Here is a 1,153,433-nt window from a genome sequence, read left to right as displayed (position 1 = left end):
TGTGACTAACAAAATATATACTTAAATTTAATTTTTTTAATACACCTTACACAGCTGGACGCTCCTCATACAGTACCATCTCTCTGCTGGTATTTTGGTTACATTTTCCCAAACATGAGGAAGTATGGTGGAACAGGCCGCAGATGTGGGCAGGGGGGCGCGGCTGGTACTGATGGTGGTGGTGCATCGGCTGGTTCTGGCAAAAGCACAATAGCAGCTAAGGCAGGAGGTGTTGAGCCTGCGTCATCGTCTGGCCCAAGAAGGCCTGTAAAGTTCCCTTTTCTTGGAGTAGGAAAACCGCTTTTAAAGCCGGAGCATCAGGAACAGGTTTAGGCGTACATTGCCGAAACAGCCATCAGCTCTAGTGCCTCCTCTTCTGAACTTTTCAAACCTGCAAGCACGGAGTCGTCAGTGCAGGGTTCTGGTCAGGAAAAACACCTTTCCTTGTTTCCTTCATCCCCACCAAAAGTGAAGGATGCAGCAGCCGACACTTCAGATTACTCTATGGAGCTCTTTTCACATACCATGCCTGGGTTAGCCAGTCAAATCATGAATTCCCCAGTCCAAAATGAATCTGACATGGAGTGCACTGATGCACAGCCACTGCTAGATGATTCTGCTGGTACATTGACCCAGACCACTACATTGCCCTCACAGTCTACTGAGCCAGAATCTGACACTAATGAAACTCAGGTGCCCCTTCCCGCATACTATACCACCTTAGACGCTGACACAGGAAGGTAAAGAGGAAGGTGCAGATGACTTTGAAGAGGAAGTGATGGATGACCCAGTTCTTGACCCGGATTGGCTTCCAATGGGGGAGGAGGGTGGCGCTGGCAATAGTTCAAATAAGGAGAAGGATCCGCAGCAGGCATTGACATCGCAGCAGCGGTTATCTGGCAGGCCCATAGCTGAGCAAAAACGTGGAACAAAAAAAAGAGTTGCAGGACAGCTTGGCCAGACGGTCAAGTTAGCACAGAGTGCAAGGCCAGAAAATGTATACCATAGTAGGAAGAGTGCAGTGTGGCATTTCTTTGTCCAAAATCCTACTGATGAGGCAAAGGTAACCTGCAAGAAGTGCGGAAGGACCTTCAGCCGAGGTAAACAACTCAGAAATATGAATACAAATTGCATGCTTAGACATTTAAACAACATGCACTTGCAAGCGTGGACGGACTACAAAACCTCAGGTAGCACATGTGCACCTGCTTCGACTGAACGTAGCCAGCAACGCTCCATCGCTTCCCCCACTGTAAGACCACCGCCACCGTTAAGCACACCACCAGCACTAAATGTTGAGGTGTCTTCGCAAGGCCAAAGCACTCATGGAATCACAATGGTTTTGCAACACAACACTGAATCTAGGCCATCACCACTAATACCATCACCAACCCCCTCTCACTCTGTCCGGTCCACCGCTAGTACCCCCATATGCAGCTCTCTATTCCAGCTCACCCTACCAGACCCTCTGAGTAGGACAAGAAAGTACTCATCCTCTCATCCGTGTACACTGTGTTTGATTGCCCACATTGCCAAACTAATCTCATTAGAGATGATGCCCTACCGGTTGGTTGAAAGCGAAGCTTTCCGCGAGCTCAAGGCCTACGCAGTCCCACGCTATGACCTACCCAGTCAGCACTTCTTTTCTCGAAAAGCCATCCCAGCCCTCCACCTGCATGTGAAAGACCGCATTGTCCATGCACTCAAGCAATCAGTGAGTGTAAAGGTGCACCTCACAACAGATGCATGGTCCAATAGGCATGGCCAGGGCCGATACGTGTCCATCACTGTGCACTGGGTTAATATGGTGGATGCAGACTCCACAGGGGACAGCGGCGGTGGAACAGTGCTTCCTAGCCCACGGTATAGGAAACAGTTGGCTGTAGGCTTTCAACCCTACTCCTCCTCCTCCATAAGCGAAAGCTTGTCCACAGAGCGCAGTCGCACGAGGATTCCATCCGCAGCTGGCAGTGTTGCACACAAGGTGTCCCACTAGTGAACAGCTAGTGGTAAGTGTCAGCAGGCGGTATTAAAGATGATGTCTTTGGGTGACAACAGACACACCGCGGAGGTACTGGACGACTACTTGCAGCGACAAACTGAGTCATGGCTGGGCAGTCTACATCTTGAGCCAGGCAAGGTAGTCAGTGATAACGGCCGTAATTTTGTGGCAGCCATAGGCCTTGCAAAACTCACACACATACCTTGCCTGGTCACACTTTGAACCTGGTGGTGCAGTGCTTCCTTAATAATTGTCCGGAGTTAACATCCCTGCTCCATAAGGAGTGAAGACTGTGCTTGCACATCCGTTGCTTGGCCGTACACTCCAGTCGTATGCAGAAGCTGCAGCGATTGCTCCACCTCCCCAAGAACCGCCTAATTATAGACGTTGCAACAAGGTGGAACTCCACCCTGCACATGGATGAGAGGCTGTGCAAACAGAGGCAGGCTGTAATGCATTTGTGGGAAGATACGCGGACAGGCAGTTTGAGGGAACACATGGAATTGTTGGGTGTGCAGTGGTCAAAGCTGAAAGACCTCTGTAAAGTCCTTCAGTGTTTTGAGGGATGCACATGGCTGGTAAGCGCATATGACGCCATCATTAGCATGAGCATCCCACTTATGCGTCTGCTCATGCAAAGTTTGACGCACATTAAGGAACAGGTGTCTGCAGCGGAGGAGGAACAGGAGGAGGAGGAGGAGGGAAGCCTTGCTGACAGTCAGCCATTGTCTGGTCAGGGAACTGTGCTGGATGAGGTGGAGGAAGAAGAGGAAGAGAAGGAGAGGGAGGATGAAGGGGATCATTATTTTTTTGGGCAATAAGATGCTTCTCAGGGGGCAAGAGAAAATGTTGGCGTTCCAAGGTCAGGTACAGTGTTCGTGCGTGACTGTAGGGATGTGGATTTTCCAGAAAGTGCTCCTACACACAGCAATGGCAGTGCATTATTGACACCTGGAACATTGGCCCACATGTGCGATTATGCCTTGCGGATCATAAAAAGGGACCCTCGCTTTGCTAAGATGATGAAGGATGACGACTACTGGCTGGCCAGCATCCTCGATCCACGCTACAAAGGCAAATTACACAACATCATGCCACAGGAGAACCTCGAGATAATATTGGCTAACAAACACGCAACTCTGGTAAACCGTTGGTTTCAGGCTTTCCCAGCACACAGCAGAGGTGCTGTTTCTCCCACGAGCCGTAGTGGGCACAAAGGAAGAAGTGTTCGTGGTGCACACAGCCGAATTTGCGTTGGAGACAAGGGTTTCATGACCATGTTGTGGACTGATTACTCAAGTACCGCTGACACGACTCCTAATACTGCATCGATTAAAAGTGACAGGAGACAGCAGTCGTCAACTATGGTGACAAACTACTTTTCCTCCCATATCGATGTTCTCCCTCACAGGTCATTCCCCTTTGACTATTGGGCCTCTAAACTGGACGCCTGGCCTGAAATGGCACAATATGCCGTACAGGAGCTCGCTTGCCCTGCTGCTAGTGTGTTATCTGAAAGAGTCTTCAGTGCTGCTGGATCAATCTTGACAGAAAAAAGGACCCGTCTGTCGACCCAAAATGTTGATGATCTAATCTTTATTAAAATGAACCATGCATGGGTTTCAAAGGATTTTGTACCACCTTCCCCTGATGATACATAGGTTGCCAGAAAACTGCCTCGCTTTTGTTTTCCTCTTCCTTTGACTTGCCCAATTCCGCCATTTACAGCTGCTGAATGTCCAAGTCTACACATTAACATATGCCATTTATTAAACCTACCTAACTGGGCTGACCAACACCCCCCCAAGGGCTGGGGTCAACACCTGGCGCACCCGGGCAAGTGCCGTTGCTCTGAACAGGTGGATGGGCCCACTGATGGCCGACCACACTGGCACAGGGCCCCTCATAGTACAACACAGTGTCTCTGACGGTGGGGGGGCCCACTCGCCATCAGACAAAACAGCGTACTATGAGGGGCCCTGTGCCAGTACCGACACCCACGTCTGTGCCCCCCCTGCTTGGTCATGGCCACAGCACTTACAAGTTGCAATACTTACCTCCCCCTGCTCCACTGCTGTGTAGTCTGGGCAGTTAGTTCCTTCACAGGGACGGCCAATAGAAGTTTGGTGTATTGATCGATGATGGTTAAGATGTAGCTATGGCCTGTCCTGCTGACCTCTACCTTCAGATGATCAATGGCTACCATTTGTAATGGACGTCAACTTAGAAGCAGATGCAGTGCTGCTTTATGATCACCTTTCACAGTTGTGATAGTCACAGACGTGTGACATTCCTGCCACCATTTTTCAATGTCTCCTCTCATGCCAATCCAATAGAATCGCCTACGGCCCGTGGCTTCTGTCTTTTGCCCTCCAAAATGCCCAGACACATCATGATAGGCACTGAGGACCATGTCTACATCTCTCCCTGTGATCACAATTTGATGGAGACGAGTAACGGTGAAGTGATCCACGCTACTGCGATAATGCTATCCTTTCTTCACAAAGAACCGTTTTTGCTGTCTCCACAGACACAGTAAGTGAGGGTCTGCATAGCCTCTGCAACATCTACCGTCATGTTTTCCTGCAATGAGTAATTCCCACATTTCTGCAAACACTCGACTTTCCGTCTGTACTTTTAGCCATGTAGTTTGCAGTAGCGGAGAGTCTGGACTGGCTTACTCAGATTGAAATATATATGAAGATTTAAAATTACCACAACACTGTATACTGGTGTACGCCTCGAATACCTTTCCCTTTTTCTACTTTTTAAATTCTGGTGTAATACATACTGAGCCGGTGAGTGTCAGTGTCTGACTCCGGAAGTGTAGACGGAAATTTACAATTACACCTAGACTGGATACACCAGGTATGTGCCGATACAGTACCTTTGTTCAAAATTTTTTATTAAGGTATCATCCATAATGAGTGAGCGTGTGTGGTTTCCACCTTCTATATAGACGTTGAATCAGAGATGCCAATTTTTACCCTATACTCGATCCAGCTTGTATCTTGTTATACAGTACCTTTGGTACACATTTAGTGTTACGGTCACATCCAAACTGATTAAGCGTCTGAGAGTGACTACGGGACTATGTAAATGGAGATTTTAATTGTACACTATAATATATATACTTGCTTTCTTGTTATCCAGTACCTTTTTACCAACATTTTTTATTATGGTCAAAACCAGACTGAGTGAACGTCTGAGGGTGACTCCGGAAATATATACCGAGATTTCAAATGTGACCAACACTGTATAGAGCAGAACGCTTCTGATACAGTAACCTTTTTAGATTCAGGTGTGATCCATAATGAGCCTGTAAACGTCTGTCTGTTACTCCGGAAATATATTTGGAGATTTAAGATTTCCCCTACACTGTATACAGCTGTACGCTTGCGTTACATTACCCATTTACAGCTTTTCATATTCTTGTGTAATCCATACTGGGCCTGAGAGCGTTTGTTTCTGCCTCCTGAAATATATACGGAGATTCAGAATGTTTACACTATACTATATATACCTTGTATTTGGTGATACTGTACCTTTTTTCAACTTTTTATTTTATTGTGTAATCCATACTGAGCCTGTGAGTGTCTGTGTATGACTCATGAAGTATATACGGAGATGTACTATTATTCCTAGACTGTCTAGAGCTGTACGCTTCTGATACAGTACCATATATCTGCTGGTATTTTGGGTCCATTTTCCAAAACATGAGGAAGTATGGAGGAAGAGGCCGTGGGCGCGGGGGGCCACCTGGTTCTGATGGTGGTGGTGGTGGTGCATCTGCTGGTAGTGCCAAAAACTCATCTAGCTGCTACTTGCAGAAGTATTCTGATGACTCTGCAATAGTAGGCCTCATCACAGGAGGAGATAAAAGAGAGTACAGAGATACTAACCAAGCTTTTGTGGAGTGGTGTCAGAGGAACCACCTTAGGATTAATTCCGGGAAGACCAAGGAATTGGTGGTGGACTTTCGCAAGGGAAAAAATCCACCAGTAGTGGTGAACATTCAGGGAAATGACATTGAGATAGTCAACACCTATAAGTACCTTGGTGTGATCCTCAATAATAAGCTTGACTGGGCCCATCACTTGGATGCAGTGTACAGGAAGGGCCACAGTAGGCTTTATCTGCTCAGAAGGCTGAGAGCCTTCAGAGTTAGGAGGGCACTCCTTGCATCCTTCTTCAACTCTGTTGTGGCATCAGTCATCTTCTTTGGTGTGGCGTGCTGGGGTAGTGGCATATCAACCAGGGACAGGAATAGGCTGGACAAACTGATTAGAAGGGCCAGTTCTGTCCTGGGATGCCCCCTTGATCCAGTTCAGGAAGTAGGCGACAGGAGGATACTGGCCAAGGTGAGCTACATGGTGCAGAATGATTTCCATCCCATGCATGAGACCGTGACAAAGATGTGCAGTACTGTCAGTGACCGGCTACTTCATCCTAAATGTGAGAGGGAGCACTATCAAAAGTCCTTCCTTCCTGCTGCAGTTAGGCTGTATAACCAGCACTGTCGAAAACGGAGAACGACCCAAACAGTGAACTGATAGATCCAAAGTTGTGATAGTCCGGTTATATCTTTTTTTTTTCTCGTATATGTACCTACCTACTGTCAATGTAATGTCTTTATGCGTCTGTATCTGTACTTGTTCCTGCCTTGCTGCTGTAATGCTCTGAATTTCCCCATGGTGGGACGATTAAAGGATTATCTTATCTTATCTTAAAAGCACAATAGCAGCTAAGGCAGAAGGTGTTGAGCCTGCATCATGGTCTAGCTCCAGAAGGCCTGTAAGGCTCCATTTTCTGGGAGTAGGTAGACTGCTTTTAAAGCCGGAGCATCAGGAACTTTTTTTGGCTTACATTGCTGAAACAGCCTCCAGCTGTATCGCCTACTCTTCTGAAGTTTAAAAAAATGCAAGCACTGAGTCGTCAGTGCAGGCTTCTGGTCAGGAGCAACCCCTTTCCTTGTGTCCTTCCACCACATCAAAAGTGAAGGATGCGGCAGCACACACTTCAGATAACTCCATGGAGCTCTTTTCACATACCATGCCTCAGTTCATTAAAAATGGGGCCCATCATAAACTGGAGCATTCCAAATGGGGGACATCAGACATTGGATCTGCATTTACGGGGGCCCATTATACACTGGAGCATTAGAAATGGTGCACATTATATATGGAGCATTATTTGGACCCATAAGACACTGGAACATCATCCATGAGGCCCATCATATACTGGAGCATTCCAAATGGAGAACATCTGACACACGAGCATCATCCATGAGGCCCATCATATACTGGAGCATTCTAAATGGGGAAGATCAGACACTGGAGCAGCATCTATGGGGCCTATCATATACTGGAGCATTCCAAATGGGGGACATCTGACACTGGAGCATCATCCATGAGGCCCATCATATACTGAGGCATTCCAAATGGGGAAGATCAGACACTGGAGCAGCATCTATGGGGCCCATAAGACACTGGAGCATCATCCATGAGGCCCATCATATACTGGAGCATTCCAAATGGGGGACAGCAGACACTGGAGCAGCATTTACGGGGCCCATTATACACTGGAGCATTAGAAATGGTGCACATTATATATGGAGCATTATTAGGGCCCATAACACACTGGAGCATCATCCATGAGGCCAATCATATACTGGAGAATTCCAGATTGGGGACATCAGACACTAGAGCAGCATTTATGGAGCACATTATACACTGGAGCATTAGAAATGGAGCCCATTATATGTGGAGCATTATTTGGGCCATAACACACTGGAGTATCGTCCATGGGGACCATAGCATTATGTGGAGCTCATCATATACTGTATGGAACATTATATGTGGCCAATTATTCTGTATGGAGAAATATATGGGGCTCATTATTCTGTATGGCGCACTAGGTGGTGGCCATAATACTGTATGGAGTAATTAATATACTGTCCGTTTTTTGAGCTATTGTAGAATTTAAAATAGATAGCAGTCATGTCATGTAAGCATTGAAGTATTTGTCATTGTACTATACATATATTTCTGTGCCGTATTGGAGCATCATGAGTTGTGGTATGTGTTAAAGGGGCGCTCTTTGGCCCAGGACACATGAATACCTGGAGCCATCCCTAACCCCCCACACCTTTAGCCAAATAACCCCCAGTTTTCAGTGCGTAACTATTATGAAGTAAATTAAGGTTGACAAACTTCAGTAATAAGAATTGATGTTTTTGGCATTGAAATGGGCACTGTAGGTATGTTTACTGTCCTCCACTCCCTGCCGACTTTGCTTCCCCATTGACTTGCATTGGGTTTCGTGTTTCAGTCAGCCTCAGACTTTTCCCTTTAGTCAGCCGATTTCGTTCGACCCGACTTTTGTGAAAGTCGGGTGTCATGAAATCCGACTCGACCCTAAAAAAGGAAAAGTCGCTCATCTCTAGTCCATGGCATATATATATATTTTATATATATACTAGCTGAAGAGCCCGGCGCTGCCCGGGCATAGTAACTAACTGTGGTTAGTTGTAGCAAATTATAATTATCCTCCATCCCATAGTCCCATGCCCATATACCCATCACACATCCTCCATCCCATAGTCCCATGCCCATATACCCATCACACATCCTCCATCCCATAGTCCCATGCCCATATACCCATCACACATCCTCCATCCCATAGTCCCATGCCCATATTCCCATCATACATATTCGCCATCCCATAGTCGAGTGCCCATATACCCATCATACATATCTGCCATCCCATAGGCCTGTGCCCATATACCCATCATACATATCCTCCATCCCATAGTCCAGTGCCCATATACCCATCACACATCCTCCATCCCATAGTCCCATGCCCATATACCCATCATACATATATTCTCCATCCCATAGTCCCATGCCCATATACCCATCATACATATTCGCCATCCCATAGTCGAGTGCCCATATACCCATCACACATCCTTCATCTCATAGTCGCATGCCCATATACCCATCATACATATCCTCCATCCCATAGTCCAGTGCCCAAATACCCATCACACATCCTCCATCCCATATTCCCATGGCCATATACATATCCGCCATCCCATAGTCCCGTGCCCATATACCCGTCAAACATATCCTCCATCCCATAGTCAAGTGCCCATATACCCATCACACATCCTCCATCCCATAGTCCCGTGCTCATATACATATCCGCCATCCCATATTCCCGTGCCCATATACCCGTCATACATATCCTCCATCCCATAGTCCAGTGCCCATATACCCATCACACATCCTCCATCCCATAGTCAACCATTATGACATCATAATGAGCGGCGGCGGGGCTTGCGACCTATGATGACATCAGCATCGCCATGGCAACCGTTGTGACATCATAATGAGGGGCGGGGCTTGATACGCACACACTGCTTCCCCAGTATGCAAATAGGGGCATTATGACATCACAATGAGGGGCGGGGCTTGACACGCACACACTTTTTCCCCCAGTATGTAGATAGGGGCAAAATTGTTTGGTGAATTGGAATGCGCGGGGTTAAAATTTCACCTCACAACATAGCTTAGGACGCTCTCGGGGTCCAGACGTGCGACTGTGCCAAATTTTGTGGCTGTAGCTGCGACGGTGCGGATGCCTCTCCTGGACATACACACACACATACACACACACACACACACACACACATACATACACACATACATACACTTTGAGCTTTATATATTAGATATATATCTTTTGCACTATTTAGATTCTGACCATCTTTAAATCATTTAATTGTTTGGACTTTTATAAGTGAGTTTTATCTAGGTGTACCTGGTGCACATAGTGGAGGAGTCTGGAGGGTCCCTACACGGCCCTCCAGTTGTGATTTTTAACTTAGCCTATTTTTGACTTTTTAATTGCATTTAAATGTTTTTTTGTCTTGCTTGTCATATTTGACTGTAATAAAATTTACATTTTTGTGAATCAAGGGTGATCCTTGCCTGTGTACACACTTCTTTTTCTTTCCTTTGCTTGATATCTTTTAAAGTGTGTGGCTAGCAAGTCCCATATAGACATTTCTTAATTAGTGCCCTCAGTCTGTTTCCTTGCTTCGAGCACCCCAATGCTCGATCAGGCAGTGGCGAACGCGCTCGCTCATCACTAACCTTAAGATGTAAGTTTAAAATCCACTTGGATCAAAAGCATAAGGTCTCTCCTTGTAGAGAGTGACAAACCGGACCTGGCATGTAAGAGTGAGGATACTTATACGGCATGCATGCTCCTCTGGGAAAGAAAATATGCAAATTGTGTATCAGAAGAGTATACAAGTCTTCTCACTCTCCTCAAGGAGATACCTTATCCCTTAGATCCCATTTTTTGGCCTTTCATCTAGGCAAAAAAGATCTTATACTTTGCACAGATGAGTGGTAACTCCCTGAAACACAGTGTCTGCAAATTGAAATTCTGGTTTGGCTTTTATCCTAAGTCATGTGACAAGTCTTAACCCCTTTCTGCCATGTGACATACTATCCCGTCCATGTGCCCTGGGACTTAATTCCCAGGGACGGGATAGTACGTCATAGCGATCAGCGGCGCTCACGGGGGGGAGCGCTGCTGATCGCGGCCTGGTGTCAGCTGATTATCACAGCTGACACCTGGCACAATGTGTCAGGGGTGGTCACAGACCGCCCCCGACACCTTAACCCCTTGCACACCACAATCAAACACGATCGCGGTGTACCGGGGGTTAAAGGGAAGCATCGGCAGGGAGGGGGCTCCCTCCGTGCTTCCCTGAGCCCCCCACAGCAGTGCAATGTGTAGCACTGCTGCGGGGGGCTCCTTCCCTGCAGGTCCCCGGATCCAAGATGGCGACGGGGACCTTGGGGGACCTGCAGGGAGCTGGCTTCCTCAGTGCCTGCAAAGCGCAGGCAAGAGGATGTCTGCTTCAATGCCTGATCGCTGATCTGTCACAGTGATCTGTGATGTGACAGATCAGTAATCTGTCACAGGACAGTGATGTCCCCCCTGGGACAACCTAATAAAGTTAAAAAAAGTGTAAAAATAATTTTTTAAAAATCGCTAAATAATTAAAAAAAAAATTCCCTAATAAATTCATTTTTTGGAAATAAAAAAACAAAGCAATAAAAGTACACATATTTGGTATCACCGCTTCCGCATAACGACCTTCCCTATAAAACTGTCCCACTAGTTAATCCCTTTAGCGAACCCCTTAAAAAATAAAAATAAAAAACGAAGCAAAAAATAATTTATTATCATACCGCCGAACAAAAAGTGCCATAAGGCGCGATCAAAAAGACGGATATAAATAACCATGGTATCACTGAAAACATCATCTTGTCCCGCAAAAAACAAGCTGCCACACAGTGTCATCAGCAAAAAAATAAAAAAGTTATAGCTCGCAGAACAAAGCGATGCAAAAATAATTATTTTTTATATAAAATTGTTATCATTGCATAAAAGCGCCAAAACATAAAAAAGACATAAATGAGGTATCGCTGTAACCATACTGACCCGAAGAATAAAACCGCTTAATCAATTTTACCGCACGCGGAATGGTGTAAACGCACCCCCCAAAAGAAATTCATGAAACGCTGGTTTTTGTTCATTCTGCATTCCAAAAATCGGAATAAAAAGCGATCAAAAAATGTCATGTGCCCAAAAATGGTACCAATAAAAACATCAACTCGTCCCGCAAAAAATAAATAAGACCCCACATGACTCGGTGGGTCAAAATATGGAAAAATTAAAGCTCTCAAAATGTGGTGATGCATAAACTATTTTTACAATAAAAAGCGTCTTTTAGCGTGCGACAGCTGCCAAAAATAAAAACCCGCCATGAATAGTAAATCAAACCCCACGTTATCACCCCCTTAGTTAGGGAAAAATAATAAAGTTAAAAAAAATGTATTTATTTCCATTTTACCATTAGGGCTAGGGTTAGGGCTAGGGTTAGGGCTAGGGGTGTGTTGGGATTATGGTTGGAGTTATAATTGGGGTTCTTCCACTGTTTTGGCACATCAGGTGCTCTCCAAACGCAACATGGCATCTGATCTCAATCCAGCCAAAAAAGTCAAATGGCGCTGCTTCCCTTCCGAGCTCTGCCATGCGCCCAAATGGTGGTTTACCCCCACAAATGTGGTATCAGCGTACTCAGGACAAATTGCACAATAACTTATGGGGTCCTGTTACTCTTGGGAAAATAACAATTGGGGGTGAAAAGATCATTTTTGTGAAAAAAATATGATTTTTTAATTGTACGGCTGTACATTATAATCTTCTGTGAAGCCCTAGGGGGTTCAAAGTGCTCACCAAATATCTAGATAAGTTCCTTGGGGGTCTAGTTTCCAAAATGGGGTCACTTGTGGGGGGTTTCCACTGTTTAGGCACATCCGGAGCTCTCCAAACTTGACATGGCATCCGATCTGAATTCCAGCCAATTTTGTAGTGAAAAAATCAAACGGCGCTCCTTCCCTTCCGAGCTCTGCCATGCGCCGAAATAGTGATTCCCCCCACATATCAGGTATCAGCATACTCAGGACAAATTGCACAATAACTTTTCCAGTCCAATTTCTCCTGTTACCCTTGCTAAAATAAAAAAATTGAACCTGTAGTAATTTTTTTTTGTGAAAAAAAGTTAAATATTCATTTTTTTTTTAAACATTCAAAAAATTCCTGTGAAGCACCTGAAGGGTTAATAAACTTCTTGAATCTGGTTTTGTGCACCATGAGGGGTGCAGTTTTTAGAATGGTGTCACTTTTGGGTATTTTCTATCATATAGACCCCTCAAAGTGACTTGAAATGTGATGTGGGCCATAAAAATAAAATGGTGTTGTAAAAATGAGAAATCGCTGGTCAACTTTTAACCCTTATAACTTCGTAACAAAAAAAAATTTTGGTTCCCAAATTGTGCTGATGTAAAGTAAACATGTGAGAAATGTTACTTATTAAGTTTTTTGAGTGTCATGTCTCTGTGATTTAAGAGCTTAAAAATTCAAATTTTTCACAAATAAACGCAAGTTATATGAGTGAAATTTTACCACAGTCATGAAGTACAATATGTCCCAAGAAAACGATGTCAGAATCGCCTAGATCCATTGAAGCGTTCCTGAGTTATTACCTCATAAAGGGACAGTGGTCAGAATTGTAAAAATTGGCCCGGGAGTTAACGTGCAAACCACCCTTGGTAGTAAAGAGGTTAAAGCCCCCATCACACACAGCGATTTTGCTAGCAAGATCGCTGCTGAGTCACAAGTTTTGTGACGCAACAGCGATCTCACCAGCGAGATCGATGTGTGTGACACTTACCAGCGACCGGCCCCCCTGCCGGGTATCGCTGAACGTCCTGGAATAGCCAGGACATTTTTTGATCACTGGTCTCCTGCTGGCCAGCAGGCCAGCATGCATCACTGTGTGTGACAGTTCAAAAAAGGAGGAACAATGAGTATATATAGCCAAAAGTACAGAGAAAAATTGTATTTATCAAAAGTTACACTTTAATAAATATATATAATACAAACATCATATGTTAACGAACATGCATGGGCATACATAAATGTCATGTGACTAACTCCATGGGTCAATATAATGACCAGGAAAAGTGGGACCCAAAATTTAAATAACACATGAATCATTCAAGTAAGATCATATAAAAAGTTAGAAGTGGTTTGGAAACACATGTTATCCAGCAATAGGGATTAAACAGTACTAAACAGTTTCTAAGTACCGCGCTGCTTAGAAACCCGATGTGTACCTTGGTTACCAGCTCCCTGCACCAGCGCGCTGGTAACTAAGGTACACAGTGGGTAACTAAGCGACGTGCGTCGCTTGTCACCCACGTGTCACTGTCCTGATCGCTGGTGAAGCTGCCTGTTTGGAAGCTCACCAGTGATCATGTAGCGACACACCAGTGATCCTGACAAGGTCATATCGTTGTCGGGATCATTAGTGCGTCGCTATGTGTGACGGGGCCCTAAGGGTATGTGCACACACTGTGGATTCTGCTGCGGATCCGTAGCGGATTTGGCCCTGCGGATCCACAGCAGAATCTGCTGCATTGTACAGTACCATTATAACCTATGGAAAATGGAACCCGCAGTGCACACGGTAATTAATTTTCCGTGCGGTTTTTGCTTGGTTTCCAATCCGCAGAAAGAATTGACATGTCATTCTTTTCTGCGGATTCCGCTGCGGTTTGCCATCTCCTCCATTGTAGAGGTGATAAACCGCAGGGTAAACCTGCAGGCTAATCCGCAGAATCCGCTCGGAAAAATCCGCAGACCAATCTGCAGCGTGTGCAGTGTGCGTGTGTGTGTGCTAAGTGTTATTCCAGGATCGTTTAGAAAATGAAGAAAATCATTTCTGTAGCCCGCACTGTTGATTGTCTTTTAATAAACTTCAGAAAGTTATTGGAGGTTATATAAAATGTTATTTAAAGAGAATCTCCAAAAACAAGTATATGACAGTAATACTTAATAAGGGATAATGAATGATCTTTTCAGCCTTGTTGTTTTCTTTGTGCTGTGTTACTTACGGAAAAGGGACACATATATCTCCAGCGTTGTCATTAATATTGAAATGAATGGAAAGGAGTGAAAAGTGGCTGCTAGTGCCAATAGCACTAGATCAATTAGTTTTGGGTTAAAATGATTTTTTTGTGTAAATATTGCACCTATAGGGCTAAGAGACATAGGATAAGGGAGGATTTTTATCTTCTTCACATGGTTTCCTAATTATTTCAAAAACAGAAAATTCCTCCTTAGCGTACTTTCAGAAAAGTAATTTTTGGTCCAGATAACACATTGACCCAATATTAGTCTATATGATATGAAAAGTTGTATAATTTGTCCCGATTAGTGCATATAAACATCAGGCAGCTCCTGCACCTGCTCAACAACCAAGCACACAATTAAACCAAGCACGTCATGGTTTTTCTTGTGACATTCTCAATAAGTTTGATGTGTCACATGACCCTCTTCCCATTGAAAAAAATAAAGTTGGATCTAAAATGGCCGACTTCAAAATGGCCGCCATGGTCACCACGCATCTTGAAAAGTTTCCCCCCTCCCATATACTAATGTGGCATAAACAGGAAGTTGATTTCACCAACCATTCCCATTTTATTTAGGTGTATCCATATAAATGGCCCACTCTGTACATTAGGAGCACTGCAGGCAGAATTGGTGTCTTTAATCCACACCAGATGTAATGTGTGCCTGTATGCAATGGACAAAACCAAAACCTTTTTTTCTTTTGATGGATTTTCTCAGAACATTGTTTCCTTTATTAATTGTAATGCTCAGTATGTTGTATACTGTATATGCTGCACCCAATGTAAGGTGCAACACATTGACTGGCCCCATACGAAAAATTAAAAAAAGAATAGCTGAACATCTGAATAATATCCAAAACAAAAATGCAGCACACTCTGGTGCAACAAAACACTGTCAATGTCCATCAAGGTGATGTTACTCATTTCGCTTTTTTTGGTTTTGAAAGGATATTTACTCCTATTCGTGGTGGTAACAAGCATAAATTATTAACTACTCGTAAAGCATTTTGAATTTTAAAACTTGATACCAAATTTCCTAAAGGTATGCTTTTGAGAAATGATTTGTTTTATATATACTAATTGTGGTTTTGCATGATGTGCGGTTCCTTCTCTGCCACATCTGTTGCACATGTAATGTCATTATGTTGTGGATTTGGATTGGTTCAATGTATCTGTATCAATTGTGTATACTTGGTTTTAGTATGCCTATGAGCAAGGGTGCATTTAGCGCACCTGAAGCGCATCAGCTTTCTTCCATTTTAACATGGCTTGTTAGCCCAATAGTTTTTTGTATTTTAGTATACAGTTTGGTGTGCCGAATTTTCCTAATTTTTGTTCTTGTTGCTGTGTTCACCAGCGGAGCGAGTACCGAACTGTTTTTCTTCAATTATATTGGACCCAGCCTAATGTGATTTCATTCTGTGGACTACGTGCAAGTCCCCAGACCTCTCTCTCCTGCACTTCTGGTTTTAGCATAGAAATACTGATCAAAATAACTAGTATGTGCACAATATTAGGCTTTATGAGGTTGTGTATCATTATTAATAGTATGAGGTTAGAAATTCTGTATATTGTATAATAAAAAGATATCCTCCACCATTAGGGAATGCACAGCGCTTTTGGATTTTTACAGCGCCTGTGGGATTTAACTACTCCTTAGCGACTAAACCCAATTTTTCAAATATGACATTTGTCACTTTATATGGTATTAACTCAGGAATGTTTCAACCAGTGATAAGGAAACTTCTTATTTGAGACACATTGTACTTTATGCTAGTGGTAAATTTAGATCGAAGAGTTTTGTGTTTATTTATGAAAATATTATAAACTTGATGACAATGTAGAAAATGCAACAATATTCAAACTTTGAACGTTTATTCCCTAAAACCAGATAGTCATACTGAACAAAATAGTAAATATCATTAACCTCAGCACCATTGTTCAAATGTCCTTTTATTTTGTTAGGATTTTTAAGGAATTCAAATCTTATCAGCAATTTTTTTTTTTTTTTCAAAGAAATTTACAAAGCTTATTTTTAAGGGACCTCCTCAGTACCCCAAAAGTGAACTGTATGTTCATAGTATTCAAAACTGCTGTCAGAAAATGTCTTAACCCTTTATGTGCCTCACATTAATTAAGGTAAACTGGAATGAATGGAATGAAAAATGACATTTTCTCCACTGTAATATGGCTAATATCCTAACAAGCCCTCATAGCTGGCAGACCCTGCAGTCATTACTTAGCTTCGAGTTGCCATGGCAGCCATCAGGACCACATGATTACAATTTTACTGTACTAATAGTGTTAAAGATAGAATTTTCCTCTGTTAACCACCTAGATGCCATTGTTGATTTTGATTTCATCATTTTAGTGGTTAAACACCCGCCATGATTGCTAATACTGGTCATTGTCGATGCAGCAGGATGTCAGCTTTAGTGCACAACTGACACCTGATACATTTTTGCCCATCATGGGGTTCTATTTATTTATTCCTTAGGTCAAGTGCATTGTTGGTCGTTAGCTATATTACCCTTATATTAACATATTATAGCTAGTATTATCTAGCTGTATACTTGTTAATATTAGCTAAAGGTGTAAGGCAATAAGAATTTTATAATACTCTATAAATAATCTTTAGGTCTGTTTTTTCACCTGTAGGATTCCGAGTGCTTCATGTCCACATTTTAACTGGGCTACAACTGATTAAACAACTGCCCATAAGCCCAGGTTTTGCAGCGTTGGGGCATGATTTATGACATACATTACCGTTCAAAAGTTTGGGGTCACCTAGACAATTTTGTGTTTTCCATGAAAACTCATACTTTTATTAATCAAATAAGTTGCCAAATGAATTTAAAATCTAGTCCAGACATTGACAAGGTTAAAAAAAAATATTTTTATTTGAAATAATAATTTTCTCCTTCAAACTTTGTTTTCGTCAAAGAATGCTCCCTCCCTTTGCAGCAATTACAGCATTTCAGACCTTTGGCATCCTAGCAGTTAATTTGCTGAGGTAATCTGGAGAAATTTCACCCCATGCTTCCAGAAGCCCCTCCCACAAGTTGGTTTGGCTTGATGGGCACTTTTTGCGTACCATACGGTCAAGCTGCTCCCACAACAGCTCAATGGGGTTGAGATCTGGTGACTGTGCTGGCCACTCCATTACAGATAGAATACTAGCTGCCTGCTTCTTCCCTAAATAGTTCTTGCAGAATTCTTGCATAATTTGGAGGTGTGCTTTGGGTCATTGTCCTGTTTTAGGATGAAATTGGCTCCAATCAAATGCTGTCCACAGGGTATGGCATGGCATTGAAAAATGAAGTGATAGCCTTCCTTATTCAAAATCCCTTTTACCTTGTACAAATCTCCCACTTTACCAGCACCAAAGCAACCCCAGACCATCACATTACCTCCGCCATGCTTGACAGATGGCATCAGGCACTCTTCCAGCATCTTTTCAGCTGTTCTGCATCTCCAAATGTTCTTCTGTGTGATCCAAACACCTCAAACTTGGATTTGTCTGTCCATAACACTTTTTACCAATCTTTCTCTGTCCAATGTCTGTGTTCTTTTGCCCATATTAATCTTTTCCTTTTATTAGCCAGTCTCAGATATGGCTTTTTCTTTGCCACTCTGCCCTGAAGGCCAGCATCCCGGAGTCGCCTCTTTACTTTAGACGTTGACACTGGCGTTTTGAGTGTACTATTTAATCAAGCTGCCAGTTGAGGACCTGTGAGGTGTCGATTTCTCAAACTACAGACTCTAATGTACTTGTCTTGTTGCTCAGTTGTGCAGAGGGGCCTCCCACTTCTCTTTCTACCCTGGTTAGAGCCTGTTTGTGCTTTCCTCTGAAGGGAGTACACACCGTTGTAGGAAATCTTCAGTTTCTTGTCAATTTCTCGCATGGAATAGCCTTCATTTCTAAGAACAAGAATAGACTGTCGAGTTTCACATGAAAGTTCTTTTTTTCTGGCCATTTTGAGAGTTTAATGTAACCGTCAAAGGAAGGTCAGGTTTATAGCTTCTCTAATCAGCCAAACTGTTTTCAGCTGTGCTAACATACTTACACAAGGGTTTTCAAGGGTATTCTAACCATCCATTAGCCTTCTTGCACAGTTAGCAAACACAAAGTACCATAAGAACACTGGAGTGTTGGTTGTTGGAAATGGGCCTCTATACACCTATGAAGATATTGCATTACAAACCAAACTTTTGCAGCTAGAATAGTAATTTACCACATTAACAATGTATAGAGTGTATTTCTGAATCATTTAATGTTAGCTTCATTGGAAAAAACTGTGCTTTTCTTTCAAAACTAAGAAAATTTCTAAGTGATCCTAAACTTTTGAACGGTAGTGTAAAAAAATCTTCAAATTGTGCAGAAATGTTGCCACTTTTAGCATGTAAGGGTCTTTCACATGTCTTGATATTTTCAGTACTGGAAAAAACAGTACTGGAGATATCAGTGTCCGTGTTTACTATGTAAAATACTTGTGGCAACCGTGTGCTGCCCGTATGCCGCATCAGTACCACACGTATTGGCCCCTGGGAAGCAGCGGTGCGATGTTCCCTGGTGTCGGGTTCTGAAGACAGCTCTCATCATTCTCCCCTGCTTATGCTGCGATCAGTGCTAGCAGGGGAGAATATTGATAGTTGTAGTCAACTGATAACAGCGAGAGCAGGTGGTGGTTGATGAGAGTTTTCATCAGTTGCCTCCTGCCCTATAAATAAAGAAATAAAAACGGTGAGGGTTCCCCTGCAATTTTGTTAACCTTCAGCTCTCAGCTTCAGCAAGACTGGTTATCAAGAATAGAATGGTCCCCACACCATATTTTTCAATTATTTAAATAAATAATTAAAAAAATGGCATGGGGTCCCCCCATTTTTGACAGCCAGCCTTACTAAAGCAGACAGCTGGTGGCCAGTATTCTTAGACTGGTAAGGGACCATCGATATTGGCACCCCCCAGCCTAAAAATATCAGCTTGCAACAACCCAGAAAAATCACATCTAAAATTTGTGCCAATTCTGGCGCTTTGCCTGGCTCTTCCCACTTGCCCTCTAGTGGTGGCAAGTGGGGTTCACATCTGTGAGGTTAATGTCCTATTAGTATTGTCTGGTGACATTAAGCCCACGGAATAGTAATGGAGAGGCAACTATCAGATTCCTAGTGTGATGCAGTGACCCCTGTTACAGCTAGGGGGCGCTGTGTGCTTCAGGATGTGCTTGGAGGCATAATTATGATGATGAATTAGGGACTGGCATTATTGAAAATGGCCTGTATGTGTTGCAGAGGTCCTCTGCACTATAAACCCAAAATGATATGGTTATGCTGGGACTTATAGTTCCACAAGTGTTTGTTGTGTATTACTTATAATGGGGCTTATAGGGTTAGTCAGAGAGCTGGGTGGGAATTGACTAACCACACATGCACCGCCCATCCATGGGGGTGGTTACAACCATATAATGTGACTGCGATCAGTCTCTGAGCACTGCTATAAAGCTGTGAGATTGATGGAGGAGGAGAGGGAGGATGAATCTGGAAATCTCCTTGCCAACAACAACGTGGGTTAAAACAGGTTTCTTCACATATTGCAGCAGTGCTCCCAGCTGCCAATGGGGCATGTATGAAATACACTAACGCTTGTCAGTTGAGATCCACGTCTCGGGAGCTATATGACTTTGGTTTGCAGCTCATATTGACATGTGACTGTGACAACGGGCTGCAGTTTGAATTATTACAGAGACTACATTTTGCCCCATTCTTAAAGAACCCCTTTAAGTGGACACTTAATGAATTAGATGCATAATATTCCAGCAGCACCCTAGTTCATTAAGCCTGGCTTGGAAAATGTCAGTCTTAATAAATCGGGCCCTTGGTAAATTAGTATATGCGGAGTAGTATAAGAATGGTAAAGAGTAAATAGACAATTGACTATTAAAATTATTTATAAATGTGTATGCAATTCCATAGACTAATATGGGCTGCCTTAAATGAGAAAAAAATGTTTTTTTATCACACAAAAATACTATACTTATCTAAACAGCAATACAAATACAAAGCAGATTTCAAGGGCTCTAATATATTCAATCACTTCTTTGGTTTACCTACTTTTTTTTACTTGCATATACGGTATATTCTAAACTAAAGCCAAACTGAGCAGCTCATTATGATATAAGTTGTGTTCTTCTATCACTGTTCATTTAGCTCTCCAGATGGTTTCATTATACTTAGGCAATGTGAGAAAATAAGATATGTGATTTCTCTTCCTAATCCATTCATTGCCAGACAGAAGGCCTAAGCAACAAAAGAAAGTAAAGCAATTTATCAAGGTTAATTTTTGCTATCTCATCCAGTGAAGTACCATATTCTGTAAAACATTAAAATAGAATAAACTCATTGCTGCAGAATAACTTCAATTTTCATTGCAAGTATATCTAGCTGTATAAAATCCACATAAATTCTACAAAATAATAGTAAATTATTGATTTGATGAAAGTTGGTGTGTTTAATTAAAATGACAAATGAAAATAGATTTTAATAGGCTTATTATTAACTTCTTCATGACCTTGGATGTATCCAGTACATCCTGATTGGGAATTACTTCTTGACCTAGGAAGTACTGGCTACGACCTACCGATTTTCGGTGCACAGGAGCTGTGTGTATGCGATCACCGCCAGGTATTCAGCATACATCATCGGCTCTCACTGCCAAGAGCAATGCCCTCACCCCTCCCAGCAGTCTAATCCCCTAGATGCTGCAATCGATATTGACTGCAGCATTTAGAAGGCACGGAGAGGGAAGGGGCTTCCTCTGCCCTACAATTGGAGCCTCGCAACATCATCATGGGGGCTCGATCCTTGCCATGGTGACCCGAGGTCATCATGATGACATTCAGGTCACAAGGGGTAACCCTTAGAACGTGGGCAGTGAGTGGTCGGGAATGCTCTTGCGCTGCTGTGGTTTATAACAGTGATCAGACTGCTGAAAGAGAAAGTCAAATAGGATGACTAAGTAAAAACAATTGTAAAAATATATAAAAAAAATCACAACATAATTATAAATATATATATATATGTATATGTACAGCTCTGGCAAAAATTAAGAGACTATTGGACGGTTTTATAAAAATCAGCTTCTCTACATGTCTAACAGCCATTCCATTCCAGTGTCAGTTGAATTCCAACCAGAGTACAACTCATTCTACTTAATGTGCTTCTGATTAGGTGATCACCTGAACCAAATCTTATTTATCGATGGAAAGTATAAAAAACCCTGCTGTGGTGTTCACAATCCTCTTGCAATAGGACAAGCTGGATGGCAAAACAAGTGCTAGTAATATCCCAAAAGTAATAGGAAAGAAAAAATAACTTTTAACCATGCCGAAGGAGTTGAAAAGAAAAGTCTTGATTGAGGAAAAGAAGGGCTCAATTCTGGCTTTACTAGTAAAGGGATACAGTGAGCATCATGATGCCTCCATCCTTAAAATTTCTAAGATGGCAGTCCATTACAACAGGGTCAAGCAGCAGACATTGGGGACAACAAAGCTACAGACAGGCAGAGGGCGAAAACGACCCTCCACTGACTGGGATGACTGTCATCTTATTTGAATGTCACTCAGCAATCTCAGGATGACATCAAGTGACCTACAAAAAGAATGGCAAATGGCAGTTGGGGTGAAGTGCATGGCAAGAACAGTTCATAACAGGCTCCTAGAGGCAGGGCTCAAGTCATGTCAAGATAGAAAAAAGCCTTTCATCAATGAGAAGCAAAGGAGAGCCAGGCTGAAGTTTGCCAAAGATCATAAGGATTGTACCATAGAGAACTGGTGTAAGGTAATCTTCTCTGAGTCTAATTTTCAGCTTTGCCTAACACCTGGCTGTCTAATGGTTAGACGGAGACCTGGAGAGGCGTACAAGCCACTGTGCCTTGCACCCACTGTGAAATTTGGTGGAGGATCGGTGATGATCTGTAGATGCTTCAGCGAGGCAGGAATTGGGCAGGTTAATCTTTGCAAGGATGTATGAATCAAGCCGAATACAAGGTTATCCTGGAAAAACAGTTGATTCCTTCTGCTCAGGCAATGCTTCCCAACTTTGGGGACTGTTTTTTCCAGCAGGACAAAGCGCCAATGCCACACAGCTAGGTCAATCAATGTGTGGATGAAGGACCATCACATCAAATCCCTGTCATGGGCAGCCCAATCTCCAGACCTGAACCCCATTGAAAACCCCTGAAATAAAATCAAGAGGAAGATGGATAGTCAAAAGCCATCAAACAAAGAACTGCTTACATTTTTGTACCAGGAGTGGCATAAGGTCACCCAAAAGCAGTGTGAAAGACTGGTGGAAAGCATGCCAAGACACATGAAAGCTGTGATTAAAAATCATGGTTAGTCCACAAAATATTGATTTCTGAACTCTTCCTGAGTTAAAACATTAGTATTGTTGCTTCTAAATGATTATGAACTTATTTTCTTAGCATTATTTGAGGTCTGCAAGCATAGCATTTTTTTGTTATTTTGACCATTTCTCATTTTCTGAAAATAAATACAAAATTTAATGCCTTGAAATTCGAAGATATGTTGTCAGTAGTTAATAGAATAAAAAGAGCAATTTACATTTTACTCAAAAATATACCTATAAAGAGAAAAATCAGACAAACTGAAAATTTTGCAGTAGTCTTTTCATTTTTGCCAGAGCTATATATTCTACCCATAAATTTGTAATTTTATGTAAAAAAAGAAATAAACAAAAAGAGTAGATATGATTGCTAACGCTGCGTCCGGAATGACGAGCTGCATAAAACTGTCACATTAGCTAACCCCTTCACTGAACACCGTAAAAATATTAATAAAAAAATAGGTTAAAAAAATGTTTTTTTCATAATACCACCGAACAAAAAGTGGCATAAAATGCAATCAAAAAGATAAATGTAAATAAAAATGGTATAAAAACATCATATTGTCCCACAAAACATCATCTTGTCCCACAAAAAAACAAGTCGCTAAACAGCTCCATCAGTGGAAAAATAAAAAAAGTTATAGCTTTCAGAATAAAGTAATGGAAAAACAATTATTTTTTCTATAAAATAGTTTTTATTGTGTACAAGCGCCAAAACTTAAAAAAACTATATAAATGTGGTATTGCTGTAATCATACTAACCGCAAGACTAAAGCTGACTTATCAATTTTGCCACATGCGGAACGGCATAAAAAATCCCCCAAAAAAGAATACCTGAATTGCTGGTTTTTGTTCCTTTTTGCCTCCCAAAAATTGGAATAGAAAGTGATCAAAAAATGTATCAATGGTGGTGCCAATAAAAATGTCAACTAGTCCTGCAAAAGAAAAACAGCCTTCACATGACTCTGCAGGCCGAAATATAGAAGAATTACACTGTAGCTTTCAAAATATGGTATTGCAAAAAAAGTTTTGCAATAAAAAGCATCTTTTAGTGTGTGACAGCAGCCAAACAAAAAAAAAAACAATATAAATCTGGTATCGCTGTAAACACACCAACCCGAAGAATAAAATTGCCTATTCACTTATACTGCATGAGGAAAAATAATGGGGAGATTTGGAGTGGGGATGGGGGGTACTTTATGTGTGGGGGGATTTGGAGTGGAGATGAGGGATACTTTATGTGTGGGGAGATTTGGGGTGGGGATGGGGGATACTTTATGTGTGGGCTGATTTGGAGTGGGGATGGGGATACTTTATGTGTGGGGAGTGTTGGAGTGGGGATGGGGGGTACTTTATGTGTGGGGGGATTTGAAGTGGGGATGAGGGATACTTTATGTGTGGGGAGATTTGGGGTGGGGATGGGGATACTTTATGTGTGGGGAGATTTGGAGTGGGAATTGGGGGTACTTTATGGGGGGATTTGGAGTGGGGATGGGGATACTTTATGTGTGGGGAGATTTGGAGTGAGGATGGGGGGTACTTTATGTGTGGGGGGATTTGAAGTGGGGATGAGGGATACTTTATATGTGGGGAGATTTGGGGTGGGGATGGGGGATACTTTATGTGTGGGGAGATTTGGAGTGGGAATTGGGGGTACTTTATGGGAGGATTTGGAGTGGGGATGGGGGATTATTTATGTGTGGGGGATTTGGTGTGGGGATGGGGGGTACTTAATGTGTGTGGGGGGTTTGGCATGGGGATCGGGGGATATAATGTGTGTGTGGGGATTTGGAGTGGGGATGGGTTATTTAATGTGTGTGTGTGGATTTTGAGTGGGGATGGGAGGATTTAATGTGTGTGGGAAGATTTGAGGACGCAAAATGAAGAGTATGTATGTATGAGGGCATGTACGAGGAAACAGTATAGGGGATTGGTGCAGACACAGTTTGGTGAGTGGAGGATGGGTGCAGACAGTATGGGGAGCGAACGGGTAAATGTATGTGGACACAGTATGAGTAGAGATGGGAAAAATGTACTGTATGTGGACACAGTATGGGGGAGTCAGAAGTATGTGTGCAGAAAGTATAGCGAGTGAGGGGGTAAATATATGAGGAGACAGTATGATGAACACGTGGGATGTTAAAGGAGACAGTATGAGGAGGGAGGGGAATAGTGTGAGGCAACAGTATATTGCAGATATTTTTATTTAGGAGCATTATAATGACACATCTATCTTTAAGGGCATCATGTGGAGATTTGCTGCAGAAAACCAGAGAAGATGGAAGTCTGCAGAGACAAGATGTAGATGAGAAAACTCATCAATGGGTCTGGACAAGAAGAATAGAAGGAGAACGACTCCAGAGATGAAGTCATCTATAAGGTACCTGGATGTAAATATTATTTGTGGAACTGACTAATTATCATGTTTTTATTTATGTTAGGAACATGAAAGGGGTTGTCCAGGTTTGTGCTGAGTCTGCAGTCATTCTATGTGACTGCAGACTTCTGAATTCTCACAGTGCTCACTGAACACTGTTAGGATTCTCTCGTGCCGTTAATTTACATACATGCGGTCCCATGCTGACTGGAGCCCGGGAAAATGAACTGACATTGTTGCTTTATTATTTTATGTTTATTGCAGGAGAACAAGGGTGCTGCAGGAATTAGGAGTACAATAAAGATGGGAAACTGTGTTTTGTTTGATTTCATTAAATACTTTATTCTGGCTGTGTCTTTATTTAACCTGTTAACAACTATTGGATTAGCAATGGATAGGTGTCTAATTGACACCTCTCCAATACTAAGCTGTGGGCTTGATGTCACCTTACAAAGGTAGGATCAGCCCCTCAACTATTACCCCATATACAGGGCAGTGGGAAGAGCAAGGTTATGTACCAGAATTGGCGCATCCTAGAGATGTGCCTTTTCTGGGGTGGTTGAGTGCTGATGTTTTTAGCCGGGGGGGGGGGGGGGGGTACTATCTGTGTTCCCTTCTTTGGCTTTTAACATCAGCCCTCAGCTGTCTGCATAGCCATTGCTGGCTATTAATTATAGGGAAACCCCATGCCATTTTTTCCCCCCAAAATAATCTTTTACTAATTACATTAATAACTATGTTACTATGTTACATACATGTCCCCTAATTTATACACACTACTAATTGGATTGGTCACTGACATATATATATATATATATATACCGTATATACTCATATATAAGCTGACCCGAGTATAAGCCGAGGCACCTAATTTTGCCACAGAAAGCTGGGTAAGCTTATTGACTCGAGTGAAAGCTGGGTATGCATTATTGACTCGAGTATAAGCCGGGTATGCATTGTCCCCCATCCCTGTCCTGGTATCACAGTCATCACATAATATCATGTAATAATGGTATAATCACCGGTGACACTGAGAAAGCTCCAAGTGTCAGAGCACCCCCATAAACAGTCAGGGAGTACACATATTATCATAGCGCCCCCATAAACAGTCAGGGAGTACATATAACGATGCCAGAGCGCCCCATAAGCAGTCAGGGAGTACGCACAAACAATGCCAAAGAGTACATAACAGTACCAGAGTGCCCCCATAAACAATGTCATATTGTCCCCATACACACTGTCAGACATTAAACACAAACTGTACCAGAGTGCCCCATAAGCAGTGCCAGACAGTACACATAAGCAGTGCCAGAATTCCGCCAAAAACATTGTCAGTTGTCCCCATAAACAAAGCTGGAGAGCACACAAACAGTGCCAGAGTGCCCCATAAGCAGTGCCAGACAGTACACATAAGCAGTGCCAGAATTCCCCCATAAACAATGCCAGAGAGCACACAAATAGTGCTTGAGCACCCCTATAAACAGTGTCAGACAGTACACATAAACCCCCCTCCCACTCACCCTCCTGGCTTCCCTGGATCTCCATCCTCCCTGCATCTCTCTGTTATCCTGGGGCTGGCAGCTCTTCCTGTTCCTTTGCAGAGCGATCATGTGACCCTGCTCATTAAGGTGATGAAAGGGAGTGGAGATGCGTCCATATTCATTACCTTAATGAGCAGGGTCACATGACTGCTCTGCAAAGGAACAGGAAGAGCTGCCAGCCCCAGGATAACAGAGAGATGCAGGGAGGATGGAGATCCAGCGACGGAGGGTTAGTATTGATGTACGACTCGTGTATAAGCCGAGGTGGGCGTTTTCAGCACAAAAAATGTGCTGAAAATCTCGGCTTATACACGCGTATATACGGTAACTATTCTGCATCAATTTAGTGTATGCAATCCATGTCCTCTATCCTGACGGCTCCTGCACGCATTTTACAGAAGCCGACAAATAAATTACCGGCTATTCTTCTATCTCTCTATGCATACCAGCATATGGATGAGGGGGCCACGCATACCATAATAGGGATGAGAGGGCCGTGCATACCAGGATTGGGGGGTGAGGGGACCATACATACCAGGATAGGGATGAGGGGTGCAGCACATACCAGGATGGGAGACCATATAGAAATAAAAAAGCTCGCCACCCAGGCGTAGAACGGGTTCATGGATAGTATATATATATATCTCTGACATATATGTATATATATATATCTATTCCATGTGTATATATCTATTCTTTTCCTACCTGTCACTCTGTGATTATACTGTACATGGCAAATCATTTGCCACCTTTTAATCTATCTATCTATATATCTATCTAATATAAATATATATGTACATAAATATATAGATGTGTGTTTTGAAGAATATTTCGTATGAAAATGATGTGTAAATGACAGAGAATTGCTGTATGTAAAAGCTCATATTAAAATCACATGGCAATCAGATAGCAATCGTACTGTATTCTGATGTAAATCGGATGCTAAGTGTGAAAAATCAGATTGTACTCGCAGAAAAAACACATGACACTCGCATGACACTTGCATTACATTCCTCCTGAATCAAAATCGGACCGATTTTGAAATCACTAGTGTGTCTCCAGCCTAACATTGATTTAATTTTGATTTCTCTTTTGTTCATTCATACACTCCTTAACATTGAAATTGCAACACCAAGAGGAAAAAGTTGTGGAAATATGAAAATCATGGATCAATACTGTTGATATGAAAATTATGAAAAAGTAGAAACAACTTTTTCAAACCTCTCAGTTTATTCAGTAGTGGGAATCAGTGTCAAGTGCGGAAGTACATACACTTACATGCTGTGGCATGCTATCGTTGAGGTTAGTTTTGGCTGTCTGACAAATGTTCTGGCATGTTGAATGCAATTGGGCATGCAAATCATCAAGATCAACAGCTATCAGCAATCTTTGCAATTGTCGACTAATGACGTTCAAGATATGCTCAATGGAAGACAAGTACAGAAAAGCTGCTGGCTATGATAGCACATTTCGACTTCTCGAAGGAGCACAACCAAAATGCGGCTTGGCATTGACATGTTGAAAAATGGCCCTTGAGACAATTTGGAGTTGTTTCCACAACCAAATCAATCTAACGCCAAGCTATTAGTGTACATTAATTGAAGACAGAGAGTTTCAGCTATCATGTATTATGTCAACCTACACCATAATCCTGTCTGTAGGACTGGTGTTACATTTCTTCCTGAAGACTTCTTTATTGCGTTCTCCCAGTTATCTCCAGAACAATCCCCAGCTATCATTGCATCCAAGGCAAATGTGAGGCTCATTGCTCTAGAGGTTAGACCTCCATATTAGCCTCCATTGCTGTCTTGTTCTGCACTATAATAGTCTTTGAGAACAGTGATGTAATGTTTATATAACACTTGAAGCGAAATGTCTACCTTGAAGCCCAGTGTTCTGATTGTTTTAATAGACATTATGCCTTAGGCCTGGTATGAGCTGATATCATTTGCAGTACACAATGAATCGATTGTGGAAAAAAGTGGTATGGACAATTCTCAAAAGTCAATGCCAGGCCATATGCTTCTTATGCTATAATTGTATAGGATGGCATAATGTACAGTAGCTGGATCTATGTATACTTTATTCCAGGTACAGTAACAGCTCAATGTTACATTGATTTGGTTGTGGAATTAGTGCCACAGTTATATCTCCAAAGTTTCCCAGGAGCCATTTTCAACATGACACTTTCAGGTCACACGTTGATGTGCTACAGTAAGCAGCATGCATGCCATAAACATGCTACCATGGCCTGAAGCATTTCTAGACTTGTCTTCAAAGAAGTATGTTTGGGATGTGATTGGTCTGCAGATGCAAAATGAGTTTGTCAGCAGTGCATTTTGATGATCTGTTTGTTTTTCAGTACATGGCACTCACACTTAAAGGAAAAGTGCCATAAAAAAAGTTTCTTCAACAATTGAAAAAATGTAAAGTATTAATGTTTTCATTGTTTTAAAAATATTATAATGTGTTTTTAATTAAGTTAAATATGAAAAATAATTAAAGAAAAGGTTTGGTATTTCCATTTTTAAACACTAGGGGGAGCAGCTGCTGAAATTAGCCATGAAAACCTAGTGTACAACTAGCTCACAATAGGGCCATGCTCACACATTAACTATTTGTCAATACGGTGGTTAACATCTCATCATATACATTCAGTCCCACTGAACTGAACTAAAAAGAGCAATTTACATTTTACTCAAAAATATACCTATAAAGAGAAAAATCAGACAAACTGAAAATTTTGCAGTAGTCTTTTCATTTTTGCCAGAGCTATATATTCTACCCATAAATTTGTAATTTTATGTAAAAAAAGAAATAAACAAAAAGAGTAGATATGATTGCTAACGCTGCGTCCGGAATGACGAGCTGCATAAAACTGTCACATTAGCTAACCCCTTCACTGAACACCGTAAAAATATTAATAAAAAAATAGGTTAAAAAAATGTTTTTTTCATAATACCACCGAACAAAAAGTGGCATAAAATGCAATCAAAAAGATAAATGTAAATAAAAATGGTATAAAAACATCATATTGTCCCACAAAACATCATCTTGTCCCACAAAAAAACAAGTCGCTAAACAGCTCCATCAGTGGAAAAATAAAAAAAGTTATAGCTTTCAGAATAAAGTAATGGAAAAACAATTATTTTTTCTATAAAATAGTTTTTATTGTGTACAAGCGCCAAAACTTAAAAAAACTATATAAATGTGGTATTGCTGTAATCATACTAACCGCAAGACTAAAGCTGACTTATCAATTTTGCCACATGCGGAACGGCATAAAAAATCCCCCAAAAAAGAATACCTGAATTGCTGGTTTTTGTTCCTTTTTGCCTCCCAAAAATTGGAATAGAAAGTGATCAAAAAATGTATCAATGGTGGTGCCAATAAAAATGTCAACTAGTCCTGCAAAAGAAAAACAGCCTTCACATGACTCTGCAGGCCGAAATATAGAAGAATTACACTGTAGCTTTCAAAATATGGTATTGCAAAAAAAGTTTTGCAATAAAAAGCATCTTTTAGTGTGTGACAGCAGCCAAACAAAAAAAAAAACAATATAAATCTGGTATCGCTGTAAACACACCAACCCGAAGAATAAAATTGCCTATTCACTTATACTGCATGAGGAAAAATAATGGGGAGATTTGGAGTGGGGATGGGGGGTACTTTATGTGTGGGGGGATTTGGAGTGGAGATGAGGGATACTTTATGTGTGGGGAGATTTGGGGTGGGGATGGGGGATACTTTATGTGTGGGCTGATTTGGAGTGGGGATGGGGATACTTTATGTGTGGGGAGTGTTGGAGTGGGGATGGGGGGTACTTTATGTGTGGGGGGATTTGAAGTGGGGATGAGGGATACTTTATGTGTGGGGAGATTTGGGGTGGGGATGGGGATACTTTATGTGTGGGGAGATTTGGAGTGGGAATTGGGGGTACTTTATGGGGGGATTTGGAGTGGGGATGGGGACACTTTATGTGTGGGGAGATTTGGAGTGAGGATGGGGGGTACTTTATGTGTGGGGGGATTTGAAGTGGGGATGAGGGATACTTTATATGTGGGGAGATTTGGGGTGGGGATGGGGGATACTTTATGTGTGGGGAGATTTGGAGTGGGAATTGGGGGTACTTTATGGGAGGATTTGGAGTGGGGATGGGGGATTATTTATGTGTGGGGGATTTGGTGTGGGGATGGGGGGTACTTAATGTGTGTGGGGGGTTTGGCATGGGGATCGGGGGATATAATGTGTGTGTGGGGATTTGGAGTGGGGATGGGTTATTTAATGTGTGTGTGTGGATTTTGAGTGGGGATGGGAGGATTTAATGTGTGTGGGAAGATTTGAGGACGCAAAATGAAGAGTATGTATGTATGAGGGCATGTATGAGGAAACAGTATAGGGGATTGGTGCAGACACAGTTTGGTGAGTGGAGGATGGGTGCAGACAGTATGGGGAGCGAACGGGTAAATGTATGTGGACACAGTATGAGTAGAGATGGGAAAAATGTACTGTATGTGGACACAGTATGGGGGAGTCAGAAGTATGTGTGCAGAAAGTATAGCGAGTGAGGGGGTAAATATATGAGGAGACAGTATGATGAACACGTGGGATGTTAAAGGAGACAGTATGAGGAGGGAGGGGAATAGTGTGAGGCAACAGTATATTGCAGATATTTTTATTTAGGAGCATTATAATGACACATCTATCTTTAAGGGCATCATGTGGAGATTTGCTGCAGAAAACCAGAGAAGATGGAAGTCTGCAGAGACAAGATGTAGATGAGAAAACTCATCAATGGGTCTGGACAAGAAGAATAGAAGGAGAACGACTCCAGAGATGAAGTCATCTATAAGGTACCTGGATGTAAATATTATTTGTGGAACTGACTAATTATCATGTTTTTATTTATGTTAGGAACATGAAAGGGGTTGTCCAGGTTTGTGCTGAGTCTGCAGTCATTCTATGTGACTGCAGACTTCTGAATTCTCACAGTGCTCACTGAACACTGTTAGGATTCTCTCGTGCCGTTAATTTACATACATGCGGTCCCATGCTGACTGGAGCCCGGGAAAATGAACTGACATTGTTGCTTTATTATTTTATGTTTATTGCAGGAGAACAAGGGTGCTGCAGGAATTAGGAGTACAATAAAGATGGGAAACTGTGTTTTGTTTGATTTCATTAAATACTTTATTCTGGCTGTGTCTTTATTTAACCTGTTAACAACTATTGGATTAGCAATGGATAGGTGTCTAATTGACACCTCTCCAATACTAAGCTGTGGGCTTGATGTCACCTTACAAAGGTAGGATCAGCCCCTCAACTATTACCCCATATACAGGGCAGTGGGAAGAGCAAGGTTATGTACCAGAATTGGCGCATCCTAGAGATGTGCCTTTTCTGGGGTGGTTGAGTGCTGATGTTTTTAGCCGGGGGGGGGGTACTATCTGTGTTCCCTTCTTTGGCTTTTAACATCAGCCCTCAGCTGTCTGCATAGCCATTGCTGGCTATTAATTATAGGGAAACCCCATGCCATTTTTTCCCCCCAAAATAATCTTTTACTAATTACATTAATAACTATGTTACTATGTTACATACATGTCCCCTAATTTATACACACTACTAATTGGATTGGTCACTGACATATATATATATATATATATACCGTATATACTCATATATAAGCTGACCCGAGTATAAGCCGAGGCACCTAATTTTGCCACAGAAAGCTGGGTAAGCTTATTGACTCGAGTGAAAGCTGGGTATGCATTATTGACTCGAGTATAAGCCGGGTATGCATTGTCCCCCATCCCTGTCCTGGTATCACAGTCATCACATAATATCATGTAATAATGGTATAATCACCGGTGACACTGAGAAAGCTCCAAGTGTCAGAGCACCCCCATAAACAGTCAGGGAGTACACATATTATCATAGCGCCCCCATAAACAGTCAGGGAGTACATATAACGATGCCAGAGCGCCCCATAAGCAGTCAGGGAGTACGCACAAACAATGCCAAAGAGTACATAACAGTACCAGAGTGCCCCCATAAACAATGTCATATTGTCCCCATACACACTGTCAGACATTAAACACAAACTGTACCAGAGTGCCCCATAAGCAGTGCCAGACAGTACACATAAGCAGTGCCAGAATTCCGCCATAAACATTGTCAGTTGTCCCCATAAACAAAGCTGGAGAGCACACAAACAGTGCCAGAGTGCCCCATAAGCAGTGCCAGACAGTACACATAAGCAGTGCCAGAATTCCCCCATAAACAATGCCAGAGAGCACACAAATAGTGCTTGAGCACCCCTATAAACAGTGTCAGACAGTACACATAAACCCCCCTCCCACTCACCCTCCTGGCTTCCCTGGATCTCCATCCTCCCTGCATCTCTCTGTTATCCTGGGGCTGGCAGCTCTTCCTGTTCCTTTGCAGAGCGATCATGTGACCCTGCTCATTAAGGTGATGAAAGGGAGTGGAGATGCGTCCATATTCATTACCTTAATGAGCAGGGTCACATGACTGCTCTGCAAAGGAACAGGAAGAGCTGCCAGCCCCAGGATAACAGAGAGATGCAGGGAGGATGGAGATCCAGCGACGGAGGGTTAGTATTGATGTACGACTCGTGTATAAGCCGAGGTGGGCGTTTTCAGCACAAAAAATGTGCTGAAAATCTCGGCTTATACACGCGTATATACGGTAACTATTCTGCATCAATTTAGTGTATGCAATCCATGTCCTCTATCCTGACGGCTCCTGCACGCATTTTACAGAAGCCAACAAATAAATTACCGGCTATTCTTCTATCTCTCTATGCATACCAGCATATGGATGAGGGGGCCACGCATACCATAATAGGGATGAGAGGGCCGTGCATACCAGGATTGGGGGGTGAGGGGACCATACATACCAGGATAGGGATGAGGGGTGCAGCACATACCAGGATGGGAGACCATATAGAAATAAAAAAGCTCGCCACCCAGGCGTAGAACGGGTTCATGGATAGTATATATATATATCTCTGACATATATGTATATATATATATCTATTCCATGTGTATATATCTATTCTTTTCCTACCTGTCACTCTGTGATTATACTGTACATGGCAAATCATTTGCCACCTTTTAATCTATCTATCTATATATCTATCTAATATAAATATATATGTACATAAATATATAGATGTGTGTTTTGAAGAATATTTCGTATGAAAATGATGTGTAAATGACAGAGAATTGCTGTATGTAAAAGCTCATATTAAAATCACATGGCAATCAGATAGCAATCGTACTGTATTCTGATGTAAATCGGATGCTAAGTGTGAAAAATCAGATTGTACTCGCAGAAAAAACACATGACACTCGCATGACACTTGCATTACATTCCTCCTGAATCAAAATCGGACCGATTTTGAAATCACTAGTGTGTCTCCAGCCTAACATTGATTTAATTTTGATTTCTCTTTTGTTCATTCATACACTCCTTAACATTGAAATTGCAACACCAAGAGGAAAAAGTTGTGGAAATATGAAAATCATGGATCAATACTGTTGATATGAAAATTATGAAAAAGTAGAAACAACTTTTTCAAACCTCTCAGTTTATTCAGTAGTGGGAATCAGTGTCAAGTGCGGAAGTACATACACTTACATGCTGTGGCATGCTATCGTTGAGGTTAGTTTTGGCTGTCTGACAAATGTTCTGGCATGTTGAATGCAATTGGGCATGCAAATCATCAAGATCAACAGCTATCAGCAATCTTTGCAATTGTCGACTAATGACGTTCAAGATATGCTCAATGGAAGACAAGTACAGAAAAGCTGCTGGCTATGATAGCACATTTCGACTTCTCGAAGGAGCACAACCAAAATGCGGCTTGGCATTGACATGTTGAAAAATGGCCCTTGAGACAATTTGGAGTTGTTTCCACAACCAAATCAATCTAACGCCAAGCTATTAGTGTACATTAATTGAAGACAGAGAGTTTCAGCTATCATGTATTATGTCAACCTACACCATAATCCTGTCTGTAGGACTGGTGTTACATTTCTTCCTGAAGACTTCTTTATTGCGTTCTCCCAGTTATCTCCAGAACAATCCCCAGCTATCATTGCATCCAAGGCAAATGTGAGGCTCATTGCTCTAGAGGTTAGACCTCCATATTAGCCTCCATTGCTGTCTTGTTCTGCACTATAATAGTCTTTGAGAACAGTGATGTAATGTTTATATAACACTTGAAGCGAAATGTCTACCTTGAAGCCCAGTGTTCTGATTGTTTTAATAGACATTATGCCTTAGGCCTGGTATGAGCTGATATCATTTGCAGTACACAATGAATCGATTGTGGAAAAAAGTGGTATGGACAATTCTCAAAAGTCAATGCCAGGCCATATGCTTCTTATGCTATAATTGTATAGGATGGCATAATGTACAGTAGCTGGATCTATGTATACTTTATTCCAGGTACAGTAACAGCTCAATGTTACATTGATTTGGTTGTGGAATTAGTGCCACAGTTATATCTCCAAAGTTTCCCAGGAGCCATTTTCAACATGACACTTTCAGGTCACACGTTGATGTGCTACAGTAAGCAGCATGCATGCCATAAACATGCTACCATGGCCTGAAGCATTTCTAGACTTGTCTTCAAAGAAGTATGTTTGGGATGTGATTGGTCTGCAGATGCAAAATGAGTTTGTCAGCAGTGCATTTTGATGATCTGTTTGTTTTTCAGTACATGGCACTCACACTTAAAGGAAAAGTGCCATAAAAAAAGTTTCTTCAACAATTGAAAAAATGTAAAGTATTAATGTTTTCATTGTTTTAAAAATATTATAATGTGTTTTTAATTAAGTTAAATATGAAAAATAATTAAAGAAAAGGTTTGGTATTTCCATTTTTAAACACTAGGGGGAGCAGCTGCTGAAATTAGCCATGAAAACCTAGTGTACAACTAGCTCACAATAGGGCCATGCTCACACATTAACTATTTGTCAATACGGTGGTTAACATCTCATCATATACATTCAGTCCCACTGAACTGAACATACTCCAATGGGGTCTCTACTTCTGTCCCACTCCACCCTGGGACAAATTTAAATTGGAGCAAGACTTACAACATTTGTTTCAGAACATCGGACATAAGGCCAACTTTGGGACCCAGGAGGAACTACCTCCACACAGGGCCCCTTTGACTATGGATATACCCTCCTCAGATTAAGTATCTCTTCATTGGGTTTACGCAACACCAGTGACTTTAGTCCATCACATACATACCATGCAGCAGAAGCATTCCTAGATCTTGTACACAGGGATTCAGATCAGATTCTGACCCAATATCATCAGGGACATTTTCCCACCAAAGGGACTATGACACAGATAGACCGGCGAGCTATCATCGTTATGGATCGCACATTATACATGCCAGAAATTTCATGACAGCTTTACGATACCATAACTTGCAAAAAAATCTCCTATGACCCCACAGCAGCTATTACAACCAAAATCAAACAAGCATTGTACAAATATCTCACCTTGAAAAAAAAACAAAAAAAAAAAAAAAAAAAAAAACACAAAACAAATATCCTGGAATAAAAAAGTAAAAAAATATATATATTGCAAAAATTGCATGAAGGTAGTAATAATAGTAGTAATAAGGGTATTTAGTTAACATAATTTTGATCAAAATAATGTAGAAGCCATCCCGCCACGTCACGGCAACCCTTGTGGGACAGTCCTAACTTTTGTATTTAAAACCTTTCCACTTGTCAAGTGATGTTAATGTGAACAAGGACAGAGGGACTGAGCCACCAGTAATAGTATAGGCCAGACAGGATGGATTTTCCAACTCAGAAACAGGGCGGTCACACCCTTATATGCTCAGAATGCACAATGAAACAATTGAGAAACTGGGTCTGAGCAGAAAAAGTAAATTAATGTGCATGCAAAATGTAATTGCATATGAACACATGACCTTTACACAGAGAAAAACAAAAACAAAACACAAAACAAATATCCTGAAATAAAAAAGTAAAAAAATATATATATTGCAAAAATTGCATGAAGGTAGTAATAATAGTAATAATAAGGGTATTTAGTTAACATAATTTTGATCAAAATAATGTAGAAGCCATCCCGCCACGTCACGGCAACCCTTGTGGGACAGTCCTAACTTTTGTATTTAAAACCTTTCCACTTGTCAAGTGACGTAAATGTGAACAAGGACAGAGGGACTGAGCCACCAGTAATAGTATAGGCCAGACAGGATGGATTTTCCAACTCAGAAACAGGGCGGTCACACCCTTATATGCACAGAATGCACAATGAAACAATTGAGAAACTGGGTCTGAGCAGAAAAAGTAAATTAATGTGCATGCAAAATGTAATTGCATATGAACACATGACCTTTACACGTCACTTGACAAGTGGAAAGGTTTTAAATACAAAAGTTAGGACTGTCCCACAAGGGTTGCCGTGACGTGGCGGGATGGCTTCTACATTATTTTGATCAAAATTATGTTAACTAAATACCCTTATTATTACTATTATTACTACCTTCATGCAATTTTTGCAATATATATATTTTTTTACTTTTTTATTCCAGGATATTTGTTTTGTGTTTTGTTTTTGTTTTTCTCTGTGTAAAGGTCATGTGTTCATATGCAATTACATTTTGCATGCACATTAATTTACTTTTTCTGCTCAGACCCAGTTTCTCAATTGTTTCATTGTGCATTCTGTGCATATAAGGGTGTGACCGCCCTGTTTCTGAGTTGGAAAATCCATCCTGTCTGGCCTATACTATTACTGGTGGTTCAGTCCCTCTGTCCTTGTTCACATTTACGTCACTTGACAAGTGGAAAGGTTTTAAATACAAAAGTTAGGACTGTCCCACAAGGGTTGCCGTGACGTGGCGGGATGGCTTCTACATTATTTTGATCAAAATTATGTTAACTAAATACCCTTATTATTACTATTATTACTACCTTCATGCAATTTTTGCAATATATATATTTTTTTACTTTTTTATTCCAGGATATTTGTTTTGTGTTTTGTTTTTGTTTTTCTCTGTGTAAAGGTCATGTGTTCATATGCAATTACATTTTGCATGCACATTAATTTACTTTTTCTGCTCAGACCCAGTTTCTCAAATATCTCACCTTGAATACTATTAATAAGAAAACACCCACCATTCTTACCAATCTACATCCCGTCACCTCAGTTTTCTACACTACCGAAAATGCACAAATCTTTGACAAACCCACTGGGCCGAATTGGAAACATAAGCTCAAAAATTCAATTTGGAGTATGAGGGGAGCATTACTAATTATTTATAAGTAAAATACAACCGTTATTGAATAAAAAAAAAACACACAGAAATCCACAAACAACCGTGTCACCTATATAGGCCCTAAATCGGGGCCTTGATAACAGCTACCTACCAGCAGAGGTTGGCACCCTAAACATAATCGAGATTGGCACCCCCGCTCCACGATGGCTGACCCTGTTACTCCTAGATAACCCTGGACTGGTACAACACACAATCACTATTTAACCAGGAAAGGAGTCGCCGGTAAGGGTAGGTTTAGGCAACAATAGAAAAGGTGCAAAAAAAGTGCTGTAAACACGAGACATCTGATTATCTGCCTCCTGATGATCCTAAAAGGAGAAACGCGTTGAGGTTTCACTCCATCAACCACCAACTTTGAGTACCCTTTTATTGTTATCAACATGATTTAATTATTTATCATTAGTATCTTTTTCTCTTGTGGGCCAATATTGGCCTTATGGGTTAAATGCACCTTCTGGCTATCTAGCTTTTGCTATCCTTGTTTAATTTATCAGTTATATCAGGGACTTCAGGGATAGCCGTCGTGGAGCGGGGGCGCCTTTCCGCTGACAAGTAGGGTGCCAACCTCCGCTGACAGGAAGGTGTTCAGTCACAGGGAACAATATAGTCAGGTACTCATTTATTTGCACTTGTCACTTTATGTCTCATGTTTACAGCACTTTTTTTGCACCTTTTCTATTGTTGCCTAAACCTACCCTTACCGGCGACACCTTTACACTCCTTTCCTGGTTAAATGGTGATTGTGTGTTGCACCAGTCCAGGGTTATCTAGGAGTAACAGGGTCAGCCATCGTGGAGCGGGGGCATCAATCTCGATTGTGTTTAGGGTGCCAACCTCCGCTGGTAGGTAGCCGTTATCAAGGCCCCGATTTAGGGCCTATATAGGTGACACGGTTGTTTGTGGATTTCTGTGTGTTTGTTTTGTTTTTTATTCAATAAAGGTTGTATTTTACTTATAAATAATTAGTAATGCTCCCCTCATACTCCAAACCCACTGGGCCGACTTATCATATCATGACCTCTTCGGATTCTCTATTATCGCCCTTATTAATATTTCTCGAAAAAATTCTCACCTCATTGACTAAAAATACCCGCTCCTATATCTTAGACACAGGCCATTTTCTCAACAACATCAGGCAATTAACAGACATCAAATTGGATAATTTACTAGTAACCTTTGATATCTCTAGTCTATTTTCTTCAATTAAATATAACTTGGGCCTACAGGCAGCCTAGAAGATGTTAGAATCCTCAGATTTATCACAGCACTCACAAGAATTATGCCTTGAACTTACATCTTTAGTTCTCCACAACAACTTTTTTCTGTTTGGAGACCAATTCTATTTGCAAACCTGTGGCACTGCCATGGACTCTAATATGGCTCAGGCATACATTAACTGCTAAATTGATTAATTCAAAGAGAATGTTGTTTAAACTAATGACCTATTCAGGAGACACATTAAGTCCTGGGTTAGGTATATAGATGACATCTTTTGTATATGGGAGGATACTCCAGAATAACTATAAATTTTCTGCCATTACTTTAATTCCATCACATCAGAATTACGATTCACAATGGATTACAACCCATCCAAGATTGCATTTTTTGATACATTGGTACAAAAGGACAATACCAGTACCCTCACCAGTGATCTTTACACCAAGCCAACCGACTCCAGTAATCTCCTCCACTACTACAGTTGTAATTTGAAGTCCACATAGAACAGTTTACCATGCTCCCAATTCCACCGCATCACACGTACTGTATAGTATCAGACAAAAACCTATTACTTACTCATTTAGATGAAATGTCTCAAAAATTTTCTGCCAGAAATTATCTCGCCTACATCCTCGCACAAGAAAAAAATCCGACCCTGAATCCACCACAACTACAATCTAAGGCAAACCATCAGAACGTATTCCGCTCGTGCACATGCACCACCCCATTATGCTTAAAGTTTATAACACCATCAGGAGGCACTGGTCCCTACTGACCAAATCATACCCACAGATTGAGGCATTTAGGTCTCATGCACTTATGTGTACCAGGTGACATCAGAATATCAGGGACCATTTGGTATGGGCTGACATTGGAAGTCTCATTAAACAACCAATACAGAGCTTCCTGTGAAGCAAAAGGTGGGTAACTTTCCCTTGCCTAGGATGTGCCGCATGCTCTAATGTCACGAAGGGGAGTGAGGTGACCCACCCTTACATCAGAAGAAGGTACCCCATAAAAGGTTTTTATACTTGTGACACAAACTTCATCATATATGTGGTCAAATGCCTGTGTGGCTTGATGTATGTGGGGGAGGCAACCCAACATATAAGAGACAGAATCGCTAGCCATAAATCGACCATTAGGTGTAAAAAAAACTGGCTTCCACTAACGCACCACTACATAGCCGTAGGACATACCATCTGAATGGTATAAGTTGAAGAGAGCAGGTCAGATGTGACATCATTTGAAGTGACATCTTTAAAGTGATAGATGAGAAATATACCAGATTGATAAACCATGTATACACACAAAAGGAAGGTTTGATAAATATACCACAACCAGGAGTATAGATCACAAAAATAGTATTTTTTATGTAAAGTACCATTAAAATACATCATCAGAACTGTAAAGTGCCACAAATTCAGGGAAGGGTTATCTCCATATAATAGTCACTATATCAAATGCCACACCTGACATAGCCACATAGTATTAGATTATATTAATTGCAAACAGCAAAGTGAAGGTGCCCAAGAACATACATGGGTTTACATGGGTGTCTTATAGCAATCTAGCTACATTCATGGGAGGCTTTGAAACAGTGGCAATTTCTGCACTGATGCACTTTATGATATAGTAATTACAGCTTGTTTCTATCATTTCATTTGTTTTAAGACTAGAACCTGTATGTTCTTGGGCACCTTCACTTTGCTGTTTGCAATTAATATAATCTAATACTATGTGGCTATGTCAGGTGTGGCATTTGATATAGTGACTATTATATGGAGATAACCTTTCCCTGAATTTGTGGCACTTTGCAGTTCTGATGATGTATTTTAATGGAACTTTACATAAATAAATACTATTTTTGTGATCTATACTCCTGGTTGTGGTATATTTATCAAACCTTCCTTTTGTGTGTGTATATTTGATTTGAGTTTTTTTTCACGTTTATTATGGGCCATTTGTGTTAATCATATTGATAAACCATGGTACATTCTCCTTCATGCCGCCATGTCCTGATCCATCTGCTTTCATCCACAGGTATGTCTGCTGAACCTGCATCTTAATTCAGAATACTCACTGAATCCCTGAACCCTCATGCATTGTTCACCCTCTGTTTTTACTTCTGATGTCTGTACTCTGATTTTTCCCCTGACTTTAATACCATGTATCATACTTCAAATTGACTGTATGCATATTGATATACGCATGCTTCTCACACATAGTCTTATCTGTCCATCCTGTCCTACCTCTTTCTAAAGGTACTGTCACACTTAGCGATTCACCAGCGATATGACACGGTCAGGATCGCTGGTGCATCGCTAAGTGGTCGCTAGTGAGCTGCCACACAGGCAGACCTCACCAGCGACATCACAGGGGTTGGGGGTTGCTACTTACCTGTCAGACGCGGCGATCCTGACATCCTCCCGCCCGCGTCCACGCGTCGCTCGTCGTCACAGCAGGAAGCCCCAGCAGGAAGCTGACGACGAGAAACAGTCCAGGACGTTCTCGCACGATCAGCGATAACCAGCGGGGGAGCGGTCGGAGGTAAGTATCAGACATAGCGATATCGCTAGCAATATCGCTATAATGTCACAAAAACCAGCGACATTATAGCGATATTGCTAGCGATATCGCTAAGTGTGACAGGCCCTTTAAACTCTGACGCTAGTCAAATGTCCTATTAACTGCAATCTGTTAACTGCCCTCTGCTGTGAACCGTCCTCCTCCCTCCCTCACCTGGCTTCATTTCATGGACATTTGAATTGTATAAGTTGAAGAGAGCAGGTCAGATATGACCTTGGATACGGCAGATAAATAGCGGTATAGTACAATGAAAAATACCTCACTTTTTACATCTCATGACGAGGCCCATCTATTTCTCCATACAGAATCATTGGTCCCATATAATGTTTGAAACAGTATATGATGAGCTCCACATAATGCTACAGTATATGTTGGTCCCCATGGATGAAGCTCCACTGTCTTATGGGCCCAAATAATGCTCCAAACATAATGGGCCCCATTTCTAATGCTCTAGTGTATAATGGGCCCTGTAAATTCTGCTCCAGTGTCTGATGTCCACCTTTGGAATGTTCCAGTGTATGGTGGGCCCCATCTATCATTCTCCAGAGTATAGTGCTCCCCAAAAATTGCTGTCCCAACATTGAAAACAATCAAATAAGTCTCCTCGCTAGGGAATCCCTGTACTTGTCTGGACAGGTGCTGTAGCTTGCTTAACAGCTCGCCAGCCGTTCTCACGCCCAGTATGGATTGCACGTGATTGTACAAAGGTTAGAAAGGGTACCGTATCCCTGGATAACATGTATGGATAGCGTACACATTCAAAATATATGTCTATACAGCATGAGGCAGGCTCAGACGGTGTTAGGCACAGTATGGATTGCACGTGATTGCACAAAGGTTAGAAAGCGTACCGTATCCCCGGATAACATGTATGGATAGCGTACACATTCAAAATATATGTCTCAGGAGGCAGGCTCAGACGGTGTCAGGCACAGTATGGATTTGACGGCCCAGATTACACAGCGGAGGAGCAGGGAGAGGTAAAGATTGCAAATGCTGGGGCCCTGCCCAAGCAAGGGGGGCCCACTCGTGGGCGTCGGTACTGGCACTGGGCCCCTCATAGTACAGCGGTGTGTCTGACGGCGGGTGTGCACCACCACCGTCAGAGACACTTGATTGCACTATGAGGGACCCTGTGCCAGTGCCCGTGCCCAAGAGTCGGCCTACCCACCTGTCCATGGCAATGGCACTCGCACGGTGTCGTGCGGTAGGTGGTGACCCCGGCCATGGGGGGGGAGGCAGCACAGTTAGGGAGTTTTAGAAAGTGGCATATGTTGATGTTGGACATTCAGCTGATGCAAAAGGCGAAATAGGTGAAGTACCAGGAAGAGGTGGACCAAAGCAAGCCATTTTTCTGTCACCCTATGTGTCATCAGGGGAAGGTGGGACAAAATCCTTGGAAACCCATGCGTGGTTCATTTTAATGAAGGTTAGATCATCCACATTTTGGGTTGACAGACGGGTCCTTTTTTCTGTCAGGATTGATCCAGCTGCACTGAAGACTCTTTCCGATAGCACACTTGCAGCTGGGCAAGCGAGCTCCTGTAAGGCATATTGGGCCAATTCAGGCCAGGTGTCCAGTTTAGCGGCCCAATAGTCAAAGGGGAATGACCTGTGTGGGAGAACATCGATATGGGAGGAAAAGTAGTTTGTAACCATAGTTGACAACTGCTGTCTCCTGTCACTTTCCATCGATGCAGTATTACCAGTTGTGTGAGCGGTATTTGAAAAATCAGTCCACAACATTGTCATGAAACCCCTGTCTCCAATGCCACTTCTGCTGTGTGCACCACGAACACCTCTGCCGAGCTGCCCCCGGCCCGTACGGCTCGTGTGAGAACCATCACCGCTGCTGTGTGCTGGGAATGCCTCAAGCAACCGATTTACCAGAGTTGCTTGTTTATTAGCCAATATTAGGTCAAGGTTCTCCTGTGGCATGATGTTTTGTAATTTGCCTTTATAGAGTGGATCCAGGATGCTGGCCAACCAGTAGTCGTCATCGTTCATCATTTTGGCAATGCGGGGGTCCCTTTTTAGGATCCGCAAGGCATAATCTGACATGTGGGCCAATGTTCCCGGTGTCAATGATGCACTGCGAGTGCTGGGTGGAGGAGCACTTTCTGGCAAATCCACATCCCTCCAGTCACGCACAAACCCTGTACCAGACCTTGCCACGCCAACATTTTCACTTGCCCCACGAGATGCATCCTCCTCCCCTAAGTAATCATCCCCATCATCCTCCTCCTCCTCCTCTTCTTCCTCCACCTCATCCAGGAGAGGTCCCTGAGCAGACAACGGCTGAATGTCATCAAGGATTCCCTCCTCCTCTTCCTCCTCATCAACATTGGCTGCAGACGCCTGCTCCTTAAGGTGCGTCAAAGTTTGCATGAGCAGACGCATAAGTGGGATGCTCATGCTTAGGATGGCGTCGTCTGCGCTTACCAGCCGTGTGCATTCCTCAAAACATTGAAGGACTTTACAGAGGTCTTTCAGCTTCGACCACTGCACGCCTGTCAACTCCATGTCTGCTCTCAAAGTGCCTGGCCGTGTATCCTCCCACAAATGCATTATGGCCTGCCTCTGCTCGCACAGCCGCTCCACCATGTGCAGGGTGGAGTTCCACCTTGTTGCAATGTCGATAATGAGGCGGTGGTTGGGAAGGTGGAGCAATCGCTGCAGCTTCTGCATACGAACGGAGTGTACAGGCGACCGGCGGATGTGCGCGCACAGTCTTCGCACCTTCTGGAGCAGGGCTGTTAACTCCGGATAATTTTTGAGGAAGCACTGCACCACCAGGTTCAAGGTGTGAGCCAAGCAAGTTATGTGGCTGAGTTTTGAAAGGGCTATGGCTGCCACAAAATTACGGCCGTTATCACTAACTACCTTGCCTGCCTCAAGATGTACACTGCCCAGCCATGACTCAGTTTGTCGCTTCAAGTACTCGGCCAGCACCTCGGCGGTGTGTCTGTCGCCCAAACACATCATCTGCAACACAGCCTGCTGACGCTTTCCACTAGCTGCTCGATAGGGGGACACATCGTGTGCAACAGTGGCAGCTGCAGATGGAGTGCTCGTACGACTGCGCTCTGTGGACGAGCTTTCGCTTCTGGAGGAGGAGGAGGAGGAGGAGGGTCGAACGCCTACAGCCAACTGTTTCCTATACCGTGGGCTAGGCAGCACTGTCCCACCACCGCTGTCCCCTGTGGACCCTGCATCCACCACATTAACCCAGTGCGCAGTGATGGACACGTAACGGCCCTGGCCATGCCGATTGGACCATGCATCAGTTGTGAGGTGCACCTTTCCGCTCACTGACTGCTTGAGTGCATGGACAATGCGGTCTTTCACATGATGGTGGAGGGCTTGGATGACTTTGCGAGCGAAGAAGTGGCGACTGGGTAGGTCATAGCGTGGTACTGCATAGGTCATGAGTTCGCGGAAAGCTGTGCTTTCCACCAACCGAAAGGGCATCATCTCAAACGAGATTAGTTTGGCAATGTGGGCGTTCAAACCCAGTGTACGCGGATGAGAGACTGAGTACTTTCTTGACCTACTCATAGTGTCTGGGAGGGTGAGCTGGACTTGAGAGCTGCATATGGTGGAAGTAGCGGTGGACAGGGCGGACTGAGAGAGGGTTGATGATGGTGATGGAGTTGGTGTTCTTTCTGATGGCCTAGAATCAGTCTTTCGTTGATATAACAGTGGGATTCCCTGACTGCTGTGGTCTTGCAACGACACCTCAGCATTTGCTGCTGTGCTAACCGGTGGGCTTACAGTGGGGGAAACAATGTAGCGTTGCTGACTACCTTCGTTGTGATCAGTTGCACATGTGGCACTTGAGGTTTGGTGTTGTGTCCACGCTTGCAAGTGCATGATGGTTAAATGTCTAAGCATGCAACTGGTATTCAAATTTTTCAGATTTTTCCCTCGGCTAAAGGTCTTTGCGCACTTCTTACAGATAACCTTGGCCTGATCATGAGGATTTTGTTCAAAAAAGTGCCACACTGCACTCTTCCTACTTTGGCAGACATTTTGCGGCCTAGCACGCTGTGATCTTTTGACCCTCTGGACAAGCTGTCCAGCAACTCTTTTGATGTTTGGAACCTGTCTTTGGAGTGCTCCGGGCCTGCCAGATAACAGCTGTTGCGATGTCAATGTCTGCTGTGGATGCTCCTCATCTGAGCTATTGGAAGCAGCACCCTCTTCCCCCAATGGATGCCAATCTGGGTCAACAACTGGGTCATCCATCACCTCCTCTTCTATGTCATGTGCACCTTTCACTGTGTCACCGTGTATGGTGGTATAGTGTGCGGGAAGGGGCACCTGAGTCTCATCAGGGTCAAAATCTGGCTCTGTACACTGCGAGGACAAGGTAGTGCTCTGAGTGAATGTACCAGCAGAATCATCCATCAGCGGCTGTGCATCAGTGCACTCCATGTCAGATTCATCTTGGCCTGGGTAATTCACCATTTCACTTGATAATCCAGGCATGGTATGTGAAAACAGTTCCATGGAGTAATCAGTAGTATGGCCTGCGTCATCCTTCAATCTTGGTTGGGGTGAAGGACACAAGGAAAGGTGTGGTTCATGAACATGAGCCTCCAATGACGACTCAGTGCTTTTACTTTTTACAACTGAAGAAGAGGAGGCGATAGAGCTGGAGGCTGAGTCAGCAATGTAAGACAAAACTTTTTCCTGATGCTCTGCCTTTAAAAGCGGTTTGCCAACTCCTAGAAAACTAAGCGTTCGAGGCCTTATGTTGCCAGACGATGACGCAGGGTCAGCACCTCCTGCATTCGGTCCTATTTTGCTCTTGCCACTACCATCAGATCCACCACCAACACCATCATTACCAGCTGCCAACCCCCGCCCAATTCCACGGCCTCTTCCACCAGCCTTCCTCATTTTTGGTAGAAATGTAGACAAAATCCAACAAACTATATGGTAATGTAAAACAAGGTACAAGGTGTCTATAGGACAGGGGAGATTTAGAATTTCTGCACACACTTGTGGACAGTGGACACTTTTGGATTGTGTGAGGCCCACTGATATCTGAGCGCTATGTGACACGCTCGATGGCACAGCTGCCTGTGACCAAAGTGACGAGAGGATAATGGAGATTTTGAATCTCTGCGCACACTTTTGGACACTGGACACTTGTGGATTGTGTGAGGCCCACTGATATCTGAGCGCTATGTGACAGGCTCGATGGCACAGCTGCCTGTGACCAAAGTGACGAGAGGATAATGGAGATTTTGAATCTCTGCGCACACTTTTGGACACTGGACACTTGTGGATTGTGTGAGGCCCACTGATATCTGAGCGCTATGTGACAGGCTCGATGGCACAGCTGCCTGTGACAAAAGTGACGAGAGGATAATGGAGATTTTGAATCTCTGCGCACACTTTTGGACACTGGACACTTGTGGATTGTGTGAGGCCCACTGATATCTGAGCGCTATGTGACAGGCTCGATGGCACAGCTGTGACCAAAGTGACGAGAGGATAATGGAGATTTTGAATCTCTGCGCACACTTTTGGACACTGGACACTTGTGGATTGTGTGAGGCCCACTGATATCTGAGCGCTATGTGACACGCTCGATGGCACAGCTGCCTGTGACCAAAGTGACGAGAGGATAATGGAGATTTTGAATCTCTGCGCACACTTTTGGACACTGGACACTTGTGGATTGTGTGAGGCCCACTGATATCTGAGCGCTATGTGACACGCTCGATGGCACAGCTGCCTGTGACCAAAGTGACGAGAGGATAATGGAGATTTTGAATCTCTGCGCACACTTTTGGACACTGGACACTTGTGGATTGTGTGAGGCCCACTGATATCTGAGCGCTATGTGACACGCTCGATGGCACAGCTGCCTGTGACCAAAGTGACGAGAGGATAATGGAGATTTTGAATCTCTGCGCACACTTTTGGACACTGGACACTTGTGGATTGTGTGAGGCCCACTGATATCTGAGCGCTATGTGACACGCTCGATGGCACAGCTGCCTGTGACCAAAGTGACGAGAGGATAATGGAGATTTTGAATCTCTGCGCACACTTTTGGACACTGGACACTTGTGGATTGTGTGAGGCCCACTGATATCTGAGCGCTATGTGACACGCTCGATGGCACAGCTGCCTGTGACCAAAGTGACGAGAGGATAATGGAGATTTTGAATCTCTGCGCACACTTTTGGACACTGGACACTTGTGGATTGTGTGAGGCCCACTGATATCTGAGCGCTATGTGACAGGCTCGATGGCACAGCTGCCTGTGACCAAAGTGACGAGAGGATAATGGAGATTTTGAATCTCTGCGCACACTTTTGGACACTGGACACTTGTGGATTGTGTGAGGCCCACTGATATCTGAGCGCTATGTGACACGCTCGATGGCACAGCTGCCTGTGACCAAAGTGACGAGAGGATAATGGAGATTTTGAATCTCTGCGCACACTTTTGGACACTGGACACTTGTGGATTGTGTGAGGCCCACTGATATCTGAGCGCTATGTGACACGCTCGATGGCACAGCTGCCTGTGACCAAAGTGACGAGAGGATAATGGAGATTTTGAATCTCTGCGCACACTTTTGGACACTGGACACTTGTGGATTGTGTGAGGCCCACTGATATCTGAGCGCTATGTGACACGCTCAATGGCACAGCTGTGACAAAAGTGACTAGAGGATAAGGGAGATTGGATTGCTTTTAAAAAAGCAGTTTGCGGAGCAGTGGGTAAACAGCAATGCCAGCGTGTCAGGAAGCCTTAAAAGGCAGCCCAACAACCAACACCACTGATACACCACAATATAGCCTCCCCTTGCACTGCACACACAGTGACTTGTGTGTTGTGCAGGCCAAATCGCTAGCAGCAGAAGCAGTTTTTTTGTCTTCTTCCCTGCCTAACGCTCTCCCTACAGAATCAGCAGCAACCTCTCCCTATACTAAGATCGGCAGAAGTAAGATGGCGGTCGGCGTGCACGCCCTTTTATACCCCCTGTGACACCCACCAAAGCAAGCCAATCACTTGCATGCCCTTCTGAAAGATGGTGGTGACCCGTGCCTAGGTCATCACGTTGCCCACAGTGTCCGTGGATCCTGATTGGCTGAAAAAGAGCGCAAAACAAACTTTTGAAACGCGACTTTGGCGCGTAAGTCGCCGACCTCGTGGCCGACCTCATCCTAGGGTCGGGTTTCGTTTCATGAAACCCGACTTTGCCAAAAGTTGGCGACTTTTGAATTTTTTCGACCCGTTTCGCTCAACTCTAAGACTAACCACTAATTTCTTTCTTTACTTGCTTTTTTTTAACCCTGCCCTTCAACCATGCTCACACTTGCCATCACTGTTTTTGCTCAACTAATCTTCACTCTCCTTCGCTATCCCCAAACCCCTGCAACCTTGAACCAAATAACAATCCCCCCCTCTTACCCCCCACCTCGCTTCATCTGCAGACATACTCCTTAACTTCAGACCTCTCCTACTAAAATACAATACAAGATGATCACTTTCCTTCATCCACCTGCTTTCCCTTTCTCTGCTTCTTCTCACTGCTGGTGATATATCCCCCAATCCTGACCCCCCTGCCTCATACATCCCACTAATCCTCACCCTTATCTTTCTCACACTAAGGGAAACTACTGCAATCCCTCACACTTAAAACCTGTGCCACTCACCCCCTCCCTCCCGCACCCTGTTTCTGGAGCACTTTGGAAAGCTCGCTCCATCTGCAACAAGCTCCATGTGATCCATGACCTCTTTACCTCCCGCAACCTTTCCTTCCTGGCCCTCACTGAGACCTGGCTGACACCCCCTGACACGGCCTCCCCGGCCGCACTGAGTTATGGCGGCCTCCACTTTACCCACACTCCTCGCCCTGGCAACAGACAAGGTGGAGGAGTTGGTTTCCTCCTTTATAAACACTGCTCCTTCATCCCTATCCAACCCCCACCCTCCCTTATCCTCCCTTCTTTTGAGGTTCACTCTGTCCGTATTTACTCTCCCTCTAATCTCCAAATGGCTGTCATATACCGGCCACCGGGCTCAGCCACTGCCTTCATCGACCAATTCTCCACCTGGCTCCTCCACTTTCTCCTGACATCCCCACCATCATCATGGGGGACTTCAACATCCCCATTGACACCCACCAGCCAGCAGCCTCCAAACTCCTGTCACTTACCTCATCCTTTGGACTTACTCAGTGGTTCTCCACAGCCACCCACACAGATGAACATACATTATTATTATTGTGCATTTATATAGCGCCATTTATTCCATGGTGCTTTACATGTGAAAAGGGGAAATATAGACAAGTATAATAAACATTTGTAAGACAAGGGACACACAAGTACATAAGGAGAGGGGACCCTGCCCATGAGGCTTCACAGTCTACAGGGATGGGTGAGGATACAGTAGGAGAGGGTAGAGCAGGTCATGTGGTGGTTCAGTAGACCGAGAATCATTGCAGGCTGTAGGCTTGTCGGAACAGGTTGGTCTTCAGGTTCTTCTTGAAGGTTTCTGTTGATGGTGAGAGTCTCATGTGTTGTGGCAGAGAGTTCCAGAGTATTGGGGAAGCACAGGAGAAGTCTTGTATGCGGTTGTGGGAAGAAGAGATAAGGGGAGAGTAGAGAAGGAGATCTTGAGATGGTCGAAGGTTACGTGCGGATAGGTACCTGGAGACCATGTCACGGATGTATGGAGGAAACAGGTTGTGGATGGCTTTTTGTATGTCATGGTTAGGGTTTTGAATTGGAGCCTCTGGGCAATAGGAAGCCAGTGAAGGGTCTGGCATAGGGGGGAGGCTGGGGAGTAGCGGAGCGGTGCAAGAGTGCTAGAGGGGAGGCCAGAGAGGAGGAGGTTGCAGTAGCTGAGGCAGGAGATGATAAGAGCATGCACTAGTGTTTTTGTGGTTTTGTGGTTGAGGAATGAGTGGATACGGGAGATATTTTTGAGTTTGAGGAGGCAGGAAGAGGCGAGGGCTTAGATATGTGGTTTGAAGAGAGCGCAGAGTCGAAGATCACCCCAAGGCACCGAGCATGCGGGACTGGGGAAAGAGAGCAGCCATTGACATTGATGGATAGGTCTGGTGGAGGGGTAGAGTGAGATGGGGAAAGATGATGAATTCTGTTTTGTACATGTTCAGTTTGAGAAAGCGAGCAGAGAAGAAGGCTGAGATAGCAGTGTTATGCGAGACTTAGGTCGAAGGAGGCTGACAAAACCCAGGCCCCTGCGGAGTCCCTCAAACTAGAGAAAACCCTGTCTGACCCTCAACTCAGGGTTTTTGCTAAAGGTGCAAATGCCTGAGCCTCCAGCCTCTCCTTATCTCCTGCTCAGCCCTAAGCTGAACCCTCCACCCTCCACCCAGTGAGTTGTCAAACCACCAAAACCCACACAGTAACGACAGACAGGGAGAACTTAAACCGCACTGCGCCGCATACACACAGGACAATACTATAATGTGAACAGGGCAAAACAAAGCACAAATATAGGAAGGCGAAAAGGTAACAACGGATCATACGACACCAGATATGAATTTCTCTCTCCAACACCTCCACTCCAGACCGGAACCACTTGGCACAAAACACAAGCTATAATCGGCGACGCCCACAGGCCAGCACGACTATTTAAAGACCGTGGGCGTGACCAAACATCCCACCTGATTTCCAGCTAGATTAACCCCAGATAACCTGAGTAAAATCAAACCGGCGCCACTGAGGCTATAGTGGACGGAGATGGAACTACCGCTGCCTGCCGGACGCTGTGGTGTGAACAGCGTCCGACATGACAGTACCCCATCTTCTACGAGGGACCCCAGGGCCCTAAAGACTCATAGGACCCGGCTTGTCCGGATGACGGCGGCGAAAGGAACTGACCAGCCGATCCGCATGTATGTCCGAGGCTGGTACCCAAGACCTCTCCTCCGGACCATACCCCCGCCAGTGCACCAAATACTGAAGAGTACGGCGCAGTACTCGAGAGTCCACCACCTTGGAGACTTCAAACTCTAAATCGCCATCCACCATGACTGGAGGTGGCATCGGCGTCGTGTCCACAGAGCCTACCACCTTTTTCAATAAAGACCTGTGAAACACGTTGTGTATCTTGTATACCGCAGGAAGCTCTAACCGATAAGCAACCGGGTTTATGATGGCAGCAATCTTAAAAGGGCCAATAAACCTTGGACCCAATTTCAATGATGGAATTTTGAGTTTTATGTTTTTAGTAGCTAACCACACCCAATCACCCACACACAGGTCCGGACCTGGCACGCATCTAGAGTCAGCCACACGTTTGTATCTTGCACTCATGCTCAGCAATCGCTGTTTCACACTCCTCCAGACCGATGATAGTTGAACTCCTAACCGGTCCTCCTCTGGGACGCCCCCAGAGCCCCCCTGACGCAAGGTACAAAATTGAGGATGGTGCCCATAAATGATGATTCTTGGCGGTGATTATTTAATGCGAACTCGGCCAAGGGAAGGAACGTCGACCACTCCTCTTGGTTGTCAGACACAAAACATCGCAAATACTGCTCCAGATTTTGGTTCATGCGCTCAGTTTGACCATTTGACTGCGGATGAAACGCCGACGAATGAGACAACTTGATCCCCAATCGTGAGCAAAAAGCTTTCCAAAACTTCGCCACAAACTGGGTACCCCTATCAGACACTATGTCCGATGGAACTCCGTGCAGTCTGACCACCTCCTGCACAAAGACCTGAGCCAACGTCTTCGTGTTGGGCAAGGACGGCAACGACACAAAGTGCGCCATCTTCGAAAATCGATCAACCACCACCAGGATGACCGTGTTCCCCGCCGAGGCAGGCAAGTCTGTGATAAAGTCCATGGAGATTTCTGTCCATGGCCTAGTAGGTATCCCCAGAGGCTGTAGAGTGCCAGCAGGACGGGTTCTGGGCGACTTGGCCCTGGCGCACGTGATGCAAGCTGTCACGTAGGAAACCACATCCTGCCGGATTTTTGGCCACCAGAAGCGGCGCGATACCAGTTCCAAGGTGCCCCTAACCCCTGGATGACCGGCCAGGACCGAGTCGTGGTGTTCCCCCAACACTTTAAGACGAAGATGAAGGGGTACGAATGACTTATTAGCGGGAAGTCCTGGTGGTACCTCCTCCTGGGCCTCGGCAATCTCCGCCTCTACCTCAGTCGTGAGAGACGAAACCACTACACCTTCCTGGAGGATGGGTACCGGCTCTTCCCGAGGTTCTTCCCCCGGAAAACACCTGGACAAGGCATCCGCCTTGGTGTTTTTCGCCCCAGGACGGTAAGTCACCAGAAAGTTAAAACGTGTAAAAAACAATGCCCAGCGAGCCTGCCTGGGAGACAGACGCTTGGCCGACTCCAGATAGAGCAGGTTTTTATGGTCGATGATGACTGTGACCTGGTGGGCCGCCCCCTCCAAGAAGTGTCGCCATTCCTCAAAAGCCAATTTGATGGCCAACAACTCCCTGTTGCCGATGTCGTAATTCCGTTCGGCCGGCGACAGCTTCTTGGAGAAGTAGGCGCATGGACGCAAATTGCTCAAGGACGAGCCCTGTGACAGTACTGCCCCCACTCCCACCTCAGACGCATCGACCTCCACCGTAAAAGGTTTAGATACGTCCGGTTGCACCAGAATGGGGGCTGAAGCAAAACGGTTCTTCAGAAGCTCAAATGCACGCACCGCATCCTCAGACCAGATAGCGAGATTGGTACCTTTTTTCGTCATGTCCGTGAGCGGTTTGGCTATAGTAGAGAAATTCTTAATAAACTTCCTATAATAGTTGGCAAACCCAAGGAACCGCTGGAGCGCTTTTAGATTACCAGGCCGTTCCCATCGCAGCACCGCTTGCACCTTCGCGGCATCCATTTTAAACCCTGCGGCGGACACAATATATCCCAAAAAAGGCAACTCTTGAACAAAAAACACGCATTTTTCAAGCTTAGCATAGAGCTTATTCTCATGGAGCAGCTGTAACACCTGCCTGACATGCTCTAAATGAGTGTCCTGGTCGCTCGAATAAATAAGGATATCATCCAGGTACACAATCACAAATTTCCCCAGCACATGAGCAAATACACCATTTATGAAATGTTGGAACACAGCAGGCGCGGTTGTCAATCCAAATGGCATAACTAGGCTTTCAAAATGACCCTCAGGGGTATTAAATGCCGTCTTCCACTCATCCCCCTGACGGACCCTTATGAGGTTATATGCCCCCTGAGGTCAAGTTTGGAAAACCACTTCGCACCAGCCACCTGGTTGAACAAATCAGGGATCAGAGGCATCGGGTAGGGATCACGGACCGTAATCTGGTTTAACTCCCGGAAATCCAGACACGGGCGTAACCCCCCATCTTTTTTCTTAATGAAGAAAAACCCCGTTGCTACAGGTGAGGATGAAGGCCGGATGTACCCTTTACTTAAACTCTCCGCAATGTAGTCCTTAAGAGCTTGTCTCTCCGGACCAGAAATACTAAACATCCTCGCCTTTGGCAATTTAGCCCCGGGTTTTAACCTAATTTGACAGTCATAGGCTCGATGTGGAGGTAGTTCTGAGCAACCCCTCTCAGAGAATACGTCCGCAAAATCCAGCAATGTCTCCGGAAGGCTGGGCTTCACGGCGGACACACATGTGGCCAAGCAATTCTCCTGGCAGAAACTGCTCCACTGGACTATGTCCTGGGTTCTCCAGTCAATCACCGGGTTGTGCTTAGACAACCATGGGAAACCCAGGACTATTTGTGCTGGGAGATTATTGAGTACCTTACATGTAACCCACTCAGAATGTAGGACCCCAATGTGGAGTTTAACCTCAGCTACAAACTCAGTAATCTCCCCCTGTGGGAGGGGAGCGGCATTAATGGTAACCACGCGAATAGGATGAGGGAGTTTTTCGATCTTGAAACCTGCCATGCGTGCAAACTCCTCATCCATGAGATTGGTGGCTGAACCGCTATCCACAAAAACTGATATTGGTAGCTCTCTGCCCGCAATAATAACCCTGGCAGGGAGCATACATTGAGATACCATCATGGAGGATATGCATATGCTCAGTTGGGCCTCCTCCATACCCTCTGAGCTTACCAGTTTTCCGCCGGTGCGACTTTCTTTGGTAGCACAGGACAAGCATTTACATAATGATCTCTTTTACCACAGTAAAAACATGCTCCATGCTTCCTGAACCCAGGAACGCAACGCTGCACATGTGATACCCCAGCGATTTGCATAGGTTCCGTGGGCTCATCTGCAGCAACCACACTGGCACCCCTGCTTTCCCCCAGAGGCAGCGTCTCCTGCGCCCCTTGACGCAAACGGCGATCAATACGAATAACCAAACTCATGGCAGATTCTAACGATGCAGGAGTCTCATACATCAGGAGGGCCTGTTTAACTCTTTCTGAGACCCCATGAATAAACTGACTCCGCAGCGCTGGGTCGTTCCACTGTGTGTTTACTGCCCAATGGCGAAATTCTGAACAATAGTCTTCCGCCATACGTTCCCCCTGACGGAGGGCGCGGATTTTAGATTCTGCTAAAGCCAATCTGTCGGGGTCATCATAAATGAGCCCGAGTGCTGAAAAAACATTCTCAACCGAATGAAACGTAGCAGAGTCGGCTGGTAAGGAAAACGCCCATGCTTGGGGGTCCCCACTCAGTAATGATAACACCAGACCCACCCGCTGAGCCTCATTACCTGAGGAGACCGGGCGCATGCGAAAGTATAACTTGCAGGCCTCCCGAAAGATGACAAATTTGCTGCGTTCCCCAGAAAATCGTTCAGGCAGCGGAATCTTAGGCTCTGCACCTGCACCAGCAGAAGCCGCTTGTACATTAGCTACAACCAGGCCCTGCTGCTGAACTGCCCCCTTCAACTCGGTGACCTGTACGGACAGCGCCGCCAACTGGCGGTTTATGGAAGTCATGGAATCCATGGAAAAATGTTAGGCCGATTATAATGTTATGCGAGACTTAGGTCGAAGGAGGCTGACAAAACCCAGGCCCCTGCGGAGTCCCTCAAACTAGGGAAAACCCTGTCTGACCCTCAACTCAGGGTTTTTGCTAAAGGTGCAAATGCCTGAGCCTCCAGCCTCTCCTTATCTCCTGCTCAGCCCTAAGCTGAATCCTCCACCCTCCACCCAATGAGTTGTCAAACCACCAAAACCCACACAGTAACGACAGACAGGGAGAACTTAAACCGCACTGCGCCGCATACACACAGGACAATACTATAATGTGAACAGGGCAAAACAAAGCACAAATATAGGAAGGCGAAAAGGTAACAACGGATCATACGACACCAGATATGAATTTCTCTCTCCAACACCTCCACTCCAGACCGGAACCACTTGGCACAAAACACAAGCTATAATCGGCGACGCCCACAGGCCAGCACGACTATTTAAAGACCGTGGGCGTGACCAAACATCCCACCTGATTTCCAGCTAGATTAACCCCAGATAACCTGAGTAAAATCAAACCGGCGCCACTGAGGCTATAGTGGACGGAGATGGAACTACCGCTGCCTGCCGGACGCTGTGGTGTGAACAGCGTCCGACATGACAAGCAGACAGACATTGTGGGATTTCGATCAGTAAGGAGGTGAGGTTGGGTCCAGATAGGTAGATCTGCGTGTCATCAGCGTAGAGGTGATACTGCAAACCGTGGGATTCTGTGAGCTGTCCCAAGCCAAAGGCCATAGATGAAAAATAGTAGGGGTCCTAGGACAGAGCCTTGAGGAACACCTACAGACAGGGGGCGAGGTGAGGAGGTGGTGTGTGAGAGAGAGACACTGAATGTTCGGTCTGTTAGATATGACGAGATTTAGATAGGGCCAAGTCTGTGATGCCAAGAGATGAGAGAATCTGTAGCAGGAGGGAATGCTCCATGGTGTTGAAGGCAGAGGATAGGTCCAGGAGAAGGAGGACAGAGTAGTGTCGCTTGCTCTTGGCTGTTTAGTAAGTCGTTAGTGACTTTAGTTAGGGCAGTTTCAGTTGAATGACGCGGTCGGAAGCCAGATTGTAACCGGTCAAAGAGGGAACAGGAGGAGAGGTGGGAGGACAGTTCAAGATATACATGCTGTTCCAGTAGTTTTGAGGCGTAAGGGAGAAGAGATATCGGGCGATAGTTAGACACAGAGGATGGGTCAAGGGAGGGCTTTTTGAGGATGGGTGTGATTGAGGCTTGTTTGAAGGATGAGGGAAAGACCATTTGTATGTGAAAGGTTGAAGAGGTGTGTTAGAGATGGGATGAAGATTGTGGCCAAGTTAGGGATGAGTTGGGACGGGAGTGGGTCGAGGGCACAAGTGGTGAGGTGTGATCTTGACAGAAGGGTGGAGAGCTGATCTTCTGTCATGGTGGAGAAGCTGGCTTTTGCAGAACAGGGCTGAGTGGCTAAGAGGGGCATTGGGGGCTGCGGGCCAAAGTTTTGTCTGATTATATAGATCTTCTGCTTAAAGAAGGAGGCAAAGTCTTCAGCAGAATTGAGAGGAGAGGAAGGAGGTGCTGTGGGACGGAGTAGAGAATTGAAAGTGTTGAAGAGCTGTTTAGGGTTGTGAGCCAGGGAGGATATGAGAGATGCGAAGTAAGTTTGTTTTGCGGCAGAGAGCGTGGACTTAAAGCTGGCAAGGGACTGCTTGTATGCGTTGAAGTGCTCAGTAGAATGGGTTCTCTTCCATCTCCACTCAGCGGCCTGGGAAACCCGTCTACATTAGACATCATCTTCACTAGCCTCTGTTCCCTATCTAATCTCACAACCTCTCCCTTCCCCCTATCTGATCACTATCTACTCACCTTCTCATCCTTGCTCTCCTCACCTGCCCCCCATGTCCAGCCACTAGCACATCCTTGCATAAACCTCGCACACCTAGACATCCACAGACTCTCAGACTCTCTTCTACCTCTGTCCTCCATATCTTCACTCCACAACACGGACTGTGCCACCGCTTTCTACAACGCCACCCTCACATCGGCCATATACTCAGTCGCTCCTCTCATTCATGACAAAGTGTGACAAACCAATAGGCAACCCTGGCACAATAACCTCACCAAAAAACTTTGACAAGCATCCAGGGTCGTGGAGCGGCGTTGGAAGAAAACCCGCCTGCCAGATGACTTCACTGCTTTCAAACAAGCTACACTTGCCTTTAAATCAGCCCTCACCTCTGCTAAACAGACCAATTTAACAAACGTTGCATCTTCATTATCCCACAACCCAAAACAACTGTTCAGCACATTTAACTCTCCTCCGCCCACCACTGCCACCTCCAACTCCCCTCATCTCTGCTGAGGACTTTGCCACCTACTTCAAAAACAAGATCGACCAAACAAGGCAAACATTTACTTTTCCACCACCCCAACCGCTCCACATACCAGACCTCTGCCCTTCCTTAATAACCTCCCTCTCCAACATCACTGAAGGAGAGCTTACTCATCTCCTTTCCAAATCACGCCTCACCACCTGTGCACTTAACCCCATCCCTTCCCACCTGCTCCCCAACCTCACTACCATGATCATTCCAGCCCTAACCCATCTCTTCAACCTATCCCTAACTTCTGGTACCTTCCCCTCTGCTTTCAAACATGCCACCATAACACCCATCCTCAAAAAAATCAAACCTTGACCCAACTGCTATGCCCAGCTATCGCCCCATATCACTGCTCCCGTTTGCTTCCAAACTCCTCGAGCAGCATGTCCATGCTCAACTTTCCTCCCACCTTTTATCTAACTCCATCCTTGACATCCTGCAATCTGGCTTCCGCCCCCACCACTCCACTGAAAGTGCCCTGACCAAAATTATTAATGACTTACTCACAGCCAAAGCTAAAACAGACAGTTCTCCATCCTCCTCCTTCTTGACCTGTCCTCTGCCTTTGACACAGCTGATCACTGCCTACTGCTACAGATTCTTTCTTCCCTTGGCATAAAAGACCTTGCCCTGTCCTGGATTTCCTCATACCTTTCTTACCGCACATTCAGCGTTTCCCACTCCCACACTACCTCCTCATCCTGCCCCCTCTCTGTTGGAGTCCCCCAAGGCTCTGTCCTGGGGCCCCTACTTTTTTCCATCTATACTCTTGGCCTAGGACAACTCAGTCCCATGGCTTCCAGTACCACCTGTATGCAGATGACACTCAGATCTACCTCTCTGGCCCAGATGTCATCTCTCTGCTGTCCAGAATCCTGGAGTGTCTATCAGCCATATCCTCCTTTTTCACCTCTCGCTTCCTAAAACTCAACATAGACAAAACTGAACTCATTATCTTTCCTTCATCTCACGTATCTTCCCTACCCGATCTATCTATTATGGTAAATGGCATCATGCTCTCTCCCGAACCTGAAATCGGCTGCCTCAGAGTAACTCTCAACTCTGCCCTGTCATTCAAACCACACGTCCAAACTCTTGCCACCTCCTGTCGCCTCCAACTCAAAAATATTTCCAGAATCCGTGCCTTCCTCAGTCCTCAATCTACTAAAACTCTTGTACATGCCCACATCATCTCCCGCAACACTCTCCTCTGTGGCCTCTCTGCCAACTCTCTTGCACCACTCCAGTCTGTCCTCAATTCTGCTGCCTGACTAATCCACCTCTCTCCTCGCTAGTCCCCTGTCTCTCCCCTCTGCAAATCCCTCCATTGGCTCCCAATTCCCCAACTAATCCAAATCAAACTACTAACACTGACCTACAAAGCCATCCACAACCTTTCCCCTCCCTATATCTCTGAACTAATCTCCCAATATCTTCCCTCACGTAATCTTCGATCCTCCCAAGACCTCCTACTCTCCTCCACACTTATTCGTTCCTCACAAAACCGCCTCCAAGATTTCACCCGAATATCCCCTATCCTCTGGAATAACATGCCTCAACATGTCCGATTATCCACCACCCTCGGATCCTTCAAACGGAACCTGAAAACCCATCTTTTCAGGAAAGCTTGCAGCCTGCAATAACCATTCTGCCGCCTCACCACCGCCTGAACTGCTGCATCCCCGACCTTCTGTCTCTTGCCCACTATCCCGTAGAATGTAAGTCTGCAAGGACAGTGTCCTCTCCCCTCGGTACCAGTCCGTCATTGTAAATTTGTTTACTGTTAATGATATTTATAACTTTGTATGTAACGATATCTATAACTTTCTATGTAACCCCCCTTCCCATGTACAGCACCATGGAATTAATGGTGCTATATAAATAAATAATAATAATAATAAAAAATAATAACATACGGTTGCATAACTCAAGTTACAAATATTGGAACAAGTACCAAGACCAAGGAAAGGCAGCAACCATGTAAGACTTCTGAAAGAAAGAGAAGCCTCCTGGATCCACACTTTTAGATCCTATCACCTAAGGGTCTTAATAGAGAACTGGATTTTCTGATTCGCTAATAAGCATCAGTTCTGTTTGGTAATATGTACTCAGCTTAAATAAACATATACTGTATTTTTCGGGTTATAAGCCGCACTTTTTCCCCCAAAATTTTGGGGGAAAATGGGGGTGCGACTTATAATGCAGATACACCTTACCAGTCACGATGGAGCAGGGTCCCAGGGTTGCTGCAGGCCGTAGGCTGGAATGAGGGGGTGTTTGGATGTGTGGTGCGCCGTTGCAGGTGTTCCGTGCTGCGGGTGTTCCATGCTGTGGGTGTTCTGTGCTGCAGGGGCTCTGCCAACATTTTGTGAAAGGCCAGAGTCCCCACAGTTGCATGGTTTCCTATGCGATGGACTACGGGAAAATGGCTGCCGGAGGCGGCGTATGTGCAGATGGAAATCTTGGCACCAAGTTTTTGGGAGATGAGATCTAGGCGCTGAAATCTCCTGAGATCTTGGTGCTATCATTGGCTGCCGGGCAGGGGCATTTGGGGGAAAGAACGCCGATTCGGATAATGTGCTCGGCTAGTCTCAAAGATATTGCATTTTGTTATTATAGGTCATTTTCCAGATTCAATACCTCATAGCCTTGCTGCAATGTGTTGTATGACGAGACATATCCATGTGTTTCAAGTCGGACAAAAGACTTCAGTTTGCCTGTAGCTTGAAGGGCATTTCGCACCTTTGTGTCAAAAGCTTCAAAGGTGAACACTGCATGGCTTTTTATGGCCTTGGGGGATGTCTGGGTGGGGGCACATTTCAGGAGTGGAGAGAAATTTACTTTGTCCTTCACAGGCCCCATATTGTACCCCAAAGTATAATGGCCCCATATAGTGCACCACTATAATATGCCTCCCATAGAGGTCCTGTTAGGACTGGCGGAACACACCAAATTATAAAGTAGTAGTAGGTGCGTTCGCAGCCCGGGGTCCACCGTGCAGAGGTGGTAGACTGCTGCTAGGCAATGGCGGAAGAATAGAACGGCGTGAAAACAGTCACACGTGGGTTACATCACCCAGTGTGAACAGGAGCCGATTCTGTTAATTCACAGAGCCGCACAACCGCTGAACGTGGATGCCAGAGCCTGTTTAGCTCACAGAGCCCGGCCAAAGAGCGCACAGCAAGCGGCCACAGGACTCAACCTCCAAAGAAGCGGAGTTAGAGTCCCTCTAGGCCCACTGAGCGCGCGGCGTCAATGCCACAAACGCCGCTATAGACGCTGGCTATGGAGAGTGGAGCACTTGCACTGAGGCGTGGCGAGTCACTAATGAAGACTAATGCCTGACTCAGACTCTGACCTACCTACGCCTAAGCCTGGGCGCTAGCAGGCTAGGCTGCGCAGCACATGCGTAACAAGGGTAGGGGTTTCATAATGAGTCAGTCACCAGAGACATTCATACGTACATTCATCACTCACTCCTTATAGTCTGAAAATACAGTCTATCCTAGCCGCTCGGCCATGCGGACCTTTTATAGCCGCAAGAGTCCGGGACCTTCCTGGCTTCTCGGATGGGTCAATCCAAACAGGAGCAGGATCTGAGCACATGACCTTCAATCTCCAATGGGAGATCACTCCACGGGCATGCTCAGTGGCCCGACATGGGGACTTAGTCCCTGGAGAATCTTGCTGCTGAGCAGCATGTATTGCCATAGCTGTGCCAGAGTTGACTGCAGCAAGCAAACCGACGGAGCTGGTCTGGGCAGAGTGCCAGGACTGACGAGTTTGCTGAGCAACCTCCTCTGCGGCTGGAGAGGAATGGGAGACCGCTGGAAGTAAGGCTCGGGATTCCTGCTGTGCAGTGACAGGAACCCGACGCCTAACAGGTCCACAGTATAATGGCCCCATAGTATAATGTGCTCTACAGTATAATGGCCCCATATAGTACACCACAGTATAATGGCTCCATGTAGTATCCCGTAGTATAATGGCATCATCATATAGTGCACCACAGTATAATGGCTCCGTATACCGTAGTATAATGGTCCAATACTGTACACCATAGTATAATGGACCTTAGAGTGCTACAAAGTAAAATGGCCTCATATAGTGCTCCAGAATTTAATGGTCCCATACATTGCCCCACACTATACTGTGTCTCACATAGTGTTCCATAGTATAATGGCCCTATATAGTACCCCATATAGTGCATTCTAGTATATGTTCCTCATCTTAGTAAATGTCCTGGCATATGCTCCCCATCCTAGTATAATTTCACCCATCCAGGTGTATGGCCCAATTCTGGTATATGTCTTCCATCCTGGTATATAGCCCCATCCTAGTACATGTCTCTCATGCTGGTATATGGCTCCATCCTCATATATGGCCCCACCCTAGTATATGTCCTTCATCCTGATGTATGGCCCCATCTTGGAATATTTCCCCTATCCAGGTATATGTGTGAGCAGGTTGCAGGATGCAGTGACAGGCAGAGCAAGAGTTAATATCCTCACTTTAACAGGGGACTACTCTATGCAGGCAGGTAAATGGTTAATAAGGGGGTAAACAGTTCAAAGTGTAAATAGTATGCCGAGTTAAAGAACAGTACAAAGTGTATTAACAGTTCTTGTTGAGTCAACTTATCCTGTCAGATGTTTTTCAGGATGGGATGAATCACAGAGCAGGTGATGATGTCAACAGCGGCTGCCGCTGCCCTTGTCCGGTGGGGTCCTGAAGGTAATGAGGATCCGTCTTCTGGCAGCAGCAGTTGGTCTCCGGTACCTTACTCTGAGACCCTAGTCCATATACTGATGTGGCCGGGGGAGTGTGGGTCTCCGCACTGTCTGAGCCCACAGTGGTCTGGCGGATATACACTGGGGAATCGGGGAGAAGATGGCGGCACACTCACGGACACGGAGCTTTTGGCACCTCGCTTCATGGCGATCAACGGGCACACTGCACGTCTCTCCTCACAGTCTCTGCCAGTGGCGGCGATGCTCGGGCGCGGACCTGCACTGTACGGATGATCGAGGACCAGAGCACTCACTGATCCCTCCTGCACGTTGTCTGTTCCTGCTAAGTCTGCCTGTTTCCATGTGCACTGAGGCTGTAAAACCTTAGCCACACCCCCTGCTTCTGCAGGCAAGGATTGGTCCGTTCCCTTACGCTTTCCCCCGGACAACAGAGGAGACAGCCCCGACAGTTCCGGAACCAGCCCAGAACACGTACCCGCGGCACGGTCCTTCTTCTTACATATCTCCCCATCCTAGTATATGTCCTCCATCCTGGTATATTTCCGCATCCTGGTATAAGTCACCCATCCTGGTATATGTCCTCCATCCTGGTATATGTTCCCTCATCCTGGTATATGCCTTCCATCCTGGTATATGGCCTCCATATATTCAGTGCATAGAATATAAGACATTAAACACTTGTACTCACCTTTCCTCCTCTCCCATGCAGCGCGGCATCCTATTCTGTGTTCAGAGCACAGCAGCATGATGATGTCCCTGCTGTACTCTGAACAGGTCAGCAGTAAGCGGTGATCACATTCACAATATGTACTGTAATATTGATGACAGGTTGTGATCAACTCTCTCCGTTGCCGACAATACTCGCCTCACCCTGAACCTTCGCTCCCCAACACCTCCTTCTCTCTGGCAGCTCCTGTTATTGCATACACTGTTCAGTGTGTGTGAGGATAGGGGAAAGTGGAGCCTGCAGCATATACTGTGGGTTACACAAAGATGGCACGATCTCCTCCTACAGCTGTCACATGGACAGCACAAGGAGAATGCCCATGTCACTGGTAAGAGGGCCTCAAAACAAGAGATGCAGTTGGATTGTGTCCGCAGTCTCTTATGTCCAGGGGTTGCGGTATTTGAGGTGTGTAAGTGTCATGCTCAGGCATTTACACCCACCCAAAAGCAAATAGCAGCCCCCAGTGGTTGAAGTAAAAATTAATAAATAAAAAACTATTAAAGTGGTACATTTAATTTTGTATTAAAAATAGTTGATTATGTAATCAATAATTATTACTACAAAATTTAATACTGGATAAATACAGAGGTTTAGAAAATTTGCTTTAATTTTTTCATAATTTACATCTTACTAAATGTTTATCAGTCCTCTGATTTTCATTATTTCATGACTTTTCCTTCTTGGTGTTGCAATCTCAATGTATATATATTTTTTTGCTATGCTTCATATTCCCTAAGGTCAGTTCATATTTCATTAAATCCTTTTTTATTATGTTTTCCTCCTCCAGTCAAAACATATCACAAGAATCATGCATAAATCTGTTTCAAATTACATGCTTGATCACAGGATGCTGTCTTCTCAATTTATGTAAATGCTAATTATATGCTAATATAATGATTTAATGAAATGTAGTTACCATAATTCTTTAACATAAAGACTTCCTGGAGAAGTACATAAGCACATAAGAAAAATGAAATCAATCCATTAAAAGTCCCGAGTTTTGCCCCTCCATGACAATAACATGTCAGGTAATTGCGGCAGTGACATGACTGTAAACTAAATGTCACTGCTGTCACCAGAGATTGGCAGCTGCACCACCTTACAAGTCATCACTATGGCCCTCATGTCAGCTGGCATCGGGGGACAACTGGAGTGATATGGGACAAATAGAATTTGCAAGGTATAGTGCAGAGGTTTTAAGTTTTGAAGACAAATTAGTCACCTTTTAAACTGTAATTTTTTTAGTTTCATAAATAATCATAGTTATTAGTGAATTTATGCAAAGAAAAGGTGTAGGACAGATTAGAATTGGCATAAGTTAACCCCTTTCCTACATTGGACGTAATATTCCGTTCATGTGACCCTGGACCTAAGTCCCATGGACGGAATATTATGTCATAGCGACCACGTGGTGAGCGCCGCTGATCGCGACCGGGTGTCAGCTGATTATCACATCTGACACCCGGACAATGTGTCAGGGACGGTCACGGACTGCCCCCGACACGTTAACCCCTTGCACACCATGATCAAACACGATCACGGTGTACCGGGGGTTAAAGGGAAGCATCGGCAAGGAGGGGGCTCCCTCCGTGCTTCCCTGAGCCCCCCACAGCAGCGCAATGTACAGCGCTGCAGCAGGGGGTCTCTTTCTTTTTTTTAACTTTATTAGGTCAGGGGGACAACCTAATAAAGTGAAAAAAAAAAAAGTGTAAAAATAATTTTAAAAAAATCGCTAAATACATTAGAAAAAAAAATATTCCCAAATAAATTCATTTTTTGGAAATAATAAAAAAAAACAATAAAAGTACACATATTTGGTATCGCCGCGTCTGTAACGACCTGCCCTATAAAACTGTCCCATTAGTTAACCCCTTTAGCGAACCCCTTAAAAATTAAAAATAAAAAACAAAGCAAAAAATAATGATTTATTATCATACCGCTGAACAAAAAGTGCAATAACGCGCGATCAAAAAGACGCATATAAATATCCATGGTACCGCTTAAAACGTTATCTTGTCCCGCAAAAAAAGAGCTGCAATACAGCGTCATCAGCGAAAAAATTAAAAAGTTAAAGCTCGCAGAATAAAGCGATGCAAAAATAATTATTTTTTGTATAAAATAGTTTTCATTGCATAAAACCGCCAAAACATAAAAAACGACCTAAATAAGGTATCGCTGTAACCGAACTGACCCAAAAAATAAAACCGCTTTATCAATTTTACCGCACACGGAACGGTGTAAACGCACCCCCCAAAAGAAATTCATGAAACGCTGGTTTTTGTTCATTCTGCGTCCCAAAAATCGGAATAAAAAGCGATCAAAAAATGTCATGTGCCCGAACATGATACCAATATAAACGTCAACTCGTCCCGCAAAAAATAAGACCTCACATGACTCAGTGGGTCAAAATATGGAAAAATTATAGCTCTCAATATGTGGTGATGCAAAAACTATTTTTACAATAAAAAGCGTCTTTTAGCCTATGACAGCTGCCAAACATAAAAACCGCCATAAATAGTAAATGAAACCCCCCGTTATCACCCCCTTAGTTAGTGAAAAATAATAAAATTAAAAGAAAATGTATTTATTTCCATTTTCCCATTAGGGTTAGGGCTAGGGTTAGGGCTAGGGCTAGGGTTAGGGCTAGGGTTAGGGTTAAGGCTAGGGTTAGGGCTGAGATTAGGGTTAGGGGTGTGTTGGGGTTAGGGCTGGAGTTCGAATTGGGGGTTTTCACTGTTTGGGCACATCAGGTGCTCTCCAAATGCAACATGGCGTCGGATCTCAATTCCGGCCAATTCTGCGTTGAAAAAGTCAAATGGTGCTCCTTCCCTTCCAAGCTCTGCCATGCACCGAAACAGTGTTTTACCCCCACATATAGGGTACCAGCCTACTCAGGACAAATTGCAAAACAACTTTTGGGGTCCAATTTCTCCTGTTACCCTTAGGAAAATAAAAAATTGGGGGCAAAAATATCATTTTTGTGGAAAAAATGATTTTTTTATTTTCACGGCCGGGCGTTATAAACTTCTGTGAATCACTTGGGGGTTCAAAGTGCTCACCACACATCTAGATAAGTTCCGTGGAGGGTCTAGTTTCCAAAATGGGGTCACTTGTGGGTAGTTTCAATAGTTTAGGTACATCAGGGGCTCTCCAAACGCACATGACACCCGCAGACCATTCCATCAAAGTCTGCATTCCAAAACGTCACTACTTCCCTTCCGAGCCCCGACGTGTGCCTATGCAGTAGTTTTCTCCCACATATGAGGTATCAGCGTACTCAGGACAAATTGAACAACAACTTTTGGGGTCCAATTTCTCCTGGTACCCTTGGGAAAATAAAAAAATTGGGGACTAATTGATCATGTTTGTGGAAAAAATGCAATTTTTTTATTTTCAAGCCTGGGCATTATAAACTTCTGTGAAGCCCTTGAGGGTTCAAAGTGCTCACCACACATCTAGATAAGTTCCTTAAGGGGTCTAGTTTCCAAAATGGGGTCATTTGTGGGGGGTTTCCACTGTTTTGGTACATCAGGGGCTTTCCAAACGCGACATGGTGTCCGATCTCAATTCCAGCCAAAAACATCAAATGGCGCTGCTTCCCTTCCGAGCTCTGCCATGCGCCCAAATAGTGGTTTACCCCCACATGTGGGGTATCAGCGCACTCAGGACAAATTACACAATATCTTTTAGGGTCCTGTTACCCTTGGAAAAATAAGAATTGAGGGTGAAAAGATCATTTTTGTGGAAAAAATATGATTTTTTAATTGTACCGCTGTACATTATAAACTTCTGTGAAACCCTTGTGGGTTCAAAGTTCTCACCACATATCTAGATAAGTTCCTTGGGGGGTCTAATTTCCAAATGGGGTCATTGTGGCGGGTTTCCACTGTTTAGGTACATCAGGGGCTCTCCAAACGCGACATGACGTCTGATCTGAATTCCAGCCAATTTTGCATTGAAAAGTCAAACGGCGCTCTTTCCCTTCTGAGCACTGCCATGCGCCGAAACAGTGGTTCCCCCCACATATCAGCGTACTCAGGACAAATCGCACAATAACTTTTGCAGTCCAATTTCTCCTGTTACCCTTGGTAAAATAAGAAAATTGAACCTGAAGTATTTTTTTGTGAAAAAAAGTTAAATGTTCATTTTTTAAAATATTCAAAAAATTCCTGTGACGTACCTAAAGGGTTAATAAACTTCTTGAATGTGATTTTGAGCACCTTAAGGGGTGCAGTTTTTAGAATGGTGTCACTTTTGGGTATTTTCTATCATATAGACCCCGCAAAGTGGCTTCAAATGTGATGTGGTCCGTAAAAATAAAATGGTGCTGCAAAAATGAGAAATCGCTGGTCAATTTTTAACCCTTATAACTTCCTACAAAAAAAAATTTTGGTTCCAAAATTGTGCTGATGCAAAGAAAACATGTGGGAAATGTTACTTATCAAGTTGTTTGTGTGCTGTATCTCTGTGATTTAAGGGCATAAAAATTCAAAGTTTGAAAATTGCAAAATTTTAAATTTTTTTGCCAAATTTCCATTTTTTCACAAATAAACGCAAGTTATTTGAATGAAATTTTACCACTAACATGAAGTACGATATGTCACGAAAAAACAATGTCAGAATCACTGGGATCCATGGAAGCGTTTCAGAGTTATTACCTCATAAAGGGACAGTGGTTAGAATTGTAAAAATTGGCCAGGGAGTTAACATGCAAACTACCCTTGGTAGTGAAGGGGTTAAGCATGGGAAATGAGAAGTGGGTATCATGACAGGCAAATCCTGACCCATTTTTTTGAGTTTGTCATCTAACAATGCAAAAAGAAGGTATAGAATAAAAAATCTATTTAAATCAAACAGCGCTTTATAATGAAAAATAAAACAAGCAGCAAATAGAGGGATAAAAGTCATTTTCAATATTTGAAAAGAGCAGGTAATTTAATTGCATAAATCTTCACCTAGCCGGATAATAGAGACACCGCCCCATACACAGGAATCAACCTGCAACATGTCAGAGACACTACATGAAAATAAAGAGAAGTATACAAAAAGGAATCACCTAAAATAATTAAAGTTTATTCTACACGAAACCAAAGACAACATTAAAAATGTTTAAACAGTCAAGCAAAGTGCAATGCTGATCACATAGTAATACAGACCAAATATATAAGTGCACTAGTATCAAGTAAACAATCAAAAATGCACAAGCATCAAAAGCATATCAAATGATCAGATATGATACCTAAGATTTAAAGTTGCCATGCTAGCAGTAGAGCAGGATAGTGCTTCCCTCTCACCCCAACGCACGTTTTGCTGTCGCTTCTTCTGGGGGCACTTGCACGTTGTTACTTTATATGCACTTTAGTGATTATGGCTATTTGGGAGATATTTAATGACTATTTACTTGCCTAATTGCTTTTTATATTTTTCAAAATCCCTATTGAGGGTATCTAGACTTATTGATATATCATTGCTGCTAGCAGGTTTCTTACATTGTTTATATTATGTAATTGCTATACCTCTTTCTATGGTACTTGTCCCCCTACTGGGCACTCTTGTTTTATTCATGTGTAATTTTTAATTATTATTAATAAAAATTTGGTTTTATATTTTAACTGAGTTACTTCTTCGGCTACCTATATGTAAGTCCGAAGTTTTGTGTAGGTTCTGATGTGAAATATTGCATATTACTTTCATGGGCATATAGTTGATGAATTAATTTTGGTACTGTGACATGACAGAGGCAAAAAGGACCAAACAGCGTGTAGGATGCAATGGGAGCATCCAGAGAGTTGAGTAGTAATGCTCTGGAGAGACACATAGCATAATAAAGGACAATAAATTTTTAGAGAAAAACAAATCAAATTTATCAGTAAAATTTGCAAAAGCAGGCAAGTTCAAATTTTGTCTGATCTAATGCTGATATTTTTAATTTTTACACTTTTTTGTTTAATCCTCCCCTTCTTCCAATTTGTTTTCCCTCCTCTTCTTCCAAAAGCTATACATTTTTTTATTATTTCATTGATAATGCCATATGAGGTCTTTTTTTTGATGATTTGTAATTTTCATTTTATTATAAAAAGTAGTGAAAAGTAAAATTTTGTGAAATTGTGAAAAAAACACTATTTCACCATATTTTTTTTTAAAAGAGTTGTATTCATTGTGACTAAAAATTGCCGGGCAATATGATTCTGCAGTTCAGTTATAAAAAAAGCAATACCAACTTATATAGTTTTTCTGATTATTAAGAAGATTTTGAACTTTATAATAAAATATTTTCTTTGTGGTATTCATGCGCCTTGCCAGAAATATTACTGGAGTTGGAGACTGAAGTAGCATTTCTGGCTTATGCTGCACCACTAAAGTCGCTTAACTTTTGATGAGTTCAGTGGATGGGCACCACCATACAAAATTGATGTGACTTTCTATAATGTTTTAAATTAGGAAGCAGGTGAAATCAGGTGAAAACCCTTTAATGAATTGGTTCCAATAATTTCATTGTCTTCCTGTAGCCGCTGCTCCAGGAAGCCAGCCAGTTATAATTTAGGCTCTATTTACTTGCAAAATACCATTGTAGCTGCAAGTAAATAGAATTTCTGGAGGTGAAAGATTTTCAATAAGCAGCAGCAACTGGAACTAACTCCAATCACCTCTGTTACAGGCAGGTGTTGGCTGTACCAAACACTCAGCACCTGAAATGTGTGCAGTGAGCTCACCTACTGAATCTACTCCATTCACCTGCACCCACTACTTGAAAGATATTTACGTCATTGAGCAGGAAATTGTTAAAGAGGTTTTCAAAATTTTTTTTTTTTACTATGGGCCTAAAAATTAACAGGCAGGTAGTTGCTCACTACCTGGCTGTTCTTCCCAGCGTCAGATCAAAGCAGTCTCCACTTGTTCCTGTTGGTGATTCAGATGATTTACGGCAACAGGACAGCTCATCTTTATCCAGGCTATGGGGTGTGGCTTCCAACACCTGCTGATTGACATACAGCTTCCTGCAGAAGCTATACACGAAACGCGTGCCAGGGAATTGGGTTTGTGGGTCATTAATTAGTTGGTGCTTTGATGATGGTGTGTTTTGATGGGTCCTGCTGCTATTGCGCTACTTCACTTTATTAGAACCTCTGTCTGTGATGTTCTCCTTAGATTTATTAATTGAGTATTTTTTTTATATCTGTTTACTATCCTACATTACTCAGAGTTTCTTTAAAAGGTCAATGTATGAATGCAGATTTCACAATAGTTATCATGTTATTTATTTACATACTTATGTTTTTGGTCCCCTGATTATTTTTATGATTTGATTCTACTGTACATGTTTCAATTGGTGTTGGGACTATGGGTGCTAATCAGGTCCCTAAAACTAGGGGCACCCTTATCTATTCTTGTCCCCAGATTACTCCTGAAGGTGGAGACGCCGGGTTCTTGTACCTTGCTATGCTCCTTTATTAACCCCTATTTGTCCTCTCCCCCACCCAGGATAGTGGGAAGCTGAGGTGTATAGGAGCACACTAACTAGACAAACAGGAGTAGACGAACAGGGATAAATGAAAATACCAACCTTTCAAAATACACACATTAACAAATGGAGAGAGCCATAAGCGAGTCTAAGGAAGGAGAAACCAAATAGGAGAGGATGAGGATATGCACTCAAACAAAACTCCAAGCTACAATCTCCTGAGCAAATGCCAACTCCAACCATGAACAACACCTCCAACTCAAGAACCAGGCAGCAAGAGCTAACACAGGCAATCCCTAGGTGCCAGAGGCGAGCATATATAGCTGTGGCCAACACTGAACAGCTGAGACAATCCAAGTAGGAAAGCTCCAGGCGCTTCAGCTGAACAGCTTTAACCTTGGAGTGTTAGCAAGAAATAAACCTGTAATATGATGGTGAAGTTCTTCTAACCAGTGCAGAAGTATGTGAAACCAGGCGCTGTGGTCTTCTAGCTTTTTTCAGTTGTGGTATCCCCATGACACTATGTTTGTGCGGGCATTGTAACCCCCTTCCTTTTTGATTAATGTATGGATTGAATAGCTTGAAATAAGACTTACTAAAGCCAATAAAGTGTGGTTGGTTTTAAACTAGTAGACTTCATGGAATTGTTCAGGAATAGGATACAGATTGGCAGGAATAGCCAATCTGTCTCCTAATAATTTATGACTTCACATATACTGTGAAAAGTGCAATGGAAATTTCCAGTGTTTAGTTGAGCAGTAAGAATAATATGTTGTTTGACCACTGAAGACAAAGATAGTTAATGTTCAGGAAAACAAAGGGCTTGACTAATAACGTAATGGTGTGTAAATGTATTTTGAAAGGATATGGCTAAAGTCCTAAAGGGACTAATTATTGGGTAAGACCTCCACATATGCACATATAAGTAAGTCCCTATTCATCTGCATTCCCTTCAGCAAATTTCCAAATAGGAATTATTCATTCTCCCAAGTTTTCTCAGAGTAACACTTAATAAGAATAGAAATAGGTTTTTGAACAATATTGCCATGTGACACACTCTTAGTCCAGGCAATTACATGTCTCCATTCTACTAATGAGCACTGTTTTTTGATTTCCAATTTTCAGGAAGTCATATACTGTTTGAAGACTTACTCTACGAAACCTGAATAGAGAAGGCAGTACATAAAGAGATACGGTACCTATTGTCACACAAGAAGGTAAGGAGAAACAAAACATGTATGCTGCCTTCAGGAAAGCAGGTGAATGAGCATCTAGAGATAATGGAGCATATCAAATCTTGAGAAAACTTAAGATCAATGAAAATCATTGATGTGACATTGTCAAATAAATCAGCTGTTTCATTGATATCTACTACTTCCCAAGGAGCAAAATAGACAACTGAAAGAAGGGTATGAAACTGAGAGTGTGTGCCTTGGAAGAAAAAAACATTGACCAAGCAGTCAGTGAGACTTTACAGATAGGACAATTTGGGATGGATAAAGAATTTTCAAAGATGATTTTTGCTGGAAGTCCAAGCAAGGAAATTAGGGGGACCTGTAAAATGGATGACTTAATAGAAACCCAAGTATTCTGTGAGGAGGAAGACGACTAATACTTATAATTACAAAGGCCATTCCAGCCAGTGCCAGATTAACCCTGTGGAGGGCCTAGGCAGTTTGGGGGCCTCTCTATCAAATTATCTCCTAATTCATTTTTAAATTTACTAACAAGCTTTTTAATTCACTATTACATTTTATCAAAGAAAGCAAAAATTAAGTTAATCATATTTCATTATAACCTATTAAAGGTGATTACAGTGGATATCGAAAGTATTTAGACCCCTTTAAATCTTTCACTCTTTTTTTCATTGCAGTCATTTTGTAAATTAAAAAAAGTTCATTTTTTTTCTCATTAATGTACACTCTGCACCCCATCTTGAGTGAAAAAAAAAACAGAAATGTAGAAATTTTTGCAAATTTATTAAAAAAGAAGAACTGAAATGTCACATGGTCATAAGTCTTCAGACCCTTTGCTCAGTATTGAGTAGAAGCACCCTTTTGAGCTAGTACAGCCATGAGTCTTCATGGGAATGATGCAACAAGTCTTTCACACCTGGATTTGGGGATCCTCTGCCATTCTTCCTTGCAGATCCTCTCCATTTCTGTCAGGTTGGATGGTGAACGTTGGTGGACAGCCATTTTCAGGTCTCTCCAAATATGCTCAATTGTGTTTATTTCAGTGCTCTGGATGGGCCAGTCAAGAATGGTCACAGAGATGTTCTGAAGCCACTCCTTTGTTATTTTAGCTGTGTGCTTAGGGTCATTGAGTCTGAGGTCTAGAGCACTCTGGAAGAGGTTTTCATCCAGGATATCTCTGTACTTGGCCGCATTCATATTTCCTTCAATTGCAACCAGTTGTCCACCTGTCCCTGCAGCTGAAAAACACCCCCATAGCATGATACTGCCACCTCCAGGTTTCACTGTTGGGATTGTATTGGGCAGGTGACGAGCATTGCCTGGTTTTCTCCACACATACCGCTTAGAATTATCACCAAAAAGTTCTATCTTCATCTCATCAGACCAGAGAATCTTATTTCTCATAGTCTGGAGGTCCTTCATGTGTTTTTTAGCAAGCACTATGTGGGCTTTCATATGTCTGGCACTGAGGAGAGGCTTCCATTGGGACACTCTGCCATAAAGGCACGACTGGTGGAGGGCTGCAGTGACAGTTGACTTTGTGGAACTTTCTCCCATCTCCTTACTGCATCTGTGGAGCTCAGCGACAGTGATCTCAGGGTTCTTCTTTACCTCTCTCACCAAAGCTCTTCTCCAACAATTGCTCAGTTTGGCTGGACGGCTAGGTCTAGGAAGACTTCTGGTGGTCTCAAACTTCTTCCATTTAAGGATTATGGAGGCCACTGTGCTCTTAGGAACCTTGAGAACTGCAGAAATTCTTTTTTAACCTTGGCCAGATGTGTGTCTTGCCACAATTCTGTCTCTGAGCTCATTGGCCAGTTCCTTTTGACCTCATGATTCTCATTTGGTCTGACATGCACTGTGAGCTGTGAGGTCTTATATAGACAGGTGTGTGCCTGTACAAATCAAATCCTATCAGTTTAATTAAACATAACTGCTGGACTCAAATGAAGGAGCAGAACCATCTCAAGGAAATGGAAATGTACAGCATGTGACTTAAATATGAGTGTCTGAGCAAAGGGTCTGAAGGCTTACGACCATGTGATATTTAAGTTTTTCTTTTTTAATAAATTTGCAAAAATTTCTACATTTCTGTTATTTTTTCAGCCAAGATGGGGTGCAGAGTGTACAGTACATTCATGAGAAAAAAATGAACTTTTTTGAATTTACCAAATGGCTGCAATGAAACAAAGAGTGAAAATTTTAAAAGGGTCTGAACACTTTTCGTACTCGCTGTATAGCTAACATCAACATATACTCATCTGTGTTCCCAAAACTCATAAATGTTCTATTATGTTCTACAGTTGTTGAGAACTGTAAATTTCTTTCAGTTTCAAATGAATATGACTTTTTATCCAATTGCATTCAATATTGAAATAAGAAATAGCACACACCATTGCTTCTTAAAAAAGGTTAATGTCCTTTATTCCATGTGGCGGGTCAATCCTTTAACATGCAGGGGGAGCAGGGAAGTGAAGGACAACAGCCGTTTAGCGCCCATCCAAGGACTTCTGCAGGTCCAAACATGTTTGGACCGCAGAAGCGCTTGGATAGGCGTGAAACAGCTGTTTTCCTCCTTCAATTCCCTGCTCCCCCTTCATGTTAAAGGATTGACCCGCCACATGGAATAAAGGACATTAACCTTTTTTAAGAAGCAATGGTGTGTGCTATTTCTTATTTCAATATTGAATGCAATTGGTCTTCAACACATTTTTCATGCACTACCTAGCTCATTATCAGGTGGTATGCTTTATACTAAGGACTGATTCAGACTGCAGTCAACAGTTTGGTGCTGGTTTTTCTGCTTATTCACTTTTTCCACTTTTCATCCAATGTCTATAAGCGGGTGCTTACTAAGCCTAATTGGTAACCTAGCACTGATTCCTGCCAAAGGGAAACATTTCATCATGAATAATTTATGTTATACAAGGTTAACAATCAAAAGCATTTAGAATAACCACCCTTTTTACATTTGACGTACTGATAATTTGAAGTTACTGGATTATTTATAGCTAAAATTACATCATGGCCTGATTCTGGTTTTCAATTACCATACTACAGATATCTGGGTTTGGTCAGACCAACTCTGGTAATGGTTACATTATGATGTCAAAAAGGAAAATGCACTGTACAACATTACTGAATTGAGGTTTGTAATATTAAAGGCTAGAGAAATACAGATGTAGCATATTTTTTTGCCTAACACACGACAAGTATTCTATGGTGCAGATAAAATATCTTGATGCAGCAAACTGTAACTTAAAACGTAACATAATGCGAGCCTTTGAACATATCATGTTAGGTGAGGAGCTACGGTTTTCTGCATTAGATTTCTTGTTGTACTATTTGTCTTATAGAAACCGATATGAGTAAGGGCATCACAAGGAGATTTTTTTTTAAGATATTGCTTTAGGGATTCTGTGGGCTCTATTGATGGAGAAAAACAGTAGAAAACGTATGGAAGCCAGAAGATACCCCTAAATTCAGTGTTATTTCTCTTCTATCTTTCATTAAAGATGATTAATCTGTTATTCAAGTTTTTTTGTTTTGTTTTGCTTTTTACTCAATATGGGCTTCCTGAATGCCAAGACTGTCTCTGTTTAATTTCATTTGATGAGCTATTTTATTGACATGATTGGAAATGTCCCAATACTGACAGTTGTAAGTGTGCCCTGAAACACACTTCTATAGACTGGGTTTTCACCTCACCTCACTTTTCTAACTATTCCTATTTTGCCGTTCCAAAATTTTCCTCCAAATCTGTTCCTTTGTAGCATCTGTTTATACACCGTCCATGCACTTACTAGCACTCAGTATCTGCTGTTATACAGATACTGGCTGGTGACCAGTCCATGCAGCATTATTTGAACACCCTATTTAGTATATTGGTGGCTGGACCGTACAATACAAGCACTTATTACAATCCACCTTTTGTGTCTCCCTTATTTCCTCATAGATTGTAGGCTTGTGAGCAGGACCCTCACTCCTCCTGGTATCTATTGAATTATGTGTTATTCTGTTATGTCTTTATTGTCTGTACAGGTCCACTCTATAATGTAAAGTGCTGCAGAATACGTTGGTGCTATACTGTAGAAACAAAATTATTATTATTAATAAATGTCCCTGTTGTAAGGCAGTGTTTTTCACATCCGAGTGGTAAAGAGGCAGTGACCCAAGAATGTTCAACTTAAATGTCTTTATTTGCTAACTTACAAAATAAATCCAAACTTTATCATCTGGTTGGCACTCAGATTGTCCACATCAGTCCATGCCGGAGACGACTGCACCACCGTAGAAAGCATGTGTGCAGCAAGGCCTTTATTTAGTCTCTGTCTCTGATCTGTTTTTAGTCTCACACTGACAGGTAAGCAGAATCTCCTGCTCTGATGCTTGCAAAACCAACACTTTCCCACCCAACCCTGACCTGAAAGTTTAAATGGGAATCATGGATATGGGCTTGAGGGAGAAATCCATCCCACTATCTTCCTACAGATCTCTCCAAAAATAAAAACCCATGTCAGGTTTTCCTAAATGTGACTTAAGGCCCCATCACACTAAACGATGCACCAGCGATCCCGACAACGATATGACCTTGTCAGGATCGCTGGTGCCTCGCTACATGATCGCTGGTGATCGCTGGTGAGCAGGCAGCTTCACCAGCGATCAGGACCAGCTAGGACGCTGGTATCTAAGGTAAATATTGGGTAACTAAGCACGCGCGTCACTTAGTTACGCGCTGTGTACCTTAGATACCTGCGTGATCGCACTAGGGCGCTGGTATCTAAGGTAAATATTGGGTAACTAAGCACGCACAGAACTTAGTTACCCACTGTTTACCTTGGATACCAGCGTCCTAGCACGAGCATGTAGGTATCTAAGGTACACAGCGGGTAACTAAGTGACGCGTGCTTAATTACTCGATATTTACCTTAAATACCAGCTCCCAGCGTCTGCTTACAGTGCTGGGAGCTCGCTGATCATCGGTCTCCCGCTGCCACACGCAGCGATGCACGCTGGCCAGCGGGAGACCAACGATCAAAAAAAGGCCCAGGATGTTCAAGCATGATCAGCGATACCCGGCAGGGGGGCCGGTCGCTGATGTGTGTCACACACAGCGAGATAGCTGTTGCGTCACAAAATCAGCGATCTCACTAGCGATCTCGCTGTGTGTGACGGGGCCTTTAGTCAAATAGCTTTACCAAGTCCACACTCACATTCATTTTGTATTGTAACCACAGCTGTGGCTGTAATTGCAACGCTCTCCAGTGGGTTCAATATGTTTCTATGTACATCCTTTGGGACATATTTCAATCCCCGTGTATGATTCTTGTCACTGGCTCACACTGTGTAGTAAGAACATTTCTTGCAGACTGCCAGTGATAAAAGAACCATCTGGATCTTGATAGACTTACAACCCTACTCTTGCACCATCAACACTATGTATACATTAAGCTCTTGGATAAACTTCACCTTTTTTAAAGGTCTGGCCCTTTTACATTTGGTGAAGTATTTGGTGAGGAAAGAACATGTCTGTGATTATATTCTATGCCATTCTATTGTCTGAAGGAAATAATTTACTGCGGGAAAAGTAAGGATGGGAAGACCTGACTTGAAGAAATAAGGGATCAGGCACAGCAAGCAGAGCGGCGTGATGCAGGTCATCTTTGGTGGCCCCGCCATTGGTCTGTAGAACCAGTGAGCTTCCTAGGTCTAGTCTATTTAGATGTTGTCTTCGCCACTGCTGGATGGGATGATTTAAAGATGCAGAGGATTAGTGGACTGACAGGAAAAAACAATTATGGAGAATTGCAATGAAGCTTCAAACTGGCAGGAGTTCATAAATGTTTAGGGCTGTTTTCAAGCTCCACCTGAATTAATTCCATTTTCAATCAAAGAAAACCCCCCTTTTAAATTGTAACATGAGCCAAATACTATCGTGTGTGCCAGATTATCTTCATAGTCAGGATTTAGACGAAGGTCATTCCAATCAATTGCATTTAACTTTAAAGGGTTTCAAAACTTTACTACATATTTTACATTAACACTTCACTAGCAAAAAGTTGAAATTTGAACCTATATTGGCCTTACTAGCATTTGTCTTTATGTGTTACCTCTAAGATGTATTACATAATTGATACTTTCTTTCTATAGAAACTGTTTCAAAACCTCATGATCTAAAATTCTGTGATATATGATCAAATACTGTGAAAGAAAATCACTACATGTCCAATTTTATCAAATTAATGCACTGAAGATTTTTTTTATGGCTCTATATTTTATGGTTTATTTTATGTAAAAGAATAAGAATAAAACACAAAGACAGCTAGAACAAAGCAGTGTCTGTTATAATTTAGCCATGGTAGTATAAATTGAAATACTATAATCTGAAGATTTTAACAAATGTGTGTCATTTACAGCTGTAAAATTTACTGTGTACAAAAAATGACTATGAATTGATTATTGTGTCTATATTGTTTATTATCTCTCCAGACTGCACACAATAAATTTACTCAGCCAACAGCCTGCAAGGCTTGCAGTAACCAAACATTTAATTGACCTATGACCATAAATTCTTTGCTCAACTATTCAATAATAGGAATGCAGAATTCATAGAAAATATATGAAAATAACTAGATTCTTAACTGAAGTGTACATATATACCATTGTCACATAAAGTGCCTGAAAGTAGCACAATAGAAAAGTCACCTTATAAAGATATGTCAATGTCGATAAATTCATCTGGCAATTAGTCATGGCCTTTATAAAGACGTATGGCACAAAATGAATAAAATAGCATACTTTTATAGAGTTCAGCTTTTCTGAAACAGCTCTTACAACTAATGTAGTGATGTATCATTCATTCATTACATGATGAAATGACTATCATGGTCCATTGTCATTTAACCCCTTAGCGACCACCGATACGCCTTTTAACGGCGGCAGTTAATTATACTTATTCCTCAGCGCCGCTTTTTAATGGCACTGAGAAATAAGGGTATATATCTCCCCAGCCCCATAAAATGTCTGGGGTCTCCTCTACCAGGGGTAGCCGAGACTCCGCAGAACATTATCAGGGCCACCCTGGTACCTCCGCCATCCCCAGACCCTGCTGTTCCATCCCCCGGCCCTCCGTGTCATCTTCCTGGAAAAAAACTGGTGGGCATATGCGCAGTGTGCCCGCCGACAGCTGCCGGCTGGTACCCAGCAACAATAGGGAATTTTAACTACCGATTCCTTTTGCTCACTGTGATAGGTTATAGCTAAGGTTGGGGTTAGGGTTGTGTTAGGGTTGGAGATAGATTTGGGTTTTTTGAAAAGTAAAAAAAAAATATGACGATATTGTGTTGAGCGCAAGTGCTCTCTAATCGAGTTTGCATCAGGTGCTCAGGTATGCACGGAGTATCGCGGATCCCTGCAAGTTTTTTTGGGTGCTCAAATCCTTGCCTGTGAAACCTGAGGGACAGGAATTTGAGTGTAACCTGCTGCTGCAGTGAAGTACAGCGCAACCTCCACCAGGGCGAGATGGTGAGGGAAGAGAGGTTGCACACACACACAGTGTAGTAACACAGAGCAGCAGCAAGGTGTCACAGGTAACGAGAGAGTGGTCAGACAAGCTGGAGTCCCAGAGCTACCGGCCCACCCGAACCAATCACTTTCAGTCCATATGTGCATTCCAGCGTGGACCACATAACTCGGAGGGATATGTATGCTCAAGTCTTTGCACTCATTAAACCCTGCCCCACGCTGTTCTTTCACCACATCGAATGCTTCATATCCGGGAGGTGGCGTCACTTCTGGGGTGACGCCTTCCTACCCAGATGACATCAGTGTAAAACACAATGGAGCACAATGCTGGGACACATATCCGGTATCAGAGTGCATTTTGGTGGTCAAAAGGCTTGCGGCAAAAAGCACACAGACATCATAGATCCCAGGGCCCAGAAGAGTCAATTGCATCTATGGATAAAGGGGACACTGGAGACCATGGGGAGAGAATGTGATTTTCTACAAGGACCTTAAGCTTATCCTACCTGTTGTCTGCCTATCTGTGGGGGTTTGCGGCCTAAACAAACATTAGAGGTGCCGCCCCCACTCCTCGACGACTGATCCTCAAACAACCTAGATGACCCTTAAACTTCAATCATATTGATAGGCAAGAGGGGATGAGAAGAAAGGATAGATAGAATGGTTAATTAAGAAAAGAAGAAAAATAGGAAAGACAAATGGTACTGTCAGTGTGTATTCCTACTATATCAACTTATGAGTCACCCTACCTGTCCAGTGGAGGTTGGCACCCTAGTAGGAAATGAAAATGGCACCCCCACTCAGTGATGGCTCACCCTATCTTACTCTGTACCAGGGGAGAGAGCCAATAGAAAACAACTAAAGGTAAGGGTCTTGCTTCAGGCGATATATCCACTTTGTTTCATACTGCAGTACCATTTAATTCCAGTTCACCCTCTCCTGAGAGCTTTAATTTTGTCTATTCCCATGAATCGTAATTTGGAACTATCCCCATCATGGTGGGCATTAATGTGCCTAGCAAAGGGGGTATCTTTTTTAAGGGTAATGTCTCTCAGATGTCCCTCCACTCTATTTCTTAGTTCCCTAATTGTCTTTCCTACACATTCCAGACAAGAAATGAAAACTGCTCTATAAATGACTCCTTTTGTACTACAGTTGAGCGCATTTTGAATTCTTGGCCTGTGACTTAGGGTACCGTTACACCTAGCGACTCACCAGCGATCCCGACCAGTGATATGACGTGGTCAGGATCGCTGGTGAATCGCTAGGTGGTCGCTAGTGAGCTGCCACTCAGGCAGATCTCACTAGCGACATCGCTGGGGACGGGGATCGCTACTTACCTGTCAGACGCGGCGATCCTGCGTCCTCCAGCAGCTTCTCACGCAATCAGCGATAACCAGCGGGGGAGCCGGTCGGAGGTAAGTATCATATGCAGCGATATCGCTAGCAATATCGCTGCAACGTCACAAAATCGGTGACTTTACAGCGATATTGCTAGCGATATCGCAGTGTGTAACGGGGGCAAGCAACATAACCACTGCATTTGTGGTTCCCTTTGATGTAGGTAAGCCACGTCTCTTTTCAGAGGAGGACAAAGTTGCTGAGAACCAGTCTGTCTCCCATTGATCTCCCCTTCTAAATGGTGATTGTTGGGTAGGGTCCCACAAGGTCTCCTACGTCCCTATCCATCTGCAATATTGGCCAGTGTTTTTCCAAAGTCGACCGGACTTGTCTTGAACCATTATTGCAGGTTGTAATAAACCTACAAGAGGGAGACTCTTCTTTCAATGAAGTTTTTCCCAGAAGTTGAGTCCTATTGATATTTCTGGTCTCATTATAGGCCTTTTTAAGAATGCCATCTGGATATGCCCTGTCCTAGAATCGTGTATGTAGATCAGCTGCTTGCTCAGCAAAGTCAGCTTCCAAGGAGCAGTTGCATCGTATCTGTAAATACTGTCCCTTGGGAATGGCCTTCCTCATGGGCGTGTACATTGGCTTGCATTCTATTTTAGTAGCTAAAACCCCCTCAGATGCTTTTTTAATAAGGAGGTCCAGAAATGGAAGCTCTGTTTTGGAGCGTTCAAAGGTAAAGAAGAGGCCCAAAAGATTTTTGTTAAGTTTGGCCATAAAATTAGTTAAACATGATACATCTCCATTCCATACCATCAGGACTTCAATTGTATAGCGTGCCCATAAGGTTATTTTGGGTGATTCTTCAAAAAAATTCTCCCCAAAAGCAATGGTCTCCTCCCACCAGCCCATGATCAAGTTAACATATGATGGTGTGCATGTGCTACCCATAGCTATGCCCCTGAGCTGGTGGTAATAGTAGCCACTCAACACAAAAAAGTTGGTAGTTAGTAGTGATGAGCGAGCATGCTCGCCAGTACTCGGTACTCGCCAGAGCACCTCACTGCTCGAGATGCTTGGAGCTTGCCAAGTGTTTCCGGGGTTGCTTGGTGGGAGCTCAGGTCCCCTCTCTGCATGTTTGGTGCTCCTTAGAGACCCAATGAACATGTTGTGATTGCCACACACTGTAATGCCACAGCCATGTTGTTTGTTGCATTCCAGTGGTTGGCTGGCCGCACAGTGTCGTCAGGTCTATATCAATAAAAATTAACTAGGCACTCAACTTAAAGATTAATTTTTTGACTTTTTAATGTAGTCATGGCAAAACGTTTCAGCCACATTGGCCTTTATCAATTACAAACTATACAGGAGTGTCAGGGATTCGTGAGAATCCTGTGGATATTTAGTGAGGCACGTCTCGATATGGTCACTTTCACAAGAGTATGGGGCGTTAAAGAGGAAAAACCCCAATGGTAAACAAGCCAGTGGACCTGGATGTGTGCATGTGCCTGGAGGAAGATGCAGCATCCGCCGCTTGTCAGCTAATATTGCAGTTTTTGAATTTCCAAAAAAATTTAAAATAACCAACAAATTTTGTTCAACTTCACAATTGTGTCCCACTTCTTGTTGATTCTTCATCAAAAATTTACATTTGATTTCTTTATGTTTGAAGCATGATATGTGGGAAAAGTGGAAAAGTTCAATGGACCCGAATACTTTCGCAAGGCACTGCAGCTTTGGTTTTTGCCCTATTTCCCTTAAATACTAATTTCTACTATTAATTTCTACTATTAATTAATAAAGCAAAAGGGAGCAAAAGTGAATTTGTCCTAAGCCAATAAAGCACATTTGAACAGATATATTTCTAGAACTGATTATAGTCTTTCATCTGTGACATTTGCATCGGAACTTGCAGTACATAACAAAGAATTGCTAGATAACTCATCCTAGAATACTGTATAGAATGAGCAAATAATGTATCTTTAATTAGAACATATCGTTTATCATACCACCTATTTTTTAAGTGACCAAATGACCATATTTTGGGTAGTGTTTTAATGAATGGTAGTGTTTAGGTCTCACCTAACAACACAAGGAACAGCAGGACTGGATTTGCGGGATAACATCTTGAACTGTACGAATCTGAAAAGCTGGGTATGTGAGTGGCACTATGGAACAGCAGAATCATGTAAACATGCACCTTGATGCAGTAGATCTGCATGTGTGGACTGCACCTTGGAGCAGTAATGTTGTGTAGATAGGCAGCATGACAGCTAACAGACTACATCCATTAGTTTTGTTTGCATAAGGCAGTTAAGACCATGCTGTATTGTTAGATGAAATCCTAAAATAGAAATAACAGGACACGATGCTACAGAGTATATACTGTTTGAATTCCAAGTACAAGGTCAAGGACTACAGAGATGTGTTCACCCAATTCAGAAGTATGTGCAAAATACCATTGCAAGCCATTGCAAGCTCACCAAAGCTGCAAAACCTCTGTGTTTGTGATACAAATAGTAGAAGGAAACAATTAATGTAGGTCAAGTATCTTCTGTCTGTCCAAAAGTATCATGAAAGATCCTTCATTGCATACAACACATTCTACCACCTGTATAATGTGTTTCCTCCAGATGAGAAAAGAAAACAAGGTGCAGCTACCAATCCCAATTTAGTATTAGTATTTAGTATTAGTAAGGTAGTGGTAAGTGTCATGATGATCCTGGATGGAGTTTTGTTTTTATCATGTCCTGGTCAGACAGGGGTTATCTAATCTGCCTCTCTCTGGGGTTAGGGCGGCTATTTAGTTGCGATCCGACCAAGGTCCGCTGTCGGTGATAGTTCTGATCCCTTGGTTTGAGCAGCTGACCTAAGTTAATCTGTAAGTATCGTTGTGCCTCTGTATGCGTGACCCCTGTTGTGTGTATGACCCGGCTTGTTTCCTGACCTGCGTTTCCGTCCTCTGTTTTGGTACTGTTTAGCTTTTCCCGGTTTTCTGACTCTCTGGCTTGTGTCTGACCACTCCTCTGTTTCTCCCCCTGGTTACTGCGCTCCCATCTGGTTTCAACCCATTAGCTTGTTTGGACTACGTGCTCATCTCACCTCTTGTTCCACCACGTTCTGGTTCGGCCTCTGTTCCTCTGACTTGTCACTGCCGGCGCGTCCATCCTCCCTCCAGGTGCCGTGTTGCCGGCGGTTACTATCGGCCAATGCACAGCACTTTGCAGCACCTTCCCCACTTTCTGGCAGGTCTCCACTCTCAGGGTGCTGCTCCATCTGGTGCTGCAGCACCCTCTGGGGACTACGTCCGGTATCGTGGTCAGCTAGCCATGACAATTAGATTAAAATCTAACTTTTAATGATTTATTTTTTAAAAGACCATAGTTTAAATGGAATGACAAGCACAAGAGACATTTAAACATAAAAAATAAAAATAAAGGATAATGGGACTTAGGATTGTGTGTAGGAGAGGCCCCCCTATTTTATCTACACTGTGGAAACCTATACATCAATCACAAAGGAATCCACTCAAAGTACAAGTGTCCCACTTTTGGTATCTTTATGTTTGAAGCATGATATATGGGAAAAGGTGAAAAAGTTCCAGGGAGCCGAATACTTTTGCAAGGCACTGTATATGTTTCTATACTACTGACAATCAAACAGATTTTCCAGATTCACAAATTGATAGTCTATCATTGCAGGATAGCTAATCTATATCAGTTCACTGGGTGGGCTGACGTTCAGCTGTTTTCAAGGGCCACTATGAATGTTGTATTTTCTACCTGCACACTGTCTACTTCATTATTGTTGTGCTCAGTATTTGCAACATCTAAGCCAGTGTCTGCTTTGGCCGCTAAGAGGTGGAGCGCCTTTGTTGACATCATCAGCCTTGTATTAACCCCTTAGAGACAGAGCCAATTTTGGCTATAGGACAGAATAGGCTAATTTGAGGCATGATCAGGATATGCAATATACTGCAAGAAAGAATTTTAGCATCTGCCCAAAAGAATTCACTTCAAGGATTACATTTGTCCACTCTAGCATGCTGGTAAAGGTTTAACCCCCTTGACCAAGCCAATTTTGACCTTAATGACCAAGCCAATTTTGACAATTCTGACCACTGTCACATTATGAGGTTATGGCTCTGGAACGCTTCAACGGATCCCACTGATTCTGAGAATTTTTTTTTTCTTGACATACTGTATTTCATGTTAGTGGTAATATTTTTTCGATATGACTTGCATTTATTTATGAGATAAATGGAAATTTGGCAAAAATTTTGAAAATTTTGGAATTTTCAAATTTTAATTTTTGTGCCCTTAATTTTGAGAGTCATATCGCACAGAATAGTTAATAAATAACATTTCCCACATGTGTACTTTATATCAGCACAATTTTTGAAACACAATTTTTTTTTGTTAGGACGTTATAAGGGATAAAAGTTGACCAGCGATTTCTAATTTTTGCAATAAAATTTACAAACCATTTTTTTAGGGACCACCTCACATTTGAAGTGAGTTTGGGGGGTAAATATAACAGAAAATACTCAAAAGTGACACCATTCTAAAACCTGCACCCCCAAAGGTGTGCAAAACCACATTAGGCTACTTTCACACAACAGGTTTTCGGCGTCAGGCGCGATCCGGCGTCGTGCCGGAACGCCGGATCCGGCAAATGTTTTGTAAAACCGGATGTGACGGATCAGGTTTTCTGCCGGATCCGTCTTGTTCTTGACAGACAAAACCGGATCCGTCTCATCCGGTTCATCCGTTTTTCTATCCGTTTTTCGACGGATTACGCCGGATCCGGTTTTTAAAAACACCCCTTGTGGCCTTCCGAACGGGATTGGCTACTGGAAAACTATATATAGCGTGTTCCTACAGCCCTTCTTTGACAGGTTGTAGAGGAGAAAGTGCAGGTTGGAGAGAAGAGCAAGTTACTGGCGAAGATGGATGTTGTGATTGGAAATATTTTGAAGAATTTGGCGGATTTTACAGCGGAGGCGAATCGTTTGAGGGTGATTGTTCTGGAGAAGGAGAGAGCGAGACAGCAGCGCATCAGGCATCGTAGACGATGTTTGTGGATCCACCCCATCACAGAGAATGACGCGTGGTGTCTATTCTACACTCTGCATGGACCTTCGACGAAACCCGGATACATTTTTTGGATATGTTCGGATGAAAATGGAGAATTTTGATTACTTGGTGGAGCGCATTGCACACCTCATAAGAAAAGCAGACACCTATTGCCGCTTCTCTGTTTCACCCGCAGAGCGTCTGATGGTGACTTTAAGGTAAGCCACATTTATTGGATGTGCTCGCATCAGAGCACACTTTCACTGCAATCTTGTTGGTGGTAGTTTGTATCTCCAAGTGTTATAGCTGAGTTTTGGTATGTAATGCTGTGATTTAAAACTAATTGATTGTTTTTTAATTCCCCACAGATTTTTTGCAACTGGAGAATCCCTTTCGTCACTGCATTTCCAGTACAGACTCGGGATTTCCACCATATCTGGAATAGTGAAGTACACATGCCGTGCACTGTGGGACTCCTTAGCTGAAGAGTTTTTACCAGAGCCCACAACAGAGAGGTGGATTGAAATTTCAGAAAAGTTTCAACAGATATGTCAGTTTCCCAACTGCTTGGGCGCTGTGGACGGGAAACATATCCGCATTGTAAAGCCAGCCGGATCGGGATCGGAATATTTCAATTACAAGAAATATTTTTCAATTGTCTTCATGGCCATCGCTGACGCGGAATACAAATTTATTGCTGTTGATATTGGGGCCTATGGCCGCTCCAATGACTCTCAAGTTTTCAAACTGTCTGCCATGGGGCATAAACTGTATGGAAACACCTTCCAGTTCCCACCCCCTTGACCGCTGCCGCAAACATCTGGTCCACCTATGCCATTTGTCTGTGTAGGGGATGAAGCCTTCCAGCTGTCAGAACACCTTTTGAAACCATACTCTAGCAGAGGATTGACAAGAACAAAACGCATTTTTAATTACCGCCTCACAAGAGCAAGAAGAATGGTTGAATGTACCTTTGGTATTCTGACAGCCAAATGGCGGGTCCTATTGACTGCGATCAACCTCAAGACAGAAACTGTGGACGAGGTGATCAAAGCTTGCATGGTACTCCACAATTTTGTTATCTGCAAGGAACCCATTTCCATTAAGGACACCTCTGAAGAAACCACCTTGCAAGATTACCATGACATTACCACTAGAAGTTCTGTGACGGTTTCAGTAATGAGGGACAATTTTGCACTATACTTTATGTCACCTCAAGGCAGAGTACACTGGCAGGATGACAGAGTGTGAAAGATTTGTGCCCAACCAAACTTGTGTACCTTCTGTACCAACAGTATATACCTTTGCCAACGAAAGTTGGCTATCTTGTCATGGTCTCTATTTTTAGCTTTAGGCCACAGGTGTGTACCTGGTTGTGTTTTATGCAAAGTATTTCACCTTTTAACAAAAGTTGTGTTCATTGTTAGGAAATCACCAACAATAAACACAACTTTTTAGGTGAAATACTTTGCTTCAAACACAACCAGGAACACAACTGTGGCAAAAAGCTAAAATTTACCCACAGTTATAAACCTGGTTTTGAATATCTTTTTACCTTTTAAATACCCTGTATTTAACCTTTTTTTTAAACATATTTCGCCGCAGAAAGAAATGATAGACAACCAGTGTAAACAATAATTTAACTTTTATTTAAAATATTTTTTTTTTGTAAACTGTTTTTAAAGTTAAAAAAACTTTTTTAATAAAGGTTTGAAACCAACTGGGCATTTTTATTACAAAACACATCATAAATCTGTGTAGTGTGGGGTGGAAATACTGCTGGAGGGGCTGCAGGACACTTCGACACTGGGAGTGTGGAGAGAGGATTGGGATCGTGGTGGGGAAGGAACAGTTAGAGGTGATGGTGTGGAAAAAGCTACAGAATGGGTGGACATGTGGGAGGCAGAAGAGGTGGTGGGCGGTGGAGTGGAGGGTTGGGCAGGGACTGTAGGAGCAGATGATGTTGATGGAAAGTTGTATGGGGAAGGAGTTTGGTACAGGGAAGGAGTTTGGTACGGGGCAGGTTGCTGGAAGTGGGGAGGTTGCTGGTACTGGGGAGGTTGCTGGTACTGGGGAGGTTGCTGGTACTGGGGAGGTTGCTGGTACTGGGGAGGTGGATGGTATGTAATAGGAGGGGGAGGATGGAAAGTGGCTGGAGGGGGTGCAGATGTAATAGGAGGGGGAGGATGGAAAGTGGCTCGAGGGGGTGCAGGTGGAGGAACTACTGTGGTGGGAGGAGGAGGTTGGGAGGTAACTTGCTGGAGAGCACCTTGGCATGAATGTATTACATGCATCTGCTGGGTAGGAGATAGCGTTTCCATGCGCTCCACAACAGACCTGAAAAAGGTGTGGTTTGGCGAAGATCTTGCTTCTGAATGCATGGTTTGCAGAAGTGTCTTCACCTCCAGAATGCTGGAGTTGATCTGCTGAAAGCCTGCGGAGATTTGCTTTGACAAGACTTTTAGACAGTTCTGGAAAGATGCATTCAGATGCAAGAACTCTGGCGCATAAGTCTTTTCCTGACCCCTCTGCCGCTGCCGCCCAGTACCCGCAGGTTTACTAGAGGTGGCAGGGCAGAAGGGTGGGGTAAAGGGAAAGCGATCTCCTCACCAGCAGCTTCATGCAATGTAGGCGGCCACGATGCTCCTGTGCTGGTGTATGGGACAGATGGGTCGAATGTGTGGGAAGGCTGGGAAGGTGCAGATGTACCGGGGTGGTCGAAGTGTCCCTCGGTGCCGGTCTCCTCAGGGATCGCCTCAGAAGGGTACAATCGTGCAGGCTCCCGAGTGCTGCTCACCGTGCTGTGGAATAAAGAGAAAAAAAAACAATTAAAATAGTGACACGGTATGGCCCTGGCTGGAAAAAAAAAAGTTACATCTAACATTTTTTTCACATGTGGTGTGTAATATTTACCTTCTAGTGACCATTGTTTCCCGGAGGAACGACAGGGCTTGTGCGTACTTGTACTTGCTCCTGCGTCCTCCAGATCCACTCGGGGCCCGCATCTCTTTATTGAACTCCTTCTTGAAACGATCCCTCACAGACCGCCACCGATTCACAATTCTGTTCCCTGAAACAAGAAAGGAGTGGTTAGTATACAACATCAGTGTTTCCCAAACTCCAGTCCTCATGGTCCCCAGGGGTCATGTTTTCAGGATTTCCATAGTAAATAGAAATCCTGAACACATGATCCGTGGGGACCACGAGGACTGGAGTTCAGGAAACACTGGTTTACATCAAGCAACCGGTACTGTATATACTTACGCTCTTTAATCTGGGCCCGAGCATTGAGGTCCTCCCAGCGGCCCACAAGGAGCAAACAGATTTCCTCCCAGAGTCGTCGGGTAACGATCAGGTCAGCGTGGCGGCGGTCAGCCATATTCCAGAGCGGCTCCCTTTCTCTGACGAGATCGATGAGGTGGTCCACATCGATTCCTCCATCCTCACCGTCAGAGTCGGGAGCACGCTGTGAAGGCTGTTAAAGGAAAAGACAAAAATAACATAATTAGCCTCCACAAAAGAAATGAAATAAAAAGTGCAAAAAAACAAAGCAAAAATATTTATACTTACACGCTGGTGACCGCCGCGTTGCTGTCGCCGACGACCCTGGGAGGCACTGCGAGGACCTCTTGGCCGAGCACCAGATTGGGAAGACTAGAGAAGAAAACAAAAAATGTTATGTCTTTGGATGTAGGCATTTGTTTGCTGTGTGTGGTCTGCAGAACATTGTTTTTTATGTGTTGTGTGTAGTGTGATGTTGTGTTTCTGCGTTTGATGCCAAAAACTTACCAATTGTGAGCCCACTCCAGGTGTCTGTCCACCCCTTCCTTCTTCTTCTGGGAGCTCCTCTTCATCTTGTGATTCCTGTTTTGAAATAAAAGGCAATGAATAGACATATATTACAGAGATGATGGATTTTGGAAATAAAAACTTACCGTCAAATGCTGACGATGCGAGGGAGGGCTCCCAGAAGATGTGCTGTCCTGTTGATGGCCAGACTCCATGGCTGTGGGTATTGCTGCTGCTGTTGCTGCTGCTGCCAGTGATGCCATTTCTGCTGCTGCTGCATCTCTTGGGCGGCTGTTGAATAAAGAGAAACAAAGGGCCAATGAATATCTTGATATTCCATGGCCCTAGTTTGGAGGAATGGGGGATTTGATAATTACCGTCTCTCATCTGCTGCTGGACTCCCCTCCTCAGCATGTTCCATTTGCTGCTCCATTTGGCGTGGTGGTGGTGCTGATGGTGCTGCAGTGGTCTCCTGCGCCTGGTTGCTGTCTTGGGTGGCATGTTGGGTGTGGCTGAGGGTCCCACTGTCTTGCTTTTATATATGTGTCTTGTGGGCAGAGCTACTGAGCATGCTCAGACCAAAAATACCGGATCCGGCCGCCGGATCCGGCTTTCGCCGGATCCGGCGCATTGCGGCGCTCATAGGCTTTCATTGTGTGAAAAAGCCGGACGCGCCGGATCCGGCGTGTCCGGCTTTTTTCCCGGAGACAAAAAAAGTTACAGTAGCCGTTTTTTCCAGACGCCGGATTGAGACACAATGCCGGATCCGGCGAAAACCGGATGAAACGCATGGCCATCCGGCGCGATCCGGCGCAAATGCAAGTCAATGGGGGGGAAACCGGATCCAGCATTGCATTTCGCCGGATCCGGTTTTTGTCAAAAGCGCCGGATCGCGCCTGACGGCGAAAACCTGATGTGTGAAAGAGGCCTTAAAGAAGTTTATTAACCCTTGAGGTGTTTCACGAGAACTAAATATGGAAGGAAAAAATGAACATTTTACTTTTTTCACAAAAAATTTACTTTGGAACCTAACTTTTTTAATTTTACAAGGGTATCAGGAGAAAATAGACAGCAAAATTTATTGTGCAATTTCTCCTGAGTACGCTGATACCCCATGGCAGGGCTCAGAAGGGAGGGAGCACCGTTTGAGTTTTTGAACACAAAGTTATCTGGAATCATTGGTGGGCACCATGTCACATTTGGAGACCCCCTGATGAACCCTCCCAATTATAACTCCAACCATAACAGAGCCCTAACCCCAACCCTAATCCCAACACACCCCTAACCCTAATCCCAATCCTAACCATAACCCTAACCACAGCCCTAACCACAACACCACTCCAACCACAACACTACAACCCTAACCCCAGCACAACCCTAACCCCAACCCTAACCCTAGCTCTAGCCCTAGCTCTAACCCTAGCTCAACCGTAACCCTTTCTCTGTCCCCAACCCTAGCCCAACCCTAACCCTAGCTCTAACTCCAACCCTAACCCTAGCTCTATCCCTAGCCTTAACCCTTACCCTAGCTCAACCCTAACCCTATCTCTATCTCCAACCCAAACCCCAACCCTAACCCTTGCTCTAACCCTAGCGCCACCCTAACACTAGCTATAACCCCAACCATAACCTTAACCCTAGTCCTAACTCTAATGGAAAAATGGAAAAAAACATTGTTTTTAATTTTGTTATTTTTACCTAACTAAGGGGGTCATAAAGAGGGGTTTGATTTACTATTTTTCTAAATTTTGTTAACTGTGATGGGTTCTCACAGTGATCAAAATGAACCAATAGGAAAAATCTCTGGGGTCTCAGCTACCCTGTTAGCCAAAACATCGGAGACTTTCTGATGCTGGAGGGTGCTATAACCTTATTTCTCAGTGCCGTTAAAAAACGGCGCTGAGGAATAAATACCCTTAACTGTAGCCGTTAAAAGGCATATCAGGGGTCATTAAGGGTTTAATCTTGGGACTTTTGTTGCTATGGGATCAGGGAACTATGGAGTTAATTGTCTGGTTTTGATTGCTCCTTTCTGAGAGCTTTGGGTGGGTCTGCCTGCTATTTAAATTCCTAGGTCTCAGGCTTCCACTGCCAGTCAGTTAGTTTTTTTTACTACCTGGCTTGTGCTAGTCATCTCTTGTAATGTTTTCCTGGCGTGACCTTTTGACTTTGACCCTGCTTTGCAACCTTTCTTGCCCTGCTTCATTCTTCTGGATGGCAGTATTTGCATAAAAGCAAACCTCTGGACCCCTTTGTAAGACCTGATCCCTGTACAGGTGTTAAAGGGTGTGTCCTCTGGTGGGCCACAAGCTCAGAGTTACAGGTGAAGTCCTTGCCACAGTCTGGAAAGGAGACTATTCTTCCAGAGTGCATTCTGTGGTGCTTTAGAAACTTTAGGTGTTAAAGGGTGAAGGTTGGGATTCCTCTGGAATCTGCCAGATGGAGCAGTTTGTGTCAAGTCCATCCGAGGTAGCCTTTTTTTTTGAGCCTGTAGATTCTGAGAGATGTGACAGTATTGCAGCTTTTCCCAAGAGTTGAACCCTAAGGGTGTGTGCACACACTGCGGATTCTACTGCGGATCCACAGTGGATTTGGCCCTGCGGAACCGCAGCAGAATCCTCTGCATTGTACAGTACCATTAAAATGAATGGAAAATGAAAACCGCAGTGCAGATGCTGCGGAATTTTCCGCACGGATTTGCTGCAGTTTCAAATCCACAGAAAGAATTACATGTCAATTCTTTCTGCGATTCTGCTGCGGTTTGCCATCTGCTCCATTGTAGAGATGATAAACCGCAGGGCAAACCCGCAGGCTAATCCGCAGGTCTTCTGACCTCCGGATTTACCTGTGGTTTTTACTAAATCCATGCAGAAAAATCCGCAGAGCATTCCGCAGCGTGTGCACGTACACTAATTGATCTGATTTTGATAACTGTGCCTAAGGACACCTTATCAGTGTTGTGATCATGGATAAACTCTTTAACAATGTAATTTTCATAATTTATTAATTAATAATTATAAGAATTTAATAATAATGTTTTAATTTAAAAATGTTATAACAGAGCAATTGCAAAATTGTAATAAATGTTTTGAAATACTTATTGTAGAAAATGCAACTTAAATGCCTGAGTGTGACCTGCAAATGTTGGTGTTAAATATTAGCAATGCTTTTTAAAAATGCCACATTTCTTTCTTGTAATGTATGTTAACACTTTATCAATATCTCAGTTTCCCATTGAACAGCTATGTTTTCTATTGGACATCAAATGTTTGGCATTACGATGTGAAATCAGTTTAGTTCATGCCAGTTCTTACTGCATTTCAAAGCATTTTGCCACACATTTATTGTTAAGTTCATATGAATTTAATGGAGACTGCATAGATTAAAAAGATTTTTGCAAAATTGTGCAAAATATGTTCACAATGTTTGCACTCTTTGTCTTCTCACTTCTAAAAAGAAACAGTTGAGAAAAAACATCAGACTATAAATACACTTTTGGGGCAGGTGCAGTCCTCTGGTTTTTGTCTCATTTGAGAAAATCGTTCTGATTATGATAATCACACTCTGTTCCGATTTACTCGCATATGGAAGTCATTCGAGTGCAGTCCGATGCTTTCCACTGACCCAAAGACTTGAATGGGCCTGCTGTGATTTTTTTTTTCTCTGACTCAGTCATGTGCACAGCCCCATAGAACAACATGGGGACGCCTATCCATGAAAATATCAGCTAGCACTCATCCAATTTATACGCTTGTATGTGCAAAACCTTAGACTGATTTCACATGGGGAAGGGCCACGATTCCAAAATATGGGCAATTTTCTTGCCGATCTTGGTGAGGGTGCAGGAAGGAGTCAGGTGCTGCTGATTTAGGAAGAAGGGCATGTTTCTTCATGAATCCAGAGTGTCTGCTGAGTGGCTAGCACCTCAATGCACAATGATAGAAATCTTGCTCCAGTCGGTGACTGTGTGAGGAGACTGCAGGCACGTAGGATGCAGTAACGGACTGTACACAGACCAAGGGTGAAAGGGGTTTATTATACAGTAGAAACTCCACACAGGCTGAAAACGGAGGGATAATATTCCCTAATACAGCAAAAGGCTAATGGGGATAACTTAAGGAACAGGGACAAGTAAAGCGGACAATACAATAAAATATAACTTATCACTCAGGCGCCAGTCACGGTTGAACGTCTGTCTGTGACTGGTGCTGCCTAGATTGCATCGCAGTTGGGGTCTGTCACAATTCTGAGGTAAATGATGTATCTTTTGACGGTGGTGTCCTCCTGTGGTTCTGACGATGGCGGCGAATCCTCGGGATCCTGATGCGAGTCTTGGGTCAAGCAGATGAGGTAATGAAGAGGGATACGTCCTTATCCTCAGCGGTGAGTGTCCCAACACTACGTAGATTTGCAGCACTGCCAAAAAAAACAGTTTACAACAGGCAGCCCGGTTCGCTGTGCCAAATTGACACACGCCTAAGGCTGGTTTCACACTTGCATTTTTTTGCGTTGCGTTTTTGCGCATACATGGGCATGCGTTTTTTCCTATATTTAACATGGGAGCGCATTGGTATGCGTTTGTATGCGCTTTTCGTGTGCTGCGTTTTTTCTGGTGTGCGTCCAAAATTTCCAGACGCTACATGTTGCATTTTTTTGGTCCGCCCAACCACTTTAAAAAAACGCATGCGCACGTATGCGCACGTTTTGCGCAAAAAATTAACATTACAGCCTATGGGTGCACATACTCCGCATTGGCATGCGCACGTATGCGTTTTTTTGCGCATGCGTTTTTTAAGTCAACATTGTCTAGACACATGATAAAACCCCCCTCCAAAAAAATCATGTCTATATAAAAGTGGGTGTCTGCCGGAACTGTACCACAACTATAGAGACAGCCTGGAGAGCAGACAGACTGCAAAAGAAGACACCATTTTCAATTCCAGCTTCAGCGGCAAGAATGTGAGTATTATTACATCTAATGTATGCCTGTCCTTTTCAATTGTATATGTACTAATGCTTTGTATTATTTTTACATGCAGTATGTCTTCGGAATCTGAATATTAACCATCCTGGCAGGAACTGGCGCAAGCAGACCGTGAGGTGATTATTTCCGTGCATTTGGTAAGTATATCTGCTGCTTCTCAAAATATCTAACATTTTTTTTTTTTTCTTTCAGACATCGTCATCTTCAGTGGACGCGACTAGTGAGGGCGAACAGCATGAGCAGCCAAGCCAAGTCCCGGTGGTGATACGGAATGTAAGTATCAAATGATTTGTAATGTCCTTTATTTTTTATCTTCCATCTTTCCTCTTTTCTGGATCTTTTTAACTTTTTATTCACACAAAATTCAAATATTCTAATGAATGTTTTTTGTCTAGGTTCCACAACAGGATGAAGACGTCTACCTGGATAATGAACACCTTATCCGCCTGGTCCAGGAGTGTGCCCCATTGTGGGACAGCTGTGACCAGCTGTACAAGGACAATGTGGTGACCCGGCGGCTATGGAATGAGGTGGCTGCAGCATTGATGGATGGCTGGGACAGCGCCCCTGCAACCTCCAAAAAGCCATTTAGTAAGTATTTCCCTGCTCTGTTATGCCGCAGTGACTATTGTCCTTGATGGCACTGTTGTGTTTCCTGATAGATATATTCAAGCATACAACAGAGACACAATTGAGTTCAGAAAACGCCCAATGAATAAGAGCTACATTGTTCAATATGAAATACACACAGAGTAATATCTTGTGCAAAAAGTATAAATATTTTATTAAGCTATTAAATCACTTAAAATATCAGTAATTATAAAATATGAGTCAGTACATGGTGAAAGACAACATGGCCAGAACACCCAGTAAAATTATTGTAATCAGGGGAATTTAGGCTAACAGAAGGGGATTAAAGGAGAAATGGGTATCCCCAAGTCCTTAATTAGGCACAAAGGCAAAGACTATATATCAATATAAATACATGTAATGCCCTGACTGGGGTAAATACCTTTATGTGCCATTACACGGCTCAGTAGCCAACCTATAAATCCCACAACGTATTCCTGTGCTCCTAATATTCAACCGTCAATGCAAGTCATGAGAAAATTTATTTCTTACCCATAGTGGTAGTACCGGGGGTCCCGCCACCGCCCCTACGCGTTTCGCACACAAAGGGCTTCCTCGGGGGGCCGTATGGCTAGTTATCAGGCTGAGGGATCTTTTATAGCGATCCAAATGTGAGAGCCAGTTCAAATTCAGTGCGCGCGGCCATTTAGACGCCGGCGCATGCGCAGTGGGTCCTTCAGTCCCGTTGCGTAACTTCCGGTCATCCCGGACGTCGGCGCATGTCAGAGCTCGCATGGTTTCCATGGGAACCCGACGCTGCGCCGCCACCGTAAGGATGCCTTACACAACGCGACAGGCACGTCCACCACGCAGGCGCAGACCAATGCCTGCCATTTACTGTTCACAGCGCTAAGCATATATCAAATACGCAACCATAATTCTTTAAGGTACAAGTGCAAGTAACAATGAACAGGAATTGGCAGCAATATACAATGGGTTATATGCAGTTAAGGGACAAAGATTCTTATATACATACAGAAATGTAAAAAATATGCGCACAAAATTATAACAGCAACAAACAAGGATCAATGACGTCAGAAACGATGATCTTCCTCTTTTTCCAACGAGATGGATATCAAACTTCAGCACTTAATGGCATAAGTATAATTGCAGACATCAAGGTAATAGATTCACATTTACTAAAAACTGATAAAAATAAAAAAGAAGAAAACAATTAAAAACCACCCAAAACCAATTAAAATAGAGAAACCAAAGGACTATAATATTGATTAGAGAAATGGTGAAAAAGTTAACTTTTCATTAAGGCCATGTGGGGTCATTGTATCAAGCAGAACAATCCATCGACATTCCAACTGCGCAAGTTTTTTCTTCATATCTCCACCCCTAATGCCACAGTGGACATAATCTATCCCCTGTACTTTTAAGCCCGATGGATTTGAATCATGATGTAATTTAAAATGCTTCGGTATAATTTTAAGAATGGAGGGATCAGTAATATCTCTAGAGGCCAGGATATCACTGACATGCTCTCGGGGCCTGACACGTAGTTCTCGCGATGTCAGACCCACATATACCAAATTGCAAGGGCATGTCGCATAATATACAACATACCGCGTATTATAAGAAATATAGGTTAGGATACGATATTCCTTTTTACCATCAGAGGATAAGAAAGACGTAGCCCGTATTATGTTGCTACAGGCACGGCATGAACCACAGGGATAACATCCCAGACGTTGTCCCTGTGTGCCAAAGATTTTAGGAACGGGTGCCACATAGTGACTTTTAACTAGAAGGTCACGCAAGTTTTTCCCCCTTCTTGCTGTCATCAACGGATGATCAGGTAAAATCTGACTCAGAATTGCATCCGTCTTGAGCACCGGCCAATGTTTTTGAAGGATCAGACGCATCTCAGACCATTGGTTGTTAAAGGTTGTAATATATCGCAACGGCTGATCCCCAGCAATGTTGCGTTTAGTTCCACATAACAGCTGGCTGCGTGGAGTACCCCGGGCACGGCGATATCCTCTCTTTATACATCTATTGCTATATCCGCGCTCAAGGAACCTGGAGCTTAGGTCCCGAGACTGACCCTCGAAGGCCTCATCCGAAGAGCAAACCCGTCTCATGCGTAAAAACTGTCCTGTTGGTATAGCTCGTATGGTCGACGGGGTATGGGCAGATGTAGCATGCAGCAAAGAATTGACTGCAGTTTCCTTGCGGAAAATATCAGTTTGAATTTTCCCTTCCCCATCGACCATAATCTTCACATCCAAAAAGTCAATGACTTTTGCATCAATCTTATATGTCAGTTTGATGTTATATGGGTTCTGATTCAGCTCTCGGATGAAGCCCCGAAAGTCAGCCTCGGTGCCCTGCCAAATCAAAAAAAGTCATCAATAAACCTGTACAGCACTGCGCCTGGGATGCAGCCCGAGCGCCGCCACTGAAAACCTCTCGCTCCCAATACCCCAAAAAGAGATTAGCGTATGACGGCGCACAGGCCGCACCCATCGCAGTGCCACGTTGCTGTAAATAAAATCTATCCTTAAAAGTAAAAAAATTATGTGTCAAGATAAAATCTAAAAGCTCCAGGATCAGTGAGCGAAGAGCAGGATCATAATTGCTCATGCCCAAGAAGTACTCCTCTGCCAGCAAACCATCTGCATTGCGGATGCTCGTGTAGAGTGATTCAACATCAATAGTAGCCAGATGCATGTCTGAGTCAACACATAATCCGTCTATCTTCCTCAGGACGTCCGTAGTGTCTCTGACATAGGAGGGCAGGGACTCAACCAATGACTGCAAGTAATGATCTATAAACTTGCACACGGGGTTGCAAAGCCCCCCAATGCCAGAGACAATAGGACGCCCTGGGGGAACCAACGGGTCCTTATTCACCTTTGGTAGCAAGTAAAAGGTGGGAATTGCCGGGTCCTTCACTATCAAACCATCGAACACCTTTTTTGGAATCGTGCCCGAAGTTAAGGCACCATCCAAGATCTTAAATAAATCACCCCAAAATTTCCCCACAGGGTTACTATGCAACTGAAGGTATGCCTCTCGATCTCTTAACTGCCGTAAAGCCTCCTTCTCATACATCCCCACCGGCCAAATCACCACGTTCCCCCCCTTATCTGCTGGCTTGATAACCACATCCACAAGGCTGCTCAATTCCCTAATGGCATCATTCTGTGCCCTAGTGAGATTGCAGCCGCTCCTACTCCTTGAGAGGTTTTTAAAATCCTCCAAGACTAATTTATTAAAGATTTCAATTTGTGGATAAATAGAGAAGGAGGGGAACGTGGTTGACCTAGGCAAAATGGATGCAGGAAAAGTACCTGTATTGGAGGAAGTTGCTCCCGTTTCGAGTTCCTCCAAAGCGACCAAGGCTTCCTGCTCCTGAGTGGTAGACAAATCCATACACCCCTCAGGTTTATGATGAAGTTTACGCAGGACCACTTTCCTCAAAAACAGTTGCAAGTCCTTCATCGCTGAGAAGAAATCGAAAGAGTTAGTGGGAACAAATGTCAAACCCATACTCAAAACCTCTGCTTGAGCATGGGTAAGAATATGGTTAGATAGATTAATTACCTCCAATGTATTTTTGGGTTTCTTTTCCAATGACTGAGGTGGAGTCAATTTTCGCTTATTTTGCATCTTGCCCTTTCTTGTATTAGTTTTTACATATCCCAATCTCTCATTCAAAAGAAATGGGAGAGAAGGACCCGCATTCCCGTCCTCATCCATGGATGACGCTGATGAGAATGAGTTGCGATGGTTTTTAGTGGGCATTCGCACAGACGGCTGTTTTTTCCTCCATCTATATACTCTATCAGTTGAATAGTCGGACATATCCCTCTGATATTTTTTGGTTTTAGAAGCAACAATATCCTTTTCCCACTTTGTAAAATCCTCTTCCAATTCTTTATTCATTTTTACTAAGGCTTCACTTGTTAATTTCACCCGAAGGTCTGCCTGAACAGAGCCAATTTCTACTTCCAATTGGTTCAGAATCGTCTCATTATTTTTTATCAAAAGGCCCATATATCCCTTTGAGCAATTGGAAGACAGCTCCTCCCACTGCCTCCTAAAATTTTCATCGTCGATGGAAAAAGAGGGGAAGACCTGTACCCGTAATCCACGGGGTATCAGGCCCTTATCCACATACCGTTCCAAAAATGACTTATTCCACCATAACCTCGTTTTTTTGTTTAATAAATTTTTCAACTTGACAAGCAAGTCCTCAGTTTCCCTAGAATTGACAGCCACACTCCGGTCTCCACCAAATACCTCATTCAATTTTGTCAACCACGCTTGTTCGCGGGTCTTATGATCCATATGATCAGGCAGATGAGCTGTGAATATACACAGAAAAACATAGAATTGAATATAGAATATCATGCCTATATTTGATCAAAAATGGACTTGAGTCCAAAGAAAAGGATGGGCAACTCAGTACTAAAGCATACAACAGAGACACAATTGAGTTCAGAAAACGCCCAATGAATAAGAGCTACATTGTTCAATATGAAATACACACAGAGTAATATCTTGTGCAAAAAGTATAAATATTTTATTAAGCTATTAAATCACTTAAAATATCAGTAATTATAAAATATGAGTCAGTACATGGTGAAAGACAACATGGCCAGAACACCCAGTAAAATTATTGTAATCAGGTGAATTTAGGCTAACAGAAGGGGATTATAGGAGAAATGGGTATCCCCAAGTCCTTAATTAGGCACATAGTCAAAGACTATATATCAATATAAATACATGTAATGCCCTGACTGGGGTAAATACCTTTATGTGCCATTACACGGCTCAGTAGCCAACCTATAAATCCCACAACGTATTCCTGAGCTCCTAATATTCAACCGTCAATGCAAGTCATGAGAAAATTTATTTCTTACCCATAGTGGTAGTACCGGGGGTCCCGCCACCGCCCCTACGCGTTTCGCACACAAAGGGCTTCCTCGGGGGGCCGTATGGCTAGTTATCAGGCTGAGGGATCTTTTATAGCGATCCAAATGTGAGTGCCAGTTCAAATTCAGTGCGCGCGGCCATTTAGACGCCGGCGCATGCGCAGTGGGTCCTTCAGTCCCGTCGCGTCACTTCCGGTCATCCCGGAAGTCGGCGCACGTCAGAGCTCGCATGGTTACCATGGGAACCCGACGCTGCGCCGCCACCGTAAGGATGCCTTACACAATGCATCAGGCACGTCCACCACGCAGGTGCAGACCAATGCCTGCCATTTACTGTTCACAGCGCTAAGCATATATCAAATACGCAACCATAATTCTTTAAGGTACAAGTGCAAGTAACAATGAACAGGAATTGGCAGCAATATACAATGGGTTATATGCAGTTAAGGGACAAAGATTGTACAAAACCTTCAGTCTCGTAAGGATGCCTTACACAACGCGACAGACATGTCCACCGCGCAGGCGCAGACCAATGCCTGCCATGTACTGTTCACAGCGCTAAGCATATATCAAATACGCAACCATAATTCTTTAAGGTGTAAGTGCAAATAACAATGAACAGGAATTGGCAGCAATATACAATGGGTTATATGCAGTTAAGGGACAAAGATTCTTATAAACATACAGAAATGTATAAAATATGAGCACAAAATTATAACAGCAATAAACATGGATCAATGACGTCAGAAACGATGATCTTCCTCTTTTTCCAACGAGATGGATATCAAACTTCAGCACTTAATGGCATAAGTATAATTGCAGACATCAAGGTAATAGATTCACATTTACTAAAAACTGATAAAAATAAAAAAGAAGAAAACAATTATAAACCACCCAAAACCAATTAAAATAGAGAAACCAAAGGACTATAATATTGATTAGAGAAATGGTGAAAAAGTTAACTTTTTGATCAAATATAGGCATGATATTCTATTTTCAATTAGATATATTCAAGCAGGAAACCCAACAGTGTCATCTGGCTCAACAGTGACTGCTTTGGGTATTGTATTGCTGTATTGTGCCGCATTGACTCTTGTTCGTGATAGCACTGTTGTGTTTCCTGCTAGATATATTCTAGCAGGAAATGCAAGAGTGTCATCTGGCTCAACAGTGACTGCTTTGGGTATTGTATTGCTGTATTGTGCCTCATTGACTCTTGTTCGTGATGGCACTGTTGGGTTTAATGATAGCATATATCATGCATCATACATATTTGTTAAATGTTGTTTGTTTGTTTTTCCAACAGTGAACAAAGTCCGAACACGTTGGCGCTTTATCAAGGACCGCTTCAACACTGATGTTTGTGCTGAGGGGCAGGTTCGCAGTGGTTCAGCGGCAAGGATCAGAACAAAAATACCGGTACTATCAAGCTTTGCAGTTCCTAGGACCGGTCCTTGCCACCAGAGCGTAAGTATTATAATTTTTTGTTTTTTATTTTTATTAATCTGTGTTTTTCTATTCCACAGCTGATACTTCTTGTAAATGCATGATAGTAATGTTTTTCCTTTCTTCCACAGCACCTGGAGCAGCACCCTGCAACCTGGCCCTGGAGCGGTCCTTCATCGGACGACATCGGACCTGTCTCAGCCATCCGACAGCCAGGAAGCACCTTGCACGTCAGCAACACAGACAGCTGCTGACCAGGAAGCTGGTCAATCAGGTGTTTCCCTGTCCCAGGTCTCTGCCACTGGTTATGTGGGCACTACCTGCCAGCGGCGGAGGGCCTTGGACAGGAATGTCTTGCCCGAGTTTATGCACTTGAGCGTGGCCTTTAATGCCAGCCTCAAGTCGCTGTCAGACAGAGTGGAAAGCGGTTTTTCACTCATGGAACATGGTTTTAACCACACGGAACACCGCTTCCACTCTGTCAAACAGCGCCTTGACCGTCTGGAGGCTGACCTCAACAGACCAGCGCACCATTTTTTTAGTAAAATTGAAAAGGGCATGTCGGAACACCTTAGTCCTGAGCAACAGCTGAGTGTGCTGCAGGCCTGCAACAATGCTTTCTTGCAGGCTATGCAGCAGAATCGGTACGGGCAGCAGTCAGTGGTGTCATTTCCAACTGTGCCACCATTGACTCGGTTCATCTCACTACCGACTTGTGCTGAATACCACTGCACGGACACCTCTATTCATAGCCAGGACACCCACCATTACACCACCACAAGTCTGAGTGCTGCTGGTCACTTCACCGACACCACCATGGCAAGTGCTGCTCCTGTCTGGAGACCCACCGCCACCCCCATGCATGCATGGAGCACAGCCACCGTGACCACTCCTCAAACGTGGAAAAGCCCTGCCGCTAACACTATAACATGTACTAGCCCTGCCACCACCACTCCGCAAACCTGGACCATCACTGCCGCCACCAGTCCTCCTGCAAGGACGAGCACTGCCACCGCCACCACGGAGCATCAGCAGCAGTCACAGCAGCAGCAGCCACAGCAACAGCAGCAGGCACAGCAGCAGCAGCCACAGACGCAGACGGGGGACCCACATTCCTTATTTGCCCCAAGTTCCAGGTGGGGCCAACAATCAAGGTGGGCATTGGGCCCAAGGAAGTCCAGGCAGGACAGTTTAAGGAGACAAAAAACAGTTAGGACCACTGTCGCTGAACCTCTGTCCTCTCCTCCCAGTGTGTCTAGCTCCATTCCCATCACTGGCCTCCCTTCCCCCACAAGTTTTGTTGCCCCATCCCCTAGAACACCTTCATCCACTATAAGCTGTTCATCTTCACTGCACACCCCCAACTTACAACCATCTGCCACCAAACGCAGAAAAAAATAAAGTTTTTTATAATTTTTTTGGTTAAAAATAAATTTAAATTTCTAGTTTAACATAACAAAGTTTGATTAATATTTTTTGCACCACCTACACACACTGCACCGTACACACAATGCGCCTTAAACTTTGCAAGGTGTCATAAAAAGTGTTTTGAGGATGGGCTGTTTTTACCATCCTCATTTCACTTATTGTGATACTAGGCCAGGGGGATTATAGATATACCTTGTAATTAACAACATACTCTTACTAAGTGTGCGTTGAATCAACTGATGGTTAAAATACACGTCATATGGTCAATACCCAGGCCTATGGCCAATACCCAGGCCTACTATCTTAACTATTTATCAATCATGGGCAGGTGAATACACATATGATGTTTAACCTGCCCAGGTGTGAGAACATCATGAATTCACAGGTATACATGGGAAGTTGTTTTTATTGGAGTGTAAAAAGACATAGTGCACTCGGTACAGGTATCAAAAAAGGTTTTTTATTAACATATACACACGAAAACATTTTTACACCATTTCATCTTGCCAGTGCACCCATCCTACATCAGAGATAAAGTAGGCCGCAATTTGGTCCCTCATTTGGCCAACTTCAACGGATGACCTGAGAGGGTGCTGAGTGAATTCAGGCAATGGGTTAGGAGCAGCATCATCGAGTTCAAAGGTCGGGTGCTCTTTAGCCATCACAAAATTATGAAGAACCACACACGCCTTCACCACCTCATCCACTGTTTCAAGTTTAAGATTAATGGCTGTGCCGAGAATTCGCCATCTGGAGACAAGAATCCCAAAAGCACACTCTACTGTTCTTCTGGCCCTGGTCAGCCCGTAATTAAAGATATTTTTGGTGTGGTCCAAGTCACGGCTGGAGTAGGGTTTCAGTAGGTTTACGCACATTTGAAAAGCCTCATCCCCAACCATTACAAAGGGCAGTGGTGGAGCTTCGGTGTGGGGAAGAGGCCGTGGCATAGGGAAATTAAATTGGTTGCCATACAACCTCCGGCCCATGTCTGAGTTTTTAAAAGCCTGGGAGTCATTACCACGGCCAAATGCTCCAATGTCCACTGCTACAAACATGCATCCGCAATGGCCATGAGTACTATTGAAAAGTACTTTTTGTAATTATAGTACTCCGATCCAGTTCTTTAGCGTTTGATGATCCGTATGTGTTTACCATCAACAGCTCCCAAACAGTTGGGGAAACTGCAGACTGTCCAGAATTTGTCAGCAATTTCCATCCACTTTTCAGAGGTGGGCAGGGGCATAAATTCTGGACAAAGAACATTCCAGAGAGCCCGGCAGGTGTCCGCAACAATTCCAGACAAGGTGGAGATTCCAATACGGTACTGGAAGTGTAGTGAAGATAGGGTCTCTCCAGTCGCCAGGAATCTGCGAAACAGAGAAAAAAGTAAAATTAATATTTCTGTATATGGTGTTTTACAACAATAAAATAAAAAATTACTACATTCACGAAAAATAATTAGGCCAGGTTTTCAATAGTACATGTCCCCCCCAAAAAAAGCAGACACCCCCCCTTGGCTTTTAAATATTACGTACCGTAATGTCACGAGGAGCCGTTCCTCAGGAGTAATCGCACGACTGAGCTGTGTATCCTGTCTCCGGATTGATTCTTGGACACGAGCAAGCAAATCCCTGAAGCTTTCTTGGGACATCCGGATATAATCTGTAAATTTATCTGGGTTTGCCTGTAGCTTGCTGTAGCGGGTGTGGTACGCCCCACGGCTCTCCCGGAGTTCAACAATCGGATGTATCCACAAACACCGCCGCTACCGTCTTCGCTGTCTCTCTCTCTTCCTTTGTTCATAGCAAGCAACTGCATTCGCCCTAGCCATCGCGATGTCCAAATGCAAGTTGAAGGGAAAACTCTTCCAGCACAGATCCATGTTGACACGAGAAAAATCAAGCAAATGTGAAGAATACGGCTGTAGACAGGGTCTATATATTACCATACCACACCGCCACTGAAGTCCCATTGGTGGTGTGTGTTGCAAGATTGTTATCTAGTTTTTTTTTTGGTGAAGACAAACAATGTGCAAAAAAACGCAAACGCACTGAAAACGCATGCAAACACCTACAAACGCTGCCTTTTTTTGCTTCATGCGCACGAAAATGCTGCAAAAAAATGCAGCATTTGTATGCGGTTTTTTAAATGCGTTTGTGTGCGCAAAAAAACGCAAATGTGAAAGTAGCCTAAGTCCCATTCACAGACCATGTCTCTCACGGTCAGCACTGTCAGCGGGGGCGGCTATTCCAGCTTTGTCGGCTGTCAGCGGTCTCAGTGAGGGCAGTGATGTTGGCTGGGACAGCGGTGTCTGAGCGGTACTCCGTCGAGGGTCTCTTGTCAAAGCGCTCTGCCATCCCAGGCTCTGCTTTGCCCAGACGCCGCTCAGCTGATTTTAACTCACAGGTGTCCATGCGCCCGAAGTTCTCGCCCAAACTATCTGGTCACTCACGTGCTGCAGCTCTGTCCACTTAGCCACGCCCCCTTTTCTCAAACACAGAGTACGGTCTGGTGTCTCAAGCTTTCTACCCCGCAATATAGGTGACAGCCCTGACGGTTCCGGACCCTTCACGGAGGAGACAGGCCTAGTTAGTTCCTTCCCCTTACAACTGGAGTAAGACTTCTGGCACAGGGAGCACCACAGCTCCATCCATTTTGGAGAAGATGGGAGAAACTGGTGTGAATATGATGAAAGTCACAAAACTTTGGTGCAATTCAGAGTTGTGCCAAACATTTGCAACTTTTCAAAGCTTTTAGGCCACTTTTTGGAGTAAAAGCTTTGAAGAATCAAGTCCAAAATTTTAGAAAGTCACAGTTTATTGGTACAAATGTACCATTTCATTAAATATTAATAGCAATTCCCACCAGATAACCCCTTCAATTTCATGGTTTTATTCATGTACAATAAGCCATAAATGTGGCCCATTGAGTTTAAACTTTATTAAATAAATCAGTGCACTGTCAAAATTCTTAAAACATTAAAACAAAATTCAAAAAACAATAAAAATAGCAATTCCAGATGGACAACTTGGAAGAGTGAACATCCAAAACATTACAATAGTTATTAGTTTTTGATTTCTAGAACAGGTTAAACATCCTGTCTCTTAGCAAAATCCTTATTTGTGCAACGGTAACTAAAAACTGGCCTGTGGTTCATGTCAGGTATTCTTGGATGAAATGTAATTTAATTTCTCTGTCTATGTGTCACTCGTGGGAGAAGAGAATTCCTCCCTCATTGAAGCAATTATTTATAAAATTAATTATTTATGTATTTAGAAGAAAAGTTGCAGACTTGATAAGGCATTTGTTTAGCAACTTGGTTTAGACAGGTACCACCAACAGAATAAATTAATGAAAATATTCTCAGAATATTGTTGTACTCAGCTGTAAATACTTACAGTGTATTTAGATATAATGAATTGAGCCTGAATTGCCAGCCTGTTTTGTCTGAAAACAAAATGTTCTCTCAGCCCTTTAACGTTCAAACTGTCAAGCAGACACACACAATGTATCTAATTGGTAAAATTTTCTTCAGTCATATACCAGTAGCATATGAATATATATTCATGAACTTTATATTATTCAGTAGATATCAAAAGTCTACACACCCCTTGTCTGTTTTTTCTCATAAAATACTTACATCAAGAAGAATCATTTCAGAACTTTTTCCACTTTTGATGTCACCCATTGTTAGGGTTGCAGATCACACTAAATATAAAAGATAAGGAAGTGCGATCGCAACCCGGGGTCCACCGTGCAGAGATGGAAAACTGCTGCTCAGTAATGGCGGTCCACTAACTGAACACCGGCGGGTTAACCACTGACCTGGTGTGTGCAGGAGCAAACTCTGTTACTTCACAGAGCCGCTGGATCAAATGCCGGAGCCTGTTAATGTTCACAGAGCTTGGCAATGTGAGCACTAGTGTTTAGTCACAGGACTCTGCCCCTGAGACACTGGGTTAGAGTCCCACTAGACACACTAGTGCTCGACACCACAACTGCAGTGTCAGGACGGGATGAGCAAACAGATTAAGCGCACAACGTATGCACAGCACGGCTCTGGCAGATGCCACTAACCACCCTAACAAGGGCTTGGAAAGTGCACAGATAGTGCATGACACAGCACTGGCAGTATAGTAGTGCCTTGTGTTGGACGGCACAATCTGACACTAAGTGTGGTGCTGAAGACTGGGTTCTCCGTGGCACATGAGCAAGCCACTAGTAGGCGCTGACAGTAACTCCAATACACATGCAAAACCAGAGGGAGGGAGTCTTAATGAGTCAGTCACCTGAAAGCATACATCCATCTTCACACACACAACTACAAATAACAGTCTATACCAGCGCATGGCCGAGCAGCCATGCAAATCTTTTATAGTGGCGACCTTCCTGGACCTTCCTCGTGGTCCAATCAGAATAGGCCCGGGACCTGAGCATGTGATGCCTGTGCTCCAATGGGAGGTTGAGCCACGGGCATGCTCAGTGGAACGAAAAAGGGACTTAGTCCCAGGAGCTGCTCGCCGCTGGCTAGTGCAGGCTGCTATAGCTGAACCAGGGATGGCAGCAGCAACCACCCTGGCAGCACTAGCTTGAGCAAGGCGTCGGGAGCGACATCTTTGCTGAGCAGGCTCCTCTGGAGCTGGTACTGAATGGGAGACCGCAGCAGGCAAGGCTCGGGGTTCCTCCTGCGCAGAGGCAGGAACTCGATGTCTAACACCCATATTCTGTACAATTTAATAGAAAAATAAACTGAAATCTTTCCAGGTGGACAAAAATAAAGAAATAATGTAGTTACATTAAATATGCACAGCCTTAAATTAATAATTTTTTGAAGTACTCTAAGAATTTATGGCACCATTCTTTCTTTTAGAGTAGTAGTTGATGTGGAAACCTGTATGGAAAGCTTTAGGAGAAACTCGAAAGGTTTCACATGTTTACCAGTTTTGATCAAATCAGAGAATCGATCGATCGGAGGCAAGGGCGCAAAACCAGTGTCTGTAAGTGTACAGGCTTGTCTGAATTTCAGATGCCCAGTCACAAGTCTTTATTACAACCAACCACAGAGATATGAAAAGGGGGATGTGTTATGAACAGGTCACTGAGGAGGATGGCAGGAATAGGCTACGCCACAAGGAAACCAGAAAGGTTGGCCACTTAGCGAATTGCAGACCCCTAATCCTAACAACACAACTAACAGTAGCCATGGAGCGTACCTACAATGCCCTAGACGTCTCGACACAGCCGGAGAACTAACTAGGCCTAAAGCAAGAAAGGTGAAATCTAAACTGCCCCGGAGTAGAACCCCAAAGAAATAGATAGCCCCCAAACATATATTGTCAGTGAGACCAGATGAGGGACAAACACAGGCAGAGAATAGACTGAGCAAATGATGGGGCCCAAACTGTCTAGATAGGATAGGAAAGGAAAGACACTGTCTGCAATCACGCAAAAACCCTAAAAAATCCAACATGTCTGATGTACAAAAAACACTGAGGTCTCACGACTTCTTCCCCACTATATCAGCATTCTGGTGTAAACTAGCAGCAAAGCAAAAGAGACTAGCATAACAGGGGACTGAACAAACTGACACAAGCTGTAACATATGGAGCGGGGTCCAGCACAGCCCCAGCAGGGAGCACGCTGAACCCGCACAGCAAAGCAGAAAGAGGTAAAACCAGATTAGAAGCAGAGGATTAGCAAATGAACAACTTAGCTGAAAAATGCAGGATCAGGCAGAAGACAGCAGACCTCAAGTTGCACAGGAAGAACTAATCACCAGCAACAATTGAGGGAAGACTGCTCACTTAAATACTCCCAATCAGTAACCCCAGATTTCCAATTATCATCGTCAGGTGGCAGACCTCTGTCAATACGGCCAGCTCCACTACCCACAGTAGCCTCCAGAGGGATCCCCGACTCAGAAGTAAAAGAATTCACAACAGGGATGGTTTTACATTACCTAAGGGAGACGATATTCGACCTGTTGAAAGAAAGTACAGTAATTTAGTTGGGGGTAACAAGGTCATAAATCAAGGAAACTGCTGAATTCCTTGAAAACTGGTTCTACCCAGCTTTCTATGAAGGTTTCTATCTGTAACAAAGAAAGCATAGCACAAAGATACCTCTATATCACATACAGCGCCCCTTGTTATTAGTTTTCTGAATACCACTTATAGAGCTAATTTAAACATATTAAATTATCAAAGATATACAAATTGTCTGAATGATAATCAAAGCAAAGTATTAATATTTACCATAACCATTACTCCTTTTTTATTATTTGCAATTTATGCATCAGCCACTTCCCCATGCTATGGAGAGGACAAATCCACTTCACCGACAGACATCTTGAGTGCAAATCTCATCATAAATGCTTACTGGAGGAGCACTTTGATAATTTGCAGATGTGCTAACTGACGATCTACGATGCTTGATCTTACGTCTCTTTAAATAGTGTTGTCATAACAGATTTACAGATTCTAGCATTTGCACACACTAGTAATACCAACATTTATGTAATGAAAGGGTAAATACATATATCCTTAATCCCCATTCCCACTATATGAGGTCTACCATTTGATCTGGGGCATTTGTCTGCAGCTTGTTTAACCCCTTCCTGACATGAGACGTACTATCCCGTCCACGGTACCCGGGCCCGTATGACCGGGGACGGGATAGTACGTCTACCGCGATCAGCGGCGCCCACGTGGTGAGCGCCGCTGATCGCGGCCGGGTGTCAGCTGATTATCACAGCTGACACCCGGCACAATGTGTCAGGGGCGGTCACGGACCACCCCCGACACGTTAACCCCTTGCACACCGCGATCAAACATGATCGCGGTGTACCGGGGGTTAAAGGGAAGCATCGGCAGGGAGGGGGCTCCCTCCGTGCTTCCCTGAGCCCCCCACAGCAGCGCAATGTGCAGCGCTGCTGCGGGGGGCTCCTTTCCTCCAGGCCCCCGAATCCAAGATGGCGACGGGGGCCTTCGGGGGCCTGGGGAAGCTGGCTTCCTCAGTGCCTGCAAAGCGCAGGCATGAGGAAGCCTTGTGCACTGCCAGTGACAGATTGCTGATCTGTCACAGTGATCTGTGATGTGACAGATCAGCGATCTGTCACAGGACAGTGATGTCCCACCTGGGACTATGTAATAAAGTAAAAAAAATTAAAAAAAAGTGTAAGAATAAATTAAAAAAAATCTCCAAATAAATTAGTAAAAAAAAAAAAAAATATTCCCCAATAAATTCATTTTTTGAAAATAATAAAAAAAAAAAACAATAAAAGTACACATATTAGGTATCGCCGCGTCCATAACGACCTGCCCTATAAAACTGTCCCAATAGTTAACCCCTTTAGCGAACCCCTTAAAAAACAAAAATAAAAAACGAAGCAAAAAATAATGATTTATTATCATACCGCCAAACAAAAAGTGCAATAACGCGCGATCAAAAAGACGCATATAAATATCCATGATACCGCTGAAAACGTCATCTTGTCCCGCAAAAAACAAGCTGCCATACAGCATCATCAGTGAAAAAATAAAAAAGTTATAACTCGCAGAATAAAGCGATGCAAAAATAATTATTTTTTATATAAAATAGTTTTCATTGCATAAAACCGACAAAAACATAAAAAAACGACCTAAATGAGGTATCGCTGTAACCGTACTGACCCGAAGAATAAAACCGCTTTATCAATTTTACCGCACGCGGAACGGTGTAAACGCACCCCCCCCAAAAGAAATTCATGAAACGCTGGTTTTTGTTCATTCTGCGTCACAAAAATCGGAATAAAAAGCGATCAAAAAATTTCACGTGCCCGAAAATGGTACCAATAAAAACGTCAACTCGTCCCGCAAAAAATAAGACCTCACATGACTCGGTGGATTAAAATACGGAAAAATTATAGCTCTCAATATGTGGTGATGCAAAAACTATTTTTACAATAAAAAGCGTCTTTTAGCGTGCGACAGCCGCCAAACATAAAAACCGCCATAAATAGTAAATCAAACCCCCCGTTATCACCCCCTTAGTTAGGGAAAAATAATAAAATAAAAAAAATGTATTTATTTCCATTTTTCCATTAGGGTTAGGGCTAGGGTTAGGGCTAGGGGTGTGTTGGGGTAGGGTTAGGGTAGGGTTAGGGTTAGGGCTAGGGCTAGGGTTAGGGCTAGGGTTAGGGCTAGGGTTAGGGCTAGGGCTAGGGTTAGGGCTAGGGTTAGGGCTAGGGTTAGGGGCGTGTTGGGGTTCGGGTTGGAGTTAGAATTGGGGGTTTCCACTGTTTGGGCACATCAGGGGCTCTCCAAATGCAACATGGCGTCTGATCTCAATTCCAGCCAATTCTGAGTTGAAAAAGTCAAATGGTGCTCCTTCCCTTCCAAGCTCTGCTATGCGCCCAAACAGTGTTTTACCCCCACATGTAGGGTATCAGCCTACTCAGGACAAATTGCAAAACAATTTTTGGGGTCCAATTTCTCCTGTTACCCTTAGGAAAATAAAAAATTGGGGGCAAAAATATCATTTTTGTGGAAAAAAATGATTTTTTTATTTTCACGTCCGAGCGTTATAAACTTCTGTGAAGCACTTGGGGGTTCAAAGTGCTCACCACACATCTAGAAAAGTTCCGTGGGGGGTCTAGTGTCCAAAATGGGGTCACTTGTGGGGAGTTTCAATAGTTTAGGTACATCAGGGGCTCTCCAAACGCACATGACACCCGCAGACCATTCCATCAAAGTCTGCATTCCAAAACGTCACTGCTTCCCTTCCGAGCCCCGACGTGTGTCCATACAGTAGTTTTCTCCCACATATGGGAAATCAGCGTACTCAGGACAAATTGGACAACAACTTTTGGGGTCCAATTTCTCCTGGTACCCTTGGGAAAATAAAAAAATGGTGACTAAAAGATCATGTTTGTGGAAAAAATACGAATTTTTTATTTTCACGCCCGGGCGTTGTAAACTTCTGTGAAGCACTGGGGGGGTCAAAGTGCTCACCACACATCTAGATAAGTTCCTTGGGGGGTCTAGTTTACAAAATGGTGTCATTTGTGGGGGTTTCCACTGTTTAGGTACATTAGGGGCTCTCCAAAGGCAACATGACACCCGCAGACCATTCCATCAAAGTCTGCATTCCAAAACGTCACTACTTCCCTTCCGAGCCCCGACGTGTGCCCATACAGTAGTTTTCTCCCACATATGGGGTATCAGCATACTCAGGACAAATTGGACAACAACTTTTGGGGTCCAATTTCTCCTGGTACCCTTGGGAAAATAAAAAAATGGTGACTAAAAGATCATGTTTGTGGAAAAAATACGAATTTTTTATTTTCACGCCCGGGCGTTGTAAACTTCTGTGAAGCACTGGGGGGGTCAAAGTGCTCACCACACATCTAGATAAGTTCCTTGGGGTGTCTAGTTTACAAAATGGTGTCATTTGTGGGGGGTTTCCACTGTTTAGGTACATTAGGGGCTCTCCAAAGGCAACATGACACCCGCATACCATTCCATCAAAGTCTGCATTCCAAAACGTCACTACTTCCCTTCCGAGCCCCGACGTGTGCCCATACAGTAGTTTTCTCCCACATATGGGGTATTGAAACTCAGGACAAATTGGACACCAACTTTTGGGGTCCAATTTCTCCTGGTACCCTTGGGAAAATAAAAAAATGGTGACTAAAAGATCATGTTTGTGGAAAAAATACGAATTTTTTATTTTCACGCCCGGGCGTTGTAAACTTCTGTGAAGCACTGGGGGGGTCAAAGTGCTCACCACACATCTAGATAAGTTCCTTAGGGGGTCTAGTTTCCAAAATGGTGTCATTTGTGGGGGGTTTCCACTGTTTTGGTACATCAGGGGTTTTCCAAACGCGACATGGTGTCCGATCTCAATTCCAGCCAAAAACGTCAAGTGGCGCTGCTTCCCTTCCGAGCTCTGCCATGCGCCCAAATAGTGGTTTACCCCCACATGTGGGGTATCAGCGTACTCAGGACAAATTGCACAATAACTTTTAGGGTCCTGTTACCCTTGGGAAAATAAGAATTGAGGGTGAAAAGATCATTTTTGTGGAAAAAAATATGATTTTTTAATTGTATGGCTTTATGTTATAAACTTCTGTGAAGCCCATGGGGGTTCAAAGTTCTCACCACACATCTAGATAAGTTCCTTAGGGGGTCTATTTTCCAAAATGGTGTCATTTGTGGGGTTTTCCACTGTTTTGGTACATCAGGGGTTTTCCAAACGCGACATGGTGTCCAATCTCAATTCCAGCCAAAAACGTCAAATGGCGCTGCTTCCCTTCCGAGCTCTGCCATGCGCCCAAATAGTGGTTTACCCCCACATGTGGGGTATCAGCGTACTCAGGACAAATTGCACAATAACTTTTAGGGTCCTGTTACCCTTGGGAAAATAAAAATTGGGGTGAAAAGATCATTTTTGTGGAAAAAATATGATTTTTTAATTGTACCGCTGTACGTTATAAACTTCTGTAAAGCCCTTGTGGGTTCAAAGTTCTCACCACATATCTAGATAAGTTCCTTGGGGGGTCTAGTTTCCAAAATGGGGTCACTTGTAGGGGGTTTCCACTGTTTAGGTACATCAGGGACTCTCCAAACGTGACATGGCGTCCAATCTGAATTCCAGCCAATTTTGCATTGAAAAAGTCAAACTGCGCTCCTTCCATTCTGAGCTCTGCCATGCGCCGAAACAGTCGTTCCCCCCCACATATCAGGTATCTGCGTACTCAGGACAAATTGCACAATAACTTTTGCAGTTCAATTTCTCCTGTTACCCTTGGTAAAATAAAAAAAATTGAACCTGAAGTATTTTTTTTATGAAAAAAAGTTAGATGTTCATTTTTTTTTAAATATTCAAAAAATTTCATGTGACGCACCTAAAGGGTTAATAAACTTCTTTAATGTGGTTTTGAGCACCTTAAGGGGTGCAGTTTTTAGAATGGTGTCACTTTTGGGTATTTTCTATCATATAGACCCCTCAAAGTGGCTTCAAATGTGATGTGGTCCTAAAAATAAAATGGTGTAAAAATGACAAATCGCTGGTCAACTTTTAACCCTTATAACTTCCTAACAAAAAAAAATTTTGGTTCCAAAATTGTGCTGATGTAAAGTAATCATGTGGGAAATGTTAGTTATCAAGTTTTTTTTGTGCCGTATCTCTGTGATTTAAGGGCATAAAAATTCAAAGTTGGAAAATTGCGAAATTTTCAAAATTTTCGCCAAATTTCCGTTTTTCTCACAAATAAACGCAAGTTATTTGAATGAAATTTTACCACTAACATGAAGTACAATATGTCACGAGAAAACAATGTCAGAATCACCGGGATCCATGGAAGCGTTCGAGAGTTATGACCTCATAAAGGTACAGTGGTCAGAATTGTAAAAATTGGCCCGGTCATGAACGTGCAAACCACCCTTGGGGGTGAAGGGGTTAATAATAATAATCTTTATATAGCGCTAACATATTCCGCAGCTCTTTACAGTTTGCACACATTTTCATCACTGTCCCCGATGGGGCTCACAATCTAAATTCCCTATCAGTATGTGGGAGGAAACCGGAGTGCCCGGAGGAAACCCACACAAACACAGGGAGAACATACAAACTCCTTGCAGATGTTGTCCTTGGTGGGATTCGAACCCAGAACTCCAGCGCTGCAAGGCTGCAGCGCTAACCACTGAGCCACCGTGCTGCCCATGTTTAAACAGGGAATGTTTGGGGACAGCATATATATCTAGATCACCATGCAGAAGTATGAATAATAATAATAATAATAATAATAATAATAATAAATTTTATTTCTATAGCGCCGACATATTCCGCAGCATTTCAGAGGGGACTTGTACAGAAGATAGACTTTATAGCATAACAATAATTGCATAGATCATAACAGATACCAAGAGGAATGAGGGCCCTGCTCGCAAGCTTACAATCTATGAGGAAAAAAAAAAAGGTAGACACAAAAGGTAGGTGGTAGCAATTGCCCTAATTGTTTGGACCAGCCATAATGTTAAGTGTATAACAGTACAGACCCAGAGGGCTAATAGATGCATAAAGCATGTGGGAAGATGATACGGGGAACCTGGTTATGGTAAAACTTTTGACTGTGCCACACAGGGATAACGGTATGAAGGTTGCAGGCATATGGCATGCTAATTTGCATGTTCCTTTTAATGGAATCTCACTGGAAACTTCTTAGCTCTGTGTGTTATGAAGTAGGTCCAGCTCACACCAATGTTTTAAGCTACCTTCAAGATTTATCTGTAACCATCGACTTTTCACCCATCCCACAATCTGGACCAGAGCCTGGCTGCAGGTGAGGTTTCCTTTGTCATAATGGGCAGATTCAAAAGTCTCTTCGAGGAAACAGCAATAGTTGAAAGCCTCATATGGGGTTAGGGGCACTGTGAAATATGGCATGGTATTAGAGGATATTGCCCTATGGGTGCATATCTAGCAGTTTTTAGGAACATCTCACAGCAGGACTTGGTGATACATATCAAAGTTTATTGTCCCAGTCCTCTCCTCCTTTAGTACCTCATTAAGAGTTAGGGCAAGAGATGCAATTGCCATCAGCAAGGTCCAAAGAGTCATCATCTTTGTGACTGCCAGGGTTCAGGACCTTATTTAATGGCTGTCATTAATCCAAGTATCTTTGCCTTGGAGCTTGACAGAAGTAACAGTGGTCAGTAGCACTTGAAATGGATCACTGTATCTGGTTTCCAGTGGTTTCCTCATATGTCTCTTAACCATGACTCAGTCTCCTGGTACAAATATGTGTGTTTGCCACTTATAAAGTTGGGGTCTTGGTTGAAGGAAAGAACATGGTTATGAGTAACCATCAAATGATTGTGCAACTCCAAGACATATTCTCAACAGTATTTATGGGGTACTATTTTATACAGGGGGTTGGAGACCTGGTTAAAGTTTTGCTGTCACCAGGGGAATGGGTAGTTCTCCCAAATCAAGTTTGTAACATGACCACATCTAGCTGGGTATGTTCTCGAACCAAGTAGGCAGGGAATGGGGTTGAGAGTGTTGGCTGTCAAGGGCTGTAGGAAGTGTCAGGGACAAGAGACTACAAAGGGTGCCTTCGTATAAGGGAGTAGTAATCTTGGGACCATTTGGAGTGAATTCTATGCAGGCTCCAATTTTCTGCAAAACGTCTGTCCTTAACAAAATTAAAAAATACATCAGAGAAACTAAAACCTGGATCACAATTGAAATTGAATCATGCAATTCCTTTTGAGGATCTGAGTCATTTATAATTTAGAAGGTCGTCCATCTACCTCTTCACAAGTTACATATTCAGGGACAGAATGTCCTCTGAGTTGTGGTTTTACAGGCTGCTCCAGTGTCTATCAAAAATGAAACAGTTTGCCCTTCCCCAGGAAATTGGGACACTGAGTGTGGGTCCCTGGAGGGTGACAACAGGCCACAGGGAGCCACCTGGATTGCCAGTTTCCTATGGGAGAGTCAGGATAGTAGCTGTTGATTTTGTAGGACATTTGATCTAAAAATGTTCTTTTTTTGCCCACAAGACCAACATTCTACTGTAGCTGCAGCCTATATTTCTTCCTCGATGGTTACTTCACAATCTCCCCCTTCCTCTTTCCTTTTTGGCTGTATGGATCCTAATTAACTCTTTTTTTGACATTTGACATACTTTCTACTTCAGTACCCTGGGCGATTTCCTTCAGATCAACCCATTGCATATTGCAATGATAAGTACATATTACAATCTGCAATATAGGTCTAAGGCCATTCATGAAACACTGCAGCAATAGTAGGGGGTCATTGTAAAATGACTGTGACCAGATCATCCTGTGTGTCCCAATATACCTCCTCAACATCCTGGAGATGTAATCTAAATGTTTTTCTAAATGTTAGAGGTCTGGGAGCTGGGTAACAAGAGTGATGAACTCACTGGGGGAACGGGACTATTGTTAAGTTATTGGCCATGCCCATGGCAGCTCATATACCAATAGGCTATTTTCTATCCTAGGAGGTATAAAGTGTACGTGACTCTTGGTCCTCATGGAGGCATAGGCATCTTGGGAATCCAAGGCGTGGGGCCCCAGGATACAGTGTTACCTACACGCTAGGCAAGGTGGAAGTCCCGGAGTGGACCCTCTGGACCGCGGCACCGAGGGGCCCTGGACGAGCAACCAGGTGGAACCGACCCCTATACAGGGATCGTTAGGAGCAGGTCCGGGGATTCGAATGCCACGGCAGCCGGAACCATGAGGGGCGGCTCGGAGCGTACTGAGGAGCTAGGCCCGGGTAGGCGAACTGGAGTAGGACTGCAGGAATGAACCATGGGCAGCGGGACTGAGACCAGAGCACGGACAACAGGATGGAGACTGGAGCACAGACAACTGGATGGAGGCTGGAGCACGGACCACAGAAGGAAGGCTGGAGCACGGACCACAGAAGGAAGGCTGGAGCATGGACCACAGAAGGAAGGCTGGAGCACGGACCACAGAAGGAAGGCGGGAGCACGGACAACAGGAATGGAGGCTGGAGCATGAACAACAGGAGGGCTGCAGGGAGCACAAGGCAGAGAGGTTAACGCAAGGGGGCCCAGAGTGTTAATAGAACATTAACGATCAGGCGCCTCCACTAAGAGAGGGCGGCCTGATATAGGCAGGGGCCCGCCCCCATTGGTCCGCCGGTGCTAGCCGGTCAGGGCACCGCCGGAGTAATGAGTCAGCCAGGGAGAGCCGGCCGCGGCCTAGGACGCATGCGCAGGAGTCGCAGTGACGTCACAGGCCACGGACCGGCCAGGCAAGGATGCCGCCGCCGATGCTGGGAAGAGGAACGCTGTGGTGCCGGCAGGTCAGTATGGAGGCATGCGGCAGAGTGCGCGGTGGTGGTGGCCGTAACATACAGTAACTAACCGCTGGGGATTCTGTTGGCTACAATATCTGTACTTGCATCCTATCATTACTGCATAAGATAATAAAAAGTACAGAGACTACAGTAGGTTCTGGGTCGCCCTCCCAGGGCTGTGGGGTACTCGGTACCGGGCCGGTCTCTCAGAAGGGAATGTCACAGCAGCGGTGACCCGGTCCGTGGCCCTGGGCGCCCAAGTAATGGGGGAGACTGAATGGTGGAATGTAATTGATTAAATGAATAGTTTGTGACGCCACCTGTGGTGTTCGGCAAGGGAGGTGTTAAGCTGACGCTGCATGCAGATCCGCTGGGACTGATGGTATGGTGCAGCAAAGATGTAAAAGCTTCCCACAGGTGAAGCTGTAGTCCCAGGGCAGTGTAGATGTGGTTGGCACGGGGATGTAGCGGTGCCGGAAGGGTAGGAAGCAGACAAGACACAGCGGGGTGCAGTTTCTGTACCTTTACTTGACAAATGCAGTCCAGGGTCCTGATTACAGATGGTACCGGAGCAGGCTAGCCTGGAAGCAACTCAGGGATTCTCTCTCAGCAGATAGGCTGTGCAGTCTCCTTCCTAGCGCTTGTTTGAGGGATCTCCAGTACCGAGTTACACTGAAGTTCCTCCTGACAGATGTTCCCAAGAACTCTACTTGTATGGCAGTCAGCTGTAACCTGTTTCAGGGACTCCTTGCTCCTAAGTCCCAGCTCACTATCGATGTGCTGTTGTGCCCTCAAGTCTTAGAAAGGAGTAGTGCATTTACAGCGTCTTACTCCTCTGGTGTCTGTTGCAGGACCATTAGTATCCATACAACCGTGGAGACCAGGCTCCAGTTCATGCGCTCTCACTGGAGATGAGCCTTTCCTCTCTGCTCGATCTTCGCGCTTCTTCTCCATGTCTGCACACTTCACCCTCCTCACACTAACTAACCACTCCTTCCTCTTTGCCCTCAGAGAGCACTCCTCCCCTTAATTCCGGTTCAGAGTTCCCCCTGCTGGCCTGGAGTGGAACTGTGTTGCATGTATAGGTTAACTGCGAGAAAGACCCTTCACTGCTTCCAAGCCTGGCATTACCCTCCCTGGAGGAAGGCAAAGCCACTGTGGCGGCCATACGCCTTGGGACACCACATTCCCCCTAGTGCAAGTCAGCACTCTTGGGCTGAACAAAACATGAAAAACATATAAACAGTTAAACAAGGTGTACAATTATAATTGTGCAAGATTGGAAAAAGGAAAAATGTACAAAAACCACAAGCTCCAAAAATCATCCTATGATGATAAGTCCAGCATCAATGTCCATGGTCCATTCCTGGGCAAATGATAAACTATTTACAAGGAAAGTTTTTGACCACACACAGTCCTGTGGTTCAGTGTCCATGAAACATGGTAAAACTGTAAAATTTTAAAGGAAGCTCTTACAGATTACCTGTAGGCACAAAACTTGAAAACAGTTACATATATACATACAATTCCAACATTTACATTTACTTAGCTATACTCGATATCTGATGGGCGGTATACCTTGTGTAGTGCGGGTAGATCTGCGTAACATTGGTGCTGTTATGGACTGGACTGGTTGTCTGGTTCTAATTACTGGTGTTGTGTGTGAACTGGGTAGCATACGTCTACTAGGTCTTAGAGTCACTGTGGGCATGTCAGATTCACTACTGGCAGGGCGAGGGTTCTCTGACTCCACTGCTGGTGTAGCATCTGCTGCCTGATTTTCCTGATCTTCAGGAATTTCTTGAATCACATCTTCCTGTGCTACCAATTGGGGAAATGACAACACTGGCACCACTATAGCATCATTTACTTTAGTCCAATTTGCAGGGAATTCTCCAAGTATTGTGCTGACCTTCTCTTCTTCTATGGGTTGGATGTTATCTTGTTCTTCCATTCTTTCTTTTAACAGGTCAGGACATAGCTTCAGATGATCTCTTGATATGGCTGCTGATGTTTCTCCTCCATCTTTACTAATAAGGCACACCTTGGTATTGTCAAAATTTGAGGGTAGAATGGTGTAGGGTTCAGCTTCCCATTGGTCATCCAATTTATGCAATCTTCTTTTCCTTTTTAAGACTTGCTCTGCTGGTGACAAAGGAACGGCAGGCGCATTTTGACTGTAACGCTTCTCCTGCTTTTGTCTTGCCTGAGTTAGACTCCTTTCCACACACTCTTGAACTCTTCTGTACCATTGTTGCCTTTTAGTATCCCAGTCAGCATCTGGTGATGTGTACCGTTGTTGTCTTTCAGTATCCCAGTCAGCATCTGGTGACGTTACTTCAGGCGTAAGGACTCCCATGTTCAAATCAATAGGCAACTTGCCAGGCCTTGCTCTCATTAAGTAGGCTGGGGTACAGTTGGTGGAGTTCACTGGAATATGGTTGTAGAGGTCTACCAGATCTGGCAACTTTTCTGGCCACAGATTTCTATCCTCCAAAGGCAATGTCTTCAGTAGGTCAATCACTACCTGGTTCATCTTCTCACACATGCCATTGGTCTGTGGATGATAAGGGGTTGTCCGGATCTTCTTGCAACCATACAAGTTACAGAATTCCTGGAATACTTCTGCTTCGAAATCTGGACCTTGATCTGTAAGTACTCTTTCAGGGTAACCATGTGGTCTGCAAAAGTGCTGTTGGAATGCTCTGGCTGCTGTCCTGGCTGTTTGATCTTTGACAGGCACAACTACCAGGAATCTCGAGTAGTGGTCCACAATGGTAAGAGCATAGATGTAGCCTGAACGGCTTGGAACCAGCTTCACATGGTCCAGGACTACCAACTCGAGTGGCTGCTTGGTTACTATTGGCTGCAGAGGAGCTCTCTGGCTGTTTCGATCCTTTCTGCGCAGGTTACATTGTCCACACTCCCGGCACCACTTTTCAATGGCTTTCCTCATACCTGCCCAGTAGAATCTCTCCCGGAGCAATGCTTCCAACTTCTTCCATCCGAAGTGTCCAGCTCCATTGTGGTATGCTTCCAAGACCATTGATGCCTCTCTCTTTGGGACTACCACCTGCCAGGCCAGCTAATGAGTGCGGGCATTGATACTCCTCCGACACAGCTTTCCTTCATAAATGAACAGTCGACCTCTTTCCTTCCACAACTGCTGGGCTTCTTCAGGAGCATCCAACTCTGGGTGTGAGTCAGTTTGTGACAGTAGCTCCTTCACCAGGCAGACTGCAGGGTCACTATCTTGCGTTTCTGCCCAGTCTTGATGAGGCAATGGGTTTAAGGTGACCTCTTTCAAGCCAGACCGTCTGTTTTTCACTCCTTGAGCACGTTGGGCCGCAAATGGCCGGTGGAAGGGAGGTAACTCTATTTCCTCAAGAGCCTCAGGGTCTTCTGCATCTGGCAGATTAGGCATTCTGGACAGTGCATCAGCATTGGCATTCTTGTGCCCTGCTCGATACTTGATGGTAAATTCGCAGTTAGACAGCCGAGCCATCCATCGCTGCTCCAGTGCACCTAGTTTTGCAGTTTCCAAGTGAGTCAACGGGTTGTTGTCCATGAAGATGGTAAACTTGGCTGAAGCTAGGTAATGCTTGAATCTTTCAGTGACAGCCCAGACTATGGCAAGGAACTCCAGCTTGAAGGAACTGTAGTTGTCAGGGTTCCTTTCAGTGGGACGCAGCTTCCTGCTGGCGTAGGAGATCACTCTTTCTTTTCCATTCTGTACCTGCGACAGTACTGCTCCAAGTCCCACGTTGCTGGCATCAGTATACAACACAAAGGGTTTGTCATAATCTGGGTAGGCCAGAACTTCATCACCTGTGAGAGCCATCTTCAGTCGAGTGAAGGATCTCTCCAACTCCTCAGTCCATTCAAAGGTGGAATTCTTCTTTTTGGCCTTCTTGGACTGCCCCACCAGAAGATTTTGCATAGGGGTGGCTATTTCAGTAAAGCCCTTGATGAATCTTCGGTAGTAGCCTACCAGTCCAAGGAACTGACGGACTTCATGGAGGTTGCTGGGTTTCGGCCAGTCCCGGATGACTGTGACCTTGTCAGGATCTGGTGCCACACCTTCTGCACTCACCACATGACCGAGGTACTGTACTTTGGGCTTCAGGAGGTGACATTTGGAAGGCTTCACCTTCAGGCCAAAATTGGACAAAGCTTCATACAATACAGCCAGGTGTTCCAGATGGTCCTCATACGTCTTGGAGAAAACAATGACAACATCAAGGTACAACAGGAGTGTCTCAAAGTTCATGTGTCCCAGGCAGCACTCCATCAGCCGTTGAAATGTTCCTGGGGCAGTGCAGAGCCTGAATGGCATATAGTTGAACTCACAGAGAACCATCAGAGTGGTAAATGCTGTTTTCTCCTTGTCTGCCTCTGCCACGGGAACCTGCCAATACCCACTAGTGAGATCCAAGGTGGAAAAGTAGTTAGCAGTTTTAAGTGCAGCTAATGATTCCTCAATTCTAGGTAATGGGTAGGCATCTTTATGTGTAATGCTGTTAGTTTTCCTGTAATCAACACACATTCTCATGGTACCATCCTTTTTCTTTACAAAAACTATGGGAGCTGCCCATGGGCTACAACTGTCTCTGATAACCCCAGCTTCCATCATCTCTCTCAACATACTCTTAGAACATTGGTATTGTGTTGGGGGTATAGGCCGGTACCTTTCTTTTATGGGTGGATGATCTCCAGTGGGGATATGGTGTTGAACCCCTTTTGCCTGCCCAAAATCTAGTGGGTGGTTGCTGAATACCCGCTCATATTCTTGTGTCACCCTGTAAACTCCATTCTTTTGGTATGAAGGTGTAGAGTCAGTCCCCACCTGCAGTTGCTGACACTACTCCTCCAGCTGCTTCACAGAGCCATTGTCCTCCACCTGATCGGATGAGACCAAGGGCTCTGCTGCCTGCAATGAGTTGTTATTAACAGTGAGCAGCTTAGCAACTGTGGCGGACCGAGGTATTGTGGCCTCCTCCTCCCCACAATTCAAGAGGCGTACAGGTACTCTCCCTTTTCGTATATCAACCACCCCTCTGGCTGTCAGGACAGTGGGCCTGCTATCAGAGTATACTGGCTCTACCAATGCCTGGTAATCTTTCCCTCTGAGACCTATGGCTGCCCGACACCAAATCAACATTTCACATCTGGGGGGTATTGCAATGGGGAAAGGATCACTCACTCTGACGCTGCCAATTTCTCCGCCAGAGAGTTCTACCTGCTGTCTTTGTATCAGGGCTCTGATCTTCTTCTGCAGGACTCATTGTTCACTGGAACCAGCAGTCTCAGCCACCTGTTGCAACAACACAATTTTCAATTACATTTGTACCAAGAGTCATCATTGGATTACATTCACGTCGATCGATATCCCCAACTATCAGACCTTGAGATTGTAGCTCTACCCGACCCACTTTAACAGTAATCTCTTTACATCCAATCTGCGGCAAAGACTGACCATTACTGGCAACTACTGTCAGTTCATCAGTTGGGCCACAGGTAAGTTCAGAATCAGCCCAATACCTCTTGTAGAGAATGTGCGGCATAGTGGTCACCTGGAAGCCAGTGTCCAGCAAAGCGTTCATGGGGATGCCGACAATCACCACAGGGAGGATCGGTCTCGTTCCAACATACTTGGCTCGCCAGTTCTTTGGGACTGGGGATCCTATTCCTGGGGGTTGGCCCTCTGCCCCAGGGGTTGCTCGTTGACGTCCTTCCTGGTCATAGCGATCGTTGTCCCTCCCTCGGAGTGGCGGAGTTCTCTTCCGGAGCCACGGGACATCCTCTGGACTGGAAGCCAGCTGGATCTTCTCCTTGGAGGACAATTGCAGTGACTGCACAGTTTTAGTAAGGGCAGCCATTCCTTTGGTCAACCCCTGGACCTGAAGACGCAGCTCTTCAGTTGGATCTTTATCCAGATTCTGTGCATCAGCCTTCACAGGGATGGAAGGGAAAGATGCTGCTTCCTGGTGGTAGGTGATTGCTGGGCGCCTAGGGGGCGCTGGACGGCTGTCAGTTGGCTCCTGCAGTACCCGAATAGCCCTGTCCTTGAAATCGGCAAAGTCCAGGTCAGGGTCTTGCAGGGTTATGATGCGCAACTGTCCTCTGTGGGTACTGGATAGGAGTCCTTCAATGAACTGCTCCTTTAACAGTTTATCTTCCTCTTTCACACTGTCAGGATCAATTTGCTTAACTGCTCGCAGCGCCTCCTGCAGGTTAAGAGCATAGTCCCTTATACTGTCCTGCGCCTTCTGTTTGCATCCAAAGAATTGCATCTTGATTTCAGCTGCAGTCCGGGGGTCAAAGGTGCTTCTCAGCTTGGCTAGAATCTTTTTATCTGTCTCTTTATCAGTGTCCTGCCAGGCTTTCACCTCTCTCTGTGCTGCACCCTTTAGTTGTCCATTAAGGATGTGCACTTCCTGGCTTTCCGACAGGGGGTATACTTCAAACAAACTGCACAGTCTCTCTTTGAATTCACTCAGGGTATGTGACTCCCCTAAATACTGCGGTAGCCATGCTGCTCCCGGAAGATAGGGCATAGACAGCGGCATTATGGGGACTCCTTGCGGCGCTGAGGGGTTGGCGGCGGTGTCCGCTGCTGTATTGCTGCGTGGCGCAGACATCCTCTTCCCCCCCTAGTTAACATTAGCCAGGGCTGGGGGCTGTGTGAGCTTACTGGCTGCCGCTTCGCAGGCCCGATGCTCCGGGCTGTAGGCCTCAGCTCCTCCCACTTCTCGCGTGCTTTTCCTCTTCCAGCGTGGGAGTTCACTGCTTTGCGCTCTTGGAGGGGCTCTGCCCAAAAAGTCCTGCCCCTTTTCTTCCCATGTGCGCCAATCAGCGGGATAATGGCGGCAATGGCGCCAATTTCACACAGTCTTTTACACAAACACAGTCTAAGGCACACAGGACCCGGGGGTTACCGGGCTCCGTAATCCTGTTCGTGACGCCAAGTTGGGTCGCCTCCCAGGTCTGTGGGGTACTCGGTACCGGGCCGGTCTCTCAGAAGGGAATGTCACAGCAGCGGTGAACCGGTCCGTGGCCCTGGGCACCCAAGTAATGGGGGAGATTGAATGTAATTGATTAAATGAATAGCTCGAGACGCCACCTGTGTTGTTCGGCAAGGGAGGTGTTAAGTCGACGCTGCATGCAGATCCGCTGGGACTGATGGTATGGTGCAGCAAAGATGTTAAAGCTCCTCACAGGTGAAGCTGTAGTCCCAGGGCAGTGTAAATATGGTTGGCACGGGGATGTAGCGGTGCCGGAAGGGTAGGAAGCAGACAAGACTCAGCGGGGTGCAGTTTCTGTACCTTTACTTGACAAATGCAGTCCAGGGTCCTGATTACAGATGGTACCGGAGCAGGCTAGCCTGGAAGCAACTCAGGGATTCTCTCTCAGCAGATGGGCTGTGCATTCTCCTTCCTAGCGCTTGTTTGAGGGATCTCCAGTACCAAGTTACTGTTAGGTGTCGGGTTCCTGCCACTGCACAGCAGGAATCCAGAGCCTTGCACCCAGCGGTCTCCCATTCTTCTTCAGCTGCAGTGGAGCCTGCTCAGAAGATTCATCGGTCCCGGCGCCCTGCCCAGGCCAACTCCATGGGTTTGCTTGCTGCTGCCACCTCTGGCACAGCTATGACAATGCATGCTGCTCAGCAGCGAGATTCTCCAGGGACTAAGTCCTCATGTCAGGCCACTGAGCATGCCTGTGGAGTGATCTCCCATTGGAGATCGAGGGTCACGTGCTCAGGCCCTGCTCGTGTTCGGATTGGCCCATCCGAGAAGCCAGGAAGGTCCCGGACGTCCGTGGCTATAAAAGGTTTGCATGGCCGCTCGCCCATGCGCTTGGATAGACTGTATTTACAGACTATGTGGAGTGAGTGATGTATGCACGTATGAATGTCTCTGGTGAATGACTCATTAAGAAACCCCTACCCTTGGTACGCATGTGTTGTGCAGCCTAGCCTGCTAGCGCCCAGGCTTAGGCGTAGGTAGGTCTGAGTTTGAGTCAGGCATCAGGCCTCACCAGGGACTTGGCACGCCTCAGTGCATGTGCTCCATAGCCAGCATCTACAGCCGTAACCAGGAGGTTAGCGTGCACTCAAGTCCAATAGCGAGGTGCAGGTGTAACAGACCTGTAGGTCCTATTACCAATAATAATATAATTCACCGCACACTCAGAGGGGTTTCTTTATGCAAATAAGTGCTTATTTTTATTATATACAAAACATGTGGGAGCCAAACAAGTATATATAGCACGAAGTAGCACTTCGTGCTATATATACTTGTTTGGCTCCCACATGTTTTGTATATAATAAAAATAAGCACTTATTTGCATAAAGAAACCCCTCTGAGTGTGCGGTGAATTATATTATTATTAGCATCTACAGCCGCACGTTCAGTGGGCCTAGAAGGACTCTAACCCCGTGTCCTTGGGGTAGAGTTCTGTGGCCGTACACTGTGCGCTCTTTTAGCCGAGCTCTGTGAGCACAAACAGGCTCCGGCGTTTATGTTCAGTGGTAGTGTGGCTCTGTGAAGCAACAGAGTCCACCCCTGTACACACCGGGTGACGTTAACCCGCGTGTGTTCTTATAGGATACAGCCATATAGCATCTGCCATTACTGAGCAGCAGGTTACCACCCCTGCACGGTGGACCCCGTGCGTTCCACCAGCCCTAAGAGTTACACTGAAGTTCCTCCTGACAGATGTTCCCAAGAACTCTACTTGTACAGCAGACAGCTGTAGCCTGTTTCGGGGACTCCTTGCTCCTAAGTCCCAACTCACTATCAATGTGCTGTTGTGCCCTCAAGTCTTAGACAGGAGTAGTGCATTTACAGCCTCTTACTCCTCTGGTGTCTGTTGCAGAACCATTAGTATCCATACAACCGTGGAGACCAGGCTCCAGTTCATGCGCTCTCACTGGAGATGAGCCTTTCCTCTCTGCTTGATCTCCGCGCTTCTTCTCCATGTCTGCACACTTCACCCTCCTCACAATAACTAACCACTCCTTCCTCTTGGCCCTCAGAGAGCACTCCTCCCCTTAATTCCAGTTCAGAGTTCCCCCTGCTGGCCTGGAGTGGAACTGTGCTGCATGTTTAGGTTAACTGCGAGAGAGACCCTTCACTGCTTCCAAGCCTGGCATTACCCTCCATGGAGGAAGGCAAAGCCACTGTGGTGGACATACTCCTGGGGGCGCCACAGTTCTGTGTTTCCATACTATCATAGATTACATACACAATTCTGTGTCTGTTTCCTCTGATTTATCTTCACTCATTGAGAGATGTTTTGACTACTTCTAACCACATTCTTGCCAGCTGAAATCTGTTCTTATCTATCTTTCAGCCATGCTTCCCTATAGGAAATACACTCCCCCCATTCCTTCTTCTATAGGCATTTCACTATATCACATGCATGGACAAGGGTGGTACTGCTGAGGTTATTTCCTTGCAGTTGCAAGTTTTCATGACTGCAATTTCAATCCCCACAGTTATCCAAAGAACTGAATGGGGTCATAGAGTCTTAACCGCGAAAGACTCTACTCTTCTCCCTGCAACAATTTGCACACAAGAGAAGGATTTCAACTCCCAGAACCACTGTTTTTTTTAGCAAGAGAAGAATTTCTAGGAAATATCAACATCAGGCAACCAGCCCTTTGTACTAATGCAATTTTGATAAAAAAACAACAAATATCAAGCCAAAAATTATGCTACCAATAGTTATTGCAATTACTTCCAGTAGTCAAAATACCATGTCATGGGAGATTGAATTCTTTTTCTACAAAACCGTTGTCTACCTCCTCTGATTAAAACAGACTACATCTAGCACAAAAGAGGAGGGGTTACCTAGATCAGTGAATAAAGGCAAGATTTAACTACTCAAACAATTAGTTCCCTTCAAAATCCTATAGGGGCACAGCTTGCCAATGAAATCTGTGCTATGTCTCCCCATTCTGGCTATTGTTCCTCGGTCTGGATATACTGACTGGATAAAGGACTACTCTGCCCATTATGCCATTAGCTCTCTTGAGTTCACACAGCACAGACACCAAGGATGATGATTTATCAAAACTAGTTCACAATACGTCAGTCACACAATCCACACTGCACAGTCTCTGGCATAGTGCCCTTATTGGCCACTCAAAAATCATTCAATCCAACCAACATCCAAAGATCCTCATAGTTTAAAACAATGTCATTCCCGAAATAACAGTCATATAGACAACAAAGACAACTTACAACAATCATTCAACTCTTGAAATATTAAACTTGTCACTCTAATTTCATTCAGCTGTCAGCTATACATCTAAAGACACACTGAAACTTATAATAAGCCACAAATCATACATACAAAATTCAAACACCAGCAAAGGTTCAACAGCGATTGTCTTGTTCGGATCACCAATTACTTGTTCAGGAGCCTTCTAGGTAGCACTGAATATTTAGTAACACAATGGGTTACTCACCGCAGCTTATTCACTGTTTCTGAGAGAGAGATCCTTCCAATCAGGTCCAAAGGAGGTCCAGTTCTGACAATCTCATGTTTCAACACCATGTAGTAATGTGGAAAACCTGTATGGAAAGCTTTAGGAGAAACTGAAAAGGTTTCACACGTTTACCAGTTTTGATCAAATCTGAAAGTAGATTGTTCAAAGACAAGGGTAGACAACTAGCGTCTGTTAGTGCACGAGATTGTCTAAATGTCAGATGCTTAGTCACATGCCTTTATTACAACCACAGAGATATGAAAAGGGGGATGGCTTTATATTAAGTAAGGTAGAAGATATTTCAATTGGGGGAAAAAAGTATTTTAGTTGGCAATAACAAGGTCATAAATCATGGAAACTGTTGAATTCCTTGAAACTCCTTCTACCCAGCTTTCTATGACATCTGTAACAAAGAAAGCTTAACACAAGACACCTCTATACAGATACAACATCCTGTGTTATTTCTTTTATGAATAACACTTATAAAGATAATATAAAAATAGTAAATTATCAAAGGTATTTAAATTGTCTAACTGATAATCAAAGAAAACTATAAATATTTACATAGCATAGTTTATCAGCAAGGCACATCTAGAATTCAGAATTCGCAACCTTTGCCCACTCTTTCTTGCAGTAGTGCTCCAAATCTGTCAGTTTGCAAATCCATCATCTATGTACAGCCCTCTTCAAGACAACCATCACATTTTCAATTGGACTCAAGTCTGGGCTCTGGCTGGGCCATTCCGAAACTCTGATTTTCTTCTGGCAAAGTCATTTTTGTTATATTTGGAGCTGTGCTTACAGACGTTGTTTTGCTGAAAAGTTAAATTTTCAGCAAAACTTACTGCTATTTGAAACAGCTCATAATTTCCTCCATCTTGACCAAAGCCACTAATCCATCTGTCATAAAAACAACCCCAAAGCAGAACGGTATCTCCACTATGCTTCACAATGGGTATGGTATTATTTATATGATGCATAGTGTTAGCCTTGCACTAAACATTTCTGAGGTATGTGTAAAAAGTTCAACCTTGGTCTCATCAAGCAATAACATGTTTTTCAACATGCTTTGGCAGACTTGATGTAGGTTTTGGAAAACATACACAGCCTTGGATGTTTTTCTTTGCAAGGAAAGGCTTCCAGTCCATCTTGCCACCCTACTCCACACCTTACTCCACAGGCAAGAAATATGATGAATATGGAAGACCATGCCACATCCAGTACACAACCAGCACTTGCCTGAAATTTGCAGTGTCCCAGATCAATTATCTTTGTCTTTTCATCCATTTGTGAGGGATGTTCAGTTATATGTAATGTTACAGTTGTGCAGAACTTAAGCCACCTTAAGTCACAATTTTTTGTACCCTTCTCTTTACTGATTGAGACTAGAGATTGATGGACCCCTGGATGTTTGGGTTCGGCGGGTTCAGCCAAACAGTTAAAAAAAAGTTTCCGGTTCGGATACCAAAACAGTACCCAGACCCGAACTCCGACCCCGTTCTCTTGAATGTGGGGCCTCAAACATCCGGTGTTTGTCATGTGCAAACACTGCTTATGATTGACAGTAAAATTATTACCGCTGGTCAGGTAACCGCTGTTCCCACACTGTCAATTTACAGTGTGATTCTGTAGCTGTAATCACAGGTAAAAAATTTACCTCCGGTCACTGGCGGACTACTGCTGGGAGTATTCATTAGCCGGCGCCTGCTCTATAAATGAATAATTTAAAAAACTGCATGGGTTCCCCTGTATTTTTGGTGGAGATCACCGCAGTTCACTGACCTGGCTGGGGATCAAGCCTTATTTGTGTGCATTTTTTCCACTAGGCAGCCAGACCTGTCCTCATCAGTGGAATGCACCTGTGCTGCCCCAGCCTTTATTAATGGAGCTCTGCTGCATCCTGCCAGTGCATCAGTCAGGGTTTGGTGAGTTACCTTTCAAATGATGTCTTTTTGGATTTTTGGAATTTTTTCCTTATGTGCACTGGCTGGGGATGAAGCCTCAATTAGCGTCGGTAACCTTGATGAGGTCACCGTTGCTCACTGATGCAGCAATTCAATGGAATGGGCGTTAGGTGAGTATAACTGTGTTTGTTATTTTTAAATAAAAAAGGAAAAGTGTGTTTGCTTTTTATTTCAAATAAAAGACTTTATTTTTGCTGTCTGGTTATTTACAATAGAACTTTTTTAACTGTTTGGCCGAACTCGCCGGACCCAAAAAAGCAGCATGGGGACCCTTCTATTCTTGATAACCAGCTTTGCTAACGCTGACAGCTGAGAGTTGTAGTCTGCAACTGTCAGTTGTTGTAGTCTGCAACTGTCAGTTTTGTCTGGCTGATGTCATGATACCAGTGCTGGGTGACCGGTACTGCTGGGGTTAATGTTCTGACCTCAGTGCAGACTCTCACGTGCACACCTGGGACCTATTATGGTGGCCTCTCATTGGTTCTGGGGAGGTTTCTTATAGCCTCAGGAAGCTTCCATCCCCCGTCAGTTATACTTTTGCCCTTGGCATAGTGTGGTGACCCCTGAGTGTGTTAGTGATGTGTTCTGGTTGCATGATTCTCTGTGTATGACTCGGTCTGTTCTCTGGATATTGCTTTGGATTCTGCTTGGCACCTTCTACGTCTATTTGGTTTTGACCCCTGCTTGGTCTCATCCCTGGTACTATCCGTTCTGTCTCATCCCTGGTACTTTACTGATATCTTGTGTATGACCTTTGGCTTTGTCTGACCTCCCGTCTGTTTATCCCTCCTGTACCTCGCTTGCCTGTACTGTGCATGACCCCCGCTTTGCCCGACTTTGAGTTTTCTACCTTCTTTGAAAGCAGGATGCTAAGCCCCACCCCCTTGCAGTCACATGACCGTAGGTCCTGTGCCGGCTTGCTAAACTTCTACATTCAGGTCCTGTGCATCTTTATTTTCCGGCTGTTCTTGTCCCCAGGGGTCCCTACGGTGTGGGTGAGTCCCTGCTTAGCGGAGGCTGTACGCCGGCGCTGTCAGGACCCTGACATTATAACTGACCTCAAGCCATGTGCTTTCTTTTCCAGGAAGTTCTCTGCTGCTGAAAGAAATTATGATGTAGGCAATAAAGAGCTTCTTGCGGTCAAGTTGGCATTTGAGGAATGGAGGCACTTTTTGGAGGGGGCCAGTCACCCGGTTACTGTGATTACTGATCACAAAAATTTGTCATACATTGAGTCTGCTAAAAGATTAATGCCCAGACAGGCCCGTTGGTCACTTTTTTTTTCTCGTTTCCAGATTACTATTACATTCCGTCCAGGGTCAAAGAATGTCAAGGCTGACGCCTTATCTCGTAGTTTTCACCTTGTTTCTGCCCCTGAGCCACCATCCTCCATCCTGCACCCTGGGGTTGTGTTAGCAGGGATCTCGTCTGAATTGGAACGGGAAAATGAGGGGGCCCAGTCGCTGGCTCCTGCGGCCAAGCCAGGAGGCAAGTTGTTTGTCCCAGAGCAACTTCGCCTTAAACTCTTGCAAGAGTTCCACGAATCCAAGTTGTGTGCTCACCCTGGTATTATCAGCCATGTGACTGGCGGTGGCTAGGATCTTCTGGTGGCCTACCTTTGGTTCTGATATAAAGAAATTCATTTCTGGTTGTGGGGTCTGCGCTTGTTCTAAAAGCTCCCATAGCCGGCCGGCGGGGGAGCTGATGCCCTTGGAAGTTCCTGAAAGACCGTGGACCCATCTGTCCATGGATTTTATTACCAATCTTCCCTCTTCCAGGGGTAATACGGTGGTATGGGTAGTGGTGGACAGATTTTCAAAGCAGGCTCATTTTGTACCGCTGTCCGCATTACATTCTGCTGAGACCTTATCCAGATTGTTTGTGCAGCATGTGGTCCGCTTGCATGGGGTACCATGGGGTACGTGTCTGATCGTGGTGTGCAGTTTGTGGCTAAGTTTTGGTGTGCTTTCTGCAAAAATTTAGGGATATATCTGTCCTTTTCGTCTGCATATCATCCTGAGAGTAATGGTCAGACTGAACGCACTAATCAGTCTCTGGAACAGATCCTCAGATGTCTGACTTCTGCTAGACAGAATGACTGGTGTGATATACTGCCGTTGGCTGTATTTGCCTTCAATAGTCGGGTGAGTCAATCCACTGGTATGTCCCCTTTCTTGATCAACTATGGGTTTAGTCCTCATTTTGGTGAGTTTTCTCGTCTGGATACGGGGTGCCCCGGGGCTGAGGACTCTGTTCAGCGGTTAAAAGATACATGGGCAGAAGTCCAGCGGCGTATATTTAGATCTCAAGGCAGGTATAAGTTTTTCACGGACAGGAAACGAACACCTGGCCCCATGTTTCAGGTTGGAGAGAAAGTTTGGCTCTCCACGCGAAACATTAAGTTAAAGATTCCGTTAGCCAAGTTGGGCCCCAAATTCATTGGCCCATACAAGATTGTGGAAAAAAATCAACCCAGTATCGTACAGGCTGTGCCTTTCACCCTCTTTCAAGATCCCTAACGTCTTCCATAGATCTCTACTGAAACCGTTTGAAGCAGTCCGGGGAGAATCTGAGTCCGCTGTTCCTCCGGTTTCGGTTGAGGGACATGTTGAATATGAGATTGGTCACATCGTAGATTCTAGGTTAGTACGGCGGTCAGTACAGTACCTAGTTCATTGAAAGGGGTATGGGCCGGAGGAAAGGTCCGGGGTGCCAGCCCGGTTGATGCATGCGGAACGTCTGGTTCGGGATTTCCATGCTAGATACTCAGGCAAGCCTGGGGGTCCAGAAGCCCCCGTTGAGAGGGGGGTACTGTCATGATACCAGTGCTGGGTGACCGGCACTGCTGGGGTTAATGTTCTAACCTCAGTGCAGACTCTCACCTGCACACCTGGGACCTAGTATGGTGGCCTCTCATTGGTTCTGGGGAGGCTTCTTATAGCCTCAGGAAGCTCCCATCCCCCGTCAGTTATACTTTCGTCCTTGGCATAGTGTGGTGACCCCTGAGTGTGTTAGTGCTGTGTTCTGGTTGCATGATTCTCTGTGTATGACTCGGTCTGTTCTCTGGATATTGCTTTGGATTCTGCTTGGTACCTTCTACGTCTGTTTGGTTTTGACCCCTGCTTGGTCCTGACTATCCGTTCTGTCTCATCCCTGGTACCTTACTGAAATCTTGTGTATGACCTTTGGCTTTGTCTGACCTCCTGTCTGTTTATCCCTCCTGTATCTCGCTTGCCTGTACTGTGCATGACCCCCGCTTTGCCCTACTTTGAGTTTTCTACCTTCTTTGAAAGCAGGACACTAAGCCCCGCCCCCTTGCAGTCACATGACCGTTCACATAACCGTAGGTCCTGTGCCGGCTTGCTAAACTTCTACATTCAGGTCCTATGCATCTTTATTTTCCGGCTGTTCCTGTCCCCAAGGGTCCCTACGATGCGGGTGAGTCCCTGCTTAGCGGAGGCTGTACGCCGGCGCTGTCAGGACCCTGACAGCTGGTTATCAAAAACACAGGGGAACCTACAACGTAGTTTTCTTTTTATTAGTTATTTAGAGTACAGGTGCCAGCTGATGAATATTCCCATCAGTCAACACATGCTCTCACTGTTATTAGCAGCAGCAGGCATGGGCTGATGGGAGCAGTAGTCCCATCAGCCAATGCCAATGACAGGAGGAAAACTTTTTACCTCCGATTACAGCTGCGGGCTCAGGCTGTCATTTGACAGGGTGGGAATTGCGGCTGTCTGACTGGCGGTAATGATTTTTCCGTCGATCAGCAGCCGTGTTTGTGGCACTGTCAGGCAAATTAAAGTGCAACAAACACCCGGTGTTGGAGGAGCCAAACCCGAACAGCAACACGGACTTCCTGGTGAAATCCTTGTTCGGTGTCCGTGCCCAAACAGTTGGTGTTCGGTACGGATAACAATCTTTACTGTTCGGGTTTGCCCATCTCTAATTGAGATCCCTTTGATGTGTTGCAAGCTGTTTACAGACCACTATATTTCTCCAGGGAAGGACCCAGCCAAGGGGTGGCTCCTTTCGGAAACCACCATTACCACCATATTAAGTGGCCCTTTAAGTCAATATCCAGCTCTTTACGAGTTTACAGATATGACATGGGAAATACCAAGGCCAGGTATCCATTCACAGACAGCTGTTTCGGGGTGTTGCCCCTGATCAGTGTGGAGTAGAATTCTGGCTAGGTGGGAGCAATGCCTAGTAGACCAACATCACAAAACTCGTAAAGAGCTGGATATTGACTTAAAGGGCCACTTAATATGGTGGTAATGGTGGTTTCTGAAAGGAGCCACCCCTTGGCTAGGTCCTTCCCTGGAGGAAGATCTGGTTAGTCCCGTGTTTGAGACTCTTAAATGAGGCTCCACAGACTTTATTTGCATATTCGTATTTCCCAGGGAGCATTGTACCTAGGATTTCACTGATTGAGCGACTTTGCCGGCTACCGCAGTGTTTTCTTTGACTGGTCTCCCTGAGGTCAGTGATTGTTTCGTGAGACCACTATATTTGTTGGAAAATGCTACTAAGAAAATGTCAGGAAAATCCTATTAGAACAAACAAACTTTATATAGAATTAATCAGAATCACTGTAAAGGATGGTACTGACTACTACTTGACTTGAGTTTAAATGGGGTTGACTATTGCTGAGAACAATCACATGCCCAACTATAAGGGAGCTTTCACACTTATGCACGCACATTATTTAAGTTTATTATTTTATCCCCCTCCCCCAGAAGGAAAAATTCAGTTTGTTTCTCAATAGATTTGTACATACAGTTGTGGCCAAAAGTATTGACACCCCTGCAATTCTGTCAGATAATACTCAGTTTCTTACTGAAAATGATTGCAAACACAAATTCATTGATATTATTATCTTCATTTAATTTTTCTTAAATGAAAAAACACAAAAAGAATTGTCCTAAAGCCAAATTGCATATAATTCCACACCAAGGGGGCGTGGCATGGCCGGCGAGGAGTGAGGACACGTCCTGGAGAGCTCCCGCTCCTATACAGAGAACCGGCCCAACCAGAGACTCACCCAGATGTCTAACACCCCGATGTCCACCAGGAGAAGCCGAGGGAGTGCACCCACAGGCCCCACGGCACCCGAAAAGGTTCCCCACAGCATCTCCCGCTACTTCACGGGTGCGGGAAAGAAGAAGGTTGCAGGCGCCATGATGAATGCGGCACGCAAGGGACAACCAGCTCCGCTGCCAGCGGGGAACAAGGTACCGGAGGTGGGGGAGCAACGTGGGAGGAGAGGAGACGATGGGGGTACTTCCCCGGAATCTATTGGGGTGACCCCGGCGACCATAAAAGGAATGGGGCAATCTCCTCATGGTGGTAACGGCACTGCTGAGCGCCTGAAAACATGCATTTCACAGGGCGACCCCGTGGCCAGGCCAGAGAGGCCTCACACTGATCTGGCATGTGCAGACCTAGGAAAAGCCTCCCTGAAACACCCTGTGCCATACTCCCGTGGAGATCATCATATTATTCCCCCTGAAGGCAACTTTGCCATCACAGGTGACGATATAATGCAAGAAGGAGCGGATCACACAATGAGAGGGCAGCTTAACCATACCATGACACCTGCTCATCAAAATGTCCTGCCGTCAGTCTTACCTCCCCCACCTACCCTTCAACTAGCAGCGTCCCTAACATCACAGTGTGGACCTTCGGCCCTTCTTCCTGCGGGACAACCTGCAACACCCATAGGAGTCGATTTCACATTACTGTATGATAAGATTAGAGACATACCGACAAAACAAGACATGGAACAATATATTGTTCGCCTGGAATCTTCTTACAAAGCTGAGCTTTCCATACTTAAGGACGATATCCAACAATGTGGAGAGAAGGTTGAATCTCATGATCAGCTTCTAGCTTCACTGAATGAAAGAGTAGAGGCTCAGGAGACTGCCATGGCTACCCATGCTAGACAGCTGCAGACCCTAGCAGAGATGCTAGATGATTTTGAAAACAGGGGACGCATGAATAACATAAGAGTACGGGGATTACCTGAATCTATACCCCCTCAGAAGTTAAATAGCACTTTGAGAGGTATATTCAACTCGGTATTAGACAGGCCCAAAGATACTTCACTGGAGTTAGATCGTGCTTACAGGGCTCTAGGCCCGCGTCCTAGTGAACAGGACCCACCGAGAGATGTGATTTGCCGGGTCCATAAGTATCAACTTAAAGATGCAGTCATGAGAGCGGCCAGGAAGGCAGGACCCATTAAGCACTTGGATACCCACATACAGCTCCTACCGGACCTATCCAGATGGACCTTGCAGAGGCGCAGAGCCCTTCGCCCACTCTTAGATGAGCTACGACAACATGATCTTCCTTATACCTGGGGGTTTCCATTTTGCCTCCGGGTTCAGAAGAGGGGCAGAGTGCATCGCTTGAGCCACCCTAGCGGAATCCCGGCATTCTCGGCCGCTCTGGATGGACCTGAGGTGGACGTCCCCGATTGGCCACCCTTACCGTCCCTTTACAGAGTGAATGACCCTCGCAGGGGACGAGTTCCTCAACGACAGTGCCGACCCGGAAGACGGCCCAATGGACTTGGGCATGCACATCCAGGAGAAAGAGAGAATGACTGATTGAGAAGTTCTGTGATTCGGGGAGGGTTTTTTCATGAATGGATGGGGGGTTAGGGATGGAGGACCAGTTTTATTAGCATTGCAGAATTGTAAGTTGAAGCAGTTGTCATTATCAGTCGATTTTCTTTCTCTTCCTCCTCCTCTCTCCCCCCCACCCTCCCCTTGCCCTCTCCTATGTACTCTCGAAAGGCTATGTCTTCTTACTGAACACCTTCAGACACCTGGGTGGCTCGCCACTTTGTAGTGCTCCATTTTAATGGAAGGCATGATTTCTGGAAGCTTATGTTGCTTCAGATTTAAAGATTGTGATATCCTTAACACTATCAGTTCTGATGCTACTGTAGTTATATATGATGCGTGATGTGTTAACGATTCATGGATTCGGTAGATATAGGTATATATCATCTTAAGGGGTTGCATCTCTTGTTTTAGGGGTATGTGAATGTTATTTGTCCACGGGGTCGGGGACTGGAGGAGATGGGTCTCCACTTCTCTTCTTGTCATACACTTACCCCCCTGGAGGTGCTGTTCTGCCATTGTGGCGTACAGCAATTGGTACACACCTCCACCTGGTTCCACGTTACCTGTGGGTGTGTGCTTACTTGCACTCACACCTTTAATTTTACTGTTATACCGTTACTTTGCCTTTTCTAACTCTTAATTCTTTATTCACTCTTAGTGTTCAACCTATCACCACTCTACTAGTCTCTTCCCCCTTTCCACAGCGGGAACCAGACCTCGGAGCGGACCTACCCTTTCGGAGGAGGCCTGATTCTCTCGGCTCCAGACTGCAAATACAATGCCTGGTAAGATTGCCACATAATAATAATAATAATAATTTTTATTTATATAGCGCCAACATATTCCGCAGCACTTTACAATTAAGCGGGGACATGTACAGACAATAAATTCAATACAAGTTAAGACAATTCAAACAGTGACATTAGGAGTGAGGTCCCTGCTCGCAAGCTTACAATCTACAAGGAAATGGGGGGACACAGTAGGTGAAAAATGCTTGTTAATTCAGGTCTGGCAATTATAATAGGGATTTTCATATAAAGCTGCATGATCCGGTCATCAGCCCGTGTGTTTAAGTGCAATAGACAAGTATCAAGTGCAGTTATCATGTGCATGAAGGGTGTGGAGACAGATGAATAGTAGGGTGCAGATTCAGAATAATATTTGGAAGGAGGGAACAGGGCAAAGTTAGCTTGCTGGGTAGTTGATGTGGTAGGCTTGTTTGAAGAGATGGGTTTTCAAAGCGCGCTTGAATAGGTCAGGGCTAGGTATCAGTCTGATCGCCTGGGGAAGTGCATTCCAGAGAGCTGGAGCAGCACGAGAGAAGTCTTGGAGGCGGAGGTGCGAGGTTCGGATTACGGGGGATGTTAGTCTTAGGTCATTTGTAGAACGGAGGGCACGTGTAGGGCGATAGACAGAGATGAGAGAGGAGATATAAGGCGGTGCAGAACAGTGGAGAGCTTTGTGGGTGAGAGAGATGAGTTTATACTGGACCCTGTAGCGAATAGGTAGCCAGTGTAATGACTGGCACAAGATGGAGGCATCGGTGAAGCGGCTGGACAGAAATATGACCCTGGCTGCCACATTCAAGATGGATTGGAGAGGAGAAAGTTTGGTAAGAGGGAGACCGATCAGAAGAGAGTTGCAGTAGTCCAGGCGAGAATGAATAAGAGCGACAGTAAGAGTCTTAGCAGTTTCAAAGGTGAGAAAAGGTCGGATTCTGGAGATGTTTTTAAGATGCAGGTGACAAGAGCGACTGAGTGATCGGATGTACGGAGTAAAGGAAAGTTCAGTGTCGAATATGACCCCAAGACAGCGGGCATGCTGCTTGGGAGTTATGGTTGAACCCTCCAGGGTTATTTCGATGTTAGGTAGAGTGAGGTTAGTAGAGGGGAGAAACACAAGAAGTTCAGTTTTAGAGAGATTTAGTTTCAGATAGAGGGAGGACATGATGCTAGAGACAGCAGACAGACAATCCTTGGTATTTTGAATTAGGGTAGGGGTGATGTCAGGGGAAGAAGTGTATAATTGGGTGTCATCAGCATAGAGATGATACTGGAACCCAAATCTGCTGATTGTTTGTCCAATAGGGGCAGTGTATAAAGAGAAGAGGAGGGGGCCTAGGACTGAGCCCTGCGGGACCCCGATAGTAAGGGGACGAGAAGAGGAAGAGGAGCCGGAAAAAGATACAGTGAAGGAGCCACATGAAAGATTACACTTGGCTCCTTGAATGTTAGGGGTTTTAATACACCACAGAAGCGGTCGCATATCTTATATGGTATGTACAAGAAAAGAGTTAACGTATTGATACTGCAAGAGACACATTTTAATATTGGACATGTCCCTAATATACCCGACCGCTATTACACGACTTGGTTCCATAGCGCCAAACCGGACTCACGGTCCCGAGGTGTTTTCCATTTCACTCCACAAGTCCCTCCAACATACCATACTGAATACGCTAATTGATACTGAGGGAAGATACGTGATTTTGAAAATCCAGATTTTTTCAACAACATAAACTATAGCGGGGTGGTACGCCCCCAGCCGGGACCAAATTCGAGCTGCGAAGTCCTTTTTGAAGACAGTAGCTGATTTCGCCGAAGGGGTTGTTGTCCTTGGGGGAGACTTTAATCTGACTCTTAATCTGTCGCTGGACTCAACAGCGGTGAGGTCTTACCTCTCTCTTCGCCAATTGACCTCTCTGAAAAGAGACCTTCATGACCTGCATCTCACTGATGTTTGGAGACTCCTTAACCCCAACACGAAGGATTATACGTTCTTCTCCACGCCACATAACTCATACGGCAGAATAGATTTCTTACTTCTCAGTCATTGCGCGTTGGCCTGGGACCCGAAACCGTCCATTGTGAGTTTCCTGTGGTCGGATCATGCTCCAGTTTTTCTGGACATTAGCCCTCCTGATTCGGGGACGCGACAGTGGACGTGGAGATTGAACGATAATCTTTTAAAAGACCCTACATGTGTGGCTGACGTTAAAACTACTATAGCGACTTGTTTACAAGATCACGAACACGACGTTACTGCGATGCCTATCAAATGGGAAACTCTTAAATGCGTCCTTAGAGGGGTTCTTATTAAACATAGCTCCCGCTTAAAGCAAATGAAAAATAAAGAAATTAGAGATCGCACGGAAAAAATATTAATTTTGGAGATGACTCATAAGAATGACTTAAAGGCGGAGACGCAGTCTGACCTGATCAAATGTAGAGACGATCTGAAGTCTCTGCTAAATGAGAAGTCCCGTATTCATAGAAATCGTTTTAAAAGTATATTATACGGCCAAGCTAATAAATGTGGATGCATGCTGGCCAGATTTTTACACCCACGCTGTCAGACCACATACATTCCATTCCTTCAGAAGCATCGAGGTCAGGCGACATCAAATCCAACCGAAATTCTAGACATAATGTGACGCTACTACCATACATTGTACAATATTAAGGGAAATGACCCCCCACAGCTGCCCCTGGACCCCCAACCACAAATAGAATCTTATATTCACAATACCGCCCTCCTGACATTGACTACAGATTTGACGGAACCATTAGAAGCAGATTTTACAACTGAGGAGATTGACGAGGTCATTCGGAGCACCCCGGCTGGTAAGAGTCCGGGTCCAGATGGCTTTTCCCCTCATTTTTACAAGATGTTTCGAGAGAAACTTAATCCCATTATGACACAGGTCCTTAGAGGCCTTCATTACAGTAATACCGAAGCCGGGAAGGGATCCTACGGTGGTGACCAACTACCGCCCAATATCACTCATTAACGCTGATGTGAAACTTTACTCAAAAATTTTAGCTAACCGACTAGCTCCCCTTCTACCTTTGGTTGTGCATTCGGAACAGGTGGGGTTTGTGCGGGGGAGGGAGGCGAGGGACGGGATAGGCAAAACCCTCATTTTGACTGCACATGCTAAATCAAAACATAAACCGATGGCTCTGGTGTTGATTGACGCAGAAAAAGCCTTTGACTGTGTGCACTGGGGATTCATGTTCTCGGCCTTATGACAGATAGGCCTGGGGAGCCGTTTCCTACATAGGATTGCGGCTCTATATTCCAGCCCTATGGCGAGAGTTAGGGTCAATGGCGCACTGTCAGATCCTATAGCCATTGGGAATGGGACACGACAGGGATGCCCTCTGTTGCCCCTTCTATACACGGTAGTTATGGAACATTTAGCGGTAGCGATTAGAGGGAACCCGAGTGTGCATGGTCTATGGGTGGACCGCGTTCATTACAAGGTCTCTCTTTATGCAGATGATCTTCTACTGTATGTATCTCAGCCGCACATTTCCCTCCTGTCATTGATGGTGGAGTTTCAAAAATATGGTGCAGTCAGTAATTTTAAAATTAATTTTCAGAAGACCGAAGCCCTTAATATAGCCCTGGGATAAGCAGAACTTACGAGAATAACGGAGAATTTCCCTTTTCGTTGGAAAAATGAAGTTGTTCAATACTTGGGCGTTCGGGTTCCAACCGATATGACTGACCTTTACAAACTTAATTACTTACCCCTCCTGGAGTCAACCCTGAAACGTTTGAAAGAGTACGGATGAAAGAACATCTCGTGGTTTGGCAGGATGAACTCCTTTAAAATGGATGTTCTTCCCAGACTTTTATATTTGTTTCAGGCAGTCCCGATTATGTCGCCAAAGGCATTCTTCCAAACCATCAGATCTGCATTGACCCGATTTGTCTGGCAGGCTTCTAAGCCCCGTTTAAAGTATACCAGTCTGACTACTCCGAAGTCCAGGGGTGGTACGGGTCTCCCTGATTTAGAACTTTACCATAGAGCCTCCTTGCTAACACGTCTATTCGACTGGCAATTTGGCCACCGTTCTAAACAATGGGTTCAATTGGAACAGACATCCTTTGACATCCCCTTGCGACACCTTCCCTGGATTCGATGTTATGGCCTTACTCCAAACGACGCTGGGGGATCAACGGGCTTTTTGGCGCGAGAGACATTACGACTCTGGAATCGCATAAAAATTAAGAAGAAGATGATCAGCGCCCTGAATCCGCTGATGCCAATTTTTGGCAACCCAGATTTTCCCCCTGGTCATTTTAGGGAATGTTTTTTAGGTTGGCTTGTGGGCTCGGACTTGAGTCTGGACAGGTACTGGTCGGAGGAGAGATTCCACCTCTGGAGACCCTACAGGAACAATTTCCAAATGGGGGGCTCTCCTGGATGAAATATAATCAGTTGAAGTCGTTTATCCAGGGACACATAGCTGACCGCAATTCCTGTCAAGGTGATCCCGAGTTATATTCGGGCATGGGAAGAGGAGATGGGGTGTAAAATTCTCGGTTGAGCACCTTAACAAAGCTTACCTATTCACACACAAAATGTCCCCGACTGGGGGCGCACAGGAGAAAAATTTCAAGATATTGACCAGATGGTATCTGTCCCCCGCTAGACTGAAGTCTATTTTTCCATCAGTAGAGGACACCTGTTGGCGCTGTGGAACTGAGAAAGGCACACTATTTCATATATGGTGGCAGTGTTCTGCTATACAATTTTTTTGGAAGAAGGTGTTACTGGCTTATCATAAAATTTCCGGAGATTATGTTCCCCCTTCCCCGCAAATTGCCATCCTTTCGATCCTTCTGGGCCCCATATCCGCTCAGAAGCGGAGTCTTCTCAGGTTTTTGCCACAGCGGCACGCATGGTTATTCCACGCCATTGGCGAGAAGTAATACCACCAACAATGGCGGAATGGGTGTCCGAATTTGCAGAAATCTTCCGGATGGAGGAACTGATGGCGGAAATGGAAGGGGACAACTCCCGCTTGATTCGTACTAGGCATCCCTGGATCATATTCAAAGAAACGGCCGGGCTATCCCAACTGGTCGAGGAGGCTTCTTAGGGGCTGGCTCGGAAGTTTGGTGCCCGTCTCTTCCCTTCCCTTTCATCCCCCTCTCTCCCTTCCTACTACCCTACTACTCCTGAATGTTCCATCCTAAATTCTTTCAGGCTCTTTCCCTCTTCTTTCTTATATTTTCCCTTTTTCTTTTCTGTAATACACCCTTGTTGATATATGTTAAAGTACACTATGAATGCTCGCGACTATTATGTTAATGCATCTCCCCATTTATGTTACCAAAATACAAAAGATAGTGGGAGAGAAAGGTTTGCTCTTCAGTCTATTTTATTGCATATCAGTCAAATGTTAATGTGTGCTATATAGCTGGGTTAACCAACCTACAATGCCAGTCACTTGTTTTGAGTCTGGTTCATGATGGGGTACTTGTGCTTTCTCAATATATACCCTATTGTGAAGTTACAAGTTCATATTTCAGAAGATATGTAGGCTTTACATGAGATTGTTTTACTATGATCTTGTACAGATGGGTGTATAACTTTTGTTATCTTGTATGCTTCCCTTGTCTACTTGTTTTTTCAATAAAAATAGATTCAACATAATTCCACACCAAACATAAAAAAGAGGGTGGACAAAAGTATTGGCACTGTTCGAAAAATCATGTGATACATCTCTAATTTGTGTAATTAACAGCACCTGTAACTTACCTGTGGCACCTAACAGGTGTTGGCAATAACAAAATCACACTTTCAGCCAGCTGACATGGATTAAAGTTGACTCAACCTCTGTCCTGTGTCCTTGTGTGTACCACATTGAGCATGGAGAAAAGAAAGAAGACCAAAGAACTGTCTGAGGACTTGAGAAACAAAATTGTGAGGAAGCATGAGCAATCTCAAGGCTACAAGTCCTTCTCCAAAGACCTGAATGTTCCTGTGTCTACCGTGCGCAGTGTCATCAAGAAGTTTAAAGCCCATGGCACTGTGGCTAACCTCTCTAGATGTGGACGGAAAAGAAAAATTGACAAGAGATTTCAACACAAGATTGTGTGGATGTTGGATAAAGAACCTCGACTAACATCCAAACAAGTTCAAGCTGCCCTGCAGTCCGAGGGTACAACAGTGTCAACCCGTTGTAACAACCCTGCTGGCATCACTGCATGGCCTCCCATCCCCCGCACACCAACTTACTTTCTGCTTCAAGCCATGCTGTGAATTCTGTCTGTTGCCAGCTCTGTGCCTCTGCTCTCCATGTTTCCTGACTGTGTGTATAGGGGGGCGGCACCAGAACTCTCTGGTTCTTATGCAGTCAGGGTGCACCTGCCTAATCTGTCCCTGACCAATCACCTAGAGCCCTTGACTATTTAGTTTCACCACACCCACTGAAACATTGCCTGTGCAATGTCTAATCTCAGTTAGTATCTTGCTGCTGAGGAAGCCAGGCCCTCTTCTGTGTATTTCCTCCTTCTCTGGAGGAATACTTCTTGTCTTGCCTTGTACCTTTTCTGCCTGCCAGGAGGCTGAATATCCTGGCCCTTGAGTCTTGGTTCCAGTACCCTATCTGTACTCTGTCCTACCTTAGTCTCCCTTTCTCCTTGTCCGTGGCTTCCTTCCTTTGCTGTATCTTTCCTTGTGTCCTCCCTGTCTGTGAATCTGCACCCTTGCAGCTCTGTCTGTGAATCTGCACCCTTGCAGCGCTGTCTGTGAATCTGCACCTTTGCAGCTCTGTCTGTGAATCTGCACCCTTACAGCTCTGTCTGTGAATCTGCACCCTTGCAGCTCTGTCTGTGCATCTGCACCCTTGCAGCTCTGCCTGTGAATCTGCACCCTTGCAGCTCTGCCTGCACGGCTCCCTAGCCGCTCTGCCTGCACGGCTCCCTAGCCACTCTGCCTGCACGGCTCCATAGTCGCTCTGCCTGCACGGCTCCATAGTCGCTCTGCCTGCACGGCTCCCTAGCCGCTCTGCCTGCATGGCTCCCTTGCTGCCCAGCCTACTCCGCACTCCTGTGGCTCTGCCTACTCCACACTCCTGCCTATATCCATACCTGCAGCTCCTGTGTGAACAGGTCCAAATCCTGTTCCAACATACCACTCCAGTCTGTCCTGTGTCTTCAAGCCGTGCCCGCCTGTCCTGTGTCTCCAAACTGTGCCCACCTGTCCTGTGTCTCCAAGCCGTGCCCGCCTGTCCTGTGCCTCCAAGCCGTGCCCACCTGTCCTGTGTCTCCAAGCCGTGCCCGCCTGTCCTGTGTCTCCAAGCCACGCCTGCTTGCCCAGTGTCTCAGCCGTGCCTGTTGTGTCTACCCGCCTGCCTGTCTATAGCTTCTGCCAAAGTGACTTGTCCCCGAGTGGGACCAGCAGCCACAGCCAGACACCACCCTGGAGTGACACCCGACAGCTATCTACCGCACAAGCCTGACCTCACCATCAGAGGCTCCAGTGAAGACCGAGGTAGCTGTCGTAGTCACGCCCCTTCCAGGGTAGTCTGGTTTGTGACACAGTGGGGCCACAAACCCCCGGCTCGCGCCATTCAGCCAAGGCGCGAGCGTGGCACCCACACTATCCGTCGGCGTCTGAATGAAAAGGGACGGTAAGGTAGGAGACCCAGGAAGACCCCACTTCTTACCCCGAAACATTAAAAAGCAAGGCTGGAGTTTGCCAAAACTTACCTGAAAAAGCCTAAAACGTTTTGGAAGAATGTTCTCTGGTCAGATGAGACAAAAGTAGAGCTTTTTGGGCAAAGGCATCAACATAGAGTTTACAGGAGAAAAAAAGAGGCATTCAAAGAAAAAAAACATGGTCCCTACAGTCAAACATGGCGGAGGTTCCCTGATGTTTTGGGGTTGCTTTGCTGCCTCTGGCACTGGACTGCTTGACCGTGTGCATGGCATAATGAAGTCAGAAGACTACCAACAAATTTTGCAGCATAATGTAGGGCCCAGTGTGAGAAAGCTGGGTCTCCCTCAGAGGTCATGGGTCTTGCAGCAGGACAATGACACAAAATACACTTCAAAAGGCACTAGAAAATGGTTTGAGAGAAAGCACTGGAGACTTCTAAGATGGCCAGCAATGAGTCCAGACCTGAATCCCATAGAACACCATTGGAGAGATCTAAAAATGGCAGTTTGGAGAAGGCACCCTTCAAATATCAGGGACCTGGAGCAGTTTGCCAAAGAAGAATGGTCTAAAATTCCAGCAGAGCATTGTAAGAAACTCATTGATGGTTACCGGAAGCGGTTGGTCGCAGTTATTTTGGCTAAACGTTGTGCAACCAAGTATTAGGCTGCCAATACTTTTGTCTGGCCCATTTTTGTAGTTTTGTGTGAAATTATCAATGTTTTGCTTTTTGCTTCATTCTCTTTTGTGTTTTTTCATTTAAGACAAATTAAATGAAGATAATAATACCAAAGAATTTGTGTTTGCAATCATTTTCAGGAAGAAACTGAGTATTATCTGACAGAATTGCAGGGGTGTCAATACTTTGGGCCACAACTGTATCATGGCCCATGGGTGACATTAAAGGTGAAAAACGTTCTGAAATTACATACCTCCTCAAATCTTTAAAGAACTATTTAGAATATTGCAACAATTTTATATATTGGAGTGAAGGATGGATATATAACTGAAGACTTAAGTCTCCTTGAGGACATGAGAGGGAGGAAATGAGAGCTGAAGTGGGAAAAAATACACAATGAATTGGCCAGAGCACAAAACTTACTGTTTGAGTCCCACTTGAAAGTGTCTGCACTCTCGGCAAGCATAAAGGGAAACATCATATATTCATATAATCTATTAGAATGGAGTGAAAAGAGCCAAAATTTGAAGGTTAAACAAGCGATTTATGGCTGGACTACATCTAATTTACATTTAAATCTGTTTAAGTCCTTGATGCTATCGTGACATGTCTTCTTTGCAAGTTTTAGGTATAGAAAAACTATTTCCACATGCAAGAGGTAGAGATATTAAATGCAAGTTATTGACAAAGAAACGTATTGGATTTTTAATCTGGATTCAAGAAGCCCTAAAGGTTTTAATCTAAAAAGAGAAACCATGTATCACTGTTGACTGTTTTCATGCACCTGTTGCTTAATGAATGTATTCACTGATATAATTGTGTCATGTGACTTGTTCCAACTGTTTTCATTGGCACATCTTTAGTATTTTAGTAAATTTTCTTGATTATGTAGCCAAGCTGTGATAAAGAACACAAGTGAGCGCTCGAAAAGCATCTTGCTCCCCTGCCTTGTCTATGCATCCATTGTAATTTTTGCAAGTTTTAATGGATTTAAAATAAAGAAAGAATTATTTTACCAGATGCTGGAACCTAAACCTTTTTTTTCCTTGAGCACATTACAGTATCTGATGTGGATCCACCTGGTTCCGTGCAAACTGGACTTCAACTACTAGGTGAGCTGGCTTTCTGTTTACTATATGTGAATAAGGAGCCATGCAGACAAGGATGGGGATAAGTATCCATGCAGACAAGGATGGGAATAAGGAGCCATGGAGACAAGGATGGGAATAAGGAGCCATGCAGACAAGGATGGAAATAAGGAGCCATGCAGACAAGGATGGCAATAAGGAGCCATGCAGACAAGGATGGGAATATTAAGGAGCCATGCAGACAAGGATGGGAATAAGGAGCCATGCAGACAAGGATGGGAATAAGGAGCCATGCAGACAAGGATGGGAATAAGGAGCCATGCAGACAAGAATGGGAATAAGGAGCCATGCAGACAAGGATGGGAATAAGTAGCCATACAGACAAGGATGGGAATAAAGAGCCATGCAGACAAGGATGGGGATGAGGAACCGTGCATACCAGGATGGGGTTGAGAGGACAATGCATACCTGGCGTATACTCGAGCCAATTCATTTTACCAGTTTTTTTAGGCAAAATTAGGTGCCTCGGCTTATACTCGAGTTGGCTTGTCATGAGTAAGGCTGGTTTCACATTTGCGTATCTATGCGCAGCATTTGATCCTCATAGATTGTCATGCATACATATCTTTAACATGGTGTACACAGGGACATGCGTTTGCATGTGTTCGCATGCAGATGTGTATGCAAGCGTCATTTTGTGGTGTGCGTCGAAAGCAGCATGTTGCATTTTTTGAGGCGTCAAAAATCCGTCAAATATGTGCAGGCATGCGCATGCGGATGAGTGCGCAGAAAAAATGCATTACTGTCTATGGGAACGCATTGGTACGCAGCGAACTTGCGTACGTATGCGTTCGATATGCATGCGTACTTCAGACTGAAAAATCCTCCAATTGACTGCCACTTCCCCTGTAACAACTTCCCCAACCACACCTAGCCTACCATCACAGCCTAACGCCTCCCAGATGCAAAAAGTAAAGCCCTTTTTTTATTTTTTGTTATTTATATGTCAAATTTTCTCTTGTTGTTATGTTTGTTAATAAAAATTCTTGTGGTTCACAATACCTGTTTCTTTATCTCTTTATTTAAACATGTGTGTATTGTTGAGTGAAGTATTAACGGGTGTTACAGTAAAGGTGTTTATTATTAAAGTTACAGTCAAGGTGTTAGTATTAAAGTCAGCAATACCAGTACATAACATTACAGGTACATAACATTACAGGTACATAATATTACAGGTCCATAACATTACAGGTCCATTTAAATTAGCGGCTTAAACCATTTCGTCTTGCTATGCCACATGTCCAATATCCGAAACAAAGTAGTCAGCAATTTTATCCCTCATTTGGGCAACTTCCAATGTTGTCCTCAGAGGGTGATCTTGGTAATCCTGCAATGTGATGTAGGGAAGGTGACCTGACGGACAGACTTGTCAGAATAGCGAAAGGAAGATTTGCACAGTTTAGACAGGTGTCAGTTACTACAGTGGGGAAACAGCTGAGAAAGTGTAGTAGACGTGCAGTACCATTGTTGACCCGTAGAGGGCAGGGAGGAGTGTGAGCAAAGGACTTGACATCACCTTAGGGCTTAGGAAACCGTTGATCATGGGGGGCCGAGTTACAGGAAACTGGGAATGATATAACTTTGACAGGAGGGTTCCAGAAAGTTCCAGTCCCCAGGGGGAGCTCAAGTGACAGGAGGACTACGACAGTTTGTGCACTGTGAGGAAAACCAAACCAGGGGGACTGAGGAGAGAGAAAGTCAGGGGGGTGGTCCTGACACAAAAGTACTGCAGCATAGACGAGGCACCGAGGTAAAGCATACCATATTTGGAGAGACGACTGATCAGTAAAAGTACTGTTGGTTTACGGGCCTAAGGCGGCCACAGTGATGGATCTGACAAGAACGTCAAAGAGTGAAGAGGGGACAGTGCGTATATGTACGTTCCCTGGTGTAAAGTACGGTGTGCATGAAGCGGCCCTGGAAACGGAGGGCCGATAAGTGAAAGTGAAGTAAAGTGAACTGAAGTGAATTGAAGTGCGGTGTACTTCAGAGGCTGCCAGGTGGAAGGCAAGAGAATAAACTTGGACCTGTTGTACCCGACACTTGCCTCCATCGTGTCTCTGTTACGTCTCTGCGCGGTAAGCGAGGGATCACCCCCCAGTCCGGCCCACCGACCCTACATGGTATTAACGGGTTCCTCAAATTCTAAGTTGGGTCGCTTTTTTGCCAGGATGTAATTGTGCAGAACAACACATGCTTTCACAACCTCAACAATTGTCTCAATTTTTAGGTTGATGGCTGTTCCCAAAATGCACCATTTAGATAACAGCAATCCAAAGGCACACTCCACAGTTCTTCTTGCCCTTGTCAGTCGGTAGTTGTAAATCCTTTTGGTATGATTCAAGTCTCGACTTGAGTAAGGTTTTAGGAGGTTGGCACACATTTGAAATGCCTCGTCCCCAACCACAACAAATGGCATTGGTGGTCCTTCAGTGTTCGGAAGACGTTGTGGCTGTGGAAAATTGAAATTATTCCCATACAAACGTTGGCCCATGTCACAGTTTTTGAAAGTCTATGAGTCATTTCCTGCTCCAAATGAGCCAGCGTCCATGGCGAAAAATCGACAGTCAGCATCTGCAATCGCCGTGAGAACAATGGAAAAGTATTTTTTGTAATTGAAATTAGGATAGGAGGAGCAAGCTGCGGTTGGGACTTGGGAGGGGGGAGGCTGCCTGGCTGTACACTTTTACTTTCAATTCAGCAGCAATTGTCTCTGCTTCCTCTGCATCAGCCCCCTCCAGACAGAGAGTGCGATGATTGGTCATCCAGTGAGTCACTCTGCATCAAGTGAATGTGTTTGTGTTCATCACACTCATGTCCCAGTGCAGACTGCAGATTTTTGGAGAACTTGGAGAACAGAGATAGAGATATTCACACTACATCAGCGATTGTAGGCTGCAATCCTGCAGCCAGCAGGTGAGGGGGAGACAGGGTGGCAGTGTGTGAGTGTGAGTGTGTGACCAGGAGCAGCATACGAGTGCAACCCTGGGTGTGCAGCATGGTGGCAGTAAGTGTGTGACCAGTAGCAGCCTGCAAATGTGGCCTTGGGTGAGCAACATGGTGGCAGTAAGTATGAGTGTGTGACCAATAGCAGCATGTGAGTGCGGCCCTGGGTGTGCAACATGGTGGCAGTAAGAGTGAGTGTGTGACCAGTAGCAGCACATGAGTGCGGCCCTATGTGTAGAACATGGTGGCAGTGACTGTGAGTGTTTCACCAGTAGCAGCACATTAGTGCGGCCCTGATTGTACAACATGGTGGCAGTGAGTGTGAGTGTGTGACCAGTAGCAGCACATGAGTGTGGCCCTGGTTGTACAACATGGTGGCAATGAGTGTGAGCATGTGACCAGTAGCAACACGTGAGTGCGACCCTGGTTGTACAACATGGTCGCTGTGTGTGAATGTGTGACCAGTAGAAGCACATGAGTGCAGCCCTGGGTGCACAACATGGCGGCAGTAAGTGTGAGTGTGTTGCCAGCAGCAGCACGTGAGTGCGGCCCTGAGGAACATGGTGACAGACAGTGTGAATGTAGCAAGTGGCAGAAGGTGAGTGTGTGGCGCCCCTGAGGATCCAGTCACCACAGAGATGCTGCACCTCACCCAGAGGTGCGATATCCCACAACCAGGTAAGATGGAGACACCCAACCACATTCCATCCCACATCCCACACACACACGTAGAATAGCAGAGCACCTTTATGATCCCTGCTTTGGAACACGAAGGGTGTTGAGAGGTGGGCGGAGCGTAGATTGAAAGTGGGAGAATTACAAGGAAGTTAGGTCAGATTCCCTCAGAGGAAGGGAAGGAGAAGGACGTGTCTTGTGCAGCTCCAGTCAGCAGGAGTTGCCTGACTGAATAGCTTGACACAAAGCTTCCTAAAAGGAAAGGTATATCTTCTGAGACACGGCTGGAGCGTACTCCCCATGGGGCTCATTTCCACACTGACAGACGTCAGGTGGAGGAAGGACTTGGTCGCAAAGGGACACGGCCCCTAGCCTAGTGAGCGTACTTCAGGGCGCTACTAGCAAGCCAATAGCTGTGGTGACTTTATGGACCACAGCCCCCTACCACAGTTAATCCAACTGGAAAGGCAGCTACATAAGATCACAGAAACGGAAGGGTATGTGTTGTCTGACAGGATTCACAGCTGCTGGCCTGGGACGATAATTGTGAAGTGCTGGAAAGGAAGGAAGGTGGAAAGCAGCATATTGTATGGAGACTGCCAGGAAAGGTACATACTGACAGGGAGTGTTGGAAGGGTGTACTTCACTTTACCTGGAAGTTGTCTGGACCCCTCACCTGGAGAACGCAGCACTGAAGTGGGCATCTGTGCGCACCAGACTGTAAGTAAAGCCTTGGAACTACATGCAACTGTGTCTCTGCCTTCTTCCTGCATCTTCAACTCAGCACTGCTACATTCTTCACTCCACACTACCTCACCATCTCTAAACTCATCTCAACTGCCCTGGGACTACAGCTCTACCTCTGGAGAGCTTTACCAACTTTGCTGCATTATACCATCTGTCCCAGAGAAGCAACACTGCAGCGCTGGTCACCACTGACCAGAATACCACAGGTGGCATCACGAATTCATACAAACTCTATACTTCTTTAATTTCTATTAATTGACTGCCACTGTGACACATCCCTTTAAGACAACTGGCCCGATACCGACGGCCCCTGGGTCGCGTCAAGTGCCCCAGGACAGCATGAATATTTTCTTTAACGGGAACCTGTCAGGTCACTTTTGCCCCCAAACCTACCTGTCCCTGCAGCTTCCTACTACATCCCTAACCAGCCAAGCCTAACCAAGTGAAAGACAGACTGTGTTTCACAAAAGTAAGTACAGATGACTTTGTGTCCTGTGCATTTTGGGGGTGATTTATCAAAACTTTTTGCCAAATGTCTGTTGAATAAAGCTTTGAAAAGTCACAAGTTTTTGCACAAACCTGATGTAGCTCAAAAAGATTTGACTTTTTGCATGGGCATGGCGCAGTATTCACTACGCCACAAATCTTACTCTAGCAGGACTGGAATAAGATTTGTGGACAGACACACATAGATGAACCTGTCACTACACGTCTCACCTGATTTATTAAAAGTCTGCAGTCAGTGTGACACATGGAGTGACTTCAAACATTGTGGCAATGCCTGCTATATGTGAAAATGGGCTACTGAGTTGTAAAAATATGTCATGTGTGATGCTCTCTGCTGAGCAGTGTCTATGGCTAGGTTTCGTACATATGTTTTTATGGGCCACAATTAACAACAAATCTCCTAATGAGAACTTGACAGCCTCATTATATGCCAAGTGCTAGAATCAAAACGCACATACATACAGTCTGTAGTATTCAGACCCCTTTAAATGTTTCACTCTTTGTTTCATTGCAGCCTTTTGGTAAATTCAAAAAAGCATTTTTTTTTCTCATTAATGTACACTCTGCACCCCATCTTGAGTGAAAAAACCCAGAAATGTAGAAATTTTTACAAATTTATTAAAAAAGAAAAACTGAAATATCACATGGTCATAAGTATTCATACCCTTTGTTCAGTATTGAGTAGAAGCACCCTTTTGAGCTATTACAGCTATGAGTCTTCTTGCGAATGATGCAACAAGTTTTTCACACCTGGATTTGGAGATCCTCTGCCATTCTTCCTTGCAGATCCTCTCCAGTTCCATCAGGTTAGATGGTGAACGTTGGTGGACAGCCATTTTTAGGTCTCTCCAGAGATGCTCAATTGGGTTTGTAAGGATCTGAACTGTGTACCTGTTTTGCTCCTAGTTCTGCTGGATTTTGCCCTTACCTGAGATGGAGTTAATGGCTTCACGGGGGCCATCTTGTTTGCTTGGTCTTGCCTTTAGTTCTGCTGTACTTTGCCCTTACCTTAGATGGAGTTAATGGCTTCACGGGGGCCATCTTGTTTCCTGTTTGAGATGCTTTGTTTCCTGTCTGCTGCATATGTAAAGGGACTCTGCACACTGTACAGGGCTTGAGTATCTTGTACCTCACTTGTTACCAAGCTAGAAGGACAAGTATCTTGCTTGTCTCTTCGGTTCCTCGGGATATCCTGCTTGCTTCCGGATTCACGTTCCATCTGAAAGACTCTGTTACTTTGGACCTGCTCTGCACCCACCTCCGCTGCGACTGGCTCTCCGTTTGGAGCCCAGTCCGGGCTCTGGACCTATGGATCCTGCATTCCTGGACTTGAACTCGCACCATTGGTCTGTATTGATAACCCCTCATATTCCTGACTCTGCCTGATGCTTTAAACCACTGTTGTTTTCATCTGTTACCTGAAGCTTGTTTCTCTACAATATATATATTACATTGAATTCTGAAATATCGTGTCCTTGCCTTCACTCTGACCCACATCACCGATCTCCACAGAACATTGCAATAATCGTATGACAGTGTTTGCCAGACAAGAATGGTCACAGAGTTGTTCTGAAGCCACTCCTTTGTTATTTTAGCTGTGTGCTTAGGGTCTTTGTCTTGTTGGAAGGTGAACTTTTGGCCAAGTCTGAGGTCCAGAGCACTCTGGAAGAGGTTTTCATCCAGGATATCTCTGTACTTGGCCTCATTCAGGTTTCCTTCACTTGCAACCAGCTGCAGACAACATCAACCGTTTCTTGACAAAATCTCTTTCTGCCAGGGTGCATTTCGCCACAGACACGTGGACGCATAAGTATGGCCAAGGGCATTACATCTCGCTGATTGGGCACTAGGTGACTCTTGTGGCTGTGGGGACAGGCGCTGCTGCAGAAGTCTTGGAATTCCCAAGGCTTACCTCTACATTTAACACTTCTTCCACTGCTTCTGCTTCCTCTAGGGCCTCCACCTGCGTCTGCTTTAATGAGACACATGTTCCAACAGTGCAGCGCAAACCTTCACCACCCCCGTACTGCGCAGCCAGGGCTCATCGCAATCAGACAGTATTAAAATTGATATGCCTTGGAGATCGCAGTCATACAGCTGAAGAGTTCTGGACTGCTCTCCAGGTTGAGTTTTGAACAATGGCTGTCTCCACTGAACCTGCATGCAGGGAAGGCCGTGTCCGATAATGTTGCGAACCTGGTGTTGGTCATACGGCGAGACAAGCTCACACATGTGCCTTACATGGCTCAAGTCCTCACCCTGGTGGTACAGCTTTGTGCTCATTTCCACTGTTCGCATCCCTCTGCTCATCGATACAGAGGTCTTTGTCCATTCCAATTAACAGGTTGATATGCGATATGCCGACATGGTGGAATTTCACTCTGCACATCTTGCAGCAACTGTGGCAGCAGCAACGAGCCCTGACACAGTATGTCATGTCATATAGCCTGGGCCAACGCAGTACAGATGTGGTGCCTATCACGTTTACAGAGTGGGCACAGATTAAGGACTTCTGCACCCTTCTGCACAGTTTTGAAATGGCTACTATGATGGTTAGGGCTGATGAAGCTGTCATCAGCATCACTATTCCGGTCATCTATATGGTGGAGCAGACTTTATAGCCTGCGGGAGGAGATGGTGGTCCCGGAAGAAGAGGAGGAAGCAGAGGAGGATGCGGAGTGGATAACATTGTCTCTAAGTTTAAGACTCTTGTTACTCAGGCGGGTGCTAAGGGAGGGTGGATTACTGTGATTGAGGGGGGCTGGTGATAACAGACAAACTGTTATCGAAGGTGCAAGATCTGAAGAACAAATGGAGGAGGAAGAGGTGATGGGCGAGTAACTGTCAGATAAGGAGGATAATCCTCCCCTCTCTGTTGTTTGTGGTTGGTGGGAGGGATCAGAGGAATCGAGCCTCATTGTTATCCAGCCACCAACACAGTATGAGCTTGGACCTCATGGTAGAGCCCGACAAGAGTGCCTTCTATCTGTACTATCTGAAACATGATCCCCGTATAGTTATGATTAGGAATAATGCTGACTATAGGGTTGCCATTCTGTTAGATCCACGTTATGAAACCAAATTTTGCCAGATCATTCCCATCCTAGAAAGGGACCTGCGAATGCTGGAGTATCAAAACAAGCTTGTACACAACCTTAAGAGAGCTTTTTCCCAAGACAACAGTGAAACACAAAGTTTGCATCGCAGCTATAGACTTCTAACCTCGGGCACATCAATTTGTCAATGCCAAAACATTAACAGCAGCAGCAGTGGTAGAAGTGGAAGAAGCAATATCTGTCAGTCCTTTGACATTTCTTTTAGACCAGCTCGTGCACCAGTGTTGTGAATTCGCTTTCTGGCCTCCCTCTGGTTATTACTGAAGGTAGTGGAGCTGGTCAGATTGACAGAGGGGTTGCGAGTTCTCTTTCTGGGCTCCCTCTGGTGGTTACTGGATGTAATGGAGTTGATCTGATTAACAGAGGCTTGCCACCTGATAATGAGGATGACGATTGGAGATCTGGGGTTTCAGATTGGGAATTAAGACAGTCGACTCCCTCTATCCCTGCTGGCGATTTTCTTCTGCCTCCTGAGGTCTGATGTTTCCAGCTCAGTCCATGCATGCTCAGCTAAGTGTTCATTTGCTATTCTGTTTTCATTTGATCTGGTTTTGTCTATCTCAGATTTGTGTGGGTCAGCCAGCTCCAGCTGGGGCTGTACTGAATCACCGTCCATATGTTACTGCTTGTGCCAGTTTGTTTTTATCCCTTATTAGATTGGCCACTTTTTGCTCTGCTTTCAGAATATACCAGAGTGCTGATATAGTGGGCGAAGTCATGCGACTTCATTGTTTTTTGCATCAGACGTGTTGGACTTTTTGCAGTTTTTTGCGTGATTGCAGACAGCGTCTTTCCTTTCTTGTCCTGTCTAGTCAGTGTGGGCCCCATCATTTGTCAGTTTATTTTCCTGCCTGTGTTTGTGTTTTCACCTTGTCTCACCGACAATATATGTTTGGGGGCTATCTATTCCTTTGGGGTCTGCTCTGGGGCAGTTTAGATTTCCCCTTTCTTGCTTTAGGCTTAGTTAGCTCTCCGGCTGTGCTGAGGCATCTAGGATCATCGTAGGTATGCTCCACGGCTACTGCTAGTTATGTGGATAGGATCAGGGGTCTGCAATCCACTTAGTTACCAACCTTTCTGGCTTTCTGTGGCTTAGCTTGGGCTTGCTCTCCTCCTCGGTGACCCATTCATAACACACCAGCATAACAGAGTCCAAGTCTTACACGTGGTGAACGAATGGAGAGGATGGTGCAGACGGATTATCTAGAATTGAATATCAGTACCGTCAGGGAGGGTTTGGACCCTTTCACATTTTGGCCTTCCAAAATAGATGAGTGGCTTGAGCTCACCTCACATGCCTTGGAGGTTTTATAGTGCCCGACAGCCAGCGTTCTCTCTGAACACGTCTTCAGCGCTGCTGGTGGTGTCCTGACAGATAAGCTCATCCAGCTGTCCCCTAAAAGTATAAACTGCCTATTTTTCAACAAGATGTACAATTCATAGATCTGTCCACAATTTGAGAAAATAGATATCCTGCACCGTTGTCTGGAAAAATACCCTGAATGTCTGCACATATATTTTTCACATTAATAAAAAACACCTTAATCCCACTTGGAACGGGTGCTCAATCCCATATTGAAAAAACAGAACATTTCGTTGTGGAGAAAGAGAAAAAGCAGGATGGCACTCACCATTCATGTGAATCAAATCACTTTATTTCACATACACAAGGCATCGGCATAGGCACGGGAGAAATGTGCTGGAAGATGGACAACAGCCGTTTCGCGCTCAATGCGCTTCAGAAGAGCGTCCCTAAGGGAAAGTGCAGGGCATGTGCAATATAGGGTGAGCTGTGGACTGCCCTTGTAAGGGCAGGAGTCTGGGGATCAGATGATGGTTAGTTTTTGAGGGATTTGACAGGGCATTGTCTTCCTATCGCTACCTCCCTGTGTGTATACAGAGTATCCCTGGAGACTCCTGGCCGTCTGCAAAAACCGGTGAGATTATTCCTATTTTATATATCTCACCTTTTGTATCTCGTGGCTATAAACCTCTTTTGGTTTAGCCAAACACAATATACATATATGCAATTGGTTATGGCATTGTGTGCTAACTGTTAAATGCTGTATCCTGTTTACAAACTGTTGCCTGATATGATACATTAGCAACGTTTTATATATCCTGATTGATGCGGTTGGGTGTTCCCATCTTTGTCTAGGGATTACCCATTTAATGGCATCCTCCTAATCACTATTGGTGACATTATTGTTTTGGAGCTTTTAAGTTACATATTAAAAGTTATTTTTTAACCTCACTTTCTGCTGTATAGATATATTAAGTTTTGGGGTGAGATATATGCGTCATTTTTGACAAAAATTGGCATTTTTGCTATATTTCCTAAGATGGCTTTTACTTTTTTTTTTTAATCAAAAATGTGTTTACCAAGTATTTACAGCAGGGTAAAAAGTTGTCGGATCACACAGCTGAATAATCAAAAACAATTCTTCTTTATTTCACACCATCATAAAAAAGTGTAGATATATCCAAAAATATCTTTGTGGTTATATCTACACATTTTTATGATGGTGTGAAATAAAGAAGAATTGTTTTTGATTATTCAGCTGCGTGATCCGACAACTTTTTTCTTCCTCTCATTGTGATCCGACGATCAGACGGAATTTTTTGGATCACTGCTGGCAAATTCAAGGCTACCAGGCACATTGACACAGTGAGGCATTTCGTTTTTCCCTGTATTTTTTCGGTTGCTTACAGCAGGGTGTATGTTCATTTTGGTTCCATCTTAGGTTTTATTTTTTTTTGCAGTGGATAGGTTTTTATGCTACCGTGTTTCCCCAAATATAAGACAGTGTCTTACATTCTTTTGACCCCCAAAAGTCCCACTATGTCTTACTTTCGGGGTATGTCTTATATTAGAAAAAAATCCCACAGCCTGCCATTGTACAGTATTCCACAGCCTGCCATTGTACAGTATCCCACAGCCTGCCATTATTGTACAGTATCCCACAGCCTGCCATTGTACAGTATCCCACAGCCTGCCATTACGGTATGGTACAGTATCCCACAGCCATTGCTTACCGGATGGCGATTCCTCTGCGGTGCGGGACAGGGCTGGGCAGGCTTCTTCTTCCTCGTGCAGGGGGACACTGGCCAATGAGCGGTGACGTCAGGGCGGCGGCCGGCGGGCGGGCTCACAGAAGCTGCTGGGCCAATCAGAGAGGCCCTGACTTCTGCCCGGGGGACACAGGGGGACACAGGCACCGGTACCGGTATGTTAAACCTAATGCATTATACCGGTACCGCACAACGTCTTACTTTCGGGGCACCGCTGATCCGCTATGTCTTATAAACGGGGGATGTCTTACATTAGGCATCCCCCATTATTCCCCTAGTACGTCTTACATTCGGGGGTGTCTTATATTCGGGGAAAGACGGTATAGTATAAGAACAATAAAATGTTAAAAATAACAAAAATGTTGTGAGAAAAAGCCTAACGAATCGCGCATATTGTTCTGTGCCTAGGACACACATACTGCAAACATGACCAGTATAAACCAAAAAAAAGAAGAAAGAGAAGAGAAGAGATGACCAATATAAACTTTGTACAAAATAAACTAGCAATCTGTGATAAAGAAAGAAAAAAGTACGTAGAAATAAATCTTCTAGCTAATAGGAAAAACATTTATGTCTGTATTTATTGCACCATTTTGCAGCCATGTTTTTTTTGCTTTGCATCAAATTTCCATGGACATTTTGTATGGACAAGGTTAAGTCCTGCTTCAAATAATGTGACCCATTAATCCACATGAGACAGACCATTTACTCTTCCATCTTGATTAATCCACAACCAGTGTGCATGTAAACTTAAGCTGAAATCTCTGCAACATACAGTAGCCAGAGTCCGAGGTGACAGAATAGTGAGCTGCTTGCACGGAGAGGAATTATTTATATTCAGACACAGTTTCTGGCTTCAATGAGCATTTAGGAAAAAAGACACATAGCGTGTAAGGTAAAAAAAGAAAAAAGAACAGAAAAACAAATATGTTTATATTTTTGCTTTCAACTTGAGAATGCTGCTTGTTAAAAATAAGTTTCGAGAGACAGATGGATAACAAAATAAACCTAAACAGGGAAAAGTATGTTTTCTTATGTATCGTCTAAGATGGATATCGGGATGCTGGATTAGATACAGCGTGATATTACTTTTTACAGCATGCCAATATTTCCTTGTTTTCACATTACTTTTTATCAAGGTGATAAAGTTATTTAAATCTCAGTGTGCAGCAGTAAACGCTCCGGCAACCTAATTTCCCCGTATTTCTCTGGAATAACAAACAGTATTTAGAGTTCATTTATTCTTCATTAAATAATTCCAAAGGAGAGCCTGCTGTACACAACGGGATGCGCTTCATCATCTTATAGATTAGGAGGACACAAATAGAGAGACATTATTTATTGACAGTAAAAAATCATTCGTACCTCAGTGGGATCTCAGTCTTTGAAACATCTGGCGCACGTTTTTCTTCTGCAGTAGTTATGATGTCAGTTTGACAATGAGATAATGGAACACATTCTTTGAAGATGACAGTCATGTCAGTTTACACTTGTTCAGTATTTTGCACAACTTTCCAAAACTTGTCAAGTAGTATCGAACATGACAATGGTTTTGCCATAGCACTATGCATGCGCATGTGTGCCATTGAGAAGGAATTGCATTCAGTGGTCTTCGGTGTGTAAGGATGTGGAAGATATTCAGATGACACATGAGAGCAATCTGGCTGGATAAACAGGCAAGATTGCATTCAGTTTTATCTGCCCTGCAGTGGCCCACCTCCTCCTCTGCGCCCCGATGCAGCCGCACAGGCTGCACATGCGGTATGTCCGACCACTGCACTGGCCATAAGCACTTACACTCTATAATAGGGAGAAAGGACCTCACTGACATAAGAGCTTACATTAGAGAAGAGAGGGACTTGCGCAGTCACTCTTGAGATGGAAAATGACTCTGCTGTACTACCCTTGAACAAGGTATGATAATCCACTAGATGTTATAGCAACAGGGAATATTGAATAGGGCTGCATGGCAATGTGAAATGACATTTGCCTGCTCAATGATGCTTTATTAATGTTAGAAATAATGTTTGGCAAGTTTTTTTTGTGAACCGTGAATCGATTCTCAAGAATTCTTCTCCCCCACCATGCTTATCATTGCCCTTTCCACCACCTTTATGATTGCTTTCTCTCCAACCACTTCCATCATTGCACTCCCCATCGCCTCCATTATTGCCTTCTCTACACCACTGCCCTTTCCACCACCTCCATCATTGCCTTCTCCCCCACCACCCCATTATTGCCCTTTTCACCACATCTATCATTGCCTCCTCCCCACCACCCCATCATTGCCCTTTCCACCACCACCATCATTGCCTTCTCCCCTACCTAACCATCATTGCCCTTTACTCCACCTCCATCATTGCTTTGTCCCCCACCACACCCATGACTGCCTTCTCCATCACCAACATCATTGCCCTTTCCATCACCTAAGCAAACACACACCACTCACCTCTCCGCACGTTCCCCCACAGCCGCAGCACATCCCTGCATCATCGTTGTCACCAGCAGCTTTCTGTCTGACACAGAAGAGCACTGAATGCTGACATCATACAGCCGCACTGCTGTGTCAGACATGAAGCACAGGCAGGAAGCAGAGGACGGATCTCTGCAGCTCTTCTATGCTGCCATTGTCTCCTGTAGGCAGCGGAGCTGCAGGGATCGCTCCCTGCCCTCCGCACATGAGAGCAATCTGGCTTGATAAACAGGCAAGATTGCCTTCAGTTTAAGCTGCCCTGCAGGGGCCTACCTCCACCTCAGAGCCCCAATGCAGGTGCACAGGCTGCAAATGCAGTATCAATTCCTACAGAAAACGGAAGTATATGCCCAGTTCAAAGTACATCATAATCCATCTTTATTCAAAACATAAATATTAAAATCAGACAATGGAGATACATATGCAAATATATTTGCATATGTATCTCCATTGTCTGATTTTAATACAGTATTTATGTTTTGTTTAAAGATTATGATGTACTTTGAACTGGGCGTATACTTCCGTTTTCTGTAGGAATTGTTATATATGAGAAGTGCCATTGCTAGGCCGTTAGTTTTCGTTTTTGGATATATGCACATGCAGTGTGTCCGCCGCTGCACATGCAGTATGTCTGCCCCTGCACTGGTCATAAGCACTTACACTATATAATAGGGAGAAATGACCTCACTGACATAAGAGCTTACATTAGAGAAGAGAGGGACTTGCACAGTCACTCCTGAGATGGAAAATGACTCTGCTGTACAAACTGTGCTCCACTGGGAACAGCTGATCTTAATGGCCCAGGTACTGACCACTCGAACAAGGTATGATACTCCACTAGATGTCATAGCTGCAGATCATATTGGGTAGTGCTGCATGGCAATGTGAAATTACATTTGCCTGCTCACTGATGCTTTAGTAGTGTTAGAAATAGTGGTGAGCAGGTTTTTTTGTGAACCGTGAATCGATTCTCAAAAATTCGCATGAAACTGGAAATTTCGACGAATTTGACTCCTCTGAGAATTGATCTGCTCATCTCTAGTCTATTCCAAACTTACATAGTTTTTTTTTTTAATTATTAATTTAGTGGTTAAAACAATTCTGAGCTTTGTAAAAAAAAAAAATAAAGTCCTTGTGTTGTCATTTTTTGACATCCATAACTTTTTGGATGTGTTGTTTTTATTGGTATAATTTTTAGGGTACTTGAAGTTGAGATCAATTTTTACTGCATTTTTGGAGAGGTGCTGTGCTAAAAATGGCAATTTTGTTTCATTAGGGTATTTACTACAGAATATATTAGAGCAGAATTTAATTCTAGTGGAATTTTTAGCATCAAATTGACAATATCACGTAAGTGGTTAAACAACAGCAATCTGAGTTCTTATCGCCGCTGATAGAGGAAGGTGCAAGTGTTTATCACAGTTGACACTTGACATGTTTGGTGCAAGCTCAGCTTCTGAGCACACTTCCTATAGAATTATGAAAGGCTAAGCAGATGGGGAACAGAAGCCGCCATTGAAGCTGTAATCATCATGCTTGTGTGTTATTTAAAAAAAGCTAGTTTGTTTTAATGTACTGTACATACTACATTTCTTCAAGAGTGAGCACACCCTGCTGTCTAGCACAAAGCACATTTTGCATGTTGATTACAATTAGCGGTATTACATCCATAGTTAGTGATAGTTGGCAGGCTACATGACAAATAAGGCTGGGGTCACACTAACCAACGATAAATACGGTCCGTACTTTCCATGCATGATACGGAGAAATGTCCCCTAAATAGTGATCTGTATGTCATCCATAATCAAGGTGTGGTCGCGTATTTTGCGCATGTAAGCATCCGTATGCAATCCGTATGGCATCCGTATGCCGAGATTTTCTCGCAGGCTTGCAAAATGGACATATAATGGATCCCTATGACAGGTTAAAACCCAAACGAAAGAATAGATATATACACATAGAATACATATTGTAGGGATTTGCTCTGGAAGGCAATGGCAAAGACGCAGTAATGTCTCACTATCACTACTGAATATATATAAATATATATGTGTGTGTCAATGACGTGTGTGTGTGTGTATGTATATATATATATATATATATATATATAGATATATGTATTCTATGTGTCTATATCTATGCTTTCGTTTCTTTATTAAACCTGTCAGAGAGATTTTACTGTATCGCGCTCTGAATTGCCGGCTTTTGTAAAGAACACCGGGTGCGTATTTCCCTCAAGTCACACATCTGGTCCGTGTGTAATGCGTTTTTTTTTGCGCACCCATAGACTTGCATTGGTGTATTTCGGCCGGAATACGCTGACAATCGCAGCATGCTGCGATTGGCTCGGACCGTAAAATACGAAAAATATATGGCTAATGGGAGCTACCCCATAGAGAATCATTGGTCCGTGTGCAATGCGTGGTTTTTACACCTCTCACTCATCCGTATTTCTCTGTAGTGTGACCCCAGCCTAATCTTCCTTTACTTCTTGCCTACAAATCCTGAACGGGTGCTAGTGATCATGGCTAGAGATGAGCGAATATTTCAATATTTGGTTTGGATTACGTTTGCCGAATTGGCATTATTCGCCGATTAATTCGTTGAATATTCGCTGAACATTACCAAACGCCATTCACCTCATTGGGAGGCAAAAAAATGCATGCACAACACCTTATAACGGCCTGAAATGCTGCCAAAACACATCAAATGAGGGACAGACACTAGGAAAATGGCCTCAATTCACCCACAGTACAGATTTTAGCATGGCACTGCAGCAATCAGCCAGGCATGACGTAATGGGGTCTTGTACAGCATTTACAACATTCAATTGAACATCACAGTAAGATGAGGTGGGTGACGGATGGGTGTAGGATCCCTTTGCTGGGAGCCCTGATGCCACATGCAACACCTCTACCTGCTTTCATGCTGAGGTGGCACAAATATCAGTTTTGTAGACTACCATTGTCAGAAAAATTTAAGGATAGTAAAACAGGTAGTTGAGTCCAAGGGTGTGGAGGCCTGATGGTGTCGGAGGCCTACTGCTACAGTCAACACTCATTAAGGAGACCCAAACAGGAGTGTTCACGTTTCCCAAAAATTATTGGTAGACACCACCAAAGTGGCATCAACTTCACGACAGTACAAATAGTATAATAAGGACCGATAGTTCTTCAGCTACACCCAATCCAGAAGATGCACACCAACAAGGAGTGTTTACATTGAAACAAATGAGGGCCTTACACAACAGAAGTGGCATCAATTTCACCTCAGTAGATATAGTATAATAGGGACCGACAGTTTTTCCACTACACCAAATACAGCAGATGAACACCCAACCAGGAGTGTTCACATTTCCAAAAATTATTGGCAGACACCACCAAAGTGGCATCAATTTCACCACAGTGGAATTAGAATAATAAGGACCAACAGTTCTTCCACTACACCCAATCCACCAGATGGACACCTTACAAGGAGTGTTCACATTTAAAGAAATGAGGGCCTTACACCACAGAAGTGGCATCAATTTCACCATAGTAGACATAGTATAATAGGGACCGACAGTTAATCCACTACACCCAATCCAGCAGCTGGACACCCAACCAGGAGTGTTCACATTTTCAAAAATTATTAGCAGACACCACAGAAGTGGCATAAATTTCACCACAGTAGAAATGGTATAATAAGGACCGACAGTTCTTCCACTACACCCAATCCAGCAGATGGATACACAACAAGGAGTGTTCAAATTTAAAGAAATGAGGGCCTTACGCCACAGAAGTGGCATAAATTTCACCACAGTAGAAATAGTATAACAGGGACCGACAGGTCTTCCACTACACCCAATCGAGCAGATGGACACCCAACCAGGAGTGTTCACATTTTAAAAAATAAGGATCTGACACCACCGAAGTGAAATAACTGTCGCTGGAGTTGAGCGAAATGGGTCAAAAAATTTGAAAAGTCGACGACTTTTGGTAAAGTCGGGTTTCATGAAACGAAACCCGACCCTAGGGTGAGGTCGGCCACGAGCTCGGTGACTTTAGCGCCAAAGTCGCGTTTCAAAAGTTTGTTTTCCGCCCTTTTTCAGTCAGTCAATCAGGATCCACGGACACTGTGGGCAACGTGATGACATAGGCAGGGGTCACCACCATCTTTGAGAAGGGCATGCAAGTGATTGGCTTGCTTTGGGGGGCATCACAGGTGGTATAAAAGGGTGTGCACGCCGACCGACATGTTACTCATGCTGATCTCAGAATAGGGAGAGCTGCTGCTGATTCTGTAGGGAGAGCGTTAGGCAGGGAAGAAGACACCAAAAACTGCTTCTGCTGCTAGCGATTTTGCCTGTACAACACACCAGTCACTGTGTGTGCAGTGCAAGTGGAGGCTATATTTTGCTGGATCAGCTGTGTTGGTTGTTAGGCTGCCTTATAAGGCTTCCTGATAGCTGCATTGCTGTTTTCCCACTGCTATGCAAACTGCTTTTTTAAAAACAATCCAAATTTTTTTTTCTTGTCCTGGTGAGGTAATGAGCGTGCATTTTTTCACACCATTCAGCGGTGTACGCTCCTCACACAGTACCATGTAACGGCTGTTATCACGACCACAGTGAAGCTGTGTGTGACTCTGTAAGAGTAAGTCGAGGACATGTTCCGTTCTTACAGACCTCCACCTTCTAGTTTTGTCTGTTTTTCAAACAGTTAAGTATATTTGCTGTTTGATCACATTCAAAACTATAGAGAGACAGCGTGTGTCAGTCCGTATACTTAAAAAACACGGAGCTTGACAATTTTACAGACACCGGACAGCGGTGTACGTGCACGCTCCTCTCTCAGTACCATGTAACGGCTGTTATCACGGCCACAGTGAAGCTATATGTGTGTGACTCTGTAAGAATAAGTCGAGGACATGTTCCGTTCTTACAGACCTCCACCTTCTAGTTTTGTCTGTTTTTCAAACAGTTAAGTATATTTGCTGTTTGATCACATTCAAAACTATAGAGAGACAGCGTGTGTCAGTCCGTATACTTAAAAAACACGGAGCTTGACAATTTTACGGACACCGGACAGCGGTGTATGTGCACGCTCCTCTCTCAGTACCGTGTAACGGCTGTTATCACGGCCACAGTGAAGCTATCTGTGTGTGACTCTGTAAGAATAAGTCGAGGACATGTTCCGTTCTTACAGACCTACACTCTAGGGAGATTCCTATTCTGCCCAATTCTATATACATCTTGTAGTTTGTCATACACTAGCCAATTTCTGCCTGTGACATAGCGGTGTGATATTCACTGGGCCTCACACAATCCAACAGTTTCCACAAGTGTGTTCAGCAATTCTACATCTCCCCTGTCCTATAGTGACATTTTTTACACCTGCGACATTGAGCCTGTGACATAGCGGTGTGATATTCACTGGGCCTCACACAATCCAATAGTGTCCACAAGTGTGTTCAGAAATTCTACATCTCCCCTGTCCTATAGTGACATTTTTCACACCTGCGACATTGAGACTGTGACATAGCGGTGTGATATTCACTGGGCCTCACACAATCCAACAGTGTTCACAAGTGTGTTCAGAAATTCTACATCTCCCCTGTCCTATAGTGACATTTTTCACACCTGCGACATTGAGCCTGTGACATAGCGGTGTGATATTCACTGGGCCTCACACAATCCAACAGTGTCCACAAGTGTGTTCAGAAGTTCTACATCTCCCCTTTCCTATAGTGACATTTTTCACACCTGCGACATTGAGCCTGTGACATAGCGGTGTGATATTCACTGGGCCTCACACAATCCAACAGTGTCCACAAGTGTGTTCAGAAGTTCTACATCTCCCCTGTCCTATAGTGACATTTTTCACACCTGCGACATAGAGCCTGTGACATAGCGGTGTGATATTCACTGGGCCTCACACAATCCAACAGTGTCCACAAGTGTGTTCAGAAGTTCTACATCTCCCCTTTCCTATAGTGACATTTTTCACACCTGCGACATTGAGCCTGTGACATAGCGTTGTGATATTCACTGGGCCTCACACAATCCAACAGTGTCCACAAGTGTGTTCAGAAATTCTACATCTCCCCTGTCCTATAGTGACATTTTTCACACCTGCGACATTGAGCCTGTGACATAGCAGTGTGATATTCACTGGGCCTCATACAATCCAACAGTGTCCACAAGTGTTTTCAGAAATTCTACATCTCCCCTGTCCTATAGTGACATTTTTCACACCTGCGACATTGAGCCTGTGACATAGTGGTGTGATATTCACTGGGCCTCACACAATCCAACAGTGTCCACAAGTGTGTTCAGAAATTTTACATCTCCCCTGTCCTATAGTGACATTTTTCACACCTGCGACATTGAGCCTGTGACATAGCGGTGTGATATTCACTGGGCCTCACACAATTCTACAGTGTCCACAAGTGAGTTCAGAAGTTCTACATCTCCCCTTTCCTATAGTGACATTTTTCACACCTGCGACATTGAGCCTGTGACATAGCGGTGTGATATTCACTGGGCCTCACACAATCCAACAGTGTCCACAAGTGTGTTCAGAAGTTCTACATCTCCCCTGTCCTATAGTGACATTTTTCACACCTGCGACATAGAGCCTGTGACATAGCGGTGTGATATTCACTGGGCCTCACACAATCCAACAGTGTCCACAAGTGTGTTCAGAAGTTCTACATCTCCCCTTTCCTATAGTGACATTTTTCACACCTGCGACATTGAGCCTGTGACATAGCGTTGTGATATTCACTGGGCCTCACACAATCCAACAGTGTCCACAAGTGTGTTCAGAAATTCTACATCTCCCCTGTCCTATAGTGACATTTTTCACACCTGCGACATTGAGCCTGTGACATAGCAGTGTGATATTCACTGGGCCTCATACAATCCAACAGTGTCCACAAGTGTGTTCAGAAATTCTACATCTCCCCTGTCCTATATACACCTTGTACCTTGTTTTAAATTACTACATAGTTTGTGGGATTTTGTGTACATTTTTACCAAAAATGAGGAAGGCTGGTGGAAGAGGCCGTGGAATTGGGCGGGGGGTTGCCAGCTGGTAATGATGGTGTTGGTGGTGGATCTGATGGTAGTGGCAAAAGCAAAATAGGACCGAATGCAGGAGGTGTTGAGCCTGCGTCACCGTCTGGCTACACAAGGCCTCGAAGGCTTAGATTTCTAGGAGTTGGCATACCGCTTTTAAAGCAAGAGCTTCAGGAGAAAGTTTTGGCTTACATTGCTGACTCAGCCTCCAGCTCTATCGCCTCCTCTTCTGAAGTTGTAAAAAATAAAAGCACTGAGTCGTCATTGGAGGCTCATGTTCATGAACCACTCCTTTCCTTGTGTCCTTCACCCCAACCAAAATTGAAGGATGACGCAGGCCATACAACTGATTACTCCATGGAGCTGTTTTCACATACCATGCCTGGGTTATCAAGTGAAATGGTGAATTACCCAGGCCAAGATGAATCTGACATGGAGTGCACTGATGCACAGCCACTGATAGATGATTCTGCTGGTACATTCACTCAGGGCACTACATTGTCCTTGCAGTGTAATGAGCCAGATTCTGACCCTGATGAGACTCAGGTGCCCCTTCCCGCATACTATACCACCATACACGGTGACACAGAGGAAGGTGCACATGACATTGAAGAGGAGGTGATGGATGACCCAGTTGTTGACCCAGATTGGCATCCATTGGGGGAAGAGGGTGCTGCTTCCAATAGCTCAGATGAGGAGGAGGAGCATCCACAGCAGACATCGACATCGCAACAGCTGTTATCTGGCAGGCCCGGAGCACTCCAAAGACAGGTTCCAAAAATCAAAAGAGTTGCTGGACAGCTTGTCCAGAGGGTCAAAATAGCACAGCGTGCTAGGCCGCAAAATGTCTTCCAAAGTAGGAAGAGTGCAGTGTGGCACTTTTTTGAACAAAATCCTCATGATCAGGCCAAGGTTATCTGTAAGAAGTGCGCAAAGACCTTTAGCCGAGGGAAAAATCTGAAAAATTTGAATACCAGTTGCATGCTTAGACATTTAACCAGCATGCACTTGCAAGCGTGGACACAACACCAAACCTCAAGTACCACATGTGCAACTGATCACAAAGAAGGTAGTCAGCAACGCTACATTGTTTCCCCCACTGTAAGCCCACCGGTTAGCACAGCAGCAAATGTTGAGGTGTTGTTGCAAGGCCAAAGCAGTCAGGGAATCCCACTGTTATATCAACGAAAGACTGAATCTAGGCCATCAGAAAGAACACCAACTCCATCACCATCATCAACCCTCTCTCAGTTCGATCTGTCCACCGATAGTTCCACCATATGCAGCTCTCAAGTCCAGCTCACCCTCCCAGAGACTATGAGTAGGTCAAGAAAGTACTCAGTCTCTCATCCGCGTACACTGGGTTTGAACGCCCACATTGCCAAACTAATCTCGTTAGAGATGATGTCCTATCGGTTGGTGGAAAGCTCAGCTTTCCGCGAACTCATGGCCTATGCAGTACCACGCTATGACCTACCCAGTTGCCACTTCTTCTCTCGCAAAGCCATCCCAGCCCTCCACCATCATGTGAAAGTCCGCATTGTCCATGCACTCAAGCAGTCAGTGAGTGGAAAGGTGCACCTCACAACAGATGCATGGTCCAGTTGGCATGGCCAGGGCCGTTACGTGTCCATCACTGCGCACTGGGTTAATGTGGTGGATGCAGGGTCCACAGGGGACAGCGGTGGTGGGACAGTGCTGCCTAGCCCACGGTATAGGAAACAGTTGGCTGTAGGCCTTCGACCCTCCTCTTCCTCCTGAAGCGAAAGCTCGTCCACAGAGCGCAGTCGTACGAGCACTCCATCTGCAGCTGCCACTGTTGCACACGAGGTGTCCCCCTATCGAGCAGCTAGTGGAAAGCGTCAGCAGGCTGTGTTGCAGATGATGTGTTTGGGCGACAGACACACCGCGGAGGTGCTTGCCGAGTACCTTCAGCGACAACCTGAGTCATGGCTGGGCAGTATACATCTTGAGGCAGGCAAGGTAGTTAGTGATAACGGCCGTAATTTTGTGGCAGCCATAGCCCTTTCAAAACTCAGCCACATACCTTGCTTGGCTCACACCTTGAACCTGGTGGTGCAGTGCTTCCTCAACAATTATCCGGAGTTAACAGCCCTGCTCCAGAAGGTGCGAAGACTGTGCGCGCACATCCGCCGGTCGCCTGTACACGCCATTCGTATGCAGAAGCTGCAGCGATTGCTCCACCTTCCCAACCACCGCCTCATTATCGACATTGCAACAAGGTGGAACTCCACCCTGCACATGGTTGAGCAGCTGTGCGAACAGAGGCAGGCAATAATGCATTTGTGGGAGGATACACGGCCAGGCACTTTGAGAGCAGACATGGAGTTGACAGGTGTGCAGTGGTCGAAGCTGAAAGACCTCTGTAAAGTCCTTCAGTGTTTTGAGGAACGCACACGGCTGGTAAGCGCAGATGACGCCATCCTAAGCATGAGCATCCCACTTATGGGTCTGCTCATGCAAACTTTGATGCACCTTAAGGAGCAGGCGTCTGCTGTTTTCTCTTTTTAAATCATAATGACAAACCAAAACATCCAAATGACCCTGAACAAAAGTTCACATAATCCATTTCTTAATACCGTGTATTGCCCCCTCTAACATCAATGACAGCTTGAAGTCTTTTGTTATGGTTGTGGATGAGGTTCTTTATTTTCTCAGATGGTAAAGCTGCCCACTCTTCTTGGCAAAAAGCCTCCTGTTCCTGTAAAATCCTGGGCTGTCTAGCATGAACTGCGTGCTTTAGATCTTCCCAGAGTGGCTCAATGATATTGAGGTCCGGAGACTAAAATGGCCACTCCAGAATCTTCACTTTGCTCTGCTGTAGTCAATGACAGGTCGACTTGTGTTTTGGATCATTGTCATGTTGGAACATCCAAGTATGTCCCATGCACAGCTTCAGTACTGATGATTGCAAATTTGCCTCCAGTATTTGCTGATTATATGCTGCATTCATCTTTCCTTCAACTTTGACCAAGTTTCATGTGCCTTTGTAGCTCACACATCCCCAAAACATCAGTAATCCACCTCAGTGCTTTACCGTAGGAATGGTGTTCCTTTCATCATAGATCTGTCATACGTATTTGTGGGGTCTGGTGTCTGGTCCCCTCACTGGGTGGAGGGTGGTGGGTTCAGCTTAGGGCTGGACAGGAGACAGGGACAGGGTGGAGGCTCAGGCAGGCACACCTTCAGTGTAAACCCTGGGTAGAGGGACAGACAGGGTTCCCCTAGTCTGAGGGACATCGCAGGTGTCCCGGGGTTTTTGCCTAAAGTAACCTAGGCATACCATGACAAGACCTCTCTCCAAATGTAACGTTCATGGTTGTGGACAAAAAGTTTAATATTGATCTCATCACTCTAAATTACCTTGGTCTTGAAGTTTTGAGGCTTGTCTTTGTGGCATTTGCGCAGTAATGGCTTTCATTTGGCAGGTCGACCATGCAGCCCATTTTTCTTCAAGTGCCTCCTTATTGTGCATCTTGAAACAGTCACACCACTAGTTTTCAGAGAGTACAGTATTTCAGATGATGTTATTTGTGGGTTTTTCTTTGCACCCCAAACAATTTTCCTGGCACTTGTGGATGAAATTTTTGCTGGTCTACCTGACTGTGGCTTTGATTTTACAGAGCCCCTGATTTTCCATTTGTTAATCAGTTTGAACACTGCTGACTGGCATTATCAATTCCTTGGATATCCTTTTGTATCCCTTTCCTGTTTTTTACAGTTCAACTACCTTTTTCCCGTAGATCCATTGACAATTCTTTTGTTTTCCCCATGACTCACAATCTAGAAATGTCAGTGGCTGGTTGAAAGATGCAAGAGTTTGTCTGGATCCCAGAAACTCTTAGCTTTCATGCACACACTGATTATAAGCAAACAGGTCACAGCTGAGGATGTTACCTTTAGTAGCCATTCAAACCTATTTTTGTCAACTTCTGTGCATGTTTTCAGGCCAAAATCACCAGGATATGTAAACTTTTGATCAGCGTCATTTGGATGTTTTGGGTTGTTATTATGATTTAAAAAGAGAAAGCACAGTAGTGTGTCAATAAATGGCTTCACCCAACCACTAACCATGAATGGATACAAATTTTTGGTGTTATCATTCATATTGTCTGGACAAAAAGCCCAAGAAAGCAAACATTCTGCCTGGGTATGTAAACTTTTGAGCAAAACTGTAATAGCAATACATTTTGAAGAAGTTTTTTGATGGTTATATACCAAGGAATTGTGCTCTAGACCATGGAATAGTCTATGGTTGATCAATATAATAACGATAAAATTTTGAACAAGTTTTTTCAGGGTTATATACCAACGAAATGTACCCAATAACAAGTTATATTGCATGGCCAAGAAATGTAACCCAGCAAAAAAAATGTGTGTTATATAACACAAAAATGTACCCTAGAAAACAAAATAGTGTGTCACGACAGCGGTGGGGTCCGCCGCTGCCTCTACTCACCAGCCCATGTCTCGCCGTGCTGTGCCCGCCTCCTCCTTGCTCCCGTCCTCCTGGCGCGTGGCTGTCCTGCGCAGGCACCCTAGGCCGCGGGTGCGCATTCTGCAGGTTTTTTAACCCTGCAGCACCCGCCCAGAGGCCCTGGCTGCCCAATCATCCAGCAGCGTATGGTATATCAGGTGTCTCCAAGATGGTGGAGAAGCCTGATTATCGTGTGCTGTTCCTTGCGGTATTCTGGCTGAGTTATAGGAGGCTTCCCTACAACTTCCTTTTGCACCCCGTGCCTTACCTCGTTCTGTGCTCCGTACTCCATCCTGTACTCCTCACTCAGTCCTGTACTCCTCACTCAGTCCTGTACTCCTCACTCAGTCCTGTGTTCCTGACCCGTCCTGTATCTCCGGTTCATCTTGTGCTCTGGTTCCGCAAGTTGCTCTCTGGTCCCTTGGGCCGCCCCTCTTGGTTCTAGCTGTCGCGGTATCTGTCTTCCAAGGGTCTGCCCCTAACGGTCCCTGTATAGGGGTCAGCTCCACCTGGCACGCTCGCCCTCGGGAGCTCCAGTTCCGCGATGCAGAGGGTCCACTCTCGGACGTCGCATTCCTTGGTCGTCACAGCATAATCAGGCCATGGACCCTGCTAGTGCCTCAGCAGCCACACAGAAAGAATTGCTCTTTTTGCGGGAGAACCAGACTAGAATAATGTCCTTTATGAAATCCATGGACACCCGGCTTTCCGCCTTACAAACTGCTTACCCAGGGAACTCTCCGTTGCTAGCTGTGCTCCAGGAGGAGCTCACGCAGCAGCGTGATGCCCAGTCCCACATTCTGAGTTACATGGAGTCCGTAGCGTAGATGACTGACTTCTGTCCCTCCAGTCCTCTGCTGCCGCTTCGGCTCTACCTCGGGACCCCGTATCTCACCCGCCACCACGCTTAGGGAAGCCTCCCAGGTATAGCGGCGAACCCAAGTTATGTCGGGGGTTTTTAAATCAGTGCCGGTTACATTTTGAGCTCCTCTGATAGAGCCAAAGTAGCGTTTATTGTGTCCCATCTTGAGGGGGAGGCCTTAGCTTGGGTGAATCCCCTGTGGGAGAGAGATGACCCGGTGGTATCTAGCATACAGAATTTCCTGGATACTTTCCACAGGGTATTTGATGAGCCTGGATGCGTGGCCTCTACCACTGAGGCTCTTTTCAACCTCCGTCAGGGATATCTCACCGTAGGACAGTATGCCATCCGCTTCTGGACACTATCCTCTGAGCTAGGGTGGAATAATGAGGCCTTGGTTGGGGCCTTTTGGAGGGGACTCTCGGGCAAAATAAAAGATGAGCTTGCCGGTTGAGCCACTCCAACCACCCTGGAGGATCTCATATCCCTAGCCACCCATATAGATTTACGGTTTCAAGAATGCTCCCGAGAGTCAGTTAGGGAGAGGAGACCCTTTAGGCTATATCAAGCGCCCATTCCCCGCTCCCCGGCGTCTCCTAGTAATTCCGCTCCTGAGCCTATGCAGGTGGACCGAGTAAAGTTGTCCGAGCAATGACGCTGGGAGAGAAGGACGCAGGGGTTATGCCTTTACTGCTGCAGGGCCAATCATTTTGTGCGTACTTGCCCAGAGAGGCCGGGAAACGCCTCCACCTAGGCCAGGTAAGAGAGGTCTCCCTAGGTGATACTGATTCCTCTCTGCCCCTTACCATTTCAGCTCTAATCATTTTAGGTCAGGAGCGTAGATCTGTGGAGGCATATGTGGACTTGGGTGCGGCTGGTAACTTCATCCGACTCAAGGAAGTGGACCAGTTCCGGATTCCAGTAGTTACTCTAGAGAATCCACGCACAATCGCCTCCGTGGATGGCAAACCGCTGCCTGAACCCATCACCATGGTCACTGTCGAGGTGGAATTACAAGTTGGAGCTCTTCACCGGGAAAAGATCACCTTTTACGTCCTGCCTAAATTGTCCCATGCCGTGCTCCTCGGCCTACCATGGCTACGCTTACATGAGCCCGTTCTGGACTGGCTCTCAGGGGAGATCCTACGCTGGGGACACTCCTGCCATGAACATTGTTTGCAGTACCTCATCCTGCATCACTGCACGCTCCTACCGATTTTCCTGGGCTTCCCACGGCTAATCATTTGTACGCCGATGTCTTCAGCAAGAAAGAGGCAGAGACCCTGCCGCTGCATCGGTCCTATGATTGCCCAATCGAGTTGGTTCCAGGAGCTACTCCCCCCAGCGTGAGAACTTATCCACTGTCTCCAGCGGAGACCTCGGCCATGTCTGAGTACATCCGGGAAAACTTGGTCCGGGGTTTTATTCGGAAGTCATCTTCTCCTGCCGGAGCAGGGTTTTTCTTCGTCTGGAAGATAGATGGATCCCTTCGGCCGTGTATTGACTACCGAGGCTTGAACAGCATCACAGTCAAAAATAGGTATCCTCTCCCGCTAATCACTGAACTCTTTGACCATTTGAGAGGGGCCCAGATCTTTACCAAGTTGAATCTGCGGGGAGCCTATAACTTGATCTGAATCCGTGCCGGGGACGAGTGGAAGACAGCCTTCAATACTCGGGACGGCCATTACGAGTACTTGGTCATGCCTTTTGGTCTCTGCAATGCCCCGGCGGTATTTCAGGAGTTCGTTAATGAGATCTTCCGAGACCTGCTGTACTCATGTGTCGTCGTATATCTAGATGACATCCTCGTCTTTTCACCTGACTTCGGCTGGTCCTGCAATGCCTATGGGAGATCCAACTCTATGATAAATTGGAGAAATGCCTGTTTGAGCAAACTTCATTGCCCTTCTTAGGGTATATTATCATGGACTCCGGGGTGAAGATGGATCCCGAGAAATTATCTGCGGTACTCAAATGGCCACACCCGGTCTGAGTAAAAGCCAACCAACGGTTCCTGGGTTTCGCAAATTATTACAGACAGTTCGTCCCTCACTTCTCTTCAGTGACCAAGATGTGGCTGTCCTGCGCAGGCGCCCTAGGCCGCGGGAGCGCGCTCTGCAGGTTTCTTAACCCTGCAGCGCCCGCCCAGAGGCCCTGGCCGCCCAATCATCCAGCAGCGTATGGTATATTAGGCATCTCCAAGATGGTGGAGACGCCTGATTATCGTGTGCTGTTCCTTGCGGTATTGTGGCCGAGTTGTAGGGGGCTTCCCTACAACTTCCTTTTGCACCCCGTGCCTAACCTCGCTCTGTGCTCCGTACTCTGTCCTGTACTCCTCACCCAGTCCTGTACTCCTCACACAGTCCTGTACTCTGTACTCCGTCCTGTACTCTGTACTCCGTCCTGTACTCCGTACTCCGTCCTGTACTCTGTGCTCAGTCATGTACTCTGTGCTCCGTCCTGTACTCCTCACTCAGTCCTGTATCCCGTACTCCATCCTGTACTCCTCTCAGTCCTGTACTCCATACTCAGTCCTGTACTCCTCTCTCAGTCCTGTACTCTGCCCTGTGTTCCTGACCCGTCCTGTATCTCCGGTTCATCTTGTCCTCTGGTTCTGCCAGTTGCTCTCTGGTCCCTTGAGCCACCCCTCTTGGTTCTAGCTTTGTGGTATCTGTCTTCCGAGGGTCTGCCCCTAATGGTCCCTGTATAGGGGTCGGCTCCACCTGGCGCGCTTGCTCGCGGGAGCTCCAGTTCCGCCATCCAGAGGGTCCACTCTCGGACGTTGTCTTCCTTGGTCATCATAGTGTATGGGTTATGGGTTAGAAAAGTGAACGCAATACTCTATGGATGAGTAATCTAATCCTGAAATATTTTGCTATGCTTTTTGTAAGTTTTGCATACCACCATTATGTAACAGTAACTGTTAAAGTATATGGCTGAGTCATTGAATTCTTAAAAACATTTTTAAAGAAAATATTTTGAAAGTATAGTTGATGTACTTATACAGTCATAATGGCTTTGGTGAAAGTGCAAAGCCTGGCAGAAATTATGAGAAGGGTCATCTATAGACCCCTGAAAGGCAACAACTGGTGGAACTCATTAAAGTATTGAATATTACAAGCACTTTATGTGCTGCTGTCACCTGGTGGTGAGGAAAAGTGTGGGTTAATCCAGGCTTTGTTCATTTTTATGAGCATGAGCCTGTCTGTATTCTCTGTTGACAGGCTAAAGTGCCTGTCTGTATTACCCCCCCAGCAGCATTAAAAACCCACTCAGACAAGATGCTAGTGGCAGGGTAGCGCAACACCTCCAAGGCATAGAGGGTCAGCTCATGCCAGGTGTCCATATTTGAGACTCAATAGTTGAAAGTCACCAAGGAATTAGGGAGTACACTAGTTTGGTTGACCAGGTATTCATTGACCATCTTTAAAAACTTTTCCTTCATTTTCAAAAATACTTGGTCATAAGGCCCTGGGTGCTGTCAAGAAATTGACCCACGCCTTTGACAATGTACCCCTGCCTCTGCTGAGTGTCTCCCTCACCTCTACTCCTTGCTTGAGCAAGGAGGCTTTCCTCCTGCCACTAGTGTTGTCTAATGGGACTTTTTTTCAACATTTTCCACAATGGCCTTCTGGTATAGCACCATTTTAGAAGATCTCTCCACCTCAGGAAGAAGAGATGCAAAGTTCTCCTTGTAGCATGGGTCTAGTAGAGTGAACAACCAGTACTTTTTTTGCTCAAAATGAACGTAACGCAAGGGTCATGGGAAAGGCAGCGGTAAATAAATTCGGCCATATATGCCAAGCTCCATACAGACAACACTTCCCTATCTCCACCATGATGATGACTCTCCATCTCCTTTTCCTCTTCCTCCCTCTCTTCCTCTTCATTCCCATACTCAGCATATCCACATAGGAAAGAAGGGATACAAGCTGTATGGCTATCAGCCTCTGTTGTGCTAGCCACCATCTCATGTTGCTCCTCTTCCTCCACCTTAGCGTCCACCTCCTCATTGTTACCCAATCCGCGCTAAGCAGATAAGAGGAGACTGGGCTGGCTACAATCTCTCTGTGTTATGTGTTCCTTCATCCCCACCTGTTCCGCATGCAAAGCTTCTTGTTTATTTGTGAGCATGGACTGTTTAAGTAGGCACAGGAGCGGGATTGTTGGGCTAACTATGGCATCAAAAATGCTCACCATCTTTGTAGAGTCCTCAAGTCTTTGAGAACCACACAAATGTCAGACATCCATGTCCACTCTTCAATTGTTATGTGCAGAGGCTGACCAGAATACCGACTGGTGTGTTGGAACTGGTATTTAACCACTCGCCTCTTCTGCTCACAAAGCTTTGCAGGCATGTGCAGTGTGGTGTTCCAGCGTGTTGTGACATTGCCCACCAGTCAGTGATTTGACACTTGCATGTGCTTCCGCAGTGGTGGCAGCTGTAGCAGCCGACGTGCAAAATGGGTGTTGATAAGACGTAGCTTGATGAGATGCTTTAGCAAATCTGGGTATGTTTTCAGAAACCATTGAACTGCTAAGGCTACTTTCACACATCAGGTTTTCGGCGTCAGGCGCGATCCGGCGTCGTGCCGGAACGCCGGATCCGGCAAATGTTTAGTAAAACCGGATGTGACGGATCCGGTTTTCTGCCGGATCCGTCTTTTTCTTGACAGACAAAACCGGATCCGTCTCATCCGGTTCATCCGTTTTTCTATCCGTTTTTCGACGGATTACGCCGGATCCGGTTTTTAAAATTGACCCTTGTGGCCTTCCGAACGGGATTGGCTACTGGAAAACTATATATAGCATGTTCCTACAGCCCTTCTTTGACAGGTTGTAGAGGAGAAAGTGCAGGTTGGAGAGAAGAGCAAGTTTACTGGCGAAGATGGATGTTGTCATTGGAAATATTTTGAAGAATTTGGCGGATTTTACAGCGGAGGCAAATCGTTTGAGGGTGATTGTTCTGGAGAAGGAGAGAGCGAGACAGCAGCGCATCAGGCATCGTAGACGACGTTTGTGGATCCACCCCATCACAGCCAAGAGAATGACGCGTGGGGTCTATTCTACACTATGCATGGACCTTCGACGAAACCCGGATACATTTTTTGGATATGTTAGGATGAAAATGGAGAATTTTGATTACTTGGTGGAGCGCATTGCACACCTCATAAGAAAAGCGGACACCTATTGCCGCTTCTCCGTTTCACCCGCAGAGCGTCTGATGATGACTTTAAGGTAAGCCACATTTATTGGATATGATCGCATCAGAGCACACTTTCACTGCAATCTTGTTGGTGGTAATTTGTATCTCCAAGTGTTAGGTCAGTTTTGGTATGTAATGCTGTGATTTAAAACTAATTTATTGTTTGTTAATTCCCCACAGATTTCTTGCAACTGGAGAATCCCTTTCGTCACTGCATTTCCAGTACAGACTCGGGATTTCCACCATATCTGGAATTGTGAAGTACACATGCCGTGCACTGTGGGACTCCTTAGCTGAAGAGTTTTTACCAGAGCCCACAACAGAGAGGTGGATTGAAATTGCTGACAAGTTTCAACAGATATGTCAGTTTCCAAACTGCTTGGGCGCTGTGGACGGGAAACATATCCGCATTGTAAAGCCAGCTGGATCTGGATCGGAATATTTCAATTACAAGAAATATTTTTCAATTGTCCTCATGGCCATCGCTGACGCGGAATACAAATTTATTGCGGTTGATATTGGGGCCTATGGCCGCTCCAATGACTCTCAAGTTTTCAAACTGTCTGCCATGGGGCGTAAACTGTATGGAAACACCTTCCAGTTCCCACCACCTAGACCGCTGCCGCAAACATCTGGTCCACCTATGCCATTTGTCTGTGTAGGGGATGAAGCCTTCCAGCTGTCAGAACACCTTTTGAAACCGTACTCTAGCAGAGGATTGACAAGACCAAAACGCATTTTTAATTACCGCCTCACAAGAGCAAGAAGAATGGTTGAATGTACCTTTGGTATTCTGACAGCCAAATGGCGGGTCCTATTGACTGCGATCAACCTCAAGACAGAAACTGTGGACGAGGTGATCAAAGCGTGCGTGGTACTCCACAATTTTGTTATATGCAAGGAACCCATTTCCATTGAGGACACCTCTGAAGAAACCACCTTGCAAGATTACCATGACATTACCACTAGAAGTTCTGTGACGGTTTCAGTAATGAGGGACAATTTTGCACTATACTTTATGTCACCTCAAGGCAGAGTACACTGGCAGGATGACAGAGTGTGAAAGATTTGTGCCCTAACCAAACTTGTGTACCTTCTGTACCAACAGTATATACCTTTGCCAACCAAAGTTGGCTATCTTGTCATGGTCTTACTATTTTTACCTTTAGGCCACAGGTGTGTACCTGGTTGTGTTTTATGCAAAGTATTTCACCTTTTAACAAAAGTTGTGTACATTGTTCGGAAATCACCAACAATAAACACAACTTTTTAGGTGAAATACTTTGCTTCAAACACAACCAGGAACACAACTGTGGCAAAAAGCTAAAATTTACCCACAGTTATATACCTAGTTTTGAATACCATTTCACCTTTTAAATACCCTGTATTTAACCTTTTTCACCGCAGAAAGAAATGACAGACAACCAGTGTAAAATAATTTAACTTTTATTGAAAAATGTTTTTTTTAGTAAACTTTTTTAAAATTTTAATAAACATGTTTAATAAAAATTTGAAACTATAAAACTGAAACCATAAAACTGGTCATTTTTATTTAAATACACACATTATAATTCTGTGTAGTGTGTGGTGGAAATACTGCTGTAGGGGCTGCGGGACACTTCGACACTGGGAGTGTGGAGAGAGGACTGGGATCGTTGTGGGGAAGGAACAGTTAGAGGTGAAGGTGTGGAAAAAACTACTGAATGGGTGGACATGTGGGAAGCAGAAGAGGTGGTGGGTGGTGGAGTGGAGGGTTGGGCATGGACTGTAGGAGCAGATGATGTTGATGGCAAGTTGTATGGGGAAGGAGTTTGGTACGGGGCAGGTTGCTGGAAGTGGGGAGATGTCTGGTACGGGGCAGGTTGCTGGAAGTGGGGAGATGTCTGGTACGGGGCAGGTTGCTGGAAGTGGGGAGATGTCTGGTACGGGGCAGGTTGCTGGAAGTGGGGAGATGTCTGGTACTGGGGAGGTTGCTGGTACTGGGGAGTTTGCAGGTACTGGTGAGGTTGCTGGTGCTGGGGAGGTTGCTGGTGCTGGGGAGGTGGATGGTGCTGGGGAGGTGGATGGTGCTGGGGAGGTGGATGGTATGTAATAGGAGGGGGAGGATGGAAAGTGGCTGGAGGTGGATGGTATGTAATAGGAGGGGGAGGATGGAAAGTGGCTGGAGGGGGTGTAGATGTAATAGGAGGGGGAGGATGGAAAGTGGCTGGAGGGGGTGTAGATGTAATAGGAGGGGGAGGATGGAAAGTGGCTGGAGGGGGTGCAGGTGGAGGAACTACTGTGGTGGGAGGAGGAGGAGGAGGTTGGGAGGTAACTTGCTGGAGAGCAGCGTGGCATGAATGCATTACATGCATCTGCTGGGCAGGAGAGAGCGTTTCCATGCGCTCCACAACAGACCTGAAAAAGGTGTGGTTTGGCGAAGATCTTGCTTCTGAATGCATGGTTTGCAGAAGTGTCTTCACCTCCAGAATGCTGGAGTTGATCTGCTGATAGCCTGCGGAGATTTGCTCTGACAAGACTTTTAGACAGTTCTGGAAAGATGCATTCAGATGCAAGAACTCTGGCGCATATGTCTTTTCCTGACCCCTCTGCCGCTGCCTCCCAGTACCCGCAGGTGTACTAGAGGCAGCAGGGGCAGAAGGGTGGGGTAAAGGGAAAGCGATCTCCTCACCAGCAGCTTCATGTAATGTAGGCGGCCACGATGCTCCTGTGCTGGTGGATGGGACAGATGGGTCGAATGTGTGGGAAGGCTGGGAAGGTGCAGATGTACCGGGGCGGTCGAAGTGTCCCTCGGTGCCGGTCTCCTCAGGGATCGCCTCAGAAGGGTCCAATCGTGCCGGCTCCCGAGTGCTGCTCACCGTGCTGTGGAATAAAGAGAAAAAAAACAATTAAAATACTGACATGGTATGGCCCTGGCTGAAAAAAAAATTTACATCTAACATTTTTTTTCACATGTGGTGTGTAATATTTACCTTCTGGTGACCATTGTTTCCCGGAGGAACGACAGGGCTTCTGCGTACTTGTACTTGCTCCTGCGTCCTCCAGATCCACTCGGGGCCCGCATCTCTTTATTGAACTCCTTCTTGAAACGATCTCTCACAGACCGCCACCGATTCACAATTCTGTTCCCTGAAACGAGAAAGGAGTGGTTAGTATACAACATCAGTGTTTCCCAAACTCCAGTCCTCATGGTCTCCAGGGGTCATGTTTTCAGGATTTCCATAGTAAATAGAAATCCTGAACACATGATCCGTGGGGACCACGAGGACTGGAGTTCGGGAAACACTGGTTTAAATCAAGCAACCGGTACTGTATATACTTGCGCTCTGTAATCTGGGCCCGAACATCGAGGTCCTCCCAGCGGCCCACAAGGAGCGAACAGATTTCCTCCCAGAGTCGTCGGGTAACGATCAGGTCAGCGTGGCGGCGGTCAGCCATATTCCAGAGCGGCTCCCTTTCTCTGACGAGATCGATGAGGCGATCCACATCAATCCCTCCATCCTCAACGTCAGAGTCGGGAGCACGCTGTGAAGGCTGTTAAAGAAAAAGACAAAAATAACATAATTAGCCTCCACAAAAGAAATGAAATAAAAAGTGCAAAAAAACAAAGCAAAAATATTTATACTTACACGCTGGTGACCGCCGCGTTGCTGTCGCCGACGACCCTGGGAGGCACTGCGAGCACCTCTTGGCCAAGCACCAGATTGGGAAGACTAGAGAAGAAAACAAAAAAAGTTATGTCTTTGGATGTAGGCATTTGTTTGCTGTGTGTGGTCTGCAGAACATTGTTTTCTATGTGTTGTGTGTAGTGTGATGTTGTGTTTCTGCGTTTGATGCAAAAAACTTACGAATTGTGAGCCCACTCCAGGTGTCTGTCCACCCCTTCCTTCTTCTTCTGGGAGCTCCTCTTCATCTTGTGATTCCTGTTTTGAAATAAAAGGCCATGAATAGACATATATTACAGAGAAGATGGATTTTGGAAATAAAAACTTACCGTCAAACGCTGACGATGCGAGGGAGGGCTCCCAGAAGATGATGTGCTGTCTTCCTGGTGGCCACACTCCATGCCTGTGGGTGGTGTTCCAGCTGCTGCCATTGCTGCTGCTGCTGCTGCTGCATCTATTGGGCGGCTGTTGAATAAAGAGAAACAAAGGGCCAATGAATATCTTGATATTCAATAGCCCTAGTTTGGAGGAATGGGTGATTTGATAATTACCGTCTCTCATCTGCTGCTGGACTCCCCTCCCATTGTTCAGCATGCTGCTCCAATTGGGGTGGTGCTGATGGTGCTGCTGCAGATGTCTCCTGCCTTCTCCTGCGCCTGGTTGCTGTCTTGGGTGGCATGTTGGGTGTGGCTGTGGGTCCCACTGTCTTGCTTTTATATATGTCTTGTGGGAAGAGCTACTGAGCATGCTCAGACCAAAAAACCGGATCCGGCCGCCGGATCAGGCTTTCGCCGGATCCGGCGCATTGCGGCGCTCATAGGCTTTCATTGTGTGAAAAAGCCGGACGCGCCGGATCCGGCGTGTCCGGCTTTTTCGCCGGAGACAAAAAACGTTACAGTAGACGTTTTTTCCAGACGCCGGATCGCGACACATTGCGACACATTGCCGGATCCGGTGAAAACCGGATGAAACGCATGGCCATCCGGCGCGATCCGGCGCAAATGCAAGTCAATGGGGGGGAAACCGGATCCGGCATTGCATTTCGCCGGATCCGGTTTCTGTCAAAAGCGCCGGATCGCGCCTGACGGCGAAAACCTGATGTGTGAAAGAGGCCTAAGTTAAGTTAAGCACTTGTGCCAAGCATGGTATGTGAGTGAGCTTGCTAAGCTTCACAGCCACCACCAGATTATGTCCATTATCATGCCCATGCCTGATTGGAAGTTCAGAGGCAAAAAACACAGATCTGTCTAGTCTGTTATTCTTTTAAGTAACTCTGCCATGGTGTGAGGTTTGTCTCCTGTACAATTAGCTTCAGCAGAGCATGTTGCCGCTTCACTGAGGCATTGCTGCAGAGCTTCCAGGTTGCTGCTGATGTGTACGACGTGCCTTGAGATACCACATTGGAGATTAAGGATGAGGAGTCGCAGAAGGGGGTGCAGGAACTGCAGTCGGAGGTGGAGGAAGCACATGCGCCGTGCCAGTGTGTGACTTGGCCCCAGCCTCCCCAATGAACACCCAGTGTGCCGTCAAGGAAACGTAGCGTCCCAGTCCACAAGCGCTTGTCCACATATTGGTTGTTAAGTGGACAATGCCAGTAAGTGCGTTGGTAAGGACATTGGTGATGTTCCTGTTAATGTGCTGGTGCAAGGTGGGTATGCCACACTGGGAGAAAATGTTGCAGCTGTGGAACGAGTACCGAGGTAAGGCTGCCTCCATGAGTTGGTGGAAATCCTTCTTGTTTACCAGACTAAATTGCAATATTTCCAAGGCAAGCAGCCTGTAAATATGCCCCTTTAGCATTTGAAACCTATGGGTGGGTGACTGGGAACTTTCTTTTTCATTCCAAGGCATGGGGTAGGGACTGCTGAATGCTGGGCTGGGACAAGGGCAGGGCAATTGGCATCGGCACCAATGTTTTGGACAGTGCAGGTAATGGACAAACAAATGGGATAAATCTGCGCTGCCATTCTAAAGGATGATGGATGCCAATCTGAGTATAAGTGGTTTATTTGTCAACGAGTTTTGAAGTATACATACTTCTTCAGGACAACTGCAATAATTTTGGACAAGGGATTGGGAAGCACCCAGCACAGGGGAAGAGGTAGTGGTGTCACCCGATGGCAATAATCGTGGAATAGGCGTTTGGCCCACCAAGTCGGGAACTTAGATGACATGTGCGTGATCATGCTGGTGATAGTGGTTAGATTCTTGGTGATCGATCCTCTGCTGATCTTTGCGTGGCACAGGTTGCAAATGGCCATTTTTTTGGCGCAGAACTCCCTTTAAAAAAAGTCCCAAACTTAGAAACACCTAACTCTTTGACAAAGAAATTCAGAAGTGTCGGTGCTCTGCAGAACAGTTGCCTGCCTTTTCCCTCTGGTCACCCCACAACCTCTTCCAGTCTGTTTCGGTGCAGCTAATCTCTCCTCCCCAGTGCTGCCGGCCCAGAGTTGTATCTAGGCTTTCTGGCACCCGGGGCAAAAACTCAGTTTGGCGCCCCCCCCCCCCCCCCCAAGTACATATGCGACTTGCACAGTTAGCCAAGTACCCACGAGCTGCTCTCTGTATTGCTCTCAATGTTCAGTAAAAAACTGAAAGCAGGGTGAGAAGCTCGTTGTCACAAGACCATAACTGTGAAAATCGCATATGAGTGAAGTGTCCATGTGATGACTGAACTCTCACAACTAATGCACTGCACACTTTTAGGATTCTCCCTTGCCGATGTACAGTCATGTCAGCACAAGCATGTGATTTATATATTTCTGGCCTCGTTCTGTTCATTTTCATTGAGTGAGGCCACACACGTCTAGTCAGCATGTGACCGCATGTATGTAAATTACTGGCACGAGAGAATCCTAACAGCGTTCAGTGAGCACTGTGAGAATTCAGAAGTCTGCAGTCACATAGAATGACTGCAGACTCATCACTGACCTCGACAACCCCTTTAATGTTCCTAACATAAATAAAAACATGAGAATAAGTCAGTATCACAAATAATATTTACATCCAGGTACCTTATAAATGACGTCTCTGGAGTCATTCTCCTTCTTTACTTCTTCTTATCCAGACCCCATGATGAGTTTTCTCATCCACAGCCATCTCTGCAGACTTCCATCTTCTCCGGTCTTCTGCACCAATTCTCCACACGATGCCTTAAAGATAGAAGTGTCATTATAATGCTCTTAAGTAAAAATATCTGCAATATACTGTCGCCTCACACTATTCCCCTCCCTCCTCTAACATCCCTCCTGTTCACCATACTGTCTCCTCATATATGTACCCCCTCACTCTCTATACTGTCTGCTCACACATACCCCTGACTCCCCATACTGTGTCTGCGCACATCCCATCACTCTCTCCCCATACTGTGTCCACATACATTTACCCGTTCACACCCCTTACTGTGTGCACCCATCCCGCAAACTGTTTCCTCATACATGCCTCGGCACACAACATTTAAAGCAATTCTGATAAAGTTATTTCAATATATATATGCTGATACAAATAAAGTACCTCAGATTATCACCACAGAGATAAACAATACTGTTTCTCTGTGGTGATAATCTGAGGTACTTTCTTTGTATCAGCATATATGTATTGAAATAACTTTATCAGAATTGCTTTAGTCTTATAAAGTTGAGAATTATATTTCATAAATTTTGTGTGCCGAGGTTTTTCTACTGTACAATATATGTCTTTTAACTCTGAGCACCTAAATTGGCAGTGAGCACCCTGTTCTCTACAGTATTCCTCATACATGCACTCATATATATTCTTCATTTTGTGTCCTCAAATCTCCCCACAAACATTAAGTACCCCCATCCCCACTCCAAATCCCCCACACATTCAATCCCCACTCAATAACCCCTGTCCCTACTCCCAAATCCCCCCACACATTATGTACCCCCCACTCATTAACCCCCATCCCCACATTAACCCCCCACTCATTAACCCCCATCCCCACATTAACTCCCCACTCATTAACCCCCCCACTCATTAACCCCCACACACATTAACCCCCATCTCCACTAATTAACCCCCCACTCATTAACCCCCCACACACATTAACCCCCATCTCCACTAATTAACCCCTCCACTCATTAACCCCCATCCCCACATTAATCCCCATCCCCACTCATTAACCACCACACACTGACCCCCAATCCCACATTAACCCCCATCCCCACATTAACTCTCCACATATTAACCCCATCTCCACATATTAACCCCCATCTCCACTCATTAACCCCCCCACATATTAACCCCCATCTCCACTCATTAACCCCCCACATATTAACCCCATCTCCACTCATTAACCCCCCATCTCCACTCATTAACCCCCCACACATTAACCCCCATCTCCGCTCATTAACCCCCCATCTCCACATATTAACCCCCATCTCCACCCATTAACCCCCACATATTAACCCACATCTCCACTCATTAACCCCCCCATCTCCACATATTAACCCCCATCTCCACATATTAACCCCCCACACATTAACCCCCATCTCCACTCATTAACCCCCACATATTAACCCCCATCTCCACTCATTAACCCCCCCATCTCCCATCTTCGTTGGTTCTTCAGCTCCACAGTGGAGCACACTTACCACCAGCGTTTGCTCTGGGCGCCGGGGAGTGACGTCAGCAGCGCGATCACATGACCTGATCACGCTGCTGACGTCACTCTGACCCGACGGTCAGAGCTTCAATTGTACTGGCATCTGTGTAGACGCCAGTACAATTGCAGCCTGGGTGCCGGCGCGGCCTCCTTCTCTGCCATCAGAGAGAACAGCCGACTCAGAGGACGGGGAGCGGCAGAACGCAGCCGCTGGGAGGAGACACAGCGCCCCCCTGCTGGCTGTGCCCGGGGCAGCTGCCCCGGCTGCCCCCCTGGATACGCCTCTGTGCTGGCCTCACTCATCATGCCAGTAGGTCACCCTCCCAGGGCCGTGGGGTACTCGGTATGGGCCGGAGTCAGGGGGAAATGTGTCACAGCAGTGGTGACCCGGTCCATGGCCCTGGGTGCCCAGATCAATGGTGGTTTGTGATGTAGTTTAAGTTGAATGGAATAGTTTGTGACGCCACCTGTGGTGTTCGGCAAGGGAGGTGTTAAGCTGATGCTGCAGACAGATACTCTGGGACAGATGGCAGGATGCAGCAGTGATGGTATAGTCCTCCACAGGCAGGGCTGATGTCCCAGGGCAGTGTAGTTGTAATGGTTGTGGCAAGGCGCAGGCAGTGTAAAAGATGGTACCCAGATGTAGCGGTGCTGAATGGGTTGGCGCGAGAATGAATGGAGGACACCGAGGCTTGCAATTCCAAAGCTTTACTCAGTCTGCAGTACACAAGGGTGCCTGTCTCCGGGCCGTGTCCTCCGGGTCAGAGACTCAGCCAACCTCCAGGCCAGATGGAAAGCTCCTCTCCAACACTCCGCCAACATGTACCTTTCCTGAACTACTCCTCTATTGCGCCTTAAGGTGTGAAGAGCTCCAGTACCGTGGTACTCTGGAGTTCCTCCTGTCAGATGTTCCTATGTTCCTAACAACTCTACTTGTGTGGCAGACAGCTGTAGCCTCTCTCGGGGACCCCTTTCTCTGGAGTCCTGGCTCTCTATTCAGTTGCTGTTGTGCCCCAAGTCTTAGATGGGAGTAGTGCATTTACAGCCAACTACTCCACCGGTGTCTGCTGCAGAACCATAAGTGTCCATACAACCTCGGGGACCGGGCCCTGGCCTTGCGCTGAGAACCTATAGGCAGGGTTCCTCTTCCAACCCACAACTCCTCTCTGTTCTCTCTACTCCTTCGTTCCGTACTTGTCTCTCTTTCCTTAGTAAACCAGCAGGCACTCTTAACTCTGGAGAATAAATCAGACATCAGAGGGAACGGGTACTGATATTTAACCGTCATCTTGTTAAGGGAACGATAATCAATATATGGTCTTAATGAACCATCTTTCTTGGCCACAAAAAAAAACCCAGCACCTAAAGGAGACGAGGATGGTCTAATATGACCCTTCTCCAATGACTCCTTAATATAGGATCGCATAGCATCATGTTCGGTTACTGATAAGTTGAAAAGCCGACCCTTGGGAAATTTACACCCAGGCATCAACTCAATTGCACAGTCATAACTCCTATGAGGAGGCAAAGACGCAGACTTGCTCTCACTAAATACATCAGGAAAATTGGCTAGATAATCAGGAATATCATGAGACTGAGGAGAGGTGGAGAAAACAGGAGCGTCCATAAGAACACACTGACAACCCCAACTCACCACAGACCCAGATTTCCAATCCAAAACTGGATTATGAGTTTGCAACCAAGAAAAACCCAGAACAATAGTATCATGCAAATTATGCAGCACCAAAAATTTACAATTTTCTTGGTGGTCTGGGGCAACTCGTATTGTCACCTGGGTCCAAAACTGAGGTTTATTCTCCGCCAAAGGAGTAGCATCAATACCCCTCAAAGGAATAGGCGTCCACAGAGGCATCTTGGAAAAACCACAACGTTTAGCAAAGTCCAAATCCATCAGATTCAACGCTGCTCCTGAATCCACAAGAGCCTTCGTGGAAAACGTGGATAAGGAGCAGATCAGAGTAATTGCCAAAATAAACTTAGGTTGTACACTGCCCACAGCAAATGTGTGTGCAAAACGTTTCTCTCATTTAGGGCAGACAGAAATAGTATGAGAGATATCTCCACAGAAAAAACACAGCTTATTACGCCTTCTAAACTCCTGACGTTGCGTCCTAGTCAAAACCCCATCACATTGCATAGGTTCAGACGTTTGTTCAAAAGGTGGCAGCGCCTCCCGTGTAGTTTTACGTTCACATAAACGCCGATCAACTTGAATGGCTAATGACATAGAATCATCCAGACCAGAGGGAACAGGAAATCCCACCATAACATCTTTTACGGTCTCTGATAAACCCTTCCGAAAGAGAGCTGCCAATGCACTATCATTCCATGTAGTAAGGACCGCCCACTTTCGGAATTTTTGACAGTATAACTCTGCAGAATCCTCACCCTGGTTTAATGCTAACAGGGTTCTCTCAGCTTGATCAACAGCATTAGGTTCATCATACAACAACCCCAAGGCTTGAAGAAATGCATCCACATTAGTCAGAATAGGATTTTCCGGTGTCAGAGAAAAAGCCCAATCCTGGGGATCGCTGCGCAGCAAGGAGATGACGATTTTAACCTGCTGCACAGAGCTCCCCGATGAATTATGCTTCAAGGCCAGAAATAATTTACAATTATTCTTAAAATTCAGAAATTTAGACCAATCCCCATAAAACACATTAGGAGTAGGGATCTTAGGGTCAGCAGCATGTGACTGAATGAGGTAGGTGGAAATTCCCTGCACTTCTGCAGCAAGCTGCTCCACAGGATCAGACAACTGCTTAATCTCCATTAGGAAAAAGAAAAAAAAATTCTTCTACAGCCCCAGAGAAAAAGAAAACATATAAAAAAAAAATTTTCTGAGACTTTTTTTTTTCTTTCCTTTTTTCTTTTAAAAACTTTTTCCTGCTTTTGAGTACCCTAGAATCAGCAGTATGGCTGGTGATTCTGTTATGAATGGGTCACTGAGGAGAAAAAAGCAAAACAAGCTAAGTCACAGAAAACCAGAGAGGTTGGTATCTATGCAGATTGAAGATCCCTAATCCTACCACACAACTAGCAGCAGCCGTGGAGCGTACCTACGATGATCCTAGACGCCTCGTCAAGGCCAGAGGACTAAATAAGCCTAAAGCAAGAAAAGGGAAAACTAACTGCCCCAGAGCAGACCCCAAAGGAAAGACAGCCCCCAGACATGTATTGACGGTGAAACAAGATGAAAGCACAAACACAGGCAGGAAAATAGGCTGAGCAAACGATGGGGCCCAAACTAACTAGAAAGGAAAGGAAAGGGAAAGACACTGTCTGCAACCTGCAAAAACCCCTACAAGAATAATGTCCAACACTTCTGATAGCAAAATTAACCCTGAAGTCACTAGACGTCTCCCACTATATTAGCACTCTGAAATATTCTGAGACAGAGCAAAAAGAGGCCAAACTAGTAAGGGACAAAAAGCAAATTGGCAAATACAGATAAATAAGAGTGGAAATTCAGCACAGACCCCAGCCGGGGCTGGCTGACCACACAAAAAACTGAATAGACAAACAAAATCAAGTGTGAACATTAGCAGAAAAATTTAGCTTTAGAGACTGGAACAGAGCTGAAAACCAAGAGCTGACAAGCCAGAAGGAATCACCAGCAACTGAATAGGGCGTCAGCTGTCTTAAATCCAATCTGAGATTCCTGAGGTCCCATTGTCATCCTCATTCTCAGGTGGAAGATTTCCACCGATCAAATCAGCCTCACTACCTCCTGTTACCACCAGAGGGAGTCTGGAAGGAGAACTCACAACTGGTGAACCAGAGAATGAACTCACAACAGTACCCCCCCTTGAGTAGGGGTCACCGAACCCTTATCCACGCCACCAGGCCGATCAGGATGGGCCCGGTAAAAAGCACGAACCAATCTATTGGCATGAATATCAGAGGCAGAGACCCAAGAATTATCCTCCTGACCATAACCCTTCCATTTGACCAAATACTGGAGTCTCCGTCTAACCAAAGGAGAATCCAATATTTTCTCTAACTCATATTCCACATTGCCTTCAACCAACACAGGGTCAGGAGGTGCTGCCATAGGAACCACTGGCTCAACAAACCTCTTCAACAGAGATTTGTGAAATACGTTATGGATCTTGAACGTAACTGGAAGAGCCAATCGAAACGAAACAGGATTAAGAATTTCCAAAATCTTATAAGGACCAATAAATCTTGGCTTAAATTTAGGAGATGCAACCTTCATAGGAATATTCTTAGACGACAACCAAACCATATCACCCACTTTAAACCGGGGACCAATGGTCCTATGTCGGTTGGAAAAACGCTGGGCCTTTTCCTGAGAGAGTGACAACTTATCCACCACTTGGCCCCATATCTGCTGCATTCTCTTAACCACAGTGTCCACACCTGGGTAGGACGAAGATTCCACTTGCCCTGAAGAGAATCGAGGATGAAACCCAAAATTACAGAAAAAGGGTGACATCAAAGTGGCAGAACTAGCTCTATTGTTCAGCGCGAATTCAGCCAAGGGCAAAAATGAGACCCAATCATCCTGATCAGCAGATATAAAACATCTCAAATAAGACTCCAAGGTCTGGTTTGTTCTCTCAGTCTGTCCATTGGTCTGGGGATGAAACGCGGAGGAGAAGGATAACTGAATTCCCAGATTGGAACAAAAGGCTTTCCAGAATCTGGAAACAAACTGGACTCCTCTGTCAGACACAATGTTCTCAGGAATCCCATGTAACCGAACCACCTGTTGTAAAAACTTTGGGAGTGGTACAAGATGGACCATCTTCGAAAATCTATCACAAATCACCCAGATAACAGTCATTCTCTGAGAGACAGGAAGATCAGAAATAAAATCCATTGAGATATGGGTCCATGGCCTCTTGGGCACCGACAAGGGCATCAGCAACCCACTAGAACGAGAACAGGGTTTAGACCGAGAACAAGTCCCACAGGACTCTACAAAATTCCTGACGTCATGAGATAAGGCAGGCCACCAAAAGGAACGACTCACCAAATCTCTGCTACCAAAAATACCTGGATGACCAGCCAATGCGGAGCAATGAATTTCAGACATCACTCTCTTTCTCCACTGGTCAGGAGCATACAATTTTCCCATAGGGCAACGCTCAGGTTTATCCTCCTGAAATTCCTCCAGGGCACGTCTCAAATCGGGCAAAATGGCAGAAAGAACTACCCCTTCACCTAGGATGGTAGTAGGCTCGGTCACACTAAGAGAATCGGCAAAGAAACTCCTAGAAAGGGCAACTGCCTTAACATTCTTAGTGCCCGGAAGAAAAAAGACCACAAAATTAAAACACGTGAAAAACAAGGCCCATCTAGCCTGTCTAGGATTCAAGCGTTTGGCCGACTCCAAATAAATCAAATTCTTGTGATCGGTGAGGACCACAACTTGATGTCTAGCTCCCTCCAACCAATGTCTCTACTCCTCAAATGCCCACTTCATGGCCAACAATTCCCGATTCCCCACGTCATAGTTGCATTCAGATGGGGAGAACTTTCGAGAAAAGAAGGCACAGGGATTCATATTAGAAGTCACAGGGTCTTTTTGGGACAAAACAGCTCCTGCACCAATCTCAGAAGCATCTACCTCCACCTGAAATGGAAGTGAGACATCAGGTTGCCGTAAAACTGGAGCTGAAGTGAATCTCTGCTTAAGCTCCTGATATGCTGAGATAGCCTCAGGAGACCAATTCAGCACATCAGCGCCCTTCTTGGTCAGATCAGTCAGTGGTTTGACAATACCAGAAAAATTACCTATAAATTTACGATAGAAATTAGCAAAGCCCAAAAACTTCTGGAGGGCCTTCAAAGAAGTAGGCTGAATCCAATCATAAATGGCCTGTACCTTGGCCGGGTCCATTTCAATAGTTGATGGAGATAAGATAAATCCCAAAAATGAAATCCTCTGTACACCAAAAAGGCATTTTGATCCCTTAACAAACAGGGAATTCTCCCTCAAAATCCGGAACACAGTCCGGATGTGTTCCACATGAGAATCCCAATCACTAGAAAAGATCAAAATATCATCCAGATAGATGATCAAAAACTTATCCACAAAGTCACGGAAAATATCATTCATAAAGGACTGGAAGACAGAAGGGGCATTTGTGAGCCCAAAAGGCATCACCAGGTACTCAAAATGTCCCTCCGGAGTATTAAACGCTGTCTTCCATTCATCCCCGTGCTTGATGCGAATAAGATTATACGCCCCCCTGAGGTCAAGCTTAGTAAACCAGCAGGCACTCTTATCTCTGGAGAATAAATCAGACATCAGAGGTAACGGGTACTGATATTTAACCGTCATCTTGTTAAGGGAACGATAATCAATACATGGTCTTAATGAACCATCTTTCTTGGCCACAAAAAAACCCCAGCACCTAAAGGTGACGAGGATGGTCTAATATGACCCTTCTCCAATGACTCCTTTATATAGGATCGCATAGCATCATGTTCGGGTACTGATAAGTTGAAAAGCCGACCCTTGGGAAATTTACTCCCAGGCATCAACTCAATTGCACAGTCATAACTCCTATGAGGAGGCAAAGACGCAGACTTGCTCTCACTAAATACATCACAAGACTTCTGCCACTATATCAGCACTCTGAAATATTCTGAGACAGAGAAAAAAGAGACAAAACTAGTAAGGGACAAAAAGCAAATTGGCCAAATACTGATAAATAAGAGTGGAAATTCAGCACAGCCCCCAGCCGGGGCTGGCTGACCACACAAAAAACTGAATAGACCAACAAAATCAAGTGTGAACATTACCAAAAAAATTAGCTTTAGATGACTGGAACAGAGCTGAAATCCAAGGGCTGACAAGCCAGAAGGAATCACCAGCAACTGAATAGTGCGTTGGCTGTCTTAAATCCAATCTGAGACTCCTGAGGTCCAATCGTCATCCTCATTCTCAGGTGGCAGATCTCCACCGATCAAATCAGCCTCACTACCTCTTGTTACCACCAGAGGGAGTCTGGAAGGAGAACTCACAACTGGTGAACCAGAGAATGAACTCACAACAGGTCGCCCTCCCAGGGCCGTGGGGTACTCGGTACCGGGCCCGTGTCAGGGAGAAATGTGTCACAGCAGTGGTGACCCGGTCCATGGCCCTGGGTGCCCAGATCAATGGTGGTTTGTGATGTAGTTTAAGTCGAATGGAATAGTTCGTGACACCACCTGTGGTGTTCGGCAAGGGAGGTGTTAAGCTGACGCTGCAGACAGATCCTCTGGGACAGATGGCAGGATGCAGCAGTGATGGTATAGCCCTCCACAGGCAGGGCTGATGTCCCAGGGCAGTGTAGTTGTAATGGTTGTGGCAAGGCGCAGGCAGTGTAAAAGATGGTACCCAGATGTAGCGGTGCTGAATGGGTTGGCGCGAGAATGAATGGAGGACACCGAGGCTTGCAGTTCCAAAGCTTTACTCAGTCTGCGGTACACAAGGGTGCCTGCCTCCGGGCCATGTCCTCCGGGTCAGAGACTCAGCCAACCTCCAGGCCAGATGGAATGTTCCTCTCCAACACTCCGCCAACATGTACCTTTCCTGAACTACTCCTCTATTGCGCCTTAAGGTGTGAAGAGCTCCAGTACCATGGTACTCTGGAATTCCTCCTGTCAGATGTTCCTAACAACTCTACTCGTATGGCAGACAGCTGTAGCCTCTCTCAAGGACCCTTTTCTCTGGAGTCCTGGCTCTCTATTCAGTTGCTGTTGTGCCCCAAGTCTTAGATGGGAGTAGTGCATTTACAGTCAACTACTCCACCGGTGTCTGCTGCAGAACCATAAGTGTCCATACAACCTCGGGGACCGGGCCCTGGCCTTGCGCTGAGAACCTATAGGCAGGGTTCCTCTTCCAACCCACAACTCCTCTCTGTTCTCTCTACTCCTTTGTTCCGTACTTGTCTCTCTTTCCTTTGGAAGCTTAGGTTGCAGTTCTATGTCTTTCTCTCTCTTGTTCCTTTCCCGTGCCTGCTGGCTCAGATCACTGAGGCAGCTGCAGCACTCCTTCTTCTCTCGGACCCGTCCTCAGACTCTCCTGACTGAATGTCCTTCTCTCGCCTGACCTCCCGCCAGACTGACCTGTAATTCTAAACTTTCCCAACCTTTTATATGGATCTCAACTCCACCCACCTCCCAGAACATCCAGTGTTCCATTCAGGGAACCACCAGAGGTGCTCTGCTAATCTCTAAGCACTGAGCCGCAATGTGGTTGTGCAGAACTACCCTGTTGTGTGGGATGCGAGTGTTGGAGTGTGGAAAGGAGTTCCCAACTTACCTAGTGTGGTGGGGCACTACACCTTAGGAGAAGGTGCAGTACCTCTGTGGTGACTGAGCCTCAGGGGCGCCACACCAGCTTCCCAGGATGACTGTCGTCCACCAGCTCATCTTCCACTACCGCACCCTGGTCCTCGTGACTTGTCACTTAACAAGAACAAGACTTAGCGGAAACTGTGTCTCATCATCGTCTTCCTCCTTATCTCAAATTTGCCGCTCCTCACCTTCATGCTCTTATGGCCGTTGCTACTCTAAGGCTTGTGCTTCACTAAATAGCATGTCCTCCTGTCCCTCTTGGAGCATGCAGGTTGAGAGTTCACAATCACGAAATGATGTTGTAAACAGCTCATTGGAGTGCCTTAGTGTATGTTCACTAGCCTACTGGGACTCAACATGGTGGGAGGAAAGAGGATCAGATTGAGGATTAATTGATCCAGACTTTAGGATGGTGAGACTGGATCATATGGAAGACTGATTGGTGCTGCAAAACCTGTTGGAAGCATTATCTGCTTTCCAAGCAACCACCTATTCATACTTCTCTGGATTCAGAAATGGTGTACTGTGCCTCTCTGAAAAGTGGGACAGGAACTTATGTGTCGTGGATGGGCATATTTCATGTGCTCCAGCAACAGGCGTAGTCGCACCTGCTCCACGTCCTTCGCATCTACTTGCACCATCATCAGCACTTTCATTTCCCTGTCCCTTAACGCAAACCTTACACATTTTATAATTGCTAGGCTTCTTGAAATCAAGTTTATTTTTAATAAAAGAAAAAAATGGTTACCTGCAGCAATCAAAGTGTTTTTTGTGAGTTTACTCCACCGTAATGTAACAGAAAGAACGCAAAAGTATATGGATGACAATCAAATTCAATCCAGAAAAATGTTTCAATACTTTTTCTCAGTTTTATAGATCACAGAAATGTTCACAGACCATGTAACACTGTATGATTGAAAAACGGAAGCCTAAAAAATTTTTAAAAGCTTTTTAATCAGTTTTAATGATCACAGAAATGGTCAGAGACCATGTAACACTGTATGGCTGAGAAATGGAAACCTACAAATTTTTTAAAAGCTTTTGTTCACTTTTCGAGATCACAGAAATATTCACAGACAACGTAATCCTGTATGTCTGAGAATTGAAAGACTACAACATTTTTAAAATCTTTTTCTTCACTTTTAGAGATCACAGAAATGTACTCCACACTACAGAATAGTGTATGGCTGAGAAATGTTGCCCAGAAAAACGTTTCAACGGTTTTTGGGTGTGTTATAAAACACAAAAATGACCTCAAAGCACATAATACTTGATGGATCAAAATATATTCAATTATTTCAGCCCTCACAAAAAAATGCAGCTATATATTTGCCAATGGACTGCACATGCCTAATCCCTCCCTACAGACTGGATTCTGTCACTCTCACTGCTCCTGCAACTCTCTCTCCCTCCCTAGGCTAAATGCAGATTTTATATAATACAAACGATTAGCTCTTAGAAGAACTGTTAGTATGATGGGTCAACTTCAACACTGGTGTCAACACCACAGGCCTCTGATTCATTATACTGTGCACACTCGGTACTCGGTGTGCATACTCGGTACCGGGCCGCTTCTTAAAGGGGCAGTGTCATGGCAGCGGTGACACGGTCCATGACCCTGGGCGTCCAATAAAAGGGGAATAGTGAAAAAGGGAAAAATAAAGTGTTTGCAATAAAGTGTTCGCGACACCACCTGTGGTACTCGGCAATAAAGATGCTAGCCGACGCTGCAGATTCAGTCCACTGGGACAGTTGTTGATGCAGCAGTGTTGGTTCAGCTCTCCACAGACAGAGCTATGTCCCAGGGCAGTTAGGATATTAAAGATAATGTTGGAGGTGAATTTGGTGCAGGGCAGGTGACACAGGAAAGATTCAGAAGACATAACACAGTGCAGTTTCCTTTACCTTTTAGTGAGCTGTGCAAGTACAGTCCGGGGCTCAGGTTACAGATTGTTCTGGAGTCGGTCAGCCTGTAAGCAATTTGGGGATCTCCTTATTCAGGTGGGTTGTGAGGCCTCCTTTGTAGTGCTATTCTTGCTGCTGTAAACTCAATTCAAGTTCCTCTCTTTGGCTTCTACTTGGGTAGAACTCCACTTGCATGACAGGCAACTGTAGCCTGCTTCAGTGATCGCTCCTATCTGGCATCTCCAGCTCACACGTGCTGCTGTGTTATCGGGTATCAGTTGGGGACAGAGGATCAGCGGTTTTCTGCCCTCCGGATTCTGCTGCTGAGGCTTTAGCACCCACACAGCCTCGGGCTCCGGGGCCTGGGCTCTGGTGTTCAAGCCTGGGAGTGAGCTCAGCTATATCTCCTGTCCCCAGCTTCTCTCCACACGTTCTGTCTCAACCTTTTTCAGGCACTACCTAACCACTAACTTCCTGCTTCTGACCAGAAAGTGCAGCTCCCCTGAAACCGGGTTTAGAGCGCGTGGAGCAGGAACTGTGTTGTATGCTGAAACTACATGTTAAGGGGATCCCTTCCTTGCTTACAGGCATGACATCACTCACCCTGGAGGGAGGCAAGGCCATTGTGGCAGCCCAACTCCTGGGGTGCCACATTAGCAGCAGCCATTACTCTGAGCACCATGATACTTGAGTGATAACCAAGTTTTACAGAGCACGTTCGCTGATCCCTAATCTTTACATAAGCTTTATATAGTTTGTTCTGTGAGATTCTGATATTTGTCGGGATTATATTCAGAGAAATGTATTTGTTAAAAATCCCACAAAAGGAAGCATTAGAAAAAGATTTTTTAATTATGGACATGCTGCTAATGTAGCCATGAACAAAGGCAAAAAAACACTGATCAGCAGTGGGCAAATAGGATGCTTGAGCTACCCCTGATCTCCTATTGAATGTCAAGTTCAAATGTCATAGACAGATGTAGGTTAACATTACAAAGACATGATTGTAATATATATGAATGTGAAATAAATGAGTTAAATCCCCCAATAAACTCCCACTACAGGCTCAAACACTTGTGTCCTGACTTAAGGGCCTGTCACACTAAGCGATATCGCTAGCAATATCGCTATGTCACTGGTTTTTGTGACGTTATAGCGATATTGCTAGCGATATCACTATGTCTGATATTTACCTCCGACCGCTCCCCCGCTGGTTATCGCTGATCGCGCGAGAACGTCCTGGACTGTTTCTCGTCATCAGCTTCCTGCTGTGACGACGAGCGACGCGTGGACGCGGGCGGGAGGACGTCAGGATAGCCTCGTCTGACAGGTAAGTAACGACCGCCGACCCCTGCGATGTCGCTGGTGAGATCTGCCTGTGTGGCAGCTCACTAGCGACCACTTAGCGATGTACCAGCGATTCTGACTGCGTCATATCGCCGGTCGGGATCGCTGGTACATCGCTAAGTGTGACAGCACCTTTAGAGGAGATCCTAGTGATAAGGAGCTGGTGGCTCAAATGCAGGTAAGTGAACTAATACATCAACGCTTTGGCTGCATGTATTTTTCCCAGATGACGGGGCGACTGTGACTTTCCTTTGACTGACTGGTCTGTGGTGATGTATTAGTTCACTCACCTGCATTTGAGCCACCAGCTCCTTATCACTAGGATCTCCTCTAAGTCAGGACACAAGTGTTTGAGCCTGTAGTGGGAGTTTATTGGGGGATTTAACTCATTTATTTCACGCTCATATATATTGCAATCATGTCTTTGTGATGTTAACCTACATCTGTCTATGACATTTGAACTTGACATTCAATAGGAGATCAGGGGTAGCTCAAGCATCCTATTTGCCCACTGCTGATCAGTGTTTTTTTGCCTTTGTTCATGTCTACTAGGCTACATTAGCAGCATGTCTAGAATTAAAAAATCTTTTTCTAATAATTAAAAATATTCTGCAGTCAGTGGTTGTATAACATTGACCATCATCTATGATATTTTCTTGGTGACCATGCTTGTCCCTATGTACTGTTTTTAAATGGTTTTTAATTACGTGGTGTTTTTGGTTTTTGTAAACAATAAAGATATTTTTCTAATTACATTTGTATTTGTGTGGTGATCCTACATATATACATGATCTTTTTCCTTGTACTAATAGGCCTTAGCAGGACATTTAGATAGAGATTGTCTGAAAGAGACAGCCCTTTATTATCCCCATTCTTTCGACCCACTTCTGACCATAAATTGGAGAAATATGTAAAGAAGTACTTCATATGTGTCTCAAAAAAACCAGCGTTCTACAACCTCCTGATCACAACCCAGTGACTTCAGTGCCAGGGTTGACAACATGATTTTTTACGGACACATTGGAAAACCATAACAAGTCACTAAGATTATACGTGGACTGGAAGGAAAATGGAAATTTAAAGTCGCAATGGCTGATGATGACATAAAAGTTACATGGCTTGAACATGGCACCACTACCTCCTGTGCATCTTAGCCTTTCTAGTGATGCAGGTAGCTCTACTGTATATATACATACATCCCTGCTGTTCTACGGCTTCAGTATAATGTTCTCAGTCCGATCAGAGCACAGACAATGATAGATATTTAACCTGAGGAATGGCAGGGAAAAATCTTCCAATTGTCCATGGTAACAATATGCTTTCAGTCTCTCTGCCTGAGCATGCACTTTCAAATTTCAAAATATCCACTTATCTCGAGCAGCATTTGAATATTCATCTCGCCCAAAAGGCAAAGAAGAAATAAAATAATAGGCTCACATTGTGAAACAGCTCAAAGCGTTTTATCCTGGTCTAGAAAAGTAATTGCAAGTCAGTCACAGGAAAAGTCCTAGAAAAGCATATAAACCACTCATTAATAGAGAGATACAAAATTACATATCATCATTACAAAATCTAAACTAATAATGGAACAAGGTGCGATGCAACTATTTTGTTCCGTTTGAGGCAAATGCCCAAATTGAAAGGAATTAAATATTCCTTTTCATGTGACTGAGGTTTTAAAGCACATATATGATACCTTTCATAGACCAATTGTTATACTTCCATTAATATAAATTATTAATTTGCAAAACATTGGGTGGCACTGGAATATATTAATAAATGTCATTACAGTTGAAATGATTATTTTATGCAATAACAGAAAAGCATAATGATGTGTGAAAAGTACTGTTGCAGTGGCCAGTCTCATATAAATTGTCTATGAAAAGAAACTCTCAAGAATATACTGCCGGGAGATTAGAATCTCTGATTACAGAAAAAAGCAATGTTTAACACAAGAGCGCCATCCACTGTTATATGCAGTTACTTCATTAATAGCCAGCAGAGTGAGGTTTACTAACAGGTGTTATGTAATGGTATGATCTAGTAAAGATTAACTAGTATGCCTATAGTACACAATGTGTCAATGTATTTTCATGAGTAGCAACAATATACAGATATTTATGAAAAAATAAATGTATGGAAATGTACATATAAATAAATGTAAATAGATAATAATGATAATAATAATTGTATTCATATAGTACCAATGTAATCCTCATCATATAATAATAATAATAATAATAAAATTATATGCAAAGTTAAGATGCTAGTTTAAAGAAAAGTCTCCAGTATTGCTTATAAAGCCCCCTTCACATGTCCTGATGTTTACGGAACTGGACAAACCAGTACTATAGTGATCCGTGTCCATGTGTACGTGTGCATCATTCATGTGATATCCATGTGTAATCCGTGTGCGGTCCTTGTGTGGTCCTTGTGCATCATCCATGTGACACATAACGAACAGAATGCAGAATAGAAATTACAGGTATTTAGGTGTTCAAGATAGATAGATAGATACAATATGGGATAGATAGAAAGCTAGAAAGGTATCCATGAGATATAATTAGTGGCTTGCATGTGTAGCTTTCTCAACATGAATTAAGCTAATAAATTAATAATTTTAAAAAATAACACGCAATCCCCCTTATTTTTTATAACAAGCAGGGTATAACAAACAGCGGTGGGCTTATATCATTAGGCTGTGAAGGTCCCTGGTTATTAGCCCTTCCCAGCTGTGAAGAACAGCAGACCGCTGCCACCAAATTGTGATGGACAGCGCAGCCTGTGCCACCAATACGTCACGATCCCACCACTGACACGGGTATGTCAGCGGACAGAGGGACGCGACGCACTGCCGGTACACGGCTATCACAGGCACAGTGGGGCTTATCTTAGTTATCCCACCACTGTCACCATGTGATCAAAACACAGCAAGCTAATCTCTCTCTAACAATTTACCGCAGGGGGGTATTTTGGATGCCCCACCACTGCTAACAACCTTCCAAGAACTGCGGGGATTTATGTATATCCCAATTTCTCAGTTCCACTTTGGAACTCGCAGCTTTCCGGCACCCCCCTTTACCCTCAGGTCAGTCAGGGACCTGCACCTAGGATAATTAGTCGCCGGACGGGTTGCTTGTTGCGCACGGACAATTAGACTACTGCAGTGAGGGAATTATCAATGCTGTGGCCTCAACCACTCATCCAGCAATATAAGACCCTTCCGGACTGCCAACCAGCCTAACCAACCGCACACACCACGCTGTCACCAGCTCCTGGTTTCTCTACTTAAGTTATAGACTTAATGGAGGGGATCGAAGCCAACCCGAACAGTAGCGTAATTATCTAAAAAAGGTGCATAGTTTGTTTCTTAGAGCATGAAGGCAGACTGAATAATTTTATCATTTATTTCCTAAATGGGCAGTGATTACAGATAAAAGTTGCTATAAAGTTGAGACATCAAATATGTACAATACAAATATAACATAAAGGGATTAAAAAGACAAAGTAACACTCACATGTGCTTAGTCGGTATCAGGCAGACCATGTGGGGGGAGAAGGCGGAGCCACACGTCTCCACTCATCTGCACGTTTTGTCAGCACGGACTCTGTAGCTACCACTGACTCATTGTAAGGGAGGAGTGCCTTATAGCCCAGGGTCTGTGACATCACGAAAGGGGCAGTCTGCAGAAGTTCATCCCCCCCTTTCTCCAAGTTGCCAATTAACTAAAAAACTTATGATAACCATATCTCAATGAGGTAAGCTCATATCAACACACTGAGGGCCTCATAGGTTGTAGTACATCGAATGTAATAGAACAACATCAGTCATGCCATACTTAGGACACTTCGTTTGGGAGCAATCCATATCTCAGTTTCTGGAGGGATTAGGATTTTGCAACTTAGAGGGTAGAGCGCTGGGTTTGTTGCCTACGCAGCAATATGGTTATTATATCTCTGACACGAGGGAAGTGCCCGTGAGAGCGTCTTTTAATATTTCCTATACCTCTATTCAGGCCACATGTCCAGGGAACAAAAGACTTTCGTTCCAGGCTGCAAGGAGGGGGGAAGTGAGAAGGCTTCGAGAGGAAATGCCTGGTATCTGGTTTCATGTGCCGGCAGAGAGCTGTACACACACATCTGCTAAGGATGGGCAAGGGGGAAGGCTGCAGCTATGTGACAGGCTGGTCTCTTCAGTGTGTAGCAATGGGAGATTTCAAGAAGGTTCTAGAAACATCTTACTTTACTTTAACATACAGATCTTACAGACATTTTACATTACACCAGTCTAAAGATACAAGCCCGCAGCCACCCAAGAAACGGCGCAACATATTAGATGCACCAATTCTGGTTTTTTTTGCCCAGCTCTGCCCTGATACATTAGCAATCGGGGTAATGGTATTTGGGGTTGATGGCAGCTTTGATTTGTCAAAAATCACAGCTGCCATCAACCCTTGGGGTTATGGGATTAGCAATGATGAGGTGTCCATTAGACACCCCCATTACTATCCCGGAAATAAAAAATAAAAACATATACAGAAAAAAAAACTTTATTTGAATAAAGACTCCTCTACACTGTCCCTTGATCAACAATTTATTGAAAAAAAAAAAAAAAAATTTCAGGCATTTTTGCCATAATCCATCAAATCTAAAGTAGCCGAGAAAAGGATACATCAAACTCATAAAAATACAGAAATAAAGGCAATAGACCCTCCCTTGTTCATCAATTTATTAATTAAAATGTTGCCAAGCAGTTCTGATGTAATCCACATTCCTCAAATCTGTCTTCGGTGTCTGTGAATAGCAGTAAAGTGACTGCTATTCACAGGTGCCAGATAGTGACTACAACACTCATCAGAACCTTCAAGTCTCAACAGTGGCTGATAGCAGCTGTGATTTTTCACAAATCGCAGCTGTCATTAACACCAACTACCATTACCCTTATTGCCACCACACCAAGGCAATCAGGATAATTAGGGAATAACGCCATAATTGACGCAACTAATGTAATGCTCCAATTCTGAGGTGGCTGTGGGCTTGTATTTAAAAGCTGGGAAGGGCCCAATAACAATGGACCTTCCCAGCCTGATAATATAAGCCCGCAGCTGTCTGCATTACTTTGTCTGTTTATCAAAAATATTGGGATTCCACATCATTTTTTTCATTTATTTATTTATTAGGTTAATCCAAGTATGTGTTAAACTACACACGGCACTAATTATATATCTCACAGATAACTATCTATCTATCCCATATCTACCCCATATCTACCTATTTATCTATCTATCTATCTTTACACATCTAATAACATATCAAAGAGAGACAAAGATGCATGCGGCTAAAACGCAAGGAAAAATGCACGTGAGTTGAGATTCATGTATAAATTCAGCTGCATGAAACCATGAACAAAAACAGATCATGGGAAAGTAATTTACATAAACACCTGAGGGAAAGCTGATGGCTGGGGCTGATGTTAATATTCTGGGAAAGAGACAATATTTATAAAGGTTCCCAGGCTAATAATATCAGCTCACAGTTGCAAACTGTAGCCTTTCCTGGTTACTAAAATGGGGACAACCCAATACAAATCATGTGGGGTTCCCCTGTATTTTTTATAACCAGCCAGGCACAACTGACAGCTGCAGGCTTCAACCTTCAGCTGTCAGCTTCAGACAGGCTGGTTATCAAGAATAGAGGGCTCCCCATGCCTTATATTTTAATTATTTAAAAAAATATTTAAAATAAGGCAGGCGGTCACCAACATTTTTGACAGCCAGTCAATCCAAAGCAGACAGCTAGGTGCTGCTATTCTCAGGCTGCTAAGGGGCCATGGATATTGCCCTCCAACCTAAAAATAACAGCATGTAGCCACTCCAGAAAAGGTGTATCTATTAGATGCGCCAATTCTGGCACTTTGCCCTGTGGCGGTGGCAAGTGGGGCTCATAATTGTGGGGCTGATGTCACCTTTGCATTGTTCAGTGACATCAGCTCAGTAATGGAGAGATGTCTTTAAGACGCATATCCATTACTAGTCCTTTATTTATATTGTAAAGAAACACACATCTAGAATAAAGTCCTAACACCCAATCCACTGAAACACTCATCTCCTGTAATAAAATAAAAATAAAAAAATCATATCCCTCACCTGTCTGTTGTTTTGTTCAATGCCGTAATCTGTGTCTGGGGATAAACAGTTTTCAGCTTGGACTGTGCCAAAATGCGACCGTCCAGGCTGAGAACCACTGAGGTATGAGCTTCTGCAAGCATATCATTAGTGATTATTGTGACTTCATTGAAGTTACCGTTGATGACTGAGGATGCATTCTCAGCCAGGCCCCTGAACTGCAGTGACCTCAGTGAGATCACTACTAGCACAGTGAGAAGCCTGATGGTGCTACGCTGATGTCACCGAGGTCCCCACAATTCAGGGGCCCAGCTGTGAATGCAGCCTCAGTGAGTGGTGGAAATCTCGATGACGTCACCACTAGAGATGAGCGAATATGTTCAGAAAATGATCACCAAACATAATTTCGGCACGAATATGGCACATTCGGATTTGTGATCGGTAACACAAGCATTTTTGTTAAAATTGGAAAAAGTCAGTACAATTTGGTAAAAGGGCAGGAAAATAATTGTGTTGCCACTAAAGTATTTTAAAGTAGATGATAGATAGATAGAGCAGCCCCATAGTGTAAAATCACAGCGTCTCTTGACCCATAACACTTATAAAGTCTTTCCCACACCTTACATAGACCTGTGTCTGGATGCTTTATATTAATGTCTTTGATTCTTTTGGCGGGTTCAACGGACTTGCTTCCAAGCCACTTTACCAGGTGATCTAACTCCTCACTACAAAAAAGGTCCAAACCTCTGATGGCATTCTGGAATGAGGCTCGCCATGACCTATAGTTCTCAGCATGATCAGTGAACTTCACAAGTCCCTGTGTGACCAGCTCTCAGCGAGCAAAGAACTTTGCAAAGTCCACAAAGTCCATAGTGGCTTGGTTAGCGCCGATACGGGCCGGTGTATTGTTGTCATGTTGAGTGTGTGGTGTATCATCATACCTGTTTGACGCTTCCGACTTCGGGTAGTTCATATAATACCTTTATGCTGAGAAAGGTGTCCCTTTTAGGTGGGACAGAAGTTGTTCCTACTGTTCGTTAGAATGGTAGCTGCAGCATGTGTCTCCGTGCTGTACAACTTCTTGTTTGCAGTAGTGCAGTTCGAGGTTGGATCGCTGGCAATCTGCATAGTCTGGTTGATGTAGTGCATCAGGGCTGTAATCTATTCCAGGATGCTGGTTGATCTATTCTGAGACATGCTTCTCTGGATCTTGCTGGTCTAGATCTGGTCCAAGAACGTTGCTGTGTTTCTCATAATCGGGATACTCCCCTGCTGCCTTGGCTATTGCGGTCGCTGTCTGTCTGTGGCCAGCCTTTCCAGAGACGCTTGCAGATGCGCACTCTCTGCCTGCAAACATGCGGTTTCTGTTTGTTTTCAACTTTAATTACATCTCTTGTGCAGCGAAGGAGGACCTCGCTTTGGCTGCCTCGGCACGTGCGACAGCAGCAAGCTCTTTTATTGCAGACCTGTTAGAGTATGTTTGTGACCTCGTCTTGAGTGAAGGTCCTCTGCTTACAGACATTGTGTGCTTGGCTGTAGACTGCTGGATACTTCAGTGCGGACCTGAGTCTATGTATAAACGGACTTCAGAGTGGCAGGAATGGTGTTGCACTTTCTGGAGTGCTGCACTCTCATTACTTGTGACTGTATGGCAGCTGCTGTGATACCCATATGCCATGCAGTGTGGGTGGTAACGGTCCCGTACAGTCCAATCCACTATCGCTTGACTAGCATCCATTTTACTGTCTTGCTTTCTTCCATGTCTGGGGCTATGTGGATTCCAGAATACAGCTAAACCTCCTTCAAATCCCAAATAAACAGACTGTAGGGTTCAGTAGTCTATGATTTATTGGTGTGATGATATGAAGATGAATATGTGTGGTAAAACGGATCAGCCGAAGGATGGGGAGAGTAGTAAAAAGTAAGCAGAAGCAAGAGACTTGTCAGCCTAGAGTTCAAGCTTGTCTGAAAACATACCTCCTTCTCAGAGAAGCAGGGGGCTGTCCGACAAAGCACACTGAACTTAAAGGGGAAGACACCTGCATCTATAAGAATGCTGCCAGATTGTGCTAAGCATATTTAAACATCATAAAAGGATAACATATTACCTCTTACGGGTTGTAATAAGTGCCAAACTACAAATACTTTCTCTTACTGAGCATAAATGGGCAGAACAGATTACATACAGTAAATACACATAGAATAGGTAGATATACAGATATCAGTGACACACACACATAAATATATATATATATATATATATGTGTATATATATATTACATAGATAGATACATAGATGAAAAGCTGGCAATTCAGCAGCCGCATAGTGTAAAATCACTGCAGGAGCCGACAGGATAGAAGAGATGGATTACATACAGTAAATACACATAGAATTGGTAGATATACAGATATCGGTGACAAATACAATTAGTAAAGTGTTTGTGCAACTAACTGTACATGTATTTAATTAATAATATAATTTTTTTGAAAAAATAGCATGGGATCCCACGTAATTTTCGTAACCAGCAGAGGAATGTTTATAGCCTGGGAAGGGGGTAATACCTATGGAGCTTCCCAGTCTATTAATATAAGCTCACAACTGTATACTTGGCCTTACTGATTATTAGATTGAGGGATCCTAGAAAAATTATGTAGAGTCCACCTATAATTAATAACTAGCAAAGGATAAGCAGACAGCTGCGGGCTGATATTAATAGTCTAGGAAGGGGCCATGGATACTGGCACCCCAGGCTAAAAACATCAGCTCTCAGCCACCCCAGGAAAGGCGTATCTCTAAGATGTGCCAATTCTGGCACTTAGCCATGCTCTTCCCACTTGCCCTGTAGATGTTCTTTTGCATATTTCTGAGGCTGAATTTTATGGTGAGGAAGCAGGAGAGATTTTCTTCTGATGACTCTTCCTTGAAAGCCATATTTGTGCAGGTGTCTCTGAACAATAGAACAATGCACCACAACTCCAGAGTCTGCTAAATCTTTCTGGAACTCTTTTACAGTCAAGTGGTTATTCTGATTTGCCTCTCTAGAAATTCAACAAGCAGCTCTCACTGAAATTTTTCTTGGTCTTATAGATCTTATCTTGACCTACACTGTTCCTGTTAACTGCCATTTCTTAATTACATTTTGAACTGAGGAAAGGGTAACTTGAAAACGCTTTGCTATCTTCTTATGTCTTTCTCCTGCTTTGTGGGCCTCCACCATTTTCATGTTCAGAGTGCTAGAAAGCTGCTTAGAAGAACCCATGGCTGTTGTTTTTTGACATAAGGTTATAGGAGGCTGCGTTTTTATTAAGCTAGGAAATTTGCATCCTCTGGCCTTTCCTAACTTAAATAGTGAACAAGCTATAACCCTAAAAGGATAATTAGGGTAAGAAACCTAGGTCACTGGTATCTGAGCACAAGGGTGCCAAATCTTTTGCATTGAACCATTTTTCTTTTTGTAATTTTTAAAATGTAAAAAATGACAATGTATTTTTTTTTTCCTATAACACAAAGGAAATGTGTCATCTTTAACTTTAGGCATTTTAGAGATCATTTCATCTTTAACTTGCTTAACATTTCACAGTAATTTTGACCGGGGGTGCACAAACATTTATGTGACGCTGTATATATATAGTGTTCCAATCATTAGCTTACTACATGAATATGGGAACAGTACTGAGGTTACCACGCTAATATGAGTGCACAGATAAAGAAAAAAGCGAACATATGGACTGGAAATAAATAAGGACAATAAAATAGATTTAAAATACATTTATTAATCCCAAAATTTGTTAAAAAAAATATATAAAAAATACATGGTAATAGATGGCATATCACATAAGGGTGCCGCACAAAAAATGTTAAATTTTTATACCACAATCTAGAGAAAAATGTTACATATATAGATTGTATAACTACAGCCAAAGATATATAGCCCAGGTAAAAAAGAAAATATATAAATATATTAATATATAATTAATCTAATTGTCATAAATGATTAAACAATAAATATACAAAAAATATACATAGAAAAAAGGAGAAAAAGTGCAAGGTGTATATATAATATAATAATCACAACAGTGGTAAAAACATACAATCAATATAAGTATCCAGAGAATCTGGATATATAAATAGAGAACAACACAATAATATATAAATTATAATTTCAAAAGTGATCAATAATATAACATGGCGTGCATTATATTCAAATCATAAGACTGTGCCACAGATAGCAGTGCAGAAAGCAAGAAAAACAAAATTGATAAATACCTGGAGGGTAATGGCTGGCAGTGCGGAACACACCCCGACGCGTGTTTCGGATCACAGTCCTTCGTCAGGAGTAAATATGAGCAAGTTTGTATCTCTGGGGAGAGGAGGGATATTTGCCTCAGGCAAGGCCAGCAGGGGCAATATTGGGCACCTTAATGCAGGTGGTGAAATTGTGCCGCCCCATAGGGAGTGGGATTATCCACTGATAGCTGGCTAAAAGAACATTTAATATGCCATCGCTGTTGGGAGTCTGATTTCTTCCTTCCCTATGATGAAATCTAGACCCTTACATGCTGCAGTCTCCTGCGTTTCATCTGTGGTAGAGGAGACTGCAGAGGAGAGTGCCTTGCGGCAACTCTCTCCAGAGGCTAAGTCCTCTGTTCCCTCCACTGAGCATGCTCATGGGACGAGCTCCCATTGGAGTTCGGGAGTCACATGCTCAGGTCCTGTGTCTAATCCTATTGGCTCCTCCTGGAGCCTTGGAGACTTCCGGAAGGTCCCGTTTGGTATAAAAAGCACGCATGGCTGTTCCGCCATGCGCTAGTATTTCATACTTGCTGCTCTATGTATGGTGATGGATGCTTGGACTGGTGACTGACTTATTAAGAAACCCCTTCCCACTGATAATAAGATTGTGTGAGTGTTTGGTTTCAGCCAGTAGCAGCGCTAGCGCCAGCGCGCATATGCTCCATCTTGCTCAGCAGCATAGCGTCTGCATTGCGCCAGCATTATTGCAGCGCCTTGCCAGCAGCTCAGTTCTTGCCACGCTGCAGTTGCAGCTTTCTCTATGTCTGCGGTTGTGATGCTTCGTACCTTATTTGACGATAGGTCTAGACGGAGTAGTCCTGCTGTTTAAGGCTACTCCTGTGACCGCTAATACCGCGATTGTATCTCTGTGTGTCTGTGACTCTGAACAGACTCAGCGTTTAATTTGAGCTTATTTGCCTGCAGCTCTGTGAGTATAACAGAGCTTGCTTTTGTGCACTGGGTGCCGTTTAACCCTTGTGCACATTACTGCCTTGTGCTCTGCCTCTCTAGCAGCGGTTTTTCGATCCACCGCACAGTGGACCCCGGGTGGCGAAGGCACTTCATTTATTTTTTATTTAGTGTCTTCCGCCACTCCTAACAATCGCTCTGTATTCATTTGTACTCATATTTTTCAAGTGCTCCTACTATTGAAGCTCTGGGTGTCAAAACTAACAGATCAGTGCTAAATCAGCAGCGTGATGAGGTCAGCTGATCATGCTGCTGATGTGACATCTGTGCCACAAATGAGCACTTCAATAATGTGAGCATTTCAATAGAGCCAAAGTACCAGGAGTTTTATTGGGTGTAGGAGTCTTGTGTGGGAAGCTGATGTACGGACAATAGTGTGAACAGACAATATGAGGGGAGAAAAGTGTGACCGATCAGTGGAATACTGAATGGGGGAATATTGTGAAGGGACAGTATGGGTGAAATATCGTGAGAGGAAAGTATGTGGGAGAAAAGTGTTAGGAGACACTATGGGTTGATAGTGTGAGGGAACAGTATGAGGGAAGTTTGCAGAGACAGTATAAGGGTGAAGAGCATGAGAAACAGAGTGGGGGAAGTGTGAGTGGACAGTATGTTGGTAATGTGAGAGAACAGTGTGGAGGAACTGTGGGCAGACAATATGAGGAAAAGTGTGAAGGTATAGTATGGGTTCAGTGTACAGAGACAGTATTGGGGAGTAAGTGTGAGGGGACAATATAAGGGAGAATAGCGTTAGGGAACAATATGGAGGTGGGAAAGTGTGACGGGACAGGAAGTTAATGGTTTGGGGAAAAGTAGGGAAAGCATTGTTATTGATCACTGCACAGAGCTTAGTGATATATTCATGTATTGATGATGGATGAAATACTGTATTTTTGTAATGAATGTGGTTGTAGTGCTTCATTCATGTACTGATGGTGCTTCTGGTGATGTAAGTCTGTACTGATGGCGGTTGTGATGCAGTATTTCTGTACTGCTTGAGTTTCTGGTGCTGGTATTGGTGATGTATTTCTGTACTGCTGATGGCTCTAGTTATGTATTTATGTACTGATCAAAGTTTTGATATTGTATTTCTGTATTGCTAGTGATTTTGGTAATGTATTTCTGTATTTAGTGATACTGTTGCTATAATCATGTACTGATGGTGGTTGTGTTGCTGTACTGTTGGTTGTTCTAGCCATGTACTACTGTATTGTTAGTGGTTTAGGTGATATATAAATGTATTGTTATTGGTAATCAATTATTAACATATTGCAATTAACAACTTGTCAGCTAACATGATATATGGCTATAAAAATAGTATTGCATTGTGATAGGTATTGTGCTGTCTGACAAGTTAATGTTTTCTTCATCTGTACTGATGTTAGAAGTAGTGATGGGCACACTTATGGAGGTTTGGGTCCAGTGAGTTTGGCCGATCATTTAAAAAAGTTTGGTTCTGGTTCTAGAACAGTACCCAAACTCAAACCCAAACACGGACTCCATTCAGATGAATGTGGGGCCTTAACATCCTATGTAGCCACACTGTCATCTGCTTGACAGCGCAACAAACACTGCCTCTGATCAGCGGCAATATCTTTACTGCAGGTCAGAGAGCTGCAGTTCCCCTGCTGTGCTATGATAGTGTGTGATCCTGGAGCTGTGAAAAAGGTTGCCGACGGTCACAGGTATCAGCTGTTGAGACAGTACTACTCTTATCATCCTACATCTCCTGTCGCTGATAGCAGTGAGATCAGTTATATGATGATGAGAGATTGGTGCCTGTGCTATAACTAAATACATTTTTTAGATGGTGTCAGGTCTTTTCTATAACCAAATGGCGTCGGGTCTTTTCTATAACCAGTGCAGGCAAAACCGAGAGCTACGGGCTGCAGCTCTCAGCTTTATCATGGCTGGTTATCAAGTATAGAGGGATTCCACTCTGCTTTTTTTACACTTTTTAAAAAATAATTAAAAACGCGACTTGGGATCCTCCATTTTTGACAAATAGCCAAGGTAAAGCAGACAGCTGGGGGCTGGTATTCCCAGCCTAAAAATAGTAGCCTACAGCCACCCCAGCATCTATTAGATGCACCAATTCTGGCACTTTGACTGACTCTTCCCAGTTGCCCTGGTGCTGTAGCAAGTGGGGTAATATTTGTGGGGTTGATGTCAGCTTTTATTGTCATTTGGCATCAAGCCCAGGGGTTAGTAACAGACTGCCCCCGACACGTTAACCCCTGGCACACCACTGGGATCAAACACGATCACAGTCTACCGGGGGTTTAGGGAAGCATCTGCAGGAAGGGGGCTCCCTCCGTGCTTCCCTGAGCCCCCCCCGGAGAAGCGCAATGTGCTGCGCTGCTCTGGGGGCCTCCTTCCCTGCAGGTCCCCGGATGCAATATGGCGGCGGGGACCTTCGGGGGACCTGCAGGGAGCTGGCTTCCTCATGCCTGCAGAGCGCAGGCATGAGGAAGCCTTCTGCACAGCCTGTGTGAGATCGCTGATCTGTCACAGCGATCTGTGATGTGTCAGATCAGCGATCTCACACATGACAGTGATGTCCCCCCTGGGACAGTATAATAAAGTTGAAAAAAAAAAAAAGTGGAAAACTAATTTATAAAAAATCGCTAAATAAATAAAAAAAAAATATTCCCTAATAAATTCATTTTCTGGAAATAAAAAATAAACATTAAAAGTACACATACTTAGTATCGTTGCATCCGTAACGATTCACCCTATAAAACTGTCCCATTAGTTAACCCCTTTAGCGAACCCCTTAAAAAATAAAAAGCAAAGCAAGAGATAATGCTTTATTATCATTCCGCCAAACAAAAAGTGCAATAACGCGCGATCAAAAAAATGGATATAAATAATCATGGTACCGCTGAAAATGTCATCTTGTCATGCAAAAAACGAGCTGCCACAGAGCATCATCAGCGAAAAAATAAAAGTTATAGCTCGCAGAATAAAGCGATGCAAAAATAATTATTTTTTATATAAAATTGTTTTCATTGCATAAAAGCACCAAAACATAAAAAAGACATAAATAAGGTATCGCTGTAATCGTACTGACTGAAGAATAAAACTGCCTTATCAATTTTACCGCTCATGGATCGGTGTAAACGCACCCCCCCAAAAGAAATTCTTGAAATGCTGGTTTTTGTTCATTCTGCGTCCCAAAAATCGGAATAAAAAGCGATCAAAAAATGTCACGTGCCCGAAAATGGTACCAATAAAAATGTTAACTCGTCCCGCAAAAAATAAGACCTCAAATGACTCAGTGAGTCAAAATATGGAAAAAGTATAGCTCTCAAAATGTGGTGATGCAAAAACTATTTTTACAAAAAAAAGCGTCTTTTAGCGTATGACAGCTGCCAAACATAAAAACCCGCTATAAATAGTAAATCAAACCCCCTTTACCACCCCCTTAGTTAGGGAAAAATAATAAAATGTAAAAAATGTATTTACTTCCATTTTCTCATTAGGGTTAGGGTTAGGGCTAGGGTTAGGGCTGAGATTAGGGTTAGGGGTGTGTTGGGGATAGAGTTGGAGTTAGAATTGGTGGGTTTCCACTGTTTGGGCACATCAGGTACTCTCCAAATGCAACATCGCGTCTGATCTCAATTCCAGCCGATTCTGAGTTGAAAAAAATCAAATGGTGCTCCTTCCCTTCCAAGCTCTGCCATGTGCCCAAACAGTCTTTTACCCCCACATATGGGGGTATTGGCCTACTCAGGACAAATTGGAAAACAACTTTTGGGGTCCAATTTCTCCTGTTACCCTTAGGAAAATAAAAAATTGGGGGCAAAAACATCATTTTTGTGGAAAAAAATATGATTTTTTTATTTTCACGCCCGGGCGTTATAAACTTCTGTGAAGCACTGGGGGGTTCAAAGTGCTCACCACACATCTAGATAAGTTCCTTAGGGGCTCTATTTTGCAAAAGGGGTTACATGTGGAGGGTTTCCACTGTTTAGGTACATCAGAGGCTCTCCAAAGGTAACATGACACCCGCAGACCATTCCATCAAAGTCTGCATTACAAAACGTCACTACTTCCCTTCCAAGCCCCGACGTGTTCCCATACAGTAGTTTTCTCCCATATATGGGGTATCAGCGTACTCAGGACAAATTGGACAACAACTTTTGGGGTCCATTTTCTCCTGCTACCCTTGGGAAAATAAAAATTGGGGGTGAAAAGATCGTTTTTGTGGAAAAAATGTGATTTTTTAATTTTATGACTGTATGTTATAAACTTCTGTGAAGCCCTTGGAGGTTCAAAGTTCTCACCACACATCTAGATAAGTTCCTTGGGGGGTCTAGTTTCCAAATTGGTGTCATTTGTGGGGGGTTTCCACTGTTTTGGCACATCAGGGACTTTCCAAATGCGACATGGTGTCTGATCTCAATTCCAGTCAAAAAAGTCAAATTTCAAAAACTGACCGTCACATCCAAGCATAAGCATAGTGTGAACAGGTGCTTAACCTAGAGTCACCAACTCATATACATTCAAGCAAAAAAGGAAGCACACTGTAGCGACAAACCATGCAAACATGAAAAATGAATAATGAATTGCATTACTGCATTAGAAGTATGAAAAATTGAGAAAGTTTAGCGCATAAAATGGCCAAGTTATGTATACCTGGAAGCCACGTTAAGGCATTTCTCATTTTCCAGGTCCCTATTCTATGCCAATCCTCACTAAGACTATAGTCTCCATCTGAATGGGAACCTATGAAAAATCCTCTGCTTGGATTGAAGTCAAATGGCGCTGCTTCCCTTCCGAGCTCTGCCATGCACCCAAATAGTCGTTTACACCCACATATGGGGTATCAGCGCCCTCAGGACGAATTGCACAATAACTTTTAGGGTCCTGTTACCCTTGGAAAAATAAAAATTGGGGGTGAAAAGATCATTTTTGTGGAAAAAATATGCTTTTTTTAATTGTACAGCTGTACGTTATAAACTTCTGAGAAGCCCTTGTGGGTTCAAAGTTCTCACCACATATGTAGATAAGTTCCTTGGGGGTTTAGTTTCCAAAATGGGGTGACTTGTGGGGGTTTCCACTGCTTAGGTACATCAGGGGCTCTCCAAATGTGACATGGCGTCCGATCTGAATTCCAGCCAATTTTGCATTGAAAAAGTAAACGGCGCTCCTTCCCTTCTGAGCTCTGCCATGCGCCTAAACAGTGGTTCCCCCTCACATATCAGTTATCAGCATACTCAGGACAAATTGCACAATAACTTTTGAAGTCCAATTTCTCCTGTTACCCTTGGTAAAATAAAAAAATTGGACCTGAAGTAATTTTTTTGTGAAAAAAACTTAAATGTTCATTTTTTTTTTTAAACATTCAAAAAATTCCTGTGAAGCACCTGAAAGGTTAATAAACTTCTTGAATATGGTTTTGAGCACCTTGATGGGTGCAGTTTTTAGAATGGTGTCACTTTTGGGTATTTTCTATCATATAGACCCCTCAAAGTGACTTCAAATGTGATGTGGTCCGTAAAAATAAAATGGTGTTGCAAAAATGAGAAATCGCTGATCAAATTTTAACCCTTATAACTTCCTAACAAAAAACAATTTTGGTTCCAAAATTGTGCTGATGTAAAGTAAACATATGTGAAATGTTACTTACTAAGTTTTTTGTGTGCCATATCTCTGTGATTTAAGGGCATAAAAATTCAAATTTGGAAAATTGCGAAATTTTAAAATTTTGGTCAAATTTCAGTTTTGTTCACAAATAAACGCAAATTATTTGAATGAAATTTTACCACTAACATGAAGTACAATATGTCACGAGAAAACAATGTCAGAATCAGTGGGATCCATGGAAGCATTTCAGAGTTATTACCTCATAAAGGGACAGTGGTCAGAATTTTAAAAATTAGCCCGGTCATGAATGTGCAAACCACCCTTGGGGGTAAAGGGTTAAAATTCTTATTCTTTTACAGGGAACATGGGCTTTAGTGGATTTACCGTAAAGGTGAGTGTAACTTTGCTTTTTCATTTTTATTTTAAATAAAGGAGTCAGTGTCTTTTTTTCAATTAAAGGACATTATTCTGGTTGTGTATTTTTTTTACAATCTAACTATAGGTTTAGTAATGGAGGCCTCTCCAATACTAACCCCTGGGCTTGATGTCAGCTGACAGTACAAAGCTGACATCTACCCCAATACTATTACCCCACTTTCTACCACATGTGAGGGCAAGTGGGAAGAGGAAGGCTAGGCGCCAGAATTGGCACATCTAATGGGTGCGCTATTTCTGAGGCAGCTGAGAGCTGATGATTTTAGTCTGGGAAGGGGCCAATAACCATGGCCTCTTCTTAGGCTATTATTATCAGCCCACATTTGTCTGTTTTGCCTTTGCTGGTGATTGAATATAGAGGGGACCCCAAAACCACCAGTAAAGGCTAAGTAAACAGCTGTGAGCTGATATTAACAGCTGTTGCTGGACAACTGTATCACTTTCACCCTGTTCTTCAGAAATACAGCAGATGTGTTTTGTGTCATTGTCATTATGAAAAAAAAAATTCTATTTTAATATAGAGCAATACATCTGAGAACTAATGATACCATCAATGAAATGTAGCTTCCAGACTTTGTGGAAGGCTGCGTACTTCCTCCCTGAAGCTCCGCCCTCTTTCACACTTCTTCCGTTTAGGTCCGCCTACTTCTGCATGCGTCCTGCGTACCTATGTTTAACATTGGGTATGCAGGACATGTGGATGTATGTGGATGTGTCGTTTTGAAGCGCCCGCAGACCGCATGGGAATGTGCAGAAGTGGGTGTAGCTTTAGGGAGGAACTACGCAGCCTTCCCCAGAATCCCGATACGCAAGTGTGAACCCAACCTTACTCACCTTTTGACTCAATACAGTTTTGAAGACATCAGTTCCAGATTTATTTTGGTCTCATCATTCCACAGCATAGAACCCCAGTAGTCTTCTTATATTTCAACATGTGCCTTGGCAAATTGCAGGCGGACTTTTTGTAAATGGACTTTAGGAGAGGTTTCCTTGTGGATAACACTCATACATACCATTCCTGAGCTGTATTGTGTCATAGGAAGCACTCATCCCGGTTTGGCTTTCTACTTATGTAGCTTCCTGCTGTGAATTTGCATGTCAATTTTATTCATTCCTTCTCATCAGAAGATGCTCCTATTTAAGTATTAAGTTCTATTGTCAGCATGGATGTCTTTGTGAGATGATTGCAGTTCCATATTTGTTAAATTTTAATGTTTTTTCTCAGGTTTTGTGACATTTCTCTTCCATATGGCACCACTGTTCAGATCATGAAACGGGAAGGGGTTTTCTTTGTTAAGTAACTTTTTTTATAGTCAACTATTGAAAACCTTGTTTAACCGCTTCATGACCTGAGGTATTTTCGCTTTTGTATTTTCATTGTTTGCTCCCCTTCTTCCCAGAGCCATAGCTTTTTTATTTTTTGGTCAAAATGGCCATGTGAGGGACAAGTTGTATGACACTATCGGTTTTAACATATCGTGTACTGGAAAACGGGAAAAACATTCCAATTGCGGTGAAATTGCAAAAAAAAAGTAATTCCACAGTTTTGCTTTTTTTTACCATGTTCATTAAATGCTAAATGTGACTTGCCATTATGATTCAGCAGGTCACTATATGAGTTCCTAGACACCAAACAAGTCTAGTTCTTTTTTATTTAAGTGGTGAAAAAAAAATCCAAACTTTGTTAAAAAAAAAAAAAATTAATGGCACCATTTTTCGAGACCTAAAGTGTCTCCATTTTTCGTAATCTTGAGTTGGTAAAGAGCTTGTTTTTGTATGCCAAGCTGGCATTTTTATTGATACCATTTTGATGTTGATGCGATCTTTTAATCACCTGTTATTGCATTTTATTATAATGTAGCGGCGACAAAAAAAAGTAATTCTGGTGTATTGAATTTTTTTTCTTGTTAAGCCATTTAGCGTTTGGGTTATTTTTTTATATTGATAGATCAGGCTATTCTGAATGTGTCAATACCAAATATGTGTATATTTGATTATTTTTTAATTGTTTTATTTTGATTGGGGCGAAAGGAGGGTGATTTGAACTTTTATAGTTTTTTTATTTTTTTATGTTTTTGTAAACATTTTTTTACGCTTTCCATGGAAGACTAGAAGATGCAATTGTCTGATCGCCTCTGCTACACACATGTGATGATCATATCGCCTACTTAACAGAAATACTCACTTGCTATGAGCGCCGACTACTGGGCAGCGCTCATAGCAATCTGGCAATGACAGCCATAGAGGTCTGCCGACCCATTGGTGACTCGCAATCACGTGACAGGGTCACCGATGGGTGGGATTTCCGATGTGTTTCCGGTAAGCGCACGTTAAATGCCGCTGTCAGAGATTGACAGCGGCATTTAACTAGTTAACAGCCATTGGTGTACCGCAATTACATCCTCGGCTTTTAGTGGCACATGTCAGCTGTTTAAAACAGCTGACTTGTGCTGGGAAAGTTGCGGTGCTGAGCCCACATCAAAGAGAGGGATTCCGATGGGGGTGTACTATTATGCTCAACGTCGGAAAGGGGTTAATGAATAATTAGTCTTACATGTGGTTGAATTCTTGTCAATTAGAATTTCGTAATCTAAACTTTAGCTTTGCTCCTAAGACTTTCATAAACGAATTTGTTTGAAAATTACTTTTTTGGGTGTGCAAAATAACAAATCTTTGCAATCAGTGGCACACATTTTTACTTGCATTTTCTAGCATGATATCCCACCATAGAAAATGTTTATTTTGAAAGGGAACTAAAGGTTTTCTGCCAAATCTGCTGGAGTGTATTCATTCATGCTAAACAATGTAAACCAGTTTCACAATTATTGTGAATGCTATTTACACCCACACACATTTAAGCTTGGAGACTACACAATGATGCACTTTGCATGCTCCTGAGTACATAATATCTGAAGCATACACAATTAATGAGGGAAATTACACCTGGAAACTGTGATAGATTAGACAAGTTATAATAACAGTTCCAAGAATTGCTAAATCTCCTAATTTAGAGGTGAGGTTGATGAGGCTGAAGAGTGACTCAACATGCTTAGCATCTGAAAAGGATAGTAAATCTTCCCCCAGCTGGGAAGACAGAGATGCTGTTATCATTAGTTTGGAAATCTCTGATTTCTCCTCACATGAAAACGAGAAGATTTATACTATAACCCCTTGGCACATTGAGTGCTTCTACAGTCTAATCAGTGCAACTTTAAATTAACCAATGTGAGCATGTTCACGGTCCCAGATATATTACCAGTATATCTTGTTTAAGATCTTCAATAATTTACAGTTGTAATTTATATGGCCCTGATAGTAATGCATTTCAAACTGTCTCACTTGGCTCAATTTTTCTGTTTTAAAGTAATTTATAGGTTTTATGTTATGCAGGGCTATACTGCTTTCTCTCCTTTATTAATTGCCCCTGACATATGTCAATACTTTTCTTTCTTGCAGCCAAGCCTGAAAGTAACTGGACTATCAAAACTTTTTCCATCCAGTTTGTGCCTTTCTATAGTTTCAAAAGTCACAGTATCTGAGATTAGTTTTCTATTTCCATTGACAATTAATAATTACAACAGTATAATTACTGTATGTAAATTGATGTAGAACTATTTTACCCGTAAGCATTCGCAGGCCTGTTTTCTGAAAATTGCAAAAACTTGCAATTACACAATAAATAAGCTTTGCTTACAATAAAACATAGTAAATAGCTTTGTCAATCTTTGTATAAGCAAGAAAACTACAGGCAATAAATTCAGTATAAAAAAAACAACATAGAATAGCACATAAGATCGTGTCCATCACACAGAATTATTCATAAAACTGTTCTTACATAAAGAAAACAAAAAAGAAAAATGATTACTGCTCGAAAGGTACTTGCTAAAGATGAGCAATCACTAAAATGCTCAGGTGCTCATTACTCAAACTGAGCAATTCCTAATACTCATAAGCTCGTTTCAAGTAACAAGTATAATGGGGGGGGTCAATGGGAAAGCCAAGCTTTTTTTTTCATGCAGACCATATGAAGTAGTCTGGGTGTCAGTGAAAATGTTCAAATGGATGGAAAAAGTGCTGAAGGGAAGAATGACAGCATAGGGAAGACCCCTGGAAACATCTGACACCCAGATCGCTGCTGAGAACAATGGTGTCACACTTTTACTCCAAATCAAGGAGTGACAATAAAATTTTCCACACAGACGAAAAATTGCATTTTACAGGAAAAAACATTAAACATTTTCTCCTGCATACCGACTTATATATAGCAAAATTCTAAAAAGGATTTAAAAAAAAAAAAATGTAAACCTAACTTGATTCTTTTAATTAAAAAAATAGGACATTTCTGTTTAATTCATGACGGAAACAAAAACTGCCAAAAATTAGGGACTCGGATACATCCTGTATAAGGCCGGGGTCACACTAACCGACGCAAAATACGGTCCGTAGTTTACAGGCGTAATACGGATGAATGACCCCTAAATAGTGCTCCGTATGTCATCTGTAAGCAAGGTGTGGTTGCATATTTTGTGCATGTCTGCATCTGTATGCAATCCGTATGCAATCCGTATGGCGAGATTTTCTTGCCGCCTTGCAAAATGGACATATAATGGAGCCCTATGACAGGGTTTCTAACAGAAACGAAATAATAGATATAGACACATAGAATGTATATATATATATATATATACACAAGTCAATGAGACAAACATATATATATATATTTATATTTCACAGAGTTCTTCACAGCAGAATAGCCGCTAATTAAATTGCCGGCTTCTATCAAATCATTCCCCAACCCGACATCAAATGACACATGGTTTACATTCAGTAAAGCATTTCATTTCATGTTTTTTAATATGTCCCTGACTAATAATTAGATGAGCATTTGTGTGCAAAATTTGGGAGTTGTAGTTGTTATTTTAAGGGGTTAATTCGCTGTTAAAAAATATGTGGGCCTCCCATTGCCCTGTAGTGGTGGCGAATGGGTTAATCTAACAAAGGGTTAATGTCACCTTACAATCGAATGGGGATATTAACCCTTTGTTAGATTAACACACTCGCCACCACTATAGGGCAATGGGAAGCCCACGCATTTTTTAACAACGAATTAACCCCTTAAAATAACAACTACAACTCCCAAATTTTGAACACAAACGCTCATCTAATTATTAGTCAGGGACATATTAAAAAAATGAAATGAAATGCTTTACTGAATGTAAACCATGTGTCATTTCATGTCGGGTTGGGGAATGATTTGATAGAAGCCAGCAATTTAATTAGCGGCTATTCTGCTATGAAGAACTCTGTGAAATATATATATGTTTGTCACAATGAGGAATACGGACGAGTGAGAGGCGTTAAAAGCACGCATTACACACAGACAAATTATTCTCTATGGGTTTGCTCCCAACAGCCGTATATTTCTCGGGCGTATTCTACGGTCCGTGCCAATTGCAGCATGCTGCGATTGTCAGCGTACTACGCCCATAATATGCCAATGCAAGTCTATGGGTGCGCAAAAAATACGGATTACACACGGACCACACATGTGACTTGCGAGAAATACGCACCCAGTGTCTTTTAGAAAAGCCGGCAATTCAGTGCGCTATACAGTAAACTCACACTGACAGGTTTAATAAAGAAAGAAAGAATAGATATATACACATAGAATACATATATATATATATACATACATGTCACTGTGACAAACATATATATATATATTTATATATCACAGAGTTCTTCATAGCAGAATAGCCGCTAATTAAATTGCCGGCTTCTATCAAATCCTTCCCCAACCCGGCATGAAATGACACATGGTTTACATTCAGTAAAGCATTTCATTTCAAGTTTTTTTTATATGTCCTTGACTAATAATTAGATGAGGGTTTGTGTGCAAAATTTGGGAGTTGTAGTTGTTATTTTAAGGGGTTAATTCGTTGTTAAAAAATGCGTGGGCTTCCCATTGCCCTATATTGTTGGCGAGTGGGTTAATCTAAAAAAGGGTTAATGTCACCATTCGATTGTAAGGTGACATTAACCCTTTGTTAGATTAACCCATTCGCCACCGCTACAGGGCAATGGGAAGCCTACGTATTTTTTAACAACGAATTAACCCCTTAAAATAACAAGTACAACTCCCAAATTTTGCACACAAACCCACATCTAATTATTAGTCAGGGACATATAAAAAAAATGAAATGAAATGGTTTAATGAATGTAAACCATGTGTCATTTCATGCCGGGTTGGGGAAGGATTTGATAGAAGCCGGCAATTTATTAGCGGCTATTCTGCTATGAAGAACTCTGTGAAATATAAATATATATATATATATGTTTGTCACAATGACATGTATGTATGTATGTATGTATATATATATATATATATATATATACATGTATTCTATGTGTATATATCTATTCTTTCATTTCTGTTAGAAACCCTGTCATAGGGCTCCATTATGTGTCCATTTTGCAAGGCGGCGAGAAAATCTCGCCATACGGATTGCATACAGATGCCATACGGATTACATACGGATGCTGACATGCGCAAAATACGCAACCACACCTTGCTTATGGATGACATACGGAGCACTATTTAGGGGTCATTCATCCGTATTACGCCTGTAAACTACGGACCGTATTTTGCGTCGGTTAGTGTGACCCCGGCCTTAGACATAAAGTAGGGCCTAAAACACATTCTGTTCAAATTGTCACATATTGGTACTTCTAGGCTAATAAAGGCTATGCACTTGTGAGGGTTATATACAGATATCTATTATGTACCTCAGGCCACGGAATAGTCTATGGGTGAGCACTATAATAACAATAAGGACTATGTGCACACGTTGAGTAAAATTTCTGCATCTATTGGCAGGAAAAATACAGCTGCAAAAACACGCATTTTTGGTGCGTTTTTGCCACATATTTGGTGCTTTTTTGCCCTGCATTTTTGGTTGATTTGAGTGAAGTCAATGGTGAAAAATGTAAGGCAAAAACGCACAGAGAATTTACATGCTGCAGATTATTTTCTGCACCAAATTTGCAAGTCAAAAATACTTAACTTGTGTAAGACACTTCAGGATACTCATTCACTTTGCAGCCATCAGATTTTGCTTCAGTTTTTTCCAAAACGCCGCACCGAACAAGCGCGACAAAAATGCACACAGCCTAAATTTTTTAACACGTTTTTGGGGCTTGTATAGAAACAAAATAGACTCCAGACCACTGGATAGTCCATGAGACAGAAAAATAATACCGATGAGAGCATGTGCACACGTTGAGTAAAATTTCTGCACTATTTCTGCATCTCTTGGAAGGAAAAACACAGCTGTAAAAAATGTGCGTTTTTGGTATGTTTCTGCCACGTTTTTGATTGATTTGAGTAAAGTCAATGGTAAAAAATGCAGAGAATTGACATGCTGCAGATTTTCTGCACCAAATCTGCAAGTCAAAATATTTAATGTGTGCATGACACTTTTATTTTCTAATTCACTGCTGGCATCTGGTTTTGAGACAAATCCGCATCGAAATAGCATGACTGAAAAGCAACAAAACTGCAACATGTGCACACAGCTTAAAGTTTTGAACAAGTTTTTTTTCAGGCATATATAGCAACAAAATCTACTCAAAGTTAAGAAAAATCTATGGATGAGCAATATATTATATGATCAGTTTTTTAACATGTTTTTTGAGGGTTATATACCAAAGAAATGTTGTCCAGACCATGAAATAGTCTATAAGGGAGCAATATAATACCTATAAATTTTGAACAAGTTTTTTGAGGGTTATATACCAACAAAATGTACCCAAGAAAAAATTGTACTAAATGGCTGAAAAATGTAACCCAGCAAAATGTTGAAACTTTTTTTGAGTGTTAACAAGCAAAATTTTCAAATGATTTTTTGTAGTATTATATACCACCAAAATGTGACAACCCATTTAATACTCTATGGATGAGTAATCTAATCCTTAAATATTTATCTATGCTGTTAGTAAGTTTTACATACCACCACAATGCAACAATTACCTTGTTAAAGTGTATGAGTCATTGAATAAATAAAAATGTTGAATGAAAAAATTTTTAAAGTGTAGTTGATGTATTTATACAGTACTAAAGGCTTTGCAGAAAGTTCAAAGCCAGACAGAAAGTATAAGACAAGTCATCATTACACCCCTGAAAGGCAACAACTGGTGGGCCTCATTAAAATATTGAACATTGCAAACACTTTATATACTGCTGTCATCTCACCAGTGTGGAAAAGTGTGGTCTAAGCCAGGCTTTGCTCATTTTTATTAGTGTGAGTCTGTCTACATTCTCTCTTGACAGGCGAAAGCGCCTGTCTGTTATGACAATAAGAACCCACAAGACAGATGCTATTGGCAGGGCAGCACAAAATCTCCAAGGCTTAGAGGGAAAGCTCATGCCAGGTGTCCAGCTTTGAGACCCAATATTTGAAAGTCGCTGTATAATTAGGGAGTACGCTGTTTGGTCGACCAGGTATTGCTTGAACATCTTTAAAAACTTTTCCTTCCTTGTCGAAAAAACCGAGTCATCAGACCCTGTTGTCCAATGGAAGTTTTTCAAACATATTAAAGAACCATTTTGGAAGAACACTTCACCTCAGGAAGAAGAGATGCAAAGTTCTCCTTGTAGCATGGGTTTAGCAGAGTGAACAACCAGCACTTTTTTTTTCGCCAACATGAATATATTGTGAGGGTCATGGGAAAGACAGTGGTACATAAAGTCGGCCATATGTGCCAAGCTCCATGCAGTCAACACTTCCCTGTCTCCACCATGATGATGACTCTCCATCTCTTCCTCCTCCCTCTCTTCCTCCTCATTCCCATCCTCATCCCATCCACATAGGATAGATGGGAAGAAGGTTGTGTGGCTACTAGCCTCTGTTGCGCTAGCCACCAACTCTTGTTCCTCCTCTTTAGGATCCACCTCCTCATTGATACCCAATACCTGCTGAGCAGATGAGAGTATGTGCACACATTGAGTAAAATTTCTGCACTATTTCTGCATCTCTTGGAAGGAAAAACACAGCTGTAAAAATGTGCATTTTTGGTATGCCGGCATACGCAGTTGTTCCTTATGTCCCGGAAGTATTTCTTGGCCATTTCTGTGTTGCCTGCCACCGGAAACATTTGAAAAGGATTGGACTCATGGTGCATGCGCACTACTGATTTTCACTTTTGCCCGCAGTTGGGCAAAGCATACTGCGCACGCGCGAGGTCACATTTCAATGTGCATGTGCAAAATCTGTACGCAATCTGCGATATTCAGGGGGTGGAGTGAGGGAACAGAGGCAACGCCCATCGGAACGGACCGAACACATTAACTTACAGCGCGGAACAAATAAAAAAGGTTTTTATAGGTGATACATTTGAAATCAGGGAGTTTCAGAAGCAGTTGTGGAATGCATAGTTGACACTCATTTAAGTGATATTTTTAGCTGGTAGGCCAAAAAAGTGGTGACAGGTTCCCTTTAATGCACACTTTATGCATTTTATAATTGCTAGGTTTCTTGAAACCAAGATTATTTTAATAAAAGAAAAAAATTGGTCACCTGCAGCAATCAAATTGTTTTTATGTTTACTACACCATAATGAAACAGAAAGAATGCAAAAGTGTATGGATGACAATCAAATTCAATCCAGAAAAATGTTTCAATGCTTTTTTCAGTTTTATAGATCACATAAATTATCCCAGACCATGTAACACTGTATGAAAACACTGTATGAGGTTGTGAACCAGAAGCCCTGCATTCCCTGTGTGAACACTGCCACATGCAGATTATTTCTTCTGCACTGCTGTACCACACGGCCAATCCCTGATTGTAGGCTGGCTTTTTCATTTGGTATTTATGCACCTGTGCAGCTGCCATTTTACTTGGGTCCGCTGCACCCTGGATTAGTGCAGATGCATTTAGGCCTGTCTGGTTTGTATCTGAATTTTTTGGAGGATTTTTTTCCTCTTTTTGAGGTTTTCATGTTAGAGTAGGACTGGCAAATGTAAGGAACTTCCACGTAACACCGTATGACTGAGAAATGGAAGCCTACAAAATTAGTAAAAGCTTTTTTGTTATTTTACAGATCACAGCAATATTTCCACATCACACAAAATTATATGGCTGAGAAATGGAAGCCTCAAAAAATGTTAAAAGCTTTTTTAATTTTAGAGATCACAAAAATATTCACAGACCATGTAGCACTGTATGGCTGAGAAATGAAAGCCTACACAATTTTTAAAAGCTTTTTCTCATTTTTAGAGATCACAGAAATTTACTCCACACTATGGAATATAGTATGGCTGAGAAATGTAGCCCGGAAATATGTTTAAATGATTTTTTTGTATTATGTAACACAAAAAAGGATCTCAAAGCATGTAATACTTGATGGATCAAAATATATTCAATTTTTAAGCCACCACTAAAAAAACTGCACCTATATTTTTGTCAACAGACTGCACAGGTCTAATCCCTGTCTACAGAGTGGATTGAGTCACTCTCCCTGCTCCTGCGACTCTCTCTCTTTCCCTAGGCTAAATGCAGGTTGTATGTGATATAAACAGCAAAGCAAATGTTTAGCCCTTAGAAGGGCCGTAAGTATTATGGCTCAGCTTCAGCACCTGTTTCAACATTACATGCCTCTGATTTGTTATACTGTGCACACAGGCCTAGACAAGCACTCTTTACCTCCAATACAAAGTGTCACAGAGCTGTGTAATGACGTCAGTGCATTTGTCATTTTATCATTCCTGATGATGGCAGCCAGTCAGCCAATCACAGTAATGCCACAACCAGGAAGGGTAGGGCATTGCAGTGAAACACAGGCAATCCCCACATGCTTATTGGCTGCATTACAGGTGGCAAAGATGTGAGGCGGCGATTTGAGTTTTACATTGTGCACCACACGTTGCTCACCCAGTAATAACCGAGTATCACCAAGCACGTTCGTTCTTCCCTAGTACTTGCAATTACAGCTACACCTATACAAAAGTGCACCTATTAAAAAAACACTACTAACTCTTTTAGGGTCATGCTCTATTCTCCTTTCTAAGTACAAAAACTTACATTTGCCCAACCAATCTTCAGCATCTTGAATTAATTGTTAGACACTAGAGAAGTCCTTATGTACAAATAATCTCTGATTGATACTTTAATTGTAAAAAAAAAATACATGGACCACATCATTATTATACCTCAATCTATCATGACTAGGCAACATTTTTCAAAAATGAACATGAGGTTTTCAGATAACATTTTGATGAAGTGTGTAAGTCCACTGCAATGTTATGGCGACCTGTTTAGTGGACATTGACTGCTTCACAATTGTATCGTTTCATAGAAAAACATATTGTGAGATGCTAGCCAAGACAGTTATCTGGCAAATTCTCCCCTTACTGCTCCCCTAAACTGATAAGATTCTATCTGTTAAAAAAAACAGTGACGTTATAGCGATATCGCTTAGTGTGACAGGCCCTTTAGGCGTCAGGTTTCTGCACCTGCTCTGCAGGAATCCAGAGCCTCACATTCTGGGGTCTCCTGCTGTCTATCTACTGCAGAAGAGATTGCTTTGCAGCAGATCGCTCCAGAGACCCTCTGTTCTCCTACTGGGCATGCTCACGAGACGATCTCCCATTGGAGATCGGGAGTCATGTGCCCAGGTCCTGCTCCAGATCTCATTGGTCCATCTCGGAGATCTGGAAGCTTCCGGAAGGTCCCGGCTATAAAAAGCGCGCATGACCGTTCGGCCATGCGCTAGTATAGTCTCTAGTTGCTACTGTGTGAATGATGATGGATGCATGAACCTGCGAATGACTCATTAAGATCCCCTCCCTCTGATATTACGAATGTGTACAGGGACTTAGATTAGAGTCAGCGCCAGCACGTGGCAAGCCTCAAGCCACTACAGCATCATCCAGATACCGTGTGTGCATTTACCTGAGACCTGTGACACTAACAGGCTCAGCCTTTTGTGTTTACCTCTGCTGACATCTCTGTGAGCAAACAGAGATTGCTTAGCGCACTTGGGTGACGTTCAACCCACGTGCGCCTTTCCCCCATATTGCTCGTCTGTCACTACTTAGCAGCAGTGTTTACATCTACTGCATGGTGGACCCCGAGCGGCGAACGCACTTTATTATTTATTTTTATTTAGTGCGTTCCGCCGTTCCTAACACTACCTTTGTGTGTTTAGGTACAGACTTATCAGTCTAGGGGACTGGGGTAGGGAGAAGTCATTGGGGACCTGCCTCAGACTACTCATCCAGTAGGCATAGTTACTGGATGCCTTCTCAAAAATATACTTTATCTGAATCACCAAAGCATTTCAGAATAGCAGTTATGCTACTAGTACCTGATTCATAATGTCAATGGTTCGGACAGCATGGATCTCCTGTCAGGTTCTGTTTAAACAGTTCATGATCGGGATATTTACCCCTCTTCCTGACCAGGGACAATTTCCGTTTCATGCACTTTTAATAGCTCTATAATTTTTTTCTCGTTTGGCTTTTAAAATAACTTTTGCCTCTTTTCCTAATTTTTATGCTATTTTTAAATTCCCTTTTATTTTACTTACTTATTTTTCGAATTATAAGATGCACTTTTTTCCCCAAAATTTTTGGGGAAAATGGGGGTGCATCTTATAATGCGGATATACCTTATCAGCCGCTGTGGAGCAGGGTTCCAGGGTCGCTGCTGGAGTAAGAAAGAGTGACGCATTGCTGCAGGCCACAGGCTTGGATGAGGGGGTGTTCCGATGTGCACTGCTGCGGGTGAAAATGGCTGCGGTGCACTGTGGTGCAGGGGTGCTCCGCCAGCATTATGTGAAATACCGGAGCCCCCCCATATTGATTACTGTGATGCAGTGGCCTCTGGGAAAATGGCGGCCGGGGGAGGCACATGCTCAGATTGAGATCTCGGCAATGAGATCTAGTCCCGAGATCTCGGCAGACGAGATCCTGGCACCAGATATCTCATTGCCAAGATCTCAGTCTGAGCATTCACCACCCCGGAGGCCATTTTCCCAGAGGCCACCACATCGCAGTAATGGATATGCAGGGGGGCTCCGGGCTTTCACAAAATGCCTTCAGAGCCCCCCACACCACAGAGCACTGCAGCCATTTTCACCCGCAGTTGTGCGCATTGGAACACACCCTCATCCCAGCCTTCAGCATGCAGCAACGCGCCACTCCTGCCTCCTCTAGCAGCAACCCTGGGATCCCGCTTCACTGCAGCAACTGTATGCAATAAGATGCATGGTTTATAAGAGGCATCACCATTTCAGTAAAAAAAAGTTTTTTTCCTATTTTTCTCCTCAAAATTTGAGGTGAGTCTTATAATTTGGTGCATCTTATAATACACAAAATACGGTATATCAGACGAAAATGCAAAGAAAAATATTAATCACTTATTTACTTTTATATAGGAAAGATGTATATCTTTGTACCGTGTTAGCCAGTAGATAGAAAAATATTCAGGATTGAGAGTCCTCAGTACAAATTTATGACGAACTTTGACACTCTCAGTGCTGGAATGAATGTGTCGCATGGATTTATGTCTTTTTACATCAATTAAGGAATTTCCTTTTAAAACCGTGTGGGGGCTTCACAACACAGAACTAGACCCCAATCAGAGGACCATAAAACATCCGGACTCCTTATCTAGGAACTGGTCCAATGTTTATATTTATGTTTCTCCCTCTCCCATATTGATAGTTCTGCTTCACGTCACTTGTCTTATCTATTGCATTTTTTCTAGGCTGTATTGTGCATAAATATGTGACTTCAGATTTTGTATTAGTCTATGCCTGATGAAGAGACCTGAGTAGTCTCGAAAGCTTGCAATGTGTTACCATCTTTTCAGTTAGCCATTAAAAGGTATCAACTACTGAGGACTCTCAATCCTGAATATTTTTTTATTTACTTTTAGTGTCTTATATTTTTACAACTGCAAAGGATGACTAAAAAAAACTAAATTGTGTTCCCCTTTCTATACAAGTTATTTTTATATGCTGGACAAAAAGATATAGCTAGATACATTGACTTAGACAGGCAGTGTCTGTTTTAGTTATTTATTTTAGTTACTTATACTTATTTTAGTAGTTTAATCTTTTTATTTGTTCTCTTTTCTAGACTTTCCATTTTCAGTTCTTTGCTATGTCCCTCCCCCACACAATTTCCTAAAAGATCTTTGGGTGGATGAGGGGGCATTTTAACACATTAATACATTCTTCTGTTTTTTAATTGATTTTTCTTGTAACTGGAGCAGATATATTAGCCTTAGCTACAGTGTAATTTCAGATTCATGGCTGCAGAGCTGTATAGGTTTCCTGGGACCAAGCAGTTCCTGCTCCCTCCCTATACTGAGTGATTACATATTCACTGGGCTTGGAGATGGAAGCAGGGTAAGTGATTCCTAATCTACATATACAGTTCTAATTCAGCACTTTAAATACAGAGAAGGAAAAAGTAAATGTGGTAATAAACCATGCTTATCTTCTTTCTGGGAAGTCTGACTAAGTGTATCAGCTTCTTTCCTTCCTCACAGCTTCATGATCTTGCCAAGGTTGATTAGACTGCATTGATGTTTTAGAACATCAGTGCCGGAACAAGAAAGAACTACCCAGAGGTTTAACATTCATTGACAGTCCTAAGTAGCTAAAAACCCATGCACACATGAAATTAATATACATTTATATACATCTACTCTCTGTACATTTGGAGTACAACAAATATATACCATATGCATTTGTGTAATTTTTATCCTGGCCGCTGCATTCACACACATCCACCGCCCTGGCATTAACTCTCCACACTCCATCCATATTGGCCCCTCGCTTCTTTCCTCTCCTATGTATAGCACTCATGTTCTTTTCACATTGTTAAATTGCACAGATCCAGCCAGTCCCACCATTCAACACCAGAGACGCTCTCACAAATCACTTAACCATCTGCTCACTCTTTCTATCCTCCTTCTCCTAGTTGCAGGAGACATTGCTCCCAACCCTGGTCCCCCATGTTATAGAAAGTCAAACCCCCCCACTGCTACACTCAGAAACCCCTCTAATCTTATTAATATTCCCTGCATGCCATCTGTCTCTCTTAATTGTGCACTTTGGAATTCTCGCTCAGTGTGTAACAAACTCTCATTCATTCATGACTTCTTCCTTTCTAATTCTCTTAACCTTCTGGCTCTTACTGAAACCTGGATCCAGCAGTCAGATACTACCGCTGCTGCTGCTCTTTCATACGGGGGGCTACACTTCTCTCATACCCCAAGATCAGACAATAGAGCTGGTGGAGGCGTTGGTCTGCTCCTATCACCAAAATGTACCTTTCAGGTTATCCCTCAAGTACCCTCACTTGTCTTCCCTTCTTTTGAGGTCCATGCCGTCAGACTCTACACCCCCTTCTCCATGCGAGTGGCGGTGGTGTATCGTCCTCCCGGCCCCTCCCATCAGTTCCTGGATCATTTTGCCACTTGGCTTCCACATTTTCTCTTCTGTGACATCCCTACCCTCATCATGGGAGATTTCAACATCCCCATTGCTCTTCCCCTCTCCCCATCTGCTACTCACCTTTTATCTCTAACCTCCTCATTTGGCCTTTCGCAGCTTACTAATTCTCCAACGCATGAAGACGGAAACTCCCTCGACTTGGTCTTCTCTCGGCGTTTTGCAGTGGATGATTTTGCAAACTCCCCTCTCCCACTCTCTGACCACAATCTTCTTTCATTCTCTATAAAGAACTGCCAGGCTGCTCAGGTCACCCCCACTGTCCAGACTTATAGAAACATACAGGCCATTAACACCCAGAAACTTCTGAAGAACTTGCGGTCTTCATTGGCCCCTATCTCCTCCCTCTCATGTCCTGATTCTGCATTGAAGCATTACAATGAAACACTTCAAACTGCCCTGGATGAATTTGCACCCCCTATAAATAGAACCCCACAACGCAGACGGCGACAACCCTGGCACACGGTGCAAACACGTTTCCTGCAGCGGTGCTCCAGGTGCGCCGAACGTCTGTGGAGAAAATCCATTCTACACGAAGATTTCATCCATTTTAAGTTTATGCTTAGAACATACAACACTGCCCTTCACCTCTCCAAACAAACCTATTTCAACACCCTCATCATCTCACTGTCCAATAACCCGAAACGTCTCTTTGACACTTTTCATTCTCTACTCAATCCAAGAGTACAGGCCCCAACCACGGAGCTCCGAGCTGACGATCTGGCCAATTACTTCAAAGAAAAAATTGACCAGATCCGACAGGAAATTATCTCCAAATCCCCTCATACCATGCACTGTCCTCCCTCCCCCACTGCATCTAACTCACTCTCTGATTTTGAACCAGTCACAGAAGAAGAAGTAAGCAGGCTCCTTGCATCTTCTCGCCCAACTACTTGCACCAGTGACCCATTTCCGTCACATCTCCTCCAGTCCCTTTCCCCTGCTGTCACCCCTCACCTAACTAAAATATTTAACCTCTCTCTCTCTTCTGGTATTTTTCCCTCCTCATTTAAGCATGCCATCATACATCCACTACTTAAAAAACCATCCCTCGACCAAAACTGTGCCGCTAACTATAGACCTGTCTCTAATCTTCCCTTCATCTCTAAACTCCTGGAACGCCTGGTCCACTCCCGTCTTATCCGCTATCTCTCAGAAAACTCTCTTCTCGACCCTCTCCAATCCGGTTTCCGCTCTTTACACTCCACTGAAACTGCCCTCACTAAAGTCTCTAATGATCTGCTAACAGCTAAATCAAATGGACATTACTCCATGCTAATTCTCTTGGATCTCTCTGCAGCATTCGACACTGTGGATCATCAGCTCCTCCTCACTATGCTCCATTCCATTGGCCTCAAGGACACCGTTCTCTCCTGGTTCTCCTCCTATCTCTCCGACCGCTCCTTTACTGTTTCTTTTGCCGGTTCCTCCTCCTCTCACCTTCCCCTTACTGTTGGGGTTCCTCAAGGATCGATTCTAGGCCCCCTCCTCTTCTCCTTGTACACTGCCCCTATTGGTCAAACAATCAGTAGATTTGGTTTCCATTACCATCTCTATGCTGATGACACCCAATTATACGCTTCTTCTCCTGACATCACGCCAGCCTTTCTAGAAAACACTGGCGATTGTCTAAACGCTGTGTCTAATATCATGTCCTCACTATATCTGAAACTGAACCTGTCAAAGACTGAACTCCTGGTGTTTCCTCCCGCTACTAATGTACCTATACCCGACATTGCCATTTCCGTCTGTGGTTCCACTATTACTCCCCAGCAACATGCCCGCTGTCTTGGGGTCATACTTGATTCCGAGCTTTCCTTTGCCCCCCATATTCGATCACTGGCTCGCTCTTGTCATCTGCACCTCAAAAACATTTCTAGAATTCGACCTTTTCTTACTTTTGACTCTGCAAAAACTCTTACTGTTTCTCTTATACATTCGCGTCTCGACTATTGTAACTCTCTTCTAATCGGTCTCCCTCTTACAAAACTCTCCCCTCTCCAATCTGTCTTGAATGCTGCAGCCAGGATCATATTCCTCACCAATCGTTACACCGATGCCTCTACCTTGTGCCAGTCATTACACTGCCTACCCATCCACTCCAGAATTCAGTATAAACTTATTACCCTCACCCACAAAGCCCTCCATGGCTCAGCACCACCCTACATCTCCTCCCTTGTTTCAGTATACCACCCTACCCGCGCCCTCCGTTCTGCTGATGACCTGAGGTTAGTATCCTCAATAGTCAGAACCTTCCACTCCCGTCTCCAAGACTTTACACGTGCCGCGCCAATTCTTTGGAATGCACTTCCCAGGTCAATACGATTAGTCCCCAATCCCCACAATTTTAAGCGTGTCCTGAAAACGCATTTATTCAGACTGGCCTATCGCCTCAACACATTAACCTAACCTATCCCTGTGTGGCAGAGCCAAAAGTTTTACCATAACCAGGTTCCCAGCATCATGTTCCCACATGCTTTATGCATCCATTAGCCCTCTGTGTCTGTACTGTTACACACTTAACATTATGGCTGGTCCATACAATCAGGGCAACTGTTACCACCCACCTTTCGTGTCTACCTCTTTCCTCATAGACTGTAAGCTTGCGAGCAGGGCCCTCACTCCTCTTGGTATTTGTTATAATCTACTGTATGTGATTATTGTTATGCTGTAATGTCTATTGTCTGTACAAATCCCCTCTGAAATGTAAAGTGCTGCGGAATATGTCGGCGCTATAAAAATAAAATTTATTATTATTATTATTAAATTAAAGTTGTCGAAATACTACCATTTTGGCAGCATCAGCAGTTTCTTTAATGTCTATAAAGGCCTTACAACTCTTCACCAACAAATTATAACAAGGGAGAATATTTTTTGCCATTGTGAATTAAATGAGAGCTGATGGCAGAATTTACACCTAAAAAATTATCTTTGTATTATCCCTAAATGCTATTGCAGTGTGTTTTAAAAAAATATTTTGATTACTCCTTGCACTTACTGTCGGCATGATACTAGTGCATTGTTGCAATGATTGACAGCATTCCCAGACTTGTCTGGTACATGCAGGCAGAGAAGCTGATAAAGCATTCCTAACACCTTGCAGGGTACACTCTCAATCTTTTTCCTCTTTCTGGTATTAAGCTGCCCCCAGAAGTGTTTACTCTTCTCTTCCCATAAATAATACATGCTGTAAGGGAAACACACACAAGAGTGCCGGGGGGAACGGATATCACCCCACTGGCACCAATCTGTGATGGAGCTTACACAGTCGCAGCTCTCTAATGCCCCCTTACCCTCAGGGCAGTCAGGGAATTGCACCTAGGATAAGTAGTCACCAGAGATGCTGCCCTGTCAAATACTGGTCATTGAGGCACTTTGCAGTGAGGATGGTATATATATCACCAGACCCAGGCCGGCAATATATGTATAAATTTCTGATCCGTCACTACCAGGATCCCCAAATAACACCAGAACTGTATGCTGCCATCAGTTCCTCATTAGATATAAGCCCGGTCCATTAACATGCTTATATCGGGTCAGAAACCAACCCCAGGTAGCGTATAAGTACTAGCCAGACTCACAGACATGGCAAATCGGGTTTTGAGATAAAAGAACAGCCCAAGATTAATTGATATTTTAATCTGCACTAGATACTACAAATACACAGAGTAATATACAGGTATTGTAGCCAAAAACCTATATATCATGCCAACATCTGCAAGTTGTGGCACTAATCACGAGATCAGCATGTGGGGGTGCAAGGATGTATAGGAGAGGTTCAGTGCAGGGATAATAAAAATCATATAAGAAGAAAGCACTAACAGAAACCAAAATACTAAAAGCAAAAAAGTTATTCAAATAATAATAAAACATAAAGCAAAAAACATGCAGAATAACAAGGAAATGACAGCGGTAAGCCAAGATGATGGAACCACAGTTAACAGGTAAAAAGAAACCACAGGCCAAATGAACAATTGTAGACAATTGAGTAAGCTTAAAAGGGAAAGTGCATTATGCTATGGGATATACCATTGTAGGTAAAATATATGGAGAGAATATCCAAAAGTAAGTCCACACTGGAAGCACAGGAAAAATCCCTAGAGGCAAATCACCACAATAGGAAACAAAAGTGCAGAGCAAAGACCATAAAAGAAAAGTGCATATATGCCTGAGGGATTACCTGTGAAACCGAGGCTCCACCCACCCTATTGTAGCCAGAGGTACCATATTTGCCACCGTCCCTATGAATTGGACTGAATTCTCCTCCCTTGCCCTCCTAGCTGAAATAATTCCCAATATTTAGGATGGGTCATAACTTCGTAGTGGGAGGTCCAAACAGGACGACTAACATCTCAACAGGTTTGTTGGGGCTGGACTGATATGGAGTGTCCAAACTTGGGTCAGCTAAGTGGTTCTGGAGAGCCAGTCTTGATAGCTCGGTATCCGGGACCGCTAGAGAAAGATGAGATGCAGGGGTGCATGCGTAGGGCTCCCAGGATGTTGGTGGTATATTGGACTAACCCCTAAGATGCACGGTACTCTCGTAATTCATCTCTAGGTGTGGGTGACCAAGTGTCTAGAGCTTCCATTGATGTTGGCCGCCTTGCACAAAAGACAGCAGGGGATCTCAGCTCTTCTCCTTCTTGCCTTTATTAACATGTGGCCTCTAATTCTCTGGCATATGGTAAAGTTCTGCTCTTTTGGGAATTGTGTACTTATCCCAAGGGTGGGGGGCCACAATCCTGCTGTGAAAGGGAGATCTCTGGATAATATATGGGGCCTGAATGAATACATCCAAAATGGAGTTTTCCTCTTTTCTCACACATGTATTCACAAATGAGAAGTGTGCATTGAAATGAAGGAGTCTGGAAGATATGGTATCTGCAAGCCAAGAACTCAGTTGAGTAATATCTGCATGGAGAGGCTTAGGGGTACTTCACACTAAGTGAGATAGCTAACGAGATCACTGATGCGTCACCGATTTTGTGATGCATCAGCAATCTCGCCAGTGATCTCACTATGTGTGGCGCGCATCAGCGACCGGCCCCCCGCTGGTTATCGCTGATCGTGAAGGAATGTCCTGGCCCATTTTTTGATCATTGGTCTCCCGCTAGCCAGCATCGCTGCATGTGGCAGCGGGAGACCAATGATCAGCGAGCTCCCAGCGCTGTAAGCAGACGTTGGGAGCTGGTATTCAAGGTAAATAGCGGGTAACTAAGCCCGCACATCCCTTAGTTACCCGCTGCGTACCCTGGATACCAGCGTGCTCGCGCTTGGAACTGGTATCCAAGGTAAACAGCGGGTAACTAAGCACCGTGTGCTTATTTACCCGCTGTTTACCTTGGATACCAGCTCCCAGCGCGAGCACGCTGGTATCCAGGGTACACAGCGGGTAACTAAGGTACGAGCGCGCTTAGTTTCCTGCTATTTACCCTGGTTACCAGCGTCCTCGCTGGTCCTGATCGCTGGTGAGTCTGCCAGTTTGAGAGCTCACCAGCGATCATGTAGTGACGCACCAGCGATCCTGATCAGGTCGCATCGTTGTCGAGATCGTTAGTGCGTCGTTTAGCGTAACGGGACCCTTAGACGGTCTTAGTGCATTTTTGTGAATTGTTTTTAATAGGGTTGAAAAGTTATGAACTGTATAAAAGTTCATAATCTTTGTGGGATATTTATAGCTGATTGCAAGTAATGTCCTTGAAATATAGCAACAATTGAAAACATTCCTGGTTTGCTACTTTAACCCCTTCCTGACATGAGACGTACTATCCCGTCCACGGTACCCGGGCCCGTATGACCGGGGACGGGATAGTACGTCTACCGCGATCAGCGGCGCCCACGTGGTGAGCGCCGCTGATCGCGGCCGGGTGTCAGCTGATTATCACAGCTGACACCCGGCACAATGTGTCAGGGGCGGTCACGGACCGCCCCGACACATTAACCCCTTGCACACCGCAATCAAACCCGATCGCGGTGTACCGGGAGTTAAAGGGAAGCATCGGCAGGGAGGGGGCTCCCTCCGTGCTTCCCTGAGCCCCCCACGGCAGCGCAATGTGCAGCGCTGCTGCGGGGGACTCCTATCCTCCAGGCCCCCGAATCCAAGATGGCGACGGGGGCCTTCGGGGGCCTGGGGAAGCTGGCTTCCTCAGTGCCTGCAAAGCGCAGGCATGAGGAAGCCTTGTGCACTGCCTGTGACAGATTGCTGATCTGTCACAGTGATCTGTGATGTGACAGATCAGCGATCTGTCACAGGACAGTGATGTCCCACCTGGGACTATGTAATAAAGTAAAAAAAAATTTAAAAAAAAGTGTAAAAATAAATTTAAAAAAATCGCCAAATAAATTAGTAAAAAAAAAAAAAAATATTCCCCAATAAATTCATTTTTTTAAAATAATAAAAAAAAAAAACAATAAATGTACACATATTAGGTATCGCCGCGTCCGTAACGACCTGCCCTATAAAACTGTCCCATTAGTTAACCCCTTTAGCGAACCCCTTAAAAAATAAAAATAAAAAACGAAGCAAAAAATAATGATTTATTATCATACCGCCAAACAAAAAGTGCAATAACGCGAGATCAAAAAGACGCATATAAATATCCATGGTACCGCTGAAAACGTCATCTTGTCCCGCAAAAAACAAGCCGCCACACAGCATCATCAGCAAAAAAATAAAAAAGTTATAACTCGCAGAATAAAGCGATGCAAAAATAATTATTTTTTATATAAAATAGTTTTCATTGCATAAAACCGACAAAAACATAAAAAAAGACCTAAATGAGGTATCGCTGTAACCGTACTGACCCGAAGAATAAAAGCGCTTTATCAATTTTACCGCACGCGGAACGGTGTAAACGCACCCCCCCCAAAAGAAATTCATGAAACGCTGGTTTTTGTTCATTCTGCGTCCCAAAAATCGGAATAAAAAGCGATCAAAAAATTTCACGTGCCCGAAAATGGTACCAATAAAAACGTCAACTCGTCCCGCAAAAAATAAGACCTCACATGACTCAGTGGGTCAAAATACGGAAAAATTATAGCTCTCAATATGTGGTGATGCAAAAACTATTTTTACAATAAAAAGCGTCTTTTAGCGTGCGACAGCCGCCAAACATAAAAACCGCCATAAATAGTAAATCAAACCCCCCGTTATCACCCCTTTAGTTAGGGAAAAATAATAAAATAAAAAAAATGTATTTATTTCCATTTTTCCATTAGGGTTAGGGCTAGGGTTAGGGCTAGGGGTGTGTTGGGGTAGGGTTAGGTTAGGGTTAGGGCTAGGGTTAGGGTTAGGGCTAGGGTTAGGGCTAGGGCTAGGGCTAGGGTTAGGGCTAGGGTTAGGGCTAGGGTTAGGGTTAGGGCTAGGGTTAGGGGCGTGTTGGGGTTCGGGTTGGAGTTAGAATTGGGGGTTTCCACTGTTTGGGCACATCAGGGGCTCTCCAAATGCAACATGGCGTCTGATCTCAATTCCAGCCAATTCTGAGTTGAAAAAGTCAAATGGTGCTCCTTCCCTTCCAAGCTCTGCTATGCGCCCAAACAGTGTTTTACCCCCTCATGTAGGGTATCAGCCTACTCAGGACAAATTGCAAAACAATTTTTGGGGTCCAATTTCTCCTGTTACCCTTAGGAAAATAAAAAATTGGGGGCAAAAATATCATATTTGTGGAAAAAAAATGATTTTTTTATTTTCACGTCCGAGTGTTATAAACTTCTGTGAAGCACTTGGGGGTTCAAAGTGCTCACCACACATCTAGATAAGTTCCGTGGGGGGTCTAGTGTCCAAAATGGGGTCACTTGTGGGGAGTTTCAATAGTTTAGGTACATCAGGGGCTCTCCAAACGCACATGACAACCGCAGACCATTCCATCAAAGTCTGCGTTCCAAAACGTCACTGCTTCCCTTCCGAGCCCCGACGTGTGTCCATACAGTAGTTTTCTCCCACATATGGGGTGTCAGCGTACTCAGGACAAATTGGACAACAACTTTTGGGGTCCAATTTCTCCTGGTACCCTTGGGAAAATAAAAAAAATGGTGACTAAAAGATCATGTTTGTGGAAAAAATACGAATTTTTTATTTTCACGCCCGGGCGTTGTAAACTTCTGTGAAGCACTGGGGGGGTCAAAGTGCTCACCACACATCTAGATAAGTTCCTTGGGGGGTCTAGTTTACAAAATGGTGTCATTTGTGGGGGGTTTCCACTGTTTAGGTACATTAGGGGCTCTCCAAAGGCAACATGACACCCGCAGACCATTCCATCAAAGTCTGCATTCCAAAACGTCACTACTTCCCTTCCGAGCCCTGACGTGTGCCCATACAGTAGTTTTCTCCCACATATGGGGTAGCAGCGTACTCAGGACAAATTGGAAAACAACTTTTGGGGTCCAATTTCTCCTGGTACCCTTGGGAAAATAAAAAAAATGGTGACTAAAAGATCATGTTTGTGGAAAAAATACGAATTTTTTATTTTCACGCCCGGGCGTTGTAAACTTCTGTGAAGCACTGGGGGGGTCAAAGTGCTCACCACACATCTAGATAAGTTCCTTGGGGGGTCTAGTTTACAAAATGGTGTCATTTGTGGGGGGTTTCCACTGTTTAGGTACATTAGGGGCTCTCCAAAGGCAACATGACACCCGCAGACCATTCCATCAAAGTCTGCATTCCAAAACGTCACTACTTCCCTTCCGAGCCCTGACGTGTGCCCATACAGTAGTTTTCTCCCACATATGGGGTAGCAGCGTACTCAGGACAAATTGGAAAACAACTTTTGGGGTCCAATTTCTCCTGGTACCCTTGGGAAAATAAAAAAATGGTGACTAAAAGATCATGTTTGTGGAAAAAATACGAATTTTTTATTTTCACGCCCGGGCGTTGTAAACTTCTGTGAAGCACTGGGGGGGTCAAAGTGCTCACCACACATCTAGATAAGTTCCTTGGGGGGTCTAGTTTACAAAATGGTGTCATTTGTGGGGGGTTTCCACTGTTTAGGTACATTAGGGGCTCTCCAAAGGCAATATCACACCCGCAGACCATTCCATCAAAGTCTGCATTCCAAAACGTCACTACTTCCCTTCCGAGCCCCGACGTGTGCCCATACAGTAGTTTTCTCCCACATATGGGGTATCAGCATACTCAGGACAAATTGGACAACAACTTTTGGGGTCCAATTTCTCCTGGTACCCTTGGGAAAATAAAAAAAATGGTGACTAAAAGATCATGTTTGTGGAAAAAATACGAATTTTTTATTTTCACGCCCGGGCGTTGTAAACTTCTGTGAAGCACTGGGGGGGTCAAAGTGCTCACCACACATCTAGATAAGTTCCTTGGGGGGTCTAGTTTACAAAATGGTGTCATTTGTGGGGGGTTTCCACTGTTTAGGTACATTAGGGGCTCTCCAAAGGCAACATGACACCCGCAGACCATTCCATCAAAGTCTGCATTCCAAAACGTCACTACTTCCCTTCCGAGCCCTGACGTGTGCCCATACAGTAGTTTTCTCCCACATATGGGGTAGCAGCGTACTCAGGACAAATTGGAAAACAACTTTTGGGGTCCAATTTCTCCTGGTACCCTTGGGAAAATAAAAAAAATGGTGACTAAAAGATCATGTTTGTGGAAAAAATACGAATTTTTTATTTTCACGCCCGGGCGTTGTAAACTTCTGTGAAGCACTGGGGGGGTCAAAGTGCTCACCACACATCTAGATAAGTTCCTTGGGGGGTCTAGTTTACAAAATGGTGTCATTTGTGGGGGGTTTCCACTGTTTAGGTACATTAGGGGCTCTCCAAAGGCAACATGACACCCGCAGACCATTCCATCAAAGTCTGCATTCCAAAACGTCACTACTTCCCTTCCGAGCCCTGACGTGTGCCCATACAGTAGTTTTCTCCCACATATGGGGTAGCAGCGTACTCAGGACAAATTGGAAAACAACTTTTGGGGTCCAATTTCTCCTGGTACCCTTGGGAAAATAAAAAAATGGTGACTAAAAGATCATGTTTGTGGAAAAAATACGAATTTTTTATTTTCACGCCCGGGCGTTGTAAACTTCTGTGAAGCACTGGGGGGGTCAAAGTGCTCACCACACATCTAGATAAGTTCCTTGGGGGGTCTAGTTTACAAAATGGTGTCATTTGTGGGGGGTTTCCACTGTTTAGGTACATTAGGGGCTCTCCAAAGGCAATATCACACCCGCAGACCATTCCATCAAAGTCTGCATTCCAAAACGTCACTACTTCCCTTCCGAGCCCCGACGTGTGCCCATACAGTAGTTTTCTCCCACATATGGGGTATCAGCATACTCAGGACAAATTGGACAACAACTTTTGGGGTCCAATTTCTCCTGGTACCCTTGGGAAAATAAAAAAATGGTGACTAAAAGATCATGTTTGTGGAAAAAATACGAATTTTTTATTTTCACGCCCGGGCGTTGTAAACTTCTGTGAAGCACTGGGGGGGTCAAAGTGCTCACCACACATCTAGATAAGTTCCTTAGGGGGTCTAGTTTCCAAAATGGTGTCATTTGTGGGGGGTTCCACTGTTTTGGTACATCAGGAGTTTTCCAAACGCGACATGGTGTCCGATCTCAATTCCAGCCAAAAACGTCAAATGGCGCTGCTTCCCTTCCGAGCTCTGCCATGCCCCCAAATAGTGGTTTACCCCCACATGTGGGGTATCAGCGTACTCAGGACAAATTGCACAATAACTTTTAGGGTCCTGTTACCCTTGGAAAAATAAGAATTGAGGGTGAAAAGATCATTTTTGTGGAAAAAATATGATTTTTTAATTGTATGGCTTTATGTTATAAACTTCTGTGAAGCCCATGGGGGTTCAAAGTTCTCACCACACATCTAGATAAGTTCCTTAGGGTGTCTAGTTTCCAAAATGGTGTCATTTGTGGGGGGTTTCCACTGTTTTGGTACATCAGGGGTTTTCCAAACGCGACATGGTGTCCGATCTCAATTCCAGCCAAAAACGTCAAATGGCGCTGCTTCCCTTCCGAGCTCTGCCATGCGCCCAAATAGTGGTTTACCCCCACATGTGGGGTATCAGCGTACTCAGGACAAATTGCACAATAACTTTTAGGGTCCTGTTACCCTTGGAAAAATAAGAATTGAGGGTGAAAAGATCATTTTTGTTTAAAAAATATGATTTTTTAATTGTATGGCTTTATGTTATAAACTTCTGTGAAGCCCATGGGGGTTCAAAGTTCTCACCACACATCTAGATAAGTTCCTTAGGGGGTCTAGTTTCCAAAATGGTGTCATTTGTGGGGGGTTTCCACTGTTTTGGTACATCAGGGGTTTTCCAAACGCGACATGGTGTCCGATCTCAATTCCAGCCAAAAACGTCAAATGGCGCTGCTTCCCTTCCGAGCTCTGCCATGCGCCCAAATAGTGGTTTACCCCCACATGTGGGGTATCAGCGTACTCAGGACAAATTGCACAATAACTTTTAGGGTCCTGTTACCCTTGGGAAAATAAAAATTGGGGTGAAAAGATCATTTTTGTGGAAAAAATATGATTTTTTAATTGTACCGCTGTACGTTATAAACTTCTGTAAAGCCCTTGTGGGTTCAAAGTTCTCACCACATATCTAGATAAGTTCCTTGGGGGGTCTAGTTTCCAAAATGGGGTCACTTGTAGGGGGTTTCCACTGTTTAGGTACATCAGGGACTCTCCAAACGTGACATGGCGTCCAATCTGAATTCCAGCCAATTTTGCATTGAAAAAGTCAAACGGCGCTCCTTCCATTCTGAGCTCTGCCATGCGCCGAAACAGTCGTTCCCCCCCACATATCAGGTATCTGCGTACTCAGGACAAATTGCACAATAACTTTTGCAGTTCAATTTCTCCTGTTACCCTTGGTAAAATAAAAAAAATTGAACCTGAAGTATTTTTTTTATGAAAAAAAGTTAGATGTTCATTTTTTTTTAAATATTCAAAAAAATTCCTGTGACGCACCTAAAGGGTTAATAAACTTCTTGAATGTGGTTTTGAGCACCTTAAGGGGTGCAGTTTTTAGAATGGTGTCACTTTTGTGTATTTTCTATCATATAGACCCCTCAAAGTGGCTTCAAATGTGATGTGGTCCTAAAAATAAAATGGTGTTGTAAAAATGAGAAATCGCTGGTCAACTTTTAACCCTTATAACTTCCTAACAAAAAAAAATTTTGGTTCCAAAATTGTGCTGATGTAAAGTAAACATGTGGGAAATGTTAGTTATCAAGTTTTTTGTGTGCCTTATCTCTGTGATTTAAGGGCATAAAAATTCAAAGTTGGAAAATTGCGAAATTTTCAAAATTTTCGCCAAATTTCCGTTTTTCTCACAAATAAACGCAAGTTATTTGAATGAAATTTTACCACTAACATGAAGTACAATATGTCACGAGAAAACAATGTCAGAATCACCGGGATCCATGGAAGCGTTCGAGAGTTATGACCTCATAAAGGTACAGTGGTCAGAATTGTAAAAATTGGCCCGGTCATGAACGTGCAAACCACCCTTGGGGGTGAAGGGGTTAAAAAACATCTTTAACATTGCCTAAAATTGTCAGTGGAGAATTAGAAAGAATTCACATGCAGAAGATTTGTTTCTGAAATTTCTTCACTTATTCCATCCCACCAAAAAATGCCATTCAGATTAATGCTACTTTTTTCAATTATAGAAATTTCTGTGACAAAATCTGCCAGGTGCGAATTTACCCTAACAATAATCTGAATATGCGACTCCATTATAACTGATGGTAACATATGTATCTAGATCTCTCTGCATAGGTAGTGTCTTTTTCCCCAGGCCACTTACTTGTACAAGCTGTATAAGTTAATCACGCTGGAATAAATCTCTTTCCTTCCTTCTCCAAACTATCATTTTAAAACAGAAGGATTGCAATTTATTGCATTCTTTGAATATAAAGGCTTTTTCTCCTCGGAGAGAATACAAAGATGGATGTCCTAATGGAATGACTAGGAAACAAGACGGTAGATTACAGGCTCAATCACTAAACAGGGGATGAAGCTGAAACAATGCATTTTCAAGTACCTTGTGGCTGCTTGAGACTCAGGAGGGAGCCATTATACTCTTTTCCTTTTGTTCTCCAGCAAGTTTGCCAATTTTGACCTAATGACTCTAAAAGAGTCAGAGTTTGTACTGTAGCATATTATAAAATAATAACACCGGAGATTGACACTTAGTCCTGACAAGTTATGAATATTTAGTATTTGTTTTGTGCTAAAAGTCACTTCAATTCTTTATGAGTTAGAATACTTTCATTTTTTTAATATTTGACTTTCTTTTATAGAGTCTTCTTTCTACCTTAACACAGCTACAGTAAATAGCGATTTAAAGCACCACAAGAAAGAGCTGGAGATAAATTTACTTTTACGAGTGAGGTGTGTGGCATAACTCTGCCTTCAATAGGCTCCTTCTAGTTGTGTTTAGGGGTTTCTAGAAATTTGTACTTGGAGGGACAAAGCCCTCAATAGGTCAAGAAACCACCATGCGCTAAGACGGAGTAGTAAATCCCTGTACTTACTTTCTAAAAATGCAGAGATTAAATGCTTTAAAATTTCAGAAATAGAGATAAATAATAAGGAAAAATTATGGCATGCCTGAAGTATTTTGATAAATCCAGCTGTTTCATTGGGAGTTCTTGAAATTAGTGTAATTGTGATTTAGTTTGTGAAATCTTGATCATTAGTGTTTATATACAGCTATGTATTCTGCACTATTATAGTATTTCAATATTAGTGTCATAGTTATAAATCATAATTACAAATATGGTTACAAAACGGCAACACAAATAAGCTGATTAGTAGAGATGGGTGAACCCGAACAGTAAAGTTCGGCGTCTGTATGGAACATCAACTGTTCAGGCACGGACACCAAACACGGATTTCCGTGTTACTGTTTGGGTTCAGCTGCCCGAACACCGGGTGTTTGTTGTGCTGTCATATGCATGGCAGCGCGGCAAACACCTCTACTGATTGGCGGTGAAATCATCCCCACCGGTCAGAGAGCCACGGTTACCACGCTGACAAAAATCAGCAGGAGCGCTCAGCTGTGATCAGAGGTATAAAGTTTATCTCCAGTCACTGGTGTCAGCTTATGGGACTACTGATCCCATCATCCGACACCTGCTACCACTAATTACAGTGAAAGCAGGAGTGGTGGATGGGAGTATTCATTAGCCAGCTCCTGGGCTGTAAATAAATAATTTCAAAAACGGTGTGGTGTCCCCCCAATTTTTGACATCCAACCTTGCTAAAGCAGACAGCTGAGAGCTGGTATTCTCAGGCTGGTAAGGGGCCATGGATATTAGTATTAGTTATTAAGTGCCAATTCTGGCTCTTTGCCCGGCTCTCCCACTTGCCCTGTAGCGGTGGCAAGTGGGGTTCATATTTGTGGGGTTGATGTCACTATTGTATTGTCAGGTTACATCAAGCCTACGGCTTAGTAATGGAGCGGCGTCTATAAGACACCTATCCATTACTAATCCTATAGTTGTATGGTAAATAAAGACACAGCCAGAATAAAGTCCTTTATTTGAAATAATACTAAATACAGTTTTCCATTTTTATTTAAATGCCAAATTTCAGCAAAGCCCTCGTTCTCCTGTAATCAAATTAAAATAAAAACACAACAATGTACCATACCTGGCCATCGTTCTGTCCACCACCGTAATCCATGTCTGGGGGATAAACAGTTTTCAACCTGGACAGTGCCAAGATGCGTCCGTCCAGGCTGAGAACCACTGGTGACTGAACTGCTGCGAGCGCAGCCTCAGACTGGTGGTGACATTATATAGGTTACATCCAGTCACAGAGGCTCCATTCCCAGCCGGGCTGAACTGCGATTCCCTCAGTGAGGGGACTCCAGCAACTGAAGTTAGTACTCTGCTGCACACATCACACACAACAGAAGGGACTGTGTATTTCATCTGTGGGGCGCTAGGGTGTGGGAACATGACAGCTCTTTGCCATGACTACCACCCTGTCCGCCTTACAACTGCACATGCTGCCAAGCCTTTGTGAGCAGAATAGGCCAGTGATTGAGTTCCAGCTTCAACACACCTGTCGGTATTCTGGTCACCCTCCGCACATGACAATGGAAGAGTGGGCATGGATGTGTGACATTTTTTGGTTCTCTAAGACTTTGAGGACTCTACAAAGATAGTTAGCGGTGATGATGCCATAGTCAGCGCAACTATCCCGCTTCAGTCGCTGTTCACAATTAAACATGCAGCTTTGCATGCAGAACAGGTGGGGATGGAGGAAGACATACACAGAGAGACTGTAGCCAGCCCAGCCTCATCTTATCTGCTCATCATGCAATGAGGAGGTGGATGCTGACGAGGAGGAACAGGAGGAACAGAAGTTGGTGGCTAGAGCAGCAGAGGCTAGTAGCCACACAACCTTCTTCCCGTTTCTACTATGTGGATGGGTTTAGAATGGGAATGAGGAGGAAGAGAGGGAGGAGGAGGAAGAGGAGATGGAGAGTCGTCATCATGGTAAAGACAGGGAAGTGTTGGCTGTATGGAACTTGCCATATATGGCAGATTTTATGTACCGCTGCCTTTCCCGTGACCCTCCCGCTATTCATCTTGGCCAAAAAAGAATACTGGTTGTTCACCCTGATATATCCACGCTACAAGGAGAACTTTGCATCCCTACTTTCTGAGGTGGATAGGTCTTCTTAAGTTTTGTTATTCCGAGAAAGCCATTGTGGAAAATATGTTGAAAAAATTCCCATCAGACAACACTAGCGGCAGGGGGCAAGCTTCCTTGCCCAACGTTCAACTATTGGGTCTCAAAGCTGGACACCTGGCTTGTGCTGTCCCTCTGTGCCTTGGAGGTGTTGTACTGCCCTGCCACTAGCTTCTTGTGTGGGTGGATTTTTAGAGCTGCCGGGGGGTCATAACAGACAGGCGCTTTCACCTGTCAACAGAAAATGCAGGCAGGCTCAATCTCAGAAAAATGAACAAAGTCTGAATTAGCCTACATTTTTAACACCAGATGACAGCAGCACATAAAGTGTTTGCAATATTCAATATTTTAATGAGGCCCACCAGTTGTTGCTTTTCAGGGGTCGATGGATGACCCTCATCAAGTTTTATGTCTGGGTTTGCACTTTCTGCAAAGTCTTTTTGACTGAACACGTGATGCTAGTCACTTCTCTCATCCAAGCCGTGAGTAAGGATAGTCAAGAAGTCCAAGGTCAGAACCCAGGAAGGTAGGTCATAAACAGAAGGAAGAGACAAAAGCGTAGTCAGGTAACGTTCCAAGATCAGAATACCAGGAGGATAGCGGATCAGAGCAGAAGGGGATAAAGAGATGGATAGTCAGAAAGAGGTCCAAGGTTAGGCAACAAAAGATCAACATACAGAACGCAAGGCACAGAGAGAACAAACCACATATATCTGAATGTACATATGGCAGAGGTCTGGGAAAAACAGCTGAGTTAAGTAGCCTGGCAATTGCCTGGGATAATGAACACTTGGACTCAACCAGCACCTCCCAGTCTCAGAATGTACAGCCGAGTTGTCAATCAACACACTGACAGCTCAGCACGCCCCTGCACCTGACTGGATGACTGAACTGTCACTCATAGAACCAACAGCTTCGGCATTCCCCTGTACCAGATTGGATGGCTGAGCTGTCAGTAACTGTATCTTAGACACATTGAGGGGTGGAACCATGACAATAAGTACATCAACTACACTTTCAAAATATTTTTGTTCAAAATTTTGTTATGGATTCAATGACTCATCCATACACTTTAATATGGTTATTGTTGCACTACCATGGTATGTAAAAGTTATAAAAACGTAGAAAAATAGTTCAGGATTAGATTTACTCATCCATAAAGTATTACATGCTTTCAGTCACATTTTGGGGTATATACCAGTAGAAACAGCATTTGAAAATTTCTTATCCATACACTATTTCACATTCTCGGGTACATTTTTGTGTTACATAAGATTAAAAAAAAAAGGTAAAAAAATTTAGCTGTTACATTTCTCAACCATACAGTTTTACATGTTCTTGGGTACATTTTGTTGGTATATAACCCTCCAAAAACTGTTTCAAAATGTTATCGTTATTATATTGATCACCCATAGACTGTTGCATGTAAAGAACATTTTCCTATTTAGCTGTCAAAATCACCTTTCTTCCACCCATATTGAGTGTCCCCTGACCCTAAGTATGGTCCTTGGAAGGAATAAGGGTCCCGTTACATTTAGCGATGCACCAGCGATCCCGACAATGATACGACCTGGTCAGGATCTCTGGTGCATCGCTAAATGGTCGCTAGTCGCTAATGAGCTGCCACAGGCAGATCTCACCAGCGACGCAGCAGCGAATAAGCGATCCGTCGGCGGTCGCTGTTACCTTTTCACACCGCAGCGATGATGACGACTTCCGCCTGCGTCCATGCGTCGCTAGTCGGCGCCAGCGGGATGCCAATGACCAAAAAATGGCCCAGGACATTCGAGCACGATCAGCGATATCCAGCGGGGGGGGGGCTGGTCGCAGGTATATGTCACATGTAGCGAGATCGCTAGCTATATCGCTGTTGCGTCACAAAATCTTGCTATGTGTGAAAGGCCCTTAAGTCTTGTGCCAGTCCTTTGTACTGACCACACATGTATTTATATATGTAAATGAGATCCCCTCTGAGGCATCTTTTTTCTAAGCTAAAAAAAGCCCAACTTTTCCAACCTCTCATCACAGGCAGATCTCACCAGCGACATAGCAGCGGTCGGCGGTCGCTACTTACCTGTCAGACAAGGTCGATGAAGACGTCCTCCCGCCCGCATCCACGCATCGCTCGTCTCCACAGCAGGAAGCCCAGCAGGAAGCTGACGACGAGAAACGGCCCAGGCCGTTCTCGCGCGATCAGCGATAATCAGCGGGGGAGCCGGTCGGAGGTAAGTATCACACATAGCGATATCGCTAGCGATATCGCTGCTGCGTCACAAAACCAGTGATGTTATAGCGATATTGCTAGCGATATCGCTTAGTGTGATGAGGCCTTTACACTGTGATCCTAATGTCAAACATTTGTTGGCTTGCTTTGCAGTGTGTGATGTTACTAGACGGTGGCGGAGCTGCCGTGACCAGTTCCGTAGAATCGGGCCAGGAGTGGGGCAGAGGGCCACAAAAAATGTAAATATATTTACTATGATCGGTTAGCTTTTCTCGCTCCAGTTCATGATCTCCGTCCGTAAGTACATAATTCACCACACCACACATTTGCCATGTGGCATTAAGGTATGATAGTAATGTTTTTATTTTATTTTGCTGAAAACCAGAACAGAATCAAACATAACTGAGCGGGAGACAGGCTCGGACTCAGAGGTCCACGTCAACCCAGTTGGTGAAGGGAAAGAAGAGGCTGGACCATCTTCACAACACTCAACAAGTCACTAACCAACACCACAAGCACGGCCTTCTGCAGGACAGGAGGCAACTCAAGAAGAGGTGGACCGTGGGCAGAGTAGCAGCCCATGGTCCACCTCTGTAGATATAGATGCTGTAGATATAGTAAATCTTGACTTCAGTAAAGCATTTGACAAAGCATCTCACACAATCCTTATTGAAAAAATGACTAGGTATGGAATGGACAAGGCAACTGTTAGGTGGATTCATAACTGGCTTAGTGATCGGACCCAAAGAGTGGTCGTAAATGGCGGCACATCCAGTTGGAAGAATGTCTCAAGTGGGGTACCACAGGGCTCTGTCCTGGGCCCTGTATTGTTCAACATCTTTATCAATCATTTAGAAGAAGGAATTGAGGATAAAGTGATCAAATTTGCTGATGACACAAAGCTAGGAGGGATAGCTAATACTAGAGAAGAGAGAGAGAGGATTCAAAAATATATAAATAAATTGGAGCAGTGGGCAGCAACTAACAGAATGGTTTTTAACAGGGAAAAATGCAAAGTCCTACATCTGGGCAATAAAAATGAAAAAAGCATATACAGAATGGGAGAAATAGGGCTAAGCAACAGCACATGTGAAAAAGGTCTTGGGTATACTAATAGATCACAGACTGAATAAGAGTCAACAGTGTGATGCAGCAGCAAAAAAGGCAAATGCAATTCTAGGATGTATTAACAGAAGCATACAGTCTAGATCACTTGAAGTCATTATTGCCCTCTACTCCTCTTTGGTCAGACCTCATCTGGAATACTGTGTCCAGTTTTGGGTGCCACATTTTAAAAAAGACATCAACAAACTGGAGCAAGTTCAGAAAAGAGCGACCAGAATGGTGACTGGTCTGCAAACCTTGTCTTATGAGGAAAGGTTGCATGATTTGGGAATGTTTAGCTTGCAAAAGAGAAGACTCAGAGGAGACTTAATAGCTGTCTGTAAATATCTCAATGGCTGTCACATTGTAGAAGGATCATCTTTATTCTCATTTGCACAAGGAAAGACTAGAAGCAATGGGATGAAACTGAATGGGAGGAGACACATATTAGATATTAGAAAAAACTTTTTGACAGTTAGAGTGATCAATGAGTGGAACAGGCTGCGACGAGAAGTGGTGAGTTCTCCTTCAATGGAAGTCTTCAAACAGAGGTTGGACAGACATCTGTCTGGGATGATTTAGCAAATCCTGCTTTGAGCAGGGGGTTGGACCAGATGGCCCAGGAGGTCCCTTCCAACTCTACGATTCTATGATTCTATAATACTTCCACTTGATATCTCACCACAGCCTGCAGTAGTCTTCCGCTGTTGCAGCCGCAGGAGGGAGCTTGCCACCACTGGGACCAAATGGCAAGTGGATACTGGGGTATAGAACTACCTGTCCCGCACTGCCAGTGATGACGGGGAAGAGGTCTATGCACGGAGTCTGGCATGCTATCTCCGCACAATCCCTGAGAAGTGAGGCTGCAGGCCAGAGGTGCAATACAAATAGTCATCGATTCATGCACCCCACCCAAAATCCCCACTCCGATCTTGGCTTACCTAGAAAGATGGCAACCTTCAAAGCAAAACCGTCTACAAATGCCTGGACTACCAGAGGAGACCACAAGATCTGAGAGTGAACCCCCTCCCACACGTAGTCCATCACTGCAGGTCTAATTCAACACCAGCCACAGCATGGCTGCTTTATGGCTACAGCTGGACCTCACCAGTATGGACACTTGACCATACCCAGTGTAGGAGAGTGGCCACTACATGGGTATGGTCAACATGGACATTCTGGGGTGTATCCACAAATGGGCCCTGCCAATACACTTAATTATGTCCTTCCAAACCAAAGTGCTCAGTACCACCATGTTCCTCACCAAGTACCTTCCATGCTCCATCATGCAGCCTCAGCCACCACTCAGGCTCATAGTCAATTAGCCCCGCAAAGTAGCCAAAGTACTCAGGCTGCTGGTCTGCCATCTCCTCCATCTACATACATTAATTTGTGAGTTTTGTTTTTTTTTACATTTATTACTTTTATTTTTCTTAATATCATTTTTTTTTGTACAACTTGTTTAAGGGCCGGGAATAGTGGCCATAAATGCCATATGACGTGAATATGGTTGTTTTTTGACAAAACATTATGTAAGTAAACTGACTTAATCCAGTGTGTGTGCTTGTTTGCTTCCACTATATAGATTATGTTTTTAGGTTATTTTTGTGTACATCTTTAGAAAAAAACATCATACATTTGAAAAATGCACATCATTTTATTGAACACACATAACAGCTACAAATTAGAACATAAACACTGCATTTTCTTGCCATGGAGTAAATCCCTTTGGTGAAATAAAATAATTAGTAAACACATCCCGCACTTTAAGACCAGAGGGCAGACGACGTGGAAGATGTTCATGTGGAGTAGCCAGGACATTATTTACATCTGCCACATAATATGCATCATTTGCACTACAGTCATGTATTCTGGTAAAGTTGTGAAGGATCACACATGCTTTCATAACCTGATTAACATTTCCTTCACTTAGCTGAATAGCAGACTGCAGAACACGCCATTTGGCACTGAGAATGCCAAAGGCACACTCCACCAGATGTCGGGCACGGTATAGGCGGAAATTAAATATTCTGCGCCAGAGTTCCAGGGTTCTATGTGGATAGGGCCTCATGAGGTTCCTGATTAAATGAAAAACCTCATCACCAACCATCACATAAGACACTGGTTCAAGATTAGACCCTGGTAGCTGTCATGGAGGTGGGAGGTCCAACTGATTATTGCATTATTGCGCATACGCCGACCCATAATGGAAGAATTGTCTCCTGTTCTTCCATAGGCTCCAATATCTACAATTCTAATCATGTATGCGCTGTTAACCAGGGCCAACAGCACTACACAAAAATATTCTTTGTAATTATAATATTGTGAGCCAGAGTTGGGCGGCTTACGTACACAGATGTGCTTCCCATCCAGTGCTCCAGTACAGTTAGGATACTGGCAGGTCTCCTCAAACCCACAGGCAATACACAGCCAATCTGGTTGTTTGGGCTCAGGCATGACCGATTGATGCAGTCGGGACCAAATTTCTGAGCACATAGACCGGACGATGCCTGAGATGGTGGATTTGCCTATTAAGAATTCAAGATGCAGTGCCGCATAGGACAGGCCAGTGGATAAAAAGCTAGAGGACAAAACAAGGAAGGAAAATGTGTGTTTTAGCAAACACCAACATCAAATACATACGCAACATAGAGGTTTGGGACATACCATAAACGTAAAGTAAGTAGAAGCTGATCCTCTGCCGAAATAGACTTGCGCATCACGGTGTCCTTGTAGGTGATCCCAGGGCACACAGTCTCGAGAAGAATATCAAATGTATCCAGGTTCATCCGACAATATTGGTAGAATTTGTTTAGATGGCTGCGTAGTGAAGCATACAGATGGTGAAAATGCCCTTTAATCACCCGTCGCCTCAAAAGTGGATGGACCCACATTCTTTTCCACCTCCTCGGATCCACAATCACTGGGTAAGGCTCCCCAAAACGCTGGGACAAAACCCAGTGTAAAAGCACCTGCTCAGTGGTGTTAAAGGTTAGCCTGTATGACATGTTGCACACAAATCAGCTATAGAAATACACCAGCAAACACTGAAATGCAAAGCTAGGAGGAGGGGACTTGTTACTGAGCCAATAAATAGGGTTCCTGATTAATTTCAAATGATTTTCATGCCATGGAGCCATAATTTGCTCATTTTGCAAGTGTGTGATGCCATACGGATGTCACACGGATCCTTAGATGCGAGAAAATCGCATGATCGCATTGAAAACTAATTACTTACAGATCAACATACGGAGAATATTTGTGCGATTCTCGGCAGACAAAATTGGACTGTTTTTTTATACGTTATGTCTGACTCCGGCCTTATATTGATCACCCATAGACTATTCCATGATCTTGATTACATTTCCTTGGTATATAACCCTCAAAAGTGCAAAGTCTTTGAGTCTAAGAGTACAATACATGACAGTTTGACCAGAATGTGTATTAGGCCCTCCCTTATGTCTAATACAAGGTGTCTGAGTCTCTAATCTTTGGAAGTTCTTGCTTCCTTCATAAATGAAACTTAAATTTCCCATTTTTTAATAACAAATCAATTTTGGCTTACTTAAGTTATATTTTTAAAAAAATCTTTTTTAAATGTTGCCTTATATACACGTCATTATACAGTAAAAAATGTTTAACTTTTTTTCCTGTAAAATGCAATTTCTTGTCGGTTTGGAATGTTTTATTGTCACTCCTTAAAGTGAAGTAAAAGTGTGACATCATTGTTCTCAGCAGTGATCTGGGAGTAAGAGATGGTTCCAGGGGTCTTCCCCATGCTGTTCTCTTTCCATTCAGCACTTTTCCCATGCATTTGAACATTTTCACTGCCCCCAAGACCTCTTTGTAGTGTCTGCCAAAAGCTCGGCTTTTCCTTTGATTTCCATTACATTCATTACTCGAAACGAGCATTCGAGTATTTGCAATTGTTTGGTTCGAGCAACGAGCACCCAAGCATTTTAGTGCTCGCTCCTCCCTAATAAGCATGGATTGTGAATGTATTTAGTTGTATATATAGGCTGTGGTTTTATGGTAGCCATTTTGCATTGTAGCTTAATTTACACCTTATTAAGGGTGCATGTAGTGTTCAAAACACTTTTTAATGGAACAATTTAAAGACATTATGTCAAATTTGGAGAACTCCTAAGGTTCCAAAAAAGCAGAAACACCCTACAAGTGACCCATTTTGGAAATTCCACCTCTCGAGGAATTTATCTAAAGGTGTAGTGAGCATTTTGAACCCATAGAAATTCTTGACATTTTATGTCAGTGTGCTGTGAAAATGAAACATTATGTGTTTCATGAAAAATGCTTTAGCCCTAAGTTTTAAATTTCCAAAAAGGCTAATAGGAAAAAATAGACCAAATAATTTTCTACACAATCTCTCCTGATTATGCCAATAACAATATGTGGTCACAAACTACTTTTAAGGCACAGTGCAACTCAGAATAGAAGGAGCCCTGTATTGGAGTACAGATTCAGCGGGAATGGAATGGATGTGACCATGGCCAATTTTAGACAAAGAGGTGCCCAAGTCAAAAGGTTAAATTAAGTCCCTAAATGCTCACATTTGCACCATCACACAAAAACATTGAGGTTGCATTTACATGCACTCAGTTCTGACCATTTAATGAGCCCGATCGAACATATTGAAGTATTTCAGAACTTGTTTATTGGCCTCTTTATACAGGTTGATGAAGAATTATGGGGACAGAACAATCACTAATATTGATCTGTCCCCATACAGTATCATGTTATCGACAGCAGATCTGCAGTCTAAACTGGGCCATGTGCTGCAGAGAACAAGACATGTTTACACCTATGAACTCTCGTCTGCCAGTAATAATAAATGAGGATCCTATAAACATACACCATATGTGACTCAAACACTATATGTAACAGACACACACATACAGTTGTGGCCAAAAGTATTGACACCCCTGCAATTTTGTCAGATAATACTCAGTTTCTTCCTGAAAATGATTACAAACACAAATTCTTTGGTATTATTATATTCATTTAATTTGTCTTAAATGAAAAAACACAAAAAGAATTGTCCTAAAGCCAAATTGGATATAATTCCACACAAACATAAAAAAGAGGGTGGACAAAAGTATTGGCACTGTTTGAAAAATCATGTGATGCTTCTCTAATTTGTGTAATTAACAGCACCTGTAACTTACCTGTGGCACCTAACAGGTGTTGGCAATAACTAAATCACACTTGCAGCCAGTTGACATGGATTAAAGTTGACTCAACCTCTGTCCCGTGTCCTTGTGTGTACCACATTGAGCATGGAGAAAAGAAAGAAGACCAAAGAACTGTCTGAGGACTTGAGAAACCAAATTGCGAGGAAGCATAAGCAATCTCAAGGCTACAAGTCCATCTCCAAAGACCTGAATGTTCCTGTGTCTACCGTGCGCAGTGTCATCAAGAAGTTTAAAGCCCATGGCACTGTGGCTAACCTCCCTAGATGTGGACAGAAAAGAAAAATTCACAAGAGATTTCAACGCAAGATTGTGCGGATGTTGGATAAAAAACCTCGACTAACATCCAAACAAGTTCAAGCTGCCCTGCAGTCCGAGGGTACAACAGTGTCAACCCGTACCATCCGTCGGCGTCTGAATGAAAAGGGACTGTATGGTAGGAGACCCAGGAAGACCCCACTTCTTACCCCGAGACATAAAAAAGCCAGGCTAGAGTTTTCCAAAACTTACCTGAAAAAGCCTAAAACGTTTTGGAAGAATGTTCTCTGGTCAAATGAGACAAAAGTAGAGCTTTTTGGGCAAAGGCATCAATATAGAGTTTACAGGAGAAAAAAAGAGGCATTCAAAGAAAAAAACACGGTCCCTACAGTCAAACATGGTGGAGGTTCCCTGATGTTTTGGGGTTGCTTTGCTGCCTCTGGCACTGGACTGCTTGACCGTGTGCATGGCATTATGAAGTTTGAAGACTACCAACAAATTTTGCGGCATATTGTAGGGCCCAGTGTGAGAAAGCTGGGTCTCCCTCAGAGGTCATGGGTCTTCCAGCAGGACAATGACCCAAAACACACTTCAAAAAGCACTAGAAAATGGTTTGAGAGAAAGCACTGGAGACGTCTAAGGTGGCCAGCAATGAGTCCAGACCTGAATCCCATAGAACACCTGTGGAGAGATCTAAAAATGGCAGTTTGGAGAAGGCACCCTTCTAATATCAGGGACCTGGAGCAGTTTGACAAAGAAGAATGGTCTAAAATTTCAGCAGAGCATTGTAAGAAACTCATTGATGGTTCCCGGAAGCGGTTGGTCGCAGTTATTTTGGCTAAAGGTTGTGCAACCAATTATTAGGCTGAGGGTGCCAATACTTTTGTCTGGCCCATTTTTGGAGTTTTGTGTGAAATGATCAATGTTTTGCTTTTTGCTTCATTCTCTTTTGTGTTTTTTCATTTAAGACAAATTAAATGAAGATAATAATACCAAAGAATTTGTGTTTGCAATCATTTTCAGGAAGAAACTGAGTATTATCTGACAAAATTGCAGGGGTGTCAATACTTTTGGCCACAACTGTAGCACACACGCTTGTATACACTGAGCACATGCACACATCACATCACAGCACATAGAGTTATGGCACCCTTGAAATTGTTCCAGAAAATGAAATATTTCTCCCAGAAAATGATTTCAATTACACATTTTGCTATACACATTTATTTCTTTTGTGTGTATTGGAACAACACAAAAAATCAGAACAAAAGTCAGATTGGAGATAATTTCATGCAAAACCTCAAAAAATGGACTTGGCAAAATTGCTGCCACCTTTCCAAAATTAAGCATAAATAACTTTGCTTCAGAAATGTGATGCTCATTGAAACTCACCTGTGGCAGAAGTGGGCAATATGAAAATAACACCTGAAATCAGATAAAAAGGGGAAAAGTTGAGTCAGTATTTGCGATGTGTGTCTGTGTGTGCCACATTAATTATGGAGAACAGAAAGAGGAGAAGAGAACTGTCTAAAGACTTGAGATCCAAAATTGTTGAAAAATATCAATGATCTCAAGGTTACAAGTCCATCTCTAGAATTCTTCATGATCCATTATGCACGGCGCGCAATATAATCAAAACATTTACAACCCATGGTACCGTAGCTAATCTCCCCAGACATTAGCAGCAGATAAAAATTGATGAAAGGTTGTAACATACAATAGTCCGGATTGTGGATAAGCAATAAAGTTCCAAAAATGTTCAAGCTGTCCGTCAACATTTTAGTTAAATAAAACATTATGGCAGGAGACCCAGAAGGATCCCCCTACTGCCATAGAGACATAAAAAAGCAGTCAGATGTTCAAGAGTTTAAATAGAAGACAACTCTGCCTGGGTCTTAAGGGCCAGTTACACACAGCGATCTCGCTGGCGAGATCGCTGATTTTGTGACACATCAGCGATCTCTCCAGCGAGATCGCTGTGTGTGACATCCAGCAGCGATCGGCCCCCACGTGGGGTATCGCTGATCGTGCTGGATCGTCCTGGCCCGTTTTTCATTGCTGGTCTCCCGCTGGCCAGCTCGCATCGCTGCGGTGCACAGACCGGAGTAGCTCTGCTATCTGCTACTCCAGTCTGTCAGACCGGAGTAGCAGATAACAGAGCTACACCGCTCTGTCTGCGCCGCTCTGCCTCCACCTCCCGCCCCGCGGCCCTTAGAAACCCGATGTTTATGTTGGTAACCAGCGTGCTCGCGGGTCCTGATCGCTGGAGGGGCTGTCTATGTGACAGCTAACAATGTCCCAGCGATCCCATCCACGTTGGATCGTTGGTGGGATCACTGGGACATCGTTATGTGTAACGGTACCCTTACAGAAAGGACCAATCTTAACAGAAGAATTAACTCAGCTTTCTGATTAAACAGTACCAATAGTTCCATGAATTCAACAGGACTGCTGCATTACTGCCGTACCTTGCACACAACAAAAGGTGTGGTGCAGGACTGAGACCGAAATGGAGGAGATAGGTACTAGCCTAGATGAGCAGGCATTGATCCGAATGTTACATACTGAGATTGTGCACATTCACACAAGGGATATTACTCATTCGTTTTTGTTCTCTTGCACATGTTATTCTTTTTTGTCCTTCTTTCTCCCCCTCCTCTCTATATAATTTCCGTTAATAGTATGTGTTTGCTTTCAGAAATTAGGTGGCAGACAAGGATTAATTTGAACACTCTGCATTTTTCATGTACAATGTCATATTTTCAATTAAATTTAACCTTAGCATCTGGCAATAGAAATTATGGCTCTGCAACCTGCTTTAGTTTTATCTAAGTATAAATATTCTTTAAATGAGGGAGACTGGTATCATAAAATGCTCACACAATGAAATATCACAAGATAGCTTGAATAAGATATAGAATCATCATGAAATGATTATATACAGTATGTAAACATTTTTAGATGGTGTCACTAATTTCTTTGTAAATAAAGCATGCCTATAATTATTAAAAACATAGTTTAAGGATATGATAAAGGGTGTTGTTGCATTTAATTCCACAAAGTTCTTTATTTTTTATCTGGCTGTATTTTTTTTTTCACAGCAAAATAGTATCAATAACTAGGCTAAGACACAGCAAAAACAGTTCAATGGAGCCCACAAATGCCACAATTTTAGCCCACAGATAGGTGAGGCGTGTGACGGAGATCCCCCAATTTTAAATATCTGGCCTGTATTTTTTTTCACAGCAAAATAGTGTCAATAACTAGGCTAAGACACAGCAAAAACAGTTCAATGGAGCCCACAAATGCCACCACTTTTAGCCCACAGATAGGTGAGGCGTGTGATGGAGATCCCCCAATTTTAAATATCTGGCCTGTATTTTTTTTTTACAGCAAAATAGTGTCAATAACTAGGCTAAGACACAGCAAAAACAGTTCAATACAGCCCACAAAAGCCACAATTTTTAGCCCACAGATAGGTGAGGCGTGTGACGGAGATCCCCCATTTTTAAATATCTGGCCTGTATTTTTTCCCAATAATATATAGCTAGAGAAGCAACAGCAATCTCCTACCACAATACTACCACATCCTAAAAAATAAACAAATGTAACAAAATTGGTAGTTTTAAAACTTAACTTTTAGTCCTAAGTTTTTCTTAAAAAATGGCTTTCACCATTATCCAAAGTGAACCAATACACCAGTGCACAAAAAATGAAATAATGCCATAAAAGACTGGATAACATCCGTGTCAAAGATATTTTTTACAAACCCATCAACTCCCTGTATGGGAAAACAATCTATTTCAATGATATCAAAAATTGGACAAACTCAGCCCCACCAATTTTAAATACATATCATGTGGAGCTCAAGAAAAACGGTCCAAATAAACAATTCAAAAGAAGTTAAAGGAACAATCTCACCCATTTCTGGTAGTGCCAGTCGTCCTTTATCCAATTCATAGAGTCGGGGTCCATATATTGTCCCTACCAGTCCCTATCATGGACTGATCCTGAGCCCCCAAGACTCCTGCCCTTACAAGGACAGTCCACAGCTAGCCCTGCCACTAGCCAGCCCTGGACTGACCCTGCGTGCCTCCAGACGCGTTTCCTCAGTGACTTCATTCATCAGGGGAATAGCACATATCTTTCCTTCTATTAGGAGTAACGGGCAGCATGTCCCACCAGGAACATCATAGAGGTAATGGCAATTTGGACCGTTTTTCTTGAGCTCCACATGATATGTATTTAAAATTGGTGGGGATGAGTTTGCCCAATTTTTGATATCATTGAAATAGATTGTTTTCCCAATACAGGGAGTTGATGGGTTTGTAAAAAATATCCTTGATGTAAACCAGTCTTTTATGGCATTATTTCATTTTTTGTGCACTGGTGTATTGGTTCACTTTGGATAATGGTGAAAGCCATTTTTTAAGAAAAACTTAGGATTAAAAGTTAAGTTTTAAAACTACCAATTTTGCTATATTTTCCTGTATTTTTTTCCCCAGCAAACTAGTGTCAATAACTAGGTTAAGACACAGCAAATAAAAATTCAATTGAGGGCTGAAATGGCACTATTTTGAGCGCAATGATATGTGATGCCTGTGATGCAGATACCCCACTTTAAAATATCTGGCCTGTATTTTCTTAAAGCAAAATGGTGTCAATAACTAGGCTAACACACAACAAAATAATTCAATGCTACAATTTTGAGCACAATGATATGCGATCTGTGTGGCGGACAAAACCCAGTGTAAAATATCTGCCTTGTAGGTAATTTTTTTTTTTTTCAGCAAACTGGTGTCACGAACTTGTATAAGACACTCCAACAAAATTTTACAGTACAACAAAAATGACAGAATTTTTTGCGCACTCAGATGTGATTGCTTTGACGGCCAAACCCATGTTTAAAATAGCTGGATTTTGACGCTGTACTATGGAAAGGATCTGACTGTATTCTGCATTGCCAACAAGCAAAAGGAAAACAAAAAACATTATGTTCTCTGGATTGCTTTTGAATAAAATAATCAGTAGTGTTGAGCGACTTTTGGTTTTTTAGGGTCGAGTTTCGTTTCATGAAACCCGACTTTTCCAAAAGTCGAGTCGAGCAAAATCGGCCGACTATAGGGAAAAGTCGGGGTCATCCCGAAACACGAAACCCAATGTAAGTCAATGGAGAATTAAAGTCGGGAGTGAGAGGAGGACAGGAAACACACCAACAGTGCCCATTTGAATGCCAAAAGCATAAATTCTTGTTACTGAAGCTTGTCAACCTTAATTAACTTCATAATACTAGTTACGCACTGAAAAATGGGGGTTATTTGGCTACAGTTGTGGGGGGGGAGGGCTGGCTCCAGGTTTTCGTGGGCCCAGGGCCAAAGAGCGCCCCTTTAACACATACCACAACTCATGATGCTCCGATACGGCAGAGAAATAGCAGTATAGTACAATGAAAAATACTTCACTTCTTACATCTCATGACTGATATCCATTTTAAATTCTCCAATACCTCCAAAAACGGACAGTATATAACTCCATACAGTATTATGGCCAGCGCTTAGTGCGCTATACAGAGTAATGAGGCCCATATATTTCTCCATACGGAATCATTATTCCCATATAATGTTTCAAACCGTATATGATGAGCTCCACATAATGCTACAGTATATGTTGGTCCCAATGGATGAAGCTCCACTGTCTTATGGGCCCAAATAATGCTCCATATATAATGGGCCCCATTTCTACTGCTCTAGTGTATAATGGGCCCTGTAAATGCTGCTCCAGTGTCTGATGTCCACCTTTGGAATGCTCCAGTGTATGGTGGGCCCCATATATCATTCACCAGAGTATAGCGCTCCCCAAAAATTGCTGTCCCAACATTGAAAACAATTACATAAGTCTCCTTGCTAGGGAATCCCTGCACTACTCTGAACTCCTTGTCATCCCCATCTTCCATCTCATTGCACTTGGCTGTTTAGGCCCTCCCACCGGCAGAGACACTTTTGCGTACTATGCCCTGTGCCAGTGCCATCGCCCATGAGTATGCCCCCCACCTGCTCAAGGAACCTGCACTTTCATCTGCACCTTCCTCTTTGTCACCGAGTAAGGTGGTATAGTATGCGGGAAGGGGAACCTGAGTTTCCTCTGGGTCAGATTCTGGCTGTGTAGAGTGCGAGGGGAATGTAGTGGTCTGGGTCAATGTACCAGCAGCATCATCCAGTAGTGGCTGGGCCTCAGTGCACTTGTGGCGTCCCCAAGAGTACGGTCGCCACTGTGGCATTGCCTTCCTCCTAGGGAGTGTGTTGTCAAGCTTGGGAGCAACGAAGGATCTCTCTAGCAGTGAAACCAACACACAACACATTTCCCACTCCAGGCCAGCAGGGAGACCTCTGAAACTGACTGCTGAGGAGCTGCTCTCTGTGGTCGGGAGGAGGTAAGTTAGGGCACTCTGTGCAGGGAAGGGGAAGTGTGTGGACGTGAGAAGGGGAGCTGGAGGATGAGCAGAGTTAAGGCTCACTCCTAGCTGGAGCGCATGGTCCGGATTCCGGTCTCCGAGTTTGTAGGGACACTGACGTTCCTGCAGCAGAAACCGGGGGAAGTAGCAGCTATAAATGCTCTGTACCCAACTAAGGCTCAAAGGCCCCAGCATCGACGTGTGCGAGGCAGAAGGAAAAGGCTACAGCTGTCTGCCATACAAGTAAAGTCTGAGGAACATCTGTTAGACAGGAGGCGTTTCAGTGAACCACGGTCCTGTGAGTGCTTCCCCCACAAGCGCTAGAAAGGAGACATTCAGGAAGGTACATGTTGGTGGAGTGTTGGAAGGGAGCTTTCCATTCTGGTCCCAGAGGTTGGCAGAGGTCCTGACCCAGAGGACACAGCACGGAGGCAGGCATCTGTGTAACCTGCAGACTGTGAGTAAAGCTTTGGAACTGCACGCTCTGGTGTCCTACAGTTATTCCAGCACCGCTACATCTGGGTACCAGCACCTACACCACCTGTGCCTTTCCCCCATCACTACATCTACACTTCCCTGGGACTCCAGCTCCACCTGTGGGGAGGTTCACCATCTTTGCTGCACAACACCATCAGTCCCAGAGGATCTGCATGCAGCGTCGGCCTAACATCTATGTTGCCGAACACCACAGGTGGCGTCAAACTATCTATATAAACTCTTTACCATTATACCACGCCATTTACATGGGCACCCAGGGCCACCGTCCGGGTCACCGCTGCTGTGACACATCCCACTGACACCGGCCCGGTACCGAGTACCCCACAGCCCTGGGAGGGCGACCCATATGCCGACTGCTGATCGGGCGGCGTTATTCCCACGAACCTCCAAACAGCGTCCCTGAAGGCAAAGTTTTTTGTTTCTGGGGGCAGTATGATTGCAAAGCTGAACCTTAAAGGAATGTCCAAAAGGGCACCACCAGGAGTGGAGCCTGTGGCTTAGTTGGACTGCACCCGGGAAACCACTACCATGCAAGCTACAGAAATGATGGACAGATTGCAAGCTTTGTCGATTCTGTGTGGTATGTCCGTTTGTAGTTGTGCTAGCGATTTCTCAGCTTTATTCCGTTAACGACCGAGACTCCGGCATGGCCCCGCGGTACGCGTCAAGCTTACTAGAGGGATAAGCGAGGCTGTGGCACGTGAGATCGAGCAATAACAGGTCTAGCATTCCAGTACATGTCCGGGGCTGCATGCACGCTACACTGAAAGGACCAGCTTTTGTCGTTTACAGGTGCAGATAACCTGCTGAACTCCGTTAGTGATGGGGATCTGGGATTCAGATTATTCCCCGCGAACGATGATTTCCCAGTAAGTTCAGGTCAACCGCAATTCCGAAGTTTCATTCCTGAAAAAATTACGTGTCCAAACCACAGGTGCTGTAGCTTGCTTAACAGCTCGGCAGCCGTTCTCAGGCCCAGTATGGATTCAACAACATTGTAGAAAGTTGATAAAGGGTACAGTTTCACCGGATAACACGTATATATGTAGCCTAGTTTACACATTAAAAATATATGTCTATAGATCAGGAGGCAGACTCAGATGTTCTCAGGCCCAGTATGGATTTGACCAGATTGTACAAAGTTGAGAAAGGGTACTTTATCACTGGATAGCAGGTATATATAGCATAGTTTAAACATGTAAAATCTCCGTGTTCTCAGTATGGATTACACAGCAATCTAAAAAGTGGAAAAAAAGGAAATGCATTTGAGGCGTACACAACTATATACTTTTGGTGTTATTTTTAAATCTTCATATATATTTCTGTCTCAGTAATACAGTCCAGCCTCTCCGCAATAGGAAATGAGATGCATACAATTAGTGACATAAAGGCTATTGATTGCAGAAATCTAGGAATTATTATTCACGGGAAAAACTTCCGTCACAATTCTCATAGGCGATGCTGACCCTCAATTAATTTGTGTGTTGAGACAGTGAAAACATTTTTTTGTGAATAAAGTCTTGCTGTATCGCACTTCCGTTGATTCCATCACTGTTACTCATCTCAATCCAATTTTTATCACAGGGAGCGATGTAAACATGGTGCTCACTGGCTATCATGATCTGTCACGTAACTTTGGAGTGCAAAAGACAGAAGCCACAGGCCGTAGGCGATTCTATTTGATTGGCATGAGAGGGCACATTTTGAAATGTGCGCCGGAATGTCACACGTTTGTGAGCAGGAAAACTGTGAAAGCTGATGATAAACCAAAACTGCATGTAATTGTGAGTCGACGTCCATAAGAAATGGAAGGCACTGATCATCTGGAGCTAGAGCCCGGCCAGCAGGACAGGGCATAGCTACATCTTAACCATCATCTTTCAGTTCAATCAATTTGTAGTGGCAGTCCCAGTGAAGGATTTGACAGCCCAGACTACACAGCGGAGGAGCAGGGAGAGGTAAACATTGCAAATGCTGGGGCCCTGCCCAAGCAAGCGGGGCACACTCGTGGGCGTCGGTACTGGCACTGGGCCCCTCATAGTACAGCGGTGTGTCTGACGGCGGGTGTACACCACCACTGTCAGAGACACTTGATTGCACTATGAGGGACCCTATGCCAGTGCCCGCGCCCAAGAGTCGGCCTACCCACCTGTCCAGGGCAACGGCACTCGCACGGTTTTGTGCGCTAGGTGGTGACCCCAGTCATGGGGGGGCGCCCACTTAGGGAGGTTTACAAAGTGGCATATGTAGATGTGGGTCATTCAGCTGCTGCAAAAGGCGAAATAGGTCAAGTTCGCAGAATAGGAGGAGGACCAAAGCAAGCCATTTTTCTGGCAACCTATGTGTCATCAAGGGAAGGTGGGACAAAATCCTTGGAAACCCATGCATGGTTCATTTTAATGAAGGTTAGATCATCCACATTTTGGGTTGACAGACGGGTCCTTTTTTCTGTCAGGATTGATCCAGCTGCACTGAAGACTCTTTCCGATAGCACACTTGCAGCTGGGCATGCGAGCTCCTGTAAGGCATATTGTGCCAATTCAGGCCAGGTGTCCAGTTTAGCGGCCCAATAGTCAAAGGGGAATGACCTGTGCGGGAGAACATCGATATGGGAGGAAAAGTAGTTGTTAACCATAGTTGACAACTGCTGTCTCCTGTCACTTTCCATCGATGCAGTATTACCAGCTGTGTGAGCGGTCCGTGAAAAATCAGTCCACAACATTGTCATGAAACCCCTGTCTCCAACGCCACTTCTGCTGTGTGCACCACGAACACCTCTGCCAAGCTGCCCCCGGCCCGTGTGAGAACCATCACCGCTGCTGTGTGCTGGGAATGCCTCAACCAAGCGGTTAACCAGAGTTGCTTGTTTAGTAGCCAATATTAGGTCAAGGTTCTCCTATGGCATGATGTTTTGTAATTTGCCTTTATAGCGTGGATCCAGGATGCTGGCCAACCAGTAGTCGTCATCGTTCATCATTTTGGCAATGCGTGGGTCCCTTTTTAGGATCTGCAAGGCATAATCTGACATGTGGGCCAATGTTCCCGGTGTCAATGATGCACTGCGAGTGCTGGGTGGAGGAGCACTTTCTGGCAAATCCACATCCCTCCAGTCATGCACAAACCCTGTACCAGACCTTGCCACGCCAACATTTTCACTTGCCCCACGAGATGCATCCTCCTCCCCTAAGTAATCATCCCCATCATCATCCTCCTCCTCCTCTTCTTCCTCCACCTCGTCCAGGAGAGGTCCCTGAGCAGACAATGGCTGAATGACATCAAGGATTCCCTCCTCCTCGTCCACATTGGCTGCAGACGCCTGCTCCTTAAGGTGCGTCAAAGTTTGCATGAGCAGACGCATAAGTGGGATGCTCATGCTTAGGATGGCGTCGTCTGCGCTTACCTCAAAACATTGAAGGACTTTACAGAGGTCTTTCAGCTTCGACCACTGCACACCTGTCAACTCCATGTCTGCTCTCAAAGTGCCTGGCTGTGTATCCTCCCACAAATGCATTATGGCCTGCCTTTGCTCGCACAGCCGCTCAACCATGTGCAGGGTGGAGTTCCACCTTGTTGCAATGTCGATAATGAGGCGGTGGTTGGGAAGGTGGAGCAATCGCTGCAGCTTCTGCATACAAATGGAGTGTACAGGTGACCGGCGGATGTGCGCGCATAGTCTTCGCATCTTCTGGAGCAGGGCTGTTAACTCCGGATAATTATTGAGGAAGCACTGCACCACCAGGTTCAAGGTGTGAGCCAAGCAAGGTATGTGGCTGAGTTTTGAAAGGGCTATGGCTGCCACAAAATTACGGCCGTTATCACTAACTACCTTGCCTGCCTCAAGATGTACACTGCCCAGCCATGACTCAGTTTGTCGCTTCAAGTACTCGGCCAGTACCTCGGCGGTGTGTCTGTCGCCCAAACACATCATCTGCAACACAGCCTGCTGACGCTTTCCACTAGCTGCTCGATAGGGGGACACCTCGTGTGCAACAGTGGCAGCTGTAGATGGAGTGCTCGTACGACTGCTTCTGGAGGAGGAGGAGGGTCAAACGCCTACAGCCAACTGTTTCCTATACCGTGGGCTAGGCAGCACTGTCCCACCACCGCTGTCCCCTGTGGACCCTGCATCCACCACATTAACCCAGTGCGCAGTGATGGACACGTAACGGCCCTGGCCATGCCGACTGGACCATGCATCAGTTGTGAGGGGCACCTTTCCACTCACTGACTGCTTGATTGCATGGACAATGTGGTCTTTCACATGATGGTGGAGGGCTGGGATGGCTTTGCGAGAGAAGAAGTGGCGACTGGGTAGGTCATAGCATGGTACTGCATAGGCCATGAGTTCGCGGAAAGCTGCGCTTTCCACCAACCGATAGGGCATCATCTCTAACAAGATTAGTTTGGCAATGTGGGCGTTCAAACCCAGTGTACGCGGATGAGAGACTGAGTACTTTCTTGACCTACTCATAGTGTCTGGGAGGGTGAGCTGGACTTGAGAGCTGCATATGGTGGAAGTAGCGGTGGACAGGGCGGACTGAGAGAGGGTTGATGATGGTGATGGAGTTGGTGTTCTTTCTGATAGCCTAGATTCAGTCTTTCGTTGATTTAACAGTGGGATTCCCTGACTGCTGTGGCCTTGCAACGACACCTCAACATTTGCTGCTCTGCTAACCGGTGGGCTTACAGTGGGGGAAACAATGTAGCGTTGCTGACTACCTTCTTTGTGATCAGTTGCACATGTGGTACTTGAGGTTTGGTGTTGTGTCCACGCTTGCAAGTGCATGCTGGTTAAATGTCTAAGCATGCAACTGGTATTCAAATTTTTCAGATTTTTCCCTCGGCTAAAGGTCTTTGCGCACTTCTTACAGATAACCTTGGCCTGATCATGAGGATTTTGTTCAAAAAGTGCCACACTGCACTCTTCCTACTGTGGCAGACATTTTGCGGCCTAGCACGCTGTGATATTTTGACCCTTGGACAAGCTGTCCAGCAACTCTTTTGATTTTTGGAACCTGTCTTTGGAGTGCTCCGGGCCTGCCAGATAACAGCTGTTGCGATGTCTATGTCTGCTGTGGATGCTCCTCCTCCTCATCTGAGCTATTGGAAGCAGCACCCTCTTCCCCCAATGGATGCCAATCTGGGTCAAAAACTGGTTCATCCATCACCTCCTCTTCAATGTCATGTGCACCTTCCTCTGTGTCACCGTGTATGGTGGTATAGTGTGCGGGAAGGGGCACCTGAGTCTCATCAGGGTCAGAATCTAGCTCTGTACACTGCGAGGACAATGTAGTGCTCTGAGTGAATGTACCAGCAGAATCATCTATCAGTGGCTGTGCATCAGTGCACTCCATGTCAGATTCATCTTGGCCTGGGTAATTCACCATTTCACTTGATAATCCAGGCATGGTATGTTAAAACAGCTCCATGGAGTAATCAGTAGTATGGCCTGCGTCATCCTTCAATCTTGGTTGGGGTGAAGGACACAAGGAAAGGTGTGGTTCATGAACATGAGCCTCCAATGACTACTCAGTGCTTTTATTTTTTACAACTTCAGAAGAGGAGGCGATAGAGCTGGAGGCAGAGTCAGCAATGTAAGCCAAAACTTTTTCCTGAAGCTCTGGCTTTAAAAGCGGTTTGCCAACTCCTAGAAAACTAAGCCTTCGAGGCCTTGTGGAGCCAGACGATGATGCAGGCTCAACACCTCCTGCATTCGGTCCTATTTTGCTTTTGCCACTACCATCAGATCCACCACCAACACCATCATTACCAGCTGCCAACCCCCGCCCAATTCCACGGCCTCTTCCACCAGCCTTCCTCATTTTTGGTAGAAATGTAGACAAAATCCAACAAACTATATAGTAATGTAAAACAAGGTACAAGGTGTCTATAGGACAGGGGAGATTTTGAATTTCTGCACACACTTGTGGACACTGGACACTTTTGGATTGTGTGAGGCCCACTGAATATCACAGCGCTATGTCACAGGCTCGATGTCGCAGGTGTGGAAAATGTCACTAGAGGATAACGGAGATTTTGAATTTCTGCACACACTTGTGGACACTGGACACTTTTGGATTGTGTGAGGCCCACTGAATATCACAGCGCTATGTCACAGGCTCGATGTCGCAGGTGTGAAAAATGTCACTAGAGGATAACGGAGATTTTGAATTTCTGCACACACTTGTGGACACTGGACACTTTTGGATTGTGTGAGGCCCACTAAATATCACAGCGCTATGTCACAGGCTCGATGTCGTAGGTGTGAAAAATGTCACTAGAGGATAACGGAGATTTTGAATTTCTGCACACACTTGTGGACACTGGACACTTTTGGATTGTGTGAGGCCCACTGAATATCACAGCGCTATGTCACAGGCTCAATGTTGCAGGTATGAAAAATGTCACTAGAGGATAGCGGAGATTTTGAATTTCTGCACACACTTATGGACACTGGACACTTTTGGATTGTGTGAGGCCCACTGAATATCACAGCGCTATGTCACAGGCTCGATGTCGCAGGTGTGAAAAATGTCACTAGAGGATAACGGAGATTTTGAATTTCAGCACACACTTGTGGACACTGGACACTTTTGGATTGTGTGAGGCCCAGTGAATATCACAGCGCTATATCACAGGCAGAATTTGGCTAGTGTATGACAAACTACAAGGTGTATATAGAATTGGGCAGAATAGGAATCTCCCTAGAGTGTAGTTCTGTAAGAACGGAACAAGTCCTCGACTTATCCTTACAGAGCGACACACAGATAGCTTCACTGTGACCGTGATAACAGCCGTTACACGGTACCGAGAGAGGAGCGTGCACGTACACGGCTGTCCGGTGTACGTAAAATTGTCAAGCTCCGTGTTTTTTAAGTATACGGACTGACACATGCTGTCTCTCTATAGTTTTGAATGTGATCAAACAGCAAATATATTTAACTGTTAAAAATTAGACAAAACTAGAAGGTGCAGGTCTGTAAGAACGGAACATGTCCTCGACTTATCCTTACAGAGTGACACACTGTGGCTGTGATAACAGCCGTTACACGGTACTGTGTGAGCAGTGTGCACCGCTGTATGGTGTGAAAAAATGCACGCTCAGTACCTCACCAGGACAAAAAAAAAAATTGGGATTGCTTTTAAAAAAGCAGTTTGCAGAGCAGAGGGTAAACAGCAATGCAGCCGTCAGGAAGCCTTAGAAGGCAGCCTAACAGCCAACACCGCTGATCCAGCAAAATATAGCCTCCCCTTGCACTGCACACACAGTGACTGGTGTGTTGTACAGGCAAAATCTCTAGCAGCAGAAGCAGTTTTTGGTGTCTTATTCCCTGCCTAACGCTCTCCCTACAAAATCATCATCAGCAGCAGCAGCTCTCCCTATTCTGAGATCAGCATGAGTAACATGGCGGTCGGCGTGCACGCCCTTTTATACCCCCTGTGACACCCACCAAAGCAAGCCAATCACTCTCATGCCCTTATGAAAGATGGTGGTGGCCCCTGCCTATGTCATCACGTTGCCCACAGTGTCCGTGGATCCTGATTGGCTGAAAAAGAGCGCAAAACAAACTTTTGAAATGCGACTTTGGCGCTTAAGTCGCCGACCTCGTGGCCAACCTCATCCTAGGGTCGGGTTTCGTTTCATGAAACCCGACTTTGCCAAAAGTCGGCGACTTTTGAAATTTTTCGACCCATTTCGCTCAACTCTAATAATCAGGATTAAGATGCAAAAAAAATAATTCCTGGCCACTGATACCTGGGGCTATGTATATACGGTCAATATGTGTAATAGGCAGCAGCAACAGACGGTAATGGAATGGACCCTCTTGCTGTATGTAATGAAGTATGCCACATACAATGCCTGGCTGCCTAGCACTGATATCTAGATACCCACATACACTGCCTGCTGCCTAGCACTGATTTATATATATATATAGCCACATACACTGCCTACCTACACTGCCTACCTACCTAGCACTGATATCTATATACCCCGTGTGAGGGACGTAGAAGAATCCATTTTGGATTATATGTTCAGGACATCTCCATCCACTCCTGGAATGTGCCCACAGCTTTGCATTCCCCCAGGCCACAAAAGCCATGCAATGTTTCCTTTTAATTAAAATTCCAGGAAGAAGGTCTTTGAAGCTCTAATCACAAGTGTGTGAAATCTTCTACAGCTAGTTGGCTCCTTTTGTCTGACTGAATCACATGGAGATACCATGGCACAACAAGGCACAGCAAAGCTCTGAGGTATTGAATCTGGAAAATGACCTATAATAACAGAATGCAATATCTCTGAGACTAGCTGAGCACATAATCCAAATCGGCATTCCTTCCCCCATAAGCCGTGCCTGGCAGCCACTTGTAGCAGTCTGCGTTATTGAGTTATAAAGCATAGCTACCAGGAATTACATATGGTAAGCATATTTAGTCTCTATGCACAGATAAAATCCAGCGGACCACAGTGGCGGTGCCACCAACTCATTCAGAGCTTTTGGTGGAAAGTTATGGGCCATCCACAGTTCTAGACAGAAAATGATACTCTCAGAGATGGGAGGATGAAGGCAGTCCAGCCCAGGGGTGGCAGTAGAATGTGGGAGGGAGCAGCCTAGGAGATATAAGGTAGCCCCTCATTTTAGACTTAGTTTTTCTACTGGCAGGAGGACCCGTTATCTGAGACAGCCAAGGAAAGCCTGTAACTAAGATTTGGACCTGTGATCCATCAGTGCCTCCCTGTGGTCACATGCTACATAACATGGTAGTTGTGTAACAACCCTGCTGGCATTACTGCATGGCCTCCCTTCCCCCACACACCAACTTACTCACTGCTCTGGGTCATGCTGTGAATTCTGTTTGCTGCAAGTCCTATGCTCTGTGCTCTGTGTCTCCATTCTCCTGTATGCTCCCTGGCTATGTGTGTATAGGGGGGGCTCCAGAACTCTCTGGTTCTTATGCTGTCAGGGTGCACCTGTTCAATCTGTCCCTGACCAATTACCTAGAGCCCTCGACCATTTAGATCTGCCACACCCACTGAACATTGCCTGTGCAATGTCTAAAACTCAGTTAGTGTTTTGCTGCTGAGGTAGCCAGGCCCTGTTCTGTGCATCTCCTTCTCTGAAGGAATACTCCTAGCCTTGCTTTGTTTTCTTTGTCTGCCTCCAGGAGGCTGCAAATCCTGGTCTCTGTGTCCCTGTACCTTGTCTTGTACTGTCTCCTTGTCTGTGGCTTCCTTCCCTGCTGTGTCTTTTCTTGTGTCCTCCCCATCTGAGTTCTGCACCTTTGCAAGCCCTGTCTGTGCTCTGCACCTTTGCAAGCTCTGTCTGTGCTCTGCACCTTTGTAAGCTCTGTCTTTGCTCTGCACCTTTGCAAGATCTGTCTGAGCTTCTGCACCCTTGCAGCGCTGTCTGAACCTGTGCACCCTTGCAGCTGTCTGAGCCTCTGCATCCTTGCAGCTCTGTCTGCGCCTCTGAATCTCTGTCTGTTCCTCTGCACCCCTGCAGCCCTGACTGCTCTGCACCCTTGCAGCTCAGCTTACTCTGTTGCTGCAGAACCTCTTGCTGCAGCTTCTTTCCACAGACCTTGTGGTTCAGCTTGCTCTGCTGCTGCAGAACCTCTTCCTGCAGCTTCTCTCCACAGACCTTGTGGTTCAGCTTTTGCTCCGCTCCTGCTGCCGCTGCAGAACCTTTGCTGCAGCTTCTCTCCACAGACCTTGTGGTTCAGCTTGCTCTGCTGCTGCAGAACCTCTTCCTGCAGCTTCTCTCCACAGACCTTGTGGTTCAGCTTTTGCTCCGCTCCTGCTGCCGCTGCAGAACCTCTTGCTGCAGCTTCTCTCCGCAGACCTTGTGGTTCAGCTTTATTCCGCACTCCTGCGGCTCCGCCTACTCCTCACTCCTGCGGCTCCACCTACTCCGCACTCCTGCCTGTATCCATACCTACGCCTACTCCGCACTCCTGCCTGTATCCATACCTACACCTCCTGTGTGAAAAGGTCCAAAACCTGTTCCTTCATATTCCACTCCTTCCTGTCTATACAGATACCTGCACCTGCTGTGTGAACAGGCCCCTACCTGTTTCTTCTCATACCATGCCAGCCTGCTCGGTGTCTCCAAGCTGTGCCCGCCTGTCCTGTGTCTCCATGCTGTGCCCGCCTGTCCTGTGTCTCCAAGCTGTGCCCGCCTGTCCTGTGTCTCTAAGCCATGCCCGCCTGTCCTTATTTTGAATGAGGAACTGGTGGCAGAGGACCGTACTGTGTTACTGAGGATCTCTGGCAGTGACGGCCATGAAGGTTTATATATATATCCCCAGCCTGGACTGGTGATGTATATCCCCCCTTGCTGGGAGCACCTCAATAACTCATACCTATAAGGGAAGCCTTTCCAGTGACTATTTGCCCTCGGTGAAGTTCCCTGACTGAACAGAGGCAAGTGCTGGCACCATAGAGCCCATTCCTGCTGGGCCCTTCTCTCCCCTCCCCCGAGGTGAGTGAAGTCAACACCCCCTTCCCTTGTACAATCCATCACACCCCGTAATTAGTCCTTAGAAGGACTGTTGGTTTTGCTGGATTTGAGTATTCAATAATAATATACCCACACACTAACTTAAAAACCACCTATTCTGTCCCTATCTATCAGCACTTCCCCTACACTGGTGATTCCGGAACAGACTGTGACAAGCAGGGCGGCGCCAGGTCTGCTATCGACCTGATTACGCTGTGCCGTCAGCCAATCACTCTAATGCCATAACCAACCTGGCTGTGGCATTACAGTGCGTGGCAGACAATCCCTGCATGATGATTGGCATGCTAAAGAGCGCTAAACATGCAGGGCAGGGACCAGAGCTCCCACTGAGCAACCCCGGAAATGTCCATTTTCATGTTTCCGATCACCTCCAGTGTTCTGTACCTGTGCAGTGCTTAAAAACAACTGATCTCTTTATAAATGAAATAAAAAATGACCATCCGTTTTGATCAACTTCCAATGGACTTCGACGTCGATGTTAAAAAACGGATCCAGTTGCTATCAATTTTTTTTTAATTGGAAAAAAGGTTGTATCCACTACATTTTTTGATCCAGTTAAGAAATGGATTTCAACTGGATTGCAGTGAAATGGAAAACATTTTAAGATATTTCTATACACATTCAAATTAACAGATTCTGTACTGGATCATTTTATTTCTCTTTTTATCATCCCAAAATGGATCTGAAACCAGAAATACCAACTGAACATAGCCTTGCCTGGTTTATTACAACTTGAAACCACATTCAGTACATAATGTCAGAAAGGATACTGATCTACATACAATACATGCAAGAAATGACACTGATATACAGTGCGTACAAGTAAATCACTTATGTAAGCACCATCACAATGGAAACAAGCAGAGTCAGCTAGCAGAATATGTGATAGTGCTGTTCATGTCCTAAATGCTTGTCTAGCAGCTACATTTAAGGCCACATTACACACAGCGATCTCGCCAGTGAGATCGCTGATTTTGTGACGCCACAGCGATCTCGCCAGCGAGATCGCTGTGTGTGACGGGGATCAGCGACCAGCCCCCCTGCCGGGTATTGCTGATCATGCTGGATTGGCCTGGGACGTTTTTTGATCGCTGGTCTCCCGCTGGCCAGCACGCATCGCTGCGTGTGGCAGCGAGAGATAAGCAATCAGTGACGCTGGACGCTGGTTTCTAATGTAAGCATCGGGTATCCAGGAGCCGCGGCTCCTGGATACCCGCTGTTTACCTTGGAAACCGGCGTACACACTGGTTTCCAAGGTAAACAGTGGGTATCCATGAGTCACGCAGCTCTTAGATACCCGATGTTTACCTTGGAAACCAGCGTGTACGCCGGTTTTTGAGGTAAACAGCGGGTATGCAAGAGCCGCGGCACCTGGATACCTGCTGTTTACATTAGAAACCAGCGTCCAGCATCGCTGGTCCTGATCGCTGGAGGGGCTGTCTTGTGACAGCTCACCAGCGATCAGCCTAACGATGTCACAGCGATCCCATCATGTTGGATCGTTGGTGGGATCGCTGGGACATCGTTATGTGTAACGGGGCCTTTACTGTCATATTCTCACTCTCCCCAGTCCCACAAGCTCACTGCCTCGGGGTAATCCTTGACACTGATTTCTCCTTCAAACCACATATCCAAGCCCTTTCCACTTCCTGCCAACTTCAACTCTAAAATAGTTCCCAGTTCTGTACATTCCTCAACCTAAAATCTGCAACAACTCTATTGCATGCCCTCATCATCTCCCGCTCTGACTACTGCAATCTGCTACTTTGTGGCCCCCTGTCTAACACTCTCACACCCTTCCAATCTATCCTAAACTCTGCTGCCCGACTAATCCACCTGTCACTCGCTATTCCCCGGCCTCACCTCTCTGTCAGTCCCTTCACTGGCTCCTTATTACCCAGAGACTCCAGTTCAAAGCCATGACACACAAAGCCATCCACAACCTGTGTGCTCTATGACCTTGTCTCCCAGTACTTACCTAGACGCAACCTCAGATCCTCACAATATCTCCTTCTCTACTTCCCTCTTATCTCCTCTTCCCACAATTGCATACAAGCTTTCTCCAGCGCATCCCCCTACTCTGGAACTCTTTACCCCAACATATCAGACTGTCGCCTATCCTGGAAACCTTCAAAAGGAACCTGAAGACCTACCTCTTCCGACAAGCCTACAACCTGCAGTAACTACCGATCCACCAAACCACTGCACAACCAGTTCTGCCCTCACCTATTGTATCCTCACCCATCCCTGGTAGATTGTGAGCCCTCGCAGGCAGGGTCCTCTCTCCTCCTGTACCAGTCATGACTTGTATTGTTTAAGATTACTGTACTTGTTTATTTATTACGCATACCCTTTTCACATGTAAAATGCCATGGAATAAATGGCGCTATTATAATAAATAATAATAATATTCTATGTGCTAAAAAAATCTGTCAATCCCTTCATAACTTTTGGGATTTTCAGTTTTAATGTTTGTTTTTTCCTCTCCTTCTTCCCAGAGCATAGGATTTTTATTGTTCTGTCAATTTGGCAGTGTGAGGGCTTGTTTTTGAAGGACGAGTTGTACTTTTGAACAATACCATTGATTTTACCATATAGTGTACTGGAAAATGGGAAAAAAATCCAAGTGCGTGTTTTTTTTTTTAAATATGTTCAGTAAATGCTTAAATTGACCTGCCATTAGAATTCTCCAAGTCATTACGAGTTCATAGACACCATACATGTATAGGTACTATTTTATTTAAGTGGTGAAAAAAAATTCCAGAGTTTGTACAAAAAAAGGCTCCATTTTCCAAGACCTACAGCATCTCCATTTTTTGGAATCTGGAGTTGGGTGAGGGCTTATTTTTTGGACGCCAATCTGGCATTTTTATTTATACCATTTTGGAGTAGATACGCTACTTTTTTTCACCTGTTATTGCATTTTATTGCAATCTTGGAGCGACCAAAAAACGTAATTCTGGCGTTTTGATTTTTTTCTCATCACGCTGCTTATCAATCAGATTACTTATTTTTATATTTTGATAGATCCGGAGTTTATGAACTTAGATATACAAAACATGTATATTTTTATATTTTTTATTGATTTATTTTGAATGGGGGCTGATTTGAACTTTTATATTTTTTCAATTTTTTTAATATTGTCATGAACTGGGGGTGTTTGGTTGCCCCAGTTTGTCAGGGATTTATTATAACCCACTTTCCAGTTCCAGTTTGGAACTTGCAGCTCTCTGGTGCCCCCTTACCCTCAGGTCAATCAGAGAACTACACCTAGGATAAGTAGTCTCCAGAAGGGCTGCCTGGTTATGTACTGGCTATTAGGCACTCTGCAGGGAGGGCAGTTTGTACATTCCCCGGCCTCAGGCAGGAAATACACAAGTAAAACCTCTGTTCCATCCCTGCCAGAATCTCCCAAATATCCCAGAACACACTTTGCTGCCACCATCTCCAAGTTCTGATATTAAAATCAATATCGAGTCAGTAGCCAACCCAACAGTAGCGTGACTTTAGCACTGAGAACATGGCAATAAGTTTATAGAGTAAGGAAAACGGAATTAGTCAAATTTTATAGATTTTTACTCCAAAAAGAATAGGCAGTGTTTAAAAAAGTACAAAAGATGTTACAAAGAGAGACAGATACAGTATATACAATTATAAAATAAAAGTGGATTAAGATATGAAACTTACAGTTATCAGTCAATGGCACACCATGTGGAGGTGGGGGAAGGGTTTTTTCCCCAAGGGAAAATGGTCCATCAGCACAGCCTCATAGCTGACACCCTGGGCAAATGACAACCTCCTAATTGGGCTTCATAGCCTTATACTCTCTGTTCCATGACCTCACTGAGGGCAGAGATATGGCATGCACTCCCCTATTGAAAGATATTAAAAAGCTTATGAGTGCCATAACTTGGGCTGCGAGGCTCACAGTGGGATGACAGAAGTATTGCAGGTTTTAGGACAAAATTAACTTTCACTTGTCTAAACATAGTGTGGCTGCATGGCTCGGTCAGGTCGAAATCCGCTTCTCAGCTCCTGCTGGTCACCAGCGTTTCAAAACCCACCGGTAGACAGCTTTACTGCTGCAGATGCCAAAAATCTAAGTTTCTCGCCTCTACGAATACTTGGTGTTATGATATTCAAGCATGCAAGGACAAAGAGAACATATGCTTCAAGAACTGCTTCCAACCAGTTTAGGGTCATAAACTGTTTTTTGTGCTGCTGGCACACTATGGTCTCATGTTACACAACTGTATAGAAGGGGAGAGGGGGGGTGCAACTTAGTGAGGGGGAATGTCTGTGAGCTATGCCTGCCTATCACTTCCAAACCCAGGAGATGCAGCAAGCTCTGTATGTGTGATTGAACAATAAGACATTAAGTCATATTTCCTGACAAATAATTTTTAAAACTTTTTTCTAACACTTTTTTACTGACTTCAATAGTCTCATTAGAAGACTTGAAGCTACAATCATCTGATTGCTTGTGCTACTCATAGCAGGGCTTCAACCCTGCTATGTGTATTAGAAATGATCATCTCCTATGATTGACGGCAATGGGCCGAAATACATCAAATCTGCATTGACAAGGACAAATGTCTTCTACAATCTGTCTGTCATGCCAACCCATAGACACGCAAAATCATGTGACAGGGGCACCGATGGGTGGGATTTGTGATACGCTCCCGGTACGCACGAGTTAAATGCCGCTGTCATAGATTGACAATGGCATTTAACATGTTAACTGCCAAATATGGATCGCAATTCCACCGGCGGCTGTTTGGGGCACATGACAGCTGATCAAATCAACTGTCATGTGCCTGAAAAAAGGCTGGCTCAGTGCCGGAGCCCCACATCAAAGGGAGGGAGGCGATCTATGATGTACCTATATGTCATAGGTCTTAAAGGAGTTAATTCTTGGCAGCAAGTACTGTAATTTTACAGTACCCAGAATAATCTGCTCCTATGTACACAGCAAATGATTCCACAGTTTTATTCTCAAGCTTCTCTTTTAAAACATTTGTATTTACTTTGTCTCTTTTACAAATATAATTGTCTTGAATCTGCATTTTTCTTATTTTAGGCTGTCATTTTGGGACTTGGGAACTAATTTACCGATTTAGATATAAATATGATCTCAAATTACAAAATGTTCACGTTTCTATGGTCATTCCAATGGTAACTACACTTTTAACAATTTTTTAAATATTTTTTCCCCACTTTAAATTCCTTTCTGAATTCTACCTTTTGGTTATCAGATTATTCAAAATACTGCTCAGAAGTCCGCGGCTCAGTGAGGCAAGAATGAGCACATAGAAAAAAGTTTGGATTCAATAGAAAGCACATGGCTTTCTACTTTATCTGTACTTCATTATGTGTGTGCATTAATGCTTTCTGAGCTGTGCATGTTTAGTGGTCTTTGGATTCAGAGACAGCATCAGCACCCAGTGCACCCGGTCAGGTGCCGGGGCCCTGAGCAGGTGGGGGCCCACTCACCGTCTTGGACACCGGTGTGCTACGAGGGCCCGATGCCTGTGCCAGTGCTTGTGCTCACAAGTGGACCTCTCCGCTTGCTCAGGGCTCCGACACTTGCGATACGTACCTCTCCCTGCTCCACTGCTGCGGCGTCTACAGCATCCTTTCACTGTGATGTTCAGTTCAGAGGGTGTGATGATGCTATGTCTGTGCGCACTCTGCCTGAAAAGTGATAGTGTAGAGAGCCAGAAGTAAGCGATGCTGAGGAGTCCGGAGCAGAGCAGCAGCCAACGAGGAGAGGAATTTCATTTTTTATGTTTGGAGCATTATATGGGGACCACCATGCTCTTGAGCATCATATGCGGGTCCCATTATATATGGAGCATTATATGGGCCAATTTATATATGGAGTATTATATGGAGCCTATACTGTATGGAGCATTTTAATGGGCCCATTCTCTACATTCTCTATGGAGCAATATATGGAGCCCATCCTATAATGTATGGAGAATTATATGGGACTCATTATACTGCATGGAGCAATGTATGGGGCTCATTATACTGTATGTAGCCCATCCTATACTGTATGGAGCATTATACTGTGTCCAGTATACAGTATATGGAGCAATATATAGGGCCAATCATATTCTGGATCATTATTTGGAGCCCATTCTGCATGGAGCATTATATGGAGCCCATCTTTTACTGTATGTAGCTTTATATGGGACCCATTATGTATGGAGCAATATATGAGGCTCAGTATACTTTATGGAGCATTATATTGGGCTCATTATACTGTATGGCGCAATATATGGGGATCATTATTCTTTATGGAGCAATATATGGGGCCCACTATACTGTATGGAGCAATATATAGGGCTCATTATACTGTACGGAGCACTATGAGGTGCCCGTATTACTGTATGGATCTATAGATGGGGTTCATTATTTTGTATGGAGCACTATGAGGTGCCCGTATTACTGTATGGATCTATAGATGGGGTTCATTATTTTGTATGGCGCACTATGTGGTGCCCATAATACTGTATGGAGCAAAATACTATATGGGGCTCATTATTTTGTATGAGGCACTATGTGGTGCCCATAACACTGTATTGAGAAATATACTGTCTGAGCTATTGCAAAATATTTCTCTGCAGTATCTGTGCATCATGTATTGTGGTACATGTTAAATGATACCATTGAGACTTTCGCCCGGGGCCCGCAAAAACATGGAGCCGGGCATGTTTTAAGTGATCGGTGGAGGTCTCAGAACCCAGACTCTCATCATTTCTCAGGCGCTTGAAGTGCCTAAAATATATATAAAATAAATCAAAATTGTAAATACTTTTTAAGACAGTATACTTGTGTTGTAACCACAATAATACATTTCTCCAGCAGATGGCCCTAGAGCATTTTTTAGCTTATTCTTTATGTTCCATGATACATTACAACGGATATGTTGCAAATGTGTAAGTTCCACAAACTACACGACACACAAGCTACAAGAGTCTAACATGAGGTTATAGTTTATAAAATATTGTAAAAGAAAGCACCACATATTACTCTAAAATAGAAATGTTTTAACATGGGTAAATACATAGGCTCACTAATAAAGTTTAGATGTTCTGTAAACATGAATCAAACATCTATATATATATATATATAATTTATAATAAATTTATAAAAATTGGTAAGCGACATACTACTTACATTGCACATAAAGTTTCTTACTTCCAAATGTGTTAGCATTAGTTTCACTTCTTAATGTCTTTAAGGTAACTAAAAAGAATATCAAGTCCCCCATCCACATAATCTGACAATGGCTTAACTAATGGATTGTTTATTACATGAAGTCCTTTGTCCAGTGGGTTCCAGGCAATTCTTCTTAGATTTCTCAATAAGAATAGCTCACTGGGAAGTGCTTGTATTTTATTGTAATCCACATTTAACAGCTCCAACGAGGTCAATAAACAAACTGCTCGAGGCAAAACTGCAATGTTGTTATCATCAATAATCAATATTCTCAAGCATTGCAGATATTTAATGCTATCTGAGATGCTTTCAATCTTATTTGATCCCAGATGCAAAAAATCCAATGTCTTGATCTGGAAGACACATGCAGGAATGTTAACTATCCAGTTGTTACTTACATTTAGCTTCCTTAGTTTAGACAATTCACCGTAGGTCGAAGGAAGTTGTGATATAAAATTGTGTGACAAGCTGAGAACTTCCAACTTTTGGCATTGCCCCACTTCTTCAGGCATTTCACATAAGTAGTTCATGTTGACAAAAAGAACTTTGAGATTTCTCAATAGACCTATCTCCCTGGGAAGGTTGACAATGCGATTCCCGCACAAATTCAGCACCACAATTTGTTCAAGTTTGGCCAATGCCGATGGAACCTTAGAAAGATGGTTCTGACAGATTGAGCTTTTCTATTGACTTCATGTGCCAAATAAAGCTAGGGATTTCCACAGCATTCTTTAAGACATAGTTGAATATTACAGAGGCATTTTTGTCTGATGTATCAGATTCTGATAATATATTGACTGATGATGTTTTTTCTGTTGATCTTCTACCTTTTGTTTCTTTCTTCTTGAAACATTGATGTGAAAAGATACCTCCCATGGCTTCTTAGTTGGCATAGAGATCAATTTTTCCACAGATTCAAGAAGAACCATTGAAACTGGAAATAGTTGATTTAGGTGAAGAGATGCTAGCTCAGTCCTCATAAAAGTTTAGTGAACTTGAGAATTGAAGGACTTTGGCTCGTCTTGCATCTCTGTACAGGCCAGCGTTGTTTTCTTAAACAGTGAATGTGCTGAAACTCTTGTTCTGGGAACTGCTGAGCTGAGAAGTACATGGACACACCAGAGCAGCTGCCACTGTCACTTCTTATAGCTTTATAGGAATGTCTCATCATGTCTTCATTTACCTCTAATCACTAGTAAGCTCAATGTAGCTTCAACAGATCAGGTTTCTCAGAAGTTAATTTGGTTGTTAACAACTAACAAGTAGAAATAAGTATTCAAAAACATTGCGTGAATAACAAGTTAAGAACGCATAAGGCCTCTTTCACACTTCAGTTTTTTGCATCAGTTATAATCCGCCAAAAAGGCGGACAAGCGGATCCGTTCTCAACTGATGTGAACGGATGGGGCAGGATCCGTTTTCAGACGGATCCTGAAAATGAAGAAATTTAAAGGAATCGCTGGCCGGGGAGAGAGAGAGAGAGAGAGAGAGAGAGAATTTTTTTTTTTAATTTTGTCCGGCACCCAGAAAGAATTTCGGGTTAAATGAGTGTCTGGAGGATCCGCCAGAGAAAAAAAACGTTACAAGCTCCGTTTTGAAATCTTTGAGGATGGTGACAGACAGCAACTTTTGGCGGATCCTCACAAAAAAACGGATGCAATGGACAGCAATCCATCACAATCCGCCATTAATGCAAGTCAATGGGAAAAAAACGGATCCTCGAAAAAAATTGAGGATCCGTTTTTTTTCAAAACCTGGCGGATTGTGACTGATTGTAAAAAACGGAAGTGTGAAAGAGGCCTAATCAGTAATACAGTCATTAATGTAACAGTCATCAAATCTGTACACAATATTATGCCTTCCACATAACTTCATAAAGTGTGCGCTGACTACATGTTCACACCAGTGGTCAAAACTGCTTTATATTGAAGCTTTTATGTTTCAATTAATGCAAATACAAAGATCAAACATGCAAATGAATTTCTAAACCAAAATAAGTTGAAGACAAATGCTATATCTAATGTAGCTACGGGGCAACTTTGAAAGAAGTCCCCTGTGTACTGTAGGCATCTACCATACTCTATTATTCATGGTTCAAAGCTTGAACAAAAGAAATTCTGGAGAATTATCTGTGCATGACAACACATGGCTCACCTACAGATCTGTCTGGTACCCATTAACAAACTACCACTGCCTTTCAGTATGGTAACTTTCTGACTTTGGGGCACAGTTCCTTAAAGAGTAAGTCAACACTAAATACCCCTCAGCAAGTGCCAAATTAGCAGAGGCTTTTAAGGGTATGTTACCTAGACACAGTATGAGCACTCCATATATACAGTATAAGCCCCACATAGCTCCCTAAATACAGTATGAGCCCCCATGCAACCTCCTCTATAAAATATGAGCCCGCACATATCTTGCTAGATACAGTATAAGCCCCACACAGCTCCCTGTATACAGTATGAGCCAATATTTAGCTACTTATATACAGTATGAGCGCTCATATAACTCCCTATATACAGAATAAGCCCCAAATAGATCCATATATACAATATGAGCCCCTATATTGCCTCTTATATACAGTATGAGCCTGCACATAGCCTCCTATATACAGTATGAGCCCCCAAATAGCCTCCTATATATAGTATGAGCCCACATATAGCCTCTTATATACAGTACTAGCTGAAGAGCCCGGCGCTGCCCGGGCATAGTAACTAACTGTGGTTAGTTATAGCAAATTATAATTAGGCTTGATCCCATATTCCTGTGCCCATATACCCATCATACATATCCACGAACCCATAGGCCCGTGCCCATATACCCATCATACATATCCTCCATCCCATGGTCGAGTGCCCATATACCCATCACACATCCTCCATCCCATAGTCCCATGCCCATATACCCATCACACATCCTCCATCCCATAGTCCCATGCCCATATACCCATCATACATATTCGCCATCCCATAGTCGAGTGCCCATATACCCATCACACATCCTTCATCTCATAGTCCCATGCCCATATACCCATCATACATATCCTCCATCCCATAGTCCCGTACCCATATACCCATCATACATATCTGCCATCCCATAGTCCCGTGCCCATATACCCATCACACATCCTCCATCCCATAGTCCTGTGCCCATATACCCGTCATACATATCTTCCATCCCATAGTCCAGTGCCCATATACCCATCACACATCCTCCATCCCATAGTCAACCATTATGACATCATAATGAGCGGCGGGGCTTGCAACCAATGATGACATCAGCGTCACCATTGAAACCATTATGACATCATAATGAGGGGCGGGGCTTGATACACACACTTTTTCCCCATTATGTAGATAGGGGCAAAATTGTTTGGTGAATTGGAATGCGCGGGGTTAAAATTTTGCCTCACAACATAGCCTAGGACACTCTTGGGGTCCAGACGTGTGACTGTGACAAATTTTGTGGCTGTAGCTGCAACGGTGCGGATGCCAATCCCAGACATACACACATATACACATACATACACACACTTGAGCTTTATATATTAGATGAGCCTGCACATAGCCTCCTATATACAGTATGAGCCCCATATAGCCTCCTATATACAGCATGAGGCCCATATAGCCTCCTATATACAGTATGATCCCCTATACAGCCTCATATATACAGTGTGAGCCTGCTCATAGCCTCCAATATACAATGCGAGTCCTCACATCTCATACACCTACTAATAAAAAAAAATCGCACACAGACATACTCACCTCGCCTCCGTTCCCTCGGTGCTCTGATCCAGTCCCACTTCTACTGGCCAGCACGTACATGCTAGCGTGATGATGATGTCATCGCACTGGCACGTCACAACAGAGGCAAAAGGAGCTTCCCTGAAGCTGCGTTGACATTCTGTATCCTCAGCAGCGCAGCACCAGGAAAGTTCTCTGCCAGGATATGTGAATGCAGATGGTGGTGCACAAAAATTTGTAATGCAATAAGGTGATGTCCCCCCGAGCCTCGGGTCCCAGGCAGTAGTCCAGATTGCCCTCACTATAATACACAAATGTAGGGGGGTGAGATAGAATTACCTCCTTGCTTCCCTTCTCTAATTGTCTTTGATCTGTTAATGTTTTCTTGTTGCTAATGTCTATGCTGAATGCTTGAGGTACTGCTACATAGGAATATGTATTATCGCTCACCTTTTTGGTACTGCCACATTTATATATGTGTTACCATACTTTGGAGACTGTGTTTCTTAGTGTTATACTGTATATAATGTAAAGTGATGTATATTGATATTCATGTACAGTTCAGGCTAAGTAAGTGCATCCTTTTGGGGACATTAGAGGAGGGCACTTTAGTATATAGTTCTTATACATAAGGTAAGTGTAGTTCTGTTGTGGGTCACTAGATGGAGGCATGCTAATGGGCATTGTAGGTATAGTTTATAAGATGCTTATAGAGTGTTAATTATAGGAGGGGCTGCCGGGTAGTAAGAGAGAAGTTCCTAGGAAGTTAGGTCAGACGGGGCCAGGGTGCCCAAGTGTCCACATGGGCTATAGGCCCGGACAGCTCGGCAGCCACGTAACGTTAAAGTGCTGCAGCCCACGTTACCCATGGCCACTGTGTGTTATAGCAGTGGGCCAGTGCAGGAAAGGAAAGATGTGGTGACTTATCAACTGGCAGATGCTTTTAGGCAGGAGTCAGTTGGACAGAGGAAATGAAAGAAGTTGGAGCTTCGATGAGATCGGTACAGACGGGCCGAATGCTTTACCAGAGGCAACCAAACCTGGTGACTGATGAATTTGAGTCTGGAGCGAAACAGGCAGAAGGATTTGTCATCAAGGCAAGGTCAGGCCAGGAAGGAACTGGGGAGAAGTCTAGGATGGTCCGGTCCGGACGTGTACTGCACAGAAGTGACAGCCAAGCACGGAAACATGAGGAACCAAGTGAATATCATGATGTGCCAACAGTGGATGTAACGTGTGAAGTATTAAGTAAAGCGAGTGTTCAAGTTAACCTGGACTGTGTCTCCGTTACTGGGGTCACCTGAAGGAGGGAACGTCTGAAGAGAAGAATACAGTTTTCTGTAGGGGAAGGACTGGACATCGATGTTACAGTATCTCAGGTCACGACTACAGTCCTGTCCCCCCCTTACATTTGGCGTAGTCAGCAGGATGCGTCTGCCTCACAATGCGGAAAACCCGCTGGAAGAAATGTTGATGAAGATGTGTGTGCGACTGCTGTGCCCCTGGAAGATGACCAGGAGAGAGAGCAAGTAGTTGCTGTATCTGAAGAAGAAATAGTGAAAGAAACACTGGATTTGCCTACTACCAATTTTGTGACAACACCGGACTTGACTACTGAATTGCATTTGACCTATTGGGAAAGAAAATCTGACATTTCTGCTGTGACCAAGATGGCAGCGGTGAGAATTTGTCTCACCATATGTATCTCTCTGCTAGTTAATCATCTTTTCATCAAACTCTTGCTTAATTATCAACGATTTTCATTTACTTCCAGGTTGAAACATGAGGATTAACCATTCATTTACTATAATAATGACAAACATTATTCTAAAACTGTTGCCGTTCACACTACTATTCTGCTGCAACAGTGTGTAATTTTTGGTGTCACGTTTGCTTATTCATCATTACTGCATGAGGTTAATCATGCTGATGAGGTTGTTTGTTGATTACATATGTCTCTGCCAGTGACTATCAATCTGCTGATAACATACCTGTACAACCATTAGCTACTTCTGATTTCCATAGACTTTAAACATCCATGCAGCCTGCATTTTACTCTGCACAGACATACAAAAGCGTCAACGCACAGTTAGCAACTTGCACAAAATGATGCAGCTGAGGGGGTGGGAAACTGCTTTCTGAGGCTAGGTTCAGATTTGCGGATGTCAGAGCTGCGGAGGGCTGCGTAGTTCCTCCGTGAAGCTCTGCCCACTACAGCACCTCCTCCGTTCAGCTCTGCCGATGTCTGCATGCGGCCTGCATAGATATCTTTAACATTGGGTACGCAGGCCATGCGGATGTATGCGGATGCTTCCACATGCGTTGTTTTAACGCTGCAGTGACCGCAACAAAATGCAACATGTGTTCGACGCAGGTCGCCGCATCATGAAAACGACGCATGCGGACACATCCGCATACATCCGCATGGCCAGCATACCCAATGTTAATGATAGGTACACACGACGCATGCAGACGTAGGAGGAGCTGAATGGAGGAGGTGCGGCAGTGGGTGGAGCTTCACGGAGGAATTACGCAGCCCTCCTCAGCTCTGACATCCTAAAATGTGAAACCAGCCTGACACAGCCAGATTTCCCATAGAGAAGACAAAAATGGCTTATTGATTGCCATTTGGTATTTGTAATATTAATTTGGATCTAACAGATAGCTGACACCATGTCTCATTTGCAGTGCCCCTGAGACACCAAAACAGCAGAAACCCCCTACAACGGCATCCATTTTGGAAACTAGACAAATGAAGGAATTCATCTAGGCCTGTATAAATTATGTTTTTTTCTGCTAAAATGTTGTTTTGGACCCCCATTTGTAATTTTCACAATGGATAATAAGACAAAATGGACGCCATAATTTGTTACGCAATTTTTCCTTAATGAGATATTAACTCATATGTGGTCAAAAAGTGCTGTTTGGGTACATGGCAGGGCTTGGAAAGGAAAAAGTGCTGTTTGATTTTTGAAATGTAAATTTGTCTAAAATAGATTGAGAGTACAATATAGTATTTGCAGAGTACCTGGCATGCCAAAACAGCAAAAAAAAAACACCAAAAGTAACCCCATTTTGGAAACTAGACCCCTGAAGGAATTCGTCTAGTAGTGCATTGAGCATTTTTAACCTACAGGTGATTCATTAAATGTTATAATATTTAGATATGAAAGCAAAAATGTACGTTGTTTTCCACTAAAATACTTTTTTAGCACCAAAGTTATAATTTACATTAGGGGTAATAGGAGAAATGGACCCCATAATTTGCAATTTTTACCAAACATTGTAGCACCCCATATGTGGTTGCACACTACTGTTTGAGCTTACCGCAGGGACGGGTTGGGAAGGTGCGCTACTTGGCTTTTAGAATGCAGGTTCCGTTTGAGCAGGTTGTGGGTTCCATTAGCCAAGCCCTGAGGTGCCAATGTAATAAATGTGCAGGTGCTGGTATGTCACCACGGAACCGAGACAGATCAAAAGTTAAAGGGTTTTATTTACAGGGATATGATACTCCTCGCAGGGAGAAAGCAATGGGGGTTAAACTGGTTTTAAATCAGTATATCAAACAGTCAAAAAGAATAACAGTTAGAAACAGGTGTTCTTGGAACGTATCAGTCTGCTGAGTACTTGCTTGTAGGGTCGACTTCTCCCGCATCGGCGCCGTCAGCAGTGGCACTTGTCGTCTCTCTAGTCACTGTAGTCTCTGCAGTCTCTAAGGACCCACAACAGGGGTCTCGGGGATTAATGGAGAAAGGCAGGGGGACACAAGGCATTCCTGGTGTCCCCTGCTCTGAGTCTGTGCTCCTAAACTAAACAGTCTCTCCGCAGGAATCAAGGGCTCTGCAGTCTCTATAAATCTCTCAACAGTAGTCAGGGGCTCTGCACCAACACCGCAGGTACCAGGGCTACGCACGGGGGTCACTGTCTCTGCACGGGGGTCAGAGCGCACCTCTCCAGTCACTGCAGGCTCTGGTCTCACGTACTCACAAGATGCAGTCTCTCTGCACAGTCCCCCTGGATTTGTCCTCTGAACGGGAGTACTCTCTTCTTCCCTGCATGCAGCTGCAACCTGCCCTGTCCCCTGCACACCCTGCTCTGAGCTTCGTGCGCTCTCAGGCTGCCCTCCTTCCTGTTCCTCTCTCCTCCAGAAGTCACATGACCCAGCACGTCCAGGGCAGAAAGTCTTCCCCCTACCAAGCCTGCTGTCTGGCCAAGTGGTTCCAGATCAGGAGCGGAGAAGGTAACCCCCCTCTGAGTCTTCTTGTGCTTCACCTCCTTACATTCCCCCTCTCTTTTTGCTTGCCATTCCACGGGCGAGAATTTCTGAAGTTCCTTTTGACAATCTCCCAATCCTCTGCTGCCAGATGAACTCATCCTGATTGTATCAAACGGGGTACACTAGCCGTTGAATGTTCAGAGCATCTCAATTCAGCAGGGGTGGTGGTGTCAGCTGCTGTGGGAGGAATGGGAGTTGGGGCCACTCCCGGCACATTGATAGCTTCAGGCACCAGCCCTGTTTCCGGGTCCCCTGGGGGAAATTGGATGTCTTCCTCATCTTCAACATCAACATTAACCACTGGTACAGATGGTGGAGGCACTGGGGCCAATGGAACTGGTTCAGGATCTCAAGACAAACAAGGACGCAGCATATTCCTATGCAGCGTGCGAGTGGGGGACCCTTCGTCTGTTTCCAGCCTGACCTCGTAGACGGGACCCTTTCTGCCAAGTCGCCACCTCACCCTGTACAGTCTTTTCTCCCACTGGCACTCCAATTTGTTGTGTGAGCGTTTTTCCCTCACCAGGACTCGATCTCCAGGTCACAGAGCTGTCCCCCTTTGAGGAGTGACAACTCCTTCCTGGACCGCCCAAAGAACAGAGAGTAGGGTATGAAGCCAGTGGTGCTGTGTTTCCGATTGTTATATACCCACACCAATTCAGGGATGTATTCAGTCCAACGGGCCTTCTGTTCCTCTTCCAGAGTCCTCAGCATTTGGATCAGGGTGCAGTTAAATCTCTCACAAGCTCCGTTTCCCTGTGGATGATAAGGAGTTGTCGAGGACTTATTGATCTTGTACAGCTGGTGCAGCTCCTCCATCACTTTTCCGAGGAAGCAGGGCCCCGATTGGAATGGATGTGTTTGGGGCACACGTACATCTGAATGAAGTGTTTGCAGATTGCGTGAGTAGCAGACTCGGCAGTCTGGTCTCATGTAGGTGTCACTATGGCAAACTTGGTAAAATGGTCTATCATCACTAAACAGTGCTCATAGCCTTGGTGCATGGGTCCAATTGTCAGGTAATCTATGGCCAGCAGGTCCATAGGGCCAGTGGACTTCAACATCTCTGTGAGGGCCCATTGTTCCGGTGGTTTGACCAATTCACAACTCTGGCATTATTCGCAGACCCTTTCCACGATGTTCCTCAGATTGGGATGATAAAACAGGCGCTGCAACCAGTGGAAGGTTTTCTGGGGCCCAAAGTGCGCTCCTTTTTTCATGCGCTTCTGTAGCCACCTGGTCTACCATGGACGAAGGAATAACCATCTGCCAGGCAAGGCCGAGTTCTGATTGGAGGAACATTTTTCTGTACAGGATACCATCCTGCAACCATAGTCTTTCCCAGTGATGCAGCATTTTCAGCATCTCAGGTGAGGCAGACCTCCTCTCACTTTGGCTAGGCCCCTGTCTAGACACAACCCACCGTCTTAACTGGGCTATCTCCTGATCCTCCTGCTGTATTCGGACCCACTCATAGCGGGGCTATTCCAGCAAATTCACACGGTCTTCTTCCTGACCAGTTTCCTGCATAGCTGCCACCGTCCTGGCAGTCTCTCCAAAATCTGGGACTTCCACAGCCTCAAGCTCTTCATCCCGACTGGGCGGTGGTTTGCGATAATTCACTCGAGAAAGGGCATCAGCATGAACATTCTCTGATCCTCTCTTGTAGGAGATTCTGTATCGGAACTCGGCCATCCGGACTACCCAACGTTGTTCTAGAGCCCCTAACTTGACGGTCTCTAGATGAGCCAACGGATTGTTATCCGTATGTACATGAACTTCTGAGCCAGCCAGATACTGCGCAAACTTCTCAGTCATCGCCCACACCAACGCCAACAGCTCCAGCTTGAACGAACTGTAGTTTTCTGGATTTTTCTCCGAGTCATGCAAAGACCAACTGGCGTAGGCTATGACACGCTCTTCTCCGTCCTGCATCTGGCATAGCACTGCTCCGAGCCCCTGTAAACTCCCATCAGTGTGTAAGATGAATGGATGCGAGAAGTTAGCATAAGCCAGCACAGGGGCCTCCGTCAAAGCCTTCTTCAGGGCTAGGAATGCTTCTTCCTGACGCTGTCCCCACTGTATGTTCCTGTTTTTGGCACCCGAGGGTACTCCCCTCAACAGCTCCAGAAGAGGATTTGCAAGGTGGGTAAAGTCTTTTACGAAGCATCGAAAGTATCCGGTTAGTCCCCAGAATGCGCGCACATCTTTCACAATTTTTGGGGTCGGCCACTCTTGTACCGCAGCAATCTTATCCTGAGAAGGCTTCACTCCCTCAGCTGAAACAACATGCTCCAAGTATTCAATCTCAGTCCGGAAGAGATGACACTTCTGGGGCTTCACTTTCAACCCGTATCTCTGTAGCCGACTCAGAACCTGCTCCAGCCTCTGCAGATGTTCTCCAAAGGTGGGGGAAAAGACAATGATATTGTCCAATTAGATCAAAGTGGCTTCAAAGTTCAGGTCTCCCAGACATCTCTCCATGAGGTGTTGAAACATTCCTGGGGCATTGGCTAGACTGAAGGGCATGCGGTTAAACTCATACAATGCCATCAGAAAGATGAAAGCTGTCTTGCTCGATTTTGGTCTGACATTGGTACTTGCCAGTAACCGCTGGCCAGATATACCGTGGAAAAGTACCTGGCATTCCCTAGCGCTGACAGGGACTCCTCTATCTTCGGCAGTGGATACGAGTCTCGCACTGTGCAAATGTTGAGCCGGCGGTAGTCCACACAGAAACGTAGTGACCCGTCCTTCTTCCTAACCAAGACTATGGGGGCAGCCCACGGGCTTTGACTCTCACGTATCACCCCCTTCCTCAACATCTGCGACAGCATACCCTTTACCTCTCCATACATCTGTGGAGGTATCTGGCGGTACCGCTCCCGGATTGGTGCCGCATGCCCGGTGGGTATCTCATGGGTGATGGCCGTGGTGCGCCCGAAGTCGTCTTCATTCTTCACGAACACTTCCTGGTATTTTCCCAACAAGGCTTCCACCTGGGGCACCTGCTGAGGGGTCAGTTCTGTGAGCTCTGCCCTCATGTGTTCCAGTATCCGTCTCCCCTCTTGCAGCAATCTGGGGTCCGGGGCTGCCTCCGCCTTGACGGTCACTATCTTCTAGCCACGTATCTTCTGACCTTCCAGTCAGCTGTTCTGTGTCAGTCGGGATCAGCTCGTCTGGGAGACCCAGGATGTGGGCGACTTCACTCTTGGGGGGTAAAGTTACATCAATTTCCCCCAAATTTAAACATCATACAAGGACAGTGCCATCCCGCACGGTAGCCAGGGTCTGTGCGACCATTAGTCCCGACGGCAACTGGTCGACTCCGCTGGGTTCAATTTGAACATCCACCCCCTCCAGGGGAATACCAGCTCAGACAGGCAGGGGCAACACAGTCTGTCCAGGGGGCAACACATGATTAATGAGGTGGGTGCGATGACTTTTCCGAGTTCCCTCCCGTCACCATATGCTTCCCGGGCCTGAGCTGTCCGTATCAATTGCTGAAAGACCTTCCTCTGAGGGGTTTGGTTGCTCCATTGCTGCAGGAACTGCTCCGGGGACTTGTTAAACAGAAGGCTCCCGAGATCTTTAAGCACATTGATGCCCAGGGTCACGGTATGGTCCTTAGCTGCTTCTCCATCCACCAGTACTATGCCCCTTCTTCCTACATCTTTACCGCAGATTTCTATGTTCATCCATACCACCCCTGCAACCGGGATGGGTAGGTGGTTAGCCGCCAAAAGTTTGATCACTGGGCCCCATTCTGGTGGTTGTGCCTCCGTGAAGTGACAGCGGAAATATTCTTCAGGCAAGGTGGTCACTTGTGAGCCAGTGTCTACCAGTCACCACACTGCTTTTCCATTGATTTCTGCCCAGACCAGGGGGCACGTGGAAACAAGGCTGGTGGGCCTTCTGCTACTCTTCCTCCAATCTTCACGCTCCGGGTGGCATCCCTCGGGCTCAGAGCCACCTAGTTTAACGGATGGCGCGGGGATGGTCGGCTCTGCTGGGAACACCACCAGACGAGGTGGCGGGGCTCTCCACAGGTATAACACATACCTGTGCTTCTCATCCGGGTAGTATCAATCTCATGTCGGGGGGCAGCTTCTCTGTCCCGTACCATAGGGATGGGCTCTATTGACCGAGTTCTTCTTGAGGCCACTATTTCTTCACGGACCTTTCTAATCTCCATCTTCAGGTCTTCCACCCATTGAGGGATAGTGTCCGTGGAGGTGGTTACTTCCCCGCTCCGCATCTTCCCCACTGGCCCTGACACTCACTGCTCATGCTCTCACACACGTGCCTCACTACTAATTACAGAGAAACTTATTTCTGGCTTTACCCGCATGCTCTCTCGCAGGGCCTGTTTCATCAATATGTCGCGCAAACCCATCAGGTCCCGGAGCATAACGTCAACTGATTCTACACCTACACCGTCCTTCTGTTTTGATGGCAATATGGGGCTCTTGCAAGGCATTCATAAATTGTGTCACAGTCTCCCCCTCTCTATGCACCCGGTGAAACAGTTGCATGCGCAGTTCTCCTACGTCAGTGGGATCCCCATGCGTCTCCTCCAGTATGCGCAGCACTTTGTCCAGGGTATCTCTTTCTCGGGTGGACCTAAGCATAACAGGATCCCGTGCCTCCCCTTCCAGGGACATTAATGCAATCTCTGCCTCCAGGGCCGGTGTCATGGGATGCATTCGCATCAGTCCCCGGATACGCTCCATCCAACTCCACAACATCACATTACTCCCAGTAAACTCCCAGGGAAATGCTAGACCTGGGGCCTCCCCCAACTGCTTGATCTGCCCCGTCCGCGCTACTGTGTGATATCTGCAGACTACGCCAAATGTAATAAACGTACAGGTTCTGGTATGTCACCATGGAACCGAGACAGATCAAAAGTTAAAGGTTTTTGTTTACAGGGATATGATACTCCTCACAGGGAGAAAGCAGTGGGGGTTAAACTGGTTTTAAACCAGTATGTCAAACAGTCAAAAAGAATAACAGTTAGAAACAGGTATTCTTGGAACTTATCAATCTGCTGAGTACTTGCTTGTAGGGTCGTCTTCTCCCGCATCGGCACCGTCAGCGGCGGCACTTGTCATCTCTCTAGTCGCTGTAGGCTCTGCAGTCTCTAAGGACCCACAACAGGGGTCTCGGGGGTTAATGAAGAAAGGCAGGTGCTCTGCACCAACACCGCAGGTACCGGGGCTATGCACGGGGGTCACTGTCTCTGTACGGGGGTCAGAGCGCACCTCTCCAGTCACTGCAGGCTCTGGTCTCACGTACTCACAAGATGCAGTCTCTGCGCAGTCTCCCTGGATTTGTCCTCTGAACGGGAGTTCTCTCTTCTCCCCTGTGTGCAGCTGCAACCTGCCCTGTCCCCTGCACACGCTGCTCTGAGCTTCGCGTGCTCTCAGGCTGCTCTCCTTCCTGTTCCTCTCTCCTCCCAGCAGTCACGTGACCCAGCACGCCAGGGCAGAAAGTCTTCCCCCTAGCAAGCCTGCTGTCTGGCCAAGTGGTTCCAGGTCAGGAGCGGAGAAGGTAACCCCCCTCTGAGTCTTCTTGTGCTTCACCCCCTTACACCAAAACAGCCGAAACCCAGCGCAAGTAGCCCCATTTCGAAAACTAGGCACCACAAAGAATTCAACGAGGAGTGTACCAAGCATTTTTAACCTATAGGTGATTCACAAAAGTTAATTTTTTTCATTCAAATACAGTTTTAACATCAAATTTATAATTTACACAAGGGGTAATAGGAGTAAATGGACCTGGTAATTTGTTATGCAATTTTAGCTGAACATGGCAGTACCTAATATGTAGTTGATCAGATAGGAAGGAGCGCTATTTGGCTTTTAGAATGCAGATTCCATTTGAAAAGATTGTGGGTGCAATTAGCAGAGCCTCTGAGATGCCAGATCAGCAGAAACCCACCCAGGTGTCCCCATATTAGGAACATCACTCCTTAAGAGTTTCATCTAGTGGTGTAAACCCAGAAGTGCCTCATAGAATTTTATAACATTATTACATGGAAATATAAAATTTAGTTGTAGAAACATATTTTTTTACTTTCTTCAAATGTGTCAATTACATAAGGATTAATTGGTGAAACTGGACCCCAAAATTCATTACACAATTACTCCTGACTGAATGCTGTGATGTCCCATATGTCACCAGACACTACTCTTAGGACAAAATGGCTGAGGACTGCTATTTAGCTTTTTTAACATAAATTGCAAGTGACATTTGCTGAACACCTAGGATAACAGAACAGCAGAAAAACCCCAAAAGTGACCCCATGGTGGAAATTGCTTCTCTCAATCAATTAATTTATGGCTGCAGTGACTATTTTGTAAAATCCACATCATGTTTTATTCTGCAAAATTGCAAATAAGCCAGTTTAATGCTCATACATTGTACCCTCATACAGTGCAGTAATTTATACAAAAAAATATTAATTTAAAAAAACAGCATGGGGACCCCTCTATTGTTGATTGTCAGCCATGGTAAAGCTGACAGCTGAGAACTGCAGCCTGCAGCTGTCAGTTTTGCCATGCTGGTTATCAAAAATAGAAAGAGCCCACAACATTTTTTATTTATTCATTTATAGAGCAGGTGCTGGCTGATGAATACTCCCATCAGGCGCGCCTGCTCTTGCTGTTATTAGCGGCAGCAAGAGTAGGCTGATGGGATTAGTACTCACATCAACCGACACCTCTGTGACTGGAGGTAAACTTTTCATCACCAGTGTTTCTTGTGCTGTTATGCAGATGACAGCATAGGAAAAACGAATGTCCGGGGTGATGAACCCAAACAGTAACACAGACTTCCTGGAGAAGTCCATGCTCCAGGTCCATGCCCAAAGAGTAGGTGTTTGGTATGGACACCAAACTTTACTGTTTGGGCTTGCCCATCACTAATCATGTATGATACCATATAGGTAAAAAGCACCAAAATACAGTGGAGCATGTGTTCTAGAAAGTTGTATAGTGAAGTCTGTATTCTACCCCAAGGATATCCACTAGTTTAGCTCAAGGCAACTCCAGTGTAAGGGCTCATTCCCACTTGCGATCCATTTATACGAGTGCAATCCAATTAAAAATCGGATTGCACTCGCCCCAATGTTTCTCTATGGTGGAGCAGGGTGATTCCCGCCGATGCCGGCAGCAGAAGAGATGGAGAAATTACTTTCCTCCACAACTGTGCTCTAAATCCTGTCATGCGAAAGCATCGGAGCACAGCGAACTGACACTTAGATCATGCTCTATCACGCTGGGTGATGGATAAGTAAGAGCACAGCAATGGGGAGCCCAAACACTAGGGAAGTGGGAAGTGAAGATCTAAAATCTCCCTGTCTGCCCTAACCAGCTCTATATAGGTTCTGCACCTATCGCTGAGCAGGAACCTAATCCCTGCGTAACCCAAGTAATAGGGAGGGGATGTGGAATGCACTAGTCAGTCCCCACTACAACTAAAGACAGAGACGGTAGATGAACCAGGGGAACACTTATCTTGAGAAGACAACCGAGATGGCATGCCTGCAATCCTCCAAGAGTCCTCTAAGAAGGATCTAACCGACTGTTACTACTTCCAACTAGACAGAGACAAGTAAGAGCTAACACCAGTGCTATGCTGTAGCAATTGAATGTATTTAAACCTACAACATAGGTGTGAAATTAGCAGCAGAAGATGGAGGTAACTGTTGGGCCCTTGAGGGAGAAGGATATCGCTCCATAACAGAGATAGAAAAATCAAGAAGGTGCTTGAGCTAATCGCAAAGATCTTCTACAGTGGGATCCAGGATGACTGTCTGTCACACCTGACACACCTGTAACATGCTCACAGCAGAGCAGGAGCTGAGGGTCATTAGCATATCGCATCCAATGCTCTCACATGAGAGAATCATCGGATGCCATATGCTAACTGGAACCGAGCCTTACTCTAGGGGTCCACTTCTTCCAGGTATGCCTAATTTCACAGAGATCAGACAAGTTGGATTTACCCATAAGGTCATAGGGTTCAAGCTCATAATTGTGTTATGGGTCTCCACAATTAATGTGATTTCATAATTGGATATAATTTAGCAAAAACAAATCTACATAATATGTTGATGTAGAGACATTACTCAGAAGCCAGCAGGTATTTCCCACCTCCTGCAATTTAAATACTTTGCATAATTGGCCAATAGTTTAGACCACCAGTCAAATAAGTACTGCAGTAACAATTTCCCTCCTAAGTACATATGCACTGTAATTTGTCAGGGTTGCATTCTGCCAATAGAATGCATTACAAGTGTTATAGGTGTGCTTAATAAGGTGGATCTGCTAAGCCTTAGGACAGGGTGAACAGTGTGGACATGAGACATTGATGCAGTGAAACTGGATTTGCTGAACAGCACATGGAATAGTGAGAACCAGTAGATGAAAGTATTCCCGTAAATACAGCAGAGCCTTATGTGCAGACAGCACAGGAACTGTAGAGTAGTGTAGATTAACTGGTAACTTGTTGCAGGAGTTCAGTAGCATACTGGAACAGCAGAGTTGTGTAGGCAATCTGGCACCTTGTTGCAGGAGTGTGGTAGCACAAAGGAACAGCAGAGTTGTGTAGACAATCTGGTACCTTGCTGCAGGAGTGCAGTAGCTCACAGGAGCAGTAGAATTGTGAGCACAAAACCAGGAAAAGTTAAGTTAGTAAATCAGTTTTTTTTTTATTCGGAAGAGTTTAGGGTGCAACGCCATCAAGAATAGCTAAGAACAGTTTGTAATCAGGTAATGATGGTTGATACAGCACAGTTAACGGTGTGGATAGTACAAGGTTTAATAGAGACAGGATGGTTGTCAGGTACTATTATGGCAGAGATGAGGGGCAGACAGCATCAAGATTAGCAGATACTTTGATAGCAGAGATGAGTTGGTTATCTGATAGGTTGGTTGCAGAGTTGAGGGTGCAGACAACACAAGGAATAGCAGGACAGAATAATCAGATACCTAACTGAAGCAGAGCCAAGTGGAAAATGTGGCTAAACACCTTGAAAGCACATTGCAGAAGACTCGCAGAGCGCAATACTACCTGAACCCTCGAAATACCAGCAAAGCCTTGGATGTTCACCATTGTAATGATGCAGAGAGGAAATTTACCTTTATGGAGAGAAGCTGAGCCCAGCGCTGGAGCAGGGACAGGTGTGTAAGCAAAAAGACAGATTAGCTGTTTTCATTCTGGAGCAGCTGGAATTAAAAATCATAACTTGTTACTGCCATAGGTCTAAACTAAGGGGGTGATACATAATCTTTTCTTCATGTTATCACCACTACCAATCAGAAATGATACATGTCGTCACATTTTAGAAATCTTTTTTTTTACTACAAAAGTAATTGTCTTTTGTTTGGGTTTGAACCATTGAGCCTGTGTTTTGTGGTCAGCTTCTCTGTCCACCAAGCTACAGCAGATACACCTTTATTGCTGGGTGATTATTTTCTGTTATCCTTGCTTCAGTCTTTTTAAGGTAACAGGTTACTCATTTGTCTGCCCTATCACCTTTAGGGTGTGGCTTTACTTTTTCTTTGCTGGTATTTAATACCTTAACGACAAGAGGTATTTTTGGTTTTGCATTTTCATTTTTTCCTCCCCTTATTCCTAGAGCCATAACTTTTTTATTTTTCCGTCAATATGGCCATGTGAGGGCTTGCTTTTTGCGGGACAAGTTGTATTTTTGAACGATACCATTGGTTTTACCATGTCATGTACTACAAAACGGGAAAAAGAATTCCAAGCGCGGTGAAATTACAAAAAAAGTGCAGTCCCACACTTTTTTTTTGTTTTTTGATTGGCTTTTTTTGCTAGGTTCGCTAAATGCTAAAACCAACCTGTCATTTTGATTTTCCAGGTCATTACGAGTTCATAGACACTAAACATGTCTAGGTTCTTTTTTATCTAAGTGGTGAAAAAAAATGCCAAAGTTTGTTAAAAAAAAATTGCACCATCTTCCGAGACCCGTAGCCTCTCCATTTTGCATGATCTGAGGTCGGGTGAGGGCTTATTTTTTGTGCGCCGAGCTGGCGTTTTTAATGATACCACTTTTGTGCAGATGCATTCTTTTGATCGCTCGATATTGCATTTAAAATAACCCCGTAATTCTGGTGTTTTGATTTTTCTTACCGCTACACCGGTTAGCAATCAGGTTAATCCTTTTTTTATTGATAGATCGGGCGATTCTGAATGCGGCAATACCTAATATGTGTATGTTTGATTTTTTTTTTTGTTTTATTTTGAATGGGGCGAAAGGCGGTGATTTGAACTTTTATATTTTTTTTATTTTTTTCATATTTTTAAAAACTTTTTTTTACATTTTGGCATGCTTCAATAGCCTCCATAGGAGGCTAGAAGCATTCCATACTTGATTGGCTCTGCTACATATAGGCGATGCTCAGATCGCCTATATGTAGCAGAAATACAGCATTGCTATGAGCGCCGACCACCCTATGGCGCTCTTAGCAATCAGACATCAACAACCATAGAGGTCTCCAGGAGACCTCTAATTGTTATGCCAATGCATCGCTGACCCCCGATTATGTGACGGGGGTCAGCGATGCGCTCATTTCCAGCCGTGCGGCCGGAAGCCCTTGTTAAATGCCGCTGTCAGCGTTTGACAGCGTTGTTTACCTAGTTAATAAGCGCAGGTGGATCACCATTCCACCTGTGCCTATTGCGGGCACATGTCAGCTGTTCAAAACAGCTGACATGTACTGGCTTTGATGCGGGCTCCCTGCCAGAGCTCTCATGCCTGTGTCAGTCATTGGACGTTAAGGGGTTAATGCTGGTGATACTCTCATTTGGATATTCAGCCATACCGCTGTAGTATAAGCCAGTCAGTGAAAGATCAGCTAGGGTTAATCTCTGCTGTTTATGCTCTTTACCCTGCATCTGCCTTCTATTTCTCTTTATGATGTAGGTGGCATATTCTCTAATAACACTTGTACTTTTTTATTTTGCTATTTGTTTTACTTACTCTGGTATTGGAGTGCCCCGCGGGGTCTGGGGGTACTCGGTACCGGGCCCATCGACTTCAATGAGAGGACGGTGTCACGGCGGCGGTGACCCGGTCTGTGGCCCAGAGGCGTCCAGTAATAAAATAGGGGAAAGTTGCGTGGTATTTATGTGGTAAAAATGAAAATAAAGTTTATAGATGGTTAAATACGTGACGCCACCTGTGGTATTCTAGTCAGAGGTGACCAGCGCTGCGATTTTGTTCCCCTGAGACTGTTGGTGTGTCGCAGCTGAGGTGAAAATAGCCCTCCACAGGTAGAGCAATAGTCCCAGGGCAAAGATGTTAAATTAATAGTAAAAATGGCTGTGAACATTGGGGTGCAGAAAAATGAGAGTAAGACACAGAGAGGTGCAGTTTCTTTACCTTTTACTTGAAAGTGGTTGTAATCCAGAGTACCACACACAGGTGTTGAAATGAGTCCGGCTTGCCTGGAGGCATTCAGGGGATCCTCCTTGCCAGGTGGGGATTTAGGACCTTCCTTCTGCACTTTTTGTGTGGGTCTCCGCTGTTTATAACTATGCTGCGACCCTCAATTGCGAGATGATTTCACTAACCTGTACGGCTGTCAGCATGAGCCTATTCCACGGGTACCATCCTTTTCACCGTCGGCCCTGGACTCCTTATCTGCTGTCGTGCCCTCAGGTGTTCAATGTCGCACAGGAATTTACAATTCCCTGTACTTTCAGATCCGGCGATCAGAACATACAGCTCCTGACCACCAAAGACTCTGACGTCCCTTTTCTCTTTATTAGCGCTTCACTCTGGGGTCTGCTATAGGCAGTTTTAGCTTCCCCAAAGTCTCTCCATCTCTTCTCGTGTCCTTTCCCTCTTCACAGATCAGCTGCCTGTCTATTGAGCTCCTCTCAGATCAGCTCCTTCCTCTGAACTGACAGGATCTTCCAGAAAGATCTTTTTACCTCACGTCCTCACGTTTAACTGTCATTTCTTCTCACAGCTCACAGCTGCTCTCGTTTCCATGACAACTCCCTCAGCTGACTTCTAGCTCACTCACCAACCCCCTCTGCTGGCTAGAATTTCCCTTTTCTGACCAGCAGCAGGAAATTGTGATTTTTAATCTGTTACCTGGCATGGGGGTCTCCTTTCTGCCTCCAAGCATGACTTCACCTCTTAGGGTACTGTCACACTTAGCGATGCACCAGCGATCCCGACCAGCGATATGACGCGGTCAGGATCGCTGGTGCATCGCTAAGCGGTTGCTAGTGAGCTGCCACACAGGCAGATCTCACCAGCGACATTGCAGCGGTCGGGGGTCGCTACTTACCTGTCAGACGCGGCGATCCTGACATCCTCCCGCCCGCGTCCACGCGTCGCTCATCAGCGCCACAGGAAGCCCAGCTGGAAGCTGATGACGAGAAACAGTCCAGGATGTTCTCATGCGATCAGTGATAACCAGCGGGGGAGCGGTCGGAGGTAAGTATCACATATCGCTAGCAATATCGCTATAATGTCACAAAAACCAGTGACGTTATAGCGATATTGCTAGCGATATCGCTTAGTGTGACAGTGTCACGGGGGCTTAGTTCAACTAAGGCTGAAATACCCGGGGCCCCTGTGGTGTCCCTTTTACTAGGGGAAACCCTGTCTGACCCTCAACCCAGGGTTTTTGCTGAAGGTGCAAATGCCTGAGCCTCCGACCTTTCCTTATCTCCTGCTCAGCCCTGCACTTAACCCTCCACCCTCCACCCAGTGAGGAGTCACACCACCAAAGCTCCCACACAAATAATGACAGACAGGGAGAAATTAAACTGCACTGCGCCGCACACACACAGGAATAAACAGTAATGTGAACAGGGCACAACTAAACACAAATATGGGAAGGAGAAAGGATAACGACGGATCATATGACACCAGATATGAATCTCTCTCTCTTGAACACCTCCACTCCAGACCGGAACCACTTGGTATGAAACACAAGCTATAATCGGCGACGCCCATATGCCAGTATGACTATTTAAAGACCGTGGGCGTGACTAACCTTCCAACCTGGTCTCCAGCAGGATTAACCCCCGAGAGCCTGAAGATCAAACCGGCTCCACTGAGGCTATAGTGGCTGGAGGTGGAACTACCTCTGCCTGCCGGATGCTGTGGTGTGAACAGTGTCCGACATGACAGTACCCCGTCTTCTACGAGGGACCCCAGGGCCCTCAAGACTCATAGGACCCGGCTTGTCCGGATGACGACGGTGAAAAGAACTGACCAGCCGATCCGCATGTATGTCTGAGGCTGGAACCCAAGACCTCTCCTCTGGACCATACCCCCGCCAGTGCACCAAATACTGAAGAGTACGGCGTACTACTCGAGAGTCCACCACCTTGGCGACCTCGAACTCTAACTCGCCATCCACCATGACTGGAGGTGGCATCGTCGTCGTGTCCACCAAGCCTACCACCTTTTTCAATAAAGCCCTGTGAAAAACGTTATGTATTCTGTACACCGCAGGAAGTTCCAACCGATAAGCCACTGGGTTAATGATGGCAGAAATCCCAAAAGGCCCAATAAACCTTGGACCCAGTTTTAAAGATGGGATTTTGAGTTTTATGTTCTTCGTAGCTAACCACACCCATTCACCCACACACAGGTCCGGACCTGGCACGCGTCTACTGTCAGCCACCCGTTTGTACCTGGCACTCATGCTCAACAAACGCTGTTTCACCCGCCTCCAGACTGATGACAATTGGGCTCCTAGCTGATCCTCCTCCGGGACACCCCCGGAGTCACCCTGACGTAAGGTACAAAACTGAGGATGTTGACCGTACACACAAAAGAATGGAGACTCTCCTGATGACTCTTGGCGGTGATTATTTAATGCGAATTCGGCCAGAGGAAGGAAAGTAGACCACTCCTCCTGGTTGTCGGACACAAAGCATCGTAAATACTGTTCTAGATTTTGGTTCATGCGCTCAGTTTGTCCATTAGACTGTGGATGAAACGCCGATGAATGTGACAACTTGATCCCCAACCTAGAGCAAAAAGCTTTCCAAAACCTCGCCACAAATTGCGTACCCCTATCAGATACTATGTCAGACGGTACTCCGTGGAGTCTGACCACCTCCTTCACAAATACCTGAGCCAACGTCTTAGCATTGGGCAAAGAGGACAACGCCACAAAATGCGCCATCTTTGAAAAACGGTCAACCACCACCAGGATGACCGTGTTCCCTGCCGAGGCTGGCAAGTCAGTGATAAAATCCATGGAGATTTCTGTCCATGGCCTATTGGGTACCCCCAGAGGCTGTAGCGTGCCAGCAGGACGGGTTCGGGGTGACTTAGCCCTAGCGCACGTGATGCAAGCTGCCACGTACGAGACCACGTCCTGCCGGATTTTGGGCCACCAGAAACGACGCGATACCAGCTCTAAGGTGCCCTTCACCCCTGGGTGACCAGCCAGTACCGAATCGTGGTGTTCCTTCAACACCTTAGGCCGAAGATGCAGGGGTACAAATGATTTATTGGCGGGAAGTCCTGGTGGTACCTCCTCTTGGGCCTCGGCAATCTCCGCCTCTACCTCAGTCGTGAGAGCCGAGACCACTACCCCTTTCTGGAGGATGGGTACCGGCTCTTCCCGAGGTTCTCCCCCTGGAAAACACCTAGACAAAGCATCCGCCTTGGTGTTTTTAGCCCCGGGACGGTACATCACAAGAAAATTGAAACGAGTAAAAAACAATGCCCAGCGAGCCTGCCTAGGAGACAGACGCTTGGCCGACTCCAGGTAGAGCAGATTCTTATGGTCGGTGATAACTGTGACCTGGTGAGCCGCCCCCTCCAAGAAGTGTCGCCATTCCTCAAAAGCCAGTTTGATGGCCAACAACTCCCTGTTGCCGATATCATAATTCCGTTCGGCCGGCGACAGCTTCTTGGAGAAGTAGGCGCATGGATGCATCTCGCTCAAGGACGAGCCTTGAGACAGTACTGCCCCCACTCCCACCTCCGACGCATCAACCTCTACCACAAAAGGTTTAGACACGTCTGGTTGCACCAGAATGGGGGCTGAAGCAAAACTATTCTTCAGACGCTCAAATGCACGTATAGCCACCTCAGGCCAGTTCGCCAGATCGGCACCCTTCTTTGTCATGTCCGTGAGCGGTTTGGCGACAGTCGAAAAGTGTTTTATAAATTTCCTATAATAATTCGCAAACCCAAGGAACCGCTGGAGTGCTTTCAGACTCTCCGGCCTCTCCCATTGCAACACCGCTTGCACCTTAGCGGTGTCCATTTTAAAACCGGCTGCGGACACAATATATCCCAAAAAGGGCAACTCCTGGACAAAAAATAAACATTTTTCCAGCTTAGCATAGAGCTGGTTCTCCCGGAGCAACTGTAACACCTGCCTAACATGTTCCAAATGAGTGTCCCGATCGCTAGAATAAATGAGGATATCATCCAGGTATACAATCACAAATCTCCCCAGGACATGAGCAAATACATCATTAATAAAATGTTGGAAAACGGCAGGCGCGGTGGTCAACCCAAACGGCATAACCAGACTCTCAAAATGACCCTCAGGAGTGTTAAACGCCGTCTTCCACTCATCCCCCTGACGGACCCTTATGAGGTTATACGCCCCCCTGAGGTCCAGCTTGGAAAACCATTTCGCCCCCGCTACCTGGGTGAACAAATCCGGGATCAACGGCATTGGGTAGGGATCACGGATAGTAATCTGGTTTAACTCTCGGAAATCCAGACACAGGCGTAACCCCCCATCTTTCTTCTTAATGAAGAAAACCCCGCGGCTACAGGCGAGGACGAAGGCCGGATGTGACCTTTGCTCAGACTCTCCGCGATGTAGTCTTTCAGAGCTTGTCTCTCAGGACCAGAAATATTAAACATCCTGGCCTTAGGTAATTTGGCCCCGGGTTTTAACCTAATAGCACAGTCATAGGCTCTATGTGGAGGCAGTTCTGAGCAACCCTTCTCAGAGAAAACATCCGCGAAATCCTGCAAAGCCTCCAGCAGGCTGGGCGTCACGGCGGACACACATGTGGCCAAGCAATTGTCTTGGCAGAAACCACTCCATTGTACTATGTCCTGAGTTTTCCAATCAATTACCGGGTTGTGCCTGGACAGCCATGGAAAACCCAGGACCATTTGAGCTGGAAGATTACGGAGGACCCTACATGTAACCGACTCAGAATGTAGGACCCCAATGTGGAGTTTCACCTCTGCCACAAACTCAGTAATCTCCCCTTGAGGGAGGGGAACAGCATTAATGGTCACCACCTGTATGGGGTGAGGAAGTTTTTCGATCTTAAACCCGGCGGTGTGTGCAAACTCCTCATCTATGAGATTGGTGGCGGAACCGCTATCCACAAACACTGATATAGGTAGCTCTCTGCCGGCGATAATAACCTTGGCAGGGAGCATACATTGAGATACCATCATGGAGGATATGCATACGCTCAGTTGGGTCTCCTCCATACCCTCTGAGCTTAACAGTTTTCCGCCGGTGTGACCCTCTTAGGTAGTACCGGGCAAACGTTAACATAATGACCTCCTTTACCACAGTAGAAACATGCTCCGGGCTTCCGGAATCCCGGAGCGCGAGGCTGAACCTGTGCCACGCCAGCAATCTGCATAGGTTCAGGGGAGTCATCTACTTCAACCACACCTGCACCTCTGTTTTCCCCCAGAGGTAGCGTCTCCTGTGCCCCCTGACGAAAACGGCGATCAATACGTATCACCAAACTCATGGCAGACTCCAATGATGCCGGAGTCTCATACATCAGGAGGGCTTGTTTCACCCTCCCTGATACCCCATGAATAAACTGGCTCCGCAGTGCTGGGTCATTCCACTGTGTGTCTACAGCCCAGCGGCGAAATTCCGAACAATAGTCTTCTGCCAAGCGCTCCCCCTGGCGGAGGGCGCGGATTTTAGATTCCGCTAGAGCCAGTCGGTCAGGGTCATCGTAAATGAGCCCGAGGGCAGAAAAAACATTATCGACAGAATGAAATGTAGCAGAGTCAGCTGGTAAGGAAAATGCCCATGCTTGGGGGTCACCACTCAGTAATGACAACACCAGCCCTACTCGCTGGGCCTCATTACCTGAGGATATTGGCCGCATGCGGAAGTATAATTTGCAGGCCTCCCGAAATACGACAAATTTGCTGCGATCGCCTGAAAATCGTTCTGGCAGCGGAAACTTCGGCTCTGCACCGATACCTGCAGATGCCGTTTGCACCTTTGCTACTACCAGGCCCTGCTGCTGAACTGCCCCTTTCAACTCGGAGACCTGTATGGACAGCGCCGCCAACTGGCGGGTTATGGAATCTAATGGATCCATGGACTCCTGAAAAAATGTGGGCCGATTATAATGTCACGGGGGCTTAGTTCAACTAAGGCTGAAATACCCGGGGCCCCTGTGGTGTCCCTTTTACTAGGGGAAACCCTGTCTGACCCTCAACCCAGGGTTTTTGCTGAAGGTGCAAATGCCTGAGCCTCCGACCTTTCCTTATCTCCTGCTCAGCCCTGCACTTAACCCTCCACCCTCCACCCAGTGAGGAGTCACACCACCAAAGCTCCCACACAAATAATGACAGAGAGGGAGAACTTAAACTGCACTGCGCCGCACACACACAGGAATAAACAGTAATGTGAACAGGGCACAACTAAACACAAATATGGGAAGGAGAAAGGATAACGACGGATCATACGACACCAGATATGAATCTCTCTCTCTTGAACACCTCCACTCCAGACCGGAACCACTTGGTATGAAACACAAGCTATAATCGGCGACGCCCATATGCCAGTATGACTATTTAAAGACCGTGGGCGTGACTAACCTTCCAACCTGGTCTCCAGCAGGATTAACCCCCGAGAGCCTGAAGATCAAACCGGCTCCACTGAGGCTATAGTGGCTGGAGGTGGAACTACCTCTGCCTGCCGGATGCTGTGGTGTGAACAGCGTCCGACATGACAGACAGGCCCTTTAGAGGGAGGCGATGTCACTGTGACAACCGGACTCTGGGGTGTCACAGTATCTTTTTCTATTTCAACATACTTTCCCTTTTATAAGTAATATATACTCTGCTTTGCCCTCCAGTTCCTCATAAGGAATGTGAAGCGCTCGTTGGCCTTTCAGGCAGCATAGATCTGCATTGCCCTATGGTTAGGGCTATCTCAGCTCAGCCAGGAACAACTAGTGACTGCGGGGTCAGGACCTCTAGGCTGCACAGGAATGGATCAGTTGCAGTTTTTTACCTATTTTCCTGAGCGAGTTGCTACACTATCATAACATTAAGAATATGAACATACAGATGCAAGCATCCACTGTGCTTAAATCAGACCTTTGCTCTACTAAATGGCTGTTTTCTGTACCACTTATTTTTAATGGATGATCTTTGAAGGTTGTTGTCGTACTCCTCAATTTCTAATGTTGAAATTACAATTTGGGGGCGTGGCCTGGGCTCTGAGCATGTAGGCAGCAAGAGCTCTAAGCTCCCACAGTCACATTCTAAAGCTACAAAATAAGCGTGCATAGGGTTAACCAAAATAACTTTGCTGGACCCTATTTTATTTATGAAGTTTGGGTGCCCATTTTGAGACAAAAAGCAGGACTCTGGTCCAAAGAGGACTGAAGAAATAAGCTTTTGCAAGTCTGGATGGCAGTGATGCAGCAGAAGCTGAGGGACATCACCCCACATCATCTGCCCTCCTGTGAAGAGACCGGAGTGCCAGCGCAGGCTTTACTGATGCCAGGATTGATCTGGAGGATCATTATTGGTACTGAGGACTTTATTTGGACCCCCCCAGTAAGGTACAATGTAGATCCAGCTGTCTGCACAGCTTTCTGTCTGTGGTGTGTGGAGGATAACAGTGTGGCTGTGGCGGAGAGATACAGACTCCTGCATGTTCATCCCTGATGATTACACCTGAGTGCCGCTGAATTCTGACTGCTGTAACATCAGGGTGAGGTTAATGGGGACAGAGGAGCTTCCCTTGACATATTCTAGCGTGGCACGCTGAAGAGGAAAGCAAACACACCGGTGGGGACTCTTTCTTTGCCAAGGAGCTGAAGGGCGGAGGGATACCACCGGACTTCTAGGACCAGACCCCGGAATCGGCCAAGAACAGCGCTATACAGCCTCATAAAGGACCGGATCAGAAGCGACTAGCACCGGGGGAGCCACTAAAAACTGCTGAGGTGAGGCCCAACTGAAATCCGGTCACTAGAACCGGACGCTGCACACTGATCACAGCCGCAATAGAACTCAATGGGAAGTAGTTCCGGCTGTGTCCAGCCTGTCAGCATTGCAGAAACCTGACATCAAAGGCCCCGCAGCACACAGAAAGTGGCCCCGGTACTACAGGCTCAGCTATACCCCAGAACTGTGTGGCGCAGCAGGTAGTCATCCCCAAGAGTACTGAAGAGAAGGATATAGATTGCGGGGAGGGCCCTCACTATCCCCACACAATAAAGGAACACTGACTATTCTGCACTTACCAGCAGCACAGACTTATAAAACAATAGTGACTGCAGTTTCTGGCTGGTGGCCCCGGTGCCCTATACTCATCTGTGCAGTGCACCATAATAGAGGATTATCCACTCTTCAAGCGAGGATCAGAGCTACAGTGGACTGCTTGCATTATTAGTGAGGAATTGTGTGACTTTTGGCACTCTTACTGAGGGTTTCTCAGTTGACTCCTTTTCTGAAACTTGTTTTTAGACCATTTTACTTAACTTGTGAAAACGGATGTCCCATAAGTAAAGGGTGATAAGGAGACAAGGAACAACCAAGCTCCAACACCCCAGGCGTAAACTCAAAACATATAATTATTAAGGAGAGACACAAGAGCATGCTATAAATCCCATATAGAAAGATACAATTTTTATTATTAAATTAGTAACAAAAGTACAAAAACGGATAATAACAGATGTGCTCATAAATAGTATGGACAATATGTCCCATGACCCAACCTCACACCCCCCAGAATGGAAAAACCAGGTGAATATATACCGTGAACCTTAGGTCATGTCTTAGATCAAAATACCAGCCCAGCAAATCTGAAATAAACTAAGTAGCAAGAACCAAATCCGTCCATGCAAATACCCACTCACAGTAAGAGTCAGAAAGATAGATAGAGCCGGTGCTGGCCAGGATCAAAAAAACCATATAAAAAGACCAAGGAGCAACTCACCGGGGAGGGGAGGAGGAAGGGGTCCAACAGTGGGGCCTCCGACGCGCGTTTCGCGACGTCCCCCGCCGCTTTATCAAGGAGGAGAAATATTGTCCATTCTATTTATGAGCACATCTGTTATTATCCGTTTTTGTACTTTTGTTACTAATTTAATAATAAAAATTGTATCTTTCTATATGGGATTTATAGCGTGCTCTTGTGTTTCTCCTTAATAATTACATTTTACTTAACTTGTCTGATTGATCAAGCTACAAGGGTCATAGACCTGAGGCCAGGGAAGGCTGCGTGGCAAATTAAGATGCAGTCAGGCAGGGGCAGAATTAATAATAGCTCACACAGGGTGACGAGGCACAATTTGGGGGCATACTCAAAATCCTATGAGGATATCCCTAATGTGTTAAGCCCCACAAATTCTAGGTCACCTTTGAAAAGAGGTGAGCCCAAAATGCCTTATATAAAACAATCCCATAACCCTGCACCTGTCAAACTTGCAAAAGGGGGATCAGGTATCAATAACCCATTGACCAAAACACTGCCTAAAACACAACCTGAAACACTTCAAAAAAAGAAAAATTTTGGGGGGACACATTAAAACTCCTCCTCCAAATCAGCTCCTCATGGAGGAAATGGACACTTCCAAATCAAACAAAAGGAAGGGCCCAGACGATCAGGAAAACACCGAGAGTCTTTCTTCTGAGAACTCTGACAGTGTCTCAGCTGACTATACCCCAAACACAAGCCCTGAAAGGCAGAGGCCTAGAAGGGACACTGGAGGTCCATTTCCTTTGTTTGAGGTTCCTCCTCCATCCATCAGCCTGGGGGAATACAAGGGGTCCAATAAACAAGCCACCGAAGGATTTATGGCGGATCTCTTCCAGTCCTTCAGTGATGCCCTAAAAATAGGGTTTGAGATTCAGGCTAAGGCCCTACAGGAAACTTGCAGGAATCTTAGCCAAAAGGTTGAGAAATATGAGGTAAAGATGGTACAGGCGGAGAGGGACATAGTCTACCTCTCAAAGGAAAATTCTCTCCTCAAAACTGAGGTTATTTCCCTTAAAAACAAATTAACTGATCTGGAGGACCGAAGCAGGAGAAATAACTTAAAAATACGAGGTATTCCTGAGTCGGTCTCCCAGGCAGATCTTTCAGATTACACTAAAAATTTATTCAAAAAATTATCGACAAAATTGACAGAATTAGAAGTAAATATTGATCGTATACACCGCCTCCCACGTCCAAAAGGGGTCCCACAGGAAAAGCCTAGGGACACTATCCTCAGACTCCATTTTTTTTAAACAAAGGAGAAGGTTCTAAAATGTCTGAGAGAGAGAGGTTCACCTCCAGAGCCATATAAAGATTTAAAGATTTTCCAAGACTTCTCCAAAGAGACAATGGACGCAACAAGGTCCATCAGAGATTTGACCTCTAAACTTAGAGAGCTCAGAGTGTCATATAGATGGGGTTTCCCTACCAAGCTATTAGTCTGGTATAATGACAAAAACTACCCCATCTACACTCCACACGAGGGTCAGAAGTTCCTTAAATTTCTGATGGATGACCCAGCATTTAGGGATAGGGATTAGGACTGATTTTTACCTTATGTTCAAATTTACATGGTGTATACTATTAATTTCCTTTTCATGAATATAAATATCTTATGACCCGTATTTACGGTTTATTGATGTCACATTGGGAACTTGCCACTTAATTTTTTCTCACTTTTTTCCCCACACTAAGGTGAGACACCAACCTGTTTGGAGTCCTCCAGGAGAACGCTCAAGTTCCTAATTGTTTTTCTGTATTTCACTGTTTTGCTTGTTTCCATTTTTCTGTTTTGATATTGCACTCTAATGATGAAAATCTTATCGTACAATGTTATGGGGCTCAACAGTCCGAATAAGAGGTATGCGGTATGGAAGGAGATAAACCGAACCCGTGCCGAATTGGTATGCCTCCAGGAGGTTAAACTGGCCTCCGATCAACACCCAATCTTCCAGCACAAGAACTTTCCACACATGTACAAGTCACTGTCCACAAAGAAAAAGGCTGGAGACCATTACACTGGTAGGTGGCACCGTTCCTTTTCAGCTCATCAAAGAGATACTAGACTCGTTGGGCAGGTATCATATACTCATATGCTTACTCCATGAAAGGCCATGCACAATAGTGAATGTATACGCACCTAACAAGGGACACATTCATTTCTTGAACAAGCTAATCAAAAAAATAGACAAAGTCAAAACAGGTGATCTGATCTTACTAGGCGACTTTAATATTTGTCCCAGATAGTAGCATGGATTAGTTCGCCACAAGTTCGCCACAAGGTTCCAGCTTTGTAAAACTGGTTAATTCAAAATGAGCTTTATGATGCTTTTCGTTGCTTGAACACATCGTCTCGTGAGTATTCTCACTTTTCAGATGTACATAAGACAATCTATCTACTACTTACTAATATATTTACTTTAACCAAAATTAAAGCTATACGGTTCATGCAAAAGACCATCTCGGATCATACCCCGGTTCTCGTGGGTCCTCCCTCTGATAAGCCATTTCGCTGGAGACTTAACCCAGCCTTGTTATATATACCAGAGTGCAAGCAAGAGATAGAAAACGTTCTCTTAAACTACTTCAAGGAAAATGTATCTGGTGAAGTAGATCAGTTCACGGTCTGGAATGCCCATAAGGCGGTCCTGAGGGGATGCCTTATGCAGATCCTCTCTAAACATAAGAAGAGAAATAGGGAAAAAATTACAAACCTACAGGCCCAAATTAATGATCTAGAAAAAACCAAAACCAACTTGAAAGTTCCTTCCCAAACCATCCAGGCTGAGATTTTGAGACTCAGACAGAGTCTGAGATCTGAAATCTACCAGGAATACGATGCAGCCATCAAAGCATCTAGGTATAAATCGTATACATCTCTCAACAAGCCTACCAAGTTTATGATGAGAAAATTAAAAAGAGAAAGAATCAAAAAAATATAATTACGATTGTATCTCCCTCGGGTGATCCCAAAATTCACCCTAGGGACATTGTCAACTCGTTTGCAGATTTCTTTAAAAATCTTTATAACCAGAAAGATGACCCCCAAACACCGGTGGTTAACTCGAATTTTGTGGATTCTTTTCTACAGAGTATCGATTTACCAAGAGTTGATGAGCTGGACTTGAATTATGTCAATAGCCCTTTTACAGAGAGTGAAATAGTTGACGTTATCAAGAAACTGCAGTACCAAAAATCACCAGGGCCAGATGGCTTTTCTGGGGAATGCTATAAATCTTTTTAAAAAATTCTGGCTCCACAGTTGGCTTCCATCTTTGGTCTGGCATCCTCTCGGGGTTCCTTCCCAAAGGAGATGTTAGAGGCAACAATTGTCATGATTCCAAAGGTGGGGGAAGACCCCGAGAGGATACAGAACTATAGGCCAATCTCGCTCATAAACAGCGATATTAAAATCTACTCAAAGATCATCGCAACCGACTAAAAAACATCCTTCCATGTCTGTTGGTGGATGATCAAATAGAGTTCACAGAGGGCCACCAGGCCTCAGATGGGACTAGAAGGGTGTTGAACTTGATAAATTTAGCTAACAAGTCGAGCACCGAAACTGCTTTTCTGGCACTGGACGCCGAGAAAGCGTTCGATAGACTAAACTGGCTATATTTAAAAGCAACTCTCGCTAGATTTGACTTTGACGAGAAGTTTCTATCAAGAGTCTTCGCCCTATACTCGGGTCCTAGTGCCAGAATCTATGCAAACAACTTCCTTTCTGACTCGTTCGACATTATCAATCGCACAAGACAGGGGTGCCCCCTGTCTCCCCTTCTATTTGTGCTTGCCATAGAGCCCCTAGCCGAAAAAATTAGATTAAACAATGATATTAAAGGCTTTGAACTGCCATCACGAAATTTTAAAATTGGGTTATTAGCAGATGATCTCTTCCTCACACTTCTTGATCCCGCAAATTCCATTAAAGCCCTTTCAGATGAACTAGAAAAATTCTCTAGAGCATCCTATTTTAAGATAAACCCACACAAATCCAAATTTATAACTCTAAACATGCCCTGATGAAGTGGCTGGTTTTTCCACGAAACGCGTAGGCTTATTAAAGAAGTTTTTTATTATATGGACTGCCGAAGGTGCGTTTTTTTCTGGTCAGCGCGGTTTATTCAGCCCGGCTCTTTTTTCCACTTTGGATTTGTTTCATTTACTCTAAACATGAAACAATCCGAAATTAACGAAATAAAGACTCAAACCCAGTTCATTTGGGAGGAGAAAGAGATTGTCTATCTAGGGATTAGAATAGCAGGATCAATCCAAGCCACAGTTAGGGCCAATTTAGACAGCATTATAAAGACTATAACAGGCAATCTATCCTTTTTGGCTCAGTTAGAGTCTTCAATTTTTGGGAAGATACTGGCAGTCAAAGCCTTTATCCTTCCCAAAATGTTATACATATTTAGGACTTTGCCAGTTAGCTTTCCATGCCAATCCATTGATAAAATTCAAGAGCTCATCTGACTATTTATTTGGAAAGGTAAGAAAGCAAGAATATCTGCAGACTTACTTTATAAAAATAAAAAACATGGGGGAGCAGGACTGCCCAACATATATGCTTATTATCAGGCCTCACTTATTAAACACTGACACTGGTTTATGGAAAACATGACACATCCAGCTTGGTATGGCTTGGAGAGAGATGCTAGTGATAGAGGTTCCACGCGAAAGCTTTTCTTTTACTTCCTTCTGCAAAAGCACAGCGCAAACTCATCGCATCCTATATTTCGGTCGATAATCTCAGCCTGGAGGGAACTCATTAAGCCGACTAAAAATATCAAAAAAGCAAAGCAAATCTTAAAACTACCCCTATCTTCATTTGCACTGATGGATGATCTCCCGATGCCGGAGTTATGGGGGAAATCTGGAATCAAAAAGGTGGGGAATGTTTTTAGTGGAGTGGAGTTCTTGAAATTCAGTGAGATTAAGGCTAAATATAATCTTCCATCATCTGAGCTGGTCTTTTACACCATGTTGAAAGACAGAATTTTGAAAATCATAAAAGGGAAGGCTTTAAATTATGAAATGCTAACTTCACTGTTGTGCAACCTTAAAAATAAAAACCTCTGGAGTCTGCGTAATTTGTATAGATCTGTCGTCAAGGACCTAACAAGCCACAAAAACATATACATGAAGAGATGGGAGTCCGATTTAGGTGCCGATATCCGTCTCGAGAATTGGAACGATGCCATCAAATTCACTTACAATTCCAACATATCAATGGGTCTTCACGAGGGTTATTTTAAACTGTTAAATAGGTGGTACTATACCCCGACAAGGTTATCACATTTTAACCCCTTCATGACCAAGCCTATTTTGACCTTAATGACCAGGCCATTTTTTGCAATACTGACCAGTGTCCCTTTATGAGGTAATAACTCGGGAACGCTTCAACGGATCCTAGCGATTCTGAGATTGCTTTTTCATGATATATTGGGCTTCATGTTAGTGGTAAATTTAGGTTGATAATTTTGCATTTATTTGTGAAAAAATCAGAAATTTGGTGAAAATGTAGAAAATTTCGCAATTTTCAAATTTTGAATTTTTATTCTGTTAAACCAGAGAGTTATGTGACACAAAATAGTTACTAAATAACATTTCCCACATGTCTACTTAACATCAGCACAATTGTGGAAACAAAATAATTTTTTGTTAGGAAGTTATAAGGGTTAAAAGTTGACCAGCGATTTCTCATATTTACAATAAAATTTACAAAACCATTTTTTTAGGGACCACCTCACATTTGAAGTCACTTTGAGGGGTCTATATGGCAGAAAATACTCAAAAGTGACACCATTCTAAAAACTGCACCTCTCAAGCTACTCAAAACTACATTCAAGAAGATTATTAACCCTTCAGGTGTTTCACAGGAAACAAAGCAACGTGGAAAGAAAAAACGGACATTTTAATTTTTCCAACAAAAATTTTCTTTTAGCATCAATTTTTTCATTTTCACATGGGTAACAGGATAAAATGGATCCTAAAATTTGTTGGGCAATTTCTTCTGTGTACACCGATACCTCATATGTGGTCATAAACCACTGTTTGGGCTCACAGGAGGGCTCAGAATGAAAGGAGCGCCATTTGACTTTTTGAATGGAAAATATGCTGGAATATTTAGCGGTTGCCATGTCGCGTTTGGAGAGCCCCTGTGTGCATAAACATTGGAGCTCCTCCACAAGTTACCCCATTTTGGAAACTAGACCCCCCAAGGAACTTATCTAGATGCATAGTGATCACGTTGAACCCCGAGGTACTTCACAAATTGATCTGTAAAAAAAAAAGTTCTTTTTTTTCACAAAAATTTTCTTTTAGCCTCAGTTTTTTCATTTTCACATGGGCAACAGGATAAAATGGATCCTAAAATTTGTTGAGCAATTTCTCCTGAGTACACCGATACCTCATATGTGGTCATAAACCACTGTTTGAGCACACGGCAGGGTCCGGAAGGGAAGGAGCACCATTTGACTTTGAATGGAAAATTAGCTCCAATTGTTATCGGACACCATGTCGCGTTTGGAGAGCCCCTGTGCACCTAAACATTGGAGCTCCCCCACAAGTGACCCCATTTTGGAAACTAGACCCCCTAAGGAACTTATCTAGATGTGAAATGAGCACTTTGAACCCCCGAGTGCTTCACAAAAGTTTATAACACAGAGCAGTGAAAATAAAAAATATTTTTTTTTCCTCAAAAATGATTTTTAGCACACTATTTTTAATTTTCACAAGGCTAACAGGAGAAATTGGACCACAAAAGTTGTGGTCCAGTTTGTCCTGAGTACGCTGGTATCCCATATGTGGGGAGGAACCACTGTTTAGGCACACGGCAAGGCTCAGAAGGGAAGGAGCGCCATTTGACTTTTTGAAATGCAAATTACTTCTAATCGTTAGCAGACACCATGTCGTGTTTGGAGAGCCCCTGTGCGGCTAAACATTGGAGCTCCCCCACAAATGACCCCATTTTGGAAACTAGACCCCCCAAGGAGCTTATCTAGATGCATAGTGAGCACTTTGAACCCCCAAGTGCTTCACAAAAGTTTATAACGCAGAGCCGTGAAAATAACAAATATTTTTTTTCCTCAAAAAATTATTTTTTAGTGCACAATTTTTTATTTTTACAAGGGTACCAGGATAAATTAGACCCCAAAAGTTGTTGTCCAGTTTGTCCTGAGTACGCTGGTACCCCATATGTGGGGGGGAACCACTGTCCACTGTTTGGGCACACGTCGGGGCTCGGAAGGGAAGTTGTTGACATTTTGAAATGCTGACTTTGATGGAATGGTCTGCGGGCATCATGTTACATTTGCAGAGCCCCTGATGTACCTAAACTGTGGAACCCCCCACAAGTGACAACATTTTGGAAACTAGACCCCTCAAGGAACTTATCTAGATGTGTGGTGAGCACCTTGAACCCTCAAGCGCTTCACAGAAGCTTATAACGCAGAGCCGTGAAAATAAAAAATATTTTTTTTTCCTAAAAAAAAATGATTTTTAGCCAGCAATTTTTTTTCACAAGGGTAGCAGCATAAATTGGACCACAAAAGTTGTTGTCCAGTTTGTCCTGAGTACGCTGGTACCCCATATATGGGTGGGGACCACTGTTTGGGTACACGTCGGGGCTCGGAAGGGAAGTAATGACATTTTGAAATGCTAACTTTGATGGAATGGTCTGCGGGCATCATGTTACATTTGCAGATCCCCTGATGTACCTAAACTGTGGAACCCCCCACAAGTGACAACATTTTGGAAACTAGACCCCTCAAGGAACTTATCTAGATGTGTGGTGAGCACCTTGAACCCTCAAGCGCTTCACAGAAGCTTATAACGCAGAGCCGTGAAAATAAAAAATATTTTTTTTTCCTAAAAAAAAATGATTTTTAGCCAGCAATTTTTTTTCACAAGGGTAGCAGCATAAATTGGACCACAAAAGTTGTTGTCCAGTTTGTCCTGAGTACGCTGGTGCCCCATATATGGGGGGGAACCATTGTTTGGGCACACGTAAGGGCTCGGAATGGAAGTAGTGACGTTTTGAAATGCAGACTTTGATGGAATGGTCTGCGGTCGTCGTTACGTTTGCAGAGCCCCTGATGTGCCTAAACAATAGAAACCCCCCACAAGTGACCCCATTTTGGAAACTAGACCTCCCAAGGAACTTATCTAGATGCCTGGTGAGCACTTTGAACCCCCAAGTGCTTCATAGAAGTTTATAACGCAGAGACGTGAAAATAAAAAAAAAAATTTCCACAAAAATATATTTTAGCCCCCAATTTTTTATTTTCCCAAGGGTACCAGGAGAAATTAGACCCCCAACGTTGTTGTGCAATTTTTCCTGAGTACGCTGATACCCCATATGTTGGGGTAAACCACTGTTTGGGCACACGTCGGGGCTTGGAAGGGTGGGAGCACCGTTTAACTTTTTGAACGCAAAATTGGCGGGAATCAATTTTTGCACCATGTCACGTTTGGAGACCCCCCTGATGTGCCTAAACAGTGGAAACCCCACAATTCTAACTTCAACCCTAACCCCAACACACCCCTAACCACAGCCTTAACCCCAACACATCCCTAACCCTAATACCACTCCTAACCATAACCCTAACCCCAACACACCCCTAACCCTAATCCCAACCCTAACCATAACCCTAACCACAAGCCTAACCCTAATTCCAACCCTAACCCTAATTACAACTCTAACCCTAATTCCAACCCTAACCCTAACTCCAACCCTAACCGTAACCTTCTTTCCAACCCTAACCCTCTTTCCAATCCTAACCCTCTTTCCAACCCTAACCCTAACCCTCTTTGCAAACCTAACCCTAACCCTCTTTCCAACCCTAACCCTAACCCTAATGGAAAAATAAAAATAATTTCTTTATTTTATTAGTTGATCCTGCCTACGGGGGTGATAAACGGGGGGTTTATTTACTTTTCATTCTATTTTGATCACTGTGAGAATTTATCACAGTGATCAAAATGAATGAATGGAAATTGCAGCCGGCGGGTGCCCTGCGCATGCGCCCGCCATTTTCCAATATTGCGGCGCCCATGGTCCAGGACCGCGGGACACCGGGAGCCATAACGGCACTCGGTGAGTACCGGGGGAGTGGGAGGAGGGGCGATCGGAAGCTGGGAGGGAGCGGAGGGAAGGCGGGGGAGATGATGATAGTGGTGGCACATCGCCGCTGTCATTCAGTGGCGGGGGCAGATCGCTCCGTTATCGGGTGGGGGGGTTGGATTGCTATCATCAGCCATGTCCGATGCTACAGCAGCGTCGGACATGGCTGGATTGTAATATTTCATCAATTTTCATTGATGAAATATTACTATCGCTCTGATTGGCTGTTTCTCTTTTAACAGCCAATCAGAGCGATCGTAGTCACGTGGGGGCAAAGCCACACCCCCTATGGTGAAGAACAAAGCCCCCTGTATCTGCGGGTCGGGTTACCTTTCAGTGACCTAGGTCACCCGACCCGCAGGGGGACTTTAAAGTCATGACGCCACATAGGCGTTACTGGTCAGATTGGCACCAGTTTTCATGACGCCTATGTGGTGTCATTGGTCGTGAAAGGGTTAACACAGAATTATCTTCCTTGTGCTGGAGAGGCTGTGGACATCAAGGGAACCTCTACCATATATTTTGGGGTTGTTCAAAGATCAAAAACCTCTGGTTCCAGGTCACACAGCACATTAACCTCAAGGACTTCACAATTACACCCGAAAGAGCACTTCTTTCATTAGACATGGAACAGTTTGATGATTCGTAAAGATACATTATTATACACATCCTATTAGTGACTAAGACCATGTTAGCACAATGGTGGAAGAAAGTCGAGGTTCCTAAGTTTTCAGACATACTTGATAAGATAGGCCAGCATAGTGATTTAGAACTCAGATTTGCGATTAACAACAATCACATCCACAAATATACAAAAGAATTGGAAGACTTGGAACAACAAATTCCATATCAAATAGACCTATTAAGAGGTATTATATTTTGAGGCCTAAACATGGCCGTTGTAGTACCGGGATGTTGTATCTCCTTCCAAGAATATTACCCCATAATAAGGATTGGCGATTTTCTTTTCCTTTCATGTTGTTATTTGCTATATGCTATTTAATGCCTATTTATGGGTTCTCTAGTTTTAAATTTTTTCCGTACCTGTACAAGGTTCTTTACTTCCCATTCCCTTTCCTCCCTTCCTACCTTCCTTCCCTTACCCTGTTTAATTACTCAAAACCAATAAAATTATTTGAAAAGAATTTACAATTTGTTCCAAACAACAGATCAATCACTGATCTGGGCATCTGCTGATGGGGTGCAAATCTTGCTGTTTGGAAGGAACATCCTACTAACTACAGTACTCGAAAAATAACCAAAAAAAACAACATTTCAGATTAACTTTTCCAGCAAATATATTCTATTGGTCAATATCAGTCAAGCTTGCTAAAGTCATCAAATTGGTCTCTTCCATATTGATGATTATGTGAAGGTATGTACATGTAGTCATAGTCATGTGACATTTGCAAATTCTGCATTTCAAGATATTTTATTAAGGGATTGCATTGCATTTTGCAATGTGTCAGGTGTCTACTTTCAGAAAACATTTGTGAAGGATGGTTTAATATCACATTTTAATTCAAAAGTTTTATTTGTGTATGTCAAAAGTTAAAACAGTCACAAACTCTCTAATAGCAAACAAATTCTCCAAAGAATAGACAATATCCAGTTAAATAGTAAGGTTATATCTATAATGCTGAATTAATTCAGAAAAACTTTTTACTTTTACAGGCTTTTTTTCACAGAAGGGGCAAGGTTCCCAAAAGAATAATTGTCGTTGTCTATTGTAATATTTCAATGTTTGTTCAATTTTAGATGCTTCCAAACTAAAGATAAAAGCAATTCATTTTCTTTTCTACGTGTGCTTTCTACATCAAATACCACTGGGGCCTGTCTGCATCTAGCATTGGACTGGTATATTAACCATGAACTGGTAAATCTGGACTTTTTTTAAGTGATGGCTTACATTGTCAAAAAAAAAGTATACCTCTTCTGGAATATTGAACCATGAAATATTGAGTGCCGTTCTGAAACAAATTAAGTACAAGTGTACAGCTCAGAGTATGTTCAATAAGTAACATACTTTACTTATTATATTATCTCTTGTTGTGTACCAGGAAAAGTACATAAATATGCAAGTGTAAGAATGGCGGACTGTACTATCATGTTCCTACCTCTGGAGACACCAATCGCGTCATGTAAATAATGTCATGCTGTAGCGCTGTTGCCGATGCTCTGCATGATGCCCCTTTCTCCCTCCATGCAGGGACACTGGCTTACTCACCGCCCCAGCCCTCGACATGGTGCCTGGCATGCTCCTTTTTCCTGCTTCCTTTGTACACAAAATGATTACTGGCAGCGCACCTTGTGCACACTGCTCTTAAAGGGCAATAGCTCGGAGGCATCTTGTATATAAGACTCCCTCTCCCCTAGGGAGTCACGAAGCAATGTGTAGAGTCACTAATGAGTAAAATGTACTACTACTGAGTTATGAGATCCACTGATTCCAGAGCTGCCAGTGTCTTGAACCTGTATCCCTGGTCCCAGTGTGGCCAGTCCTGTATCTGTAGTTCCCTGGTCCTGGCATGGTCCAGTCCTGTATCCAAAGTTCCTTGGTCCCGGTATGGCCGGTCCTGTATCCGTAGTCCCCTGATCCTGGAGTGGCCAGTGCCTGAACCTCATCCTCTGGTCTGAGAGTTACCAGAGCTTGAACCTCATCCCCTAGTCCCGGAGTGGCCAGAGCCTAAACCTCATCCCCTGGTCCCAGAGCAGCCAGTACTTGAACCTTGTCTTCAGGTCTCGGAGCTGCCAGAGTCACACCGTTCCAACATATTCACCCAGCCTCCGCTCCCACGCTGTCTCTGCATACTCACCTGGCCATCGCTCCCACGCCGCAGCCCCTCGCTGGCCGACAGCCACGGCAGTTACCTCTGACAGGCGTGCGGCCGACGGCATCTCTGCATGCAATGCGCATGCGCCATAGGCCGCGGCCGCGCCTCCCTTCTGCTTCTTGTGCTCCGGCTATGCTCTGACCTGGAAGCACCCCCTGACCAATGGCAGACCAGACAGGGGCATATCAGGCCGCTTCCCCCTGAGGGAGGCACCTGATTGTTGTGTTTCCTAGCACACTGGGCCTCGCTTCTTCGTGTGCTCTCTGCAGTCTCACAGTCCCGTTCTCTTGTTCTCTCTGCAGCAGCCTCGCAGTCCTGCTATCCGTGTCCCCTGCTGTACTCCAGTCCTGCCTCCGGTGTTCCTGTTCCATCCTGCTTCAGTCCTTCCGTCCTACTCCAGTTCTGCCTCCGGTGTTCCTGTCCATCCTGCTCCAGTCCTTCCGTCCTACTCCAGTCCTGCCTCCGGTGTTCCTATTCCATCCTGCTCCAGTCCTTCCGTCCTAATCTGGTCCTGCCTCTGGTGTTCCTGTTCCATCCTGCTCCAGTCCTTCCATCCTACTCTAGTCCTGCCTCCGGTGTTTCTGTTCCATCCGGCTCTAGTCCTTCCATCCTACTCCAGTCCTGCCTCCGGTGTTCCTGTTCCATCCTGCTCCAGTCCTTCCATCCTACTCCAGTCCTGTCTCCTGTGTTCCTGCTCCAGCCATCCCTCCACGTTCCAGTCTACAGTCTTACTCCACTCCTGTCTCCTGTGTTCCAGCTCTGTCCTGTCATCTACACTTCAGTCCCACACTCCTACTCCAGTCCATCATGAGCCGCCCCTCTCGGTACCAGCTACTGTGGTACTCAAACCCCTGGGCCTGCTCCTAACGGTCCCTGTATAGGGGTCATAGAATCATAGAATTATAAAATGGTAGAGTTGGAAGGGACCTCCTGGGCCATCTGGTTCAACCCCCTGCTCAAAGCAGGATTCACTAAATCATCCCAGTCAGATGTCTGTCCAGCCTCTGTTTGAAGACTTCCATTGAAGGAGAACTCACCACTTCTCGTGGCAGCTTGTTCCACTCATTGATCACTCTAACTGTCAAAAAGTTTTTTCTAATATCTAATCTGTGTCTCCTCCCATTCAGTTTCATCCCATTACTTCTAGTCTTTCCTTGTGCAAATGAGAATAAAGTTGATCCTTCTGCAATGTGACAGCCCTTTAGATATTTGTAGACAGCTATTAAGTCTCCTCTCAGTCTTCTCTTTTGCAAACTAAACAATCCCAAATCCTGCAACCTTTCCTCATAAGACAGGGTTTGCAGACCGGTCACCATTCTGGTTGCTCTTTTCTGAACTTGCTCCAGTTTGTTGATGTCTTTTTTAAAATGTGGTGCCCAAAACTGGACACAATATTCCAGATGAGGTCTGACCAAAGAGGAGTAGAGGGAAATAATGACTTCACGTGATCTAGACTGTATGCTTCTGTTAATCGTCGATTCCACCTGGTAGCTCGCTCGGGGCCCCTCAGTGCCACGGCCCAGAGAGTCCACTCCTGGAGATTCCGGCTCCAGACCAGCCACGCTAATAGCCAGAGCCTGAACCTTGTCTCCTGGTCTCTGAGCAGCAAAAACCTGAACCTTATCGCCTGGTTCGTGAACCACCAGTGCTTGAACATTGTTCCCCAGTCTGTGTGGGACCAAACCCTGATGTAGTATCCTAGAATGGCATGTCTGAACCGAGGCCAAATCCCAACTTACTAGTCTGAATGAAGACCAAGCACTAACCAGTGTCAGCGTACCTCAGCCGCTGCGGTACCATTTTCTGCCCAGGAGTGGTACTTGATGGCTACCTGCAGCCCAGTCTGTCTCCACCATCAGAAGCTCTAGTGAACACCATGTAGTCGCTTAGCTACTCACCTTCCTGGGCAGGTCCACAAATCCACATGCACCACATGAGGGCATAACAGTTTGCTTGGCCATGGCCGCAACACATGTGTTTTGTACATACAGTGCTGTGCAAATTAATTGGGGCAAAGCATTTTTTTAAGTAAAATCGTAAGTTGGTTACCAATCAGCGATTCAAACCAGTTTTAACTGCTTTGAACAGGTGTGAGTGCCTGTTCAAAGCAGTTAAAACTGGTTTGAATCACTGACTGGTAACCAACTTATGATTTTGCTTAAAAAAATGCTTTGTCCTAATTAATTTACACAGCACTGTATAATGTGTTATGTGAAATGGGAACTTTGTCATGCAGTTTTCATGTATATTGTGAATAGACTGTGATATGGTAATGTACAGCATAGGGTAGGATATATATTAGGATCTAGGACATAAGCTAAAGACTTAGTAAATACTGTAATAGGATAGTAGCTGTAGATAGCTGAAGGTATAGGATAAGATACAGTTAATGTTTGGGACTATCCCACAGCAGGGGATGCTAATTAGAGTTGAGCGAAACGGGTCGAAAAATGTCAAAAGTCGCCGACTTTTGGCAAAGTCGGGTTTCATGAAACGAAACCCGACCCTAGGATGAGGTCGGCCACGAGGTCGCGTTTCAAAAGTTTGTTTTGCGCTCTTTTTCAGCCAATCAGGATCCACAGACACTGTGGGCAACGTGATGACATAGACAAGGGTCACCACCATCTTTCAGAAGGGCGTGCAAGTGATTGGCTTGCTTTGGTGGGCGTCACAGGGGTTATAAAAGGGCGTGCACGCCGACCGCCATCTTACTTCTGCCGATCTTAGCATAGGGAGAGGTTGCTGATTCTGTAGGGAGAGCGTTAGGCAGGGAAGAAGAAAAAAAACTGCTTCTGCTGCTAGCGATTTTGCCTGTACAACACACCAGTCACTGTGTGTGCAGTGCAAGGGGAGGCTATATTGTGGTGGATCAGCGGTGTTGGTTGTTAGGAAGCCTTAGAAGGCAGCCTGACAGCTGCATTGTTGTTTACCCACTGCTCTGCAAACTGCTTTTTTAAAAGCAATCCCAATTTTTTTTTTTGTCCTGCTGAGGCACTGAGCGTGCATTTTTTCAAACCATACAGCATCAGTGGGCCTCACACAATCCAAAAGTGTCCAGTGTCCACTAGTGTGTGCAGAAATTAAAAATCTCCCTTATCCTGTAGTCACTTTTTTCACACCTGTGCCATCGAGCCTGTGACATAGCGCTCTGATATTCAGTGGGCCTCACACAATCCAAAAGTGTCCAGTGTCCACTAGTGTCTGCAGAAGTTCAAAATCTCCCTTATCCTGTAGTCACTTTTTTCACACCTGTGCCATCGAGCCTGTGACATAGCGCTCTGATATTCAGTGGGCCTCACACAATCCAAAAGTGTCCAGTGTCCACTAGTGTCTGCAGAAATTCAAAATCTCCCTTATCCTGTAGTCACTTTTTTCACACCTGTGCCATCGAGCCTGTGACATAGCGCTCTGATATTCAGTGGGCCTCACACAATCCAAAAGTGTCCAGTGTCCACAAGTGTCTGCAGAAATTCAAAATCTCCCCTGTCCTATAGACACCTTGTACGTTTTTTTACATTACTATATAGTTTGTTGGATTTTGTCTACATTTCTACCAAAAATGAGGAAGGCTGGTGGAAGAGGCCATGGAATTGGGCGGGGGTTGGCAGCTGGTAATGATGGTGTTGGTGGTGGATCTGATGGTAGTGGCAAAAGCAAAATAGGACCGAATGCAGGAGGTTTTGAGCATGCGTCATCGTCTGGCTCCACAAGGCCTCGAAGGCTTAGTTTTCTAGGAGTTGCAAACCGCTTTTAAAGCCAGAGCTTCAGGAAAAAGTTTTGTCTTACATTGCTGACTCAGCCTCCAGCTCTATCGCCTCCTCTTCTGAAGTTGTAAAAAATAAAAGCACTGAGTCGTCATTGGAGGCTCATGTTCATGAACCACACCTTTCCTTGTGTCCTTCACCCCAACCAAGATTGAATGATGACGCAGGCCATACTACTGATTACTCCATGGAGCTGTTTTCACATACCATGCCTGGATTATCAAGTGAAATGGTGAATTACCCAGGCCAAGATGAATCTGACATGGAGTGCACTGATGCACAGCCGCTGATAGATGATTCTGCTGGTACATTCACTCAGAGCACTACATTGTCCTCGCAGTGTACAGAGCCAGATTCTGACCCTGATGAGTCTCAGGTGCCCCTTCCCGCACACTATACCACCATACACGGTGACACAGAGGAAGGTGCACATGACATTGAAGAGGAGGTGATGGATGACCCAGTTGTTGACCCAGATTGGCATCCATTGGGGGAAGAGGGTGCTGCTTCCAATAGCTCAGATGAGGAGGAGCATCCACAGCAGACATCGACATCGCAACAGCTGTTATCTGGCAGGCCCGGAGCACTCCAAAGACAGGTTCCAAAAATCAAAAGAGTTGCTGGACAGCTTGTCCAGACGGTCAAAAGATCACAGCGTGCTAGGCCGCAAAATGTCTGCCAAAGTAGGAAGAGTGCAGTGTGGCACTTTTTTGAACAAAATCCTCATGATCAGGCCAAGGTTATCTGTAAGAAGTGCGCAAAGACCTTTAGCCGAGGGAAAAATCTGAAAAATTTGAATACCAGTTGCATGCTTAGACATTTAACCAGCATGCACTTGCAAGCGTGGACACAACACCAAACCTCAAGTGCCACATGTGCAACTGATCACAAAGAAGGTAGTCAACAACGCTACATTTTTTCCCCCACTGTAAGCCCACCGGTTAGCACAGCAGCAAATGTTGAGGTGTCGTTGCAAGGCCACAGCAGTCAGGGAATCCCACTGTTATATCAACAAAATACTGAATCTAGGCCATCAGAAAGAACACCAACTCCATCACCATCATCAACCCTCTCTCAGTCCGCCCTGTCCACCGCTACTTCCACCATATTCAGCTCTCAAGTCCAGCTCACCCTCCCAGACACTATGAGTAGGTCAAGAAAGTACTCAGTCTCTCATCTGCGTACACTGGGTTTGAACGCGCACATTGCCAAACTAATCCCGTTTGAGATGATGCCCTATCGGTTGGTGGAAAGCGCAGCTTTCCGCAAACTCATGGCCTATGCAGTACCACGCTATGACCTACCCAGTTGCCACTTCTTCTCTCGCAAAGCCATCCCAGCCCTCCACCATCATGTAAAAGACCGCATTGTCCATGCACTCAAGCAGTCAGTGAGTGGAAAGGTGCACCTCACAACTGATGCATGGTCCAGTCAGCATGGCCAGGGCCGTTACGTGTCCATCACTGCGCACTGGGTTAATGTGGTGGATGCAGGGTCCACAGGGGACAGCGGTGGTGGGACAGTGCTGCCTAGCCCACGGTATAGGAAACAGTTGGCTGTAGGCATTCGACCCTCCTCCTCCTCCTCCTCCAGAAGCGAAAGCTCGTCCACAGAGCGCAGTCGTACGAGCACTCCATCTGCAGCTGACACTGTTGCACACGAGGTGTCCCCCTATCGAGCAGCTAGTGGAAAGCGTCAGCAGGCTGTGTTGCAGATGATGTGTTTGGGTGACAGACACACCCCCGAGGTGCTGGTCGAGTACTTTCAGCGACAAACTGAGTCATGGCTGGGCAGTGTACATCTTAAGGCAGGCAAGGTAGTTAGTGATAACGGCCGTAATTTTGTGGCAGCCATAGCCCTTTCAAAACTCAGCCACATACCTTGCTTGGCTCACACCTTGAACCTGGTGGTGCAGTGCTTCCTCAAAAATTATCCGGAGTTAACAGCCCTGCTCCAGAAGGTGCGAAGACTGTGCGCGCACATCCGCCGGTCGCCTGTACACTCCGTTCGTATGCAGAAGCTGCAGCGATTGCTCCACCTTCCCAACCACTGCCTCATTATCGACATTGCAACAAGGTGGAACTGCACCCTGCACATGGTGGAGCGGCTGTGCGAGCAGAGGCAGGCCATAATGCATTTGTGGGAGGATACACGGCCAGGCACTTTGAGAGCAGACATGGAGTTGACAGGTGTGCAGTGGTCGAAGCTGAAAGACCTCTGTAAAGTCCTTCAGTGTTTTGAGGAATGCACACGGCTGGTAAGCGCAGACGACGCCATCCTAAGCATGAGCATCCCACTTATGCGTCTGCTCATGCAAACTTTGTCGCACCTTAAGGAGCAGGCGTCTGCAGCCAATGTTGATGAGGAGGAAGAGGAGGAGGGAATCCTTGATGACATTCAGCCATTGTCTGCTCAGGGACCTCTCCTGGATGAGGTGGGGGAAGAAGTGCAGGAGGAGGATGATGATGGGGATGATTACTTAGGGGAGGAGGATGCATCTCGTGGGGCAAGTGAAAATGTTGGTGTGGCAAGGTCTGGTACAGGGTTTGTGCGTGACTGGAGGGATGTGGATTTGCCAGAAAGTGTTCCTCCACCCAGCACTCGCAGTGCATCATTGACACCGGGAACATTGGCCCACATGTCAGATTATGCCTTGCAGATCCTAAAAAAGGACCCCCGCATTGCCAAAATGATGAACGATGATGACTACTGGTTGGCCAGCATCCTGGATCCACGCTATAAAGGCAAATTACAAAACATCATGCCACAGGAGAACCTTGACCTAATATTGGCTAATAAACAAGCAACTCTGGTAAATCGGTTGCTTGAGGCATTCCCAGCACACAGCAGCGGTGATGGTTCTCACACGAGCCGTACGGGCCGGGGGCAGCTTGGCAGAGGTGTTCATGGTGCACACAGCAGAAGTGGCGTTGGAGACAGGGGTTTCATGACAATGTTGTGGACTGATTTTTCAAGTACCGCTCACACAACTGGTAATACTGCATCGATGGAAAGTGACAGGAGACAGTAGTTGTCAACTATGGTTACAAACTACTTTTCCTCCCATATCGATGTTCTCCCACACAGGTCATTCCCCTTTGACTATTGGGCCGCTAAACTGGACACCTGGCCTGAATTGGCACAATATGCCTTACAGGAGCTCGCTTGCCCAGCTGCAAGTGTGCTATCGGAAAGAGTCTTCAGTGCAGCTGGATCAATCCTGACAGAAAAAAGGATCCGTCTGTCAACCCAAAATGTGGATGATCTAACCTTCATTAAAATGAACCATGCATGGGTTTCCAAGGATTTTGTCCCACCTTCCCCTGATGACACATAGGGTGACAGAAAAATGGCTTGCTTTGGTCCACCTCTTCCTGGGACTTGACCTATTTCGCCTTTTGCATCAGCTGAATGTCCAACATCAATATATGCCACTTTCTAAAACTCCCTAACTGTGCTGCCTCCCCCCCCATGGCCGGGGTCACCACCTAGCGCACGACACCGTGCGAGTGCCGTTGCCCTGGACAGGTGGGTAGGCCGATTCTTGGGCGCGGGCACTGGCACAGGGTCCCTCATAGTGCAATCAAGTGTCTCTGACAGTGGTGGTGCACACCCGCCGTCAGATACACCGCCGTACTATGAGGGGCCCAGTGCCAGTACCGACGCCCACGAGTGGGCCCCCCTTGCTTGGGCAGGGCCCCAGCATTTGCAATCTTTACCTCTCCCTGCTCCTCCACTGTGTAGTCTGGGCCATCAAATCCATACTGTGCCTGACACCGTCTGAGCCTGCCTCCTGATGTATAGACATATATTTTGAATGTGTACGCTATCCATACATGTTATCCGGGGATACGGTACCCTTTCTCACCTTTGTGCAATCACGTGCAATCCATACTGGGCCTAACACCGTCTGAGCCTGCCTCCTGATGTATTGACATATATTTTGAATGTGTACGCTATCCATACATGTTATCCGGGGATACGGTACCCTTTCTCACCTTTGTGCAATCACGTGCAATCCATACTGGGCCTAACACTGTCTGAGCCTGCCTCCTGATGTATAGACATATATTTTGAATGTGTACGCTATCCATACATGTTATCCGGGGATACGGTACCCTTTCTCACCTTTGTGCAATCACGTGCAATCCATACTGGGCCTAACACCGTCTGAGCCTGCCTCCTGATGTATAGCCATATATTTTGAATGTGTACGCTATCCATACATGTTATCCGGGGATACGGTACCCTTTCTCACCTTTGTGCAATCACGTGCAATCCATACTGGGCCTAACACCATCTGAGCCTGCCTCCTGATGTATAGACATATATTTTGAATGTGTACGCTATCCATACATGTTATCCGGGGATACGGTACCCTTTCTCACCTTTGTGCAATCACGTGCAAGCCATACTGAGCCTAACACCGTCTGAGCCTGCCTCCTGATGTATTGACATATATTTTGAATGTGTACGCTATCCATACATGTTATCCGGGGATACGGTACCCTTTCTCACCTTTGTGCAATCACGTGTAATCCATACTGGGCGTGAGAACGGCTGGCGAGCTGTTAAGCAAGCTACAGCACCTGTGGTTTGCACACGTAAGTTTTTCATTTTTTCAGGAATGACGGTTAGGCCTAATTCCGGAACTGCAGTTGACCTGCACTTACTGGGAAATCATCGTTCGCGGGTAATAATTGTAATCAGTGATCCCCATCACTAACGTTGTTCAGCGGGTTATCTGCACCTGTAAGCGACAAACGCTGGCCTTTTCAGTGTAGCGCACATGCAGCCACGGACATGTAAGGGCATGACACACCAGTTATTGGCCAATCTCATGTGCCAGAGCCTCACGTGTCCCTCTAGTAAGCCGGACTCGGACCGCGGGGCATGACGGAGTCTCGTTCACTAACGGAATTAAGCTTGCAATGTGTGCATCTTTTCTGTAGCTGGCATGGTTGAGGTTTCCCAGGTGGAGTCGAATTTAACCGTAGGCTCCACTCCTGGTGGTGCCCTTCTGGACATTCCTTTAAGGTTCAGCTTTGCAACCATACTGCCCACGTAAAACAAACATTTTGCCTTAATGAACGCTGTTTGGAGGGTCATGACTCGTGGGAATAACGCCGCCCAATCAGTTAACCTGCTAGAGAGATCCTTCGTTGCTCCCAAGCATGACATCACACTCCCTAGGAGGAAGGTAATGCCACTGTGACCGTACTCCTGGGGGCGACACAAGTGCACTGATGCCCAGCCACTGCTCGATGAATCTGCTGGTACATTGACCCAGACCACTACATTCCCCTCGCACGCTACACGGCCTGAATCTGACCCTGATGAAACTCAGGTTACCCTTCCCATATACAGTTCCATCTTACACGGTGACAAAGAGGAAGCTGCAGATGAAAGTGCAGGTTCGGCCCACCCGCCATCAGACACACCACCGTACTATCAGGGGCCCTGTGCCAGTGCCGTCGCCAACGAGTGGGCCCCCCTGCTTGCTCAGGATCACAGCACTTGCAAGGTTGAAATACTGTGCAGTGAGATGGAAGATGGGGACGACGAGGAGTCCAGACTAGTACAGGGATTCCCTAGCGAGGAGACTTATTTGATTGTTTTCAATGTTGGGACAGCAATTTTTGGGGAGCACTATACTCTGGAGAATGATAGATGGGGCCCACCATACACTGGAACATTCCAAAGGTGGACATCAGACACTGGAGCAGCATTTACAGGGCCCATTATACACTAGAGCATTAGAAATGGGGCCCATTATGTTTGGAGCATTATTTGGGCCCATAAGACAGTGGAGCTTCATCCATGGGGACCAACATATACTGTAGCATTATGTGGAGCTCATCATATACTGTTTCAAACATTATATGGGACCAATGATTCTTTATGGAGAAATAGATGGGCCTCGTCATGAGATGTAAAAAGTGAAGTATTTTTCATTGTACTATACCGCTATTTCTCTGCCGTATCGGAGCATGATGAGTTGTGGTATGTGTTAAAGGGGCGCTCTTTCGCCCAGGGCACATGAAAACCTGGAGCCAGCCCTACCCCCCCACAACTTTAGCCAAATAACCCCCATTTTTCAGTGCGTAACTTGTATTATGAAGTTAATTAAGGCTGACAAGCTTAAGTAAGAAGAATTGATGCTTTTGGCATTCAAATGGGCACTGTAGGTGTGTTTCCTGTCCTCCTCTCACTGCCGACTTTTATTGCCCATTGACTTACATTGGGTTTCCTGTTTCGGGACGACCCCGACTTTTCCCTATAATCGGCCGATCTTGCTCGACCCGACTTTTGGAAAAGTCGGGTTTCACGAAACGAAACTCGACCCTAAAAAACCAAAAGTCGCTCACCTCTAGTAATTACTTTTTGATGTTTTAAGCAGATGCCATCTCAACAGCATATGCATATGTCTAGCATTTTTTTCTCTAATCATTCCAAATTCAAACAATGTGGGCTGCATGAATTTTAAAACCAGATGTTTTTTGCCATTAAACAAGATATGAATTAACTGCAAAGTTATAACTGGATAGAGTATCACCAGAGTAAAATCCCATGTAGTATTTGTTATGACATCAGTAATGTCCACAGCGTCTGAACTGGAGAATGTCAATTTTCCTAAAACAGCTGAATATTGTATTTATCACATTCATAACCTCTGCTTTTAGAGCAGGGGTGCATAATTTTTTGCTGCTAAGTGCCATTTGGATATTTATACCATAATTTCCTGACTATACAAAACTATCAACTTATAAATGATCCTGCTATATTTAGTCAAATATTTCCTTAATTCACCCTATGTGATGGCTGGAGCTGCTGCTTTTTTAGTGATGTTGGTATTGATGATGTTGATACTTGCAACCAGTATCGACTGGGGTGCCAAGGGCCTACAAGTAGCCAACTCCAGGGCTTCACTTTTCAGCTACAGTACATACAAATGTTACATTATCCTCAATCACAAATTTATATAACAGTGAATTGGGTAGGTGAACTGGCCAGTCCACACCTGCTCCCAACTGCTTTTACAGGTTTGTGTCAGTCTGGAGTGCAACCTGCAATGAAAAGTTTTGTAAAGAACTGATTGCAGCAGTAAGTTGTACCATACACAAATGCATATTACACTGCATGTTTTTTCAAAGTGGAAAATTCATCATTGTTCATATAACGCTTAAAGAACGCAAGAAGTGGGAGGTCTACCATATACATCACATTGGGGACACTGAGACTGCTGTCTATACATCACATAGGATACAGTGAGACTGCTGTATACATCAAATAGGAGACATCGAGACTGCTGTATACAACACATAGGAGACATTAAGACTACCGTATACATCTCATCGTTGATGAGAATAGTGGAACACTTATGTAAGCCATCTTCCCAAACAACCTTGAACTCAGAGTCCGTTTCCCAGGTGAGGAAGATTTGCACCTTGAGTCCCCTGGGAATGTAACCCAGTTTAATATATTCCTCAAGGCTTTTGATGTTTCACCAAGTTTTAACAGCTGATTTATGTAAATGAATCAAGTAAGAAGAAAGTTTCTGAAATCTACCTTGTCATGCACTACAATTATACCAAAAATGCCAGAGATCTGATTAATCCAGGATGCTTCTGTCACCTCAAAATCCATAATACAAGCTAAGTGTCTGCCACTACTCAGAAGAAAAAAAAAAGAGATATAAGTATCCCTTAAAGAGGACAAGTGATAGAAAAAAAACCTGAGGTCACTACAAAATAAATAACGGGATCAGAAACCATTCACTTGAGGGAATAACGATAAACTAAGAAGAAAAGAAGTGTGTATAACGAGTAAGGAATGGATCACCATAGAAATATAAATCCAATAATTTTATTTAAACAAGATAGACACAGCACAAATATATAAATACAATTAAAAGCCAAATGGCTACAATACAACAACAGAAAGCCCATGTAGGACTGACTGTCCCTCTCCATTGTGTTTGCTGGGAATAAGATAAATAATGAATAAGACATGATTAAGAGTGAGGAGCCACATGAAACGCGCAATGTCGCATATCATGTAACTTACAGTGCTGATGCTGTTTTAACCTCTGCTGAGCACTTTTGATAAATAAAGAAAAAAGTTGATTCACAAGTTCCTTGAGCTGGATTTCTCTTGTTTTTGATTACTTCACGCCTTGACACAGCTTTTCCTGTGCTCCGAACACCTAAGGGTGTCTATTACAATGAGCTGGACTTGTTTCTAATGAATAAGACAACCTACACTGGGATAGCAAGTGGATAAGATAATTCCACAAATGCTTAAAATAAACATGCAAATATCAGGTTTGATAAAAAATGAACCTATGTATGTACCCATAGGCAAGTACCCATATAAAGAGGAAAACCTATAAGGAGATCCAAAGGGTTGAGATGGCCAAAACATAGATAGAAATAAATATATGGTAGCTTAAGAAAAGCAAAGAAATCCCAGAAATAACAAGGCTGAACTAGGCAACCTGTGAGTCATGTTGGAAAAACCAGCTACCGCATGATGCAAGGAGAGAGAGGACCCATGTATATAGCCACAAAGCGTGGATTCCTCAGGGGAGTTTGACGTAAAAGTGGTTGCAGTTTATCAATGTATATGCTGTAAAATAATGAGGTCATTACCTAATAAGCAGGTGTATGGATGACAAGACGAGATGGTGTCCGGAAATTACGAGATGGAGACGCTATTTCTGGAGAGAGAGGTGATGTAATTGTGCTTGTGCACTTGAGACGAAGGCCCAAGAGTCATGTGGTAAAGCTGGCGGAAATGCGCAAGCATGGTAAACAGTGCGTGCGTCGGAGATAAAGATATGGGAGTTTCATACTTAAAGCCAGGGTCGGACTGGCCTACCGGAGAACCAGAGGATTTTCTGGTGGGCCCAGGCACTAACACCTGCTGGCTTGCTGGCCTGCAGCTGTCTACGGCCCCCACTGCTCCAGAGGCCCCCAGCCAGTGGCGTGTCGCTAATAGCGGCCCACCCAGCTGCTATGGAGCCCCTGAGTCAGGGAGGCCCTCCCGGTGCCAACGGAGCAGCAGTTGGAGACAGGAACCTGTCCCGCTGTTAAAGAGAAAAGAATATTCACGCTTCCCCATGCCCCCATGGGTGTGGAGAGGAGTGAATACCATTTCACTTTAATAGCAGGCAGTGTTAGCCGCAGACAAGGGATTTGATTCTCATTTTGACTCTCATAGATGTGGTGTACCTATGATGTCAATTACAGGCCTCTCTCATCTTTTTAAGTGGGAGAACTTGCACAAATGGTGGCTGACTAAATACTTTTTTCCCCACTGTATGTCCCTAAACTGCACACTATGTCCTTACCTATACATTACCAACATTACTTAACTTACATTACTTAACCCCTTCATGACCCAGCCTATTTTGACCTTAATGACCTGGTCATTTTTTGCAATTCTGCCAGTGTCCTTTTATGAGGTAATAACTCAGGAACACTTCCACGGATCCTAGCGATTCTGAGACTGTTTTTTGTGACATATTGGGCTTCATGTTAGTAATAAATTTAGGTTGATAATTTTTGCGTTTATTTGTGAAAAAAACAGAAATTTGGCGAAAATTTTGAAAATTTCACAATTTTCAAATTTTGAATTATTATTGTGTTAAACCAGAGAGTTATGTGGCACAATATAGTTAATCACTAACATTTCCCACATGTATACTTTACATCAGCACAATTTTGGAAACAATTTTTTTTTTGTTAGGAAGTTATAAGGGTTAAAAGTTGACCAGCGATTTCTCATTTTTACAACAAGATTTACAAAACCATTTTTTTAGGGACCACCTCACATTTGAAGTCACTATGAAGGCTCTATATGTTAGAAAATACCCAAAAGTAACATCATTCTAAAAACTGCACCCCTCAAGCTACTCAAAACTACATACAAGAAGATTATTAGCCCTTCAGGTGCTTCACAGGAACTAAAGCAACGTGGAAGGAAAAAATGGACATTTTAATTTTTCCACCAAAATTTTCTTTTAGCAACAATTTTTTTATTTTCACATGGGCAGCAGGATAATCCTAAAATGTGTTGGGCAATTTCTCCTGAGTACACCGATACCTCATATGTGGTCATAAACCAGTATTTGGGCGCACGGCAGGGCTCAGAAGGGAAGGAGCGCCATTTGACTTTTTGAATGGAAAATATGCTGGAATATTTAGCAGTTGCCATGTTGTGTTTGGAGAGCCCCTGTGTGCCTAAACATTGGAGCTCCCCCACAAGTTACCCCATATTGGAAACTAGACCCCCCAAGGAACTTGTCTAGATGCATATTAAGCACTTTGAACCCCCAGGTGCTTCACAAATTGATCCATAAAAAAACACAAAAACTTTCTTTTAGCCTCAGTATTTTAATTTTCACATGGGCAGCAGGATAAAATGAACCCTACAATTTGTTGGGCAATTTCTCCTGAGTACACCGATACCTCATATTGGGTCATAAACCACTGGTTTGGCGCACGGCAGGGCCCGGAAGGGAAGGAGCGCCATTTAACTTTTTGAATGGAAAATTAGCTCCAATCATTAGCGGACGCCATGTCGCATTTGGAGAACCCCTGTGCCTAAACAGTAAAAAACCCCCACAAATGACACCATTTTGGAAACTAGACCCCTTAAGGAACTTAACTAGATGTGTGGTGAGCACATTGAACCCCCAAGTGCTTCACAGAAGTTTATAATGCAGAGCAGTGAAAATAAAAAATGTTTTTTTTTTCCTCAAAAATTATTTTTTAGCCCGCTATTTTTTATTTTCACAAGGCTAACAGGCTAAATTGGACCACAAAAGTTGTTGTTAAATTTGTCCTGAGTACACTGATACCCCATATTTGGGGGGAAACACTGTTTGGGCACATGGGAGAGCTCGGAAGGGAAGGAGCGCCAATTTGGAATGCAGACTTTGATGGAATGTTCTGCGGGCGTCATGTTGCGTTTGCAGAGCCCCTGATGTGCCTACACAGGAGAAACCCCCATAAGTGACCCTATTTTGGAAACTGGACCCCCCAAGGAGCTTATCTAGATGTGCTGTGAGTACTTTGAACCCCCAAGTGCTTTACAGAAGTTTATAAACGCAGAGCCGTGAAAATAAAAAATCATTTTTTTTCCTCAGAAGCAATTTTTTTAGCCCGCTATTTTTTATTTTCCCAAGGGTAACAGGAGAAATTGGACCCCAAAAGTTGTTGTCCAATTTTTCCTGAGTACGCTGGTACCAGATATGTGGGAGGGAACCACTCTTTGGGTGCATGGCAGGGCTCAGAAGGCAAGGAGAGTACTTGTACAGTACTTGTACTGTGTTTTTATGATACCTGATGAAGGATATACACTGTATCCGAAACGCGTTGTATCTCTTTTTTAACCGATGAAATAAAAAAATGTGAAATATCATCTTTGGATGTGAGTCCTGGGAAGCGCTGCCGTTTATGGGCTGGATGTGCCTTCCTTTTATTTTCACAAGGGTAAGAGGAGAAATTAGACCCCCAAAGTTGGTGTGCAATTTTTCTTGCGTACGCTGATACCCCATATGTTTGGGTAAACCACTGTTCGGGCACACGTCAGGGCTTGGAAGGGAGGGAGCACCGTTTGACTTTTTGAGCGCAAAATTGGCTGGAATCAATGGTGACACCATGTCTCGTTTGGAAACCCCGTGATGTGCCAAAACAGTGGAAACCTCTCAATTCTAACTCCATCCCTAACCTCATCACACCCCTAACCCTAATCCCAACTCTAGCCATAACCCTAACCACAAGCCTAACCCTAATCCCAATCCTAACCCCAGCACATCCCTAATCCTAATCTTAACCCTAACCATAACCCTAACCCTAATTCCAACCCTAACCCTAATCCCAACCCTAACCCTAAATCCCAACCTTAACTCTAATTCTAACCCTAACCCTAATGCTAACCCTAACCATAATTCTAACCCTAACACTAGTAGAAAAATAAAAATAAAAATATTTTATTTATTTTATTATTATTTGTCCTTACCTATGGGGGTGATAAGGGGGGGTGATTTACTATTTTTTTATTATGATCACTGTGATAGGATCTATCACAGTGATCAAAATGAATGAGTGGAATCTGCCGTTTGGCAGATTCGACGGGCGCACTACGCATGTGCCGCCATTTTGGAAGATGGCGGCGCCCATGATCCGGGACGATGGGACACCGGGAACCTCGTTGGGACTTGGAGGGTACCTTGTTCAGAAAGCAGGGGGGAGCAGAGGGAAGGGCAGGTGTTGTGAATTCTCTTGCTTTGAGTTCTGAGCCGAAGCTCCCTCTGGTGGTTACTGAGAGTAGTGGAGCTGGCCAGGTGGATGGAAGTTCCCCACCTGACGATGATAATTGGGAACCTGGGATTACTGGCTGGCATATAATTGAGCTGGCTGCTCTTGGAGGTTGCTGGTGATTTCCTCCTTGTGCATTTGGAGTTCTTTTATCCCCTGCCTGATCTGCATTGTTCAGCTAAGTGATTCTTTTGCTAATCCTTTGCATCTAATCTGGTTTTCCATTTTTTTTGCTTTCTGCTTTGTTGCTAGGGTTCAGCGTGCTCCCTGCTGGGGGCAGTGCTGTGCCCTGCTTCATATGTTGCAGTTTGTTCAGTCCCCTGTTATGTTAGTATCTTTTTGCTTTGCTTCCAGTTTGTACCAGAGTGCTGATCTAGTGGGGGTGAGGTCATGTGATCTCAGGTTTTTTGTATATCAGAAGTGTTGGACTTTTTTAGGGTTTTGTGTGTGACTGCAGAAAGTATCTTTTCTGTCCTGTCCTGTATAGACAGATTGGGCCCCACCGTTTGCTTAGTCTGTTCTCTGCCTGTGTTTGTGTCTCATCTTGTCTCACCAACAATATATGTTTGGGGGCTGTCTATTCCTTTGGGGATCTGCTCCGGGGCAGTTTAGATTTCACCTTTCTGTCTTTAGGCTTAGTTAGTTCTCCAGCTGTGACGAAGCGTCTAGGGCATCGTAGGAACGCTCCACGGCTACTGCTAGCTGCGTGGATAGGATCAGGGGTCTGCAATCCCCTTAGTTACCAGCCCCTCTGGTCTTCTGGTGGCTTAGCCTGTTCCTGCCATCCTCCTCGGTGACCCATTCATAACAGGGAGGGGGAGCAGATGATGACGGCAGAGGCAGATCGCCCCCGTCACACAGTGGCGGGGGCCGATTGCCCCCGTCAGTTGATAGGGGGGGTCGGATCGGTCTCTCCAGCCATGCCCGCTGCTATTTCAGCATCGGCCATGGCTGGATTGTAATATTTCATAAAATTTCATTGATGAAATACTACTATCGCTCTGATTGGCTGTTTCACTTTCAACAGCCATTTAGAGCGATCGTAGCCACGGGGGTGAAGCACAAAGCCTCCTGTATATGCGGGTCAGGTGACCTTTCAGTGACCTCGGTCACCCGACTCGCAGGGGGGCTATCAATTCATGACGCCACATAGACGTCATGGGTCAGATTGGCACCGACTTTCATGATGCTTACGTGGCGTCAAAGGTCGGGAAGGGGTTCTAAACTAAACATATTACACTTCACATAACACAATATATACAAACATGCAAGACAAGACACACGGCGTGATTGGTGTCTTCAGGCGTAGGAACATGACAGTCATTGTCCACCATCCTTACACAAATGTACAAAACAAGGTAACAATAAGTAAAATAAACACCATGATTATAAACATATATAACTTAAAGGAGTTTTCTCATCTCATAAATTGATGATATATTGATAGTATATGCCCATTGATCCTGAGAATAAGGAAATGCAGTGCTGGTGTAGAACAGCCTGAGATCTGGTGTGCTGAGCAAGGAAAAAGTAAAATAGGTTCCAGTGCTACATCAGTGCAGAATTTATGAGGGTCCTAGATAAAGACCCACCATGAATTCTAAATTGATGACAAATTTCATGCCATCACTTTATGATATGGGAAAACCTCTTTAAGATATAATTTACATAAAAACATTGTTTACTTTAGAGGCTCTTTCTGGTATTATGTATTTAAAGCATGTATGATAATAAAATATGCTGACATGTAATATAGTATGAATAATATACTGGCTCTTTTACCATATCCAAACTGCGACTGAATCCCAAAAACAGAAAGAAGGCACAATTTTGAATGTCAAAAAATTCCTGTCAAATTAGTCCTGGCATTCGTGGCTCTGTTCTAGTTGTCTACATACATAAAAAAAAAAGATTTTGGATCAGTGAAGATAGCCAAAGACTTAATTTTGCAATGTCAGTATTGGCAGATATCCCTCACGACATGACTACGCTGGAATTACAACAGCAGAGCAAAGACAGATGTCGACTCAGGGGAAGTCTAAAATTAAGTTACTGAAGCAAGTTGACCATCGCTATCAGATTTACAAAACAAACATTTATAATTAATGCAATGTGGCTGCTGAAATGCACAGTCATTCCCATAGTCCAGAATCTGCCCTGCAGCAAATAATTAATCCTCTGGAATGTCGGTCCTTTCAGTTAACACAGTAGTTTTAATACTCGGGTCCAATGTAATATCACATTCATCCTGTATCGCACGTTTCCTGGATTTAGTTTGTCTTTATCTATAGCAAGCGCTTTATCCAGCTCACATGAAAGAGCAAATGTATAGTACAGAGCGATGAGGATTTGTCATCACAGGTGGAACAAACTGGAGCAGGCCGTGTCAGTCTTTGTCCAAAATATATCGGAGGTTAAGTTTCCACGACGAGTATCTGCTGCATTTATCCCCTGCGCATTTTTGTGGGCAAATATCGCAGCAGATTACAGATAAAGCAAAGTGAATGAGACTTATATAAATCTAATGCCCAGTCTGCTGTTTTTTCACGTTGCAGAAACTGACCTGTGATGTTATTTTGAAATCTGCATCACGTCAATTTTTTTGGTGGTAAATATGAGTTTTATTTGTGGATTTTTTCCCATAGACTTGAATGAGATGAGAAAAATCCACAGCTGAAATCAAATCTGAATCCAAAGAGCTGAAAACAGTGGCCCACTGGCAGCACTATGCCCTTCCCTGTCCGCCAACCATCCATCCTCGGGATGCAGATAGTGATGAATAAATTGGTGGAGGACAGCGCCGCCGGATCCATCATTGACGTTAACCAATCAGCATGTGAGACAGAAGATGCAATAACGTCATTCCATCATACTGCTGTTGAGACTCTCAGGAGACAAGAGTAGAGCACCTGGGGAATGGGGGAGAGGTGAGTATGTGGTGTGGTTTTTTTCATGTGTTTGGGATATTTGCATGTATATAGGAGGCTATGTGGGGCTCACAGTGTGTATATGAAGGCTATATGAGGCTCATACTGTAAATATAGAGGCTATGTAGGGTCTCATACTGTATATATGGAGGCGATGAGGGGCTTACACTGAATATATAAAGGCTATGTGGAGGATTATACTGTATATAGGAGGCTATGTGGGTGCTCATATATAGGAGGCTATGTTGAGGACTCATACTGTATATAATAAGGTTATGTGGGACAGATTCTGTATATCAGAGGCTATGTGTGGCACATGCTTTATTTAAGAGGCTATGTGAGGGCTCACAATGTATATAGAGAGGCTATTTGTGTGCTCATACTGTATATAGAAGGCTATGTGGGGGTACATACTGTATATAGGAAGCTTAGTGGGGGGCTCATACTGCATACTGGAGGATATGTGTTGGCTCATAATCTATATAGGAGGCTATGTGGGGGGCTCATACTACATATTGGAGGCTATGTGTTGGCTCATACTGTATATTGGAAGCCATGTGGAGGTATATTAGAGGCAATGCGGGGGCTCATACTATATATTGGGGGCTATGTGTGGGTTCATACTGTATATTGAAGGCTATGTGGAGGTTCATACTGTATATTAGTGGCTATGTGGGGGCTCATACTGAATATAGGGGCTATGTGAGGGCTCATACTGTATATTGGAGGCTATTTCGGGGCTCATATTGCATATAGGGGGCTGTGTGGGGGCTCTTACATTATTTAGGGGTCTGTGAGTATGATTTATGCACTCACAGCAGTGATATAAATATGCAGCGAGGACTGGATGCTTAGGAAGGGATTGTTGGAAGAGGTATGCAGTAAACTGAGCACAAGTATTTTATTTGTGTTTTATGTTTATTATGCAAGGGTCTATTAGATGAGTATCTACTTGTTATATTCCTTATTTTAATACGACTAGATGCCCATTTTTATAGTAAAAAAACAAACAAACAGTGGGGCTCCCATTTTAGGTACCATCAAGCCATGCTACCTATATGGATTTTCCATCTTTTATTCAGCAGTAAACACAAATTAGACTGCACTCTAATGTAAAAAACAAATGAAACAACATCATGCACAAGATCATGCAGCCCCGTTGTGATACATGCTGCTTGTGGATTGGGCAGCATATATCACCTGTTATGTTCTTTTTACTTTTAACCACCTTTCTCACCTTGGACATACTATTAAGTCCATGTGACCCGGGTCCCTATGACCATGGACGGAATATTACCTCATACGCGATCAGCCGCGCTCCCGGGGGAGTGCGGCTGTTCTCGGCTGATTCTCACAGTGCCACGAACCGCTCCCGACACTTTAACCCCCGGAACACTGCGATCAAACATGATCGCAGCGTTCCGGGAGCAGGCAGTGGGGCTGTCAGCCCTTCAGCCTCTGGATTGGAGACCTCGTGGCATGACGCGGGGTCCCGATTGCTCCCATGGTAACCTGATGTCGTCATGACGACATCCGGGTTACCAGAGCTCAGAGACTTCCTGTCATGCGCAGTGCATGTCAGGAAGTCTCTGAGGTCAGTGTTCACAGATTGCAGCGCTGACAGCTTATAAGGCATGCAGATCTGCATGCCATATAAGCAATCAGCCTGCACAAAATGAGTGTCCCATAGTGGAACACAGAGTAAAAGTTATAATGGAATAAAACATTTTTTTTTTTTAAAAATCAATATTTATTCAATCAATATTTAAATAAAAAAATCTAAACAATAAAAGTACACATATTTAGTATTGCCGTGTCCGTAACGACCCGACCTATAAAACTGTCCACTAGATAACCCCTTTAGTGAACACCATTAAAAAAAGGCAAAAAAAATGCTTTATCATCATACCGCCGAACAAAAAGTGGAATAACACGCAATCAAAAAGACGGATATAAATAAATGTGGTACCGCTGAAAATATCATCTTGTCCCGCAAAAAACAATCCACCATTCAGCTCCATCACCGGACAAATAAAAAAGTTATAGTTCTCAGAATAAAGCAATGCGAAAATAATTATTTTTTCTATAAAATAGTTTTTATTGTATAAAAGCACCAAAACATAAAAAAAGATATAAATGAGGTATCGCTGTAATCGAACTGACCCAAAGAATAAAACTGCTTTATCAATTTTACCATATGCGGAATGGTATAAACACCACCCCCCAAAATAAATTCATGAATTGCTGGATTTTGTTCATTCTGCCTCCCAAAAATCGGAATAAAAGCGATTAAAAAATGTCATGTGCCTGAAAATGGTACCAATATGCCAACTCATCCCACAAAAAACAAGACCTCACATGACTCTGTGCCAAAATATGGAAAAATTATAGCTCTCAAAATGTGGTGATGCAAAAACTACTTTTTGCAATAAAAAGCGCCTTTTAGTGTGTGACAGCTGCCAAACATAAAAACCCACTATAAAAACCCATTATAAATAGTAAATCAAACCTCCCATTATCACCCCCTTAGTTAGGGAAAAAAATAAAATAAAAAAATTTATTTCCATTTTCACATTAAGGTTAGGGTTAGGGTTGGGGTGGGGGTAGGGTTGGGGTTAGGGTTAGGTTTGTGGTTAGGGTTATGGTTAGGGTTGGGATTAGGGTTAGGGGTGTTTTAGGGTTAAGTTTGGAGTTAGAATTGGAGAGTTTCCACTGTTTAGGCACATCAGGGGGTCTCCAAACTCGATATGCGTCTGATCTCAAATCCAACCAATTCTGAGTTGAAAAAGTCAACCGATGCTCCTTCCCTTCCGAGCTCTGCCATGCACCCAAACAGTGGTTTATCCCCACATATGGGGTATCAGCATACTCAGGACAAATTGCACAACAAATTTTGGGGTCCAATTTCTCCTGTTACCCTTGGGAAAATAAAAAATTGGGGGCAAAAAGATCATTTTTGTGAAAAAAATAAGATTTTTTATTTTTACGACTCTACATTATAAACTTATGTGAAGCACTTGGGGGTTCAAAGTGCTCACCACACATCTAGATAAGTTCCTTAAGGGGTCTACTTTCAAAATGGTGTCACTTTTGGGGGTTTCCACTGTTTAGGCACATCAGAGGCTCTCCAAACGCGATATTGGATCCAATCTCAATTCCAGTCAATTTTGCGTTGAAAAATCAAACGGCGCTCCTTCGCTTCCAAGCTTTGCCATGCGCTCAAACAGTGGTTTACCTGCATATATGGGGTATCAGCGTATTCAGGACAAATGGTACAACAACTTTTCTTGTCCAATTTCTCCTGTTACCCTTGGTAAAATAAAACAAATTGGGTCTGAATTAAGTTTTTTGTGGAAAAAAGTTAAATGTTCATTTTTTAAACATTCCAAAAATTCCTGTGAAGCACCTGAAGGGTTAATAAACTTCTTGAATGTGGTTTTGAACACCTTGAGGGGTGCAGTTTTTAGAATAGTGTCACTTTTGAGTATTTTCTGTCATATAGACCCCTCAAAGTGACTTCAAATGTGATGTGGTCCCTAAAAAAAATAATGGTGTTGTAAAAATGACAAATAGCTGGTCAACTTTTAACCCTTATAACTTCCTAACTAAAAAAAATTTGGGTTCCAAAATTGTGCTGATGTTAAGAAGACATGTGGGAATTGTTATTTAGTAACTATTTTGTGACTATTTTATGACATATTTCTCTGTTCTAAGGGCATGAAAATTTTAAGTTGGCCGCCCCAGGAGCACGAGCATAATATTAACGCAAAACTGAAAATAAAGACTAAACAACAACCACAAGACGGATTTCATGAACCCAGGTACCATTGTAATCAGTATAATGGTGCCATCCTGACACTGTCTGAAGGTTACTGTGCACAATACTACTAATACTACTGACAGGTTCCCTTTAAGTGAGGTTATTGTTATGTCAAATGAGACTTCTTATGCCAGTATATATCATATTATGTCATTTCAGAAATTTATTCAAGAAATTGCCAAACCCTTTCACAAAAAAGTTACAAAACTGGCCTCTATTAGGAACTGTCACTAATAAAGCACTAATAGAGAAATGGAGTTCTCAAGCGCTATTCTCATTGGCATGTAGGAATTATTAGTCATAATTTTGATGCTCCAAAGGTTTATAGGTTTATATGTGTGGGCAAGAAGTCATTCTCTGTAATTATGGGTATTATATACAGGGATCGCTTTTTGATGCTTTTGCAAACTTAGAGGTAAAGACTAAAATGTGTATTTCTGTGTGGAATACTGCGCATGTTCTGGACTAGAAATGCACAATATTCCAGTGCCCGTCAGAATGGTGGTACTGCACTCTGCGCACGCTATGATATATGGGAACAATGAATAAGTCTAGTTTCTGATGCAATACTGCTATATAGACCACACATATCAATATGAGGTTCTTAGTGCACATTTTGATCAAATTGTGTGAGCCCATCTGCCATCAGAACCTACATTAACAGTCCTCCCAGCCTGTCCAAGACTGTTTTTAATTAGCATTGGATCACACTTACCCTTAAATTTATAGAGATACGCCCAGGAGATGTAAGTCTGTTAATGCAGGTCCCCATCTTAAAGAGTTTTCCTAGACTTAAATAGATGGGTTCACACAATTTGATCAAAAACCTCAAATGTATAAATATAGTCTATATAACAGTAAGGTAATTCACATATTCAATGTTCACATATAGCTTATTATGCTACATGTTGTTTCATTTGTTTGGATGCTGTCACAATGTAGTCACAGCAGCATGTTTTAAGAATGGTGTAACTGTTAATCAAGGCCAAAGCCAGGTATTAGAGTTCACAGAGGAGTACTGAAGCTTTTGCAGGATCTGAGACTGTTTGGGGTACTTCCAGCTCATTTACATAATGTAACAAAGTTGATTTTCTCTACAATGATAATTGTATCTGTAGTCAACGAGATATGTTTCACCATGTCTAAAAGTCTTCTGGCATGGTTATTGGTTTACTAGGGTCCTATTAGGGTCCTAATAGGGTTTATTGGGTCCTGGTGTCTCAATTTAGTGTGATTGATTAACGAGAAGAGAGAGAGGCCAAAAAAAAAAAAAAAAAAGTTCTAAGTCTTATCCTCCTATATATTCAGACATAGCTTGGGGATAGCATTTATGCAGGGGGCATTTATGCACACTTTATCCAAGTACAGTTTATCAAAGTACTGGCAGTTATAACATGGCAGTTAGACAGGGCAGGAGACAGGTAAGACATTTATATACATCTACTCTCTGTACATTTGGAGTACAACAAATATATACCATATGCATTTGTGTAATTTTAATCCTGGCCGCTGCATTCACACACATCCACCGCCCTGGCATTAACTCTCTACACTCCATCCACATTGGCCCCTCGCTTCTTTCCTCTCCTATGTATAGCACTCATGCTCTTTTCACGTTGTTAAATTGCACAGATCCAGTCAGTCCCACCATTCAACATCAGAGACGCTCTCACAAATCACTTAACCATCTGCTCACTCTTTCTATCCTCCTTCTCCTAGTCGCAGGAGACATTGCTCCCAACCCTGGTCCCCCATGTTATAGAGAGTCAAACCCCCCGACTGCTACACTTAGAAACCCCTCTAATCTTATTAATATTCCCTGCCTGCCATCTGTCTCTCTTAATTGTGCACTTTGGAATTCTCGCTCAGTGTGTAACAAACTCTCCTTTATTCATGACTTTTTCCTTTCTAATTCTCTTAACCTCCTGGCTTTTACTGAAACCTGGATCCAGTAGTCAGACACTACCGCTGCTGCTGCTCTTTCATACGGGGGGCTTCACTTCTCTCATACCCCAAGATCAGACAGTAGAGCTGGTGGAGGCGTTGGTCTGCTCCTATCACCAAAATGTACCTTTCAGGTTATCCCTCAAGTACCCTCACTTGTCTTCCCTTCTTTTGAGGTCCATGCCGTCAGACTCTACACCCCCTTCTCCATGCGAGTGGCGGTGGTGTATCGTCCTCCCGGCCCCTCCCATCAGTTCCTGGATCATTTTGCCACTTGGCTTCCACATTTTCTCTCCTGTGACATCCCTACCCTCATCATGGGAGATTTCAACATCCCCATTGCTCTTCCCCTCTCACCATCTGCTACTCACCTTTTATCTCTAACCTCCTCGTTTGGCCTTTCGCAGCTTACTAATTCTCCAACGCATGAAGACAGAAACTCCCTCGACTTGGTCTTCTCTTGGCTTTGTGCAGTGGATGATTTTGCAAACTCCCCTCTCCCGCTCTCTGACCACAATCTTCTTTCATTCTCTATCAAGAACTGCCAGGCTGCTCAGGTCACCCCCACTGTCCAGACTTATAGAAACATACAGGCCATTAACACCCAGAAACTTATGAAGAACTTGCAGTCTTCATTGGCCCCTATCTCCTCCCTCTCATGTCCTGATTCTGCATTGAAGCATTACAATGAAACACTTCAAACTGCCCTGGATGAATTTGCACCCCCTATAAATAGAACACCACAACGCAGACGGCGACAACCCTGGCACACGGTGCAAACACGTTTCCTGCAGCGGTGCTCCAGGTGCGCCGAACGTCTGTGGAGAAAATCCAATCTACCTGAAGATTTCATCCATTTTAAGTTTATGCTTAGAACATACAACACTGCCCTTCACCTCTCAAAACAAACCTATTTCAACACCCTCATCACCTCACTGTCCAATAACCCGAAACGTCTCTTTGACACTTTTCATTCTCTACTCAATCCAAGAGTACAGGCCCCAACCACGGAGCTCCGAGCTGACGATCTGGCCAATTACTTCAAAGAAAAAATTGACCAGATCCGACAGGAAATTATCTCCCAATCACCTCATACCATGCACTGTCCTCCCTCCCCCACTGCATCTAACTCACTCTCTGATTTTGAACCAGTCACAGAAGAAGAAGTAAGCAGGCTCCTTGCATCTTCTCGCCCAACTACTTGCACCAGTGACCCATTTCCGTCACAGCTCCTCCAGTCCCTTTCCCCTGCTGTCACCCCTCACCTAACTAAAATATTTAACCTCTCTCTCTCTTCTGGTATTTTTCCCTCCTCATTTAAGCATGCCATCATACATCCACTACTTAAAAAACCATCCCTCGACCAAAACTGTGCCGCTAACTATAGACCTGTCTCTAATCTTCCCTTCATCTCTAAACTCCTGGAACGCCTGGTCCACTCCCGTCTTATCCGCTATCTCTCAGAAAACTCTCTTCTCGACCCTCTCCAATCCGGTTTCCGCTCTTTACACTCCACTGAAACTGCCCTCACTAAAGTCTCTAATGATCTGCTAACAGCTAAATCAAATGGTCACTACTCCATGCTAATTCTCTTGGATCTCTCTGCAGCATTCGACACTGTGGATCATCAGCTCCTCCTCACTATGCTCCGTTCCATTGGCCTCAAGGATACCGTTCTCTCCTGGTTCTCCTCCTATCTCTCCGACCGCTCCTTTACTGTATCTTTTGCCAGTTCCTCCTCCTCTCATCTTCCCCTTACTGTTGGGGTCCCCCAAGGATCGGTTCTAGGCCCCCTCCTCTTCTCCTTGTACACTGCCCCTATTGGTCAAACAATCAGTAGATTTGGTTTCCAGTACCATCTCTATGCTGATGACGCCCAATTATACGCTTCTTCTCCTGATATCACGCCAGCCTTTCTAGAAAACACCGGCGATTGTCTAAACGCTGTGTCTAATATCATGTCCTCACTATATCTGAAACTGAACCTGTCAAAGACTGAACTCCTGGTGTTTCCTCCCTCTACTAATGTACCTATACCCGACATTGCCATTTCTGTGTGTGGTTCCACTATTACTCCCCAGCAACAGGCCCGCTGTCTTGGGGTCATACTTGATTCCGAGCTTTCCTTTGCCCCCCACATTCGATCACTGGCTCGCTCTTGTCATCTGCACCTCAAAAACATTTCTAGAATTCGACCTTTTCTTACCTTTGACTCTGCAAAAACTCTTACTGTTTCTCTTATTCATTCTCGTCTCGACTATTGTAACTCTCTTCTAATCGGTCTCCCTCTTACCAAACTCTCCCCTCTCCAATCTGTCTTGAATGCTGCAGCCAGGATCATATTCCTCACCAATCGTTACACCGATGCCTCTACCTTGTGCCAGTCATTACACTGGCTACCCATCCACTCCAGAATTCAGTATAAACTTATTACCCTCACTCACAAAGCCCTCCATGGCTCAGCACCACCCTACATCTCCTCCCTTGTTTCAGTATACCACCCTACCCACGCCCTCCGTTCTGCTGATGACCTGAGGTTAGCATCCTCAATAGTCAGAACCTCCCACTCCCGTCTCCAAGACTTTACACGTGCCGCGCCAATTCTTTGGAATGCACTTCCCAGGTCAATACGATTAGTCCCCAATCCCCACAATTTTAAGCGTGTCCTGAAAACGCATTTATTCAGACTGGCCTATCGCCTCAACACATTAACCTAATCTATCCCTGTGTGGCAGAGCCAAAAGTCTTACCATAACCAGGTTCCCCGCATCATTCTCCCACATGCTTTATGCATCCATTAGCCCTCTGTGTCCGTACTGTCACACACCTAACATTATGGCTGGTCCATACAATCAGGGCAACTGTTACCACCCACCTTTCGTGTCTACCTCTTTCCTCATAGACTGTAAGCTTGCGAGCAGGGCCCTCTTTCCTCTTGGTATTTGCTATAATCTACTGTATGTGAATATTGTTATGCTGTAATGTCTATTGTCTGTACAAATCCCCTCTGAAATGTAAAGTGCTGCAGAATATGTCGGCGCTATAAAAATAAAATTTATTATTATTTTTTATTATTACTAGTCCTACTCATGAACCTACTGACAGACTCCCTTTAAAGAGCTCATATTCTACTTTCTCATGCACATAAACCCACACAGTCCCACAGATCCCTTTGTCCATTGTATAAATAAATTAAAATTATAACATAATATTCAAATAAGTCTCAACAAGAAAAAATGTTTCATGCTGTATACATTATGTTTGCGGGTAGGCATGTTTTATTACTCTATGTGGGAAGGTATTTCTGGCATTGATTAACAAAACTCCATTCTGTAAAATGGCTTCCGTGATACATTCTTATATGTAATTAAATAAAAGGACAAATGTGATTCCTGGGTGCTCTTGCCAAGAATAAAGTGCATTCGTTTATTGACTCTGGGTATTGTGTCCCATATACCGTAGGACAAATCCAAAGACAAAGAAACCAGTGAGATCGCCCCTTGTAAATTCAACACTTTGGTAACAAAGGAGAAATGAACTTGTGATTTATCTTTGAAGAAAATGAAGAGAGGATATAAAGTCTACATACTCATTAACTGCAATTCAACATCTGGTTTTGAAGCTGTTCATCCCTTTGTTGGCTATGACCCTACAATATAATAAAGTAGACTGCTGAAATGGAAAATGTCTTAGCAGGATGTTTTCTGACCCACTAGTCACAACAAAACCCGACGCAGATAAACAAGGAATGCAGACATCTAGAGGAGCATGGACTGCAATGCAAAAAGAAAAGGAATACAACAGATCAAGTCTGTAGATGTCAGACAGATATAAAATCATATTGGACAAAACTCATTGTCATATGTAATACGGAAAAGTCACATAGCGGGATCCTCATGTTTGACTATTACAAATGGTTCCAGTTTGTAGCCACTAATTTCTAATATTTTATAGCTACAGGTGCTTCTCACAAAATTAGAATATCATCAAAAAGTATTTTTTTTCAGTTCTTCAATGCAAAAAGTGAAACATGTATTATACAGAGTAATTACAAACAGAGTGATCTATTTCACATGTTTATTTCTGTTAATTTTGATGATTATGGCTTACAGCCAATGAAAACCCAAAAGTCATTATCTCAGTAAATTAGAAAAATTAACAAAAAACACCTGCAAAGGCTTCCTAAGCATTTATAAAGGTCCCTTAGTCTGTTTCAGTAGGCTCCACAATCATGGGGAAGACTGCTGACTTGACAGATGTCCAGAAGGCAGTCATTGACACACTCCACAAGGAGAGTAAGCCACAAAAGGTCATTGCTAAAGAAGCTGGCTGCTCATAGAGTGCTGTGTCCAAGCATATTAATGGGAAGTTGAGTGGAAGGAAAAAGTGTGGTAGAAAATGGTGCACAAGCAACCGAGATAACCGTAGCCAAAAGTACCAATACCTGGTTTAAAAACAACAGTAACATTGTGCTTGATTGGCCAGCAAACTCGCCTGACCTTAACCCCATAGAGAATCTATGAGGTATTGTCAAAAGGAAGATGAGACACCAGACCCAACAATGTAGACGAGCTGAAGACTGCTATCAAAGCAACCTGGCCTTCCATAATACCTCAGCAGTGTCACAGGCTGATTGCCTCCATGCCATGCCGCACTGATGCAGTAATTGATGCAAAAGGAGCCCCGACCAAGTATTGAGTGTATTTACTGAATATGCAATTCAGCAGGCCAACATTTCAGATTTTAAAATCATTCTTCAAGCTGGTGTTATAAAGTATTCTAATTTACTGAGATAATGACTTTTGGGTTTTTGTTGGCTGTAAGCCATAATCATCAACATTAACAGAAATAAACACTTGAAATAGATCACTCTGTTTGTAATGACTTTATATAATATATGAGTTTCACTATTTGTATTGAAGAACTTAAATAAATTAACTTTTTGATGTTATTTTAATTTTGTGAGAATCACCTGTAGGTCACTTTGACATTAAATTTTTTTTAATATTTTCACCTAGGATCATTAACAAGAGATTATCCAACATTGTCCTTCCCCTTTAACTCCTGAATTCCTATCTTTGACCATCATAATTAATAACGCATAACAATGACACTATATTAAATTTGCATAAATTTCCTTCAAGAGATACCACTTATTGTAACATGTTGATCCAGGTGAAGATCATTGCCACATGCCTCAAATTAGGAAAACATTTTTTTTTCCCTGGAGTTCAAATATGGCAATCCTAATGAAATTAATTTCCTATCTCTTTCAATTTTCAATATTGCCTGCTAGAGTGTCAGCCCATAAAAGTGCCATATAGCAGTATGAATTCTTTATAACAGCTTCCTTATAACACTACCATCCTCTATTCTCTCATAAAAACATTCTAAATTTCATTCAAATTACTTTTCCCCCAGAGAATGCTACACACAGCACCCCACCAGTCATTCCTAAAGGCAGTGCCCTTTATGCCTCATGCACACACTAAAGGGCCTGTCACACTAAGCGATATGCTATAACTTGTGACGTTATAGCGATATTGCTAGCGATATCGCTGTGTGTGATACTTACCTACAACCCGCTCTCCCGCTGCTTATCGCTGATCGCGCGAGAACAGGCTGGACTGTTTCTCGTCGTCAGCTTCCTGCGGCGCTTCCTGTGGAGAGACGAGCGTGGAGCCGGGCGGGAGGACGCAGAATCGCCTGGTGTGACAGGTAAGTAGCAACCCCCGTCCCCAGCGATGTCGCTAGTGAGATCTGCATATGTGGCAGCTCACTAGCGACCACTTAGCGATGCACCAGCGATCCTGACCGCGTCATATCGCTAGTCGGGATCGCTGGTGCATTGCTAAGTGTGACAGTACCTTTATGCTGGGCACAGAAGACCTGTAAGGTGGCACATAGCATCCCTGTGCTTATGCATTCTGAATCAGTGATTTAGTTGGTGCCTCTGTATGGTGCTACAATCTCTCCAGAAAGAATATTTCTAGGGGGGATAGAATACCTACATAATACTAGAATTTGATGTCACATCACCTTTTTTGTGCATTTAGGTCAAATCAAACACATTAATGCAAAACAGGACTATAATTCAAATGTGTATGATTTTGACTTGACTATGACTTTGAGTGCTGTACGAAAACAGATGGGGTAAACTACGCGTTCTCATGTGCTGATCAATGTCTTGAAATGTTTAAATGATTAAACTTTCTCATAATCTGTATATTTTTGCAGAAAGCGGGCTAGTATATTCACCTCATATGAACAATAAAATTAATATAGCCAATGTCGTTGTACCTCAAGATACAGCATATGTAGATAACAGAGGTTTCATAAAACACTCAAAGAGCAGAATGTAAGAAATGTTATGCAGATATGCAGTGAGGGAGGACATTGACCTTCAAATTATTGCAGTACTGCTGATATATCTGATCGTAGAATCACCAGCCTGTGTGATGAGGCACAGATGTAACAGCTTATTGTTAGATACTTCTTGTATATATCTAAACACAGAGTTCATTTGCTTCAGACAATATAGAGCATGTGTAGATCAGTGGTCTCTAACCTTTCTTACCTTGAGAGCCACATTCAGCTTAGACAGAGGGTCACGAGCCACATTCAGCACTGAGAGGGGCGCGAGCCACATCCAGCTCCCATCTCCTTCAAAGTAGTGTCAACCAAAGCCAACATTACAGGTATAATGATAACCACAGCTTTTCCACAGAAATCACTCCAAAGCAGTACACTGAGATCCTGGGGTTCCCACAATACCCCCATTCAGTATTCTCCCATCAAGGGCTCACAACACACTGTCACATCCAGCTTTGAGCATCTCTTTTAACAGGTAGTATCATCCTCCAGCGTACCATACATAAAACATCTCTAAACTCCTAAGGCTAGTTTCACATTTGCGCTTTCTAGCGCAGCGACGGCCTGTGCATGGCCGTCGCTAAGCCCCGCCCCCTGCCGGCTCCCTGCCCGCCCCATTCGGTCATCGCCTCCTACTAGCGCACATGGGCGCTTGCGATCTGCGCACCCTATCTTTATCATAGGGTGAGCAGATCGTGCGCTGGCTGTGCGCTAGCAGGATTTTGCCATGTGCTGCGCACTTTTGAAGGTGCGCCCGTGTGCGCCGAACACAGCATGTTGCATTTCGGCGCGCACGGCGCACCTTCATAAGGGGATGACCACAGACCATTTCTCTGTTCTCATCCTTTTTTGAGGTTTTGGATACTTTTGAATTTTGTCATTGCTCTAACCCCTAGAGGTACAGTAGCATGAGGTGGTGTCTACAACCCACAGACGTTGCTCAGGTAGTGCAACTTTTCCAGGATGGCACATCAATGCGAGCTGTGGCAAGAAGGGTAGCTATGTCTGTCAGCACAGTGTCAAGAGCATGAAGCAGATACCAGGGAGACAGGCCAGTACACCAGGAGACTTGGAGGGGAGCCCTAAAAGGGCAACAACCCAGCTGCAGGACTGCTACTTCCTCCTTTGTGCAAGGAGGAACAGGAGGAGCTGTGCCAGAGCCCTGCAAAATGACCTACAGCAGGCCACTAACATCCATATATCTGCGCCAGCTGTCAGAAACAGACTCCATGAGGGTGGTATGAGAGCCCGACATCCACAAGTGGGTGTTAAGCTTACAGCCCAATAGTGTGCAGGGCGATTGACGTTTGCCAGAGAACACCAAGACAGGCACATTCGACATTGGCGAACAGGGTTTCTTCATGGATGAGAGCAGGTTCACAATGAGCACATGTGACAGATGTGACAGAGTCTGGAGACACCGCGGAGAACGTACTGCTGACTGCAACATCCTCCAGCATGACAGGTTTGACAGTGGGTCAGTAATCGTGTGGGTAGTGTGGTGTAGTGACCACTCTGTCCGCTAGGGGGCTCTGTGTGGGTGTCCCAGGAGAGAGGATGAGTGGCAGGATGCTGAATGATTGTTATGTATCATAAGGTAGGTGGCCTTGGGATGGAAGCTTGAATATGTGTGTTGATCAGCAGAGGTACTGCTGAGCTTTCGTTACACTGTGTCAGGGAGAGCTTCCAGGTAGCTGGTGAGACTGGCGTGACCAGCTACCTACAAACCCACCTAGGGGCAGGTGTATAGAATGCCATAATAAAGTATATGCGTATGAATGATTGAAGGACCTGTGATGAGGTCATAGCCATGTGATCCGGTGGGCATGGCTACGGACCATATAAGGTGGCCAGGGTAGGTCACATGAGTGAATGCTTGGACCCGGTTGGTCCGTATGGAAGGTCTCGTCTGGGCTGACGTGGCTGCCTTCCTAACAGCACGTGTGGACGCTGTGTGTTGTGAGTTCATTTTCCCCTCCGTCACCGAGGCCTGGTGAACTCCCTATTCTAGTGAAGGAAGGTAGTGAGCCTGATTATCAGGCACCTGGGACTAATGAAGACGATTGGCTGAGTGGAGTCTCTGACTGGATTTAAGGCAGCCTACGCCCTTTCTGCCCTGCGGGTGATTTCTCTGTGGACTCTTGGACACCAGTCTGATTCCTGCTCTCCTAAAGCTAAGTTTTCTGTTTTGCCTTTTTGCATCTAAGATTTGTTTTTGTTTTTCTTGCTTTTTGGATTCTGCCACTCCCTGTTGGAGTACGCAGTGTTCCTAGAGCTCTGTCTTCTGAAAGTACCTGAGTGCTGATTTAGTTTTTGAAGCTTAGTTGCTTCAGGGCCATTTTTATATCAGCTTGCTGGCTTTTGTCTCTGATAGGGTTTTGGCAGATTGCAGACAGCAGCCTTCCTATCCGTTCCTATCTAGGTAGTTTTTGGGCCCCGTCTTTGCTCAGCCTGTCTTTCTGTCTGTGTAAGTGTTTTCATCTTGCTTCACCGTCATTATATGTGGGGGGCTGCCTATTGCTTTGGGGTCTGCTCTGGGGCAGTTAGATTTCCCCTTTCCTTCTTTAGGCCTATGTATCTCTCCGGCTGTGATCGAGGGGTCTAGGTCATCGTAGGAACCCCCCACGGCTACTGCTAGTTGTGTTGATAGGTTCAGGGGTCTGCAATCTGATAGTTGCCAACTTCTCTGGTTTTCAGGACTAGCTAGCATTTCTGTTTTTGCCTCCTACGGTGACTCAATCATAACAGAATCACCCGCCAAACCGCAGATCCTGGGGTACTCAATAGCAGGAAAGAATTGTGTTTAAAAAAAAAAAAAAAGGTGTGTGTATATTCTTTCCTCTATATCTCTGAGGCCGTAGGGGGAATTTTTTTTTCTCTCAATGGAGATAAAGCAAGTGTCTGATCGGGTGGAGCAGCTCGCTGCTGAAGTGCGAGGAATTTCCGCCTATCTTGCTCGTTCACATGCTGTTGAACCAAAGATCCCCACACCTGATGTATTTTTTGGGGATCGATCTAAATTTTTGAGTTTCAAAAATAATTGTAAATTATTTTTTGCTTTGAAGCCTAACTCGTCAGGGAGCCCCGCGCAACAGGTTAAAATTGTCATCTCTTTGCTGCTTGGCGATCCCCAGGATTGGGCGTTTTCTTTGAAACCAGATGACCCTAGTCTGACTAATGTGAACGCATTTTTTCAAGCCTTGGTGTTGCTGTACGATGAACCTAATGCTATTGATCAGGCTGAAAAGACCCTGTTAGCACTGAACCAGGGTTGAGAATCTGCAGAGTTGTACTGTCAAAAGTTCTGAAAGTGGGCGGTCCTTACTACCTGGAATGATAGTGCCTTGACTGCTCTCTTTCGGAAGGGTTTGTCAGAAGCCGTAAAAGATACTATGGTGGGATTTCCTGTTCCCTCTGGTCTGGACGATTCTATGTCTTTAGCCATTCAGGTTGATCAGCGTTTACGTGAACGCAGGATTACACGAGAGGTGTTGCCACCGGTTGAACAGACGTCTGAACCTATGCAATGTGATAGAGTTTTGGCTAAGGCGCAACGTCAGGAATTCAGAAGGCGCAATAAGCTGTGTTTTTTCTGTGGAGATGCCTCACATATTATTTCTGTTTGTCCTAAACGTGAGAAACGCTTTGCACACACGTTTTCTGTTGGTGGGGTTCAGCCTAAGTTTCTTTTGGCGATTACTCTGATCTGTTCCCTGTCCACCTTTTCCGCCAAGCTTTTGTGGATTCGGGAGCAGCACTAAACCTAATGGACTTGGATTTTGCTAAACGTTGTGGATTTCCGTTGACACCTCTGCAGACGCCTATCCCTTTGTGGGGGATTGATGCTACCCCTCTGGCTAAAAATAAACCTCAGTTTTGGACCCAGTTGGTCATGCGGGTCGCCCCAGACCACCAAGAAAATTGCAGATTTTTGGTGTTGCATGGTCTGCATGATGCCGTTGTTCTGGGGTTTCCCTGGTTACAGATTCATAATCCAGTTTTGGATTGGAAATCTGTGTCTGTGGTGAGTTGGGGTTGCCGGTGTACCTTTAGTGAGGCTCCGGTTTTTTCCACCTCTCCTCAGTCGCATGAGGTTCCTGACTATTTGGCGGACTACTATGATGTATTTAGTGAGAATGAGTCTGCGTCCTTGCCTCCTCATAGGAGTTATGACTGTGCTCTTGAACTAAGCCCGGGGTGTAAATTTCCTAAGGGTCGGCTCTTCAATTTATCTGTACCCGAGCACGAGGTTATGCGGTCCTATATTAAGGAGGCGTTGGAGAAGGGTCATATTAGACCATCCTCTTCACCCTTAGGTGCCGGCTTTTTTTTTGTGGCCAAGAAGGATGGTTCTTTAAGGCCGTGTATTGATTATCGTGCCCTCAATAAAATTACTATTAAATATCAGTATCCGTTACCCCTGATTTCGGATCTATTCTCTAGAGTCAGAGGTGCTTGCTGGTTTACCAAGCTTGACCTCAGGGGAGCGTATAATCTTATCCGCATTAAGCAGGGGGATGAATGGAAGACGGCGTTTAACACTCCGGAGGGACATTTTGAGTACCTGGTGATGCCTTTTGGGCTCACTAATGCCCCTTATGTCTTCCAGTGCTTCATGAATGATATTTTCCGAGACTTTGTCGATAAATTTTTGATTATCTATCTGGATGATATTTTGATCTTCTCCAAGGATTGGGATGCTCATGTGGAACATATTCGGACTGTGTTCTGGATCTTGAGAGAGAATTCTCTGTATGTCAAAGGATCAAAATGCCTTTTTGGAGTACAGAGAATTTCTTTTTTGGGATTTATTTTGTCTCCGTCAACTATTGAAATGGACCCGGCCAAGGTACAGGCCATTTATGATTGGGTTCAGCCCACTTCTTTGAAGGCCCTCCAGAAGTTTTTGTGTTTTGCTAATTTTTATCGGAAATTTATAGCAAAATTTTCTAGTATTGCCAAACCATTGACTGACCTGACCAGGAAGGGTGCGTATGTGTTGAATTGGTCTCCGGAGGCGGTTGCTTCCTTTCAGGAGCTGAAGCGTAGATTTACCTCCGCCCCGGTTCTGCGGCAACCTGATGTCTCACTCCCGTTTCAGGTAGAGGTGGATGCTTCTGAGATTGGTGCAGGAGCAGTGTTGTCCCAAAAGGATCCGGTAACATCTAAAATGAATCCCTGTGCTTTCTTTTCCCGAAAGTTCTCTTCATCTGAACGTAACTATGATGTGGGGAATCGGGAACTGTTGGCCATGAAATGGGCATTTGAGAAGTGGAGACATTGGTTGGAGGGAGCCAAACATCAAGTTGTGGTCCTCACTGACCACAAAAATTTGATTTACCTAGAGTCGGCTAAACACTTGAACCCTAGACAGGCTAGGTGGGCCTTGTTTTTTACACGTTTTGATTTTGTGGTCTCTTTCCTTCCTGGAACTAAGAATGTCAAGGCAGACGCCCTCTCTAGGAGTTTCTTTGCTGATTCTCCTGTGGTGACCAAGCCTGCTACCATCTTAGGCGAAGGGGTAGTTCTTTCTGCCATCTCGCCCGATTTGAGACTTGCTCTGCAAGAGTTCCAGGAGGACAAACCTGAGCGTTGCCCCAGTGGAAAGTTGTATGTTCCTGACCAGTGGAAGAAGAGAGTGATGTCTGAAGTTCATTGCTCTGCATTGGCTGGTCATCCGGGTATTTTTGGTACTAGAGATCTGGTGAGTCGCTCTTTTTGGTGGCCCACCTTGTCTCATGATGTCAGGAATTTTGTGCAGTCCTGTGGGACTTGCTCCCGGTCTAAATCTTGTTCTCGTTCTAGTGGGTTGTTGATGCCTTTGCCGGTCCCCAGGAGGCCATGGACCCATATTTCAATGGATTTCATCTCTGATATACCGGTCTCTCAAAGAATGACTGTTATTTGGGTGATTTGTGATAGGTTCTCTAAGATGGTTCATCTTGTACCACTCCCTAAGTTGCCATCTTCCTCTGAGTTGGTGCCCCTGTTTTTGCAACAGGTGGTTCGCTTGCACGGGATTCCTGAGAACATTGTATCTGACAGAGGAGTTCAATTTGTGTCTAAATTTTGGAGGACGTTCTGTTCCAAGTTGGGAATTCAGTTGTCCTTCTCCTCTGCTTTTCACCCTCAGACCAATGGGCAAACAGAGAGAACAAACCAGACCTTGGAGTCGTATTTGAGATGTTTTATTTCCGCTGATCAGGATGATTGGGTTTCATTTTTGCCCTTGGCCGAATTTGCTTTAAATAATAGAGCTAGTTCTGCCACTTTGATGTCACCTTTTTTTTGTAACTTTGGGTTTCATCCTCGATTTTCTTCAGGGCAGGTGGAGCCCTCTGCCTGCCCAGGTGTTGACACTGTGGTGGAGAGAATGCACCAGATCTGGGACCAAGTGGTGGATAAGTTATCTCTCTCCCAGGAAAAGGCCCAGCGGTTTTCCAATCGACATAGGACCATTGGTCCCCAGTTTAAGATTGGTGATATGGTGTGGTTATCATCAAAGAATATTGCTATGAAGGTGGCTTCTCCTAAGTTTAAGCCTAGATTTATTGGACCTTACAAGATTTTGGAGATTATTAATCCGGTCTCTTTTCGTTTGGCTCTTCCTGTCACATTTAAGATCCATAATGTGTTCCATAAGTCCTTGTTGAAGAGGTTTGTTGAGCCAGTTGTGCCTGAGGTGGCACCTCCGGACCCTGTATTGGTTGAAGGTAACTTGGAATATGAGGTAGAGAAAATTCTGAATTCCCGTCTGGCTAGACGGAGACTCCAGTATTTGGTTAAGTGGAAGGGTTATGGTCAGGAGGATAATTTCTGGGTCTCTGCCTCTGATATTCATGCCAAAAGATTGGTGCGTGCCTTTCATCGGGCTCACCCTGATCGCCCTGGTAGCGTTGTTGAGGGTTCGGTGACCCCTCCTCAAGGGGGGGGTACTGTTGTGAGTTCATTTTCCCCTCCGTCACTGAGGCCTGGTGAACTCCCTATTCTAGTGAAGGAAGGTAGTGAGCCTGATTATCAGGCACCTGGGACTAATGAAGACAATTGGCTGAGTGGAGTCTCTGACTGGATTTAAGGCAGCCTACGCCCTTTCTGCCCTGCGGGTGATTTCTCTGTGGACTCTTGGACACCAGTCTGATTCCTGCTCTCCTAAAGCTAAGTTTTCTGTTTTGCCTTTTTGCATCTAAGATTTTTGTTTTTCTTGCTTTTTGGATTCTGCCACTCCCTGTTGGAGTGTGCAGTGTTCCTAGAGCTCTGTCTTCTGAAAGTACCTGAGTGCTGATTTAGTTTTTGAAGCTTAGTTGCTTCAGGGCCATTTTTATATCAGCTTGTTGGCTTTTGTCTCTGATAGGGTTTTGGCAGATTGCAGACAGCAGCCTTCCTATCCTTCCTATCTAGGTAGTTTTTAGGCCCCGTCTTTGCTCAGCCTGTCTTTCTGTCTGTGTAAGTGTTTTCATCTTGCTTCACCGTCATTATATGTGGGGGGCTGCCTATTGCTTTGGGGTCTGCTCTGGGGCAGTTAGATTTCCCCTTTCCTTCTTTAGGCCTATGTATCTCTCCGGCTGTGTTCGAGGGGTCTAGGTCATCGTAGGAACCCCCCACGGCTACTGCTAGTTGTGTTGATAGGTTCAGGGGTCTGCAATCTGATAGTTGCCAACTTCTCTGGTTTTCAGGACTAGCTAGCATTTCTGTTTTTGCCTCCTACGGTGACTCAATCATAACAGCTGTGTTTAAGGGCTGCAAGTGCCTGAGAGTTCCCAGGGAGATGGAATGGACGTCTGCAGTGTGGTGAAGCAACCATGAGGTAACCCGGCCATGGGGTGAGATAACTGGGAGGCTAAAGAGCCTGCGTATTGGACATTGCATAACCTGTGTGACTACAGGGTTAACAGAGTGGAGCTCTGTCATTGACTCTATGTTGTTGTATATGAACTTTCTGTTGCTGTTCATGGTTTATGATACTTAATAAACTGCATGGACTGTTGGAGTTATATGAGAAACCCATGCCGGACCTGGTTATTTGGCTGCCTAACGAGTGTCCCCTATCTTAATAACAAGTGCTACATTACAATTGGTGGAGAATGCTATGGGCAGTGTTGTAGCCTTGTTGCTAGGGGCAACGGATGAGGACTGCAAAATTTGGTTGTTACGGGCAACGGTTTCCAAAAGCCCATGTTGCAGTGCTGGCAACGCTGAGCCTGGAAGACGGACAGTCTTGAAAACCGTGTGATATGCCGACCGGGGTCAGAAAAAGAGACTGTGGATTGCTATAGGGTGCCTCTGTGGATAAGAGGTACCCGAGAACCTGTGTGGCTGACACAGGTAACGGACAGGAGTCCGTGTTGTACTGACCGGGGTCAGTGGGAAAGACTGTGTACCTGGAGGGTTCAGTGTGCAAGGTCCTGGAGGGTCAGTGTTGGGAGGTTCTGGGAGAAGAATCGGATCCCTGAAGCACGTGTTGTGACCTTAGACCTGGTGAGGTGTGAGTGTTGGACAGTCTCAGGCGGAGACGGATGTCCTGAAGAGCACCCACTGAGCCCCTGGACCTGGTGAGGCCGGTGTGTTGGGAAACCCTGGGAGGAGGGTCGGCTCCCTGAATAGCATCCGGTGCACCCTGTGTGTTGGACGATCTCAGGAGTAGACGGACGTCCTGAATAGCACACAGATAGGACACGTGTGTTTTTGTGTTGTGTGTGTTTTTTTTCTTTTCCCTTTCAAGTCAGCTTGGGGTGGCTCAGTGGGGTCAAGAAGGTGACAAGCGGCTTGCTGTAACTCGGCGGGGTTACGAAGGTGACACCAGCAGCTGTGTGTGAACGGCAGCCGGAAGTGTTGGAGATCAGTGACAGCAGGAGCTGTGGTGGTGCCAACAAGAACTTGTGAGGTATCGTTAAAGGCATAAACTGTTTTGGTGTGAACTGTGGTCTAAGGAGGCCTGTAGAAAGGACATGGAGAAATCCCGAAAGGGGGCGTTGACCCAAATCGGGGTGGTGACCCAAATGGGGGTGGTTACCCCAAAAGGGGATAGTCGCCCGGGGAATAGGGGCGGAGCATCCTGATGTGAAAAAGCTGGTACAGATGAACTGTTGCCAGGAGCAAATGTCCTATGTCTGTCCTATCTGCCTCGTGAACTACCTAACCGGCATGATGCCAAGGGGGTGTGGCCTCCAGATAGATAATGAAGATATAGTTGGTCTGGCCGACCCTGGGAGCCCGGTGACTCTAGTGCGGGTTGCTCCTGAGATACCCAGCAGAAAGGTGGGGGTTACTTGCAACCACGGGTGCACTAAGAGTTGCCCGGTCACCAGGGTAGTCTTTGAGACAGGTTGGGACATCAAGGGACAGGATGTAGCGATAGTCCTGAATCTGTCCTGTCCAGTGGTTATAGGCCGCTACTCTAGACTGTTCTCTGGCTTGTGGGAGAGGGGAGTTCCACTACAGCAAGGGGTTGGAGACATTTCTACTGGGGCTAGCAGACAGTGAGACAGTGATGCCTCCTAAAGTCGACAGGTCAGATGTAGAAGGGACAGAAAGAGGGGGTGCGTCGACCCAACTTACGGACCTGACGTCTCATTACATGACTGATGTTGAGCTGGTAGATGAGACGACTGGAGTAGACACACGGTCAGACGATGACTGGAGGGTTCACTCGACTGATGGGGCTGACCCAGTGGTACCCATTGAAGATATAATTAGAGAAGTAGTGGTGCGGCATGTGATGGCCAAAAAAGAACAAGACCATGAGATAAAGTTGATAAAAGAGACAGTGGAAGAATATCTCAAATGAGAAAGGGTCCTGAGACAAATGGCCGAGCACAGGGTGGAGGGGCTCGAAAAAGAAGTCTTGGAGCTCAGAGGTCACCTGTCAACCTGGCAAAGCGTGAACAAGACCCTTAGGGAGGAGATGGAAGAACTCAGAGGAGTAGTTAAAGGTCTTCTGCGGGAGAAGAGCTTGGACGAAGCTTTACAGCGGCCGGGCCCAAGTGATAACAAGACGGAACTGCCAGTACCCATCTTGGCAAAGGGTCATGAAGAGATAAAATCTCATGAAGTTTGTGAGCTTAGAACTGAAGAAGACAGTCACCCGGTTGGGTCAACTGTAGTGAGAGAAGTGTCCGTGGTAAAGCCAGAGCCTTCTGTCCAGGAAGAGAGCAAGACCACGACCTTCAAGTCTGTGATTGACATGACCAAGGACATGCAAGAAGCCTGTGCTGAGGAAGGGGTGCATCAGGCTTTTAAGGATGCCGTCAAAGCGTGTAAGGTGCGCTGGGCGCCTGAGACTCGGCAGTTGGTGATAATATCAGCCAGGGAAGATACAGCAAACCGGGAAGCTGTCCTGAAAGAGATGCATTTACAATGTCTCCACGCCAAACAGTTGGTCAGGCAGAGTAATATGAAAGCTGCTCGATGCCTAGAGTTAGCAAGGGAGGCTATGGATCGGCTGGGTTTGCGGAAAGATGTAATTCCGGTACCCAATGGTCTGATTGGGAGAATCATTGGAAGACTCGGGAAGGTAATGCAAGACCTTGTAAATATCTCCGGTGTGGTGAGTGTGAGGATCCCTCCTGATGATGAAGACCAGGTATCCAGTGAAGAGGGTAGGATTCCCATCATGGTGGTTGGCTCCGTGGAAAGCCTGAGAAACTTTCGGATGCTCTTGGAGTATCGAGTGAGGTACCTGCAAGAGATTGAGCAGTTGAGGCTGGACCATCTGCGGATCAATAAAGAGGTACGTAACACCAGGTGGCGCCAGCCTTCAACCCAAGATGTAAGGTCCCGAAGGGTCCCTCCAAGTAGTGACATGGCAGATGGCCGAAGAATGTCAGCAAGTGGCAGTGCGACGGGCAATACAAGGCTGAGAGACCTTAGCTCCTGTGAGACTAAACAGTGTCTGATGATGCAGACAGACCGTGACTGAAAGGTCAAAGACCAAGGCCGATATTCTGACCGCTGGGGGCGGGGGAGGCCTAACGTAGGGATGAGGCCATATGACAGAAGGAGACGTTCTCTCGACCTATTGGGTAAGGTGTAATGAGTGCGCGGTCTCAAGATCCCGGGGTAATGTTGTGTGTTCAACCCCACAAGTTTGAACAGAGGGGGAAGGTATGTGGTGTAGTGACCACTGTGTCCGCTAGGGGGCGCTGTGTGGGTGTCTCAGGAGAGAGGATGAGTGGCAGGATGCTGAATGATCGTTATGTATCCCAAGGTAGGTGGCCTTGGGATGGAAGCTTGAATATGTGTGTTGATCAGCAGAGGTACTGCTGAGCTTTCGTTACACTGTGTCAGGGAGAGCTTTCCAGGTAGCTAGTGAGATGGGCGCACCAGCTACCTACAAACCAACCTAGGGGCGGGTGTATAGCACGCCATAGTAAAGTATATGTGCATGAATGATTGAAGGACCTGTGATGATCCGGTGGGCGTGGCTACGGACCATATAAGGTGGCCAGGGTAGGTCACATGAGTGAATGCCTGGACCCGGTTGGTCCGTATGGAAGGTCTCGTCTGGGCTGATGTGGCTGCTTTCCTAGCAGCACGTGTGGATGCTGTGTTTAATGGCTGCAAGTGCCTGAGAGTTCCCAGGGAGAGGGAATGGACGTCTGCAGTGTGGTGAAGCAACCATGAGATAACCCGGCCACGGGGTGAGATAACTGGGAGGCTAGATAACCTGCGTATTGTACATTGCATAACCTGTGTGACTACAGGGTTAACAGAGTGGAGCTCTGTCATGGACGCTATGCTGTTGTATATGAACTTTCTGTTGCTGTTCATGGTATATGATGCTTAATAAACCACATGGACTGTTGGAGTTATATGAGAAACCCGTGCCGGACCTGGTTATTTGGCTGCCTAGCAAGTGTCCCCTACCTTAATAACAAGTGCTACTGGGTCGCCCAGGGCTGTGGGGTACTCGGTACTGGGCCGGTGTTAGGGGGATGATGTGTCACAGCAGCGGTGACCCGGTCCGTGGCCCTGGGCCCCAATATCAATGGCGGTGGTGTTTGGTTGTAAAATAAAGTTTGTGACGCCACCCGTGGTATTTGGCAAGTAAGATGGTAAGCCAACGCTGCTTGCAGATCCACTGAGACTGATGGTGTGATGCAGCTAAGATGGTGTAGCTCCCCACAGGTGGAGCTGTAGTCCCAGGGCAGTGTATAGGTGCGATGGAGGAGTAGGGGCACAGAATGGTGTAGATGTTGATACCCCCAATGTGGCGGTGCTGATGCAGGAATGAATGGAGGACACCAGGGCTTGCAGTTTCAAAGCTTTACTCACAGTTCGTAGTGCACACAAGTGACCGCTTCGGTACCGTGTCCTCCGGGACAGAGGCCCAGCCGACCCCCAGGCAAGATAGGGCTCTCCCCGCCAGCACCCCTCCAACATGTGCCTTTGCTGAACGACTCCTCTATAGCGCCTATTGGTGTGAAGAGCTCCAGCACCGTGGTTCTCTGAAGTTCCTCCTGTCAGATGTTCCTAACAACTCTCTCACTTGTATGACAGACAGCTGTAGCCTGCTGCAGGGACTCCCTTCTCCTGAATCCCAGCTCTCTATCCGTTTCGCTGTTGTGTTCCAAATTTTGGATGGGAGTAGTGCATTTACAGCCAACTACTCCACCGGTGTCTGCTGCAGAACCATAAGTGCCCATACAACCTCGGGGACCGGGCCCCGGCCGTGCGCTGAGAACCTATAGGCAGGGTTCCTATCCAACTCACTCCTCCTCTCTGTTCTCCTTCCACTTCGTTCCGTACTTGTCTTTCTTTCTCTTATGGAAATAAAGGTCACAGTTCTATGTCTCTCTCTTTCTCTCTTTCCAGGGACCCTCACTCCTCTCTGAGTGGCTTCCGTCCAGACTGACCTTCTGTTAGCCTGTCTTAGCTCTCTCTGACGGCCCCCTAAGGGATTGCACTCGACTCCCCTCTGGGAGACTGACCTGTAATTCTATCTTTCCCATTCTTTTTATACTAACTCAACCCACCTCCCAGCACATCTCGTGTTACGAAGCAGGGTTCCACGAAGGGTGCTCTGCTACCCCCAGCCTGAAGCTGCTAGGTGTCCCTGCTGAACTATCCTGTGTGTGGGATGCAGGTGTTGGCGTGTGGCAGGGAGTTCCCACCTTACCTGGATGGTGGGGCACTACACCTTAGGAGAATTTGCAGTACCTCTGTGGCGACTGAGCCTCAGGGGCGCCACACTACCTTACAGTAGGCATTTCTTTGGAGGGCCGCACAGCTCTCCATGTGCTAGCCAGACTGTCACTAGGTACTGGGATGAGATCCTCAGACCCATTTTTAGACCATATGTAGGTGCACTGGGCTCTGGATTCCTTCGGATGCATGACAATGCTAGGCCTCAAGGGGCTGAATTATGTTAGCAGTTCCTGCATGATGAAGGCAATGATGCTATGGACTGGCCTGCCCGTTCTCCAGACCTGAATCCAATTTCGCACATGTCTCATTTCATTCACCAACGCCATGTTGCACCACAGACTGTTGCGTAGTTGTTTGATGCTTTAATCCAAGTCTGGGAAGGAGATCTCCCAGGAGAATATCCGCCACCTCATCAGGACCATGTCCAGGCATTGTAGGTAGGTCATACAGGCATGTGAAGACCACACACACTGCTGAGAATCTTTTCCTTGTCTTTAGGCATTTCCACTGAAGTTGGATCAGCTTGTAATTTGATTTTCTGCTTTGATTTTCAGTATTATTATTATTATTTAATATTATTATTATGAGTATCATTCCAAATCCAGACCTCTGTAAGATATTAATTTTGATTTACATTGATCATTTTTATATTGTCTTGTTCTCAAAGCATTCCACTATGTAATGAATAAAGATTTTCAACTGGAATATTTCTCTCAGTGATAATTAGGATATGGTATTTTAGTGTTTTTTTGAGCAGTGCTGCTCAATGTACAGTATATCTATTCTTATCACTAGGCAGGAATGTGTTGGGCTACAGTAAAGTAATATATTGTGTGGTGTAATGACCACTGCGTCCACTAGGGGGCGCTGTGTGGATGTCCCAAGAGTGTGAGTGGTTGAAGAGCCATTATGTATCTCAAGGTGGGTGACCTTGAGATAGAGACATATGGATGTTTATGAACGCTATTGTAAAGTATATATGTCTGTGTGAAGGACCAGTGGTGAGGTCATGGTCATGTGACCCGGTGGGCATGGCTGTGGACCATATGATGTGGCCAGGTTAGGTCACATGGAGTTGAATGCTGGGACCTGATTGGTCCAGTTTGGAAGGTCCCGTGAGGGGAAGGATCTCCTCACTAACAGCCTGTGGAGCGGCTGTGTGTGTAATGGCGGCCAGCGTCTGAGAGTCCCTGAGGAATGACTGGATGTCTGCAGCCTGGAGAAACAGCCATATGGGAACCCTGACGTGGGTGAGATAGCCCTGGGGCTAAATAGCCTGTTTAATGGACGCTATGCTGTAATGTGAAGCTATATAATGGACGCTACGCTGTTGTATATTGCTGCTGTGGTTTATGATGACAAATAAACCTCATGGACTGTTATGGCTTATGAAAACCCGAGTTGGATCTGATTGTGTGGCTGCCAAGCGAGTGTCCCCCAACCTTGAATGACAGCGCTACCTCACAATTGACAGTACGCAAACAAACATGGAAAAAAACGTATAAAATATAAAATTATAGGAAGATTCTTTCATTTCATATTAAGTTACTTGATCTGAAGGCTACTGCACATGGTATATGAAGAGTCAGCAATTTGTGGGTTTAAAGCTTTGAAAAAATTACAGTTCCCGGTGCACTGCATGTTACTGGTCCACAAAAGATAGATATTATTAGGACTCAATTAATGCAATAAAATAAGATAGTGCTATAATGATAGTGCTCCCCATTTTTATTATTAGCAGAAATTCTTCAATTATGTAGTTATTTCTACATACATGGACGTGGACCTGTTTAAGGCAATTATTTGGACATTTAGACAAGGTGTAGATGAGCGTAGTTTCTCTCATCTGAGAGAATCGGATCAATTTTGTTAATCAGACTATGATCAGACTCTGGTCATAACATGAGCATAATGTTATCCAATTCTCTTGGATGAGGAGAAGATGGAGAAAAATATTTCTCTTTCTTCTCTATTCTGACAGTCCATGGAAATCGGCCATCTTGCACGGCAGAGCGTGATCCGAATATCAGATCAAACCCAGGCATGCATCCATTTTTTTCCTCCAACTTGCTCTGACCATGGAAAAAATCTGACATGTGCACGGCCCCATAGAATAACATTGGTCGGAGTGTAATCCGATGGTTTGTCAGATCACACTCAGATGGAAAATACAGTCATGTGCCCGAGTCCTTAGACGCTACATGGTTGCTGATTAGTGTTCTGCCGGCTAAACGCCTTGTTGACCAACCATTTCAGATGGATGAAAGATGTTTTGCCAATATGATTCTCTGATTTATAGCAAAAAAATAAATGGCATACTATACTAAATGCTGAACTAAACCTAACAAATAATGTCCACTATATTCCATGTTTTATTGTGAACTGGCAACCAATAAAACATGAGCAATAGAGACAATAATAGTAACCTTCATCTAGATAGCGCCAAAAATGTATTCCAAATGCCTAGAAAATCAGCTATGAGAAAAAAGAAGCCTGTCCATCAAGGGCAGCACGGTGGCTCAGTGGTTAGCACTGTTACTTGGGGGTCCAGAGTTCAAATCCCACCAAGGACAACATTTGTAAGGATTTTGTATGTTGTCCCTGTGTTTGTGTGGGTTTCCTCAGGGTTCTCCGGTTTCTTCCCACATTCCAAAGACATACTGATAGGGAATTTGGATCGTGAGCCCCATCGGGGACAGTGATGATAATGTATGTAAAGCGCTGCAGAATATAATGGTGCTATATAAGTAAAGCATAATAAGAAAACTACTATGTTAAAATGTAGAACTGTATATATAGTTTATGGAATTGCTGTGTCACCTCACAGCAATTGAAACCCAAAATAATGATCCAACAAATGGGGTTTCCTCTGGATGCTGGACACTGCTGGATCACACCACATCTCCCTGGAGGGAGGAAGGGAGGAAGGTTTCTGTTAATACCTCATTCTCCATCTCAGGACACCACAGCTCAGAGCCTGCCTGCCACAACTCCTCACTATGTAACAGGCTCCAGGTCACACAATGAGAATACACACAGATGGAGACACAGGGGCTGCTTGTTTGCTCTGTACACCCCCTTCTCTAACTCCATGGTTCATCCCACTGCCCTCTTCCCCCCACTCAGGAGGACTTTGGATGGGAGAAGGTTGTGAATGAGAAGTAGTGATCTGCAGAGCTGCTGCCAGGGAGTGCACAGGACCCTGATCACGGGTGACAGATAGATGAGTGGGCTCCCTCCCCTGTCCTGCACCCACCTCCAGGCAGCCATGCCCTGCCAGCTGCTGCTGCTGGTTCTGATGCTCAGTGCTGGAGTCCAGTGCCAGCTGAGAGGTGAGCATGTACCTGCACTTGTATGCCAGCGGTAACTTTAACCCCTTCTTATGCCTGAGATGTAGAGAATGAATGATGAAAGTTCCCTCCAAAGTGGCTGCTCCTCCTGGATGAGCTGCTCTCCCTCCATGGGGCACAATGCTGCTCACTTGGACTGCAGCTCCCTGGCATTGTGCTCACGTCCTGTGCACCAGGCTGGTGGGAGAGAGGACGGGGAGTCTCCAGATGTTCCTGCATGGTCACTGAGTGCCTGGAGCAGGGCAAGTCATGGGGAAGGTCCATACACTGCAGTGGTCCGTTGTGTGTAGTGGTGTATGCCTGGGATGAGTGCCCATAGGGTTCATGGGTATCGTGTCGTATAGTTATAGCAATTGTGTGCAGAAATATTCGATAACTTAAAAAAACAACACAATGGAAAATCTGAACAAACATAAAATTGTATTTCATTTGTATAATGTGTCTTTTCTCTCTCTCCCAATCTTCATATCTTCCTATTATCTATCTAGCCGTCATCTATCTATCTATCTATCTATCTATCTATCTATCTATCTATCTATCCATGCTTCTATCTATCTATCTATCTATCTATCTATCTATCTATCTATCTATCTCTGTTTGTCATTCATCCATCTATCTAGTATATGTTCAGAAACAGACCCTGGAAGCTTTAGCAGAAAGTTAGATGAGACTCAGTGGCAAACTTTTATACCAGTTGTATCATTTCATGTTTGTCTTTCATTGATCATCTTCTGGTGATCAAGCACCATATTACTCTCACCCTATTCTACCTCTATTTATCCATCTTTTTTATAAAGAAAAGCAAGCAGCACTACTGAAACCGACTTTCCAGTGAAGATACATTATCACCTATTTGCTGGATAGGTGATAATAACCTATAGGTTGTTGGTGGTCCAACCTCTAGGACGTGCACCAGTCTGTAGAACAAGACACGTTTATCCCCATTAGAAAGGAGCAGTAGTGTGCATGCCCAACCACCACCAGGGGGCTGCCGGAAAAAAATGCTAAGAGAATGAATGGAGCATCTACAGCACCACTCCATTCTAAATGTGGATAATGGGCAAAAACGTACCATGTCTTGCCCATCGGTTTGGATTGAATCTCAACTGATCTATAAAGTATCACCTATCCCATGGATTGCACAGTCACTTTTATGGAATACCCCTTTAAAATATGAACAGGATGCAAGTATTTGCTCGAGAAAAGCTCAGACATGTTTGGCAGCCGAAAGTGTCACATCACATGGGTGAATAAGCTAGATTCTATCCATCTATCTATCTATCTATCTATCTATCTATCTATCTATCTCTGTCTTTCAATCTATAATTCTGTCTTGTCTATCTATGCATACATTTATAAATATTAGTGATGAGCGAACATGCTGGATAAGGTGTTATCTGAGAATGCTCTTGTGCTAACCGAGTGTCTTCACCGTGCTCGAAAAATATGTTTGAGCCCCCCGCGGCTGCATGTCTCGCGGCTGTTCGACAACTTCAACACAGATTACAGAACGCTGTAGATAAGCCCCTGATGGCGGTGGCCGCATCTTATATACGAAAAAATAGGTGACAGATTCCCTTTAAACGGGTTGTCTGGTCTTAAGCTATCAATATGCCACAACTCTATGTGACTGCAGACTTATGAATCCTCCCATCGCACACGGCCCTCTGAGGATTCTCCGGTGCCAACGCCGGGAGCCGGCGGTTATGTGACAGCAAGTATGTGATCTTCCCCATTCCGACTAGACGATGTATCCGACCTCACTCAATACCCCTGCTTTGCACACACACGCACGCAGACTTGTAGCTTATGACCGGACAACCCCCTTAAGTCTCTACATGAGCCTATACATGGAAATTGGCCAATGGCATGTAGGTCTAATCAGGCTGTGTGTGTTAATAATGCTGGTGACACAGATATCTGCAGCTTTTGTCAGGTGTAAGTTATTAGTCTCATTTGCGTTGAAACTCATTCACATGTCTGATTTTCACTTATGAGTGCTCTCCGTCGTTTTCACGGACAACACTCATGCCTATGATATTCTATGGGGCTGTGCACATGTCCGAATTTTTCCTCGGACTGAATGGTTTGCAGGAAATATCAGAGACCTGTCCGATTTTTTTCCCTTAGGCTGAGTGGTCTGCTGAAAATATCGGAGATGTCCGATTTTGATCCAATCATCAGGTCAAAATCGGCAATGCAAGTCAGGGTCCGTGAAAAAATCGGACCTCAAATCAGGTGACATCTGAGTTCCGTACAATTTTCATGGAATGTCAGCATGGAGAAGGGGGGCATACATTTTTTCTATCCTCTGGTTGTACTCAGACCACTCTAATCAAACTCCGTTTTTCTTGCATGTGAGAGAAACGGCCGTATGAATAAGCAGTGAGCCCTTATAAGAGGTCATAGTGTCTAATTCTTCATCAGTCATTATCTATAATTGAAATATGTACAATCAAATCTACTTTTTTATTGCCTGCTTCACAGTCACACTAGCATGGCATGGAATGATTGACATAGAATTAATGGAAAAGTCAAGTCCTCATAGTAAGCCTACTTGCACATAGCTTCAAAAATGTGATTCCAGGTTTGAGATGTTATCTCCCCCTGCTGAGGAATGTATCAGAGAATGATAACAGATTATATGTGCATTCCAGCATATGCTGCATAGCGACTAGTATTGTAGGGCTTTAAGATATAATTTAAGTAACAATAATTCTAATTATAAAAATAGACTACCTATACTTAATTTATACCAGCCAAAATTCATCATTTCTTCCTCTCACTGCCTATACTGTGGAAAGGCCTATCAGAACATGTGGTGAGGAAATTGATTCCCAATATTCTATGTTGTGCATATTATGATATAATTGACATTTGTGGCTAACATAATTGCATTCATTCCGCCGTTCTCTACATTAAAGAGACTCCATATGGTTTACATTATAAATCTATGTGAAAGTGCCTTCAAGACAACAAAACTTCCTGATAATGGAAATGAATATTTTCTTTATTTCTCGTTTGTATTCTTTTCGTCTTCGTTTTGAAATATTGAATAGTTCTAACACACAGATTATTTGTATGTACACACAGACACAGCAGGAAAATCATGGCTGTATTTCGTGTTATCAGTAATGTAAACCAGCTGTGGATTAGCTAGTCTTTGTTCTCTATAGGAGATGACTCCTAAAAAGAATAGCCTTGGGCTACATGTTTGGGGGAGGTGTGTACGTTTTGTGAATGTCTCTGAACCTATTGGCCTCAGCTCATCGTTCCTGGTAGATTGCCGGATAGTTAATGGCCCAGTAGCACAAAGTTTTAGTTAAAAGTGCTCAAACCTTCAACACCTTGGAGATTCTTTGATGCAAGCCTTATGGGATTCTACAGGTTTCCCCCGAATATAGATGGGAACTGACATCTTCTCACGTAGAGGTGAAATATTCATTTTGGAATATATCTATCTAAATTCTCATTATGAAGACTCTACAAACAATCCCTTTTGCACTTCATTACATACTGTGGAATTAGTTTTTTTTCCCTCTCTTGAAGGCCATCTGGGCCTTGAGAGTGAGCGTAAATATTTCTAAGTTTAAACATTAATTCCACAAGTCACCCTGGTTCTGCCACAGACACTTAGGCCACGTGCACACTTAACGTATTTGGTGAGTTTTTTACCTCAGTATTTGTACGTCAAAATCAGGAGAGGAATAATCAGAGGAGAAGTATAATAGAAACACGTCACCACTTTTGTGTTTATCGCCCACTCCTGGTTTTGGCTTACCAATACTGGGGTAAAAAACTCACCAAATACTCAAAAATGTGTACGCGGACTTAGCTTGAGTGAAGACCTAACTTGATTCTAGATTCACATGCAGTTTTTTAGGAGGATTTTGATAGAGATCTGCTCCAAAATTCCTCTTTAATAACACCTTCAAATACACTTTAGGCCCTTTTACATTTAGCGATGCACCAGCAATCCGACCAGCGATATGACCCGGCCAGGATCGCTGGTGCATCGCTAAATGATCGCTAGCGAGCTTTCACACAGGAAGATCTCACAGCGATGCAGCAGCGACGCAGCGCACGATACTCACCTTTTACACACAGCGATCCTGGCGTCCTCCCGCCCGCGTCCACACGTCGCTCGTCATCACAGCAGGAAGCCCAGCCCAGCAGGAAGCGCCCGACGAGAAATGGAGCGGGACATTCTCGCGCGATCAGCGATGGACAGCGGGGGAGCCGGTCGGAGGTAAGTATCACACATAGCGATATCACTAGCGATATCGCTATAACGTCACAAAACCAGTGACGTTTTAGCGATATTGCTAGCGATATCGCTATGTGTAAAACCCCCTTTTGAATACTCTTCCTATCCATTTCAAAGATAAATCCTGTGATGTTCCTAGGAGGAGGGTTTTTTTTTTAGCATTTTATTTTCAGTGAGGCTTTGAAAACATGGCAGTGTAAATAAAGAAGTCACATGTCACTTCTTTAAGACAGATTCCCATTGGAATCCACTCCAAAATTAACACTTTTAAGTCAAAAGTTAAAAAAAAACTGTGGAATAACAATTGAAAAACCTGTTGAATTTTGCTTCAGGAAACGCTTTAGGAAAAAGAAAAAACACATTTAAAAGCAATAAAAAAAGAGAGTTTCGTGAGGTGAATTTTTCTTGAAAAGCCTGTTTGATTTTTTCGCCTTCAAAAACTTCTGTGTGAACTTAGCCTAAGGATATTTGTTATTTTAAAGAATTATTTACCAGGAAAATGTACAAAACTGCAATGCTAGAATACCGAGCAAATTACTCAGGGGCGGACACAGACTGTAGTGGGCCCCTGTGCAAGAAATTTTTCGGGGGCCCCCCCGTCCTTCATAGAGCAACAAAGTTATGTAAACATATAGATAGGTAATATATATAGGCACCCTCGTTTCCCCTTCATAATGCTCTTCCCCATATGCGGTCAACTTTTGGCATAGTGCTTCTCGCCCTATGTGGCCCCCCAGTTTATGCTGCTTCTCTCCATGTGACCCCCCCAGTTTATGCTGCTTCTCCTCCTATGTGGGCCACCCGATTCATGTTTCTTCTCCCCCCATGAGCCGTCCCATTCATGAGCCGCCAAGCATCTCCCCCAGGGCCCCCCCCATTCATGAGCAGTCATGCTTCTCCCCAGGGGCCCCCCATTCATGAGCAGCCATGCTTCTCCCCAGGGGCCCCCCTATTCATGAGCAGCCAAGGCCATGCTTCCCTTCTCCCCGGGCCAGGGGCCCCCATTCATGAGCAGCCAGGCCATCATGCTTCAGTTCTCCCCCCAGGACGGAGCCCCCCCAAAATCATGCCTGCCATGTCCAGTTCTCCCCCACCCCAGGAGCCCCCCAAAATCATGCCTGTGCCTCGGTCCCAGTCCCTTAGGCCTGCTCAGCTCTGGTAGTACTCTTACCTAGAGCAGGCAGGGCAGGCCAGACCAAGAGGATCCATCCATTCCACACTGTCCAGTGTCCGCACTCTGCACATTCCTGAACTGCTGCAGCATATGGGCAGGGGCAGGGCTGCCACTAGGAATTTCAGGGCCCCATACTGGGAAAATTTTTGGGGCCCCTGTAATACTCCGCCCAGGCTCCACCCTTCAAACTGTCCACAGTCCCACCGCTCTCTCTTGGAAAACTCCACTTCTCACCAATCACACATTAACAGTTCCCATCACCAGATCACACATATAACCGGCAGATTTTTTTTTTTCGCCAAAATATTTTTTAAGCCGCCATCACAACACTGTAGACACTTTTGGCCGAGCTCTACTCTACTGTAACCTATTAAATATTTGTTAAAATATGCAATACAATTTAGGTACATTTGTATTTATTTTTCAGTTTTTAAAATGACCATTAATATCACATACAATGGACAAATGCCACCACACCATGACCAGACACAATATTACCGCTACATAGTGACCTATAATTAATACCACATACAAGGAACAAATACCGCCACACCAGGACCAGACTATATATTACTACCACAGTGACCAAATAATATCACATACAAGGAACAAATACCACCGCACCATGACCAGTGCCATTATACACAGTGGATCTGTACTTACTATCAAGTGTCTGTGTACCGGTAATACAGTGATTAATGACGTTATACACAGGAGCTCTGTATATAACTTACAGGTAATACAGTGATCACAGGTGACATTATCCACAGGACCTCTGTATATAGTATACAGTATATAGTGTCAGTGTATAGGTAACACACTAACTCACCAGTGACGTCTCTAGGTAAAGTCCTTCGTCTTTGCTTTTCATCTTTCATCCAGCACAAATCGCCATCACTTCTTCCAGCCAGGGCTCGTCTCTGCAGGAAATAACACAGTTATCTAGAGCTCCACTTGCAGAACACATTACTTGTTTTTTTCCCAACTTCTACATTACATCACATGAAGAAAAAAAGGCAGCATAGCATCACTCTACACAGTATCAGGACTGCCCCCCCATTTAAAACAGTATACTCAAAAAATAAAATAAATACATCACTGCAGTAATAATGTCCTTTAATTAGCCCCTATGGTAATAATATCCCCATCCTGGCCCCCGTGTGTCTCATTCCTGGCTTCAGCCATATGTTCTCTCATCCCACCCTCATGAGTATCCATTGTGCCCCATATGATCTCCCCATCTGTCTCCATCGTATCCATCCTGCTCCATGATCCTGCCCCATCTGTCTCCAATCCTGACCCATGTCTCCATTTTGCCCTGTTTCCAATCATGCCCCTTGTGTCTTTCATCCTGCACCCTTTGTCTCCAATCATGCCCCCTGTGTTTGCAATCATGCCCCCTGTACCTGCAATCCTGCCCCCATGTCTTTCATCCTGCCCCCTTTGTCTCCAATCATGCCCCCTGTATCTGCAATCCTGCCCCCGTGTCTCCAGTCCTGCCCCTGTGTCTCCAGTCCTGCCCCCGTGTCTCCAGTCCTGCCCCCCGTGTCTGCTATCCTGCCCCCAGTGTCTGCCATCCTGCCCCCTGTATCCAATCCTGCCCCATCCACCCTGCCCCAATGTTTCCATCCTGCCCCCTATGTTTCCATCCTGCCCCCAATGTCTCCAATCCTGCCCCATCTCCTTCCTGCCCCGTCTCCATCCTGCTCCCATCTCCATCCTGCCCCATCTCCATCCTGCCCACAATGTCTCCAATCCTGCCCTATCTCCATCTTGCCCCGTCTCCATCCTGCCCCCAATGTCTCCAATCCTGCCCCCATCCTGTCCCATCTTCAATCCTGCCCCATCTCCATCTTGCCCCCAATGTCTCCAATCCTACACCCCACCCATGTCTCCAATCCTGCCCCCTGTCTCCAATCCTGGCCCCAATGTCTCCATCCTGCCCCATCTCCATCCTGTCCCTAATGTCTCCAATCCTGCCCCCAATGTCTCCAATCCTGCCCCCGTCTGCATCCTGCCCCATCTGAATCCTGCCCCGTCTCCATCCTGCCCTATCTCCATCCTGCCCTGTCTCCAACCTGCCCCCAATGTCTCCATCCTGCCCCGATGTCTCCATCCTGCCCCGATGTCTCCATCCTGCCCCATCTCCATCCTGCCCCATCTCCATCCTGCCCCATCTCCAGCCTGCCCCCAATGTCTCCAATCCTGCCCCCAATGCCTCCAATCCTGCCCCCAATGCCTCCCATCTTGCCCCCAACTCTATCCTGCCCCATCTCTATCCTGCCCCATCTCCATCCTGCCCCATCTCCACCCTGCCCCCAATGTCTCCAATCATGCCCCGTCTCCAATCCTGCCCCTGTCTCTATCCTGCCCCTGCCTCCAATCCTGCCCCATCTCCATCCTGACCCCAATGTCTCCAATCCTGCCTATCTCTGTCTTGCCTCCTCCGTCTCCAATCTGCCCTGGCAGGATGCAGACACATGGTCCATGGTCCATGTGTCTCCATCCTGCAGGGAAACATAATAAATAAATTTAAAAAAAAACAACAACTTTCTTCTTACCTGGCCGTGCTCCTGCTGGAAGATGCAGCTCCTGTGTGAGCTCAGCTAAAAGGACCTGTGGTGATGTCATCATCATGTGATCAGGGGGCGGAGCTGATCAATGGTGAAGGCCTTTGATTAGCTCCGCCCCCTGATCACATGACGATGACATCACCACAGGTCCTCCAATGCTTCGGCGCTGCTCTCCTCTCCTCCTGCGCTCCATATGGCTAATTTGAAAATTGAATAATTAGCCATGAGGTGCAGGAGGCTGGAGGGGCCCCCTCTCCCATGGGGCCCCCGTTCAATGAACTGGCTGCACGGGCGGTTGGTCCGCCCCTGATATTACTTATTATTTTAATGGTTTTGTGTGCACTTTCAAAAGTAACAATGTGCTTTTAATGGTGTAATCTTGTGAACGTGTGATGATAATGGGGATCATTACAATCTACGAGAAGATCATTGTATGACTGTATCAAATAAACTTGTTCATAACGGAGTCAGGAGTCAGCCAAGCAGCCATTAAATATTTAGCTATCGCTTCATGAAACATACAGTTATATATATATTTGGACAGAGACAACATTTTTCTAATTTTTGTTCCAGACATTACCACAATGAATTTTAAACAAAACAATTCAGATGTAGTTGAAGTTCAGACTTTCAGCTTTCATTTGAGGGTATCAACATTAAAATTGGATGAAGGGTTTAGGCGTTTCAGCTCCTTAACATGTGACACCCTGTTTTTAAATTGTGAAGAGAATTTGTATTCAGTCCCCTGTAGTATGATACCACTAAATGAAATCCTGAGTGACCAATTGGCTCTAGACGTTACATTATTAATAATACCTGTGTGTAATTTATTCTCGGTACAACTACAGCTATTCTATGAATGCTTCATAGGTTTGTTTAACAACATTAGCGCTCAAACATCATCATAAAAACCAAGGAACACACCAGACAGGTCAGGGATAAAGTTGTGGAGAAGAGTAAAGTAGAGTTAGGTTATTAAAAAAAAAGCAGCCCAAGTTCTAAACATCTCACGGAGCACTGTTCAATACTTCATCCAAAAATGGAAGGTGTATGGTAAAGCTACCAAGACATGGTCGTCCACCTAAACTGACATTCCAAAGAAGGAGAGCACTAATTAAGAAAGCAGCCAAGAGGCCCTTGGTCACTCTGGCCTTTATGAAAGAGTGGAAATAAGAAAGCCAGATTTGAAAGCAAGCCATTAGAAGTCCTGTTTGTAGTTTGCAAAAAAGCCATATGGAGAACACAACTAGCATGTGAAAAGAGGTGCTCTGATCAGATTAGACCAAAGGAGAACTTTTTGAGCTAAATGCAAAGCACTGTGTGGTGGACAACTAACACAGCACATCACCTTTTTTTCAGGTTTAAATTTTTAAATATTTAGAATACCATGTAACATTTCATTTATACTTTTCAAATACCTGATACTTTGTTATGGTATATCACATAAAACCCCAATAAAACACTTTTAAGTTTATGAATCTAACATAAAAAATGTGCAAAAGTTCAAGGGGTATGAATACTTTTTCAAGGCACTGTAACTACTGAGAAAAGTTCCACATATTGTCAGGCACAGAAAACAGCTGACTTTGCAGAGTAAGGTAGCAGCCAGCCAGGATTTCCTATGCTGACCAATGAATGTCCTTATAATTGAAAAACAGCAGATTCCACTAGTCCTGGTCTTCACAGCGCTGCATCAGGTGATTAAGAGGTGTCTCCCTCCCTATGTACACTGCAGTGAGAGACCTGTCAATAACCTTGAGCAATGCAGGGAATAGATTGCAGGGTGCAGCGCTGGAGATCCTCATCTTTGACTATAGTCTTAAGAGCTATAAAATATATTCCCTTGTAAACCCCAAAGTGTTTCAGAGAACAATGTACCTGGCTACTATCAAGCAGGTAGGATCTGGTGCATGGTGACCCTTGGTTTGGGCAGCATGAATCAGCTAACACTTTCCCTTTAATAGATAGAACAGTTGTGCTCAAAGGTATTTTTGCTTTTTTGGCCTTTTTTCAGAGAATATGAATGATAACACCAAAACTTTTTCTCCACTCATGGTTAGTGGTTGACTGAAGCCATTTATTGTCATGCTACTGTGTTTTCGCTTTTTATATCACAATGAAAACATCCAAAAGACCCTGATCAAAAGTTCACATACCCCATTTCTTAATATCGTGTATTGCCCCCTCTAGCATCAATGACAGCTTGAAGTCTTTTGTGGTAGTTGTTGATGAGGTACTTTATTTTCTCAGATGGTAAAGCTGCCCACTCTTCTTGGCAAAAAGCCTCCAGTTCCTGTAAATTCCTGTGCTGTCTAGCATGAACAGCGTGCTTTAGATCTTCCCAAAGTGGCTCAGTGATATTGAGGTCAGGAGACTGAGATGGCCACTCCAGAACCTTCACTTTGTTCTGCTGTAGCAAATGAAAGGTCAACTTGGCCTTGTGTTTTGGATCGTTGTCATGTTGGATCGGCCAAGTACGTCCCATGTGCAGCTTCCGGGCTTAAGATTGTAAATTTGCCTTCAGGATTTGCTGATAACATGCTGCATTCATATTAACTTCAACTTTGTCCAAGTGTACTGTGCCTTTTTAGCTCACACATCCCCAAAACATCAGCGGTCCACCTCCATGCTTTACAGTAGGAATGGTGTTCCTTTCATCATAGACCTTGTTGACCTCTGTCCAAATGTAACATTTATGGTTGTGGCCAAAAAGTTCAATTTTGGTCTCATCACTCCAAATTACCTTGTTCTAGAAGTTTTGAGTCTTGTCTATGTGCTGTTTTGTGTATTGTGGCGACATACTTTGTGGCATTTGCGTAGTAATGGCTTTCTTCTGGTGACTCGACCATGCAGCCGATTTTTCTTCAAGTGCCTCCTTATTGTACATTATTGTTATTATTATTAATATTTATTTATATAGCGCCATTGATTCCATGGTGCTGTACATGAGAAGGGGTTACATACAAATCACGGATATCACTTACAGTAAACAGACTAACAATCAGACTGATATAGAGGGGAGAGAGGACCCTGCCCTTTCGGGCTTACATTCTACAGGATGGTGGGGAAGGAGACAGTAGGTTGGTGGGTTGCATCTTAAAACAGCCACACCGCTAGTTTTCAATGAGTCCAGTATTTCAGCTGATGTTAGTTGTGGGTTTTTCTTTGCATCCCGAACAATTTTCCTGGCAGTAGTGGACAAAATTTTTGTTGGTCTACCTGACTGTGGATTTGTTTTTACAGAGCCCCTGATTTTCCATTTGTTAATCACAGTTTGAACGCTGCTCACTGGCATTATCAATTCCGTGGATATCTTTTTGCATCCCTTTCCTGTTTTAAACAGTTCAACTACCTTTTCCCATAGATCCGTTGACAATTGTTTTGCTTTCCCCATGACTCACAATCCAGAAACATCAGTGGTTGGACGAAAGATGTAAGAGCCTGTCTGGATCCCAGAAACTCACTCAGCTTTTATGCACACACACTGATTACAAGGAAACAGGTCATAGGTGACGATGTTACCTTTAGTAGCCATTCAAACCCATTTGTGTCAACTTCTGTGCATGTTATCAGGCCAAAATCACCAGGGTATATAAACTTTTGATCAGGGTCATTTGGATGTTTGGGTTGTCATTATGATTTAGAAAAGAGAAAACACAGTAGTTTGACAATAAATTACTTCACCCAACCACTAACCATGAGTGGAGAAAAAGTTTTGGTGTTATTCATATCCTTTCAAAAAAGGCCAAGAAAGCAAATATTCTGCCGGGGTATGTAAACTTTTGAGCGCAACTGTATAGATAATATTTTCTACATTAACCCCTTTAGCAGTAGTACAAAATGGGGTATTGTTAAGTTTATGCATTTCCAGTTCAAGTAGTTACTCAAGCAATAGTTAATATAAGCTGCTGAATTACAGCGAAATCAGAGCTCTAAAATAGTTGTGCAACTTCAAGTCACCGACAAGGTGCACAAATGTTTTTGGTTGCACGTCTTTTCAGAGAACTGCTGTTGCACCATGTAGCCTCAGCCTAATAGTGTATGGACACCAAAGGTAATGAATATTATTATATCTATTGTGCTCATGAGCTGCAATGTGGACTGAAGTTAAGCAAGTAACAGTAGATTCACTATGCAACATTTTCATGGGTCACCAATGTCAGATTTCCCTTCCAATACATTGACACAGTTTCCCATAATATATTGCAAAGCAGATCCTATTTATTACATTACTATAGAGCTCCTTAGGCCTGTTTCACACTTGAAATGATTTCAGGGTTAAATTTCCTCCTGACTTCATTCCTCCGGGAATGCGCTGTATAAAAATGCGGATCCTGCAGTAAAAAAAACCTTACATGGTCCGTCCAGGCATCTCGGCGGACGACAAATTGACGGATCCGCAAAAAAACGGATCCAACGGATGGCCATCCGTCAAGATCCGCCGGTAATGCAAGTCAATGGGGAAAAAACGGATCCGCCAAAAAAAATGGCAGATCCGTTTTTTTGCAAAAACGGCGGATTTTGACTGATGGTCAAAAACGGAAGTGTGAAACAGGCCTAAGTCATGAATAGTGATGAGTGAACGTGCTCGGATAACGTCTTATCCGAGCACTCTCGGGTGTTACCTGAGTATCTTGGGCGTGCTCGTATATTATGTTTGAGTCCCAGCAGCTGCATAATTTGCTGCTGTTTAGACAGCCTAAACACATGAGGAGATTGCCTGTTTGTTAGGGAATCCCCGTTTATGTTCAGGCTATCTAACAACCGCAAATCATGCAGCCTCTGGGGCTCACACATAATATACTAGCACGCCCAAGATACTCAGATAATACCTGAGCGTGCGGGATAAGACGCTGTCAGAGCATGTTCACTCAACACTAATCTTGAATTGTTCTCGGTTCTACAGTTAATTGATCTGCTCAGTAATGAGATACAGTGATAGTGACTTCAGATGAGTATTTCTGGGCCTCAGAGTTTGCTCTGCATAGTCACAGCTTGACATCAGTCTCTTTCTAATGAATGGCAGAATGGCTAGTGAAAGTAGATGGAGATAAGCCATGAGTTTGTTGACTGCTTGTTGCTGTTTGCTTTCACACTTGGGAAGCATCTTTGTTCCTGTCCACACTTACTATTTACCATACCAAACAGCTGCTCCTCTGTTGCATTCCTGCAGCCATGCTGAGCCACTGTCAGCAACAGGACAATTCTCCATAGATTTAACAAGGAAGGACAGTCCTGAGAACTGCAGCTTTCATCCATTCCTAAACTTCGAGTAATACTAGGCTTTTATGTATTTTTCTACCACCTTTCATACATGACCCCCTAGCTATTATACTGCTTACAATTGAACCTATACACTTTGATCATGGTTTAAAGGGCCAACACCATATTTTACATGAAGGATCTTGAATGTATTGGAGTTTTGTCAGTTTTTAAAAATGGTGTGTATAAATACATGCACGATATTTTTGCCATGCTTGTTACCTAATGGGGAGGGTAAGGTAAGGGTCGCATGTCACTGAAATTGCAGTATCTCATTGATTCATCACATCTTGTGCTTCCCTATGATGTCGCGTTACGACCTGCAACCTTCCTGCAACAGAGTTGCAAAGGTTTTAAAATGTGTTGGATTTTCTGTCTCAGCAAGTCATATGCTAATATGACTGCAACAAGTTGTCCAAATGTTTTTGTCGCTCAACTTTTCTGGAGAGTGTTGTTGCGTGACACATGTCACCACAACATGGAAGTTGGCTGAACCATAGATATCAGTGAGACCGGCCAACCATCTAATGTGTGGTATGGTCCAGACACTTAAATGCAGATATCAGAAATTAAAAAAATATGTCAGGCATATTGAATTTCAACATGCCTTATCCTTTTATTCCTAAAAACAATAATCCTTTCCCAGAAGTATGAGCAGACGTTTATTCTCTTCTCCCTATTGGGAACACGTGTGCTTGGATAAGCTGAATATGCATGTGTATGGGGGGCCTTGAGGAACAGAGGTTAGGGCAAACAAACAGTAAGTCGAAAGTTATCTCATGTGTATGACCAGCTTTGTATGATGTGTTTGAAAGAGTAATCAGGTTTAGACAATCTTTTTATTTTTTTTAGATCGTTTAATGAAAAACCAGTACCTGAGTGTTCTGGTATTTTGCTCTCCATCTATCAGCTGCAAATTGTGACAGAATGTGTTCAGTTTTCCTGAGGTGCCACTACAAAAATATTCAAGCTTTATCCAGCGTTCCTTGACAGAAGCGAATCTAGATTTCCTGTACCCTGTGCATGTCATTGTAGTAGCTTAGGCATCCCCTAGGTACCCCTTTAAACATTAGGCCCGGTGGAATGATAATGTTAAGGTCTCCGTGCGGCCAGAAAACATTTTTTAATTGATGGATAGGCATATGTGGCAGCCATGTTGCTATCTATTTACCACGGTATAACTAATGTGTTTCTGGCTGTAATTAAAAAAAAAATCATGCTGACAAAACCAACTATATCTACAAAATTGACAATATCAGCATTTATAGACAGTTACAATTATTTATTATTATAGCTCCATTTATTCCATGGGGCTTTAAATGTCAAAATGGGGTATTCATAAGAAAAAACAAGTACAATAATTTTAAACAATACAAGTCATCTACTGGTACGGGAGGATGGAGGGATGAGGATACAGAAGCTGAGGATAGAGATGGTCATGCAGAGCTATGTTGAAATGAGGGTTATTGAAAGTTGTAGGCTTATTGGAAGAGGAAGTTTTCAGGTTCCTTTTGAAGGTTAGAGTTTTGAAATGCAGTCTCTGTGCAGTGGGGAACCAGTAAAGGGACTGACAGAGGAGAGACTGGGGAATAGTCAGGGGACAGGTGGATTAGTCGGGCAACAGAGTTTAGGATAGATTGGAGGGGTGTGAGAGTGTTAGAGGGGAGTCCACAAAGCAGGAGGTTGCAGTAATATAGGCGGGAGATGATGAGGGCATGCTCTAGGGTTTTTTGCAAATTTTTGATTAAGTAATGTACAGATATGGTTTTAGAAGTTTTAGAAATCTAGCCGAGAAGAAGGATGAAATGGCGGGCAGACATTTTGGGATTTTGGTTAGTAAGGAGGTGATATCGGATACAGAGAGGTAGATCTGGGTGTCATCAGCATAGAGATGATACTGAAAGCCATGGGACACTATGAGCTGTCCCAGGCCGAAGGTGTAGATGTACAGTGGGGAAAAAAAGTATTTAGTCAGTCAGCAATAGTGCAAGTTCCACCACTTAAAAAGATGAGAGGCGTCTGTAATTTACATCATAGGTAGACCTCAACTATGGGAGACAAACTAAGAAAAAAAAATCCAGAAAATCACATTGTCTGTTTTTTTTTTCATTTTATTTGCATATTATGGTGGAAAATAAGTATTTGGTCAGAAACAAAATTTCATCTCAATACTTTGTGATATATCCTTTGTTGGCAATGACAGAGGTCAAACGTTTTCTGTAAGTCTTCACAAGGTTGCCACACAATGTTGTTGGTATGTTGGCCCATTCCTCCATGCAGATCTCCTCTAGAGCAGTGATGTTTTTGGCTTTTCGCTTGGCAACACGGACTTTCAACTCCCTCCAAAGGTTTTCTATAGGGTTGAGATCTGGAGACTGGCTAGGCCACTCCAGGACCTTGAAATGCTTCTTACGAAGCCACTCCTTCGTTGCCCTGGCGGTGTGCTTTGGATCATTGTCATGTTGAAAGACCCAGCCACGTTTCATCTTCAATGCCCTTGCTGATGGAAGGAGGTTTGCACTCAAAATCTCACGATACATGGCCCCATTCATTCTTTCATGTACCCGGATCAGTCGTCCTGGCCCCTTTGCAGAGAAACAGCCCCAAAGCATGATGTTTCCACCACCATGCTTTACAGTAGGTATGGTGTTTGATGGATGCAACTCAGTATTCTTTTTCCTCCAAACACGACAAGTTGTGTTTCTACCAAACAGTTCCAGTTTGGTTTCATCAGACCATAGGACATTCTCCCAAAACTCCTCTGGATCATCCAAATGCTCTCTAGCAAACTTCAGACGGGCCCGGACATGTACAGGCTTAAGCAGTGGGACACGTCTGGCACTGCAGGATCTGAGTCCATGGTGGCGTAGTGTGTTACTTATGGTAGGCCTTGTTACATTGGTCCCAGCTCTCTGCAGTTCATTCACTAGGTCCCCCTGCGTGGTTCTGGGATTTTTGCTCACCGTTCTTGTGATCATTCTGACCCCACGGGGTGGGATTTTGCGTGGAGCACCAGATCGAGGGAGATTATCAGTGGTCTTGTATGTCTTCCATTTTCTAATTATTGCTCCCACAGTTGATTTCTTCACTCCAAGCTGGTTGGCTATTGCAGATTCAGTCTTCCCAGCCTGGTGCAGGGCTACAATTTTGTTTCTGGTGTCCTTTGACAGCTCTTTGGTCTTCACCAAAGTGGAGTTTGGAGTCAGACTGTTTGAGGGTGTGCACAGGTGTCTTTTTATACTGATAACAAGTTTAAACAGGTGCCATTACTACAGGTAATGAGTGGAGGAAAGAGGAGACTCTTAAAGAAGAAGTTACAGGTCTGTGAGAGCCAGAAATCTTGATTGCTTGTTTCTGACCAAATACTTATTTTCCACCATAATATGCAAATAAAATGAAAAAAAAAACAGACAATGTGATTTTCTGGATTTTTTTTTCTCAGTTTGTCTCCCATAGTTGAGGTCTACCTATGATGTAAATTACAGACGCCTCTCATCTTTTTAAGTGGTGGAACTTGCACTATTGCTGACTGACTAAATACTTTTTTTCCCCACTGTAGATGAGCAGCGGTTCTAAAACTGAACCTTGGGGAACACTGACAGATAAAGGGAGAGAGGAGGAAGTGGTGTGTGAGTGGGAGCCGCTGAATGTTTGGTCTGTTAGGTATTAAAGGGAATCTGTCACCCTTTTTTTGGCCATTCTCCTGCCGGCATAGACATCGGGGGCTTATCTACAGCATTCTGTAATGCTGTAGATAAGCCTCCGATGTAACCTGAAAGAGAAGAAAAACACGTTATACTCACGGAGGTGGGCGGTCCGGTCCGATGGGTGTTGCGGTCTGGTCCGACGCCGCCCTTCATGCGATGACGTCCTCTTTTCCCGTCCTGTAATGGCGCCGGCGCAGGCGCACTGCTCTGCCCTGTTGAGGGCAGAGCAGAGTCCTGCAGTGCGCAGGCGTCGGGAGAGGTCTGGCGCCTGCGCACTGCAGAATTCTGCTCTGCCCTCAACAGGGCAGAGCAGTGCGCCTGCGCCGGAGCCATTACAGGATGGGAGAAGAGGACGTCATCGCATGAAGAAGGGAGGCGCCGGACCGCAACACCCATCGGACCTGACCGCCCACCTCCGTGAGTATAATATAACGTGTTTTTCTTCTCTTTCAGGTTACATCGGAGGCTTATCTACAGCATTACAGAATGCTGTAGATAAGCCCCCGATGTCTATGCCGGCAGCTAATAGGGGAAAAAAAGGGTGACAGATTCCCTTTAAGAGATCCAAGATAGGGCCAAGTCTGTGATGCCAAGAGATCAGAGAATCTGTAGTAAGAGGGAATGGTCCATTGTGTCAAAAGCAAAGGATAAGTTCAGAAGGAGGAGGACAGAGTAGTATTTAGATTTGGAGGTTATGAAGTCATTGTTGACTTTAGTCCGAGCAGTTTCCATGAAATGATGCAGTCGGAAGCCAGATAGTAAGTGGACAAAGAGGGAGCAGGAGGAGCGATGGGAGGACAGTTTGAGATAGACTTTCTGTTCCAGTAGGTTTGATGCATAGGGGAAAAATGATATAGGGTGACAGCTAGACACAGAGGATGGGTCAAGGGAGGGCTTTTTGAGGATGGGTTTGATCAAGGCATGTTTGAAGCATGAGGGGAAAGCACCAACTGTTATTGATAGGTTGAAGAGTTGGGTTAGCGTTGGGATGAAGACTGTGGGGAGGTTTGGGATGAGGTAGGATAGGATCGGGTCAAGTGCATAGGTGGGACTGAGGAGATGTGATCTTGAGTCTATAGATAAAAGTTGATCTTCTGTAATGGACAGAAGTAAAAATATCAACTATACAGACAATAACAACAACACAAACAATACTGACAATATCAGCAATACAGACAGTACTGACAATGCCAATTATACCAACAAGACTGACAATACTGGCAAAACCAATTATCCCTACAGTAATGACAATTTCAGCATTACAGACAGTACTGACAATACCCACTATACAGACAATATCAATAATACCAGCAAAACAAACTATACTAACAATTCCAACAAAACTAATAATACAGACAATACTGAAAGGAACAACAATGCAGACAATTTTTGCAGGAATCCTAGCAGCACTAGTGGTGCTGTTTGTAACAGTTTTCTGGAAGTTTTAAAAAGTAGCATAACTACAAGAGATGTGAAGAAAACCATTACTTGCCTGTTATATCCACTGCTACCCCAGAGGCAATGTTCTGGAGGTCCCTTAGATCTTTGTGAGGCACAAAACAGCTGAGGCCAGAGAATGTCAGCAGAAATAATGATGGAAGTACCCAGAAACAAAGATTTTTGAGGACTGCTGGAGCATCAGTGCCGGAAGGGGGATTATTGTTATGCTAGCTTGGTAAGCCTTTATAATGTGGTCGTCACCTTCCAAAAATATTTCTGCCCGTAGTCTCCATTGCTTGTACAAAACAAAGTTGGCTTTACTCATGTAGCTCCTGTGTCCCTGCATGATTCCCATCCTCCTCTCAGGGGCGCCAACTCACTCACTGCCCCGACCCTTGGCCAGCGCTTCCTCCTGCTGCAGTCTCCCAGGGTCTGCGCATGTTTGGCAGTTTGCCGAGCACTGCGCTAGGGTGTGCGTGTGCCCGCGGTCTCTTAAAGAGACCGTGTACACTGTCCTAAAGTGTCCTCAGCCTATTAATGGGAGACATTTATAAGGCACCTCTACCTGTTGGGAGGTGCCTGAGCAATCTGTTCCGCCTGTTTGTTTGCACACTTGTTGTCAGGTCTCTTCCTGTATATCAGCCTGCCTCTGTCTGCCCCTGTACCTGCCTATCCCTTTATGTATACCAGCCATACCTGCCCGCACCTGGTATGCCTTCCTGTATACCAGCCATGTCTGCCCGTACCAGTCATATCCACCTGCATGTCAGCAGAGTCTGGCAGTATTTGTCCAGTACCTGTCTGTGCCTGTTGTGCCATTCATTCCTGGACGTTCCAGCTTCCTACCCCTTTGGGGGTCAGTTGCCATGTGTCTGAGGTCTGTCCTGGAGTAGCAGGAGTAGCACCTGGTGTTCATCTGGAACCACCAGGGGCTCTAGCGAAGAGTCACACCCCTCCAGGCTCTCAGTCCATGGCACAGTGGTTTCACTACCATCTGCGTTACAACTCAACAACACTCCAGCCAATCATTGTCACCCCATGTTGCTGCTTTTACACTGTCCCATATTCTGTCCCCTCACACTGTGTCCCCTCACTGCACAGTCTCAATATTGTGCCCTCTATTCACACTTTTCACCACTTTGTATACTGTATCCTTCCCATACTGTTCCTTCTCATTATTCAACCTGCATCCCCCAATGTTACTTCTTTGTATATTCGGCTCCAAAGCAATAACTTTCCTACTGTCGTTGCACAGCATTGATGTCAGCAGCATGATCAGGTGACATCACATTGGTGCACATTTCCTTGATACTGGAAATGCCTGTGTTCAGCTCTTCAATTGTATTTGCAAAAATACAGACCGGAGAGAACTGGCATTTTACTGGTTCTCTGAGATGATTGTCAAGTTAACAAGCGGTTTGGAGAATGGCTGAATCCCACTCTTGGCGACTGACAAAATGCTGTCCCTTGGGAGAGATCTTGCCAGGTTCACATTTGCATTTAGCTAGCGTGCGTAGGGCTGCGTACTTCCTCCCTTAAGCTCCGCCTACTTATGCACTTCTTCCCTTAAGCTCCACCTACTTCTGCATGCGTCCTGCATATCTATCTTTAACATTGGGTACGCAAGGACGTGCGTTGTATGCAGATGCGTCCGCATGCGTCATTTTGACGTGCTCGCCGAACCCAACTTGTTGCATTTTTGTGCGGTACCTCCATATCCAATGTTCAAAATAAGTACATAGGACGCATGAAGAAGTAGGTGGGGCTTAAGGGAGGAAGTGCGCAGCCCTACGCACTCTACCCAAACGCAAGTGTGAACCCGGCCTTAAGCCCCCGTCACACATAGCGATCTCTGTTTGATAGCTCACCAGCGATCATGTAGCGACTCACCAGCGATCCTGACAAGTTGATATCGTTGTCGGGATCGCTGGTGAGTCGCTATGTGTGATGGGGCCCTTAGACCGTGGTTTATCTCGCCTAATGGCTGAAGCATACAGTCCTTCAGAGTTAAAGCCATTCTTTATAGCCATTCTCCACTCTGGATAGTACAATAGATAAGAACTCTTCTATTAACTCAGTTTCCTAATATGTTATTTGAAAACCTCATCCCAGACTACTCCTTATTGGGTTACCTACCTCTTCTTTTTGCTTCAAATCATTTGATCCATTTTAGAAGCTATAATTTATGATGAAAACAAATATTTTACCCATTTCCTTGGTATATGATTTAAAAATGCATAAGTAGCTGTCAGAAACAGGTTTGGAATTTTTTGATCACGTATGATCATGGTCCACATTGCCCAACAATGGAATGTTGACTACTTTTTAAATGAGTGACTTTGAATGATTTAATAGTTTTGTAGAGCTATTTTAATCAGTCTTTCAAACTTCTTACACTGTTGTGAATTGACTGTCTTAAATGAATTAGGTTCCAAGAAATCGATCTGTGAGTCACTTTAGGAGAGGGCCATTCCATGTTTTCTTAGAAATATAAGGATTCAAAATGAAAAACAGAGATTGTTTTCACCAAATGTAGTAAGTGCTCACATATGCCGCAAAGAAAAATGCTTTGAAAAATAGATGTGTTAAAAGTTTAGTTTCATCATTTAAAATGCAAAGTGAATGAAGAAAAGAGAAATCTAAATGAGATCAATTTGGTGTGACCTCCCTTTACCTTCAAAACATCATCATCAACTGTCAAGATACAGTTGCATACAATTTTTTGAGGAACTCTGCAAGAACATTGAACCAAACATCTTGAGAACTACCGTAATCACAGATATTCTGTGGATATAGGCTTACAAAATTCCATCTGTCTTTTCATGTAATCCCAGACAGATTTGATAATGTTGAGCTAAGGGCTTTGTAAGGCCATATTATCACTTCCAGTACCCCTTGGTCTTATTTACACGGAAGATAGATCTTAATGATATTGGCTGTATGTTGTTGTCCTGCTGCAGAATACGTTTTGAGCTACCCGTAGACAACCATTTATAACCATAATGATAACGTGCCAATGAATGTACAGTGAATTGAATTAAAAAAGTAAGAATAAAAATGCAGCACTCACCCTTGGAACCGTAGAAGCGTCAGTTAAAGGGAACCTGTCATCAGGATTGTGCTGAGTTACCTACAGACACTGTCATGTCAGCTCTGTTATACTGATTAAAATGGTACCTTGGTTGATGAAATCATTTTGTGGTTGTTGTTTAATCTTTATGTTCAGTTTTGCGTTAATGAGATTCTTGTGCTCTGGGTTGCCTGTGGGGGGTCTTCATGTGATGCTCTGCTTAGGCTTATGACAGGTCACTGTTCCCACGGATCGCTGATGGATGCTAATGTGCAGGTGCCGCTGGCGCCATCTTGGTGGAGACAATTTTTTTTCCTCTAGCAAAATGTCGCTGGTGGCACTCGTGCTGTAGCATCTATCCGATCGCCGATAGATACTACCGCGCAGGCGCGGCCTGCGCCAATTTGAAAAAGGTTTTTTTTCAGAATCAATGTATATGACTAAATAAAACAATTTAATGCACATTGTGCATGTGATCATGCTGCAGCGCAGGCAAATGCCTGCTGAAGGTGATTTTTTTTTTCCAATACATACTGTATTATATTCCGTATGTAAACTAGGGGGCGGGTCAGTGAGGGATCAGTGACTTGTCATAAGCCATCAGTATGAATAGCTAAGCAAAGCACCACATGTAAACCCCCCACAGGCCGCCCCAAAGCATATCATTAATTCAAAACTGAAAATAAAGATTACCCAACAACCACAAGATGGATTTCATCAACCAAGGTATCATTGTAATCAGTTTAACGGTGCCGACCTGACACTGTGTGTAGGTTACTGTGCACTGGCTGTAGTCTGTTGTTTCTCTTCTTCTCTGCATTAACCCCTGTTTTTACCTGCTCACCGCAAAGTATGATGTCCATGTGTGTGGAATAAAGGAATTTTAATTTAAAGGATATGGGTGAGTGCTGCATTTTTATTCTTACTTTTTGAATTCATGCTATACTTTGAGCTGTGCACCACCCAGACATATCCTATAAGAAAACAAAAAGCAAAAAACACAAATATAACTAAAAAGTAAAAAATATACTGCAAATAATGCATAAAGGTAATGATAATAATAAGGGTATTTAGTAAACATAATTTTGATCAAAATAATGTACAAGCCATCCCGCCACGTCACGGCAACCCTTGTGGGACAGTCCCTACTCTAGTATTTAAAACCTTTTCACTTGCCAAGTGGCGTGAATGTGAATAAGGGTCGAGCGGCTGAACCACTAGTAACAGCTTAGGCCAGACTGGATGGCTTTCCCAGCTCAGAAAGAGGGCGGTCACACCCATATATGCACTGAATGCACAATGAAATGAATTTAAAAAAAAAAAAAAAAAAAAAAAAAATGGATAGCTATCCATTCTAATATTTGCAGATTAAAATGTTGGTACCTCTTTACTCTTCTACGTGGTCCAATGTGTGTAGCTGCATCTATTTCTTATTCAATACTGAACATATGGAGATGTTTTGAAAATATTTCCTTTTTTCACCATTTGCCTATCATTAATATGTCTGTCAATCCTGTGATTTCCATAATTTTACAACTTTTTCTTTCCTGGTGTTGAAAGTTCAATGCTGATTAATTTATTTTATTTTTTATTTCTACTCAGTTATATGGCATTTCTTCCACAGTGCTTTATAGACATTATTATCATCGCTGTTCCCATTGGGGCTCACAATCTATATTCCCTATCAGTATGTCTTTGGAGTGTGTAAGGGAACAGGAGAACCAAGAGGAAACCCACGCAAACACGGCGAGGACATACAAACTTCTTGCAGAACCCCCGGACTGCAATAATGCAAAGCCACAGTGCTCACTATGCAATATATTTTGCACCACTATACAATTCTAGGTGTTAGAAAATCACAGACACTATCAAGAAAACCCTAGTGACACCATTATAGGCAGTAAAGTATGTCAGATACTCTGTTTGTCAATTATGTATCTTTTTAGCTTACAGATTATATAATCTGTAAGCTAAAAAGATACATAATTGACAGAGTATCTGACATACTTTACTGCCTATAATGGTGTCATTAAAATCACCTTCAGCAGGCATTTGCCTGTGCTGCAGCATGATCACATGCACAATGTGCATTAAATTGTTTTATTTAGTCATATACATTGATTCTGAAAAAAACCTTTTTCAAATTGGCGCAGGCCGCGCCTGCGCGGTAGTATCTATCGGCGATCGGATAGATGCTACAGCACGAGTGCCCCCAGCGACATTTTGCTAGAGGAAAAAAAATTGTCTCCACCAAGATGGCGCCAGCGGCACCTGCACATTAGCATCCATCAGCGATCCGTGGGATCAGTGACCTGTCATAAGCCTATGAGGCGGTACATAAGCAGTAACAGTGAGAAGAATGTGCACCTTTGCATATGTAGACGAACATTAGGCTTTTCGAGTTTACATTTTTTGTACTTTTTTCTGATTCTATTCTAGTATAGGAACAGAAAACCGTAAATAATGTCAGTGCAGGATCCTTTTCATAGCAAACAATGTGCTGCTTAATAAATCATGTTAAAGGAGTGGTCCGGGACTTTAACATTGATGGCCCAGTGTTTGGATAGGTCATCAGTGTCTGATCGGTGGGTGTTCGGCATCCATGATTAACTGTTCCCAGTTGACTTTACCGCACATCACCCACTTATTCAAATTAATTGAGGGTAAGTGTGAAGTACCTGGCCTCTGCCACTATTCCATCAATGGAGCTGTGCTTTGCAGCTTCGCAACTAAGCCGACCCAGCCACCGCCAACACCGGGAACAATTTCACTTTTGATGACCTATCCTAAGAAGAGCCATTAATGTTCTGTCCTGGACAGCCCCTTTAATTACAATGATTTTGTTGGTTTCCATTATGGTCACCAGAAGTGATAGCACTCCACACTATTTTATACATTTCTTTACAGAATGTTCCATGGAGGGCTCTTAATCTTAAGAGATCCCTCCATTGCAGATGTGAACCCAACCTTAAGACCCCATACACATGCAATATAAATTAGTCAAACCCACCATTAGTGGGACCAGCCAAGCATCTATTGTGTACAGGGGCCTTCTGAATTTTCAATGACAGATTATGCCATGTGACATAAAGATCAGGCAGTGTGAATTTAATCACCCCATCCTTTTCTTCGGCTGGCAGTACAGATGCTAACAGAAGATTTCGGCAGTGGCCCTCTCAAAGAGAACATAAGAACTCTTGGCCAAGCTGTACATCCCTGTGTATAGGGGAGCCAGGAGAGATGGCTGTCTATATGTGCAAGAGCAGCTACTGTATAGATGGATACTAATAGAAGAAAATGAACCTGCATTCTCATTTATATGTTCCCGGATGTAATTTTGATGTTGCGTGCTGCAAGCTTTGCAGGAACTGAAGAACTCCTATCGAGAGCATGCTCTATAGTTATAGTTCCCAAGCTCAGTATTAGCATTCTTGTAGTTTACTAAAGCACTAATCAGATTCATTAAGTGTTCTATCTGTAATGGTGCGTCTGGAGAGTGTGTGAACAAGGCAGACCGAACATGCTCTCTGTATAACAAACTGCAAAGTTCCTTCAAAAAGTGTGCATCACAGACCCCAGAAAATTGCGTTTAGTAGCTAAGCCAGAAAGCAATCGATTTTAGAATTTTATTGAAGCACAAGGTGCATGTCCTATATAAGAGTAATACACACTAATAAGTCCAGTTTTCATTTACATTACTATATATGTTCATTATTCATACTGTATCACAAGCCAGTGATGACAGTTACCGAACCGCACCTAAAAAAACTATAGGAAAGATTCATGAAATACTCATTGGAGTTTACGGAAGGTTTAGTGCCTTCAGATGTTCCTACAGTTAGTAGTACACAAAGCATTTTCAGGGATTTGCAGCTGTTAGTAGTCAGTGGTTCTCTTTTGTTTGAAGCTGTCTAGACAATTCATGATGAATAAGCCTAGTGTTATCCGAAACATCAAATGATGTGATCACTCTGCCTTACAGCCTACTTGCTTTTGGTTATTAACCCAAAAATTGTCAACTCAGATTTCAACCTATAGTATATCTCTTAAAACTATAGCGTAAATGAGTTGTATAGTTACTCATTGTTCCTGTGATGAACTCTGTAAAATGCGGTTACATATGGGATATTATTCCAGAGGACAATGCTGAATTTCTAAGTAGGATCTCAAGTTCTTTACAAGCTGATGCACATGTTCTTCATGATGATGCTGATGATTATCACTATTATTACTGTCATTGATTTCATTACTGCTATTTTCTCCAAATGTCACTCTTGAATAGATATCATTTATCTATATACTAGTTAATTCCACACATGGTATTATAGTGAAAATTGAATGGAATAATAGTGGAAAATATTCAATGTGTAAATCTGGGTAACAGCAAAGACGATTACATACAGGGCATAATTGTCACTGTTCTATGTCCAATTTCAATTCCACAGGTCTAAACTGCTAAAATTAGCCATCCCACAAATATATTATTTCATAAAATGTGCGTATATGTGCATGTAATGCATTGTGAATGTATTAATATACTCACCTACTGCTGCTTTCACTGTGATCCAGCGCTGTTCTGCTCCTCTTCTCAGTGACGTCACTGCACTTTACCCTATCTATACATAAGGTGGAAGTCTTTTTTACAATGTAGGACTATGGGACCTCGTTCTGAGCCTCGTTATTTCACTCCATATGCTTACATTGTTGAAACCACGTCCGGTCACACAGAGTGCAGGGTGACCAGGAGAATCTACAGAGCGGTCATGTCGCTGAGAAGAGGAGCAGAACAGTGCTGGATTCCAAAAAAGACTGTGATAGGTGAATATATTAATACACTAAAACTACACTTCATCCATGTATACATAGATTTAATGAAAAAAACTATTCATGGGAGAGCTTCTTTAAACATTCTCAACTTAAATCATCTTATTACCACATTAACACCATTTTAAAGCAGAAGAGATTTGAGTCCATGTCTGATGGAAATGTAAAATCTTAGCATTTCACCTTTTCACCTTATTAATAGAGGCATCTGGTTGTGACAATCTGTATTCTCAATAAATTGTAGGCATAGAATATGACAAATCTTTATTCGAGCTCACGTCCATTGAAAAAGTTGTCCCATATGGATCAGTGGCGTAATTTTAGTTGTCATATTGAGCTCTTCAGGCACAAGCTTCCGACACTGGCAAGCGGTTGGACACACAAGCTGTAGACCTCACTCCCAAGAAGCAGCAGGGTGCGGCGGTGCCCCTTCTCTGCTGCCCTAAGGCGAAGCAGAATGCATATGGCTTGTCTTTGTATTAGGAATATTACTTGTTTTACCCCAACTGAGCGGCTCCTGTAGTCCATGGTGTCTCGATGGATGCATCTGATGCTGGAGAACATACACTGTGTTCCATACCAGACTACTATACTGTCAGTCTGTAGGGACGGAAAGGGAGAGGGTAGGTAGTAGTTGCTAAAAAGGTTCATTGCTTTATTTAAAAAGTTTAATAATTGCATTAAACAACTTTCTAATATACTTTTCTTTGTAAGTGTAATCTTTCCCTTGCTATTTTGTAAAAACTTTGTTTCCTTTTTACCTGGCTTGGGGACACTTTCAAAGGTTTAGTATGGGGCCCAGCATTTTTTTAAAAATGCCCCTGACATATCATCATCTGTGCAGCTTCTCTCATCCCTGGCAATCGGCAGTAATCTCTGGCCAACCATGATTGTGTTGAGTTCTCCAAAGACTGAGACAATTTTAACATAGACCTCTTTGATTTTTACTCCTAGACGTAAGTCCCAAATGTGTAATCCCCTTTACACTTTTAATATGACCTATGGACAGGATGGGAGAGGTCACAGACAGATGAGGGCCCTTATGCAAGAACAATATATGAGGGCCCTTTGGAGTCTAATAATACACAATTCCTGGTTGCATCAATGGTATGTCCGCCCCGGGACAGAAGTTTGTGAAATGGGACAATACCTGAAACATTCTGATTTTTATAATAATAGTAATAGACAATACTATGGTATTTGCTCTTCTACCTGTCTTAATAATATGGAAGAAATTATCACCAAAATCTACTTGATACTGACAATAGATCTTGACATCATGTGAGCTTGAAAATTCAGATTTTTTAAATGGCATATAATTGGGGCTATGAAAAACTGTTATTTCCACTTGCTCTGTACTTTATGTCGATGTTTGCAGATCAAAAGACCCACACCAAATACCCTATATGTGAACATAGAGATGTTGGTCTTTTATAATCTGAATAGCAATTTTGATAATTGTACTATGATATGGAATTACTTTCTAACTAACGAATAGGTTAGGCTTTCATATTATGCAATCATAGCAACTTATACCTGTTCACACTTTGTTTTTGTTAGTTTTTAGTCAATTACTACCTATTTCCTCTTTTTAGTACTCCCTCAAAGTGTATTTATGCTGAAATGTTAAAAATTTCAACAGATAACAGTATTAAATTGACATCTTAGGGTGATATTTCTGACCATCTGCATTGCTGTCTCCACCCTGTGCCAGTCATTGCATAGCTTGCCCATCCTTAATATATACTTATGCTTACTCACAAAGCTCTCCACAGTTCTGCACCACCTTATCCACTTTTCCTCTCTCATCTCTATATTAAACCCTACCCATGATCTCCGTTCTACTGCTGATCTAAGGCCAACATCCTCTGTACTCCAAACCTCATACTCCCATCTCCAAGTCGTCTCTCATGCTGCACTAGTTCGTTGGAATGCAATACCCCAGAAAATCTGGTTAATATGTAGTATTCACAGTTTTTAGTGTTTCTTTAGACTGTTAAATCACCTCATTAATCTGACTATTTCCTGCTGTCCCTTCCCAGTTTTTCCTCAAAATGTGGTTCCTTCCATCATGTATTCCCATAACCACAATGCAAACAATAGCACTTTGAATCTATAGTTTTACAGATAATGATTAGTTCATGCAGCGTTATTTAAATGCCCATATTTATTACAGTAATAATGAATGGACTATACATGACAAGCACTTTTTACCATTTCTGTCCCCCCCTCATCGATTGTAAGCTTGGGAGCAGGGCCTTCACAAATAGTTCATACATTTCCCCTCTGATTTGTAAAGTGCTCTGGAATATGTTGATGCTATAGAATTAAAATGATTATTATTATTTTTATTACTGGGAAAATCCACTTGAATGTTTCACTCCCACGCTGGAATCACCGGATGCTTATTTTAATTCAAGGACTATACAGCTATTTTGACTTGATTTTTTTACAGTTAGTACACCAGCCTCATTAGGTATAAGAGCACTACTTAAAGGAGCATTTTGACATTTTTTTTATTGCTTTGACTGTTTACCAGCATTAATGCGCATGAACACTGTATTAAAATGCTCATCTCCATCTCCTGCTTTTTTCATCTTGGTTCTGGTCCTCTCCTGGATCATGTGACTACATTTTTGACCTACCAGCTGCCACAGCATCTTCTGTGTAGACTGGAAGTCAATCTGTCAGTGTAAATGCCCCATCTCACAGAGCGAGATCGCTAGCGGGATCGCTAATGCGTCACCGATTTTGTGATGCTACAGCGATCTCGCCGCGATCTCGCTACATGTGACACGCAGCAGCGACCGGCCCCCCTGCTGGATATCGCTGATCGTGCAGGAATATCCTGGGTCATTTTTTCGTCGTCGGTGTCCCGCTGGCCAGCATGCATCGCTGTGTTTGATCGCTGGTCGTTGCTGCGTCACTGAAGAAATCTGCCTGTTTGGCAGCTTACTAGCGACCATGTAGCAACGCACCAACGATCCCTACCAGGTCGTATCGTTGTCGGGATCGCTGGTGCATCGCTAAGTGAAACGGGACCCTAAAGTCTATGAAACTCAGAGCGATACCATCATAGCTCTCTTCTGAGTCTCATAGACTTGCATAGAAAAAGTGACCTCTGCTCCACACAGAAGGAGCCATAAGATGAAGAGTGTGGTCTCGAGTAGCCAGAGTAGACCAGAGTGACATTCAAAACATCCGAAGACGGCAAAACGTAAATATTTAAATACACTGCGCTCTCTATACACATATTAATGATTGTTAATAGACAGAGCAATAAAAAAAGAAACCCCGGAGTCCTCCTTTGATAATGTATGTAGATTGTATTGTGAATTCTGGTGCTAGATTTGCTTTAATCGGTGCCTACAGGAACACTCACAAAGGAAGGAATAAAAATAAATATGTTTAGATATGAAAAGTAAGGTATGTTTTACGGAAATCTATAGGCAAACAAGCCACTGGAAGACTAATGTCACTACGATAAATGTTTAATCATGTTTATAGCATATGACCTGCCTGAAGTCTGAGAAAATATTTGCGGTCTTGATGTTCAGGAGCACTCAAAATGTTTAGTCTTTTTCCAGATATTTTAGTGATGATCTCCAGTGTTGAGTCTTCCGATCCTAATGTATTCTAGGCTGTTCCAAAGAGATAAAGATTCAGACATGAAAAAATCTGAAATATTTGCTTTATTTGTACTGTATATATTTACAGAAAGATAATACAGATGTATTCACTGTCTAATTGCGATATGAGAAATTGTTCTTGACATTTGGGAAATATACAGTGTATGAACCTTTGCTTATTTCCTTTATGCATTTCTCCATACGTTCTAGATAGTGATAGGGTAACAGGCTCATTAACGATGAGAATTTTTTATTCTTCACTTAATACCACACTTATGCTTTCTTGTGATGGCTTCATTGTAAAGAAATAACCATATAATTTCAGACCAATGTTGGTAGGGGTATACCACTGATCTAATTCTGAATCAACTAAAGCATATATTAGCTTTGCACATGAAATTTTAGTTTTTTAGTGCATTCTTAAAGCCGTTTTTGCACTTATGACACAGTGAATATGTTGTATATTTGGGTGTTTTCTGATCAGTTAGCTGAGGCAGCAAGCTGTTAGACAGTTGCAATACATGCCGGGATTGTCTGTATGCAGGGACTCTAAAATCTTACTCAAGCACTCGGATAACACCCGTGTTAGGAACACCGCACTGCACTTGCTCATTGAGCCAGTGCGCGTGTCCTGAGTAAGACAACCTGTGCTCAGAGATACCTGTGGAGCGGGCAGCAGCAGGGAAGATGCGTGCTTCAGACCCACAGGACCTGAAGCATGTGACTGCTGGGGGCGTGGCCTAAACTCCAGAGAGTTATGAGCTGCAGGAAAACTCCTAGAATGGTAACTACGGAACAAAGTTACTAATAGGCATAGACAGGGAAATAAACCAGATCAGGCCGGGGTCAAAGCATGAGATAGCACAACAATTACCAAAGGGCAAGACAGAACGGATAGTCAAGATGTAGCCAAGAAGTCAGAAACCAGAGAAGAAGATATACAGTACAGAATCAGCAGGCAAACTCACAACGGGGGACAGAACCGGATAAGAACCATATAAGCAAGCTATAAGACAACGAACAGGCACACAGGGGTCACAACACTCGGCCAAAGGCAAAAGTATACCTGACAGGGATTGGAGTATCTCAGGGCAATAAAAAGCTCTGCCTGAACCAAAGAGAGGCCACAATAATTAACCCCAGGTGTGCAGGTCAAAGCCTGCACTGAGCTCAAGACATTAACCCCTGACGTGCAGGTCAAACCCTGCACTGGGATCATGACAACCCGAGCATGCTCCGATAACACAATAGCCTTGCACATTCTCTCATCGCTAGTGGCTAGTATAATCAGACTGATTTTCTTAGATGAGGGACAATACGGTTGGTGACCCAAGTCTAACAGTAAAAGCCCCAATACACATTAGATATATGTCAGAGAAAGCATCGCTGGACAGATATCTATTCTCCTCCCAACTTTCACATACACAGCAGCTCTCTGCTAGACTTTATTCTAAAGGTTGTGGGAAATGTAGAAAGTAAAAGATTTTCAAAATTATTTTCCGCTGGAAAAAATACAGTTGTAGTCAATATAGTGTAGTAATAATAATAATAATAATAATAATAATAATAATAATCTTTTTATTTATATAGCGCCAACATATTCCGCAGCGTTTTACAGCTTTGCACACAATGTCATCGTTGTCCCCGATGGGGCTCACAATCTAGATTCCCTATCAGTATGTCTTTGGAATGTGGGAGGAAACCGGAGAACCCGGAGGAAACCCACGCAAACACGGGGAGAACATACAAACTCCCTGCAGATGCTGTCCTTGGTGGGATTTGAACTCAGGACTCCAGCGCTGCAAGGCTGCATTGCTAACCACCATTGAACATAAAAATTTAAATATGACTTTTTTACATTAGAAAAAGGCAAAATACCCTGGTATCTATCATGATAGAAAACACTGTATTTTTAAATGTGTTCAGAGACAAACATGCAATTTCAGTCACATAACAGAAAAGTGTAATTCTGCTACTTTGTGCCAGATACTGTGCATACCAGACAAACATTGTGCAGACACTCTCTTCATGTGTGGCCGAAAAGTAGAAGGAATATGTACATAATAGCACTAAAACAAATGCCTCTATCCTTATGATATGTCTACAGACCCACTCGTTCTAGGATGACACAGTATCTGAGACATAAATTGCCCAAATAACATTGTATTCAGAGACGATCATGTAAAGGATCCATAAACTAGTTATAAACTACTGTATTTTATTGTTTCACTAATATTACAGTAGTGTCTTTTCCACTGCAGTGGATCTGTCCCTGTACGCATTCAAGTACCATGTGTATAATTATCCCTGCCACTTCAATGTGGTTATTATCACAATAGCCAAGAAATAATCCACTTAATATCTATGCTCCGGCATCCATAGCGGAGAATTAGCTGTTTACACAAGCCATAATGCATGATTTGTTTCTGATTTACTTTCTCTCACATAACTTCAGAACTTAGCTCTATAATTCCTTCTGTATAGTTCATTGTATTACAGCATGATAGCTCCCGAATCCCACATGCCGGTCCCAGTCTCGTCTGCAGCATACTTATGATTGACCCCTGGAGTCCTGAATAATCTGACCGCATATTGCATACTGTAGCGTAATAATTGGCTCTGAGGAATAACTAGCTAACCCCTCTGGTATTCTGTACATTCTGGGAGAACAATGTTTTACTGTTCATTAACTTTTTATGTAAAGCATCATGATTCTGAATACTTTAGTTTTCCCTTTTTTTTGTTTCTTTACTTTGCTTCTTTACTAATGTAGAGAGCAGGATATGGGGAAGGACTTTATGAGACCAAAAGCTTATTTGTTTACAAGGGACTCATTTTAAAAAGCCCTTTCATGATTAGTTTTTTAATAACTCTGTGTATGTACTGTATAGTGACTGCCGGTGGTAGACATGATCGAGCTGCTACCCCCACACTTTACAGGAAAATCATGTCCCAGGCCCAACATGATACCATGTTTGGGTTGCATCACACTCATTTGTAGGCCACAGGCCTCCGCTTTCTCCAGGCGTCCATCTTCTGGAGTCACCGCACATAACTTGGGGAACATGCAGTTCGTTTCAACAAGCAATAGTTTACAGGATAGTTCAAGTTCATCGGATTGTAACTGTATTGAGCACAACACTTTTTATTCTTTGTTTTCTTAGTACATCACACCCTCAGCATCACTGTCTGTTCCTCCTGGACTATCATCATGTTCCCAGGCTCCCTCAGCCCCTGGGATTCTCATCCGGTCCGATTCACTCAAGATCCTTTACCTTTCGTTCTCTTGGTTCCTCATCCATCGTTCCCTGTATGCCAGAAGATAAAGGTACTCTCCATAGTACCCATACCAAGCCCTGAGCTCCAGACATTGCAAGAGATTCTAGTAAGACCTAACGCTAGCAGCCCACTGTACTTGAACTTGACCCTGGTTACTGTACTTCCCTATCTGACCATCTAATAGGAAGTAGTCCATTCTTATAGTACCACTAATCCCATCCCACTGTGGGCTAGCCCCAAACATTAACTGTATCTTATCCTATGTCTTAGTTGACTTCAGTTACTCTCTCATATCAGTATGTACTAAGCCTACTGTCCTTTTCTTATGTCCTATATCCTAATCTATATCTCTACCTTATGCTGTACACTAACATATCAGTCTAATCATAATATACACTAAAACCATAGTACCTAGTTCACATTTCACATAAGACATTATATGTCTAAAGCACATGACATTATATACATGACGTGATTGGTGTCTTCAGGGGTAGAAATGTGACACTACAGTTCACCATACTTACAGACAGTACTATGGTGTGAATGTGTTAATATACTAGATGTATTTTCCAGGAACTAGCACCGTTCTGCTCCTCTTCTGAGTGATATCACCATTCTTTAGACTCACCGTCTTGGGGTACTTCACACTAAGCGAGATGGCTAATGAGATCGCTGATGCATCACCAATTTGTGATGCATCAGTGATCTCGCCAGCAATCTTGCTGTGTGTGGCACCCATCAGCGACCAACCCCCCCACCGAGTATCGCTGATCGTGCAGGAATGTCCAGGGCCATTTTTTGATCGTTGGTCTCCCGCTGGCCAACACGCATCGCTGCGTGTGGCAGCGGGAGACCAACGATCAGCGAGCTCCCAGCGCTGTAAGCAGACACTGGGAGCTGTGTTGTGAATTCTCTTGATCTGACTTCTGAGTCAGGGCTCCCTCTGGTGGTTACTGCGGGTAGTGGAGCTTGCTGGGTTGACAGAAGTTTGCCACCTGACGACGATGATTGGAAATCAGGGGTTACTGACTGGGAGGATATAAGTGAGCAGGCTTCCCTCAGTTGCTGCTGGTGATTTGTTTCTTCCTGTGCATTTTGAGGTCTGCTGTCTCCTGCTTGATCCTGCATTTTTCAGTTAAGTTGTTCGTTTGCTAATCCTTTGCATATGATCTGGTTTTGCCTCTTTTTGCCTTCCTGTGAGGGTTCAGCGTGCTCCCTGCTGGGGCTGTGCTGGACCCCACTCCATATGTGTCAGCTTGTGTCAGTTTGTTCAGTCCCCTGTTATATTAGTCTCCTTTGATTTGCTGCCAGTTCACACCAGAATGCTGATATAGTGGGGGAGAGGTCGTGAGACCTCAGTGTTTTTTCTACATCAGACGTGTTGGATTTTTTAGGGTTTTTGCGTGATTGCAGACAGTGTCTTTCCTTTCCTATCCTATCTGGAGAGTTTGGGCCCCATCATTTGCTCAGTTTATTTTCTGCCTGTGTTTGTGCCTCATCTTGTCTCACTGAAAATATAGGTTTTGGGGCTATCTATTTCTTTGGGATTCTACTCTGGGGCAGTTTAGATTTTACCTTTCTTGCTTTAAGCTTAATTAGTTCTCTGCTGTGCTGAGGCATCAAGGGCATCGTAGGTACGCTCCATGGCTACTGCTAATTGTGTTGTTAGGATTAAGGCTCTGCAATCTGCAAAGTTACCAACCTTTCTGGTTTCCTGGTGGCCTAGCCTGTTCCTGCCATCCTCCTCAATGACCTATTCATAACAGATCTGGTATCCAAGGTAAATAGCGGGTAACTAAGCGCGCGCGTCCCTTAGTTACCCGCTGTGTACCCTGGATACCAGCGTGCTCGCGCTGGGAGCTGGTATCCAAGGTAAACAGCGGGTAACTAAGCGCCGCGGAGAAACGTTACTTATAGGATATCGGTCAGACGCGTCTCACACAGCCAAAACAGATCTCACACTTTGCACTGACGAGGGGCAGTACCCTGAAACACAGTGTCTGCAAATTGAGATTCTGGTTTGGATTTTATCCTAAGTCATGTGACAAGGCTCGTTAAAGGGTCAACATTGACTTTTAGAATTGCTACTTCCAATATGTGGCACTAGAGTTCTAGTTCTCTTCCTCTCTGAAGAGACAATTTACAATACTTTATGAAATAAAAAATACCACGTATGAGTTTTTAAAATTGAACATCTCTACGTTTCAGATTATCTGTCTGTGTAAACATGATCACTATTCAATAGAACAGGTAAGCAAATTTATTTAAATGGGATTTAATTTCCCTTGAATTTTACAAAAATCTGCCTTTGCCAAAAGGCGAATTTTTTGTAATTCGCTTCTGTATAGATTTAGCAAAATGTCTGCCACTGACATCTGACCAACATCTTTCTAAACCATAAATGACTATCAAAAAGTGAACAAAAAAAATCTTTATACTCACCTTACTGTCCCCTTCACCACTGAATGCCATCTGTCAGGTCCCCGCCACATCTTCTGATCACTGTTAAATATTTGTCACACTTGTCATATGCAAGTCCAACACATGTGAACTGAGACTAAAGGGGGCTTCACACATAGCGCTATCGCTAGCAATATCGCTAAAGCGCCACCGATTTTGTGACGCAGCAGCGATATTGCTAGCGTTATCGCTACATGTGACACTTACCACCGACCGGCTCCCCTGCTGGCTATCACTGATCGCGCGAGAACGTCCTGGGCCATTTCTCTTCGGCGGCTTCCTACTGGGCTTCCTGCTACTGCCGACGAGCGGCGCGTGGTCGCGGGCAGAGGACTTCATCATCACCGCGTCTGACAGGTAAGTAACGACCGCTGCTGCGTCGCTGCATTGCTGGTGAGATCTGCCTGTTTGGCAGCTCACTAGCAACCATCTAGCGATGCACCTGTGATCCAGACCAGGTCATATTGTGGTCAGGATCGCTGGTGCATCGCTAAATGTAACGGGGCCCTAAGTCAATAACAGGGTAGGTGCACAATTACTCCCTTTGGTGTTCTTTACATTTCTAAGGGTGCCTTCACATTGCATTCAGGCACCGGTTCAGTGGCCTCGTGAGGACTTATGTCCGAACCCCCTGTAAAACAGGATTTGGACGTATGTGCCAATGGAGCCATAGTCTATAGTGGTAGTGGCAGAGCAAACATGCGCTTTGGCGTGCACCATTTTCATGTTTGTCTGAGTGTCCGCCTCCAGTAGGCATATATGCTCGAAAATGATGGATATGAGAGCTCACGTTCATCTGCTGCCACCATTAGAGACTATGGCCATGTCGACGCATACATCCAAATCCCGTTTTGCAGAGGGTTCAAACGTAAGTGCCAATGGGGTCACCAAACGTGTACCTGAACGCAATGTGAAAGCACCCTAAACCATTTGTTTAGGCCCTGCACTAAGCATAACCCATCCGTTTTACTTAGTGTTTTTAAATTGCTTATGACATTATCACTGTCCTTATCCATTGGAATTAACTATAGTTTGCCTTATTTCATAACTAGTTTATATGATTATGTCTGGAGGTCACAGTTAAATACCTTCATTGCTTCTACTCAAGTTATCTCCTCTGCATATTACTCCTTCTCTTTGTTCTGTGCTATAATTGCTATGACGCTTACTTCAATAGATGACCTTTTTAGATTAGGGTTGAGGTCAGCCCTGTGATTTATACAAAATAAGGCTGTTCTTTGAAATTTCAGAACATTCTACTTCTTCTCAGTGTATTGCGCATCATGAAAGCTTTGAACTGAAGTCTTCAGACTGATGTGCTGAAAGAAAACCATAAACACTCAATTAAAACATAGGAAGTCTTTTATTTCCAACGACCTCCTGTATACGCTAGATTTGGAACAAGTACAGTCTTGTGTTTAATTTCGAAATCCTGTTTTTTTTTCTAAAAGTACTGAATATAATATTGCCGCAAATGGAATGATTCATAATGCAAAATATTTGTAATATTTTGACCATTATGGTTAAAATGGGTTGTCCCATGCGCAGCCACCTTCTAAATTCCTATTGTGAAACCTGCAAGGGGGATCTTCTTTCTGTGTTTCCCTTTCCATAAACAAGGTTAGAAAGCCCCCAAATAAAAGTTGTTCCTCCACTAATAGAGTCAATAAAACAAGATATGACACACTTACTGATTTACTAGTGAATAAAATGTAAAAGATTTTTTGATATAGTTTAGCTATGTTTCTGTACTATTCATTAATACAGTCTGGGTTTTGAGTGATCTTCCCGACTGATCAGATCAAGAGACAGAATTAGTTTTCTTACTCTCAAATAGTATACGGACCCATAAACTTCTATTGAGCCTATACACTAGTCTGCTTGTGCTCAAAGATAATCTAAGTTCTTCTACTCCTTGGTTGGGGCTATACATCTTTAGGTATAATGGGGTCGATAAATCAAAGCTTTTTTTGCCAAATCTCTGGCTTTGAAATGTCATAAGTTGTTTGGGCAACAAAAGGTTGCGCAAAAGAAATGTGACTTCTAGCGTTTTCATGCTCTTCTTATCCCAGCTGTTTGTCGGCAGAGGGGGGGGGCAAGACAGGGACATGACGACCGCCGCTCATCAAATTGATGACGAGCAGGGGAGTTCGCTAATCCATAAATCTTTCTCCAGCAAAGGATGGAGAAAGCTTTCTGGTGAGGTACACATAGCGGCACACACCATGATGCACCTCTTGATGAATCAGGAGTGTCAGCTCCAAAACGCCTCCTCATCAAGATCGGTAAGAGAATCGCTGGGGATAAACTGTATGGACCTCTAGCCATCGGATTCTAATAGTAATGACCCATTGTTCATGAAAATTGTATAATGTGAACGGGTAGAGTTGCTGAACAATGTGTCCAAAAACATTCGTTCGTCGTGCATGAAACCATTTAGGCAAGCAACATTTTTGTCCAAAATTATGTAATATAAATGGAGATTGTACACTCATTCTAAGATTTTACTGACAAAAATGAAAGTATCATTTATGGGACCTGAACGTTGAACTTTCCTTCATTGTAGATTATCTATCTGCGTGAACATGGCACAATGCTCAATGTTACGATGTTGGGATCACTATTTCACCATTTCATTCATGATTCTCATCGTGTATGTAACAACCCTGCTGGCATCACTGCATGGCCTCCCATCCCCCGCACACCAACTTACTGCTCCTGGTCATGCTGTGAATTCTGTTTGCTGCCAGTCCTATGCTCTGTGCCTCTGTTCTCCTGCATGCTTCCTGGCTATGTGTGTATGGGGGGGCGGCGTCAGAACTCTCTGGTTCTCATGCAGTCAGGGAACACCTGTCTAATCTGTCCCTGACCAATGACCTAGAGCCCTGGATTACTTAGGTCTGCCACACCCACTGGAACATTGCCTGTGCAATATCTAAACTCAGTGTTTTGCTGCTGAGGAAGCCAGGCCCTGTTCTGTGTATCTCCTTCTCTGGAGGAATACTCCAAGCCTTGCTTTGCATTCCCTCCAGGAGGCTGCATATCCTGGTCTTTGTGTCCCGGTCCCAGCCTTGTGTTTACTAGTCCTTCTGCCCTCCAGGAAGCTGTATATCCTATACCTTGTCTTGTAGTGTCTCCTTGTCTGTGGCTTCCTTCCCTGCTGTGTCCTTCCTTGTGTCCTCCCTGTCTGTACTCTGCATCTTTGCAAGCTCTGTCTGTGCTCTGCACCTTTGCAAGCGCTGTCTGTGCCTCTGCACCCTTGCAGCTCTGTCTGTGCCTCTGCACCCTTGCAGCTCTGTCTGTGCCTCTGCAGCCTTGAAGCTCTGTCTGTGCCTCTGCAGCCTTGCAGCTCTGTCTGTGCCTCTGCACTCTTGCAGCTCTGTCTGTGCCTCTGCACCCTTGCAGCTCTGTCTGTGCCTCTGCACCCTTGCAGCTCTGTCTGTGCCTCTGCAGCCTTGCAGCTCTGTCTGTGCCTCTGCAGCCTTCCAGTTCTGTCTGTGCCTCTGCAGCCTTGCAGCTCTGTCTGTGCCTCTGCAGCCTTGATGCTCTGTCTGTGCCTCTGCAGCCTTGAAGCTCTGTCTTCTCTGCTGCTGCAGAACTTCTTGCTGCAGCTTCTCTCCACAGACCTTGTGGTTCAGCTTTGCTCCTCTCCTGCTGCCGCTGCAGAACCTCTTTCTGCAGCTTCTCTCTGCACTTCTGCAGCTACGCCTACTCCACACTCCTGCAGCTCCGCCTACTCTGAACTCCTGCCTGTATCCATACCTGCACCTCCTGTGTGAACAGGACCAAAACCTGTTCCTTCATATTCCACTCCTTCCTGCCTGTATTAGTACCCGTTCCTGCTGTGTGAACAGGTCCCTACCTGTTTCTTCATACACCAGCCTGCCTGCCCTTTGTCTCAAGCCGTGCCCGCTTGCCCTGTGTCCCAAGCCGTGCCCGCCTGCCCTGTGTCTCAAGCCATGCCTGCCTGCTCTGTGTCTCATCTGTACCTGCCTGCCCTGTGTCTCCAAGCCGTGCCTGCCTGCCTGTGTCTCAGCCGTGCCTGCTTGCCCTGTGTCTCAGCCATACCTGCTTGCCCTGTGTCTCAGCCTGCCTGTCAGTCACACCTGTCCAAGTGACTTGTCCCCGAGTGGGATCAGCAGCCACAGCCAGACACCACCCTGGAGTGGCACCCGGCAGCTACATGCCGCACAAGCCTGACCTCACCATCAGAAGCTCCAGCGAAGACCAAGGTAGCTGTCGTAGTCACGCCCCTTCCAGGGTAGTCTGGTTTGTGGCACAGTGGGGCCACAACCCCCCGGCTCGTGCCAATCAGCCAAGGCACGAGCGTGACAGTGTATAGATACTCATCTGACATTGTTTGCCTGTCATGAGTTTACCATTGTTTAAATGATTATCTGCTTGTGTGATCAAACCCTAAAGCCCCCATCACACACAGCGATCTTGCTAGCGAGATTGCTGCTGAGTCACAAGTTTTGTGACGCAACAGCGATCTCACCAGCGAGATCGCTGTGTGTGACACCTATCAGCGACCAGCCCCCCCTCTGGGTATCGCTGATCGTGCTCAAATGGCCTGGACATTTTTTTGATCGCTGGTCTCCCGCTGGCCAGCACACATGACTGCGTGTGGCAGATGGGAGACCAGCGATCAGCGAGCTGGAGCTAGTAACCATGGTAAACATCGGGTTTCTAAGTGCCGCGTGGCGCTTAGAAACTCGATGTGTACGTTAGATACCAGCTCCCTGCACCAGCGCGCTGGTATCTTAATGTACACTGCGGGTAACTAAGCGACGTGTGTCGCTTGTTACCCGCGTGTCGCTGTCCTGATCGCTGCTGAGATCTGCCTGTTTGGCAGCTCGTAAGCCAGCGATCATGTAGTGACACACCAGCGATCCTGACAAGTTCATATCATTGTCAGGATCGCTGGTGAGTCGCTATGTGTGACGGGGCCCTTAGAAACATTATTAGGGATTTCCATTTTTGGTTTCCTTGCACAAAACTAGCCCAGTGTTTACCCTGATTTTCTCCAAAATAATGCAAAAAGGCTTTCCTGTGGCTTATATGACCAGTGCATTGTTCATTTTTTTTTTTAGCCCACACAACATTTCACAAGCAATTTCATAGGAAACCAGTCTGCCCTGTTTTCAGAGAGTAGGGAAATTAGGATTAAAATTTGTTTATGTCAGAAAGTATTACTGTGAAAGTATTGAAGAATGCTCCTTTGGCAAGTATTAGATTTCTTTTTAGATAAACTGTGTTCCAAATTATTATGCAAAAAGAGTTTAGGAGTGATAAGGTTAGAATTTTTTTGTTTGTCATTTAAACTTATTGATGGTGATGTGGGTCAGGGCTCTTTATATCACTGAAAGCAATTGCAGATACCTGTGCAAATTAGTTTGGCAGGTGTGTCCAAATAAAGGCAAGACTACTTAAGAAGGCTGTTCCACATTATTAAGCAGCCTACATTTTTTGCCAAAATGGGAAAGAAAAAGGATGTGTCGGCTGCTGAGAAGCAACAAATTGTGGAGTATTTAGGTCAAGGCATGACTACAATCAAGCATTGCCCAGGCACTTCATCGTGATCATCGCACAATCAAGAAGTATGAAGCTGATTCCAAGCACACACGTGTGTGTGCTGATAAGGGAAAGTTGAGGACTCTTTCCAACAGGCAATTGTGTCATGTTAAAAGCGCAACTGCAAAAATGCCTTGTCATAGCAGCAGACAAGTTTTTGAAGCTGCTGGTGCCTCCAACATCCCCCGAACAACAAGATGCAGGGTCCTTCAGAGGTTTGCAGCTGTGCGTAAGCCATCCTGTCGACCACCTCTATCCACTGCACACAAGCAGAAAGGGCTCCAGTGGGCCAAACGATACACGAAGACTGACTTCCAAACTGTTTTGTTCACCGATGAGTGCCGTGCAACGCTCGATGGTCCAGATGGATGGAGTGGAGGATGGCTGGTTGATGGACACCCCATGAAAACCCAGCTAAGGCGCCAACAAGGAGGAGGTGGAGTAATGTTTTGGGCTGGAATCATGGGGAGAGAGATTGTTGGCCCCTTTAGGATCCCTGAAGGGGTAAAGATGAACTCCATAATCTATGTGGAGTTTCTAAAACAGCACTTCCTGCCATGGTTCAAGAGGAGGAACCGTGCTTTCCGCAGCAAGATCATTTTCATGCATGATAATGCACCGTCTCATGCTGCAAATAACACATCTGCATCTCTGGCTGCTATGGGCATAAAAGAGGACAAACTTATGGTGTGGCCACCATCTTCCCCTGACCTCAACCCCATTGAGAATCTCTGGAGCATCATCAAAAGGAGTGTCTATGATGGCGGGAGGCAGTTCAAAACAGCTCTGGGAGGGTATTCTGTCCACATGCAAAACAATTGAAGCACAAACCATCCAAAAACTGACAAATTCAATGGACGAGAGAGTTCAGAAGCTTCTTTCGAACAAGGGGTCCTATGTGCAAATGTAACATCACCTAGAATAAAGTTTTGACTTGAAAACTGTTTGATTTCATTTTGTAATAAGCTGATAATGCTTATAATTTCACAATTGACCATTTTTTTGTTCAAAATAAAAATAAAAAGGATGAAAACTCTGCTGTGCATAATAATTTGGAACATGCATTTTGAGTGTTTCTTATTTTTAAAAATATACTGTTTTCATAGGCAGTTTGTTCAAAAACATTGCAATTATACTAGAATATTAGATGACTGGAAAATAACAATGACTGCAATTCATATAGGTAATTTAGCGAAAATATGAGGAAATATTTTTTGCATAATAATTTGGAACACAGTGTAATAGTCCATTTAGAAAATTGTTAATTATTGTTACCATTAAGGTACTGTCACACTTAGCGATGCACCAGCAATCTCGACCAGCGATATGACGCGGTCAGGATCGCTGGTGCATCGCTAAGTGGTCGCTAGTGAGCTGCCACACAGGCAGATCTCACCAGCGACATCGCAGGGGTTGGGGGTCGCTACTTACCTGTCAGACGAAGCGATCCTGATGTCCTCCCGCCCGTGTCCACGCGTCGCTCGTCTCCACAGCAGGAAGCCCAGCAGGAAGCTGACGACGAGAAAAGGTCCTGGACGTTCTCGCGCGATCAGCGATAACCAGCGGGGGAGCGGTCGGAGCTAAGTATCAGACATAGCGATATCGCTAGCAATATTGCTATAATGTCACAAAAACCAGTGGCGATATTGCTAGCAATATCGCTTAGTGTGACAGGCCCTTTAGGCTGCATTCCCTTGCAGAAGTCATGCTGTGGCTTTAAACCACAAAAGTTGTGTGCCGCTGTGGTGTTTGCATGGATTCCCTGCACAATCACTGCAGCCTTGCAGTGCTGGGGTCCTGAGTTCAAATCCCACCAAAGACAACATCTGCAAAGAATTTGTATGTTCTTCTCGTGTTTGCGTGAGGTTTCTCCAGTTTCCTCCCACACTCCTAATACATGCTGATAGGGAATTTAGATTGTGAGCCCCATTTGGGGACATTGATGATAATGTCTGTAAAGTGCAGCACAATAAGATAGCTCTATATAAGCAAACCGTACTAAATAAGTAAATCTTGCAGCTGTTTCATCCATAAACCTGTGCAGCCGATCATGATTATTTTGCAGGTGAAATAGCTCTTTCCCTGCAAGATTACATGATTGTGAAGGGAGACATTGGAAACACCACATCGGCATGAGTCCTGTGGTTTAAAACCGTATATGTGAATGCAATTTTTGGTTGAATTTATCAGTTGTTTTTGACCCTAATACTTAACTTTTCTGACTTTCCACAAATTAGAATAGACACCCTACCCTTTTATTGTGCTTGTTCAGGTTTTCACAAATACCTTCTAATTAGCACAAATGTTTTTAGCCCTGAGCTGATTATTGATTTAACAGATAATTGATAATACTTAAAGTTATTAGAACATTCCTTCAAACCAGTGGAGTGCTGCTAATATATCCCAGGACATATACACTTCTGTAAAGTTCACTGGATAATATTATACTTGTGCTTTCTTTCTGTAATATATGCGGTATATACTGTATATATTTGGGTTTTTATGTGTTTTGCATGACACAGTAAATTAATGGATTGGCTGACCAGTGCTCATTTTGGTACTAGACTAGTTTTCGTACAGCTGAATTCTAAATGACTAGGGTAAATGAATGGATACAGGCATGTTACATGGGACATTTGATACTAGAGAGAGCTATTGTGCTGTGATCTAAGAATGTTTATAGATTTCACGCATGAAGCTGAATGCAAACATTATAAAAGAAGTTAACTACTTGACATAACTTTCTAAGTCGAATTAAAACATCTTACAGGAAGACATAAATATAGAGACAAGAAAAGTAAACATCCTTTGCCATTTTTCTTGGCAACCGAGCCATGGATGCCTCAAGGAGATTCTTCCAGCTGTCTGCTGTGTGCCGTATAATAGTGTCTCTGAATCCCACTCATTTCCTGTTCGGTAGGAGCCTCTTTTTCTTGGCCAGGTGTTTGCAGACTTTGAGGCCACTATTTTGACACGCTTTAAACAAAAGAGGAGTCACCATTCCGAGCTTGTTGTTACAGTTGTTTTCTAATTGCTAATCTCTTCCAAACACACAAGACGGATAATGACTGTTGGTTGTACTAGTTGGATCCCATATTGTGGGAAAATGCAGAAAGTCTAAATACCAAAGAATCAAGCAGATGTAAATATATTTCCATTGGAAGGCAAGTTGTGATGGGGGCTACAAGGAACAGATTCAGCAATTGCGTTAACTGCCTTATATTTCAGATTATTACTTGCAAGAGCTAAGGCACATGCCTATATGACAACTCTACGAAGCCCATGATGCAACTCATTATATAAGCTTCATTTTTCATACAAAGGCATCCAGATTTTTTTTTACTTATCTTTTTCTAACAGAAGTTAATGGAGACAAAAAATTGTCATGTCCTATCAAATTCCATGTTATAGAAATAATCTCCACTAACATCATTGATTGTAGATGAAAACATCTTGGTGCTGAGCTCTGGGCATGTAGATCAATTTTTTGGTCTAAGCCTTAGGCCACGTGCATATGTTAAGTATTTGGTAAATTTTTTCCTCAGTATTTGTAGGCCAAAGCCAGGAGTGGAAAAGCCAGAGGAAAAGTATAATAGAAACACATGCAACATTTCTGAATTTATCACCCACTCTTCATTTTGGCTTAACAAATACTGAGGTAAAAAACTCACCAAATACTCAACGTGTGCTTGTGGCCTTACTCTTTTACAGTAACTGATTTTCTGGAAACAGTTTAATGGCATAGGTTAATTTTAAATATGAAGTTATGTAAGGAGGGAATTTGGCTGACAACTGTTTCCACGTTCCTAAACACCTTACATAGAGGTCCTTGGGTGTGTGCATGCAGTTGAGATACTGTTACTGACACCGTGAAAACATGTTCTGGCACAGATTGTGCAACTCAGGGACCCTTTAGCTCCACAATGAAAAAGACACACAGGTTTATGAAAATGATGTCGTGTTTACTGGGTATAGAACATATGTACAAGGGGTAGCAGGAACACTGCTTAACTTTCTCTTCTGCGCAGTTTGAAAGAGGTTCACAATTGATGGTTTGCAGACCGCGTCCCATTACTTGTGAAGAATGTTGCACAAGACTAGCAGGCTACACTGAAGGCCTCCATCTTCCCAGTACAGGGCCACATGTCAGTGTGTTATGATGTGACCCTGTACTCAAACTGCACTCTTTGAAGCATGTAATGGAACTCTCACCAACTACCACTTTACTGACGTGCTGCAGCCTGGCTGATCCCTTATTTATTCACAAAGACCTTCAGGTCTTGCCAACACTGAGACTTGCTTAATTACCCACTTCCAGTAGGTGCCCCAACTTGCCTGCTATGAGAAAAAACTGCTGGCACTGTTGCTTGCTTGTGTTACATGCTACCTTGCAGATCTGCTTATTCACACACACCTGATGATGAAAAGAATTCACTGAGGGTGTTCTTTCTTCTCGCTAGCCCTCTCCAGGCTAACTATTAAAACCGGAACTTGTCACTATTGCCCATCTACTTGTCCCTAACTACGGGTTGGCCCTACAGTTAACCCTGTCATCCTGCAACTAACAGTAAACTGCATCCTACCCTCAATCTACTAAAATGCTTGTGCATGCCCTCATCATCTCCTGCCTCGACTACTCCAACATCCTTTTCTGTGGTCTCCCTGCTAACTCCCTCGCACCTCTCCAGTCCATCCTTAACTCTGCTGCCCGACTAATTCATCTCTCTCCTCGCTACTCCTTCGCTTCTCCCCTCTGCAAATCTCTTCACTGGCTCCCATTCCCTCAGCGTATCCAGTTCAAATTACTAATACTGACCTACAAGGCCATCTGTCTCCCCCAAATGTCTCTGAACTAATCTCCCGATACCTTCCCTCACGTAATCTCCGGTCCTCCCAAGACCTCCTTCTCTCCTCCACACTTATTCGCTCCTCACCCAACTGCCTCCAAGATCTCTCCCGAACTGCCCCTATTCTCTGGAATTCTTTGCCCCAACAAGTCCGACTATTAACCACATTTGGATCCTTCAGATGGAACCTGAAAACCCACCTCTTCAAAAAAGCCTTCAATGACCCCGCTACCTCCTTCTCTCTCACCACTACCGGTGATATCACCTCAACCAACACCGCAACTGCTACAACCCACCAACTTACTGTCTCTTTCCCCACCATCCTGTAGCATGTAAGCCCAAAAGGACAGGGTCCTCTCTCCCCTCTGTATCAGTCTGTCATTGTTAGTTTGTTTACTGTAAGTGATATCTGTAATTTGTATGTAACCCCTTCTCATGTACAGCACCATGGAATCAATGGTGCTATATGAATAAATAATAATCCTACATGAGGATAAAACACAATAAAATACAGTTCACAAAAGATACAGTATACTGACAGGAGTCTTCAGATAAGATGTTATGTCATCTTCACCTTTACAGTTATAGACTTCTGCAGCCTCAGTGACCATGTGCTTTTCTCCTATTATCATGGCTCCCATCAATGTAAATGACCCCTGAGACCATTGACTGGCTGCAGGAATCACATGATGATTTCTTGTAAACAAAGGCCTGGAAAGCTGCTAGTGCATCAGTTATTAATCAGTCATAGAAAGAAGAGGTGAGTTGGATTTACAATGATGGGGAAAAAGGGAACCAATGTTTTGAACTTTTGATTTTCAGGCTTCATATCTCACCATCCACTACTGCTTTGAAAGTGAGACTACCATAATTTCATAGACAATCATCTTGGCTGTCTCATACATAAATTCGATTCGCGTAATATGGAAAAAAATTCCAGCATCCAGATCAGTAATTAGATTAAAAAAATTTTTATTCCTTTATTCCAAAATTTAAAAAAATCATAAGATTCTCCATCATGATAAGAGACGCATCAGGACGTGTAGTTGGACGCGTTTCGGACAAAAAAAAAACAGTCCTTATTCTAAGACAACACATAATACATCTGAACACATGCTTATAAAGGGAAACAAAGGAAGTCAAGGAACAATCAAGACTAAACATGATTCGCACCTATTTAGCATATGATTAGTTATGCAGATTCTTGTCTACCTCTCTGCCATTCATTGAGGTGGTGATTATAGCTGTTACTGCCACCACTTACTACACAGTGAGAGTGCTGTATTCACTTCCCAGAACTTTGATTGACCACTTGCTCTGCATACATAGGCTGTGGTCTGTCAATGTGTTGGGGAATGATAATAGCAGGCTCACTATATAGAGAGATTGTAACCACTGACATACCCCAATAACTGAAAGTCAGCAGCTGCAGGGAAAATAATTCTTAATTATCTCCCTGTAGCTGCTGCTCTAGGCCTGCTAAATAGGATTTAAATGATATCTTTCGGTAGGCTTAACCATCCTTAGCTGTCAATATGGGCTGTCAGGTCATAGAAAGTTGAATAAAATGATACATACATATCTGCAGTTAGATGACTTAGTCCATGGAAAACCACATTTTTCTTAAGCGGTAAATGAGGTGTTAAAATCTATGGGTGAGGCAGAGATCTCCCTGAAAATCTGCCTCCAGAACGTATTTTAAATTAAAAGGGAAATCACCATTGTGAGACATGTAGATCAGGAGAGTAGACTGTCAGTCATTACATGTCTCACACTGGTAATGGCCCCTTTCATTTAAAGTAAGCCATGGGGGTAGATTCTCAGCGAGATCTGTGTCTCACCCATAGATCTTGAAGACAAAATAGGAGCACTCCATGGTGAAATCCGGGTGAAAAGAACCAGGGAAGAGCAGATGGAATCTGCTCACCTGGTGTAGTTGTGCAGGTTAGGCACAACTCTGATGAGAGTAGTATTATAGTGGTATGCCTTGTATAGACTGCTGCTCTATCCATTAAAGCGGCTCATTAAAACAATTGTGAAGCAAGCAATGAGAAAAAAAATCTTGTGGTGAGTACTGTCACGATGAAGACAAGAATGAGAAGCTATCAACATATATTAAAAGACCCTATAAATGTAATATTTTGATAAATGTTTGTTGTTTTTCTACATCATCTCATCCTTGTCTTCATCATGACGGCTCCCACCACACTGTTTTTCTTCCTCATTTTTTGCCTCAAAATTGGTCCATAGACTGGACAACCCTAAGATCTATCATAACCAGTGCAGATGATTGCAGTAGTGATGACTAATCACTAATTTTCTCTTCATATGTACTACAGTCATGTCTCTGTACAGTGTATCAGCCTATCTGTGTATCTCTTATCTCCAGCTTTCCATGTATTTTTCTACTGATACCAGTGTACACTGTTGTTTATTTTGCTCACACTGTCTGACCCCTGTCTGTCTGGTATGTACTCTAGGTACAGAGGCAATCATGCAGTTCGTTTGCCAAAAAAGCTTTTGGATTCTTCTATCTGTGTTCATGTTTCAAGAGGCCAGAAATTGCTAATCTTGCAAATTCCTTGTATTATTTTAGCTGCCGTGTCTGCTGGGCAATGTCTGTTCTGTCCTGATAACTTATCTCTATGGTTTGTATTCATACTAAACAAATCCATTGTTGAGTTTGTGCAGTGACCTTAACAAATAATTCCGGAGGACCAATTTATTTTCGATTAATTTAAGTATTTTGACTACTATGGATATAGAATACCGTATACTGTATTTCTAGCAAAATATTTTGTTTCACAGTACTGTTTTCTTCTTTATTTTAGGCTTATTTCCTGCCATCTTAAACCTTGCCAGTAATGCAGACATCAACACCAATGCTACCTGCGGTGAAAACGGACCTGAGATGTTTTGCAAATTGGTGGAGCACGTGCCAGGAAGGATAGTGCGGAATCCACAATGTCGCATATGTGACCAGAACAGCGTTCATGCCAAAGGTGCTTTTTACTACTTTATATTTAAATGGGCTATATATACCACTATACCACAATTATACCCCTATCTGTTCTTTCAACATTTAGAATTATTGGCTTGGCTAGATTTGGATTTTATAAAGTATTCTTAACATTTTGGATTAGAATAGGAAATATGAAAATTAAACCTGGCTTAACTTTGCGGGGAAATCTCAGACTCGTAACTAGAGATAAGTAGATCAAGTCATGGGACTCCAATTCAGCATCCAGATCAGTGGTACTTGGTGGTAGATTGGAGGCCCTCAAATTTTTTTACCTTGGAGCATCTCCAGTTCAACATTTGACTAGCCAGGGCTTGTGAGGCATCTATTCATACAGATGACATGGTGACAGCCTTGAGATGCCACCACTGACCTGGACGAAGGACAGGAGTCCCACAAATCAATCTGGCATTCTCAAATCGATCTGTTTTATTCAGCTTGATCATGAGAGTCTGTAAAGACAAGAAAATGATTGAAGTCGGTTATCTTTGTCATTAACTCATTACATCCTCTCACTAGCTACATAACACTAATTAACACTAAATAACTATCTAAGGCTAATTTTACACCTACGACATTTTTTGTGGTCCGTTATTGCGGCCCGTTTTTGTGGACAATAACGGACCACAAAAAAGTTGGCGGAATTGGCGGCCGTGTCCGTACGCCATATAAGAGATCCAGCAAGCTCGATCTTTTATCACGGCCACAAAAACGTTCCTCACGGCCATATGGCACACGGCGCACCATGGAATTTTTGCCGGCCGATTTTGCGGCCCCATAGAAATCTATTGGGACCTCAAAATCGGCCCGAAAAAACACGGTAAGTGTAAAAGCAGCCTAATAGCACTAAACAAATCTTATCATACAGTAGTAAACCAATTATTTTACCCACTCATGCTCTTCGTTAAGCCAATAAACTACAGCTATCTTTCCACATTCCACATATTTCGGGATGCAGTACCTATGCCATCATGTACAAAAAAAATAAAAACAATACCAAAACAATAAACAGCAATCAAAATTATACCAAATGATACCAACAAAAACTACAACACAATCCACAAAAAATGTACTATAAGCTATACCACACAAAGAATGATAGAATCAAATCTACAATACAATGAAAGAGTTGCTGTTTTTTTGTTTATTTCACCTCCTAAAAGTAGAATAAAAAGTGATTAAATTGTCAAATGTTTCTTATAATGGTGACAAACAAAAATATAGGCAAGCATGCAAGAATGAAGGTCTAATACAGCTGTGTTGGCAGAATAGTAAAATAGTTATGGATCTCTGAAAGGTAATGGCTAATCCTGCCCCCCTCTCTGTCTGTACATTGGCCGTGAAAAATAGAGGGGGGCTATTTTAGCTCTTTAAATGAACCACTCAGCCAGTCCCTTCACCCACTACTCATTTTAAATACAGTAAGCTCTCTTCTGTGCTTAACACAAGCCAAAAGTGGAGCTGTCGGGACCCAGAATCGGCACTGATATTTTGAGAACAGGTCACCTTTTTCATATAAACTAAAGCCAAAAAAGGCAATAAGGTACTTAAGGAGTTAAAGGGGTATTCCCATCTCTAGGATCCTATCCCAAAATGTAGTAGGTGTAATAATTGTAATATTAGCAAATATCTCCAATTAAAAATGTAGTATAGTTCTCCTGATAACCTATGTCGCTTAGACCATGTGCAGGGCATTGCAGTAGCTTAGGTATCCATGGTTACGACCACAAGCAGCTAACTGTCACTTAACGTATAAAAATATGGTCCGTTTTACATGGAAAAGAATCGAAGAAATGTTCCCTGAACAGTAATCTGTATGTCATCCATGTGCAATGCGAGTATGTGATTTTCTCGCATCTAAGCAGCCATGTGACATCCGTATGGCATCCATACGCCGGCTTGCAAAATGGACATATAATTGATCCATGGCCTCATATATTCGTGAAAACATATATATATATATATATATACACTGTATGTATATATATATATGTCAGTGAGACACACACACACATACATATATATATATATATATATATTATATATATTTATATTATATATATTTATATTTCATACAGAGGTTGATAGCAGAATAGCCAATAATTCAATTGTCGGCTTCTGTAAAATCATTACAGAACCCGACAGAATATGAGACATGGTTTACATACAGTAAACCATTGCATATCCATTAGATTTATATGTATCCCTCACTAATAATGTTAGTAGTGTGTGTGTAAAATTTTGGAGCTGTAGGTGTTAAATTAAAGGATTAATTCACGTGGGCTCCCACGCAATTTTCTTCGCCAGAGAGGGCAAGCCAGTGACTGAGGGCAGAAATCAATAGCCTAGAGAGGAACCATTGTTTTTTAGCCCCCCCGGCTACAAAATCTGCCCCCAGCCACTCCAGAAAAGGCGCATTTGTAAGATGCGCCAATCCTGGTACTTACCCTCTCTCTTCTCATTGCCCTGTAGCGGGTGGCATATGGGGTAATAAGAGGTTAATGTCACCTTGCTATTGTAAGCAAGGTGTTTTTTTCTCGCATAGCACTCGTCTGTATTTCTCTCTAGTGTGACTCTGGCCTATGAGTGGTCATAACTATGGATACCTAAGCTACTGCAATGCCCTGCACATGGGTAAGCGACATAGGTTATCAGGAGAACTATACTCCATTTCTATTTGGAGGTATTTATTATTATTATTACACTTACAATATATTGGGATAGGATCTGGAGAGAGGAATACTCCTTTAAGTAAGCTGATGATCAGTATATTACCATTGTGTTAATTTTTGTATCTATTGTTTATTACATTTTTGTCTTCAACTATTTTTTCTCTACAGAACGACATCCAATTACCAATGCAATTGATGGCACAAATGACTGGTGGCAGAGTCCCAGTATTCAGAATGGGAGAGAATATCATTGGGTCACCATAACATTGGATTTAAAACAAGTAATAATATCAATTATTTGTGACTTCTGTTACTTTCCTGGGGCATCAGGCACATTTACAAGCTATGTGAAAAACTATAATACATGTAAAAGGGTAGCACAACACAATGATATGTCAGGCTGCTCTAAGTCAGGCTAGTTTATAATATTTTTGGCTTTGAAACCAGGCCAAGACCATGGCTCTACCTGCAATGTAAAGTGAACAAGTGCCTTTAATATTCTTTTGAATGGCCAGTTTCAAAAGGTCATTTTCCGTGTACCCTCCTTCAGTGATAATAGCTATTTACTGAGTGTTTCTAACATCCAAATTTGAGATTATCATTTGATCCCCAGGCTTCATTCATTATAAATATGTGTTACCATGATGAGACAGTCCCAATGGTGGTCACTTGTAGGGGCTATAAAAGAAGCACGCCCATCAAAATATGTATCCTCTAACATATTGCAATCATCATATTATATAGCAATGTGTACTTACAATTGCTCATCTTGCCTTTCTACCCAGCTAATTTTTTTTTTCACTAGGTCTATGATATCACATGATTAAAAACTGACTAGGTGAAGCCTTCTAAACTTTATGTAGAAACAGGAAGTCAATTTTCTCTGCACCAGTCATGAGTCATTGCAAAAGTCCCAGGTAGAGATGAGAAGGCAGAATCTGGGTCAGAAGTTGAAGAGGAGAATGATAAAAGCATGGACAAGAGACTTCCTGTTTCTGCATAAAGCAGAGAAAAGAGAATAAATAAAAGGGTTGTCCAGTCCTTATAAATTCCCCCAGCGCGCATTGTTTGCTGCGGGAATTCGCTGGTTTCTGACCCGGGACCGGAGGCTATGTATGCATTATACATACTCCCCGCCAAGGCCCATCTAGTTAGTGTTGCCTCACTCCATACATTTATATGGAGTGAGGGGGCACCCCGTCTATTGACAAGGCCGTCCAGTGAGCATGGTTGACTAGAGGGTGTAGCTGTAGCGGTGACTGAACTACACCGCCTGGCAGGACTCAAATGTGATGCAAAGGAAGAGGAGGCAGAAACAAAACACCGGTTTTATTGACAGACAGAGGATTATATGCTGTTAAATGAGACTTAAGCCCCCGTCACACATAGTGACGCACCAGCTATCCCGACAACCTATGACATGGTCAGGATCGCTGGTGTGTCCTCAATGATCGCTGGTGAGCTGTCAAACAGGCAGATCTCACCAGCGATCAGGACTAGCGACGACGTGGGTAACAAGCGCGCGCGTCGCTTAGTTACCCGCTGTGTACCTTGGATACCAGCGTGCTTGCGCTGGGAGCTGGTATCCAAGGTAAACAGCGTGTTTCTAAATGCACAGCCAGTGTCTCAGTCACAGTTATGAAGCACTTGGAAAAAAGTCTGGTAGCTGCAGCTTGGTGCTGATGTAGTGGAGCTGAGCTTGTTGTGTTGAGCTCTTCCTTCAGTTACCTGACCCTTATTCTTCTAGATCCGGGCAAGTCTCATTACCAGTTTTAGTGTTGAGAGATTACTGGTACCACAGAGTTGTTTTCTGTCTCAGGTTACAAATGCTTGGGTAGAACCACCTTGGCTGCGCATTGCAACTCTTTCCTTCTGACATGTTGCTGGTGATCAATCCTGTGGTAACCGGGCACTATCTTTTCCCTTGAAGCGGTTAGTTAATTTAGCAGTCTCTCATTGTTAGAATGCACTTATTGTCCTGCCTGTCTTTCACAGGCATGAAGTTCCATCTACACTCCCTGAACAAACACACTTCATGCTCCTTGTTCTAAACCAACACACAGCAAGCTGCATGGGAGAAAGGACTAGTCCATGTGCACACAAATTAAAAGGGATCATTGTCTCTTAAAGTCATAGTGTATTTCAGTTCTTAGCAGTGGTTGAACCCCTACACTGCCTTGCTCCATATAAGTGTATGGAAGCGAGGCCACGCCCACTGGTTGGGAGTATGTATAGGGGTGCGGCCACATCAGTGTATCAAATCGGTGAATGCAATGTGAGAAATAAAATCGCATTGCAGTCGGAAAAAATGTTTTTCCTCACTCGGAATTGAGATGAGGAAAACTTTACAGCAGGTGCGTATGGCCACGTAAAACTTGACTTACCAATGCAAGTCAAGAAAAAAAAATCACACGGCTCATGAACCTATTTTTTGTCCGCTGACATCAAGACTAGGGATTAGTAATGGAGAGGCATCTGTAAGACACCACCATTACTAACTCCATAAGTTTAACCCCTTCTCGACATGCGCCGTACATGTACTATGCATGTTGCATGTTGTGTCTCCCCCTTTGATGTGGGCTCCGGCGCTGAGCCCACATCTTTTCTGGCATATGTCAGCTGTTTTAAACAGCTGACATGTGCCCGGAACAGCCGCAGGTAGAATCACGATCCACCCGCAGCTATTAACCCGTTAAATGTCGCTGTGGAGAGGAGACCTCTGTGGTTGTCAATGCCGGATTGCTATGAGCGCCGCCTGGTGGTCAGTGCTCATAGCAAGTCAGCAATTCTATTACATAGAGGTGATCTGATCATTGCCTGTGTGTATCAGAGCCAATCGGGTTATGGCAGCTTCTAGTCTCCCATGGAGACTATTGAAGCATGCCAAAAGTAATAAATGTTTTTAAAAATCTAAAAAAATAAAAATATATAAGTTCAAAACACCCCCCTTTCGCCCCATTCAAAATAAAACAATAAAAAACAAACATACACTTGTTTGGTATTGCCACGTTCAGAATCGTCCGATCTATCAATATAAAAAAATAATTAACCCGATCGCTAAACGGCGTAACGAGAAAAAATTCAAAATGCCAGAATTACGTTTTTTGGTCGCCGCAACAATGCAAAGATGCAAAGATCATATCTCCACCAAAATGGTATCATTAAAAATGTCAGCTCAGCATACAAAAAATAAGCCCTCATCCAACCCAAGATCACGAAAAATGGAGACGCTACGGGACTCTGAAAATGGCACTTTTTTTTAACAAACTTTGTATTTTTTTTTCACCACTTAAATAAAAAAGAATTTAGACATGTTTGGAGTCTATGAACTCGTACTGACCTGGAGAATCATAATGGCGGGTCAGTTTCAACATTTGGTGAACATGGTAAAAAAAACTTCAAAAAACAGTTGTAGAATTGCACTTTTTTTTGCAATTTCACCGCACTTGGAATTTTTCTTAGATTTTTGAATACACGATATGGTAGCGTGAGAGCGTGCCTGCAGTGATGAGCGGTGACATCAGTATGGTGTCCAGAGTTCATTGGCTATGAGATAATCTTGAAAAACAGATACAATACAGTACATTCAATCTCAATGGCATTCTAAAGTTAACAGTTCCAGCAAGACACAGCATTTTAGTTTGTTTTCACCCTTATCAACCTATTTCTAACACTATTAACCTACAGATATGGGGTTATTTTCTGCAGGTTACAAGCGCTATTAACCTGCCCGGTGCCTACACATAGCTGAATGGTGCAGGGAGAAAATGGACTTTATTCACACTGGCAGCATTCCGGTTTCAGTTACGCAGAGCCAACGTCAGTCAAGGCCGGGGTTGCTGTTACAGCTATCACTTTGTATACTCAGAGAGGTGACTGAACCCGTGACGGCACCATCCCTGTGACTGAAACCAGTATGCTGCCGGGGAGAAAAAAGTTAATTTTCTCCCTGCAGTGTTCAGCTGAGTGAGGGCGCTGAGAAGGTTAATAACGCTATTAACCTGCAGATTTATGCCTGAGCAGAAGGAATCAACTGTTTTTCCAGAATAACCTTGTATGCTTCTTGATTCATACGTTCATCGCAAAGATTAACCTGCCCAATTCCAGCCTTGCTGAAGCATCTCTAAATCATCACTGATCCTCCACCAAATTTCACAGTAGGTGCAAGACACTGTGGCTTCTTCGCCTCTCCAGGTCTCCGTCTAACCATTAGATGACCAGGAGTTGGGCAAAGCTGAAAATTAGACTCATCAGAGAAGATTACATTACTCCAGTCCTCTATGGTCCAATCCTTATGGTCTTGGGCAAACTTCAGCCTGGCTCTCCTTTGCTTCTCATTGATGAAATGCTTCTCATTTTTTTCTACCTTTACATGACTTGAGCCATGACTCTAGGAGCCTGTTATGAATTGTTCATGCCATGCACTTCGCCTCAGCTGCCATTTGCCATTCATTTTGTAGGTCACTTGATGTCATCCTGCGTGTCATGTGCTGCTGCAGTGCAGTACAGTGCAACTTTCACCTGGGGGTGCTGGTGAGGGAAGAGAGGTTGCACCTACACAGCGTAGTAACACAGAGCAGAAGCACAGGTGTCACATGTAACGAAAGAATGGTCAGACAAGCCAAGTCAAACAACAGTTAGGAGCAGCAGAACCAGAAGTCACAGTAGTACACGTGGTCAGGGACAAGCCAGGGGGTAAGCAACGGTCGGAAGCTGATAAGGCAAAGACAGAAGACAGAAGCAGCTCCGAATGCAAGCCAAGTCAAAACTAGAGAGTCATCAAACTAACAGGGAAACACTGAGTCAGGACAGAGGGAACAAACAGACATGGGGCAAGTCAGGGATCACAGCAGGAATAATCAGGATATACCAGAGTCAGATACACACGCCGAAGGCAGAACTATAGCTGACACCACATGCAGGATGCAGCGGAGCTAAATAGCATCCCTGAAACCAGGCAGAGTCTGAGAAAATTTAAGCCCTGAAATGACCAGACTGGGAACATGGAAAGACAGGAGTCAAAACCCAGTCTGGATCATGACACTGCGGTTGCTGAGTGACATTCGAATAAGATGACGGTCATCCCGGTCACTGGAGAGTCGTTTTCGCCCTCTGCCGGTCTGTAGCTTTGTTGTCCCCAATGTCTGCTGCTTCACCTCATTGTAATGGACTGCCATCTTAGAAATTTTAAGGATGTAGGCAACATGACGCTCACTGTATCCCTCTGCTAGTAAAGCCAGATTTGAGCCCTTATTTTCCTCACGCAAGACTTTTGTTTTCAACTTCTTTGGCATGGTTAAAAGTTGTTTTTTCCTTCCTAATACTTTTGGGAAATTACTAGCACTTGTTTTGCCATCCAGCTTGTCCTATTGCAAGAGGATTGTGAACACCACAACAGGGTTTTTTATACTTTCCTTCGTTAAATAAGATTTGGTTCAGGTGATCACCTAATCAGAAGCACATTAAGTAGAATAAGGTGTACTCTGGGTGGAATTTATAAAACTGTGCAGTGGTCTCTTAATTTTTGCCAGAGCTGTACATATATTTATATATATACTGTATATACACATATATATTTATATATATATATATATATACTATATATATATATATATATATATATATATATATATATTTACAGTGCCTTGCGAAAGTATTCGGCCCCCTGGAACCTGGAACTTTTCAACCTTTTCCCACATATCATGCTTCCAACATAAAGGTACCAAATGTAAATTTTTGCTGAAGAATCAACAAGTGGAACACAATTGTGAAGTTGAACAAAATGTATTGGTTATTTTAAATTTTTGTGGAAATTCAAAAACTGAAAAGTGGGGCGTGCAATATTATTCGGCCCCTTTAACTTAATACTTTGTTGCGCCACCTTTTGCTGCGATTACAGCTGCAAGTCGCTTGGGGTATGTCTCTATCAGTTTTGTAAATCGCGAGACTGAAATTCTTGCCCATTCTTCTTTGGCAAACAGCTCAAGCTCAGTGAGGTAAGATTGAGATCATTTGTGAACAGCAGTTTCCAGCTCTTTCCACAGATTCTCGATTGGATTTAGGTCTGGACTTTGACTTGGCCATTCTAACACATGGATATGCTTATTTGTGAACCATTTCATTGTAGATTTTGCTTTATGTTTGGGATCATTGTCTTGTTGGAAGACAAATCTCTGTCCCAGTCTCAGGTCTTTTGCAGACTCCAGCAGGTTTTCTTCAAGAATGGTCCTGTATTTGGCTCCATCCATCTTCCCATCAATTTTAACCATCTTCCCTGTCCCTGTTGTAGAAAAGCAGGCCCAAACCATGATGCTGCCACCACCATGTTTGACAGTGGGGATGGTGTGTTCAGGGTGATGAACTGTGTTGCCTTTATGCCAAAATTATCGTTTGGCATTGTTGCCAAAAAGTTCGATTTTGGTTTCATCTGACCAGAGCACCTTCTTCAACATATTTGGTGTGTCTCCCAGGTGGCTTGTTGCAAACTTTAAACAATACTTTTTGTAGATATATTTGATAAATGGCTTTCTTCTTGCCACTCTTCCATAAAGGCCAGATTTTGCAGTGTACAACTGATTGTTGTCCTATGGACAGACTGTTCCACCTCAGCTGTAGATCTCTGCAGTTTATCCTGAGTGATCATGGACCTCTTTGCTGCATATCTGATCAGTCTTCTCCTTGTTTGAGATGAAAGTGTGACGAACAGCCCACCGCCGTTCGTCTACTTACGGGCGACACTAACGGGGGTCCCGCTGCCACCAAAACGCGACGGACAGCGGACCCTGTGTCACCACTATGTCACGATCCCACCACTGACACCGGTGTATCAGCGGACGGAGGGACGTGACACAATGCCGGCACACGGCTATCACAGGCGCAGTGGGGCTTATCTTAGTTATCCCACCACTGGCACCATGTGACCAAAAATATCCAGCAAGCTGATCTCGCTCTACAATTTGCCGCAGGGGGAGTCTAATTTGGATGCCCCACCACTGCTATCAATCTTCCAAGTTCTGCGGGGATTTATGTATATCCCACTTTCTCAGTTCCACTTTGGAACTCGCAGCTCTCCGGCGCCCCCCTTACCCTCAGGTCAGTCAGGGAACTGCACCTAGGATAATTAGTCGCCGGACGGGCTGCCTGTTGTGAACCGGCAATTAGGCTTCTGCAGTAAGGGAATTATCAATGCTGTGGCTGAAGCCCCTTACTCAGCAATATAAGACCCTTCTAGACTGCCAGCAAGCCGTAATAGCCGTACACAACGCGCTGCCACCAGTCACGGTTACTTAATTCACAGTGTTAAATTAAGTGGGTCCGTGGCAAACCCCTTGAATTAGTAGCGATTATCTATCAAAGGCGTATAGTTCGATTCTTAGAGCATGGAGACAGATCTAAATAATTTCATTTATTTTCCGAAAGAGGACAGTGATTACAGATAAAAGTTGCTATAAAATTGAGACATAAAATATGTACAGTACAGGTATAAAATAAAAGTGGAGAAAACAAAGAGATTACACTCACAGTTCCATATTGTTCCTTAGGCAGACCATGCGGCTTTAAGGGGGGAGGAGCCACACGTCTCCATTCATCTGGAGTTCTTGTCAGCACGGACTCTGCAGCTGTTCTCAGCTGGTTTGCCCAGGAAATGCCTTATAGACTTTCCTATGTGACATCACGGAGAGGTGCATTCTGGGTTGATCCCACCTCTCTTATCCAAGTTATGTTTTGGCTACAAAACTTAGATTAGCTATAACTTTATGGGAGAAGCTGGTATGGACTCATCAGTGGTATCATGTTTCCCAGCGTAATGAGCCCATCAAGAAAACATCAAACATCTATGCGATATGACCGTCCATTTGGGCGCAAATCATATCTCATGTTCTGGGCAGGGTGGAACTTCGAAAGAGACACGGCATCGAAGCTGGGACCGCTCAGGTTACAAAAATATGATTTTCATATCTCTACTGGGTATGGTTTTCGTAATATGACTTTTATGTTTCCCATATACCGGCATACAGCCTGTGTTTTTCCGAACAAAGGGATCCCTTCCCCCTGCTCTTCGAGAGGAAGTTGGTTTAAGGTTTCAGAGCTAGCCCAGGCAGGGGGGCACTGGTCAGTGTGTGAGTGAGCCATGGGCGAAAAGAGGAGGGGGGAAGGTGCTGCATGAGCTGACAGCCTGCATTGGCATAGAGGCCTGGATTTTTCTGGAAAGTTACAACAGAAAACATCATATTTTGTAGACAAAACCCCATACCTCACAGACATTGTACATCACACCTCCCCCCTTAAGAGGGCGCTAAGGAGGCATTACCTCTCGGTAATCGGCCATGCGCACCTCAGCGGGTTCGCCCCGGCGGGACAACCCATCGGCATTGCCGTTTTCGCTGCCCTTCCTGTGTTTTACAGTGAAGTCGTACTGTTGAAGGGCAAGGCTCCAGCGGAGCAACCTTCCATTGGTTCCGGACACTGTGTGCAACCAGCTCAGAGGGTTGTGGTCGGTTACCACCGTGAAGGCGCGCCCATACAGGTAGGGCTGCAAACGCTGCAGTGCCCACACCATGGCCAGACACTCCTTCTCGATGGTCGAGTATGCCACTTCCCTCGGCAAAAGTTTCCGGCTCAGGTACAACACGGGGTGCTCTTGGTCCCCCGAGTCGACCTGGCTAAGCACAGCACCGAGGCCAAACTCGCTGGCGTCGGTCTGTACCAGAAACGGGCGACTGCTGTCGACTGCTCTCAACACTGGAGAGTTGCACAGGGCTGCTTTCAAAGCTTGGAAAGCCGCCTCACAGTCATCTGTCCAGTTGACTGTTTGGGGTAGCCTCTGCTTGGTGAGGTCAGTCAAGGGTTTGGCAAGGGCGCTATAGTCCTGTACGAACCGCCTATAGTACCCTGCAGTGCCCAAGAAGGACTTCACCTGTTTCTTGGTCCTGGGGGTGGGCCAGGACATGATTGCGTCCACTTTTCCTGGCTCCGGACTCATGGAACCCCCGCCTACCCGGTGCCCCAGGTAGTGGACCTCGCGCATGCCTATCTGGCACTTCCCCGGCTTGATGGTCAGGCCTGCCTGGTGAAGACGCTTGAGCACCTCCTGGAGGTGCTGAAGGTGTTCCTCCCAGGTGGAACTGAAGACGGCAATATCGTCTAAGTACGCCACTGCGTACTCCTCCAGTCCCCGAAGCAGGTGGTTGACCATCCGCTGGAAAGTGGCAGGGGCATTCTTCATGCCGAAGGGCATGACCGTGGACTCGTACAGTCCAAAGGGGGTGATAAAGGCGGATTTCTCCTGCGCCTCAGGGCTCAGGGGAATCTGCCAGTATCCCCGACTCAAATCCATGATGGATATGTAGTTGGCGTTTGTCAACCGCTCGAGCAGATCCTCGATGCGCGGCATCGGGTGGGCATCAGAGGTTGTGATGGCGTTGAGCCCCCTGTAGTCCACGCAGAACCGGGTGGTTCGATCCTTTTTAGGCACGAGGACTACAGGTGAAGCCCACGCACCTTTTGACCGTCGAATCACCCCCAGCCTTAACATCTCATCGATCTCTTGGCGCATGACTTGTTGCACCGTTTCAGAGATCCGATAAGGTGTTCGCCGTAATGGGGCATGATTCCCGGTGTCCACCTCATGAACCGCTAACTCCGTCCTCCCAGGACGGTTGGTGAACACGGGCCGGAGGAGTTCCAGGGTGGCCATCAACTGCAACCGCTGGGACACGGTGAGCGAACCACTTATCTCCATGTCCTCAATGGACCCATTGGCCTTGGCCTGGGCCAGCATGTCCAGGAGGGAATCTTCCTCCCCATCCTCTGGCAGATTGCAGACCGGTAGGACGCAAGCTTCACGTTCGTAGTGCGCCTTCAGCATGTTGACGTGAAAGGCCTTGCGCCTACCCCGAGCATGGTCAAGCGTGACCACGTAGGTGACCGGGTTGAGCTGTTGGTGGACGACGTATGGGCCTTCCCAGGCTGCCTGAAGCTTATCCGTTGGTACAGGGACCAGCGCCCACACCTTTTGACCCACCTGGTAGGTCCGCTCCCGGGCGTTCTGGTCGTACCAGTGCTTCTGGTCAGCCTGAGCCTGCGTCATGTTGTCATGCACCAACTGCGTCAAGGTCTGCATCTTGTCACGGAAGCGCATGACATAATCCACGATGGACACTTCTGTGGGGTTTGGCTCATCTTCCCAGGATTCTCTTATCAACCCAAGGGGTCCCCGGACTCGCCTGCCATACAGGAGCTCGAAGGGGGAGAACCCGGTCGAGGCCTGCGGAACTTCTCTGTAAGCGAACAGCAGGTGTGGGAGGTACCGCTCCCAGTCGCGCCCTTGGGTCTCAACCAGTATGCGGAGCATCTGTTTGAGGGTACCGTTGAAGCGTTCACACAAACCATTAGTCTGTGGGTGATACGGACTCGATACCAGGTGCGTCACCTGCATTTTCTCACAGAGAGCCTCCATTAGGCGAGACATGAATTGGGGCCCTTGATCGGTAAGCATCTCCCTGGGAAATCCTACCCTTGAAAAGATGGTCACCAGTGCGTCAGCCACCTTTTCTGCCCTGGTTGAAGACAGAGCTACTGCCTCTGGGTACCGGGTAGCGTAGTCTACCACGGTGAGAATGTATCGCTTTCCGGAGCTGCTGGGGACGGACAGCGGTCCTACAATGTCCACCGCGATTCTCTGGAAAGGCTCCTCTATCACCGGCAAAGGAATAAGGGGAGCCTTAAGAGCAGGCCCCGCCTTACCCACTTTTTGACAGGTGGCACAGGAGCGGCAGTAGTGTGTTACATCTGTCCCCATCTTGGGCCAATAGAAGTGTTGAGACAGCCGTGCCTTTGTTTTGCTGATCCCCAAGTGTCCAGCGAGTGGAATCTCATGGGCAATCCGCAACAACTCAGTTCTGAACTGATAGGGGACGACCAGCTGTCTTTCCCTCAACCACTCCTTTTTAGGATCTCCGGGTACTGTCTCCCGGTACAACCTTCCTCGTTCCCAGAACACCCTCTCCTTATCAGACTTGGAGGTGGGCGTCTCGGCGAGACCTCTCAATTTCTCCAGGCTGGCATCTGAGTGCAGAGCAGCCTGGAACTCCATGCTGGAGGCTGCCAGAAGGGACGTCAGGGTCCCCTCTTTACTGGGACCCTCTGGAACCGGCTCTGGGTTCACCTCTGGTTCAGTCTCTCCTGTAGCAGCAGAGGGTCCAGAAGACAGTGCGTTACCTGCGATCTGGGCACTCTGACTGCGTGTGACAGCTGCTATGTATGCTGTCTCCCTGGGGATTTCTGCAGACCCACCAGCCGGTGCTGCCCTGGGCTCTACCTCCCCATCCACCCCCAACACTTTAGGAGCAGTGCTACTTATGGGCCAGTTACCTTCCTCGGTGGCACTGGTCAGCTGCATGGCATTACCTTCCTCATGGTCCCCATGCACCTCCCCATTCTCTTGAGCACCGTTGCTTGCTCCTGCCAGGGGTTCCTCAGCCGTCTCACTCCGCAGAGTGACGGGGCTGAGCACCTCGGTACCTGTGGACACATCTACCGTTTCAAAGAAAGGGTTAACGGGTTCAGTCAGCACAGATACATCAACATCATCATTCCTAGGAAAAGAATGGTTATCAGTTTGCTTTGGTACAATCACATCAGCATCATACCTTGGGAAAGAATGGTTGTTAGTTGCATCATTACTCATCAAGGCATTAGCAGGTAACACATTCAGTTTCCCATCATCAACATCATCAGGGTTAACGTTACCCTTATTATCAGTTTGGGGAAGGGTGTCAGGGACATAGTATGCAACCATCCTCCCCAAGTCAGTCCCCAATAAAACATCAGTGGGCAAATTTTCAGACACTCCCACCTCCCTCAACCCGCTCCCAGCACCCCAATCGAGATAAACTCGTGCCACTGGCAAGGGACAACGGGTGCCTCCAATCCCGGTGACAGTCAGGGTTTTCCCCTCAACAAACTCTTCAGGGGCCGCCAGTCCAGGACGGATGAGGGTTCGTTCAGCCCCGGTGTCCTTGAGGCCTGTAGCAAGACGGGCCCCCACCTGAACAGGTTGAACGTTGTCGTCAGCCCTCCCAACCACACCTCCCACCAAAAGAACAGAGGCGTTGGGCCCGGGGGCCTTGGCTGGGGGGTTCTTCGGCCTATTCGGACAGGTGTAAGAGAAGTGACCAGGCCGCTGGCAGTGGTGACACAGGCGACTGTCAGTAGCCGGCCTGTTGTTGGCAACAGGGACAGGGCCTCCGGAGGGACGGCTAGCTGGGGCATTGGGGTTGGTTGCTGGCTTACCCCCTTTCCAGCTGGTGGTGACTGGCCTCCGCGTCTCGGGCTTCCGGTTGGCCTCGTGGTTGTCGGCGATCTGCGCCGCTTTGTCCGCGTTCGTTGGTTCGCGGTCCAGGATGAACTGTCGGACCTCAGCTGGGCAGAGATGCAGGAACTGGTCTTTGATCATCAGGTCCCGTAGCTGCTCAAAGGTTTCAACGGACAGTCCATGGATCCACTGGTCAAAGTGGGTCCTGAGTCCTTGCACCACATCACTGTAGCTATCGTGTGGGCCACGTTGGAGGTGTCGGAACTTCTTTCGGTATACCTCAGGTGTCAGCCGGTATTTGGCGATCAGCGCCTGCTTTATGGCGTCATAGTCGTCATCGGCTTCTGGCGGAAGAGAAGCAAATGCCTCCAGGGCTTTGCCTTTTAGCCCTGGGGTCAAGTACCTTGCCCATTGGTCTCTAGGCAGCTGGTACTGTCTGCAGGCTTTCTCAAAGGCTCGCAGGAACGTGTCCAAGTCCCCATCCTTTTCCATCACGGGAAAATGCTCTGGCCGGGGTTTAGGAGTCTGGACGCTGCTGGGCTCACGGCTTCGGGCTGTGGGGGCATTCCACCCCCGCTGGAGCATCTCCAGCTCATGGGCCCTCTGAGCTTCTGCATGGCGCTCAGCTCTCTCAGCCTGGGCTTGACGCTCGACCCTCTCAGCCTCAGCTTGGCGCTCACGTTCGGCTTGGGCCTCCTGCCGATATTGCTGGATCAGCCTCACCCGCCCATCCCTGTCTTCGGCGGGGAGTTCGTCCAAGGCCATTTGCAGATAGGGGTCCACCCCGTTCTGGTTGAATGTGGGGCCAGCGCTCAGGAGTGGAGCCTCTGCTGCAGCCCCATGGCAACTTGGGCCAACTTCTGCGCTCGCTGGATTCTGGCCGTTGTCCAGCTGCACTAGAGCCGCGATCATTTGATCTTTGGTTCCTCCTGCGGCGTCTATGCCTCGGTACGTGCATAACCCAGCAAGGGTGTCCTTTTTCTGCTTCTGATACCACTCCACTGTCATCGCCGCCATGGTTGCCAAATAAAAGATAGAAAAAGAAAAACGAAGAAACGGGAGGGGGATACTTGCAAGTACACACTAATGTCTCAGGACTAGTAACCACTGAGTCTGTTCTCCAAAACCTATGATGCAGGATTCCCGCAGGAACCGTGCAGGTTTTTAGTGAGAGGAATGATTGCTCAAACCAAATCACTAATGCTCTAGGATTATCCCACCGCTCTGCCACCAATATGTGACGAACAGCCCACCGCCGTTCGTCTACTTACGGGCGACACTAACGGGGTCCCGCTGCCACCAAAACGCGACGGACAGCGGACCCTGTGTCACCACTATGTCACGATCCCACCACTGACACCGGTGTATCAGCGGACGGAGGGACGTGACACAATGCCGGCACACGGCTATCACAGGCGCAGTGGGGCTTATCTTAGTTATCCCACCACTGGCACCATGTGACCAAAAATATCCAGCAAGCTGATCTCGCTCTACAATTTGCCGCAGGGGGAGTCTAATTTGGATGCCCCACCACTGCTATCAATCTTCCAAGTTCTGCGGGGATTTATGTATATCCCACTTTCTCAGTTCCACTTTGGAACTCGCAGCTCTCCGGCGCCCCCCTTACCCTCAGGTCAGTCAGGGAACTGCACCTAGGATAATTAGTCGCCGGACGGGCTGCCTGTTGTGAACCGGCAATTAGGCTTCTGCAGTAAGGGAATTATCAATGCTGTGGCTGAAGCCCCTTACTCAGCAATATAAGACCCTTCTAGACTGCCAGCAAGCCGTAATAGCCGTACACAACGCGCTGCCACCAGTCACGGTTACTTAATTCACAGTGTTAAATTAAGTGGGTCCGTGGCAAACCCCTTGAATTAGTAGCGATTATCTATCAAAGGCGTATAGTTCGATTCTTAGAGCATGGAGACAGATCTAAATAATTTCATTTATTTTCCGAAAGAGGACAGTGATTACAGATAAAAGTTGCTATAAAATTGAGACATAAAATATGTACAGTACAGGTATAAAATAAAAGTGGAGAAAACAAAGAGATTACACTCACAGTTCCATATTGTTCCTTAGGCAGACCATGCGGCTTTAAGGGGGGAGGAGCCACACGTCTCCATTCATCTGGAGTTCTTGTCAGCACGGACTCTGCAGCTGTTCTCAGCTGGTTTGCCCAGGAAATGCCTTATAGACTTTCCTATGTGACATCACGGAGAGGTGCATTCTGGGTTGATCCCACCTCTCTTATCCAAGTTATGTTTTGGCTACAAAACTTAGATTAGCTATAACTTTATGGGAGAAGCTGGTATGGACTCATCAGTGGTATCATGTTTCCCAGCGTAATGAGCCCATCAAGAAAACATCAAACATCTATGCGATATGACCGTCCATTTGGGCGCAAATCATATCTCATGTTCTGGGCAGGGTGGAACTTCGAAAGAGACACGGCATCGAAGCTGGGACCGCTCAGGTTACAAAAATATGATTTTCATATCTCTACTGGGTATGGTTTTCGTAATATGACTTTTATGTTTCCCATATACCGGCATACAGCCTGTGTTTTTCCGAACAAAGGGATCCCTTCCCCCTGCTCTTCGAGAGGAAGTTGGTTTAAGGTTTCAGAGCTAGCCCAGGCAGGGGGGCACTGGTCAGTGTGTGAGTGAGCCATGGGCGAAAAGAGGAGGGGGGAAGGTGCTGCATGAGCTGACAGCCTGCATTGGCATAGAGGCCTGGATTTTTCTGGAAAGTTACAACAGAAAACATCATATTTTGTAGACAAAACCCCATACCTCACAGACATTGTACATCACACCTCCCCCCTTAAGAGGGCGCTAAGGAGGCATTACCTCTCGGTAATCGGCCATGCGCACCTCAGCGGGTTCGCCCCGGCGGGACAACCCATCGGCATTGCCGTTTTCGCTGCCCTTCCTGTGTTTTACAGTGAAGTCGTACTGTTGAAGGGCAAGGCTCCAGCGGAGCAACCTTCCATTGGTTCCGGACACTGTGTGCAACCAGCTCAGAGGGTTGTGGTCGGTTACCACCGTGAAGGCGCGCCCATACAGGTAGGGCTGCAAACGCTGCAGTGCCCACACCATGGCCAGACACTCCTTCTCGATGGTCGAGTATGCCACTTCCCTCGGCAAAAGTTTCCGGCTCAGGTACAACACGGGGTGCTCTTGGTCCCCCGAGTCGACCTGGCTAAGCACAGCACCGAGGCCAAACTCGCTGGCGTCGGTCTGTACCAGAAACGGGCGACTGCTGTCGACTGCTCTCAACACTGGAGAGTTGCACAGGGCTGCTTTCAAAGCTTGGAAAGCCGCCTCACAGTCATCTGTCCAGTTGACTGTTTGGGGTAGCCTCTGCTTGGTGAGGTCAGTCAAGGGTTTGGCAAGGGCGCTATAGTCCTGTACGAACCGCCTATAGTACCCTGCAGTGCCCAAGAAGGACTTCACCTGTTTCTTGGTCCTGGGGGTGGGCCAGGACATGATTGCGTCCACTTTTCCTGGCTCCGGACTCATGGAACCCCCGCCTACCCGGTGCCCCAGGTAGTGGACCTCGCGCATGCCTATCTGGCACTTCCCCGGCTTGATGGTCAGGCCTGCCTGGTGAAGACGCTTGAGCACCTCCTGGAGGTGCTGAAGGTGTTCCTCCCAGGTGGAACTGAAGACGGCAATATCGTCTAAGTACGCCACTGCGTACTCCTCCAGTCCCCGAAGCAGGTGGTTGACCATCCGCTGGAAAGTGGCAGGGGCATTCTTCATGCCGAAGGGCATGACCGTGGACTCGTACAGTCCAAAGGGGGTGATAAAGGCGGATTTCTCCTGCGCCTCAGGGCTCAGGGGAATCTGCCAGTATCCCCGACTCAAATCCATGATGGATATGTAGTTGGCGTTTGTCAACCGCTCGAGCAGATCCTCGATGCGTGGCATCGGGTGGGCATCAGAGGTTGTGATGGCGTTGAGCCCCCTGTAGTCCACGCAGAACCGGGTGGTTCGATCCTTTTTAGGCACGAGGACTACAGGTGAAGCCCACGCACCTTTTGACCGTCGAATCACCCCCAGCCTTAACATCTCATCGATCTCTTGGCGCATGACTTGTTGCACCGTTTCAGAGATCCGATAAGGTGTTCGCCGTAATGGGGCATGATTCCCGGTGTCCACCTCATGAACCGCTAACTCCGTCCTCCCAGGACGGTTGGTGAACACGGGCCGGAGGAGTTCCAGGGTGGCCATCAACTGCAACCGCTGGGACACGGTGAGCGAACCACTTATCTCCATGTCCTCAATGGACCCATTGGCCTTGGCCTGGGCCAGCATGTCCAGGAGGGAATCTTCCTCCCCATCCTCTGGCAGATTGCAGACCGGTAGGACGCAAGCTTCACGTTCGTAGTGCGCCTTCAGCATGTTGACGTGAAAGGCCTTGCGCCTACCCCGAGCATGGTCAAGCGTGACCACGTAGGTGACCGGGTTGAGCTGTTGGTGGACGACGTATGGGCCTTCCCAGGCTGCCTGAAGCTTATCCGTTGGTACAGGGACCAGCGCCCACACCTTTTGACCCACCTGGTAGGTCCGCTCCCGGGCGTTCTGGTCGTACCAGTGCTTCTGGTCAGCCTGAGCCTGCGTCATGTTGTCATGCACCAACTGCGTCAAGGTCTGCATCTTGTCACGGAAGCGCATGACATAATCCACGATGGACACTTCTGTGGGGTTTGGCTCATCTTCCCAGGATTCTCTTATCAACCCAAGGGGTCCCCGGACTCGCCTGCCATACAGGAGCTCGAAGGGGGAGAACCCGGTCGAGGCCTGCGGAACTTCTCTGTAAGCGAACAGCAGGTGTGGGAGGTACCGCTCCCAGTCGCGCCCTTGGGTCTCAACCAGTATGCGGAGCATCTGTTTGAGGGTACCGTTGAAGCGTTCACACAAACCATTAGTCTGTGGGTGATACGGACTCGATACCAGGTGCGTCACCTGCATTTTCTCACAGAGAGCCTCCATTAGGCGAGACATGAATTGGGGCCCTTGATCGGTAAGCATCTCCCTGGGAAATCCTACCCTTGAAAAGATGGTCACCAGTGCGTCAGCCACCTTTTCTGCCCTGGTTGAAGACAGAGCTACTGCCTCTGGGTACCGGGTAGCGTAGTCTACCACGGTGAGAATGTATCGCTTTCCGGAGCTGCTGGGGACGGACAGCGGTCCTACAATGTCCACCGCGATTCTCTGGAAAGGCTCCTCTATCACCGGCAAAGGAATAAGGGGAGCCTTAAGAGCAGGCCCCGCCTTACCCACTTTTTGACAGGTGGCACAGGAGCGGCAGTAGTGTGTTACATCTGTCCCCATCTTGGGCCAATAGAAGTGTTGAGACAGCCGTGCCTTTGTTTTGCTGATCCCCAAGTGTCCAGCGAGTGGAATCTCATGGGCAATCCGCAACAACTCAGTTCTGAACTGATAGGGGACGACCAGCTGTCTTTCCCTCAACCACTCCTTTTTAGGATCTCCGGGTACTGTCTCCCGGTACAACCTTCCTCGTTCCCAGAACACCCTCTCCTTATCAGACTTGGAGGTGGGCGTCTCGGCGAGACCTCTCAATTTCTCCAGGCTGGCATCTGAGTGCAGAGCAGCCTGGAACTCCATGCTGGAGGCTGCCAGAAGGGACGTCAGGGTCCCCTCTTTACTGGGACCCTCTGGAACCGGCTCTGGGTTCACCTCTGGTTCAGTCTCTCCTGTAGCAGCAGAGGGTCCAGAAGACAGTGCGTTACCTGCGATCTGGGCACTCTGACTGCGTGTGACAGCTGCTATGTATGCTGTCTCCCTGGGGATTTCTGCAGACCCACCAGCCGGTGCTGCCCTGGGCTCTACCTCCCCATCCACCCCCAACACTTTAGGAGCAGTGCTACTTATGGGCCAGTTACCTTCCTCGGTGGCACTGGTCAGCTGCATGGCATTACCTTCCTCATGGTCCCCATGCACCTCCCCATTCTCTTGAGCACCGTTGCTTGCTCCTGCCAGGGGTTCCTCAGCCGTCTCACTCCGCAGAGTGACGGGGCTGAGCACCTCGGTACCTGTGGACACATCTACCGTTTCAAAGAAAGGGTTAACGGGTTCAGTCAGCACAGATACATCAACATCATCATTCCTAGGAAAAGAATGGTTATCAGTTTGCTTTGGTACAATCACATCAGCATCATACCTTGGGAAAGAATGGTTGTTAGTTGCATCATTACTCATCAAGGCATTAGCAGGTAACACATTCAGTTTCCCATCATCAACATCATCAGGGTTAACGTTACCCTTATTATCAGTTTGGGGAAGGGTGTCAGGGACATAGTATGCAACCATCCTCCCCAAGTCAGTCCCCAATAAAACATCAGTGGGCAAATTTTCAGACACTCCCACCTCCCTCAACCCGCTCCCAGCACCCCAATCGAGATAAACTCGTGCCACTGGCAAGGGACAACGGGTGCCTCCAATCCCGGTGACAGTCAGGGTTTTCCCCTCAACAAACTCTTCAGGGGCCGCCAGTCCAGGACGGATGAGGGTTCGTTCAGCCCCGGTGTCCTTGAGGCCTGTAGCAAGACGGGCCCCCACCTGAACAGGTTGAACGTTGTCGTCAGCCCTCCCAACCACACCTCCCACCAAAAGAACAGAGGCGTTGGGCCCGGGGGCCTTGGCTGGGGGGTTCTTCGGCCTATTCGGACAGGTGTAAGAGAAGTGACCAGGCCGCTGGCAGTGGTGACACAGGCGACTGTCAGTAGCCGGCCTGTTGTTGGCAACAGGGACAGGGCCTCCGGAGGGACGGCTAGCTGGGGCATTGGGGTTGGTTGCTGGCTTACCCCCTTTCCAGCTGGTGGTGACTGGCCTCCGCGTCTCGGGCTTCCGGTTGGCCTCGTGGTTGTCGGCGATCTGCGCCGCTTTGTCCGCGTTCGTTGGTTCGCGGTCCAGGATGAACTGTCGGACCTCAGCTGGGCAGAGATGCAGGAACTGGTCTTTGATCATCAGGTCCCGTAGCTGCTCAAAGGTTTCAACGGACAGTCCATGGATCCACTGGTCAAAGTGGGTCCTGAGTCCTTGCACCACATCACTGTAGCTATCGTGTGGGCCACGTTGGAGGTGTCGGAACTTCTTTCGGTATACCTCAGGTGTCAGCCGGTATTTGGCGATCAGCGCCTGCTTTATGGCGTCATAGTCGTCATCGGCTTCTGGCGGAAGAGAAGCAAATGCCTCCAGGGCTTTGCCTTTTAGCCCTGGGGTCAAGTACCTTGCCCATTGGTCTCTAGGCAGCTGGTACTGTCTGCAGGCTTTCTCAAAGGCTCGCAGGAACGTGTCCAAGTCCCCATCCTTTTCCATCACGGGAAAATGCTCTGGCCGGGGTTTAGGAGTCTGGACGCTGCTGGGCTCACGGCTTCGGGCTGTGGGGGCATTCCACCCCCGCTGGAGCATCTCCAGCTCATGGGCCCTCTGAGCTTCTGCATGGCGCTCAGCTCTCTCAGCCTGGGCTTGACGCTCGACCCTCTCAGCCTCAGCTTGGCGCTCACGTTCGGCTTGGGCCTCCTGCCGATATTGCTGGATCAGCCTCACCCGCCCATCCCTGTCTTCGGCGGGGAGTTCGTCCAAGGCCATTTGCAGATAGGGGTCCACCCCGTTCTGGTTGAATGTGGGGCCAGCGCTCAGGAGTGGAGCCTCTGCTGCAGCCCCATGGCAACTTGGGCCAACTTCTGCGCTCGCTGGATTCTGGCCGTTGTCCAGCTGCACTAGAGCCGCGATCATTTGATCTTTGGTTCCTCCTGCGGCGTCTATGCCTCGGTACGTGCATAACCCAGCAAGGGTGTCCTTTTTCTGCTTCTGATACCACTCCACTGTCATCGCCGCCATGGTTGCCAAATAAAAGATAGAAAAAGAAAAACGAAGAAACGGGAGGGGGATACTTGCAAGTACACACTAATGTCTCAGGACTAGTAACCACTGAGTCTGTTCTCCAAAACCTATGATGCAGGATTCCCGCAGGAACCGTGCAGGTTTTTAGTGAGAGGAATGATTGCTCAAACCAAATCACTAATGCTCTAGGATTATCCCACCGCTCTGCCACCAATATGTGACGAACAGCCCACCGCCGTTCGTCTACTTACGGGCGACACTAACGGGGTCCCGCTGCCACCAAAACGCGACGGACAGCGGACCCTGTGTCACCACTATGTCACGATCCCACCACTGACACCGGTGTATCAGCGGACGGAGGGACGTGACACAATGCCGGCACACGGCTATCACAGGCGCAGTGGGGCTTATCTTAGTTATCCCACCACTGGCACCATGTGACCAAAAATATCCAGCAAGCTGATCTCGCTCTACAATTTGCCGCAGGGGGAGTCTAATTTGGATGCCCCACCACTGCTATCAATCTTCCAAGTTCTGCGGGGATTTATGTATATCCCACTTTCTCAGTTCCACTTTGGAACTCGCAGCTCTCCGGCGCCCCCCTTACCCTCAGGTCAGTCAGGGAACTGCACCTAGGATAATTAGTCGCCGGACGGGCTGCCTGTTGTGAACCGGCAATTAGGCTTCTGCAGTAAGGGAATTATCAATGCTGTGGCTGAAGCCCCTTACTCAGCAATATAAGACCCTTCTAGACTGCCAGCAAGCCGTAATAGCCGTACACAACGCGCTGCCACCAGTCACGGTTACTTAATTCACAGTGTTAAATTAAGTGGGTCCGTGGCAAACCCCTTGAATTAGTAGCGATTATCTATCAAAGGCGTATAGTTCGATTCTTAGAGCATGGAGACAGATCTAAATAATTTCATTTATTTTCCGAAAGAGGACAGTGATTACAGATAAAAGTTGCTATAAAATTGAGACATAAAATATGTACAGTACAGGTATAAAATAAAAGTGGAGAAAACAAAGAGATTACACTCACAGTTCCATATTGTTCCTTAGGCAGACCATGCGGCTTTAAGGGGGGAGGAGCCACACGTCTCCATTCATCTGGAGTTCTTGTCAGCACGGACTCTGCAGCTGTTCTCAGCTGGTTTGCCCAGGAAATGCCTTATAGACTTTCCTATGTGACATCACGGAGAGGTGCATTCTGGGTTGATCCCACCTCTCTTATCCAAGTTATGTTTTGGCTACAAAACTTAGATTAGCTATAACTTTATGGGAGAAGCTGGTATGGACTCATCAGTGGTATCATGTTTCCCAGCGTAATGAGCCCATCAAGAAAACATCAAACATCTATGCGATATGACCGTCCATTTGGGCGCAAATCATATCTCATGTTCTGGGCAGGGTGGAACTTCGAAAGAGACACGGCATCGAAGCTGGGACCGCTCAGGTTACAAAAATATGATTTTCATATCTCTACTGGGTATGGTTTTCGTAATATGACTTTTATGTTTCCCATATACCGGCATACAGCCTGTGTTTTTCCGAACAAAGGGATCCCTTCCCCCTGCTCTTCGAGAGGAAGTTGGTTTAAGGTTTCAGAGCTAGCCCAGGCAGGGGGGCACTGGTCAGTGTGTGAGTGAGCCATGGGCGAAAAGAGGAGGGGGGAAGGTGCTGCATGAGCTGACAGCCTGCATTGGCATAGAGGCCTGGATTTTTCTGGAAAGTTACAACAGAAAACATCATATTTTGTAGACAAAACCCCATACCTCACAGACATTGTACATCACAGAAAGTTTAGAGGGAAGGCCGGGTCTTGGTAGATTTGCATTGGTATGATACTCCTTCCATTTCAATATGATCACTTGCACAGTGCTCCTTGGGATGTTTAAAGTTTTGGAAATCATTTTGTATCCAAATCCAGCTTTAAACTTCTACACAACAGTATCACGGACCTGCCTGTTGTGTTCCTTAGTCTTCGTAATGCTATCTGTGCTTCAAACAGAACCCTGAGACTATCACAGAGCAGATGCATTTATACGGAGACTTGATTACAAACAGGTGGATTATATTTATCATCATTAGTCATTTAGGACAACATTGGATTATTCAGAGATCCACAATGAACTTCTGAAGTGAGTTTGCTGCACTGAAAGTAAAGGGGCCGAATAATATTGCACGCCCCACTTTTCAGTTTTTCACTTTCCACAAAAATTTTAAATAACCAATAAATTTTGTTCAACTTCACAATTCTATTCCATTTGTTGTTGATTCTTCACCAAAATTTGACATTTGGTATCTTTATGTTTGAAGCATGATATGTGGGAAAAGGTTGAAAAGTTCCAGGGGACTGAATACTTTTGCAAGGCACTCTATATATAAACACACATATACATAAATATGTCTATAGATATCCATCTATAGACATATCTACTATATATATATATATACACTGTATATATATATAGATATTGATATATATAGATATGCATATGTATGTCTATATATATGGTAGGAAAAAACAATCCTCTGTTCGTTACGGTATGTGGTTTTCAGCAAGTGGGTGGTCCTAATCAGTGATTGAGAGCCTTGCTTGTATGTATGCCTGTCAATCACTGATTTGGACCGCCCCTTGACTTCTAAGTCGAAATTGTGTATGCATATCAATATAGAAAATGCAAGTTATTCTGAATACTTTCCCACAAAACTATATATACCATATTTTTTGGATTATAAGACGCACTTTTTCCCAAATAATTTTTGGAGGAAAATGGGGGGAGTGTCTTATAGTCCGAACGTAGGCTTACCGGGGGGTTGCTGCAGTGGCGTATCAGTGTCCCTACCTCAGGGAACTGGCGGTGGCAGAAGTGTGGTGATGCTGAAGATCGGTGTCTTTGTGAGCAGTGCGGAGTGCATCATTGGTTTCCCTACGGTCATCTTCCTGAAGCCGTGATCAGCCACAGGCGGCGCTTGCACAAATTGAGATCTCGGCTGACCTCTCGTGCTCCATTTTCCTGAGGTTGTGGGCTTCAGGAAAATGGCCACTGGAGGCCGTGCGTTCACATTTTCATTAAGCCGAGATCTCAATCTGCGTAAGTGTGGCCTCAGGAAATTGGCCGCTGAGAAACTAATGATGCACTCGGCTCTGCTCCCCGTGGACAACGGGCCACAGCAGCGCCAAATTTCTGCGCTGGCATCCTGAGGAAATGACCCTGCTCCATGCAATGCACTCTGTTCTGCTCACCGCCAACGCCGGACCCGCAGCATTGCTCCTCTGGGATACCCCGGGACAGCAGCATTGCCCCACCTCTGCGCTGTCAACTTCCTGAGGAAGGGACTATGCCTCCTGTGACCACGCACTACCACCGCCGGCCATCAGGTAAGATACTTTAAATTCAGACAGTAAGACAGACCCCCATCTTTTTTTTTTGCTATTTTCCACCCCAAAATTGGGGAGCGTCCGGTGCGTCTTATAGTCTGAAAAACACGGTATATATAATCTTACTCAGCTCACTTTCTCTATAACATAAAACCTTCAGATTGTATAGCATTTTCAATGACAGATGTTCAAGTTAAATTTTTAGTATTGACTGTTTATTAGTTCTGCTGTAATAATCTGGTATTATCATTTGTCAAACATTTCCTATTAATCTTACCCTTGTGCATTTGTATATAAACTTAGAAACATCTGCGAATATTATGGGATAATAGCACTGCAGTTAGCAAGCAGGATCAGAAATGTGTTGTTGGGGCAGAAATACAAATCAATGGGGCTTTGGCGTGAAGCTATGAAACAGCTGAAATATGTGAAGACGGAACACACTTGATGGACATTTTATATACAGGTAGCTATTGAGCATCTACTAGGAGCTTTCATCTATTATAATTACAGACCGATGATTCAGCTTTGAAGGGTTTCTGCGTAGCTGAGATATAGTGTAACCTCTTTTAGCTGCAATTAAGGAAAATTAAATTCAAATAGTTCAAAAATAGGTTCATTTAATTTTAGGTTATTTAGGCTATGTGCACACAGTACTAAATCCGCAGGTCAAATGACCTGCATTTTTCCTGCGGATTTCTTCCTTTTTTTGCGGTTTTTGTGCGGCTTTCCACTGCGGTTTTCCACCTGCGGATTTGTAGAATGGAGCAGGTGGAAAACTGCAGGAAAACCGCACAAAAGAAGTCACATGCTGCTTTTTTTTTCCCACACAAAAACTGCGCGGAAAAAACTGCAGCATGTGCACAGCGTTTTTTTTTTTACATAGGCTATAATGGTACTGTACATCACCTGCAGTTCTGCTGCAGATCTGCAGCAGCACATCCGCTGCGGATCCTCAGCAGAATCCGCACCGTGTGCACAGAGCCTTACAGGTATGAGAAGCAGTAAAGTTTAACCATCAGCAGGATCTTAAATTGATGTCACATTTTACTGTGCAATATAGCTACTCTTAGTATCAGTATTTATTTATGTTGGTCAATTGTACCATATAGCCAGACAATGGGCTTGGTTAATTTATAATTCATATACCTTTGGTAATCTTATCAGTCTCTGTCTGTATGAGAACCGGTTAGTGAAAGTAACAAAACCATATATATCTATATATAGATATATATGTATATATATATATATATTTATATATATACTAGCTGAAGAGCCCGGCGCTGCTCGGGCATTGTAACTAACTGGTTAGTTATAGCAAATTATAATTATCCTCCATCCCATAGTTCCGTGCCCATATACCCATCATACATATCCACGATCCCATAGGCCCATGCCCATATACCCATCATATATCCTCCATCCCATAGTCCCATGCCCATATACCCATCACACATCCTCCATCCCATAGTCCCATGCCCATATACCCAGCACACATCCTCCATCCCATAGTCCCATGCCCATATACCCATCATACATATTCGCCATCCCATAGTCGAGTGCCCATATACCCATCACACATCCTTCATCTCATAGTCCCATGCCCATATACCCATCATACATATCCTCCATCCCATAGTCCCGTGCCCATATACCCATCATACATATCCGCCATCCCATCGTCCCGTGCCCATATATCCATCATACCTATCCTCCATCCCATAGTCCAGTGCCCATATACCCATCACACATCCTTCATCTCATAGTCCCATGCCCATATACCCATCATACATATCCTCCATCCCATAGTCCCGTGCCCATATACCCATCATACATATCCGCCATCCCATCGTCCCGTGCCCATATATCCATCATACCTATCCTCCATCCCATAGTCCAGTGCCCATATACCCATCACACATCCTCCATCCCATAGTCCCGTGCCCATATACCTGTCATACATATCCTCCATCCCATAGTCCAGTGCCCACATACCCATCACACATCCTCCATCCCATAGTCAACCATTATGACATCATAGTGAGCGGCGGGGCTTGCAACCTATGATGACATCAGCGTCGCCATGGCAACCATTATGACGTCATAATGAGGGGTGGGGCTTGATACACACACACTTTTTCCCCATTATGTAGATAGGGGCAAAATTGTTTGGTGAATTGGAACGCGCGGGGTTAAAATTTCACCTCACAACATAGCCTAGGACGCTCTCGGAGTCCAGACGTGTGACTGTGCCAAATTTTGTGGCTGTAGCTGCGACGGTGCGGATGCCAATCCCGGACATACACACATACGTACATACGTACATACATACATACATACACACACTTGAGCTTTATATATATATATATATATATATATATATATATATATATAGTATATACAGGATTGGCCATGTATATGGATACACCTAAATAAAATGGGAATGGTCAGTGATATCAACTTTTTGTTTGTGGCACATTAGTATATGGGAGGGGGGAAACTTTTCAAGGTGGGTGGTGACCATGGTGGCCATTTTGAAGTCAGCCATTTTGGATCTAATTTTATTTTTTCCAATTGGAAGAGGGTCATGTGACACATCAGACTTATTGAGAATTTCACAAGAAAAACAATGGTGTGCTTGGTTTTAACATAACTATATTATTTCATGAGTTATTTGCAAGTTTCTCTTTGTTTGCAGCCATTGACATGTTGCAAAGGTTTACACGTGAGGAGCAGATAGAAATTGTGTTGATAGAAGAGAGAATGGCAGACAGCAACTTCTGGATCCAGGAGAGGCACGTTCAAAGTCCAAAGACCCAGTTGGACATCATAGAATCAAAAATAATGAAGACGTTCAAGCTTGAAAAAGACCATGTGATGGTCGAAACGTCGCATTTTTGTCATGGCTAAATAAACATCTATATGTTTTTTCACCTGGATGAGATGCTGTTCTTCTTCATTATTTTAGAAATTGTGTTGATGTCTGGTGAACACAGTACCCGGATCATTGCAGCAGATTTCAACACAAGACACCCTACGCAAGAAAACTGTCACCATTCCTATTTTATTTAGGTGTGTCCATATAAATGACCGACCCAAAAACAGTAAACTGAGGGTCCTGTTCCAATTTTTGTTTTGCCAATTCTGTAAATTCAGCGCACCGATCTGGCATCAGTCGATCATCCCTTCGGCGGATATTACCTACTCACAAAAGGCACCCTTGCAAAATCCAGCTGCTGCAGCATCTCAACGAGGATGACCCAGATCGGCGCGCTGAATTTGCAGAAAGGGCAAAACAAAAATTGGAACAGGACCCTCAGTTTACACAGAACACTATGTTCAGTGATGAGGCAAACTTTTTTGGGTGGGCTATTTATATGGATACACCTAAATAAAATGGGAATGGTGACAGTTTTCTTGCGTAGAGTGTCTTGCATTGAAATCTGCTGCAATGACCCGGGTACTGCGTTCACCAGACATCAACACAATTTCTATCCGCTCCTCACATGTTAACCTCTGCAACATGTCAATGGCTGTAAACAAAGAGAAACTTGTAAATAACTCATGAAAGAATAAAGTTCCGTTAAAACCAAGCACACCATTGTTTTCTTGTGAAATTCTCAATAAGTTTGATATGTTACATGACCCTCTTCCCACTGGAAAAAATAAAGTTTGATCCAAAATGGCCAACTTCAAAATGGCCGCCATGGTCACCACCCATTTTGAAAAGTTTTCCCCCTCCCATATACAAATGTGCCACAAACAGGTAGTTGATATCAACAACCATTCCCATTTTATTTAGGTGTATCCATATACATGGCCCACCCTGTATATATATATATATATATATATATATATACAGTATATATATTTTTTTAGTTTATGGTGTTTCATTTAAGAATATTTGTGCAGCGTTTACTAATCAATGGCAACACTTTTTTTTTAAATTGTAGAACACATGTATGCATTACTATCTGTATAGACATGTGCAGTATCTATTCTCAAAGGGACTGTTTCAGAAGATCAATACTCCTAACTCATCTGTATGGGCATGTAGGTCATAAAAAATAACTACATAAAAAACGCAAAAACAACTAGGACCAAAGCGGAAAATCAGATAAACAACAGAGAAAACCAACAGTATAAATTACCAGTAAAAACACTTACTTTTATAATGATTAAATAATAAACTTGACAAGAAATAAATGTTAGCAGCGCACCAAATCAGGCATAGAAAGTATCAAAAGGCTCTTACATGAGTCGATGATTTTTTTTATAGCGTCCCCGCCGCCCCAACGCACGTTTTGCTCCTTCATCAGGAAGCATGATTTGCTGCGCTACTGGGAACACTTTATCTCCTGTACTTGTACTTGCACTATTGGCCCTGCTCTAATCAGGTTTTATATGTACTCTATCACAGTGGCCACATTTGGTATGCTGTCCGTGCTTGGTTAGCAGCAACGTTGTTTAGCATTTATTCCTTTTTACTTTTATAATGATTAAATAATAACCTTAAGTGTTTTCACTGGCAATTTACACTATTGGTTTTCTCTGGTGTTTAGGTCATAAAAAAAGTAATAATACAATACCTTGACATTTGCAATCTGATATTTTATTTTCGAGAAATACATGTTTTTCGTAATGTGGGCTGGACACTGATCTCCCTGAGAATCTGCCTCCAGAGCTTATTTTATATGAAAGGGGGCAGTGCCAATGTGACATGTAATGTCTGACAGTCTGCTCTCTCATCTACATGTCTCACACTGGTAACGCCCCCTTTTGTTCAAAATAAGCTCTGGAGGTAGATTCTCAAAGAGATCTATGTCTGTTCCATAGATCTTAACACCTCATTTGCATATAACAAAAATTTGTTTTTCTCTGGAATAAGACATCAGATTTCAGATATAAAGGTATCACTTTATCCTGCTTTCTATGACCAACTGTCATGTCGGACACTGTTCACACCAGGGTGTCCGGCAGACAGCGGTAATACCCTGTTGGGTATTCTGTTCCAGTCGGGATAGGGTTAACCAGGTTGTCATGCTGGCTGAGGGCTGGGCCACGCCCTTGGTCTTTAAATAGTTCGTCCTGACTATGGGCGTCGCCGACTATAGCTTTAGCCTAGTGCTAGCAATACCGGTCATCAGTGGTGGTGTTGGAGCGTCTGATATCTGGTGCAGTATATCCCTCAGTGGTTCTTTCTCCAATCTGTTATATATAGATATATTTGGTTGCCCTTGCACATTATTGTATTCCCTTGTGTATTAACTGTGTGGTGTTTCTTTTACCCCTGTCCATACGTATTTGTGGGGTCTGGTGTCTGGTCCCCTCACTGGGTGGAGGGAGGTGGGTTCAGCTTAGGGCTGGACAGGAGACAGGGACAGGGTGGAGGCTCAGGCAGGCACACCTTCAGTGTAAACCCTGGGTAGAGGGACAGACAGGGTTCCCCTAGTCTGAGGGACATTGCAGGGGTCCCGGGGTTTTTGCCTAAAGTAACCTAGGCATACCATGACATTATAGTCGGCCCAAATAATAAAGTGAGAGAAAAAAAAAAAAAAGAGGTATAGATAGGGAATATAGGGGTTACTTACTATGGATCCTATACTTTCCCTAACCAAGCAGCTGGAGGCTCTATCCATACAGGTCACTGAACTCAGGGGGGCGGTCCAGCAACAAGGCCTGTCAGCTCCTGCAGTACCTGCTGAGGCTGCAGCCAGGGCAGCTGAGCCCAAGTTTCCCCTTCCTGAACGATTTGCTGGTGATCGTGGTAGGTTCACGGTGTTTCGTGAGTCATGCAAATTGTATTTCCGTATGCGTCCACATTCCTCAGGTAATGAGGCTCAATGCGTGGGCTTGGTGATTTCTTTGCTGAGTGGTGACCCACAGGCCTGGGCCTTTTCACTCCCTTCAGACTCACCGGCATTTGAATCTGTAGATTTTTTTTTCTCTGCTCTGGGTTTGATCTATGACGATCCGGATAGATTAAACTTAGCAGAGTCTAAGATACGCTCACTGCTACAGGGTGATCGACCAGCTGAGGATTACTGCATGGAATTCCGGCGCTGGGCGGTGGACACGCAGTGGAATGACCCTGCGCTTAGAAGTCAATTTCTGCATGGGGTTTCTGGAAGGGTTAAACAGACTCTCCTAATGTACGAGACTCCCGCCTCTCTGGAGGCTGCGATGGCACTTGTAGTACGCATAGACTGATGTCTCCGTTAGGGGGCGCTGGTTTCGTTGCCTCCGGGAGGTGGGGGAGTGGTCGGTGAGGTTGCCACGGCTGAATCCGTGGAACCCATGCAGATCGCTGGTATAGCACAGTCACCGAGTAACAAGCCTAAACGTCCTTGGCACAGAAGGCAGGGGCTCTGTTTTTTTTGTGTCAAAGGAGGACATTTTATTAACGCTTGCCCCCTGGTACCTAAGAAGGGCGCACCGGCGGAAAACTGATAGGCTCAGAGGGTTTGGAGGAGTCTAGTCTGAGCCTTTGTGTATCCTCCGTCATGGTTTCCCAGTGTATGCTCCCTGCTAGGGTAGCACTTGGGGGGCAAATGCTCTCTATTACAGTGTTTGTTGATAGTGGCTCAGCTGCCAATCTCATTGATGAGAAGTTCGCGCATACAGCGGGATTTCCGGTGGAGAAATTGCCGAACCCCATCTGGGTGGTTACCATCAATGCTTCCCCATTGTCTCAAGGGGAGATCACAGAGTGTGTGTTGGATATACAACTCCACATTGGAGTATTACACTCAGAGCGGGTAACTTGTAAGGTCCTTAGTAACTTACCGGCTCAGATGGTTCTGGGCTTTCCATGGTTGTCAATGCATAATCCTGTTATTGATTGGAAGACCCAGGACATAATTCAGTGTAGCAGGGAGTGTCAGGAGAAGTGCCTGGCTACATGTATTTCCGCTTTGACCCCCAGTATCCCGGAGCCGTTGCTGGACTATGCGGATGTATTTTCTGAGAAGGGTTGTTCAGAACTACCACCGCATCGCCCCTATGACTGTGCTATTAGGTTGAAACCAGGGGCCAAGTTACCTAAAGCTAGAATGTTTAATATCTCAGGTCCCGAGAGGCTAGCTCTCAAGGAATATATTGCGGATAGCCTGAGCAAGGGTCATATTAGACCTTCCTCTTCTCCTCTGGCTGCTGGCTTCTTCTTTGTTAAAAAGAAGGATGGCGGTTTACGCCCGTGTCTGGATTTCAGAGAACTCAACCAGATTACGGTCCGTGATCCTTACCCTATGCCACTTATACCCGATTTATTCAACCAAGTGGTTGGTGCCAGGTGGTTCTCCAAACTGGTCCTCAGGGGGGCGTACAATCTTATAAGAGTCCGTCAGGGGGATGAGTGGAAGACGGCGTTCAATACCCCTGAGGGTCACTTTGAGAGTTTGGTAATGCCGTTTGGATTGACTATGGCACCGGCGGTCTTTCAACACTTCATTAATGATGTCTTCTCTCAGCTGTTGGGGAGGTTCATTATAATTTATCTTGACGACATCCTCATTTTCTCTCGCGACCATGATACACATATAGAGCATGTTAGACAGGTTCTGCAGTTGCTCAGAGAGAACAGGCTCTATGTCAAGCTTGAAAAATGTGTGTTTTTCGTACAGGAGCTACCGTTCTTGGGTTATATAATCTCCGCCTCAGGTTTTAAGATGGACACCGCAAAGGTGCAGGCGGTACTACATTGGGATCAGCCTGATAATCTTAAGGCGCTTCAGCGATTTCTTGGCTTCTCCAATTACTATAGGAAATTTATTAAGAACTTCTCTATGATTGCCAAACCACTGACTGACATGACTAAGAAGGGTACCGACTTTTCTGACTGGTCTGAGCCTGCGGTACAGGCGTTTGAATTCCTCAAGAATAGTTTTGCCTCAGCGCCCATTCTGGTGCAGCCCGATGTCTCCTTACCGTTTGTCGTGGAGGTGGATGCGTCGGAGGTTGGAGTGGGGGCTGTACTGTCTCAGGGCCCTTCTTGGGCCAAGTTGCATCCGTGTGCCTTCTTCTCCAAGAAGCTGTCGCCTGCGGAGCGTAATTATGATATTGGCAACAGGGAATTATTGGCCATCAAATTGGCATTTGAGGAGTGGCGACACTTCTTGGAGGGGGCTGTTCATCAGATTACTGTGATAACTGACCATAAGAATTTGCTTTATTTAGAATCTGCTAAGCGCCTGTCCTCCAGACAGGCTCGCTGGGCATTATTCTTCACCCGGTTCAACTTCATTTTTACCTATCGACCTGGGTCGAAGAATGTTAAGGCAGACGCTTTATCCAGGTGTTTTCCTGGTGGAGAGTTATGTGAAGAGCCGGTGCCTATTCTCCAAAAGGGTGTGGTGGTATCTGCCATCACGACAGAGATTGAGGCAGAGATTGCGGAGGCTCAGGAGGTGGTACCGCCGGGGTTGCCTGCTAATAAATCTTTTGTGCCGCTACATCTATGCTCTAGAGTGTTGGGCGAACATCACGACACGGTACTGGCAGGTCATCCAGGGGTTAAGAGCACTCTGGAACTGGTATCGCGTCGTTTTTGGTGGCCTAAAATCCGGCAGGATGTGGTCTCATATGTGGCTGCCTGTACCACGTGCGCACGGGCCAAGACTCCTCGTTCCCGTCCCGCTGGTAGCTTGCAGCCTCTCGGGGTGCCCAGTAAGCCATGGACTGAGATTTCCATGGATTTTATTACTGACTTGCCCGCCTCGGCAGGGAACTCGGTCATTTTGGTAATTGTTGATAGGTTCTCCAAAATGTCACATTTCGTTGCTTTACCGTCTTTGCCCAATGCTAAGACTCTTGCTCAGATATTTATTCGCGAGGTGGTCAGACTTCATGGTGTCCCGTCTGACATTGTGTCTGATCGAGGTACGCAGTTTGTGGCAAAGTTTTGGAGAGCTTTTTGTTCTCGCCCTGGAATCAAATTATCTCATTCATCGGCTTTCCACCCTCAGTCGAATGAACAGACTGAGCGGATGAACCAAAACCTGGAGCAATACTTGCGCTGCTTTATTTCCGACAATCAGGAAGAGTGGTCAGCGTTTCTTCCTCTGGCAGAATTCGCAATAAACAACCATTGCCAGGAATCGTCTGGGGAATCTCCTTTTATTTGTGTGTATGGTCAACATCCTCAATTTTGCACCTTGCGTCAGGGGTGCTCAGTTGGCGTCCCTGAGGAGGACCAGTTGGGAGCTCAATTGTCGTCTGTTTGGAGGAGAGTCAAGCAGCGCTTGTTGAAGGTGGGTTCCAGGTACAAACGGGTGGCTGACTGCAGACGTGTGCCAGGTCCGGACCTGTGTGTGGGTGATTGGGTGTGGTTATCTACTAGGAACATTAAGCTCAAGATACCGTCACTTAAGTTGGGTCCCAGGTTCATTGGCCCATTTAGAATCTCCGCAGTGATCAACCCCGTGGCATTTCGTTTGGAGTTGCCGGCTGTGTATAAGATTCATAATGTATTTCACAAAGCATTGCTAAAGAAGGTCGTGGGTTTGGTGGATGGTTCCCCCGGGCCACCACCTCCCGTCTTGGTGGATGGCGCGTTGGAATTTGAGGTGTCCAAAGTGGTGGACTCTAGGGTTGTGCGTCGCACTCTACAGTACCTGGTCCACTGGCGTGGCTATGGTCCTGAGGAGAGGACATGGGTGCCGGCCTCTGACATTCATGCTGATCGACTGGTTACTATGTTCCATCGTCGCCATCCGGACAAGCCAGGTCCTCGACATGGTGAGGTTCCGGAGGTCCCTCGTAGAAGGCGGGGTACTGTCATGTCGGACACTGTTCACACCAGGGTGTCCGGCAGACAGCGGTAATACCCTGTTGGGTATTCTGTTCCAGTCGGGATAGGGTTAACCAGGTTGTCATGCTGGCTGAGGGCTGGGCCACGCCCTTGGTCTTTAAATAGTTCGTCCTGACTATGGGCGTCGCCGACTATAGCTTTAGCCTAGTGCTAGCAATACCGGTCAGCAGTGGTGGTGTTGGAGCGTCTGATATCTGGTGCAGTATATCCCTCAGTGGTTCTTTCTCCAATCTGTTATATATAGATATATTTGGTTGCCCTTGCACATTATTGTATTCCCTTGTGTATTAACTGTGTGGTGTTTCTTTTACCCCTGTCCATACGTATTTGTGGGGTCTGGTGTCTGGTCCCCTCACTGGGTGGAGGGAGGTGGGTTCAGCTTAGGGCTGGACAGGAGACAGGGACAGGGTGGAGGCTCAGGCAGGCACACCTTCAGTGTAAACCCTGGGTAGAGGGACAGACAGGGTTCCCCTAGTCTGAGGGACATCGCAGGGGTCCCGGGGTTTTTGCCTAAAGTAACCAGGCATACCATGACACCAACATGCCCATATAGATGGCTTAGGAGGGTTGATCCTACTGACAGATTCCCTTTAATACATATTCTTATGTCTATCTTCTAACATTTTATAAAAATGTATGTATAGAATACAACTTTATGAAAAATTGAGTAGTTTCATAAATACATTTTAAATTCTGCAAAGTTGAATTATCCCAGTGTTCCTTTCTGGAGAAATATCACAACACATTTTGTTCAGCAATCTGATCTAAAATAACAACCAAACTTCTAGGCATGTGTTGACTGACAAGCTTGTTGCCAGTTTCTACTTAAAACTAGCACAAATGCAATGCAATGCATTTACAAAGTTACACAACTTAAGACTGTAAATTTAAATACATTTTTAAAAGGACTGATATACAAATATAAAACACATAATACTCACTCTCATTGTTCCATTGCTGTGCAACATCCATCACCCCCATCAATCAGCTGTTTCCGGTGTTGGCGACCTATGGAACTGCTCAGTTGCGGAGATGCAAAGTACAGCTCTGTCTTCTGTATAGTGGCTGTGGCCAGGTATTGCACAAATCTACACCAAATCAATGGGGGGGAGTTTCAGGCCTAAGCCACTATTCTGTCGACAGAGCTGTTCTACGCATCTCAGCAACTGAGTGTCACAGACAGTGTAGAAAAGACTAAGTGCAACACGAAGGGATAAGGGGTAGGAAACCAACACTAAAGAAGGGGGGAATGGAGACCCCTAGGCAGATGTAACATCACCCTGTCTACCCTAACGTCCCAATATAGGTTCTGCACCTATCGCCGAGCAGGATACCTAATCACTACCTGCCCCTAATAGTGATCCCTGCATAGGGAAGGACAGGATGAAACTATTCAATCCCCACTATAACTAAATACAGATGGGATACACAAACAAGAGGAACATTTAGCTTGAGTAGACTCAGAGGGAAGCACAAACGTCCTCCAAACACCAAAGTGGAAGATAGCCGACTACTATACCTCCAAACCTCAAAAGGGAAATGGAAATTTCACTGGCAACTTCCACCAGCAAGCTGTGAGTTATAAACACCCGGTCCCAGGTATGTCCATTAGAGTAGAAGGAAGGTTGCCACTGGGTCCTAGAGTCAGAAGGACCAGGAAGAAGTCTGGAAAGCAAACTGCTGAGACTTTCTGCAGTCAGATGCAGTGTGATGATCTGCAGCCTCTGACACATCCATGACACTGAGCAGCTCTGGCCACCATCGGGAACAGCTAATTGTTGGGAGTGCCAGGTATTCTAAGGATATACTATCAATGTTAAAGTCCCGGACGACCCCTTTAACACACTGGAAATGTGTGGAAATGCCTGCCCAACCATTCACTAACTGGGGTAGGGGTGCTTTCACGGCATTTTGGCACCTGTTTGTTGGTCCCATCAGGGCTTACATCTGAACCCCCAGCAAAATGGAATTTGGATTTATGGGCCGACAGGGCCTTAGACTATAATGGTGCTGACAGAGCAGATGTCAGCGCTATTGTGGTGCCCCTGAGGCTCAGTCGCCACAGAGGTACAGCACCTCCTCCTGAGGTGTGGTATCCCACCATCCAGGTAAGGTGGAGACTCCTGACCACACTCCAACACCTGCACCCCACACTACAAAGTAGTGTAGCAAAGCACCTTCAGCGGCTCCCTGCTTGGAGTATAGCAAAGTACCCACTGGTGGCTCCCTGCTTGAAACACGAAACGTGCTGGGAGGTGGGTGGAGTTAGATTACATTACAAGGAGCGGGAAGAGTTTAGGACTACAGTCAGTCAGTTAGTTGGAGAGCTAGAGAGAAGAAGATCCCCGGAGAGAGGGATAGATGGATGGAAGTGCTGCAGCAGATCCCAGTGACCTGGGTCTGCTGGCACGGGAAAGGGAGAGAGAGAGCAACAAAGACTGAAAGCCTGATTCTCCATAGAAAGAAAGGATTAGTACGGAACATTAGGAGTAAAAGAGAACAGAGGACGTGGGTGAGAAGAGAACCCTTCCTAGAAGTTCTAAGTGCAAGGCCGGGGCCCGGTCCCAGAGGTTGTATGGATACTAAAGGTCCTGCAGCAGACACCGGAGTAATAGAAGTAGTGACCACTTTATTCCCACACAAGACTTCGGGGCCCAACAGCAACTGGATAGTGAGCCGGGACTTAGTAGCAAGGAGTCCCCGAAGCAGGCTACAGCTGTCTGCCGTACAAGTAGAGTTCATAAGAACATCGGACCGGAGGAACTCCAGTGTAACTCAGTGCTAGGAGGACTTCATCTAAAGGCGCTATAAGAGGAGATGTTCAGAAAGGCACATGTTGGCGGAGTGTTGGAAAGGAGTATTCCATCTGGCCTTGGGGTTGACTGAGTCCCTGACCAGGAGGACACGGCATGGAGGCAGGCACCTGTTTGTACAACAGACTGTGAGTAAAGCTTTGGAACTACATGCTCTAGTGTCCTCCACTTATTCCTGCGCCAACCTGCCCAGCACTGCTACATCCCTTGCGCCTGACACTACACCATCTACGTGTCACCTCACTTACTCTGCCCTGGGACTACAGCCCTGCCTGTGGAGGGCTATAACATCATTGCTTCACCACACCATCAGTCCCAGAGGTCATGCAGCATCGGCTTAACACCTCCCTTCCCGAACACCACAGGTGGCGTCACGAACTATTCATTTCCATTACAAAACACGATTCAATCTCCCTTTTACTTGGGCGCCCAGGGCCACCGCTGCTGTGACAATCCCCTCTGAGAGACCGGCCCGGTACCGAGTACCCCACAGCCCTGGAAAGGGCGACCCAAAACTTGGAGTCATGAACAGGATGACGAGACCCGATGCAATCGGGTTCTGTGTGCCTAAGACTCAAAGTTTTTGAAAATGTGCCAAAGACCCAATTTAATAGACTGTAAAATGAACGCTAAAAATGGCTGCTGGTGCGGTGAAGAAGGGCGTGACAACATGGGTGGTCCTAAGAAAAGACCGCGGACTGTCCTGGGCCTCCCCTGTCTGAACTTCTATGCGACAACGACATGGCCCACCTCCCGAGGGGTTCGTATACTGGCTTGGTATGGAGGAGTTGGAAGAAGACGCCACCCTCAGAAGGAGGGGTGAGGGCCAGTGGCGGGAAAAAAGCTCAGGCAGGAAGAAGAACGCCAGAATGCCATCTTGGAAGGAGAGGGGAGGAGGCCTGTGTAGCACGCAGAGGTTGAGTTGGATCTCCCCGGCGCCATGGCTGAAGGCTCCAACCCCGTCTCCGGGATGAACCGCTAACAGCTGGAGGACGAGATAACCCAGCTGACGTGCCGCCTGCGACTGAGGCAGGAAGCACTATGGACATTGAACCTGCAGCGTGCCCAGGAGGGCCCTGCACCTGCGGTACCCGCAACACCGGTGTCTGTCACCGCTGCACCGGACCTCCCCCAGGAAGACCCGGTAGCACCTGAGATGGCTGCAATGACCCCGGCAGCATCTGTGGGCATCTCCCTGCTGCTCCATGCTGCCAAGGGAGCCGAAGCAGAGGAAGAGGAGCTCCCGCCTTGACCTGACGCGGCTGCGCAGATCCCACCAGAGACCCCCATGGACCCGGAGCCACCATCTGTTCTGCCGGGGCCTCTGCCGCCTCACCAGCCCATCCCGGTGGATATCCCCGCTGCCACCGGCTATCTCCAATCTGCACCGGAGTGCCGCCAGGAGGCTCCAGGTACGTCTGGCGTCCCTGCGCCTGGAAAGATCTTGGGGTGTACCGCGGTCGCAGCGGCTGGCAAGGTCGTGCTAGATTTGGTCTGGGACCGGGATTCCAGTCCCCGGGGAGAACACCGGAGCCCCTAGCCATAGTACCACGGGCTAGGGTGGGCAGAGATCAGTCCCGGGAAGAGGAGGAAGTGACGAAGGCCCACTGCCAGGAGACCATCCGACAACTGGCAGCTGAGCAGTGGGAGAGGGAACAGAGAAGGTTGTCTGTGCTAGGCCTTGACCTAGCCCGCAAAGAAAAAACCTGTGCTGGTCACTACGGTCCCCGGGATTCGGCAGGAAGAGGCCAGGTTCTCAAAGTGAACCATGAACGGGGGTTTGGCTTTATTTCTGACCCCAAATGGATCTCTGACCTGTTCTTTAGTCGGAGAGACGTGGAGTCCCATCTGAAAAATGGACACCCTGCCCGGAACCTACACCCAGGGGACTACGTGACTTTCACCCGGCATGAGGGGTTAAGGGGGTGGTATGCCCTAAATATACACCATATCCCAGAGGATTTCATCGAGAGTTACAGGCACAAGCAACCTGCTGCTCCTCCACCCATAGTCATCACCAAAGCCATGTGGGTACCTGCCCCATAAGTCAAGCTGCATCAGCAACAGTCCCACAGCCAAAAGTACAGGAGGTCACCAATTTCACCCCATGGGAGGAAAAGTACCTGCGGTTTGCCAACTCGTTTTTCACCCCAGGAGGGGACTACAACTAGTAATGTACAGTAAACTAACTTTGTTGCCCAGGAGGGTATTTGCACCATTGTGCCTGTTTTTTCAGTTTTTTGTAATATCTTTCTATTTTTGATTATGTGATCTGTTGACCCAGTTGTTGCCTAGTTCCATTGACAGCCTTTGCACTTGAACTGTGGAGATCATGGACGCTGAGTGATCCGGAACTGTAAATGTAAATAGTTTGCACCTCTTTAGGTGCCCTCTCTTGGTTTTACATATGAACCTTCCCTTGAACAAGGAATACCTCGGAATAAGGACATTTCAAGACATAATGGCTGGACCAGTGTCTATTCTTTGCACTTAGTGATAATGCTTAATATTTTTGAATAAGAAACTAGACAATGATAGTGTGTAGTGAAAGTATTAATGACAGATTTTATAGGGTCTAATTGAGAAAGAAATACAGTGACTGTGTTACAGAGTTTGAATAAAGATGTGAGAGTTAAATAAAAATGTGAAAGATAAATGGAGAAGAAAAGTGTCACTAGCAAATGTGTTGCTCGAGTGATAGTGAATCTGTTCCTATAGCACTTTGAATTAGGTAGCATAACTTTAAATATAGATACAGTTAACTTGTTTGTAACGTTCAAGAAACAGTGCCTCCCACATTGGGAAATTTAGTATAAGACATGTTTATCATGCAAAATAAAAATTTTGTATGTTCCTGTATTATCAACTTTGCTTGCCTTGCAGCCTGCGGACGTGCTGTGTTTAATGGGGGGGTATGTGGCGCCCCTGAGGCTCAGTCGCCACAGAGGTACTGCACCTCCTCCTGAAGTGTGGTATCCCACCATCCAGGTAAGGTGGAGACTCCAGACCACACTCCAACACCTGCACCCCACACCACAAAGTAGTGTAGCAAAGCACCCTCGGTGACTCCCTGCTTGGAGTATAGCAAAGCACCCATTGGTGGCTCCATGCTTGGAACACGAAACGTGCTGGGAGGTGGGTGGAGTTAGATTACATTACAAGGAGCGGGAAGAGTTTAGGACTACAGTCAGTCAGTTGGTTGGAGAGCTAGAGAGAAGAAGATCCCTGGAGAGAGGGATAGATGGATGGAAGTGCTGCAGCAGATCCCAGTGACCTGGGTCTGCTGGCACGGGAAAGGGAGAGAGAGAGCAACAAAGACTGAAAGCCTGATTCTCCATAGAAGGAAAGGATTAGTACGGAACGTGAGGAATAAAAGAGAACAGAGGACGTGGGTGAGAAGAGAATCCTTCCTAGAAGTTCTAAGCGCAAAGCCGGGGACCGGTCCCCGAGGTTCTATGGATACTAATGGTCCTGCAGCAGACACCGAAGGAATAGAAGTAGTGACCACTTTATTCCCACACAAGACTTGGGGGCACAACAGCAACTGGATAGTGAGCAGGGACTTAGTAGCAAGGAGTCCCCGAAGCAGGCTGCAGCTGTCTGCCGTACAAGTAAAGTTCATAAGAGCATCGGACAGGAGGAACTCCAGTGTAACTCAGTACTAGGAGTACTTCATCTAAAGGCGCTGTAAGAGGAGACGTTCAGAAAGGCACATGTTGGCGGAGTGTTGGAAAGGAGTATTCCATCTGGCCTGGGGGTTGACTGAGTCCCTGACCCGGAGGACACGGCACGCAGGCAGGCACCTGTTTGTACAACAGACTGTGAGTAAAGCTTTGGAACTACATGCCCTGGTGTCCTCCACTTATTCCTGCGCCAACCTGCCAAGCACTGCTACATCCCTTGCGCCTGACACTACACCATCTACGTGTCACCTCACTTACTCTGCCCTGGGACTACAACCCTGCCTGTGGAGGGCTATAACATCATTGCTGCACCATACCATCAGTCCCAGAGGATCTGCATGCAGCGTCGGCTTAACACCTCCCTTGCCAAACACCACAGGTGGCGTCACAAACTATTCATTTCCATTACAAAACACGATTCAATCTCCCTTTTACTTGGGCGCCCAGGGCCACGGACCGGGTCACCGCTGCTGTGACAATCCCCTCTGAGAGACCGGCCCGGTACCGAGTACCCCACAGCCCTGGGAGGGCGACCCACTATCATGCATAATTTTTAGGCGTATACACCTACTGGAGATGGACACTACGTCTGATTACGTCTTCAGTTAGTGTACAACCCTGAAAATAATACACAACATAGAACACTTTTACTTTGTGGGCACCATAATAGTCTCAGGCACCGTCAGGATTTACTTCTTATGTTTATTTATTTTTTATACCAGTCTGAGCACATTTTAAGCCCTTCCAAAGATCTGTTGTAGATGGAACTGGCTCACAGACTTGTTAAATGCAGCTGTTAACACCAAAATTAAATAAAAAATTCAAAACATCAAAACTGCAGATTTTTTGTTGCCAAATAATGCAATAATATCATGCTTGTGTAAACCGAAATGTTGACTCATCCTACCCTCATACAGCGCCACCAACTAGAAATTGAAAATGTTAAAGATCTCGGAAAATGGCAACAGAATCAATGTCAGGTCCATTTTACTTTTCAATGTATGTTGTAAAAACAATTCCCCAAAAAACAACATCAGAATTGCATTTTTTCCTGGCAATTTCACTGAACTTGCAGTTTTTTTCCTGTTTTTCAGTGCATGTTATATGGTAACATGAATGAGGAAATTCAAAAGTAGAACTTGTTCCTAAAAAACAAACCCTCATACATCTACAGTTAGGTCCATATATATTTGGACAGAGACAACATTTTTCTAATTTTGGTTCTAGACATTACCACAATGAATTTTAAACAAAACAATTCAGATGCAGTTGAAGTTCAGACTTTCAGCTTTCATTTGAGGTTCTCCACATTAAAATTGGATGAAGGGTTTAGGAATTTCAGCTCCTTAACATGTGCCACCCTGTTTTTAAAGGGACCAAAAGTAATTGGACAGTTGACTCCAAGGCTATTTCATTGGCAGGTGTGGGCAATCCCTTCGTTATGTCATTCTCAATTAAGCAGATAAAAGGCCTTGAGTTGATTTAAGGTGTGGTGCGTGCATTTGGAAGGTTTTGCTGTGAAGGAAATATGCGGTCAAAGGAGCTCTCCATGCAGATGAAACAAGCCATCCTTAAGCTGCAAAAACAGAAAAAACCCATCTGAGAAATTGCTACAACATTAGGAGTGGCAAAATCTACAGTTTAGTACATCCTGAGAAAGAAAGAATGCACTGGTGAACTCATCAATGCAAAAAGACCTGGGCGCCAATGGAAGACAACAGTGGTGGATGATAGCAGAATAGTCTCCATGGTGAAGAGAAACCACTTCACAACAGCCAACCAAGTGAACAACACTCTCCAGGAAGTAGGTGTATCAAAATCCAAATCTACAATAAAGAGAAGACTGCATGAAAGTAAATACAGAGGGTTCACTGCATGGTGCAAGCCACTCATAAGCATCAAGAATAAAAAATCTAGACTGGACTTTGCTAAAAAACATCTAAAAAAGCCAGCACAGTTCTGGATGAACATTCTTTGGACAGATGAAACCAAGATCAACCTCTACCAAAATGATGGAAAGAGAAAAGTATGGCGAAGGCGTGGTACAGCTCATGATCCAAAGCATACCACATCATCTGTAAAACACGGCGGAGGCAGTGTGATGGCTTGGGCATGCATGGCTGCCAGTGGCACTGGGTCACTAGTGTTTATTGATGATGTGACACAGGACAGAAGCAGCTGAATGAATTCTGAGGTATTCAGAACCATACTGTGTGCTCAGATCCAGCCAAATGCAGCCAAACTGATTGGTCATCGTTTCATATTACAGATGGACATTGACCCAAAACATAAAGCCAAAGCAACCCAGGAGTTTATTAAAGCAAAGAAGTGGAATATTCTGGAATGGCCATGTCAGTTACCTGATCACAACCCAATTGAGCATGCATTTCACTTGTTAAAGACTAAACTTCAGGCAGAAAGGCCCACAAACAAACAGCAACTGAAAACCACCGCAGTGAAGGCCTGGCAGAACAAAAAAAAAAGAAACACAGCGTCTGGTGATGTCCATGAGTTCAAGGCTTCAGGCAGTCATTGCCAACAAAGGGTTTTCAACCAAGTACTAGAAATGAACATTTTAGTCACAATTTTTTAATCTGTCCAATTACTTTTGGTCCCTTTAAAAACAGGGTGGCACATGTTAAGGAGCTGAAACTCCTAAACCCTTTATCCAATTTTAATGTGGATACCCTCAAATGAAAGCTGAAAGTCTGAACTTCAACTGCATCTGAATTGCTTTGTTTAAAATTCATTGTGGCAATGTCTAGAACCCAAATTAGAAAAATGTTGTCTCTGTTCAAATACATATGGACCTAACTGTATATGCATGGAAAATTAAAAAGAGTTGTGGCCTTTAGAAAAGGGGGTGATAAATTAAAATTCAAAAAACAAAATTGGCTATTTCGTGGAAGGGGTTAAAATATTTGTTGGACACCCCCTTTAATTAAAAACTGTAAAATTATCTTTTAAAGCAAAATTACACTTCCTGTGTGTGCAATCTCTTCTTGCCGTCATCTCCAAGACAATCTTCATAAAAGTAGTACGTATTCCAATGCTCTACTCCTTATACATAATTCATGCCTCACTTACAGGCCAAACATGCTTTTCTCTTAAACTTTAAATGTTAACCATACTTTTAATTATTTATCAAGTGCAGTAATAGTGTAGTGAATTATTTATCCACATGGAGATTAATTACCGCTACTAATTTAAAGGTTAGTTAATGTTTTACTGACCTCTACAAATTTACATTTTAATCCCAAAGGGACAATTTCCCTAACGCAAATATTATCTTTGACCTGCGGTAAAGTGAGATGACCTTGGGAAGTGGCCAGCTAGAACAACTATGCATCACATGTACAGGCACATATATTGCACAATCACTGTATATGCCAGAATAAGGTTGTGTGATGTAATACCATGTGATAAATAGAAAAATAAATCTATTCTTCTAACTTTTACTTACAAATTTTCAGTTTATTTAGGAAATACCACAATTAATATTAGCGGTAGGTTTTTCAAGTAATGACCTCGGTGTACAGAAATGCTCTCAGACGTTTAACATGGCACATTGTTTATGACGAATCAGATGGAGTCTCACTATGTAATGGAATATTTGCATGAGTAGTACCCATAGTCAGAAAATGGAGAGGGGTCAAAACTAGAATAACACAGGCAAAATGAGCTGGACAAAAGATATGAACCAAGGCAAGTAAAACTATATCTGGCAGCTTCCAGCAGTAAGCTGGGAGAATTAGTAGGATTTGGTGTTATCCAATTAACCATAGCATAGAGCTGATTTCTCAAGCTGTACAGCACACACACCTATACTGCCATCTGGATGGTGCTGCAGGTTCCATCCATTCGTGGCTGGATAGAATCAAGAGCTTCTGGTCCCAATGTTTCCTTCAGTGCTATCCAAAAAAAATGAATATGGTGGTGGCGTCTGATGACAGAATCATAAAAAGACCAAACAGTAAAAGGAGCGGTGATTCCTAGAAGCTGCCCAGAAGTACTGACAATGGATGTTCTTACCTTGGTTCTTTATTCAGACAACGCATTTCAGAGTTTGGGTTGACTCCTTCTTCAGTTATACCTGAAGAAGGAGTAAACCCGAGCCCAAGACGAGTTGTATGATTAAAGAACCAAGATAAGAACATCCATTATCAGTACTTCTTGGCAGTGCCAGAGAAGCACCGCTCCTTTACCTGTTTCGTCTGTGTCCGTCTCTTCCCATCGGTGGTGGGTCAGTGGCCGGAGCAGCAGTACAGAACTGTGCGGAGTCACAACCCAGGCAGGTGAGCAAATAATTGTTATTTGCTCTCTGTGCCTATTGCTGGGGATAACACACTTTGAGCGACTCTTTTCTCTCTCTTTTTACCCACATGATGACACAATCAGACATTGCTGGACCAGGATTTGGAGAAGATGTGACATCTTGCATATAGTATACAGCAGAGATACAGACCTGTACCTTTAATAGTATCCAGTTGAATTTCCTTCATATTCTTATCTTCCTATTATCAGTTTTACAAATCCCAACATCTTGTATTCTTCTCTTTTAGCTTACAATTTTTTTAAATCTTTTTATACAGTTAGTTTTTCTGTACAGATCGCTCGTCTCCAATTTTTTAGCTTTGACATGATTAATCAGCCTATACATATGGTTTTCTACATGGGAAATGAAATTGCCCAGGCAGAGTTTTCTTAGTGATTTCTTACACTTTCACTCTAGGATATAGAACAATTCACACATTTGCTTGTACAAACACATTTCACAGGACTTGGTTTACTGCGGACGTAAGCAACTTAAGTGTTTTATGCTCTTGTTGTAAAGAATGCTTATACTTCTCAGCTCAAGCATGACTCATTTCCAAATGCTTATGACATAGACCTAAGAGGCTGAAATGCAGAAGATTGCAGAGCTTTGTTCTGGGAAAATTAGCAAGCGCATGGCTCATCCATTACATTGAATGGAGACATTTTTACTACAGGCGGCCCAGTCTCTCATTATGTGCTTTCACAGACATTCCTGCAGACTCGCATCTCCTCGGTCACATGACTGTTTGTGTGGTGTCCACGGTTACTTTCAGGGCTTTTATTCTCTTGCTTTGCTTTTTCAGTTGAGATGTGCAAGTCTTGGACAGTCAGGATGAATACACACTATTACTGAGCGGCAGAACACATTGCATTAGCCATCACCCATCAGTACTAGATTTGAAGGAAAATTCATGCAAGAAATTGCTTCTTTTTTACATTCACAAATACTGTATGGCTCATGGCATTATCACAGCTAAATAAATATGGGAAAAATAGGGATCGTAAAGAGAATATTTCTCCTTTTCAGGTTCTGGTCCTGTCAGTGGTAAGACCTATGAAGACCACTAAATCAAACTTATTAGTGATCTTAAGCCCCCATTACTTTAGGTAGATGACTGCCAAATGATGATTCAGCCCATTGGTCGTCCTGCAGCGATTTTGCCCGACTCTTACATACACTTCCCATTGGTGTCTCATCTCTAAGGGAACAAAACAATTGGCACTCCGAAACTGGACATGTCGGATCCTTAAAGAGGTTGTCCGGCTTTTCACATAATCTCAGAGCATATCTGGGCTGCAGAATGCTGACAATAAGTAATTTACCTTCTGTGGCCAGTCTGCACGGTTTCCAAGATATCATCTCTTGCTTGTAAGAAAAACGTCCAGGGGGGGGGGGTGTTCTGGCATTGAAATGAGAACTGGTCGTTTCCTCCTACTCTACTAAAAACATGCCCTCTATAGCAACAACCTCACCCTCCATAGCAACAGGCCCTCCCCGACCACATGAAGAAGCCTAGCCCTCCTCACACAGTAATAAATCCTCCCCCTCTAGCAGGCTCAGTGCAGAGAGCAGACCACCCTGCTGCTCCTCCCCCATACACGCTGAACAGTGATCTATGGAAAGTGAAAAGGAAACCACCAGTTCTCATTTCAATGCCAGAACACACCCCCCGTGGACGTTTTTCTTACAAGCAAGAGATCATATCTTGGAAACCGTGCAGACTGGCCACAGAAGGTAAATTACTTATTGTCAGCATTCTGCAGCCCAGATATGCACTGAGATTTTGTGAAAAGCCCGGACAACCCCTTTAACTTTCAGACAAACACGTTGGTTTACGTTGGTCGATTGTGTATGTGGTGTTAGGCATTGGGTTTCTGTCGCTGCACAGTGGGAATCCCGAGCCTTGCTTCCAGCAGTCTCCCATTCCTCTCCAGCCACAGAGGAGGTTTCTCAGCAAACTCGTCAGTCCTGGCACGCTGCCCAGACCAGCTCCGTGGGTTTGCTTGCTGCTCCCACCTCTGGCACAGCTTTGGCAATGCAGGCTGCTCCGCAGCGAGATTCTCCAGGGACTAAGTCCTCATGTCGGGCCACTGAGCATGCCCGTGGAGTGATCTCCCATTGGAGATCGAAGGTCACGTGCTCAGGTCCTGCTCTTGTTTGAATTGGCCCATCCGAGAAGCCAGGAAGGTCCCGGACGCTCGTGGCTATAAAAGGTTCGCATGGCCACTCGGCCATGCGCTAGGATAGACTGTATTTTCAGACTATGAGGAGTGAGTGGTGTATGCACGTATGAATGTCTCTGGTGACTGACTCATTATGAAACCCCTACCCTTGGTACGCATGTGTTGTGCAGCCTAGCCTGCTAGCGCCCAGGCTTAGGCATAGGTAGGTCAGAGTTTGAGTCAGGTATTAGCCATCAGTGACTCTGCACGCCTCCGTGCCCCGCGCTCCACACTCCATAGCCAGCGTCTATAACGGCGCTCGTGGCAGCGACGCCGCGCGCTCAGTGGGCCTAGAAGGACTCTATCCCCATGTCCTTGGGGTAGAGTTCTGTGGCCACTTGCTGTACGCTCTTTGACCGGGCTCTGTGAGTTAAACAGGCTCCGGAATCCACGTTCGGCGGCTGTGCAGCTCTGTGAATTAACAGAGTCTGCTCCTGTTCACATTGGGTGACGTAACCCACGTGTGACTGTTTTTACGCTGCTCTATTCTTTCGCCATTACCTAGCAGCAGTGTACCACCTCTGCACAGTGGACCCTGGGCTGTGAACGCACCTACTATTATTTTATAATTTGGTGCGTTCCACCAGCCCTAACATTATCCTAGCGCCGGGGTCTGGCTAATAATGGCGGACGAGCCATGACTGCATAGATACATCCAGCAGCTGGAGGGTAGGTTGGCAGCGCTAGAGCGTTCCACCTCAGCTGCGGATGTTACTTCGGTCACTGTTCAAGCAGCTACAGAGGCTGTTGCCCGTGTCTCCACAGCCAGCCCTGCCCCGACCTTGTCTCGCCTCCCGTTGCCCGAAAAGTTCTCTGGTGATAGTGCTTCATGCAGGGGTTTCGTGAATCAGTGCTCCATTCACCTGGAGTTGCTGGCCACACGATTTCCCTCTGAGTGGGCCAAGGTGGGATTTATCATCTCCCTTCTGTCAGGCAGGGCCTTGGAGTGGGCCACCCCGCTGTGGGAGCGTGGGGATCCCCTGGTACAGAGTGACACCCATTTTCTGGTCACTTTGAAGCAGGTGTTCCTGGGGCCTCGGGTCACGCACGACACCGCACTGCAGTTGCTAGCCCTAACCCAGGGTTTGTCTCTGGTCAGCCAGTATGCCATCCTCTTCAGAACTCTGGCCTCAGAGCGTGAGTGGCCAGATAAGGTTCTCATACCTATATTCTGGAGAGGCCTGGCTGATCATGTCAAAGATGCCCTAGCCACCAGGGAGGTGCCCACCACTTTGGAGGAGCTCATTATGGTCTCCTCCCGAATTAACATTCGCTTCACTGAGAGAGGGCTGGAGTGCTCCAAGTCCCGCCAACAATATAGATTGGCTCCAAACTTTGCTAGACCGCTGGAACCTCTCGGTCAGTCGCCTGAGCGTCCAGAGGCCATGGAGGTGTCTCGCACGGGGTCGAGGGTCCAGTCCGCACGGGTACCTTCAGTCTGTTTCCATTGTTGGCAGACTGGGCACCTAGCTAACCAGTGCCCACAGCGCCCGGAAAACGCTCCCATCTAGTGGTTATCGGAGGGGGCCTACTAGATACTGCGACTTTCTCCTCCAAGCTCCTGTTTAAAGGGGCATTAGAATTTAATTCTTGCACTCTGGTAGTGGAGGTTTGTGTGGACTCTGGAGCGGAGGGCAATTTCATGTCGTCTGCCTTCGCCCTACAACATGCAATCCCCCTGGTCCTGCTACCTCAGCCAGTCACTATCAGAGTGGTGAATGGTGTGACACTCCCATCCCAAATCACCCACCAGACGGCTCCACTGAGACTCTCACTGTCTCCTTCCCATCAGGAGATGCTGTCTCTTCTTGTCATGCCCAAAGGTATCGACCAGGTCCTCCTAGGAGTTTCCTGGTTACGAGCTCACTCTCCTCACATTGAGTGGTCCTCGGGAAAAATCCTCGGTTGGAGCAAGTCCTGCGAGGGTAGGTGTCTGAGGGACTGCGTACAGGTCACTACCTCTGAGGTTTCCGCAGATCTCTCCTCGCTTCCCAAGCCGTACCAGCAGTATGCAGACATTTTCTCCAAGAAGGCGGCGGAGACCCTTCCGCTGCACCGCCCTTACGACTGTCCTATTGACCTCTTGCCCGGTGCTGAGCCTCCCCGGGGTTGAGTCTACCCCCTATCTCTCCCAGAGAAAGAAGTCATGTCTCAGTATATCAGGGAGAATTTGGCAAGCGGATTCATTAGGAAGTCAGAGTCTCCGGCTGGAGCGGGATTCTTCTTTGTCCAAAAGAAGAATGGAGAATTACGTCCGTGCATCGATTACAGTGGCCTTAATGCCATAACCGTCAAGAACAAGTATCCTCTACCCCTGATATCGGAACTGTTCGGTAGGCTACGGGGAGCGAGAGTGTTTACTAAGCTTGATCTGTGAGGAGCCTATAACCTGATTCGCCTCCGTGAGGGAGACGAATGGAAGACTGCATTTAACACCAGAGATGGGCACTATGAATACCTGGTGATGCCCTTCGGGCGATGTAATGCGCCAGCCGTCTTCCAAGACTTTGTGAACGACATCTTCCGGAATATGCTTACCACCTCGGTAGTAGTCTATCTGGACGATATTCTCATTTACTCTCCAGATATTGACTCCCACCGGAGAGATGTTCACAAAGTTTTCATTCTCCTGCGGGCAAACTCCCTTTACGCCAAGTTGGAGAAATGTGTGTTTGAGCAGGAGTCCTTGCCTTTCCTGGGTTATATCATCTCGGCCCAGGGGTTGGCCATGGATCCTGCCAAACTACAGGCGGTGATGGATTGGCAGGAGCCCCATTCTCTCAAAGTGGTGCAGCACTTTATGGGGTTCATAAATTACTATCGCCAATTCATCCCCCATTTCTCAACTTTGGTAGCGCCCTTGGTAGCTCTCACCAAGAAGGGTGCAAACCCCAAACTGTGGTCGGAAACTGTCTCCAAGGCCTTCGCCGCTATTAAATTCCACTTCGCTAGTGCTCCCATTCTACATCGCCCCGATGTAGATAAGCCCATCATTCTGGAGGTGGATGCCTCTTCCGTCGGTGCTGGAGTGGTCCTGTTCCAGAAGGACTCGCAGGGTCGGAAGCACCCATGTTTCTTCTTCTCTAAGACCTTCACACCGGCGGAGAGGAATTATTCCATCGGGGACAGGGAGTTGCTAGCAATGAAGCTGGCCTTCTCAGAGTGGAGACACCTCCTGGAGGGGGCTCGCCATCCTTTCCAGGTGTTCACCGACCACAAAAATTTGGTCTATCTACAGACTGCCCAGCGGCTGAATTCTCGCCAGGCCAGATGGTCCTTGCTTCTCCTGATTCCATTTCACCCTGCATTTTCTCTCGGGGAGAACAACGTCCGGGCCGACGTTCTTTCTCGCTCCATGGTGTCATCGGAGGAGGAGGAGCCTCGGCTGATAGTTCCATTGGAGAGTCTGAGGACCGTGGCTCTGGTTGCTCTCGAGTCGGTAGCTCCGGGCAAGACTTTTGTCCCTGCCCATCTGCGACCGGAGGTCCTCTCTTGGGCTCATTTGTCCAGGGTGGGGGGACATTTTGGGACCAAACGAACCTCTGATCTCCTGGCGAGGACGTACTGGTGGCCGCATATGGCTCGTGACGTCAGGGACTATATTCAGGCGTGCGTCTCTTGCGCCTAGAATCGGTCCTCTCGGCAGCGGCCCGCTGGGTTACTCTATCCCCTGCCGGTAGCAGACAGGCCCTGGGAGATGGTCGGTATGGACTTTGTGATGGGTCTGCCCAAGTCCAGTGGCAGCACCGTCATTTGGGTGGTCACCGATCATTTCTCGAAGATCGTGCATCTGGTACCACTCTCGTGGCTACCTTCTGCACGGGGCCTGGCAGCATTGTTTATTAAACATGTTTTCTGCCTGCACGGCATGCCGGATAAGATTGTCAGCGACTGGGGTCCTCAGTTTGCGTCTCGGTTCTGGAGAGAGCTCTGTTCTCTACTCAGCATTGAGATAAATCTGTCCATGGCCTATCATCCCGAGACGAACGGGATGGTTGAGAGAGCCAACCAGACCCTCGTGACATATCTGCGACATTTTGTCTTGGCCAGGCAGGATGATTGGGCATTCTTGCTGCCGTGGGCGGAGTTCGCTTTGAACAACGCTGTGGCCGGTTCCACCAGTCAGACCCCATTCCTCTTAAATTACGGCCAGCATCTGCGCGTCCCCATGCCCATGCCCATGTCGTCCACCGACTCTAGGGTGGCAGACTGGGCAGTGGAGGCACATGACATTTGGGATCACACGCAGGATGCTATCCGGGCCTCCAAGGAGAGAATGAGGGTCTCTGCTGACGCACACAGGCGTCCTGCTCTGACCTTCGCCCCTGGCGACAGTGTGGCTTTCTGCCCGAAACATCAGGCTGCGGGTTGAATCTGCTAAGTTCGCACCACGCTATATTGGCCGTTTCAAGGTCCTCGAGCAGATCAACCCTGTGGTGTACTGCCTGGCCCTTCCACCACACTTGGCTATCTCGGACACGTTTCATGTGTCTCTCCTTAAGCCGGTTCACATATCCCGGTTTTCTGAGCCATCTGCCGGGACATCGGAACTGTCGTCAGACGAGTTTGAGGTCAATGCCCTCGTGGGATGCAAGGTGATGCGGGGCAAAAAATTTTACTTGGTGAATTGGAAGGGTCATGGTCCTGAGGTTCGGACCTGGGAGCCGGTGGAGAACATCCACGCTCCTCTTCTCATTGCGGAATTTGAGCACAGCGAGGCTCAGAGAGGAGGGGGCCCTGGGGGGGGGGTAATGTTAGGCGTCAGGTTCCAGTCACTGCACAGCGGGAATCCCGAGCCATGCTTCCAGCGGTCTCCCATTCCTCTCCAGCCACAGAGGAAGTTGCTCAGCAAACTCGTCGGTCCCGGCGCTCTGCCCAGACCAGCTCCGTGGGTTTGCTTGCTGCTGCCACCTCTGGCACAGCTTTGGCAATGCAGGCTGCTCAGCAGCGAGATTCTCCAGGGACTAAGTCCTCATGTCGGGCCACTGAGCATGCCCGTGGAGTGATCTCCCATTGGAGATCGAAGGTCACGTGCTCAGGTCCTGCTCCTGTTCGGATTGGCCCATCCGAGAAGCCAGGAAGGTCCCGGATGCTCGCGGCTATAAAAGGTTCGCATGGCCGCTCGGCCATGCGCTAGGATAGACTGTGACAGACTATGAGGAGATATAGACAGAATATGAGGAGTGAGTGGTGTATGCACGTATGAATGTCTCTGGTGACTGACTCATTATGAAACCCCTACCCTTGGTACGCATGTGTTGTGCAGCTAAGCCTGCTAGCGCCCAGGCTTAGGCATAGGTAGGTTAGAGATTGAGTCAGGCACTAGCCATCATCAGTGACTCAGCACGCCTCCGTGCCCTGTGCTCCAAACTCCATAGCCAGCGTCTATAGCGGCGCTCGTGGCAGCGACGCCGCGCGCTCAGTGAGCCTAGAAGGACTCTAACCCCGTGTCCTTGGGGTAGAGTTCTGTGGCCTCTTGCTGTGCGCTCTTTGGCCGGGCTCTGTGAGTTAAACAGGCTCCGGCATCCACGTTCAGCGGCTGTGCGGCTCTGTGAATTAACAGAGTCTGCTCCTGTTCACATTGGGTGACGTAACCCACGTGTGACTGTTTTTACGCTGCTCTATTCTTCCGCCATTACCTAGCAGCAGTGTACCACCTCTGCACGGTGGACCCCGGGCTGCGAACGCACCTACTCTTATTTTATAATTTGGTGCGTTCCACCAGCCCTAACGTGGGCTTTTCTCTATTAAATCTGTCTAGGTAACTTCATTAATATTAATCCAATTCACTCAAGATTACTGATACTGACTGCATTTATCAGTGTAATTTCATAGGTATGGATGGCCATGATATTTCTCATAATCAGTACAGATTCATAATCACAGGTAAAATTAGTTCCAGCGGTTAGGTCGACTATTGTCACTTTATCACGGGTTCATGTGATAGTAAGAGACAAAGTCAGTTCACACCTCAAAGGTGGTCGTTTTAAATATCTATTACATATTAAACTGTGTTTAATATAAATGTTAAAAAGTGTAGCGTTGATGTCCCTGCACGCTGCCCCTCTCCCCGTACTCCCTCCTCCTTCTCCTGCTGATGTTGCCCGGGGTCTGCACATGGCTCACAGATCCCGGGGCATTGTGCTTAGGATGTGCGCGCGGTCCCGCCTTCTTAAAGTGGTAGCGTGAGCCATCCTAAAGTGTCCCCAGCCAATGGCTGTGCAACACTTATTATTTAAGACACCTTCACTTGATGGGAGGTACCTGTCCTGGACACAGACGAGATTAGCAGTAGGTGAGTATATTAATACAATCACACTACATTACATGCACATATGCACAAATAAATTTCTGATATTTCAAAAACAATACCAGTCCAATATAGACACCTTTCTTTTTAACAATGGTCATAATCCTTCCATCCATGGAGTCTTTCTGTTTCTTAATCTCTTAACAATCATCCTTTTGAGCAGCACCACCTACAGTCTCATAGGCACTGTTCAGAAAGGTGTACTTTTTTCTTTGCTGCTTATCTCCCATTTAATAAGGGCACACATGTTCTCAATAAGGTTTAGGTCAGGTGAGGAGGGTCCATGTCGTAATTCTTTCATCTTTAAGGCTTTACTGGCTAGCATTTATTGCATGTGATGGAGCATTGTTCTGCATAAAATCATATTTAAAAATAAAAATCAGACTTTTTCATGTTTTGGAGTTCAAGTTGCTGTCCGCCATCTTGTTCACCTTTAAGGTAGTTAACTCTTTTCCTGTTTCTTCATTTTCCTTGTTTTATTTACTTTCCCCATGCTCCTTATTTTCTTCATTTTCCCGGGCTTGTATTGAGACCCACCATCTTCACCTCACTCTGCAACCCGGCTGACATCTTTCTCATTTGGGAGACAGAGGCATGACACTCTATACCTCTTCCGAACCTTAGATTCAAGACTATACCGGTTCAGACATGACTGAAGCTGTAGATCCTAGGAGAAGCAGCCGACAACACGTCCAGGATTAAATGGATGCATGCTCCACGTCCAAGACCCAGTCGGACAGAAGATTCACAGAAAAATAAAAATGAGCAGCATCCAATCCGGGAAGCTGTGTCCTCTTTCCTCTAAGAAACTATAACTAACTGAACCCGTTCTCTTCTGCTACAGCTTAGCTGCACTAGAACCTGCTATTTCTGTTATGTTTAACTTTAGGGTACCGTTACACTATGCAACGCACCAGCGATCCCGACAACGATATGACCTGGTAAGAATCACTGGTAAGTTGCTAAATGGTCGCTAGTAAGCTATCAAACAGACAGATCTCAGCGACGCAGCAACAATCCGGCGATCCGTATAACAAACTCGGTGGTCTTTGGGACCTTGTCACACAGCAGCTATTCTGATGACTCCCGCCTGCGTCCCTGAGTTCTGAGTCGCCAACGAGGTCGCTCGTCTGCGTCAATTGCAAAAATCCATGCTCGCCAGTGGGACACCAGTGATCAAAAAATAGCCCAGGACCATCGAGCACGATCAGCGAGATCGCAGCAGGGGGCCCGGTCGCCGCTATGTGTCACATGAAGCGAGATCGCTGGCGAGGTCGCTGTTGCGTCACAAAATCTGTGACGTTTCAGTGATCTCGCTAACGATCTCGCTATGTGAGACAGGGCCTTTACCCTACATGCCCCCAGATTTGCACTTGATGAGTCCTAGACTATGACTAAACTGTCGGACAGCCCTTATTTCACTCACTGTAACCCCGAAACATTTTCTATAAAACCTGATCTATCCCATCCCAAACTGAGGGCTAATCCCAACTCTATTAACTATCTCATCCCTAGTGTAATGCAAACTGTACTACATCCCTATTTACTGTATGTTGTATGGATGCTCTAGTGGACAGACCTCCCGCATTCCCAGGGACGGCCATTGGCATAGCCTGTAGGAAAAACGAACATACAACACTGACCATAGGGATAAAATATAACATTAATCTTTATCACACAAATAACACATATATAAAGCTCAGCGGCTTTGTCACAAGTCCCTTGTTTCCATAATGTCTTCTTCGACCCAGCCTCTCCCTTTCAATCACACACCGATATTTTAATTTCAAGAGTTCTAGGAATGTTACTCATTATACTGCAACTTCTGTCATCTGGAAGAAGACATTTCTACTTAAATCGTCTGTGTTATTTTTGGTGTCTAGTGTACTAGCTCTCTTGCTAGCACTGCTATGCATTATGTTCCACATGTATGAAGTCACACAAATTCTAATTTGTATGAAGCCATATGTATTTGAATAATGTTTGCCAAACCCAACCGTAAACTTTATCATAGAGAATGCTGCGGGTTTTTTTATTCATATGGACAATTTTTTTTAATTGAATGTGCTATCTGTTGACCACATAGACAGTAAACTGACTGGATATACATTCATCTGGACGAGTTCTAAGTCGAACATACAGGAGTTGCTCTGAATTAAATAATATCTGGCATGTCTTGTTTGACGTTTCAGAGAGTAAGTATAGTACTCTGCCCACCAGTAAAAACAATGGCAGCACAGAGATAAAGGTTCACTATAAGTGCCATATTGTACATTGACCTCAGGTGTGCAAAGGAGAATAGCTAGAACAGATAGAAATATGTACTTATATGCACAAATGCTGCTTCCCTTACATGTGTTATACTGTATTAGGCCGCACAATAGTATGCTATTTGTATGGCACTAAACCCATCTTAGGCTAGTTTCACACTAGCGTATGGCCGAGGTGCGGAGGGCTGCGGACTTCCTCAATGAAGCTCCGCCCCCGGTGGCACCTCCTCCCGTCAGCTCCGCCTCTGTCGGCATGTGGCCTGCGTACCCTATCTTTAGCATTAGGTACGCAGGCCGTGCCGATGAATGCAGATGCCTCCGCAAGCGTCTTTTTGACGGTGTGGCGACCTGCACCAAGCGCAGCATGTTGCATTTCGGTGTGCAGCATGTTGCATGCAGATTTTATTACGGATTTGGCGGTGGATTTCTCCCTGCTCCACTTCCTAGGCATTGAATAGGGTGAAAACTGCAATGAAAATCCTCATAATAAAGAATATGCTGCAGATTTGAAATCCGCACCATGTCTTCACTTTTGTGAAGATTTTTTTCCGCAATATATGACTCGGATTTTGAAGAACCCATTTACGGAACTTGTTTTGCTGCAAATTTGCGGTGAGAATCTGCAAGGCAAATCATCAGCGTGTGGACTTGGCCTAATCGTACCACAATGTAACAGTATTGAAAATGTATGAATAAGCATATCACGTAAGACAATTGAGAGAATTAAAATCGTAGTGTTTAATGTAAATGTGTTTTCTTTAGGTCTTTCAAGTTGCTTATGTAATCATCAAAGCTGCAAATTCTCCAAGGCCTGGGAACTGGGTCCTAGAGCACTCTCTGGATGGAATAGAATTTATGCCCTGGCAATATTATGCAATTAGTGACACAGAGTGTCTGACTCGTTACAATGTGACGCCAAGACTTGGGCCACCAACATACAAGAGAGATAATGAAGTGATCTGCACATCATATTATTCAAGACTCGTGCCACTGGAGCATGGAGAGGTAGGTTTTTAATGTATTTCTTTTGGTGTATTTTTTTTTGTTTCTTCACAGAAATTCTGAAATTAGATTGTGTAAGAAATTTCGTGACAAACACTGAAAACTGTATCTCAATGGCAGCTTCATTGTAATCTGCGGCAGATTGTTTGTGCTAAAAAATGATTTTTCACTTTTTATAGTGGTCTCTGAATAAAGCTTTGGCTTCAGATCTGTAAGGAGGATCTGTAGGGAATTCATGTGCGGCATGCCTCCTCAGCACCCCTCTACTCACAGTGCAGTTTCTCCTTGCGTCAGGCCGCTCTGTTGAATATGCTTCTTGCAACTCTGTGGCATCTGCTTAAGACATTCATTTTGACTTAGGGGAACGTGGCTGGTCTCTGCAGGAATTAAACCCTGCTGTGTCCTGCAGAGATTAGGTTCCCCGGCCTATCCCGTGTTATGTATTTATTAGACTGCTCCTCCTACCTCTCCTTGCTCGAACATTGGTGCCTATCCTGATAGCCCCTTTTATGTATGCCTCCATAGTCTGTATCCTGTTAGCAAAAGGCTTGTTTATTGTCCTGACATCTCCGCTCCTGACCTCAGCTACCTGATAACTGTGCTGCTTGCCCCGATCTTGGACCACCTGACTACACCTCTGTCTCGCCTTTCTGTATCTCGTACCCATGACTCTGACCCTCAGGTCAGCTGCTGCAGATCCGGGGACTACCTTAGAGTGGTACCTGGTGACTAAAGGTGGCAAAGCCTATCCTCGCCATCAGAGGCTCTAGTGAATACCTGGTTGTCACTTAGTTACGCTGCTCCTGGTTAAGTTCTTGGCATATTTGGGTCCACACCCACCAGCGTTTCATGCTGTATGGGTTCTATGCCTACATCTTTGTCATGTGAATGATCCCATGAAGTTGTTGTCTCATGAAGAGTACACCTGCCCATATGTCCTATCAAGGTTTTGAATGTCAGAAAGGTTTCGTGCTTGGATCTACTTCTAGTAGCCAGAACAGTGAAATAAACTATAAGTGTAGACAGTGGCCATATATTAAATGGACGGCCATTTATCTAAAAGGGTCACATGTACATTTCCTTTGCAAAAGGAGAAAAGCCTTGTTGTTTCTTCTGTCAAAATTATCTTTAGCTTTAATCTGAAAGTGATTGTCTCTGATGAGTTCATATAGCACTGCTTTTATTTATTTCACTTTATTATTGTTTGACTCAACAGATTTTTTTTTGTGGATTTGTAATAGAAATATTGGGTAGATTTTCTATTGCAAATTGCTGCATATTCATTAAGAGTTTTGGAAAGTAACTAGGAAAGGGTCTAGATTTCTTAGCAATGTGTACCAGATGTTTGGCACAAAATAATGGCATAATGTAAGCCGACCATGAAATGCCGTACCCCGTAATCTTGTAAGATGCATCGAATCTATCACAAAGCTTGTACCGCTGCAGCAAATAAGCCATGCTTTATGGCCGCCTCTAAATGTATGCTCTCTTTATTAGAGACTGGATTAGTAAATATTCCTCACTGTGTTGAAAGGTTCCTGCTGAGGGTAAAGCAGAGAGCAATTAAGGTGATAGTGATTGAGGTCATGTGTAGGTGTTAAGGTACTCTTTCAAAATGTGAATGCTTAGCTTTGATGCACTCACAATTGTTCTAACTTTGATTTCTAGTTTGCAGGTGTAAAACTTGTGTAGGAATGTCCTAAGTTTGCAGATTTCTTGCATTTGTTTGGCTGTGGATTTTAATTCAGAAACTTTGTAACAAGCTCCCTACAAAGGGGTCTTGTCTATTTTGTTTTGCATGTTGTGTTAATTTAATCCTATAATTCTGAAAACACTATGCCACATCTCACAATTATAACTGATAAACGCAAAAAAAAAAACTTGTATGAATTTTTATGCTTAAAGCATGGGTGGGCAAATTATTTTCCAAAGGAGTCACATGAAATGCCTTTACTGTTGTGGGGGGGGGGGGGGCCTGAATCAATATGCTAAAATTAATTCTGCTCAATATTAATACTAACATGTTTATTATAATTATGTTATAATAGTATTAATTGTATCATATAAAATTGTGCGGAATTGGTCCCCTATATACAGTATGAACCCCAACACAACCCCTATATACAGTTTGGGCCCCCACATATTCTCTGCATACAGTATGAGTCTCCACACAGTCCCCCTATGTCGTGTATGAATCAACACAGTCTCCCTATATACAGTAAGAGCTCCCGCTTTGCCTCTTCCATTATACAGTATGACAGTCCCTTTTATACAGTGTATGTCCCCACACAGACCCACTACATAAAGTATGAGCCCCCACACAAATCCCCTATATTTAGTATGAGACCTCTCAATCCCATATATACAGTATGAGCCCCCACATAGGCTCCCTATATATAGTGTATCCCTCACAGAGTCCCCCTATATATAGTATGAGCCCCCAGACAGTCCTCTTTATACAGTGAGCCCACACACAGACCCACTATAAACAGTGTGATCCCCACACAAACTCCCTATATTCAGTATGAGCCCCCTCCGTCCCATTATATACAGTATCAGCTCCCCCATTGCCTCCCTATATATAATATAACCCCCCACAGAGTCCTCCTAAATACAGTATGAACCCCCACACAGTCCCCCTATATACATCATGCGCCCCCCATGCAGTCTCCTTATATATAGTATAGTCCCCATTCAATCACTCTATATACAGTCTGAGACCCACACAGCCCCCCTATATGTAGTATAAATCCCCACATCGCCCTCCTATATGTGCATGGTGCAGCCCGTGGCCACTGTTTTCAGGCTTTCAGCTGTCTCGGTCTGTGGGCCAGACTGGAAGAGCCAGAGGGCTGGATGTGGCCTGAGGACCGCAGTTTGCCCAGGTCTAGCTTAAAGGGCCTCTATTTCTAGAATATGATCATTATTCTCCACGTAGCTCTTTTAGAGGAAGCATTGGCTTCCTATGTCAGGTTTTATGAGTATGCCCTTCAGTGCCAGACAAAACCCATGGACAACAGTAAGGCTGTTTTGAGGTTACAAAAAACTTCTCTCATCTCATAGAATCCACTTCTAAACACTATTTGTCTTCACACTGTAACCATAATTCTGTTTTCTCCATCAACCTAGATCCACACTTCATTGATCAATGGAAGACCAAGTTCTGATGATCCTTCTCCGACTTTGCTGGATTTTACCTCTGCCAGATATATCCGCCTTCGCCTGCAACGTATTAGAACCCTAAATGCAGATCTTATGACCCTCAGCCATGGGAACTTGAGAGATGTGGACCCTATAGTAACCAGAAGAGTAAGCATGCTGTTTGGCATTCACACATTTTCTCCTTATGAAAGTTTAAATGAAATCTGGAGTCTGGGCATTAAATGCAGGGCCGAAAGCAAGAATAAAAAATATAAATATTAGATACAAAATTTCATAAAGTACTTTTATGGCCCATGTTTGTCTCTTACCGTGCTGTTTTATTTCTATATTTCTAGAAATGATACCTTTTGCTTTATTTCATCTTTCAGTACTATTACTCTGTCAAAGACATTTCGGTTGGAGGAATGTGTATTTGTTACGGGCATGCTCGTAGCTGCCCTTGGGATGAAGTTACAAAAGTAAGTCGTTGTTCGGAAGTGTGATATTATCTAATATACAAAGCTCAATGTGGATGTGTGTATGTATGTATGTGTGTATGTATGTCCGGGATTGACATCCGCACCGTCGCAGCTACAGCCACAAAATTTGGCACAGTCACACGTCTGGACCACGAGAGCGTCATAGGCTATGTTGTGAGGTGAAATTTTAACCCCGCGCGTTCCAATTCACCAAACAATTTTGCCCCTATCTACATAATGGGGAAAAAGTGAAAGGAAAAGTGTTGGAGGCAAATTGACAGCTGCCAGATGTGAACAAGGGGGACATAAAGAATGAGAGCGATAGGGCCAAAGAGTATATACCGTACAGTTGCTAAGGTGGGGCCCTGACATGGGATACTCACCACACATGGGGATATGAACACACACACAAAATGCGCCACACACTACCATGTGCTTCAACACATATACCAACCTCAGCTCACATTTCACCACACATACACCAACCTCGCCACATAAAAGTCGAAACACAAAAGTCGCCACGCTGTCCCAGAGCTGTTTAGAAGATGAAAAATGAGCTGTGATTGGTTGCTATCAGCAACAGTTTTCTTTGTAGACAGTTGTGGTAACTGAGGCCTATTATTCTTATCATTTCTGTTGTGTTATCGTCCTTCTGTAAAGCTGGAAATGATACAATTTATTACCGTGCCAACACAGACCACCCTCTGACACAGACTGCAGGGGGAGTCCAGTATCACACAGGATAGGATTAGATACACGGCTCAGCAGTCAGTATCACACAAGATCGGATTAGATACACAGCTCAGCAGTTATCACACAGGAGAGGATTAGTTACACAGCTCAGCAGTCAGTATCACACAGGATAGGAATAGATACACAGCTCAGCAGTCAGTATCACACAGGATAGGATTAGATACACAGCTCAGCAGTTATTATCACACAGGAGAGGATTAGTTACACAGCTCAGCAGTCAGTATCACACAGGATAGGAATAGATACACAGCTCAGCAGTCAGTATCACACAGGATAGGATTAGATACACAGCTCAGCAGTCAGTATCACACAGGATAGGAATAGATACACGGCTCAGCAGTCAGTATCACACAGGATAAGATTAGATACACAGCTCAGCAGTCAGTATCACACAGGATAGGATTAGATACACAGCTCAGCAGTTATTATCACACAGGAGAGGATTAGTTACACAGCTCAGCAGTCAGTATCACACAGGATAGGATTAGATACACAGCTCAGCAGTCAGTATCACACAGGATAGGATTAGATACACAGCTCAGCAGTCAGTATCACACAGGATAGGAATAGATACACGGCTCAGCAGTCAGTATCACACAAGATAAGATTAGATACACAGCTCAGCAGTCAGTATCACACAGGATAGGATTAGATACACAGCTCAGCAGTCAGTATCACACAGGATAGGAATAGATACACGGCTCAGCAGTCAGTATCACACAGGATAGAATTAGATACGCAAGTCAGCACACAGTATCACACAGAATAGTATTAGATACACGGCTCAGCAGACAGTATCACACAGAATAGTATTAGATACACGGCTCAACAGACAGTATCTCACAGAACAGGATTAGATACACGGCTCAGCAGTCAGTGTCACTCAGGATAGGATTAGATGCACGGTTTTTATGTGCAATTTAATCATTATAATTTGTTATAACTAACCACAGTTGGTTACTATGCCCAGGCAACGCCAGGCTCTTCAGCTAGTATATTTATAATATTCATTTTAAAGAGGTTTTCCACTATCTTAATATTGATGACTTATTATTAAGGCCCAATATAAAAAAAAATATATATATATACATAAATGTTTATATGTATACAGATGTGGCCAAAAGTATTGACAACCCTGCAATTCTGTCAGATAATACTCAGTTTCTTCCTGAAAATGATTGCAAACACAAATTCTTTGGTATTATTATCTTCATTTAATTTGTCTTAAATGAAAAACACAAAAAGAATTGTCCTAAAGCCAAATTGGATATAATTCCACACCAAACATAAAAAAGAGGGTGGACAAAAGTATTGGCACTGTTCGAAAAATCATGTGATGCTTCTCTAATTTGTGTAATTAACAGCACCTGTAACTTACCTGTGGCACCTAACAGGTGTTGGCAATAACTAAATCACACTTGCAGCCAGTTGACATGGATTAAAGTTGACTTAAACTCTGTCCTGTGTCCTTGTGTGTACCACATTGAGCATGGAGAAAAGAAAGAAGACCAAAGACCTGTCTGAGGACTTGAGAAACCAAATTGTGAGGAAGCATGAGCAATCTCAAGGCTAGAAGTCTATCTCCAAAGACCTGAATGTTCCTGTGTCTACCGTGCGCAGTGTCATCAAGAAGTTTAAAGCCCATGGCACTGTGGCTAACCTCCCTAGATGTGGACGGAAAAGAAATATTGACAAGAGATTTCAACGCAAGATTGTGCAGATGTTGGATAGAGAACCTTGATTAACATCCAAACAAGTTCAAGCTGCCCTGCAGTCCGAGGGTACAACAGTGTCAACCCGTACTATCCGTCGGCGTCTGAATGAAAAAGGACTGTATGGTAGGAGACCCAGGAAGACCCCACTTCTTACCACGAGACATAAAAAAGCCAGGCTGGAGTTTGCCAAAACTTACCTGAAAAAGCCTAAAACGTTTTGGAAGAATGTTCTCTGGTCAGATGAGACAAAAGTAGAGCTTTTTGGGCAAAGGCATCAACATAGAGTTTACAGGAGAAAAAAAGAGGCATTCAAAGAAAAGAACATGGTCCCTACAGTCAAACATGGCGGAGGTTCCCTGATGTTTTGGGGTTGCTTTGCTGCCTCTGGCACTGGACTGCTTGACCGTGTGCATGGCATTATGATGTCTGAAGACTACCAACAAATTTTGCAGCATAAAGTAGGGCCCAGTGTGAGAAAGCTGGGTCTCCCTCAGAGGTCATGGGTCTTTCAGCAGGACAATAATCCAAAACACACTTCAAAAAGCACTAGAAAATGGTTTGAGAGAAAGCACTGGAGACTTCTAAGGTGGCCAGCAATGAGTCCAGACCTGAATCCCATAGAACACCTGTGGAGAGATCTAAAAATGGCAGTTTGGAGAAGGCACCCTTCAAATATCAGGGACCTGGAGCAGGTTGCCAAAGAAGAATGGTCTAAAATTCCAGCAGAGCATTGTAAGAAACTCATTGATGGTTACCGGAAGCGGTTGGTCGCAGTTATTTTGGCTAAAGGTTGTGCAACCAAGTATTAGGCTGAGAGTGCCAATACTTTTGTCTGGCCCATTTTTGGAGTTTTGTGTGAAATGATCAATGTTTTGCTATTTGCTACATTCTCTTTTGTGTTTTTTCATTTAAGACAAATTAAATGAAGATAATAATACCAAAGAATTTGTGTTTGCAATCATTTTCAGGAAGAAACTGAGTATTATCTGACAAAATTGCAGGAGTGTCAATACTTTTGGCCACAGCTGTATATAGTGCACAGTGTATGGCAGTATTGTGGACCTGACATGATGGCGTTGCGTGTCGCGCCTGTCACATTACATTCCTTCCCCGGTGACATGAGAACGTTATTTCAATCTCAATAGAACTTGGCTAACAAAAACTAGATTTCATTAACCGTGTGTGGAATGTGGGTCAGTATGTTAAAGAGGCTTCATTTTTAATTCCTTTTTTTTTCATGCAGAAACTCCAGTGTCAGTGTGAACGTAACACTTGTGGGGAGAGCTGTAACGAGTGTTGCCCTGGTTACCACCAGAATCCTTGGCGACCTGGCACAATTTCCATTGGCAATCAATGCGAGAGTAAGTTGCGTTTCTCCTCTGTCGTCACAGAGTTTGGTCCTTATGAACACTGGCTTCATTGGAGATACAGTAGTGATGTATATACTTACGTTAGATTTTGCTATTTTGTACAGAGTGCAACTGCCATAATAAAGCAGAAGATTGTTACTATGACCAGACCGTGGCTGATCGCAATATGAGCTTGAACGTTCATGACCAATATATCGGAGGAGGAGTTTGTGTGAACTGCACTCAGTTTACAGCCGGGATCAATTGTGAAACTTGTGTTGAAGGCTACTTTAGGCCACGCGAGGTAAGATCACAGCACACACAATGTCTGGCCTTGTTATTAGGTCACCTGCATATACTTTAAATGCACATGTTATATGATTTGGCCAACACTGTGCATAAAAGCATAAAATATGGTCAAGTGGTTCACCTCTTGTACTGATCAACCACCTACAAGGATGTGACCCGAGTAACTTTAAATGGAATCTGTCAGCAGGTTTTTGCTACCTCACCTGAGAGCAGCATAATGTAACAAAATAGACCCTGATTCCAGTGATGTATCGCTTAATTTACTGTATGTAGCAGTTGTGACATAATCAAAGTTTTTACATGTAGCAGAGCACAGGAAACTAACCCCACCCACACCAGGATCTCTATGTACATTGTCTTTTGACAGTAAGCTACTTATCACAGGAGGGGGCGTGGTAAGACCAGGGCTCACATGCACTGTGGTCCGAGCAGTGATAATCTCCTGGTGATAAAACACTAATTGTATAGAAATGACAGCACACAGCCTAATAACTAGCATATCACTAGAATACTGGAATCATTGTCTCAGGCCCTACCTCGTGCTCTTCTCAGGTTACATAGCAAACTAATCAACAATTAGACTCAGGAACTGGTAATATCTTCTCTGATTGGAGTTGTTCATGTTTCTTACCTTCTCTTTTTGGCCCACACTGCCATGATGCCCACACTGCCGTATAAAAATAACTACAGTACCCTCAAAAAATAGTGCAATACACTCCATGTCCCCTAAATAAATGGCACATACAGTACTTCTGAATATAGTGCACACAACTATAAGCACACCGTAAACCCAATAATAAATATCGCCATAGAAGTGATGCATAATAAAACCACTGTATATATAGCGATCGATCGCCTAGCCACATGATAGATGATAACTTGCAGATCATTGGGGTCTATCTGCTCTGACTCCCATCAATGTCCCATTAGAATAAAGTGCTACCCATGAATGTGCCACCCTGACCCTATTCACTGTCTATAGGACTGCCTGTGATAGATGAGTACAGGGCTCTTTTATCTTCAGCAGTCCAATAGTCAATGAATGGAGCTCCATTTTAACAAGAATTTGGCTTTCCTTTGAAGAATAAACATTGTTTTATTTTTTATTTAATTAATCAATGGTACAAATGAAAATTATCAACTTTGTAATATATCTTATTAGATACATTTGCTTCTTTCTTTTCCTGGATTGATCTTTTATTCTCTATTCATTGCTAAAATGCATAAAATCTGTCTTCAGTGAAGACAGATTTTCAAAAATCTGGGATAGGAAATGACAGTTCATGCTTCTAAAACTCTATGGCGGGAGCAGAGGCCAGTGCAAACATTCTGCGTCAAGTTCTCTTGAAACAACAGTTATCCATAGAACTTTATAAACACTAGCCATCATCTTCTATCTAAGTGAAACACCTGATTCACTGTAGACACATTTTACTCATGAATTTTGAGAGTGAATGATTACTTAAGGTGAAAAAAAAAACAGATTTCTCTAATAAAATATATTAAAAAGTTTCTTATTTTCACATGTACTATTGATTTATGAAAAATAAAATGATGATTACTCTTTAAGTTATCCTATAGCTAATTGCCCCAAAATATAGTGTTGCCCCCTAAGTGCATTATATAAATTTATGCGTGAATAGTGACCTCTACAGTTAGTGGCCCACAAAGTTCCCAAAATCAAATAATGCCATAAATGTTGTAAACAGTCCCATATAAATGTGTACATCCCCCAAGGATTTTGCATGACAGCCTGTGCCCTCCACTCCCTCCTTCAAAAGTCTAATATCTCCCACTCACATTTCTGAGGGTTGTGTGTGACGGCTGTAGCCTACACACCCCCTTTACTCCAACCTTGATTCAAGTTGAGAATATAGTAATCATCACCTCTGGCTCCAGTACATCTCATATTGTCATATGGATCTACAGTTGATTTCTGATACCAAAAGTTGTCTCAGCAGAGAGTCGGGGTCTGTGATAAGAAGAGCTCATGTACGGTGATTGGTTAAGCTTTTCCTATTAGCGTTTGCTGTTTGTTCTGATTGGAGGAGCAACATGCAGAATCTACGAATCAGAGATGTCTTGCCAACGGAAAAGAAAAAGGAGTATTTTTTTTTGTTTCCCTCCCTCCTTCTTCCGTGCGGTCTGTGCATTCACCACTTCCAGACAGACATTAATTTTATTTGGAAGTCCAGGGGCAGGAAATGGGTCATGAAGAAAAAAAATCATAATAATTTTATTAATAAAAGTTGGCGCTCCCCTCCCTTGTGATGCGCCACTCCAGGCACTGGACCTCTAGTGCAACGCTGTTTCCACAGACATGATATTCAATGCCATCCAATGACCTACAATTTAATAGAGGGTCCTTTGAATTATAATGAAAAGGGAGAAAGGGAAATATGTAGGCAGCTAACCCAATAAGATTAAGTAAAGCAATTATATAAATGATCATCAGAATACCATGTCAAAAGAGCTATACTTCAAAGAATGTGATGCCCTTCTCGTTGGCAACAAGACTTCAACGCCTTTTTTACGGTTGCCACTTTGCCCCAACAGGTGTCACCTTACGCAGATCATCCTTGCCATCCTTGCGAGTGTGATCCATTTGGATCAGTTAGTCCTAACTGTGTGGTTGATGATAAGCATGCCAAATCAGGTATGATATTACTATATGCCCATTTTTTTTATATGTTCTTGTGCTGCAATGAAATAGACTTGGTCATATTTCATTGATTGTCATTTGTCTTAATGTGTCATGTGTAGTCCTTATGTTGACTGTACTAACAATTTATCTTTGTCTTCTTAGAGAATATATAAAGGTTCAGAAATATTTTAATGGCAATCATCAGTGGGAACGTCTTAATGTCATGGGAAATAATTACCGTAAAAAAGCCACTTCTAGTATGACAGATGGTGCAACGCTGCACTGAATATTACATGTTAAAGAGATGGTTAAATTCTCCAAGCTATGTGCTTCATCCTATTGTGATGGGCCCCATTTCTAATGCTCCAGTGTATAATGGGCCCTGTAAATGCTGCTCCAGTGACTGATGTCCACCTTTGGAATGCTCCAATGTATGGTGGGCCCCATATATCATTCTCCAGAGTATAGTGCTCCCCAAAAATTGCTCCCAACCTTTAAAACAATTAAATAAGTCTCCTCGCTAGGGAATCCCTGTTCTCTGGACTCCTCGTCGTCCCCATCTTCCATCTCTCTGCACTTGGACTGTTTAGGCAGAGGGCGTACAGACGTGATGTCATCGCGCTCTCTGACCAGACTGTCACTGTCAGGAAACGTGGAAGACGTCACGGTGGTGGAGCAGGGAGAGGTAAGTATTTCAACTTTGCAAGTGCTGTGATCATGAGCAAGCAGGGGTGCCCACTCGTTAGCGACGGTACTGGCACAGGGCCCCTCATAGTACACCGGTGTGTCTGACGGCAGGTGTGCACCCCCACCGTCAGAGACACTTGATTGTACTATGAGGGACCCTGTGCCAGTGCCGTCGCCCAAGAGTGGGCCCACCCACCTGTCCAGGGCAACGGCACTCGTATGGGTGTGTGTGCCAGGTGGTGACCCCGGCCCTGGGGGGGGAGGCAGCCCAGTTAGGGAGGTTGAAAAAATGGCATATGTTGATGATGGATATTCAGCAGCTGCAAATGGAGGAATTGGAGAAGTCCGAGGAAGAGGAGGGCAAAAACGAGCCATTTTTCTGGCAATCTATGTGTCAGCAGGGGAAGGTGGGACAAAATCCTTTGAAACCCATGCATGGTTCATTTTAATGAAGGTTAGATCATCAACATTTTGGGTCAACAGATGGGTTCTTTTTTCTGTCAGGATTGATCTAGCAGCACTGAAGACTTTCGGATAGCACACTAGCAGCAGGGCAAGTGAGCTCCTGTAAGGCATATTGTGCCAATTCAGGCCAGGTGTCCAGTTTACAGGCCCAATAGTCAAAGGGGAATGACCTGTGAGGGAGAACATCGATATGGGAGGAGAAGTAGTTTGTAACCATAGTTGTTAACTACTGTCGCCTTTCACTTTCAATCGATGCTGTATTACCAGTCGTGTGAGTGGTACTTGAAGAATCAGTCCACAACATGGTCATGAAACCCCTGTCTCCAACGCTACTTCGGATGTGTGCACCACGAACACCTCTTCCATGTTGCCCCCTACGGCTCGTGTGAGAACCATCACCGCTGCTGTGTGCTGGGAATGCCTCAAACAAACGGTTTACCAGAGTTGCTTGTTTGTTAGCCAATATTAGGTCTAGGTTCTCCTGTTGCATGATGTTTTGGAATTTGCCTTTATAGCGTGGATCCAGGATGCTGGCCAACCAGTAGTCGTCATGGTTCATCATTTTGGCAATGCGGGGGTCCCTTTTTAGGATCTGCAAGGCATAATCACACATGTGGGCCAATGTTCCAGGTGTCAATGATGCACTGCGAGTGCTGGGTGGAGGAGCACTTTCTGGCAAATCCACATCCTTCCTGTCACTCACAAACCCTGTACCTGACCTTGCCATGCTAACATTTTCTCTTGCCCCCTGAGAAGCATCCTCCTCCCCTAAATTATCATCCCCATCATCCTCCTCCTCCTCCTCCTCTTCCTCTTCTTCCTCCACCTCATCCAGGACAGTTCCCTGACCAGACAATGGCTGACTGTCATCAAGGCTTCCCTCCTACTCTTCCTCTTCCTCCTCAGCTGCAGACGCCTGCTCCTTAATGTGCGTCAAAGTTTGCATGAACAGACGCATAAGTGGGATGCTCATGCTTATGATGGCATCATCTGCGCTTACCAGCCGTGTGCATTCCTCAAAACACTGAAGGACTTTACAGAGGTCTTTCAGCTTCGACCACTGCACACCAGACAACTCCATGTCTGCCTGCAAACTGCCTGCCCGTGTATCCTCCCACAAATGCATTACAGCCTGCCTCTGTTTGCACAGCCTCTCAACCATGTGCAGGGTGGAGTTCCACCTTGTTGCAACGTCGATAATTAGGCGGTGCTTGGGAAGGTGGAGCAATCGCTGCAGCTTCTGCATACAACTGGAGTGTACGGGCGACCGGCGGATGTGCGAGCACAGTCTTCGCACCTTATGGAGCAGGGCTGTTAACTACGGATAATTATTGAGGAAGCACTGCACCACCAGGTTCAAGGTGTGAGCCAGGCAAGGTATGTGTCTGAGTTTTGAAAGGGCTATGGCTGCCACAAAAATTCCGGCCGTTATCACAAAATACCTTGCCTGCCTCAAGATGTAGACCGCCCAGCCATGACTCAGATTGTCGCTGCAAGTAGTCGACCAGTACCTCCACAGTGTGTCTGTGGTCGCCCAAACACATCATCTTCAACACAGCCTGCTGACGCTTACCACTAGCTGTTCGATAGTGGGACACCTTGTGTGCAACACTGGCAGCTGCGGATGGAGTGCTCGTGCGACTGCGCTCTGTGGATGAGCTTTCGCTTCTGGAGGAGGAGGAGGAAGAGGGTCGAATGCCTACAGCCAACTGTTTCCTATACCGTGGTCTAGGCAGCACTGTCCCACCGCCGCTGTCCCCTGTGGACCCTGCATCCACCACATTAACCCAGTGCGCAGTGATGGACACATAACGGCCCTGGCCATGCCTACTGGACCATGCATCTGTTGTGAGATGCACCTTTCCACTCACTGATTGCTTGAGTGCATGGACAATGCGGTCTTTCACATGCAGGTGGAGGGCTGGGATGGCTTTTCGAGAAAAGAAGTGCCAACTGGGTAGGTCATAGCGTGGTACTGCGTAGGCCATGAGCTTGTGGAAAGCTTTGCTTTCAACCAACTGGTAGGACATCATCTCTAACGAGATTAGTTTGGCAATGTGGGCGTTCAAACACAGTGTACATGGATGAGAGGATGAATACTTTCTTGTCCTGCTCAGAGTCTCTGGTAGGGTGAGCTGGACTTGAGAGCTGCATATGGTGGAACTAGCGGTGGACATGGCAGACTGAGAGAGGGTTGGTGATGGTGATGGTGTTGGTGGTCTTGCTGATGGCCTAGTCTTTCATAGCAATAACATTGTGATTCCCTGACTGCTTTAGCCTTGCGACGACACCTCCACATTTGCTGCTGGTGGTGTGCTAACCGGTGGGCTTACAGTGGGGGAAGCGATGTAGTGTTGCTGACTACCTTCATTCGGAGCAGGTGCACATGTGGTACGTGAGGTTTGGTAGTCCGTCCATGATTGCAAGTGCATGGTGGTTAAATGTCTAAGCATGCAACTGGTATTCAAATTTCTCAGATTTTTCCCTCGGCTAAAGGTCTTTGCGCACTTCTTACAGATAACCTTTGCCTGATCATTAGGATTTTGTTCAAAAAAGTGCCACACTGCACTCTTCCTACTATAGAAGACATTTTGAGGCCTTGCACGCTGTTCTAATTTGACCGTCTGGCCAAGCTGTCCTGCAACTCTTTTGGTTTTTGTAACCCGTTTTTGGACTTCTACGGGCCTGCCAGATAACAGCTGTTGCGATGTCGATGCCTGCTGCGGATCCTCCTCCTCCTCTTCTGAGCTATTGGCAGCGGTACCCTCTTCCCCCAATGGATGCCAATCTGGGTCAACAAATGGGTCATCCATCACCTCCTCTTCAATTTTATGTGCACCTTCCTCTGTGTCACCGTGTAAGGTGGTATAGTATGCGGGAAGGGACACCTGAGTTTCATCAGGGTCAGATTCTGGCTCAGTACACTGCGAGGACAATGTAGTGCTCTGAGTGAATGTACCAGCAGAAAAATCTAGCAGTGGCTGTGTATCAGTGCACTCCATGTCAGATTCATCTTGGACTGGGGAATTCACGATTTGACTTGATAACCCAGGCATGGTATGTGAAAAGAGCTCCATGGAGTAATCTGTAGTGTGGCCTGCCGCATCCTTCACTTTTGGTAGGGGTGAAGGACACAAGGAAAGGTGTTGTTCCTGACCAGGAGCCTCCACTGACGACTCAGTGCTTTTATTTTTTGAAACTTCAGAAGAGGAGTTGATAGAGCTGGAGGCTGTGTCAGCAAAGTAAGCCAAAACTTGTTCCTGAAGCTCCGGCTTTAAAAGCGGTTTACCTACTCCCAGAAAAGGGAGCCTTCGAGGCCTTGTGGAGGCAGACAATGATGCAGGCTCAACACCTCCTGTCTTAGGTGCTATTGTGCTTTTGCCACTACCAGCAGATGCACCACCATCAGTACCAGCTGGCAACCCCCGCCCACATTCATGGCTTCTTCCATCATACTTCCTCATTTTTGGGAAAATGTATCCAAAATATCACCAGCTATATGGTACTGTAAAACAAGGTACAAGGCGTATATAGTATTGGGGAGAATTTGAATCTCCCTAGAGATTTTAGGAGGCTGAACAATTATCTCAGGCCCACTATAAATTACACCTCAATTTAACAGGCTGAAATTGGCTGGTGCATGACAAGGTACAAGGTGTATATAGTATTGGGGAGAATTTGAATTTCCCTAGAGATTTTAGGAGGCTGAACTATTATCTCAGGCCCACTATAGATTACGCCTCAATTTAACAGGCTGAAATTGGCTGGTGTATGACAAAGTACAAGGTGTATATAGTATTGGGGAAAATTTGAATCTCCCTAGAGATTTTAGGAGGCTGAACTATTATCTCTGGCCCACTATAGATTACATCTCAATTTAACAGGCTGAAATAGGCAGCTGTATGACAAAGTACAAGGTGTATATAGTATTGGGGAGAATTTCAATCTCCCTAGAGATTTTAGGAGGCTGAACTATTATCTCAGGCCCACTATAGATTACACCTCAATTTAACAGGCTGAATTTGGCTGGTGTATGACAAGGTACAAGGTGTATATAGGATTGTGGAGAATTTGAATCTCCCTAGAGATTTTAGGAGGCTGAACTATTATCTCAGGCCCACTATAGATTACACCTCAATTTAACAGGCTGAAATTGGCTGGTGTATGACAAGGTACAAGGTGTATATAGGATTGTGGAGAATTTGAATCTCCCTAGAGATTTTAGGAGGCTGACAATGATGCTCTCAGTCCAAGTATGGCAGCAGGCAGCCTAATAAGCAAGACTGCTGCACACAAAAGTGTGGAAAAATGAACGTTTGGTAACTGTGCAGAAAAGAGGAAGAAAAGTATTTTTGCTTTTAAAAAAGCAGTTTGCACAGCAGTGTGCAAACAGCAATGCAGCTATCAATGAGCCTTATAAGGCAGCCTAATAACCAACAGAGCTGATGCACAAAAATATAGCCTCCCCTGTCACTGCACACAAACTGCTGTGTTGTACAGTGGAAATCGCTACCAGCAGAAGAAGTTTTTTTTGTTCTTCTTCCCTGCCTAACGCTCTCCGTTATTCAGAATCAGCAGCAGCAACCTCTCCCTATGCTAAGATCGGCAGAAGTAAGATGGCGGTCAGCGTGCACGCCCTTTTACAGCCCCTGTGACGCCACACAAAGCAAGCCAATCACTTGCATGCCCTTCTCAAAGATGGTGGTGACCGCTGCCCATGTCATCGCGTTGCCCACAGTGTGCGTCCTCCATCATTAGCTGAAAAAGGGCGCTGGAAGCATCATTTGAAACGCGACTATGGCTCTCTGGTCGCCGACCTCATGGCCGACCTCATGCTATGGTCGGGTTTCGTTTCATGAAACCCGACTTTAGCGAAAGTCGGCGACTTATGAATTTGACCGACCCATTTCGCTCAACTCTACTCTCTATGTAAAAGTTCATGTTAAAATCGCATTGTAAAACACAACTGTACACATCGTTTTAATACTTCAAAACATTTATATATACTGTATATATAGATAGAGATAGATATACTGTAGATAGATATAGATAGATAGATTTAAAGCCGGCAAATGATCTGCCACGTACAGTATAGAATATAGTAGGTTAGAATAGAATAGAATAGATATATACTGTCACGGTCACGTGTGTCTGGATGCAGCGAGTACCGCAAGGCGAACCCATATGACACACGTGACCCTGGATACACCGCCTCCAGTTGGGCGAATTTAAATAATACGACGTGCAGCTGGATACACCGCCTCCAACTGGCGAATTTAGGTATTACAAGTATACATACAGTAGTCTGGAAACCCCGCCTCCAGTAAGGCGAATTTAAATAATAAAGGGGGAACCTGGGTAACATTAACAATGGTGGGCCCTGCAATAGGGAATAGGGAAGTGGAGACCTCCTGTACTCCCCTGAGCCAGTGTCCCTGCACTCCTAACGTTCCCTATGCCGGTTCCGCACTGGGTGACGCACAGGAACCTAAAAACCCTAGCTCGCCCTGAACCTAAACCCTCACTAGGGAATTGGTTGGTGCGGAAACTAATCCCACCACTGCACTAAACACACATGAGGGAAAATGACAATACAGGGGAAACACCACTTAGCTTTGCTCTGTTGCGTACGCTCCTAGCAACAGAGCCCACCACCTGTGTGCATCTTCTCCTCCACCCGGATCCATCACCATAACTGGATCCTTCACCATAGTGCAGCCTTGGAGCAGAGTCCACCACCAGTTGCAGCTGCCCAGTAAACAGAGTCCCAAAGATGAGTCCAGCTTCTGCCAAAAAGTCCAGCATGCTTGAGTCCAGTATTCAGCAACCAAGTCCAGCATGCTGAGTGCAACTCTCACCATTGTCGCCACTCCACCAAGCCATGCAAGTACCTACTGCTGACACCGTAAACTGCGACTCCACCACGCCATGCCAGCCCTTCCTGCAGACCATATAGCTGCCACTCGTCCCCTCTTGCTGGGCTGCGCAGGACTCATGTTCAGCTCCTTCTTTCACCTAGGCTTCCTTGTGAATGACGAACACAATATCACCAACAGTCATCAAACACACCTGAACTCTTTTATACAGCCTCACACCTGATTTATAATTACATGCACTAAACCAAAGAAACTAAAGTGCACTACCACTCACCACCACCGGGGCAACTTAGAATGAATGACACCACGTGTAATAATTCTAATGGCCACCGGGGGCAATCACATCACTTTGGCACCAAGCCAAAGGAAAAAAAGTTCACTTATCCATTTAATCTGTCAGATCCACGCTGGATCATGACATATACTCGTAGAAAAGGTGTGTATACAGTATATATATATATATAATGTCAGTGACACACATATATATATAACATATTTTTCGGATTATAAAATGCACTTTTGTTCCACCAAATTTTGGGGGAAAGTCGGGGGTGTGTCTTATAATCCGAATCTGTGGGCTGTGCTGTAGAGGAGGGGGGGCGGCTCTGGAGTGGTGTCAGGGGGCTGGGGTAGGCTGGCTGCAGAAACAGCGGGAGGTCACATGCTCCTGCTCATTAGCCTCATGTAATATTCACTGCACCCGCTGTCTATCACCTCGGTGCTGAAGCCGCGCCGAGTTGGTTGTCAGGGGAGTGGCGCATATTGCATTTGCCTGCACTCCCCCCCTCCCATCATTGATATGCCCCCCTCCCCCAGTCACTCTATATGCCCCCTGCTGGCACGCACATGCCCCCCGGTCACTATATGCCCCTCTGCTGGCAAGCACATGCCCCCATCACAATATGCCCCCCCTCCGACACACACTTGGGCCCCCCTGTCACTGTATGCCCCCTGCTGGCACGCACATGATGAATTAACAAACACTTAACGCACCTTCCCGAAGATGGCTCCTTGCTCCCAGCTCCCTCGTGGCTCTTCCTGTGTCTGTGCTGACATCCAATCAGCACAGTGATGTCATCACTGTGGGCCCAGGTCACATGATCCGATGCCCAGGAAACAGGAAGTGCAACCGATTTGCTGGGAGCACGGAGCCATCATTGGAAGGTGAGTTAAGTGTTTGCTATTATATCATGTGCGTGCCAGCAGGGGGGCATATAGAGAGAGGGGGCCATGCGCATCCCAGCAGAGGGGCATATATTGACCGGGGGGGCCATATCCAGGATGTAATGATGGGGGCTATGTGCCAGCACAAGGGGGCAATGTGCCAATGTACCAGCAGCACAGGGGAACAATGTACTGTACCAGCACAAGGGGGCAATGAGCCATCTTCATTATAGAGTTACCGGGATGAGGGACATATATATGATTTGCAAGAAGGACATTGGCATTATAAGACAGACCCCCATTTAACATAAAAAAATTCTCTTTTTCTTCACCAAATTTGGGGGTGCATCTTATAATCAGTTGTGTTTTATAAAATGAAAAATTCAGTGACTAGCGGTGACGTCACTGATGCTGCGCAGCTTTCCAGCCTGACCTGCATTGAACTCAGCAGTGTGGGAAATGAACTGTCACTTACCCATGCTCAAGAGTTCACCGCGGATCAGGCTGTGAGGCGGCGCTGACATCACTGATGCTGCCACCAGCAGTTTCTCATTCATTCTTCAGTGGTTTACAGCTGGGGTGATAGCATTAGCACCACTCTCGGTTGTAAACTATTTAACCCCCAGACATGGATTACGCCATGGGACACAAAACGCCTAACAGGTTTGGCATATTGTTGTTTTTTATTTTTTATTTATTACAGGAGATCAAGGGCATCGTTTGGATTAGCAGAAGAATAAAGATGGCAAAACTGTATGTTCTTTCATTTCATTAAAATACTTTATTCTGCATGCGTGTGTGTGTGTTTATTTAACCCTTTACAAACTTTAGGATTAGTAATAGATAGGTGTCTTATTGACACCTCTCCATTAAGCCAGGCTTAATGTCACCTTATAATACAAAGGCGACATTAACCCCTTAATAACCCATATGCCACCTCTACAGGGCAGTGGGAAGAGAGAGGCTAAGTGCCAGAATTGGCGCATCTTAGAGAGGTACCTTTTCTGGGGTGGCTGGGGACAGATGTTTTTAGCCAGGGCGGGGGCCAATGACCATGGTCCCTTCCTAGGCTATTAATATCTGCCCTCAGTCACTGGCTTTCCCTGTCTGGCACAGAAAATTGTGCAGTAGCCCATGCCAGTTTTTTCCATGAATACATATGTTTAGTAAAGACATACAGGTCCCAAATTTTACACACACATCCTGCTAACAGTATTAGACACTGACATATATAAATCTAACTGTTCTGCACGGATTTACTGTATGTAAACCATGTCTCCTATCCTGTCGGGTTCTGCAATGATTTTACAGTAGCCGACAAATGAATTATCGGCTATTCTGCTATCTATCTCTCTATGAAATATAAAGATATATATATATATGTGTGTGTGTCACTGACATATATATATACACAGTATATATATATATATATATATATACATACTGCTCAAAAAAATAAAGGGAACCAAGACAGCCTGTTGCAAATGGAATAGCGTTCCCTTTATTTTTTGAGCAGTATATATATACATATATATATATATATATATATATATATACAGTACGCTGCAAAAGTATTCGGCTCCCTGGAACTTTTCAACCTTTTCCCACATATCAACTGGTGGCAGAGCTGCCGTGACCAGTTCCGCAGAGAGCCGCAGAATTGGGCCAGGAGTGGGGCAGTGGGGCACAAAAAATGTAAATACACTACCGTTCAAAAGTTTAGGGTCACTTAGAAATTTCCTTATTTTTGAAAGAAAAGCAGTTTTTTCCAATGAAGCTAACATTAAATGATTCAGAAATACACTCTATACATTGGTAATGTGGTAAATGACTATTCTAGCTGCAAATGTCTGGTTTGTAATGCAATATCTTCATACAGTGCGTTGCAAAAGTACTCGGCTCCCTGGAACTTCTCAACCTTTTCCCACATATCATGCTTCAAACATAAAGATACCAAATGTAAATTTTTGGTGAAGAATCAAGAACAAGTGGAACACAATTGTGAAGTTGAACGAAATTTATTGGTTATTTTAAATTTTTGTGGAAATTCAAAAACTGAAAAGTGGGGCGTGCAATATTATTCGACCCCTTTAACTTAATACTTTGTTGCGCCACCTTTTGCTGCGATTACAGTAGTTAGTCGCTTGGGGTATGTCTCTCTCAGTTTTGTACATCGAGAGACTGAAATTCTTGCCCATTCTTCCTTGGCAAACAGCTCGAGCTCAGTGAGGTTTGATGGAGATCGTTTGTGTGCGGCAGTTTTCAGCTCTTTCCACAGATTCTCGATTGGATTCAGGTCTGACTTTGACTTGGCCATTCTAACACCTGGATATGTTTATTTGTGAACGGAACGATTCCATTGTAGATTTTGCTTTATGTTTGGGATCATTGTCTTGTTGGAAGACAAATCTCAGTCCCAGTCTCAGGTCTTTTGCAGACTCCAAAAGGTTTTCTTCAAGAATGGTCCTGTATTTGGCTCCATCCATCTTCCCATCAATTTTAACCATCTTCCATGTCCCTGCTGAAGAAAAGCAGCCCCAAACCATGATGCTGCCACCACCTTGTTTGACAGTGGGGATGGTGTGTTTAGGGTGTTGAGCTGTGTTGCCTTTACGCCAAACATATTGTTTCGCATTGTTGCCAAAAAGTTCGATTTTGGTTTCATCTGACCAGAGCACCTTCTTCCACATGTTTGGTGTGTCTCCAAGGTGGCTTGTTGCAAACTTTAAACAACACTTTTTATGGATATCTTTGAGAAATGGCTTTCTTCTTGCCACTCTTCCATAAAGGCCAGATTTGTGCAGTGTATGACTGATTGTTGTCCATGGACAGACTGTCCCACCTCAGCTGTAGATCTCTGCAGTACATCCAGAGTGATCATGGGCCTCTTGGCTGCATCTCTGATCAGTCTTCTCCTTGTTTGAGATGAAAGTTAAGAGGGATGGCCAGGTCTTGGTAGATTTGCAGTGGTATGATACTCCTTCCGTTTCAATATGATCACTTGCACAGTGCTCCTTGGGATGTTTTAAGTTTTGGAAATCCTTTTGCATCCAAATCCGGCTTCAAACTTCTCCACAACAGTATCACTGACCTGCCTGTTGTGTTCCTTGGTCTTAATGATGCTCTCTGTGCTTCAAACAGAACCCTGAGACTATCACAGAGTAGGTGTATTTATACGGAGACTTGATTACACACAGGTGGATTATATTTATCATCATTAGTCATTTAGGACAACATTGGATCATTCAGAGATCCACAATGAACTTCTGGAGTGAGTTTGCTACACTGAAAGTTAAGAGGCTGAATAACATTGCACGCCCCACTTTTCAGTTTTTGAATTTCCACAAAAATTTAAAATAACCAATAAATTTCATTCAACTTGACAGTTGTATTCTACTTGTTGTTGATTCTTCACCAAAAATTTACATTTGGTATCTTTATGTTAGAAATATGATATGTGAGAAAAGGTTGAAAAGTTCCAGGGAGCCTAATACTTTCGCAAGGCACTGTATATACATATATTTATATATATATATACACACACATATAATATGTGTATATTTCTATTCTATCTATTCTATTGTAAGCTGTCAGTGTGATTTTACTGTACACTCGCACGTATAATACGGCCGAGAAAAAAGACGGTGATGGGAGCTGCCCCATAGATTAACATTTGTCTGCGTGCTATGCGATATTTTTCTCGCATAGCAGTCGTCCGTATTCCTCTCTAGTGTGGTTCCAGCCTAAAACTGCTGCTTTGTTTTGGATACGCCCTGTTAACTAGCCGTGAAAATCTTTATTGAATGATTACATGGCTTCTTATTTTCTCAGATGAGAAGATGGAAAAAAAATTCTCCATCTTCTCCATTCTATCAGTTCATGAAAATCGGACCTCACTCATATGTTGTCCATGTGCAGTCTGATTTTCTTTTCCGTGGACTTATTGACTTGCATCACCAAATATCAGTTATCAGCATAGATGAATTAGTTACTGTCATGGTACTGTAATCCATGTGTTTTGCATTATAAAGGTGTTCTTCCAGGAAAGTGCCAATGCAAAGAGGGATACACGGGCACAAAATGTGATCAGTGTGAGTTTGGATACAAAGGATACCCACACTGTGTGCGCTGCAACTGCAGTCTAATAGGAAGCGTGAATGATGATCCTTGTGCAGAACAGTGTATCTGTAAGGTGAGTGTTAATGACAGACTCCTGATTTCTACATGCCTTTTTCTAAAATTCTGCCTATCCTCAGTTGATTTTTTTGGTAAATCCCTTTGATTGTCATCAGTGGCGTAACTAGCGTCTGATGGGCACCAGTGTAAAATTTACACGTGACCGGCCACCTCCTCCCCCCATGTTGGTCAAATGTATTGGCTCTTGTAGCATTCTACATCCCGTAAGGACATACGAGTTGCATCGCCTCTCCCATTATGGAGTAATGTCACCCATCTTAGGCTCCCTCCTGGTATATACTTTTATGTCTCTCATCCTGGACCCATCCTACTTAATATGTCCCTCATCCTGGCCTCATCCTGGTATATATATATATATATATATATATATATATATACAGTGCCTACAAGTAGTATTCAACCCCCTGCAGATTTAGCAGGTTTACACATTCGGAATTAACTTGGCATTGTGACATTTGGACTGTAGATCAGCCTGGAAGTGTGAAATGCACTGCAGCAAAAAAGAATGTTATTTCTTTGTTTAATTTTTTTTTTAAATTGTGAAAAGTTTATTCAGAGGGTCATTTATTATTCAACCCCTCAAACCACCAGAATTCTGTTTGGTTCCCCTAAAGTATTAAGAAGTATTTCAGGCACAAAGAACAATGAGCTTCACATGTTTGGATTAATTATCTCTTTTTCCAGCCTTTTCTGACTATTTAAGACCCTCCCCAAACTTGTGAACAGCACTCATACATGGTCAACATGGGAAAGACAAAGGAGCATTCCAAGGCCATCAGAGACAAGATCGTGGAGGGTCACAAGGCTGGCAAGGGGTACAAAACCCATTCCAAGGAGTTGGGCCTACCTGTCTCCACTGTTGGAAGCATCATCCGGAAGTGGAAGGCTTATGGAACTACTGTTAGCCTTCCACAGCCTGGACAGCCTTTGAAAGTTTCCTCCCGTGCAGAGGCCAGGCTTGTCCGAAGAGTCAAGGCTAACCCAAGGACAACAAGGAAGGAGCTCTGGGAAGATCTCATGGCAGTGGGGACATTGGTTTCAGTCAATACCATAAGTAACGTACTCCACCGCAATGGTCTCCGTTCCAGACGAGCCCGTAAGGTACCTTTACTTTCAAAGCGTCATGTCAAGGCTTGTCTACAGTTTGCTCTTGATCACTTAGAGGACTCTGAGACAGACTGGTTCAAGGTTCTCTGGTCTGATGAGACCAAGATCGAGATCTTTGGTGCCAACCACACACGTGACGTTTGGAGACTGGATGACACTGCATACGACCCCAAGAATACCATCCCTACAGTCAAGCATGGTGGTGGCTGCATCATGCTGTGGGGCTGTTTCTCAGCCAAGGGGCCTGGCCATCTGGTCCGCATCCATGGGAAGATGGATAGCACGGCCTACCTGGAGATTTTGGCCAAGAACCTCCGCTCCTCCATCAAGGATCTTAAGATGGGTCGTCATTTCATCTTTCAACAAGACAACGACCCAAAGCACACAGCCAAGAAAACCAAGGCCTGGTTCAAGAGGCAAAAAATCAAGGTGTTGGAGTGGCCTAGTCAGTCTCCTGACCTTAACCCAATTGAAAACTTGTGGAAGGAGCTCAAGATTAAAGTCCACATGAGACACCCAAAGAACCTAGATAACTTGGAGAAGATCTGCATGGAGGAGTGGGCCAAGATAACTCCAGAGACCTGTGCCGGCCTGATCAGGTCTTATAAAAGACGATTATTAGCTGTAATTGCAAACAAGGGTTATTCCACAAAATATTAAACCTAGGGGTTGAATAATAATTGACCCACACTTGTATGTTTAAAATTTATTAAAATTTAAATGAGCAACATAACTTTTTGGTTTGTAAGATTTATGCATCTGTTAATAAATCCTGCTCTTGTGTGAAGTTTGAAGGCTCTAACTTATTTGCATCTTATCAAGCCTGCTAAATCTGCAGGGGGTTGAATACTACTTGTAGGCACTGTATATACTGTATATGCCCTCCATCCTTGGATATACTGTATGTTCCCCATCCTGGTATATACTGTATATCCCCCTTCCTGGTATTTATGTCCCTTATTCTGAGCCCCATCTTAGTATATATGTCCCCAATTCTGCTGCTGTTCTTTAATGCATAGAAAAAAATTAAATGATTTACTTACTTTCACCCTGCCCGTCCTCTTCTGAAGCCGTCATCTGACTTTAGCAAGCATCAGGAGCGCATGACATCACTGCCATGCACCCCGTGTCATGTGCATGCCAACGTCAGCTGCTGGCCTCTGATTGGCTGGCAGCGTGTATTGCAGTGCACAAGCCCAGTGGGTCACTGCATTGCAATACAATTCAGCTGAATATACGTCCGAGGACACACATCCAGTTAAAGTTAGTGCTGGCGTAGGCGGACACTCACCCACATGAACCCGTAGATGAACTCTGCGACCACTATCTGAAATGTAAAGTGCTGCGGAATATGTCAGCGCTATAGAAATAAATTTATTATTATTATTATGCCCATGGCTGTCATACATAACATTTTTTAGATATTTTCTTAAATGAATGAGACGTGACATAGTTGTCCAGATTAGGATGAGCAGTATTATTAATATCAATTATTATTGGTCTCATATTTCAGGAACACGTGGAAGGGGAAAACTGTGATCGGTGTAAAGCTGGTTACTACAACTTACAGGCACAGAACCCAGAAGGATGTACTGAATGCTTCTGCTTTGGTGTTTCAGGTGTCTGCGATGAACTCTTTTGGCATACTACCCAGGTATAGGAGCAGCTTACATTAATTTCCCGCAATGGGAGAGTTTTACTAATGAGATCAATGGTTAAATACTATTGAATAGTCTTTTGCTCTTCCATTTATTGAAACCAATGGGGAATTTTCCTCTTTATGACTTCAATATAAACTTTTTTTGAATAACACTAAATTACTTTTCTAATTTAGATAATAGATAACTGTGATGCCGTCCAAGCAATATGTTTGGCTTAAATTTTTTTCATGTGAGTTGAGTATATGTATGCGGCACATTGGAAGATTGCAGGCCAGTCGCATTGGAAGGGGGTCCAGCACTGTACTGCTTCCTCTCCAATTTTGATGCCCTTTTTGACATTTTTTTACTTGCGTTTTTGTTGCAAATTTTTACCCACTCATTAATATGGGTGAAATCAGCAAAAACGCTGAAAGAATTGGCGTGCTGCAGAGTTAAATCTGCTCCAAATCTGCAAGTAAAAAATAATAATTAACGTGTGCATGAGACTTAAGGTTTCTCATTCACTTTGCTGTTGTTACGTACCCACTTCTCAGCACTTGACTTAGATTAACCCTTGCAGGTGCAACCCTATCTCCTCTCACTCAGTCAAGCATTCAACCTCTGTTCTATGCTGCAGTGGGAGCATAAATCACACCCCGACACAGACCACACATTCCGTTTCATACATGCTGCCACCACTCACCGAATACACGGGTGATGAGTCCTGGAAATATTATTACTATTGTCTGCCAATCATCAGGGTCAAACACTTTAAGGCTATGGATTCTTTAGAACATACAAGGTTCAACTTATTAAAGTTTTAAGCTTTAACAGAAAAGGTACAGTGCTTACAATAAAAAGATATGAAAAATATGGAAATAAAAAGTGACATACAAATATGCAAAACAGTGATAAAATAAAAGGGAGAAAACTTACAGAAATATCGAACTTTGCATTCTGGTATTCTTTCCCTGAGGGAGGGAGAAATATGAACTGGAACACATCAGCCTAGCTGCCCCTCACTGTGAACATCTTTCTTTGTGTAAAGGTCTAATTTATGGATTTGACATAGAGATCCGATTTCTAGACCAGCCTCTCATGTTAATATTCTAATTGCTGGTTTGTGACTGGTCCATGGCGACTCTACCAATGAATACATTATTTTCTCTGAAAACTATTTGTGTGATCTTTCTCATAGATAGATAGCGTCAGGCTGCATTTCACATCTCTGTTCAAAGAGTCAGAAGGTGTGAAATGTTTCCACTTTGAGTGTTCTCAGTAAAGCCCCCCTGGAGAGACTAGAGACAGGAGACTGCCTTCTCAGGATAACATATGTTGTGACCTTTGTGAGACCTGCAGTCTAGGGACAGATGTTAATTACTGCTGGTCATATATCCATACATATACATAATTCACTACAATATTTCACTAAAGCTGGTATTAGGAACTCCTTCAGGATTTGTGACAAAAAAGTGACAAAACTGCATTTTGTGCACACAGGCTTAATCTGGAATAAGGAGACAAGACTAGTCCAAGGCTGTCCCTGGCCGACTTCTCCCTATCCCACTCTAGTTGTCCAGTTGATTAACAGATCTTTATCCATTGAGGCCGTTCAGAATATGATTTGTTAGAAATGTGGCAGCATTTGTATCTTTTCTTTAATACTTCTGTTTTTTCGCTGCAGCTGTCTGATATAAGGGGTTGGCATGTCAGTGATTTACATGGATCAGAAAGTATTCAGCCTCAGCAAGACCATTTTGATGGCCCTCATCAAATAAGTGTCAACAATACAGAAGCTCGGAAGACATTACAATCCGTATATTATTGGGAGGCACCACATATTTACCTTGGAAATAAGGTATGTTCCTCTTTAGATGAAGAAAACCTTTTCACTCTTTCAAAATCTAATCAATGATTACCTGCAGCCCCAAAACAACTCTTATATAATCACACTATGCTACTTTGAGCTTATTCCACTTAGGCCGGCGTCACACGACCGTCAAGTAAGGGCGAGTTTTATGCGAGAAAATGTCGCATAGCACTCGGCCCAGTGTTAATCTATGGGGCAGCTCGCATCACTGTTTATTTTCTCGGGCATATTTAGCGTGTGTGTAAAATCGTCTGAGACTCGCCAATGCAAGCCTATGGGTGCAAGAAAAAAGTCCAGTGCTGTCTGATTTTTATGCACCAGTGTCCTTTGAAAAGCTGGCAATTCATGTGCTGCATACAGTAAAATCTCACTGATAGGTTAGAATAGAATTGATAGAATAGATGTAAACACATACAATACAGAGATATATAGATGTCAGTGACACACACAAATATATGTGTGTGTATATATATATTACATATGTAGTTAGATAGATTGAAGAAAAGCAGGCAATTCATCTGCCGTGTACTGTAAAGTCACTGCAGGAGCCGACAGGATAGAAGAGATGGATTACATACAGTAAGTACAAATAGAATAGGTAGATGTTATACCGCTCCGACATACTCACCCGGCCTCCAATCCCACACCGGCTCTGCATACTCACCCGGCCTCCGCTCCCACGACGCAGCCTCTCACCACCCGACGGCCACGGCGGTCACCTCTGATGGGCTCGTGCCTCCCTTCTGCTTCTTGTGCCTCGGCTGTGCCCTGACCCGGAAGCACCTTCGGACCAAAGGCAGACCAGACGGGGCCATATCAGGCCGGTTCCCGCTGAGGGAGGCGCCTGATTGTTGTGTTACCTTGCATACTGGGCCCTGCTTCCTCCTGTACTCGCTGCAGTCTCTCGGTGCCGTCCTCGGTGTTTCCTGCAGCAGCCTCGCAGCCTGTCTTCTTGTTCCCTGCAGTATTCTCAGTCCTGCTCCAGTGTTCCTGTTTCCTCCGTCTCCTGCCTCCGGTGTTCCTGCTCCATCCTGCTCCAGTCTTGCCATCCTACTCCAGTCCTGCCTCCGGTGTCCTTGTTCCATCCTGCTCCAGTCCTGCCTCCGGTGTTCCTGTTCCATCCTGCTCCAGTCCTGCTGTCCTACTCCAGTCCTGCCTCCGGTGTTCCTGTTCCATCCTGCTCCAGTCCTTCCGTCCTCCTTTATTCCTGTCTCCTGTGTTCCAACTCTGTCCTCTCATCTACACTTCAGTTCCTCCACGTTCCAGTCTATAGTCTTACTCCATTCCTGTCTCCTGTGTTCCAGCTCTGTTCTGTCATCTACACTTCAGTCCCACAGTCCTACTCCAGTCCATTCTGAGCCGCCCCTCTCGGTACCGGCTACCGTGGTACTCGAACCCCTGGGCCTGCTCATAACAGTCCCTGTATAAGGATCGGTTCCGCCTGGCAGCTCGCCCGGGGCCCCTCGGTGCCACGGCCCAGAGGGTCCACTCCTGGAGATTTCGGATCAGACCAGCCACGCTAACAGTAGATATACAGATGTCTGTAACAAATACAGTTAGTCTAGTGTGTGCAGCTTACTGTACATGTATTTAATTAATAAAATATTTTTTTTCTGAAAAAAAATGGTGTGGGCTCTGGTGCAATTTTCGTAACCAGCAGAGGGAAAGCTAATGGCTGGGGGCCGATGTTTATAGCCTGGGAAGGGGGTAATAGTCATGGATCTTCCCAGACTATCAATATTAGCTCAAAGCTGTATAATTAGCCTTTACTGGCTATTAAAATGGGGACCCCCCAAAAAATGATGTGTGGTCCCCCTATAACCAGTAAAGGCTATGCAGACAGCTGCGGGCTGATATTAATAGCCTTGAAATGGGCCATGGATACTGACCCTCCAGGCAAAAAACAACAGCTCTCAGCCGCCCCAGAAAAGGTGCATCTCTAAGATGTGCCAATTCCGGCACTTAGCCTCCCTCTTCCCACTTGCCCTGTAGCGGTGGCAAGTGGGGTGATAGTTGGTGGCGGGGTTGATGTCACCTTTGATTTGTCAGGTGACATCAAGCCCTGATGTTAGTAATGGAGAGGCATCAATAAGACGCCCCCTATTGCTAACCTATTAGTCACATTGTAAGAAAACACAGACATCCAGAAAAAAGTCATTTAATTAAAAAAACACAGACTCCTTTATTAATCTTAATTAAACCATACTTACGACCTCGCCCATTCCCCCGATGCCCTCATCATCTGCAAAATCACCTTTCCACAGAGATGCTTTTAATCCATTTGTCCCACGACGGGTCTAGCTCTGCTACATCTAGATGGCAGACTGCATAGTTGCATGTTCTCAGTATCTGCCTGTTAACTGCTAATCCCTGTCTGAGGGCAGCGCGAGCGTGAGAAAGTTCTCCTGCTCGCGGTGCCGTCAGACAGGTTCTGCGAGTTCACGGTCAAAGAACTCACTTCACCTTTCAGACACCAGTGCGAGCGCCGTGGGAAAATTTCCCACAGCGCTCGTGCCGATGTCACACATATTTGTGTGTTTGACAAATATTTCCTTTGAAAATGATGAGTAAATGACAGAAAATTTCTCTATGTAAAATCTCATGTTAAAATCGCATTGCAATCGGATAGCAATCGTACTGCATTCGGATGTAAGGGCTCATGACCACTTGCGATGAAATCGGACGAATTCAATCCGATAAAAATCGGATTGAATTCGGACCAATGTTAATTTATGATTGTTTGCTCATCTGCGTTTTCTTTTCCAGCTCGGATCGAATGACGATCGGGCTGGAAAAAAATCGCAGCATGCTGCGATTGTAATCAGAAAATGGATCGCATTCCGCAATAGAAGTCAATGGGTGCGATAAAAAAAAAATCACACAGCACTCGCACTATGAGAGTGCTGTGCGATTTTTATGCACGAGTGTCCTATGAAAAGCCGGCAATTCATATGCAGCCAGTGTAAAAACACACTGACAGGTTAGCATAGAAAAGATAGATTACATATATAAACATAGAATAGGTATATATATATATATATATTGCATAGAGAAATAGAAAGAAGATTAGCCATTAATTCATTTGTCGGCTTCTGTAAAATCAATGCAGGAGCTGACAGGATAGGAGACATGGTTTACATACAGTAAACACATGCATAATAGTTTGATATATAGACGTCGGTGACCAATATAATTAGTATAGTGTGTATTTAATGAAAGAATCTTTTTGGGGAAAAAATGGCATGGGCTCCGACGCAATTTTCCAAACCAGAGAGGGAAAGCCAGCGACTGGAAGCAGATATTAATAGCCTAGGAAGGGACCATGGTTATTGGCCCCCCCTGGCTACAAACATCTGTCCCCAGCCGCTCCAAAAATGGCGCATCTCTAAGATGCACCATTTCAGGCACTTAGCCTCTCTATTCCCACTGCCCTGTAGCGGGTGGCATATGGGGTAATAGTTGGGGGTTAATGCCACTTTTCTATTGTAAGGTGACATCAAGCCTGGCTTAGTAATGGAGAGGAGTCAATAAGACACTAATCCATTACTAATCCTAGAGTTGTTAAGTGGTTAAAAAAACAACCAGCCTGAATAAAGTCTTTTAATGAGATAAAACAATATGCACAGTTTGCCATCTTTATTCTGCTAATCCATGCGACACCCTTGTTCTCATGTAATAAAGAAAAAATAATAAACTAACAATATACCATAACTGTCCGGCGTTCAGTCCCACGCTGTAATCCATATCTGGGGGCTATACAGTTTACAACCAGGAGCAGTGCTAAATGCGACCGCCCTGGCTGTAAACCACTGAAGAATGAATGAGAAGCTGCAGTCGCTTGCTTCAGAGACAAACGCTGATGTCATTGAGTCTTCCCTCTCCGCCGGCCTGCTGGCTTGACCCACACTGAACTCTTGAGCGTGGGAAAATGCCTGTTCATTTTCCCATGCTGCAGAGCTCAGAGTGGGTCAGGCTGAAGAATATATTTTGAAGAATATTTTTTTTTTAAATGATGTGTAAAAGACTTGGAACATTTCTGTATGTAAAAGCTCATGTTAAAATCGCATTGCAGTCTGATAGCAATCACACTGTATTCTGATGTAAATCAGATGCTAGATGTGAAAAATCAGTTTGTACTCGCAGAAAAAACGCACAACACTTGCATGACAATTGCATTACACTTGTCCGACTCTCCTGCATCAAAATCGGACCATTAGTGTGTCTCCACCCTAAATCCGATGCTAGGTGTGAAAAATCAGATTGTACTCGCATGACACTCGTGTTACACTCGTGCGACTCTCGGCAGGGAGACTAGGACCAATTTTTCATACGTCTAGTGTGATTCCAGCCTTAAGGACACTTCAAGTTCATGTGGAGTTATTGTCCTACATTTCACAAATCACAAATGTTTAAATAATAATAATAAAAATAATCTTTATTTTTATATAGGCGCTAACATATTGCGCAGCGCTTTACAGTTTGCACACATTATCATCACTGTCCCCGATGGGGCTTACAATCTAAATTCCCTATCAATATGTCTTTGGAATGTGGGAGGAAATTGGAGTAACCGGAGAAAACCCACACAAACACGGGGAGAACATACAAACTCCTTGCAGATGTTGTCCTTGGTGGGATTGGTGGGAATAAATATTTTAAAGTTAAACATTTTTTGCTATTTCCATTTATGTAAATAAAAAATCTTGAAACCTTCAATTTTTTCCTCTGATCACTGAGCCTCATAATTGACTGGATCCCTGTTCTCTATTACCATTTAATAGTCATACCATTATCCTTCTAAGCAAGGTGTCACCTATACACAGATTACACATGATTTAAAACTTCACAGTAGGCAATGGTCAAATCCTATTTCCTCTCCCTCCCTGCACAGCAACCTCTGCACAGATCACAGAGCATGCCTAGAACATTCTCTCATAAAAGACAGTGAACATCCCCAATGTACAGATTGCTTAGTCGGTGTAGTTGCCACATGCAGTTAAGAGCAGCTCAGGCTACATTGTAAACCCGATTATCATATACAGAAAATAGAATAAAAAAGTATAAATCAATAAAATAATATAAAGCACTAGGGTTTTAAATGTGTAAAGATCTTTTATTCTGGCTTTACAGTTCTGTATTATTTTATGATTACAGTTGACATCTTATGGGGGATCCATGAGGTACACAGTATCTTATGATGTTCCAGTTGAGAGTTCAGATGGAGAGATCATCTCTAATGTTGATGCTGTTATTCAGGTAATCTATTCAGCTGCTTTTTACTCATTGCTTTCAATCAGATCACCTCTTAGAATTCTAGGAAAATGAAAGGTGGAATCTATTTGGTAACTAATGGCAACATGAATACTTTTTTTTAGGTTTTATACATAAGATCCACTGTCTCCCACCAAAGTGTTACTATTTATGATTAAAGTACTTGCCAACCACCCATAGGTATTAAATGAGGGTGCACTGTGCTGGCATTGTTTATCATGGTGGACTTTGCTGGCACAGGTTACGATGGTGCGCTCTTCTGGAATGTTTATCATGTTGCACTGCACTAATACTGATTATGATGGTGTACTTTTTTGGCACTGTATATGATGGTGTTCTCTGCTGACATTGTTAATGATGGTGCAATAGGCTTGTGTTGTTTTTGATAGTTCACTCTGCTGGCACAGTTTATAATGGGGCACTCTTCTGTTTTTGTGGAACACTCTGCCAATACTTTTAATTGGTGCCAATCGTCTGGTAGTATTAATGGAGCTTTTGATATTTCGAAGTGATTCAGGAGATAAGGCAAGGGTGGCGGCCTCGGCATCTTCAACTTCAGAAGTATCCAGGGAAATAGGGTGAGCTAGGGCACCCCCTTATGGTATTGACAAGGAAGGAGCCCCGGGTCGCCCGAAAGCTGGGTCGTGACACTTCTAAGACCATAGGCAGAAGACTTGACCTCTACAGGTCTTCCATATTTTTTTTCTTTATTTCTTCCTCTTATATGGCATGGATGTCCCCCACATTTTTGTTTTGCCCAAGGGAGGCTTCAGTGTGCACTCCTCAGTAGTGTACTTCCCTGTGGATATCACATGTTAGCTACTCACCCATTTCCCAAGGCTGTGGTCGCAGCCAAGTGCCATTGATCCTCAATCATATGAGGTCATCGACAGGGTAAGAGGCAGTCATCCAATGATATCTGAAGGGTGAGTAAAATTCCCTCCATCATCCCAGTCCTGTACCTTCGTTGCCTCCCTAGAGGGTCTGATTCTGTGTCTCTCAATGCATTCAGTGAGAATAAGATTTTAGAGTACAAAAATTAGTTTGTTCCTAATCACTGGTATCTTGACTTTACTTAATAATTTTAAATGCATATAGGACTCTTTGGGACAGAAGACTCGTTAGGCCCGGAACTGTGCTCATAACACAGTCCATTGAATGCCAATACTACACTTTTGTGTGAATCCACGTTTTAGCTGTAAAAAAGCCATAAAATAGCAACCATAGGAACTGCAAAATGTATAGCTATTTACCAGTTTGATGATGTATATTATACTTTCATATAGGGAAATGGAATTACCATAGGTACAATGTCTGATGGCTTATTGCTGCAGCCATATGAGGAATACACAGCAGAGCTGAAACTTATTCCGGAGACTTTCGTAGATTTCTATACAAAGAAGCCTGTGGACAGGGACAGACTTATGACTGTTTTCGCTGATATAAATAGGTTCTGGATAAGAGCGAGTTACCACACTGCCAAGAATTCAGTCAGCAGGTAATATGCAAGTTATTATGTGGAATTTGAAACAACGTTTTATTACAAAGTGTGTAGAATTTCAATTAAAGGGAATCTGTCATTAGGATCAACCCTCCTAAGACCTCTATATGGACATATAGGTCACAGGAAGCTGAATAAAATGATATTTTGATATCTGCAATCCGATGTCTTATTCTATAGTAATCCATGTTTTTCTTAATATGTAAATGAACTGTTAAGGACTATTAGCCAAACATAGATATCCCTGAGAATCTGACTCCAGAGCTTATATTAAATGAAAGGGAGAGTTACTGGTGTGAGACCTGTATTGACTGACAGTCTATTTTTCTGATTTACATGTCTCATACTGGTAACACCTCATTTCATTTAAAATAATCTCTGGAGGCAGACACTTGGTGAGATCTGTGTCTGGCCCATAGGTCTTAACATCTCATTTGCATATTAAAAAACATGGATTTCTCAGGAATAAGATGTTGGATCGCAGATATCATGGTAGCATTATATTCAAATTTTATGATCAATTTTTAAACCCATATACACGGCTTAGGAGGGTTGATCCTACTTACAGATTGCCTTTAATGTCTGAAAGTTACCACAAATTAAATTCAACATTTCCCATTGGGCTTTTATTAACATTGAAAATATTATTAACTTATTAAATGTACTGAAGTATAAAAAAATCTTGCTATACATTCCCCTCTCTTAATTTATCATTTTTATACTTTCAGATGTGCCTTGTTGTAGTGCCCAAGTTTTACCACTCTCTTTCTGTTTGTAGGATAAGCTCAGTAACTTTGGACACAGCTACCCCTAATGTAATAGACCTTTTGCCAGCTATACAAGTGGAAAATTGTGAATGTCCTCCTGGTTATGCAGGCACATCGTGTGAGGTAATGGATACAATTGAAAAATATGTAGGTGCTTTATTCTTTCCTGAATAGGAGGCCCAAACAGCTGGTGGTTCCTATGCTGTCATCTGTGTGACAGCGTGGTAAACACAGACTCTGATTGGTGGTTATCTTACTGACGTTACCGCCAGTCACAGTGCTGTGGTTCCCTCGATGTCACACAGAGGACAGAGTGTGAGCCAGCAGCTGTGACCACCTGTGCTGCTATTATTCTCATAAGGCTTCCTAGCCTGAGAATACCAGCCTCCCTGTCTGCTTTAGCTTGATTGGTTATCAAAAATAGGGGGTCCCACCCCGGTTTTTAAAATTATTTATTTAAATAATTTAAAAAAACAGCGCGGGTTCCTTTCTATTTTTGATAATCAGCCAAGATTAAATCTGATAGCTGAGGGCTGCAGCCCACAGCTGTCGGCTTTACCTGCTCTGGTTATCAAAAATAGTGGGGCCACCACGTCAGTTTTTTAAATTATTTAAATCATTTAAACATCTTTTGTTAAATTACTATTTTTTGTTACACAGTGCGAAAGCCAATCACAGCCATGCCAAAACTTGACATGGCTGTGATGGGGCCGGCAGTGCCCACACAGGAAAAGCTGGTTGATTTGCTGCGTTGCAGCCTGTCAACAAGCTTTGACCGGGCTGCCGAACCCGAACAGTAATACAGACTTCTGAGAAAAGTCTGTGTTCGGGATCCGTACACGGACCCCGAACTTTACCATTTGGGGTCTCACTTCTCTACTAATAATTTTATTACATAATCATAGGTCACTCTCTAGTTAGATTTCTACAATGTATTATTGTGTTTAAAATGTAGCAGTTTAGATTCTAAGATGTTTAGTTCACATAAAAACCTAAGCATTAACTTTAGGGAATCTGTCACCAGGTTTTTGCCTCCTAATCTGAGAGTAGCATAATGTAGAGCAAGACCCTGTTTCCAGTGATTTGTCACTTTCTGAGATGCTCACTGTAGTTTTTATAAAATTATTTTTTATCAGCAGGAGATTATCACTAGAGGTTTAGTAAACTTGCTGTTATATAGTCCAACCACACCTTCACCACAGATTGGCAGCTTCCTGCCTATGCACAGTGTACACAGAAGTCTGACAATCAGTGGTATGGGCAGGGTAATACTCAGCATTCAGAAAACTGGTAGATCAGCAGCCTTTCATCTCTTCTCTGTAAAAAAAAAATGATGCATTCATTATTTTTTTTAAGCTGTCAAAAAATTGTAAACATGTAACTATCATCATTTTACAGTTCACAGTTTATGATGTTAAAGAGGTTGTCCTCTAGTTTTACAGTGATGATTCCTCCTTGGGATCATCAATGTCTGATTGTCTGGGGGTCTAACTCCCGGCACCCCTGACGATCAGCTGTTATCGGTGGCGGAATCCGCCGTCCGCATGTAGTCACATGCATAGCTGGCCATCTTCTGATAGTGGCTGCCATAGGGTACTGCACATCCGCCTCATATTGATTTGAATTGGAGGCGGCTGTGTAGTTCCAAGCCCTGGCCACTACCAGGAGATGGTACTTCGGACACCATTGCAAAAAAAGGGAGACAAAAAGCGCAATAGGGTCTTATCCACGTTACCAAGGATAGAGTATATCATGAAATTTGCTCACCTGGTTAGGATGAGATAAGAGCATGTAGGTAGCAGCTGCTGCAGATCCACAGGTCCTTAGTGACCAGAAGAAATGATATATCCAAAGGGAATTCGTAGTTGTGTTCCGTGCTGCCGCTGAGACAAATTCCAGGAGAATGCTGTAGGATTGCAGTGTTTTTATTCAACGCGTTTCAGGGGTCTCCGGTCTCATGGTATTTCCTGATGAAGGGGGCTTGAGAACCCTGAAACGCGTTGAATAAAACCACTGCAATCCTACAGCAGTCTCCTGGAATTTGTCTCAGCGGCAGCACGGAATATAACTACGAATTCCCTTTGGATTTATTACTTCCGACACCAATAACAGCTGATTGGCAGATGTACCAGGTGTAGGACGCTGGATAATCAAACAATCTTGACATCTGTTTTTTTTAATAAGCTTTCCAGAAGAAAATAAAATATCAAGTTAGCAAGCCTCCATTACTCTTCTCTGTTCCACTCCTTTTACATTAGCATAGTCCAGTTAAGTGTAGTATGGTGTACCAGAAATAATGGAATGGTGAATCTGTTTTCTAGTCTTGTATCCCGGGATACTACAGAGTTGGAGGGACCCTTTTTGGTGGCATTTGCCAGCCTTGTGAGTGTAACGGCCATGCAACTGAATGCGACATCCATGGCGCATGTTATGTAAGTAAGATATAATCAGTTCATTGCCTGTAACCAGATAATATGACCTCTACTCTGTGTCTGTGCCGCTGTTATTTGCTGACACAGTGTGCGGGTCAGCAGATAACTGTACAGCAGACACTGCACAGATTGCAGATAATGTGACGTTGTGGTGTATTTCTTATGTATTTATGTGCACATTCTAAACTGTAATGGCCTTTTTTAATGAAAAAGCTTGTTTTACTGCACATTTTAATACTAAATCATAATTTATATTCTTCAGGGCTGTCAGCACAACACTACAGGTCCTCACTGTGACCAGTGCCTGCCAGGCTTCTATGGGACCCCCGCTGATGGCACGCCCAATGACTGCCAGCCTTGTTCCTGTCCTTTGACCGTCTCCTCTAATAAGTGAGAAATATAGTTTTCTTTTTATTACCAGATTTTATTTACCTTCCTCTCTTCATAAAGTCATAGGTTTGTCTCATATGTTAGGGTAGTCTTAGGCCACCAACAGCGACAAACATTACTGCACATCTGTGATTTGGATGTATTAATGCTTAGAACAGAGAGAAAACTGTGCTTTGCTTTTTATCTTTTTTTAATAATCAATATTTCACATTATTTCAGTTTCAGCCCAACTTGTTATCTGTCCAATGATGAAGAAATTATTTGCGACCAGTGTGCACCTGGCTATACAGGGACCCAATGCGAGAAGTATGTAGTTTTAGAATTGTTAGCACTTTTTTCCTACTTTATTTGTTGTTGCTGTTTTGTCTTTTTAACAATGTCAATGTTTTTTAATATTTAAAGAGAAACTTTTTGTGAAAGAAAATAGCACTTTCTGCCTTGTTGGTATCATGGCCATGTGATTACAACTCTGATGAGAGCAATGCTTATTTCTAATCAGTCCTATGATGTCACGTGTGTTATGTCAGATGCCTTTAATATTTTTGCTGCTTTGAAGGATGAATGATGCTACTATATTGATCTGCAGGTCATTGGCAGATCTGCTGTATTTTTGCAGGATCAATTGTCAATCTGATCAGGTTTGATGAACGCTGTATTTATTCTAGGTGTGCAAATGGCTACTTTGGAAACCCATTAGTGCCTGGAGGAGCCTGTGTCCCTTGTGACTGTAACGGCAATATTGACCCATTTGTAGATGGACATTGCGATTCATTGACCGGAGAATGTCTTCGATGCATTGGTAATACAGCAGGGCGCCATTGTGAACGATGTGAAGATGGTTTTTATGGTGATGCCCTCTTGGCAAAGAATTGCACTGGTAGGTATTTGTAAAACCCATCTGCAAACATATGATTGAAAATAAGCTGAGTATTCATGGTCAGAAGCTTTTGGGTCATAAAACTTGTTCCTATTAGAGGCAAACAGTGTCAACTTGGGGCCTCTATCCAAGAATTGTGTTTGAGACCCTATCTCTGTTATGGCACTACATAACCACATAGGGACCCCTCTCTTTTTATGACACCAGAAATGCTACATACAGTAGTTTCCAGTCACACACTAGGCATATGTCACATATCTGCAGTCACACAATAGACACATGCAATATTAACGCAAGTCACACACTAGATACATGTTATGAACTAGATTAATGCTTCCTAGTTGTGAGTCATTCACTAAACACAAGCCACATTAACTCAAGTCATACAGTACCGCATAGACAATGTCACACACTAGACACATGCCACTTACATGTCAGTCACACACTAGAGTCACTGCACACGTGGATTTTTGCAAAAGTGGAAAATCTTTATTTCTATTGGACGGTGAAGAAGTGACAGCTTTTTTGACGTTTTGGCCTCACAACGGCCTTTATCATATAGTCGCTGAAAAAATAAAATGTATACAATAAAAATAACAGACAAATATATACAATAAAAATAACATGTAGGATAGATCATAGAATAAGTATCTCGTTGAGGAGCATCTTTATGTTATGTGCCAAACGATCATTAGGGAGTATAGAGACATTTTTAAGACAAAAAATAGAGAAAAGGAAAGCATGGCGGCAGACAGAGTATCACTCTATAAGTAAATATTGAAATCATACCCCTTAGAGAAGAAAGCGGCTAAGAGGGGCACTGGGGGCTGCGGGCCAAAGTTTTGTCTGATCACGTAGACATAGCCATGCACTTAACAAATGACATGTAGACTTAGTCACACAAGAAAGACACCGCATTGAAGGGAAGCAGACACGAAGTAGACACGAGCCACTTAGATGCCACTCACAATTGACACATGCCTTTCACACACTAGACACATGCCAGTCACACATTAGAAATATTCCACAAGCATGCCAGTCACATACTAGACACAAGTCACTTACATGCCAGCCACACACTAGTCATGTCACACACATGCCAGTCACATACTAGACACATGCCAGTCACACATTAGACTTATGCCAGTCACTTACTAGACACATGCCAGTCACATACTAGACACATGCCAGTCACACACTAGACACATGCCAGTCACACACTAGACACATGCCAGCCTCACATTAGACATATGCCACAAGCATGCCAGACACATACTAGGCACAAGCCACTTACATACCAGTCACCCACTAGACACATAAATACCCAATAGACCAATGTTATCAAGGGCTTTCCCATAACAATTACCACAACACAACATACTTTCCACTGACGAGGGCCAATAGCCTGAAACACTGTGTCTGCAAATTGAGATTCTGATTTGGCTTTTATCCTAAGTCATATTACAAGACTCGTTAAAGGGTTGATTGTGACTTGTAGGATCGCTACTACCAACAGGTGGCGCTATAGAGTTCAAGTCCTCTTCCTCTCTGAAGAGGCAATTTGCATACACAACACCTATAGAAACAGGAGTATTAGCCAGGAACAAATAATAGATAAATCTTTACTGAACAAATTTCTAGTCATGTTAAAAAAAATCTAAAAGGAAAATGTGAGACATAAGGTACTGTCACACTTAGCGATGTACCAGCGATCCCGACCAGCGATATGACACGGTCAGGATCGCTGGTACATCGCTAAGTGGTCGCTAGTGAGCTGCCACACAGGCAGATCTCACTAGCAACATCTCAGGGGTCGGGGGTCGCTACATACGTGTCAGACGAGGCGATGAAGACGTCCTCCCGCACGCGTCCCTCGTCGTCACAGCAGGAAGCTGACAACGAGAAACAGTCCAGGACGTTCTCGCGCGATCAGCGATAACCAGCGGGGGAGCGGTCGGAGGTAAGTATCAGACATAGCAATATCGCTATAACGTCACAAAAATCAGTGACGTTATAGCGATATTGCTAGCGATATCGCTTAGTGTGACAAGCCCTATAGGCGTGACCCACACAGGGAGCCTCCGGATGCAGCCAATAAATAGTAATAAATATACACACACCATAAAAGTTTATTTACAAACTTAGCACAAAAACAGAGGGGTCAGTAATTTACCTCCAGAGGTATGCATTGGAATAAAATAAATAAAAAGTGGAGTAGGATACTACAAAGGAAATATATAGCAGATGGAAAAAACCCTCACCTAGAGTATTGTGTAAAATGATCTTCACTAGGAGTGAAAACATATCAGCAAAGAAAATGTTTGCTATTGAAATAGGTGTGCAATCGCCACAAGAGTATAGTCACTGGTTCAAAGAGGCAAAACATATAATCAAGTAAATAGACTTTCAGATATAGGGTGAATTTCCTGTATCGCATTTGTAATGTCTACTCAGAATGATGAATAAGAACCAGAATATGATAGGATGAGCACAACCCTGTGCTAAAATAGCTAGGAGCTGTATCGGAACGAATCAGAACAACCTTGGCATAAAGTGAAAGGAGGTAGACAAAAACTGCATGGCAAAATGAGCATCCCTAACGCGTGTTTCGCATGCAGCTTCCTCCTAGGGATCGTATTGCACTAGACACATGCCGGTAACATGCCAATCACACACTAGACACATTCCACATAGACGCTAATCATGTTTTAGAATCATGCCATATAGTGGTGATTCATGTATTAGACACATTACACATACATGGCAGTCATGCTCTAAACACATATCGCATAAACACAAGTCAATCACTAGCCAAATGCCACATAAACGTAGTCATGCGCTAAACACATTCCACATAGACGTAATCACGTAAGATAGACACCACATAGAAGAAAAGCAGTCATGAAATAGACACGTGCCTCTTAGACGCCACTCACACACTAGACACAAGCCACTTACATGCCAATCACACACTAGTAGACACATGACACAAGCATGACAGTCACATACTAGAGACATGCCACAAATATGCCAGTCACAAACTAGACACTTACTCCAAACATGCCTGTCACTCACTAGACACATGTCACAAACATACTAGTCACTAGACACATGTCACTTTTATGCAAGTTACTCTCTAGTCTAAGTGCGTATTTCAGTTATTCATACACTAAATATGTTAGTGGATCGCCCTCACCCAGGGCGGCGGGGTACTCTGAGCCGGGCCCGGTGGATTTCAATGGGAGTTGTCACGGTAGCTGTGACCCGGTCCGTGGCCCTGGGCGTCCATTGTAAAAGGGGGAAAATGTTGAGTGTGCGGATGATGCTAAAAGTTTATTAGTGAATGATTTGTGACGCCACCTGTGGTGTTCGTCAATGAAGGTGTTAAGCCGACGCTGCAGACAGATCCTCTGGGACTGATGGTGTGGTGCAGCAATGATGGTGTAGCCCTCCACAGGTAGGGCTGTAGTCCCAGGGCAGTGTAGGTCAAGAGATCGTGAGGAGAGGAGAGCGGTGTGGTTTTAAGCATATAGCTGTAGCAGTGCTGAGTGGGTTGGCGCAGGAATAAGCGGATGACACCAAGGGCATGTAGTTCCAAAGCTTTACTCACAGTCTGTTGTGCATACAGGTGCCCACATCCGCGCCGTGTCTTCCAGTTCAGGGGCTCAGTCAAACTCCAGGCAAGATGAAGTACTCCGTTCCAACACTCCGCCAACATAAGTGCCTTTTCTGAACATCTCCCTTTTGTGCCTATAGTGAAGTACTCTCAGTACTGAGTTACACTGGAGTTCCTCCTGTCAGATGTTCCTACGAACTCTACTTGTACGGCAGACAGCTGTAGCCTGCTTCAGCGACACCTTCCTACTAAGTCCCGGCTCACTCTCGTTGCTGCTGTGCCCTCAAGTCTTGTGTGGGAATAAAGTGGTGACGACTTCTATTCCTCCGGTGTCTGCTGCAGGACCATTAGTATCTATACAACCTCGGGGACCGGACCCCGGCCTTGCGCTGTGAACTTGAGAAGGGTTCTACTCTAACCCTAATCCATGGTCCTCCTCTCCTTACGTTCCATACTAATTCTTCTTTCTTATGGAGAGAGTTAGGCTTTCCATCAATGTCTCTTTCCTGTGCCAGCGTACCCAGGTCACTGAGGTCGGCTGCAGCACTTCCTTCATCCATCCCGATCAGGGGATCTTCACTCTTCCTCTGACTCTGTCAGACTGACTCAATCCTAAACTCTTCCCGCTCTTTTGGTGCCAACTAACTCCACCCACCTCCCAGCACGCTTCGTGTTCCAAGCAGGGAGCCACCAAAGGGTGCTTTGCTACACTACTATGTTGTCTGGTATGCAGGTGTTGGAGTGGGGTCCGGAGTCTCCACCTTACCTGAATGGTGGGGTACCACACCTCAGGAGGAGGTGCAGTACCTCTGTGGTGACTGAACCCTCAGGGGCGCCACATACCCCCCCATTAAACAGCACATCTGTGGGCTGCAAGTGAAACAAAGTTAGACAAACAAAGGAACATACAAAATTTTTGAATGCTGATAAACAATTCTTATCTAAACTTCCCAATGTGGGAGGCACTCACTCTTGAACATTGCAAAACAGCTTAACAGACTGTCTATAATTACCTCATTTTAAAGTGCTATGGAAGTAAACTCACTACCAGTTATTATCATCTACACATTTTTCTTTTCTTTATCTTCCATATTCTCTTTTACTGTCTCCAATGGACATAGGTGACAACCGCGGATGCCTGGTTCGTCACCTGCATTTAAATCTTTATTCAACATTATCAAATTCTATAAAATATCCATTCCTAATCAAATACCTAAATACTACTATCAGTAAGCTTTCTATAAAATGTGTCAACACTTCTATAATACACATCACACAATGCATCACATTAAGACATCAATAATTCTTGCACGTGCTGGACACCGCTCCCAGCCGGGATTTCTTGCAGTGTCCTTGGGTTGGAGCTACGCTCCATGATGAGGTAGTTCTTATTCATAAAAGATCTATGTAAAACCAAGAGAGGACACCATGAGAGGTGCAACTATTTACAACACTGTGGATCATTCATTGTCCATGATCTCTGCAATTCAATAAAAAATGTGCTGCCAACGCAACTAGGCAAAAACTTGCAAAACCAAAGAAAAACATGATAACAAAGAAGAAGGCACAACGGTGCAAATACCCTCCTGGGTAACAACTAGTCAGTTACTGGAGTGTTTCTTTATTAGGGGTCTCCTCCTGGGGTAGTGGAAGCTGGTTTCCTTGGCTGCTTTCAGGGGAGAAGATTTGGATGTCCATGCCCACCTCCTGGCGGATTAATGAATTGCCGGTAGTCAGCTGGAATTTTGGGGGCGTCTGCCTGTGGTACTGCAGGGACAGCTACTTGTACCTTGGGGTATTGCACTTCAGTGGACGCAACCTGCCGGACTTTTGCAAGGACAAATACGATGGTGGGTGGTAGTCCTGCCAGGGGAACGTACGCTTTCTCCTTTTTTGTAGGCCGCAATAAAATCTTCTGGGATGCGGTGCACATTAATGGCGTACCAGCCATGCAACCCCTCATGCCGGGTGAAGGTCACATATTCTCCCGGGTGCAAGTCACGGGCAGGGTGTGCCCTCCGGAGGTGAGACTCAATATCCCTCCTACTAAAGAAGAGGTCAGAGATCCTCTGGGGTAAATATATATAAACTTGGCACACACCAAAGGTTTCTGATGCAGAAAGGTGATTTTTAATTATACAACAGTACATACATACACAGACGTTTCGGTCTAGGACCTTCATCAATGTACGATATATTGTACTGTGAGATTCTTAGTGACTGGGCTTTGTGAGATAGACCAATCCTGTGAGGAGGCACATGAAGCCGTCCCACTGCGTGGTGGTTTGTGGAGTGTGGACGCAGTATCCGCCGCGAATCCCAAGCACAAGTAATTAAAAATCACCTTTCTGTATCAGAAACCTTTGGTGTGTGCCAAGTTTATATATATTTAGTTCACGGATTGGGATCCTACTTGGGCACCACCTACAATTCTCAGGGTTGTGCCAACGGTTTTGTTCTTACAGAGATCCTCTGGGGGTCTGAGATAAATCCAAACCCCCATTCCTGGTTAACATTCAGGACCTGACTCCATCCTGCTGAGTCCCGAGGACCGTAATGACCGGCACAAACCCTCTCCTTTCTGTCCATATCAGGGCCCAGTACTGTCATTCTCTGCTGCTCCCGCTCCTTCTGCTCGGCTGCCAGCTGGCAGAGGGTCTGTTGGCAATAGGACTTTTCCTCCTCCTTCACCTCTTGGGGTCGGCCTCTACCCACAGTGGACAGGGGCACTACCACTAGGGTCTCAGGTGTTTCTCCCCAGGGACTCGAATCCCGGTCCCATACCAGGTCCAGCACAACCTGCCCGGATGCTGCAGCAACGGTGCACCCTGAGGCCTTCCCAGCTACAGGGGCGGCAGTCATTCCTAGAGCTTCCCAGTGATGTTGTGTCGGCTTCGGTTCTGGCATCGGGCGACAGCCGTTGGCAGCGTTGGTAACCTGAGCTGCCGGGTCAGAGGCAGGAGACGGTGGTCGAACTGATGGCGTCTCCAGGTCCGCAGGGGCCTCCGGTGGGACCTGCACAGCCGCGCTAGGTCCAGGCAGCAGTCCAGCTTCTTCCTGCTCAGCTCCCGTGCCCTCCGGTAACTCCTCAGAGCAGTCGGCGCTCAGCGGTGGTTGCAGCCGGGAGATGGTGACAGGCGCTGCCGATGGCATCGCGGCAGCCTCAGGTCCCGCAGGTGCTGCCAGAGGGAGGACCAGGGCATCCTCGGTGGGTACCGGTGGTGCAGGTACCACGGGCGTAGGTACTGGTGATATAGCAGCGATGGCGGGTACCGATAGTGAGGGTACCGGTGATGGAGGTACCGATGGTTTAGGCCCCTCCTGCGCATGCTGCCAGTTCAGAGTCCAGAGAGCCTCCTGTCTCAGCCGCAGGCGGTGTGTCAGCTGTGCAATCTCATCCTCCAGCTGCCGGCGGTCCATCATGGAAGCAGGGTCGGAGCCTTCAGCCATTGCGCCGGGGAAGTTCAGCTCAACCTCCTCGTGCTCTTCAGACGTCCTTCCTTCTCCCAATATGGCGTTCTCGCTCTCTCCCTCCTTCTTCCCAGGCTCTTTTCCCGCCACCAGCTCTCGCTCCTCCTTCTGGGGGCGGCGTCCTCTTCCTACTCCTCAATACCAGGCCAGTATACGAACCCCTCTGGGGGTGGGCCATGTTGCTGTAGCATAGAAGTTTAGACAGGGGAGGCCCAGGACAGTTCGCGCTCTTTTCTTAGGACCACCCATGTTGTCACGCCCTTCTTCACCGTGCCGGCGGCCATTTTGAGAGTCCATTTTACAGTCTATTAATTTGGTTATTCTGCACATTCTCAGCAATGTGTAAGTCCAATAAATCTTCAGCACACAGAACCCGGTGGCACCGGGCTTCTCGTCATCCTGTTCATGACGCCAAAAATGGATCGCCCTCACCCTGGGCGGCGGGGTACTCGGAGCCGGGCCCGGTGGATTTCAAAGGGAGTTGTCACGGTAGCTGTGACCTGGTCCGTGGCCCTGGGCGTCCATTGTAAAAGGGGGAAAATGTTGAGTGTGCGGATGATGCTTAAAGTTTATTAATGAATGATTTGTGATGCCACCTGTGGTGTTCGTCAATGAAGGGGTTAAGCCGACGCTGCAGACAGATCCTCTGGGACTGATGGTGTGGTGCAGCAATGATGGTGTAGCCCTCCACAGGTAGGGCTGTAGTCCCAGGGCAGTGTAGTTCGAGAGATCGTGAGGAGAGGAGAGCGGTGTGGTGTTAAGCATATAGCTGTATCAGTGCTGAGTGGGTTGGTGCAGGAATAAGCGGAGGACACCAGGGCATGTAGTTCCAAAGCTTTACTCACAGTCTGTTGTGCATACAGGTGCCCGCATCCATGCTGTGTCCTCCAGGTCAGGGGCTCAGTCAACCTCTAAGGCAAGATGAAGTACTCCGTTCCAACATTAGTGCCTTTTCTGAACGTCTCCCTTTTGCTCCTATAGTGAAGTACGAGGGTGCCTGAAAACTTCGAGGCCCACCCATGAAATCTTTTTTGCATGGTCTTGTTTTGCAGTGCAATATGTTTTTTAGTTAATTGAATGGTCTCATGAGCAATCTGGATTTATTTTGATTTTTTTTGTTTCCGTTACAGCATTTTAAAGTTGGGTCGCAAGGCTGAAATATGGAAATGGAGAAGTTGGCAAAGTTCACACATCGGCTGCTGCAATTCATTCCTGTGGTTTCCAACTGCTTCAGCACCCACCCTATTCCCCTGATTTGGCTCCCTCGGACTATCACCTATTCCCACAGATGAAAAAGCACCTTGGTGGAAGGTGGAATTGCAGCCATTGCAACAGCCGATGTGTGAACTTTGCCAACTTCTCCATTTCCATATTTCAGCCTTGCGACCCAACTTTAAAATGCTGTAACGGAAACAAAAAAAATCAAAATAAATCCAGATTGCTCATGAGACCATTCAACTACGGTAACTAAATAACATATTGCACTGCAAAACAAGACCATGCAAAAAAGATTTCATGGGTGGGCCTCGAAGTTTTCAGGCACCCCTCGTACTCTCAGTACTGAGTTACACTGGAGTTCCTCCTGTCAGATGTTCCTACAAACTCTACTTGTACGGCAGACAGCTGTAGCCTGCTTCGGGGACTCCTTCCTACTAAGTCCCGGCTCACTCTCATTGCTGCTGTGCCCCCAAGTCTTGTGTGGGAATAAAGTGGTGACGACTTCTATTCCTCCAGTGTCTGCTGCAGGACCATTAGTATCCATACAACATCGGGGACCGGACCCCGGCCTTGCGCTGTGAACTTGAGAAGGGTTCTACTCTAACCCTAATCCTTAGTCCTCCTCTCCTTACGTTCCATACTAATCCTTCTTTCTTATGGAGAGAGTTAGGCTTTCCATCAATGTCTCTTTCCTGTGCCAGCGGACCCAGGTCACTGAGGTTGGCTGCAGCACTTCCTTCATCCATCCCACTCAGGGGATCTTCACTCTTCCTCTGACTCTGTCAGACTGACTCAATCCTAAACTCTTCCCGCTCTTTTGGTGCCAACTAACTCCACCCGCCTTCCAGCACGCTTCGTGTTCCAAGCAGGGAGCCACCAAAGGGTGCTTTACTACACTACTATGTTGTGTGGGATGCAGGTGTTGGAGTGTGGTCAGGAGTCTCCACCTTACCTGAATGGTGGGGTACCACACCTCAGGAGGAGGTGCAGTACCTCTGTGGCAACTGAACCCTCAGGGGCGCCACATTAGCACTAACATCTTTCATTAAATATCACTCACATTGTTATTATTACCTTCTTCTGCGGTTAAGATAGAGGCAACTTTTTTAACTAATAAGCCCAGCCCATTTCCCTAATAGCCCCGCCCATCAATTGTGCTCAGCCACGGCCACTCATAGTTTGCATATTTTACATAAATCGCCTATTCTTTCACTCATCTGTGCTACCTGTCTATGAATGCCAGGCGCTACTATACAGCCGTGTTGGGTGTCCGCTGTCGCCCCCACTGTATAGACGGTATGTTTGCCCTGATAGTCATCTGTTAGTTCTTGGTTGGTGTATGAAGCCTATTTTTCATATATTGCATTCTATGTTGATTATATGTTTTATTTCAAGCATGCAGCTGCCACCCAAATAGCTCCGTCTCTGCAGTTTGCCACCATGAAACTGGCTTGTGTGCCTGCAAACCAAATGTATTTGGGAAGCGATGTGATCAGTGTGAGGTAAGATAATTTTTTTGCTGCATACATTTTTTAATAATTTCTGTTCATTTTAAAAGGAAATGTTATTGGTCTTTTACCATCAATTTATATGTATTTCTGTCTCTGTTTATGTTAATGGTTGTCTTCTTTCTCTCTCCCCAGCCTGGATACTACAGCTTGGCATCTGGCCTCGGCTGTCTACCATGTAACTGTAGCCAGTCAGGTTCAATCTCTGAACTATGCAATGATGCTGGGCAGTGCCCGTGTGTCGCCAGCGTGGCAGGGAGTAAATGTGACGTGTGTGCTCATGGGTATTATGGATACAATGATGGTGGCTGCTCACGTACGTTATATTAGACTTGTGTCTGTTAATTGTTTGTATATTGCTAATCTGGCTACTGCTATATGTTAAAGGGGTTTGTTACATCCATGGGAGAGGTGAGGCTCACTCTCGGCATCCCTGCTATTTAACAGTTTCAAGGGGGTGCAGAGCTTTTTACGAGCACCATGTCCTATTTATTCAACGTGTAGTTGTGCAGTACAGAGCACTGAAGAAGCCCCAGTCTTGGCCAGAGCGTTGCACCAGTTGGCAGGGGTTCTCGGAGTTAGACTTCCATCAGTCAAAGGGCACATTCCTACATCTGTATAAATTGGTTTGAGATAGTACCACAATGCAAGGACTAGCCGCGGGCCTCCCAATCTGACCATCGCCACTGTATATATCTCTATGACACTGCCACGCTCCGGTAAGGAGACCTGTGGCCAGTCTGTGCATTGATCTCGGACCGATTTATTAAGATGTCTAAATGTACCCAAATAGTGATGACACATCTTAAGGATATGTAGAGATGAGGTTAGAGTAGCACAACATGTGAATCCAGGGTATCCAGGTGCATGGTCCACTTGAGCCACCAATAAAAGTTCAAACAAACAAGTAGTTTTCATTATATGGTACTACACCATAAAGGTGGCGGTGCCCAAGTAGGGATCAAGTCCATAAAGTATATACGAGGGGCTGCTGATGAGTCTTTGGCGCTGCAAGCTGTCCAAAGGAATATTGTTCCTGCAAGACAATGCCTCCGCTCACACTGCATAAGTGACCAAGGCAAAACTGGCGGAGCTGGCCTTCCAGCTGGTTGACCACCCACCTTATTCACCAGATCTAGTTCCCTCCGACTATCATCTGTTTCCATATCTGAAGAAACACCTCAAGGGTACCAAATTTCACACCATTTCTGATGCCATGGCTGTTATGGATGCCTGGTCTGAGGCACAACTGAAATCCTTCTTTTGCAAGGCTTACAGAACTTGGAATACCGATGTAAGAAGTGTGTTGACATCAGTGGAGAGAATGTGGAATAAATGGCAAGTTTCATCTTCCAATCTCTTTTCTTTCTGGGTAAAGCCAAAGACTTATCAGCTGCCGCCTCGTATAGAGAAACTCAGCACTCGGTGGTAGACAGTAGACTTGTGACAGTTTTAATTTACTAATCCAATTACAAAGTATATTGACGTTTCGGTCCTAGGATCCGGACCATCATAAGAATGTCTGTTACATGCTGATTGAAGTCTGGAACTTAGGACCGAAACGTCAATTTATTTTGAAGTTATTTATTTCAATTCCAGATGGATCCACCGGCATCGTCCATCTGATGTAGTGTACTTTACGTTTTTAGCTTTTGTGTAAAATGTTTGTGTTTTCTCTAGCTTGTCACTGTGCTCACACACAAAATAACTGCAATCCAAGAACTGGCGAATGTATTTGCCCTCCATACACCCATGGACCCAAATGTGAATACTGTGATGTCAACTACTGGGGCCATGATCCAGAGCTTGGATGTTTGGTATGAAATCATTGCGCTGATTTTTGGAGATTTGTTATGTAAAAATCTAAATCCATCAAATTGTAGAACCCAAACTGCTTAGTTTCAAACTCAGATCTTTTGTTGTTTAATTTCCTGGGGTATGCTTTTATTTTCTGTTGCTAGTTAAATCAGATGATGGCTACTTGCAGAAAACAATCATTTGAATGGGATTTTCTATTCCTTTGGCTAATGGATAATTAAAAGGGTTGTCCCCCACTTTCCTAGTTATTTTTAATGGGCCCAGGGTGGTATAAGTGAAAAAAAAACTATACTCACCTCCTTTACCATCGCTGCTACTCTACCGTCGCTACTTTGTCCCCTGTCGGTTTAGTGCTACCAACATCCAAAAGGGGGCATTAGGTGGCCACTGCAATTAATCAGAGGCTACTGATGGGAAGCAACTGTCTCATTCCATTTTGGGGGATACAGTACCCAGGAGTGGCGCTGGCTTGAGAAATGAGTACAGTTTTTTTTTCTTAAACTGCACTGGGTTCATTAAGTATATCTTGTAAAGTAGTGGACAATTTACTAGAAAAAATAAACGCCTGTGGGATAGCTCAATACAGTTGTGGCCAAAAGTATTGACACCCCTGCAATTTTGTCAGATAATACTCAGTTTCTTCCTGAAAATGATTGCAATCACAAATTCTTTGGTATTATTATCTTCATTTAATTTGTCCTAAATGAAAAAACACAAAAGAGAATGAAGCAAACAGCAAAACATTGATCATTTCACACAAAACTCCAAAAATGGGCCAGACAAAAGTATTGGCACCCTCAGCCTAATACTTTGTTGCACAACCTTTAGCCAAAATAACTGCGACCAACCGCTTCCGGTAACCATCAATGAGTTTCTTACAATGCTCTGCTGGAATTTTAGACCATTCTTCTTTGGCAAACTGCTCCAGGTCCCTGATATTTGAAGGGTGCCTTCTCCAAACTGCCATTTTAAGATCTCTCCACAGGTGTTCTATGGGATTCAGGTCTGGACTCATTGCTGGCCACCTTAGAAGTCTCCAGTGCTTTCTCTCAAACCATTTTCTAGTGCTTTTTGAAGTGAGTTTTGGGTCATTGTCCTGCTGGAAGACCCATGACCTCTGAGGGAGACCCAGCTTTCTCATACTGGGCCCTACATTATGCTGCAAAATTTTTTGGTAGTCTTCAGACTTCATAATGCCATGCACACGGTCAAGCAGTCCAGTGCGAGAGGCAGCAAAGCAACCCCAAAACATCAGGGAACCTCCGCCATGTTTGACTGTAGAGACCGTGTTTTTTTCTTTGAATGTCTCTTTTTTTCTCCTGTAAACTCTATGTTGATGCCTTTGCCCAAAAAACTCTACTTTTGTCTCATCTGACCAGAGAACATTCTTCCAAAACGTTTTAGGCTTTTTCAGGTAACTTTTGGCAAACTCCAGCCTGGCTTTTTTATGTCTCGGGGTAAGAAGTGGGGTCTTCCTAGGTCTCCTACCATACAGTCCCTTTTCATTCAGACGCTGACGGATAGTATGGGTTGACACTGTTGTACCCTCGGAATGCAGGGCAGCTTGAACTTGTTTGGATGTTAGTCGAGGTTCTTTATCCAACATCAGCACAATCTTGCGTTGAAATCTCTTGTCAATTTTTCTTTTCCATCCACATCTAGGGAGGTTAGTCACAGTGCCATGGGCTTTAAACTTCTTGATGACACTGCGCACGGTAGACACAGGAACATTCAGGTCTTTGGAGATGGACTTGTAGCCTTGAGATTGCTCATGCTTCCTCACAATTTGGTTTCTCAAGTCCTCAGACAGTTCTTTGGTCTTCTTTCTTTTCTCCATGCTCAATGTGGTACACACAAGGACACAGGACAGAGGTTGAGTCAACTTTAATCCATGTCAACTGGCTGCAAGTGTGATTTAGTCATTGCCAACACCTGTTAGGTGCCACAGGTAAGTTACAGGTGCTGTTAATTACACAAATTAGAGAAGCATCACAAGATTTTTCGAGCAGTGCCAATACTTTTGTCCACCCTCTTTTTTATGTTTAGTGTGGAATTATATCCAATTTGTCTTTAGGACAATTCTTTTTGTGTTTTTTCATTTAAGACAAATTAATTGAAGATAATAATACCAAAGAATTTGTGTTTGCAATAATTTACAGGAAGAAACTGAGTATTATCTGACAAAATTGCAGGGGTGTCAATACTTTTGGCCACAACTGTAATATACACCTCTGGCAAAAATTAAGAGACCACCACATCAAAACTCTGTCATAGGCAGCCCATTCTACAGACCGGAACCCCATTGAAAACCTCTGGAATGTAATCAAGAGGATGATGGATAGTCACAAGCCATCAAACAAAGAAGAACTGCTTACATTTTTGCTCCAGAAGCAGTGTGAAATACTGGTGGAAAGCATGCCAAGACGCATTAAAAATCATGGTTATTCCACAAAATATTGATTCCTGAACTCTTCCTGAGTTAGAACATTATTTTTGTTGCTTCTAAATTATTATGAACTTGTTTTCTTTGCATTATTTGAGGTCTAAAAGCACTGGTTTTTTTTTTATTTTTGACCATTTTTCTTTGTCAGAAAAAAATACAAAATTTATTGCTTGGAAATTCAGAGACATGTTGTCAGAAGTTTATAGAATAAAAGAACAATTTATGTTTTACTCAAAAATATACCTGTGAAGAGAAAAATCAGACAAACTGAACATTTGAAAGTGGTCTCTTAATTTTTGCCAGAGCTGTATATATTTCTTACTATAGGGACTTCATAGTAAGAAATATGTGTGTCTTCTACTGAGACCACATGTATAGATAATGTGGTTCTTTCATTTGACCTCATGGATGGATGTTGTATGAATTTTCTTACTTCTAAGCACAGCACGTACTTCAAACCGACAATACTTTATAAAGTATCATACCTTTTTTTTGCTTCTTACTAAACCTAACCTTTGTACGAAATCTTCCCCTATAGACAAAATGACTGGGAACAGGGCTGGATAGAGATAGAAGAGGGCCCCTATACAAATACAGTATATGGGCCCTTTTCAGTCCAATAATGTGTCTGTGAAAGAAGCTTTTAGCTGCTTTGGAGGTAGAAGTGGGGCCCCTTACCTCTTGTCCCTGCCTTTGTTACACCTATAGCATGTCTGCATCTATGTTAGATCGAGCTAAGTAAATACATTGAATTTCAAATATTTAAAGAGGACCTTCCATCAAATATTTCACATTGAGATGGACAAATGATGTGAAAGTAGCTGGAAAGCAGAATCAAACTTTTTTTTTTATTTTTCACTTTGCAGAGATTTTAGCAATGAAAGTATTTGGCACCTAGCGGGTTAACTTTTTTTTTAGTCAAAGTGGGTGTTATCAGATAGTTTTCACTGGAGTCGTGTACTTCTCCCTGTATGATACTGACCAATCATAAGCAGTCATCAACACTCAAAGTAAAGAAGAACATGCCTTCACCACAGCTTAGAGAAGCTGTCTCATGAGGTGTGGGAGATGTAATGATACAGTTCTGATCAACTGGTCTAACCTCCTGCTTGATTATCGCATTCAGCATGGCAAAGCCGTCCTCAGACAACCATTAAAAACCTCAATACTAGCAGACAAGACCTTTAAGTGCTTGTATTTCTGTGCATGGCAAACATACTTAATATCGAATAAATCAAGATGTAAGTGTTGTTTCCATTTTTCATCATTTACATATCATGAACACTTCTATCGTCCTAGTAATTTCTATAATGCAATAGCTTTTCCTTCTTGGTGCTGCAATTTTAAAGTTGAGAATTGTATATATGAATTCTAAGGAATCTAATATTAAAATTAGTTCATAAATTAGACATGAATTTAATAGGGATCAATGAAAGGCTCCAGCATCCTTGATATTTTTGAATACTAACTTTACCTAATAATATGGGAGGTGATGCAGAACCACCATGAATATAGTGTTATGTGATAAAATGATTAGCTGTGTGATTTCGTTCATTAGCAAAGCCAGGACTCTCTACTGTGGCTAATGACTAATGTAGAGCGAGAGAAGGGGGCTGTCTTAGCTCATGAACTGAGCCGGACAGCCACCCCTCTTTGAACTCTTCACAGGTCACATGCTGACAATGGTAGCGGAGACAGCTATTACTCAATCTATTAAAATGCTTGTGCACGCCCTCATCATCTCCCGCCTCGACTACTGCAACATCCTTTTCTGTGGTCTCCCTCCTAACACCCTCGCACCTCTCCAGTCCATCCTAAACTCTGCTGCCTGACTAATTCATCTCTCTGCTTGCTACTCCTCCACTTCTCACCTCTCCAAATCTCTTCTGGCTTCCATTCCCTCAGCGTATTCAGTTCAAATTACTAATACTGACCTACAAGGCCATCTATAACCTGTCTCCCCCATATGTCTCTAAACTAATCTCCCGATACCTTCCCTCACGTAATCTCCGATCCTCCCAAGACCTCCTTCTTTTCTTCACACTTATTCGCTTTTCACCCAACCGCCTCCAAGACTTCTCCTGAATAGCCTCCATCCTCTGGAATTCTTTGCCCCAACATGTCTGACTATCAACCACATTTGGATCCTTCAGACGGAACCTGAAAACCCACCTCTTCAAGAAAGCTTACAGCCTGCAATGACCCCACTCCCTCCTCACCACTACTGGAGCTACCGCCTCATAATCACTGGAGCTGCTGCAACCCCCCAACCTACTATCTCCTTTCCCACCATCCTGTAGCATGTAAGCCCAAAAGGGCAGGGTCCTCTCCCCTCTGTATCAGTCTGTCACTGTAAGTTTGTTTACTGTAAGTGATATCTGTAATTTGTATGTAACCCCTTCTTATGTACAGCACCATGGAATCAATGGTGCTATATAAATAAATAATAATAATAGCTAGATGTGTATTTCCTGAAGGAAGTACAGATAGTGCTTTGAAATGGTGCCCGGGCTGCCCCTTTAAGAGAGACTTGCCTGCTGCCCCTGCAAGACTTTCAACTCAGGATCCGTTTTAACTGTGGGTGCCTCTCAGGGGCCACTTTGGCCTCAGGCTCTGATTTGGTGGGTGGGGCCCCTCTGGATCCGATTCGGTGGCCTGGGCTTCTCAGGGCTTGAATTGGTGGCCGGGATCCCTCAGGGTCCGATTTTGTGGGTGTGGCCCCTCAGGGTCCGATTTTGTGTGTGGGACCCCTCGGTCTGATTTTGTGGGTGGGACCCCTTGGTCTGATTTTGTGGGTGGGGCCCCTCAGGGTCCGATTTTGTGGGTGGGGCTCCTCAGGGTCCGATTTTGTGGGTGGAGCCCCTTAGGGTCTGATTTCGTGGGCAGAGCCCCTCTGGGTCCAATTTGGTGGGCGGGGTCACTCTGGGTCCAATTTCGTGGGTGGGGCCCCTCAGGGTCCGATTTGGTGGGCGGGGCCCCTCAGGGTCCAATTTAGTGGGCGGGGCCCCTCAGGGTCCGATTTGGTGGGCAGGGCCCCTCAGGGTCCGATTTGGTGGGCGGGGCATCGATTTGGTGGGTGGGGCCCCTCAGGGTCCGATTTGGTGGGTGGGGCCCCTCAGGGTCCGATTTGGTGGGCAGGGCCACTCTGGGTCCGATTTGGTGAGCGGGGCCACTCTGGGTCCGATTTGGAGGCCAGGGTGACTCAGCCTCCGATTTTTAGGCCAGGGTCTATCAGCCTCCGATTTGGAGCCTGGGGTCACTCAGTTTTCGATTTGGCGCGCCGACGCCTTTAAGACTCATTTTGGTGCACCGGCCCTGTAAGAATCACTTAGGCGCGTCGGCCGTTTAAAAGCTAGTTTGGCTCACTGGGCTTCTAAATCCACTTTGGAGCACATTCTCTCTCAGGGGCGTGCGTCATGTGATGAAGCTCGATTTGCATTTGTGCTGTGGGTTTCGCTTTAAGAGGTGATATTGTCTGCCAGAAACTGTGTTCTTGGGGCATCATGTGAAGTTCGTAGGCGTTGGCATAGTAACTGGGTGTGCCTGCGCATATCAATGAGCTTAACTGCCATTTCAATCGCCTCAGGGCACGTTTTGACTATGGCAACATTTCCCCATTGAAAAGCATTGAGACAATGCATTCCAATGACGGGAAAAACATTTTCTAACACAAATTGCGCAAAAACTACAAATCCGATCGACACGAAAAATACTTAGCACACCACTCATGGACGCTGGCTTTGAAACGACACCTCAACGGAGTCTGTGCGTGTAGCGGTTCGGGCCGCATTAATTGTGGAAATCAACTGAATAATAATAAGAAGAAGAATAAGTTAGCAGCGTTCGGATTACAATATAGTGGTTTTTTTCAAACCACTATAATTACTGTACTCTGTCCCTTTCATTCTACTGTGTAAGAGTGTGTTGTGTTCTAAAGGGGTGGGCTGTCGAGGTCAGTTCAGTAGCTAAGCCAGCCTCCTTTTTCCTCCGTATCTAATGTACAAATGTATGGAGGCAGAGAATGTACCTTAGTCAATTTTAATATGCTGACACACATTCCCTTCAGCTACGATGTGCTTGTTTTACTGCATATGTAATAAATGTTACGTTATAGTACATTATTACTGTACTGACCTACTGAAGTTACTATTGGTAGTTACAGTATATAGAGCAGCCATGGAAGATGTTTTTGAAACCAGCTTTGAATGTTATAAAATAAGAAGTCTCGTTCACACTTCTGACCATCATCCCCTCCTCTGTTTCCGGCGCGCCCTCATCCTATTCGGTCTCTGTAATTCCTGATCCAGCCATGATGTACCATTGTACCGATTAGGGAATGGGATGGCTGCAGCCAGTCACCGGTTGTAGATGTTCACGGATGCATCGGTCACATTTCTGATTAGGGACATAACGGATGGAGAAGGAAATACTCAGACCAGCAGGGCGCTGGGATACATCTGACCTGAGCAGCGGAGGAGCTCTGTATAGTTTATAAGTAGGAAACTGTTGCCGTCTGCATACACAAGGTCACTTATACCACTCTGAATAATTCTAGGATTGCAACTGCAGCAGAGAAGGGTCGAGCCGGCTCCAGTGTGACCTTACAACTGGTCAGTGCCCATGCAGAGAGGCGTTTGGTGGGCAGACGTGCAATGCTTGTCTATTCGGATACAGAAAATACCCCAGCTGTATTTCTTGTGACTGTGATGCCAAAGGAACCCAGTCTGCTTGGTGCGATGATAAGCAGAAAGTATGCAGCTGTGAAGAAGAATCCAGTGCCTGTGCTTGCAAGGTTAGGAACACTGCAATGACAGGCTAAGAGAGAAATTTCTAGTCAGACACTGCCATCTACTGGACAAGTTCTGTATACACTCATTTCTTCTGTATTTTATTATAGAAACAGATGCTAGCGTCACTCTCCATGGAAGTGTAAGAATAGGAGAAATTACTGTAAAGCCTAATGTGGATTGGTCTTCAGATTTCATAATCCAAACTTCATACATCATTAAATAGATACTGTTGGGGCTGGTGTGCTTATATTGAAAACCTATTTAGGAATGACTGCGTTATTCTTTGTGAAAGTTTCCCTGCCTAATATTAACCTAAGTATTTAGGAGTATAGTCCCAGTTGGACTCGCTATATGGATTATTTTAATTTGAGGATTATACGCCCATTCTGAAAAGGATCTTCAAAGTAAGTACACCAGTCTTGTCAGACCTAAGAGCTATTTACCATTGTATGAAGTTTGTATTGTGAAATCTGGTGACAGATCGGCTTTGGGGATGGGGGATTTACACACCTTCGCTTAAGATAACAGCGTGATCATTGACACGATATATAGACACTGCTGTAGATTTTGTATCATGACAGAAACTTACACAGTTTTCTGGGCTCCTGAGTCTCTAAAGTAAGACTATATAACTACAATTAAACATCATTGTCTTTCATGACCAGACTGATCTGATTCTATTCTTAATACTCTTATATATTGATCTATATACATTATTGATAAGCCAGTGAGGGTAAGGCTGTGTGCACACGCTGCGTTTTTGCTGTGCAGATTTGTCACAAAACCTGAAGGATTTCCTAATTCCGGAAAAGCGAATGAAAATCCTGAAGTCTCATGCAGATTTGGTGCAGATTTAAATCTGTACCTTGTCATTTCTTTCAGCGTTTTTGCTGCAGATTTCTAATGAGTGGGGAAAAATCCACACAAATAAAAAAAGTGACAGAAATACAGCATATAGAGTTTTTACAGTAATGTCACCAAAGTTGATGTCCGGGTGGTTATTATCCAAATAATGCGTATTTACTGTATGTAAGAATCTCTTCTCTTCCAGGAAAATGTCTTTGGAAGCTATTGTAATGAATGTAAAAGTGGGACCTTTGCCCTCCGCACTGATAACCCTCTGGGTTGCTCTCCGTGCTTCTGTTCTGGGGTGTCCCAGCTGTGTGCAGAGATTGAAGCCTATGTGCACATCCCAGTAAGTCTCTCCTATATCTTATTTATTCACAGGACAGACATTATCATACAGTATTGATTTAGAATTTAGATCATAAATAAAACGCCGTAATCGTCTCTAAATACATTCACAAAAGTAATCTGGTGCTGGCATACTTTATACAACTTTTCAGGGCATTTTTTTTAGGCTAACAATGTATTTTGCAGTTGGATTTTATTACATGTTTTGCAGCGTTTGCTTTCTGCAGCCTCTGAGTTGTGCGGTCTATTGCTGGCTGCAGAATGAGTTAACTGAAATTCCAGCAGTCCGCTGTGATGGTCTGAAGTGGGGTGTGAACTCTTTCATCTGTCTTTTTCTGAGCTCCTTTTAGCTGATATATGACCACACACCATATTAAAGTTGAATGCAAATAGCCTGTAAAAAACAAAAGGCACAAGATTTTTAATGAAACCCAATTGTAAAAATTATTTTGCCCCCATATATTTAAAGGTGTATTCCCATTTCTTAAAATCCTATCTCAATATGTAGCATGTATAATTATAGTAATATTGGCAATACTGGCAAATAGAAATATAGTTTAGTTCTTCTGATAACCTATGTCCCTTACTCCATGTGCAGGGCATTGCAGTAGCTTAGTTATCCATGGTTACGACCACTCCCAACTAACTGTCACTATATGAGGACTCGTAATCATGGATACTGTAATATCCACACTTTATGACAAATTCAAGGTATTAACTTTAGATATGTTTTATTCTTCGTCCTCCAGCACACAGCATAACAGTTGCATTCACATGCTACACAGAAGTGAAAGTGAAACTTCCCTTCTCATCCCTCTTGTCTCCACCCCCCAAGTCCAATAAGTCTGGCTTGCTTAAAGAGACAGATCTAATTTGGCACGGCATGATCTGTAACAAAACGTAGGTATTCTTCAATGGAGGAATGCACAGGTATATCATCATTAGTAGGATGTCTTGAAAGATAATCAGCCGGATTGCTGTATTTTCCAGGTTTGTGAACAATTTTATAGTTGTAGTCCTGTAGACGTAGGCCCCATCGTTCAATTCGTGCAGGCATTTTAGCTCTGGGATTTCCAAAAATTGTAAGAAGTGCTTGATGATCTGTGACAATGGTGAAGGGAGCTCCATAGAGAAATAAGTGAAAGTGTTCACATCCCCAGACAACTGCCAAGCTTTCTTTTTCAGGTTGAGAATATTTTCTTTCAGTGTTTGTTAAGCTATACTTGCATAAGAAATGATGTGAGGATTTTGATTGTTATCCTTGCACTGCGCTAGAATAGCACCCAGTCCCACGGGACTGGCGTCCACAATCAGTTCAGTTCGAAGAGCTGGATCAAAATAAGCCATAGTGGTTGTCAAGCAGAGTTCATTTTTAATTGTTTCAAAAGAGGCCTGACAGTCTTGAGACCATTGAAAAATACAACTTTGTTTTGTAAGTTCCCGTAGTGGATTGCTGATTGTTGAAAAATTCGGAATATATCTAGCACAGTAACTTGCCATTCCAAGGAAAGAACGCACTTCACTGGCATCCTGTGGAATCGAGGCTGTTCTGATAGCTTCCACTTTCTTGGGGTCTGGTTGTACTCCTTTTGCCGAGAAGATGTGACCATAGAATTCTAATGAACCTTTGTCAAACTCGCACTTCTCTTTGTTTAAAGTGAGTCCAGCAGAAAGCAGACATTCGAAGATAGCATATAGAGCACGATTATGCTCAGCTTGAGTTTTACCAAAAACCAATATGTCATCACTGTAATTAAAGGCATTTGGGATGTGTTGAATGACACTCCTTATTGCATCCTGAAAAATTTCTGCTGCTGAGCAGACTCCAAAAGTCAATCTTTTGTATCTTCTGAGGCCCACATGAGTGGAAAATGTGGTCAAGTATCGGGACTCTGGACTCAGTTCTAATTGATGATATCCCTTATTGAGGTCGAGCTTTGAGAAGACGGTGGCTCCATTTAATAAATGAATAATGTCATCAATCGTAGGTGAGATATGTCTTTCCCTCTGTATAGCGGTGTTGGGCAGGCGCATGTCAACACACAGTCTCACTTGATCAGGAGTCTTTGGTTTTGGAACTACCACAAGTGGAGAGACCCACGGAGTGGGACCAGTAACAGTTTCAATAACATCCTCATCCATGAGCAATTGGAGTTCTTTTTCTACCTTCTGTCTCAGGTGAAATGGAATACGCCTGTGAGGCTGGGCTACTGGACGAACATTGTCATCCACATGAAGGTGTACTTGAGAGTCCTTTAGTTTTCCCAAACCACTAAATAGGGAGGGAAAGCTGTTCACCATAGTTTGTACATCCATATCCGCAGGGTCAGTTATGGTATGAATAATCTGGATGAGCCCTAGCTCCAAGGCAGTGTGATAGCTGAGAAGACAGCCTCCCGATCCTTGTAATGTGTGGAAAGTGGTTTTCTGCCTGTTTTCTTTATATCTAATTTCAGCATCAAATTGTCCCATTATAGCTAGAGGTGTTTTAGATCCATAAGGAAAGATTTTAGTCTGCACTTGTTGTAAGACTGGCCTTGTTTTCAATTGTTCATATGTAGTGCCATCTATGATATCCACTGAAGCTCCTGTATCTATTGTAAAGGTAATGTCAGTGTTGCAGATTGAGAGTGTAACACAGGGAGACTGTACTGAACCAGTGACAGAGGTAGTGAACACATAGTTCTCAGTCGCAGACATTTCTTCTGTGTCCTGATTTATCACTTTTACCTCTGCAGATTTTGTCATAGGCAGCGGAGGCTTGTAGTGCGCTGATTTGCAGACAGCTGCAAAATGATTCCCTTTTCCACATTTACTGCAGGTTTGTCCCATAGCTGGACATTTGTTCTGGTGGTGAGGGAAATCCTGTCCACATCTATAACATTTCTTCTGTTTCTGGGCTTGTTTGTCTGGTAAATTTTTCTGTTTGAGATTATGCACATGTAATTTATCCCCATTCTCCTTTACGGTAGCCTGATGATCTGCTATTTCTATAGCACGGGCCATTTTGAGCAAATCATGGAGAGAGATATCCTGCTGCAGAGCCTTACGCCTTAGGTTATTAGACGAGCCGGTGACAATTATTTGAGTTAGGATTTCATCATCTACATCTGTAAAGGCACATCCATGTGCTAACTCTTTCAGCCGTGTGACATAAGTGTCTATGGACTCTTCTGGAAGCTGCTTGGCAATCCTGAATTTATATCTTTCATATCTGATGTTCTGTTTGGGGTTGAAGTAGCCAGTGAGAGCTTTAGTGCAGTTGCTGTATGTGTCTGTTTCTGCTGCAGGTAACGTACTGTATATGTCAGACTCCTGTGCCTGCACAATGCAGGAGCAAAGCTCTCTTTCTTTTTTCCTCCTTTATGTCCATGGCTTCTAGGAAATTCTCAAATCTGTTTAGCCATTTTCTCCAGTTATGGGAGAGATTAATGACATCAGTCATATCAAATTGTGGGAATGTGTGCAAGTAGTCAGCCATGATAGAGTCTCTCAGTGGTGCTGGCGTGTGAAGCGGTAAAATATAGTCCGTACTCACAGCAGTAGGTGATTATATCCCATCCTCGTCGCCAGTTGTAATATCCACACGTTATGACGAATTCAAGGTATTAACTTTAGATATGTTTTATTCTTCGTCCTCCAGCACACAGCATAACAGTTGCATTCCCATGCTACTCAGAAGTGAAAGTGAAACTTCCCTTCTCATCCCTCTTGTCTCCACCCCCCAAGTCCCATAAGTCTGGCTTGCTTAAAGAGACAGATCTAATTATTATACATTACAGATACCTATAGTCCTGCACATGAGGTAATCAACATAGGTTATCAGGAGAACTATACTACATTTCTAATCTTACTTTTATTACACCTACTACATATTGGGATAGGATCTTGGAGATGGGAATACCCCTTTAAACAAGTAGTAAAAATGATTAAAATATATAAATAAATAATTGCGCTAATAATATCCACATAACTTAATTTCCTCGCTTCCAAAATGCAATTAGTAACCATCTAAAAAGGTGTAATATGTGACTTTCATCCAGATTTATAAAATAATATCTACACAGATGAATCCCTAAATGCACTGAGACAATAGTACTGACCGTTCAAGTCACTGTTCATACCAAACGCGGTATTACCTGTCTGAGATTCAGTCCAGAAAAATGCTTCTCTTACTGTGCTTCTATGTGCTCAGATGATAGTTCCTTCCAGGTACCAATATTAGCGGTGATGGTAGAAGTCACAAACGGAGGGCAGATAAATAAAAATGTTCACCTTTACTACAATCCAAAATGTCGGGAGATGCTCCGGCCGGTAGCAATCGCCCTGCTCTCCGATGCTAACCCGCCGTCAGAAGCAGGTCATGCGCCGGGAGATGTAATTAGAGCCGGCAAGGTGCAGGACCTTGCGTGACGTCACAGTCACGTGTTAGGTCACGTGATCGGCTTAAGGAAAGCTAACAGGACCAAAAAACCAATCCTACGCATTTCGGGAGCTTACTGCTTCCTTCATCAGGGATGGTCCATGTCGTTGAGGTGACACTTATATACCCAGCCCGTATAGCAAAAAGTCCTATTTATTAAAAGCAAATAATTCAATTTCGCTATTTAATCCATTCGGTATGAGAGTATTCATTTTGAATATCCATTCACTTTCCGCTCTTGACATCTGTTCAATGAAATTGCCTTTTCTCCAGCTTTTTTAAAACTATTTTGATGCCAGTTACCGTAATGTTCCTAATAGAACTTCCATGATGTTTAAAAAAATGATTAGAAAGGGGATGACTGGTAAATTTATTAACAATATTCCGAAGATGCCCAGCAATTCGTACACGCATTGGACGGATAGTTCTTCCTATGTATAATTTCCCACATGGACATGTTATTCCATAATTAACCCCTTTAGTGTCGCAATTGATAAAATCAGTTATTTTGCTCTCAATATCTTTACTGGTGATCACTTTTTGCGTCTTTGTGGTCAATTTTTTACACGGTCCACATTTTTTACATGGGAAAAAAAACCACTAGGAAGGCTTAATTCACTGCTATTTTTCTTTTTTAAAAATCTTGGAATTGGAGGTGCAATCATGTTCCCATGATTGTTTGCCTTCTAAAACACAAATCTAGGGTGCGCAGGCAATGATTCACCAATAATCTTATCATTTTGCAGAATATTCCAATGTTTACTAACAATGTTTCTCTTAATCTTAACATTTGAATTATATTGCCAAATGATTGGAATCTCATCTTGGGCAAGGAAATTATCATGTATGCGCTTTTTTGTGGGATTCAGTAATTAATCTCTTGGTATTTTCCTGACTTCCTCTGTTATTTTTTCCAAAGATTCTATGTCATAACCCTTATCTTTAAATTTCATACTCATGGACTCGGCTTCCTTCTCATAATCTTGCTGTATAGAGCAATTTCTGTGAGCTCTTATAAGCTGACTCTTAGGAACATTCAGAAGCCACTTCGGAAGGTGACAACTGTCTAGAGAAATAAAATGGTTCGAATCTGTGGGTTTATGATATACTTGGGTCTGCATAATGTTTTCCTCAATAAAAACCCTTAGATCTAAAAAAAAAATCACCTCTTTATGGCTGGTGGTGGCAGTAAAATTTAAAAAAATAACAATTTTTATTTAATTCACTTAAAAATTCATTCAATAAAATTTCACCACCTGACCAAATAAAGAAAATGTCGTCAATAAAACGACTCCATAGCACCAGGTTTGCCCGTAATCCTCCATCCATACAAATGGTCTCAAGTTCCCATTTTCCCACATATAGATTGGCATAACTAGGGGCAAACCTGGTGCCCATGGCAGTACCCCATTTCTGGGAGTAGTAGTTCATTCCAAATTTAAAATAATTGTGAGTTAGGATGAATTCAATACAATCTAAAATGAAATCTCTCTGTTCCTTGGGTATCGAATCATTCCTAGATATAAAAAACTCTACTGATTCACGTCCTTTTTGGTTTTGAATCACAGTGTATAGTGAGGTGATATCAAGGGTCCCCATAATGTAGTGATCGTGCCATACTACATTCTTTAAAAGTTTTAAAATATGGGTGCTATCCTTTAAATAAGTGGGAAGAGTAGAAAAAAAATTTAATACAAAGACGCAAAAAATGATCACCAGTAAAGATATTGAGAGCAAAATAACTGATTTTATCAATTGTGACACTAAAGGGGTTATTTATGGAATAACATGTCCATGTGGGAAATTATACATAGGAAGAACTATCCGTCCAATGCGTGTATGAATTGCTGAGCATCTTCGGAATATTGTTAATAAATTTACCGGTCATCCCCTTTCTAATCATTTTTTTAAACATCATGGAAGTTCTATTAGGAACATTACGGTAACTGGCATCAAAATAGTTAAAAAAAAAGCTGGAGAAAAGGCAATTTCATTGAACAGATGTCAAGAGCAGAAAGTGAATGGATATTCAAAATGAATACTCTCATACCGAATGGATTAAATAGCGAAATTGAATTATTTGCTTTTAATAAATAGGACTTTTTGCTATACGGGCTGGGTATATAAGTGTCACCTCAACAACATGGACTATCCCTGATGAAGGAAGCAGTAAGCTCCCGAAACGCGTAGGATTGGTTTTTTGGTCCTGTTAGCTTTCCTTAAGCCGATCACGTGACCTAACACGTGACTGTGACGTCACGCAAGGTCCTGCACCTTGCCGGCTCTAATTACATCTCCCGGCGCATGACCCGCTTCTGACGGCGGGTTAGCATCGGAGAGCAGGGCGATTGCTACCGGCCGGAGCATCGCCCGACATTTTGGATTGTAGTAAAGGTGAACATTTTTATTTATCTGCCCTCCGTTTGTGACTTCTACCATCACCGCTAATATTGGTACCTGGAAGGAACTATCAACTGAGCACATAGAAGCACAGTAAGAGAAGCATTTTTCTGGACTGAATCTCAGACAGGTAATACCGCGTTTGGTATGAATAGTGACTTGAACGGTCAGTACTATTGTCTCAGTGCATTTAGGGATTCATCTGTGTAGATATTATTTTATAAATCTGGATGAAAGTCACATATTACACCTTTTTAGATGGTTACTAATTGCATTTTGGAAGCGAGGAATTTAACTTACGTGGATATTATTAGCGCAATTATTTATTTATTTATATATTTTAATTGTTTTATTATTCAGACAATAGGTGGTGTTGTCTGTTAATTTGCAGCTGTAATATCCTCTACGCAGCGCCACTGGTTACATAAAATCTTTTCCAAGTAGTAAAAATGTCCTCAAAGGTGAGCAACCCGATTATCCCTTACATAACTGTAAGATCTCATTAAATGTTTCTAGATCTCCTTGGTCCCGGGACAGTCCGTTCTCCGTGTGGTATCTCTGGGTGATATGACCGGCACTACAGATGGAGTGTTTTCTGAGGAGGTCGATATGCTGCTCGATGCATCGGTCATACGACAGACCCTCTTATCAGATACGTTTTATTGGCGGTTACCAGAGCAGTTCCTTGGTGATAAGGTTAGTAAAACACCTCAATAGGGGAATCCTCAAAAATGCGTCTTTCTTCTAAATAAAAATATATCATTTTAAGATTTACTGTTTGCGGTATATGTTGATTTTCTCCTTTCTTTCTGATCTTGTATTTGGGAACATTTGTCATTTTATATAAGTGTAATATCTGCATTGTGTTTTACCTTGTGACAGCTGACGGCCTATGGAGGGTCAATGGCGTATGTTATCACGTATTATGTACTTGCTGACTCCGGTCCTTCAGATTTGGAACCTCACATTATAATGAGTGGCGGACACCTCAGAAAGCTGACTATTTATATGAATAAACCGAGTCCTGCTATCGGGATTAGGAGTGAGATGACAATCCACATGAGGGAGGTAAGACCTATGTATTATTTGACTTCTAAGTGCAGTCATTTATCAGAATTATCTAAAGAAGCATCCCAGGTACCCCATTGTTAGACGGCAGAGGCCGGTGACTGACGGGGTATCTAGAAATCCCAAAATGTGTTCTCCTGTGTAAATAGTGAAGCATTATCATATCGTGCAGGTATTGGAGGGCTAGAATTAGTTTTCTGGTTGCATCAAGGTCGAAGTTCATTAAACATAAACCCTTTTTATATAACATTAATGCAAATCACCAAACGGTAGAAAATAATATGCTTCCTTTGCCTCAACCCTGTTACTCTCGGACATTGGGTAAGTCTGGCGGATGGCACAGCATGTAAATTCAATGGGATGGATAGGGAGAGGAAGGCCGTAAAGGTAGGAAACGAGGGATGGGACACCACCTGACACCAACCTGTGCCTGTCCCTAAGCTCCCCTAGCATCCTATGCAGGTCCTCCCCCCCCGCCCCGCCGCCGTCAGGTGCCTAGTCCCTGATTGTCACCTCAATGTACTCTGGCTAGTGCACTGACTGGCAAGGACGCTAGCATCACCACTGCAAATAGTAAAACAAAGGTGAAGTGACATTAACAGGACAGACAAAGAAAAGTGTAGAAATACTCAGTCAGTCTCTGCCGCTAAGCTCCACAGCAGCAGACTAGCAGAGAAAACGGCACCAGGAAGCAACACCACTGAAACAGGAGAGCTCCAAACCCCTGGCTGGTCTGTAAAGAAGTAACTCTATAACTGCTGATGGGTCATGTGACTATTTAAAGGAGGATGGGAGTGGTTACCAACCAATATCAGCTCACCAACCTAAAAGAACAGCCAGCTTGAGACTGACAGTAACTGTTGCTGAATCAAAAGGAAAAAGATGACATCCGAGTGCAGTCCAATGTTTTACACACACACACATAGACTCGTATGGGTGTGCGTAATCTGATTTGTGGAGTCACTTTGCAGCATGCTGTGATTTTTTTTCTCATGTCGGATCGGCATGAGAAAAAAATAGCAGATCTGCATTACCACACATCAGATTGCACTCGGCCGTGTTATATGCCAAGGTGAGAGAACCCTAAGGCCACATTCACACGTTCAGTATTTGGTCAGTATTTCACATCAGTATGGTATTTGTAAGGCAAAACCAGGAGTGGGTGATAAATACAGAAGTGGTGACGTGTTTCTATTATACTTTTCGGCTATGCGCACACGGTGCAGATTCTGCTGCGGATCCGCGGCATTTCTGGCCCTGCGGGTCCGCAGCAGATTTAGGTGCGTTGTACAGTACCATTGTTTTCAATGGTAAACTGAAAAATGCTGTGCACATGCTGCAGATTTTTCCGCGAGGATTTGCTGCGGGTTCACAGCCGCAGCATGTCAATTCTTTGTGCGGATTCCGCTGCGGTTTCACACCTTCTCCATTGTAGAGGTGTGAAACCGCAGGCTAATCCACAGGTCTTTTGACCTGAGAATTTACCTGCGGATTTTTACAAATCCGCGCGGAAAAATCTGCAGGACCTAAATCTACGTGTGCACATAGCCTTCCTCTGATTGTTCCTCTCCTAGTTTTTGATTACAAATACTGAGGTAAAATACTGACCAAATACTGAACGTGTTGAACGTGGCCTAAGTGTCTTGAACAGAAAAGTGCATGCAGAACCTGCCAGCCCATAAAACTCCTCCAGTGTAGTTTGATGACCTCATGGGAACTTGAGTTTCCATGTTCTGGTGATAAGTCCGGGTCCTTGAGATGGGGTCCACACAGATCTAATAGTTATTACCTATCCACTGAATAGATGACACCTATTAAAATGTATCTACATTTTCAGCCATTACCAAATCCAGTGGCAGCAACTTTACAGTTGAAAGAGTAAAGTAATACTTTTGTGATGTATCTCCTACTGGCCAAACCAGAGGCCCATCTGTAAGCAGTGCTGCCTACACATGCACATGGGCCTCTGGCTTTGCAGGTAGGAGCTAAAGTACTTTGCATATTTTTGCCCAAGTAACATTTTCTTGAAAATAAGTCTCAATACCACGTTTTATCTCTCTAAAGAGAGGCAGCATCTGACCTGAACCTTGTGACAAAATTATTCTTCATTTTACCCTAAGGCCTGTTTCACACTTCCGTTTTTGACCATCAATCAAAATCCGCTGTTTTTGCAAAAAAACGGATCCGCCTTTTTTTTGGCGGATCCGTTTTTTTCCCCATTGATTTGCATTACCGACGGATCTTGACGCATGGCCATCCGTTTGATCGGTTTTTTGCGGATCCGTTAATTTTTTTGCATCCGCCGAGATGCCTGGACGGACCATGTAACATTTTTTTTGCTGTAGGATTCGCAATTTTATAGTGCGCATGCCCGGAGGAATGAAGTCAGCCGGAAATTTAACCCTGAACTCGTTTCTGGCGGACAGAAAAATCTCTCTCTTTCTCTCTCTCCCTCCCTCCCTCTCTCTCTCTCTCTCTCTCTCTCCCTCTCTCTCTCCCTCTCCCTCCCTCCCTCTCTCTCTCTCCCTCCTCCCCGGGCTACGGTTCCTTTAAAATTCTTCATTCATCGGATCTGTCAAAAAAACGGTCCGGTGGCATCCGTTCACATCAGTTTAGCAACGGATCCGCTTTCCGACATTTTGGCGGATTTTGAGTGACACAGCGGGCCCTGTGATCTCTGTTAGCTCTGCAAAAAGACTGATATATGGCAACAGTTATAGGGACTATTCACCTCTTATATAAAGATCTAATTCCCCCCTCAGCCTCCTCTTTTCTATTATAAATTCATTTAGTTTTGATAGTTATGTCATCCATAGAGCCTATTAATTTAGATGTCCTTCTTTGAACTCTCGCTAGCTCCCTATACTCAAGATGCAGTTGAATTAGTGATTTTTTTAAGGGGTAAAATGACACTTTCTTCTATAGAAGCCATGTCTTTTCTAATACAGGACAGTATGTTGTTGGTATTTGCATGTTCTTCTATTAGTAAATGTGATATGCACCTGATGTTAAGCATTGTACATACAGTATAAGGGTGTGTACACACGTTAAGTATTTGGTGCAGATATTTCCGCACCAGTTCTGCATCTCTTGGCAGGAAAAACGCAGCAACAAAAATGCACATTTTTTACTTTTATTTTTGCTAATTATTCCCCACTCATTAATATGGGTGAAATCTGCAGCAAAAACGCTGAAAGGATTGACATGCTGATGTTTGCTTTATTGCATCCGTGTCATGTTCTGGTGCTGCCTTTTTTTCCAATGGTGATCATCACAGAAATCATAGATTGTAGACATACTGGTAGGGAATTTAGATTGTGAGCCCCATCGGGGACAGCGATGATAATGTGTGCAAACTGTAAAGCGCTGCGGAATATGTTAGCGCTATATAAAAATAAAGATTATTATTATTATTATTGTAACTGTTTCATTCTCACATATTTTACTGCAGGATAATTGGAAATATCATAACTCTGTGTCTGAAAATTCAGTTTCAAGAAAAGATTTCATGTCTGTTCTTAGCAACGTTGATTACATTCTTATTAAGGCATCATATGGCTATGGAGTACAACAGAGCAGGTAAGACTGTGATACAGTATTGTGATAAACTGCTCTATATGCAATAAAGCTTCATATAACCTTAGCACTACAAGTGTGGCAAAATCTCCACGTTTTGAAAATTGTATTCCTGTTGGTGTTCTTTAGATAATCCCAAAGACTTGTGATACGTTCTAAGGATGAAAGCCATTTTCTATTTAAAAGGGTATTCTCACATTATTAAATAGTTTCAGATAGTTAACCAGCATGAAAATTGAAAATAAGCAAGTTTCATATTGACTTGCTTTCTCTATCTGTTTTCATTCTCTTGAAATAATAGCTTTTATCTTACACAGTGTACAGCTTGTTGCCAAGGAACTAAGCCACAAGACTATGGTGCACAGCAGTTACATTCCAGTAGAGGAGTTAACTCCTAACACCCCAGTCAGCTCTCTCCAGCCCATTGATTTAATAATAATTAATAATAATAATTTTTATTTACACTCACTGGCCACTTTATTAGGTACACCATGCTAGTAAGGGGTTGGACCCCCTTTTGCCTTCAGAACTGCCTCAATTCTTTGTGGCAGAGATTCAACAAGGTGCTGGAAGCATTCCTCAGAGATTTTGGACCATATTGACATGATGGCATCACACAGTTGGCGCAGATTTGTCGGCTGCACATCCCTGATGCGAATCTCCCGTTCCACCACATCCCAAAGATGCTCTATTGGATTGAGATCTGGTGACTGAGGAGGCCATTTGAGTACAGTAAACTCATTGTCATGTTCAAGAAACCAATCTGAGATGATTCGAGCTTTATGACATGGCGCATTATCCTGCTGAAAGTAGCCATCAGATGTTGGGTACATTGTGGTCATAAAGGGATGAACATGGTCAGCAACAATACTCAGGTAGGCTGTGGCGTTGCAACGATGCTCAATTGGTTCCAAGGGGCCCAAAGAGTGCCCAGAAAAAATTCCCCACACCATGACACCACCACCACCAGCCTGAACCGTTGATACAAGGCAGGATGGATCCATGCTTTCATGTTGTTTACGCCAAATTCTGACCCTACCATCCGAATGTCGCAGCAGAAATCGAGACTCATCAGACCAGGCAACGTTTTTCCAATCTTCTACTGTCCAATTTCGATGAGCTTGTGCAAATTGTAGCCTCAGTTTCCTGTTCTTAGCTGAGAGGAGTGGTACCCAGTGTGGTCTTCTGCTGCTGTAGCCCATCTGCCTCAAAGTTCGACGCACTGTGCGTTCAGAGATGCTCTTCTGCCTACCTTGGTTGTAACGGGTGGCAATTTGAGTCACTGTTGCCTTTCTATCAGCTCGAACCAGTCTGCCCATTCTCCTCTGACCTCTGGCATCAACATGGCATTTCCGGCCACAGAACTGCCGCTCACTGGATTTTTTTTCTTTTTCGGACCATTCTCTGTAAACCCTAGAGATGGTTGTGCGTGAAAATCCCAGTAGATCAGCAGTTTCTGAAATTCTCAGACCAGCCCTTCTGGCACCAACAATCATGCCACGTTCAAAGGCACTCAAATCACCTTTCTTCCCCATACTGATGCTCGGTTTGAACTGCAGGAGATTGTCTTGACCATGTCTACATGCCTAAATGCACTGAGTTGCCGCCATGTGATTGGCTGATTAGAAATTAAGTCTTAACACACAGTTGGACAGGTGTACCTAATAAAGTGGCCAGTGAGTGTATATAGCGCCAACATATTCCGCAGCACTTTACAATTAAGCGGGGACATGTACAGACAATAAATTCAATACAAGTTAAGACAATTCAAACAGTGACATTAGGAGTGAGGTCCCTGCTCGCAAGCTTACAATCTACAAGGAAATGGGGGGACACAGAGTAGGTGAGAAATGCTTGTTAATTCAGGTCTGGCAATTATAATAGGGATTTTCATATAAAGCTGCATGATCCGGTCATCAGCCCGTGTGTTTAAGTGCAATAGACAAGTATCATGTGCATGAAGGGTGTGGAGACAGATGAATAGTAGGGTGCAGATTCAGAATAATATTTGGAAGGAGGGAACAGGGTAAAGTTAGCTTGCTGAGTAGTTGATGTGGTAGGCTTGTTTGAAGAGATGGGTTTTCAAAGCGCGCTTGAATAGGTCGGGGCTAGGTATCAGTCTGATCGTCTGGGGAAGTGCATTCCAGAGAGCTGGAGCAGCACGAGAGAAGTCTTGGAGACGGAGGTGCGAGGTTCGGATTACGGGGGATGTTAGTCTTAGGTCATTTGTAGAACGGAGGGCACGTGTAGGGCGATAGACAGAGATGAGAGAGGAGATATAAGGTGGTGCAGAACAGTGGAGAGCTTTGTGGGTGCGAGAGATGAGTTTATACTGGACCCTGTAGCGAATAGGTAGCCAGTGTAATGACTGGCACAAGATTGAGGCATCGGTGAAGCGGCTGGACAGAAATATGACCCTGGCTGCCGCATTCAAGATGGATTGGAGAGGAGAAAGTTTGGTAAGAGGGAGACCGATCAGAAGAGAGTTGCAGTAGTCCAGACGAGAATGAATAAGAGCGACAGTAAGAGTCTTAGCAGTTTCAAAGGTGAGAAAAGGTCGGATTCTGGAGATGTTTTTAAGATGCAGGTGACAAGAGCGACTGAGTGATCGGATGTACGGAGTAAAGGAAAGTTCAGTGTCGAATATGACCCCAAGACAGCGGGCATGCTGCTTGGGAGTTATGGTTGAACCCTCCAGGGTTATTTCGATGTTAGGTAGAGTGAGGTTAGTAGAGGGGAGAAACACAAGAAGTTCAGTTTTAGTTTCACATAGAGGGAGGACATGATGCTAGAGACAGCAGACAGACAATCCTTGGTATTTTGAATTAGGGTAGGGGTGATGTCAGGGGAAGAAGTGTATAATTGGGTGTCATCAGCATAGAGATGATACTGGAACCCAAATCTGCTGATTGTTTGTCCAATAGGGGCAGTGTATAAAGAGAAGAGGAGGGGGCCTAGGACTGAGCCCTGCGGGACCCCGATAGTAAGGGGATGAGAAGAGGAAGAGGAGCCGGAAAAAGATACAGTGAAGGAGCGGTCAGAGAGGTAGGAGGAGAACCAGGAGAGGGCTGTGTCCTTGAGGCCTATAGAGCGGAGCATAGTGAGGAGGAGCTGGTGATCCACAGTGTCAAATGCGGCAGAGAGATCCAGGAGAATCAGCAGGGAGCAATGACCTTTCGATTTAGCTGTTATTAAATCATTAGAGACTTTAGTGAGGGCAGTTTCAGTAGAGTGTAAAGAGCGGAAACCAGATTGTAAGGGGTCGAGAAGAGAATTATCCGAGAGATAGCGGATTAGACGGGAGTGGACCAGGCGTTCCAGGAGTTTAGAGATGAAGGGAAGGTTAGAGACAGGTCTGTAGTTAGCAGTGCAGTTCTGGTCCAGGGATGGCTTTTTAAGTAAAGGGGTTATGATGGCATGTTTAAATGAGGAGGGAAATAAACCTGAAGAAAGAGAGGTTAAATATTTTAGTCAGGTGAGTGGTGACCACTGGTGAGAGAGACTGCAGGAGCTGTGAAGGAATAGGGTCACTGTTGCAGGTTGTAGGCCGAGCAGAAGCGAGGAGCTTGGAAACTTCTTCTTCTGAAACAGGCTCATAATTTGATTTCTATATAGCTGTTAGTAGCTATCTCCCCACCATTCTTAGCTCCTGAACAAGGTGTGTTCTTGACAGGTTTGTAGATTTCAGTCTCCCAGCACCCATCATGGGCAGCTTCCAACTCAGCTCTTCTAATCACAGCTCTAACTTTTCTGAGCCATATGCTTGTCCAAACGCCCTATTATCTCTATATGTAAATATCATAACAGTGTAGACTTCAGGACAAACCACTGACAGACAATTAATGTGTAGTAGCAGAATGAGACTACTGACCAGAGCTGTCACTTAAGGAGTAGTGCTTGCCCCCAAGCAATAAGGAAGTGGGGACACTGGATAGCTCTGAGCTGCTCAAGAGACCACTTGAGAATACCCCTGTAATGTGCTATTAATAGAAAATTATGCATTTAATGCATATATAAGGTTATTAAAATCTGGAATTATTTGCCCAAAATGCAGCAACCGTCTACATTGTGTGCATGCTAATGTATGTATCACAGTGATGGGGCAAAAATACAGTTCTAACCCTGTGCTTTATGATTACTAGTATTTAGGGTGTATCCACACAATGCAGATTTTCAGCAACTATCTGCTCCAAACAGCTGAATGGAGTGGTTTATGCAGAAAGATCATCTATTTCTGATCCATTCTTTGCCCCCCACATCAGATCACTGGCTTGCTCTTGTTATCTGCACTTCAAAAACATTTCTAGAATTTGACCTTTTCTTACTTTTGACTCCACAAAAACTCTTACTGTTTCTTTTATTCATTCTCGTCTGGACTATTGTAACTCTCTTCTAATCGAGAAAAAAAGGAGAGAAGCCAGCACTGCTTGTGGTCAGAAAGCAATATATAAAGTGCATATGCACATATTAATTTCTAGCTGTATTCAAAATGAGATATTTGGCAAAAAATTGATCAATCATTTGAGCCACCCCGCCATGCCAAGGCAATCTCATGTGGGGCAGTCCTACTCTACGTTTTTTATATTCGCTGTGCCATTGCGGCCTCCTAAATGCATTAAAAGCAAAACCATATTGAATGCAATCTGTACCTGAAACATTTCTGAATCACTCCCATGGAGCCAGAAAGAGCAAGTGCAGATAAGTGCCAACCAGTCTGTCTGGACTTGGTTGGCCTTTATCTGCGCTCACCTTTCTGGCTTCATGGGAGTGATTCAGAAACGCTTCAGGTATAGTGTACACTTAATATGGTCTTGCTTTTAATGCATTTAGAAGGCCATAATGGCACAGCGAATATAAAAAACGTAGAGTAGGACTGCCCCACATGAGATTGCCTTGGCTTGGCGGGGTGGCTCAAACGAGTGATCAATGTTTTGCCAAATATCTCATTTTGAATACAGCTAGAAATTAATATGTGCATATGCACTTTATGTATTGTGTTCTAACCACAAGCAGCGCTGGCTTCTCCCCTTTTTTTACTTGATGTTGGCTTGTGGTTGACCACCACTGTTGCCGTGCGCACTGGGTTATGTTCGCCATTTTTTCTGTGTTCACTGTGATTGATCTAGGCTGCTGTGCACACACAGCAGCCCTGCCCTGCCCCAAGCTCTATTTAATTGTGCACCTGTGTCTGGGCCTGTATCACACTTTATCTGTGATTGCTGGTCAGGAGAGTGTGGAGGTCAAACCTGAAATGTCTGTCTGGGCTTGGTTGGCCTTTATCTGCGCTCACCTTTCTGGCTTCATGGGAGTCATTCAGAAACGCTTCAGGTATATTATGCAATTAGTATGGTCTTGCTTTTAATGCATTTAGGAGGCCGTAATGGCACAGCGAATATAAAAAACGTAGAGTAGGACTGCCCCACATGAGATTGCCTTGGCGTAGCGGGGTGGCTCAAACGATTGATCAATTTTTTGCCAAATATCTCATTTTAAATACAGCTAGAAATTAATATGTGCATATGCACTTTATGTATTGCGTTCTGACCACAAGCAGCGCTGGCTTCTCCCCTTTTTTTATTCTCTTCTAATCGGTCTCCCTCTTACCAAACTCTCCCCCCTCCAATCTGTCCTGAATGCTGCAGCCAGGATCATATTCCTTGCCAATCGTTACATCGATACCTCTACCTTGTGCCAGTCATTACACTGGCTACCCACCACTCCAGAATCCAGTACAAGCTTATTACCCTCACCCACAAAGCTCTCCATGGCACAGCACCACCCTACATCTCCTCCCTCATTTCAGTCTACCACCCTACCCGTGCTCTCCTTTCGGCTGATGACCTGAGGTTAGCATCCTCAATAATAAGAACCTCCCACTCCCGTCTCCAAGACTATACATGTGCTGTGCCAATTCTTTGGAATGCACTTCCCAGATCAATCCGATTAGTCCCCAATCCCTACAATTTTAAGCATGCCCTGAAAACGCATTTATTCAGACTGGCCTACTGCCTCAATGCATGAAACCTATTTATCCCTGTGGGGCACAGCCAAAAGTTTTACCATAACCAGGTTCCCCGCATCATGTTCCCACATGCCTTATGCATCCATTAGCCCTCTGTGTCTGTACTGTTACACACTTAACATTATGGCTGGTCCATACAATCAGGGCAACTGTTACCACCCACCTTTCGTGTCTACCTCTTTCCTCATAGATTGTAAGCTTGCGAGCAGGGCCCTCATTCCTCTTGGTACCTGTTATGATCTATGTGATTATTGTTATGCTGTAATGTCTATCGTCTGTACAAGTCCCCTCTGTAATGTAAAGTGCTGCGGAATATGTCGGCGCTATAGAAATAAAATTCATTATTATTATTATTAATAATATAAAGGACAATCAAAGAAGTTTAAACAAATTTGTTCCATATGCATATATTAGAATATTATAGAAGGAATACTATGGAGAATATAAGTAGAGTATGTGGGCTGCAATGTTTACACGCAAGAGGGGTGTACATACCCAATTCTTTTAGAACTTTGTAAAAGGAAAAGATATTATTTTCCATTACCGCACAATTCTGTTAAACAGAAAAATCATTTTAATGCCATACTTAAAGACGATCTGTCACTTCACATAAATACGTTTTTTGTGTACGTTTTTTATAACTAGAAGAATGTCTTCCTGAATCTGGAGTAGTTTTAATTTTATTCCTGCACCTCTCTATTCTTAAGATTTCACCCCCTCTTCCTTGTATGTAAGTCTAGTCTTTTTTTCCAAGTGGGCATGGTCCTCACTTTTCTGTGAGACTCTTCTTGAGGACCACGAACTGTTGGAAAACAAATCTAGCTGTTCATATAGGGAAGAGATGCTATACCTCAGGAATAGAGACCCAAAGTTAAAAGTGCTAAATGCCGAACACGGACTTCTCCTGGAAGTCTGTTTCAATGTTTGGAGTTCCAGGGGAAGATCAGGGGCGAGAGAGAGGGAGAGAGAGAGAGATTGTTTTCAGTGGGGTTCTGGTTCAAGTTTGAGTACAGCTCTGGTACCTGAACCAAACTTTTGACTAAAGGTCAGATACCAGAACCCAAAATTCCACGGATCCGCTGATCTCTACTCAGGAATGATCAGGAGTACAGCGTAATCTATAACAGTTAAAAAAATACATATCTATGGCAAGTGATAGGACCTCATAAAGGTTGGGTTCACCTTTAAAAACAGTTCAAACATCTACTATAGAGTTATAATCTACATATAATAAACTACTACCCCTGTAGTACTCTTAGACATTTACTGTTTCACCTCTGATAACTGTACATTGATCAGATCCAAAGAATTTTCAGGACAAGCCATTGAGTCGTCAAATAATGTTAGATTTCAGCACAGAAATCTGAACTATTGTTAATGCAGCTCATAATGATAATAATGATGATAATAATAGTAATAGTAAAAATAAACTATTAATTAAACACACACTGGAATATATGATTAATAAAAAGATAAGTAGTGTTTTTGCAAATTTTCTTCATTATTACATTCTACATTATTTTGTGAACTGTAAGGCTTTATTCATTCAACAACTTGAATTCTGAAGCGTATTTTCAGAACAGAAATCGTTTGCTGTGTATTTGCTGTGTCGCAGCAGATGACCAGAAAGATTAGACCCTTTATCATTTAGTGTGGCTAATCTGAGAAAGTAACATGCTAGTAATTTATATTGCATTTTCATATGCCGCATAAATAAAAATATTTGCGGAAATATTGTCATGTATGCATGGGATGTAGATTGTCATCAGATTTCACATGGATTTTAGAATTAAACCCATGCTGAAATCAATGTCAAGGCTAGCAAGTACGGAAAAGACCCTGACTTTAAATTCAGTTGCTAATAAGATATATATTGTATTCTATTTCATTATTAATAGGATATCAAATATCTCAATGGACATTGCAGTGGAAGCAACAGAAATGCATTCTGACCGGGAGGCGGCTCAACTTATTGAGATCTGTGAATGTCCTCCTGGATATACCGGACTCTCATGTCAGGTGACTTGTACAACATCTTTTATCACTTCTAGGTTCCCGTAGTGTGGAATGGATCTGCTCCATATAAGAATTTTTATCTCTTTAATCTCCAGGAGTGTGCGCCTGGCTACTTCAGAGAGATAGTGTCAGAAGTGAATGTGCTTAGCTCCCAGCCAATAATTGCCCCCTGCGTACCCTGTCAGTGCAGTAACCACAGCGAGTTTTGTGATCCACATACTGGAGAGTGCATGGTAAGTTTCATGTAGTTACATTAATGACCTGATGTACTATAATTAGTGATGAGCGAACGTGCTTGGATAAGGTGTTATCGGAGCATGCTCATGTGCTAACCAAGAGTCTTCAGCGTGATCGAAATATATCTTTGAGATCCCGCGGCTGCACGTCTTCCGGCTGTTAGACAGCGGTAACACATGCAGGGATTGTCTAACAGACAGGAAATCCATGCATGTATTGCAGCTGTTCGACAACCGGGAAACATGCAGCCGCGGGACCTCGAACATATTTTTCAAGCATGCCGAAGACCCTGTTAGCACATGAGCATGGTCCGATAGCACCTTATCCCAGCACGTTCACTCATCACTAACTATAATCCATTAAATGGTACATCACTGTTTTCTGCGCTTTATCAGATAGGATACATGTATTAACAGTCTGGCTGTATTTTGGACAATTGGGTTTTCACAGTGAAATAGAGGGTACATTTCTGATAATGCAAACCCATAAATTTCACCAGATAACAGGGCTGGGTTGATACATCTGAAAGCTAGGCTAAAGTTAAAGGGGCAGTGCCACAGTCACAGCTTATCATCTATTCACAGGTATATATCATAAGTTGTTGGTCATTGAGGATCCCACAATTGGAGCTCCTAATCACAACGAAAGGGAATTCTTTGTTTTTTATTTCTTCCTCAGACCAAGTGGTTCTCACAAAAATACATAGATTTGTCTGAACAGATTATCGGATCAAACTTTCCAAATCAAGCCTGGAAACCGGCTGCTGCTGTAATTGTGCGCGCTATAAGAGAAATTAATATTCATGGTCAGTGCAGAGAATATTCATTTTTCTTTAGCAGCAGGCACAGTTACATCCGCAGCCACCGGCTCCTGCCTCCTTTGACACGTTGCTCCGCCGCTTCCCCTCCCCACCGTCTTCTGTTACAATGTCTCGTGTATAAGCCGAGGGGGGCGTTTTCAGCACAAAAAAATGTGCTGAAAAACTCGGCTTATACACGAGTATATACGGTACTACACATTTTCCTTTGTTTTACATTACCATAGTCATTTCATGTTCACTCCTACTTTGCAGGGTTGCAGAGACCATACTGCAGGACATCATTGCCATATTTGTGCCCCTGGGTATTATGGAAACGTAACAGGATCAATCTCGGATTGCTCGCTGTGTGCTTGCCCTAGGGGCAACTCAAAGAGGTAAGATGGAAGATTCCTAATATATAATAGGGTCTATTAACTGTCTAGTATCATATTATATTTTTTTCTTCACATAATCTTTTCTTCTCATGTTTTATTTCTATTTGTAAATTTATCATTCAGAATATATCAAATTTTATTGGAATATACAAAGGGATTTCCCAGTACTAATAAATGTCTTGTCCATTATTTTATATCTGGTTGGAGCAATATACACATTGAATCCCGCCAAAACTATCTCTGATATGAGCATTTATTGGGGATACTACTGTAGATCCCGAAGTAAACTCTGCCACATTTGACTCTATGAATTCCTTGTGTAATCTGCTGCCAAATTTCTTTTTTTTTTTGGTGTTTTCAGTTTTAGTCCAACGTGTGTGCTAGACGGAATCAATGGTTTTCGTTGTGATGCCTGTCTGCCTGGATACGAGGGAAAACACTGTGAACAGTATGTATCCTCTTATTTGAGTCCTGCAACATTAGTTGGTCATATGTACAAATAAATATACGAGACATAGCTGCAATAAATCTAATTTCCTTGTGAATTCTCAACAAACTATGGTCCTGATTTATTAAGACCAGCATTTTGGATGTCAGTCTTAGGGTACGTGCACACGCTGCGGAATCCGCTGCGGATTAATCCGCACGGATTTTGCAAAAACCGCAGATAATCCGCAGGTCCAAAGACCTGCGGATTATCTGCGGTTTTGCCTGCGGTTTGGTCCTGCGGATTCACTATCTCCACAATGGTGGAGATAGGAACCCGCAGCGGTTTCCGCAGAAAGAATTGACATGCAATTCTTTCTGCGGATTCAAAACCGCAGCAAATCCGCGCGGTTTTTTCCGCAGCGTCGGCACAGCGTTTTTTTTTCCCATTCAAATGAATGGTACTGTACACCGCAGCTAAAACTGCTGCGTGTCCGCAGCGGCCAAAACCGCTGCGGAAACGCAGCGGAATTCGCAGCGTGTGCACACAGCCTTAGGGTCCTGTTACACTAAACGACGCTCGCGCGGTGCTTAGTTACCCGCTGTTTACCTTGGATACCAGCTCCCAGCGTGAGCACGCTGGTATCCAGAGTACACAGCGGGTAACTAAGGGACGCGCGCTTAGTTACCTGCTATTTACCTTGGATACCAGCTCCCAGTGTCTGCTTACAGCGCTGGGAGCTCGCTGATTGTTGGTGTCCCGCTGATACACGCAGCGATGTATGCTGGCCAGCGGGAGACCAACGATCAAAAAATGGCCAAGGACGTTCCTGCACGATCAGCGATACCCGGCGGGGGGGCCGGTCGCTGATGCGTGCCACACACAGCAATCTCGTTAGCGATCTCGCCTTAAAGGGTGTACAAAATTTGCAGCAGCAAATCATGGCTGCCTGACATTACACATCTCACACACTAGGAAACCTGCTCTAAGCTATGGTGGAGTGTGTAATTCTTTCTCTAGTTTGTTCCTACCTTCTTATGATTGAGCAACATCATAAAGGGGGAAGAAGTACAGGTCCCCAGTAAAAACCTTCTGATAACACCGACTGGAATGTAACAAAAATTTACTAATTAAAGCCCAAATATTTTGATTTCTAACACCTCTTTATGCCAATGCATATTTCTAAATATGGGCACTGCATGTTGGCATGCAAAAGTATGCCAACTTATTAATAGTAAAAAAGGGACAAAAATGTAGTTAAAAAAAATAAAAAATGAAGCTAATGTATACATGCCACAAAACAATATGAATAAAAAGTTCAAAAATGATGATTCATTCAGCTACATTCACCCAAAAATATGATTTAAGAAGATGAGAAAACTAACATTTGTCTGGCCCATCAACTCAAAAAAGTATTAATAAATTAACAATCTATTTAGGAATGCCTTTTGTATTTCTGTGTAACAGTACATTACTTTAATTTCTTTGCAATAATAATTTTGTACATTAGTGTATGAATTTTACATAGCCCCTTTAAGCATGAGGATATATGATGGTTATTTGGTTCAATAACTTGGTTTTTGTCTTGTTACTCTTAGGTGTTCCCTCGGTTACTTTGGAAATCCCATGGAGCCTGACGGTAGCTGCCATATATGTGACTGCAATCCAGCAGGTTCACTGAATAATGATTGTGATAGAATAAGTGGCCAATGCTCCTGTAAGCCGGGCGTTACTGGACGGCTTTGTGATACTTGTGAAGTTAGGCACATTCTTTTAGAGCAACAGTGCATTTGTAAGTGTGTTCTTTCCCTACTGCATAACATGACAATTTAATTTTGTAAAATGGTAGATTAAATTTGTTTGATTTTTTCAATTTTGTGTAGGAATCTATAGTAAACATGATATTCCAAATGTCAGTATTCCCGCATATACATGAACAAGCAGCAAAAAGAGCAGCTATAACCTGGTTGATGCTATACATCTGTTTAAAAAAAAAAAACAACAAAGTACAGTGGGGAAAAATGTATTTAGTCAGCCACCAATTGTGCAAGTTCTCCCACTTAAAAAGATGAGAGGCCTGTAATTGACATCATAGGTAGAACACAACTATGAGTGTCAAAATGAGAAAACAAATCCAGAAAATCACCTTATCTGATTTTGTAAGATTTATTTTGCAAATTCTGGTAGAAAATAAGTATTTGGTCACCTAAAACATGCAAGATTTCTGACTCTCACAGGCCTGTAATTTCTTTAAGAGGCTCCTCTGTCCTCCACTCATTCTGTAGTAATGGTACCTGTTTGAACTTGTTATCAGTATAAAAGACACTTGTCTACAACCTCAAACAGTCACACTCCATACTCCACTGTGGTTAAGACCAAGAGCTGTTGATGGACACCAGAAACAAGATTGTAGCCCTGCACCAGGCTGGGAAGACTGAATATGCAATAGGCAAGTAGCTTGGTGTGATGAAATCAACTGTGGGAGCAATAAGAAAATGGAAGACATACAAGACCACTCATAATCTCCCTCGATCTGGGGCTCCACGCAAGATCTCACCCCGTGGTGACAAAATAATCACAAGACCGGTGAACAAAAATTCCAGAACCACATGGGGGACCTATGAATGACCTGCATAGAGCTGTGACCACCATAACAAAGGCTACCATCAGTAACACACTATGCCGCCAGGAACTCAGATCCTGCAGTGCCTTTTGTGTCCCCCTGCTGAAGCCAGTACATGTCCGGGCCCATCAGAAGTTTGCTGGAGAGCATTTTGATTACCCAGAAGAGTATTGGGAGAATATCATATGGTATGATGAAGCCAAAGTAGAACTGTTTGGTAGAAACAAAACTTGTCGTATTTGGAGGAGACAGAAGTTGCATCCAAAGAACACCATACCTGCTGAGAAGCATGGGGGTGGCAACATCATGCTTTGGGGCTGTTTCTCTGCAAAGGAACTAAGACGACTGATACATGTACATGAAAGAATGAATGGGACCATGTATTGTGAGATTTTGAGTGCAAACCTCCTTCCATCAGAAAGGGCATTGAAGATGAAACGTGGATGGATCTTTCAGCATGATAATGATCCCAAACACACTGCCAGGGCAACTAAGGAGTGGCTTTGTAAGAAGCATATGAAGGTCCTGGAGTGGCCTAGCTAGTCTCCAGATCTCAACCACATAGAAAACCTTTGGAGGGATTTGAAAATCTGCGTTGCCCTGCGACAGGCCTAAAACATCACTGCTCTAGAGGAGATCTGCATGAAAGAATGGGCCAACATACCATCAACAGTGTGTACCAACCTTGTGAAGACTTACAGAAAATGTTTGACCTATGTCATTGCCAACAAAGGATATATAACAAAATATTGAGATGAACTTTTGCTAATGACCAAATACTTATGTTCCACCACAATTTGAGGACAGAGGAACCTCTTAAAGAAGTTACAGGCCTGTGAGAGCCAGAAATCTTGCATGTTTTTAGGTGACCAAATACTTATTTTCTACCATAATTTGCAAAATAAATCTTGCCAAATCAGACAAGGTGATTTTCTGGATTTGTTTTCTCATTTTGACTTATAGTTGTTGTCTACGTATGATGTCAATTACAGGCCTCTCTCATCTTTTTAAGTGGGAGAACTTGCACAATTGGTGACTGACTAAATACTTTTTTTCCCCACTGTACATTTTAGAGAAATTTATCAAGCTAAATATGCCAGAATTGTATAACAATTTGTTAAAAAAAAAAAAATTTCATCACTGAAATCAAATTTATTACATTTTAAATGCCCATTTGACTTAGGTTGTGCCTTTGTGCAGGGATAGTTTAGCTGAAATGTGGCTTGGCTTCATATTCAGCCCTAACATCATATGGCGCCACTTTCAGGCTAAAACTAAACCAAAGAGCAAAATGTAACCCACCATTCAAAAGAATAGGTATAAAAAAGCAAAGTAGATACGGTATGTATATAAAACTTAACCTTTAATATTACCAAGTTAAAAAGACCCTTAGGTCCAAACAAAAAATAATACGATACAACCCACAAAAAAGTCACATAGAAATATCACTTATTATAGTGAAAAAAGGGGGTAATAGTAATATCATGACATCACCCCTAAATACCTTAAAGCAACCAGTTGGGAAGATGCCCTGTGCAAAACAGTATAATCATCACATTTTTGCCATGGTGAGTAATATAAAAAGGAACAATCTCACCCAGTGTTGTCCCTGGTTTAGCCAGATTCCATTCTGAAAAACCTTTTGAGGTCCTTTAGGAAGATGGGGGAGGCCCTCATAAATGTCCGTACATTACCCCACCAAGGTGGACCAGTCACAGTTGTTCCCACAGTTTATATCCCAACGAGTTTCTTCAGTCATCAGGGGAGGTATGGACTGTTGAAGTATAAAATATGGGGATTTAAAGCGTGAATACCATCACGCATGAAAGAAAGACCTTCCATTTCCCTTTCTTTCATGCGTGATGGGATTCATGCTTTAAATCCCCATACTGTATGAATATATCCAGTCAGACAGACTCAGCTTATTCAAATTCAACTTAATTTACCATGTGCAAGAATGTCATTTTATTGGAGACTATTTTTTTTTGTATCTTTTTTGTGTAAATACTTCTATGGAGTGATGTTGTTGCATATGGCAAGCTACTTGTATAGTACATTCAAGAAAGCTCAAAACTAGCTGTGTGAGGGCCAGTAAAAGTAAAAAGGAAAACTGCAGCTTTTGCCCATATAAAACAATCTCTTTTTAAATACATTCCTCAACATTGAAATTGCAATGCCTAGAAGGAAAAGCCATGGAACATTGAAAAAACAAATTTTCCAAACATTTTCCTTTACTCAGTTTCAAGTGTTAGCGCAATGCACAGAAATCAAATGCATTTAAACTCCCTGGCATGCTATCAATGAGGTTAGTAATGGTTGTCTGAGGAAAGTTCTGCCGCTATCTATGCATTTTGGGCACACAAATCATCAAGATCCACTGCTGGCATTTTGACTATTGATTTATTCAGCATCGAGTGCCACACACTGGAATATACTCACATGCATGCTTTGGCATGCTTTCAGTAAGGTTATTAATAGTTCCCTAAGGAATTTTCTGCCACTCTGAATGCACTTGAGCATGCAAATCATCAAGATCTGCTTCTGGCAGCTCCCTTTACAATTGCCATCCAATGACATGCCAGATTTGCTCCATGCGAGTCAAATTCGGAGACACTGCAGGACATCGTAGGACATTTACGCATTTGCTCACAGTTGCACAGGCAACTTGCAGCTTGGCGTCTTGTTGGCTTCTAGTATACTTACACATTTCCTCGTGAAGGCATCTTCATGGCTTTGCGCACGTGGTCTTCGGCTATCATTGCATCTAAGATAAAGCAAGACTCATCAATGAATAGGATAGACCTTCATTCCAGCCTTCATTGCCATTCTGCTCTGCACCATAATAGCCTTTGAGAGCGGTGGCGTAAAGTCAACGGAACATCTGTAGCTGGGCATCTGCTTGATGCACAATGTCGTGCAAATTCCTTATGTTTTCTGTAGACACTTCTTGGATGCGTTAAGTTTGGTATGTGATGTCCAATTTCACTTGCAGCACAGAATTGATCTCTATATATCATTCTTCAAATCTAGCTAAGTGAGAAACGCCATGAAGAGGCCTTCATAAGGGATCATCACACTTGTCCTACTCTCGGGATTATAGTGTGAGATGACGTAAGGTATATAAGTCGGACGCCTCTAATCTTCATTCCAGATACACTAACAGCTTGATCTTGCATTGATTTGGCCACGGAATCATTGGTACCGCCATTTCTCTAAAGTGTCTCAGGAGCCAGGCTTGTTGCCACTGCTTCCGTGAGCAGCCTGTATGGCCTAAATGTGGAACCATGCCCTGCCGTATTTCTGGACTTGTTTCCCATTGAACACATATGGAATTTCCATTATCTGAAAATGCAAAGGGAGATGCCAGCAGTAGATATTTATAATTTGCAAGCCCAAATGCATTCAGCGTGGTAGAACATTCCCCAGACAACCATTAATAACCTTATTGTTAGCAGCCAATGCATGTAAGTGCGGGGATTTCAGAATGTGATGCTCATATTCAATACTGAATAAATAAGATTCTTTGAAAATGTTGTTTCCATGTTTTATTAGCATATCATTAACTTTTCTTTTGATCTTCTGATTTGCACAACTTCATGACTTTTCCTTCTTGGTGTTGCAATTTTAATGTTGAGGAGTGTACAAAGCAACAGACAGATTGCTATCCAGGGGCCACAGGTCAAATGTCAGGTTACACCAGCTTCAATGTATCTTTCCCAGAAAGCAAAGGGAAAACACCAAAGCTGCTCATTTCATAAAAGAGTTAGACATCACCTGTATATAGCAGCAATGTTAGGGCTATAAATGACCTGAGATATAACTACAATTGCCCTGGATGTTACGTGCCAATACTGTTTTCCTCAGAGCTCTTTTTACACTGTTTCCCTTAGCCTGTGATGATGACTGCACAGGGCCACTACTAGGTGATCTGGATGACCTACATCGGGTTATTTTCACTTTAAACTTCACTGGAATCGTTGCGGTGCCCCATGGGTTCATGTCAAATATGGAAAACATGACAACATATCTCAAGGTACAGATTGCCTTCCTGTCTGATTCCTTTTTTTAATGTTAATGATAAATTTGATAATTTTTTTTTTTTATCTTTTCTATAGCATAGACACCATTTAGCTGCTTAGTGCCAACCATCTATTGACAGTCAGTGGGGCCAGTAGTCAGATCCCGTAAGTGGGATTGCTCATGTAGTCAGTATGCGGTAACACATTTTAATGTGTTAGAAATATACACTTACCCTGAGAGAATTGATTGATCGGATCTGTGTTGTACAGTTTGTAGCGGCAATGACTTGCCCATGCAACTGCAGCAGCATTGATGCCAGAAATTTGCTGCATCATATAGATTGTTGAGCACATCCTTGTTGCAGAACAGTAAACCATGACTGATAGGGAGCAATGGCAGTAAAAGAATGGGGCATTTATTAAGAGTCTAATTGTCTTTTATTATATTAAATTAACCGCCATGGCCCATTTTTTTCTGATACAAGAAGATTCTATTAAAGGGAATCTGTCTCTCATGTTTGCTACCACATCTGAAAGTAGTATAATGTAGGGACAGAGACCCTATTTCCAGCGATGTATCACTTACTTTTCTGGGTGTTGTATTTTTTTTTTTTTTTTAAATCCTTGTTTTATCTGCTGAGGATCTACCAGTTCTCTGAATGCTGAGCTGTGTATAACCCCGCCCATAACACTGATTGGCAGCTTTCTGAGTACACTGTGCATAGACAGAAAACTGCCAATCAGTGCTGGAGACGTGGTTGGAATATACGGCAGTAGGTTTGCTAGTCCTCCAGTTAGAATCTCCTGCTGATACAACAGTGATTATATCAAAACTACAGTAAGCAGCCCAATGAGGGACACTTCGCTGGAATCAGGGTCTCTGTCTTTTAAATATGCTGCTCTCAGACTAGGTGGCAAAAAGCTGGGTACAAATTCGCCATAAGTATTTTCTGGTGGAAAATCACTGAATATAGCACCAAATAGAAAAATGAAATTTTTGTAGGCCACTATTCATTTTCAGCCTACATTGGATGAATAATTCAAAAGTTTTCAAAGTTTCAATTAAAGGAATTCTGTACCTAGATCTATATCTAAAGGGTTTATGTACCTGTATCTATATGTAAATGGTTTTGCCAGTTTTTGGTTCTGGAAATATAAAAAAGAAGGTAAAGTAGTAATCATGTAAAAAGGTGTGCCTCTCTCCACCCCATGTCCTTAACCTGAAATGTACAGGGGAACAATAGATGACATGTAGAATAGTCAATGTACTTTAGCGCCAGTATCCCTTTAAAACAATACAAATTTGAATTCTTTTCTTTATTAGCTTTTTGTTTTCTCTAATGACGTACACATAGAGGCATAATAGAAAGTTATAATTTCTGGTTAGTTTTTAGTTGGTCTAAATCAAAGAAATATTGATATTCTCCTCGATCACTTTGTCAAGAAATGTAATTAAACCCCATAGATGTTCCGTGGATGATGATGTCCAGATGGAACTAACTATCAGAAATTTAATTTGTGATATTTATGATGGCAAAGTCGCTGCTTAAATTGGATTTTCAAGAGGAAGCAGTTAAGAGCTCTGTATGCTACGTTTTAATCAAGTCTTGTTTCTGAGAGTATACGGTTTAGAACTGCCAAAGGCTATAAGGAAATATCATTTTAATATATACTGTGATTTGCTGTTGGATAAAACAGCATTGAAACTATCAACAGGGGAATACAAATGTATGAAGTATGATACACAAATATGCTCATGAGAAAAATGAAAACGTATCTAAAAGCTTCTTATTAGAATATACACTGACTTAAATAAGCCCTGTGATTTCTCATGTACACTTTAAAGAAGCACTTCCATAAAAGTTTTTATCCTCTTAATGTATTGCAGACATCATATTATATAGCACTGTGTACTTACAATTGCTTATTTTGCTTTTCTACCCAGTTACTTCTTCTCTTTTTCCATTAGGTCCACGACATTCAGTGATTAAAAACAGACTAGATTAATCCTTCTAAGCTTCATGTAGAAACAGGAGGTCTCTTTTCCCTGCATGAGTCATCATTAGAACCACAATTCTACATAACTGCAAAGTCCCTGACAGCCCAGCTCTACTTTAATTTCAACTCTAGACTCAGCTGCTCCACTCCTCCCAGTGAAGTAGGATTGATGAATGGATGACTCATGCAGGGGAAACGTTGGGGATTCTGTATCGTCTTATGTTTCATGCTTCAGCAAATAAATATTTTCTTGCAAAAGAAACGTTATTTTTGCCTCAGGTTTTGCACTATAGTTTTATCAGTTTTCCTGGAGGCTGGGTTAGCTTTCCCCATTTTCAATAACCATTTAATCATGTGATGTCATAGACCTAATGGAAAACAGAATTATTAGTTGGGTAGAAGGGCAAAATGGCAAATGCTACTGTATATAATATGATGATTGCAATATGTTAACATAAAAAGTTTGCTGGAAGGAATGCTCCATTAATGCTAGAGTTGAACACCATCACCACCATGTTCCTAAGCTTTTACACCCCTGTTAAGGGTTTTTGCAGTCATATGACATTGGTGACCTATTTATGGCCACTGAAAAACAAAAGACAGATCATGCATATATATGTAGGATCACCACACAAGTACTCATATAATTAAGAAAAAAATATTTATTGTTTGCAAGAAAACCAAAAGCACCACACGATTAAAAACCGTTTAAAAACAGTAAAAAAGGGACAAGCATGGACATCAAAAGTTATAATAAATGATGGTCAAAATTTATACAACCACTGACTGCATGGATATTAAATTATTACACTGGAAAACAATTATTCTGCTTTTCTTCAATATAAGCATGCTGCTAATGTGAACCAGTAGACATGACAAAGGATCAAAAACGCTGGTCAATAGTGGGGAAGTAAGAGACTTGAATCACCCCCGTTCACCAATTAGAACCAGAATTCAAATATCACAGACAAGTGTAAAGTAACATCACACAACCAAATTAATGGTATATATGAGCGGGAATGGATGGATAAAGTTCCCCAGAGACAGTCCTTATAACAAGCTCAAGCATTTATATCATAACTAAAAAGAATGTCTAGTGATACAGAGCTGGTGGCTCAAGTATACATAAGTAGATCAATACATCACCGCAGACCAGTCAGTCAAAGAGTCAAAGTCACCCCGTCAACTGGAATAAATACATGCAGCCAAAGTGGTGTATGGGGACCCACGCGTTCCGACACCTAAAGTGTCTTTCTCAAGGTGGATATGTCTGGTTCCTATGTAAGCAACTATATATACCTAGGTAATTAACATTAGATCATTGCCAGCTGGCGGCGACCTAGCTGCAGAGACAGTGAGGAGCATGGTAGCGGCGCGTGGTGACTCACCCGGAAGTAAGAGATTCAAGGGTCGGGCGACCAATGCGCCTGCGTGCCCCAAATAAATGTTGTTACGCGATGTGGAGCGCGTCCCTGGCAACGCCTGTTGCCCGGGAGGCGTCGCAGGTGCGCTTGCGTACAAAGATGTACATAAAGGAGGATATCGCGTTAGCGTGAGATGACTCACCCGGAAGTGTTCTTCACTCAGGGTCAGTTGCACAGTGAGCTTGCGCACCAGTAGTGAATACCACAGGGGGATGAGAACAAATCGCTCATCATCCGAGCTCGTCCGCTACCTAAACGGCGCTTGCGCACAATAAAAATCAACAAAATGATGTTTTTAGTATGCCTGTGTGAAAATATATATATAAATAGGAAAAGGGGGTTCATGAGAACAGCAAAAAACTAATAATCCTTATAGGGATACACATAGGTAACATATAAGGAGGCACACATGCGCATTTGTTCAATGGATATCCATCGGATATTAAGGTAAAGCATCCCAAAAGGTGGAAAGATATTATCTTATAGTGCACCCCTTTAGGAGAATGGTACACAAGAAAACACTCATCTTAAATACAGATACAATAACCCTGGTGATTAGATCATGGTGCAACAGTAAGGAGCCTTAGTATAGATCTCATACAAGGACAATCCTGTACATGTACAAGTATAGAAGCATGTATGAGGTAACATGTATTTAGCTAATATATAGAAACCACCATACATAAAGGATTATTTGCATATGGACATGATAAAATAATACAGGTATACATAGATTTATACAAAAAGTTGGAGACTCTCATATCTGGTATAACCAGAGGCAATATTGTTAAAAATATCAATAAACCAATATTACAAAAATATATAAGTACATAAAATAATGGTTAGAGAGCCTCACATATAGATTGACAATAGGAAGTATTTTTGAAGAAGTATACACTGACTTGCCCATATAGATCAATTTTATTATCCAAATGTATTGATGTCAAGTGTCAAAAAGAAAAGAAAAGGTCCCCATCAGCAGCATGATTGTACAATGACAGACCTATCTGACATAAAACTATATATTAACAAGATGACCAAGTAGTTTCAGATCCATTGCGTAAAAGGCCAATGCCCAAATGATGTTTATAAAAGTTAGAAAATTGCATCTCTAAATATCAGTTTGACAGAATTAAACCTGTCCACTACCCTTGTTACAAAGGCTGACATATTGTTACGGCTCCAAGAGCCAGGAGAAACCAATATATGTGTATTAGAAGAATAATTTTCCAGGAAGACAAATCTATCCATGGGTCATTCCGATGGAGGCTGGACTCAAGAACCTAGAAAAGAGCAAAAAATATATCTGTAAGGGAAAAAGATGACATTGGTGACCTATTTATGGCCACTGTTGTGTACTGCAGCTCAGCTCCTATTTTCTTGAGGAAAATGAAGATTAGCGTTCCAGCTCCTTAAAATGATCCTTTATTAGACAATAATTAAAATATAGTGTTCACGGCAGCAATAATCCTCAAATCATAGTGGACGTACATAAAAGACACTGATGGCTCAGCAACGCGTTTCGATCAATAAGATCTTTATCACAGCTTGAAGTGTTGCTATGTTTTAATTATTGTCTAATAAAGGATCATTTTAAGGAGCTGGAACGCTAATCTTCATTTTCCTGCTGAGGCAACGTCGAGTCTGGACGGCATTCCGAGCACCTGTGGCTATTGGTGAGCTGGCTGTGGGCTGAAGCCCGTTTTTTCTTCTTTACCTATTTTCTTGAATAGGGGTTAATGTCTAGTATACACTGTCACGACTCGGTTGGCAGGTGACCCGGGACTCGTGACTCCTACACTGTCCCTAGCACTAGGGGGTGCCATAGCTCACCCTATTCCCCGGGTTACTTCTGAAGGTAAAGATGCCAGGGCCACCAACCTTGCCTTATCTCCTGTATCCGCCCTACGTCTGTACCCTTCCTCACCTAGAGATGAAGGGAGCAACCGTACAACAACCAAACGAACAAGGTAACATGAACAAGGGCAAATTAAAATACCAGGCATACAAATATTCACTCACATATTACAGAGGAACGCAGCGGAGAGTGGAGGATGGGGAAAAAACAAAGTAAGAGGAGGAAAGGGAATTATCACACTTACAAGCCCACAGATAAATCCACAAAACTTCTTCTCATAAAACCACCAAACAACTCTCCTCCAAGCCATGCAGCATAACCTAACTCTGACGATGTGTTTCAATGAAGACAAGATTATATAGGGGATAGGAGTGACTAACCGAGCTCAGATGAGAGCTCATACTCCCAGAGCTCCTAACATGGCCGATTAACCCCTGTAGAGCCAAAAGAAATTAACACCATTTAAAAAGAAAGAGAAGCGCAGGAGTACGGGCAATCAGACACTGCAGTCTTCTGGCTCCTCTCTGTTGTGGTAAGCCCGTGACATACACATTGCTATGTAATGCATCTCTGTCCAGTGTTCACATCTCGTGGCTAGTAGAGCAAATAATAGCAGAGTGGGTTGGCTGGGTCTATAACCTCCACATGATTGGAAAACCACTTTAAATATCCCATATCATACTATTCTTCTAATCTTCATGTAATTTTATGCCAGAAGTTGATATGTATTTTTATAGCAGAAATCCAAGATTGACACTAATTTTTTGGAATTGTTTCAGCGATACAACCAAAAATCTTCATGGATGTTTTTAAATGCACTTGAAAGCATTACAAAAACTGAATTTAAATACATGAGAAGTGAAATGTCATCCAATTTGATAGGGATTTCATTGCAATCTGCTATGACCGGTGTTTATGAGAACTTCCTGATCCGTAAATTTAACACCAGGCGCATTGTCACACTGACACAAGCTTTGTAGTCCCACATTTATTGTATGTTATGGCATCTGCGCTATGTAAAGGATAATACATTTTTGAATCAAAGAAAAGTTTAAATTTAATTGCTAATTATTTTTTCTAAAGGAGTCAGTCCACACAAACTCAGTTACTACCCACACCATGGACAAAACTTCAGAACAACTTTCCAAAGTATTTAAGGACACAGACAGACTGCAATTGAGAGTAAGTAACGGCTGTCTTTCAAAAAAGTTTGCTTACAAACTTCAGTGACATGCATTTTATTAGTTCTCAGTTGCTGGCATTTTATAATTGTTTTCCTCCGATTATTCTTAAAGTATAAAACATGAATTTATCACGGATCAGAATCTTAAAGAGTTTTTCTTTTCTTTTTTTGTTTTAGAAATGTTACATTGTTCTGTCGCCGTACAGGGCTATATAGTAATACAAAGCTTTTAGACAACTGACTTTACCAATTCTCCATCTCTCTTATATATTTTTTTTTTCAAAGATGACACAGGTAGTAGAACATGGATACAACGTGCAGAATTCCACAGCTGGCAGTCTGAACAAGAGCAAAGAGCTGATGGGATTTATTGAAACAATGCAAACAACTGTTAAAGGTAACAAATAACAGAATTTGATGTGGTTATCTTCTATGTATCCAATCAATGTGTGTGATACTATTAGGAGCCTAACGAGCAATTAACCTAGAGATTTGCCACTGGTAATATCATTAATGGCCAAACTTCAAATTTCTCCATATACTTAAGCATTTTTTTCCCTTGTACAAAACAAGGAGGTTGAAATGGGGATCTTCTTTAACATATTTGAGCCTCTTTTGTCAAAAATGCAAGAAATACCTACCCTTGTAGTTAATTTACACATTGATGAAATCCATACACAACAGTCATAAGAATTTCTGTTGTTAATTTAATTGATTAATCAATTACATTATTTGATCACCTCAGGTGTTTCAGACCTCCATATCCCCTTTTGGAAAGCTGTATTCCGAATACAAATTTTATATGTATTCATTCTGAAGGCCCCCATACACATTAGACTAATAACGAATAAACCCTTTGATATCGTCTGTTTCAGAGAACAGTCTAAAAAGGGGCCGATTCATTTTTGTGGTAAATGTTCATTTGGACATGTATCATTTCGGACTGCCAACCACATTCTTCTCTTCCTTCAGCCGACAGCTGTCTCACCCGACTCTCCCATGCACAGGAACACTTGTTTGGTGGCATGCTCTTTTATTTCTTAATACTTCAATACCCAATTTCCCAGTACCTCTGAGGATGCCAGCTTCACAGCGAAACTTGTTGTGAGGGGTTATTGATAGCTCTTTTTAATGTGTTCACAGATACTTTGTAAAAAAAAGGGGCTTAAAAGAGTGCAGAAAATTTCAGTTATTCCACCCAATATTTGTTCTTTATCAATAAAATGAACTTTGATTTCAGGTTAAGCATAGATTATAATAGTAGTGTTTATAAATGAATGCAGAGAAAACTGTGCCCTTTGATCTGAAACTTGTAAAGTTCAAATGTTGAAACAAGTCTTTTGATTAATACAATTGAGACACTCAATTAATAGTGATGGGGGAAAGCCCATCAGTAAACAAGATATCACATCATATATATATATATATATAAGTGATCTAACGGGAACAAGCCATTAGATTAGTGTAATTTACTGTATGTAATGGTGTAATCTATCGGAATAGTGTAATCTTTATGCACGGGTATCCAGAGTAGACAAACATTGCATCTTCTTTGCCTGTCTCTAAGACCACGTTGCAGGGAATCTGCGCTCCGTGCTCATGGTTTTGTGTGACGGGTAGCTGACTATTTCCTTTCCATGTCAGAGTACAGAACTAGGCTGACAAAATGGGAGACTCATCTAACAGGTAGCACAATAGGAGCTCAATGTGTTATCAATCTGTTTTTAGTACTGGGGCTATGCCATTAGCCATTAATTTTTGTACGGCCGCCAAAATGGTTAAGTACTACATATATCACAAGAGATTTTATGTTGTATATGATAATACCTAAATGCAACTTAATTAATATTTTTTCTGGATTTTTTCAGTTCTTATAGAAGTAGCAAAAAGCTTGAATGAGACAATGGGCAGTGATATCCAGCTGACTGACCGTGCCCTGCGGGAATATCAGGAAGATGTTTCTTCTAAGCTTGAATCAATGAGCATAAATGGCTTCAATGATCATTACCAAAATGCTACCAAAAATCTTAAGTAAGTGTTCTTGTATCCACTGTATAATCAAACAAAAAGCACATTTATCCCAATCAGCTTGAAAGCATCTCTGAAAAGTGTGAATATCTTTATGTTTATCCCTGTTGTATATAAGACTCTTCAAAGACTGATTTTAAAAAAAATGTCTTGTCCAAAAATGACCTACTGTAACATATACTACATTTGTCCTCATTGATTGTCTATAGCCCGAATGCCCCAGCCAAGGTAGAAGCCTAAGTAGACCTTTCCGGTTTTCTTTTCTGTTAGGATTTATCTCAACTATTTCTTTCCACCTTATGACCAATGGATCTGTTGAGCTTTTTACTACATGAAGTCTTGCAGTAGTGTAACTTTAGGCTTGTGGACCCCAATGCAAAATCGTCAGCTCCAACTACCACAATTTTCTTTTTATAGTATTACTTTTCTCAATCCAGCCAGAAGGAACTTTTGCCACCTCCCCCCCACTGGACTCCAGGGTTCAGGTGTGACTGCCATCAATGCACCCACAGTACACTGTAGTTACTTCCCTGGAAAGTTGGAGACTGTTGCACCAATATGCCTGTTGGGTGTTTTTTTTGCATAATTCAAAGATAGCAAAGTAGTTGGTCAAATTTTCTTTTTATGACTGAAGTGCTGGACACCTTTTATTAATTAAATAGATTTTATTACTTGTCTTATTTTATGTCCAACAGAGACTGTGAAGATGTATTGTCCAGAGTTCAGAATGAGTATGACAAGCCACATACGGACTTGCTGAAATTGAAGAAGAGCCTCGAGAACACCCTAGAACACCACAATAAAAGATTACTATCAGCAAAAGACTTCATCCAAGAATCCACTTCAAACACCAGCCATACTAAGAATCTGCTGATTCCGATTGAGAACAATCTCAATGATTTTAATGTAAATTATTTTATTTGTAGCTATAAGTTTTTCTATTACATAATTAAATGTGTTATCTCAAGTTGTCTCATGAGCAGCTCACATCTCTGCAGTCTCTTTACTTTCTGGTCACTAATGGAGTGAATGCTCATCTTTGAATGGCAGTTTTAATCCAAATCATCCTGCTTCTACACATTAATGTTTCCATACATATCCTCATAAGAATAATAGAGGAAAAAGATGTAATATTGCAAAATATATTTATTAAAATGTACATCTTTTATTAACCCCTTAACAACCGGAGCTATTTTTGGTGTTGCATTTTTACTTTTTGCTCCCCTTCTTCTCAGAGTCATAACTTTTTAATTTTTTGGTCAATAGGGCCATGTGAGGGCTTATTTTTTGCAGGGCGAGTTGTACTTTTGAAGGACACCATTGGTTTTACCATATTGTGTACTAAAAAATGTAAAAAAATTTCCAACTACGGTGAAATTGCAAATAAAGTGCAGTCCCACACATTTTTTTGTTTATGATTCTCCAGGTGATTATGAGTTCATAGACACCAAATATGTCTAGGTTATTTTTTATTTAAGTGGTGAAGAAAAATTCCAAACTTTGTTAAAACAAAAATTGTGCCATTTTCTGATACCCGTAGCGTCTCCATTTTTCGTGATTTCGGGTTGGTTTAGGGGTTATTTTTCGCACACTGAGCTGACGTTTTTAATGATACCATTTTGGTGCAGATACAATCTTTTGATTGCCCATTATTGCATTTTAATGCAGTGTTGCGGTGACCAAAAAAAGTAAATCTGGCGTTTTGACTTTTTTTTCGCTGTGCCGTTTATTGATCAAGTTAATCCTTTTTTTATTGATAGACTGGGTGATTCTGAATGCGGCGATACCAAATATGTGTATGTTTGATTTTTTCTTTATTTTATTTTGAATGGGGCGAAAGGGGGGGGTGATTTGAATTTTATATATTTTTTTTAATATTTTTAAAAACCTTTTTTTTACTTTTGGCATGCTTCAATAGTCTCAATGGGAGACTAGAAGCTGCCATAGCTCAATCGGCTCTGCTACATACAGGTGATGATCAGATCGCCTCTATATAGCAGAATTACTGGTTGTCATGCCAACGAACCAGCGACCAGCGATCACGTGACGGGGGTCACCGGTAGGCTGGAAGCGCTTGTTAAATGCCACTGTCAGTGCTTGACAGCAGCATTTAACGGGTTAATAGCAGCGGGTGGATCGCGATTCCACCCTCGGCTATTCCTGGCACATGTCACCTGTTCAAAACAGCAGACATGTCCCTGCAAAGATGTGGGCTCAGCGCCGGAGCCCACATGAAAGGGAGATAGTCTGACGTTGGCATAAATTTATGCCCAATGTCGGAAAGGGGTTAATAAATCATTTAATAATTACTAGTAAAATTTCAAGCATAGGAGAACAACTATGGAAAACAATGACTCTAGAGTCTGAAAAGCGCTATGTTTTATACAGGTGCGTTGGACCTGATTAGGTAAGAATACCTTAAAAAATTATTTTTGAAAATTGGTGCAGAAAAAAGGTATACATGAGTCTTGCAAAAAAAAACCAAACTGCTACATGTCATGGTCAAAGTGCAAGTGCATAGTATAAATGATGACCTATGTAGAAATGATAATATATTGCATAGCATGTCCCTATTTAATGCATGATGATATAAAATAGAGTCCTGGATCAAAGAGGTATGTGTGTATATATATATATATATATATATATATATATACACACACTAATAAATTAATCAATAAATAAACTAGTAAATCAGAGGAAACAAATAAGAGGGAGAGGTGTATCCCCAAACCCTCTGTGTAAGGTACTTACAAAGTGACTTGTGCTTTATCTTTAGTGTGTCATGTTGTTCTCCTATGCTTGAATTTTTACCAGTAATTTTTAAATGATTTATTAATAAAAGTTGTACATTTTAATAAATATATTTTGCATTACATTTTTTCCTGTCTTATTCTTATGAGGATATGTGTAGAAATATCATATGGCAATATATTGCGCTACCTCAGTAAAAGATTGTTTTAAAAAAGTTCTACACATTAATGGTCTGTCAATGTTTGTTCTGAGTCTACACTGTTATCGCTATATGCAAGTATAGTGATAACTGTGCATCTGAACAATCACAGGGCTCTGGAAATTGAGAACTCATGATTAGGAGAGCTGCTCTGCCAATAGTGAGGGATGGTGATTTTACAGGATTGATTAAATCATCTTGATCAGGAGCTGAGAGTGATGGGAAGAGAGTGATCAGCTAACTTCTGCCTAGAAATCAATACCTTGGATAGAGCTGTCTGGGATGTTAGGAGTTAACTCCTCTACTGGAATGTAGCTCTAACAGAAGGAAAAGCGAGCTAATTACAAACCTGCTTATTTTCATGAGAAAACCCCTTTAGGAATAAATGTGATTGTGTAATTTCCATCCCCAGAAAAAAAAGCTTACTCTCCAGGAGAACAAGAATCGTTCTGTTATGCTGATTGAAGAAGGACTTGGTCTGGTCGATGAGGCAGTTCTTCTTGCAGAAGACACCATAAATGCAACATCTGTATGTATCACATTAGAATCCTTTGGAGCTGTGTGTTAAGGTCATGTCATAGATGTCCTTATATTTGTGTTGTTGCAATCATTTGTATATAACATGCATCCCATTATGACATGTATTATTTTCAGGTTTTGGAGATGCACCAGGAAGAGTTAATTATGTGGAATACCAAGCTGAGGCACCATGTGGATGAACTTGTGATGGAAATGTCGAAAAGAGATGCCCTTGATTTAGTCTATCAAGCTGAAGACTATGCAACTGGTTTACAGAACAAAGCTGATTCTCTAAACAGGTACTTCCTGATATGTATTGAGATATAGTGGGAAAAAACCTGTTCGAAATCTGAGAACATGGGACCTGGCACTGCATAGTACTCTATAAATCGGGAAGGTTAAGATAATTGTACTTTACTTAAAAATCTGCAAAAGAGTTGAGGAAGGAATCTACCACGGGGATAAGATAGGTAATTGCCACAATGTCCAAAAACAGTATTGTAAAGGACAAAGCATAAATCCTTAGAAAAAAGTATAGCAAGTCAGTTAAAGGTGGAAAAAAAGCAATTAATTTTCAGTGGTATGTAATATAATGTTTTGGAGAATGGTAGCATGCAGTTCAGATGTGCGATTCTGTACAGAGTTGCGGAACATGTTCGCGCTTTATAATCAAAATGTAATAATTAAAATAATGTTTCCAATATAAGAACATATGTAAGAAGAATCTTAAATTAATCATTTTCACTGTGATGTAAAAGATATTTAAAATTATTTACCAAGATATTGTCTTTTACAACCTAATTAGTAAGGGTATGATTAGAGTTGAGCGAAACGGGTCGGTCGTATTCAAAAGTCGGCGACTTTCGCTGAAGTCGGGTTTCATGAAACGAAACCCGACCATAACTTGAGGTCAGCCATGTGGTCGGCGACCAGAGCGCCAAAGTCACGTTTCAAAAGATGCTTTTTCAGCCAATGATGGAGGACGCACACTGTAGGCAACGCAATGACATAGGCATCGGTCACCACCATCTTTGAGAAGGGCATGCAAGTGATTGGCTGGCTTTGTGTGGCGTCACAGGGGCTATAAAAGGGCATGAACGCCGACCGCCATCTTACTTCTGCCGATCTTAGCATTAGGGAGAGGTTGCTGCTGCTGATTCAGAATAAGGGATAGCGTTAGGCAGGGAAGAAGAACCAAAAAACTGCTTCTTCTGTTAGCGATTTCCACTTACAACACAACACTTTGTGTGCAGTGACAGGGGAGGCTCTATTTTTGTGCTCTGTTGGTTATTAGACTGCCTTATAAGGCTCCCTGATAGCTGCATTGCTGTTTGCACACTGCTGAGCAAACTGCTTTTTTTAAATCAAAAATACTTTTCTTCCTCTTTTCTGCACAGTTACCAAGCGTTCATTTTTCCACCCTTTTGTGTGTGCACTGTGCAGCAGTCCTGCTTATTAGGCTGCCTGCGTCCATACTTGGACTGAGAGCATCATTGTCAGCATCCTCAAATCTCAGCCTGTTACATTGAGGTTTAATCTCTCCTGGGCCTGAGACAATAGTTCTGCATCCTCAAATCTATAGTGAGATCCAAATTCTCACCAATCCTATAGACACCCTCCACCTTGTCATACACCATCCAATTTCAGCCTGTTACATTGAGGTGTAATCTCTACTGGGCCTGAGACAATAGTTCTGCATCCTCAAATCTATAGTGAGATTCAAAATCTCACCAATCCTATAGACACCCTCCACCTTGTCATACACCATCCAATTTCAGCCTGTTACATTGAGGTGTAATCTCTCCTGGGCCTAAGACAATAGTTCTGCATCCTCAAATCTATAGTGAGATTCAAAATCTCACCAATCCTATAGACACCCTCCACCTTGTCATACACCATCCAATTTCAGCCTGTTACATTGAGGTGTAATCTCTACTGGGCCTGAGACAATAGTTCAGCATACTCAAATCTATAGTGAGATTCAAATTCTCACCAATCCTATAGCCACCCTCCACCTTGTCATACACCATCCAATTTCAGCCTGTTACATTGAGGTGTAATCTCTCCTGGGCCTGAGACAGTAGTCCAGCGTCCTCAAATCTCTAGTGACATTCAAATTCTCACTAATAGTAGATACACCTTCTACCTTGTTTTACAGTACCATATAGCTGGTGGTATTTTGGGTACATTTTCACAAAAATGAGGAAGTATGGTGGAAGATGCCATGGAAGTGGGCGGGGATTGCCAGCTGGTCCCGATGGTGGTGGTGATGGTGTTGCATCTGTTGGTAGTGGCAAAAGCACAATAGCACCTAAGGCAGGAGGTGCCTGCATCATCGTCTGGCTCCACAAGGCCTCGAAGGCTCTCTTTTCTGGGAGTAGGTAAACCACTTTTAAAGCCGGAGCTTCAGGAACAAGTTTTGGCTTACATTGCTGACACAGCCTCCAGCTCTCCCGCCTCCTCTTCTGAAGTTTCAAAATATAAAAGCACTGAGTCATCATTGGAGGCTCCTGGTCAGGATCAACACCTTTCCTTGTGTCCTTCACCCCTACCAAAAGTGAAGGATGTGGCAGGCCACACTACCGATTACTCCATGGAGCTCTTTTCACATACCATGCCTGGGTTAGCAAGTCAAATTGTGAATTCCCCAGTCCAAGATGAATCTGACATGGAGTGCACTGATACACAGCCACTGCTAGATTTTTCTGCTGGTACATTCACTCAGAGCGCTACATTGTCCTCGCAGTGTACTGAAGCAGAATCAGACCCTGATGAAGCTCAGGTGCCCCTTCCCGCATACTATACCACCTTACACGGTGACACAGAGGAAGGTGTACATGAAATTGAAGAGGAGGTGATAGATGACCCAGTTGTTGACCCAGATTGGCATCCATTGGGGGAAGAGGGTGCCGCTGCCAATAGCTCAGAAGAGGAGGAGGAGGATCCGCAGCAGGCAACGAAATTGCAACAGCTGTTATCTGGCATGACCGTAGCAGTCCAAAAATGTGTTACAAAAACCAAAAGAGTTGCAGGACAGCTTGGCCAGACGGTCAAATTGGCACAGCGTGCAAGGTCTCAAAATGTCTTCCATAGTAGGAAGAGTGCAGTGTGGCACTTTTTTGAACAAAATTCTAATGATCAGACAAAAGTTATCTGTAAGAAGTGTGCAAAGACCTTTAGCCGAAGGAAAAATCTGAGAAATTTGAATACCAGTTGCATGCTTAGACATTTAACCACCATGCAATTGCAAGCGTGGACGGACTACCAAACCTCACGTACCACATGTACACCTGCTCCGAATGAAGGTAGTCAGCAACGCTACATCGCTTCCCCCACTGTAAGCCCACTGGTTAGCACACCACCAGCAGCAAATGTCGAGGTGTCGTCGCAAGGGCAAAGCAGTCATGAAATCACAATCTTATTGCTACGAAAGACTGAATCTAGGCCATCAGCAACACCACCAACACAATCACCAAAACCATCACCAACCCTCTCTCAGTCCGCCGTGTCCACCGCTAGTTCCACCATATGCAGCTCTCAAGTCCAGCTCACCCTACCAGAGATTCTGAGTAGGACAAGAAAGTACTCATCCTCTCATCCGCGTACACTTGCTTTGAACGCCCACATTGCCAAACTAATCTCGTTAGAGATGATGCCCTACCGGTTGGTTGAAAGCAAAGCTTTCCGCGAACTCATGGCCTACGCAGTACCACGCTATGACCTACCCAGTCGGCACTTCTTTTCACAAAAAGCCATCCCAGCCCTCCACATGCATGTGAAAGACCGCATTGTCCATGCACTCAAGCAATCAGTGAAAGGTGCACCTCACAACAGATGCATGGTCCAATAGGCATGGCCAGGGCCGTTACGTGTCCATCACTGCACACTGGGTTAATGTGGTGGATGCAGGGTCCACAGGGGACAGCGGTGGTGGGACAGTGCTGCCTAGCCCATGGTATAGGAAACAGTTGGCTGTAGGCGTTCGACCCTCCTCCTCCAAAGACGAAAGCTCGTCCACAAAGCGCAGTCGCACGAGCACTCCATCCGCAGCTGGCAGTGTTGCATACGAGGTGACCCACTATCGAACAGCTAGTGGTAAGCGCCAGCAGGCTGTGTTGAAGATGATGTGTTTGGGCGACAACAGACACACCACGGAGGTACTGGCCAACTACTTGCAGCGACAAACTGAGTCATGGCTGGGCAGTCTACATCTTGAGGCAGGCAAGGTAGTTAGTGATAACGGCCGGAATTTTGTGGCAGCCATAGCCCTTTCAAAACTCAGACACATACCTTGCCTGGCTCACACCTTGAACCTGGTGGTGCAGTGCTTCCTCAATAATTATCCAGAGTTAACACCCCCACCATCAGAGACACTTAATTCTACTATGAGGGACCTTGTGCCAGTGCCGTTGCCAAAGAGTGCTCCCACCCATAAGGTGCGAAGACTTTGCTCGCACATCTGCCGGTCACCGGTACACTCCAGTCGTATGCAGAAGCTGCAACGATTGCTCCACCTTCCCAAGCACCGCCTAATTATCGACGTTGCAACAAGGTGGAACTCCACCCTGCACATGGTTCAGAGGCTGTGCGAACAGAGGCAGGCTTTAATTCATTTGTGGGAGGATACACGAGCAGGCAGTTTGCAGGCAGACATGGAGTTGTCTGGTGTGCAGTGGTCGAAGCTGAAAGACCTCTGTAAAGTCCTTCAGTGTTTTGAGGAATGCACACGGCTGGTAAGCGCAGACAATGCCATCATAAACATGAGCATCCCACTTATGCGTCTGCTCATGCAAACTTTGACGCACATTAAGGAGCAGACGTCTGCAGCCGAGGAGGAGGGAAGCCTTGATGACAGTCAGCCATTGTCTGGTCAGGGAAGTCTCATGGACGAGCTGGAGGAAGAAGAGGAAAAGGAGAAGGAGGAGGATGATGGGGATGATTATTTTGGGGAGGAGGATGCTTCTCAGAGGGCAAGAAAAAATGTTGGCGTGGCAAGGTCAGGTACAGGGTTTGTGCATGACTGGAGGGATGTGGATTTGCCAGAAAGTGCTCCTCCACCCAGCACTCGCAGTGCATCATTGACACCTGGAACATTGGCCCACATGTCTGATTATGCCTTGCAGATCCTAAAAAGGGACCCCCGCATTGCCAAAATGATGTACGATGACGACTACTGGTTGGCCAGCATCCTGGAACCATGCTATAAAGGCAAATTCCAAAACATCATGCCACAGGAGAACCTAGAGCTAATATTGGCTAACAACCAAGCAACTCTGGTAAACCGTTTGCTTGAGGCATTCCCAGCACACAGCGGCGGTGATGTTTTTCCAATGAGCCGTAGGGGGCAACATGGAAGAGGTATTCGTGGTGCACACAGCTGAAGTGGCGTTGGACACAGGGGTTTAATGACCATGTTGTGGACTGATTTTTCAAGTACTGCTCACACGACTGGTAATACTGCATCCATCGAAAGTGACAGGAGACAGCAGTTGTCAACTATGGTAATAAACTACTTCTCCTCCCATATCGATGTTCTCCCTCACAGGTCATTCCTCTTTGACTATTGGGCCAGTAAACTTGACACCTGGCCTGAATTGGCACAATATGCCTTACAGGAGCTCGCTTGCTCTGCTGCTAATGTGTTATCTGAACGAGTCTTCAGTGCTGCTGGATCAATCCTGACAGAAAAAGGACCCGTCTGTCAACCTAAAATGTTGATGATCTAACCTTCATTAAAATGAACCATGCATGGGTTTCAAAGGATTTTGTCCCACCCTCCCCTGTTGACACGTAGGTTGCCAGAAAAATGGCTTGCTTTTGTCCTCCTCTTCCGCGGACTTCTCCAATTACTCCATTTGCAGCTGCTGAATGTCCAACATCAACATATGACATTTTTTCCACCTCCGTAACTTGGCTGCCTCCCCCCACAGGGCCGGGGTCACCACCTGGCGCACGCACCCGTGTGAGTGCCGTTGCCCTAGACAGGTGGGTGGGAACACTCTTTGGCAACGGCACTGGCACAAGGTCCCTCATAGTAGAATTAAGTGTCTCTGATGGTGGGGGTGCACACCTGCCGTCAGACAGACCGGCGTACTATGAGGGGCCCTGTGCCAGTACTGCCGCCCACTGGCATTGTTTGGGCCCATAACACAGTGAAGCTTCATCCATGGGGCCCATCATATACTGTAGTATTATGTGGAGCTCATCATATACTGTTTCAAACATTATATGGGACCAATGATTCTGTATGGAGAAAAATATGTGCCTCATTACTCTGTATAGCGCACTATGCGGTGGCCATAATACTGTATGGAGTAATATACTGTCCGTTTTTGGAGCTGTTGGAGAATTTAAAATGGATATCAGTCATGAGATGTAAGAAGTGAAGTATTTTTCATTGTACTATACCGCTATTTCTCTGCCGTATCAGAGGATCATGAATTGTGGCATGTGTTAAAAGAGCCCAGTGACACTCTTTGGCCCAGGGCCCACGAAAATCTGGAGCCAGCCCTACCCCCCCCACAACTTTAGCCAAATAACCCCCAGTTTTCAATGCCTAACTATTATTATAAAGTACATTAAGGTTGACAAGCTTAAGTAATAAGAATTGATGTTTTTGGCATTAAAATGGGCACTGTAGGTGTGTTTCCTGTCCTCCACTCCCTGCCGACCTTGGTTCCCCATTGACTTGCATTGGGTTTCGTGTTTGAGTCGGCCTTCGACTTTTCACGATAATTGGCCGATTTCGTTCGACCCGACTTTTGAGAAAGTCGGGTTTCATGAAACCTGACTCAACCTGAAAAAAGGCAAAGTCGCTCATCTCTAGGTATGATACATCTGGACAGCAATGGTATCATCAGGTGTAAAATGTAGTGCTAATGTTAGCATAATGCAGAATGCATATAAAATAAAATAAATGTAAATAATTAAAGAAATCTAGAAAAAAATTACATAAAAACAGAAACTGACAGAATTTTGCCTTTTATTAGTATCATGAACTTCATGTCCATATTGAGAAACACAAAACACCAACCTCTCTTCAGCAACAATTATTACTGAAAATAAATCCAATAATTGTTAGATGAACAAAAATGGTAGAAAATGTTGCAATTCTGCAAAAAGCCATAGTTCACTGTAAAATGAGTACAACCTGGGTGAATTTCAGTCTACTACATTGTGGTTTTCTCTATGTAATTAACCATTTTATATTTTTTTATTCTGTTAAACTTTGATTCTTTAAATATCAATGTTTTCGACTGTTGATCATAATTCTCCTGTTTATACCGAATTTCCATGCTCTAGTTCTCTTTCAGATGTGAGAAATAATTCTTTAAATGCCACCAATGCTGTGCAAGCTCATTCAGGTATCAAAAGTAGAATTGAAGAGGCTGAGGCAGTGGTGGAGCAGGCCAACTTTACAGCAACTGAGGCTTTGTCCATGGTAAGTACCATGTCAGAATTAGGCATTGTGCACGCCTGCGACTTTCACTTCCGTTTCTCCACTCTCGTTCTTAAAACAGAGAATTGGATCTGGTACATAAGGGATGCACATGGCACTAGAAGAGCACATTGGGATCCTTCTGGTTTCCATTAAGAGGACTAATATTTCATTGGAAAATGGAAAATTTTGTGCACAATTTTCCAGTAAAATGATGGACACCATAACGGAAGCCATATCACAAACGAGACAGACAACCTTTATAGTTGGATCCTTCAGGTTTCCGCTTGCATCTGATTTGTTCGGGATCCATCCTCTACATTAATTTTGTTTCATAGAAAGGAACAGAGAAATAAAACTGAAAAAATGCACGTGTGAACCGAGTGAACAAGTAAGGAAACAAATGCAGCAAATGATTTAAAATCTTGAAACTGTTCACACTTGTGACAGCTTTTTCTCAAAGGCAACAGTCACCTTTTGAAGGGTAAATAGCATGACAAACTACTGTGCAACCAGTAAAGAGAAAAAAATAACATTAGAGATGATGATGGATCATAATGGATCTTTCATGGTTCCTGTGAAACCTGAAATCATAATGCTAGAATGAACAGTGCTATATTGCCAAACCCTCTTAAGTATGCCCCCTTATATTTTGGACCTCCTCTTTTAAGTAGCCTTTTTACAGCTGAATCAATTATGATGGTTCACAGTGAAAACCACTTCCATAGAAAACAAGACACTTCTACGGTTGTATGGTCTCTTTGTAATGCTTTGTCTTTGGTTCATGATGAAAATAAGGGAGTTCCTAAAAATTGGACTATGGCATCATGAGATTTTCTCCAAGGCACATGCAGATGAAATGCCTGTTATCATACCTGAAATGATACATTTTTGTTTCTATTAACATACTTCACATACCCAGAAAAAAAATTCGAAAGAATATCAGACTGACATTGAGAAAAAAAAATGCAATAATATTAAATTACAGAGTCATTTAAGATGTACAAATACATCCCAAAATAAAATAATGGACTTCTTTTCCCCACTGTCTGGTTCATATGACAAAACTTCAAAGAAAAATGTTTCTGTTGTGGCTTAAAATGTTTGGAGAACAGGACGATGACTTTGAATCATGTTACAAAATGCAGGAAATGTCCATTTTCCGCCTGACAATCGTCCCCATTCTATGGTTATATTTAGAAGTAATTAAACCTGCATTTTAGATAAGTGTTTGTATCCATTTTCTCCTTTCAGTTCTAGCGAGCGGGAAGGTAATTAATCTTTTGTAAGGGGAACAACAACCTGAATATGCCGCACTGTTTTTGTTCTTCATTTTCCATGAAAAGAACATTTTTCTAAGCATTTCACACATTATGAAACAATTGTTTATTCTTCCTTCATGTGGATTATCCTCAAAAACATGAGTGAACGCTATTTTATGGTTGAAGTAGCTCAGTGTCACCACAAACCGTTTGATCCCGTAAATATCTAGATGCGTTAGCAAATTCCAACTCCATGTTGTTTTCACTGGACTGGAATTATACTCATCATTCAGCTGGCGTTATATCTTATTAATATTTTAATAGAATATGTATTTGGTCATTGCAAATAATACTGATGAATGCCTATATAAGAGATGTGTATTTAGTGCCAAAAGCGAGATAGGATATCGTCAGGACGAAATAGAGACAACTATACAAAAGAGCTAGTGAACATGTATTATGTATTAATGGAGGACCCTTAAATATGCTCCTTTACTACAAGTGAACATCATAAAGGGTCAAATGACTCTTAAGGTGCTGTCACACTTAGCGATGCACCAGCGATCCCGACCAGCGATATGACGCGGTCAAGATCACTGGTGCATCGCTAAATGGTCGCTAGTGAGCTGCCACACAGGCAGATCTCACTAGCGACATCGCTGGGGACGGGGGTCGCTACTTACCTGTCACACCAGGCGATCCTGCGTCCTCCCGCCAGCCTCCACGCGTCGCTCGTCGTCACAGCAGGAAGCGCCTCAGGAAGCTGACGACGAGAAACAGTCCAGCCTGTTCTCGCGCGATCAGCGATAACCAGCGGGGGAGCCGGTCGTAGGTAAGTATCACACATAGCGATATCGCTAGCAATATCGCTATAACGTCACAAGTTATAGCGATATTGCTAGCGATATCTCTTAGTGTGACAGGCCCTTTACCCTCCTTATTAGTCGCCTTTCACTCTGTGTTTCTGCAGTGCGCTCAAGGGTTTCATCTAAATCCCCCTAAATCAGGATGGGATTCAGACAGACTCTATAAGGTGATATAGACTGTAAGACTGGAGTCACGCTAGCGTATGGCTTCCGATGCGAAAGCTAATGACCCTCAGCACATGCTCTGCTGTGAGGGGGGGCCAAGTGTCAGTGCTCTGTGCGCCTATCCTCTTGTACAGAGAGGTTCAGAGCACAGCTACGGAGGAGGCGGAGAAATTAATTTCTCCATCTTCTCCACTGATGGTGTCAGCGTATATCGCATCGCACTCGGATGATATCCGAGTGCTGTGCGTTGTGTCACTCGCACCCATAGATTTATATGGGTGTGAGTGAGATGAGACTCGTCTGAGTCTCTTTGCTAATCACAGCATGCCGATTCGGCATGAGAAAATAATCACAGATGGGAGCTGCCCCATAGAGTAACACTGGGCTGAGTGCTATGCGATGTTTTATCGCATAGCACTCGGCCGTGTTGTACGGTAGTGTAACTCTGCCTAATGACAAAAAATGAGTTCAAATGATCTCCATTTGTGTTTTTTTTTAACATGCCCATTTGGTCATACAGGCAGAAAAACATAGTCTGAACAGGGCCTTTGTCTAAAATAGGCATTATGTAAAGTAACCTTTGCTCTGTACGTGATAAGAATGGTCAAGTAATAACACAATATGGGAAATAGGATCTGTCACTGGTCCTCTATCTTTCATATTAACAGGGACAAATTATAAAAAAAAGCTTTAAATTTGATTTTGATAAACCACCTGCAGTAAAGTAACATCCTTCTGCAAATTTGAAATATTTCTGCACTTGTATATCATTTCTTTCTTAAAGTTTGCAGAAAACTAGGTTAACTGGAAATGTGTAATATGAAGATGATTCCTAATGGAATGTTCTTTACAGCATCAATGTATTTTTGTGTTTTTCCTAAGTTTTGACTACAAATTTTTTGTTACGTTCCCAAAGGTATCTGGACCCGTGGGATCATTAAGTTCTGCATCCAGAATTGCCCTAAATTTCAGCACCAAGCTGCTGGATGAATCAAAAAATTTAAGTAGAAACACACAAGGTAATTTTTTTCTATTATTGTGTTCTTGCGGGAACTTGTACATCTACACCAACGTTTCTCAAACCCTGTCCTCACGGCCCCAAATACATCTTGTTTTCTGGATTTCCTTAGTATTGCGCTATAAACTGAACTAATTTTTGTCACCTGGAATTGTAAATGTTTTGTCCACTGGATTCATTTTATATAGTGATAGTAGGAGCGCATAAGTAGTAGACTTGTATGCATGTTGTCCACATACATTACCACTGTCACTTTTAACTGTCCAGTGCTAATTTGTCAAAAAAAACTCATTTACAGTGGTTAGTAAGCCCTATTGACCTACACCCCCCCAATGGCTTCTTTAAAGTATGTTGCCAACCAGCCAACGTAAGGGCAGACCCACTTTTGCTACCTAATTGCGTCTTTGACATTGTTCTATGTAGACAAGGAATGTGTTGACAAATATATGCCACCTATATGGGGTCCAAACCATTGTAATAATGATTGTTCGTCCTCATCCAGTTTGCATTGGCTCCTTCTACAAACTTTGCAGGAATCTATTTAATATAAGGCGAATATAAGAAACTTTGTAATATATCATATTTGAGAAATCAGCTTCCCATTTATCAACCACTTCTCCCCCTTGCTTCCTGAACTTGTTACCCACTTTGAAATCAACTGCTGAAATCCATGCTCAGACATGAGTGACTGCTAGTTTACTGTGGAATCATGTGACATAGTCCATTATACTCTATGGAGAGTGGAGAAGGAAGGCTGAAGGAGGAGCAGGGAGAGGAAACAAGCGAAGGGAAGCATAAAAAGATAATGTTGAACTTTCTAATGAGTCTATTACTTCACTCCAGAGCTTATTCACATTGAGACAGCTCAGCATTGCTGTGTAATACCCTCGATGTTGCTGTTACTTGTCTCTGTGGGCCAAAAAATGAGCAGGAATACCTCAGTGCTGTACTGTGTATGGGAGATATAACAGTAGTTAGTCTTTTCCCTTCAGCTCCTTGTGGATTGCAAACTAGAGCTAGAGCAAGCAGAGGGAAAAAAATCTGGTGAAAATGCAGGATATAAGTTATATCTAGTGTCGTTCCTCACGTTTGCATACTGGACTATTTATTCTGAAAATTTAATTGATTAAAAGCAAAGCCGCAAAAAGAGGAATTAAAATTCCCACAAAAATTCAAGAATGGACACAGCCAAATAAAAAGGCAAGAATATTTACCTGCCCAAGTTCAAAACGAATGCCGCAAACCCATATTATAAAGATGGCGGCAACACAAGTACAAAGTACTGATGAGAACCGCTCACAACTTATCAATTCATGGAGGGGTGATATTGCTTGTCAGCATTTGGCATGGGGAGAAATCTGCTCATGTAATAGAACTCTAAGCCATTGAAAACACTGTACGCTTCTCTTGATTCAATTTTCTAATTTAGATATTCAGCTGTTTTCTTTATAGTCTTTTTCAGCCTTATTATAGGGAGAATTCTAAAGGCTGCCATCATATGTGTTTTTTTTCTTGCAGGCCTCGTGTCTAACTTGAAAGGTTTAAAGACAAAAGTGGATAATATACAAAAGCGTACGCATGCATTTACCGGACAGATAAACGAGCAGCTGCGAGCTCTGAGAAACCTACCGAATGGTGAGAAACATATCATTCATCCTTTTACTTGTAGCGCTCTGATAAAATAGTAATAGACATTCAAGTCTCCATGGACTGCAGACAGAGCGGAGAACATAGCCCTATTTATATCATGAAATGGACTTTTATCCTGGAGAGCCTTGCGGATATTCAGGTTCACTGTTTCCTTTCTGAAAGCCTTCTGTAAAAGTGTAGAAAATGACTAATATATTTAAATAATAAAAGTGTACACGCCTACCAAAGTAAGCAGAGCTTTGTCATGTTTGGTGAAGATAGGCAAATAGGAGAGCATGCACACCCTATCATTTTTATATCATTATTATCATTTTTTTGCCATTCGGAATTTCACTTCCAGTTTGCCTGGTAGTGAATTTATAACAGACAGTAGGTATAATAAAAAATTCAGTGATTACCATTGTGTGCATTAAAAAAAATTAATCATTTTAGGAAGATCACTTGTTCAAAATGTTTTTCAACATGTTGCATTTTGTTGCGGTTGGTGGGCGCATCAAAACGACGCATGTGAATGTGTCAGCATACATCCACATGGCCTGCATGCCCAATGTTAAAGATAGGTACGCAGGACGCATGCAGACGTAGGCAGAGCTGAAAGATGAGGTGCAGCAGTGGGCGGGGCTTAACAGAGGAAGAAGGGATTAAGTAGGCTGCCATCTGCAGCGCTACATAACGTAAGTGTGTGACTAGCCTTAAAAGTGTATTTGGGGCCTAAAAATATTACAGAAAAAGATAAATAGGAAAAAAAGAAAAAATGAAAGTCTGCACACCTTTAGAATTAAATTAATGTACACAAATGTGGTCAATATACAAACATATACATACACTGTGATTAATGTGTGCATGAACTCCGCTAGAATGGATTCTAGTGCAATTAAACCAAATGACTGCAGAAATAAATTTAGTACATACATCTAGGACTGGTGAATGAGCAGGAGGTCGGAGGACCATTCTAACGATCTCGTTTGGAAAATATTGAGACCTATGAATTATGACAAGATTGTTTGGAGTCTGTGGGGCGACCTTTATCTTCCAGCAGGAGATATATTTGACTACTTAGCACTGGCATTATTGCTAGTGTGGTAATGACCATGCTATGACATTTATTATCCTTCTTACTTCCGGAGATAAAAAAAAAAAAGCATACCATATATATTTACACACTGTTATTTTTAATGCAGATAGATGTGATTACCATGTTCCAGAAATGTAATGGAGCTTAAAAAATGTTTGCATACTCAAAAAGCAGACCATTACCATTTACAGCCAAATCAGATCTCATGCTTTGCACTGAGGAGGGGAAATATCCAGAAACACGTGTCTGCAAATTGAGATTCTGGTTTTGGTTTTTCGTTAAAGGGACGATATTGACTTTTAGTGCCAATAGGTGGCACTAGAGTTCTAGTCCACTTCCTCTCTGAAGAGGCAATTTTCATATTTGACCATTTTAAAGACAGTTTTTATGCTTGTACTCGTCAGATACAAGTGCTAAACTCCAGGATGTTAAGGAGCTGGCTCTTTCTGCCAATGCCTCTGCAGCGAGCACCTTAAACCATATAATGAACTTCAGCCAGAAGCTAACAAATGCAACTTCAATATTGTCAAGGGTTAATGATACATTGCAGAAAACAAAGGAACTTCTCATCCATTCGTCTAAAACAGGTATGGAGTTTACTATGTTACACAAATATTGGGATGGTCAATATTTAAAATAATTTAGTATTGAGTATTATTTTTATTATTTTATTGTTTTTTTTGTATCAAGCACCAAATCTTAGCACATTTTTCTCTTCTAAGGGCTATGTGCAAACACATTAGTACATTCTGTTTCGTTATTTCTAAGCGTCTGTTCACATTAGGGTCATGGCTTTTCTTTATTACAGATGCCAGATCTGTACGGTGATCGATTGCACCATTGACCTAAATTAGGGTCCATTTAAGTATCTACCCCTCAGCGTTGATGGACAATGCAATCATATCCTATGTAATGTAATTTTGTGTGTTTTTTATTGTATAGCTGTAACAGCTGAGAGCAGGATAAAGGAAGTGGAGAAACAAGCTAACATTTTACTGGATAGATTAAAACCTTTCAAATTGCTTGAAGAAAATCTGAGCCGGAATCTTTCGGAAATAAAAGAGCTGATCAATCAGGCAAGGAAACAAGCTGCGTCGGTAAGTGAGATCCAGGCCATTACTTTACTATTAACCCAGCTATTATTATTCTGCATTTACAGTAATTGTGAGATGGAACTGGATACACATTGTATATGGTAGAAAAACCCCTGGCTGTATTATACCATTTACCATAATTCAGCCAAGGATAGATTGCTTTATAAAGCTCAATGTGAAATATTAAATACAAATCACATTGTGAAATCCACTTACTAATTTATCTTTCAATGACAAGGATACATACAATTTAACCTGTTAAGTGCCTCATTTGGTACGTAACGAGTAATCATTTTCATTTTTATTTCATAAATTAATAGTACACCTGAAAATAAGCAACTCTGTAGTATATCTTAATAGAAAAATCTGCTTTTTTCTCGTACTGAAGATACTTACAAATACTTCAACCAAACACTGCTGTATGATGTATTGTACTACTGACACGCAGCCTGTTAGACATTCTCACATGGCAGGCCAGGAGATTTTTGATAGGACTCTGACTCTGCCTGCCACAATAACCCCACAGCACCACACGCATTGTGGGGATGCTGATCTGCTTGCAAAGCCCTCTTTCAATAAAACTGCTTAGGTACAACTGTTAGAACTGAAGTACCTAAACTCCACTCCAATGTGGTGATGCAGGGTGTCCATTTTTTAATATATTGTGCATGAATGGTGATATTATTATGTGATGATAATGTTATTAGTGTTCAATACATATATATATATCTATATATATAATCGTCTTATCATGTCTGTAACCGAAATCGCGGGTCGCTGATCGGTCGCGACCGCCAGGCCCCCGCCAGGCCGCAACCAATCAGCGACAGACGCAGCTGTTTGTAACGGTAAGCTGCTCCTGCAGCTGATTGGTCGCGACCATGCATACCAGGAAAGGGGGGTGAGGGGACCATGCATACCAGGAAAGGGGGGTGAGGGGACCATGCATACCAGGATTGGGGGGTGAGGGGACCATGCATACCAGGATTGGGGGGTGAGGGGACCATGCATACCAGGAAAGGGGGGCGAGGGGACCATGCATACCAGGAAAGGGGGGTGAGGGGACCATGCATACCAGGATTGGGGGGTGAGGGGACCATGCATACCAGGAAAGGGGGGTGAGGGGACCATGCATACCAGGATTTGGGGGTGAGAGGACCATGCATACCAGGAAAGGGAGGTGATGGTGAGCATACATATCAGGATTGGGGTGTGAGAGGACCATGCATATCAGCAAAGGGGGGTGAGGGGACCATGCATACCAAGAAAGAGGGGTTAGGGGACCATGCATACCAGGATAGGGGGGTGAGGGGACCATGCATACCAGGATTGGGGGGTGAGAGGACCATGCATACCAGAACTGGGGGGTGAGGGGACCATGCATACCCCGAAAGGGGGGTAAGAGGAGCATGCATACCAGGATTTGGGGCTGAGGGGACCATGCATATCAGGAAAGGGGAGTGAGGGGACCATGCATACCAGGATAGGGGGGTGAGGAGACCATGCATACCAGGAAAGGGGGGTGAGAATACCATGCATACCAGGATTGGGGGGTGAGGGGACCATGTATACCAGGAAAGGGGGGTGACAGTGAGCATACATACCAGGATTGGGGTGTGAGAGGACCATGCATACTAGCAAAGGGGGTGAGGGGACCATGCATACCAAGAAAGGGGGGTGAGGGGACCATGCAAACCAGGATAGGGGGGTGAGGGGACCATGCATACCAGGATTGGGGGGTGAGAGGACCATGCATACCAGGATTGGGGGGTGAGGGGACCATGCATACCCCAAAAGGGGGGTAAGAGGACCATGCATACCAGGAAAGAGGGGTGAGAGGACCATGCATACCAGGAAAGAGATGTGAGAGGACCATGCATACTAGGATTGGGGGATGAGAGGACCATGCATTCCATGATTGTGTGGTCAGGGGACCATGCATACCAGGATAAGGAGTTGAGGGGTAGCATGCATATCAGGATTGGGGGTGAGAGAACCATACATATCAGGATTGGGGGTGAGAGAACCATACATATCAGGATTGGGGGGTGCATTATTGCATTATTATTAAATCTTCAAAAATAAACTGCATACATATTGTAGAATACCCGATGTGTTAGAATCGGGCCACCATCTAGTTATATATAATTGTGTTATATTATCAATAAATTTGCCTGTGACGATACCCTACATACACATCAGGGCCGGGACAAGGTATTTTGGTGCCCTAGGCAGAAGAAGCCAATGGTGCCCTCCTCCAAAGAACCCACAGCCCCCCAAGGAAAAAAATGGGTCAGAGGCTAAGGTAACAGGACCCTTACTCCTCCAATGGGTCAGATAACAAGCTCTAATGACCACTTACACTAAAATTGTAACCCTTTCCACCAAAAAATACCAGCAAAAGTAAAATTTGGTGTCTGGTGTCGTATTCATTTACTGATGATGGTTCTAGTGACTTTCATGTATTGATGGTTGTTCTGGTGATGTATTCATGTAGTGATGATAGTTCTGGTCTGTATTCATCACCAGAATCATAATAAGTACGGGAATACGAAACCAAAATCATTATCAATATATAAATAGCCAGAGCCATCAATAGTACATAAATATGACACCAGAATTCAGTATATGAATACATCACCAAAACCACCATCAGTACATGACTGCATCATGAGAACCATTGTTAGTAAATAAATACATAATTGCCTGAATACATCACCAGAACCACCATCAGCACAGGAATGCATCACCAAATTTAGTACATCAATAAATTGTATTGTCAAGTCAGCCCCATATACATTGAATCTACAATTCCCAGTATGTCCTTGACCCCTTCTCCACCTGCTCCCCTTCTTCCCAGAGCCATAACATTTTTATTTTTCCGTCAGTATGGCCATGTGAAGGATATTTTTTGCAGGATGAGTTGTACTTTTGAACGACACCATTGGCTTTACCATATAGTGTAAAATTCAAAGTGCGGTGAAATTGCATAACAAAGTGCAATTCCACAATTTTTTTTACCATGTTCACTAAATGCTAAAACTGACCTGCCATTATAATTCTTCAGGTCATTACAAGTTCATAGACACCAAACATGTCTAGGTTCTTTTTTATTTAAGTGGTGAAAAAAAATCCAAAGTTTGTAAAAAAAAAAAGTCGCCATTTTCCGAGAACTGTAGTGTCTCCATTTTTTGTGATCTAGGGCTGGGTGAGGGCTTTTTTTGCATCCCGAGCTGATGTTTTTATTGATACTATTTTGGTGCAGATGCAATCTTTTAATCACTCATTATTGCATTTTAATGCAATGTTGCGGCGACCAAAAAAAAGTAATTCTAGCGTTTTGATTTTATTTCTCATTAAGCCATTTTCCAATCAGATTAAATATTTCTATATGTTGATAGATCGGGTGATTCTGAATGTGGTGATACCAAATGTGTGTATTTTTAATTTTTTCATTGTTTTATTTTGAATGGCGCAAATGTAGGGTGATTTCAACTTTTTATACTTTTTTATATTTTTAAAAACTTTTTTTACTTTTCACTGGATTCAATAGTCTCCATGGGAGACGAAAAGCTGCGATCTTCTGATCGCTTGTGCTACACATAGCAGGGTTACAGGCCTGCTATGTGTAGCTAAAATGCTTATCAGCTATGAGCGCTGGCCACTGAGCAGTACTCTTAGCTCTCTGGCAATGACAACATCTCTTGCAGACCCCAGTTTGTCATACCAACCCATCGGTGACCCGCCGTCATTTGACACAGATGCCGATGGGCAGGGTTTTGTGATGCACTGACGGCCACTGTCAGAGTTTGACAGCAGCATTTAGCATGTTAAAAGCCACAGGTGGATTGGGATTTCACCCACGGCTGTTAAGGGCACATGTCAGCGGATGGAATCAGCTATATGTACCCCACAGTGTGATAGGTGACCAGTATAATGTTTCTCACAGCCAGCCCCTAGTATAATATGTACCTCATAGTGTGATAGAATAAGAAAAATAAAGAAAAACTTGTAGTCACCTAATCCAGGCTTTCTATACACCGAAGCCTCCATCTTCTCTTCTATGATGTGCAGCAGTGGGCACTGGATGGCGCAATGATGTCCCCAGCATGTGCCATCTCCTTCCATGCACAGACCGGAAGTGACCTACGTTCTGATGAGGTCACCAATAGAGTTGATTATAGCTGCTTTGCTCCTGTACTGGGTAGTGCTCACAGTAACTGCATTCACGTGTGATAGACACTAACACAATTGAGTGCAGGAAGAGAGCGACGGCTGGGGCGCAGACAGAGAGAGGGGTGAGCGGTGCAGTGATGACTCTGCTCCCTTGTGTGCCTGCACCCCAGCCGTCACTGGCAAGCATTCAGCAATGTCAGATGGTACTTTTCCCCAAATATTAGTCCCCTTCAGGGAGGCAGGAGGTAGCGCCCTCATCCCAGCCCTGATAAATATTATGTATTACATTTGTACATACTGTATGCTACTATCCATCTGTAGAACTTGATAGATCACATGTGTTTATTAGCTGCTAGCATTGATTTATGGTTATGTTTTATAGATAAAAGTTGCTGTTTCAGCAGACAGAGATTGTGTCCGCTCTTACCACCCCGAAATCCGCTCTGCAAATTTCAATACTCTTACACTAAATGTCAAAACTAATGAACCTGACAATCTTCTATTTTACTTGGGCAGTAACACTAAGGTGAGTGTACAACTAAAATGTAATAAATATGTTTTATGGCACAGAATCAATCAAGAATCAATGCATAATCCTCCCAGGCTTCCTGGTTTATTGGGTTATGCTATTAAGTATTTACATTTTTTTTAAAGATTTTTGTATCTGCTTCAATATATAAAGAACACGTGTCTGTATTGGTATATATATATATATATATATATATATGTATATATATATATATATATAACTAATAGTTCTCACTGTATGTGTTGGGGGACACTCACTTGGCCACGGGATTTAAGCACACAGGAACAGTTTATCACTTAAGCCGGCCATACGGTTTATTTAAATACAGCATAAACTGAATAGTTTTGCTACATCCATAAAAATATGACACCAGTCTGTTCATGTAGCAGATAGGCAGACACACCTCTCTGCCTTTCTTTCAACTCCCTTGTCCAAGGTTACCTTACAGGAGCGCCGCTCCCCACACTGACTTCTTGTCAGTCCTGGCTTCCAGGAAAGCTGCCTTAAGGCCCAGTTACACATAACGATGTCCCAGCGATCCCACCAACGATCCGACATGGATGGGATCGCTGGGACATCGTTAGACTGATCGCTGGTGAGCTGTCACATAGACAGCCCCTCCAGCGATCAGGACCAGCGAGCAAGCTGGTTTCCAATGTAAACAGCGGGTATCTAAGAGCTGCTCGGCTCTTGGATACCCGCTGTTTACCCTAGATACCCGCGTGCATGCTGGTTTCCAACGTAAACATTGGGTAACTAAGAGCCGCGCGGCTCTTGGATACCTGATGTTTACCCTAGATACCAGTGTGCGCTGGTATCTAGGGTAAACAGCGGGTATCCAAGAGCTGCGTGGTTCTTAGTTACCCGATGTTTACGTTGGAAACCAGCATCCAGCGTCGCTGATCGCTGGTCTCTCGCTTCCACACGCAGCGATGCGTGCTGGCCAGCAGGAGACCAACGATCAAAAAATGGCCCAGGACGATCCTACATGATCAGCGATACCCGGCAGGGGGGGTGGTCTCTGATCCCCATCACACACAGCGATATCGCTGGAGAGATCGCTGATGCATCACAAGATCAGCGATCTCGCTAGCGATCTCGCTGTGTGTGACGGGGCCCTTACTGGGATCACTGTCGCGGACAATGACTTGCTCAACAGGTCAAACCCGGCAGTTCCAGACCCTCAGAAGGTCGGTAGGTTCCCCAATGCAGTTAGCCATCACAGACACTGCAGGTACTTGGTCTCACCATGTGCTATTCAGGAAACCAGTCATCTTGCAGGACCTTTCAACACAGAGAGACCATGTGACCAAACCAAAGTTTCAATATATCGCATGAGACACACCCATTGATGGGAGGTGTGTGGTTAGCAAGACCCACCCAGCTCTCCAACTAACCCTGTAAGCCCAGCCCCTTAAAAGCTAAACAAGGCTCGTGGAACTACAGGTCCCAAAGCAACATTTCAGGCTTATAGCGCATATATATATATATATATATATATATATATATATATATATATATTTGTTTGTTTTTTTTAGCTTGTGGATTTAAAATGCATGTTCATATTAACGGAGATTATCAATAATGTTCGTGTAATCATTTTCTTACTGGAATGTCCATAATGTGCATGTATACATTCATTATAATCATTTTTTACTGCTGGATAGGCCGATTTCATGGCAGTTGAAATGAGGAAAGGTAAAGTTTCCTTCTTGTGGGACTTGGGCTCTGGAACAGCAAGAATCGAAGATCCTGATATCCAAATAGACAACAGCAAATGGCATAAAATCCACGCAACAAGGTATAAGTCATTTTTTTATTTGTTTATAAAAAATATATATAAATTTATATACCGTATATGTGTGTGTGTAGTCCAAAAACAGCAGCACTCCTCTATTAAAGATGTTGTCGAGTCAAAACCGATAAGTCTGCATTCACTCTGTGTGACTGTAGATTCATAAGTTTAAAACCAGGATTGGAAGGTATGTATGAGTTACACATACCTCTTGCCTGCGGGTGCTGCATTGCTTACATACACTTGTATTAAGCTGAGGCAATGGCCCCACCAGTGACAGCCAACTAGAGGGTGTGGCCTTGTTCCGTACAAGAGTTTAGAGAGCGAGCCTGCACCCACTGGCTGGGGGTATGTATAACTCATATACCCCCTCTGTTCCCCAGTCTGAAACTGTCAAATCCCCGCAATGTACACTATGTGCACTGGGGGGGATTCATAAGTCTGCAGTTACACCGAGTGACTGTGGACTTATCGGTTTTGACCAGACAACTCCTTTAAAGTGAATACCTTCATCAGTGCATATTCAAGTTCTATTTGGATATGCACTAATAAAATCGTTTCATTTTCAAACGTTAAAGCTTTCCGATCCAAGGTCCAATATTACCATATTCCTGATCCGCTCCAAAATCGGAAGATGTCCAACGCATTTATTATTGTTATTATTATTAATTGTTTTCATTAGCACTGACTCTGGCCAGCAGATTGCAGATGTAGGTTGTACTCTTTGTTTATTGGCAGATCATGTGTTTTGAAAAATTGGAAAAAAATCACATTGAATAGAGTTAATGGAGGAGTGCTGCCGTCTTTTAACTAAGTCTATTGTAAAGAATGTTGAGGTCGGTTTAGATTTGTACCCCACACTTACATTGCTGTTGCGGTTCATTTTCTGTACCCTATTATGGCAATTCTGAATTAATAGTGGCTTCTTGTTTGGGATCTTCGGCGGTTAACCAGAGCGAAGAGCATTTATTTAGGTTCCATTTAGGTTCCATTATTTAGGTTCCATCACTCTGAAGGACTTTGTGCACAGAAAATAGATTGAGTTTGATAAGGGCCATGTAATATTCTATTTCTCCTATGTTGTGTTAGGGACGGCGGAACGCACTAAATATAAATAATAGGAAGTGCGTTCGCCGCCCGGGGTCCACCGTGCAGTAGGTGTAACAACCGCTGCTGAGTAATGGCAGACTCGCTATATGGCGGTGTACTGCGCTCGGGTTAAACGTCACCCGAGGTGCGCAGAGCGGACTCTGTTAAATTCACAGAGGCGCTAAAGCATAAACGCTGAGCCTGTTAGCTTCACAGGTCTCAGCTGGCGTGCACACACGGTATATGGTCACAGGACTCGGCCCAAGGCAGAGGTCGGTGTCCGTCTTGACCTACCGTGCGTGCGGCGTCGCTACCGCGGACGCTGGTAAGTGCTGCTGCAGCGCGGCGGTAACTACTGCCACTGTACGATAGTGCCGTGAGGCATCACACTATCGGACGCTAGTGTAGCGGTGCGGTATGCACTGTGGCGTATGGCTTGCCACTGACTGGCGCTGACCTTAACTCTAATTCCTTATCCACATGCTTAATATCAGAGGGAAGGGGTTTCAAATGAGTCAGTTACCAGAATCATACATCCATCACCATTCACACATAGCAAGTATAGACTATACTAGCGCATGGCCGAGCAGCCATGCGGGCCTTTTATAGCCATGCGCTTCCGGGACCTTCCAGACCTCTGAGATGGGCCAATCAGATCAGGACAAGGACCTGAGCACGTGACCCCCGATCTCCACTTGGAGATCGTCTCGTGGGCATGCCCAGTAGAGTGGCGAGAGGACTTAGCCTCTGGAGTGGTTTCCTGCAAAGCAGGCTGCACTACCATTGGTGGTCCAGAGGTGGCAGCAACATTCAGACCCAGAGAGCTGGTCAGAGCAGGGCGCCTGGATCGCCAAGATTGCTGTGCAGGTCCTGAGCAGTCAGAAAGGAATAGGAGACCGCTGGATGTATGGCTCTGGATTCCCGCTGTGCAGCTGCAGGAATCCGATGCCTAACATGTTGGTTCCGCAGGGAAACTGAGCACTTAATGATCGCTTCTCCTCCACATCCTAGTAGTGGAAATCCTTACGATTACTTCCACTTTCAGAGGACCTCTCCAATAGTAATGGATTTGCAAAACTGGATACAGTTTTAGTGTTTTCTCCTTATATATTTTTAAAAATTGATATATAAACCACCAACTTTTTGTATCAAGAAATTCACTTATAGGTACCACCATTACTTTATACAGGTTTGGTAGATCAGGAACACTGAGTGTGGAAGAAGTCCTCTCGTCTCAGAAAACTTCAACTAAAACACTGTCATCTCCAGGAACATCATCCATTCTCCATGTAGATAATTCTACTCAAGTGTTTGTTGGAGGCATTGGAAGCGGGATACAGGTATCTTTAACTCCTTAATGCAGCTAACACTATGAGAACTATAGACAGATTCTACAATCCGGTGTTCAGTAACAAAACATTGCCTGAGGAGATCCAGCAGCATCTGGATACCTTTACCATACTGGTAAGGAAGGGATTGCTTGTACACACAAGTCGCACATTGAGGATTTCCGTGACTTATTCACTACTGTTTAAGGGGTTGTCCTCCCAAACAGTTGTATGGAGCGAGGCCATGCCTGGCCGGGAATATGTATAACTCATTCATACCCTCTGGTCCCGAGTCAGAAAATGGCAAATCGCCACCTCACAGTGCGTGCACTTGGGGGATTCATAAGTGACTACAGACTTATCGATTTGGACTCGTCAACCCCTTTAAGTCATTGCAAAAACTTTCATCATGGATGTAAATTCCTGCAACAGTTTCAATGTTTCTGATTATTTTTCCTCCTTTGCAATATAAAGGTATGATCACACAGTGCTTTTTTGCAACATTTTTTTCCGCATGAAAAATGTAGAGTGCTGGCAGGAAAAAATGCTGTATTCATTATGCGTGTTTTTGATGCGTTATTCATGCATTTTGTTCATATATTTTTTATGCGGTTTTTATGCATTCACTTAAATAGGGAAAAAAAACCCTGAAAGATACGGTTGAAAAAATTGATATGCTAAAGCTTTTAAAAGCATAAAACACAAGGAGAATAAAAGCATTGTGTGAGCGCTGCTTTTTTCAGCATGAAAAACAACACAACAAAAATTCAACGTGTGAACACAACCTTAGTTTTGGCATCTTTCATGGGTGCACTACTCTGAACTATGTAAGATTAGCGCTGTTTAGATTTATTCTGATCTGAAATCATCCTAAAGAGCAGCGGATGTTGCGAGGAGGTAGAGGAGCTGACTCTTTACCGCAGCCGCTGTCCATGCACTCGGCTATAAGTACAGAAATCATTAATAAATATCATGAAAACATCAGCATGTCTCATCTCCTGCCTCCTTGTTACCCTTTACCATTCCATAGCTACATATTATCAATATACTAACATCCTTTATTACGTATAATATTATTGTCATTTTATTATCGGTTGTTTCTCTTGTAGAAGTCAACAACAGTCCATACATCAGACTTTAAGGGCTGCATGGGCGAAGCATTCCTGAACGGGAAATCTATTGGCTTATGGAACTACGTACAGAGACAGGGCAAGTGTGCCGGATGTTATGGAAGGTAGTTACCAAGAAGTAATGTTTGCATTAATTGCCTTGTGAATTATACTTATCCATTTACGTAGAGTAATTGCTAGCACATAAGAAAGCATCATCTGTCGGGAAGAGTTGACGCCCCACGTACATTAGATGGGCAGCTAGTCCTGATTCTCAGGTTCAGCCAACATTTATCTATTGTGTATAGAGACCATTATAATATATAGTATATATCTTAGAGTCAAAATCTAAAAAAGAACAAATTAGTTATTGAAAAGTTTAGTATTTTATAAAAAGACATAAGATTAGATGTCATAACATCTAGATGGGCAGCTAGTCCTGATTCTCAGGTTCAGCCAACATTTATCTATTGTGCATAGAGACCATTATAATATATAGTATATATCTTAGAGTCAAAATCTAAAAAAGAACAAATTAGTTATTGAAAAGTTTAGTATTTTATAAAAAGACATAAGATTAGATGTCATAACATCTCATCTTACAGCCCTAAACTCTGCAGGAGGCCACAGAGTCGTCTACTTCTCTTCCTTATATCCATATCTACTTTATTAAAATTAGGAAAAATATTTCCACTAAAGCATATGAAATGTAAAAAAGAAAGTCTCCAGGAAATGTCTGTCCCCGCTGCGCTGCCATTGCCTAATGTTCTCTAATGTGCTCCAGATGGTTGCAGACACAAATGCCTTTTTCTCTTGAAGTATTACTTTTTTTTTGAGAATTGCTGGACCTCCTCAGGCAAAAGCTTAAGGAAAGCTGGTTTACAAAGGCTGTAAGAAGGCCCATTATAACTCTTATTACTGCTGGAAAAAAATGTAGAACAATAGTATGTGCCTTCAAAGTGAATCTCCATCCTTTTGTAATCATACTGTTTTTAGGTCCACAATATTATGCTCATTAGTTTCCCTATCGCTTGCCACTGCAGCCATTTTTGTTTTCTTTGCAGTTTTTATTTCATTTTTGCCCTAAAGTGGACTTTTCACCAGTTTGAGCATGTAAAACTGGCCACATCATGGATTAATGACTGAAGAGCTGAGTTAAACATATTTTTTATGTTTTAACTTCTCCTCTCGTTTGCAGAGATATTAGCTTGTAAAGTTTTTATGTTATAATTCAACTAAATATTACCAGAGATTTGTCTCTTGGAGAATCAATTTCTGCCCTTGCATGACTTTTAACAATCATAAGCAGACAGCGTCATGCAGGGGAAGAAAGAACTCATCCTCCTCTCCTCTCTGATCTCTGGAGTTATTGTGTAAAGGTACACCAGAGTTTAGTTATTTATTATAAACACTTCCAGATCTCATCTTACAGTGCTGTCAGCTCTCACCCTTCCCCCACACCATCTGCCAAGTGATAAAATCTGTTCGAAATGATTCATGAGACAACTGTACTGTATCTCTACACAGTAGCTGCAGAGATCAGAGAGGAGAGGAAGGCGTGTTCTTTCTTCCCCTGCATAACGCTGCATGCTTACGATTGGTCAACCTCATACAGGGGAAGAAATGCACACCCTAGAGACAAATCTCTAGTAATGCCCAGTTGAACTATAACATAAATTAAAATCCTAACTTTACAAGCTAATATGTTCAATAGAGAGGAGAAATTAAAAAAGAAATACTAAATACCATGTTTTATTCAGTTCTGCTGCTACTATCATATGATGTAGTCAGTTTATCATGCTCAAACTTGTGAAAGAGCCTCTTACTGTGAAAGATTCACTGGGCAGTACAAGTGATCACAAAAAGAGAGTAAGAGCAAGCTCACCGACTTCCAAGCGGCGCACTGAACACCATCCTGGTATGGCTTAATCCAATAGTGATAAAAGGAAGAAAATCCAGCTCCTTGCGATAAAAAATTCAAATTTTTATTCCATCATAGGTATAAGAACAATTGTGGCTCCTCAGGACTACATCAACTCATACAGGAGAGACCTAAGCAACGCGTTTCGATCGCTGGTGTGCTCTTTATTAAAATTTGAATTTTTTTATTCGAAGGAGCTGGCTTTTCTTCCCTTTTCCCCCCAGTACAAATGATGTTGATTTTTTTTAAATAGATCAGTGCAATGACACCAAATGTATCTTTTTTTTATGTTTTAGTATTAAAATACTAAGTAAAAAGAAAACTTTGAATGTTTTCTGCCAGTGAATCTGTTTGAATGTGAACAATAACCGGCATTTTTAAAAAGTAGTGTATGAAATTATATCCAATTATAAGCACAATGAAAGAAAAAAGGATGGCACTCACCGTTACCAAAAGTAGAAGTCTTTATTTCATGGATAAAAATGCATAGGCTTGGGAGCAATGCAAAGAGTGCGGACGACGGCCGTTTCACGCTCCTGCTCTTCAGCAGGTCCTAATTAGGTGGACGAGGTCAGTTGTCCAACAGTGGATACTGGGTCGCTGATATCTGCACGGCACCCCCACCCACCCAGGTACTATTTGATTCAGACTCCATTCCCAGCGCCTAGTGCATGACCAGGCACATTTAAAGTGACTATGGTGTCACTTCTACTATCACACTGAATGCGATTAACTACTATACTGCAGTCTGTTACTGATGAAGGCCAGTGAGGCCGAAACATTTATTATTTTCTGGCTGCATTAAAAAAATCCAAAAAATATTCTAGAATTTGAGTGCCAAGTTTTCTTTATTAATTCATGTATGGTGTGGGGCCCTACTTGAACACCTTCTGAAGTTGCACAAACGGTGTTTTTCCTTTAGAGAAAAAAAAATAGAACATGAGCACTACCCCACAGAATAACATTGGTCTGAGTGTGAGCCGACGTTTTGTCCGAAAATTCGGTTATGTGCACAAGTCCTTAGACTGTACAATTAAATTTGCCATCTTCTCCAAAACATAATAGAATTTAAATAAACAATTCACCATTAATATCACACATGATGGTGGAAAACAGGGACTTAAGTCACAAGAACAAAAGCAATAATAGACGAAGACTGTGAATTGACTCATCATGGCAGTCAATAAGATTAAACCATCCTAATCTATTTGATATAAGGAAACATTAATTCTGTTTGCCTTTCAAGGATTCGGTGACCTTGAAAACTTCACAAATATTTTTAGTTCACAAACCCTTTCATGAGTCAGCCGTAACAAAATAAGAAGCATAGGATTCCTGATAAATTATACCCATAATCTGACTCCCAATGTAGAAGAAACTGATGCCAACTCGCAAGTCTCATACTCTCAATAATCCTACTATTATCTACCTGGGCCATTAGGTTCTGATGCTCTGCCAGAATTCTGTATATTTTTAGCAGAAATTCAAGGACGTCTTCTGCAAATAGCAGATTGGACCAGCAGAGGACGCTGTATCACCACATACTGGAATAAGGCTATAAATGGTAATCCAGCACAGCATGTAATCGCCACTCCACACAATTTAGCTCATTTTCATGGTATATTATAATAAATAGAGATTTTTAGCCTGCAACATTTTAAAATAATTTCCCATTGACACATCACAGCTGTGCGTATATATCTAAATGTATCGAGATGATGAGTAACTATGAATGGCTACTTTGCACACTTAATCCTATTTTTCAATATTAATAGTCCTCTGCAATATAAATAATAAAAATAATAAATGCGTATATATGTATATATGTGTATTCAGATACGTTATTTCTTGTATTTTTATTTTTTTTTAAACATTTGAAAATGAGTATCTATTAGTGACTGTGCTAATTATTCCTGCCCTTTTACTTTTGCTCCAAAGGTTTATATTTTTTTTTTAAGGGCCTTATTTTTTCTTTTCTAGCCCCCAGGATGAAGATACTTCATTTTATTTTGATGGCAGTGGGTATTCCATTGTGGAAAAGACCCTACGTTCTACCACGACTCAGATATTTATCCACTTCCGCACATTTTCACCCAATGGGCTTCTACTTTACCTTGCCTCTAATGGAACAGTAAGTCTCGTTAAATGTCAGATCATAGTTTTATTTTACAGCTTTAAAATGATGTTTTTTTAGCAGATGATGAGTTAGATAAATACTTATGTAGTGAGACTGGATTTGTCATTGAATTGGGTTTGCATTGTGCCCAATGCCAGTTTGGTGACTTAAAGGCCACTGATTATACATCCTGTGCCTGTTTAAACTTTTTGAGGGGATTTCTTTGTGGCTGTTTCTTCATATACCGAGGATTTGCCATAAATGCCTAATAGGTACTACCTCTAGGTCACTCATCTATCAGAAGAACAGGGATGTGGCAACTCCCTCTCAGAACTGCTGATTTTCCCCTCTTGTCGTCAAAGGAGAGATGGCCATGCCGTCACGGACCTGCTTCTGGTGATGTCTGTGGGAGTTGCTAAAAGAGACATTTAGGGGGCACTTGTCTCTGTAACTTCCATAGATTTCAGTGGAGAAACTGGTGAGGCTGTAAATGAAAAAATGATCCTTGAGTATTATCAACCATGCATAAAACAGATATAAATTCACCATAAGAGCAAGATCAAAAATAAAAAAACAAAGACAAAAAGCAAAATAAATACGAAAGGAAACAGCAGCACAAAGGGCAGACGTGCTGGAGCGCTTGGACTTTTTCTAACCAAGTCTCCAGTAATTGGTAATGTAAACATGGCTGTAACATTTGGTCCACATTTGTAGTTAATTTTATCCAGAGGCTAGTGTGGATTGTAATATAAACCCTGGCATTCCACGGAGACCCCATCAGAGAAATCAGAGCTGACAAGTGAAATCCCCCAGGAAAGTCACACCAGGCAGCTGCTGACTAAAAAGAAGGTGGTCAGGAATAAACCAAGGCAGGGTCAAGTAACTCCTGCTAAATTTACATGTCCCAGTACTCCCTTAAAATGTGCCAGACAATTGCTGATAAATAGATTGTTGTCATCCGTCAGAGATCAGAGCTGAGCGGTGAGAAGGAGCGATGATCTGTCATTGTGATCTCGGGAATGTAGTCATGCCGGTGTGCAACCTCACCATATAAATTACTGTTATATAATTGATGTTACTTTATTAATAATTACGCTTTACAATCACAGACAGACTTATAATAATATAAAGATCGAGACTTCTTGTGTCAGACACGTCTGTATAGGAGAAGGAGCAGCATAATGAGTGGACACCAAACTAGAACATTCCTCATTGTTTTCTGCACAACATTACTTGCAGCTGTCTGATACAATATTTGCAATGTTATGGTTTTCACCCCCCAGGCTGAACATTTTCATGCCACTTGTTGGTAAGATTGATAGCATTGTGCTCCTGAATGTGTTTTCTGTTTCCTTCTTCAGACAGATTTCCTGTCTCTGGAAATCGTGGATGGAAAGCTGCGACTTTCCGTAGAGTTGGGTTCAGGTCCACTGGTACTGACAACGGATGGACGTTACAATGATGGAGCTTGGTATAAAGTTGCTTTCCAGCGCAATAAGAAGCAAGGTATAATGATTAACCCTATAGAGTTATATGACCCCGTGATTTCATTCTCGTAGGGTAGGTTCACACAACTGATCTCTCCACATCTGAGAAAAATGGTCCAATTATTCTGATCAAGGGTGTGATAAGGGTGGATCAGGGTGTGATAAGGGTGGATCAGGGAGTGATAAGGGTGGATCAGGGAGTGAATAGGGTGTGGTTAGGGTGGGATTAGGGTGTGATCACACCTTGATCACACCCTGATAACACTCTGATCACACTCTGATCAGAGTGTTATCAGGGTGTGATCAGTTTTTCTTGGATTTGAAGAGAAAAAAAAAAGTTATTCCGACTTTTCCATTCTGTCAGTCTGTGAAAATTGAACCGCACCTGGATGTCATCCGAGCGCAGTTTGATTTTCTTTACGAACCCATTGACTTCCATTGCCAATTTTGATCTGAGTTTTGGATCAACATTGGACGTCTCTGATTTTTTTAAGCAGACAACTCAGTCCAAGGAAAAAATCAGATGTGCACAGCCCCATAGGCATGAGAGCTATCCTTGAAAACCACGGATAGCAGTCATCCAAGAAAATCGGTTGCGTGCACGATCTCTCACAATGTGTAATGACATAATCATTATGGGTAGAGTTGGATTGCGGTTAGTAAACTGTGAAATGTTGCTATTATTTAATACATGAATAGTTTACTAAGGTATACACTGCATTCTACAAAATAATTTCTGTACTTTTTATTATTGTCGTCCTGGCACCAACAGCAAACAGCTGACTTTACTGCTTAGTCTATGAACAGTCAGACATTTCCCCTGCGGCTGCTACAGGAGAAATGTAGTATGAGCGTGGAATGTGTCAAATGAAAATTACCTCTTGTTTAAATCAGATTTTTGTGTTAAATGTAAAACTTTTTATTTTTATTTTTGGCAATGTAGTTTATCCAAATCACAATCTGCATTAAAAATAGAAATCTTGCAGTTTACACACTTTCCACTAAGGTAATTTTAGACTATAACTTCCAATTGTTCCAAGAAATGCACAAGTACTGTACACTAACATCAATGAGCAAACTCTGAATCTATCTTTAGTATTGAAGCATCTAATTCGCGTGTGCAAAGGTTATTGTGAAGAGAGGGAGAGCAGGGGAAACTGTGACATCTCTTTTGGATGGTGGATTCTGTGTTATCAGCTGTATATAGAGATGTTATCTCTCATTATAATCCTGTTTTCCCTTCACCCATGACAGCACCACATGAGAGAGGGATCCGCCCCGCCAGGACAGGAACCTACTGAAATATAAGGGGCGGCACCTCTCCCCCGCTTCAGTTGGGTTCCTGTCCTGGAGCGGGATCCCAGGCTGACAGCGGCGGTGCCTGCCATGGATGAAGACATGGACCCAGGGCCGTCCCGGCGCAGGAAGAGCAGGTCAGCTTACCTGCAGCGCTGGCCGTCGGCGCCTGGAAGCGCAGTCCCCGGGGTTCCTCCAGCAGGCCCCGGGTTCATGCGGGTGCGGTAAGGCGGCCTCCATTCGGGGCGCTCCTCCGTGCCTCCCTCCCCCTGCGCGCGCGCCCGCTCGCTCCTTCTCCCTGGGACAGGGGAAGCCGGGCGCGACTTCCGGCGCCTGACGTCAGCGGCGCGGTGCAGCTTGGGTATGCGCCGGCTGACGTCACGGACGCGACGGACATGGCGCCTAGTGCGGCGCCGGCCACAAAAGAAGGAAAAAAAAAAAAAGAAGAAGAATGGCCGGCGGTCGCAGGGGGGAGGGTCAAAAGGATCGCTCACCGGGGCATATTTAAAGGAGGCAAGGAGCAGAACGGCCGGGCTGTTACAATGGGGTCACAGCAGGAACGCTCACCGTCCCCACTGTCTCTACCCCCGTCGCAGACCTCGGCACGGAAGCACGGTAGCCGTTCGAGCGGTAAGAGCAGCAGCCGTCCGAGCCACAGATCAAATGATTCCTCGAGATCGAGAGAACACAGACCACATGCTCCAGCGCAGCCTTCCAGCCCAGTACCCGATTTTGTGGGTGGTGAGTGGATCTTCGTGAATGTTAGACCATTACTAATAGGGTCCTTTTTGTGTGTTATTTGCTTCCTTAGGTGAAAGGCAAAAAAGCAGGGAACAAAAGAAATAATAGGGAGTGTGCGATATGCCAGAACCCCCTAGCGAAAGATTGGCAAAAAAACCTTTGCGCTAGCTGTATACAGCAAACAGTGGCGGAGGAAGTGCCGAGCCTAGCAACTCACCTCAGATCTGTCATAAAATCAGAGGTGGAAGGTTCACTTAAATTATTATTAAAGAAAAAGAAAAAAAGTAGAAGAAACTCCCCAAGTTCTTCATCAGACTCCTCCTCGTCCGAATATCAGGCTGAGCGCATGTCCTCTTCCTCCTCGGATAGTGACACAGGGGGTAGACCGTGTTTTCCGGTTGAGGATACTGATAGTCTCCTTAAAGCCATTAGGTCAACTATGGGCCTTCAGGAGGAAAAAGCGACCAAATCCCTAGAAGATGTAATGTTTGGTGGGTTACAGGAAAGGAAGAAACGCACCTTTCCAGTTAATGAAAAAGTCCAGGCGCTCATCGAAAGGGAGTGGAAGAAGCCTGAAAAATCAGGTAGCCTTCCTTCCTCCTCAAAAAGGAGATATCCCTTTGACCCTAAGGATACGGAAATATGGGACAAGGTCCCAAAAATCGATGCGGCGGTATCCAGGTCATCCAAAAGGTCGGCCCTGCCCCTAGAAGACTCAGGAGTACTAAGAGATCCACTAGATAAGAAAGCAGACTCCTACCTAAGGCATGCTTGGGAAGCAACAGCGGGGGGACTAAAACCTGCGATAGCCGGTACCTGTACAGCCCGGTCTTTAATGATCTGGCTACAGCAGCTAGAAGAAAAAATTGCTTCCAAGATGTCTAGAGAGAAAATTTTAGGAGACATGTATCTGCTACACGGAGCAGCCGCCTTTTTAGCCGACACCTCGGCCGATTCCATGAGGTTGACGGCGAGAGCAGCGGGACTATCAAATGCTGCAAGGCGTGCATTATGGCTTAAAGGGTGTCCGGGAGATCTACAATCAAAAGCCAAATTATGCTCCCTTCCATGTGATGGACAATTTCTCTTTGGAAAAAATCTGGACGAAATCCTAGAAAAAGCGGGTGATAAGAAGAAGGGCTTCCCCAGGTTTCAGGGAGATCAAAGAAGACCGCCCTTTCGGAGGGGGAAATTCAATAGAGGCCGGCCTCCGGGAGATCGGAAAAGATGGGAAGACAAGAGGAAGAAAGAGTCTGGATTCACGTTCGGGGGAGCCGCTTCATCCGCAAAAAAGTCCCCTCAATGACGCCGGCATCCCCGTAGGGGGGAGACTGATGCTGTTTGGTCAGGCCTGGGAAAATATATCTTCCAATACTTGGATTTTAAACATCATAAAGGAAGGTTTAAAATTCCCCTTTTTTCAACAGCCAAGAGCATCGTTTGTGGTGACCCCCGTCAGGAGAGGGGTAGAAGAACAGTTGGCCTTAGAGGCAGAGATCCTAAGCCTGCTGGACAAACATGTCCTGATCGAGGTCCCAAGAGGACAGGAAGGAAGGGGTTTCTACTCGCCCCTCTTTCTAATAAAAAAACCGGATCATTCGTTCAGGACGATTATAAACCTGAGAGGCCTCAACCGTTGGATACAGAACCAAACCTTCAAAATGGAGTCAGTGACTTCAGCTATAAGGCTGTTACACCACAACTGTTTCATGGCGGTAGTCAATCTAAAGGATGCTTACTACCACATCCCGATCCATTCAGAATACCAAAAATACTTAAGGGTAGCGCTCTACATTCGGGGCAACCTCAAACATTTTCAGTTCAGAGCCCTTCCATTCGGCATATCCATAGCACCGAGGGTGTTTACAAAAGTAGTTGCAGAGATGACAGCATTCCTCCGCATCCACAACACAATTATAATACCCTACCTAGATGATTTTCTAATTGTGGGCAACTCAGAACGTCACTGCACAGAGCAAGTAGAAAGGGTGATAGATACCCTACGGAATCTCGGCTGGATGGTGAATGTCAAGAAGTCAAGGCTACAACCCTTACAAAGGCAAATGTTCTTAGGTTTCATCTTGGACTCAAATCAACAAATTTGTCTCTTACCAGACGCCAAGGTGGAAAAGGTAAGGGATATGATCTTGGCAACAATAGATCAACCTCACACGACCCTGAGAGGGGCAATGTCCTTGTTAGGCACTCTGACAGCCTGTATCCCAGCGGTCAGATGGGCACAATTTCATACCCGTCAACTACAAGCAGAGGTCCTATCAGCACAGAAGTCGCTAAAAGGCTGTTTAGAAGGAAGGCTGGAACTTTCCGTAAAAACCAAAGGCTCTCTCAGATGGTGGCTAGACAGAGCAAACCTACTAACAGGGACATCGTGGCAGAATCCAGTGTCCGACGTGATAATGACAGACGCAAGCTCCTCGGGGTGGGGAGCGCACCTAAGGGGACAGGTAGCCCAGGGACCCTGGGGACACCTAGAGCAAAACGCATCCTCCAACCTAAGAGAGCTACGGGCAGTAAACAGAGCCCTAAGGATATTAATGCCCACTCTAGAAGGCCGCAATGTCCGGATTATGTCGGACAACAGCACAACAGTAGCCTACATCAACCACCAGGGAGGGACAATGTCACGCTCCCTAATGCTCGAAACCAACGAGATCTTTCACAGGGCAGAGAGACACCTACACTCCCTATCAGCCCTACACATCAGAGGGGTAGAAAACACACATGCCGATTTCCTAAGCCGCAACACACTAAAACAGGGGGAATGGACCCTGAATCGGGTAGTGTTCCAAAAGATAGTACATCTTTGGGGAGAGCCAGTAATAGACCTCTTTGCCAACAGAAGCAACAGGCAGGTAAAAAGATTCTGTTCACTGAACCCAAAGGAAGAGCCATGGGCAGTGGACGCTTTGCAAATTCCGTGGGATTTCAAGCTAAGTTATGCCTTTCCTCCGGTAGCTCTAATCCCAGTAGTAGTGAAGAAGATAAGGGAAGATCAGGCCAGAGTGATCTTAATAGCCCCGTTCTGGCCAAAAAGGCCATGGTTCTCACTACTACAGATAATGTCCCTCTCAGATCCGTGGGTACTGCCAGAGATTCCAGACCTGCTAGCTCAGGGTCCGGTATTCCACACGCAAGTCAAGGGGTTCCATCTGACGGCGTGGAATTTGAAAGGTCACTTTTAAGTAATAGAGGATTCTCCCCTGGGTTGGTGGCTACACTGATGAAAAGTAGGAAGCCAGTAACAACTAATATATACGGTAGAATATGGAATAAGTTTCTGCAGTTTCTGGGGAAACCATTAGACCAAGAACCCCCGATCAAGACTATCTTAGAGTTCTTACAGACAGGTCTACAGCTAGGCCTAGCGGTAAATACACTCAAAGTACAAGTTTCAGCGCTAGGCGCTCTATATAATTGTAACATAGCGGCAAACAGATGGATAGCTAGGTTTATTAAATCCTGCCACAGGTCTAGACCAGTCCCATCGCAAAAAATGGCTCCCTGGGATTTAAACCTTGTGTTAGAAGCTCTCACAAAGGAACCATTTGAACCAGTACAACAACTATCAGTGAAATATCTTACCCTAAAAACCATTATTCTAGTGGCCCTTACATCGGCACGTAGGGTAAGTGACCTGCAGGCCCTATCAGTTAGTCCACCGTATACCCAGGTATACCAGGACAGAATTGTCCTAAAAACAGACCCTGCTTATTTACCGAAAGTGGTGTCGGATTTTCACCGTAGCCAGGAAATCGTCCTCCCCTCCTTCTGTGAAAATCCGAAAAACCCAGGAGAGGAGAAATTCCATAATCTAGATGTGAAAAGAGCCCTCTTAGAGTATATATCAGTAACCAGCCAGTGGAGGAGGTCCCAGTCCCTATTTGTAGCCTTCCAGGGTGCCAGGAAGGGTTATGGAGTATCGAAAGGGACTATTGCCAGATGGATTAGGGAGGCCAATAGTGTAGCCTACTCAGCTAGTGGTGTTCCGATTCCTGATGGCATCAAGGCTCATTCCACCAGAGCCGTGGCGACCTCCTGGGCTGAAAAGGCAGAGGTATCAATTGAGCAAATTTGTAAGGCCGCTACCTGGGCCTCACCCTCAACCTTTTTTAAGCACTATAGATTAAATCTATCCTCCTCGGCTGACTTGACCTTTGGTAGAAGGGTGCTGCAAGCGGTGGTCCCTCCCTAAGGTGTTTCGAAGTCTCCAAAAATCTCTCATGTGGTGCTGTCATGGGTGAAGGGAAAACCACCATGGTTACTTACCGGTAGCCGGTTTTTCCGGAACCCATGACAGCACCCGTATATTCCCCCCCCTTTTTCACCATATGGGTGTGCACAATAGTCGGGTGTATTTGTGTGATGTGGTGTTGGATAAACATGTAACTAACCGGGAAGTCCTCTCAATGCTCTGTAATCCAACTGAAGCGGGGGAGAGGTGCCGCCCCTTATATTTCAGTAGGTTCCTGTCCTGGCGGGGCGGATCCCTCTCTCATGTGGTGCTGTCATGGGTTCCGGAAAAACCGGCTACCGGTAAGTAACCATGGTGGTTTCTGATGATAAGGAGCTGCTGAAAACTCCACAAAGGACAGTCTGAAAGAGTCTATAATGTCCCCAGTGGCCAGTGTGGATATTGCAAAATTATTCATTTTGGTATTTAATAAAGATAAAAGAAAACATTGCCAAATGAAAAAAATGTGTAATGCAATAATATAATTTAACCAATAGGTCATTTTCTGATGACACATGCCCTTTAAACACTTATTCCCCGTATACAGATATATGCTTTCCGAAGTGGGTAGTATGCCACTGCCAGACTCTTCTTGTGGTGGCTTATCTCTTGTGTGAACCAATTATCGGGCACATTAAAGTCATTCTTATACCATTTGCCATCAGGGAATATATACGTTAGATGGTCATGTGGTCCCTCCAAAACAATTGGGTTCAACAGACAATCAATAGTTCAAGTCCACTGGAGTTGCCAAAACCACTTTACATTCTGACTGTAGGGGGTCCTGGGCAGTGGACCCTTCATTATCAAGTCCATATGTACTGGACAGCAGTTGCCCTCATGAAACAACCAATATAATTAATGACACTAATTATACATGATTATTTCTGAAAAGGTATTTTGGCTGTTATGGATTCCTACAATTCTAGCCAGAAGGAGACAAAGCAAGGAGAAGCCCCTGGCACCGCATCAGACCTTAACAGATCGGATAAAGATCCAATATATATCGGTGGCCTTCCTAGGTCCAGAGTTATCAGGTATGTTTCATTATGAGATGGTTTAGTGAGCAGGGGGTTGGACATGATGAGCCTGGAGGTCTCTTCCAACTCTACCATTCTATGATTCTTTGAGTCAATGATTTCTATGTATTTCTATATTAATTTTGAAAACAAACAGAAGGAATAGCCTTTAACCATCATGGCCATCTATGACCATGGTTGGTCGAAGAAATAAGACCTTTGTAGTTCTACTGTATTCAGTTTGAGATCATGCAATGATACCTGTAGATTGGTTTATCTGTAATCAGCATGAGTCAATATGCAATACGTTTTCATTTTCATGCCTAGACGTCCGCTAAGCAGTCGATCCTATGTTGGTTGCGTAAGGAATTTGGAGATTTCTCGCTCAAACTTTGACTTGCTGAGAAATGCATATGGTGTGAGAAAAGGCTGCAAATTAGAGGTGAGAGGCGCTCGGGTTTATTTACCGGTATCATTTTTATTTAGTTAGACATTTCAGCTTTTAATGAGGCTGTTTAGTATAGAAGTTCTGTGCATGGAATTATTCACATGCTGTAGGAGTATTTTCAGAAAATGTATGCAGATAACATGAACCATAATTAAAATGCATCTATTCCTTTAAACACCCATTTTCAGGATTGGTGGGGGGCCAACAGTCAAACCACCAGGAATTATATATTTATCACCCTTGTCTTTGAGGCTGGAGCTACATAACGACTTTGGCTGCGACACCTGTGAGTGAATGGTGCCGCATTGCGACCCCAAGGGTACTGCAACCTTGACAAGCAAGTTTGCAAAAAGTACAACTGCGGCAGATTTTTTACGACTTTCTTGTTGTGGTCACGGTAGCTTTGGGATCGCAATGTGACGCCATTCCCTTGTATTGTGCTGCGATGTAGCAGCGACACGTATAGACAGCAACACAATAGTTTACTAGTGATTTCACTTTCTGAACCTGCTCTCCTTGAGACGTACTTTATTACATAACTATGCATAATTGACCAGAATTTTAGGGAAAAAGCATAAAAAAGGTATCGTATACAGCGTGAGCAAAATATGTTATGTTTCATTTACTTTGTACCTTTTATGCCAGTTTTTAAAGGTAATCTGTCAGGAGGTTTTTGCTATGTAATCTTGGAGCATCATGATGTAGGGGCAGATAACCTGATTTCAGCAGTGTGTCACAGGGCTGTGTTATTGTTTCATTAAAGCATTTTTTTCAGCAGGAGATTATAAGAAGACTAATTGTCTTGTGCCTCCTAGTCCTCCTGCTCTGTGTAACCCCGCCCCCGCCACTGATTGGCAGCTTTCTGCCAATATAAAATGCATATACAGAGATCAGCATTCAATTAATTAATTTTACAAAGGGGACACTTGACATACTATGAGATGTGGCGTGCTGAACCAAACAGCCAAATTTCATTCTGTTCATTGTTTTAAATTTATTTTCATCGCTTAATATTGAGTAGAATTAAGTTTGTAGACTAGCTGCTACTGTTAATATATATTAGAATAGGACTTATTATAATTTATGTTCTTACCTATGATTTTTATAAACTTTTTATAAAGTTTCCAGAAAGCAGTAAATTATACTGCTCCTGTTATTCCGCCCATGTATTTTGATCAAGAGCTCACTATACCCAAATATGATGCCACACAACCTCCACACATAGTATGATGTCACCACACAGCCCCTCAAACAGAATGATGTCCCCTCAAACTGTATGACTTCCGCACAAAGCATCACTGCACAGTGTTTTGTCCCCACAGCCGCCATACAAAATAATATCCCACACAGCCCTCTTACAGTTTTATGTCCCCACACAGCCCGCCATTTAGAATGATATACTCACACAGCCCCCGTTACACAGTATTATGTCCCCACACAGCCCACTTACACAGTATTATGTCCCCACACAGCCCACTTCTACAGTATTATGTCCCCACATATCACTTTTACACAGTATTATATCTCCTTACAACCCCTTTACACAATATCACAATATTCAATGTCATCAAGCAGTTAATTCTGAATGCTATCTATGTGTTTTCCACTATGCAAGCTTATATCTGGTATATAGTTTTTTCAACTTACTCTGCTTGTCCCCTTATGTTGTGAGGTCAAGAAAATTTTCAAAGTGCTTTATGATCCATGTAGTGCTGGACATGTGTTTATTTGACCACAACATTTTATTGGGTCCTGGTGTCTCAATTTAGTGTGATTGATTAACGAGAAGAGAGAGCAAAAAAAAAATACAAATCTTAGCCTTAACCTCCTATATATTCAGACATAGCTAGGGGGAGCATTTATGCAGGGGGCATTTATGCACATGTAATCGAAGTACATGTATCAAAGTACTACTGGCAGTTATAACATGGCAGTTAGACAAGGCAGGAGACAGGTAAGATATTTATATACATCTACTCCCAGTACATTTGAGTACATCAAATATATACCATATGCATTTGTGTAATTTATATCCTGCCCACTGCATTCACATACATCCACCGCCCTGGCATTAACTCTCTACACTCCATCCATATCGGCCCCTCGCTCCTTTCCTCTCCTATGTATAGCACTCACTCTCTTTTCACATTGTTAAATTGCACAGATCCAGTCAGTCCCACCATTCAACATAAGAGACGCTCTCACAAATCACTTAACCATCTGCTCACTCTTTCGATCCTCCTTCTCCTAGTCGCAGGAGACATTGCTCCCATCCCTGGTCACCCATGTTATAGAAAGTCAAACCCCCAACTGCTACACTCAGAAACCCCTCTAATCTTATTAATATTCCCTGCATGCCATCTGTCTCTCTGAATTGTGCACTTTGGAATTCTCGCTCAGTGTGTAACAAACTCTCCTTCATCCATGACTTCTTCCTTTCTAATTCTCTTAACCTCCTGGCTCTTACTGAAACCTGGATCCAGCAGTCAGACACTACCGCTGCTGCTGCTGCTCTTTCATACGGGGGGCTACACTTCTCTCATACCCCAAGATCAGACAATAGAGCAGGTGGAGGCGTTGGTCTGCTCCTATCACCAAAATGTACATTTCAGGTTATCCCTCAACTACCCTCACTAGTCTTCCCTTCTTTTGAGGTCCATGCCGTCAGACTCTACACCCCCTTCTCCATGCGAGTGGCGGTGGTATATCATCCTCCCGGCCCCTCCCATCAGTTCCTGGATCACTTTGCCACTTGGCTTCCACATTTTCTCTCCTGTGACATCCCTACCCTCATCATGGGAGATTTCAACATCCCCAATGCTCTTCCCCTCTCACCATCTGCTACTCACCTTTTATCTCTAACCTCCTCATTTGGCCTTTCGCAGCTTACTAATTCTCCAACGCATGAAGACGGAAACTCCCTTGACTTGGTCTTCTCTCGGCTTTGTGCAGTGGAAGATTTTGCAAACTCCCCTCTCCCGCTCTCTGACCACAATCTTCTTTCATTCTCTATCAAGAACTGCCAGGCTGCTCAGGTCACCCCCACTGTCCAGACTTATAGAAACATACAGGCCATTAACACCCAGAAACTTATGAAGAACTTGCAGTCTTCATTGGCCCCTATCTCCTCCCTCTCATGTCCTGATTCTGCATTGAAGCATTACAATGAAACACTTCAAAGTGCCCTGGATGAATTTGCACCCCCTATAAATAGAACACCACAACGCAGACGGCGACAACCCTGGCACATGGTGCAAACACGTTTCCTGCAGCGATGCTCCAGGTGCGCCGAACGTCTGTGGAGAAAGTCCAATCTACACGAAGATTTCATACATTTTAAGTTTATGCTAAGAACATACAACACTGCCCTTCACCTCTCCAAACAAGCCTATTTCAACACCCTCATCACCTCACTGTCCAATAACCCGAAAGGTCTCTTTGACACTTTTCATTCTCTACTCAACCCAAGAGTACAGGCCCCAACCACGGAGCTCCGAGCTGACGATCTGGCCAATTACTTCAAAGAAAAAATTGACCAGATTCGACAGGAAATTATCTCCCAATCACCTCATACCATGCACTGTCCTCTCTCCCCCACTGCATTTAGCTCACTCTCTGATTTTGAACCAGTCACAGAAGAAGAAGTAAGCAGGCTCCTTGCATCTTCTCGCCCAACCACTTGCACCAGTGACCCATTTCCGTCACATCTCCTCCAGTCCCTTTCCCCTGCTGTCACCCCTCACCTAACTAAAATAGTTAACCTCTCTCTCTCTTCTGGTATCTTTCCCTCCTCATTTAAGCATGCCATCATACATCCACTACTTAAAAAAACCATCCCTCGACCAAAACTGTGCCGCTAATTATAGACCTGTCTCTAATCTTCCCTTCATCTCTAAACTCCTGGAACGCCTGGTCCACTCCCGTCTTATCCGCTATCTCTCAGAAAACTCTCTTCTCGACCCTCTCCAATCCGGTTTCCGCTCTTTACACTCCACTGAAACTGCCCTCACTAAAGTCTCTAATGATCTGCTAACAGCTAAATCAAATGGTCATTACTCCATGCTAATTCTCTTGGATCTCTCTGCAGCATTCGACACTGTGGATCATCAGCTCCTCCTCACTAGGCTCCATTCCATTGGCCTCAAGGACACCGTTCTCTCATGGTTCTCCTCCTATCTCTCCGACCGCTCCTTTACTGTATCTTTTGCCGGTTCCTCCTCCTCTCACCTTCCCCTTACTGTTGGGGTCCCTCAAGGATCGGTTCTAGGCCCCCTCCTCTTCTCCTTGTACACTGCCCCTATTGGTCAAACAATCAGTAGATTTGGTTTCCAGTACCATCTCTATGCTGATGACACCCAATTATACGCTTCTTCTCCTGACATCACGCCAGCCTTTCTAGAAAACACCGGCGATTGTCTAAACGCAGTGTCTAATATCATGTCCTCACTATATCTGAAACTGAACCTGTCAAAGACTGAACTCCTGTTGTTTCCTCCCTCTACTAATGTACCTATACCCGACATTCCCATTTCTGTGTGTGGTTCCACTATTACTCCCCAGCAACAGGCCCGCTGTCTTGGGGTCATACTTGATTCCGAGCTTTCCTTTGCCCCCCACATTCAATCACTGGCTCGCTCTTGTCATCTGCACCTCAAAAACATTTCTAGAATTCGACCTTTTCTTACTTTTGACTCTGCAAAAACTCTTACTGTTTCTCTTATTCATTCTCGTCTCGACTATTGTAACTCTCTTCTAATCGGTCTCCCTCTTACCAAACTCTCCCCTCTCCAATCTGTCTTGAATGCTGCAGCCAGGATCATATTCCTCACCAATCGTTACACTGATGCCTCTACCTTGTGCCAGTCATTACACTGGCTACCCATCCACTCCAGAATTCAGTATAAACTTATTACCCTCACCCACAAAGCCCTCCATAGCTCAGCACCACCCTACATCTCCTCCCTTGTTTCAGTATACTACCCTACCCGCGCCCTCCGTTCTGCTGATGACCTGAGGTTAGCATCCTCAATAGTCAGAACCTCCCACTCCCGTCTCCAAGACTTTACACGTGCTGCGCCAATTCTTTGGAATGCACTTCCCAGGTCAATACGATTAATCCCTAATCCCCACAATTTTAAGCGTGCCCTGAAAACGAATTTATTCAGACTGGCTTATTGCCTCAACACATTAACCTAATTTATCCCTGTATGGCACAGCCATAAGTTTTACCATAACCAGATTTCTCGCATCATGTTCCCACATGCTTTATGCATCCATTAGCCCTCTGTGTTTGTACTGTTACACACTTAACATTATGGCTGGTCCATGCAACCAGGGCAACTGTTACCACCCACCTTTCTTGTCTACCTCTTTCCTCATAGACTGTAAGCTTGCGAGCAGGGCCCTCTTTCCTCTTGGTATTTGTTACAATCTACTGTATGTGATTATTGTTATGCTGTAATGTCTATTGTCTGTACAAATCCCCTCTGAAATGTAAAGTGCTGCGGAATATGTTGGCGCTATAAAAATAAAATTTATTATTATTATTATTATTATTATTATATTATATCACCACACTTCCCCTTTACACAGTATTGTCCTTACATAGTCCCCCATTCAGAAAGATGTCCCCACACAACCTCCATGCAGAAGGATGTCCCCATTGAACCCCCATACACACCCCACTTACATACTATTATGTCCCCACACAGCCCACTTACACAGTATTGTGTCCCCAAACAGCTCCTTTACACAGTAATATCCCCACACAGCCCCTTTACACAATATTATTTAACCACACATCCCTTTTACACAGTATTGTCCTTACACAGTCTCCGGAATGATGTCCCCACATAGCTCGCTTAGGCTAGTTTCACACTAGCATATGGAGGAGCTGCGGAGGGATGCAAACTTCCTCCATGAAGCTCCGCCCCGGCCGTGCCTTCTCCGTTCAGCCCCGCCTCTGTCGGCATGCGACCTGTGTACCCTATCTTTAGCATAGGTCCGCAGGCCGTGCCGATGAACGCAGATGCCTCCGCATGCGTCTTTTTGGCGGTGCGGCGAGCGCACCAAAATGCAGCACGTTGCGTTTGGCGCAGGACGCCGCACCGTCAAAAAGACGCATGCGAAGGCATCTGCATTCATCGGCACGGACTGCGTACCTAATTCTAAAGATAGGGTACGTAGGCCGCATGCCGACAGAGGCGGGGCTGAACAAAGGAAGCGTGGCAGGGGGCGGAGCTTCGTGGAGGAAGTCTGCATCCCTCCGTAGCTCCTCCATATGCTAGTGTGAAACTAGCCTTACACAGTATTGTCAACCCCAACCCACAGAATGATGTAAAATAAAATATATACCCAGCCCCCTTCCTCCGCGGCTCTAGTCTGCGCTGTAAACTGAGGCACAGCTCGTGCAACGTATTGACATCACCTGGTGAGCTTTCAGATGCACAGGCTCAATGATGGATCAGGGAGCTGAGTATTTCCCATTACATTTGTGTATTCACTGGTATCTGTATGATTCAGATATCCGTAAAAGTGAGACGCCGGGTGGTGGGTGGCCGCATGGTGCAGGACGCCACTGCATGAAGCATTCTGGGTGTCACAGTCTGCGGGCAACACCAAAACTGCCAATGGGCTGCATGTTACCTTCGGGCTACACTTTGCTCAGGTCTGCCCTACATCATGCTGCTGTCAGATAACATGGCAAAAACCTGGTACAGATTCCCTCTGAAAGTGTCTTGGAAAAGGGGCATAGTTAAGAAAAGACATAAAATCTATCAAATGTATTAATGGTATCCATCATTATATGTCACAAAGTATAATGATAAAAGATCCCTCTGAATTGTAAAGTGCTGCAGAATATGTTAACACTGAAATATCAAGCATGTTGCTCCAAGTGTGCATAATTTTATTTGGCTATTAAAATGGCAATATTGATAATTTTTAAAAATTGGTTAATAATCCAGTGCATGGAGTTCGCATTGAAAGCGATTGAGTTCTGTTGATGCTTCAGCAGTTTCTTTTTTCTTTCTAGCCTACTCGCAGCCTAACAGTTCTCAATGATGGCTATGTAGAGATGGTACCTGTCTCCCTGCCACCAGAATCTGAGGTCATGGTATCATTTTCCACATTCAATGAGACAGGAATTATCATGGCTGGTTTTGGCAAGCAAGTAGAGAAAAGAATGCGCAGACAAGCCCAACTGGTGAGTAATACATTTTACTCTAAAGGTCAATATAATGCTTAAATCGAGTTTCCACTGTAAAATTATGTATATAAAAAAGTAAGAGAATAGATTTTGCAACATGATGTATAAATTATTTTAAAGTGCTTCCATATCTGTTACCTTGAAAGAAATACAAATAGGTTGAAGGGGCACGGCACTTGGCACTCAGCATTTGGCACTTGGCACTTGACACTCGGCACTGGGCACTCGGTACTTGGCTCACGGCACTCGACACTCAACTTCTATTAAAGTAAAGCTCAGTTTTTGACTACTACTGGCAATATAGTCAGCGAATACGAAATACAATATATTGAGTATACATTTCATTTCCAATTTTGCTGTCTTTGCAAATGTTTTGCCGAGTGTCCTCATGGTGCAATGCATAAAAAGTCTGTTGATGCTGTAATTTAAAATGCAAAGATGTAAAATATTGGTTTAGTATATAGCAAATTGGGCCAAGTACCAATGTGACGGACGTTATTTACTGCAGACTTGGCCACATATTTACAGGAAATTTTGCCATGGACATAGAAATGCAGTTTCTACAGAATATATTCTTTACATTGCAAATCCGCCACATTTTTAAAATGTAATACAGCAAATATTAGACTTCTTGTTTTTCTGCTACATAAGTGTGTGGATGGAGTTTTGAAATCTCCATTAGCACATATTAGGCTCTGTTCACATAGCTTTATTATAGATTATTACACTTTATTAACATGTAATGTAGACAAATCTCACATGTAATCTGCTTGAAAAACAGCAGAAAATGCAGCATTTTTGCTGTATATTTTTTTTGCTGCATTTTTACTACCAAAAGTGAAGGTTTCGGCTACTCCAACAAAAAAGAACAGTGAAAAAAATGCCAGGCTGAGCATAGCCTTAGGCCTCTTTCACACTTTAGTTATTCGCATCAGTTAAAATCCGCCAAAAAGGCAGACAAGCGGATCCGTTCTCAACTGATGTGAACGGATGGCACGGGATCCGTTTTTAGACGGATCCTGAAAATGAGGAAATTTAAAGGAACCACTGGTCGAGAGAGAGAGAGAGAGATTGTTTTTTTGTCCGGCACCCACACAAATTTTGGGGTTAATTCAGTGTCTGGAGGATCCGCCGGCCAAAAAAACGTTGCAAGCTCCGTTTGGAAATCTTTGAGGATGTTGACGGACACTAACATTGTGGCGGATCCTCAAAAAAACAGATGCAACGGACGGCAATCAGTCAGGATCCGCCAATAATGAAAGTCAATGGGGAAAAAAACGGATCCGCAAAGAAAAATGGCGGATCCGTTTTTTTTCAAAATTGGCGGATCTTGACTGATTGTCAAAAACGGAAGTGTGAAAGAGGCCTTAGGCTATCTTCGCATGTTGCATTATTACAGCGTTTTTTTTATGCAAATTACAAGCTACTTTTTACAGTAACAACAAAAGCTATGATACTTTAGAAATGTCATGCATACAATGTTTTTTTTTCCTGACTTTAATTGGAAATCTGCATCAGTTTTGAAAACTGTCGCATGTCAATTCTTTCAGCGTTTTTGCAGCGTTTTTTCACCTTAGAAATCAATGAGAGTGCAAAACCGCAACAGTGCATTTTTGCTCTGTTTTTGGTAAATAAAACTAACTTTATTAAACATGTACTGTAGACAAATGACACACATAAGGCCTCTTTCACACTTCAGTTTTTTAGCATCAGTTCAAATCCGCCAAAAAGTCAGACAAGCGGATCTGTTCTGAACTGATGCGAACGGATGGTGCAGGATCCGTTTTCAGACGGATCCTGAAAATGAGGAAATATAAAGGAACTGCTGGCCGGGAAGGGGGGAGAGAGAGAGTTGTCTCCGGCACCCAGAAAGAATTTCGGGTTAAATAAGTGTCTGGAGGATCCGCCACAGAAAAAAACGTTGCAAGCTCCGTTTTGAAATCTTTGAGGATGGTGACGGACAGCAACTTTTGGCGGATCCTCACAAAAAACGGATGCAACGGACGGCAATCCGTCACAATCCGCCATTAATGCAAGTCAATGGGGAAAAAACGGATCCTCAAAAGAAAATTGCGGATCCGTTTTTTTCAAAACCTGGCGGATTGTGACTGATTGTAAAAAACTGAAGTGTGAAAGAGGCCTAATCTACACCACCAAAAAATACAACAAAAATACACCAAAACCTACTTTTTGTAGGCAGCTTCTCTACTGCCAAGAGAGCAAGTTTTGCCTGCAGGGGGAAAAAAAAACACATCAAAAACGCAACGTCGGAACATAGCCTTGTTGCAAATTACATATATGCTCCTCCATACATCTGTATAGACATACAGTATGTAGCACTATACCGCCACCAGTCTCTTAAACATTAATTGGAGCAGTAATGCATGTGTGTGTGACTAATGCTCTATTCATATGGGGATCATGAGGACTTTATTTCATGACTTGAACCTCCCATTGATCATATATTTATCATCTATCCTGTGGACAGTTAATAGATGTTGTTCATGGGCTTACCCATTTAGTGCGGTCAGTTAAATGCACTATCGAACGAGAGAATGGACACCAAATAAAAGAATTAAAGAGGTCGCTTAGGCCTCTTTCACACTTCAATTTTTTGTGTCAGTTAAAATCCGCCAAAAAGGTGGAAAAGCGGATCCATTCCTAACTGATGTGAACGGATGGCACCGGATCTGTTTTTTGACAGATCCGCAGAATGAAGATTTTTACAGGGACCGCTGGCCGGGAAGGAGTGAGAGAGAGAATTTTTTCGTCCGCCAGAAAGGATTTCAGGGTTAATTTTCTCCCTGACTTCCTTTATCCGGGCCTGCGCACTGGAAAATGCGGATCCAACAACAAAAAAATCATTGCAAGGTCCGTCCAGGCATGCCGGCGGACGCAAAAAGTTTGGCGGATACGCAAAAAAACGGATCCAAAGGATGGCCATCCGTCAAGATCCGCCAGTAATGCAACTCAATGGGGAAAAAAACGGATCCGCCAAAAAAAATGGCGGATCCGTTTTTTTCAAAACCTGGCGGATTTTGACTGATGGTCAAAAACGGAAGTGTGAAAGAGGCCTTATATGGGGTTAGATTCCTACCCAGAAGAAGGGACTGCATCACTGCTTGTTTTGCATGGGAAGCATTCTCCTAATATGAGTGTGATTTCACAGGAAAGCAGTGTTGTGTTGGAATTGCCGCTGTTTGACAAAGCCTCAGGCAGTTTGTGAAATTAGATTTTCAGACTTCAATAACCTGAGGCAGTGCCTAGAGCCCAATCACTCTGTATAATAAGGTCACAAAGCCATGTGCTTATTCTTTATTCAGGATATCTATGGCGTATGTTCTGTGCTGCAAAAAATCTTGAAATAGTCATTTCTATTTGAATATTTTATAAAAAAAAAAATAAAATACAGGAGTTACTTCTTTTCTTACTTCACCTGTATTATAAGTGCTTTCCTTTCCAGCCTAGCAGAGCTAGAAATGCAAGATGAATATTATCCTACCTCATTTCAGATGCGAAAGAAATCCTTAATTAGCCGAATGGCTAATTTGTGTAATGGGTCTAGCTATGTAGAATACATATTCCAAAGGTGCTTTAGAATTTCCTAGCGTCAGAATGATGTGAATATTGAGGCCTTCCGTCGACATTTGCATTTTACATATCATCAAGACTTTTAATGTCAGAGATGGATGGTTCACTTTGGCAATAATTATTTTCTTTGTATATTGTTATAGAGGTTGGACTTGAAATATCTTTTTAAATTCTGGTTACTTTGAAAAGTAGTTAATTAATCACTGTATTTTCAGATGCCTTCCGCATATCCAATGCGCATTGCTGGTAAAATTGTAAATGATATGGTCACTGTTACTAAGATGCCTTGTTAAGAGGTAATTATTGCTTATTTTTCTTTAGCCATTCTTTGCTATAATGCTGGTAAATGGGCACATTGAATTGCATATCAATCCTATGGATGGAGCAAGCACAAGGAAGTTGGTGGTCAAATCAACAAATGGAACATACAGCGACGGTCAAGAGCATTCCCTTATTCTTCATCGTAATAAGAGGTACAGTATGTGATCTATTAACTAAATCTGTCGACCCTTCTATCCTCAGCTTTTCTTACTGGTCTGGTTTCAGGTCTCTGTACCTGGCAGTTCTCTATTTTTCCTACTCTACAAAGGACAAAACTGTTACACTAGATTATGTACCAGACCCTTTTACTTATTTACCCTTTCCCGGTGTCATTTATCCATGTCAACTATACATTAAGCATAGGAATAAGGGTCCATGAGGACTGGGCCCCAGCACCAATGGAAAAACCTTAAAACCTAACTTTTGCTATACAATTACAATTTTTCACCATGTTTTTAATTGTACAGTGAAAGTTATGTTTTAACATTTTTCCTTTTCTGACCGGGATACCAGCCCTGGTGTGTACCAACACACCTGCACCAGGGTCTACCACATTTCCTGTGTGAAAAGTGGTTTTTCCTCCCTGGAAGGTGAGCTGATTACCTCTTTTCCTTCACTATATATTAAAACTACCTTGTAGAAAATCATTTTTAGAATAGCTAATTCCATGACACAGTTTCATAGTTCTTTAGCTTTCCTATATGTCATACCACTTCTACTTCCGCTCCCCTTTTTTTTATCAGACCACACTACTCCACATTTTATGTCAGACCACGTCAACACCTTCTCTTATGTGCAAAGCTTTTCTTATTCCTGCTCTCCTATGTGCACAACCTTGCCAACTCCAGCTATCCTATGTGTCAGGACTAGAGTTGAGCGACTTTGGTCGGATCGGGTTTCATGAAAGCAAAATTTGTTTCAGATGAAACTGGTCCGACTAGGGCAAAAAAAGTCGGAGTTTCGTCTGAAACCCGACCCCAATGCAAGTCAATGGGAAATAAAAGTCGGCATTGAGCGGATGACATTCATCCACTCAATGCCGACTTTTATTCCCCATTGACTTGCATTGGGGTCGGGTTTCGGTCGAAACTCCGACTTTTTTTGCCCTAGTCGGACCAGTTTCATCTGAAACAAATTTTATTTCATGAAACCCGATCCGACCAGAGTCGCTCAACTCTAGTCAGGACCGCTATTCCGGCTCGCCTTTGTACCAGACCATTCCTATTTCAACTTCATATTTCTGCCAGACCATTCCTCTACCAACTCTTCTGTAATCAAAACCAATCTTATTCCAGCTCTTCTGTTTGTAAGACTAATCCTATTCCAGCTCCCCTTTATGCCGAATCCTTGCTATGCCATCTCTCCTATACGAAGACCACTAATAGTCCAGTTTCCCTGTATACCACACCTCTCTTCTCCTAGTTTCATACATAAACTTTTTAATGCTACAAAACAACTTTTCTAGCTATCCTGTATATCATACTACTGTTGCTTTAGCGCAATGTTATTATTTGTGTTTCCAGGATGGTGAGTGTACAGGTTGATGAAGGAAAGCCAGTTGAAGCCAGGCTAAATGGTCCATCTGTTGAATCAGTTCACATAAAAACATCCAACTTTTTCATTGGTGGAGTACCTGCAAAAATTGCCACAACGATTCTCAAAACAAGCCAATCATTCTATGGATGTATCCAGAATTTAATTTTAAATATGGAGTAAGTTTAATAGGAAATGAAAAGCCATTGGACATTGCATCAGAATGTATGAGTTATGACTGTTTCCTTTTTAATATTACCTAGGCAAATGGATTTCACCACTGTTGTAAAATATGAAAATGTTCAGATGGACAGCTGTATGTTGAGAGAGAAGCCTATAACCATCGTCAATAATGATGAGCAAGAGCTGCCACCAACTCCAGTACCATCTGGACCTGTGACAGAAATAAAACCTCAGATAACAACTTCTGTACAGAGGTCACATGTCACAAAGGTAAGCCATAGACTAGATCAAGTAGACTGCTTTTATATCATGGGGTTAATGAAAGATACTTTGTATTGATATCAATTAAATAATTAAACAAAATTGTGCTTTAGGCAAAAGCTTCTCCTATGCCACGCATGTGAGTCTGTGCTTGTCTTTAAGGCAAAAGCTTCTCCTATGCCACACACATTAATTTGTGCTTGTCTTTAAGGCAAAAGCTCCTATGCCACTTACATGAGTTTGTGCTTGTCTTTAAGGCAAAAGCTTCTCCTACGCCACTCAAGTGACTTTGGACTTGTCTTTAAGGCTAAAGCTTCTCCTATGCCACTTACATGAGGCTGTGCTTGTGTTAGGAATGGAAAAACGCACTAAATGAATAAATAATAAAGTGCGTTCGCCGCTCGGGGTCCACCGTGCAGAAGATGTTAACACTGCTGCTAATTAATGGCAGACGCGCTATATGGCGGTATAATGCGCACAGGTTCAACGTCACCCGATGTCCGCAGAGTGGACTCTGTTAGCTCACAGAGGCGCTGTAACATAAACGCCGAGCCTGTTAGACTCACAGGTCTCAGCGAAATTGCACGCACGGTATCCGGTCACAGGACACGGGCCCAAGACTGGGGTCGGTGTCCGTCTAGACCTACCGTGCGTGCGGTGTCACTACTGCGGACGCCGGTAAGTGCTGCTGAATGCAGCACGGCGGCAGACACAGTCGCTATGCGATAGTGCCGAGACGTGACACCACCGGACACTAGTGTAGAGGTGCGGTGTGCACAGTGGCCTCTGGCTTGCCACTGACTGGCGCTGACTCTTTCCCTAGTTCCCTATCCACATGCATAATATCAGAGGGAGGGGAATCTTAATAAGTCAGTCACCAGAGTCATACATACATCACCATTCACACATCTAGCAAGAAGAGTCTATACTAGCGCATGGCCGAACGGCCATGCGGGCCTTTTATAGCCGTGCGCTGCCGGGACCTTCCAGATCTCTGAGATGGACCAATCAGATCATAAGAAGGACCTGAGCACGTGGCTCCCGACCTCCAATGGGAGATCGTCTTGTGAGCATGCTCAGTAGAGCGGCAGAGGGACTTAGCCTCAGGAATGGCTTGCTGCATAGCAGCATGTGAGGCTCTGGATTCCTGTTGTGTCGCTGCAGGAATCCGACGCCTAACAGCTTGTCTTTAGACAAAAGCTTCTCCTACGCCAATCATGTGAACGTGACTCTGCTTGTCTTTGAGCAGCTCTGCATCCAACCGCCAGTGCAATACAGGATGACGAAAATCCAAAGCACCAGAATTATTCCCAGCACACAAATAAAACAAGCATCTAAAGTGACATTTTGGCCACAAGCAGCCTTTGACTGTTTTTCACTTTTTGTCTTATGATTGTTTGTGGCCAACATGTTGCTTTATGTATCGCTTTGGTGCTTCTGATCACATAAAGGATTTTTGCCTGCTGGGAATAACTGTGATGCCTTAAATTTTCCTCATTCTACACCCAACACTTTTGCCAGAATGAAAACCAGAATTACTATTGTGTTCTATTTTATGCACTCATACTGCATAAACAGCACTAAAGCCATTCTTCTCCTGCAGTGACCAGTCTTTCTTCCATATCCCATAAACCCTTCTTCACATGCCCTCTGTCTCTTTCTTCTTTTTTTTCTCACCTTACAGTCCTTATGTTACATTTTATGCACATATTTTATTAGTATATTAGTGTCTCATGACATTTCTTGATTGAACTATTGTGATAATTTAATTTAAATGGTTGTTAAAGCAATTTACAGGAAAAGAACTGCATTTCTTATCAAGGCTTATATAGGCCTAAAAAATGTTTGCATTGCACGTATATAGTAACATAGTAACATAGTAACATAGTAATTAAGGTTGAAGGGAGACTTTAAGTCCATCTAGTTCAACCCATATCCTATCCTAACTTGCCCTAACATGTTGATCCAGAGGAAGGCAAAAAAAACCCATGTGGCAACAATAAGCTTCACATTGGGGAAAAAAATTCCTTCCCGACTCCACATACGGCAATCAGACTAGCTCCCTGGATCAACGCAATATTAAGGAGACTAGTGTATATACCCTGTAATATTATACTTTTCAAGAAAGGCATCCAGTCCCTTCTTAAATTTTAGTAGTGAATCACTCATTACAACATCATATGGCAGAGAGTTCCATAGTCTCACTGCTCTTACAGTAAAGAATCCGCGTCTGTGAGTATGCTTAAACCTTCTTTCCTCCAGACGTAGAGGATGCCCCCTTGTCCCCGTCACAGGTCTAAGAGTAAAAAGATCATTAGAAAGGTCTTTGTATTGTCCCCACATATATTTATACATTGTAATAAGATCACCCCTAAGCCTTCGATTCTCCAAACTAAATAACCCCAAGTGTAATAACCTGTCTTGGTATTGCAGACCCCCTAGTTCCCTAATAACCTTGGTCGCTCTTCTCTGCACCCGCTCCAGTTCAGCTATGTCTTTCTTATACACCGGAGACCAGAACTGTACACAGTATTCTAAGTGTGGTCGCACTAGTGACTTATATAGAGGTAAAATTATGTTCTCCTCATGAGCATCTATGCCTCTTTTAATGCATCCCATTATTTTATTTGCCTTTGCAGCAGCTGCTTGACTCTGGCCACTAAATGTGAGTTTGTCGTCCACCCATACACCCAGGTCTTTTTCAGTGACTGTTTTGCCCAGTGTTTTACAATTAAGCACATAATTATACAACTTGTTTGTTCTACCCAAGTGCATGACCTTACATTTATCCCCATTAAAGCTCATTTGCCATTTATCAGCCCAAGCTTCTAGTTTACATAAATCCTCCTGTAATATAAAATTGTCCTCCTCTGTATTAATTACCCTGCAGAGTTTAGTGTCATCTGCAAATATTGAAATTCTACTCTCTATGCCCCCTACAAGGTCATTAATAAATATGTTAAAAAGAAGCGGGCCCAAAACTGACCCCTGTGGTACCCCACTGCTAACCGTGACCAGTCCGAGTGTGCTCCATTAATAACCACCCTTTGTTTCCTATCCCTGAGCCAGCTCTTAACCCACCTACACATATTTTCCCCTATCCCCATTGTTCTCATTTTATGTATCAACCTTTTGTGTGGCACCGTATCAAAAGCTTTTGAAAAGTCCATGTACACCACGTCCACTGCATTCCCTTGGTCCAGTCCGGAACTTACCTCTTCATAAAAGCTTATCAGATTAGTCTGACAGGAACGGTCTCTTGTAAACCCATGTTGATATTGGGTCATAAGGTTATTCTTCTCCAGATACTCCAGTATAGTATCTCTTAGAAAACCCTCCAGGATTTTACCCACAGTTGAGGTTAAACTTACAGGCCTATAATTTCCCAGTTCAGTTTTTGTCCCCTTTTTGAATATTGGCACCACATTTGCTATACGCCAGTCCTGTGGTACAGACCCTGTTATTATGGAATCTTTAAAGATTAAAAATAGTGGTCTATCAATGACTGTGCTTAATTCCTGCAGTACTCGGGGGTGTATCCCATCCGGGCCCGGGGATTTGTCAATTTTAGTGATTTGTAGACGCCGCCGTACTTCCTGCTGGGTTAAGCAGGTGACATTTAATGGAGAATTTTTATCCCTGATCATGTTATCCATCATGGGATTTTCTTGTGTAAATACTGTTGAAAAAAAGTCATTTAGCATATTGGCTTTTTCCTCATCCTCATCCACCATTTCACCCAGACTATTTTTAAGGGGACCAACACTATCATTTTTTAGCTTCTTACTATTTATGTAGTTAAAGAATATTTTGGGATTATTTTTACTTTCTCTGGCAATGAGTCTCTCTGTCTCAATCTTTGCTGTCTTGATTTGCTTTTTACAGAATTTATTTAATCTTCTGTATTTATTTAATGCCTCATCACTACCTACTTGCTTTAATTCTCTAAATGCTTTATTTTTATCTCTTATTGCGCCCCTTACAGCTCTATTTAGCCATAGTGGTTTCCTCCTATTTCTCGCATGTTTATTCCCATACGGTATATATTGTGCACAGATCCTATTCAGGATGCTAATAAACGTCTCCCATTTTCTTTGTGTATTTTTATGTCTCAGGATATCGTCCCAGTTAATTGCACCAAGATCATCTCTCATCCGTTGGAAATTTGCCTTCCTGAAGTTTAGTGTCCTTGTAACCCCTCTACTACACATCTTATTAAAGGATACATGAAAACTTATTAATTTGTGATCACTATTACCCAAGTGACCCCCAACCCTTACATTTGATATGCGGTCTGGCCTGTTGGATAATATTAGGTCTAGCAGTGCCCCCCCTCTTGTTGGGTCCTGAACCAGTTGTGAAAGGTAATGGTCTCTCATAGTAGTCAAAAACCTATTACCTTTGCTGGAACTGCAGGTTTCGGTTCCCCAATGTATTTCAGGGTAGTTGAAGTCCCCCATAATAATGACTTCTCCTTGAGTCGCTGCTTCATCTATTTGCTTTATGAGGATATTCTCTGTTGCTTCCATTATTTTTGGAGATTTATAACAAACCCCTATCAGTAATTTATTATTTTTCCCCCCTCCCCTTATCTCTACCCACAGGGACTCTACATTTTCATTAGATTCATATATATTATCACGAAGGATGGGTTTTAAGGATGATTTTACATATAAACACACGCCTCCCCCTCGCTTATTTGTACGGTCATTTCTGAACAGACTATAGCCCTGTAAATTAACCGCCCAGTCGTGGCTCTCATCCAGCCATGTCTCAGATATCCCCACCATGTCATAATTATGCTCCAACAACATTAACTCCAATTCCTCCATTTTGTTGGCGAGACTTCTGGCATTAGTATACATGCACTTTATGTATCTCTCTGTACCTCTATTCTTTCTTAAATTATTAACTGTTCTAACCCCACCCCCCATGCCACCCCCACCGTCATTATTTGTGCCCAGGTCTCTATCTGCACTGTCTTCCCCTCCTATAAAAGGAATACCCCCCCCGTCCCTAGTTTAAACACTCCTCCAACCTTCTAGCCATTTTCTCCCCCAGCACAGCTGCACCCTCCCCATTGAGGTGCAGCCCGTCCCTAGCGTAGAACCTGTAGCCAACTGAGAAGTCGGCCCAGTTCTGCAGGAACCCAAACCCCTCCTTCCTACACCAATTCCTGAGCCACTTATTAACCTCCCTAATCTCCCGTTGCCTCTCTGGCGTGGCACGTGGTACAGGAAGTATTTCCGAAAATACCACCTTGGAGGTCCTTGCTTTAAGCTTACAGCCTAATTCCCTGAAATCATCTTTAAGGACCTTCCACCTACCTCTAACTTTGTCATTTGTGCCAATGTGCACCATGACCGCTGGATCCTCACCAGCCCCTCCCAGTAATCTGTCAACCCGCTCAGCGATGTGTCGGACTCGAGCGCCAGGTAGGCAGCACACCGTTCGACGATCCCTGTCTTTGTGACAGATTGCCCTATCTGTTCCCCTAATAATTGAGTCTCCCACTACCAGAACCTGTCTGGCCTGCCCTGCTCTCCTATTTCCCCCCTTACTGGAGAAGACACTCCTCCGGCTTTCAGAGGACATGCCTTGCTGCAGCAGTGCTACTCCTGCACTAACACTCCCCTCATCTGCCAACTTTGCAAACTTATTGGGGTGTGCCAGATCAGGACTAGCCTCCCTGGTGCTCTTCCCTCTACCCCGCCTTCTAACTGTCACCCAGCTAGCTGCTTCATTGTCCTGCAGCTCCAACCTAGCATCCCCCCCCTCATCTATCCCATTGAGCGTCTGCTCAGTGAGCAGAAGACTCCTTTCCATATTGTCTATGGATCTCAGTGTTGCCAGCTGCACATTTAGATCCAGTATCTGGGCTTCCAAATGCACAACGTGCTCACATCTTGCACAGCAGTATGCACCCTCGACCGGCTGTTCAAGGACTGCATACATGCGGCAAGACGTGCACTGGATGGCATTGGCAATAGTGGAGCACATCCTAATGGGGATTGCACCAGACAATAAGATAAGCAAAAATAAATAATAAAAAAAAAAAAAAAAGTATTACTATAACAGCAATTCAGTAAGACCTCCCTTGGAAACTCTCTGAATCTAAAGTCACTGAATTTCAAGTCACACACTTACCACAGTTCGCACTTATGCTCAGGTCACACTCAGCTCGTTCACACTCGCTCAGGAAGAAGATTTAAAAGAGTTTTTTTTTTTTTTTTCCCCTTTCACCAGCACACCACCTTGCTGCTCAATGCACTTCCAAAAAAATAAAATAGTCCTTGATAACCCCTTTAAGACTGCAACTGAAAAGGTAAGGTTAAAATTCAGCAATAGTAATTCTGAGTTTCTGAGTCTGAATCTCCGTCCTGTTGTTGGAAGCTATACTACATTGTGATGATGATGCGGCTGAATGTTTTCTAGAATTAAAATATCAAGGTTAATATAACTAATGTATTGTCTTTTGTGTTAATATAGCCATTACCATGTGCACAGGATATATTGCCAGCTTATGTACCCGATGCTCACCAGTTTGGTCTTACTAGAGGAAGCCATATCATTTTGCCATTTGACCAATCTACCATCAGAAGACGGTAAGTACAAAGCAATATATTTTATTGGTTCAATAGAAAAGGATGTATGTACCATGTATGTAGCCAATATTCATTCTAGTGGGTCAGTATACAGGAACTGAAACTCGGTCGGCTCCCGCTGTGATTTTACACTATGCGGCTGCTGAATTGCCGGCTTTTCTTCTATCTATCTATGTAATATATATACTGTATATACATATGGTATATATATGTGTGTGTCACTGACATCTATATACATTTTCTATGTATTCTATCTGTATATATCTATCTATTCCATTCTAACCTGTCACTCTGTTTTTACTGTACGCTGCAGATGAATTGCCGGCTTTTATTCTATCTATCTACTATTTATATATGTAAACATGACACTTGCATTACACTCGTGCGATTCTCGGCAGTGAGACTTGGACCGATTTTTCATACGCTTAGCATGACTCCGGCCTTATGGTCCCTCTCTCATCATTGGTTTCAACTGTGTCAACATCCAGCTGTGTCAGCATCCAGCTGTGTCAGCATCCAGCTGTGTCAGCATCCAGCTGATACAGTTGAACTTGTGATGACAGGCCCCATAGCATCTGGGAGGCAGTGTAGAGGGATAGAGTCTAACTGTATGGACGCACTGCGCACGCTTGATATAGTTACAGTAATGTAGCTCCGGGTTGGCCACTCAAAGCGCAGGGTCCGGGGCAACTGCTCCCTCTGCCTCCCGATAGCTATGCTGCTGAACCTGGGTATAAGCAATCTTTGAGAGTTCATTATGAGCAGTTATTATTATTTATTAGTTATTATTATTTATTATTACGCTTTGCTTCTATAGTGCTATCATATTCTGCAACACTTTGCATACATTATCATCACTGTCACTGATGGGGCTCACAATCTAAATACCCTATCAGTATGTCTTTGAAATGTGGGAGGAAACCGGGGAATCCAGGGGAAACTCACGCTAACATGGGGAGCACATACAAACTCCTTGCAGTTGTTGTCTTTGGTGGGATTTGAACCCAGAACCCCAGCGCTGGAAGGTTCATTACAATATAATGTCACATAAGGCTTCAGTACTCATGGTGTATGTCACTTTCTGTGTAGACTGTCTGTTCAGTTGTCTCTGAGGACATTCGCCACCAGTGGCCTCATCTACTACATGGCTCACCAAAATCAGGTTGACTATGCTGCTCTTCGGCTTTATGAAGGGAAACTTCATTTCCTGTTCGACATGGGAAAAGGACGGACAGAGACCATGCATTCTGCTGTTATCAATGATGGAAAATGGCACACAGTATGTAAAAAAATTATTTTGTTTTAATATGTGAGATGAACATTAATGGATCTTATGTAATAATTTGTACTAATCCATTTCAATATTTAGATTATTCAATTTCTAGAACTGGTATTCCCATTAAGCTTTTGCTATTAAATATAATGAGTAGTTTTTATTGCATTAAGTGGTGGCACACATATTTAGTTAATTTCATTGCTAGATTTGTAGATCAATACATTATCACCCTTGTGAGCGAAATCGCAGTGTTTAAAGGGAAATAAAAAGGAAATGAAAGTGTTAGGCATTAACGATATTAAAACGTGAATTAAAAGATGAATGCATATAGCCACAAGATAAATCATGTTTCCCTCTTGGGCCTACAGCTTCATTTTGATGGAAAATAGCATTTCTCTTCTGTGACTAAATATCAGGAGAGGGTGTGCACTCAAGTAGCCTCGTCATGTAGACTCAATCCATAGAGCTGTATGTCTGTAGGAGGTGCTTGTGCTAGTAGGCCACATTGAACATACATCTCGTGAAATAAGTATGGAACACATCAACAATATACTAAGTAAATATATTTCTAAAGGTGCGATTGAAATGAAATTCTCACCAAATGTCGGTAATAACTCATCCAATCCACACAGGCAAAGAAATCAAACTATAGATGTCCATACATTAAGTTATAGTATGTGTAATAATGGGAAATGACACAGGGAAAAAGTAATGAACACGCTTACTGAACTTTAATACTTCATACAAAAGCCTCGGTTGGTGATGACAGCGTCAAGATGCCTTCTGTATGGAGAAACTACCATATATACTCGTGTATAAGGCAAGTTTTTAGCACATTTTTTGTGCTGAAAATGCCCACGTCGGCTTATACACGAGTCATTGTCCCAGAAGCCGGTGGGGGAGGGGAAGTGGTGGAGCAGCGGGTCACAGGAGGCAGGAGTCGGCGGCTGCGGTTGTAACTGTGCCTGCTGCTAAAGAGAAATGAATGTTCACTGTGCTGGCAATGAATACTCATTTCTCGTTTAGCTCGCACAGCTACAGCTGCAGCCGCCGGCTTCCGGCAGCAGTAGAAAAAAAACCTCCTACTTACAGCTCCTGTGGCCGAGCGATCACGTGTCCCCAGTGAGTGGAGAGAGGTGAATATTCATTGCCTTAATGAGCCGGGACATGTGATCGCTCAGTCACAGGAGCTGCTGGTGCTGGAACAGGATGCTGCGAGTGTGCGCAGGGAAGGTAAGTAGGAGGTTTTTGTTTTTTTATGCTTTTACCATGGGGGACCATGCATTCAAGGATAGGGATGAGGAACCATGCATACAAGGATAGGGATGAGGAGTCATGCATACTAGGACATGGACGAGGAATCATGCAGACAAGGATGGGGATAAGGACCTATGCATACCAGAACAGGGATGAGGAGCCATGTATACAAGGATAGGGATGAGGGGACAATGCATATCCATCTTATACTCAAGTCAATACGCTTTCCCTGTTTTCCATGGCAAAATTAGGTGCCTCAGCTTATACTCAGGTTGACTTATACTCGAGTATATACGGTAGTTGTATGGATTACTCACTTGTGATTTTGGCCCATTCTTCCACAGAAACACTCTTCAAATCCTGAAGGTTGCGTGGGCTCCTTCTCTGAACTCTGAGCTTTAGCTCATTACATTACATAAATTTTCTGTTTGATTCAGGTTAGGGGATTGGTTGAGCCATTCTAGGAGCTTTATTTTCTTTCTCTGAAACCAACTAAGGGCTTCCTTGGCTGTGAGTTTGGGATCATTTTCTTACTGAAATGTCCACCCTTCATTTATCTTCATCATCTTGGTAGATGGCAGCAGATTTTATTCAAGAATGTCTCAGTACATTTACACATTCATCCTTCCTACAATCATATGACGTTTGCCAGTGTCTTATGCTGAAAAAAAGCCTCACACCATTATGTTTCCACCTACAAACTTTACTGATGGTATGGTATTTTGGGGGTTATATGCAGTGCCTTTTGGTCTCAAAACATGGTGTGTGTTATGGCATCCATAGAGATAAATTTTGGCCTCATCTGATCAGACTATATTCTCCCAGTGTTTCACAGACTGATCTAAATGTTGTTGACCAACTTTAAATATAACCGAACATGCTTTTGTTCTGCAGTGGAGTCTTGCGTGGTGAGTGTACATACAGGCCACAGAGGTTAAGTAGATTACTTATTGTTTTCTTTGAAAATATTATACCTGCTGATTCCAGGTTTTTCTGTGGCTCTCTTGGAGACCTATTCTTTTCACTACTCTGTCTGAAATCTTATTGGGAGCTCCTGGTCATGGCCAGTTTATGGTGAAATGATGTTCTTTCCTCTTCTGGATTATGGTTCCAACAGTGCTCACTGGAATCTTCATTAGTTTAGAAATTCTTCTGTTACCAATGGCATCAGTATATTTTGCAACAATAAGGTTGTGAATATCTTGAGACAGCTCACTGGTTTTACCCATCATGAGATCTTTCTCGTGAGACACCTTTTTACAGGCCATCAGTTGAACCAGCTGATATTATTTTTCACTAAGCGGCAGGATTGCTTTCTAATTACTGATAGATTTCTGCTGGTGTCATGTTTTTCAAGGTCTTTTTGCACCTATCTTTCTTCATTTGTTCATTTTTGCCTGTGTTATTTCTCACTATTATATATAATTTAATTTATAGACTTCTGTTGTTTGATTTATTTGCCTGTGTGGATTGGATGGGTTGTTACCGACATCTGGTGAACATGTCATGTCCATAGCACCTTTAAAAATATATTTACTTAGAAAACTGCTGATGTTTTCAATACTTATTTCACTGGCTGTATTTTTAATACCATGAGGTACACTGAGTAATTTACATTGAACCAAATCTGCATGCAAGCATTAAAACTAAGCCACCAATCAGCCATACGTTGTGCATGTTACATCTGAACATAATTATAGTAAATGACCCATATAGTGATTTTTTTCATATTTCTGATTATATAATATGTAAAATGCAAGGTTTCTCCAAGACATTGAAAATTGATATTACTTTCACAGATAACAACTGAATACATTAAAAGAAAAAATATCATTACTATTGACGGTCAAGAATCTACTTCAGTCAGCGCTCCAGGAGAGAGCAACACTCTGGATGTGGAAGGCAAACTGTACCTGGGTGGTCTGCCGCCAAGCTACATAGCTAAGAACATTGGAAATGTAAGGAAGGCTTTTTTCATAGCAATAATGAGTATTTATGACCAGTTATAATAGAAGGGGGCCTCTTGTTTCACCAGTAATAACTTCAAAGCCTTCAATGAAATCTGCAGTTCCTCTGCAGCTAATAGCATTTGCCTGGGGCTTCCAAGAGCAAGACCTCTCTTTTGAATAACTCTTCTTAAACTGTTTCTTACCCCTCATTACTTGTGACCTGTATGCATGTATAAACCATTCGTAATTATGATGGCGTTGGAATTATTTAAAGTGGTTATTTCTTTTTCCTTTAGCATTATCGGCAGGTTTACTTACAAGCAGAATCAACTGAGAACACATTTACGTTGGCGTAAACAGACAGGGCTCAATTTATGACTGCATTTCTGATGGGGTCTTTAGCTCGAACACTTCTCAATTAGTGACTTTCTGTTTTGCGTCAACTTCATCAAACGGTTTGCACCTTTTTTCAAGTTCTCTCTTGTGGTTTGGTTAGGGTACCGTTACACCTAGCGACTCACCAGCGATCCCGACCAGCGATATGACGCGGTCAGGATCGCTGATGCATCGCTAGGTGGTCGCTAGTGAGCTGCCACACAGGCAGATCTCACTAGCGACATCGCAGGGGACGGGGGTCGCTACTTACCTGTCAGACGCGGCGATCCTGACGTCCTCCCGCCAGGCTCCACGCGTCGCTCGTCGTCACAGCAGGAAGCGCCGCAGGAAGTGGCCGACGAGAAATGATCCAGGAGCTTCTCGCGCGATCAGCGATAACCAGCGGGGGAGCCGGTCGGAGGTAAGTATCACATGCAGCGATATCGCTAGCAATATCGCTGCTACGTCACAAAATCGGTGACTTTACAGCGATATTGCTAGCGATATCGCAGTGTGTAACGGGGGCTTTAGAGTTTAGGTTATTTCCATCAATGTGGCTTATCAGATGTTTTAGACACATTCATAAAATGTGACTATAGAACAAAGTGGCAAAATTTGGCACAACTGTACTCTAGTCCCTATCAAATGGTTTTAGATATAGTGCACCAGTTATTTTAGCTCATGCATTATGGCATTTTGTGAAATGTGTAAAGTTTCCATGCTAAAAATTCACAAAACCAGTTAAATACAAAAAGACAATTTTGGCCTACATGCAAAGTTCATGAAATGCATGCGCCATTTGGCTAAATGTAGATAGAAAACCAGAGAAATAGTCAACTCACCCTGGAAACAGGGACTGCATGACCAGTGTTAGACGCTGCATAAGTCAAAATAGAATTTTGCTAGCGTCCAACATAAGATAAAACATAAATTCTTCATTTGTTCTTCACAAAAAAGTGCCTAATAGAAAAAGCGGACAGAAGGGACAAATAACCATATAGGCTTGAAAAGTATATTTGGAAGGTTTCTCTTTATCCTCTCAATTTGATATGGCGTGTTACTTTTTTGAAAAGAACAAATAAAGAATCTGTTTTTATCTTATTTTAGATGCTAGCGAAACTTTTATTTGGTTAAATGCGGTGCAAAAATCACAAGCGAAAATCAAAGAAGTAAAGTGACTTAAAAGAAAAGCCGCTGATGAAGAATTGAGCCCTCAGTACGTAAAGAGGCCAGTCACTTGCCATAAATGTCATTCTTTTACATGGTATAAATGCCACTGTTCTCTTGAATTGGGTATGGCTTGCTTTTTGCTCCTGCACAGGTTTATGAGAAATAGGCTCCTCCTGTCTGTATATAAATTTAGTCTTTAGGACCAACTGGGAGTGGTCTGCAAGAAGTCTGCCTTGAAGAAGAGTTGAGGACTACATCCACTTTGCGAAAAGATTGTATTTTTTATGCAAAGAAGAGAAGGCCATAATATAGAATATATTGGAGCAGGAACAAAAGACGACAGCATTTACATCAGGCAAACAATTATGTATTTGTGGCAAGTCCTCTTTCAGGCGTAATTTGTGAAGATATCCCCCTTTCCCTTACACCCTAACTTACAAATCCCAGTTATGAGAAGACTTTATTACACCAGCTTCAATTGTTATGAGAAGAATAATGTAATTATGCCTAAAGCTGATTTTTCTTTGTTAGGTGACACACAGTATCCCAGCATGCATCAGCAATGTCACCATTAATAGCAAACAGCTGGATAAGGACGGGGCCATCTCCATACATGCAGTCAATAAATGTTATACTTCTGCGGAGGAGGGAACCTACTTTGATGGATCCGGATTTGCTGCTTTAGGTAAATATTATTTATTATTTATAGTAAAGTGTAGATATGTGACATTGCCGTGTGTGCAAGACGTCTAAGAACAATGGATGAGTAAATGATGAAAGATAATTGACTCTTGATGATATTCCACTCGTCACTAACAAATATAACCACAGACATTCAGCGCTAAGGATTTAGGCGCACACCGTGCGGATTCTGCTGTGGAATTTTCCGCGCAGATTTTGCTAAAATGACCTGCGTTTTACGTGCAGTTTTTGTGCAGTTTTAGTGCAGATTTAGGCTGAGTGCAGACGTACTTTTTGGCCCTGCGGATTTTTCCGCGCAGAATGGAAGAAATCCGCAGGTCAAATGACCTGCATTTTTCCTGCGGATTTCTTCCATTTTTCATGCAGTTTTCATGCGGTTTTTGTGCGGTTTTCCATCGCGGTTTTCCCCCTGCGGATTTGGTGATAGGGGAGATGGAAAACTGCACAAAAGAAGTAACATGCTGCGGATTTTGTACCGCGGGAAAATCGCGCGGAAAAATCCGCAGCGTCTGCACAGCGTTTTTTTTTTTTACATTGATTTTAAGGCTACTGTACATCACAATGCGGATATGCAACGTTTCTGCGCTGTAAAATCCGCTGCAAATCTGCATTGTGTGCACACAGCCTAAGAGCAGATGTAGTGCAGTTTTTGTGCGGATTTCCCCTGCAGTTTTCACCTGCAGATTTCTAGAATGGAGCAGGTGGAAAACTGCAGCTAAACCGCAAAAGAAGCGACATGCTGCTTCTTTTATTCTGCACCAAATCTGCGCAGAAAAATCAGCAGCATGTGCACAGCGTTTTTTGTTTTACATAGCCTTAAATGGTAGTGTACATCACGTGCAGTTCTGCTGCAGTTCTGCAGGGCCAAATCTGCTGCAGAACTGCACAGAATCTGCACCGTGTGAACAGGGCCTAAGAAATCCTTCTATATTCCGTCATTATATTTTGGAGGGGTTGAAAGAGAAAATAAACTTTGCCTATCCATGACCCACTGAATTCTAGTAGAAACTAAGTATTGTCCATTGAGTTCGATCTACAGTATATTCTAATCTTGACATGGTAAGAAGTAGAAATGGAGCAGAATTCATTACTGAATGTAACTTTTGTTTGACCTTTACTTGTACAGTATATGTGTAGAAGTTTAATAGTTTAATATATGTATGCACTGTGTATATTATATATATATCTTTGTATAAAACTACCCTAAATATATTTATATAAGAAAACTCCTCTCTCTTTCTCTCTCTCTGTATGTGTATACTATATATATATATACTGTATATATAACATATATATATACACTCACTGGCCACTTTATTAGGTACACCATGCTAGTAACGGGTTGGACCCCCTTTTGCCTTCAGAACTGCCTCAATTCTTCGTGGCAGAGATTCAACAAGGTGCTGGAAGCATTCCTCAGAGATTTTGGACCATATTGACATGATGGCATCACACAGTTGGCGCAGATTTGTCGGCTGCACATCCCTGATGCGAATCTCCCGTTCCACCACATCCCAAAGATGCTCTATTGGATTGAGATCTGGTGACTGAGGAGGCCATTTGAGTACAGTGAACTCATTGTCATGTTCAAGAAACCAATCTGAGATGATTCGAGCTTTATGACATGGCGCATTATCCTGCTGAAAGTAGCCATCTGATGCCTGTTCTTAGCTGAGAGGAGTGGTACCCAGTGTGGTCTTCTGCTGCTGTAGCCCATCTGCCTCAAAGTTCGACGCACTGTGCGTTCAGAGATGCTCTTCTGCCTACCTTGGTTGTAACGGGTGGCAATTTGAGTCACTGTTGCCTTTCTATCAGCTCGAACCAGTATGCCCATTCTCCTCTGACCTCTGGCATCAACAAGGCATTTCCGGCCACAGAACTGCCGCTCACTGGATTTTTTTTCTTTTTCGGACCATTCTCTGTAAACCCTAGAGATGGTTGTGCGTGAAAATCCCAGTAGATCAGCAGTTTCTGAAATACTCAGAAAAAGCCCTTCTGGCACCAACAATCATGCCACGTTCAAAGGCACTCAAATCACCTTTCTTCCCCATACTGATGCTCGGTTTGAACTGCAGGAGATTGTCTTGACCATGTCTACATGCCTAAATGCACTGAGTTGCCGCCATGTGATTGGCTGATTAGAAATTAAGTCTTAACACACAGTTGGACAGGTGTACCTAATAAAGTGGCCAGTGAGTGTATATATATATATATATATATATATACAAACCTCCTCTCTCTGTTTATGTATATACATGGACTCCTTTAAGTAGGAGTAAATGTAAAGATAGTATGGTAATTAATGAGATAAATGTGTTTACCTTTTCTTACTTTTGTAGTAAAGGAAGGTTACAAAGTGCGATCAGATGTGAACATAACACTAGAATTCCGTACCAGTGCATTGAATGGAGTCCTCTTAGGAATCAGTAGTGCTAAGGTTGATGCCATTGGCCTGGAAATTGTAAACGGCAGGGTGAGTTTACATTTTTGTTGTAACATATTCTACTTATGTGTATAATGAGAGCAGGAAGATGAAAATAGGAGAGCGATTTAGGAGGAGACTGGGTGGAAGAAGAGGTTGCTTCACTTTGTTCTGACTGAAAATTATAAGCCTTTCATGTTCAAAACTTTCTGCTGAAAGTGGCCATATGTAAGCGCAGCCCCATTACAAGTTTTACTATGTTGTCCTACTTGGAACGTTTCTGTTCTGACTTTTTCCATATAATAAAATATTACATTCTCTTGTCACCACAGATAGGATCATTGTTTCTATCACACACTTTGAATATATATCTAGATATGCTATATGATAATAATCTGAATCTTCACAATCATGTCCATATGTGTCCTTGGTCCATAACTGATGTTTTAATTTGTATAAATAGACGGTTCACATGAAAAATAAGAAACGTAATATATCTTATCTAAGAGATATGATTCTTTCTCCTCCGGGACTGATCTCAACATTCTCAATTTAAGGTTAAAACTTGTTGTAAGAGAGCAGCTGGACAGGTCATGGGTGAGAAGAATGTGTTACCAAGGTGGTTAGCCTCAGTGATGTGAGTTCCAGCAATGATAGGTTGCTGTGAAGGTTTTTAATGGGACCAGATTTTTGGGTATGAGTATTAGGAGCGTCAAGAAGAGATGGGTGGGACCAGCCACTCCCATATTTCTACTCCAGGATTTGAAGGGTTTACTTAAGACAGCTGAGCTGCCTCAGTTGTGTCCGTGTGTGGAGTTGGGGCTGGTGCGTAACCAGCAACTGTGAGCCGACTAAGCTTGAAGTAAGACCAGAACTGCTGTCTGTTAAAGACTCTGAGATTGTTTTGCCTTCAGCTTGGAAAAGGACTTTGTTTCTTCTGTTATTTTCGAAAGGCTATTTGTTTCATTTAAAAAATGAAAATTTATGATGTTCAATAAACTTTGCCTGTTTGACAAAGAAAAACTTGTGCCTGTCTGGACCCTCAGTGGCTACCAAAGATCGTGAACCTTACACTTTGGTGAGTGAAAATGAAATGTTACATAACTGAGATAGAAAATGGCATTTACTATTGAAGCGGTTCATTACAGAGGTGAAGAAGGAGAAGCTCTGCCTCTAGCACCTCCTTTTTCTTCATACCTCCCTTCTACATAAGAGATGACAGTTGGAATTTATAAGATTCTATCTCGGTAATGTAACAATCTGTCTTCACTGAATACAGATTTTATCCTTGAATTGAGAAGTTTGAAAATGAAAGATCAGTCCTGTGTCATGATCTCAGTGTGGGTTTGACTCGCACATGTGGGGGTAATGTCTGGAACCAGTGCTGATGACTGGCATTGCTGGGGTTAAAGGTTGTGATCCCAGTGCAGGCTTACCTGCACACCTGGGGCTTATGATTGTGGCCTCTCCCTGGTTCTGGGAAAGGCTTCTTATAGCCTCAGGAAGCTCCTGTCCCTGTCAGTTATACTTTCGCCCTTGGCATAGTGTGGTGACCCCTGAGTGTGTTTGTGCTGTGTTCTTGTTTATCTGATACTTTGTCTACGACTCGGTCTGTTCTCTGGATGCTGCTTGTTGGATTCTGCTTGGTACCTTCTATGTCTGTTTGGCTTTGACCACTGCCTGGCCCCGACTCTCCGTTCTGTCTCATCCCTGGTACTTTACTTTTATTTCTGTGTATGACCCGGTTTGTCTGACTTTGAGAATTCCTGTATTAGTGTTCTGCCTATCTCTGACAGCAGGACGCTAAGCCCCACCCCCTTGCAGTCACATGACCGTAGGTCCTTCACTGCTCACTGACTTTAGCTTCTCCAGGTCCTGTTTGCCTGAACTGTCCGGCCGTGTTTGACCCCGGGCCCCTCTGCAGTGTGGGTGAGTCCTTGCTCAGTGGTGGCTGCATGTCGACCTTAACAGGACTGTGACATCCTGGAGGAGAAAGAAGCAGATAAGATATATTACAATTTTTCTTACTTTTATGCGTACTAATAATAATTTCTGAAATAAAAATGATGATTGTGCTTTAAATAGAACACTGAATGCTTTTCGCTTGTTCCACATCTCAAATTTTCTTTTTGAGAATTAATACTCCCATGTGCCATTTATCGACTGGGTACAAGCGCAGGGTTCTCACAATGAAAAGGAACTACAGAGGTGAAAATAGTATAGTATAAAGATATTAGAAAAGTATCAACCTACAATGAAATTAAGGCCTTTTTCACACTTCAGTTTTTTGGCGTCAGTCAAAATCCGTCAAAGTGTGAAAAAACGAATTCTGTGAAGTTTGCCAAAAAACTGATGGATCGGATCACTGCAGCTTTCAGAATTTAAAGGAATAGGGAGAGAGGGAATGAGAATTTTCTATGCTAGAACAGCTTTTGGGGTTAAATTAAATAAATGGTAATTCTTCCGGGCATGCTCAGTTTAAAAAAATGGAATCCGTCCCTGAATTCCATCAGTGACGGATCCGCCGCCCATAGGTCACCAGCCGTCTTTTCAACGCAGACAAAAAAATGTTCCGACGGATCCATCAAATGACGGATGCAACGGATGGCCATCCGTTGCAATCTGTCCCTAATGCAAGTCAAGGAGAAAAAAACGGATTCCACTAAAAAAAAGGATCCTTTATTTTCAAAAAAAGGCGGATTTTGACTGATGTCTAAAGACTGAAGTGTGAAAGAGGCCTAATTCAGATGTATTGCTTAGTAAAATTATTACATGATGGAGAAGTATAGAGCAGTTGATTTCATTCTGAGTGTGTTTCATGTGCGACAGGTTTTATTCCATGTAAACAATGGAGCTGCCAGAATAACAGCAGTTTACAAACGAGAAGACTCCGGCTCATTATGTGATGGAAAATGGCACCAAATTCAGGCCAATAAGGTTAAGCACAAAATCATCCTTACTGTTGATGGAAACACAGTGCAGGTCGAGAGTCCTCATGTGCAGTCAACCTCTGCAGACACAAACAATCCCATATATGTTGGAGGTTATCCAGGTAAGATATATTTACCAAATGGGTTTAAAATTCACACAGATAATGTTTCCAGCTTTAAGTAAGCTGCTAGAGTTCATATCTGTTCACAGATAATAGCTTATCTTATGTTCTATTAGGGTACCGTTACACTTAGCGATGCACCAGCGATCCCGACAACGATATGGATCGCTGGTGCATCGCTAAGTGGTCGCTAGTGAGCTGCCAAACAGGCAGATCTCACCAGCGACATCGCTGGGGTCGGGGGTCGCTGCTTACCTGTCAGACGCGGCGATCCTGACATCCTCCCGCCCGCGTCCACGCGTCGCTCGTTGGCGCCACAGGAAGCCCAGCAGGAAGCGCCTGACGAGAAATGATCCAGGACCTTTTCGCACGACCAGCGACAAGCAGCGGGGGAGCCGGTCGGAGGGAAGTATCACATGTAGCGATATCGCTAGCAATATCGCTGCTGCTTCACAAAATCGGTGACGTTACAGCGATATTGCTAGCGATATCGCTAAGTGTAACGGGGGCTTTAGTTATATATCTCACAGTGTTAACAGTGTGCACCCTTCTTGTTATGCTTACATGCACAGATCAGATCTGGAATTTTTGGCAACCACAAGGGATGGGCATGATTTACTAATACACATCTTTTTAGGGTATTGAGTCCCAGTAGAGTTGAGTAGCCCATGACACTTATTTAAAGGTCATTGTAGTTAAATTAAGTTCACACTTCTGGTCTATGAAATTTAAGAAAAGTTCACATTGTGATTTTTTTTTTGCATCTCAAGACTATTAATTCATACATTATGTACATGTAAGCTGTTTTTGGAATATATAAACAAAGTACAGTAGAGCATAAGCTTAACTTTTAGAGATGATCAAATCTTTTGAAATTCAAATTTGTCAGCTTTGATTAATTTTTCAGAAAAATGTAACTTGCATCAAATTGCAATACTGCAAAACCTCCAATTGCCTGGAAAAGATGTGTGATTGTGCGGCCTCCAAGGAATGTATTAAAACCCTTTCAAGCTCTTTTACACAGAGTCTTAGTAATGTGTAAGTGAACTCAATGGGTAAATGGATAGTAATAGGAAGTAAAAAGTATATAAGAAAGAGTCAGCTCACCCATCTTAGAAGTCCAACACAGGAAACATGCAAGGAAAGCAGAAAAAATCCAGCGTCCAGAACTTCTTAAAAATAATGTTTAATTAGTACAAATTAAAAATGTCCAAAAGATATCATGAGACACAAAGAAAGTGTCCACCACTAGGAAAGGGGGGTGCTACAGGAAAACGTTGATTAAGGAATTTTTTCCAAAATGCGCTTGCCTGTTGCACCCCCCTTTCCTAGTGGTGGATACCTTCTTTGTCTCTCATGATATCTTTTGGACATTTTTAATTTGCACCAACTAAACACTTGTGACGGCCGTCTGCGAATCTGGGCTGCAGTAGGAACAGCACCCTGAGTAACCCCGAGACCATTAATCCCTATACAGGGATCTGGAATTGTAGCAAGGCCCAGGGGGTAGCTGTTTTGAGGAGCAGTGGACCAGAGCAGGACGGCCGCCAAGGGGTCAAAGCTAAAACCCGTAATCAAAGTCAGGAGGCAGGAGTCGGAGGCCGGAGGGCAGCAGAGGTACGAAATCAGCAGACAGAAGGAGAGTCAAAAGTCCAGGCCAGGGTCAGTAAAACCAGGAGGTCAGCAAGGTACAAAATCAGCAGGCAGAAGGAGAGTCGGGAATCCAAGCAAAGGTCAGCGTCAAAATATCAGAATAGAGGCAGAGGTACAAAAACGGCAGGCAATAGAATGGTCAGAAATCCAGGCTGAGGTCAGAGTTTAACTATAGCAAATTGCACAGTAGCACGCAGGGGAACCAAGAATATATCCGGCGGCTTGCAAGACCAGTCCCAAGGTATTTGAGGGATCAGGTCATCCCTCACAGGTTCCCGGACTGATGATGTAACCAGGACCGCCCCCAAGACCAGGCCAGACGGACATGCAGTAAGCCCTACATGATTGACAGAGGGGCGGAGCCTGCAGTCACCAGATGCCTGCGCAGGGGCCTCTTCTCTGTCACCACCCTCACCCTGAGGCGAACCACGGCGCCTCCCAGTGGTCGAGGCAGGAACAGCCATCCCCGAGTCTGACGGCGACATGACGGCCCGGCGACTCCTAGTGACCGAGACCGGAACAGCAAGCCCCGAGTCTGGCGGCGAAGTGTCAGTCTGGCGCCTCCTAGTGGCCGGAGCCAGAACAGCAGGCCCTGAGTCTTGCGGCGACGTGCCAGTCCGGCGCCTCCTAGTGGCCAAAGCCGGAACAGCAGGCCCTGAGTCTGACAGCGACGTGACAGTACCCCCCCTTCCAAGAGGGGCCTCCGGACCCTCAAAACCTGGTTTGTCAGGATGAAGGAGGTGAAACCGTCTAATTAACCCCTTGGCATGGATGTCATCAGCGGGGACCCAGGACCTCTCCTCTGGACCATAGCCCTTCCAATGCACCAAATATTGCACGGACTTTCTCACCAAAGGGGAATCAAGGATACCCTGGACTTCGTACTCCAAGGCACCCTTGACCAAAACTGGAGGAGGAGGAGGGGACTGGACGGGATGAATTGGGGAGCGGTACATCTTGAGGAGGGATTTGTGGAAAACATTGGGTATTTTGAAAGACTGAGGGAGCTTTAAACGAAAGGCTACCGGGTTAATTACCTCTAATATTTCATAGGGACCAATAAATCTGGGGCCCAGTTTGGCAGATGGTACCTTAAGCTTAATGTTTTTGGTAGACAGCCAAACTTTGTCCCCAACTCCCAAATGTGGCCCCTTGGACCGCCGTTTATTTGCGGCCGAAGCCTGTCTGACCTGGGAGCCTTTCAAGTTTGAGTTCACCTCCAACCAGATGGTCTTTAAGTGATGTATGGATTTCTCTACCCCCGGGAGCTCCGACATCTTAGCAGAAAATGAACCAAACCATGGGTGTAAACCATAATTGCAGAAGAATGGGGTGGTTTTGATGGATTCTTGGTATAGGTTATTTAGGGCAAATTCGGCTAACGGGAGATGTTCCACCCAATCGGATTGGTGTTCCGAGACATAGCAGCGAAGATACTGCTCTAGGGCTTGGTTGGCACGCTCAGTTTGTCCATTAGTCTCAGGGTGGTAAGCGGAGGAGAAAGATAATTCAACGCCAATGCGTTTGCAGAATGCCTTCCAGAATTTAGAAACGAACTGGGTACCTTGGTCGGACACGATATTCACCGGAGCGCCGTGCAGTCGTATTACATGAATGATGAACAATTTACTTAAGGTTTCTGAATTAGGTAGTCCAGAGAAGGGAACAAAATGGCACTGCTTACTGAACCTGTCCACCACCACCCAGATACATGACTTCCCTTCTGAGGGTGGCAGGTCAGTAATGAAGTCCATGGAGATGTGGGTCCATGGACTCTCTGGGGTGGGCAAAGACTGGAGCCAGCCGGCAGGCCGATTATGGGGAGACTTACCACGCGCACAAGTTTCGCAAGCTAAAACGTAATCTTTACAGTCCTTCATGACCGTCGGCCACCAAAAGTTCCTGGTCACTAGTCTGGCAGTATTATTAACACCAGGATGGCCTGCCAGGACAGAGTCATGTGACTCCTTCAGAACTTGTAGACGAAACGGGGCTGGAACGAACAGTTTCTGGGAGGGCGTCGTGTCCAGGACTGGCTCTGAGGACCTACGGATCTCCTCCAGAAGGTCCAGAGACACGGCCGACACCACGATCCCATTGGCCAGTTTTGGAACTGGTTCCGAGTCCTCAGCCTGTGAAGGGCAGAAACTCCGAGAGAGGGCATCAGCCCTTACATTTTTAGTCTCTGGACGAAACGTGATCACAAAGTTAAACCTTGAGAAGAACAAAGCCCACCTAGCCTGCCTAGGATTCAATCTTTTAGCTGACTCCAAGTAGGTCAGGTTCTTGTGATCCGTGATCACTGTAACCTTGTGTTTAGCACCTTTGAGGAAGTGGCGCCATTCTTCGAAGGCCCACTTTATGGCCAACAATTCCCGATTCCCTATATCATAATTTTTCTCAGTAGGAGAGAATTTTCGGGAAAAGAAGGCACATGGACGGAGTTGAGTGAGGGAGGCAGTGCCTTGGGAAAGCACTGCCCCTACTCCAACCTCAGAGGCATCAACCTCTACCACAAAGGGGCGGTCTAGATCAGGCTGAATTAATATTGGGTTGGCAGAAAAACAATCTTTTAAAACAGAAAATGCCTGAAGTGCCTCAGGCTTCCAATTAACCACGTCTGCCCCCTTCCGGGTCAGATCCGTGAGCGGTTTGGCGATCTCAGAGAAGCCTTTGATGAATTTACGGTAATAATTTGTAAATCCCAAGAATCGCTGCAGCGCTTTTAGAGTTTTGGGTTGCACCCATTCTCTAATGGGTCGGATCTTGGCAGGATCCATGCGAAACCCCTTAGCAGAAATCATGTACCCCAAAAATTGTACCTCCTCAGCCATAAAAACACACTTTTCCAGCTTGGCAAATAGAGAATGCTCTCTAAGTCTTTGGAGCACAGAATGGACATGTTGTGCGTGTGTAAGAACATCAGCGGAGTAGATCAGGATGTCATCTAGATAAATCACTACATATACCCCACAGATATCCCTGAAGATATCTTTCACAAAGTGTTGGAACACGGCAGGTGCATTACTTAACCCAAATGGCATCACAAGATACTCAAAATGACCAAGAGGTGTGTTAAACGTGGTTTTCCACTCATCTCCATCTCTTATGCGAACAAGATTGTAAGCTCCCCAGAGATCAAGTTTAGTGAACCAACGGGCTCCCAGTAGCTGGTTAAAAAGATCAGAGATGAGTGGAAGCGGGTACTGATTCTTTACAGTAATAGCGTTCAGCTTTTGATAATATATGCATGGTCTGAGTCCACCATCTTTTTTTTTCCACAAAGAAAAACCCAGCTCCTACAGGTGAAGTGGAGGGTCTAATAAAACCTTTTTGCAAGCTGTCTGCTATGTAATCATTCATGGCTACACGTTCTGGACCAGAGAGGTTAAATATTCTCCCCTTAGGGAGACGGGCACCTGGAACCAAGTCTATAGGACAATCATATTCTCCATGAGGAGGTAATTTCTCAGACTCCACTATGGAAAAGACATCTTCATAGTCCCTGAATACGTATGGTATAAAGGGTGTTTTAAGTTTAATTTGGCTCACTGACAGTGACATACAGTGGTTTTGACATTGTGGACTCCAGCGCACGATATCCCCTAGGTGCCAGTCAATAACCGGATTATGCTGGTGCAGCCATGGCATGCCTAACACAACTGGATGTGATAAATTGTGAATAACAAAAAACAACATATGTTCTGTGTGTAATGCCCCCACTGACATAGCAATTTCTGTAGTAACAAATTCTACTCCACCATGGATAATAGATGTACCATTAATCGCAGTGGTTTGAATAGGGGCATTAAGTCTTAGCAAACGTACACCAAGATTCCTTGCAAGCAAAAAATCCATAAAGTTGCCCGCGGAACCACAATCCACATAGGCCTTCATACACAGAGATTTATTAGAAAACGAGAGCGAGACGGGTAACAAAAGTTTAGCCGCATTTGCGGGCAATACTTGAGCCTCTGGGCCAGCACGACCAAAGCTGCCCAGAGGCCGATGCTCCAGGAATGTGGATCTCTGACGTTCAGCTTTCTCCCTGAAGACTCCAGACAGCAGCATGCTTGTGAATGAGAATGCTCTTCCAGGCTGTGCACTGCAACAGGTGTTCAGGCCAAATATCAGCTCAGTCAGGAGAAGGAGAAAAAAAAATTCAGGAGACTGCTTTTATATATGATGGACATATCACAGAAAGCAGTTTTTGTGGCCGGATATAATGTGACGGCCGTCTGCTTATCTGGGCTGCAGTAGGAACAGCACCCCGAGTAACCCCGAGACCCTTAACCCCTATATAGGGATCTGGAATTGTAGCAAGACCCAGGGGGTAGCTGTTTAAAGGAGCAGTGGACCAGAGCAGGACGGCCGCCAAGGGGTCAAAACTAAAACCCGTAATCAAAGTCAGGAGGCAGGAGTCGGAGGCCGGAGGGCAGCAGAGGTACGAAATCAGCAGACAGAAGGAGAGTCAAAAGTCCAGGCCAGGGTCAGTAAAACCAGGAGGTCAGCAAGGTACAAAATCAGCAGGCAGAAGGAGGGTCGGGAATCCAAGCAAAGGTCAGCGTCAAAATATCAGAATAGAGGCAGAGGTACAAAAATGGCAGGCAACAGAATAGTCAGAAATCCAGGCTGAGGTCAGAGTTTAACTATAGCAAATTACACAGTAGCACGCAGGGGAACCAAGAATATATCCAGCGGCTTGCAAGACCAGTCCAAAGGTATTTGAGGGATCAGGTCATCCCTCACAGGTTCCCAGACTGATGATGTAACCAGGACCGCCCCCAAGACCAGGCCAGACGGACATGCAGTAAGCCCTACATGATTGACAGAGGGGCGGAGCCTGCAGCCACCAGATGCCTGCGCAGGGGCCTATTCTCTGTCACCACCCTCACCCTGAGGTGAACCACGGCGCCTCCCAGTGGTCGAGGCAGGAATAGCCTTCCCCGAGTCTGACGGCGACGTGACGGCCCGGCGCCTCCTAGTGACTGAGACCGGAACAGCAAGCCCCGAGTCTGGCGGCGAAGTGTCAGTCCGGCACCTCCTAGTGGCCGGAGCTGGAACAGCAGGCCCTGAGTCTGACGGCGACGTGCCAGTCCGGCGCCTCCTAGTGGCTGAAGCCGGAACAACAGGCCCTGAGTCTGACAGCGACGTGACAACACTATTTTTAAGAAGTTCTGGACTCTGTATTTTTTCTGCCTTCCTAGTAATAGGAAGTAACCAACAGCTTGGCAATATCACACTGTAGAAGCTGCACAATCTAATATATACTTATCTTGTAATGTCTTCACATCCTGTTCCGTCCAGATGTCTCCGGATCCCAGAATTGCAAGCGGCGGAAGTTCACCGACCGCCATATTGGGACACCCAAGTGATGGGTGTCTCAATATAGAAACTACTGGTGGTATCAGCCTCTTGCGCGGTACTACCAGCGGAACACCATCGCACCACAAACACACACATTATATACGCCGTACACACCACACACACTGTATATGCCACACACTGTAGGGGGTGAGAGAAAGCACACAGGGGTGAGTGAGACAGCACAGGGCGGAGACAGCTCAAACGGGACAGCACATGAGGGGAGGACACAGCACAGGAAGGAGAGAGATAGCAGACAAGGGGGATAGCACATGAGGTAGACAGGTCAAAGAAGAGAGCACAGATGGGAGAAGTCAGCACATGGGGAACACAGTCTGGTCTACTTTGGGGTCACAAAGCCTCCTGCTGCATTGAAAACCCTCTATGACAGTTTACTGGAGGCTGGACAAGACAGTACCATTTGGCCAACTGAGACTGTTCTTGCCACTGATCCAATTCGCTGATACAGAAGTCCATAGGTTGCTGGTATGACTGAATCAGTCTATTGAGGCAGTGCATAACTTTTTGCTGATGTACATCAAATTAGCATAGCAACTGATAAAACTTTTGTCTGCTAGAACAGGAGATGGACTGTTGGCTCTACAGGTAGTGGAGAGGGGTATATGGGTCAGATGTGCATCTGTTGAGTAAAAGCTTTGCTAAACACGGAACACAGCTTTTCCTCATTGTGTGAAAATTTTGACTGCCTTTCAGAAGACAGAAAAAAATCCCTCATTTTGATTTTAAAGCAGCAGTTTAAAAAAAATGGCTATCCAATAGTCATCTCTTTTCTTAATACTAATGATACACCTGCCTGACCCCAAGCAATTGAGCATGAAGCCGCATCGTGTAACTGTGATCTTGACCTCGAGGGCTCCCAACAGCCCCAGGGCAATGATGAACATGTAATTATTGCTGTTTTTTCTCCATCCCTTGTTGCATCCTTATGAGTGTTTTTCCAATATAATTATAAGGGGGATGACAGCAATGATGCCACAGTTCTCTCTACTGACAAATTTAGTAGCTTCTTCAAAAGCTTTCAGTAGGCAACATGCATTGATCTTCAGCTACTGTTTAATCAGCAGCTGCATATTCCAAAGTAACCCAAGCTCCAGTTTGCACGCTGCAAAAATGCAGCATAAAACAGTGACTGACAGAAGCACTAGTAGTTCCATCATGCCTCATGAAAATTGTTAAAATGTCCAATCACGTGACCATGGCCACCACCTTCTTCAAGTGGTTATATTAGTTGAAGAAGTGGCGCAATTAATTTCAAGACGTGCGTTATGAGGGATGGTGAGTTACTTTACCCATGCATAGTTCATCCACAAAGTTCCAAGCATAGCCACTTACATTAATGACCAGTTGAAGTTGATGTGAAGCCATCCAGCATAAGATTTGCTGCTTTATGGAGAGAAGCAACTCATCCATGTAGCCCATGTTCATAAGCTGTAGAGTAGCTTAGCACTTAACCTTACAGGAACAAAAAGACTGAAGAGGGAGTAGATGCAGCATTATGCCCTATTGCTCCATCACTTCAAGTGCTAGTTGAGAGCTATAGTTCTGGTCTATTCAAGCCTGAACATCCATGGTCATACTGGTATTGGGAACTTTAATTAAATACAACTGTGCAATAATGAAAGGAGCCCCTGTGCTCTACACAAGCGGCACAACCGCTACATTTTGACAGTTGGGGCAGAATCAACATTAATCAGAAAATGACTGAAAATTCACTTATTACAGCCTTCGGCTGCATGATGACAGTTGTAATACACCCCTGTGAAGAAGCTGCATATTCAGTGCAAGGAATAGCTATTGAACCCCATCATACGAATTTGTAATATAATTTCTTTAATGGGTTTTATATAGATTGTACCTGTCAAAGTGAATCAATATTTGCAGTCAGCGATTTATGACATATATCACAGAAATTATCCAACTCTTGTAACTTTGGACTGATTTGATCTGTTTAAGCTCATCCTATTTGAGGTTTTGAGTTCAGGTTGTGCTGTATCCTATTTCTTTTTGACTTGATATGATAGTTTCATTCTCAGTAAATGTACAATGCTAGTTTTTACACAATAATACAATGGGGCAATGGTGCTAATTAGTGATGAGCGATGAATCCCAAAAAGAGGTCTAAATAAATCGCCCTTCCATATTATCATGCAAATCCAAAAAGAAAAAAAAACGGAAGGAAAAAGCACATATCAATGAACGTAAATATTTACATTTTATTAATGCCCATAATTAAAAGATGACAAAAAGAGAAGAAACAAACAGGTGTGTCAACGCCAAGTATAATACACTCAAGTTTGTGCTATGAAAATTAAATTATACATATGCATAATATAATACATATACCAATAGAAATCCTCTAGCAGAAGTGCACAGGAACATATATGCCATGTGGCAAGCACCAAAAACCCCTATAAAGGGGAATATATAGACAGAATACAAACCCCAAAGCGGTATGTCCTCTAATAATAAGGTGGCAAATGTCATTTAAGAAAACAGGGGTAAATATACATAATAGTAATTGTACATAATATGCATTCAATACACAAATAATTGCACCAAAGCCCACTTAGAAGATAGCCCAAATGGCAGTAAACATAACCCTCTCTTAGCAAAGTGCTGTAAGCATATTTTTATAGTGCATATGCCCAATGAACTTCCCTAGCAAACGTGCACAGAAAAATATATACAGTCATATGTAAAAGTTTGGGCACCCCTATTAATGTTAACCTTTTTTCTTTATAACAATTTTGGTTTTTGCAACAGGTATTTCAGTTTCATATATCTAATAACTGATGGACTCAGTTATATTTCTGGATTCAAATGAGGTTTATTGTACTAACAGAAAATGTGCAATCTGCATTTAAACAAAATTTAACCGGTGCAAAAGTATGGGCACCCTTATCATTTTCTTGATTTGAACACTCCTAACTACTTTTTACTGACTTCCTGAAGCACTAAATTGGTTTTGTAACCTCATTGAGCTTTGAACTTCATAGCCAGGTGTAGCAAATCATGAGAAAAGGTATTTAAGGTGGCCACTTGCAAGTAGTTCTCCTATTTGATTCTCCTATGAAGAGTGGCATCATGGGCTCCTCAAAACAACTCTCAAATGATCTGAAAACAAAGATTATTCAACATAGCTTTTCAGGGGAAGGATACAAAAAGTTGTCTCAGAGATTTAACCAGTCAGTTTCCACTGTGAGGAACATAGTAAGGAAATGGAAGAACACAGGTACAGTTCTTGCTAAGCCCAGAAGTGGCAGGCCAAGAAAAATATCAGAAAGGCAGAGAAGAAGAATGGTGAGAACAGTCAAGGACAATCCACAGACCACCTCCAAAGACCTGCAGCATCATCTTGCTGCAGATGGTGTCACTGTGCATCGGTCAACAATACAGCGCATGCATAACGCCTTTTTGTATGACCAAACAACTCAATCTTTGTTTCATCAGTCCACAGGACCTTCTTCCAAAATGTAACTGGCTTGTCCAAATGTGCTTTTGCATACCTCAGGCGACTCTGTTTGTGGCGTGCTTGCACAAACGGCTTCTTTCGCATCACTCTCCCATACAGCTTCTCCTTGTGCAAAGTGCGCTGTATTGTTGACCGATGCACAGTGACACCATCTGCAGTAAGATGATGCTGCCGGTCTTTGGAGGTGGTCTGTGGCTTGTCCTTGACTGTTCTCACCATTCTTCTTCTCTGCCTTTCTGATATTTTTCTTGGCCTGCCACTTCTGGGCTTAACAAGAACTGTACCTGTGTTCTTCCATTTCCTTACTATGTTCCTCACAGTGGAAACTGACTGGTTAAATCTCTGAGACAACTTTTTGTATCCTTCCCCTGAAAAGCTATGTTGAATAATCTTTGTTTTCAGATCATTTGAGAGTTGTTTTGAGGAGCCCATGATGCCACTCTTCATAGGAGAATCAAATAGGAGAACTACTTGCAAGTGGCCACTTTAAATACCTTTTCTCATGATTTGATACACCTGGCTATGAAGTTCAAAGCTCAAAGAGGTTACAAAACCAATTTAGTGCTTCAGTAAGTCAGTAAAAAGTAGTTAGGAGTGTTCAAATCAAGAAAATGATAAGGGTGCCCATACTTTTGCACCGGTCAAATTTTGTTTAAATGCAGATTGCACATTTTCTGTTAGTACAATAAACCTCATTTGAATCCAGAAATATAACTGAGTCCATCAGTTATTAGATATATGAAACTGAAATACCTGTTGCAAAAACCAAAATTGTTATAAAGAAAAAAGGTTAACATTAATAGGGGTGCCCAAACTTTTACATATGACTGTATATGTCTCATATGGCAACCCAGAACTCCTGAAAGAATAGGGGTAATGACCAAAGTTGCAGCCTCCAGTGAGGTATATCCCCCAATAGTATAATGATAAATATCTTAAGGGAAGTCCGTGGTGAGTATACAAGCCAATATATACATATGAGGTACAAATAGTGCACAAATAATTATGCCAATGCCCGCTAGAGAGAGAGCCCAGGAGAGGCAAACATAACGGTCTATTAGTAAAGTGCTTTGTGCATACATGGCGATGAGAACAGAACCCCGACACGCGTTTCACATCTGCTTCCTCGGGGGGGGTTATGTGAAAGCAGAGAGAGGCGACCATTATATAGTCCATGTGAGCTCCCCTGTCAGAACACGGTATAACGGTGCTTCCAGTGCTGAAGCCAAGAGCCGGAAGCCAAGGAGTCGGCGTCCTACATCACAGGGCTGGCTAGCCAGCGATGCGTCAGCTGGGAGGCAAGGCCTGCGGCGCTGCATAGACACGTATCCATGGCAACCAGTAGACAGCCGAGCCACAGGAAGCGCTCACCGCAGAAGAAAACAGTATGCAGCCTGGAGAGTCTCTGTCTATCCAAATCGCCTCCGCCAACAATAAGCCACACAGTGTGTCACATGCTAGCTGTCACTTAAAGTCCCAAGATAAAAATATGTATTGAAGTCAAAATACATAAAATTCTTCAAAAGATGTACAATGTAATAATTATTAACTATCCATAAAATGGAAAGAAGAGGCATAACAACAAGGGCGATGTATGAAAGTTGGAGAAAGATGGAGAAAGGGGCAAAAAACATAGAGAACATAGAGACAAAATATACCCATGCAATGCATACATAAATATAAATAAATATACATATATCATAAAAATGCATACAAACACAGCCAATATAATAGTAACCCCTATTATGCCACAATCAGGTATCTCAGAATGGATTAATAGATACCCCCAGTCCCATTCAGAAATAAAAATCAACAATAATATTGTATTACGTAAAGGTGGCATAGGGAAATTATTCTTTCATCCATAATATGAAGTTCTTCAAACGGCATAAATATTCAGCAATGAATGCCTCCTCCCAGGGATCAGGAGACCAATGAAGATGGTGACTAAAAAGACAACACGGACTCATAGCCTAAAAGACATAAATAGGGTACACAACAAAGAAAGCTAAAACAAAAAAACAAACATAATAAAATAAAAACCAAAAAAGGTATTTTTTATAAAAAAGGAGCAAAACTCAAGACCTCATTAAGGCCTTTAGGTCGTACAAAGTCGACCCTCATGATCCACTTGGCTTCAAGTTGAGAGAGACTTTTCTTCCAATCACCCCCCCCGACCATCCATGTAAACCCTATCTATCCCTTTGACCCTCAAGAGTTTAGCATCACATGAATGTACACTCTTGAAGTGTCGAGGTATGGGTTTTAAAGTGGACATGTCGGCGACATCCCCAGCCTTGATGATATCACAGACATGCTCACGTACTCTGATGCGTAATTGACGTGAAGTAAGCCCAATGTAGACAAGTCCACAGGGACAGGATGCGTGATAAATTACGCCCTCGGTACTACAGATGATGTGCTGTATAATTTGAAATTTTCTTGAACCATCCCCAGAAAAAAAGGATGAACAACGTTCAAGATTAGCACATGCCGCACAATCCCTACAGGGAAAAAATCCCCATTTGGGACCCTTTGACCCAAAATTATCAGTAGTGGGTTTCCTGTGGTGACTATGTACAAGCAAATCTTTAAGAGCGTTTCCTGTGGCTCGGCTGTCTGCTGGTTGCCATAGATACGTGTCTATGCAGCGCTGCAGGCCTTGCCTCCCAGCTGATGCGTCACTGGCTGGCCAGCCCTGTGACGTAGGACGCCGACTCCTTGACTTCCGGCTCTCGGCTTCAGCACCGGAAGCGCCGCTATACTGCGTTCTGACAGCGGCGCTCACACGAACTATATAATGGCCGCCTCTCTCTACTTTCACATAACCCCCCGAGGAAGCTGACATGAAACGCGTGTCGGGGTTCTCTTCTCATCACGAGGTATGCACGCAGCACTTTACTAATAGACCGTTATGTTTGCCTCTCCTGGGCTAGCTCTCTAGCGGGCATTGGCATAATTACTTGTGCACTATTTGTACTTCATATGTATATATTGGCTTGTATACTCACCCCGGACTTCTCTTAAGATATTTATCATTATACTATTGGGGGATATACCTCACTGGAGGCTGCATCTTTGGTCATTACCCCCATTCTTTCAGGAGTTCTGGGTTGCCATATGAGACATATGTATATTTTTCTGTGCACGTTTGCTAGGGGAGTTCATTGGGCATATGCACTATAAAAATATGCTTACAGCACTTTGCTAAGAGAGTGCCATTTGGGCTATCTTCTAAGCAGGCTTTGGTGCAATTATTTGTGTATTGAATGCATATTATTTACAATTACTATTCTGTATATTTACCCCTGTTTTCTTAAAAGACATTTATCACCTTATTATTAGAGGACATACCGCTTTGGGGTTTGTATTCTGTCTATATATTCTCCTTTATAGGGGTTGTTGGTGCTTGCCACATGGCATATATGGTCTTGTGTACTTCTGCGAGAGGATTTCTATTGGTATATGTATTATATTATGCATATGTATAATTTAATTTTCATAGCGCAAACTTGAGTGTATTATACTTGGCGTTGACACACCTGTTTGTTTCTTCTCTTTTTGTCATCATTTTATTATGGGCATTAATAAAATTTAAATATTTACGTTCATTGATATGCGCCTTTTTCTTCCGTTTTTTTTTTTCTTTTTGGATTTTAGTGATGAGCGAGTACTCTCATTACTCGAGATTTCCCGAGCATGCTTGGGTGATATCCGAGTATTTTGGCGTGCTCGGAGATTTAGTTTCTGTTGCTGTAGCTGCATCATTTGCGGGTGCTAGACAGCCCGAATACATGTGGGGATTTCCTAACAAACAGGCAATCCTCACATGTATTCAGGCTGGCTAGCAGCCACAAATCATGCAGCAGAAGCGAAATCTCCGAGCACATCCAAATACTCAGAGATCACCGGAGCATGCTCGGAAAATATCGAATAACGAGTATACTCGCTCATCACTGGTGCTAATCAATGACACAGGAAAGATACATATATAAGAGGGCATGGTGGCGCCTTGGTCATGGTCTGGAGCATAGATGCCATTGATGATTCATTATTTCTTTTCTCACTTGCAGCTGATGTGAAGCAGAACTGTCTAACCAGCCAAACTTCATTCCGTGGTTGCATAAAGAACATGAAACTGGTGAAGGGCACACTGACTGAGGCCAACGACTTCAGCAAATCATTCGAAATGCGAGGCGTATTCCCTCATTCATGCCCAGGAACAGAGTTATAGAAAAGATGTATTGTTGACTTTAGACCATTCATATACACACTGGGCATATTAATCAAGCGAGCGATGTTATCTGATATGAAATCATGTGATATTGTGCTATATGTCAGGCTGAGAGATTGGTAACTGAGACAGAGGGTTGTGCTTGACTCTGAGATGCCCCATAAAGTATTGGCAGATCATTATGTGATCGCATCTCACAAGCAGATACTGAAATTGGTGCTATGAAGATATTCCACGACCTCTTCATCATATTTCCAACTCAGGAACCATGTTTTAGACAATTATCCAATTCTTGCATAACTAAAATTTGTGTGCAACACAAATACCTCCAGTAGCATATTAATAGGATTAATGAATATTTTATTACTGTGTCTGTTCATATCTTTATTGCTGGATGATGATGAATTTTGCTGTTATTTCAGTGTTGATAAAACATTGCAAATCTGTCTTTTATATTTCAATAATAAGTGGCTGATTTGTATTCCTCACATTGTGTTTTGTATTATAGTTGGATATTACTGATTTATGAATTTCTCACTTAATTAGGCTCCAAAACTGCCATGGCAACATTCACACATCTGTATGATACATCCGAGTTCTGACTGATTTTTTTTCTCATACTACACTTGGTCCTATAGAGTAGAATGAAGGTATTCACACATCCGTTATAATCACAGATCATGGTAATGATATCAGATATGATGGGCTGATACCTATTGTGGGCCTCAAGTTTAGAAAGGCTAGATGAAAAGACCCATATTAAAACTATTTATTGTATAAATATGACTATTTTTTTGTGCTAGACTACCAGTTGCTGAAATATTTCTGTGCCAACGAAGCCGATCTTCTGTCTTCTTACCTGTAGTATAAAAATGCTAAACACTACTAAAATTGGTTTGGGGAACATAACAGGCAAATGCTGAATGGACACTACGGACCTTTGTGACCAGAGCATATGGGTGCTGTACACCTGGTTCTAGTCTTAGTGGCCAAGCTTACAAAAAGAGAAGTTAAACATGATACAAATATGTCCCTTGTTCATTGGCAATGTTATTCCCTGTGATGGTAGTATTTGAACACCACAACATATGGGGGCACCAACAAATTAATGTTGGTCGGTTCACTATGTCTTTTATGTATACCGATGTGCGCACCAATAAGATGCTCTCCACAACTTCTTCCCTGCTTAGTCATCACTATGTACACATGGTTCCTAACGAAGACTATGCAGTGAGGAAGGGAGGCATGCACACTGGAGATCACAGTGACTCTCCGGCCCTGCGAAGAAGATCCCTGAATACAGTGTCCATAAAAGGGAGGATGAGGTATGTATTTTTGAGGGACTGCAGGGCGCAGGCACAGGTTTCCGGGACCATAACTGACATGCATAGGAGGCGGGTAGTATTGTAATGAGGACAGGGGGGCAGGGATTTCTTCCAGGCACCGCTCGTCTCAGAACCTGGAAGAAATCATTAGGATAAGGAAAGAATATAACATTTCTCCACAACATGACCTTTAATATGAGACATACAGGCAGGACTAGTGTAACATTTCTATTACCTGTATGCCCATATTAATAGGTCATATATAGAGATGAGTGAATATTTCAATGTTTGGTTCGGCTCATGATCACCGAATTTGCAATATTCGCAGATTTAATCGTCGATTAAATAGCCGAACATACACAGCACAAAAGCCGGTGTTTCCCAAGCTGTGTGACAGCGTTGGAAACACCGGCGTAGCGCTTCTGATCGATGGTGAAATCATCTCCCGGGGACAAAAGCTTCCATCAGCGGCGGATGGGAGTATTCAGCCGCTCCTGCACTGTAAATAAATAATTAAAAAAGAAAATGACGTGGGTTCCCCTGTATTTTTGATAACCAGCCAGGCAAAACTCACAGAATATCAAGAATAGAGGGGTCCCTAAGCCATATTTTTAATTATTGAAATAAACAACTTAAAAAAAGTGTGGGGTCCCCCCATTTTTGACAACCAGCTTTGCTAAAGCAGACAGCTCTGGGCTGGCATTCTCAGGCTTTGTATTGTCAGGTGACATCAAGCCTACGGATTAGTAATGGAGAGGCGTCTATAAGACTCTTATCTATTGCTAATCCTAAAATTGTATGGTAAATAAAGACAGCCAGAATAAAGTACTTTATTAGAAATAAGACTAAACACAGTTTTCCATTTTATTTAAAAATAACAAACACTGTTAAACTCACCTAATTCCACTGAAGCCCTCGTTCTCCTGTAATAAAACTAAAATAAAAAAACAACAATACACCATACCTGTCTGTCGTTCTGTCCCACGCCGTAATCCATGTCTTGGGGATTAATAGTTTTCAACCTGGATGGTGCCAAGATGCGACCGTCCAGGCTGAGAACCACTGGGGAATGAACTACTGCGAGCGGAGCCTCATTGACAGGCGGTGACGTCATCGAGGTTATGTGTGATCACTGAGGCTGCGTTCCGAGCTGGGCTGAACTGCTGTGACCTCAGTGAGATCCCTACTAGCACTGTGGGAAAAAGTCTCTGAGTTCACCGCAGTTCAAGCTTAGTGACCTCACCGCAGATCACGGTGAGAAATTTTACGGTGCTGAGGTCATGGCAGTTCAGTCCTGCTGGGAACGCAGCATCAGTGACAGGAGGTAACTGAGGATGGCTCGCAGCAGCTCATTCACTAGTGGTTCTCAGCCTGAACGGCCGCATCTTGGCACCTTCCAGGTTGGAATTACAGCACAAAAGTGCATTAAATACCCACAAATTCTCACGATACAGAGTAGCAAATCAGCAATAGAGAAATAACATAAAACATAACTTTTAATAATAAGTGTAAAAGCTACCAAAGATAGTAGTGTAAAACACCACCTTCCAGGTTGAAAACTATTAATCCCCCAGACATGGATTATGATGTGGGACAGAACGACAGACAGGTTTGGTATATTGATGCTTTTTTATTTTAGTTTTATTACAGGAGAAGAATGGCTTAGGTGGAATAGGTGTTAGGTGAGTATAACTGTGTTTGTTATTTTTAAATAAAATGTAAAACTGTGTTTAGTATTATTTCTAATAAAGGAATTTATTCTGGCTGTGTCTTTATTTACCATGTAACTATAGACACCTCTCAATTAGTAATTCGTGGGCTTGACGTCACCTGACAATACAAAGATGACATCAACCCACAAATATGAACCCCACTTACCACCACTATAGGGCAAGTGGGAAGAGCTTGGCAAAGCGCCAGAATTATGGGTGGCTGTGGGCTGCTATTTTTAGGCTAGGGGGCAATATCCATGTCCCCTTACCAGCCTGAGAATACCAGCCCCCAGCTGTCTGCTTTAGCAAGGCTGGTTGTAAAAAATTGGGGGGACCTCATGCCATTTTTTAAAATAATTTATTTAAATAATTAACAAATTACGGCATGGGAAACCCTCTATTCTTGTTAACCATCCTTGCTGAAGCTGACAGCTGAGGATTGCAGCCTCCAGCTGTAAATTTTGCCTGGCTGGTTATCAAAAATACAGGGGAACCCACACAGGTTTTTTTTTAATTATTTAATTTAGTTTCACTGGGAGTTCACCGCAGTTGAAATTCACTGCAATGAAACTCTCCCGGTGAACTCGCCTCTGCACCATGTGACCTTCTCACGGTGTAGCGGGGATCTCACTGAGGTCACCGCAGTTCAGCCCAGCTAGGAATGCAGCCTCACTGACATCACCAATAGTCACCAATGCTGTGCTCGCAGCAGTTCAGTCATCAGTGTTTCTCAGCCTGGACGGTCGCATCTTGGCACCATCCAGGTTGAAACTATTTCTCCCCCAGACATGGATTACGGCGTATGACAGAACGACAGACAAGTATGGTATATTGTTGTTTTTTTTATTTTAGTTTTTTTTTACAGGAGAATGAGTGCTTCGGTGGAATTGGGTGTTAGGTGAGGTCGTAAGTATGGTTTAATTAAGATTATTAAAGGAGTCTGTGTCATTTTTTCAATTAAAGGACTTTATTCTTGGTGTGTGTTTTTATACAATGTGACTATGGGGTTAGCAATGGGGGCGTTTTATTGGCACCTCTCCATTAATAATATCGGGGCTTGATGACACTAGACAATACAAAGGTTACATCAGCCCCCCCACCAATCATCTCACTTGCCACTGCTACAGGGCAAGTGGGAAGAGTGAGGCCAGAATTGGCGCATCTTGGAGATGCGCTTTTTCTGGGGTGGCTGAGAGGTGATGTTTTTAGCTTGGGGGGCCAGTATCCATGCCCCCTTCTTTGGCTATTAATATCAGCCTGATGCGGTCTGCATAGCATGTGCTGGTTGTTAATAAAAGGGGGACCCTATGTAATGTTTTTGGGGTCCTCAGTTTAATAGCCTGTAAGGGCTAAGTATACAGCTGTGAGCTGATATTAATAGCCTGGGAAGCTCCATGGGTATTACCCCCTTCCCAGGCTATAAACATTGGCCCCTAGCCGTTGCTTCCCTCTGCTGATTGCGAAAATTATGTGGGAGCCCACGCCATTTTTTTCCAAAAAATAATCTTTTATTAAACACGTTACAGTAAGCTGCACACACACTGTACTAATTGTATTTGTCACTGACATCTATATACAGTGGGGCAAAAAAGTATTTAGTCAGTCAGCAATAGTGCAAGTTCCACCACTTAAAAAGATGAGAGGCGTCTGTAATTTACATCATAGGTAGACCTCAACTATGGGAGACAAACTGAGAAAAAAAAATCCAGAAAATCACATTGTCTGTTTTTTTTTCATTTTATTTGCATATTATGGTGGAAAATAAGTATTTGGTCAGAAACAAAATTTCATCTCAATACTTTGTGATATATCCTTTGTTGGCAATGACAGAGGTCAAACGTTTTCTGTAAGTCTTCACAAGGTTGCCACACACTGTTGTTGGTATGTTGGCCCATTCCTCCATGCAGATCTCCTCTAGAGCAGTGATGTTTTTGGCTTTTCCCTTGGCAACACGGACTTTCAACTCCCTCCAAAGGTTTTCTATAGGGTTGAGATCTGGAGACTGGCTAGGCCACTCCAGGACCTTGAAATGCTTCTTACGAAGCCACTCCTTCGTTGCCCTGGCGGTGTGCTTTGGATCATTGTCATGTTGAAAGACCCAGCCACGTTTCACATTCAATGCCCTTGCTGATGGAAGGAGGTTTGCACTCAAAATCTCACGATACATGGCCCCATTCATTCTTTCATGTACCCGGATCAGTCGTCCTGGCCCCTTTGCAGAGAAACAGCCCCAAAGCATGATGTTTCCACCACCATGCTTTACAGTAAGTATGGTGTTTGATGGATGCAACTCAGTATTCTTTTTCCTCCAAACACGACAAGTTGTGTTTCTACCAAACAGTTCCAGTTTGGTTTCATCAGACCATAGGACATTCTCCCAAAACTCCTCTGGATCATCCAAATGCTCTCTAGCAAACTTCAGACGGGCCCGGACATGTACAGGCTTAAGCAGTGGGACACATCTGGCACTGCAGGATCTGAGTCCATGGTGGCGTAGTGTGTTACTTATGGTAGGCCTTGTTACATTGGTCCCAGCTCTCTGCAGTTCATTCACTAGGTCCCCCCGCGTGGTTCTGGGATTTTTGCTCACCGTTCTTGTGATCATTCTGACCCCACGGGGTGGGATTTTGCGTGGAGCACCAGATCGAGGGAGATTATCAGTGGTCTTGTATGTCTTCCATTTTCTAATTATTGCTCCCACAGTTGATTTCTTCACTCCAAGCTGGTTGGCTATTGCAGATTCAGTCTTCCCAGCCTGGTGCAGGGCTACAATTTTGTTTCTGGTGTCCTTTGACAGCTCTTTGGTCTTCACCATAGTGGAGTTTGGAGTCAGACTGTTTGAGGGTGTGCACAGGTGTCTTTTTATACTGATAACAAGTTTAAACAGGTGCCATTACTACAGGTAATGAGTGGAGGAAAGAGGAGACTCTTAAAGAAGAAGTTACAGGTCTGTGAGAGCCAGAAATCTTGATTGCTTGTTTCTGACCAAATACTTATTTTCCACCATAATATGCAAATAAAATGAAAAAAAAACAGACAATGTGATTTTCTGGATTTTTTTTTCTCAGTTTGTCTCCCATAGTTGAGGTCTACCTATGATGTAAATTACAGACGCCTCTCATCTTTTTAAGTGGTGGAACTTGCACTATTGCTGACTGACTAAATACTTTTTTGCCCCACTGTATCTACCTATTCTATTTGTATTTACTGTATGTAATCCGTATCTTCTGTCGGCTCCTGCTGTGATTTTACACTACCGCGACTGCTGAATTGCCGGCTTTACTTCTATGTAATACACTGTATATACATATATATGTGTGTGTGAATATACAGCTCTGGCAAAAATTTAAGATACCACTTTCAAATGTTCAGTTTGTCTGATTTTTCTCTTTATAGGTATATTTTTGAGTAAAATGTAAATTGTTCTTTTAGTCTATAAACTTCTGACATTTCTCCGAATTTCCAAGCATTAAATTTTGTATTTTTTTTCTGACAAAAAAATGGTCAAACTTTAAAAAAAACCCAGTGCTTTCAGACCTCAACTAATGCTAAGAAAACAAGTTCATAATGATTTAGAAACAACAATACTATTGTTTTAATTCAGGAAGAGTTCAGAAATCAATATTTTGTGGAATAACCATTATTTTTAAAAACCGCTTTCATGTGTCTTGGCATGCTTGCAAACAGCCTTTCACACTGCTTCTGGGACAAAAATTTAGGCAGTTCTTTGTTTGATGGCTTGTGACGATCAATCATCCTCTTGATTACAGTCCAGATGTTTTCAATGGGGTTAAGGTCTGGAGAATGTGATGGTGTCTTAATTTTTCCCAGAACTGTATATCTAATATATAAAGCTCAAGTGTGTATGTCCAGGATTGACAACCGCACCGTCGCAGCTACAGCCACAGAATTTGGCACAGTCACACGTCTGGACCCTGAGAGTATCCAAGGCTATGTTGTGAGGCGAAATTTTAACCCCGCACGTTCCAATTCACCAAACAATTTTGCCCATATCTACATAATGGGAAAAAAATGTGTGTGTATATCAAGCCCCGCCCCTCATTATGATGTCATAATGGTTGCCATGGCGACGCTGATGTCATCATAGGTTGCAAGCCCCGCTGCTCATTATGATGTCATAATGGTTGACTATGGGATGGAGGATGTGTGATGGGTATATGGGCACTGAACTATGGGATGGAGGATATGTATGACGGGTATATGGGCACGGGACTATGGGATGGAGGATATGTATGATGGGTATATAGGCACGGGACTATGGGATGGAGGATATGTATGATGGGTGATGGGTCGTCCTGTTCCTTTAGCTGAAAAACACCCCCATAGCATGATGCTACCACCACCATTGTTTCACTGTTGTGATTGTATTGGGCAGGTGATGAGCAGTGCCTGGTTTTTTCCACACATACTGCTTAGAATTATCACTAAAAAGTTATGTCTTCGTCTCATCAGACCAGAGAGTCTTATTTCTCAAAGTCTTGGCGTCCTTCATTTGCTTTTTAGCAAACTCCATGTGGGCTTTCATATGTCTTGTACTGAGGATAGCCTTCCGTTGGGCCACTCTGCCATAAAGGCCCAACTGGTGGAGGGCTGCAGTGATAGTTGACTTTGTGGAACTTTCTTCCATCTCCCTACTGCATCTTTAGAGCTCAACTACAGTGATCATGGGGTGCTTCTTTATCTCTCTCACCAAGACTCTTCTTCCATGATTGCTCAGTTTGGCTGGATGGTCAGGTCTAGGAAGACTTCTGGTGGTCCCAAACTTCTTCCATTTAAGGATTATGGAGGCCACTGTGCTCTTGGGAACCTTGAGTACAGCACAAATTATTTTGTAACCTTGGCCAGATCTGTGCCTTGCCACAATTCTGTCTCTGAGCTCCTTGACCAGTTCCTTTGACTTCATGATTCTCATTTTGTCTGACATGCACTGTGAGCTGTGAGGTCGTATATAAACAGGTGTGTGCCTTTGCAAATCAAGTCCTATCAGTTTAATTAAACACAGCTGGACTCCAATGAAGGTGTAGAACCATCTCAAGGAGGATCACAAGGAAATGGACAGCAAATATGAGTGTCTGAGCAAAGGGTCTGAATACTTATGACCATGTGATATTTCAGTTTTTCTTTTTTAATAAATTTCCACAATTTTCTACATTTGTCTATTTTTCAGTCAAGATGGGGTGCAGACTGTACATTAATGTGAAAAAAATGTACCTTTTTTGAATTTACAAAATGGCTGCAATGAAACAAAGATTGAAAAATTTAAAGGAGTCTGAATACTTTCTGTACCCACTGAATGTAAAGTTATTTTCAATGCACAAGCAAACTGTCTTTATTGCCTGAGTTGCATCTATCACATCATATTCAGCCAACCAGCACCTTTCTCTGTACTGATGTGTAGCAAAAACCTCAATACAGTGATGTCTATGATTTGTCTAGCTTGAACTACTTTTCATCTTTCAGTGGAAAAGCAATCTTAGTATTCAGCACTATCATTAGTAGTATACTAGAACACCTTAAAAGGGTATTTTTAATTTTTGAAGATCCCAAGCCCTGTGTAAATGGAACAGTTGTCAATCATATGCCCTTCTGCTTCATTTATTTTTAATGCGACCACTATCAGAGTGCCAAAGATCAGTTGAGAGCAATGCTCAGCTAAGAATGACTACAGTGGCAGTGCACATGATCAACCACTGCTCCATTCACACATGGCTCTCATCCCCAGTTCTCAGGATAACTTGAGGTCCCAGCAGTCGAACTCCCAGCGATCGGTAAGTTATCCCCTACCCAATGGATAGGAGATAACTTCCAAACTTGAGAATAGCTCTTACGATATCCTTACACTCTACTGTATCCTAGAAACAGAAAAATCATACAAATATTGCGTTGTATTTCAGAAATTGTGCACTTTCTCATTTACACAATGCAGTGAGATATTTTACATAAGAAGAAGATTGCTTTCCTACTTGGAATTGGCAATCACATATACAGCGCTGATATATTTCATCAATAGCATATAATGAGACAAAAATAATGTCAATTAATTAAGAAGACTTATCATGCAGATTTCGTCCATCTATTCTCCAACACTGTATTGTGTTTTAGGGCACTGTCATGACTCTGCTGTCAGGTGTCCTGGGACCAGGGACTCCTTCACTCTTCCTAATGCTAGAGGTGCCCTAGCTCACCTTGTTCCCCAGATTACTTCTGATTGTTTGTACACTGGAGCCATGTACCTTGCCTTAGCTCTTGAATCCACACTCAGCCTGTACCGTTCCCCGACCCAGGGAAGAGGGGAGTAGTAGTGTACCGTAATACACCAACCAGACTAACAAGGTAATACAAAAATTGATACCCACATTCCCTCTTCAGGACCATATCCCTTCCAGTGTACCAGATACTGAAGCGACCAATGAACTAAGCAAGAATTAACGATCTTTGAAATCCCAAATTTCCATCTAGAATGACTGGAGATGGCGGTAGCAATAATGGTACAGAGGACGCAACATATTTTTTGAGTAGAGGTCAATTAAACACATTATGAATCCTAAAGGTGGGTGGTAAAGTAAGGTGGAATGCTACAGGATTGACGATGGTCACAATCTTATAAGCATCAATGAACCAGAGACCCAGTTTCCAAAAGGGAACCGTCAACTTAATATTCCTTGAGGACAACCTCACCAAGTCACCAACACACATGTCCACCTAACGTCTTCGATCAGCCACACTCTTATATTTGAACCCATCTATCTCAAATTATGAAGAACCCCTTGTCAAACATATATAATTGATGATGAGAACCATTCTTCAGGTGGAATTCCGATTAAATGAGCTGAATTAAGGATGAAACCCGTATGCCCTGAAAAGCGGGGACTTCCCAGTAGACTCATGACAACGATTATTTATTAAAGCGAGGATGTGGAAACCACAAAATATTGCGACTAAAGATCCATGTAATTAGATTAAATATCATCTTTATTAGAAAATGGACAAAATTGGACAAATGGGGGGACCTGTGCAAACAGCAAAGTGCAATAGTGCAAAAACGCGCAGGACTAGCCACAGTCAAACATAGGCTATTATCATAGGCTATTGAGATGCTCAGATCAATATAAAGAGGCATATACTGTACCCAAATATACTCCAAACTGGGACAAATGGTAAGGCAGTAACAAGGCTAAACTAAAATGCACCGCTGAAACAGCTGCGCATAGCCTATCCAATGATAACTACACCAAGTGGACTAATGCCCATCAAGTGTTATACACATGTCCTCCATGTATTGTCCGGGCTAATTGCCAGTAAAACTCTAATACTGCTGCCAAAGGCACAACTAACTCTGCCATTGAGCACATGTATAACAAAGCGGCTGAATCAACTAACTCTGCCATTGAGCACATGTATAACAAAGCAGCTGAATACTTTTATCACTGGAGGACATGTGTACCGGCCACCCAGACAGGGTTAATACCCCGCAACACCATTACCTCAATTGCAGCATTCAGGATGACCGGGCGGTCCCCACGTGACCCCGACGCGCATTTGGAGCACTAGGCTCCTTCCTCAGGGGGCATAGATGACCGGCACATAGCGCACACATTTATATATGGCAACCGGATGTGCCGCGGACATCTCACCGTGGGTAGCGCCTTCCACCCACGACGCGACTGGAAACACGCGGGCCCACGTGATCCGGCACCCGTCATGTGCAGGGCTCACCACACAGAGAGAACAGCAAGCGCGCATGCGCGGCACATGTAGAACATCGGCGGCCATGTTGCAAAATGGAAAATAAAAGGGAAAATGTGCACCAACAAATATAATTAAAACAAAATAGAGCCCGATGCTCTGGACATGTCAAAATGTTGCCTCATTTACTTGCTAGTGCTTAGCATGGTAAAAGTAGAAGCTGTAATCATCACATATTAAGTGCTATTTAGAAAAAAAAAACAATACAAAGTACATTGCATTATGTACATAAGAGCTGAACAAGGCAGAATCACTGCTGAGCAAAAATACATATTAATCCAACAATAAAATGCTACAAAACCAAAATACTTTCTTATCTATGACCTACAAAGATAAATCACAACTTCTGAGCATTTTCCTTGGCTTTAGAGAGGTGATTATGATACAGGCAGTATGGCTTCCCTATCTTTTCAAAGGAAGATAGCTTCTCTACAGTAACTTAAGCTTCTCTTCTATGATCTGTAGTAGTGAAAGCGAAAAGGAAAGTTCATTAAAATTGGGACATCAAAGGCTGTTCAGCGATATCACGAATCACAGATTACATGGATTTCAGTAAAAACAATCCTTAGATCACTAATGGTAACATGTCCTAAGGCTAAATCCAAGTACAGTCCTTAATTTCACTAGTGGTAGTATTGGATCAGTCATTTTCAAGATGTAAATATGATAAAGTAAACTGATGGTTGAACCTTTAATAGATTTCATTATCTTGACACATTCATCTTTTACTTGACCCTTCTCCTTGCAACTCAGAGTGCATTTTTCAAACAATTTCACAATGCAAATGCGTTATTAAAGAGATCTCTTAAACCTGAGGAGACGGAGACTGTTGTTTTTATTTTGAAAATCCACATCTGAGTGGCTGTGCATTTTTAGAAAAGTTTAAAGTCTACGAAGAAAACTGAAGCATTGCAATATGCCACTAATCAAACTAATAAAAGTTGAAGTCCTATAGAAAGTAAAAAAGTTAAATACAAGTAAAGCAATTGAAAATATTTTTTAAAAATCACATAATATAAAGAATGAAGAAAATATTATACCAATAATGTGCAAGAACAATATATGGGTCCTTTGCAGTTCAATAGTTCATCATAATCCAAAATTCTACTTGCTTTAGAGGTTCAAATGGGACCCCTTACCTACAGGCTGCACCCCTGACCTGGTTCATAATGCCCAAAGCACAGACAGCATGAATCAGAGACTATATGCACTATTACAGCCAAATATATTCTTCTATGAAATGCTGCGGCGTTTCAGAGAAATCATACATTAAAGATAGACATGTTAATGATATGTAAATGATAAAAAATGGAAACAAAGTTATCAAAACTTTGCCAAAATACATACACTTACACACATTGGCTACTATCGATGGCACACATACATACACACTACACACACATTGGCTGCTATCAATGAGGTTATGAATGGTTGTCTGAGGAATGTTCTGGCTCGCTAAATGCATTTGGGCAAATCATCAAAATTCATTGCTTACAGCTTCATTGCAATTGCAAACCAATAAGGCCCCAGATATGGTCGATGGGAGACAAGCCTGGAGATACTACAGGCCATACAGGCTGCGCACAGTAATACGACCAACATGCGTCTTGGTTTGTCATGCTGAAAAAATGCTCCTGTGACATTCTGGAGAAATAGCCGTATTATTGGTTAAACCACAAAGTCATTGTAACGCCAAGCTGTTGGTGAACTTGGAATGAAGTCTAGAAGGGTACGACTATTATACATTATAACAACCCAAAACATAATCCCAGGAGTAGAACTGCTGTGATGTTCCCTCATGACAGGTTCTTCATGGCATTGCCCATGTGGTCTTCAGATCAATCTCTGTCTATCAATCCATCCAAGACAAAAGCAGGACTCATTGCTGAAGAGCATAGATCTCCATTCCAGCCTCCGTTGACTTCTTGTTTTGCACCATAATAGCCTTAGAGAGTGACAGAGAGATGTCAATTGAAACACCAGTAGCTGTACATCTGGCTCCAAGCCCAATGTCATGCAAATGCCTTCTGATAGTTTGTGTAGATCAGCGATAATCAGCGAGGGAGCCGGTCAGAGGTAAGTATCAGACATAGCGATATCGCTAGCAATATCGCTGCTACGTCACAAAAACCAGTGACGTTATAGCAATATTGCTAGCGATATCGCTTAGTGTGACAGGCCCTTTAGGCTTGGTAGGTGACATCCAATTTCATGTGCGGTGCAAAATGGATCACCATTCTTATCTTTCTGTGCAGAGGTTTGCCTTTGAACACCTCTTGCTGTCATTTAAGTACATAATTGTTCTCCCAACCACTGGGACATATGACACTTAACAGCACTAGCATCTTGGCCTATGCAAATTGCAATCTGCAGGAGTAATAACCCAAAGTCTCTGGGTAAGGCCGTGTGTTCACATGTTTAGTATTTGGTGAGTATTTCAAATTTGTATTTGTAAGCCAAAATCATGAGTGGGTAAAAAAATGCAGAAGTGGTGCATTGGTGTCTGTTTTTCTATTACATGATTCCTCTGATTGTTCCACTTCTGATTTTGCCTGTCAAATACTGATGTGAAATACTGACCAAATACTGGACGTGTGAACGTGGCTTTAAATGAATTTCCTCATGAACAAAGTACATGTTAATTATAAAAAAAAGAGTTCCACAATTGGATGTGTTGAAAAAAATGTTCCTGTGCTGAGATAATCTTGTACATGTGTCTCTGCTGTGTACTGTGTAATGATTGTGTCTGACCATACAGGAACATGGTCTAATCATACCACAGCTCCTGAGCAGGGGAGGAAGCAAGAGAGGATACTGACAGGACAGCAGAGGATCACAGCTGATTTTTTCTGTGAAATTAACCCCTTAAGCCCCAAGGGTGGTTTGCACGTTCATGACCGGGCCAATTTTTACAATTCTGATCACTGTCCCCTTATGAGGTAATAACTCTGAAACGCTTCCATGGATCCCGGTGATTCTGACATTGTTTTCTCGTGACATATTGTACTTCATGTTAGTGGTAAAATTTCATTCAAAGAACTTGCGTTTAGTTGTGAAAAAAACGGAAATTTGGCAATTTCGCAATTTTCCAACTTTGAATTTTTATGCCCTTAAATCACAGAGAACACAAAAAACTTGATAAGTAACATTTCCCACATGTTTACTTTACATCAGCACAATTTTGGAACCAAAATTTTTTTTGTTAGGAAGTTATAAGGGTTAAAAATTGACCAGCGATTCCTCATCTTTGCAACACCATTTTATTTTTACGGACCACATCACATTTGAAGCCACTTTGAGGGGTCTATATGATAGAAAATACCCAAAAGTGACACCATTCTAAAAACTGCACCCCTTAAAGTGCTCAAAACCACATTCAAGAAGTTTATTAACCCTTTAGGTGCATCACAGGAATTTTTGGAATAATTAAAAAAAATGAACATTTAACTTTTTTCACAAAAAAAATTATTCAGGTTCAATTATTTTTATTTTACCAAGGGTAACAGGATAAATTGGACTGCAAAAGTTATTGTGCAATTTGTCCTGAGTACGCTGATACCTGATATGTGGGGGAACCACTGTTTCGGCGCATGGCTGAGCTCAGAAGGGAAGGAGCGCCATTTGACTTTTTCAATGCAAAATTGGCTGGAATTCAGATCGGACACCATGTCACATTTGGAGAGCCCCTGATGTACCTAAACAGTGGAAACCCCCCACAAGTGACCCCATTTTGGAAACTAGACCCCCCAAGGAACTTATCTAGATATGTGGTGAGAACTTTGAACCCACAAGGGCTTCACAGAAGTTTATAACGTACAGCGGTACAATTAAAAAATCATATTTTTTCCACAAAAATGATCTTTTCACCCCTAATTTTTATTTTCCCATGGGTAACAGGACACTAAAAGTTATTGTGCAATTTGTCCCGAGTACGCTGATACCCCACATGTGGGGGTAAACCACTATTTGGGCGCATGGCAGAGCTCGGAAGGGAATCAGCGCCATTTGACGTTTTTGGCTGGAATTGAGATCGGACACCATGTCGCGATTGGAAAACCCCTGATGTACCAAAACAGTGGAAACCCCCCACAAATGACACCATTTTGGAAACTAGACCCCCTAAGGAACTTATCTAGATGTGTGGTGAGAACTTTGAACCCCCAAGGTCTTCACAGAAGTTTATAGCATACAGCCGTACAATTAAAAAATCATATTTTTTCCACAAAAATGATCTTTTCACCCTCAATTCTTATTTTTCCAAGGGTAACAGGACCCTAAAAGTTATTGTGCAATTTGTCCTGAGTACGCTGATACCCCACATGTGGGGATAAACCACTATTTGGGCGCATGGCAGAGCTCGGAAGGGAAGCAGCGCCATTTGACGCTTTTGGCTGGAATTGAGATCGGACACCATGTCGCGTTTGGAGAGCCACTGATGTACCAAAACAGTGGAAACCCCCAACAAATGACACCATTTTGGAAACTAGACCCTCAAGGAACTTATCTAGATATGTGGTGAGCACTTTGACCCCTCCAGTGCTTCACAGAAGTTTATAACGCCCGGGCGTGAAAATAAAAAAATTGTATTTTTTCCACAAACATGATCTTTTAGTCACCAATTTTTTATTTTCCCAAGGGTACCAGGAGAAATTGGACCCCAAAAGTTGTTGTCCAATTTGTCCTGAGTATGCTGATACCCCATATGTGGGAGAAAACTACTGTACGGGCACACGTCGGGTCTCGGAAGGGAAGTAGTGACGTTTTGGAATGCAGACATTGATGGAATGGTCTGCGGGTGTCATGTTGCTTTTGGAGAGCCCCTGATGTACATAAAGAGTGGAAACCCCCCCACAAGTGACCCCATTTTGGAAACTAGACCCCCTTAGGAACTTATCTAGTTGTGTGGTGAGCACTTTGAACCCCCCAGTGCTTCACAGAAGTTTATAACGACCGGGCGTGAAAATAAATAAAATCGCATTTTTTCCACAAGCATGATCTTTTAATCCCCATTTTTTTTATTTTCCCAAGGGTAACAGGAGAAATTGGACCCCAAAAGTTGTTGTGCAATTTGTCCTGAGTACGCTGACACCCCATATGTAGGAGAAAACTACTGCATAGGCACACGTCGGGGCTCGGAAGCGAAGTAGTGACGTTTTGGAATGCAGACTTTGATGGAATGGTCTGCGGGTGTCATGTTGCCTTTGGAGAGCTCCTAATGTACCTAAACAGTGGAAACCCCCCACAAATGACCCCATTTTGGAAACTAGACCCCCATGGAACTTATCTAGATGTGTGGTGAGCACTTTGAACCCCCAAGGGCTTCACAGAAGTTTATAATGCCCGGGCATGAAAATACAAAAATCATATTTTTTCCACAAACATGATCAGTTAGTCCCCAATTTTTTTATTTTCCCAAGGGTAACAGGTGAAATTGGACCCCAAAAGTTGTTGTCCAATTTGTCCTGAGTACACTGATACCCCATATGTGGGAGAAAACTACTGTATGGGCACACGTCGGGTCTCGGAAGAGAAGTAGTGATGTTTTGGAATGCAGACTTTGATGGAATGGTCTGCGGGTGTCATGTGCGTTTGGAGAGCCCCTGATGTACCTAAACTATTGAAACTCCCCACAAGTGACCCCATTTTGGAAACTAGACCCCCCATGGAACTTATCTAGATGTGGGGTGAGCACTTTGAACCCCCAAGTGCTTCACAGAAGTTTATAACGCCCGGGCGTGAAAATTAAAAAATCATTTTTTTCCACAAAAATGATATTTTTGCCCACAATTTTTTATTTTCCTAAGGGTAACAAGAGAAATTGGACCCCAAAAGTTGTTTTGCAATTTGTCCTGAGTAGGCTGATACCCCATATGTGGGGGTAAAACACTGTTTGGGCGCATGGCAGAGCTTGGAAGGGAAGGACCACCATTTGACTTTTTCAACTCAGAATTGGCTGGAATTTAGATCAGATGCCATGTTGCATTTGGAGAGCACCTGATGTGCCCAAACATTGGAAACCCCAAATTCTAACTCCAACCCTAACCCCAACACACCCCTAACCCTAATCTCAGCCTTAACCCTAACCCTAGCCCTAACCCTAATGGGAAAATGGAAATAAATACATTTTCTTTTAATTTTATTATTTTTCCCTAACTAAGGGGGTGATAATGGGGGGTTTGACTTACTATTTATGGCGGGTTTTTATGTTTGGCAGCTGTCACACGTTAAAAGACGCTTTTTATTGTAAAAATAGTCTTTGCATCACCACATATTGAGAGCTATAATTTTTCCATATTTGGACCTACCGAGTCATGTGAGGTCTTATTTTTTGCGGGACGAGTTGACGTTTTTATTGGTACCATTTTCGGGCACGTGACATTTTTTGATCGCTTTTTATTCCGATTTTTGGGACGCAGAATTAACAAAATCCAGCGTTTCATGAATTTCTTTTGGGGGGGTGCGTTTACACCGCTCCGCGTGTGATAAAATTGATAAAGCGGTTTTATTCTTCGGGTCGGTACGTTACAGCGATACCTCATTTAGGTCATTTTTTATGTTTTGTCGGTTTTATGCAATGAAAACTATTTTATATAAAAAATAATTATTTTTGCATCGCTTTATTCTGCGAGCTATAACTTTTTTATTTTTTCGCTGATGATGCGGTATTGCAGCTCATTTTTTGCGGAACAAGATGACGTTTTCAGCGGTACCATGGATATTTATATGCATCTTTTTGATCGCGCATTATTGCACTTTTTGTTCGGCGGTATTGTATTATTTTTATTTTTTAAGGGGTTCGCTAAAGGGGTTAACTAATGGGACAGTTTTATAGGGCAGGTCGTTATGGACGCGGCGATACCATATATGTGTACTTTTATTGTTTTTTTTTTAATTTCCAAAAAATGAATTTATTGGGGGAATATTTTTTTTTTCTAATTCATTTGGCGATTTTTTAAAAATTATTTTAACTCTTTTCTTTTTTTTAACTTTATTACATTGTCCCAGGTGGGACATCACTGTCCTGTGACAGATCGCTGATCTGTCACATCACAGATCACTGTGACAGATCAGAGATCTGTCACAGGCAGTGCAGCAGGCTTCGTCGTGCCTGCGCTTTGCAGGCACTGAGGAAGCCGGCTCCCTGCAGGCCCCCGAAGGTCCCCGTCGCCATCTTGGATTCGGGGGCCTGCAGGGAAGGAGCCCCCCGCAGCAGCGCTGCACATTGCGCTGCTGTGGGGGGCTCAGGGAAGCACGGAGGGAGCCCCCTCCCTGCCGATGCTTCCCTTTAACCCCCGGTACACCGTGATCGTGTAAAAAGCATGTAAAAAGTGAAAAAAAGGGTTTTAAAAATATTTTAAAAAGTTAAAAAATGTAAAAGTTCAAATTGCCCCCTTTAAAATAAAACAATATCAAAAACACACATATTTGTTATTGCCACATTCAGAAACACCCGATCTATCAAAATATAAAAATAATCTGGTTAGTAAACGTCGTAATGAAAAAAAATTAAAAATGTTTTCTTGGTCGCCACAACATTGCAATTAAATGCAATAACAGGCGATCAAAACATTTTCTCTATCCCAAAATGGTATAAAAACATCAGCTCAGTGCGCAAAAAATAAGCCCTCAATCAGCCCTAGATTCAGAAAAATGGATACACTATGGGTCTCAGAAAATGGCGCATTTTTTTTTAACAAACTTTGGATTTTTTTCACCACGTGAATAAAAAAGAACCTATACATGTTTGGTGTCTACATACTCATAATGACCTGGAGAACCATAATGGTTGGTCAGTTTTAGCATTTGGTAAACATGGTTAAAGAATCCCCAAAACATTGTGGAATTGCACTTTTTTTCACAATTTCAAAGCACTAGAATTTTTTTCCTGTTTTCCAGTACATTATATGGCAAAAGCAATGGTGTTGTTTCATCTGTCTGTTACTCCCCTCCGAAATGACACAAAATTGGTGTCAAGTGTTTGAAAATGTAATCATTTCCTGGTCTTAGCAAGACCTTCAACTTACTTGATTTGCATAAGTTTATGGCTTCTCCTTCTTGGTGACGTAATTTCAATGTTGAGGACTATACTGTGTATACCGTATCCACCATATTTTTTATCTATAAAACACACTATTTACCAAGATAAACCCTTGCAAAAAAAAGTGTGTGTCTCTTATAGTCCAGAGAGGTGTCTGACCGATATCCAAGAAGTATCTTTTCTCCTTGCGGAGATTGACATGCTAAGCATGCCATGTGACAAGGCTCGTTAAAGGGTCGACATTGACTTTTAGTATTGTTACTTCCAATAGGTGGCACTGGAGTTCTAGTCCTCTTCCTCTCTGAAGAGACAAATTGCATATTTCCCAGAGGAGCATTGCGGCTTTACATTTTCTCATCTCGGCCTGCTTAGCATGTCAATCTCCGCAAGGAGAAACGATACTTCTTGGATGTAAGTGATATCTGTATTTTGTATGTAACCCCTTCTCATGTACATCATCATGGAATCAATGGTACTATATAAATAAATAATAATGATATCGATACCCTACCCTACAAATTGGTTACTGATGATAGTCCTGGACAAGCCTTTTGAGTCCCCTTTACGATGTCAGCTGTAAGAAAATTGAATCATGTCCGTTTCTAGAATGGTACATTTTTTCCCTTGAGAAATAAGGGATTCTCTGTGTATTAAACAAAATGCTGCACTTTTCTATTGAACACTGAGTTTATAAAAGTTATGCTTATACATAGGAACTCATTTTCATAGAAACCTGCAATAATAGAAAGTTCCACAAGCAAAATAAACAAGTCACGCCAGAATCACTTCAACACTAAAGTCTAAAACATACATGCCAGTTGGCAAAATGCCTGGATAATGCACAACATATCCCCTGGCAGAAACACTCATGGCCTATGGAAGAGGCACCCATTATTGTGTCTGTAAAGAACATATTATAAAAAATGAATACTGAAGTAATGACAGATGATTTACAAATGTTAAATATGCGCACAGAGGAAATGTTTTAAAAAAATACAAAAACCATTACAGGATATCTACAAATAGATATAAAAATGTAACTGTACAAGCTTAGTGGTTCCTATACAAAAAGACAAACAACAGTTACGGTCAAGATTTCTTCTGAGATGCTGAGTAAAGCATTCACGTCACGTTTCAAAGAGCTTCTGGAGGCAACAATGCCACCGAAGAAAGGGTTCAATATCTGTCCAGCAGTAAAACGGCCAACATTACGTGTAAGCAATAATACTTGTAGAAAGAACAATCAATAACGGCCTAGGATCTGACCCTAGGATCTGACACGTTCCCACTTCTCTGGTAGTGTTTTACCTATAAAAAGGAAAAAAGAAAACTTTGTATAAATTATATTCCACCTAGAGCAAAAATAATATGCTCATTCATGGTCCACAGGTTTTCTCCACAGACGTAGTGTTGTCTTTCCAAAGTACCCATGGCTCAGACTCCATCATCTCAAGCAACGTCAGAAATAGTCCATAGCAGCTACACTGCCCTCAGTCCCATACATTCCATCAGTGCGACTTGAAGATGAAGGATTTGTTGCACAATCCTTTGTTCTCAGCTGTTCTTGGGCTTTAATATCCATTCTGCATGAGGGTTTACATGATATACATCCAGCATATAGGTATCAGGGTCTAAGCAGTGTTCTCCTAGAGAAAAGAGTCATGGAAGAAGTGTCAGATGGAATAATACTCATGGCAATAGCCAACAGTAATGGCCACAATTCTGTAACAACTACACAAAACAAAATAAAAAAATGTTCCACTTTAAAAACATTTATATACAAACTAATTGTGATAAAAGAATTAAAGGGAACCAGTCACTGGATTCCAAACTACGGGTTGCGTAAATCAGAAAAAATAGATGATCCAGCAGCTGCTTTGTTAGAAAAAAGTTATTGATGATTAAGAGCTTTTGCTCAAAACACGTAGACCCGGTGCCCTGATGATTATTTTTATGTTTTTATCTACATCCCAATTTTAGCTTTGTACCCATTAAGTGTGAAACTTTAAAGATCTGTTTTCTATCACGGTGGCTGCTGGATCATCTATTTTTTTTCCTGCGTATGAAACCAAGGAACCGGCCTGGAGCTATCTGTGCGCTGCACCTTAGTTGGAATTCTTCCTACTCCGATGAGCTGATTGTTTTCCTTCCCCGTTCCGTACAATATACTTTTTTGATCGGCATAAATCAGAGCCTGGCTGTACGATTGCCGCCAGGTATTTTTTCTATGAAGCGCTCAAACGTTTCAGAGAAATTGTAGTTTGAAAATCCACCCTGAGCCGGGTTCTCCCAGTACAGCTACAAGTGATTGATAGGTCTTTCCCTGTGTGCACATGTGAGACCTGTCAATCATCTAGATCAGTGCGAGGAGAAGCCAGCTGGGGCAGTAGTAGACTAGTCTCATCTATGGCTTTGGTTCCTGGCTGGATCTTTAAAGAATATTTTCTCTGAAACAGAGAATTAGAGAGAAAAATATACCTGGTTGCAATCGTGCAGCCAAGCTCTGATTAATGCTGTCTGTGGTTTGGGCAACTTGAATCAGCTGAGAGGTCCCCTATAAAGTGTGAGATATTTACCAAACAGTGGACATTGCTCTCACAATTTTACATTTTTGGTAAAACTCCTCTTAATGTAAATTCACACTAATTAATGATAGTTAGCATAGCTAATTTGTTCTATGAGTGTAACAATCTTGTCTAAATTGTAACTGTATAGCTGCACTTTCTATTTACTCTCTGAAGTTTTTTTCCCCATATCTTGGAGTGCTACTTCCATAAATACAAGCGTAAAGAGGTTGTCCACTACTTCATCATTGATGACCTATCTTTAAGATAGGTCATCAATGTCTGATCGGTCGGGGTCCGACACCCGGCACCCCTGCGGATCAGCTGTTCTCGGTGCTGGCAGCTGTAACTGGTCAATTGTGGAATTGCTTGTCTTCTGATAGTAGCCATGGCTGGGTTCTACACATCCACCTCATATTGATTTTAAAAGGAGGCGGATGTGTAGTACCCGGCCGCAATCAAAATAGCTGATTGGTGAGGGTACCGGGTATCGGACCTCGACCAATCAGACATTGATTACCCATCCCATGGCTAGGTCATCAATGATAAAGTAGTGCAAACCTCTTTAGTATAAAATATATATATATATATATATATATATATATATACACATACACATACAGTATATATATATATATATATATATATATATATATACACACTGTATGTATATAAATATATATATATATATATATATATATATATATATATACACTCACTGGCCACTTTATTAGGTACACCTGTCCAACTGTGTGTTAAGACTTAATTTCTAATCAGCCAATCACATGGCGGCAACTCAGTGCATTTAGGCATGTAGACATGGTCAAGACAATCTCCTGCAGTTCAAACCGAGCATCAGTATGGGGAAGAAAGGTGATTTGAGTGCCTTTGAACGTGGCATGATTGTTGGTGCCAGAAGGGCTGGTCTGAGTATTTCAGAAACTGCTGATCTACTGGGATTTTCACGCACAACCATCTCTAGGGTTTACAGAGAATGGTCCGAAAAAGAAAAAAAATCCAGTGAGCGGCAGTTCTGTGGCCGGAAATGCCATGTTGATGCCAGAGGTCAGAGGAGAATGGGCAGACTGGTTCGAGCTGATAGAAAGGCAACAGTGACTCAAATTGCCACCCGTTACAACCAAGGTAGGCAGAAGAGCATCTCTGAACGCACAGTGCGTCGAACTTTGAGGCAGATGGGCTACAGCAGCAGAAGACCACACTGGGTACCACTCCTCTCAGCTAAGAACAGGAAACTGAGGCTACAATTTGCACAAGCTCATCGAAATTGGACAGTAGAAGATTGGAAAAACGTTGCCTGGTCTGATGAGTCTCGATTTCTGCTGCGACATTCGGATGGTAGGGTCAGAATTTGGCGTAAACAACATGAAAGCATGGATCCATCCAGCCTTGTATCAACGGTTCAGGCTGGTGGTGGTGGTGTCATGGTGTGGGGAATTTTTTCTTGGCACTCTTTGGGCCCCTTGGTACCAATTGAGCATCGTTGCAACGCCACAGCCTACCTGAGTATTGTTGCTGACCATGTCCATCCCTTTATGACCACAATGTACCCAACATCTGATGGCTACTTTCAGCAGGATAATGCGCCATGTCATAAAGCTCGAATCATCTCAGATTGGTTTCTTGAACATGACAATGAGTTCACTGTACTCAAATGGCCTCCTCAGTCACCAGATCTCAATCCAATAGAGCATCTTTGGGATGTGGTGGAACGGGAGATTCGCATCAGGGATGTGCAGCCGACAAATCTGCGCCAACTGTGTGATGCCATCATGTCAATATGGTCCAAAATCTCTGAGGAATGCTTCCAGCACCTTGTTGAATCTCTGCCACGAAGAATTGAGGCAGTTCTGAAGGCAAAAGGGGGTCCAACCCGTTACTAGCATGGTGTACCTAATAAAGTGGCCAGTGAGTGTATATATATATATATACACACACTAAATTTGTACTAAAGAGGTTTTCCACTACGTTATCAATGGTGACCTATCCATAGGATAGGTTATCATTGTCTGATTGGTGGGGGTGCTGGGTGTCAGACCCCGACCATATCGGCTGTTTTCGTTGTCGATGGAGGCGGCCAGATCTGCTCAGTTGCGTAGCTGTTTCGTCTTATGATAGTGGTTGCGTGGACAGATACTACACATCCGCCTCCTATTCAAATCACATGGGGCCACTTCCCTATTTCTGATGTGATCTATAACAGGCATAAATGTAAGGAATAAAGTATATAATAGAAAAAGTAAAAGGTTACCATGGTTCACAGTGCTTTTTTTTTAGCCTTTCCCCCTACTATATAACACATGGCCAATGATATCCAGCATTTGAGCATGTCAACAGAACGGTAACTTGAATATCCCAAGCACTTTACTCCTCATATGAGGTAGAAGCAACTTTGGGCCCCCCTCCGGCACCAGCAGTGGGGTAACCACAACCTACATATTTTCTCTCTGCATAAGAGAACTGTGAGTAGATTTTTTTCAATGCTATTTGGCATAAGAGTAAGGGGAAACACTTGCTCCCTATATTCTTATTTTTGCACAGAAATTCATTTCTCTTTTGTTTTGACGAAATATATTTGACGCATCCGTTAGTGTGTCTGGCCCTTTTAGGCTATTTTAGAATATTTATGCCTTTAATTATACATTGATCATTTTTTAGTAGATGTCTATTTGTTAGATGAATGTTAATCTAACCTCTCTACACTAGAAATCGTTTAGTGTGATGAATCAATTGGCAGACGCAGTAAGAAGTGCTGATGCTGCACTAACCTCAACAAAGGTTTTAAAATGAACCTGGTAATTACAGAATCATTTATCATCTCTGATTTACAGATGCTCTGAGCATTGGAAAATTTTGTTCACTGTGGTTTGTTTGGTTAAAATCCAAAACCATGGCTATTATTAAGCCGCAAAACAGGAAGAAAGGCATCAGATGGAAAAATAAGTGTGAAGACCTGAACAGAACATTAGAGCAACTCAGAATGATGTTCTATTATAAAAATAAATTATTTTAAGTTACAGTGACCTCAGGTTACATTACATCCAATGGTCATGCATATTCAATTTCCAGGCCTGATAAAGTGCCGATCATAGTGCTGATCATAGTGAACAAGGAGCAGACAATGGCTGCTGCTGTTTGAGTGAAGTGCATGTACTGATTAGTAGCAGTAGAGTAGCGCTATTTTATTGCACTACTATGCGCTCCGTACTGTTATCTGACTTCACAGTCATTTGACTCACACCTTCCAGCAGTTATTTTTCACCAATTAAGCACACACTACTTATTTTTCCATAAAGGGAACTTGCCAAGATGATTTTACTACTGAAACTAGTGTAATGGCAGTACAGAGTCAAATGAAAAAGAAAAATGGTACTTGTTTTCAATAATTCAATATATCAGTGCACAGAAAAGCCCCAAGCAGCTTACCCTGGAAGCGCCTTAGGAGTACATTTACACAACCACTATGCACTTTCAGGCAATTCTGCATGTGACTTCAAGCCTGAGTTCTCAGCACTGACAGACCCGATTTTTAGACAGGTATCAATATAAATGTTGTTCTATGACCTATGCAGCTAGACCATTTGATTTAGTTGCAAAATCATTCTGAATGATTCCGCTTAATGTTTTATCGGTATTATTTTAGGATAACCTTTTGGAATCCCACGTTTCACTTGCTATAAATTACATTAGTTTTCTCTATATAACTAATCGTGTAACCTGAACGACCTCTCTCCTACTATATGCAACTTTACACATTAATTACTGAGTAGCAAGATATTTAGAACTTTAAAGGGGTTATCTGGACTTGTGATATAAGTCTGTAGTCACTCTATGTGACTGCAACCTTCTGAATCCTTACAGTGTGCCCATGGCACGCTGTCAGGATTTCTCTGGTATTGCTGACGAAAGTGGTCGGTCATGTGGCACCAAGTATGACATTTGCATACTTCCAGCCACATTACAACTAGACATGCTTAGCCTTGCTCAATTCAATTGCATACTTGGCACATGACAGCTCGATTTCACCAGCAATAACGGAGAATCCTGACAATGTGCGGTGTGCACACTGTGAGGATTTAGCAGTTTGCAGTCACATAGAGTGCACACTTTTATCAGAAGAGCAGTCAACCCCTTTAATCTAACTGTAAAATGTAAGATTTGCATTAAAGGGAACCTGACATGTCCCCCATACCCTCCGGCTCCAACCCACCAATATTTGCATATTTCTTGACATATAATCTGCCTCACCAGCCCCTTTACTGTGTTTGACTCCTAAACATATGGTTAAAAAAGGCTTTATAAACTTCATTTTTCATATGTAAATTAGCCTTTTGACTAGACAGTGGGGCTTTAGTTTTCCCAGTCTAGTAGTCCCACTCAGCATGTTATAAGAACCCTGTGGGCGTGATAACATTATTTGCAAGAGCTGGCTTCATTGTAAGCTCTCTGCAAATCTCAAGCATACGCTTCATGTCATTGCGCCGCTGAAGTCAGGTTGAGGCTTCAGAGGTGCAATGCACATGTCCGAGAGTGAATAAGCCGTTGTGTTTAGGTGTCAAACACAATAAAGGGTTCGGCAGGGTACTTAGCAAGAAATATACAAATGTTGGTAGGTTGGAAGGCAGGGGGTCCTGTTAGGGCCCCGTCACACATAGCGATCTCGCTAGCGAGATCGCTGCTGAGTGACAAGTTTTGTGACACAACAGTGATCTCACCAGTGAGATCGCTGTGTGTGACAGCGATCAGCGACCGGCCCCCCTGCCGGTATCGCTGATCGCTGTAGGAAAGCCCTGGACTTTTCTTTGGTCGCTGTTCTCCCGCTGGCCAGCACGCTTTGCTACGTGTGACTGGCGGGAGACCAGCAATCAGCTGGTAACTTACGTACACATCGGGTATCCAAGGGACATGCGCCCCATAGAAACCCGATGTGTACGTTAGTTACCAGCGCGCTGATGCAGGGAGCTGGTAACTAACGTACACATCGGGTATCAAAGGGACGTGCGTCCCTTGGATACCCAATGTGTACGTTAGTTACCAGCTTTCTGCATCAGCGCGCTGGTAACCAACGAACACAGCGACGCCGCGTGCTTGGCGTCACTGTGCTGATCGCTGGTGAAGCTGTCTGTTTGACAGCTCACCAGCGATCATGTAGCGACTCGCCAGCGATCCTGACACATTGATATCGTTGTCAGGATCGCTGGTGAGTCGTTATGTGTGGCGGGGCCTTTAGACTCCCATAAAATATAGCTGCCAAATAACAATATAGATGGCATTCTAAGATATGCAACACAATGGTTGGGACTAAGCACTGAACCTTTTAGGGTAACCGCATTTAGCCTGGACTCTTAAGGTCCCATTACATTTAGCGATGCACCAGCGATCCCGACAACGATACGACCCGGTCAGGATCGCTTGTGCATCGCTAAATGGTCGCTAGTGAGCTGCCAAACAGGCAGATCTCACCAGCGATGCAGTGAAGCTCGGCGGTCGTTACTTACCTGTCACACGCAGCGATGATGACGACTTCCGCCCGCGTCCATGCGTCGCTCGTCGAAATGGACCAGGACGATCTCGCGTGATCAGCGATATCCAGCGGGGGTGGGGGGCGGTCGGAGGTAAGTGTCACATGTAGCGAGATCGCTAGCGATATTGCTGTTGCGTCACAAAATCGGTGACGCTTTAGCGATATCGCTAGCAATATCGCTATGTGTAAAAGGCCCTTTACGTTGTAGACAATAATTATGGCTCTGTCAACACAGATATGGCATCATACTCTATAAAATCAACAGGAAATCATTCTTACCTATGTTTCCTCCAATTTCATATAAACTTTGGTTGAGTGATTTATCCGAAGTGCCATGGCTGAAAAGTAAAACAACATTTTAGGTTTTTGATTAGAAACATCTAGTAGTTTTTCTTTCATTCTAACTATGTAAAACTGCCTATTGTTTGAGATTTCTTGGCCCCAGCTGTTGTTGCTGGCATGTCTATGTTGTATTCTCTGGAGAGTACTACTAATTAGTTCCAGATTTCTAACCAGACATTCTGGCATAAAATTGTTGGTTCTCTTAATATTACTATAACGAATATGGCTTTCAAGAAAGATTCTCAGTTAATTAAATATAAGGAGAAAGCCAGATGTCACCAGCAATATCTGCACCAAGTTTACGGGCAAATAGACAAAATACTAAATTAGTGTTAAGTAAAAAACTACCAAATATAATATCACCAGCTGCAATGAAAATGTACCATAATTTGGTCAGACAATGAAGTATACCTATATGAGATTTCATAGTCTGCTAGTCAATATTGTTGGCCTTCTACATTGTGGTCCATGAACTAGGTAAGGTATGACACTTATCTATAAGAAATTAAAACTTAGCACAAATAATAGAACAGGACCCCAAACATAGAAATAGTTGTGCAATACCAGTCACCATGGAGGTTCCCTTTGTGAACAGTGAAAGAGTAGCTAAACATAATATATAAATTATATTTAATTATATACTGTATATAATTTTGTCCACGGAAAGTTATGAAGCTTTGCAAATCGCATTTTTAAGAGATTTATCTTCACACCTGTAAAAAAGGAACACAGCAAAGAACGTATATAAGTGGCTTTCAAGTCCCTGCTTTTTACCCATTTGACTGCTGTCAGCTGTTATGATATAAGAATATGCTCATTTGAGTACAGATGATTGCAGTGGGTCAGATCAGCACCCGAGTCACACTATCTCTGCAGATAAGCTACTGCATTAGAATGTTCTCATAAGGGCTCACTCACACTAGCGTATATTCTCTCATGTGAGAGAATCGGGATGATTAATAAAACTTAGCTCAAACTCTGTCATAGTTTGATCTAAGTGTCATATGAGTGTGATCTGATTCGCCTGTGGAGCACCCGCCAGGGCTATGGGGATACTCGGTACCGGGCTGATCAGTTCTTAAAGGGGATGTGTCACGGCAGCAGTAACTGGGTCCGGGGCCCTGGGCATCCAATGAAAAATGGGGATTAAGGGGAATAAAGTTTATAAGTGATTCGTGACACCACCTGTGGTACTCAGCAAGTAAGATGCTAGCCAACGCTGCTGATTCAGTCCACTGGGGTAGTTTGTGATGCAGCGGAGTTGGTACAGCTCTCCACAGGCATAGCTATTCTCTAGGGCAGTTATGGTGTCATAAATGGTGATGATGGTGGTTGTAGTGCAGGGCAAGTGACATAGCAATAAACTGGAGGACACAGCAGTGTGCAGTCTTCACAGATTTTACTCACAGTTGGGTGTTACAATTCCCAGCAGGGGTGCTGTGTCCTCAGGGTCTGTGGTCCAGACAGCTATCAGGTAACTTGGGGTACACCGTGTCACAACCCCCTTTAGATATTCCTTTCCTGGCCATTTCGCTATGCTGGATACCACCTCTCCTGCCCTGCATCTTCACACACAGTGTCCCAAGCAAGCAGACTCAGATCTTATCGGGCGACGTTGGTCAGACCACTGGATCCTATAGGTCTGGCTTTTCAGTGAATGTGTATGGATGGGTGTTGTGAATTCGCTTTCTGGCCTACCTCTGGTTACTAGTGAAGGTAGTGGAGCTGGTTATATTGACAGAGGGGTCGCGAGTTCTCTTTCCGGGCAACCTCTGGTGGTTACTGGAGGTAATGGAGCTGATCTGATTAACAGAGGCTTGCCACCTGATAATGAGGAGGACGATTGGATATCTGGGGTTTCTGTCTGGATTTAATACAGCCGTCTCCCTCTATCCCTGCTGGTGATTTTTTCCTGCCTCCTGAGGTCTTAGTTTCCAGCTCAGTCCCTGCATGCTCAGCTAAGTGTTCTTTTGCTATTGTTCACATTTGATCTGGTTTTGTCTATTTCAGTTTTGTGTGGTCAGCCAGCTCCGGCTGGGGCAGTGCTGAATCTTCATCCATATGTTACTGCTTGTGCCAGTTTGTTTTTGTCCCTTATTAGATTGGCCTCTTTTTGCTCTGCTTTCAGAATATACTAGAGTGCTGATATAGTGGGTGAAGTCGTGCGACTTCAGTATTTTTCTATCAGACGTGTTGGACATTTTTTGCAGGGCTTTTTGCGTCATTGCAGACAGTGTCTTTCCTTTCCTGTCAAGTTAGTGTAGGCCCCATTGTTTGCTCAGTCTATTTTCCTACTTGCGTTTGTGTTTTCATCTTGTCTCACCGACAATATATGTTTGGGGGCTATCTATTCCTTTGGGGTCTGCTCTGGGGCAGTTTAGATTTCCCCTTTCTTGCTTTAGGCTTATTTAGCTCTCTGGCTGTGCCGAGGTGTTTAGGATCATCGAAGGTACGCTCCACGGCTACTGCTAGTTGTGTGTATAGGATCAGGGGTCTGCAATCCGCTTAGTTACCAACATCTCTGGTTTTCTGTGGCTTAGCCTGGTCTTGCTCTCCTCCTCGGTGACCCAATCATGACAGAATCACCAGCCTAAACCGCAGACCCTAGGGTACTCAAAGGAAGGAAAGAATTGTAAAAAAAAAAGTGTCAGAATTTTTTAATATATTTTTTCCTCTTTTTCTCTGGGGCCGTAGGAGGATTTTTTCTTTTATGGAGATTAAGCAATTGTCTGATCGTATTGTGCAGCTCGCTGCTGAAGTGCGGGGAATTTCCGCCTATCTCGCTCAATCATCTGCTGTTGAACCAAAAATCCCTACTCCTGATGTATTTTCTGGGGATCGGTCTATATTTTTGAATTTTAAGAATAATTGTAAACTATTTCTTGCCTTGAAGCCTAACTCATCGGGGAGCTCTGTGCAGCAGGTTAAAATTGCCATCTCCTTGCTGCGCGGCGATCCCCAGGATTGGGTTTTTTCTCTGACACCTGGAGATCCTATTCTGACTAATGTGGACGCATTTTTGCGAGCCTTGGGGTTGTTGTATGATGAACCTAATGCTATTGATCAAGCTGGGAAAACCTTATTGGCATTGAACCAGGGTCAGGATTCTGCAGAGTTATACTGTCAAAAATTCCGAAAGTGGGCGGTCCTTACTAAATGGAATGACGATGCCCTAGCAGCTCTCTTTCGGAAGGGTTTGGCAGAAACCGTAAAAGATGTTATGGTGAGATTTCCTGTTCCCTCTGGTCTTGACGATTCTATGTCATTAGCCATTCAAGTTGATCGGCGTTTACGTGAACGTAAAACTACATGAGAGGCGTTGCCGCCTTTTGAACAAACGTAAAAAGTAATTTTTCTAGTATTATCAAACCACTGACTAATCTAACCAAAAAGGGCGCTGATGTGGTGAATTGGTCTCCAGAGGCAGTCTCGGCATTTCAGGAGCTTAAGCGGAGATTCACTTCTGCTCCGGTTCTACAACAACCTGACGTCTCACTCCCATTTCAGGTGGAGGTAGATGCTTCTGAAATTGGTGCAGGAGCCGTTTTGTCCCAAAAAGATCCGGTGACTTCTAAAATGAATCCCTGTGCCTTCTTTTCTTGAAAATTTTCCCCATCTGAATGTAACTATGACGTGGGAATCGGGAATTGTTGGCCATGAAATGGGCATTTGAAGAGTGGAGACATTGGTTGGAGGGAGCTAGACATCAAGTTGTGGTCCTCACCGACCACAAGAATTTGATTTATCTTGAATCAGCCAAACGCTTGAATCCTAGACAGGCAAGGTGGGCCTTGTTTTTCACGCGTTTTAATTTTGTGGTCTCTTTTCTTCCGGGCACTAAGAATGTTAAGGCGGACGCCCTTTCTAGGAGTTTCTTTGCGGATTCTCTTATTGTGACCGAGCCTACTACCATTCTAAATGAGGGGGTAGTTATTTCCGCCATCTCAACCGATTTGAGATGTGCCCTGGAGGAATTTCAGGTGGCAAACCTGAACGTTGCCCTATGGGAAAATGTTATGTCCCTGACTAGTGGAGGAAGAGAGTAATGTCTGAAATTCATTGCTCCACATTGGCTGGTCATCCAGGTATTTTTGGTACCAGAGATTTGGTGAGTCGGTCATTTTGGTGGCCTGCCTTATCTCGTGATGTCAGGAATTTTGTGCAGTCCTGTGGGACTTGTTCTCGGTACAAAGCCTGTTCTCGTTCTAGTGGGTTGTTGATGCCCCTGCCGGTGCCCAAGAGGCCACGGACCCATATCTCAATGGATTTTATATCCGATCTTCCTGTCTCTCAGAGAATGACTGTTATCTGGGTGATTTGTGATAGATTTTCTAAGATGATCCATCTTGTACCACTCCCAAAGTTGCCATCCTCTTCAGAGTTGGTGCCCTTGTTTTTACAACAGGTGGTTCGGTTGCACAGGATTCCTGAGAACATTGTGTCGTACAGAGGAGTCCAGTTTGTTTCCAGATGTTGGAGAGCTTTTTGTTCCAAACTGGGAATTCAGTTATCTTTCTCCTCTGCATTTCATACTCAGACCAATGGGCAGACTGAGAGAACAAACCAGACTTTGGAGTCCTATTTGAGATGTTTTATATCTGCTGATCAGGATGACTGGGTCTCATTTTTGCCCTTGGCCGAATTCGCGCTAAACAATAGAGCTAGTTCTGCCACTTTGATATTGCCCTTTTTCTGTAACTTTGGGTTTTATCCTCGATTTTCTTCAGGGCAAGTGGAATCTTCGACCTGCCCAAGTGTGGACACTGTGGTAGAGAGAATTCAGCAGATTTGGGACCAAGTGGTGGATAAGTTGTCCCTTTCTCAGGAAAAAGCCCAATGGTTTTCCAACTGGCATAGGACCATTGGTCCCCGGTTTAAAGTGGGTGATATGGTTTGGTTGTCGTCAAAGAAAATTCCTATGAAAGTTGCATCTCCAAAGTTCAAGCCAAGCTTCATTGGACCTTATATGATTTTGGAGATTCTTAATCCTGTTTCTTTTCGATTGGCTCTTCCAGTTACGTTTAAGATCCATAACGTGTTTCATAAATCTCTGTTGAAGAGGTTTGTGGAGCCAGTAGTTCCTATGGCAGTGCCTCCTGACCCTGTATTGGTTAAAGGCAACGTAGAATATAAGGTAGAGAAAATATTGGATTCTCGTTTGGCTAGACGGAGACTCCAGTACTTGGTCAAATGGAAGGGTTATGGCCAGGAGGATAATTCTTGGGTCTCTGCTTCTGACATTAATGCCGATAGATTGGTTCGTGCTTTTCACCGGGCCCATCCTAGTCGGCATGGTGACGTGGATGAGGGTTCGGTGACCCCTCCTCAAGGGGGGGTACTGTTGTGAATTCGCTTTCTGGCCTACCTCTGGTTATTAGTGAAGGTAGTGGAGCTGGTAATATTGACAGAGGGGTCGCGAGTTCTCTTTCTGGGCTCCCTTTGGTGGTTACTGGAGGTAATGGAACTGATCTGATTAACAGAGGCTTGCCACCTGATAATGAGGAGGCCGATTGGATATCTGGGGTTTCTGTCTGGATTTAATACAGCCGTCTCCCTCTATCCCTGCTGGTGATTTTTTCCTGCCTCCTGAGGTCTTAGTTTCCAGCTCAGTCCCTTTATGCTCAGCTAAGTATTCTTTTGCTATTGTTCACATTTGATCTGGTTTTGTCTATTTCAGTTTTGTGTGGTCAGCCAGCTCCGGCTGGGGCAGTGCTGAATCTTCATCCATATGTTACTGCTTGTGCCAGTTTGTTTTTGTCCCTTATTAGATTGGCCTCTTTTTGCTCTGCTTTCAGAATATACTAGAGTGCTGATATAGTGGGTGAAGTCGTGCGACTTCAGTATTTTTCTGTCATGGTGTGTTTTGGGCTTTGGGTAGGTGGTGAAGGAGTTAACTCTGAGAGCCTCTCTGTGGATCTGGGGAGGGTTTTTCTAGCTTCAGAGGAGATGCCGTCCCCTGTCGCTTATACTCCTATTTGAGTTTGTCCGACGCTGCTCTGTCCGTGCGTCACGCCAATCATTGTCCGTCTGTTGGGTATTCTGACCCTGCTCTGTTACGGTTTACGTCTCTGGTTTGCTGACTCTGTACCTGCTTTGCATGTGCTGTGTATGACCCTTGGCTTTGTCTGACCATCCTCCTGAATATCCCTCCTGTACCGCGCTTGCCCGTACTGTGTATGACCTTTGGCTTTGTCTGACCTCCCATCTGTATATCCCTCCTGTACCTCGCTTGCCCGTACTGGGTATGACCTCGGTTTTGCCTGACTCTGAGTTTTTGTATAGTGTCCTGCCATCTCTGAAATCAGGACGCTAAGCCCCGCCCCCTTGCAGTCACGTGACCATAGGTCCTGTGACTGCTTGCTAACTTCAGCATACACAGGTCCTGTGCATCTGTACTTTCCGGCTGTACCTGACCCCGGGCCCCCTCCAGTGCGGGTGAGTCCCTGCTCAGCGGAAGCTGCACGCTGGTGCTGTCAAGATCCTGACATTTTCTATCAGACGTGCTGGACATTTTTTGCAGGGTTTTTTGCGTGATTGCAGACAGTGTCTTTCCTTTCCTGTCCTGACTTGTTAGTATGGGCCCCATCGTTTGCTCAGTCTATTTTCTTACCTGCGTTTGTGTTTTCATCTTGTCTCACCGACAATATATGTTTGGGGGCTATCTATTCCTTTGGGGTCTGCTCTGGGGCAGTTTAGATTTCCCCTTTCTTGCTTTAGGCTTATTTAGCTCTCTGGCTGTGCTGAGGCGTCTAGGATCATCGTAGGTACGCTCCACGGCTACTGCTAGTTGTGTGTATAGGATCAGGGGTCTGCAATCCGCTTAGTTACCAACCTCTCTGGTTTTCGGTGGCTTAGCTTGGTCTTGCTCTCCTCCTCGGTGACCCAATCATAACAGATGGGGCTGTAGCACTTGCAATGCCTACCGCCTCCGGATTGCTAGGCGAGTCCTTAGTTTCTCCACTAGCTGGGGCCGGCCCTCTAACTGCGACCTGGTCCCTCCACCGACCATGCCGGTGGATGCGGGCCCCACGGATGGATCTCTCACTATCCTTTCCACCTCTGGAGCCTCTCACTATCTTCTGTCCTTTTCCACTTCACTCTCTGTAGTCTGGGGACAAGCTGCTCCCAGCTTCAGCCCCCCTTCTAGACTGTCCCTCTGGTCTCTCAGACCACTGCATACCACTCACTGACTCCTCTCCCTTCTCTACTTTCTCCACCCACACCCTCTGCACAGCTCTCCCCATCGACTGAGAGATCTGATGATGGATGCAAGTGTGTGGTTCTGGGTGATGTTCCCTCCTTACCTGAGAGCGTAATACCACACCTCAGGATGAGGTGCAGTACCTCTGTGGTGACTGAACCCTCTGGGGTGCCACACTTGCATGAAAGAATCGCATCACAGATGTGGAGAAGATGGAGAACTTAATTTCTCCATCTTCTCCATTGTTTCAGTCAGCGTACACCGGACTGCATACGGATGACATCCGAGTGCAGTCCGGTATTTCACACGCATGCAAAAACTTGTATGAGTGCGTGTAATCCAAATATCAGAACCAAACACACCATGCTGTAATTGTTTCTCATGCAATAATCACAGATGTGCACTAACCCATAGTATAACATTGGGCCGATAAAACATGCACAGCACTCAGCCAGTTTTAGCATAACCTATGGACAACACTCAGAGGAGGTGACAGGTGCTGACACTTTCACTGCCATTATCTGTACTACAAATGCATATGCTCTCAAATCAATACAGATAAATGTAGACAAATGGACTTAGGCTGAAGTCACACACAATGATTAAAAAATCGGTCCAATTTTTAAGGTACGAAATTGCACAAAGGTTTCTTGTCCAGGGATCCGTCTGTCATCCGAATTTCCGGCGATTAACCGATTTTATTCGCATCTAAGCATCCAATTGACATCCAATGCCAATGCCTGATGCCTGTTCCTGTTGACCTGGAGAAGTCTTGCGATTTTATCGCAAGTCACACTTGTGGTCCGTAGACTTGCATTGACGAGTACGATCCGAAAATCGGTGACAATCGCAGCATGCTGCGATTGTCTCGGTCCGAGGAAACGTTCTGAAATAAAAATCGGATGATGGGAGCTGCACCATAGAATAACATTGGGACGAATGCAATGCGATTTTTTTTATCGCATTGCATTCATCCGATTTTTTCGCTAGTGTGACTCCAGCCTTAGGAAAAGCAAAGGTTTGGAAGTCACTTACAAGCAATTTTATCACAGGAATGAAGACAAATTGTTCAATAAAGTGATTAGCAAAGTTTCATATCTTTCCATGGCGTATAAAAATTTTCAAAAAAGTGAACGTTTAGTTACTCCTTAAAATAAATACTTTTGCCCTTTCCTTTGCTCTAATTCATCCAGTTCTTGTGCAGAACTATTTCCCTTCATGGTTACAAACTCCATGTTTGAAGTGAATGTCTGTGGTACATGCTGAATAAACATCCTGGTATATTTATGTAACATGGCCATAGACCTCCCAGTCCGTGACTGCCCATTTTATTCAATTAAAGAGAGGCAGCTCCAGACTGGTAATTTGTCTAAATGTAAGTTATTGTCAAAGGGGCTTAGAAGTAACTCTGAAGCCTCCAAATAGGGAGCAAAAGGCAGGTCCAAACTTCTGGGTTGAGAAATGTTTGCACAGAAAGTGTAGATAGATTCGAGAAAGACTTCTTTTGCAAGCTTGAAATCATTGACTACACAGAGGATTATTTGGGCAGTCATCCTGCCACCTCTGTAGCCTCTATCACTACACCACAGCTGTTTCTGGAAAAAAAATAAAACTTCACAGGGGGCATTTTTGCGCCGTTTTTTTCTGCAGCAAAACCTGAGTGGTTGGCAGGAAAGAAGCTGCTGTAAAAATGCTGGTTTTGCGGCGTTTTTTGTGCATTTTTTTCAGCGTGTTTTTCATTCAATTCAATGGGTGAAAACGTTGAAAAAAAACGCTGAAAGGAGTGACATGCTCTATGTCCAAAAAAACAAGCAAAGCACAAAATCCTGATGATGAAAAACCAAAGTGTGTGTGCACGAGATTTCTGAAATCTCATAGACATAGCTGGTACTGTCAAATGCAGCTGAAAATTAGCATAAAAAAACACAACAAAAACACCCAGTGTGAACTTAGCCTTAAGGCCCCGTTACACATAACGATGTCCCAGCGATCCCACCAATGATCCGACATGGATGGGATCGCTGGGACATCGTTAGCTCACCAGCGATCAGCCTGTCAGATAGACAGCCCCACCAGCGATCAGGACCAGCGAGCCGCGTGGCTCTTAGATACCCGATGTTTACATTGGAAACCAGCGTGCAGCGTCGCTGATCGTTTGACTCCCGCTGCCACATGCAGCGATGCATGCTGGGCAGCGGGAGACCAGCGATCAAAAAATGGCCCAGGACGATGGAGCGCGATCAGCATTACCCGGCAGGGGGGCCGGTCACTGATCCCCGTCACACACAGCGATGCCGCTGGCGAGATCGCTGTGGCGTCACAAAATCAGCGATCTCGCTAGCGAGATCGCTGTGTGTGACGGGGCCTTTACTGCATGTAACCACAACATGCAACACGAAGACCCTCAATATTATGGGATAGGTCCTCTGTCTAAGGCACTTAGTAGGTTCATGTGATATTGTTTCCATTCTATAGTCATCCGATTATATTCCACTAAAAAGGCAACATATCATCTTATGACATAAAAATGGCAAAACGACCGTATAGTATAAAAGAAACGTAAAAGGAAGGAAGCACAGGGACAGATCACCACCGCACCTGTTCTCGCACTGAAACCGCGCCAGGATGTCTTTGGCTTTTGTCCGACTGTTCAGCTGGATTGCCATGGAAACCTTTGAGTGCAATGGAGCATAGACTCTTATCACTCCTTCAGGTACATCACAGTGCTGAAATATAAAGGCAGGACAGAGCTGTGATAACCACAACACAGGACGGCTTTTCTTCGGGGGCTTAGAGGTGATGATGGATGTAGTACAAATTAAATCAAACACGAAAATCTTGCAACACCCAAATACTGGCTTCCTTAGATCCCCGGTTTACTATGGGGATGGTGGGACTTAAATGGAAACACAGGTGAATAAAAAAGGCAAAGTGTGGTCAAAGCTGGGAATTTACTAAGATATATTACATGATCAATTATAAAGCTTCTTTTAAAGAGAACCTGAGATGTAAAAAAAATGCTATTATCCTGCAGATATAGGGTTAATCTGCAGGTTAATAGTGTTTTGAGCCTGACCGGCGCCAGCACTTAGACTCCCACTGCTGGGAGGAAATGAACCTTATTCCTCTTGGTAGCGTTCTAGTTACAGTCACACTGTACACTGGCGGAGGTTCAGTCACCGCTGCATATATAGAGAATAGCGGCTGTAACTGCGCTCCCGGCACTGACTGACAGCAGCTCAGCATTAGGGCCGGCTGGGAACCAGTGTTACACCCACCGTTCGCTATACATAGAGTAGTGGCAGAAGGATAGTTGCCTCCCGGCAGTGGGAGTCCAAATGCTGGTGTCGGGCAGATTCAGAATGCTTTTAACTTGAAGATTAATCCCATATCTGCAGGTGAATAGCATTTTTACAAGTGACAGATTCCTTTTAAGGTCTTCACTAGTGATATGTGCTGGGATAAGGCATTATCCCAACATGCTTGTGTGCTAACCGACTGTCTTCGGTGTTCGAGTTTCCGTGGCTGCATGTCTCGCTGTTTATTAGGCAATCCCTGCATATGTTGCAGTTATCAAAATGCCGCAAGATATACTGCTGTGGTGACTCAAACATTTTTCGAGCAGGCAAAAGTCACTCAGTTAGCACCCGAGCATGCTTGGATATCATCCGAGCACGTTCGCTCATCACTAGTCTTCACTAAATATGCATGAGGAAAATGAATAAAAATCACGTTCAGCACTATGAAGAAGCACATACTTCTCAATGTACATTGCATAAACTTAAAGAGTTGCCGCATCTTTAGTTTTCAAGAGCACACCACTCCTCAGCCTCCTGACTTCCTGCTTCATAGGGATCGGTACTCTCTTGATGATAAACAGTTCAGACTAGTTGTATGGCTGCCCTACTGGCAAACACTGTGAGCTGTCTGATATTGCTAGCAGAGGACGTTTTACCACTGAAACATCAAAAGAGTGCAGAGGCAATAAATCTGGCTGCGAGCTCTGTATCAAAGAGGTTGGAAGTGCTGAGATCGGTCACTGGTGTTTAGAATTAAATAAAAAATTTTAAAAAATGTTTTTGAGAAGGGAGAGGATTGTTAAAAAGAGGCAAATTACAAAGTTACTTGTTTTTTTATTACCACTTTGCAATTTCACCCATTTTATGAACAGGAGGCAATCCCTTTAAAAAGTCTGATACGCTCTAGAAAAGCTGTAAAAGTTCTATATTTGGGTACAATTACAATCAAAATGCATAATGGTCACAGGGAAAATGATTAGTGTAATAGACTTTTAAAAGAGCCCAAATGATAGGGTCTGGACAGGGAAGCATATAACCTATGGCGCAATATTCATTATTATACACGCTGGAGGAATACAAACTAGATAAGCCTATATGGTAAACCAAATCTATAATGTGGAGCAGGGAGAATTGTAAAGCCGAATAGTACAGCACCATCTGAGCTCAGGGACACCCTCAGGGCATTACTGCCCTGACTGGCGTATGGTGCCCGATGATCAGAGGCGGCCAGCATCAGGCCCCATCTCATCTGCTCACCTAGCGGCAGGCTTTTGCTGATGCAGAAACTGAACCTGCATCCGTGACGCAGATTCAATTAAACTTTATTGCCGTGTGCGCCCGCACGGCAATAGTTAAAAGCCACCGGCCATTCGGAGGCTGTCAGCTAACATCATTGTCATTTGCCGGCATGTCCGCTCTGAAATGCCTGGGGTGGATGTCGGCGCTAGACCGTGGCCAGGTAAGGACAAAGCGTTTTTTGTTTTTTTTTATTGAAAGCGGCAAGCCCGGGGCAGAATGGAGACAGGGGGGCAGGATGGGAACATGGGGGCAGGATGTAAATGCATGGGAGAGAATGGGAGGCATGGGAGACAAGGGGCAGAATGAGAGACACGGGGGCAGAATAGGAGACATGGGGGCAGGATGTAAACGCATGGGGCATAATGGAGACATGGGGCAGAATGGAGACATGGGGCAGAATGGAGACATGGCACAGAATGGAGACAAGGGACAGAATGGAGACAAGGGACAGAATGGAGACAAGGGACAGAATGGAGACAAGGGACAGGATGTAAACACACGGTACAGAAGGGAGACATGGGGCAGGATGTAAACATATGGTGCAGGATGGAGACACAGGAGCAGGATGGAGACAGGGCAGGATGGAGACATGGGGGCAAGATGGAGACAAATGGGGTAGGAATATGGGGTAGGATGAAGACAGATGGGGCAGGGTCATGGGGTAGGATGGAGACACATGCTGCAAGATCATAAGGCAGGATGGATACGATGGAGACAGATAGGGCAGGATTATGGGGCAGGATCTTGGTACAGATGAGTCAGGATCATGGGACAGATGGGGCAAGATGGGGAGATCATATGGGGGCAGAATGGATACTCATTAGGTCAGGATGCGAGAACATATGGCTGGAGCCAGGAATGAGATACACGGGGCCAGGATGTATTTATATTATTTTTTTGAGGATATTGCTTTAAATGGTGGGGCGGTACTTTTACTCTGCAGAGCGACACTATGTCACCTTTTTTTCTTCATCTGGTGTAGTGTAGAAGTTGGGAAAAAATTAAGTAATGTGTTCTGCAAGCAGAGCTCTAGATAACTGTGTTATTTCTTGCAGAGACGAGCCCTGGCTGGAAGACGTGATGGCAGTCTGTGCTGGATGAAGATGAAAAGCGAAGATGAAGGACTTCACATAGAGACACCACTGGTGAGTCAGTGTGTTACCTGTACACTGACACTATATACAGAATTCCTGTGTACAATGTCACCAGTAATCACTGTATTATCTGTACACTGGCACTATATAAAGAGGTCCTGTGTACAATGTCACTGGTGATCATTGTATTTCCTTTACAATGACACTATATACAGAGCTCCTGTGTATAATGTCACAAGTGATCACTATATTACCTGTACACAGACACTGCATACTAAGTACAGATTTCCAGTGTATAATGGCACTTATGGTGATAGTATTGTTTTTTTTCTATTATTGATCAGTATTGTAGTATTCAGTCATCATGTGGTGGTAACATGTGGTCTGGTCATGGTGTGGTGGTATTTGTCCCTTGTATGTGCTATTATACGGTCACTGTGGTGGTAACATGTGGTCTGGTCATGGTGTGGCTGTATTAGTTCCTTGTATGTGGTATTGTAGGTCACTATGTGGTGGTAATATTGTGTCTGGTAATGGTGCGGTGGTATTTGTCCCTTTGGATGTGATATTATTGGTCATTTTTAAAAATTGAAAAATAAATAAAAATATACCTAAATTGTATTGAACATTTTAACAAATTTTTAATAGATTAGAGTAGAGTAGGGCCCGGCTAAAAGAGTCTACCTTGTCGTGGTGGCAGATTAAAAAAAAACTTTTGGCCAAAACAAAAGCTGCTGGCTATGTGTGATCTGGTGATGGGAACTGTTAATGTGTGATTCGTGAGAAGTGGAGATTTTCCGAGAGAGCAGTTGGACTGTGGACAGTTTGAGGGGTGGAGGCGGAGCTGGGGTGGATCTTGGGCGGAGTCTCAAGGGGGCCCCGAAAATATTGCCAGTATGGGGCCCCGTAATTCCTAGTGGGAGCCCTGTCTAAGCTATCACCCTTTCAGTGATTTACCTGACTACAAAACCGACTAATATACAAGTGGATTATTAAGTAATAGGAGTATTTGTATTATAGATCACATAGTGTTTCACTGACACCCCAAGTATTTCATAGTTAACACGACCATCTGACATGCCAACACATTTCACAGCTGAAGTGACTCATCATACACCCAAAATTCCCCAACAGCTCATTATTCTCATCACAGTTGATAAATGCTTGGGCAATACTTATTTGTGTGTAATGGGAAAGAATCCTTACATCACATCTCATGTCGCATGTATCAGATTTTTGCATTAGGAGAGTTCTTGAAGGAAATACTATCCAATCTAGACATCTTGTGGCCACATTAGTTAAATGACCGTTCCATACATTTACTAGCTGACATTATCTAACTTCCTGTTGTATTTTCCAGCTTAGTTCCATTGACTCTTTTGTTTAGTCTGGTGCATATTCTTAAATAGATGGTTTCTGATCAGTACTGTAAACATTTACATAGATATGTATACTTCCTTTAAACTAGCCCTTTGGTAATTCATACTCATACGTGACTGAGGTCTAACTGAAGGACCCCATGTATACTATGTGCTTGGCTCCACCCAATGTCATAGGCAGGACTTTTTTTTTCATTTCTCATTTCCATTGCAAAGATCTCAGCTTGTAAAATTTAGGTTACAAGTTATAATTAGCCAAGCTGAGCATTACCAAAGATTTGGCTCTGTGGGCATGAAATTTTTCCTCTGCATAATGTTGACCAATCATAAGCAGGAGGCATTATGCATGAAAAAAAAACAAGCTCCCAAAACATCAGTAGGACATACGTTCTTCTGTGAGATGTAATGACAGACAGACCTGCTTTAAGCTCAAATCTATGCAGCTACTGTGTAATTAGTACAGGTAAGCTCAGTGTCATTACAAACTCCTCTACCTTTCATCTGAGGACAGTCAGTGTGGGAAAAGTTAGTGCATCAGAGATGTCATTACAAACACCTCTGCAACTGCAACTCTCCTCTCACAGTACCGTCAGCTATGTCCCTCAGTCCACACTCACTGCCAGGAGAGGATATCTGGAGGTGTTTGCAATCACAGTCAGCTACTGTATGTTGTACTCTACCCAAAAGCTGCAGAGATCAGTGAGGAGAGCAGGGCTGTTTGTCATTACATGTCTCAATAAATAGCATGTTCTTATGATCTTCTGGTGACATGTTCTTTCCATGCATGATGCTTCCTGCTTAGAATTGGCTAATGTCTATTATCTCTGCGTTGACATATTTATTGCTGTCTCCAGAATGAGCTAACTTAGAATCCGTCAGGTCTTTCAACGTGTCCTCCTATGGACAGCCTTCTTAACTCCCTATGAAATGGATTGTAGTGTTTGTGTTAAATAGTTAATATCAAAGTAATCACTGTTAATCACAATGGCATACAGTATAAGGGAGGTTGAACAAATGCAAAATACTGATAAACATACACTTGCACTTACCCTGGACATAGGTTTTGAGCTTGCATATTTTGGCCAAAAAAGACCGAACACTTGTGTACATTTATAATGTTAAGATTCCTCCATCCTCATGGATGATAGTTGTGTAAATGACTCTTCAGTATTTTCCATCTATGCAATTTCTTTCATATAAATGTGAATTCACACAAATGGTAATATTCTGTCTAAGGTCAGAAGATTCTCCTCACCTCTCTTCTTTCAGGTCTTTCACGCTCCATTGTCTTTCTCCTCAATAATTTCCTTACACTTTTATCAAAAATAAGCTGCTTCTTGGTATTGTTCAGTGCGGCCTCATTCATTTTCCTCACTTGGGAAATAAGAAAGGCTGGAACCTATAAACACAGAAAATAAACATTAAGACATCTATAAAATAGATTGTACCATATCAGTTTTTTACAGGCTTGATGTTTTACATAGAAGTAATAGGTTGCAGACTTGTATAATTTAGTAGAAAGATGTCCTGTGGTTTGCATTACAAATGTAGCTGCAGTTGTTGCCAAAAGGCATATAGTGGAGTGATGAATCTTAAAGGTTTATTCCCAACATTGCATGTTATCCCCTATTCATAACTTGCTGGTGACTGGGGGTCTGACCACAGGGATACTCAGCTATCCTGAGAATAGAGTTCTGGAACTAAGAAACTGTATTCATTCATTGTCTATGGGGCTGTTGGAGAAAGCCAAGTACAGCAGTCGGCTATTTCTAGTAGTTTCATAGACAAGGAGTGGACCGGAAATCGAGAATGCACACCTCCAAAGACGGGGCTCTGCAGCCCCATTCTCGAGGTTTCAGAGCTTCATTCGTGAGATATCATTAGGTTTCCAGTCGTTGGGCCCTTCGTGAACAGCAAGCTATCACCTATTTTATGGTAAAGTGATAACTTATGATTTTTGGAATAACCCATTAAGTATTGCAGGAAGAATATACACTTGAAGCAATACGTAACATACTTTTTTTTGTTTCACTGCTGCAGTGGTATCACTAATGTAAGTTCCTTGCCCCTAGTTGTATACTTATCAATTCAACACCAAAAAACAAGGAGTACCAGTCCTTTCAAAAATTATTACAAAGTTTATTGAAAAAAATTACATATATAATAAAAAACATGTACATTACATATGAAGGCAAGGAAATAATGATTGGCTCAGGGGAACAGGATGACTAGATCATCCTAAATATGTAAAGTAGACATGGGGGCTGGATACTGAAAAAAAGTTCTTCCAAATAGTGCAAGTAATACTACAAATAAAGTGCGTCTCAATATTTCAAAAACACCAAATATACACAGAGGTATTGCTGGTAAAAATGTAATTCATGATAGTCAATCACATTCATTGAGTTTAAGAATACTGGGAAAACGAACAGAATCTCAAACAGCAGACCCATGCATATATGGAGATTACATATCAGTTAGTCCATATCCTTACCCATGTTGTCCTACTCTGATGAGGCAGTCAACAGACCCAATGTGTGTTTCTCTTGGGCTTCCTCGTGGGGCTAACTTATCAGCTTGGTAATATGCTTATCATCCGCCATCTTCTTCTATTCTCTGCACCGCTTCGATTGTCTTCTGCTGTTTGTTACTTACTTAATGGCTCCAGTGTTTGCTGGGTGAGCCAGAAATCACTTCTCAATGTAAATCTATGAGATCCAGAACCAGGTTCTCAGACTTGCATTGATGACTTGTGACCATTACCTCTGGTCAGTCAGAAGATGCAGTCACAAGAAGGCGAAAGGGACTGGTGTGACACCGGGAAGAGCAGAAGATGGCAACTGGCAATTATATTACTAGAGCCAGGGAAAATGCATTATCAAAATTACTTCAGTGGTGTATAAGTGTTGTATAACATAATCAAACTAAAGCCAACCTATAACATTAATAGATTATACATATCCTAACACCATTCAGTGCAAACTTTCCAGTATCATCCTCCTGGTAAAATTATCTTTTGGAGCTTACCTGATTCTCTCAATACATTTACATGCTGTGCTTGGCTAAGAGGGCATGTGATGATTATATAGAGTGAAGTAGGTCACTAAAGGGCAATTTTAGGAGAAGCTTCCCTCTGATAATAAAAGTTACCGGTAATTGAATGTGTACATTCAATATGTCTGATCCTTATGTCCACTGCTACTCTGGTACCTGACAGACTGTTTTGATAAAGTAAATTTATAATTGGGTCTCAAACATTGCATTTGTGCATTGAAAAATAAATTACGGTCATTGACTTTTAGAATGTGAAATTCGTGTTTTATTATATTAGAACCTGTTATTTCTAAAATCTTAACATGGAACTGTTTTTCTCACCGTCCATAAAATGTCCTGATACCTAATTAAAAGTCGAACGATGTGTGCCGTATATGCTGCCGCCTTCATTTCTTCTTGGTTGGCACTTTTACCTTTGGAAATAAACAGGTTTGGTGCAAGGATCATAGATACATTCCATAAACTCATTTTGTTTTTTTCTTCGTTCGACACAACTTTTTTTAGGAAGTGAAGTAAAGCCTAATAGAAAAAAAAAGGATAATATTTTTTTTTAATTATGTATCTTTATAGGAACAAAACATAGACACCCAGTATCCCAAGAAACCCCCAACTTCAAGTTACAAATTCACATTTTGTTTACAATAAAATAACTAGATTCATTGTAACAGTTCATTTTCAGATATCAAAGACAAGAAAATACATTCCTCAAAAAGATAAGTTGTCTATTTCCCTACAAAATCAACCAATGCGCACACTAATTACAATGGATAAAACATTTGAAAAGTCCCTTCGAGAACGTTAAGGGTTAGTAATAATCAGTTAATATTTCAGTTACCAGTACAAGATAGAATATAACAGGTCTCTATATACAAATTATATATTTTGTACTAGAAGTTTACACACAGTGACTACCTCTAAACTAAGGAGAGGTTATAGCTTTTGGGTATTTTTATGAAACCAAGTGATCAAACATATTACAGTCCTTTCTTTGTCCACTGCATGGACAACCAATGCTCAATCACTATGTTCCTCCTTATAAAAAAATAATAGTTATACACATTTCTGACACTGTCACAGTTCTAGTTGTGTTGATGCCGGCTCTCCCGGGGATCTCGTGACATTATTGTGTCTTGCAATCCATGCGGCTGTGGTAGGGGCCGGGCTTGGGGGGGTGGACCACTGCTTACCCTGTCCGGATGACAGACACCAGGCGATGCAAGGACGAGGCGGAGAAAGATTTCAATAGTAGCAGTTCCGGATTTATTCGTCGTCTTCCTGACGACCGCAACCACGTACCGCAGCTTCTGTACAGTTCTCTGTCTCTAGGCCCAGATACCTGCACCTTTGCTCCAGTCGAAGTAACGTCCCTCACGGATCTTTCGCTGGGGCTATCCTAGACCAATCTACCGCCAGCGCTTCACCTGCCCGTGGTCATCGTCCAATCGGTACCCCCGGGGCCTCGTCTGTCCTGCAGTCCGTCGGGTCAGGGCCACCCCCCTGACTGTTTCTTTGCTGTCTGTCCCCTGGTCGAGCTCTTCTCTCTTCAACATCTTCTACCGAACTCCTCCTGGGACTAACCTGCCTGGAACCTTATCCTGTTCTATTTATCCCCTCTCTCACCGGGAATTCCCCTCCTGGGTCCCTATCTCCCCGCCCCCCATGGCTAAGCATTTCTCAAGCCATAAGCTGTTGTTGAGTCTTGAACTACTCCCCCCTGCCATCTTGTGGTCATTTCTCGGTACTGCACTCTCCTATCTACCTTTCCTAGCTGTCACCCTTCTATCCTGTCAATCTCCGTCTCCTGTGCACAAACCGTCCCCTCCTTCTACCAGTCACGTCTGTCCGTCAAGTCACCTTCCCCACATGGCCAAACAGCAATCACTTCACTCTCCCCTTCTATGAATGTAACTAACGTCTAGAGGAGGTGACAGAGAAACTGAATCTCTCACTTCCTCCGGATGTCTGTTTTGTCCGTAGTAGGGGACAGTGAAGTGTCCGCTGATTGGCCAGAGAGATTGTGTGACATAACAAGGTCACATGAGCCCCAGGAGAACCAACATTAAAAACACTATAACAAGGACTGCACCAGAGGGGCAAATAGCTGTTATTTTGTATGAGAGCTCGCTCCCACAGCTAGAGAATCAGGCTAATTATGCAAATGACACTTATCTCAAACTCTGTCAGAGTTCGAACTGAATGTCAGTGCACTGTGCTCCGATTCTCATAGCACTGGAGCGGAGGAGATGGATGAAAGTCATTTCTCCATCTCTTCCAATGTTGGAGTCCATGTTAATCGAACTGTCATGCGAGTGCACTCTTATGTTTCACATGCACACATAGACTTGAACAGTTGAGCACGATCCGATTCTCGAATGCACTTGCAGCATTCTGCGATCTTTTTCTCATTTATCTGCACTGCCCCATAATATAACATTAGGCAGAGTGCTTTCTGATAAAATATCGGATTGGCCTCAACCGTGTTATATGGCAGTGTGAGTAAACCCTAACAGAGGAACACAGTGATTGAAATGAAGTTGTTTTCATAGTTGATAAACCGATTAAAGTTGCAATTAATAATGCTCAAATTTATCCCAGAGCAATTTGAAAAAAAAAACACAGATCCATAGAACAATCAAACATATGCAAGAAAAGTTTGTTCAATTTTTTGGCTTGTGATGATAAAGAGATGACTGCTGATAAGTGATCTCTACAGAACAGGAAGCAGTAGTAGAATTGTGAGGCTAAAGGCCCCGTCACACACAGCGATCTCGCTAGCGAGATCACTGATTTTGTGATGCCACAGTGATCTCGCCAGCGAGATCGCTGTGTGTGTGACAGGGATCAGAGACCGGCCCCCCTGCCAGGTATCGCTGATCGTGCTCGTTCGGCCTGGGCCACTTTTTGATCGCTGGTCTCCTGTTGGCCAGCACGCATCGCTGCGTGTGGCAGCGAGAGACCAGCGATCAGCGACGCTGGACGCTGGTTTCTAATGTAAACAGCTGGTATCCAGGAGCCGGGCGGCTCTTAGATGCCCGATGTTTACCTTGGAAACCAGCGTGTTCGCCGGTTTCCAAGGTAAACAGCAGGTATCCAATAGCCGCGGCTCCTGAATACCCGATGTTTACATTAGAAACCAGCTTGCTCGCTGGTCCTGATCGCTGGAGGGGCTGTCTATGTGACAGCTCACCAGCGATCAGCCTAGCGATGTCCCAGCAATCCCATCCATGTCGGATCGTTGGTGGGATCACTGGGACATCGTTATGTGTAACGGGGCCTTAAGTGAGCAGTGTGAAAATTGTGAGTATGAAGACCACAGAATTATGGGCAATAATCTGATGATTCTCTTTAACCAGATCTTTATAAATCCTCCATTTTAAACCAGTCTGGTTCCAAACAAACTCCACATATTCCTATCCTTAATAACCTGTATAATAATGCCCGGGTTTTGATAATGTAACTTTTGGAATGTGACTTTCTTGGAATATAAAGATTTCTACAGAAATCTTTACATTCTACAAACAGGAAGCTCTAGTGTTAATATATTCTCCTACCAATATTTTGCAAAACAAAAGAAACGTGTGAGCCTTGGACAGTTTTCCTTTTCCTTTATTGTATTTATAATATAGAAGTCCATGCAGTGGAGCAACTTGAAGCTCCTAGGCCCCAATGCAAAATCTCTAACAAGGCCCTCAACCTATAGTCATTAACACTAAGGCTATGTGCAGATCCGCAGCGGATTTGGCCTCTGCGGATCCACAGCAGTTCTGCAGACACTGTACAGTACCATGTAAGTCTATGGGATTTACAATCTGCAATGCACATGCTGCGTTTTTTTCACTGCGGAAAAGCTGCAGCGCGGTTTTAAATCCGCAGAAAGAATTGACATGTCAATTCTTTCTACGGATTCCGCTGCGGTTTGCCACCTATTCCATTGTCCAGGTGTCAAACCGCAGGTAAATTGACCTGTGGTTTTACCTGTGGATCCGCACGGAAAAATCCGCTGGTGAATCCGCAGCGTGTGCACATAGTCTAATAGTATTCATATTTTCATGTGAGCCAAATGAACCTTTTTGGACCCCAGACTCTAGGGCCCAGGTGTGAATGCAACCCCTGAACCTATTATAGTTATGCCCTTGGGTCTATGTTAGATCTTGTGAAGGTTTACTACATTATATATGCATAAAATAGATGGGGAATCTTTCTTATGGGTCTCATCGCAGTCTGATTGGTTACCACTATAGCATGGACATAACTGAATTTGACCATATCATCTTGGTAGCAGATTTGCAAAATGTCTCTTCTGAGAGGAAGAGGACTAAAACTCTAGTGGCATCTACTGGAAGTCGCAATTGTAAAAGTCAATATCGACCCTTTAGCAAGCCTTGCCACATGACTTAGCATAAAAGCCAAACCAGAATCTCAATTTGCAGACACTGTGTTTTGGGGTACTGCCCCTCGTCAGTACAAAGTGTGAGATCTTGTATGTCTGGGTGAGAGACGTCTGATCATGATCCAATAGGTAACGTTTCTTCTTGCGGGGAGTGACATGCCAAGGTGAAGAGACTTTTAAGCCTTGCAATGCCTCTGTAGGAAAATAAATCTGACAATTGTCTCTTCAGAGAAGATGACTAGAACTCTATTGCCATCTATTGGAAGTAGCAATCCTAAAAGTTAATATCGACCCTTTAACGAGCCTTGTCACATGAATTAGGATAAAAGCCAAGCCAGAATCTCAATTTGCAGACATTGTTTCAGGGTACTGCCCATCATCAATGCAAACTGAGAGATCTGGTTTGTCTCGATGAGAGGCGTCTGATCAGAATCTTGGTAGCAGGCAACCCTCTCCTTCACTTGCGCCTACAATCAGTAAATGACAGTTCAAGATGTCTTGTTTTTTCTTAAATTTGACAGGATGATGTTTGAAAACAAAATGCATAATATTCATAATTAATGTTATGATCACCTTACGTAAATTTTTCAACAAAATATAAAATAACCCAATTTTTATTATCATTATTATCTTATAGTAACACTTCTCAACCTTACTGAGGTCAGTCACAATGTGGACACACATCATTTTGTCCTTACGTAAAGCTCTCAAGGCCATGAAGACGGGAATTGGAATTAAACTTATTCTCCCATCCCATCCTATCACATACAGTTGTGGCCAAAAGTATTGACACCCCTGCAATTCTGTCAGATAATACTCAGTTTCTTCCTGAAAATGATTGCAAACACAAATTCTTTGGTATTATTATCTTCATTTAATTTGTCTTAAATGAAAAAACACAAAAGAGAATGAAGCAAAAAGCAAAACATTGATCAGTTCACACAAAACTCCAAAAATGGGCCAGACAAAAGTATTGGCACCCTCAGCCTAATACTTGGTTGCACAACCTTTAGCCAAAATAACTGTGACCAACTGCTTCTGGTAACCATCAATGAGTTTCTTACAATGCTCTGCTGGAATTTTAGACCATTCTTCTTTGGCAAACTGCTCCAGGTCCCTGATATTTGAAGGATGCCTTCTCCAAACTGCCATTTTTAGATCTCCCCACAGGTGTTCTATGGGATTCAGGTCTGGACTTATTGCTGGCCACCTTAGAAGTCTCCAGTACTTTCTCTCAAACCATTTTCTAGTGCTTTTTGAAGTGTTTTGGGTCATTGTCCTGCTGGAAGACCCATGACCTCTGAGGGAGACCCATCTTTCTCACACTGGGCCCTACATTATGCTGCAAAATTTGTTGGTAGTCTTCTGACTTCATAATGCCATGCACACGGGCAAGCAGTCCAGTGCCAGAGGCAGCAAAGCAACCCCAAAACATCAGGGAGCCTCCACCATGTTTCACTGTAAGGACCGTTGTTGTGAGTTCATTTTCCCCTTCACTACTGAGGCCCGAGGAACTCCCTCTTCTGGTGAAGAAAGGTAGTGAGCCTGATTGTCAAACACCTGGGGCTGATGATGATGACTGGCTGAGTGGAGTTAATGACTGGATATAAAGCTGCTGACGCCCTTCTGGCCTGCAGGTGATTTCTCTGTGGACTTCTAGGAAACCAGTCTGATTCCTGCTCATCTAAAGCTAAGATTTCTGCTTTGCCTTTTTGCATTTAGTGTTTTGTTTTCCTTGCTTTTCTGGATTCTGCCATTCCCTGCTGGGGTGAGCTGAATCTCCTTTTGCCTGTTGCTCAGTCTTCAGAATATTCCTGAGTACTGACATAGCCTTTTTTGAAGCCTAGCTTCTTCAGGGCCTTTTTTACTGTCAGTTTGTTGGCTCTTATTTTCATAGGGTTTTTCATGGATTGCAGACAGCAGCCTTCCTGTCCTTTCCTGTCTAAGCTAGCTTGGGCCCCATCTTTGCTCAGTCTATCTTTGTCTGTGTTTTGTTCTTTCTTCTTGCTTCACCGTCATTATATGTGGGGGGCTGCCTTTTGCTTTGGGGTCTGCTCTGGGGCAGTTTAGATTTCCCTTTCTGTCTTTAGGCTATGTAGTCCTCCGGCTGTGATCGAGGGGCCTAGGGCATCGTAGGAGCCCCCCACGGCTACTGCTAGTTGTGTTGATAGGTTCAGGGGTCTGCAATCCGATAGCTGCCAACTTCTCTGGTTTTCTGGACTTAGCTAGCATTTCTATTTTTGCCTCCTATGGTGACTCAATCATAACAGACCGTGTTCTTTTCTTTAAATACCTCTTTTTTTCTCCTGTAAACTCTATGTTGATGCCTTTGCCCAAAAAGCTCTACTTTTGTCTCATCTGACCAGAGAACATTCTTCCAAAACGTTTTAGGCTTTTTCAGGTAAGTTTTGGCAAACTCCAGCCTGGCTTTTTTATGTCTCGGGTTAAGAAGTGGGGTCTTCCTGGGTCTCCTACCATACAGTCCCTTTTCATTCAGACGCTGACGGATAGTACGGGTCGACACTGTAGTACCCTTGGACTGCAGGGCAGCTTGAACCTGTTTGGATGTTAGTCGAGGTTCTTTATCCAACATCCGCACAATCTTGCGTTGAAATCTCTTGTCAATTTTTTTCTTTTCCGTCCACATCTAGGGAGGTTAGCCACAGTGCCATGGGCTTTAAACTTCTTGATGACACTGCGCACGGTAGACACAGGAACATTCAGATCTTTGGAGATGGACTTGTAGCCTTGAGATTGCTCATGCTTCCTCACAATTTGGTTTCTCAAGTCCTCAGACAGTTCTTTGGTCTTCTTTCTTTTCTCCATGCTCAGTGTGGTACACACAAGGACACAGGACAGAGGTTGTCAACTTTAATCCATGTCAACTGGCTGCAAGTGTGATTTAGTTATTGCCAACACCTGTTAGGTGCCACAGGTAAGTTACAGGTGCTGTTAATTACACAAATTAGAGAAGCATCACATGATTTTTCGAACAGTGCCAATACTTTTGTCCACCCTCTTTTTTATGTTTGGTGTGGAATTATATCCAATTTGGCTTTAGGACAATTCTTTTTGTGTTTTTTCATTTAAGACAAATTAAATGAAGATAATAATACCAAAGAATTTGTGTTTGCAATCATTTTCAGGATGAAACTGAGTATTATCTGACAGAATTGCAAGGGTGTCAATACTTTTGGCCACAACTGTAGCTATTATTATTATAATGACATTGATACCTGTTGGAAGGATTCCTATTTTTCTTATCATTTTTTATGATAAGATGCCCTTATAAGATCTGCTTACACTGTAGCTTCCATGTACCAAGGATTTATTATCATGAGCTGCCAAGTGCAATATTTGGCTTTTCTTTCTAGATAAACAATGCAAATATAATCAACATGTGAAATGATTGCAGTGAACTTACGACTTACTCCTGAAAGGAAATGCCTAGAAATATTTTATGATACTGTTTCTAATTTAATTTACCTTGGCAGTATCTCTGTTGGCATCTGGCAGAAGCATGATTAATAGATGAAGAGCTTGAAGCTGCAATTTGATCTTGGAGATTTCTAAAGAAATGAAAATAACCGAAATAAGAATTCTTATATGAAAGTCTGAAATTTGATTAGTTACCAAGAGTCTTACTGTGTTCTCATGAGGATTTGTTTTATAAAACAACCCAGAGTTGAGAGATTACCCTGTCATAATTCTGTCTTTGACATCATCCGATGACATAAATTACACATAATCTACAGAAAAGTATTGGCACAATGGACTTATTTATTGTATGAGTGACCTAGAAAGCTGCCACCGCCGGAACAATATCAGCAAACACATGAAAAAGCTCAGAAACAAGCTCCCTGACTACATTCTTTAAAGTTATAAATGACCTATTGTCTGAGCTGGTGCTTGATAAGGACATTTTTATCTCACTAGGAAGAAGTCTAGTGGTAGACAATATGACAGAATGTGACTTCTAATTGTCCCAAATGGCAACAGATTCTTATACAACTATGCTTACAGGCAGAAATTGACTTAAAAGAATGTACATAGCGTTTAGCTTAGGCCTTTATTCTTGCACCCATAGAAGTCTATTGAATCTTTATATGCCTCAGTTCTCATACAAAGACATTCAGGGTATTTAAAGAGGTTGTTCAGCACCTAAAATGTCCTTTCTAAATATCTATCTTTGCACCATAACCACTTTTGTAATTAGCTATATTATGAAATATCCCACACTTCTCCCTATTTAGCTAATCCCTAAATGTCTTTTTCATTTCACTTCCTGTGATGTTTCTAATGCTAGGAGTCTCAAACAGGACATCACAGGAGGCTGGGGCTGCACTCACTTCCCTGCAGTGTCTATCAACCATTCTGGAACACTAAATCATCAAGGGGCAGCGTTGGAGTTACTACAGCTTCTTGCATTAACGCACTCTAAAGATGTCCCTGATCCATGGTGACAGAAGCAGAGTGCAGTCGGGCATCTTCTAACTGTGAAATAAGACGTTGTCAGGGGGTGACACAAGCACCGTCCCATAGCTTCAAGCACCATCCTCAAATGAATCATCTTTTGGGGTCGATACTGGTGTCACTTACTGCTTCTATCAAAGTCCACTGATAACGATTTGTTTGAGGTGGGTGCTAGAAGCTCTGAAACTTTCATTTTAATATTCTTAAAAAGTTTTTTTAAACACAAAAAGTGAAATACACAGAATACCATCACCAACTTTAAAGTGGCGACACAAGATAGAAGAGCTGGGGAAGGGGGGTGCCTGTCCCTGCTATATTACTGTATAGCCCTACCTGCCAGCGGAGGTTGGCACCCTATTCCTGCGTATTGGAGCCCCTGCTCAGCGACATCTCTCCCTTCTAACCTTGCTAGACCCTACTTGGGAACAGGGTAGAAAAACTTACTAATACATAACAGTTATAAGACTGACAAAGGACTTTAATCCAGCTCCAAGGATCCTCTAGTATAAAGGAGCTGGTCAGTCTGCTTGGCAGAAGGGAAAAAAAGTGTTGATATATTAAAACAAGGCACTAAAGAAATAAATATGAACTCTCCCTATAGTGCAGCTACTTAACAGCGGAGGTTGGCACCCTATTAGAAAGCGAATTTGGCGCCTCCGCTCCACGACGGCTATCCCTTGTAGCCCTGATGTGGGATTAATATCGGGAACTGTATAACCTATAAGGTAGAATCATAGAATCATAGAATCATAGAATCGTAGAGTTGGAAGGGACCTCCTGGGCCATCTGGTCCAACCCCCTGCTCAAAGCAGGATTCGCTAAATCATCCCAGTTAGATGTCTGTCCAGCCTCTGTTTGAAGACTTCCATTGAAGGAGAACTCACCACTTCTCGTGGCAGCCTGTTCCACTCATTGATCACTCTAACTGTCAAAAAGTTTTTTCTAATATCTAATCTGTGTCTCCTCCCATTCAGCTTCATCCCATTGCTTCTAGTCTTTCCTTGTGCAAATGAGAATAAAGTTGATCCTTCTACAATGTGACAGCCCTTTAGATATTTGTAGACAGCTATTAAGTCTCCTCTCAGTCTTCTCTTTTGCAAACTAAACATTCCCAAATCCTGCAACCTTTCCTCATAAGACAGGGTTTGCAGACCGGTCACCATTCTGGTCGCTCTTTTCTGAACTTGCTCCAGTTTGTTGATGTCTTTTTTAAAATGTGGTGCCCAAAATTGGACACAATATTCCAGATGAGGTCTGACCAAAGAGGAGTAGAGGGAAATAATTACTTCACGTGATCTAGACTGTATGCTTCTGTTAATACATCCTAGAATTGCATTTGCCTTTTTTGCTGCTGCATCACACTGTTGACTCATATTCAGTCTGTGATCTATTAGTATACCCAAGTCTTTTTCACATGTGCTGTCACTTAGCCCTATTCCTCCCATTCTATATATGCTTTTTTCATTTTTATTGCCCAGATGTAGTACTTTGCATTTCTCCCTGTTAAAAACCATTCTGTTAGTTGCTGCCCACTTCTCCAGTTTATTTAAATCTTTTTGAATCCTCTCTCTCTCTTCTCTAGTATTAGCTATCCCTCCTAGCTTTGTGTCATCAGCAAATTTAATCAGTTTACCCTCAATTCCTTCATCTAAATCGTTGATAAAGATGTTGAACAATACAGGGCCCAGGACAGAGCCCTGTGGTACCCCACTTGAGACATTCTTCCAACTGGATGTGCAGCCATTTATGACCACTCTTTGGGTCCGATCACTAAGCCAGTTATGAATCCACCTAACAGTTGCCTTGTCCATTCCATACTTAGTCATTTTTTCAATAAGGATTGTATGAGAGACTTTGTCAAATGCTTTGCTGAAGTCAAGATATACTATATCTACAGCATTTCCTTGATCCACCCAATCAGTAATACCATCATAGAAGGAAATTAAATTAGTCTGACATGACTTATTAGTTACAAACCCATGCTGACTCTGTTTAATCACTTCATTCTTATCCAGGTATTGACATACATGTTGTTTAATAATTTGTTCAAAGATCTTTCCTGGTATAGAAGTCAGACTCACCGGCCTATAGTTGCCTGGGTCCACCTTCTTCCCCTTTTTGAAGATAGGAACAACATTTGCTCTTCTCCAGTCTTCTGGCACTTCTCCTGTTCTCCAAGAATTTTCAAAGATTATGGAGAGGGGTTCAAAAATTTCTTCTGCTATCTCCTTCAGTACTCTGGGGTGTAATTCATCTGGACCTGGAGACTTGAATACATTTAGGTTAGCTAAGTGTTTCCTCACTATCTTTCTGTTTATAGATATCCTGGATTCTTCTATTCCCTTAATAGGACAGTGAATAACAGTTGATGTTACATTTCCTTTCTGAGAGAAAACAGATGCAAAATAGGAATTTAAAAGTTCAGCCTTCTCAACATCCTGTCTTACCATTTCATCATTTTCATCCTGTAAAAATCCTATAGCATCTTTGACTTTTCTTTTACTTTTGACATATCCCCAAAATCCTTTATTATTGCTTTTGACATCTCTTGCAAGCCTCAATTCATTTTCAGCTTTAGATAATCTGATTTGTGCCTTGCAGGTTCTGCAGACAGCATTATATTCTTCTTTAGATATGCCTCCTTCTTTCCATTTTATAAACATTTTTTGCTTCCTTTTTAGCATGTGCTTAAGTTCTGTGTTCATCCATCCTGGTTTCCTTAAATGCTTCCTATTCTTCCCTCTTTTCGGAATTGTTAACAACTGTGCTTTGAGAATTTCATTTTTCAAGATTTCCCATCCTTCCTGGACATTTTTGTCTTTAAGGATATCCAGCCATTGGATCCCTCCAATTCTCTTTCTGAATCCCTTAAAATCTGCCTTTCTGAAATCTAACCTTGACGTCTGAGTCTTCACAGGTCTTCCGCCTCTAGTTATCCAAAATTCTAAAATAGCATGGTCGCTACCTCCTAGGGTCCCAGCCACTTTTACCTCCTCAACCATTTCCTCCCTGTTTATAAGGATTAGATCCAAGGTAGCAGTTCCCCTTGTTTTCTCCTTTACCTTTTGGAAGATAAAGTTGTCAGCAAGAGAGGATAAGAATTTCCTTGACCTGTTAGTTTTGCCTGAGAGAGATTCCCAACAAATGTCTGGATAGTTGAAATCTCCCATGACAACTATGTCATATTTTTTGGAGAACTTGGCCATTTGATGCATAAAGAGTTCATCCATATCTTCAGCTTGCACAGGCGGCCTGTAGTAAATGCCTACAATGGTGTCCTTTCCATTGTTCTGTCCTTGTATTCTTACCCAAACAGTTTCCACAGAACTCCCAGTCTCTGAAGCTTCAATCTCTGTGCAGATATACGCATTTCTAACATACAATGCGACACCCCCTCCTCGTTTATCAAGTCTGTTTCTTGCAAATAAGTTGTATCCTTCTAGTCTTGTATTCCAATCATGTGTATTGTCCCACCAAGTTTCAGTGATTCCAATGACATCATATTTCTTTTCCTGTGTTAGTAGTTCCAATTCTCCTTGTTTGTTGCCCATGCTTTGTGCATTAGTATAGAAACATTTTAGTTTGTGATTGGTTTCTCTTTCTCCAATATTTTTTTTAATTAGATTCTTTCGTCTTTGTTCTTCCTTTCCACTTCTAATAGCAGAGTTCTCAGTAGCATTTGTCAGGTGTATGGCTTTTTCTGGTCTTTTGCTTCCCTTCCCATGTTGTTCTAGTTTAAAGCTCTCCTTACAAGTGTAGCAAGGCGACTTCCAAATACCTGCTTTCCAGTCTTCGTAAGGTGCACCCCATCTCTAGCAAGTAGTCCATCGTATAAGTAGTTCACTCCGTGATCCAGAAATCCAAATCGTTGCTGACGGCACCATCGACGTAGCCAGTTGTTCACCTGCAGAATCTTATTCCACCTCCTTGTTCCATGGCCATCCACTGGGAGGATGGAAGAGAAGACCACCTGCGCTCCCAGTTCTTTCACTTTCTTGCCTAAGTCTTCAAAGTCTCTGCAGATGGTTTCCAGGTCGTTTCTTGCGGTGTCATTTGTCCCCACATGTAGTAGCAGGAATGGGTAGTCATCTGTAGGTCTGAAGAGTCCTGATATCCTGTCAGACACATCTTTAATTTTTGCACCTGGAAGACAGCACATTTCTCTTGAAGTTATATCCGGTCTGCAGATAGCGGCCTCTGTTCCTCTCAACAGGGAATCCCCCATGACCACCACTCTCCGTTTCTTCTTCACAACATTTTTCTTTCTCCATCCAGGAGGACTCTGAAGGCGTACAAGGTTGCTGTTTGTTGGCAAAGTCTTATCCTGATGTATTTCTTCATCGTTTTCCTGCGTGAGAGCCTGGTACTGGTTTCTGAGCAGTATGGGTGCTGACTGCCTCCTGATCCTCCTGCTTCTCTGGGTCACATGTCTCCATTCCTCTGTTTCTTCAGGTGCACTTCGAATTTCTTCTCTTTCTGTAACATGAAGAGATAATTCTGCTCTGTCCAAGAACTCTTCACCTTCCTTAATGATCTTCAACGTAGCTAACCTCTCTTCGAGATTTTGCAACTTTTCCTCCAACAGGGTCACAAGCTTGCATTTGTGGCATGTGAAGTTTGGCTTTTCCACTGGTAAATCTGTGAACATGTAGCAAGAAATGCAGCTCACCAAATGGCTCCTGGCCTCTTCCATCTTGAGATTTCTTAAAAAGATGAAAGATGAGCCAAAATTCGCGCGCCGACAGGCGCGCGGTTTCTCCGATTTCCTCTTTTCAGCTGCAACGGCCAAAACCCAGTGATCGTTGAGCTCGCGGAGACTCTTCACTTATCCCAGAAGGCACTGGGAATATGCAAATGATCTCCTCAAGACTCTTCCCCTGGTTTCTCCGATTTCCTCTTTTCAGCTGCAACGGCCAAAACCCAGTGATCGTTGAGCTCGCGGAGACTCTTCACTTATCCCAGAAGGCACTGGGAATATGCAAATGATCTCCTCAAGACTCTTCCCCTGGTTTCTCCGATTTCCTCTTTTCAGCTGCAACGGCCAAAACCCAGTGATCGTTGAGCTCGCGGAGACTCTTCACTTATCCCAGAAGGCACTGGGAATATGCAAATGATCTCCTCAAGACTCTTCCCCTGGTTTCTCCGATTTCCTCTTTTCAGCTGCAACGGCCAAAACCCAGTGATCGTTGAGCTCGCGGAGACTCTTCACTTATCCCAGAAGGCACTGGGAATATGCAAATGATCTCCTCAAGACTCTTCCCCTGGTTTCTCCGATTTCCTCTTTTCAGCTGCAACGGCCAAAACCCAGTGATCGTTGAGCTCGCGGAGACTCTTCACTTATCCCAGAAGGCACTGGGAATATGCAAATGATCTCCTCAAGACTCTTCCCCTGGTTTCTCCGATTTCCTCTTTTCAGCTGCAACGGCCAAAACCCAGTGATCGTTGAGCTCGCGGAGACTCTTCACTTATCCCAGAAGGCACTGGGAATATGCAAATGATCTCCTCAAGACTCTTCCCCTGGTGATGGGGTGCTTAACAGTATAAAGTGATAGAGTGCTTCACAGTTTATCAACACAAAAGATTTAAGATATCAGGCATACAGTATGCTACCACAGGAGTTTCAAATAATAAAAACGTGGTTATTTCAGGTATCCTTCCCATGAAAGCTAATACGTTTGATGCAAGAGATAAATTTACAGTGCGGTGCAAATTAATTGGGACAAATCATTTTTTTCAGTAAAATCGTAAGTTGGTTACCAGTCAGTGATTCAAACCAGTTTTAACTGCTTTGAACAGGCACTCACACCTGTTCAAAGCAGTTAAAACTGGTTTGAATCGCTGACTGGTAACCAACTTACGATTTTACTGAAAAAAATGATTTGTCCCAATTAATTTGCACAGCACTGTACATAGTCTTATTATTAACGTGGTAAACCTTATTTAATTACCACAGTAATACTGATGTTATAAATCTTATAAAAAAGGCTTTAGAAGTGGTTCAAAGATAACTATACAATGACATAGTTATAATCTGCATAAAGTTCATGTCTTGCTTTACAAAAGCCATATGTCCAAGGTATCACAAGAAGGCGTAGTTTCAACCACATTCAATAGATAAATAGAAAGGGAAAGGATTATACCAACAGTTCAGTTAGGAAAGAAAAAACACAATATATATGTAATCTGTCAACTCTACGCGTTTCCCCTTCACAGGGGTTCATCAGGAGTAATATATTAGTGCATACTGCTGTCAATCATAATGTTTTGCGGTAGAGTCCTCAACACATAGGAAGAATTTCCTCTTGATTCGGTGCCAAGTTCTGAGGCAGAACTGATGTCACACACTGTCTCTATCCTTGCTCCCTGATGATGTCTTATTTCATAGTTAGAAAATGAGGTGGCAGAGATTGAAGCAGAGTGGCGGCATTATGCTCACCTCTCCCACATTTTTACTCACCATAACCATAGATTCAGAACATTTTCAGAAGGCAGCAAAGCAAGAAACTTTGATAAGTTACTGCAGCGCTGCCCCCTGATAATGTCCTGTTCCAGGAGGAGCTATAGATGCTGCAGTTAAATGAGTGCAGCACCAGCCTCCTGTGACATCCGGTTTGAGACTCCTCTCAAACGAAACATCACTGTAAGTGAAGTAAAAAAATACAGGGATTACTGTAGATAGGGAGAAGCATAGGGTATTTTATAATAAAGCTAATTACAAAAGAGGTTAGGGTGTAAAGATAGATATATAGAAATTACATTTTAAGAATCAGACCACCACTTTAAGTTAGGCAGAATAAAGAATGGCATCGTGTTCTTTTGGATGCTGTATTTGTCTCCCAAAACATTGCTCCTAGAGGAAAATATTTAAATGATACCATACATTGATATGCAGAGGAACCATACTTAGTCACCTGGATTGTGTTCAGGTCCTAAGGGACTTCCGGTGACATAATACAAGCACAAGGTCCAGCCATGTGAATTACACTTTACACGGAAAAGGTCTAAAAATTAAATTATAACTAGAGTTGAGCGAAACGGGTCGGTCAATTTCAAAAGTCGCCGACTTTCGCAAAAGTCGGGTTTCATGAAACGAAACCCGACCATAGCATGATGTTGGCCACGAGGTCGACGACCAGAGCGCCAAAGTCACGTTTCAAAAGATGCTTCCAGCATGCTTTTTCAGCCAATGATGGAGGACGCACACTGTGGGCAGCGCGATGACATAGGCAGCGGTCACCACCATCTTTGAGAAGGGCATGCAAGTGATTGGCTTGCTTTGTGTGGCGTCACAGGGGCTATAAAAGGGTGTGCACTCCGACCGCCATCTTAATTCTGCTGATCTCAGAATAGGGAGAGCTGCTGCTGCTGCTGATTCTGTAGGGAGAGCGTTAGGCAGGGAAGAAGATACAAAAAACTGCTTCTGCTGCTAGTGATTTTGCCTGTACAACACACCAGTTAGTGTGCAGTGCAAGGGGAGGATATATTTTTGTGCATCAGCTCTGTTGGTTATTAGGCTGCCTTATAAGGCTCCCTGATAGCTGCATTGCTGTTTTCACACTGCTGTGCAAACTGCTTTTTTAAAAGCAAAAATACTTTTCATCCTCTTTTTTGCCCAGTTACCAAGCGTTCATTTTTCCACACTTTTGTGTGCAGCAGTCCTGCTCATTAGGCTGCCAGCTGCCATACATGGGACTGAGAGCATCATTGTCAGCTTGCTAAAATCTCTAGGGAGATTCAAATTCTCCCCAGTCCTATATAGACATTTTATACACCATCCAATTTCAGCCTGTTATATTGAGGTGTAATCTACACTGGGCCTGAGATAATAGTTAAGTGTCCTCAAGTCTGTAGGGAGATTCAAATTCTCCCCAGACCTATATAGACATTTTTTACACCATCCAATTTCAGACTGTTATATTGAGGTGTAATCTACACTGGGCCTGAGATATTAGTTCAGTGTCCTCAAGTCTGTAGGGAGATTCAAATTCTCCCCAATACTATATACACATTGTACCTTGTTTTACAGTACCATATAGCTGGTGGTATTTTGGGTACATTTTCCCAAAAATGAGGAAGTGTGTTGGAAAAGGCCGTGGAAGTGGGCGGGGGTTGCCAGTTGGTAATGATGGTGTTGGTGGTGGTGGTGGATCTGCTGGTAGTGGCAAAAGCACAATAGCACCTAATGCAGGAGGTGTTGAGCCTGCGTCATCCTCTGGCTCCACAAGGCCTCGAAGGCTCCCTTTTCAGGGAGTAGGTAAACTGCTTTTAAAGCCGGAGCTTCAGGAACAAGTTTTGGCTTACATTGCTGACACAGCCTCCAGCTCTATCGCCTCCTCTTCTGAACTTTCAAAAAATAAAATCACTGAGTCGTCATTGGAGGCTCATGGTCAGGAACCACACCTTTCCTTGTGTCCTTCACCCCTACCAAAAGTAAAGGATGTGGCAGGCCCCACTACAGATTACTCCATGGAGCTCTTTTCACATACCATGCCTGTGTTATCAAGTCAAATCGTGAATTACCCAGTCCAAGAAGAATCTGACATGGAGTGCACTGATGCACAGCCACTGCTAGATTTATCTGCTGGTATATTCACTCAGAGCACTACATTGTCCTCACAGAGTACTGAGCCAGAATCTGACCCTGATGAAACTCAGGTGCCCCTTCCCGCATACTATACCACCTTACATGGTGACACAGAGGAAGGTGCACATGACATTGAAGAGGAGGTGATGGATGACCCAGTTGTTGATCCAGATTGGCATCCATTGGGGGAAGAGGGTGCCGCTGCCAATAGCTCAGAAGAGGAGGAGGAGCATCCGCAGCAGGAATCGACATCGCAATAGCTGTTATCTGGCAGGCCCGGAGCAGTCCAAAACCGGGTTACAAAAACCAAAAGAGTTGCAGGACAGCTAGGCCAGACGGTCAAATTAGCACAGCGTGCAAGGCCTCAAAATATCTTCCATAGTAGGAAGAGTGCAGTGTGGCACTTTTTTGAACAAAATCCTAATGATCAGGCAAAGGTTATCTGTAAGAAGTGCGCAAAGACCTTTAGCCGAGGGAAAAATCTGAGAAATTTGAATACCAGTTGCATGCTTAGACATTTAACCACCATGCACTTGCAAGCGTGGACGGACTACCAAACCTCACTTACCACATGTGCAACTGCTCCCAATGAAGGTAGTCAGCAACGCTGCATCATTTCCCCCATTGTAAGCCCACCGGTTAGCACACCACCAGCAGCAAATGTTGAAGTGTCGTCGCAAGGCCAAAGCAGTCAGGGAATCACAATGTTATTGCTACAAAAGACTGAATCTAGGCCATCAGAAAGAACACCAACTCCATCACCATCATCAACCCTCTCTCAGTCCGCCATGTGCACCGCTAGTTCCACCATATGCAGCTCTCAAGTCCAGCTCACCCTACCAGAGACTATGAGTAGGACAAGAAAGTACTATTCCTCTCATCCGCGTACACTGGGTTTGAACACACACATTGCCAAACTAATCTCGTTAGCGATGATGCCCTACCGGTTGGTTGAAAGTGAAGCGTTCCGTGAACTCTTGGCCTACGCAGTACCTCGCTATGACCTACCCAGTCGGCACTTCTTTTCTCGCAAAGCCATCCGAGCCCTCCACCTTCATGTGAAAGACCGCATTGTCCATGCACTCAAGCAATCAGTGAGTGGAAAGGTGCACCTCACAACAGATGCATGGTCCAGTAGGCATGGCCAGGGCCGTTATGTGTCCATCACTGCGCACTGGGTTAATGTGGTGGATGCAGGGTCAACAGGGGACAGCGGCAGTGGGACAGTGCTGCCTAGCCCACGGTATAGGAATCAGTTGGGTGTAGGCGTTCGACCCTCCTCCTCCTCCAGAAGCGAAAGCTCGTCCACAGATCACAGTCGCACGAGCACTCCATCCGCAGCTGCCAGTGTTGCATACTCGGTGTCCCACTATCGAACAGCTAGTGGTAAGCGTCAGCAGGCTGTGTTGAAGATGATGTGTTTGGGAGACAACAGACACACTGCGGAGGTACTGGCCGACTACTTGCAGCGACAAACTGAGTCATGGCTGGGCAGTCTACATCTTGAGGCAGGCAAGGTAGTTAGTGATAACGGCCGGAATTTTGAGGCAGCCGTAGACCTTTCAAAACTCCGACACATACCTTGCCTGGCTCACACCTTGAACCTGGTGGTGCATTGCTTCCTCAATAATTATCCGGAGTTAACAGTCCTGCTCCAGAAGGTACGAAGACTGTGCTCGCACATCCGCCGGTTGCCCGTACACTCCAGTCGTATGCAGAAGCTGCAGCGATTGCTCCAACTTCCCAGGCACCACCTAATTATCGACGTTGCAACAAGGTGGAACTCCACCCTGCACATGGTTGAGAGGCTGTGCGAACAGAGGCAGGCTGTAATGCATTTGTGGGAGGATACACGGCCAGGCACTTTGAGGGCAGACATGGAGTTGTCGGGTGTGCAGTGGTCGAAGCTGAAAGACCTCTGTAAAGTCCTTCAATGTTTTGAGGAATGCACACGACTGGCAAGCGCAGACGACGCCATCATAAGCCTGAGCATCCCACTTATGCATCTGCTCATGCAAACTTTGACGCACATTAAGGAGCAGACGTCTGCAGCCGAGGAGGATGAGGAAGAGGAGGAGGGAAGCCTTGATGACAGTCAGCCATTGTCTGCTCAGGGACCTCTCCTGGATGAGGTGGAGGAAGAAGAGGATGAGGAGGAGGAGGATGATGATGGGGATGATTATTTAGGGGAGGAGGATGCTTCTCATGGGGCAAGAGAAAATGTTGGCGTGGCAAGGTCTGGTACAGGGTTTGTGCGTGACTGGAGGGATGTGGATTTGCCAGAAAGTGCTCCTCCATCCAGCACTCGCAGTGCATCATTGACACCAGGAACATTGGCACACATGTCAGATTATGCCTTGCTGATCCTAAAAAGGGACCCCCGCATTGCCAAAATGATGGACGATGACGACTACTGGTTGGCCAGCATCCTGGATCCACGCTATAAAGGCAAATTCCAAAACATCATGCCACAGGAGAACCTTGACCTAATATTGGCTAACAAACAAGCAACTCTGGTAATGCGTTTGTTTGAGGCATTCCCAGCACACAGCAGCGGTGATGGTTCTTCAACGAGCCGCAGGGGGCATCATGGAAGAGGTGTTCGTGGTGCACACATCAGAAGTGGCGTTGGAGACAGGGGTTTCATGCCCATGTTGTGGACTGATTTTTCAAGTCCCGCTCATACGACTGGTAATACTGCATCGATTGAAAGTGACAGGAGACAGCAGTTGTCAACTATGGTTACAAACTACTTCTCATCCTATATCGATGTTCTCCCTCACAGGTCATTCCCCTTTGACTATTGGGCCTCTAAACTGGATGCCTTGCCTGAATTGGCACAATATGTCTTACAGGAGCTCGCTTGCCCTGCTGTTAGTGTGCTATCGGAAAGAGTCTTCAGTGCTGCTGGCTCAATCCTGACAGAAAAAAGGACCCATCTGTCGACCCAAAATGGGCCCCAGCATTTGCAATATTTACCTCTCCCTCCTTCTCCGCTGTGTAGTCTGGGCTGTCAAATCCTTCCGTGGGACTGCCACTACAAATTTTTGGCCGGGCTCTAGCTTCAGATGATCAATGGCTTCCATTTCTTATGGACGTCAACTCACAATGAGAGGCAGTGGTGGTTTATCATCAGTTTTCACAGTTTTCCTACTCACAGACGTGTTACATTCCTGCCCACATTTTTAAATGTGCCCTCTGATGCCAATCCAATAGAATTGCCTACAGCCTGTGGCTTCTGTCTTTTGCACTCCAAAGTTACCTGACAGATCATGATAGGCAGTGAGGACCATGTCTACATCTCTCCCTGTGATCAAAATTTGATGGAGATGAGTAACGGTGATGGGATCAACGGTACTGTGATATAGCAACCCTTTCTTCACAAAGAACTGTTTTCACTGTCCGCACACACAAAGTAATTGAGGGTCAGCATCGCCTCTGAGAATTCTCCTGGGAGTTTTTTCCCTGATTAGTAATTCCTAAATTTCTGCAATCACTCGACTTTAGGTCTGTACTTTTATCCATCTCGTTTCCTCTTGCGGAGAGTCTGTACTGTGTTACTGAGACAGAAATATATATGAAGATTTACAAATACCCCAACAGTGTATACTGGTGTACGCTTCAAAAACATTTCCTTTTTCCTACTTTTTAGATTGTTGTCTAATCCATACTGAGGCTGTGAGTGTCTTGGTCGGACTCCGGATATAAACACGGAGATTTTAAATGTTTAAACTATGCTATATATACACCTGTTATCCAGTGATACTGTACCCTTTCTCAACTTTCTGCAATCTTGTCGAATCCATACTGTGCCTGAGGCCGTCTGAGTCTGCCTCCTGATTACAGATGAGTGGTGTTTGAGTGGAACTGTTGGCCAAGTTCAAATTCTTGCTGTTTTGGGCGGTGTTAGATCCATTCGTCGAACTACAACACTTTGACTAAAATTCGGCTGTTCGAGTTACCGATCGAGAACGTTTCGTTAAACAAAAGTGTATCTTTTTTTCACATTAATAATGGTTTTCAATGATAATAGACAGTTTTAGGGCATAGTAGCGGTGTCTGGTAGCCAGTGGTGTAGTACACCTGTGAAGGAGCTACACCATGTGTGTTTCTAATAATTTTTTATCGCATATTGTACTGAAAATCCTTTTGGGCCTAGTAACTGTGTCTGCTGCTCGGCAGAGGAGCCCACCCGTGAACCGAGCTATGCCGCCTGTTTATGAAAGAACCAGTTTTTGACTGCATTTACACCACTTAATACTTTGGGCCTAGTAACTGTGTATGCTACTCAGCAGAGTTGGCCACCCGTGGACCAAGCTATGCCGCCTGTTTATGTAAGAACTGTGTGCTACTCAACTCAGCAGAGGAGCCCAGCTGTTAAGCAAGCTACAGCACCTGTGGTTTGGACACTTAATTTTTTCACATTCTTTCTAGAATGCCGTTTAGGCCTAATTCCGGAATTACGGTTGACCTGCACTTACTGGGAAATGCTTGTTCGCGGGGAATAATTGTAATCCCAGATCCCCATCACTAACGGGGTTCAGCGTGTTATCCGCACCTGTAAGGCTGGTTTCACATTAGCGCTTTTTAAGCGCACACACGGCCGGGGGTAGCTCTGCCCCCGAGCCGGCTCTCTGCCCGGCGTGCCCGCCCCTTGCTTGTAGCGCCGCCTCCTAGCGCACAGCGGCGCCTGCGATCGGCGCACCCTATCTTTAGCATAGGGTGCGCAGATCGTGCGCAGGCCGTGCGCTAGTTGCGCTTTGACCTGTGCTGCGCACTTTTGATGGTGCGCCGTGCGCGCCAAAATCCGAAAAGTTCGATTTTGGCGCGCACGGCGCACCGTCAAAAGTGCGCAGCGCAGGTCAAAGCGCAACTAGCGCACGGCCTGCGCACCCTATGCTAAAGATAGGGTGCGCCGATCGCAGGCGCCGCTGTGCGCTAGGAGGCGGCGCTACAAGCAAGGGGCGGGCACGCCGGGCAGAGAGCCAGCTCGGGGGCGGAGCTACCCCCGGCCGTGCGTGCGCTTAAAAAGCGCTAATGTGAAACCAGCCTTAGCGATACACGCTGGTCCTTTCATTGTAGCACGTGTGCAGCCCCAGACATGTAAGGGCATGACAGACCTGTTATTGGCCAATCTCGCGTGCCAGAGCCTCGCTTGTCCCTCTAGTAAGCTGGACGCGGACTGCGGGGGCATGCCTGAGTCTCGTTCGTTAACGGAATTAAGCTTGCAATCTGTGCAGCTTTTTTGTGGATGGCATGGTTGAGGTTGCCCGTGTTGTGTCCAAATAAGCCGCAGGCTTCACTCCTGGTGGTGCCCTTCTGGACATTCCTTTAAGGTTCAACTTTGCAACCATACTGCCCCCGGAAACCAAACACTTTTCCTGACAGTGAAATTATGGTCAAAGAGCGTGATGATATCACGTCTGTACGCCCTCTGCCTAAACAGTCAAAGTGCAGAAAGATGGAAAATGGGGACGACGAGGAGTCCAGAGTACAGGGATTCCCTAGAGAGGAGACTTATTTAATGGTTTTAAAGGTTGGGAGCAATTTTTGGGGAGCACGATACTCTGGAGAATGATATCTGGGGCCCACCATACACTGGAGCATTCCAAAGGTGGACTTCAGTCACTGGAGCAGCATTTACAGGGCACATTATACACTGGAGCATTAGAAATGGGGCCCATTATATATGGAGCATTATTTGGGCCCATAAGACACTGGAGCTTCATCCATGGTGAACAACATATACTGTAGAATTATGTGGAGCTCATCATATACTGTATCGAACATTATAAGGGACCAATGATTCTGTATGGAGAAATATATGGGCCTCATTACTCTGTATGGTGCACTATGCGATGGTCATAATACTGTATGGAGGAATATACTGTCTGTTTTTGGCGCTATTGGAGAATTTAAAATGGATATCAGTCATGTGATGTAAGAATTGAAGTATTTTTCAATGTACTGTACCGCTATTTCTCTGCCGTATCAAAGGATCATGAATTATGTCATGTGTTAAAGGAGTCCAGTGACACTCTTTGCCCCTTGGCCCACGAAAATCTGGAGCCAACCCTACCCCCCCACAACTTTAGCCAAATAACCCCCAGTTTTCAATGCCTATTATTATAAAGTAAATTAAGGTTGACAAGCTTTAGTAATAAGAATTGATATTTTTGGCATTAAAATGGGCACTGTAGATGTGTTTCCTGTCCTCCACTCACTGCCGACTTTTCTTCCCCATTGACTTACATTGGGTTTCGTGTTTCAGTCTGCCTTCGACTTTTCACGATAATTGGCCGATTTCTTTCGACCCGACTTTTGCGAAAGTCGGGTTTCGTGAAACCTGACTCGACCCGAAAAAAGGCAAAGTCGCTCATCTCTAATTATAACTAATTATAAAATACACTTCCTAAAATGAGGATGATGGAAGTGTTGCTTTTCGTAGCTTTTGTTACCGTATATACTCGTGTATAAGTCGACCCGAGTATAAGCCAAGGCACGTAATTTTGCCATGAAAAACTGGGAAAACTTATTGACTCGATTATAAGCCGGGTGTGCATTGTCTCCTCATCACTGTCCTGGTATACATAGCTCCTCATCCCTATCCTTGTATGTATAGGCCCCCATGAGAAAAGAATAAAAAAACTCCTACTTACCTTCCCTGTGCACCCTCGCAGCATCTAGAAACCACTGGAGCCATAGGCGGAGAAGGACATGACTTGGGGATGGGTGGACCTTTACTCCTGCAGCTTTTTGGTATAGTGGTATAGATTTTAAGCAAGAGTGATGTTGCTTTCAGAGGAAGAAGCACAGTATGTCTGTGCCTGGGGGGTTACTGTGAGGAGGGTGGGGCTTATATAGAACAGGAAATCTGTCTCTCCCTCTTTCATGCACAGGATGAACAGGAGGAAGCATGTCTGCAGTTTCAGGGAGTATAATACTGGGGTTATCACCTCACATGACATATGATAGGAGCACATTCACCTCAGACATCATGTACTAGTGTAGTATCAGCTCCTACATTATGTCTGGGATCAATATTACCTCAGAAATTCATGCAGCTGCCATGTCCCTCATGTGCATGTTACATTTTCCTCACAGACTGTGAGACAACTTCTGTGTGACCTCCCTGCAGACATGTTTGATATACTTCTCTGCATTCACCTCAGACATTGTGTAGTGTGTACTAGGGTAATATAAGCTCCTACATCATATCTGGGATCAAGATTACCTCAGAAATTCATGTAGCTGCCATGTTCCCTCACTTATTGCAGAGGCAGCTTTTGTGTGTCCTCCCTGCAGACATTTCTGATATACCACCTTACTGCTGTATTATACAGAGTCTTCATGACTTCTGGGTTTATGTATGATAGGACAGAGCAGGGACGCATACAGTGTCTGCCATTACTATGGTGGAGCTGAGCAGTCACATGTATTAGAGACACTGGTGAGAGGAGCAGCGGGGGATGGTATATGTATCATGATGAGAGGCTGCACTTCATGTCAGTGCACTGTATACTGACCCTGCTGTGTGCTGATTACCCCCCCTTCCCAGTTAGGCTACTTTCACACATCAGGTTTTCGGCATCAGGCGCGATCCGGCGTCGTGCCGGAATGCCGGATCCGGCAAATGTTTTGTAAAACGTGATGTGCCGGATCCGGTTTTCTGCCGGATCCGTCTTGTTCTTGACAGACAAAACCGGATCCATCTCATCCGGTTCATCCATTTTTTTATCCGTTTTTCGACGGATTACGCCGGATCCGGTTTTTAAAATTGACCCTTGTGGCCTTCCGAACGGGATTGGCTACTGGAAAACTATATATAGCATGTTCCTACAGCCCTTCTTTGACAGGTTGTAGAGGAGAAAGTGCAGGTTGGAGAGAAGAGCAAGTTACTGGCGAAGATGGATGTTGTCATTGGAAATATTTTGAAGAATTTGGCGGATTTTATAGCGGAGGCGAATCATTTGAGGGTGATTGTTCTGGAGAAGGAGAGAGCGAGACAGCAGCGCATCAGGCATCGTAGACGACGTTTGTGGATCCACCCCATCACAGCCAAGAGAATGACGCGTGGGGTCTATTCTACACTCTGCATGGACCTTCGACGAAACCCGGATACATTTTTTGGATATGTTCGGATGAAAATGGAGAATTTTGATTACTTGGTGGAGCGCATTGCACACCTCATAAGAAAAGCGGACACCTATTGCCGCTTCTCTGTTTCACCCGCAGAGCGTCTGATGGTGACTTTAAGGTAAGCCACATTTATTGGATGTGATCGCATCAGAGCACACTTTCACTGCAATCTTGTTGGTGGTAGTTTGTATCTCCAAGTGTTATAGCTCAGTTTTGGTATGTAATGCTGTGATTTAAAACTAATTTATTGTTTTTTAATTCCCCACAGATTTCTTGCAACTGGAGAATCCCTTTCGTCACTGCATTTCCAGTACAGACTCGGGATTTCCACCATATCTGGAATTGTGAAGTACACATGCCGTGCACTGTGGGACTCCTTAGCTGAAGAGTTTTTACCAGAGCCCACAACAGAGAGGTGGATTGAAATTGCTGACAAGTTTCAACAGATATGTCAGTTTCCCAACTGCTTGGGCGCTGTGGACGGGAAACATATCCGCATTGTAAAGCCAGCTGGATCGGGATCGGAATATTTCAATTACAAGAAATATTTTTCAATTGTCCTCATGGCCATCGCTGACGCGGAATACAAATTTATTGCGGTTGATATTGGGGCCTATGGCCGCTCCAATGACTCTCAAGTTTTCAAACTGTCTGCCATGGGGCGTAAACTGTATGGAAACACCTTCCAGTTCCCACCACCTAGACCGCTGCCGCAAACATCTGGTCCACCTATGCCATTTGTCTGTGTAGGGGATGAAGCCTTCCAGCTGTCAGAACACCTTTTGAAACCGTACTCTAGCAGAGGATTGACAAGACCAAAACGCATTTTTAATTACCGCCTCACAAGAGCAAGAAGAATGGTTGAATGTACCTTTGGTATTCTGACAGCCAAATGGCGGGTCCTATTGACTGCGATCAACCTCAAGACAGAAACTGTGGACGAGGTGATCAAAGCTTGCGTGGTACTCCACAATTTTGTTATCTGCAAGGAACCCATTTCCATTGAGGACACCTCTGAAGAAACCACCTTGCAAGATTACCATGACATTACCACTAGAAGTTCTGTGACGGTTTCAGTAATGAGGGACAATTTTGCACTATACTTTATGTCACCTCAAGGCAGAGTACACTGGCAGGATGACAGAGTGTGAAAGATTTGTGCCCTAACCAAACTTGTGTACCTTCTGTACCAACAGTATATACCTTTGCCAACCAAAGTTGGCTATCTTGTCATGGTCTCTATTTTTAGCTTTAGGCCACAGGTGTGTACCTGGTTGTGTTTTATGCAAAGTATTTCACCTTTTAACAAAAGTTGTGTACATTGTTAGGAAATCACCAACAATAAACACAACTTTTCAGGTGAAATACTTTGCTTCAAACACAACCAGGAACACAACTGTGGCAAAAAGCTAAAATTTACCCACAGTTATATACCTGGTTTTGAATACCTTTTTACCTTTTAAATACCCTGTATTTAACCTTTTTTTTAAACATATTTCGCCGCAGAAAGAAATGACAGACAACCAGTGTAAACAATAATTTAACTTTTATTTAAAATATTTTTTTTTGTGTAAACTGTTTTTAAAGTTAAAAAAACTTTTTTAATAAATGTTTGAAACCAACCAAATGGGCATTTTTATTACAAAAAAAACATTATAACTCGGTGTAGTGTGGGGTGGAAATACTGCTGGAGGGGCTGCGGGACACTTCGACAATGGGAGTGTTGAGAGAGGACTGGGATCATGGTGGGGAAGGAACAGTTAGAGGTGATGGTGTGGAAAAAGCTACAGAATGGGTGGACATGTGGGAGGCAGAAGAGGTGGTGGGCGGTGGAGTGGAGGGTTGGGCAGGGACTGTAGGAGCAGATGATGTTGATGGAAAGTTGTATGGGGAAGGAGTTTGGTACGGGGAAGGAGTTTGGTACGGGGAAGGAGTTTGGTACGGGGAAGGAGTTTGGTACGGGGCAGGTTGCTGGAAGTGGGGAGATGTCTGGTACTGGGGAGGTTGCTGGTACTGGGGAGGTTGCTGGTACTGGTGAGGTTGCTGGTATGTAATAGGAGGGGGAGGATGGAAAGTGGCTGGAGGGGGTGCAGATGTAATAGGAGGGGAGGATGGAAAGTGGCTGGAGGGGGTGCAGGTGGAGGAACTACAGTGGTGGGAAGTGGAGGTTGGGAGGTAACCTGCTGTAGAGCACCGTGGCACGAATGCATTACATGCATCTGCTGGGTAGGAGATAGTGTTGCCATGCGCTCCACAACAGACCTGAAAAAGGTGTGGTTTGGCGAAGATCTTGCTTCTGAATGCATGGTTTGCAGAAGTGTCTTCACCTCCAGAATGCTGGAGTTGATCTGCTGAAAGCCTTTGGAGATTTGCTCTGACAAGACTTTTAGACAGTTCTGGAAAGATGCATTCAGATGCAAGAACTCTGGCGCATAACTCTTTTCCTGACCCCTCTGCCGCTGCCGCCCAGTACCCGCAGGTGTACTAGAGGTGGCAGGGGCAGAAGGGTGGGGTAAAGGGAAAGCGATCTCCTCACCAGCAGCTTCATGTAATGTAGGCGGCCACGATGCTCCTGTGCTGGTGGATGGTACAGATGGGTCGAATGTGTGGGAAGGTGCAGATGTACCGGGGCGGTCGAAGTGTCCCTCGGTGCCGGTCTCCTCAGGGATCGCCTCAGAAGGGTCCAATTGTGCAGGTTCCCGAGTGCTGCTCACCGTGCTGTGGAATAAAGAGAAAAAAAAACAATTAAAATAGTGACATGGTATGGCCCTGGCTGAAAAAAAAAGTTACATCTAAACATTTTTTTGTCACATGTGGTGTGTAATATTTACCTTCTGGTGAGCATTGTTCCCCGGAGGAACGACAGGGCTCGTGCGTACTTGTACTTGCTCCTGCGTCCTCCAGATCCACTCGGGGCCCGCATCTCTTTATTGAACTCCTTCTTGAAACGATCCCTCACAGACCGCCACCGCTTCACAATTCTCTCCCCTGAAACGAGAAAGGACAAAGTGGTTAGTATACAACATCAGTGTTTCCCAAACTCCAGTCCTCATGGTCCCCAGGGGTCATGTTTTCAGGATTTCCAAAGTAAATAGAAATCCTGAACACATGATCCGTGGGGACCACGAGGACTGGAGTTCGGGAAACACTGGTTTAAATCAAGCAACCGGTACTGTATATACTTACGCTCTTTAATCTGGGCCCGAGCTTCGAGGTCCTCCCAGCGGTCCACAAGGAGCGAACAGATTTCCTCCCAGAGTCATCGGGTAACGATAAGGTCAGCATGGCGGCGGTCATCCATATTCCAGAGCGGCTCCCTTTCTCTGACGAGATCGATGAGGTGGTCCACATCGAGTCCTCCATCCTCACCGTCAGAGTCGGGATCACGCTGTGAAGGCTGTTAAAGAAAAAGACAAAAATAACATAATTAGCCTCCACAAAAGAAATGAAATAAAAAGTGCAAAAAAACAAAGCAAAAATATTTATACTTACACGCTGGTGACCGCCGCGTTGCTGTCGCCGACGACCCCGGGAGGCACTGCGAGGACCTCTTGGCCGAGCACCAGATTGGGAAGACTAGAGAAGAAAACAAAAAATGTTATGTCTTTGGATGTAGGCATTTGTTTGCTATGTGTGGTCTGCAGAACATTGTTTTCTATGTGTTGTGTGTAGTGTGATGTTGTGTTTCTGCGTTTGATGCAAAAAACTTACAAATTGTGAGCCCACTCCAAGTGTCTGTCCACCCCTTCCTTCTTCTTCTGGGAGCTCCTCTTCATCTTGTGAATCCTGTTTTGAAATAAAAGGCAATGAATAGACATATATTACAGAGATGATGGATTTTGGAAATAAAAACTTACCGTCAAACGCTGACGATGCGAGGGAGGGCTCCCAGAAGATGATGTGCTGTCTTCCTGGTGGCCACACTCCATGCCTGTGGGTGGTGTTCCAGCTGCTGCCATTGCTGCTGCTGCTGCTGCATCTATTGGGCGGCTGTTGAATAAAGAGAAACAAAGGGCCAATGAATATCTTGATATTCAATAGCCCTAGTTTGGAGGAATGGGGGATTTGATAATTACCGTCTCTCATCTGCTGCTGGACTCCCCTCCCGTTCCTCAGCATGTTCCCTTTGCTGCTCCATTTGGGGTGGTGGTGGTGCTGATGGTGCTGCAGATGTCTGCTGCCTTCTCCTGGTTCTTGGCTTGGGTGGCATGTTGGGTGTGGCTGAGGGTCCCACTGTCTTGCTTTTATATATGTCTTGTGAGCAGAGCTACTGAGCATGCTCAGACCAAAAAAACCGGATCCGGCCACCGGATCCGGCTGTCGCCGGATCAGGCGCATTGCGGCGCTCATAGGCTTTCATTGTATGAAAAAGCCGGACACGCCGGATCCGGCGTGTCCGGCTTTTTGCCGGAGACAAAAAGCGTTACAGTAGCCGTTTTTTCCAGATGCCGGATCGCGTCACATTGCCGGATCCGGCGAAAATCGGATGAAACGCATGGCCATCCGGCTCGATCCGGCTCTAATGAAAGTCAATGGGGGGGGGAAACCGGATCCGGCATTGCATTTCGCCGGATCCGGTTTCTGTCAAAAGCGCCGGATCGCGCCTGACGGCGAAAACCTGATGTGTGAAAGAGGCCTTATGGAGTCTGATGATCTGTATGTGACCTCATCTCTGTTACATACTGTGAGGCTGGGTGTGCAGATCCAGTGTAGGCATGTTACTCACTATATGTGGTATATGTGTATAGGCTCCATCCCTGTGCTGTATACTTAACCTGTACCACAGGTCTGAATACATGATATCACTCCTCACTCTGCTATATACGGATCGTGCTGGGTATAGACATCCTGTGTCTCCAGGTTATTTTCCTGGCTGTACATATAATCTGGACATGACTTCCAGCTTCGTGCTTGATTTCTGTAGCTATTGCTGCCTTTAGTCCTCCCCCTCGTATGTTGCATGATGAGAGTATACCTACCAAGAGTTTATTTTATATTACCTAAGATGGTGGACAGCACAGGCCTGAATGGTTTATGTTTTATCATGTGTAAAATAAATAATCGGTGAGTAACTCGGCACATTTGAGTGTGCACTAATAACTCAGCACATGGCGGGCAGTGAGTGGGCACTCCTACTGTGAGGCTGCACATTGCTCTGGTGGACACATCATGGGCCCCGTTTTCAGCCCTGTCTCTCGTCTATTGTAATTGTATGTAGTAGAGTGACTGACTGGGATACAGAACTTGCAGTTTTCTGCTCACACACCTATGGCTGCAGGCAGCTTATATTAAACCTACATATTTCTTACCATTCATGCGCAGCTGGTGATTAGAGTCTGTCTGTAACTGCTGTAGAGGAGCAGGCGGCTTCTCATTTATTGTTACAGCATATAACACAGCATTGCCCATCTCTGTCTATTTCCAGACCTTACGATGGGGGTATTTTCCATTATTAACCTGTTGTATACCTTGGTTGTAAACCTGCATGTTTTCACCCTCACTTATCCCACATTTTGTGCGGTTGGAGGGGTCCTTGAAGTTGGTTAAATATGGTCTGGGGGATCCAATGGGATATGGTTTTCCTCCTTTTGGAATTTAACATGGTTCTGGATCTGGTGAAAGGTGAGGGGAATTTTGGCAAGGGTTTTGTTTGGTACCCAGGAAATTCAAGTGAACTTCGGAACCCTTGTGGTTATAGTGCTCCTGAGCTAGTGGGGTAACGGCTGGGAGTAATTGTTGGTACATTTTATGTTCATTTTATGTTTGGTAATCACCGGATTTTGGGAGCTTCAAGGACTCCTACCAGCGTGTTAATATTATTTATGCTTTGATGTTTTATTGTATGTTTGTTTTAATAAAGGCGTGAATAATAATTAAAAAATAAAAAAGGGATCGGTGTATACCCACCAAGTGATTATTTTATATTACTTATGATGGCGGATAGCACAGGCCTGAGTGGATTACCTGGAGCCTGGTGGTTGGGGGGGTCCTTGAAGTTGGGTAGAAATTGGTCTGGGGGATCCATTGGGATATGGATTCCTCTTTTTGGAAGTTAATATGGTTCTGGACCTGGTGAGAGGGGAGGGGAGTTTCGGCAAGAATTTGTCGGATCCACAGGAAATTCAAGTGAACATTGAAACCCTTGTGGCTATGGTGCTCCCGAGCTAGTGGGGTAATGGCTGGGAGTAATTGTTGGTACATTTTATGTTTGGTAATCACCAGATTTGAGAGCTTCAAGGACTCCCCCCAGCGTGTTAATGTTATTTATGCTTTGATGTTTATTTTATGTTTATTTTAATAAGAACATGAATTAAAAATTAAAAAAAAACAGTTATTTTTTTTTTTTAGTGGGTCCTTGAAGTTATTTATAAATTGGTCAGTAGGGGTAACCATATTAAGTATGGACCTCTGGGGTGGTTCTTGGAGTTGATGCTGAATCAGCGAAAAGGAATTGGAAGTTAAAATTCCGGACAGTTAAAAATTGTTTCGGTGGATCTGGCTTTTGGTTACAGCTCTGGACGGGGTTTTACCCGGGAGCTTTTGGTGGTTGGACTTCCCGGAATGGGATGTTTGGTGCCCTCGAGCTGGTGGTTTACGGCTGAGGGTAACGTGGAGTTTTAAGTTCTTGTGTTTTTGCCAAATATTTAACCAGAATTTTTTGGGGCTCCAAGAACCCCCCCCCCACTCAGGTCATATAAGATTGTGTATTTAATACTTATTGTAAATGTTTATGTTAATTGTTAATAAACTGGCCACTGACCCCCCTGGGTTTGGAAGGGTAACCATTTCAGGTATGGCACCCTGGTTTTTGAGAGGTAATCATCTCAGGTATGGCCCCCTGGTGTGGAGGGTAACCATCTTGTGTATGGCCCCCTGGTATGGAGGGGGTAACCATCTTGGGTATGGCCCCCTAGTATGGAGGAGTACCATCATGGTATGGCCCCCTGGTCTCCAGAAGCATTTATATTTTATAGGACCCTGTTAGGGTAAAGTCCCTGGGGTGATGGCAATCATATTTTGCATGCCTACAGAATAAATTGGCTCCTATGAGTCAGGAACAGCGGCTGGAGGGGAGAAGAGAACAAGGTAGGCATGCTTTTCAATACAATCTATAGCTTCAAGGACCCTCTCTCTTTTTTCATGTGACTTGAGAATGCCGAGGCACGGTTTTGACTGTTTATATTGACCAAACCATGTTTCTTTCCATGTTTCTTTCAAGGTTGTCGTCTGGACAATGCATCTAGTGCATGAAACTGAAGAGCAATGTACCTAATCTGTGTGCCCTTGAGTCAGTGGGAGTGACTAAGGGTAAAGTAATCAAGTGCATTAACATGAAGGGCAATATGCCTATTCCCGATGCCCTTGAGCTGGTGGGAGCGGCTAAGGGTATAATCTAGTGCATTAACACAAAGGGCAGTATGCCTATTCCTGATGCCCTTGAGCTGGTGGGAGCGGCTAAGGGTATAATCAAGTGCATTAACACAAAGGGCAGTATGCCTACTCCCGATGCCCTTGAGCCAGTGGGAGCGGCTAAGGGTAAAGTAATCAAGTGCATTAGCACGAAGGGCAATATGCCTATTCCCAATGCCTTTGACCCAGTTGGAGAGGTCAACAGTAAATGTTATCAAGTGCATGAAAAACAATTAACAATGGCGTGGCAGGGTTATTAATAATGCCTTTGTAGACTTTTTCAGCTTTAGGTTTATTTAAATTACTACTTATAATGTTGATGTTATATTGTGTATAGTTTTTAATTACTCCCTATTTATAATTTCTTTCTATTGATATGTTCATCACTTTTCGGGTAGTGATAGTAAGTGGGTTTAAGAAATTTTACTGCACAGCTACTGTAAATAATGGTGGTTTCTAGAACTAAAATCTGTGAATTGGTGAATTATTAGAGCTGGCTACAATGCATGCGGTATAATAGTTTTTTGAGGCATGACAGATGTCATTATACAGGTATTCAGATTGTAGCTACGACCTTAACTATAGTTTACTTTCCACATTCCCCATTATGGGATCCTCATTGCAGGATGTTTAGCAACTGTTATTTTGCTGTAGTTACCGTATTATCGATCATAACTTGGTAGCATGGCATTGATAAAATTCCAGAGCTCCGACAGATTAATTTTATTTTTTTTATTACTTGTGTGCACAGTCTTTCCATAGCATGTAGAAATGGTTGATGGCTTTATTAGGCATGGTTGATGGGGGTCGAGTCCATTTAAGGTGTCAAATGGCCTCTCTGGTGGCGGTTTAGGAGTCAGGTGGAAGTTGCAGACAAGTTAAGGTGGACTCATTTTAACTAATAGAGGATGTAAAACCTCATGGTGGTGAACAGGCTCGGCTTTGGTGGCCAGCCTCAAGGACGTTGTAATAGTAACGTCAATCAGGGGTGGGCACAGTGGTTAAGCACAGGAGTGAGGATAATAGGGTGATTGGTGCCCTGAAAGTTTACTGGCTCTGCTTGAATGGCAAGCCAGTGCGTGCCGCCCCTTTATGGCTGTCTGGCCTGGTTCTGTATGTCAGACAGCTGGGATATCACAGTACTTGTGAATCCCAATGTACTAGCACTTCACCTGACTCCTACTGTGATTGTTTTAATCCTGTGATTTAAATAAAGCTGTGGCCATTTTGACAACCAAAATAATGTGTTGTGTATTTATTCTAGTGCCTTGGTTTACTGTAGTTATGGTGGTTTTAAGATGGAGTAGGGGTTTGTCCCATATCCATAAGTCATGTTCCGGCTTCCAGCAGGTCTTGCGGAAGAGCGATCATGTGTCCACGCTCATTAAGGTAATGAATATTCACCTCTCTCCACTCAGCAGGGACACATAATCGCTCGCCCGCAGGAGTTGCTGGAAGCCGGAACAAGATGCTGCAAGGGCTCAGAGGGAAGGTAAGAAGGAAAGAAGGAGTTTTTTTTACAGCTGCTGGAAGCCGGTGGCTGCTGCTGTAACTGTGCACGCTATAAGAGAAATGAATATTCATTGCTAGTGCAGTGAATATTCATTTCTCTTTAGCAGCGGGCATAGTTACAGCTGCATCCACCGGCTTCCAGCAGCTGTAAAAAAAACTCTCCTTTTTACCTTCCCTGTGAGCCCTCGCAGCAACTTGTTCCAGCTTCCAGCAACTCCTGCGGCCGAGCGATCACGTGTCCCTGCTGTCCGCCACTCCCCTCCCCCTCTGGCTTCTGGGACAATAACTCATCTATAAGCCGAGGAGAGTGTTTTCAGCACAAAAAAATGTGCTGAAAAACTCAGCTTATACACGAGTATATATGGTCCTTTGTTCTTTATATGGCCACAATTTGGTCTCTTGTTTCATGCACTAGAACGAAGTGCTTTTTTTATTAAAAACAAAAAGTCACATCTAGAGAGATCACTGTTTATCAAGGTCCCATACAGTCTTTATATTACTAGGACATTACTTTTCAATAAAATGTGAAAGACAATGGTGTTTGTGGGGTGAAAGCTGTTTTTTTTTTTTAGTTGTAGCTTTGCAGCTTTTAGGTAGAAAGCAGAGTAAGAAAAGTTCTTTGCTGATCAGTCAACAGATAATAATACCAACTAGAACAAAGAAAATATATATTATATATATATATATATATATTGCTCATAGCAACCCATGAGGGACCACTCGTAAGGCCCAGCTCTAGTACACTGCACTGTTAATGTAATCTTCAAAAAGGGGAAGAAGGTGGACCCAGGCAACTATAGGCCGGTGAGTCTGACTTCTATACCAGGAAAGATCTTAGAACAAATTATTAAACAACATGTATGTCAATACCTGGATAAGAATGAAGTGATTAAACAGAGTCAGCATGGGTTTGTAACTAATAAGTCATGTCAGACTAATTTAATTTAAATGCTGTAGATATAGTATATCTTGACTTCAGCAAAGCATTTGACAAAGTCTCTCATACAATCCTTATTGAAAAAATGACTAAGTATGGAATGGACAAGGCAACTGTTAGGTGGATTCATAACTGGCTTAGTGATCGGACCCAAAGAGTGGTCGTAAATGGCTGCACATCCAGTTGGAAGAATGTCTCAAGTGGGGTACCACAGGGCTCTGTCCTGGGCCCTGTATTGTTCAACATCTTTATCAATGATTAAAGGGCATGTCACACTAAGAGATATCGCTAGCAATATCGCTATAACTAGTGACGTTATAGCGATATTGCTAGCGATATCTCTGTGTCTGATACTTACCTACGACCGGCTCCCCCGCTGGTTATCGCTGATCGCGCAAGAACGTTCAGGACTGTTTCTCGTCGTCAGCTTCCTGTGGCGCTTCCTGCTGTGAAGACGAGCGACGCGTGGAGCCGGGCGGGAGGACGCAGGATCGCCTGGTGTGACAGGTAAGTAGCGATCCCCGTCCCCAGCGATGTCGCTAGTGAGATCTGCCTATGTGGCAGCTCACTAGCGACCACTTAGCGATGTACCAGCGATCCTGACCGCGTCATATCGCTGGTCGGGATCACTGGTACATCGCTAAGTGTGACAGTACCTTTAGATGAAGGAATTGAGGGTAAACTGATTAAATTTGCTGATGACACAAAGCTAGGAGGGATAGCTAATACTAGAGAAGAGAGAGAGAGGATTCAAAAAGATTTAAATAAACTGGAGAAGTGGGCAGCAACTAACAGAATGGTTTTTAACAGGGAGAAATGCAAAGTACTACATCTGGGCAATAAAAATGAAAAAAGCATATATAGAATGGGAGGAATAGGGCTAAGTGACAGCACATGTGAAAAAGACTTGGGTATGCTAATAGATCACAGACTGAATATGAGTCAACAGTGTGATGCAGCAGCAAAAAAGGCAAATGCAATTCTAGGATGTATTAACAGAAGCATACAGTCTAGATCACGTGAAGTAATTATTTCCCTCTACTCCTCTTTGGTCAGGCCTCATCTGGAATATTGTGTCCAATTTTGGGCACCACATTTTAAAAAAGACATCAACAAACTGGAGCAAGTTCAGAAAAGAGCGACCAGAATGGTGACCGGTCTGCAAACCCTGTCTTATGAGGAAAGGTTGCAGGATTTGGGAATGTTTAGTTTGCAAAAAAGAAGACTGAGAGGAGACTTAATAGCTGTCTACAAATATCTAAAGGGCTGTCACATTGTAGAAGGATCAACTTTATTCTCATTTGCACAAGGAAAGACTAGAAGCAATGGGATGAAGCTGAATGGGAGGAGACACAGATTAGATATTAGAAAAAACTTTTTGACAGTTAGAGTGATCAATGAGTGGAACAGGCTGCCACGAGAAGTGGCGAGTTCTCCTTCAATGGAAGTCTTCAAACAGAGGCTGGACAGCCATCTAACTGGGATGATTTAGCGAATCCTGCTTTGAGCAGGGGGTTGGACCAGATGGCCCAGGAGGTCCCTTCCAACTCTACGATTCTATGATTCTATGATTCTATGATAATCAGTCCTGCATCTTTGTGACGGAATCTGGACAGATTAATATCCACAATAAACAGACAGTGAAGGTTACTATTAAAACCCACTGAAAATTGATACATGAAGTATTTTGGAAAATTATAGAACTTTTCATTACACAAAGTACAACATTTATTTGCTGAAACTGGATTATCCCATTAATCCTTACAACCTCATAGTTACTTACTTTCTACTAAAGCAGTGAAGGCAGGGAGATACTCCATTGTAAACAAAGGTGTAGGCAGCTCCCTGATGAACATCTTTAGAAGGCCGGCAGCATCGTTGTTTCGAACTTTGTTCCAGTCAAACGTGTTATTGTAAAATTTTAATTCCAATTCCTCACGGAGACTCTGTAAAAATAAAAAATCTACTGATTCAGCACTAGCTACTCAATTCTGCACTAATGAATTCTTAATAGGGTTTTCCTCTTACAGAAAAGTTCTTTCCCCAGGCGCAGTTCAATGTATAAAAAACCAAACTCTTCTTTCTTTATGCACCCTCCTCAGGTCCATTGCTGAGTATTTGCCGCCATCCCGGTTTCTCTTGTTTGTCAGTAGTGCTATCAACATGATGTCAGCGCTGCAGACAAAAAACCCAGAAACCTCGGCAGCTGTGGAGACTTAGCAATGGATTTGGGAAGAAAAGCACAGGGTGTTTCTATACATCAAATTGCACTTGGGGACAGAACTTTACTGAAACTAGAAAACCCCTTTAATACCGTCACAGTGGTGGGAGCTCAGTTCTGATTATTAAGCACAGGTTTTGCCCATTATGGATGGATGACTGACAGCAGCTAGAAATGTCACATCTGGATTTAGCGCACAGAATTACCGTAGCTATGAACATTCTCACATAGCTAGTTTAGAAGGTCAGTATTTTCTAATTTTGTAACTATGTGAGTTTCAACAATCCCATATCTTACACTTCTAATGGCAGCTCTTACCCTGCTCTTCAGGGCTGAGTCTGTGAGCCAATCTTCAGACTCCAACACCTTCACGTTTCCACACTCTGACTCCTACATCTTCATAAATGGCTCAGATATTAATAACTAACAACTACTAATAACAAATTTCCTGGAGCAAAATGGCAACATCTGAATCTTCATTTGTAGTGACCCGGTCCAGACTGGGTATGTCCCTTTAAGTAACCCTGGATCGTGAGTAGCATTTGTACACCTCAACTCACCCCTAAGTTATCCTTTTACTCTTATATGGTTTAAATGAATCCACTAATCTCATATATTCATGTTTTATATTTTAACCTCACAATGTGAAGTCTGACACAAGAATTGAGAGTTATCCTATTGGTCGGTGACCCTGTCACTGAGGTTGAATGGGAGGAGCTACCTCCAGTCTCTGTGGAGACAAGACAGAGTTCTGGAAAGTTCCCTGAGGAGTCTGGTTTAAGATGTGACCCAGAGCAGACCTCATGTGAAGGGTCTCCTGACCCCCCTCCAGGCTCAAAGCCTGGAGGCTCATCCTTCTCTTCATCTCAAGACTTAAGCTGGAGTCACACATAGCGACTCACCAGCGATCCCGACAACGATATCAACGTGTCAGGATCGCTGGTGAGTCGCTATGTGATCGCTGGTGAGCTGTCACACAGACAGCTTCACCAGTGATCAGCACAGCAACGCCGAGCGAGCGGCGTCGCTGTGTTCGTTAGTTACCAGCTCCCTGCATCAGCGCGCTGGTAACTAACGTACACATCGGGTATCTAAGGGACGCCCGTCCCTTGGATACCCGATGTGTACGTTAGTTACCAGCAGATCACCGGTCTCCCACCTGTCACACGCAGCGATGCGTGCTGGCCAGCGGGAGACTAGCGACAAAAGAAATGTCAAGCGGTTTCCTACAGCGATCAGCGATACCGGCAGGGGGGCCGGTCGCTGATCGCTGTCACAAACAGCAATCTCGCTGGTGAGATCGCTGTTGTGTCACAAAACTTGTGTGACGGGGCCTTTACAGCCAGGCCTAATGCCTTGGATCTTCCCCTGACTTCTACAGTCAAGATGGCTGAAGACTTTTAACCTTTTTTTTTTTAACCCTGGAGCCCCGCTGTCTGGTTTAAGGCATGCTTCTCCAGCATTAGGTCGCACTAAATGTGTAAAGAAGAACCTATTGCTCTGTGTGTTGAGGAAATCTTGGGTCCCCCGCCTCATCACAAATTAACCGGTATTTACTTCAAGTATATTTCTGCACGTACCATGACCAGTTGAGAAAATGAATACGGTATTTCAGGTCTGTAAATATTGCCATATATTCCGTCTTCAGCCTTTATGCCACCAAGAGACTTTGAACTCTCTTATAATTACCGGCAAGTTCTGCTCCTAACTAAAACAGGTTCTTAAAGCTCCAGAACCTCAATTCTGAGTCAGAATCCAATCCTGAACTGGATTGGCCGTGGATTCCCCATGTGAACTGTTACCAGTACACCATGTTACTTCTCCCCGTTCTGCTGAAGTAAAGCAGCTGTTATCCCCGAGACCTGGTGTCTGTGGTTATTCAGTCGGCTGTGGACATTGCGTGGGGGTGGATAACAGTGAAAGGAATGGCCCCATACCAGGGCTGTTGCACATTCTTATCATGTACTTTTAACAGTTAATATTTTTCATTTTGAAGCCAAGTTGGTACCCAGAATTTGACTTCCCCTGTGATTTGTCAGCTCCTACTAGTAGTAATTACAAACAGATCTAATCAATTTTGAGCTTGGCAAAATTGAGAGTATTTTACCTAGAAATTCCATATGCAGCTGTTACTCTATTCTCTACAAATTGAATGTCCCTTATTATGCTCTAGAATATAATAAACGTAAAAGTAAAAAATAACTAAAAACAGTTAACACTCACCTCACCACTAATCTTTGCGGCTTATTATCCCCCATATGGATCTCAGTGCCTCATCGTACCCCCGCCATGTGCTGAATCTTCATGCTAGGCTGAGATTTCTGGACATAAGTAGGCTCGGGACCTCCCTGCGCATGGGTAGGAACATCCGGTGGCCTATTTGTGGCTGGAAGTCCCAGCTTAGAGAGTATGTTATGAGGAACAGTAAGACAAGGCACTGAGTAGCATACGGTGGAGAGCAAGCAGTGGAGATGGCCGGAGAAGTGAACAGTGAGGCAAGTGCTTTTTTTTTGTTTTGTTTTAACCTTTTTCCAGCCCTCAACATTAGCTGGGCACCATTTTGCTGAATTAGCACAAAGTGAATTACCTACGTTTGGTATAAAGGTTGGTGTATTTTTTTCTGCGTACTTATTTTGCTTTGCCAAATATAAAGGCATTGATCTTTTTTATATCCCCTACAGAAGGCAGCATGGCTTTTCCAATATACAATAAGCACTTACACTTTTGATCATTAGTGGTATAAAATGGACTAATTACCTTAACCCGAGAGGCAGAGCCTGGGACACGCAGTATTCCTTCAGTCTCTAAACCTGTTTCCTCAAGTCGCTGAAATAACTAATAAATAACATAAACATGTATCAGACAAAACAATCATTAGCATTAAGCACTAATATTAATTAACATTAGCATTAATCTGTCACTAGATTTCACAATACAAACCGTACACAATACTAAATAGATCTCTCACATCTAAAGAGGCTGATGTATTTACTTTGGATATACATGTCAGACTAGCGGTGTAAAGGCTCCGTTACATTTAGCGATGCACCAGCGATCCCGACCACGATATGACCCGGTCAGGATCGCTGGTGCATCGCTAAATGGTCGCTAGTGAGCTGCCAAACAGGCAGATCTCACCAGCGATGCAGCAGCGGTCAGCGGTCGATACTTACCTGTCAGACGCAGCGAGGGAGACGTCTTCGGCCCACGTCCATGGAGTCGCTCGTCGGCGCCAGCAGGAAGCCGGCAACGAGAAATGTACCAGGCTGATCTCGCGCTATCCAGCGGGGAGCCGGGTCGGAGGTGAGTGTCACATGTAGCGAGATCGCTACCGATATCGCTGTTGCGTCACAAAATCGGTGACGCTTTAGCGATATCGCTAGCCATCTCGCTATGTGTGAAGGGGGCTTTACCCTTTCTAAATGTTTAACTCTACCTCTGAATTTATTGATGGCTCTTCGAGGTCTGTCCTCCAGCTGAGATCTCACAAAGCTTAGTACAAGCTGCAACTGTCAGTCAGGGTGTGTGGATGGACAAAAAAAAATATGGGCTCCTGAGGCATTTTCTTTAGAAAAAGCACCTTAAAAATCACTGTTTTATCTGCTATAGATCTAGCAGTTCTTTGAATGTTAAGCTGTGAATAGCCCCACTGAAACCGATACTTTCTGTCTATGTACAGTGCACATAAAAAGCTGGCAATCAATGTTGAGGCGAGGTTACATAGAGCTCATGAATATGGAGGACTCAGGGTTACTAGTCCTCTAATAATAATCTCCTGCTGATATGAATGATTTTATCAAAACTGCAACAAGCAGATCAGTAATTGATACATGGATTGAATCGGGGTCTTAATACATTATGGTGCTGTCAGATTAGATGGCAAAAACCTGGTGACAGATCGCCTTTAAGTACAAATTATGTTATTGTTGTAAAAACCATACTCATTAAGGAGAAGGCAATTTAGTTATGCTGACAAACAATGCAAAGAGTACTTTTCACCAATGAGAAATGCAACATTCTCTTTCCATTGCTATCTAACATTCTACATTACTGCATTTGCTGTATCCTTACTTTTTGAAAGATCAATGGGACTTTTGTGCCAGGGACCTTCTTTTGATCCATTTCCAATAATGTTGTCAAAGGGACTCCAAAAAGGCCATTTTCTATTAAATAAAAACAAATCATTAATACACTGAAACATTATCTTTAATACCACAATCTGATAATACCATATTTTACCTCTTCCCTTAACGCGTAGAATTCTGTTCCTCTTTAATTCGATTCCCAAAGCGTCATAAAAAGCTGTTAATTCAATTAGTGAGAGATAACGGATTTTTTTCATGTCTTCAAGTGATAAATCTTCAACTTCTGTAAGCCCAAATCGGCTTTTCCAAACAATGAATTTCTGAAAGATAATGGCAGGAGTTTTCTGAATGGCTGAATTCCAGCCTAAAATGAAATCTAGTAAATTGATGCAGAAGTTTTAAAATGCCATGTACAGATGCATTTCGTAGGTATAAATTGACATAGCTAAACCTTCAACATCAGAACAGAAAGGAAAACATTTCAGAGCTGAGATTTCCCAGCAATCCTTATTTCTGCGGCCTGCACAGATTTCTATACACGGTATGTTGAATATTGTTAAGTGACAAAAGAAATATTAATCATTCACTACATGAGCTGAGATACATCCTGTAGTTAAGGACTTTTTGTTGAAAAGCTGCTTTACTATTTTTTTATCTGGGAGATAATGTAAATAAATGTGTCAAGTTTTACTTTTTGAATACAAATTTACCAAATGTTTTCCTAAAACATAAAGATGTTGTTCTATTTGCATAATATTGGTCACCATACCAATGTATATGATCACTAGTGGCGTACCACTACTAGCAGCTGACCACTCGGCCACTATGAAGCCCGTGAGTTGGGTGATGAGAGGGGACTCTACCCAAAGTCTCAATTTGAACTATACTTGGATCGTCAGGATGCAGATATAGTTGACCACATTAGTAGAACAGGTAGACTGGCTCCGGGTTCCTCCATTTAACTTTTGTGCCTGTATCACAGTGTAAGCAAGGGCGATGACTAGATCACTAGATTGTGCCTGCTGCACACCGCTTCATTCCACACACTGAATAGATCAAAGCAATGCATGGGGAAAGAACTGTGTGAGTAATTTTTACTTTTTATTTTATAAGTCAGCATTTGTGGGTGGAAACTGTTGTAGCCACATACTGTGTGGGAAGTGAGCTGCGGGAGCCATCATAATATGTGAGGAGCTTTGGGAGCTGTCACACATTGTATGGGGATGTGGGGGTCTTCATTTTGTAGGTTGTGCTGAGCGGACCATGGTACTGTGTGGGAAGCTGTAGGGGCCTTCATACTGTGTGGAGGCCTGTGAGGTTCATCATACTGAATGGGATGCTGTTGGGGCATCTTACTTTGTGGAGGGGTCACTATGGGGACATCATAATATATGTGGGGGTATTGTGGGGTACTCATATTGTATGTTCTGCTGAGAACACCATCCTACTGTTGGGAAGCTGTGGGGGCTATCATACTGTGTGGAGGCCTGTGAGAATTATCATACTGAGTGGGGTGCTATCGGGCCATCTTAGCTTGTGGAGTTGTCATTATGGGGACATCGTAATATATGTGGGAGTAATGTGGGGTTTTCATATTGTATGCTGTGCTTAGTAGACCATCCTACTGTGTGGAAAGCTGTGGGGGCCATCATACTGTGTGGAGGCCTTTGGAGTTCATCATACTGAATGGGGTGCTGTCGAGGCATTTTACTTTGCGGAGGGATCATTATGGGGACATCAAAATATATGTGGAGGTATTGTGGGGTCTTCATGTTGTATGTTGTGCTGAGAAGCCCATCCTACTATGTGGGAAGCTGTGGGGGCCATCATACAGTGTGGAGGCAAGTGGGGTTCATCATACTGAATGGGGTGCTGTCTTGGCATTTTACTTTGTGAAGGGGTTATTATATTGCTGCTGGCAATGTGGGGGGTCATCATTTTGTTTATGTGGGTGTACATTGAGAGAATTCACTGTGGGGATATCATACTGTGTGTGGGGTCATTAGACTCTATGGTGACCAAGAAAAGGGTAGTGTAGTGGGTGAGAACAATAAGGGGTTTCAACAGGGGAAAAATGACTGTGTAAGTGACATAATATATGTTCCTCTACCTGTTTTTAATGGTTGTGAGCTATGCATATAGGGTACTACAACTATGTGCTGTGACCCTTCCTACTTCACCGAGTTTTTCAATATTGCCCAATGTCTGCATGGGCAATAGAAAAAAATGTTTGTACATTTTCTGCTGAGCACAATGATACATATATACTTACTTCATATTCATACAAGTAGTGACATTACAAATATTTCTATTAGTGGGTTAGAAATACACCATCCAATATCGGCATCACATCGGCTTTCACTGAAATGTAACAGATAAAAACTATTCTATGGGCACTTACAGGTAAGATACAATCATCCTTTTTAATTTTTTGGTTTGGCTGTATCTCTTTATCATCTGTAACAATGGCTTCTGAAAAGGTCACTTCAAAAGACAGTTCTTCTGCTACTGCAGGGTTAATTTTTTCTAAAGTGCAGCTGTTAGCTGAAACACAAAGAGACATTTTGAAAATTATACAGAATTATCAGTCTTTGATGATAAAACCGATTGTGATGAGTAACTACATAGACACCAAACTGCTGATGATGCTATAAAGCATCAAAGGAGTGCAATCTAATACTATACAAGCAAACTTACGAGTGACAGGTTTCCTTAATGATTTTTTCATGGGGATCGGAATCCCATTTGTTGCAAGAGGGGATACTGGAATGGGTTCAAATGTGGGCTGAAAAAAAAGCACAAAAAACAATTATCATTTATAGGTTTAAAACATTGCAAAATACATGCACAACTTCCAATTTTATGCCAAATTTCTGACAACTGTGATGACTCGGGGTCTAAAACTTCTTCTCATACATAAAATGAACCCCATGGCTTTTCTAAATTCTATTATCTAAGAATTAACCCTTTATGGGTAATTATGCAGTTTCACTGTAAATGGAACACAACTAACTAGGGCTGGGCATTCTCTCCACAAAAGACCCCCATGGGGGCAAAAAACGTGACCGAAAACGATTATTGCAAACAGCAATGGTATTTAGGGGCATGTAAGTGGCTGTGGCTGCAGTATAACACATAACGGAGATGAAAAAAAAGATTTTTAAATAAAAAAAATAACAATCAATATACATATTTTTACTAATATATTTTGCTTTGTCATTCTTCTTGAACTTTATGTAGCGTTAGAATCCAACATGTTAGTTCTCTGAGGGATCCAATACAGATTGGATAGAAGTCAGACTGTTGAATTTCAACCGCTGATCGTACTGTCTGGAGTCTAGATGTGGTTCTTTCACAATGACACATTAAATCTTGGCTGAGTCCAATGTTTTTGCATATATCAGAGTTGGAAGCGATGGTTCGGCCAACAGCCAATTAATGTGGATGGCCATCTTAAAGGGGTTCTCAGGGAATAGAAAAGAATAAATAATGAAAGAAAACATTTTTATAAATAAACTCTTAATTATATTTAATTAGTAAATCACATTCGCTTTGTCTAGGTAGATAATCACTATAGAATTAAAATTGCTGCCATTCTGTTACACTGAGATAAACCTGTTCTAGAATGTTAGTCCAGGTGCCTGTGAGCATGTGCAGTAGAAGCTACTCCGATCACCCTTCATATGTAGGAAGATGTCCTTCCCCAATACCACTGGAGAGACCAGAGGTGCTGAGTTACAAGAAGGCCGCTCGAATTTCTGAGTGTACTGTCTTTCTGAATGACTAAGCATTGTATAGCTTGCCTAGAGATCACAGTAAAGGAGCTTCCTACGGCACATGCTCTCCGGCATCTGGCTTATCATTCTAGGGCAGGTTTCTCACAGTGTACTGTAACTCATCAGCTGCCATTTTAATTCTATACTGATCACCTCCGTAGACAAAACTATTGTGATTTCTAATTAAATATATTTAGAAATGTAATTATATTGAAGCTTCCTCATGTTATATATTTTTTCTCTGCTCCTGGAACACCCTTGAAGGGTTTCTGAATGTACAGAAATACTTGTTTAATATCGTTTAGTCCAACAATTAAAGGGTGGTCCCAAACACAAATTAATTTTCCTCCTAAATGTTTATTTAATGCCACATTGTAATCTAATTTTTAATATACTTTAATTAAAAAAATCCTAGCATTCCCTCACTACACTATCTGCTTTTTTTACTACTTTCTTTTTTGATGATGCTTTGTTTGAGAATCCCAGTGCATCAGGGGGAAGAAGCTGCAATCACTGTCGCAGCCTCTGCCCCCTTCCTGAAATAAAGCATCATTACTGACGCCCGTTTCAGAGGCTGGACTAGTCTCTGCTCTCCTGAGTGTGCGTCGGTTGTCAATTGCGATGGATGCTCAGTAGATTTTTTGTCACTGTGCAATATGCACAATGACAGTGCGCTCTCTCACCAGCTCTGATCAGAAGTAACCAGCCAGTAAGAGAGCACACTGTCAATGCTCGCTGTATGAACAATACTCAGCAGGCAGAGACCAGCACCATCTGGCAAGTGACATCACTTTCAGGGGTAACGCCAGTCTCTGCACGTCGGGTATTCTTACAATGCATACTGACAGTGCGCTCTCTTGCCGACTGGTTATTTCTGATTAGAGCCGACGAAAGAGCGCACTGTCACTGTGCACACTGCACAGTGATAAGATCTACTGAGCATCCATCGGAATTAACAACCAATGCAGGCTCAGTAGAGCAAGTACTATCCCAGCCCCTGAAAAAAAAAAGCAGTGTGCTAGTGAGTGAATGATAAGGATTTTTTAATTGAAGTATATTAGAAAATAGATTAGATTATGACACTATAAAGATAGGCATTTAGGATGAATATCAATTTGTGTTTTAGACTACCCCTTTAACGTCCCTTATGCAGTTTTTAAATACCGTATGCTCTCTGTGTATCAATTCCTCACTAATGCTAACATCTCTGCTTGTTGACCCGTCAATCTGTTCTCATCATGTGATGGCCACCCATGTGCACAGCTCAAAAGATCTAGAGATCTGACGACTGCCGAGTACATTTCTGAGTCATGCACCTGTGTGATCATTACTGTGTGATCTTCAGGAATGAAGGTTAAATCTTCAAATAAAGGTTCCCATACAGGCAGAGGTGTTGAGCAAGCAATGGATTGAGGCTAAAAGTAGATTACAAAATTGTCTAAATATTAATTACAAAAAAAAAAAATAATTATTTTAAAATAATTAATAGTCACATTTTTCGATAGACCCTGAGATTTTTATATTTAAAGCGATAAGGAAAAAGTAAAATTTTCCATTGTTATTTTTTTTAAGGGTCTACTTTACTTGTGTATAAAATCAGTTCCTACAGTAATACAAAATTGCACGTGGAAATGAGGGAAAACATAAAAAATAGCATGCAAAGCACTAACAGTGTGGATATCTCCCTGTAAGTGGGCTATACTATGCCACATTGGCAAGTGAGCGAATATTTCACTAAAACTCATGGATACGTTTGTTTTTAGAGTTCGCTTCTCTGTTCTGTGACTGAAGAGAGCAAAGTATCACCCTCAAGTGTCATTCCTCGAATTTCCTTTGCTTTATCAAGCCTTCCTGTTGCATTCCCAAATATTTTTCTAAAGGAATTCCTGAGTATTAGTGACCGAGTTAAGAAGTGTGTGTGATATAATATAATGTATAATATGAAGTGGGAGATACAGTATATTGCATCATTGCTAAACTGCATTTTCAAACTCTTACAAGCACACGCCTGAAACCTCATTTCTAATTCAGAATAATTTAATAATAGTAATAAGATTAAGATTTTCCATTCTGAAGCAGATGGCGTAACATAAGAAATGCTTGCTAGTAAGTCAAGGTATAAGATTACATTTAGAAGATTTAGTTATCCCTTGATTAGGATTTGATCACACTGTTGTGGGACAGTTAACAAATGAGTAAAAAAAAAAAAACTAATGCATATGGCTTAAAGGGAATCTGTCACCAGCTTTTTGACACCTAATCTGAGAGCAAAAAAATGTAGAGACTGAGACCATGATTCCAGCGATGGGTCTCTTACAGGGTTGCTTGCTGTAGTTTTGATAAAATTAATGATTTCTCAGCAAGAGATTATCACTAGAGGCCTAGTAAACCTGCTGCCATGTAGTCCTCCATATTCATGAGCTCTGTATAACCCCATCCTCAACCACTGATTGGTAGCTGTCAATCAATGGCATGGGTGGAGTTATACGGAGCTCAGCATTCAGAGAACATGGCAGATTTGCAGTAGATTGGTAGATTTCCCTTTAAATGATTCAAATTAATTTACTGAAAAAATAAAAAGAAAGATAAAAGTATACTTTTGGTTGGCATTGTTTGCATCTGACAAGAAAATATGAGACGCAAATTGTTCCTGCCCATAATACACAGTGTCCACCAGTATAGTCCCAAAAAAGTGTATTTTCTAACAGGCAATGTATGTGCCAGGTTACTGATATAGCAGTGCAGATAAATGTATCTAAGGCCCCGTATTCACACTTCCTCCGGTATGCAGAAAAACACATGTCACTGATACCTGAAGGTTGAGTAATGCAGGAAGCATAGGCATGAGTCAGGGTCTTTTTCACAAACGGTATGATCTGAATGTCACACGTTCAATGAAATAATTGAACATTTGTAAGAAATAGTCCAGACATGCCTTATCCATATAGATCTTTAGCACAATACGATTTCAATGATTTATTTTATAATCTGATTGTCATAGAAGAAACTTGTAAAAGAAAGTGAATTCTACTCAGTATCTCTCTCTATGAATTTACATACTATTCAGGTCAGTCATAATAAAGAGAAAAATGTCAGCTATTCGACCCTGAAATCTGGGTGTATCAATGGCTTTTGGAGTTCACAGCTATTTACAGACATGTGAAACTACATATCCTATTAAAAGTGCACTCTTATGTAAAAAAGAACCAGTCCATATGATCTCTGATCCCTACATATCTTACATATCTTATAGTCCTAATTCTCTGATTAGAGATTAAAATTTAAAGGGTTTATCCAGGACTATATTTTTTTTACTATGGGCTTATAAACTATCAGGTAGGCAGTTGCTAATTACGTATCTGTTTTACACATAGCTAGCACTGACCGCTCCTGTCGACGATTCTACTGCTCCACGTCAACAGAGCAGCTTTTCATTTCCTGCTCTGTTGAGGTATGACTGCTGATGTCTTGCTGATTGACAGCCAGCTCACCGCAATAAGGCAGCAGTGAGATGGCTGTCAATCAGCATGATGTCAGCAGTTACGACCCATCAACAGAGCAGAACAGAGGAGAAGCAGCTGATCTGTTGATGTGATCTCAGCAGAAGCAACTGAATCATGGACAGAAGTCTTGCCGGGCACAAAGACCAGGTAGTAGCTACCTGCCTATTAGTTTTATGGTCATCGTAAAAAAAAAAGGTCATAGATAACCCCTATAACAAACATCTAGTGTTACTAGCATACTGTAGATCAATAGACCAAGCCAAAAAGGAAAACATTCTCTTAGTACAATGATAGGTAGCATCTCATCGTACTTACTGAAGATTCGTTAATCCCAAAGATATCTCGTACATCCCTTACTGAATGTTTGTTCTTTTTCCTCATAGTCTGGGTGTATGAATTGTATCTTTTCTGGACAGCAGCCGCCTGGGTTCGAGTTAATGTGGACAGCAAAGCCTGGCTGTCATGTTCCTGAGTACCAGAAATAAGGTTGGACAAGCCGGCTTCTTGGAGCCATTCTGCCTCCATCTCGCCATCTGAAAAACAAGATATAAGTAGTAATCTGGATGAAAGTGCAACTTATTATTAAATTATAAGACTAGAATAAAGTAAATGCAGGCATATTCTATATGAGTACATGAAAAATAAGTGGTAACAAAAATTGAATGGGATTTAGCAAAAGCTAAATTCTGTAAAATTTTGGTTAAATTTGCACCAAAAAAGAGGTTTTTAATAATTGTCACAAAGGGAATTTTTGAATTTGGTTTGTTTTAGCTGCACTGAAATTATAAGTGTCTCTTAATGTTTGATAAATTTGGATCATCTTAGGTGTCACATTTCTATAAGGCTATGTGCACACGTATGCAGAAAATTTCTGCATGAAAACCGGACTCCTTCCCAGAAAACGCTCTTTTTTGCCGCGATTTTCGCACATTTTTGCCGCGATTTTTGCGTTTTTTTTCCTGTGATTTTTTTTGGAGCATCCTCAGACACATAGAAAATAGCCAGAAATGCGAAATTTACTGCAAAATTAATGAGCATGCTGCATTTTTTACCGCGAAGCATTTTTTTCGCAGTAAAAAACGCATCAATATGCACAAAAAAGATTGTGAAGGACTGAACTCCTTGTGTTTCTTCCCTCTACTAATGTACCTATACCCGACATTGCCATTTCTGTGTGTGGTTCCACTATTACTCCCCAGCAACATGCCCGCTGTCTTGAGGTCATACGTGACTCCAAGCTTTCCTTTGCCCCCCACATTCGATCACTGGCTCGCTCTTGTCATCTGCACCTCAAAAACATTTCTAGAATTCGACCTTTTCTTACTTTTGACTCTGCAAAAACTCTTGCTGTTTCTCTTATTCATTCTCGTCTCGACTATTGTAACTCTCTTCTAATCGGTCTCCCTCTTACCAAACTCTCCCCTCTCCAATCTGTCTTGAATGCTTAAGCCAGGATCATATTCCACACCAATCGTTACACAGATGCCTCTACCTTGTGCCAGTCATTACACTGGCTACCCATCCACTCCAGAATTCAGTATAAACTTATTACCCTCATCCACAAAGCACTCCATGGCTCAGCACCACCCTACATCTCCTCCCTTGTTTCAGTATACCACCCTACCCGCGCCCTCCATTCTGCTGATGACCTGAGGTTAGCATCCTCAATAATCAGAACCTCCCACTCCCGTCTCCAAGACTTTACATGTGCTGTGCCAATTCTTTGGAATGTACTTCCCAGGTCAATACGATTAGTCCCCAATCCCCACAATTTTAAGCGTGCCCTGAAAACGCATTTATTCAGACTGTCCTATCGCCTCAACACATTAACCTAATCTATCCCTGTGTGGCACAGCCAAAAGTTTTACCATAACCAGGTTCCCCGCATCATGTTCCCACATGCTTAACGCATCCATTAGCCCTCTGTGTCTGTACTGTTACACACTTAACATTATGGCTGGTCCATACAATCAGGACAACTGTTACCACCCACCTTTCGTGTCTACCTCTTTCCTCATAGACTGTAAGCTTGCGAGCAGGGCCCTCATTCCTCTTGGTATTTGTTATAATCTGTGTGATTATTGTTATGCTGTAATGTCTATTGTCTGTACAAATACCCTCTGAAATGTAAAGTGCTGCGGAATATGTCGGCGCTATAGAAATAAAATTTATTATTATTATTATTATTACAAAAAGTGCAAAATGCATTAAAATGAATGGGAAGCTTCATTTAGGCGCTTTTTGAGTGGATGTTTTGGTAAATCCGTGGGAAAAACGCGAAAAAAAACGCAACGTGTGAAAACAGCCTAAATGTTTCACCGCTTTTTACGACACACCAGCACTGGAGTGAGTTTGTGACTTTATGTTTGACGTTTCAAAAAAGTCACACCTCACAAATATAGCTACATCTGGAAAACATGTCCCGAGACAAAAAAAGAAAAGTGGCTTTAACCCCTTCATGACCCAGCCTATTTTGACCTTAATGACCTGGCCATTTTTTGCAATTCTGACCAATGTCCCTTTATGAGGTAATAACTCAGGAACGCTTCAACACATCCTAGCGATTCCGAGATTGTTTTTTCGTGACATATTGGGCTTCAGGATAGTGGTAAATTTATGTCGATAATTTTTGCGTTTATTTGTGAAAAAAATGGAAATTTGGCGAAAATTTTGAAAATTTTGCAATTTTCAAATTTTGAATTTTTATTCTGTTAAACCAGAGAGTTATGTGACACAAAATAGTTAATAAATAACATTTCCCACATGTCTACTTTACATCAGCACAATTTTGGAAACATTTTTTTTCGTTAGGAAGTTATAAGGGTTAAAAGTTGACCAGCAATTTCTCATTTTTACAACAAAATTTACAAAACCATTTTTTTTAGGGACCACCTCACATTTGAAGTCACTTTGAGGGGTCTATATGGCAGAAAATACCCAAAAGTGTCACCATTCTAAAAACTGCACCCCTCAAGCTACTCAAAACTACATTCAAGAAGATTATTAACCCTTCAGGTGCTTCACAGGAACTAAAGCAACATGGAATGAAAAAATGGACATTTTAATTTTTCCAACCAAAATTTTATTTTAGCATCAGTTTTTTCATTTTCACATGGGTAACAGGATAAAATGTATCCTAAAATTTGTTGGGCAATTTCTCCTGAGTACACTGATACCTCATATGTGGTCATAAACCACTGTTTGGGCGCACGGCAGGGCTCAGAAGGAAAGGAGCGCCATTTTACTTTTTGAATGTAAAATATGCTTGAATGTTTAGCGGTTGCCATGTCTTGTTTTAAGAGTACCTGTGTGCCTAAACATTGGAGCTCCCCCACAAGTGAGCCCATTTTGGAAACTAGACCCTCCAAGGAACTTATCTAGATGCATAGTATGCACTTTGAACCCCCAGGTGCTTCACAAATTGATCTGTAAAAAAAAAAAAAGGACTTTTTTTTTTTCACAAAAATTTTATTTGGCCTCAGTTTTTTCATTTTCACATGGGCAACAGGATAAAATGGAAACTAAAATTTGTTGGGCAATTTCTCCTGAGTACATCAATATCTCATATGTGGTCATAAACCACTGTTTGGGCGCACCGCAAGGCCCGGAAGGGAAGGAGCGCCATATGACTTTTTGATTGGAAAATTAGCTCCAATCGTTAGCGGACACCATGTCGCATTTGGAGAGCCCCTGTGTGCCTAAACATTGGAGCTCCCCCACAAATGACCCCATTTTGGAAACTAGACCCCCGAAGGAACTTATCTAGATGTGTGGTGAGCACTTTGAACCCCCAAGTGCTTCACAGAAGTTTATAACGCAGAGCAGTGAAAATAAAAAAATAATTTTTTTTCCTCAAAAATGATTTTTTAGCCCGCTATTTTTTATTTTCCCAAGGGTAACAGGATAAATTGGACCCCAAAAGTTGTTGTCCAGTTTGTCCTGAGTACACTGGTACCCCATATATGGGGGAAAACCACTGTTTGAGCACACGGCATGGCTCAGAAGGGAAGGAGCGTCATTTGACTTTTTGAATGGAAAATTAGCTCCAATCGTTAGCGGACACCATGTTGTGTTTGCAGAGCCCCTGTGTGCGTAAACTTTGGAGCTCCCCCACAAATGACCCCATTTTGGAAACTAGACCCCCTAAGGAACTTATCTAGATGCATAGTGAGCACTTTGAACCCCCAGGTGCTACACAGAAGTTTATAACGCAGAGCCGTTAAAATAAAAATATTTTTTTTACCTCAAAAAATAAATTTTTAGCCTGCTATTTTTTATTTTCACAAAGGTAACAGGATAAATTGGACCCCAAAAGTTGTTGTCCAGCTTGTCCTGAGTACGCTGGTACCACATATGTGGGGGGGACCACTGTTTGGGCACACGTTGGGGCTCAGAAGGGAAGTAGTGACGTTTTGAAATGCCGACTTGATGGAATGGTCTGTGGGCGTCATGTTATGTTTGCAGAGCCCCTGATGTACCTAAACAGTGGAAACCCCCCACAAATGACCCCATTTTGGAAACTAGATCACCCAAGCTGTGAAAATAAAAAAATATTTTTTTTTCCTCAAAAAATTATTTTTAGTCCACTATTTTTTATTTTCACAAGGGTAACAGGATAAATTGGACCCCAAAAGTTGTTGTCCAGTGTGTCCTGAGTACGCTGGTACCCCATAAGTGGGGGGGACCACTGTTTGGGCACACGTTGGGGCTCGGAAGGGAAGTAGTGACGCTTTGAAATGAAGACTTGATGGAATGGTCTGTGGGCGTCATGCTACATTTGCAGAGCCCCTGATGTACCTAAACAGTGGAAACCCCCCACAAGTGACCCCATTTTGGAAACTATATCACCTAAGGAACTAATCTAGATGTGAGGTCAGCACTTTGAACCCCCAAGTGCTTCACAGAAGTTTATAACGCAGAGCTGTGAAAATAAAAAAATATTTTTTTTTCCTCAAAAAGTGATTTTTAGCCCACTATTTTTTATTTTCACAAGGGTAACAGGATAAATTGGACCCCAAAAGTTGTTGCCCAGTTTGTCCTGAGTACGCTGGTACCCCATATATGGGGGGGACCACTGTTTGGGCACACGTTGGGGCTCGGAAGGGAAGTAGTGACGCTTTGAAATGCCGACTTGATGGAATGGTCTGTGGGCGTCATGTTACGTTTGCAGAGCCTCTGATGTGCCTAAACAGTGGAAACCCCCCACAAGTGACCCCATTTTGGAAACTAGACCCCCCAAGGAACTTATCTAGATGTGTGGTAAGCACGTTGAACCCCCAAGTGCTTCACAGAAGTTTATAATGCAGAGCTGTGAAAATAAAAAAATATTTTTTTTTCCTCAAAAAGTGATTTTTAGCCCACTATTTTTTATTTTCACAAGGGTAACAGGACAAATTGGACCCCAAAAGTTGTTGTCCAGTTTGTCCTGAGTACGCTGGTACCCCATATATGGGGGGGGACCACTGTTCGGGGACACGTTGGGGCTCGGAATGGAAGTAGTGACGTTTTGAAATGCCGACTTGATGGAATGGTCTGTGGGCGTCATGTTACGTTTGCAGAGCCCCTGATGTACCTAAACAGTGGAAACCCCCCACAAGTGACCCCATTTTGGAAACTAGACCCCCCATGGAACTTATCTAGATGTGTGGTGAGCACGTCGAACCCCCAAGTGCTTCACAGAAGTTTATAACGCAGAACCGTGAAAATAAAAAAATCTTTTTTTTCCACAAAAATAATTATTTTAGCCCCCATTTTTTTATTTTCCCAAGGGTAACAGGAGAAATTAGACCCCCAAAGTTGTTGTGCAATTTTTCCTGAGTACCCCGATACCCCATAAGTGGGGGTACACCACTGTTTGGGCACACGTCGGGGCTCGAAATGGAGGGAGCACCGTTTGACTTTTTGAACGCAAAATTGGCTGGAATAAATGGTGGCTCCATGTCGCGTTTGGAGAGCCCCTGATGTGCCTAAACAGTGGAAACCCCTCAATTCTATCTCCAACCCTAACCCCAACACACCCCTAACCCTAATCCCAACCCTAATCATAACCCTAACCACAACCCTAATCCCAACACACCCCTAACGAAATCCCAACTCTAACCCTAACCACAAGCCTAACCGTAATCCCAACCCCAACCCAACCCTAATCCCAATTCCAACCCTAACCCTAAGTTCAACCCTAACCCTAAATTCAACCCTAACCCTTAGTCCAACCCTAACCCTTAGTCCAACCCTAACCCTTAGTCCAACCCTAACCCCTAGTCCAACCCTAACCCCTAGTCCAACCCTAACCCCTAGTCCAACCCTAACCCCTAGTCCAACCCTAACCCCTAGTCCAACCCTAACCCTAGCCCTAACCCTAGCCCTAACCCTAACCCTATCCATGGACCTAACCCTAATGGAAAAAAAAAAAAATATTTTATTATTTGTCCCTACCTATGGGGGTGATAAGGGGGACGGTGATTTACTTTTTATTTATTTTGATCACTATGAAAGTTTATCATAGTGATCAAAATAAATGAATGAATCTGCAGCGTTGCAGATTCGATTCGGCGCACTGCGCATGCGCCCGCCATCTTGCAAGATGGCGGCGCCCATGACGCTGGACGGCAGGACACCGGGACGGATAGCGGGAGGTCGGAGGCACAAAGGAGGGTGAGAGTGGGTGATCGGAGGGGCGATCGGAGGGCTGGGGTGGCAGAGGGAAGGCGGAGGGGCAGATCATGACGGCGGCTGCCGATCGGTGCCGTCAGACGGTGGCAGCAGCCGATCGGTGCCGTCAGTCGGTGTGGGGGGGGTCGGGTCTCGGTGTCCAGCCATGGCCGATGCTATTTCAGCATCGGCCATGGCTGGATTGTAATATTTCACCAATTTTCATTGGTGAAATATTACAATCGCTCTGATTGGCAGTTTCACTTTTAACAGCCAATCAGAGCGATCGTAGGCACGTGGGGGCTAAGCCACACCCCCAGGTGTTAACTCTGAAGGGTCCTTTGTGTGCGGGTCGGGTGAACTTTCAGTGACCCCGGTCACCCGACCCGCAGGGGGGCTATTTATAGCATGACGCCTACGTAGGCGTCATAGGTCGTTTGGGCACTGCTTTTCATGACGCCTACATAGGCGTCATAGGTCGTGAAGGGGTTAAAAAAGGCAAATGATAAATTAGTATTTAGGGAGCAGAACTCAGCGGCCCTGTACAATACTTAGTGGCCACTGATGAGTACAGCAATGGGAAGATGAAGCACAGTACTGGCAGCGGCCATTAAGCAATGTATGGAGCTTCTGTTTTCCACCACATACATACCAGTAACTAAGAAATCAGGGGTTGCTGGATTTCCTATGGATAGTTCATATATACTTGATGGATAACCATTTAAAAATAAAGCGCTAATTTTATAAATGGGTGTGGCTTGGCAGAAAGGGGCATGGTTCATGAAATGCTGCTTGTTAAAGAATTTTCAAAAATTTTGGTGCAAATTTCTGATACAAATTAAGACAACCAATAATGAATCACTAATAAATCTGCCGTATTTTAAGACTGTTCAGTCTAAATTTGACCTGCCTATGAATTAAGACAGTACTGAGAAATATGTGCCAGTGCCTCAGTTCTTACAATATGTTTGTGGAGCAGTTTTAACTAGAGATGAGCGACTTTGCCTTTTTTAGGGTCGAGTCGGGTTTCAGGAAACCCGACTTTCTCAAAAGTCGAGTCGAACGAAATCGACCGACTATAGGGAAAAGTCGTGAAACACGAAGCCCAATGCAAGTCAATGGGGAGAAAAGTCGGCAGTGAGTGGAGGACTGTAAACACACCTGGCATGAATTTTAACCCTAGAGGCGGCAAAATCTCTCTCTCTTCTCTCCCTCTCCCTCTCCCACTCCCACTCCAGCTACGCTCCCGCTACGCTACGCTTCTCTCATTGGCTGAAAAAATTCACATGCAAGCATTCGGCAAAACCCGACTTTGGCGCTTGGGTCGCCGACCTCATGGCCAACTTCACACTGTGGTCGGGTTTCGTTTCATGAAACCCGACTTTGGCAAAAGTCGGCGACTTTTGAATCTGACCGACCTGTTTCACTCAACTCTAGTTTTAACTCATACCTTTCCAGATCACTTAGGGCCCCGTCACACATAGCGAACTCGCTAGCGAGATCGCTGCTGAGTCACAAGTTTTGTGACACAACAGCGATCTCACCAGCGAGATCGCTGTGTGTGGCAGCGATCAGCAACCGGCCCCCCTGCCGGTATTGCTGATCGCTGCAAGAAACCTCTGGACATTTCTTTCGTCGCTGATCTCCCGCTGACCAGCACTCATCGCTGCGTGTGACAGGCAGGAGACCAGGAATCAGCTGGTAACTAACATACACATCGGGTATCAAAGGGAAGCGCGTCCCTTAGATACCTGATGTGTACGTTAGTTACCAGCGCGCTGATGCAGGGAGCTGGTAACTAACGTACACATCGGGTATCCAAGGAACGCACGTCCCTTGGATACCCGATGTGTACGTTAGTTACCAGCTCCCTGCATCAGCGCGCTGGTAACTAAGGCTAGTTTCACACTAGCGTTTGTGAGCGCAGCGACGGCCTGCGCACGGCCGCCGCTAAGCCCCGCCCCCTGCCCCGCCTCCACCGGTATCTCCGCCTCCGGGCGCATGACGTTGCATGCGTCATGCGTCCCCTATCTTCATCACAGAGGGCGCAGGCCGTGCGCAGTCTGCGCACAGTCTGCGTTTGGTGGCGCATGCGTCCTTTTGACGGTGCGCCGAGCACAACCAAAATGCAACAGGTTGCATTTGGCGCTGCTCGGCGCACCGTCAAAAGGACGCATGCGCCGCCAAACGCAGACTGTGCGCAGACTGCGCACGGCCTGCGCCCTCTGTGATGAAGATAGGGGACGCATGACGCATGCAACGTCATGCGCCCGGAGGCGGAGATACCGGTGGAGGCGGGGAAGGGGGCGGGGCTTAGTGGTGGCCGTGCGCAGGCCGTCGCTGCGCTCACAAACGCTAGTGTGAAACTAGCCTAACGAACACAGCGACGCCGCGCGCTCGGCGTCGCTGTGCCGATCGCTGGTGAAGCTGTCTGTGTGACAGCTCACTAGCGATTACATAGCGACTTACCAGCGATCCTGACACGTTGATATCGTTGTCGGGATCGCTGGTAAGTCGCTATGTGTGACTCCAGCTTTAGCTTAGAGGGTAGACTGCTTACCACACATACATTGGTCATTATAACTACTTCGAACATTTTGTGACATATCTATATGGCTGCAGTCTACTGATGAAAAAAAGATTAACACCCATACCATCCACAGGCTTTACATCCATCAGCAGACTGTCATCTGACCCATTCTCACTGTTCTCTTTGATGTTCTTGAGTTCACACCAGAAATCTTCCATTGATGAGTTGTCCATGGAAGTTTCAGAGACCGATCGGTTGAAAACAGGGGTGTGTGCAGATTCATCAGAAAGCATCCTGTTGATTCTTCGGGAATTGCTTTTTCTGGAAGACAAAATTGCAAATGAGGAATACAGTAATTCTGCTTTAACAACTTAATTATATCCATCTATTTACTCTGAATCATGAGAAAGAAGAACAAGACATCAACATTGCAATTACATTACAAATATACACTCACTGGCCACTTTATTAGGTACACCTGTCCAACTGTGTGTTAAGACTTAATTTCTAATCAGCCAATCACATGGCGGCAACTCAGTGCATTTAGGCATGTAGACATGGTCAAGACAATCTCCTGCAGTTCAAACCGAGCATCAGTATGGGGAAGAAAGGTGATTTGAGTGCCTTTGAACGTGGCATGATTGTTGGTGCCAGAAGGGCTGGTCTGAGTATTTCAGAAACTGCTGATCTACTGGGATTTTCACGCACAACCATCTCTAGGGTTTACAGAGAATGGTCCGAAAAAGAAAAAAAATCCAGTGAGCGGCAGTTCTGTGGCCGGAAATGCCTTGTTGATGCCAGAGGTCAGAGGAGAATGGGCATACTGGTTCGAGCTGATAGAAAGGCAACAGTGACTAAAATTGCCACCCGTTACAACCAAGGTAGGCAGAAGAGCATCTCTGAACGCACAGTGCGTCGAACTTTGAGGCAGATGGGCTACAGCAGCAGAAGACCACACTGGGTACCACTCCTCTCAGCTAAGAACAGGCATCTGATGGCTACTTTCAGCAGGATAATGCGCCATGTCATAAAGCTCGAATCATCTCAGATTGGTTTCTTGAACATGACAATGAGTTCACTGTACTCAAATGGCCTCCTCAGTCACCAGATCTCAATCCAATAGAGCATCTTTGGGATGTGGTGGAATGGGAGATTCGCATCAGGGATGTGCAGCCGACAAATCTGCGCCAACTGTGTGATGCCATCATGTCAATATGGTCCAAAATCTCTGAGGAATGCTTCCAGCACCTTGTTGAATCTCTGCCACGAAGAATTGAGGCAGTTCTGAAGGCAAAAGGGGGTCCAACCCGTTACTAGCATGGTGTACCTAATAAAGTGGCCAGTGAGTGTATATACTGTATATATTTATACATATATCATGTTAGTGTTTCCTCATATTATTTTTATGCCTACATAGCTATTTTTGTGTAAAGGGGTTTTTGGAATATAACAATTATTTTCAAATGTTAGCAATTATTTAAAAAAAACAATAAAACATTTTGACGAATTTCCCACTTTATTTCAGAACTGGAATTTCAGTAGTTCTTGTGCCTTGACCAAAGAGGAAACAGGTCCATGTCAAGATGTCATTTAATCATTTTGTTACTCACTAATATAGCGCCATTAATTCCACAGACAATAGCAGTCTTCTTATATGAAGGTAAGGCTATGCAAAGCGATATGCTGCCTTAGTAGTCTTATAGTGGCACATCATATAGTGGTTTGGTCATCTTCTGCCCTGTGTTTCATGTCACCCTCCTTCTGTCCTGAAATCTCAGCATGATCAGCTTTTCCACAGCTTGCATTTTCCATCCCACTTGCTCTCCTTATGCCTAGCTGTCATTACAGTAGTAAGACCGTCCTCATCTCATTATTCTGCAGTAACCCCCTCTTAACTATTCCCTGTGATCACATGGCCAGCATTCTGGATACACAGAAGAGAGTCCATTCATTCTTCGATCAGGTGACTGACAGCGCCCCCATCCTGTTAAGAATCGAGTCATGACTTAGATGATAATGAGGAACCAGCCGCCTCTAGGTGAAGCAGAAAGGCTTTATCCTATGAGTCTAAAATCCTGCAAAAATGAGAATATATGATGCACCTTTGGGGTCAAAAGCAAAAAATGTGGATGGCAGAAAGTGGGCAAATCCATTAGAATTTTTAGTGGAAGTAGAAAAATAAATATCTTCTGTAGGACAGCCCTTGAATGAAGTGAACAGATAACCATTTAGATGAACACTTTTCTAACAATCCAAACAAAAATATCCAGCCCCGTTACAACTTCTGGACAAATTAAATAATAGAATAATATTTAAGTTGTCTCATATCTAAGCATTCATACAGGTTTGTCTGGGCAGTCTCAATACCAGGAAACAACCACCGGGGATCCCACTGCTCAGTATGTCTTCCACTCTACTGTTTTCTCTACAGCTAATTCTTATTTCCCTATAGCCCCCTATTTACATACTATGTGTCTCTACAGTCCTCCTCCTAAAATCCTATACCAATTATGTTAGGATTATGTACAGGTTGAAGATAATTAAGAAAAGCAGAATGTGGAGAACTAAATGTAACGAGATAACTTGTTTTCTAAAGAAATGGAATTGTTTAGGATTCATTGGGCCAGAAAGAGAATGTGATACAAGAAATCTGGAACATTTATTATGAAACCCTTTACATCACTGTATCATCCATATCCCTGCCCGGATAGCTGGATCTCCACGGAGGAATAGCTCTGCCTCTTATTTCCTTATCCACTTTCTTATTTCCTTGCATAATCAAGAAGGAATGTAACCTCCAGAGCTTTTAAATACTAGGTAGAACTATTCAACCATCTGTTTCCCATTAGTTTTATGCCGACATTAGGAAAACTAAAAACATGAGCTTTGTGAAAAATTGAGCAGGCAAAAAGGTATTTCAGCTGCATGTCATTTAGAAACGGCATTGCTAATAGGTTAATTGGTTATATATCTTAATGTGCCCCGGAACTTAGAATATAAGTAGTAGGCAATAGGGTCTACACTATAACCTGTCGAATACCAAATGTCACCACTAGAGATGAGCGACTTTGCCTTTTTTAGGGTCGAGTCGGGTTTCATGAAAACCGACTTTCTCAAAAGTCGAGGCGAACGAAATCGGCCGACTATAGGGAGAAGTCAGGAAAACTCGTGAAACACGAAACCCAATGCAAGTCAATGGGGAGAAAAGTCGGCAGGGAGTGGAGGACTGTAAACACACCTGGCATGAATTTTAACCCTAGAGGCGGCGAAATCTCTCTCTCTTCTCTTCACTCTCTCCCTCTCTCTCTCTCCCACTCCCACTCCAGCTACGCTCCCGCTATGCTACGCTTCTCTCATTGGCTGAAAAAAGTCACATGCAAGCATTCGGCGAGACCCGACTTTGAAACTTGGGTCGCATGGCCAACTTCACACTGTGGTCTGGTTTCGTTTCATGAAACCCGACTTTAGCGAAAGTCGGCGACTTTTGAATCTGACCGACCTGTTTCGCTCAACTCTAGTCACAACACAGCTGTTGGGTGACCTGGGACCAGGGGCCCCATCCCTGTCTCTATCACTAGAGGTGCCCTAGCTCACCCTGCTCCCCGGGATACTTCAGATGGCGAAGATGCCGGGGTCGCCACCCTTGCCTTATCTCCTGAGTTAGCCCTCTGTCTTTTCTCTTCCCCCACCCAGGGAAGAGGGGGCGCTACTGTACACCGTAGTAGACCAACCCAACAAACAAGCCATCACAGACAAGGGTTAGCAGAAAACTCCAGGCATACACAATATTCACTCACATATAACACAGGAATGCACTGGGTCGTGGAGGTAGGAGAATAAACCAAACTAGATAAGGATAAGGAATTACCACACATACAAACCAAACAACAGTCACAGATAACACTTCCAAGTCTCCTCATATGTACTCCTCTGCCACTAGAGATGAGCGCCTTTGCCTTTTTTAGGGTCGAGTCGGGTTTCATGAAACCCGACTTTCTCAAAAGTTGAGTCGAACGAAATCGGCTGACTATAGGGAAAAGTCGGGAAAAGTCGTGAAACACGAATCCCAATGCAAGTCAATGGGGAGAAAAGTCAGCAGTGAGTGGAGGACTGTAAACACACCTGGCATGAATTTTAACCCTAGAGGCGGCGAAATCTCTCTCTCTCTCCCTCTCTCGCTCTCTCTCCCACTCCCAATCCAGCTACGCTCCCGCTATGCTACGCTCCACTTCTCTCATTGGCTGAAAAAAGTCACGTGCAAGCATTCGGCGAAACCTGACTTTGGCGCTTGGGTCGCCGACCGCATGGCCAACTTCACACTGTGGTCGGGTTTCATTTCATGAAACCCGACTTTGGTGAAAGTCGGTGACTTTTGAATCTGACCGACCTGTTTCGCTCAACTCTATCTGCCACCATTAGCCGTGCAGCAACTGCTAACTCTGACAAGGATATGTAACAGAGCCCTGATTATAAAGGGAAAAGGAGTGGCTAACTGAGCACAGTTGTGAACACAGGAATTTCCAACATGGCCGATTAACCCCTGTTCAGCCAGAAGGAATAAACACATTTAAAATGAAGGTGAAGTGCTTCTTCTCAGAGCCAGAGTAGGAGCAATCAGACGCTGCCGTCTTCTGGCTCCACACTGTTGTGGTAACCCATGACACCAAAACTCACTTTATTAGTTTTAAGCATTCTTAAATATGGATCTGGCTAAGAACGAGTATTGGTTGTGCTAAAGCTAACATCTAACACAGCATCATTTTTTCAACTATAACTGTCTAAAGTCTGAAATTAAGACTTTCATATTACCCACATAAAGTCTAATATTTTGGTTTAATGTCTTAAATAGTCAAATAATTAGTCCATTTAGAATGTTATTGAAAATTTTGGTTATTTCTTGTCATTATGTAATACTGGCAGTTTTATTGTTGCATATTGGAAATGTACAAATCACGTCACAGGTAAGAGACCACTCCTTAATTCACAAATCAAAAGAAACCACGGCAATCCAAACAAATATGTTCATGAGCTGATATTTCTTTAATGTGAATGCTATCCAATATATACATGTGACGTTTTGGGAATAAAGACCTTCATCAGACCAGAGTGAAAATAAACTGATTTGTTATGATTTATATCATCAGTCAGGTCAAAAGAAAGCACTGGTGGACATAGACAGAAGAGGCACCTGTGCAAGGACAGTGTATGAGCCTTTTGCAGATCAATAGCTCACCATAATGCACAATTACACTTGCTTTGGAAGTGGAAATAGGACCTATTACCCCTTGGGTACAGTTTCACCAATGATATGTCCGCACCTGGATGAAGTTTTTTATGAGTGAAACATCACATGTATTTTTTGGGCTGCATTCACATTACAGTCATTTCAGCCCTGAGTCATCATTTGGATTTTTTTTAAGTCACTTTCTATTTTTGTCTTCTGGTATAAGTTCCCATTTTTTGAACCAAGTTTTTCAAAATGGCACACGTGATTCATGAATTTGGCAAAAAAAGTAAAATTGTGTGGTTTTTTTTCTGTCTTGAATTCTTTCTACCTCTTTCTGATGCCAAAAGTTGCATGTTTTGCAAAAAAGGAGTAAAAATTGAACCATAATGCTGGCGTACTGAAAGATACACCAGGGAGGAACTTGATGAGAGTAGAGTTGCGCCAATTTTTTCAAAAGTCGCAATGGATGCATATGGCATAAACATCTGGAATTGCTAAAATCCGTCAACAAAGCAGAAAACAATAACAAAAAAACAGGTGAGCACATAAAAAATGGACATCTTAAAAGGTGCAAATATAATAATGAAGGGGGTGCAAACAAAACAAAGACACAAAACAAAACAAATAACAGCTGCATAGTCAATAGTGAATTGAGGCCATATCATCATCTGGGAAAAATGTATGTATACACAGTACAGGAAGATCGGGTGTTGATGCAGAAATGTATTTTCAATGCGTTAAGAAAAGATTTGGAGAAGAAAAGTTTCATCTGCTACAGTCACCTCACAGCATAATACTTTTCACTAAATAATAATCCTGGGTTATTTTCTCAACTTTTTTATAATACGGTGTTTACGTTTTTAGGATTGTCGGTCACTGTGGTCGAATTTCCATCTAAGGCCGGGGTCACACTAGCGATTAAATTGGACGAATGCAATGCGATAAAAAATCGCATTGCATTCGTCCCAATGTTATTCTATGAGGCAGCTCACATCATGCGATTTTTTTATCGGATCCGATCCTCGGACCGAGAAAATCGCAGCATGCTGCGATTGTCACCGATTTTCGGATTGGATTCGACAATGCAAGTCTATGCAGGCGAGAAAAAATTGGATTGCAAACGGACCCGATGTGTGAGTTGCTGTAAAATCGCACCAAAAGCCCAATTTTTTTTTCCAAATACAGTAATATCAGAGTGACCGCTTAAATAAAGAAACAAATTAATAGATCTAGACACATATACTGTATATATATATATATATATATATATATATATATATTTTATACATGTCACAGAGACACATTTATATATATATATATATACACTCACTGGCCACTTTATTAGGTACACCTGTCCAACTGTGTGTTAAGACTTAATTTCTAATCAGCCAATCACATGGCGGCAACTCCGTGCATTTAGGCATGTAGACATGGTCAAGACAATCTCCTGCAGTTCAAACCGAGCATCAGTATGGGGAAGAAAGGTGATTTGAGTGCCTTTGAACGTGGCATGATTGTTGGTGCCAGAAGGGCTGGTCTGAGTATTTCAGAAACTGCTGATCTACTGGGATTTTCACGCACAACCATCTCTAGGGTTTACAGAGAATGGTCCGAAAAAGAAAAAAAATCCAGTGAGCGGCAGTTCTGTGGCCGGAAATGCCTTGTTGATGCCAGAGGTCAGAGGAGAATGGGCAGACTGGTTCGAGCTGATAGAAAGGCAACAGTGACTCAAATTGCCACCCGTTACAACCAAGGTAGGCAGAAGAGCATCTCTGAACGCACAGTGCGTCGAACTTTGAGGCAGATGGGCTACATCAGCAGAAGACCACACTGGGTACCACTCCTCTCAGCTAAGAACAGGAAACTGAGGCTACAATTTGCACAAGCTCTTCGAAATTGGACAGTAGAAGATTGGAAAAACGTTGCCTGGTCTGATGAGTCTCGATTTCTGCTGCGACATTCGGATGGTAGGGTCAGAATTTGGCGTAAACAACATGAAAGCATGGATCCATCCAGCCTTGTATCAACGGTTCAGGCTGGTGGTGGTGGTGTCATGGTGTGGGGAATTTTTTCTTGGCACTCTTTGGGCCCCTTGGTACCAATTGAGCATCGTTGCAACGCCACAGCCTACCTGAGTATTGTTGCTGACCATGTCCATCCCTTTATGACCACAATGTACCCAACATCTGATGGCTACTTTCAGCAGGATAATGCGCCATGTCATAAAGCTCGAATCATCTCAGATTGGTTTCTTGAACATGACAATGAGTTCACTGTACTCAAATGGCCTCCTCAGTCACCAGATCTCAATCCAATAGAGCATCTTTGGGATGTGGTGGAACGGGAGATTCGCATCAGGGATGTGCAGCCGACAAATCTGCGCCAACTGTGTGATGCCATCATGTCAATATGGTCCAAAATCTCTGAGGAATGCTTCCAGCACCTTGTTGAATCTCTGCCACGAAGAATTGAGGCAGTTCTGAAGGCAAAAGGGGGTCCAACCCGTTACTAGCATGGTGTACCTAATAAAGTGGCCAGTGAGTGTATATATATACATATATATATACATATACATATATACACAGTATATCTCTCTCTATCTAATTCATACAGTTCACCATTGCAGAATAGCCGCTGAAACAATTGCCAGCTTCTGTATAATCATTCTTCTGCCCGACATGAAATGACACATGGTTTACATATAGTTAACCATTTCATTTCATGTTTTTTTTTTTTATGTCTATCACTATTAATTATATGAGGGTTTGTGGGTAAAATTTTGGAGTTGTAGGGGTTCATTAAGGGGTTAATTCGTTGTATTAAATTGCTGGGACTCCCATTGATGTCACTGAGGCTGCATGGAGTCCCCGCAATTTAATACAATGAATTAACCCCTTAAATGAACCCCTACAACTCCAAAATTTTACCCACAAACCCTCATATAATTAATAGTGATAGACATAAAAAAAAAACATGAAATGAAATGGTTAACTATATGTAAACCATGTGTCATTTCATGTCGGGCAGAAGAATGATTATACAAAAGCCGGCAAATGTTTCTGCTGCTATTCTGCAATGAAGAATTGTATGAATTAGAAATATATATATATATAAATGTGTCTCTATCACATGTATAAAATATATATATATAAATAAATATATATATATGTATTTAATGTATCTAGATCTATTAATTCGTTTGTGTGCGGAAACCTGTCATTGGGCTCCATTATATGTCCATTTAGCTATCCTGTGAGAAAATCTCGCCAGACGGATGTCAAACGGATCCTTACATGCGATTAAAATCGCATCAATGAAGAAAAATCGCATCAAAAACGGATCACTGGTTAAGATACTTTTGTGCGATTTCGGACCGTTAAAATGGGACCGATTTTTTATTCGTTGTGTGTGACTCCAGCCTAATTCTCAAAATAGGTAAAAGGAGAATGGCCAGATTCATGAATACTAGAGCTGTAATGAAGTGTTTAGCTCTGTATCATTCCCAAGAAGGACAGCAGTGGGTGGTCCCAAGCATTAATCGCCTGTACATCCTGACTCAATTCTTGACATTAGGACCTTTATATGTATTTTATTTCCCCTGTTGGTGTTCAAGAGAAAATAAAAACATGCAGTAAAGCTTGTGCCACAATGTGCATTTCATTATTTAATAAACCTCTTATGGAAAAAATTGCAGACTAACTGGGAATTCTTAGATACCGCAATGCACTTGAAGTTTCACAAACAGAAACATTTTGGACCTCTTAACACTTCATCTGACTCAGTGAATCACCAAATATGGAAGAAATGCTTTCATTTCTATGGCTTAGAAGCTAATTTTTTTCTTTTTAGCTTTTCTTTATTGCACACACTATATTCAGACATACAAACTGAAATGTACATATACAGTGGCATGTAAATGTTTGGGCACCACTGGTCAATAAACATGAGCGAATATGTTTTGGAAAACAATCGCTAAACATAAATTCAGCAAGAATATGGTACATTCAGATTAGTGATCGGTAACACAAGCATTTTTCTGAAAATCAAAAAAAGTCGGTAATATTCGGTAAAACATAGAAAAGTCAGCAATTCATGTGCCACTTTCAGTAAAATCACAGAGTGACAAACTAGAATAGAATAGAAATACACACAAAGAATACATATATATAAATGTAAGTGACACACACACATATATATTTGTATATATATTACATAAATAGATAGAAGAAAAGGCAGCAATTCAGCAGCTGCGGTAGTGTAAAATCACAGCAGGAGCTGACAGGATAGAAGAAATGGATTACATACAGTAAATACAAATAGAATAGGTAGATTTATAGATGTCAGTGACAAATACAGTTAGTACAGTGTGTGTGCAGCTTACTGTACTTGTTTTTAATTAATAAAAGACTATTTTTTGGAAAAAAATGGTGTGGGCTCCCGCGTAATTTTCATAACCAGTAGAGGGAAAGCCGATGGCTGGAGGCTGAAATTAATAGTCTGGGAAGGGGGTAATGTGCATGGAGTGTCCCAGGCTATTATTATCAGCTCACAGCTGTATACTTAACCTTTACTAGCTATTAAAATGGGGGACCCTAAAAAATGACAAAGGGTCCCTCTATAATTAACCAGCAAAGGCTATGCAGACAGGTGCAGGCTGATATTAATAGCCAAAGAAGGGGCCATGGATACTGCCCCCCAGGCTAAAAACATCAGCTCTCAGCCATCCCACAAAAGCACATATCTAAGATGCGCCAATTCTGGCACTTAGCCTTGCTCTGCCCTGTAGAGGTGGCAAGTGGGGTGATAGTTGGGGGGTTGATGTCACCTTTGTATTGTCAGGTGACATCAAGCCCCGAGGTTATTAACCCCTTTCTGACATATGATGTACTATCCCATCCAGGTGACCTGGGCCCGTATGACCGTGGATGGGATTGTGCATCATACCAATCAGCCATGCTCACAAGGGGAGCTCGGTTGATCGCGGCCGGGTGTCAGCTGATTCTCACAGCTGACACCCGGCACTAAGTGCCAGGAGTGGTCATGTACCACTCCCGGCACTTTAACCCCCGGCACACTGCGATCAAACATGATCGCAGCGTTGCAGGAGGAGGCAGAGGGGCTGTCAGCTGTGACAGCCGCTCAGCCTTTGGATAGGAGACCCCACAGCAGGACACTGGGTCCCGATCGCTTCCATGGTAACCCGATGTCATCATGATGACATCCGGGTTAACAGAGCTCAGAGACTTCCGGTCATGTGCAGTGCATGTCAGGAAGTCTCTGAGGTTAGTGACATATCCCTGCAGCGCTGACAACTTATATGGCATGCAGATCTGCATGCTATACAGTTGTGGCCAAAAGTATTGACACCCCTGCAATTTTGTCAGATAATACTCAGTTTCTTCCTGAAAATGACTGCAAACACAAATTCTTTGGTATTATTATCTTCATTTAATTTGTCTTAAATGAAAAAACACAAAAAGAATTGTCCTAAAGCCAAATTGGATATAATTCCACACCAAACATAAAAAAGAGGGTGGACAAAAGTATTGGCGCTGTTCGAAAAACCATGTGATGCTTCTCTAATTTGTGTAATTAACAGCACCTGTAACTTACCTGTGGCACCTAACAGTTGTTGGCAATAACTAAATCACACTTGCAGCCAGTTGACATGGATTAAAGTTGACTCAACCTCTGTCCTGTGTCCTTGTGTGTACCACATTGAGCATGGAGAAAAGAAAGAAGACCAAAGAACTGTCTGAGGACTTGAGAAACCAAACTGAGGAAGCATGAGCAATCTCAAGGCTACAAGTCCATCTCCAAAGAACAGAATGTTCCTGTGTCTACCGTGCGCAGTGTCATCAAGACGTTTAAAGCCCATGGCACTGTGGCTAACCTCCCTAGATGTGGACGGAAAAGAAAAACTGACAAGAGATTTCAACGCAAGATTGTGCGGATGTTGGATAAAGAACCTCGACTAACATCCAAACAAGTTCAAGCTGCCCTGCAGTCCGAGGGTACAACAGTGTCAACCCGTACTATCCGTCGGCGGCTGAATGAAAAGGGACTGTATGGTAGGAGACCCAGGAAGACCCCACTTCTTACCCCGAGACATAAAAAAGCCAGGCCGGAGTTTGCCAAAACTTACCTGAAAAAGCTTAAAATGTTTTGGAAGAATGTTCTCTGGTCAGATGAGACAAAAGTAGAGCTTTTTGGGCAAAGGCATCAACATAGAGTTTACAGGAGAAAAAAAGAGGCATTCAAAGAAAAGAACACGGTCCCTACAGTCAAACATGGCGGAGGATCCCTGATGTTTTGGGGTTGCTTTGCTGCCTCTGGCACTGGACTGCTTGACCGTGTGCATGGCATTATGAAGTCTGAAGACTACCAACAAATTTTGCAGCATAATGTAGGGCCCAGTCTGAGAAAGCTGGGTCTCCCTCAGAGGTCATGGGTCTTCCAGCAGGACAATGACCCAAAACACACTTCAAAAAGCACTAGAAAATGGTTTGAGAGAAAGCACTGGAGACTTCTAAGGTGGCTAGCAATGAGTCCAGACCTGAATACCAGCAGTTTGGAGAAGGCACACTTCTAATATCAGGGACCTGGAGCAGTTTGCCAAAGAAGAATGGTCTAAAATTTCAGCAGATCATTGTAAGAAACTCATTGATGGTTACCGGAAGTGGTTGGTCGCAGTTATTTTGGCTAAAGGTTGTGCAACCAAGAATTAGGCTGAGGGTGCCAATACTTTTGTCTGGCCCATTTTTGGAGTTTTGTGTGAAATTATCAATGTTTTGCTTTTTGCTTCATTATCTTTTGTGTTTTTTCATTTAAGACAAATTAAATGAAGATAATAATACCAAAGAATTTGTGTTTGCAATCATTTTCAGGAAGAAACCGAGTATTATCTGACAGAATTGCAGGGGTGTCAATACTTATAGCCACAACTGTATAAGGGATCAGCCTGCACAAAATTAGTGTCCCATAGTGTGACAAGTTGTAAAAGTTAGAATGAAATATAAAAAATTTAAATAAATTGTAAAAATATTTTAAAAAATAAAAAATAAAGAAAAACAATATTTATTCCATCATTAAATCAATATTTGAATAAAAAAAATCTAAACAATAAAAAGTACACATATTTAGTATCACCACCTCCGTAACGACCTGACCTATAATACAGTCTCAGTAGTTAACCACTTTAGTGAACACCATTAAAAAAAACAAGGCAAAAAACAATGCTTTATCATCATACCGCCGAACAAAAAGTGGAATAACACACGATCAAAAAGATGGTATAAATAAACATGGTACCGCTGAAAACGTCATCTTGTCCCGCAGAAAACAATCCCCAAAATAGCTCCATCACCAGAAAAATCAGAAAGATAAAAACGTTATAGCTCTCAGAATAAAGCGATGCAAAAATAATTATTCTTTCTATAAAATAGTTTTTATTGCATAAAATTGTCATAACATAAAAAATTATATAAATGAGGTATCACTGTCATTGTAATAACCCAAAGCATAAAACTGCATTATCAATTTTACCACACTCGGAATGGTATAAACGCATCCCCAAAAAGAAATTCATGAATTGCTGGTATTTGTTCATTCTGCCTCACAAAAATCTGAATAAAAAGTGATCAAAAAATGTCATGTGCCTAAAAATGGTACCAATAAAAACATCAACTTGTCCCGCAAAAAAGAAGACCTCACATGACTCTGTGGGCCAAAATATGGAAAAATTATAGCTCTCAAAATGTGGTGATGCAAAAACTATTTTTTGCAATGAAAAGCGTCTTTTCGCGTATGACAGCTGCCAAACATAAAAACCCGCTATAAATGGTAAATCAAACCCCCCTTTATCACTCGCTTAGCTAGAGAAAAATAATAATATAAAAAAGTGTATTTATTTCCATTTTCCCATTAGGGTTAGGGCAATAATTAGGGTTAGGGTTGGGGCTAAAGTTAATATTATGGTTAGGGTTGGTATTAGGGGTGTGTTAGGGTTAGGTTTGTGGTTAGGGTTAGGGGTGTGTTGGGGTTAGGGTTGGAGTTAGAATTGGGGGGTTTCCACTGTTTAGGCACATCAGGGGCTGTGCAAACGCGACATGCGTCTGATCTCAATTCCAGCCAATTCTGAGTTGAAAAAGTCAAATGGTGCTCCTTCCCTTCCGAGCTCTGCCATGTACCCAAACAGTGGTTTACCCTCACATATGGGGTATCACCATACTCAGAACAAATTGTACAACAACTTTTGTGGTCCAATTTCTCCTGTTACCCTTAAGAAAATAAAAAATTGGGGGCAAAAAGATCATTTTTGTGAAAAAAATTAGATTTTTTATTTTTACGGCTCTACATTGCATTGAAAAGTCAAACGGCGCTCCTTCCTTTCCAAGCAGGGCCACCATCAGGGCATTACTGCCCTGACTGGCGTATGGGGCCCGTCAGCATAGGGGGCCCACATCGGGCCCCATCTCTTCTGTTGATCGGGCCCCAGTGGCAGGATTTTGCCGATGCAGTAACTGAACCCTGTTCAATTCCGCCTGGCTGGGATTGCAGCCTCAGTGACCGGACATAACCACGAGGATGACACCATCAGGCTCTGCTCTCAGTTCATTCCCCAGTGGTTCTCAGCCTAGACAGTAGCATCTTGACACCATCCAGATTGAAAACTATTAATCCCCTAGACATGGATTACGGCGTGGGACAGAATGACAGACAGGTATGGTATATTTCTTTTTTTAATTTAGTTTTATTACAGGTAAATGAGGACTTCGGTGGAATTAGGCGTTCGGTGAGTATAACTGTGTTTGTTATTTTTAAATAAAATGGAAAACTGTGTTTAGTCTCATTTCTAATAAAGGACTTTATTCTGGCTGTGTCTTTATTTACCATAAAACTATAGGATAGCAATGTAAAAGTGTCTTATAGACGCCTTGCCATTACTAATACGTGGGCTTGATGTCACCTGACAATACAAAGGTAACTTCAACCCCACAAATATAAACCCCACTTGCCACTGCTACAGGGCAAATGGAAGAGCCAGGCAAAGGGCCAGAATTGGCACATCTAATAGATGTGCCTGTTCTGGGCAGTTGTGAGCTGCTATTTTTAGGCTGGGATCCAATATCCATGGCCCCTTTACAGCATGAGCATACCAGCCCCAGCTTTACATAGGCTGGTTGTCAAAAATGGGGGGACCCCACGCTGTTTTTTAAAATTATTTATTTAAATAACTAAAATAACAGTGTGTGGGCCCCTCTATTCTTGATAACCAACCTTGCTAACACTGACAGCTGAGGGTTGTGAGTTTTGCCTGGCTGGTTATGAAAAATAGGGAGGAACCCATGCAGGTTTTTTTTAATCATTTACTTACAGTGCAGGAGCAGCTGATGGGAGCGGTTGTCCCATCAGCTGACACCAGTGACCAGAGGTAAACTGTATACCTCCGATCACAGCTGAGCACTCACGCTGTCTTTTGACAGCATGGGAACTGTGGCTCTCTGACCAGCGGGGATGATATCACGGCCGATCAGAATCGCTACACCAGTGTTTCCCACTCTGACACAGCGTGGGAACCACCTGCTTTTATACTGTTGTATGTTCGGCTATATTCTGCGATTTAATCGACGATTAAATTGGTGAATATTGCAAATTTGGCGATCGTGAGGCAAACCGAACCTTGAAATATTCGCTTATCTCTACTGGTCAACATTATTGTTATTGTGAACAGTTAAGCAAGATGAAAATTAAATGATCTCTAAATGGCCTAAAGTTGTAGATGCTACATTTCCTTTGCATTTTAGGCAAAAAAAAAAAAATATATATATATAGTCATTATTTATATTTTAAAAATTACAAAAGGAAAATGGCCCGATACCATAGTTTGGGCACCCTTGGAGATTTGTGTGCTCAGAGAACTTTGACCTAAGTTTCACACCTTAATTAGCCTGTTAGGGTAATAGCTTGTTCACTCTTATTTTTAGGAAATGCCAGGTGATGCAAATTTCTCACCTTTATAAAAACCTAACATCTTTAAACTTTGTGCCAAAAAAACACCAGCCATAAGTTCTTCTAAGCAGCTGTCTAGCACTTTGAAAATGAAGATGGTCGAGGCCCACAAAGCAGGAGAAGGCTATAAGAAGATAGCAAAGTGTTTTCAAGTTTCCTCAGCTTGAAATGTAATTAAGAAATGGCAGTTAACATCAAAGCAACCTGGGTTTCTAAAACACCTCAGCAGTGTCTCGACCAAGGATTGAGTGTATTTACATACATTTTCAGTAGGCCAACATTTCAAATTTTAGAATCATTTTTCAAGCTGGTGTTATAAAGTATTCTAATTTACTGAGATAATGACTTTTGGGTTTTCATTGGCTGTAAGCCATAATCATCAACATTAACAGAAATGTACACTTGAAATAGATCTGCTTGTAATGACGCTATATAATATATGAGTTTCACCTTTTGTATTGAAGAACTGAAATAAATTAATTTTTTGATGATATTCTAATTTTGTGAGAAGCACCTGTAAGTAAGATCCCTTATACGCACACGCATATGATATAAATCTCTCTGAATAATACCTTATGCATGGCTGAGTTACAAATACCTTATGTGTGAGCTTTTTGTATGACTGATTACTAGTCATCGCTTAGCGCAAGGTCTAAATAGACTTTACGATACAAGAAAGAAAGCAAACATGGTGACTTCATGGCTATGATTATGTTGAGCTCGGGAATCAGGCATTTCTGGAACTAATGAAAAAATGAATCATCATCAGTTTAATTTGTATGCTTGCATAAAAATCTCTACCTGAAAAGTAAATATTAACAGTTCAATCATCAAGACATGCCATCCCAGAAATCATTACATCATGTTTATGTGTATTGCTATTCCATGTCATGCTGTATACATTACATCAATAACAAGTAACTATATATGTCCATCCATCCATCACCAAAATGGAAATAGATCATTGTTTCACTGCCTGACTGATTTTATTTGAGAATACAATGCTTATGCCAGTAACTTGGACACACATGGCCAATGGATGGCACAAAGCACTCATTGAGTTACATAACCTTATGTTCCTGTAGGATAATAGTTAATGAACTCTTCTTTTAATCACTGATGCATATGATGGCTCAAAAAGCTCATTTCCAGGTCCTGAGCAGGCACACTGTCTTTTCACATTGTGAAAATATATGCAAAAAGAAAAGGATGGTCCAATGGCCTGAATATTTAACAACAGGCCCAAAGAATGAGGTCAGATCTACTGTGCATACCCTGGATCTGTCCTGTAGACATGAGCAAAGATGCAAAGTGGAAGCTGCCACCCATGTGTTGTGATGCGATCTACTGCAGTCCTGGCCTAAATGCACAGAAAAACGACAGACTGATGTAAGCATGTTTGCATGATATATCAAAGAAAAAGAGATCAAGAAGATGAGAAAATCCTTTGTAAACTAGTAATTTATCTTCAAAAAGGCCCTAAAGCCCCCATTACACACTGCGATATCGCTAGCAATATTGCTGTAAAGTCACCGATTTTGTGACGTAGCAGCGATATAGCTAGCGATATCGCTACATGTGATACTTACCTCCTACCGGCTCCCCCGCTGGTTATCGCTGGTCGCGCGAGAAGGTCCTGGACCATTTCTCGTCGGGCGCTTCCTGCTGTGACGACGAGCGACGCGTGGATGCAGACGGGAGGACGTCAGGATCGCCGCGTCTGACAGGTAAGTAGCGACCCCCCACCCCTGCGATGTCGTTGGTGAGATCTGCCTGTGTGGCAGCTCACTAGCGACCACTTAGCGATGCACCAGCGATCCATATCGTTGTCGGGATCGCTGGTGCATCTCTATGTGTAACGGTACCCTTAGACAACTGAGATCTCTGCCAGACAAACTTTGCTCGGTTGAGCATGCATCGATCAACTGCCAACACAGCTAACAACATCCATTAATCAACAGCTATGTTGGCAAATTTTCTCATGCACAGGATCGTTCTGGGAAGAAATGCAAAGAAAGTTGCTGCCAGACTGTTTGGGGAAAATGGGAGGCCCTCATGCACATTAGACTGTCAGCTGATCATGGCCAAATTCAGACAACTTTATTCTAATGTATATGGGGTCTTAATATTGGGATGCTACACTCTAATGCTGACAAAAGCATGAGTCAACTGTAAACTAAAGAGTTTTTTTTCCCATGAAAGAGCTTTGGTGAGCTTATTTATCTTAAAATAGAGGCAAAGGGCTGTATGATCGCCTACCATTGGAAGCAAACCTCTCCACCTTCCCAACTAGATCTATATTCTTGCATCAAGGATATCAGGAACTTTGAATACTGTGCAGCCCTTAATGACAATACTGTAGAGAGATTTAACCTTTTTTGGTCTCCTTGGGACTCTTTTTGGGCCATGTTAAATATATGACCTCTGTGAGATGGATATAACTAGGTCATAACATTCCACATCATTTCCCCCTTTCCTTTTATGAGTCTGTGTGTTTGTCTGCTTGTAAGATTTTACTCTTTATATACTTGAAAATATTTAACTAATATTATAGTATAAGATTGGTTGTTAACCTATAAATGATAGTGAAAAATCTAAAATGCCTAATTATTCCCTCTTTTCTTGTAAAATTTGAAAAATTTCAATAACAAATGACAATTTAAAAAAAAAAAATAGAGGCAAAGGGCTGCAGGCCAGAGTACTTTAAGTGACTAGAAACATGTGGAAATCCTAGATAATGGAACACTTGTACTTTTTGGGTATCTATAAATGAAAGGTTCCTTTGAGAAAGCATCTAGCAAGGTCTGTTGCTAAAGATGACCAAACTGAGAGAATTGTGGTGATTTAAAATAATTGGCTGGTAGTCTACTCACAAGAAAGAATAACTTTTAGGTCTATGATAGGGTTGTTGTTTGTTGAAGCAGTGTAGAATTAAAGGGCCTGTCACACTAAGCGATATCGCTAGCAATATTGCTATAACGTCACTGGTATGTCTGATACTTACCTCCGACCGCTCCCCCGCTGGTTATCGCTGATCGCGCGAGAACGCCCTGGACCGTTTCTCGTCATCAGCTTCCTGCTGGGCTTCCTGCTGTGACGACGAGTGACGCGTGGACGCGGGCGGGAGGACGTCAGGATCGCCTGGTGTGACAGGTAAGTAGCGACCCCCGACCCCTGCGATGTCGCTGGTGAAATCTGCCTGTGTGGCAGCTCACTAGCGACCACTTAGCAATGCACCAGCGATCCTGACCGCGTCATATCGCTGGTCGGAATCGCTGGTACATCGCTTAGTGTGACAGTACCTTTATGTACTGTCGGCCTTATGAGGAGTCAGTTCTGGAGATTCTCCTGGAAGATAGGAGAGATATCAGTACAGAAGAAAGACACTGTGGTTTGGGATGTGGAAATTAATTTATTCCCCCTAGTGAGGCTACCACTGGATCCTAGTAGGAGCTTTGTGGGATGTCAGCTTGGGAAGGAATCCTGGTCATCATGTAGCTGGATATTGACTACCCTGAGGCAAATAAAGTGACCTGGACTATTCAGCCCTGTTGTTTATGCCTCTTTCACACATCAGTTTTTTAGAATCAGTCGCAATCCGTCAAAGTGTGCAAAAAACGAATCCTGCGCAGATTGTAAAAAATTGATGCACCGGATCCTTTTTTTTGACGGATCCGTCGCAGCAGCCACCGTAGTAATTTTAAAGGAATAGAATTCTGGAGAGAGGGAGAGAGAGGGAGGGAGAGAGAGATAGATAGAGACATTTTTTTGTGCCAGAAAGGGTTTTGTAGTTAAATTAAAGGAACAGAAATTATTCCTAGCATGCTCAGTTTTAAAAAATGGAATCCGGCGATGGATCCATCTTTTGGCGGACAACGATGGATTCTGCGCCCATAGACTTCCATTATAGCCAACGACGGATGGCACTGGATCTGTCGCTGTCCGACTTTTCAACGTACACAAAAAACGGATGAAACGTGTGGCCATCCGTCGCTAGTACAAGTCTATGAGAAAAAACGGATCCAGCAGCATCAGTTGTTGGATCTGTTTTTTTCACAACACGACCGATTGTGACTGATGGCAAAACACTGATGTGTGAAAGAGGCCTTAGTGGACTAAACAGGAGGAGTAGGAGGTGTCAGTTGGGAACCATAACTTAGTTGAAAAATGACAAGAAATAAAGGAAGGTCTTCTGTATAACAACTCTCATCTGCAATTGTATATTTAAAGGGGCATCCTCAACCACAATTTTAAATATATCCTTCTGAACAAGATGGAACCTCATAGGAATTCATCAGATTCGGCACTGTTGTGTTATGTAAGAGTTAAATTAATGGTAGACAATCTTGTGTAGCTTTTAGCAGCAACTTGATTTGCTTTAGTAGCCTGGATATAATGATTCTATATACATTGATAAAAAAGAACTCATAAAAGTTAAACTCCAGCAGTATATTTATCTGTGTATTCATGACCTGGTTCTTTGGACTCAGACTCTTTATACACCTACAAAATTAGCAAATGTATTTTTTTAAATAAAACTAATGATTTTTTGGGGAGTTTTGCAATATGGGTTTATAATATGGTAAGGCAACAATCATCTACATGAAAAGGAAATGTACATTAATTTAAAATGGATGGTGAATGCATGCAATATGTAGAGATTGTATATTAAAATACCACAAACATTAAACTTTGTACTCAAGTGCAAGATGTATGTAGAGAGCAAAAATGTTTGGGTGGACTACCTGGAAAGACCAGGATCTGGAAGATATTTTTCACATTTTGACCCTGAAAAGTTAAAGTAAGTCACCAAAGCAGTCTATTATCCTTTTTCTACCATAAAACCAGTGTTAAGAGCAGCCAACACAGTTTGTTTAATGTAAACACCAGATCTGATGCATCTCCTTTGTAAATGTTTGTCATGTATATAATTTAGATAATAATGCTAATTACAGTATTTAAGCATTAAAGGAATGCTGTGTTGTCCTACTTGGCTATCTTGTTATATCCTGACAGCCTACAAGGTCAAGTAGAGAAAGGGTTACATGTCCCTCTTCTAATTATTTTTCATTCCCAAGCTTAGAGGTCCAAAAAGCTGTTCTGGATTTCTCTTCTTGTTCTGAACTCATCATAGTTACAAGCTTTCATCAGTTTTCACTTACTCCTGCTGAAAGCAAGTATTGGAGATCTTAGGCTTCAATGACATATTTGTACTGAAATTCATTGCTGAGTGATTAGCTAAACTTGATCTGCAAATGTACAATGGTTTCGTCAATGTACAAAAAGTTCAGCAGAAACAAAAGCAATTGGTGCTGTCGGAAAAATAATCCAGTATTTATACATGATTTGAAAACACCCATAACACGTAAGACTAGGCGTGCAATTAAAGAATCATAGAATCATAGAATCGTAGAGTTGGAAGGGACCTCCTGGGCCATCTGGTCCAACCCCCTGCTCAAAGCAGGATTCGCTAAATCATCCCAGTTAGATGTCTGTCCAGCCTCTGTTTGAAGACTTCCATTGAAGGAGAACTCACCACTTCTCGTGGCAGCCTGTTCCACTCATTGATCACTCTAACTGTCAAAAAGTTTTTTCTAATATCTAATCTGTGTCTCCTCCCATTCAGCTTCATCCCATTGCTTCTAGTCTTTCCTTGTGCAAATGAGAATAAAGTTGATCCTTCTACAATGTGACAGCCCTTTAGATATTTGTATACAGCTATTAAGTCTCCTCTCAGTCTTCTCTTTTGCAAACTAAACATTCCCAAATCCTGCAACCTTTCCTCATAAGACAGGGTTTGCAGACCGGTCACCATTCTGGTCGCTCTTTTCTGAACTTGCTCCAGTTTGTTGATGTCTTTTTTAAAATGTGGTGCCCAAAATTGGACACAATATTCCAGATGAGGTCTGACCAAAGAGGAGTAGAGGGAAATAATTACTTCACGTGATCTAGACTGTATGCTTCTGTTAATACATCCTAGAATTGCATTTGCCTTTTTTGCTGCTGCATCACACTGTTGACTCATATTCAGTCTGTGATCTATTAGTATACCCAAGTCTTTTTCACATGTGCTGTCACTTAGCCCTATTCCTCCCATTCTATATATACTTTTTTCATTTTTATTGCCCAGATGTAGTACTTTGCATTTCTCCCTGTTAAAAACCATTCTGTTAGTTGCTGCCCACTTCTCCAGTTTATTTAAATCTTTTTGAATCCTCTCTCTCTCTTCTCTAGTATTAGCTATCCCTCCTAGCTTTGTGTCATCAGCAAATTTAATCAGTTTACCCTCAATTAATTGTAAAAGTGCATCAATGAATATTGGAAACTATGGTTGACTTTTATGGACAGAAAAACATAATGGTAATGTTTTGTAAGACAATTAGAAATCATAAAAAATAGCCCACTGGATACTACTAAATTTGGCAGGTGGCAATTGGGTAAAAGTGTCTTGTGCAAATAACTTTTCTAAAAATCCACAATTATTGCATATCCATTTTCCCAATGTCAAACAAAGCCATTTTCCTTTTATAGTCTATAGGAGAAGAGCTGAGTGTGCTCACTAAAACCTATAATTAGATTGTGGTATCATTGTGGCTTCATCCTGATGAAGAGATTTGGAAACCTTGAAACGCGTTGACAAATAAACTGCATTCATGCTTCACTTCTGTGTGTGACTGCATTTTTGGAACCTTGGGCAGCGTGGATTTTAAACCACCATATTACTCATTTATTGCATTGAACCCCCCTGGTGGTCCCGCTGCAGCTTTTTACATGCTTCTATAGGTGTTGTGACTGTCACAACCCTATCAGCTGAGTGTACCTTTAACATCTAAAGGTACTGTCACACTTAGCGATGCACCAGCGATCCCGACCAGCGATATGACGCGGTCAGGATCGCTGGTGCATCGCTAAGTGGTCGCTAGTGAGCTGCCACACAGGCAGATCTCACCAGCGACATAGCAGCGGTCGGGGGTCGCTACTTACCTGTCAGACGAGGTGATCCTGACGTCCTCCCGCCCGCGTCCACGCGTCGCTCGTCTCCACAGCAGGAAGCAGACTAGAAGCAACCCTGGACGTTCTCGCGCGATCAGCGATAACCAGCGGGGAAGCCGGTCGGAGGTAAGTATGAGACATAGCAATATCGCTAGCAATATCGCTATAACGTCACAAAAACCAGTGACGTTATAGCGATATTGCTAGCGATATCGCTTAGTGTGACAGGCCCTTTATACCACTTGGATATCAGATAAGACCCTATTTGGGTTTTTTTGTCTCTCGAGTTTTACTGTTTATAACTAGAGTGGGGGCACGTCTGTTCTTGTTTACATGCATGTATTGTATGTATTTCATGAGTATTTGCACACTAAAGTATACAATACAAACATTTCTACATACTAGTGTTGGACAAAAAAAACTCATAATGCCCTGGTCCAGTAGCCATGTTGGTGGTTCTTGACTACTTCCTACATGTGGTATCTCTGGTGCCTCTTCTGATTAGAAGGCATCTCAATGGCATTTTGTTACAGCGTGAAGCTCGCCACCTAATCAGAAGATGAGCTGGGAATGCTGCATGTAGTTGTAGGTTCACAGTACTCTGATCGGCCGTGGACATGTGGCCACTGGATCAGGGTTCTGCAAATCTTTTTCGTTTCTTTTCCTAGCTCTAAATTCAACTCAGACTTAAAAGAATTTCATGATATATTAGAGGTCAAAATACTAATTTTAGCTGCAGTGGCATCACAGTCATTGGTAATTCCTGCTCAAGTACATTCCTGTAATTCATTCTGTCAAGGTGTCATTCACTGAAGAGTAGAGTGAACGCAAGTGCAAAAGTGCAAGAAGTCACATCGTTTGCTTGGTTATTTTACTAATTAATGAAATATACAATGAAAGTTTTGCAGTTACCCTTGTGTAATTCAGTCTCTTGTATATCTGGACAAGTGACACAAAATCATATTGAAACAAAAATATACATTTTCCTGTAACACAGTGCCAAGCGGGTATAGTTTTCCAAATGTCAATGGAGGGTAAGGAAACTTTTCCAAGATTGCAACTAGATAACCTTTAAATGAAGAGCTAAACACTCCTCTTCCAAACAACGACATAATAGTATAAAACAAAGCCCATTCTGCTCCTGAACACACGACACAGACACACACATAAACCAACACTGTATGCATGGAAACAAACTGTATTCACTCACATTTTCCCTATATCTACTGGGATATCCATTTACTACAGTGTTATCGAGATTCCTTCACATGTACTAAGGCCATCTTTATAAGGAGCCAATTCTTAGGGTTAGTAAAATGTTCTATCAGGTTATTTTTCCAATACTAGGGTCACTCCTGTTTTGGGGCTACAGCAGTTGTGCTCAAAAGTTTACATACCCAGGCAGATTTTTTTGCTTTCTTGGCCTTTTTTTCAGAGAATATGAATGATAGCACCAAAACTTTTTCTCCAGTCATGGTTAGTGGTTGGGTGAAGCCATTTATTGTCAAACTACTGTGTTTTCTCTTGTTAAATCATAATGACAACCCAAAACATCCAAATGACCCTGATCAAACGTTTACATACCCTGGTGATTTTGACCAGATAGCATGCACAGAAGTTGTCACAAATGGGTTTGAATGGCTACTAAAGGTAAAATCCTCACCTGTGACAAATGCCAGGAAAATTGCAAAGAAATAAAAAAGTTCATATCCTCTGGAAAAGGCCAATAAAGCAAAAATTCTGCTGAGGTATGTAAACGTTTGAGCACAACTGTATGTGAGGTAAGGTGCAGTACCCCGAAACACAGTGTCTGCACATTGAGATTTTGGTTATGGCTTTCATCCTAAGTCATGTGACAAGGCTTGTTAGAGAGCCGACAGTGGTTTTTAGGATTGCTACTAAATTTCAAGTGCTCTTTTTCTTTGAAGAGACAATTTGCATAATGCAGCTCAGTCACATTTATTTTAATTGGACTATGCTGTAGTACCTGATATAACCATAGCACAAAAGTGGTGCGGTTTTGGGAAAAAATTGGACCATTTTTAAAAATTTGAAATAATTTTAAGAATATTTAGGACATTCAGGACTATTTCAGAAATATGTAATAAACAGGCAACAACTGTAATTATTACAAGTATTATAAGTACTGTATTTTGCAGATTATAAGACTCACCAGATTATAAGACACACCTAAAATTTTGGGGCTAAAAATAGGAAAATAGCTTTTAATAAAATGGTGGTGCTTCTTATAATCAGTGTGTCTTATTGTTTACAGTGGGTGGTGTTTGCAGTGGAGCGGGGTTCCAGGAGGCAGGAATGGGGCAATATTGCGGACCGCATGCTGTGAGAAAGGGGTATTTCAGAGGTGCGACGCTGTGGGTGGTCAGTAGCGCAGGGGCTCCATCGACATTTTGTTAAAGCCCGGAGCCCATGCACTTCCATGGTTTACATTGCTGTGGACTCTGGGAAAATGGCCACCAGGGGGTGGAACATGCGCAGATGAAGATCTCCGTGCTGAGATCTCATCTCCTGAAATCTAAATGCTAAGTTCTCCATTTGCGCATGCACTGCCCCATACGGCCATTTTCCTGGAGTTCAAAGCAATGTAAATAATGGAAGTGTGGGCACTCCTGACTTTAACAAAATGTCGGCGGAGCCCCTGAGCCACCAATCACCTGCAGCGTTGCACCTCTGAATACCCCCTCCTCCTGGCCTATGCCAGCAGTGACCCTGGGACCCTCCTCAATTGCAGCTAGTAAGGTATATTCAAATTATAAGATGCATCATCATTTTCCCCCAAAATTTGGGGGGAAAAAGTGCATCTTATAATCCAAAGTATAAGGTTTATGTCAAATAAAAACCTTGATTTTTTTTCCAAATACAAAGGTAAGACGATAGCCAGTTGCAATTCTCCATACTGCACATCTTGAACATTTATTTTAAGACTCCCAACATTCTACACTGTATGGAAATACAAGTGTCCCTAACATGTTGTCAGATTTGATGAATTAGTGCTGAAAAATGTAGACAATCAAGAATCAAGAGACAAAGAATGTAAACATGAAGGTAAAACTAATCTTATATGCTGAGAATAGATATGTCAGACAACAGGTTTGTTGGGGGGTTTTAGCTAATTGAAACAAAAGTGAAAAAAAGGGGGAAAATCTCACAAAATTAATAACTTTGCAGCATTGTCCTTATTTTCTGTATTCAGTTATGCAATTTACATCCCTATACAATTTGATGAGTTTTATGGACCTGGTTGTGGACTAAAGCATGGTTTAGCCATACTGCAGTGTTTAGGTGCTGGGAAAAATCAAAGCGGCCCTGGTGCATGCACAATGCAGTACATTACTCGGCCCTACTCAGGGCAGAGACGTACCCTTGCACAGGAGCACTATGCCGGGGAACACTGTGTGGATGAGGTAGTGACGCTTCATCCACACAAAGCAAGAAGAATGGCATCACAAGAAGGGAGGACCAAAACCAGTGACACTCCTGGGACCCGACCGATTCCCAAGTGAATATAATGAAACCTGTTTTTCTTGTCTTTCAGGTCAGGTTGGGCGGCTTATATACAGAATTATAGAATCAGTCCTGAAAGGTGGTGGCCGTATCTCATAACGGGCAAACTTGGGACAGGTTCATTTTAACTAAAAGTATTGCAAAAGAAATGTAAAAAACGTATTTCCTGTGGCTTGTGACTAGCACACCTTCTCTGAGTAAAACAGATTTCAGATTTTGTTTTTTGTAAATAATATTGTGCTGACATGCTGCAACTTTATAGAGCATTAAAATGAAGACTAAAAAGCTTAAGTCAAACGCAGCAGGACAAATGCCAAGTACACCATATTACACTAAAGGCCCCTTTACATTTAGCGATGCCCCAGGTCTGGGGTTTTCCTAATTCCATTCACATACTTTGTTTCTGCGGTGAAAAAAGAAACTTGGAAGAGAAAAGCTGGCAGATTAGCTGCAGACATATTAGCCCTATTAAATAGGATTTCTCTTGTACTGATCTGATTGCACAACAGCAGCAGAAATTGACTTGTCAAAGATTTCTGCCACAGATTATGTAGTAATTAAAAAGTATCTGTCATTTGCCATAAATACCGTAAATCATTTATCACTTAGTCTAAATGCTGCTGTTCTCCTGAATCTGGCATTATTTATTTTTTTGTTCATGAGTCTTTCCGTTCCTGAGCTATGGACCCCTCTCCCATAGAGAAGAGTTGAGGACCATGCCCGGTTAGCTATAAAGATTTATATGCAAGGAATATGGGCCATATCTCATGAACAGAAAAGCACAGAAAAAATAAAGTAATGCTAAAACAAGGCTGGTTTCACATTAGCGTTTTTTAGCGCAGCGCATCGTGCATGTCCATGCGCATGCGCCATGTGCCCCTATGTTTAACATGGGGGCGCATGGTCTAGCGTTTGCACGCGTTTGTATGCGTTTTCGTGCGCATGCTTTTTTTGCAGTGTGCGCCTAGGCGCGCCGGACGCAACCTGTTGCATTTTTAGTCCGTCTAACCTGTGTCAAAAAAACGCATGCGCACGGAATGCGCCAAAATAACACATTACAGTCTATGGGCAAGCCTGCGTTTAAAACATGGCTAGAAACGCATGTGCCTGAAAAAAGCAAGCGCATGCAAAACGCATGATGTATTTTTTGCATGCGTTTCTATTGCGCACGAAGCGCAGCGCTAAAAAAACGCTACTGTGAAAGTAGCCTAAGATATACAGCAGCATTTACCCATTTATTAAAATTACAAATTTAGTGACAGATTCTTTTTAAAAGGAACTTATCACCAGAAAAAAACAATTTGTCTGCAGATATAATGTACATACTCGAGTATAAAACCAGACAGGCCCAAATGCATCTGCACTAATATCAATAGGCCTTGATATCAACTAATACCTTACATACATTGCTATGTTTGTTGTGCACTTTTTATATTTTTTCCAGGGTGCAGTTGGGCCCAAATGGTTCTGCAAACTTGTGGCCTCTGTTCACACGGGATGCATTTTAGTTGGCACTGGGCAGCCCCCCTATATGGTGTTACTAAGAGGTTGTTAGCCAGAAGCCCTGCATTCCCTGTGTGAACATTGCCACATGCGGATTATTTTTTCTGCACTGGTGTACCACACGGCCAATCCCTCATGGTAGGCTGGCTGTTTCATTTGGTATTTATGCACCTGTGCAGCTGCCATTTTTACTTGGGTCCACTGCACCCTGGATTAGTGCAGATGCATTTGGGCCTGTCTGGTTTTCAACCAATTTTTTGGAGGTTTTTTTCCCTCTTTCTGTGATGTTCATGTTAGAGTAGGGACTGACAAGTGTAAGGAACTTTGACGCAGTTTGTCAGCTTCCATATTAAGGCCTTGATATCAACTAATACCTTACATATATTGCCATGTTTGTTGTGCACTTTTTATATTTTTTCCAGGGTGCAGTTGGGCCCAAATGGTTCTGCAAACTTGTGGCCTCTGTTCACACGGGATGCATTTTAGTTGGCACTGGGCAGCCCCCCTATATGGTGTTACTAAGAGGTTGTTAGCCAGAAGCCCTGCATTCCCTGTGTGAACATTGCCACATGTGGATTATTTTTTCTGCACTGGTGTACCACACGGCCAATCCCTCATTGTAGGCTGGCTGTTTCATTTGGTATTTATGCACCTGTGCAGCTGCCATTTTTACTTGGGTCCACTGCACCCTGGATTAGTGCAGATGCATTTGGGCCTGTCTGGTTTTCAACCAATTTTTTGGAGGTTTTTTTCCTCTTTCTGTGGTTTTCATACTCGAGTATAAGTCAAGTTTTTCAGCACACTTTTTTGTACCGAAAAAGCCCCCCTCGGCTTATACTTGAGTGAGGGTCCCAGAATATGGAGGGGGAGCGGCAGAGGTGGAGCAGTAGGTCATAGGAGGCTGCTGCAGCTAAAACCTATGCCCACTGCTAAACAGAAATTAATATTCACTCCACTTGTAGTGTCAGCTGCAGCCGCTGGCTTCCTGCGCGGCAGGGCAATCAAGGGATAACGGAATGAATATTCACTGTTCTCCATGCCCATAGGCAGTGAATATTCATTCCCTTAAGTAGCGGGCACACGTGATCGCCCCGCCTCAGCTGCTGGCACCGGAACAAGACGCTGCGAGGGAGCACAGGGACAGTAAGTAGGATGGTTTATTTTTTTATCGTTTTACTGATGTGGGCCATGCATACCAGGATAGGGATGAAGAGCCATGGATACAAGGATAAGGATGAGATGGCCATGTATACCAGGATAAGGATGAGAGGGCCATGTATACCAGGATAGGGATGAGAGGGCAATGTATACAAGGATGGGGATGAGGAGGTCATGCTTACCAGGATAGGGATGAGAAGGCACTAGCATTGGTTCAATCACTGCTCTGAGAATACAGAGCAGCAGCTGTAACCACACCCCCGGCCCTGACTGACAGCCCGTCCCAATGCAGAGCCAATGCCAATCAGGGCTGAAGGTGGTTTTCCATCCGCAGCTCTTTATACTCAGGAGTGCAGTTCCCGTGACTGAAACCAAATACTTCCAGGGAGAATGAGATTCATTTTTCTCCCGGTAACGTTTGACTAAGTGAAGGCGCCAGGAAGGTTACTAACACTATTAACCTGCAGGATAATATCAGTTTTTTCTCATCCCAAGTTCCCTTTAAGTATTGGATTTGTAATAAACAAGTCGATAATGTGAATATATCTTAACTGTAAATGGGGTTTTCCCAAAAGCAAAGTTAATTTTAATCAATCGATCTGTCATGAGTTATTCAGGATTTTGGACAGATGGTGCAGGGTTTTTTTTTTTCTCCCCTCTTTTCCTTGGAACGAACGATTGTGAATGTGAGTGTTTCTGCTACAGATGTGGATCCCATGCAGGCATTGTCAGAGCAGGTTAAGCAGCTCTCACAAATGTTTCAAAAGATGAATGTGGAACAACATTCTATGGCCCATACCCAGCAACAGCTGGTCAGCACTGTGCAAGGGGCTATGGCTCCTGAGAGTAGGGATGTGTCCCTCACGTCCCCTGAATCTCCGGTTAAACTACCTGATTTCTTTTCTGGAGACAAAAAGGAGTTCAGGGCTTTTCGGGAGGGATGCAATTTATTCTTCTCCCTGAGGCCCCGTTCGTCTGGGGGAGAATTTCAAAAGGTAGGGGTAGTGATTTCCTTGTTACGGGGTGCCCCTCAAGCTTGGGCATTTTCACTAGCACACACAGCACCCAAACGTATGACTGTAGATGCGTTCTTTGAGGCCTTGGGACGTATTTATGATGAGCCTGACAGAGTACGTCTGGCGGAGGACATGGTGATGAGTGCACGTCAGGGTCGGCACTCTGCGGAGTGGTTCTGTTTGGAGTTTCGGCGGTGGTCAGCCGAAGTCAATTGGGATGATGCTGCACTCCGGGGACTGTTTCGTAGAGGCCTGTCGGAACGCCTTCAGGACGCCCTGGCCCTGCACCCGCCTCCCGATACTCTGGACGAGGCTATGACTCAGGCGGTACGGATGGATCGCCGGCTGAGAGACAGAGGAGTGATGCACTCCGAAACATCTTTGTTCTCTGGAAGCAAGGAGGTGGAGGCCAGTTCTATGCCCATGGAAATTGGCGCCACCTCGATCAGAGAAAAGGAGAGGAGACGTCGGCGTGATAAACAACTATGTTTCTACAGCGGGGAATCAGGACACTGGAGGAGAGACTGCCCATCTTGCCCGGCGCCTGCCAAGCCATCGGGAAACTACTAGGTCTGGGTAGTGATAGAGAAGGCTGCCCAGACCCTCAGGTACTTTTTTTCTCATGCCCTAAATTTTTGCTTAATATCGAACTGGTGGTAGACAATAATCGTTTTAGTTTTACAGCCTTGTTGGACTGCGGTTCATCCCTGAACTTGATCAGTTCCAACACCGTCTCCAGGGTCAAGATAGGGACAGCCAGGTTGGAGACCTCCCTGAAAATCGTAGTCATTGACTCTTCCCTTCTCACCCATTCGGGTATCTGTTATGTTACCAATAATTTCATTTTACAGGTTGGTTCCTCCCATGTTGAGGATATGAGATGTTTTGTGATGGACAATCTGCCCGAAGGGCTGGTATTAGGCATGCCGTGGCTTCAATGGCACAACCCGGTAATTGATTGGGAGAAAAGAATTATTGTTAAATGGGGCCCGAATTGTATTGACTGTTCCTATAAAACTGTGTGTTGTGTTTCCCCTGCAAAACCTGTCTTTGAGTCTTCTATTTGTCCGGAGGGTATTCCGAAAATACCTGGAGGAGTTTAAGGACGTGTTCTCCGAAAGCGAGGCCGAGGCATTACCCCCACACAGGCTCTACGACTACACCATTGACCTGATCCCTGGGGCCAAATTACCCAAAGCCCGTCTATTTAATTTGTCAGGACCCGAGCATCTGGCAATGAAAGATTATATAGCAGAAAGTCTCCGTAAAGGACATATTAGACCTTCAGTTTCCCCGATAGCAGCGGGGTTCTTCTTTGTCAAAAAGAAAGATGGTGGCCTGCGTCCCTGCCTCGACTTTCGGGAACTCAACAAAATTACCATCAAGAAGGCATATCCCTTACCATTGATTCCAGATCTATGCAACCAACTCTCGGGAGCAAAGTGGTTCTCCAAATTAGATCTTAGGGGGTGTATAATTTGATACGAATAAAAGAGGGAGACGAATGGAAAACTGCTTTCCTCACCACTGAGGGGTTATTTGAAAACCTGGTGATGCCATTTGGCCTCGCTAATGCTCCAGCGGTTTTCCAAAACTTCATCAATATAATATTTACGGACCTAATTGGCCGCTTTGTTGTCATTTATTTAGACGATATTTTGATTTATTCAACTGATGAACACTCTCATTTATCACATGTGAAAACCGTTCCTCAGAGACTCAGGGAGAATCAATTGTCTGTCAAGTTGGAAAAGTGTACATTCTTTGTTCAGGAGCTAACCTTTTTAGGGCTTATAATTTCTCCACGGGGGTTTCGGATGGATCCCAAAAAGGTGCAGGCCATTGCAGAGTGGGTTCAACCTCAGGACCTAAAGGGTCTTCAGCGCTTTTTGGGATTCGCAAATTATTATCGGAGATTTATTAGAGGCTTTTCACAGATAGTGAAACCCCTCACCGACCAAGGGGCCGATATAAAAAATTGGTCTCTCCCGGCCAAACAATCTTTTTTGATTCTGAAAAATTGTTTATGTCCGCTCCGATACTGGTACAGCCTGACCCATCCCTGCCTTGTGTTGTGGAAGTCGATGCTTCCGAGGTGGGGGCTGTAGGGACCAGCTACTCTGACCAATCTTAGGCCCTGTGCATTTTTTTTCCCAAAAATTCTCTCCGGCGGAGAGAAACTACGATGTGGGGAAATAGGGAACTCCTGGCAATAAAGCTGGCGTTTGAAGAATGGAGGCATTTTTTGGAGGGGGCAGAACATCCGATTAGGTCATCACTGACCACAAAAATCTGGAATACATTAAAACAGCAAAAAGATTGACTCCCAGACAGGCCCGGTGGTCACTTTTTTTTTTTCTCGGTTTCAGTTCTCTATTACCTTCCAGCCTGCATCTAAGAACGTGAAGGCGGATGCTTTGTCACGAAGTTTTGAACCATTGTCTGCCCCCGAGCCACCGTCATCCATTCTTCAACCCGGGGTGGTTATAGCAGAGCTATCGTCAGAATTGGAGCGGGAAATTGTGGGGGCTCAATCTTTAGCTCCAAGGGCCAAGCCTCCTCATAGATTGTTTGTACCACAAAATCTACGTTCTGAGTTTTTACGGGAATTTCATGACTCTAAGTTGGGTGCTCACCCAGGTATTGCGGCCACATGTGAGGCAGTAAAAATAGTGTTTTGGTGGCCATCTATGTCTGCAGAAATTAAGGAGCATGTCACAGCCTGTGGGGTTTGCGCCCGTTCTAAGAGCTCTCATTTCCGGCCGGCCGGGAATTGGTACCTTTACCAATTCCGAGAAGACCATGGACTCATCTGTCCATGGACTTTATCACCAATCTCCCGCCATCCCGGGGTAACACGGTGGTCTGGGTAGTCGTGGATAGATTCTCAAAAATGGCACATTTCATACCCATGGCCAAACTACCCTCAGCCAAGGTTCTTTCAAAGCATTTTCTTTCCCAAATCATTCGTCTCCATGGGGTACCTACTAATGTGTCCGATAGGGGGACACAATTTATAGCAAAATTTTGGTAAGCTTTTTGTAGGAAGTTGGGAATTTCTCTGTCTTTCTCCTCAGCATACCACCCGGAGAGCAATGGACAAACGGAGCGCACCAATCAGTCATTAGAAAAAATCCTCCGGTGTTTGACTTCAACATTGCAAGATGACTGGTGAGACGCATTGCCCTTGGCGGAGTTTGATTTTAATAATCGGATTAATCAGTCCACTGGTAGGTCACCTTTTTTCATTAATCTGGGATTAAACCCACGCTTTGGTGAATTTTCGCGTTTGGATTCAAACTGTCCTGGGGCCGAAGATTCGGTCAGGCAGATTAGTGATCTGTGGGCTAAGGTTCGAGCAAGTATTGGGAAGGCGCAGGAAAAGTACAAACACTTTGCTGATAATAAGAGGGGTCCGGGTCAGACCCTACATTGTGGGGATAAGGTATGGCTCTCAGCACGAAACATAAAACTGCCGTCCGCGAAGTTGGGCCCCAAATTCATTGGTCCCTATGTGATAACGGAAGTGATTAACCCGTTGGCTTATCGCTTACTCCTTCCGTCTTCTTTGAAATTGCATAACGTTTTTCATAGATCCTTACTCAAACCTGTAGGGTCGGTGAGGGAAGAACCCACACCTTTACTGCCCCCGGTATCAGTGGACGGCCATCTGGAATTCGAGGTAGAAAACATTGTGCAGTCTCAATGGGTTTGTGGTTCTCTGCAGTATCTCGCCCATTGGAAGGGGTATGGTCCAGAGGATCGATCATGGGTACCAGCCAGGTCAGTGCACACAGATCGACTGGTCAGGGCGCATCATGCGCGATACCAGGGGAGGCCTGGGGGTCCGGAGGTCCCCCGCTGAAGGAGGGGTACTGTCATGAGTTATTCAGGATTTTGGACAGATGGTGCAGGGGTTAATAGGGAGAGCCTCTCTTTGATGCCACGGAGGGTTTTTATAGCTTCAGGTGAGCACTCCTCCCTGTCGTTTATACTCCTTGCTTGAGTGTTGCTGACCCTGCTTCGTTTGTTCTCTCGCCTGTCCCTGTGTGCTTGATTGGTATATGACTCGGTTTTGCCTACGGTAACATTTCTTGGATTGTGATTCTGTTCCTGCGTGACCTCCTGTGTATGACCCCTGGCTTGTCTTGACCTCCCCATGATCGCCCTTCTGTACTATTACTGACGTCCTGTGTATGACCTTATGCTCTGTCTGACCCTGAACTGATATCTGTCTCTGTTTCTACCTGCGTCTCCTGTGCATGACCCCTGGCTTGTCTGACAACGGTTTATTCTCCTCTCCCTGCGGTGTCTCTAAACACTGTCATCAGTGCTGTTGGAGGCTGGCTGTAAGCCCCGCCCACCTTCTGACGTGCGGTCACATGACCGTAAGGTCCTGCGGGCATCAGAGTGCTTTGCTGTCGCTCCTCCCCTCCCACAGGTCCTAGAGCAAGGTTTCCATCGCTATAGCCACGCTCCTGCCCAAGCAGACAGTGAGTACCATTTCTCTGTGTTACTGTCCATACCTGGTCCCTCTGCAAACCTGTCACTCACACTTGCTGTACCATAAGTGTGACAAGATCTTGAGATGATAAGTTCCACAACTGGATGTGATTAAAAAAATATTGCTGTGCTGAGATAATCTTATGAATGTTGCTCTGCTATGTACTGTGTAATGGCTGTGTCTCACCATGCAGGAACATGGTCTGACCATACCACAGCTCCTGGGCAGGGGAGGAAGCTAGAGAGTAGACAGACATTACAACATGGGATCAGAAATTATTCTTTGAGATAAAACATTTAGAAAACAGTGAAAAGCTTTACCTTAAAAAATAATCATCTATGATCTGTCACAATTCAACCTATTGGTGTGTCTGGTCACAGTGAATGACTGATCTGAAGTCCAATCTAGGGCAGGGGCATGCTGAGCTGTCAGTAATGTGATGGACAGCTGAACTGTCGAAACTGTAGCTGAGGTGTGCTGAGCTGTCAGTGTCCTGAGGGACAGTTTAGCTGTCCAATGAGCATCAGGTTGTACCAGGGCTTCAAAAATGTGTCGCCTGTTCGAAGTAATTATCTGGCTATTTAGCCGGCTCTCTGCCTTAGATTTCTGCCGGTTGTACCATTGCTAAAGTGGTGAGTGATTGTTCTTTGCCTCTAGCCTTGTATTCTGTTGCTTGACCTTGGATTTGCCTTTGACTATCTGTTTGCCTAGCCCTTTTGTCATGATCCGCTACCTTCTTGGAGTTTTGACCCCAGACTGTTACCAGACTATGCCTTTATGAAAGAGAAACATGGCACTACTGGTGCGGTGCTCAAGTAGGGTCCCAAACCAATAGTGTAAGTAAATAAGACTTGACACTCAACTTAGTTGGATGAGTAGAAAGATACTTTAATGAACAGTCAGTTCTTATATTTATACTTATTTTCATTCCAAGATCAATCGATTAAAATGAACTTTGTTCTTTGGAAAATCCCTTTAATACAATTCAGCAGTCACTCTGAGGATGTAGCCAGACATTATGTACTTGTTTCACCTACATAGATTGTAAGCTTGCAAGCAGGGCCCTCATTTCTCTTGGTATCTGTTTTGATCTATGTGTTTATTGGTATTCTGTAATGTCTATTGTCTGAACAAGTCCTCTCTAAAATGTAAAGTGCTGCGGAATATGTCGTCGCGATAGAAATGAAATTATTATTATTACATATGGATACAAGGTATCCATGAACCACTCACACAAAAGCATAAAATCAATAAAGCTATATATTTTTTAAAAACATGAATGATACAGAAAGTGGACATATATGTGAGGTTTTTAGCAAGGAGTATACGTCAAGTACAAAAAATGGTGATGACTCAAGTGTAATTTGAGGCTTAAGTGCCACCTCAGATCAAGATGATCATAGACAATGGTTGCCAAATGGACATCAAGTCTCAAGGGCACAGAAAGCACCTGTGTGAAATGCGCATCGGGTGGATGCGGTGGTGTCTAGGACCTGATAATCAGATCATGGTTAAGCACTGACTTGACAATAGTTTCATCTATATGTCCCAGTTGGACTATGCAGAAATCCATTATAGATACTGTATATTCAATGTCCATTTGGCATCCATTCTCTAGGATCATTTTGTTCTGATGTGGCACTTATGCCTCTAAGTGCATTTTTTGCATTTGAACCACCCTCCTTGCTAAAAACCTCACACATATGTCCTCTTTCTGTATGATAAATGTTTTTAAAAAATGTTAAATAAAACTTTGATTTTATACTTTTGTGTGAGTGGTTCATGGATACCTTGTATCAATATGTAGGTGATATGATTTAATCCAATGGATATATATAAATAATCATTAATGGGGAGACCGGTACAGTCTTGTTTCTAGAAAGAACTAACGTTATATGAATATTTGAATATTTGTTTGACTACGTACTTGTTGCAGAACTTTGATTTCAACACTGAAAATCCTCAAAGATGTACAATGTACTCTATGTGGATGCTTAAGTCTGTAGCTAAATTCCACACCAAGTCAAAATATGCATGCAGATTTAATTGTAAATTTGATGCAGAAGTTTTATGTTGTGAGTCCACTTTCTGGTACCATTAGGCTAAGTGCAAATGTACTTTTTGGCCCTGCGGATTTTTCCGCGCAGAATTGAATAAATCCGCAGGTCAAATGACCTGCATTTTTCCTGCTGATTTCTTCCTGTTTTCTTGCGGTTTTCTTGTGGTTTTTGTACGGTTTTCCCCTGCGGATTTCCCCCTGTGGATTTGGAGAATGGAGCAGGTGGAAAACCGCACAAAAGAAGTGACATGCTGCATATTTTGAACCACAAGAAAACCGTGCGGAAAAATCCGCAGCGTCTGCACAGCGGGGTTTTTTTTCAATTGACTAACATGCTACTGTACATCACAATGCGGATATGCAACGTTTCTGAGCGGAAAAATCCGCTGCGGATCCGCTGGATATCTGCATCGTGTGCACACAACCTCAGTGTGTCATCAATGTGTCCATTTTTACCATCAGTGTGTCATCGTGTTTTTCACAGATGTACAAAGAAATAATTGAATTACCAAGGTTCTCGCACACTTTGCAATGTTAAATACACATGGCGCCCACATGGTACACGGACATGTTTTTCAGCAATCTATAAACTTGTATAAGCCCTTTTAATCTGTACTGCTGGAAAAAAATGGACAAGTTTTCATGTGTTTTGCACAGACAAACTGCCCGTGAAAAACATGGACTTGTGAACAGCACCATAAGTTATAATGGGTACCTATTTCCATGAAAAAAAAAATACAACATGGACACCTGAATGAGGCCTTAGGCTAAGTTCACACAGGCACGCAAAAAACTTTTTCATCTGTATTGTCATCTGGATTCAGTCTGTATGCTATCTGTAAGTCTGTTATTGACATCGGTATGATAACCGCAAGACATCCATTTGTATACAAAAATAATTCTAAATTATACAAGGCATGCTACAGTAAAGCTATTGTAAATATTTGCATTGGATCAGTTAAAAATGATTGCCATATACAGTAGGTGACGTTCGTATCGAATTTGTTTGTTTTTTTGCTCACCCATTAAAGTGTGTGGGTGAGTCTCTTCCAAAAAAAAAAATAGCTCAGACCAGCGCATACTGTGAATATTTTTTTCCGTCGACTGTTGGTACGTGTATAAAATAATGTATGTGAATGTGCACATTTTCTAACTTTGGATCTTGTGCTGTCCTTGTGAGGTCTGTTTTCTATATGAACAGTATTTTGACTTAAAATAAGTTCACGTGAAGCCTAAGATAGGTCAGTGTTCATATTTATCCAGAACGGTTACTTGCTTGTCAAGATATAGTTATCACAACACAGATTTATTTCAGACATTTGTGCAACTGATCAATATATCTTCCAGACATAAACTGCAGAACCAACTTCATCTAGTCATGTGGAACTTTGCCCATGAAACTGATGTGTGAGAATTTACCATTACCATTCACTCAAAACCCACTACACTGCAATGGGCAAAATCTTCAAAAGGTTAAAGAAGTTGTTCAGTGTGTGTGTAACTTCTTGTCATACCCCTTGCTTAGAACCGATAAAATAATAAAGCCTATACTCGCCTCCCGTGCCGGCACCGTTCCCATGAAGAGGAAGTCAGAGATCAGCTGTAGCCCGCACTTCCTCTTCATGTTCAAATTGTCTGAAGGCGGAGACAGTGATGTCAGAGCTGATTGGGCACTGGTGACATGTGGCACAATACCGCACGAGAGCCCTGGGGTGCCGACATCAAGAGACCAGTGCTAGTACGGGAGGCAAGTATAAGCTTTATTATTTTATTGGGGACAAACATTTTGATCAAGAAGGGGTTGTCCTAGTAGTGGACAACTCCTTTAAGTCAAAGCTTCTCAAGCATTTTCTACTGCATTCTCATCAAACAAGACCAAGGTGTTGCCCACGCCTCATCAAATATGGTGAAAGTCCATGGCATAATTAAAAATATTGCTTAATTTACCTTTCCTTTGTTTCAAACTCTACATTTTCTACTAATTTTGATGTTATGCAAACTCTGTAGAAAAGCCATGTATGTCAGCAGCCACCGAAAGGAAAGTTTTCTGTAAAAAACACTCCATAGCTGTGCCAACAACTAGGAGGCATCTCATACTTTGAGAAGCACTGGTCTAATTCATACTGATATCGATAAAGGATAATATCATGCACTATATTACTATAAACCCTTAACCCATGATCTTAAAATGTAATTGTACTGTACAATACTGGTCTTTTCTAAAATTATTAATATGTGAAAAATGGTCTGTGTTCTTTTCATTGTGTCGGACCCCTTATCGGCCCTTGAGTCAGTGTTTACAATCATTGTTGCATACAATTTTCTTGTATGAAAAGAAAAGATTTTTAACTTCTCCGACCCACTAAACAGTACACTACAGGCAGCAAGGTAGAGCATGTCTCTTTTTGGTAGACTATCAGTCCTTGGAATAAAAAAAGGATAAATGAAAAGGCACATTGATTGGAATGGGTCCGTTATCTATCCTTAAGACCACGTACCAAAAAGCTGACGTGTGAAACCGGCTTTAGTAAGATTTTCCCTCAAAGATTTGACTGGAATTACAGATATCCTGTGAAAATGGGAGGCAGGTCAGCTCGACATACTATAAAGTATAGTAACATGAGGACGTGATAAGCATGTAACTGAGAAAACACAAGTGTAAGGATTTACACTTATCTCTAGACTATTCTGCCTACTATAAACAAATAGACATTGTTTTATTTCCTTGACTTAAGGAAATAATAACTTTTGGGATTTTTACAGAGACATTTTGACCCTAAAGAGTCTATATGTACTTAAGGAAATCACCAATGATCACAGAGCCCAGACACAGACAGATAACTGCTCTACGTGGTGGGGATCATAGCACAAACTCTTCCAAGTATCAGCTCTAGACATGATCCTTGCCATAACGCAAAGTAAATCCACACTACATAAAGACCACCAGTGCTCGCTTAGCCTCACGTATATTGAGCGATCAATGACACTGTGCAATATGTATGTACTGTATTGCTATCATAGTTCATCCTAGAAATTTGGCACTATTATCAGCAGCACGTCCCATTTACATCAGGGGATGTGCTACCAGAAATAAATGTTTTTTATGCCCACATAAAAGATGCCACCATACAATCATTGCTTGCCATCTGATCATTGGGCATGTTTACACGGGAAATGAACGGGAGCAAGCATTCCTACGGATGCGAATTCTGCTAATAAATGGCCTAATTATGTGCTTTAACTCTGTTAGAGAAACTTTACATGAAACATCAGAGAACGGCATGAACAGCAATTTTCTTTTGTTTTTATATTTTTTTTTTTGTTATACGGAAGATTTACAAAAACTCAACAGGTACACAACACTGTTTTAAATAATTATGCACCAATGGCCTCAAGAGTGATCTGAAAATACAGAAAGGCAAATAAAACAGAGAGGAGAGAACTTAAAAAGATTATTTGGGGAAAGAAAGAAAGAAGGAAAGGAAGGAAAGAAGGAAAGGAGGAAGGAAAGAAAAAAGGAAAGAAGGAAGGAAAGAAGGAAGGAAGGAAAGAAAGAAAACAAGAAAAAAGAAGGAAGGGAGGAAGGAAAGAAAGAAAACAGGAAAAAAGAAGGAAGAGAGGAAGGAAAGAAAAAAGGAAAAAAGAAGGAAGGAAGGAAAGAAAGAAAACAGGAAAAAAGAAGGAAGAGAGGAAGGAAAAAAAAAGAAAAAAGAAGGAAGGGGGAAGGAACAACGATACGACCTGGTAAGGATCGCTGGTGCGTCGCTAAATGGTCGCTAGTAAGCTGCCAAACAGTCAGATCTCTTCAGCGACGCAGCATCCATCCAGCAATCCTCGGCGGTCGTTGGTACCTTGTCACACAGCAGCTTTTGTGAACGATTCCTGCCTGCGTCCCTGAGTTCTGCGTCACCAATGAGGTCGTTCGTCGGGTCAAACACAGCAATGTGCGCTGGCCAGCAGGACACCAACAATGAAAAAATGGCCCAGGACATTCGAGCACAATCAGTGATATCCAGCGGGGGGGGCTGGTCGCCGCTATGTGTCACATGCAGCGAGATTGCTGGCGAGGTCGCTGTTGTGTCACAAAATCGGTGACACTTCAGCGATCTCGCTAGCAATCTCGCTATGTGAGACGGGGGCTTTAATATGTCAGGTGCCTGTGAGGATGTGCAGTAGGAAGCTCTGCTGCTGTGACCTGCTGATAGCTTGACAGTACATGGCAATGGGTTATCTTCAGGTCACAGCAGCTACCTATTATTCCCACTGAGTACAAAGCATTTATAGCAGAAATACCCTTTATTTACTTGGCTTACATGTACAAATGTTTGGGATCTTCCAATTCTGCACTGAGGTTATTATCAGCACTAGGGACTTCCTGGTCTCCAGGACAATAAGCCGTGTGGGTAGTGACGTGCTGGTGTCTAATGAGAACCCAGATAAAGCAGGCAATGGAAATTCACGACAGGATTTGAAGGAGGATTCCCTTTAGTTTGTTTAATACAGTCAGATGCATTATGTTTCCACTGAACACATTTACAGTTATGTTAAAATTCTAAATCAAGTCAATAAGATTAAAACAATAAAGTTCAATGAAATATAAAAGAGCATTCACTTAAAGGGAATGTGTAACCAGATTTTTGCTATCGTATCTGAGGGCACCATGATGTAGGGGCAGAGACCCTGATTCTATAGATGTGTCACTTACTTGGCTGCTTGCTGTCATTTCAATACAATCACTGATTTCTCTGCTGCAGATCTAGCAGTGCTCTGAATGCTAATCTCTATATAACCGTGTCTAACCAATGATTGGCAGTTTTCTGAATGAACACAGAATTTCCAAAAGACGAGTTGCGGGACTAAGTAATAGGTGAACACTACAGGTATTCATAATCAAACATTAAAGTGCATTTTTTTAAACCAAGGAGTTCTTGTAAAGTAAAATTATTGTAGCAGATGTAAAAGCAAGAATGGAAAACCAAGTAGAAAACTGCAATGTACCGAAAGTATTGTTGTAATCAGTTTAGCAATTTTTTAGCTATTTATCTAATGCCAAAAATACCCTCGGTGCCCAAAACCAATCATACCCAATTATATATATATATATATATATATATATATATATATATATATATATATATATATATATATATATATATATATATATATATATTACGACATCACATATTAGAAAAGTTAGCCGAACATTTTCTCCATCCTGTGTCCTAAGGATGGTCAATACCTTTCATGGGACCATGAAACACCCTACGGTATCTCCTGGTGATAGTGAACCCACCTTCATGTGCTCTGAAATCTCAGACCCGATCAGTTAATGATGTATCTTTATATAATCCAGGCAGTGAGGGTATAGAAGTTAAAGTCCAAAGGAACGTGGGGTGGAAGTTATGCACAGAATTACTCCTGCCTTGCAGAACAATGAGAACTTCACCGCCTGGGAAACAATTCCAATGTCCCTCCTCTACTATTTAAGGAGTTCCAGACAGTAACACAGCTGTAGTATTTTCCTGTTTGTGACAAAACTAAAGCTTTTATCCACTTCCTAAAAGTCTAATTAGCCAGTAACAGCCCATCTTGCTCATCAGAGTCTAAAGAATAAAAAAAAAAAAAAAAGAACAAGAATCCTATACCTTCAGTCAACGAAAGCACAACAAAGGAACATATCGCTACCTTCACGCTGCAGCCAGCGGAGTGTCCAAGCCTCCACTTGTCCGGGTCAAAATCACTTTGCAGTAAGTGAAGGAGAATCTACTCCGCACAGTGACGATCCTGATCTGGCTGCAAAGCAATGGAGAACAACATCGCTGTACTTTTTTTTTCTTGCTTTAGGGGAGTTTACGTGGATGGCAGCCAACAGAGAAGACATTTACAAAATTACTGTACTCCAAAGTAAATTTGAATAATGTAATACAACACCACAGCAATGCAAAATACCACAGTACAGTATGTATTTCATTGGTTCTCAGAAACAAATGGGATGAATGTTGCTTACCAATTGTTGAAAGCACTTTCCCATGTTGATACTATGGTCAGTATGCTGCGTCAGTAGGTGTACGCCAAAACCAAGAGTGGGAACCTACGTAGAGACAAGCTACGTAATGGTTCTTACTAATGTACATTTATTGTCTTCTTTAGAGAAGCAATCCCACTAACTTTTTGTTGTTGGTTAAATTTGTGTATATGTATGTAATGTAGTGTGAGTGTATTCATATAGTCACCTACCGCTGCTCTCGTCACTGTATTAACAATTCAGCATAACTCTAAGTATAGATGAGAACGAGTTTTAGAACATTTTAATATCTCAATATTGCATCCAGATTGTATTAAATATATACAGAAATGGCACATTAAAATGAAGCAAAAGAAGCCCTCCTCCCATCAAATTTGATATCCTCCTAAGATATTGTAATCACATTATATAGCACTGTGTACTTACAACTGCTCAGTTCACCCTTTTATCCAGTGAGTTCTTATCTTTTCCATTAGTTCTATGAAATCATATGATTAAAAACTCACTAGCTTAATCTTTAAAAACTTTCTGTAGAAACAGGAGGTCAACTTTCCCTGTATGAGTCATAAGTCACTGCAAAAGCCCTTGGCAGAGGGAGGATCAGCTGGGTCTGGAGATGAAGATGCCAATGATAAATGCAGGGACAAGAGAATTCCTGTTTCTACATAGCGCTGACAAAAGAGAAGAATTAGCTGGATAGAAAGGCAAAATGTGCAATTGTAAGGACACAGTGCTATAAAATATGGTGACTGCAATAGATTAAAGGGAATCTGTCACCTCATTTTTGGCCTATGAGGTGCGGCCACCGCTATCAGGGGCTTATCTACAGCATTCTGTAATGCTGTAGATAAGTCCCAATGTAACCTGAAAGATAAGAAAAACTAGTTAGATTATACTCACCCTGGGGTCCAGTCTGGTCCGATGGGTGTTGCGGTCCGGTCCGGCACCTCCCATCTTCTAGCGATGACGTCCTCCTTCTTACTTCTGCAGCGGCTCCTGCACAGGCGTACTTTATCTGCCCTATTGAGGGCAGAGCAGAGTACTACAGTGCACAGGTGCCGGGAAAGGTCAGAGAGGTCTGGTGCCTGCGCACTGCAGTACTTCACTCTGTCCTCAACAGGGCAGATAAAGTACGCCTGTGCAGGAGCCGCGGCAGAAGTAAGAATGAGGATGTCATCGCTAGAAGATGGGAGGCACCGGACCGGACCACGACACCCACAGCACCAGACCACACCCCCCCGGTGAGTATAATATAACCTGTTTTTCTTATCTTTCAGGTTACATTGGGGGCTTATCTACAGCATTACAGAATGTTGTAGATAAGCCCCTGATAGCGGTGGCTGCACCTCATAGGCCAAAAATGAGGTGACAGATTCCCTTTAAGAGGATAAAAACATTGAGAGCGCTTGTTGAAGCAAAGCCCTCATACACATACAATGAGGTTGGACTAGTCTACCAATCTAATGTGTATTGGGGTCTGCCGACTCTCCTCCAACAGATGTCATGGGAGGGAAGAACTGGGCATGGTCAATTACAACGCTCAATAATTTTATTTCCCTGGGAGATAAGGGACTTACTCTCCATTGCTCAATGAAAACAGATGTACACTGAGCCAAACTGAGCATGCATGTATGTGGGCAAGTCAGGAGAAACAGTCACCATTCTCTGTACAAAGTATCTTAAAGGTCATCTAGAAGAAACCTAACTTAGTAAGCACAATTTTCACATAAAATTGGAGCTACCCAGGAGCCTGTTACCCTGATTTTGGCATAACTTGAGTTAGAGGAAGCAATGATAGACAAGATAATAAACACTGGAAAAAAAATCATTCACTACAAGGACTTAATGGCGAGTTCACAAACATATTGAAGAAGTTTGACAGATAACCTTGTTGGAATGACACATCTGAAGTGGATGATATTTACCATAAGTATACACGGACTATAAGGTACAAACTGACCACTGCACTATACACAAACAACACTCTCTATACCACAAAGTCAGCATTGTTCTAAAATAGAGAATCCAACCAGACCTACGGTAGTATCAAACATTACAATCTCTTTTATGGTCCCTAGAATATACCTGTATACAACTTCACGCTTGTTTATAGCATCACACAGATAACACAATGACTTTATTGTTACGGTAGGGTTACACTCAACTATATTGTGCGATTTATTCAGTGATATGTGCTTGTAATACACTAGGTGATAAAAATTTAATCTCTACAAAAACAGACAAGCAATGGACATGATGCTGTATAAATAGAACCCAAATTTTACATTTACGGCAAACAATGACACTTACGGCTTAGACTAAAAATAATAAGTGAAATCTGGCAACTAATGATGAACAAGTTATAAACATGGTGAAGGTCACAAACTCAGAAATCTTTATGGAAAACGCTAGGCTGCAAAGAGATTTCGTACATGTATACTGTATAAAGAGGGATGGCATGAAAGACCACATGTAGTGCTTCAACTTTGTAGCAAGATTTAAGGAGAAACTCCAAGAATTTTTTTTTATTCCCTAAGGCTGTGTGCACACGTGCGGATTCTTAGCGTTTTTGCCGTGTTTTTTCGCCACGAAAACGCTAAAAATCCGCAACCCATTGTATTCTATGGGTATTTTTCCATGGCGGAATTGCATCGTGGAAAAATACGCAGTATGCTCATTCTTTTTGGGGAATCACAGGGATTCCGCACACATAGGAATGCATTGTTCCGCTTACTTTCTGCATGTGGCTATGACCACCATGCGCAAAGTAAGTGGAAAATGTGCAGATGGTACCCAGGGTCTGGAGGAAAGGAGATTCTCCTCCAGGCCCTGGGTACCATATCCCTGTTAAAAAAAGAATTAAAATAAAAAAATCGTGATATTCTCACCTTCCGGCGTCCCCTGCAGCGTTCCCAGGCCTCAACGATGTTCCTGACAAGTCCTGTTCTCAGTGATGCCTTGCGACAATGACCTGTGATGACGTAGCGGTCTCGCGAGATGCTACGTCATCTGGGGTCATTGTCGCAAGGCATCGCTGGGAACGGGACTTGCCAGGAGAATTGTGAGAATCGGCAACGCTGTGGGGGACGCCGGAAGGTGAGAATATCATGATTTTTTTTCTTATTATTATTATTTTTAACATTATATATTTTTACTACTGATGCTGCATAGGTAGCCTCAATAGTAAAAAGTTGGTCACACTTGTCAAACACTGTTTGACAAGTGTGACAAACCTGTCAGTCAGTTTCCCAAGCGATGCTACAGATTGCTTGGAAAACACTAGCATTCTGCAAGCTAATTATGCTTGCAAAACGCTAGTTTTTTGCGGGAATTCCGCATGCGGATTTCCTGCGAATTTCCCGCAGCAGGGAGTTGTGGAATTGCCACGGAAACTTACGTGGCAATTCCGCACGTGTGCACATAGCCTAAATCTGTCTAAATGTACATGTAATGCAGTGTAAGTGGGTTAATATACTGACCAATAGCCATTTCCCCAGTTTTCAGCACCATTTCAGTCTCTTCTCGGTCACGTAACTGAAATTCTGACTTACCAGATCATATTGTGGTTTATATGTGAACTGGAAGCCCTTTTTACACTATAAGTCTTTGGAGTCACAGAACGAGGTTCCATAGACTTACACTGTAAAAGTCACTTACAGTTTAAACATAAACGCCACTGTGAACTGGTGACATAGGACTGCACTCATGTGAGTGAGAAGAGGACAGGGGCAGAACTGTAAACTGCTCTAAACAGCGATTGGAAAGTATTTTGTTGCACTTAATCTACAGTTGTGGCCAAAAGTATTGACACCCCTGCAATTCTGTCAGATAATACTCAGTTTCTTCCTGAAAATGATTGCAAACACAAATTCTTTGGTATTATCTTCATTTAATTTGTCTTAAATGAAAAAACACAAAAGAGAATGAAGCAAAACATTGATCATTTCACACAAAACTCCAAAAATGGGCCAGACAAAAGTATTGGCACCCTCAGCCTAATGCTTGGTCGCACAACCTTTAGCCAAAATAACTGCGACCAACCGCTTCCGGTAACCATCAATGAGTTTCTTGCAATGCTCTGCTGGAATTTTAGACCATTCTTCTTTGGCAAACTGCTCCAGGTCCCTGATATTTGAAGGGTGCCTTCTCAAAACTGCCATTTTTAGATCTCTCCACAGGTGTTCTATGGGATTCAGGTCTGGACTCATTGCTGGCCACCTTAGAAGTCTACAGTGCTTTCTCTCAAACCATTTTCTAATGCTTTTTGAAGTGTGCTTTGGGTCATTGTCCTGCTGGAAGACCCATGACCTCTGAGGGAGACCCAACTTTCTCACACTGTGCCCTACATTATGCTGTAACATTTGTTGGTAGTCTTCAGACTTCATAATGCCATGCACATGGTCAAGCAGTCCAGTGCCAGAGGCAGCAAAGCAACCCCAAAACATCAGGGAACCTCTGCCATGATTGACTGTAGGGAGCGTGTTCTTTTCTTTGAATGCCTCTTTTTTTCTCCTGTAAACTCTATGTTGATGCCTTTGCCCAAAAAGCTCTACTTTTGTCTCATCTGACCAGAGAACATTCTTCCAAAACGTTTTAGGCTTTTTCAGGTAAGTTTTGGCAAACTCCAGCCTGGCTTTTTTATGTCTCGGGGTAAGAAGTGGGGTCTTCCTGGGTCTCCTACCATACAGTCCCTTTTCATTCAGACACCGACGGATAGTACGGGTTGACACTGTTGTACCCTCGGACTGCAGGGCAGCTTGAACTTGTTTGGATGTTAGTCGAGGTTCTTTATCCAACATCCGCACAATCTTGCGTTGAAATCTCTTGTCAATTTTTCTTTTCCGTCCAGATCTAGGGAGGTTAGCCACAGTGCCATGGGCTTTAAACTTCTTGATGACACTGCGCACGGTAGACACAGCAACATTCAGGTCTTTGGAGATGGACTTGTAGCCTTGAGATTGCTCATGCTTCCTCACAATTTGATTTCTCAAGTCCTCAGACAGTTCTTTGGTCTTCTTTCTTTTCTCCATGCTCAATGTGGTACACACAAGGACACAGGACAGAGGTTGAGCCAACTTTAATCCATGTCAACTGGCTGCAAGTGTGATTTAGTTATTGCCAACAACTGTTAGGTGCCACAGGTAAGTTACAGGTGCTGTTTGTTAATTACACAAATTAGAGAAGCATCACATGATTTTTCGAACAGTGCCAATACTTTTGTCCACCCTCTTTTTTATGTCTGGTGTGGAATTATATCCAATTTGGCTTTAGGACAATTCTTTTTGTGTTTTTTCATTTAAGACAAATTAAATGAAGATAATAATACCAAAGAATTTGTGTTTGCAATCATTTTCAGGAAGAAACTGAGTATTATCTGACAGAATTGCAGGGGTGTCAATACTTTTGGCCACAACTGTACATTACATATACATTTACATAGGTTTAAGGAATGAAATAATTTGTGGGAGTGTTTTTTTTAATGTTAAAACCTCAAGGGAGGGAGCTCTACACAAACACTAAATATAAAGAAAAAATGTAGCTTTTTTATGTCAATTATTACATTATGTCAGCTTATTTAGCACAGCAACCCTAAAATTACCAAGAAAAAAAATTGCAAAATAGATATACAGTGGGGTAAATAAGTATTTGATCCCTTGCTGATTTTGCAAGTTTGCCCACTGACAAAGACACGAACAGTATATAATTTTAAGGGTAGGTTAATTTTTAACACTGAGAGATAGAATATCAAAAATAACATCCAGAAAATCACATTGTATAAATTATATAAATTTATTTGCATCTTGCAGTGAGAAATAAGTATTTGATCTCTCTGGCAAACAAGACTTAATACTTGATGGCAAAACCCTTGTTTACAAGCACAGCAGTCAGATTTTTTTGTAGTTGATGATGAGGTTTGCACACATGTCAGGAGGATTTTGGTCTACTCCTCTTTGCAGATCATCTCTATATCATTAAGCTTTTGAGGTTGTCGCTTTGCAACTCGGAGTTTCAACTCCCTCCATACGTTTTCTATGAAATTAAAGTCTGGAGACTGGCTAGGCCACTCCATGATCTTAATGTGCTTCTTTTTGAGCTACTCCTTTGTTGCCTTGGCTGTTTGTTTTGGTTATTGTCTTGCTGGATGACCCAGTCACGACCCATTTTTAATATCTTGTCGGAGGGAAGGAGGTTGTCACTCAGGATTTTATGGTACATGGCTCCATCCATTCTCCCATTGATGCGGTGAAGTAGTCCTGTGCCCGTAGCAGAGAAACACCCTCAAAACATAATGTTTCCACCTCCATGCTTGACAGTGCAGACAGTGTTCTTTGGGCCATAGGCAGCATTTCTCCTCCTCCAAACATGGCGATTTGAGATAATGCCAAAGACCTCAATTTTTGTCTAATCTGACCACAGCACCTTCTCCCAATCACTCACAGAATCATCCAGGTGTTCATTGGCAAACTTCAGATGGGCCTGCACATGTGCCTTCTTGAGCAGGGGAACCTTGCGGGCACTGCAGAATTTAAAACCTTTACGGCATAATGTGTTAGCAGTGGTTTTCTTGGTGACTGTGGTCCAAGCTACCTTGAGATCATTAAAGGGAATCTGTCACCCTTTTTTTGGACTATCGGCCGGCATTGACATCAGGGGCTTATCTACAGCATTCTGTAATGCTGTAGATAAGCCCCTGATGTAACCTGATAGATAAGAAAAACATGTTAGATTATACTCACCGGAGGGGGCGGCCTGGTCCGATGGGTGTCGGGGTCCGGCGCCTCCCATCTTCATACGATGCCGTCCTCTTCTTTACTTCCTGTATTGGCTCCGGCGCAGGCGCATTGCTCTGCCCTGTTGAGCGCAGAGCAGAATACTGCAGTGCGCAGGCACCAGACCTCTCCCGATGCCTGCGCACTGCAGGACGTGCTCTGCCCTCAACAGGGCAGAGCAGTGCACCTGCGCCAGAGCCATGACAGGAAGGGAAGAAGAGGACGAAATCGTATAAAGATGGGAGGCGCCGGACCGCGACACCCATTGGACCGGACCGCCCCCTCCGGTGAGTATAATCTAATGTGTTTTTCTTATCTTTCAGGTTACATTGGGGGCTTATCTACAGCATTACAGCTGATTTGAACAGCTGACACTAATAGCTGCGGGTGGAATCGCGATCTACCGCAGTTGTTAATCTGTTACATGCCGCTGTCATTCTCTGTCAGCGGCATTTAACAGGATCGTGCCAGAAGTGTGTCTCATGACCGTGGGTCATCGATGGGTTGGGATGACAACCCGGAATCTGCAATAGACCCCTGTGATTGTCATAGTCGAATAGCTATGAACGCTAGCCAGTGTTCAGCTCTCATAACAAGTGATCATTTCTGCTTCACAGAGCAGATCTCAATTTCTAGTCTCCCATGGAGACTACAGAAGCAAGTGTAAAGTAAGAAAGTTTTTAAAAATATTTAAAAAAATAAAAAATATATAAAAGTTTAAATCACCCCCATTTGTCCCATTCAAAATAAAACAATTAAAAAATACATATATCTGGTATTACTGCATTCAGTATTGCCCGATCTATCAATATATAAAAACAATTAATCCGATCGGTAAATGGTGTAACAAGTAAAAAAGTGAAAAAGCCAGAATTACGGTTGTTTGGTCGAAGCAACATTACATTAAAATGCAATAACGGGTGATCAAAACATTATACCTACACCAAAATGGTAGCAATAAAAACATCAGCTGGGAGCACAAAAAATAAGCCCTCATCCAGCTCCAGATCCCAAAAAATAGAGACGCTACGGGTCATGGAAAAAGATGCAATTTTTTTTTGTACGCAAACTTTGGATTTTTTTTCACCACATAAGTAAAAATGAACCTATACATGTTTTTTTTTATCTAGCAATTTAGCATTTCATGAACATGGTAAAAAAAAAAAAAACAATTGCAATTTTTTGTGCAATTTCGCCGCACTTGTAATTTTTTTCTCGTTTTCCAGTACACTTTATGGTAAATGCAATGGTGTTGTTCAAAAGTACAACTTGTCCCACAAAAAACAAGCCCTTATGTGGCCATATTGACGGAAAAATAAAAAAAGTTATGACACTTGGAAGAAGGGGAGTAAAAAACGGAAACGCAAATGGGCTGAGGCGTGAAAGGGTTAATTTTGCTATTTGTTTTATGTCATGGTCTTTCTTAAAAAATAAAAGTAAGTATTCTTGCAATGTTCACACTGGCCACTGGGGCTTTTTTAGACTCTTAAATCTTGAACTTTGAGTAAGAGCTTAGTAGCAGAGGCAGGATTACAGTGACAGGAACACATGTGTTACACAACTTATGTGTAGTTTTCCTGAAATAACAGTAAATAAGAGTATAAAATAAATACTGAGGTCAGTGTGAAAATCACAAGATTGCAAGTTTTTAATAAAGGCTGTGATATGAAAAAAATACTTTAATTCAGGTTATTAAGTTAAATAGGTCTTTTTCTGATGGTGCATCCTGTCACGTGGTTACCGCAACAGAGAGGAGCCAGAAGACCATAGCGTGTGATTATTCGTACTCCTGCGCTGAAAATAACCACTTCAGCTACTTTTTAAATGGTGTTAATTTATTTTGTCAGAACGGGGATTAATCGGCAATGTTGGAAACTCTGGAAGCATGAGCTCTCAGCTGAGCTTGGCTAGCCACTCCCATCCCCTTTATAATCTGGGTCCTGATTGAAACACATGTCAGAGATAGCTTATGCTGCATGGCTTGGAGGAGTGGTGTTTATATGAGGAGTTTGGAAGAGTTCTGTGACTGTTGCGTGGGTTTGTAAGTGTGATAATTCCCTTCCCTCCTCTTACTTTGGTTTTTCCCCATCCTCTACTCCATGATGCTGTTATATGTGAGTGAATATTTGTATGCCTAGTATTTTCAGTTACCCTTGTTTATATTGCCTTGTTCGTCGGATTGATGTACTGTGGTGCACGCTAACACCCCTCTTCCCTGGGTGGGGGAAGAGTACAGACAGAGGGCTGATTCAGGAGATAAGGCAAGGGTAGCATCCCCAGCCTCTTCATCTTCAGAAATATCCTGGGGAATAGGGTGAGCTAGGGCACTCCTTAGTGTTAGGGGTAGGGAAGGAGCCCCTGGTCCTGGGTCTCCCAACTGCTGAGTCGTGACACATCCACTACAACCTTAGAGGCTTATACTGCTTTCATCATACCTCTTAAAGAATAAATAAACTTTCATTTTTTTAATTATTGTGTACAGCATTGATAAGTCTGAAAGTGTGTTACTAACTTCATGATATTATTTGCTTTTTTCTTTTCAAAAATAGGATCAAAGTGGCCTTCAAAACACTTTCTTTAGGCTTTTCTCCAGATATGCTGCCCTTCTACAGTACTAATATTGTATTCATCTATAAATAAAGCTGAGTGTATGTATGTGTTTGTGTGTATGTATCAAGCCACGCCCACTCCACATAGCCCTGCCCACTCCGCATAGCCACTTACTCTACACACAAAGCCAATATTTCACTCCTTTCATCTGATTGGCTGCCATTATCCAGTACTCTCATCTCATTGAGTGCCATTACTTCACTACCGCCATTACTCTCATCCAATTGGATGACATCACTCCGGCACTGTCTTCTCTACGGTTATTGGCTGTCATCAGCCTCTTTTAAAGCTTACCCAAAGCAAACATGATCTGAGCCATGGTGTCATGGTTAGGACATGGTTAATGTCCTGTTCTCACAGGGTTAACTTTTGCCGGCCTCTCTTTGGATCTGGGAGGGGTATTTATACTCACTCCAGACAAGCATTCTCTGTCAGCTATACTGTTATTCTGGCTGTGTGTCTGACCGACCCCCCTGGTGTGCGTGTACTGCATTGCTTGTTTGATTCCCGTGTATGACCCAGCCTGTCCCCTCACTCTTAACTCCGTCTCACGTTTTAGGTACTATTGTCTTCTCTGGTTCTGACCTCCAGGCTTGGCTATTGTTACTCCGCTACCGTTTGCCCCTATTGTACCGTCTGTTGCCCATTCTGGTTTTCTGATCTATTGCTATGTCCTGACTATCCGCTCTGTCTAACCCTTTGGTACTGTCCTGCTATCTCGTGCATTGACCCTGGCTTAATCTGGCTTCCGCCCCTGTCTATGCCCCTTGGTAACTTATCCCGTAGTTACCTTTCTAGGAGTTTCCCTGCAGCTCCTAGCTCTGTGGAGCTTAGGCCACGCCCCCAGCAGTCACATGCTTCAGGTCCTGATAGTTTGAAGCATGCATTGTCACCGCTGCTGCCCTGCTCCACAGGTATCTTTGAGCACGGTTTTTTGTACTCAGGACATGCGCACTGGCTCAGTGAGCGAGTGTAGTGCGGTGTTCCTGACACATGGTGCCCATTGAGATCATGTTTCCCACCACGTGTCTCCAAGCTTTAGCGTACACGTAGCCATCGGCAGCAATCAGTCCGCCTCCAGGTAAAGCAATTCTCCAAAGTCTGCAGGGAGAGCAGAGACTCACAGCTGACGCTGGATGATATGACAGACAGCGGAAGTGTTGCTGGAAGTAGAGACTGGGGTTGCAGAGGGAAGGTGCGGGACGCGGGTGGAGAGCGGAGCTGCGAGGGAGAGCGGGACATAAATGGAGAGCAGGGCTGCGGAGCGATAGAGCGGGACGGTGCGTATAGAGCAGGGCTGTGGAGGGAGAGAGCGGGGCTGTGAAGGTAGAGCAGGACATGGATTGAGAGCGGGACACGGATGCAGAGCGGGACACGGATGGAGAGCAGGGCTGCAGAGGGAGAGAGCGTGATGGTGGGTGGAGAGCGAGGCTGCTGAGGGAGAATGCGGGATGGCAAGTGGAGAGCGGGGCTGCAGAGGGAGAGAGCAGGATGGTGAGTGGAGAGTGGGGCTGCGGAGGGAGAGAGCAGTGTGACGTTCAGGGAGAGATAACGTCCGAGAGTGGACCCTCTGGGTCGCGGATCCGGAGCCCCTGGGTCGAGCGCACCAGGTGATGACCGACCCCTGTACAGGGATCGTTAGGGGCAGAACCGCGACTGCTGGAACCGAGAGGGGCGGCTCGAGGGACTGGGGAAGGCAACCGGCTGAAGAGGCTTACCAAGGCCCGGAACTCCGTGCAGGAGGATAGAGAACAAACAGAGGACCGGTAGACAGAGGGCTGGATGCTGGGCAGGGAACAGAACGGGCACTGGAGGACAGAACAGAGACAGGGAACCGAGGAGACGAAGGTAGTGACACTAGGAGTAGGCAGGACAGAGGACGGGCAGGAAGACAGGGCAGACACCAGAGGTAGAGACAGCAAGACTAAGACTAGGGAACGTACGAGACGCAAAGAGACCTATAGGAACCTATAGGCGGCCAAATTAGAGCAGGTAGGGACACACAATAATCAGGCGTCCTCCCCTTGTGGGAGACGCCTGATATATCCCCTTCCGGTAGGCGATAGGCTGGCCACTAATCGGCCGCCGCCCACCGCAGGGTTAAACCACCCGACGGCTGCGCGCCCGCGCCCTAATGCGCATGTGCGGGGTAGCCGCTGTTGGGAGACCAGGAAGTCGGGGCGCGCGTGAGCAGGAGGAGGAAGGAGGCGTGCGCGGACCAGAGGAGGAAGGAAGCGGCGGTGCGCGACGGACCCGGTAAGAACTAGCTGCGGGGGGGCCCGGAGCTAGGGGGGTGGCAGCGGTTACGACCGGCGCCGTTACAAGCAGGATGGCAGTTAGTTACTATCCCCGGGCAACGCCGGGCTCTACAGCTAGTTATTACTAATGAAAAAACGATAAGAAAAAATCCAAATCTACGGAAGTAAATTAAAAACTTGCAAAGCTTCCTATGCTGGACACAACAATGAAAAAAAGAAACTGAAGTTTAGTTACTTTTTAACAGTCGTCTGCCGGCTGGTTAATTCTTGGCTGTAATGTAAACCAGTCACTAGTCAGCTAAGTAAATGATTATTCGGTCAAGAGAAATGGTTCTAAAGAATGTATTTTTTCAAAATGATGGAGCTCATAAACAATATTATACAATACAATGCTTTGTACAGAAACTTCTAAAACTAAACTGTAATTCGGAATAATGTTAAAGATAGCAGCTGTGAAGAAGGCATCATTGAGAGAGGAGAAAGTCAGGTTGAGCACAGGCCTTAGAAAAAAGGTAGGAAATTATGTGAAAAGAAAATAAGTGCAGGATAGAAGTTGTGCTGATATATGAGAACAGAACGCGATGTAGGACCCTGGATACTCTCAAGCTTTACATCCAGCCTATATTACTGGGAAAGACACTCAAGAGAAGAAACTTCAAGTTGTAAATCTGAGGGTTTGAAAATGTACGACGGAATGAAGATTGCAGAATGAAACTTAGTTTACTGTATTAACTAGTAATTATGTAACAAATTATATATTCAAAAACATATTTTTTTTACGTGCCAATGGTGTCTATAGCCTTTATAACCTTCAAATCTTCTCAATATCAAATAGTAGTATATGGGACTTGTAGAAAAGTTTTGATCAAATATACAATATATAATACAATGATGCAATATAATATATAATAATGCAATATACTAATGCAAGGAAGAAATGTAACCCCTTCATGACGGAGGTATTTTCTTTTTTGCTCTCCTTCTTCCCAGAGCCATATTTTTTTATTTTTTGGACAATATAGCCATGTAAGGGCTTGTTTTTTGTGGGACGAGTTGTATTTCTCAAAGGCATCATTGGTTTTAACATATCGTGTATTGGAAGCAGGAAAAAAATTGCAAGTGCGGTAAAATTGCAAAAAAGTGCAATCACACAATTGTTTTTTGATTTTCTTTTTTACTATGTTCACTAAATGCTAAAATTGACCTGCCATTATGATTTTCCAGGTCACTATGAGTCCATAGACACAAAATGTGTCAAGTTTCTTTTTTATCCATGTGGTGAAAAAATTCCAAACTTTGTTAAAAAAAAAAATTACGCCATTTACAGATACCTGTAGCATTTCCATTATTCATGATCTCAGGTTGGGTGTGGGCTTATTTTTTGCGTGCCGAGCTGACTTTTTAATAGTACCATTTTGGTGCAGATACAATCTTTCAATCGCCCGTTATTGCATTTTAATGCAATATTGTGGCGACCAAAAAAAACTTAATTCTGGCGTTTTGACTTTTTTCTCGCTAAGCCATTTAGCGATCAGGTTAATCATTTTTTTATTGATACATCGGGCGATTTTGAACTCGGACATACCAAATATGTATAAGTTTGATTTTTTTTATTGTTTCAGTTTGAATGGGGTAAAAGGGGGGTGATTTGAACTTTTATATTTTTTTATTTTTTTAATATTTTTAAAAGCAGACTAGAAGCTGCCATAACTCGATTGGCCTTGCTACATACAGGCGATGATGATTAGATCGCCTGTATATAGCAGAATTGCTTACTTGCTATGAGTGCCGACCATCGGCGGCGTTCATAGCAATCAGCCAGTAACAACCATAGAGGTCTGCAGGAGACCTCTGATTGTCATGCTGACCAATCGGTGACCCACGTTCACGTGACTGGGTCACCGATGGGTAGGATTTTGGGCTCAATGGCTGGAAGTGCACGTTAAATGCCGCTGTCAGAGTTTGACAGCGGCATTTAGCGGGCTAAAGCCGCGGGAGGATCATGAATCTTCCCGCAGCTGTTAGCGGCACATGTCAGCTATTCAAAACAGTTGACATGTGCTGGAAAAAATGTGGGATCAGTGCCGAAGCCCACATCAAAGGGAGGGTGTCAGACATCGACATAATATTACGCCCGATATTGGAAATGGGTTAAAGGAAAGAGACTAGTTTTGTGTCCAGCTATGGCCATATCGCTAAAATATATTCTCTCTGAAAAGCCAAAGCATTTAGGGCAGTATGAGTCAGATGACAGATTCCCTTCTGCCCTGCATTAGTATATTGAATTATTGTGATCAAAAACTTTGTGATAGTTATAGCGTGACCTGAACAATTTTGGTTCTGTTGGAAAGCTTGTGTATAACCAGCTTAAAAGAAGCTTGAAAAATCTAATAGAATGTACTTTATTTTCAGGATAATATCATGCAAAATAGTATATTCATGTATATTCATGTAATTGGAACTTGGTCCTGAGTGCCTGGAATTACTGATTTAGGGTGGAAACAGTAATATTTAACTACGCAAAAATGTTCGCCCAATAATCCCCAGACAGAATTATTTCATGCTTGTAACATGCCCATCAACCTACACCCTCTTTACTTCGGGTGAAGTTAATGTTAAAATTTGAAATACATTATTATTTTGCTTATACAGAATTAGAGGATCTGAGAGGTATGTCTTTTCAGATAACATAATCATAACATAAAAATTAAGTTGAAAAAGTAGTAATTTTAATTTATAAAAGATATAAACATAATGCAATGATTTTGCCATTTAGAGAAAGAAAATATTTCTGAATAACAGTAAATGATCCACAGTAGGTAGATATATAGATCACAATTTTTTCATCGACATACAGTACATTGCCAATATGCTGCTGACTGTAATGCCAGCAAGACAGTGTCTAGTATAAAAAAGCAAAATGTTGACTACTCATTATTGACAAAATTATTTTTTGGGTAAGAGCTTAGCAGAACACATAAAACCTCCTCTTACAATTCAAATATAATCAAGTACTTCAGCAAAGAATGAGATTCTTCAAAAAGTATAGACTGATATATTTACAAAAGTTAGCAATGGTTGACACTACAGTTCTATTCAAGAAATAGCCAAGGGAAAATCTAAGGGACTGACAAGGTATGTCCCATGATTGTTAATAAGACACTCCCTTCACTAATAGCTCTTTGAGCTAGGTTTTAGGTTAGAGGGCAACAACCTTAGGCCTAATACAGATGTCAATATTTTTCACGTACACAAAAGAAAAATGGTACTTGTGTTACCAGTGTTTTGGATCAGTGCATTATCAGTGTTGGGTTTGTGTGTCCGTTTTTACCCTCAAAGTGTCTTGATTATGTTTTTTACTAATGGAAAATAAATTACAAAGCTTCTCCCATCCTTTACAAAATAAAACACGAACAGCACACAGATTATGGGTCTATGGAAAACACATCCAGCACATGGATGTATCATTCATGTGCTGGATGTGTTTTTCATGGACCCATACACTTGTATTGGCACTTTTCACTTGTGGTACCAGAAAAAAACAGACATGTCTCCGTAAATTTTCCAAGGACACACAGTCTGTGAAGAAATACGGGCATGTGAACAGCCCCATAGACTATAACGGGTTTGTGTTGTATCCCTGAAAACAAATGGATAGAACATGTACATGCAGCTGAATAAGGCTTTAGTCTTTGTCCTAGATGAAGACAAGTCTACCTTCCACTCTCAGAACACCTTAAAGACTTAATTTATCATACGATACATTAGCCATGAAAATGGTCTGAAAATATATTCATTACAAAATGGCTTTGCCTCTAAAAATTCAAACATGAAAAATTTGTAGAGATAGATCGAACAAAATGTAATTTTGGAGTAACATAGAAATCTAATAGAGAGCTAGACAAATGGTAAGCAATACAAATATCAAATACTACACAAAGAAATAAAAGAAACAATGGGAAAATGAGGATTTACACTGTTCTACTTTTGCTTCATTGTCATATTTAGGCCAGTGAATCAGGGTATGTATGTGTTTAATTAGCTTTTATCTATTTTCTGCAATTAGACTGTATAAGTGGAATACAATGGTGAAATAATAGGTAGCCTAAAAATAATTTAACTGGTTGTTAATCCCATCAAGTTTCTAAACAATCGCAAAAATTATGGCATTTTGGCAAAATTTTAGCAACACTTCATTTGCAATTACAAAATCCCATACATTAGATGACATTTGTAAAATTGTCACATTCAGTGGTATAAAGACACCTTGGATTCTTCAATGGCTGGTTAAATATTAACTAACATCAGCTATTTGTAGCACAAAGTGATAAGAATAAAATTAGCAGCTGTTAACCTATTACATTCACAAATCTGCTAATCTATGAAAATCAGCATACTTCTGTAGATCGGAAATCAGATTAAGTTTAGCTTCTAACCATTTTCTGGGTTAAACATTAACCAGGAAAATGGTGAAAGAGCTACATTTAATAAAGTGGATTTTTCATCGGATTTCATAAGACAAACTGAATGCATTACTTAGATGGATTGTCCTCTACTAGGACACTACTATACCCCACGCTTCACCCCTAAAAATGAAAACTCTTATACTCCCCTTCCATCCCAGGTGCCGTTCCCGTGGTGACGGCACTCGGTCTACCTGGGCCTCTTGTGTGATTGTTGATGACACGTGACGCCCAATCAGCGCTGATGTCACTGTCCCCACCATCAGACGAATTGAACATGAAGACGAAGTTCAGGCTGCCTCTGTTCTCTGACTTCCTCTTCGTGTTCAATTGTCTGAAGGGGAGGGACAGTGATGACAGCGCTGATTGGGTGCTGGGGTCAAGTGTCACATCAACCACACGAGAGCCCCAGGGAGAGTGAGTGCCAACATCAAGAGAACGGAGCTGACACAGGAGGTGAGTAGAAGAATTTTTACTTTATTGGGGCCAAGCGTGGGATATGACAAGGAGTTGTTCAAATAGTGGACAACTTGTTTAATAGAGCTCTAAGAGATGATAAGAATTCTTTATTTACTTTAAACATATATCCGAATGGCTGTATATTTCTTTTGGAAACTGAATCTCTGCACATCCAGCCTATTTGAAAGCTCCTCATTGTCCCTCCTCCCTGGTGCTGCTGAGATCTCCCACTGCTCAGTACAAGCTGCATCTGTTAGGCAGGTTGGGTGGAGGCTGAATACACTTGCTCATGAGGTATTTTTTTCAATAGCTGGACTCATGATCATGATCATCGTCATATCTAGATTTCAGAGCTGCTCTAATTTTTCAAAGAAGTAAACCAGTCTCTTCACTTCTAATAGTGATGGTAAGGCATAACATTTGTAATGCAAAATCTGCTGACCGATATGGGAAGCATGGTGGCAGCATGTGGGTTCAAATCCTACCAAGGACAACACCTGTAAGGAGTTTGTATGTTCTCCCAGTTTTTGCGTGGGTTTCCTCCCACACTCCAAAAACATACTGATAGAGAATTCAGATTGTGAGCTCCATTTGGGACAGTGATAATATCTGTAATGTGCTGTGGAATGTGTTAGAAGATGCAGGATAGGAAAAAAGTGGTCAGACAATCCGTGCTGCGAATCGCTATGAACAATTATTAATTATTACAGTGGTCTTTATTCGACACGTTTCGAAGTTTCACAGAACTTCTTCCTCAGGAAAAAAAGTTTCTGTGAAACTTCGAAACGCGTCGAATAAAGACCACTGTAATAATAATTGTTCATAGTGATTCGCAGCGCGGATTGTCTGACCACTTTTTTCCTATCCTGCATCTTCTACATCGGTCCCTCGTGGATTTGTGGTTTCTGCAGCAGCGAATCCTCCATGCTTATTACAAGCTCCATCTGGTGAGTGTATTATTTTTAAACTGATATACCTACACTGGATAATGCACTATTGCGCTATTTCTCTTCAATAGTATCCCTGTGGAATGTGTTGGAACTACGTAAGTAAGCATAATAATAATAATGTCCATTTTTCAGTGGTAAATGGAGTTTTACATAACTAAAATTTAACCACTAGAGATGGAAGAATCGATTTATGCAATGTCATCACTGCCGTTTGATGCACAACTGATGTCAGGCCAGCCCAGCTAATCAAAAGAGAAGCTGCAGTTGCAGTCAGGCAAGCGGCGATACGCATGGCTCGCATAACCACTGTAAATAAGAAACGTTCTACCACTTTATAATATACTTTTGGGGATAACATTTTAAGTCAGCTTTTCCTGGGACTTCATTGCCTTTATTTGCATCAATTTATCAAGGCGTTTCAAAATGTTTGATATCTTTACAATCCTTATATGTAACACTAGAGCATTTTTTCTACTTTTTATGCCATATTCTGCTAACTGGAGAAAGTTTGTCAACGTTTTTTAAAAAAAGTTACTATTCATAAATCTGAAATGACATTATTCCCATAGCTAGCAACATCCACTTTCCCACCCACTTTTTAAAAACATCAAGAGCGATATCAATCTCAAAATGTCTCAACTTTTTGCACAAAACTACATGCGACAGATCTGCGGCTTGTTTGTGCAAAAAACAACCATGCTGAATCTCATTTGTTTTGTGTTTACACTGTTTTAAAGATTTTTTGGGTGTTAATGTACACTCTTTACATTCACTGCCCACAAACCTGTAGATAGCTAGTCCTGCTGAGATATGAATACAATTATTTGCAGTCCTACCATTGCTTCTTGACCCAAGTATACTGCGCTCCAGAATGACAAATTGTCCTGACTTAATAAAAAGTAAGAAAAAGACTAAAAATGTACCAGTTTCCTGTATCTGAACGTGAACAAGTGTTCTCATTCCCTGACATTAAACAAAACCCTGAATTTGGTGTGGTATTGGAATATAAAATAAATTGATGAAATGGGCTGTATGATGTTAGAAAAATACACTGAACTGAGAAAATTAAAGTGGCACTCCCACCAAAGTTTTTATCCTCTTAATATATTGCAATCATCGTATCATACAGCACTGTGTACTTACAATTGCTTATTTTGCCCTTCTACCCAGTTAATTTCTCTCTTTTCCATTAGGTCTATGACATAACATGATTAAAATCTGACTAGCTGAATTCTTCTAAGCTCTATGTAGAAACAGGAAGTCTGTTTTCTGGGCATGAGTCATCACTGCAAGAGTCCCTAGCTGCCCAGTTCCACCCCCTCTTAAACACCTGACTCAGCTCCTATGCTCTCCCTCTCCCCTCTGTCCAGATTTTTCAGTGAGTAGAATTGTAGTTCTAATAATGACTCATGCAGAGAAAAGAGTCTTCCTGTTTCTACATACAAATTATAGGAAATCAGAAATTTCATTGTGATGTTACTGGCGACTACTGGCTAAATAAAACGACTAAACACAGCAATAAATCTACTACTTGTATAGCAATCATAAATGGCATAAATGGTACTAACTACAATGATTCTTATTAACACCTGTACAAAGCTTTGCTGTGGTGAACTCCAGGGTATACTTATATCTCACAGAAAGCAACAATATGTATTTATTCATCCTTATGTTTAATTGAATCATCCACTGAAACTGAAAGAGAATATACACAGGTCAGCCATACCATTAAAAACCACAGACAGGAGAAGGGAATAACATTGATTATCTATTAATAGTGGCACCTGTCAAGACAAGAAAAGAGCTACTGTACCACAGAGGGAATTTAGTATGACTTGCAATTTCTTCCTTCTAACTCGTGGACTTTCTGAGTGGTTGGTGGTTCTACTGACAGCTATATAGGTATTCTCACTTATACAAGCAATGGTGGGGCAGATTTATCAATACTATCTAATTTTTAGACACTGCAAACTTAGCAGTATCTAAATTGAGAGAGGGGTCAAAATTATCTTAGGGTATGTTCCCACGGTCAGTAAACGCTGCGGATTTGACGCTTCGTACATCCGCAGCATCAAACCTGCAGCAGCAAGATGTTACAGCATAGTGGATGGGATTTTAAGAAATCCTATGCCCACTATGTGTTCAGAGATGCCCGTGGCATCCCTGCGTAAACAAACATGTGGCGCCTCTTTCCAGACCGCAGCATGTCTATTTATGTTGCGGAGACACATCCTAGATCCGGTAAATCATACCAAGTCAGGGGCTTTTTCATATGCGAGTCCTCTTATGTTATATATTTGATTAAATGTCCGTGCGGTCTCGGGTATGTTGGTGAAACAACCCAACATATCCGGGACCGCATATCACAGCATAAATCCACCATTCGGTGTAAAAAATTGCTATTACCGATTCTTGCACATTTGTGGCTGCAGGTCATAATGTATCTCAACTGAAATATCAAGTTATTGTGAGTATTCCATCACCTAAGTGACAGAATTAAAAAATTGAAATCTAGAGAATCATTATGCATTTTTACACTACAGACATTAGAGCCATGGGGTATGAATAGGGAATACGAAGTCTCGTATTGACTACCAATGTATTGATAATGTGACACAACATGACATGTTTTATAATGATGTTTTTCTTTTTCTGTATTCTCTGCAGATTACATAAATGATCCCGGTAAATACCTTTATCTATTTGCTTATGTTTCTCCCTTCCCCCCCCTTTATTTCCCCTTTCCCCCCTCAATTTTTCCTTTTTTTTTCCTTTTCTATACATCCTTTCTATTCATCTCTCCATTAACCTTCTAAATGTTGTTCTCCTTTCCCACTTAGGGTTAACAAGCACGTCACTTTTGCTCCACGACTTATACAGCCGCTTAACATGCATGCGTTGTCCCTCTCCCTTCTCTCCCCTCCTCAGCTTTTTTCGTCATCTGGCAGGGGCTCACCCGATCTATATCGCCCAGCGGGCATGTGCACCTACAACCCTTTCCTTTATTCTTTGGTCCGTCCTGAACACAGGAACAGATCTCCTTAGCATGCACGCGCACTCTCAGTTTCAATCCTCTTACTGCTTCTCGGTCACATGACTCACAGGATCTGACGTTACCGGGTTATAAAAGGTCCTGTTGCACAGCAGTCACTTCGCTCACCTGGGATCAGCCACATGCTCATTCCGTCACTAAAGCAGGTAACTTTTATAGTTCTTATTTATTCTTCCTGCTTATTCCTGATTGTTATTACCTCTTACTTCATGGCTTATCTCCTTACCCGTGATCTGATTCCCCTATGGGATTTTGTAGTGTTGGGCCATATGCCCTAATTGTTTTATTGACATGTGTATGTCTCTTCCTCTCAGCCAGTAACTAGGGTTAAAATTACTCTTTAATTAGGCAGAATTATTTTTGATATATTCTTGATAATGTCCTCCCTTTTGAGAAATGTATTCTTCTTAATGAATGTATTACTCTGCTGAGGGAGATCTCATACCCATGGTGTATGTTATTTTGTTATATGATGCATCACATTTATATTGAATTATACAATGTTACCGTTTTATTTTCATTAGAATGCACCCTTGATAAAGGCTACCAAAGCCGAAACGTTGGGATTATTGCTTCTGTTGAACCTTTACATTTGGCTGTGAACTCCCAGATTGACATATGATGGAATAAATTATGTTCTAAGCAATACATTTTCTGCTTTTTGCTCAACTTTATTGTGTGCTTGGGGTCATTTCATAACAGTGACTTTATATTTTTTCCCCGAAGCACCAACCCTATATATATTTTGAGTGCATGAGCCCTTTATTTCTGTCCATCATTGCCCCAAACTGTCAGCACTCATATAGCACTGACACCTGCTTTTGATCACGCTGGTGCTTGGAGTGAGCGATCATCATGCCGTATATGTACGGCGGCTTGCGGGAATGCACTTCCCACAGCTCTGTACACGTACGGCGGATGTCGCTGAAAGCATGCTGCAGTTACTTATTCTTTTCCCTCCTTCTGAAACATACCATGACACAAATATTATAAGTCTTTTCTTTGGTCATCAGCCCTGAGACCTAACTAGTGAAGACAATCAAATCTTTTGAAATTCTAATTTTGTCAAGGTCGGCAAATGTTTCCCAAAAATTCTATTTTCAGAAATTACTTTTGCCATAAATTGCAGGTGCTCCAATTGCCCTAAAAAGATGTGTACAACATTCTGATAGACTTTTTATATTTGCTTTTAAATAAAAAAAGTCACTCATAATAATTTATGATCAGACAGGCCATTCTGTTCAGAATACTAATTCAAACAGATGGTGTCATTGTCAGGGGTAATATCATCCTGCTGTGACTGAAATGAGTAACGTGTCATTTATTCTGGAAACAAAGGAGGTAAATTGTGGCTTCCACTCAGAGGTATTATCCCCCGGATGCAGATACCAGTAGTGGTGGTGGTGCTTCTGCTGCAACTTGTGTTTCCAAGTGTCCTAGCTATGGTATGTTTCTTTTTATTTTTATACTACCATTGTCAGTGCCACTTTTTCTTTTACCATACAATTGTACAACACTATAATTAACCTTTTAATATTCTTTTCAACCCAAATTATTCAACCCTTGCCAAAAAGAATGTAAAAAAATAATACGAGCTTCATTATACACCTCTGAGTTCATGTACCAAACATCAGATACTCCAAAAAATATATCCAGACAAAATGAAAGAAACATATATTTAAAGGAGGGAACAAGTCACCTGATGCATGATGTCAAAACCACAGGCAGCATGAATCAGAGCTTAGTTGCTCGGTTGCAGGAAAATATACTTTTTTTGATTTATTTGAAGATCTGTCTGAATGCCATAGGAAGAAACCTGACTAGTCTATCCGATGCCATCCATGGCTTGCTTTTCCCAGTGTGGATCCAGGAGATTGATAGGTCTCTTCTGATGTACTCCCATGAAAGAGACCTGTCAATAAGCTAGAGCAATGCTGGGAGTATCCAGCCTAGGGCTGCACCAGACTAGTTTGGTCTCTGTCTATGGTCCCTAGCCGGATCTTCAAACTATAATTTCTCTGAAATGCTGGAGAATTTCAGAAAAAATATATACCTGATGCTGATTCATGCGATCCATGGCTTGGGCAACCTGAATTAACTGTCAGGTTAACTTTAAAAATGGTAAATCCAGGAAATATTAATGCTGCTGCATTTAGGTTCCCAATTTACATTTTGCACTGCAGCCATTTCTGAAGTACAGCTCATTTGTGATAGATTCTGATTTCAGGAAAACCGTTGTGATAAAAGACTCAAACATTATATTCATAGACAAACCATTTATAATAAATACCAGATGAATACTATATAATATTTTATGTCATACGTTATATTTTTTCCTTCAGAAGATGTTCACATGTTGTTTTCTGATAATTATTTCTCTTGAAGTCATTAATGCACTTATGTAATATCAGATTGTTTGAGAACAGAATTTCTACCAGCCATTAGTTCTTGAGTGAAATTGGAATTTAACATAAATCAGTCTATGGACTCTTATATTTCCTGATGTACTTTCAGATGGTAATTAATATCAGACAATCTGAACCACATTGGTATTAAAAAGGAAGTACAGTATATCACAAGTATCGACATGTGATAATGAAAGTCGAAGTTATTTGAATTTGCAGCACATCCAACTCCTTTTAATAGAAATATTCCTTACTACATTAAACCTTTTCTCTGCTTTTTGCTGACATTTCACATTGTAATAAGTTACTAAATATCCAAGATTAAATTAGTGCTCCAAAATTGGAAAACCTAGCAAGAATTGGCTTAATTTCTAGCATACACTTGTAAAATTCCAACACTAATCTGAATTAACTGTTATTATTATTATTTATTTATAAAGCACCATTGGTTCCATGGTGCTGCACATGAGAAGGGGTTACATACAAATTACAGATATCACTTACAGTAAACAAACTAACAATCACAGACTGATATAGAGGGGAGAGAGGACCCTGCCCTTGCGGGCTTACATTCTACAGGATGGTGGGGAAGGAGACAGTAGGTTGGGGGGTTGCAGCAGCTCTAGTGATGGTGAGGCAGTAGCTCCAGTAGTGGTGAGGAGGCAGCAGGGATCATTGCAGGCCTGAAGAGATGGGTTTTCAGGTTCCATCTGAAGGATCCAAGTGTGGTTGGTAGCCGGACGTGTTGGGGCAAGGAATTCCAGAGGATGGGGGCTATTCGGGAGAAGTCTTGGAGGCGGTTGGGTGAGGAGCGAATAAGTATGGAGGAGAGAAGTTCTTGGGAGGATCGGAGATTACATGAGGGAAGATATCTGGAGATTAGTTCAGAGATATATGGAGGAGACCGGTTATAGATGGCCTTGTAGGTCAGTATCAGTAATTTGAATTGGATACGCTGAGGAAGTGGGAGCCAGTGAAGAGATTTGCAGAAGGGAGAAGCGGAGGAGTAGCGAGGAGAGAGATGAATTAATCAGGCAGCAGAGTTAAGGATGGACTGGAGAGGTATGAGGGTGTTAGTAGGGAGGCCACAGAAAATGATGTTGCAGTAGTTGAGACGGGAGATCATGAGGGCATACACAAACATTTTACTAGAGTGAGGGTTGAGGAAGGGACTGATTCTATAAATATTTTTGAGCTGAAGGTGGCAGAAGGTGGTGGAGAGAGCTTGGATGTGCAGTTTGAAGGACAGGGCAGAGTCAAGAGTTACTCCGAGGCAGCGGACCTCTGGTACGGGGGAAGGCGAGATGTCATCAATTGTTATAGATAGGTCAGGTAAGGAAGATTGGTGTGATGGGGAAAGATGATCAGTTCAGATTTGTCCACATTCAGTTTGAGGAAGCAGGAGGAGAAGAAGGAGAATATGGCTGATAGACACTCTGGGATTCTGGAGAGCATTGAGGTGACTGCTATGATTGGGTCACAGAGGAGGAAAATAAAACCAAGCTAAGTCACAGAAAACCAGAGAGGTTGGTAACTACGTGGATTGCAGACCCCTGATCCTAACCACACAACTAACCGCAGCCGTGGAGCGTACCTACGATGATTCTAGATGCCTCTTCACAGCCGGAGGACTAAATAAGCCTAAAGCAAGAAAAGGGGAAATCTAAACTGCCCCAGAGCAGACCCCAAAGGAATAGACAGCCCCCACACATGTATTGATGGTGAAACAAGATGAAAGCACAAACACAGGTAGGAAAATAGGCTGAGCGAACGATGGGGCCCACACTAACTAGAAAGGACAGGAAAGGAAAGATACTGTCTGCAATCACGCCAAAAAACCCTGCAAAAAATGTCCAACACTTCTGATAGCAAAAAAAACCCTGAAGTCACTAGACTTCACCCACTATATCAGAACTCTGGCATATTCTGAGAACAGAGCAAACAGAGGCCAATCTAATAAGAGACAAAAAGCAAACTGGCACATACAGTAACATAAGAGTGGAAATTCAGCACAGCCCAAAAACTGAATAGACCAAACCAAATCAAATGTGAACATTAGCAGAGAAAACTTAGATTGAGAAGACAGGAACTGAGCTGGAAACCAAGACCTCAGGAGGCAGGAAAAAATGACCAGAATGAAAATAGGGAGTTGGCTGTCTTAAATCCAGTCTGAGACTCCAGATGTCCAATCGTCATCCTCATTATCAGGTGGCAGGTCTCTGTTAATTAAATCAGCTTCATTACCTCCTGCCACCACCAGAGGGAGCCCGGGAAGAGAACTCACAACTCCTCTGTCAGCACAAACAGTTCCCTCACCAGAAACCAGAGGCAGACCAGAAAATGAGTTCACAACAGGTGACGTCTGGGCCAGAGAGGTAGATCTGAGTATCATAGGCATAAAGGTGGTACTGGAATCCGTGGGACTTTATGAGTTGTGCCAGGTCAAGTGTATAGATTGAGAAGAGTAGGGGTCCTAGAACAGAGCCTTGGGGGACTCCAACAGAGAGAGGGTGGGATGAGGAGGTAGTGTGGGAGTTGGAGATGCTGAGTGTGCAGTTGGAGAGGTATGAGGAGATCCAGGATAGGGCAAGGTCTTTGATGCCAAAGGAAGAGAGGATCTGTAGTAGGAGGCAGTGGTCAACTGTGTTGAAGGCAGAGGACAGGTCTAGAAGGAGGAGTATAGAGTATTGTCCGTTCGCTTTGGCTGTAAGTAGGTCGCTAGTAATTTTGGTCAGGGCTGTCTCAGTGGAGTGGTGGGGGCGGAAACCATATTGTAGATTGTCAAAGAGCAGGTTAGATGAGAGATGGGAGGAAAGCTCTGTGTGGAAACGCTGCTCCTTGGAAGTGAATGGTAGCAGTGATATTGGGCGATAGCTGGAAATAGTGTTTGGGTCAAGGGTTGGCTTTTAAGGATAGGTGTGATTGTGGCATGTTTGAGAGCAGAAGGGAAGGTACCAGAAGTTAATGAAAGGTTGAAGAGGTGGGTTAGGGATGGGATAAGAGTGATGGCGAGGTTGGGGAGGAGATGAGATGGTATCGGGTCGAGTGCACAAGTGGTGAGGTGTGATTTGGAGAAAAGATGAGCAAGCTCCCCTTCAGTGATGTTGGATAAGGAGGTTATTGGGTTTGGGCATTGGTCTGGTATACAGAGGTGTTGTGGTGGTTGAATAATAAAGACTTGCCGTGTTTGGTCTATCTTGCTTTTGAAGTGCGTGGCAAAGTCCTCAGCAGAGATTAGGGAAGTTGGAAGGGGCAGTGGTGGGCGGAGGAGGGAGTTAAAAGTATTGAACAGCTGTTTAGGGTTGTGGGATAAGAAAGATAAGAAAGATACAAGGGATGTAAAGAAGGCCTGTTTAGCAGAAGTGAGCTGATTTGAAAGCAAGTGTTGCTTGTTTGAGTGCAGTAAAGTCGTCTGGCGAGTGCGTTTTCTTCCAGCGCCGTTCAGCAATTCTCGATGCTTGCCGAAGCTTTTTAGTGATGTTATTGTGCCAAGGTTGTCTATTGATTTGTCGCACTCTGTTATGCATGAAAGGGGTGACCGAGTCGATGGCTGATGCAACAGTGGCATTGTAGAAACTAGTAGCATTGTCTGTGTTGTGGAGTGAAGATATGGAGAACAGTGGTAGGATAGAGTCAGAGAGTGTGCGAGTGTCTAGATGTGTGAGGTTTCTGCAGGGGGTGCATGTTTCTGGACATGGGTGACAGGTGAGGAGGACAGGGATAAGAGAGTAGCTGGTGGTCAGATAGAGGGAGTGGGGAGGTTGTGAAGTTAGATAGAGAGTAGAGGCAGGTGAAGACCAGGTCTAATGTGTGTCCGTCTATGTGGGTGGCTGAGGAGGACCACTGAGTAAGTCCAAAGGATGAAGTAAGGGACAGGAGTTTGGAAGCTGCCGACTGGTGGGTGTCAATGGGGATGTTGAAGTCACCCATGATGATGGTGGGAATGTCAGCAGAGAGAAAGTAAAGGAGCCAGGTAGAGAATTGGTCAATGAAGGCAGTGGTCGGGCCTGGAGGTCGATATATGACAGCCACTTGGAGGTTGGAGGCAGAGTAGATGCGGACAGCATGGACTTCATAAGAGGTGGGATTGGGTTGAAGGTGCATTTGGAGGAAAGAAGGCCCACTCCTCCACCATGTCTGTTGCCAGGGTGAGAAGTGTGGGTGAAGTTGAGGCCACCATAGCATAGCGCAGCAGGGGAGGCAGTGTCAGAGGGTGTCAGCCATGTTTCAGTGAGGCCAAGGAAGGAAAAATTGCAAGAAGTAAAGAGGCTGTTAATCACATGGAGTTTATTGCAGACGGAACGGGCATTCCAGAGTGATCCAGAGAGAGGGAGCAGGGTGGTGGGCATGAAGGGCACGGATTTGAGGTTGGAAAGATTTTGGGTGTTTATATTGGGTTGGGAGCGATAGAAGGGGGTAATGAGGAGAAGCAGAGAGAGGCAGAGCAGGTGGGAGAAGGAGAGTGGATGACTTATTTTATGTTTTATTAGGAGAGATGAGGTTGAGGAGCAGGTTAGCGGAGGTCAGGTGGGGAGGCAAGAGGGAAGGAGAGATTATTACATGGCTAGAGGGTGCTGGGGTTTGTGGATAGCGAAGGAGAGGAGTAATGGAGCCAAAACATTTACAGTATATATCAGCATGATGAATGTAAGTGTGGAGGAAAGAGAAAAAAATTTAGTATATTTAAACAGTGGTTAGTCGTATGTGGCGCCCCCAAGAGTACGGTCGCCGCAGTGGCATTTCCTCCCTCCTAGCGAGTGTGATGTCATGCTTGTAGCAATGAAAGGGTCTCTCTATCAGGTAATTCCAGCACACAGCACAGTTCCTACTCCGGGCCAGCAGAGGGAGCTCTGAACCTAACTGCTGAGGAGCTGCTCTCTGTGGTCGGAAGGAAGGAAGTTAGTGAGTTGGTGCAGAGAAAGGGAAGAGTGTGTTAGGAGTGTCGGAATGCACTAAATAAAAATATAAATAAAGTGCATTCGCCACTTGGGGTCCACCGTGCAGTAGATGTTTAAACCGCTGCAAGGTGGTGGCAGAGCAATCAGGCGGTAGTGTGCACAGGGCTAGATATCACCCAGGTGCACAAAAGCAGTCTCTGTTGTACTCACAGAGCTGCTAACACAAATAATAAATATAATTGCACTGAGCCTGTTAGAGACACAGAGACTCAGCGGCACATAAGCGGTAAATGGTCACTGGAGTAGTTCAAGATGACGGCACTACATCTGCCAAGACCTACCGTAAACACTCGTGTGCACAGCGTTGCAACTGCGAATGCGCACTAAAGCTGCTACAGCAGCGCGGCGTAGGACTTGCTGCCAGATAACACCGCGGTAACGCAGGCGCGATGTTGGACGCTAGCAGTTGTGCTTGTGGAGCAATGGCGCGCTGGCACTAATACTGGCTATAACTCATTCCATCACACAGACGTAATATCATAGGAATGGGGTTTCAAATGAGTCATTCACCAGATCATGCATCCATCAACATACACACAGCAGCAAGTATGACTATACTAGCGCATGGCGGAACAGCCATGCGCACTTTTTATAGCAAACGGGACCTTCCGGAAGTCTCCAGAACTCTGAGCTGAACCAATGGGATTAGGAGCAGGACCTGAGCACCTGACTCCCGAACACCAATGGGGGCTCGTTCCACAAGCATGCTCAGAAGATGGAAAGAAGGACTTAGCCTCTGGAGAGAGTTGCTGCAAAGCAATCTCCTCTGCAATATATTCTGCAGTAGGCAATGAGCAGGAGACTGTAGAATGTGAGGGTCTAGATTCCTGCATAGTACGGGCAGAAATCTGACTCCTAACATTACCCCCCCTCCTAGGGCCCCCTCCTCCCTGAGCCTTCCGACCCACCAACCTGTGCCCAACTGTGGCATAGGCCTCAAACTCATCCGAAGATGAGCCTGGTGTCCTGGTAGGTGACACAGACAACCGGGACACACGGAAGGCGTTAGGGGAAGCAAGATCACCAGGTTTCAAAAGGGACACCCGGGAGACGATGGGAGCGCGAGACTGCAGAATGTGAGGGTCTAGATTCCTGCATAGTACGGGCAGAAATCTGACTCCTAACAGAGTGTAGACATGTGGAGACAAGCTGGGAACTGAGATGGAGTCAAGCTCACCCCTAAGCTGAAGCGCATTGATCGGTCCACCCCTGCAACCGAGGCGGTCTAGATACTTAAGGTCCCACAGCAGAAACCGGAGGAACAAGAGTCTGTAAATGCTCTGTTCCCAACTGAGACTCGACGTCACAGCAGCAAAGTGTGGGAGCCAGAGAGAGAGGGCTACAGCTGCCTGCCATGCGAGTGGAGTTCTAAGTAGAGCAAGCAAGAGGAACTTGAGTGTAATTCATAACTACAAGTACTTCTGATTAGCGCTAGAAAGGAGACACAACCCATCTGCATAGAGAGATTCCTAAGTTGCTTCCAGGCTGATCAACTCCTGTACCATCTGTGATCTGAATCCTGGACTGTACCTACAGAGCACAGTAAAAGGTAAAAGAAACTGCACTCTGTCGGGTTCTTTGAATTCTCCCTGCAGCCCCTTCAGCACTGCTACATCTCTGTGTCTAAACACTACCTCATCTACCTTAACATCTACTACTACTGCCCTGGGACTACAGCTCTGCCTGTGGAGAGCTTTACTAAAGGGCCTGTCACACTAAGCGATATCGCTAGCAATATCGCTATAACGTCACTGGTTTCTGTGACGTTATAACGATATTGCTAGCGATATTCGCTATGTCTGATACTTACCTCCGACCGCTCCCCCGCTGGTTATCGCTGATCGTGTGAGAACGTCCTGGGCCGTTTCTCGTCGTCAGCTTCCTGCTGGGCTTCCTGCTGTGGAGACGAGCGACATGTGGACGTGGGCGGGAGGACGTCTTCATCGCCTCATCAGACACGTAAGTAGCGACCCCCGACCCCTGCGAAGTCGCTGGTGAGATCTGCCTGTGTGGCAGCTCACTAGTGACCACTTAGCGATGTACCAGCGATCCTGACCGCGTCATATCGCTGGTCAGGATCGCTGGAACATCGCTAAGTGTGGCAGTACCTTTACTCTGCTGCATCATGCTGCTGTTCCACCTTCTGACCAGATACCACAGGTAACAAATATGAACCTAGCACTCAACTTAAAGGTATTCGTAAGGCGGTTTATTGTAGTACACAAAAAAAGACGTTTCGGTCAATGTGACCTTCTTCAGTTACTTGTCAGTATATAGGAGAGGGGCAAATGTGCCTCCAGATGCGGTGTCGCCTTACAAATACCTTTAAGTTGAGTGCTAGGTTCATATTTGTTGCTTTAACGGTTTGGGAACCTAACCTTAGCACCATCTTGAGTTGTGCTCACGGTGTTCTTTCTATACAGATACCACAGGTGGCATCACAAACTATCTACCCATAAACTTTATTCAATCCACCTATTTGAGATGGACACCCAGGGCCACGGACCGCATCACTGCTACAGCAACTTATCCCTTTAAGACACCGGTCCGGTACCGAGTAAACCCATAGCTCTGGGGGTGCTCCACGTACCTATTCAAATTTCAAACTTAACAGCCAATAATATGGTTATTGTAGACTCTAGGATATAATATGAATAATTTCATAAAGTGCTGGCACCTTGTAATAGATATAATTTATGCTGAATGATGTTATCCATCAATTGTTTTTACATTTTTTTAAATATACATTCACATTTTTATTTGTACTTTGTATTATTAACCCCTGCCTTCACCCAAAGCCTGTTTTCACCTTTCTGAACAGGCCAAATTTTATCATTCTGACCAGTGTAATTTTATGTGGTAATAACTCTGCCACAATTCAATGCATCCCACCGATTCAGAGACTTGTTTCTTGTGACATATGGTACTTCACGACAGTGGTAAAATTTGTTTGATTTGATTTGTATTTACTTGCGAAAATATCGGAAATTTGGAGAAAATGTCGAAAATTATGGAATTTTCAAACTTTAAATTTACATGCCCTTAAAATCAGAGAGTTATGTCACACAAAACATTAAATAAATAACATTTCCCACATGTCTACTTTACATCAGCACAATATTTGTTTGTTATGAAGTTAGGAGGGTTAAAAGTTGACCAGCAAGTTCTTAATTTTACATTTTTTTTTAGAGACCACATCACATTTGAAGTGAATTTGAGGGGCCTATATGACAGAAAATGCCCACAAATGACACCATTCTATAAACTGCACCTCTCAAGGTGCTCAAAACAACATTCAAGAAGTTTATTAATCCCTCAGGTGTTTCACAGGAATTAAAGGAATAAAGGAATGTGGAAGGAAAAAAATGAACATTTACCTTTTTCACAAAAATTTTATTTAGACCCAAATATTTTATTTTTGCAAGGGTACCAGGAAGAAATTGACACCAAAATTTGTTGTGCAATTTATCCTGAGCATTCCGATAACAGATATGTGGGTGAAAACCACTGTTTGGTCCCTCGGCAGAGCTTAGAAGGGAAGGAATGCCATTTGACTTTTTGAATGTTAAATTTGCTGGAATATTTAGCGGACTCCATGTCGCTTTTGGAGAGCCTCTGATGTGCCTAAAGAGTGAAAACTGCTCACAAGTGACATCATTTTGGAAACTAGACCCCTCAATGAACTTATGTAAATGTGTGGCGAGTACCTTGAGCCTCCAGGTGCTTCACAATAGTTTATAACGTTGAGCCATGAGAATAAATCCGTTTCCCCACAAAAATGTTTTTAGCCCCAAATATATTATTTTCACAAGGGTAACAGGAGAAAATGGACCATAAAATTTGTTGTGCAATTTCTCCTGAGTAAGCAAATACCCCAAATGTTGGGGAAAACTACTGTTTGGGAGCACGGCATGGCTCAAAAATGATGAAATGATGTTCTGGAACAGCAATTTTGATGAAATTTTCTGTGGGTGTCATGTCATTTTGGAGAGTGCTTGATGTGCCTAAACAGTGGAAACCCTGCACAAGTGACCCCATTTTGGAAATTAGACCCCTTAAGAAATTTATATAGATGTATGGTGAGCACATTGAACTCCTAGGTGCTTCACGGAAGTTTATAAAGTTGAGCCATGGAAATAAAAGCAAAACAAAATACATTTTCCCCACAAAAATGTTGTTTTTTATTTTCACAAGGATAACAGAAGAAAATGGGCCCCAAAATTGTTGTGCAGTTTCTCCTGAGTATACCAATGTTGTCAAAAACTACTTTTGAGGTACAGTGCAAAGATCAGAAGGGAAGGAGTGCCATGTTGTGGTTATGATTTTGCTGGACTGGTATGAGGGTGCCATGTCACATTGGTAGAGCCCCTGAAGTGCCACAAGAACAGAACCCCCATTAGTGACCCCACTACACCACTCAATGAATTTATCTAGGGATGCAGTGATCAAATTGACATTATATGTGTGTCACAAAATGTTATACCATTAAGCAGTGACGAAAAAATAATTACTTTTTACCATCAAAAACCATTTTTAGATATCTATAATATTTCCATATTTCGGATGACAGACTCATGTAAGAGCTAGTTTTTTGCGGGACGAGCTGACGTTTTTATTGGTACCATTTTCGGCAAATTGCATCTTTTGCTCAATTTCTATTTTTGGATTTTTGGGAGTCAGATTGAACAAACACCAGGAATTTAGGAAATGTTTTTTTTTATGCCATTCCGATTGTGGTAAAATTGATAAGGCAGCTTTATACTAGGGGTCAGTACAATTACAATGATACCCCATTTACATATTTTTCATGTTTTTGCATTTTTACGCAATAAAAATTATTTAATAGAAAAAAATAATTATTTTTGCATCGCTTTATTCTGAGAGCTATCACTTTTTTACTTTTCCGCTGATGGAGCTGTATAGCAGCTTCTTTTTTGTAGGACAAGATAACATTTTCAGAGATACCATTTTTGCTTATATTTGTCTTTCAGATTGCTTTTTATTCCACTTTTTGCTAGGCAGTTTGATGATAAAGCATAGTTTTTTGCCTTGTTTTTTTCATTTATTTTTTTAACGGTGTCCACGGAAGGGGTGACTAGTGGGAGAGTTTTATAGGACGGGTTATTCTAGATGTGGCGATACCAAATATGTGTACTTTTTTGTTTATTTTGTTTTTACATAAATACAGTGTGTCGATAAATCCATGGTGCACTTTTGACCAGTCACAGGAAAGTATATAAGTATACCATAATCCCTGGATCTGACGTCCTTAGACTTACTTTTGGGGTTAGGCGAAGCAATATGTGCACACTGAACGCATCAACAATATTAATCACTTAAAACAGAGAATCACAGACGTTATTCACTCTGTTACACCAGACGTCCTTACCCGTGTGTGGCAAGAACATCACTATCATTTGGATGTGTGTAGGGCAACAAATGGAGCCCACATCGAACTGCACTGAATAGGTATGAAACTGGGAGAGTTTTTCTTTTATTTGGAGCAGATTTCACATTTCTATCATTTTTTGTTGCTTTCCAGTGACTGGTCAAAAGTGCACCACGACTTTATGGACACACTGTAAATGTATTTATTGGAATAATATTTTTCTTTTTTTGTTTTTTATTTTGTGATTATACCGGGTGAGTCATAAAGGACGGACGTTTTTAAACTAATCATAAAATCGTTAAATATTTATTAAATATAAATGTATTCACAGATTTGGTTACGTATACTGACAAATATTTGACAAATTCAAGTGTGGAAAACAACATCTGCCATGTGGTGGCCATTATCAGTGATGCATTTCCAAAGGCGTTCTTGGAAGTTGGCATCAACACGTTCCAACACAACTCTGTCGATTTGGGCAACTTCCACTCGAATAGCTTCCTTCAGTTCTTGTAATGATCGAGGCTTAAGCTTGTATACACGTGATTTGAGGTGACCCCATAAGTAATAATCGCACATGGACAGGTCTGGGGACCTAGGAGGCCAATTAATATCGCCAAACCTGGAAATGATGCGACCAGGGAAGAGAGGGCGAAGAACGTTCATTGTTGCTCCGGCTGTGTGGGCCGTTGCCCCATCTTGTTGAAACCACACACTAGAGATGGGGATATGTTGCCGTCGTAACTCAGGAACAAAGAAGTTATTTATCATGGCGATATAACGTTGTGAGTTCACGGTAACAGTATTGCCATTATCGCCTTCGAAAAAGTACGGACCGATCACGCCATATTTGCCCATAGCGCACCACACCGTTACCTTAGGGCTGTGCAGCGGTCGTTCATGTAATTCTTTCGGATTTTCATAGGCCCAATAACGGCAGTTCTGCTGATTAACCATGCCATTGACATGGAAATGAGCTTCATCACTCATGAATAAAATAAGGTTGTCGTTTTGCTCAATAATTGCTTCCATCTCATGTGCGAACTTCAGTCGCGCTGCGTAATCCCCGCGCTCCAACTGTTGCACAATGGCCAATTTATAGGGGTGGAAATGCAGGTCTAAATGCAAAATACGCCTTACTGTACGATTACTGAGGGCAAGTTCTAAAGAATGTTTCCGAGCAGATCGACTCGGACTACGCAGCATGGCTTGCCTGACGCGTTCCACATTTTCAGGGGTACGTGCCGTTCGTGGAGCCCCCGGTGGTCGTTTGTTCATTAGTGTACAGAGTGCTTCAACCCAACGTAGGATAGTGTTACGAGCGGGAACAGCTTGATTTCTGTGAATATTGAAATGACGCCGAAACTCACGCTGAACGGCTGTGATACACTCATTATTCTTGACAAAACTGTCGTACGCAAAAACGCGATGTTCTATCGTCCACGGCACCATAGCTTAAACTGAAACTAAAATAAAAACAATGCTTTCACCTCACAAACATAACCCCGCCTCCCGCACATCTCTACCTCCACCTGGTGGTGAGTTATAGCCACTTCAAATACATCCGTCCTTTATGACTCACCCGGTATTTACCGTATATACTCGTGTATAAGCTGACCTATGTATAAGCTGACCCCCCTAATTTTGACACAAAAAACTGGGAAAACTTATTGACTCATGTATAAGCCTAGGGTACAAAATGCAGCAGCTACTGGTAAATTTCAAAAATAAAAATAGATACCAATAAAAGTAAAATTAATTGAGACATCAGTAGGTTAAATGTTTTCGAATATCCATATTGAATCAAGAGCCCCATATAATGCTCCATACAGTTCATGATGGGCCCCATAAGATGCTCCATACAAAATACACCCCATATAATGCTGCAAAAAGGTTAATAATGGCCCCATAAGATGCTCCATAGAATAATATGCCCTCATATGCTGCTCCATAGATTATGCCCTCATATGCTGCTCCATAGATTATGCCCCATATGCTGCCCCATAGACTATGCCCCCATATGCTGCCCCATAGACTATGCCTCCATATGCTGCCCCATAGAATATGCCCCCATATGCTACTCCATAGAACATGCCCCCATATGCTGCCCCATAGAACATGCCCCCATATGCTGCCCCATAGAATATGCCCCCATATGCTGCTCCATAGAATATGCCTCCATATACTGCTCCATAGATTATGTCCCATATGCTGCTCCATAGATTATGCCCCCATATGCTGCTCCATAGAATATGCCACCATATGCTGTTCCATATATTATGCCCCCATATGCTGCTGCAAAAAAAAAATGCCATGCTCACCTCTCCTGCTCAGGACCCAGCACATTTGATATTCACCTGTCCCCGGTCCATTGCTGCTCACCACTGTCTGCGCATCCTCTGTCAGTGACTGTTCAGCCAGCAGAGGGCGCATCGCACTAACCACGTCACCGCGCCCTCTGCTGGCTAAACATCACAGACACAGGAAGCAGCAGACAGCGGTGAGCAGCGATGGACCCACGGACAGGTGAATATCGCTATACTCACCCATCCTGGCACGTCTCTGCAGCCTCGCTTCTCCACTGTCTCCCTTCCTGCCTTCAGCGGTCACGTGATACCGCTCATTACACTCATGAATATGTGAATATTCATGAGTTTAATGAGCGTTACCAGGTGACCGCTGAAGGCAGGAAGGGAGACAGTGTTGACCCGAGGGGGCTGCAGAGACGTGCCAGGATGGGTGAGTATGATCTGTGACACCCCCGCTCCCCCCTTCCCCGGCCGACCCCTCAGGTATATGACTCGTGTATAAGCTGAGAGGGGGACTTTCAGCCCAAAAAAATGGGCTGAAAATTTCGGCTTATACACGAGCATTTACGGTAAATATTTTTACAATTATTATTACCTTTTTTCTTTACTTTTTTACATTTTCTCAGGATGGGACATCAAATTTCCACTGACAGATTGCTGATCTATTACCCTGTGTAATACCACGGCCGCCGGGGGGGGGGCAGCTTCTGCGGTCGCTCCAGAGCTCAATGTGTTGGAGGCCGTTTCATCTCCAGTATGCTGTGCACTTTGGGGACCCAATTGACTGCAGACAGAGGCTGGAAACAACTTTAACAACTCAGCTTTATTCTTTTCAGGGCACAGCATATCCACAATGGCTACAGGACTCTTTACTCGATAACAGCAATACATCTTCATCTACAGAAGTATGTCACTTCTTCCTTCACTTCACAAGTATGAACCACACAGACTAGCTGACACGTCACACGGAGCACGATGAACACAGAACACTTCCCTTCTTTCAGAGCCCGACTTCAGCCCACGAAGGTAACTGACTTATCCATTACAGCTCACCCCTTTACGGCACTGTTGCTCCTGTTCATGTCCAAGGTTCGCAGCTCACTAGACTCTCCAAAAAGCTCCCATACTCCAGCTGCTACTTCCACAGGGGCTCACCCATGGACCTCCCTGGCTTGCACTACTCCAGACACGGGCTGGATTCAATAGACTGGCTTGGATTGTCATTTCAGCTCTTCCTTGCTATCTGACTTGACCACTGAGACTCCTTCCGTCTCCTTAGTCCTACAGTTCCCAGTCTTTAACTGCAGGACCTCCAGTACCACGTTGTACTGGCTACTGCTGTAGGCATACGCTGTTCTTCACTTCTGTCTAGTATAGCTATCCCCGGCTCAACTAACTCATGGAGGGAGAAACTATCTCCATTTGTCTCTCACTAGCCACTCCTCTCTGGTTCTCTCCTAACAGCCTTCTCACTAGATGAGCTCAGTGCCCCCAACTAGTGGCCCTTTTCTAGTACTACAACTAACTACCTAATGTCGTGTGGATGCAAACACACACATGCACACGACATACATACTGCACACAAAATATATAACAATATCAATATTTGCAGGGCGAAGCCCTTGACCTCCTTACACCTGCATTGCACAACATTAGATCAGCGTCTCAGATGCAGGGAGGAGGTATGTCAGCTCATGCTCTGAGCATGAGCTGACAGGCCACCGTCCCTGGGTGACCCCGGGCCATTTTTTGGTCAGGGGTCACCATGGAGACCATCGGCACAACACGGTCGCATCGCATTGTGCCGATGGTAACACAGAGGGAGCTTCCTCCCTCTGCGATGCTCTGCAATGTTGCTGTTACCATTGACAGCAGCATCAGAGGGGTTAAATGCATGTGATCAGTGCTAGCACCAATTGTGGACATTGCTGCAGGGTGTCAGCCCATATATAGAGCTGACACCTGCATTTGATTGCGGTGGCACTCAGTGTGAGCTTGCACAATCAAGGCACTGTATAAATATGCCGATTTGTGGGAACACAGCTCCCGCAGCATTGTATATACACGACACATGGCAGAAACTTGTTAATGTTTTGATTATTTATTAAAAATGTTTCTAATTTATATTTTTCTACAGTTGTACCATTTACAACAAATCACATGTAGGGAATTAGAAGAAGTAATCATGATACAAGTATATCACACAATCCATTCCTTGTTTTTGGTGGTATCTTTTGTCTATGTATAAAGAAAACGTGGGAGATCTGCATTTCATAAAAGCTACTGAAGAAGGAGCATAGGTAGCTCAAAAAAGGAGTAGATTCTAGCAAAATGAATAGGAGTACCATACAGAATAAGGTGTCACCCACACTAGCGCATAAATTAGTCCCATTCTCATAAAGGAGAATGGGGCGACTTTCTCTCACTTGTCATCCACGTGCAATTTATTTATTTTTTTTACTCAGCAGTTATTAATCCTTTACAAGACCATTTACAGTTTTCTATTCTGCAGTATTGTAATGCGTCAGAATTTTAAGGGTACCACAGTGTAGATCCGTATGGCATGTGTTTTTTCCTTGAGTTGTAAGATTTTGGAGTGAAATCGCAGCATGCTGCTAATTTTTTTTCATACCATATACAGCTGAAAAAAAATACACAGATCTGCGCTGTCTCACTGAATAATAGTGGTCCGAGTGCAATCAGATTGTTTATTGGATTGCACTCGTTTGATTTATACGCTAGTGTGAGTGAACCCTTAGAATGATAGGTGCAGTATACAAAAGGAATAATTTAACACCAGTGTTACATTTGTGCCACTATCGAGCAGTCAGATTTGAACACTTTTTTTATGGGTATAAGAGGCCACAACTGATCTTGGCACCACGATCTATTTTATGATGTTTAATGAGCTATCCAGCATTGCCTGCATGTATTGAAGGAGTTGTCCAGAACTAACATATTGATGAACAATCCTCAGCATAAGTCATCAATGTGAGATAGATGGAAGTCTGACACAGCGGTAGCTGGATTGAGGCAATGTGTGGCGTCCCATACATCACTTAGCAGTCTCTTCTGAGTTCTTCAGTTTATCTCCCTTTTCACTTAAATGAGAGATAAACTGTAGTACCCATCAGTGGTCGCTGAGCAATGCACAGATCTACGGTGTGCCACGACATACACTGCTTACATCTGGCTGCAGCCGGAGAAAACATCAGTACCATTGGATGGATGTGTCATCACTAGGGATGAGCGGACCCGTGGAAGTTCGGGTTCTGGTACCCGACTAGAATTTTAATCCAAAGTTCAGTGCAGGTGCCAGAACTGTACCTGAACTTGAACCGTAACCCAAACTCCATTGAAAACAATGTGGACCTGGACTTTTGAACTGGAAAAGTCTATCATTCTCGCTCTCTCTAGGTTAGTCTCTGATAACCCCTTTAGTTCTCATTTCTAATTATAGCAGAATACACTTAATTTCTGAGCACAGCAGTAATGTCATTTTCTTACTAACTACTCTGTCCATTTTCCGCCTGCATTGTTGGCTTGTGGTCAGGTTGTGGTCACATCTTGGCTGGCAGCTTTGCTTGGAACATCTGTTGTAAATATAATCAAAAACAGCAAACAAAATGGTGTGGTATGTTGGTTTGTTTTTTCTTTTTGGATAAAAAACACCATATGAAACACACAACAGACTCCATGATTAACAGGGCTGTGGTTATTTTCATTGTTTTGCTCTTATGACAAAAGTAAAAATAAAGGGGTGACCATAACTATAATGTTCTAAAAAGACTGCGGTATCACTCACTAACATGGGGAGAGATAGAGAATTAGTAATAGACTGGGTTCACACCATGTACGGTGCATTTATCCATAGGCGCAATGTAATACATTTGATATATACAGTAGGTATACACGTTTGTACCATATACATTTTTTCCTGCAAATAGTTGCATTAAAAAATGTTGCTGCTTAATCTTTTCAAGGCAAAATCCTGATATACAGCGGTAAAGCAAATTCCAAAGCGACATTTTTTTGGCATACTGTTTGTCTGGCAATCAAAATCTATGTGCACGCTAGAAATGTATGTTGGGAGATTTCCTAAGAATATATAGTAAAGATATAACAGAAATGTGGTACGAGATGAGCCTTATTTGTGCCTATGTCTTTTTGTCTTCTAAAACAGCTTTGTTAATACATATGTACAATTTATATAAGTTTATAAAATGAAATTATTCTGTAGTACCGTAATTACATTTTGGAGAGACACAATTTATATGAACTCACACGATTGGAAATGCACTTGTTTTTATTTGCTGTTCTATAACTCACCATGAATAAATGTCTAGGGATGAGCTAACCCAGATTGTAAAGTGTGTCCTAGTGTTCAGTGCTGAACTCCGAACACGGACTTCTCACGGAAGTCCGTTTTAGTATTTGAAGTTCGGATGCTGAATAAAGCTTGTTGAAATGCTGCAGCGCAGCCAATCAACAAGCTTTTTGGCTGGGGTCACTTCCATAGCCATCATAATGATGCAGAGTATTGGCATTGCTGTAATTAGTTGGTGCACCATTTGACCCGGCGTGTATATCGCCGGATAATGGGTGCCACCACCATTCTGCTATGACTAGAATAGACAGGATGTGGCTCGAATGAGGGACAGTGTTAGGTTTTGTGGGGCTACTCTGAAAAACAGCCTCTGTGGGGGTACTCTGCAAAACAGCTTTGTTGGAGGTACTATGAAAACGTTTTCAGAGTACACCCACAGAGACCAGCAGCTACACAGTACACAGCAGGGACACATTTGTAAGAATATCTAATAGCAGAAACTTTTTTAAACATTGTGGAACTTATTATTATTCCAAAATGTATTGATTAAAATCAACTTTAAATTAACTTTGTTCACAGGAAAACACCTTTAAGTAATTTCCCTATCCACATTTGTTTGAAGGGCACTTGTTATGCTCTTCCACCATTTTGCATCTTTCTACAACCCCCTAGCCCTTAGTACAACCATTTTACAGCAAAGTTTGTGTTTCCATTGACTTCTATGTGTCACGGGGTAGTAAGGGGAAAACAGGGGATGTGGAATCAGGGCCCCTGAGACTAAGGGGGGTCCTGACTCTCCTTAACTTGGGGGTACAGTTAATGGTAGTGAGACCCAAGTCTCCGACCTGTCCCTATCTACTGTTTAGCCCTGAGCTAAACACCCAACCCCCTCCCCAGGAGGTGAGACAGGGACTAAAGTAAACTGCACCAAGAACCAGGGAAAGGGAAATACAGACACCTCAGGGTTAAATAAACTGAAAGACAAGATTTAGCTGGCTCTGCCGCAATGCTCCAGGACAGCAGAGTTAGCCACTTGAAAACAGCAGACAACTGAAGATCCACAGAACTCTGTCAGCTCCTGAACTCCAGCTTGGTTGGTCTCCAAAGAGAAACAATATCACCAACAGTTCGTTGGTGCGCCTGGTGAGCTTATGTAGGGAGGTGGGAGTGATTTTCCACCTGCATAGATAATTAATCACAATGCAGTAACACCAGCGGCCATCGGGAGGAAATACTCACCAGAAGACCAACTAAACATGCAGTAACACCAGCGGCCAACGGGGGCAAAAACTAATATTAACCCCCGATGGCCTGAGAGAAAAAAATGTTTTAATATGAGAGCCTGGATCTGCTACAGATCCAAAAATAGATCGTGACAGTACCCCCCTTTCAATGAGGGGCCTCTGGATCCTCCACTCCGGACCTCACCAGAAAACCACCTGCAGTGAGGACGCCTAGATACACCAGAGTTCACCTCCGCCACCACCTGACTCACAGGTTTATGGCAAACGTGGTTATATATATGTTCCGGAGGCTACACACGTCTCCAGAGCACCGACCTGGGGAACGAATTGTGTATGGGCATAACCGAGGGTAACTCCAGCTGGTAGGTCATCGGGTCGAGAATGGCAGATACCCGATAAAGACCGATAAAGCGAGAATTCCAAAATCCAGCAGCACACTTCCACCGGATGTGATTGGTGGACACCCATGCGTACTCGTTCACACACAGGTCCGGACCTGAACGTTGATTGCCACTCACGGTTTTGTCACAAAATGGTGAACTCTTAGTAGGACTGACATCAGAGGGGTCCCCCTGTGTCACCACACTCAAACACCCACGATTTTCAGAGGAAACCACCACCCTCCGCCGATCCTTCCTCCTAAGAGGATTCCGATTAACCGGGTTGGCAAATGGTGAGGGTTGAGACTGGCCCCTACTCCCTAGCAGCACCTCTGCTGCCCCAACTGGAGAAGAAGGGGATGATTGTAGAATGACGGCAGAGACAGTAGCCCCCGGGCAGCAGCCCTTACACGACTGACCCCAGCGGACGATTTCCCTGGACCGCCAATCTATCACCGGGTTGTGTTTTTCCAACCAAGGGAGGCCTAAAACGATAGGTGATGGCATATCCCTCAAGATGTAGCATGACAGGGACTCTTCATGCTGGGTCCCTATACGCAGATGTATTTTTTCTACGACTTGGGTCAACCTCCCCTGGCTCAGTAGGACAGAGTCAATGGCCTGGACGCTTAGGGGTTTGGCCAGCATCCGACACTTTAGGCCATGAGTCTGGACAAAGTGAACGTCCACCAAATTGACTCCAGCTCCACTGTCCACAAACACCGGTATGCCCTCAGGTACTCCGTCAACCACCACTTCAGCTGATAAAGTACACTGAGAGGGGAAAATGGAGGAAATATACACTCCCTGGTCACCTCCCTCCACACGACCAGGGGGACGCGGCTTCTTAGGTTCTACCAAAGTTTTGGCGCGCACTGGGCAGACTCCTATAAAATGGCCAGTCTGCCCACAGAAAAAACATGCCCCCACACCACGATGAATCTCAGGCAACCCCTTTTTGGAATCAACTGCTCCGATCTGCATGGGTTCCTCCGACTATTCATGTGTGTCCTCCTCCTTAGCAAGGACTAAAGTAAACTGCATCAAAAACTAGGAAAAGGGAAATAAAGACACCTCGGGGTTAAATAAACTGAAAGACAAGACTTAGCTTGCTCTGCCACAATGATCCAGGACAGCAGAGTTGAAAACAGCAGACAATTGAAGAACTAAACATGAAGTAACACCAGCAGCCACCGGGGGCAAAAACTAATATTAACCCCCGATGGCCTGAAAGGAAAAAAGTTTTAATATGAGAGCCCGGATCTGCCACAGATCCAAAAAGGGATCATGACACTATGGCATTCGAGTTCAAGTTCAGGTAGAGTTCTGGTACCTGAACTGAACTTTGGACCCGAAACCGACCACCCACAAGGCCGCTCATCCCTATAAATGTCACATTTTAATGGTAAATTCTGTGTACTGGATTCTTGTTGATAATTTTCTATGCAGTAAGCTGGTTCTTTTTTATTTTAATTCATGAAAATTGTAAACGTGATTCCATAAGTCCATTTAGACTTGATTCACATATGCACTTTTTGTCCCTTTTAGACAATCGTTTGAATATTGAGAAACATATGCCTAATATGGCTGATGGGCAGTGGTTTTCTCACAAGAAGAAGTCAAGAATAAACCACTAAAAGGCTAGGTTCACATGAATGTATAAAATATCATTCAGAGCTTCATCCAGAAAAGTGGGACAATTTTTTTTTTGTTTGTCATTTACCGTATATATAACCCATTTTTTTACTGCAGCAGCTATTAATCATTTATATGACCATTTACAGTTTCATATGTTACAGAATTACAATGTAAAAATTGGATTCTATACTGCGTCTCCTCCATATGACATCTGATATTTTTAAGCACCCATAGACTTGAATAGGCGAGTTTCATCTGATTTACAGAAAAATCTAGCGCATGATGCAAATTTTTTCACACGCAGATTTAGTCAGTGAAAAAAATCGCTCATCTGCACTGCCCCATTGAGTAACATTGGTCAGAGTGTTTTTTTTCTCCGATGTGAAGGAGCCCAAATAGAGTACAGATTATGAAAAATCATACTGCATCCATAGTTGTCAGATAATTAAATATATTACATTATTAGATTACATACACAATAAACATATTGAAGTATGAATCGACACTGTGAAAGAATACCATCATGTGCAAAGAAAAGTATGAAAGTATCCACAATCTACAAACAATCTATAAAATAAATAGTGGAGTGCCGCCATTTGTAAAAACACTATACATAAAGTTACAGTGCACATCCACATATGAAAAGTACAAAACTTTATTCCATCACGAATAAAAAAACACCAAAAAAAATAAAAGGTTAAAACATTTATTGGACATTCAGCTAATCATAAGGTCAATATATTGGTTCAATTTAAACTACCGTATATCATTAAATGAAATTTTGACAGCATAAATTCAGTCCCCTGTTATAACCATATAATAATATCAGGGGTTAAATCAAAGGCAAAGCATTCAAAAAAGTTTTTTAGGTGACTAAATAATCCCCATGTATAATAGGATAACAAAGCTATAAATAGTGTGACATCCAAAAGCCGTATACTGATACCGTGCCGTGGCAGGGTGGATGGTGGAAATCTCTGCGCCTGTTGGCTTGAGTCACCACGCATATCACTGCCATATGGCAGACTCCTCAGGATCCTTAGCATTGACTCTAACGATGATCACATCTGGGCACTCTTGGCTTTCAGGTTTTAATTTGATAAATGCATGTGACTACATCCGTCTCACTACATCACGTGTACAAATTGCCAATTCCTGGTTTGTTTTAGGATTAACTCGTGTAGCTTATTGAATTGTGGCCCAGGCCTACAAAATATGGTCAAACCCATTAATACTGTCAAGCATATTCCCCCAAGGAGCAGCAGGCAGCAAGACACAAAGCAGTTGATGTAGACAGAAGAAACACAGTATAATGCACACATTACCCCGGGGACACTAAATGCTTCCTCAATCAATAAATACTAATTGGTTGCATATATCTTAGTATTTTAGTACAGTAAACAGCACTGCGGCAGAAGGTTAGGAAAGGAAGAGGAACGGGGAAATCAGTGACCAGAGCTTGTCCTTAAGTTATTTATAAAGCAGAATACAGATGCTTCCTTGTCACTCACTTCCTTGTTTTTCTTCTTCCTTTGAATTATTCTTTTGTGACCTAGACAAACATTATCAAGGCAAGCACAGTTATTTGTTGCAATAAACGTTATTAAAAAGAAGCATCAGCCGGATTCAACTGTGCAGAGCAGACTGAGAACTAAAAATTCTGCTGATCTAGCTTTCCTCCACTGAATAGTATCATTCACCACCTTTGATTTAGGGCATGTTCACACGCAGAGTTTTTTCTGTGGCCAAAACCTGCTCTCTTCGCTGTATAAAGCACGGTGTTTAAAACACCAATTTTTCAGCATTTTTTGTTGCATATTTTTGCATCGTTTTTCGGGTGTGGATTACATGTGTGCTTTGTGTACAGTATATTTTAGAACACCAACATAAGAAAATGCAAGCAAAAAATCAATACATACTTTATTAATGAAAAGTAAAACCACGCGCACACTGAAAGACACGTATGAGAACGAAGAACTCAGGTACGAAAAAAATGGGGGGAGTATCACCACAAGACAAATAAATGAATTATTGACTACATAATTGGCATCTAGCTGGATAAATATATACAACGGGGAATATGCAAAAAAAAAAATATATATATATGTCCCCTGTGGCTGTGGATAGGATAGCAGAGGCAGTTGAGGAGGAGCGGTTCACAGGAGGCACAAGCCGGCTGCTGTGGCTAACACTGTGCCCGCTGTTAAAGAAAATAAATATTCACTGCTCCCCATGCCCACAGTCCCTCCTACCTTTATGCACTGAAGCTGGCACCAAGAGGTGGGAGGGGCTATGTGCGTGTTGAGCAGTGAATATTAATTTTCATGAATAGTGGGCACAGTGTTAGCTGCAGCCACCGACTTTCTGAAACTGTTGGGCGATCATGTGTACCCGCTATTAAAGAGAATGAATATTCACTGCACTCCACACCTATGGGAGTGGAGAGCAGTGAATATTCATTCTCTTTAATAGTGGGCACACATGATCACCCAGCGGTTGTGGCTAACAGTGTGCCCGCTATTAAAGAAAATGAAAATTCACTGCTCTCTATGCCCATAATCCTGGGCGTGGAGAGTGGTGAATATTCCAACAGCTGATCTTAGTGTGTAAGAGTGCATGGCGATGATGTCATGCACTGCTTACATGCTGCAGATAGCTGCCAACATCAGAACAGGATGCCACTGCAAGGGAGGGGAGGGAAGGTAAGTAGAATTGTTAATTTTTTTAAGAGTGCAGAGTGATGGTGCCATATATAGCAGGATGGGGGAAGATGGGGCGTGTACATCAGGAAGAGAGTCCATGTATACCTGGATGGGGACATATATATCAGGATGGGGGATATTATACCTATGGCAGTGTCTACAGCAGCTCCTCCCCCATAACAGTGTGCCATGAGCACATATTTTGCTTAATTTTTTTTTCTATTTTCTCTAAAACCTAGTGTGTCTTATGGTTCAGTGCATCTTAGTCTGATAAATATGGTATATATTGATTTTATTAGCTTGCATTTTCTTATTTTGGTGTTGTACAGTATATATTCAGATGCATTGAGCTACACTTTGTATGGATTTACACCAACTGAGGCTTAATGAGCCTCAACCAAAACATGAGCATTAATCTTTAAATATCAAAGTTTATTAATAAATTATTAAAAATATTTGCATAATTGTGCTACAAGGTACAGAAGCAAATATTAATGACAAACCTGGCTCCATGATATTACTATGAATTTAAATTGCTGCATGGTATGAGACATGATACAATCTGTTTGTAGAGCAATAAATATTAAATATGGTGGCTATAATAATCCCTGTGGAAACCAATCCCCCACATTTACCATGTAACTACACGAAACCAAAAAATGCCACTCAGGGATTTACAACAGGGAACTGAGTGCCATGAACCCACTGCATCTCCACTCACGACACTCAGATTCACCACCTAGAATCCAGGCAGGATCCAATGCACTCAGCAAAGTGAATAACACAAAAACGCTCAAAGGTAGATGATCCACATGTACACATTACCTGGATCCCAGCAGCGTAAAACACAGTGGACAGGAGCCTTGTCACCCGACCCCGACGTGCACGTTTCGCCCTGCTTCCTCGCCCCCAGAGGAAGCAGGGCGAAACGTGCACGTCGGTGTCGGGTGACAAGGGTCCTGTCCACTGTGTTTTACGCTGCTGGGATCCAGGTAATGTGTACATGTGGATCATGTACCTTTGTTTGAGCGTTTTTGTGTTATTCACTTTGCTGAGTGCATTGGATCCTGCCTTTAACCCTTACCAGTAAGATTCTAGGTGGTGAATCTCTGAGTGTTGTGAGTGGAGATGCAGTGGGTTCATGGCACTCAGTTCCCTGTTGTAAATCCCTGAGCGGCATTTTTTGGTTTTGTGTAGTTACATGGTAAATGCAGGGGATTGGTTTACACAGGGATTATTATAGCCAACATATTTAATATTTATTGCTCTACAAACAGATTGCATCATATCTCATACCATGCGGCAATTTAAATTTACTGTATAGTAATATCATGGAGCCAGGTTTGTCATTAATATTTGTTTCTGTACCTTGTAACACAATTATGCAAATATTTTTAATAATTTATTAATAAACTTTGATATTTAAAGATTAATTCTCATGTTTTGGTTGAGGCTCATTAAGCCTCAGTTGGTGTACATCTTTGGAGTGGTGAGCTTATAGTCATGTCTATTTGGCAAATTTAAGGTGATTAACTTTGTATGGATTGTGGACATAGGTGTTTATTACAGTACATTTTTAATAAGGTTAGGTACACTCACCAAAAACACAGAGAAAAAAGTAGCTGTAAGGTTAGTGTCACACTAGCGTTTTTTTGCGCTGCGTTTTTGCGCAATGCAAATGCATACAAAAAACGCATCATGCATTTTGTATGCGTTTGCTGCTTTTTTGCGCATGTGTTTTAACCATTTTTAGCTATTTTTACGCTTAAAACGCATGCGTTTTTAAACGCAGACGTGCGCATGTCCATGCGCACATCTGCGTTCCCATAGACTGTAATGTGTTTTTTTGCGCATTCCGTGTGCATGTGTATTTTTGAGACAGGTCGGACAAACCAAAAATGCAACAGGTAGCGTCCGGCGCGCCTGGGCGCACACTGCAAAAAAAACGCATGCGCACGTAAAACGCTTTCAAACGCGTGCAAACACTAGACCATGCGCACCCATTTTAAAAGATAGGGGAAAAGGATGCATGCGCATGTATGCGCAAAAATGCAGCGCAAAAACGCAGCGCAAAAAAACGCTAGTGTGAAACCAGCCTTAAACACTAAAAAAATTGACATTCTACAGATTTAAAAAAGTGCTGCAGTTTTTCAGTAAAGTCAGGGAAAAAAGACAAGCATTTGCATGATATGTTTGAAATTTCATAGCTTATGCTTGTGCTGTAAAAAGCAGTTTTTAATTTGCATAAAGAAGCAGCAAAAACTCAACGTGTGAACATAGTTGAACTCTTTACAAAGGCCAGAAGCCAATTCATGCGATGCCCCAAAAATAATAAGCACTGACTTAATACTGTAGAATAAAATGATATACATTCATGTTAACAGCATGCACATTCCGGTTCCAGGATCTGTGTAGTTTTTTCCTTTGCTTTGACGAGTCTACAGAGGTTATTACCCCTTCCGATTTTCGATTTTTGCTTTTTTTGCTTTTTTTCACCCCTTCTTCCCAGACCCATATTTTTTTATTTTTTGTCTGCATGGATGTTTGAGGGCTTGTTTTTTGCAGGACATACATTCGAATAACACCATTCATTTTACCACACAGTGTACTGGAAAACCGAAAAAAAAAAATCTTCGTGCGATTAAATTGTTTTTTGGGTATTGTTGTTTGGGCATACTTCTACAGTATACTTCTTTGCTAAAAATGACCATGCAGTACGAGTCTGCTCATCAATCCGGTTACAGCGATACCAAATATGTCCTTTCTTTTATTATTTTAGTGGTGAAAAACAATCAGAAGATTGAAAGAAAAATTTTGGGGTTGTGTCGCCATTTTCCCGTAACATTTTCATTTTTCCGGTCGATGGAGCAAAGTGACTTACAAAGGGTATAGTTAACAGAACTTCGCACATGATTCCAACATTTCATGTCTATTAAAGCAAGACCTTAAATTTCGAAAAAAGGTGTATCAACTTGGTCACTGTGACGACACAGCATTTAATCTTAATTATGCCAGACATATTTTCAGTAGGCCAACTATATTTCATGAGTCTGAATGTTGACTCTTGAATTGATGTTTGTGAATTGTTGAATGGCTGTTGTTTACCAATTATATCAGCTACTACAATTTATTGTGTTGCTATCTTTAGAGTACAGGGACACAGGGACACTGAACAATTGATATTTGCCAATATGTTGATTACCCAGTGTATAAGTCTATATAGCTTGTATACCTGCAAAACAGTGAAGGACAAACTATGCAGACTGATTAAATACTCAAACAATGAGTTAATCTAATACTACCTTTTCCCTGACCTGTGGATGATGGCTAAAGGACAGATGTGGGTATAAAAAGGATCTCTATCCTTCAGCAAGGAGACTCTATGGAGCAACAGCCAAGGGACCATGGCTCCATCAAACTGAATACAGATTAGACAATCTAAAGGATGCCAGTTTAAGGGACTACGGACTTAGCTGAAGGAATACAGATCTGTTCCATTGACCATCACTGAACCCGCAAACACATTTGGATAATACAGGTTGGGACAATTCGGTCACCTGGCTACATAAGCTTATAGTTACATCCTCTCTGTGGGTGCCAACCAAAAGGGTGGTGCCATTGGTGGGGTTAGTTGGCCATGGAAGCCCCAAAGTTGCAGATGCTCTAATCCTGTTGAGCCAGAGTAAGGCTGAGTTCACACGTGGTGTTTTTTTGCGTTTCCGCAGCGGTTTTAACTGCGCGATTTTGCCATGAAAATGCGAAAAATAAGCATCCCATGCATTCCTATGGGATTCCGCAATGCTGTGATAATGCTGCGGTTTTTACCGCGGCGGAATCGCTTCGCTGTAAAAAACGCAGCATGCTCATTAATTTCGCGGAATTGCGGCGATTCCGCACCCATACGAATGCATTGTTCTGCTTACTTTCCGCATGCTGCTGTGCACACTATGCGAAAAGTAAGCAGAACATTTGCGGATGGTACCCACCGTCCGGAGGAGAGGAGACTGTCCTCCGGGCTTTGGGTACCATATCCCTGTAAAAAATAGAATTTAAAATAAAAAATATTGTTATTCTCACCTTCCGACGTCCCGCGCAGTCTTCCCGCCTCTCTCCACGCTCCCGTTCCCAGTAAGCCTTTGCGAGCGATGACGTCCGTTCTCGCAGGATCGTGAAGTCTCGCCATCATCGCGAATGACCACGAGACGTCACGATCCCGCGAGAACAGACGTCATCGCGGTAATTGTCGCAAAGGATTACTGGGACCGGGAGCGTGGAGAGGCGCAGGAAGGCTACGCGGGACGTCGGAAGGTGAGAATAACAATATTTTTTTTTATTATTTTTTACATTCTATCTCTTACTATTGAGGCCGCATAGGCGGCCTCAATAGTAAAAAGTTGGTCACACTCGTCAAACACTATGATTGACGAGTGCGACCAACCTGTCAATCAGTTCTCCAAGCGATGCTCCAGATCGCTTGGAAAATGCTAGCAATTCTGCAAGCTAATTACGCTTGCAAAATGCTAGTTTTTCCGCGGGAAAATCGCGGGAATTTAAAATGCGATTTTCCTGTGGAATGGAATTCCGGAATTCTCGCGGTAATTTCCGCGAGAGTTCCGCTACGTGTGAACCCAGCCTAAGGGTGAGACTCTGTAATTTGCACCATCTTGGGTATTTGCTGGGACTGTTCTATATGTTATTGTCTGTTGGTGATTCAATAAAGTATTGCCACATTTTTTCCCCCAACCTGTGTTGTCTGAGTGGTTTTCTGCCTATGGGAAAAGAGTGCGGACATTCAGTGGGATGAGCCCAGGTCCATGCTGTATTTCTCAAGACAGCCGGGTCAATGGATGAGATCATCATCTGACCCATGTGTCTTCATAGTCGCCATTGTCATCGCTTGTGAGCTTGTAAGATTTTCTGACATAAAATGTGACTGTAAATGCAAACAATCCTTAAGACTGAGTGCAGACGGAGTTTTGAGCCCTGCGGATTTTTCCGTGCAGAATGGAAGAAAACCGCAGGTCAAATGACCTGCATTTTTCCTGCGGATTTCTTCCATTTTTCACGCGGTTTTCATGCGGTTTTCCATTGCGGTCTTCCCCCTGCGGATTTGGTGACAGGGGAGATAGAAAACCACACAAAAGAAGTAACATGCTGCGGATTTTGTACCGCAGGAAAACCGCGCGGAAAAATCCGCAGCGTCTGCACAGCGGTTTTTTTTTTTCATTCATTTTAAAGGTACTGTACATCACAATGCGGATATGCAACGTTTCTGCGCGGTAAAATCCGCTGCGGAACCGCTGCAAATCTGCATCGTGTGCACATGGCCTAAATGCTAAACTATTATTAAAGCAACAAATAGCACACAAGGTAACTGTGGAACAAAGAAAAAAAATATGTTTTTCTTTGCAAATACTGCTAAGTGTAATATTCGAAAAAAAGGCATCTTAACTTAAATTAGTAGTCAAAGCCAATAGATTTCTTTGAAAACAACACATATGGCTAATTAACAGGACTGACATAAATTATTCTGGTTTCTACAGTGGGGAAAAAAAGTATTTAGTCAGTCAGCAATAGTGCAAGTTCCACCACTTAAAAAGATGAGAGGCGTCTGTAATTTATATCATAGGTAGACCTCAACTATGGGAGACAAACTGAGAAAAAAAAATCCAGAAAATCACATTGTCTGTTTTTTTTTCATTTTATTTGCATATTATGGTGGAAAATAAGTATTTGGTCAGAAACAAGCAATCAAGATTTCTGGCTCTCACAGACCTGTAACTTCTTCTTTAAGAGTCTCCTCTTTCCTCCACTCATTACCTGTAGTAATGGCACCTGTTTAAACTTGTTATCAGTATAAAAAGACACCTGTGCACACCCTCAAACAGTCTGACTCCAAACTCCACTATGGTGAAGACCAAAGAGCTGTCAAAGGACACCAGAAACAAAATTGTAGCCCTGCACCAGGCTGGGAAGACTGAATCTGCAATAGCCAACCAGCTTGGAGTGAAGAAATCAACTGTGGGAGCAATAATTAGAAAATGGAAGACATACAAGACCACTGATAATCTCCCTCGATCTGGTGCTCCACGCAAAATCCCACCCCGTGGGGTCAGAATGATCACAAGAACGGTGAGCAAAAATCCCAGAACCACGCGGGGGGACCTAGTGAATGAACTGCAGAGAGCTGGGACCAATGTAACAAGGCCTACCATAAGTAACACACTACGCCACCATGGACTCAGATCCTGCAGTGCCAGACGTGTCCCACTGCTTAAGCCTGTACATGTCCGGGCCCGTCTGAAGTTCGCTAGAGAGCATTTGGATGATCCAGAGGAGTTTTGGGAGAATGTCCTATGGTCTGATGAAACCAAACTGGAACTGTTTGGTAGAAACACAACTTGTCGTGTTTGGAGGAAAAAGAATACTGAGTTGCATCCATCAAACACCATACCTACTGTAAAGCATGGTGGTGGAAACATCATGCTTTGGGGCTGTTACTCTGCAAAGGGGCCAGGACGACTGATCCGGGTACATGAAAGAATGAATGGGGCCATGTATCGTGAGATTTTGAGTGCAAACCTCCTTCCATCAGCAAGGGCATTGAAGATGAAACGTGGCTGGGTCTTTCAACATGACAATGATCCAAAGCACACCGCCAGGGCAACGAAGGAGTGGCTTCGTAAGAAGCATTTCAAGGTCCTGGAGTGGCCTAGCCAGTCTCCAGATCTCAACCCTATAGAAAACCTTTGGAGGGAGTTGAAAGTCCGTGTTGCCAAGCGAAAAGCCAAAAACATCACTGCTCTAGAGGAGATCTGCATGGAGGAATGGGCCAACATACCAACAACAGTGTGTGGCAACCTTGTGAAGACTTACAGAAAACGTTTGACCTCTGTCATTGCCAACAAAGGATATATCACAAAGTATTGAGATGAAATTTTGTTTCTGACCAAATACTTATTTTCCACCATAATATGCAAATAAAATGAAAAAAAAACAGACAATGTGATTTTCTGGATTTTTTTTTCTCAGTTTGTCTCCCATAGTTGAGGTCTACCTATGATGTAAATTACAGACGCCTCTCATCTTTTTAAGTGGTGGAACTTGCACTATTGCTGACTGACTAAATACTTTTTTTCCCCACTGTATCTAGTTTAAGGTGCCAAATAACAAAGCCAGCTGTTCTATTGTTTATCTCAAGACATTGGAAATTGCATGGTACATTTTTTTTACTGAATTGAGTAGACAGATTAAATCATAAAAAATCCATCGCAGTCAAGTAGATCTGGTGTAGAAGAGAAAGAAAGATACATAACCAAGCTTTATACCTTCTTCACAAGTAGTTTTTTCTGTATTTGCTGGTTTTGGCATACAAATACTAATGACACACTGACAATTGCCCAAAACACAGAAGTATAAATCTTTTGATTATGGATTTGCTCTCTGTAGATTCCACTTCTAATTTTGGCTTCCAAACACTATTTACTCACCGACCAAGAAAAAAAAGAGCTGTGTGTGATTAAGACCTAACAATCTAAAAATGGAGGTGAAGGCACTGGTCTGTCTGGCTACTCCAACAGACCGACCAGTGATATTAGAGCACAATTCACAACCTACAGTCATAGATTTAAACAGGAATATCCATATAGTGAGAGGGAGGAGAAATGCAGAGTGACCGCCATGACATCGGTGCATTGTCATCTGAAGCAGATTTCTCACCATTCTATGCCTTTTATGATGACACATCCATTTAACGGCACAGACTTGGACCATTCTGCTTCACTGTTAGCCCAATTGGCACATAAGCATTGCACCAATTGAATAATAGTGCCTGACCAGTGGATCCGCACTGCTGTATGCATGATTGGAGTTCAGCTTGCTTTCTTCTGTCCACCCTGACCGATGATTATCATTTATCTACAAGTATACCATGGCAGCCATCAATCTCTGCTGACAGCAGAGTGAAGACACATACAGTGTTATAGCAAACAGGTCAGAATATGGTGACATACCCTAATAATTATATTACAGTGGTTATGTTTCCATGTGGCACAGCTCCGCCCAAAGCACTGTTCCCTGTTGTACGTGCAGTGATACCGTATGAGTTCATTGAACACATGCAGAATCACAGCATCCTATACATAGATTGTGTAATTTTTCTTGTGGAGACTGAGCGTCTACACAAGATAAACATGCTACGGTCTATAAAGACTTGCCGCTTGTGCGTATATGCAGGTCTGCCACCTGCGTATTTGAACGCATAGTGGAGATGGGATTTTATAAAACCTCCACTATGCTGTAACATCTGGCCGCTGCGGATTGGACGCTGTGGCTGTACACAGCGTCCAATCCGCAACGCTTCCTGACCGTGGAAACATACCCTAAGTAGTAGTTTTTTTGGGTACTACTTGGTTACTCAAAAAAATAAAGATAGAAGGCTGTAGTATTGTACTTGCCTCCTAATCATTTTGGACCTGGTATGACGGTCCTAGATTGCAAGTGCTTTCATGTCACCTCAAGTTTGACCAGTGGTGTAACTTGAAGCTTGTGGGCCCCAATGCTAAATCTCCAACAGGGCACCCAACTATAACAAATCTTTTATAATAATGATCTTTTAGTATGGGACAAAGGGACCTTTTGGGACGCCAAGGATCCAGGACCCGGGTGCGACTGTAACCCCTGCCCCTATTATGTAACTGAGTCGGACCTCTCTCCTCCTGGGACTATAGAGAAACTGTCAGTGTAGCATGCAAATATCCCAATAAATGAAGAACTCAGAATTAGGGCAGCATGGTAGCTCAGTGGTTGGCACTACAGCCTTGTAACGCTGGAGTCCTGGGTTTGAATCCCACCAAGGACAACATCTGCAAGGAGTTTGTATGTTCTCCCCGTGTTTGTGTGGGTTTCCTCCCACATTCCAAAGACATACTGATAGCGAATTTAGATTGTGAGCCCCATTGGGGACAGTTATGATAATGTGTGCAAACTGTAAAAGCGCTGCGGAATATGTTAGCGCTATATATAAAGATTATTATTATTAATTAGAAGATCAGATTTCATGCACGAGTCCTAGTCTTGTGAACATAGTTGGTGCATAGGATTGCAACCTCACTGGTAAACCTCTAAACAAGCTAGTAGTTACACTCGGATGTCGGTAAAATGAAAGCCACCAACAGATCATGTTTTCAGCATTTCATTAGTATTACACAGGTAATACTTCCATCACTTGGTTGGTGGGTCTTGAGGATTGGAGTTGAGGAACACTGGCTTAAAGGAAGGAATATGCCATTGTGCCCTGTACTCCCTCTAAGATCTCGTGTGTACAACTATATAAATCACACAAGTGATGGTAGGCACTTGTGGCCGTGTTATTCTATGGGGCCATGCACAAGAGTGATTTATTTCCTCTGAACCACGTGGTGTGCAGAATAAAATCGCAGAATGCATGATTTATCTTTTAGAAATGGATGGCACCCATCCATTCATATCTATGGGGCTGTGGAAAAAAATGGAATGAACTCAGATGATATCTGAAAAAGATGGAGACATTTTTTTCTCTCTCCACCTCTGAGAAACTCAGATTCTTCTTTGATACTACTCTGATCTCACTCTGATCAGCATAATTGGACAGATTTTCTCGGATGGAGAAAACATGGTCATCTGCACCTGCCCTAGAGGTTGTTTTTTCCTATTGCCTCTACAAGACAGGTAAAAGCCTTCACATTTGCAATTATTCTGCTCTCTGATAGGAGTGTAAGTTGTGTTTTGGTCCATTCACTTTTAATGTACAGTAAAAGTCAATAGAAATATGGTCACTACTTCAGTTTTACTTTCTATAATGTTAGACGTGATAGAAAAAGAATTGGGGCTATAGACCCAGTGCTGAGCTGAATTGAAAATGAGTTTCGAAAACGGATTTGCTACAAAACCAGTGTAAATCTATAAATATGGTAGAATAGTTAACAGCTAAGGAAGAACTCTATAAAAGTAATAGGTATTTTAATGATATTACCACATGTGGCTCAGAGATCCCCGCAGAACAACCCAACTGTGAACGTCAGGCTTTGACACATCCTAATAAATCACTACTCATGGATTGGGGACAGTTAAAGTGCAGAATGTGTTTCTCCAGCATGACATATGGTTGCACTTACATGTTTTCCTCTGACTTCATCTCTATGAAATACTAATTACATAAAAACATTCCGTGATAAACTATCGCACGAGGCAGATTCGTGATCAAATTGCTTGTCTTGTAATCATTCTTCTTGCTGGCAGCACAAGACTTTAATCTGATCCATATTGAAAGCATGGGGCCAGCTCTTCCCCTGTCTCTGAAGTGTAACAGAAAAGGCGTACAAAGTTGGAAGACTGCCAGCTAGAACCAAAGTCAGGGCTCTTGCTTTTCCAGTTGACTATTTTATCTGAAAAAGCCATGCAAACAAGAAAGGACGATATCTAATAGTTGCATAGATTACATACTGTACATATTGGTTTACAATGACTCAAGCAAACTTCAGCTCCTCATACAAATGATTGCGCGTCTATATCAATAGCTACAGCTTGGCGTGGCGTGCAGTATTAATAACACTAATGATGGCAATTGACCTCATCTGGTGAAAAAAAATGGTCATTATGGCCTCCTACAATGACAACTGCTATTTATATCAGATCACATGTGGTCTGTGTAGATTTCATGCACTTTAGACTGAACCACGCAATGTGGTTCTTCGACTTTCTATTAATAGGCTGCACACCTTCTTCGAGTTGAGCAGAGAGTTGCCCATTGAAAAGGCTTGTTCCCTTTTGTTGCTTTCCACTTGAGCTGTAACTTTGTGATGATTGGTCTTTCAGACTATAAATGAGTTACAACAGGATATTGAGAGGTGAATAATTAGAAGTGTAAGCTTTACAATACTATGTCACAATGGAAAATGCATGAGCAATTCCTTTGGGATCTTGGAAAATGTACTTAATTAAGGTGTTTGCGCGGTTAGGAAGCATATACAAGTCCGCACAAGGCCTTCTTTTTTGCTGTTGTCTTGTTTGCTGTTAACACATCCTGTACAGTCCTCTACATTAGATCTCATTTCCCCAACCAATCAGACTCTCTTCCACTTTTTAAATTATCAAATGAAAACTAAACGTTTAGGAAATACTACAAACTATGATAACCCTGCTGCAACTATACCTTCATGGGAGCAGCTTCTATCCTCCCCTACAATCTTATTTGCCATTTTTTTGGTAGATTGTAAGCCGTCACAGGCAGGGTCCTCCTTGCCTCTGTTCCAAACAGTTGCTCACTTAGTTGTGTTTATTTGTACTTGTTTTTTTTCTTATTTTATAAAATTATTTATTGTTAAATAAATGTTATGCAATATTAATTCTGTGTTAAAAAAAAATACAATCCTAATACAGTAAATCTATTACTCAATTATTTATGTTTTCTTGTAGCCTTAGGACTAAGTCTAAGTTCACAAGATGTGTATTTGGTGAGTTTTTCATGTAGTAGATTTTCTAAAATTTATAAATTTCTGCCCGTATTAGCTAAATTAGATTATTTGCATCTTTTCTTTGCTTTTTTTTTTTTTTTTTGAGTACCCTTTTCACTAACATTTTCATTGCATTTTTTTACTCAACTGCCTTTTTGTTTCTGTTTGTAATGTTATTGTTTATATAAATGTACTTTATATAGGATACTTCTTGTTACTTAGCTGTGTAAAGCGTTTTTGGTAAAGTCATGTGCAGATTACATGGATTTTTAGTGCATTTTCCTCATCTCATTCAAGTCTAAAGGAAAAATGCGCAAATAAAATGCATATTTATGTTGAGATTTCAAAAACACATCACAGGTCAGTTTGCGCTGCGTGAAAAAAAGCACAGTGAGCCTGAGATTTCTATAACTGCCATTGACTTCGCTGGAACTGAAGAGACACTGTAGTCTTTGCATATCAAAAATATGTAGCACTAGCAACCAAAATGCACAAAATACTTATCATGGGTATAGGAGATTAATAAGGTATGCACACTGACAATTAGTTTGAGGTGCTGGTACAACTGACCAAGAGGTCCAAATTATAGTGCTGAAATTTTTTTACCGCACACTCAGAGGAATTTCTCATGCAAATTGTTAATTTATTGACAAATAGTGGGAGCAAACAAAGATGGTGGACAGCGACTAAACAGAATAATTTTGTTTTGGATCCACCAGAGCCTTAATCATATTTGTCGCTTTAGTCCATTCACATTGTAGAGAGATTCAAGTGGAAAAATAGGCATATAGTCCCTGGAGGATGTGGGACTAATATGATGAAGCTGGTGCTGACAGCATGGATAGGATTGAGTTAATTTGTGATCCTGGCCGATTTTGGACCTTAGTGTGAGCGGAATTCAAGCGGTGCACCCGCCAAACCAGCCAGGCACTATATGCCTATTTTTCCACTTGAATTAACAATTTGCATGAGAAATTCCTCTGAGTGTGCGGTAAAAATTATTCAGCACTATCATGGGTATAAACATAACCTAAAAATCTTGCCTTAGGGTTATATTAAGATAAAAAGTGCAGAAAAAAGTTTCTACAGACTTAGCAGCAAGTAAAACAATAGGTAAAAACAATTTGTATATCCTATAGATGTAAATACTTATGTCCCCCCAAAAAATTGAGAAAAGTATTCAAGAAGTGATACCTTTATTGGCTAACCAGAGAAATTATATTTGCAAGCTTTCAAGGCTCAGAAGGCTCCTTCATCAGGCATATACTGAGAAGAGATGGCAACATCCCTATATAAATATTGCCATCTCTTCTCAGTATGTGCCTGATGAAAGTGCCTTCTGAGCCTTGAAAGCTTGGAAATATAATTTCCTTGGTTAGCCAATAAAGGTATCACTCCTTGAATACTTTTCTCAATTTTTTGGGGGGACATAAGTATTTACATCTATTTTTCTGGCTAACACGGTACCACAATATTGTTTTGTATATGTACATTGTATATCCTATAGAAAAGCAGAAAATTACCAAACCTAACATTTAGCACATCTACATGGAAGACTGGACATTTATGAGGTAACTAGATGTGTGCCTGATGCTATTGCATCGGGAGGGCAGTAACATCACGATGGGGGCAGCTTTTTGGCGCTGGGGTGGTGGGGGCAGCTTTTTGGCGCTGGGGTTGTGGCCCACCCACTTCCGTGCAGTCACATCCGGCAGTAAAGACGGTGTTTTGTGGCCTGTGCTGAAGATGGTGTGCGGAAGTGGATGACAGACAATTTAAGACAATTACATATATAGATAAGTGATAATTCTAAACATATATGTAGAAATTTAAACAGCACACTAACAGGATAATAATATACATAGTTTATATGTGTTGATGGACTATATATGTGGCTCATTATATTGATTTTATTGATTTTACAGAGCTCATTTGCAGCTGTTCTGACAGGTCTTCCTCCCACCCGAAATATTGCTGTATATGAATATATATAATACTAGCTGAAGAGCCCGGCGTTGCCTGGGCATAGTAACCGACTGTGGTTAGTTATAACAAATTATAATGATTATATTGCACATAAAAACCGTGCATCTAATCCTATCCTGTGTGATACTGCCTGCTGAGCCATGTATCTAATCCTATCCTGTGTGATACTGACTGGTGAGCCGTGTATCTAATCCTATCCTGTGTGATATTGCCTGCTGAGCCGTGTATCTAATCCTATCCTGTGTGATACTGACTGCTGAGCAGTGTATTTAATCCTATTCTGTGTGATACTGACTGCTGAGCTGTGTATCTAATCCTATCCTGTGTGATACTGACTGCTGAGCTGTGTATCTAATCCTATCCTGTGTGATACTGTCTGCTGAGCCGTGTATCTAATCCTATCCTGTGTGATACTGACAGCTGAGCCATGTATTTAATCCGATTCTGTGTGATACTGTCTGCTGAGCAGTGTATCTAATACTATTCTGTGTGATACTGACTGCTGAGCTGTGTATCTAATCCTATCTTGTGTGATACTGGGCTCTCCCTGCAGTCTGTGTCAGAGGGTGGTCTGTGTTGGCACGGTAATAAATTCTGTTATTTCCAGCTTTACAGAAGGATGATAACACCATAGAAATGATAAGAATAATAGGCCTCAGTTACCACAACTGTCTACAAAGAAAACTGTTGCTGATAGCAACCAATCACAGCTCATTTTTCATCTTTTAAACAGCTCTGGAACAGCGTGGCGAATTTTGAGTGGCGACTTTTGTGTTTTGACTTTTATGTGGCAAGGTTGGTGTATGTGTGATGAAATGTGTGCTGAGGGTGGTATATGTGTTGAAGCATGTGGTATTGTGTGGCGCATTTTGTGTGTGTGTTCATATCCCCGTGTGTGGTGAGTATCCCATGTCAGGGCCCCACCTTAGCAACTGTACGGTATATATTGTTTGGCGCCATCGCTCTCATTCTTTAAGTCCCCCTTGTTCACATCTGGCAGCTGTCAACTTGCCTCCAACACTTTTTCTTTCACTTTTTCCCCATTATGTAGATAGGGGCAAAGTTGTTTGGTGAATTGGAATGCGCGAGGTTAAAATTTCGCCTCACAACATAGCCTATGACGCTCTCGGGGTCCAGACATGTGACTGCAAAATTTTGTGGCTGTAGCCACGACAGTGCAGATGCCAATACATACATACACTTTTTCCCCATTATGTAGATAGGGGCAAAGTTGTTTGGTGAATTGGAACGCGCGGGGTTAAAATTTCGCCTCACAACATAGCCTATGATGCTCTTGGGGTCCAGACGTGTGACTGTGCAAAATTTTGTGGCTGTAGCTACGACAGTGCAGATGCCAATACATACACTTTTTCCCCATTATGTAGATAGGGGCAAAATTGTTGGGTGAATTGGAACGCGCGGGGTTAAAATTTTGCCTCACAACATAGCCTATGACGCTCTGTACCAAATTTTGTGGCTGTAGCTGTGACGGTGCGGATGCCAATCCCAGACATACATACACACATAAATACACACACACACACACACACACACACCCACATTGAGCTTTATATATTAGATTGCTGTATACATATATGATACAAATATATATATGTGTGTGTTCTTTCAGGTCCAATTCAAGAGTAGGCAACTTTTGCAGCAATGTCCTAATTAAAATAGAGAATTCTTTTAAGTGTCAAAGTTTGTTACCCTGAAAAAAAGTGTTATTATACCTCCTCCATACCTTGTACATTATTATTTTCCATTGTTAACAAATTATTTGTATTGTAGAGAAAAGTCTTTCATAGAACATATTCTTACTGTTTCACAAGGGATGGTATCAAAATGGCTGTATTTTGCCAAGCATTCCATAACAATCGGTGTAGTACACACACTATATGGACAAACATATTGGGACACACCACTTAATCATTGAATGCAGGTATTTAATTTAATTCTATTTCGTCAAATGAATAACATCCCACCCCTCGCCATGTAGTCTGCCTTTTTTAACGCTTGTGAAGGAATAGGTCACTCTAAAGAAGTTACTCAATTTGATCATGGTACAGTAATAGGACGCCACCATTGCAACAAGTCAGTTTGTCAAATTTATTCCCTCCTAAATACTCCACAATTAACTGCGAGTGATGCTATTGAAAAGTGGAAGTATTTGGGAACCAAAACAACTCACTCTCGAAGTAGCAGACCATGGAAAATACTAGAATGATGTCGCGAAATGCTAAGGTGTATAATGCATTCAAGTTGCCAAGACTCTGCTGACTTCATAACTAAAGAGTCAAAAACTCTTCTGGCAGTAACATAAGAAGAAAAGCTCCGTGTCGGGAGCTTCCTGCCATGGGTTTCCATGGCTGAGTATTTGCATGCCACCACTAGACTCAGGAGCAATAGAAATGTACTGGTATTTTGTGAAGTGATGAATCACACTGCTCCAGCTGGCAGTCTTATGAACGCATCTGGGTTTGGCAAATGCCCGAAGAATGCTACCTTCCTGATTGCATACCAAGACATTTTGGACAATTGTATGTTTCCAACTCTGTAGGAACAGTTTGGTGAAGACCATTTTCTGTTCCAACATGACTATGTCACAGTGCACAAAGAAAGGTCCTTAAAGACATGGTTGGGGGACTTTAGTGTGGGAGAAGTTGACCAGCCACACAGAGCAAAGACTTCAATTCCATCAAACTTTGTTGGGATGAACTAGAACAGATATTATCTGATTTAGCTGCAAAGTGCAAACCAACTCCATAATAAAGAATACTAGTGGGTGACATAAATCCTCCAGAAGGTGTAATGTTTATGTCTCCCAATATTTTTGTCCATATATTATATGTTCTGCATTATTTCTTGCTGGTGATATTTACTGGACAAAAAAACCATCAAAAAGTTGCAATGGTGTTTGTATATCAAATTTTGGTGAAAAACAGTTTATAGAAAAATTATTTAATAGATTAAACTAGATTCACTAGATTACAAAACCAAAGTAAGAAAAATAGCACAATGCTATTGCGATGAGCTCTCATTTATAAGCTTACCCCCTTTTGGCAAGACTTAGCTTGTTTTTTGTGCCAAGTCAAATATTCAGTTCCTGCTCTTCCAGCTTAATAACATAGTGCTATACTAAGTGTCTAACTCTCAGATGATTTTATTCGTAAAACCATTATTATAAAGCTGTTTGACATAATGGCCACTAAAGCAGACACCAATAATTAGTTAGAAGATATTCACCAAGAACTTTCTAGGCTGTGTGCACACGTTGCAGATTTGGTGCAATTTTGTCACTTTTTTTGTGACAAAATCTGAAACAAAACCTTATGCCAGGAAAGTGAATGAGAAACCTGATGTGTTATGCACACATTGAGTATTTGTGACTTTCAGTGTTAGTACTGTACTATTAGCATGGATCAGTACAGAAGTGATAACTAAATGCTACAACACAAAGGATATTCAAGGTCTTACATTAGGTGCACTGCGTTGGCGGTATTGCTGGAAAACATAGCTGCAGCCACAATGAGGGTCAATAGGGGAACTCTGCAGTCAGAATACACAGATGAAAACATACAAGTAATTTTAGAGAAAAAACCAGTCTCTATTCCCATTTCCTTTATGATCCACTGACTTTATAGGAAAGTGGCGAATCGTTACACAAATAAGGCATGCATTATAATTTGCACATTGTCTATGCCAGAAAACTGATGTAGGGGAATAGGAAATTCCTGCTTTTAATTCAGTTTTGTCTTGACAGATGTTTTCTGTCTATGAAAAATGACTGGCTTTGCCTTCAAAAATAACATTGAAAAACCTGAATATAAAACTCAGTCTAAGGGCTCATACTCACTTGCGAGAGACTTGCATGATTCTCGTGCGAGTCTCTCACATGAAAACCTGGCACTGCCACCGGCACTCAGACCGGAGCGTGCGGCTACATGTATTTCTATGCAGCCGCACGCTCCGGTCCGAGTGCTGGCGGCAGTGCCAGGTTTTTATGTGAGAGACTCACACGATTCTCGCAAGTGAGTATGAGCCCTTAGGGTATGTGCACATGTAGTTCTTTTGCAGAGATTTTGGAGTAGAAAGTTAAAATTTTTGAGTAGTTTTGGGATTTGGAGGAGGATTCAGCGAGTTTCATTTCCAAAATCTTCCAGCAAAACTCAGTGAACACATACCTTAGGGGTATGTGCGCACAGCATGTTACAGCAAATTCCAGCAAATGCCACATTCCAGCAAACATTCAAGAATGGGAACTGTTAAGACGTAAGGCAATGTTTCTGCTCACTCACACAGACAGCTGCGGGCTGATATTCATAGCCTAGGAAGGGGCCATGGACATTGGCCCCCCACCGGCTACAAACACCAGCCCGCAGCCATCCCAGAAATGGCACATCTGTAAGATGCCCCAATTCCGGCACTTAGCCTCTCTCTTCCTACTACAGTACTGTGTAGCGGTGGCATATGGGGTAATAAGGGGTAAATGTCACCTTTGATTGTAAGGTGACATTAAGCCCAGTTAATAATGGAGAGGTGTCGATAAAACACCTATCCATTATTAATCCTATAGTTAAAGGGTTAAAAAAGACACAGCCAGAAAAAAGAATTTCAATGAAATAAAACACTACACAGTTTTCCATGTTTTTATTGCACGCCCAAATCCAATCGAAGCCCTTGATCTCTTGAAAAAAAAAAATAAAAAAACCAACACAAATACTTCCTATCCAATGTAGTCCTTAATCATGAGTGTCCCACGACGAGTCCAGTCTGCTACATCTGGATGCATGACATCCAGAAATAGCAGAGCTTGTAGATGACCACCAGAGATCTCTGGTGGTCACCTACACTGTAGTTCTCCTAGTGACCGGAGATAACCCCTGGTCATGTGCATGGCAGTTCTCGCGATAACTTAGCTTATCGTGAGAACTGCCGTGTTATCGCAAGAACTGCAGTGGACCCAGACTTCCGGCAGCAGGACAGGTAAGAACTTTATTTAAATTAGTAGACATGCGTAGTAAGCTGCGTTCACATAGTCTTACCGCATCTAATGACTGTCTATGGGAAATTTACAGTGCGGCGACGGAGCATCGCCGCATTGTAAACAGACATGCTGCGTTCTGGAAAGACGCGCCGAATGCGTCTTTTAATGCATAGTGGAGACGGGATTTCATGAAATCCCCTCTACTATGCTGTAACATCTGGATGCTGCGTGTTTGACGCTGCGGCTGTTCGCAGCATCAAACACGCAGCGTTTCCTGACCGTGGAAAGATACCCTTAGGGTGAAAGGAGGACAATTTAAAAGGGAATCTGTTAGCAGGTTTTTAGACATTACACTTGCATAATTTCTGTGAAACATCTGCAATAATAAATTTCTCAATAACCTTGTAGCAGGGAGCTTGTACCGCAAATGCAGCTCTCCCCCACCTCTTTCTCCTACTAGTATGGTCTCCTATCAGTGACTGACCCACTCCCTCGCCCATGATCTGGCATCGGGTCGTCATTCCCGGGGGTGGTGCATGTGCATTAAGGTCTTGATGATGTTACGAGAGCCAGTCTATCGATCGGCAGATTGGCTGCCTTCAGGATAGATGGTACCTGTGTGAGATTACGAGGGAGAGGGCAGGTCACAGAAAAGAGTGACCGGTCAGTCATTGACAGGAGCCTAATGACGGGAAGAGAAAGAAGGAGAGCAGTCAGTGCAGGCCAAGCTCTTGCATTTCCGAAGTTATTGGCATATACAGTTGCTGATGAATTTCTAGAAAACAAACAAAAGAACTTATAATACAAAGGTATAGAGATAATCAGAATTTCAGATGCTTTACATAGGTGATATTAGTCTAGCATCTAAAAACCTACTCACAGGTTCTCTTTAAAGAAATTATGTATGCTTATTGGATTATTTACTAGTAGTTTCCAGCTGCCTCTGTAATAACTTTCTAGTCTACCCATCACACTACTAACATTTATCAACCACTTGTAATATGCTAGGATCTGTATAAAAGTTCACTTAAAATATGTTTTGAAGGCCATAAAATTTGTATTATATTTTGTTAGGTTCTATCCAAACCAGCATAATGTTATTACATCTTGTAAATTGCTGAGATTCTTTAAGGAAGGGCAGAAGACTAGTTTCTTAATGTGTGCATTTTTGTGGGTAACTCCGACCTTCAGTTAATCAGAAATAGCTGAGTCTGTTATGATAGACAAGGCAGCTGGCCAATTATTCACTGACAAAAGGGATCAAAGAATACACTGACATTTTCCATCGTCCCTGCATGTGTGTATCACGAAGATCAGGAGAGAAATGGGAGAACCCACCTCCGGTTTCTACGAAAACACAGATGACTACATGTTTAACTAGTATAAAATTCCCAGCAGAGTTGCCATGTGTGCACCAGGACTGTGGAAAAATGATAACATACAACTCTTGCTGAAAAGTTCTGCAAAGGGTTTAGAGGGATACTCTTTTGCATCTGTGCAGACCCATTACAGAGACGTCTGGATCTACATATATACACTCTTTTTAAAAAAAAAATAGATGTGACAATCCAGTCAAGGAATATGTCCACATGTTTTTTTCTGCAGGCACATTCTGCTTAGAATTTGTCTGAAAAAGTGCCACAAACTGCCACAAAAAAATCAACATAATGCACAGAAAAGTAAAAATGACATTGCTCTGTACTTGTTCAGTCTTTCGCTACTTCTAACCACTTCAGGGTTTGGAAACGATGACGCATTAAAAAGAAGTAACATGCTCATTCTTCCGGTGGCATCTTTTAGTTAAAAGCATAGAGAAAAAAAGGATGCAAAAAAGGTCGACATACCCTCCAGCAAAGCCACTTCAGGAAAAAGACCTCCAGTTTCTCCCTGAAGCCGCTTTGCTTAGGAAAATCTTGTCTTATAGAAATCATGTGCATATGGAATGAGATCACTACTATGCCATAAGTCACGCACCTTGTAATATGCGAATGTTATGATGTTTTTTTTTTCCCTGCTATGGCAAGGACAAAAAAAAGAAAAGAAAGTTTTTGATGCCATGGAGCACTTAATTAACCTCTGCTTCCTGATGTAATGTGATGTAGTCCAGAAACCGGGAAGCCAAAGGGGCTGTTGATAATTGTTACTTGTTGCACCAATACACAGGTACTGGCCGGGATCACACATGCGAGAAACTGCGAGTCTCGCATCTTAATACCCGGCACTGCACTCGGATCGGAGCGTGCGGCTACATAGAAATACATGCAGCCCCATGCTCCGCTCCCTAGTGCCGATGGCAGTGCCGGGGGTATTAAGATGAGAGACTCATCCAAATATCTCGCATGTTTGATCCCGGCCACATCCAGATAAACGATGATTTAACAGAGATTCAAGTCCAATGCAGCAATGGCAGTTACTTTCCAGTATAGTAATGGAGATATATAAACAGCGCAGTGATTCCTGAGTTCCAACTTCTGCTTATATGCACAGTCCTTATCGCACAATTATCTGAAGCTGAGGCTATGGTTTCTCATATACAGGAGCTTTGGCTGCTTCCTTACTTGCTCCTTCAGCTTTCCTAGGTGACTATACTTGTGCACAAAATGTCTCCTTCTCTGCCAAGAACCGGGTCATGTAGTCTAGCCATGTGACCTTATGGCAATATATGACTTGGTTAAAGCTTTACAACCTTCTGACAGCATAACATAAGTACATCACTCTATGCATATATAAACCACTTCTATGTACTGAATTCTCATGTCCATTATCTGCAAATGGAAATGTGATCATTGTGCAGACATAATGACGTAGCTGCTAGCTCTACTAAATTAAAGGCTCAAACACTACAACTATAGGGCATTAGACATATAACTGTAGAGGTGTCAAACAGCTTATAATATGGATGGATTGTTAGCCACCTAAACAATCCACTCCTTCTCAATTCACATTAGCATAGAGGATGCAAAGAGACAAATATTTCAGGTTCAGGTCATGCATTATAAAAAGTTTTCCAACATACAACTTCCTCAGTTTTATGCCTTTTATAAAATGTATCCTTTCTAGAACATTATTGATTGAATTTCCTCCCAATCAACAATAAATGCTCAATGCGGTTATTTTCTTCTTTAGCTTTGTAATGTAGCAGATGATTTCTTGACATTCTGGTGGCTCTTGTAATTTGGTTTTGAATTGTTCTTTGAACTGACTCAAAAAGACCTTTTTGAATCAGGGCTACCATCCAAGAACAATTCAAAACCAAATTACAAGAGCCACCAGAATGTCAAGAAATCATCTGCTACATTACAAAGCTAAAGAAGAAAGTAACCAGGTGCCTCTAGCAGTCTGTTTTTTGCTCCATTTTTTACTGTTTTTATCAGGTACCCTTGTCTCTTGTGCACGCTGATAAAGTTTAGTGCCCCCCCAAAAACATACCGTATATACTTGAGTATAAGGCGACCCAAGTATAAGCCGAGGCACCTAATTTTGCCATGAAAAACAGGGAAAACATATTGACTCGTGTATAAGCCAGTTATGCAATGTCCCCTAATCCCTATTCTGGTATGAGTGGCTCCTCATCCCTATCCTTGTATGCATTGCTCCTTTTCCCCATCTTTTTATACATGGCTCCTCATACCTATCCTTGTATGCATGGTGCCTCATCCCTGTCCTTGTATGAAAGGCTTCCCATGAGAAAAGCATAAAAAGACCCCAAACCCTTCAACTTTACTTACCTTCCCTGCGTGCCCAAGAAACATCCTGTTGTTCCGTCTTCCAGAAGCTCTTGCGGCCGATGCTGCCACTCATTAAGGTAATGAATATTCACCACTCTCCACTCAGCCGGGACACATGATCACCTGGCCACAGGAGCTGCTGGCACTGGAACAACATGCTGCAAGAGCATGCAGGGAAGGTAAGTAGGAGTTTTTTTTTAACAGCTGCTGGAAGCAGCGACTGTGGCTGTAACTGTATGTGCTTTAAGAGAAATGAATATTCATTGCCAGTGGAGTGAATATTTATTTCTCCTTAGCAGCGGCCACAGCTTCAGCTGCAGCCGCCGGCTCCTACCTCGTGTGACCCACTGCTCCGCCACAACCCCTCCCCCACTGGCTTCTGGGACAATGACTCGTGTATAAGCCGAGGGGGGGCATTTTCAGCACAAAAAAAATCATGATGAAAAACTCGGTTTATACACAAGTATATACGGTAATGCAACTTCCTGAGGTTTTTGCATCAAAACAGAAGCAAAATCAGAGTTTTTTGCTGCCTTTTTTTGGACTTACTCATTGCTTTCTACGGGTGAAAAAACACTGCAAAAATGCTGAAAGAAGTGACATGCTGCAGTTTTCAAAAAACGCTGTAGTTTTACCAATTCAGGAAACAAAAACACGTGTCCATGAGATTTCTGAAATCTCATAGCTTTTGCTGGTACTGTAAAATTTGAACTAAAAAACGCAGCAATTATTGTGGTATAACAAGTTACAACTGGAAAAACACATGACAGTTTATTGTTCAAGAAAACATCAGGAAGAAACATATTACTTAAAATGTTGCACCCAAGTCACATTTATTTTTAATTAAAGCCATGAAGAACAGAAACCACACACATTGCTGTTTTCTGATAAAGAAAACTAACTTACAAAGATTCTGACTTTTAAATTTGCCACATTTGACAAATTAAAAAAAGTTTTAGGTCTCTTAAGACTGTTCTGAACCACTTTTGAAGTCTGTATTGCAAATACAGTCTGGGGCCTCATCCATGCGTCCATGTTTAAGGCTGTGTGCCCACATTCAGGATTTTTTGCTGTTTTTTTTGCTTTTTTTTTAGTGTTTTTCACTGCAAAAACGCTTAAAAAATGTATACATTAAACATCCCATTATTAGAATGCATTCCGCAATTTTTGTACCCATGCTGCGTTTTTTTCCGCAAAAAAGAAGCATCGCTAAAAAGGACACAGCATGTTCATTAATTTTGCTGAAAATCTCCGGATTTGCCACTATGTTCATTGAATTAGGATGCTCTGGAAAAAAAAGCGAAAAAAAATGTGGATTTCCGGTTTTGCTCAGGAAAATTCTGCATACATGAGCACGTAGCCTAAAGACGTACATGAAAAAATGGTACTGGTATCATCAGTATGTCATCACTTCATTTATTTTTGCCATTAGTGTGTCATCAGTGTTTTTCACGGAAGGATAAAGAAATAAATAAATTACAAAGATTCTCATATACTTTGTAATGTTAAACACAGATGGCACATGGATGCCCGTGTCATTCATATTGCCGGAAAAAAAACGGACATGTCTATGTATGTTTTGTATGGACACATGGTCCATTAAAAACATGGACATGTGAATAACACCATAGATTATAATGGACACATGTTTTATCCGTGAATAAAAACAGATACAAGTATGTGCAACATTGGCATCTGAATGAGGCCTTAGTAATATTCAAATGACGTTGACATATCTGGCTAGGAGAAAAGGATGGAACAAGAACAGCCAGGTAGGGTTGTGTCCCAAAAAACACTATTTGCAACAGGCCACAGTTTTTGGGTTTTATGAACAGGTCTCACATTGGACTATTATAAGGAAATGTACAAAAAAGTAACATTTTTTTTTTTTACATAGATGGGTACGTTCTGAGGTAAAACAATTTGCATTTAAATTTTTAAATTTCTCAAATGAGATTTTTATTTTGTCTTTTTTTTAAAAAAAAAAAACCTTTACAAAATAAAAATGTAAAAGAAATGCAAAGAAAAAAAAATCACTTATGCTCGTCTCATAAGCTGGAAAGCACACTTTCTCTGGCACACAAGTGTTTGTTTCAAGATTTGTCTTCAGTAGCAAAACTAGGACACAGCTATTAAGCTGCCCTCATTTGTAGTAAGGCAAGAATAAAAAAAAATGGGGTTATTAAGGTGCAGTACTGAAGTATATCATAGATGAATCAATTCACAGTTACACAGACTCTGCAGGTCCATCACCTCCCTGTCACTTAAATCTTTGTATTATTATCCACAGACTCAGACTGACACTCTAATTTTCAATGTTCCTCAGCAATGCAGACGTACGATAGATTTAGGCCTTTCTACACCTATCTGTAATAATCAGCTTATCACTCTGACCTCCTTTACCTAGCCTGAAATACACTAAAATGTGGCATTATTTTTGCTATCAAATGGCAAACCCTTTGAATTTGCCATCATCTGAAAATTTCAGGAAATATGACTCAAAGTTGATGCAAAGTGGATCGATCCATTCATCTCTAGTCTATTGGGAGAAAAATATTGTGCCATATTAAAAAGAACAGAATCTGCAACAGAACCTTTATTCAGATGTGAACAAAGCTTTATAGGGGCAGCAGGGCGGCTCAGTGGTTAGCACTGCAGTCTTGCAGGTCAAATGACCTGCATTTATCCTGCGGATTTAGTGCATTTTTTGTGCGGTTTTACTGCATGTTTTGTGCAGTTTTCCCCTGTGGTTTTCCCACCTGCGGATTTCTAGAATGGAGCAGGTGGAAAACTGCAGCAAAACCGCACAAAAGAAGTGACACGCTGCATTTTTCATTCTGCACCAAATCTGCGCAGAAAAAAACGCAGCATGTGCACTGCGGATTTTGTTTTACACAGCCTATAATGCTACTGTACATCACATGCAGTTCTGCTGCGAATCCGCAGGGTCAAATCTGCTGCGGATCCGCAGCAGAATCCGCACCGTGTGCACACAGCCTAAGACTGAATGCACATAATTGTGTGTTACCAGCCAAGAGAAATGGACTGATTTTTTTGCTCATGTGTCTAGTTGACTCCTTTTTTCTCATACTATGTTAAAAACAAAAGGAGGAACTGAGAACTATTATTTATCCAATGACCCTTAGCAGTGGATCAATGAAATACTGATGAAACACAAATGGAATTCTGAAGTACAAATCACGTCTTCAGTTTTTCATCCATGTCCAACAGACGTTAATAGCTGAACCTTATCCGCAAACTGGATGAGAACTGAACAATGTTCTGAGTTTCATAGAACGGTGACTTGGATCTGGTGTTAAAACAGATATGTACATAGATAATTGAAACGTTTTGGCTTGTGTGCTGTCAGAGAAAAAAATGGATGTGTGAATGCAGTCTAAGTTGTGCCTCAGGGTTCAAGTTTGTCCTTGTCCTCAGCCTTAGGCCGGTTTCACATTAGCGCTTTTTCAGCGCGCGCACGGCCGGGGGTAGCTCCGCCCCCGAGCCGACTCTCTGCCCGGCGTGCCCGCCCCTTGCTTGTAGCGCCGCCTACTAGCGGACAGCGGCGCCTGCGATCGGCGCACCCTATCTTTAGCATAGGGTGCGCAGATCGTGCGCAGGCCGTGCGCTAGTTGCGCTTTGACCTGCGCTGCGCACTTTTGACGGTGAGCCGTGCGCGCCAAAATCCGAAAAGTTTGATTTTGGCGCGCACGGCGCACCGTCAAAAGTGCGCAGCGCAGGTCAAAGCGCAACTAGCGCACGGCCTGCGCACGATCTGCGCACCCTATGCTAAAGATAGGGTGCGCCGATCGCAGGCGCCGCTGTGCGCTAGGAGGCGGCGCTACAAGCAAGGGGCGGGCACGCCGGGCAGAGAGCCGGCTCGGGGGCGGAGCTACCCCCGGCCGTGCGCGCGCTGAAAAAGCGCTAATGTGAAACCGGCCTTACTATGGAGGAAGCAGCATTAGATCAGAAAATAGAGTGGCGACAAGCCAAATACATTGCTGTATTTGGTCCTGAAATGACCTCTGAAAACGTCATACAGATATTTGCTCCTATACTTTTCCAGTTTCATTGAGCACAAAAGTATATTGCTTGATTTATCAAAATACTCAACTGATAACACATGGGACATAATAAATACTTTAGATAATTAAGTTTCATTAAAGCAATCCTGGACATTGAACCATTTAATCATCAGATTACTAAACATTTACAGCCAGGCTAATGGTATGTTAATTTAGTTATCTTTGCCGTCTAACAATCCCAGTAGCGGATAACATGATTCAATAAATATATAAATGATAGGACATAATAATTATTACTGTTCTCTACCTAAGGCCTACTTCACACGTCAGTATTTTTGATCAGTATTTCATCAGTATTTGTATGCCAAGACCAGGAGTGTCTCCAAAACAGAGAACATGTGTCAGTCTTTCAGTTATAGTTTTTTTCTGTAAGTTCCACTCCTGGTTTTGGTATACAGACTCTGATGCAAAAATACTGATGTGTGAATGAGGCCTAAGAAGTATAATCAGACCTCTTCAGGTGACGTGGTCCCAATCAAGGCCACATAAAGAAACATTTGTAAAGGGTTGTTTGTCCCTATTAGTACGCCATAATTTACAAAAAGCACTGGCACATGTGCATCGGGAATGCCCTGTTATGGACAAAGACTTCCCTTGCCTTTTGGCACATGCCAGTTTCAATTTGGAGAAGACCGTGGATGAGAAATCATCGAGTCAATAAAGGAAAGGTGTGGTGAATTACCGTAAATGCTGGATAATTCCAAGCATTGTATATGGCCCAGCAGAGACTTCAGCTCTCATTTACAAACCACGTCGCATATTTTAAAACTTCTATTTGTAAATTATGTGGCAATGTTTCAGAAAGGTCAAGACTCAAGACCTAGAGTGTGGTGGGACCATGTTAGGAGTAGAACCCAATAGCAGGTATCCTTTAAAGGAATTTTTTTTTTTGACATGTCAAAAAAAGAATATGATCTATCAATCAAAATTTAGTGCACGCAAAGGTTTCAGTATCTCCTCTTTTGCGCTACATATCAATTGACAGTTTTCAACTCAGAAAGACAAATAGGACTTTAGAAAGACAAGTCTGGGTGCAACATCTGGTCGATTAATGCGTCATTTATTTATATATATATGTGTGAATAAGCTTTTAGACAAATATCTACATAGCAATATTCATGTAAAAATTAAGGCTGTATGGTAGTTTAGTTGACAATACATAAACAAATATTTTTATTGACCTTACCATATAATAATGAACTTAATCATCACAATCATCAAGTGATGAAATACTTACGCTATGTGAAGAGAAAGCTACAATTCTATAAATATGTCAAAGTCTGAAATTCTGTAAGTTTAGGTCACTTTAAAGATTATTCTTCCTTCCTTATATTTTCTCTTAGCTTGACATAATATATATATTAGTAACTTGAGATAGCCAACTTTGAAAAAAGTAAGCATGATTCTGAGAGGTTCTGCCTGGAGGTGTTTATACTATGTGTTATTATGTAACCAAATGTGTCAAATTAATGGAGAATTTAGGGTGGGCAAGCTTGTAATTGATTGAAAGAAACCATAACTCCACACTTTCTGATGTTGGTCTTGTATGCGAAGAAAAAGTAATATGCTGCTTTATTTTACCTGGGTGACATCAGTGGGTGAAACAAGAATACAGGCTGTAGAGATGGACCATTCAACAAATCTCAAGAGAATGAAGGAAGAAAAAAAAGGTGCTCCAGTGTAGAAAAATATAAAACTTTGTCTTTTGTGGAAAAAAATCATAAAAACAGACACAATATGGACAACATGTAGAGTCCAGAGAGCTACCAACCGACGCGTTTCGACACTCCGGTCTTAATCATTGTTAGTATAGATTGTCAGACTGGAGGCTTAAAAACCATGAAGATTTTTTTCCATTAAAGACAAAGTTTTATATTTTTCTACGCTTGGAGTACCTTTTTTTTCTTCATTCTCTGGAACTTGCACGCCCAAGCCAAGGCGGATCCGTGCGTGGAACTCAATCTTGGAAAGAGACTGCAAATGGTGAGCCGACTTCTCCCATTCCCTATTCCTTTCTATATATTCAACAAATCTTGGTCTATTTCTTCTCCCATGTATTATACTATTTTACATTCTTCTCAAGGTTTGGATTTTATATCATGCCCTGTCACGTTAGAGAGAGTGATCTTGTTACTAAGGTCCCTGACACTCTTGAACCAGAACAAAAATATAGGATTTATAAGAAATCTACTTTATAACAAAAAGAACCTACACACGTTATAGCAGTATACATGTACATTTATGGCACCTATGTTACAAAAATGCACACACCTATTCCATGTATCATACTTTAGATATCTTCTGTACCAAAATTACAACCACAACGTAAAATTTATCTTTTGTGCTGCCATAACAATACATTCCCATAAACTTCATTAACTATAATTTAGAATTGTGGGATATCAAAGGAAAAGAATGAGATGTCCTTGGCGCCAACCACATTCCTAGTTACCGCTTTTGGAAAAAATGACAATATATGTAGGCTGTGTCTGGGAAAGCCTTGTTCTTATACCCAGACAAATCTCACAACCATAGTTCTGTTTCAGGCCCTCTGATCTGTAACAACTCATACTGTATAAATAGGATATGTAGACTGAGATAATATTCTGATAATATGATTAACTACACTAATAATGTGTACCTTTACTTATATATTAGGGAATTGTGCAAAAGCAACAGCACTAAAAGCTTGTTTGTCGGGTGACTGCATCATTTATGGCGGTGTAAAGGTCATAGTATTTGTCAGTACATCACCCTGTGTGATCAAGGGATATCCTACCATTAATTCACATACCCACAGTGTTAGATTTTGGGGTGACTCTGGGGTGTCACACATGTAAATGCTATAATTCTCTGCAATACACGAGCAGTCAGATGGTTTTCATTTATATTTGTATTCACGTATGACCTTGGATTGCCTCCAATCCTGGTGGTCGATGCTGCCGTGGAACGCCATGCTCCTTCTGTCCATGGTAAGTAATAGCATCTCACCTTCTGGGTTCCACCCATTCGTGGGTGGGGTCATTTCTCGCTGCTCCACCCATTTCTTGTGGTCAGGCTGCAAGGGTGGTAGCTTCTCCTTCGCCCACACCCATTTAGGGTGGGCATTCTTCTCAAAGGGACATGACCTTCTTTTTGGTGCCGAAATGCTTCTTTGACGCTCATGACAGACAGCCTCATCCTTCCTTTTTGCGGTCTCTGATCTGTAACATCTCATACTGTATAAATATGATATGTAGACTCAGAGATAATATTCTGATAATATGACTAACTACACTAATAATGTGTACCTTTACTTATATATTAGGGAACTGTGCAAAAACAACAGCGCTAAAAGCGTGTTTGTCGGGTGATTGCATAATTTATGGGGGTGTAAAGATGATAGTTGTTGTCAGTACATCACCCCTTGTGAATGAGGGATATCCTACCATTAACTCACATACCCACAGTGTTAGATTTTAGGTTTGGAAAACAAAAGGGTCCTATAGGTAAATGTTATAATTCTCTGTATTTTAATGCAATACACAAGCAAACAGATGATTTTCATTTATATTTGTATTCAGGTATATAAATTATAGTAAGCAAATGATAATACCTACGATGAATATTAACATGAACCAGTTTTTATTTGGTTTGTAATGACTTATGCTTTTTCTAATTGTGTGTTTGTTTTATTTAGTTTTGATGGTTTCTAAAAACAAAATTAAAATGTGAATATATCTTAATAATAAAAAATGATCTGACTGAAAAAAAATGATATTTATTGTCACTACATCACCTTATGTGAACAAGGGATGTTCTCCCATTAACATGACACTGTATGATGATAAAACGTAATCGTAATTGTGACTATTTTATTCCTATGTTCAGTACTTGCTGTCCTGCATAAACATATCAGACTTTCGGTGCTCTTTAGTGGACCAAAGTCATCATAGCCAAGTGGATCCTTTCAATCTAGACTGATGCCATAGATTGGCGAAATCTAAAATATGTACATTTTCCCGCAGATTTCTACTGCCCCACGAGCTGATATAGCTTTTTAAACAGTTTGCGTCTCCTTTTTTACAGGTACAATATAAGAATTAAGATTTTACTGTTACTGAAAATGGAATCTAAAAGGGATTCCGAAACACATTTAGCCATATGCACCTGCCCCCAGCATTGGATTAAACCTGTCCTGGCACATATTGTTTTCAATTTGCCAGACCATCCCCATGTGTCCCTCATATATAATTAAAAACATCTCTAAACCGGGGAGCCATATCTTCCTCTATAAAGATCTGCTGATGCTTAATATCAGTATGGACAGATCTCTACTCATGCCACACCCCATCATATACAGCCTAGTATGATCAAAGACAATCAAAGCCAAAGGCAACTGATTGGCCAGCACACCAAACAAGTGTAACAGCACAGATGGAGTGCAATGGAATCACTGGAGAGGTGAGAGGCACATATCCAGGAAACATCTGAATTATTAAAGACCAGTTTTTTGGATAGAATGATAATTGAGAGTTCTAAAACGAGCAAACCTGATAAATACTACATAACAGGGATCAATGACTCAAAATAGTCAAATACCAACTAAACCCCAAGATAATCCTAATCCTAAAATGAGACATTATCCAATTATATGACAACGCAAATCATACATAACCATAAACAATTTCCTGAAATAAGGACATAGTTTGGATTTAATAATGGACCGAAATTGCAAAAGTTTTGAAAATGACACAAATTTTGGTTTTCACAAAGTTGACTGCTTAACTTTATGTAAAATATTTAGAATTGAGAGTCCTAAATAGTTTTCTATCTACTGGCTAACCCGGTACAAAGATATATATCTTTCCTGTAACTTTATGTAGTTTGAAATAAAGTTCCGCTCGGGTACCAGAACTGCACTTAAACTTGAGCTAGAAACCAAGCCCCATTGAAAACAATGGGGACACAGCCTTTTGAACCAGAAAATGTTCTCTCTCTGCAACAGACTTCCCACAGAACTCTGAACATTGCAATGGACTTCTGAGTACAGTCCGTGTTCAGTGTTAAGCACCAGACAGTAACTGTACCCCTATGAACGTTAAAATTTTAAGTTCAGGTCCGCTCATCCCTAGTTGATGAGCGGATCCATGGACATTTGGATTCTGGTACCTAATGTCAGGGTCCTGACAGCGCCGGCGTACAGCCTCCACTAAGCAGGGACTCACCCGCACTGTAGGGACCCCTGGGGACAAGAACAGCCGGAAAATAAAGATGCACAGGACCTGAATGTAGAAGTTTAGCAAGCTGGCACAGGACCTATGGTCATGTGACTGCAAGGGGGCAGGGCTTAGCGTCCTGCTTCCAGAGAAAGTAGAAACCTCAGAGTCAGGCAAAGCAGTGGTCAAGCACAATACAGGCAAGCGAGGTACAGGAGGGATAAACAGACGGAAGGTCAGACAAAGCAAAAGGTCATAAACAAGATATCAGTACAGTACCAGGGATGAGACAGAACGGATAGTGAGGGCCAAGCAGAGATCAAAAACCAAACAGACGTAGAAGGTACCAAGCAGAATCCAAAGCAATATCCAGAGAACAGACTGAGTCATACACAGAGAATCATGCAACCAGAACACAGCACAAACACACTCAGGGGTCACCATACAATGCCAAGGGCGAAAGTATAACTGACGGGGGTGGGAGCTTCCTGAGGCTATAAGAAGCCTCCCCAGAACCAAGGAGAGGCCACCATAATAGGTCCCAGGTGTGCAGGTGAGAGTCTGCACTGAGATCAGAACATTAACCCCAGAAGTGCCGGTCACCCAGCACTGGTATCATGACACCTGATCCAAACTTTATTCCAAAGTTTGGTTTTGGTACCAGACCTTTACCCAAACTTGACCCAGAAACCGAACCCCTTTGAAAATAATGACGACCCAAACTTTTGGGCAAAAAAATTCTCTCTCTTTCCCTCTTCTCTGGGAACTTCCAACATTGCAACGGACTTCCCAGAGAAGTTCCTGTTCAGCGTTTACCACCGGATACTAACTGTCCGCTATGAACCCGAACTTTTAAGGTTGGGTTTGCTCATCTCTAGTCATATCAGTTGTGTCTGCATATATAAATTCCCTGCATAACAGTCCCTGTATTACATTACATATAAACAAATCATTAGAAAAAGTATTTCTAAAGTCCGTTTATGATATGTAAATGAGAGCTTTGACTAGTTAAGAGGAAGTTAGTTCCACAGACTAGTCAGCCCACTTAGCATGTCGTCACACCCCTGTGGGCTTGAAAACAAAACTTACAAGAGCCGGCATCATCGCAAGTGCTATGCTTACCTTGTGCATGCACACGGCTTCTTCCCCTCTCATCACTGATCTTCTTAAGTCGGGTGTGTGTCACTGCTTCATAGAGGCACACTGTGCAAGATCGGAAAGCACTTGATTCTATTTAAATAAATATCTATTATTTTAAAGAAACTAGCTGGTTTCTCAAGAGCTAATGTGTTGAGGTTTTTTGCCAATATAGTAGTCTGCTTACATTGTACAGATATTTCACATATTTACGGGATGACATTGCTTTCCATTTCACTAACCTGCTCTTATCAGTTTGACGTGATTGCAATCATAGGTACATAGGAGGCATTTGTCATGCACTGATATAGGTTCTGTAAATCAACATTGCAATTGTGTAAAAAGTAAAATAATACGGTTTACATTAAAAAGGTAAACATTAGCACACAAGGAAACTAGGAAACTATTTTAATCATGATAGTTGGGACAACTACAGCCAGCACGATAAAAAAGGGACAGTTTATATTAACTCTATGATTCATTCACATTGGATTCATGTCACCGAGGTTATTGATCTTGAACATGTAAAAGCTTCTGTTGTAAACACTAATTATTTTCAGTCATCAGCTTTGTGGTTCATCAAGGTCTCGTCTTGACAACTGGTTTACTATAGATTTTCTAGCCACATATGTCTGTCATGAGCGCATAACATTGGCTTTTCTATTTAGTGCAGTATCACCAGTAACAGTCTTCTAACAATAATGCAGGACAGCTGCGAGGAAGTTGCATTATATAACAGACTGTATCTTTGGTACCAAAGCACTGCATCCCTGCAGGGCAATTATGGAGGATTTTGTTTTCTAAGCTCTGTATGCACAACACTATAATAAAATAATTTTATTTGTGAGCTACAGTAGGGAGATAATGAATTTCTACTTATATAAAGAAGTTCTGTATTTTTCAGTGCTGATTATATACAATAGGTCTATTATCAATATAGGCCTCACCAATCAGAGGAAAACAGCGGAATGGGTCTGGCCTGCGATATAGGACAGAGATGCTCTCATCCAAATGCTGTGTCTGGTTGAAGTAAGTAGAACACCATTGCTGCTTAGTTCTTGTGATCAGTGAGGTTTCCAGTGATTACACCATGATAGAATATCTTAGTAACTCTTTTTTTTTTTTTTAAAGAATGCTGTAAAATATTAAAAATGGAGTATACTCGCTTTACTCATCCTCTTCTAAGACTGCCCTGGTCATCACTGCAAGCAGTGATTGGCTGCAGCACTGACATGTCCATCCTAAACAAACAGGAAATATGGAGACTGGCGGGGGAATTAAGCGGCTTTAAAAAGAGGAGAGGCAGGAAATCAGTAAAATGACTAAACTTTATTTTTATTATTTTACAGCATACTTAATGTTTTTTGCTTTTTTTTTTTTTTTTTATTTTGCGGGTATAATTTTAAATGTCTAAACCGGCCGTTACAAAACCACCAAACAGCTTTCATGTAGCTCATCGGCAGTTATTTAAAGGGCACTGTCGGCCTGTCTAAATGGGACCTTAAGAAATCTAGAAGAACAAAAGTGGACTGCACATCCACAGTGCATCCAGACAAGGAATAGAGGAGGCAATTAAACAAGGAAGGCATATGACAAGAGGCAAGCCAATATAATATAGACGTTTCTTTGTTATTCTCAGGGGAGCTATCCTGAGATTTCTAAAGCGGAGCTCACAAGTATTGATTTTTACACTGATAAAACCAAGTACCAAAGCAATAATCACTAGATATAAATGGTTGTAATGATGATATTGATCAGACCATATCATTGACTTCAAAATCACTGATAGTGGCTCATTACAGAGTTGTAGGTCTTTATTTTGCTTGATGAGCATAATTTTCACTGTTCCCGTCAAGAAAACAGCTTTTATTTGTAAAGCCAAGTTAGATAATGGTGTCTCCATCCATTTTGCTTGGGAAGAATAGATGAGAATTCAACCTGACATACTGCACATATCCTGTAAGTATTGTGATCCACTATCTGCTATGCTAGGTATTTAACCATGGAAACAGACATAATAAATGTACAAAGAGAATGTTTAGAGAGAATGCTTGAAAGGCCTTTTATAAACAACCTCTTGAAATTCTCATGTCTCTATACTAGAGATGTCCCTGGGTCTTCAAATAGTGGGGAAAATTGTCTCTTCAGAAAGGAAGTGGACTAGAGCTCTAGTCTGCAAATTGAGATTCTGGTTTGGCTTTTATCCCAAGTCATGTAGGAAGCATCGTTAAAGGGTCGATATTGACTTTTAGGATTGCTACTTCCAATAGATGGCACTTTCCAGACGAAGCATGGCTATAAGGGTATGTTTCCACTTTCAGTATTTGCTGCAGATTGGATGCTGCATACAGCCGCAGTGTCCAATCCGCAGCGTCCAGATGTTACAGCATAGTGGAGGGGATTTTATGAAATCCCATCTCCGCTATGCGTTCAAAGCATAACCGGACATGCGGCGTGTCTCCGCAAGATAAATATCACAGTCTATGTATAAGACGTGGCGAATCCGCAAGGTTCAATGAACACGTGCGGAATCACCTCGCGTACAAAGCCGGCAGCGCTTTGGACGGAGGGGGCATGTGCTGCATCCAAAGCGCTGCCGTTTCTTGAACATGGAAACATACCCTATGTCTCCTCACTTTGACATGCCAGTCACTCTCCACAAGAAGAAATGTTACACCTTAGATCTAAAGAACACAGTACAAAAAAAATTTCCTGTCTGTGCTTTGAAAGCCTCAGCCAGCATCTCTGCCTTGTGCATTGAATGGTGATGTCGTGGGGGACTTTAGCTGATATACACAAGAGGAGAGAAAGAAGGGAGAGCACATTGCAGACTCCATACACAACAAGCAGTTTTTTCAATGGTGATACAACACATTAAAATAAAATAAATAACTACATCATATGACTTATTGCTCCCCTACAGTACGCTAAGCCAGTCAGTGTCAGTAACTGTAACATTACTGACTTGGGGACAGTATCAGAACAGTACAAACTAGGTGAAGTGGGAGAAATATTAAGGAGAAACTGTAAGCAGCAAATTATCCATCTTTAGCCTATATAAAAGTCTCTAGTTGGTGCTTTGTAGCTGTGGAACAAAATGAGTTCTGTATGTGAAAGTAAAAATAAACTACAAGAATGACGTCTGGGGACTGAAGATGAGCTAAAAGTAACCTATCAGGGTGGTTATTTTTTATTTTTTTTTGGGCCTAGAAAACCCCTTCTAAGCCTTAAAAGTTCTATTGATAATTACTTTTTTGACTCAAGTAGTTAAAAGGTAATTATTATTTCATGAAGTTTTTTTTATCTCTTATAGGGGCTGCTATATGCTGCTAATAATATCTTGGTCCTAACAATCAATGGGGACCCAAACTTTGAAGCAGGGAAATCTCTCTCTCTCTCTCCACCCTGAACTCCCGAACTGTAAAACAGACATCCGAGAGAAGTCAGTGTTCGAAGTTCAGCCCCAGACATTAGGTGACCAGCACGAGTCTGGAACTTTATAGTTCAGGTTCACTCATCTGTTTACTGCACCACTATCACCAAAGAATGTATCGACTGGACAATGCTCTGTACATGCATCTCATGCTGTGCACGTCAGAGAAGTATTTTGTCTACTCTGCATAGAAGTGATCACAGCACTATTTTTATCATACAAAACACCTAAATATCAATAGTATTCCTTGGGATCTGTTCACAATGGGTTTGTGAAAGCTCCAATGACCCTGTCAAGAATTTGTTTCATTTATTAAAGGCAAATAAACTGAATGACTCCAAGTTATTAATTCTCATTGTAACCTACATCAACACATAATAGACAAGCATTTATTTAGAAAAAATGAGATGGGGATACTGAGGTCTTATTTACAATAATTCTGCAATGGAAGTGTTAGGCTAGGTTCACATTTGCGGTTTAGTCCGCTGCGTTTGATGCGCGCGCATACATCCGCATACGTCCTGCGTACCTTTCTTTAACATGGGGTATGCAGGGACATGCGTTTGTATGCGTTCGGGTGCGTTTGTGTACAGTTGCGTCTTTTCGCAGTGTGCAGCGGGGCGCGCCGACGGCATCTTGTCGCATTTTTTGCGGCGTCAAATATCCGCAGTCATCCGGATGTGGATGACTGTGGATGACGTGCGTAAAAAAAACCTCATTACTCGCTATGGAAATGCAAGCGTACGCAACGACATACGTACGCTTTACGCTTGCATATGCTGCCTTGGAGTAACCCTTGATTCTGCCCTGTCCTTCAAACCACACATCCAAGCTCTTTCTGCCTCCTGTTGCCTCCAGCTCCAAAATATTTCCAGAATCTGTCCTTTCCTCAACCCTCAATCTACTAAAATGCTTGTGCATGCCCTCATCATCTCCCGCCTCGACTACTGCAACATCCTTTTCTGTGGACTCCCTGCAAACACCCTCGCACCTCTCCAGTCCATCCTTAACTCTGCTGCCCAAATAATCCATCTCTCTCCTCGCTACTACTCCGCTTCTCCCCTCTGCAAATCTCTTCACTGGCTTCCATTCCCTCAGCGTATCCAGTTCAAATTACTAATACTGACCTACAAGGCCATCTATAACCTGTTTCCCCCATATGTCTCTGAACTAATCTCCCGATACCTTCCCTCACGTAATCTCCGATCCTCCGAAGACTTCCTTCTCTCCTCCACACTTATTCGCTCCTCACCCAACCGCCTCCAAGACTTCTCCCGAATAGCCCCCATCCTCTGGAATTCTTTGCCCCAACATGTCCGACTATCAACCACATTCGGATCCTTCAGACGGAACCTGAAAACCCACCTCTTCAAGAAAGCTTACAGCCTGCAATGACCCCACTACCTCCTCACCACTACTGGAGATATCACCTCAACCAACACCGGAACTGCTGCAACCCCCCTACCTTCTGTCTCCTTCCCCACCATCCTGTAGCATGTAAGCCCAAAAGGGCAGGGTCCTCTCCCCTCTGTATCAGTCTGTCATTGTAAGTTTGTCTACTGTAAGTGATATCTGTAATTTGTATGTAACCCCTTCTCATGTACAGCACCATGGAATCAATGGTGCTATATAAATAAATAATAATAATATTAACAATCGTACTGTGCCCATGAAAGTGTGGCCTGTCGGTCTAAACAAGCTATTAAAGCTTATATGTAGCTCTGTGATCAAGCTGTTCAAATGCAGCCTTAGCCGTCCAATGACAGAGATTCCTAAATTATCTGATGATGGGGCAGGTCAGGATTATAGTGTTATTTCTATGTAAATGTAGTGTAATAATCCACACATAACATAAAAGTGCTAAATAAATGTAAAGGTGTGTATAAAATGCATTTTACTCTGTCCAAAGTCTGGCAGTGAGAATTAGCTTCTATTTACCAAAGGCTTGAAAAGATTCACAGAAAGAAGCTCAGCTCATCTTTGGGTATGTTCACATGGTGCAGACTTTGAACTCTGCAAAAATCTGTTGTAAAACCATGAACAAATCTGCAGTAGAATAGAACATTTCTTTTTTTTCTTCTTCAGCAACTTAACCCTAAATCTGAACAAATTTCTTTACTGTCTGTGAATGAGATTTTCTACAGGTTATTGGTACATTTGTGAATATGGCCTAACCAAAAACCAAGCTCCTTCTGCCCTGCAAAATGTCAACGGATTTCCAACCAAGTTTCTTTTAAATGAAATCTGTGCACCCCACTGGTGTAGAATGTCCTGACAGCTGCTTCTTTCTCCTATCGTTTCCAAGTCATATCTGCAATTTAGTGAATAGAGGATATTATGCACTGGGATAGGCTAAAGGCTTACTGTAAATGTTTTGTTCCAGTAGCAGAATTGACGCTTAGTTTTTTGACAGGGAAGCTATTAACCAATACTGTGTGGCAGGACCATGATATATTACTTAATGTTATCATATAACCCTTAGTTTTCTGCAGCAGTCCTCAAATTCATAATGTAGCTCCCCTCACCCACCCGGGGTTGATTGACACATTTAATACTCTGCAAGGGGGGGGGGCAGCTCATGAATGACAGACTAACAAGTAAGATGTCAGAAAGAAATAAACTGTATCAAGAACCTACTAATAACAAATAACGGAATCCAAAATTTGATTGACTTACTTGATCTGCCAAAGAAATCTAGCTTTAAAGTGGTTGGACACTATTTTTGCATTGATGGTCATCAATATTTGATTGGTAGGAGTGCAACACCCGACACCTCATTTGATCAGCTATTACTGGCGGCGGCCAGAAGTTCTCTTATGCTGCTGGAATACAGCAGCTCAGTCAAAACCGCTTTACCCAGCTGTGGCCACTATAGAAATAGTGTAATTGCGTTGTTCTGGTAGTATTCGAGAACTTCGATAGCTGGTAACAGCTGATTGGGGGGGTGCCGGGTGTTGGTCCTAATGATGGGCCATGAATATAAAGGTAGTGTCCAACCCCTTTAAGATGAGGGTGCCTCATTTCTATTCAAAGGGACCCTGTCACATCAGATAATGCATATTAACCTGCAGATATAGAGTTAATCCGCAGGTTAATAGCAGTAGGAAAGTGCCCAGCTGCCATACTGAAAGTGCAGTGCACCAGTACTCGGCAGTGAGTGAGTGCAATGCCAGCTGTCAGTGTCGGAGTGTGCCTATAGCAAAGTGATGCGAGCAGTGACTGTAGCCTCGGCGGCATGATTGAAATCTGGCAGTTCCCAGAAGAAATAAGGTTCAATTTCTCCCGGTTGGCGCACTTTCAGTATGATTGAAGAGCACCATCCAAATGCTATTAACCTGCAGATTAACTCTATATCTACAGGGTAATATCATCGTCTGATGTGACATGTACCTTTTAATGGCGTTTTCCCATGAATTATAGCGTTGGGGACAAAGAATTATGTATATAGCTGGGGAAAGAGGAAAAGGATTTGCAGTAACTTGGTCCAGACCAAGGGAGCACTTCATGGCCACTGGACCAGATCACTATGAACCTCATCCTTGCTGACAAAAAAAGAGTCACCAGCTAATCTCACAGACAACGGTAGGTGTAGTTAGCACTTCAAGGGAGACCTCTCGTTTGCTGCATTAGGACTTGCTTATTGTGATGAAGGAGATATAGTATATGTCAAACGTGGAAACATCGCCAAGTAAAAGAGGTATTTATTTTAGCCAAAACCATTTATTGCATTTAACTTACTATCTCATATCTCATGCCGCACACTATGGAGCATAAGAATATTGTATCTTACAGGTATTAGGTTCTTTAGAAGGACAAGATCTTGGAATTTATTCTGACAGAATATAGGCTGAACTGGATGGACAAATGTCTTTTTTTGGCCTTACTATGTTACTATGGATATGCTATAGATAAATTACTACACTTTAGCACCATTGGAAGTAAAATATGTTGTAAAAATCAGGCTAAGGTCATTCTAATCTCATCACCAAAACCGTATTCACTTATAGTCCTTCAAAAATGGGATATTTCCCATTTCCTCTCTGACATGGCAGTGTCTACGTGGAGTGGTGTCATGAATAACTTGGTACTTTGTACAGTACAAAGAAATGCCTATACAGCAGCTTGCATTGAATGTCAAGTGTTACATACGTAGGATTACAAAGAGGGCAGAGAATCTATTGCGAACACTGAGTTGTGTTCCTTATGGGGCATACCCTACAAGATAACCTTTGCAAAATATCTCAAATACCTACTCCCCAAAAACTAAAGTTTCGTGCAAATGATTTTTCTAGCCATTATTACTGACATGTATTAGTGCATTGATTTCTTAGATTACAGTTATATGTACCTAACTGGTTCCAGCCAATCTTACTTGGTATTCCTTATCACATTAACCCATTTGTATTTGATTTCAAGGTCCAAAAAAAAATAATCAAACTTCATCTGGAGCCAATGGATCAAAGCCTTAAGTTTCCTTTAGTTTAATTCTAAGAACATTTGATGAAATATAGTGTAATTCCCTTTGTATGTTTCACATTCCAGGAGGCCACAAGCTGAGCTAATAAACCCTCTATGGAACATGGATGCTGATCCCTAGCAGCACACATGGCAAGTTCCAGCCATGACTTCAGGACAGCTGTTATGTGTTAAGATTAGAAATTGGAGACAGTTTTGTGGTCACTCCTCAATAGTCATCTTTTTTTCTGTTTTAAAGTAATGTGAAAAGCTTCCTAAATATGTTCTTCATCAAAGTATCAATATGCCAATCCTCTGACGCAATCACTTTTTTATTCAGAACCAAAAATAGGTTTCTATATATTCTGTATGTATATGTATGTATGTATGAAGACAAACTTACTGGCATGACACAAACAAATCCTTTAGTCGGAGGAGAACAAAGTCATGATTTCTATCCTGTAAACAGAAGTCAAAAGAGGGGGCTTTGTGTTCCTCAGACAGTCACTTAGGTTTCCTGTTTGAAACTATGGTAATTGTCTGCCTAGCTCATGTTGTGCCAGAATACATATGTCCAGTGTATATATATATATATATATATATATATATATATATATATAATATTGCTCTAAATTATTCTAATCATTATTATTGTGCACTACCTATATAGAGCGACATATTCCCCAGCGCTTTACAGAAATCATATTCACTGTTGTCACTGGGGCTCACAATCTAAATTTCCTATCATGAAGGGTAGCTCTCCTCATCCACTCGGGGTTGATTAACAGATTTTATACTATGCATTGGGGGGGCATTGCAGCTCATGATTGACAGATTAACACGTGAGATGGCAGAAAGAGATGTACTATATCAAGAACCTACTAATAATAAACGAGTGAATACAAAATATCATTGACATTCTCGTTATGCCAAAAAATCTAACTTAAATGGGTTGTTCACTAATTTTGTCTTGATAGTCATCAATATTTGATCGGTGGGAGTGCGACACCGGACAGCCCCACTGATCAGCTATTACTGGCAGCCGCCGGACGTTCTCTTATGCAGCAGGAAAACAGCAGCTCTGTCAAAACTGCTGGAATAGGAGGAGGATCTACAGTATCCGACTGTGGCCACCATGGAAATAGCGGAGCTTCAGTGTTCTGGTAGCATTCGAGAACTTCGCAGGTAATAGCTGATTGAGGCAGTTGCCAGGTGTTGGTCCTAAGGATAGGCCATCAGTATGTTTTTAGAGTGTGGAAATAAACTGCAATACCCGGAGGAAACCTACGCAAACACGGAAGGAATGTATAAACTCCTTGCAGATGTTGTCCTTGGTGGGATTTGAACCTTACATTGTCTCATAATGCAAATCAATGGGATCAAATAGTGATCTCTTGGGCCACATGACAATGACAGGCAAGTTCAAAACAATGTAACTGGTTCTGACTTTTTTCGATTTGCTTGGCGTGGTTATGGCTCCCTAGAGGTTGCAGTACCCCAGAGGTCGCAATGCAACCCTATTCACTTGCATTATGTTGTGATGTAACTGCTGCACCGAGCAATCTTTGGCCGCGCAATCTCCGTTGTAGCCAAAGTCAATGTGTAGATTGAGTATAAAAGTAGATCTATGCACTGAATCACATTGCATACATGTGGGTCTAAATATCTGCACAAGAATTTGGTGAATGAAGGCACCTCTACTGCTTCATTGACCCTGGATAGCTGAATTTTTTCTCTTACAATTATATACATCTCATATATTCATTTTATTCAATTATCTAGCACGATTAATTCCACAGCGCTTTACAGACATCAATATCACAGTCTCCATTGGGACTCACAGCCTGAATTCCCCATCAGTATGTCTTTGAAATGTGGGAGGAAACCAGAGAACCCAGAGGAAACCCACACAAACACGGGGAGAACATACAATCTCCTTACAGATGTTGTCTTTGGTGGAATTTGAACCCAAGAACCAAGCGCTGTAAGGCCACAGTACAGTGCGTATATAAATATAATATATATATATATACACACACACACACACACACATATATACACACACATACATACTACATATGTTGGTAAGGCAGAAAGATAGATGAAAAAGAGAAAATAGAAGGATAACTAGCTAGACACTGTAGATGTATAGACAAATCAATTGCTTTCTGAATCATTATGAATCAATATTAGGCTAAGTGCACACGTTGCAGAAAATTTCTGCTCAAAAACCTGAATCCCTTCCCAGAAACCGCACCTATTTTTCCGTGGCGTTTTTTGCGCGGTTTTGATGCGTTTTTTTCCGCAGCGGTTTCAAACCGCATGGAAGAAGCCAAAACCGTGGAAAAATCCGCAAAATTAATGAGCATGCTGCGGTTTTTACGCGGTAAAAAACGCATCAATGTGCACAAAAAGTGCAAAATGCATAGAAATGACTGGGAAGCTTCTTTTTAGCGGTTTTATTGTGAAAACCGCGGCAAAAACCGCTAAAAAAACGCTGTGTGTGAACACAGCCTTAGTGTTTCAACATTCTGCGTCCAAAACGTTACAAGATGTTTCCAGTTCTACAAATGACTTGTTTCCCAAACAAAACCTTTGTAACAATACAACCAGTTCCAATCTCCCTTCCTTACTGAAGACCCACCCCAGCATAATAATGATAGCACACACCTCACCAGTGTAAGCACTCAGATGGTAGAAAATGTCCCCAAACAAAAGTTCCATGTAAAATCCTTGCACCTACAAATCAGTGTGATTCCCCCCTATGTAGAGTGCTTGGTGGTGACAGCTGCCTCAGTACAGGCTGCAGAAAACTTTTCTGTAGTGCAAGGATCAGTGAATCACTGAGGATTCTATCCTGCCATCTGATTAGTAAAGAAAGAAGGGCTGGTTACCTGATGGTGAGAGGGGACCGGCTCCCTGGCATGGCCGCTGGCACCGTGCTGCCCTCTGCGCTCGGTGTCCTGGATGTGGTGTAAGAATGGTATCCTGTCAGGACCACACTGCCAGAGTCCTTTACCTCCATTCTAGGGGCAGATGCATGTCCTCCTCCCAGCACACTAGTGACTGGTGCCTGTCACAGACACATGGCAGCCCTGGGTGCCCTCTGCCTGCCTTTGTCATGAGAGAGCCAGAGAATGGGGTGAGGGCAGGACAGGACACTGCCTAATGCTAGACCAAGACTTGCTGCTGTTCAAAAACACCGCCCCCACTGCTGGAAGTGCTGTGTCTAGGAAGCAGCCCGCAGCTCTTTGTGTTCTCCATGATTCTGTGCTGTGGCCTCACCATCATTGTGCTGTCACCCACTGGTGATGAGGATGCACTACACTAGGGACATGGGACACCGGGGAAAACTCATCACTTCTCAACTCAGTTTCTTATGCGTTAAAAACTACAATTTGTTCTACAGACTTCAGAGAACTGGGCCCCTGGCACCGAAGAAATATTTTAAGAAAAAAAAAGAAACCCTGTAGAAGGATCATCTTTACTCTCATTTGCACAAGGAAAGACTAGAAGCAATGGAATGAAACTGAATGGGAGGAGACACAGATTAGATATTAGCAAAAAAACTTTTTGACAGTTAAAGCGATCAATGAGTGGAACAGGCTGCCATGAGAGGTGGTGAGTTCTCCTTCAATGGAAGTCTTCAAACAGAGGCTGGACAGACATCTGTCTGGGATGATTTAGTGAATCCTGCTTTGAACAGGGGGTTGGACCAGATGGCCCAGGAGGTCCCTTCCAACTCTCCCATTCTATGATTCTATGATTTTACCAGTTTGACAAGTTCTACTGGGCATAAGGTGGAGAACATCATTATGGGCATTCACACACCATTAATAAATGTTATATTAGAACCACTGATTTTATGGATGGACTAGAAAGAAAAAGGTCCATGAATAATTACTATTTTATTATGTAAACTGAAGTCTCCAAAAAGGTAAAAGGAAAGGTCTCGTACCACTGATTTTACTGTTATCTTCACTGAATAAAAGGCTGTTTTGGTTCTAGCATCTTAGTGGGAAGCGACACATTGGATGAGTAATAGAATTTGTTAAAAGAGTTAAATAACTTATCCACTGATTTTTTTTTTTACTTGATTTACACAAAAATGACATCTTTAGGCTACCAGCATGCATTCTGTCATCCGAGAGAATCGGGTTGATTCAGCTAATCACACTTTGATCAGACTGTGATCACAGAGTGATCTGATTTTCTTGGATGAAGAGAAGATGGAGAAAAAAAAAATATTTCCATCTTCTCCATTCTGTCAGTCCATGAAAATATGACTGCACTCAAATGTCATCCGAGTGCAGCCCAATGGTTTCCACCGACTCATTGACTCACAAATACGAGTGCGTTCTGATAAACAGATGTGCATAGCCCAACAGAATAACATTGGTCCGATACTGATCTGATGAAATACGGTCGTCTTCACGAGCTTTCATAGTATGCATTTAACAATACCTAAATCAAATTGGTGCCATATATGAAAAATGGGCAGAATAGATATTTGGAGTGGTTTTTTTTAAAGGGTAAAAGATCTTGAGCTACTGAATTTATAATCAATATAATTTTTCTATAGAAGTCTATGAGTTGCTAATGGCTGAGAGATGGGATTTATAAGGGGCATCTATTTATATAATTGCCTTGTAATGTTTTCATTTCCTGTTCTGTCCAGATGTCAAGTGATGGGTGTCTCAATATGGAAACTGCTGCTGGTACCAACCTATTGTGCGTTACCACCAGCGGTACACTGTTGCACCACACACACTCTATACACCGTACACACCACTCACACTCTCACGCAGCCTCTTGCGCGGTACCACCAGCAGAACACCGTCACACTGCGCCTGCGCGAATTCCGCACAGGCGCAGTGAATCATTCGGCTGATCCCGGCGGCAGATACGCGACGTGTCTACAGGCAGAGGAAGCCGGTCACATTAAAGGGGTTTCCCACGAACGAAAGTTCATTTAAAAAATTGTCTGTGTCTGGCAGTGTACGGAGCATACCACATCTCCTGGGCAGGGGAGGAAGCAAAAGACAATACTGACATTACAGCAGGAGATCGCAGAGGATACATTTTGTGAGGTAAAATATTTTGCCGACTGTTTTTAAACAATATTTTACCTCACAAAATGTATCCTCTGCGATCTCCTGCTGTAATGTCAGCATTGTCTTTTGCTTCCTCCCCTGCTCAGGAGCTGTGGTATGTTCTGTACATGGTCAGACACAGGGGTGAGAGAGACAGAGCACAGGGGGGAGACAGCTCAAATGGGACAGCACATGAGGGGAGAACACAGCACAGGAAGGAGAGAGATGGCAGACAAGGGGGATAGCACATGGGGTAGACAGGTCAAAGAAGAGAGCACAGACGGGGGAAATCAGAACATGGGGAAAGAGAGAGTGGATAGGTGGGTGAGCACATGGGGGGAGAGATTCTCAACACTGCACAACCTGCCCCCATCATGATATTACCGCCCTCGCAATGCGATAGAATCGGGCCTCCATCTAGTTTGTCATAATCTTTCAGTAAAATACCGTATATATTAACGAATATCATACCATTTTAACATGGGAGCCTACAGGAGGCAGATGGCTGATTTACTGTATAGCTGATGTTGGCAGAAGATGGGCTGCCAGAAAATGAATATTGAATGTAGTCTGGTCCAATGTCGTCCCTTTTTTAATGATTATTTTAATTTTACTTATTCGTTTTGCTTATTACAATGAATTGTAATATTTCTATATGTAAAATCATGCTGCATACTTGTATAAATTGGATTGAAATAATTTAAATGAAAAAAAAAAATCCATTTTGGCTACCAAATGTGTCCGCTACTTTTAGGCTAAGTGCACACGTAGCAGAAAATTTCTGCTCAAAAACCTGACTCCCGTCCCAGAAACCGCGCCTATTTTGTCTTCGCGTTTTCGTTGCGGTTTTTGCGCGTTTTTTGCTTGGTTTTGATACGTTTTTACCTGGCGCGTTTTCAAAACGCATTGAACTAGCCAGAAATGCCGAAAAATCCACGAAATTAATGAGCATGCTGCGTTTTTTACCGCGATGCGTTTTTGTTCGCGGTAAAAAACGCATCAATATGCACAAAAAGTGCAAAATGCATAGAAATGAATGGGAAGCTTATTTTTAGCGGTTTTATTGGCAAAACCACTAAAAATACTGCTAAAAAAACACTGTGTGTGAACACAGCCTAAAAGATCTGGCAGCTGAGCTAGTGTTCATACCACTGCTGTGCTTGGAAAAGTAGAGCTTGTACTATTAGCAATTTCTTGCCCAGATTACAATATCCACGTCTGGAAATGTGAGTTTGCAGAAGTGAACAAAACTAATTGGAAAGCATGTGAGATTTAATTCCTCATTGGTTCTATACACTTTCTTCTCCATTTTATATATGTTTGGTTTATTATCTTTTTCAGCAGAACTTTCCATGGTGTTGTCAGCTTAGTGATTACTCCTTTTTATCGCCTTTGGAGTTGTTAATGCAATGAACAACCAATAAAGCTGAATATTAATTTGCTTAGCCAGAGGGCACCGTCATCTGACTCTGAGTCAGAAGAACAATGAACTATCAGGGGATTTAGTGCCCTTGTGATTTCTCTTATACACTGTGAAAAAAAAATCTAATGTGCATTTGATTCCCCTCTCTGGTTATCAGTTATTCTCAGGCAACTGAAAAGCGCTCCAGCTGCAAAATGAATTCCACTTTTTTATATATTTTTTCAGGACTGCTGCCATCTATGTTCTCATACTTTATGCGAATCCCCTGCTTGTTGGCTCATCTGTCAAATCTAACACTATTTTGGACAATTTAGAGCGTCCTGACACTAATTGCATCTATCAATTCTAAAATATGAAAAATAAGTATAAGCCCGGTTTCACATTTGCGCTTTATGGCGCAGCGACGGCCTGCGCACGGCCGCCGCTAAGCCCCACCCCCTGCCGGCTCCCTGCTCGCCCCATCCGGTCATCGCCGCCTACTAGCACACATGGACGCTTGCGACCTGCGCACCCTATCTTTAGCATAGGGTGCGCAGATCGTGCGCTAGCAGGATTTTGCCGTGCTCTGCACACTTTTGAAGGTGCGCCCGTGTGCGCCGAACGCAGCATGTTGCATTTCGGCGCGCACGGCACACCTTCAAAAGTGTGCAGCGCACTGCAAAATCCTGCTAGCGCACGGCCAGCGCACGATTTGCGCATCCTATGCTAAAGATAGGGTGCGCAGATCGCAAGCGTCCATGTGCGCTAGTAGGCGGCGATGACCGGATGGGGCGGGCAGGGAGCTGGCAGGGGGCGGGGCTTAGTGGCGGCCGTGCGCAGGGCGTCGCTGCGCCATAAAGCGCAAATGCGAAACCGGCCTAAATCCTACCTCAATAACGGAAGAATCAATACTTGATGATCCAGTAAACCATACGATAAAAAAGGTTAACAGCCAAAAATGTAACACATTTTCATGTTTATCCATTTAGTATTTATGCAATCATTGCCAAAAATTATTCATTATATGTAATCATCAGATTATTTTACGTCCTCTTGGGCCTAGTCCCCACTCCTCTGTACAAGTTTGTCACACATTTAATTATGTTTAAAGTATTTGTTTTTCCCATTATAGATAGTGATGATTGAATATGCCAAAGTTAAAACTCAGTAATTTGCTTGGATTTGTCCAGGAAATTCTATTTGTATTGAAGTTATTTGTTGTAAATTGAATGTTCTTAATTAAGCTCTTGATTCTCTCTAGATCCCAGAGCATAATTAAAGTAGGTTTGAAAAAACAAACATCATTTTACAGCTGCCATGATCCGTCACCATATACTACCGTCCAGTCATGCATTCAAATGACGTTGAGTGCAAGATCTCCTCTTCATGATGGCAAAGGCCTACTCGGCACCTGAAGTTCCAGCAGCAAAAGAGCTGATAAGACCATCGCACATGCGTTGGATAGGAACAGGGCCGCCATCAGGGCATTACTGCCTGAATGGCATATGGGTCCCGATGATCAGAGGGGGCCCACATCAGGCCCCCTCCTCTTCTGCTCAGCGGGCCCTAGCGGCAGGTGCAGTAACTAAACCTGCGTCCGAGATGCAGGTTCAGTTAAACTCTATTGCTGTGCGGGCCCGCACAGCAATAGTTAAAGCCTCCAGCCAATCGGAGGCTGCCAGCTGACATCAGTGCGCACATCGCCGGCATACAACATCATTGTCATTCGCCAGCGAGTGCGCGCTAGAACTGCATGGAGGGATCATCGCCGCAGAAGTGCGGCCAGGTAAGGAGAATTTTTTTTAATTTTCATTTAAAGTGGCACAGGGGCAGGATAGGAGACACAGGGCAGGATGGGAGAAACGGGGGCAGGATGGGAGACACGGGGGTAGGATGGGAGACACAGGGACCAGGATGGGAGACACAGGAACCAGGATGGGAGACACAGGGACCAGAATGGAGATGGATGAGGCAGGGTCATGGGGCAGGATGGAGACACATGGGGCAGGATCATGGGGCAGGATGGAGACATGGGGCAGGATGAAGACACATGGTGCAGGATCATGGGACAGATGGGGCAGGATCACGGGACAGATGGGGTAGGATGGGACATCACATGGGGGTAGAATGGATACCCATGAGGGCAGGATGTTAGAACACATGGCTGGAGCCAGGAATGAGACACACGGGGGCCAGGATGGGGGATATTATTACCATAGGGGCTAATTAAGGGACGTTATTACTGCAGTGATGTATTTATTTTATTTTTTGAGGATACTGTTTTAAATGGAGGAGGCGGTCCTGTTACTGTGCAGAGTGACACTGCCGAATTTTTTTCTTCATCTTGTGTAGTTTAGAAGTTGGGAAAAAATTAAGTAATGTGTTCTGCAAGCAGTGCTCTAGATTACTGTGTTATTTCCTGCAGAGACAAGCTCTGGCTGGATGAAGATGAAAAGAAAAGATGAAGAACTTCACCTAGAGACGTCACTGGTGAGTAAGTGGTTTACCTGTACACTGACACTATACACTGTATACTATATACAGCGGTTCTGTGTACAATGTCACCAGTCATCACTGCATTACCTTTACACTGACACTATACACAGAGCTCCTGTGTATAATGTCACTGTTGATCACACTGTATTACCTGTACACTGATACTGTATACAGAGCTCCTTTGTATAATGTCACCGGTAATCACTGTATTACTTGTACACAGACACTGCATACTAAGTATAGATCTCCTGTGTATAATGGCACTTATGGTGTTATTAGTATTGTGTTTTTTTTATTAATGATCAGTATTGTAGTATTCAGTCACCATGTGGTGGTAATATGTTGTCCAACCATGGTGTGGCAGTATTTGTTCCTTGTATGTATTATTATTTGGTCACTATGTGGTGGTAATATGTGGTCTGGTTATGGTGTGGTGATATTTGTTCCTTGTATGTGGGATTATTAGTAACCATTTGGTGGTAATATGTGATCTGGACATTGGGCAGTGGTATTTGACCCTTGTATGTGATAAATTTCGGGCATGTGGTGGTAATATGTGGTCTGGGCATGGTGTGGGAGTATTTGTTCCTTGTATGTGGTATTATAGGTCTCTATGTGGTTGTAATATGGTGTCTGGTCATGGTGCGGTGGTATTAGACCCTTGTATGTGGGGATATTGGTCATTTTAAAAATTGAAAAATAAAAATATACCTAAATTGTATTGTATATTTTAACAACTGATTAATAGGAAAGAGTAGAGTAGAACTAGGCCAAAAGATTCTATGTTGTTGTGGTGGTGACTTGGTGAGAAGTGAGAAGTGGAGTTTTTCCAAGAGAGAGCAGTGGGGCTGTGGACAGCTCGAGGGGTGGAGCCTGTGCGGAGTCTCAAGGGGACCCTGAAAGTTTTGCCAGTATGGGGCCCCGAAATTCCTAGTGGCAGCCCTGGATGGGAATATGGAGGGGGGAACTGCAGTAACAGGACAAGTGAGCAGTGAGGAGAGTATTTTGTTTCACCAATTTTTCCAATCCTCTACAAATCAGCAAAAGATTCTGATTCAGCAGAAATTTTTTGGAAAAAAATCCCAAAACATTCAGTCTCCTATAGTTATAAAGTAGACTTAAGTTCAGTTTTATGTTATACTTGTATGCATGATTTGTACTGAATCCCTGTTCGCACCATTTTCATTTGAGCAGCACCAGATATGATTGACTTTTTAAATTCAAAATTTGCTGGCTTTGCTTAATTATTCACAAAAAATTCTAGTTGCAGGTATTCCAAGTACTCAGAAACACGTCTGAGGTCTCCGGTCCATTGCAAGCCCTTTAATGCAAATACAGCTTTAGGAATATCAAAATGACCTCTACATGAATATTGCAATTGATAAATGGATGGTAACTGTTCTTCACTGCTGTTTTCTCATACACTATCTGTACAGTAGATTCAGGGTTTTTTGGCCTTATCTACATATTTTATTGCTAATCTGAGAGGTGTAACCTTGTCTCACTAAACAGAATTGACCCTGAAATGGCTGCAACTCTGCATTCCCTGCTTTGGCTTTTATACAGGCTATGATAGGCTAGGCTAAACCATGTGATGTTCTATATGGTATGGCTGTGTTTTACTGCATGAAGTGCTATAATGTTGGATAGTGGTGCTATACTATGTAATGTTCTTTACTATGTGATGGGTGTGCTATACTATGTGATGCGGTAGCTGCAAGGCATTATTAGAAAGCCTGGCCGGGCATGTCTGAAGTCATGATGTGAGCCTTCTCTGGCTGTAGTAATCTTTTGCACCGTGTAAAATAATGGCTGGAATTTTTGACAAATCGTGCAAATTAAATTGAGAGTTGTTCAAATTCTCCAGGTCCAGAGAATTTAAAAAATAATTGATATGAATTTGTATTGCATCAAATCAACTTGCTTATCTCTATAAAACACTTAATGACACTTTAAAATAAACAGAAAATTTTTTTATCTTGAAAGAACAGAGCAAATGACAATGTTGCCAAATTCCTTCTAAAAACCTTAGTTTTCCATTCTGATTCTTCCTTGGTAAAATATTTACAATTAATGGAAAGAAGTCTTGAGAGCTGTGTTAGGCACTTTGAGTATATTAGGTTGGAAAAAGATCAAAATGACCAAGTGAAGTGCTGTCAGACATTAATTTAGCCATACTGCCTGTCAGGGCTGCTGCAATGCAGATAGGTGAAGGCTCCACTAGATGGCAGTAGAGTGGACGCAGAACTGCACCCAAACAGTGCAGGCTTGCACTGCAGCAGCCCGGCTACCACAGGTGGCAGCAGATAGTCAGACAAGCCGAGTCAAGCAACACACTGTAATGACGTACAAAGCGGAATAGACAAACTCAGGGTCAGAGGCAAGTCGAGAAGGTCAGTAGCGGATAAGCCAAAAGATAGAAACAGGTCAGGATACAAGCCAAGTCAGAACTGGGAGGTCAATACACTAAAGGGGAACACAGAGTCAATATGGGAATGGGGGAAAACAGAGACACGGGTTCAGTCAGCAAACACAGAACAAATCAGAGCAATCAGAGTCAGCTACAGCAGCCCTAGGCAAAACTATAACTGACATAGCCTGAAGGAAGCAGCGGCGATAAATAGCAAACCTGAACCCAGACTGAGGCTGAGAAAGATTAACCCCTTCATGACCAGAATGGGAAAAAGGGAAAACAGGACTCCAACCCTTGTCTGGATAATGACACTGCCCAACTGTTCTGCTTTTTGCCGCATGATCCCATCAAATGAAATCCAAATTGGCAGAGCAGATGGAAAAATACCCAAACACGAGTCTTTCAGAGAAATTTGTTAGCATTCAGAAGTAGATTCAGGGCAGAGTTTTAGCCCCTTTCAGACGTTGGGCGCAAATTTACGCTGATGTTGGACTCCCTCCCCTTGATGTGGGCTCCAGCAGTGAGCCCACATCTTTCCTGAGACATGTCAGCTGTGTGTGGAATCGCAATCGCATTTAACTTGCGCTTCTGGCCATCAGGCCGGAAATACGCACACCGGTGACCCCATCACATAATCGCGGGTCACTGGTTGGTTGGCATGACAACCAGAGGTCTCCTGGTGACCTCTATGGTTGTCACTGCCAGCATGCTGTGAGTGCCACCCGGTGGTCGGCGCTCTTAGCAAGTGAGTAATTCTATTACATGATCGCCTGTATGTAGCAGAGCCGATCAGGTTATGGCAGCTTCTAGTCTCCCATGGAGACTATTCAAGCATTCCAAAACTAAAAAAAAGTTTTTTAAAAATATATAAAAAAAAAAAATAAAAGTTCAAATCACCCCCCTTTTGCCTCATTCAAAATAAAACAATAAAAAAATCAAACTTGCACATATTTGATATCGCCGCATTCAGAATCGCCCAATCACTAAAAAGAAAAGATTAAACTGATTGCTAAATGGAGTAGCGAGAAAAAAGTAAAAATGCCAGAATTACTTTTTTTTGGTCGCCGCGACATTGCATTAAAATTAGTGATGAGCGAGCAGGCTCCGTATTGCTCGTTACTTGACCGAGTATCGCTGTACTCGGCGAGCTCTGAGTATTTCCAAGATTATTCTGCGGGAGCTTAGGTCTCCGCCCTGCAAGTTTAGAGTACCAGTCAAAATGCAGGGATTGTCTGCCATGCACTGTAATGCCGCAGCCATCTTTGTTGTGGTATTACAGTGATTGGCTGGCCGCACAGCGTCATCAGGTCTATAAGAGACCTTCCGCCGCCCTTCTCGTCACAATCACGTCTGGAATCAGACAGTGTAGGGAGAGCTGCTGCTGAGATAGGGTCAGATTTGTGGATTTATAAGTTAATGTTGGCATACCATCATAGAATAGACAAATCCAGCTAAACCAACAGTCCTTCTAAGGACTAATTACAGGCTATATAGATTGCAGTTCAAGGTAGGCAGGGAGTGTATGTGCGTATATACACATCAGTGCAAGGCATGCAGGCACTGTATGTGGGTATATAGATATCAATGCATTCATCAAGAGGGTCCATTCCATTACTGTCTGCTGCTGCTGCTGCCGCTTATTACATATATTGACCATATATACCTAGGCCCAGGTATCAGTGGCTAGGAATATTTTTTTTTGCATGTTAATCCTGATTATTTTATTCCAAATCACTCCAGAACCCCTTTTTTCCTCCATTTGCTTGTTGGCACTGCAGACTACAGCCAGATCCTTTTGATAGTATATTGTGAAAATCCAGCAAATTTAAATGGGTTAGCCCTTCCCAGGCATCTCATCAGAGTGTGCTTTTCTGCATTTTTTGTGATACTGAAGAACTTTTTTTAGAGTGTCTTATACAATTTTTTCACACCATTTTGCTGCCAAAAAAATATTTTGTTACAGGGCAGATATTTTACACTGAGTTTTGTCCGCCACACGGATCGCATGTCATTGCGCTCAAAATGTTGCCATTTCAGGCCTCCATAGAATTTTTTTGTTGAGTCCCCCAGACCACAGTACTAAATTCACACATTTCTCATCTGCTTGAGCTCGAAATGTTGCCTTTTAGGCTCGTGGATACAGAAACTTTCTGCAACGTGATGGCGGCGGCTGTCCCAAGGTATTCGGTCCCCAGCCGCCACTTTTTCTCACATTGTGCCGTCCAGGCATTACATAAGCACGTGTCCCACAACATTACCCATGCCCTGAACAATGCTGTTACTGGGAAAGTCCACCTAACAACAGACACGTGAACAAGTGCTTGTGGGCAGGGACGCTACATCTCGCTGATGGCACACTGGGTTAACATAGTGGAAGCTGGGACCCAGAAGGACCTTGGGATGGAACACGTCCTCCCAACGCTGAGGATTGCGGGCCCTACGTCAATCAGGGTTGCCCCCACAGTCTACAGCTCCTGCATCTCATCCTCCTCCTCTTCCGCCTCATCTCATAAGTGACCACATCAGTCACAAGCTGGAAACACTGCAGTACTGCCTCAGTCAAGCTTCAACAGGCTGTACTGAAACTAATATGCTTAGGTGGCAAACTGCACAATGCTAAAGAGTTGTGGACAGCTCTGAAAGTGCAGGCAGATGTGTGGCGGACACCGCTGAACCTACAACCAGGCATGATCATGTGTGACAATGGCCGGAACCCGGTAGTGGCTCTGAGACAAGGCGAGTTCACACACGTACCATGGCCGGCCCTAGTGCTTAACCTCATTGTTCAACAGTTTCTCAAACCATACCTGGAGCTGCCAGATCTGCTTGTCAATGTACGCCGCCTGTGTGCCCATTTTAGAAAGTCAGCTCCAGCTTCCGCCGCCCTTGCCGTGCTTCAGCAACGTTTGCAGATTCCGGCTCATCAACTTGTGTGTGATGTCCCCACACATTAGAACTCAATACTGCACATGTTGGAAATGATTTGCGAGCAGAAGAGGGCAGTTGTTGACAACCAGCATCAACAAGGCTATCGGTATTCATTTCAGACTCCACACATAACACCTCAGGAGTGCACATGGATGTCATATATATGTATCATCCTACAAAACTTAGAGGAGTCCACCAAGATGGTGAGCGGCGATGACGCCATAACTAGTGTCACCATCCCGCTTCTTTGTCTTCTGAAACACTCTCTGCTCACAATCAAATAGGTGGCATTGCAGGCTGAGCACGATGAGATGGAGCAAGGAAGCATACAGGGTGACTTCACACAGCCCAGCCTCATGTCATCCCAATGTGTATTGGTTGACAATGAGGAAGAGGAGGAGGAGGAAGAACAGGAGACACTTTCATGTGCAATAGAAGGTACTACAAGCACAACTGTCATACCGTCTGTTCAGCATGGATGGCCTGAGGACAGAGAGGAGGAGGAGATGGAGGAGGAGAGCATGGTCAGTTGTCCTCTTGGTGAGGACACGGAAGTTTTACCTGTTAGCAGTCTGCCACGCATGGCTGACTTTATATTGCGCTGCCTTTCCCGTGACCCTCGTATTGTCAAAATTTTGGCTGACAGTCATTACCGGTTGGTGAAACTTCTAAATCTACGCTACAAGGAGAGCTTTCAATCTCTTCTTACATAGGCAGACAGGTGTACGAAAATGTTGTAGTTCCAGAAGGCTCTTGTTACGGAATTATTTAAAAAATTCCCGTCTGAAAACGCAGGCGGCAGAGGTCACAGTTCGTTAGAAAACCAAGGAGTACACAACTCCAATCCAGCAGAGGCAGGGGAACACTGGCAAAGATCTGGGAGAGTTTTCTCAGACCCTCCCATCCCAGTGGCCCTGAGGCGCGGGGTACTTTCACAAGGAGTGCAAAGTTTTGGAAGATGGTGAGGGAGTACCTTTCTGACTGTACCAATGTCCTCCAAGATTTCTCTGTTCCTTTTAATTATTGGATCTCAAAGCTGGATACGTGGCATGAACTGACTCTCTACGCCTTGAAGGTCTTGGCCTGTCATGCCGCTAGCGTTTTGTCAGAGTGCATGTTTAGTGCCGCTGGTGGAATTATAACTGATATGCGCATCTGCCTGTCAACTGAAAATGCTGACAGGCTGACTCCTATAAAAATGAACAAGGGCTGGATTGGGCCAGATTTCTGTACACCACCGCTTGATAACAGTGAAACCTAACCTCAAATCCAATGTCTTTTTTGGGAGGTATATTCCCATGCACTTCTTCACACCCGCACCAGGGTATACGCTTGCTGATTTTGGCTATTTGCTGTTATCCTCCTCCCTCTCCTCATCATGCACCACCACTAGATCACCATGGTGACCGTGGTCCGTGATGCAACAGCCACTAGAAATTTTTGCAAGGGTGTTTATGATGCTCGTTCCAAAAATGTTTACACTCTATGTTGAGGTGTACCCCCAGGGGAAGATATTTTTCAGTCTACAGTATACACTTAGAGTATGGGCATTACGAACATAGGAGACCCGCTCCTGTAAACTGGGAAAACATTTTTCGGAGACCATCCTCCACATTTCTTCCTTGGGGGATTGGAGTGTGCAAATTTTGGGCAGACCTTGCATTCACTAAATGAGCAGACTTTAGGTGACTTAAAAAATCAGAATAATGGGAAGTTTGGTTTCATGTGGCCATTCAGTACGTGTGTTCGAAGGCTTATTGGGGTGCGTGTAACTTTGATGCAGGGCAGACCTTGCATTCAATGTAGAAGCAAACAGTATGGGAATACCAAATGAATAATGTAAACTTGGTTTTCCTATGGCCATCCAGTACCTTGGCTCAAAGGCTTATTGTGGTGCGTGTAACTTTGGTGCAGGGCAGGCCTTGCATTCAATGCATAAGCAAACAGTATGGGAGTGCCAAATGAATATTTGGAACTTTGATTGCATGTGGTCATCCATGAAGTCTGTTCAATGGGTTGTTGGGGTGCATCCAAATATTGGGCAGCCCTGCCACTCACTGCATACGCAATAACAGTATAGGGGACCCTATGTTTAATAATGGGAACAACAAACCATAGCCAGCTGATGGCTCTCTAAGAATAGTGAGGGCCGACTGCTGGCCCTATAAAAACAGACTTTGTGACTTTCAGAATCCCTCCTTCCTAAATGAAACAGAATGTGTCTGAGTATGTGTCACACACCACATGGCCAAATAAGGTTGTAAACTGTTAAAGTGACATTTCCCAGTGAATGCATTTGTCTTGGTTGAAAGCAATGGTAAAGTTGAAAAACATATCAAAACGCTACGTGCGATCATAGCCCAAGTGGTGGAGGAACATTTTTGTTTTGGGCTATTCATTTTGCCTTATATAAAATCATTACCCTGTAAAGGATGTTTCTTATCCTATTTCCCTGTAAAATCCATTTTGGTTTTGTTTTTGTATGTTTTAGTGTGCACCTGTAAAAATGGCATCACACTCTGACAACATTAGTCACAGCAGAGACCTGAGAGTCAGAAATGCTTCCAGGGGTCTTCACCATGATGTTCCCATGTCATTTGAGCACTGTTTCCGTAATTTTCAGACTTTTTAGACTTAAGACCCGGGAGGGGTCGCGGTAAAAATACTTGGTTTTCCCATAGACTTATATTGGGTTTGTTGCTTGGGTCGAGTACCGGAGTATTCCAAATTATATTTAAATACTAGCTGAAGAGCCCGGCGCTGCCCGGGCATAGTAACTAACTGTGGTTAGTTATAACAAATTATAATTATCCTCCATCCCATAGTCCCATGCCCATATATACCCATCGTACATGTCCACCATCCCACAGGCCCGTGCCCATATACCCATCATACATATCCTCCATCCCATAATCGAGTGCCCATATACCCATCACACATCCTCCATCCCATAGTCCCATGCCCATATACCCATCATACATATCGACAATCCCATAGTCCCATGCCCATATACCCATCATACATATTCGCCATCCCATAGTCGAGTGCCCATATACCCATCACACATCCTTCATCTCATAGTCCCATGCTAATATACCCATCATACATATCCGCCATCCCATAGTCCTGTGCCCATATACCCGTCATACATATCCTCCATCCCATAGTCCAGTGCCCATATACCCATCACACATCCTCCATCCCATAGTCAACCATTATGACATCATAATGAGCAGCGGGGCTTGCAACCTATGATGACATCAGTGTCGCCATGGCAACCATTAAGACATCATAATGAGGGGCGGGGCTTGATATACACACACACTTTATCCCCATTATGTAGATAGGGGCAAAATTGTTTGGTGAATTGGAACACGCGGGGTTAAAATTTCGCCTCACAGCATAACTTAGGACACTCTTGGGGTCCAGACGTGTGACTGTGCCAAATTTTGTGGCTGTAGCTTCAATGCTGCGGATGCCAATCCCGGACATACACACATACATACACACACTTGAGCTTTATATATTAGATTTATATTTTCAACTTTCCTTTTTACAAATTAATATTATTTTAATCTAGTGTCTGTGTGGATGTGTGCAGTATGGGATAAAGGGAGCCACTGGAGTGTTCTCGTGCACATCATGTAATCCTATGTGCCTAAGCCATGCCTTACAGCACACTACTTTTACTGTGGTCCAGTGTATAGGAAAGTGCAGCAAACTTCACTTTTCTATACAATTTTAAATAAGGTGTATTCATGCATAAAAGCCATTAGGATGATTATCAATATGATCGGGACCTATGGATACAACCAGCAAAGTTCTCGGTGAAACAATCTCTGAAATAAGAATAGGAAACAAAAGAACTGATTTCCATTGTTCTATATGTTTGGAGCTGTTTAGCAATAAATTCAGTAAGATGTCATAGCATGAACCTAGCTTCAGCATTTATATATAGATAAACCTACTATAGAGATTCTATAGCACTGCTTACTAAAACTGTATTACATCAAGTAAAGCAAATGTGACATATCAAAAGTGGACCTAATATGGAATTAAGTCTTATTATCTAATAACATGTTAACCAAAGCCAAGCAAAATATGTAATTGATGCCAAATATCATTGTCATCTATTTGGCTTATTATCCCCATATCTAAAGCTTAAACCGTGTATAAATGAAATCATTCAGATCGTGAAATCTGACGTGTTCTGTCTGTTTGATTTTTATGACTATCTTTGAATTCACAATCTCTTAGGTTGGTGTCACACATCTGGCATTCACGGTCTGACTATGGACTGGTTGAGGGTTTCCTGACCCAAATTCAAGAGCCTCATAGGCAGGGGCAGATTAAGAATAACTAAGGCTGGTTTCACACTAGCGTTTATTCCATGCAGCACTCGGCGCCGCTAAGCCCCGCCCCCTCCCGGCTCCCTGCCCGCCCCATCCGGTCATCGCCGCCTACTATCGCACATGGACGCATGCGATCTGCACACCCTATCTTTAGCATAGGGTGCGCAGATCGTGCGCTGGCCGTACGCTAATAGGTTTTAGCGTGCGCTGCGCACTTTTGAAGGTGCGCCCGTGTGCCCCGAACGCAGCATGTTGCATTTCGGCGCGCACGGTGCACCTTCAAAAGTGCGCAGCGCACGCCAAAATCCTACTAGCGCACGGCCAGCGCACGGTCTGCGTACCCTATGCTAAAGATAGGGTGTGCAGATCGCATGCGTCCATGTGCGATAGTAGGCGGCGATGATTGGATGGGGCGGGCAGGGAGCCGGGAGGGGGCGGGGCTTAGCGGCGCCGAGTGCTGCATGGAATAAACGCTAGTGTGAAACCAGCCTAAGAGCCCCACTTCCAGTCACTCTCCAATGTCCTCAAACTTCCAATTCATTATACTTTCATGTCCTCCTGCACTTTCATGAAGTCATCACACCGTATTTATCATAGATAAAGTTTTTGACAATGACGTAAGACAGTTACTTTTGACAATTAGTGCAGGACCAAACAAGAGGAAGGCACTTCTAGACCTAATTTTAACCCACAGGTAAGACAGAATATAAAATGATTGGGGGTCACTTAGATAAAAATGGTCTTAACTAATACGTTTTTACTTATCTTTTAATAAGTTGTTTAGCATAGTGGTGAAAAAATAAAACTTATGGAAGGCTAGTTTCCATCGACTTAACAGATGATCATAAACTCTGACAATATCTTTGAAAATAAAAGTACACAAAAGAAGTAGAAAACTTTTATAAGCATCCAGATTAGGTCCTGTGTGCAATATATACTCTATGGGAATAAACACGTTAGAAATAGGAGAAAATCATTAAGACTAAATAAAGCTGTACGGGAGCAGGAAATGGCAAAAAGAAAGTGGTTCAAAACTTAAAGCAACAGGGGAGTGGTGAGGCATTAAATAATCATGCAGGAAATAAATAATGTGGGCCGTTTTATTAATTCTGGTCCTTCTTTTGTCTGTCTAAATGAAGGGATCACTGGGGTATAATGTGAAAATTCATTAAGAGATGCCACTTCTCAGTTGCGTGTGCCTCCATTGCATCTAAAAAAAAATGCTACTCCAGTCCAGAGCTGGACCTAGAGAAACTTTGGCAATTTTATAGAATATGATGATTAAGTGTAGCCATACCTCATCCTGACACTGCGCTTCCTCAGCTCAGCCCTTGTTGGCAGTGCTGTTTGAAACATTCTTGCATTGCACAAGAATTTTGTAACCTTTCATAGCATTTTACACTAGTTTTCTCATAAAAAAAAGCTTTTATGTATCACCTCCTATGTGTGAAAGAAAACAAATCAAAGCAGCAAAGAGACAAAGATGCTCATTCCCAAAGAAATTAAGAATAATAAAAAAAATGCATAGGAGACTCAAAAATGATGGGAGTAATCTGTTGGGAGAGGATGAGGGACACCATAAATTCTCCATTACAGGGATTCTGTCAGGAGATATTTGCTATGTATTCTGAGGATAGCTGAGTGGATTAGACACTGAATTCAGGGATGTGTCACTTATTAGACTGTGTGCTCTTGTTTACATACAATGAGTGTTTTATCACCAGGAGATTATCATTGCATCAATACTAATGGGCTTGGTAGCCCAACTACACACCCAGCACTGATTAGATTACTGTCAATAGATAATGTACCAAGAAAGCTGTGTGCGTAGCAGAGTTGAGCGAAACTGGTCGAAAAAATTCAAAAGTCGCCGACTTTTGGCAAAGTCGGGTTTCATGAAACGAAACCCGACCCTAGGATGAGGTCGGCCACGAGGTCGGCGACTTACGCGTGAAAGTCGCGTTTCAAAAGTTTGTTTTGCGCTCTTTTTCAGCCAATCAGGATCCACGGACACTGTGGGCAACGTGATGACATAGGCACGGGTCACCACCATCTTTCAGAAGGGCATGCAAGTGATTGGCTTGCTTTGGTGGGCGTCACAGGGGGTATAAAAGGGCGTGCACGCCGACCGCCATCTTACTTCTGCCGATCTTAGTATAGGTAGAGGTTGCTGCTGATTCTGTAGGGAGAGCGTTAGGCAGGGAAGAAGACAAAAAAACTGCTTCTGCTGCTAGCGATTTGGCCTGCACAACACACCAGTCACTGTGTGTGCAGTGCAAGGGGAGGCTATATAGTGGTGTATCAGTGGTGTTGGTTGTTGGGCTGCCTTCTAAGGCTTCCTGACATTCCTGCATTGCTGTTTACCCACTGCTCCGCAAACTGCTTTTTTAAAAGCAATCCAATCTCCCTTATCCTCTAGTCACTTTTGTCACAGCTGTGCCATCGAGCCTGTCACATAGCGCTCAGATATCAGTGGGCCTCACACAATCCAAAAGTGTCCAGTGTCCAAAAGTGTGTGCAGAGATTCAAAATCTCCCTTATCCTCTAGTCACTTTGGTCACAGCTGTGCCATCGAGCCTGTCACATAGTGCTCAGATATCAGTGGGCCTCACACAATCCAAAAGTGTCCATCCAATGTCCAAAAGTGTGTGCAGAGATTCAAAATCTCCCTTATCCTCTAGTCACTTTGGTCACAGCTGTGCCATCGAGCCTGTCACATAGCGCTTAGATATCAGTGGGCCTCACACAATCCAAAAGTGTCCAGTGTCCAAAAGTGTGTGCAGAGATTCAAAATCTCCCTTATCCTCTAGTCACTTTGGTCACAGCTGTGCCATCGAGCCTGTCACATAGCGCTCAGATATCAGTGGGCCTCACACAATCCAAAAGTGTCCAGTGTCCAAAAGTGTGTGCAGAGATTCAAAATCTCCCTTATCCTCTAGTCACTTTGGTCACAGCTGTGCCATCGAGCCTGTCACATAGCGCTCAGATATCAGTGGGCCTCACACAATCCAAAAGTGTCCATCCAGTGTCCAAAAGTGTGTGCAGAGATTCAAAATCTCCCTTATCCTCTAGTCACTTTGGTCACAGCTGTGCCATCGAGCCTGTCACATAGCGCTCAGATATCAGTGGGCCTCACACAATCCAAAAGCATCCATCCAGTGTCCAAAAGTGTGTGCAGAGATTCAAAATCTCCCTTATCCTCTAGTCACTTTGGTCACAGCTGTGCCATCGAGCCTGTCACATAGCGCTCAGATATCAGTGGGCCTCACACAATCCAAAAGTGTCCAGTGTCCACAAGTGTCTGCAGAAATTCAAAATCTCCCCTGTCCTATAGACACCTTGTACCTTGTTTTACATTACTATATAGTTTGTTGGATTTTGTCTACATTTCTACCAAAAATGAGGAAGGCTGGTGGAAGAGGCCGTGGAATTGGGCGGGGGTTGGCAGCTGGTAATGATGGTGTTGGTGGTGGATCTGATGGTAGTGGCAAGAGCAAAATAGGACCGAATGCAGGAGGTGCTGAGCCTGCGTCATCGTCTGGCTACATAAGGCCTCGAACGCTTAGTTTTCTAGGAGTTGGCAAACCACTTTTAAAGCCAGAGCATCAGGAAAAAGTTTTGTCTTACATTGCTGACTCAGCCTCCAGCTCTATCGCCTCCTCTTCTTCAGTTGTAAAAAGTAAAAGCACTGAGTCGTCATTGGAGGCTCATGTTCATGAACCACACCTTTCCTTGTGTCCTTCACCCCAACCAAGATTGAAGGATGACGCAGGCCATACTACTGATTACTCCATGGAGCTGTTTTCACATACCATGCCTGGATTATCAAGTGAAATGGTGAATTACCCAGGCCAAGATGAATCTGACATGGAGTGCACTGATGCACAGTCGCTGATGGATGATTCTGCTGGTACATTCACTCAGAGCACTACATTGTCCTCGCAGTGTACAGAGCCAGATTCTGACCCTGATGAGACTCAGGTGCCCCTTCCCGCACACTATACCACCATTCACGGTGACACAGAGGAAGGAGCACATGACATAGAAGAGGAGGTGATGGATGACCCAGTTGTTGACCCAGATTGGCATCCATTGGGGGAAGAGGGTGCTGCTTCCAATAGCTCAGATGAGGAGCATCCACAGCAGACATCGACATCGCAACAGCTGTTATCTGGCAGGCCCGGAGCACTCCAAAGACAGGTTCCAAACATCAAAAGAGTTGCTGGACAGCTTGTCCAGAGGGTCAAAAGATCACAGCGTGCTAGGCCGCAAAATGTCTGCCAAAGTAGGAAGAGTGCAGTGTGGCACTTTTTTGACCAAAATCCTCATGATCAGGCCAAGGTTATCTGTAAGAAGTGCGCAAAGACCTTTAGCCGAGGGAAAAATCTGAAAAACTTGAATACCAGTTGCATGCTTAGACATTTAACCAGCATGCACTTGCAAGCGTGGACACAACACCAAACCTCAAGTGCCACATGTGCAACTGATCACAATGAAGGTAGTCAGCAACGCTACATTGTTTCCCCCACTGTAAGCCCACCGGTTAGCACAGCAGCAAATGTTGAGGTGTCGTTGCAAGACCACAGCAGTCAGGGAATCCCACTGTTATATCAACGAAAGACTGATTCTAGGCCATCAGAAAGAACACCAACTCCATCACCATCATCAACCCTCTGTCAGTCCGCCCTGTCCACCGCTACTTCCACCATATGCAGCTCTCAAGTCCAGCTCACCCTCCCAGACACTATGAGTAGGTCAAGAAAGTACTCAGTCTCTCATCCGCGTACACTGGGTTTGAACGCCCACATTGCCAAACTAATCTCGTTTGTGATGATGCCATTTCGGTTGGTGGAAAGCACAGCTTTCCGCGAACTCATGGCCTATGCAGTACCACGCTATGACCTACCCAGTCGCCACTTCTTCTCTCGCAAAGCCATCCCAGCCCTCCACCATCATGTGAAAGACCGCATTGTCCATGCACTCAAGCAGTCAGTGAGCGGAAAGGTGCACCTCACAACTGATGCATGGTCCAGTCGGCATGGCCAGGGCCGTTACGTGTCCATCACTGCGCACTGGGTTAATGTGGTGGATGCAGGGTCCACAGGGGACAGCAGTGGTGGGACAGTGCTGCCTAGCCCACGGTATAGGAAACAGTTGGCTGTAGGCGTTCGACCCTCCTCCTCCTCCTCCAGAAGCGAAAGCTCGTCCACAGAGCGCAGTCGTACGAGCACTCCATCTGCAGCTGCCACTGTTGCACACGATGTGTCCCCCTATCGAGCAGCTAGTGGAAAGCGTCAGCAGGTTGTGTTGCAGATGGTGTGTTTGGGCGACAGACACACCGCCGAGGTGCTGGCCGAGTACTTGAAGCGACAAACTGAGTCATGGCTGGGCAGTGTAAATCTTGAGGCAGGCAAGGTAGTTAGTGATAACGGCCGTAATTTTGTGGCAGCCATAGCCCTTTCAAAACTCAGCCACATACCTTGCTTGGCTCACACCTTGAACCTGGTGGTGCAGTGCTTCCTCAAAAATTATCCGGAGTTAACAGCCCTGCTCCAGAAGGTGCGAAGACTGTGCGCGCACATCCGCCGGTCGCCTGTACACTCCGTTCGTATGCAGAAGCTGCAGCGATTGCTCCACCTTCCCAACCACCGCCTCATTATCGACATTGCAACAAGGTGGAACTCCCCCCTGCACATGGTGGAGCGGCTGTGCGAGCAGAGGCAGGCCATAATGCATTTGTGGGAGGATACACGGCCAGGCACTTTGAGAGCAGACATGGAGTTGACAGGTGTGCAGTGGTCGAAGCTGAAAGACCTTTGTAAAGTCCTTCAGTGTTTTGAGGAATGCACACGGCTGGTAAGCGCAGACGACGCCATCCTAAGCATGAGCATCCCACTTATGCATCTGCTCATGCAAACTTTGACGCACCTTAAGGAGCAGGCGTCTGCAGCCAATGTTGATGAGGAGGAAGAGGAGGAGGGAATCCTTGATGACATTCAGCCATTGTCTGCTCAGGGACCTCTCCTGGATGAGGTGGAGGAAGAAGAGGAGGAGGATGATGATGGGGATGATTACTTAGGGGAGGAGGATGCATCTCGTGGGGCAAGTGAAAATGTTGGCGTGGCAAGGTCTGGTACAGGGTTTGTGCGTGACTGGAGGGATGTGGATTTGCCAGAAAGTGCTCCTCCACCCAGCACTCGCAGTGCATCATTGACCCCGGGAACATTGGCCCACATGTCAGATTATGCCTTGCGGATCCTAAAAAGGGACCCCCGCATTGACAAAATGATGAACGATGACGACTACTGGTTGGCCAGCATCCTGGATCCACGCTATAAAGGCAATTACAAAACATCATGCCACAGGAGAACCTTGACCTAATATTGGCTAATAAACAAGCAACTCTGGTAAATCGGTTGCTTGAGGCATTCCCAGCACACAGCAGCGGTGATGGTTCTCACACAAGCCGTACGGGCCGGGGGCAGCTTGGCAGAGGTGTTCGTGGTGCACACAGCAGAAGTGGCGTTGGAGACAGGGGTTTCATGACAATGTTGTGGACTGATTTTTCAAATACCGCTCACACAACTGGTAATACTGCATCGATGGAAAGTGACAGGAGACAGCAGTTGTCAACTATGGTTACAAACTACTTTTCCTCCCATATCGATGTTCTCCCACACAGGTCATTCCCCTTTGACTATTGGGCCGCTAAACTGGACACCTGGCCTGAATTGGCCCAATATGCCTTACAGGAGCTCGCCCAGCTGCAAGTGTGCTATCGGAAAGAGTCTTCAGTGCAGCTGGATCAATCCTGACAGAAAAAAGGACCCGTCTGTCAACCCAAAATGTGGATGATCTAACCTTCATTAAAATGAACCACGCATGGGTTTCCAAGGATTTTGTCCCACCTTTCCCTGATGACACATAGGGTGACAGAAAAATGGCTTGCTTTGGTCCACCTCTTCCTGGTACTTCACCTATTTCGCCTTTTGCATCAGCTGAATGTCCAACATCAACATATGCCACTTTCTAAAACTCCCTAACTGTGCTGCCTCCCCCCCCATGGCCGGGGTCACCACCTAGCGCATGACACCGTGCGAGTGCCGTTGCCCTGGACAGGTGGGTAGGCCGACTCTTGGGCGCGGGCACTGGCACAGGGTCCCTCATAGTGCAATCAAGTGTCTCTGACGGTGGTGGTGCACACCCGCCGTCAGACACACCGCTGTACTATGAGGGGCCCAGTGCCAGTACCGACGCCCACGAGTGGGCCCCCCTTGCTTGGGCAGGGCCCCAGCATTTGCAATCTTTACCTCTCCCTGCTCCTCCGCTGTGTAATCTGGGCCGTCAAATCCATACTGTGCCTGACACCGTCTGAGCCTGCCTCCTGATGTATAGACATATATTTTGAATGTGTACGCTATCCATACATGTTATCCGGGGATACGGTACCCTTTCTCACCTTTGTGCAATCATGTGCAATCCATACTGGGCCTAACACCGTCTGAGCCTGCCTCCTGAGACATATATTTTGAATGTGTACGCTATCCATACATGTTATCCGGGGATACGGTACCCTTTCTAACCTTTGTGCAATCCATACTGGGCCTAACACCATCTGAGCCTGCCTCCTGAGACATATATTTTGAATGTGTACGCTATCCATACATGTTATCCGGGGATACGGTACCCTTTCTAACCTTTGTGCAATCACGTGCAATGCATACTGGGCCTAACACCGTCTGAGCCTGCCTCCTGAGACATATATTTTGAATGTGTACGCTATCCATACATGTTATCCGGGGATACGGTACCCTTTCTAACCTTTGTGCAATCACGTGCAATCCATACTGGGCCTAACACCGTCTGAGCCTGCCTCCTGAGACATATATTTTGAATGTGTACGCTATCCATACATGTTATCCGGGGATACGGTACCCTTTCTAACCTTTGTGCAATCACGTGCAATCCATACTGGGCCTAACACCGTCTGAGCCTGCCTCCTGAGACATATATTTTGAATGTGTACGCTATCCATACATGTTATCCGGGGATACGGTACCCTTTCTAACCTTTGTGCAATCACGTGCAATCCATACTGGGCCTAACACCGTCTGAGCCTGCCTCCTGAGACATATATTTTGAATGTGTACGCTATCCATACATGTTATCCGGGGATACGGTACCCTTTCTAACCTTTGTGCAATCACGTGCAATCCATACTGGGCCTAACACCGTCTGAGCCTGCCTCCTGATGTATAGACATATATTTTGAATGTGTACACTATCCATACATGTTATCTGGGGATACGGTACCCTTTCTCACCTTTGTGCAATCACGTGCAATCCATACTGGGCCTAACACCGTCTGAGAATGATAGATGGGGCCCACCATACACTGGAACATTCCAAAGGTGGACATCAGACACTGGAGCAGCATTTACAGGGCCCATTATACACTAGAGCATTAGAAATGGGGCCCATTATGTTTGGAGCATTATTTGGGCCCATAAGACAGTAGAGCTTCATCCATGGGGACCAACATATACTGTAGCATTATGTGGAGCTCATCATATACTGTTTCAAACATTATATGGGACCAATGATTCTGTATGGAGAAATAGATGGGCCTCGTCATGAGATGTAAAAAGTGAGGTATTTTTCATTGTACTATACCGCTATTTCTCTGCCGTATCGCAGCATGATGAGTTGTGGTATGTGTTAAAGGGGCGCTCTTTCGCCCAGGGCACATGAAAACCTGGAGCCAGCCCTCCCCCCCCCACAGTCTGTAGCCAAATAACCCCCATTTTTCAGTGCATAACTTGTATTATGAAGTTAATTAAGGTTGACAAGCTTAAGTAAGAAGAATTGATGCTTTTGGCATTCAAATGGGCACTGTTGGTGTGTTTCCTGTCCTCCTCTCACTGCCGACTTTTATTCCCCATTGACTTACATTGGGTTTCGTGTTTCGGGACGACCCCGACTTTTCCCTATAATCGGACGATCTTGCTCGACCCGACTTTTGGAAAAGTCGGGTTTCACGAAACGAAACGCGACCCTAAAAAACCAAAAGTCGCTCAACTCTAGTGCGTAGTGTTAGCTTTCTAAATCTCTGATTGTGTCACAACTGCTCCACCCAATACACTAAGTGATACATGAATGGATTCATGGTCTATTTTCATATACTATGCTGTTCTTAGATGAGGTAGCAAAGATGTGACGATAGAGATGAGCGATCTTGTTTGGAAAAGGCTTGCCAATCTCAAAATCGACACGAACGTAGCTCATTCGGATTCGTGTTCGAATTCCCGAGCATTTTCCCTCAAAGTCGGCAAAATTCGGACACAGCTCCGTAAATGATCATATTGCCACTAATGCTTTTGTTAGGACTTTGGCTAGGATAGTGGTGCTGTATGATGAGTGGGGGAATGTATTGATGAGGGGAGAGGGGTGGGGAGAGGACAGAGGTGCGGCGGACTGTTGTTCCTAATGTGTGGAACAACGTCCAAACACAAGGGCTTCTGTCATTGGTTGCCGAAGTCATATGTCCCTCTCCATGTAAAAAGTGGACCTGTGGCATCATTTTGTCAGTGTAACAGCACAGAGAGGCTGCTCTTTGAGCTGCAAGTAGTCAGATAGTTATTTAGGCAGTTTATTGTCAGCTAGTTCAGCTAGATAGGATCCTGTGTGAAATCCACCTTCCAGCATCTATCTCCTTTGTGCTTATTGTGGTGCAGCAGGAGACCACATTTGCAATAATAATGTGGTGCAGCAGGAGACCACATTTCCTAATCTAAATTGCTTGTGCTAATATTGTGGTGCAGGCAGGAAGCCACATTTCCTAATCTAATTCGTTTGTGCTAATATTGGGGTGAAAGCAGGACGCCACATTTCCTAATTTTACTCGGTTGTCCCAATATTGTAGTGCAGCCAGGAGGCCACATTTCATAATCTAAATCTTTTATGCTAATAGTGTGGTCCAGACACCAGCCCACATTTCTGAATCTGAAACCTTTCTGCTAAAAGTGTGATCAAGACACACTCTCAACAGCAAATAAATGCTGATTGTTAACTTAGTGACAGATGACTGACAGATCTGGGCCTAGAGTTGTCAAAATACTGATAGCTAATTTCTAATCTAAATTGTTTGGGCTAATACTGTAGTGAAGGCAGAAGGCCACATTTCCTAATCTAAATCATTTGTGCTAATATTGTGGTGCAGGCAGGAGGCCACATTTTCTAATCTAAGGGTCCAGTTACATTTTGCAATGCACCAGCGATCCCGACAATGAGACGACCTGGTCAGGATCACTGGTGCATCGCTAAATGGTCACTAGTGAGCTGCCAAACAGACAGATCTCTCCAGAGATGCAGCAGTGATACAGCGATCCATCGGGGGTCGCTGTTACCTGTCACACCGCAGCAATTCTGGCGACTTCCGCCTGCGTCCATGAGTTCTGCGACGTCGCTAGTCGGCACTGAACACAGCGATGCATGCCGGCCAGCGGGACGCCAACGATGAAAAAATAGCCCAGGCCATTCGAGCATGATCAGCGATATCCAGCGGGGGGGGGGCAGTCGCAGGTACGTGTCACACAAAGCGAGATCGCTGTTGCGTCACAAAATAGGTGACGCTTTAGCGATCTCACTAGCGATCTCGCTATGTGAGAAAGCCCCTTTACTCTTCTGTGCCAATATTGTGGTTCAGCCAGGAGGCCACATTTCAGAATCAAAATCCTTTGTGTGTATAATCCCCAGGGCTAAATGTTTTTCAGCCCTTGCACTTAGTGCATCAGCTTTACCAGACTTGGAGTCCCACACCTTTAAAATGGGAGAAAAATGTTTTGAGGCCCTCATCTATGTGTATTCCATGGTGTATTGTAGTCCGTTCTTCTAATTTTGGCAGTTGGCAGCTCTTGCACTTAGTGCATATGGTTTATGGGTCTAGGAGTCCCACTATCTATCAGTTTTAACAGAATGTGTTTGAGGCCCTCATTTAGGTCTAATGCATGGTGTATCGGAGTCCCTATCACTTTAATTTTTGGCAGTTCTTATATTGTCCACAAAGGCTTTGTGAGTTTCAGAATCCTTCCTTCATAAATTAAACAGGATGTGTCTGACCATGTCACACACACACCACATGCCCAGCCAGACAAGGTATTAAAATGTTGAAATTACATTTACCGGTAACTACCAATGGGTGTAGCTTTATTTCTCACTCTAATATGTCATCTACTGTAATCATAGGCGACAAGAAAATACAGTGAGAGATGGTCTGGCTTTTAACCCCTTTACCCCCAAGGGTGGTTTGCATGTTAATGACCGGGCCAATTTTTACAATTCTGACCACTGTCCCTTTATGAGGCAATAACTCTGGAACACTTCCATAGATCCCAGTGATTATGACATTGTTTTTCTCGTGACATATTGTACTTCATGTTATTGGTAAAATTTCATTCATATAGCTTGAGTTTATTTGGGAAAAAAATGGAAATTTGGCAAAAATTTCGCAATTTTTAATTTTGAATTTTTATGCCCTTAAATCACAGAGATATGGCACACAAAAAACTTAAGTAACATTTCCCACATGTTTACTTTACATCAGCATAATTTTGGAACAACATTTTTTGTGCTAGGAAGCTATAAGGGTTAAAAGTTGACCAGCAATTTCTCATTTTTACAACATCATTTTTTTTAGGGACCACATCACATTTGAAGTCACTTTGAGGAGTCTATATGATAGAAAAAAAAACAAAAGTGATAGCATTCTAAAAACTGCACCCCTGACGGTACACAAAACCACATTCACGAAGTTCATTAACCCTTCAGGTGCTTCACAGGAATTATTTGAAAGTTTTTAAAAAAATGAACATTTAACTTTTCTTCACAATTAAATTACTTCAGGTCCAAATTTTTTTATTTTAACAAGGGTAGCAGGAGAAATTGGCCTGCAAAAGTTATTGTGCAATTTGTCCCGAGTACACTGATTCCTGATATGTGGGGGGAACCACTGATTCAGCGCATGTTAGAGCTCGGAAGGGAAGGAGAGCCGTTTGACCTTTTCAACGCAAAATTGGCTGGAATTACGATTGGACGCCATGTCACGTTTGGAGAGCCCCTGAGATGCCTAAACAGTGGAAACCCCCCACAAGTGACCCCAATTTTGGAACTAGAACCCCAAGGAACTTATCTAGATATGTGGTGAGAACTTTGAACCCCCAAGGGCTTCAGAGAAGTTTATAACGTACAGCCGTACAATTAAAAAATCATATTTTTTCCAAAAAAATGATCTTTTCACGCCCAATTTTTATTTTCCAAAGGGAAACAGGACCCCAAATGTTATTATGCAATTTGTCCTGAGTACGCTGATACCTGATATGTGGGGGTAAACCACTGTTTAGGCACATGGCAGAGCTTGGAAGGCAATGAGCACAGTTTGACTTTTTCAACACAAAATTGGCTTGACGCCATATTGCATTTGGAGAGCCGCTGATGTGCCTAAACAGTGGAAACCCCCCACAAATGACATCATTTTGGAAACTAGACCCCCAAGGAACTTATCTAGATGTGTGGTTAGCACTTTGAACCCCCAAGTGCTTCACAGAAGTTTATAATGCCCGGGCGTGAAAATAAAAAAATCATATTTTTTCCACAAACATGATCTTTTAGTCCCCAATTTTTTTATTTTCCCAAGGTTAACAGGAGAAATTGGACCCCAAAAGTTGTTGTCCAATTTGTCCTGAGTACGTTGATATGTGGGAGAAAACTACTGTATGGGCACACTTTGGGGCTTGGAAGGGAAGTAGTGACGTTTTGGAATGATGTAATGGTCTGCTGGTGTCATGTCGCATTTTGAGAGCCCCTGATGTGCCTAAACAGTAGAAATCCCCCCAATTCAAACTCCAACACACCCCTAACCCTAATCTCAGCCCTAACCCTAACGGGAAAATGGATGTAAATACATTTTTTTAATTTTATTATTTTTCCTTAACTAAGGGGGTGATAAAGGAGGGTTTGATTTACTATTTATGGTGGGTTTTTATGTTTGGCAGCTGTCACATGCTAAAAGACGCTTTTTATTGTAAAAATAGTTTTTGCATCACCACATTTTGAGAACTATAATTTTTCCATATTTTGGCCCACAGAGTCATGTGAGGTCTTATTTTTTGTAGAACGAGTTTACATTTTTATTGGTACCATTTTCAGGCACGTGACTTTTTTGATCGCTTTTTATTCCGATTTTTGGGACACAGAATGAACAAAAAACAGCATTTCATGAATTTCTTTTGGGGGGCCGTTTACACCGTTCCACGTGTGGTAAAATTGATAAATTCTTCGGGTCAGTACGATTACAGCGATACCTCATTTATACCATTTTTTTATGTGTTGGCGCTTTTATACAATAAAAACTATTTTATATAAAAAAATAATTATTTTTGCATCGCTTTATTCTGCGAGCTATAACTTTTTTTATTTTTTCGCTGATGATGCTGTATGATGATGCTCGTTTTTTGTGGGACAAGATGACATTTTCAGCAGTACCACGGTCATTTATATATGTCTTTTTGATCACACATTATTGTACTTTTTGCTCGGCGGTATGATGATAAAGAATTTTTTTTGATTTTTTTTTTTTTTTTTTAAGGGGATCACTAAAGGGGTTAAGTAGTGGGAAAGTTTTATAGGGCGGGTCGTTACGGACACGGCGATACTAAATATGTGTACTTTTGTTTTTTTTTCTATTTTCAAAGAAAAGAATTTATTAGGGAATATTTTTTTTATTTATTTAGGAAGTTTCTAAAAATTATTTTTACATTTTTTTTTTACTTTATTATATTGTCCCAAGGTGGGACATTACTATAAAGTGTCAGATCGTTCATCTGACTCTTTACAGTGCACTGTGTCAGATCATCGATTTGACAGGAACTGCAGAGGCACATCGCGTTGCTCCGAGGGTCTTAGGGAAGCACGCAGGGAGCCCCCTCCCTGCGTGATTCTTCCCTATGCCCCCGGTACACTGCAATCATGTTTGATCACAGTGTGCCAGGGGTTAATGTGCATAGTTCCGGGTGTCAGCTGATCGCGGTGACGTACTATCCCATCCGCGGTCCCACGGGCCCGGTCACGTGGACGGGATAGTATGTCACAGGGCAGAAATGGGTTAAGGAGTGGATGAGTCATTTTTTTCTCTTTTTAATTTTGTCTTATATACAAGTCATTATACAGGAAAGAATGTTTCCTGGCTTACTGCAAAATCCATTTTATCTTCTGTTTTCTGTTTTATTGTCAGTCTGCAAAAGTGGAGTAATACTCTGACAACATTGTTCCCAGCAGCGACCTGAGAGTTAGAGATGAGTCCAGGTGTCTTCCCCATGCTATTCCCATTCTATTTTAGCACTGTTTCCATCCATTTCAGCAATAGTCCAAGTCTTCCAAAAAAATGCTCCCATAGGCCCGTGCCCATATACCTATCATACATATCCTCCATCCCATAGTCCAGTGACCATATACCCATCACACATATTCTCCATCCCATAGTCCCATCCCCATATACCCATCATACATATTCGCCATCCCATAGTCGAGTGCCCATATACCCATCACACATCCTTCATCTCATAGTCCCATGCCCATATACCCATCTTACATATCCTCCATCCCATAGTCCCGTGCCCACATACCCATCATACATAACCGCCATCCCATAGTCCCGTGCCAATATACCCGTCATACATATCCTCCATCCCATAGTCCAGTGCCCATATACCCATCACACATCCTCCATCCCATAGTCCCGTGCCCATATACCCATCACACATCCTCCATCCCATAGTCAACCATTATGACATCATAATGAGCGGAGGGGCTGGCAACCTATGATGACATCAGCGTCGCCATGGCAACCATTATGACATCATAATGAGGGGCGGGGCTTGATACACACACACTTTTTCCCCATTATGTAGATAGGGGCAAAATTGTTTGGTGAATTGGAACACGCAGGGTTAATATTTTGCCTCACAACATAGCCTAGGACGCTCTCGGGGTCCAGACGTGTGATTGTGCCAAATTTTGTGGCTATAGCTGCGACTGTGCAGATGCCAATCCCGACATACACACATACACACATGCATACATACATACATACATACACACACAAGCTTTATATATTAGATGGCTCTATTTTTGTGTCTTTGGCTGCATGTGGCAGGCGAACTATAGTATGATGTGTTTTACATAGAACACCTGACATGTTCTGTATGACAGTATAAATATAAATTTTGTATTTTTATCCTTTGTGGTACAAATTGGTTGTTGAGGTTTTCCTGTGGGTCACCCACCTTTTCTCCTGTATTTGTGGTGCCTGCCTTGTTTTTATTGGTCTATGTATTCTCTAATAAAGATTTTTGTTCATCGCTACAACATGGCCTCATGTGAAGTGTTTTTGTAGGTTTTCTATGTGGTTTTTGCTTCATGGCCTTACATTGAGGATATGCTTAGGTGTCCTTTTAAGCTCTAAAAGGTAGTTAGCACAGAGGAGGATTATTCAATACAACAATTTGACGAAGCTGGAGGCTTAGGCTGAGTAATAGCAGTTGAAGTTTAACACTCAGAAATGTAAGGTCATGCACTTGGGCAGAGGAAACAATGTTATTGAATAAACAGTAAAAGTATATAGCCAATAAAACCATTAGATGTAATAAAGAGGCATGGAAATTCATTACAAGAATATAATTTTTTCCTCCATATAAGTCACTAATCAGGACACATTTAGCATACGGTATACAATATTGGACTCCAGTGCATAAGAAATATATAGCTCAACTAGAGTGGGTGCAGAGAAGATCAGGGTTATTAATCGAATCGGGGCCTACAAGATCGGTTAGCAAACTTGCAGTTATTAAGTTTTGGAAGAAAAAGGCTTAGAGATCATCCTATTACAATGTAAAAATATATTAAAATAAAAAGTACAAAGATCTTTCTAATGATTTTAAAGGGAACCTGCTACCAGGTTTGGCCAATATAAATGTGGCCACTGCCTGTCAGGGCTTATCTACAGCATTCTATAATGAAAAATAAAATAAAATAAAAATAAAAACATGAAACAAAAAAAGTAGAACTCGTCCTGCAAAAAATAAGTAATCATACGGTTCCCTAAGAAAGTTATAGGTATCATAATATATTACAAAAATTAATCATTTTTTTCCTACCATAATGATTGGTACAAAATTTGTAAAAAAACAAACTTGGTATTGTCATGATTGTATTGACAATTGACTATGTTCACAGACAACATTTTTGCAGTGCTTTTGCAATGTGTATTATTTTTGCAGAAAAGCAGCTGAGTTTTACAGTGCCAGCAAGAGTTATGAGATTTCAGAAATTACGTACACACATTTGTTTTTCTCATTCTGACATTTTTCACCCATAGAAAGCAATGAGAAATTGCAAAAAGAAAAAAGGAGAACAGTTTTTGCTGCTGTTTTCTTGCAGCATTTTTTGCTGTGTTTTTGGTGAATAAAACTAACTTTTTTATTAAATGTATCATTTAGACAATTTATACATGTAATTGGCACAATAAAGGCAACATAGCCTTACAGCCCTTAGGAAAAAATACCTCTACGAGATATCACACTTTGGAATATCTCACATATTTTTCTCATGTATTGATATACCAGTGTGTGCCTCTGTAAAAAAATTGGAGGTATTCAAAAGGTAGAATAAGGGCTTTATCAGTCTAGAGGTGTATTATGAATTCCTAAAACATAGCTCTGTAATAGCACAATGTACATTTGAATATATACATCTCTGGCAAAAGTTAAGAGGCCACCACATCAAAACCCTGCTGTCATGGTCACGTGTGTCAGGACGCAGATGATGTCGCAAGGCGAACCCATAACACACGTGACCCTGGATACACCGCCTCCAGTGGGGCGAATTTAAATAATAAAGAGTGCAGGTGGATACGCCGCCTCCACCTGGCGGATTTAGGTATTACACGCCATGCATACATATATCTGGAAACACCGCCTCCAGTAAGGCGCATTTAAATAATAAGGGGGGAACCTGGGTAACTTTAACAATGGTGGGCCCTGCGATAGGGAATGGGGAAATGGAGACCTCCTGCACTCCCCTGAGCCAGTGTCCCTACACTCCTCACATTCCCTAAACAGGCTCCGCACCTGTCGCCGCACGCGTACCTTAACGCCCTTGCTCGCCCTGACCCTAAACCCTCACTAGGGAATGGGTCGGTGCGGAGACTAATCCCACCACTGCACTAATAACACACATGAGGAAAGAGACAATACAGGGGAAACACCACTTATCTTTGCTCTGTTGCATGCGCTCCTAGCAACAGAGCCCACCACCTGTGTGCATCTTCTCCTCCACCCTGATCCATCACATAACTGGATCCGTCACCATCGTGCAGCCTGGGAGCAGAGTCCATCACCACTTGCAGCAGTCCATTACACAGAGCCCCAAGATGAGTCCAGCCTCTGCCAAGAATCCAAGCATGCTCGAGTCCAGTTCTCAGCAACCAAGTCGAACATGCTGAGTGCAACTCTCTTCCTAGTCGCCACTCCTCTAAGCCATGCCCGCACTTCCCGCCGACACCATAAACTGCGACTCCACCAAGCCATGCCAGTCCTTCCTGCAGACACCATTAGCTGGCACTCATCCTCTCTGGCTGACTGCGAAGGACTCCTATCCCGCTCCATCCTTCCACCAGGCTCTCCAACAACTCAGAAAGAAATATCACCAGCGGTGAGTGAACCCCCTAAGCACACCTTTATAGGGAGTCACACCTGATCCCTAATTAAGTGAACATTAACCTAAACCTAAGGTGCGATACCGCTAACCACCACCGGGGACAGTCAAAACACCTTTGAACTCAACCAAAGTAAAAAAAGTTCGCTTTGTGCTTTTAATACCGCCAGATCCAACACTGGATCATGACAGTACCCCCTCCTTTATGAGGGGCCTCTGGACCCTCAAGACCACCCCTCATTAGGGAAACACCTACAGCGGGGATGCCCAGACCCTGAGTTCACCCCACCATTCCCTGACACTTCAGGTTTATGACAAACACCGCTGATATTGGCAATATATGTTCCTTTTGGAGGCACCACTCATCTCCACAGCGCCGACCTGGGGAACGAGTTAATGTATGTGTAGGTTTGCTCAGAGCTGATCAGACTCCACAACACATTTCCACAAGATGTTTTTTGGTGGCACACATACATGCTCTTTCACACACAGGTCCGGACCTGAACGTTTATTGCACACATACATTTGTCATTTTTTGGTGAACTCACTCTGGACTTGACCGAGGCGTCCCCCTGTGTCACCACCCTCACACCCCCACTATTCACCAAGGGACACCACCCTCCAACCCTTTCACCATGAGGACTGCGCCTCTTAGGGTTGGTTAATGGCGAGGGTAGAGATTTGTCCCTACTCCCCCCGCAGCACACCTGCTGCACACACCAGGAGGAGAAGGGGACCGGGAAATGGAGGAAATATACTCTCGCTGGTCGCCTCCACACGACCAGGAGGGCGGCTTCTTCGATGGTATGAAGATTTGGCGTAAAACCCCGCGGACTCACACCAGTCAGCTCACCACAGGGGCGTACCCCTTCACCTCGGGGAATACCAGGCAGCTCCGTGGGGCACCATTCCTCCCACCTGCCTGGGTGCGCCCACCCGCATGAACCAGTCCTGCTCCCCAGCAGCGACTCTAGGGGGTTTTAGTACCATAGCCGCAGGAATATGGAGGAAAATATATATATACTCGCTGGTCGCCTCCACACGACCAGGAGGGGCGGCATCGAAGATTTGGCATGAGCCCCGCGGACTATACACCAATCTGCTCCCTACAGGGACGTACCCCTTCACCTCGGGGAATGCCAGGCAGCTCCGTGGGGCACCATTCCTCCCACCTGCCTGGGTGCGTCCCCTGTAAGAGCAAGTCCCGCTCCCCAGCAGCGACTACACACCTAGTCTGCTCACCACAGGGATGTACTCCTTCACCTCGGGGAATACCAGGCAGCTCCGTGGGGCACCATTCCTCCCACCTGCCTGGGTACCTCCCCGTGCAAGAGCAAGTCCCGCTCCCCAGCAGCGACTCTAGGGGCTTTTGCCAGTCCGCAGCCGCCATTTTTGTTTCTCTGGTTATCTGAGCAGAGGCCCCAGACCCTGATAACTGCTGCTGCAGCGGCTTAAACACACCTTGCCGCTCCCCACTGCACCTCAGTGAGGACCGGCAGCAATTACCAAAGGTCTCCACATGGCCAAAGCTCACCAGAAAAAAAGTAAGGGCTGGTGATAATGTCATGGTCACGTGTGTCAGGACGCAGATGATGTCGCAAGGCGAACCCATAACACACGTGACCCTGGATACACCGCCTCCAGTGGGGCAAATTTAAATAATAAAGCGTGCAGGTGGATACGCCGCCTCCACCTGGCGGATTTAGGTATTACACGCCATGCATACATATATCTGGAAACACCGCCTCCAGTAAGGCGCATTTAAATAATAAGGGGGGAACCTGGGTAACTTTAACAATGGTGGGCCCTGCGATAGGGAATGGGGAAATGGAGACCTCCTGCACTCCCCTGAGCCAGTGTCCCTACACTCCTCACATTCCCTAAACAGGCTCCGCACCTGTCACCGCACGCATACCTTAACGCCCTTGCTCGCCCTGACCCTAAACCCTCACTAGGGAATGGGTCGGTGCGGAGACTAATCCCACCACTGCACTAATAACACACATGAGGAAAGAGACAATACAGGGGAAACACCACTTATCTTTGCTCTGTTGCGTGCACTCCTAGCAACAGAGCCCACCACCTGTGTGCATCTTCTCCTCCACCCTGATCCATCACATAACTGGATCCGTCACCATCGTGCAGCCTGGGAGCAGAGTCCATCACCACTTGCAGCAGTCCAGTACACAGAGTCCCAAGATGAGTCCAGCCTCTGCCAAGAATCCAAGCATGCTCGAGTCCAGTTCTCAGCAACCAAGTCGAACATGCTGAGTGCAACTCTCTTCCTAGTCGCCACTCCTCTAAGCCATGCCCGCACTTCCCGCCGACACCATAAACTGCGTCTCCACCAAGCCATGCCAGTCCTTCCTGCAGACACCATTAGCTGGCACTCATCCTCTCTGGCTGACTGCGAAGGACTCCTATCCCGCTCCATCCTTCCACCAGGCTCTCCAACAACTCAGAAAGAAATATCACCAGCGGTGAGTGAACCCCCTAAGCACACCTTTATAGGGAGTCACACCTAATCCTTAATTAAGTGAACATTAACCTAAACCTAAGGTGCGATACCGCTAACCACCACCGGGGACAGCCAAAACACCTTTGAACTCAACCAAAGTAAAAAAAGTTCGCTTTGTGCTTTTAATACCGCCAGATCCAACACTGGATCATGACACCTGTCATGGGAAACCCATTCTTCAGACCTGAACCTCATTGAAAACCTCTGGAATGTAATCAAGAGGATGATGGATAGTCACAAGAACTGCTTACATTTTTGCTTCAGAAGCAGTGTGAAAGACTGGTGGCAAGCATGCCAAGATGCAAGGAAAGCTGTTTTTAAAAGTCATGGTTATTCCACAAAATATTGATTTTCTGAACTCTTCCTGAGTTAAAACATTACTATTGTTGTTTCTAAATGATTATGAAATTGTTTTCTTTGCATTATTTGAGGTCTGAAAGCTCTGGGTTTTTTTTAAATTAGACCATTTCTCCTTTTCAGAAAGTTTGTCAGAAGTTTATAGACTACAAAAACAATTTACATTTTACTCAAAAACATACCTATAAAGAGAAAAATCAGACAAACATTTGGAAGTGGTCTCTTAATTTTTGCCAAAGCTGTATATATGCATAGATATCAACCCATACTATAAACTATATTAGCAATTATTCTGCATGAATGGTATTCAAGTTAAATGTGAAAAACTGCTATAATCGCATTTTTTTTGTTTATCTCATCTATAAAAATAGATAAATGAAAGTACATGAAAGTAAATGTAGACTTACCAATGAATACAATAATTGGAGAAAGAAGTCATAACCACATTTCCAGAATCCACGCTGACATCAACTTATTTTTTTCTCTTCTATTAAATTGTGCTTGGACTGCCAAAAGGGGTTTATCCAAATTTATGCAAACAGCACGAAGTTATATCACGATGGACAGTAATGCCTGGAAACTATTTTCCTGACTGGCGTAATTTTAATCCTTGTGGATATAACTATTTCAGCTATTAGATTTATGGCATATTTCCAGCGATGTGATAATTTTCATCAGTGCATTACATTTCCCTCGTTTCTGCTACATGACCTTAATGCGTGTGCTGACAATTTTCCTTTCTTGACTTTTGACCACCACTCTCTTATTTCAGTTGATGTCTGGGTTTGACTGACAACTGAGCTGCTTAGATATAAGCAACATTTTTACACCATGGGTTATTCATTATCAAGAAATCTAGCTCTGGTTAATATGTGTTTAGTTTAACAGCTACAAAAACACACAGATTGTAAGGATTTGTGCCCATAAATTGCACTGAATGTTACGTATTGTAGAAAAGAAATCCTTCAGTTCAGCAGGGAATAAAAAACTGAAATCTAGTTGAACAACATCCAATATCTATGTAAGTAACCTCCCATGTAAGACAAATATAATAAATGTCTGTTTTATATATAGCTCATCCCATTTCTTGGCACAATTTCATGTGTATTATACTATTTTCTTTACAATTTTAAAGCAGTGATCTTTATTCAGGTTTCTACAAATATTGGATTATACTTGAGATGAGAAGTTGTCACGTGGACCCGTCCTGTGTGACACGACCCGCAGGCCGGTAACTAAGACAACAAGACACGGCACGTGTAACTGTCCTGTGTGACACGACCCGCTGGCCGGTAACTAAAACAACAAGACATGGGGGGAAGGGGAAACAGTTACAATGGTGGGCCCTGCGATAGGGAACGGGGATGTGGAGACCTCCTGCACTCCCCTGAGTCAGTGTCCCTCACACTCCTAATGTTCCCTATACAGGCTCCTCACCTGTCGCCGAGCCGGAACCTGTCACCCTAGCACACCCTACACCTATCCCTTGCTAGGGAGCTGGGTGATGCAGGCACTGGCCCCACCGCTGTACTAATACACAGCAGGGAAAAATACAAACAGGGAAACACCACTTAGCTTTGCTCTGTTTCTCTTGCTCCCAGCAACAGAGTCCACCACCAGAATGCAGCTTTCCTCCTGAATAGCTGCCACCATGCTCTGTCAGAGCTGCAAGGAAATCCCCTCTGTGACTCCTTTCACACCAGGACTCTGACTGTGCTGCAAGGAACTCTCTCTAGCTCCTTCCTCCACCAAGGATGGTTGGAAATGACCACTATCACCAACAGTGATTGCAACACCTGACACTCTTTTATAGCAGAGCCAGAGCAATCACACCTGCTTTATAATCACATGCACTAAACTAAAGAAACCAGAGTGCAATGACCCTAATGGCCACCGGGGGCAAAACTAGAACTGAAACCACCACAGTGCAATGACCCTAATGGCCACCGGGGGCAAAACTACCTTTAAGCACCACAGCTTAAGGAAAAAAAAAAAGGTTACTAGTGCATTTTATCTGTCATGATCCAGCATGGATCATGACAGAAGTCAGGGCTCATACGTATTTGCGCTAAAAACAGACAAATGGAATCTGAGAAAAAAAATCAGATTGTATTCTGACCAATGTTAATCTATGAGTCCCTGCTCATCTTCCATTTTTTTCTCAGCTCAGATCGGGATGAGGAAAAAAAAATTCGCATCATGCAGCGATTGTCCTCGTGTCTCGGAAAAGGCTCACCAATGCAAGTCAATGGGTGCAAGAAAAAAAAAATAACATAGCCCTCTGACCATGGGAGTGCCGTCTGAGTTTAACAACCCATGTCCTTGAAAACCTACAGTAAAATCACAGCATGACCCGACAGAATAGAATAGATAGAATAGATATACTGTATATACATAGGATAGATAAAGATGTCAGTGACATATATGATTAGTACAGTGCTTGTGTAGCTTACTGTACATGTATTTAATTATTAAATAAATTATTTTCCAAAAAAACTGCCATGGAGTCCACAAAATTTTATGAACCAGCAGAGGGAAAACGGACAGCTGGGGGCAGATTTTTAATGCATGGGAAGGGGGTGATACCAAAGGAGCTTACGAGCTATAAAGATCAGCTCACAGCTGTATACTTAGCCTTTACTGGTTATTAAAATGGTCGACCCCTTTAATAAATGATGTAGGGTACCTGTATAATAACCAGTAAAAGCTAGGCAGACAGCTGTGGGCTGAAATTAATAGCCTAGGAAGGGGCCATGGATATTGGACCTGTCTCAGACTAAAAACATAAGCTCTCAAGAGCCCCAGAAATGTCGCATCATAAGATGCACCAAATTTGGCACTTATCCTTGCTCTTTCCACTTGCCCTGGGGCAGTGGAAAGTGGGGTGATAATATAAAAGTGACATCAACCCCAATAATGTAAGATGACATCAGTTCCAGGAGTTAGTAATGGAGAGTTGTCCATAATACGCCCCATTACTAACCCCAAAGTCAAATTGTCAAAAAATAACACCCAGAATAAAGTCCTTCATTTGAACAAATGACACAGACTCCTTTATTGACTCTAAATTAACCAAAAACACATATACTCACCTTGTGCCAAATCCACTAAAACCAATGTCCCATGTAAAAGAATTAAAATAATAAGCAACCATTTTCCTCACCTGTTCGTAGAGAAGATAATAATCCAATTGGCAGGTCACACATCTAGCTTTGCTACATCTAGATGGCAGTCTGCATTGTTGCATGATGTGACTACACAATCTGCCATCCAGCAGAGACACAGAGGTGCACATGCTTGCTCAGCTCAGTGCCTGTCATTGACATGTTAAAGTTGAGAGGAGTGCATATCCAATGAATTTTTTTCACCTCACTGACATCACCGTGAGCGTGAGAAAGGTTTTGCTGCAAAACCTGAGTCACAAGTAATGTTTTCAGGGAAAAAAGATGCCCATTACCTGCCAAAAATCTAAGAAGAATATAATATGATGCGACCATGAACCCATTATCCTCCTGTGCTGTCATGTCCCAGCACTACAACCTTCCAGGAGTGCCTAGAAGTACAAGGTGTTCAATGGTCAGAAACGGCCAAGGTAAGGAACAGAAGTAGATATGTCAACTCTAAAGATGAGCGAACATGTTCAGAAAACAATCGCCAATTTCAAATTCGGCACGAACGTAGCACATTCGGATTTGTGTTTGCTTTCACAAGCATTTTTACTCAAAGTCAGCAAAATTCGGTCACATTTCAGTAAATCATAGCGTTTCCACTAATACTTTTGTTATTACTTTGGCTAGGATAGCAGTGCTGTATGATGAGTGGGGGGAGACATGTTTGATAAAGGGGAGAGGGTGTTGAGAGGTTAGAGGATCGGCTTGCTCTTTTTTTCTTTTTGCCTTAACTTTATGTGCGTTGATTCCAGCAGCAAATCAGGGCACAGAAACCATCCATAATGTCATGACACAAGATCTTCTGTGATAGGCTGCCAAAGTCTCATGTCCCTGGCCATATAAAAAGTAGGTATCTTGTTTTTCTGGATCCATTTGCTCAGTGTCACAGTGCATAGACATCGCTACTGCGCTGGTACTGGTGCTGAAAATGAACTTCTCAGTTAAATAGATAGGATCCTGTCCTGTGTGAAATCGATATTCCAGCATTGAAGTACATTGTGCAAAAACTGTGTAGCAGTCTCCGGAGGCCCAGTTTGCAACTCTAAATCATTTGTGATAAAACTGTATTTCAGTGGCAAATCATAAGGTCAGATTTCCACTTAAAAATCGTTAGGTCTAACATTGGGGTGCAGCCACGAGGCCCAATTAGTTATTCCAAAGCATGTGTGCTAAAACTGTGTTTTCAGTGACAAATTAGAAGGCCAGATTTCCACTTAAACATCGTTAGGTATAGCAGTGTTGTTCAGGAACACTGTCTAAGAAAATAAATAGTGATTGTTCATTTAGTGACAGGTGACTGACAGCTGTGGGCCTAAGGTTGTGGAACAGCAGGCTACCAGAGTGGAAGGCTATTTACAACATGAAGGGGAAAAAGAGAGGTCATGGTGGAAGGGGGAATAGGCCTGGTGTTCAACATGTATGTGGGTTAGATGTTAATGTGATTGAACGCTCAACTGAACAAACACCGTCTCGTCCTATCCAAAGACCACTGACAACATCTGTTACTGGCTGGGCTACTTGACTCCTTTTCTTCGGCAGCTGCACAGCGGAATGTCTTGTAGATGAGGCTCAGAAAGAACATGTGCTAGAGTGGATGGCAAGCGCTGCATCAAGTGGCCTCTCCTGATCTTCCTCCATTTAACATCACACACAGAGGTGGCACCCCAATCATCCTCATTTCCCCCCTCATCAAAAATTTCCAAATGCTCAACTGACTGTGGGGAACTTCAGATGGGCCATTCTGCAGAGCTGTTCACACATTCTATTCCATGGGCATCACAGAATCCAGAGTAGGAAAGCACCTACACCGATGCCCAAAATTTTTTCATGTTGGATCCGGGCCAGACGAAGTAGGTTCCAAGCAGAATCCAGACCCTCTTCACCAGACGTTAACCACCAAGGGTGGAGGTTATCCTGATGAGACTCATACCAGAGGCGCACACGGGCTGTACTGTGGTGTCAAGGCAGGAATATGGGGAAGGTGACTTTCACAGTGAGGAGTATGAGAGCAGAGAGTATGATGATGAGGTTCTAGAGCTCACTTGGTGTAAACCCAGAGGTACGCAGTTGAATAGCTCAGCAGAGGAAGTGGAGGATGAAGAAGATGGAAAGGTTACCACCATGACAAGGACTGCATCATCATCCCCAACTCTGGCTGTGGCCAGCACCAGTCTCAAGTGGGCAGTTTGTTGGGGTGGCAAGGGTTGCCTTGCCTGGGCCTTTTTTGAGATCACAGAGAATGACTCAATACACATTATATGTCAAATTTGCAAAAGGAAATTCATTAAGAGGCAAATATTGCAATAATCAGACAACTACAGGAATGAACCAGCACATGCGCGATCAACATGCCTTAGTGTGTGAATCTCACTGTGCTAAAATGTGGACTAGTGGACCTTGCCAATCACCGGCCGTCCCATCAACCCCATCTGCTGCTTCTTCATCCTCCGTCACCATTCCAAGGCTTCTCACAGAGGTCTCCGGTTGCAGAAACTACAATTGTTTACCCACCACAATCGGGGTCAGTGAGAGCCGGTCAGCTGTTACGGAAGTAGGAAGGACTGCTGTTTTGTGTCACCTAGCACAACACATCTTTCTCAATCCACCATAACATTTCCACCTGCACTTCACTCACAGTACAGCAGTTTGTCCTGTTCTCCATACTCTGCCTTCTCTCAGCACAGCAGCCAGCCCTCAGTCATGCAGTTGTGGTAACGTAAAAGAATGTTTCCTCCTACACATGGCAAAGCTAAGAGCTTGAACTCCACCATCTCCAACCTGTCGGCCATGGAAATACTGCCTTTACACCTGGTGATTGCAGACGGTTTCAGAAAGTTGATGGCCGTCGTAGTCCCCCACTGCCAGTGCCCCAGTCGATATTACTTCTCTAAGAAAGCTGTGCCTCCACTAGACCAACATGCCGCCGACAACATCACCCTTTCCCTGAAAAAAATCTACGTCTGCCAGGGTGCATTTCACCGCTGACACCTGGAGGAGCAAATATTGGCAAAGGTGTTACATCTCACTGACTGGGCACTGTGTGACTCTGGTGGCCCTGGGGGCAAGAGGTCAAGGGGCTGCTCTACAAGTCTTTGAATCCCCAATACTTGCGGGACAAACCTCTGTAACAGTTCCTGCACTGCTTCTGCTTCCTCTAAGACCTTCAACCTTGCCTTTAGACTATGTTCACACGTGGCGGCTTTTTCGCGTTTTTGCTGCGGTTTTAACTGCGCGATTTTGCTGCGAAAACGTGAAAAATAAGCATCCCATGCATTCTTATGGGATTCCGCAATGCTCTGCTAATGCTGCGGTTTTTACCACGGCGGAATCACTTCGCGTTAAAAAAACGCAGCATGCTCATTAATTTAGCGGAATCGCGGCGATCCCGCACCCATAGGAATGCATTGTTCTGCTTACTTTCCGCATGTGGCTGTGCATACCATGGAAAAATAAGCAGAACATTTGCGGATGGTACCCACGGTCCGGAGGAGAGGAGACTGCTTTGGGTACCATATCTCTGTAAAAAATAGAATTTAAAATCTAATATATAAAGCTCAAGTGTGTGTATGTATGTATGTATGTATGTATGTACTGTATGTGTGTATGTCCGGGATTGGCATCTGCACCGTCGCAGCTACAGCCACAAAATTTGGCACAGTCACACGTCTGGACCCCGAGAGCGTCCTAGGCTATGTTGTGAGGTGAAATTTTAACCCTGCGCGTTCCAATTCACCAAACAATTTTGCCCCTATCTACATAATGGGGAAAAAGTGTGTGTGTATCAAGCCTCGTCCCTCATTATGATGTCATAATGGTTGCCATGGCAACGCTAATGTCATCATAGGTTGCAAGCCCCTCCACTCATTATGATGTCATAATGGTTGACTATGGGATGGAGGATGTGTGATGGGTATATGGGCACTGGACTATGGGATGGAGGATATGTATGACGGGTATATGGGCACGGGACTATGGGAAGGAGGATGTGTGATGATTATATGGGCTCTGGACTAAGGGATGGAGGATATGTATGACGGGTAGATGGGCACGGGACTATGGGATGGCAGATATGTATGATGGGTATATGGGCACGGGACTATGGGATGGAGGATATGTATGATGGGTATATGGGCATGGGACTATGAGATGAAGGATGTGTGATGGGTATATGGGCACTCGACTATGGGATGGCGAATATGTATGATGGGTATATGGGCATGGGGCTATGGGATGGAGGATGTGTGATGGGTATATGGGCATGGGACTATGGGATGGAGGATGTGTGATGGGTATATGGGTACTCGACTATGGGATGGAGGATATGTATGATGGGTATATGGGCACAGGCCTATGGGATTGTGGATATGTATGATGGGTATATGGGCACGGGACTATGGGATGGAGGATAATTATAATTTGCTATAACTAACCACAGTTAGTTACTATGCCCGGGCAGCGCTAGGCTCTTCAGCTAGTTACATATATTTCACATTGACATGCCTTAGCATGATAGAGTGCAACCATTCTTTGTATATTGTATATGGGGGTAGCTCCTCTTGGTATGCACCTATTCACATTAGTTTGGATGTGCCAGTCAGTTTTTTTGTCTCTTGTATGTTAGCTTACTGACCGAGCACTCCGCCCTCCACAAGGTGGTGATTTTAATTATAGCAGGTTCCTACTTACCCATAAATGCAGGCATTGCTGACAGAGGTGTCCACATTCACCCAGGAATTCAGACATCAGCCTTAGAGAGGTATTCACACAGTGTAGGTACCCATCAGATTTGAGGCCACCTTGACATTGGCTGATGGGCAGATAATATTTGGCCAAATTTTATGCTAAGAGTCTCATATTTTTTTCTATAATTCTAAAGCTGTATAGCAATTCTAATTACATATATTCCACATTGACATGCCTTAGCATGATAGAGTGCAACCATTCTTTGTATATTGTATATGGGGGTAGCTCCTCATGGTATGCACCTATTCACATTAGTTTGGATGTGCCAGTCAGTTTTTTTGTCTCTTTTATGTTAGCTTACTGACGGAGATCTCCGTCCTCCACCAGGTGGCGATTTTAATTATAGCAGGTTCCTACTTACCCATAAATGCAGGCATTGCTGACAGAGGTGTCCACATTCACCCAGGAATTCAGACATCAGCCTTAGAGAGGTATTCACACAGTGTAGGTACCCATCAGATTTGAGGCCGCCTTGACGTTGGCTGGTGGGCAGTTAATATTTGGCCAAATTTTATGGTAAGAGTCTCATATTTGTTTCTATAATTCTAAAGCTGTATTGCAATTCTAATTGCATATATTCCACATTGACATGCCTTAGCATGATAGAGTGCAACCATTCTTTGTATATTGTATAACCCTTTTTGTACTGTCCTGCTATCTCGTGCATTGACCCGGCTTGCCCCTTGGTAACTTGTCCTGTAGTTACCTTTCTAGGAGTTTCCCTGCAGCTCCTAGATCTCTGGAGCTTAGGTCATGCCCCCAGCAGTCACGTGCTTCAGGTCCTGATAGTCTGAAGCATGCATCGTCACCGCTGCTGCCCCGCTCCACAGGTATCTTTGAGCACTGTTTTTGTACTCAGGACATGTGCACAGGCTCAGTGAGCAAGTGCAGTGCGGTGTTCCTGACAATTTGAGGATTCTGAGTTCTCTGCATTAGCATCTGAAAAACCCTCCTCAGATGAAAAAGTTACATTTCTAGATGGAGTTTTATCACCCATGTTGTTTTTCAGGAAAGATTTTAAATCAGTTTTATCCCTCAGGTTTTTTGGATTTGTGGAAATAAATCCTTGATCCCTCTTCCAGTCATAAACTTTATCATGCTTATAGTCCAAACAGTCTCTTTAGAATTTTTTCTTTTTTATTGTCATTTATTGTCAGAGATGCATCCCCAACCTATATGATCTTTTAAAATATTTGAAATAAATTTGAGGATTTTATCTATTTTTGGGACTCACCAAAATTTATTTCTTATGATTCGTCACAACTCACAAGTCATGACTTTTGGCTGGAGACCCACTACATTGCAAGACGAACTGAATCTTAATATAGGATACAGTGAGGCTATATTTTTTTGTTTGTTTTACCTAAAAAATACAAGGTTCACCATCAGGAAACGCAAACTCAGAATGAGAGATCACCTTTATGTCATTCATCCATCCATCAAACCGTCATATATCTAATGCATTAATACTTTTTATTATCAGACATAACAGACAAATGTCCAGTGTTTCTGTGTACATCACTGAATATGTCCCAAAACACATTTGAGGTGTTGATTGGGAAAGAACGCTTCACAATAGAGAAGCATATTGGATTTTGTCTCTAAATACTAGGGTCCCCTCTGGATTAAATCATATAAGAGAAGTAGTAATTCTCCACCTGGCTCTTCCACTTTCTCTCTTCTGACATCCCCACCATCATCATGGGGGACTTCAAAATCCCCATTGACATCCACCAGCCAGCAACCTCCAAACTCCTGTCACTTAACTCATCCTTTGGAGTTACTCAGTGGTCCTCCACAGCCACCCACACAGATGGACATACATTAGACCTCATCTTCACTCACCTCTGTTCCCTATCTTATCTCACAACTTCTCCCTTCCCCCTATCTGACCACCATCTACTCACCTTCTCATCCTTGTCCTCCTCACCTGCCCCCATGTCCAGCCACAAGCACATCCTCGCAGAAACCTCGCACAGCTAGACATCCACAGACTCTCAGACTCTCTTCTACCTCTGTCCTCCATATCTTCACTCCACAACACGGACAATGCCACGGCTTTCTACAACGCCACCCTCACATCAGCCATAGACTCAGTCGCTCCTCTCATGCATGGCAAAGTGCTACAAACCAATAGGCAACCCTGGCACAACAACCACACCAAAAAACTTCGACAAGCATCCAGGGTCGCGGAGCGGTGTTGGAAGAAAACACGCCTGCCAGACGACTTCACTGCTTTCAAACAAGCTATACTTGCCTTTAAATCAGCCCTCACCTCTGCTAAAGAGACCTATTTCACAAACCTTCTATCATCATTATCCCACAACCCTAAACAACTGTTCAGCACATTTAACTCTCTACTCCACCCACCATTGCCACCTCCAACTTCCCTCATCTCTGCTGAGGACTTTGCCACCTACTTCAAAAACAAGATCGACCAAACAAGGCAAACCTTTACAGTTCACCACCCCAACCGCTCCACATACCAGACCTCTGCCCTTCCCTAATAACCTCCCTCTCCAACATCAATGAAGGAGAGCTTACTAATCTCCTTTCTAAATCACGCCTCATCACCTGTGCACTTGACCCCATCCCTTCCCACCTGCTCCCCAACCTCACTAACATGATCATTCCAGCCCTAACCCATCTCTTCAACTTATCCCTAACTTCTGGTACCTTCCCCTCTGCCTTCAAACATGCCACCATAACACCCATCCTCAAAAAATCAAACCTTGACCAAACTGCTATGCCCAGCTATCGCCCCATATCACTGCTCCCGTTTGCTTCCAAACTCCTCGAACAGCATGTTCATGCTCAACTTTCCTCCCACCTCTCATCTAACTCCCTCCTTGACATCCTGCAATCTGGCTTTCGTCCCCACCACTCCACTGCAACTGCCCTGACCAAAATTACTAATGACTAGTGTTAAGCAATACCATCCGATATTGAGAAATATCGTATTGGATTGGATCGGCCGATATCCAAAAAGTATCGGGTATCGCCGATTCCGATCCCGGAAGTCCCATTCAAGTCAATGGGACAGAAATAATGGAATAAAAAACCCCCTTTCTTTACTTGCACATCCAGTTCGGGAGGGGGGAAGAGTGTGGGCGGTGCGTGGGCGGACACTGTGCGTGTCTGTGTGTGCAGGCGGAGTCTGTGCGGGCCTGCCGGGGGTCTGTATGGGCCTGCCCGGGGCTTGTGCCGGCTGCTGGGGGTCTGTAGGGGCCTGCTGGGGGCTTGTGCCAGCTGCCGGGGGTCTGTATGGGCCTGCTGGGGGCTTCTGCCGGGGGCTTGTGCCGGCTGCCGGGGGTCTGTACGGGCCTGCCGGGGGCTTGTGCCGGCTGCCGGGGGTCTGTACGGGACTGCCGGGGGCTTGTGCCGGCTGCCGGGGGTCTGTACGGGCCTGCCGGGGGCTTGTGCCGGCTGCTGGGGGTCTGTACGGGCCTGCCGGGGGCTTGTGCCGGCTGCAGGGGGTCTGTTCAGGCCTGCCTGGGGCTTGTGTCGGCTGCCGGGTATTTGTACGGGCCTGCCGGGGGCTTGTGTTGGCTGCCGGGGGTCTGTACGGGCCTGCCGGGAGCTTGTGCCGGCTGCCGGGGGTCTGTACGGGCCTGCCGGGGGCTTGTGCCGGCTGCCGGGGGGTCTGTACGGGCCTGCCGGGAGCCTTTGCCGGCTGCCGGGGGTCGGTACGGACCTGCCGGGGGCTTGTGCTGGCTGCCGGGGGTCTGTACGGGCCTGCCGGGGGCTTGTGCCGGCTGCCGGGGGTCTGTGTGGGCCTGCTGGGGGTCTTGTGTGTGTGCAGGCATCGTCTGATGGGACTACAAGTCCCATCGGGCGATGCCTGCTACAACGACAGTGATTGACACATTAGCCAATGATGGGACAGTAGTAGTCCCATCATCCGGCTAATGTAAAAAAAAAAAAAAATCATACTACATACATACTACATACATACTACATACATACAACATTCATACATACTACATGCATACTACACATATACAACATTCATACAACATACATACATACTACATACATACTTCATATATACTACATTCATACAGCATACATACTATATACATACTACATACATACTACATTCATGCAACATACATACAGTGGGGCAAAAAAGTATTTAGTCAGTCAGCAATAGTGCAAGTTCCACCACTTAAAATGATGAGAGGCGTCTGTAATTTACATCATAGGTAGACCTCAACTATGGGAGACAAACTGAGAAAAAAAAATCCAGAAAATCACATTGTCTGTTTTTTTTTCATTTTATTTGCATATTATGGTGGAAAATAAGTATTTGGTCAGAAACAAAATTTCATCTCAATACTTTGTGATATATCCTTTGTTGGCAATGACAGAGGTCAAACGTTTTCTGTAAGTCTTCACAAGGTTGCCACACACTGTTGTTGGTATGTTGGCCCATTCCTCCATGCAGATCTCCTCTAGAGCAGTGATGTTTTTGGCTTTTCGCTTGGCAACACGGACTTTCAACTCCCTCCAAAGGTTTTCTATAGGGTTGAGATCTGGAGACTGGCTAGGCCACTCCAGGACCTTGAAATGCTTCTTACGAAGCCACTCCTTCGTTGCCCTGGCGGTGTGCTTTGGATCATTGTCATGTTGAAAGACCCAGCCACGTTTCATCTTCAATGCCCTTGCTGATGGAAGGAGGTTTGCACTCAAAATCTCACGATACATGGCCCCATTCATTCTTTCATGTACCCGGATCAGTCGTCCTGGCCCCTTTGCAGAGAAACAGCCCCAAAGCATGATGTTTCCACCACCATGCTTTACAGTAGGTATGGTGTTTGATGGATGCAACTCAGTATTCTTTTTCCTCCAAACACGACAAGTTGTGTTTCTACCACAGTTCCAGTTTGGTTTCATCAGACCATAGGACATTCTCCCAAAACTCCTCTGGATCATCCAAATGCTCTCTAGCAAACTTCAGACGGGCCCGGACATGTACAGGCTTAAGCAGTGGGACACGTCTGGCACTGCAGGATCTGAGTCCATGGTGGCGTAGTGTGTTACTTATGGTAGGCCTTGTTACATTGGTCCCAGCTCTCTGCAGTTCATTCACTAGGTCCCCCCGCGTGGTTCTGGGATTTTTGCTCACTGTTCTTGTGATCATTCTGACCCCACGGGGTGGGATTTTGCGTGGAGCATCAGATCGAGGGAGATTATCAGTGGTCTTGTATGTCTTCCATTTTCTAATTATTGCTCCAACAGTTGATTTCTTCACTCCAAGCTGGTTTGCTATTGCAGATTCTGTCTTCCCAGCCTGGTGCAGGGCTACAATTTTGTTTCTGGTGTCCTTTGACAGCTCTTTGGTCTTCACCATAGTGGAGTTTGGAGTCAGACTGTTTGAGGGTGTGCACAGGTGTCTTTTTATACTGATAACAAGTTTAAACAGGTGCCATTACTACAGGTAATGAGTGGAGGAAAGAGGAGACTCTTAAAGAAGAAGTTACAGGTCTGTGAGAGCCAGAAATCTTGATTGCTTGTTTATGACCAAATACTTATTTTCCACCATAATATGCAAATAAAATGAAAAAAAAAACAGACAATGTGATTTTCTGGATTTTTTTTTCTCAGTTTGTCTCCCATAGTTGAGGTCTACCTATGATGTAAATTACAGACGCCTCTCATCTTTTTAAGTGGTGGAACTTGCACTATTGCTGACTGACTAAATACTTTTTTTCCCCACTGTATATTACATTCATACAGCATACATACATACTAAATTCATGCTACATACATACTTCATATATGCTACATTCATACAACATACATACATACATGCTACATACATACTACATTCATACAACATACATACTACATTCATACAGCATACATACATACTACTTACTACATACATACTACATATATACAAAATTCATACAACATACATACATCATATATACAACATACATACTACATTCATACAGCATACATACATAGTACATATACAAAATTCATACTACATACATACTTCATATACTACATTCATACAACATACATATATACTACATATATACTGCATTCATACAACATACATACTACATATATGCTACATTCATTCAACATACATACATACATACTACATACATATATACTACATTCATACAACATACATACTTACTACATACATACATACAACATGCTACAGACATACAACAGACATACAGCATACATACTACATACAATACATTCATACATTCATACAATGCATACATATAGACATACAGTACATATAACATAGAGTACATACTCACCATGACTTGTCACTTTGATCCCCGAAGCCAGTGTCATCTGTGGAAAAATATGAAAATAACAAACAACATATATACTCCCTGATCCGCAGAAATCCACGAGTGTCCCACGCCGATCTCCCGTGGAGAACAGCAGCATCAGCTGATGCGACCGCTCTCTATTTTTCCACAGATGACACTGGCTTCGGCTATAATAGTGACACGTGATGGTGAGTATGTACTCTATGTTATATGTACTGTATGTTTATATGTATGTATTGTATGAATGTATTGTATGTAGTATGCATTTCGTATGTATGTATGTATGTAGTATGTCTGTAGCAAGTTGTATGTAGTATGTATGTAGCATGTACTATGTGTGTATGTTGTATGAATGCAGTATATACAGTATGTAGTATGTATGTGTTGTATGAATGTATTGTATGTTGTATGTCTGTAGCATGTTGTATGTAGTATGTTGTATGTATGTAGTATATATGTATGTATGTTGTATGAATGTAGTATATATGAAGTATGTATGTAGTATGAAGTATGTTGTATGAATGTAGTATGTATGTATGTTGTATGTATGTTGCATGAATGTAGTATATATGTAGTATGTATGTAGTATGTATGTATGTAGTATGTATGTTGTATGAATGTTGAATATATGTATTATGTATGTAGTATGTAGTATGTATGTTGTATGTATGTAGTTTGTATGAATGTTGAATATATGTAGTATGTATGTAGTATGTATGAATGTTGTATATATGTAGTATGTATGTATGTAGTATGTATGTTGTATGAATGTAGTATGTATGTAGTGTGTATGTAGTATGTATGAATGTTGTATATACAGTGGGGAAAAAAAGTATTTAGTCAGTCAGCAATAGTGCAAGTTCCACCACTTAAAATGATGAGAGACGTCTGTAATTTACATCATAGGTAGACCTCAACTATGGGAGACAAACTGAGAAAAAAAAATCCAGAAAATCACATTGTCTGTTTTTTTTTTCATTTTATTTGCATATTATGGTGGAAAATAAGTATTTGGTCAGAAACAAAATTTCATCTCAATACTTTGTGATATATCCTTTGTTGACAATGACAGAGGTCAAACGTTTTCTGTAAGTCTTCACAAGGTTGCCACACACTGTTGTTGGTATGTTGGCCCATTCCTCCATGCAGATCTCCTCTAGAGCAGTGATGTTTTTGGCTTTTCGCTTGGCAACACGGACTTTCAACTCCCTCCAAAGGTTTTCTATAGGGTTGAGATCTGGAGACTGGCTAGGCCACTCCAGGACCTTGAAATGCTTCTTACGAAGCCACTCCTTCGTTGCCCTGGTGGTGTGCTTTGGATCATTGTCATGTTGAAAGACCCAGCCACGTTTCATCTTCAATGCCCTTGCTGATGGAAGGAGGTTTGCACTCAAAATCTCACGATACATGGCCCCATTCATTCTTTCATGTACCCGGATCAGTCGTCCTGGCCCCTTTGCAGAGAAACAGCCCCAAAGCATGATGTTTCCACCACCATGCTTTACAGTAGGTATGGTGTTTGATGGATGCAACTCAGTATTCTTTTTCCTCCAAACACGACAAGTTGTGTTTCTACCAAACAGTTCCAGTTTGGTTTCATCAGACCATAGGACATTCTCCCAAAACTCCTCTGGATCATCCAAATGCTCTCTAGCAAACTTCAGACGGGCCCGGACATGTACAGGCTTAAGCAGTGGGACACGTCTGGCACTGCAGGATCTGAGTCCATGGTGGCGTAGTGTGTTACTTATGGTAGGCCTTGTTACATTTGTCCCAGCTCTCTGCAGTTCATTCACTAGGTCCCCCCGCGTGGTTCTGGGATTTTTGCTCACCGTTCTTGTGATCATTCTGACCCCACGGGGTGGGATTTTGCGTGGAGCATCAGATCGAGGGAGATTATCAGTGGTCTTGTATGTCTTCCATTTTCTAATTATTGCTCCCACAGTTGATTTCTTCACTCCAAGCTGGTTGGCTATTGCAGATTCTGTCTTCCCAGCCTGGTGCAGGGCTACAATTTTGTTTCTGGTGTCCTTTGACAGCTCTTTGGTCTTCACCATAGTGGAGTTTGGAGTCAGACTGTTTGAGGGTGTGCACAGGTGTCTTTTTATACTGATAACAAGTTTAAACAGGTGCCATTACTACAGGTAATGAGTGGAGGAAAGAGGAGACTCTTAAAGAAGAAGTTACAGGTCTGTGAGAGCCAGAAATCTTGATTGCTTGTTTATGACCAAATACTTATTTTCCACCATAATATGCAAATAAAATGAAAAAAAAAACAGACAATGTGATTTTCTGGATTTTTTTTTCTCAGTTTGTCTCCCATAGTTGAGGTCTACCTATGATGTAAATTACAGACGCCTCTCATCTTTTTAAGTGGTGGAACTTGCACTATTGCTGACTGACTAAATACTTTTTTCCCCCACTGTATGTAGTATGTATGTTGTATGTATGTAGTATGTATGAATGTTGTATGTATGTAGTATGTATGTTGTATGAATGTAGTATGTATGTAGTGTGTATGTAGTATGTATGAATGTTGAATATATGTAGTATGTATGTAGTATGTATGAATGTTGTGTATATGTAGTATGTATGTAGTATGAATGTAGTATGTATGTAGTGTGTATGTAGTATGTATGAATGTTGTATATACGTAGTATGTATGTTGTATGTATGTAGTATGTATGAATGTTGTATGTATGTAGTATGTGTATATATATATATATATATATATATATATATATATATATATATATATTTTTTACATTCAACACATTAGCCGGATGATGGGACTACTACTGTCCCATCATTGGCTAATGTGTCAATCACTGTCATTGTAGCAGGCATCGCCCGATGGGACTTGTAGTCCCATCGGACGATGCCTGCACACACACAAGACCCCTAGCAGTCCGCACAGACCCCCGGCAGCCGGCACAAGCCCTCGGCAGGCCCGTACAGACCCCCGGCAGCTGGCATAAGCTCCCGGCAGGCCGGTACAGACCCCCGTCAGCCGGCACAAGCCCCCTGCAGTCCCGTACAGACCCCCGTCAGCCGGCACAAGCCCCCTGCAGTCCCGTACAGACCCCCGTCAGCCGGCACAAGCCCCCTGCAGTCCCGTACAGACCCTCGGCAGCCGGCACAAGCCCCCGGCTGTCCCGTACAGACCCCCGGCAGCCTGCACAAGCCCCCGGCAGTCCCGTATAGACCCCCAGCAGCCAGCACAAGCCCCCGGCAGGCCCGTACAGACTCCCAGCAGCCGGCACAAGCCCCCGGCAGGCCCGTACAGACCCCCGGCAGCCGGCGCAGGCCCGTACAGGTCCAAAGCTGTCGGCACAGACCGCGCATCATGTTGCGCACAGACCGCGCATCATGATGACATCATTTCAGCAGCCAATCACAGCCACAACAGTGGCTCATTGCATTATGGGGACTTCCGATTCTGGTATCCGATATTGAAAAAATATCGGTACTCGGTATCGGAATTCCGATACAGCGAATATCGGCCGATACCCGATATTTGCAGTATCGGAATGCTCAACACCACTAATGACTTACTCGCTGCCAAAGCTAACAGACAGTTCTCCATCCTCCTCCTTCTTGACCTGTCCTCTGCCTTTGACACAGTTGACCACTGCCTACTGCTACAGATTCTTTCTTCACTTGGCATAAAAGACCTTGCCCTGTCCTGGATTTCCTCATACCTTTCTGACCGCACATTCGGCGTTTCCCACTCCCACACTACCTCCTCATCCCGCCCCGTCTCTGTTGGAGTCCCCCAAGGCTCTGTCTTGGGTCCCTACTTTTTTCCATCTATACTCTTGGCCTAGGACAACTCATAAAGTCCCATGGCTTCCAGTACCACTTGTATGCAGATGACACTCAGATCTACCTCTCTTGCCCAGATGTCACTTCTCTGCTGTCCAGAATCCCGGAGTGTCCATCAGCCATATCCTCCTTTTTCACCTCTCGCTTCCTAAAACTCACCGTAGACAAAACTGAACTCATTATCTTTCCTTCATCTCACGTATCTTCCCTACCCGATCTATTATGGTAAACGGCATCACGCTCTCTCCTGCACCGGAAATCCGCTGCCTCGGAGTAACTCTCGACTCTGCCCTGTCCTTCAAACCACACGTCCAAACTCTTGCCACCTCCTGTCACCTCGAACTCAAAAATATTTACAGAATCCGTCCCTTCCTCAGTCCTCAATCTACTAAAACTCCTGTACATGCCCGTATCATCTCCCGACTTGACTACTGCAACACTCTCCTCTGTGGCCTCCCTGCCAACTTTCTTGCACCACTCCAGTCTGTCCTCAATTCTGCTGCCCAACTAATCCATCTCTCTCCTCGCTACTCCCCTGTCTCTCCCCTCTGCAAATCCCTCCATTGGCTCCCAATTCCCCAACAAATCCAATTCAAACTACTAACACTGACCTACAAAGCCATCCACAACCTTTCCCCTCCCTAATCTCCCAATATCTTCCCTCACGTAATCTTCGATCCTCCCAAGACCTCCTACTCTCCTCCACACTAATTTGTTCCTCACACAACCGCCTCCAAGATTTCTCCCGAATATCCCCCATCCTCAACACGTCCGATTATCCACCACCTTCGGATCCTTCAAACGGAACCCGAAAATCCATCTTTTCAGGAAATCTTACAGCCTGCAATGACCATTCTGCTGCCTCACCACTGCCTGAGCTGCTGCCTCATCACCCCCAGAGCTACTGCACCCCCGACCTTCTGTCTCTTCCCCACTATCCCGTAGAATGTAAGTCCGCAAGGACAGGGTCCTCTCCCCTCTGTACCAGTCCGTCATTGTAAATTTGTTTACTGTTAACGATATCTATAACTTTGTATGTAACCCCCCTTCCCATGTACAGCACCATGGAATTAATGGTACTATGTACAGTTGTGGCCAAAAGTATTGACACCCCTGCAATTTTGTCAGATAATACTCAGTTTCTTCCTGAAAATGATTGCAAACACAAATTCTTTGTTATTATTATCTTCATTTAATTTGTCTTAAATGAAAAAACACAAAAGGAATTGTCCTAAAGCCAAATTGGATATAATTCCACACCAAACATAAAAAAGAGGGTGGACAAAAGTATTGGCACTGTTCGAAAAATCATGTGATGCTTCTCTAACTTGCGTAATTAACAGCACCTGTAACTTAGCTGTGGTACCTAACAGGTGTTGGCAATAACTAAATCACACTTTCAGCCAGTTGACATGGATTAAAGCTGACTCAACCTCTGTCCTGTGTCCTTGTGTGTACCACATTGAGCATGGAGAAAAGAAAGAAGACCAAAGAACTGTCTGAGGACTTGAGAAACCAAATTGTGTGGAAGCATGAGCAATCTCAAGGCTACAAGTCCATCTCCAAAGACCTGAATGTTCCTGTGTCTACCGTGCGCAGTGTCATCAAGAAGTTTAAAGCCCATGGCACTGTGGCTAACCTCCCTAGATGTGGACGGAAAAGAAAAATTGACAAGAGATTTCAACGCAAGATTGTGCGGATGTTGGATAAAGAACCTCGACTAACATCCAAACAAGTTCAAGCTGCCCTGCAGCCGAGGGTACAACAGTGTCAACCTGTTTTATCCGTCGGCATCTGAATGAAAAGGGACTGTATGGTAGGAGACCCAGGAAGACCCCCCTTCTTACCCCGAGACATAAAAAGCCTGGCAGGAGTTTGCCAATACTTACCTGAAAAAGCCTAAAACATTTTGGAAGAATGTTCTCTGGTCAGATGAGACAAAAGTAGAGCTTTTTGGGCAAAGGCATCGACATAGAGTTTACAGGAGAAAAAAAGAGGCATTCAAAGAAAAAAACACAGTCCCTACAGTCAAACATGGCGGAGGTTCCCTGATGTTTTGTGGTTGCTTTCCTGCCTCTGGCACAGGACTGCTTGACCATGTGCATTGCATTTTGAAGTCTGAAGACTACCAACAAATTTTGCAGCATAATGTAGGGCCCAGTGTGAGAAAGCTGGGTCTCCCTCAGAGGTCATGGGTCTTCCAGCAGGACAATGACCCAAAACACACTTCAAAAAGCACTAGAAAATGGTTTGAGAGAAAGCACTGGAGACTTCTAAGGTGGCCAGCAATGAGTCCAGACCTGAATCCCATAGAACACCTGTGGAGAGACCTAAAAATGGCAGTTTGGAGAAGGCACCCTTCTAATATCAGGGACCTGGAGCAGTTTGCCAAAGAAAAATGGTCTAAAATTCCAGCAGAGCATTGTAAGAAACTCATTGATGGTTACCGGAAGCGGTTGGTCGCAGTTATTATGGCTAAAGGTTGTGCAAACAAGTATTAGGCTAAGGGTGCCAATACTTTTGTCTGGCCTATTTTTGGAGTTTTGTGTGAAATGATCAATGTTTTGCTTTTTGCTTCATTCTCTTTTGTGTTTTTTCATTTAAGACAAATTAAATGAAGATAATAATACCAAAGAATTTGTGTTTGCAATCATTTTCAGGAAGAAACTGAGTATTATTTGACAACATTGCAGGGGTGTCAATACTTTTGGCCATAACTGTAAATAAATAATAATAATAGTGTTACATTATAGTACTTTGCTACTGGGAATTTTCTGACATACGTTCATGCTTTTCATGTATTGCTTTCGTTTACAACATTGTGACCAGATTTGCCTCTATATAATATCTATCCACTTTTTCGCTTTACTTTCCTGGTATCCACCCAGTTTTTCTTTTCTTTGCTGCTTTGTTGGTATCCACCCAGCTTTTCTTTTCCTTTTTTCCCTGCAGCTTTGATGGCATTTTACTTTCCTCTTTCTTGTAACCTTACTGGTATCCACCCAGCTTTTCTATTCCTTGTAGTTCATATGTGATTTTAGTCTTGACCCTGCATACCTGCAATATGTTTAATTAATCCACATTGCTTTTTAAGGTTCCTCCCTGTCACTCATTGAAAGTAAGTCAAAGAGTATGCTTCCACATTCAGGATTGCATCAGGATTTGCTCAGGATTTCACATAGGTAAAATCTGCACCAAATCTGCACCTGAGGTGACTGGAAGATGCGTTTTTACATGCGCTTTTGATGCATTTTTTTCATGCAGATTTGTTTGCGTTTTTTTGTAAGCTAAATAAAGATATATTATTTAACAAAAAAAAAGATTTATGATGTCATTTATGGTCCAACCTCCTCTTTTGTATTTGTCCAACCCACACTCCATTACACACACAGATAGATAGGGAGATGGAATGAGATAGACAGATCTATAGATAGATACATAGATATATCTATAGAGAGATATATCTATCTAACTGGCTATTAAAATAGGGTGGGCCCAAAAAAAAATGACATGGGTTCCCACGAAATTTTCTGCACCAGAGAGGGAAAGTCGATGGCAGAGGGCCACTATTTGTAGCCTGGGAAGGGGGTAATAATATACATGGATCTTCCCAGGCTATGAATATCAGCCCGCAGTTCTCTGCAAAGCTTTTACTGGCTATTAAAATATAAAAAAATGACGTGGGGTACCCCTATATTTTACAGCCAGAAAGGCTACGCAGACAGCTGCGGGCTGATATTCATAGCCTAGAGAGGGTCCAAGGATATTAGACCCCCCCGGCTACAAACACCAGATCTCAGCCACCCCAGAAATGGCGCATCTTTAACATGCGCCAATTACGGCGCTTAGCCTCTCTCTTCCCACTGCTGTGGGATTGCAATGATCACTTGCACATACATAATAAAACATCATATTGGTCTATGCAATTCACTTTCCGGGCCACATGTCACTATGATATCTATTTAGTGCAAGTTATTTATGGGTGTGCCAGCTTTATTGACCAGAACACTCTACAAATGGAGGCAGGTATTGTACTTCGCAGTTAATATAGTTAATGGAGAAATCAATACACATTTCCAAGCTAACTGCCAGACTGTGGACAGGTAGCCCTTCTGTCATATAAGCTCATGTAATCCCTTCTCACAGGACTAAGGTATTTCTGCATCTCGTAATCTGATTATTCCTCACATAGTTCCTTAAAATGGATTGTTGACTTTTCGAACTCACTTATCATCTACAGTAGTTGCTTACGTGTAATACAACCTGCTTCATCCCAAAATAAGTTATCTTTTAAGACGTATACCCAGAGGTGTAACTAAGGCTTCAGCTCGGGGGGGTGGGGGAAGCAAAGCATCTGAGTGGGATGCTAACCGGGGAAATACTGATATTACCCACCATATGGTGACATATAGTGGTAGATACAAGGTCTTGCAGAACATATAAGATCACAGCACAGTTATAGATGGTGACTTACAGCTGATGTTCTTCCTCATGGAGTTGTTCACTTTTCATGTCTTTTCCATCTGGTCCAGACCGACATGACAACTTCTTCCAGCTATAACCCATCTGCAGAGATTGCAACAAACACATTTGACTTCTCATATTTCCACCACCGTCCCCTTTCCAATACTAAGCCACTGCTACCATATGTGTCACTATTACTGCACCTGCTGTTTGGCACAATAACAGCGCTCCTCTTAGTGCCCCACATAATGCCCAACAATGTGTCCCTTACATAATAATGTCTCCTTTGTGCCCTCTAGATGGTAAAATTGCTTCCTAGAAAATATGATTGTCCTGTCCACATTTTCCCCCTTTGAAGGCCACAATACTCTGAGTGCCCCATATAACAATATTGCTTCTTAAGTGCCCGTGTAACATTTAATAATGTCCACTGAGTCTCCTACTGTACAGCTCCTCTAGTCACAGTATTGTGGGCCCTCAGCTCCTTTATACAGAGCATGATGTCCCCACAGCTCCTCTCTACATAGTATGATGTCCCCACGGCTCCAACAAAACACAGTATAATGACCCCCACATAAGTTCTCACACTGTTTAATGGCCGCCACAGTAGTCCCCACACTAGCCTTCAGATTGTACAATGGTTGTACAATGTACCATGTATCACGGCTCTCACACTGTATAATGGCCCCAACAGGTAAGCCACAAACTGTATAATGGCTCTCACATTAGTCCCCAAACGATATAATTACACCCCATATTAGCTCCCAAACTGTATAATGGCCACTATATTAGCTTCCACACTGTATTATGGCTCCCAAATTAGCCTCCAAACTGTATAATGGCCCTCATATTAGTCCCCACACTGTTTAATTGCCCTCTCATTAGCCCCTAAACTGTATAATGGCCATCACATTAAAGAGAACCTGTCATAAGCGTTATACAAACTAATCTAAATTGCATTGCTATAATAATGCTGGTATACTGATTTAATACATTCTTTCGATGACGAAATCTGTAGTCTGATTTTTATAAAATCATCATTAGAAATTTTTGTCTCCGTGCATCTGGGAGGGACTAAGGGTAGGGTCTTCTTTTTTGCCACGGACCCTACACTGTGTCTGCCATCTATCCTCTTCCTTATTCAAATTCCAAATTTGCGTCATCCTAGCCTTGGGCGGCACTTGAGCCGATTGATCTCTCGATGGGCTTCACTAAAATGGCGCTCAATGGCGAGCCGCGATCTCATTCAGTGGATGCGCTGCCTTGGCACCATTTCCCCAAAACTGCTAGAATATCAGTTTGTGCATGCACCATTACTGGTGCCATTTTTTTAAAGCCCATCGAGAGATCAAGCTGCGCAAGCCCCAGCCTCAGCTAGGACAGCATCAGCGCAGAATTTAATAGGGAAAAAGATAGACAGCAGAGGGGCCATGGCATACCCAAAAACTCTACCCACAGTCTTGCCCCACAGACCCGCCACAATGTACAAAAACTTCTAATGATGATTTCATTAAAAACAGGCTATGTATTAAATTGGTATACAGTGGGTACAGAAAGTATTCAGACCCCTTTACATTTTTTGCTCTTTGTTTCATTGCAGCCATTTGTTAATTTCAAAAAAGTTCATTTTTTTTCTCATTAATGTTCACTTTGCACTCCATCTCGACTGAAAAAAAACAGAAAAGTAGAAATTTTTGCAAATTTATTAAAAAGAAAAACTGAAATATCATATGGTCATAAGTATTCAGACCCTTTGCTCAGCATTGAGAAGACGCACCCTTTTGAGCTAGTACAGCCATGAGTCTTCTTGGGAATAAAGCAACAAGTTTTTCACACCTGGATTTGGGGATCCTCTGCCATTCTTCCTTGCAGTTCCTCTCCAGTTCCATCAGGTTGGATTTTGAATGTTGGTGGACAGCCATTTTCAGGTCTCTCCAGAGATGCTCAATTGAGTTTAGGTTAGGGCTCTGGATGGGACAGTCAAGAAAGGTGACAGAGTTGTTCTGAAGCAACTCCTTTGTTATTTTAGCTGTGTGCTTAGGGTCATTGTCTTGTTGGACTTAAATATGAGTGTCTGAGCAAATGGTCTGAATACTTATAACCATGTGATATTTCAGTTTTGCTTTTTTAATAAATTTGCAAAATTTTCTACATTTCTGGTTTTTATCACTCACGATGGGGTACAGAGTGTACATTAATGAGAAAAAAAGGAACTTTTTTGAATTTACCAAATGGCTTCAATGAAACAAAGAGTGAAAAATTGAAAAGGGTCTGAATACTTTCCGTACGCACTGTAACAGCACCGATAAGGTGAATACTTTCTGTACGCACTGTAACAGCACCGATAAGGCAATGCCTTTAGTTTAATATATATAACCTTGATGGCATGTTCTCTTTAACCCCCAAACTACAATTTAGTCCCCACATTAGCTTCCACACTGTATTTGGGTGCCAATTTATCTTCTTTACCATATAATGGGCCCCACATTAGCCCCCAAGCTAAAAAAATAGGCCCCATACTTTATAATGGCCCCGACAGCAATCCCTAAAATTATGAGGGCCCCCTGTTTCAGAATCCCCCAGTGTTTATAATGCCCCAAGTTTTAATTAAAATAAAAAAAAACATTATATATTCACCTAATCCAGGATCCTGAGAACGCCACCAGCGAGGCTTGGGCTGAGCAACGCGCTGCCATAGTGCCGACGCAAGCATGGGATGTCAGAATCCCGGCACTGCGCCATGATATCACAGTGCTGGCACTTTGACGTTTTGAGGTTAGGCACATGCTTTGGTGGCACCACGACCATTCTCTGGACTGCAGATTCATAGCGACCTGTGGTCTACAGAACAGAGAGCTGTATGCAGAAAGACCATGCCTCCCTGCTCTACCGTGAGGCTTCACTGTACGGATAGCAATAAGGGTAGATAAGAGTAGCGTAGTTCTGGTTGGGCCCCTGTGAGATTGGGGCCTGGAGAGACTGCACTATCTGCTTACCGTCAGCTGTGCTACTGCTGTTAACTTGTTCATAGTGGCCATTCAGTTGTTCTTGTTAGCCATTTTGGCAGAATAGAATTGTTAACGTAACAGCTCTGACTAGAAATGTCACTCAGTTTTGTGAGATCTCAGAATGGCATGTCTTCCTAGTTATGAAGTGACACCTGCTTCTGTAATACCATATACCTAGGTAGATCAGCATTCCAAATTCTGAAAAGGCTTGGTGACATCTCTGTAGATGTAAGACAAGCCACGTTGATTTTACATTGTTGTCCCAGAAACTAACATAACAAAGAATTACAGAGACTTTGTGATTCTGAAAGAAAAATATTTTTTCTTACACATACAGTATACTTGGGCTTAAATGTATGTATCTGTATTTATTACATTACACTTTTTCAAAAATATATTAAACAAGTTGTTTGCTTTTAGGTCCTGAAATTATATGTTGCTGTTACAGAGATACATACATATTTAAAAAAAAAATGGAAAAACATTAGCACTGGTGAAGTAAGGCAGTAGTCCAAGGCACTATATTGATGTAAAAACAAAAGAAATGAACTGGAATATAAGTTGGTATGCATGCAGCAAGTAGGCTTATGCTAACAATGGCCATTAAACAGACAAATCCTAAGATAAAAACAAAATGACCTAGTTCCCTGCAGGAAGTAAAGAAATGTCAATAGTGCATGAAAATAAAATAGGGTACTCCGTTAACATTGTTTTGATCAAAAAAATGTAAAAGCCATCCCGCCATGTTGAGGTGATGGTAAGGTTTTAACCTCTTATTAACACAGCCATTTTGTTACTTAATGACTGGGCCAATTTTATGAGGTTATGGCTCTGGAACGCTTTAACAGATCCCACTGATTCTGAGATTGTTTCTTCATGACATATTGTACTTCACGTTAGTGGTAAAATTTCTTCGATATGACTTGCGTTTACTTATGAAAAAAAATGGAAATATGGTGAAAATTTTTAAAATGTTGCAATTTTTTGAAACTTTTAATTTTTAAGCCCTTAAATCAGAGAGATATGTCACATAAAATACTTAATAAATAACATTTCCCACATGTATGCTTAACATCAGCAGAATTTTGGAAACAAATTTTTTTTGTTACGAAGTTATAAGGGGTAAAAGTTAACCAGCGATTTCTCATTTTTACAACAAAATTTACAAAACCATTTCTTTTAGGGACCGCATCATATTTGAAGCCACTTTGAGGGGTCTATATGGCAGAAAAAACCCAAAAGTGACACCATTCTAAAAACTGCACCCCTTAAGATGCTCAAAACCAAATTCATGAAGTTTATTAACCCTTTACGTGCTTCACAGGAACTGAAGCAATGTGGAAGGAAAAAATGAAGATTTATCTTTTTTTCACAAACATTTTACTTCAGAACCAATTTTTTTATTTTCACTAGTGTAAAAAGAGAAATAAACCACAAAACTTGTTGTGCAATTTTTCCTTAATATGCAAATACCCCATATGTGGGGGTAAACCACTGTTTGGGCGCACGGCAGAGCTTGGAAGGGAAGGAGCGCTGTTTGACTGGAATTGAGATCAGACGTCATGTAGCATTTGGAAAGCCCCTGATGTGCCTAAACAGTGGAAACCCCCCACAAGTGACACCATCTTAGAAACTAGACCCCCTAAGGAACTTATCTAGATGTGTGGTGAGCACTTTGAGTCCCCAAGTGCTTAACAGAAGTTTATAACAGAGCTGTGAAAATAAAAAATCATATTTTTTCCACAAAAAAATGATCTTTTCACCCCAAAATTTTTATTTTCCCAAGGGTAACAGGAGAAATTAGACACCAAAGCTGTTGTACAATTTGTCTTGAGTACCCTGACACCTGATTTGTGGCGGTAAACCACTGTATGGGCGCACAGCAGAGCTTGGAAGGGAAGGAGCGCCGATTGACTTTTTCAATGCAGAATTGGCTGGAATTGAGATTGGACGCCATGTCATGTTTAGAGAGCCCCTGATGTGCCTAAACAGTGGAAACCACCAATTCTAACTCCAATCCTAATGCCAACAAACCCCTAGCCCTAATCTGAACCCTAACCATAACTCTAACCACAACCCTAACCCCAACACACCCCTAACCCTAATCCCAACCCTAACCATAACCCTAACCACAAACCTAACCCTAACACACCCCTAATCACAACCTTAGCCCAAACCCTAACCCTAACTTTAGCCCAACTCAGTTTAGCCCAACTCTAACCCTATTGGGAAAATGGAAATAAATACATTTTTTTTTATTTTAATATTTTTACCTAACTAAGGGGGTGATAAATGAGGGGTTGATTTACAATTTTTTTTGACCACTGTGATAGGGTCTATCAAAATGAACCAATAGGAAAAAATCTCCTATTATTGACGGGTGCCAGCCGGCAGATCTCGGAGGACGCACTGCACATGTGCCCGACGTTTTCTCCCAGAAGAAGACGCTGGCCACCTGGGGGACTTCAGGGGGGCATGCACGGACACCAGAGGTACCGGGGAGTTGATCAGGGGACCGGGAGACCCTATTTCTCTCTCCTCTGATGTGCGATCACTTTTCTTTTCTTGGTGGACTTTTCTTGCTGTTGCCGTTATACCATTAATAACGGCAATTGCAACACCAGGGTTGGTAAAAACTGATCCAAATCATGTTCTCTGTGGTCTTGGCTACCTCCTGTAGCTGAGACCCTGGAGAAAGTCCGACGCTGGGGGGGGCGTCATAGCCTTAAACCTCAGAGGGTGTTAAAAAGTGGCGCTGTGGTTTAAATACCTTTACCTGCCACCGTTATAAAAGGCATATCAGTGGTCATTAAGGGGTTAATACTAGAGGTTAGGACCATCCTACGTAGGGTCATTTTGATGCTTGTGGGATGCCTTTTATTTTTGTTTACTTAAGTAATGTTAATTATGTATTCTGTTATTTTTGTGCACAATTGCTATTTATTTACTTACTGCAGGATATTTGCTCATTTTGTTGTTGTTTTAGGTTTTGTCTGTTTAGTGGGCAGTATGAACATGTGTCTACATGTTGTATGCATAACAACTTATATTGAAGTTATTTTTTTTCAGTTTTTCTTTAGTTTTTTTTGTGCTCAGTGCAAATAAGATCATGGCCTCCCTTTTCTTTGAGCTGGACATTATGTTTATGTATCTTTTAATGGATGGGTGTGCATGACTCTGGAGAGGTCGATTTCTCCTGACTCAGTTTCTCCCCCCAAAGGTCCCCCGCCCCGTCTTTTACGTTAAGTAAAGACAAGCGACAACCATTTTCTTTTGGGTAATAACAGCCACAGCAGCCCATTTATTGATACTCTTTGGTAATCAAAGACACTTGGTGAGGTCCTTGAAGTTATAACAGTCTGGTGGTTTTTTAAAATGGCATTGCCCCTTTCCCCCAGCCTTACTCCTAGCCGCGTTTTCCTCTGACTCAGAAGCACCAAGCACCGAAGGAAGGGGTGCCCTCTTGATCATGTGATCCCGACATTCCATCGCCGGGAATCACCCAATCCCATACTGATGTGAACCCGGCTTTCCATCGCCGGGTATCACCCACCAACTCGTGTTACTGTGATCCCGATGTTCCATCGCCAGGTATCACCCAAATCTCAAGTTAACGTGAATCTGACGTTCCATCGCCGGGTATCACCCAAATGTCCAGTTAATGTGAACCCGATGTTCCATCGCCAGGTATCTTGCTGTCCAGTCCTTCGGAGGTCAGAAAGGGGCTTCACTATCCCTGGTCAGCCCTTTTGTCTACATAATCCAACCTCTACCTATGTCATATCCCCTTTACCTCCAGACCCCTACCACTCAGCTCATCTTACAGAAACCTCCCCCAGCTGTACCTATGTCGTCACGCCCTCCCAGCGTCATATCAGCCTCCCCTTATCTCTTCGTTCCCATGTCCGGCTGATACTAAACTCAGAGAAACAGTTCTGAGCAGCCCTTATTCAAATTTACGTCATTTGACATATGGTAAGGTTTAATAATAGAGCTTAGGACCATCCTGAGTAGGGTCATCTTGACGTGGTGGGATGGATTTTTACATTTCTTTGATAAAAAAAACTAAGTACCTAATGTTATTTTCATGCACTATTGCTATTTGTTTACTTACTGTACTGAAGGGTATTTTCTAATTTTGTTTTTATATTAGGTTTTGAGCTTTGACTATTTTCATATAGCAGTGCTTTTATTTTGCCATTTGTTTTTATTATCTTTAATTTTTTATTTCATACAACGTAGGTGCCTATATCAACTGAAATACTGATTCCTCAAGACTGGCATATCACACAATCTTTGTTAAATAGAAGGAGAATTCATTATGAAGCACACAGAACTCCAAGACTGGAGTACCATTTCTGACATATAAAGCGCCAGCATTTTTGATGATTCTGTTGGGCAGGCATGGTGATTCCTCCATCCTGTTTCACCTTCGCTAAATGTCATTGTCAGGATTCAAACCTAGCAGCTTTTGTGCGCCAGGTAGTAGCCCTTCCCTCTGAACTATTCGGCTTGCTGGACAGTTCCTTGCTAAAGCAGATACTTGTACCTGTGTGGGTCCTGATGTCTCCAACCTAAGTTCCTGATGTCTCCACTCCAAGTTCCTGAATGGCTCACCCTGTGATCTCCTGATTGTGCACCGTACTTAAACCTGGCACTGCACTTCCTTCATAGCAAGATTATTGAGCTCCCAGCCTTTAATCTAGCTTTTTTTCCACCTGCTGCTTATCCTCAAGATCCTACTGCTGCTCTGTGTACCGACCTCTGGCTATATCCTGACTACATTACCTGCTTATCCTCCCAACTATAATGCTGCTCCATGTACCAACCTCTGGATATATCCTGACTACGATTCCCGTTTATCCACAAGATCCTACTGCTGATCCGTGTACCGACCTCTGGAAATATTCTGACGACATTACCTGCCGGTGCTGCCCTTAGTGGTCCTTAACAGTTTGCCCATTTCGGTGGAGCTCAGTCAAACTGGCAAAAAATATCAAAAGTTTGGACACATCTGCTCATGCAATAGTTTTCCTTGATGTTATTGGAGTGTTAACACTCTAAGTAGATTTAGACTGAAGGAAGCAAACTCGGGAAGGAACACCTATGGAAACAAAAAGTAAAGAAACACATCGGAAACAGGCTAGAATATAAACCTTAATTTTCTTAAACTAACCCCCTTTACACATCCTTGGAATTCTCTCAAGCAGGTTCATCAGGTTGTCACTTAGAATAGTTTACAACAAACTGGTATGCTGTGCCATGCTTCAGAACTATTCTAAGCCAGAATATGGCAAGAAACATTCAACGAAGTAAAGAGAAATGACAGTCCAATATAACTTTTAAGACTTAAAGGTCAGTGAATCTGGAAAAATATTAGAACTTTACAAGTAGCCTCAAGTGCAGTCATGAAAACTACCCATCTCTATTATGAAACTAGCTCTCATGGGGACCAATCCAGAAAAGGAAACCTAAGAATTAATTCTGCTGCAGAGGATAAGTTAATCACATTTACCAGTCTCATAAACCGCATATTTACCGCACTTCAGATAACAACCTGAGGACTGTAAACAAGAAAAGCTTGTTTAGGCCAGGAAACAAGGACTGTATATTAGATCAATCTATTTATGCTGAAATCTATACTTACTGTGGTTTGATGAGTCACAATTTGGGATATCCTGTTTGCAATGAGGACACTGATTGTGTTGTCCAGGAATATAACCCAGAAGAAAACTCTAGGCTATATAAGGACTATGTGACAAAGAAGAAGAGAGATGGAGTGATGTGTCATATGCCACGGCCTCCTTAATCTCCCAACCTCAAATCAATTGGGTTGAACTGACAAAGTAAGGGCAAAGCAGTAAACGCATGCTTAGCATCTCTGGAAACCCCTCATAGGGTGTTGGAAAGCCATTCTAGGTGACTAACTGATAAAGTTGCTTAAGAGAATGTCAAGGGTATATAAAACTATCATCAGAGTAAAAGGGGGAGGGGATATACTATGGTTCAACGTATATTCTGTTTTTCTTTATATATGTTTCGCTTTCTATTTTTTTATTTGTTGATTTTAATTATTTGAATGATACACTTCAGTGTAATATTATTAGATTTCGAGTTTCAATGGACATGCACAAGAATACATAGCTGTCTTTCCATTATCGAGGACACTTGCATATCACTGTTAGTGTATGCTTGTAGTCTTCATTCATCTCATTATTTTCAAGGCAGAGATTGGCACAAATATCACAACTTTGTAATTACGGTAGATTGTTCTCACATTGATGGGGCCACAGCTGTTGAAGACCAGCCATGTGACTCTAAAAATATGTCTGATTGACTAATCATTTCATTGTATAATAATAATTGGCAAATAATGTACATAGTAATAATAATTATGATTATTTCTACTTGTCAGTACATTTGATTATCATACTCAGCAGAAAATGACAGAATGTTGGCAACTCGTGAGGAAGAAAATAGGCTTTGTATTGTTTGGAAGTTTTTCCATAGATTCCATTGCATTAAAAAAATCATGCCTTTGTTAGGTGTGGATTTCCTGGTAGTTTTGATAGATTTTTATATATTTATGCTAGTTACTTTTTATTTGTGTTTTTTCATATTGAAACATGAGACAACTGGAATAAATTTTCTGCTTTTCAACTTTTTGTACAAAAAATGTTAATTTGCAACAAACAAATAATATGAAATAAAATAATGGAAAACATACGTAAGTAGCTTTGCTTAATTCTTCACATGTTTTCTTTTCTTCTACATTTTTTTTATCTAAATTTGAGAGTAAAACTCTCTGTTCACATCAGCATAGATTGGGCAATGCAAAATGAAATCAAATGCGATTTGGTTTTATTTATTTTTTTTTTTACAGATATCATTGAACTGGGCCCAGTAAAAGAATATTGCAGAGGTGACGCTTATTTCCTAGATTGCAAAAAATTGACATGTACATCAAAGGCAATGTTTCCAACATTTTTACTGATGTTAAAATTACATGTTATTCAGACGCTCTGTAATAGAATATGAAACCTTTTATTATTATGACACATTTTCTTGCATTACATATAATCTCTATTTTTTTTTCTGTTTTATCATTTGTATTCATGGTTTTGATTCAAATATAAAAAAAATACTGCAATATAAATGACTGATCAAAAGTCAATACAGCTTAATAATTCGATGCACCTCAAGAGAACCTTTAGGAAAGCTTTGCTTACCATTAAACAGTTAAAAAAAAATTCTTTTACTTTCATGAAGAACCACAAATATGAATAGAAAATGAAAAGTTTTGTTTTGGCTGCAATGAGAACTATGGAAGGCATTGCCTCCAGTCTCCAGCGCTATGAACCTCATTGTTGAAGTAATGAAGTAGTAGATGAGAACAGATGTTACTCCCTTAATACACCTTCTGATAGCATTACACTGTGCTGTCAGGCATGGGTTTTATGTCACTGAATTCTTAGAAGATGAATGTGCTAGTTTAGGAAAGCAGTGACCTGTACCATGTTGGTGTTAGTGAAGATAAAGCTGCATTTAAGGGGCAGAGTGAGGGTACAGGAGGAGAATCAAGGCTAACAAGGAAGCAATGAGGAAGGATGGGCTTTCGAGAGCTCAGAGTAATCATGTTAAGCTTTTGTCAAACTAATGTAATCTATGTGCCACCAAAGTCAACTTATCATGGAATGAAATATCTGCTGTGCCTTCCTCTTTAATGTGAGCCGTCAAATGTTTACTGCAAACTTTGTGTTTTTAAAGCCATGTTCTGCCACTAAAGTCATATTTGATCAATTGCTTAAGTTGTATTCAATCCATTAGTTGAGGACTTGTCTTTGAGGACTCAGAGCCCAAACATCTTTGGCGTCTGTCACGAGATGGACTGCTCCATGAATTTATTTTTAAGCACTGCTTTTATCACTTTTGTGAGTATAATATCTTTTCACTACTTATCCAGTCTAGTAGAGCTACACGTTATTCCGTTTTTTCGGCTTAGGTACCTTTTCATCTAGATTTATTCACTTTACTTCATCTGAATTGTGATGTTTACAAGAATACCGGTTGTTTCAATACATTTTCTCCTAGTCAATTATTATTTGGAAACCAAGGACTCTATTTACATTATGTTAGGGCTGGCGTTCCAAATAATATGAAGATGGTAATAAGGCATGTAAGCAGCCAGGGGTCCAAAGTGCAGAGATGCAAACTGCTGCTCAGTAATGGCGGACACAAAATGGCGGTGTCGCACTGGACACACGTGGGTTAAACGCCACCCAGTGTGTAGTAGCAATGGGCTCTGTTGCTTTACAGAGCCATGGAACCGCAGAACACAGATGCCATACCCTGTTGACTGTCATAGGGCACAGCTGAGTCAGCGCTAGTGTTTGGTCACAAGACTCTGCCCCAAGGACGCAGGGTAAGAGCCTCTCTAGATCCACTAAGCACGCGGTGTCACACCTACGAACGCTACTAATTGACGCTGGCTACTGTGGAGTGCAGACAAAGTGCACAGTGGCATACAAGCAAGCCACTACTTGGCGCTGATGCTAGGCTCTGGACTCTGCCAGATATTCAAAACTCTGATTCTATGGACTTCTGGGCCAGCAGGTTGGACCAGTGGAAAGAAGTGTTCCAGTTTCCAATGGGCATATTGTCACATCCTGCCTACAGTGTAAAGTCAGAGAGGGTATTAGGCACAGTCAGTTGCTTTGTCACACCCAAGAGCCCCAGATTATTTATTATTTAGCCTTCCAGTTGTCAAAATGAATCAGGCATGGATCGGTACCTGTTTTTATTCACATATGGCTAATGCCAGTGATTAAACTGGCCATACCTACCTGACTTGCCTCACTGTTTGAAGCTGTTACCATGGCTTATGTCTGTTCCTGCATAAATGTCCTTGACTACAACAGGTTTATGTAAAAATTTCTAGATGAATTAGTCAGAATCTTGAAAGCTGTGATTGACTATGATCAGCCCCTTCCAACCCTGACACTAAAGATGTCATTTAACCTTGTTCTACCAAATTTTTTTTCAAGTAAAAGTTTGAAATATACCCTGCCTTGGAGGAAGACTCTTCTCGGCATCAGTCTCGTCTATAATTAGCTCCAACCGGTTTTTAAGAAATTACAGGTTCTTCTAGTCAAACATTCATTTCATATTCTGCTGGCAAGATGACCACAACACTAACTCACTGGCAGTCTGTATGAACACTGCGGGATTGTTTCAAAGGCATCAGTTTCATTAATACACATGGAACAAATTGGTTTTAACTCATTGTTATATTGGATAAAAGAACACAGATTTATATGTCAAGTCCCCGAAGGTTATAAGGGAAACCAGAAATATTGCTGCAAGCAGAATCTGTTTTCAGTAAAAACATTGGAGCCTGTGAGATAAATGAATCATTCTCTCTGATTATTGTACACCAGACTGGGGAGATTACAATCCGCAGGAGACAAAGAAGATACTTTATGTCTTTATGTGATATGATGCTTGTTTATGTGAGACAGAAAGGTGTATAAGCTTGTAGAATGGAAAATACCAATAAACTACTAAATATAGTGGCTATTAAATGCAAGTCATAATACAGTAGATATACTGCTGATAGAATATCCACCAAAGAATAAATGTGAAATTATTCTATTACAGTGCTACATTTCACAAGGCTGCATGTAATTAGTCTAAATGGGTCATGACTAGTGTTGAGCGAAACGGGTCGGCCAAATTCAGAATCCGCCGACTTTTGCCAAAGTCGGGTTTAGCCGATCGAAAACCAACCATAGTGTGAGGTCGGCCATGAGGTCGCCGACTTGAGCGCCAAAGTCACGTTTCAAATAATGATTCCAGCGCCTTTTCTCTGCCAATCATCAAGGACGCACACTGTGGGCAACGCGATTACGTCGGCAGCGGCCCCCACCATGTTAGAGAAGGGCATGGAAGTGATTGGCTGGCTTTGTGTGGCGTCACAGTGCCTATAAAAGGCCGTGACCGCCGACCGCCATCTTACTTCTGTGTCCATATATGGACATTTCCATTTCTCCATACACCATATTGAGCTGTCCGATTCTCAAACAGTATTGTATATCTACTGTTCGCATTACAGTCACATCTATACAGAGTCAGCGTGTGTGACACTCCGTAAATACATATACGGACATTTCCATTTCTCCATACACCATATTGAGCTGTCCGATTCTCAAACAGTATTGTATATCTGCTGTTCGCATTACAGTCACATCATTACAGAGTCAGCGTGTGTGTGTGTGACACTCCGTAAAAACATATACGGAGATTGCTAGTTTCAGTAAAAACGTATACAGCTGTACACTTCTGATACAGTACCGTATATCTGCTTGTTGGATTACGGTCAAATACATACTGGTAGAGGGTCTGTGACTAACAAAATATATACAGAGATTTAATTTTTTTAATACACCTTACACAGCTGTACTGTCCTCATACAGTACCATCTCTCTTCTGGTATTTTTGGTACATTTTCCCAAACATGAGGAAGTATGGTGGAAGAGGCCGCGGACGTGGGCAGGGGGGCACAGCTGGTACTGATAGTGGTGGTGCATCAGCTGGTTCTGGCAAAAGAACAATAGCAGCTAAGGCAGGAGGTGTTGAGCCTGCGTCATCGTCTGGCCCAAGAATGCCTTTAAGGTTCCCTTTTCTGGGAGCAGGTAAACCGCTTTTAAAGCCAGAGCCTCAGGAACAGGTTTTGGCTTACATTGCCGAAACAGCCTCCAGCTCTATTGCCTCCTCTTCTGAAGTTACAGAAACTGCAAGCACAGAGTCATCAGTGCAGGCCTCTGGTCAGGAACAACACCTTTCATTGTGTCCTTCACCCACACCAAAAGTGAAGGATGCTGCAGCACACACCTCAGATTACTCCATGGAGCTCTTTTCACATACCATTCCTGGGTTATCAAGTCAAATCCTGAATTCCCCAGTCCAAGATCAATCTGACATGGAGTGCACTGATGTACAGCCACTGCTAGATGAATCTGCTGGTACATTCACCCACAGTACTACATTGCCCTTGCAGTCTACTGAGCCTGAATCAAACCCTGATGAAACTCAGGTGCCCCTTCCTGCATACTATACCACCTTACATGGTGACACAGAGGAAGGTACAGAGGAAGGTGCAGATGACACTGACAATGAGGTCATGGATGACCTAGTTGTTGACCCGGATTGGCATCCATTGGGAGAAGAAGGTGCTGGTGACAATAGGTCAGAATAGGAGAAGGATCCGCAGCAGGCATCGTCATCGCAGCAGCGGTTATCTGGCAGGCCCGTAGCTGTCCAAAAACTTGGCAAGAAAACTAAAAGAGTTGCAGGACAGCTTGGCCAGACGGTCAAATTAGCACAGCGTGCAAGCCCTAAAAATTTGTACCATAGTAGGAAGAGTGCAGTGTGGCACTTTTTTGAACAAAATCCTACTGATGACACAAAGGTTATCTGTAAGAAGTGTTGAAGGACCTTTAGCAGAGGGAAAAATCTAAGAAATTTGAATACCAGTTGCATGCTTAGACATTTAACCAACATGCACTTGCAAGCGTGGACGGACTACAAAAGCTCAGGTAGCACATGTGCACTTGCTCCGACTGAAGTTAACCGGCAACGCTCCATCGCTTCCCCCACTGTAAGGCCACCGCTAAGCACACCACCATCAAGAAATGTTGAGGTGTCGTCGCTAGGCCAAACCAGTCAGGCAATCACAATATTTTAGCGAGGAAACACTGAATCGAGGCTATCATCACCCTCACCATCACCAACCCCTTCTCAGTCCATCATGTCCAAAACTAGTTCCCCCATATGCAGCTCTCAAGTCCAGCTCATCTGCGTACACTGGCTTTGAACGCCTACTTTGCCAAACTGATCTCATTAGAGATGATGCTTTTCCGTTTGGTAGAAAGCGAAGCTTTCCGAGAGCTCATGACCTACGCAGTCCCACGCTATGACCTACCCAGTCAGCACTTCTCTTCTCAAAAAGCCATCCCTGCACTCCACTGGCATGTGAAAGACCGCATTGTCCATGCACTAAAACAATCAGTGAGTGGAAAGGTGCACCTCACAACAGATGCATGGACCAGTAGGCATGGCCAGGGCCGTTACGTGTCCATCACTGCTCAATGGGTTAATGTGGTGGATGCAGGCTCCACAGGGGACAGCGGTGGTGGAACAGTGCTGCCTAGCCCACGGTATAGGAAACAGTTGGCTGTAGGCATTCGACCCTCCTCCTCCTCCAGAAGCGAATGCTCGTCGACAGAGCACAGTCGCATGAGCACTCCATCCACATCTGTCAGTGTTGCACATGAGGTGTCCCAATATCGAACAGCTAGTGGTAAGTGGCAGCAGGCTGTTTTTAAAAATGATGTCTTTGGGCGACAGTAGACACACCGAGGAGGTACTGGCGGACTACTTGCATCGGCAAACTGAGTCATGGCTGGGCAGTCTACATCTTGAGCCAGGCAAGGTAGTCAGTGATAATGGGTGGAATTTTGTGGCAGCCATAGCCCTTGCAAAACTCACACACATACAGTTGTGGCCAAAAGTATTGACACCCCTGCAATTCTGTCAGATAATACTCAGTTTCTTCCTGAAAATGATTGCAAACACAAATTCTTTGGTGTTATTATCTTCATTTAATTTGTCTTAAATGAAAAAACACAAAAGAGAATGAAGCAAAAAGCAAAACATTGATCATTTCACACAAAACTCCAAAAATGGGCCAGACAAAAGTATTGGCACCCTCAGCCTAATACTTGGTTGCACAACCTTTAGCCAAAATAACTGCGACCAACCGCTTCCGGTAACCATCAATGAGTTTCTTACAATGCTCTGCTGGAATTTTAGACCATTCTTCTTTGGCAAACTGCTCCAGGTCCCTGATATTTGAAGGGTGCCATCTCCAAACTGCCATTTTTAGATTTCTCCATGGGTGTTCTATTGGATTCAGGTCTGGACTCATTGCTGGCCACCTTAGAAGTCTCCAGTGCTTTCTCTCAAACCATTTTCTAGTGCTTTTTGAAGTGTGTTTTGGGTCATTGTCCTGCTGGAAGACCCATAACCTCTGAGGGAGACCCAGCTTTCTCACACTGGGCCCTACATTATGCTGCAAAATTTGTTGGTAGTCTTCAGACTTCATAATGCCATGCACACGGTCAAGCAGTCCAGAGCCAGCAAAGCAACCCCAAAACATCAGGGAGCCTCTGCCATGTTTGACTGTAGGGACTGTTCTTTTCTTTGAATGCCTCTTTTTTTCTCCTGTAAACTCTATGTTGATGCGTTTGCCCAAAAAGCTCTACTTTTGTCTCATCTGACCAGAGAACATTCTTCCAAAACGTTTTAGGCTTTTTCAGGTAAGTTTTGGCAAACTCCAGCCTGGCTTTTTTATGTCTCGTGGTAAGAAGTGGGGTCTTCCTGGGTCTCCTACCATACAGTCCCTTTTCATTCAGACGCCGACGGATAGTACGGGTTGACACGGTTGTACCCTCGGACTGCAGGGCAGCTTGAACTTGTTTGGATGTTAGTCGAGGTTCTTTATCCAACATCCGCACAATCTTGCGTTGAAATCTCTTGTCAATTTTTCTTTTCCGTCCACATCTAGGGAGGTTAGCCACAGTGCCATGGGCTTTAAACTTCTTGATGACACTGCGCACAGTAGACACAGGAACATTCAGGTCTTTGGAGATGGACTTGTAGCCTTGAGCTTGCTCATGCTTCCTCACAATTTGGTTTCTCAAGTCCTCAGACAGTTCTTTGGTCTTCTTTCTTTTCTCCATGCTCATTGTGGTACACACAAGGACATAGGACAGAGGTTGAGTCAACTTTAATCCATGTCAACTGGCTGCAAGTGTGATTTAGTTATTGCCAACACCTGTTAGGTGCCACAGGTAAGTTACAGGTGCTGTTAATTACACAAATTAGAGAAGCATCACATGATTTTTCGAACAGTGCCAATACTTTTGTCCACCCTCTTTTTTATGCTTGGTGTGGAATTATATCCAATTTGGCTTTAGGACAATTTTTTGTGTTTTTTCATTTAAGACAAATTAAATGAAAATAATAACACCAAAGAATTTGTGTTTGCAATCATTTTCAGGAAGAAACTGAGTATTATCTGACAGAATTACAGTGGTGTCAATACTTTTGGCCACAACTGTACCTTGCTTGGCTCACACCTTAAACCTGGTGGTGCAGTGCTTCCTAAATAATTATCCGGAGTTAACAGCCCTGCTCCATAAGGTGCGAAGACTGTGCTCGCACATCCGTCGCTCAAACGTCCACTCCAGTCGTATGCAGAAGCTGCAGCGATTGCTCCACCTCCCCAAGCACCGCCTAATCATAGACATTGCAACAAGGTGGAACTCCACCCTGCACATGGTTGAGAGGCTGTGCGAACACAGGCAGGCTGTAATGTATTTGTGGGAGGACACACGGGCAGGCAGTTTGAGGGCAGACATGGAATTGTCGGGTGTGCAGTGGTCAAAGCTGAAAGACCTCTGTAAAGTCCTTCAGTGTTTTGAGGAATGCACAAGGCTGGTAGGCACAGACGACGCCATCATAAGCATGAGCATACCACTTATGCATCTGCTCATGCAAACTTTGACGTATATCAAGGATCTGGCATCTGCAGCTGAGGAGCAACAGGAGGAGGAGGAGGAAAGCCTTGATGACAGTCAGCCATTGTCTGATCAGGGAACTGGCGTGAACGAGGTGGAGGAAGAAGAGGAAGATGAGGAGGGGGATGAGGGGAATGATTATTTTGGGGAGGATCCTTCTCAGGGGGCAAGAGAACATGTGGGCGTGCCAAGATCAAGTACAGGGTTTGTGCATGACTGGAGGGATGTGGATTTGCCAGAAAGTGCTGCTCCACCCACCACTGGCAGTGCAGCATTGACACCTGGAACATTGGCCCACATGTGTGACTATGCCTTGCGGATCCTAAAAAGGGACCCCCGCATTGCCAAAATGATGAGGAATGATGACTACTGGTTGGCCTGCATCCTTGACCCATGCTATAAAGGCAAATTAAACAACATGATGCCACAGGAGAACCTAGAGCTAATTTTGGCTAACAAACAAGCAACTCTGGTAAACAGGTTGTTTGAGGCATTCCCAGCACACAGCAGCGGAGCTGGATCTCCCACGAGCCATAGTGGGCAAAATGGAAGAGGTGTTTGTGGTGCAGACAGATGAACTGGCGTTTGAGACAGGGATTTCCTGACCATGTTGTGGTCTGATTTCTCAAGTCCCGCCCACACGACAGCTAATACAGAATCGATTGCAAGTGACAGGAGACAGCAGTTGTAAACTATGGTTACAAACTACTTCGCCTCCCATATCGAGGTTCTCCCTCACAGGTCATTCCCCTTTGATTATTGGGCCTCAAAACTGGACACCTGGCCTGAATTGGCACAATATGCCTTACAGGAGCTCGCTTGCCCTGCTGGTAGTGTGCTATCTGAAAGAGTCTTCAGTAGAGTTGAGCGAAACGGGTTGGTCAAATTCAAAAATAGCCGACTTTCGCTAAAGTCGGGTTTCACCAATCGAAACCTGACTATAGCGTGAGGTCAGCCATGAGGTCGCCGAGCCGAGCACCAAAGTTGCGTTTCAAAAAATGATTCCAGCGCCTTTTCTCAGCCAATGATGGAGGACGCACACTGTGGGCAGCGCGATGACAAGCGCAGCGGCCACCACCATCTTAGAGAAGGGCATTGAAGTGATTGGCTGGCTTTGTGTGGCATCACAGTGGGTGTAAAAGGCCGTTACCGCCGACTGCCATCTTACTTCTGCCGATCTTAGAATAGGGAGAGGTGCTGCTGCTGATTATGAATAGGGAGAGCGTTAGTCAGGGAAGAAGAAAAGAAACTTGCTTTTGCTGATAGCGCTTTTCACTATACAGTTAGTGTGCAGTGAAAGGGGAGGATTTTTGTTGTGTGCAGCAGCGCTGGTGGTGATTAGGCTGCCTTTTAAGGCTACCTGATAGCTGCATTGGTGTGTGCACACTGCTGTTCAAACTGCTTTTTTCAAAGCACTCCAACTTTTATTGTTTGGTTCTGGTGAGTTACTGAGCATTCATTTTTTCACACACCGTATAGCGGTGTACGCTCCTCGCACACTACCGTGTACCGGCTGGTATCACAGAGAAATAGAAGCTATCTGGGTGTGACTCTGGAAAAAAAAGCTGAGGAGTTTTTCCATTTTTCCAGACCTACACCTTAGACAACTGTCCGCTTTTCAAACAGTTTCGTATATCTGCTGTTTAATTACGGTCAAAACTAGACAGAGACAGCGTGTGTCAGTCTGTATACAAATAGACGGAGATTGACAATTTTCCATACACACACCGTATAGCGGTGTACGCTCCTCACACACTACCGTGTACCAGTTGGTATCACGGGCAAATAAAAGCTATCTGGGTGTGACTTTGGAAAAACAAGCCGAGGAGTTTTTCTATTTTTCCAGACCTACACCTTAGACAACTGTCCTCTTTTCAAACAGTTTTGTATGTCTGCTGTTTGATTACGGTCAAAATTAGACAGAGATAGCGTGTGTCAGTCCATACACAAATAGACGGAGATTGACAATTTTCCATACACACACCGTATAGAGCTGTCCGATTCTCAAACAGTATTGTATATCTGCTGTTCGCATTACAATCACATCTATACAGAGTCAGCGTGTGTGTGTGACACTAAGTAAATACATATATGGAGATTGTTAGTTACACAAAAAACGTATACAGCTCTACACTTCTGATACAGTTCTGTATATCTGCTTGTTGGATTACGGTCAAATACATACTGTAAGAGTGTCTGTGACTAACAAAATATATCTGTAGATTTAATTTTTTGAATACACCTTACATAGTTGGACGCTCCTCATACAGTACCATCTCTCTGCTGGTATTTTTGGTACATTTTCCCAAACATGAGAAAGTATGGTGGAAGAGGCCGCGGACGTGAGCAGGGGGTCGCAGCTGGTACTGATGGTGGTGGTGCATCGGCTGGTTCTGGCAAAAGCACAATAGCAGCTAAGGCAGGAGGTGTTGAGCCTGCGTCATTATCTGACCCAAGAAGGCCTGTAAGATTACCTTTTCTTGGAGTAGGAAAACCGCTTTTAAAGCCGGAGCATCAAGAACAGGTTTTGGCGTACATTGCCGAAACAGCCTCCAGCTCTATTGCCTCCTCTTCTGAACGTTCCAAACCTGCAAGCATGGAGTCGTCAGTGCAGGGTTCTGGTCAGGAAAAACACCTTTCCTTGTGTCCTTCACCCCCACCAAAAGTTAAGGATGCGGCAGCCCACACTTCAGATTACTCTATGGAGCTCTTTTCACATACCATTCCTGGATAAAAACTGAGGAAAGAAAGAGCGCAATAGGGTTTTATCTGGGTAAAAGTTGGAATAAATTCAAATGGAATCTACTCACCATTACCGAAGCAGATTAAAGCATGTAAATCAATGTCAGCCTGCTGCACGCCCGAGGTTCACAACCGTGACCGCCAATGTAACTCCTTTTGGATAAAATATTTAGGCTTACTGTGCACTGCTGAGACCAGGATAAAATTCACCACATAAGGAACTTTTTAAATCTTTATTCCCAACGCGTTTCAAAGTGAAAAACCACTTCTTCAGGGGATGACATATAGTGAATAGATACAGCCTTCTCTCATTAAATACATCCAATATTTGAATTTGGGCGCCAAAAACTCACATGGGATGAGGGGACAGATGTCAGAGTTCAAGGGTTAATAGTACGCAAAAGGCATTTACAAATGTTCTTATTACTTAACAATTATACTCTCTTAATTTGTATTTTACAGATAATGTATAAGAATATATGAAGCAAAAAGGAATTTTATAACATATACTGAATAAAAGAAGAAAATGATATAAAAGTTGAAACGAACCCATTAAAAAATTGTGTATATATATATATATATATATGTCATAGTCCGGAGTCTATACCGCTTGAATAGAGCGGATTTCGTTCGGGAAAGGAGGAAAAACTCAGATGCAAGAAAAAGTTAAAAATTATTACAGGAAAAAATATATATAATAAAATGTCATTAAAAATTATTTTATTAAAAATATAAATGTATTAAAATATGTAAAAAAAATTATATATATATAAATATATATGGAAAATTATTATATGTAATAAAATTGAGTTGGACTGATGATTGTTTGGAAACGGTTTTTTCTGTATAGGCTTGGGAATATAGCTCCGGTGAAAATGTCCGAATGATTGGTTGGTGCAAGACAAAAGAAGTGGACCTACAGAAATAAAACTGGGGAGATACCTCATGAGAACAAGTTCGCGTCACAAAGGAAAAGCACACCTGAACCAGCAAAAAATCTTTGAAGGAAATAATTGAAATTAGATTAATAAATGAGTGAGAGCGCTCTAATGGAAGACAAGACAAATATGCAGTGAATTCTATGTGAATGTACTCCAAAAAATTATTAAAAGAAACAAAAATTTTAAAAAAGGGAGATTATAGGAAAACTTCTGTGATTTCGTTTAAACCATTAGGCTTCAGCGTATTTAGTCTATAAATCCAAAAGATCTCCTTGCGGTTCAATTGTCCCAATCTGTCAGGGTGATCACTGGGTATATGTTCAATGGGGCTTATTTTTAACCCATTAAAGTTTTTCCCATGTTTAAGAGCAAAATGCCTGGAAAGACCGTGTTGCATAAAACCTATTTTAATGTTATGTCTATGGGAATTAACCCTTCGATGTAAGGGCTGAGTTGTTCTTCCCACGTATTGCTTTTTGCAATCGCATTCTATTACATATATCACAAATCCTGTAGTACAATTTAGAAAACTTCTAATAGGGAAGCATTCTTTAGTGACAGTAGATTCAAAAATGTTTTCTTTATGGGAAATAATACCGCAACATAAGCAATTTCTTTTGCCACATTTGTATATCCCTATTATTGAATTCAAGGGAGCAGAAGATGGTTTTATTCTAAGGCGACTGGGAGCAATTAGATTTTTAATAGTAGGTGCTCTACGGAAGGTGATACCAGGATTCCTCGGGAGAATTTTACATAAAATGGGATCATTTAAAAGAACATGCCAATTACGTGTCAGGATTTCTCTGATTTTGATGTTCTCAGCACAAAATTGCGTAATAAAATTGCCAGTGAATCTCTCACTATCGGTTGTGGTTCTCTTGGTTCCATAAATTAGTAGATTCTGGGAGAGACTCTTACTAGTGTTATAGGCATCTTTAACCAATCCTTCGGGGTATTTCTTAGCAATAAACCTATTTTTCAATATTTCTGCCTGATTTTCAAAGTCCCTTATGTCGGTACAATTTTTTCTAATTCTTTTATATTGGTTGGCAGGTATATTTTTTAGCCATTTACTGAAATGACCGCTGCTGAAAGGAATATAGCTATTTTTATCAACGTGTTTAAAAACGTGTTTAAAAGGTATATTTTTTAGCCTTTTTAACGAAAACTTTTTTTAAACACGTTGATAAAAATAGCTATATTCCTTTCAGCAGCGGTCATTTCAGTAAATGGCTAAAAAATATACTTGCCAACCAATATAAAAGAATTAGAAAAAATTGTACCGACATAAGGGACTTTGAAAATCAGGCAGAAATATTGAAAAATAGGTTTATTGCTAAGAAATACCCCGAAGGATTGGTTAAAGATGCCTATAACACTAGTAAGAGTCTCTCCCAGAATCTACTAATTTATGGAGCCAAGAGAACCACAACCGATAGTGAGAGATTCACAGGCAATTTTATTACGCAATTTTGTGCTGAGAACATCAAAATCAGAGAAATCCTGACACGTAATTGGCATGTTCTTTTAAATGATCCCATTTTATGTAAAATTCTCCCGAGGAATCCTGGTATCACCTTCCGTAGAGCACCTACTATTAAAAATCTAATTGCTCCCAGTCGCCTTAGAATAAAACCATCTTCTGCTCCCTTGAATTCAATAATAGGGATATACAAATGTGGCAAAAGAAATTGCTTATGTTGCGGTATTATTTCCCATAAAGAAAACATTTTTGAATCTACTGTCACTAAAGAATGCTTCCCTATTAGAAGTTTTCTAAATTGTACTACAGGATTTGTGATATATGTAATAGAATGCGATTGCAAAAAGCAATATGTGGGAAGAACAACTCAGCCCTTGAATCGAAGGGTTAATTCCCATAACATAACATTAAAATAGGTTTTATGCAACACGGTCTTTCCAGGCATTTTGCTCTTAAACATGGGAAAAACTTTAATGGGTTAAAAATAAGCCCCATTGAACATATACCCAGTGATCACCCTGACAGATTGGGACAATTGAACCGCAAGGAGATCTTTTGGATTTATAGACTAAATACGCTGAAGCCTAATGGTTTAAACGAAATCACAGAAGTTTTCCTATAATCTCCCTTTTTTAAAATTTTTGTTTCTTTTAATAATTTTTTGGAGTACATTCACATAGAATTCACTGCATATTTGTCTTGTCTTCCATTAGAGCGCTCTCACTCATTTATTAATCTAATTTCAATTATTTCCTTCTTTCCTTTAAAGATTTTTTGCTGGTTCAGGTGTGCTTTTCCTTTGTGACGCGAACTTGTTCTCATGAGGTATCTCCCCAGTTTTATTTCTGTAGGTCCACTTCTTTTGTCTTGCACCAACCAATCATTCGGACATTTTCACCGGAGCTATATTCCCAAGCCTATACAGAAAAAACCGTTTCCAAACAATCATCAGTCCAACTCAATTTTATTACATATAATAATTTTCCATATATATTTATATATATATAATTTTTTTTACATATTTTAATACATTTATATTTTTAATAAAAGAATTTTTAATGACATTTTATTATATATATTTTTTCCTGTAATAATTTTTAACTTTTTCTTGCATCTGAGTTTTTCCTCCTTTCCCGAACGAAATCCGCTCTATTCAAGCGGTATAGACTCCGGACTATGACATATATATACAATTTTTTAATGGGTTCGTTTAAACTTTTATATCATTTTCTTCTTTTTTTCAGTATATGTTATAAAATTCCTTTTTGCTTCATATATTCTTATACATTATCTGTAAAATACAAATTAAGAGAGTATAATTGTTAAGTAATAAGAACATTTGTAAATGCCTTTTGCGCACTATTAACCCTTGAACTCTGACATCTGTCCCCTCATCCCATGTGAGTTTTTGGCGCCCAAATTCAAATATTGGATGTATTTAATGAGAGAAGGCTGTATCTATTCACTATATGTCATCCCCTGAAGAAGAAGTGGTTTTTCACTTTGAAACGCGTTGGGAATAAAGATTTAAAAAGTTCCTTATGTGGTGAATTTTATCCTGGTCTCAGCAGCGCACAGTAAGCCTAAATATTTTATCCAAAAGGAGTCACATACCATTCCTGGGTTATCCAGTCAAATCCTGAATTCCTCAGTCCAAGAAGAATCTGACAGGGAGTGCACTGATGCACAGTCACTGCTAGGTGATTCTGCTGGTACATTGACCCAGAGCACTACATTGCCCTCGCAGTCTATTGAGCCAGAATCTGACCCTGATGAAACTCAGGTGCCCCTTCCCGCATACTATACCACCTTACATGGTGACACAGAGGAAGGTAAAGAGGAATGTGCAGATGACTTTGAAGAGGAGGTGATGGATGACCCAGTTCTTGACCTGAATTGGCATCCATTGGGGAGGAGGGTGGCGCTGGCAATAGTTCAGATAAGGAGAATGATCCGCAGCAGGCATTGACATCGCAGCAGCAGTTATCTGGCAGGCCAGTAGCTGTCTAAAAACGTGGAGCAAAAGCTAAAAGAGTTGCAGGACAGCTTGGCCAGACGGTCAACTTAGCACAGCGCGCAAGGCCAGAAAACGTATACCATAGTAGGAAGAGTGCAGTGTGGCACTTCTTTGTCCAAGATCCTACTGATCAGGCAAAGGTTACCTGTAAGAAGTGCAGATGGACCTTTAGCCGAGGTAAACAACTCAGAAATTTGAATACCAGTTGCATGCTTAGACATTTAATCAACATGCACTTGCAAGCATTGACGGACTACAAAACCTCAGGTAGCACATGTGCACCTGCTCCGACTGCAGGTAGCCAGCAACGCTCCATCGCTTCCCCCACTGTAAGACCACTGCCACTGTTAAGCACATCACCAGCACTAAATGTGGAAGTGTCGTCGCAAGGCCAAAGCACTAAGGGAATCACAATGGAATTGCAACACAACACTGAATCTAGGCCTTCACCACCAATACCATCACCAACCCCCTCTCACTCTGTTCGGTCCACCGCTACTTCCCCCATATGCAGCTCTCCAATCCAGCTCACCCTACCAGACACACTGAGTAGGACAAGAAAGTACTCATCCTCTCATCCGCGTAAACTGTGTTTGAATGCCTACATGGCCAAACTAATCTCATTAGAGATGATGCCCTACCGTTTCGTTGAAAGCGAAGCTTTCCGCAAGCTCATGGCCTACACTGTCCCACGCAATGACCTACCCAGTCGACACTTCTTTTCTTGAAAAGTCATCCCTGCCCTCCACCGACATGTGAAAGATCGCAATGTCCATGCACTAAAACAGTCAGTGAGTGGAAAGGTGCACCTCACAACAGATGCATGGACCAGTAGGCATGGCCAGGGCCGTTAGGTGTCCATCACTGCGCACTGGGTTAATTTGGTGGATGCAGGCTCCACAGGGGACAGCGGCGATGGAACAGTGCTGCCTAGCCCACGTTATAGGAAAGAGTTGGCTGTATGCTTTCGACCCTCCTCTTCCTCCTCCATCAGCGAAAGCTAGTCCACAGACTGCAGTCGCACGATCACTCCATCCGCAGTTGGCAGTGTTGCACATGAGGTGTCCCACTATCGAACAGCTAGTGGTAAGCGTCAGCAGCCTGTGTTAAAGATGATGTCTTTGGGCGACAACAGACACACCGCGAAGGTACTGGCCGACTACTTGCAGCGACAAACTGAGTCATGGCTGGGCAGTCTACATCTACATCTACATCTACATCTGAGGCAGGCAAGGTAGTCAGGGATAACGGCCATAATTTTGTGGCAGCCATAGCCCATGCAAAACTCACACACATACCTTGCCTGGCTCACACTTTGAACCTGGTGGTGCAGTGCTTCCTTAATAATTATCTGGAGTTAACATCCCTTCTACATAAGGTGCAAAGACTGTGCTCGCACATCCGTCGCTCAAACGTCCACTCCAGTCTTATGCAGAAGCTGCAGCGATTGCTCCACCTCCCCAAGCACCGCCTAATCATAGACGATGCAACAAGGTGGAACTCCACCCTACACATGGTTGAGAGACTGTGCGGACAGAGGCAGGCTGTAATGCGCTTGTGGGAGGATACACGGACAGGCAGTTTGAGGGAAGACATGGAATTGTCGGTTGTGCAGTGGTCGAAGCTGAAAGACCTCTGTAAAGTCCTTCAGTGTTTTGAGGAATGCACACAGCTGGTAAGCGCAGACGGCGCCATCATAAGCATGAGCATCCCACTTATGCGTTTGCTCATGCCAAGTTTGACGCACATTAAGGATCAGGCATCTGCAGCAGAGGAGAAGGGAAGCCTTGATGACAGTCAGCCATTGTCTGGTCAGGGAACTGTCCTGGACGAGGTGGAGGAAGAAGAGGAAGAGGAGGAAGAGGAGGATGAGGGAGATGATTATTTTGGGCAGGAGCATGCTTCTCAGGGGGCAAGAGAAAATGTTGGCATTCCAAGGTCAGGTACAGTGTTTGTGCGTGACTGTAGGGATGTGGAATTTCCAGAAAGTGCTCCTCCACCCAGCAGTGGCAGTGCAGCATTGACACCTGGAACATTGGCCCACATGTGCGATTATGCCTTGCGGATCCTAAAAAGGGACCCCCGCATTGCCAAAATGATGAGGGATGATGACTACTGGCTGGCCAGCATCTTCGATCCACGCTACAAAGGCAAATTACACAACATCATGCCACAGGAGAACCTAGAGATAATATTGGCTAAGAAACAAGCAACTCTGGTAAACCGTTTGAGGCTTTCTCAGCACACAGCAGTGGTGTATACGGAGATTCAGAATGTTTACACTATACTATATATACCTTGTATCTGGTGATACTGTACCTTTTTTCAACATTTTATTTTATTGGGTAATCCATACTGAGCCTGTGAGGGTCTATGTATGACTCATGAAATATATACAGAGATTTACTGTTATCCCTAGACTGTATAGAGCGGTACGCTTCTGATACAGTACCATATTTCTTCTGGTATTTTGGGTCCATTTTCCAAAACATGAGGAAGTATGGTGGAAGAGGACGTGGACGTGGGGGGCCACCTGGTACTGATGGTGGTGGTGCATCTGCTGGTAGTGCCAAAAACACAATAGTAGCTAAGGCAGGATGTGTTGAGCCTGCGTCATGGTGTAGCTCTGGAAGGCCTGTAAGGCTCCATTTTCTGGGAGTAGGTAGACTGCTTTTAAAGCCGGAGCATCAGGAACTGTTTTTGGGTTACATTGCTGAAACAGAGTCATTAAGTGCAGGGTTATGGTCAGGCGCAACCCCTTTCCTTGTGTCCTTCACCCACACCAAAAGTGAAGGATGCGGCAGCCCACACCTCTGATTACTCCATGGAGCTCTTGTCACATACCATGCCTGGGTTAATTAAAAATGGGACCCATCATATACTGGAGCATTGCAAATGGGGGACATCAGACACTGAAGCAGCATTTGCGGGGCCCATTAAACACTGGAGCATTAGAAAAAGGGCCCATTATATATGGAGCATTATTAAGGCTCATCATACACTGGAGCATCATCCATGAGGCCCATCATATACTTGAGCATTGTAAATGGGGCAGATCAGACACTGGAGCAGCATCTATGGGGCACATTATACACTGGAGCATTAGAAATGGGGCCCATTATATATGGAGCATTATTAGGGCCCATCATACACTGGAGCATCATCCATGAGGCACATCATATACTGGAGCATTCCAAATGGGGCAGATCAGACACTGGAGCAGCATCTATGGGGCACATTATACACTGGAGCATTAGAAATGGGGCCCAGGAGCATTATTTGGACCCATAACACACTGGAGCATCATCCATGAGGACAATCATATACTGTAGCACTATGTGGAGCTCATCATATACTGTATAGAACATTATATGTGACCAATTATTCTGTATGGAAAAATATATGGGGCTCATTATTCTGTATGGTGCACAATGTGGTGGCCATAATACTTTATGGAGTAATATACTGTCCTTTTTTTGAGCTATTGTACAATTTAAAATAGATCAGTCATGTGACGTCATGTAAGAGTCAAGTATTTGTCATTGTACTATACCTATATTTCTGTGCCGTATCGGAGCATCATGAGTTGTGGTATGTGTTAAAGGGGCGCACTGACACTCTTTGGTCCAGGGCACCCGAAAACCTGGAGCCAGCCCTACCCGCCCACAACTTTAGCCAAATAAGCCCCAGTTTTCAATGCGTAAACTATTATTATGAAGTAAATTAAGGTTGCCAAGCTTCAGTAATAAGAATTGATGTTTTTGGCATTGAAATGGGCACTGCAGGTATGTTTACTGTCCTCCACTCCCTGCTGACTTTGCTTCTCCATTGACTTGCATTGGGTTTCGTGTTTCAGTCGGCCTCCGACTTTTCCCTATAGTCGGCCGATTTCGTTCGACTCGACTTTTGCGAAAGTCGGGTTTCATGAGACCCGACTCGACCCTAAAAAAGGCACAGTCGCTCATCTCTAGTCTTCAGTGCTGCTGGATCAATCCTGACAGAAAAAAGGACCCGTCTGTTGACCCAAAATGTTGATGATCTAACCTTCATTAAAATGAACCATGCATGGGTTTCAAAAGATTTGTCCTACCTTCCTCTGATAGCACATAGGTTGGCAGAAAAAAGGCTCACTTTTGTCCTCCTCTTCCTCTTATTTCTCCAATTCCTCCATTTGCAGCAGCTGAAAGTCCAGCCTATACATCAACATATGCCATTTTTTAAACCACCCGAAATGGGCTGCCTCCCCACCCCAGGCCCAGGGTCAACACCTGCCGCACCGGGGCAAGTGCTGTTGCCCTGAAAAGGTGTGTGGCCCCACCCTTAGGCGACGGGACTGGTACAGGGTACCTCATAGTACAATAAAGTGTCTCTGATGGTGAGGGGGCCCACTCGCCATCAGACACACTGGTGTACTATGAGGGGCCCTGTGCCAGTACCAGCACCCACGAGTGGGTCCCCTCTGCTTGCTCAGGGACACAGCACTTGCAATACTTACTTCTCCATGCTCTACCGCTGTGTAGTCTGGCCAGTTAAATCTGTCACAGGGACGGCCACTACAAATTTGGTGTACTGATCGATGATGGTTAAGATGTAGCTATGTCCTGTGCTGCTGGCCTCTACCTTCAGATTACCAATGGCTACCATTTGTAATGGACGTCAACTCCCTATCGGATGCAGTGGTGCTTTATGATCACCTTTCACATTTTTCATAGTCACAGACGTGTGACATTCCTGCCACCATTTTTCAATGTCTCCTCTCATGGCAATCCCATAGAACCCCCTACGGCCTGTGGCTTGTGTGTTTTGCACTCCAAAGTGACCAGACACATCATGATAGGCAGTGAGGACCATGTCTACAGCTCTCCCTGTGATCACAATTTGATGGAGACGAGTTACTGTGATGGGATCGACGCTACTGCAATACAGCAACCCTTTGTTCACTAATTTGCGTTTTAGCTGTATCCACAGTTAAAGTTATTGAGGGTCAGCATCGCCTCTGCGAATTCTCCCGGGAGGTTTTCCCGTGATTAATAATTCAAAAACATCTAAAATAACTCGACTTTACGTCTGTGCTTTTATCCATCTACCTTCCTCTAGCGGAGAGTCTGGATTGGCAAAATGACACTGAAATATAAACGAAGATTTCAAAGTACTCAAACACTATATAGTGGTGTACGTTTCGAATACATTTCCCTTTTTCTCATTTTTATATTCTGGTGTAATCCATACTGAGCCTGTGAGAGTTTGTGTCTTACTATGGTAAAATATAAGGAGATTTAAAATTACACCAACACTGTATGCAGCTGAACGATTGTAAAACATTACCCTTTTTCAAATTTTTATATTCTTGTGTAATCCATACTGAGCCTGTGAGAGGCTTTGTGTTACTCTTGAAATATATATGTAGATCGCCAAATGACCCCAACACTGTATACAGCAGTACACTTGGGATCCATTCCCTTTTACTGCTTTTTATATTGTTGTGTAATCCATACTGGGCCTCAGAGCGTCTGTGTCTGCCTCCTGAAATAAATACGGAGATTTTGAATATTGAAACTATACTATACAGTATATACCTTGGATCTGGTGATACTGTACCTTTTTTGACTTTTTAGATTGTTGTCGAATCCATACTGGCCATGACAGCGTCTGTGTCTGCCTCCTCAAATATATTCGTAGATTTATAGTGTTGAAACTATTCAATATTTCCATTATCTGGTGTTTAAAATGAAATGCCATGCAGGGCCAGGGGTTACTCAGTAGTACCGGGCCTTTCAGGCTCGTTTAAGGGGGAAGTATGTCACGATGGTGATTGGGACCCGGTCCGTGGCCCTGGGTGTCCAATAAAGAAGATGACAGTTCAGATGATGGGAAAGATGGTATGATAATTAATTTGGAAAAGGGGGATCGTGACACCACCCGTAGTAATCGGCTAGGGTAGCTGACGCTGCAAAACAGATCCTCTGGGCCGGTGTTAAAGCAGTCAAGATGATGAAGCTCTCCACGGGAAGAGCTGTATCCCAGGGCAGTTGAGATGGTGTTTGTGAGCCATTGACGGTGATGGTGAGTGTAGCGTGTGTAGCAGACGAGTTGTAAAAGCCACCAAGGACACAGTTGGGTGCAGTTTCTGAGTTTTTCCTCTAAAGTTTTGTGCACAAGATGACCCGATTGGTACTGTGTCATCCGAGGGAGGGGTCCGGCAAACTCCAAGCTAGATCAGGAACACCTGTTCAAGACTCCTCCTTGTGTATCCTTTCTAGGCCGTGTCTCTGTGGTGATATCTCCCTTCCTTCCTGCTGTGCGCCTTCGCAAACAGTGTCCCAAGCAGGCAGCCACGAATCACAACCGGCGACGTGGGTCAGGCTCCAGGGTCCTTTAATCCAACAGCTGCCTTTTTGAGTATTGAATGTGGCTGCGACTGAGGCACTTAAAGTTACCTCAGCCTCCGTCTTTCTAGCTGAGCCCTATATTTCTCCACTACCTTCAGGAGCCTCCTTCCCCAACGAGGCCTGGTCCTTCCTTCTCCAGAAACGGGCTTCACAGGTGGCTTATTGCACTTCCTGTGCCCCAAGGACCCCTTCCTTCCAGTCTATGAGCTTGGACAAGATTTTCTCTCTTCTCTGACACTCAGCCCTCTCACAGCAATCCTGCTCTTACTCTGTCCTGTCACCAACTGACAACTCTCTAGAAAGATCCATTTACCTTAGACTAGCTACATCCATCAACTGTCAGCTTGCTCTCTCTGATTGGATGCCCACAATCACTCCACTACCTAAGCTCCTCCCACTGTACCTACCTTCCACACTAACCCCCAACACCCTTTCCTAGTCAGTCTGGGATGAGGCCATCCTCCCGCCGGGTACATCCAGAAAGCACTGACTAACTAGTGTGTGTTGAGTGCAGGGTTAGGAGTCCTCAGTGGTGATCCCTCCTTACCTGAGGGTGGGATACCACACTTTTGGATGAGGTGCAGTACCTCTGTGGTGACCGTACCTTCAGGGGCGCCATAGTACCCTTTCTCAACTTTCAATATTGTTGTTGGATCCATACTGGGCCTGACAGTGTCTGTGTTTGCCTCCAGAAATGTATACGGAGATTCAGTATGTTTAAACTATACTATATATACCTTGTATCTAGTGATACAGTACCCTTTTGCTAATTTTTAGATTATTGTCTAATCCATACTGAGCCTGTGACCATCTGTGTCTGACTCATGAAATATATACGGAGATTTGCAATTATCCCTAGACTGTATAGAGCTGTCCGCTTCTGAAACAGTACCATATATCTGCTGGTATTTTTAGTTCATTTTCAAAAAAATTATTACGTATGGTGGAAGAGGCCGCGGACGTGGGTGTGGGGGGGCCAGCTGGTACTGATGGTGGTGGTGGTGCATCTGCTGGTATTGCCAAAAGCACAATAGCAGCTAAGGCAGGAGGTTTTGAGCCTGCCTCATCAGCTGGCACAAGAAGGCCTTTAAGGCTCCCTTTTCTGGGATTAGGTAAACCGCTTTTAAAGCTGGAGCATCAGGAACAGGTTTTGGCTTACATTGCCGAAACAGCCGCCAGCTCTATTGCCTCCGATTCTGAAGTTACAAAAACTGCAAGCACAGAGTTGTCAGTGCAGGCTTCTGGTCAGGAACCACCCCTTTCCTTGTCTCCTTCACTCACTAAAAGTGAAGGATGCGGCAGCCCACACTTCAGATTACTCCATGGAGCTATTTTCACCAGTTATCAAGTGAAATTCTGATTTTCCCAGTCCAACATGAATCGGAGATGGAGTGCACTGATGCACAGCCACTGCTAGATGATTCCGCTGGTACATTCACCCACAGCACTACTTTCCTCTCGCCCTCTATAGAGCCAGAATGTGACACTGATGAAACTCAGGTACCCCTTCCTGCATACTATGCCACCTTACACAGTGACACAGAGGAAGATGCAGATGAAAGTGCTGGTTCCCTGAGCAGGTGGGGGGGTCCTACTCGTGGGCTATGGCAGTGGCACAGGGCCCCTCATAGTATGCAAAAGTGTCTCTGCCAGTGGGAGGGCCCACTCGCCATCAGACATACTGTCGTACTATGAGGGGCCTTGTGCCAGTGCCGTCGCCCACGAGTGGGCCCCCCAAGCTTGCTCAGGGCCACAGCACTTGCAATACTCACCTCTCCCTGCTCCACCGCCGTGACATCTTCCGCCTTTCCTAACAGTGACATTCAGGTTACAGAGCGCGATGACATCACGTCTGTATGCCCTCTACAGTACAAGTGCACAGAGCTTTAAAATGGTAATGCTGAGGAGTCCAGAGTAGAGCAGTGCCCAGCGAGGAGAGGTATTTAACTTTTTTAAAATGTTGGGAGCATTTTTTGGGGAGCAATATACACTGGAGAATGATATATAAGAATTGATGTCGTTGGCATTGAAATGGGCACTGTAGGTGTGTTTACTGTCCTCCACTCCCTGCCGACTTTGCTTCCCCATTGACTTACATTGAGTTTCGTGTTTCAGTCGGACCCCGACTTTTCCCTATAGTTGGCCGATTTCGTTCGACCCGACTTTTTAGAAAGTTGGGTTTCATGAAACCCGACTTGACCCGAAAAAAGGCAAAGTCGCTCATCTCTAGTCGTGACATCCTATAGGAATTCTATAGGAATTCTGGAAGCAGAGCAGCTGAAGGAATATAGTGACAATGGAGTTACAACGTTAAGCTTGATGTTATTCCAAAGAGTTTACATGATGTGAGAGGAAGGACTGTCATTTTTTTCCCTTTTTCCTCTTGTAGTCATAGAAGTGAATCATACTTAGGGCTCGCTCACACTCACGAGTAGCATCTGATGATACTTTCATGAGAGAATCGGATGCTATATGCAAATTACCCTCGAGTCAAACTCTTCTGCGAATGTGAGCCGAGTGTCATTTCACCGTGATCCGATTCTCTTGCATGTGAGAATCAGATCACAAGCGTGGAGGGGACTGAGAACTCTATTTCTCCAGCTTCTCCATTCTGTGAGTCAGCATATATGGGACTGCACTTAGATGATAACCGATTGCACTCCGATGTTTTTCACGCACCCCTAGACTTGTATGGGTGCATGCCATCCGATATGAATTATCAATTGCAGCACGCAGCGATATTTTTCTCATGCCAACTTGGCATGAGAAAAAAAAACCTCTAACACTATTCCGCACTACCCCAAAGTATAACATTAGAGTGAGTGCTATCCGATGAAACATTGGATCCCACTTATCCGAGTTATACGCTGGCTACTCACCAGTGTGAGCAGATCCTTCACATTACTTAACAGACTCATAACAATGGGCATTAGATTTTATGCTGTGTAGTGGGTAAGTGAACTTTGAAATTTAGCTAACAGCCTCATGTGGCTGCTGGACCTGACCTTTGAATAATTCATCAGCCAGATGTTCTCATAAAGTTAAATACTTTAGGTAACAGTCAGTTGAAAATAGATGCAGATATCTCTACATTGGGATGTCAACTTTTTCTCATAAAAAAGAGCCCCCCAAGGAAGCCCATGCAAAATGTGCATTGGGGCTGCAGGTACAGCTCATCATGCATGTGGAAGTATGGGTGATTGAGTCTTATTCATATGATTAAACTTATTACTGTTCAGTTAGTGAATTATAGCACCTTGCATAGATGTATCCCTTCCCTCTATATTTTTACAGTTATTGTTAACAATATAGGTGACATTTGTGCACGTTTTGTGTGCACATATTGTTCATGGATTATACGACATTGGTTGACCTCTCATTGATGCTATGACTGCACAAAGAAATTTATGTATTCATATAATGAGGGGCCCACTATTATCCCACCCCAGTATATTACTGGTAATCCGATGTCTTAAACACCTGAGCCTTAATTCTTTTGACTTTTTTTGTTATATCGATTTATGCCTTGTATTGATACAATAACAATTTTTGATCTTATTATATTTTGGTGGACTTGGACTCCATGTTTTGTGTACGAATAATGTATATTGGGAGTGTCCGTATTTATTGTATGCTATAGCCTTTTTTATAGGCGTTTGGCCATATTGATACTATATGCAGGATGCCACTGATTCTATATGACCAAAACATGCTTATCCAAGTAGACAAGGAAGCTCAGAGACACTGAGTAGACAAAGGCATCACAAAAGAGGAGCTGCAAGGGTAGGGGTAGGAAGGTGAGGTTTTTTTTACCTTGCTGGACTTCGGTGTAAGAAAAATCTCTGAACAATCACTTTAAGGCCGGGGTCACACTTGTGAGAAACTTGCACAAGTCTCGCGTCTCAATACCCTGCACTCGGGACCGAAGTGTGCGGCTTCTTTTATTTCTGTGCAGCTGAGCCCTCTGGTCTGAATGGCGGTGGCAGTGCCGGGAATTGAGATGTGAGACTCGTGCGAGTTTCTAGCAAGTGTGACCCCGGCCTAATAAGGAATCTACTTATCTAAGAGATACAATTTTAGATACATTTTTATGCTCATGTCATCTTTCAACATTTTGTAAATCTCTAGCAAACTAAACTTTCTGTTTAGCTGCAGGATTTTCTGCACATTCAGGAAATAAACTGTCTGGTAGACATCTTGTAGAAACCATCAGATCTGCTTTCCACCTGATCCCCCTTCATTTTTCTCTGGTATACAGCTATGGCAGGAGGACTAAGATGAAGGGTTCGGCTTAATGTCATAGGCTTTTATTTCACACACTAATTTGTGGGATAGTGTGTGGTGGAGAAAATGATTGATCTTCTTAGGCATATATGGCCTTATTCATTATTTGCAATTTCTTGATGTCACTTTTCTTTTTATGTCTTGTTGAATTTGTTGATGTTTTTTTTTTAACCAAATTCTTCTAAATGGTGCAGGTGGTTTATGAATGTGCAGCAAAATTAAAAATGTTCTATGTTGTGTATTTTTGTTTTTAATCATTTTTTTTGTCTATTAATATGCCAACATGAAAACTCTGTGTGAAACCTTTTTCCAGAAGCGAGATGTGCCAAAAAAAAAACAACATTTGGTAATTGTATTTCATGAATCTGTCTAAAACATTTGGATAAGCAAAATTGTCAAGGAAAATATAAAGCAAAAACAAAAAAAGAAAGACAACGTAAAAATTAGTGCAAAACATATAGAAAAAATAGTAACGCCACTAAAAAGGAGCAAATTTCTCGAGAAAACTGGAGAAACAACAATGATGAATCAGGACTGCAGTTTTCATAGGAGACAGAATATAATCAAGGAAGAGAGGGTACCAAGGGAGGATTTGTTTTTTTTCTAAATGTAGTGTTTCTTTAATAGTTCATATGTAAGTGGTTAAAACTTTTATCATTTTTTGTTTGCCATCCTTGTATTTGAAGTCTTGTGTACCTCATCTCTCACTCTGTTTCCTGTTTGGATTTTCTGAAGGGATGTTGCTTTATGTTTAACTCAACAGGAAGCACAAAAGCATATCATAAAGGCTATACAGAAAAGGTATTGTAAGCCGTGCAACACATGGACAAGAAGGGACTGCGATGCTGCCTTGTGCTTTTGAAGTGTCAAGGAAAGCCTATGCACCATGTGACATGAAAACTAAACACTTCTTAAAGAATATATAGATACCAAATATCTACAAACCCAGTCCTGCTAAACTGTAACCCCAAATTCACTCCACTAATTTTCTTTTTAAATATTTTTATTAATGTTATATTTAAACTGGGGTAGGGAGGGAGAACAATGGGGAGGGAGGGTACAAAAATATACCTTAATTAGGTAAAGGGAACAATAAAATTAGAGAATCCTCAGACAATACCTGAGAATAAGCAGAAATTAGAAGCAATAAAAAAAAACAATAAAGCAAAACAGTAGTAATATCTTAATTGCTTATTGGAGGCTCTACTGAATGAGATACGACATGAAAAATCCAAGTCAGCCAGAACTGACGTTAACAAAATGACCAGTGTCAGCAGACCTGCTGAGAATGGAGCATACTATTCCAGATCTTCCATTTTTTATCATATCTGTGTATGCTATTGTTGGCAACCGCAAATCTCCTTCCCAAGTCGCTATGTTGACTTATCCTATCCAAAATATCAGGAAACTTGGGTACCTCACGCTTTTTCCACCATTGCGCCAAAGTAACCTTTACCACCAGGAAGATATGTATAATGATAAATCTTATCGAACAATCAAAATGCTCCATGTCCAGACACAAGAGCGTTCTCCCAGGTGAAATTTGAAAATCTTTAGAGAAAAGATTAATGTGATGGGATACCTGAAACCAGAGGCCTTTAATTTTTGGACAGCTCCAAAACAGATGATAGAGGTTTCCCTCCTGGCCTCAGTCCCTCCAACACAAAGAAGAGTGCTCTGAATTAATATGCGACAGCATAATTGGGGTGTAATACCATCTTGTCATTAATTTAAAATGACATTCATGGAGAGCCATTGATACATTAGATCTATATGTATTTTTTATAGCACCGTCCCATTGCTCCGCCTGGACGTCCGTCCCTAAGTCAGACTCCCACCTTTTCATGTATATGTTTTTGATACCACCATGATCCCTGATGATAAGCCCATACAAGTTACTTAAACTCCAGATATTTTTATTTTTAGTGTTGCACAACAGTAAAGATAGAATTTCATAGTTCCAGGCCTTCCTCATTATGATTTCTGAAATGTTATCTTTCAGCATAGTAAAGAAGATCAGTTCGGGGGAAAGTAAATTATATTTAACTTTGATCTCACTGAATGTCATGAATTTTTCTCCGAGAAAGATGTCCCCCACCTTTTTTATTCCTGACTTGCTCCAAATCTCCAGTATAGGAATATCGGTTATTAGGGCCAATAGGGAGAGGGAAAATTTCAGGACTTGTTCTTTTTTTTTTAATTTTTGCATGGTTTTATGAGCATCCTCCAGGCAGAGATTAAGGATTAAAAAATGGGATGCAATGAGTTTTTACGCCATTTTTGAAAAAGGAAGCAAAAAAAAAGCTTCCGAACCAGAACCAGTCCCACTCATGTCCCTCTCCAGGCGAAGCAAGGATGGATGTACCCCGTTATCAGTGAACCAATGCCAACTCTGCTGCACTAAGTAAGCCAGGTAGTATGCATGAATATGTGGTAGACCTGTGCCCCCATGGGATTTATGTTTGTAAAGTATATCCGCTGAATTTCTAGCCCTCTTGCCATTCCACACGAAAGATTGTATCATTCCCTGAATCTTGTTTATAGACTGGTAAGGAAGAATTACCGGTAAGGACCTGAAAATATACAAAATCTTAGGTAGAACAAATGACTTGATGGACAGAACTCACTCGAAAATTGAGAGATCAAGTTGCCCAAAAAAAGACAAATCAGATGCTATTGTTTTGATGATATTCTCCAGATTGGCTCTAACTGTAGCTTGGATTGTTCCTGCTATTTTGATCCTCAAATAGATTTCAGAGCCACTCATATTAAAAGTAATAAATTTAGATTTGTGAGAATTTATCTTAAAATAAGAGGCACTAGAAAATTCTTCTAGTACCTTTGTGAGGGCCTCAATAGAGTTTAAAGGGTCGGTCAATGTAAGGAACAAGTCATCAGCAAATAAACTCACTTTCTACTGACGAGATGAAAGCGTAAAACCATTAATTTCTTGGTTCAATCTAATTTTTTCAGCCAGGGGCTCGATGGTGACAGCAAACAGTAGGGGAGATAAAGGGCACCCCTGCCTAGTTCAGTTGGTGATACAAAATGGGTCAGACAAAGAATTGTTAGCATATATTCTGGCACTGGGACCCGAGTAAAGCACAAAAATCATAGACAAGAACTTTTCATGAAAACAAAATTTCATAAGGGTTGTTTTTAGATAAGGCCAGTTTAGCCTATCAAAGGCCTTCTTGGCATCCAGTGCCAGAAAAGCTGATTGAAAACCTAAAGTCCTAGCCTTATTCAACAGGTTTAATACTCTTCTGGTTCCATCCGATGCCTGTCTACCTACCGTAAAATCAATCTGGTCATCCCTCAACAAATGTGAAAGAATGGTTTTTAAGCGGTCCGCAAGCATCTTGGAAAAGATTTTAATGTCACTATTGATAAGAGAAATCAGCTCTGTATCCTCACACGGTCCCCCCTGCCTTTGGGATCATTACAATTGTAGCCTCCAACATTTCTTTTGGGATTGAACCCCGAGAGGATGGCAGACCATAAACCGAAGCCAAATGCGGAGCCAACAGTTTTGAGAAAGACTTGTAATATTCGCCAGAGAAGCCGTCCGGCCTGGGAGCCTTTTGACCCTGCAGTTTGTTAATTGTCCCAATCATCTCCTTCTCTGAGAAAGGACCATTGATGTAATTCAGGTCTGATACACTAATCCTTGGAAGGTTAATACCTTGTAGAAAGGAGTCTATCAAGTCCGAATTTACCATGGGGGTTTGAGGGTCGTCCTTCAGGTTGTAGAGATTTCTGAAGAATTCTGCAAATGCGTTAACTCTATCTCTAGGGTGAGTCCTGGCTTCACCAACACTCCACTAATTTTCAAAGGGATCGTCCAGAATTAGAAAAACATGGCTTCTTATTGCCAAAAACTAAAACACAGTGTACAAATTGTGTTTGGCATAGCAGCTCAGGATCATGACTTCTGGATAAGGGATGAACTTTCACTTATTAGCTCATGACCCAACCTATAATAACTATAAAATGCACAACACATTTTTGGTGTTAAATGGCTACAGTTTTATTTAAAACCACATGATCACTACAAAGTAAGAGTTGAAATGGTAGGCAAGCGTATTGTGAGATCCACGGATACTGTGAGACCCCCAGCTGCCTGACCTACAACCACCAAGGGGCTGCACACTCTGTGTTGTCACATTAACAAAACCAGTCTACTTCAAGGACTCCAATGACCGTACCAAAGATCCTCATTCCTGTACTAAACAGCTGAGCCCTCCTTATATGACATTACCATTATCAAATCCTTCAGACTGGCCACCAAAGTACAGCCTATTCCTCAGCATTGTTTAGCAGCTTCCATTAATTAAAATTGATCAACCATAACTTGCCACTCACTTCTACATGACTCCCCCACCACATCACAGATCAGACAATAATAGACCAAGCTGATTTCATTTAAATCTACTTTCATTTTGACTTTTCTATTGTTTTTTTTTATTTCATTATTTTATATTTGCTTGAAATATAAATTTCAAAATAAAATACGGTTAAAATATTTATAAAATTCACCAATCCCCAAGTCATGAAAAGTCCCCACAAGTGCTAAGAAAAGAATAAACCCTGAGAAGGAAACCTCTAAGGAACCATATCTGAAGGCAGTGGCGTAACTACAAAGTTATGGGCCCCTGTGTGAATTTTCAAATGGGGGCCCCCCACCTTGGGCTGCCACTAGGAATTTCAGGGCCCCATACTGGCAAAATTTTTGGGGCCCCCTCGGGACCAGTCCAGGCTCCATCCCTCAAACTGTCCACAACCCCACTGCTCCCATAACTCCACACCCACATAGAGAATGAAAGGAGCGGAGGGCAGGTGTCTGACTTGCTACACCATAGAATATATTATATAACACAGCCTCCCCCATAGAATATAATGTACCCCCATGGTATATAACACAGCCACATAGTATATAGCACAGCACCACATGGTATACAGCACAGCACCACATGGTATAGAGCACAGCCCCGCATGGTATACAGCCCCCCATGGTAGCACAGGACCCCCATGGTATACAGCACAGCTCCCCCATGGTATACAGCACCGCATGGTTTACAGCCCCCCATGGTATACAGCACAGCACCCCCATGGTATACAGCACTGCATGGTATACAGCACCCCCCATGGTATACAGCCCTTCATGGTACACAGCACAGCACCCCCCATGGTATACAGCCCCCCATGGTATACAGAACAGCACCCCCCATGGTATACACCCCCTCACGGTATACAGCACAGCACCCCCCATGGTATACAGCACAGCACCCCCATGGTATACAGCACAGCACTCCCCATGGTATACAGCACCATGATATACAGCACAGCACCCCCCATGGTATACAGCACCATGGTATACAGCCCCCCTGAGAATGGCCCCACAGTCCTGGCTGTACTCACTGTTGCATTAAAAAAACTCTCCTCACCTTCTCCTCATGCCCGCGCTACTGGCTGCTCCTGTTTCCTGCGCTGCCTGATACACAGTGAGTGCGCAATGACATCATCATGCACCCGCTGTGTCAGAGGCAGAGCAGGGAATGATGGGAGAGGGAGCGTCAGCTGACCCTCTCTCCTCCATCATTGCTTTGAACTGTGCCGGCGTCATAGACGCGGTATAGTTCAATGCAGCGGCGGGGGAGTCAGCACTGGCATGGTGCGTCACTGACCCCCCCTCCTGCCCAGCTGGGCCCCCTCTGCTCATAGGGGCTCCATACACCAGTCAGGGCATTAATGCCCTTACTGTCGGCCCTGGGGCCCGGGCCCCTAAGCGCTCAGGGGCTCCGTTGTAGCTGTGACCCCTGCGACCGGGGATGTTACGCTCCTGCCTGAAGGACTGCCATTCCCTTGGGCTACGAAGTTTAATGCCAAAATGCAAGTTGACATATAGCCACGGACGGAATCGCAATCAGCTCGCGGCTATTATCTAGTTAAATGCCACTGTCAAACTCTAACCCACGTCATGGAATTGTTTTCCTGTTTTCTAATACATGACATGGTAAAACCAATGGTGCCTTCAAAAGTACAACTTGTCCCGCAAAAAATAAGCCCTCACATAGCCATATTGATAGAAAAATATAAACGTTATGGCTCTAGGAAGAAGGGGAGTAAAAAACGAAAATGCAAAACTGAAAAAAGCAGAAAAATGTCGCGAAAACGCTAAAAATGCAACGTGTGCACACAGCCTAAATATACCGTCAATACACCATCTAGAAAAATCCCAACTGGACAAAGCCAGTTTTCTTTTTCTTTGGGGAGCGCTAATTTGCAAACTTTATTTCTCAAAAAGCTTTGAGTGGCCTATAATTTTTTCTATGTCAGTTGGCATTCTCAGTACCCCCAAAGATTTTCATTCAGAGAAAAGAATAAATCTGCTACATCTGCAGGACTGAGGGCACATGCTCCCCCTGGCTTCTCCCCTGCACATTGAAATACAAGTGACAAATAATAGGTCTGTGGAGGAAATGTGACTCATTCATATCTGTCATCTTATGTAATTGCTGCCCTGCAGAAGAAAGGCATCCCTTTCATGTTCTGTACACTTTACAAATGTGAGTACAATTAGTCTGTAGTGGTTGCTTCAAACGGAAAGTAACACCTTCTTCTAAATAGTACTCTTCATTTTACTGATTCACAAAGCAATCTGAATTACAAAATGATCCTAAAATGCAAAATGAATTTAATATCGGTTTATTATATGCTTACTCATTTTCAGACATAGGAGAGATGAGTTTGTGAATTAGGAGGGCTCCGATTAATTTCTCTTAACTCATTGAGACAATACATTATCTGTGCTCCAACCTGTACTTACAGAATTCTAGGTTACTAAAGTGCGTAAAAGAAGTTTTTAAAAGGGACATGCCTATCACTATGAAAAAGTACATTCTCCGTAAAACTGATATGTCAACATACCCTTGAATACGTCATACCTTTCTTCTTGCTCTAGCCCATAGCGCACATCCATGAATTAGTAGCGTCCTTGAATGGCACTCAGAGCTGACCTTGCAGATGTGGTTGCTGTGGTCCAGCAAATTAAAGGAAAAGCGTATGAATGTAAACTTCCTTTTCAAGCAGGGAATACGAAAGGAGGTTAAAGGCAACATTTCTGTTTATCTTACACATGGATACATTAATAATGTTTTTTTTTCCTTTTCTCGCAGTTGGTTTGGGATATCCTTAGAGACTAAAACTAATGAATCCCTCAGTGTGTGCCTTCAGCTTCACATCTGGGATTACAGTTTACTTTGGAGTTAAGTGCGTCAATAAATTACTTCATGTAGATAGTTTACAGGAAACATTTCACATGTAAACATTTTTCCCTAAAGTTAAAAAATAAATGGAGAATTAAGTGCCACAGCAGAAAGTTCCAGAGCTCTTGTGCTCATTTATATGAGTATTCCAATTGTCTACTAATGGAACAAGTCTACATCTATATTGGCAAAACAGTCTATAATTTCCACTGATGACTCCATCTTATCTATTTTTTTCCTTACAGCTAGTTTTGTGACAATCCAATTTTATCTATTGCCATTCCACCTCTTTTCTTTCTGTGTCATCTTGTCTTTGCATTAGGTACATATCCATTTTCTTCAGAATCATTTTAACATCTTTGCAACTCAATCGTTTTGTCAACGTTCAAGTTTCCCTAGAAGATCTGGTTACAAGTCTGGTTTTTGAGCATTCAAACAGAATTCCTTTCTTATGTCACCATCACATGACTCTGATCCCTCATTGCCTGCTAATTTTTAGTTTTTCTGTTCCTGATTCTGTTAGTACTGCTGTTGGTGACTGTGGTTCAAGTTAATGAAAGATAACCCTCAAAGTATCATGAAAGTATTATAAAGGGGCAACCTGGTTAAGTTACAAACATACTATTTAAGGGGGTTGTTCAGTCTTCTGATAAAAGTGTGCAGTCACTCTATGTGACTGCAGACTTCTGAATCCACACAGCCTATGCACTGCATGCTGTCAAGATTCTCCAGTACTGCTGGTGAGAGAGGGTGGTCACGTGACCGCAAGTATTCGATGTGCATATTTCCAGTCACATTCCAACAAGACATGCGAATTGAGTGAAGTCAAGAACGTCTAGTCTCATTTTGGCCAAAAGTATACATATTGCACACCTGCAGTCATGTGATCACCCACTCTAGCCTGCAATACCCCTCAAAGTACTTTCCTGAAGATCATTAACCCTTCCGATGCTACACAGGAACTAAAACAATGTAGAAGGAAAACATGAACATTAAACTTTTTTCACAAAAATTGTATTTTAGTCCCAAATTTTTTATTTTCACAAGGGTAACAGGAGAAAATGGACCCCAAGATTTGTTGTGCAATTTTTCATGAGTACACTGATACCCCATATATGAGTGAAATTCATTGTTTCGGCGCATGGCAAGTCTCGGAAAAGAAGAAGCACTGTTTGACTTTTTGAACACAAAAATGGTTGGAATCGAGAGTGGACACCATGTCCCGTTTGGAGAGCCCTGATGTGCCTAAACAATGGAAACACCAAACAAGTTACAACATTTTAGAAATGATACCCCTCAAGGAATTGATCTAGATTAGAGATGAACGAGCACTAAAATGCTTGGGTGCTCGTTGCTCGAACCAAGCAATTACTAATACTCGCACGCTTGTTTCGAATAACGAGTATAATTGGATTCAATGGGAAAGCTGAACTTTTTTCCAGCACACCATACAAAGAGGTCTGGAGAGAAATAAAAATGTTCACATGGATGGGAAAAGTGCTGAAAGGAAGGAGAACAGCATGGGGAAGAATCTTATGAAACATTTTTTTTCCTGTGTGACTTGTATATAAGGCAACATTTTAAAAGGATTAATAAAAAACATAATTTAAGTAAACAAAAGTTGATTTTTTAATTTAAAAAATAAGACATTTCAGTGTAATTTATGAAGGAAGAAAAAAAAGTGACTCAGATACACAATGTATTAGACTTAAAGGAAGGCTTCATACACATTCTGTTCAAATTGTAACTTTTTGGTACACCTTGACTCATAAAGGCTATGCTATGCAGTGTTATATACCAACAAAATGTACTCAGTCAAGACCATGGACTAATCTATGGGTGAACAATTTAATACCGATAAGGGTATGTGCTCACGTTGAGTAAAATTTTTGCACCATTTCTGCTTTTCTTGGCAGGCAAAACACAGTTGCAAAACCATGTGTTTTTGGTGTGCTTTGCCACATTTTTCGTGTTTTTTGCTTACATTTTTGATTGATTTGAGTGAAGTCAATGGTGAAAAACACAGAGCAAAAACACAGAGAATTCATATGCAGCAGATTATTTTCTGCACCATATCTGTAAGGTCAGGTCAAGTTTCTCATTCACCAGGTTTTGTCACAAATCCATGCAGAAAAAACGAGACAAAAATGCACCAAATCTGCAATATGTGCACACAGCCTAAATTTTTGAAGACATTTTTTGAGGGTTATATACCAACTAAATGGATTCCAGGCCACGGAATAGTCTACGGGTAAGCAATATAATACCGATAAATTTTGAACAAATTTTTTGATGGTTATATACTGACAAAATGTAATCCAGTCCACAGAATAGTCTATAGGTGATCAATATAATAACAATATATTTTAAACAAGTTTTTGAGGACTATATACCAACGAAATGTACACAAAAACATGTAATACTGTATGGCTGAGAAATGTAACCTAACAAAATTTTTCAATGTTTTTTTCTATTTTTATATATATATCACAAAAATGTACCACAAAACACGAAATAGTGAACAAATAAGCAACATTTTCAAAGGCTTTTTTGTACTGTTATATGCCACCAAAATGTGACAGAAAGCACCTAATACTCTGTGGATGAGTAATCTAATTCTGAAATATTTTTCTATGCTTTTTTGGAAGTTTTACATACCATGATAAAGCAACAATAACTGTATTGAACTGTATGGATGAGTCACAGAATCCATAAAAAATTTTGAACAAACATATTTTGAAATTGTAGTTGATGTACTTATACAGTCACAACGTCTTTACAAAAAGTGCAAAGCCAGACAGAAATTGAGGAGGGCCATTCATAGACCCCTTAAGTGCAACAACTGGCTGGCCTCATTAAACTATTGAATATTACAAACCCTTTGTGTGCTGTTGTCATCTGGTGGTGTGGAAAAGTGTGGGCTAATCCAGGCTTTGTTCATTTTTATGAGAATGAGCCTGTGTGCATTCTCTTTTCACACACAAAAGCACCTGTCTGCCATGACTCCCCGGTAGCACTAAAAACCCACTAAGACAAGACTCAAGTGGCAGGACAGCAGAGCACCACCAAGGCATAAAGGGACAGCTCATGTCTGATGTCCAGCTTTGAGACCCAATATTTGAAAGTCGCAGAGGAATTAGGGAGTATGCTGGTTTGGTTGGCCAGGCATTCCTTGACCATCTTTAAAAACATTTCACGTCTTGTCAAAAATACCCGGTCATCAGGCACTGGGCGCTAGCGTCATGAAATTGGCCCAGTGTACTCCCACCTCTGCTGTGTATCTCCCTGGTCTCTTCTCCTTGGTCTCGCCTCCTTGTTAAAATGTAATTGAATCCATTCTTCTCTCTACCTGTGAAATGTTCTCCATGTCATTGGTTGCAATACACCTGCAAAGCATGTTTGATTAATCCTCATGTTTAATGGTTAATGAGATGTTCTTTTCCTTAAATTCTGTGCCATTTTTCTCCACAAATACCTTTGATCATTGTGGCCAAAGAGTTCTATTTTAACCTCATTGGTCCACAAAACTTGTTTCCAAAATGCACCAGGCTTGTTAAGATGTTCTTTGGCATACTTCTTATGCTGAATTTTAAAGTGTGGACTTAGAAGAGGTTTTCCTTTCATGACTTCCATGAAGGCCATATTTATGCAGATGTCTCTGAAAAGTAGAACAATGTACTACAACTCCAGAGTCTCTTAAATCATTCTGAAGGTCTTTAGCAGTCAAGTAGAGGTTCTGATTTGCCTGTCTAACAATCCTACGAGCAGCTCTCACTGAAATTTTGCTTGGTCTTATGCTGACCTCCACTGTTCCTGTTATGTGCCATTTGTTAATTACATTTCAAACTGATGAAAGGTCAACTTGAAAACACTATGATGTCAGCATTTTCAGTTGACAGGAGGATGCAACTGATCAGTTACTATGCCCTCGGCAGCGCAAAAAAGCTACTGTGACAAAACACTAGTGGCAAAGTAGGCCAGCACCTCCAAGACTTACAGGGATAGTTCATGCCACGTGTCCAGCTTGGACATTCAAGAGATGTATGGCACAGAGGAATCATGGAAGATGCTGTTATGGTTGGCTAGGTACTCCTTCACTACTTTCGCTATCTTTTCCCTCCTTGTCAAAATACTCTGCAAACCATGGCCTGGGCCCTGAGATGGTCTAAATGAATCTGTCCCAGACCTTTAATAGTGTTCCCCTGCCTCTCTTGCATGTGTTGTGTGTCTCCCTCCTCTCTACTCCTTGGTTGTCCAATTAACTCTGACCTCTGCAGCCAACATTGTCAGCTCGGAATTTTTTGACCAATTCTTCATCTAAGGCCTTATGGTATTGCACCATTTTGTTAGACCTCTCTGCCTCCGGAAGGATAGATGGAAGTTCTCATTGTCTATAGAGATGGTTGAGTAGGGTAAAAAAAACAGTAATAGATGGTGCCCAAAATGCGTATAACAGTAGGGTCCCATGAAAGGCAACGGGACATAAAGTCTGCATTTGTGCTAGAATACCAACAGTCAAGAGTTCACTCTCCCCACAAGGAGGATGTCTCTCAAACTCTTCCTCTCTTTCCACCTCTTTAGGCCATCCACGCTGAACAGACAAGACGTTGGTGTTAGCAGTACCCTCTGCAGCACAGGTAATAATCTCCTGTTCCTCCATCTCCTCCTCATTATCACTTTATCCATGCTGCGAAGATGAAATGAGGCAGGGCTGGGTAGTATCATAATGTCTACTTTCTTCCTTCATCCCAACCTGGTCTGCATGCAAAGCTTCATCTTTCATTGTGAGCAGCGAGTGTTTGTATAGATACAGGATTAGGATGGTTATGCTAATTATGCCATCATTGCCACTCACCATCTTGGTTGATTCCTCAAAGTTTTGGAGCACCATACAGATGTCAGACATCCATGGGCACTCATCAGTTGATTTGTGCAGAGGCTGATCGGAATACCATCGGGCAGGTAGGAACTGGTGTTCAACTACTGCCCTCTGCTCCTCACGAAGCCTTGCCAACATAAGCAATGTTAAGTTCAGCAGGTGGGCTGGTCGCAAGTGAGTTGAGAGTTGCAAGGGCTGCTGCATTATAGTGGAAATAGCTTTTTCGAAGGCGCGTCCCTCTAGTAGCTGGAATCCCAAAAAGACCTTGATTCTGGAACAACCTCCAGGTGGTATTCCAGAGTCACAATATCACACTTGCATGTTTTCAATGAAATTTATTCTAAAAATGTTTTTTAAGTGCTCATGCACAAATAACGTAAAAAACTTAAATTCTTTTTAAAAACACAATGCGTTTCTGCTCTGAATGAGCTTTCCTTAGCAGGGCTGATGCATCACTGTCAAACCAGTGGCAGCTGTAGCTGACTTGCAGAAATGGGGGCACAAGCGACATACCTTGACAACTAACTCAGCCAAGTCGGGGTAGGTTTTTAGAAAGTGCTGGACCACAAAGTTGAGCACATGGGCCAAGCATGGCACGTTACAAGGCTTTCAAGATTCAGAGCCAACACCAGGTTGCTGCTATTATCACACACGACCATCACTGGTTGAAGATTCAGCGGTGAGAGCCACAGATCTTTCTGGTCTGTTAGACCTTTCAACAACTCTGCAGTGATGTGCAGTTTGTCACTTAAACATGTAAGTTTAAGCAGAGCCTGTTGCTGCTTCGCCGAGGCAGTGCTACAGTTCTTCCAACTTGTGTCTGATATGGACGATAATTCTGTGGTGGAGGATGAGGAGGAAGGGCTGCAGAAACTAGTGTAGGTGTAAGGGGGATACAGAAACTGTCCTGAACCTCCAAACTTGCCCCGGTTTAGTGTGTATATTTGTACAATTGTGTATATATTGTTGGCTTGTAATGATGTGTACAAAATCTGTTATGTAGATATGCATATGATTAGGGGAAGTGTAGTGTACAAGTTTGGTCACTAGATGGGGGTATTATAGGTGCGCTTAATATAGGAAAAGAGTTCATTCGTGTAAATGGTTAACTGTAGGAGGGGTTAGCTGGGTGTAAGGCAGGAATAGTTCCTGGTAGAATCAGTCAGGGGTAGGTAGCCCGAAGTGCTCGGATGGGCTAAATGCCTGAGCTACTCAGTGCCTCACAACGTTTAAGGAGGAACCTAGCCATCCAGAGTCAGTGGGACAGCATAGCCTCAGATATAGCAGCGACAACATCTACAGGAACTTGGGATACAGGAGAAGTCACTGCAGCATGGCAGGGCAAGTCGCTCACCATGTGGCAGGTCATTGCTGGGCTGATGCCCTCAGAACCGGGTGAAACGGCTGAGGGAACACCCGTATGCACTGAGGCTGGCCAGGGAGGACGCTGAGGAGCCGTTGGAAATGGTCCGACCCAGGAACGTTTAGTGTGACAGGGAGAGAAGTGTAGAGAAAGACGAAGCATTGTCTAACGTACAAGCTTTCGAAAATGTTGTAACGAATCTGGATGTACTACGAAGTCATGAAAGTAAAGTTTTACATTTTAATTTGCACCTAGACTGTGTCTCTGTTTATTCAGAAATGGTCGGAGGTGACTATAAAGAATGCAGAAAAGACCCTGATGATGCAGAGGACCGAGAGGCAAGTAAGCTGACAGTGGAGCGGGATTTTTACTTATTGGAAGGCCAGGGCACACAAGGCCCGATGAACTCAGCCACAACTACGGCCCTGGCTGACCTCTACATAGGAGAAACCGTGATGAAAACCTTGGCAATTTTTGCAACTCTAGGCGTCGGTAACACATGTGCAGTCTCAAGGTCAGACTTGACCTTGTCCTCCAACATGTTCACCCAGTGTGCGCTCATTGAAATGTAGTGTCCATGGTCATAAGGACTTGTCCATGTGTCGTTTGTTGTGTGAACCTTCCCAGTAACTGCGTTGGTCAGGGCATGGGTTATGTTATAGGACATGTGCTAGTGTAAGGCGAGTACCAAGGTATGGCTGCCACCATGAGGTTGCAGATAGCCTCAGTGTCCACAAGCCTAAATAGCAATGTTTCCAGGACAAACAATCTGGAAATGTGGACATTTAGTGTTTGGACCTGGGGGGTGAGTAAATGCGTATTTCCACTTGCATTTGAAGCCTTGTAGTAGGGACGGCTGAACGCTGTGTTTTGGACAAGGAAGTGGACATGGTTGTTGAAGGTTTTTGTGTATGTGCAATGACAGGTGCAGGGCGGGAGGCATCCATGCGTGTGTCCTGGAAATGGGGTTGGCAAGCACAGTGGTGTCACTTGCAGGCACTGTTTGTGGACCAAGGTTTTCTGCCCACCTGAGGGGAGGCAGCTGTTTAACATTTTAGAGCACTTAGTCCATATTGGTGACATATGCCATAGAGTGGCCTGCGGACACCAAGGCTAAAACACCATTCTCATTAACAGTTTAGTGTCCGGTTACTGTTGATAAGCCTCATGGGGAAATATTGAATAATATTTACCTCCCTATTCCTAATCAGCCAGAGAAATTAATCACTACGAATACCGCAAGGGGAGAGATTGAATAATACCTACCCCCATGTAAGATAGCTTATCATTAAAAACATAAAAAGGAAAATAAAGGGGAAGAATTTAATAATATTTACCCCTGAATAATAGCCATGAGACATTTGAAATTGGAGCAGCAATTTCATTGTGAGAGGAGGAATTATATTCACCCCTAATGGCTATTACAGCAAGTTTGGACATTACTATATAATATGGACTCTGTAGTTTTAAAAAAAGCCCATTTTCATTATTATTGTTATAGTTTAAAGGGAACCTGTCACCTTGTTTTTCAACTATGAGCTGCGGCCACTGCCTTTCGGGGCTTATCTACAGTACAGCATTCTATAATGCTGTAGATAAGCCCCCAATCTAACCTGAAAGAGAAGAAAAACAAATTTTATTATACTCACCCAGGGAAAGGTCAGAGATGCCCAGTAGTACTTGGCTCTGCCCTCAACAGGGCAGATCATTATGCCTGCGCAGGAGCCACGACACATAGCAAGGAACATGACGACATCGTATGAAGATAGGAGGCGCTGGACCGGGACTTGCAACGCCCATTGGACAGGGCCTCCCCCGGGTGAGTATAATAAAACATGTTTTTCTTATCTTTCAGGTTAGATCGGGGGCTTATCTACAGCATTCTAGAATGTTGTAGATAAGCCCCAAAAGTAAGTGGCCGCAGCTCATAGCTGAAAAAGGAGGTGACAGGTTCCCGTTAATAAAAGTTACTTTTTATCTTAGAATCTTTATTTAGGGTCTATTTGCCAACTAGTAAATTATGCAGTTACCTCGATGACGTCACTGCTGATCACTGATGCTGCACTCGCAGCAGCTCATTCCTCAGTGGTTCTTAGTCTGGATGGTCGCATCTTGGCACCATCAGACATAGATTACGACGTGAGACAAAACGACCGACAAGTGAGTGATATTGTTGTTTTTTTTTGTTTTATTACAGGAGACCATGACTTCAGTGGAATGGGTGATGACGTGAGTATGGCTTAATTTAAATTCATTAAAGGAGTCTGTGTCATTCATTGAATTAAATGAATTCTGATTTGGCTTGTATCCTAAGTCATACTACAAGACTCATTAAAGGGTTGATTGTGACTTGTAGGATCGCTACTACCAATAGGTGGCGCTGTAGAGTAAAAGTCCTCTTTCTTTCTGAAGAGGCAATTTGCATATCATTGAATTAAAGGACTTTATTCAGGGTGTGTGTTTATTTACAATACAACTTTAGGATTAATAGTGGACAGGCATCTTATAACCTTTGCTGAATCGAACTGAACCCTGAAAGGTTCGCTCATCTCTATCTACTACGCCACCGGATCCTCAATTTTTTTCAGAAATCAGCAGTAGTATTAGAGAATAGAATCTAGTTGAATTGTCACTAAAACATTATTTCTTATACATGGCAGCAAAAAACTGGAATGCAAGCAAACCTGCTGAAATATCTATAATACGATAATCTCTACTATGCCATTACTGTGATTGGCAAGCAATCCCCGCAAGTTTAGTGGCTGAAAGTCAGGAGCCAAACATTCAAAGCAGGGAACTGAGCATGGCTAGAAAGTACCTAGATATTCGGTTGAGTGCTGAGTATCTCGAGCAGCAGGTTCTCGATTGAGCCTTGAGAAGTGCTAAGCACGCTGACCCATTACTAATAATTATGCTCATGCTTTGTGAGAGGACACAGCTTGAAACAAATATACAGTAGCAATATTTGAGGATTTCACAGTTGGAGGTAGAACCATGATATGCACAACTTTTTACATTAAATTTATTTTAGTGTTACAACATGTGGCTAGAAAACCATACTGAGGTTAATGCGTGCTCCAGATATTTAGAAATGACTCATCTATTGTAACATTTACAATGTAATTATTCACTGAACTCTGGAATAATATTAGTAGCCAGGAAGGGTTGAACTTGGTCATCAAAAAAGTTATGTAATCTAAGGCTCTCAGAGATCCAACTGCTACGAAACCTAGTATTGCTGATAATAAAGGTTAAATGGCCACCTGCTGAGAAATTCTAAATTTTCTATACCAGGTGACTTCAGACATCCCGTAGTCATTGCAGAATAAAGTCATATCGCTTTGAAGCTGAGTTCACATGACCATATTAAAAATGATTTTCATCCAGAAAAAAATGATGTCATTATCTCTATTGACACCGGCGTACAAAATAAAGTTTAATAGTCTCATTTGACATACAGAGAAGACTAGAGCATATTGTGACTTTTTTTTCACTCGGACATTCATCTGGACAACCCACAAAACAGGTCTCTGAACAGCACTAATGAATAATCTTGATCGCTGTCAGTTTTTTTCAAGGACAGCACTCAAACTAAGAGAAGATTACAATCAGACAATCAGACACTGTGAAGCTTCCACTCAGTGACAGGTAGGCTAGACATTTGTAGCTCCTCTGATTACTCATGTAAAATCATACGTTCTCAACAGAACAGTTTCAATGAAGTAATGAATGTTTAGTGTTGAAAGATATGTATTATATTTTTTATGATTACAATGATTTGTAATTCTCTTAAATAACACTCCCATAAAAGTTTGTATTTTTTTAATATATTGCAATCGTCATATAAAATAGCACTGTGCACTTACAATTGCTCATTTTGCCTTTCTACCCAGCTAATTCTTTCTGTTTTCTCTGCTTTATGTAGAAGCAAGAAGTCTCTTGTCCCTGCAGAAAGCAGAGTTTTGTCACATAAAATAGTTAATAAATAACATTTATCACATGTCTACTTTACATCTGCACAATTTTGGAAACATAATATTTTTGTTAGGAAGTTATGAGGGTTAAAAGTTGACCACCGATTTCTCATTTTTACAACAAAATTTGCAAAACCATTTTTTTAGGGACCACATCATAATTGAAGTGACTTTGAGGGGTCTATATGACAGAAAATACCTAAAGTGACACCATTCTAAAAACTGCACCTCTCAAGGTGCTCAAAACCACATTCAATAAGTTTATTAACTCATGCTTCACAGAGACTGAAGCAACGTGAAAGGAAAAAATTAACATTTCACTTTTAGGCATGTTTCACACTTCAGTTGTTTGACGTCAGTCAAAATCCGCCGCTTTGCAAAAAAAACACATCCGACAATTTTTTGGCGGATCCGTTTTTTTCCCCATTGACTTGCATTAGCGGCAGATTTTGACGGATGGTCATCCATTGCATCCGTTTTTTGACAGATCCATCATAATTTTGGTTTCCGCTGCCTGGAGTGGACGGGCAGTGAAACGTTTTTTGTGTGCGCTATAATAGCGGATAGCAACAGATCCGTCGCTGTACGCCATGCGTTATAATGGACGCCTATGTGCAACGGATCCGTTTCCACCCGTTAATTGATGGAATTCACCAACGGATCCACCTTTTTATTCTGAGCATGCCCGGAAGAATTTCCTTTCATGAAATTTAACCCCAAACCCCGTTCTGGCAGCAAAAAACTCACTCTCTCTCTGAGAAGAAAATGGTTTTGCAATTTCTTCTGAGTGGGGAAAACTACTGTTTGGGTGCACGGCGGGGCTTGGATGGGAAGGAGCACCAATTGACTTTTTGAATGCAAAATTGGCTGAAATTGAGAGCGGACACTATGTCGCGTTTGAAGAGCCCATTATGTGCCCTGACAAGTGACCCCATTTTGGAAACTAGGCACCTCATGAAACTTGTCTAGATGTGTGGTGAGCACTTTGAACCCCCAGGTGCTTCACAGAAGTTTATAACGTAGAGCTGTGAAAATAAAAAATCACATTTTTTCCACAAAAATTATGTTTTAGCCCAGCTTTTTTACTTTCACAAGGGTAACAGGAGAAAATGGACTGCAAAAGTTGTTGTTCAATTTCTCCTGAGTATGCCAATATATGGAAGAAAACCACTATTTGCGTGCACGTCAGGGCTCAGAAGGGAAGAAGTCATGTTTTGGAATGCAGACGTTCATAGAATGGTCAGCGGGCATCACGTTGCATTTGCAGAGCCCCCGAAGTGCCTAAACAGTGTAAATCCCACATAAGTGACCCCATTTTGGAAACTACACCACTCAAGGAATTTATCTAGAGGCATAGTTTTATAGTAATATAATGATAATATTAAAGATTAAAATGTAATAATGGTTTACAGGTCTATGCATTTCCATTGTGCTATTATGTGTAAGATGTGTGGAGTACATAAGATTATAAAAATGTGGTGTGTCAATAGTGTAAAAACAAATTTTATTAATTTGGGGACATGGGGTATGCTTTGACAAACTATCCTTAATGCAAAGGACAGTTTTCTCAGTGCAAATTTCACAATGGTAAATTCCCCTATTGGAGCATACTCTGCACCATTTTTGTAATCTTCTTTACTTCGCTGTTTGGGGTACCTCTCCTGGAAAATGTTGACCTGGAACAATATGGGCACTATCAGTTTTAAAAGTACTGGGACCATCACCTTCCTGAGTGCCAAACATTAGAGCCTTGATGACTACCTCTTGAAACTGATGGAAGGTCCCCATATTGCCTGCAGATTGAAACAGCACAAAAGCATTGTAGATTGCTATCTGTACCATGTGCATGGCCAGTTTTTCGTACCATACTTTAGCTATTTGCATGGCACTGAATGGTTTGAAGACCTGATCTGAGAGATCTACACCCCCCATGTACTTATTGTAATCCAAGATAAAATCTGAATGTCATGGGTTTAACCCCAATAGAGAGGAGAAAGAAGACCACAGTGTCTGATTTCTCCTACTCCTGAATGGATTATAAGCATTTCATCTTCTTATTAAACTGTGTGAATTTTTTTTTGCAGTGCAGAGGTTAATCTGCTCTGTTGAAATCTACTGGAGCTAAGGCTCTCAGCTGTGCACTGTTAGCCACTCCCATCTACTATATAATCTGGGCCCTGGCTAGCATTTATTGTTGGAGGTAGCTTTTACTGCATGGCTGGAGATTGTCACTTGTGGTTATTGGTAAAAGGCGTTTGATGCATTTATCTCTGACTGTTGCTAGGTTTTGAGTGTCTGATAAATCCCTTTCTTCCCCTACTTTGGTTTTACCCCATCCTCCACTCCCTGATGCATTCCTCTGTTTTCTATGTGTGTATGTTTGTATGTTTGTTATTTTTCATTACCCCTGTTCTTATTGCCTTGTTAGTCTGGTTGGTCTATTACAGTACACTACTACTTCCCTCTTCCCTGGGTGGGAAAAGGGTACAGACTGAGGGCGGATACAGGAGCTAAGGCAAGGTACATGACCCCGACATCTTCACCATCATAAGTAACCTGGTAAACAGGGCGAGCTAGGGCACCCCCCCTACCCTTACAGACAGGGAAGGAGCCCCTGGTCCTGGAACACCGACAACAGAGTCATGACATTAGCTCTTCCTGAAACCGCTTTTTTTTAATCCATTATTGATCCTATCACTGCTCTGACAGGGCAAGTGCAGCATCTCAGCCTGGAGGTGGCAGATCTATGCACTGTCATTTTGCAGCACCCTGACATATCAGGTTTGGGGACCATGACTACCAGGCAACCCTTAGTAGAGAACAAGATTGCTTTGCCTGACAGGTTCTCTGGGGAGCGTGACAAGTTTGTTGTTTACACGGAGGCCTGTAAACTATAATTAAGGCATCCTTGTTCCTCAGGTACCGAGGAGCAATGGGTGGTAATAATAATCTCTCTCCTTCATGGTGAACCCCAAGCATGGGCATTCTCTCTCCCGTCTGACTCCCAGTCGCTCCAGATGGTGAAAGAATTTTATCTGGAGCTAGGTGACATATACGATGGTAAACCCAAAAGAGACTACTTAAAAATCAGACTATCTATAATAATAAATGCCCTATGCAGCTTCCGGTTGTAACAACTTCCGTCCAGTTGTAACCGGTGACGTCACCGCACACCTCTTTCCATGTTAACCCTCAACACACCACTCCTCCTCAACACACACACTCCTCTCACCTTTCACAATCTCCACTCATGTCCACTCACTCTTTCACTCCACATACGACCCTTTCTCTCACTCCGTCTCTCATACTCACGCCGTCATCACCGCTGATCCACGATCCCCGACATCTTCCGCCGGCGCCATCCTGGATCCAGACGTCCTCCACGCCGGCGACATGATCTTGCGGCGACGCCATTTTGGATCGGCGAAATCCCGCGATAGTCAAGATGGCGTCGCCGCAAAAACATGTCGCCGGCGTCGAGGATGTCGGGATCCAAAATGGCGTCGGCGAAATCTCGCGAGATTTCGCCAACGCCATTTTGGATCCCGACGGCATCCACGCCGGCGACATGTTCCTGCGGCGATGCTATTTTGGATCGGCGAAATCCCGCGATACTCAAGATGGCGCCGCCGCAAGAACATGTCGCCGGCGAGGACGACGTCGGGATCCAAAATGGCGTCGGCCAAAACTCGCGAGATTTCGCCGACGCCATTTTGGATGCCGTCGTCGTCCACGCCGGCGACATGTTCTTCCGGCGACGCCATCTTGAGTATCGCGGGATTTCACGATACTCAAGATGGCGGCGCCGCAAGAACATGTCGCCGGCGTGGACAACGTCTGGATCCAGGATGGCGCCGGTGGAAGAAGATGTCGGGGATCGTGGAGCAGCGGCGATGACGGTGTGATTATGAGAGACGGAGTGAGAGAAGGGGTCGTATGTGGAGTGAAAGAGTGAGTGGAGATGGTGAAAGGTGAGAGGAGTGTGTGTGTTGAGGGTTAACATGGCAAGAGGTGTGATGCTATCGCATCCTTCCGATGCGATAGCATCGGGCCATAATCTAGTTTCAATAATAATCTTCAAATAGACAATTTTTATTTGATTATAGACACCAACAAAGAATTTTTAAAAATTATTAAAATTCGATAGAGGAAACAGGTCAACATACACTGCAAGAAGTTTAAGGAATATAAGAAATTATTACCCAGGATATATGATGTCTCTAGAGAGTTAAAAAGCAAGAAAACATTATCATCTATATTAACCCCTTAATGACTGTCAATACGTCTTTTAACTGATCTGCGATATAAGAGAATAGCATCCCCATACAGGTGACAGTCCAGCAGCTGTCGACTGTACACTATAGCTGACAATTTGCTGCATCAGCCACGATCAGTGTTGGCACCAACCATATCTGTTTAACCCCATAGATGCAGCTGTCAATAATGACTAGATCATATAAATGGTTAAAAGAGTATGGGGGATCCCTCTTTATCCCCATTGACACACCGAGATCATGATTGTGTGGTCCTGATATTTGCCATGGCAACTCACAGTCAAATAGCGGCCTTAGAATTTGCCGACTACAATGGCCTGTTCAAAAGTTAGTGACATTTATGTGGTAAAAATACACTTTTTCATTCCTATCATGCCATTTTGTGTTAATTCCTGAAAAGCACCTGAAGGGTCAATAAACTACCTGACAGCAGTTTTCAGTATGTCAGGGGGTGCTGTTTTTAAAATGATATCACTTTTGGGGGTTTCCCAATATATAGGACCTCTAAAGTCACTTCAAACCTGGATAGGTCAATAAAAAATTACATTTTGTAAATTTCCATGAAAAATTGAAAAATTTCTGCTGCATTTTTAAACCTCCTAAAATGCTAACAAAATAAAAGAACATTTTACAAATGGTGATGATGTAAAGCAAACATGAGGGAAATGTTATTTATTAATGTTTTTGTGTGTTATGACTATCTGGATTAAAGGGATAATCACTCACAGTTTGAAAATTGCAAATTTTTTTACGTTTTTGTCAAATTTCTGATATTTTTTTTATAAATAAATACAAAACATATCAAACTAAATTTACCATTATCAAAAAGCATAATGTGCCATGAAAAAACAGTCTCAAAATCACTGGGATATGTTGAAGCGTTCCAGAGTTGTTACCACATAAAGTGACACTGGTCTGATTTTAAAAATTTGGCTCCGTCACTAAGGGGTTAAAGTGCAGTGCTCATGTGTATACTATTTATTACTGATCCACTTCATCCACACTACAGGAGACATCACATAATATATCAAGTGACACAATATTATCATTAATGTAAGAGACTCTATAAAGTGCATAGTGCATATTTCACATTATAAAAATAATTTAAGCCATGAGTGTAAGGGGTTAAATAAAATACCGACCTGGATTCATGCTGTGCATGTGAACGCTGTGAGCCTCTCACTCCAACGCGCGTTTCACACATTTGCTTCCTCAGGGAGTGATGAGGTAGGTGGGCTGAGCTACCTTATATAATGGGCATAATTAAATTATAAGCCAATCATAAGCACTATGCGGCACATCACCAGCTGCCGCATACATGGCGCTCCCTCCAGAAGTCTTGTGGCCACGTCACCAGAAAGCGCGACAGCGCCGTCCATGATGTCACAGGAGAGGCTCCCGACTGAGCATGCGCCACCAGCAGAAGGAAGCGATGCGCACAGCACCAATGCGGCCATATTAACAATGGGCAGATTTGAGGGCAAGAGTCATCATGGATAGACAATTAAAATCTCTCTTAAATACACAGCGTGACAAGCGTGAATAACTAATTAGTTAAAATAAAATCATAACTATAATGAATTTAAAGGCCCCTTTACATTTAGCGATGCACCAGCGATCCGACCACGATACGACCCAGTCAGGATCGCTGGTGCATCGCTAAATGGTCACTAGTGAGCTGCCAAACAGGCAGATCTCACTAGCGATGTAGCGACGCAGCAGCGGACGTTACTTACCTTTCAGACGCAGCGATGAAGACGTCCTCCCACCCGCGTCCACACGTCACTCGTCGGCGCCAGCAGGAAGCGCCCGACGAGAAATGGACCCGGCCGATCTCGCGCGATCAGCGACTGACAGTGGGGGAGCCCGTCGGAGGTAAGTATCACACATAGCGATATCGCTAGGAATATCACTGCTGCGTCACAAAATCGGTGACGCTTTAGCGATATTGCTAGCAATATCGCTATGTGTAAAACCCCCTTAAGAATGAAGCTGTTGTAGACAACTTGAACAATTATGGTCTAACTATCCATTGCCATGCTATACCAATTAGTGCAAACTATCAGATATTATAAGTGAAAAAATATCATATTAATGACATCACAAAATATAAAAAAATATAATACGTGCAAAACTAAATGTGCAAAAGAATATATATATAAAGTAGTGCTTCCTGTGAAAATATTGCTCCATATTCATCTTCCTAAGAATTTCTTCCATCCGAAGCCAAATAGTAAAAGTCCTCATATAGGCAAAGGATCACATTGGGGAAGAAGAATTATTTCTTTATCCAAGTAGAGATTCCTCCTTCTATATCATCATGAAGCCATAAGGAAAGTTGCAATACTGTATAATAGAGCAGAAAAATAGGTATTTTAATACCACTTTAAGCACGCATTACTCTATAAAAAAAACACTATCCATTATTATAGAGATATGCAGGCCCACCACTAAAAAATGAAATTAAAAACAATTAAAAAATTAAAATTATTATTAATATCTATCTATATAAAAAGGAATGTATGTATGTGTGTATCACCAACCAATCACAAAGCATCTTTCATTTCACCAGAGCTGTTCAAAAGAAGCTCAGCTGTGAATGGTTGCTATGATCAACAGTTTTCCTTGCAACCAATCACTAAGCATCTCTCATTTCACCAGAGCTGGTTAAAAGTAGCTGAGCTGTGATGGTTGCTATGAGCAAGTTTTCCCACTTGACAACAACTCAGCAGACACTGACATGGTGGGAGAAATCTAGCATCCCCAGGAACATAAGCTCCAGCAATTGTCTGCCCCCCAGAAAGGAGCACAGAGCACATGACAGAAATGAATCCCCCCTCCCGTGGATCAATGGTATGCAAGTAAGGGCAAATCCACTCAGCGTTTTGGTACTGATCCCAGGCCTTTCTTAAAGGGATCTCTGGTATGGAAGGCAGGGCAAATCAATCCAGCGCTTTGGTTCTGACCCCATGCCTCTCTTAAAGGGATCCTTGATATGGAAGTCAGGGCAATTGCCTTCAAATGCTCTGGTACTGACCCCAGGCTCTCTTAAAGGGATCTCCTGTACGGAAGTTAGGGCAAATCCCTCAGCGCTCTGATTCTGACCCCAGGGTTCTATTAAAGGGATCATTGGTATGCAAGTTAGGGCAAATCCATCCAGGGCTCTGGTTCTGATCACAGGCTTTCTTAAAAAGGGATCCCCGGTATGGAATTGAGGGCAAATCCAATCTGCACTTTGATACTGACCCCAGTCCTCTCTTAAAGGGATCCCCGGTATGGAAGTCAGGGAAATTTCCTTCAAATGCTCTGGTACTGACCCCAGGCTCTCTTAAAGGGATCTCCTGTACAGAAGTTAGGGCAAATCCCTCAGCACTCTGGTTCTGACACCAGGCCTCTCTTAAAGGGATCCCCGGTGTGGAAGTTAGGGCCGTTCCACTCAGCGCTCTGGTTCTGACCCCAGGCTGATGGGATGATGTGGGATATTAGGGGTAGAAGTCCGGTGGCTCTGGCTGACGGGATGATGTGGGATATTAGGGGGAGTAGTCTGGTGGCTCTCACTGACAGGATGATGTGGGATATTAGGGGTAGTAGTCCGGCTGCTCTGATGGGATGATGTGGGATATTAGGGGTAGAAGTCCGGCGGCTGTGACGGGATGATGTGGGATATTAGAGGTAGTTGTCCGGTGGCTCTGGCTGACAGGATGATGTGGGATATTAGGGGTAGTAGTCCGGTGGATGTGACAGGATGATGTGAGATATTAGTAGTCCGGTGGCTCTGGCTGATGGGACGATGTGGGATATTAGGGGTAGTAGTCCAGTAGCACTGGCTCACGGAATGATGTGGGATATTATAGGGAATGTGGCTATGCAGAGTGGGCGGGGCTATACACTCAGCTATATATAGGTATAATCATTATAATTTGTTAATTTGCTATAACTATTATTATGCTCGGGCAGCGCCGGGCTCTTCAGCTAGTATAATATACTTAAAGGGACATTATCAATAAATAGATAAATATAAGCAGCAACCCAGAGATCTCCACATCAAAAATTCCACCCAAATCAACCTTACAAAAAGCTGGAAAACCCCCATTGGTCATTAAGACCCTGTGGTTTCATTGTCCTGAGGGTAGTGATCCAACGACACTCCCTTTGAGCCAGCTTTTTCATAAGATGTCCCCCCGGATGCCCAAATGCACCACATCAATACCTCTAACTTGAAGTTCAATAGTTCCAGAGGGGTGAAACTCCCGATAGTGAGCAGATAAAGTCTTCAACTTGGCCACATCCTCTTTGCGTGATATGTCCGAACCAATAAGTCTTGCTGATTTAATATCTTTGACATGTTCCAATATTCGTACCCGAAGTTGTCGCGATGTGAGGCCTATGTAAATAAGTCTACATGTGCATGTGAGGTAATATATGACCGACGTGGTCTTACAATTAATTACATGAGTAATCCTAAAATCACGTGTTTTTGATGAATTACAAAAAAACTCAGTTTATAGCATGTATTTACATGAACTTCAATCCCCACATGATCGAGAACCCCATTTCGGACCTTTTGAATTAAATATAAAACTTGATTTTGGAGCAACATAATGGCTTTGTGTAATGGTTTCCCCTATGGTTCTACTCCTTCTTGCAACAACCAAGGGTTTTTCTTCAATGTACTTACTTAAACCCGAATCTTGTTTTAATATAGGCCAAAATCGATTAAAGACATCCATTATATCCCTCCATTTGCCATGATAGTTTGTAATAATTCGTAATCGAGAATCCTCCTTCCTCAATTGTCTACCTTGAAGAAGTGTATTGCGATCCATGTTATTAACCTGTTGATATCCCCAATCAATATCGGAATGATTATATCCTCAATTTAAAAATCTTGATGTGATGTCTTTAGCTTGAACTTCAAATTCCTCATCAGTAGCACAAATCCTTCTGGCCCTGATAAATTGGCCCTTGGGGATTTCTCTGATTATGTGTTTCGGGAGCCTCGCCTGTGACGTCAAGGACGGTGCTATCGCGCTTTCTGGTGACGTGGCCGCCGCGAGACTTCTGGCGGGAGTGCCATATATGCAGCAGCTGGCGATGCGCCGCATAGTGCTTATGATTGGCTTATAATTTAATTAGGCCCATTATATAAGGTAGCTCAGCCCACCTACTGTTGTGAACTCATTTTCTGGTCTGCCTCTGGTTTCTGGTGAGGGAGCTGGTTGTGCTGACAGAGGAGTTGTGAGTTCTCTTTCCAGGCTCCCTCTGGTGGTGGCAGGAGGTAGTGAAGCTGATCTAATTAACAGAGACCTGGCACCTGATAATGAGGAAGAGGAGTGGACATCTGGCGTCTCAGACTAGATTTAAGACAGCCGACTCCCTATTCCCATGCTGGTGATTTTTTCCTGCCTCCTGAGGTCTTAGTTTTCAGCTCAGTTCCTGCCTTCTCAAGCTAAGTTGTCTTTGCTAATGTTCACATTTGATTTGGTTTTGTCTATTCAATTTTTTGTATGGTCAGCCAGCCCCCGACTGGGGCTGTGCTGAATTTCCACTCTTATGTCACTGTATGTGCCAGTTTGCTTTTTGTCCCTTATTAGATTGGCCTCTTTTTGCTCTGTTCTCAGAATATGCCAGAGTGCTGTTATAGTGGTAGAAGTCTAGTGACTTCAGGGTATTTTTTGCTATCAGAAGTGTTGGACATTTTTGCAGGGTTATTTTTGGCGTGATTGCAGACAGTATCTTTCCTTTCCTGTCCTTTCTAGCTAGTGTGGGCCCCATTGTTTGCTCAGCCTATTTTCCTACCTGTGTTCGTGTTTTCATCTTGTCTCACCATCAATACATGTGTGGAGGCTGTCTATTCCTTTGGGGTCTGCTCTGGGGCAGTTTTAGATTTCCCCTTTTCTTGCTTTAGGCTTATTTAGTCCTCCGGCTGTGACGAGGCATCTAGAATCATCGTAGGTACGCTCCACGGCTGCTGTTAGTTGTGTGGTTAGGATCAGGGGTCTGCAATCCGCGTAGTTACCAGCCTCTCTGATTTTCTATGACTTGGCTTGGTCTTGTTTTCCTCCTCGGTGACCCATTCATAACAGAATCACCAGCCATACCGCAGATTCTAGGGTACTCAAAAGCAGGAAAAGATTGTTAAAAAAAAGGATGAAAAAAAAAGTGTCAGAATTTTTTTTATATATGTATTTTTTTCCTCTTTTTCTCTGGGGCCATAGGAGGATTTTTTCTCTAATGGAGATTAAGCAATTGTCTGATCGTGTGGAGCAGCTTGCTGCTGAAGTGCGGGGAATTTCCGCCTATCTCGCTCAGTCACATGCTGTTGAACCAAAGATCCCTACTCCTGATGTGTTTTCTGGGGATCGGTCTAAATTTTTGAATTTTAAGAATAATTGTAAATTATTTCTTGCCTTGAAGCCTAACTCATCGAGGAGCTCTGTGCAGCAGATTAAAATTGTCATCTCTTTGCTGCGCGGCGATCCTCAGGATTGGGCTTTTTCTCTGACACCTGAAAATCCTATTCTGACTAATGTGGACGCATTTTTTCAAGCCTTGAGGTTGTTGTATGATGAACCTAATGCTATTGATCATGCTGAGAAAACCCTATTGGCATTGAACCAGGGTCAGGATTCTGCAGTGTTATACTGTCAAAAATTCCACTAGTGGGCGGTCCTTACTATATGGAATGATGGTGCATTGGCAGCTCTCTTTCGGAAGGGTTTATCAGAGACCGTAAACGATATGATGGTGGGAATTCCTGTTCCCTCTGGTCTTGATGATTCTATGTCATTAGCCATTCAAGTTGATTGGCGTTTACGTGAACGTAAAACTACACAAGAGGCATTGCCACCTTTTGAACAAACATCTGAACCTATGCAATGTGATAGGGTTTTGTCTAGGGTACAACGTCAGGAGATTAGAAGGCGTAATAAGCTGTGTTTTTTCTGTGGAGACGCCTCTCATACTATTTCTGTCTGCCCTAAACGAGAGAAACGACTTGCACACACATTTGCTGTGGGCAGTGTACAACCTAAGTTTCTTTTGGCAATTACGCTGATCTGCTCCTTATCCACATTTTCTGCTAAGGCTTTTGTAGATTCAGGAGCAGCTTTGAATCTGATGGATTTGGACTTTGCTAAACGTTGTGGTTTTCCTATGATACCTCTGTGGACGCCTATTCCTTTGAGGGGTATTGATGCTACTCCTTTGGCGGAGAATAAACCTCAGTTTTGGACCCAGGTGATTATGCGAGTTGCCCCAGACCACCAAGAAAATTGTAAATTTTTGGTGCTGCACAATTTGCATGATACTATTGTTCTGGGTTTTCCCTGGTTGCAAGCTCATAATCCAGTTTTGGATTGGAAATCTGTGTCTGTGGTGAGTTGGGGTTGTCAGTGTGTTCTTAGGGACACTCCTGTTTTCTCCACCTCTCCTCAGTCTCATGATATTCCTGATTATTTGGCTGATTTTTCTGATGTATTTAGTGAGAGTAAGTCTGCGTCTTTGCCTCCTCATAGGAGTTATGACTGTGCAATTGAGTTGATGCCTGGGTGTAAATTTCCCAAGGGTCGGCTTTTCAACTTATCAGCACCCGAACATGAGGCTATGCGATCCCATATTAAGGAGTCGTTGGAGAAGGGTCATATTAGACCATCCTCTTCACCCTTAGGTGCTGGGTTTTTTTTTGTGGCCAAGAAAGATGGTTCATTAAGACCTTGTATTGACTATCGTTCCCTTAATAAGATGAAGGTTAAATATCAGTACCCGTTACCCCGATGTCTGATTTGTTCTCCAGAGTTAAAAGTGCCTGCTGGTTTACTAAGCTTGACCTCAGGGGGCGTATAATCTTATTCGCATCAAGCATGGGGATGAATGGAAGATGGCGTTTAATACTCCGGAGGGACATTTTGAGTACCTGGTGATGCCTTTTGGGCTCACTAATGCCCCTTCTGTCTTCCAATCCTTTATGAATGATATTTTCCAGGACTTTGTGGATAAGTTTTTGATCATCTATCTGGATGATATTTTGATCTTTTCCAGTGATTGGGATTCTCATGTCGAACATGTCTGGACTGTGTTCCAGATTTTGAGGGAGAATTCCCTGTTTGTTAAGGGATCGAAATGCCTCTTTGATGAACAGAGGATTTCATTTTTGGGATTTATTTTGTCTCCGTCGACTATTGAAATGATCCGGCCAAGGTACAGGCCATTTATGATTGGGTTCAGCCCACTTCTTTGAAGGCTCTCCAGAAGTTTTTGGGTTGTGCTAATTTCTATCGTAAATTTATAGGTAATTTTTCTGGTATTGTCAAACCACTGACTGATCTGACCAAGAAGGGCACTGATGTGCTGAATTGGTCTCCAGAGGCTGTCTCAGCATTTCAGGAGCTTAAGCGGAGATTCACTTCTGCTCCGGTTTTACGGCAACCTGATGTCTCACTTCCATTTCAGGTGGAGGTATTTGCTTCTGAGATTGGTGCGAGAGCTGTTTTGTCCCAAAAAGATCCTGTGACTTCTAAAGTGAATCCCTGTGCCGCCTTTTCTCGAAAGTTTTCCCCATCTGAACGCAACTGTGACTTTGGGAATCGGGAATTGTTGGCCATGAAATGGGCATTTGAACAGTGGAGACATTGGTTGGAGGGAGCTAGACATCAAGTTGTGGTCCTCACCGACCACAAGAATTTGATTTATCTGGAGTCGGCCAAACGCTTGAATCCTAGACAGGCTAGGTGGGCCTTGTTTTTCACGCGGTTTAATTTTATGGTCTCTTTTCTTCCTGGCACTATGAATGTTAAGGCAGACGCCCTTTCTAGGAGTTTCTTTGCTGATTCTCTTATTGTGACCGAGCCTACTACCATCCTAGGCGAGGGGGTAGTTCTTTCTGCCATTTTGCCCGATTTGAGATGCACCCTGGAGGAATTTCTGGAGGATAAACCTGAGCGTTGTCCTATGGGAAAATTGTATGTTCCTGACCAGTGGAGGAAGAGAGTGATGTCTGAAGTTCATTGCTCTGCATTGGCTGGTCATCCAGGTATTTTTGGTACCAGAGATTTGATGAGTCAGTCTTTTTGGTGGCCTGCCTTATCTCGTGATGTCAGGAATTTTGTGCAGTCCTGTAGGACTTGTTCTCGGTCTAAACCCTGTTCTCGTTCTAGTGGGTTGTTGATGCCCCTGCCGGTGCCCAAGAGGCCATGGACCCATATCTCAATGGATTTTATTTCTGATCTTCCTGTCTCTCAGAGAATGACTGTTATCTGGGTGATTTGAGAGAGATTTTCTATTATGGTCCATCTTGTACCACTCCCAAAGTTGCCATCGTCCTCAGAGTTGGTGCCCTTGTTTTTACAACAGGTGGTTCGGTTGCATGGGATTCCTGAGAACATTGTGTCGGACAGAGGAGTCCAGTTTGTTTCCAGATTCTGGAAAGCCTTTTGTTCCAATCTGGGAATTCAGTTATCTTTCTCCTCTGCATTTCATCCTCAGACCAATGGGCAGACTGAGAGAACAAACCAGACTTTGGAGTCCTATTTGAGATGTTTTATATCTGCTGATCAGGATGACTGGGTCTCATTTTTGCCCTTGGCTGAATTTGAGCTAAACAATAGAGCTAGTTCTGCCACGTTGATGTCGCCCTTTTTCTGTAACTTTAGGTTTCATCCTCGATTTTCTTCAGGGCAAGTGGAATCTTCAGCCTGCCCAGGTGTGGACACTGTGGTAGAGAGAATGCAGCAGATTTGGGACCAAGTGGTGGATAAGTTGTCACTCTCTCAGGAAAAGGCCCAGCGGTTTGCCAACCAGCATAGGACCATTGGTCCCCGGTTTAAAGTGGGTGATATGGTTTGGTTGTCGTCAAAGAATATCTCTATGAAGGTTGCGTCTCCAAAGTTCAAGCCAAGATTTATTGGACCTTATAGAATTTTGGAGATTCTTAATCCTATTTCTTTTCGATTGGCTCTTCCAGTTACGTTTAAGATCCATAACGTATTTCACAAATCTCTGTTGAAGAGGTTTGTTGAACCAGTAGTTCCTGTGGTGGCGCCTCCTGACCCTGTATTGGTTGAAGGCAATGTGGAATATGAGGTAGAGAAAATATTGGATTCTCGTTTGGCTAGACGGAGACTCCAGTATTTGGTCAAATGGAAGGGTTATGGCCAGGAGGATAATTCTTGGGTCTCTGCCTCTGACATTCATGCCAATAGATTGGTTCGTGCTTTTCACCGAGCCCATCCTGATCGGCCCGGTGGCGTGGATGAGGGTTCGGTGACCCCTCCTCAAGGGGGGGTACTGTTGTGAACTCATTTTCTGGTCTGCCTCTGGTTTCTGGTGAGGGAGCTGATTGTGCTGACAGAGGAGTTGTGAGTTCTCTTTCTGGGCTCCCTCTGGTGGTGGCAGGAGGTAGTGAAGCTGATCTAATTAACAGAGACCTGCCACCTGATAATGAGGAAGAGGAGTGGACATCTGGAGTCTCAGACTGGATTTACACAGCCGACTCCCTATTCCCATGCTGGTGATTTTTTCCTGCCTCCTGAGGTCTTAGTTTCCAGCTCAGGTCCTGCCTTCTCAAGCTAAGTTGTCTTTGCTAATGTTCACATTTGATTTGGTTTGGTCTATTCAGTTTTTTGTGTGGTCAGCCAGCCCCGACTGGGGCTGTGCTGAATTTCCACTCTTATGTCACTGTATGTGCCAGTTTGCTTTTTGTCCCTTATTAGATTGGCCTCTTTTTGCTCTGTTCTCAGAATATGCCAGAGTGCTGTTATAGTGGTAGAAGTCTAGTGACTTCAGGGTATTTTTTGCTTTCAGAAGTGTTGGACATTTTTGCAGGGTTTTTTGGCGTGATTGCAGACAGTATCTTTCCTTTCCTGTCCTTTATAGCTAGTGTGGGCCCCATCCTTTGATCAGACTATTTTCCTATCTTTGTTCGTGTTTTCATCTTGTCTCACCGTCAATACATGTGTGGGGACTGTCTATTCCTTTGGGGTCTGCTCTGGGGCAGTTTTAGATTTCCCCTTTTCTTGCTTTAGGCTTATTTAGTCCTCCGGCTGTGACGAGGGGTCTAGAATCATCGTAGGTGCGCTCCACGGCTGCTGTTAGTTGTGTGGTTAGGATCAGGGGTCTGCAATCCACGTAGTTACCAACCTCTCTGGTTTTCTGTGACTTGGCTTGGTCTTGTTTTCCTCCTCGGTGACCCATTAATAACAACCTACCTCATCACTCCCTGAGGAAGCAAACCTGTGAAACGCGCGTTGGAGTGAGAGGTCACATCGTTCACATGCATAGCATGAATCCAGGGCAGTAATTTATTTAACCCTTTACACTCATGGCTTAAATTATTTTTATAATGTGAGATATGCACTATGCACTTTATAGAGTCTCTTACATTATTGATAGTATTGTGTCACTTGATATATTATGTGATGTCTCCAGTAGTGTGGATGAAGTGAATCAGAAATAAATAATATAGATGATAATATTTTCTTGCTTTTCAACTCTCTGGAGACATCATATATCCTGGGTAATAATTTCTTATATTCCTTATACTTCTTGCAGTGTATGTTGACCTGTTTCCTCTATCGAATTTTAATAAGTTTTAAAAATTCTTTGTTGGTGTCTATAATCAAATAAAAATTGTCTATTTGAAAATTATTATTGAAATAGTCTGATTTTTAAGTAGTCTCATTTGGGTTTATGATTCTAGTGTGTCTGCTTAAATTAATATAAAAAACTTTTAGTATGGATATATATTTTTTCTCCTTTTGTTTGGAATAGATATATACGATGATCCTGACCATGTCCCCCTGGCTGAGTCCACACTACGTCAGCTTCAGCAGGGAGACTGGTTTGCGAATGAGTATTGCTCCGAGTTTCGGAGGTGGTCCACTGACACTAAGTGGAATGACCCCGCACTCTGTAGCCTGTTTTATGAAGGGCTATCAGTGAGGGTGAAGGATGCCTTAGCCCCGTACAAGACTCCAATTTTCCTTGAGGTGGCCATTTCTCTGGTTATCCTGGTGGATCACCGTCTTTGTCAGAGACATAAAGAGACACCCCAATGTGCAGAGGTCCGGGGCCAAGGGAAACCTGGTCTGAGTCATCTGAGGAATCCATGCAGGGTGGGAATGCAGTCTGTTCGGCGCAAATGGGGAGTATGTTTTTACTGTGGTAGAAAGGGCCATTTTGTGGGCTTGTGTCCTTCCCTATCTCACTGTAAACAGCCGCTGGAAAACTAAGCAGCCCAGATTGCTGGAAGGTTAGCAACCCGAGTGTAGGACACAATTTTTTTATGCCTGCTGAGATACATTTGGGCAAAAATAAGGTGATTATTTCTGCCTTTGTTGACAGGGGGGTGGGGTTTAACTTGATCAACACTAGGTTCGTCCAGGGCCTTAAACTACATACACTGTCCCGTCCTATACGCATAATCGTCATCGATTCTGCCCCCTTGAAACAGGGGTATTTTACTCAAGCCATCCAGGAGTCACATATACAAGTAGGGCCAAGCATTCAGAAGATATTGACTAGATGGTCTGCCCTCTCCTATGGATCCTGGACTTCCTTGTCTCACTCTGCACAATCCTGTGGTAGTCTGGCAGACTCGGGAGGTGGTCCAGAGAGGCAGGCCATGAAGGACTATATAGAGGAAAGTTGGCAAAGGGTCATATCAGACCATCTTCATCCCCCATTGCTGGGGGTTTTTCTTTTCAAAGAAAAAAGATGGGGGGTTACGCCCCTGTCTAGATTTCTGCAAGCTCAATCAGATCACGGTTCGGGATCCACCTCTTCCCGGATCTCTTTAACCAGATTGTAGGGGCAAAATGATTTTCTAAACTGGATCTCAGGGGGCATACAATCTCATTCGTATTAAAGAGGGGGATGAGTGGAAAACAGCTTTCAATACGCCTGACGCACACTATGAGAACCTTGTAATGTCATTTGGGTGGACGAATACTCCTGCCCTCTTTCTTCACTTATTAGATTATCTTTAGTCACCTGGTAGGTAGATTTGTTGTAGTCTATCTTTATGACATATTAATTTATTCACCTGACCTTGAGTCACATTAGGTACATGTCAATCAGATCTTACAGATACTAAGAGACAAAAAATTATTTGACAAATCAGAGAAAATGCATGGTCTCGGTTGAGGAGATCCCTTTTCTAGGATGTGTTCTTGTCCACTGGTTTTCGCATGGATCCGGCCAAAGTCCAGGTGGTATAGATTGTGATTGTCCTGAGGATTTGAAGGCATTATAAGGCTGTGTGCCCATGTAGCGATTTTTAAGCGTTTTTGCTGCGATTTTCGGCGCAAAAACGCAGCGAAAACGTTTAAAAATCGTGTACAGAACGCCCCCCATGCATTCCTATGGCATTCCGCACATGCTGTGCTAATGCTGCGCTTTTTTCCACAGCGGAATCGCATCGCGGAAAAAATCGCAGCATGCTCATTCTTTTGTGCGGAATCGCAAAGAATTGCCGCGATTCCGCACCCATAGGAATGCATGAGAATCGCTTACTTCCCGCATGTGGCTATGCCCACCATGCGGGAAGTTAAGCGTCTCATGTGCGGTTGGTTCCCACGGTGTGGAGGAGAGGAGACTGTCCTCCAGGCCCTGGGAACCATACCCCTGTAAAAAAAAGAATAAAAAATAAAAAATTGGGGTATATTTACCTTCCGGCGTCCCGCGCTGCATTCCCGGCCTAAGCGTTCCCAGTAATGCCTTGCGGCACGGTCCAGTGATGACGTAGTCTCGCGTGACTAGCGGTCTCGCGAGATGGCTATAGCAACGCGAGACTACGTCATCACAGGTCTCGCAAGGCATCGCTGGGAACGCTGAGGCCCGGGAATGCAGCGCGGGACGCCGGAAGGTAAATATACCCCGATTTTTTAATTTTTTTTAGCATTTTAACATTCTATCTTTTACTATTGACGCCGCATAGGCGGCCTCAATAGTAAAAACCTGGTCACACTTGTCAAACACTATGTTTGACGAGTGTGACCAACCTGTCAATCACTTTCCAAGCGATGCTTCAAATCGTTTAGAAAGTGCTTGAATATCGCACACGAAAATCGCGGCAAAATCGCGATCATAATCGCGGTAAAATCGCGGTGAAATCGCGCGGGGAAAAAAACGCGCGATTTCTGGGACGGAGTCTGGTTTTTGGTGTGCGTTTTAACACGCACCGTGGGCACATAGCCTAAAGGTTTTTGGGTTTTGACAACTGCTATCATAAGTTCATCAAAACTTTTCAGTATTGGCCAAACTTCTGACTGACATGACCAGGAAAGGGACAGAATTTTCAAGTGGTCCAGTCGGGGCAGGGAGGCAATCGATATCTTGAAGTAGTGTTTTGCATCTATGCCAATTTTCATACAACCTGACATCACTCAGCCTTTTATTGTAGAAATTGATGCATCTGAAGTGGGGCTGGGGGCTGTATTGTTGCAGAGTGCATCTCCTGGTAAATGGCATCCATGTGCATACTTTTCTAAAAAAAAAACTGTCATCCATGGAGAGAAATTATGACATTGGTAACAAGGAACTCTTGGCTATCAAGTCGGCCTTTGAAGAGTGGCATAATTTTCTGGAGGGGACAATTCATCTGGTTACAGATATCACGGATCATAAGAATCTTGTATATCTAGTGTCTGCAAAACGTCTAACACCTCGACAGGTAAGATGGACATTGTTCTTCACCAGGTTTAAAGTTTTTGTTACATATAGGCTGGAGAACAAAAACATTAAGGTGAATGCCTTATCTCGTTGTTTTTCTGGGGGGTGGAGATAATTGTGAACCAGTTACTATATTTCAAAAAAGGGTGGTTATTGCATCTATATGCTCTGATCTTGAAAAAGAGGTTGTTTAGGTCTGGGGCACCTCTGCTGCCTGTCCATCAGATAAAGTGTTTGTGCCTGCGATTCTCTATCTGAGAGTTCTTAGTGAACATCATGATTCAGTCTTGGCCAGACATCCCGGTAATAAAGCCACTACAATCCTTCTTACTCAGCATTTTTGGTGGTCAGGAGTACGTCAGAATTTCCAGGAGGATGTAGCCGCCTGCTGTGTCTTTGCGCATTCTAAAACCTCTCATATTCGTCCGTCTGGGTCTCTCCAACAATTGGCGATTCCCAGTAGACCTTGGACTCATTTCTAGGTAGATTTCATCACTGATCTGTCAGAAGGTAACACTGTAATTTTGGTGGTGGTGATCAGATTCAGTAAAATGTCACATTTTACTTGCTTTACCTAACGCCAAGACCTTAGTGCAAAATTTTCAGCAATGAGATAGTAAAATTACATGAGATCCCTAATGATATTGTGTCTGACTGGGGGTGCAGTTTATTTCCAAATTTTGGAGGGCATTTTGCACTCGTTTGGGGATCCATCTGTCGTTCTCTTCAGCATTTCACACGTAGTCTAATGGGCAAATTGAACAGATTAACCAGAATCTTGAGACTTATCTTAGGTGTTTTGTGTCTGAGAATCAGAGTATTGGTTTACCTACTTAACGCTAGCTGAATTGGTGGTAAATAATTGTTGTCATGAGTGTATTGGTAAGTTCCCGTTTTTTGAGGTATATGTGTTTCATCCTCAGTTCAGCTCATTTAATAGAAATCGTTCTCCTGGAATACCTGAGGATTTTCATCATCAATTACGTCTGTGTGGCAAGGGGTTATTGATAATATGAGGAAGATGGGGTCTAAATATGGCTGATCAGAGCTGTTTGGTGGGTTCGGATCTGTGTGTTGGTGACTTGGTGTGGTTGTCTTCAAAGAACATTAAGTTTAATGCTCCCTCTTGGAAACTGGTCCCAGGTTCATCGGTCTTGATAAGATTGTGGCCATCATCAATCCTGTAGCATTCCACCTTGCTTGGCCACTCACTTTTAGGATCCATAATGTGTTTCATCAATATCTACTCCAAAATATGTTGCTTCCTCTGTACCATCACAGCTACTGCCATCTCTGATCATTCTAGATGGAAATTTGGAATTTCAAAGATCGTTGATTCTTGTTTAGTTCGTTGGTTGCTTCAGTGTCTGGTACGCTGGAAGGTATATGGTCCTGAAGAGAGAATGTGGGTACCACCAACTGCCGTCCATTCGTCCAGGCTGATCAAGTCTTTTCATTTGGCTCACCCTGATATGCCCGGTTCTGTGGTTCCAGAGGTCCCTCGTAGAAGGGGGGCACTGTCATGGGTTTACCCTGGCTAGCACTCATAGTCAGACATAGCTTTTGCTACATGGCTGGAGGTTATTAGAGGAAGGAGTTTGGTGGATTTATCTGTGACTGTTGCTAGGTTTTGAGTGTGTGATGATTCCCTTTCTTCTCCTACTTTGGTTTTACCCCATCTTCCAGTCCCTGGTGCATACCTCTGTTGTTTGTGTGTATGTTTGGCATTTTTCGTTACCCCTGTTCGCATTAACTTGTTATTCTGATTGGTGTTTTATGATACACTACTATTTTCCTCTTCCCCAGGTGGGGGAAAAGGTACAGACTGAGGGCAGATTCAGGAGCTAAGGTAAACTTCATGACCCTGGCATGTGCACCATCAGAAGAAATCCAGGGAACAGGAGGAGCTAGGGCACCCGCTACCCTTAGGGACAAGGAAGGAACCCCTGGTCCGGGGACACCCGAAAACAGAGTCATGACACTGGCTTTGGGACTTGTGTTGTAGTACCTCGGACAGTGACATGGGAGCTGTTGCCATGGTGTATGGTGGTCAAGATAAGGACATTCCTTTTGTCTGTATACTTGACCACCTGCATATTGTCACTGCATTGGGCTCTGCTTTTGCCCTTTCTCAGCATTTCTCTGATTTCTTCGCATGGTGCCGCATGCAACAGTACCTCTGAAAACAACAGGGATGGAGAAGACTGGAACAAGGATTAGTGAGTTGCTGATGAGATCACATATAGGGCACACAGCACAGCAGACAGATCGCAGGAGGATCTTGGCACAGGATGATGCAGGACCAGTTGGCACAGATCGCAGGGTGAATCGCACTGACCACCAATGAATCCTTATCCCAGGTACACATGGGGGTCTCAGTGTCTCACAACCGCTCTGCATGCGAACTCGGAAGTAAAGATGGCGTGCCAAACAGGGATCGCTATTTTAGATTAACACCTTTGGTGCAGATTGGCCAGAAACTATTGTTCAACCAATAGTGCCAAAGGGATTAATCAGTCGAGGTGACGTTGTGATCACCCCACACATTGTGACGGCTGTGATTGGTGCTGTGCCACACAGCACAGATCACAGCCTGTCACGAGTGTTTTTTTAACTATACTGACATATTCCTGTGATTGGCTGGTCAAAATTGACCAGTCTATCACAGCGATCGCCGAAGCAGGGGGCGGTACAGACCCCCGGAGTGACGTGCAGGGATGGCCTGCTGTCAGAGATAACAGCCATCTTAACCCGGTCACCGCAACACCGTACATATACCGCACCTTTAGCAAAAGATATAATACCTATAATTGATCAATGCATTGAAATCCAAATGGAAAAACAGGCAACTCAATAATATAATCAAACCTCCTTGAAGCCAAGCGAGTTCAAAAAATGCCCAAAAACATGGTGTATCCTACTGAATAATAGACACACAAAAATATTTTTTGTGCAACATTGTGTAAATATTTTATTCATACAAAAATATCCATAAAACAAGATTAAATACAAAAAATGAGTACATATATGGTGGAAGACTAAATAGCCAGGCCACCCGACTAAAGTAGTAACAGCTAATACCGTATGGAAAAGAAACATCAAGTAGAGTTCAGTACAGGGATTGGGGTTTATAGGGATAGTCCCTAGAACCAATTAAGACACTCTTCGGGTAAAGTTCCCTGTTCTATCACATAATGTATGAGTGCCATAGGACAGGGACAAAAATCCTCCAACTAGCAAGTGCTAAGCTAAATAGCCAACCGCAAACCACTGTCTCTTCACCCTAAACTCAATCATCAGACCACCGGTAAAAGTGCAAAAGGGGAAAGTTTCTTACCCATAGTGGGAGTCGGGAGGTCCTGCCTTCACCCCGACGGGTTTCGCTCAAAGGGCTTCCTCGGGGGGCCGTGTGGCTAGTATTCAGGCCAAGTGGTCTTTTATAGGGGACATGAATCCGTGGGTATTGAATGCGCGTGGCCATCTTAGCCGGCACATGCGCTGTGAGCACAGAGCCCCTACCACGTCATTTCTGGCCATCCCAGAAGCAGACATACGTCACGGCATCCACAGCAACCATGGAAACCCGAGGAGACCCAGGAAGACCCTACTTCTTACCCCGAGACATAAAAAAGCAAGGCTGGAGTTTGCCAAAACTTACCTGAAAAAGCCTAAAACGTTTTGGAAGAATGTTCTCTGGTCAGATGAGACAAAAGTAGAGCTTTTTGGGCAAAGGCATCAACATAGAGTTTACAGGAGAAAAAAAGAGGCATTCAAAGAAAATAACACGGTCCCTACAGTCAAACATGGCGGAGGTTCCCTGATGTTTCGGGGTTGCTTTGCTGCCTCTGGCACTGGACTGCTTGACCGTGTGCATGGCATTATGAAGTCTGAAGACTACCAACAAATTTTGCAGCATAATGTAGGGCCCAGTGTGAGAAAGCTGGGTCTCCCTCAGAGGTCATGGGTCTTCCAGCAGGACAATGACCCAAAACACACTTCAAAAAGCCCTAGAAAATGGTTTGAGAAAAAGCACTGGAGACTTCTAAGGTGGCCAGCAATTAGTCCAGACCTGAATCCCATAGAACACCTGTGGAGAGATCTAAAAATGGCAGTTTGGAGAAGGCACCCTTCAAATATCAGGGACTTGCAGCAGTTTGCCAAAGAAGAATGGTCTAAAATTCCTGCAGAGCATTGTAAGAAACTCATTGATGGTTACCGGAAGCGGTTGGTCGCAGTTATTTTGGCTAAAGGTTGTGCAAGCAAGTATTAGGCTGAGGGTGCAAATACTTTTGTCTGGCCCATTTTTGGAGTTTTGTGTGAAATGATCAATGTTTTACTTTTTGCTTCATTCTCTTTTGTGTTTTTTCATTTAAGACAAATTAAATGAAGATAATAATACCAAAGAATTTGTGTTTGCAATCATTTTCAGGAAGAAACTGAGTATTATCTGACAGAATTGCAGGGGTGTCAATACTTTTGGCCACAACTGTAAGTCCTATAAGAAAGCCTTAAGTAACCCAATGTGATATCATGGTGACTTCAGATATAGTAATCCTCAGGATTCAGCTCGTGTGAATATATAGACAAAGTGACACCTTGTGGTTATAAGCCAAACTGCTTGCAGAAGTCACATTCTAAGAAATTTCTACTACAGGTCATTGATACATAGAAAAAAACAAAACAATAAGATTTATCAAGGGATTTTTCAGGCCGGATATTAATGTTTTATCTGTAAGATAAGTTAATGATATCAGATTATTGGGGTGGCCACACTTGGCACCCCGAATGATCAGCTGTTGAAAGCATTGCCAGCTCAGTAAACAATGCAACTCCATTCAATGTGTAGTGGCTATTCCGGCATACTGCAGTACAGCTCCTACTCAAAAAACAAACAAAGCAGGAGCTGTTCTACAGTGCTTAGCAGTGGCCACTACGTATTGAATGAAATTGTGTAGTGCAGCACCGTTCTCTGTGTTTATATTGTTAATGGAGTTTGTAACAACTAATCGTTGGGGGTACCAAGCATCGGGCTCTCACAGATCTGATATTGATGACCTATACTACAACTAGGACATCAATATATGCTAACCAGAAAACCCATTTAAATCTAATATATAAAGCTGAATGTGTGTGTGTATGTATGTGTGTATGTACAGGATTGGTATCTGCACCGTCGCAGCAACAGCCACAAAATTTTGCACAGTCACACATCTGGACCCCGAGAGCATCATAGGCTATGTTGTGAGGCAAAATTTTAACCCCTCATGTTCCAAATCACCAAACAATTTTGCCTATTATTCTTATAATTTCTATGGTGTTATCGTCCTTCCGTACAGCTGGAAAAAACACAATTTATTACTGTGCCAACACAGATCACCCTCTGACACAGACTGCAGGGGGAGCCCAGTATCACACAGGATAGGATTAGATATACAGCTCAGCAGTCAGTATCACACAGGAGAGGATTAGAAACACAGCTCAGCAGTCAGTATCACACAGGAGAGGATTAGAAACACAGCTCAGCAGTCAGTATCACACAGAATAGGATTAGATACACAGCTCAGCAGTCAGTATCACACAGGATAGGAATAGATACACGGCGCAGCAGGCAGTATCACACAGGATAGGATTAGATACACAGCTCAGCACACAGTATCACACAGAATAGTATTAGATACATGGCTCAGCAGACAGTATCACACAGAATAGGATTAGGTACATGGCTCAGCAGTCAGTATCACACAAGATAGGGTTAGATACACGGCTCAGCAGACGGTATCACACATAATAGGATTAGATACACGGCTCAGCAGTCAGTATCACACAGGATAGGATTAGATACATGGCTCAGCAGACGGTATCACACAGGATAGGATTAGAAACATGGCTGAGCAGTCAGTAACACACGATAGGATTAGATACACAGCTCAGCAAAAAGTATCACACAGGAGAGGATTAGGTACACAGCTCAGCAGACATTATCACACAGGATAGGGTTAGATACACAGATACACATGTTGTTTATTAAAAGGTTCTTGAATGAGTTGAAAATAAATTACTATCAATGCTTGGTAAGTTAATTTGTGTTGCAAATCTGTAGTGTTGAATATATGATGTGAAATGTTTTTATGTGCAATATAATCATTATAATTTGTTATAACTAACCGTACAGGCAACGCCGGGCTCTTCAGCTAGTTATAAATAACTGGGTGAGTTTGACAGATTTCTGTTGGTGTTAATGTTACTAAAGTATCTGTTGTTGACTATTTCACATAATTGTGACAAAGATTTAACAAAAACAATCAAATAAAAAGCCAAGTCAGTGGCATACTGTAACTATTGAGTATGAAGATGTGTTAACATCTGGGTCCCAGACCTAAGGGAGCTAACAGAAACTTTGTCATACACTGTAAGGGAATATGGGCGTTTCTGATATTTCTGCTGTGACATCACTGAGGGCCTTAGGCTACTTTCACACATCAGTTTTTTGTCGTCAGGCAGAATCCGGCTATTTTTAGAAAAAACGGATCCGGCATAAATTTTGGAGAACTGTAGAAACGGATCCGTTTTTTTGCTGGATCCGTCTTGCAGCTTATATCTGTTTCCTGGGGGCTGGCCAATTGGATCTGAGCATGCGCAGACTTAAAAAAACGGATCCGGTGGCTGGATCCGTCTTTTTCTGGATCCGGCGCATTCCGGCGCCCATAGACTTTCATTGTAGCAAAAAGCTGGAAGCGCCGGATCCGGCGCTTCCGGCTTTTTCGCCGGAGACAAAAAACGTTACAGTAGCCGTTTTTTCCAGACGCCGGAATGAGACAAGTAGCCGGATCCGGCAAAGAACGGATGAAACGCAATGCCATCCGGCGCGATCCGGCGCTAATGCAAGTCAATGGGGAAAAACTGGATCCGGCATTGCATTTTGCCGGATCCGGTTTTACAAAAAAAAGCCGGATCGCGCCTGACGGCAAAAAACTGATGTGTGAAAGAGGCCTTAGCTTTAGGTGTGACATCATCAAGTTTGTATCCTTCTTCTGTGACATCAGTGAGGTCATTATAATAATCTTGTGATGCTTTTGTAGTGTGACAGCAATATGAAAGGAGTCAGTCTAAGCTAGGCCAATACATTTTAATAATAATAAACTCTTACTTTACCTCAGCATTTCGAATGCATCAACATTTTTCAAAAATTCTTCATTCCGTGGTTATCCTACCATCTTTTCCTCTTTTCTGCACAGTCATGCTGAGCGGAGGTAGTCTCTGTTACAAACATGCTTGCATCAGGGCTTTACTCCCTTCACCTTGGTATTCTTCCCTTTGTTCTGCTCTATGTAGGGCTTTCCAGGTTGCGCAGCATGTGACATCATCTCCCTGTGTCTTCAGATTGTTATGTAAGACTCTACCTTAGTATCTTCTAGCTCCTGTGCACACTGTGCTAACCTACTTCTATCCCTGCTTCTTTGCTGACTTTTCTTAGTCTTTCCTGCTGTTATCAAGACTCCGGTATGTGCCACGTTTATGATGCTTACGTACCATTGCCAGCTGCACCAACATCTGGAGTCTGCGTACCCACCCGGATTTGAAACTTAGCCGGTCTACACTACAAGATGAGCCTTACAGTGGCTCTTAGTGCTTGTTAATGCTCATTCACATCGGGAGTCAAAAAATACAACACCCAAGAGGCCCTATGATCCATGATACAGACAGATCACCTGTGCCCTGTAAAAGAATGAATATTTTAAAGGAAGACTTTCACTTCAAAAACACTGTTATAACTAACCACATGATCTATGAAAATCCTACCTATTCTGACTCCATAACTAGGCTCTGAGTGTGGGGCTCTTGAGACAACATTTATAGGGCTGTCTGTATATACTATTACTCACACGGTGAGATTTCATCCGATAGCTTGACTAGACTGTAGAGGCATGTATGAAGATGACGCGCCCCGGGGGCCGCGGGGTACTCGGAGTCGGGCCCGTCGACTTCAATGGGGGATGGTGTCACGGCGGCTGGGACCCGGTCAGTGGCCCCAGGTGGTCAATGGCTATAGTTTGTGGTGGGGATATTTAAGGAGATAGGAATAAAGTTTATAGTTGATAGATGGTGAAATACATGACGCCATCTGTGGTAATCTGGTTAGAGGTGACCAGCGCTGCAGTGTCACTTCTCTGGGATGGATGTTGGGCGCAGCTGTGATGTTGTAGCCCTCCACAGGTAGGGCCGTAGTCCCAAGGCAGAATAGATGTAGTTGTTGACAGGTAGATGTGGAATGGAGTGAAGGAGTGGCGCCGGAATAAATTGGAGGACACAGTCGCATGTAGTTCAGTGGGCTTTACTCACAGTCTGGTGCACCAGATGCCCGCGTCGGTGCTAAGTCCTCCAGGTCAGGGGTCCAGTAAACTGCCAGGTAGATGAGCTTGCGAGGGAAAAGAAAGGAATTTCTAGAGTCCCACACTGATTGCTATCAGGTGGGAGAAGAAAATAGGTCGCAGAAGGGTCTCAGCCCCTAGCCTAGTGACGTAAACAACGAACTTAACTAGCAAGCTGACAGCTGTGGTTGCTGTATGAGCCACAACGAATCCCACAGTTATCTTCCTAGAAAGGCAGCCATATAGGATCAGGAAGCCGCCTGAGTGACGAATTCTGACAGGATCCGTGGCAGCTGGCCTGGGACACTGACTGTGAAGGTGCTAGAAAGGAAGAAAGGAGAGTGAAAACTAGCCTCCACAGGTAGGGCCGTAGTCCCAGGGCAGAATAGATGTAGTTGTTGACAGGTAGATGTGGAATGGAGTGAAAGAGTGGCGCAGGAATAAATTGGAGGACACAGTCGCCTGTAGATCAATGGGCTTTACTCACAGTCTGGTGCACCAGATGCCCGCTTCGGTGCTGAGTCCTCCAGGTCAGGGGTCCCGTAAACTTCCAGGTAGATGAGCTTACCCCTCCAACACGCTCTTTCAATATGTTCCTTCCTAGGCCGTCTCACTGTGCTAGTTTTCACTCTCCTTTCTTCCTTTCTAGCACCTTCACAGTCAGTGTCCCAGGCCAGCTGCCACGGATCCTGTCAGAAATTGTCACTCAGGCGACTTCCTGATCTTATGTGACTGCCTTTCTAGGAAGATAACTGGGATTTGCTGTGGCTCAAACAGCAACCACAGCTGTCAGCTTGCTAGTTAAGTTCATTGTTTACTTCGCTCTTCGCTAGGCTAGGGGCTGAGACCCTTCTGCGACCTATTTTCTTCTCCCACCTGATAGCAATCAGCGTGGGACTCTAGAAATTCCTTTCTTTCCTCCCGGGAGCTTCTCCTCCCAGCCAATCTATCGGGCAGCTCCTCCTGACAGGAGCTGCTCCAAGCGCATCCTTCCTCCTGCTCTTCCCCTGAGGGGACTCTCTCAACTCTCTTCAAATCTCCCACTCTTTCTCTAAGCTCCGCCCACTTGCTGTTCCCATTGGCTACTCTATTTCACTCCACTTTCTAAGCTCCTCCCCATTACCTACCTTCCCCACTAGCTCCCAACTGTTATGATTGAGTCACCGTAGGAGGCAGACACAAAAATAGAAGCTACGTCCAGAAAACCAGAGAAGTTGGCAACTTTCAGATTGCAGACCCCTGAACCTATCAACACAACTAGCAGTAGCCGTAGCCCTAGACCCCTCGATCACAGCCGGAGCGCTAAATAGCTTAAAGACAGAAAAGGAAATCTAAACTGCCCCAGAGCAGACCCCAAAGTAAAAGGCAGCCCCCAACATATAATGACGGTGAAGCAAGATGAAAAAACACTCACACAGATAGAAAAATAAGCTGAGCAAATGATGGGGCCCAAGCTAACTAAACAGAAAAGGAAAGGAAGGTTGCTGTCTGCAATCTGCCAAAACCCTATCAAAGACATAAGCCAACAGCTGATATGAAAAAGACCCTGAAGCAGCTAGGCTTCAAAAACTAAATCAGCACTCAGGTATTTTCAGAAGAAAGAGCTAAAGGAATTCAGCACACCCCAGCAGGGAATGGCAGAAATCCAGAAAAACAAAGCAAAACAAAGTCAAAGCACCAATGCAAAAAGCCGAGCAGAAAACTTAGCTTTAGAGAAGCAGGAATTCAGACTGGTCTCCAAGGATCCCACAGAGAAATCACCCGCAGGGCAGAAGGGCGTCGGCAGCATTATATCCAGTCAGTAACTCCACTCAGCCAGTCATCATAATCAGACTCAGGTGTTTGATAATCAGGCTCACTACCTTTCTTTACCAGAAGAGGGAGTTCCTCGGGCCTCAGTAGTGAAGGGGAAAATGAACTCACAACAGTACCTCCCCCTTGAGGAGGGGTCACCGAACCCTCAACCATGCCACCAGGGCGATCAGGGTGAGCCCGATGAAAGGCACGCACCAATCTTTTGGCATGAATATCAGAGGCAGAGACCCAGGAATTATCCTCCTGACCATTACCCTTCCACTTAACCAAATACTGGAGTCTCCGTCTAGCCAGACGGGAATCCAGTACTTTCTCTACCTCATATTCCATGTTACCTTCAACCATTACAGGGTCTGGAGGTGCCACCCCCGGAACAACAGGTTCAAAAAACCTCTTCAACAAAGATTTATGGAACACATTATGGATTTAAATGTGACAGGAAGAGCCAAACGAAAAGAGACCGGATTAATAATCTCCAAAATCTTGTAAGGTCCAATAAATCTAGGCTTAAACTTAGGAGAAGCCACCTTCATAGCAATATTTTTTGATGATAACCACACCATATCACCAACCTTAAACTGGGGACCAATGGTCCTATGTCGGTTGGAAAACCGCTGGGCTTTTTCCTGGGAGAGAGATAGTTTATCCACCACTTGGTCCCAGATCTGGTGCATTCTCTCCACCACAGTGTCAACACCTGGGCAGGCAGAGGGCTCCACCTGCCCTGAAGAAAATCGAGGATGAAACCCAAAGTTACAAAAAAAAGGTGACATCAAAGTGGCAGAACTAGCTCTATTATTTAAAGCAAATTCGGCCAAGGGCAAAATGAAACCCAATCATCCTGATCAGCAGAAATAAAACATCTCAAATATGACTCCAAGGTCTGGTTTGTTCTCTCTGTCTGCCCATTGGTCTGAGGGTGAAAAGCAGAGGAGAAGGACAACTGAATTCCCAGCTTGGAACAGAAAGTTCTCCAAAATCTAGACACAAACTGGACTCCTCTGTCAGATACAATGTTCTCAGGAATCCCGTGCAAGCGAACCACCTGTTGTAAAAACAGGGGCACCAACTCAGAGGAAGACGGCAACTTAGGGAGTGGTACAAGATGAACCATCTTAGAGAACCTATCACAAATCACCCAAATAACAGTCATCCTTTGAGAGACAGGCATATCAGAGATGAAATCCATTGAAATATGGGTCCATGGCCTCTTGGGGACAGGCAAAGGCATCAACAACCCACTAGAGCGAGAACACGATTTAGATCGGGAGCACGTCCCACAGGACTGCACAAAATTCCTGACATCACGAGACAAGGAGGGCCACCAAAAAGACCGACTCACCAGATCTCTAGTACCAAAAATACCTGGATGACCAGCCAAAGCAGAGCAATGAACTTCAGACATCACTCTCTTCTTCCACTGGTCAGGAACATACAACTTTCCACTGGGACAACGCTCAGGTTTGTCCTCCTGGAACTCTTCCAGAGCACGTCTCAAATCGGGCGAGATGGCAGAAAGAACTACCCCTTCGCCTAAGATGGTAGCAGGCTTGGTCACCACAGGAGAATCAGCAAAGAAGTTGCTAGAGAGGGCGTCTGCCTTGACATTCTTAGTTCCAGGAAGAAAAGAAACCACAAAATCAAAACGTGCAAAAAACAAGGCCCACCTAGCCTGTCTAGGGTTCAAGCGCTTAGCCGACTCTAGGTAAATCAAATTCTTGTGGTCAGTGAGGACCACAACTTGATGCTTAGCTCCCTCCAACCAATGTCTCCACTCCTCAAATGCCCATTTCATGGCCAACAGTTCCCTATTCCCCACATCATAGTTACGTTCAGATGGAGAGAACTTTCGGGAAAAGAAAGCACAGGGATTCATTTTAGATGTTACAGGATCCTTTTGGGACAAAACAGCTCCTGCACCAATCTCAGAAGCATCCACCTCTACCTGGAACGGAAGTGAGACATCAGGTTGCCGCAAAACCGGGGCGGAGGTGAATCTTCGCTTCAGCTCCTGAAAGGATGAAACAGCCTCCGGAGACCAATTTAACACATCAGCACCCTTCTTAGTCAAATCAGTCAATGGCTTGGCAATACTAGAAAATTTTGCTATAAATTTACGATAAAAATTAGCAAAACCCAAAAACTTCTGGAGGGCCTTCAAAGAAGTGGGCTGAACCCAATCGTAAATGGTCTGTACCTTGGCCGGGTCCATTTCAATAGTTGACGGGGACAAAATAAATCCCAAAAAAGAAATCCTCTGTACTCCAAAAAGGCATTTAGATCCTTTGACATACAGGGAATTCTCCCTCAAGATCCGGAACACAGTCCGAATATGTTCCACATGAGAATCCCAATCCTTGGAGAAGATCAAAATATCATCCAGATAGATAATCAAAAATTTATCGACAAAATCTTGGAAAATATCGTTCATGAAGCACTGGAAGACAGAAGGGGCATTAGTGAGCCCAAAAGGCATCACCAGGTACTCAAAATGTCCCTCCGGAGTATTAAACGCCGTCTTCCATTCATCCCCATGCTTAATGCGAATAAGATTATACGCCCCCCTGAGGTCAAGCTTGGTAAACCAGCAAGCACCTTTAACTCTGGAGAATAGATCAGAAATCAGGGGTAACGGATACTGATATTTAACAGTAATTTTGTTGAGGGCACGATAATCAATACAAGGTCTTAATGATCCATCCTTTTTGGCTACAAAAAAAAACCGGCACCTAAGGGTGACGAGGATGGTCTAATATGACCCTTCTCCAACGCCTCCTTAATATAGGATCGCATAGCCTCGTGCTCGGGTACAGATAAATTGAAGAGCCGACCCTTGGGAAATTTACACCTCGGGCTCAGTTCAATTGCACAGTCATAACTCCTATGAGGAGGCAGAGACGCAGACTCATTCTCACTAAATACATCATAAAAGTCCGCCAAATAATCAGGAACATCATGCGACTGAGGAGAGGTGGAAAACACCGGAGCCTCACTAAAGGCACACCGACAACCCCAACTCACCACAGACACAGATTTCCAATCCAAAACTGGATTATGAATTTGTAACCAGGGAAACCCCAGAACAATAGTATCATGCAGATTATGCAACACCAAAAATCTGCAATTTTCTTGATGGTCTGGGGCGACCCGCATCACCACCTGGGTCCAAAACTGAGGTTTATTTTTAGCCAAAGGAGTAGCATCAATCCCCCTCAAAGGGATAGGCGTCTGCAGAGGTGTCATCGGAAATCCACAACGTTTAGCAAAATCCAAGTCCATTAGGTTTAGGGCTGCTCCCGAATCCACAAAAGCCTTGGCGGAAAATGTGGACAGGGAGCAGATCAGAGTAATAGCCAGAAGAAACTTAGGTTGAACACCACCAACAGAAAATGTGTTTGCAAAGCGTTTCTCTCGTTTAGGACAGACAGAAATAATATGCGAGGCATCTCCACAGAAAAAACACAACTTATTACGCCTTCTGAACTCCTGACGCTGCTCTCTGGAAAAAACTCTATCACATTGCATAGGTTCAGACATTTGTTCAACAGGTGGCAACACCTCTCGTGCAGCTTTGCGTTCACGCAAACGCCGATCAACCTGAATAGCTAATGACATAGAATCGTCAAGACCAGAGGGAACAGGAAATCCCACCATAGTATCTTTTACGGCTTCTGACAACCCCTTCCGAAAGAGAGCAGCCAAGGCATTATCATTCCAGGTAGTAAGTACTGCCCACTTTCGGAATTTTTGACAGTACAATTCTGCAGAATCACGACCCTGGTTCAATGCCAACAGGGTCTTTTCAGCCTGATCAATGGCATTAGGTTCGTCATACAACAACCCCAAGGCCTGAAAAAATGCGTTCACATTAGTCAGAATAGGATCATCTGGTTTCAAAGAAAACGCCCAATCCTGGGGATCGCCACGCAGCAAAGAGATGACAATTTTAACCTGCTGCACGGAGCTCCCTGATGAGTTAGGCTTCAAGGCAAAAAATAATTTACAATTATTTTTGAAATTCAAAAATTTAGACAGATCCCCAAAAAATACATCAGGTGTAGGAATCTTTGGTTCAGCAGCATGTGAATGAGCAAGGTAGGTGGAAATTCCCCGCACTTCCACAGTGAGCTGCTCCACACGATCAGACAATTACTTTATCTCCATTGAGAGAAAAAAAAATTCCCCCTACGGCCTCAGAGATATAGAGGAAAAAATATACACACTTTTTTTTTTTTTACAATTCTTTCCTGCTATTGAGTACCCTAGGATCTGCAGTAGGGCGGGTGATTCTGTTATGATTGAGTCACCGTAGGAGGCAGACACAAAAATAGAAGCTACGTCCAGAAAACCAGAGAAGTTGGCAACTATCAGATTGCAGACCCCTGAACCTATCAACACAACTAGCAGTAGCCATAGCCCTAGACCCCTCGATCACAGCCGGAGCGCTAAATAGCCTAAAGACAGAAAAGGAAATCTAAACTGCCCCAGAGCAGACCCCAAAGTAAAAGGCAGCCCCCAACATATAATGACGGTGAAGCAAGATGAAAAAACACTCACACAGATAGAAAGATAGGCTGAGCAAACGATGGGGCCCAAGCTAACTAAACAGAAAAGGAAAGGAAGGTTGCTGTCTGCAATCTGCCAAAACCCTATCAAAGACATAAGCCAACAGCTGATATGAAAAAGACCCTGAAGCAGCTAGGCTTCAAAAACTAAATCAGCACTCAGGTATTTTCAGAAGAAAGAGCTAAAGGAATTCAGCACACCCCAGCAGGGAATGGCAGAAATCCAGAAAAACAAAGCAAAACAAAGTCAAAGCACCAATGCAAAAAGCCGAGCAGAAAACTTAGCTTTAGAGGAGCAGGAATTCAGACTGGTCTCCAAGGATCCCACAGAGAAATCACCCGCAGGGCAGAAGGGCGTCGGCAGCCTTATATCCAGTCAGTAACTCCACTCAGCCAGTCATCATAATCAGACTCAGGTGTTTGATAATCAGGCTCACTACCTTTCTTTACCAGAAGAGGGAGTTCCTCGGGCCTCAGTAGTGAAGGGGAAAATGAACTCCCAACACCCTTTCCTAGCCAGTCTGGGATGAGGCCCTCCTCCTGTATGGTACGTCCAGGTGCCCTGACTAGCTAGTGTGTGTGTTGAATGCAGTGTTAAGAGTGTGGTGAGGTGCCCCCATCTTACCTGGTGTGAGATACCACACCTCTGGCTGAGATGCAGTACCTCTGTGGCGACTGGACCCGCAGGGGCGCCACAAAGACTCCTGGAGAAGATTTATTTTCAAGCTGAATTCTTGTAGTAATGCACAATTATAGTAGCAGTAGCTGTAATAGCTGCAGAAGGTAAAAAAGACTATTCTGAATCAGACGTATGGTCCTCACATGAATATGACTGACACCACTGGCTAAGGAGGAAGAAAAGATGGGTTACTGACATCAGAGCTGGAGAGGCAGATAGGGAGAGAGACATGACAAACTTCTAAAAGACAAACCTGATTACATACAGTGAAGGAATTAATTATTTAATCCCTTGCTGATTTTGTAAGTTTTCCCACTGACAAATACATGAACAGTCTATAATTTTAAGGGTAGGTAAAAATCACATTGCATAAATTATATAAATTTATTTGCTTTTTGCAGTGAGAAATAAGTATTTGATCCACTAACAACCATTTGAGTTCTGGCTCCTACAGACCAGTTAGACGCTCCTAATCATCTCATAACCTGCATTAAAGACTGCTGTCTTACATAGTCACTTTTATAAAAAAAACCTCTTGTCCACAGACTCAATTAATCAGTCAGACTCTAACCTCTACAACATGGACAAGACCAAAGAGTTTTATAAGGATGACAGGGACAAGATCATAGACCTGCACAAAGTTGGAATGGACTACAAAACCATAAGTATGACACTGGGTGAGAAGGAGACAACTGTTGGTGCAATATAAAGAAAATGGAAGAAATACAAAATGACTGTCAGTTGACATCGATCTAGGGCACCATGCAAAATCTCACCTCGTGGAGTATCCTTGATCATGAAGATGGTGAGAGGTCAGCATAAAACTACACGGGGGACTTGTTAATGAGCTCAAGGCAGCTTGGACCACAGTCACCAAGAAAACCATTGGTAACACATTACACCGTAAAGGTTTAAAAGTCTGCAGTGCCCGCAAGGTCCCCCTGCTCAAGAAGGCACATGTGCAGGCTAGAGTTGAGCGAAACAGGTTGGTCAGATTCAAAAGTCGCCGACTTTCGCCAAAGTCGGGTTTCATGAAATGAAACCCGACCACAGTGTGAAGTTGGCCATGCGGTCGGCGACCCAAGCGCCAAAGTCGGGTTTCGCCGAATGCTTGCACGTGACTTTTTTCAGCCAATGAGAAAAGCTGAGCGTAGCGTAGCGGGAGCGTAGCTGGAGTGGGAGTGTGAGAGATAGAGAGAGAGAGGGAGAGGTAGAGGGAGAGGGAGAAGAGAGAGAGAGAAGAGAGAGAGATTTCACCGCCTCTAGGGTTAAATTTCATGCCAGGTGTGTTTACAGTCCTCCACTCACTGACGACTTTTCTTCCAATTGACTTGCATTTGGTTTCATGCTTCACGACTTTTCCCTATAGTTGGCCAATTTCGTTCGACTCGACTTTTGAGAAAGTCGGGTTTCATGAAACCCGACTCGACCCTAAAAAAGGCAAAGTCACTCATCTCTAGTGCAGGCTCATCTGAAGTTTGCCAATGAACACCTGGAAGATTCTATGAGTGATTGGGAGAAAGTGCTGTGTGAGCTGAGACAAAAATTGAGCTCTTTGGCAACAACTCAGTTTGCCGTGTTTGGAGGAAGAGAAATGCTGCCTATGACCCAAAGAACACTGTTCCCACTGTCAAGCATGTAGGTGGAAACATTATGTGTTGGGGTTGTTTCTCTGCTAAGGGCACATGACTACTTCACAGCATCAATGGGAGAATGGATGGAGCCATGTACCGTAAAAGCCTGAGCGACAACCTTCTTCCCTCCGCCAGGATATTAAAACTTGGTCATGGCTGGGTCTTCCAGCAAGACAATGATTCAAACCATACAGCTAAGGCAACAAAAAAAGCGCTAAAAAAGAAGCACATTAAGGTCATGGAGTGGCCTAGCCAGTCTCCAGACCTTAATCCCATAGAAAACTTACGGAGGAAGTTGAAGCTCTGTGTTGCCAAGTGACAGCCTCAAATTCTTAATGATTTGGAGATGATCTGCAAAGAGGGGTGGACCAAAATTCCTCTTGATATGTGCGCAAAACTCAACTGCAAAAAACATCTGACTGCTGTGCTTGCAAATAAGGATTTTGCCACCAAGTATTAAGTCTTGTTTCCAAGAATGATCAAATACTTATTTCTCACTTCAAAATGCAAATAAATTTACACAATTTATACAATATGATTTTCTGGATTTTATTTTTGATATTCTATCTCTCAGTGTTAAAATTAACTTACCTTTAAAATTCTAGACTGTTCATGTCTTTGTCAGTGGGCAAACTTACAAAATCAGCAAAGGATGAAATAATTATTTCCTTCACTGTAGTAATGAAACAACAGCAATGCAAAGACAACAGGGCTGCCACCAGGAATTTTAGGGCCCCATACTGTGTGCCGCCAAGCCTGATAGGAAAAGGGTGGAAACATCCAAAAGTGGGGTAGAAAGACACATGAACATGGACAAGTGATAATATTATATATGGCAAAACCCTATGAGCAGCACATAAAGTCTCTGAGGGCCTATATTACAGGACCATAGACACTGCGTGCTGTAGTATTGTGACTTTCTTTCTCTATAGGTTGAACTGGGTCATATGTATTTATCCATATAAAATGCAAGGTAAACAGAGGTAAAAAATGGATCCATATTGGTCTGTGGGCACAATTTTAGGAATTAATACTAGTAGAGCAGACAGCATGAAGTCTACCATGATATGATTAATTTTTGACACAATAGAGCAGGTAAAAATTGATTTGCGTTTTCATCCTTTTGACCATGACAGTGGACTGTGGCTGCTACACAGTACAGGTAATGCATGCAAAGAGAACAGCAGAGCAAACGGGTGGATAAAGTAAAAAATCATCTTTTATTAATTTAGTGCATACAAATAAGATTGCAAATAATAATGAATAAAATCATGAAAAGACAACACCACAGGATAAAGCACCAGAAACCCCCAGAAACTGCTCAAAAATTTATATCGGTCTCACGTCCAGGGAACTTAGGAAGAGGGTACGTGAACATGTGCGGGACATCTGTGCATCCAAGATGGTGACAAATTTCTCTCTTCTCAAAACTTTGCCTCGTCATTTTCGGCAGTATCATAATGGTGATCCCATTTCTCTTAAAATGAGAGGTATTGACCAAGTTCATCTAGGGGTGAGAGGTGGCAATTACAAACGGAGATTGGCCCAAGTCGAAGCTAAATGGATCGTCACATTGGACACGATGACCCCTAGGGGCCTTAATGAATCGTTATCCTTCTCCTCTTTTTTGTAGGTGACCCCCTCTTTTGTAATATCTATATTTTTTCATTGATTTCGTCCTATAGCTTTGCCCTCTCATTGTCCTTTGTCACTTCACACTCCAGTTATTGGGGTTTTTGGGGGTTTCTGGTGCTTTATCCTGTGGTGTTGTCTTTTCATGATTTTACTCATTATTATTTGCAATCTTATTTGTATGCACTAAATTAATAAAAGATGATCTTTTACTCTATCCACCTGTTTGTTCTGCTGTTCTCTTTGCATGCATAGATTGATTTTGGAGTGGGTGCTCTGGGCTTCTCTGCCCAAGGGGGGCTGTTTGTTCAGCCTCACCTCTTTGCTGACATTTGAAAATGTCACTGAGGTTTGTGTATAAACAATACAGGTAATATAACCCTGTACCATCCACAAATATTCTTTTGATTAGCCTGCTTGGTGCAACGTCAAACGTCATGCATCAATGATGACTTTGTCTCAGGCCGGCTAATCAAAAAAAGAGCCATAGATGCCGACAGGCAGGACAGGCAGGAGGTGGTATTCCTGCTACCATGTAACAGCCACAGACCATTGTCGTGACTGTTTGAATTGCACGGCTTGTGCGAATATATTCTCGCATTTCTTTGCTTACAAATTAAAATTTAAAATATTAAAACAGAATAATAAATAATGGGTTTTCATCATAGTTATACAGTAATTTACTTTCTTACTATTCTGCTTATCTATTGAGTGTAATGATTTGAGACGGAGCCAATGCATGTCCCAGCGGAATTTATGATATTAGTTTTTTATTCAAAGTGCTGAATCACATCCAAGTTAAATAAGGAACTGAAACATGTTGAACAGAAAATTGCTGAGATTTCACCTTCTGTGCGATAGAAGACACAACTTAATTCAAAGTGTGGTTAGAATCGCAGACCCTGAGGATATACAGCTTAATGTTTATTACACTGCAAAAATAGCATCATTACATTCTGTAATGTAGTCTGAACTGCTGACACTGGAGCAAAATACTAACTGGAAAACGAGACATGCAGTATGATGGATGGTTATGTTAATTTCATCTGGTAAAATTGGGAATATACATTACAGTATAAGTAAAAGAAAAACAAATCAATAACTTCAAGATGATAAATTAATTTCTGAATGCAGTAGCACCATGACAAAAGACAGGTATGTACTATGGGCTATGACAAGTTACTTTTAGTTGTGACTGTATATTTCCATGCAATATACTGTATAGGATTACGGGGAGACCAGAAGAGACTCATAGATTCTGGGATCCATTGTCAAATCTGAAGCAAATTCCACCAAACTCTCATTTAACATGTAAAGTATTGCTATATTCTTATGTAACAAAGAGGTAGACGTGTTTCCGTGCCCGTAAAGTACTAGCGTGTGTCGGATTCCCCTTCCCCAACACCATATTCGTACATTAGTGATGATGCTCGGATATAGCACTATCTGAGCATGCTCGAGTATTATCTGAGTATTGAAAGGGCTCAAATAATATGTTCGAGTCCTCGCAGCTTCATGATTTGCGGCTGCTAGACAGCAGCAACACATGCAGAGGTTTCCTGTTTGTTAGGCAATCCCACATGTTGTGGCTGTCTAACAGCCACAAATCATGCAATCACAGGGACTTGAGCATATTATTTGAGCCCCTGCGATACACGGATAACACCCGAGCATGCTTAGATGACGCTATATTGTAGCATGTTCGCTCGTCACTATTGTACATCCCTCTGTTTTCTACATGATACAGCTGTACTACTTTAAAAAGAAAACAATTGTCAGGGTTTCTTTCTTTCTTTCTTTCTTTCCTTCTTTCTTTCTTTCTTTCTATCTTTCTTTCTTGCTTCTATCACAAATCAAAAACTGAACACATTGTAAAACACATTGAATGTATCCTGGAAGAACATATGTGTTTTACAATAGGAAGAAGGGCAGTATATTGTGGTGATGTTTAACTCCCCCAAATCTATACTGTAGTAAAAAGAATATATCCAAAGTAATCCAATGTAGTCTCTAAAATTATCTTGTAGTAACTAGTGATGAGTGAACGTGCTCGGATAAGATGTTATTGAGCATGCTTGGGTGCTAAATGAGTGTCTTCGGCATGGTGGGATAATATGTTCGAGTCCCCGCGCATGCATCTATTGCAGCTGTTCGACAACTGCAACACATCAATGAATTGCCTGTTTGTTAGGCAATCCCTGCATGTGTTGCGGCTGTCGAACATGCTGCCACGGGGACTCAAACATATTTTTCAAGCACGCCAAAGACACTCGCTTAGCACACAAGTATGCTTGGATAACAACTCACCTGAGCACGTTCACTCATCACTAGTAGCAATGTATTGAAAGGAGTTGAGTTTTGGCAGAAGACTGTGGGATGACAAGGAACAATGATGAAATCGATTCTAACATTTAATAGCCTTGTAATCAACAGTGTATAGGAGACAATGTATAACAGATGTCCCTGTCTAACATTTATTTTTTTTTATATATAACTAACAGTTTGTGAACAGTAAAGTGTAAAGATGGCTAATACAATCAGAATATTTGGATGTACAGATCTCAGAACCCATGTATATTATGTCAATTTCCCATTAATTCAAAATTACGGATAGCCAAGATTTATGTATGGGTAATTAGGCACAAATATTCCTTTTAGTACCTATTATTAGTTGGGCTGAACCAAATTAACAGTGAAACACATCTCAAATAATAGGACAGCTAGATATTGCTGTAGAAGGTTATAATGCCTAAAGGATATTTTGCTAATCTGGTGCTTGTCACAGGCATAATGTACTCCTAGAGAAACAAAGAACTAAAGTTAGTATGTAGCATAATTCAAGGCTTATCATCACTGCTGTTAAGAAGGGCATAGGCATGAATTATGGGTTTTACTTAGTATAACCAGAGCCAGCACTCTCTGTTTGGAAAGCTCAGGTAAGCTCTCAGTCACCAGAGCCAGCATTGTCTGTAGAGAAAGTTCAGGCAAGCTCAGGAGCATGCAAAACTACTGGACTACACCAAGGGTGCAACAAGCACCCTAATTAGCTTAACTTATCAAAATTCAGGTCTTACAGAAGGGAAGGCAGCAATGAGTACCCTAAAGGTGCAATTTTATAAAGGCTATATCCTCTTTACAGTTATGTGCTTAGTCTTGACTATGAGATTGGGCTACCATACTCTCTTGAATCTCTCCATCACATGGATATAACTGTACATTCTCTGCTTTGTTGGAAGCACGAAGAGGGTGCAAATAACTGAGGTTTCTTCAAACGTAGCTGATTCCCCAGCTACATCAGCAAAGGAAGTTGAGCTCTGCAACTGTAAACCACTTAGATGCTGCTGTCAATCTCTGACAGTGGCATTTAAATGATGACATAACCAATTCACCAGTGTGCCTGTTCCCATTGACCCCTGTGAGGTGACTGCAGAATGCCGATGTGCTACTATGACAGTTGGGGGCCTACTGAAGGCCCATGTCACTGTCATTTTGGTACTCCTCTAAAGCTTAGCTATTTGTTTAGTTTCAAAAGGAGATCAGAATTTACGCTATGTACTACAATACAATTGTAGTATATTGATGTCTGGACCATACATGGCAAGCACTTTTTTACCTTTTGTGTTACCCCTATTTCCTCATAGATTGTAAGACTACAAGCAGGGCCCACACTCCTCTTGGAATGTGTTGAACTATGTCTTACTTTGTAATGTTTATCTTGCTTGTACAACTGCCCTCTGAATTGTGCAAAGCAGCGGAATATGTTGGCATTATAGAAATAAAAATTATTATATTAATTGTTGTATACTACAAACAATTATGTAGTCACAGGTTCAGGTCTTTTAAGGGACCTAGAAAATAAAATAAGTAAAATAAGTAAAAAAGAGTTTTTACAAATAGAAAAAAAAATAGAAATAAAAAATTTGAATTGCCCCTCTTTTCCATCATTAAAAATAAAAAAAATTAACATGTTTGGTAAAAGTCTGATTTATCAAAATATGAAATTAATTAACTCTATTAATAAATGCCAAAAAGAGGAATAAAGACCAAAATGCCAGAATTGCCATTTTTTGGTCTCCGATGTCACTCCTGTATCTGGGTGCTCGGATGTGCTTGGCACTCATCGAGGATTTGCTGGAGCTCGGATTGGATGCTCAAATCCCACTCGCAAGTTTGGCACCTGTTACACAGCCAATAAACATGCGGAGATTGACTGACAGTCACAACAATGCCATAGCCATCTTGTTGGTCGCATTACTGTGATTGGATGGCCGCGTTACCTTATCCAAGGTTGTAAAAGGACTGGTGCCTCTACACTCTGCACACTGACGCCATTGCACAGCTCAAGGCCAGTTCTTATTGGAGAAAGAAAGTAGGTGTCCTGGGCTGTGTGCACAGTTTTAGGAATCAGAGTCCTCTAGTGGTGATACTTTGCTAAACCATCATAATAAAAGTCCTTCTAAAAGCTAATCTTATGCTTTAAAGTTTCTATTTAGCTTCCATTTAGCCTAGGGACAGCTGGAGAAGAGAGAGTGACTGAATACAGTCTCTAGCCAGGGCTTAGGTCTTTCCAGGCTGTTGCCAAATATATACTGTAGCTGCTGCAGGTGACCACATTTTTTTGTAAAATGTTGACTGTATTGTCATCCATACAGTTTAACATGCTTTATGTGAAATTACAGTGGTTTCACATTTTTAAAACCTGTTTGGCCTGCTCCAGTTGACAATTTGTTTATTCCAAAAATGAACTATTGACATCCATACAGTTTAATGTGCTTTGTGTAAAATTACAGTGGTTTAACATTTTTAAAAACCGCTTTACAAAAAAAAACAGTTTACAAAATGTTCTTTTTGTTAAAAAAAATTTAGCTTCAATTATTCAAGGAAACTTGGCTTCCAGAGACCTAGCAATTAGAAAATGCGTAAGATAAGTGGTAAGTGACAGGGAAGTATAATTGCTGATGATGGTGCATGCAGACAGTGTGGACATGGGGCAGATGTGACTGCACCTGTTGCTGGAGCAGACGCAATAAGCCAATCCACGACACAAAGCTTAGAGTCCCACTTTGCAGGGAGGCACGGGACGCCACGTCACAAGCCACACAAGTTCGAACAGATGGTTGGTTGGATAACAGATAATGCTTCCAGCATGCTTGACAGCACCACCCAGTCCCAGTCTTCCACACACTCCAGTCTCATAACCCAAGTCACACTGGATCACTTAATCAGCACCCTTCCTCCCACCATGTCGTGTCCCAGGAGACAAGTGATCCCACACTAGGACAATTCGAGGGATCTTTTACACCATTATTTTTAGATTGTGGCCTCTCATCATGCATGTTCCAAGAGGGACAGGAGGACATGCTGTTTTGTGATGCACAAAACTTCGAGCAGCCACGGTCACAAGAAGATGATGGTGGGGAATGGCAAATTTTGTCATGAGACATGAAGACATGAGAGAGGGAGATACCACCCAGCCCAGCCTCATCTCATCTGCTCAGCATGGATTGAGTAACAATGAGGATGTGGAGGCTGAGGAAGAGGAACCGGAGCTGGTGGCTAGCTCAACAGACATCAAAGACAATACCATACAAACGTCTATTTACCATAAACGCACAGGACGTTCAGTATACCTGAGATGGAACTGCTTTCAACCAAGACACGCAAAAAAATCTATAATCTACAGTAAAGCTCTAAGGTACATACGGATCTGTTCAGACAATGAGGATAAAATACTACACCTACTACACAGGTCAACGAAAAAAAATTTTTTTTCTGGTGTCCAAAATATTTTAATGAATTTGGGGTATTTTTGGGGTGCTGATTCTGAATATGTCATCAGTTTTGCCAGATTGGCTCAAGTTTTTGAGATTTTTGGTATCTTATTTATAGCACTTGTTGGTAAATGCGACGCATCATCTCATTAATTTCTTTGGATTAGTACTTGAACTGAGCAGTTCTCAATATAGTTTTGTGTTAATTAGTGTTCTAAAAGTTTGTTCATAGCTTGATTTTTGCACTAACTTTATGTTGTTGTCTGTTTTCCAGTGAAAAGCATGAACTCATCATGAAGAAGTTGTCTTAACGATCCAGACTCATTCTGTTACATTTGTGGTGAATATACACTGCCAAAACATAGAAGAAACATAACACACTTCGTAAAAAAAGTGTATTTTGCCTATTTTGGGGTTATGCTTGGGGACCAAGACAAGTTTTGGGCACCACACATAGTGTGCAAAGCATGTATCGAATTATTACGAAAATGGAGCAAAGGACAAAGAAAAAGCTTCAAATTTGGTGTTCCAATGGTGTGGAGAGAGCCAAAAAATCATCATGATGACTGTTATTTCTGTGCAGTGCAAGTGCAAGGATTCAATAAGCATAAGAAACGAAAATGGGAGTAACATGGAATCTGCAAGAAGGCCTGTCCCTCATTGTGAAGATGTGCCTGTACCTGTGTTTACCATAAATAACAGTCATCATGATGATTTTTTGGCTCTCTCCACACCATTGGAACACCAAATTTGAAGCTTTTTCTTTGTCCTTTGCTCCATTTTCGTAATAATTCGATACATGCTTTGCACACTATGTGTGGTGCCCAAAACTTGTCTTGGTCCCCAAGCATAACCCCAAAATAGGCAAAATACACTTTTTTTACGAAGTGTGTTATGTTTCTTCTATGTTTTGGCAGTGTATATTCACCACAAATGTAACAGAATGAGTCTGGATCGTTAAGACAACTTCTTCATGATGAGTTCATGCTTTTCACTGGAAAACAGACAACAACATAAAGTTAGTGCAAAAATCAAGCTATGAACAAACTTTTAGAACACTAATTAACACAAAACTATATTGAGAACTGCTCAGTTCAAGTACTAATCCAAAGAAATTAATGAGATGATGCGTCGCATTTACCAACAAGTGCTATAAATAAGATACCAAAAATCTCAAAAACTTGAGCCAATCTGGCAAAACTGATGACATATTCAGAATCAGCACCCCAAAAATACCCTAAATTCGATGAAATATCTTTGGCACCAAAAATGCTGTTGACCAGTGCTATCACTGAGGAAAACATTCCTACAACAAGGGTATCATCCACTTGTAATTGATGAACAGATCCACAGAGCTACAAGGATCCCAAGAAGCAGCCTCCTGGATTACAAACAGAAGGAGGACAATGACAGAGTGCCTCTTGTAGTCACATACAAACCTCACATGAACATCTTAAGGAAAATTGGTGCTGACCTCCAACCCATATTCCACAGAGACAACAGACTGAAAGCAATATTCCCAGAACTGCCACTGCTCTCCTACAAACAGCCTCGAAACCTAAGGAATATCCTTGTCAGGAGTGTCCTCACATCACCATCAGAGAAGGGCGCAGTCCCCCGTAACAGTAAGAAATACAAGACCTGTACCCACATATCATCAACAGATAAAGTCCCCATACCTAACACAAATCAGGACTATAAGATCATGGACTTTTTTCATGTACATCCTCCAATGTTGTGTACATGATACAATGTACAAGGTGCAATGCAGGGACATACATCTGGGAAACAAAACAAAAACTACAAACAAGGATGAATTTGCATAGACATACTATAAAAAATTAGCTGGACACACCTGTAGGAATACACTTCTCTAGACCTGGTCACAGTATGGCAGATCTAAAAGTGCTAAAATTGAAAGGTAATTTTAATAGTAATAGAGAAAGAAAAATCTGGGAGTTTAAGTTTACAAATATGTTTCAATCTATAACAATAGAACTCAATTTGACACCTGGATTCTTGACTCATTACATGGACACAGTTCACACCTCCACAAGAAGGTCTTCAGATCTCTAATAGAACACTTCCACATCATCTGCATGTATAACAAAAACTTTAATTTGATTTCCTAGTCCTATCTCTAGCAAGCATCACCTTATGTCCTTGTGTAATTCCTATTTAAATGTTGCCATCTCTTCTCAGTAATTCACTTGTAATTAACCCCTTACTGCCAGCTGACGTACTATTCCGTCAGCTGGCAGTATCCCCCGTGGGGGGTACCACTAAAAGTGTCTGCTCGGCACACAAAAAATAAGCCCTCACCCAACCCGAGATCATGAAAAATGGACACGCTACGGGTCTCGAAAAATGGCGCAATTTTTTTTTTTTTTATCAAACGTTGGATTTTTTTTTACCAGTTAGATAAAAGAGAACCTAGATATGTTTGGTGTCTATGAACTCGTAATGACCTAGAAAATCATAATAGCAGGTTAGTTTTAGCATTTACTGAACCTAGCAAAAAAGCCAAACAAAAACAAGTGTGGGATTGCACTTTTTTTGCAATCTCACCGCACTTGGAATTTTTTTCCCATTTTCGAGTACACTACATGGTAAAACCAATGGCGTCGTTTAAAAGTACAACTTGTCCCGCAAAAAATAAGCCCTCACATGGCCATATTGAAAAATAAAAAAGTTATGGTTCTGGAAAGAAGGGGAGTGAAAAACAAAAACGAAAAATGCTCCGGTCATGGAGGGGTTAAACCTGATGAAGGGGCCTCTTGAGCCCTGAAAGCTTGCAAATATATTTTCTCTGGTTAGCCAATAAAGTTATCACTCTTTGAATACTTTTCTCATTTTTTGGGGGGACATAAGTATTTACATTGATTTTTCGAACTAACATGGTACCACTATATTATTTTGTATTGTACACTCCCTGACAGAAGTTATGTCGCTTATCCATGTTATGCAAATAAAAGCTTATAACCTGACGTTACGTTTAACCATTGGTTGTATAAATTATTCTTTTGAAAGCTGAAACCCTCTGAAATGTTGTTTAGGTTAAGAAAATAAATTGGCATCAATGCAGAAATATTGATCATTTAATGGACACAGAATGGTCAGATTTTGGCAAGACAAAAGTTTTGTCGCCCACAGAAAGTAATGTGATATTCAAGCAAATAATTAACTTAAAATACAAATATATGTTGCATAACATTGTTGAATTAATTTGTGGTGCTATTAGAGTCATATTTAATATTTTGTGTGACTTCCGTGAGCTTGAAGGACTGCATCCATGCGGTTCAACAAGGATTCATACAATTTATTAATGAAGTCATCAGGAATAGCAAAGAATGCAGTCTTACATGCCTCCCAGAGTTCATCTAGATTCTTTGGTTTTGTCTTCCAAGCTTCCTCTTTCATCCTACCCCAAACATGCTCAATGATGTTCCTGTCTGGTGACTGGGCTGGCCAGTCCTTGAGCACCTTGATCTCATTTGCCTGGAGGAACTTTGTTGTAGAGATGGATATATGAGATGGAGCACCATCCTGCTGCAGAAATTGACCCCTTTTATGATTTGGAATATAAGAGGAAGCTAATACTTATTGATATTTTAGGCTATTGATATTGCCTTCCACCTTGCAAATGTTTTGCACACCCTCATAATGAATGTAACCCCAGACCATGATCTTTCCACCACCAAATTTAGCTGTTTTCTGGGTGTATTTTGGATCCATACGGGCTCCAGTAGGTCTCCTGTAGTATTTGCCGCGGCTGTGGTGTAATTCTACTGAAGATTCATCAGAGAAATCCACCTTCTGCCACTTTTCCAGCGTCCATCTTTTTAGCAGGCTGTGGGACTTTGCAAATGCCACACAGTTTTTTATTTGCCTTTTGTTTAGCACTGGCTTCTGGGCACTGATTCGACCATGGAGGCCATTTCGAGACAGAATCCTACAAATTGTTCTAGTTGACACGGGGACTTGAGGTGACCAGGCCTGTTGGAGCTCTGCTGCAGTGGAAGAGGGGCTTGCTTTGGATTTTCTAACCAACAAACATTCCTCCTGAGCAGTTGTCTTGCGGGGTCTGCCGGACCTGGGCTTGTCAAACACATCTCCAGTCTCTTCAAATCTTATTTTCATTCTTTGTACTTGATGCTGAGACACATTAAAGGTGCCAGCCACCTTTGCAGTGGATCGGGTCTTGAGCCTCTTGATAATCCAGGCTTTGGTCGCAGGGTGGATTTTTGGCATGTTGTCAGAGCTCAAGTTGCAGCTCAAGTGAAGGTCTGGGTTGCTGGGCTTCTTTTTATACACACACACTAATTAACCGATCATTTACTGAGCACAGGTGAGGATGTAAACAAGGATTGGGTGCATTTTATGACCTGGCGACAAAACTTTTGTCTTGCCAAAATCTGACCATTCTGTGTCCATTAAATGATCAATATTTCTGCATTGATGCCAATTTATTTTCTTTACCTAAACCACATTTCAGTGGATTTCAGCTTTCAAAAGAATAATTTATAAAACCAATGGATTAATTTAACGCCAAGTTATAAGCTTTTATTTACATAACATGGATAAGCGACAAAACTTCTGTCAGGGAGTGTACATGGTCAATTATTTAAATAAATATTAAAAAAAGGACGTGGGGTCCCACTCAGTTTTGACAACCAGCCTTGCTAAAGCAGACAGCTATGGGCTGGTATTCTCAGGCTGATAAGGGGCCATGGATATAGGCACCCCAGCCTAAAAATAGCGCCCTGCAGCCACCCAGAAAAGGCACAAGTATTAGATGCGCCAATTCTGGAGCTTTGCCCAGCTCTTCCCACTTGCCCTGTAGCGGTGGCAAGGAGGTTAATATTTGTGGGGTTGATGCCATCTTTGTATTGTCCGGTAACATCAAGCCCATGGCTTAGTAATGGAGAGGCGTCCATAAGGCACCTATCCACTACTAATCCTATAGGTATATTTTAAATAAAGACACAGTCATAATAAAGTCCTTTATTAGAAATTAAACAAAACACACTTTTACTTTTTTATTTAAAAACTGCAAACACAGTTATGCTCACCAAATGCCTATTTCACCAAAGCCCTCGTTCTTCTGTAATGAAACTAAAATTAAAAAACAACAATATACCATACCTGTCTGTCGTTCTGTCTCACGTCATAATCCATGTTTGGGAGATTAACAGTTTTCAACCTGGACAGTGCCAGGAAGAAGCGACCACCCAGGCTGAAAACCACTGGTGACTGAATTGCTGCCAGCACTGTGTGCAGAGCCTTTGTGAGTGGAGAAGTACCACAGCTATACTTTCTTAATATTTGCATGAGGCACTACTGTTGGTACCGTCAAGCGTGTTTGGATGACTCTGCTTGTAACATTTGTCAGGCTTTGCAATGTGTGTAGAGCTTTTATGAGTGTAGTAGTTCCGCAACTACACTTTGTTCACAATGTTTGAATAAGACAATACAGTTGGTGTCTTCAAGGGTGTATGGATGACTCTACTTGTAATTTTCGGCAGGCTTTTCATTTCGTGCATAGCCTTTATGAGGTTAGGACTATCACTACATTACATTTTGAATAGAATGTGTACGAGGCCCTCCTTTATGTCTAATACAGGGTGTATCTGAGTCCCTCTACCAACACATTATTGGCAGTTCTTGCTTTCTTCGTAAATTACACTGAAATTTTCTATTTTTTAATGCAAATTTCAATTTTAGCTTACTTAAATTATTATTATTTTTTGAATCCTTTTTAAATTTTGCCTTATATGCAAGTCATAACATTTTTTTCTTTTAAACTCCAATTTCTCTTTCATTTTGAAAGTTTTATTGTCAGTCCTTAAAGTAGAGTAAAAGTGTGACACCATTGTTCTCTGCAGCGATCTTGGAGTCAGAGATGCTTCTAGGGGTCTTCCCCTTCCTTTCAGCACTTTTTCCATCTATTTCAATATTTTCACTGCCCCTCCAGACTTCCTTGTAGGGTCTGCTGGAATAATGCTTGGATTTCCCATTGACTCCAATTTTACTCGTTACTTGAAAGGAACATTTGAGCATTAGGAATTGCTTGGTTCGAGTAAGCATCTGAGCATTTTAGTGCTCGCTTATTCCTAGTCGCGACACCTCTATGAAAAATACAAAAAAAGTGAACAAAATGTCATACCTGGCCCAAATGGATATCAATGAATCTGATGGCTAGCCACACTAAAAACAAACCATGTACAGCTCCATCAACAGAAAAATATTATAGGTCTTGGAAAATTGTGACACAGACCCTAATTTTTTTTTCTTTACAGACTTCTACTTTTTTTTCACTAATTCAATTTAAAAAAATCTGTAATTTTGGTATCACAATAATTGTACTTACCTGGAGAATTAGGTTTCCAGGTAATTTTCTTTACCTTACGTTGAACGCTGTAAAAACCAAAATGCAAAATACGATAACAAAATTGCATATTTTTGCTATTTCAGCCCACTTTAATTTTTTTTCCTGTTAATTCAGTATAGTAAACTGAATAGTCTAAGTTAAACCTAAAATTTATCCAGCAAAAAACAAAGCCTCATACAGCTATGTCGCCAGAAATATAAAAAAAAGTTTGGCCTTTGAAAGAAGAGTGGAAAAAGCAAAAGTGCAAATACGAAAAATTGTCCAGAAGTGAATGGGATAAAGGAATTATGTCACCAGGTATTTGCTACCCCATCTGACAGCATGATGTAGGATATAAACCTTGATTGCAATCATGTGTCAGTTACTGGGCTTCTTATTGCAGTCTTCATAAAATCATTGTTTTATCTGCTTCAGATATAGCAGTTGTCTGAATGCTTAGCTCTATATGAAAGGCAGATCTAGGTTTTCTAGCATCTACGGCAAAAAATTCACTTTGGTGGCAACTTCTATGCATATTCAATGTGCATACCGTATTTTGCGGATTATAAAATGCTCCGGATTATAAGACGCACCCCAAATTTTGAGAAGAAAAATAGGAAAAAACTTTTTTTAGTAAAATGATGGTGCTTCTTATAATCCATGCATCTTATTGCTTGTCGGGGATGGTGACTGCGGTGAAGTGGTGTCCCAGGGTCACTGCTGGAGGAGGCATGAGTGGAGCATTGCTGTAGGCCGCAGGCTGGGATGAGGGGGTGTTTGGATGTGCGGCATAATAATAATAATAAATAATAAATTTTATTTCTATAGCGCCGACATATTACGCAGCACTTTACATTTCGGACGGGATTTGTACAGACAATAGACATTACAGCATAACAATAATCACATAGATTATAACAAATACCAAGAGCAATGAGGGCCCTGCTCGCAAGCTTACAGTCTATGAGGAAAGAGGTAGACACGAAAGGTGGGTGGTAACAGTTTCCCTGATTGTATGGATCAGCCATAATGTTAAGTGTGTAACAGTACAGACACAGAGGGCTAATGGATGCATAAAGCATGTGGGAACATGATGCAGGGAACCTGGTTATGGTAAAACTTTTGGCTGTGCCACACAGGGATAGATTAGGTTAATGTGTTGAGGCGATAGGCCAGTCTGAATAAATGCATTTTCAGGGCATGCTTAAAATTGTGGGGATTGGGGACTAATCGTATTGACCTGGGAAGTGCATTCCAAAGAATTGGTGCAGCACGTGTAAAGTCTCGGAGAAGGGAGTGGGAGGTTCTGATTATTGAGGATGCTAACCTCAGGTCATCAGCAGAGCAGAGGGCGCGGGTAGGGTGGTATACTGAAACAAGGGAGGAGATGTAGGGTGGTGCTGAGCCATGGAGGGCTTTGTGGGTGAGGGTAATAAGTTTATACTGAATTCTGGAGTGGATGGGTAGCCAGTGTATTGACTGGCACAAGGTAGAGGCATCGGTGTAACGATTGGTGAGGAATATGATCCTGGCTGCAGCATTCAAGACAGATTGGAGAGGGGAGAGTTTGGTATGAGGGAGACCGATTAGAAGAGAGTTACAATAGTCGAGACGAGAATGAATAAGAGAAACAGTAAGAGTTTTTGCAGAGTCAAAAGTAAGAAAAGGTCGAATTCTAGAAATGTTTTTGAGGTGCAGATGACAAGAGCGAGCCAGTGATCGAATGTGGGGGGCAAAGGAAAGCTCAGAGTCAAGTATAACCCCAAGACAGCGGGCATGTTGCTGGGGAGTAATAGTGGAGCCACACACAGAAATGGCAATGTCGGGTATAGGTACATTAGTAGAGGGAGGAAACACAAGGAGTTCAGTTTTTGACAGGTTCAGTTTCAGGTATAGTGAGGACATGATGTTAGACAAAGCGTTTAGAATCATCGGTGTTTTCTAGAAAGGCTGGCATGATGTCAGGAGAAGAAGCGTATAATTGGGTGTCATCAGCATAGAGATGGTACTGGAAACCAAATCTACTGATTGCTTGACCAATAGGGGCAGTGTACAAGGAGAAGAGGAGGGGGCCTAGAAGTGATCCTTGAGGAAGCCCAACAGTAAGGGGAAGGTGAGAGGAGGAGGAACTGGCAAAAGATACAGTAAAGGAGCGGTCAGAGAGATATGAGGAGAATCAGGAGAGAATGGTGTCCTTGAGACCAATGGAATGGAGCATAGTGACGAGGAGCTGATGATCCACAGTGTCGAATGCTGCAGAGAGATCCAAGAGAATTAGCATGGAGTTTTGACCATTTGATTTAGCTGTTAGTAGATCATTAGAGACTTTAGTGAGGGCAGTTTCAGTAGAGTGTAAGGAGCAGAAACCAGATTGGAGAGGGTCGAGAAGAGAGTTATCAGAGAGATAGCGGATAAGACGGGAGTGGACCAGGCGTTCCAGGAGCTTAGAGATGAAGGGAAGATTAGAGACAGGTCTTTAGTTAGCGGCACAGTTTTGGTCGAGGGATGGTTTTTTAAGTAGTGGATGTATGATGGCATGCTTAAATGAGGAGGGAAAGATACCAGAAGAGAGAGAGAGGTTAAATATTTTAGTTAGGTGAGGGGTGACAGCAGGGGAAAGGGACAGGAGGAGATGTGACGGAAATGGGTCACTGATGCAAGTGGTTGGGTGAGAAGATGCAAGGAGCCTGCTTACTTCTTCTTCTGTGACTGGTTCAAAATCAGAGAGTGAGCTAGATGCACTGGGGGAGGGAGGACAGTGCATGGTATGAGGTGATTGGGAGATAATTTCCTGTCGGATCTGGTCAATTTTTTCTTTGAAGTAATTGGCCAGATCGTCAGCTCGGAGCTCCGTGGTTGGGGCCTGTACTCTTGGGTTGAGTAGAGAATGAAAAGTGTCAAAGAGACGTTTCGGGTTATTGGACAGTGAGGTGACGAGGGTGTTGAAATAGGTTTGTTTGGAGAGGTGAAGGGCAGTGTTGTATGTTCTAAGCATGAACTTATAATGAATGAAATCTTCTACAGCATGCTGCTGTAGGTGTCTCCAGTGCTGTGGTGGGTGTCTCCGGTGCTGCGGCGGTTGTCTCCAATGCTGCGGGGGCTCTGCCGATATTTTGTGAAAGGCCAGAGCCCCCGCAGTTCCAGGGTTTACTATGCGGTGGACTCCAGAGCAATGGCTGCAGGGGGCAGCGCATGTGCAGATGGAGATCTCGGCACCAAGATCTCGGGAAATGATATCTCAGCGCTGAGATCTCATCTTGGTGCATTTTCCCGCAAGACACAAGCGTTTTTCAAGCGCGTTTAGATTGCAGAATGCTATCGCTTTCCAAGCGATTTGAAGCAGAAAAGCGGAAGAATCCGCAGGATTGGCACAGCAACTGCGGAATCCCATAGGATTGCATGAGAATGCATTTTTAAGCGTTTCCGCAGCGGCGAAAACATGGCTGAAACGCTTAAAAAACGCAACGTGGGCACATAGCCTCTGTCTGCTGTCATCTTGACAGATGATTGAGAAAAAGGTTGAATCCCACTCTAAGGCTTTGGAGAGGTGGGGCAGCAAAATGTAGCCATTTGGGAGACACCTGAAGCCACCTCATGAGGTGGCCTGATGGCGCCATGCTGCCAGCTGTGCCCAGAGAAAATGCCCCACCTGCCACACTTAGATACACCTCTGTATATATAACCCCAACCACTCCGTAATGAGGGTAAATTATGCAGATATCATGAATATGGAGAGCTACACGGCAGCTGGTTTATTAGTCGTCTAGTGACAATCTACTACAGATAAAGCTGTGATTTCATCAAAACTATCATAATTGATGGAATCAGGGACTCTGCTCGTGCATTATGCTGCTCTCAGATTAGATAGAAAAATCTTGGTGACAGAATCCCTTTAATTTTACTTAAGGTTGAATGCATTCTCATGAATTGCAAATTATCAAAGATAAATGATTGCAACTATAATAATTGCAGTTTAGAAGATCAGGTAAAGAAATGAAAGTAAAGAACAAGAGAATTATATCTTTCTTACAACCTGGAAGTCTAGTGTAAAATTGCTTGTCATGATGTAGAAACCATTCATCTATGAACTCTGGAAGGTGTACAGGATGATGGTTCAATTATAGGTAATAAGCTTTCAATTTTTCAGCACATTGCAGCTTCTATACTGAGATATAAAAAAGATTTATCAGGTGCAGAAATACAGAGTGGTCCATTTTTTACATTGAATAGCAATATTTCCAATGAATTTCTATAAAATTGCCACACATGGCTATAAAGACATATTTCTGGAAGATGTGCTAAAGAAATGTGTGTATAAAGAGAGCTTTATAAGAAAAAAGAGCCAGTTGGTGTCATTTACCAGTGAAACACTGAACTTTAGAATCTGAATATATTCAAATTATAACCTTCTTTACTTTGAATTAAGCTACATTATGCTAATAACACAGCCATTAGAATCCACTCCACTATATGACAAGTACAATGAGAGAAATTGCAGATGGGTCAATGTTGCTCAATTCAACTGCAGGCAAAAAAAAATAATAATAAAGATAGGACGGAGAGGTAGATGATCCACCTTAGCCCACTGAGTGCTGCACATACACGATTTACAGCATAATGGCGTTAATCAAATCAAGAGCATGAAAAAGTGAAGGTTTTAATATCATTTACATTTTTCTGCATTGTATGAATCACAACTGATGACTCAGTGACCTGAAATATTCAGTAATATAACCCATCTAGTGTAAAATCTAGGCAAATAAAGTAGTTTAAAAAAAAACACATTTTGGTATGTTTTATCTTCTATTACTTCCTCAGTAGAGATGAGTGGATTGTTTGAGTGTCAAATTCACCGACCTCACTAAACTTTCACATGTGTCTACACTGGAAAGATGGGAGTGGGATGGGGTGATGGGCGGACACATCGCTGAAGAGCATAGACCTCCATTGCCATTTTGCTCTGCACCATAATTGTTTTTGAGAGTCGTGGCATTGAGGTCAATGGAACACATTCAGGAATGAACGTTGCACTTACTCCTGGGATTGTAGTGTGGCGTAATGTTTAGCCCCTCTAGTCTTCATTCCAGCTTGGTGTTACATTTATTCTTTCTTGGAAATAGTGGTTTAACTATTTCTCCAAAGAGTTCCAAGAGCTAGTTTCTGGTTTGCAGTGTCTCCCATTGTGGAGATATAGGACATCATTGGGCAGCAAGTGAAAGTACAGCTGCCAGCACAGGATCTTGATGATTTGGGTTCTGAAGTGTATTCAGCATGTCAAAACATTCCTCAGACAATTATTAATATCCTCATTTATTGCAGCCAAAGCTGTAAATGTGGAAATTTCTGCACATAGTACTTATAAATCTTGTTACCATTTTTAAATCATTTGGATATCATTAACCCGTGTATAGATACTGTAATTTACATAATTCCACAACATTTCCTTCTTTTTCTTACAATTTTAATATTGAGTGTATTATGACTTTTTATATTAAGAAAGATCAATATCAGTAGCAGTATAACTAATTCTTATATGATTTATTTTACATAATTCATGAGAAGTAGATAAAAGGGTGCTGAGCTCTGCAACATCCAAACATGTATAAATAATGCATTTTGCTAACACAAAGTAATACTAACAATACACTAGAGCAATATAAAGAAAACACAACATGCTTATATTCTTTTCTTTGGGTGTGACTTTCTGATTTCTTACTTATTACACGAAGAAATAAAGGTCAGTCATGAAAATAATTTTCTACTCAATATCTAATGTATCTATCTATATCTAGAAAAAAAATTTAGCAGCACTAAATCCATGGAATTTGGGTGCAAATATTTCAACAGTCAATGACACAGTTTTTTCTTGAATTTTCCCTCAAGTGTTTGTGGGTGTAGCTATGACAAGGAGGGAGAAGTTAATGGAGAAGGACTACTTAAGTGACCATACCAGCGTCCTTCCTGATTATTCAGTGTCTTTTAACTATTGGCTGTCCAAGCTGCACCCTTGGCCCGACCTCTCCTTGTACGCCTTTGGAGGTGCTGCCATGCCCTGCCGTGTGTATGTTGTCTGAGCAGGTTTTTAGTTCGGCAGGTGCAATAATAACTGATAGGCGCACACAGCTGTCAACGGAAAATGCAGACAAGCTGACTCTTATAAAATTGAACAAGGGCTGGTTTTCCCTCCGACATTGTAATCCTTACGGATGACAGCAACGTTATATAAATGTAGGCAAAATGTTTTTTTTAAGTTGTCTTAACCTCCATCCCTTACCATCCAAAACCATTTTGTTCAGGAAATCACCTCCTCCTCCTCCTGCTTCTGCAACAAGTACTTAGTGTTCATCTATGTATACCCCACGTGGGTATTGTTTTGTACTTTTTGAAACCCTTGCACATTGTGAAATGGTAAAACTTGTACTCCCCATCATGGTCTCTTTCAGCCTGTATGATATAGCCCCCTTGGGGTAATTTTTGGAAACCTTTGTACATTGTGCAGTGGTCAAATTTCTACTCTCAATCTCTATATATTGTTTCATTACAATTTTTTTTTTATTGTGGTTCCCTTCTCATGCTCTCTTTAAGTGTGTATCTGGTAGCCTGATGTTGTTTTTTGGATGTGCACGTGGACATTTTGGAACATAAATGCATTAATATGCTCCACACAATTCTTCAGGTTTCAGCCTTACATAGAATAATAATATGAGTAATGAAACATGCTCTCTCTATATACAGTATATGCTGCTAGTTCAAAAATCTTACCCACACATCTATAATATAACTGTGGCAGCGTCACTCTGTCTGAAGCCTTTATAGACTGGGCAAGCGCGACCCGCATGGAGACCGGGGCCGGAGTGCACTTGGGAATCGCGCATGCGCATAGCGCTATCCGGCGCCATTTTACTGAAGACACATTTGCAGTGTGTCTTCAGCAATATGGCGCCGGACAGCGCGGTATGGGCATGCGCGTACTCCGGAACCAGACTCCTCCCCTGGCCTATGTCAGAATGGGACAGCGCTGGTAGAAAGGTGAGTATAATTTTTTTTTGTATGTGTGCAGTTTAATAGGGGACAGGGGGACCATGCATACCAGGAAAGGGGGTGAGGGGACCATGCATACCAGGAAAGGGGGAGTGAGGGGACCATGCATACCAGGATTGGGGGTGAGAGGACCATACATACCAGGATAGGGATCAGGGGTACCATGCATACCAGGACAGGAGGTGGGCAGCACATACCAGGATGGGAGACCATATACCAATAAAAATGCTCACCACCGGGCGTAGAACGGGTTCATAGAGAGTCCCTTTATAAAGGAAAATTCGACATAATACCTCTGTTAGCATGCGCCATATGCTGCTCATATACGCAGAACCCCAGTAGGTGGGTGGAACATCTGGGTACAACATCTGCCTCTGACTGTGAAACCACTGACCCTCCCACTGTATTCCATCATTTCTACTCTGCTGTCCAGGAAAGAGGCGATGAGGCTTCCTGTCCACAACCTGCAGTTTCACAGACACAACAGTCAGCAACCACGTCCAGTTATTAAACTGTTGCTTCCCTTACATTTTCTAAATTTGGGCCCTTACAAAAAAATGGTGGTGGGGTATTGGCCAGTTTCTGTATATTTTAAGCATGTTTAAGAGACTGGGTTAATACTCTCCATAGAACTATTCAGGCCGCAGCCTTACACATATTGGAACATGGTCATTGCCACGCTAAGGCCTTTACCTGAGCTCTGTAGCACTGCCTGTCACCTGAGTAATACACTCCACAGACCTCGACACTCTCTGTGATATATCCTGAAATTACTCCATTGTTGCTCAAAGCCATGCAAAAGATACATTCCACCTGGTTGGGTAGAATAATTTCCAGAATAAGTGCATAGGCTTGTGCAGATTGGTCAATGGCACGTTTGTCTCTTTCCCTTGAGGAGGCTAGCAAGTAAAATGAGGCTTGTACAGGTTCCTGACATGGGTTTCAGGCCTGACAGATTGACCACAATACAGTCCCTCGCTTGTGTAGGGGGGGCTCGACCATGGGTACCTGCGTGCCGGGTCCAGAACTAAAAGTGCTGCATCCCCTGTTCCCAGGGGAAGCCTGAGAGAGCAGGACCAACCTCTGAACCCAGGAGATCTGGAGGAGAAAGAAAAGGGCGTGCAGCGACAGAGGCATAAAAAGAAAAGGGCAGTCTGGCACCGGCGCTGAGGAGTAGAGAGGGCAGCGCAGAGAGCAGCGCACAGAGCGGTGAGTGGCTTGCTCTGCTTCCCCTACCAGAGAGTACCGGTGTGGCGACGGGCCATATAGGAGCCTCCATCGCCTGCAGAGAGAGCCGTGCAGAGCAGAGCCATGCAGAGCAGAGCTTTGTAGAGCCGTGTACACAGAGCAGATCAGACCCGGTGTTGCAGCAGCCACAGAGAGTAGTGCTCCGGCCGGGAGTACCAGCGCCAAGCAGATCAGTGTCCCCCACCGCCAACAGCGGGGACGAGGGAGAGCGGGACATGCGGTGTGTGTCCAGTGACCACCAGAGAGAATCAGGTGCAGTACACTATGTGACCGTGAGTACCGCACATGTGCTGCAGCAACACCACACAAGACCACACACAAGACTGACACTTGTGCCTGACGTGGGCAGAGAATAGTTGTTCTGAGCCTTGTTACCTGACTACCCCAGTTAAGATAGTTAAGGAGCCACGTTGGGCTTGCACAGGACTGTGGTCCGTGATTTTGTTAGCCACATCAGTATATGGACAAGGGCAGTGGAAGGTACCGGAGACCGACCTCTGCCACCAGAAGACGGACCAATGACTAATGTACTATCCTGGAAAAGGCACTGCGCCCACCGTTGCCAGCTCTATTGAGTTCGCAGCAGGAGCTGCAGTGTTAGGACTTCCTGATATGCTTGCTACCGAAGTGTTGTTATTTGTACTATTGTACTTCACTTTGCCATTCATACTGTTTAACTCTTTACAGTACCTCCCTGTGTGAAGTATTCCCTTGTAAATAAACCTGTCAACCCTTGCTCTGCCTCCCATCTATTACTGCATCCCGTGTTCCTGCAATTTCTACACTTGCATACTCTGTATTCCGAATTTAATTCTAATGCTTTTGGTGTCTGGTAGAATCGAATTTACTGACATTGCTCATGCAGCTCACCCAACTCCTGTATTACTCAGCTTACAGCGGCTTCACCCGCTATGACAGTGGTTCTATTGGGATATGGTGGCCAAAATGAACTCTGGAGCTTGCAAAACGCAGGTTTCACTGAACCTGGTGGCCCTCTGAAAATTAAAAGCAAGGGCCGCATAATGAAATGGCGGTGGACAAGGTGGTGGTGTGCAAAGCCCAAAATTCATATGGGCATGTTTGAAATGACATTTTAAAGGGACGGGGAATATAAATTCCACTATCTTACTAACTATTTGGCATGAGGGAAGGACCTCCCAAATATAGGAGTGAGAACTCTCCCAAATGTATGATACAGGGCCACCTGAGGGCCCTTACTAAGCTCAGGTTTCACAGCCCCTGCTGGCACTCTGCAAATTGTAAGCGAGGGCTGCATAATGACATGGCAGTGGACAAAACATGTTTGTTTCCTAAATTTGACAGGGATCTCAAAGCAACAGGTTTAAACCTGTCACTCATCCACTTGTTACTGATCAATGTTTAAGCTAGAAATGCTGGCCAAGCCCTTTCTCAGGCCCTGTCCCATGCATTCATGCTGCGCAATTATACTCTTTGTTCTCTGGGTCAGTTGATGTCACTTTTCCTGATGTCTGCCCCTAATTCTTGTAAATGTTTGGACTCCATGTTGGGTTTCCTTCATCAGTGTTGCCTGAAATTGACAGGACTCTCAGCACCTGGTCTACACCCGTCAATCATCCACCTGTTACAGATCAATTTTTAAGCTAGAAATGCTAGTCCAAGACTGGCCCTAAGCCCTGTCCCATGCATCCATGCTGCACAATTATACTGTAACGGACACTGTAACAGTCTTACCCCCTGAGACTGTGCAAGTGTCAAGGGACATGCTGGGAAAGCCGGGAACTTCTGCTGTAACGTGGGATGCTGCTGTGAGCACACCTGCAGGTGAACAGGACCTGCAGCACGTGACCACTGTGGGCATGGATTTCAGACAGGGCTAGGTCCTGAACTCCCAGGGATGAAGACAGGAGCCAGGGGAAGCCCAGAGAAGAGTCAGGCGAACCGAGGTCAGACCAGAGAACAGTGTGGTAGCTAAGTGGACACACAAATAGCGTGGTAAGAGACAAGCCGGGGTCAGAAGCCAGAGAGAGTTACAAGGTACCAGAGGGTCTAACAAGCAGGCAGTCAGGGGACAAAGCAGAGATCAAAACCAGGAGTATCACGACAAGTACTGAATCAGGAGACAAATGCAAAGAGGGGAACAGACCAGATCATACACAAGCACACAAACAGATATAAGCAATACACACAGGTATTCAAAGGGTCAGCTTCTCAGCCAAGGTCGGATCTATAACTGACAACAGGCACAGCACAAGGGCAGGTAAATATAGCCCTTCCCCAACCAAAGAGAGGCCACATGGTGTTAACCCTAGAAGCACTGCCAAAGAACTCCTGAGCAAGCCATGACCTATACTATTAATAGACTGCGTAAATTGATGCCACTTTTTCTTTCGGCAACATTTTTATGTTATATATCACTCCAAAAAAGCATTACATCACTCCAAAATACACTGCTGCAGCTATCGCTGCTCTGTCAGTGCTGCAGCAGTGTATGTAAATGCCAGCTCACCAACTGGTCAACAACATGACCACACGCTGGAACTGCACACTGCACACATTGGCAAGGCTTTGTGAGCAGCAGAGGCCAGTTGTGGAATAACAGCTCCAAAGTACTGGTCGTTCACCCTGCTAGAAGCATGCTAGGAGATCCTTACATCTCTCCTTCTTGAGATGGAGATATCTATTAAAATGGTGCTATAGAAAAAGGCTATTGTAGGAAATATGTTGATAAAATTCCCATCAGATAACACTAGCTGCAGGTGGCAAACTTTCTTCTCCAACCAAGGAGGAGAGGCAAAAGAGGCACACGCCAGGTACAGCAGAGTCATGGGTACACTGTCAAATGCCTGGGCCAATTTTATTACACCATCCCAGAATCCAGGCCCTGAAGACTGAGTATTTTTGACAAGGAGGGAAAAGTTTTTAAAGATGGTCAAGCAATACCTGTCCAACAAAGCCAGCATACTCCATAATTCCTCTGCAACCTTCAGTTATTGGGTCTCAAAGCTAGACAACTGGCATGAGCTGTCCCTCTATACCTTGGAGGTGTTGTGCTGCCCTGTCTCTAGTATCTTGTCTGAGTGGATTTTTAGTGCCGCCGGGGGACATAAAACAGACATGCTCTTTCGCCTATCAACAGACAATGTTAACAGACACACTGATAAAAATGGACGCTTGGATTAGCTCCAACTTTTGCACAGCAACAAATTACAGCCACACATAAAGTTTTTAATCTTCCATATTTGAATGAGGCCTGACAGTTGTTGCCTCCAAGGTTCTATGTATGACTGGATGACCCTACTTGTAATTTTTTCTGGGCTTTGAGTGTAGCAGTACATCAACTACATTTGAGTGAAGCACTCTAGTTGCCTTCAAGGGTATATAGATGAGCAGGCTTGTATTTTGTTTCATGGCTTTGCACTGTGTGCAGAACCTATATGATTGTAGGAGTACCACAACTATACTTTGGTCACAATATTTGAATGAGGCAGTACAGTTGGTGCCTTCAAGGGTGTATGCATGACCATGCGTATAATTTTTGGAGGGCTTTGCATTTAGTGCATAGCCTTTATGAGTCTAGGAGTACAACTACATGAACATTTGAATAGAATGTGCATGAATGATCCTTTATGTCTATTACAAGGTATATCTGGGTCCCTCTTTCATCACATTTTGGCAGTTCTTGCTTCATTCATAAATTACACTGACATTTGCAATTTTTTAATAGAAATTTCAATTTTGTTTTTCTGAAATTATTATTTTTTTTAAATCCTTTTTAAATGTTGCCTTACATACAAGTCATTATACAGGAAAGAATGTTTCTTAACTTTTTTTTCTGTAAACTCCAATTTCTCCTCGATTTTGAATGTTTTGTCAGTCCTTAAAGTGTAATAAATGTGTAATGCTATTGTTCTCAGCAGCGATCTTGGAGTCGAAGATGCTTCCTGGGTCTTCCCCATGTTGTTCTCCTTCCATTCTGCCATTTTTCCATCCATTTCAACATTTTCCCTGACCCCCAGACCACCTTGTAGGGTCTGCTGGGAAAATGCTTGGATTTACCATTGACTTCCATTATACTCGTTACTCGAAATGGTCCCTTAAGACCAGATTTTACTGTGGTCTTGATGTTAAATTTTATGCATATGCAGCTGAACAGAAATAGCTTCACCTATTTTTGCTCTGAGTAAATTGATCAGTTAATAAGTGTAGACTCAGGAACCCAACCTAATTAGAATTTGCTTCCAACTGTGAAGACATAAGCCTGGTGTCAAATCTATGACACACTTACACATCTTCTAGGATCTAGTTTGAAGTCTTAAAATAAAGACTAACATTAAAAAGATTTCTACTTTTAATACATTTCTTGTGTACATTGTTGGAAAAATGCATAAATTATTGTATATTATTTCCTTTATGATAGATATTTTTACTTTTGAATGATGCTTAGAAAACAGTACCTATAATATAATGGAGCAATTGTGGCACCAATTGTCAGCCCCTTTCCGCTGAAGATGTAAAACCTTATTTGGTCCTATGAAACTTACATTATCGGGATTATATCATCATGCTTTAACCCGGGAGTTCCCGTGATGTCACTGTGGGATGGCGAAGAAGTCATGTTTTAATGAGAATACATAGAATGTGTACAGGTACCTATTGTATTTTGTTATTGTATGTGTTTATGAGTTTTGTTTGACCCTTTGTGTGTTCAAAAATTTTCTGAAAATGTAATAAAAAATTATTGGTTAAAAAAAATATCCTTCGATACAGCACTCTGTACAGCCAGCATCTTTAGCAATGACCTTTTGTGGCTTACCCTCCTTGTGGAGTGTGTCAATTACTGCATTCTGGACTGCTTTCTAGTCAGCAGTCTTACCCATGATTGTGGAGCCTTTTGAAACAGACTAAGTGACATTTTTAAACGCTTAGGAAGCCTTTGCAGGTGTGTTTTGTTAATTATTCTAATTTACAGAGATAATGACTTTTGGGCTTTCATTGGCTGTAAGCCATAATCATCAACATTAACCCCTTTCTGACCTTTGATGTACTATTCTGTCCATGTGACCTGGGCCCCTATGACCATGGATTGAAGAGTACGTCATACGCGATCAGCCGCGCTCACGGGGGGAGCACGGCTGATCGCGATCGGGTGTCAGCTGAAAGTCCTGACAAAACATTGGAACATCCTTATTCTAGACCCTGATATAAGAGATCTGATAGGCGAACGTCCAAACATCACCTTCAGAAAAGGAAGATCTATAAGAGACATGTTAGTGCATAGTCAGTACAAAAGACCGGCAGCGAAGGGCACATGGTTGGATAGGAGACCAATTGGTTTCTTTAGGTGTGGGGACTGTACCATGTGCAAATGGATGAAACCTGCTAAATCCTTTTATAGCTCGGTCACAGGGAAAATATTTCACCTACGTGATTTTTCAAATTGTAGGACCACTGGAGTGGTATATTTGGCCACATGCTCCAGTCCCAAGGATTATATAGGTAAAACTAAAAGGGAATTTAGACGGAGAGTGGGAGAGCATATGGGAGATATCAGGAATGGTAGAGATACTCTACTAGCTAAACACATGCAAATGGTTCATAACAGCAACCTCGCTGAGATTAAATTCATGGTCTTTGAGGTAGTTAGTATTAACCCCCGGGGGGAGGAATGTGGACAAAACCATTCTCAGGAGAGAATGTGAGAGGATATTCAGGATGGAGAGTCTGGAACCCAAGAGAATTAATGAGCAATTGTCTTTTGCCTGTTTTCTTTAGTTTTTGTGATAAAATGGGGACCAATCTAGTTTAGCTGGTCTTATCCTTTTCTCAGTTCAGGTTCCTATTTTAGGAATTTCATGGATTACTATGATGATCTATTGTTTTAAATTTCCCTCAATATCGCATGGTCTACTTTGAGGTATGATAATATAGGTTAATTCATCATTTTGCCTGAATGGGATATCTATTTGTATGAAACAATAAAAGTTAGGGGAATGGGTATATCTTACTCGCCTATATGTTCTAATATTGCACCATTTACATCATGCTCCTCATCAAGGACTGGCACTAAATAAAGTGAGTGTGATAAGTAGTGTTTCATGGCAGTATGCACTATATTATCTTATTTCTGCCCATCGCCATTATCTAATATGGCGGTGCGGTTCATTGTGAGTCTGCGCCCTTGATAAGGGCTGTAGCTTGCGTTCCACGGCCCTGCTTCGTATCTGTGTATCAGCTGGTCGGAGCAGGCGCACTGAGTGGGCGCGAACCTGGTCCCTCAGCTACACGGAAGCAGTAAGGGAATCTTGCTCACTGGATTGGTTATGTGCACGCCGCGTCGTGTTATGGGAGCGGTGAGTTGAGAATCGAGGGGTATACATCAGTGTGGACATGCGCAGTGTGCTTCATGGGCGAGACCTACTTTGGTGTCCATGGCTGGCGGGCGTCATTGAGCGGTATGTTTAAATGGAGGGATGTATTGACGCAGCCCAGCTGCTATACCACATCAGGGCACATGATATATATATACCGGGCCTCCTGATGAGCCCAATGGGGCGAAACGCGTTGAGGCACAATCATTGACTGGCAGTTGGCGGGTGAAATGATGAGTATCCACTTTATTTCTATCTGACCATATTTGTGATATATGCATTGTATGAGTTAACCCTGAATGTATCGCTATGTTGAGACTGATCCTGATATGGGTCTAAGGGCATCATGTCTGAGATTGATCCAACAGTAATTCCCTGTTTTATTGATGTTGGATGGGAATTATGAGGAGTCAGCCTAAGAATTTTTGAATATTATTTGATGGTCAGAAATAACTCTTTCCTAATAGACTGCTGATCTGTATGGTGTATAACCAGTAATGTTTATAGTCAGTCTGAAAAAGGATTCTATTAATCATCACAATTTATGCCATTATTCTGCCTTTGTGTTCCTATTCATGTTTTTATGTGTGTGGGGTCTAGGGTCTTCCTTATCATAGGATTGCCTATGTATAGTGTTAGGGGTCCCTTTAGTCATCGGGTAGAGGGCTCTCCAGTGGCTGCAGGGTGTATCAGGGTGCCCAGGGAGAGCCATCGTTGAGCGGGGGTGCCACAACGTTCCCCCCTAGGGTGCCAACCCCCGTGGCCAGGAAGGTATGAGTGATAGTATTCATCAGGGACTCGTAGTGATACCCCCTTATTTTTAACTGGCTTTTGAACACTTTTATTTATTATTTTTTGTTTTTGGTTTGTTCACTTTGTGGTGTGAACCAATTTTGGGTTCGTTTATTAATAAAGTACGTATTTTGTCTGTAGGGTTTTTTAATGGTAGTACTTTTAAGGCCCTATATCTATATCTTTTTTAAGTATGTCAGCTGATTCTCACAGCTGAAACCCAGCACTAAGTGCCTGGAGTGGTCACGGACCTCTCTGGCACTTTAACTCCCAGCACATTGCGATCAAACATGATCGCAGCTTTCCGGGAGCAGGCAGAGGGGCTGTCAGCTGTAACAGCCGCTCTGCCTTTGGAACGGAGACCCCGTGGCATGACGCGGGGTTCCGATTGCTCCCATGGTAACTCGATGTCGCCATGATGACATCCAGGTTACCAGAGCTCAGAGACTTCCTGTCATGCACAGTGCATGTCGGGAAGTCTCTGAGGTTAGTGAGAAATTACAAGCAGTGCTGACAGCTTATATGGCATGCAGACCTGCATGCCATATAAGCGATCAGCCTGCACAAAGTGAGTGTCACATAGTGGAACACAGTGCAAAACATAGAATGAAATTAAAAAAAATTAAAATAATTGTAAAAATATACAAAAATAATAAAACTAATAATAAAAAATAAATATTTATTCCATCAATAAATCAATATTGGAATAAAAGAACCTTAACAATAAAAGTACACATATTTAGTATTGCCGCGTCTGTAAGGACCCGACATATAACTAGTTAACCCCTTTAGTAAATACAATTAAAAAATAAAAAACAAGGCAAAAAGCAATGATTTATCATCATACTGCCGAACAAAAAGTGGAATAACACAGGATCAAAAAGACGGATATAAATAAATGTGGTACCACTGAAAATGTAATCTTGTCCCGCAAAAAACAAGCCACCATATAACTCCATCACTGGAAAAATAAAAAATTTATAGCTCTCAGAATAAAACATTGCAAAATTAATTATTTTTTCTATAACATAGGTTTTATTGTATAAAAGCGCCAAAACATAAAAGAAATATAAATGATACTGACCTGAAGAATAAAATTGCTTTATCAATTTTACCACACGTGGAATGGTATAAACGCCCCCCCCAAAAGAAATTCATGAGTTGCTGGTTTTTGATAATTCTGCCTCCCAAAAATCGGAATAAAAAGCAAATGTTACCAATAAAAACGTCAACTCGTCCTCCAAAAAACAAGACCTCACATGACTCTGTGGGCCAAAATATGGAAAAATTATAGCTCTCAAAATGTGGTAATTAGAGTTGAGCGACTTTTGGCTTTTTAGGGTCGCGTTTCGTTTCGTGAAACCCGACTTTTCCAAAAGTCGGGTCGAGCAAGATCGTCCGATTATAGGGAAAAGTCGGGGTCGTCCCGAAACACGAAACCCAATGTAAGTCAATGGGGAATAAAAGTCGGCAGTGAGAGGAGGACAGGAAACACACCTACAGTGCCCATTTGAATGCCAAAAGCATCAATTCTTCTTACCTAAGCTTGTCAACCTTAATTAACTTCATAATACAAGTTACGCACTGAAAAATGGGGGTTATTTAGCTGAAGTTGTGGGGGGGTAGGGCTGGCTCCAGGTTTTCATGTGCCCTGGGCGAAAGAGCGCCCCTTTAACACATACCACAACTCATCATGCTCCGATACGGCAGAGAAATAGCGGTATAGTACAATGAAAAATACTTCACTTTTTACATCTCATGACGAGGCCCATCTATTTCTCCATACAGAATCATTGGTCCCATATAATGTTTGAAACAGTATATGCTGAGCTCCACATAATGCTACAGTATATGTTGGTCCCATGGATGAAGCTCCACTGTCTTATGGGCCCAAATAATGCTCCAAACATAATGGGCCCCATTTCTAATGCTCTAGTGTATAATGGGCCCTGTAAATGCTGCTCCAGTGTCTGATGTCCACCTTTAGAATGTTCCAGTGTATGGTGGGCCCCATCTATCATTCTCCAGAGTATAGTGCTCCCCAAAAATTGCTGTCCCAACATTGAAAACAATCAAATAAGTCTCCTCGCTAGGGAATCCCTGTACTTGTCTGGACTCCTCGTCGTCCCCATCTTCCATCTCACTGCACAGTATTTCAACTTTGCAAGTGCTGTGATCCTGAGCAAGCAGGGGGGGCCCACTCGTTGGCGACGGCACTGGCACAGGGCCCCTGATAGTACGGTGGTGTGTCTGATGGCGGGTGGGCCGAACCTGCACTTTCATCTGCAGCTTCCTCTTTGTCACCGTGTAAGATGGAACTGTATATGGGAAGGGTAACCTGAGTTTCATCAGGGTCAGATTCAGGCCGTGTAGCGTGCGAGGGGAATGTAGTGGTCTGGGTCAATGTACCAGCAGATTCATCGAGCAGTGGCTGGGCATCAGTGCACTTGTGTCGCCCCCAGGAGTACGTTCGCCACAGTGGCATTACCTTCCTCCTAGGGAGTGTGATGTCATGCTTGGGAGCAACAAAGGATCTCTCTAGCAGGTTAACTGATTGGGCGGCGTTATTCCCACGAGTCATGACCCTCCAAACAGCGTTCATGAAGGCAAAGTGTTTGTTTTACGTGGGCAGTATGGTTGCAAAGCTGAACCTTAAAGGAATGTCCAGAAGGGCACCACCAGGAGTGGAGCCTACGGTTAAATTCGACTCCACCTGGGAAACCTCAACCATGCCAGCTACAGAACAGATGCACACATTGCAAGCTTAATTCCGTTAACGAACGAGACTCCGTCATGCCCCGCGGTCCGAGTCCGGCTTACTAGAGGGACACGTGAGGCTCTGGCACATGAGATTGGCCAATAACTGGTGTGTCATGACATTACATGTCCGTGGCTGCATGTGCGCTACACTGAAAAGGCCAGCGTTTGTCGCTTACAGGTGCAGATAACCCACTGAACAACGTTAGTGATGGTGATCACTGATGACAATTATTACCCGCGAACAATGATTTCCCAGTAAGTGCAGGTCAACCGCAGTTCCGGAATTAGGCCTAAGCGTCATTCCTGAAAAAATGAAAAACTTACGTGTGCAAACCACAGGTGCTGTAGCTTGCTTAACAGCTCGCCAGTCGTTCTCACGCCCAGTATGGATTGCACGTGATTGCACAAAGGTTAGAAAGGGTACCGTATCCCCGGATAACATGTATGAATAGCGTACACATTCAAAATATATGTCTGTACATCAGGAGGCAGGCTCAGACGGTGTTAGGCCCAGTATGGATTGCACATGATTGCACAAAGGTTAGAAAGGGTACCGTATCCCCAGATAACATGTATGGATAGCGTACACATTCAAAATATATGTCTGTACTTCAGGAGGCAGGCTCAGACGGTGTTAGGCCCAGTATGGATTGCACGTGATTGCACAAAGGTTAGAAAGGGTACCGTATCCCCGGATAACATGTATGAATAGCGTACACATTCAAAATATATGTCTGTACATCAGGAGGCAGGCTCAGACGGTGTTAGGCCCAGTATGGATTGCACGTGATTGCACAAAGGTTAGAAAGGGTACCGTATCCCCGGATAACATGTATGAATAGCGTACACATTAAAAATATATGTCTGTACATCAGGAGGCAGGCTCAGACGGTGTTAGGCCCAGTATGGATTGCACATGATTGCACAAAGGTTAGAAAGGGTACCGTATCCCCGGATAACATGTATGAATAGCGTACACATTCAAAATATATGTCTGTACATCAGGAGGCAGGCTCAAACGGTGTCAGGCACAGTATGGATTTGACGGCCCAGATTACACAGCGGAGGAGCAGGGAGAGGTAAAGATTGCAAATGCTGGGGCCCTGCCCAAGCAAGGGGGGCCCACTCGTGGGCGTCGGTACTGGCACTGGGCCCCTCATAGTACGGCGGTGTGTCTGACGGCGGGTGTGCACCACCACCGTCAGAGACACTTGATTGCACTATGAGGGACCCTGTGCCAGTGCCCGCGCCCAAGAGTCGGCCTACCCACCTGTCCAGGGCAACGGCACTCGCACGGTGTCGTGCGCTAGGTGGTGACCCCGGCCATGAGGGGGAGGCAGCACAGTTAGGGAGTTTTAGAAAGTGGCATATGTTGATGTTGGACATTCAGCTGATGCAAAAGGTGAAATAGGTCAAGTCCCAGGAAGAGGTGGACCAAAGCAAGCCATTTTTCTGTCACCCTATGTGTCATCAGGGGAAGGTGGGACAAAATCCTTGGAAACCCATGCATGGTTCATTTTATTGAAGGTTAGATCATCCACATTTTGGGTTGACAGACGGGTCCTTTTTTCTGTCAGGATTGATCCAGCTGCACTGAAGACTCTTTCCGATAGCACACTTGCAGCTGGGCAAGCGAGCTCCTGTAAGGCATATTGGGCCAATTCAGGCCAGGTGTCCAGTTTAGCGGCCCAATAGTCAAAGGGGAATGACCTGTGTGGGAGAACATCGATATGGGAGGAAAAGTAGTTTGTAACCATAGTTGACAACTGCTGTCTCCTGTCACTTTCCATCGATGCAGTATTACCAGTTGTGTGAGCGGTATTTGAAAAATCAGTCCACAACATTGTCATGAAACCCCTGTCTCCAACGCCACTTCTGCTGTGTGCACCACGAACACCTCTGCCAAGCTGCCCCCGGCCCGTACGGCTCGTGTGAGAACCATCACCGCTGCTGTGTGCTGGGAATGCCTCAAGCAACCGATTTACCAGAGTTGCTTGTTTATTAGCCAATATTAGGTCAAGGTTCTCCTGTGGCATGATGTTTTGTAATTTGCCTTTATAGCGTGGATCCAGGATGCTGGCCAACCAGTAGTCGTCATCGTTCATCATTTTGGCAATGCGTGGGTCCCTTTTTAGGATCTGCAAGGCATAATCTGACATGTGGGCCAATGTTCCCGGTGTCAATGATGCACTGCGAGTGCTGGTTGGAGGAGCACTTTCTGGCAAATCCACATCTCTCCAGTCACGCACAAACCCTGTACCAGACCTTGCCACGCCAACATTTTCACTTGCCCCACGAGATGCATCCTCCTCCCCTAAGTAATCATCCCCATCATCCTCCTCCTCTTCTTCCTCCACCTCGTCCAGGAGAGGTCCCTGAGCAGACAATGGCTGAATGTCATCAAGGATTCCCTCCTCCTCTTCCTCCTCATCAACATTGGCTGCAGACGCCTGCTCCTTAAGGTGCGTCAAAGTTTGCATGAGCAGACGCATAAGTGGGATGCTCATGCTTAGGATGGCGTCGTCTACGCTTACCAGCCGTGTGCATTCCTCAAAACACTGAAGGACTTTACAGAGGTCTTTCAGCTTCGACCACTGCACACCTGTCAACTCCATGTCTGCTCTCAAAGTGCCTGTCAGTGTATCCTCCCACAAATGCATTATGGCCTGCCTCTGCTCGCACAGCCGCTCCACCATGTGCAGGGTGGAGTTCCACCTTGTTGCAATGTCGATAATGAGGCGGTGGTTGGGAAGGTGGAGCAATCGCTGCAGCTTCTGCATATGAACGGAGTGAACAGGCGACCGGCGGATGTGTGCGCACAGTCTTCGCACCTTCTGGAGCAGGGCTGTTAACTCCGGATAATTTTTGAGGAAGCACTGCACCACCAGGTTCAAGGTGTGAGCCAAGCAAGGTATATGGCTGAGTTTTGAAAGGGCTATGGCTGCCACAAAATTACTGCCGTTATCACTAACTACCTTGCCTGCCTCAAGATGTACACTGCCCAGCCATGACTCAGTTTGTCGCTTCAAGTACTCGGCCAGCACCTCGGCGGTGTGTCTCTTGCCCAAACACATCATCTGCAACACAGCCTGCTGACGCTTTCCACTAGCTGCTCGATAGGGGGACACATCGTGTGCAACAGTGGCAGCTGCAGATGGAGTGCTCGTACGACTGCGCTCTGTGGACGAGCTTTCGCTTCTGGAGGAGGAGGAGGAGGAGGGTCGAACGCCTACAGCCAACTGTTTCCTATACCGTGGGCTAGGCAGCACTGTCCCACCACCGCTGTCCCCTGTGGACCCTGCATCCACTACATTAACCCAGTGCGCAGTGATGGACACGTAACGGCCCTGGCCATGCCGACTGGACCATACATCAGTTGTGAGGTGCACCTTTCCGCTCACTGACTGCTTGAGTGCATGGACAATGCGGTCTTTCACATGATGGTGGAGGGCTGGGATGGCTTTGCGAGAGAAGAAGTGGCAACTGGGTAGGTCATAGCGTGGTACTGCATAGGCCATGAGTTCGCGGAAAGCTGTGCTTTCCACCAACCGAAAGGGCATCATCTCAAACGAGATTAGTTTGGCAATGTGGGCGTTCAAACCCAGTGTACGCGGATGAGAGACTGAGTACTTTCTTGACCTACTCATAGTGTCTGGGAGGGTGAGCTGGACTTGAGAGCTGCATATGGTGGAAGTAGCGGTGGACAGGGCGGACTGAGAGAGGGTTGATGATGGTGATGGAGTTGGTGTTCTTTCTGATGGCCTAGAATCAGTCTTTCGTTGATATAACAGTGGGATTCCCTGACTGCTGTGGCCTTGCAACGACACCTCAACATTTGCTGCTGTGCTAACCGGTGGGCTTACAGTGGGGGAAACAATGTAGCGTTGCTGACTACCTTCGCTGTGATCAGCTGCACATGTGGCACTTGAGGTTTGGTGTTGTGTCCACGCTTGCAAGTGCATGCTGGTTAAATGTCTAAGCATGCAACTGGTATTCAAATTTTTCAGATTTTTCCCTCGGCTAAAGGTCTTTGCGCACTTCTTACAGATAACCTTGGCCTGATCATGAGGATTTTGTTCAAAAAAGTGCCACACTGCACTCTTCCTACTTTGGCAGACATTTTGCGGCCTAGCACGCTGTGATCTTTTGACCCTCTGGACAAGCTGTCCAGCAATTTTTTTGATGTTTGGAACCTGTCTTTGGAGTGCTCCGGGCCTGCCAGATAACAGCTGTTGCAATGTCGATGTCTGCTGTGGATGCTCCTCATCTGAGCTATTGGAAGCAGCACCCTCTTCCCCCAATGGATGCCAATCTGGGTCAACAACTGGGTCATCCATCACCTCCTCTTCTTTGTCATATGCACCTTCCTCTGTGTCACCGTGTATGGTGGTATAGTGTGCGGGAAGGGGCACCTGAGTCTCATCAGGGTCAGAATCTGGCTCTGTACACTGCGAGGACAATGTAGTGCTCTGAGTGAATGTACCAGCAGAATCATCCATCAGCGGCTGTGCATCAGTGCACTCCATGTCAGATTCATCTTGGCCTCTGTAATTCACCATTTGACTTGATAATCCAGGCATGGTATGTGAAAACAGCTCCATGGAGTAATCAGTAGTATGGCCTGCGTCATCCTTCAATCTTGGTTGGGGTGAAGGACACAAGGAAAGGTGTGGTTCATGAACATGAGCCTCCAATGACGACTCAGTGCTTTTACTTTTTACAACTGAAGAAGAGGAGGCGATAGAGCTGGAGGCTGAGTCAGCAATGTAAGACAAAACTTTTTCCTGATGCTCTGGCTTTAAAAGCGGTTTGCCAACTCCTAGAAAACTAAGCGTTCGAGGCCTTATGTAGCCAGACGATGACGCAGGCTCAACACCTCCTGCATTCGGTCCTATTTTGCTCTTGCCACTACCATCAGATCCACCACCAACACCATCATTACCAGCTGCCAACCCCCACCCAATTCCACGGCCTCTTCCACCAGCCTTCCTCATTTTTGGTAGAAATGTAGACAAAATCCAACAAACTATATAGTAATGTAAAACAAGGTACAAGGTGTCTATAGGACAGGGGAGATTTTGAATTTCTGCAGACACTTGTGGACACTGGACACTTTTGGATTGTGTGAGGCCCACTGATATCTGAGCGCTATGTCACAGGCTCGATGGCACAGCTGTGACAAAAGTGACGAGAGGATAAGGGAGATTTTGAATTTCTGCAGACACTTGTGGACACTGGACACTTTTGGATTGTGTGAGGCCCAATGAATATCTGAGCGCTATGTGACAGGCTCGATGGCACAGCTGTGACCAAAGTGACTAGAGGATAAAGGAGATTTTGAATTTCTGCACACACTTGTGGACACTGGACACTTTTGGATTGTGTGAGGCCCAATGAATATCTGAGCGCTATGTGACAGGCTCGATGGCACAGCTGTGACCAAAGTGACTAGAGGATAAAGGAGATTTTGAATTTCTGCACACACTTGTGGACACTGGACACTTTTGGATTGTGTGAGGCCCAATGAATATCTGAGCGCTTTGTGACAGGCTCGATGGCACAGCTGTGACCAAAGTGACTAGAGGATAAAGGAGATTTTGAATTTCTGCACACACTTGTGGACACTGGACACTTTTGGATTGTGTGAGGCCCAATGAATATCTGAGCGCTATGTGACAGGCTCGATGGCACAGCTGTGACAAAAGTGACGAGAGGATAAGGGAGATTTTGAATTTCTGCAGACACTTGTGGACACTGGACACTTTTGGATTGTGTGAGGCCCAATGAATATCTGAGCGCTATGTGACAGGCTCGATGGCACAGCTGTGACCAAAGTGACTAGAGGATAAAGGAGATTTTGAATTTCTGCACACACTTGTGGACACTGGACACTTTTGGATTGTGTGAGGCCCAATGAATATCTGAGCGCTATGTGACAGGCTCGATGGCACAGCTGTGACCAAAGTGACTAGAGGATAAAGGAGATTTTGAATTTCTGCACACACTTGTGGACACTGGACACTTTTGGATTGTGTGAGGCCCAATGAATATCTGAGCGCTATGTGACAGGCTCGATGGCACAGCTGTGACCAAAGTGACTAGAGGATAAAGGAGATTTTGAATTTCTGCACACACTTGTGGACACTGGACACTTTTGGATTGTGTGAGGCCCAATGAATATCTGAGCGCTATGTGACAGGCTCGATGGCACAGCTGTGACCAAAGTGACTAGAGGATAAAGGAGATTTTGAATTTCTGCACACACTTGTGGACACTGGACACTTTTGGATTGTGTGAGGCCCAATGAATATCTGAGCGCTATGTGACAGGCTCGATGGCACAGCTGTGACAAAAGTGACGAGAGGATAAGGGAGATTTTGAATTTCTGCAGACACTTGTGGACACTGGACACTTTTGGATTGTGTGAGGGCCACTGATATCTGAGCGCTATGTCACAGGCTCGATGGCACAGCTGTGACAAAAGTGACGAGAGGATAAGGGAGATTTTGAATTTCTGCAGACACTTGTGGACACCGGACACTTTTAGATTGTGTGTGGCCCACTGATATCTGAGCGCTATGTCACAGGCTCGATGGCACAGCTGTGACAAAAGTGACTAGAGGATAAGGGAGATTGGATTGCTTTTAAAAAAGCAGTTTGCGGAGCAGTGGGTAAACAGCAATGCCAGCCTGTCAGGAAGCCTTAAAAGGCAGCCCAACAACCAACACCACTGATACACCACAATATAGCCTCCCCTTGCACTGCACACACAGTGACTGGTGTGTTGTGCAGGCCAAATCGCTAGCAGCAGAAGCAGTTTTTTTTTCTTCTCAGCAGGACAAAAAAAAAAAAATTGGGATCGCTTTTAAAAAAGCAGTTTGCGGAGCAGTGGGTAAACAGCAATGCAGGAATGTCAGGAAGCCTTAGAAGGCAGCCCAACACCACTGATACACCACTATATAGCCTCCCCTTGCACTGCACACACAGTGACTGGTGTGTTGTGCAGGCCAAATCGCTAGCAGCAGAAGCAGTTTTTTTGTCTTCTTCCCTGCCTAACGCTCTCCCTACAGAATCAGCAGCAACCTCTCCCTATACTGAGATCGGCAGAAGTAAGATGGCGGTCGGCGTGCACGCCCTTTTATACCCCCTGTGACGCCCACCAAAGCAAGCCAATCACTTGCATGCCCTTCTGAAAGATGGTGGTGACCCCTGCCTATGTCATCACATTGCCCACAGTGTCCGTGGATCCTGATTGGCTGAAAAAGAGCGCAAAACAAACTTTTGAATCGCGACTTTGGCGCGTAAGTCGCCGACCTCGTGGCCGACCTCATCCTAGGGTCGGGTTTCGTTTCATGAAACCCGACTTTGCCAAAAGTCGTCGACTTTTGAAATTTTTCGACCCTTTTCGCTCAACTCTAGTGGTAATGCAAAAACTATTTTTTGCAATAAAAAGCGTCTTTTAGTGTGTGACAGCTCCCAAGCATAAAAATCTGCTATAAATAGTAAATCAAGCCCACCTTATCACCCCCTTAGTTAGGGAAAAATAATAAAATAAAAAAAGTATTTCCATTTTCCCATTAATCATAGAATCATAGAATCGTAGAGTTGGAAGGGACCTCCTGGGCCATCTGGTCCAACCCCCTGTTCAAAGCAGGATTCGCTAAATCATCCCAGACAGATATCTGTCCAGCCTCTGTTTGAAGACTTCTATTGAAGGAGAACTCACCACCTCTCGTGGCAGCCTGTTCCACTCATTGATCACTCTAACTGTCAAAAAGTTTTTTCTGATATCTAATCTGTGTCTCCTCCCATTCAGTCTTTCCTTGTGCAAATGAGAATAAAGATGATCCTTCTGCAATGTGACAGCCCTTGAGATATTTGTAGACAGTTAAGTCTCCTCTCAGTCTTCTCTTTTGCAGACTAAACATTCCCAAATCCTGCAACCTTTCCTCATAAGACAGGGTTTGCAGACTGGTCACCATTCTGGTCGCTCTTTTCTGAACTTGCTCCAGTTTGTTGATGTCTTTTTTAAAATGTGGCACCCAAAACTGGACACAGTATTCTATATGAAGTCTGACCAAAGAGGAGTAGAGGGCAATAATGACTTCACATGATCTAGACTGTATGCTTCTGTTAATACATCCTAGAATTGCATTTGCCTTTTTTGCTGCTGCATCACACTGTTTACTCATATTCAGTCTGTGATCTATTAGTATACCCAAGTCTTTTTCACATGTGCTGTTGCCTAGCCCTATTCCTCCCATTCTGTATATGCTTTTTTCATTTTTATTGCCCAGATGTAGTACTTTGCATTTTTCCCTGTTAAAAACCATTCTGTTAGTTGCTGCCCATTGCTCCAGTTTATTTATATCTTTTTGAATCTTCTCTCTCTCTTCTCTAGTATTAGCTATCCCTCCTAGCTTTGTGTCATCAGCAAATTTAATCAGTTTTCTCTCAATTCCTTCATCTAAATCGTTGATAAAGATGTTGAACAATACAGGGCCCAGGACAGAGCCCTGTGGTACCCCACTTGAGACATTCTTCCAACTGGATGTGCACCCATTTACAACCACTCTTTGGGTCCGACCACTAAGCTAGTTATGAATGCACCTAACAGTTGCCTTGTCCATTCCATACTTAGTCATTTTTTCAGTAAGGATTGTGTGAGATACTTTGTCAAATGCTTTGCTGAAGTCAAGATATACTATATCTACAGCATTTCCCTGATTCACCCAATCAGTGATTCTGTCATAGAAGGAAAATAAGTTAGTCTGACATAACTTATTAGTTACAAATCCATGCTGACTCTAATCACTTTAATCACTTCATTCTTATCCAGTTACTGACATACACGTTGTTTAATAATTTGTTCAAAGATCTTTCCTGGTATAGATGTCAGACTCACCGGCCTATAGTTGCCTGGGTCCACCTTCTTCCCCTTTTTTGAAGATATTAACAACATTTGCTCTTCTCCAGTCTTCTGAGACTTCTCCTGTTATCCACGAATTTTCAAAGATTGTGGAGAGCGATTCAAAAATTTCTTCTGCTATGTCCTTTATTACTCTGGGGTGTAATTCATCTGGACCTGGAGACTTGAATTCATTTAGGTTAGCTAAGTGTTTCCTCACTATATTTCTGTTTATAGTTATCTTGGATTCTTCTATTCCCTTAATAGGACAGTGAAGAATAGTTGATGTTACATTTCCTTTCTGAGAGAAAACAGATGCAAAATAGGAATTTAAAAGTTCGGCCTTCTCAGCATTCTGTCTTACCATTTCATCATTTTCATCCCGTAGACATCCTATAGCATCTTTGACTTTTCTTTTACTTTTGACATATCCCCAAAATCCTTTATTATTGCTTCTGATGTCTCTTGCAAGCCTCAATTCATTGTCAGCTTTAGATAATCTGATTCATGCCATGCAGGTTCTGCAGACAGCATTATATTCTTCTTTAGATATGCCTCCCTCTTTCCATTTTATAAACATTTCTTTCTTCCTTTTTAGCATGTGCTTAAGTTCTGTGTTCATCCATCCTGGTTTCCTTAAATGCTTCCTATTCTTCCCTCTTTTTGGAATTGTTAATGATTGTGCTTTGAGAATTTCATTTTTCAAGATTTCCCATCCTTCCTAGACATTTTTGTCCTTAAGGATATCCAGCCATTGGATCCCTCCAATTCTCTTTCTGAATCCCTTAAAATCTGCCTTTCTGAAATCTAACCTTGACGTCTGAGTTTTCACAGGTCTTCCTCCTCTAGTTATCCAAAATTCTAAAATAGCATGGTCGCTACCTCCTAGGGTCCCAGCCACTTTTGCCTCCTCAACCATTTCCTCCCTGTTTATAAGGATTAGATCCAAGGTAGCAGTTCCCCTTGTTTTCTCCCCTACCTTTTGCAAGATAAAGTTGTCAGCAAGAGAGGATAAGAATTTCCTTGACCTGTTAGTTTTGCCTGAGAGAAATTCCCAACAAATGTCTGGATAGTTGAAATCTCCCATGACAACTACGTCATATTTTTTGGAGAACTTGGCCATTTGATGCATAAAGAGTTCATCCATATCTTCAGCTTGCACAGGCAGCCTGTAGTAAATGCCTACAATGGTGTCCTTTCCATTGTTCTGTCCATGTATTCTTACCCAAACAGTTTCCATAGAACTCCCAGTCTCTGAAGCTTCAATCTCTGTGCAGATATACGTGTTTCTAACATACAATGCGACACTTCCTCCTCGTTTATAAAGTCTGTTTCTTGCAAATAAGTTGTATCCTTCTAGCCTTGTATTCCAATCATGTGTATCGTCTCACCAAGTTTCAGTGATTCCAATGACGTCATATTTCTTTTCCTGCGTTATTAGTTCCAATTCTCCTTGTTTGTTGCCCATGCTTTGTGCATTAGTATAGAAATATTTTAGTTTGTTATTGGTTTCTCTTTCTCCAATATTTTTATTATTTAGATTCTTTTGTCTTTGTTCTTCCTTTCCACTTCTAATAGCAGAGTTCTCAATAGCATTTGTCAGGTGTATGGCTTTTTCTGGCCTTTTGCTTCCCTTCCCGCATGTTCTAGTTTAAAGCTCTCCTGATGAGTTTAGCAAGGCGACTTCCAAATACATGTTTTCCAGTCTTCGTAAGGTGCACCCCATCTCTAGCAAGTAGTCCATCGTATAGGTAATTCACTCCGTGATCGAGAAATCCAAATCCAATTTTTCTTTCTCCATCCAGGATGACTCTGAGGGCATACAAGGTTGCTTTTTGTGGGCAAAGTCTGATCCTGATGTATTTCTTCATCGTTCTCCTGTGTAAGAGCCTGGTACTGGTTCCTGAGCAGTATGGGTGCTGACTGCCTCCCGATCCTCTTGCTTCTCTGGGTCATATTTTTCCATTCCTCTGTTTCTTCAGGTGCACTTCGAATTTCTTCTCTTTCTGTAACATGAAGAGATAATTCTGCTCTGTCTAAGAACTCTTCACCTTCCTTAATGATTTTCAATGTAGCTAACCTCTCTTCAAGATTTTGCAACTTTTCCTCCAACAGAGACACAAGCTTGCATTTGTGGCATGTGAAGTTTGGCTTTTCCACTGGTAAGTCTGTGAACACGTAGCAAGAAATGCAGCTCACCAAATGACTCCTGGCCTCTTCCATATTGTTATTATTAAAGAGATTTCAAAGCAATGAAAAATGAGTCAAAAATCAGCACGCGGTTTACCGATTTCCTCTTTTCAGCTGCAACGGCCAAAATCCAGTGATCGTTGAGCTCGCGGAGACTCTTCCCTTATCCCTGAAGGCACTGGGAATATGCAAATTATCTCATCAGGACTCTACCCCTGGTTTACCGATTTCCTCTTTTCAGCTGCAACGGCCAAAATCCAGTGATTGTTGAGCTCGTGGAGACTCTTCACTTATCCCAGCAGCTAGGCTACCAGCATGTGGCAGAAGAATAGTCAAACAAATCGTGTCGATATTAGACTGTAGTGCAGTACCAAAGGAATAAACAAACGCAGAGTCAGAAGCAAGTCAAATGGGTCAGTACCAGTCGGGAACAGATATGCCATAGACAAGAGACAAACAGCAGGTCAGGGTCCAAACAAAGTCAAATACCAGAGAGTCAAAAACATGAAAGGGGGAACACAGAGTTGGGATCGGAAGAGGGTAACAAAACAGACACGGGCAAAGTCCGCAACAGCAAAAGGACAAATCAGGGTATACACGAAGACAGCTACTCACAATGTAGGCAGAAACTATAACTGACACCGCCTGCAGGATGCAGAGAAGAGAAATAGCCAGCCTGGCACCAGAAGGAGGCAGAGAAAAGTTAGCCCTTAACATGATCAGCTCTGAAAAGGGAGACAGGATACAAAACCCAGCCTGGATCATGACAGTACCCTCTTTTCATGGGGGCCACCGGACCCCCAGGCTTCCCAGGATAACGAACAAGAAAGGCCTGAATCAAGCAATCAACATGGATAGATCGCACTGGGACCCACGATCGATCCTCAAGACCGTAACCACTCCAGTGAACCAAATACTGAAGTGAACAGCGGACCATGCGAGAATCCACAATCGCAATCTGTTCCACTTCATACTCAGTATAACCATCCACAGAGACAAGTGGCAGAAGAGCTGGTGACCCAACAGAGGAAGGTACAAATGATTTCAGGAGGGACTTATGGAACACATTGGGGATCTGAAGCGACGGAGGAAGGCGCAAGCGAAAGGCAACTGGGTTGACTACCTCCATGATCTCGTAAGGGCCAATAAACTTGGGACCCAGCTTAACAGAAGGAACCTTCAACCGTATATACTTAGTAGACAGCCACACCTTATCTCCTACTAGAATCACAGGCCTTAAAGACCGTCGCTTGTCAGCAAAATGTTTATGTTTGCCCTGAGCCCCCCCAATGTTCCTCTGGACCTCACTCCACACCTCCCCCAACTGCTGAATTGCCGAATCAGCCCCTGGGCACCCTGAATCCAACCTGGAAAATTCACCAAAAAGGGGGTGAAAACCGTAGTTACAAAAGAACGGAGAGGTGCCAGTGGACTGATTAATCCGATTATTAAATGCAAACTCAGCCAAGTGCAATGAAGAGCACCAATCATCTTTCTGAGATGGGGCAAGACACCGCAAAATTTGTTCAATTGACTGATTGGTCCTCTCCGTCTGACCGTTGGTCTCAAGATGGTAGGCCGAGGAGAAAGTCAAGCAAATACCCAACGTTTTACAAAAAGCCCTCCAAAATTTGGACACAAATTGTACCCCTCTATCAGAAACCACGCTCAGAGGCACGCCATGTAACCGCACCACATGCTCAACAAACAACTTAGTGTTTCTGCATTAGGCAGACCTGCCAAAGGTACAAAATGTGCCATCTTACTGAATCTGTCAACCACCACCCAGACCACAGTTTTGCTGTTAGAAGGAGGTAGATCAGTGATAAAGTCCATGGACAAATGAGTCCAAGGTCTATTCGGAATTGGCAATGGCACCAATTCCCTGGCTGACCGGTTATGGGAGGTTTTAGCACAGGCACATGTATCATAAGAGGACACAAACACGACGATGTCAGAAGACATGGAGGACCACCAATACAGCCTAGCAATAGCGCTTCAATTGGCTGAGATTCCAGGATGCCCACTAAGAGCAGAATCGTGGAACTCCCGGAGCACTTTCAAGCGGCACTGAACAGGAACGAAGAGCTTGTTATCAGGCAATGGCACAGGAGCAAGAGACTTGGCCTCACAAATCTCCCACTTCAATTCTGAGGACACCCCTGCCATGACAACCCCATGCTGAAGAATGGAGGAAGGAGTTTCGGAAGGTGATATAGAATCCAAGCTGCGAGATAAGGCATCAGCCTTAACATTCTTGTAACCAGGTCTAAAGGTGATGGAAAAATGAAAGCATGAAAAAAAAGTGACCACCTCGCCTGTCTAGGAGTCGAAGGTTTAGCAGACTCAATGTAGGACAGGTTCTTGTGGTCTGTAATCACCGTGATCCGATGAACAGCCCCCTCCAAAAAGTGCCTCCTTTCTTCAAAAGCCAACTTGATGGCTAATAACTCTGGATTCCCAACACCGTAATTTCTCTCAGTAGGAGAAAATTTCTTAGAGAAGAAGGCACAAGGTCTTAAGTTAGTTAAAGTGATGGGTCCCTGGGACAACACCACCCTCACCCCACCTCTGATGTGTCCACCTCAACAATGAATGGTTCAAACGGTTCGGGCTGCACCAAAACAGGGGCAGACAAGAAACATTCCTAGCCAGCAGTGTTTTGTTAATGGCCACAAAATTTATGGGAGTCTCAAGTCTCTACTGTCCCTAACTTACACTTTGTCACCAAGTTAGAGTCAATAAAGTTCATGGACGACCCACAGTCCACAAAAGCTGAAGTGGGCATATAGCAGTTTCCACAAGAAAGTTCCACTTCAAACAATATCTTATGAAATTAGGAAAAAGGTACCTGAGAGTCTGGGTGACTTCCACGACAATCACCCAGACTCGGCAGTTTGTTAGTCTGTGGGCAGGAGGGGCAGCCGTTTTTCCAATGTCCGCGATATCCACAGTAAAAACATAACTTTCCTTCATGTCGCCATCTCCTCTCCTTCTCCCTGAGGTTGGTGGCCCCCACCACCATAGTTTCAGAATGTGGCATAACATCAGGATTAGTAGAAAGCAAAGGAACCTCTCGCTGCATTACACCTCTCTCCTGCAGCCTCCAATCCATACGGATGGCCTGAGTCATAGCCTCCTCCCAGGAGCTGGGTGGTGGATGGAGAGCCAGAGTGTCCTTCAGATGATCCGACAATCCCCTCCTGAACTGACATCTAAGCGCAGAGTCGTTTCAGGACTCGTCAGTGGACATTCGTCTGAACTCGGAGCAATACTATTCGGCAGAGAACTTACCCTGGAGGAGACCCATGATTGTGTCCTCTGCCACCCCAATCCGGTCTGGTTCGTCAAAAATAAGTCCTAAGGCCTCAAAGAACCTATCCACAGGCACACGTTCAGGGGCAGTCGCAGGTAAAGAGAAAGCCCATGATTGAGGACCCTCCTGCAGTAAGGAAATAATTATCCCCACCCGCTTACTCTCATTTCCATAGGACCGGGGCCTAAGAGAGAACAGTAGCTTACAACTCTCCCTTTACATACAGAATTTCTCATTTTCTCTGGAGAAGGTATCTGGGAGCCTTACCGTAGGTTCAGGAGAGTGCATCAAAACATCAGTGTCAGAGTGCTTACTGACAGATTGGGAAATAGAACCCTGAAACCGTCTCAAAAAGCTCCCTCTGCAGTTGGTTATGAGACGTAGCCAGAGCCCTATGTTCCACAGACAAATTCTGCATCATATGCATTAAACTAGACATCTGATCCACCAAGGTATGGAGCAAATCCATAGAAAGGGGAGCAAAGAAAAAATTATGTTTGCGGTCAGTTATAAAGTCAGGCTGCTGCTATGCAGGTAGAAGCAAGCTCCACTAGATGGCAATAGAGTGGAGGGGGGACTGCACGCAGCAAGACCAGACCTACAGACCTGCAGCACAGCAGCGAGGCTACCAGCAAACAAGCCGAGTCGATATTAGATTGTAGGTCAGGGTTCAAACCAAGTCAAATACCAGAGAGTCCAAAACATGAAAAGGGGAACACAGAGTTGGGACGGGACGAGGGTAACAAAACAGACACGGGCAAAGTCAGCAACAGCAAAAGGACAAATCAGGTACTCACGCTCTAAGCAGAAACTATAGCTGAAACCGCCTGCAGGATGCAGAGAAGAGAAATAGCCAGCCTGGTGCCAGAACGAGGCAGAGAAAAGTTAACCCTTAACATGATCAGACTGGGAAAGGGAGACAGGATACAAAACTGGCCTGAATCATGACAGTTCTGACAACTATACTGTGGCATAAATTGTGATACTTACACTTCAATGCTGAGGTACCAAGCATAGTGGCACACTGAACTTGGAGGTTATACTGCAGAATTGTGTCATGGAGCTTGTTAATTGTACTGGTTGGTTATGGCTCAGAACTTTATAGTTAAGGCAACTAATAGGAAAAAATCACTTTAACAAGAGCAAAGAGGGTACCTTATAACAAAAAAGAGAGTAGAAAGTTCACCAACATTGCTAATGAGATTATCCGCTGCAATGATCCAACATGGCCGGTGCAATATTCAGCTGGCAGACTTCAGTGATAACTAGGCAATAGAGGAGGAATTTCTGTACAATATGGATAGCATAAAAAAGATGTTTTATTGAAGGAAGATCTATTAAAAAATGAAAAGAAAACACACATACAGGGGAGCATAAAAACTGACGCGTTTAGAGCGATCCAACAGCTCTTATTCATAGCATAATAAGAAATACATCAGCACACATTTAAATAGAGTTAAGAGACCAATAACAAGTGATAATATGGCTATCCAATGGTCAGCGGTGGGATTGCTCTAAACGTGTCAGTTTTACCCCTGTAGGTATCTAATAATATTGAATCAGACCCAAACTTTGGCACAGGGTGGTTTTCACAACACAACTGTTTACTCGTACAATGGTCTAAATTACCAGGAGGATTAATAAAGCCTTTGCCATTTTCTTTCAACATAATTGTAAGGTGGTCAAAGCTGATTGGATGGTGGAGCTTAAGACAACGAACACTGCCATACATATAATGACCGGAGAGTATAAGAACGTGAGCAAAAAGAAAGCAAGCAGGAGCTAAAAAGAGAATGTGTGCTGCCTAGAGTTGAGCAAAACAGGTCGGCCAAATTCAGAATCCACCGACTTTTGCTAAAGTCGGGTTTCGCCGATCGAAACCTGACCGTAGCGTGAGGTCGGCCATGAGGTCGCCGACTTGAGCGCCAAAGTCGCGTTTCAAATAATGCTTCCAGCGCCTTTTCTCTGCCAATCATCAAGGACGCACACTGTGGGCAACGTGATTACATCGGCAGCGGCCCCCACCATGTTAGAGAAGGGCATGCAAGTGATTAGCTGGCTTTGTGTGGCGTCACAGTGCCTATAAAAGGCCGTGACCACCGACCGCCATCTTACTTCTGCCGATCTTAGAATAGGGAGAGGTGCTGCTGCTGATTTTCAATAGGGAGAGCGTTAGGCACGGAAAAAGAAAAAAAATAGCTTCTGCTGCTAGCGCTTTTCACCATACAGTTAGTGTGCAGTGAAAGGGGAGGATTTTTGTTGTGTGCAGCAGCGCTGGTGGTGATTAGGCTGCCTTTTAAGGCTACCTGATAGCTGAAATGGTGTGTGCACACTGCTGTTCAAACTGCTTTTTTCAAAGCACTCCAACTTTTATTATTTTGTTCTGCTCAGTTACCAAGTATTCATTTTTTCACACACCGTATAGCGGTGTACGCTCCTCACACACTACCGTGTACTGGCTGGTATCACGGACAAATACAAGCTGTGTGTGACTCTGGAAAAACAAAAAGAGGAGATTTTCCATATTTCCAGACCTACATCGTATAGAGCTGTCCGCTTTTCAAACAGTGAAGCTATCTGTGTGTTACTCTGGAAAAACAAAAAGAGGAGATTTTCCAGTTTTCTAGACCTACACTTTATAGAGCTTTCCACTTTTCAAACAGTGACGCTATCTGTGTGTGACTCTGGAAAAACAAAAAGAGGAGATTTTCCATTTTTCCAGACCTACATCGTACAGAGCTTTCCGCTTTTCAAACAGTGAAGCTATCTGTGTGTGACTCTGGAAAAACAAAAAGAGGAGATTTTCCATTTTTCCAGACCTACACCGTATAGAGCGGTCCGCTTTTCAAACAGTATAGCTATCTGTGTGTGACTCTGGAAAAACAAAAAGAGATTTTCCATTTTTCCAGACCTACACCGTATAGAGCTGTCCACTTTTCAAACAGTGAAGCTATCTGTGTGTGTGACTCTGGAAAAACAAAAAGAGAAGATTTTCCATTTTTCCCGACCTACATCATATAGAGCTGTCCGCTTTTCAAACAGTGAAGCTATCTGTGTGTGACTCTGGAAAAACAAAAAGAGGAGATTTTCCATTTTTCCAGACCTACATCATGTAGAGCTGTCCGCTTTTCAAACAGTGAAGCTGTCTGTGTGTGACTCTGGAAAAACAAAAAGAGGTGATTTTTCATTTTTCCAGACCTACACCATATAGAGTTGTCCGCTTTTCAAACAGTGAAGCTATGTGTGTGTGACTCTGGAAAAACAAAAATAGATTTTCCATTTTTCCAGACCTACAACATATAGAGCTGTCCGTTTTTCAAACAGTGAAGCTATGTGTGTGACTCTGGAAAAACAAAAGGAGGAGATTTTCCATTTTTCCAGACCTACACCGTAAAGAGCTGTTCACTTTTAAAACAGTGAATCTTTCTGTGCGTGACTCTGGAAAAACAGAAAGAGGAGATTTTCCATTTTTCCAGACATACACTGTATAGAGCTGTCCGCTTTTCAAACAGTGAAGCTATCTGCTGTTTGATCACAGTCAAATCTATACAGAGACAGCGTGTGTCACTCCGTATAAAAATAAACGGAGATTTACAATTTTCCATACAGACATCGTATTGAGCTGTCCGATTCTCAAACAGTATTGTATATCTGCTGTTCGCATTATGGTCACATCTATACAGAGTCAGCGTGTGTGTGACACTCTGTAAATACATATACGGGCATTTCCATTTCCCCATACACCATATTGAGCTGTCCGATTCTCAAACAGTATTGTATATCTGCTGTTCGCATTACAGTCACATCTATACAGAGTCAGCGTGTGTGTGACACTCCGTAAACACATATATGGACATTTCCATTTCTCCATACACCGTATTGAGCTGTCCGATGCTCAAACAGTATTGTAGATCTGGTGTTCGCATTACAGTCACATCTATGCAGAGTCAGCGTGTGTGTGACACTCCGTAAATACATATACGGACATTTCCATGTCTCCATACACCGTATTGAGCTGTCTGATTCTCAAACAGTATTGTAGATCTGCTGTTCGCATTACAGTCACATCTATACAGAGTCAGCACGTGTGTGACACTCCATAAATACATATACGGAGATTGTTAGTTTCACTAAAAACGTATACAGCTGTACACTTCTGATACAGTACCGTATATCTGCTTGTTGGATTACGGTCAAATACATACTGGTAGAGCGTCTGTGACTAACAAAATATATACAGAGATTTAATTTTTTTAATACACCTTACACAGCTGTACGCTCCTCATACAGTACCATCTCTCTTCTGGTATTTTTGGTACATTTTCCCAAACATGAGGAAGTATGATGGAAGAGGCCGCGGACGTGGGCAGGGGGGCGCAGCTGGTACTGATGGTGGTGGGGCGTCGGCTGGTTCTGGAAAAAGCACAATAGTAGCTAAGGTAGGAGGTGTTGAGCCTGTGTCATTGTCTGGCACAAGAAGGCTTTAAGGTTCCCTTTTCTGGGAGTAGGTAAACTGCTTTTAAAGCCGGAGCATCAGGAACAGGTTTTGGATTACATTGCCAAAACAGCCTCCAGCTCTATTGCCTCCTGTTCTGAAGTCACAAAAACTGCAAGCACAGAGTCGTCAGTGCAGGCTTCTGGTCAGGAACCACCCCTTTCCTTATCTCCTTCACCCCCACTAAAAGTGAAGGATGCGGCAGCCCACACTTCAGATTACTCCATGGAGCTCTTTTCACAGGCCATGCCTGTGTTATCAAGTGAAATTCTGAATTCTCCAGTCCAACATGAATCGGAGATGGAGTGCACTGATGCACAGCCACTGCTAGATGATTCCGCTGGTACATTCACCCACAGCACTACATTCCTCTCGCACTCTATAGAGCCAGTATGTGACACTGATGAAACTCGGGTGCCCCTTCCCACATACTATACCACCTTACACGGTGACACAGAGGAAGGTGCAGATGAAAGTGCCGGTTCCCTGAGCAGGTGGGGGGGTCCTACTTGTGGGCGACAGCAGTAGCACAGGGCCCCTCATAGTACGCAAAAGTGTCTCTGCCAGTAAGAGGGCCCACTCGCCGTCAGACATACCGTCGTACAGTGAGGGGCCCTGTACCAGTGCCGTTGCCCACGAGTGGGCCCCCCATGCTTGCTCAGGGCCACAGCCCTTGCAATACTTACCTCTCCCTGCTCCACCGCCGCGACATCGTCCGCCTTTCCTGACAGTGACATTCAGGTTACAGAGCACGATGACATCACGTCTGTATGCCCTCTACCGAAACAGTACAAGTGCAGAGAGCTTTAAAATGGCAATGCTAAGGAGTCCAGAGTAGAGCAGTGCCCAGCGAGGAGAGGTATTTAATTTTTTAAAATGTTGGGAGCATTTTTTGGGGAGCAATATACACTGGAGAATAATATATTTTGGGCCCATCATACACTGGAGCATCATCCATTTGGCCCATCATATACTGGAACATTCCAAATGGGGGACATCAGACACTGGAGCAGCATATACGGGGCCCATTATACACTGGATGATTAGAAATGGGGCCCATTATATATGGAGCCTAATTTGGGCCCATAACACGCTGGAGCATCGTCCATGGGGACCAACATATACTGGAGCATTCCAAATGGGGGACATCAGACACTGGAGCAGCATTTATGGGGTCCATTATACACTGGAGCATTAGAAATGGGGCCCATTATATATGGACTCTATGGAGCATTATTTGGGCCCATAAGACAGTGGAGCATCATCCATCGGGACCAACATATACTGTAGCATTATGTGGAGCTCATCATAAACTGTATGGAACATTATATGGGACCAATTATTCTGTATGGAGAAATATATGGGGCTCATTATTCTGTATGGCGCACTAGATGGTGGCCATAATACTGTATGAAGTAATATACTGTCTGTTTTTTGAGCTATTATAGAATTTAAAATAGATATCAGTCATGTCATGTAAGCAGTGAAGTATTTTTCATTGTACTATACCTATATTTCTGTGCCGTATCGGAGCATTATGAATTGTGGTATGTGTTAAAAGGGTGCACTGACACTCTTTGGCCCAGGGCACACGAAAACCTGGCGCCAGCCCTACCCCCCACAACTTTAGCCAAATAACCCCCAGTTTTCAATGCGTAAACTATTATTATAAAGTAAATTAATGTTGCCAAGCTTAAGTAATAAGAATTGATGTCGTTGGCATTGAAATGGGCACTGTAGGTGTGTTTACTGTCCTCCACTCCCTGTCGACTTTGATTCCCCAATGACTTGCATTGGGTTTCGTGTTTCAGTCGGACACCGACTTATCCCTATAGTCGGCCGTTTTCGTTCGACCCAACTTTTTAGAAAGTTTCGTGAAACCCGACTTGACCCGAAAAAAGGCAAAGTCGCTCATCTCTAGTGCTGCCAGGTGGGAAGAAGAAGCAAGATTAGCAAGGACATTTAACAAGCTGGGTTGCAGTTAGAAAAAATATAAAAAATTAGGGCAGGGCAGAGGAGGAGTCATAGCCTGGACCTGTGTCAGGTCAGACGTGCAGTGCTAGCTGATTAACAAAGCAGAGAACATGATGAGGTAGGACGATGACTTTGAGTGAGCAGTTAAAGGGATATGGACAATCCAGTGAGCGGTTAAAAGGATACGGACAATCCAGTGAGCAGTTGGAGATTTGGACTACAAATGAGCTGAAACCCAGTGGGATAGGCTGCGTTATGGAGAGAACCCGGGCTGCACTCGTCAGTACACCATGGTAATAACCTTGTGACCTAACGAGAACTAGAACTGACTCCCCTTCAGGCATGTAACACTGACTACCATGGTGTTTTTAGGTAACGATGATAACTACCATATAGATTTTGACATACCATGGACTAGGGGTACAAGTTAGAAACATCATTTGGTAAATTAGTTAGTTAACTTTGTAATTCAAAACTGTGTTGTAAAACAATACTGTTTATACCCTGTATACTTAGAATAATAACCCTCAGTATTGTGAGCCATATAACATTTCTTACAAATCAATAAACCCTTAGACCTTTCATTTCTTTTCACCAAAATTGTTTGTAGTAACTAAATAATCAATTGGTTCACGTTAGCACTGAGTCTTCATCTTATGTATTGCTGCATCCGCGTACCTGTTTACACAATAACTACTTGGTCCCTCAATGGTTTCTCTTCAACCAACTTTAATAATTTTACCACCACAGTGTCGACACATTGTTACGGAAGACCATCACTGACTGTAGCAGGGACATTGCTACATTCAACATTGCCGCCAGTTACTTGGTTGTAACAATCATGTCATGTCAGCACAACATGGCTGGAGCGATATGAAGAGCGATTGGTGAAGGACTAGGAAAGCAATGGCACACGTGAAGCAGGATATTGATAAAGGGATAATTCTTTTAGCATATTTATATAATTAAATGCTGTTTCTAAAAAAAGTACCATGGAATTGAACAAACGCTTTATTTATAACATTTCACTTTTTTATTTTTATGATAACAATAACAGGTAAATGAAATAAATATTACATGGCATGTTTGTACAGAGAGGTTTGACATTTAACTTTGTAAGAATGCACTATAAAAGCAAATTGAAGGTAAAAAATATACTTTTCTGACTGAAACCTTTTAACGACTTCCTTTAAGTATCTGTTTTTATTCTCTTTTGAATGTCAGTGTCACAGCCAGAGAGAAAACACAGTCACCACACAATATCATGGAGGCTTAAGAATAATTAAATGATTTAAAATGTCAGAAAACAACTGCTTTTCATCATCAATTCTTTATTTATATAGTGTACTAGAACCTAACTAGTAGTAAAATCCAAGTCATATATATATATATATATATATATATACAGTGGGTACGGAAAGTTTTCAGACCCCTTTAAATTTTTCACTCTTTACTTCATTGCATCCATATGGTAAATTCAAAAAAGTTCATTTTTTTCTCATTAATGTACGCTCTGCACACAAGAAACAGAAATGTAGAAACGTTTGCAAATGTATTAAAAAAGAAAAACTAAAACATCACATGGTCATAAGTAGAGTTGAGCGACTTTTGGTTTTTTAGGGTCGCGTTTCGTTTCGTGAAACCCGACTTTTCCAAAAGTTGGGTCGAGCAAGATCGTCCGATTATAGGGAAAAGTCGGGGTCGTCCCGAAACACGAAACCCAATGTAAGTCAATGGGGAATAAAAGTCGGCAGTGAGAGGAGGACAGGAAACACACCTACAGTTCCCATTTGAATGCCAAAAGCATCAATTCTTCTTACTTAAGCTTGTCAACCTTAATTAACTTCATAATACAAGTTACGCACTGAAAAATGGGGGTTATTTGGCTAAAGTTGTGGGGGGGAGGGCTGGCTGCAGGTTTTCATGTGCCCTGGGCGAAAGAGCGCCCCTTTAACACATACCACAACTCATCATGCTCCGATACGGCAGAGAAATAGCGGTATAGTACAATGAAAAATACCTCACTTTTTACATCTCATGACGAGGCCCATCTATTTCTCCATACAGAATCATTGGTCCCATATAATGTTTGAAACAGTATATGATGAGCTCCACATAATGCTACAGTATATGTTGGTCCCCATGGATGAAGCTCCACTGTCTTATGGGCCCAAATAATGCTCCAAACATAATGGGCCCCATTTCTAATGCTCTAGTGTATAATGGGCCCTGTAAATGCTGCTCCAGTGTCTGATGTCCACCTTTGGAATGTTCCAGTGTATGGTGGGCCCCATCTATCATTCTCCAGAGTATAGTGCTCCCCAAAAATTGCTGTCCCAACATTGAAAACAATCAAATAAGTCTCCTCGCTAGGGAATCCCTGTACTAGTCTAGACTCCTCGTCGTCCCCATCTTCCATCTCACTGCACAGTATTTCAACTTTGCAAGTGCTGTGATCCTGGGCAAGCAGGGGGGGCCCACTCGTTGGCGACGGCACTGGCACAGGGCCCTTGATAGTATGGTGGTGTGTCTGATGGCGGGTGGGCCGAACCTGCACTTTCATCTGCAGCTTCCTCTTTGTCACCGTGTAAGATGGAACTGTATATGGGAAGGGTAACCTGAGTTTCATCAGGGTCAGATTCAAGCCGGGTAGCGTGCGAGGGGAATGTAGTGGTCTGGGTCAATGTACCAGCAGATTCATCGAGCAGTGGCTGGGCATCAGTGCACTTGTGTCGCCCCCAGGAGTACGGTCGCCACAGTGGCATTGCCTTCTTCCTAGGGAGTGTGATGTCATGCTTGGGAGCAACGAAGGATCTCTCTAGCAGGTTAACTGATTGGGCGGCGTTATTCCCACGAGTCATGACCCTCCAAACAGTGTTCATGAAGGCAAAGTGTTTGTTTTACGTGGGCAGTATGGTTGCAAAGTTGAACCTTAAAGGAATGTCCAGAAGGGCACCACCAGGAGTGGAGCCTACGGTTAAATTCGACTCCACCTGGGAAACCTCAACCATACCAGGTACAGAACAGATGCACACATTGCAAGCTTAATTCCGTTAACGAAAGAGACTCCGTCATGCCCCGCGGTCCGAGTCCGGCTTACTAGAGGGACACGTGAGGCTCTGGCACATGAGATTGGCCAATAACTGGTGTGTCATGCCCTTACATGTCCGTGGCTGCATGTGCGCTACACTGAAAAGGCCAGCGTTTGTCGCTTACAGGTGCAGATAACCCGCTGAACAACGTTAGTGATGGGGATCACTGATTACAATTATTACCCGCGAACAATGATTTCCCAGTAAGTGCAGGTCAACCGCAGTTCCGGAATTAGGCCTAACCGTCATTCCTGAAAAAATGAAAAACTTACGTGTGCAAACCACAGGTGCTGTAGCTTGCTTAACAGCTCGCCAGCCGTTCTCACGCCAAGTATGGATTACACGTGATTGCACAAAGGTGAGAAAAGGTACCGTATCCCCGGATAACATGTATGGATAGCGTACACATTCAAAATATATGTCTCAGGAGGCAGGCTCAGACGGTGTTAGGCCCAGTATGGATTGCACGTGATTGCACAAAGGTTAGAAAGGGTACCGTATCCCCGGATAACATGTATGGATAGCGTACACATTCAAAATATATGTCTATACATCAGGAGGCAGGCTCAGACGGTGTTAGGCCCAGTATGGATTGCACGTGATTGCACAAAGGTTAGAAAGGGTACACATGTATGGATAGCGTACACATTCAAAATATATGTCTCAGGAGGCAGGCTCAGACGGTGTTAGGCCCAGTATGGATTGCACGTGATTGCACAAAGGTTAGAAAGGGTACCGTATCCCCAGATAACATGTATGGATAGCGTACACAATCAAAATATATGTCTGTACATCAGGAGGCAGGCTCAGATGGTGTTAGGCTCAGTATGGATTGCACGTGATTGCACAAAGGTTAGAAAGGGTACCTTATCCCCAGATAACATGTATGGATAGCGTACACATTCAAAATGTATGTCTATACATCAGGAGGCAGGCTCAGACGGTGTTAGGCCCAGTATGGATTGCACGTGATTGCACAAAGGTTAGAAAGGGTACCGTATCCCCAGATAACATGTATGGATAGCGTACACATTCAAAATATATGTCTCAGGAGGCAGGCTCAGACGGTGTTAGGCCCAGTATGGATTGCACGTGATTGCACAAAGGTTAGAAAGGGTACCGTATCCCCAGATAACATGTATGGATAGCGTACACATTCAAAATATATGTCTCAGGAGGCAGGCTCAGACGGTGTTAGGCCCAGTATGGATTGCACGTGATTGCACAAAGGTTAGAAAGGGTACCGTATCCCCGGATAACATGTATGGATAGCGTACACATTCAAAATATATGCCTATACATCAGGAGGCAGGCTCAGACGGTGTTAGGCCCAGTATGGACTGCACGTGATTGCACAAAGGTTAGAAAGGGTACAGTATCCCCGGATAACATGTATGGATAGCGTACACATTCAAAATATATGTCTCAGGAGGCAGGCTCAGACGGTGTTAGGCCCAGTATGGATTGCACGTGATTGCACAAAGGTTAGAAAGGGTACCGTATCCCCAGATAACATGTATGGATAGCGTACACAATCAAAATATATGTCTATACATCAGGAGGCAGGCTCAGATGGTGTTAGGCTCAGTATGGATTGCACGTGATTGCACAAAGGTTAGAAAGGGTACCGTATCCCCAGATAACATGTATGGATAGCGTACACATTCAAAATGTATGTCTATACATCAGGAGGCAGGCTCAGACGGTGTTAGGCCCAGTATGGATTGCATGTGATTGCACAAAGGTTAGAAAGGGTACCGTATCCCCAGATAACATGTATGGATAGCGTACACATTCAAAATATATGTCTCAGGAGGCAGGCTCAGACGGTGTTAGGCCCAGTATGGATTGCACGTGATTGCACAAAGGTTAGAAAGGGTACCGTATCCCCAGATAACATGTATGGATAGCGTACACATTCAAAGTATATGTCTCAGGAGGCAGGCTCAGACGGTGTTAGGCCCAGTATGGATTGCACGTGATTGCACAAAGGTTAGAAAGGGTACCGTATCCCCGGATAACATGTATGGATAGCGTACACATTCAAAATATATGTCTCAGGAGGCAGGCTCAGATGGTGTTAGGCCCAGTATGGATTGCACGTGATTGCACAAAGGTTAGAAAGGGTACCGTATCACCGGATAACATGTATGGATAGCGTACACATTCAAAATATATGTCTCAGGAGGCAGGCTCAGACGGTGTTAGGCCCAGTATGGATTGCACGTGATTGCACAAAGGTTAGAAGGGGTACCGTATCCCCAGATAACATGTATGGATAGCGTACACATCCAAAATATATGTCTATACATCAGGAGGCAGGCTCAGACGGTGTTAGGCCCAGTATGGATTGCACGTGATTGCACAAAGGTTAGAAAGGGTACCGTATCCCCGGATAACATGTATGGATAGCGTACACATTCAAAATATATGTCTCAGGAGGCAGGCTCAGACGGTGTTAGGCCCAGTATGGATTGCACGTGATTGCACAAAGGTTAGAAAGGGTACCGTATCCCCAGATAACATGTATGGATAGCGTACACATTCAAAATATATGTCTCAGGAGGCAGGCTCAGACGGTGTTAGGCCCAGTATGGATTGCACGTGATTGCACAAAGGTTAGAAAGGGTACCGTTTCCCCGGATAACATGTATGGATAGCGTACACATTCAAAATATATGTCTCAGGAGGCAGGCTCAGACGGTGTTAGGCCCAGTATGGATTGCACGTGATTGCACAAAGGTTAGAAAGGGTACCGTATCCCCAGATAACATGTATGGATAGCGTACACATTCAAAACATATGTCTCAGGAGGCAGGCTCAGACGGTGTTAGGCCCAGTATGGATTGCACGTGATTGCACAAAGGTTAGAAAGGGTACCGTATCCCCAGATAACATGTATGGATAGCGTACACATTCAAAATATATGTCTATACATCAGGAGGCAGGCTCAGACGGTGTTAGGCCCAGTATGGATTGCACGTGATTGCACAAAGGTTAGAAAGGGTACCGTATCCCCGGATAACATGTATGGATAGCGTACACATTCAAAATATATGTCTCAGGAGGCAGGCTCAGACGGTGTTAGGACCAGTATGGATTGCACGTGATTGCACAAAGGTTAGAAAGGGTACCGTATCCCCAGATAACATGTATGGATAGCGTACACATTCAAAATATATGTCTATACATCAGGAGGCAGGCTCAGATGGTGTTAGGCACAGTATGTATTTGACGGCCCAGATTACACAGCGGAGGAGCAGGGAGAGGTAAAGATTGCAAATGCTGGGGCCCTGCCCAAGCAAGGGGGGCCCACTCGTGGGCGTCGGTACTGGCACTGGGCCCCTCATAGTACAGCGGTGTGTCTGACGGCGGGTGTGCATCACCACCGTCAGAGACACTTGATTGCACTATGAGGGACCCTGTGCCAGTGCCCGCGCCCAAGAGTCGGCCTACCCACCTGTCCAGGGCAACGGCACTCGCACGGTGTCGTGCGCTAGGTGGTGACCCCGGCCATGGGGGGGGAGGCAGCACAGTTAGGGAGTTTTAGAAAGTGGCATATGTTGATGTTGGACATTCAGCTGATGTAAAAGGCGAAATAGGTGAAGTCCCAGGAAGAGGTGGACCAAAGCAAGCCATTTTTCTGTCACCCTATGTGTCATCAGGGGAAGGTGGGACAAAATCCTTGGAAACCCATGCATGGTTCATTTTAATGAAGGTTAGATCATCCACATTTTGGGTTGACAGACGGGTCCTTTTTTCTGTCAGGATTGATCCAGCTGCACTGAAGACTCTTTCCGATAGCACACTTGCAGCTGGGCAAGCGAGCTCCTGTAAGGCTTATTGGGCCAATTCAGGCCAGGTGTCCAGTTTAGCGGCCCAATAGTCAAAGGGGAATGACCTGTGTGGGAGAACATCGATATGGGAGGAAAAGTAGTTTGTAACCATAGTTGACAACTGCTGTCTCCTGTCACTTTCCATCGATGCAGTATTACCAGTTGTGTGAGCGGTATTTGAAAAATCAGTCCACAACATTGTCATGAAACCCCTGTCTCCAACGCCACTTCTGCTGTGTGCACCATGAACACCTCTGCCAAGCTGCCCCCGGCCCGTACGGCTCGTGTGAGAACCATCACCGCTGCTGTGTGCTGGGAATGCCTCATGCAACCGATTTACCAGAGTTGCTTGTTTATTAGCCAATATTAGGTCAAGGTTCTCCTGTGGCATGATGTTTTGTAATTTGCCTTTATAGCGTGGATCCAGGATGCTGGCCAACCAGTAGTCGTCATCGTTCATCATTTTGGCAATGCAGGGGTCCCTTTTTAGGATCTGCAAGGCATAATCTGACATGTGGGCCAATGTTCCCGGTGTCAATGATGCACTGCGAGTGCTGGGTGGAGGAGCACTTTCTGGCAAATCCACATCCCTCCAGTCACGCACAAACCCTGTACCAGAACTTGCCACGCCAACATTTTCACTTGCCCCACGAGATGCATCCTCCTCCCCTAAGTAATCATCCCCATCATCATCCTCCTCCTCCTTTTCTTCCTCCACCTCGTCCAGGAGAGGTCCCTGAGCAGACAATGGCTGAATGTCATCAAGGATTCCCTCCTCCTCTTCCTCCTCATCAACATTGGCTGCAGACGCCTGCTCCTTAAGGTGCGTCAAAGTTTGCATGAGCAGACGCATAAGTGGGATGCTCATGCTTAGGATGGCGTCGTCTGCGCTTACCAGCCGTGTGCATTCCTCAAAACACTGAAGGACTTTACAGAGGTCTTTCAGCTTCGACCACTGCACACCTGTCAACTCCATGTCTGCTCTCAAAGTGCCGGGCCGTGTATCCTCCCACAAATGCATTATGGCCTGCCTCTGCTCGCACAGCCGCTCCACCATGTGCAGGGTGGAGTTCCACCTTGTTGCAATGTCGATAATGAGGCGGTGGTTGGGAAGGTGGAGCAATCGCTGCAGCTTCTGCATACGAACGGAGTGTACAGGCGACCGGCGGACGTGCGCGCACAGTCTTCGCACCTTCTGGAGCAGGGCTGTTAACTCCGGATAATTTTTGAGGAAGCACTGCACCACTAGGTTCAAGGTGTGAGCCAAGCAAGGTATGTGGCTGAGTTTTCAAAGGGCTATGACTGCCACAAAATTACGGCCGTTATCACTAACTACCTTGCCTGCCTCAAGATGTACACTGCCCAGCCATGACTCAGTTTGTCGCTTTAAGTACTCGGCCAGCACCTCGGCGGTGTGTCTGTTGCCCAAACACATCATCTGCAACACAGCCTGCTGACGCTTTCCACTAGCTGCTCGATAGGGGGACACATCATGTGCAACAGTGGCAGCTGCAGATGGAGTGCTCGTACGACTGCGCTCTGTGGACGAGCTTTCGCTTCTGGAGGAGGAGGAGGAGGGTCGAACGCCTACAGCCAACTGTTTCCTATACCGTGGGCTAGGCAGCACTGTCCCACCACCGCTGTCCCCTGTGGGCCCTGCATCCACCACATTAACCCAGTGCGCAGTGATGGACACGTAATGGCCCTGGCCATGCCGACTGGACCATGCATCAGTTGTGAGGTGCACCTTTCCGCTCACTGACTGCTTGAGTGCATGGACAATGCGGTCTTTCACATGATGGTGGAGGGCTGGGATGGCTTTGCGAGAGAAGAAGTGGCGACTGGGTAGGTCATAGCGTGGTACTGCATAGGCCATGAGTTCGCGGAAAGCTGTGCTTTCCACCAACCGAAAGGGCATCATCTCAAACGAGATTAGTTTGGCAATGTGGGCGTTCAAACCCAGTGTACGCGGATGAGAGACTGAGTACTTTCTTGACCTACTCATAGTGTCTGGGAGGGTGAGCTGGACTTGAGAGCTGCATATGGTGGAAGTAGCGGTGGACAGGGCGGACTGAGAGAGGGTTGATGATGGTGATGGAGTTGGTGTTCTTTCTGATGGCCTAGAATCAGTCTTTCGTTGATATAACAGTGGGATTCCCTGACTGCTGTGGCCTTGCAACGACACCTCAACATTTGCTGCTGTGCTAACCGGTGGGCTTACAGTGGGGGAAACAATGTAGCGTTGCTGACTACCTTCGTTGTGATCAGTTGCACATGTGGCACTTGAGGTTTGGTGTTGTGTCCATGCTTGCAAGTGCATGCTGGTTAAATGTCTAAGCATGCAACTGGTATTCAAATTTTTCAGATTTTTCCCTCGGCTAAAGGTCTTTGCGCACTTCTTACAGATAACCTTGGCCTGATCATGAGGATTTTGTTCAAAAAAGTGCCACACTGCACTCTTCCTACTTTGGCAGACATTTTGCGGCCTAGCACGCTGTGATCTTTTGACCCTCTGGACAAGCTGTCCAACAACTCTTTTGATGTTTGGAACCTGTCTTTGGAGTGCTACGGGCCTGCCAGATAACAGCTGTTGCGATGTCGATGTCTGCTGTGGATGCTCCTCATCTGAGCTATTGGAAGCAGCACCCTCTTCCCCCAATGGATGCCAATCTGGGTCAACAACTGGGTCATCCATCACCTCCTCTTCTATGTCATGTGCACCTTCCTCTGTGTCACCGTGTATGGTGGTATAGTGTGCGGGAAGGGGCACCTGAGTCTCATCAGGTTCAGAATCTGGCTCTGTACACTGCGAGGACAATGTAGTGCTCTGAGTGAATGTACCAGCAGAATCATCCATCAGCGGCTGTGCATCAGTGCACTCCATGTCAGATTCATCTTGGCCTGGGTCATTCACCATTTCACTTGATAATCCAGGCATGGTATGTGAAAACAGCTCCATGGAGTAATCAGTAGTATGGCCTGCGTCATCCTTCAATCTTGGTTGGGGTGAAGGACACAAGGAAAGGTGTGGTTCATGAACATGAGCCTCCAATGACGACTCAGTGCTTTTACTTTTTACAACTGAAGAAGAGGAGGCGATAGAGCTGGAGGCTGAGTCAGCAATCTAAGACAAAACTTTTTCCTGATGCTCTGGCTTTAAAAGCGGTTTGCCAACTCCTAGAAAACTAAGCGTTCGAGGCCTTATGTAGCCAGACGATGACGCAGGCTCAACACCTCCTGCATTCGGTCCTATTTTGCTCTTGCCACTACCATCAGATCCACCACCAACACCATCATTACCAGCTGCCAACCCCCGCCCAATTCCACGGCCTCTTCCACCAGCCTTCCTCATTTTTGGTAGAAATGTAGAGAAAATCCAACAAACTATATAGTAATGTAAAACAAGGTACAAGGTGTCTATAGGACAGGGGAGATTTTGAATTTCTGCAGACACTTGTGGACACTGGACACTTTTGGATTGTGTGAGGCCCACTGATATCTGAGCGCTATGTGACAGGCTCGATGGTGCAGCTGTGACCAAAGTGACAAGAGGATAAGGGAGATTTTGAATCTCTGCACACACTTTTGGACACTGGACACTTTTGGATTGTGTGAGGCCCACTGATATCTGAGCGCTATGTCACAGGCTCGATGGCACAGCTGTGACAAAAGTGACTAGAGGATAAGGGAGATTTTGAATCTCTGCACACACTTTTGGACACTGGACACTTTTGGATTGTGTGAGGCCCAATGAATATCTGAGCGCTATGTGACAGGCTCGATGGCACAGCTGTGACCAAAGTGACTAGAGGATAAGGGAGATTTTGAATCTCTGCACACACTTTTGGACACTGGACACTTTTGGATTGTGTGAGGCCCAATGAATATCTGAGCGCTATGTGACAGGCTCGATGGCACAGCTGTGACCAAAGTGACTAGAGGATAAGGGAGATTTTGAATCTCTGCACACACTTTTGGACACTGGACACTTTTGAATTGTGTGAGGCCCAATGAATATCTGAGCGCTATGTGACAGGCTCGATGGCACAGCTGTGACCAAAGTGACTAGAGGATAAGGGAGATTTTGAATCTCTGCACACACTTTTGGACACTGGACACTTTTGGATTGTGTGACGCCCACTGATATCTGAGCGCTATGTGACAGGCTCGATGGCACAGCTGTGACCAAAGTGACTAGAGGATAAGGGAGATTTTGAATCTCTGCACACACTTTTGGACACTGGACACTTTTGGATTGTGTGAGGCCCACTGATATCTGAGCGCTATGTCACAGGCTCGATGGCACAGCTGTGACCAAAGTGACTAGAGGATAAGGGAGATTTTGAATCTCTGCACACACTTTTGGACACTGGACACTTTTGGATTGTGTGAGGCCCACTGATATCTGAGCGCTATGTCACAGGCTCGATGGCACAGCTGTGACCAAAGTGACTAGAGGATAAGGGAGATTTTGAATCTCTGCACACACTTTTAGACACTGGACACTTTTGGATTGTGTGAGGCCCAATGAATATCTGAGCGCTATGTGACAGGCTCGATGGCACAGCTGTGACCAAAGTGACTAAAGGATAAGGGAGATTTTGAATCTCTGCACACACTTTTGGACACTGGACACTTTTGGATTGTGTGACGCCCACTGATATCTGAGCGCTATGTGACAGGCTCGATGGCACAGCTGTGACCAAAGTGACTAGAGGATAAGGGAGATTTTGAATCTCTGCACACACTTTTGGACACTGGACACTTTTGGATTGTGTGAGGCCCACTGATATCTGAGCGCTATGTCACAGGCTCGATGGCACAGCTGTGACCAAAGTGACTAGAGGATAAGGGAGATTTTGAATCTCTGCACACACTTTTGGACACTGGACACTTTTGGATTGTGTGAGGCCCACTGATATCTGAGCGCTATGTGACAGGCTCGATGGCACAGCTGTGACCAAAGTGACTAGAGGATAAGGGAGATTTTGAATCTCTGCACACACTTTTAGACACTGGACACTTTTGGATTGTGTGAGGGCCAATGAATATCTGAGCGCTATGTGACAGGCTCGATGGCACAGCTGTGACCAAAGTGACTAGAGGATAAGGGAGATTTTGAATCTCTGCACACACTTTTGGACACTGGACACTTTTGGATTGTGTGACGCCCACTGATATCTGAGCGCTATGTGACAGGCTCGATGGCACAGCTGTGACCAAAGTGACTAGAGGATAAGGGAGATTTTGAATCTCTGCACACACTTTTGGACACTGGACACTTTTGGATTGTGTGAGGCCCACTGATATCTGAGCGCTATGTCACAGGCTCGATGGCACAGCTGTGACCAAAGTGACTAGAGGATAAGGGAGATTTTGAATCTCTGCACACACTTTTGGACACTGGACACTTTTGGATTGTGTGACGCCCACTGATATCTGAGCGCTATGTGACAGGCTCGATGGCACAGCTGTGACCAAAGTGACTAGAGGATAAGGGAGATTTTGAATCTCTGCACACACTTTTGGACACTGGACACTTTTGGATTGTGTGAGGCCCACTGATATCTGAGCGCTATGTCACAGGCTCGATGGCACAGCTGTGACCAAAGTGACTAGAGGATAAGGGAGATTTTGAATCTCTGCACACACTTTTGGACACTGGACACTTTTGGATTGTGTGAGGCCCACTGATATCTGAGCGCTATGTGACAGGCTCGATGGCACAGCTGTGACCAAAGTGACTAGAGGATAAGGGAGATTTTGAATCTCTGCACACACTTTTAGACACTGGACACTTTTGGATTGTGTGAGGCCCAATGAATATCTGAGCGCTATGTGACAGGCTCGATGGCACAGCTGTGACCAAAGTGACTAGAGGATAAGGGAGATTTTGAATCTCTGCACACACTTTTGGACACTGGACACTTTTGGATTGTGTGACGCCCACTGATATCTGAGCGCTATGTGACAGGCTCGATGGCACAGCTGTGACCAAAGTGACTAGAGGATAAGGGAGATTTTGAATCTCTGCACACACTTTTGGACACTGGACACTTTTGGATTGTGTGAGGCCCACTGATATCTGAGCGCTATGTCACAGGCTCGATGGCACAGCTGTGACCAAAGTGACTAGAGGATAAGGGAGATTTTGAATCTCTGCACACACTTTTGGACACTGGACACTTTTGGATTGTGTGAGGCCCACTGATATCTGAGCGCTATGTCACAGGCTCGATGGCACAGCTGTGACCAAAGTGACTAGAGGATAAGGGAGATTTTGAATCTCTGCACACACTTTTAGACACTGGACACTTTTGGATTGTGTGAGGCCCAATGAATATCTGAGCGCTATGTGACAGGCTCGATGGCACAGCTGTGACCAAAGTGACTAGAGGATAAGGGAGATTTTGAATCTCTGCACACACTTTTGGACACTGGACACTTTTGGATTGTGTGAGGGCCAATGAATATCTGAGCGCTATGTGACAGGCTCGATGGCACAGCTGTGACCAAAGTGACTAGAGGATAAGGGAGATTTTGAATCTCTGCACACACTTTTGGACACTGGACACTTTTGGATTGTGTGAGGCCCACTGATATCTGAGCGCTATGTGACAGGCTCGATGGCACAGCTGTGACCAAAGTGACTAGAGGATAAGGGAGATTTTGAATCTCTGCACACACTTTTGGACACTGGACACTTTTGGATTGTGTGAGGCCCACTGATATCTGAGTGCTATGTCACAGGCTCGATGGCACAGCTGTGACCAAAGTGACTAGAGGATAAGGGAGATTTTGAATCTCTGCACACACTTTTAGACATTGGACACTTTTGGATTGTGTGAGGCCCAATGAATATCTGAGCGCTATGTGACAGGCTCGATGGCACAGCTGTGACCAAAGTGACTAGAGGATAAGGGAGATTTTGAATCTCTGCACACACTTTTGGACACTGGACACTTTTGGATTGTGTGAGGCCCAATGAATATCTGAGCGCTATGTGACAGGCTCGATGGCACAGCTGTGACCAAAGTGACTAGAGGATAAGGGAGATTTTGAATCTCTGCACACACTTTTGGACACTGGACACTTTTGGATTGTGTGAGGCCCACTGATATCTGAGCGCTATGTGACAGGCTCGATAGCACAGCTGTGACCAAAGTGACTAGAGGATAAGGGAGATTTTGAATCTCTGCACACACTTTTGGACACTGGACACTTTTGGATTGTGTGAGGCCCAATGAATATCTGAGCGCTATGTGACAGGCTCGATGGCACAGCTGTGACCAAAGTGACTAGAGGATAAGGGAGATTTTGAATCTCTGCACACACTTTTGGACACTGGACACTTTTGGATTGTGTGAGGCCCACTGATATCTGAGCGCTATGTGACAGGCTCGATGGCACAGCTGTGACCAAAGTGACTAGAGGATAAGGGAGATTTTGAATCTCTACACACACTTTTGGACACTGGACACTTTTGGATTGTGTGAGGCCCACTGATATCTGAGTGCTATGTCACAGGCTCGATGGCACAGCTGTGACCAAAGTGACTAGAGGATAAGGGAGATTTTGAATCTCTGCACACACTTTTGGACACTGGACACTTTTGGATTGTGTGACGCCCACTGATATCTGAGCGCTATGTGACAGGCTCGATGGCACAGCTGTGACCAAAGTGACTAGAGGATAAGGGAGATTTTGAATCTCTGCACACACTTTAGGACACTGGACACTTTTGGATTGTGTGAGGCCCACTGATATCTGAGCGCTATGTGACAGGCTCGATGGCACAGCTGTGACCAAAGTGACTAGAGGATAAGGGAGATTTTGAATCTCTGCACACACTTTTGGACACTGGACACTTTTGGATTGTGTGAGGCCCACTGATATCTGAGCGCTATGTCACAGGCTCGATGGCACAGCTGTGACCAAAGTGACTAGAGGATAAGGGAGATTTTGAATCTCTGCACACACTTTTAGACACTGGACACTTTTGGATTGTGTGAGGCCCAATGAATATCTGAGCGCTATGTGACAGGCTCGATGGCACAGCTGTGACCAAAGTGACTAGAGGATAAGGGAGATTTTGAATCTCTGCACACACTTTTGGACACTGGACACTTTTGGATTGTGTGAGGCCCAATGAATATCTGAGCGCTATGTGACAGGCTCGATGGCACAGCTGTGACCAAAGTGACTAGAGGATAAGGGAGATTTTGAATCTCTGCACACACTTTTGGACACTGGACACTTTTGGATTGTGTGAGGCCCACTGATATCTGAGCGCTATGTGACAGGCTCGATGGCACAGCTGTGACCAAAGTGACTAGAGGATAAGGGAGATTTTGAATCTCTGCACACACTTTTGGACACTGGACACTTTTGTATTGTGTGAGGCCCACTGATATCTGAGCGCTATGTGACAGGCTCGATGGCACAGCTGTGACCAAAGTGACTAGAGGATAAGGGAGATTTTGAATCTCTGCACACACTTTTGGACACTGGACACTTTTGGATTGTGTGAGGCCCACTGATATCTGAGTGCTATGTCACAGGCTCGATGGCACAGCTGTGACCAAAGTGACTAGAGGATAAGGGAGATTTTGAATCTCTGCACACACTTTTAGACACTGGACACTTTTGGATTGTGTGAGGCCCAATGAATATCTGAGCGCTTTGTGACAGGCTCGATGGCACAGCTGTGACCAAAGTGACTAGAGGATAAGGGAGATTTTGAATCTCTGCACACACTTTTGGACACTGGACACTTTTGGATTGTGTGAGGCCCAATGAATATCTGAGCGCTATGTGACAGGCTCGATGGCACAGCTGTGACCAAAGTGACTAGAGGATAAGGGAGATTTTGAATCTCTGCACACACTTTTGGACACTGGACACTTTTGGATTGTGTGAGGCCCACTGATATCTGAGCGCTATGTCACAGGCTCGATGGCACAGCTGTGACCAAAGTGACTAGAGGATAAGGGAGATTTTGAATCTCTGCACACACTTTTAGACACTGGACACTTTTGGATTGTGTGAGGCCCAATGAATATCTGAGCGCTATGTGACAGGCTCGATGGCACAGCTGTGACCAAAGTGACTAGAGGATAAGGGAGATTTTGAATCTCTGCACACACTTTTGGACACTGGACACTTTTGGATTGTGTGTCGCCCACTGATATCTGAGCGCTATGTGACAGGCTCGATGGCACAGCTGTGACCAAAGTGACTAGAGGATAAGGGAGATTTTGAATCTCTGCACACACTTTTGGACACTGGACACTTTTGGATTGTGTGAGGCCCACTGATATCTGAGCGCTATGTCACAGGCTCGATGGCACAGCTGTGACCAAAGTGACTAGAGGATAAGGGAGATTTTGAATCTCTGCACACACTTTTAGACACTGGACACTTTTGGATTGTGTGAGGCCCAATGAATATCTGAGCGCTATGTGACAGGCTCGATGGCACAGCTGTGACCAAAGTGACTAGAGGATAAGGGAGATTTTGAATCTCTGCACACACTTTTGGACACTGGACACTTTTGGATTGTGTGAGGGCCAATGAATATCTGAGCGCTATGTGACAGGCTCGATGGCACAGCTGTGACCAAAGTGACTAGAGGATAAGGGAGATTTTGATTCTCTGCACACACTTTTGGACACTGGACACTTTTGGATTGTGTGAGGCCCACTGATATCTGAGCGCTATGTCACAGGCTCGATGGCACAGCTGTGACCAAAGTGACTAGAGGATAAGGGAGATTTTGAATCTCTGCACACACTTTTGGACACTGGACACTTTTGTATTGTGTGAGGCCCACTGATATCTGAGCGCTATGTGACAGGCTCGATGGCACAGCTGTGACCAAAGTGACTAGAGGATAAGGGAGATTTTGAATCTCTGCACACACTTTTGGACACTGGACACTTTTGGATTGTGTGAGGCCCACTGATATCTGAGTGCTATATCACAGGCTCGATGGCACAGCTGTGACCAAAGTGACTAGAGGAAAAGGGAGATTTTGAATCTCTGCACACACTTTTAGACACTGGACACTTTTGGATTGTGTGAGGCCCAATGAATATCTGAGCGCTTTGTGACAGGCTCGATGGCACAGCTGTGACCAAAGTGACTAGAGGATAAGGGAGATTTTGAATCTCTGCACACACTTTTGGACACTGGACACTTTTGGATTGTGTGAGGCCCAATGAATATCTGAGCGCTATGTGACAGGCTCGATGGCACAGCTGTGACCAAAGTGACTAGAGGATAAGGGAGATTTTGAATCTCTGCACACACTTTTGGACACTGGACACTTTTGGATTGTGTGAGGCCCACTGATATCTGAGCGCTATGTCACAGGCTCGATGGCACAGCTGTGACCAAAGTGACTAGAGGATAAGGGAGATTTTGAATCTCTGCACACACTTTTAGACACTGGACACTTTTGGATTGTGTGAGGCCCAATGAATATCTGAGCGCTATGTGACAGGCTCGATGGCACAGCTGTGACCAAAGTGACTAGAGGATAAGGGAGATTTTGAATCTCTGCACACACTTTTGGACACTGGACACTTTTGGATTGTGTGTCGCCCACTGATATCTGAGCGCTATGTGACAGGCTCGATGGCACAGCTGTGACCAAAGTGACTAGAGGATAAGGGAGATTTTGAATCTCTGCACACACTTTTGGACACTGGACACTTTTGGATTGTATGAGGCCCACTGATATCTGAGTGCTATGTCACAGGCTCGATGGCACAGCTGTGACCAAAGTGACTAGAGGATAAGGGAGATTTTGAATCTCTGCACACACTTTTGGACACTGGACACTTTTGGATTGTGTGAGGCCCACTGATATCTGAGCGCTATGTCACAGGCTCGATGGCACAGCTGTGACCAAAGTGACTAGAGGATAAGGGAGATTTTGAATCTCTGCACACACTTTTAGACACTGGACACTTTTGGATTGTGTGAGGCCCAATGAATATCTGAGCGCTATGTGACAGGCTCGATGGCACAGCTGTGACCAAAGTGACTAGAGGATAAGGGAGATTTTGAATCTCTGCACACACTTTTGGACACTGGACACTTTTGGATTGTGTGAGGGCCAATGAATATCTGAGCGCTATGTGACAGGCTCGATGGCACAGCTGTGACCAAAGTGACTAGAGGATAAGGGAGATTTTGAATCTCTGCACACACTTTTGGACACTGGACACTTTTGGATTGTGTGAGGCCCACTGATATCTGAGCGCTATGTGACAGGCTCGATGGCACAGCTGTGACCAAAGTGACTAGAGGATAAGGGAGATTTTGAATCTCTGCACACACTTTTGGACACTGGACACTTTTGGATTGTGTGAGGCCCACTGATATCTGAGTGCTATGTCACAGGCTCGATGGCACAGCTGTGACCAAAGTGACTAGAGGATAAGGGAGATTTTGAATCTCTGCACACACTTTTAGACATTGGACACTTTTGGATTGTGTGAGGCCCAATGAATATCTGAGCGCTATGTGACAGGCTCGATGGCACAGCTGTGACCAAAGTGACTAGAGGATAAGGGAGATTTTGAATCTCTGCACACACTTTTGGACACTGGACACTTTTGGATTGTGTGAGGCCCAATGAATATCTGAGCGCTATGTGACAGGCTCGATGGCACAGCTGTGACCAAAGTCACTAGAGGATAAGGGAGATTTTGAATCTCTGCACACACTTTTGGACACTGGACACTTTTGGATTGTGTGAGGCCCAATGAATATCTGAGCGCTATGTGACAGGCTCGATGGCACAGCTGTGACCAAAGTGACTAGAGGATAAGGGAGATTTTGAATCTCTGCACACACTTTTGGACACTGGACACTTTTGGATTGTGTGAGGCCCACTGATATCTGAGCGCTATGTGACAGGCTCGATGGCACAGCTGTGACCAAAGTGACTAGAGGATAAGGGAGATTTTGAATCTCTGCACACACTTTTGGACACTGGACACTTTTGGATTGTGTGAGGCCCACTGATATCTGAGCGCTATGTCACAGGCTCGATGGCACAGCTGTGACCAAAGTGACTAGAGGATAAGGGAGATTTTGAATCTCTGCACACACTTTTGGACACTGGACACTTTTGGATTGTGTGAGGCCCACTGATATCTGAGCGCTATGTCACAGGCTCGATGGCACAGCTGTGACCAAAGTGACTAGAGGATAAGGGAGATTTTGAATCTCTGCACACACTTTTGGACACTGGACACTTTTGGATTGTGTGAGGCCCACTGATATCTGAGCGCTATGTCACAGGCTCGATGGCACAGCTGTGACCAAAGTGACTAGAGGATAAGGGAGATTTTGAATCTCTGCACACACTTTTGGACACTGGACACTTTTGGATTGTGTGAGGCCCAATGAATATCTGAGCGCTATGTGACAGGCTCGATGGCACAGCTGTGACCAAAGTGACTAGAGGATAAGGGAGATTTTGAATCTCTGCACACACTTTTGGACACTGGACACTTTTGGATTGTGTGAGGCCCAATGAATATCTGAGCGCTATGTGACAGGCTCGATGGCACAGCTGTGACCAAAGTGACTAGAGGATAAGGGAGATTTTGAATCTCTGCACACACTTTTGGACACTGGACACTTTTGGATTGTGTGAGGCCCACTGATATCTGAGCGCTATGTCACAGGCTCGATGGCACAGCTGTGACCAAAGTGACTAGAGGATAAGGGAGATTTTGAATCTCTGCACACACTTTTGGACACTGGACACTTTTGGATTGTGTGAGGCCCACTGATATCTGAGCGCTATGTCACAGGCTCGATGGCACAGCTGTGACCAAAGTGACTAGAGGATAAGGGAGATTTTGAATCTCTGCACACACTTTTGGACACTGGACACTTTTGGATTGTGTGAGGCCCACTGATATCTGAGCGCTGTGTCACAGGCTCGATGGCACAGCTGTGACCAAAGCGACTAGAGGATAAGGGAGATTTTGAATCTCTGCACACACTTTTGGACACTGGACACTTTTGGATTGTGTGAGGCCCAATGAATATCTGAGCGCTATGTGACAGGCTCGATGGCACAGCTGTGACCAAAGTGACTAGAGGATAAGGGAGATTTTGAATCTCTGCACACACTTTTGGACACTGGACACTTTTGGATTGTGTGAGGCCCAATGAATATGTGAGCGCTATGTGACAGGCTCGATGGCACAGCTGTGACCAAAGTGACTAGAGGATAAGGGAGATTTTGAATCTCTGCACACACTTTTGGACACTGGACACTTTTGGATTGTGTGAGGCCCACTGATATCTGAGCGGTATGTGACAGGCTTGATGGCACAGCTGTGACCAAAGTGACTAGAGGATAAGGGAGATTTTGAATCTCTGCACACACTTTTGGACACTGGACACTTTTGGATTGTGTGAGGCCCACTGATATCTGAGCGCTATGTCACAGGCTCGATGGCACAGCTGTGACCAAAGTGACTAGAGGATAAGGGAGATTTTGAATCTCTGCACACACTTTTGGACACTGGACACTTTTGGATTGTGTGAGGCCCACTGATATCTGAGCGCTATGTCACAGGCTCGATGGCACAGCTGTGACCAAAGTGACTAGAGGATAATCGAGATTTTGAATCTCTGCACACACTTTTAGACACTGGACACTTTTGGATTGTGTGAGGCCCAATGAATATCTGAGCGCTATGTGACAGGCTCGATGGCACAGCTGTGACCAAAGTGACTAGAGGATAAGGGAGATTTTGAATCTCTGCACACACTTTTGGACACTGGACACTTTTGGATTGTGTGAGGCCCAATGAATATCTGAGCGCTATGTGACAGGCTCGATGGCACAGCTGTGACCAAAGTGACTAGAGGATAAGGGAGATTTTGAATCTCTGCACACACTTTTGGACACTGGACACTTTTGGATTGTGTGAGGCCCACTGATATCTGAGCGCTATGTGACAGGCTCGATGGCACAGCTGTGACCAAAGTGACTAGAGGATAAGGGAGATTTTGAATCTCTGCACACACTTTTGGACACTGGACACTTTTGTATTGTGTGAGGCCCACTGATATCTGAGCGCTATGTGACAGGCTCGATGGCACAGCTGTGACCAAAGTGACTAGAGGATAAGGGAGATTTTGAATCTCTGCACACACTTTTGGACACTGGACACTTTTGGATTGTGTGAGGCCCACTGATATCTGAGTGCTATGTCACAGGCTCGATGGCACAGCTGTGACCAAAGTGACTAGAGGATAAGGGAGATTTTGAATCTCTGCACACACTTTTAGACACTGGACACTTTTGGATTGTGTGAGGCCCAATGAATATCTGAGCGCTATGTGACAGGCTCGATGGCACAGCTGTGACCAAAGTGACTAGAGGATAAGGGAGATTTTGAATCTCTGCACACACTTTTGGACACTGGACACTTTTGGATTGTGTGAGGCCCAATGAATATCTGAGCGCTATGTGACAGGCTCGATGGCACAGCTGTGACCAAAGTGACTAGAGGATAAGGGAGATTTTGAATCTCTGCACACACTTTTGGACACTGGACACTTTTGGATTGTGTGAGGCCCACTGATATCTGAGCGCTATGTCACAGGCTCGATGGCACAGCTGTGACCAAAGTGACTAAAGGATAAGGGAGATTTTGAATCTCTGCACACACTTTTAGACACTGGACACTTTTGGATTGTGTGAGGCCCAATGAATATCTGAGCGCTATGTGACAGGCTCGATGGCACAGCTGTGACCAAAGTGACTAGAGGATAAGGGAGATTTTGAATCTCTGCACACACTTTTGGACACTGGACACTTTTGGATTGTGTGACGCCCACTGATATCTGAGCGCTATGTGACAGGCTCGATGGCACAGCTGTGACCAAAGTGACTAGAGGATAAGGGAGATTTTGAATCTCTGCACACACTTTTGGACACTGGACACTTTTGGATTGTGTGATGCCCACTGATATCTGAGCGCTATGTCACAGGCTCGATGGCACAGCTGTGACCAAAGTGACTAGAGGATAAGGGAGATTTTGAATCTCTGCACACACTTTTGGACACTGGACACTTTTGGATTGTGTGAGGCCCACTGATATCTGAGCGCTATGTCACAGGCTCGATGGCACAGCTGTGACCAAAGTGACTAGAGGATAAGGGAGATTTTGAATCTCTGCACACACTTTTAGACACTGGACACTTTTGGATTGTGTGAGGCCCAATGAATATCTGAGCGCTATGTGACAGGCTCGATGGCACAGCTGTGACCAAAGTGACTAGAGGATAAGGGAGATTTTGAATCTCTGCACACACTTTTGGACACTGGACACTTTTGGATTGTGTGAGGGCCAATGAATATCTGAGCGCTATGTGACAGGCTTGATGGCACAGCTGTGACCAAAGTGACTAGAGGATAAGGGAGATTTTGAATCTCTGCACACACTTTTGGACACTGGACACTTTGGGATTGTGTGAGGCCCACTGATATCTGAGTGCTATGTCACAGGCTCGATGGCACAGCTGTGACCAAAGTGACTAGAGGATAAGGGAGATTTTGAATCTCTGCACACACTTTTAGACATTGGACACTTTTGGATTGTGTGAGGCCCAATGAATATCTGAGCTCTATGTGACAGGCTCGATGGCACAGCTGTGACCAAAGTGACTAGAGGATAAGGGAGATTTTGAATCTCTGCACACACTTTTGGACACTGGACACTTTTGGATTGTGTGAGGCCCAATGAATATCTGAGCGCTATGTGACAGGCTCGATGGCACAGCTGTGACCAAAGTGACTAGAGGATAAGGGAGATTTTGAATCTCTGCACACACTTTTGGACACTGGACACTTTTGGATTGTGTGAGGCCCAATGAATATCTGAGCGCTATGTGACAGGCTCGATGGCACAGCTGTGACCAAAGTGACTAGAGGATAAGGGAGATTTTGAATCTCTGCACACACTTTTGGACACTGGACACTTTTGGATTGTGTGAGGCCCACTGATATCTGAGCGCTATGTGACAGGCTCGATGGCACAGCTGTGACCAAAGTGACTAGAGGATAAGGGAGATTTTGAATCTCTGCACACACTTTTGGACACTTTTGGATTGTGTGAGGCCCACTGATATCTGAGCGCTATGTGACAGGCTCGATGGCACAGCTGTGACCAAAGTGACTAGAGGATAAGGGAGATTTTGAATCTCTGCACACACTTTTGGACACTGGACACTTTTGGATTGTGTGAGGCCCACTGATATCTGAGCGCTATGTGACAGGCTCGATGGCACAGCTGTGACCAAAGTGACTAGAGGATAAGGGAGATTTTGAATCTCTGCACACACTTTTGGACACTGGACACTTTTGGATTGTGTGAGGCCCACTGATATCTGAACGCTATGTCACAGGCTCGATGGCACAGCTGTGACCAAAGTGACTAGAGGATAAGGGAGATTTTGAATCTCTGCACACATTTTTAGACACTGGACACTTTTGGATTGTGTGAGGCCCAATGAATATCTGAGCGCTATGTGACAGGCTCGATGGCACAGCTGTGACCAAAGTGACTAGAGGATAAGGGAGATTTTGAATCTCTGCACACACTTTTGGACACTGGACACTTTTGGATTGTGTGAGGCCCAATGAATATCTGAGCGCTATGTGACAGGCTCGATGGCACAGCTGTGACCAAAGTGACTAGAGGATAAGGGAGATTTTGAATCTCTGCACACACTTTTGGACACTGGACACTTTTGGATTGTGTGAGGCCCACTGATATCTGAGCGCTATGTGACAGGCTCGATGGCACAGCTGTGACCAAAGTGACTAGAGGATAAGGGAGATTTTGAATCTCTGCACACACTTTTGGACACTGGACACTTTTGGATTGTGTGAGGCCCAATGAATATCTGAGCGCTATGTGACAGGCTCGATGGCACAGCTGTGACCAAAGTGACTAGAGGATAAGGGAGATTTTGAATCTCTGCACACACTTTTGGACACTGGACACTTTTGGATTGTGTGAGGCCCACTGATATCTGAGCGCTATGTGACAGGCTCGATGGCACAGCTGTGACCAAAGTGACTAGAGGATAAGGGAGATTTTGAATCTCTGCACACACTTTTGGACACTGGACACTTTTGGATTGTGTGAGGCCCACTGATATCTGAGCGCTATGTGACAGGCTCGATGGCACAGCTGTGACCAAAGTGACTAGAGGATAAGGGAGATTTTGAATCTCTGCACACACTTTTGGACACTGGACACTTTTGGATTGTGTGAGGCCCACTGATATCTGAGCGCTATGTCACAGGCTCGATGGCACAGCTGTGACCAAAGTGACTAGAGGATAAGGGAGATTTTGAATCTCTGCACACACTTTTGGACACTGGACACTTTTAGATTGTGTGAGGCCCACTGATATCTGAGCGCTATGTCACAGGCTCGATGGCACAGCTGTGACCAAAGTGACTAGAGGATAAGGGAGATTTTGAATCTCTGCACACATTTTTAGACACTGGACACTTTTGGATTGTGTGAGGCCCAATGAATATCTGAGCGCTATGTGACAGGCTCGATGGCACAGCTGTGACCAAAGTGACTAGAGGATAAGGGAGATTTTGAATCTCTGCACACACTTTTGGACACTGGACACTTTTGGATTGTGTGAGGCCCAATGAATATCTGAGCGCTATGTGACAGGCTCGATGGCACAGCTGTGACCAAAGTGACTAGAGGATAAGGGAGATTTTGAATCTCTGCACACACTTTTGGACACTGGACACTTTTGGATTGTGTGAGGCCCACTGATATCTGAGCGCTATGTGACAGGCTCGATGGCACAGCTGTGACCAAAGTGACTAGAGGATAAGGGAGATTTTGAATCTCTGCACACACTTTTGGACACTGGACACTTTTGGATTGTGTGAGGCCCACTGATATCTGAGCGCTATGTGACAGGCTCGATGGCACAGCTGTGACCAAAGTGACTAGAGGATAAGGGAGATTTTGAATCTCTGCACACATTTTTGGACACTGGACACTTTTGGATTGTGTGAGGCCCACTGATATCTGAGCGCTATGTCACAGGCTCGATGGCACAGCTGTGACCAAAGTGACTAGAGGATAAGGGAGATTTTGAATCTCTCCACACACTTTTAGACACTGGACACTTTTGGATTGTGTGAGGCCCAATGAATATCTGAGCGCTATGTGACAGGCTCGATGGCACAGCTGTGACCAAAGTGACTAGAGGATAAGGGAGATTTTGAATCTCTGCACACACTTTTGGACACTGGACACTTTTGGATTGTGTGAGGCCCAATGAATATCTGAGCGCTATGTGACAGGCTCGATGGCACAGCTGTGACCAAAGTGACTAGAGGATAAGGGAGATTTTGAATCTCTGCACACACTTTTGGACACTGGACACTTTTGGATTGTGTGAGGCCCACTGATATCTGAGCGCTATGTGACAGGCTCAATGGCACAGCTGTGACCAAAGTGACTAGAGGATAAGGGAGATTTTGAATCTCTGCACACACTTTTGGACACTGGACACTTTTGGATTGTGTGAGGCCCAATGAATATCTGAGCGCTATGTGACAGGCTCGATGGCACAGCTGTGACCAAAGTGACTAGAGGATAAGGGAGATTTTGAATCTCTGCACACACTTTTGGACACTGGACACTTTGGAATTGTGTGAGGCCCACTGATATCTCAGCGCTATGTCACAGGCTCGATGGCACAGCTGTAACCAAAGTGACTAGAGGATAAGGGAGATTTTAAATCTCTGCACACACTTTTAGACACTGGACACATTTGGATTGTGTGAGGCCCAATGAATATCTGATAGCTATGTGACAGGCTCGATGGCACAGCTGTGACCAAAGTGACTAGAGGATAAGGGAGATTTTGAATCTCTGCACACACTTTTGGACACTGGACACTTTTGGATTGTGTGAGGCCCAATGAATATCTGAGCTCTATGTGACAGGCTCGATGGCACAGCTGTGACCAAAGTGACTAGAGGATAAGGGAGATTTTGAATCTCTGCACACACTTTTGGACACTGGACACTTTGGGATTGTGTGAGGCCCACTGATATCTGAGCGCTATGTGACAGGCTCGATGGCACAGCTGTGACCAAAGTGACTAGAGGATAAGGGAGATTTTGAATCTCTGCACACACTTTTGGACACTGGACACTTTTGGATTGTGTGAGGCCCAATGAATATCTGAGCGCTATGTGACAGGCTCGATGTCACAGCTGTGACCAAAGTGACTAGAGGATAAGGGAGATTTTGAATCTCTGCACACACTTTTGGACACTGGACACTTTTGGATTGTGTGAGGCCCACTGATATCTGAGCGCTATGTCACAGGCTCGATGGCACAGCTGTGACCAAAGAGACTAGAGGATAAGGGAGATTTTGAATCTCTGCACACACTTTTAGACACTGGACACTTTTGGATTGTGTGAGGCCCAATGAATATCTGAGAGCTATGTGACAGGCTCGATGGCACAGCTGTGACCAAAGTGACTAGAGGATAAGGGAGATTTTGAATCTCTGCACACACTTTTGGACACTGGACACTTTTGGATTGTGTGAGGCCCACTGATATCTGAGCGCTATGTCACAGGCTCGATTGCACAGCTGTGACCAAAGTGACTAGAGGATAAGGGAGATTTTGAATCTCTGCACACACTTTTGGACACTGGACACTTTTGGATTGTGTGAGGCCCACTGATATCTGAGCGCTATGTCACAGGCTCGATGGCACAGCTGTGACCAAAGTGACTAGAGGATAAGGGAGATTTTGAATCTCTGCACACACTTTTAGACACTGGACACTTTTGGATTGTCTGAGGCCCAATGAATATCTGAGCGCTATGTGACAGGCTCGATGGCACAGCTGTGACCAAAGTGACTAGAGGATAAGGGAGATTTTGAATCTCTGCACACACTTTTGGACACTGGACACTTTTGGATTGTGTGAGGCCCACTGATATCTGAGCGCTATGTCACAGGCTCAATGGCACAGCTGTGACCAAAGTGACTAGAGGATAAGGGAGATTTTGAATCTCTGCACACACTTTAAGACACTGGACACTTTTGGATTGTGTGATGCCCAATGAATATCTGAGCACTATGTGACAGGCTCGATGGCACAGCTGTGACCAAAATGACTAGAGGATAAGGGAGATTTTGAATCTCTGCACACACTTTCGGACACTTGACACTTTTGGATTGTGTGAGGCCCAATGAATATCTGAGCGCTATGTGACAGGCTCGATGGCACAGCTGTGACCAAAGTGACTAGAGGATAAGGGAGATTTTGAATCTCTGCACACACTTTTGGACACTGGACACTTTTGGATTGTGTGAGGCCCACTGATATCTGAGCGCTATGTGACAGGCTCGATGGCACAGCTGTGACCAAAGTGACTAGAGGATAAGGGAGATTTTGAATCTCTGCACACACTTTTGGACACTGGACACTTTTGTATTGTGTGAGGCCCACTGATATCTGAGCGCTATGTGACAGGCTCGATGGCACAGCTGTGACCAAAGTGACTAGAGGATAAGGGAGATTTTGAATCTCTGCACACACTTTTGGACACTGGACACTTTTGGATTGTGTGAGGCCCACTGATATCTGAGTGCTATGTCACAGGCTCGATGGCACAGCTGTGACCAAAGTGACTAGAGGATAAGGGAGATTTTGAATCTCTGCACACACTTTTAGACACTGGACACTTTTGGATTGTGTGAGGCCCAATGAATATCTGAGCGCTATGTGACAGGCTCGATGGCACAGCTGTGACCAAAGTGACTAGAGGATAAGGGAGATTTTGAATCTCTGCACACACTTTTGGACACTGGACACTTTTGGATTGTGTGAGGCCCAATGAATATCTGAGCGCTATGTGACAGGCTCGATGGCACAGCTGTGACCAAAGTGACTAGAGGATAAGGGAGATTTTGAATCTCTGCACACACTTTTGGACACTGGACACTTTTGGATTGTGTGAGGCCCACTGATATCTGAGCGCTATGTCACAGGCTTGATGGCACAGCTGTGACCAAAGTGACTAGAGGATAAGGGAGATTTTGAATCTCTGCACACACTTTTAGACACTGGACACTTTTGGATTGTGTGAGGCCCAATGAATATCTGAGCGCTATGTGACAGGCTCGATGGCACAGCTGTGACCAAAGTGACTAGAGGATAAGGGAGATTTTGAATCTCTGCACACAATTTTGGACACTGGACACTTTTGGATTGTGTGACGCCCACTGATATCTGAGCGCTATGTGACAGGCTCGATGGCACAGCTGTGACCAAAGTGACTAGAGGATAAGGGAGATTTTGAATCTCTGCACACACTTTTGGACACTGGACACTTTTGGATTGTGTGAGGCCCACTGATATCTGAGCGCTATGTCACAGGCTCGATGGCACAGCTGTGACCAAAGTGACTAGAGGATAAGGGAGATTTTGAATCTCTGCACACACTTTTGGACACTGGACACTTTTGGATTGTGTGAGGCCCACTGATATCTGAGCGCTATGTCACAGGCTCGATGGCACAGCTGTGACCAAAGTGACTAGAGGATAAGGGAGATTTTGAATCTCTGCACACACTTTTAGACACTGGACACTTTTGGATTGTGTGAGGCCCAATGAATATCTGAGCGCTATGTGACAGGCTCGATGGCACAGCTGTGACCAAAGTGACTAGAGGATAAGGGAGATTTTGAATCTCTGCACACACTTTTGGACACTGGACACTTTTGTATTGTGTGAGGCCCACTCATATCTGAGCGCTATGTGACAGGCTCGATGGCACAGCTGTGACCAAAGTGACTAGAGGATAAGGGAGATTTTGAATCTCTGCACACACTTTTGGACACTGGACACTTTTGGATTGTGTGAGGCCCACTGATATCTGAGTGCTATGTCACAGGCTCGATGGCACAGCTGTGACCAAAGTGACTAGAGGATAAGGGAGATTTTGAATCTCTGCACACACTTTTAGACACTGGACACTTTTGGATTGTGTGAGGCCCAATGAATATCTGAGCGCTATGTGACAGTCTCGATGGCACAGCTGTGACCAAAGTGACTAGAGGATAAGGGAGATTTTGAATCTCTGCACACACTTTTGGACACTGGACACTTTTGGATTGTGTGAGGCCCAATGAATATCTGAGCGCTATGTGACAGGCTCGATGGCACAGCTGTGACCAAAGTGACTAGAGGATAAGGGAGATTTTGAATCTCTGCACACACTTTTGGACACTGGACACTTTTGGATTGTGTGAGGCCCAATGAATATCTGAGCGCTATGTGACAGGCTCGATGGCACAGCTGTGACCAAAGTGACTAGAGGATAAGGGAGATTTTGAATCTCTGCACACACTTTTGGACACTGGACACTTTTGGATTGTGTGAGGCCCACTGATATCTGAGCGCTATGTGACAGGCTCGATGGCACAGCTGTGACCAAAGTGACTAGAGGATAAGGGAGATTTTGAATCTCTGCACACACTTTTGGACACTGGACACTTTTGGATTGTGTGAGGCCCACTGATATCTGAGCGCTATGTCACAGGCTCGATGGCACAGCTGTGACCAAAGTGACTAGAGGATAAGGGAGATTTTGAATCTCTGCACACACTTTTGGACACTGGACACTTTTGGATTGTGTGAGGCCCACTGATATCTGAGCGCTATGTCACAGGCTCGATGGCACAGCTGTGACCAAAGTGACTAGAGGATAAGGGAGATTTTGCATCTCTGCACACATTTTTAGACACTGGACACTTTTGCATTGTGTGAGGCCCAATGAATATCTGAGCGCTATGTGACAGGCTCGATGGCACAGCTGTGACCAAAGTGACTAGAGGATAAGGGAGATTTTGAATCTCTGCACACACTTTTGGACACTGGACACTTTTGGATTGTGTGAGACTCAATGAATATCTGAGCGCTATGTGACAGGCTCGATGGCACAGCTGTGACCAAAGTGACTAGAGGATAAGGGAGATTTTGAATCTCTGCACACACTTTTGGACACTGGACACTTTTGGATTGTGTGAGGCCCACTGATATCTGAGCGTTATGTGACAGGCTCGATGGCACAGCTGTGACCAAAGTGACTAGAGGATAAGGGAGATTTTGAATCTCTGCACACACTTTTGGACACTGGACACTTTTGGATTGTGTGAGGCCCAATGAATATCTGAGCGCTATGTGACAGGCTCGATGGCACAGCTGTGACCAAAGTGACTAGAGGATAAGGGAGATTTTGAATCTCTGCACACACTTTTGGACACTGGACACTTTTGGATTGTGTGAGGCCCACTGATATCTGAGCGCTATGTGACAGGCTCGATGGCACAGCTGTGACCAAAGTGACTAGAGGATAAGGGAGATTTTGAATCTCTGCACACACTTTTGGACACTGGACACTTTTGGATTGTGTGAGGCCCACTGATATCTGAGCGCTATGTGACAGGCTCGATGGCACAGCTGTGACCAAAATGACTAGAGGATAAGGGAGATTTTGAATCTCTGCACACACTTTTGGACACTGGACACTTTTGGATTGTGTGAGGCCCACTGATATCTGAGCGCTATGTCACAGGCTCGATGGCACAGCGGTGACCAAAGTGACTAGAGGATAAGGGAGATTTTGAATCTCTGCACACACTTTTGGACACTGGACACTTTTGGATTGTGTGAGGCCCACTGATATCTGAGCGCTATGTCACAGGCTCGATGGCACAGCTGTGACCAAAGTGACTAGAGGATAAGGGAGATTTTGAATCTCTGCACACACTTTTAGACACTGGACACTTTTTGATTGTGTGAGGCCCAATGAATATCTGAGCGCTATGTGACAGGCTCGATGGCACAGCTGTGACCAAAGTGACTAGAGGATAAGGGAGATTTTGAATCTCTGCACACACTTTTGGACACTGGACACTTTTGGATTGTGTGAGGCCCAATGAATATCTGAGCGCTATGTGACAGGCTCGATGGCACAGCTGTGACCAAAGTGACTAGAGGATAAGGGAGATTTTGAATCTCTGCACACACTTTTGGACACTGGACACTTTTGGATTGTGTGAGGCCCACTGATATCTGAGCGCTATGTGACAGGCTCAATGGCACAGCTGTGACCAAAGTGACTAGAGGATAAGGGAGATTTTGAATCTCTGCACACACTTTTGGACACTGGACACTTTTGGATTGTGTGAGGCCCAATGAATATCTGAGCGCTATGTGACAGGCTCGATGGCACAGCTGTGACCAAAGTGACTAGAGGATAAGGGAGATTTTGAATCTCTGTACACACTTTTGGACACTGGACACTTTGGAATTGTGTGAGGCCCACTGATATCTGAGCGCTATGTCACAGGCTCGATGGCACAGCTGTAACCAAAGTGACTAGAGGATAAGGGAGATTTTAAATCTCTGCACACACTTTTAGACACTGGACACATTTGGATTGTGTGAGGCCCAATGAATATCTGATAGCTATGTGACAGGCTCGATGGCACAGCTGTGACCAAAGTGACTAGAGGATAAGGGAGATTTTGAATCTCTGCACACACTTTTGGACACTGGACACTTTTGGATTGTGTGAGGCCCAATGAATATCTGAGCTCTATGTGACAGGCTCGATGGCACAGCTGTGACCAAAGTGACTAGAGGATAAGGGAGATTTTGAATCTCTGCACACACTTTTGGACACTGGACACTTTGGGATTGTGTGAGGCCCACTGATATCTGAGCGCTATGTGACAGGCTCGATGGCACAGCTGTGACCAAAGTGACTAGAGTATAAGGGAGATTTTGAATCTCTGCACACACTTTTGGACACTGGACACTTTTGGATTGTGTGAGGCCCAATGAATATCTGAGCGCTATGTGACAGGCTCGATGGCACAGCTGTGACCAAAGTGACTAGAGGATAAGGGAGATTTTGAATCTCTGCACACACTTTTGGACACTGGACACTTTTGGATTGTGTGAGGCCCAATGAATATCTGAGCGCTATGTGACAGGCTCGATGGCACAGCTGTGACCAAAGTGACTAGAGGATAAGGGAGATTTTGAATCTCTTCACACACTTTTGGACACTGGACACTTTTGGATTGTGTGAGGCCCACTGATATCTGAGCGCTATGTCACAGGCTCGATGGCACAGCTGTGACCAAAGAGACTAGAGGATAAGGGAGATTTTGAATCTCTGCACACACTTTTAGACACTGGACACTTTTGGATTGTGTGAGGCCCAATGAATATCTGAGAGCTATGTGACAGGCTCGATGGCACAGCTGTGACCAAAGTGACTAGAGGATAAGGGAGATTTTGAATCTCTGCACACACTTTTGGACACTGGACACTTTTGGATTGTGTGAGGCCCACTGATATCTGAGCGCTATGTCACAGGCTCGATTGCACAGCTGTGACCAAAGTGACTAGAGGATAAGGGAGATTTTTGAATCTCTGCACACACTTTTGGACACTGGACACTTTTGGATTGTGTGAGGCCCACTGATATCTGAGCGCTATGTCACAGGCTCGATGGCACAGCTGTGACCAAAGTGACTAGAGGATAAGGGAGATTTTGAATCTCTGCACACACTTTTAGACACTGGACACTTTTGGATTGTGTGAGGCCCAATGAATATCTGAGCGCTATGTGACAGGCACGATGGCACAGCTGTGACCAAAGTGACTAGAGGATAAGGGAGATTTTGAATCTCTGCACACACTTTTGGACACTGGACACTTTTGGATTGTGTGAGGCCCACTGATATCTGAGCGCTATGTCACAGGCTCAATGGCACAGCTGTGACCAAAGTGACTAGAGGATAAGGGAGATTTTGAATCTCTGCACACACTTTTAGACACTGGACACTTTTGGATTGTGTGATGCCCAATGAATATCTGAGCACTATGTGACAGGCTCGATGGCACAGCTGTGACCAAAATGACTAGAGGATAAGGGAGATTTTGAATCTCTGCACACACTTTTGGACACTGGACACTTTTGGATTGTGTGAGGGCCACTGATATCTGAGCGCTATGTCACAGCCTCGATGGCACAGCTGTGACCAAAGTGACTAGAGGATAAGGGAGATTTTGAATCTCTGCACACACTTTTGGACACTGGACACTTTTGGATTGTGTGAGGCCCACTGATATCTGAGCGCTATGTCACAAGCTCGATGGCAAAGCTGTGACCAAAGTGACTAGAGGATAAGGGAGATTTTGAATCTCTGCACGCACTTTTAGACACTGGACACTTTTGGATTGTGTGAGGCCCAATGAATATCTGAGCGCTATGTGACAGGCTCGATGGCACAGCTGTGACCAAAGTGACTAGAGGATAAGGGAGATTTTGAATCTCTGCACACACTTTTGGACACTGGACACTTTTGGATTGTGTGAGGCCCAATGAATATCTGAGCGCTATGTGACAGGCTCGATGGCACAGCTGTGACCAAAGTGACTAGAGGATAAGGGAGATTTTGAATCTCTGTACACACTTTTGGACACTGGACACTTTTGGATTGTGTGAGGCCCACTGATATCTGAGCGCTATGTGACAGGCTCGATGGCACAGCTGTGACCAAAGTGACTAGAGGATAAGGGAGATTTTGAATCTCTGCACACACTTTTGGACACTGGACACTTTTGGATTGTGTGAGGCCCACTGATATCTGAGCGCTATGTGACAGGCTCGATGGCACAGCTGTAACCAAAGTGACTAGAGGATAAGGGAGATTTTGAATCTCTGCACACACTTTTGGACACTGGACACTTTTGGATTGTGTGAGGCCCAATGAATATCTGAGCGCTATGTGACAGGCTCGATGGCACAGCTGTGACCAAAGTGACTAGAGGATAAGGGAGATTTTGAATCTCTGTACACACTTTTGGACACTGGACACTTTTGGATTGTGTGAGGCCCACTGATATCTGAGCGCTATGTGACAGGCTCGATGGCACAGCTGTGACCAAAGTGACTAGAGGATAAGGGAGATTTTGAATCTCTGCACACACTTTTGGACACTGGACACTTTTGGATTGTGTGAGGCCCACTGATATCTGAGCGCTATGTGACAGGCTCGATGGCACAGCTGTAACCAAAGTGACTAGAGGATAAGGGAGATTTTGAATCTCTGCACACACTTTTGGACACTGGACACTTTTGGATTGTGTGAGGCCCACTGATATCTGAGCGCTATGTCACAGGCTCGATGGCACAGCTGTGACCAAAGTGACTAGAGGATAAGGGAGATTTTGAATCTCTGCACACACTTTTAGACACTGGACACTTTTGGATTGTGTGAGGCCCAATGAATATCTGAGCTCTATGTGACAGGCTCGATGGCACAGCTGTGACCAAAGTGACTGAAGGATAAGGGAGATTTTGAATCTCTGCACACACTTTCGGACACTGGACACTTTTGGATTGTGTGAGGCCCAATGAATATCTGAGCGCTATGTGACAGGCTCGATGGCACAGCTGTGACCAAAGTGACTAGAGGATAAGGGAGATTTTGAATCTGTGCACACACTTTTGGACGCTGGACACTTTGGGATTGTGTGAGGCCCACTGATATCTGAGCGCTGTGTCACAGGCTCGATGGCACAGCTGTGACCAAAGTGACTAGAGGATAAGGGAGATTTTGAATCTCTGCACACACTTTTGGACACTGGACACTTTTGGATTGTGTGAGGCCCAATGAATATCTGAGCGCTATGTGACAGGCTCGATGGCACAGCTGTGACCAATGTGACTAGAGGATAAGGGAGATTTTGAATCTCTGCACACACTTTTGGACACTGGACACTTTGGAATTGTGTGAGGCCCACTGATATCTGAGCGCTATGTCACAGGCTCGATGGCACAGCTGTGACCAAAGTGACTAGAGGATAAGGGAGATTTTGAATCTCTGCACACACTTTTAGACACTGGACACTTTTGGATTGTGTGAGGCCCAATGAATATCTGAGCGCTATGTGACAGGCTCGATGGCACAGCTGTGACCAAAGTGACTAGAGGATAAGGGAGATTTTGAATCTCTGCACACACTTTTGGACACTGGACATTTTTGGATTGTGTGAGGCCCACTGATATCTGAGCGCTATGTCACAGGCTCAATGGCACAGCTGTGACCAAAGTGACTAGAGGATAAGGGAGATTTTGAATCTCTGCACATACTTTTAGACACTGGACACTTTTGGATTGTGTGATGCCCAATGAATATCTGAGCGCAATGTGACAGGCTCGATGGCACAGCTGTGACCAAAGTGACTAGAGGATAAGGGAGATTTTGAATCTCTGCACACACTTTTGGACACTGAACACTTTTGGATTGTGTGAGGGCCACTGATATCTGAGCGCTATGTCACAGCCTCGATGGCACAGCTGTGACCAAAGTGACTAGAGGATAAGGGAGATTTTGAATCTCTGCACACACTTTTGGACAGTGGACACTTTTGGATTGTGTGAGGCCCACTGATATCTGAGCGCTATGTCACAGGCTCGATGGCACAGCTGTGACCAAAGTGACTAGAGGATAAGGGAAATTTTGAATCTCTGCTCACACTTTTAGACACTGGACACTTTTGGATTGTGTGAGGTCCAATGAATATCTGAGCGCTATGTGACAGGCTCGATGGCACAGCTGTGACCAAAGTGACTAGAGGATAAGGGAGATTTTGAATCTCTGCACACACTTTTGGACTCTGGACACTTTTGGATTGTGTGAGGCCCAATGAATATCTGAGCGCTATGTGACAGGCTCAATGGCACAGCTGTGACCAAAGTGACTAGAGGATAAGGGAGATTTTGAATCTCTGCACACACTTTTGGACACTGGACACTTTTGGATTGTGTGAGGCGCACTGATATCTGAGCGCTATGTGACAGGCTCGATGGCACAGCTGTGACCAAAGTGACTAGAGGATAATGGAGATTTTGAATCTCTGCACACACTTTTGGACACTGGACACTTTTGGATTGTGTGAGGCCCAATGAATATCTGAGCGCTATGTCACAGGCTCGATGTAACAGCTGTGACCAAAGTGACTAGAGGATAAGGGAGATTTTGAATCTCTGCACACATTTTTTGGACACTGGACACTTTTGGATTGTGTGAGGCCCACTGATATCTGAGCGCTATGTCACAGGCTCGATGGCACAGCTGTGACCAAAGTGACTAGAGGATAAGGGAGATTTTGAATCTCTGCACACACTTTTAGACACTGGACACTTTTGGATTGTGTGAGGCCCAATGAATATCTGAGCGCTATGTGACAGGCTCGATGGCACAGCTGTGACCAAAGTGACTAGAGGATAAGGGAGATTTTGAATCTCTGCACACACTTTTGGACACTGGACACTTTTGGATTGTGTGAGGCCCAATGAATATCTGAGCGCTATGTGACAGGCTCGATGGCACAGCTGTGACCAAAGTGACTAGAGGATAAGGGAGATTTTGAATCTCTGCACACACTTTTGAACACAGGACACTTGAAGATTGTGTGAGGCCCACTGATATCTGCGCGCTATGTGACAGGCTCGATGGCACAGCTGTGACCAAAGTGACTAGAGGATAAGGGAGATTTTGAATTTCTGCACACACTTTTGGACACTGGACACTTTTGGATTGTGTGAGGCCCAATGAATATCTGAGCGCTATGTGACAGGCTCGATGGCACAGCTGTGACCAAAGTGACTAGAGGATAAGGGAGATTTTGAATCTCTGCACACACTTTTGGACACTGGACACTTTGGGATTGTGTGAGGCCCACTGATATCTGAGCGCTATGTCACAGGCTCGATGGCACAGCTGTGACTAAAGTGACTAGAGGATAAGGGAGATTTTGAATCTCTGCACACACTTTTGGACACTGGACACTTTTGGATTGTGTGAGGCCCAATGAATATCTGAGCGCTATGTGACAGGCTCGATGGCACAGCTGTGACCAAAGTGACTAGAGGATAAGGGAGATTTTGAATCTCTGCACACACTTTTGGACACTGGACACTTTGGGATTGTTTGAGGCCCACTGGTATCTGAGCGCTATGTCACAGGCTCGATGGTACAGCTGTGACCAAAGTGACTAGAGGATAAGGGAGATTTTGAATCTCTGCACACACTTTTAGACACTGGACACTTTTGGATTGTGTGAGGCCCAATGAATATCTGAGCGCTATGTGACAGGCTCAATGGCACAGCTGTGACCAAAGTGACTAGAGGATAAGGGAGATTTTGAATCTCTGCACACACTTTTGGACACTGGACACTTTTGGATTGTGTGAGGCCCAATGAATATCTGAGCGCTATGTGACATGCTCGATGGCACAGCTGTGACCAAAGTGACTAGAGGATAAGGGAGATTTTGAATCTCTGCACACACTTTTGGACACTGGACACTTTGGGATTGTGTGAGGCCCACTGATATCTGAGCGCTATGTCACAGGCTCGATGGCACAGCTGTGACCAAAGTGACTAGAGGATAAGGGAGATTTTGAATCTCTGCACACACTTTTGGACAGTGGACACTTTTGGATTGTGTGAGGCCCAATGAATATCTGAGCGCTATGTGACAGGCTCGATGGCACAGCTGTGACCAAAGTGACTAGAGGATAAGGGAGATTTTGAATCTCTGCACACACTTTTGGACACTGGACACTTTTGGATTGTGTGAGGCCCACTGATATCTGAGCGCTATGTCACAGGCTCGATGGCACAGCTGTGACCAAAGTGACTAGAGGATAAGGGAGATTTTGAATCTCTGCACACACTTTTAGACACTGGACACTTTTGGATTGTGTGAGGCCCAATGAATATCTGAGCGCTATGTGACAGGCTCGATGGCACAGCTGTGACCAAAGTGACTAGAGGATAAGGGAGATTTTGAATCTCTGCACACACTTTTGGACACTGGACACTTTTGGATTGTTTGAGGCCCAATGAATATCTGAGCGCTATGTGACAGGCTCGATGGCACAGCTGTGACCAAAGTGACTAGAGGATAAGGGAGATTTTGAATCTCTGCACACACTTTTGGACACTGGACACTTTGGGATTGTGTGAGGCCCACTGATATCTGAGCGCTGTGTGACAGGCTCGATGGCACAGCTGTGACCAAAGTGACTAGAGATTAAGGGAGATTTTGAATCTCTGCACACACTTTTGGACACTGGACACTTTTGGATTGTGTGAGGCCCAATGAATATCTGAGCGCTATGTGACAGGCTCGATGGCACAGCTGTGACCAAAGTGACTAGAGGATAAGGGAGATTTTGAATCTCTGCACACACTTTTGGACACAGGACACTTGAAGATTGTGTGAGGCCCACTGATATCTGAGCGCTATGTGACAGGCTCGATGGCACAGCTGTGACCAAAGTGACTAGAGGATAATGGAGATTTTGAATCTCTGCACACACTTTTGGACACTGGACACTTTTGGATTGTGTGAGGCCCACTGATATCTGATCGCTATGTCACAGGCTCGATGGCACAGCTGTGACAAAAGTCACTAGAGGATAAGGGAGATTGGATTGCTTTTAAAAAAGCAGTTTGCGGAGCAGTGGGTAAACAGCAATGCCAGCCTGTCAGGAAGCCTTAAAAGGCAGCCCAACAACCAACACCACTGATACACCACAATATAGCCTCCCCTTGCACTGCACACACAGTGACTGGTGTGTTGTGCAGGCCAAATTGCTAGCAGCAGAAGCAGTTTTTTTTTCTTCTCAGCAGGACAAAAAAAAAATTGGGATTGCTTTTAAAAAAGCAGTTTGCGGAGCAGTGGGTAAACAGCAATGCAGGAATGTCAGGAAGCCTTAGAAGGCAGCCCAACAACCAACACCACTGATACACCACTATATAGCCTCCCCTTGCACTGCACACACAGTGACTGGTGTGTTGTGCAGGCCAAATCGCTAGCAGTAGAAGCAGTTTTTTTGTCTTCTTCCCTGCCTAACGCTCTCCCTACAGAATCAGCAGCAACCTCTCCCTATACTGAGATCGGCAGAAGTAAGATGGCGGTCGGCGTGCATGCCCTTTTATACCCCCTGTGACGCCCACCAAAGCAAGCCAATCACTTGCATGCCCTTCTGAAAGATGGTGGTGACCCCTGCCTATGTCATCACGTTGCCCACAGTGTCCGTGGATCCTGATTGGCTGAAAAAGAGCGCAAAACAAACTTTTGAAACGCGACTTTGGCGCGTAAGTCGCCGACCTCGTGGCCGACCTCATCCTAGGGTCGGGTTTCGTTTCATGAAACCCGACTTTGACAAAAGTCGGCGACTTTTGAAATTTTTCGACCTGTTTCGCTCAACTCTAGTCATAAGTATTCAGATCCTTTGCTCAGAATAGAGTAGAAGCACCCTTTGCTCATTATTGAGTAAAAGCACCCTTTTGAGCTAGTACAGCCATGAGTTTTCTTCGGAATGATGCAACAAGTTTTTCACACCTGGATTTGGGGATCCTCTGCCATTCTTCCTTGAAGATCCTCTCCAGTTCCGCATGTTTCAGTTTGTTATACGACTGCTTGCACCAGAATCTATACACCTTATTTGCTTTCCAGATGGGCCTATACTGGCATTAAATGCAGCTTCAACATATGCAGAATCTTCCTTTACAGCTGTTTTAACCCTTTGATGACTGTTTTGCTTTATAACTGACTCATTCTTGCTTCCCAAATTCTGCAGTGTGCTTTAAGGTGGCCGGGCTTTTTACAGACAAAACACTCACGAGTTTCTCTTAGATTGCGCTTTTATTTAGGGAAATCCTGTGTCTTTAATGCTGTTTCTGCTCTGGATTCTTTACTGCTGCTTACATGCTTGTTTTTCTCTTGAATTCATCCACAAGTTTGCCTTTAACATACTCTTGTGTCAGTTCATCATCTGGCTGTGCATCTAGTGCAGTCACAAGTGTGTCATAAATTTCTGGAAGACCACTTAATAAAAGTGCAGCAACTTTAATTTCTTTAATTTCTTCTCCAATACCCATGAAACGCTCCACAATCTCTGGGGTGTTTCTTATATAGTCCTGCATATTCTGTCCATCACTTAACTTAGACTGATACAGCTTTCTCATGAGATAAAGCTTATTGCTGAGATTTGATCTTTCATGTATTTTCTGCAACTCATCCCACATCTTATTATCATCTATACTGAGATAGATCGTGCTTTGTGCTTTCTGATCCTTCCCTAGCCAATCATCTGGTAATGGGTGAGGCACTTGTTCCTGAGTATATTTACATACACTTTCTCTTATGAGCAGCATCTTCGCCTTGAATTTCCAGGACTGGTAATTCTGGTTAGTGAGGCTTGGCACTGAAAACTTGACAGGATTGCTGCTAGTGAACATATTCTCTGTTGCCCTGGGGTTTTGTGTCACTCTGGGCCCATAACCTAAAAAACCTATATACCAAGCCAGCACCCACAAATTGTAATAAAAATAAAAAAATCAAAATATCAAAATATAGGGATGCAATGATGTATAGGAAAGGTTTAGTGGAGAACCAATGAAAATCATATAAAGAATAAAGCACCAATAGAACCAAAATTTCTAAAAGTAAAAAACTTTATTGAGCTCTGTTCATGTGACCTTTGTGGGCATGGCCATGTGATGTGGGTTCTCTCATCCGATGAATTCCTCGGTGATGTGGAGCTCTGAGGGCGGCCGACTGCGCATGCGCCGCTGTGGAGCAGTCTCACATCGTTTACACACAGTCGCCCTGATTGGCTTCCTTCCTATATTTTAAGCACATTATTTCCTTTGATGCCATACCCCTGGAAGAAGGCACTGCGCTGAAACATGTGTTGGGGTGGGTGGCTCCATGGTATAACAGGTAATACCTCAGGCTCTTATGCATTTTATGTTTTTTATTTTTGGCTCTGCACTCTTCTTTCTGGCTTTCAGCCTTTGTACTGTTCCTGTGCTTTCAGTGTATCTTTATTTTTGGATTTACCTTATGACTTTGACTTTATAGTGATGTACTCTGTGGCACTATGCACATGCACTTCTGAGCTGATTGTTGTTTACAACTATGCACTTTGTCTGAGGTTTCTTACTCTTTGCCTGTTTTATTATCGTGGATTCACTGTTTCTTTGGCTCACCAATAAGCAAGGGTCTATGTCACCAATCCCGATCAAGATAAATGTAGCAGCTTGGTATGGATATACTTAAAACTTAACCTTTAATCAGAAATTAAAATCTATATAGCGCAAATTAGTGCCAGATAAAACAGTGCTCGTGCAATAGTGTCAATAAAAGAAAAAGAACAAAGGCAGCCTGTGCCAGAAAACACCCTATTAATATCAAAGTAGTGAACAGATTATTTTTCTTTAGTGTCTTATCGATCTGAGTATTAATATTCCAGATATACTGGCCAACCACACTTCAGCATATATAGTGACACTTTTTAGAATTTTCAGTATCCTAACGGAAATTCCTGCAAAATTCTTCCTGTATATCTATATACGCTTCTTCAGGTGTATTTATCCTGTACACCAATGCCTGTATAAATGCTCCTGAAAAGAAATGGCCCCCAGCCTCGGCATATTCTCATGCCCTCATTCATCTGGATGGCTTTATTCCCACACCGTTCTCCCAACGCGTTTCATCCATTAGGGACTCATCAGGGGAGTTATTAGAGTTTAATAGGAAACATAGCGCGCAGGCTACACCTTCTCTCACTTTATATGAATCTGAGCACAGAGAGACATCCTCTCTATTTCCGGACGCCAGATACGTCATTTCCGGTCCTTCCCCGTGTAGTGTACCAACTCTATCTATGTGCCCCACTTCCTGGGCTTGGCTTAGGTACGTTCACGTCACGTCCGGTCTATCCTGTTACAGTGTCATCACAACACCGCTCACGTGATTTGCAGTGTCCATAGCAACCTGACGCTGCATTGTCTCTTAACCCGTATCTCCCAAAACTTATAATTTAAGTACACCGGGTTTTAGCGGTTGTCCCCGAATTAACCCTATAATAGCGTGGTTTAATTCTCAAAATTCTTGGAAACAACCGCGTCTGGGTTATATGACACTCAGTTTAAATTATTTCATTAAATTACTGAGTACCTAGTATGGACACCTTGCACGAATTCCATATCCAAATTTATTAGCATTCAAATTTACAATGGAAAGAGGAACAAAACAAAGGAAGAAAATATCCATAATGACTTTCACTTATAAATCATCAGGGGGTCAATCTGGATTGTAATTGCATGTAAAAAGGGACACCACGGATCCTCTTATTTTTAAGGAGTAAGGAAATATAGAAAGAGTGCTCACTAGGTCTCTCCCTATTATTCCCTCACTACCTGTTCCCTACCTCACGCGGAGGTTGGCACCCTAAAATCCTGCGCAAGTGGCGCCCCCACTCGTCGGCGGCTCTCCCTAGATTAGCTAGCCCTATTATTCCCTCCCTACAAGAAGGAAGAAAAGGAGAGTATATCATTAAGTCCCTTAGGGTGTATTGTTTGCAGAGTAAAGATCCAAAAGGTTTCTTTTTGGAGGATATGTTTGTCCCAGTCACCTCCTCTCTGATTTCTGGGAATTTTTTCAATCCCTATGAAACTGACCACTTTAAGATCTCCCTTATGGATCTGGTTAATATGATTAGCTACTGGTGTATCACGTTTGTTGATGGTATCTCTATGATGCTCTCCTACCCTTACTCTGAGCTCTCTCTTTGTCTTGCCCACGTATTCTAAACCGCATCTGCACGTCATCTTATATATTACCCCTACTGATCTACAGTTAATAAACTGGTGAATGGGGTATATTTCTCCTGTGATGTTACTACAGAATTCATTATTTTTTTCAATCGAAGTGCAGTATTTACAGTGACCACATTTATAGCATCCCTTTGGTTGGGTACCTAACCATGTGGTGCTGTCAACACTTCCTGGGGCAAAATGGCTGCGGACCAACCTATCCTTTAACGACCGGCCTTTCTTATATGTAATCTGTGGATGACAAGATATAAATCTCGTAAGATCTTGATCCATGCATAGAACTGGCCAATGTCTGTTAATTATATCTTTTATGTCATTTGCTCCATTACAGTATTTTGTAATGAATCTAATGGTTTCTTCATCCTTGTTTTTCTGTTTTGGGATGAGTAGGTCCTTTCTTTCTCTAGCTAGGGATGTCCTATAGGCATTCCTCAATATCTCATCTGGATATCCCCGTTCTCGAAAACGGGATCTTGGGTCATCAGCTTGTATCTTATAACTATCCTCATCTGAACAATTTCTTCTCATACGTAGGTATTGTCCTTTCGGAATCCCTTTTTTTAGGGGAACTGGATGGTTTGACTCCCATCTCAGAAGTGAATTAGAAGATGTAGGTTTCCTATATGTTCTCGTTAACAGGCGCCCATTCTCTCCCTGTTCAATCAGGACTAGAGTTGAGCGACTTTTGGTTTTTTAGGGTCGCGTTTCGTTTCGTGAAACCCGACTTTTCCAAAAGTCGGGTCGAGCAAGATCGTCCGATTATAGGGAAAAGTCGGGGTCGTCCCGAAACACGAAACCCAATGTAAGTCAATGGGGAATAAAAGTCGGCAGTGAGAGGAGGACAGGAAACACACCTACAGTGCCCATTTGAATGCCAAAAGCATCAATTCTTCTTACTTAAGCTTGTCAACCTTAATTAACTTCATAATACAAGTTACACACTGAGAAATGGGGGTTATTTGGCTACAGACTGTGGGGGGGGAGGGCTGGCTCCAGGTTTTCATGTGCCCTGGGCGAAAGAGCGCCCCTTTAACACATACCACAACTCATCATGCTCCGATACGGCAGAGAAATAGCGGTATAGTACAATGAAAAATACCTCACTTTTTACATCTCATGACGAGGCCCATCTATTTCTCCATACAGAATCATTGGTCCCATATAATGTTTGAAACAGTATATGATGAGCTCCACATAATGCTACAGTATATGTTGGTCCCCATGGATGAAGCTCTACTGTCTTATGGGCCCAAATAATGCTCCAAACATAATGGGCCCCATTTCTAATGCTCTAGTGTATAATGGGCCCTGTAAATGCTGCTCCAGTGTCTGATGTCCACCTTTGGAATGTTCCAGTGTATGGTGGGCCCCATCTATCATTCTCAGACGGTGTTAGGCCCAGTATGGATTGCACGTGATTGCACAAAGGTGAGAAAGGGTACCGTATCCCCAGATAACATGTATGGATAGTGTACACATTCAAAATATATGTCTATACATCAGGAGGCAGGCTCAGACGGTGTTAGGCCCAGTGTGGATTGCACGTGATTGCACAAAGGTTAGAAAGGGTACCGTATCCCCAGATAACATGTATGGATAGCGTACACATTCAAAATATATGTCTCAGGAGGCAGGCTCAGACGGTGTTAGGCCCAGTATGGATTGCACGTGATTGCACAAAGGTTAGAAAGGGTACCGTATCCCCAGATAACATGTATGGATAGCGTACACATTCAAAATATATGTCTCAGGAGGCAGGCTCAGATGGTGTTAGGCCCAGTATGGATTGCACGTGATTGCACAAAGGTTAGAAAGGGTACCGTATCCCCAGATAACATGTATGGATAGCGTACACATTCAAAATATATGTCTCAGGAGGCAGGCTCAGACGGTGTTAGGCCCAGTATGGATTGCACGTGATTGCACAAAGGTTAGAAAGGGTACCGTATCCCCAGATAACATGTATGGATAGCGTACACATTCAAAATATATGTCTCAGGAGGCAGGCTCAGACGGTGTTAGGCCCAGTATGGATTGCACGTGATTGCACAAAGGTTAGAAAGGGTACCGTATCCCCAGATAACATGTATGGATAGCGTACACATTCAAAATATATGTCTCAGGAGGCAGGTTCAGACGGTGTTAGGCCCAGTATGGATTGCACGTGATTGCACAAAGGTTAGAAAGGGTACCGTATCCCCGGATAACATGTATGGATAGCGTACACATTCAAAATATATGTCTCAGGAGGCAGGCTCAGATGGTGTTAGGCCCAGTATGGATTGCACGTGATTGCACAAAGGTTAGAAAGGGTACCGTATCCCCAGATAACATGTATGGATAGCGTACACATTCAAAATATATGTCTCAGGAGGCAGGCTCAGACGGTGTTAGGCCCAGTATGGATTGCACGTGATTGCACAAAGGTTAGAAAGGGTACCATATCCCCAGATAACATGCATGGATAGCATACACATTCAAAATATATGTCTCAGGAGGCAGGCTCAGACGGTGTTAGGCCCAGTATGGATTGCACGTGATTGCACAAAGGTTAGAAAGGGTACCGTATCCCCAGATAACATGTATGGATAGCGTACACATTCAAAATATATGTCTCAGGAGGCAGGCTCAGACGGTGTTAGGCCCAGTATGGATTGCACGTGATTGCACAAAGGTTAGAAAGGGTACCGTATCCCCGGATAACATGTATGGATAGCGTACACATTCAAAATATATGTCTCAGGAGGCAGGCTCAGACGGTGTTAGGCCCAGTATGGATTGCACGTGATTGCAAAAAGGTTAGAAAGGGTACCGTATCCCCGGATAACATGTATGGATAGCGTACACATTCAAAATAGATGTCTCAGGAGGCAGGCTCAGACGGTGTTAGGCCCAGTATGGATTGCACGTGATTGCACAAAGGTTAGAAAGGGTACCGTATCCCCGGATAACATGTATGGATAGCGTACACATTCAAAATATATGTCTCAGGAGGCAGGCTCAGACGGTGTTAGGCCCAGTATGGATTGCACGTGATTGCACAAAGGTTAGAAAGGGTACCGTATCCCCAGATAACATGTATGGATAGCGTACACATTCAAAATATATGTCTCAGGAGGCAGGCTCAGACGGTGTTAGGCCCAGTATGGATTGCACGTGATTGCACAAAGGTTAGAAAGGGTACCGTATCCCCAGATAACATGTATGGATAGCGTACACATTCAAAATATATGTCTCAGGAGGCAGGCTCAGACGGTGTTAGACCCAGTATGGATTGCACGTGATTGCACAAAGGTTAGAAAGGGTACCGTATCCCCGGAAAACATGTATGGATAGCGTACACATTCAAAATATATGTCTCAGGAGGCAGGCTCAGACGGTGTTAGGCCCAGTATGGATTGCACGTGACTGCACAAAGGTTAGAAAGGGTACCGTATCCCCGGATAACATGTATGGATAGCGTACACATTCAAAATATATGTCTCAGGAGGCAGGCTCAGACGGTGTTAGGCCCAGTATGGATTGCACGTGATTGCACAAAGGTTAGAAAGGGTACCGTATCCCCAGATAACATGTATGGATAGCGTATACATTCAAAATATATGTCTCAGGAGGCAGGCTCAGACGGTGTTAGGCCCAGGATGGATTGCACGTGATTGCACAAAGGTTAGAAAGGGTACCGTATCCCCGGATAACATATATGGATAGCGTACACATTCAAAATATATGTCTATACATCAGGAGGCAGGCTCAGACGGTGTCAGGCACAGTATGGATTGCACGTGATTGCACAAAGGTTAGAAAGGGTACCGTATCCCTGGATAACATGTATGGATAGCGTACACATTCAAAATATATGTCTCAGGAGGCAGGCTCAGACGGTGTTAGGCCCAGTATGGATTGCACGTGATTGCACAAAGGTTAGAAAGGGTACCGTATCCCCAGATAACATGTATGGATAGCGTACACATTCAAAATATATGTCTCAGGAGGCAGGCTCAGACGGTGTTAGGCCCAGTATGAATTGCACGTGATTGCACAAAGGTTAGAAAGGGTACCGTATCCCCGGATAACATCTATGGATAGCGTACACATTCAAAATATATGTCTCAGGAGGCAGGCTCAGACGGTGTTAGGCCCAGTATGGATTGCACGTGATTGCACAAAGGTTAGAAAGGGTACCGTATCCCCGGATAACATGTATGGATAGCGTACACATTCAAAATATATGTCTCAGGAGGCAGGCTCAGACGGTGTTAGGCCCAGTATGGATTGCACGTGATTGCACAAAGGTTAGAAAGGGTACCGTATCCCCAGATAACATGTATGGATAGCGTACACATTCAAAATATATGTCTCAGGAGGCAGGCTCAGACGGTGTTAGGCCCAGTATGAATTGCACGTGATTGCACAAAGGTTAGAAAGGGTACCGTATCCCCGGATAACATCTATGGATAGCGTACACATTCAAAATATATGTCTCAGGAGGCAGGCTCAGACGGTGTTAGGCCCAGTATGGATTGCACGTGATTGCACAAAGGTTAGAAAGGGTACCGTATCCCCGGATAACATGTATGGATAGCGTACACATTCAAAATATATGTCTCAGGAGGCAGGCTCAGACGGTGTTAGGCCCAGTATGGATTGCACGTGATTGCACAAAGGTTAGAAAGGGTACCGTATCCCCGGATAACATGTATGGATAGCGTACACATTCAAAATATATGTCTATACATCAGGAGGCAGGCTCAGACGGTGTTAGGCCCAGTATGGCTTGCACGTGATTGCACAAAGGTGAGAAAGGGTACCGTATCCCCGGATAACATGTATGGATAGCGTACACATTCAAAATATATGTCTATACATCAGTAGGCAGGCTCAGACGGTGTCAGGCACAGTATGGATTTGACGGCCCAGATTACACAGCGGAGGAGCAGGGAGAGGTAAAGATTGCAAATGCTGGGGCCCTGCCCAAGCAAGGGGGGCCCACTCGTGGGCGTCGGTACTGGCACTGGGCCCCTCATAGTACAGCGGTGTGTCTGACGGCGGGTGTGCACCACCACCGTCAGAGACACTTGATTGCACTATGAGGGACTCTGTGCCAGTGCCCACGCCCAAGAGTCGGCCTACCCACCTGTCCAGGGCAACGGCACTCGCACAGTGTCGTGCGCTAGGTGGTGACCCCGGCCATGGGGGGGAGGCAGCACAGTTAGCGAGTTTTAGAAAGTGGCATATGTTGATGTTGGACATTCAGCTGATGCAAAAGGCGAAATAGGTGAAGTACCAGGAAGAGGTGGACCAAAGCAAGCCATTTTTCTGTCACCCTATGTGTCATCAGGGGAAGGTGGGACAAAATCCTTGGAAACCCATGCGTGGTTCATTTTAATGAAGGTTAGATCATCCACATTTTGGGTTGACAGACGGGTCCTTTTTTCTGTCAGGATTGATCCAGCTGCACTGAAGACTCTTTCCGATAGCACACTTGCAGCTGGGCAAGCAAGCTCCTGTAAGGCATATTGGGCCAATTCAGGCCAGGTGTCCAGTTTAGCGGCCCAATAGTCAAAGGGGAATGACCTGTGTGGGAGAACATCGATATAGGAGGAAAAGTAGTTTGTAACCATAGTTGACAACGGCTGTCTCCTGTCACTTTCCATCGATGCAGTATTACCAGTTGTGTGAGCGGTATTTGAAAAATCAGTCCACAACATTGTCATGAAACCCCTGTCTCCAACGCCACTTCTGCTGTGAGCACCACGAACACCTCTGCCAAGCTGCCCCCGGCCCGTACAGCACGTGTGAGAACCATCACCGCTGCTGTGTGCTGGGAATGCCTCAAGCAACCGATTTACCAGAGTTGCTTGTTTATTAGCCAATATTAGGTCAAGGTTCTCCTGTGGCATGATGTTTTGTAATTTGCCTTTATAGCGTGGATCCAGGATGCTGGCCAACCAGTAGTCATCATCGTTCATCATTTTGGCAATGCGGGGGTCCCTTTTTAGGATCCGCAAGGCATAATCTGACATGTGGGCCAATGTTCCCGGTGTCAATGATGCACTGCGAGTGCTGGGTGGAGGAGCACTTTCTGGCAAATCCACATCCCTCCAGTCACGCACAAACCCTGTACCAGACCTTGCCACGCCAACATTTTCACTTGCCCCACGAGATGCATCCTCCTCCCCTAAGTAATCATCCCCATCATCATCCTCCTCCTCCTCTTCTTCCTCCACCTCGTCCAGGAGAGGTCCCTGAGCAGACAATGGCTGAATGTCATCAAGGATTCCCTCCTCCTCTTCCTCCTCATCAACATTGGCTGCAGACGCCTGCTCCTTAAGGTGCGTCAAAGTTTGCATGAGCAGACGCATAAGTGGGATGCTCATGCTTAGGATGGCATCGTCTGCGCTTACCAGCCGTGTGCATTCCTCAAAACACTGAAGGACTTTACAAAGGTCTTTCAGCTTCGACCACTGCACACCTGTCAACTCCATGTCTGCTCTCAAAGTGCCTGGCCGTGTATCCTCCCACAAATGCATTATGGCCTGCCTCTGCTCGCACAGCCGCTCCACCATGTGCAGGGTGGAGTTCCACCTTGTTGCAATGTCGATAATGAGGCGTGGTTGGGAAGGTGGAGCAATCGCTTCAGCTTCTGCATACGAACGGAGTGTACAGGCGACCGGCGGATGTGCGCGCACAGTCTTCGCACCTTCTGAAGCAGGGCTGTTAACTCAGGATAATTTTTGAGGAAGCACTGCACCACCAGGTTCAAGGTGTGAGCGAAGCAAGGTATGTGGCTGAGTTTTGAAAGGGCTATGACTGCCACAAAATTACGGCCGTTATCACTAACTACCTTGCCTGCCTCAAGATGTACACTGCCCAGCCATGACTCAGTTTGTCGCTTCAAGTACTCGGCCAGCACCTCGGCGGTGTGTCTGTCGCCCAAACACATCATCTGCAACACAGCCTGCTGACGCTTTCCACTAGCTGCTCGATAGGGGGACACATCGTGTGCAACAGTGGCAGCTGCAGATGGAGTGCTCGTACGACTGCGCTCTGTGGACGAGCTTTCGCTTCTGGAGGAGGAGGAGGAGGAGGAGGGTCGAACGCCTACAGCCAACTGTTTCCTATACCGTGGGCTAGGCAGCACTGTCCCACCACCGCTGTCCCCTGTGGACCCTGCATCCACCACATTAACCCAGTGCGCAGTGATGGACACGTAACGGCCCTGGCCATGCCGACTGGACCATGCATCAGTTGTGAGGTGCACCTTTCCGCTCACTGACTGCTTGAGTGCATGGACAATGCGGTCTTTCACATGATGGTGGAGGGCTGGGATGGCTTTGCGAGAGAAGAAGTGGCGACTGGGTAGGTCATAGCGTGGTACTGCATAGGCCATGAGTTCGCGGAAAGCTGTGCTTTCCACCAACCGAAAGGGCATCATCTCAAACGAGATTAGTTTGGCAATGTGGGCGTTCAAACCCAGTGTACGCGGATGAGAGACTGAGTACTTTCTTGACCTACTCATAGTGTCTGGGAGGGTGAGCTGGACTTGAGAGCTGCATATGGTGGAAGTAGCGGTGGACAGGGCGGACTGAGAGAGGGTTGATGATGGTGATGGAGTTGGTGTTCTTTCTGATGGCCTAGAATCAGTCTTTCGTTGATATAACAGTGGGATTCCCTGACTGCTGTGGTCTTGCAACGACACCTCAACATTTGCTGCTGTGCTAACCGGTGGGCTTACAGTGGGGGAAACAATGTAGCGTTGCTGACTACCTTCGTTGTGATCAGTTGCACATGTGGCACTTGAGGTTTGGTGTTTAGTCCACACTTGCAAGTGCATGCTGGTTAAATGTCTAAGCATGCAACTGGTATTCAAATTTTTCTGATTTTTCCCTCGGCTAAAGGTCTTTGCGCACTTCTTACAGATAACCTTGGCCTGATCATGAGGATTTTGTTCAAAAAAGTGCCACACTGCACTCTTCCTACTTTGGCAGACATTTTGCGGCCTAGCACGCTGTGATCTTTTGACCCTCTGGACAAGCTGTCCAGCAACTCTTTTGATGTTTGGAACCTGTCTTTGGAGTGCTCTGGGCCTGCCAGATAACAGCTGTTGCGATGTCGATGTCTGCTGTGGATGCTCCTCATCTGAGCTATTGGAAGCAGCACCCTCTTCCCCCAATGGATGCCAATCTGGGTCAACAACTGGGTCATCCATCACCTCCTCTTCTATGTCATGTGCACCTTCCTCTGTGTCACCGTGTATGGTGGTATAGTGTGCGGGAAGGGGCACCTGAGTCTCATCAGGGTCAGAATCTGGCTCTGTACACTGCGAGGACTATGTAGTGCTCTGAGTGAATGTACCAGCAGAATCATCCATCAGCGGCTGTGCATCAGTGCACTCCATGTCAGATTCATCTTGGCCTGGGTCATTCACCATTTCACTTGATAATCCAGGCATGGTATGTGAAAACAGCTCCATGGAGTAATCAGTAGTACGGCCTGCGTCATCCTTCAATCTTGGTTGGGGTTAAGGACACAAGGAAAGGTGTGGTTCATGAACATGAGCCTCCAATGACGACTCAGTGCTTTTACTTTTTATAACTGAAGTAGAGGAGGCGATAGAGCTGGAGGCTGAGTCAGCAATGTAAGACAAAACTTTTTCCTGATGCTCTGGCTTTAAAAGCGGTTTGCCAACTCCTAGAAAACTAAGCGTTCGAGGCCTTATGTAGCCAGACGATGACGCAGGCTCAGCACCTCCTGCATTCGGTCCTATTTTGCTCTTGCCACTACCATCAGATCCACCACCAACACCATCATTACCAGCTGCCAACCCCCGCCCAATTCCACGGCCTCTTCCACCAGCCTTCCTCATTTTTGGTAGAAATGTAGACAAAATCCAACAAACTATATAGTAATGTAAAACAAGGTACAAGGTGTCTATAGGACAGGGGAGATTTTGAATTTCTGCAGACACTTGTGGACACTGGACACTTTTGGATTGTGTGAGGCCCACTGATATCTGAGCGCTATGTGACAGGTTCGATGTCACAGCTGTGACCAAAGTGACTAGAGGATAAGGGAGATTTTGAATCTCTGCACACACTTTTGGACACTGGACACTTTTGGATTGTGTGAGGCCCACTGATTTCTGAGCGCTATGTGACAGGCTCGATGGCACAGCTGTGACCAAAGTGACTAGAGGATAAGGGAGATTTTGAATCTCTGCACACACTTTTGGACACTGGACACTTTTGGATTGTGTGAGGCCCACTGATATCTGAGCGCTATGTGACAGGCTCGATGGCACAGCTGTGACCAAAGTGACTAGAGGATAAGGGAGATTTTGAATCTCTGCACACACTTTTGGACACTGGACACTTTTTGATTGTGTGAGGCCCACTGATATCTGAGCGCTATGTGACAGGCTCGATGGCACAGCTGTGACCAAAGTGACTAGAGGATAAGGGAGATTTTGAATCTCTGCCCACACTTTTGGACACTGGACACTTTTGGATTGTGTGAGGCCCACTGATATCTGAGCGCTATGTGACAGGCTCGATGGCACAGCTGTGACCAAAGTGACTAGAGGATAAGGGAGATTTTGAATCTCTGCACACACTTTTGGACACTGGATGGACACTTTTGGATTGTGTGAGGCCCACTGATATCTGAGCGCTATGTGACAGGCTCGATGGCACAGCTGTGACCAAAGTGACTAGAGGATAAGGGAGATTTTGAATCTCTGCACACACTTTTGGACACTGGACACTTTTGGATTGTGTGAGGCCCACTGATATCTGAGCGCTATGTGACAGGCTCGACGGCACAGCTGTGACCAAAGTGACTAGAGGATAAGGGAGATTTTGAATCTCTGCACACACTTTTGACACTGGACACTTTTGGATTGTGTGAGGCCCACTGATATCTGAGCGCTATGTGACAGGCTCGATGGCACAGCTGTGACCAAAGTGACTAGAGGATAAGGGAGATTTTGAATCTCTGCACACACTTTTGGACACTGGATGGACACTTTTGGATTGTGTGAGGCCCACTGATATCTGAGCGCTATGTGACAGGCTCGATGGCACAGCTGTGACCAAAGTGACTAGAGGATAAGGGAGATTTTGAATCTCTGCACACACTTTTGGACACTGGACACTTTTGGATTGTGTGAGGCCCACTGATATCTGAGCGCTATGTGACAGGCTCGATGGCACAGCTGTGACCAAAGTGACTAGATGATAAGGGAGATTTTGAATCTCTGCACACACTTTTGGACACTGGACACTTTTGGATTGTGTGAGGCCCACTGATATCTGAGCGCTATGTGACAGGCTCGATGGCACAGCTGTGACCAAAGTGACTAGAGGATAAGGGAGATTTTGAATCTCTGCACACACTTTTGGACACTGGACACTTTTGGATTGTGTGAGGCCCACTGATATCTGATCGCTATGTGACAGGCTCGATGGCACAGCTGTGACCAAAGTGACTAGAGGATAAGGGAGATTTTGAATCTCTGCACACACTTTTGGACACTGGACACTTTTGGATTGTGTGAGGCCCACTGATATCTGAGCGCTATGTGACAGGCTCGATGGCACAGCTGTGACCAAAGTGACTAGAGGATAAGGGAGATTTTGAATCTCTGCACACACTTTTGGACACTGGACACTTTTGGATTGTGTGAGGCCCACTGATATCTGAGCGCTATGTGACAGGCTCGATGGCACAGCTGTGACCAAAGTGACTAGAGGATAAGGGAGATTTTGAATCTCTGCACACACTTTTGGACACTGGATGGACACTTTTGGATTGTGTGAGGCCCACTGATATCTGAGCGCTATGTGACAGGCTCGATGGCACAGCTGTGACCAAAGTGACTAGAGGATAAGGGAGATTTTGAATCTCTGCACACACTTTTGGACACTGGACACTTTTGGATTGTGTGAGGCCCACTGATATCTGAGCGCTATGTGACAGGCTCGATGGCACAGCTGTGACCAAAGTGACTAGAGGATAAGGGAGATTTTGAATCTCTGCACACACTTTTGGACACTGGATGGACACTTTTGGATTGTGTGAGGCCCACTGATATCTGAGCGCTATGTGACAGGCTCGATGGCACAGCTGTGACCAAAGTGACTAGAGGATAAGGGAGATTTTGAATCTCTGCACACACTTTTGGACACTGGACACTTTTGGATTGTGTGAGGCCCAATGAATATCTGAGCGCTATGTCACAGGCTCGATGGCACAGCTGTGACCAAAGTGACTAGAGGATAAGGGAGATTGGATTACTTTTAAAAAAGCAGTTTGCGGAGCAGTGGGTAAACAGCAATGCAGGAATGTCAGGAAGCCTTAGAAGGCAGCCCAATAACCAACACCACTTATACACCACTATATAGCCTCCCCTTGCACTGCACACACAGTGACTGGTGTGTTGTGCAGGCCTAATTGCTAGCAGCAGAAGCAGTTTTTTTTTCTTCTCAGCAGGACAAAAAAAAAAATTGGGATTGCTTTTAAAAAAGCAGTTTGCGGAGCAGTGGGTAAACAGCAATGCAGGAATGTCAGGAAGCCTTAGAAGGCAGCCCAACACCACTGATACACCACTATATAGCCTCCACTTGCACTGAACACACAGTGACTGGTGTGTTGTGCAGGCCAAATCGCTAGCAGCAGAAGCAGTTTTTTTGTCTTCTTCCCTGTCTAACGCTCTCTGTACAGAATCAGCAGCAACCTCTCCCTATACTAAGATCGGCAGAAGTAAGATGGCGGTCGGCGTGCACGCCCTTTTATACCCCCTGTGACGCCCACCAAAGCAAGCCAATCACTTGCATGCCCTTCTGAAAGATGGTGGTGACCCGTGCCTATGTCATCACGTTGCCCACAGTGTCCGTGGATCCTGATTGGCTGAAAAAGAGCGCAAAACAAACTTTTGAAACGCGACTTTGGCGCGTAAGTCGCCAACCTCGTGGCCGACCTCATCCTAGGGTCGGGTTTCGTTTCATGAAACCCGACTTTGCCAAAAGTCGGCGACTTTTGAATTTTTTCGACCCATTTCGCTCAACTCTAATCAGGACATCTAAGAACGGTAATCTGTGCGCATTAACTTCGCATGTAAAACTAAGGCCCAAATTGTTCTTGTTAAGGCCTTTAACAAAGTTACAGAAACCGCTCTCATTGCCCTTCCATATAATGAACACATCGTCCATATAGCGAAGCCACAGGACGATGTTTTCTTCCGCTACTTCCAAGTGCTCTCCAAAGATGGTATTTTCCTCCCACCAGCCCAGGAGCAGATTAGCATAAGATGGTGCACAAGGGCTACCCATCGCGGTGCCCCTGAGCTGGTGGAAGTACTTGCCATCAAAGAGAAAAATTTTTTTTGTTAAACAGAATTCAAGGGCCCTCATAACAAATTGATTATGTTCTACAAATTGCAGACCCCTCGTTTTCAAGTAGTAGTCCGCAGCCATCAGTCCCTTATCGTGGGGAATCGATGAGTATAGAGCTTCTACATCGATCGAACCCATTATCATATTAGCATCCAACTCAATATTATCCAGCTTCAATAGAAGATCAATTGTGTCCCGTGTATATGAACTCAAAGAAATTACAAAAGGTCTCAAAATTTTGTCAACATATAAACCTAGATTTTGAGTTAGACTCCCAATTCCAGAGACTATGGGCCTTCCACTTAGTGGTACTAGACCCTTATGTACTTTGGGTAGGGCGTAAAAAGTCGCCACTACTGGATGCACAGGAATCAAAAAGTCTCTCATTTTTATCAATTAATTTCAAGCGAAGGGCTCCATCAACCATCGATTTTAATTCTCTAAGATAGGATTCTGTAGGATTACACTCAAGTATCTCATACCCCATAGATTTCTGCAGCAAAGAGTAACACAGTGTTCTATATTGGGCGACATCCATTATTACTGTGTTACCACCCTTATCTGATGGTTTAATTATCCTAGTAGTATCCCTCTCTAATTCAAGTAAACCATCCATTTCCAATTTGGTCAAATTACGGGGTCTCCGTTTTTTTGATTTTTCTAGTTCCATTAGATCTCTAGAAACCAGATTAGAGAAAACATCTATAGCGCTTATATCGTTATTGGTTGGTGGCATACGTTTACTTTTATTCTTTAAATCCGTAAATGGGCCTTCGCCATATTCATTGGGGTCTATATCTCCCAGATGATATAAAAACCTGACATCCCCCAAAAGATCTTCATCAATACCCAATTCAGTGCAGCTTTTTTTATCGGCATTTATAAAATGTTTCTTCCACTTTAATCTACGTATGAACAAATTGAGATCCTTAATGGCTTCAAAACATACAAAATCTGAGGTTGGGACAAATGACATCCCTTTACTTAGTACTGCCATTTGTTCTTTATTAAGAGGTTTTGAGGAGATATTGATAATTTGGTTATTCAATTGGGGTTCAGGGTGTTGAACCGGCTTCTTAGGGGATAGCTCGAGTCTAAAAAATGTTCCCTCTGTGGTGAACCTCGGCCTGCCCCTCTCCCCCCTCGTGGACCACCTCTACCTCTAACCCTCCCTCTATTATTTTTATTTTTAAACCTCCCCTCAGAATCAGAGTACTCAGCCTCCGATGAGGAGATGTCCGTATCTTGTTGTCTATTTAGTTTCGTATTAGTAACTGTGTATGCCTTGTTGTCCCGAAACTCTTGTAGGTCTCTAATAAAATATTTATGCTTTCTTTCCTTCAGGTGATACTGAAATTTTTCAATAGTGTTCTGTAGACTAGTTTCTTTAATAGAGAATTCAGTTTCTGCCGAGAACTTTTTAGTAACCTCTATTTGTTCTTTGAGGCGTTCATTAATCAAATTTAACATAGATTTTTCCTCTTCCAAGAGAAATCTCATTAATCTTAGTGAGCTATCTGTAGCTTCCTTTTCAAGTTTGGCCAATAAGGCCGCGCTTTTATATCTATATCCGAAATTAATAGATATTCTAAGATGTCTAGGTACTATGCCTGCCTTTATATAATTTTCCAAACTCTGTACCTCCCACCAAGAGGTAATTTGTTCTTTATATACCATGGTGAGTTCTCTGAAAGCTACACTGAAGGATGGTAAATACATTTTCTGCGTGAAAGCACCATCTGAAAAAACATCCTTAGCCTCATTCATCCATTGATTTGTATCTATTCCTGTGGATAGGAATCCTGCCATGTCCAAAATATTACAAATAAGCAAGGGTCTATTTCACCTATCCCGATCAAGATAAATGTAGCAGCTTGGTATGGATATACTTAAAACTTTACCTTTAATCAGAAATTAAAATCTATATAGCGCAAATTAGTGCCAGATAAAACAGTGCTCGTGCAATAGTGTCAATAAAAGAAAAAGAACAAAGGCAGCCTGTGCCAGAAAACGCCCTATTAATATCAAAGTAGTGAACAGATTATTTTTCTTTAGTGTCTTATCGATCTGAGTATTAATATTCCAGATATACTGGCCAACCACACTTCAGAATATATAGTGACACTTTTTAGAATTTTCAGTATCCTAACGGAAATTCCTGCAAAATTCTTCCTAATTCTGTATCACATAACATCAAATATATTCAATTAATAGGCGATGATCGGAGTATCTATTGCTCCACATCATTCCATCATGCTATACCAGCATATCTCCCAGGTCAAAATGAACCATACATCGTATCCATGGAATACCGTAATTTATCCTTAACATATTACTGCATAGAAAGTAATCTCATGGTCAAACAGATGTATGTCTATATACTCATCTTCAGGTGTATTTATCCTGTACACCAATGCCTGTATAAACGCTCCTGAAAAGAAATGGCCCCCAGCCTCAGCATATTCTCATGCCCTCATTCATCTGGATGGCTTTATTCCCACACCGTTCTCTCAACGCGTTTCATCCATTAGGGACTCATCAGGGGAGTTATTAGAGTTTAATAGGAAACATAGCGCGCAGGCTACACCTTCACTCACTTTATATGAATCTGAGCACAGAGAGACATCCTCTCTATTTCCGGACGCCAGATACGTCATTTCCGGTCCTTCCCCGTGTAATGTACCATCTCTATCTATGTGCCCCACTTCCTGGGCTTGGCTTAGGTACGTTCACGTCACGTCCGGTCTATCCTGTTACAGCGTCATCACAACACCGCTCACGTGATTTGCAGTGTCCATAGCAACCTGACGCTGCATTGTCTCTTAACCCGTATCTCCCAAAACTTATAATTTAAGTACACCGGGTTTTAGCGGTTGTCCCCGAATTAACCCTTTAATAGCGTGGTTTAATTCTCAAAATTCTTGGAAACAACCGCGTCTGGGTTATATGACACTCAGTTTAAATTATTTCATTAAATTACTGAGTACCCTAGTATGGACACCTTGCACGAATTCCATATCCAAATTTATTAGCATTCAAATTTACAATGGAAAGAGGAACAAAACAAAGGAAGAAAATATCCATAATGACTTTCACTTATAAATCATCAGGGGGTCAATCTGGATTGTAATTGCATGTAAAAAGGGACACCACGGATCCTCTTATTTTTAAGGAGTAGGGAATATAGAAAGAGTGCTCACTAGGTCTCTCCCTATTATTCCCTCACTACCTGTTCCCTACCTCACGCGGAGGTTGGCACCCTAAAATCCTGCGCAAGTGGCTCCCCCACTCGTCGGCGGCTCTCCCTAGATTAGCTAGCCCTATTATTCCCTCCCTACAAGAAGGAAGAAAAGGAGAGTATATCATTAAGTCCCTTAGGGTGTATTGTTTGCAGAGTAAAGATCCAAAAGGTTTCTTTTTGGAGGATATGTTTGTCCCAGTCACC

At 43.6% G+C, this 1,153,433-nt stretch overlaps 3 protein-coding genes across 7 annotated transcripts; 1 reads left to right on the top strand and 2 right to left on the bottom strand.

Moving 5' to 3' along the window:
* Nucleotides 1-281,024: 281,024 nt before the first annotated feature.
* LRRC30 (leucine rich repeat containing 30) lies at nucleotides 281,025-281,898 on the bottom strand. The gene is given in 2 exon segments (XM_073550810.1): nucleotides 281,025-281,688; nucleotides 281,690-281,898. Coding segments are annotated over 2 exon segments (873 nt in total).
* Nucleotides 281,899-368,699: 86,801 nt separating this feature from the next.
* LAMA1 (laminin subunit alpha 1) lies at nucleotides 368,700-660,667 on the top strand. Its single transcript, XM_073550937.1, has 63 exons — nucleotides 368,700-368,885; nucleotides 417,841-418,011; nucleotides 420,869-420,981; nucleotides 476,465-476,707; nucleotides 479,834-480,013; nucleotides 480,235-480,324; nucleotides 484,036-484,153; nucleotides 484,267-484,445; nucleotides 487,007-487,106; nucleotides 499,318-499,478; nucleotides 502,104-502,244; nucleotides 503,915-504,088; nucleotides 509,255-509,356; nucleotides 510,658-510,869; nucleotides 511,651-511,762; nucleotides 513,961-514,071; nucleotides 514,334-514,461; nucleotides 514,681-514,767; nucleotides 515,127-515,338; nucleotides 525,039-525,145; nucleotides 525,287-525,467; nucleotides 526,832-526,968; nucleotides 533,968-534,204; nucleotides 535,254-535,397; nucleotides 542,736-542,915; nucleotides 543,102-543,287; nucleotides 546,739-546,866; nucleotides 554,784-554,904; nucleotides 554,997-555,134; nucleotides 556,211-556,332; nucleotides 556,694-556,780; nucleotides 558,358-558,551; nucleotides 563,273-563,415; nucleotides 569,765-569,863; nucleotides 570,150-570,261; nucleotides 571,733-571,895; nucleotides 572,588-572,798; nucleotides 575,258-575,374; nucleotides 575,500-575,663; nucleotides 582,667-582,805; nucleotides 586,012-586,114; nucleotides 587,632-587,748; nucleotides 589,243-589,425; nucleotides 589,781-589,935; nucleotides 594,491-594,634; nucleotides 596,305-596,438; nucleotides 598,711-598,861; nucleotides 599,959-600,083; nucleotides 603,860-604,010; nucleotides 605,357-605,501; nucleotides 612,667-612,808; nucleotides 613,118-613,232; nucleotides 620,272-620,442; nucleotides 624,358-624,509; nucleotides 625,881-626,069; nucleotides 626,154-626,343; nucleotides 632,824-632,939; nucleotides 634,029-634,218; nucleotides 637,272-637,430; nucleotides 639,498-639,651; nucleotides 642,008-642,141; nucleotides 644,920-645,142; nucleotides 659,726-660,667. The coding sequence occupies exons 1-63, from the start codon at nucleotides 368,777-368,779 to the stop codon at nucleotides 659,884-659,886; spliced, it is 9,357 nt and encodes a 3,118-aa protein (XP_073407038.1). The 5' UTR covers nucleotides 368,700-368,776; the 3' UTR covers nucleotides 659,887-660,667.
* A 13,266-nt stretch (nucleotides 660,668-673,933) lies between these two features.
* On the bottom strand, nucleotides 673,934-894,302 carry ARHGAP28 (Rho GTPase activating protein 28). Of its 5 annotated transcripts, XM_073550935.1 has the most exons (16): nucleotides 872,842-872,980; nucleotides 804,395-804,502; nucleotides 762,838-763,034; nucleotides 753,848-754,065; nucleotides 748,951-749,038; nucleotides 748,655-748,797; nucleotides 746,408-746,573; nucleotides 746,240-746,331; nucleotides 744,926-745,003; nucleotides 741,731-741,893; nucleotides 712,379-712,461; nucleotides 704,824-705,021; nucleotides 702,704-702,847; nucleotides 696,976-697,103; nucleotides 687,114-687,172; nucleotides 673,934-680,374 (listed from the first exon to the last, which is right to left on the bottom strand). In XM_073550935.1, exons 3-16 carry the CDS (start codon nucleotides 763,004-763,006, stop codon nucleotides 680,283-680,285), a joined length of 1,821 nt encoding a protein of 606 aa, XP_073407036.1. In that variant the 5' UTR covers nucleotides 763,007-763,034; nucleotides 804,395-804,502; nucleotides 872,842-872,980; the 3' UTR covers nucleotides 673,934-680,282. The 5 variants fall into 5 exon arrangements, with proteins under 5 accessions (XP_073407036.1, XP_073407033.1, XP_073407035.1 ...); XM_073550932.1 differs by lacking the exons at nucleotides 804,395-804,502; nucleotides 872,842-872,980 and adding an exon at nucleotides 894,044-894,302; XM_073550934.1 differs by lacking the exon at nucleotides 804,395-804,502 and having other exon boundaries at nucleotides 872,842-872,977.
* Nucleotides 894,303-1,153,433: the final 259,131 nt, after the last annotated feature.

The sequence above is a fragment of the Dendrobates tinctorius genome, unplaced genomic scaffold, assembly GCF_039654945.1.
Source record: "Dendrobates tinctorius isolate UK_male_01 unplaced genomic scaffold, ASM3965494v1 ptg000171l, whole genome shotgun sequence".
In the NCBI taxonomy this organism is placed as follows: domain Eukaryota; kingdom Metazoa; phylum Chordata; class Amphibia; order Anura; family Dendrobatidae; genus Dendrobates; species Dendrobates tinctorius.
This window is presented reverse-complemented; position numbering and strand designations above follow the sequence as displayed.

Bases quoted from the DNA above. Each gene is read 5' to 3' on its own strand.
- ARHGAP28 (XM_073550932.1), bottom strand. From the start codon at position 894,174: ATGGAGGTAAAGGACTCTGGCAGTGTGGTCCTGACAGGATACCATTCT. The intron at 748,798-748,950 runs GTAAGTTTGCTT...TTTGTGTTTCAG, and splicing joins ATTAAGGAAACCTGTCACTC to CTAACAGCTGCACTTTAGAA. The intron at 705,022-712,378 runs GTAAATTAAATT...TTTTTCTATTAG, and splicing joins CCAACAGAGATACTGCCAAG to GCTTTACTTCACTTCCTAAA.
- LAMA1 (XM_073550937.1), top strand. From the start codon at position 368,777: ATGAGTGGGCTCCCTCCCCTGTCCTGCACCCACCTCCAGGCAGCCATG. The intron at 480,325-484,035 runs GTAAGTCGTTGT...TTTTTCATGCAG, and splicing joins CTTGGGATGAAGTTACAAAA to AAACTCCAGTGTCAGTGTGA. The intron at 645,143-659,725 runs GTAAGATATATT...TCTCACTTGCAG, and splicing joins ATATGTTGGAGGTTATCCAG to CTGATGTGAAGCAGAACTGT.